The 1,132,016-nt window shown below is 44.9% G+C and overlaps 1 protein-coding gene, 1 long non-coding RNA gene and 1 pseudogene across 31 annotated transcripts; 2 read left to right on the forward strand and 1 right to left on the reverse strand.

Moving 5' to 3' along the window:
• The first annotated feature begins 136,366 nt into the window (after positions 1–136,366).
• On the forward strand, positions 136,367–142,079 carry LOC141054170 (uncharacterized). The gene is made up of 2 exons (XR_012221370.1): positions 136,367–136,532; positions 141,446–142,079. It is a non-coding gene; the product is annotated as an uncharacterized lncRNA (long non-coding RNA).
• Positions 142,080–311,055: 168,976 nt separating this feature from the next.
• GPHN (gephyrin) lies at positions 311,056–974,789 on the forward strand. Of its 30 annotated transcripts, none has more exons than XM_073551368.1 (30): positions 311,056–311,245; positions 457,313–457,391; positions 502,688–502,745; positions 510,437–510,529; positions 529,985–530,079; positions 588,805–588,871; positions 595,114–595,386; positions 610,116–610,211; positions 615,794–615,883; positions 651,628–651,723; positions 696,847–696,981; positions 791,257–791,313; positions 810,616–810,687; positions 830,671–830,712; positions 857,133–857,165; positions 883,781–883,843; positions 885,848–885,890; positions 887,000–887,137; positions 890,016–890,108; positions 890,835–890,890; positions 914,351–914,470; positions 916,007–916,065; positions 916,255–916,408; positions 917,468–917,589; positions 923,925–924,012; positions 930,295–930,368; positions 931,040–931,113; positions 970,960–971,063; positions 972,654–972,750; positions 973,702–974,789. In XM_073551368.1, exons 1-30 carry the CDS (start codon positions 311,182–311,184, stop codon positions 973,833–973,835), a joined length of 2,769 nt encoding a protein of 922 aa, XP_073407469.1. In that variant the 5' UTR covers positions 311,056–311,181; the 3' UTR covers positions 973,836–974,789. The 30 variants fall into 30 exon arrangements, with proteins under 30 accessions (XP_073407469.1, XP_073407473.1, XP_073407471.1 ...); XM_073551369.1 differs by having other exon boundaries at positions 311,057–311,245; positions 931,040–931,104; XM_073551372.1 differs by lacking the exon at positions 883,781–883,843.
• On the reverse strand, positions 317,458–325,373 carry LOC141054137 (uncharacterized; annotated as a pseudogene).
• Positions 974,790–1,132,016: the final 157,227 nt, after the last annotated feature.

Genomic DNA, 1,132,016 nt, shown 5'->3' on the forward strand with positions numbered 1-1,132,016 from the left:
AAAGAATCCAGCACACCCCCGGCCGGGGATGGCTGAACTCAAAAAACAAGGTAAACAAAACCAAAACTAATAAGTTCAATAGCAGAGCCAAAACTTATCTTTAGGAAGCAGGAATCAGACTGGTCTCCAAGAATCCAGCAGAGAAATCACCAGCGACTCAGAAGGGCGTCGGCTGCGTTATATCCAGTCTTTAGTTCCCGTTACCCAGTCACAATCCACCTGATCAGGTGTTTGGTTTCTTTCATCCAAATCAGCCTCACTACCTTCCTTCACCAGAAGAGAGAGATCCTCGGACACAAAAGATGAATGAACAGATGAGCTCACAACAGCCAGGGCAATCACACCTGCATTATAATCATGTGCACTTAACTAAAGAAACAAGAGTGCAATGACGCTCACCACCACCGGGGGCAAACTTAGAACAAACAACACCACAGTGCAATAATCCTAATGGCCACTGGGGGCAAAAACCAAACTTAAACACAGCTTAAGAAAAAAAAGGTTACCTGTGCTTTTTATCAGTCCTGATCCAGCATGGATCATGACAGTACCCTCCCCTTAATGAGGGGCCTCTGGACCCTCAAGACCACTCCTCATCAGGGAACCACCTACAGCGGGGATGCACAGACCCAGAGTTCACCCCAGCAACTACCTGCACGTCAGGTTGATAACAAACGATCCCGCTGGTATTGGCAATATAAGTTCTGGAGGCACCACACATCTCCGAAGCGCTGACCTGGGAACTAGTTGAGTATGTGTATGTTTGGTGTGAGCTGGTAACACTCCTCAACACACTTCCATTGGATGTTTTTTGGTGGCCACCCACACACGCTCGTTCACACATAGGTCCGGACCTGAACGTTTATTGCCACTCGTTCATTTGTCACCATTTGGAGAACTCTTTCTGGGATTGACAACAGAGGCGTCCCCCTGTGTCACCACACTCACACTCCCGCACTTCACCAAGAGGTACACCACCCTCCAACCCCTTCCACCACGAGGTCTGCGCCTCCCAGGGTTGGCCAATGGCGAGGGTTGAGACTTGCCCCTACTCTCCTGCAGCACATCTGCTGTTCTCACCGGAGAGGAAGGGGTCTGTTGAAGAGAGATGGCAGAGACAGTAGTTCCTAGGCAGCAGCCCTCACACGAGTGCCCCCAGCTGACCACTTCCCTCGCCCGCGAATCTATTACTGGGTTGTGTCTTTTCAGCCAAGGGAGGCCTAAAACGATAGGTACTGGCATTCCCTCCAAGACATAGCATGACAAGGACTCCTCATGATGTCCTATACGCAGATGGATATTCTCTACGACCTTGGTCAAGCTCCCCTGGCTCAGTGGAACAGAGTTTATGGCCTGGACGCTAATAGGTTGGGCTAGCGTCCTACACCTCAGACCATGAGTCTGGACAAAGCGAACATCTGCCAGACTGACTCCTGCTCCGCTGTCCACAAGCACCGGTATCACCTCCGGTACCCCGCCAGCCAAGACCTCTGCTGACATGGTACCTTGGGAGGGCAAAATGGAGGAAATGTATACTCCCTGGTCGCCTTCCTCTAAGCGACTTCTCAGATGGCACAGATAATTTGGCGCGCAATGGGCAAGCCATCAGAACATGACCAGTCTGCCCACAGTACAAACATGCCGACACCACTCCCCGAACCGTAGGCAGCTCCGAATACAAACTAGCTCCTCCTACTTGCATAGGTTCGTCTGGAGACTTGGCATGAACTGGGCAGGCTCTCATAAAATGGCCTGGCTTCCCACAGGAAAAGCATACCCCCCACCATGACGAGCCACAGACACCCCCTTTTTTGTATCAACAACACCGGGCTGTCTGGGTTCCTCTGTCCGCACTGGTGGGTCCTCCTCCCTAGCGAGGGCATCAGGGGGCACTTTTTGTATATGTCTTTCCCTAAGGCGTCTATCCATCCGGATGGCAAGGGACATGTCGGCCTCCAGCTACCTGGGGGCTGCATACTGCACCAGAGTATCCTGCAACTTTGGAGACAAATCCTGTACAAATTGACTCTTAAGTGCAGGGTCATTCCACTGAAACTCATGATCCTCGTTAGATTGCCTGAGGGAGTTGCAGTGCTCCCTAGTACGTGTAGTAACCGGCGTATACTGGGTAGAATTAGATTCTGCATAAATTGGGAAATTAGTGGAGATATTTGCCTCAATGGATTCCGTAGTGAGATTATACTCACCCAGAGTTATCAGTTGATCAGTACGGCTAAAAGGCGTATTACCAGCTGGTGCTGGTTCAGGGTAACTGAGGTATAGTTCTTCAGGTATGCAGTCTCTTTGGAATTTACTGATTTTTTTATTAATAATTTCTTTTTCCTTTTGTTTGAGTTTGTACAAAATATTATCTACCAAATCCTGCGTCTCTTGTGTAGTGGTGCACAATTTTAATTGGTCAAAGATTGATTCAATTTTGCGGCTAGTGATGGTAATATTGGCCCGTCGTTTGTCTAAAATAAACTCTAATAACTTCTGAGAGACTTTATTGAGCATGGCATCCCATTCATTTTGAATGGAGGGATTACCAAAATCCCCTGCTAATGTTTTACATATAGATAACGCTTTCGGAACAGTATTAGCTTGAACATACTTCTCCAAAGAAGCTACTTCCCACATATCAGGCATTTCCAGATGTAGAAGTTTCTCCAGGGTTTTAAGCAATACCTTGGTTTTATTTAGTTCAGTTTAAAATGGACCTTTATGGGAGAACCTATCTTTAATAAATGAGAGGCGATGATCCCTATCATGAACCAATGATGGGTAGCTGCTTAAGTGTGAAGACACCTGATGTCATGATCCAGGACGGGATTTCGCTTTGACCCGTCCTGGTTAGACTAGGGGTTAATTGTGCTGCCTCTCTCTGGCAGCAGGAGGCTATTTAGTGCTCACTGGACCTGGGTCCGGTGTCAGTTATACTCCTGCCCTCAGCTGAGTTAAGTGACCTCTTGTATACGTGTGCCTTGTGCCTGATATCTTGCTTGCTTGTTCAGTTGTGATCTGGTTCTGTCCCTGTTACGAGTTCTGCCTGACCCTCTTGTACTGCGCTACCTCTCGTGTATGACTCTCTGCTTGTGACCCGACTTCTCTCTGCTCGTCCCCTTGGTACCACGTCGCCCTCTTGTGTATGACCCTTGGCTCTGTCTGACTACCCGTCTGTTTGTCCCTTCTGTACCTCGTTTGCCCGTACTGTGTGTGACCTCTGTTTTGCCTGACTCTGAGTTGTTGTATGGTGTCCTGTCCTATCTGAATACAGGACGCTAAGCCCCGCCCCCTTGCAGTCACATGACCATAGGTCCCGTGTACATTACTCAGTTTCAGTGTCCGCAGGTCCTTTGCCTCTTTACCTTCCAGCGCTGACTGGACCCTGACACTATTAGCCTGAAGCACGCATGGTCACCTCTGCTGCACACTCCACAGGTATCTTTTAGCACTGCTTCTGTACTCAGGACACACGCACTGGCTCTATGAGCAAGTGCAGTGCAGTGTCTCTGACATTATAACTGACCCATACCATTTTTTTTTTTCTGCTCCCATTCACCTGTGTGTGTGATGGATCCTGTGCACACTCTTTCTGAGCAGGTTAAGCATCTGACGCAGATGTCTCAGAAGCTCTTTGGAGAACAAAGAGTCCTGGCTCAGTCTCAGCAGCTGATCGCTGACACTGTGCAGGGGGTTCTTTCATTGGGGGATCGGGATGTTACATTAATTTCCCCTGAGTCTCCAGTGAAGTTACCAGATACCTTTTCTGGAGATAAAAATGACTTCAGAGTTTTCAAGGAGGGCTGTAAGCTTTTTTTTTCCTTAAGACCACATTCTTCTGGGGATGAAAGTCAGAGAGTGGGGGTCATTACGTCTCTGTTAAGGGGAGCCCCCCAAGCTTGGGCTTTCTCCCTTCCTACCACGGCCCCTGAGCGTATGACTGTGGATGCATTTTTTGAGGCCCTGGGGCATATTTATGATGAGCCTGATTGGGTGCGTATGGCTGAGGACAGGCTGATGATTGTTTGCCAGGGGAAACACTCAGCCGAGTGGTTTTGCTCAGAGTTCAGACGCTGGGCTGCTGAGGTCTGCTGGAACGACGCCGCTCTCCGGGGGTTGTTCCGTAGAGGCCTGTCTGAGCATCTGAAAGACGCCTTGGCTCTCCACCCCCCACCTGATGCCCTGGAGGAAGCTATGACACAGGCCGTCCAAATGGATCGCAGGTTACGGGCAAGGGGAGTGATACAAACCGAGACATCATTATTCTCCCAAGGAAGGGGAGCCAGTTCTTCACTGAAAATCACGGCGATGGGAACCATCAACCTTAAGGAGGAAGAAAGGAGACAACGGCACGTGAGAAAATGCTGTGTTCACAGTGGCGAGTATGGACATGGGAAAAAGGATTGCCCCTCCCGGCCACTAACCAACAAGCGACTGAGCCCGGGTGATTATCGTGGAGGTCACCCAGGCTCTCAGGTACCCTTTTCTGCATTTTCTAAAATGTCATTTCAAGTGGAACTTTGTTGTGGGGGTGTCTCCACATCCACAACTGCCTTCGTTGATTGCAGTTCATCATTGAACTTTATCGACTCTGACTTGGTGGCCAGGTGTAAGTTAGGGACAGTTAGGTTGGAGACTCCGATTCACCTTGTTGCTATTGACAAAACACCACTGGTTAAGAATGACATTGTGTTTTGTACTGAAGAGTTTCTCTTTAAAGTGAGTTCCTTCCACCAGGAACGTATTTCATGTTTTGTAATGAACAACCTGCCCGCGGGACTGGTGTTGGGGTTCCCCTGGTTACAGCTGCATAATCCTGTGATTAATTGGGAATCTCGGGATATTGTTAAATGGGGTCCCTATTGCTCTGAGAAATGTCTTGTTTCTGTGTCTGTGTCGTCCGTGGGTCTAGAAGGCATTCCGGAGTGCCTGATAGATTATACTGACATTTTCTCCGAAAAAGAGGCTGAGGTTTTACCACCACACCGCCCATTTGATTGTGCCATTGACCTGGTTCCAGGTGCTAAATTGCCCAAAGACCGCCTGTATAACCTCTCGGGTCCGGAACGAGCTGTGATGGAGGAATATATTTCTGAGAGCCTCCGTAAGGGACATATTCGTCCTTCTGTTTCTCCTGTGGCGGCAGGGTTCTTTTTTGTAAAAAAAAAAAGACGGTGGTTTGCGCCCATGCCTCGATTTTCGTGAGTTAAATAAAATAACTGTGAGGAATACTTATCCCCTTCCACTTATTCCTGATTTATACAATCAGTTGTCCGGAGCTAAGTGGTTTTCGAAATTAGACCTACGGGGAGCGTATAACCTTATCCGAGTCCGGGACGGAGATGAATGGAAGACCGCCTTTCTCACTACTGAAGGGTTGTTTGAAAATTTGGTCATGCCCTTCGGCCTGACCAACGCTCCAGCGGTCTTCCAAAATTTCATAAATCATGTGTTCTCCGATTTGATTGGACGTTTTATGGTGGTGTATTTGGATGACATTTTAATCTACTCGCCTGATAAACAGACTCACATTGGTCATGTTCGGGCAGTTCTCCAAAGGCTCAGGGAGAACTGTCTGTTTGCTAAACTTGAAAAATGTTTATTTTTTGTTCAGGAACTGTCCTTTCTGGGGTTCATCGTGTCTGCTGAAGGGTATCGCATGGATCCTAATAAGGTGCAGGCCATTCTCGAGTGGGTTCAACCGTGTGATTTGAAGGGTCTGCAACGTTTCCTAGGGTTCGCTAATTACTATCGGAGGTGGTTAAACCCCTCACAGACATGACTCAAAAGGGGGCTGATATCAAGAATTGGTCAACTGCAGCGGTAGCGGCATTTCAGTTTTTGAAAAAATGTTTCATGTCGGCCCCGGTTCTTATCCAACCGGACCCCTCTGAACCATTTATTGTTGAGGTAAACGCCTCAGAGGTGGGGGTGGGGGCGGTATTGTCCCAGGGACCCGCCACTTTGACCAATTTAAGACCTTGCGCCTTTTTCTCAAAGAAGTTCTCTCCGGCGGAGAGAAACTATGATGTGGGGAATCGGGAACTTCTGGCCATAAAATTGGCTTTTGCAGAATGGAGGCATTTTTTGAAGGGGGCTGTTCATCCTATAACGGTAATCACGGACCACAAAAACCTAGCTTACATTGAGTCAGCTAAAAGGTTGACTCCCAGACAGGCTAGATGGTCACTTTTTTTTTCCCGATTCAACTTCTCGATCACTTTTCGACCAGGATCCAAGAATATCAGAGCGGATGCGTTGTCACGCAGTCTTGATCCGATATCCCCCCCGGAACCTCCATCCTCCATTCTTCAGCCTGGGGTGGTGGTGGCAGAGGTTTCTAATGTGTTGGAACGGGAGATTCGAGAAGCCCAGGCTCTTGCACCTCCAGCTAAGCCGGTGGATAAACTTTTTGTGCCAGCTCAGTTTCGTCTCAAGGTCCTCCAGGAGTTCCATGACTAAGTTCTGGGTGGACATCCAGGGATCTCAGCAACCCGGAAGGCCATTGCTAGAATATTCTGGTGGTCTTCTTTAGCCTCTGATGTTGGGGAGTATGTGTCTGCGTGTGAGGTTTGTGCCCGTGCGAAAACTCCCCATAACCGGCCGGCCGGGGAATTGGTACCACTGCCAATTCCTGAGAGACCATGGACTCATCTGTCCATGGATTTCATCACCAACCTTCCCCCTTCCAAGGGTAATACCGTGGTCTGGGTCGTAGTGGACAGGTTTAGTAAGCAGGCACATTTTGTACCTTTGGCAGCTCTACCTAATGCGGAAACATTGTCCAGATTGTTTGTGGAGCATGTGGTGCGGTTGCATGGGGTACCCCTGAATGTGGTGTCTGATAGGGGAGTGCAATTTGTGTCCAGATTTTGGAGAGCTTTTTGTAGGAGGTTGGGTATTGGTCTGTCCTTTTCATCCGCCTACCATCCAGAGACTAATGGGCAGACTGAGCGGACCAATCAGTCTCTGGAGCAAATTCTGCGTTGTTTGACCTCAGCCCGACAGGATGATTGGTGTTCTGTGTTACCATTGGCTGAGTTTGCTTTTAACAACCGCACTAACCAGTCTACGGGTACATCTCCTTTTTTTTGCAATTATGGGTTTCATCCTCATTTTGGAGAATTTTCCCGCTTGAATTCTGGGTGTCCTGGGGCGGACGAGACGATCCAGCGGTTGGGGGAGGTATGGCGGGAGGTCCAGAATAACATTACGAAGGCCCAGGACAAATTTAAATTTTTTGCGGACAAAAAACGATCCGTGGGACCAGTGTTTCAGGTCGGAGATAAGGTATGGTTATCCACCAAAAATATAAGGCTCAAGGTCCCCTCTGCGAAGCTTGGACCCAAGTTTATAGGTCCCTATGTAATTACCGAAGCAGTTAACCCGGTGGCTTTTCGGTTGAGTCTTCCGCCATCTCTAAGGATCCCTAATGTTTTCCATAAGGCCCTTTTGAAACCTGTGAGGTCCAGTGGGGAGGGATCATCATCTTCCCCGACACCGGTTCTGGTAGATGGGCAGGCTGAGTACGAGGTGGAACGAATTGTCGACTCCAGGTTGGTCCGTCGCGCCCTTCAGTATCTGATACATTGGAAGGGCTACGGTCCTGAGGAACGCTCGTGGGTTCCTGCTCGATCAGTTCATGCGGATCGGTTGATCCGAGCCTTTCACGCCAAGTACCCTGAGAGACCTGGGGGTCCGGTGGCCCCCCATTGAGCGGAGGGTACTGTCATGATCCAGGACGGGATTTCGCTTTGACCCGTCCTGGTTAGACTATGGGTTAATTGTGCTGCCTCTCTCTGGCAGCAGGAGGCTATTTAGTGCTCACTGGACCTGGGTCCGGTGTCAGTTATACTCCTGCCCTCGGCTGAGTTAAGTGACCTCTTGTATATGTGTGCCTTGTGCCTGATATCTTGCTTGCTTGTTCAGTTGTGATCTGGTTCTGTCCCTGTTACGAGTTCTGCCTGACCCTCTTGTACTGCGCTACCTCTCGTGTATGACTCTCTGCTTGTGACCCGACTTCTCTCTGCTCGTCCCCTTGGTACCACGTCGCCCTCTTGTGTATGACCTTTGGCTCTGTCTGACTACCCGTCTGTTTGTCCCTTCTGTACCTCGTTTGCCCGTACTGTGTGTGACCTCTGTTTTGCCTGACTCTGAGTTGTTGTATGGTGTCCTGTCCTATCTGAATACAGGACACTAAGCCCCACCCCCTTGCAGTCACATGACCATAGGTCCCGTGCACATTACTCAGTTTCAGTGTCCGCAGGTCCTTTGCCTCTTTACCTTCCAGCGCTGACTGGACCCTGACACTATTAGCCTGAAGCACGCATGGTCACCTCTGCTGCACACTCCACAGGTATCTTTTAGCACTGCTTCTGTTCTCAGGACACACGCACTGGCTCTATGAGCAAGTGCAGTGCGGTGTCTCTGACACCTGAGACCAAATAGGGGCTGTAATAAAACCCAGCACAGGGAGAGAAGTCCTATAGCGCAGGTCAATTTGTATATTTTCGCCATTTTATTTAGTTTGGGCTGACACCGACCCTTATTTGACCTTAGCAGCTGAGGACGCAGTTTTCCTTTTTTGTCGGTAAGCACTTGTGTGATTTTTGTTTTTTTCCTATTTGAAAAACCAAAAGTCATCTCAGTACTTTAGAATAATTAACAAGAAGACTCCTACAAAGGCTTCCTAAGCATTTGAAAAGGTCCCTTAGTCTGTTTCAGTAGGCTCCACGATCATGAGGAAGACTGTTGACTAGACAGATGTCCAGAAGGCAGTCATTGACACTCCACAAGGAGAGTAAGCCACAAAAGGTCATTGCTAAAGAAGATGGCTGTTCACAGAGTGCTGTATCCAAGTATATTAATAGAGAGTTGAGTGGAAGGAAAACGTGTGGTAGAAAAAGGTACACAAGCAAAGGGAATAACCGCAGCCGTGAAAGGATTGGTAAGAAAAGACCACTCAAAAATTTGGGGGAGATTCACAAGGATTGGACTGCTGCTGGAGTCATTCCTTCAAGAGTCACCTGTTAGGCGTTGGGTTCCTGCCTCTGCACAGGAGGGAACTCAAGCCTTGCCTTCTGCAGTCTCCCATTCCTCTCCAGCCGGAGAGGAGACTGCTCAGCAGAGACGTCGGTCCCAGCATCTTGCCCAGGTTAATGCTAGGTGTCTGGTTGCTCCTTCTGGCTCTACAATTGTATCATGCATGAGTCAGCAGCAAGCAGACACTCCTGGGACTAAGTCTTGCTTTTCCTCTACTGAGCATGCCCGTGGGACGACTTCTCATTGGAGGTCACATGCTCAGGTCCTGTTGCTGCTCCGATTGGACCACCTGGAAGGTCCCGGAAGGCTGCAGCTATAAAAGATTTGCATGGCCGCTCGGCCATGCGCTAATATAGAGACTTGTTGCTAAAGTTGTGTGTATAAAGATGGATGTCTGAGACTGGTGAATGACTTATTATATTTCCCCTCCCTTTGATACGCAAGTCTGTAGGGTTTAGGGTTTTTGAGTCGGCACCGAGTACTGGCACTGCCTAGCGCCGCAGTGCTGTCAGCTCCTCTTGTATGTTAGCGCCTGAGGGTGCCATTCAGCACACGGCACCTCGGTACCGCAGCGTCCGTCAGAGCTGCACCGTGCACAGATAGTGCGCTTTCCAGCTCTAAGCTTAGGCTGGTTAGTGTCATCCGCTAGTGCGGCGCTGTACACACTCTGTGCGGTCAGCAACTTTCTGCTGCACCCTGTGACTGTTAACAGGGTACAGCGTTCCTTAAGGGTCTACCGCTGGCACCGCAGCAGCGGTTCCGTGCGCGAGTGGGTCTAGAGGGGCGCTGACCTCGTGTCTTGGGGCAGCGTTCTGTGACGTCACACTTGCCCTCTCCTACTCGTAGTCTCTGAAGTAACAGAGTCTGCCTTAGTACCCACCGGGTGACTTTAACCCGCATGAGTTCGGCCATACACTGTCCATTATTGTCTAGCAGCAGTTAACACCTCTGCACGGTGGACCCTGGACTGCGAACGCAGCTAGTCTCTACGTTTATTTAATTAGGTGCATTCCGCCAGTCCCTAACACACCACTAACAGACATATCCAGGACATGGGATACAAGTATCACATTCCTTGTGTCCAGCTACTCATTATCAGTAAACAACGCCAGAAGCGTCTTACCTGGGCCAAGGATAAAAAGAACTGGACTGTTGCTTAGTGGTCCAAGGTGTTGTTTTCAGATGAAAGTAACATTTTGCATTTCATTTGGAATTAAGGTCCCAGAGTGTGAAGGAAGAATGGAGAGGCACACAATTCAAGCTACTTGAGGTCTACTGTAGTATGAAGGTTCCACAATCAGTGAAGGTCTGGAGAGCCATGTAATCTGCTGGTGTAGGTCCACTGTGTGTGATGCTAGTCATTTCTCACAGCTAAGCCATGAGACAGAGTGGTCAAAGAGACCAAAGTCAGAAGCCAGGAGGGTACGTCATAAACAGAAGGAAGAGACAAAAAGAGGATAATGGATCAGAGCTGAAGGGGTTAAACAGGCGGATAGTCATAACAAAGTCCAAGGTCAGGGAACAGATCAAGCTTATAGACCTCAAGGCACAAGGAGTCTCACAAACCACACAAGATGAATGTATGTCTGGCCGTGGTCTAGGAGAAGCTGCTCAGTTAAGTAGGCATGGTATTTACTCGGGATAGTGAACACCTGGAGACTGCAGACGCCTCTCAGTCACAGATTGGCTAGTCGAGCCGTCTATAAACACACTGACAGGCAGCTCAGTATGCCCCTGAACCAGACTGGATTGCCATGCTGTCAAAGTACTGACAGCTTCAGCACGCCCCTGTACTGTATTGGACGGCCGAGCTGTCAGTAACTGCATCCCAGACACCCTGAGGGGTGGAACTTGGACACTGTTTTATCAAATACAAATGCCTCAGTGACATCCTTTGTGTCACAAAAAGGGAGATATAATGTGTTCCCCCTGAGAAAAGGGACACCCACTCCAACAGATATGCATGCAAGAGAAAATATGAGTCAACAGGTGAATAAGGTAAAAAATCTTACAATCTTTATTAGAACATGTAGGAAAACGTCATATCAAAAATATGGTAGGTAAAATGACAACACCACGGGGTAGACGCAGCTCACCCAGGGTAATGCCCACTCCCCAATGCCTTTTTAGAGCAAAAAATACATGCAGTATATGTATAAACAAGTACACAGCAGGTGCAATTAAAGACTAGCATGTCAGAAAGTAGTGCCCAAAGAAACACCATGGGATACCGATAGATGGCGATCGCATAAGAGCAGCCTAAGTGGCGCAATATCTTACCCAGGTGTAGGCAGGAGCGGGATGACCCCAGAGCCAGGTAGGGGAAAGCCCGACGCGCGTTTCGCGTGGAAGGACCACGCTTTCTCAAGGGAAGTCTGTGTGTGGTGGAGCGCAGGATCTTCTTATATCCCATGTGACGCGGTCACATGGGAATCAGTGAGCCAATCAGCGTGGTTCTACACGGCGCATGCGCACTGAAGACCAGAGGCGCCAGCTGATACAGGGGAAGGCGTCACACATCACCCCGGCCGCAAGGAGGAAGTAGTCCTCCCGGAGCCCGGGGGGAGGCAAGAAGACACCGCCCCCAATCGCCAGCACCAAGGAAAACAGCGCGCATGCGCACAACCACTAGATCACCACGGAAATATACAATCAAAGTAGAAAGAAAAATACCTCCACAACAAAATGATATAATGTAGGTCCAGGGTGTACCAAGAAATGTGCCCCTTAAAGATCACAAATATGCAATAATATATAGTCATATATAAAAGATCCTATATCAAGAATACAGTTTCAGACATATATGCAAGCACAATACATAAGGTCATGTAAACATATAGTGGAGGAACTTGATGATACAATAGATAACCGGAGGTGATGAAGAAATGTTTTTGCTTCCAGATGAATTAGAAGGTCCCACGACAAGCTAGAAAATCAGATTAAAAAGAAAAGAAAAAATATTTTTTTAAAACCACATAATAAAAACACGAGAAACCCCATATCCTGAGAGGAGGGGAGGCCAAGGGACAACGAGAGGGAAAAATAGTAAAATAAGAAAATATTATAATAGGATAATGAACATGTCTAGCTACTAAGTACAGAGTCCTACAGAGATCCTACAAAAAGGAAGAGAAGGATAGAGATTCATTGAGGCCCCACGGGGCCAAGGTGTCCAACATTACAATCCACTTGGCCTCGACTTGGGCCAATCTCCGTTTATAGTTAAAACCTCTAATGCCAGACGTTAAACCAATATATATCTTAGAACAGCCACATGTGGCATAGTATATGACATTTGTACTACTGCATGATATCCGATGCCGAATGTCATATTGTTTCTGTCCGTCAGAGGAAGTAAAGGTAGAGCAGCACAGGACATTTGTGCATGCCAGACAGTGACCGCAAGGTATAGAACCAGTAACAGGGCCCCTCGTACCAAATGGATTGACCAAAGCAGGTACATAATGACTATTGACCAAAAGGTCATTAAGATTTTTTGACCTCCTTGAAGTCATCAAGGGGTGCTTACCCAGACACGATCTCAGGGAAGGCTCAGTACTCAAGACAGAACAATGTTTAGTAAGGGCACGTCTCATATTGTCCCACTGATTATTAAAAGTAGAAATGAACCTAATGGGTCCATCATTGCTAGTCCGAGAGTTCCCAGTATGGGATTTGAGGAGACCAGATCGTGGAGTCGCCCTTGCCCTTAGGTAGCCATTTTTTATGCATCTATTAGAATATCCACGACTGGAAAATCGAGATTTTAGATCGACCGATTGGGCTTCAAATTTCATATCCGATGAACAGATCCGCCTCATCCGTAGGAACTGTCCGACCGGGACAGCCCTAATGGTAGATGGATAATGAGCAGAGGACGCATGCACCAAAGAGTTAATAGATGTTGGTTTACGATAGACGTCAGTCTGAATGTGGCCCATAGGATTCACACTCAGAGTGACATCTAAAAAATTAATTTTTTTAGGGTCAGAAATATAGGTTAAATGAATATTAAATACATTTTGATTAAGCGTCCTCATAAAGTCCCCGAGCTGCTGCACAGTCCCATCCCACAAAAATAGGATGTCATCGATATATCGATGCCAGCACAGGACATGGGAAGCGGCCGGCACGCCCGCGTCGCCAAAAATAGATCTCTCCCACGAACCGAGGAAGAGATTAGTGTCATTTTACCTACCATATTTTTGATATGACGTTTTCCTACATGTTCTAATAAAGATTGTAAGATTTTTGACCTTATTCACCTGTTGACTCACTGTTTTATCAAGACCAAAGTCAGCGTAGCCATCTACCAGGAAATCTTAGAGCACTTCATGCTTCCCTCTGCCAACAAGCTTTATGGAGATGGAAATTTCATTCTCCAGCAGGACTTGGCACCTGTCCACACTGCCAAAGTACCAACTGTCATGTCGCCAGTGTATACTCACCCGACCTCTGCTCCTGCGTCACAGCCCTCCACCTTCCGACATTCACGGCGGTCCCTTCTGACAGGTCCGCGGCCGACGGCATCTCTGCATGCAATGCGCATGCGCCATAGGCCGCGGCCGCTCCTCCCGTATGTCACTTATGCTCCAGCAATGCCCTGACCCAGAAGCACCACCGGACCAATGGCAGTTCAGACAGGGGCATATCAGGCCATCCTCCTTTGAGGGAGGTGCCTGATGGTTGTGTTTGCTAGCATACTAGGTCCTGCTTCCTCGTGTTCCTGCCGCAGTCTCACAGTCCTGTGCTCCGTGGTTCCTGCCGCAGTCTCACAGTCCTGTACTCTGTGGTTACTGCTTCGTCCTGCTAGCTATGCTCCAGCCCTGCAGTCTTACTCCAGTCCTGCCTCCCATGTTCCTGCTCCGTCCTGCTATCTATGCTCCAGCCCTGCAGTCCTACTCCAGTCCTGCCTCCCGTGTTCCTGCTCCGTCCTGCTATCTATGCTCCAGCCCTGCAGTCCTACTCCAGTCCTGCCTCCCATGTTCCTGCTCCATCCTGCTGTCTAGGCTCCAGTCCCGCAGTCCTACTCCGGTCCTGTCTCCAGTTATCCTGCTCCATCCTGCTGTCTATACTCCAGTCTCACAACCCCACTCTGGTCCTATCTCCTACAGTCTCGTGCTCCTACTCCAGTCCATTCTGAGCCGCCCCTCTCGGTACCGGCTATCGTGGTACCCGAACCCCTGGGCCTGCTCCTAGCGCTTCCTGTATAGGGGTCGGCTCCATCTGGCAGCTCGCCCGGCGCCCCTCGGTGCCACGTTCCGGAGGGTCCACTCCTGGAGATTATCCTCACCCGACAAGCCGTGGTAATACCAATAACTAGTTTACAAACAGCATCACTGTGCTTGATTGGCCAGCAAACTCGCCTGACCTTAACCCCATAGAAAATCGATGGGGTATTGCCAAGGTGAAGATGAGAGACACCAGACCCAACAATGCAAAGCAGCCTGGGCTTCCATCAGCAGTGCCACAGGCTGATCGCCTCCATGCCACGCTGCATTGATGCAGTAATTGATGCAAAAGGAGCCCCGACCAAGTATTGAGTGCATTTACTGAACACACATTTCAGTAGGCCAACATTTTGGATTTTAAAATCATTTTTCAAGCCGGTGATATAAAGTATTCTAATTTACTGAGATAATGACTTTTGGGTTTTCATTGGCTGTAAGCCATAATCATCAGCATTAACAGAAATAAACACATGAAACAGATCACTCTGCTTGTAATGACTATATAATTTAGTTTCACTTTTTGTATTGAAGAACGGAACTAAATTAACTCTTTGATATTCTAATTTTTGTGCGAAGCACCTGTAAGTAATAAACAAGTTAGAGGTAGTAAAGACTACTCAGTAAATGAGAAAATAAAATGACAAAAATGTTAGATATGTTGCTGTCCAGTGCCTAGCTTAATACTGGGAAACATAAGTAATAAGACAATATCAGGTAAATGAGACACATAACATTACATCCACAGTCAGTCCAGGGACCCACCACACCCGATGCGCATTTCACACTGAAATGGTTTGCACATTGGGTGATTAAATGCTGTTGAGGCAAGTATTTAACCCATTAAATTCCATTGACGAGCACAGTCCGGCATACCCGAGTGTAAGTTACCGCACCATGACGGGCTGTGCACGTTATGCATTTAAACTATCACTGGGTGTAAATACACAGTGACAGCTCAGTGCCGACAGCTGTCTATGACAGCTGACAGGCACGGCAAGAGGTGCCGGAACCCTTGCAGTCGGTCCCCGCACCCAAAGCGCTGTGATCGGTCAGTCAATCTGACTGACCGATCACAGCATGAGATGCTGAAATTTCAGCATCTCCTGCCCAGTAAGTGCAGGAGCTCAGCACTGCCAGTGGCTGAGCTTCCTGCACTTACAGCCAGGAGCGGCGCCTGTGCCACCCCTGGCTGTTAACCCCCTGATTGCTGCGACTGAGCGTGATCGCAGCGTTAATGGGGAGGCAGAGGGTCGGGGGCTCCCTCTGCCTCAGATCAGCATCCCCGTGATGTACTTGCGGGGCTCGTTCTCTGCCATGATGACCCGGAGTTGTCATGACAACCCTCGGGTCATGCAACTACGGAAAGCCACTGAGACCATGCTCACAGCATGGTCTCAGCAGCTTTCTCCATACAGTTGTGGCCAAAAGTATTGACACCCCTGCAATTCTGTCAGATAATACTCAGTTTCTTCCTGAAAATGATTGCAAACACAAATTCTTTGGTATTATTATCTTCATTTAATTTGTCTTAAATGAAAAAACACAAAAAGAATTGTCCTAAAGCCAAATTGGATATAATTCCACACCAAACATATAAAAAAGGGTGGACAAAAGTATTGGCACTGTTCGAAAAATCATGTGATGCTTCTCTAATTTGTGTAATTAACAGCACCTGTAACTTACCTGTGGCACAGGTGTTGGCAATAACTAAATCACACTTGCAGCCAGTTGACATGGATTAAAGTTGACTCAACCTCTATCCTGTGTCCTTGTGTGTACCACATTGAGCATGGAGAAAAGAAAGAAGACCAAAGAACTGTCTGAGGACTTGAGAAACCAAATTGTGAGGAAGCATGAGCAATCTCAAGGCTACAAGTCCATCTCCAAAGACCTGAAAGTTCCTGTGTCTACCGTGCGCAGTGTCATCAAGAAGTTTAAAGCCCATGGCACTGTGGCTAACCTCCCTAGATGTGGACGGAAAAGAAAAATTGACAAGAGATTTCAACGCAAGATTGTGCGGATGTTGGATAAAGAACCTCGACTAACATCCAAACAAGTTCAAGCTGCCCTGCAGTCCGAGGGTACAACAGTGTCAACCCGTACTATCCATCGGCGTCTGAATGAAAAGGGACTGTATGGTTGGAGACCCAGGAAGACCCCACTTCTTACCCCGAGACATAAAAAAGCCAGGCTGGAGTTTGCCAAAACTTACCTGAAAAAGCCTAAAACGTTTTGGATGAATGTTCTTTGGTCAGATGAGACAAAAGTAGAGCTTTTTGGGCAAAGGCATCAACATAGAGTTTACAGGAGAAAAAAGAGGCATTCAAAGAAAAAAACACAGTCCCTACAGTCAAACATGGCGGAGGTTCCCTGATGTTTTGGGATTGCTTTGCTGCCTCTGGCACTAGACTGCTTGACCGTGTGCATGGCATTATGAAGTCTGAAGACTACCAACAAATTTTGCAGCATAATGTAGGGCCCAGTGTGAGAAAGCTGGGTCTCCCTCAGAGGTCATGGGTCTTCCAGCAGGACAATGACCCAAAACACACTTCAAAAAGCACTAGAAAATGGTTTGAGAGAAAGCACTGGAGACTTCTAAGGTGGCCAGCAATGAGTCCAGACCTGAATCCCATAGAACACCTGTGGAGAGATCTAAAAATGGCAGTTTGGAGAAGGCACCCTTCAAATATCAGGGACCTGGAGCAGTTTGCCAAAGAAGAATGGTCTAAAATTCCAGCAGAGCATTGTAAGAAACTCATTGATGGTTACTGGAAGTGGTTGGTCGCAGTTATTTTGGCTAAAGGTTGTGCAACCAAGTATTAGGCTGAGGGTGCCAATACTTTTGTCTGGCCCATTTTTGGAGTTTTGTGTGAAATGATCAATGTTTTGCTTTTTGCTTCATTCTCTTTTGTGTTTTTTCATTTAAGACAAATTAAATGAAGATAATAATACCAAAGAATTTGTGTTTGCAATCATTTTAACCCCTTCATGACCCAGCCTATTTTGACCTTAATGACCTGGCCATTTTTTGCATTTCTGACCAGTGTCCCTTTATGAGGTAATAACTCAGGAACGCTTCAACGCATCCTAGCGATTCTGAGATTGTTCTTTCGTGACATATTGGGCTTCATGTTAGTGGTAAATTTAGGTCGAAAATTTTTGCGTTTATTTGTGAAAAAATGGAAATTTGGCGAAAATTTTGAAAATTTTGCAATTTTCAAATTTTTAATTTTTATTCTGTTAAACCAGAGAGTTATGTGACACAAACTAGTTAATAAATAACATTTCCCACATGTCTACTTTACATCAGCACAATTTTGGAAACAACATTTTTTTTTGTTAGGAAGTTATAAGGGTTAAAAGTTGACCAGTGATTTCTCATTTTTACAACAAAATTTACAAAACCATTTTTTTTAGGGACCACCTCACATTTAAAGTCACTTTGAGGGGTCTATATGGCAGAAAATACCCAAAAGTGACACCATTCTAAAAATGCACCCCTCAAGCTACTCAAAACTACATTTAAGAAGATTATTAACCCTTCAGGTGCTTCACAGGAACTAAAGCAACGTGGAAGGAAAAAATGGACATTTTAATTTTTCCAACAAAATTTTTTTTTTAGCATCAATGTTTTCATTTTCACCTGGGCAACAGGTCCTAAAATTTGTTGAGCAATTTCTCCTGAACATTGGAGTACCCCACAAGTGACCCCATTTTGGAAATTAGACACCCCAACGAACTTATCTAGATACATAGTGAGCACTTTGAACCCCCAGGTACTTCACAAATTGATCTGTAAAAATGAAAAAGTACTTTTTTATTCCCAAAAAATTTCTTTTTGCCTACATTTTTTCATTTTTTCATGGGCAACAGGATTAAATGGGTCCTAAAATTTGTTGGACAATTTCTCCTGAGTACAATGATACCTCCTATGTGGTCATAAACCACTGTTTGGGCGCACGGTAGGGCCCTGAAGGGAAGGAGCGCCATTTGACTTTTGGAATGGAAAATTAGCTCCAATAGTTAGCGGACACCATGTCGTGTTTGGACTGCCCCTATGTGCCTAAACATTGGAGTACCCCCACAAGTGACCCCATTTTGGAAACTAGACACCCCAACGAACTTATCTAGATACATAGTGAGCACTTTGAACCCCCAGGTACTTCACAAATTGATCTGTAAAAATAAAAAAGTACTTTTTTTTCCCCAAAAAATTTCTTTTTGCCTACATTTTTTCATTTTTTCATGGGCAACAGGATAAAATGGATCCTAAAATGTGTTGGGCAATTTCTCCTGAGTACACTTATACCTCATATGTGGTCATAAACCACTGTTTGGGCACACGGCAGGGCCCTGAAGGGAAGGCGCGCCATTTGACTTTTGGAATGGAAAATTAGCTCCAATAGTTAGCGGACACCATGTCGTGTTTGGACTGCCCCTGTGTGCCTAAACATTGGAGTACCCCCACAAGCGACCCCATTTTGGAAACTATACACCCCAACCAACTTATCTAGATGCATAGTGAGCACTTTGAACCCCCAGGTACTTCACAAATTGATCTGTAAAAATGAAAAAGTACTTTTTTTTTCACAAAAAATTTCTTTTTGCCTACACTTTTTCATTTTTTCATGGATCCTAAAATTTGTTGGGCAATTTCTCCTGAGTACACCGATACCTCATATGTGGTCATAAACCACTGTTTGGGTGCACGGCAGGGCCCTGAAGGGAAGGAGCGCCATTTGACTTTTTGAATGGAAAGTTAGCTCCAATCATTAGCGGACACCAGGTCGCTTATGGAAAGTATGCAGTGTACGTCAGGTTGGTGTGTGTGGTAGGGTATGCACCACACACCCACACACACACACCAACCTGCCACACTACATCAGGTTGGTGTGTGTGGCGTAGTGTGCGTCAGGTTGGTGTGTGGTGTGGTGTAGTGTAGTGTATGTCAGGTTGGTGTATGTGGTATAGTATACACCACACACACACCAACCTGACGTACACTACGCCACACACACACACCAACCTGACGTACACCTCGCCGCACATACCAACCTGACACTACATCAGGTTGGTGTGCGTGGCGTAGTGTACGTCAGGTTTGTGTGTGGTGTACTGTATGTCAGGTTGGTGTGTGTGGTGTAGTACACACAGCGTCGGACTGGCCCACCGGGGAACCGGTGGATTCTCCGGTGGGCCCTGGCATCTGGTGGGCCCTGGCACCTGCTGGCATACAGGGCCAGCAGTTGCCTAGGGCCCCCCGCTGCTCCAGGGGCCCCCAGCCAGTGGTGTGTCGCACACCATGCAGCTGCTATGGGGGCCCCTGCCAGCGGAGCAGCAGCGGGTGTCAGGAGGCAGGAGCCCCTGTCCCCGCTGCTAAAGAGAAATGAATATTCACTGCGAAGCAGTGAATATCATTTCAGGTCTCCACCCCCCAGAGGCCCCGCCCCCAGCCCAGTAAGCTGCTCTGCAGACTACAGCTGTAAATCAGGGCCGGCGCCGCCCTCAGTCCTCTCTGCTCCTGGCTCACAGCCAGTGCGCGATGACCTCACTACATCGTGCACCCGCTGTGTGTCTGGCAGAGGGGGCAGCTCCTGACACTGAAGCCGGGATCAGCGTGGGAGCGAGGAGGAGAGGTGAGTATTGTGTTTTGGTTTTTTTTTATATCTCTCTCGCTCTATCTATCTATCTCTATTTCTCTATATATCTCTCTCTCTCTCTTATATCTATCTATCTTTCTATCTCTATCTATTATCTATATCTATCTATTTCTATATCTATCTCTATCGCTCTATCTTTATATCTATCTTTCTATCTCTACATCTATCTATCTATCTCTATATCTATCTATCTTACTCTATCTCTATATCTATTATCTCTATATTTATTATCTATCTAGCTACCATCTATATCTATCTATCTTTATCTATATATATATATCTATCTAATATCTATATCTATCTATCTCTATACCTATCTATCTATTTATCTATCCGTTATCTATCTCTATATCTTTTCTCTGTATCTATCTATCTCTATATCTATATCTCTCGCTATATCTCTATATCTATCTCTATATCTATATCTATATATCTATCTCTATATCTATCTCTATTTCTCTCTATATCTATCTCTATATCTCTATAGCTATCTATCTATATATCTCTATCTCTATCTCTCTGTATATCTATCTATCGCTCTATCTCTATATCTATCTTTCTATCTCTATATCTATCTATCTTTATCTATTTATCTCTATATCTTTTCTCTGTATCTATCTATCTCTATATCTATATCTCTCGCTATCTATCGCTCTATCTCTATATCTATATCTATCTCTATCTCTATATCTATATCTATCTCTATCTCTATTTCTCTCTATATCTATCTCTATATCTCTATAGCTATCTATCTATATATCTCTATCTCTATATCTATCTATCGCTCTATCTCTATATCTATCTTTCTATCTCTATATCTATCTATCTATTTATCTCTATATCTTTTCTCTGTATCTATCTCTCTATCTCTATATATATCTATTATCTCTATATCTATATCTATTTCTCTCTATATCTATCTATTTATCTCTATCTCTATATCTATCTCTCTGTATATCTATCTATCTTTCGATCTCTATATCTATCTCTATATCTATCTATCTTTCTCTATCTATCTATTTATCTCTATCTATTATCTATATCTATCTCTATCTATCGCTCTATCTCTATATCTATCTTTCTATCTATATCTATCTATATCTATATCTATCTATTATTACTATCTATCTAGCTATCTCTATTATCTATATCTATCTATCTTACTTTATCTCTATATCTATCTGTTATCTCTATATTATCTATCTTTATCTATCTATCTCTATCTATTATCTATATCTATATCTATCTCTCTATCTATTTATCGATCTCTGTATCTATCTCTCTATCTACCGCTCTCTCTATCTCTATCTATCTTTATATCTATATCTATCTATCTCTATATCTATTATCTCTATATCTATCTACCTATCTCTCTATATCTATCTCTCTATATCTATCTCTATATCTCTCTCTATAGCTATCTATATATTATCTCTATATCTATCTATCTATCTCTATATCTATCTATCTATATCTATCTATCTCTATATCTGTTATCTCTATATCCATATCTATCTCTATATCCATATCTATCTCTATATCTATCTATATAGCTATCTTTCTATCTAACACTATATCTCTATATCTATCTCTATATCTCATTATCTATCAATCTCTATCTCTATCTCTCTTTATCTATCTATCTATTGATCTATCCATCTATCTATTATATCTATCTATTATCTCTATTATCTATATCTATCTATCCATCTATCTATCTCTATCTATCTCTATATCTCTCTATATCTCTCTTTCTAACTCTATATCTATCTATCTCTATACATATCTCTATATCTAGCTATTATCTCTATATCTATCTCTATATCTATCTTTCTATATCTATCTGTCTCTATATCTATCTCTATATCTATCTATCTCTATATATCTCTATATCTATTTTTATTTATAGCCATCTATCTATATACAGTGGGGCAAAAAAGTATTTAGTCAGTCAGCAATAGTGCAAGTTCCACCACTTAAAAAGATGAGAGGCGTCTGTAATTTACATCATAGGTAGACCTCAACTATGGGAGACAAACTGAGAAAAAAAAATCCAGAAAATCACATTGTCTCTTTTTTTTCATTTTATTTGCATATTATGGTGGAAAATAAGTATTTGGTCAGAAACAAGCAATCAAGATTTCTGGCTATCACAGACCTGTAACTTCTTCTTTAAGAGTCTCCTCTTTCCTCCACTCATTACCTGTAGTAATGGCACCTGTTTAAAATTGTTATCAGTATAAAAAGACACCTGTGCACACCCTCAAACAGTCTGACTCCAAACTCCACTATGGTGAAGACCAAAGAGCTGTCAAAGGACACCAGAAACAAAATTGTAGCCCTGCACCAGGCTGGGAAGACTGAATCTGCAATAGCCAACCAACTTGGAGTGAAGAAATCAACTGTGGGAGCAATAATTAGAAAAAGGAAGACATACAAGACCACTGATAATCTCCCTCGATCTGGTGCTCCACGCAAAATCCCACCCCGTGGGGTCAGAATGATCACAAGAACGGTGAGCAAAAATCCCAGAACCACGTGGGGGGACCTAGTGAATGAACTGCAGAGAGCTGGGACCAATGTAACAAGGCCTACCATAAGTAACACACTACGCCACCATGGACTCAGATCCTGCAGTGCCAGACGTGTCCCACTGCTTAAGCCTGTACATGTCCGGGCCCGTCTGAAGTTTGCTAGAGAGCATTTGGATGATCCAGAGGAGTTTTGGGAGAATGTCCTATGGTCTGATGAAACCAAACTGGAACTGTTTGGTAGAAACACAACTTGTCGTGTTTGGAGGAAAAAGAATACTGAGTTGCATCTATCAAACACCATACCTACTGTAAAGCATGGTGGTGGAAACATCATGCTTTGGGGCTGTTTCTCTGCAAAGGGGCCAGGAGGACTGATCCGGGTACATGAAAGAATGAATGGGGCCATGTATCGTGAGATTTTGAGTGCAAACCTCCTTCCATCAGCAAGGGCATTGAATATGAAACGTGGCTGGGTCTTTCAACATGACAATGATCCAAAGCACACTGCCAGGGCAACGAAGGAGTGGCTTCGTAAGAAGCATTTCAAGGTCCTGGAGTGGCCTAGCCAGTCTCCAGATCTCAACCCTATAGAAAACCTTTGGAGGGAGTTGAAAGTCCGTGTTGCCAAGCGAAAAGCCAAAAACATCACTGCTCTAGAGGAGATCTGCATGGAGGAATGGGCCAACATACCAACAACAGTGTGTGGCAACCTTGTGAAGACTTACAGAAAACGTTTGACCTCTGTCATTGCCAACAAAGGATATATCACAAAGTATTGAGATGAAATTTTGTTTCTGACCAAATACTTATTTTCCACCATAATATGCAAATAAAATGAAAAAAAAACAGACAATGTGATTTTCTGGATTTTTTTTTCTCAGTTTGTCTCCCATAGTTGAGGTCTACCTATGATGTAAATTACAGACGCCTCTCATCTTTTTAAGTGGTGGAACTTGCACTATTGCTGACTGACTAAATACTTTTTTGCCCCACTGTATATTTATCTCTATATCTATATATGTCTATATTATTATTATTATTATATCTGTATATCTCTATCTATTATCTATCTCTATCTATTATCTATCTCTATCTATATATCTATCTATCTCTATATCTTTCTATCTATAGCTATCTATCTCTATATCTATCTATCTATCTATCTATCCATTATCTATTTTCTATCTATCTCTATATCTATCTACCTATCGATCTATCTATCTTTCTTTCTATATCTATCTTTATATCTATCTCTATCTATCTCTATGAATCTTTCTATCTATATCTATCCATTATCTACTTTCTATCCATTATCTACTATCTATCTCTATATCTATCTATCTATTTCTACATCTATCTTTCTATCTATATCTATATATCTATATAACATTATACCCTATGAGGGGGTGCATTATTCCCTATGAGGGGGCAGTATTATACCCTATGAGGGGGCAGCATTATACCCTATGAGGAGGCAGCATTATACCCTATGAGGAGGGCAGCATTATTCCCTATGAGGGGGTGCATTATACCCTATGAGGGGGTGCATTATTCCCTATGAGGGGGGCAGTATTATACCCTATGTGGGGGGCAGTATTATACCCTATGAGGGGGGCAGTATTATACCCTATGAGGGGGCAGCATTATACCCTATGAGGGGGTGCATTATTCCCTATGAGGGGGGCAGTGTTATACCCTATGAGGGGGGCAGTATTATACCCTATGAGGGGGGCAGTATTATACCCTATGAGGGGGCAGCATTAAACCCTATGAGGGGGTGCATTATTCCCTATGAGGGGGGCAGTATTATACCCTATGAGGGGGGCAGTATTATACCCTATGAGGGGGGCAGTATTATACCCTATGAGGGGGGCAGTATTATACCCTATGAGGGGGTGCATTATACCCTATGAGGGGGGCAGTATTATATTCTATGAGATGGCTGCATTATATTCTATGAGATGGCTGCATTATACTATGTGAGGGGCTGCTTTATATTCTATGAGGGGGCTACCCCAACTCCTGCTACATAATTAAGACATGTACAACCTTATATTATACCCGGATATTAGCGTGTTTTACCACATAATTGGTGGTCTGGTATTTAACTCTATACAGCTACATAGTGGGCCCCAAGAATGATTTTCTCTGGTGGGCCCAAGGTGCTCCAGTCCGACGCTGAGTACACACCACACACACACACACACCAACCTGACGTACACTACGCCACACACACACACCAACCTGACGTACACTTCGCCACACATACCAACCTGACACTACATCAGGTTGGTGTGTGTGGCGTAGTGTACGTCAGGTTGGTGTGTGGTGTAGTGTACGTCAGGTTGGTGTGTGTGGTGTAGTACATACCACACACAGACACCAACCTGAGGTACACTACGCCACACACACACCAACCTGACGTACACTACGCAACACGTACCAACCTGACACTACATCAGGTTGGTGTGTGTGGCGTAGTGTACGTCAGGTTGGTGTGTGGTGTAGTGTACGTCAGGTTGGTGTGTGTGGTGTAGTACACACCACACACAGACACCAACCTGACGTACACTACGCCACACACACACCAACCTGACGTACACTACGCAACACGTACCAACCTGATACTACATCAGGTTGGTGTGTGTGGCGTAGTGTACGTCAGGTTGGTGTGTCGTGTGGTGTAGTGTAGTGTACGTCAGGTTGGTGTGTGTGGTATAGTATACACCACACACACACACACACACCAACCTGACGTAGACTACGCCACACACACACACCAACCTGACGTACACTACGCCACACATACCAACCTGACACTACATCAGGTTGGTGTGTGTGGCGTAGTGTACGTCAGGTTGGTGTGTGGTGTGGTGTAGTGTACGTCAGGTTGGTATGTGTGGTATAGTATACACCACACACACACCAACCTGACGTACACTATGCCACACACACCAACCTGACGTACACTACGCCACACATACCAACCTGATACTACATCAGGTTGGTGTGTGTGGCGTAGTGTACGTCAGGTTGGTGTGTGGTGTAGTGTACGTCAGGTTGGTGTGTGTGGTGTTGTGTTGTGTATGTCAGGCTGGTGTGGGTGAGTTCTGTAGTGGAGTGTCAGGATGTGTTTAGTCCATGGACATGTGATGAATTCTGAAGCATTCATTCAAACACAGTCTAGGTTTGTCGGGACACGTTTCACATTGGAAACGAGTTTCCCTTCTTGTCCCCCTTTTATAGCATACCCGGCACCTTTTTTTTTTTCTCTCCTCACGGGGAAAATGTTGCCCTGGTACCATACGGGAAACTTGAGTTCCAGGGGTGCTGGGGCGCGCTCCGTCCTCCTCTCCAAAAATCATGGCCTTTATCACCGCCTCCTGGAAATCAAGGAAGGAGTGGTCCTGGCCTGCACATCGTGATAGCATGCATGCATTATACAGTGCCAGCCATTTGTACGAGGTACACAGCCAGTTTTTTGTACCACACCTTCGCTTTCCACATGGCAATATAGGGCTGGAGGACTTGATCAGAAAGATCAACTCCCCCCATGTGATGGTTGTACGCCAGGACACAGTCCGGTTTGTGGACCGGTGCTGGGGTACCTCGAATGGTGGTGACTGTGGTGCCGGGACCATGGATTGTGGTCAAGACAAAGACATCTCTTTTGTCTTTGAACTTGACCACAAGCATGTTGCCACTACATTGGGCTCGAGTCTCACCCTTTCGGAGAGGCTGCTCAACTAGCGGCAAAGGGAGACCCCTCTGGTTTCTGCGCACGGTACCGCAAGCGACGGTAGCTCTGGCAGAGAGGGATTGAAATAGTGTGATGCTTGTATAAAAGTTATCAACGTACAGATGATAACCTTTATCAAGCAGAGGGTGGACCAAATCCCACACTATTTTCCCACTCACCCCCAAAGCAAGTGGACTTTCTGGGGGCTGGATCCTACTGTCCTTTCCTTGGTAAACTCTAAAGCTGAGAGTGTACCCTGAGGTACTCTCACACAGCTTGTAGAGTTTCATCCCATACCTTGCCCTTGGGCTGGGCAGGTACTGACGGAACTAAAGCCTCCCTTTGAAGTGGATGAGGGATTCATCCACACAAATTTCCCTTTCGGGAACGTACACTTCAGCAAAAAAGGGCAGAACGGGGCTGTCAGGCGCAGGAGGGCGCTGAGGAGAAATAGGTGGAGACGGAACCAGCGGCGGCAGCAACAGTGGGGGTGATCAGGGGTGCAGGGGGATGATCAGAGGTGCAGGGGGGTGATCAGGGGTGCTGGGGGGTGATCAAGGGTGCTGGGGGATGATCAGGGGTGCTTGGGGGATCACCAGGGGCAGAGGGGGGCTGTCAGGCATCGGGGGGCAGGAGGTGGCTAAGGAGATAAGGAAATGAAAAAACCTGCAGCAGCAGGGGTTAATCAGGGGGCAGGGGTTGATCAGGGGGGCAGGGGTTAATCGGGGGCAGGGGTTAATGAGGGTGATCACTGGGGCACAGGAGGGGGCTCTCAGGCACAGGAGGCAGTAGGCGGCTGAGGAGCTCGCAGATGTGGAAACAGCAGGTGGATGATCGGGGGGCAGGGGGACATTGGGGGTGCTGGGGGAGGATCAAGGGTGCTGGGGGATGATCAGGGGTGCTGGGGGATGATCAGGGGCGCTGGGGGATGATCAGGGGCGCTGGGGGATCACCAGGGGGGGCTGTCAGGCACCGGGGGGCAGGAGGTGGCTGAGGAGATAAAGAAATAAAAGAACCTGCAGCAGCAGGGGTTAATCAGGGGGGCAGGGGTTATTTGGGGGGGCAGAGGTTAATCGGGGGGCAGGGGTTAATGAGGGTGATCACTGGGACACAGGAGGGGGCTCTCAGGCACAGGAGGCAGTAGGCGGCTGAGGAGCTCGCAGATGTGGATCAGCAGGTGGATGAACGGGGGTGCTGGGGGAGATTGGGGGTGCTGGAGGAGGATCAAGGGTGCTGGGGGATGATCAGGGGTGCTTGGGGATGATCAGGGGTGCTGGGGGATCACCCGGGGCAGAGGGGGGCTGTCAGGCACCGGGGGGGCAGGAGGTGGCTTAGGAGATAAAAAAATAAAAGAACCTGCAGCATCAGGGGGGCAGGGGTTAATCGGGGGGGCAGGGGTTAATCGGGGGGGCAGGGGTTAATCGGGGGCAGGGGTTAATGAGGGTGATCACTGGGGCACAGGAGGGGGCTCTCAGGCACAGGAGGCAGTAGGCGGCTGAGGAGCTCGCAGAAGAGGTAACAGCAGGTGGATGATCGGGAGTGCTGGGGGAGATCGGGGGTGCTGGGGGAGATCGGGGTGCTGGGGGAGGATCAGGGGGCAGGGGTGAGTGAGCGGAGGTGGGAGGGGCTGGAATTAGGCGGCGGAGGAGAGAGGTATACTACCGGAAGGCAGTGGTGGCAGTGGCAGCGGCGATGACAGCGGCGGCGATCGCAGGTCAGGGCGGCAGTCTGGCACCTTGTTCCTCAGCTTCCACGGACGGGATGAAGTTGAGGAACGAGGCAGCCATGATTTTACCCCGCCTCTCCACATCTGATTGGAGGGCTAGCGTCACATGGATGCTAGCTCCAATCAGATGCAAGGGGGGTGACAAAAAGGTCACTGGGAGAGATCGTATCCCCGGGGGGGCGAAGCCACCCCCCCCTGGGGTCAAGTCTAGGTCCCCCTGTACCGGCGGGTCGGGTGAACTTTCATTGAACCCGCAGGAGGGAGATCTTTTCATGACGCCACATAGGCGTCATGGGTCATTTTGCCACGACTTTTCATGACGCCTACGTGGTGTAAAAGGTCGTGAAGGGGTTAAGGAAGAAACTGAGTATTATCTGACAAAATTGCAGGGGTGTCAATACTTTTGGCCACAACTGTAGGTACAATGCATTGCAAGGCTGGAGCATTGCAATGTATTATACTTGCAATGGAAATGAAAGTGAAAGTTCCATAAAGGGACAAGGTAAAAAAAAAAAAAATTAAAAATGTAAAAAAAAATATTAAAAAAAAATAAAAATACAAAAAAATTCCCCTAAAAATACATATTTTTATGTAAAAAAAAAAAACCCAAAAAATACACGTTTGGTATCGCCGCGTTCATAAAAATCCCATCAATAAAAATGTCATCCTAATTAACCCCTTCATGGAACTCCATAAAACAAACACAAAAAAGTAGTCATTATACCGCTTTGAGAAAGTGTAATAAACGCGATAAAAAAAAGAATGGTAATAAATATAGTATCACTGAAAGCGCCATCTTGTCCCACAAAAAACATGCCACCATACAGCTCCATCAGTGGAAAAATAAAAAAGTTATAGCTCTCAGAATAAAGTGATGCAAAAATAATTATTTTTCCTATAAAAGTTTTTATTGTGTAAAAAACGCCAAACATAAAAAAAGATATAAATGAGACATCGCTGTAATCGTACTGACCCGAAGAATAAAGCTGCCTTATCAATTTTACTACAAGTGGAAAGGAGAGAAAAAAAAATCCTGAATTGCTGGTTTTTGTTCATTCTACCTCCACAAAAATCAGAATAGAAATCGATCAAAAAGTCATGTGCCCGAAAATGGTACCAATAAAAACGTCAGCTTGTCCCGCAAAAATCAAGCCATCACATGACTGTCGGACGACATATGGAAAAATAATAGCTCTTAAAATACGACGGTGCAAACATTTCTTACAAAAGATTCTTACAAAAAAAGCGTCTTTTAGTGTGTGACAGAAGCTAAACATAAAAAAAGAATATAAATCTGGTATCACTGTAATTGCACTGAGACGAAGAATAAAGTCGCCTAATCACTAATACCGCACGAGGAACGGCGTAAAAAATAAAACCAATTCTTCACCTTTTATGGATTTGTTCATTCTGCCTCCCAAAGATCGCAGTAAGGCGATCACAGTGGTTCCCCCCACATATGGGGTATCAGCGTACTCGGAACAAATTGCACCACAACTTTGGGGGTCTAATTTCTCCTGTTACCCTTGTGAAAATAAAAATTTGGGGGCAAAAAGATCATTTTTGTGGGAAAAATATTATTTTTTTATTTTCACAGCTCTACGTTATAAACTTCTGTGAAACACTTTGGGGTTCAAAGTGCTCACCACGCATCTAGATAAGATCCTTGGGGGTCTAGTTCTCAAAATGGGGTCAATTGTGGGGAGTTTCTACTGTTTAGGCACATCAGGTGCTCTCCAAACGCGATATGGTGTCCGATATCAATTCCAGGCAAAAAAATCAAACTGTGCTCCTTCCCTTCTAAGCTCTGCCATGCGCCCAAACAGTGGTTTACCCCCACATATGGGGTATCAGCGTACTCAGGACACATTGCACAATAACTTTTGGGGTCCTGTTACCCTTGGGAAAATAAAAATTGGGGGTGAAAAGATCTTTTGTGGAAAACATGGTTTTTTGATTTTATGGTTCTACGTTATAGTCTTCTTTGAAGCCCTTGGAGGTTCAAAGTGCTCACCACACATTTAGATAAGTTCCTTAGGGGGTCTAGTTTCTAAAATGGGGTCACTTATGGGGGGTTTCCACTGTTAAGTACATCAGGGGTTCTCCAAACGCGACATGGTGTCCGCTCTCGATTCCAGCCAATTTGACATTCAAAATTTCAAATGATGCTCCTTCCCTTCTGAGCACTGCCGTGCGCCTAAAGATTGGTCTTCCTCCACACATGGGGTATCAGTGTACTCAGGAGAAATTGCACAACAAATATTGTGGTTCATTTTCTCCTGACACCCTTGAAAAATTCAAAAAAAAATGTGTCCGAAGAAAAATTTTTGGGAAAAAAAGTTAAATGTTAATTTTTTCCTTCCATATTGCTTCAATTCTTGTGAAGTACGTAAAGGGTTAATAAACTTCTTGAATGTGGTTTTGAACACCTTGAGGGGTGCAGTTTTTAGAATGGTGTCACTTTTGGGTATTTTCTGTTATATTGACCCCCCCAAACTCACTTCAAATGTGAGGTGGTCCCTAAAAAAATGGTTTTGTAAATTTTGTTGGAAAAATCAGAAATCGCTGGTCACCTTTTAACCCTTATAACTTTCTAACAAAAAAAAAATTTTTTTCCAAAATTGTGATGATGCAAAGTAGACATGTGGGAAATGTTATTTATTAACTATTTTGTGTGACATCACTCTCTGATTTAAGGGTACAAAAATTAAAAGTTTGGAAATTGCAAAATTTTCGCCAAATTTCCATTTTTTCACAAATAAACTCAAGTTATATCGAAGATATTTTACCACTAACATGAAATACAATATGTCATGAAAAAACAGTCTCAGAATCAGCTTGATCCATTGAAGCGTTCCAGAGTTATAGCCACATAAAATGACAGTGTTCCGATTTCAAAATTAAGGCCTGGTCATTAACCTACAAAGTGGCTTGGTCCTTAAGGGGTTAAGGTGTCCAGAGCCAATAGGAGGAAAGATAGAGAAGTGTCCCCGCAAGTCCAGTAATTGTGGATGTGCGGATCAGAGCCCATTCTTACCTGCTTTGCCGCTTACTTGTCATCCTATTGACGTCAGTGATGTAGGAGGCGTATGCTTAGTTTATCGTCTCTCCGGTCATGATGAGAGTTTCTGCTGCCTTGAATCATCACCTTCGTCATGTCCCGGTCACATGCAAAACAGAAGCCGCGGAGACACCATCACATGTTTCTCAACGCAAGCAATGACTAGCCAGGTCTTTCACCGGGAAGGAACAACCACGGGAAGGGCAGTCTCCAATGAAGGAAACCACCTATGCCTAAACATGGTATCCATCCACAGACAGCTGTTTCGGGGTATTTGCCCCTCATCAGTGTGGAGTAGGAAACTGGCTAGTAGGAGCAATGCCTAGTAGAAGACTATGAAAAATGAGGATGATTGACCTCATGGAGATCAACATCCGACACTGCGGAGACACCATCACGTGTTTCTCAACGCAGTGATTCTAGAGCACTGCCCCCATCCCTTATGGGAAATATGCAGAAGCATGCAAAACAGAAGCCGCGGAGACACCATCACATGTTTCTCAACGCAAGCAATGACTAGCCAGGTCTTTCACCGGGAAGGAACAACCATGGGAAGGGCAGTCTCCAATGAAGGAAACCACCTATGCCAAAACATGGTATCCATCCACAAACAGCTGTTTCGGGGTATTTGCCCCTCATCAGTGTGGAGTAGGAAACTGGCTAGTAGGAGCAATGCCTAGTAGAAGACTATGAAAAATGAGGATGATTGACCTCATGGAGATCAACATCCGACACTGCGGAGACACCATCACGTGTTTCTCAACGCAGTGATTCTAGAGCACAGCCCCCATCCCTTATGGGAAATATGCAGAAGCATGCAAAACAGAAGCCGCGGAGACACCATCACATGTTTCTCAACGCAAGCAATGACTAGCCAGGTCTTTCACTGGGAAGGAACAACCACGGGAAGGGCAGTCTCCAATGAAGGAAACCACCTATGCCAAAACATGGTATCCATCCACAGACAGCTGTTTCGGGGTATTTGCCCCTCATCAGTGTGGAGTAGGAAACTGGCTAGTAGGAGCAATGCCTAGTAGAAGACTTCTGTTTTGCATGCTTCTGCATATTTCCCATAAGGGATGGGGGCAGTGCTCTAGAGGTCAATCATCCTCATTTTTCATAGTCTTCTACTAGGCATTGCTCCTACTAGCCAGTTTCCTACTCCACACTGATGAGGGGCAAATACCCCGAAACAGCTGTCTGTGGATGGATACCATGTTCTGGCATAGGTGGTTTCCTTCATTGGAGACTGCCCTTCCCGTGGTTGTTCCTTCCCGGTGAAAGACCTGGCTAGTCATTGCTTGCGTTGAGAAACATGTGATGGTGTCTCCGCGGCTTCTGTTTTGCATGCTTCTGCATATTTCCCATAAGGGATGGGGGCAGTGCTCTAGAATCACTGCGTTGAGAAACACGTGATGGTGTCTCCGCAGTGTCGGATGTTGATCTCCATGAGGTCAATCATCATCATTTTTCATAGTCCCGGTCACATGAACTGCTTTTACTATGCATTGTTGATGCATGGCTACTCCGTGACCAGGAAATTATGTAATGCTATTTCCAGTTTATCTGGTCATATGGCAAAGCTCCATGATCATGGCGTAATCATTTTCCGCACACAGGCGGTAGGCAATTATTGGACATGTGGGGACACTTCTTCAGCTTTTTAATTTTTCATATTGTTTAAAACTTATCGGTATAGCTGTCTGAGGTCAGGAGAAGAGAGGTCAGGCTTAGACAGGAAAACTACTGTCACGACTGCGATCGTGGCCGAGCCGGCTCCTCCACGTCGATCGACCACGCCGACGTGGGGCGAGCGTCCCAGGTGGGGAGGAAATGTGGACCCTCTGGACCACAGGGGGACCCGGGCCTACCCGGACAAGGGAAGAGTAGCGACTGGGGTCTGTGGCAGCTGAGCATGTGGACGAGGAGGCAGAACGATACGACACCGCACAACTTCAGGTACAGACATAAAGTTTACTCAAAGTCAAAACAAAGTACATAAACAGAACATAATGCCAGGCTCCCGATTCCGCACATCAGGGAAGGGTACACGTCTCAGGATAACAGACGAAGGCAGGAGGACATCACGGGTTGATGCAGTCCAGGGTTGTCTGGCACGGGCATACTAGGGCGGCCTCTTCCTCAGGCCTCAGGCATAGCACAGGCTCAGCAGGAGAACATCAGACACCGACCTCACACAGACTTCAGACGATGGCAGGGGTCATCATGGGTTGATGCAGTCCAGGGTGATCTGGCACGGGCATATCAGGACGGTGTCATGATCCAGGTTGGATCTGACAGATAAATTTATTACACATCTCATCTAATCTACAATCCACTCTCTCTTCATCTGATACTATCCTCCGGACTCAAAGCAACTGACTCCAAGGGAGGGAGTCCACCATTCTCCTAGGATGATTGCTACTATATAGGAGTAAATTATTTCTATCAGTGTCCTTGACAAATAAATCTGTACCCAAAAGTCCATCTTTTTTATATATCAATGTGTCCAAAAATTGTATTCTTTCAGAAGAACTGCTCAAAGTAAATTTCAATTCAGCAAAGACCCCATTAATCTCTTTTTGGAAACAATCCTCATACCCACCATTCTCATACCCACCATCCCAGATGACAAAAATATTGTCGATGATTCTTCACAGAATATCAGCATTCTGTTCTATGCACTGTCCCTCACTCCTCCAGGAATATCCACTGGATCAGCCAATCCCACAGCTTCCTCACTGGTCAGATTAACCCGCTTCTGGAGTTCCCCGCCTGCTTCTCTCTCCAAAAGGTGACGTCGAGAAATGGCTCTTCCATTCCTTACCAGGCCGTAGGCCTAGAACGTTTAGGGTTGTTCCCATGAAGTTAGCTGCTACCATTATGATGCTGCCAATATATTCCTCCACACTGTGTGACTGTCAACTCTAAGGCCCTGGACTGCTGGGCTTCTCAGCTTGAACATGTCATGATCTGAAGTGATCTGACAGTTTTAAAAGCACAGAGTGAACTTTTTTTTCCTTTTGGCACGTTGCCAAGGTGACTTGACTGTCCCCGGTGGTGGTTAGTGGTATTGCACCTTAGGTTTTCAGTTTAAAGTTCTCTGTAATTATGATTCAGGTGTGGGGCTCTATAAATGAGTCTCAGGGTGTGTAATCACTGCGGGTGATACTGATTCATTCATTGATTCTGAGTTTGTGAGAGCCTGGTGAAAGGATGGAGCTGAGGAGGAGTCCTGCGCAGCTTAGCCAGGGGGGACGTGTGTCAGCTATGGTGTCTGGACGAAGGGCTGGCATGGCGTGGTGGGGTCGCAGTGATGGTGTCAGCGGGAAGTGTCTGCATGGACTGGTGGAGTGGCTACTATGGAGAGTGGCACTCACCATGTGGGACTTGGCTGCTGAGCTGGACTCAAGCATGCTTGACTTCGTGGCAGAAGCTGAACTCATCCTTGGGACTCTGTTACTAAGCAGCAGCAACTGGTGGTGGACTCTGCTCCAAGGCAGCACTATGGTGAAGGATCCTGTTATGGTGATGGATCCGGGTGGAGGAGAAGACGCACTCGAGGAGAAGACGCACTCAGGTGGAGGGCTCTGTGGCAGGAGCATAAGCACAGAGCATAAAGCTAAGTGGTGTCCCCCTGTATTGTCTCTTTCCCTCATGTGTGTTATTAGTGCAGTGGTGGGATTAGTTTCCGCACCGACCAATTCCCTAGTGAGGGTTTAGGGTCAGGGCGAGCAAGGGCGTTGAGGTACGCGTGCGGCGCCCGGTGCGGAACCGGCATAGGAAACGTTAGGAGTGCAGGGACACTGGCTCAGGGGAGCTCAGGAGGTCTCCACTTCCCTTTCCCTATCGCAGGGCCCACCACTGTTAATGTTTCCCAGGTCCCCCTTATTATTTAAATTCGCCGTACTGGAGGCGGAGTTTCCAGAATTTATATTAACGTGTAATACCTAAATTCGCCAGGTGGAGGCGGTGTATCCATCTGCACGTATTATTATTTAAATTTGCCCCACTGGAGGCGCTGTATCCTGGGTCACGTGTGTTATGGGTTCGCCTAGCGGTAACCGCTGCGTCCAGACACACGTGACCATGACAGAACATTCCCCCTTGGACATGACCATCATGTCTTTGCACCTGGCTCACACTCCAACTCACCAGCTTCAGGAAGCTCCCCCAACTACTCTTTTCCTAGTCAGTCCTAGCCAGACAAAATCCTATTGGTCTAACTAATTCACTATTCAATTCTATTGTGCTCCCCCTACTGGTATAAGTCCTACACTATCCCCACATGTTGACAACACATGAACATAAGTACAATGCAAAATACATTATATGAACATTACATGATATATAAAGTATACCAGGGACATATGCAATGAGTGCACGGCATTAAACTAGCCACCGTACCCCTTACAAGGACACGGCTAAACATAGGCTAAACGGAGTCAAGAGTAACAATGCTGCCTCATTATAGTGAATGGATCCCTTGGGGTTTCATCTGAATCATGTCATTTAGAGATTTAGATGGAAATCTCAATGTAAAAGTGCTCAGTGTAGAGTGCTGATAAACGTGATCCCAAACATGTAAAAATTACTCACGTCCATCATCTGTTAATGGAAATATAGGGGCTTCCGTGTTACTGGTAAGCACAAATGCTCTGGAACAGCGAAATGACTTCTCGCCACTCCAAAGAAATTCAGCAAATTCTGCTCTCCTAAATCCAAATGTCCACAGTGTACCTAAACCACATATAGCGTCCACATGTTTGGAACTTCTGAAGTGATGAGATTCTGCCTAACTTACGGGTGCATGTCTCCAGAAGCATGAGCTGGGCATAACATACTGGGCACTATAAGTTACTGGTCACTACAACAGCAGTTTGCAATTTTCACTCAGAAACATCCAGTGCTGCTTGCTTCTGGAAAACACCCATGGAGTCAAAATAGTCACTATACTTGTATGTAAATTCCCAAGAGGGTATAACTTCCAAAATGGGGTTACATGAGATAGGTATTCTGCTTTTCTAGCACCTAGGGGCTCTGTATATGGAGTCTGCAAACTTTTCTTGGAAAATCTGCGCTCCAGGAGGTAAATAGTGCTCTTGCTCTATCCTTCCCAAGTCTCTCCACATGACTAAGCATTACTGTACAGCCACATATGGGGTATTGGCGTGTTCAGTAGAAATTGTGAGACAAATTATAGTGCCATTTTTACATATTTCTAGCGTGATAATGTAAAATCTGGGGTTAAAGCAACATTTTGATATTAATTTATTCTTTCTTCAGTGCCCAATGGTATAAAATTGTAGGACACACCCATAGTGTCAATATGATCACTGCACCCCTAGATGAATTTATTGAGAGTAGTTTGTAACATGGGATTACTTATGCAGGTTTCTGCTGTTCTGGCACCTCATGGATTCTCCCAGTGGGTCATGGCACCTGCAAACTGTAACAGTAAAATCTGGCGCTCCTTGCCTTCTGAGCTTTGCATTGTGCCTGAAAAATATTTCCCTATTATATGTAGGGTATTGGCGCAGTCAGGAAAAAATGGACCTCAGTTTGTTGTAAAAAAAAATTCCTATTAGCCCTTAGAAAAATTAAAAATTTGGGGCAAAAACATTTTGGTTTTAAATATGTAATGTATTTTCTTCACCACTCATTGGTATAAAATTCTGTGAGGCACATGTGGTGTCAATATGATAACTGCACCCCTAGATGAATTCATTAGGGAGTGTAGTTTGTAAAATGAGTTCATATATAGTAGGTTTCTGTTGATTTGGCACCAAAGGGGCTCTGACAATGTGACATGGCACCCTCATACCATTCCAGGAAAAATATTAACTCAAATATGACGCTTATTCCCTTCTGAGCTTTGCACGGTGCCTCAAAAGTAGTATCCCCCCAAATATGGGGTATCGGCGTACTCAATAAATTGCATGGTGCAATTTCTCCTACTACCCTTTTGAAAATGCAATATTAGCGGCTAAAAACCCATTTGTGGATAAAATGTGTTTTTTTTTTATTTTCACAGCTCAACGTTATAAACTTTTGTGAAGCACCTGGGGTTTCAAGGTGCTCATAACACATCTACAGTTGTGGCCCAAAGTATTGACACCCCTGTAATTCTGTCAGATAATACTCAGTTTCTTCCTGAAAATGATTGCAAACACAAATTCTTTGGTATTATCATCTTCATTTAATTTGTCTTAAATGAAAAAACACAAAAAAGAATGAAGCAAATAGCAAAACATTGATCATTTCACACAAAATTCCAAAAATGGGCCAGACAAAAGTATTGGCACCCTCAGCCTAATACTTGGTTGCACAACCTTTAGCCAAAATAACTGCGACCAACCGCTTCCGTTAACCATCAATGAGTTTCTTACAATGCTCTGCTGGAATTTTAGACCATTCTTCTTTGGCAAACTGCTCCAGGTCCCTGATATTTGAAGGGTGCCTTCTCCAAACTGCCATTTTTAGATCTCTCCACATGTGTTCTTTGGGATTCAGGTCTGGACTCATTGCTGGCCACCTTAGAAGTCTCCAGTGCTTTCTCCCAAACCATTTTCTAGTGCTTTTTGAAGTGTGTTTTGGGTCATTGTCTTGCTGGAAGACCCATGACCTCTGAGGGAGACCCAGCTTTTTCACACTGCGCCCTACTTTATGCTGCAAAATTTGTTGGTAGTCTTCAGACTTCATAATGCCATGCACATGGTCAAGCAGTCCAGTGCCAGAGGCAGCAAAGCAACCCCAAAACATCAGGGAACCTCCGCCATGTTTGACTGTAGGGACCGTGTTCTTTTCTTTGAATGCCTCTTTTTTTCTCCTGTAAACTCTATGTTGATGCCTTTGCCCAAAAAGCTCTACTTTTGTCTCATCTGACCAAAGAACATTCTTCCAAAACGTTTTAGGCTTTTTCAGGTAAGTTTTGGCAAACTCCAGCCTGGCTTTTTTATGTCTCGGGGTAAGAAGGGGGGTCTTCCTGGGTCTCCTACCATACAATCCCTTTTCATTCAGACGCCGACGGATAGTACGGGTTGACACTGTTGTACCCTCGGACTGCAGGGCAGCTTGAACTTGTTTAGATGTTAGTCGAGGTTCTTTATCCAATATCCGCACAATCTTGCGTTGAAATCTCTTGTCAATTTTTCTTTTCCATCCAAATCTAGGGAGGTTAGCCACAGTGCCATGGGCTTTAAACTTCTTGATGACACTGCGCACAGTAGACACAGGAACATTCAGGTCTTTGGAGATGGACTTGTAGCCTTGAGATTACTCATGCTTCCTCACAATTTGGTTTCTCAAGTCCTCAGACAGTTCTTTGGTCTTCTTTCTTTTCTCCATGCTCAATGTGGTACACACAAGGACACAGGATAGAGGTTGAGTCAACTTTAATCCATGTCAACTGGCTGCAAGTGTGATTTACTTATTGCCAACACCTGATAGGTGCCACAGGTAAGTTACAGGTGCTGTTAATTACACAAATTAGAGAAGCATCACATGATTTTTCGAACAGTGCCAATACTTTTCTCCACCATCTTTTTTATGTTTGGTATGGAATTATATCCAATTTGGCTTTAGGACAATCATTTTTGTGTTTTTCATTTAAGACAAATTAAATCAAGATAATAATACCAAAGAATTTGTGTTTGCAATCATTTTCAGGAAGAAATTGAGTATTATCTGACAGAATTGCAGGGGTGTCAATACTTTTGGCCACAACTGTAAAAACATTCCTTGAGGGGTCTAGTTTCCAAAATGGGTTCTCTTGTGAGGATTTTACACTGTTTAGGCACATCAGCGGCTCTCCAAAAGGGACATTGCATCTGCTAATGATTCCAGCAATTTTTGCATTCAAAAAAGTCAAATGGTAGTTGTGGGCCTCCTCTAAATTTGCTATTCCTATTTCAGATAGATGCTAGGCTTCCCTCCTCTTCTCATGATGGTATTTGCAGTCCTTTTAGATGATATCTCTGTGACGATAGTCACTACTCACGGACAGGCCGTGAGGCAGAAGAGTCAGACGTTCCAGGGTCAATATAGAGAGTACGTAGATAACCAAGGGAAAAGACAAATGTGCAAGTCAGGTAGCAGTCCAGGGTCAGTAACAATAGAGAGAGCAAAAGCAGAAGGACAAGACCAAGGGGTAGTCAGAACATGGTCCAAAGGGTCAGGCAGCAGAAGATCAGAACTCAGAGCAACAGAATCAGGCTAACACTAACCAATAAGCACAAACTACGTGTGGCAGGTATCAGGGGCAGACAGCTCAGTTTAAATAGATATGTGATTACGAGAACACTGAACACCTGCAGGAAGTCCCGCACACCCCAGTCACAGATTGGGCAGCAGGGCTATCAATCAAAGCACCAAAAAGCCCAGCAAGCCCCTCTCATTATTGGACAACCAAATTCTCAATCAAGACACCGACAGCTCAGCAAGGCAGTTTCCATAGAACAGCATAGCAATCATTCACTGAGCGGAGGAGTCGTGAGAGTACTTCCTCCTCTAGGGGGGCCACTGGACCCCCAGGTTTCCCAGGAAACATGTTGTGGAAGGCCCTGACCAGGCAATCGGCATTGGCAGCTCTAGCAGGGACCCAAGACCTCTCTTCCAGTCCATAACCTCTCCAATGAATGAGGTACTGGAGGGAATTACGGACTTTCCAGGAATCAACAAACTATTGAACCTCAAACTCAAAACGGTCATTGACAGAAACTGGTGGAGGTGGAGATGAAGGAGCCAAAACGGAAGGGACAGTCTCATTTAGCAGTGATTTTATGAAATACGTTAGGAATGCGAAAAGATGGAGGGAGTCTTAGTCTGAAAGCCACAGGGTTAATGACCTCCAAAATCTCATATGGACCAATAAATTTAGGACCCAACTTCGCTGATGGTACTTTCAATTTAATATTTTAGGAAGAAAGCCAGACTTTAACAAGACTTTGTTTTCTTATCAACATTTGAATTTATGGACTTTGATTTGACACGACACGATCTCTAAAACATCTATATGCTATTTCAAAGCAATTATCATATAAAGACTGTGTTTTAAAAGAACCAAGAAGAAGACAGAAGACATCAAAATGTAGACCAGAAGACATCAGATGATGATGACTGGACCTGAGATGCTTCAATTTAGATTTAGGGAAGTAATTATATATTGTTCACGGCTTAACATAACATGAATTCACATCATTATTGAGTATGTATAACAATAATAATAATAATAATAATAATAATCTTTATTTTTATATAGCGCTAACATATTCCGCAGCGCTTTACAGTTTGCACACATTTTCATCACTGTCCCCGATGGGGGCTCACAATCTAAATTCCCTATCAGTATGTCTTTGGAGTGTGGGAGGAAACCCACGCAAAAACGGGGAGAACATACAAACTCCTTGCAGATGTTGTCCTTGGTGGGATTCGAACCCAGGACCCCAGCGCTGCAAGGCTGATAATAATAATCTGATATTATTATTATTATTATTATTATTGATACTAAATTATTTTGTCAAAGAAGAAGAAATGAAGAAAGAAGATCTTATTATCCTAAAGATGAACTTATCTACTTTGAGGGTTCCAATTAATGTCTGTCACCCTCAAAAGGGGGAATTGTTAAATATTATTTATTGAATATTATGGATTTATATTCATATTATTCTCAGTTCATACCCCATATGTGGCTGTACAGTACTCTTAGCCACACAGCAAGACTCTGGAGGGACGGAGTGCTATTTGACTCTTGGAGAACAAATTACTTTCTAGACTATATAAAGAGCCACCTAAATGCCAGAAAAGCAGATCCCCCCCTCAAGTGACCCCAGTTTGGAAATTGCACCCATTTAGGAATTTGTCTACAAGTGTAGTGATGATTTTGACTCCATAAGTGTTTTCCAGAAACAAGTAGCAGTAGATGTTGCTGAGTGAAAAATGCAAACTTCCGTTGTAGTGACCTGTATGTTGCAGTCACCAGTATGTTATGCCCAGCCCGTGCTTCTGGATACATGCACCCATAAATTAGGCATGCTCTCGTCATCACTACAGAAATGCCAAACAGGTGTATGATATATTTGGTTTAGGTACATTGTTGGGCTCAGAAGGGAGGGGGGCATTTGAATTTGGGAGCGCAGAATTTCTTTTGGCAGGCGAGAAGCCATTTTGCTTTTCCAGAGCCTTTGTGCTACCAGTAACGTGGAAGCCCCCTATATTTCCATTAACAGATGAGGACTTGCTTTTTTTTGTGGAATGAGTTGAAGCGTTTATTGGGAACATTTTACATAACGTTTGTGATCACATTTATTCGGTGCTCTACGCTGAGCACTTACTTTGGGGTTTCTATCTAAATCTCTGACTGACGTGACAGATGAAACCCCCGATCTATTCGCTATAATGAGGCAGCAGAGTTACTCTGGACTTCGTCTGGCCTCTGTTCAGCGGTGTCCTTTTCAGAGGCGCACAAAACTAGCTGACTGCGCTTTTTTGTATGACTAAAAAGACAGACACTGCCAGATCACAGGTCTTATGGCGTCCACAGAGTCTCTATCTGCCTCATTATAGGGAATCTTCTGCCAGGTGTTCCATCTGAATCACCTATTTCAGTGATTTACACGGAAACCCCGGTGTAAGCGCTTAGTGCAGAGTGTAGAATAAATGTGCTGCCTTAGGGCAGAGACACACTTCCATATTTCTCGTGAGCGAATCGCATCGCCGGGGTCACACTAGAGAGGAATACGGACGAGTGTGAGGCGGAGTGGACCCTCTGGACCGTGACACCGAGGGACCCCGGACGAGCAACCAGGTGGAACCGACCCCTATACAGGGATCGTTAGGAGCATATGAGCAGGTCTAGGGGTTCGAATGCCATGGCAGCCAGAACCAAGAGGGGCGGCTCGGAGTGGAGTGCAGGGACTAACACGGGAAGGCAGGTCTGGAGTAGAACAGTAGGTACAAACACGGGTAAGCTGGACTGGAACAGGACTGCAGGTGCGGACACCGACAGGCAGGACCGGAGTAGGACTGCAGGTATGGACACGGGTAGGCTGGACTGGAACAGGACTGCAGGTGCGGACACAGACAGGCAGGACCGGAGTAGGACAGCAGGTACGGACACGGGTAGGTTGGACTGGAACAGGACTGCAGGTGCGGACATGGACAGGCAGGACCGGAGTAGGACAGCAGGTATGCAGGACTGCAAGGAAGCACAAGGCAGTGAGAGGGAGTGGAAGCTGCTAGGCCATCCACAGGACCTGGATGGATGTCAGAACAACAACAATCAGGCGCCTCCATTAAGGGAGGGCGGCCTGATATAGCTGCAGATGTGCCCCCATTGGTCCGGCGGTGCTACCGGGTCAGGGCACCGCCGGCCGATAAGATCATAGGCAGAGGGCCGGCCGCAGCCTATGGCGCATGCGCAGAGCACGCAATGATGTCACAGGCCGCGGGCCGGTCAGAGGAGGGCAGCGACGCTGGAGCAGGGGAGAGCGAGGCTGCGGCACCGGGTAAGAATGAGCGCTCGCGACGGGGGGGGCGGCGCGGCACATGGCTGGAGGCACGGGGGCCGTGACATTATATATGCCACCCTGGGTAGAAAACACACCCCAGAAGGCCACATGCCTAGGCTACTGGTAGCAAATTTGACCTATCAAATATGTGAAATTGAGAATATTTCCTGTCACATTGCAGTGGAAGATGTGATGAGATGCTGGCGCAGCATCCGCGACCAATACAGGCGGGAACGTCAGCAGCGGTCCAGGAGTGGTGATGCGGGCCACATAAATAGGAAATACATATATTATGACTGCCTCTCCTTCCTCACCCCTATTCTGGATCTGAGACCGTAAGTAGATACCTCACACCACATTACACAGATACTTTACAGGGCCAAAAACATTGATTTATTTTTGGCTCTGTTCTATTTCATAACAGAACTCAGTCCAACCTTACGGAGAGAGGAACTGGCTCAGATACAGAGCCCATCATTGATCCTGCTGGTGTGCTGCTGGGGTCTGGAGTTCTCGGGTGATCGGGCTGTATCAGGTGTTGGCCATCCTTGGCCTGGGGACTTACCAGATGGAGTTACCCCCAGTAATGCCCATATACAACTCATTCCCCAGGTAGGCGCTCTGGAGATTTGTGGCACCTCCAGAGCATATGTTATTGTCACTTCCATCAGTCCGCATTTGTCATAAACCTGAGAGTCAGGTGGTGGCTGAGGTGAACTCTGGTGGAGCTGAGCGTCCTCAGCGTAGGTGGTGTTTTGGTGAGGTGCAGTGTTGAGGGTCCAGAGGCCCCTCATTGAAGGAGGGGTACTGACATGATCCATTTTTGGATCTGTCAGATTCTGGATTCTCTGATATAAACTTTTTTCCTTTCAGGCCATCAGGTGTTAATATCAGTTTTTGCCCCCGGTGGCCACTGGTGTTACTACATGTTTTGTCTGCTAGTGGAGACCACTCCCGCCTTCCCATATAAGGTCACCTGGTACACCAGCTGATGGTTGGTAATAGCAGGTATTTTGCAAACCAACCCTTGAGAAGAGAGGAACTATCTGGAGCAGTGCTTTTCGCAGCTTATCTGGAGCAGTGGCGTTTCTGCTGAAAGCTGAGTTCTGGTGCCATACTCTGCTGCCTCAGAGCATTGGCAGCAAAGAAAGCTAAGTTGTTTGTTTTTCCCTGTCGGTTATTTTCCCTTGTGTTGTATTAGTGCAGCGGTGGGACCAGTGTCCACACTTACCAATTCCCTACTGAGGGATAAGTGCAGGGTGAGTGATGGCTGAAGGTATCCTGGTCGGCGACGGTTTGAAAAAAGCCGTATAGGGACATCAGTGTTATGATGAGTCACCGAAGGAGGAAAAAACAAAATACTAGCTAAGTCCAGAAAAACCAGAGAGGTTGGCAGCTATCGGATTGCAGACCCCTGAACCTATCCACAACAACTAGCAGTAGCCTTGGGGGGTTCCTACGGTGCCCCAGACCCCTCGATCACAGCCGGAGAACTACATAGCCTAAAGACAGAAAGGGGAAAAACTAAACTGCCCCAGAGCAGACCCCAAAGCAATAGGCAGCCCCCAACATATAATGACGGTGAAGCAAGATGAAAACACTAACACAGATAGAAAGACAGGTTGAGCAAATGATGGGGCCCAAGCTAACTAAAATAGGACAGGATAGGAAAGCTGCTGTCTGCCATCCGCAAAAACCCTATCCAAAATGTGCCAACCGACTGATTGGAAAAACAGGCCCTGAAGTCGCTAGGCTTCAAAAGACTAACTCAGCACTCAGGTATATTCTGAAGACAGAGCAAAAGATCAACAGATCAGAGACAAAAATGGAATTCAGCTCACCCCCGGCCGGGGATGGCAGAACTCCCAAAAAACAAGGCAAAACAAAAACAAAACTGAAGTGTACAAAGCAGAGCAGAAAAACTTAGCTTTGAGACGGAGGAATCAGACTGGTCTCCAAGAATCCAGCAGGATCACCAGCAAGGCAGACGGGCGTCAGCTGCCTTATATCCAGTCCTCAATTCCAGCCACCCAGTCATCATCTAGCTGCCCAGGTGTTTGGTAATCAGCCTCACTACCTTCCTTCACCAGAGGAGGGAGTTCATCAGACCTCAACGGTGAAGGGAAAAATGAACTCACAACAGTACCTCCCCCTTGAGGAGGGGTCACCGAACCCTCATCCATGCCACCAAGGCGATCCGGGTGAGCCCGATGAAAGGCATGCACCAATCTTTCGGCATGAATATCAGAGGCAGAGACCCAGGAATTATCCTCCTGACCATAACGCTTCCACTTAACCAAATACTGGAGTCTCCGTCTAGCCAGACGGGAATCCAGTATCTTCTCTACCTCATATTCCATGTTACCTTCAACCAATACAGGGTCAGGAGGTGCCACCACAGGAACTACTGGTTCAACAAACCTCTTCAACAAGGACTTATGAAACACATTATGAATTTTAAATGTGACAGGAAGAGCCAACCGAAAAGAGACCGGATTAATAATCTCCAAAATCTTGTAAGGTCCAATAAATCTAGGCTTAAACTTAGGAGAAGCCACCTTCATAGCGATATTTTTTGATGACAACCAAACCATATCACCCACCTTAAACTGGGGACCAACGGTCCTATGCCGGTTGGAAAACCGCTGGGCCTTTTCCTGGGAGAGAGACAACTTATCCACTACTTGGTCCCAGATCTGGTGCATTCTCTCCACCACAGTGTCAACACCTGGGCAGGCAGAAGGCTCCACCTGCCCTGAAGAAAATCGAGGGTGAAAACCAAAGTTACAAAAAAAAGGTGACATCAAAGTGGCAGAACTAGCTCTATTATTTAAAGCAAATTCGGCCAAGGGCAAAAATGAAACCCAATCATCCTGATCAGCGGAAATGAAACATCTCAAATACGACTCCAAAGTCTGGTTTGTTCTCTCCGTCTGCCCATTGGTCTGAGGGTGAAACGCAGAGGAGAAGGACAACTGAATTCCCAGCTTGGAACAGAAAGTCCTCCAAAATCTAGACACAAACTGAACTCCTCTGTCAGATACAATGTTCTCAGGAATCCCGTGCAAGCGAACCACCTGTTGCAAAAACAAGGGCACCAACTCAGAGGAAGATGGCAACTTAGGGAGTGGTACAAGATGGACCATCATAGAGAATCTATCACAGATCACCCAAATAACTGTCATTCTCTGAGAGACAGGCATATCAGAGATAAAATCCATTGAAATATGGGTCCATGGCCTCCTGGGCACTGGCAAAGGCATCAACAAGCCACTAGAGCGAGAACAAGGTTTAGACCGGGAGCAAGTCCCACAGGACTGCACAAAATTCCTGACATCATGAGACAAGGTGGGCCACCAAAAAGACCGACTCACCAGATCTTTAGTACCAAAAATACCTGGATGACCAGCCAATGCAGAGCAATGAACTTCAGACATCACTCTCTTCCTCCACTGGTCAGGAGCATACAACTTTCCACTGGGACAATGCTCAGGTTGGTCCTCCTGAAACTCTTCCAGAGCACGTCTCAAATCGGGCCAGATGGCAGAAAGAACTACCCCCTCGCCTAAGATGGTAGCAGGCTTAGTCACAACAGGACAATCAGCAAGGAAACTCCTAGAGAAGGCGTCTGCCTTGACATTCTTAGTGCCCGGAAGAAAAGAGACCACAAAATCAAAACGTGTGAAAAACAAGGCCCACCTAGCCTGTCTAGGATTCAAGCGCTTGGCCGACTCCAGGTAAATCAAATTCTTGTGGTCAGTAAGGACCACGACTTGGTGTTTGGCTCCCTCCAACCAATGTCTCCACTCCTCAAATGCCCATTTCATGGCCAACAGTTCCCAATTCCACACATCATAGTTACGTTTGGATGGGGAGAACTTTCGGGAAAAGAAAGCACAAGGATTCATTTTAGATGTCACAGGATCTTTTTGGGACAACACCGCTCCTGCACCAATCTCAGAAGCGTCCACCTCCACCTGAAACGGGAGTGAGACATTAGGTTGCCGCAAAACCGGAGCAGAAGTGAATCTTCGCTTCAGCTCCTGAAAGGAAGAAACAGCCTCCGGAGACCAATTCAGCACATCAGCATCCTTCCTAGTCAAATCAGTCAATGGCTTGGCAATACCAGAAAAATTAGCTATAAATTTCCGATAAAAATTAGCAAAACCCAAAAACTTCTGGAGGGCCTTCAAAGAAGTGGGCTGAACCCAATCATAAATGGCCTGTGCCTTGGCCGGGTCCATTTCAATAGTTGACGGAGACAAAATAAATCCCAAAAATGAAATCCTCTGTACCCCAAAAAGGCATTTCGATCCCTTGACATACAGGGAATTCTCCCTCAAATTCCGGAACACAGTCCGAACATGTTCCACATGAGAGTCCCAATTCTTGGAGAAGATCAAAATATCATCCAGATAGATAATCAAAAATTTATCCACAAAGTCTTGGAATATATCGTTCATGAAGCACTTGAAGACAGAAGGGGCATTAGTGAACCCAAAAGGCATCTCCAGGTACTCAAAATGTCCCATCGGAGTATTAAACGCCGTCTTCCATTCATCCCCATGCTTAATGCGAATAAGATTATACGCCCCCCTGAGGTCAAGCTTGGTAAACCAGCAAATTATGCAACACCAAAAATCTGCAATTTTCTTGATGGTCTGGGGCGACCCGCATTACCACCTGGGTCCAAAACTGAGGTTTATTCTTCGCCAAAGGAGTAGCATCAATACCCCTCAAAGGGATAGGCGTCCGCAGAGGTGTCATAGGAAATCCACAACGTTTAGCAAAATCCAAGTCCATCAGGTTCAGAGCAGCTCCCGAATCCACAAAAGCCTTGGCGGAAAATGTGGACAAGGAGCAGATCAGAGTAATTGCCAGAAGAAACTTAGGTTGAACACCACCCACAGAAAACGTGTGTGCACAACGTTTCTCTAGTTTAGGGCAGACAGAAATAATATGCGAGGCATCTCCACAAAAAAAAAACACAGCTTATTACGCCTTCTGAACTCCTGACGTTGCGCCCTAGACAAAACTCTATCACATTGCATAGGTTCAGACATTTGTTCAACAGGTGGCAACATCTCTCGTGTAGTTTTGCGTTCACGTAAACGCTGATCCACCTGAATGGCTAATGACATAGAATCGTCAAGACCAGAGGGAACAGGAAATCCCACCATAGTATCCTTTACAGTTTCTGACAAACCCTTCCGAAAGAGGGCTGCCAAGGCACCATCATTCCAGGTAGTAAGGACCGCCCACTTTCGGAATTTTTGACAGTACAACTCTGCCGAATCCCGACCCTGGCTTAATGCCAACAGGGTCTTTTCAGCCTGATCAATAGCATTAGGTTCATCATACAACAATTCCAAGGCTTGAAAAAATGCGTTCACATTATTCAGAATAGGATCATCAGGTTTCAAAGAAAACGCCCAATCCTGGGGAATCGCCGCGCAGCAAAGAGATGAAAATTTTAACCTGCTGCGCGGAGTTCGCCGACGAGTTAGGCTTCAAGGCAAAAAATAATTTCAATTATTCTTGAAATTCAAGAATTTAGACCGATCCCCAAAAAACACATCAGGAGTAGGAATCTTTGGTTCAGCAGCATGTGAATGAGCAAGATAGGCGGAAATTCCCCGCACTTCAGCAGCGAGCTGCTCCACATGATCAGACAATTGCTTCATCTCCATTGAGAGAAAAACTCCCTCTACGGACTCAGAGATATAGAGGAAAAAATCTGCACAAAAAAAAAAATTCTGACACCCTTTTTTTTTTTTTTTTTTTTTTTTTTTTATCTTTTTAAATTCTCTCCTGCTATTGAGTACTCTAGGATCTGCTGTATGGCTGGTGATTCTGTTATGATGAGTCACCGAAGGAGGAAAAAACAAAATACTAGCTAAGTCCAGAAAAACCAGAGAGGTTGGCAGCTATCGGATTGCAGACCCCTGAACCTATCCACAACAACTAGCAGTAGCCGTGGGGGGTTCCTACGGTGCCCCAGACCCCTCGATCACAGCCAGAGAACTACATAGCCTAAAGACAGAAAGGGGAAAAACTAAACTGCCCCAGAGCAGACCCCAAAGCAATAGGCAGCCCCCAACATATAATGACGGTGAAGCAAGATGAAAACACTAACACAGATAGAAAGATAGGTTGAGCAAATGATGGGACCCAAGCTAACTAAAATAGGACAGGATAGGAAAGCTGCTGTCTGCCATCCGCAAAAACCCTATCCAAAATGTGCCAACCGACTGATAGGAAAAACAGGCCCTGAAGTCGCTAGGCTTCAAAAGACTAACTCAGCACTCAGGTATATTCTGAAGACAGAGCAAAAGATCAACAGATCAGAGACAAAAATGGAATTCAGCTCACCCCCGGCCGGGGATGGCAGAACTCCCAAAAAACAAGGCAAAACAAAAACAAAACTGAAGTGTACAAAGCAGAGCAGAAAAACTTAGCTTTGAGATGCAGGAATCAGACTGGTCTCCAAGAATCCAGCAGGATCACCAGCAAGGCAGAAGGGCGTCAGCTGCCTTATATCCAGTCCTCAATTCCAGCCACCCAGTCATCATCTAGCTGCCCAGGTGTTTGGTAAGGCCTCTTTCACACTTCAGTTTTTTACAATCAGTCACAATCCGCCAGGTTTTGAAAAAAAACGGATCCTCAATTTTTTTTGAGGATCCGTTTTTTTCCCCATTGACTTGCATTAATGGCGGATTGTGACGGAATGCTGTCCGTTGAATCCGTTTTTTTGAGGATCCGCCAAAAGTTGCTGTCCGTCACCATCCTCAAAGATTTCAAAACGGAGCTTGCAACGTTTTTTTTGTGGCGGATCCTCCAGACACTGTTTTAACCCGAAATTCTTTCTGGGTGCCGGACAAAAAAAATTCTCTCTCTCTCTCTCTCTCTGTCTCTCTCTCTCTCTCTCCCCCCCCCCTTCCCGGCCAGCGTTTCCTTTAAATTTCCTCATTTTCAGGATCCGTCTGAAAACGGATCCTGTGCCATCCGTTCACATCAGTTAAGAACGGATCCGCTTCTCTGACTTTTTGGCGGATTTCAACTGATGCAAAAAACTGAAGTGTGAAAGAGGCCTAATCAGCCTCACTACCTTCCTTCACCAGAGGAGGGAGTTCATCAGACCTCAACGGTGAAGGGAAAAATGAACTCACAACACATGAGGCTAGTTCAGGGACACAGCCTCAGGAGAGTGCAGAAGGTGTCCCTTTCCCGTTCCCTATTGCAGGGCCCACTGTTGTAACTGTGTCCTCGGTGTTCCCTTGTTTTGTCTTGTTGTTTGGTGACCGACCGATCGTCGGGTCGTGTCACGCAGGGCCAAGTCACAGCATGACATTTCCACTGTTTAGGCACATCAGGGGTTCTCCAAATGCAACATGGCGCCCGCTATAGATTCCAGCCAATTTTGCATGCCAAAAGTCAAATGGCGCTCCTTCCCTTCCGAGCCCAGCCATGCGCCCAATCAGTAGTATTTCCCCACATATAGGGTATGGGGAGTACTCAGGAGAAATTGCACAACAAATTGTACAGAGCAATGTCACCTTTTACCCTTATAAAAATGCAAAACATGGAGCTAAAAAGATTTATTTGGGAAAAATTTTATTTTTTTTTATTTCCACAGCTCTACGTTATAAACTTCTGCGAAGCACCTGTGGCTTCAAGGTGCTCAATACACATCTAAATAAGTTCCATAAGGGGTCTAATTTCCAAAATGGTGTCACTTTTTAATGGTTTCCACTGTTTAGGCACATCAGGGGCTCTTAAAACATGACATAGCGTCCGCTAATTATTCCAGCATATTTTACATTCAAAGTCAAATGGCGCTCCTTCCCTTCCGAGACCTGCCGTGTACCCAAACAGTAGTATTACTCCACATATGGGGTATCGGCATGCTCAGGAGAAATTGCACAACAAAATGTATAGTCCGTTTTCTCCTGTTACCCTTGCCAAAGTGAAGTAAAATAAAATTACTTCCAAAGGAAATTTTTTGAGAAAGAAAAGGAAATGTTTATTTTTTCCTTCCCCATTCCATTAATTCCTGTGAAGCACCTGAAGGGTTAATAAACTTCTTGAATGTGGTTTTGAGTACCTTGAGGGGCGCAATATTTAGAATGGTGTCACTTTTGGGTATTTTCTGTCATATTGACCCCCCAAACTCACTTCAAATGTGAGGTGGTCCCTAAAAAATATGGTTTCGTAAATTTTGTTGGATAAATGAGAAATCGCTGCTCAACTTCTAACCCTTATAACTAGTGTTGAGCATTCCGATACCGCAAGTATCGGGTATCGGCCGATACTTGCTGTATCGGAATTCCGATACCGACTTCCGATATTTTTTCAATATCGGAATTCGGCATCGGAATCGGAAGTTCAAAGTTGATTGACAGACTGACGTCATCATGATGCGCGGTGTGTGCGCATCATGATGCGCCGTCATTTCGGGCCTTCCGGGGGTCTCTGCCGGCCTGCCGGGGGGCTGTGCCGGCCTGCCGGGGGGGCTGTGTGGACTGCCCGGGGTCTGTACCGGCCTGCCGGGGGGCTGTGCCGGCCTGCCGGTGGTCTGTGCACCCTGTGGGGGTCTGTGCCGGCCTGCCGGGGGGCTGTGCCGGCCTGCCGGGGGGCTGTGCAGGCTCCGGGGGGCTGTGCCGGCCTGCCGGGGGGCTGTGCCGGCCTGCCGGTGGTCTGTGCAGGCTCCGGGGGGCTGTGCCGGCCTGCCGGGGGGCTGTGCCGGCCTGCCGGTGGTCTGTGCAGGCTTCGGGGGTCTGTGCAGGCATCGTCCGATGGGACTACAAGTCCCATCGGGCGATGCCTGCTACCATGACAGTGATTGACACATTAGCCAATGATGGGACAGTAGTAGTCCCATCATCCGGCTAATGTGTTAAATGTAAAAAAAAAAAAAAAAATTACATGCTACATACATACAACATGCATACTACATACATGCTACATTCATACTACATACTACATACATGCTACATTCATGCTACATAAATACTACATGCAACATACATACTACATATATACTACATACATACTACATATATACTACATGCATGCTACATACTACATGCTACATACTACATACATACTACATGCATGCTACATACATACTACATGCTACATACATACTACATATATACTACATGCATGCTACATACATACTGCATGCTACATACATACTACATGCTACATACATACTACATATATACTACATGCATGCTACATACATACTACATGCTACATACATACCACATATATACTACATGCATGCTACATACATACTACATGCTACATACATACCACATACATACTACATGCATGCTACATGCTACATACATACTACATATATACTACATGCATGCTACATACATACTACATATATACTACATGCATGCTACATACATACTGCATGCTACATGCATGCTACATACATACTACATACATACTACATACATACCACATATATACTACATACATACAATACATTCATACAATACATACATAGACATACAGTACATATAACATAGAGTAACATACTTACCAATACTTGTCACATTGTTCCCCGAAGCCATTGTCGTCTACAGAATAAATATTAACATAACAAACCACAAAAATACTCACCCACGATCCGAAGCAGTCCACGAGTGTGTCCCACGACGATCTTGGGTAGAGAACTGCAGCATCAGATGATGCTGCCGTTCTCTACGGGCTGCAGGAATCCAATGACGGAAGGTAGGTATCCTTCCGCACTGTATTCCTCCGCCACTTAAAAAAAAAAAAAGTCCCTAGTCTCACTTTATGCCATTGCTGCGTGGGAAATTCCCACGATGCCTGCACAGACCCCCGAAGCCTGCACAGACCACCGGCAGGCCGGCACAGCCCCCCGGCAGGCCGGCACAGCCCCCCGGAGCCTGCACAGCCCCCCGGCAGGCCGGCACAGCCCCCCGGCAGGCCGGCACAGCCCCCCGGAGCCTGCACAGCCCCCCGGCAGGCCGGCACAGCCCCCCGGCAGGCCGGCACAGCCCACCGGAGCCTGCACAGCCCCCCGGCAGGCCGGCACAGACCACCGGAGCCTGCACAGACCCCCTGGCAGGCCGGCACAGCCCCCCGAAAGGCCCGTACAGACCCCAGAGAGGCTGTACAAGGGCAGGAAAGGGTTTTTCTTATTCCGATACCGGAAGTCCCATAGACTTGAATGGGACTTCCGGTATCGGAATCGGCGATACCGATACTTTTTTTAAAGATCGGCCGATACCATCCGATACGATACTTTGAAGTATCGGACGGTATCGCTCAACTCTACTTATAACTTCCTAACAAAAAAATTGTTTCAAAAATTGTGCTGATGTAAAGTAGACATGTGGGAAATGTTATTTATTTATTAACTATGTTTTGCGATATGACTCCCTGATTTAAGGGCATAAAAATTAAGAGTCTGAAAATTGCAAAATTTCTGCCAAATTTCCATTTTTTTAACAAATAAACGCAAGTTATATCAAAGAAATGTTACCGCTATCAAAGTACAATATGTCACAAGAAAATAATCTCAGAATCAACACGATCCGTTGAAGCATTCTAGAGTTATGACCTCATAAAGTGACACTGATCAGAATTGAAAAAATTGTCCCATCATGAAGGCAAAAACAGGCTCTGGTGTGAAAGGGTTAAGAGAATAAGAATTCAAAGTTTGAAAATTTCAAAACATTTCCAAGTTTTCACCAAATTTCTGTTTTTTTTCACAAATACAAGATACATTGAAGAAATGTTACTACTAACATAAAGTACGATGTGTCGCGAAAAAAAATCTCACAATCAGTGGAAAAGCTTTCCAGAGTTATTACCTCATAAAGTGACAGTGGTCAGAATTGTAAAAATTGGCCCGGTCATTAACATGCAAAGCACCTTCGGGGGTTAAGTATCAGATTTTTTTTAAGTCCTGATTAGTGTTGAGCTTTCCAATACCGCAAGTATCGGGTATCGGCCGATATTAGCTGTATCGGAATTCCGATACTGACTTCCGATACTTTTTTCATATCGGATACCGGAATCGGAAGATCCCATAATGCTATCAGCCCGCTCGCTTTGATTCAGCCAATGGGAATCCTCAGAAGTGTGGGCACATCCTGTTAGGCACGTAGGCATGTTAACTATTGGCATGGCTGTGATTGGCTGCTGAAATGATGTCATGATGCACTATAAAAGCCACCGCCGCCGCCATTTCTGGTCACTCTGCTGTGAATTCAGTTAGGGACAGCCTGCTGTTGAATAATGTGAGGGACAGTTAGAAATAGCGATTCTCAAAACAATATTGTGCTTTACCCAGGCTACATAAACCACCACTGTAGCTTTCTTTTCCCTAGCAGCAGTGTTCACAGCTGTCTGCAAGGGCTGTGTGAGTGCAGCTCACGCTGTGGAGTGGGTCCTTCAGCCACGTCTGGTTGTAGGCTGCCCAACGTGCCTCACTGCTGCCTCATACATATTTTTCTTTTAGAGCTGCTTATTTTTAAAAAATTCTATCTAGTGTGCTTCCATCCGTATCCATATACGTTGGTTGCAAACATAGTAGTAGACAGCGGAGCCTTTCTGCAGCCTTTCAGTGCTAGTGCCCACTTAGCTGCACTGTTCACGGCTGTCTGAGAGGTCTCTGACTGTGTGAGTGCAGCTCACGCTGAGTAGTGTGTCCTGCAGCTACGTCTGGTTGTAGGCCGCTCAGCGTGTCACTGCCTCACACATTTTTCTTTTATTGCAGCTCATTTTTTCTCCTATTAGTGTGCATCCATCTGTATCCATATACGGTGGTTGCAAACACTCTAGGAGTACACAGCGGAGCCTTTCTGCAGCCTGTCAGTGCTAGTGCCCACTTAGCTGCACTGTTCATGGCTGTCTGAGAGGTCTCTGACTGTGCTTGAGTGCAGCTCATGCTGAGTAGTGTGTCCTGCAGCTACGTCTGGTTGTAGGCTGCTCAGCGTGCGTCACTGCCTCACACATATTTTTCTTTAATTGCAGCTCATTTTTTCTTCTCCTATTAGTGTGCATCCATCCATATCCATCTACATTGGTTGGTTGCAAATACTATATAGGAGTAGATAGAGGAGCCTTTTTTCTGGCTTGTGCCCTTCAGCTGCAGCCAGATTAGTATTACCCAATTTTTTTGGAGCCTCATTTTTTGCATTGTAGGTTACCTGCCTGCATTGCAATAGCTCCAGAAAGTTGGTGATACTCTGACTTTCAAATCTTTGGTCACATCCTTTTAGTTTTTTCCCCCCCAAAAAAAACAACAAAGTTCACCAAACACTACATTTGAAAGTTGTGTAGGCCACATTAGCTCCCATTAAAGTGTAGTCGACACACACACTTCATAAAATTAGTGTTTCTTATACCTGTAACCAGCTGTTCAGGAATAAGCACACTAAGGCCCCCCTTTGTACTTTTCTGCCTATCTTTCTCAGTCTAGCAAGATGAAGAAGGCAGAGAGTAAAGCACGTGGCCGTGGCCGTGGAGTTTCAACAGGGAGAGGACGTGGGGATCCTGCAGGGAGAGGACGTGGGGATTCTGCAGGGAGAGGACGTGGGGATTCTGTGCCTGCTGTTGGCACCAGTGAGTCAGCATCCCCCAGTTTTAGCAGGCAACAGTCCTTTATGCGCAGCTTTGTAGGACCTCACCGTACCCCACTGCTGCGGGAGGAACAAATTGAAGCCGTTGTGCGATGGATGGCAGCTAACGCATCGACTTCAATTACTTCCACATCCTCTCAGGGCCAGAGCACCGAAGAGCAACCATCTGTCTCTTCACCACCTGCCAAAGTGCCCAGGCAGTCAGAGAGCCCTGGACAGGAGCCATCAGTCTCTACTTCTGTTCTCGGAATCTGTTAGTTTGGAAAGAGGGGGCCAGCCAAGCAGCATTCCAGAATGTGAAGAAGAAGGAGTATGCAGTGATGCCCAACTTCTTTGTCCCTCTGAATCTGAAGAGGCGGGTGGGCCAGTGCCTATGGTCAGCACACCTCAGTACGCATCAGATGATGACGAGACTCAGTTACCACTTTCTGGTGCGTACGGTGCTGGCGAGACAACCCAGGAGAAGCAGATGTTTGAAGAGGGGAGTGTAGATGATGAAGTCCTTGACCCATCATGGCGTGAGGAACAGGAAGGTGGTGGGAGCAGCTCTGAGGAAGAGATTCCCCGAACGGCCAAAACCGGAGGGAGAGGGAGGGGGCAGACTTGGTTGCCTGTAGCCCCCACTTCGGCACCCGTTAGTAGCATTCCACTTTCAAAAGGCAAAGCGGGCGCTCCCAAGACTTGCAGTGCGTGGTCCTTTTTTGACACAGTTGCAGATGACATTTGCTTTGTCAAATGCAAGCTGTGTCATCAGAGAGTCAAAAGAGGGAAAAATGTCAGCAACCTCAATACCACTAATATGTGGAAACATGTGCGGACCAAGCACGAGGTGGAGTTACACAGACACACTGAAGACGTAGGCCAACGTACAGCACCACCTACCACCTCTTCAGCTCGTGTTGGGGCCTCTTCCTCCAGCTCACACACAGCTGGTTCGGCTTCCTCACAGGATCGCCAAGGAAGAACCTCTGGCACTGTTGTCCGGAGACCCTGTGACATTCCACCCACAGCACCACGTTCCAAGTCATCCTCACACTCCCAGGCCACTTGGCAGCCATCGGTAGCACAGGCATGGGAGAAAAGGCGGCCATACTCGGCAAACAGAGCACAGGCTCTGAATGCTGGCATTGCCAAACTACTGGCCCTTGAAATGCTGTCATTCAGGCTGGTGGAGACTGACACCTTCCGGGACTTCATGGCATTGGCAGTCCCACAATACACCGTGCCCAGCCACTTTTATTTCAGCAGGCGAGCCGTCCCTGCCCTGCAGAAACATATGGAGGCAAACATAAAACATGCGCTACTAAACGCCGTCAGTAGCAAGGTCCCCCTGACCACTGATGCGTGGACCAGTAACCATGGACAGGGACGATACCTTTCCCTCACTGCCTATTGGGTCAATGTTGTGGAGCCGGGTACAGATTTGGAGAGTGGCGCTCTACGTGTTCTGCCAACTCCACGGATTGCAGGAATCCAGTCTGTACATATTGACTCCTCCTCCTACTCAAGTTCCTCTGAAACAGCGCAGCAGGAGCCTGTTACGACTGATATGAGCACAGCCATGGCAAACGTCAACAGGCCGTACTGAAATTAATTTCTTTGGGGAATCGAAGCCACACAGCGCAGGAGCTCTGGAATGCCATCAAGCAGGAAAGCGACGTGTGGTTTGTGCCAGCGAATCTCCAGCCGGGCTTGGTAGTGTGTGACAATGGCCGAAATCTGGTGGCAGCTCTTGGCCTGGGCAACCTCACTCACATCCCATGTCTGGCACATGTGCTCAACTTGGTCGTGCAGAGCTTTCTGAGGGACTATCCGGATCTTGATGCACTGCTGCACACGGTCCGCATGGAGTGCGCTCACTTGCGTCGTTCCAGCACGGCAAGATCGCGCCTTGCTGCTCTGCAGCGCCGATTCCGCCTTCCAGAACATCGCATCATATGTGACCTACCCACCAGGTGGAATTCAACGTTACATATGTTGGAGCGGTTGTGTGAGCAGCAGGCAGCAGTCATGGAGTACCAGCTGCATCAGGCGCAAACAAGTCGCAATGTGCGCCGGTCACACTTCAGCACCACTGAGTGGGCCTCTATGAAGGACATCTGCCTCGTTTTGCGTGCCTTCGATGATTCCACTCGGATGGCGAGTGCAGATGATGCACTAGTCAGAATGACTGTCCCCCTTATCTGCATGCTTCAAAAAACACTGCAAGCACTAAGGGATGAGGTTTTGGAAGAGGTAGAGGATGAGGAGTCCCAAAAGCCATCTGCTTCTGGACAGTCTGCGCTACGTGCTTCCTCACAAAGGCCTAGGCAGGGGACACTTTGTGAGGAGGATGAGGAGGAGTCGATGGAGGAGGAAGACATCTCTCCACAGGAGGGAGGTACACAAAGCTCTAGTCAGTATGTACAGCGAGGGTGGGGTGATGCAGAGCAGGCAGAGATCACGCCTCAAGCAGGGGACAGCGGTTCTTTGGCAGTTGGGAGTCTGCAGCACATGGTTGAATTCATGCTGCAGTGCCTGAGAAACGACTGCCGCATCGCCCACATTCTCTACACGGCTGTACACCCTCCTAGATCCTCGCTACCGGGACAACTTGCAAACCCTCATACCAACGTTGAACCGGGAGCATAAACTGCGGGAGTACCAAGACACACTGGTGCAGTCCATCATGTTTTCCATTCCACCCGACAGCAGTGGTGCTAGTGCTTTACAAAGCACCTCTGTGCATCGAGCCAGTGGAGAAAACTTGGCACAAAGAGGGAGCAGAGGCAGCGCCTCAGCCCAAGGCAAGATCACTATGGCCCAAATGTGGCAAAGTTTTGTGTGTCCGCCACAATTGTATACACCATCACTGACGGCTCCAGTCAGCAGGAGGAAACGTTTCCTTCAGATGGTGACAGACTACATGTCTTGCCCTGTGAGTGTACTCCCAGATGTCTCTTCCCCCTTCAAGTTTTGGGTCTCTAAGCTGAATACATGGCCAGAGCTTACCCAGTATGCATTGGAGGTGCTGGCTTGCCCTGCTGCCAGTGTATTATCGAAACGCGTCTTTAGTGCCGCAGGTGGTGTACTAACAGACCGTCGCACGCGACTTTCTTCCGATAACGTCGACCGGCTTACTTTTCTGAAAATGAACAAGGCCTGGATCTCCCCAGAATTTGCCAGTCCTCTTCCCGACTAAATAATTGGTTGGCAACTGTATCCAGGTCTCCTGTTGTGTTCATGTTTCTACCACCTGAACTATAATCCCTGGGCTTCAACACAGCCAGTTGTCTCTCAGATGTGTCGTCTGCACAGAGAAAAACACTAGCTCCTGTGTTAGTGGGGTTCAGTAATGCCAGCTGCTCCCCTGCTGTGTGGACGGCAAAGTCTCCTGCTCCATCCACATTCAAACTACTACTGATTTTTAACCCTGCTCCACTTAGGCCTCTGGCTCCACTGTCTCTAGTATTTCCCCTGGCCTCCAATCCCGCCAGTGACAGCTCTTAAGTGGCGTCTGCATAATCCACACTTGTTCCAGTGTTACTTGGCCTCAGTCACGTCAGTTGATCCCCTGATGTGTGTCCGGCAAGGTCTCCTGCTCTGTCCACATTCCCATTACTAATAGTGTGAATGAGGACAGAGCAGGAGACCTTGCCGGACACACATCAGGGGATCAACTGACGGGACTGAGGCCAAGTAACAAAGGAACAAGTATGGATTGTGCTGACGCCACTTCAGAGCTGTCACTGGCGGGGTTGGAGGCCAGGGGAAATACTAGAGACAGTGGAGCCGGAGGCCATAGTGGAGCACGGTTACAATCAGTAGTAGTCTACTACCTCTATAAAACGTGCTGCAAGTTGGCCTCAGCCAGCTCCATGCCTCATCCTGGGCTCCAACAACGTCAGTTGGTGTTCAGAAGTGCCGTCTTCGCAGAGAAACACACACTAGCTCCTGTGTTAGTGGGGTTCAGTATTGCCAGCTGTTCCCCTGCTGTGTAGACGGCAAAGTCTCCTGCTGCCTCCACATGCCAACACCATCAGGCCTCAGCCTGCTCCATGCCTCATTCTGGGCTCCAACAATGCCAGTTGGTGTTCAGAAGTGCCGTCTTCACAGAGAAAAACACACTAGCTTCTGTGTTAGTGGGGTTCAGTAATGCCAGCTGTTCCCCTGCTGTGTAGATGGCAAAGTCTAGTGCTGCCTCCACATGTCAACACCATCAGGCCTCAGCCTGCTCCATGCCTCATCCTGGGCTCCAACAACGCCATTTGGTGTTCAGAAGTGCCATCTTCACAGAGAAAAACACACTCGCTACTGTGTCTGTGGGGTTCAGTATTGCCAGCTGTTCCCCTGCTGTGTAGACGGCAAAGTCTCCTGCTGCCTCCACATGCCAACACCATCAGGCCTCAGCCTGCTCCATGCCTCATCCTGGGCTCCAACAATGCCAGTTGGTGTTCAGAAGTGCCGCCTTCACAGAGAAAAACACACTCGCTACTGTGTCTGTGGGGTTCAGTAATGCCAGCTGTTCCCCTGCTGTGTAGACGGCAAAGTCTCCTGCTGCCTCCACATGCTAACACCATCAGGCCTCAGCCTGCTCCATGGCTCATCCTGGGCTCCAACAACGCCAGCTGGTGTTCAGAAGTGCCGCCTTCACAGAGAAAAACACACTCGCTACTGTGTCTGTGGGGTTCAGTAATGCCAGCTGTTCCCCTGCTGTGTAGACGGCAAAGTCTCCTGCTGCCTCCACATGCTAACACCATCAGGCCTCAGCCTGCTCCATGCCTCATCCTGGGCTCCAACAACGCCAGTTGGTGTTCAGAAGTGCCGTCTTCACAGAGAAAAACACACTCGCTACTGTGTCTGTGGGGTTCAGTAATGCCAGCTGTTCCCCTGCTGTGTAGACGGCAAAGTCTAGTGCTGCCTCCACATGCCAACACCATCAGGCCTCAGCCTGCTCCATGCCTCATCCTGGGCTCCAACAATGCCAGTTGGTGTTCAGAAGTGCCGTCTTCACAGAGAAAAACACACTCGCTACTGTGTCTGTGGGGTTCAGTAATGCCAGCTGTTCCCCTGCAGTGTAGACGGCAAAGTCTCCTGCTGCCTCCACATGCCAACACCATCAGGCCTCAGCCTGCTCCATGCCTCATCCTGGGTTCCAACAACGCCAGTTGGTGTTCAGAAGTGCCGTCTTCGCAGAGAAAAACACACTAGCTCCTGTGTTAGTGGGGTTCAGTAATGCCAGCTGTTCCCCTGCTGTGTAGACGTCAAAGTCTAGTGCTGCCTCCACATGCCAACACCATCAGGCCTCAGCCTGCTCCATGCCTCATCCTGGGCTCCAACAACGCCAGTTGGTGTTCAGAAGTGCCGTCTTCACAGAGAAAAACACACTCGCTACTGTGTCTGTGGGGTTCAGTAATGCCAGCTGTTCCCCTGCTGTGTAGACGGCAAAGTCTAGTGCTGCCTCCACATGCCAACACCATCAGGCCTCAGCCTGCTCCATGCCTCATCCTGGGTTCCAACAACGCCAGTTGGTGTTCAGAAGTGCCGTCTTGGCAGAGAAAAACACACTAGCTCCTGTGTTAGTGGGGTTCAGTAATGCCAGCTGTTCCCCTGCTGTGTAGACGTCAAAGTCTAGTGCTGCCTCCACATGCCAACACCATCAGGCCTCAGCCTGCTCCATGCCTCATCCTGGGCTCCAACAACGCCAGTTGGTGTTCAGAAGTGCCGTCTTCACAGAGAAAAACACACTCACTACTGTGTCTGTGGGGTTCAGTAATGCCAGCTGTTCCCCTGCAGTGTAGACGGCAAAGTCTCCTGCTGCCTCCACATGCCAACACCATCAGGCCTCAGCCTGCTCCATGCCTCATCCTGGGTTCCAACAACGCCAGTTGGTGTTCAGAAGTGCCGTCTTCGCAGAGAAAAACACACTAGCTCCTGTGTTAGTAGGGTTCAGTAATGCCAGCTGTTCCCCTGCTGTGTAGACGTCAAAGTCTAGTGCTGCCTCCACATGCCAACACCATCAGGCCTCAGCCTGCTCCTTGCCTCATCCTGGGCTCCAACAACGCCAGTTGGTGTTCAGAAGTGCCGTCTTCACAGAGAAAAACACACTCGCTACAGTGTCTGTGGGGTTCAGTAATGCCAGCTGTTCCCCTGCTGTGTAGACGGCAAAGTCTCCTGCTGCCTCCACATGCCAACACCATCAGGCCTCAGCCTACTCCATGCCTCATCCTGGGCTCCAACAACGCCAGTTGGTGTTCAGAAGTGCCGTCTTCGCAGAGAAACACACACTAGCTCCTGTGTTAGTGGGATTCAGTAATGCCAGCTGTTCCCCTGCTGTGTAGACAGCAATGTCTCCAGCTCCATCCACATGCAAGCTACTACAGATTTGTAACTGTACTCAACTTAGGCCTCTGGCTCCACTGTCTCTAGTATTTCCCCTGGCCAACAACCCCGCCAGTTACAGCTCTGAAGTGGCGTCTGCACAATCCACACTTGTTCCTGAGTTAGTGTGGCTCAGTCCCGTCAGTTGATCCCCTGATGTGTGTCTGGCAAGGTCTCCTGCTCTGTCCACATTCACATTACTAGTAGTGTGAATGAGGACTGAGCAGGAGAGCTTGCCAGACACACATCAGGGGATCAACAGACGGGACTGAGCCACAGTTACACAGGAACAAGTGTGGATTGTGCAGACGCCACTTCAGAGCTGTAACTGGCAGGGTTGTTGGCCAGGGGAAATACTAGAGACAGTGGAGCTGGAGGCCATAGTGGAGCACGGTGACAATCAGTAGTAGTCTACAACCTCTATAAAACCAGCTGCAAGTGGTCCTCCGCCTGCTGCATGCTTCATCCTGGGCTACAACACAGCCAGTTGTAGCCTGGAAGTGCAGTCCGCACAGATTGAAACACTCGCTCCTGTATTAGTGGGGTTCAGTAACCCCAGCTGTTCCCCTGCTGTGTGGATGGCAAAGTCTCCTGCTGCCTCCAAACTCACACTACAACGATTTTTCTCCTCGCTCCAAGTAGGTCTCAGCCTGCTCGGAGCATTGATCCTGGGCTACAACACAGCCAGTTGTAGCCTGGAAGTGCCATCCGCACAGATTGAAACACTCGCTCCTGTGTTAATGGGGTTCAGTAATGCCAGCTGCTCCCCTGCTGTGTGGACGGCAAAGTCTCCTGCTCCATCCACATTCAAACTACTACTGATTTTTAACCCTGCTCCACTTAGGCCTCTGTCTCCACTGTCTCTAGTATTTCCCCTGGCCTCCAACCCCGCCAGTGACAGCTCTGAAGTGGCGTCTGCACAATCCACACTTGTTCTTGTGTTACTTGGCCTCAGTCACGTCAGTTGATCCCCCGATGTGTGTCCGTCAAGGTCTCCTGCTCTGTCCACATTCCCATTACTAGTAGTGTGAATGAGGACAGAGCTGTGTAGATGGCAAAGTCTCCTGCCGCCTCCACATGCCAACCCTATCAGGCCTCAGCCTGCTCCATGCCTCATCCTGGTCTCCAACAATGCCAGTTGGTGTTCAGAAGTGCCGTCTTCACAGAGAAACACACACTAGCTCCTGTGTTAGTGGGGTTCAGTAATGCCAGCTGTTCCCCTGCTGTGCGGATGGCAAAATCTCCTGCTGCCTCCAACATCACACTACATGTTATTTTCCACTTGCTCCAAGTAGGCCTCAGCCTGCTCGGAGCATTGATCCTGGGCTTCAACACAGCCAGTTGTAGCTTGGAAGTGCCGTCCGCACAGATAGAATCACTCGCTCCTGTGTCTCTGGGGTTTAGTAACGCCAGCTGTTCCCCTGCTGTGTGGATGGCAAAGTCTACTGCTGCCTCCAACATCACACTACTACTGACTTTTAACTGTGGTCCACTTAGGCCTCTGGCTGTACTGTCTCTAGTATTTCCCCTGGCCTCCAACCCCGCCAGTCGCTGCTCTGATGTGCCGTCTGCACAATCCACACTTGTTCCTGTGTTACTGGGGCTCAGTCACGTCAGTTGATCCCCTGATGTGTGTCCGGCAATGTCTCCTGCTCTGTCCCCATTCCCATTAATAGTTGTGGGAATGTGGACAGAGCAGGACACCTGATGAGCAGATGTTTTATATGGAAAATTTGGTGAATTTTTCAAAAAAATATGATTACCTGCTAATAAATTTGCCCTAATTTCAATATTGTAAAGCTTGTAATTGCTTGTAAAATACACATGGGGAAGAGAACAAACAGAGAACTTTGCTGACCATAAAAGCTTACACTTTACATGTGTAAGGATCTGTACTCACTCAGCTGCCGTTGAGGTAGGCACAGGAAGCTGTATCATTGGAATGTCCAAGCAAGTTTATTCAAACCTCATAAACTGCTCTGATTAGAAACCCACAAAATGAACGGCGCAGAGGCGTAGGTCCAAAAAGGTTGTCATTAAAGTGGGGAAGGTAGAGCTCAAAGCTCAAGGTCTCATGGTAGTAGATGTAGAAAGAGGAGAGTGTCAACCTATCATAACATTGGGCACAAATGTGATTGAAAATTGTTTAAGTGAGGTCATCGCCATTTAGCAAGACATAGCCGAGTCGGCCCTGTACAAAGAGCAGCATGCCCTCAATAAAGAAATTCAAGGCCCTTGTGTAGCAACAGCAGGTGGAGTTAACTGGTGGAGAGATTGGTAGCGTAAGGGTGAGTGTTATGAACTCATTTTCGGCTCCACCAGTTGAGAGTTCCCCTCCCATTCTCCCTCTGGTGGTGACAGGAGGTAGTGAGGTTGGTTTAAGTGGTAGTTATCTGCCACCTGATGAGGAAGATAACAATTGGATCTCTGGAGTATCAGACTGGATATAAGATAGCGACGCCCTATCCTAGTGCTGGTGAGATTCAGTCTGCTTCTCAGGTCCTGGACTTCAGCTCTCTTCCAGTCTTCTCAAGTTAAGTTTGTTTTTTGCTATTATTCACACTTGCGCTTGTTGGTCAGTTCAGTTTCTTGTGTGGTCAGCCTGCCCCTGCTGGGGCTATGCTGAATTTCCACTCCTATGTATCAGTATTTGCCAAGCTGCTTTTTGTCCCTTATTGGATTGGCCTCTTTTTGCTCTGTCTCAGAATATTTCAGAGTGCTGATATAGGTGTAGAAGTCTAGTGACTTCAGGGTTAATTTTGTTATAAGAAGTGTTGGACAATATTTTTGTAGGTTTTTTGGCAGATTGCAGACAGTGTCTTTCCTTTCCTGTCCTGTTTATTTAGCCGGGCCCCATTGTTTGCTCAGCCTATTTTCCTGCCTTTGTTTGTAATTTCATCTTATTTCACCGTCAATACATGTGGGGGGCTGTCTTTCCTTTGGGGTCTGCTCTGGGGCGGTTATTTTCCTCTTTTCCTGCTTTAGGCATATGTAGCTCTCAGGTTGTGACGAGGCATCTAGGAACATCGTAGGAGCGCTCCACGACTACTGCTAGTTGTGCGGTTAAGTTCAGGGATCTGCAATCTGCATAGTTTCCAACTTCTCTGGTTTTCTGAGACTTACCTTGTTGTTTATTTTTTCCTCCTCGGTGACCCATTCATAACAGGTGAGTGATCCTGGGACCTTTCAGAGAATTATGGAATGTTGCCTTGGACATATGAACATTGAGACTGTGCTGTACTTAGATGATGTGATTGTAAATTCCAGGACCTATGAGGAACACCTGCAACACCTGGCCGAGGCCTTTGAGGCATTGTCCAACTTCGGCTTAAAGGTAAAACCATCGAAATGTCATAAACTAAAGCCCAAAGTGCAGTATTTAGGTCATGCCGTGAGTGCAGAGGGAGTAGCACCCGACCCAGACAAACTGACTGTCATTAGAGACTGGCAGGTACCCACCAACATCCAAGAGGTCAGACAATTCCTAGGGCTAGTGGGATACTACAGACGCTTTATTAAAGACTTTACTAAATTGGCAGCCCCCCTTCAAGACCTCCTAGTTAGCCAATCCAAAAAGGCCAGAGGCAAGAGTCCGCTGATTGAGTGTAATGCTAGGTTGGATGAGTCGTTCAAAAGCCTTAAGCAAGCACTTACTGGAGAAGAGATCTTAGCGTATCCAGACTATGATCGGCCATTTATCCTGCACACCGATGCCAGCAATGTTGGGTTAGGAGCTGTCCTGTCTCAAAAGCAGCAGGGTAAGGAGAGAGTCATTGCTTATGACAGTCGGAAGCTTGGTCCTACTGAGAGGAACTCTACCAACTATAGCTCCTTCAAGTTAGAATTCTTGGCTATCGTTTTGGCAGTGACTCAGAGATTCAAGCACTATTTGGCCTCATCTAAATTTACCATCTATACAGACAACAATCCGTTGACCCATCTGGAGACCGCCAGGCTCGGTGCCTTGGAACAAAGATGGATGGCTTGGTTGTCCAATTATGAGTTTGTCATTAAATACCGGGCTGGCACTAAAAATGCCAATGAAGATGCCTTGTCCCGTTTGCCAAATGCTCCTGATCCAGTAGAAGATCTAGCAGTCCTGGAAGAAATAGAGATGCGAGCATTCCACCGCCACGTGCCTCCCAAGACTCTAACCGCGTGACAGGGAGAAGTCTTCCCGTTCATGAAGTTTCCCTTAATCCACTACCCCACCATGGTTGGGCAGAGATGCAGAGCAGTGACGCGGCTATATGTATTGTCAAAGAACTCCTCGGTGAAGCAAATTCATCTCCAGCTCCTGATGCGCCAGCAGATGTTTAACAGTTGTGGAAAGAGAGAAAGAAGCTGTTCACTTTTGAAGGCAAGTTGTTCCGAAGAGCTATTAACCCACATACTCATGAACTGGTATGGCAGATCGTGGTCCCCAGAAAAGATGTGCCTATGGTCTTGGAAACTTACCACAACCAAGTGGGACACTTTGGATGGAAAAAGCTAGAAGTAGTCATCCGCAACCGCTTCTTCTGGACAGGTATGAGACAGTCCATTGAACAGTGGTGTAGGGAATGCGGCCCATGTAACCTCAGAAGGAAGAATTTTACCAATCAAAGGGCCCCCTTGCAGCCCATCATCACTAAGCAACCTCTGGAATTAGTGGCCTTAGACCACGTGCAATTATCCCCAAGCCGATCAGGGTATGTCTATGCCTTAACAATAGTGGATCACTATTCCCGTTTCCTAGTGGTCATTCCGGTGAAAGACCAAACAGCAAGAACAGCTGCAAAGGCATTCCAAGAGTATTTCTGCAAACCCCATGGCTACCCACATCAGGTGCTGACAGACAGAGCTCCAGCCTTCGAAGTAGAAGTCTTCCAAGAATTTTGTTCCCTTTATGGATTTAAAAAGATCAGAACAACGCCATACCACCCACAAGGCAATGGTCTTTGTGAAAAATGGAATCATCTGGTAATCAATTTATTGCAGATCCTACCACTAGAGGAAAGGAACCAATGGCCTGAGAAATTGCCTGATTTGATAGAAATGTACAATCATATCCCAACCAGCTCAACAGGATATGCCCCAGCTTACTTGATGCGTGCACGGTCAGGTAAACTCCCCATTGACCTAGAAATGGGAGTCCTAACTCCTGAAACCATATCCAGCCAATTGTACACTGATTGGAACACAGAAAGACAATTGTAGTATCAAAAAGTTCAGCAATGTGTAGAGGAAAGTTTTGATCAAGCTAGGCAAAAATAGGAAAGAAACTTTAATAGACATGCTGTGGCAACCCCCTTACCAACAGGTGAACAAGTGTTAAAGAAAAAGAGAAGAAACCACAAGTTAGATTACCAATGGGAGGCCCAGCCTTACACAATTCAACCATCTAGCTATGACAACAGCAAAGTGTGTACCATCTCCAAAGACGGCGGAAAAATGTGTACTACCGTATCAAGAGACAATCTGAAAAAACAGTATGTCCAGCACAATTGCGTGAAAGATTTGAGACTAAGGAAGATCCTCAGCTAATAGAAAAGATTGACACAAAGATTCACACTGTCCTAGGTGAATGCCCTAGTTCTTGCCTACAAGTTGACAGCGTGGTGGTAGTTCCAGTGATGGCGATCCCTCAACGGTCTTTACCAGAGACATCAAACCGTTCTGGAAGTGACAAAACGCTAATGCCAACCACTGACATTTTGCATGCGGAAGAATCAGAAAACCTGCCCACAGTCAGCAGTGAACCTGTTGTCCCCGTGGTAGGTTCAAACAGTCGTAGGAAGTTGCCTAGCATTCCTATTTTGCGTAGGTCACAGCGTAGCACGCAGGGCCAAACCTCTTCTCGCTATCGAAATGATTTATAAAATATTCTCATAGAGTATTAAGATTAATAATTTAGTTTTGAATTTGTACTTATATTGAACTATGCCTTATGTAACGTTATTAAAAATGTTGAAGAAGTTGTGCCCACATGGACTAATGTGAGATTTCTGTAGTTGATACGCTTTATTCTACTACAAGAACTCTTGTAAAGACTCATAAACTTGAGAGGAAAACCCATCCATCGTGCCTTGGCAGGAAGCCACCGAAAACAGCCAGTGCAGTGAATTTTGTATTATTGTCTGTGTGCCCTGCAGCTGCACTCAGGGACAATCTAACCAATCGGAAGTGGTTTTGGGCTGTAATCCATGACTCAGTTAATGTGACTGTTCGCCTATACTCAGGTTGAATGTTACATCATTTTGTTATACTCTTACGTTCAGTGGTGCAGCCCGAGGACGTGCTACCTTTATCTAGGGGGGAATGTGGCACCCTGTGTCTTTGCCGCCACAAAATGGTCAAATATGTACTATTTTATATGTGTTTTGTAAATGATGGGAGTTATGCTTTCTCTGCTGGAGACAACTGCACACACAATTTTACCCCACTCCCTTACTTGCCTGATGCTTAGAGCTTTGCAGAGATACCCTAACTGGGAGGGGTGGAGTTTTAGTTAGTGTGTGAGGAAAGAGAGTGTGAGGAAAGATGTAGAATGTTCTTGGAGCAGTTACATGTGCTCTCTCCCGGAACAATGCTGAGAAGGATCAGGGCTTCAGCCCCTAGGTCATCTATGCTTCTAGGGTCGGATGGTTAGCTGAGATGCTGTGTGGTTTACACAACCAGCAGTGGAGTGTCTTCTCCCAGGAAAGCTACAGCAACAGAGAATCAGTGCGGGATTATGCCAGAACAAACGTGTTTCACATAGGATTCAAGCTGCATGTTGCCGGGACAGAAAACACTGTGAGTACTGGTAGTACTAGAAGTTTCAGACTCTGGGAAACCTTTGTCCCTGAATGGATTAGAACAGCAGGAATTTTACACTGAACTACAGCAGAGAAGTGTAACTCCCACCGTGCAGAGCAGACTGTAAACCTGGTGAGAGTTGTATTTTATCCTCTGAACTGCATCTGGACTTCAGTAAATGATCAAGTGACTTTCCATGTCCCCTGCCTTGTTACTCTGTGCCATCTACTTTCATCACTATCTCAGGGGGCCAGCCCTAGTTGGAGGGTATTAAACACCTGCACTTTCATCATCATCTACCCCCCCAGGGATCATCTGCAGTGCCGACAATGGTACAGTCGAGCACTCCAACTGGCGTCATGAACTCTTTTTCAAATTTTTTTTTCTTTTCCTTCTTTTTAGATTTCTTTTATTTTTAACCCCTATTTCACTGTCCCCAGAGCACAGGCACCAGGCATGGCTGCCACCCCCATCACCCCCTGAATCCAACGCTGCTGTCACGTCTCCGTCAGATTTGGGGCCTGCTGTTCTGGTCGCAGCCACTAGGAGGCGCCGGGCCGCCACTTCGCCGTCAGACTCGGGGACGGCTGTTCCTGCCTCAGCCACTGGGAGGCGCCGTGGTTCTATTACGTCGCCGTCAGACTCAGGGCCTATGGTCCCAGCTTTAGCCACTAGGAGGTGCCGGTCTGTCACCGTTGGATTCGAGGCCTGCTGTTCCGGTCACGGCCACTAGGAGGCGCCAGACTGCCACTTCACTGTCAGACTCGGGGACAGCTGTTCCTGCCTCGGCCACTGGGAGGCACCGTGGTCCGCCCGTGAGTTATGGTGGTGACAGAGAAGTGGCTCCTGCGCGGGCATCTGGTGGGCGCAGGCTCCGCCCCTCTGTCAGTCATCAGGGGGTTACTGCAACTCCATCTGGCCTGGTCCTGGGGGCTGCCCTAATGACATCACCAGTCCAGGAACCTGTGAGGGATGACCTGATCCCTCAAATACCTTGGGACTGGTCTTGCAAGCCGCCGGATATATTCTTGTTTCCCCTGTGTGTTACTTAGTGATTGATTTCTGTTTGACTCTGACCTCAGCCTGGATTTCTGACCCCTCTTTTGCCTGATGATTCTGTACTTCTGCTACTCTCCTGGTTTGTGACCTTGGCCTGGATATTCTGACTCTGCTACTTCCTAACGATTCTGTACCTCTGCCGCCCTCCTGGTTTCTGACTCTGACCTTGGCCTGAAATTGACTCTGCTATTGCCTGCCGTTTTTGTACTTCACTCTGACGACCGTCCTGCTCTGGCCGCTGCTCCTATTCAGACAGTACCTCCTGGGCTCTGTTGTAAATCCAGATCCCTGTATAGGGGTAAAGGGTATCAGTGTTTCTCGGGGTGTTGCCTGGCTGCAGCCCAGAACCGCAGACGGACGTTACAGCTGCCCAGTGACCTGAGTACCCCGCTCTGGGTGATACAACAGCACTGAGAGAGGGGAGCAAGCCACATCCAGCTCCCAGCTCCTGTAATAACATGGTAGCCGGGAAGTAGCCCCTTCAGCCACTCCAGTACTCACTGTGCTGGAGGCTGCTTCATTCCTGGCACATAGCCCATTCCTCCTGGTGTTCAAAGGACTGGAGTCAGAGGCAGGAATAAACTTAAACAGTTAAACTTTATTTTCCTCAGGACACAACACATCCAAAATGCCTTTAGTACTCTCAACACGGTACCAGCAATGCATCTTCTACAGCAGCACTTAGCTTCTTCAGCTACACCAAAGTAAACCACAAAGTAACAGTGAAACGAGCAGCCCGGTGAAAACAGCACCTCTCTTCCTGTAACCGACTTCAGCCCATGAAGGTACCCATCTACTAGGTCGTCCACCCCCTTTTGGTTGTCCTGTCCGTGCACTCGCTGGTGGCCCTCTCGACTACTTGATCAGCTCCCACACTCTGGCTGTCATCTCCACAGGGACTCTTTCACTGACCTCCCTGTCTCGACAGCTCCCAGATCCAGGCTGACTTCTCTCACAGTAAGAAAGAAACTTGGCACTCAACTTCTGAATGAATGCAGTTGTATTTAATGCAGCCAAATTAAACACAACATTTCAGTCTCATGTGGCCTTTATCATGAGGCTGAAATGTTTCGTTTAATATGGCTGCATTAAATACAACTGCATTCATTTAGAAGTTGAGTGCCAAGTTTCTTTCCTACTTTACACAAGGTGTGGGACCCTACTTGTGCACCTCTCCAAGTAGTGCATACGGTGTTTTCTTATTAGACTTCTCCCACAGTGACTCATCCACTGGCTCTTCTATCTCATCAGCTCCCATTCTCAGGCTGACGTCTCCCCAGTGGCTCTCCCACTGGCTGCTGCTGTAGGCATCACTCTACTCCTCTACTAAGGATGGCTGAGGGACTCTGCTTCACACCCTGTGTGTGTCAGCTAGGCTTGTCAGGAACTCTACCTTTTGAACCATACCAAGTGCTGCCCCCAACTGTACTGACTTGAAATCAGGAAATCTTTCTCCACTCAGTTCCCGATTAAACACTCCTACTGTTAACGCTCTAGCTGTGTTCTAATATGAGTGTGCTTGTAATGATAAGTAAAATATGACCTCGCTGGAACATTCCAGAATCTCCCATTGCTACACTACAGATTATACTTCTGCTTGTCACACGCTGCAGATGTGACCCACCCTTAGCAGCTGTGTGTGTCTCCTCTGCCTGCTTGTAACCCTACACCAGACATTTCCTGTGCCAGCAGCTCTCTCTCTCCCCCCTTTCTCCCTCCCTGCACAGCCAGGAAAAGGATTTATTTTGTTTCATGCCATGCGGCTGGATACAGGAAAGGAAGATATTAGAGGAGCCATAATGCGACGGTAGTCGGTGCTACAAATATGAAACTGGCATATGGTAATGTACTCCGGCCGGATTCACTTTGGTGGTCCTTGCTAAGTTCTAGCCCCAATAGAAACTGAGAAATGGATTCCTCCTAAACGGTGTGACATAACCACTGCATGTTTGGTTTGGAATTATTGTATTCGACAAACTAAGGAAAATGATACCATGTGCGTGTTTATACGAAGTACTCTCTGCGAGATATAGTCATTATAAGTTTTGTAGTTAGAACTGTAACTCCTAGAGCAGGGGGAGGAACAACCCTTGACCGCCCCTTTCGTGATGTCACGGACCCAGAGACATAAGGCATTCCCTCCCTGGGAACTGCAGAGTCCATGCTGAAAGGTCCCCAGATGCAGGGAGACGTGTGGATCCGCCTCCTCCCCACATGGTTAGCCTACAGACCATCTAAGCAAGTGTAAGTGTTGATCTATGTTAATCCCTTTTATTTTATATTTGCATTGTACATACAGTATCTAATGTCTCAACTTTGTAACATTTTTACCTGTGTAATCACTGCCCGCCTTTTGGGAATAAATTCTAAAACTTATTAGTCTGTCTTCATTCTCTAAAAACGAACACGTGCCTTTAAGATAATTAAGCTACTGATTGGGTTGGCTTCGAACCCCTCTATTAAGTCTATAATAATAATCTTTATTTTTTATATAGCGCTAACATATTCCGCAGCGCTTTACAGTTTGCACACATTTTCATCACTGTCCCCGATGGGGCTCACAATCTAAATTCCCTACCAGTATGTCTTTGGAGTGTGGGAGAAAACCCACGCAAACACGGGGAGAACATACAAACTCCTTGCAGATGTTGTCCTTGGTGGGATTCGAACCCAGGACTCCAGTGCTGCAAGGCTGGAGCGCTAACCACTGTGCTGCCCTAAGTCTATAACTTAAGCAGAGAAATCTGGAGCTGGTGGCGGCGTGGTGTGTTTTGGCTGGTTGGGCTAACTGACAGTGACGGACGGGTTTTATAAGCTGATAATTCCCTCACTGCAGCGGTCTAATCTCCCGTGCACAGCAAGCATCCCGTCTGGCGACTAATTATCCTAGATGTAGTTCCCTGACTGACCTGAGGATAAGGGGGCGCCGGAGAACTGCGAGTTCCAAAGGGGAACTGAAAAGTGGCATATACTGTACATAAATACCCGCAGTTCATGGCAGATTGTTAGCAGTGGTGGGACATCCAAAATAACCCCCTGCGATAAATTGTTAGGGCAAGACTAGCTTGCTGTTTTGATCACATGGTGCCAGCGGTGGGATAACTAAGATAAGCCCCCCCATGCCTGTGATAGCCATGTGTCGGCAGTGCGTCACATCACTCTATTCGTGACATACCGGTGTCAGCAGTGGGATCGTTACAGTGCTCTACTATGAATGTGCTCAGTGCCCCTAGCTTGTGTCCACTTACACTAACTACACTGTCTCTACCAAGTATATCTATCTAACACAATATGAAGGTAAACACAGGTATACGGTCTACATCTAATGCACAGATAGGTACATATGATACATTCAAACATGTCAATCATTAAAAGGTAAACAGTCTTAACAATATTTACAGGGCTAGGCCTGACCTCCTTACACTCCTTCAAAGTAGTGTCAACCAAAGCCCCCATTACAGGTATAATGATAACCAAAGCTTTTTCACAGAAATCACTCCACACTGAGATCCACGGGTTCCCACAATACCCCCATTCAGTATTCTCCCATCAAGGTCTCCCAACACACTGTCACATCCAACTTTGGGCACCTCTTCTAAGGGCCCTGTTACACGTATCAATGTCCCAGCGATCCCACTGTCACGGCCCCCGTCGCACTTACCTGCCCCCTCCCGCGCCTCAGCCTGTCTTCTCCCATCAGCCACGGCGTCCTGTGCCCGGCCTGTGACGTCCTTGCATGCATTGCGCATGCGCCGTAGGCTGCAGCAGAGTCCATCCCTCTCTTCTTATGCTCCGGCGGTGCCCTGACCCGGAAGCACCGCCGGACCAAAGGGGGCCGCTTCCAGGCTATTTCAGGCCCCCCTCCTGTAATGGAGGCGCCTGATCGTTGTGTTCTTTCCCACACGCTAGACCCCCGTGCCCTTGCCCTGTGCACTGTGCCCGGTCCTCTCCTCTCCCTGTGCTTCCTATTTCAGCCCTACTCTGGTCCTGCCCGTGCCTGATTCTTGCCATCCTCCTCCAGTCCTTCCTGCCCGTGCCTGATTCCTGCCTACCCGTGCCTGATTCCTGCTGTCCTACTCCGGTCCTGCCTGCCCGTTCCTGAATCCTGCCATCCTGCTCCGGTCCTTCCTGCCCATGCCTGATTCCTGCTGTCCTACTCCGGTCCTGCCTACCCGTGCCTGATTCCTGCCGTCCTACTCCAGTCCTGCCTGCCTGTTCCTGATTCCTGCCATCCTACTCCGGTCCTGTGTCCTTGCTCCGTCCTGCCTGTCCCTCTCTGTCTCCTGCTGTCCTACTCCAGTCTCTCCACCCGAGCCCTACGCCTTCTTCGTGCTACCAGGTACTCAGTCCTACTCCAGTCCGTCCCGAGCCGCCCCTCTTGGTACCGGCTGCTGTGGCATTAGATCCCCTGGGGCTGCTCCTAACGGTCCCTGTATAGGGGTCGGCTCCACCTGGTTGCTCGCCCGGGGCTCATCGGTGCCGCGGTCCAGAGGGTCCACTCCTGGAATCCTGCTTCGCCTAGTGAAACGCTAACACCCACCAACGACCCGATGTGGATGGGATCGCTGGGACATAGTTAGGTGATCGCTGGTGAGCTGTCACATACACAGACCCACCAGCGATCAGGACCAGCGAGCAAGCTGGTATCCAAGGTAAACAGCGGGTATCTGAGAGCCGCGCGACTCTTAGATACCCGCTGTTTACAATGAAAACCAGCCTCCAACGTCGCTGATCGCTGGTCTCTCACTGCCATACGCAGCGATGCGCGCTGGCCAGCGGGAGACCAACGATCAAAAATGGCCCAGGACGATCCTGCATGATCAGCGATACCCGGCGGGGGGGCGGTCGCTGATCCATGTCACACACAGCGATATCGCTGGCTAGAGCGCTGTGGCGTCATAAAATCAGCGATCTCGCTAGTGATCTCGCTGTGTGTGACGGGGCCCTAACAGGTAGTACCATCCTCCAGCATACCATACCTAAAACATCTCTAAACCCCTAAGACCAGTAAATGTGCATCCAGGTCTGCACTTCTGTGAAGGGCTACTCACATAAATCATTATTTTGTGATGTCCTCTTCATACCTGTTTGCTAGACCTGGACCTAATGCACCAAACTGGCAGACAGTCATGAGCCACAATTCATGGGACCACAAGCCACATGTGGCTCCTGAACTACAGGTTGGGGACCCCTGATATAGCATAATACACCAGATAGTCCTTAATATAGTATAATGCACTCCCCATAGGCAGATTCTACATTATAATGCACTCCCCATAGGCAGATTCTATATTATAATGCACTCCCCATAGGCAGTCTCTGTATTATAATACACCCCCATAGGCAGCCTCTGTATTATAATGCACCCCCATAGGCAGCCACTATATTATAATGCACCCCCATAGGCAGCCTCTGTATTATAATGCACCCCCATAGACAGTCTCTGTATTATAATGCACCCCATAGACAGTCACTGCATTATAATGCCCCCACCCCCATAGAGAGCCTTTGTAGTATAATGCACCCCCATTACAAAAATAATAAATCCAATACTCATCTCTTTTGGTCCCTCTACAGCTGACCCTGCGATGATGGACGGGAGGCCCACTGGTGGAACCGGGCCCCCCACCTCCTGCTCAGGGGCCCATAGCAGCAAGGCGGCAGAGCAGGGAGATCGATTCTCCCTGCTCTGCCGCAGAATGTAACTGCGCATGCCAATACAGTTACAGTAGCGTAGCTCCGGGTGGGCCCCCCTCACAGCGTGGGGCCCGGGGCCACCACCTCCTCTGTACCCCCCCCCCCCGGTAGCTACGCTACTGGAACAACCTTTTCTGATACATAGTAACAAGAAGAAAAAAAGCACACTCCATGTAGTACAGTGGGACCACCCACACAGATCAGTGTCTTTAAACCACACACAATGGAGGTCCCCAAACCTCCAGCCACACACACTGAATGAGGCAATTGCCCTCCATTTTACTCACCAAACCATGCCCCTGCGGTGGGATTTCTGAGCGGTCATTCCCACCCATCTCTTATGACTCGTAACACCCGGCCATGGAGCGGCCCAAACAATTCTCTCAGCACAATATGTGCTGGAGCATACTTCCGAACTCACATCTGTTAGGAGTCAGATTTCTGCCCTGATTATGCAGAGATCTAGACCCTAAGGGTATGTGCACACATAGTTTTTTGTCTCTGCGGATTTTGTAGAGAAAACCGCAGGAAATCCGCAGGACAAAGTGCTGCGGTTTTTCTGCGGTTTATCTGCGTTTTTTCCGCGGTTTTGCCCTGCGGTTTTACACCTCATAATGGATGAGGTGTAAAACTGCAGCGTTTCTGCACCAAACAATTGACATGCTGCGTTTTGAAAACCGCAGCAAAACCGCGCGGAAAAAAACGCAGCATGTGCACAGCTTTTTTTTATTTCCATAGGAAATAAAGGTACTGTACAACGCAGCAGAATCTGCTGCGTTTCTGCAGAGCCAAAAACGCTGCGGAAACGCAGCAGAAACCTCAAAGTGTGCACATACCCTTACATCCTGCAGTCTCCTGCTATCCATCCATTGTAGGAGAGATTGCAGAAGAGTTTGCTTTTCAGCAACTCTCTCCGGAGGCTAAGGCGTTTTTTTTAGCGGTTTTTACCGCGGTTTTCACTGTAAAACCACTATAAAACCGCTAAATATAAGCTTCCCAGTCATTTCTATGCATTTTGCACTTTGTGTGCACATTGATGCGTTTTTTACCACGAAAAAAACGCATCGCGGTAAAAACCGCAGCATGCACATTAATTTTGCGTTTTTTTCCGCGGTTTAGGCTTCTCCCATGCTTTTAGAAACCGCTGCGGTAAAAACGCATCAAAAACGCATCAAAACTGCGCAAAAACCGCCGCGGAAAAATAGGTGCGGTTTCTGGGAAGGGATTCAGGTTTTTGTGCAGAAATTTTCTGCAACGTGTGCACATACCCTTAGTCCTTCACCCCATACTCTGAGCATGCTCCTGGGACAACCTCCCATTGGAGCTCAGGAGTCAGGTGCTCAGGTCCTGCTCCTGATTCCATTGGTCCAGCTCAGGGTTATGGAGACTTCCGGAAGGTCCCGTACACTATAAAAAGTGCGCATGGCTGTTCCGCCATGCGCTAGTATTTTCATACTGCTTCTGTGTGTATGGTATTGTATGCTTGGACTGGTGGATGACTTATTATGAAACACCTTCCCCCTGATATTATGTTTGTGTGAGTGATTGGGCAGCCGCCAGTAGCAGCGCTAGCACCAGCGCGCTCCAGCCATACCTTTTGCAGCAGCTAAGCGTCCTGCATTGCGCCAGCGTCCTTGCAGCGCCTTGCTTGCGGCTCTGTTCATGCTGCGCTGCAGTTGCAGCTTATTTGTTGTGAGTTCATTTTCCCCTCCGTCACTGAGGCCTGGTGAACTCCCTATTCTAGTGAAGGAAGGTAGTGAGCCTGATTATCAGGCACCTGGGACTAATGAAGACGATTGGCTGAGTGGAGTCACTGACTGGATTTAAGGCAGCCTACGCCCTTTCTGCCCTGCGGGTGATTTCTCTGTGGACTCTTGGACACCAGTCTGATTCCTGCTCTCCTAAAGCTAAGTTTTCTGTTTTGCCTTTTTGCATCTAAGATTTGTTTTTGTTTTTCTTGCTTTTTGGATTCTGCCACTCCCTGCTGGAGTGTGCAGTGTTCCTTAAGCTCTGTCTTCCGAAAGTACCTGAGTGCTGATTTAGTTTTTGAAGCTTAGTTGCTTCAGGGCCATTTTTATATCAGCTTGTTGGCTTTTGTCTCTGATAGGGTTTTGGCAGATTGCAGACAGCAGCCTTCCTATCCGTTCCTATCTAGGTAGTTTTTGGGCCCCGTCTTTGCTCAGCCTGTCTTTCTGTCTGTGTAAGTGTTTTCATCTTGCTTCACCGTCATTATATGTGGGGGGCTGTCTATTGCTTTGGGGTCTGCTCTGGGGCAGTTAGATTTCCCCTTTCCTTCTTTAGGCCTATGTATCTCTCCGGCTGTGATCGAGGGGTCTAGGTAGGAACCCCCCACGGCTACTGCTAGTTGTGTTGATAGGTTCAGGGGTCTGCAATCTGATAGTTGCCAACTTCTCTGGTTTTCAGGACTTAGCTAGCATTTCTGTTTTTGCCTCCTACGGTGACTCAATCATAACACTTATTTCTGCGTCCGCTGTTGCGACGCCAGCACACTTGTGACTACGGTAGGTGTCGGACGTAGTGACGTTTGAACTACTCCTGTTTTTGCCTACCGCATGTGTGTCGCTGAGTCCCTGTGTTACTAACAGGCTCAGCGTTACTTTTCTATTTTAGCAGCTCTGTGCTTGATTGCACCTGGGTGATATAGAACCCCGTGCACATTACCGCCTCAGTGCTCTGTGCCTTCTAGCTGCGTTTTTTCCATCTGCCGCACGGTGGACCCCGGGCGGCGAACACGTTTATTTATATTTTTTTAAGCGTGTTCCGCCGCCGTAACATAATACTAGCGCCAGGGTCTGGCTAGAGATGACAGAACAGCAGCAACTCCCCCAGTGTGTGCAACAGCTCGAGACTCGCTTGACCACCCTTGAGAGAGATCTCGCAGCTTTGCAGGCCACGGATGCTGCTGTAAAGGCACTTACTGATGCGGTCGGGCGGATGTCCATGTCCACCCTTGCGCCGACAGTTACCCGCCTCCCGTTGCCCGATAAATATTCTGGGGATGGCGCCTCCTGCAGGGGGTTTATCAGCCAGTGCTCGATCCACCTAGAGCTGCTGGCTGCACAATTCCCTACAGAACGGGCCAAGGTGGCCTTTATTATATCCCTACTGTCGGGCAAGGCGCTGGAATGGGCTACGCCTTTATGGGAGCGGGGTGATCCCGAGATTCGGACCGCTGCCCACTTGCTGACAGCCATCAGGCAAGTTTTTCTCGGTCCTCAGGTCACCCATGACACCTCTCTACAGTTGCTTGCCTTGTCTCAGGGGTCTCTCTCGGTTAGCCAGTACGCCGTCCGTTTTCGGACACTGGCGTCCGAGTTGGAGTGGTCCGACAAGGCACTGATCCCTGTTTTTTGGAGAGGATTAGCGGGGCATGTTAAGGATGCTCTCTCCACTAGAGAGATCCCTACCTCTCTGGAGGAGCTAATTTCTATCTCCTCCCGTATCGATCTCCGTTTTTCGGAGCGCGGTATGGAGCGAGCTCACTCCAAGCGGAGAGGTACCCCGGCTCCCAACCTTTTTGTGCCTCTGGAGCTGCCCGACCCAGAGGTTCTACCTCCCGAGCCCATGGAAGTGTCTCGCACCATTTCAGAGACACCTCCGACTCATGAGTCCATATGCGGTTGCCACTACCTACACGCTGCTTCCCAGGAAGACAGCCCCCCGCAATGGTCTGACTGTGAGTCGGTAGGCGAGACTTTTGTTCCCCCTCGCCAGTGGCCTAAAATTCTCGCGTGGGCACACGCATCCAATGCGGACGGCCACCGTGGCTATATGCAGACCACAAAGTCTCTGGCTGGATCGTATTGGTGGCCGCACAGGGCTCGGGACGTAAAAAAATTCATTCGGGCATGCACTTTATGTGCCTGGGATAGCTTTCCCGAATGGAGTGTGGCGACGGCCGTCGATACACGGCGGCGTCCTCCTAAAACTCCCACTCCCATTATCTCCCGGGTGTCCCTCCTGAGACCTGGCCTCCGCTGATTCCATCCGTACATACCGGTTTTCGGTTTCACCTACCGGCACTTCAGACTCGCCTTTTGACGAGTCTGAGGTCTGTGCCACTGTCAGGCACAGGCTGGTGGATCGGAAGGTTCAGGGAGGGGGGGGCCCTTGGAGAGGGGGTAATGTTAGGAGTCAGATTTCTGCCCTGGCTATGCAGAGATCTAGACCCTTACATCCTGCAGTCTCCTGCTATCCGTCCACTGCAGGAGAGTTTGCAGAAGAGTTTGCTTTTCAGCAACTCTCTCCGGAGGCTAAGGCCTCTTTCACACTTCAGTTTTTTGTGTCAGTTACAATCCGCCAAAAAGGTGGAGAAGCGGATCCGTTCTTAACTGATGTGAACGGATGCCACAGGATCCGTTTTTTGACGGATCCGCAAAATGAGGAAATTTAAAGGAACCGCTGGCCGGGAAGGAGAGAGAGAGAGAGATTTATTATTTAATTAATTAATAATAATAATAATAATAATAATAATTAATTATTATATTATATATTATATATATATATATTTAATATATAATATAATATATAATATATAATAATAATAATATATAATATATATATATTATATAATAATAATTAATTAATAATTAATGATAATTATTTAATTATTATTAATTATTTTATTATATATTATTTTATTATTTATTTAAATTGCCCCACTGGTTGCGCTGTATCCAGGCTCACGGGTTTCTTATGGTTTCGCCTTGCGGTACTCGCTGCGTCCAGACACACGTGACCGTGACACTTTGGTCTCATCCGATCCGGTGGAGGACAATGGCCCTGTGAAGCAGCTAGAAGAGTGGTGACAGCAACTGCAGGTGGGAACTGACTCTACACCTTCATACCAGAGAAATGGGGTTTACAGAGTGACACAGGAGTATGAGCGGGTATTCAGCAAACACCCACTAGATTTTGGGCAGGCAAAAGGGGTGCAACATCATGTCCCCACTGGAGACCATCCACCTATAAAGGAGAGGTACAGACTTATACCCCCAACACAGTACCAATGTGCTAAGAGTATGTTGAAAGAGATGAAGGATGCTGGGGTCATTAAGGACAGTTGTAGCCCATGGGCAGCTCCAATAGTGTTTGTAAAGAAAAAGGATGGTACTATGAGAATGTGTGTTGATTACAGGAAGATTAACAGTATCACACATAAAGATGCCTACTCATTGCCTAGAATTGAAGACTCATTAGCTGCACTTAAAACTGCTAACTACTTTTCCACCTTGGATCTCACCAGTGGGTATTGGCAGGTTCCCGTGGCAGAGTCAGATAAGGAGAAAACAGAATTTACTACTCCAATGGGTCTCTGTGAGTTCAATTACATGCCATTCGGGCTCTGCACTGCTCCAGGAACATTTCGATGGCTGATGGAGTGTTGCCTGGGACACATGAACTTTGAGACAGTCCTGTTGTACCTGGATGATGTCATTGTTTTCTCCAAGACCTATGAAGAGCATCTGGAACACCTGGCTGAAGTACTTGAAGCTTTGTCCAATTTTGGCCTAAAGGTGAAGCCTTCCAAATGCCACCTCCTGAAGCCTAAGGTACAGTACCTTGGTCACGTGGTCAGTGCAGAAGGTGTGGCTCCAGATCCTGACAAGTTCACGGTCATCCGGGACTGGAAGAAGCCCAGCAACCTCCACGAGGTACGCCAATTTCTTGGACTGGTAGGCTACTACCAGAGATTCATCAAAGGCTTTACTGAGTTAGCTACCCCGATGCAAAACCTTCTAGTGGGGCAGTCCAAGAAAGGCAAGCAGAAGAATTCCACGTTTGAATGGACTGAAGAATTGGAGAAGTCCTTCACCAGATTGAAGATGGCCCTCACCGGTGACGAAGTTCTGGCTTACCCAGATTACGACAAACCCTTTGTGCTGTACACAGATGCCAGCAATGTGGGATTAGGAGCAGTACTGCCGCAGGTACAGAATGGAAAAGAGAGAGTGAACGCCTACGCCAGTAGGAAGCTGCATCCCACTGAGAGGAACCCGGATAATTACAGTTCTTTCAAGCTGGAGTTCCGTGCCATAGTCTGGGCTGTCACCGAAAGGTTCAAGCATTTCCTAGCTTCGGCCAAATTTACAATCTTCACGGACAACAACCCGTTGACCCACTTGGACACTGCCGAGCTAGGAGCACTGGAGCAGCGATGAATGGCTCGGTTATCCAATTATGAGTTTACCATCAAGTACCGGGCAGGGCACAAGAATGCCAATGCTGATGCGCTATCCAGGATGCCTAATCTGCCAGATGCAGGAGAAGACCCTGTGGCTCTGGAAGAGGAAGAATTGCCTCCCTTCCACCGGCCATTGGCGGCCCAACGTGCTCAAGGAGTAAGAAACAGGCGGCCTGGCCTGAAGGAAGTCACTCTGAATCCGTTGCCCCATCATGATTGGGCAGAAGCACAAGATAATGACTCTGCAGTCCGCCTGGTGAAAGAGCTGATGACACAAGGTGACTCACGCCCAGAGCTGAATGCTCCTGAAGAAACTCATCAGTTGTGGAAGGAAAGAGGTCGGCTGTTCATTTATGAAGGGAAGCTGTGTCGGAGGAGTATCAATGCCCGCACACATGAGCTGGTCTGGCAGGTGGTGGTCCCAAAGAGAGATGCATCAATGGTCCTAGGAGCAAACCACAATGGAGCTGGACACTTTGGACGGAAGAAGTTGGAAACATTGCTCCGAGAGAGGTTCTACTGGACTGGCATGCGGAAGGCCATTGAGAGGTGGTGCTGGGAGTGTGGACAGTGTAACCTGCGCAGAAAGGATCGAGACAGCCAGAGAGCTCCCTTACAGCCAATCATCACCAAACAGCCCCTGGAGTTGGTAGCCCTGGACCATGTGAAGCTGGTTCCAAGCCGGTCAGGCTACCTCTATGCCCTTACCATTGTGGAACACTATTCAAGATTCCTGGTGGTTGTGCCCGTCAAAGATCTAACGGCCAGGACAGCGGCCAGAGCATTCAAACAGCACTTCTGTAGACCACATGGTTACCCTGAGAGGGTGCTGACAGACCAAGGTCCAGCTTTCGAGGCAGAAGTGTTCCATGAATTTTGCAACTTATATGGGTGTAAGAAAATCCGAACAGCACCTTATCACCCACAGACCAACGGCATGTGCGAGAAGATGAACCAGGTAGTGTTTGATTTACTGAAGACATTGTCCTTGGAGGAGAGAAATCTGTGGCCCGAAAAGTTGCCCGATCTGATGGACCTCTACAACCATATCCCAGTGAACTCTACCAACTGTACTCCAGCATACCTGATGAGAGCAAGGTCTGGTAAGCTGCCTATTGACTTGGACATGGGAGTCCTGACACCTGAAGTAACATCACCAGATGCTGACTGGGATAAGGAGAGGCAGCAGCAGTACAGAAGGGTACAGGAGTGTGTGGAGAAGAGTCTGGCTCAGGCAAGGAAGAAGCAGGAGAGACTTTATATCCAAAATGCACCTGCTGTTCCTTTTTCGCCGGGAGAACAAGTTCTCAAGAGAAAAAGAAGACTGCATAAGCTGGATGATCAATGGGAAGAGGAGACCTATACAATTCTGCCCTCGAACTTTGATAATGCCAAAGTACGCCTTGTTAGCAAAGATGGAGGAGAGACCTCAGCAGCGGTATCCAGGGATCACTTGAAGTTATGCCCTGACTAGTTGAAAGAAAAAGCGGGAGGATCAGATAACATCCCACCTACAGAGGAAGAGAAGACAGTCAGTACCGTGCTGGGAGAGTTCTCTGCGAATTGGACTAGAGTTAATGATGCAATAGTGGTGCCAGTGTTGTTATTCCCCCCAAGTGATAGCACCGGAAGACTGGACTCAAGAAAATCCTGAGAATCAGGAAAATCAGGCAGCAGTTGCCACACCAGCAGTGGAGCCAGAGAACCCTCGCCCTGCCAGTGGTGAACCTGTTATGCCCCTGGCGAACCTAAGAGTCGGTAGGAGAATGCTACCTAGTTTACCCACATTAGAGTTACGCAGGTCTACCCGCACCACACAAGGCATACTACCAGTTAGATACCGTATATAAAGTAAAATGTGAATATTGAAATTGAATGTAAATATGTAACTGTTTTCTAAGTTTTGTGCCTACAGGTAACCTGTAAGAGTTCCCTTTGAGTTACCAGTTTGTTTCATGGACACTGAACCACAGGACTTGTGTGTGGTCAAAAACTTTATTTATAAATAGTTACCATTTGCCAGGAATGGACCATGGACATTGATGTTGGACTTGTCATCATAGGACCATTTTTGAACACTTGGTTTTTGTACATTTTTTACCTTTTTCAAATCTTGTACAATTGTTGGTGTTTATATGTTATATATGTTGTTTTTCATGTTTCTTTTATTCAGCCCAGGAGTGCTGACTTGCACTAGGGGGGAATGTGGCGCCCCCAGGGGTATGGTCACCACAGTGGCTTTGCCTTCCTCCAGGGGAGGGTAATGCCAGGCTTGGAAGCAGTGATGGGTCTCTCCAGCAGTTAACCTAATGCATGCAACACAGTACCACTCCGGGCCAGCAGGGGGAACTCTGAACAAGGATTCTGGAGAGGAGTGTCCTCTGAGGGCCAGGAGGAAGAAGGGTCAGATAGTCTGCGGAGGGTGAAGTGTGGAGATGGGAGGAACGAAGCTGAGAGGTTGAGCTGCAGAAGGCGAGCTCCCTCAGCTCGAGAGCGCACAGAACACAGGAGCCTGGTCTCCACGGTGGTACGGATACTAACGGTCCTGCCACAGATACCAGAGGAGTATGAGGCTGTAAATGCCCTGCTCTCACCAAAGACTTGGGACACAACAGCAATTGAATAGAGAGCCAGGACTCAGGAGAGGAGTCCCCGAGAGAGGTTAGAGCTGCCTGTCATACAAGTAAAGTTCTAGGAACATCTGAAGAGAGGCATTTCAGAGTAACTAAGTACTGGAGTGCTTCACACTACAAAGCGCTAGGAAGGAGACTGCACAGCCCTTCTGCTGAGTGAGAATCCTGATCTGCTTCCAGGCTAACCTGCACCAATACCATCTGTAATCAGGACTATGGACTGCATATACTCAGTAAAGGTACAGAAACTACAACCGCTGTGTCTTGTCTGTTCCCTACGCTTTCAGCACTGCTACATCCCCGTGTCAGCTACATCTACACTGCCCTGGACTACAGCTCCACCTGTGGGGAGCTTTACCATCTAAGCTGCACATACCATCAGTGCCAGGGGATCTGTATGCAGCGTTGGCCTAACACCATATTTGCCAAACACCACGGGTGGCGTCACAAACTATTCTATTAACTACATCTCCCCATTGCTTGGGCGCCCGGGGCCACGGACCGGGTCACCGCTGCAGTGGCCCATCCCCCTGACACCGGCCCGGTACTGAGTACCCCACAGACCTGGGAGGGCAACCCACTTACACTCTACAGGAGAGGAGAGAGAGAGAGGAACCCACTAAATATAAGAGCTTACTCTCTACAGGCAAGAGAGAGAGTACCCCACTGACCATAAGAGCTTACACTATAAAGGAGAGAGCACTCCACCGACCATAAGAGCTTAAACTTTACAGGGGAGTGTAAAATAATGCATATCCTGTAAAATACTCAGGACTAGTTACCAGATAAAAATATAGTGGTTTATTTGCTTACTTCCATCAAAGAAAGGTTATTACAGAAAAACAGGTGAATAAAAATAGGTGAAAGAGAAATTGTCCATTAGATCATGTTCTGAGATCCCACATGGCAAAAGCAACATGTATTCTTCTTCTCTCCGAGATCCTGAATAGCAAATGGCTGCTGTGTCTCAGTTCGGCTTCTCACATCGCCGTCCAGCTGTTATGTCATGTCATCTTGCGTCTGTCTCTCATGATGGTGAGGGAAGAAGACAGCGACCTCTACAGTTAGCCATGAATTATATACGTCTCCTAAAGCACGTGGTCTCTACATATATGGAGCTGTCTTTCTACCATGAGCCAAGCTTAAAAATAGCCTATGTCATGTAAGCTAAAGCAATGTACAGAACTGGGTGTAATAAGAAATTAACGGATTATTAATATTTAACAATTCCCCCTTTTGAGGGAGACAGACATTAATTGGAACCCTCAAATATAACGATCTTTTTTCTTCTTTTCTTCTTCTTTGACAAAATAATTTAATATTAATAATAATAATAATAATAATAATAATAATATTAGATTACCGTTATAAGTACTCAATGACATAATTGATGTGAATTCATGTTATGGTAAGCCGTGAACAATATTCATATAAAATATGTATAATTATACTTCCCTAAGTCTAAATTGAAGCATCTCAGGTCCAGTCATCATCATCTGATGTCATCTGGTCTTCATTTTGATGTCTTCTGTCTTCTTCTTGGTTCTTTTAAAAATACAGTTTTCTTATAGCATATAGATGTGTTGTGTATCAAATCAAAGTCCATAATTTCAAATGTTAATACGAAAACAAAGTCTATGCAGCTTTAATATCTGTGCAGTGTTATCTTTAAAAACCTGGGCTTACATTGGCTCGCCTTGGATATTCTGGAATCCTCCATCGGTACTGGTCTTTGAACAGGTGTGACGTCTTTGGTCAGCAAAGCAAGGGTTAAAATGACTCTTCCTTGCTAAACATAGCACCATAACCAGTCCTTGCACAGGACATATGTCAGGGTTGTAGCTTCCTGATAATTACCTTCATTGTTCACCAGCTTTCATCGAAGCTTTTCAGGTGATTGAAAACCTCTGGAACTTGATAAGAACGTGATAACACCGTTCATCTCAGCATCATAGGATCATCGTCCTCTGGTTGTCAGGTTAGACACTTTAATTGTGACTGTCGGTGGTGGATACTGCACTTGTGACTGTCAGTGGTGGATACTGCATTTGTAATTAACACAGTCTATTACTCAGTAATCATAGCTTTGTTACCTTCTGGGACTTCTGGATCGCGGCATTCTTCTTCTTGCAACTGATAAAAATCAATGAAGTTTAGAAATGTGAAAAGTCTTTATTAACATAATTTCAGTATCTTGCTTGAAGTCTTCATTCCCTATTCTATACCAAATCTGGTAATTTCCCTATCCCATAATATCACAGCGTACCATAGCAATCAGTAATATCCATATAATTATTATCAGAATTTGTACTGTATATGGATTTCAATATTTGAAATAATAAACCAATAATAAGTGATAATACATTATTATCCATTTTTTTTTCATGTGATAGAACATTTTTATGTCATAGGTGTAATTACCTTTTTCAACCCATAGGTGTCACTGTGTTTTATGTAACCAGTGTTTTCATCTTTATTAATAAGGAATATATTTATTATACTAATAATATGTAGGAATGTATAGCCATGAACCAAAATAAGAATATATGAGTGAGCGAATGAATGAATAAAAGAATTGTTGCATATAACTCAGAAGTGAAACATTTTCCTTAGTAATAGAACCATATAATTGCTATATTTAATGAAGCAATATTCTCAGTAGATATTACTTTACTAAATATTGGTGAAAGAATTAAAAATAATGAAAAATAAGAATAAAAAATAAGAATAAGAATAAGGCCTTTATGTTGATGCAGAGTAGTTATGTCTTCAGTAACATACACCCTTAATATTTCCATGATCTGGATTATTTCATAATTGTCATACACTTGTGTTATCAAAATATTCAAATCATGCAACTTTGCATATAATTCCTCTTAGTGTAAAGAAATGACTCTTTATAATACTTGTTATTATACCCAATACTTATACCATTGTACCTTATTAATATTTTTTCCTATTAAAATGTGTGAAGAAGTATTAATCAAATGTGATTATGTAGTCAGGATAAAAAACATATTTCTCCCTTAATACCAAAAAATATTGTTTCATGAAATAATTCATTTATCAAAACCAAAATTAAAAATAATTAATGTATAAATTATGTGAATTTATACCTGCTTATACCATTATTTGTCTGAAGATGTGTAACCATTAAAATTAATTTGAATATCATAAAATTATCCTTTGGAAAAATTAATTTGCATAAACCATTTTGATGTGCGATTGCACTTTGCACTTATCCACAATTAACTAAATCAAGAAATAATAATTACTATAGAAATATAGAAATATATGTTGTATAGATAATATTTCATTATGTATCTTAATATTCTAATAATTTATCTGATCTGCATATTTCTCCTAAAGATAAAAGCTTTGGGGTTTTTTTTTTTTTTTTTTTTTTTCTTTCTCTCATGCATTCAGGATCCTGAGGTCTCACAAACGTATCACATTACTCGCTCAGCAGCTGCTCATACACTCAGTCACTGTCACTCAGACTGTGTCACATATTAACTTTAATACACGTATTTTAACCCAAATTATCCTAATTATCAATGCATTGTAAACTATTTCAATTTAGTCTCTTAATATTTCTTTGAATATTCCCCAAATACACATGACATAAATATATATGTATAGCTATACTTGACATTTAGGCCTGGAAAAAATTCCATTGCTTTGCAAAAGACCCCCTTTAAAATTCTTTTCCTAAGGAACAGGGACATAGTATACTGGTATGGTATACTTATTATTAGAACAAGGTTGAAATTTTCACCTGTTGTGGTAGTCATTCAAACCATGCAGTAAAAAAACACACACCCAGAACATTTTAAAAAGCAATTGGTTATTTCCTTTTAAGGGTTAGATATATAAAATCATGCAATTATTGCAACATCCTGTGTAAATAAAGGCATAAATCCTTGGAAGAGAATTTTTCTCGATTAAGTCCTGCTTTGAAATGAAAATTCTAAGGAAACATAAAAAATAAGGTTAATATCATATTCATATTCTAAATATTATTACTGATGTAGATTTTAATTTTCATTAAAAAAATACAGTTCTACTATTTCTACTTCTACAAACACTCTATATATATACTGTATGACTATGTATATATCCACAAACCATAAAACTACAGGATTATACTCTATAAAATAATTACATATAACTCACTAATTGTATAACACTGTTACACAATATATATATATATAATTACTTTTTCTAGCCAATTCCTACACCCATACTTATTTCTCTGCAAAAAATATCCTGAAAGGTTCTTGCCATTTTAAAGCTAATAGATTCTTGGAGCAGAGTATTCAGTTTACAGGCCATGATGTCACTCACCACCTGTTTCTGTCTGTTAAATTCGGCCATCTTTGTTACAGAAAGAAAATCAGAACTCATCATTTTTCTTAATTCAATTTGTGTCTTTTCGGTGTTCTTTTGCATCATTCCATATGGTTTATAACAAACATGTGATTTTCTTTTTCTTTCTTCGTAGATTTGATTTTGGGGAAAACTCATTTTAAAAGGTTTTGCTAATACAGGCTTCTGATAAGATTTTACTCTGCCTGTCTTTCCAAAATTAGCACAATTTATTTTCCTTTCACGATTCTCGTGTTTCCTGGCAAAATCAAGAAATTGCGCACATTCAAACAAAGAATCTTTTTGTGACGCAATAACACGAGATGCAGGATTTAGAAACCAAAATTTGCTTACAAAACTCCTTATGAGGGACGGTGTTTTGACATTCTCACTCAGCATTTTGTACAAACGTTCATATATGGACATGAACGTAAAAATACATTCCTTCCGACCAATCCTTAATTTTTGAAGAATATCAATATCTGGATGATTTTCATTTGATGAACAAAAAATGAGAATTTTTAATCTGTCCTTATCAGTTAAATTCTCATGTGTTTCACCAGATAACTTTAAAGACAATCTCCTAGCAAAATTTACAGGGATCCACATTTTGAACAACTGATTCTTCTCCTCGTTAGATAAATCAAAGTTATCAGTACAACTTTCAAAGATCTCAGAGTTTCTATAAACATCTATTTTGTTGTCATAAGTAGGAATTATTTGGCATATTTTTATCAAATTCTTCCTCACGCTACTTCGGATTTGGGCCTGTGAGTCTTCTATTTTTAGTGGTACGTCTTTCCCTTGTACGTCCTCTACGTCAGTTCTGAAGTCTCCTCCTACGTCTCCATCTTGTTCCACGTCTGCAAGGTCACCTTCAATGACTGCTACTTGTAACTGTTTCTCCACATTACAGTGAATCTCGGGAATATCACTATCCTCTACACAATCATTTTTAGATTTCTCTGACACAGATCTATGAAATATATCTACCATCTGTAGAATATTTTTTAATCTCTCTCTTTCTCTATTGAAAAACTTAGAATCTAACCTCTGATTCTCGAGTTCACACTCGGCATATAAACTTAACCATAAAACTTCTGAATTAGAATTGTCTACAGACTTAAATTTCAATTTACTCTGCTTAGCAAGACAATTAATGACATCCATTTCTCTTACCTTGAAATGTCTCAGCTCCTTTGATGGACAACGCTGGGTTCCTGTCTTCACACGTCTGGCTTAGGTCTGGTACTTTTGGCACTTGTAGTACTTCTCAATCTATCTGGTACTTCTTACTTCTAGGTTCTATGTGATTCTTGTAAGTAGTGGAATTCGCGATAACTTGCACATATGATTTGACGTTAGCAAAGTCCAATCCCCCGTGTGTGCAAGTTGAGAGAAATCCGCAAAAAAGTACAAAAATTCAGATCTGGCTGGCTCTCCAATGTAAAATAATGCATATCCTGTAAAATACTCAGGACTAGTTACCAGATAAAAATATAGTGGTTTATTTGCTTACTTCCATCAAAGAAAGGTTATTACAGAAAAACAGGTGAATAAAAATAGGTGAAAGAGAAATTGTCCATTAGATCATGTTCTGAGATCCCACATGGCAAAAGCAACATGTATTCTTCTTCTCTCCGAGATCCTGAATAGCAAATGGCTGCTGTGTCTCAGTTCGGCTTCTCACATCGCCGTCCAGCTGTTATGTCATGTCATCTTGCGTCTGTCTCTCATGATGGTGAGGGAAGAAGACAGCGACCTCTACAGTTAGCCATGAATTATATACGTCTCCTAAAGCACGTGGTCTCTACATATATGGAGCTGTCTTTCTACCATGAGCCAAGCTTAAAAATAGCCTATGTCATGTAAGCTAAAGCAATGTACAGAACTGGGTGTAATAAGAAATTAACGGATTATTAATATTTAACAGGGAGAGAAGACCCCACTAACTATAGGAGCTTACACTCTACAGGTGAGAGAGAGGACCCCGCTGTCCATAAGAGCTTTTACTCTACAGTGGAGAGAGTGTAGGATAGGCGAGGGGAGGTGCTGATCCAACAGGAATGGGGGGTGACCCACTTCTTGCCGCCAACAGACACGAGACAGAGACAGGAGTTATAATCAACAGGTCCGTTTTTATTGGCCGCCTCTCTGACGACCACAGTACGTCATCACAGGAATTTCACTGTTCTCTTGCTCACACACCCGGGTACCTTCACTTCTTAGTTTCACCGTCGTGGCATCCTTTGTGGCTCTTCCCACTGTGGCTGCCCTAGGCACTTACACCACAGCGTTTCACCCTTCAAAGTACACCGTCCACTTGGTACCCCCAGACCGTCTCCATCTGCGGCTACTGTCCTTTTGGGTCACCCACCCATGACCGTCTCCACTGTCAGTTACTCTCTGAAGGCTTTTACCATCTTTCTCTCTATGGCAGATCCTCCTCTCTAGTGAGCTCCCCTGGCTGACTGGACTTTCCAGAACCTTCCCTCAGCCTTTATACTCCCAGTCCTGGCAGCTCCGCCCACTATCACCTGACAGTTACCTTGACCAATGGCAGTTACTTTGACCCATGGCAGTTACACAGTCTCTCTCTCTTACACTCCCCACTGCCCTTTAGTGGTCAAACTACCACATGACACCCCTTTCTCTGTATCTCTACAGGAGAGGGCCCTATTGACCTTAAGAGATTACATTCTACAGGATAGAGAGGACCATACTGATCAATAAGAGCTAACACTCTACAGGAGAGAGAGAGGAACCCACTGACCATAAGAGCTTACACTCTACAGGAGATAGAGGACCCCACTGACCATAAGAGCTTACACTCTACAGGAGAGCTAGAGGAACCCACTGAACATAAGAACTTACACTCTACAGGCGAGAAAGTGGACCCCACAGACCAAATGAGCTTACACCATAAAGGAGAGAGGACCCCACTGACCATAAGAGCTTACACTTTACAGGGGAGAGTAGACCCCACTGACCATAGGAGCTTACAATCTACAGGGGAGAGAGAGAACCCCGCAGTCCATAAGAGCTTTTACTCTACACGAGAGAGAGCGTGGACCACACTGACAATAAGAGCTTACACTCTGCATGAGAGACTGGACCCCACTGACCCTAAGAGCTTACACTGGACAGGATAAAGAGAGGACCTTGCTGACCATAAGAACTTACACTCTCCAGGAGAGAGAGGACCCTGTTGATTATAAGATCTGACACTCTACAGGAGAGAGAGGGCCCTATTGACCCCAAGAGCTAACACTCTACAGGAGAGAGAAGGACAATACGGATCACAAGAGCTTACACTATGCAGGAGAGAGAGGAACCAATGACCATAAGCACTTACACTCTCCAGGAGAGAGAGAGAGAGGAACCCACTGACCATAAGAGCTTACTGTTACAGAACCCCCCCAGCACCCCGAATAGGAGATGCATGTATGATAGGTGCAATGTGAGATGCATGCCCTTAATGCAGCAACCGACCGGCTCCAACAATCGGGCAGAGGTAAACGAGATATCCCACTTCTGACCTCCCCCACCTTTGTAAATCCCACGGCTATTGTAATGTACGTCTGGCGTCTTAATTGGAGCCTGTTATCTACTGGCCCGCCTCATATTGATTGTCCTGTCCTCTGTATGTATATATATTCTGAGACTGATGAGTAAAATGTTGTCACACTGGAAATACTTGGAGAAGCAGTGATCTTTTATATGTTCCCATGTTACAAAGCCTTTCGAGCCAGCGCCCTTCATTCAGAAGTGAGGAAAAGCAGAGTGGACCTCTTGAGAAACGGGGTGGTAATGTAAAGAGGTATTACAGCACAGAAGACCTCGTTACACTGGTGGACAGCGGGATATGATACCCCGTCTATAGGAGTAAAGGACTGAATGGAAAACAACTACCAGAAGTTAAAGAGGAATACATTAAAACACCTGGTGGAAGCTCGAGGGCTAAAGACCAAACAGCGAAGACAGCAGCCAAGGCATTCAGCAGCACTTTTGTCGACCGCACGGATACCCTGAACAAATGCTCACCGACCAAGGTCCAGCCTTTGAGGAAGAAGTGTTCCAGGAGTTCTATAACATGTACGGTTGCAAGAAAATCAGAACAACGCCATACCATCCACAGACAAATGGCATGTGTTTAAAGATGAACCAGGTGGACATTGACTTATTGAAGACCTTACCTCTGAAAGAACGAAACCAGTGGCCAGAGAAGTTGCCAGATCTGGTAGATCTAAATAATCATATACCGGTAAACCTGGCAAGTTAACCATTGATTTAGACATGGGAGTCTTAACACCTGAGACAACATCACCAGATGCAGACTGGGATACAGAGCGACAGCAACAATACCGCAAAGTGCAAGAATGTGTGGAGAAAAGTTTGTCCCAAGCAAGACAGAGGCAGGAAAGAAATTACAATCAATATGCCCCTGCAGTTCCCTTGACAACAGGAGAACAAGTACTCAAAAGAAAGAGACGTGTTCACAAACTAGATGACCAGCGGGAGGCAGAGCCATACACCGTAATACCTTCAGACTTTAATAACACCAGGGTATGCATCATCAGCAAGGATGGAGGAGAAACCTTAGAAGCAGTCTCAAAAGATCATCTAAAGGTGTGCCCTGATCAGTTGAAGGACAAGAAGGAAGTCCAAGACACTCCACAGCCCACAGTAGAGGTGGAAGAAAAGATCCAAACTATCCTTGGAGAATTTCCTCGGACGTGGACACAAGTAAATCAGGCTATCGTAGTACCAGTCCTAACCTTTCATCAGGCTACTGCACCAGATGAAGTAGAGACTAAATGAAATGGCTCCAATAACAGATACCACATCTGCAGTGGAATGCGGAAATCTGTCCCCTGCTAACAGCGAATCTGTCAACCTCACGGTGAGTCTAGGAGTCAAGATAAGGCAGTCCAAAATACCAATCTTACACAAGTCTACTTATAGCGTAGTGACTAGTGCACCAACAGTAGACATCAGAGAACACGTCAGGTCATCAGAAAAACCTATACTGCATAGATCCACTCGTAGTACTAGAGGTCAGATCCCTACCCGTTATAGAGATTACATAATGTAAATGAAGTAATAAGAATGTATAGTTGTAACCGTTAAGCATGAGAGCCTACAGAGACTTACTGTATGAACTTTTTAAAGTATTCGTAATAACCAGTTAAAGGACAATTGGGCCACAGGACTATGTGTGGTCAGAACTGTATTTGTAAATAGTTACTCCAATTTGGCCTTGAAAATAAGTCGCCGGCGTGGCCGAAAAACAGGCCCATCTACAGAGTGCCCTGTGGCCATGCCCAGGGACGACACACAAAGTGGGTTAAGGCGGTTCCCACCAACCAAACTCCAGGTACAAGCACAAAGACAATTCCTGGACAGCAGCGTAAGGACTGGTTGCTGCAGTAACTGTGCTATTGTTTCTTTTTCTTGTCTGGTTTTTGATAATTTTTACATTTATAAGACTTTGTAGATTTTCATTAATTGTTGTTGTTAACAATTCTTGTTATGTTTTCCTCAGTCCAGGAGTACTGAACTTAACTGGGGGGGGAATATGACACCCCAGAGTTGGTTGTCACAGTGACATTACCTCCCTCTAAGAGGAGAAGTCATGCTTGGAGGCAGGAGGGGGCCCCCAAGCCAGGTAACATAGATTAAATCACAATTCCTGCTGCAGGTCAGAAAAGGGAGCTGCCTTATAAATTCTGGCAAGCAGAGGGGGTTGGTGAGTCAGCTAGAAATCAGCTGAGGGAGTTGTCATGGAAACGAGAGCAGCTGTGAGCTGAGAGAAAATTGACAAGACAGTTATACGTGAGGTAAAAAGATCTTGCTGGAAGATCCAGTCAGTTCAAGACAGAGAGGCTCTGGGGAAGCTAAAAAATGGCATATAGCAGACCCCAGAACAAAGCGCTAATAGAGAGAAAAGGGACGCCAGAGTCGTTGGTGGTTAGGAGCTGTATGCCCTGCCGCCGAATCTGGAAGTATAGGGGATTGTAAATTCCTGTGCGACATTGAATACCTGAGGGCACGGCAGCTGATAAGGAGCCCAGGGCTGACGGTGAAAAGGATAGTACCCGTGGAATAGGCTCAAGCTGACAGCTGTACAGGTTAGTGAAACCATCTCACAATTGAGGGTCTCAGCTTAGTTATAAACAGCAGAGACCCGCACACAAACTGCAGAAGGAAGGTCCCAAACCCCCACCTGGCAAGGTGGATCCCCTGAATGCCTCCAGGCGAGCCGGACTCAATCCATCACCTGTATGTGGTACTCCGGATTGCAACCAATTGCCGTACTCAACATAAGAATTTACACTCTACAGGAGAGAGGGCCCCACTGATCATAAGAGCTTACACTCTACAGGAGAGGGAGAGGACCCCACTGACCACAAGAGCTTACACTACAGGCGAGAGATAGAGGACCCCACTTACCATAAAAGTTAGCACACTACAGAAGAGAGAGGACCCCACTAACCATAAGAGCTTACACTCTACAGGAGAGAAAGAGGACCCCACTGACCATTAGAGCTTACACTCCACAGGAGAGAGAGGAACCTACTGACCATAAGAGCTTACACTCTACAGTCTAGAGAGAGAGGACCCACTGACCATAAGAGCTTACACTGTACAGAAGAGAGAGGACTCCACTGACCATATGAGCTTAGACTCTACAGGAGAGAGAGAGGACCCTACTGATCATAAGATCTGACACTCTACAGGAGAGAGAAGACCCCACTGACCCTAAGAGCTCTACAGGAGGGAGAGCACCACATTGACCATAAGAGTTTACACTCTACAGGAGAGAGAGAGAGGGGACCCCACTAACCATAAGAGCTTACCCTCTACAGGAGAGAGAAGACCCCACTGACCATAACAGCTAACACTCTACAGGAGAGAGAGGACATCACTGACCATAAGAGCTTACACTCTACAGAAGAGAGAGAAGACCCCACTTACCATAAGGGCTTACACTCTACAGGAGGGAGAGCACCACACTGACCATAAGAGCTTACACTGGACAGGGGAAGGAGAGGACCCCACTGGTCATAAGAGATTACACTCTACAGGAGAAAGAGATGACCCTGCTGATTATAAGAGCTGACACTGTACAGGACAGAGAGAAGACTCCACTTATCATAAGAGCTTACACTCTACAGGAGAGAGATAGGACCCCCACTAACCATAAGAGCTTACACTCTACAGGAGAGAGGACCCTGCTGATTATAAGAGCTGACACTCTACAGGAGAGGCCCTATTGACCCTAACAGCTTACACTCTATGTAACAACTCCTGGAGTGGACCCTCTGGGTCGTGGCACCAACCCTCCCAGGGTAAGCTGACCTAGTGAGGACCACCCCCTATACAGTGAGTGTCAGGGGCAAGCCCAAGGGGGTAAGGTACCACGACTGCTGGCACCAGGTGGCCAGCTCACAGGAGACACGAGTGAGTGTGTCTGCAGGAACGTGCAAAGCGTGGACATAGGGACACCCACCGTACAGGACGATACAGAACAAGTACACGGGAGTGCACTAGATACAGGATAGTGCAAGGTGGGTACACGAGAGCATGTATGGCGTGCCCAGACAAGCACGCCCGGGTGCGAGCAAAGCAGGGCGCATGCAAATGAGCCCGTCAGAGTACAGAGTTAGACAGAGCGTGTGCAGAGAAGCACGCCAGAGTGCAAGGATAGGCAGGAGGTGTGCCAGGAGGCACAACAGAGCATAGAGCAGCGCGTTTGCCGAGAACACAGTGCATGAGCAGAGCACTAGGCCGAGTACAGGAATGGAGCACCAGGCAGATGACAGGAATGTAGCATGTGCCAGGAGGCACGACAGAGCTTAAGGCAGAATACAAGAGCAGAGCATGTGCCAGGAGGCGCAGAGCATAAGTGTCACAATTAGTGTTGAGTGATACCTTCCGATATCGGGAAATATCGGATCGGATTGGATCGGACCGATACCCAAAAACTATCGTGTATCGCTGATTCCGATACAGTAAACCCATGCAAGTCAATGGGGCACAAATATCGGAATGAAAATAAACCCTTTCTTTCCTTGCACATCCAGTTCGGGAGGGGGGAAGAGTGTGGGCGGTGTGTGGGCGGAGACTGTGCGTGTGTGTGCGGGCGGGGTCTGTACGGGCCTCTCGGGGGCCTGTGTGGGCCTGCCGGGGGGTCTGTGCGGGCCTGCCGGGGGCCCGCACTGACCCCCGGCAGGCCCGCACAGACCCCCGGCAGGCCCGCACAGACCCCCGGCAGCCCGCACAGACCCCCGGCAGGCCCGTACAGACCCCCGGCAGCCCGCACAGACCCCCGGCAGGCCCGTACAGACCCCCAGCAGCCCGCACAGACCCCTGGCAGGCCCGCACAGACCCCCGGCAGCCCGCACACACCCCCAGCAGGCCCGTACAGACCCCCGGCAGGCCCGCACAGACCGTGCATCATGATGACATCATTTCAGCAGCCAATCACAGCCATGTCATTAGTTAACATGGCTAACACAACTGGCTCATTGCATTATGAGAACTTCCGATTCCGATATTCGATATTGTAAAAATATCGGAACTCCGATACAGCGAATATCGGCCGATACCCGATATTTGCAGTATCGGAATGCTCAACACTAGTCACAATCCATGTTTGGATTGTGGCAGATCAGGCTCACATGTAACCTTTTTTTTCTTCAAGCCTCTGGCTTAATGTTAGTTTTGCCCTCGGTGGCCGCTGGGGTTATTACAAACTTGGTTTCTGCTAATGAGTTGCCCCCAGTGGCCGCTGGGGTTACTACATGTGTAAATTAGCCAGCAGGTGTTAACCTTCCCCTCCTTCCTATATATAGGTGTTAGGTGCTCTGAATCACTGTTGGTCATATTGTTCATTCCCCTACCAACCTTGGAGGAGAGAGAAGCTATTGGGAGCAGTGCTTTGCAGCTCATCTAGAGCTTTGTGTTTCAGCTGTTCAGATGGAAGCTGGATCCGGGTGCCGTACTCTGTTGCCTCAGGAGCATTGGCAACAGAGAAAGCTAAGTTGTTTGTTTTCCCTGTTTGTTGTATTCCCTAATGCTATATTAGTACAGCGGTGGGACCAGTGTCCGCACTAGCCAGTTCCCTAGTAAGGGATAGGTGCAGGGCTAGTGAGGGATTCAGGTATCCTGGCCAGTGACAGGTGAAGAGCCTGTATAGGGAACGTTAGGAGTATTCAGGGACACAGCCTCAGGAGAGTGCAGGAGGTGTCCACGTCCCAGTTCCCTATTGTAGGGCCCACCGTTGTAACTGTGTCCCCGGTGTTCCTTTGTCTGTCTTGTTGTTTCAGTTACCGACCAGCGGGTCGCGTCACACAGGGCAAGGCACTACGTGACAATAAGGCAGAGGACCCAAATACAGCGCACAGCCAGGCAAGGACAAGACAGACCAAGCCAGCATGCACAACAATAATCAGGCACCGCCTATAGGAAGAGGTAGCCTGATATAGTACATGAGCACTAGGACTTCCGGGTCAGGTCCTTCAATAACATAGAGAGGACATGACTCGAGGCAAAGCAGAGAAGAGCATGCGTGCGCACAAAGAACCTTGTGCAGACATGGAACTAAGCACTGAATGGGACCCCCGGAGCGACCGTGGCACCGGAAAAGGTGACGTCGGGCCCGAGGCCCTGCCCCCAGGTGAGAACAACATGACAGGCGGCGTGACAGTACCCCCCCTTACGCCCCCTCTTTCTAAGGCTGGAGAGGAACTTCTGGGATGCGTGAATATTTTCCCTGGGTTCCAATGACCTTTCTTCAGGGCCAAAACCCTTCCAATCAATTAAGAAGAGGGTTTTCCCTCTTAACTTCTTCATGGCCAAGATGTCGTTCACCTCAGACTGATCCCCCATGCCAACAGGCTGGGGAGTGTGGCCTGGAGAAGGATGAAACCGGTTAAGTACCACAGGTTTGAGGAGTGATACATGGAAGGAATTGGGAATACGGAGCAAAGAGTGTTATGATGAGTCACCGAAGGAGGAAAAAACAAAATACCAGCTAAGTCCAGAAAAACCAGAGAGGTTGGCAGCTATCGGATTGCAGACCCCTGAACCTATCCACAACAACTAGCAGTAGCCGTGGGGGGTTCCTACGGTGCCCTAGACCCCTCGATCACAGCCGGAGAGCTACATAGCCTAAAGACAGAAAGGGGAAAAACTAAACTGCCCCAGAGCAGACCCCACAGCAATAGGCAGCCCCCAACATATAATGACGGTGAAGCAAGATGAAAACACTAACACAGATAGAAAGATAGGTTGAGCAAATGATGGGGCCCAAGCTAACTATATAGGACAGGATAGGAAAGCTGCTGTCTGCCATCCGCAAAAACCCTATCAAAATGAGCCAACCGACTGATAGGAAAAACAGGCCCTGAAGTCGCTAGGCTTCAAAAGACTATATCAGCACTCAGGTATATTCTGAAGACAGAGCAAAACATCAACAGATCAGAGACAAAAATGGAATTCAGCTCACCCCCGGCCGGGGATGGCAGAACTCCCAAAAAACAAGGCAAAACAAAAACAAAACTGAAGAGTACAAAGCAGAGCAGAAAAACTTAGCTTTGAGACGCAGGAATCAGACTGGTCTCCAAGAATCCAGCAGGAAAATCACCAGCCAGGAAGAAGGGCGTCGGCAGCCTTATATCCAGTCCTCAATTCCAGCCACCCAGTTATCATCTAGCTGCCCAGGTGTTTGGTAATCAGTCTCACTACCTTCCTTCACCAGAGGAGGGAGTTCATCAGACCTCAATGATGAAGGGAAAAATGAACTCACAACAAAAGGGGGTAATTTCAGTTTGTATGCAACATCATTAATACGCCTAAGGACTTCGAAAGGACCAATGTAACGGGGACCCAGTTTGTAAGATGGTACCTTAAGGCGAATGTATCTGGAGGAAAGTCACACCTTGCCATCAGGGAGATACAGAGGAACATCCAGGCACCTCTTGTCAGCGTGTAGTTTCATCCTGTCACGTGCTTTCTCAAGAGCAGTTTTGGTCTCCTGCCATACCCTGGAGAACTCCACGGACAGAGAGTTGGCCGCAGGTACCCCCCGAGATAGGAAGTACCAGTAGAGGCATACTGGGATGTTGTCCAAAGACTATGAAGAAGGGAGACTTGGTGGACGATTCACTGGAGTGGTTATTGTAGGCAAACTCAGCCCAAGGAAGTAGACTGACCCAGTCATTCTGATGGGCATTTGAAAAGTGCCGGAGATAGGATGTAAGGATCTGGTTAGTACGTTCCACCGGCCCATTGTTTTGGGGGTGATAGGCGGAAGAGAAGTCCAATGACACGTTCATGAGTCCGCATAGAGCTCTCCAAAACCAGGAGGTGAATTGGACCCCTCTGTCTGACACAATATGCAGAGGGAAGCCGTGAATTCTGAAGATGTGGGAAATGAAGATCTTCGCCAGTTCAGGGGCAGAGGGTAGACCGGGAAGAGGAATGAACTGGACCATCTTCGAGAATCGGTCTACCACCACTAGGATTACAGTACAACTGGAGGAACGAGGCAGATCAGTAATGAAATCCATGGCTATGTGCTGCCATGGAGCCGACAGTACAGGAAGCGGGAGCAGAAGACCGGAGGGTGGTTGTTTGGGTACCTTGTTCTGGGCACAGGAAGGGCAAGATGCATCAAAGTCTTTAACATCCAGGGAAAGGGATGGCCACCAATAGTAGCGAGAGATTAGGGAAAAAGTCTTGACACCAACGTGGCCGGCAATCTTGGACGAATGTTCCCCAGTTTAACACTCGTTTTCAGTTGTTCTCAGCCACAAAGGTTCTCCCCGGAGGTAATGAGGTTAACTTGATAGGAGCCATGGTAATTACCTTGGATGGGTCAATGATATGAGAAGGTTCTTCTTCAGTATCAGATTACTGGAGCGATCTTGATAACGCATCCGCTCGAACGTTTTTATCGCCGGGCCAAAAATGTAGTTCAAAGTCAAAGCGAGCGAAGAACAAGGACCACCTTGCTTGCCGAGAGTTGAGCCTCTGTGCGGACTTGATGTACACCAGATTCTTATGGTTTGTGAAGATTTTGAATGGATGTATGGCACCTTCCAGTAAGTATCTTCATTCCTCCAAGGCCAATTTAATGGCCAATAGCTCTTTGTCGCCAATGGAGTAGTTCTGCTCAGTTGGGGAGAATACTTTAGAAAAGAAGCCACAGGTGACAAAGCATCCAGAAGAAGTCTTCTGCAGAAGGACTACGCCGTCCCTGGTAGAGAATGCGTCCACTTCGAGAGTGAAAGGTTTGCTAACCTCAAGACAATGAAGCGCTGAAGCAGAGGCAAAGGCTTGTTTCAAGGACTGGAAGGCGTCTTCAGCCTCAGGGTGCCAAGCCTTTGGGTTAGCTCCTTTGTGGATAAGGGATGAGGTAGTGCAAACCAACGAGGAGAAATGGGAAATGAACTGGTGGTAGTTCGCAAAACCAAGGAAGTGTTGGATTACCTTCACCCCATGGGGCCGTGGCCAGTCGAGAACAGCGGACACCTTCGCCGGATCCATGCGTAGGCCAGAGTTCGAGATAATGTACCCCAAGAATGGCAAGGACGTCTGCTCGAAGACACATTTCTCGAGCTTGGCGTAAAGGTGGTTCTCCCTCAAACGTTGGAGGACTTGTCGCATGTTCTTTCTGTGAGCAGAGAGATCTGGAGAAAAAACAAGGATGTCGTCTAAATAGACTACCAGACAGGAGTACAACATATCTCGGAAGACGTCATTCATGAACTCCTGGAATACCGCTGGGGCGCTGCAGAGGCCGAAGGGCATGACCAAGTACTCGTAGTGATTGTCTCGGGTGTTAAAGGTGGTTTTCCACTCGTCACAGGAACGAATACGGATCAAGTTGTAGGCTCCACAAAGATCCAGCTTGGTGAAAATTCGAGCTCCTTTAAGCCGGTCAAAGAGCTTCGGGATCAGTGGCAGTGGGTACTTGTTCTTGACCGTGATATCGTTCAGGCCTCGGTAGTCTATGCAAGGACGGAGAGAGACGTCCTTCTTTTTGACAAAGAAAAATCCCGCTCCCGCGGGCGAGGAGGACTTATGGATGTAACCTTTTGCAAGGTCCTCCTGGATATACTCAGACATGGCTTGGGTTTCAGCAGTAAGCCGGCGGCTGACCTGTAGGTGCCAAAGACGGACAGGCAGAAATCATTGGATGGACGGGCAACAGGCACTTCGTCTGGCAGGACAGTCCCCAGCGGAGTATATCGCCCGACCGCCAGTCCAGGGTTGGCTCATGAGTCTGTAGTCAAGGGAGACCAAGAAGAAGTGAGTGAGACATAGTCAATAAGACGTGGAAGGAGATCTTCTCTCGGTGCAGGGCTCCAATCTGCATCTGAATCTCTTCGGTGACCTGGGTAACGGTTTCCTGCAAGGGTTTACCGTTGACCGAAACTATCAGCCGCAGAGTCTCCAGGGATCTGACAGGAATCTGGTATTTTTTAACCGCCTTGAGTCTGATAAAATTCCCAGCCGGGCCTGAATCTAAAAAGGCCTCCTCTGAAGAGCGCTTGGTACCAAGATTCAGCAAAACAGACACGACCAGGGGAGGAGAGGTGTTACATATGCCTAGGGAGGCCTCTCCTATCAATCCTAGGTGGAGAATAGTGTTGAGCGATACCTTCCGATATCAGGAAATATCGGATCGGATTGGATCGGACCGATTCCCCAAAAACATCGGATATCGCCGATTCCGATACCGGAAACCAATGCAAGTCAATGGGACACAAATATCGGAATGAAAATAAACCATTACTTTCCTTGTAGGTTAATTCTACATGAAGGAAAACAACTAAGAATAATGTAGAATGAATTGGGAGAGGTGTCAGAGACATTAAAGGCATAGAGGTTTAGCCCAATCAAATGAAATAGCAGGAATTAATATTTTTTTAAGACGTTCGGAGTTACAAAGATATTGACTATGTTAAGCTTTTTTTATATTTTGTCAGATATTTATGTTTCACTACTTCCATGCTCTTCACCTTCTTTTTTACTTCTCCCACACTTTCTCCTTCATCATCCTCTTCAGGGTCATCTTCTTGGTCTTCTTCGGGGTGGTCTTCAGGGTCGTCTCCAGGGTCGTCGTTTTCGGGGTCATCGTCTTCTTCGGGGTGGTCTTCAGGGTTGTCGTCTTTAGGGTCGTCGTCAGGGAGATCCAGAGTGATTACCAAAAACCATTTCAAAAAGCTTGAACTTGGAAATTTAGCAGAAGGTACAAGAAGGCTGAGGAACTGCTGAGAACCAGCTGACGGTACTGGAACCTGGATGGGTAGCCGAAGGTACAAGAGCCAATGTAACTACCGAGGACCAGTTGATGGTACTGGATCCCGGTTACTAAGCAGGAGGTACTTGTGCCCGAAAGCACTACCAAGGACCAGCAGACATTGGTGGAACTCGGATACCGAGAAGGAGGCACCTAAGCCAAAGGCTCTGCCTGGAACCAGCTGACGTTACTGGAACCCAGGGGGACATATTCAAGATTGACTTCCAAAGAACCAGCTAATGGTACTGGAACTCAGATAGGCAGCAAAAGGTACACATGAAAAAAAAGTTGCAAGGCCGCGAGCCGGCCGCAGTTACCGAAACCCACAGTCCTACAGGGGGAGCTTGTCCTATTGGCACTACGGAACCAGCCTTCATTGCCAGATCCTGCAGCCCACATAGGAAGCACCTAAACTGCAGGCACCATAGAGTCGGCTAACCCGACCGCAACACGACAGTACAACGTATTGGAGGCAAAGTGACGTTGACACTACCCGGAAACAGCTGGCGTGCTGGAACCAGGCTGGGCAGGAGGGAGTACCCGTGCCAAAGACACTTCTGAGCAGCAACTGGCGGTGTTGGAGCCCAGGGATTACAGTAGAAACAGAGTGTAGCCAGAGGCCTAACTGGAGCAAGTTTAATATCTGTAGTAGTGTGAATGTGGACAGAGCAGGAGATATTGCCGGACACACAGCAGGGGATCAGCTGACATTACTGAACCCCAGTAACACTGGAGCATGTGTTGACTGTGCAGACAGCACTTCTGAGCAGCAACTGGCGGTGTTGGAGCCCAGGGTAAATAATAGAAACAGAGTGGAGGCAGAAGCCTAATTGGAGCAAGTTTAATATCTGTAGTAGTGTGAATGTGAACAGAGCAGGAGAAATTGCCGGACACACAGCAGGGGATCAGCTGACGTTAATGAACCCCAATAACACTGGAGCATGTGTTGAATGTGCAGACGGCACTTATGATCAGCAACTGGCGTTGTTGGAGCCCAGGGTAAATAATAGAAACAGAGTGGAGGCAGAAGCCTAAATGGAGCAAGTTTAATATCTGTAGTAGTGTGAATGTGAACAGAGCAGGAGAAATTGCCGGACACACAGCAGGGGATCAGCTGACGTTACTGAACCCCAATAACACTGGAGCATGTGTTTGACTGTGCAGACGGCACTTATGAGCAGCAACTGGCGGTGTTGGAGCCCAGGGATTACAGTTCAGGTGGTAGAAACATGAACACAACAGGAGACCTGGATACTGTTGCCAACCAATTATTTAATCTGGAAGAGGACTGGCAAATTCCTGCGAGATCCAGGCCTTTTTCATTTTCAGAAAAGTAAGCTGGTCAACGTTATCGGAGGATAGTCACATGCGACAGTCTGTGAGTACACCACCTGCAGCACTAAAGACGCGTTCCGATAATACACTAGCAGCAGGGCAAGCCAGCACCTCCAATGCATACTGGCTAAGCTCTGGCCATGTATCCAGCTTAGAGACCCAAAACTTGAAGGGGGAAGAGCCGTGTGGGAGAACACTGAGAGGGCAAGACATGTAGTCTGTCACCATGTGACGGAAAAGTTGCCTCCTGCTGACTGGAGCCGTCTGTGATGGTGTAGACATTTGTGGCGGGGACACAAAACTTTGCCACATTTGGGCCATACTGGTCTTGCCTTGTGCTGAGGCGCTTCTTCTGCTCCCTCTTTGTGCAGAGCTTCCTCCACTGCCTCGATGCACTGAGCTGCTTTGTAAAGCACTAGCAGCACTGCTCTCGGGTGGAATGGAGAACATGATGGAATGCACCAGTGTGTCTTGGTACTCCCACATTTTACGCTCCTGGTTCAATGGTGTTATGAGGCTTTGTAAGTTGTCCCGGTAGCAAGGATCTAGGAGGGTGTACACCCAATAATCAGCTGTGTTGAGAATGTGGGCGATGCGGCGGTCGTTTCTCAGGCACTGCAGCATGAAAGCAACCATGTGCTGCAGACTGCCAACTGGCCAAGAAACGCTGCCCCTGCTTGAGGCGTCTTCTCTGCCTGCTCTGCATCACCCCACCCTCGCTCTACATACTGACTACTAGAGCATTGTGTACCTCCCTCCTCTGGACTGATGTCTTCCTCCTCCATTGACTCCTCCTCATCCTCCTTTCAAAGTGTCCCCTGCCTAGGCCTTTGTGAGAAACCACGTTGCGCAAACTGTCCAGAAGCAGATGGCATTTGTGACTCCTCATCCTCCCCCTCTTCCACAACCTCCTCCCTTAGTGCTTGCAGTGTTTTTTCAAGCAGGCAGATTAGGGGGATAGTCATGCTGACTAGTGCATCATCTGCACTCGCCATCCGCGTGGAATCATCGAAGGCACGCAAAACGTGGCAGATGTCCTTCATAGAGGCCCACTCAGTGGTGGTGAAGTGTGAACGGCGCGCAGTGTGACTTGTTTGCGCCTGATGCAGCTGATACTCCATTACTGCTGCTCACACAACCTCTCCAACATATGTAACGTTGAATTCCACCTGGTGGGTAGGTCACATATGATGCGATGTTCTGGAAGGCGGAATCGGCGCTGTAGAGCTGCAATGCGCGATCTTGCCATGCTGGAGCGCCGCAAGTGAGTGCACTCTATGCGGACCTTGTGCAGCAGTGCATCAAGATCCGGATAGTCCCTCAAAAAACTCTGCACGACCAAGTTGAGCACATGTGCCAGACATGGGGTGTGAGTGAGATTGCCTAGGCCCAGAGCTGCCATCAGATTTTGGCCACTGTCATACACTACCATGCCTGGCTGGAGATTCGCTGGCACAAACCACACGTCACTCTCCTGCTTGATGGTGTCATGATCCAGGATGGGGTTTCGCTTTGGCCCGTCCAGGTCAGACAGGGGGTTAATTGTTTCTGCCTCTCTCTGGCAGAGGGCGGCTATTTAATGCTCACTGGACCTGGGTCCGGTGTCAGTTATACTCCTGCCCTCGGCTGAGTTAAGTGACCTCTTCTATACGTGTGCCTTGTGCCTGATAACTTGTTGCTTGTTTGGTTGTGATCTGGTTCTGTCCCTGTTACGAGTTCTGCCTGACCCTCTTGTACCGCACCGTCCTCTCGTGTATGACCCTCTGCTTGTGACTCGACTGTTCTCTGCTCGTCCCTTTTGTACCACACCGCCCTCTTGTGTATGACCTTTGGCTTCGTCTGACCTCCCATCTGCTTGTCACTCCTGTACCTCGTTCACCCGTATTGTGTATCTCTGGTTTGCCCGACTCTGAGTGTTCTTCCATCTTAGTAAGCAGGACGCTAAGCCCCACCCCCTTGTGGTCACATGACCGTAGGTCACGTGCCTGCTTGCTAATACTTCAGCATTCAGGTCCTGTGCATATGTACTTTCCAGCTGTTACTGTCCCCGGGACCCCTACAGCACTGGTGAGTCCCTGCTCAGCGAGGGCTGTACGCCGTCGCTGTCAGGATCCTGACAGATGGCATTCCAGAGCTCCAGCGCTGTGTGGCTTCGATTCCCCAAAGAAATTAATTTCAATACGACCTGTTGACGTTTGGCCACGGCTGTGCTCAAATCGGTCGTAACAGGTAAGCGTTCACGGGTCCATGTGGAGGTAGCCTGTGACGGCTCCTGCAGCGCTGATTCAGAGGAACTGGAGTATGAGGAGGAGTCAATGTATGCAGACTGGATTCCTGCAATCCTTGGAGTTGGCAGAACACGTACAGCGCCACTCTCAAGATCTGTACCCGGCTCCACAACATTTACCCAATGGGCAGTGCGGGAAAGATATTGTCCCTGTCCATGGTTACTGGTCCATGCATCGGTGGTCAGGTGGACCTTGCTACTGATGGCGTTTAGTAGCGCATGTTTAATTTTTCCCGCCACATGCTTTTGCAGGGCAGGGACGGCTTGCCTGCTGAAATAAAAGCTGCTGGGCATGTTGTATTGTGGGACTGCCAATGCCATGAAGTTACGGAAGGTGTCAGTCTCCACCAGCCTGAATGAGAGCATTTCAAGGGACAGTAGTTTTCCAATGCCAGCATTCAGAGCCTGTGCTTGGGGGTGGTTTCCCGAGTATGGGCGCCTTTTCTCCCATGCCTGTCCAACCGATGGCTGTAGACTGGCCTGGGAGTGTGAGGATGACAGGGAATGTGGTGCTGTGGGTGGAATGACACTGTGTCTCTGTACAACAGTACCAGAGGTTCTTCCATGGCGATCCTGTGAGAAAGCCGAACCAGCTGTGTGTGAGCTGGAGGAAGAGGCTACAACACGAGCTGAAGAGGTGGTAGGTGGCGCTGTAGGTTGGCCTAGGTCTTCAGTGAGTCTTTGTAACTCCACCACGTGCTTGGTCCGCACATGTTTCCACATATTTGTGGTATTGAGGTTGCTGACACTTTTCCCTCTTTTCACTTTCTGATTACACAGCTTGCAATTGACAAAGCAAATGTCATCTGCAACTGTGTCAAAAAAGGACCAGGCACTGCAAGTCTTGGGAGCGCCCGTTTTGGGTTTGGGAAGAGGCATGCTCCTAATGGGTGCCGAAGTGGAGGCTACAGGCAACCAAGTCTGCCCCCTCCCTCTCCCTCCTGTCTTGGCCGTTCGGGGAATCTCTTCCTCAGAGCTGCTCCCACCACATTCCTGTACCTCGCACCATGATGGGTCAAGGACCTCATCATCTACACTACCCTCTTCAAACGACTGCTTCTCCTGGGTAGTCTCGACAGCACAGTACGCACCAGAAAGTGGCACCTGAGTCTCATCATCAGATGCGTACTGAGGTGTGCTGACCATAGACACTGGCAGTCCCGCCTCTTCAGATTCAGAGAGACAAAGCTGTTGCGCATCACTGCATACTACCTCTTCTTCAAATTCTCAAATGCTGCTTGGCTGGCCCCCTCTTTCCAAGCCAACAGATTCAGAGAACAGAAGTAGAGATGGCTCCTGTCCAGGGCTCTCTGACTGCCTGGGCAATTTGGCAGGTGGTGAAGAGACAGATGGGTGCTCTTCCATGCTCTGGACCTGAGAGGATCTGGAACTAATTGAAGTCGATGCATTAGCTGTCATCCATCCGACAACGGCTTCAATTTGTTCGTCCAGCAGCAGTGGGGTACGGCGAGCTCCTACAAAGCTGTGCATAAAGGACTGTTCCCTGGGAAAACTGGGGGATGCTGAGTCACTGGTGCCCACAGCAGGCACAGAATCCCCACGTCCTCTCCCTGCAGAAACTCCACGCCCACGACCACGTGCCTTACTCCCTGCCCTCTTCATCTTGGTAGACTGAAAAAGATAGGCAGAAAAGTACTAAGGGCTTAGTGTGCTTATTCCTGAACAGCTGCTAACAGGTATAAGAAACACTAATTTTATAAAGTGTGGACTAGACTTTAATATGAGCTAATGTGGCCTACACAACTGTAAAGTGGAGTGTTTGGTGAACTTTATTAACTTTTTTTTTCACAAAAACACACTGGATGTGCCCAAAGATGTAAAACCAATAGTATCACAAACTTTTTGTAGCTATTACAATGCAGGAAGGTAACCTACAATGCAATAGATGGGGCTCCAAAAAATAGGCTAATACTAATCTGGCTGGGGCTGCAGGGCACAAGCCAGCAGAAAGGCTCCTCTATCTACTCCTACATAGTGTTTGCAAATATTCTAGCTGGATACGGATGGAATCACACTAATAGGAGAAATCTGGAAAAATGAGCAGCACTAATGCAAAAAAGGACAATGTATGAGGCAGTGACGCACGCTGAGTGGACTACAACCGGAGGTGGCTGGCTGCAGAACATACTACAGCGTGAGCTGCACTCACACACAGAGACCTCGCAGACAGCCATGAACAGCACTGCAAGGCAAAAGAAAGCTACAGCGGTTGATAAAGTAGCCTTGGTAAAGCACAATATAGCAAATCGCTAGGTCACACTGTCCCTCAGAACAGCAGCGTCCTATTCCTAACTGAATTCACAGCAGAGTGAACCCAAAATGGCAGCGGCGGATTTTATAGTGCATCATGACATCATTTCAGCACCCGATCACAGCCATGCCAGTAGTTACATGCCTAACATGCTCTAACAGGATGTGCCCACACTTCTTAGGATTGGCTGAATAAAATCAAACTGGCTCATTGCATTATGGGAACTTCCGATTCCGGTATTCGATGTACTAAAAGTATCGGAATTCCGCTACCACGAATATCGGCCGATACCCGATATTGCAGTATCGGAATGCTCAACACTAGTGGAGAAGTTTCCCGGCTTCTAGGGACAAGAGTGAAGGAAATGAGAGGGACTCCCACAGAAAAAGCAGAGACCTAGTGTAAGCCTCTCTTCGTGACGCCGTTCGGCCATCTTGAAGCGATCCGCCTCCATAGGCTATGATACTGGGACCACAGAAGAAGTCACAGGGCGCGAGTGGAGAGGTCTGCGGGTGGTCGGAGGGAAACATTCTTTCTCTTGCCGCTTCACGGGTATGCTCTTGGAAGCGCATATCAATGCGTGTGGCCACAGAGATCAGATCCTCTAAAGAGGTGGGGGTATCCCGACCTTCCAGTTCATCTTTGATCTGACTGGACAGGCCATGAAAGACCCCTATGATGGCCTCGTTGTTCCAACCGAGGTTGGAGGACAAGGTACGAAAACGGATGGCATATTGTCCTACCGATAGAGTACCCTGATGGAGGTTAAAGAAAGACTCGGTGGTGGAAGCCAGACGACCCGGCTCGTCGAACACCTTGCGGAAGGTGTCCAAAAGCTGAGAGACGAGTGGATCAATACGCTCCCAAAGGGGATTCACCAATGCTAACGCCTCCCCCTCTAAGTGGGAAACTATAAAGGCTATTTTAGCGCGATCGGTGGGATAGTGCTGCGGCAAGAGCTCAAATTGTAACCAGCATTGGTTCAAAAATCCCCGACAAAACTTAGGGTCACCACTTTATCAAGTGGTTTGCATAAACGGGGCAACGGGTGTGGGGCCCAGGCTTGGGCAGAAGCGGAGGCAACAGATTGTAGGGAAAGAAGACGGTTATCTACCGATGCCATATAGTTGAGGATATGGGCCTGGGTGTCATGTTGCTGCTTGAGTTCTTGCTGGAGGCTGGCCAACTGGGAAGCATTCCCAGGATCAGAGGACTGTAAGGCCGATAAACGGGACTCCATGGACTTCAGAAATGACATAATCCTAGTCTGGTTTTCCCGAAGGAACAGCAGCTCCTTTTTGGTGGGAGCCGTGTTACCAGCTGAGTCCATGGCCTGATTACACTGTGATGACTCCTGGAGTGGACCCTCTGAATCCTGGCACCAACCCTCTCAGGGCGAGCTCACCTAGTGAGGACCACCCTGAGAGTGTCCCTATACAGGGAGTGTCAGGGGCAAGCCCAAGGGGGTAAGGTACCATGACTGCTGGCACCAAGTGGCCGGCTCACAGGAGACACGAGTGAGTGTTCACACCAACCAAAGACTGAAACACAGAAAAAACACAGTATGACAAATGTACAAAAATACACTGCTGTAAAAAATATATATAACAGTAAACAGCAAGTGCTAGTAAAAAGATGATAACAAAAACAAGGTATTTAGTTGATATGTTTTTTGCAAAAAATGTAAACTAAGCCATTCCACCAACGCCACGGTATACCAATCTCGGAGCAGTCCTATCTAATGTATTTAAAACCTGATCATGTGAACAGTACCTATAAGAGCAGGATTCAGAAAGGCGCTGCCCGATGTGGACACGCCGTGCAAGACGGCTTTTTATGTGCATGTCTCCCAAAAGAGGGGCGGGAATCTCCCAAAAATTACATAAGCAAGAAACTAATAGATTAAAAACACATGAGACATGCACAAAAGTGAACAAGTCGGTAGGACAGTGTTCACACCACCCAAAGACTGAAACACAGAAAAAACACAGTATGACAAACGTGCAAAAAGCGTGGACACAGGGACACGCAAGGTACAGGACGAGTGCACGGGAGTGCGCTAGATACAGGATAGTGCAAGGCGGGTACACGAGAGCATGTATGGCGTGCCCAGACAAGCGCGCCCGGGTGCGAGCAAAGCAAGGCGCGTGCAAAGGAGCACATCAGAGTACAGAGTTAGACAGAGCATGTACAGAAAAGCATGCCAGAGCGCAAGGCTAGGCAGGAGGTGTGCCAGGAGGCACAACAGAGCATAGAGCAGAGCGTTTGCCGAGAGGCACGACTGAACACAGTGCAGGAGCAGAGCACTAGGCCGAGTACAGAAGCATAAAGCACAATACCAGAACAGAGCATGTGCCAGGAGGCACGGCAGAGCATAAGGCAGAGGACCTGAATACCACGCACAGTATTGTGAGTTCATTTTCCCCTTCACCATTGAGGTCTGATGAACTCCCTCTTCTGGTGAAGGAAGGTAGTGAGGCTGATTACCAAGCACCTGAGCTGGATGATGATGACTGGGTGACGGGAATTGCTGACTGGATATAAGGCAGCCGACGCCCTTCTGCCTTGCTGGTGATTTCCCTGAGGGATTCTAGGAGACCAGTCTGATTCCTGCTCCTCAAAAGCTAAGTTTTCTGCTCTGCTTTATGCATTTGTGTTTTGGTTTTGTTTTGCCTTGTTTTTCTGGATTTCTGCCATTCCCTGCTGGGGTGAGCTGAATTCCTTTTTGCTCTGTCTTCAGAAAATACCTGAGTACTGATATAGTCTTTTTGAAGCCCAGCGTCTTCAGGGCTTTTTTCCCTATCAGTCTGTTGGCTCTTGTTTTGATAGGGTTTTGGCGGATTGCAGACAGCAGCTTCTCTATCCTGTCCTATTTAGTTAGCTTGGGCCCCATCATTTGCTCAGCCTATCTTTCTATCTGTGTGAGTGTTTTTTCATCTTGCTTCACCGTCATTATATGTTGGGGGCTGTCTTTTGCTTTGGGGTCTGCTCTGGGGAAGTTTAGATTTCCCTTTCTGTCTTTAGGCTATTTAGTTCTCCGGCTGTGATCGAGGGGTCTAGGGCACCGTAGGAACCCCCCACGGCTACTGCTAGTTGTTGTTGATAGGTTCAGGGGTCTGCAATCCGATAGCTGCCAACTTTTCTGGTTTTCTGGACTTAGCTAGTATTTCTGTTTTTGCCTCCTACGGTGACTCATTCATAACAGAATCACCAGCCATACCGCAGAGCCTAGGGTACTCAATAGCAGGAAAGAATTGTAAAAAAAAAAAAAAAAAAAGTGTGTATATTTTTTCCTCTATATCTCTGAGGCCGTAGGGGGAATTTTTTTTTTTTTCTCTCGCAATGGAGATAAAGCAATTGTCTGATCGTGTAGAGCAGCTCGCTGCAGAAGTGCGGGGAATTTCTGCCTACCTTACTCATTCACATGCTGCTGAACCAAAGATCCCTACTCCTGATGTGTTTTTTGGGGATCGGTCTATATTTTTGAATTTCAAAAATAATTGTATATTATTTTTTGACTTGAAGCCTAACTCGTCAGGGAGCTCCGCGCAGCAGGTTAAAATTGTCATCTCTTTGCTGCGTGGCGATCCCCAGGATTGGGCGTTTTCTTTGAAACCAGATGATCCTATTCTGACTAATGTGAACGCATTTTTTCAAGTCTTGGGGTTGTTGTATGACGAACCTAATGCTATTGATCAGGCTGAAAAGACCCTGTTGGCATTGAGCCAGGGTCGAGATTCTGCAGAATTGTACTGTCAAAAATTCCGAAAGTGGGCGGTCCTTACTACGTGGAATGATAATGCCTTGGCAGCTCTCTTTCGGAAGGGTTTGTCAGAAGCCGTAAAAGATACTATGGTGGGATTTCCTGTTCCCTCTGGTCTTGACGATTCTATGTCATTAGCCATTCAGGTTGATCGGCGTTTACGTGAACGCAGGACTGCACGAGAAGTGTTGCCACCTGTTGAACAAGTGTCTGAACCTATGCAATGTGATAGAGTTTTGTCCAGGGAGCAACGTCAGGAGTTCAGAAGGCGTAATAAGCTGTGTTTTTTTTGTGGAGATGACTCGCATATTATTTCTGTCTGTCCTAAACGAGAGAAACGTTTTGCACACATGTTTTCTGTGGGTGGTGTTCAACCTAAGTTTCTTCTGGCAATTACTCTGATCTGCTCCCTGTCCACATTTTCCGCCAAGGCTTTTGTGGATTCGGGAGCAGCCCTGAACCTAATGGACTTGGATTTTGCTAAACGTTGTGGATTTCCGATGACACCTCTGCGGACGCCTATCCCTTTGAGGGGGATTGATGCTACTCCTTTGGCGAAAAATAAACCTCAGTTTTGGACCCAGGTGGTAATGCCGGTCGCCCCAGACCATCAAGAAAATTGCAGATTTTTGGTGTTGCATAATTTGCATGATACCATTGTTCTGGGGTTTCCCTGGTTGCAAATTCATAATCCAGTTTTAGATTGGAAATCTGTGTCTGTGGTGAGTTGGGGTTGTCGGTGTGCCCTTAGTGAGGCTCTGGTTTTTTCCACCTCTCCTCAGTCGCATGATGTTCCTGACTATTTGGCGGACTTTTATGATGTATTTAGTGAGAATGAGTCTGCTTCTTTGCCTCCTCATAGGAGTTATGACTGTGCAATTGAACTGAGCACAGGGTGTAAATTTCCCAAGGGTCGGCTCTTCAATTTATCTGTACCCGAGCACGAGGCTATGCGATCCTATATTAAGGAGGCGTTGGAGAAGGGTCATATTAGACCATCCTCTTCACCCTTAGGTGCTGGGTTTTTTTTCGTGGCCAAAAAGGATGGTTCATTAAGGCCTTGTATTGATTATCGTGCCCTCAACAAAATTACTATTAAATATCAGTATCCGTTACCCCTGATTTCGGATCTATTCTCCAGAGTTAAAGGTGCTTGCTGGCTTACCAAGCTTGACCTCAGGGGGGCGTATAATCTTATCCGCATTAAGCATGGGGATGAATGGAAGACGGCGTTTAATACTCCGGAGGGACATTTTGAGTACCTGGTGATGCCTTTTGGGCTCACTAATGCCCCTTCTGTCTTCCAGTGCTTCATGAACGACATATTTCGAGACTTTGTGGATAAATTTTTGATTATCTATCTGGATGATATTTTGATCTTCTCCAAGGATTGGGATTCTCATGTGGAACATGTTCGGACTGTGTTCCGGTTCTTGAGGGAGAATTCCCTGTATGTCAAAGGATCAAAATGCCTTTTTGGGGTACAGAGTATTTCATTTTTGGGATTTATTTTGTCTCCATCAACTATTGAAATGGACCCGGCCAAGGTACAGGCCATTTATGATTGGGTTCAGCCCACTTTTTGAAGGCCCTCCAGAAGTTTTTGGGTTTTGCTAATTTTTATCGGAAATTTATAGAAAAATTTTCTAGTATTGCCAAGCCATTGACTGATCTGACTAAGAAGGGTGCTGATGTGTTGAATTGGTCTCCGGAGGCTGTTTCTTCCTTTCAGGAGCTGAAGCGAAGATTCACTTCAGCCCCGGTTTTGCGGCAACCTGATGTCTCACTCCCGTTCCAGGTAGAGGTGGACGCTTCTGAGATTGGTGCAGGAGCTGTTTTGTCCCAAAAAGGATCCTGAAACATCTAAAATGAATCCCTGTGCTTTCTTTTCCTGAAAGTTCTCTCCATCTGAACATAACTATGATGTGGGGAATCGGGAACGGTTAGCCATGAAATGGGCATTTGAGGAGTGGAGACATTGGTTGGATGGAGCTAAACATCAAGTCGTGGTCCTCACTGACCACAAGAATTTGATTTACCTGGAGTCGGCCAAACGCTTGAACCCTAGACAGGCTAGGTGGGCCTTGATTTTTACACGTTTTGATTTTGTGGTCTCTTTTCTTCCTGGCACTAAGAATGTCAAGGCTGACGCTCTCTCTAGGAGCTTCTTTGCTGATTCTCCTGTGGTGACCAAGCCTGCTACCATCTTAGGCGAAGGGGTAGTTCTTTCTGCCATCTCGCCCGATTTGAGACGTGCTCTGGAAGAGTTCCAGGAGGACAAACCTGAGCGTTGTCCCAGTGGAAAGTTGTATGTTCCTGACCAGTGGAAGAAGAGTGTGATGTCTGAAGTTCATTGCTCTGCATTGGCTGGTCATCCAAGTATTTTTGGTACTAGAGATCTGGTGAGTCGGTCTTCTTGGTGGCCCGCCTTGTCTCGTGATGTCAGGAATTTTGTGCAGTCCTGTGGGACTTGCTCCCGGTCTAAACCTTGTTCTCGCTCTAGTGGGTTGTTGATGCCTTTGCCGGTCCCCAGGATGCCATGGACCCATATTTCAATGGATTTCATCTCTGATATGCCTGTCTCTCAGAGAATGACTGTTATTTGGGTGATTTGTGATAGGTTCTCTAAGATGGTTCATCTTGTACCACTCCCTAAGTTGCCATCTTCCTCTGAGTTGGTGCCCCTGTTTTTGCAACAGGTGGTTCGCTTGCACGGGATTCCTGAGAACATTGTATCTGACAGAGGAGTTCAGTTTGTGTCTAGATTTTGGAGGACTTTCTGTTCCAAGCTGGGAATTCAGTTGTCCTTCTCCTCTGCTTTTCACCCTCAGACCAATGGGCAGACGGAGAGAACAAACCAGACCTTGGAGTCGTATTTGAGATGTTTCATTTCCGCTGATCAGGATGATTGGGTTTCATTTTTGCCCTTGGCCGAATTTGCTTTAAATAATAGAGCTAGTTCTGCCACTTTGATGTCACCTTTTTTTTGTAACTTTGGGTTTCATCCTCGATTTTCTTCAGGGCAGGTGGAGCCTTCTGCCTGCCCAGGTGTTGACACTGTGGTGGAGAGAATGCACCAGATCTGGGACCAAGTGGTGGATAAGTTATCTCTCTCCCAGGAAAAGGCCCAGCGGTTTTCCAACCGACATAGGACCATTGGTCCCCAGTTTAAGGTTGGTGATATGGTTTGGTTATCATCAAAAAATATCGCTATGAAGGTGGCTTCTCCTAAGATTAAGCCTAGATTTATTGGACCTTACAAGATTTTGGAGATTATTAATCCGGTCTCTTTTCGTTTGGCTCTTCCTGTCACATTTAAAATCCATAATGTGTTTCATAAGTCCTTGTTGAAGAGGTTTGTTAAACCAGTAGTTCCTGGGGTGGCACCTCCGGACCCTGTATTGGTTGAAGGTAACATAGAATATGAGGTAGAGAAGATACTGGATTCCCGTCTGGCTAGACGGAGACTCCAGTATTTGGTTAAGTGGAAGGGTTAGGGTCAGGAGGATAATTCCTAGGTCTCTGCCTCTGATATTCATGCCAAAAGATTGGTGCGTGCCTTTCATCGGGCTCACCCTGATCGCCCTGGTGGCGTGGATGAGGGTTCGGTGACCCCTCCTCAAGGGGGAGGTACTGTTGTGAGTTCATTTTCCCCTTCACCATTGAGGTCTGATGAACTCCCTCTTCTGGTGAAGGAAGGTAGTGAGGCTGATTACCAAGCACCTGAGCTGGATGATGATGACTGGGTGACGGGAATTGCTGACTGGATATAAGGCAGCCGATGCCCTTCTGCCTTGCTGGTGATTTCCCTGAGGGATTCTAGGAGACCAGTCTGATTCCTGCTCCTCAAAAGCTAAGTTTTCTGCTCTGCTTTTTGCATTTGTGTTTTGGTTTCGTCTGTTGGCTCTTGTTTTGATAGGGTTTTGGCGGATTGCAGACAGCAGCTTTTCTATCCTGTCCTATTTAGTTAGCTTGGGCCCCATCATTTGCTCAGCCTATCTTTCTATCAGTGTGAGTGTTTTTTCATCTTGCTTCACCGTCATTATATGTTGGGGGCTGCCTATTGCTTTGGGGTCTGCTCTGGGGCAGTTTAGATTTCCCTTTCTGTCTTTAGGCTATTTAGTTCTCCGGCTGTGATCGAGGAGTCTAGGGCACCGTAGGAACCCCCCACGGCTACTGCTAGTTGTTGTTGATAGGTTCAGGGGTCTGCAATCCGATAGCTGCCAACTTTTCTAGTTTTCTGGACTTAGCTAGTATTTCTGTATTTGCCTCCTACGGTGACTCATTCATAACAGCACAGCCAAGCAAAGACAAGGCAGATCAAGCCAGGAAGCACAACAATAATCTGGCACCTCCCATAGGAAGAGGTAGTCTGATATAGCACATGAGCACTAGGACTTCTGGGTCAGGTTCTCCTATACCATAGAGAGGACATGGCCGGAGGCAGAGCAGAGAAGAGCGCGCGTGCGCGCAAAGAACATTGGAATTAAGTATGAGAAGTGCGCGTGCGCACCCGACGGGACCCCCGGAGCAACCGCGGCACCGAAAGAGGTGACGTCGGGCCAAGGCCCTGCCCCCAGGTGAGAGCGATGTGACAGGTGGCGTGACACTCTACAGTTGAGAAGGAGGACCATACTGATCATAAGAGCGTACAATCTACAGGAGAGAGAGAGAGAGAGGACCCCACTGACCAAAAGAGCTTACACTCTACAGGCGAGAGAGAGAGGACCCCACTGACCATAAGAGCTTAGACTCTACAGGAGAGAGAGAGGACCCCACTGACCGTAAGAGCTTTCACTCTACAGGAGAAACAGAGGACCCATTGACCATAAGAGCTTACGCTCTACAGGAGAAAGAGAGGACCCTGCTGACCATAAGATCTGACACTCTACAGGACAGAGAGGAACACACTGAGCCTAAGAGCTTACACACTACAGGAGAGAGAGGACCCCACTGACCCTAAGAGCTAATACACTATAGGAGTGAGAGGACCCTACTGACCATAAGAGCTTACACTCTACAGGAGAGAGAGAGAGGAACCCACTGAACATAAGAGCTTACACTCTACAGGCGAGAGAGAGAGAGAGAGAGAGAGAGAGAGAGAGAGAGAGGACCCCACTGACCTTGAGAGCTTACACTTTACAGGAGAGAGAGAGGACCTCACTGACCATAAAAGCTTACACTCTACAGGAGAGAGAGGACCCCGCTGACCATAAGAGCTTACACTATAAATGAGACAGGACCCCATTGACAATAAGAGCTTACACTTTACAGGGGAGAGAATACCCCACTGACCATAGTAGCGTACACTCTACAGGTGAGAGAGAGGACCCCGCTGTCAATAAGAGCTTTTGCTCTACAGGAGAGAGAGAGTACCCCAATGACCATAAAAGCTTAAACTCTACATTCTAGAGAGTGGATCGCACTGACCATAAAAGCTTACACTCTCCAGGAGGGAGAGTGGACCACCATAAGAGCTTACACTCTGCAGTAGAGAGAGAACCCCGTTGACCTTAACCCCTTTCTGCCATATGACGTACTATCCCGTCCATGTGACCTGAGACTTAATTCCCATGGATGGGATAGTACGTCATGGCATTTAATGCGACATCGCGACTTAAGTCACGGTGATCACATTAAAATTCCGATACCATCTTACCTGAGGGTAGATGGCCTCAGCATCCTGGGGTCTGTCGCCACCCTCCCTTCCTCCCGAGCGCTGTGATTGGCTGTTCAATTCTGAACAGCCAATCACAGCGCTTCTCATTGTTTCAGCCAATCGGAGCTGCTGAAACAATAATGTCATAGGCTAGGATCGAGTACCGATGTACGCCAGGCACCGGCAAAAAACCCCTGGATTGGCGCGATGGCCAATCGCATCGATCGCGCAAATCGCAGGGACAGGCCCAGCAGGGTCTGCAGAAGCTGATTGGCGCGATCGATGTCATCGTCGATCGCGCCAATCACAGGACACAGCTGCGGTCACGCTGTGACCTGCTGGTGACCTGGCAGTGACCTGCCTAGGAATCGGAGCTGTGAGCTCCCATCTTAGGCAGTTGACATGGTCCCCAGGCAGAGCAGTGATTCGTGGGATCGATTTGATCATTCTATCTAGAATTTCTTGACATCCTCTTCCTGCAGATGGATTCACATAAGACGAGGTGGTGACAGCTGGTGGATTGCTGCCTGAGGTTCCTTGGCAGGGGTGATCACCACTGCTGGGGTTATTCCCGCTGGGGGTACATATGCCTTCTCCTTTTTTATAAACCACAATAAATTCCTCAGGGATGCGGCGGATGTTCATGGCGTACCATCCTCTTAACCCCTCATGCCGGGTGAAGGTCACATACTCCCCCGGTTGCAGATCTCAAGCAGGGTGTCCCTTCCTCAGGTGTGACTCGACATCCCTCCTGCTGAAAAACAAGTCACTGATCCTCTTGGGGTCTGCAATAAACCCGAATCCTCTCTCCTGATTTACATTGAGGACCTGTCCCCATCCAGCTGAGTCCTGAGGACCGTAGTGACCAGCACGGACCTTCTCCTTCCGATCCTGATCAGGGCCTAGCACAGCCAGTCTCCTCTGTTCTCTCTCCCTCTGTTCCGCTGCCAGCTTGCGGATGGTCTCCTGGCAACGAGCCCATGTCTCATCTTCCTCTTCCCGGGACCTGCTTTTACTCACTATGGATAAGGGTACCACCGCTAGGGGTTCAGGCGTTCCCCCCAGGGATCAGAGTCCCAGTCCCATACAAGGTCCAACACGACCTGTCCTGATGCTGCCACGGGCCTACACCCCAGGGCCTTCCCAGGTGCAGGGACAGCAGACGTACCTGGGGCCTCCTGGCAGTGTTCCTGCTCCGGTGCAGGCTTGAGGCGTTGGGCAGCCGCAGGGATGTCCACTGCGATAGTCTGTCCGGATGTCAGCGGTGGTGGAGCAGATGATGGCTCCGGGTCAGCAGGAGTCTTTGGTGGGACCTGCGCAGCCACGTCAGGTCCAGGCGGGAGCACTGCCTCAGCTCCCGGGCCCTCTGGTCGCTCTTCCGGACAGGCCGCAACCAACTGTACTGACAGCGTAGAGATGTAAATGGGCGCTGCTCGAGAAAAGTTCGGTGCGGCAGCGGTGGTGGGTACCACCGGTGAAGACGCCAGTACGGCAGCGAGTACCAAAGGGGAAGGTACCGGGACTAGAGGTGCCGATGGCATAGGCCCCTCCGGTGCGTGCTGCCAGCTCAACCTGCATAACGCCTCCTGCCTCATTCGCAGATGGGTAGTCAGCTGGGCTATTTCCTCCTCCAGCTGCTGACGGTTCATGCCGGAAGCCAGATCGGAGCCTTAAGCCATTGCGCCGGGGAAGTTCAGCTCAACCTCCTCGCGCTCTTCAGGCCTCCTCTCTCCCTCCATCATGGCATCTTCCCCTTTCTCTTCCTGTCTCGACTCTTTTCCCGCCACCGGCCCCCGCTCCTCCTTCTGGGGGCGGCGTCTTCTTCCTACTCCTCCATACCAGGCTAGTATTATGAACCTCTCGGGGGGGTGTGCCATGTTGCTGTCGCATAGAAGTTCAGACAGGGGAGGCCCAGGACAGTTCGCGGTCTATTCTTAGGACCACCCATGTTGTCACGCCCTTCTTCTCCGCGCTGGCGGCCATTTTTAGCATTCATTTTACAGTCTATCAAATTGGGTCTTTTGCACATTTCCACAAACTTTTAAGTCCAATAAATCGTAGGCACACCGAACCCGGTGGCACCGGGTTTCGTCATCCTGTTCGTGACGCCAAGTTGGAGTGCCATGAAAGACCCCTATGATGGCCTCGTTGTTCCAACCGAGGTTGGAGGACAAGGTACGAAAACGGATGGCATATTGTCCTACCGATAGAGTACCCTGATGGAGAAAGACTCGGTGGTGGAAGCCAGACGACCCAGCTCGTCGAACACCTTGTGGAAGGTGTCCAAAAGCGTTTTGTCAACTTGTTCGTGACGCCAAGTTGGAGTGCCCTCTGACTCACCAGGGCCGTGGGGTACTCGGTACCGGGCCGGTTGATCTTCTCAACAGGGGTTGTCACGGCAGCAGTGACCCAGTCCGTGGCACTGGGGCTCCATTACAAAAGGGGTTATTTCAGTGTGCTTAGTGTGGTGAAAGTCTATAAGTGATTCGTGACGCCACCTGTGGTGTTCGGCAATAGAGATGTAAGCCGACGCTGCAGACAGATCCTCTGGGACAGATCGTGTGGTGCAGCAGTGATGTTATAGCCCTCCACAGGCAGGGCTGTAGTCCCAGGGCAGTGTAGGTGAAGTGACACGTAGATGGTGTAGTGTCAGGTGCAAGGGATGTAGCAGTGCTGGGCAGGATGATGCAGGAATAAGTGGAGTACACCAGGGCATGTAGTTCCAAAGCTTTACTCACAGTCTGTTGCAGGCACAGGTGCCCGCATCCGTGCCGTGTCCCCTGGGTCAGGAGCTCAGCCAACTCCCAGGCAAGATGAAGTACTCCTTTCCAACACTCCGCCAACATATGTGCCTTTTCTGAACGTCTCCTCTTATAGCGCCTATGAATGAAGTACTCCTACTACTGAGTTACACTGGAGTCCCTCCTGTCAGATGTTCCTATGAACTCTACTTGTACGGCAGACAGCTGTAGCCTGCTTCGGGGACTCCTTGCTACTAAATCCCGGCTCACTAATATGTTGCTGTTGTGCCCCCAAGTTAGTGTGGGAATAAAGTGGTCACTACTTCTATTCCTCTGGTGTCTGCTGCAGGACCATTAGTATCCGTACAACCTCGGGGACCGGACCCCGGCCTTGCACTTAGAACTTGAAAAGGGTTCTCCTCTAACCCTGGTCCTTGTTCTCTTATTCTCCTCACGTTCCGTGCTAATCCTTCTTTCCAATGGACAATCAAGCTTCCTTTCTCTGTCTCTTTCCTGTGCCAGCAGACCCAGATCACTGTGGCCTGCTGCAGCACTTCCTTCTTCCATCCCTCTTCCGGGGATCTTTTCTTTCTCACTCTCTGTCCTTCTACATCCTCACTCATTGACTGAATGAAAGACTGACTGACTCAACTCTTCCCGCTCTTTTGTGTGAACTAAACTCCACCCACCTCCCAGCACGTTTCATGTTTCAAGCAGGGAGCCACCAAGGGGTGCTATGCTACACTCCAAGCAGGGAGCCGCCGAAGGTGCTTTGCTACACTACTTTGTGGTGTGGGATGCAGGTGTTGGAATGTGGTCAGGTGTCTCCACCTTACCTGGATGGTGGGGCACCACACCTCAGGAGGAGGTGCAGTACCTCTGTGGTGACTGAACCCTCAGGGGCACCACACATACACGCTACAGGAGAGAGTGAGAGGACCCCACTGATCAAAAGAGCTTACTCTCTACAGGAGAGAGATAGGACCCCACTGACCATAAGAGCTTACACTCTACAGGAGAGAGAGGATCTGACTGATTATAAGAGCTTGTACTCTACAGGAAAGAGGACTCTGCTGACCATAAGATCTTACACCAGTGTTTCCCAAACTCCAGTCCTCACGGCCCCCAACATGTCATGTTTTCAGGATTTCCTTAGTATTTCACAGGCGATGAAAGTATCATCAAGGCATCAGGAATTCTCTCACATGTGTAACACTATGGAAATCCTGATAACATGACCTGTTGGGGTCTGTGAGGACTGGAGTTTGGGAACCACTGTCTTACACTCTGCAGGAAATAGCGCAACCGGCTGACCATAAGAGCTTATACTCTACAGGAGAGGACCCCACTGACCATAAGAGCTTACACTCTATAGGAGAGAGAGAGAGGAACCCACTGACCATAAGAGCTTACTCTCTACATGGGAGAATCTAGTGGTAAAATCAGTGATCAAAGATATTTCCAGGCTCTACTGTCAGCAGCAGGTGCTGGCTGAGCAACATGGCTGGCACCTACTGTGCTTATGTAAAGTGGATGCTGGCAAGAGATTTAGGTCTCCCTAATGAATAATTCCAAAGGGAAATTCTGAAAAAGAACATCTCATTTACAGATTGATGGTAATTTTTAAACTTTGCTCAGGTTGCTGTCTTTGATGTGTTGGTGTTTCTTCTTGTTTTCTTCTTTTCTCTTCTTCATCACAGATCACAAGCGAACACTCAATAGAATTATTAACATAATCATTGTTTAATATTTGCTTGCAAACATAGCGGCGTGACAGGCAATTTTTAATAAGCATTCAAAATACCTTTTGACTTAGATTGATAGGAATCAGTGTAACTTTCTGTCTGTTCCAATTTTGCATGCAAGGAGAATATAATAGCTCAGATGTGGAACTAATTCTTTATTTGCTTTTCCTGTGGTTCCATAATCATGCCTGCATTTACATTTGCAGCAGCATATGTATAGAAATGTGACCATGAACGCCAAAGGCATGTTTTAGAACGGGTCTACGGTGCACAGCGAGATTAATAGGATAGAATCTCCGCATACTAATGCTGATTAATTCTAAATTAAAGGAAAATCATTTAAGGAAGAAATTAAATCCATGCCTGGGTGACATGAGAAATAACATTCCTCCAACATTACTGCACTAAATTTTCCCAAATAATATATCTAAAAAAAAAAAAAGGAATTGTTCTGATCTCTTTTATTCTATTTCTTTGAGAATGAGAAAGTTGTTTTCTATTGCTAAGGCCGGAGTCACACTAGAGAGAAATATGGACGATGCAATGCGATTAAAAATCGCATAGCGCTCGGACCAATGTTAATCTATAGGGCAGCTCTCATCATCCATCTTTTTCTCGCCCGTATTACACGTGCAGAGGAAATCGCAGCATGCTGTGATTTGCATCGTATTACGGCCGAGACTCGCCAATGCAAGTATATGGGTGCAAGAAAAAAAAACGGATTACACACGGACCATGCGTGTGACTTGCGAGAAATATGCACCGGTGTCCTTAAAGGCCGGCAATTCAGTGCGCTATACTGTAAAATCACACTGACATGTTAAAATAGAATAAAATACATGTATACACATAGTATACAGTAGATATATACATATACTAGCTGAAGAGCCCGGCACTGCCCGGGCATAGTAACTAACTACGGTTAGTTATAACAAATAATGATTATATCTATATATATATATATATATATATATATATATATAAAGCTGAGTGTAGAGCCCCGCCCATTCCGCATAGCCACATTCACTATAATATCCCACATCATCCCGTCAGCCAGAGCTAGCGGACTACTACCCCTAATATCCCACATCATCCCGTCAGCAAGAGCTACCGGACTACTACCCATAATATCCCACATCATCCCGTCAGCCAGAGCTACCGGACTACTACCCATAATATCCCACATCGACCCATCAGCCAGAGCCACCGGACTATTATCAATAATATCCCACATCATCCCATCAGCCAGAGCTACAGGACTACTACCCATAATATCCCACATCATTCCGTCAGCCACAGCCACTGGACTACTACTCCTAATATCCCACATCATCCCATCAGCCAGAGCCACCGGACAACTACCACTAATATCCCACATCATCCCGTCAGCCTGGGGTCAGAACCAGAGAGCTGAGTGGATTTGCTCTGACTTCCATACCATTTATCCCTTTAAAAGAAGCCTGGGGTGAGAATCAGAGCGCTGAGGGATTTACCCTACTTCCATACCGGAGATCCCTTTAAGAGAGGCCTGGGGTCAGTACCAAAGCGCACAGTGGATTTTCCCTCACTTCCGTACCGAGGATCCCTTTAAGAGGGGACTTTGGTCAGAACCAGAGCGCTGAGTGGATTTGCCCTAACTTACATACCGGGGATCCCTTTAAGAGAGCCTGAGATCAGAACCAGAGCGCTGAGTGGATTTGCCCTGACTTGCATACCAATGATCCCTATAATAGAACCCTGGGGTCAGTATCAGAGCGCCGAGGGATTTGCCCTAACTTCCATACAGGAGATCCCATTAAGAGAGGCCTGGGGTCAGAATTAAAGCACTGGATGGATTTGCCCTGACTTCCATACCGGAGATCCCTTTAAGAAGGGCCTGGGGTCAGTACCAAAGCGCACAGTGGATTTACCCTAAATTCCATACCAATGATACCTTTAAGAGACCCTGGGGTCAGAACCACAGAGCTGAGTGAAACTGTCCTAACTTCCATACCGGGGATGCCTTTAAGAGAGGCCTGGGGGTCAAAACCAAAGCGCTGGATGGATTTGCTCTGACTTCCATACCAATGATCCCTTTAAGAGGGAAGATGTGCCTACAGGATGGAGGATTTGTGATGTGTATATGGGCACGGAAGGGGTGGATTCATTTCTGTCATGCACTCACTGCTCCTTTCTGGGGGTCAGACAATGGCTGGGAGCTTATGTTCCCAGGGATGCTATATTTTTCCCACCATGTCAGTGTCTGCTGAGGTGTTGTCAAGTGGGAAAACTGTTGGTCATAGCAACCAATCCGAGCTCACCTTCTTTTAACTAGCTCTGGTGAAATGAGAGATGCTTAGTGATTGTTTGCAAGGAAAACTGTTGGTCATAGCAACCAATCACAGCTCAGCTTCTTTTGAACAGCTCTGGCGAAATGAAAAATGCTTTGTGATTGGTTGGTGATACACCCACACACACACATTCATAGAATCATAGAGTTGGAAGGGACCTCCTGGGCCATCTGGTCCAACCCCCTGCTCAAAGCAGGAGTCGCTAAATCATCCCAGTCAGATGTCTGTCCAGCCTCTGTTTGAAGACTTCCATTGAAGGAGAACTCACCACTTCTCGTGGCAGCATTTTCCACTCATTGATCACTCTAACTGTCAAAAAGTTTTCTCTAATATCTAATCTGTGTCTCCTCCCATTCAGTTTCATCCCATTGCTTCTAGTCTTTCCTTGTGCAAATGAGAATAAAGTTGATCCTTCTACAATGTGACCGCCCTTTAGATATTTGTAGACAGCTATTAAGTCTCCTTTCAGTCTTCTCTTTTGCAAACTAAACATTCCCAAATCCTTCAACCTTTCCTCATAAGACAGAGTTTGCAGACCGGTCACCATTCTGGTCGCTCTTTTGTGAACTTGCTCCAGTTTGTTGATGTCTTTTTTAAAATGTGGTGCCCAAAACTGGACACAATATTCCAGATGAGGTCTGACCAAAGAGGAGTAGAGGGAAATAATGACTTTACTTGATCTAGACTGTATGCTTCTGTTAATACATTGTAGAATTGCATTTGCCTTTTTTGCTGCTGCATCACACTGTTGACTCATATTCAGTCTGTGATCTATTAGTATACCCAAGTCTTTTTCACATGTGCTGTCACTTAGCCCTATTCCTCCCATTCTGTATATGCTTTTTTCATTTTTATTTCCCAGATGTAGTACTTTGCATTTTTCCCTGTTAAAAACCATTCTGTTAGTTGCTGCCCACTTCTCCAGTTTATTTATATCTTTTTGAATCCTCTCTCTCTTCTCTAGTATTAGCTATCCCTCCTAGCTTTGTGTCATCAGCAAATTTAATCAGTTTACCCTCAATTCCTTCATCTAAATCGTTGATAAAGATGTTGAACAATACAGGGCCCAGGACAGAGCCCTGTGGTACCCCACTTGAGACATTCTTCCAACTGGATGTGCAGCCATTTACGACCACTCTTTGGGTCCGATCACTAAGCCAGTTAAGAATCAACCTAACAGTTGCCTTGTCCATTCCATACTTAGTCATTTTTTCAATAAGGATTGTATGAGAGACTTTGTCAAATGCTTTGCTGAAGTCAAGATATACTATAACTACAGCATTTCTTTGATCCACACAATCAGTGATTCCGTCATAGAAGGAAATTACGTTAGTCTGACATGACTTATTAGTTACAAACCCATGCTGACTCTGTTTAATCACTTCATTCTTATCCAGGTACTGACATACATGTTGTTTAATAATTTGTTCAAAGATCTTTCCTGGTATAGAAGTCAGACTCACCGGCCTATAGTTGCCTGGGTCCACCTTCTTCCCCTTTTTGAAGATAGGAACAACATTTGCTCTTCTCCAGTCTTCTGGCACTTCTCCTGTTCTCCAAGAATTTTCAAAGATTATGGAGAGGGGTTCAAAAATTTCTTCTGCTATCTCCTTAGTACTCTGGGGTATAATTCATCTGGACCTGGAGACTTGAATTCATTTAGGTTAGCTAAGTGTTTCTTCACTATCTTTCTGTTTATAGATATCCTGGATTCTTCTATTCCCTTAATAGGACAGTGAAGAACAGTTGATGTTACATTTCCTTTCTGAGAGAAAACCGATGCAAAATAGGAATTTAAAAGTTCAGCCTTCTCAACATCCTGTCTTACCATTTCATCATTTTCATCCTGTAAAAATCCAATAGCATCTTTGACTTTTCTTTTACTTTTGACATATCCCCAAAATCCTTTATTATTGCTTTTGACATCTCTTGCAAGCCTCAATTCATTTTCAGCTTTAGATAATCTGATTTGTGCCCTGCAGGTTCTGCAGACAGCATTATATTCTTCTTTAGATATGCCTCCCTCTTTCCATTTTATAAACATTTTTTTCTTCCTTTTTAGCATGTGCTTAAGTTCTGTGTTCATCCATCCTGGCTTCCTTAAATGCTTCCTATTCTTCCCTCTTTTCGGAATTGTTAACAATTGTGCTTTGAGAATTTCATTTTTCAAGATTTCCCATCCTTCCTGGACATTTTTGTCTTTAAGGATATCCAGCCATTGGATCCCTCCAATTCTCTTTCTGAATCCCTTAAAATCTGCCTTTCTGAAATCTAACCTTGACGTCTGAGTCTTCACAGGTCTTCCTCCTCTAGTTATCCAAAATTCTAAAATAGCATGGTCGCTACCTCCTAGGGTCCCAGCCACTTTTACCTCCTCAACCATTTCCTCCTTGTTTATAAGAATTAGATCCAAGGTAGCAGTTCCCCATGTTTTCTCCCCTACCTTTTGGAAGATAAAGTTGTCAGCAAGAGAGGATAAGAATTTCCTTGACCTATTAGTTTTGCCTGAGAGAGATTCCCAACAAATGTCTGGATAGTTGAAATCTCCCATGACAACTATGTCATATTTTTTGGAGAACTTGACCATTTGATGCATAAAGAGTTCATCCATATCTTCAGCTTGCACAGGCGGCCTGTAGTAAATGCCTACAATGGTGTCCTTTCCATTGTTCTGTCCTTGTATTCTTACCCAAACAGTTTCCACAGAACTCCCAGTCTCTGAAGCTTCAATCTCTGTGCAGATATACGCGTTTCTAACATACAATGCGACACCCCCTCCTCGTTTATCAAGTCTGTTTCTTGCAAATAAGTTGTATCCTTCTAGTCTTGTATTCCAATCATGTGTATTGTCCCACCAAGTTTCAGTGATTTCCAATGACATCATATTTCTTTTCCTGTGTTAGTAGTTCCAATTCTCCTTGTTTGTTGCCCATGCTTTGTGCATTAGTATAGAAACATTTTAGTTTGTGATTGGTTTCTCTTTCTCCAATATTTTTATTAATTAGAGTCTTTTGTCTTTGTTCTTCCTTTCCACTTCTAATAGCAGAGTTCTCAATAGCATTTGTCAGGTGTATGGCTTTTTCTGGTCTTTTGCTTCCCTTCCCATGTTGTTCTAGTTTAAAGCTCTCCTTACAAGTGTAGCAAGGCGACTTCCAAATACATGTTTTCCAGTCTTCGTAAGGTGCACCCCATCTCTAGCAAGTAGTCCATCGTATAAGTAATTCACTCCGTGATCCAGAAATCCAAATTGTTGCTGACGGCACCATCGACGTAGCCAGTTGGTCACCTGCAGAATCTTATTCCACCTCCTTGTTCCATGGCCATCCACTGGGAGGATGGAAGAGAAGACCACCTGCGCTCCCAGTTCTTTCACTTTCTTGCCTAAGTCTTCAAAGTCTCTGCAGATGGTTTCCAGGTCATTTCTTGCGGTGTCATTTGTCCCCACATGTAGTAGCAGGAATGGGTAGTCATCTGTAGGTCTGAAGATATATATATCATTGACACATATTTATATTTCATAGAGATATAGATAGCAGAATAGGTGAAAATTCAATTGTCGGCATCTGTGAAATCATTACAGAACAGGATATAAGACATGGTTTACATACAGTGTCAGACTGGGGTGCCAAGGGCCCACCAGTAACCAACTCCAGGGCCCCACTTTTCAGCTACATGCAAATGTGACATTATCCTCAATCAGAAATATATAGAACAATGATCTGCGTAGATTGTCACATGAATAAGATGTCTGTACATAGTGATTCAGGTATATTGTGCCAAGTACTGCTCATATAAGAGAGTTGGTGGCCCACACTTGCACAGGGGCCCACCGGAGGTTTCTCCTGTTCTCCTGTAGGCCAGTCCAAGCCTGTTTACATACAGTAAACCATTGCATATCAGTTAGATTTATATATATCCCTCATTAATAATGTTAGTAGTGTGTGTGGGTACAATTTTGGAGCTGTAGGTGTTAAATTAAAGGATTAATTCACAGAAAAAACTTGCGCAGGCTCCCGCACAATTTTCTCCACCAGAGAAGGAAAGCCAGTGACTGAGGGCTGATATTAATAGCCTAGAGAGGGACCATGGTTATTGCACCCCTCCCAGCTAAAAAAAAAATCTGCCCCCAGCCACTCGAGAGAAGACGCATCTGTAAGATGCACCAATTCTGGCACTTACCCTGTCTCTTCTCATCGTCCTGTAGCGGGTGGCATATGGGGTAATAAGTGGTTAATGTCTTATTAAGATTCCCCTCCCTCTGATATTACGCATGTAGCCAGCAGCACTTACCGGCATCCGCGGTAGCAACGCCGCACGCACGGTAGGTCTAGACGGACACCGACCTCAGCTTTGGGCCCGTGACCACATACCGCACGTGCAATTTAGCTGAGACCTGTGAGTCTAACAGGCTCGGCGTTTATGTTTATGTTACAGCACCTCTGTGTGCTAACAGAGTCCGCTCAGCGCACATCGGGTGGCATTTAACCCGTGCGCATTATACCGCCATATAGCGCGTCTGCCATTACTCAGCAGCAGTGATAACACCTTCTGCACGGTGGGCCCCGAGCGGCGAACGCACTTTATTATTTATTTATTTAGTGCGTTCCACCGTTCCTAACATTATACTAGCGCCAGGCTCTGGCTAGTAATAGCGGACCAGCAGCAGCTTCTGCAGTACATTCGGCAGCTGGAGGGCAGGTTGGCTACTCTCGAGAGTGCCACCTCAGCTGCGAAGTTTACGGAGGCTGCTGCCCAGGCAGTCGCAGAGGCTCACGTGTGTCCACGTCCACGCCTGCACCGACAGTTTCCCGCTTCCCGTTGCCCGATAAATTTTCTGGTGACAACGCCTCCTGCAGGGGTTTCGTGAGCCAGTGCTCCATCCAGCTTGAGTTACTGGTTGCACGATTCCCTACAGAACGGGCCAAGGTGGGGTTTCTTGTTTCCCTTCTGTCGGGCAGGGCGTTGGAGTGGGCCACGCCACTGTGGGAGCGTGGTGACCCAGAGGTTCGGACCGCTGCTCAGTTCCTAACATCTCTGAAGCAGGTCTTTTTGGGGCCACGGGTCACTGACGACACCTCTCTCCAGCTACTGGCATTAACACAGGGATCCCTCTCGGTCAGCCAGTACGCCGTCCGTTTCCGGACACTGGCTTCCGTGCTGGCATCTACCAGGGAGGTTCCCGTAAGTCTGGAATAGCTGATTGCCATTTCTACCAGCATTGATCTCCGTTTTTCGGAGCGCGGGCTGGAGTGTGCTCAATACAGGCAGAAGGTTAGCTTGGCTCCCAACCTCCTTAAAGCTCTAGAGCCACCCGAGCTGGAGAGTTTACCTTCAGAGCCCATGGAGGTGTCCCGCGCCGGCCTCAAGACGCGTCCGGCACAAAGCGCCACACACTGTTACCAGTGTCGACAGTCTGGTCACCTGGCTAACAGGTGTTTGCAGCAGCCGAAAAAACAATCGTGTCCACTGGTAATTGGTGGAGGTCTATTCGCTATGGAGACCTTCTCCCCAAAACTGGCGCTCCTAGGGATGTTAGATAGCGGAGATTCCTCCTGGGAGGTAAAGGTCACGGTGGATTCGGGGCAGAAGGGAATCCTTCACCCAACAGCACGCTATCCTGTTGGTACCACTTTCTCACCCAGTGCCCATCAGGGTAGTCAACGGGTCGACCTTGTCATCTCAGATTACCCACCAGACAGTACCCCTTAGGCTCTCAACTCCACCATCTCATCAGGAGGCGCTGTCCCTGCTCATTATGCCAGAGGGCATCGATCAGGTGCTCCTCGGGGTTCCCTGGCTCCGTTGCCATTCCCCTCACATAGAGTGGTCCTCAGTGAGAATACTGGGATGTAGCAAAAACTATGTGGGAAGATGCATGGGGGAAAGCATCCAAGCAGCCTCTGTGGAGGTGTCTGCGGATCTTTCCGCGCCCCCTACTGGGAATCTGAAGACCGTGGCTCTGGTCGTCCCCGGGTCAGTGCCGCCAGGCAAGACCTTTGTCCTGCCTCACCTGCGGTCCAAGGTTCACGCGTCCAGGGTGAGTGGCCACTTTGGCTACAAGCAGACCACAAAACTCCTGGCAAGGTCTTATTGGTGGCCACACAGGGCCCGGGACACTAAAAAATACATTCAGGCATGCGCCTCTTGTGCTCGGAGCAGCTCCTCTAAACAGAGGCTGGCTAGGTTATGGTATCCCTTGCCAGTGGCAGACCGGGCAATGGAGGTTCACGACAGTCTGGGTCGCACCCCACATGTCACTCAAACCTCTAAAATGCGAATGAAGATGCCCGCCGACACACATCAGCGCCCCGCTCCAAGTTAGGCTCCTGGCGACTTAGCCATCCCTGACGCCTTCCACGTGTCCCTTCTCAAACCTGTTCACATGTCCCGGTTTTCCCAGTCATCTGCCGGGGCATCAGACTTGTCTTTGGATGAGCCTGAGGCCTACGCCTCTGTGGGACACAAGGTGGTACGTGGCGAAAAACTTTATTTGGTGGGTTGGAAGGCTCAGGAGGGAGGGGGCCCTAGGAGGGGGGTATTGTTAGGCGTCAGATTCGTGCAGCAACACAACAGGAATCCAGAGCCTCACATGCTGCTCTGCAGCAAGCCATTCCTGAGGATAAGTCCCTCTGCTGCTCCACTGAGCATGCTCACGAGATGATCTCCCATTGGAGGTCAGGAGTCACATGCTCAGGTCCTTCTCCAGATCTGATTGGTCCATCTCAGAGATCTGGAAGGTCCCGGCAGCTCACGGCTATAAAAGGCCCGCATGGCTGCTCGGCCATGTGCTAGAATAGACTCTTCTTGCTAGATGTGTGAATGGTGAAGGATATATGACTCTGGTGACTGACTTATTAAGATTCCCCTCCCTCTGATATTACGCATGTGGATAGGGAACTAGAGAAAGAGTCAGCGCCAGTCAGTGGCAAGCCTTAGGCCACTGTGCACACCACACCTCTACACTAGCATCCAATCGTGCCACACCTCATGGCACTATCGTATAGTGGCTGTATTTGCCGCTGCGCTGCAGTCAGCAGCACTTACCGGCGTCCGCGGTAGCGACGCCGCACGCACAGTAGGTCTAGACGGACACCAACCTCAGCCTTGGGCCCGTGTCCTATGACCGTATACCGCGCATGCAATTTAGCTGAGACCTGTGAGTCTAACAGGCTTGGCGTTTATGTTACAGCGCCTCTGTGAGCTAACAGAGTCCGACCAGCGCACATCGGGTGGCATTTAACCCATGCGCGTTATACCGCCATATAGCGCGTCTGCCATTACTCAGCAGCAGTGATAACACCTTCTGCACGGTGGACCCCGAGCAGCGAACGCACTTTATTATTTATTTATTTAGTGCGTTCCGCCGTTCTTAACACCTGTAGTTCCATGTGCCTTGTTTTTGTTTATACTAGGGGGGCTTACAGGGTTAGCCGGAGAGCTGGGTGGGACTGGCTAACCAAATACTTCTCCTACCTATGGGGGTGGTTTCAGCTAAATAATGTGACCATGGTTTAGGTCACATGGTCTAGGTTGTAAGGTCCTATATGAGGTCAGGCCTGTGTGTTGGAAGATGCTATGGGTGGACGGACGTCCTGAAGAGCACATGGTGAGGCCGTGTACCTTGAAGATCTATGTGATGGAGGGACCTGTGAGTGGACTGGACTCCTGAATAGCATATGGACGGACCATGGACTGGGATGGTCTCTGTGTTGGAAGGTCCCACAAGGGGACTGGATTCCTGAAGAGCACAGGGTTAGACCATATGTGTGCAGAGTCTGTGACGGCACTGCGTTGGCGAAGGTACCGACCTTCTGAGGGTCTGAAACTGTTGGGAGTGCCCTGGTCACAAGGACAGTGATCCCAGTAAGGCAGCTTCCCTGGGAGAGGGGACTGACAAGGAGTCAGCGTGTGGAGCAGGAGCTCCTGTAAGGTAAGTCCAGACCAGACAAGGGGAACAGACTGGAACAGACTGTTGGTGCTTGTTGTGTTCCATGGATGTTAATGAACTGTGCGGTCACTCACGGTAACTGGGCAAAGTGAGGCCCAGAGTGTTTAGAGACTGCAACCTAATGTTGTCTGTCATGGAATAAAGTTGTGAGAGGCATTGGTACAGTGTGCAGTCGCCCACAGTAACTGGACAAAGATAAGCCCTGCATGTTTAGGGACCGTGATTCAAAGCCATTTACTATGAGGTGCTATGGACTATGTGAGATCTGTGATGTGTAACATGGCCTACAGAAGTTTATGAATTGCATAATACACCGCATAGGCTGCTTACGTGGAAAAATGTTCCTGTGTGCCTTAAATCCTGCAGCCAAGTGAGTGTCCTCCCTATACATTCAATAAGCGCTGCCTTACAATATGGATACTTGGATGAGGAGTGGCCAGTTGACCTAAAATATGCACACGCAACCTACATGCTACAAGCAGTAGTTACGCAGTCTGAATTTGTACTACGTATCTTATTTTCTCCCTTATTAAGCAATAGCTGGAGAGCCCGGCGTTGCCTGGGCATAGTAACCAACTGTGGTTAGTTATAACAAATTATAATAATTACATTGCACATAAAAACATTTCACATCATATATTCAACACTACAGATTTGCAACACAAATTAACTAAACGATTACCCAAGTATTGATAGTATTTTATTTTCAACTCATTCAAGATTTTTGTTTTTCCTTTCGGTGCAAAGATGAACAGATTTTTGGCAGTTCCAACTCTTGAATAGACCACGTAAAGTTGACCATGAGAAAAGCAGGAGATTGCAAATCGATCCCTACTACTTTCAAGGACTGTCCCTGAGCATTGTTAATGGACATTGCAAATAGCAGTTGAACTGGAAACTGGAGGCGTTTAAAATCAAAAAACAAATCAGATGGAATGAGTGGAATTCTTGGAATGAAAATGTCCTCTCCTTTGGCACATCCTGTTTCTGAGCTGTGTATCTAATCCTATCCTGTGTGAAAATGTCTGCTGACTTGTGTACCTAATCCTCTACTGTGTGATACTTTCTGCTGAGCTGTGTATCTAATCCTATCGTGTGTTACTGACTGCTCAGCCATGTATCTAAACCTATCCTGTGTGATACTGACTGCTGAGCAGTGTATTTAATCCTATCCTGTGTGATACCGTCTGCTGAGCCGCGTATCTAATCCTATCCTGTGTGATACTGACTGCTGAGCCGTGTATCGAATCCTATTCTGTTTGAACTGGAAACTGGAGGTGTTTAAAATCTAAAAACAAATCAGATGGAATGAGTGGAATTAAAATGTCCTCTCCTTTGGCACATCCTGTTTCTGAGCTGTGTATCTAATCCTATTATGTGTTACTGACTTCTCCTCAGCCGTGTATCTAATCCTATCCTGTGTGATACTGACTGCTGAGCAGTGTATCTAACCTTATCCTGTGTGATACTGACTGCTGAGCCGTGTACGTACTTCTATCCTGTGTCATACTGTCTGCTGAGCCATGTATCTAATCCTATCCTGTGTGATACTGACTGCTGAGCCGTCTATCTAATACTATTCTGTGTGATACTGTGTGCTGAGCTGTGTATCTAATCCTATCCTGTGTGATACTGTTTGCTGAGCCGTGTATCTATTCCTATCCTGTGTGATACTGACTGCTGAGCCGTGTATCTAATCCTATCCTGTGTGATACTGTCTGCTGAGCCATGTATCTAATCCTATCCTGTGTGATACTGACTGCTGAGCCGTCTATCTAATACTATTCTGTGTGATACTGACTGCTGAGCCGTCTATCTAATACTATTCTGTGTGATACTGACTGCTGAGCCGTCTATCTAATACTATTCTGTGTGATACTGACTGCTGAGCCGTCTATCTAATACTATTCTGTGTGATACTGACTGCTGAGCCGTCTATCTAATACTATTCTGTGTGATACTGACTGCTGAGCCGTCTATCTAATACTATTCTGTGTGATACTGACTGCTGAGCCGTCTATCTAATACTATTCTGTGTGATACTGTGTATCTAATCCTATCCTGTGTTATACTACTGCTGAGCCGTATATCTATTCCTCTCCTGTGTGATACTGACTGCTGAGCTGTGTATCTAATTCTATCCTGTGTGATACTGACTGCTGAGCTGTGTATCTAATTCTATCCTGTGTGATACTGACTGCTGAGCTGTGTATCTAATTCTATCCTGTGTGATACTGACTGCTGAGCTGTGTATCTAATCCTATCCTGTGTGATACTGACTGCTGAGCTGTGTATCTAATCCTATCCTGTGTGATACTGACTGCTGAGCTGTTTGCAATAAAAAAAAAAGAGAAGAGCCAGCACTGCCAGTGGTCAGAACGCATAACATGAGGTGCATATGCACATATCTTACTGCATTCAAAATGAGACATTTAGCAAAATATTGATCAATATTTTGAGCCACCCCGCCACGCCAAGGCAATCTCATATGGGGGGGTCCTACTCTACATTTTTATTTATTCACTGTGCCATTGCGGCCTCCTAAATGTTTTAAAAGCAAGACCATATCAAATGCAATCCATACCTGAAGCATATCTGCATCACTCCCGTGCAGCCAGATGGAGCAGGTGCAGATGAAGGCCAACCAGGTCTGAACACAGACATCTCAGGTTTGACCTCCACACACTGCCTGACCAGCAAACACAGATGAAGGGCAATGCAGGCTCAGACATGGATGCAAAAATAAATAAAGCCTGGGGCAGGGCGGGGCTGCAGTGAGTGTGCACAACAGCCTAGATCAATCACAATAAACACAGAAAAGATGGCGAACATGACCCAGCGTGCACGGCAACAGTGGTGGTCAGCCACAAAACCAATTTGCAATAAAAAAAGAGAAGAGCCAGCACTGCCAGTGGTCAGAACGCATAACATGAGGTGCATATGCACATATCTTATTGCATTCAAAATGAGACATTTAGCAAAATATTGATCAATATATTGAGCCACCCCGCCAAGGCAATCTCATATGGGGGGTCCTACTCTACATTTTTATTTATTCACTGTGCCATTGCGGCCTCCTAAATGTTTTAAAAGCAAGACCATATCAAATGCAATCCATACCTGAAGCATATCTGCATCACTCCCGTGCAGCCAGATGGAGCAGGTGCAGATGAAGGCCAACCAGGTCTGAACACAGACATCTCAGGTTTGACCTCCACACACTGCCCAACCAGCAAACACAGATGAAGGGCAATGCAGGCTCAGACATGGATGCAAAAATAAATAAAGCCTGGGGCAGGGCGGGGCTGCCGTGAGTGTGCACAGCAGCCTAGATCAATCACAATAAACACAGAAAAGATGGCGAACATGACCCAGCGTGCACGGCAACAGTGGTGGTCAGCCACAAAACCAATTTGCAATAAAAAAAGAGAAGAGCCAGCACTGCCAGTGGTCAGAACGCATAACATGAGGTGCATATGCACATATCTTACTGCATTCAAAATGAGACATTTAGCAAAATATTGATCAATATATTGAGCCACCCCAAGGCAATCTCATATGGGGGGGTCCTACTCTACATTTTTATTTATTCACTGTGCCATTGCGGCCTCCTAAATGTGGCTGACCACCACTGTTGCCGTGCACGCTGGGTCATGTTCACCATCTTTTCTGTGTTTATTGTGATTGATCTAGGCTGCTGTGCACACTCACGGCAGCCCCGCCCTGCCCCAGGCTTTATTTATTTTTGCATCCATGTCTGAGCCTGCATTGCCCTTCATCTGTGTTTGCTGGTTGGGCAGTGTGTGGAGGTCAAACCTGAGATGTCTGTGTTCAGACCTGGTTGGCCTTCATCTGCACCTGCTCCATCTGGCTGCACGGGAGTGATGCAGATATGCTTCAGGTATGGATTGCATTTGATATGGTCTTGCTTTTAAAACATTTAGGAGGCCGCAATGGCACAGTGAATAAATAAAAATGTAGAGTAGGACCCCCCATATGAGATTGCCTTGGCGTGGCGGGGTGGCTCAATATATTGATCAATATTTTGCTAAATGTCTCATTTTGAATGCAGTAAGATATGTGCATATGCACCTCATGTTATGCGTTCTGACCACTGGCAGTGCTGGCTCTTTTCTTTTTTTTTATTGACTGCTGAGCTGTGTATCTAATCCTATCCTGTGTGATCTGACTGCTGAGCCATGTGTCTAATCCTCTCCTGTGTGATACTGTGTGCTGAGCTGTGTATCTAATCCTATCCTGTGTGATACTGACTGCTGAGCCATGTATCTAATGCTATTCTGTGTAATACTGTGTGCTGAGCTGTGTATCTAATCCTATCCTGTATGATACTGACTGCTGAGCCATGTGTCTAATCCTCTCCTGTGTGATACTGACTGCTGAGCTGTGTATCTAATCCTATCATGTGTGATACTGGGCCCCCCCCTGCAGTCTGTGTCAGACGGTGGTCTGTGTTGGCACGGTAATAAATTGTGTTATTTCCAGCCTTACAGAAGGACGATAACACCATAGAAATGATAAGAATAATAGGCCAAATTGTTTGGTGAATTGGAACACGCGTGGTTAAAATTTCACCTCACAACATAGCCTATGAAGCTCTTGGGGTCCAGACGTGTGACTGTGCAAAATGTTATGGTTGTAGCAGCGACGGTGCACATGCCAATCCCGGACATACACACATACATACATACACTTTTTCCCCATTACGTACCTAGGGGCAAAATTGTTTGGTGAATTGGAACACGCAGGGTTAAAATTTCGCCTCACAACATAGCCTATGACGCTCTCGGGGTCCAGACGTGTGACTGTGCAAAATTTTGTGGCTGTAGCTGCGACGGTGCACATGCCAGTCCTGGACATACACACATACATACAGACATACACACACATTGAGCTTTATATATTAGATAGCACCATCCACTGCCCAGTGTTCTCCCTTTCATGTATAGCAATGTCCATTATTACAATGTCCTCCCTTATTATGTATTTTTTCATCTGATGCTCAAGTGGCTTGGTGCATAGCGCCTATCAAGCACATATACTGATGAACACTTGCAAACTGTGAGGAATGACAACAAGCACGTACAGTGTAGTGTGTGCATCTTACCTGTATCTCTATGAAACTACACAGGTCAGGTGCATATTGTGCCATAAAACTTCTGTAGCATGGCTGCAGCATGTGATTCTGCCGTTTGGTTGTCCCTATCCACAGGAACAGCAAATGGCTGGATGTGGTCTCCGGGCCACAATTTACCCAGGTTTGATACAGTAGTCTCTTTAGACACAGATCATGCGGATCATAATTGTGCATTTTTCAGAAATACAATTTTTCTACCCTTAATTCTTTTGATGCTGAACAAGTTTTTCTCATGCTTTATTACATTACTGGATGCCAAATGGAAATGTGGTCTGTGTGCTACTAAGGTATTGATTACTATTGATGTCCTTACTTTGTTTAGTAGTTTTGTATTAATGACAATTTCTCTTTAAAGTTTTTTTTTTTTTTTTTTTTTTTTTTTTTTTTTTTTTTAGAAATTCTGATTGAATTGTCAGGATGGATGTGTTCGAGTATGTCATACTTCAGACTGATTACATGAAGCGACTCATCATTTTTTTTTTTTTTTTTTTTTCCTCTGGGGAACAAACACTGTGAGATCAGTTAAGGAATGGGATGTCTCCTGGGTGGAGGAGTGAGTCATAACTACAGTCAAAATTTGTCTTCACTAGTATACCCTCAGTACAAAGGAAAAACAGAAATGATTTCTGTTGTAAACTGTAGTAATAAACCAGCAAAAAAAATAAAATAAGGGAAATAGTGATCAATATCACCAATAGTGATAATTGCCCAATCTAAAAAAAGGGTTGTCTACTATGGAAAGTGTCCACCAATGTGGAGAGAGCAAAAGCTCCTGAGTCCTCTCCACGTGCGGTCAGACACAGGTGGTATGTGTATATTGCTTGATCCACCGTTCCATTCACTCCTATGTGGCTGCCAAGCGATGCACTCCCACTTTTTTGGGAAAGTCCACAGAGAACAAATTGAGCTGTGATGAAGTGTGTGTGTGCTGCCCCTCTGTTCGAATGGAGATAAATTATCCCTATTTTGGATCCCAGCAGTCGGACTCCCACCGAGCAATAAACTGGATGGATTTTCAAAAATGGACAAATTCTCTTTAAAACGTAGACTGTAAGAAATGAAGAATTAATGGATGATTTTAAAAGAAATAGAATGCTTTGTATATTAAAGAAGCGTAGCTAATTTCATTGGTCCTGCGAGAGGGGACTCAAAAGAGCCATTCTATTGCTATTATAGAATATGAGGACACATGATAGTGGTCACTGATCATGAGTTGAGGTTTTCAGCCCATTTGAGGACAATCATGAGCCAGTTAACACTTTATTTTAGATCAAGTAGAGGAGCAAAGAGGCACCAACATTATGATCTGCAAACATCAGTATGGGTAACCGTCCATATACAGCTTCTTATAGGATATCTGGATGGTGCACAGCTCAAAGTACAGCATATATTCAAAAAATAGAAGTAAAAATGCAGCACTCACCCATATCCTTTGAATTAAAAGTTTTTATTCCACACACGGGTATTATTTTTTGTGGCGAGCAGGTAACATCAGGGGTCAAAGAAGGGAAGAGAAGAAACAACGGACTACTATCGTTTCGCGTCTTTATTGATGCTTCTATCGGTCCAGTTAAGTCCAGTAGAAGCGTCAGTTAAGCCGCGAAACGTTGTTTCTCCTCTCCCCTGTTTTAACCCCTGTTTTATCTGCTCACTGCGAAGAACAATGTCCATGTTTGTGGAATAAAGGACATTTAATTCAAAAGATATGGGTGAGTGCTGCATTTCTGCTTCTATTATTATTTTTTTTTTTTTTTTTTTTTTTTTTTTTTTAAAAAACACTTTTCTTTAAAGTAGGTTTTAGTTTGTGGGTGTCAATGCCAAATTTCTTAGGGTATGTTTCCACGGTCAGGAAACGCTGTGTGTTTGATGTTGTGTACAGCTGCAGCATCAAACCCGCAGCGTTCAGCTGTTACAGCATAGTGGAGGAGATTTCATGAAATCTCATCTCCACTATGTGTTAAAAGACGCAGGCGGCAGACCTGGGTAAACGGACATGCGGCGCGTTTTTTCAAAACGCAGCATGCCTGTTTCCTATAATAAACGGCATCTAATGATTAGTCACAAGCGTAGTAACTGCGTAAAGGCAGCTTACTACGCATGTCTACTAAATAACATAAGGTCTTACATGTCCCGTCGCTGGAAGTCCTCATCCGCTGCAGTTCTCGCGATAACTTAGCTTATCGCGAGAACTGACGTATTATCGCGAGAACTGCCGTGTACATGACCGGAGGTTATCTCCAGTCACAAGGCTAGTTCAGCTGACAGTGAGAACTACAGTGTAGGTGACCGCCGGAGATCTCCGGTGGTCATCTACAAGCTCTGCTATATCCAGATGTCATGCATCCAGATGTAGCAGAGCTGGACTCGTCATGGGACATTCGTGTAAGTGGACTACGTCAGACAGGGAGTATTTGTCTTTGTTTGTTATTTTATTTTTTTTTTCAGGTGATCGATGGCTTCACTTGGATTTGGGCGTGCAGTGACCTCAGGTGGGACGGCTTTAATGCTATGTTTGATCAAATACAGTATTACTAAGAACTCTGATTTAAATGCACTTTTGCTTTTTACTTATTTAATTATAGCAGGGTTTTTTTCATTTTGTCTTTTGTAGGTTCAGTGGCCTCAGGTGTAGAGTTGATGCAGATTTTACCTGCGGCAAATCCTGATGCAATCCTGACCGTGGAAACATACACTTACAGGGACCCCAACCATCATGGGTCTTTTGAGACTACTGACCTTGCCAATGGACTAGAAGCCCACAACTTGATCCACCAAATTCTAGTTACAACCCAACCTGGAGTCTCAGGGCTCCCAAAATCATCTGTCAGCAATACGAAGCCCATAGGCTATAAATAGCTTATGATAGGATCTTGTTACAAATGATTGCATTGGGACCCAAGAGCTTCAGATTATGCCTCTACTCTGAGCCATGGTCTCTTATGTAAATATCCATATTCAACAACAATTTTCCAGGACAGTCAAGAATTTTTGGAAAAAGAGCAAAATCAGGACTAAAAAGGCTTAGGGGATATGTAAATCATAACCAAGAGAGGGTCAGATTGGGGCATTTCTGAGCATGATTAAGGCCACTTTCTAATAGGACTTGGTCCAATATCAGAGTGGACTTCAGAAAAAAAAACAAGTAGACGGCTAGTAAATTGGTGGAAATTCTAATGGTCACAGTAAATGCATTTCTTGACAATTTGACCTTCAAATGCTGGGTTTGGCATGATATCTAGTGTTCATCTGCTGATCCCCTTTAAGACTAAATACGTCAAATGTTTCAGTTTTTTTAAAAAGCAACTTGTAAGGTATCTATCCAAAATTGGAGATAAAAAAGACAGCGAATAACAGAAAAGTCAAGAACATTGGATTCAGACTTATGGTGGCATTTGAAAGTATGGCACTTACTGTCCATGGTCATCATACAATCATTTGCATGGTGGTACTTATCAATGGTGAAAGAAGAAAAATGTTGAAATATCCTGAAATTTTAAAGTTTGGTAGAAATGATTGAAATTATGACATTTTTTTGATTTTGTATTTATGGGGTTTGTTGTGTGGGAACAAATTACCAAGCAATGTGATTCTCGAGGTCAGGATGATTGTGGTGATACCCAACTTATAAGGTTGTCTTTTTTTTTTTGTTTTTATTTTAGATTTTAGGCTACGCTCACTCAACCCACTGAACTTCTCAAACTGATGATGTGACTGGCTCAGCGTGCCCATTCCCATAGTGGACGGGTGCAGAAGCTGACTGCTATCTACATGCCCCAGTCTGGCCTGAAAACCACACAGGTTTAGAGAATGTTGCAATTCTTTCTGACGAACCTGAGGTCCATATGAATAATCCCATGCGCACTGCCATTTCCACTGGAATATTGGAGTAAAGTCCGGTTGAACCCGATGAACCTGAACTTCCACATGTCTGCTCATCCCTAGCAAAGAGGCGTCTGTGTACACCTACAGTATAGCACTTGAGGCATTACAAACGTGTATGAATGGGAGCAGATTAATCTCATTGTTTTTCTGACACAGAAATGAGGAAACACCCATTTATCTTTTTTTTTGTCACCTCTCCCAGACACTACCACTAACATAGCTGTCTATGAGATGTGACCTTCATGCAAGGGTCAGTGTGAGACTGACTAAACCTAACCATTTCTATCAGAAGAGTATGCATGCATAATGTGAGCACAGAGTACAATCAATGACAAGTTAGCTCTGCAGACTTTATGTATACATCACTAATATACCTTGTCTTTTATAAATATATAAATATTCTAACATTAATTTTTATGTTTATTTTTTTTAAATTTGGAATTGTAGACCACAAGGGGGTGGGGCTTAGCGTCCTGTTGTCAGAGATAGGCAAAATACTATACAGGAATGCTCAAACTTCAGACAAACCAGGTCATACACAGAGATAACAAAAAGTACCAGGGATGAGACAGAACAGATAGTCGGGGACAGGCAGTGGTCAAAGCCAAACAGACATAGAAGGTACCAAGCATAATCCAACAAGCAGTATCCAGAGAACAGACCGAGTCATACACAAAGTATCAGGCAACCAGAACACAGCACTAACACACTCATGGGTCACCACACAATTCCAAGGGCGAAAGTATAACTGACGGGGATGGGAGCGTCCCGAGGCTTTAAGAAGCTTTCCCAGAACCAGGGAGAAGCCACAATCATAAACCCCAGGTGTGCATGTAAGCCTGCACTGGGATCACAACCTTTAACCCCAAAAATGCCAGTCATCAGCACTGGTTCCAGACATTAACCCCACATGTGCGAGTCAAACCCGCACTGAGATCATGACACTAACGAAAAGCTTCAGAGACACAGCCTCTGTACTGACATGGTGTATTTCTGAGAAGGATATGCAAAGCAGTTAAATGTGCTAAACACTGAGTTGCTGGAGAGCCAATCCCCGCACACATCCCTGGTAGCCTGAGTCACAGGAATGGTGTGTTAGATAGCGCCTCGCCGGGCAAGTCTTTGCTGTTTTTCGGTTGCTTTATTGTTTGTTGCATTGTGGCTGAGAATAAAAGCCCCACATTTCCTTTATATGGACTGTTTTACTCTTCGCCACGACAGCACCCACTGGAGGTATCGGATCCGCCCATTTGGAACAGGAAACCCTACAGGAAAGATAAAAGGGGCGGTCCGCCTTTCCTCCTCAGTTTTGGTTTCCTGTTCCAAATGGAGCAGGATCCTGCAGGATCTTACCTGGGCCATGCATCCGCCTGTGCGGTCTCTTCGGGAACGGCAGGGGCTGCGGTCCGGAGGCAGCGTCGGGGGAGACTCCGTTTGACGGCTCCCCCCTCGTCTGGTGGCATAGTGGTAATGGCCGGGTCCGGGGAGGGCCGCCCGGTCTTACCAGGGAGCGCGCCGGTCTGGCATCCGGGAGATTTCCCCCCCCCCCATTCCCATCGGTGGGGGTATAGCGTGGATGGTGAGGCCATGTGCGCGCGAGCCGCGTGTGTTAATAGCGGTGGCGCGGGAGCAGGCCGGCGCCCGACGCTCCCATACCCCGGAAGTAATGGTTGAACTTCCGGGGTAAGATGGCGATGACGCGGCGCATGCGCCCTGTGACAGGGCGACTTCCGGGGCAACGATACAGATAAAACAGCGCTGCAACATTGGAACATGTCGTCCCCCGCAGAGTCGCAAACCCCAGCAGGGGATTCAGCTGGGGGCAACTCCACCAGGGACCGCAGCGCCAGGACGGAGACTGCCCGCAGGAGCGAGGCAGCAGAAACCCGATCCAAACCGTCTCAGCCATCTGAACCGGTATTGAGCTTCACTGGGTGAGTGTGCAAAGCATATGCTCTACCTATTAAGCTAACCTCCTCTCCTCCCCCCCCCTCCCCCCTCTCTTTACCTTTGACCTCCCGTTTCAGTCAAAGAAAAAAGGAAAAACAAAACATAAAGAATGTGCATTATGTTCAGAGCCTCTCCCTGACTCCTACCCCAAAAAACTCTGCAAACAATGCATGAAAGAGACCAGGCAGGGGCCGACGATATCTTCTCAGGATATCCGAGCCATAATTAGGGAGGAAATACAAGCCATCAACCGCGCCAGCACTCCCGCAGAGTCCAGGCATAGAAAACAGGTTATTGTTAGTTCAGAGTCAGAGGAAGAACAGGGGTTAAACTCAGGCTCCGCATCCACGTCCTCATCATCATCCTCGGAGGCGGAAGGACGCGCATGTTTTCCTCTGGACAGCGTAGATAACCTGGTAAAAGCGGTTAGGAATACTATGGGGTGTGAAGAGGAAAGGGGAGCCCAGACCGCGCAGGACATTATGTTTGCGGGATTGGCAGAAAAAAGAGGAGATCATTTCCAGTAATACCGGCAATTAAAGATCTCATCAAAAGGGAATGGGAAAAACACGACCAGAGGGGTTTTCTCCCATCCGCTTCAAAACGGAAGTACCCGTTCACTGATGAAGATCTATTAAAATGGTCTAAAATACCAAAGGTGGACGCTGTCATATCCTCCACTTCTAAACAAACCTCGATCCCGGTCGAGGACGCAGGATTGTTAGCAGACCCATTGGACCGAAAGGCTGAATCCTCGCTCAAAAGGTCCTGGGAGTCCACCACCGGGGTATTCAAACCCGCAATAGCCAGCACATGTACTGCTAGGTCAATGCTGGTATGGCTAGATCAATTAGACCAGCAGATTGAGCAAAGAGTGTCAAGGGAGAAACTGCGTGCAGCCATCCCGTTGATAAGAGGGGCAGCTGCCTTTATGGCAGACGCTTCAGCGGACACCCTAAGACTTGCAGCAAGGTCGGCAGCCCTGGTGAATAACGCCAGACGCGCGCTTTGGATAAAAAGCTGGAAAGGGGATGCACAATCAAAATCCAAAATTAGTGCAACCCCATGCGAGGGTGAGTTCCTCTTCGGAAAAGCCTTAGACGAAATTCTCGCCAAGGCAAAAGAAAGAAAAAAGGCCTTCAGTGATTCTCCCATTCCGTTTTATAGGAAAACCTTTAAAAGACGGCCATTCGGGAGAAGAAGACAATCGGACAGAACGAGATGGGCCACGAAAGACGAAAAGCAGAAGGGTACCATCTTCAGAGGGCCAACATATAGGAGAGAAAAAAATTAAAAGTTTAGACCCACCGGTTGGGGGCAGATTAAAATTTTTTTTTACCAAATGGGAACAAATTACGTTAAACCCATGGATTTTGAATATAATCAAGGAAGGAATAAAGATTGAATTCCTTCGAATCCCCTATGAGTTCTTTGTTATAACTCGCCTTAATTCCTCACTTCAGCAAAAGGCTCTCGAAGACGAGATTCGAGTCCTGCTAGCTAAAAAAGTTTTAGTTGACGTCCCTGAGGAACAACAGGGTAGAGGCTTTTACTCTCCCCTGTTTTTGGTGTCTAAACCAGACGGTACATTTAGAACCATTATTAATTTAAAGAAGCTAAATTCATTTATAAAAAATTATAAGTTCAAAATGGAATCGATTAGATCCACTATAAAGCTTCTTTTCCCAAATTGCGTAATGGCAGGGATTGATTTAAAAGATGCTTATTATCATCTCCCTATACACAACAGATTCCAGAAATACCTAAGAGTCGCAGTGGAAGTCGAGGGCAGGATTCGTCATTTCCAATACGCGGCCATGCCCTTCGGGCTTTCCACGGCACCAAGAATATTTACCAAGGTGATGGCAGAAGTGATGGCCTACCTTCGCCAAAAGGACACACTAATTGTACCATATCTAGACGACTTCCTAGTAATTGGGAATTCAGTCAAACAATGTACTGAACGCGTGACTGACGCAGTCTCCTCTTTTCAGAGCCTTGGCTGGATCATCAATATCCAAAAGTCCAGACTCGATCCGCAATCTCTCCAGACATTTCTAGGATTTCAACTAGATTCCTTGACCCAGAGATGTCTACTACCCCAGGTAAAAATCATCCTCACAAAACAAAAAATACAAGCAGCTATAGATAAACCACGTGTATCCTTAAGAGGAGCAATGTCACTATTAGGATCACTAAATTCTTGCACCCCGGCAGTCCGGTGGGCCCAGTACCATGTCCGTACACTACAACACCAGATCCTCCAGGAGGATAAGCGACATAGTGGTCGTTTACAGAGCAAAATAACCCTGTCACAAGAAGTCTTGACTTCCCTAGAGTGGTGGTTAGACGATGACCATTTATGTTCAGGAGTCCCATGGGTTATAGTTCCATCCTGTATTGTAACCACCGATGCCAGTCCCCAGGGCTGGGGAGCCCACATGGAGAATGGGTTTTATCAGGGAAGGTGGAGTAAAGAGGAATGTGATTACTCATCTAATTTAAAAGAACTGACTGCAGTGTTCTATGCTCTATACAACTTCCTTCCGCAGCTCCAACAGAAGCATGTAAGGATCCTGTCGGACAATACCACCACAGTGGCATATATAAACAGACAAGGAGGAACTCGATCAGAGACTCTGATGTCTTCAGCGGCAAAAATTTTAAACTTGGCAGAAAACTATTTTTTGTCCCTCTCGGCCCTTCATATAAGAGGCGAGAGCAATCAAAAGGCAGACTTCCTAAGCCGTCACACTCTACGACAAGGAGAGTGGTGCCTCAATCGGAAGGTCTTCAGGGACATAGTAGCCGCATGGGGACAACCCGAGGTGGATCTTTTTGCCACAAGGGAGAACAGGCAGATAAAAACCTTTGCCTCCCTATCTCCGTCAGATCACCCAAACATACTGGACGCCTTTCTAGTTCCATGGAATTTCAACCTAGCGTATGCGTTCCCTCCATTGATTCTCCTACCTCAAGTAATTCGGAAGATCAGAGACGACAAAGCAAGAATAATCTTAATAGCACCGTTCTGGCCAAAAAGACCGTGGTTTTCGTGGCTGCAGATTATGTCGATAACAGATCCTTGGGTCCTTCCGACTGCCAATCTACTCTCCCAAGGCCCCTTTTTCCACCCTCAAGTGCTCAGCTTGCACTTGACGGCGTGGAATTTGAGAGGCAGTTATTGAGGACAAGAGGATTCTCGGAGTCCTTAATTGCTACACTACTACAAAGTAGAAAACAGTCCACGACCCAGATTTACATTAGAATATGGAAAAAATTTCTTCAATTCCATACAGTACCTCATACAACAGAAGTTCCGATAATCCCAATCTTGGAATTTCTGCAGAAGGGGAAAGACTTAGGCTTAGCAGTAAATACACTGAGAGTACAAATATCGGCATTAGGAGCACTATATGGCCATAATATAGCAGGCAACAAATGGATAACTCGTTTTATTACAGCATGTGAACGAATAACTCCAATCCACATACCCTCCGTCCCTACATGGGATCTAAATCTGGTCTTAGACGCCCTAACGGTAGACCCCTTTGAGCCGATCGACACAATACCCTTCAAATACTTAGCACTTAAAATGGCCCTCTTAGTATCACTAACCTCAGCTAGAAGAGTGGGTGATATCCAAGCCTTGTCAATAGATCCACCTTTTTTCCAAGAATACCAAGACTTATTAGTATTAAAACCAGACCCTGCCTACCTGCCAAAAGTGGCAACAAAATACCATAGATCTCAGGAGATACTCCTCCCAACCTTCTATGAAAATCCCTCTACTCCGGAAGAGCAGAAGTTCCATACTCTGGACGTCAAAAGAACTGTCCTAAAATGTATTGAGAGGTCCAACAGTTGGAGGCAGAGTAGGGCCCTATTTGTTTCATTTCAGGGCTGTAAGAAGGGGTATGGAGTCACGAAGAGCACCATTTCCCGGTGGATCAGAGAGGCCATTCGTTTAGCCTACTCCGCAAAAAACGAAGATCCTCCAGGGAACATCAGGGCGCATTCCACCAGGGCAATGGCAACCTCTTGGGCGGAAAAGGGAGATGTTCCGATTGAAACTATATGTAAGGCGGCAGTTTGGTCATCCCCTTCTACCTTCTATAACCACTACAGACTTGATCTTTCATCAACCTCTGACTTAAGCTTTGGCAGGACTATCCTTGGCACGGTGGTCCCACCCAGGTGATGGTCTCTGGAATCTCTCCAGTGGGTGCTGTCGTGGCGAAGAGTAAAAAGCCGGATTACTTACCGGTAATGCTCTTTTAATGAGTCCACGACAGCACCCGTTCACTTCCCCCCCTAAAGATATCAATAGTTAAAGTATTACCAAATAATGGATAAGAAAGATGTTAAAATAAGAGAACATTGCCTAATCCTTGGCGGTCCTTCTGGTACTCTGAAACGTAAAACTGAGGAGGAAAGGCGGACCGCCCCTTTTATCTTTCCTGTAGGGTTTCCTGTTCCAAATGGGCGGATCCGATACCTCCAGTGGGTGCTGTCGTGGACTCATTAAAAGAGCATTACCGGTAAGTAATCCGGCTTTTCCATCAGTCACGTCTAGTGATGAATGAACTCGTAAATGTTCGGGTCCATCAGGTTCAGGTGCATATCTAAAAAAAAAGTTTGGATGGGTTACCAGAACAGTACCTGAACCCAAACCCAGACCCCATTCAGATGAATGGGGGGCCTGAACATCCATTGTTTGCCATGCTGTCATATTACATTTAGCCAGAAGCTGTGACAAGCAGTTAAAAGGTTACCTCCGGTCACATGCATCAGCTGATGAGAGAGTACTACTCCCATCAGTCTACACCTACTGTCACTGAAAACGAGAGCAGGCACTGTTGATGAGAGTATTCATCAGCCAGCGCTTGTGCTATAAATAAATATCACTTTACTGTTTGGATTTACCCATCTCTAGTCACTGCCATGCCACCCTACAATGTCTCTAGCGTGTTACAGTATATATATTTTTATTACCTGGTGTAAATGCCACTGTTCTCCTAAATCCAGCCTTGTTTTTATTTTGTTCTCCATTCTTTAGATATAACCCTTTCTTCTCCATACGTATATAATTTTTTTTTTTTAAGCCAACTTGGTGTGTATCTCTAGTAGAGATGAAGACTACGCCCACTTGAACAAAAAAGGCTAATCTCGGGAAAAGCGAGGTGAAAGAACAAACGAAAAACAACACCAGATTCATGAGAACAGCGGCAATTACACTGGGCAAAAAATTACATGTTTATGCCAAGTGAAAAGTCCAGCTTAAAGGGATGAGAAAAGGATTGGAAACTCTATACATACTGCATGTGCAGTAGAAAGCAATAAAAATGCAGTAATACAAGTTTCTCCTTAAATACACGTGGATAGGAAAGAGCATTAATCTGAAATATATACAAACACTCGCTGATATAAGAAAGGCAATACATGTAAGCATAATAGATTTGTACAACGAGCACTAAATAATCCTTCTTGCATTTCCATACCTTTGTGTATGCAAAACTTTAAGTTTATTTTCAGCTTAGTCACAGCTTTAAAATTTACTGCCATCAAGATGATCAAAAAGTTAGAGAAGATGTGAATCTGAAGGACACCTTAGAAATCATTCAAGTGAGGGAATGGAAATATCAGTAGATCCCATATATTTGAAGGAATGTATATTTTTACTTGCAGGAATAGCAGATACACAATACAAAGTCCTGAAAAACAGATGATCCACAATTGTTAGGAAAAGTTCAGGTGAATCTTGCTATATACCTGTCCCAGCATCAGTGCCATGTCCTGCTCCCTTCTTCTATGACCACCTCCCTTTATTTTAGTCCACGCCGGTTTTTCAAGAAACCTATCAAATTGCTCTGACATGATCACCAAAGGCCTTTGATGGTTATCTCAGAGAGCTGTGCGCTGTGTTAGCTTTCAGTGAGCTTAGCATTCAGTTACCTCCTGTAGATCTAGAGTTTTTCTCCACCATCCATTTCTCTCAGCTGGCTATTAATCATCTCTTCAGTTATGTCCTGCTTGTTTATCTTTTATGTACATTTAACTACTGTTTCAGAACTGTGATTAACTTTTCATCTGCTGTAAGCATAAACTCTTCTCTGCTAATACCCGTTCTGTTCCCATTATGACGCTATTGTGTGGCGCCCCTGAGGCTCAGTCACCACAGAGGTACTGCACCTTCTCCTAAGGTGTAGTGCCCCACCGCCTAGGTAAGTTGGGAACTCCTTTCCACACTTCAACACCTGCATCCCACACACAGGATAGTTCAGCACTGATCACATTGCGGCTCATGCTTAGAGGGTAGCAGAGCACCTCTGGTGATTCCTTGCTTCGCAACACGAGATGTGCTGGGAGGTGGGTGGAGTAGAGATCCATATAAAAGAGTGGGAAGGTTTAGAATTGCAGGTCAGTCTGACAGGAGGTCAGGCAAGAGGAGTTCAGTTCTGAAGTTAGTTTTGAGTTCAGTTTGAGTTCAGTTTAGAAAGAGTGCTGCAGCTGCCTCAGTGATCTGAGACAGCAGGCACGGGAAAGAGAACAGAAGGAGAAAGACGTAGAACTACAGCCTAAGCTTCCATAAGAAAGAGAAGGAACAGCGCGGAACGAAGGAGTAGGAGAACAGAGAGGAGTTGTGGGTTGCAAGAGGATCCCTGCCTATAGGTTCTCAGCGCAAGGCCGGGGCCCAGTCCCCGAGGTTGTATGGACACTTATGGTTCTGCAACAAACACTGGTGGAGTAGTTGGCTGTAAATGCACTACTCCCATCCCAGACTTGGGACACAACAGCAACACGGATAGAGAGCCGGCATCCAGGAGGTCCCTGATCAGGCTACAGCTGTCTGTCATACAAGTAAGGTTCTAGGAACATCTGACAGGAGCAACTTTAGAGAACCACGGTACTGGAGTTCTTCACACTAAAAGGCGCAATAGAGGAGTCGTTCAGGAAAGGCACATGTTGGCGGAGTGTTGGAGAGGAGAACCCTGACTTGCCCGGGAGGTTGATTGAGTCTCTACCCCGGAGGACACGGCATGGAGGCAGGCACCAGTGGTTACCAAGAACTGTGAGTAAAGCTTTGAAACAAGCCCTGGTGTCCTCCATTCATTCGTCGCTAACACCTCCAGCACCGCTACATCTGGGTGACAACATCTATACCATTCTGTGCCTCTCCTCGTCTATTGCACCTACACTGCCCTGGGAACTACAGCTCCACCTGTGGGGAGCTACACCATCTTTGCTGCAACACACCATCAGTCCCAGCGGATCTGCATGCAGCTTTGGCTTAACATCTCCCTTGCCAAACACCATGGGTGGCGTCACAAACTATTCAACTAATCTATAACACTATTAACATCACCGCCATTGATATTGGGCGCCCAGGGCCACGGACCGGGTCACTGCTGCTGTGACACATCCCCCTGACACCGGCCCGGTACCGGGTACCCCGCTGCCCTTGGTGTTAGGGCGACCCAATTGCAAGCAAGTATTCAGTTTGCCTGTTCTTCACTTGTACCTACGGTTAACTATGCTTTGGCTGATTGCATGCGTAACTTTCATTGGCCACCAGTCTACTGATTAGCCAATAACCACTTGACTACTGCAAGTCTTGGACTGACTATTCATCTACAGCTCCTGTGTATAGCTATACTTCTGGCTGTCCTACATGTTCTTCCATTTTGGTGATCACTGATCTATGTGCTGTCTAACAAGTCCTGCCCACTGAGCCTTCACCTTTGGTTCATGTTGCTCACCCTGGCCTATGGCTTAAAGAATACACATCACCGGCTGAGCTGAGAAGACTTTTAATCCAACTTCTCTAAACACATGCATGCTCTAACCTCATTACATTTCTAGGGTGTTTAAGTCAGTCCTGCCCCCCAACATGGCTCTTTCTTTTAGGGAATACCCATGCCCCTCTCGGATATGCACCACATTTGGGCAGGGTTTCCCTTGAAATCCAGGACAGTTAGAAGTGTTATGTTTATAGACAATAGACATAAATACTTAGACAGTAAAGAGGAACCACCATTTTTTTTGTAAATCAAAAGTATACGTGAAAATATGAAGCTTTGCATACTTAAATAAATCTGCTTTTCTTTTCCTGGATTGTTCTATCAATCTCAAAATTCTCAATTCACAGGAAAAATCTGTGTTCAGTTAATACAGACTGTTAGGAATATGACATAATTTCTTAGTGTTTTAGTCACACTTACAGAGCTCTGCTACATCTCCTTGGGTTTTGAATGTCATGCTGCCCTACCTCCCATTGATTTGTATATGTCACGTGCCCCGTCCTGAGTGACACGGCCAGCAGGCCGGTAACTGATACAACAGGACGCAGCACGTGTAATTGTCCTATGTGATGCGGCCCGCAGGCCGGTAGCTAATACAATAAGACAAAGGGAATAGGGAAAACCTGGGTAACAATAACAATGGTGGCCTTGCGATAGGGAAACGGGGAAGTGGAGACCTCCTGCACTCCCCTGAGTCAGTGTCTCTACACTCCTAACGTTCCCTAGGCCGGTTCCGCACCGGGCGCCGATCAGGAACCTAAAAACCCTGACATGCCCTGCACCTAAACCCTCACTAGGGAATTGGTCGGTGCGGAAACTAATCCCACCACTGCACTAAACACACATAAGGAAAAATGACATAACAGGGGAACACCACTTAGCTTTGCTCTGTTGCTTACGCTCCCTGCAACAGAGCCCACCACCTGCGTGCATCTTTTCCTCCACCGTGTCCGACATCTGGGTGCGCTGTTCAGAAACGGACCTTCTCAGCATCATAGTGCAGCCTTGGAGCAAACAGAGTCCACACCTGCGTGCAGCTGTCCAGAACCAGAGTCCTGCAAATGAGTCCAGCTTTTCTGCCAAAAAGTCCAGCATGCTTGAGTCCAGCTCTCAGCAACAACGTCCAGCATTTTGAGTGCAGCTCTACACCATAGCCGCCACGCCACCAATCCATGCACAAACTCCTTGCTGTCATCATAGCTGCGACTCCACCACGCCATGCCAGCACTCCTTGCAGCCACCATAGCTGACACTCCAGGAATCTCCCTGAGCTGCCCATGACTCTCCCTTAGCTCAATCCTTCACTCAGGCTTGCTTGCAAATGAATACTTTATCACCAACAGTGATTAACACACCTGATACTCTCTTATAGAGCTATCACAACTGTTACATAATTACATGCACAAACCAAGGTAACCAGAGTGCAATGACCCTAATGGCCACCGGGGGGGAAAACTACAACTGAAATCACCACAGTGCAATGACCCTAATGGCCACCGGGGGCAAAACCACCTTTGGCACACAGCCAAGGGAAAAAAAAAGGTTACTTTGTGCATTTACTCTGTCAGATCCAACCTGGATCATGACAGTAAAGTACACTGAGCTCAAAAACATTCCCCCTCACTAAGCTGCAGCCTCCTTCTCTCCCTGCCAGCACTGTGTAATTCTATCTGCCTCTTTCTCACCCCTTCCTCGGGAATGTGTTGTGAGCAGCTCACTCAGACATGTGCAAAAGCACCAAAAGCACATTGATCTTTGTCTAGTACCATGTCCATTTAAAGATCAAATATAATAGCCCCAATTATTCATATATTAAAGAAACCTATGTTTTTGTGATCTACATCATTGGAGCTATTCACCACAGCATTTTTGGATCTCCTCACTCACTAGGAACTGAGAAACGGGTATCTGCTTCCCCATAATATATAGAGATATGATATTTAGTGTTAAATGGAGGGAAAACTAGTAGGCAAACCTATGATATCTCTGTCATCTCTGTCCGAGGTTCTCACCCAGAGATACGGCACTCATAAGCTTTTTAGTAACTTTCAACAGGGAAGTGCATGCCATAGCTCCGCCCACCCAGTGTCGTCACCCAACCCAGTGCATAAGGCTAAGGAGGGTGTCTTTCTGCCTGAAGAACCAGCTAGTGGAGCCTGTGCATTTTTATCTGATGATTTGGAAAGGTTCCCCTCCCGCAATCCACAAGGCGTGCCATTGACTGAAATATGTAAGTTCATCTTTAATCCATTTTTATTTTATAGTTGGTGTAAATACTGTATCTGTTTCTCTTTGTAACATCTTTTGTACTTTTATAAACACTGCCTATTCTTTTTGGAGTCAAATCTATAAAACTTTTCTAGCTGTGTTCTCCTTGCTCTAAACGTACCCCCCCCCATCGCTTCTGACCTGATATTGATTTTAATATCAGAACTAGGAGCTGGTGGCAGAAAAGTGTGTTCTGGGGTGTTTGTAGACTCTGGCAGTGACGGAACAGAGGTTTATATGGGTATTTCCCGCCTGAGACTGGGAATATTCATCCCACCCTCACTGCAGTGTGCCCAATAGCCAGTACACAGCAGGGCAGCCCTTCTTGTGACTACTTATCCTAGGTGTAGCTCCCTAAATGACCTGAGCATAAGGGGGCACCAGTGAACTGCAAGTTTCAAACCAGAACTGGAAGGTGAGATATAATAAATCCCCCGATAACCAAACACCCCAGGTTCATGACACAGACTTTCGCATTACGGAGATGGGAAATGGCAGTTGGTGCTCAAAAGTTCTTTAAAGAATGTCTGTGTTGGCTTCTAGCTCCTTCCTCCTTCATACAATCTTAAAGGCACCAGTTGTCATTTCCTATCTCAGTAATTGGAAAATCTGACTTAAATGTATACAGATTTTACCAATCATTTGGGAGTGAAAGATCAGTTCAGGAGGACAAAGAAGCAAATTCCTCTGATAAGATACATTGCAAAGTTGCTTATTTTCATGGGGGCTTGTGATTTGTGAAAGAAAGATTAAAATGATAGTTACTCTTTAAATAATGTAACAAAATGTAGGTAATTTTACAAAGAATTGATTTCACTTTCGCATTACAGAGTATTTTTTTCTGTTAATCGCGGAGTTATAATTGGCAAAAAGATGAAACATAAAGAGAGGATCTTTAAATTTAACCCCTTTCTGACATCCGACATACTATCCCGTCCACGGTGCCCAGGCCCGTATGACCATCGACGGGATAGCACGTTGAGCCCTTTAATGCGATACTGCGACTTAAGTCGCGGTGATCGCATTAAAATTCAGACGCCATCTCTCCTTAGGGAAGATGGTGTCGGCCTCTCAATTCTGAACAGTCAATCGCAGCATTTCTCATTGTTTCAGCCAATCAGCTTGGCTGAAACAATGAGGTCCTAGGCTAGGATCAACGCCAGGTACTGGCAAAAAGCCCCTGGATTGGAGTGATCGCCGATCTAATTGATCTCGCCAATCACAGGGCTCAGCGGCGGTATATCGCCGCCGTGCCCTGCCAGTACCGGCCCAGATCGGTGCTGTATTAGCACCGATCCTAGGCCAGAGCCTGGTGCAGGGCCAGTAGGGTCTGCAGGACCTAGTTGGCGCAAAGAATGTTATCTTCGATAATGCCAAACAAAGGGCACAGCTGCTGTCACGCTGTGACCGCTATGTGCCTTGCTGGTGACCTGGCCATGACCTGCCTAGGAATCGAAGCTGTGAGCTCCGATCCTAGGCAGTTGTCATGGTCACCAGGCAGAGCAGGGATTGGTGGATCGATGTTATCATTCAATCCCTCCAATGACAGGTCACAGCAGTGATGTGACCGCTCTGTGCCCTGCTGGTGACCCGGCCATGACCCGGCTCCGATCCTAGGCAGTTGCCATGGTCACCAAGCAGAGCAGGGATTGGTGGATCGATGTTATCATTCGATCCCACCAATGACAGGTCACAACAGCCATGTGAGCACTCTGTGACCTGTCCCTGACCTGCCTGTGACCTGTCTGACATATCTGCAGGGGTCCTCACTCTAGTTGAGGTTTCCTGCAGAGAGGTCAGAAGCAGCAAGAGCTCCTGTGCTGGGTAATGTGGTGCCACAACTTGTAGCATCACAATCCCTGCAGAAAAAAAGAAGAAAGAAAAAAACTCCAACTGGAAGTGTTACCTGATGCCTGATCCCTGATCCTCTGCCCAATGTATCTTCACCCCCATCTATCTTCATCCCCCCAATCCCCCCTTCCCCCTCTTTTTACCCCCTTCATCCCCCATTTTGCACTGCCTCCGCAGTTCACCGATCAACACTTGTGCTAGCTTTCTTTTCATTAGCCCCCTTTGCACCACCTCCTTACACACATCCCGCAGCTGCAAAACTTGGATAAGTGACACACGTCACTTATCAAAGTTTGTGCCTGCCGTTTTTCATTTTTTCTCCCCCTTTTGTGCCACCTAACTAGAACCCTAACTGTTGATTCCTACCCAATCTCTCTTCATCCACCCCAATCCCCCCATCCCCCTTCCCCCTCTTTTTACCCCCCTCCACCCCCCTTTTGTGCCACCTCCGTGCGCAGCCGCCGAGCGTTGATCGGTGACGCAGTTCACCGATCAACACTCGTGCTTGCTTTTTTTCCTTAGCCCCCTTTGCGCCACCTCCGTACACACATCCCACAGCCGAAAAACTTGGATAAGTGACACACATCACTTATCAAAGCTTGTGACTGCCGTTTTTCATTTTTTTTCACCCACCTTTGTGCCACCTAACTAAACCCTAACTGATCCCTGCCCAATATCTCTTCATCCAAACCAATTCCCCCATCCCCCTTCCCTCTCTTTTTACCCCCCTTCATCCCCCTTTTGCACCGCCTCCATGCGCAGCCGCCGAGCGTTGATCGATGACGCAGTTCACCGATCAACACTCGTGCTCACTTTTTTCCTTTGCGCCACCTCCGTACACACATCCCACAGCCACAAAACTTGGATAAGTGACACATGTCACTTATCAAAGCTTGTGACTGCCGTTTTTCATTTTTTTCACCCCCCTTGTGCTGCCTAACTACAACCCTAACTGTTGATCCCTGCCCAATCTCTCTTCATCCACCCCAATCCCCATCCCCCTTTCTTCACCCCCCTCCACCTCCCTTTGCGCAGCCGCCGAGCGTTGATTGGTGATGCAGTTCACCGATCAACACTCGTGCTCCCTTTTTCTTCTCAGCCCCCTTAGCGCCAACTCCGCACACAGATCCCCCAGCCGCCAAACTTTGATAAGTGACACAGTTTACTTATCAGAGTTTGTGCCTGCCGTTTTTCTTTTTTTTTTCACCCCCCTCCTTGCGCCACCCCCGTGTGCACATACAGCTGCTGCTGAACTTTGATAAGTAAAACAGTTCACTCATCAGAGCTCGTGCCGGCTGTTTTAGACACTTTTATTTTCGCCACCCCAGTGCGCACATCCAGCAGCCTAATTTTGATGAGTGATACGCAGTTCACTTATCAGAGCTAGGGCCTGCTGTTTTAGACTTTTTTTCCACAGCTTTTTCTTTACAGAATAGTTTACACCAATCACTACCCCCCACACACATACACATACAGTTTTCAATAAAGTACACCCAAGCACCATATTCACACAAAACTGTCATCAAATTCATCCCAACAGCGCTATTCAAAGGAGGAGGCATATGCTTTACTTGCCTCCGACACTGATAGCGAGGGAGAGGATCCCACTTTTCTTTATTTTTCGGATTCTTCATCCTCCTCCTCCTCATCTTCCTCCTCGAGTCCTGCGGAACCGCCATGCAGGCGCTCCAGGACAGAAGATGAGGCAGCGCCCACCCTGCCCGTAGCTGACCCAGCACTCCCCGTATGGACATCGCCCCCCGAAAATTACGAGACACTGATTCCTGATTTTGTGGCAGAATCAGGAATCAAGTTTGACACCTCAGGCCTCACAGAAATTGACTTTTTCAAAGTCTTTTTCTCTGAGGATTTTATTAACCTCATGGTGGAGCAAACTAATTTGCATGCTCGTCAATTTTTGGAGCAAAACCCGCGTTCATCATTTTCAAACTGATCTCCTGTAGACACAGTTGAAATGACGCAGTTTTGGGGCCTGTTCCTCCATATGGGGATCCTGAAGAAGCCAGAACTTCGGCAATATTGGAGTGTTGATATTTTATATAACACTCCAGTGTTCCGAATGGTCATGGCCCGGACGCGTTTTGAGGCCATCCACAAATTTTTGCATTATACTGATAATGCACAATGTCCCGCATGAGATGACCCCAAAAAAAAGATTGCTGAAGTGTACATGCCCAAAAGGGACATCTGCGTGGATGAGTCCTTGGTTCATTTCAAGGGAAGGCTGCGATTCCGTCAATACCTGCCCAGTAAGAGGCCAGGTACGGAATCAAACTCTATAAGCTGTGAGAGTACAGTGTACGCAGGGAAAGACACCAAGATTGAACCCCCTGAGTGTCCTCCTTTCCTGGGAGTGAGTGGGAAAATTGTGTGGGATATGGTGCACTCACTGCTGGATAAAGGTTATCACCTCTACACTGATAACTTTTATACCAGCGTCCCACTCTACAAATCCCTCTCTGAGCGAGGTTCTACAGCCTGCGGTACTGTCCGCAAATATCAGAGACAAAATATTGGGACTAAATGATCATGTTTGTGGAAAAAATATGATTTTTTATTTTCATGCCCAGGTGTTATAAACTTCTGTGAAGCCTTGGGGGTTCAAAGTGCTCACCACACATCTAGATAAGTTCCTTAGGGGGTCTAGTTTCCAAAATGGTGTCACTTGTGGGGGCTTTCCACTGTTTAGCACTTCAGGCGCTCGTCAAATGCGACATGGCGTCCGATCTCAATTACAGCCAATTTTAGGTTGAAAAAGTCAAACGGCGCTCCTTCACTTCTGAGCCCTGCCATGTGCCCAAACAGTGGTTCCTCCCCACATATTAGGTATCAATGTACTCAGGTCAAATTGGACAATAACTTTTGGGGTCCAATTTCTCCTGTTACCCTTGGGAAAACAAAATATTGGGGACTACATGATCATGTTTGTGGAAAAAATATGATTTTTTATTTTCGTGCCCGGGCGTTATAAACTTCTGTGAAGCCTTGGGGGTTCAAAGTGCTCACAACACATCTAGATAAGTTCCTTAGGGGGTCTAGTTTCCAAAATGGGGTCACTTGTGGGGGCTTTCCACTGTTTAGGCACATCAGGCGCTCGTCAAATGCGACATGGCGTCCGATCTCAATTACAGCCAATTTTAGATTGAAAAAGTCAAACGGCGCTCCTTCCCTTCTGAGCCCTGCCATGTGCCCAAACAGTGGTTCCTCCCCACATATTGGGTATCAGCGTACTCAGGACAAATTGGACAACAACTTTTGGGGTCCAATTTCTCCTGTTACCCTTGAGAAAATAAAGAAATTGTTGCTAAAAGATCATTTTTGTGACTAAAACCTTAAATGTTCTTTTTTTCCTTCCACGTTGCTTCTGCTCCTGTGGAGCACCTGAAGGGTTAATAAACTTCTTGATTGTAGTTTTGAGTAGCTTGAGGGGTGCAGTTTTTAGAATGGTGTCACTTTTGGGTATTTTGTACCATATAGACCCCTCAAAAGTGACTTCAAATGTGAGGTGTGTTGTGAGCTCATTTTCGGGTTTGCCTCTGGCTTCTGGTTAGGGTTATGGAGCTGGCTGTGCTGACAGAGGAGTAGTGAGTTCTCTATCTGGACTCCCTCTGATGGTGAAGGGAGGTAATGAAGCTGATCTAAATGGCAGAGACCGGCCACCTGAGGAAGAGGACTGTGATTGAACATCAGGAGTTTCTGATTGCATTTAAGGCAGCCGACTCCCTAGTTTCTTGCTGGTGATTTTTCCTGACTGTGGCTCCGGGTTTCCAGTTTGGTTCCTGCCTTCCTAAAGTTTTCTCTGCTATTGTTCATATGAGTTTTTGTCTGGTTTGCTTAGTTTTTGTGTTCAGCCAGCCCTGGCTGGGACTGGGCTGAATCCCCATTTTGTCTCTGATCAATTGATCTCTTTTGCTCTGTCTTCAGAATATACCTGAGTGCTGATATAGTGATCTGAAGTCTAGCGACTTCAGGGCCTTTTTCTATCAGACGTGTTGGACATTCTTTTTGGCAGGATTTTTTGCGTGATTGCAGACAACAGCTTTTCTTTCCAGTCCTTTCTAGTTAGCAAGGGCCCCATCGTTTGCTCAGCCTATCTTTCTACCTTTGTCTGTTTTCATCTTGTTTCACCAACAATATATGTTAGGGGCTGTCTATTGCTTTGGGGTCTGCTCTGGGGCAGTTTATATTTTCCCTTTCTTTCTTTAGGCTTATTTAGTTCTCCGGCTGTGACAAGGCGTCTAGGACCACCGTAGGCACGCTCCACGGCTACTGCTAGTTGTTGTAGATAGGATCAGGGGTCTGCAATCTGCTAGTTAACAACCTCTGGTTTTCTGGGCTTAGCTTGCTTTTTGTTTTTTCCTCCTCGGTGACTCATTCATAACAGAGGTGGTCTATTAAAAAAAATGGTTTTGTTGCAAAAATGAGAAATCGCTGGTCAATTTTTAACTTCCTAACAAAAAAAAATTTGTTTCCAAAATTGTGCTGATGTAAAGTAGACATGTGGGAAATGTTATTTAGTAACTATTTCTATTTTAAGAGCATAAAAATTCAGTTTGAAAATTGCAAAATTCGCCATATTTTTGTTTTTTCATAAATAAATGCAAGTTATAGCGAAGAAATTTTACCACTAAAGTGAAGTACAATATGTCATGAGAAAACAGTCTCAGAATTGCCTAGATCCATTGAAGCATTCCAGAGTTATAACCTCATAAAGGGACAGTGAAACACTTGGGGGTTCAAAGTGCTCACCACACATCTAGATAAGCTCCTTAGGGGGTCTAGTTTCCAAAATAGGGTCACAAGTGGGGGGTTTCCACTGTTTAGGCACATCAGGGGCTCGTCAAACGCGACATGGCGTCCGATCTCAATTTCAGCCAATTTTAGGTTGAAAATGTCAAATGGCGCTCTTTCCCTTCCAAGCCCTACCGTGTGCCCAGTGGTTCTCCCCCACATATGGGGTATCAGCGTACTCAGGACAAATTGGAGAACAAAATTTGAGGTTCAATTTCTCCTGTTACCCTTGGAAAAATAAAACATTGGGGACTAAAAGATCATTTTTGTTGAAAAAAAAAAAATTTTTCACGCCCGGGCATTACCCTTGGGAAAATAAAAAAATTGTTGCTAAAAGATCATTTTTGTGAATAAAAAGTTAAATGCTCATTTTTTTCTTCCACGTTGCTTCTGCTCCTGTGAAACACCTGAAGGGTTAACAATCTTCTTGAATGTAGTTTTGAGTTGCGGGAGGGATGCAGTTTTTAGAATGGTGTCACTTTTGGGTATTTTCTGCCATATAGACCCCTCAAAGTGACTTGAAATGTGATTTGGTCCCTAAAAAAATGGTTTTGTAAAGTGTGTTGTAAAAATGACAAATCACTGGTCAACTTTTAACCCTTATAACTTCCACAAAAAAAAATGTTGTTTCCAAAATTGTGCTGATGTAAAGTAGACATGTGGGAAATGTTATTTAGTAACTATTTTGTGTCACATATTTCTCTATTTTAAGGGCATAAAACTTCAAAGTTTAAAACGTGCAAAATTTTCAAAATTTTCGCCATATTTCCGTTTTTTCATAAATAAACACAAGTTATATCAAAGAAATTTTACCACTAAAGTGAAGTACAATATGTCACAAGAAAACAATCGCAAAGATCCATTGAAGCGTTCCAGAGTTATTACCTCATAATAGTGGTCAGATATGTAAAAATTGGCCCGGTCATTAACGTGCAAACCTCCCTTGGGGGTAAAGCGGTTAAAGAAAGTGATGCTGCACATATATGTGTACCCCAAGCTCATTCACAAGCCTGTAGGACATGATCACATGTTAATCCCATGTGGGACTTTTACACAACTTTTACACAAAATGAAGCACAGCATGAATACAAATGGTGGTAGAAAACAGTCAATATCATCAGCATGAATTTTCTCATAAATAACAGAGCCTTTAGACAGTTAATGCCATGTCTTATGTTTCATATCCAAGCGTGACTAAGAGCTGAAGACCTAAAAATTGTGAGCCACTTTATAAATCATATTAGTGAACTCTATTGAAATGAGAGGTCATGACTTATATAATCAAGTGACCTGTAAGAACGCCAAACTTTCCCCAGGAAGAAGCTAATAGGCAAAACCCAGGATCATGTTTGACATACTTTTCATGTACTTATAACTCATTTACTTATGAGTATAATGAAAAAAAGCATAATTGGAAGATAACTGTCTGGTGCTGCTCTATGTTGAGCAGTTTTTCAAGGGCTTATACTCATCTGTCACGATGATCTGTCCTGTGTGACGCGACCCGCAGGCCGGTAACTAAAACAACAAGACACGGGGAAAGGGGAAACAGTTACAACGGTGGACCCTGCGATAGGGAAAGGGGACTTGGAGACCTCCTGCACTCCCCTGAGTCAGTGTCCCTAACTCTCCTAACGTTCCCTATGCTGGTTCCGCACCGGGTGCCGATCAGGAACCTGTCGCCCTAGCACACCCTACACCTATCCCTTGCTAGGGAGCTGGGTGGCGCAGGCACTGGCCCCACCGCTGTACTAATACACACTAAGGAAAAACATAAACAGGGAAACACCACTTAGCTTTACTCTGTTGCACTTGCTCCTGGCAACAGAGTCCACCACCAGAATGCAGCTCTCCTCCTGAATCGCTGTCATCAAGTTCTGTCAGAGCTACAAGGAAATCCCCTATGACTCCTTCCACACCAGGGCTAAGACAGTGCTGCAAGGAACGCTCTCCAGCTCCTTCCTCCACCAAGGATGGTTGAAATGAACACTATCACCAACACTGATTGCAACACCTTTGACTCTTTTTATAGGAGAGCCAGAGCAATCACACCTGCATTATAATCATGTGCACTTAACTAAAGAAACAAGAGTGCAATGACGCTCACCACCACCGGGGGCAAACTTAGAACAAACGACACTACAGTGCAATAATCCTAATGGCCACTGGGGGCAAAAACCAAACTTAAGCACAGCTGTGCAAACGCACATAAAAAACGCATCATGCGTTTTTGCGCGTTTTTTGCAGTTTTGTGCCCGTTTTTTTAAAAAACGCATGCTTTTGTTGCGCTGACGTGCGCATTACCATGCCCTCGTCAGCGCACCCATAGACTATAATGGGTGGTTGGTTGAAAAAAAACGCATTGCGTGCACATGCGTTTTTTTGGGACAAGTCGAACGCACAAATAATGCAACAGGATGCATTTTGTGCGCCCGAGCGCACACTACAAAAAAACGCATGCGCATACAAACGCGTACAAACGCATGTTTGTGCACACCCATGGAAAGTATAGGGAAAAAAACGCATGCGTTTTTTTGCGCAAAAAAACGCAAGTGTGAAACCAGCCTTACCTGTGCTTTTTATCAGTCCTGATCCAGCATGGATCATGACAGTACCCTCCCCTTAATGAGGGGCCTCTGGACCCTCAAGACCGCTCCCCATCAGGGATCCACCTACAGCGGGGATGCCCAGACCCAGCGTTCACCCCAGCAACTACCTGCACGTCAGGTTGATGAGAAACGAGCCCGCTGGTATTGGCAATGTATGTTCTGGAGGCAACACACATCTCCGAAGCGCTGACCTGGGGAACGGGTTGTGTATGTGTATGTTTGGTATGAGCTGGTAACACTCCACAACACAATTCCACTGGATGATTTTTGGTGGCCACCCATACACGCTCGTTCACACACAGGTCCGGACCTGAACGTTTATTGCCACTCATTCGTTTGTCACCATTTGGCAAACTCTTTCTGGGATTGACAACAGAGGTGTCCCCCTGTGTCACCACACTCACACCCCCACACTTCACCAAGGGGTACACCACCCTCCAACCTCTTCCACCACGACGTCTGCACCTCCCAGGGTTGGCCAATGGCGAGGGTTGAGACTTGTCCCTACTCTCCTGCAGCATCTGCTGCCCACACCGGAGAGGGAGGGGTCCGTTGAAGAGAGACGGCAGAGACAGTAGTTCCTAGGCAGCAGCCCTCACACGAGTGCCCTCAGCTGACCACTTCCCTCGCCTGCCAATCTATTACCGGGTTGTGTCTTTTCAGCCAAGGGAGGCCTAAAACAATAGGTACTGGCATTCCCTCCAAGACGTAGCATAACAAGGACTCCTCATGATGTCCTATACGCAGATGGATATTCTCTATGACCTTGGTCAAGCTCCCCTGGATCAGTGGAACAGAGTTTATGACCTGGACGCTTATAGGCTGGGCTAGCGTCCTACTCCTCAGACCATGTGTCTAGACAAAGCGAGCATCCACCAGACTAACTCCTGCTCCGCTGTCCACAAGCACCGGTATCACCTCCAGTACCCCGCCAGCCAAGACCTCTGCTGACATGATACCTCGGGAGGGCAAAATGGAGGAAATGTATACTTCCTGGTCGCCTCCCTCCAAGAGACCAGGGGAATGCGGCTTCTCAGATGCATGGATAATTTGGCACGCAATGGGCAAGCCTTCAGGACATGACCAGTCTGTCCACAGTACAAACATGCTGACACCACGCCCCGAACCGTAGGCAGTTCCGAAAACAAACTAGCTCCTCCTATTTGCATGGGTTCGTCAGGAGACTTGGCTTGAACTGGGCAGGCTCTCATAAAATGGCCGGGCTTCCCAAAGGAAAAGCATATCCCCCCATCACGACGAGCCGCAGACACCCCCTTTTTTGTATCAACAACACCGGGCTGTCTGGGTTCCTCCGTCCGCACTTGTGGGTCCTCCTCCCTACCGAGGACATCAGGGGGCACTTTTTGTATATGTCTTTCCCTAAGGCATCTATCCACCCGGATGGCAAGGGACATGGCAGCCTCCAGCGACCTGGGGGCGGCGTACTGCACCAGAGTATCCTGCAACTTTGGAGACAAACCCTGCACAAATTGACTCCTAAGTGCAGGGTCATTCCACTGGGTGTTAGTGGCCCATCTCCTAAACTCTGAGCAGTACTCCTCAGCAACCCGGGCTCCCTGTTTACACCTACGGATTCGGGATTCCGCCAGGCGATGCCATCAGGATCACCATACACAAGCGCCGAAGCCACAAAAAACTCGTCCACGGACACCAATGATGGAGAATTGTCCAGTAGGGAGAAGGCTCAGGATTGGGGATCCCCTTTAAGAAGGGACATAATGATTCCCACCCGTTGCTCTTCACTCCCTGATGAACGAGGGCGCAGCCTGAAATACAATTTAAAGGCTTGTTGAAACACCAAGAATTTGTCATGTCGGACACTGTTCACACCAGGGTGTCCGGCAGACAGCGGTAATACCCTATTCCACTACAGTATTGTCATGTCGGACACTGTTCACACCAGGGTGTCCGGCAGACAGCGGTAATACCCTATTCCACTACAGTATGCTCAGGGACTTTGTTGGGTATTCTGTTCCAGTCGGGATAGGGTTAACCAGGTTGTCATGCTGGCTGAGGGCTGGGCCACGCCCTTGGTCTTTAAATAGTCCGTCCTGACTATGGGCGTCGCCGACTATAGCTTTTGCCTAGTGCTAGCAATACCGGTCAGCAGTGGTGGTTTTGGAGCGTCTGATATCTGGTGCAGTATATCTCTCAGTTGTTCTTTCTCCTATCTGTTATATATAAATATTTGGTTGCCCTTGCACATTATTGTATTCCCTTGTGTATTAACGGTGTGGTGTTTCTTTTACCCCTGTCCATACGTATTTGTGGGGTCTGGTGTCTGGTCCCCTCACTGGGTGGAGGGTGCTGGTTTCAGCTTAGGGCTGGACAGGAGACAGGGACAGGGTGGAGGCCCAGGCAGGCACACCTTCAGTGTAAACCCTGGGTTGAGGGACAGACAGGGTTTTCCCTAGTCTGAGGGACACTCCAGGGGTCCCGGGGTTTTAGCCTAAAGTAACCTAGGCATACCATGACAGAATTCATCTCTCCCTCCAGAAAATCTGTCAGGGAGGGATATCTTGGGTTCTGGCTGAGCCTGTTCCTGAATCAAGCCACCAGAGCCCACCAACAGCCGCAGCTGCCGCACCAACCCTTCGCACAGCCCCCTAATCTCATTAGTAAGAATCTGCAGCATCTGGACAAAGGGCTGAACTGGGTCCATGGCTTAGCAGGGAAAAAAAAGTTATGGGTTGGTGATAATGTCACGATGACCCATCCTGTGTGACGCGACCCGCAGGCCGGTAACTAAAACAACAAGACGCGGTACGTGATACTGTCCTGTGTGATACGGCCCGCGATACTGTCCTGTGTGATATGGCCCGCAGGCCAGTAACTAAGACAACAAGACACGGGGAAAGGGAAAACAGTTACAAAGGTGGGCCCTGCGATAGGGAAAGGGGATGTGGAGACCTCCTGTGTGGCGCCCCTGAGGCTCAGTCGCCACGGAGGTACTACGCCTCCTCCTGAGGTGTGGTGCCCCACCATCCAGGTTGAGGCTCCTGACCACACTCCAACACCTGCACCCCACACCACAAAGTAGTGTAGCAAAGAACCTTCGGCGGCTCCCTGCTTGGAGTGTAGCAAAGCACCCATTGGTGGCTCCCTGCTTGGAACACGAAACGTGCTGGGTGGTGGGTGGAGCAGAGCTACATTAAAAAGAGCGGGAAGAGTTTAGGAGTCAGTCAGTCAGTCAGACGGGCAGTCCGACGGAGTGAGAGTTGTTGTTGAGTTGGAGAGAGAAGATCCCCAGAGAGAGGGATAGATGGATGCAAGTGCTGCAGCAGATCCCAGTGAACTGGGTCTGCTGGCACAGGAAAGGAAGAGAGAGAGAGCGACATAGGCTGAAAACCTGATTTTCCATAGAAAGAAAGATTAGTACGGAACATGAGGAGTAAAAGAGAACAGAGGACTTGGGTTAGAAGAGAACCTCTCCTAGAAGTTCTAAGCGCAAGGTCGGGGCCCGGTCTCCGAGGTTGTATGGATACTAATGGTCCTGCAGCAGACACCGGAGGAATAGAAGTAGTGACCGCTTTATTCCCACACAAGACTTGGGGGCACAACAGCAACTGGATGGGACTTAGCAGCAGAGAGTCCCCGAAGCAGGCTACAGCTGTCTGCCGTACAAGTAGAGTTCATAAGAACATCGGACAGGAGGAACTCCAGTGTAACTCAGTACTAGGAGTACTTCATTTAAAGGTGCTATAAGAGGAGACGTTCAGAAAGGCACATGTTGGCGGAGTGTTGGAAAGGAGTATTCCATCTGGCCTGGAAGTTGACTGAGTCCCTAACCCGGAGGACACGGCACGGAGGCAGGCACCTGTTTGTACAACAGACAGTGAGTAAAGCTTTGGAATTACATGCCCTGGTGTCCTCCACTCATTCTTGCGCCACAAACCTGCCCAGCATGGCTACATCCCTGGCGCCTGACACTACACCATCAAAGTGTCCCCTCACCTACACTGCCCTGGGACTACAGCCCTGCCAGTGGAGGGCTATAACATCACTGCTGCACCACACCATCTGTCCCAGAGGATCTGTCTGCAGCGTCAGCTTACATCTCTATTGCCGAACACCACAGGTGGCGTCACGAATCACTTATAAACTTTCACCAACATAAGCACACTGAAACAACCCCCTTTGTAATGGAGCCCCAGGGCCACGGACCGGGTCACTGCTGCCGTGACAACCCCCTGTTGAGAAGATCAACCGGCCCGGTACCGAGTACCCCACGGCCTTGTGAGTGAGGGCGCTCCACCTGCACTCCCCTGAGTCAGTGTCCCTAATGCTCCTAATGTACCCTATGCCGATTCCGCACCGGGCGCAGATCAGGAACCTGTCGCCCTAGCACACCCTACACCTATCCCTTGCTAGGGAGCTGAGTGGCGCAGGCACTGGCCCCACCGCTGTACTAATACACACTAAGGAAAACCACAAGCAGGGAAACATCACTTAGCTTTACTCTGTTGCACTTGCTCCTGGCAACAGAGTCCACCACCAGAATGCAGCTCTCCTCCTGAATCGCTGTCACCAAGCTCTGTCAGAGCTACAAGGAAATCCCCTATGACTCCTTCCACACCAGGGCTTAAACAATGCTGCAAGGAACGCTATCCAGCTCCTTCCTCCACCAAGAATTATTGAAATGAACACTATCACCAACGCTGATTGCAACACCTGTGACTCTTTTTTATAGGAGAGGCAGAGCAATCACACCTGCATTATAATCATGTGCACTTAACTAAAGAAGCAAGAGTGCAATGATGCTTACCACCACCGGGGGTAAACTTAGAACAAACGACACCACAATGCAATAATCCTAATGGCCACCGGGGGGCAAAAACCAAACTTAAGCACAGCTTAAGAAAAAAAAAGGTTACCTGTGCTTTTCATCGGTCCTGATCCAGCATGGATCATGACATCATCTATGTATAAGGCTATAAAAAGGCTAAGCAGACAGCTGTGAGCTGATACTAATAGGCTGGGAGGATGCATGGATATTGGCCCCTTCCCATACTATTATTTATTTATTTGTTATCTAAAAACAAGTAAATAAAACAACACACGCAAAGCGGCCCGTTCCCATACTATTATTTATTTGTTATCTAAAAACAAGTAAATAAAACAACACACGAAAAGTACAGATTACATATATCATAGGCATCTATCTATCTCTCTATCTCTGTACATAAGATTGTTTAATTAGTTATAAAACTAGCTTGAAATGACAGAGAATTACTGTAGGTAAAAGATTAAAAACGTATTGCATACGGATTGCATACGCATTTCATGTTTATCCCTGTGGAGACACAGGGGTCAGTGGGCGCTCTCGCCTGCTGGCATGCCTGTCTTTAGAAAGACTGCACAGACCAGGGCTCATCCCACTGAATGCCCACTCTCTATCCACGTGGGCAGAACACTACTCAGACAACACAGGGTGTGGGTAAAACAGTGTGGCAATAATTTATTAAACCACCAACACACAATAGCATACAGAACAGTCCCAGCAAATACCCAAGATGGTGCAAATTACAGACCATAGAAGAGAGCAGCCAACAGCACGTTCAGGATCAAGGAGATGCACTCTCCAAGTCCAAAGACCCAATTGGACATAAGAAATCCAGAAAAAATAGAAAGGAGCAGCATCCAGTCAGGGTGAAAAAAGTGTACAAACGTTTATTCTGCCATTACAATATACAACATTTCAACCACAGCATGGTCTTTATCAAGTATACCATACAGCATATATGGCGGCCTTATAAAGAGAGGAATATCCAATCAATAACAAGGATCCGCCCATCAATGATAAATATAAAAAAAATAACAATATACATATAAATAGAATACAAATGTCACCTCAGAGTATCGCAAAAAGACATAACATATTTCATATACACATACAGCAAAAATTAATACACTTATAGAAGAAACTTTCTGTGTAAACAAAAATAAACCTAGTCCCACATGCATAGCCACCAATCACAAATTGGCATCACAGTCACCATAGTGATCTTGAACCAATCTGTTAATGATAGCGGAACGCACCAAATAATAAAATAATAGTAATGTACGTTTGCAGCACGGGGTCCACCGTGCAGGGGTGGTAAGCTGCAGCTTAGTAATGGCGGAAGTATAAAGCGGTGTGGAAAAGGTCACACGTGAGTTAACGTCACCCAGTGTGAACAGAAGCGAACTCTGTTTAACTCATTAAGCCGCGCTACCGCAGAACATAAATGCCGGTGCCTGTTTAGCTCACAGAGTCTGACCACAGAATGCACAGAAAGCGGTCACAGAACTCTGCCCCAAGGACACGGGGTCAGAGTCCCTCTAGACCTTCTGAGCGCGCAGCGTCACACCAGTGGACGCCACTATAGACGCTGACTATGGAGTATCGAGCACGTGCACATTGGCGTGCCGAGCCACAGGAGGACACTGGCGCCTGTCTCAGACTCAGTCCTACCTACACCTAAGCCTGGGTGCTTAACAGGCTAGGCTGCACAACACATGCGTACCAAGGGTCGGGGTTTCCAATGAGTCATTCACCAGAGACATTCATACATGCATAACAACACTCACTCCTCATAGTCTGATAATGCAGTCTATACTAGCGCATGGCCGAGCGGTCATGAGAACCTTTGATAGCAGCATCCTTCCGGGACCTTCCTGACCTTTCTGATGGTCCAATCCGAGCTGGAGAAGGACCTGAGCATGTGACCTCCGATCTCCAAAGAGAGATCGTCCCACGGGCATGCTCAGTGGATAAATGGAGGACTTAGTCCCTGGAGTGGCTCTCTGCTGACCAGCATGCGTTGCTGTAGCTGGACCAGAGGTGGCAGCAGCAACCAAGCCCACAGAGCTGGTCTGAGCAGAGCGCCAGGATCGACGAGTCTGCTGAGCAGGTTCCCCTGTGGCCAAAGGGGAATGGGAGACCACCGAATGAAAGGCTCGGGATTCCTGCTGTGCAGTGGCAGGAACCCGACGCCTAACATTACCCCCCTCCTAGGGCCCCCTCCCCTCTGAGCCTCGCTGCGCTCAAATGCCGCAATAAGGAGTGGAGCATGGATGTTCTCCACTGGCTTCAGGGTACGAGCCTCTGGCCAATGACGCCTCCAGTCCACCAAATAAAACTTTTTACCACGCACCACCCTGCATCCCACAATGGCATTGACCTCAAACTCATCCGAAGACAGGTCTGATGTCCTGGCAGATGACTCGGAGAACCGGGACATGTGAACAGGTTTAGGAGAGACACGGGGAAGGTGTCAGAGATAACCAAGTGTGGTGGAAGGGCCAGACGATAGACCACAGAGCTGATCTGTTTGAGGACCTTAAAGGGACCAATGCAGCATGGAGCGAACTAAGTAGACTCAACTCGCAGCTTGATGTTACGTGCGGAGAGCCACACTAAGTCGCCAGGGGAGAAGGTTGGAGCAGGATGCTGATGTGCATCCGCGGAGGACCTCATTCTCTCCTTAGAGGCCCGAATGGCATCCTGGTTGCGGTCCCAAATATCACGTGCCTCCACCACCCAGTCTGCCACCCTAGAGTCGGTGGATGACACGGGCACAGGGACACGAGGATGTTGGCTGTAGTTAAGGAGGAATGGGGTCTGGCTGGTGGAATCGGCCACAGTGTTGTTCAAGGCGAACTCTGCCCACGGCAGCAAGGGTGCCCAGTCATCCTGCCTGGCCGAGACAAAATGTCGGAGATATATGACCAGGGTCTGGTTGGCCCTCTCTACCAACCCGTTCGGCTCGGGATGATAGGCCGAGGAGAGATTCAGCTCAATACTGAGCAAGCGACAGAGCTCTCTCCAGAACTGAGATGCAAACTGGGAACCCCAGTCACTGACAATCTTGTCTGGCATGCCGTGTAACCGGAAAACGTGTTTGATGAACAACACTGCTAGGCCCCGTGCGAAGGTAGCCGAGAGAGCACCAAGTGCACCATTTTAGAAAAATGGTCGGTGACGACTAGAGTTGAGCGATACCGTCCGATACTTCAAAGTATCGGATCGGAATGGATCGGCCGATCTTAAAAAAAAGTATCGGTATCGCCGATTCCGATACCGGAAGTCCCATTCAAGTCTGTGGGACTTCCGGTATCGGAATAAGAAAAACCCTGTTTTTGCCTTGTACAGCCTCTCTGGGGTCTGTACAGGCCTTTCGGGGGGCTGTGCCGGCCTGCCAGGGGGTCTGTGCAGGCTCCGGTGGTCTGTGCCGGCCTGCCGGGGGGCTGTGCCGGCCTGCCGGGGGGGCTGTGCAGGCTCCGGGGGGCTGTGCCGGCCTGCCGGGGGGCTGTGCCGGCCTGCCGGTGGTCTGTGCAGGCTCCGGTGGGCTGTGCCGGCCTGCCGGGGGGCTGTGCCGGCCTGCCGGTGGTCTGTGCAGGCTCCGGTGGGCTGTGCCGGCCTGCCGGGGGGCTGTGCCGGCCTGCCGGGGGGCTGTGCAGGCTTCGGGGGTCTGTGCAGGCATCGTCCGATGGGACTACAAGTCCCATCGGGCGATGCCTGCTACCATGACAGTGATTGACACATTAGCCAATGATGGGACAGTAGTAGTCCCATCATCCGGCTAATGTGTTGAATGTAAAAAAAAAAAAAAAAAAAATTACATGCTACATACATGCTACATTCATACTACATACTACATACATGCTACATTCATACTACATATATACTACATGCAACATACATACTACATATATACTACATGCATGCAACATGCATACTACATATATACTACATGCTACATACATACTACATATATGCTACATATATACTACATGCATGCTACATACATACTGCATGCTACATACATACTGCATGCTACATACATACTACATGCTACATACATACTACATATATGCTACATACATACTACATATATACTACATGCATGCTACATACATACTGCATGCTACATACATACTACATGCTACATACATACCACATATATACTACATACATACTACATGCATGCTACATGCTACATACATATCACATACATACTACATACATACTACATACATACTACATGCATGCTACATACATACTACATGCTACATACATACTACATATATACTACATGCATGCTACATACATACTACATGCTACATACATACTACATATATACTACATGCATGCTACATACAGTACATACTACATACATACTACATGCATGCTACATACATACCACATACATACTACATACATACTACATACATGCTACATACATAACACATATATACTACATGCATGCTACATACATACTACATGCTACATACATACCACATACATACTACATACATACTACATACATACTACATGCTACATACATACTACATATATACTACATACATACTACATACATACTACATACATACTACATGCATGCTACATACATACTACATACCACATACATACTACATACATACTACATGCTACATGCTACATACATACTACATATATACTACATGCATGCTACATACATACTGCATGCTACATGCATGCTACATACATACTACATACATACTACATGCTACATACATACCACATATATACTACATGCATGCTACATACAATACATTCATACAATACATACATAGACATACAGTACATATAACATAGAGTAACAAACTTACCAATACTTGTCACATTGTTCCCCTGAAGCCATTGTCTTTTACGGAATAAATATTAACATAACAAACCACAAAAATACTCACCCATGATCCGAAGCAGTCCACGAGTGTGTCCCACGACGATCTTGGGTAGAGAACTGCAGCATCAGCTGATGCGTCCGCTCTCTACGGGCTGCAGGAATCCAATGACGGAAGGTAGGTATCCTTCCGCACTGTATTCCTCCGCCACTTAAAAAAAAAAAAGTCCCTAGTCTCACTTTATGCCATTGCTGTGTGGGAATTTCCCACGCAGCAATGGCATAAAGTGAGACTAGGGACTTTTTTTTTTTTAAGTGGCGGAGGAATACAGTGCGGAAGGATACCTACCTTCCGTCATTGGATTCCTGCAGCCCGTAGAGAACGGCAGCATCAGCTGATGCTGCAGTTCTCTACCCAAGATCGTCGTGGGACACACTCGTGGACTGCTTCGGATCGTGGGTGAGTATTTTTGTGGTTTGTTATGTTAATATTTATTCCGTAAAAGACAATGGCTTCGGGGAACAATGTGACAAGTATTGGTAAGTATGTTACTCTATGTTATATGTACTGTATGTCTATGTATGTATTGTATGAATGTATTGTATGTAGTATGTATGTAGTATATATGTGGTATGTATGTAGCATGCATGTAGCATGCAGTATGTATGTAGCATGGATGTAGTATATATGTAGTATGTATGTAGCATGTAGTGCATGTAGTATATATGTAGTATGTATGTAGCATGTAGTATGTATGTAGCATGTATGTAGTATGTATGTAGTATGTATGTGGTATGTATGTAGCATGTAGTATGTATGTAGCATGCATGTAGTATATATGTGTTATGTATGTAGCATGCATGTAGTATGTATGTAGTATGTATGTAGTATGTATGTAGCATGCAGTATGTATGTAGCATGCATGTAGTATATATGTAGTATGTATGTAGCATGTAGTATGTATGTAGTATGTATGTAGTATGTATGTGGTATGTATGTGGCATGTAGTATGTATGTAGCATGCATGTAGTATATATGTGTTATGTATGTAGCATGCATATAGCATGCATGTAGTATGTATGTAGCATGCATGTAGTATGTATGTAGTATGTATGTAGTATATATGTAGTATGTATGTAGCATGTAGTATGTATGTAGCATGCATGTAGTATATATGTAGTATGTATGTAGCATGTAGTATGTATGTAGCATGCATGTAGTATGTATGTAGTATGTATGTAGTATGTATGTGGTATGTAGCATGTAGTATGTATGTAGCATGCATGTAGTATATATGTGTTATGTATGTAGCATGCATGTAGTATGTATGTAGTATGTATGTAGTATGTATGTAGCATGTAGTATGTATGTAGTATATATGTGGTATGTATGTAGTATGTATGTAGCATGCAGTATGTATGTAGCATTCATGTAGTATATATGTAGTATGTATGTAGCATGTAGTATGTATGTAGCATGCATGTAGTATGTATGAAGTATGTATGTAGTATTTTTTTTTTTTTTTTTTTTTTTTTTAACATTTAACACATTAGCCGGATGATGGGACTACTACTGTCCCATCATTGGCTAATGTGTCAATCACTGTCATGGTAGCAGGCATCGCCAGATGGGACTTATAGTCCCATCGGACGATGCTTGCACAGACCCCCGGACATCAGCACAGCCCCCCGGCAGGCCGGCACAGCCCCCCGGCAGGCCGGTACAGACCCCCACAGGGTGCACAGACCACCGGCAGGCCGGTACAGACCCCCACAGGGTGCACAGACCACCGGCAGGCCGGCACAGCCCCCCGGCAGGCCGGTACAGACCCCGGGCAGTCCACACAGCCCCCCGGCAGGCCGGCACAGCCCCCCGGCAGGCCGGTACAGACCCCGGGCAGTCCACACAGCCCCCCGGCAGGCCGGCAGAGACCCCCGGAAGGCCCGAAATGACGGCGCATCATGATGCGCACACACCGCGCATCATGATGACGTCAGGCTGTCAATCAACTTTGAACTTCCGATTCCGATGCCGACTTCCGATATTGAAAAAATATCGGAAGTCGGTATCGGAATTCCGATACAGCAAGTATTGGCCGATACCCGATACTTGCGGTATCGGAATGCTCAACACTAGTGACGACCCAAATAACTGTGCTGCCACTGGACTTGGGTAGACCCACCACAAAGTCCATGCCGACTATCTCCCAGGGCCTGTCCGCCACCGGTAAGGGGTAAAGTAACCCAGCAGGTCATTGCCAGGAAGGATTATTCTTGGCGCAGGAGACGCTCGCCTGAATATAGTCTTTGACGTCACGAGCCATATGCGACCACCTGTACGTCTTCGCCAAAAGCTCAACTGTCTGCTTAGAACCAAAGTGTCCCCCCACCCTGGACATGTGAGCCCAAGAGAGGACCTCCGGACGCAAACGGTCAGGGACAAAAGTCTTGCCCTGGGGTACAGACTCAAGGGCGACCAGAGCCACTGTCCTCAGGCTCTCAGATAGTACAATTAACCGAGGCTCCTCCTCCGCTGACACCACGGAGCGAGAGAGCGCATCGACCCAGACATTCTTCTCACCGGAAAGGAAATGTAGGGTGAAGTGGAACTGGGAGAAGAAGAGAGACCATGGGGCTTGGCGAGAATTTAACCGCTGGGCGGTTTGGAGATAGACCAAGTTTTTGTGGTCAGTGTAAACTTGGAAGGGATAGCGAGCCCACTCCAGGAGATGTCTCCATTCGGAAAAGGTCAACTTCATGGCTAGCAACTCCCTGTCCCCAATGGAATAGTTCCTCTCCACCAGGAAGAAGGTCTTGGAAAAGAAGAAGCAAGGATGCTTCCGACCTTGAGCATCCTTTTGGAACAGGACTGCTCCAGCACCGAGAGACGAGGCATCCACCTCTAAAATAAATGGCTTATCCACATTGGGGCGATGTAAAATGGGAACACAAGCGAAGTGGGACTTGATGGAGAGGAAGGCCTTGGAGACCTCCTCTGACCACAATTTAGGATTCGCTCCTTTCTTGGTGAGGGCAACCAAGGGAGCTACCAAAGTCGAGAAGTGTGGAATCAATTGGCGGTAATAGTTAATAAATCCCATAAAGCGCTGCACCGCTTTGAAGGAGTGAGGCTCCTGCCAATCCATCACCGCCTGTAGTTTGGCAGGATCCATGGCCAACCCCTGGGCCGAGATGATATAGCCCAGGAAAGGCAAGGACTCCTGCTCAAACACACACTTCTCCAACTTGGCATATAGGGAGTTTGGGAGTTTGGGACTCCATATCTGGAGAGAAGATGAGGATATCATCCAGATAGACAACCACCGAAGAGGAAAGCATATCTCAGAAGATGTCGTTCACAAAGTCTTGGAAGACGGCCGGGGCATTACAGAAGCCAAAGGGCATGACCAGATACTCATAATGGCCATCCCTTGTATTAAAAGCCATCTTCCACTCGTCTCCCTGATGTATGCGTATCAGGTTGTAAGCCCCACTCAGTTCCGATATCAGGGGCAGAGGGTACTTATTCTTAACGGTGATGGTGTTAAGACCCCTGTAATCAATGCAAGGCCGTAATTCTCCATTCTTCTTCTGAACAAAGAAGAATCCCGCCCCGGCAGGTGACACAGACTTCCTAATAAATCCTCTTGCCAGATTCTCCCTGATATAATGTGACATGGCCTCCATGAGGCTCTGCACCAGGCAAGAGGTCTATAGGACAGGCATAGGGGCGGTGCGGCGGAAGAGTCTCCACTGCTCTCTTGGAGAACACGTCTGTCTACTGCTGATAGTGTTTAGGAAGTGAAGAAAGGTCTGCAGGGGCCACAGTGGTGGCAACCTGTACGCCCTCGCTCAGACATCTACCCTCACAGGACTTACTCCAACTAAGAATTCTCCCCGAGGACCACTCTATATGGGGAGAGTGGCAACTCAACCAGGGAACTCCGAAGAGAACCTGATCGATACCCTCGGGCATTATAAGGCGGGACACTGTCTCATGATGGGACGGAGACAGCGAGAGCCTTAGTGGAGCAGTCTGATGGGTAATCTGCGAGGGTAGTGTCGAGCCGTTCACCACTCTGATGGTGACCAGCTGAGGTAGCATAACCAAGGGGATTGCGTGCTGGAGAACGAAGGCTGAGGACATAAAATTACCCTCTGCTCCGGAATCTACGCAAACCTCTACTGCCAGAGTGGAGGAGGCGAACTCTAGCATGCCCTTGAAGGTTAGCTTGGAGTAGAATGGTGTGGTATCTAGTAGACCTCCTCCTATTGCCACTAGACGCGGGCGTTTCCCCGAGCGCTGTGGGCACCTAATGGCTAAGTGACCAGCCTGTCGGCAATGGAAATGGGCTGTGGAGGTTCGAGCAGAGCGGGACTTAGAGCCCGTGCGAGGCACCTTCATAGCCACCTTCATAGCCACCGACGGCTCGGACGTTTGATCGGGTGGTTCCAGAGGTCTAGAGAAAGTTGGTGCCAACCTAAACCTCTGTCTGGACTGGGAGCGCTCCATTTGCTGATAAATGGCAAATGAGCTTTAAAGGGGATAAATGTAAGGTCATGCACTTGGGTAGAATGAACAAGATGTATAATTATGTGCTTTGTAAAACACTGGGCAAAACTGTTGTGGTGCCCCTGAGGCTCAGTCGCCACAGAGGTACTGCACCTTCCCCTAAGGTGTGGTGCCCCACCATCCAGGTAAATTGGAGGCTCCTGACCATGCTCCAACACTCTCACCCGACACAATAGAGTAGTTCAGCAAAACCACACTGCGGCTCCTTGCTTAGAGAGAAGCAGAGCTCCTTTGGTGGTTCCCTGCTTGGAACACTAAACGTGCTGGGAGGAGGGTGGAGTTGAGAATACACATAAAAGAGCGCGAAGGTTTTAGGATTGAGGTTCAGTCAGACGGGGAGTCTGAGGGAGGAAGCCACTCCGAGAGGAGTGGGGATCCCTGGAAGAGGGATGGAGGAAGGAGTGCTGCAGCTGCCTCAGTGATCTGAGCCAGCTGGCACGGTAAAGGAAAGAAGGAGAAAGACATTGAACCGAAGCCTGAGCTTCCATAGGAGGGAAAGACAAGTACGGAACGTAGGAGTGAAAGGGAACACAGAGGACGTGGGTTAGAGGAAGAACCCTGCCTAGAAGTTCTAAGCACAAGGCTGGGGCCTGGTCCCCGAGGTTGTATGGACACTAATGGCTCTGCAGCAGACACCGGTGGAGTAGTGGGCTGTAAATGCACTACTCCCATCTAAGACTTGAGGGCACAACAGCAACATGGATAGAGAGCCGGGACTCAGGAGCAGAGAGGCCCCGAAGCAGGCTACAGCTGTCTGCCGTACAAGTACGAGTTCTTGGGAACATCTGTCAGGAGGAACTCCAGTGTAACTCAGTACTAGGAGATCTACACACTTAAAGGCGCTATAGAGGAGACATTCAGAAAAGGCACATAAGTTGGTGGAGTGTTGGAAGGGAGCATTCCATCTTGCCTGGAGGTTGACTGAGTCCCTGACCTGGAGGACACGTCACAGAAGCGGGCACTACATACTGTGAGTAAAGCTTTGGAACTACATGCCCTGGTGTCCTCCATTCCTTCCTACGTCCGTCCGCCTAGCAATGCTACATCCCCTGTGCCAAACACTACACCATCTAAGTGTCTCTTCACCTATTCTGCCACGGGACAACAGCCCTGCCTGTGGAGGGCTATAACATCATTGCTGCACCGCACCATCTGTCCCAGAGGATCTGTCTGCAGCGTCGGCTTAACACCTCCCTTGCCGAACACCACAGGTGGCGTCACGAACTATTCCATTAACTACATTCCACCATTCACATCTTCCTATTACTTGGGCGCCCAGGGCCACGTTCCGGGTCACCACTGCTGTGACACATCCCACTGATACCGGCCCAGTACCGAGTATCCCACGGCCCTGGGAGGGCGACCCACTGTCACTGAAAAAGACCTGGGTGTATGGGTGGACGACAAACTCACATTTAGTGGCCAGTGTCAGGCAGCTGCTGCAAAGGCAAATAAAATAATGGGATGCATTAAAAGAGGCATAGATGCTCATGAGGAGAACATAATTTTACCTCTATGTAAGTCACTAGTGCAACCACACTTAGAATGCTGCATACAGTTCTGGTCTCCGGTAATGTTGAGCGATACCATCCGATATTCAGAAATATCAGATCGGATTGGATCGGCCCGATAACCCAAAAAGTATCGGTATCGCCGATTCCGATACCGGAAGTCCCATTCAAGTCAATGGGACAGAAATATCGGAATTAAAAAAACCCTTTCTTGCCTTGTACATCCTGTTCGGGAGGGGGGAAGAGTGTGGGCGGTGCGTGGGCGGACACTGTGCGTGTCTGTGTGTGCGGGCGGGCTCTGTGCGGGCCTCTCGGGGGTCTGTGCCGACTGTCGGGGGCCTGTTCCGGCTGCCGGTGGTCTGTACGGGCCTCTCGGGGGTCTGTGCCGACTGTCGGGGGCCTGTGCCGGCTGCCGGTGGTCTGTACGGGCCTCTCGGGGGTCTGTGCCGACTGTAGGGGGCCTGTTCCGGCTGCCGGTGGTCTGTACTGGCCTCTCGGGGGTCTGTACAGGCCTGTCAGGGGCCTGTGCCGGCTGCCGGTGTTCTGTGCCGGCTGCCGGGGGCCTGTGCCGGCTGCCGGTGGTCTGTACGGGCCTCTCGGGGGCCTGTGCCGGCTGTCGGTGGTCTGTGCCGGCTGCCGGGGGCCTGTGCCGGCTGCCGGTGGTCTGTACTGGCCTCTCGGGGGCCTGTGCCGGCTGTCGGTGGTCTGTGCCGGCTGCCGGGGGCCTGTGCCAGCTGCCGGTGGTCTGTACGGGCCTCTCAGGGACCTGTGCCGGCTGTCGGTGGTCTGTGCCGGCTGCCGGGTCCTGTGCCGGCTGCCGGTGGTCTGTGCGGGCCTGCCGGGGGGTCTTGTGTGTGTGCAGGCATCGTCCGATGGGACTACAAGTCCCACCGGGCGATGCCTGCTACAATGACAGTGATTGACACATTAGCCAATGATGGGACAGTAGTAGTCCCATCATCCGGCTAATGTGTTGAATGTAAAAAAAACCATACTACATACATACTACATACATACTACATATATACTACATTCATACAGCATACATACATACTACATACATGCTACATATATACTACCTTCATAAAACATACATACATACTACATACATGCTACATATATACTACATTCATACAACATGCATACATACTACATACATGCTACATATATACTACATTCATACAACATACATACATACTACATACATACTACATGTATACTACATTCATACAACATACATACATGCTACATACTACATACATGCTACATACATATTACATTCATACAACATACATACATAGAACATACATACTACATATATACTACATTCATACAGCATACATACATACTACATATATACTACATTCATACAACATACATACATACTACATGCTACATACATGCTACATATATAATACATTCATACAACATACATACTACATACATGCTACAGATATACTACATTCATACAACATACATATATACTACATACATGCTACATATATACTACATTCATACAACATACAGGCATACTATATACTACATACATGCTACATACATACTACATTCATACAACATACATACATACATAGTACATACTACATACATGCTACAGATATACTACATTCATACAACATACATATATACTACATACATGCTACATATATACTACATTCATACAACATGCATACATACTACATACATGCTACATATATACTACATTCATACAACATACATACATACTACATACATGCTACATATATACTACATTCATACAGCATACATACTACATACATACTACATGTATACTACATTCATACAAAATACATACATGCTACATACTACATACATGCTACATACATATTACATTCATACAACATACATACATACTACATACAAGCTACAGATATACTACATTCATACAACATACATATATACTACATACATGCTACGTATATACTACATTCATACAACATACATACTATATACTACATACATGCTACTTACATACTACATTCATACAACATACATACATAGTACATACTACATACATGCTACATATATACTACATTCATACAACATGCATACATACTACATACATGCTACATATATACTACATTCATACAACATGCATACATACTACATACATGCTACATATATACTACATTCATACAGCATACATACATACTACATACATACTACATGTATACTACATTCATACAACATACATGCATGCTACATACTACATACATGCTACATACATATTACATTTATACAACATACATACATAGTACATACATACTACATATATACTACATTCATACAGCATACATACATACTACATATATACTACATTCATACAACATACATACATACTACATGCTACATACATGCTACATATATAATACATTCATACAACATACATATATACTACATACATGCTACAGATATACTACATTCATACAACATACATATATACTACATACATGCTACATATATACTACATTCATACAACATACATACATACTATATACTACATACATGCTACATACATACTACATTCATACAACATACATACATACATAGTACATACTACATACATGCTACAGATATACTACATTCATACAACATACATATATACTACATACATGCTACATACACTCACTGGCCACTTTATTAGGTACACCTGTCCAACTGTGTGTTAAGACTTAATTTCTAATCAGCCAATCACATGGCGGCAACTCAGTGCATTTAGGCATGTAGACATGGTCAAGACAATCTCCTGCAGTTCAAACCGAGCATCAGTATGGGGAAGAAAGGTGATTTGAGTGCCTTTGAACGTGGCATGATTGTTGGTGCCAGAAGGGCTGGTCTGAGAATTTCAGAAACTGTTGATCTACTGGGATTTTCACGCACAACCATCTCTAGGGTTTACAGAGAATGGTCCGAAAAAGAAAAAAAATCCAGTGAGCGGCAGTTCTGTGGCCGGAAATGCCATGTTGATGCCAGAGGTCAGAGGAGAATGGGCAGACTGGTTCGAGCTGATAGAAAGGCAACAGTGACTCAAATTGCCACCCGTTACAACCAAGGTAGGCAGAAGAGCATCTCTGAACGCACAGTGCGTCGAACTTTGAGGCAGATGGGCTACAGCAGCAGAAGACCACACTGGGTACCACTCCTCTCAGCTAAGAACAGGAAACTGAGGCTACAATTTGCACAAGCTCATCGAAATTGGACAGTAGAAGATTGGAAAAACGTTGCCTGGTCTGATGAGTCTCGATTTCTGCTGCGACATTCGGATGGTAGGGTCAGAATTTGGCGTAAACAACATGAAAGCATGGATCCATCCTGCCTTGTATCAACGGTTCAGGCTGGTGGTGGTGGTGTCATGGTGTGGGGAATTTTTTCTGGGCACTCTTTGGGCCCCTTGGTACCAATTGAGCATCGTTGCAACGCCACAGCCTACCTGAGTATTGTTGCTGACCATGTCCATCCCTTTATGACCACAATGTACCCAACATCTGATGGCTACTTTCAGCAGGATAATGCGCCATGTCATAAAGCTCGAATCATCTCAGATTGGTTTCTTGAACATGACAATGAGTTTACTGTACTCAAATGGCCTCCTCAGTCACCAGATCTCAATCCAATAGAGCATCTTTGGGATGTGGTGGAACGGGAGATTCGCATCAGGGATGTGCAGCCGACAAATCTGCGCCAACTGTGTGATGCCATCATGTCAATATGGTCCAAAATCTCTGAGGAATGCTTCCAGCACCTTGTTGAATCTCTGCCACGAAGAATTGAGGCAGTTCTGAAGGCAAAAGGGGGTCCAACCCCTTACTAGCATGGTGTACCTAATAAAGTGGCCAGTGAGTGTATATACTACATTCATACAACATACATATATACTACATACATGCTACATATATACTACATTCATACAACATACATATATACTACATACATACTACATGTATACTACATTCATATAACATGCATACATACTACATACATGCTACATACATACTACATTCATACAACATACTGTGAGAATCATGTGGGAATAGTGGATGAGGGCAGGTATATCTCGCCCAGATTCCTTTCCTATGTGGCCTAGTCTGGTCAGTATCGCACCTGTTTACTAATGAATAATGGGAGGTGGATATAAAAGGATGCCAGGTGGTTGTGTGAGTGTCTCAGCCTGGGAACACAGAGAGCCTGTCTGTGTGAGAGACACACGTGAGTGAAAGCAGTGCCCACTGCAACTGTGGTTTGGCTGGACGGGAGAAGCCCGCCAGTTGGTAGTTAGGTTGTACTTTGTTTAGTTAGTGCCGGACAGGCAAGGATTTGTTTTATGTTTTATTTCTTTATGCATTGCTTTCACCATTAATAAACCTGACCCAGTGTCAGTTATACCCGAATCCCAGCTCTGCGCCTGAGTTTCATGCTGAACGCACGTGACCTTTGACCCCAGCCGAGGCGATCCCGGAGTGTTTTATCACAATACATAGTACATACATACATACAACATGCTACAGACATACAACATACATACATACTACATACTGCATACATACTACATACATACTGCATACAATACATTCATACAATACATACATAGACATACAGTACATTTAACATAGAGTACATACTCACCATCACTTGTCACTTTGATCCCCGAAGCCAGTGTCATCTGTGGAAAAATATGAAAATAACAAACAAACAATATACTCCCTGATCTGCAGAAATCCACGAGTGTCCCACGCCGATCTCCCGTGGAGAACAGCAGCATCAGCTGATGCGACCGCTCTCTAGGGGCTTCAATAATCCAATGACGGGAGGTAGGTATCCTTCCGCACTGTATTCCTCCGCCACTGTAAAAAAATAGTCCCTAGTCTCACTTTTGGCATTGCTGTGTGAGAAAGTTCCCACACAGCTTTTGCCATAAAGTGAGACCAGGGACAATTTTTTTACAGTGGCGGAGGAATACAGTGCGGAAGGATACCTACCTCCCGTCACTGGATTCCTGGAGCCCAGTAGAGAGCGGTCGCATCAGCTGATGCTGCTGTTCTCCACGGGAGATCGGCGTGGGACATGCGTGGATTTCTGCAGATCAGGGAGTATATTGTTTGTTCGATATTTTCATATTTTTCCACAGATGACACTGGCTTCGGGGATCAAAGTATGTAGTATGTATGTATGTTGTATGAATGTAGTATATATGTAGCATGTATGTAGTATGTATGTTGTATGAATGTAGTATATAGTAAGTATGTATTATGTAGTACGTATGTATGTTGTATGAATGTAGTATATATGTGGCATGAATGTAGTATGTATGTATGTTGTATGAATGTAGTATATATGTAGTATGTATGTATGTTGTATGAATGTAGTATATATGTAGCATGTATGTAGTATGTATGTATGTATGTTGTATGAATGTAGTATACATGTAGTATGTATGTAGTATGTATGTATGTTGTATGAATGTAGTATATATGTAGTATGTATGTATGTTGTATGAATGTAGTATGTATGTTGTATGTATGTTGTATGAATGTAGTATATATGTAGCATGTATGTAGTATGTATGTATGTTGTATGAATGTAGTATATATATAGCATGTATGTAGTATGTATGTATGTTGTATGAATGTAGTATATATGTAGCATGTATGTAGTATGTAGTATATATGTATTTTGTATGAATGTAGTATATATGAAGTATGTATGCAGTATGTATGTATGTTGTATGTAGTATGTTTTGTTTTGTTTTTTTACATTCAACACATTAGCCTGATGATGGGACTACTACTGTCCCATCATTGGCTAATGTGTCAATCACTGTCGTTGTAGCAGGCATCGCCCGATGGGACTTGTAGTCCCATCAGACGATGCCTGCACACACACAAGACCCCCAGCAGGCCCGCACAGACCACCGGCAGCCGGCACAGGCCCCCGAGAGGCCCGTACAGACCACCGGCAGCCGCAGAGGCCCCCGACAGCCGGCACAGGCCCCCGAGAGGCCTGTACAGAGCACCGGCAGCAGGCACAGGCCCCCGACAGGCCTGTACAGGCCCCCGAGAGGCCCGTACAGACCCCCGACAGTCGGCACAGACCCCCCCCGCAGTCGGCACAGACCGCGCATCATGATGCGCACAGACCGTACATCATGATGACATCATTTCAGCAGCCAATCACAGCCACAACAGTGGCTCATTGCATTATGGGGACTTCCGATTCCAGTATCCGATATTGAAAAAATATCAGTACTCGGTATCGGAATTCCGATACAGCGAATATCGGCCGATACCCGATACTTGCGGTATCGGAATGCTCAACACTAGTCTCCGGTGTATATGAAAGACATAGCTGAACTGCAGCGGGTGCAGAGAAGAGCGACCAAGGTTATTAGGGAACTGGGGGGTTTGCAATACCAAGACAGGTTATTACACTTGGGGTTATTTAGTTTGGAAAATCGAAGGCTTAGGGGTGATCTTATTACAATGTATAAATATATGCGGGGACAATACCAAGACCTTTCTAATGATCTTTTTACTCATAGACCTGTGACAGGGACAAGGGGGCATCCTCTACGTCTGGAGGAAAGAAGGTGTAAGCATACTCACAAACGCGGATTCTTTACTGTAAGAGTAGTGAGACTATGGAACTCTCGGTCTTATGATGTTGTAATGAGTGATTCCCTACTAAAATTTAAGAAGAGCCTGGATGCATTTCTTGAAAAGTATAATATTACAGGGTATATACGCTAGTTTCCTTAACCTCTTACCTACAATGGACGTAATATTCCAGCCATGTGACCCTGGACCTAATTTCCATGGACGGAATATTACGTCATAGCGATCAGCGGCGCCCACGTGGTGAGCGCCGCTGATCGCGGCCGGGTGTCAGCTGATTATCACAGCTGACACCAGGCACAATGTGTCAGGGGTGGTCACGGACCGCCCCCGAAACATTAACCCCTTGCACACCGCGATCAAACACGATCGCGGTGTAACGGGGGTTAAAGGGAAGCATCGGCAGGGAGGGGGCTCCCTTCGTGCTTCCCTGAGCCCCCCCACAGCAGCGCAATGTGCAGCGCTGCTGCGGGGGGCTCTTCCCCTGCAGGCCCCCCGAATCCAAGATGGCGACGAGGACCTTCGGGGGTCTGCAGGGAGCTGGCTTCCTCAGTGCTTGCAAAGCGCAGGCATGAGGAAAGCCTGTGCAGTGCCTGTGACAGATCGCTGATCTGTCACAGTGATCTGTGATGTGACAATGTAATAAAGTTTAAACAAAAAAAAAAGTGTAAAAATAATTTTAAAAAAAATCGCTAAATAAATAAAAAAAAAAAATATTCCCAAATAAATTCATTTTTTGGAAAAAAAAACAAAACAGTAAAAGTACACATATTTGGTATCGCCGCGTCCGTAACGACACGCCCTATAAAACTGTCCCATTACTTAACCCCTTTAGTGAACCCCTTAAAAAATAAAAATAAAAAATGAAGCAAAAAATAATGATTTATTATCATACTGCCGAACAAAAAGTGCAATAACGCGCGATCAAAAAGACGCATATAAATATCCATGGTACCGCTGAAAACTTCATCTTGTCCCGCAAAAAACGAGCCACCATACAGCATCATCAGCAAAAAAATTAAAAAGTTATAGCTTGCAAAATAAAGCGATGCAAAAATAATTATGTTTTATATAAAATTGTTTTCATTGCATAAAACCGACAAAGCATAAAAAAACCACCTAAATGAGGTATCGCTGTAACCATACTGACCCGAAGAATAAAAGTGCTTTATCAATTTTACCGCATGCGGAACGGTGTAAACGCACCCCCCAAAAGAAATTCATGAAACGTTGGTTTTTGTTCATTCTGCGTCCCAAAAATAGGAATAAAAAGTGATCAAAAGATGTCACGTGCCCGAAAATGGTACCAATAAAAACGTCATCTCGTCCCACAAAAAATAAGACCTCACATGACTCGGTGGGTCAAAATATGGAAAAATTATAGCTCTCAATATGTGGTGATGCAAAAACTATTTTTACAATAAAAAGCGTCTTTTAGCATGCGACAGCTGTCAAACATAAAAACCGCCATAAATAGTAAATCAAACCCCCCTTTATCACCCCCTTAGTTAGGGAAAAATAATAAAATTAAAAGAAAATGTATTTATTTCCATTTTCCCATTAGGGTTAGGGCTAGGGCTAGGGTTAGGGCTAGGGCTAGGGTTAGGGCTAGGGCTAGAGATAGGGCTGAGATTAGGGTTAGGGGTGTGTTGGGGTTAGGGTTGGAGTTATAATTGGGGGTTTCCACTGTTTGGGCACATCAGGTGCTCTCCAAATGCAACATGGCGTCTGATATCAATTCCAGCCAATTCTGCGTTGAAAAAGTCAAATGGTGCTCCTTCCCTTCCAAGCTCTGCCATGCGCCCAAACAGTGGTTTACCCCCACATATGGGGTATCAGCCTACTCAGGACAAATTGGACAACAACTTTTGTGGTCCAATTTCTCCTGTTACCCTTAGGAAAATAAAAAATTGGGGGCAAAAATATCATTTTTGTGGAAAAAAAATGATTTTTTTATTTCCACGCCCGGGCGTTATAAACTTCTGTGAAGCACTTGGGGGTTCAAAATGCTCACCACACATCTAGATAAGTTCCGTGGGGGGTCTAGTTTCCAAAATGGGGTCACTTGTGGGGAGTTTCAATAGTTTAGGTACATCAGGGGCTCTCCAAACACACATGACACCCGCAGACCATTCCATCAAAGTCTGCATTCCAAAGCGTCACTACTTCCCTCCTGAGCCCCGACGTGTGCCCATACAGTAGTTTTCTCCCACATATGAGGTATCAGCGTACTCAGGACAAATTGGATAACAAATTTTGGGGTCCAATTTCTCCTGTTACCCTTGGGAAAATAAAAAAATTGGGGACTAAATGATCATGCTTGTGGAAAAAAAAAGATTTTTTTATTTTCATGCCCGGGCATTATAAACTTCTGTGAAGCCCTTGGGGGTTCAAAGTGCTCATCACACATCTAGATAAGTTCCTTAGGGGGTCTAGTTTCCAAAATGGGGTCATTTGTGGGGGGTTTCCACTGTTTAGGTACATTAGGGGCTTTCCAAACGCGACATAGTGTCGGATCTCAATTCCAGCCAAAAAGTCAAATGGCGCTGCTTCCCTTCCGAGCTCTGCCATGCGCCCAAATAGTGGTTTACCCCCACATGAGGGGTATCAGCGTACTCAGGACAAATTGCACAATAACTTTTATGGTCCTGTTACCCTTGGAAAAATAAGAATTGAGGGTGAAAAGATCATTTTTGTGGAAAAAATATGATTTTTTAATTGTACGGCTGTACGTTATAAACTTCTGTGAAGCCCTTGGGGGTTCAAAGTTCCCACCACACATCTAGATAAGTTCCTTGGGGGGTCTAGTTTCCAAAATGGTGTCATTTGTGGGGGGTTTCCACTGTTTTGGTACATCAGGGGTTTTCCAATCGCGACATGGTGTCCGATCTCAATTCCAGCCAAAAAAGTCAAATGGCGCTGCTTCCCTTCTGAGCTCTGCCATGCACCCAAATAGTCGTTTAACCTACATATGGGGTATCAGCGTACTCAGGACAAATTGTAGAATAACTTTTAGGGTCCTCTTAACCTTGGGAAAATAAAAATTGGGGGGTGAAAAGATCATTTTTGTGGAAAAAATATGATTTTTAATTGTACCGAGGACGTTATAAACTTCTGTGAAACCCTTGTGGGTTCAAAGTTCTCACCACACATCTAGATAAGTTCCTTGGGGGGTCTAGTTTCCAAAATCGGGTCACTTGTGGGGGGTTTCCACTGTTTAGGTACATCAGGGGCTCTCCAAACGTGACATGGCGTCCGATCTGAATTCCAGCCAATTTTGCACTGAAAAAGTTAAACGGCGCTCCTTCCCTTCTGAGCTCTGCCATGCGCCGAAACAGTGGTTCCCCCCCCCACATATCAGGTAACAGCGTACTCAGGACAAACTGCACAATAACTTTTGAAGTCCAATTTCTCCTGTTACCCTTGGTAAAATAAAAAAAATTGAAACTGAAGTATTTTTTTTGTGAAAAAAAGTTAAATGTTAATTTTTTTTTTTTAAATATTCAAAAAAATTCCTGTGATGCACCTGAAGGGTTAATAAACTTCTTGAATGTGGTTTTGAGCACCTTAAGGGGTGCAGTTTTTAGAATGGTGTCACTTTTGGGTATTTTCTATCATATAGACCCCTCAAAGTTGCTTCAAATGTGATGTGGTCCGTAAAAATAAAATGGTGTTGCAAAAATGAGAAATCGCTGGTCAACTTTTAACCCTTATAACTTCCTAACAAAAAAAATTTTGGTTCCAAAATTGTGCTGATGTAAAGTAAACATGTGGGAAATGTTATTTATTAAGTTTTTTGTGTGCCGTATCTCTGTGATTTAAGGGCATAAAAATTCAAAGTTGGAAAATTGCAAAATTTTAAAAATTTTCGCCAAATTTCCGTTTTTTTCACAAATAAACGCAAGTTATTTGAATGAAATTTTACCACTAACATGAAGTACAATATGTCACGAGAAAAACAGTGTCAGAATCACCGGGATCTATGGAAGCATTTCAGAGTTATTACCTCATAAAGGGACAGTGGTCAGAATTGTAAAAATTGGCCCAGGAGTTAACGTGCAAACCACCCTTGGTAGTGAAGGGGTTAATATTGCGTTGATCCAGGGAGCTAGTCTAATTGCCGTATGTGGAGTCGGGAAGGAATTTTTTTCCCCAATGTGAAGCTTAGTGTTTGCCACATGGGTTTTTTTTCGTCCGCCATTACCAGCCAGACCCTGACGTTAGTATAATGTTAGGGCTGGCGGAACGCACCAAATAATAAAATAATAGTAAGGTGCGTTCGCAGCTCGGGGTCCACCGTGCAGGGGTGGTAAGCTGCTGCTTAGTAATGGCGGAAGTATAAAGCAGTGTGGAAAAGGTCACACGTGGGTTAACGTCACCCTGTGTGAACAGAAGCGAACTCTGTTTAACTCACAGAGCTGCGCTACCACAGAACATAAATGCCGATGCCTGTTTAGCTCACAGAGCCCGGCCACGGAGCACACAGAAAGCGGTCACAGAACTCTGCCCCAAGGACACGGGGTCAGAGTCCCTCTAGACCTTCTGAGCGCGCGGCGTCGAACTAGCCACTATAGACGCTGACTATGGAGTATCGACCACGTGCACCTTGGTGTGCCGAGCCACCGGAGGACACTGGTGCCTGTCTCAGACTCAGTCCTACCTACACCTAAGCCTGGGCGCTTAATAGGCTAAGCTGCACAACACATGCGTACCAAGGGTAGGGGTTTCCAATGAGTCATTCACCAGAGACATTCATACATGCATAACAACACTCACTCCTCATAGTCTGATAATGCAGTCTATACTAGCGCATGGCCGAGGGGCCATGCGAACCTTTGATAGCAGTGTCCTTCCGGGACCTTCCTGACCTTTCTGATGGTCCAATCAAAGCTGGAGAAGGACCTGAGCATGTGGCCTCCGATCTCCAAAGAGAGATCGTCCCACGGGCATGCTCAGTGGACCGAATGGAGGACTTAGTCCCTGGAGTAACTCGCTGCTGACCAGCATGCGTTGCTATACCTGGACCAGAGGTGGCAGCAGCAACCAAGCCCACACAGCTGGTCTGAGCAGAGTGCCGGGATCGATGAGTCTGCTGAGCAGGTTCCTCTGTGGGGGAATGGGAGACCGCAGAATGCAAGGCCCAGGATTCCTGCTGTGCAGTGGCAGGAACCCGACTCCTAACACAATCACATGTGATTTCACAAAGCATGAGGTCATAAAATCTGAATAGCCAATGGCTGCGTATTAAGAAACAGGCGCCAAGTCCAGCAGCCTGTCAGAATTACATATACAGCCACTGTTGACCTGGAAGCGCTCAGGCGTTCAATAATCTCCCATCTACATTCTCTTTGCAGCGACGGCATATAGTTGCAGATGGAGTGACATCACCGGACCAAGTCCCGCAATGACACCCCACATCTCAGCCGACGTGCATGAGCAATGGGGCAAATGAATCAGTGCCTCACACAGTCCACGTCAACCAGGAGACAGTCATGTGATAAAATCACGTGACTGCAAAATCCCCCCGAAAGAGACTGCAGCGTTTATGCCAGAGACACATACAGAGGAGTGTACAAAAGACATCTCCATGGCAACATATAAACTAATTAAATCAATGTGACACTCCTACAATTAGATAGTAAATACCATCAAAAGCCCCAATTTTAGAGAATTATGAGCAAAATTTGAAGAAACTTTAATGTGGAATCAAAAAAATAACAAAACATGTTCAGTCCCCATGTCCTCCGGTCACTCCAAACCTCCACTTCTAAAAAGACAAACAAAACAAAATTAAAACCAATATATGCAACAATTAAAAACGTAACAAGATGTCATCAAGAACTAGGTGGAATAATTTATACAAATCTTTAGATTATATTCAAGATTAAGGCCTTTCGGCTGTAACGAATCCAAAGTGGAAATCCACTTTAGTTCTTTTCTTTTTAACAATTTAATCCTATCTCCACCTCGTCTCAACATAGGGACCCCATCTGTCACCCTAAACCTCAACTGATTGACAGAGTGTCTGCATTCAATAAAATGCTTGGGAATTGGTAGCTTTAAGAGTTTGGTCCTGATGGTCCATTTATGTTCACTGATCTGCGCTGAGATTTCCATAGTGGTCTCGCCCACATACAGTACATTAATCCACAAGGGCATGTAATCACATATATAACAAAACTAGAGGAACACGTAAAACGTTCTTTAATAGAAAATCTCTTTCCAGTCTGTGGTTGAAACTGTCCCCTTTAACCCCTTCACCCCCAAGGGTGGTTTGCACATTCATGACCGGGCCAATTTTTACAATTCTTACCACTGTACCTTTATGAGGTCATAACTCTGGAACGCCTCCATGGATCCCGGTGATTCTGACAATGTTTTCTCATGACATATTGTACTTCATGTTAGTGGTAAAATTTCATTCAAATAACTTGCGTTTATTGGTGAGAAAAATGGAAATTTGGCGAAAATTTTGAAAATTTCACAATTTTCCAACTTTGAATTTTTATGCCCTTAAATCACAGAGATACGGCACACAAAAAACTTGTTGACCAGCGATTTCTCATTTTTACAACACCATTTTATTTTTAGGACCACATCACATTTGAAGCCACTTTGAGGGGTCTATATGATAGAAAATACCCAAAAGTGACACCATTCTAAAAACTGCACCCCTTAAGGTGCTCAAAACCACATTCCAGAAGTTTATTAACCCTTTAGGTGCGTCACAGGAATTTTTTTGAATATTTAAAAAAAAAAATTAACATCTAACTTTTTTTCACAAAAAAATACTTCAGGTTCAATTTTTTTTATTTTACCAAGGGTAACAGGAGAAATTGGACTTCAAAAGTTATTGTGCAGTTTTGTCCTGAGTACGCTGATACCTGATATGTGGGGGGGACGACTGTTTCGGCGCATGGCACAGCTCAGAATGGAAGGAGCGCCGTTTGACTTTTTCAATGCAAAATTGGCTGGAATTCAGATCGGACGCCATGTCACGTTTGGAGAGTCCCTGATGTACCTAAACAGTGGAAACCCCCTACAAGTGACCCCATTTTGGAAACTAGACCCCCCAAAGGAACTTATCTAGATATGTGGTGAGAACTTTGAACCCACAAGGACTTTACAGAAGTTTATAACATACAGCCGTACAATTAAAAAATCATATTATTTCCACAAAAATGATCTTTTCACCCTCAATTCTTATTTTTCCAAGGGTAACAGGACCCTAAAATTTATTGTGCAATTTGTCCTGAGTATGCTGATACCCCACATTTGGGGGTAAACCACTATTTGGGCGCATGGCAGAGCTCGGAAGGGAAGCAGCGCCATTTGACTTTTTGGCTGGAATTGAGATCGGACACCATGTCGCGATTGGAAAACCCCTGATGTACCTAAACAGTGGAAACCCCCCACAAATGACAACATTTTGTCCTCAATTTTTTCATTTTCCCAAGGGTAACAGGAGAAATTGGACCCCAAAAATTGTTTTGCAATTTGACCTGAGTAGGCTGATACCCTACATGTGGGGTAAAACACTGTTTGGGCGCATGGCAGAGCTTGGAAGGGAAGGAGCACCATTTGACTTTTTCAACTCAGAATTGGCTGGAATTGAGATCAGACGCCATGTTGCATTTGGAGAGCCCCTGATGTGCCCAAACAGTGGAAACCCCCAATTCTAACTCCAACCCGAACCCCAACACACCCCTAACTCTTATCTCAGCCCTAACCCTATCCCTAACCCTAGCCCTAACCCTACCCCTAGCCCTAACCCTAACCCTAGCCCTAACCCTAACCCTAATGGAAAAATGGAAATAAATACATTTTTTTTATTTTATTATTTTTCCCTAACTAAGGGGATGATAACGAGGGGTTTGATTTACTATTTATGGCGGTTTTTATATTAGGCAGCTGTCGCACGCTTTATTGTAAAAATAGTTTTTGCATCACCACATATTGAGAGCTATAATTTTTCCGTATTTTGACCCACCGAGTCATGTGTGGTCTTATTTTTTGCGGGACGAGTTGACGTTTTTATTGGTACCATTTTTGGGCACGTGACATTTTTCGATCGCTTTTTATTCCGATTTTTGGGACGCAGAATGAACAAAAACCAGCGTTTCATGAATTTCTTTTGGGGGGGTGCGTTTACACCGTTCCGTGTGTGATTAAAATTAATAAGGCGTTTTTATTCTTCGGGTCAGTACGGTTACAGCGATACCTCATTTAGGTCGTTTTTTTATGTTTTGTCGGTTTTATGCAATGAAAACTATTTTACATAAAAAATAATTATTTTTGCATCGCTATATTCTGCGAGCTATAACGTTTTTATTTTTTCTGTGATGATGCTGTGTGGCAGCTCGTTTTTTGCGGGACAAGATGACGTTTTCAGTGGTACCATGGATATTTATATGCGTCTTTTTGATCGCACGTTATTACACTTTTTGTTTGGCGGTATGATAATAAATCATTATTTTTTGCTTTGTTTTTTATTTTTTAAGGGGTTCATTAAAGGGGTTAACTAATGGGACAGTTTTATAGGGCGGGTCGTTACGGACGCGGCGATACCTAATATGTGTACTTTTATTGTTTGTTTTTTTTTATTTCCAAAAAATGGATTTATTTGGGGGAATATTTTTTTTTTTTCTAATTTATTTGGCGATTTTTTAATTTATTTTAACACTTTTTTTTATTTTTTTTTTAACTTTATTAAATAGTCCCAGGTGGGACATCACTGTCCTGTGACAGATCGCTGATCTGTCACATCACTGTGACAGATCAGCGATCTGTCACAGGCAGTGCAGAAGGCTTCCTCATGCCTGCGCTTTGCAGGCACTGAGGAAGCCAGCTTCCTGCAGGCCCCCGAAGGCCCCCGTCGCCATCTTGGATTCGGGGGCCTGCAGGAAAGGAGCCCCCCGCAGCAGCGCTGCACATTGCGCTGCCGTGGGGGGCTCAGGGAAGCACGGAGGGAGCCCCCTCCCTGCCGATGCTTCCCTTTAACCCCCGGTACACCGCGATCATGTTTGATCGCGGTGTGCAAGGGGTTAAGGTGCCGGGGGCGGTCTGTGACCGCCCCTGAGACATTGTGCTAGGTGTCAGCTGTGATAATCAGCTGACACCCCGGCCGCGATCAGCGGCGCTCACCACGTGGGCGCCGCTGATCGCGGTAGACGTACTATCCCGTCCATGGGCATAGGGGCCCGGGTCCCATGGACGGGATAGTACGTCGAATGTCAGGAAGGGGTTAATCATATTTCCACAACACGCTCAACCAAGACATGGGAATATGCCAGACTTGGGTGGACAAAGTGTCATTTGTCAGGGAATCCTATCAGGGCCCACAACCGTCCTCACAAGCTTATCCCTCAAATTATGCCCACGTCCATATGATAAAATTGGTCTATTGGCAAATTCAGGAACATCTGGTATACCCTTGTCTAGAAGGTCCTAAGATTTATTCAAAACCCCACCAATTTTTCCACTAATTTAACAAAATGTTGACACAAAAGGTACCTGTTTATCATTCGTTTTATCCCGCTTATGACATAATTTGTCAGATGTCAAATCCATAACTTTATCCTTAAAGCATCTAACATTTCTGTCAGGAGCCCCGCACTGCACTTGCTCACTGAGCCAGTGCGTGTGTCCTGAGTACAAAAACAGTGCTCAAAGATACCTGTGGAGCAGGGCAGCAGCGGTGACGATGCGTGCTTCAGAGCATCAGGACCTGAAGTATGTGACTGCTGGGGGCGTGGCCTAAGCTCCACAGAGCTAGGAGCTGCAGGGAAACTCCTAGAAAGGTAACTACAGGACAATGTTACCAAGGGGCATAGACAGAGCCAGAAACCAGTTGAAGCTGGGGTCAAAGCACAAGATAGCAATACAGTACCAAAGGGTTAGACAGAATGGATAGTCAGGACATAGCAATAGATCAGAAAACCAGAACGGGCAATAGACGGCACAATAGGGACAAACTGTAATGGAGTAATGATAGCCAAGCCAGGAGGTCAGAACCAGAAAAGACAATAGTACCAAAACGAGAGACGGAGTACAGGGTGAGGGAACAGACCGGGTCATACACGGGAAGCAAACAAGCAATGCAGAATACACGCACACCAGGGGTCAGTCACACCAGAACAACAATATAGCTGTCAGAACCCTGGTAAAGAGTGAGTATAAATACCCCTCCCAGATCCAGAAAGAGGCCACAAACACTTAACCCTGTGAGTGCAGGGCAAGAACCCTGTTCAAACCATGACAATCTCCAACCGGGTACTCTCTCTTAATAAATTTATGGCACATCTCATCAAGTCTGGTATCCAATTTACTTTCATCCCTAACAATTCTCTGCACCCGCATCATTTGGCTCCAGGGGAGAGACTCAACCATCTTCCTTGGGTGGTTACTGTTATAAACCAAAAGACTATTTCTATCAGTCTCCTTAATATAAAGATCCGTACATAGCGATTCACCTTCCTTATATACCATAGTATCCAAAATTGAACTTGAGCCACAGATTGAGTCAAGGTAAATTTCAATTCTGGAAACTGTATAGATCCTGCACACTGCCCTCCCATGTACAGAAAACATCATCGGACATGGCACCAGTAGGTGGAATTGTACACATGCTGCTCCTCGAATACCGCCATATAGATATTAGCATACGTGGGGGCCACATTGGACCCCATGGTGGTACCACGCACCTGCAGATAATAATCATTCCCAAAGAGGAAATAGTTCCTCCTGAGGATGAAGCCTAACAGGGTGAGCACCAGCTGTGCACACTCCAGAGCCATGTCCGAACCTGATAGCACCACAACAACTGCCTGTAAACCCCTATCGTGTTCGATAGAGGTATATAAGGAGACTACATCGAATGAAGCCAACACAGTGCTAGCGTTGACCTTGATGTCCTTAATCTTACCCAAAAAATCATTTGTATCCATGATGTATGAATGTGTGTTGATGCTCCTAATATACCAATCCTGTACACCCTTCCAAAAATCCACAAGGATCTCTTCAACCCTCCCAGACGCCCAACTGGGCATACAATTGTATCGCAAAAAGACATTACATATTTCATATACACATACAGCAAAAATTAATACACTTATAGAGAAAACTTTCTGTGTAAACAAAAATAAACCTAATCCCACATGCATAGCCACCAATCACAAATTGGCATCACAGTCACCATAGTGATCTTGAACCAATCACCTGTGATTTCACAAAGAATGATGTCATAAAATCTGAATAGCCAATGGCTGCGTATTAAGAAACAGGCGCCAAGTCCAGCAGCCTGTCAGAATTACATACACAGCCACTGATGACCTGGAAGCACTATCAGGCGTTCAATAATCTCCCATCTATATTCTCTTTGCAGCGATGGCATATAGCCGCAGATGGAGTGACATCACCGGACCAAGTCCCGCGATGACACCCCACATCTCGGCCGACGCGCATGCGCAATGGCACAAATCGGGCAAATGAATCAGTAGAATCTGTAGATTATATTCAAGATTAAAGGGAACCTGTCACCCCCCAGGGCGTTTTTCAGTTAAAGAGCCACCTTCAGCAGCACTAAAGGCCCCGTCACACATAGCGGCGCACCAGCGATCCTGAAAATGATATGACCTTGTCAGGATCGCTAGTGTGTCGCTACATGATCGCTGGTGAGCTGACAAACAGGCAGATCTCAGCAGCGATCAGGACAGCGACGACGCGGGTGACAAGCGTGCACATCGCTTAGTTACCCGCTGTGTACCTTAGATACCAGCGTGCTGGTGCAGGGAGCTGGTATCCAAGGTAAACAGCGCTTTGCAAACAGCATTGTTCAGTGGACATGCATTACTGGTTTGCAAAGACAACAGAAAATAAACTGTAGGAGATAATATTAGAGGTACATTCGTAAGAAAAGAAGAGTCAATACTTCAGACAACAGTTTATGATTCTGGGCCTACTCAATTTACGTCTGGCATAATTAAGGGGAGGGTCTAGCTGAGTTAGCATGGAGCCGCCAGTAGGGTGCATGAGAGGGACTCTTGTACAAAACATGTCATACGAATGCTACTTGAGAAAAATCTCATTGTATTCGTATAACACTCGTCCCAGTTTTCAGGAACAATTTTGGAGCAATTTTATTTATGCAGATGAGTGTGAGCCCTAAGGGAAATTTGTTACAGTATTGTTGATGGTGATCACCTGTGCTATTGCTGGCAACACCATTGGATGAATACACCAATACTGGAAGTGTAACAAAAATGTGGATTCCTGATGATGTTGAAAAACAAACATTAATTTTTTATTTTTTTTTACCTTTTAGTACATGTTGACTATATTCAGTTTGATTTTGACATTCCAATATGAAATATAATATTTTTTATGTTTGCTACTTTTGCACAATAAAAATTTTTTTAAAAAATATTTTTTCTAATCATCATATTCTGGGACGATTTTTTTTAAAATTTTTATGTCAACAGCTGAGTGGGGGCTTGTTTTTTCTTTTTTTTTTGCAGGATCAGTTGACATTTCATTGGAACAATGTTATTTTTTTATTGAGTTTTATGAAATTTGTTGGAAGGTAGATGAATGAACCAAAGTGTTGGCATTGTTTTTTTTCCAGAGCAATTACCATGAATAAAGTGATTTTTTATGACTGGGGTCGTTAGAGATGTCAGCGATAAGTGTTGCAAGAACAACATATGCAATGGTGTAAAGTCAACTGCAGAAGATATTTTTTAGAATAAAGCAGATCATAGAATCATAGAATGGTAGAGTTGGAAGGGACCTCCTGGGCCATCTGGTCCAACCCCCTGCTCAAAGCAGGAATCGCTAAATCATCCCAGACAGATGTCTGTCCAGCCTCTTTTTGAAGACTTCTTTTGAAGGAGAACTCACCACCTCTCGTGGCAGCCTGTTCCACTCATTGATCACTCTAACTGTCAAAAAGTTTTTTCTAATATCTAATCTGTGTCTCCTGCCATTCAGTTTCATCCTATTGCTTCTAGTCTTTCCTTGTGCAAATGAGAATAAAGATGGTCCTTCTACAATGTGACAGTCCTTGAGATATTTGTAGACAGCTGTTAAGTTTCCTCTCAGTCTTCTCTTCTGCAAGCTAAACATTCCCAAATCCTGCAACCTTTCCTCATAAGACAGGGTTTGCAGATCGGTCACCATTCTGATTGCTCTTTTCTGAACTTGCTCCAGTTTGTTGATGTCTTTTTTAAAATGTGGTGCCCAAAACTGGACACAGTATTCCAGATGAGGTCTGACCAAAGAGGAGTAGAGGGCAATAATGACTTCACGTGATCTAGACTGTATGATTCTGTTATTACATCCTAGAATTGCAATTGCCTTTTTTGCTGCTGCATCACACTGTTGACTCATATTCAGTCTGTGATCTATTAGTATACCCAAGTCTTTTTCACATGTGCTGTTGCTTAGCCCTATTCCTCCCATTCTGTATATGCTTTTTTGATTTTTATTGCCCAGATGTAATACTTTGCATTTTCACTGTTAAAAACCATTTTGTTAGAGCTGCCCATTTCTCCAGTTTATTTATATCTTTTTGAATCCTCTCTCTCTCTCTTCTCTAGTATTAGCTATCCCTCCTAGCTTTGTGTTATCAGCAAATTTAATCAGTTTACCCTCACTTCCTTCATCTAAATCGTTGACAAAGATGTTGAACAATACAGGGCCCAGGACAGAGCCCTGTGGTACCCCACTTGAGACATTCTTCCAACTGGATGTGCAGCCATTTACGACCACTCTTTGGGTCTGATCACTAAGCCAGTTATGAATCCACCTAACAGTTGCCTTGTCCATTCCATACTTAGCCATTTTTTCAATAAGGATTGTGTGAGATACTTTGTCAAATGCTTTGCTGAAGTCAAGATATACTATATCTACAGCATTTCCCTGATCCACCCAATCAATGATTCTGTCATAGAAGGAAATTAATTTAGTCTAACATGACTTATTAGTTACAAACCCATGCTGACTCTGTTTAATCACTTCATTCTTATCCAGGTACTTACATACATGCTGTTTAATAATTTGTTCAAAGATCTTTCCTGGTATAGAAGTCAGACTCACCGGCCTATAGTTGCCTGGGTCTACCTTCTTCTCCTTTTTGAAGATAGGAACAACATTTCTCTTCTCCAGTCTTCTGGGACTTCTCCTGTTCTCCTAGAATTTTCAAAGATTATGGAGAGGGATTCAAAAATTTATTCTGCTATCTCCTTCAGTACTCTGAGGTGTAATTCATCTGGACTTGGAGACTTGAATTCATTTAGGTTAGCTAAGTGTTTCCTCACTATCTTTCTGTTTATAGATATCCTGGATTCTTCTATTCCCTTAAGTGAAGAACAGTTGATGTTACATTTCCTTTCTGAGAGAAAACAGATTGTGGTGTAGTGACCACTGTGTCCGCTAGGGGGTGCTGTGCGGATGTCCGAGGAGAGAGGATGAATGGCAGAGGCATGAAAGACCATTATGTACAGTATCTCAAGGTGGGTGGCTTTGAGATGGAGACTGATGTGTGTGTTGATCAGCAGTGATACTGCTGATGTGTTGTGTCAATGTGTCAGGGAAAAGTCTCCAGGTAGCTGGGGGAACGGGTGGACCCAGTTACCTACAAACCCACCCAGGGGGTGTATTTAAGAACGCTGTTGCAAAGTGTGTGTGAAGGGTTCAAGGACCTGTGATGAGGTCATAGCCATGTGACCCAGTGGGCGTGGCTACGGACCATATAAGGTGGCCAGGGTAGGTCACATGTGGTGAATGCAGGGACCCGGTTGGTCCGTTGTGGAAGGTCCCGCTGGGAGATGGGGCTTCCTGGCTAACAGCATGCAAAGTGGCTGTGTGTAATGGCTGCCAGCATCTGAGAGTTCCCAAGGGAACGAATGAACGTCTGGAGTATGAAGCAGCCGTGAGAAGACCCTGACAGGGTGAGATAGCTTGGTGGCTAGAAAGCCTGCATATTGAACATTGCATAACCTGTATGACTACAGAGTAACAGTGGAGCTCTGGCATGGATGCTATACTCTTTAAATGAACTTTATGCTATGGCTGTGGGTTTATGGTGCCTGAATAAACCGCCTGGAGTTATTGTTTTATGGAAAACCCATGCCGGACATGATTATTTGGCTGCCAAGCGAGTGATCCCCTATGTGAATGACAGCGCTACCTCACAATTGGTGGAGAATGCGGGAAATATTGTAGCCTTGTTGCTGGGAGCAATGGAAGAGGACTGCAAAATTCGGTGGCTAAGGGCAACGCTGAGCCAGGAGGGCTGACGGTCAAGAAAGTCGTGTAATATGCTGACCGGCCACGTGTGTGAGCAGAGCCTGTGACGGTCTGCATTTGGGGAAGCCACTGTCCGGCTGTGGTTCCGGAACCGTGGGGCGGCCTAGAGAGTAAGGCACTGTCTGGATCGGTGAGCCCAGTGCGGCCGCTTCCCCAGGAGAAAGAGACTGCTGATTGCTAGGGTGCCTCTGCGGAGAAGAGGTACCCGAGGACCTGTGTGGCCGACACAGGTAACGGAAAAGTGTTCATGTGGTACTAACCTGGGTCATTGACTAAGACTGTGTACCTGGAGGGTTCAGTGAGGAAAGGTCCTGGAGGGTCAGTGTTGGGAGATTCTAGGAGAAAGAATCAGATCCCGGGAGCATGTGGTATGACCTTAGACCTGGTGAGGCGCGAGTGTTGGGCAGTCTCAGGGGGAGACGGATGTCCTGAAGAGCACCCGCCGAGCCCCTGGACCTGGTGAGGCCAGTGTGTGGGGAGATCCTGGGAAGAGGGTCGCTCCCTGAATCACACTTGGTTCGCCCTGTGTGTTGGACGGTCTCAGGCGGAATAGCACACAGACAAGACACGTGAGTTTTGTGTGGTGTGTTTTTTTTCTTTTCTCCCCTCAGCCTGCGGTGGCTCAGTGGGAGTCAAGAAGGTGACAAGCGGCTTGCTGTAACTCGGCGGGGTTACGAAGGGGACAAGCGGCTTCCTGTAACTCGGCGGGGCTCCGAAGGGGACATGCGGCTTCCAGTAACTCAGCGGGGTTACGAAGGTGACACCAGCAGCTGTGTGTGAATGGCAGCCGATGGTGTCGAAGATCGGTGACAGCAGGAGCTGTGGTGGTGCCAACAAGGACTTATGTGGTATCATAAGAGACATGAACTGTGTGGTGTGAACTGTGGTCTGAGAAGACCGGTATAACGGACATGGGGAAATCCCGAAAGGGGGCGGTGGCCCAAATCGGAGTGGTAGCCTAAAAGGGGGTGGAGTCCCAAATCGGGGTGGTAGCCCAAAAGGGGGTGGAGTCCCAAATCGGGGTGGTAGCCCAAAAAGATGTGGAGTCCCAGAGGTGGGCAGTGACCCAAATTGGAGTGGTGGTCCAGAAAAGGGCCGGTGTGGCAAAAGAGGAATCGCAGTGTTCCTGTATGTTGTTTCCAGATTGTGGGATATTCTTTCCGGATGATGACTGGCCGCAAGTGTGTACTTGTCACGCCATTCCGACATACTCACCCAGCCTCCACTCCCACGCCGTCTCTGCATACTCACCCCGCCATCGCTCCCGCACCGCAGCCCCCTCCCGACAGCCACGGCAGTCACCTCTGACAGGTGCGCAGCCAACAGCGTCTCTGCATGCAGTGTGCATGCACCATAGTCCGCGGCTGCACCTCCCTTCTGCTTCTTATGTTCCGGCTATGCCCTGACCCGGAAGCAGCCCCTGACCAATGGCAGACCAGACAGGGGCATATCAGGCCGCTTCCCCCTGAGGGAGGCGCCTGATCGTTGTGTTTCCTAGCACACTGGGCCTCGCTTCTTCAGGTGATCTCTGCAGTCTCCCACTCCCGTTCTCGCATGCTCCCTGCAGCAGCCTCGCAGTCCTGCTCCAGTCCTTCCGTCCTACTCCAGTCCTGCCTCCGGTGTTCCTGTTCCATCCTGCTCCAGTCCTTCCGTCCTACTCCAGTTCTGCCTCCGGTGTTCCTGTTCCATCCTGCTCCAGTCCTTCTGTCCTACTCCAGTCTTGCTTCCGGTGTTCCTGTTCCATCCTGCTCCTGTCCTTCCGTCCTACTCCAGTCCTGCCTCCGGTGTTCCTGTTCCATCCTGCTCCAGTCCTTCCGTCCTACTCCAATCCTGTCTCTTGTGTTCCTGCTCCAGCCATCCCTCCACGTTCCAGTCTACAGTCTTACTCCACTCCTGTCTCCTGTGTTCCAGCTCTGTCCTGTCATCTACACTTCAGTCCCACACTCCTACTCTAGTCCATCCTGAGCCGCCCCTCTCGGTACCGGCTACCGTGGTACTCGAACCCCTGGACCTGCTCCTAACGGTCCCTGTATAGGGGTCGGTTCCACCTGGCAGCTCGCCCGGGGTCCTTCGGTGCCACGGCCCAGAGGGTCCACTCCTGGAGATTCCGGCTCCAGACTAGCCACGCTAACAGTACGATCAGGCCATGAACTCCGCCGGTACTACTGCTGCTACCCAGAAAGAGTTACTCTTCCTGCAGGAGAATCAGGGACGCATTGTGTCTGTCATGAAGTCTATGGACACCTGTTTGTCAGCCCTGCAGGTGGCCGATCCTGGAACTGCCAATCTACTGGCCAGTCTTCAACAGGAGCTGGGCCAGCAACAACATACTCAAGCCCATATTTTGTCTTACATGGCCTCCTTTGATAGCCGCTTGTCAGCCCTCCAGTCTGCCGCCGCAACTCCGACTCCTCCCCCCGCTCCTACAGCTCTCCCAACTCCCCACCTCGCCAAACCGCCTCGCTTCACTGGGGATCCCAAGCTCTGCAGGGGGTTCTTAAATCAGTGTAGCCTCCACTTTGAATGGTTGCCGCAGCAATATCCCTCTGACCGGGCCAAAGTAGCCTTTATTATGTCCCATCTGGAGGGAGAGGCCCTGTCCTGGTTGAATCCTCTCTGGGAACATGACGATCCCATTGTCTCAAGTCTTCCGGTTTTCTTGGATACTTTTCGCAGGGTATTCGATGAGCTGGGTCGGTTAGCCGCTGTCACCGAATCACTCTTCAGCCTACATCAGGGTTCTCTCACGGTCGGACAGTATGCTATCCGCTTTCGCACTATCTCCTCCGAGCTCGGCTGGAATAACACGGCTTTGGTAGGGGCGTTCTGGCGCGGTCTTTAAGGCAGAATAAAGGATGAACTCGCAGGTCGAGATACCTCGACCACCTTAGAGGACCTTATCTCGCTGGCTACCCGCATTGACCTACGCTTCCAGGAGTGCGCTACGGAGTCAGCGAGAGACAGGAGGTCCACCAGGCCAGTTCCCCTTCTCACCCTTTCTGCCAGTCCTTGTTCGGCCGGGTCTCCTTCTTCCTCCTCGGTCGAGTCCATGAAGATAGACCACCTCAAGTTGGCCGAGTTGCGTCAGGAAGAGAGGCGGGCACAAGGTCTGTGCCTTTATTGCGGAGGTTCATCACACTATATCCACACCTGTCCTAAGAGACAGGGAAACTCTTCCGCCTAGGTCAGGTAAGAGAGGCCTCCCTAGGTGATGATGATCCCTCTCAACCTCTTACTATATCTGTTCTTTTGCTTTCAGGGGAGAGACGTGGGTCCGAGGTGGCCTACGTGGATTCGGGCTTGGCAGGTAACTTCACTCGGCCTGAAGAAGTGGACGAATACCAAATTCCCGTGGTTGCTCTATCTAACCCTCTCCAGATTGCCGCGGTGGATGGCAAACCACTACAGGTGACCGTCACCTTGGTCACTGAAGAGGTGGAGTTGCAAGTCGGTGCCTTACATCGAGAGAAGATAGCCTTTTACGTTTTGCCTAAGCTCTCCCACGCCATTCTACTCGATCTCCCATGGTTAAGGACTCATCAGCCTGTTCTCGACTGGTCTTCTGGGGAGATACTCCGCTGGGGGCACCCGTGCCAAGCTCGCTGTTTGACTCCTGTCCACCTGGCGGCCGCTCCTCGGCCACCCCCAGACCTTCCGGGCCTCCCTCCAGCCTACAGTTCCTACACCGATGTCTTTGATAAGAAGGAAGCGGAGGTCCTTCCTCCACATCAGCCTTTTGACTGACCAATTGAACTTGTTCCCGGTTCAACCCCCCCCCAAGGGGCAGAATCTACCCCCTGTCTCCTGCTGAGACCACAGCCATAGTAACATACATAGTAACATAGTTATTAAGGTTGAAGGGAGACTTTAAGTCCATCTAGTTCAATCCATATCCTATCCTAACTTGCCTTAACATGTTGATCCAGAGGAAGGCAAAAAAAAACCATGTGGCAAACAGTAAGTTTCACATTGGGGAAAAAAATTCCTTCCCGACTCCACATACGGCAATCAGACTAGCTCCCTGGATCAACGCAATATTAAGGAAACTAGTGTATATACCCTGTAATATTATACTTTTCAAGAAAGGCATCCAGTCCCTTCTTAAATTTTAGTAGGGAATCACTCATTACAACATCATATGGCAGAGAGTTCCATAGTCTCACTGCTCTTACAGTAAAGAATCCGCATCTGTGAGTATGCTTAAACCTTCTTTCCTCCAGACGTAGAGGATGCCCCCTTGTCCCCGTCACAGGTCTAAGAGTAAAAAGATCATTAGAAAGGTCTTGGTATTGTCCCCACTTATATTTATACATTGTAATAAGATCACCCCTAAGCCTTCGATTCTCCAAACTATATAACCCCAAGTGTAATAACCTGTCTTGGTATTGCAGACCCCCTAGTTCCCTAATAACCTTGGTCGCTCTTCCCTGCACCCGCTCCAGTTCAGCTATGTCTTTCTTATACACCGGAGACCAGAACTGTACACAGTATTCTAAGTGTGGTCGCACTAGTGACTTATATAGAGGTAAAATTATGTTCTCCTCATGAGCATCTATGCCTCTTTTAATGCATCCCATTATTTTATTTGCCTTTGCAGCAGCTGCCTGACACTGGCCGCTAAATGTGAGTTTGTCGTCCACCCATACTCCCAGGTCTTTTTCAGTGACTGTTTTGCCCAGTATTTTACAATTAAGCACATAATTATACATCTTGTTCGTTCTACCTTACATTTATCCCCATTAAAGCTCATTTGCCATTTATCAGCCCAAGCTTCTAGTTTACATAAATCCTCCTGTAATATAAAATTGTCCTCCTCTGTATTGATTACCCTGCAGAGTTTAGTGTCATCTGCAAATATTGAAATTCTACTCTCTATGCCCCCTACAAGGTCATTAATAAATATGTTAAAAAGAAGCGGGCCCAAAACTGACCCCTGTGGTACCCCACTGCTAACCGTGACCCAGTCTGAGTGTGCTCCATTAATAACCACCCTTTGCTTCCTATCCCTGAGCCAGCTCTTAACCCACCAACACATATTTTCCCCTATCCCCATTGTTCTCATTTTATGCATCAACCTTTTGTGTGGCACCGTATCAAAAGCTTTTGAAAAGTCCATGTACACCACGTCCACGTCCGAGTACATCCGGGAGAACCTTGCCAAAGGCTTTATACGGAAATCCTCGTCGCCCGCGGGAGCCGGGTTTTTCTTCGTCAAAAAGAAGGACGGAACTCTACGGCCATGCATTGACTTGGCTTGAATGAGATTACCATCAAGAACAGGTACCCTCTTCCACTCATTCCGGAGTTGTTTGACCATGTCAGACGGGCTCGGGTCTTCTCCAAGCTGGACCTCAGAGGAGCCTATAATCTGGTCCGTATCCGCGCTGGAGACGAGTGGAAGACGGCTTTCAGCACTCGAGACGGCCATTACGAGTACCTGGTCATGCCCTTTGGTCTCTGCAATGCTCCTGCGGTGTTTGAAGAGTTCATCAACGAGATCTTCCGGGACCTCTTGTACTCCTGTGTGGTCATGTACTTGGTCGACATCCTCGACTTCTCGCCGGATCTCTCGTCCCATAGAAAGAGTGTCCGCTTGGTGTTACAGCGTCTTCAGGAGAACCGCCTGTATGCGAAGATAGAGAAATGTCTCTTCGAACAGACCTCTCTGCCATTTCTGGGATACATTATCTCCGACACTGGACTGAGGATGGACCCCGATTCTTGCTAATCTCCGGGGAGAGCGGCTTAGGGGAGAGGGTAATGTCACGCCATTCCAACATACTCACCCGGCCTCCGCTCCCACACCATCTCTGCATACTCACCTGGCCATCGCTCCAGCGCCGCAGCCCCCGCCAGACAGTCACGGCAGTCACCTCCTCCAGGTGCACGGCCAACGGCGTCTCTGCATGCAATGCACATGCGCCATAGGCCGCGGCCGCGGCCGCGCCTCCCTTCTGCTTCTTGTGCTCCGGCTATGCCCTGACCCGGAAGCACCCCCTGACCAATGGCAGACCAGACAGGGGCATATCAGGCCGCTTCCCCCTGAGGGAGGCGCCAGATCGTTGTGTTTCCTAGCACACTGGGTCTCGCTTCTTCGTGTGCTCTCTGCAGTCTCCCTGTCCTGTTCTCGTGTGCTCCCTGCAGCAGCCTCGCAGTCCTGCTCCAGTCCTTCCGTCCTACTCCAGTCCTGCCTCCGGTGTTCCTGTTCCATCCTGCTCCAGTCCTTCCGTCCTACTCCAGTCCTGCCTCCGGTGTTCCTGTTCTATCCTGCTCCAGTCCTTCCGTCCTACTCCAATCCTGTCTCCTGTGTTCCTGCTCTAGCCATTGTCATGATCCAGGGTGGATCTGACAGATAAATTGCACAAGTAACCTTTTTTTTTCCTGTGAGCTGTTTTGCTCAGGGTTGGTTTTGTCCCTGGTGGCCAGTATGGTCATTGCACTTGTGCTTAGAGATAGTTTTGCCCCGGTGGCCAGTATGGTCATTGCACTGGTGTTTTTAGAGATAGTTTCCCCCCGGTGGTGGTTAGAGTAATTGCACGGGAATCACTAACAGATGTGTTTGCTCTATAATGGTGTGTCAGTAGTGCTCACTCACGTTGGTGATATTATTATTGTTGGGCTTTCCAACCATCCTGGGTGAAGGAAGGAGCTGGATGGGGAGCTCATTCAGAGTCCTGGAGTGGCAGCCATGGTGTCAGCGAGGAGTTCGTGTAAAGCATGGTGGAGTGGCAGCTATGGTGTTAGTGAAGGATTCTTGCAGAGTTTGATGGTGTGGAAGCTATGGTGTAGAGCTGCACTCAGTTTGCTGGACTCTGTTACTGGAAAGCTGCCCTCAGGTGCTGGACTCGGTTGCTGGACAGTTGCACTCAGGTGCTGGACTCTGTAGGTGGACAGCTGCACTCAGGTGCTGGACTCTGTTGCTCCAAGGCGGCACTCAGTGCTGGATGTTATTTGCTGTAAAGCTGCACCCAGGTGTTGGACACGGTGGAGGAAGATGCACTCAGGTGTTGGTCTCTGTTGCCAGGAGCAAGTGCATCAGAGCAAAGCTAAGTGTTTCCCTGTTTGTCACTTTTCCTCATGTTGGTGTTAGTGCAGCAGTGGGGCCAGTGCCTGCGCCACCCAGCTCCCTAGCAAGGGATAGGTGTAGGGTGTGCCAGGGCTACAGGTTCCTGAGCGGCGCCCAGTGCGGAACCGGCATAGGGAATGTTAGGAGTGCTAGGGACACTGACTCAGGAGAGTGCAGGAGGTCTCCACGTCCCCCGTTCCCTATCGCAGGGCCCACCATTGTAAATGTTTCCCTATCCCCCTTTGTCTTGTTGTATTAGTTACCGGCCTGCTGGCCGTGTCACACAGGATGGGGCACGTGACAGCCATCCCTCCACGTTCCAGTCTACAGTCTTACTCCACTCCTGTCTCCTGTGTTCCAGCTCTGTCCTGTCATCTACACTTCAGTCCCACACTCCTACTCCAGTCCATCCTGAGCCACCCCTCTCGGTACCGGCTACCATGGAACTCGGACCCCTGGACCTGCTCCTAACGGTCCCTGTATAGGGGGCGGTTCCACCTGGCAGCTCGCCCGGGGCCCCTCGGTGCCACGGCTCAGAGGGTCCACTCCTGGAGATTCCGGCTCCAGACCAGCCACGCTAACAGTACTGTGATGCTGCACCGGGAAGGAATCTCAGGACGGTTGGACTCAAAGAGTCAGGTAACTCTGGTAGGAACTCCTCTCACTTTCTGTCTGACCGAGAAAGTGGTCCAGGTTCGCTGTAAACATGGGGTCACGGTGAACTGTGCGATAGACAGAGTAATGTTTGAGGGGATCAGAGGCAGTGAGTGGCAAGGTGGCAGTATACCACCAGACTTAGTGTATGACTTGGAGTGGGGCCGGGACTTTGTCAGGTTTGATGACATATCCCTGGAGGGTGGAGACGTTCCTACGGTTGAGCTAACCGATACTAAGTTGGTGACGGCTCCTAACGTGGAGAGGTCAGAGGTAGAAGTGACCGGGAAAAGGGGTACATCGGCCCAACGGACAGACCTGACATCTCGTGACAGGACTGACGTTGACCTGGTCGATAAGATGGCTGGAGTATTCGCACGGTTAATGGGTAACTGGAAAGATTGCTCGGCTGGTCGGGGTGACTCAGACTCTGGGGGTGACTGTGGCTCTGAGAGATACAGGGAGCACAGACTAGAGGAGATAGGAAAAGAAGTCTCTGAGCTCATAGGTCACATGGTAACGTGGCAAGGACTGAATAAGGCCCTCAGAGACGAGGTAGAAGAACATGTTAAATGAGAAAGAGTCTTGAGACAAACGGCCAAGCACAGGGTCGAGGAGCTCGAGAAAGAAGTCTTGGAGCTCAGAAGTCACCTGTTCACCTGGCAAAGGGTGAACAAGACCCTTAGGGAAGAGATGGAAGAACTCAAAGAAACTGCAAGAGATCTTCGGCAGGAGAGGAAGTTGGACGAAGACTTACTGCGGGTGAGCGCGAGTGACAACAAGACGGAGCTGCCAGTACCAATCATGGCAAAGGGTCATGAAGAAATAAACTCTTGTGAAGTTTGTGAGCTAAGGACTGAAGAAGATAGCCACCCAATCGGGTCAACTGTAGTGAGGGAAGTGTCCGTGGTAAAGCCAGAGTCTTCTGTCCAGGAAGAGAGCAAGACCACGACCTTCAAATCTGTAATCGAGGTACCCGAAAACATGCAAGAAGCCTGTGCTGAGGAAGGTGTGCATGAAGCTTTCAAAGAGGCGGTCAAGGCGTGTAAGGTGCACTGGGCACCTGAGACTCGGCAGTTGGTGATAATATCAGCCAGGGAAGATACAGTAAACCGGGTAGCTGTTGTGAAAGAGATGCATTTACAATGTCTCCAAGCCAAACAGCTGGTCAGGCGGAGTAATATGAAGGCTGCTCGACGCCTAGAGTTAGCGAAGGAGGCTATGGATCGGCTGGGTTTGCAGAAAAATGTGGTTCCTGTACCCAAAGCTCTGATTGGAAGAATCATTGGAAGATCCGGGAAGGTAATGCAAGACCTTGTCAATATCTCCGGTGTGGTGAGGGTGAGGATCCCTCCTGATGATGAAGACCAGGTATCCAGCGAAGTGGGTAGAATTCCCATCATGGCAGTTGGTTCCATGGAGAGCCTGAGAGACTTTCGGATGCTCGTGGAGTATCGAGTGGGGTACCTGCAAGAGATTGAGCAGTTGAGGTGGGACCGTCGGTGAATCAATAAAGAGGTACGGAACACCAGGTGGCGGCCACCTTCAATCCAAGATGTAAGGACCCGAACGGTTCCTCCAAGAAGTGACAGATGGCCGAAGAATGTCAGCAAGTGGTAGTTCGACTGGCAGGATGAAGTTGAGAGACCGTAGTTCCTGTGAGACGCTGAATGAGTCAGACTCAGGCCAGACAGTAGGCGTAACTAAGACTTATGACCGTACTGACCGGGGGAGCAGGTTGGGGAACGGAACAAACAGGGAGAGGAATGTGGTGACTAAACAGTGTCTGATGACGCAGACAGGCTGTGACTGGAAGGCCAAAGATCAGGGCTGATATTCTGACCGCTGGGGGTGGGGGAGGCCTAACGTAGGAATGAGGCCGTAAGACAGATGGAGACGGTTCTCTCGACCTGGGGGGCAAGGTGCAGTGAGTGCCCGGTCTCGAGATCCTGGGGTTATGCTGTGTGTTCAAACCCACAGGTTTGAAGAGAGGGGGGAGGTATGTGGTGTAGTGACCACTGTGTCCGCTAGGGGGCTCTGTGTGGATGTCCGAGGAGAGAGGATGAATGGCAGAGGCATGAATGACCATTATGTATCTCAAGGTGGGTGGCCTTGAGATGGAGACTGATGTGTGTGTTGATCAGCAGTGATACTGCTGACGTGTTGTGTCAATGTGTCAGGGAGAAGTCTCCAGGTAGCTGGGGAGAAGGGCGGTCCCAGTTACCTACAAACCCACCCAGGGGGTGTGTTTAAGAATGCTGTTGCAAAGTGTGTGTGAAGGGTTCAAGGACCTGAGATGAGGTCATAACCATGTGACCCGGTGGGCATGGCTATGGACCATATAAGGTGGCCAGGGTAGGTCACATGTGGTGAATGCAGGGACCCGGTTGGTCCGTTGTGGAAGGTCCCGCTGGGAGATGGGGCTTCCTGGGTAACAGCATGTGAAGTGGCTGTGTGTAATGGCTGCCAACATCTGAGAGTTCCCAAGGGAACGAATGAATGTCTGGAGTATGAAGCAGCCATTGAGGAGACCCTGACAGGGTGCGATAACTTGGTGGCTAGAAAGCCTTCATATTGAACATTGCATAACCTGTATGACTACAGGGTAACAGAGTGGAGCTCTGGCATGGACGCTATGCTGTTTAAATTAACTTTATGTTATGGCTGTGGGTTTATGGTGCCTGAATAAACCGCATGGAGTTATTGTTTTATGGAAAACCCCTGCCGGACGTGATTATTTGGCTGCCAAGTGAGTGATCCCCTATGTAAATGGCAGCGCTACCTCACAAGATGCAAAATAGGAATTTAAAAGTTTGGCCTTCTCAACATCCTGTCTTACCATTGCATCATTTTCATCCTGTAAAAATCCTATAGCATCTTTAACTTTTCTTTTACTTTTGATATATCCCCAAACTCCTTTATTATTGCTTTTGACGTCTCTTGCAAGCCTCAATATATTGTCAGCTTTAGATAATATGATTTGTGCCCTGCAAGTTCTGCAGACAGCATTATATTCTTCTTTAGATATGCCTCCCTCTTTCCATTTTATAAACATTTCTTTCTTCCTTTTTAGCATGTACTTAAGTTCTGTGTTCATCCATCCTGGTTTCCTTAAATGCTTCCTATTCTTCCCTCTTTTCGGAATTGTTAACAATTGTGCTTTGAGAATTTCATTTTTCAAGATTTCACATCCTTCCTGGACATTTTTGTCAATATTGAGGTAACTGGAGAAGTGGGGGATTCAGCAGCAGGATTATCAGAGGTAGTAGCAATTGGAAACGGAATATTGGCAGGGCCGGCATTTGGGACAGGCAGACCAGGCAGATGCCTGGGGCCCCCACCTACAAGGGGGCCCCCTGCCTCTGCAGCACATTTATCAAAAGCCCAAAGGGTGTACAGCAGTGAATAATGCTGGGCATTGCTCTGAAGTCTTGGAGTGTCTCTCGCAAATCCCCTTGAGCCCCCCTGTCTCTTTCTTCCTGCAGTTAGGTTAAAAGTTGAGAGTGAGGGGAGGGGCCGATTACAGCACAGTGACAGCCAGGAAGATGCCTGAAGCTCTGTGTGTCTCCTCCTGAGTCCTGATCATGGCTGCTCCCAGCACTGTCCTGAGAATGAATATGCATAAGTGAAGCCGCAGAACCAGGTAAGAGCAGCAATAACAGGTCAGAGTACAGTGATTTACTCACTGTGGTCCCAGAGCTCTGTGCTGATTGCTGCCGGATCAGGATTCACAGCCACATACAGCAGCGATCAGCATCAGCTCTGAGCACAGTCACTAATCACTGCTTATATTGTGACAGAGTGACCTCCTGTCACTGCTGTCTGGATGACACAAGACAGGGATATTGTCTGCTGAATCAGGGGACTTATGACATAGAAATAAATGAATTCCCATGTGAAATAAGGGTAAACCATACACATATACAGTACAGGTGTGCATTTGAATCGGCGTTTTTGGTGCATTTTTTTTTTTGGCTGCCAAAGCCTGCTCTCTTGGCAGTAAAAACACTGCTTTCAAAACGCCCAATTTTTAGGGTATGTGCAGACGATCCGGAAATGGCAGCACTTTGGACGCAGCGGACATGTGCTCCATCTAAAGTGCTACCATCTTACGCGGGTGATTCCACATGTGTTCATCCCATCCACTATGCTGTAACATCTGGCCGCTGCGGGTTGGATGCTGTGGATGTACGCATCATCCAGAGTTTACTGATTGTGGACACTGATCCTTAGAACTTTTGCTGTTTTTTTTTTTGTATAGTATTCATTTTGTCTACAGCACATGTTTAATAAAGTTAGTTTTATTCACCAAAAACACAGCGAAAAGCAACGTTGCGACATTTGCAGCTTTTCTAAAACTTTTTCATTGCTTTCTATGGGTGAAAAAAATTGCTGAAAGAAGTGACACGCTGCAGATTTAAAAAACGCTGCAGTTGTGAAATTCAGTCAGGAGAAAATAAAAGGGTGTGAGGAGATTTCTGAAAATCTCAGTCTTTGCTTGTGCTGTAAAATGCTGTAAACTTCTTATTTGCAATCGAAAAAGCTGCAAAAATTCTGCATATGAACGTGGCCAAGAGCGGCTTTTTAAAGCGCCAGCAAAACATATGAGATTTCCGGAATCTCCTGCATGCGCTTGTTTTTTTTTTTGACTGAATTTCAGAACTGTAGCGCTTTTTAAATCTGCAGCGCGTCACTTCTTTCAATGTGTTTTCACCCGTAGAATGCAATGAATGAATATAAAAAAGAAAACTGCAGATATTGCATTTGGGGCCCCACTTTAAACTTTTGCCTAGGGCCCCACTTTGTCTAAATCAGGCCCTGAATATAGGTATGCTGACCGTATTCCACAAAGAAGAAAGATTCACTCACGTGATTATTGTATGAGAAATCGGCCTAAGCCAGGAGTTCGACCCAGTCACTGCGGTGGGCATTGATGAAGTGCCGGAGGTAGTCAGAATCTGGTTAACCTGCTCTACCGGACCATTGGATTGAGAATTATAAGCTGAAAAGAAGTACAAAATAATGTTCACAAGTGGGTGCTCCTCCAGAAGCGTGAAGTAAACTGGATGCCTGTACCGGAAACAATATGGAGTGACAGACCGTGGAAGTGGAAGACATCTCTATATATATAAAAATCAATGTGTGTGTGTGTGTATCACGAACCAATCACGAAGCATCTTTCATTTCACCAGAGCTGTTCAAAAGAAGCTAAGCTGTTATTGGTTGCTGCTATGACCAACAGTTTTCCTTGCAACCAATCACTAAGCATCTCTCATTTCACCACAGCTGGTTAAAAGTAGCTGAGCTGTGATTGGTTGCTATGTGCAAGTTTTCCCACTTGACAACACCGCAGCAGACACTGACATGGTGGGAGAAATCTAGGATCCCCAGGAACATAAGCTCCCAGCCATTGTCTGCCCCCCCAGAAAAGAGCAGTGAGTACATGACAGAAATGAATCCCCCCTCACGTGTGGTATCATTAAGTGACAGACATGAATGTAGGAAAGTGCACATATTAAATGTCGTGTGGATTTAATATTTTCTCACAGACACTTTTATGCATTATTTATGCATTATGATGTGTTACTGTGCTCTGATGCTGTGAGTTTTATTTTAAAGTGCTACTTTCCCCATAATTCACCTGAATATACCCATATAACACGTAATGCTTTTCCCATAGCAACCCATTAAATATGATACTATACTGCATACAGATGCTGTACATCCATGAGCAACTCAGCCGGACATATTACAAGTTGACGGTGCATGAAAATGTGTGTGAAGGTTTCTCTACTGTACTAATGAATAAGGTTTGTGCCTGTCCACAGAGGCGTATCACTTAGCCAAGTACCCACAAGCTGCTCTCCCTAATTCTCACAACGAATGCACTGCACACTTTTAGGATTCTCCCTTGCCGATGTACAATCATGCCTGCACAAGCATGTGATTTGTATACTTCTGGCCACATTCTGACTAGGCGTGCCTGGCCTCTCTGTGTTCATTTTCATTGAGTGAGGCCACGCGAGTCTAGTCAGCATGTGACCGCATGTATGTAAATTACCGGCACGAGAGAATCCTGACAGCGTTCAGTGATCATTGTGAGAATTCAGAAGTCTGCAGTCACATAGAATGACTGCAGACTCATCACCGACCTGGACAACCCCTTTAATGTTCCTAACATGAATAAAAACATGAGAATAAGTCAGTATCACAAATAATATTTACATCCAGGTACCTTATAGATGACGTCGTCTCTGGAGTCGTTCTCCTTTACTTCTTCTTGTCCAGACCCCATGATGAGTTTTCTCATCCACAGTAGTCTCTCAGACTTCCATCTTCTTCGGTCTTCTGCAGCAAATCTCCACACGATGCCCTTAAAGATAGAAGTGTCACTATAATGCTCCTGAATAAAAATATCTGCAAGATACTGTCTCCTCACACTATTCCCCTCCCTACTCATACTGTCTCCTCTAACATCCCTCTGTTCACCATACTGTCTCCTCATATATTTACCCCCTCACTCTCTATACTGTCTGCTCACACATATCCTCGACTCCCCATACTGTGTCTGCACACATGCCATCACCATCACTCCCCATACTGTGTCCACTTACATTTTTCCCCATCACTACTCATACTGTGTCACATACATTTACCCGTTCACATCCCTTACTGTCTGCACCCATCCCGCAAACTGTTTCCTCATACATGCCTCGGCACTAGAGTTGAGCGAAACGGGTCGAAAAAATTCAAAAGTCGCCGACTTTTGGCAAAGTCGGGTTTCATGAAACGAAACCCGACCCTAGGATGAGGTCGGCCACGAGGTCGGCGACTTACGCGCCAAAGTCGCGTTTCAAAAGTTTGTTTTGCGCTCTTTTTCAGCCAATCAGGATCCACGGACACTGTGGGCAACGTGATGACATAGGCACGGGTCACCACCATCTTTCAGAAGGGCATGCAAGTGATTGGCTTGCTTTGGTGGGCGTCACAGGGGGTATAAAAGGGCGTGCACGCCGACCGCCATCTTACTTCTGCCGATCTTAGTATAGGGAGAGGTTGCTGCTGATTCTGTAGGGAGAGCGTTAGGCAGGGAAGAAGACAAAAAAACTGCTTCTGCTGCTAGCGATTTGGCCTGCACAACACACCAGTCACTGTGTGTGCAGTGCAAGGGGAGGCCATATAGTGGTGTATCAGTGGTGTTGGTTGTTGGGCTGCCTTTTAAGGCATCCTGACAGGCTGGCATTGCTGTTTACCCACTGCTCCGCAAACTGCTTTTTTAAAAGCAATCCCAATTTTTTTTTTTGTCCTGCTGAGAAGAAAAAAAAACTGCTTCTGCTGCTAGCAATTTGGCCTGCACAACACACCAGTCACTGTGTGTGCAGTGCAAGGGGAGGCTATATAGTGGTGTATCAGTGGTGTTGGTTGTTGGGCTGCCTTCTAAGGCTTCCTGACAGGCTGGCATTGCTGTTTACCCACTGCTCCACAAACTGCTTTTTTAAAAGCAATCCAATCTCCCTTATCCTCTAGTCACTTTTGTCACAGCTGTGCCATCGAGCCTGTCACATAGCCCTCAGATATTCATTGGGCCTCACACAATCCAAAAGTGTCCAGTGTCCAAAAGTGTGTGCAGAGATTCAAAATCTCCCTTATCCTCTAGTCACTTTTGTCACAGCAGTGCCATCGAGCCTGTCACATAGCGCTCAGATATCAGTGGGCCTCACACAATCCAAAAGTGTGTGCAGATATTCAAAATCTCCCTTATCCTCTAGTCACTTTTGTCACAGCAGTGCCATCGAGCCTGTCACATAGCGCTCAGATATCAGTGGGCCTCACACAATCCAAAAGTGTCCACTGTCCACAAGTGTGTGCAGAAATTCAAAATCTCCCTTATCCTCTAGTCACTTTTGTCACAGCTGTGCCATCGAGCCTGTCACATAGCGCTCAGATATCAGTGGGCCTCACACAATCCAAAAGTGTCCAGTGTCCAAAAGTGTGTGCAGATATTCAAAATCTCCCTTATCCTCTAGTCACTTTTGTCACAGCAGTGCCATCGAGCCTGTCACATAGCGCTCAGATATCAGTGGGCCTCACACAATCCAAAAGTGTCCAGTGTCCAAAAGTGTGAGCAGATATTCAAAATCTCCCTTATCCTCTAGTCACTTTTGTCACAGCAGTGCCATCGAGCCTGTCACATAGCGCTCAGATATCAGTGGGCCTCACACAATCCAAAAGTATCCAGTGTCCAAAAGTGTGTGCAGATATTCAAAATCTCCCTTATCCTCTAGTCACTTTTGTCACAGCAGTGCCATCGAGCCTGTCACATAGCGCTCAGATATCAGTGGGCCTCACACAATCCAAAAGTGTCCACTGTCCACAAGTGTGTGCAGAAATTCAAAATCTCCCTTATCCTCTAGTCACTTTTGTCACAGCTGTGCCATCGAGCCTGTCACATAGCGCTCAGATATCAGTGGGCCTCACACAATCCAAAAGTGTCCAGTGTCCAAAAGTGTGTGCAGATATTCAAAATCTCCCTTATCCTCTAGTCACTTTTGTCACAGCAGTGCCATCGAGCCTGTCACATAGCGCTCAGATATCAGTGGGCCTCACACAATCCAAAAGTGTCCAGTGTCCAAAAGTGTGTGCAGATATTCAAAATCTCCCTTATCCTCTAGTCACTTTTGTCACAGCAGTGCCATCGAGCCTGTCACATAGCGCTCAGATATCAGTGGGCCTCACACAATCCAAAAGTGTCCACTGTCCACAAGTATGTGCAGAAATTCAAAATCTCCCCTGCCCTATAGACACCTTGTACCTTGTTTTACATTACTATATAGTTTGTTGGATTTTGTCTACATTTCTACCAAAAATGAGGAAGGCTGGTGGAAGAGGCCGTGGAATTGGGCGGGGGTTGGCAGCTGGTAATGATGGTGTTGGTGGTGGATCTGATGGTAGTGGCAAGAGCAAAATAGGACCGAATGCAGGAGGTGCTGACCCTGCGTCATCATCTGGCTACATAAGGCCTCGAACGCTTAGTTTTCTAGGAGTTGGCAAACCGCTTTTAAAGCCAGAGCATCAGGAAAAAGTTTTGTCTTACATTGCTGACTCAGCCTCCAGCTCTATCGCCTCCTCTTCTTCAGTTGTAAAAAGTAAAAGCACTGAGTCGTCATTGGAGGCTCATGTTCATGAACCACACCTTTCCTTGTGTCCTTCACCCCAACCAAGATTGAAGGATGACGCAGGCCATACTACTGATTACTCCATGGAGCTGTTTTCACATACCATGCCTGGATTATCAAGTCAAATGGTGAATTACCCAGGCCAAGATGAATCTGACATGGAGTGCACTGATGCACAGCCGCTGATGGATGATTCTGCTGGTACATTCACTCAGAGCCCTACATTGTCCTCGCAGTGTACAGAGCCAGATTCTGACCCTGATGAGACTCAGGTGCCCCTTCCCGCACACTATACCACCATACACGGTGACACAGAGGAAGGTGCACATGACATAGAAGAGGAGGTGATGGATGACCCAGTTGTTGACCCAGATTGGCATCCATTGGGGGAAGAGGGTGCTGCTTCCAATAGCTCAGATGAGGAGCATCCACAGCAGACATCGACATCGCAACAGCTGTTATCTGGCAGGCCCGGAGCACTCCAAAGACAGGTTCCAAACATCAAAAGAGTTGCTGGACAGCTTGTCCAGAGGGTCAAAAGATCACAGCGTGCTAGGCTGCAAAATGTCTGCCAAAGTAGGAAGAGTGCAGTGTGGCACTTTTTTGAACAAAATCCTCATGATCAGGCCAAGGTTATCTGTAAGAAGTGCGCAAAGACCTTTAGCCGAGGGAAAAATCTGAAAAATTTGAATACCAGTTGCATGCTTAGACATTTAACCAGCATGCACTTGCAAGCGTGGACACAACACCAAACCTCAAGTGCCACATGTGCAACTGATCACAACGAAGGTAGTCAGCAACGCTACATTGTTTCCCCCACTGTAAGCCCACCGGTCAGCACAGCAGCAAATGTTGAGGTGTCGTTGCAAGACCACAGCAGTCAGGGAATCCCACTGTTATATCAACGAAATACTGATTCTAGGCCATCAGAAAGAACACCAACTCCATCACCATCATCAACCCTCTCTCAGTCCGCCCTGTCCACAGCTACTTCCACCATATGCAGCTCTCAAGTCCAGCTCACCCTCCCAGACACTATGAGTAGGTCAAGAAAGTACTCAGTCTCTCATCCGCGTACACTGGGTTTGAACGCCCACATTGCCAAACTAATCTCGTTTGAGATGATGCCCTTTCGGTTGGTGGAAAGCACAGCTTTCCGCGAACTCATGGCCTATGCAGTACCACGCTATGACCTACCCAGTCGCCACTTCTCTCGCAAAGCCATCCCAGCCCTCCACCATCATGTGAAAGACCGCATTGTCCATGCACTCAAGCAGTCAGTGAGCGGAAAGGTGCACCTCACAACTGATGCATGGTCCAGTCGGCATGGCCAGGGCCGTTACGTGTCCATCACTGCGCACTGGGTTAATGTGGTGGATGCAGGGTCCACAGGGGACAGCGGTGGTGGGACAGTGCTGCCTAGCCCACGGTATAGGAAACAGTTGGCTGTAGGCGTTCGACCCTCCTCCTCCTCCTCCAGAAGCGAAAGCTCGTCCACAGAGCGCAGTCGTACGAGCACTCCATCTGCAGCTGCCACTGTTGCACACGATGTGTCCCCCTATCGAGCAGCTAGTGGAAAGCGTCAGCAGGCTGTGTTGCAGATGATGTGTTTGGGCGACAGACACACCGCCGAGGTGCTGGCCGAGTACTTGAAGCGACAAACTGAGTCATGGCTGGGCAGTGTACATCTTGAGGCAGGCAAGGTAGTTAGTGATAACGGCCGTAATTTTGTGGCAGTCATAGCCCTTTCAAAACTCAGCCACATACCTTGCTTGGCTCACACCTTGAACCTGGTGGTGCAGTGCTTCCTCAAAAATTATCCGGAGTTAACAGCCCTGCTCCAGAAGGTGCGAAGACTGTGCGCGCACATCCGCCGGTCGCCTGTACACTCCGTTCGTATGCAGAAGCTGCAGCGATTGCTCCACCTTCCCAACCACCGCCTCATTATCGACATTGCAACAAGGTGGAACTCCACCCTGCACATGGTGGAGCGGCTGTGCGAGCAGAGGCAGGCCATAATGCATTTGTGGGAGGATACACGGCCAGGCACTTTGAGAGCAGACATGGAGTTGACAGGTGTGCAGTGGTCGAAGCTGAAAGACCTTTGTAAAGTCCTTCAGTGTTTTGAGGAATGCACACGGCTGGTAAGCGCAGACGACGCCATCCTAAGCATGAGCATCCCACTTATGCGTCTGCTCATGCAAACTTTGACGCACCTTAAGGAGCAGGCGTCTGCAGCCAATGTTGATGAGGAGGAAGAGGAGGAGGGAATCCTTGATGACATTCAGCCATTGTCTGCTCAGGGACCTCTCCTGGACGAGGTGGAGGAAGAAGAGGAGGAGGAGGAGGATGATGGGGATGATTACTTAGGGGAGGAGGATGCATCTCGTGGGGCAAGTGAAAATGTTGGCGTGGCAAGGTCTGGTACAGGGTTTGTGTGTGACTGGGGGATGTGGATTTGCCAGAAAGTGCTCCTCCAACCAGCACTCGCAGTGCATCATTGACACCGGGAACATTGGCCCACATGTCAGATTATGCCTTGCGGATCCTAAAAAGGGACCCCCGCATTGCCAAAATGATGAACGATGACGACTACTGGTTGGCCAGCATCCTGGATCCATGCTATAAAGGCAAATTACAAAACATCATGCCACAGGAGAACCTTGACCTAATATTGGCTAATAAACAAGCAACTCTGGTAAATCGGTTGCTTGAGGCATTCCCAGCACACAGCAGCGGTGATGGTTCTCACACGAGCCGTACGGGCCGGGGGCAGCTTGGCAGAGGTGTTCGTGGTGCACACAGCAGAAGTGGCGTTGGAGACAGGGGTTTCATGACAATGTTGTGGACTGATTTTTCAAATACCGCTCACACAACTGGTAATACTGCATCGATGGAAAGTGACAGGAGACAGCAGCTGTCAACTATGGTAACAAACTACTTTTCCTCCCATATCGATGTTCTCCCACACAGGTCATTCCCCTTTGACTATTGGGCCGCTAAACTGGACACCTGGCCTGAATTGGCCCAATATGCCTTACAGGAGCTCGCTTGCCCAGCTGCAAGTATGCTATCGGAAAGAGTCTTCAGTGCAGCTGGATCAATCCTGACAGAAAAAAGGACCCGGCTGTCAACCCAAAATGTGGATGATCTAACCTTCATTAAAATGAACCACGCATGGGTTTCCAAGGATTTTGTCCCACCTTCCCCTGATGACACATAGGGTGACAGAAAAATGGCTTGCTTTGGTCCACCTCTTCCTGGTACTTCACCTATTTCGCCTTTTGCATCAGCTGAATGTCCAACATCAACATATGCCACTTTCTAAAACTCCCTAACTGTGCTGCCTCCCCCCCATGGCCGGGGTCACCACCTACCGCACGACACCGTGCGAGTGCCGTTGCCCTGGACAGGTGGGTAGGCCAACTCTTGGGCGCGGGCACTGGCACAGGGTCCCTCATAGTGCAATCAAGTGTCTCTGACGGTGGTGGTGCACACCCGCCGTCAGACACACCGCTGTACTATGAGGGGCCCAGTGGCAGTACCGACGCCCACGAGTGGGCCCCCCTTGCTTGGGCAGGGCCCCAGCATTTGCACTCTTTACTTCTCCCTGCTCCTCCGCTGTGTAATCTGGGCCGTCAAATCCATACTGTGCCTGACACCGTCTGAGCCTGCCTCCTGAGACATACACTCACTGGCCACTTTATTAGGTACACCATGCTAGTAACGGGTTGGACCCCCTTTTGCCTTCAGAACTGCCTCAATTCTTCGTGGCAGAGATTCAACAAGGTGCTGGAAGCATTCCTCAGAGATTTTGGACCATATTGACATGATGGCATCACACAGTTGGCGCAGATTTGTCGGCTGCACATCCCTGATGCGAATCTCCCGTTCCACCACATCCCAAAGATGCTCTATTGGATTGAGATCTGGTGACTGAGGAGGCCATTTGAGTACGGTGAACTCATTGTCATGTTCAAGAAACCAATCTGAGATGATTCGAGCTTTATGACATGGCGCATTATCCTGCTGAAAGTAGCCATCAGATGCCTGTTCTTAGCTGAGAGGAGTGGTACCCAGTGTGGTCTTCTGCTGCTGTAGCCCATCTGCCTCAAAGTTCGACGCACTGTGCGTTCAGAGATGCTCTTCTGCCTACCTTGGTTGTAACGGGTGGCAATTTGAGTCACTGTTGCCTTTCTATCAGCTCGAACCAGTATGCCCATTCTCCTCTGACCTCTGGCATCAACAAGGCATTTCCGGCCACAGAACTGCCGCTCACTGGATTTTTTTTCTTTTTCGGACCATTCTCTGTAAACCCTAGAGATGGTTGTGCGTGAAAATCCCAGTAGATCAGCAGTTTCTGAAATACTCAGACCAGCCCTTCTGGCACCAACAATCATGCCACGTTCAAAGGCACTCAAATCACCTTTCTTCCCCATACTGATGCTCGGTTTGAACTGCAGGAGATTGTCTTGACCATGTCTACATGCCTAAATGCACTGAGTTGCCGCCATGTGATTGGCTGATTAGAAATTAAGTCTTAACACACAGTTGGACAGGTGTACCTAATAAAGTGGCCAGTGAGTGTATATTTTGAATGTGTTCGCTATCCATACATGTTATCCAGGGATACAGTACCCTTTCTAACCTTTGTGCAATCACGTGCAATCCATACTGGGCCTAACACCGTCTGAGCCTGCCTCATGCTGTATAGACATATATTTTGAATGTGTACGCTATCCATACATGTTATCCGGGGATACGGTACCCTTTCTAACCTTTGTGCAATCACGTGCAATCCATACTGGGCCTAACACCGTCTGAGCCTGCCTCCTGAGACATATATTTTGAATGTGTACGCTATCCATACATGTTATCCAGGGATACGGTACCCTTTCTAACCTTTGTGCAATCACGTGCAATCCATACTGGGCCTAACACCGTCTGAGCCTGCCTCATGCTGTATAGACATATATTTTGAATGTGTACGCTATCCATACATGTTATCTAGGGATACGGTACCCTTTCTAACCTTTGTGCAATCACGTGCAATCCATACTGGGCCTAACACCGTCTGAGCCTGCCTCATACTGTATAGACATATATTTTGAATGTGTACGCTATCCATACATGTTATCCAGGGATACGGTACCCTTTCTAACCTTTGTGCAATCACGTGCAATCCATACTGGGCCTAACACCGTCTGAGCCTGCCTCATGCTGTATAGACATATATTTTGAATGTGTACGCTATCCATACATGTTATCCAGGGATACGGTACCCTTTCTAACCTTTGTGCAATCACGTGCAATCCATACTGGGCCTAACACCGTCTGAGCCTGCCTCCTGAGACATATATTTTGAATGTGTACGCTATCCATACATGTTATCTGGGGATACGGTACCCTTTCTCATCTTTGTGCAATCACGTGTAATCCATACTGGGCGTGAGAACGGCTGGCGAGCTGTTAAGCAAGCTACAGCACCTGTCCAGACAAGTACAGGGATTCCCTAGCGAGGAGACTTATTTGATTGTTTTCAATGTTGGGACAGCAATTTTTGGGGAGCACTATACTCTGGAGAATGATAGATGGGGCCCACCATACACTGGAACATTCCAAAGGTGGACATCAGACACTGGAGCAGCATTTACAGGGCCCATTATACACTAGAGCATTAGAAATGGGGCCCATTATGTTTGGAGCATTATTTGGGCCCATAAGACAGTGGAGCTTCATCCATGGGGGCCAACATATACTGTAGCATTATGTGGAGCTCATCATATACTGTTTCAAACAATATATGGGACCAATGATTCTGTATGGAGAAATAGATGGGCCTCGTCATGAGATGTAAAAAGTGAGGTATTTTTCATTGTACTATACCGCTATTTCTCTGCCATATCGGAGCATGATGAGTTGTGGTATGTGTTAAAGGGGCGCTCTTTCGCCCAGGGCACATGAAAACCTGGAGCCAGCCCTCCCCCCCCCACAGTTTGTAGCCAAATAACCCCCATTTTTCAGTGCGTAACTTGTATTATGAAGTTAATTAAGGTTGACAAGCTTAAGAAAGAAGAATTGATGCTTTTGGCATTCAAATGGGCACTGTAGGTGTGTTTCCTGTCCTCCTCTCACTGCCGACTTTTATTCCCCATTGACTTACATTGGGTTTCGTGTTTCGGGACGACCCCGACTTTTCCCTATAATCGGACAATCTTGCTCGACCCGACTTTTGGAAAAGTCGGGTTTCACGAAACGAAACGCGACCCTAAAAAACCAAAAGTCGCTCAACTCTACTCGGCACACAAAATTTATGAAATATAATGCTCAACTTTATAAGACTAAAGCAATTCTCATAAAGTTATTTCAATACATACATGCTGATACAAAGAAAGTACCTCAGATTACCACCACAGAGATAAACATTTCAATACATATATGCTGATACAAAGAAAGTACCTCAGATTACCACCATGGAGATAAACAATACTGTTTATCTCTGTGGTGGCAATCTGAGGTACTTTCTTTGTATCAGCATATATGTATTGAAATAACTTTATCAGAATTGCTTTAGTCTTATAAAGTTGAGCATTATACAGTGGGGAAAAAAAGTATTTAGTCAGTCAGCAATAGTGCAAGTTCCACCACTTAAAAAGATGAGAGGCGTCTGTAATTTACATCATAGGTAGACCTCAACTATGGGAGACAAACTGAGAAAAAAAAATCCAGAAAATCACATTGTCTGTTTTTTTTTCATTTTATTTGCATATTATGGTGGAAAATAAGTATTTGGTCAGAAACAAAATTTCATCTCAATACTTTGTGATATATCCTTTGTTGGCAATGACAGAGGTCAAACGTTTTCTGTAAGTCTTCACAAGGTTGCCACACACTGTTGTTGGTATGTTGGCCCATTCCTCCATGCAGATCTCCTCTAGAGCAGTGATGTTTTTGGCTTTTCGCTTGGCAACACGGACTTTCAACTCCCTCCAAAGGTTTTCTATAGGGTTGAGATCTGGAGACTGGCTAGGCCACTCCAGGACCTTGAAATGCTTCTTACGAAGCCACTCCTTCGTTGCCCTGGCGGTGTGCTTTGGATCATTGTCATGTTGAAAGACCCAGCCACATTTCATCTTCAATGCCCTTGCTGATGGAAGGAGGTTTGCACTCAAAATCTCACGATACATGGCCCCATTCATTCTTTCATGTACCCGGATCAGTCGTCCTGGCCCCTTTGCAGAGAAACAGCCCCAAAGCATGATGTTTCCACCACCATGTTTTACAGTAGGTATGGTGTTTGATGGATGCAACTCAGTATTCTTTTTCCTCAAAACACGACAAGTTGTGTTTCTACCAAACAGTTCCAGTTTGGTTTCATCAGACCATAGGACATTCTCCCAAAACTCCTCTGGATCATCCAAATGCTCTCTAGCAAACTTCAGACGGGCCCGGACATGTACAGGCTTAAGCAGTGGGACACGTCTGGCACTGCAGGATCTGAGTCCATGGTGGCGTAGTGTGTTACTTATGGTAGGCCTTGTTACATTGGTCCCAGCTCTCTGCAGTTCATTCACTAGGTCCCCCCGCGTGGTTCTGGGATTTTTGCTCACCGTTCTTGTGATCATTCTGACCCCACGGGGTGGGATTTTGCGTGGAGCACCAGATCGAGGGAGATTATCAGTGATCTTGTATGTCTTCCATTTTCTAATTATTGCTCCCACAGTTGATTTCTTGACTCCAAGCTGGTTAGCTATTGCAGATTCAGTCTTCCCAGCCTGGTGCAGGGCTACAATTTTGTTTCTGGTGTCCTTTGACAGTTCTTTGGTCTTCACCATAGTGGAGTTTGGAGTCAGACTGTTTGAGGGTGTGCACAGGTGTCTTTTTATACTGATAACAAGTTTAAACAGGTGCCATTACTACAGGTAATGAGTGGAGGAAAGAGGAGACTCTTAAAGAAGAAGTTACAGGTCTGTGAGAGCCAGAAATCTTGATTGCTTGTTTCTGACCAAATACTTATTTTCCACCATAATATGCAAATAAAATGAAAAAAAAACAGACAATGTGATTTTCTGGATTTTTTTTTCTCAGTTTGTCTCCCATAGTTGAGATCTACCTATGATGTAAATTACAGACGCCTCTCATCTTTTTAAGTGGTGGAACTTGCACTATTGCTGACTGACTAAATACTTTTTTTCCCCACTGTATTTCATAAATTTTGTGTGCTGAGGTTTTTCTACTGTACAATATATGTCTTTTACCTCTGAGCACCTAAATTGGCAGTGAGCACCCCATTCTCTACAGTATTCCTCATACATGCCCTCATACATACTCTTCATTTTGTGTCCTCAAATCTCCCCACACACATTAAATCCCATCCCTACTCCAAATCTCCCCATCCCCAATCCCCAACACACATTAAGTACCCCCATCCCCACTCCAAATCCCCACACACACATTAAATCCCCCATCACCACTCCAAATCCCCCCATATTAAGTATCCTCCATCTCCACTCAATAACCCCAGTCCATACTCCCAAACCCCCACACACATTATGTACCCCACACTCATTATGTAGCCCCCACTCCAAATCCCCCCACACATTAACCCCCATCCCCACTCATTAACCCCACACATTAACCCCCATGCCTACTCATTAACCCCCACACATTAACCCCCATGCCCACTCATTAACCCTCATCCCCACTCATTAACCCCAAACATTAACCCCCCACTCATTAACCCCCATCCCCACATTAACCCCCATCTCCACTCATTAACCCCCACACATTACCCCCATCTCCACTCATTAACCCCCATCTCCACTCATTAACCCCCACACATTAACCCCCATCCCCACATTAACCCCCATCTCCACTCATTAACCCTCACATATTAACCCCCATCTCCACTCATTAACCCCCACTCATTAACCCCAATCCCCACATTAACCCTCATCTCCACTCATTAACCCCCACACATTAACCCCATCCCCATATTAACCCCCATCTCCACTCATTAACCCCCACATATTAACCCCCCATCTCCACTCATTAACCCCCCACTCATTAACCCCAATCCCCACATTAACCCTCATCTCCACTCATTAACCCCTATCTCCACTCATTAACCCCCACACATTAACCCCCAACCCCACGTTAACCCCCATCTCCACTCATTAACCCCCACATATTAACCCCCATCTCCACTCATTAACCCCCATCTCCACTCATTAACTCCCCCCATCTCCCATCTTCGGTGGTTCTTCAGCTCCACAGTGGAGCACACTTACCACCAGCGTTTGCTTTGGGCGCCTGGGAGTGACATCAGCAGCGTGATCACATGACCTGATCACGCTGCTGATGTCACTCTGACCCGGCGGTCAGAGCTTCAATTGTACTGGCGTCTGTATAGACGCCAAATACAATTGCTGCCTGGGAGCCGCCGCGGCCTCCTTCTCTGTGCTGGCTGTCAGCTTGACAGCCGTCAAAGAGAACAACCGACTCACAGGACGGGGAGCGGCAGAACGCAGCCGCCGGGGGGAGACACTGCGGACCGCTGCATTAGGCGGTCCGACTGCGCCCCCCTGCTGGCTGTGCCCAGGGCAACTGCCCCGGCTGCCCCCCTGAATACGCCTCTGCCTGTCCATTGGTGAAAAGCATGACTGTGATATTTATGGTGGCAGATAAGTGAGAATATCAGCCTGATCAGTAGAAAACCTGGGATCTCAGTGAACCATGTTTCTGTGCAATTTCACTATTCTACTTTTACTGGCTTTGACGGGATGATGTGGGATATTAGGGGTAGTAGTCCGGTAGCTCATGCTGATGGGATGATGTGAGATATTACAGTGAATGTGGCTATGCGGGGTGGGTGGGGCTATACACTCAGCTTTATATATATTGTGAGGTGCCAAGGGGAGAGGTACTAGAAAACAGGTATATTTCTCCCCGTTTCATTTCATATGTCTCCCTGTACTGATGATGAAGCCAGTTTATTTCACTGTAATCCAGTCCTGGTTTCCTTAGTGATCAGCATGGAAAGGACTGGTAGTTCCCCTCCACTTATTCAATCCAGGTTTTGGTTTCCTGACTGGTCCAGCTGATATAATCAGGAGGAGCTGGGATCTCTCAGTCTATCTCGTCTGCTGAGCTGGAAGCTGACACAGTAAGATTACATGGACTTCTTTGCTGTTATATAGGTTTATTTTGTAGTTAGCCTGCTATTGTTAGTTAGTGGCCAGACGGCCTTAGATGTTTTATTTCATGTTTAGCATGTGTAACATTGAATAACAAGTGTGCACAATAAATATGCCGTGTCCATATTCATGTGGAATTTGCTAGTCTGCTGAAGTGACTTCATAGCCACACGCTTGTGCCAAAGCAAAGATCCCAGCTGAGCTATCTATTCCCCACAAATGGTGTTTCGAATGCGGGCTCTTGTGGCTGCTGGACTGTGACTGCAGAGAAAACGCTGTGTATGTCCTGGCTGAAAGCTTCTGCGCTTTTGAAGAGCCAAGAGTCCAGTAATATGGAGGAACAAGTGAAGCAGTTATTGCAAGCAAATGTGCAGCAACAGCAGTCTAATACTTGCTTCCAGAAGGCTCTGGAGCAGCAACACCAGATGCAGCAAGAGCAGTTGGAGGCAATAAAACAGGCCTTGGTTCGGCAACCCCGAGATGAGGGAGACCGTGCACAAAGCGCTGCTAGCGCGCAGAAAGCCGTACAGAAGACTTTGCTTAAAATGACCGCAGACGATGATGTGGAAGCATACCTCACCGTGTTCGAACGTATTGCAGAACGTGAGCACTTACCGCTGGACAGATGGGCTGAGGTAGTTGCTCCATTTCTAAGCGGAGATCCACAAAAGGCCTAATATGATCTGAGTGGAGCGGATGCTATGGACTATATCAAACTCAAAGGCGAAATCCTGGCAAGGCTGGGAGCAAACACGTATGTACGCGCACAGAGGGTGCATTTATGGAATTTTGTGGAACATCAGCCAGCCCGCTCACAAATGCATGATCTCATCCATCTAGTAAAAAAATGGCTGCAGCCAGAGGCTTTGACGTCCGCACAGATGGTGGAGCGTGTTGTTCTAGACAAGTACCTGCGGTCCTTACCCGCTAAGACCCAGAGGTGGGTTGGACAGGGTGACCCAACTACCGCTGACCAGTTGGTGAATATGGTCGAACGCTACAATGCTTCTGAAAGCCTACTCCAAGGGACGTTAGCACCCCACTGGCTCCCCAAGAAATCGCTGGAGAGTCCTGCGAAACCTACTTCATCTTCAAAAGAAGAGAACGTCACAATGAAGGGTAGCAGACCTACAAAGGACTATGGAGGTGGTACGGGCTCACATCAAGCCAGCAGCCCTCGTCTGGGATCTCCATCGAGGAGACAAGGGCCTATACAATGTTGGCGATGTCGCGGGCTTGGCCATGTAGCAGCTAACTGCCCAATGACTACAGAGCCAATGGACTGTAACGCTATGAGGCATCTTTCGTTATATGTGCAGTCAGTCTGTGTGGCGGAGACCCTCACGGGAAATGAACAACACGTGTGCCACGTCGAGGTTGACGGTTATAGTGTGAATGCCGTCTTGGATTCCGGCAGTCAAGTAACTTTGGTACATGCCAGTTTGGTGGACTCTAGCGCCCTAACGAACTTAACCGTGGGCATTAGTTGCATCCATGGGGATACTAAGAACTACCCCACTGCCTGGGTTACTCTTGCCACGCCAGTAGGGACCAAAAGACATCAGGCGGCAGTCATAAAGTCTATGGGACACAGTGTAATCCTGGGGAGAGACTTTCCCTTATTTTGGGACTTGTGGAACTTCAAAAGTGGCATGAACCCTCTAGTTGAAGACGGTACTCCGGAGCTAGCCCCTGAACCATTGCAGCAAGACGACGGAGAACCCATCTCAGAGGAAGTACTAGAATCTGCGGACTCTCCTCTGGCTGTGTATGCAGGTGAGGCAGACCAGCTAGAGGATGTTTTAGAAATGCCTGATCTTGAGGTGGCCCGTGGTAAGTTCGGGACCGCTCAGCACCAGGATCCTACTCTAGCAAGGGCGTGGGAAAACATAAAGGTCTCCGAGGGAAGACCGTTGTACCCAGGGGCTCAAAATGAGTTCCCACACGTGGCGGTGCAGCAGGATATGTTGTATCACATAGACAAGGTGTGAGGGGTGGTGGTAGAACAACTAGTGGTACCTAAGTCCTTTCGCCAGGTAGTTTTGGAGTTGGCACATAAACATCCCTTGGGAGGAGACCTGGCGGTAGAAAAGACAAAACACCGTATTCTGCAACGTTTCTTTTGGCCGGGTCTAGTGGGAGACGTGACCCAGTACTGTCGGTCATGTCCTACGTGTCAATTGACCGCACCTATGCCACATTTTAGAAGCCCCTTAGTGCCCTTACCAATAATAGAGGTGCCCTTCGAGAGGATAGCAGTGGATATAGTCGGTCCATTAGTTAAATCTGCCAGGGGTCATCAGTACATTTTGGTAGTATTGGATTACGCCACGCGTTATCCCGAAGCAGTACCCTTGCGGAATGCCAATGCAAAATCAATTTGAAAGGAGCTGGTTAATATGTTTTCCCGCACCGGCATTCCGAAAGAGATACTTACGGATCAAGGGACCCCCTTTATGTCTCGTATACTTAAGGATTTATGTAAACTACTAAAAATCTCCCATTTGCATACCTCAGTATATCACCCTCAGACTGACGGTTAGGTGGAGCGCTTTAACAAAACCTTAAAGGGAATGTTGAAAAGGGTGGTGGATAAGGACGGGAGAGATTGGGATGCCCTACTACCATACCTCCTGTTCGCTATATGTGAGGTACCCCAATCCTCCACAGGCTTTTCACCTTTTGAGTTGGTTTATGGGCGGTGTCCTAGAGGCCTGTTAGATATTGCCAAGGAGACTTGGGAACAAGAGGTGACTCCTTATCGCAGTGTAATTGAACACATAACACTTATGCAGGACCGAATTGCAGCAGTTATGCCAATAGTTAAAGAGTGTTTAGAGCGCGCACAACATGCCCAAAGCACGGTATCCAACCGAGCGGCAAAAACATGAGTCTTTCAACCCGGAGACAGGGTGTTGGTATTGGTGCCTACCGTAGAGAATAAATTTCTTGCGAAATGGCAGGGACCATACGAAGTGCTGGAACGAATAGGTGAAGTAAATTATAAGATACACCAACCAGACAAGAGAAAGCCCGAACAAATATACCACATAAACTTGCTTAAGGCCTGGCGGGACAGGGAGAGTCTGGTGGCAGGAGCTGCCCTTGAGGATGGGCCTCGAGGGGCACCACCTTCTAAGGTAAAGGACCCCCAGGTAGCTCCGCCAGAAGTGAGTATTGCAGACACGCTATCCGAAAGCCAAAATCGAGAGACCAGGGAGTTCATACAGAGGAACGCAGATATTTTCTCGGAACTTCCTGGCCGGACTCACCTAATTAAACATGACATTGTTACTGATCCACAGGCGTGTGTACGGCTAAAACCATATCGAATTCCGGAGGCTCAGAGACAAGCCATTGCCCAGGAAGTGAAGAAGATGTTAGAGTTCGGGGTCATTGAGGAGTCCCGGAGTGATTGGGCTAGCCCTATGGTACTGGTGCCCAAACCCGATGGGACTATCCGATTTTGTAACGATTTTCGGAAAGTAAATGAAGTATCGAAATTTGATGCCTACCCGATGCCAAGAGTCGATGAACTGATAGAGAGACTGGGTTCGGCCAGGTACATATCCACTATTGACTTAACAAAAGGTTATTGGCAGATTCCCCTCACAGAATCAGCCAAAGAGAAAACTGCCTTTGTTACACCCCAGGGATTATTCCAGTACCGAGATATGCCATTTGAGTTGCATGGTGCCGCAGCCACCTTCCAACATCTAATGGATATTGTCCTAAAACCCCATGGCCAGTATGCATCCGCGTACTTGGACGACATCATTATCTTTAGCGATGACTGGGACACGCATTTGTCAAAAGTACAAGCCGTCTTAGACTCCCTAAAAACAGCTGGGTTGACAGTCAATCCCAAGAAATGTACGTTGGGATTGGAAGAGGCTCGCTATCTGGGATATAGCATAGGGAGAGGCGTAGTGAAGCCTCAAGCCAATAAAGTGGACGCTATTCAAAATTGGCCACGACCAGTAACCAAAAAACAGTTTGGAGCTTTTTTAGGGATCGTTGGTTATTATAGGCGGTTCATCAAACATTTTGCGACCATCGCAGCTCCTCTCACAGATCTTACTAAGGGGTCGAAATCTGTCACAATAAAGTGGAACGCAGAAGCAGAGGAGGCCTTTCAGCGATTGAAAACAGTCCTCTGTGACCAACCAGTGTTGGTTGCACCAGACTTTAAACGGGAGTTTATTGTCCAAATGGACGCCTCTGGGGTGGGCCTCGGCGCGGTTTTGTCTCAAGAAGTAAATGGCGAGGAACACCCAGTGGCCTATCTAAGCAGAAAGCTTACGAGAGCAGAAAAGAACTACAGTGTAGTTGAGCGAGAAGCCCTGGCTGTGAAATGGGCCCTGTGCACCTTGCGCTATTATTTACTAGGTCGCCAGTTTAGACTAGTGACGGACCATTCGCCCCTAACGTGGATGTCCCGGGCAAATGAAGGCAATGCACGGGTGACACGCTGGTTCTTAGCATTACAAGGGTTTAAATTTTCCGTTCAGCACAGGGCGGGCACAGCGCACAGAAATGCAGATGCGTTGTCTAGAACGCACTGCTTGGTGACTCGTCATGTCCGACCCCACGGGCTCGAACAGAGGAGGGGGGTGTGTGAGGTGCCAAGGGGAGAGGTACTAGAAAACAGGTATATTTCTCCCCGTTTCATTTCATATGTCTCCCTGTACTGATGATAAAGCCAGTTTATTTCACTGTAATCCAGTCCTGGTTTCCTTAGTGATCAGCATGGAAAGGACTGGTAGTTCCCCTCTACTTATTCAATCCAGGTTTTGGTTTCCTGACTGGTCCAGCTGATATAATCAGCTGGAGGAGCTGGGATCTCTCAGTCTATCTGGTCTGCTGAGCTGGGAGCTGACACAGTAAGATTACATGGACTTCTTTGCTGTTATATAGGTTTATTTTGTAGTTAGCCTGCTATTGTTAGTTAGTGGCCAGATGGCCTTAGATGTTTTATTTCATGTTTGGCATGTGTAACATTGAATAACAAGTGTGCACAATAAATATGCCATGTCCATATTCATGTGGAACTTGCTAGTCTGCTGAAGTGACTTCATAGCCACACGCTTGTGCCAAAGCAAAGATCCCAGCTGAGCTATCTATTCCCCACAATATATATAGATAGATATAATCATTATAATTAGTTATAACTAACCGTAGTTAGTTACTATGCCCGGGCAGCGCCGTGCTCTTCAGTTAGTGTAAAATAAATTTCTCTACAACTCTGGCGCAGATGGGAGATAGGGCAGTGGCGTGAAGTGAGTCATCTTGGAGAAGCGATTCACGACCACCCAGATGACAATATACCTGGCCGCTGCTGGCAGATCAGTAATGGAGTCCATTGCAATATGTTGCCAGGGAGCAGATGGTACGGGCAGAAGTAGTAATTGACCAAATGGAAGCTGACTAGGAGTTTTGTTTTCAGCACATGAAGTACAGGCAGAAACGAAATCCATAATATCCTTTCGCAGGGTCGGCCACCAATAGTGTCGGGAAATGAGTAAAGCCATCTTCTTCAGTAACGTAAGTCTTAGGCCCCTTTTGTGGTGCCCCTGAGGGTTCAGTCACCACAGAGGTACTGCATCTCCTCCTGAGGTGTGGTACCCCACCATCCAGGTAAGGTGGAGACACCTGACCCCACACCACAAAGTAGTGTAGCAATGCACCTTCGGCAGCTCCCTGCTTGGAGTGTAGCATAGCACCCCTTGGTGGCTCCCTGCTTGGAACACGAAACGTGGTGGGAAGTGGGTGGAGCTGAGTTTACATAAACAGAGCGGGAAGAGGATAGGATTTAGTGAGTCAGTTAGTCACAGAAGTCTGACGAGGTCAGTCTGTGAAAGGAGATCCCCTGAGTGGGATGGATGGATGAAGGAAGTGCTGCAGCCGACCTCAGTGATCTGGGTCCGCTGGCACAGGAAAGAGACATTGATAGAAAGCCTGACTCTCCATAAGAAGGAAAGGATTAGTACGGAACGTGAGGAGAAGAAGAGAACCAAGGACCAGGGTTAGAGGAGAACCCTTCCCAAGTTCTAAGTGCAAGGCCGGGGTCTGGTCCCCGAGGTTGTATGGATACTAATGGTCCTGCAGCAGACACCGGAGGAATAGAAGTAGTGACCACTTTATTCCCACACCAGACTTGGGGGCACAACAGCAACGATAGTGAGCCGGGACTAAGTAGAAGGAGTCCCCGAAGTAGGCTACAGCTGTCTGCCGTACAAGTAGAGTTCATAGGAACATCTGACAGGAGGAACTCCAGTGTAACTCAGTACTGTGAGTACTTCACTCAAAGGCACTAAGAGGGAGACGTTCAGAAAAGGCACATATGTTGGTGGAGTGTTGGAAAGGAGTACTTCATCTTGCCTGAAAGTTGGCTGAGCTCCTGACCCAGAGGACACGGCACGGATGCGGGCACCTGTATCAGAGCAGACTGTGAGTAAAGCTTTGGAACTACATGCCCTGGTGTCCTCCACGTATTCCTGCTCCAGCCTGTCCGACACTGCTACATCCCTCCTGCACTCCACACTACACCATCTAAGTGTCACTTCACCTACACTGCCCTGGGACTACAGCCCTGCCTGTGGAGGGCTATAACATCATTGCTGCACTACACCATCTGTCCCAGAGGATCTGTCTGCAGCGTCGGCTTAACATCTTCCTTGCCGAACACCACAGGTGGCGTCACAAATCACTTATAAACTTTCACCACCATAAGCACACTGAAACAACCCCATTTGTAATGGAGCCCCAGGGCCACGGACCGGGTCACTGCTGCCGTGACAACCCCCGTTGAGAAGATCAACTGGCCTGGTACCAAGTACCCCATGGCCCTGGTGAGTGAGGGCGCTCCACTTTCACAAATCAGTTTTTTGCCATCAGACACAATCCGTCGAATTTTGAAAAAAACGGATTAGGTGACTGATGCCGCTGAATCCGTTTTTTTCTCATAGACTTGTATTAGTGACGGATTGCGATGGATGGCCGCACGTTTCATCCGTCGTTCGACGGATCCATCGGAAATTCTTTGTCCATCGGCCGGAGACAACGGACTTAGGAGCATCTTTGCCTACGTTGAAAAATCGGACAGCGACGGATCCGTCGCTGTCCGATTTTTGCTAGAATGGAAGCCTATGGGCGACGGATCATTCGCTGTCCAACAAATGACAGAATCCGGCGACGGATTCTGTTTTATTTTAACTGCACATGCGCCGACACTGTGATTGTATGGTGTGTGTGGGCTTGCATGTGTGGTGGGCCTGTGCGGGGCTATGCCTGCTACACTGACAATGATTGACACATTAGCCGATGATGGGACAGTAGTAGTCCCATCATCCGGCTAATGTGTTGAATGTAAAAAAAACCATACACACATATATAGTTCATACCCACCATATTTTGCTAATCCCCGAAGCCCTTGGTCACCTGAAAAGGAATTAAAATAATAAACCAACAATATACTCCCTGTGTCCGACGTAATCCAATTAATGCAATTGTCCCACAACGATCTCCCGTGGAGAGCTGTCACATCAGCTGATGCAACTTCTCTCCAGGGGCTCCAGTGACACAATGATGGAGATAATCCTCCGCATTGCATCACTCCGCTGCCAACAGGTCACCTGAGTTCACCTGTCACTTTGCGGCACTACAGCATGAGAGTTTTCTCATGCTGTAGTGTAGAGGCCATCTGCTGATGTGACAGATCTATAGGGGAGATCGTCGTGGGACAATCGTTAATAATGGAATTACGTCAGACATGGAGTATATTGTTGGTTTGTGTTTTTATTTTTTTGCAGGTCATCGAGGGCTTCGAATGGATAGGTGTGTAATAAAAATTCTGAAAAAATGTGTCATGTTTTATTTCATTAAAATACCTTATTCTTATGTGTGTGTATTTTTTAACCCTTTATTAATATAAGATTAATAATGGATAGGTGGCTTATTGACGCCTCTCCATTATTAACAGGGTTTAATGTCACCTTACAATAGCAAGGTGACATTAACCCCTTATTATCCCATACGCCACCGCTACAAGGCAGTGGGAAGAGAGGCTAAGTGTCAGAGAAGGCCCCTTCCTAGGCTATGAATATTAGCCCACAGCTGTCTACGTAGCCTTTCTGGCTATAAAATATAGGGGGACCCCACGTCATATTTTGGGGTGGTCCCCCTATTTTAATAGCCAGTAAAGGCTATGCAGACAGCTGCAGGCTGATATTCATAGCCTGGGAAGGGGCCATGGGTATTACCCCCTTCCCAGGCTACAAATATTGGCCCCCGGCTGTCGACTTTCCCCCTCTGGCGCAGAAATTTGAGCGGTAGCCCACGCTATTTTTTTTCCGTTTTTTAATAAAAAATATTGTTCATTAACAAACATCGGCCTTGCTATTATCTATCTATCTATCCATCTATCTATCTATCTATCTATCTATATCTATCCATAGATATATCAAAAGATAGATATATCTATGTATTCAATCTATCCCATATCTATCTCTCTAGCTCTCTGTCTGTGGGCGTTTTTAAAAATGGATCCGTCAAAAAACGGATGAAAAAACAGATGCGACGGAGCCGGGTTTTTTTACGGATCCGGGTAGCGGATCAGGCGAAAATACTGATCTGTCGCATCAGTTTTTCACAATCTGCGGCAGATCCGTCGATCCGTCTATCCGACGGATTGAGACTGACGCCAAAAAACTGATTTCTGAAAGCAGTCTTAGAGGAGGGGAGATGAGACAAATCCAATGGAGTGACGGTAATTATTTTGGAGGGCTAAATAATGTGTTGAGGCCAATCTTCCTGATCGGAGGTCAGAAACGATCTGGATAATGCGTCTGCCTTGACATTCTTACCTGGCAGCTGAAAATGGAGAGTAAAGTTGAAGAGAGCGAAGATTAGAGACCACCTGGCCTGTCGTGGATTAAGCCGTAGTGCAGAATGTAGATAGGCTAGGATCTTGTGGTCCATATAGATAACCACAGAATGCAAAGCCCCTTCAAGCAAGTATCACCACTCCGCCAATGCCAGTTTTATAGCTAGCATCTCCTGATCGCCAGTTGATTAATTGCGCTCTACGGTGGAGAAAATTTGTGAAAAGAAACCACAGGACACCATTCGACCGAATTTCTGGGTAAAAACAGCTTCGGCCCCTGAGGAACAGGCATCCACCTCCTGAAAGAACTGCTTATTATTGTCCGGACAATGCAGCACTTTTGGCCTCAGGAGTCCATATCTGTGAGCAGTTTGGGAGTAGAAAAGGGAAATGAACTTTCAATAGTAATTTGCGAATACAAGAAACCGCTGGATGGCTTTCAAACCATCTTGCCTGGTTACTTCAGAACGGTGGATAACGTCTCGAGATTAGAGATGAGCGAACCTTTCAAGGTTCGGTTCAGTTTGATTCACCAAACGATTAGACGTTTGCCGAACATGTTCAACGAACAGTTCAAGGAATGTATCCAAATGCCAATAGATTCAATGGGAGGCCAAACCAAACATATACTCCTTAAGTGGTGTGATGCAGTAACCTGTTACAGCTAGGAGGCGCTATGTATGCACTTCAGGATGCGCTTGGAGGCATAATTATGATGGTGAATTAGGGACTGGCGTTATTATAAATGGCCGGCATGTATCACAGAGGTTCTCGGCGCTGTAAACCCAAAATGATATGGTTATGCTGGGACTTATAGTTACACAAGTATTTGTTGTGTATTATTTATAAGGGGGGCTTATAGGGTTAGTCAGAGAGCTGCGTGGGAATTGACTAACCACACATGCACCGCCCATCCATGGAGGTGGTTACAACCATATAATGTGACTGAGGTGTGGTCACATGGTCAGATTGTGTGTACCTGAATGGTTCATAGTGCTAGGTCCTGGAAGGTCTGTGTTGAAAGATCCTGGGAGTAGGATAGGATTCCTGGAGCACATGGTGAGACCTTGGACCTGGAGGCCGGTGTGTTGGGAGATCCTGGGAGTAGGATCGGAGCCCTGAATGTCACCCGGTGAGGCCCTGGACCCGGTGGCCTGAGTGTTGGAAGAATGTCCTGAATAGCACCCGGACAGGCCACGTGTGTTTGTGGAGTCTGTGAAGGCACTAAGTTTGGGGGAGCTACCTTCCTTCTGAGGATCTGGACTGTCGGTAGTGCACTTGACACAAGGACAGTGGTCCCAGTTCGGCAGCTTCCCCAGGAACCAGGACTGACAGGCGGTCAGTCTGTGGAGCAGGAGCTCCTGAGAGGTAACCCCGGGCATGGGGAAAGAACTATGTGCATTGACTGAACCGTGCGGTCACCCGGTGACAAGTTAATGCTTGGTAAAGCTTATGTGATAAAGTAAAGGACTATATGTAAACCGGTGATGTGCAACCTGGCTTAGGACCCTTGTTTATGGCGCTTAAATAAACCATATGGACTCTTTTGTGTGAAAAACCCGTGCCTGACTACGTTACTCTGCTGCCAAGCAAGTGTTCCCCAACACACACAGTAGGCGCTTGGCCACAGTGATGACAAAAAGCTTCTCAAACAGCTCAAATTAGGGGTAGACACCATGAAAAGTGTCATCAATTGACCCACAGTAGAAATTTGCAAATGGCACAGCAGCAGTCATCCATCGGCCTTACATGAGGTATAAGGCTCTGGCCCAGCATTTTACAGCTTAGAAATGAAGTTTCAATGAGGACCTGGTAGTTAAGGGAGCGGTGTAAGTGTTCATAGCTGGAAGACCTGATACCTCATGCAGCACCTCCATTTTTTTAATAATTCAGCCACACTCAGATGGCACAAAAATCAGTTTCATAGACTACTATTGGTATAAAAATGTAAAGAAACTAACACAGGTTGTTGACTAATCAAGTTTAAATATATAACGTGGCACTACCGTGAAGGTGCTCAAGTAGGTTACCCAAACTGATCAATAGAAAGTAAAGACTATGACTGACTGCTTCTGTGCCATTATAAAAGGTTCTACTGTGGGTCAATTGATTAGTCAACAGAAAGTAAAGACTTGGCACTCAACTTATGTCTTAGTATGGTAATTTTATTTTGCAGTCCTTTTTGGTCCAACATGGACCTTCTTTAGTCTGACTGCTTGTAGAAGAAGGGAAAACAGAAGTGGAAACAAAGTTAAAGAGATGATCTATGAAAACACCTGCCAAATGCCTGTTTATACTTGAACCCAGAAGGGAATATGAACGCTAACAAGCGGTGGATACCACGTTATACATTGGGGGAACCCACAGACCACCACTGCCGCAACTATACCTCAGCATTTGAAGGGGTTATCACGCTCCAATACACATATAAGCGGCACAATTTTCTTTTATTGCCAAATACTCTCCAACACAGTACTGGCAACTACTTTATACCCTAAAACTTTATCTTCCCCTCTGGTTTCAAGTATAAACAGGCATTGGACAGGTGTTTTCACAGATCACCTCTTTAACTTTGTTTCCACTTCGATTTTCCCTTCTTCTACAAGCAGTCAGACTAAAGAAGGTCCATGTTGGACCGAAACGTTTCTTTACGGACTGCAAAATAAAATTACCATACTAAGACAAAAGTTGAGTGCCAAGTCTTTACTTTCTGTTGATTAATCAATTGACCCACAGTAGAATCTTTTATAATGGCACAGAAGCAGTCAGTCTTAGGCCATGAATGAGGTACCAGGGCCTGGCCCAGCATTTACAGCTTGGAATTGAAGTTTAACAGGGAAAAAGTATTACATCTGGGCAATAAAAATGAAAAAAGCATATACAGAATGGGAGGAATAGGGCTAATCAACAGCACATGTGAAAAAGACTTGGGTATACTAATAGATCACAGACTGAATATCAGTCAACAGTGTGATGCAGCAGCAAAAAAGGCAAATGCAATTCTAGGATGTATTAACAGAAGCATACAGTCTAGATCAAGTGAAGTCATTATTTCCCTCTACTCCTCTTTGGTCAGACCTCATCTGGAATATTGTGTCCAGTTTTGGGCACCACATTTTAAAAAAGACATCAACAAACTGGAGCAAGTTCAGAAAAGAGCAACCAGAATGGTGACCGGTCTGCAAACCCTGTCTTATGAGGAAAGGTTGCAGGATTTGGGAATGTTTAGTTTGCAAAAGAGAAGACTGAGAGGAGACTTAATAGCTGTCTACTAATATCTAAAGGGCTGTCACATTGTAGAAGGATCAACTTTATTCTCATTTGCACAAGGAAAGACTAGAAGCAATGGGATGAAACTGAATGGGAGGAGACACAGATTAGATATTAGAAAAAACTTTTTGACAGAGTGATCAATGAGTGGAACAAGCTGCCACGAGAAGTGGTGAGTTCTCCTTCAATGGAAGTCTTCAAACAGAGGCTGGACAGACATCTGACTGGGATGATTTAGCGAATCCTGCTTTGAGCAGGGGGTTGGACCAGATGGCCCAGGAGGTCCCTTCCAACTCTACGATTCTATGATTCTATGATTCAATGAGGACCTGGTGGTTAACAGAGCGGTGTAAGCCTTCTTAGCTAGGAGACCTGATACCTCATGAAACACCTCCAATTTTTTTTTCTTATACCAGCCTCATTCACAATCATCAGTTTCATACAGTACGATTGGTGGATATATGTAAGGAAAGTGTCATGCTCGCCATGTCTGTCATGTCCGCCATGTCTGTTTTGCCTCAAGAACCCCTGGAGCGGTGTGCACGCGCATCTCATGTCTGCTATCCTGCATGTTCCCTAGAGCAGTGTGCACACTCACCTCATGTTTGTTGAGCTGCGGGATGCCTGCGTTTCTGCTCTGCCTTCTGTGATCGTCTCGTCATGTCTAGAGTCCCTGATCATGTGACCTTTCCTAGGATCCTGCACTGTCCGGTTCTGCAATCGTTTCTGCATGTCTGAAACCCTGATCATGTGACCTTTCCTAGGATCCTGCACTGTCCGGTTCTGCAATCGTTCTGCATGTCTGAAACCCTGATCATGTGACCCTTCCTAGGATCTTGCACTGTCCGGTTCTGCCATCATCCCTGCATGTCTGGAATCCTGATCATGTGACTGCGCTCTGTGATCCTAGATCCGGAAGTGGTGGTGCTATGTTCTATATCAGACTGCCCCTTCCTATACTCAGGGCCTGAGTATTGTGTTGCTTCTCTTCATGGCTGCTTTGTCTGTGGGGTTGCTCCCTCTATTCTGTGCCCTTGCACTCTGCTCTGTCGTGCATCTCTGCCCATGCTCCGTGCTCGCATTCCGTCTCTTGTCTTGTGCTTTGTCTTGTGTTGTCCTCCGTGCTCTGTTTGTCCTCGCTATGTCTTCTTGTTATGTCCGTTCTGTACCCTGTCCCTGGCGTGTCTCCCTACACGTGCAGGCCTCCGCTCTGTACTCTGTCTAGTCCCAAGGTTCTCCCTTGGCCCGGCTCTGGGCTTCGGCCTACGCTCCGCTGCTAGACTCTGTCCCTGTCCCTGACGTGTCTGTCTACACGTGCAGGCCTCCATTCTGTGCTCTGTCCCTGGCGTGCTCCTCGGTACGTGCAGGCCTCGCCTTGTACTTTGCCCCTGGCATGTCCTTTGCATGCGCAGGGTCCTGTCTACTACTCTATGCCTTGTCTCTGATACTTCGTGCGCTCTTGCACTTTTCGTACTAGGCTTTGCCATGCTGTCTGCACGCATCTCTGTCCTGTATCTTCGCCTAGCCCTGCCTTGTGGCTCCGTGCCTCCGTGCCCTTGCCTGGTCGCCTGTGCCTGCCTGGTGTGCCTCAGCCGTGCCACCTCTAGTCATGCCCGCCTGCTTATGCCGCCGCCGGTACCACCAGCCGGTGCCCCAGCTGTGGTTTCCGTGCTCCCTTGTACGCATGCTGGTTCTCGCACTGTGCTTTTTCGTGCTACTCTTGCACAAAGCCTTTTGCCTCTTTTGCTCTGCTCTGAACCCTAGTTTGCCTGCCGGATTCCGTAACCTGCCGACCGCTGCCAGAGTTCCGGACCTAGATGACTGCGGCCTGATGTCCGGAGCTGATGTCCGTGGGCTGATTCCTGGACCCTGTCGGTCGATGCCAGCACCCCGGATTCCGATGCCATAGAACTCGTCCCTGGCGTGCTCTCGCACGCGCAGGCCACCGTCCTTGTGCTCCTCCCTGGCATGCCCTCGCACGCGCAGGCCTCCGTCCTTGTACCCGTCCCTGGCATGCCCCTCGGCATGCGCAGGTCTCCGTTCTGTGAATCTGATCCTGGCGTGTCTCCTTGCACGCACCCTGTTTTGCCTCCTAGTTTGTCTGCCGGATTCCTGAAGCCAGCTGACTACTGCCGGAGGTCTGGAGCCAGATGTCTACACTCTGATGACTGGACCCTGTCAACCCTTGCCAGTCTTCAGGAGTCCGATTCCTCACACCCTGCCTTGGACTTTGGCGTGCCCTGGCACGCACCTTGTTATATGGATTCTGTGTGTTCACATTTTGCACCTGTTTTACCTTGAAGAGTTCCTCATGCCTTGGACCTCGGCGTGCCCTTGCACGCATCTTGCTTTGTGTTCTTTGTGTGTTCACCTTTGCACCTGTTGTACCCGAAAGTGTTCCTGAATGAAGTTTACTCGAACTAATGCCTTGTCTCGTCTTGTTTTGCTTCCTGAGCCGGCCGTCTGGTCCAGCAGTCGTGGTGGCTCACCCCCTTGGTCTTGCCCCTGACACTCCCTGTATAGGGGGTGGTTCCTCACTAGGTCAGCTCACCCTAGGTGGGTGGGTGCCATGGCCCAGAGGGCCCACTCATTCAAAAGGAAAATGGCTCAGCGTAAGCTGACGCTCGTCACAGAAAGTAATACAGGTAGTTGACTGAAAGTATGTGCAGGCCTGCATGTCTGGGAGCGTTACTTACACAGGCAACCCACCAGATGGAGACTCAACTTTGAGTCTCCACATTCCACAAAAAATAATTGTCACACACTAAAGTGTCATCAATTTCCACAAAGCAAAAATAGTGTAATAGGCCTCTGACACACCTTCAACCACAGGCACCCCACCAGATGGAGACCCAACTTGGAGGCTCCACATTTCAAAAAAATGTTTATAACATCAGCAGCAGTAGCAACAGCAGGCACAGAAGACACTAGAAAAAAGGCACAGACTGCAATAACGCAAGATCAATACATGACACTAAAAACTACATTATTGCCTAGTCTCCCAAGTCTGCGACTGGGGTGCAAAATTAATTTTAGATCCATGACTTGTTCATTTTGCTGACAATTAGGTGGTATGCACTTTCAGGGGACAGCCGGATGCGCTTATCCATCACGACACCACCAGCAGCGCTTAAGACACATTTTCAGAGAGCACTGGCTTCCGGACATGACAAAACCTCCAAGGCATGACAGTGAAGCTCAGGCCACTCTTCCACTGTTGAAGACCAAAATGCAAAAAGGTCTAAACCCCTCCCCCCCGATGGCATAGATATTGAGCTCCAGATACTGCTGCACCGTCCTCTCCAGTCATTCACAACGTGTCAGACTTGTACTCTGTTCTGCTGGTGCACAGGCTGGTCTAAACAATGTGTGAATGACTCAGAAATTGATTATGCCACTTACACTGCTGCTGCTAATGTTTTTGCAAACACGCTTTGATGTTCCTGGAGTTGGATGTCTAGAACTGGGATGCACACTGTATGTTCTGTCTCTGACATCTAATTTGTAATCTCTGATTATCTGTTTGTTAATATTTGCAGTAATTCACTAGAAAGAATATAGAGAAACTTACATTCACATAGACTCTATTTGTTTGCAGTGATTTGGCTCCCTCTATTGGCCAGAGTTATATTCACAGTCCTATTTGTTTTTTCCTATGTCTGAATCTCCTCCCTTCTTTGCAATGCATTATGGTAGCTTTCCCTCCACTTTCCTCCATTTTCCTTCAACCTGTATCTGAGAAGGATCTAACCCATTGCTTTCCCCTTGCAATTGCAATGTCGTTACGTGTTTATGTTCTTTATAGCTAACTAGTTGAAGAGCCCGGTGCTGCCCAGGCATAGTAACTAACTGTGGTTAGTTATAACAAATTATAATTATCTTCCATCCCCATAGTCCCATGCCCATATACCCATCATACATATCCACCATCCCATAGGCCCGTGCCCATATACCCATCATACATATCCTCCATCCCATAGTCCCATGCCCATATACCCATCATACATATTCTTCATCCCATATTTCCATGCCCATATACCCATCATACATATTTGCCATCCCATAGTCCCATGCCCATATACCCATCATACATATCCACCATCCCATAGGCCCGTGCCCATATACCCATCATACATATCCTCCATCCCATAGTCCTGTGCCCATATACCCATCATACATATCCGCCATCCCATAGTCCCGTGCCCATATACCCGTCATACATATCCTCCATCCCATAGTCCAGTGCCCATATACCCATCACACATCCTCCATCCCATAGTTCCATGCCCATATACATATCCACCATCCCATAGTCCCGTGCCCATATACCCATCACATATCCTCCATCCCATAGTCCAGTGCCCATATACCCATCACACATCCTCCGTTCCATAGTCAACCATTATGACATCATAATGAGTGGCGGGGCTTGCAACCTATGATGACATCAGCGTCGCCATGGCAACCATTGTGACATCATAATGAGGGGCAGGGCTTGATACGCACACACTGTTTCCCCATTATGCAAACAGGGGCATTATGACATCATAATGAGGGGCGGGACTTGACGCGCACACACCTTTTCCCCATTATGTAGATAGGGGCAAAATTGTTTGGTAAATTGGAACGCACGCAGTTAAAATTTCGCCTCACAACATAGCTTAGGACGCTCTCGGGGTCCAGACATGTGACTGTGCCAAATTTTGTGGCTGTAGCTGCGACGGTGCGGATGCCTATCCTGGACATACATACATACAGTGGGGGAAAAAAGTATTTAGTCAGTCAGCAATAGTGCAAGTTCCACCACTTAAAAAGATGAGCGGCGTCTGTAATTTACATCATAGGTAGACCTCAACTATGGGAGACAAACTGAGAAAAAAAAATCCAGAAAATCACATTGTCTGTTTTTTCTTTCATTTTATTTGCATATTATGGTGGAAAATAAGTATTTGGTCAGAAACAAAATTTCATCTCAATACTTTGTGATATATCCTTTGTTGGCAATGACAGAGGTCAAACGTTTTCTGTAAGTCTTCACAAGGTTGCCACACACTGTTGTTGGTATGTTGACCCATTCCTCCATGCAGATCTCCTCTAGAGCAGTGATGTTTTTGGCTTTTCGCTTGGCAACACGGACTTTCAACTCCCTCCAAAGGTTTTCTATAGGGTTGAGATCTGGAGACTGGCTAGGCCACTTCAGGACCTTGAAATGCTTCTTACGAAGCTACTCCTTCGTTGCCCTGGCGGTGTGCTTTGGATCATTGTCATGTTGAAAGACCCAGCCACGTTTCATCTTCAATGCCCTTGCTGATGGAAGGAGGTTTGCACTCAAAATCTCACGATACATGGCCCCATTCATTCTTTCATGTACCCGGATCAGTCGTCCTGGCCCCTTTGCAGAGAAACAGCCCCAAAGCATGATGTTTCCACCACCATGCTTTACAGTAGGTATGGTGTTTGATGGATGCAACTCAGTATTCTTTTTCCTCCAAACACGACAAGTTGTGTTTCTACCAAACAGTTCCAGTTTGGTTTCATCAGACCATAGGACATTCTCCCAAAACTCCTCTGGATCATCCAAATGCTCTCTAGCAAACTTCAGACGGGCCCGGACATGTACAGGCTTAAGCAGTGGGACACGTCTGGCACTGCAGGATCTGAGTCCATGGTGGCGTAGTGTGTTACTTATGGTAGGCCTTGTTACATTGGTCCCAGCTCTCTGCAGTTCATTCACTAGGTCCCCCCGCGTGGTTCTGGGATTTTTGCTCACCGTTCTTGTGATCATTCTGACCCCACGGGGTGGGATTTTGCGTGGAGCACCAGATCGAGGGAGATTATCAGTGGTCTTGTATGTCTTCCATTTTCTAATTATTGCTCCCACAGTTGATTTCTTCACTCCAAGCTGGTTGGCTATTGCAGATTCAGTCTTCCCAGCCTGGTGCAGGGCTACAATTTTGTTTCTGGTGTCCTTTGACAGCTCTTTGGTCTTCACCATAGTGGAGTTTGGAGTCAGACTGTTTGAGGGTGTGCACAGGTGTCTTTTTATACTGATAACAAGTTTAAACAGGTGCCATTACTACAGGTAATGAGTGGAGGAAAGAGGAGACTCTTAAAGAAGAAGTTACAGGTCTGTGAGAGCCAGAAATCTTGATTGCTTGTTTCTGACCAAATACTTATTTTCCACCATAATATGCAAATAAAATGAAAAAAAAACAGACAATGTGATTTTCTGGATTTTTTTTTCTCAGTTTGTCTCCCATAGTTGAGGTCTACCTATGATGTAAATTACAGACGCCTCTCATCTTTTTAAGTGGTGGAACTTGCACTATTGCTGACTGACTAAATAATTTTTTTCCCCACTGTACATACACACATACATACACACATACATACATACACACTTTGAGCTTTATATATTAGATTCCTGTTCTAATATTAGCCTGCTTTAGTCAGTCCTGCTCCCTGGTCAGCTACTAGTGTACAAATGTTCATTCACAGTGTACTATGTATAATATGTATTCCTGTTGTACCCTGTAATGATTGTATGTATTATGTTCATATATAGTTTCACCGTGCCAATATATCAAGTTCAATAAAAGCACAGATTCAATCAAAACCTCCCTATTGGACCCCGGTATAGCTGTTTAGCTGTCTATAAGCTGCAATGACGTCTGCCTCATTCAGTGAGTACAGAACAGTGAAACGGCAATGCATCCAGCTAGTGGAATTAATGAAATTGCAGCCGTCCAGCTAGTAGGAACTAGTAAAACGGCAGCCATCCAGCTAGTGGGATTCAAGTCACAGGCTACACAGAGACTTAATACAGCTACAGCAATCTCTGCACTGCCAAGCATTCTCCCAAGACACAATGTCCCACAAATCACACAGGACAAAATCTGTTACATCTGTCTCCTCAAAGACTATATCCATCAGCAGGGCAAATGCTGAAGCCGCCAAAATGCGAGTAAGCTTTGCTGAAGAAGAGATGCAACTTAAATTAGAGAAAGCACGCATAGATGACGAGAGAGCTGATCAAGAGAGAAGGTCACAGTTAGAGAAGGCACGCATGGATGCCGCCTTAGAGAGCCTAGCAGCAAAAAGAAAAGCTGCCACAGCCCTCGCCGAAGCAGAATAGCTAGAAGCCGCGCAATACCCTGAGTTGCATACATGAAGAAGTATGTCAAGTCTAGAGTTTCCACTACAAGATTCACCACAACGCACATCCCAGTACATTAATGAACTTCCTGATTCAAACTATAACCCTGAACCGGCATCGGAACAAGAACACGATATCTCCAGTGAAGTCAGCGAGAGTCATCATGAGGCACAGCTCCAGGAAAACGTGGAGCCAAACAACTCTGCTAATGACTACCTTGCCCCTCACCAGGTAACAAACGTGAATCACCTTGCACACATCGCACGTCAGACTGAAGCAACACGACACCGGCTGGTGCCACCCTGAGGATACTAACAGGTACGAACGCACCTCACATCACTATCAGGGCGACCCATCACCAGTATACTCTGCTGACAACCGGTTCACAACAGAATTTGCTAAATTCTTCACACGACGTGAACTGGTTGCCAAGGGACTCATGAAATTCACTGACCAAGCCAAAGGTTACAGAGTTTGGAAAGCTTCCTTCCAAAATGTCACTAGAGACTTGGGGCTACAACACAGGGAAGAGATAGACCTCTTAGTCAAATACCTGGGAGGAGTCAGTCAAACACACAGTAAGGATCAGAGACATTAATATAAACCGCCCTGAGACTGGCCTCAAAGAAATCTGAACAAGGCTGGATGAGTGTTACGGCTCAGCAGAGGTAATAGAGAAAGCCTTGTTCAAAAGAATTGATGACTTTCCTAAAATATCTAACAAAGGTCTCCAGAAACTTAGAGAACTAAGTGACCTGCTAAAGGAAGTCCAAGTTGCCAAATGTGAAAATGACCTACAAGGACTTGCATTCCTTGACACAGCCAGAGGTGTTAACCTCATAGTCCAAAAGTTGCCCTACAATCTACAGGAGAGGTGGCTCACACCGTTCCATGTACAAATACAAACACAGCGTTCCATTCCCTCCCTTCTCCGTTTTTGTAGACTTTGTACATCAACAAGCGAGAATTAGAAATGATCCCAGCTTTGACATTTCAATGTCATATGCCACACTGTCAATCCACGCAGAACATCTGTGGCAGTGCACAAGACTTATGTTTCATCTCCAGGTTCCAATTACAGGTCTGCTGGCTGCTCCAAATCAGAGAGAAAGGTGCAGGACCCTGACAAACAGTGACAACTCCATCAGAAGCCTCATCCTCTCCTGAAATGCAGAGCGTTCAGAGGAAAATCTATGCCAGATCGCAGAAGCTTCCTAAAAAGAACAGTATCTGCTACAAGTGCTGCTCATGCACAACTCATCTCGCCAAGGATTGCAAGGTCAGTGTTAAATGCACAAAATGTGGTACCACAGATCATAACACTGCTCTACACCCTGGCCCAGCTCCATGGAGTGCAAAAAACACGCCAGCTGACAGTGAGCATGGCGGGGAGGAAAGAAACACTGATGCAGCTATGCCAGAGATCACTTCACGATGTACTGAAGTCTGTAAAGGGACAATAGACAGTAGGTCCTGTTCAAAAATATGCCTTGTCAGAGTGTACCCAAAGTGCCATAGAGAAAAAGCTGTAAGACTGTATGCTATTTTGGATGATCAAAGTAATCGATCCTTGGCTAGATCAACATTCTGTCATGATCCTGGTCGGATCTGACAGATAAATGCACAAAGTAAACTTTTTTTTCCTTTGGCTGTGTGCCAAGGTTTGGTTTTTGCCCCTGGTGGCCATTAGGATTATTACACTGTGGTGTCTTTTGTGCTAAATTTGCCCCCCGGTGGTGGTGAGTGTCATTGCACTTGGATACTTTAGTTTGTGCACGCAATTTTGTAACAGGTGTGATTGCTCTATAAGAGAGTGTCAGGTGTATCAATCACTGTTGGTGATTAGTCCTCAGTTACATGCAATCCTGGGTGAAGGATGGAGCTGATGGAGAGTCCCGGGCAGTTCAGTGAGAGTCCTGGAGTAGCAGCTATGGTGTCTGCGAGAAGGGCTGGCATGGATTGGTGGAGTTGCAGCTATGGTGTAGAGCTGCACTCATGATGCTGGATTCGGTTGCTGAAAAGCTGGACTCAAGATGCTGGACTCTTTTGCGGAAAGCTGGACTCATATGCTGGATTCTGTTTTCTGGACAGCTGCACACAGGTGGTGGACTCTGTTTCCTCCAAGGCTGCACTATGGTGTTGGACCCGGTCGGAGGAAAAGATGCACGCAGGTGGTGGGCTCTGTTGCTGGGAGCGTAAGCAACAGAGCAAAGCTAAGTGGTGTTCCCCTGTTTTGTCTCTTTTCCTTATGTGTGTTTAGAGCAGTGGTGGGATTAGTTTCCACACCGTCCACTTCACTAGTGAGGGTTTAGGTAGAGGGCGAACTAGGGTTTAAAGGTATTCTGAGCGGCGCCTGGTGCGGAACCAGCCTAGGGAACTTTAGGCGTGTAGAGACACTGACTCAGGGGAGTGCAGGAGGTCTCCACTTCCCCGTTTCCCTATCGCAGGGCCACCATTGTTATTGTTACCCAGGTTTTCCCTTTATTGTTTAAATTCGCCTTACTGGACGCGGGGTTTCTAGACTTACGTGTATTACCGAAATCCGCCTGTTGGAGGCGGCGTATCCAGCTGCACGTTTTATTATTTAAATTCACCCAACTGGAGACGGCGTATCCAGGGTCACGCGTGTCATATAAATCCGCCCTGCTGGAGGCACTGTGTGCAGCGACGCATGACCGCGACACATTCTTTGACCCATTCAACATCAAAGGGCCAAGAACCCCCTACTAATTAAAGATGTGTGCAGGTACTGTGACAACAGCAGGCAGGAACGCTACTGACTACCAAATTGAGTCCTTAGAAGGACAATTCTGCCTACTACTACCTACAATCATCGAGTGTAACCAGATCCCTGACAACAGATCTGAAATACCTACGCCAGATGTGGCAATCCATCATGCTCACTTGAAACACATAGCACACCTTATACCGGAACTCGACCATCAGGCCCAGATAATACTGCTGTTGGGAAGAGATATCCTACAGGTTCATAAAGTGAGACATCATATCAATGAACTCCACAATGCTCCCTATGCCAAAAAGCTAGACCTAGGATGGGTCATAATAGGAAATGTATGCTTGGGACGCATGCACGCCCCATTATTATGATTAGGTCACCGAGGAGGATAGCCAGGAAATAAGCTAGGCAACCAGAAAACCAGAAAGGTTGGCAACTTAGCAGATTGCAGACCCCTAAACCTAACAGCACAACTATAATTAGCGGTGGGACGTACCTTCGATGCCCTAGACAACTCGGCACAGCCAAAGAGTTAACAAAGCCTGAAGCAAGAAAGGGGAAAGCTAAACTGCCCCGGAGCAGAACCCCCAAAGGAATAGATAGCCCCCAAACATATATTGCCCATCAGACAAGATGAGATACAAACACTGGCAGAAAATAGAGTAAGCAAATGATGGGGCCCAAACTGTCTAGATAGCACAGGACAGAAAAGATACTGTCTGCAATCACGCAAAAACCCTAAAAAATCCAACACGTCTGATATGCAAAAATACTGAGGCCACACGACCTCCTCCCCACTAGATCAGCATTCTGGTGTGGACTGGTGGCAAAACCAAAGACACTGCTATAACAGGGGATTAGCAATACTGAACAGACTGACGTAAGCTGTGGCATATGGAGCGGGGTCCAGCACCGGTCCCAGCAGGGAACAATGCTGAACCCACACAGCAAAGCAGAAAGCAGAGAAAGGCAAAACTGGATCAAATGCAAAAAAATTCCAGCAAACAAATAACTTATCTGAACAATGCAGGACCAAGCAGGGGACAAGCGGACTTCAAGATGCACAGGAAGAAAAACAAATCACCAGCAGCAACTGAGGGAAGCTTGCTCACTTAAATCTTCCCAGTCTGTAACACTTGACTTCCACTCTTCTTCTTCAGGTGATGGACTTCTGTCAACCCGACCAGCTCCACTACCCACAACAACCACCAGAGGGAGCCCAAACTCAGAAGTCTGGTTAAGAGTGTTCACAGCACCCCATCTTCTGTGAAAAGCATGCTGACAAATACATTGGAGAAAGGACGCCCATCTCTGTTTCAACCTTGTAACAACGAGTTCCAAGTCAGAGAATTACCACACAGCATCCACCTGCCCAATCATTTGATAGACTTTACTCACAAAAGCAGTATAGTGTTAGGAAGCTATGAGGATCAGTTGGGGTGCACAGTCTTCCAGAGACCTAAGCAGGACAACCAAGAAGCAATGTCGGTAGAGGACAAGTTGTTTTTAGAGGTAATGGACAAGGGACTTGTTAAAGATGAGACCAACAGCTGGGTCTCACCTTTTCCCTTCAGAACCCACAGACCACGTCTACTGAACAACAGAAATCAGGCATTAAAACGTTTCTCCTCTCTCAAACATAATCTTCAAAAGAAACCAGAGATGAAAGATCACCTTTTCTCCTTCATGTCAAAGATTTTCGAAAACTGCCATGCAGAACTAGCTCCCACTCTCAAAGACTCTGAAGAATGCTGGTTCCTACCCATGTTTGGAGTATACCACCCTAAGAAGCTGGGCCAGATTAGAGTGGTGTATGACTCCAGTGCTAAGTGTGATCTCCCTGAATGATGTTCTACTGACAGGACCAGATCTCAAAAGCAAACTGCTGGGAGTACTTATGCGTTTCCGTAAGGATTCCATTGCCTTCATCGCTGACATCCAGCAAATGTTCCATTGTTTCCTTGTGAGAGAGAGACAGGAACTTCCTAAGATTCTTCTGATATAGAGACAATGATCCTACTAAAAAGGTCACAGAGTATCGCATGAGAGTGCACATCTTTGGCAACAGTCCTGCAGTCACCATTTATGGACTCAAAAGGTCGGCTCAAGAAGGAGAAACAGAATATGGATCAGATGTCAGGCAATTCATAGAAAAAGACTTTTATTATGATGACTGTCTGAAAGCCATGCCTTCAAATGAGACTGCCATCAGTCTTCTCAGGAAAGCCCAAGAGATGCTTGCTCGAACCTCAGGCTTCACAAAATAGCCTCAAACAGCCAAGAACTCATGGAAGCATTGCCTTCACAAGCAGAGGCGTATCTAGGCTTTCTGGCACCCGGGGCAAGAATTTGGTTCGGCGCCCCTCCCCCCCAAAAAAAAAAAAAAGTACATATGTGACTTGCACACTTAGCCATGTAGCCACGAGCTGCTCTCCCTAATGCTCTCAATGTTCAGTAAAAAACTGAAAGCAGGAAGAGAAGCTCGTTGTCACAAGACCATAACTATGAAAATTGCATATGAGTGAAGTGTCCATGTGATGACACTGGAACCTGCAGAGCTGAATCCTGACATTGCAGCTTCTGAATTCTCACAATGAATGCACTGCACACATTTAGGATTCTCCCTTGCCGATGTACAGTCATGTCAGCACAAGTATGTGATTTGTATACTTCTGGCCACATTCCGACTAGACGTGCCCGGCCTCGCTCTGTTCATTATCATTGAGTGAGGCCACACATATCTAGTCAGCATGTGACCGTATGTATGTAAATTACCGGCATGAGAGAATCCTGACAGTGTTCAGTGAGCACTGTGAGAATTCAGAAGTCTGCAGTCACATAGAATGTCTGCAGACTCCGTACAAACCTGGACAACCCCTGTAATGTTCCTAACAAATAAAAACATGAGAATTAGTCAGTATCACAAATAACATTTACATCCAAGTACCTTATAGATGACGTCTCTAGAGTCTTTCTCCTTTTCTTCTTCTTATTCAGACCCCATGATGAGTTTTCTCACCCACATTTCGTCTCTGCAGACTTCCATCTTCTCCGGTCTTCTGCAGCAAATCTTCACACGATGCCCTTAAAGATAGAAGTGTCATTATAATGCTCCTAAATAAAAATATCTGCAATATACTGCCGCCTCACACTATTCCCCTCCTTCCTCATACTGTCTCCTCTATCATCCTCCTGTTCACCATACTGTCTCCTCATATATTTACCCCCTCACTCTCTATACTGTCTGCTCACACATACCCCCGACTCCCCATACTGTGTCTGCACACATGCCATCACCCTCACTCCCCATACTGTGCCCACATACATTCATCCGTTCGCACCCCTTACTGTCTGCGCCCATCCCCCATACTGCTTCCTCATATATGCCCTCATTCATACTCTTCATTTTGTGTCCTCAAATCTCCCCACACACGTTAAATACCATCCCCACTCCAAATCCCCCATCCCAAATCCACCACACACATTAAGTACCCCCCATCCCCACTCAATAATCCCTTGTCCCTACTCCCAAATCCCCCCACACATTAAGTATCCCCCATCCCCACTCCCAAATCCCCCCACACATTATGTACCCCCACTCATTAACCCCCATCCCCACTAATTAACCCCATCTCCACTCATTAACCCCCACACTTTAACCCCCCACTTATTAACCCCCATCCCCACTTATTAACCCCCATCGCCACTCATTAACCCCCACACTCCTTAACGCCCCACTCATTAACCCCCATACTTTAACCCCCACACATTAACCCCCCCACTCATTAACCCCATCTCCACTCATTAACCCCCATCTCCAATCATTAACCCCCATCTCCACTCATTAACCCCCATCTTCACTCATTAACCCCCATCTTCACTCATTAACCCCCATCTCCACATTAACCCCCATCCCCACATTAACCCCCATCCCCACATTAACCCCCATCTCCACTTAATAACCCCCCACTCATTAACACCCATCCCCACATTAAACCCCATCTCCACTCATTAACCCCCCACTCATTAACCCCCACACTTTAACCCCCCGACTCATTAACCCCCATCCCCACTCAATAACCCCCCCACTCATTAACACCCCCCCATCTCCCATCTTCGGTGGTTCTTCAGCTCCACAGTGGAGCACACTTACCACCAGCGTTTGCTCTGGGCTCCGGGGAGTGACGTCAGCAGCGTGATCACATGACATGATCACGCGACATGATCACGCTGCTGACGTCTCTCTGACCCGGCGGTCAGAGCTAATTGTACAGGCGTCTGTATAGACGCCAGTACAATTGCTGCCTGGGAGCCGGCGCGGCCTCCTTCTCTGCGCCGGCTGTCAGCTTGACAGCCGTCACAGAGAACAGCCGGCTCACAGGATGGGGGGCGGCAGAGCGCAGCCGCCGGGGGGGAGACACTGCGGACCGCTGCATTAGGCGGCCCGACTGCGCCCCCCTGCTGGCTGCGCCCGGGGAAACTGCCCCGGCTGCCCCCCCCTGGATACGCCACTGTTCACAAGACTTATGTAACAGTCTCAGAGACTTGCACGTAGGATCAGAACCCACAGCAATGCAACGCAGCCTCAGGCTTCTCTGGAATCTACAGTCAGACACTTTCACCTTTCAGGTCGGCCAGGAAGAAATGCCTTTCACACATAGTGTCCTGTCTACCGTCAACAGTGTACGATCCCTTGGGTTTTGCAGCTCCTGTTACTATACAAGGCAAAGCCTTACTATATACTATCTAATATACAGCTTTTTATGTGGGATATGTGTTCATTCTCCTGTTATCTACATATATTTTATCTTCATTTCCCACCTATAAAGCACAGGGAATATAATATACCCCTGTTTATATGGGATAAGTGTTCATTCCTCTGTTATCTACAGATATTTCATGTTCATTCCCCACCTATAAAGCTCAGGGAATATAATATACACTTGTTTATATGGGATATGTGTTCATTCCTCTATTATCTACATATATTTCATGTTCGTTCCCCACCTATAAAGCTCAGGGAATATAATATACAGCTGCTTATATGGGATATGTGCTCATTCCCCTATTATCTACATATATTTCATGTTTTTTTACCCACCTATAAAGCTCAGGGAATATAATATACAGCTGTTTATATGGGATATGTGTTCATTCTCCTCTTATCTACATATATTTCATGTTCGTTCCCCAACTATAAAGCTCAGGGAATATAATATACAGCTGTTTATATGGGATATGTGTTCATTCCTCTACTATCTACCCATATTTCTTCTTCTCTCCCCACCTGTAAAGCACAGGGAATATAATATACACCTGTTTATATGGGATATGTGTTCATTCCCCACCTATAAAGCTCAGGGAATATAATATACACCTGTTTATATGGGATATGTGTTCATTCCTCTATTATCTACATATTTTCATGTTCGTTCCCCACCTATAAAGCTCAGGGAATATTATATACAGCTGTTTATATGGGATATGTGATCATTCCCCTATTATCTACATATATTTCATGTTCGTTCCCCACCTATAAAGCTCAGGGAATATTATATACAGCTGTTTATATGGGATATGTGTTCATTCCTGTATTATCTTCATATATTTCATGTTCATTCCCCAATTATAATGCTCATGGAATATAATATACACCTGTTTATATGGGATTTGTGTTCATTTCTCTATTATCTTCATATCTATCATATTCATTCCCCAAATATAAAGCACAGGGAATATAATATACACCTGTTTATATGGGATATGTGTTCATTCCTGTATTATCTTCATATATTTCATGTTCATTCCCCAATTATAATGCTCATGGAATATAATATACACCTGTTTATATGGGATTTGTGTTCATTTCTCTATTATCTTCATATCTATCATATTCATTCCCCAAATATAAAGCACAGGGAATATAATATACAGCTGTTTATATGCGATATGTGATCATTCCTTTATTATCTACAGATATTTCATGTTCATTCCCCACCTATAAAGCTCAGGGAATATAATATACACTTGTTTATATGGGATATGTGTTAATTCTCCTATTATCTACACATATTTCATGTTCATTCCCCAAATATAAAGCTCAGGGAATATAATATACTCCTGTTTATATGGGATATGTGTTCATTCTCCTATTATCTACACATATTTCATGTTGATTCCCCACCTATAAAGCTCAGGGAACATAATATACCCCTGTTTATATGGGATATGTGTTCATTCTCCTATTATCTACATATATTTCATCTTCATTCCCCACCAATAAAACTCAGGGAATATAATATACACCTGTTTAGATGGGATATGTGTTCATTCCTCTATCATCTACATATATTTCATCTTCATTCCCCACCTATAAAGCACGGGGAATATAATATACACCTGTTTATATGGGATATGTGTTCATTCCTGTATTATCTTCATATATTTCATGTTCATTCCCCAACTATAATGCTCGTGGAATATAATATACACCTGTTTATATGGGATTTGTGTTCATTTCTTTATCATCTTCATTTATATCGTATTCATTCCCCCAAATATAAAGCTCAGGAATATAATATACACCTGTTTATATGGGATATGTGTTCATTCTCCTATTATCTACACATATTTCATGTTGATTCCCCACCTATAAAGCTCAGGGAATATAATATACCCCTGTTTATATGGGATAAGTGTTCATTCCTCTATTATCTACAGATATTTCATCTTCATTCCCCACCTATAAAGCTCAGGGAATATAATATACACCTGTTTATGTCATGGTCACGTGCGGCTGGACACAGCACCTCCAGCAGGGCGGATTTAGATGACACGCGTGACCCTGGATACACCGCCTCCAGTTGGGCGAATTTAAATATTAACACGTGCAGCTGGATACGCCGCCTCCAACAGGCGAATTTCAGAAATGCATGTAAGTCTGGAAGCTCCGCCTCCAGAAGGCGAATTTAAACAATAAAAGGGAAAACCTGGGTAACAATAACAATGGTGGCCCTGCGATAGGGAATGGGGACGTGGAGACCTCCTGCACTCCCCTGAGTCAGTGTCTCTACACTCCTAAAGTTCCCTAGGCCGGTTCCGCACCGGGTGCCGCTCAGGATACCTTTAAATCCTAGCTTGCCCTCCACCTAAACCCTCACTAGTGAAGTGGACGGTGTGGAAACTAATCCCACCACTGCACTAAACACACATAAGGAAAAAAGACAAAACAGGGGAACACCAATTAGCTTTGCGCTGTTGCTTACGTTCCCAGCAACTGAGCCCACCACCTGCATGCAACTTTTCCTCCGACCGGGTCCAACACCATAGTGCAGCCTTGGAGCAAACAGAGTCCACCACCTGCATGAAGCTGTCCAGAAAACAGAGTCCAGCATAAGAGTCCAGCTTTCCGCCAAAGAGTCCAGCATGTTGAGTCCAGCTTTCCAGCAACCGAATCCAGCATCATGAGTGCAGCTCTGCACCATAGCTGCCACTCCACCAAGCCATGCAAGAACTCCTTGCTGACACCATAGCTACTACTCCACCAAACCATGCCAGCCCTCCTTGCAGACACCATAGCTGCCACTCCAGGACTCTCACTGAGCTGCCCGGGACTCTCTTTCAGCTCTATCCTTCACCCAGGCTTGCATGTAACTCAGGACTAATCACCAACCGTGATTGACACACCTGACACTCATTATAGAGCAATCACACCTGTTACATAATCACGTGCACAGAATCCAAGGAACCAGAGTGCAATGACCCTAATGGCCACCAGCGGGAAAACTACAACTGAAACCACCACAGTGCAATGACCCCAATGGCCACCGGGGGAAAAGCCACTATTGGCACACAGCCAAAGGAAAAAAAAAGGTTACTTTGTGCATTTAATCTGTCAGATCCAACCTGAATCATGACAGTTTATGTTGGATATGTGTTCATTCTCCTATTATCTACACACATTTCATGTTCATTCCCAAATGTAAAGCTCAGGGAATATAATATACACCTGTTTATATGGGATATGTGTTCATTCCTCTATTATCTTCATATATTTCATGTTCATTCCCCAAATATAAAGCTCAGGGAATATAATATACACCTGTATATATGGGATATGTGTTCATTCTCCTTGTTAGGAATCTGGGTTCTATGCTGCCTATGCGGGAATCCAGATTCTCACATTTGTCTCCAGAGGCTAAGTACTTTTTTCCAACTTCTGAGCATGCCCATGGGACGAGCTCTCATTGGAGTTCAGGAGTCATGTGCTCAGGTCCTGCTCCTGATTCCATTGGCTTAGCTCAGGGCTCTGGAGATTTCTGGCAGGTCCCGTACGCTATAAAAAGTGCGCATGGCCGCTATGCCATGCGCTAGTATTTCATACTGCTGCTGTATGTATGGTGACGGATGCTTAGACTGGTGACTGACTTATTAGGAAACCCCATCCCTCTGACACTATGATTGTGTGAGTGATTGGGCAGCCGCCAGAGCCAGCGCGCTCCAGCTATTCCTGTCTCAGCAGCTAGCGTCCTGCATTGCGCCAGCAATATTGCGGTGTCTCCTCTTTGGCTTCGTTCACACCGCGCTGCGATTGCAGTTTCTCGAGTGTTCGCAGTTGTGATGCCTCGCACCTCTTTTCACGGTAGGTCTAGTTCGGAGTAGTTCTGAGAGTTATTATTATTATTATTTATTTATATAGCACCATTGGTTCCATGGTGCTGTACATGAGAAGGGGTTACATACAAATTACAGATATCACTTACAGTAAACAAACTAACAATGACAGACTGATACAGAGTGGAGAGAGGACCCTGCCCTTTCGGGCTTACATGCTACAGGATGGTGGGGAAGGAGTCAGTAGGTTGGTGGGTTGCAGCAGTTCCGGTGTTGGTTGAGGTGATATCACCGGTAGTGGTGAGAGAGAAGGAGGTAGCGGGGTCATTGCAGGCTGTAGGCTTTCTTGAAGAGGTGGGTTTTCAGGTTCCGTCTGAAGGATCCAAGTGTGGTTGATAGTCGGACTTGTTGGGGCAAAGAATTCCAGAGAATAGGGGCTATTCGGGAGAAGTCTTGGAGGCGGTTGGGTGAGGAGCGAATAAGTGTGGAGGAGAGAAGGAGGTCTTGGGAGGACCGGAGATTACGTGAGGGAAGGTATCGAGAGATTAGTTCAGAGACATATGGGGGAGACAGGTTATAGATGGCCTTGTAGGTCAGAATTAGTCATTTGAACTGGATACGCTGAGGGAATGGGAGCCAGTGAAGAGATTTGCAGAGGGGAGAAGCGGAGGAGTAGCGAGGAGAGAGATGAATTAGTCGGGCGGCAGAGTTAAGGATGGACTGGAGAGGTGCGAGGGTGTTAGCAGGGAGACCACAGAAAAGGATGTTGCAGTAGTCGAGGCGGGAGATGATGAGGGCATGCACAAGCATTTTAGTAGATTGAGGGTTGAGGAAAGGATGGATTCTGGAAATATTTTTGAGCTGGAGGCGACAGGAGGTAGAAAGAGCTTGGATGTGCGGTGTGAAGGACAGGTCAGAGTCAAAGGTAACTCCGAGGCAGCGGACTTCTGGTACTGGGGAAAGTGTGATGTCATTAATTGTTATAGCTAGGTCAGGTAAAGAAGATCTGTGAGATGGAGGAAAGATGATGAGTTCAGATTTGTCTACATTGAGTTTGAGGAAGCGAGAGGAGAAGAAGGAGTATATGGCTGATAGACACTCTGGGATTCTGGACAGCAGAGAGGTGACGTCTGGGCCAGAGAGGTAGATCTGAGTGTCATCAGCATAACGGTGGTAGTGGAATCCGTGGGACTTTATGAGTTGACCCAGACCAAGTATATAGATTGAGAAGAGTAGGGGTCCTAAAACAGAGCCTTGGGGGACTCCAACAGAGAGAGGGTGGGATGAGGAGGTGTTGTGGGAGCGGGAGACGCTGAATGTGCGGTTGGAAAGGTATGAGGAGATGCAGGATAGGGCAAGGCCTTTGATGCCGAAGGAGGAGAGGATCTGTAGTAGGAGGCAGTGGTCAACTGTGTCAAATGCAGCGGACAGGTCTAGAAGCAGGAGCATAGAGTATTGTCCATTTGATTTGGCTGTAAGTAAGTCATTAGTAATTTTGGTCAGGGCTGTCTCAGTGGAGTGATGGGGGCGGAAACCAGATTGTAGATTGTCAAAGAGTGAGTTAGATGATAGGTGGGAGGAAAGTTCAGCTTGGACATGCTGTTCCAGGAGTTTGGAAGCGAATGGGAGCAACGATATTGGGCGATAGCTGGACATAGCGGTTGGGTCGAGGGTTGGCTTTTTAAGGATAGGCGTGTTTGTGGCATGCTTGAAAGCAGAAGGGAAGGTACCGGACGTTAGCGATAGGTTGAAGAGGTGGGTTAGGGATGGGTTAAGTGTGGTGGTGAGGTTGGGGAGGAGGTGGGATGGGGTCAATTGCACAGATTGTGAGGTGCGATTTGGAGAAGAGGCGATTAAGTTCCCCTTCAGTGATGTTGGAGAGTGAGGTTATGGGGTTTGGGCATTGGTCTGGTATACAAAGGGGTTGTGGTGGTTGAGTGATGAATACTTGCCTTGTTTGGTCAAACTTGTTTTTGAAGTGTGTGGCAAAGTCCTCGGCAGAGATGAGGGAGGTTGGAGGAGGCAGTGGTGGGCGGAGGAGGGAGTTAAAAGTTTTGAATAACTGTTTTGGGTTGTAAGATAGGGAAGATACGAGGGTTGTGAAGTAGGCCTGTTTAGCAGAGGTGAGGGCAGATTTGAAATCGAGTGTTGCCTGTTTGAATGTAGTGAAGTCATCTTGCGAATTTGTTTTCTTCCAGCGCCGTTCGGCAATCCTGGACACTTGCCGGAGCTTTTTAGTGGTGTTATTGTGCCAGGGTTGTCTGTTGATACGTCGCATTCTGCCATGAACGAGAGGGGCAACCGTGTCAATAGCTGATGCGAGAGAGGCATTGTAGAAAGCAGTGGCACTGTCTGTGTCATGGAGTGAGGATATGGATGCCAGTGGTAGAATAGAGTTAGAGAGCGCGTGGGTCTCTAGGTGTGCAAGGTTTCTGCAGGGGTGTGCATGTTGCTGGACATGGATGCCAGGTGAGGAGGACAGGGATGAGAAAGTGAGTAGATGATGGTCAGACAGAGGGAGAGGGGAGTTGGTGAAGTTAGAAAGAGAGCAGAGACGGGTGAAGACCACGTCTAATGTGTGTCCATCTGTGTGGGTGGCTAAGGAGGACCACTAAGTCCAAAGGATGAAGTAAGGGACAGGAGTTTGGAGGCTGCTGACTGAAGGGTATCAGTGGGGATGTTGAAGTCATCCATGATGATACTGGGGGTGTCAGTTGAAAGAAAATGAAGAAGCCAGGTAGAGAATTGGTCAATGAAGGCAGTGGTCGGGCCTGGAGGTCGGTATATGACGGCCACTTGGAGGTTGGAGGGAGAGTAGATGCGGACAGAGTGGACTTCAAAAGAGGGGAGGATTAGGGAGGGAAGAGGTGGGATTGGGTTGAAGGTGCAGTTGGAAGAAAGGAGAAGACCCACTCCTCCACCATGTCTGTTGCCTGGGCGAGGAGTGTGGGTAAAGTGGAGGCCGCCGTAACACAGCGCAGCAGGGGAGGCGGTGTCAGAGGGTGTCAGCCTTGTTTCTGTGAGGCCAAGGACGGCAAGATTGTGAGAGAGAAAGAGGTCATGAATCACATGGAGCTAATTGCATATGGAGTTGGCATTCCAAAGTGCTCCCGAGAGAGGGAGCAGGGGGTTGGGTGTCAATGGCACAGGTTTTAAGTTGGAGAGGTTGTGGTAGTTCTTATTAAAAAGGGAGCGGTAGGAAGGGGAAGTAGTGGGGGGTGAGAGCTGTTGGGGTCCAGGATTGGGAGATAGCAGTGAGGAGAAGCAGAGAAAGGGAGAGCAGATGGGAGAAGGAGAGTGGGCAGCTTGTTTTGTGTTTCATTTGGACAGATTTGAGGTTGAGGAGCAGTTCAGCAGAGGAGGTCAGGTGGGGAGGAAAGAGGGAAGGGGAGATGATTATTTGGTTAGAGGGTGCTGGGGATTGGGGATAGCGAAGGAGAGTGAGGACTAAAGGAGCAAACACTGTGAGGGCATATGTAAACATGGTGAAGAAATAAGATAGGTTGAGAGAAGCTAGGTCCAAGTAATAAGAAGGGCTTACTCAGCAGACATACCCAAAAGAGACAGGTAGATAGTGTGGGGTCCTGACTCCTGCCGAGACTAACTGCCGTAGTAATAACTGCATTTTCGAGATACTTTTGCTGCCGTGATACTTATGCTGCAGGGAGACACACGTGCCCCCCTAGAAGGCATCTGAATATATAAGACTGAGTAGAGGATCAGGTGAGAGGGATTGTGGGAAATGATTTGGGATAAATTACCAATTGCCTGTCACACCAGGGGATGTTAGACAATCAAAGGCACAGGGCCTGGCTACATCCATATGCTGCTAAAGGCCCTTTTACATTTAGCGATGCACCAGCGATCCGACCAGCGATCCGACCCGGTCAGGATCGCTGGTGCATCGCTAAATGATCGCTAGTGAGCTTTCATACAGAAAGACCTCACAGCGATTCAGCAGCGACGCAGCGCACGATACTTACCATTCACACACAGCGATCCTGACGTCCTCCCGCCCGCCTCCACGCGTCGCTCGTCGTCACAGCAGGAAGTCTCAGCAGGAAGCGCCCGACGAGAAATGGAGCCGGAGCGCGATCAGCGATGGACAGCAGGGGAGCCGGTCGCTGGTAAGTATCACACATAGCGATATCGCTAGCAATATCGCTATAACGTCACAAAACCAGTGACGTTTTAGCGATATTGCTAGCGATATCGCTTAGTGTAAAACCCCCTTAACACCTTACACCTGATAACATCTCTACTGGCCCCAAGATGGCTATTCAGCAGTAATTATTGAGTTCAATGCAACAAATGAATTTAGCAAACATTCAGTAGGCACTGTTATATACCCATTAAATGAAAGGATGCACTGGATGACAGCAAGCAGGGATTGTAGAGTTAAGGCTTCTCCTGTGACCCTGTAATACCGTGTCTTTATCGCTGTTGTTCTGTGACTTAAACAGACACAGCGTTTTTGTGTGCTTTAAGTTTGCAGCTCTGTGTCCTCAACAGAGCTTGCTTCAGTGCACTCTGGGTGCAGTTAACCCCGTGCACATTAACGCCACAGTGCTCTGCCTCTCTAGCAGCGGTTATATCACCTGCCGCACGGAGGACCCCGAGTGGCGAAGGCACTTTAACTATTTATTTTTTAGTGCCTTCCACCACTCCTAACACACCTATTATCTACACATATTTCATGTTCATTCCCCAAATATAAATCTCAGGGAATATAATATACACCTGTTTATATGGGATATGTGTTCATTCTCCTATTATCTACACATATTTCATGTTCATTCCCCAAATATAAAGCTCAGGGAATATAATATACACCTGTTTATATGGGATATGTGTTCATTCCTCTATTATCTACATATATTTCATGTTCGTTCCCCACCTATAAAGCTCAGGGAATATAATATACAGCTGTTTATATGGGATATGTGTTCATTCCTCTATTATCTACATATATTTCATGTTCGTTCCCCACCTATAAAGCTCAGGGAATATAATATACAGCTGTTTATATGGGATATGTGTTCATTCCTCTATTATCTACATATATTTCATGTTCGTTCCCCACCTATAAAGTTCAGGGAATATAATATACAGCTGTTTATATGGGATATGTGCTCATTCCCCTATTATCTACATATATTTCATGCTCGTTCCCCACCTATAAAGCTCAGGGAATATAATATACAGCTGTTTATATGGGATATGTGTTCATTCTCCTGTTATCTACATATACTTCATGTTCGTTCCCCACCTATAAAACTCAGGGAATATAATATACACCTGTTTATATGGGATATGTGTTCATTCCTCTACTATCTACCCATATTTCTTCTTCTTTCCCCACCTATAAAGCACAGGGAATATAATATACACCTGTTTATATGGGATATGTGCTCATTCCTCTATTATCTACATTTATTTCATGTTCATTCCCCAGCTATAAAGCTCAGGGAATACAATATACACTTGTTTATATGGGATATGTGTTCATTCCTCTATTATCTACATATATTTCATGTTCGTTCCCCACCTATAAAGCTCAGGGAATATAATATACAGCTGTTTATATGGGATATGTGTTCATTCTCCTGTTATCTACATATATTTCATGTTCGTTCCCCACCTGTAAAGCTCAGGGAATATAATATACACCTGTTTATATGGGATATGTGTTCATTCCTCTATTATCTGCGTGTATTTCATCTTCATTCCCCTCCTATAAAGCACAGGGAATATAATATACACCTTTATATATGGGATATGTGTTCATTCCCCTATTATATACATACAGTATATTACATGTTTATTCCCCACCTATAAAGCTCAGGGAATATAATGTACACCTGTTTATATTGGATATGTGTTAATTCCTCTATTATCTACATATATTTCATGTTCATTCCCCACCTACTGTATAAAGCTCAGGGAATATAGTATACACCTGTTTATATGGGATATGTGTTCATTCCTCTATTATCTACATATATTTCATGTTCATTCCACACCTATAAAGCTCAGGGAATATAATATACACCTCTTTATATGCGATATGTGTTCATTCCTCTATTATCTACACATATTTCATATTCATTCCCCACCTATAAAGCTCAAGGAATATAATATACCCCTGTTTATATGGGATAAGTGTTCATTCCTCTATTATCTACAAATATTTCATGTTCATTCCCCACCTATAAAGCTCAGGGAATATAATATACACTTGTTTATATGGGATATGTGTTCATTCATCTATTATCTACATATATTTCATCTTCATTTCCCACCTATAAAGCTCAGGGAATATAATATACACCTGTTTATATGGGATAAGTGTTCATTCCTCTATTATCTACATACTGTATATTTCATGTTCGTTCCCCACCTATAAAGCTCAGGGAATATAATATACAGCTGCTTATATGGGATATGTGCTCATTCCCCTATTATCTACATATATTTCATGTTTTTTTCCCCACCTATAAAGCTCAGGGAATATAATATACAGCTGTTTATATGGGATATGTGTTCATTCCTGTATTATCTTCATATATTTCATGTTCATTCCCCACCTATAAAGCTCAGGGAATATAATATACACTTGTTTATATGGGATATGTGTTCATTCATCTATTATCTACATATATTTCATCTTCATTTCCCACCTATAAAGCTCAGGGAATATAATATACAGCTGCTTATATGGGATATGTGCTCATTCCCCTATTATCTACATATATTTCATGTTTTTTTCCCCACCTATAAAGCTCAGGGAATATAATATACAGCTGTTTATATGGGATATGTGTTCATTCCTGTATTATCTTCATATATTTCATGTTCATTCCCCAACTATAATGCTCATGGAATATAATATACACCTGTTTATATGGGATTTGTGTTCATTTCTCTATTATCTTCATATATATCATATTCATTCCCCAAATGTAAAGCTCAGGGAATATAATATACACTTGTTTATATGGGATATGTGCTCATTCCCCTATTATCTACATATATTTCATGTTCGTTCCCCACCTATAAAGCTCAGGGAATATAATATACAGCTGTTTATATGGGATATGTGTTCATTCTCCTGTTATCTACATATATTTCATGTTCGTTCCCCACCTATAAAGCTCAGGGAATATAATATACACCTGTTTATATGGATATGTGTTCATTCCTCTATTATCTACGTGTATTTCATCTTCATTCCCCTCCTACAAAGCACAGGGAATATAATATACACCTGTATATATGGGATATGTGTTCATTCCCCTATTATATACATATATTACATGTTTATTCCCCACCTATAAAGCTCAGGGAATATAATGTACACCTGTTTATATTGGATATGTGTTAATTCCTCTATTATCTACATATATTTCATGTTCATTCCCCACCTACTGTATAAAGCTCAGGGAATATAGTATACACCTGTTTATATGGGATATGTGTTCATTCCTCTATTATCTACATATATTTCATGTTCATTCCACACCTATAAAGCTCAGGGAATATAATATACACCTCTTTATATGCGATATGTGTTCATTCCTCTATTATCTACAAATATTTCATGTTCATTCCCCACCTATAAAGCTCAGGGAATATAATATACACTTGTTTATATGGGATATGTGTTCATTCATCTATTATCTACATATATTTCATCTTCATTTCCCACCTATAAAGCACAGGGAATATAATATACCCCTGTTTATATGGGATAAGTGTTCATTCCTCTGTTATCTACAGATGTTCCATGTTCATTCCCCACCTATAAAGCTCAGGGAATATAATATACACTTGTTTATATGGGATATGTGTTCATTCCTCTATTATGTACATATATTTCATGTTCGTTCCCCACCTATAAAGCTCAGGGAATATAATATACAGCTGCTTATATGGGATATGTGCTCATTCCCCTATTATCTACATATATTTCATGTTTTTTTCCCCACATATAAAGCTCAGGGAATATAATATACAGCTGTTTATATGGGATATGTGTTCATTCTCCTCTTATCTACATATATTTCATGTTCGTTCCCCACCTATAAAGCTCAGGGAATATAATATACACCTGTTTATATGGGATATGTGTTCATTCCTCTATTATCTACATTTATTTCATGTTCATTCCCCAAATATAAAGCTCAGGGAATATAATATACAGCTGTTTATATGGGATATGTGCTCATTCCCCTATTATCTACATATATTTCATCTTCTTTCCCCACCTATAAAGCTCAGGGAATATAATATACAGCTGTTTATATGGGATATGTGTTCATTCCTGTATTATCTTCATATATTTCATGTTCATTCCCCAACTATAATGCTCATGGAATATAATATACACCTGTTTATATGGGATTTGTGTTCATTTCTCTATTATCTTCATATATATCATATTCATTCCCCAAATGGCAAAGCTCAGGGAATATAATATACACTTGTTTATGTGGGATATGTGTTCATTCTCCTATTATCTACACATATTTCATGTTGATTCCCCACCTATAAAGCTCAGGGAATATAATATTCCCCCGTTTATATGGGATAAGTGTTCATTCCTCTATTATCTACAGATATTTCATCTTCATTCCGCACCTATAAAGCTCAGGGAATATAATATACACCTGTTTATATTGGATATGTGCTCATTCCTCTATTATCTACATATATTTCATGTTCATTCCCCACCTATAAAGCTCAGGGAATATAGTATACACCTGTTTATATGGGATATGTGTTCATTCCCCTATTATCTACATATATTACATGTTCGTTCCCCACCTATAAAGCTCAGGGAATATAATATACACCTGTTTATATTGGATATGTGTTAATTCCTCTATTATCTACATATATTTCATGTTCATTCCCCACCTATAACGCTCAGGGAATATAGTATACACCTGTTTATATGGTATATGTGTTCATTCCTCTATTATTTACATATATTTCATGTTCATTCCCCACCTATAACGCTCAGGGAATATAATATACACCTGTTTATATGGGATGTGTTCATTCCTCTATTATCTACATATATTTCATGTTCATTCCCCACCTATAAAGCACAGGGAATATAATATACAACTGTTTATAATGGATATGTGATCATTCCTCTATTATCTACACATATTTCATGTTCATTCCCCACCTATAAAGCACAGGGAATATAATCTACACCTGTATATGTGGGATATGTGTTCATTCCTCTATTATATACATATATTACATGTTCATTACCCACCTATAAAGCTCAGGGAGTATAATATACACCTGTTTATTTTGGATATGTGTTAATTCCTCTATTATCTACATATATTTCATGTTCATTCCCCACCTATAAAGCTCAGGGAATATAGTATACACCTGTTTATATAGGATATGTGTTCATTCCTCTATTATCTACATACACTCACTGGCCACTTTATTAGGTACACCATGCTAGTAACGGGTTGGACCCCCTTTTGCCTTCAGAACTGCCTCAATTCTTCGTGGCAGAGATTCAACAAGGTGCTGGAAGCATTCCTCAGAGATTTTGGACCATATTCACATGATGGCATCACACAGTTGGCGCAGATTTGTCGGCTGCACATCCCTGATGCAAATCTCCCGTTCCACCACATCCCAAAGATGCTCTATTGGATTGAGATCTGGTGACTGAGGAGGCCATTTGAGTACAGTGAACTCATTGTCATGTTCAAGAAACCAATCTGAGATGATTCGAGCTTTATGACATGGCGCATTATCCTGCTGAAAGTAGCCATCAGATGTTGGGTACATTGTGGTCATAAAGGGATGGACATGGTCAGCAACAATACTCAGGTAGGCTGTTGCGTTGCAACGATGCTCAATTGGTACCAAGGGGCCCAAAGAGTGCCAAGAAAAAATTCCCCACACCATGACACCACCACCACCAGCCTGAACCGTTGATACAAGGCTGGATGGATCCATGCTTTCATGTTGTTTACGCCAAATTCTGACCCTACCATCCGAATGTCGCAGCAGAAATCGAGACTCATCAGACCAGGCAACGTTTTTCCAATCTTCTACTGTCCAATTTCGATGAGCTTGTGCAAATTGTAGCCTCAGTTTCCTGTTCTTAGCTGAGAGGAGTGGTACCCAGTGTGGTCTTCTGCTGCTGTAGCCCATCTGCCTCAAAGTTCGACGCACTGTGCGTTCAGAGATGCTCTTCTGCCTACCTTGGTTGTAACGGGTGGCAATTTGAGTCACTGTTGCCTTTCTATCAGCTCGAACCAGTATGCCCATTCTCCTCTGACCTCTGGCATCAACAAGGCATTTCCGGCCACAGAACTGCCGCTCACTGGATTTTTTTTCTTTTTCGGACCATTCTCTGTAAACCCTAGAGATGGTTGTGCGTGAAAATCCCAGTAGATCAGCAGTTTCTGAAATACTCAGACCAGCCCTTCTGGCACCAACAATCATGCCACGTTCAAAGGCACTCAAATCACCTTTCTTCCCCATACTGATGCTCGGTTTGAACTGCAGGAGATTGTCTTGACCATGTCTACATGCCTAAATGCACTGAGTTGCCGCCATGTGATTGGCTGATTAGAAATTAAGTCTTAACACACAGTTGGACAGGTGTACCTAATAAAGTGGCCAGTGAGTGTATATTTCATGTTCGTTCCAGACCTATAAAGCTCAGGGAATATAACATACACCTGTTTATATGGGATATGTGTTCATTCCCCTATTATCTACATATATTTCATGTTCATTCCCCACCTATAAAGCTCAGGGTGTTAGGATCCCCGAGGGTGAACCCACTGGACCACGGCAACGAACCTCCCCCGGGCGAGCGGACCAGGTGGACCACCCCCTATACAGGGAGTGTTAGGGACAGGCCCAGGGGAAGCTATTACCGCGGCAGCTGATACCCAGGGCAGACGGGCGAGACCAGGCAGGTGGTAGGCAAGGAAGCCGGAAGAGCGGTGAGAGCAAGATCAGGAAATGCAGTGATACGAGCAGGCACGGAGGGAACCCGGGAACTTGAGCAGGATGGAGACACCGGGTGGTACGGCTGGAACACTGGGGTACAGGCTGGACGAAGACACTGGATAGCACGGCAGGAACACTGGAGACTGAATCGGGGTAGAACGGCAGAAACACAGGAGACTGGACCGGGGTAGAACGGCAGAAATACAGGAGACTGGACCGGGGTAGAACGGCAGGAACCCAGGAGGCTGGAGACACGGGATGGCAAGGCAGGAACACTGGAAACACAGGAGAGAACAGGTAACATGGATGGGAGTACAAGTAAAGCAGCGGGGAGCGGAGGAAGCAGCGGCGAACGCCAGCAAGTGTGGGGCCAGAATCACAAGGAAGTACAAGTGACGATCAGGCAGCATCACTAGGGAGCGACGACCTGATAAGGGAGAGTGGGGAGAAGCTTCTGGACCAGGATCCTCCTGACCATAGAGAGGAATGGGGGGAGCGGCCGGCTCACAAGGGAGGACGTGCGCGTGCGCGGCGAGACCTGCGGGGAGCGCGCGCCTGGGAGGAAGCGAGCGCCATAGTCCGGACAGGAGAACAGACGGGACTGTGCTGGGAAGCTGCAGGCTGGTAAGTCTGACGGAGCATGGGAGGCGGCGGCGCGACAGGAGAGAGCGGTGGCATGACAGTACCCCTCTCTTTACGTGCCCCCCTCCCAAGGCTGGAAAGAAATCTTGTCAAAATCCGGGGAGCTTGTATGTTCACCCGAGGCTCCCAAGATCTCTCCTCAAGGCCAAAACCCTTCCAATCCACCAGAAAGAAGGTCTTTCCCCTTAGCTTTTTCATAGCGAGAATGTCTTTAACTTCAAAGACATCAGTGGCAGAAACAGGCTGAGGAGTGCGGTTAGTAGTGGCATTGAATTGGTTGAGGACCACTGGTTTCAGAAGAGAAACATGAAATGAATTGGGGATGCGAAGCGAGGCAGGAAGCTTCAACTTGTAAGAGACATCGTTGATGTGAGTCAAGACCTCAAAGGGTCCGATATAGCGGGGACCCAATTTGTGCGAAGGGATCCTAAGGCGGATGAACATGGAAGACAGCCACACTCTGTCGCCAGGGTGGTAGAGGTGTGTCCAAGCGCCTTTTGTCTGCATGTTTCTTCATCTTAACTCGCGCTTGTTCGATAGCGGTTTTGGTCTCCTGCCAGATCCTGGAGAACCCCCCAGACAGAAGATCAGCGGCTGGCACACCCGAGCCAGGAGGAACCAGTAGAGGCATGCCTGGATGTAACCCGTAGACGATGAAGAAGGGAGACTTGGCAAAAGATTCGTTGGCATGATTGTTATACACAAACTCGGCTCATTGGAGCAAGTCAGTCCAGTCGTTCAGGTGAGCGTTGGAGAAATGTCGGAGGTAATTAACCAAAACTTGATTAGTACGCTCTGCTTGACCATTAGTCTGAGGGTGATAGGCGGAGGAAAAATCCAGCGTGATGTTCATAAACTTGCAGAGCGCTCTCCAAAATCGGGAGGTGAACTGGATTCCCCTATCAGAGACAATACGTTGAGTGAAGCCATGGGCACGAAAAATATGGTGGATAAAAATCTTCGCCAATTCAGGGGCCGAGGGCAATCCAGGCAGAGGAATGAAAAGAGCCATCTTGGAGAATCTATCCACAACGACAAAGATGACAGTGCATCCAGCAGAACGAGGCAGGTCAGTGACAAAGTCCATAGCAATGTGCTGCCAGGGAGCTGAAGGAACCGGAAGCGGGTGCAAGAGTTCAGAGGGTAATTGCCGGGGGACCTTGTTTTTGGCACAGGATGGACATGAGGCTAAAAATCCTCGAACATCTTGAGGAAGAGTAGGCCACCAATAGTAATGAGACACAAGTCGAAGGGTCTTTTTAAACCCAACATGGCCCGCAATTTTGGAGGCATGACCCCAATGCAAGACTCGCCTCCTGTTGATCTCAGGGACGAAGGTCTTACCCGGTGGTAGGGTAGACAAACTGAGGGGTGCCACCATGATGATCTTGGAGGGGTCCAGGATGTGCATAGGGTCCTCTTCTGTGTCAACAGCGAGAAAGGATCTGGACAACGCATCAACCTTGAGGTTCTTCCTACCCGGGCAAAAGTGCAATTTGAAATCGAAACGGGCGAAAAATAAAGACCACCTCGCTTGTCGTGGATTTAGTCTCTGTGCCGATCGGATGTATGCCAAATTCTTATGATCCATGTAGATCTTAAAAGGATGCACAGCTCCTTCCAAAAGGTACCGCCACTCCTCCAACACCATCTTGATGGCCAAAAGCTCCCTGTCACCAATGGAATAATTCCATTCTGGAGTGGAAAAACGTCTTTGAGAAGAAGCCGCAGGTGACCAGTCGACCGGAAGGAGATCTCTGAGAGAGTACGGCGCCGGCCCCGATAGCAGAGACAACCACCTCCAAAATAAAAGGTTTGTTAGTCTCTGGGCGGTGAAGGACGGGAGCGGAAGCGAAGGCTTGCTTCAGAGCGAGAAAGGATCCTTCGGCCTCTGAGGACCAAACGTGAGGGTTGGCCCCCTTGCGAATCAGAGCGGAGATAGGAGCGGTCAAGGAAGAAAAATGAGGGATGAACTGCCAATAGTAATTGGCGAAACCCAAGAACCGTTGAATTGCCTTGACTCGATGAGGTTGTGGCCAGTTGAGTACGGCTGACACTTTCTTAGGATCCATGCTTAAGTGTTATGATTGAGTCACCGTAGGAGGCAAAAACAGAAATGCTAGCTAAGTCCAGAAAACCAGAGAGGTTGGCAGCTATCGGATTGCAGACCCCTGATCCTATCCACACAACTAACAGTAGCCGTGGGGGGTTCCTACGATGCCCTAGACCCCTCGATCACAGCCGGAGAATTAAATAGACCTAAAGAAAGAAAGGGGAAATCTAAACTGCCCCAGAGCAGACCCCAAAGCAATAGGCAGCCCCCAACATATAATGATGGTGAAGCAAGATGAAAACACTAACACAGACAGAAAGATAGACTGAGCAAAGACGGGGCCCAAGCTAACTAGATAGGAAAGGACAGGAAGGCTGCTGTCTGCAATCCGTGAAAAACCCTATGAAAATAAGAGCCAACAGACTGACAGTGAAAAAGGCCCTGACGCTTCAAAAAGGCTATGTCAGTACTCAGGAATATTCTGAAGACAGAGCAACAGGCAAAAGGAGATTCAGCTCACCCCAGCAGGGAATGGCAGAATCCAGAAAAGCAAGGAAAACAAAAACAAAACACAAATGCTGACAGGCAAAGCAGAAAACTTAGCTTTAGAGGAGCAGGAATCAGACTGGTGTCCTAGAAGTCCACAGAGAAATCACCCGCAGGGCAGAAGGGCGTAGGCAGCCTTATATCCAGTCCGTGACTCCACTCAGCCAGTCATCCTCATTAGGCTCAGATGCCTGATAATCAGGCTCATTACCTTCCCTTACCAGAATAGGGAGTTCACCAGACCTCAGTGACGAAGGGGAAAATGAACTCACAACAGTACCTCCCCCTTGAGGAGGGGTCACCAAACCCTCAACCACGCCACCAGGGCGATCAGGGTGAGCCCGATGAAAGGCACGCACCAATCTATTGGCATGAATATCAGAGGCAGAGACCCAGGAATTATCCTCCTGACCATAACCCTTCCACTTAACCAAATACTGGAGTCTCCGTCTAGCCAGACGGGAATCCAGTATTTTCTCTACCTCATATTCCATGTTACCTTCAACCAATACAGGGTCTGGAGGTGCCACCCCAGGAACAACTGGTTCAACAAACCTCTTCAACAAGGACTTATGGAACACATTATGGATTTTAAATGTGACAGGAAGAGCCAAACGAAAAGAGACCGGATTAATAATCTCCAAAATCTTGTAAGGTCCAATAAATCTAGGCTTAAACTTAGGAGAAGCCACCTTCATATCAATATTTTTTGATGATAACCACACCATATCACCAATCTTAAACTGGGGACCAATGGTCCTATGTCGATTGGAAAACCGCTGGGCCTTTTCCTGGGAGAGAGATAACTTATCCACCACTTGGTCCCAGATCTGGTGCATTCTCTCCACCACAGTGTCAACACCTGGGCAGGCAGAAGGCTCCACCTGTCCTGAAGAAAATCGAGGATGAAACCCAAAGTTACAAAAAAAAGGTGACATCAAAGTGGCAGAACTAGCTCTATTATTTAAAGCAAATTCGGCCAAGGGCAAAAATGAAACCCAATCATCCTGATCAGCGGAAATAAAACATCTCAAATACGACTCCAAGGTCTGGTTTGTTCTCTCTGTCTGCCCATTGGTCTGAGGGTGAAAAGCAGAGGAGAAGGACAACTGAATTCCCAGCTTGGAACAGAAGGTCCACCAAAATCTGGACACAAACTGAACTCCTCTGTCAAATACAATGTTTTCAGGAATCCCGTGTAAGCGAACCACCTGTTGCAAAAACAGGGGCACCAACTCAGAGGAAGATGGCAACTTAGGGAGTGGTACAAGATGAACCATCTTAGAGAACCTATCACAAATCACCCAAATAACAGTCATTCTTTGAGAGACCGGCATATCAGAGATGAAATCCATTGAAATATGGGTCCATGGCCTCCTGGGGACCGGCAAAGGCATCAACAACCCACTAGAGCGAGAACAAGATTTAGACCGGGAGCAAGTCCCACAGGACTGCACAAAATTCCTGACATCATGAGACAAGGTGGGCCACCAAAAAGAGCGACTCACCAGATCTCTAGTACCAAAAATACCTGGATGACCAGCCAATGCAGAGCAATGAACCTCAGACATCACTCTCTTCTTCCACTGGTCAGGAACATACAACTTTCCACTGGGACAACGCTCAGGTTTGTCCTCCTGGAATTCTTGCAGAGCAAGTCTCAAATCGGGCGAGATGGCAGAAAGAACTACCCCTTCGCCTAAGATGGTAGCAAGCTTGGTCACCACAGGAGAATCAGCAAAGAAACTCCTAGAGAGGGCGTCTGCCTTGACATTCTTAGTTCCAGGAAGAAAAGAGACCACAAAATCAAAACGTGTAAAAAACAAGGCCCACCTAGCCTGTCTAGGGTTCAGGCGTTTAGCCGACTCTAGGTAAATCAAATTCTTGTGGTCAGTGAGGACCACAACTTGATGTTTAGCTCCCTCCAACCAATGTCTCCACTCCTCAAATGCCCATTTCATGGCCAACAGTTCCCGATTCCCCACATCATAGTTACGTTCAGATGGAGAGAACTTTCGGGAAAAGAAAGCACAGGGATTCATTTTAGATGTTACAGGATCCTTTTGGGACAAAACAGCTCCTGCACCAATCTCAGAAGCATCCACCTCTACCTGGAACAGGAGTGAGACATCAGGTTGCCGCAAAACCGGGGAGGAGATAAATCTTCGCTTCAGCTCCTGAAAGGAAGCAACAGCCTCCGGAGACCAATTAAACACATCAGCACCCTTCTTAGTCAGATCAGTCAATGGCTTGGCAATACTAGAAAATTTTGCTATAAATTTCCGATAAAAATTAGCAAAACCCAAAAACTTCTGGAGGGCCTTCAAAGAAGTGGGCTGAACCCAATCATAAATGGCCTGTACCTTGGCCGGGTCCATTTCAATAGTTGACGGAGACAAAATAAATCCCAAAAATGAAATCCTCTGTACTCCAAAAAGGCATTTCGATCCTTTGACATACAGGGAATTCTCCCTCAAGATCCGGAACACAGTCCAAATATGTTCCACATGAGAATCCCAATCCTTGGAGAAGATCAAAATATCATCCAGATAGATAATCAAAAATTTATCGACAAAGTCTCGGAAAATATCGTTCATGAAGCACTGGAAGACAGAAGGGGCATTAGTGAGCCCAAAAGGCATCACCAGGTACTCAAAATGTCCCTCCGGAGTATTAAACGCCGTCTTCCATTCATCCCCCTGCTTAATGCGGATAAGATTATACGCCCCCCTGAGGTCAAGCTTGGTAAACCAGCAAGCACCTCTAACTCTAGAGAATAGATCCGAAATCAGGGGTAACGGATACTGATATTTAATAGTAATTTTATTGAGGGCACGATAATCAATACAAGGCCTTAAAGAACCATCCTTTTTGGCCACAAAAAAAAAACGGCACCTAAGGGTGAAGAGGATGGTCTAATATGACCCTTCTCCAACGCCTCCTTAATATAGGACCACATAGCCTCGTGCTCGGGTACAGATAAATTGAAGAGCCGACCCTTGGGAAATTTACACCCCGGGCTCAGTTCAATTGCACAGTCATAACTCCTATGAGGAGGCAAGGACGCAGACTCATTCTCACTAAATACATCATAAAAGTCCGCCAAATAGTCAGGAACATCATGCGACTGAGGAGAGGTGGAAAAAACCGGAGCCTCACTAAAGGCACACCGACAACCCCAACTCACCACAGACACAGATTACCAATCCAAAACTGGATTACGAATTTGCAACCAGGGAAACCCCAGAACAACGGCATCATGCAGACCATGCAACACCAAAAATCTGCAATTTTCTTGATGGTCTGGGGCGACCCGCATGACCACCTGGGTCCAAAACTGAGGTTTATTTTTAGCCAAAGGAGTAGCATCAATCCCCCTCAAAGGGATAGGCGTCTGCAGAGGTGTTATCGGAAATCCACATCGTTTAGCAAAATCCAAATCCATTAGGTTTAGCGCTGCTCCCAAATCCACAAAAGCCTTGGCGGAAAATGTGGACAGGGAGCAGATCAGAGTAATTGCCAGAAGAAACTTAGGTTGAACACCACCAACAGAAAACGTGTGTGCAAAGCGTTTCTCTCGTTTAGGACAAACAGAAATAATATGCGAGGCATCTCCACAGAAAAAACACAGCTTATTACGCCTTCTGAACTCCTGACGTTGCGCCTTAGACAAAACTCTATCACATTGCATAGGTTCAGACGTCTGTTCAACCGGTGGCAACACCTCTCGTGCAATCCTGCGTTCACGTAAACGCCGATCAACCTGAATGGCTAATGACATAGAATCGTCCAGACCAGAGGGAACAGAAAACCCCACCATAGTATCTTTTACGGCTTCTGACAAACCCTTCCGAAAGAGAGCAGCCAAGGCATTATCATTCCAGGTAGTAAGGACCGCCCACTTTCGGAACTTTTGACAGTACAACTCTGCAGAATCTCGACCCTGGTTCAATGCCAACAGGGTCTTTTCAGCCTGATCAATAGCATTAGGTTCGTCATACAACAACCCCAAAGCTTGAAAGAATGCGTTCACATTAGTCAGAATAGGATCATCTGGTTTCAAAGAAAACGCCCAATCCTGGGGATCGCCACACAGCAAAGAGATGACAATTTTAACCTGCTGCGCGGAGCTCCCTGACGAATTAGGCTTCAAGGCAAAAAATAATTTACAATTATTTTTGAAACTCAAAAATTTAGATCGATCCCCAAAAAATACATCAGGTGTAGGGATGTTTGGTTCAACAGCATGCGAACGAGCAAGGTAGGCGGAAATTCCCCGCACTTCCGCAGCGAGCTGCTCCACACGATCAGACAATTGCTTTATCTCCATTGAGAGAAAAAAAAATTCCCCCTACGGCCTCAGAGATATAGAGGAAAGAATATACACACTTTTTTTTTATTTTATTTTTTTATCACAATTCTTTCCTGCTATTGAGTACCCTAGGATCTGCGGTATGGCGGGTGATTCTGTTATGATTGAGTCACCGTAGGAGGCAAAAACAGAAATGCTAGCTAAGTCCAGAAAGCCAACAGGCAAAAGGAGATTCAGCTCACCCCAGCAGGGAATGGCAGAATCCAGAAAAGCAAGGAAGACAAAAACAAAACACAAATGCTGACAGGCAAAGCAGAAAACTTAGCTTTAGAGGAGCAGGAATCAGACTGGTGTCCTAGAAGTCCACAGAGAAATCACCCGCAGGGCAGAAGGGCGTAGGCAGCCTTATATTCAGTCCGTGACTCCACTCAGCCAGTCATCCTCATTAGGCTCAGGTGCCTGATAATCAGGCTCATTACCTTCCCTTACCAGAATAGGGAGTTCACCAGACCTCAGTGATGAAGGGGAAAATGAACTCACAACACTTAAGCCAGAATGAGAAACAATGTACCCCAGGAATGGAAGAGAGGTTTGTTCAAAGGAGCATTTCTCCAGTTTCGCATACAGGCGATTCTCCCTCACGCGCGACAGGACTAGACGGACACTCCTTCTATGGGCAGACAAATCTGGGGAAAAGACCAGGATATCATCCAGATACACTACCACACAAGAGTACAAGAGGTCTCGGAAGATGTCATTCACGAATTCCTGGAATACTGCGGGAGCATTGCACAAGCCAAAGGGCATGACCAAATATACATAGTGGCCATCCCTGGTGTTGAAAGCGGTCTTCCATTCATCACCAGGGCGAATACGGATGAGATTGTAAGCCCCACGTAGATCCAGTTTGGTGAAAATTCGTGCCCCCCGCAACCGATCAAACAGCTCAGGAATGAGAGGGAGCGGGTACTTGTTCTTGATTGTGATGTCATTGAGGCCCCAGTAGTCGATGCAACGACGAAGAGCCCCATCCTTTTTCTTCACAAAAAAGAAGCCTGCGCCTGCGGGAGAGGAAGACTTCCGGATGAAGCCTCTAGCCAGATTTTCCTGGATGTACTCGGACATGGCTTGGGATTCGAGAGGATTCAAAGGATAAATTCGGCCCTGGGGTGGAGTAGCGCCTGGAATGAGATCGATAGGGCAGTCATTTGGACGATGCGGGGGCAGGCTCTCTGCCTCTTTCTTGTTAAAAACGTCCGCGAAGGACCGATAGGCTGAAGGCAAAGCCGCGGGTGCCACAGGAGACCTAGGACACTTGATTGGCTGAGCGGGAAGTAGGCACGTAGAATGGCACGACTGACCCCATCGAAGAATGTCCCCAGATCGCCAATCTAGAACGGGCTCGTGAGTCCTTAACCATGGAAGGCCTAAGAGAAGCGTGTGGGATAGCGAGGGCTGTACAAAGAAGGCAATCTTCTCCCGATGTAGAGCTCCGACTTGTAATTCCACCTCTTCAGTGACCAAGGTAACGACCTCCCTCAGGGGAGCACCATCGACTGAAGCTAATTGCTGAGGAGACTCCAAGGATCTGACAGGTATCCGCAACTTTTTTTACCGCCTCAAGCTGAATGAAGTTCCCGGCAGCCCCAGAATCAATATAGGCAAGCTCAGAGACGCGGGAGGAACCAAGATTCAATAGGACAGAAAGGGTCAAGGGTAGAGAGGTATCACTAACACCTAGGGAGGCCTCTCTTACCTGTCCTAGGCGGAGGCGTTTCCCGGTCTCACCGGACATGAACGCAGAAGATGGGAGGCACTGCCGCAGTAAAGACAGAGACCCTTGTCGAACCTCTCCTGGCGACGGTGCTCTGCCGGTTTAAGGCGATCTACCTGCATAGGTTCAGGCACCGGGGCAGAGGCAGAGGAGGTAGAGCCAAATCACGGACCAGAGGGACTGCGTGTTGCTATAGAAAGACGGGGAAGTCTTCTCTCCCTGGCGGACTCGCGGGAGCGCTCCTGGAAGCGCAAGTCAATGCGAGTCGCCAGGGAAATGAGATCCTCCACGGATGTTGGTGTATCCCGATCCGCCAGCTCGTCCTTGATACGAGGGGACAAACCCCGCTAAAATGCTCCCAACAAGGCCTCGTTGTTCCACCCAAGCTCAGAGGACAGGGTGCGAAACTGAATGGCATATTGGCCCACAGAAAGAGTACCCTGGCGGAGATTAAAAAGGGACTCCGTGGTAGAGGCCAGGCGTCCCGGTTCATCAAAGACCTTGCGAAAGGTCTCTAGGAACGTGGAGAGCTGGGAGACCACCGGATCGTCACGCTCCCAGAGTGGGTTTACCCAAGCCAATGCTTCGCCCTCCAAGTGGGAAACCATAAAGGCCACCTTGGCGCTGTCAGTAGGATATTGCAGAGGCAGCAATTCAAAGTGCAATTGGCATTGATTAAGGAACCCCCGGCACAATCTGGGGTCTTCACCATATTGCGGGGGCTTAGCTAAACGCTAAACGGGGCGTTGGCTGTGGTATAGGTGCCTGTACAGGCGCAGCGGCGGCAGACTGGAGAGAGAGGAGATGGTTATCCACCGAGGCCATGTAGTTTAAAATATGGCCCTGAGTATCGCGTTGCTGGGCGAGCTCCTGCTGGAGACTGGCCAGTTGGGATGCACTCCCAGGATCAGAGGGCTGTAGTGCTGATAGCCGAGATTCCATGGTCTTCAAGAAGGCCATGATCCAGGCCTGGTTGTCCCGTAGGGTTGCTAGTTCCTTCTGGGTGGTTGCTGAGGTACCACCGGGGTTCATGGCCTGATCGTACTGTTAGGATCCCCGAGGGTGAACCCACTGGACCACGGCAACGAACCTCCCCCGGGCGAGCGGACCAGGTGGACCACTCCCTATACAGGGAGTGTTAGGGACAGGCCCAGGGGAAACTGTTACCGCAGCAGCTGGTACCCAGGGCAGACGGGGGAGACCAGACAGGTGGTAGGCAAGGAAGCCGGAAGAGCGGTGAGAGCAAGATCAGGAAATGCAGAGATACGAGCAGGCACGGCGGTTTAACCCGGGAAGTTGAGCAGGATGGAGATACCGGGTGGTACGGCTGGAACACTGGGGTACAGGCTGGACGAAGAGACACTGGATAGCACGGCAGGAACACTGGAGACTGGACTGGGGTAGAACGTCAGGAACCCAGGAGATTGGACCGGGGTAGAACGGCAGGAACACAGGAGACTGGACCGGGGTAGAATGGCAGGAACCCAGGAGGCTGGAGACACGGGATGGCAAGGCAGGAACACTGGAAACACAGGAGAGAACAGGTAACACGGATGGGTGTACAAGTAAAGCAGCGGGGAGCGGAGGAAGCAGCGGCGAACGCCAGCAAGTGTGGGGCCAGAATCACAAGGAAGTACAAGTGACGATCAGGCAGCGTCACTAGGGAGCGGCAACCTGATAAGGGAGAGTGGGGAGGAGCTTCCGGGCCAGGATCCTCCCGACCATAGAGAGGAACGGGGGGAGCGTCCGGCTCACAAGGGAGGACGTGCGCGTGCGCGGCGAGACCTGCGGGGAGCGCGCGCCCGGGAGGAAGCGAGCGCCATAGTCCAGACAGGAGAACAGGCGGGACTGTGCCGGGAAGCTGCAGGCTGGTAAGTCTGACAGGGCATGGGAGGCGGCGGCGAGATAGGAGAGAGCGGTGGCATGACACAGGGAATATAATATACACCTGTTTATATGGGATATGTGTTCATTCCCCTATTATCTACATATATATCATGCTCATTCCCCACCTATAAAGCTCTGGGAATATAATATACACCTGTTTATATGGGATGTGTGTTCATACCTCTATTATCTATACATATTTCATGTTCGTTCCCCACCTATAAAGCACAGGGAATATAATCTACACCTGTTTTTATGGGATATGTGATCATTCCTCTATTATCTACATACTGTATATTACATGTTCATTCCCCACCTATAAAGCTCAGGGAATATAATATACCCCTGTTTATATGGGATATGTGTTCATTCTCCTATTATCTACATATATTTCATCTTCATTCCCCAACTATAAAGCTCAGGGAATATAGTATACACCTGTTTATATGGGATATGTGTTCATTCCTCTATTATTTACATATATTTCATGTTCATTCCCCACCTATAAAGCTCAGAGAATATAATCTACACCTGTTTATATGGAATATGTGTTCATTCTCCTATTATCTACATATATTTCATCTTCATTCCCCACCTATAAAGCACAGGGAATATAATCTACACCTGTTTATATGGGATATGTGATCATTCCTCTATTATCTACATACTGTATATTACATGTTCATTCCCCACCTATAAAGCTCAGGGAATATAATATACCCCTGTTTATATGGGATATGTGTTCATTCCTCTATTATCTACACATATTTCATTTTCATTCCCCACCTATAAAGCTCAGGGAATATAATATACACCTGTTTATATGGGATATGTGTTCATTCCTCTATTATTTACATATATTTCATGTTCATTCCCCACCTATAAAGCTCAGAGAATATAATCTACACCTGTTTATATGGAATATGTGTTCATTCTCCTATTATCTACATATATTTCATCTTCATTCCCCACCTATAAAGCACAGGGAATATAATATACACCTGTTTATATGGGATATGTGATCATTCCTCTATTATCTACATACTGTATATTACATGTTCATTCCCCACCTATAAAGCTCAGGGAATATAATATACCCCTGTTTATATGGGATATGTGTTCATTCCTCTATTATCTACACATATTTCATTTTCATTCCCCACCTATAAAGCACAGGGAATGTAATATACACCTGTTTATATGGGATATGTGTTCATTCCTCTATTATTTACATATATTTCATGTTCATTCCCCACCTATAAAGCACAGGGAATGTAATATACACCTGTTTATATGGGATATGTGTTCATTCCTCTATTATTTACATATATTTCATGTTCATTCCCCACCTATAAAGCTCCGGGAATATAATATACACCTGTTTATATGGGATGTATGTTCATTATCCTTTTATCTTGTATAAAAAGGTGTGGGGTGCTCCAAACAATCAATGGGTTCTATATATGAGGGTGCAAAAGCCTTGCATGGAGAGAACCATGAAATGTAAGAGAAAAAAAACAAGCAAAGAATGGCCTGCACACCAATTAAATCTGATAACACATAATAACCGTTGAAAAATGCTTTATTGGAAAACACAACACACGTGTTAAAAACAATTAAAAAGGACAAAGGAAGTCCATGTAACACCCCTGCATATAATAATCACATACAGCCATAATAGGTATAGAGCCCTTTTTGTATCATTAAGAGTACAGACAATGAAAAGCCATCACAATACACCATGTGTGCAGAGTTTTTTCTGAGACATATGTAGTCTCCAAATTGATTCCTATAAACCAGCCCAATGTACAAACTTTCCAGGACCACAATTCAGGAGCCTGCAAACAAATAAGGCAGTTAAAATGTAAGAGAAGTTGTAGCTACATACTCACTGAACCACATAATGAGCAAAAACCCTGAAAGCCAGCTCAATATTGCCAGATGATGTGCTGGTGGATGGCCAGGCACCCATGAAGTCTGTGGATAACCAAGGGAATAATGCCCATAGGCATCCAAAATAAAGCTAACATAGGGCTGAAGACATGGAGCAGGGGTGTGAGGAGCAACCCCACGCGTATCGCTTGCTTAAAGCAGCTTCATCAGGGGAAGTGTGCTTGCTGGCCCAAGCTCAGCATTTAAATAGCATGTAGATAATACCTTAAACGTCATCTGGTGTGTGAAAACTCCCCAGCGGTCATGGCCCTGCAGATGTCTCATGCAGCCCGGTGTTCACACCAAAATCTCGCGAGAGGACCGCTGGATTGTCCCATCTCGCCGAAATCTCGCGGGAAGACCGCGAGATCATTCCATATACCGCTGTATTGGTTTGTTTGCGCCTGCGCAGTGTATTCAGTTTATTCAGACCGGTCTGATACAGCAACTAGTGTTGCTGTGTATAAAGGGATGCAAACCAGAGGCTGCAAAGCCTTCAGCACAAAAAAAAGTATCCTTTGCTTTCGTATAATCACTGACCTGGCACTGTCTATGCATCACATGGTAGGAAAAAATGTATATAATCCATCAAAATCATGCAAAAACACAGTACCTCCCACATCTAAAGAGAAAAAAAAAATAGTGCAAATCAGCCAAAATGTATTTTTATGCGCTCCAACCAATAAGTGCGCAAAAAAGGTAATCACTATGCACACATGAAGTGTGTATATACACATACACCGAAAATAAAATACATATATATACACACACATGTATACATATGTATGCACAATAATGAATGTACAATAGATAGTTAACAATATATATAGACCTCCATGGCTTTGATATTATAAAATAGCAAAAAACCTTGACCGTACTCAAAACGGCCAAGGTCACATATTTGTACATCTGGAAATTGAACATTATATCCAAATGGTCATGTATGTGTAAAAAGCGCCCTCATTAAAAATGGGAAGGTTGGGAGAGTATAATGTATAAATAGACAGTGTCCACCATATACAAAAATGAAAAAATGAGGCAACTGACAAAGAAAATCCTGTGAAGGAATATACAAGTATTAGGTAAAGAGATAACAAATCATTTTTACCTATATAGTACCAAAGGGAACAGTTATGAAACAGTACAAAATATTAATCTTATAAAAACCAAACGACAGGTCCTGATCATAGAGCACATTGAGTGATGTATCCAAATAGGGGATGATTCATTTCCAATGCAGACAAACGACAAGTCCTGATAATGAGGCTGGTGGTGTAATGTATCCAAATAGGAGCAAATTGATTTCCAATGTGAAGAAAAACCGTCAGAAGGAAGTGTCCAAAATTGCTAGGACACCTTGAAGGCCCGAACTCCAAGGGGGAAGAAGAAAAGAAAAAAGAAAAGAAAAAAAGAAAAGAAAAAAACAACCGCAGACAACCTGAGGAGGAAAAAATGTAATCAGTCAGACAAGTAACCCAAAAAAATGGTAAATAAAAGTTCTTCATTTAAACCGGTCGGAGACACTGACTGTAGCTCAAAAATCCATCTGGATTCTGCCTGAAGTAAACGTTTCCGGCTGTTGCCCCCTCGAGCATTCTGTGGCATCTTCTGTAATCCCACTACCCTGACCCCAGATGTACTGCCCCCATGCATGGCCAAAAAATGCGCCGCCACCGGTGTCAGGACCTTACCCTTTCTTGAATCTATTGCCGCCAATTGGATGGTGGAGATGTGTTTCTGGGTCCTCTTCCTCAGTTCTTGAGAGGTCTGGCCCATGTACACCTTCCTACATGGGCAGATAAGCGCATAAACCACATCCCTGCTTTTAAAGTTGATATAACAACGCAACGGATGTCCATGGAGATTCAAGGGATTAAGGAAGACATCACGTGTGGGGGCCATGAATGGGCATACATTGCAGTCCCAACATGGAAAAGATCCTTTAAGGATAATTCCCCTATTCAGTCTACAGGTCGGGCGCATAAAATGACTCCTAGTTAGTGTCACGGTCCCTGATCCCCCTGTCACGCTCCCAGCCCTGCGCCCCCGTGCGCGCAGCGATACTCACCTCGTCCGGCAGCCGCGCTCCCTCCAGCAGCCTCGCTTCCTCCAGCCCCGGCGTCGGCCTCTCCCTTCCTCCGGCCCACGGCTGGTGACGTCACCGCGGGTCCCGCGCATGCGCAGTAGGTCGCGGCCGGTCCTCCGCCGCTAAGCTGGGTTCCGGCGGTGCCCTGCCCCAATCGCACCACCGGACCAATGGGGGCTCAGCAGCAGCCATATCAGGCCGCCCTCCCTTAGTGGAGGCGCCTGACCGTGGTTGTTTCCTTCTGCGCCTCAGGCCCTGTGTACTCCGCTGGAATCCGGCTCGCTGCCTAACCTCTGTGCTTGCTTCCAGCCCTGCTCCAGTCCTGTGTCCATGCCCGTACCTGTCCTGTGTCCGTGCCTGTTCCAGTCCTGTCTCCGCGCCTGTTCCAGTCCTGTCTCCGAGCCTGTTCCAGTCCTGTCTCCGTGCCTGTTCCAGTCCTGTCTCCGAGCCTGTTCCAGTCCTGTGTCCGTGCCTGTTCCAGTCCTGTGTCCGTGCCTGTTCCAGTCCTGTCTCCGTGCCTGTTCCAGTCCTGTCTCCGTGCCTGCTCCAGTCCTGTCTCCGTGCCTGTTCCAGTCCTGTGTCCGTGCCTGCTCCAGTCCTGTCTGTGTGCCTGTTCCAGTCCAGTGTCCGTGCCTGTTCCAGTCCAGTGTCCGTGCCTGCTCCAGTCCTGTGTCCTTGCCTGTTCAAGTCCTGTGTCCGTGCCTGCTCCAGTCCTGTCTCCGTGCCTGTTCCAGTCCAGTGTCCGTGCCTGTTCCAGTCCAGTGTCCGTGCCAGCTCCAGTCCTGTGTCCGTGCCTGCTCCAGTCCGGTAACCGTGCCTGTTCAAGTCCTGTGTCTGTTCCTGCTCACGCCCTGTGCACCATTCCGAGCCGCCCCTCTTGGTTCTGGCTGCCGTGGCATTCGAGTCTCTGGTCTTGCGCCTAACGATCCCTGTATAGGGGTCGGTCACACCAGGTTGCTCGTCCAGGGTCCCTCGGTGCCACGGTCCAGAGGGTCCACTCCAGGGTATTCCTCCTCACAGTCTGTGGCGCTAACAGTACGGTCAGGCCATGGATCCCGCCGGTGCTGCCGCTCCCGGTCAAAAGGAGCTTCTCTTTTTACGGGAGAACCAGGGGCGCATTATGTCGGTCATGAAGGCCATGGAGTCCCGCTTGTCCGCTCTCCAGGCGGCCGATCCGGGGAATGCCGCACAGCTGGCCGGCCTCCAGCAGGAGTTGAGCCAGCAGCGGGACGCTCAGTCCCACATTTTGTCATATATGGCCTCGGTAGATAGCCGTCTGGGAGATCTCCAGTCCGCCGCTGCGGCCTCGGCCGCCATCCCCAGTCCCGCTCCGTTCCCCTCTCCTCGCCTTGCCAAACCACCCCGATACGCTGGGGACCCCAGACAGTGTAGAGGGTTCCTAAACCAGTGTGGCTTGCATTTTGAGCTTCAGCCTCATCAGTATCCTTCCGATCGAGCCAAGGTGGCCTTCATCATGTCCCATCTGGAGGGAGAGGCCTTATCTTGGTTAAATCCGCTCTGGGAGAGGGACGATCCTATTGTTTCTAACATCCCGCTCTTCTTGGAAACCTTTCATAAGGTGTTCGATGAGCCTGGACGGGTAGCCTCGCTTACCGAATCTCTTTTCAACCTACACCAGGGCTCCCTGACTGTTGGTCAATACGCCATTCGGTTCCGCACCATGTCCTCCGAATTGGGTTGGAATAACGCGGCATTGGTCGGGGCCTTTTGGCGTGGGATGTCGGGCAGAATTAAGGACGAGTTGGCGGGGCGTGATACCCCCACCAACCTCGAGGACCTCATCTCCCTGGCCACTCGAATTGACCTCAGGTTCCAGGAGCGCGCCCGGGAAACGGCGAGGGATAGGAGGCCCATTAGGCCGGCCCAGATCGCTAGCCGGTCCTTTAATCCTCGTCCGCCTGGTCCTGGACATACTCCGCCCCCTGAGCCCATGCAGGTAGATCGGGTCCGGATGGCTGAGAGACGTCAGAGGGAGAGACGGGAGCAAGGGCTTTGTCTTTACTGTGGAGGGGCATCCCACTTCATCCGCTCTTGTCCTGAGATACCGGGAAACTCTTCCACCTAGGCCAGGTAAGAGAGGCCTTCCTAGGTGATTATGATTCCTCTCAGGCCCTCACACTTTCCGTTCTTCTGCTTTCAGGGGGGAGGCGTGGGTCCAAGGTGGCCTATGTGGATTCGGGCTCAGCAGGCAACTTCATCCGGCGTGAAGTGGTGGACAAATATCGGATTCCCGTGGTCTCCCTGAAGAACCCTCGGATTATCGCTTCCGTTGATGGCCGACCGTTGTTGGACTCCATCACCACGGTCACAGAAGAGGTAATCTTGCAAGTCGGTGCCCTCCACCGTGAAAAAGTAGCCTTCTATGTGCTGACCGACTTGTCTCATGCCATTCTCCTCGGTCTCCCGTGGTTACGGACACACCAGCCGGTTCTCAACTGGTCGACCTGGGAGGTCTTGCGCTGGGGAGACCCGTGTCATGGTCGCTGTCTGAACCCCATTCAGCCAGTGGTTCCCGTTCGCCCACCTCAGGATCTCTCTGGGCTTCCTTCCGCCTATTGGGCTTATGCAGACGTTTTCGACAAGAAGGAGTCGGAGGTTCTTCCACCGCATCGAGCCTTCGACTGCCCGATTGAGCTTATCCCCGGTTCTACTCCTCCCAGGGGCAGGATCTACCCGCTGTCCCCTGCAGAATCCGCCGCCATGTCCGAATACGTCACGGAGAACCTTGCCAAGGAATTCATTCGGAAGTCTTCATCTCCTGCCGGCGCCGGGTTCTTTTTCGTTAAAAAGAAAGACGGTTCGCTGCGCCCATGTATCGATTATAGAGGATTGAACAACATCACTATCAAAAACCGGTACCCACTTCCTCTTATCCCGGAGTTGTTTGACCGTCTCAGGGGGGCACGCATCTTCTCCAAACTGGATCTCAGGGGGGCATACAACCTCATCCGCATCCGTGCCGGCGATGAATGGAAGACCGCCTTTAACACCCGTGACGGTCATTATGAGTACTTGGTGATGCCATTCGGTCTGTGCAATGCCCCGGCGGTGTTCCAGGAGTTCGTCAATGAAATCTTCCGAGACCTCCTGTACTCCTGTGTCGTAGTCTACCTGGATGACATTCTGGTCTTCTCCCCGGATCTTCCATCCCACAGGAGGACTGTCCGCCTTGTTCTTCGGCGTCTTCGAGAGAATCGTCTATATGCCAAGATGGAGAAGTGCCTGTTCGAACAGACCTCCCTGCCTTTTCTGGGCTACATCATCTCCGATGCCGGGCTTCAGATGGATCCCGAGAAACTCTCCGCCATTCTCAAGTGGCCTCGCCCCGCTGGCTTAAGAGCTATTCAACGTTTCTTGGGCTTCGCGAACTACTATCGGCAGTTCATTCCGCACTTCTCCTCGCTCTCCAGGCCGATCTCGGCCCTTACCCGAAAGGGGATCTCTGCCAACTCCTGGACACCTGAAGCCGAAGAGGCCTTCCAGTTGCTAAAACAAGCTTTTTCCACAGCTCCCGTATTGATCCGTCCTGAGAGCGGCAAGCCTTTCGTGCTGGAGGTGGACGCTTCCTCGACTGGCGCCGGGGCTGTCTTGTCCCAGAGGACCGGTTCGGGCCGCCTACGTCCTTGTGGCTTTTTCTCCAGAGCCTTTTCGCCGGCAGAGTGTAACTATTCGATTGGCGACCGTGAGCTTCTGGCCATGAAGTTGGCATTGGAGGAGTGGCGTCACCTTCTGGAAGGAGCAGTTCACCCTTTTATTGTTTACTCGGACCACAAAAATCTAGCCTACCTCCAGACCGCCCAGAGACTCAATCCTCGACAGGCTAGATGGTCTCTGTTTTTTGCCCGCTTTGATTTCGAGCTGCACTTCCGCCCTGGAGACAAGAATGCTAAAGCCGATGCTCTATCCAGAGTCTTTCAACCAACTGAATCTGGGGAGGAACCTTCCCATGTTATCGAGCCTACGAAGATAATCACAGTGGCTCCGTTGTCTCTGCTTTCTCCACCTCCGGGCAAGACTCTCGTACCAGAGGACGTTAAGAGGAGAGTTCTTCTGTGGGGGCATTCCTCCAAACTGGCTGGTCATGCCGGAATTGGGAAGACCCTGGCCCTCATAACGCGGTATTATTGGTGGCCCACTCTCCGTCAAGATGTGGCAGACTTTGTCGCCTCCTGTTCCTCCTGTGCTAGGAATAAGACACCCCGTCGTCCTCCATTTGGCCTGCTGCTTCCCCTGCCGGTACCGAAGTCGCCTTGGGAGAATATTGCCATGGACTTTATCACGGATCTGCCCCGTTCGTCTGGCTGTACGGTGATTCTTGTGGTAGTGGACCGCTTTTCTAAAATGGCGCATTTCATTCCGCTAAGCGGCCTCCCTTCCGCACCCGGATTAGCCAAGATCTTCGTCCATCAGATTTTCAGACTACATGGTCTACCTGAACGAATTGTCTCTGATCGTGGGGTACAGTTTACGGCAAAATTTTGGAGAGCACTTTGCAAACTTCTGGATATTTCCTTGGATTTTTCTTCTGCCTATCATCCACAAACCAATGGGCAAGCGGAACGAACTAACCAGATCCTGACTGCATACCTTCGGCATTTTTCCAACGGCCACTAGGATAATTGGGCTGATCTTCTTCCTTGGGCGGAATTCGCCTACAACAATCATGCCGGCGAATCCTCTACTAAATCGCCCTTTTTTGTGGTATTCGGCAAACACCCTAACATACCTCTTCCTGTCGCTCCAACCTCTGAAGTACCGGCAGCCAACTCCTTGTTCCAGGAATTCTCTGAAATCTGGTCTCGAGACCAACTCCACTCTCAAAAGGGCCAGTGAGCGAATGAAGAACCACGCAGACAAGAGGAGGCTGGACCCTCCACCGTTTCACGTTGGGGATAAGGTCTGGCTCTCATCCAAGTACATTCGACTGAAACTACCCTCTTATAAGCTGGGCCCCCGGTACATAGGTCCTTTTGAGGTCCTGGATCGAGTCAATGAAGTCGCCTACAAATTGAGGTTGCCTGCTTCGCTCCGTATCCCGAACACCTTCCACGTCTCCCTCCTGAAACCTGTGGTCCTGAATCAATTCCATCCTTCACCCACTCCAGCTCCTCAGCCTGTGGGCTCGGATGATACTTTCGAAGTGAGGGATATTCTCGCCATGAGGAGAGTTAGAGGGAGGACCTTTTTCCTTGTTGACTGGGAGGGGTTTGGTCCTGAGGAGAGATCCTGGGAGCCCCGGGAGAACATCAACGCCCCCCACATTCTCAGGAAATTTTTTGCCAACCGCAGCGGGGGGCGGCTTAAGGGGGGGGGTACTGTCACGGTCCCCGATCCCCCTGTCACGCTCCCAGCCCTGCGCCCCCGTGCGCGCAGCGATACATATATTACATGTTCATTCCCCACCTATAAAGCACAGGGAATATAATATACACCTGTTTATATGGGATGTGTGTTCATTCTCCTATTATCTACATATATTACATGTTCATTCCCCACCTATAAAGCACAGGGAATATAGTATACACCTGTTTATATGGGATATGTGTTCATTCCCCTATTATCTACATATATTACATGTTCATTCCCCACCTATAAAGCACAGGGAATATAATATACAGCTGTTTATATGGGATATGTGTTCAGTCCCCTATTATCTACATATATTTCATGGTCATTTCCCACCTATAAAGCTTAGGGAATATAATATACACCTGTTTATATGGGATATGTGTTCATTCTCCTATTATCTACATATATTACATGTTCATTCCCCACCTATAAAGCTCAGGGAACATAATATACAGCTGTTTATATGGGATATGTGTTCAGTCCCCTATTATCTACATATATTACATGTTCATTCCCCACCTATTAAGCTCAGGGAATATAATATACACCTGTTTATATGGGATATGTGTTCATTCTCCTATTATCTACATATATTACATGTTCATTCCCCACCTATAAAGCACAGGGAATATAATATACACCTGTTTATAAGGGATATGTGTTCATTCCTCTGTTATCTACATACTGTATATTACATGTTCATTCCCCTCCTATAAAGCTCAGGGAATATAATATACACCTGTTTATAAGGGATATGTGTTCATTCCTCTATTATCTACATATATTACATGTTCATTCCCCACCTATAAAGCACAGGGAATATAATCTACACCTGTATATATGGGATATGTGCTCATTCCCCTATTATCTACATATATTACATGTTCATTCCCCTCCTATAAAGCTCAGGGAATATAATATACACCTGTATATATGGGATATGTGCTCATTACCCTATTATCTACATATATTTCATGGTCACTCCCCACCTATAAAGCACAGGGAATATAATATACACCTGTTTATATGGGATATGTGCTCATTCCCCTATTATCTACATATATTACATGTTCATTCCCCTCCTATAAAGCTCAGGGAATATAATATACACCTGTATATATGGGATATGTGCTCATTACCCTATTATCTACATATATTTCATGGTCACTCCCCACCTATAAAGCACAGGGAATATAATATACACCTGTTTATATGGGATATGTGCTCATTCCCCTATTATCTACATATATTACATGTTCATTCCCCTCCTATAAAGCTCAGGGAATATAATATACAGCTGTTTATATGGGATATGTGCTCATTCCCCTATTATCTACATATATTTCATGTTCATTCCCCACCTATAAAGCACAGGGCATATAATATGCACCTGTTTATATGGGATATGTGATCATTCCCCTATTATCTACATATATTTCATGGTCACTCCCCACCTATAAAGCACAGGGAATATAATATACACCTGTTTATATGGGATATGTGCTCATTCCCCTATTATCTACATATATTACATGTTCATTCCCCTCCTATAAAGCTCAGGGAATATAATATACATCTGTTTATATGGGATATGTGTTCATTCCCCTATTATCTACATATATTATATGTTCATTCCCCTCCTATAAAGCTCAGGGAATATAATATACAGCTGTTTATATGGGATATGTGCTCATTCCCCTATTATCTACATATATTTCATGTTCATTCCCCTCCTATAAAGCTCAGGGAATATAATATACATCTGTTTATATGGGATATGTGTTCATTCCCCTATTATCTACATATATTACATGTTCATTCCCCTCCTATAAAGCTCAGGGAATATAATATACACCTGTTTATATGGGATAAGTGTTCATTCCTCTATTATCTACACATATTTCATATTCATTCCCCACCTATAAAGCTCAGGGAATATAATATACATCTGTTTATATGGGATATGTGCTCATTCCCCTATTATCTCCATGCATTTCATGGTCATTTCCCACCTATAAAGCTCCGGGAATATAATATACACCTGTTTATATGGGATATGTGTTCATTCCTCTATTATCTACATATATTTCATCTTCGTTCCCCACCTATAAAGCTCAGGGAATATAATATACACCTGTTTATATGGGATATGTGTTCATTCTCCTATTATCTACATATATTACATGTTCATTCCCCACCTATAAAGCTCAGGGAATATAATATACATCTGTTTATATGGGATATGTGCTCATTCCCCTATTATCTCCATGCATTTCATGGTCATTTCCCACCTATAAAGCTCAGGGAATATAACATACACCTGTTTATATGGGATGTGTGTTCATTCCCCTATTATCTACATATATTACATGTTCATTCCCCACCTATAAAGCACAGGGAATATAATATACACCTGTTTATATGGGATGTGTGTTCATTCTCCAATTATCTACATATATTACATGTTCATTCCCCACCTATAAAGCACAGGGAATATAGTATATACCTGTTTATATGGGATATGTGTTCATTCCCCTATTATCTACATATATTACATGTTCATTCCCCACCTATAAAGCACAGGGAATATAATATACAGCTGTTTATATGGGATATGTGTTCAGTCCCCTATTATCTACATATATTTCATGGTCTTTCCCACCTATAAAGCTCAGGGAATATAATATACACCTGTTTATATGGGATATGTGTTCATTCTCCTATTATCTACATATATTTCATGTTCATTCCCCACCTATAAAGCTCAGGGAATATAGTATACACCTGTTTATATGGGATATGTGTTCATTCCCCTATTATCTACATATATTACATGTTCATTCCCCACCTATAAAGCTCAGGGAATATAATATACAGCTGTTTATATGGGATATGTGTTCAGTCCCCTATTATCTACATATATTTCATGGTCATTCCCCACCTATAAAGCTCAGGGAATATAATATACACCTGTTTATATGGGATATGTGTTCATTCTCCTATTATCTACATATATTACATGTTCATTCCCCACCTATAAAGCACAGGGAATATAATATACACCTGTTTATAAGGGATATGTGTTCATTCCTCTGTTATCTACATACTGTATATTACATGTTCATTCCCCACCTATAAAGCACAGGGAATATAATATACACCTGTTTATAAGGGATATGTGTTCATTCCTCTGTTATCTACATACTGTATATTACATGTTCATTCCCTTCCTATAAAGCTCAGGGAATATAATATACACCTGTTTATATGGGATATGTGCTCATTCCCCTATTATCTACATATATTTCATGTTCATTCCCCACCTATAAAGCTCAGGGAATATAATATACATCTGTTTATATGGGATATGTGTTCATTCCCCTATTATCTACATATATTACATGTTCATTCCCCTCCTATAAAGCTCAGGGAATATAATATACAGCTGTTTATATGGGATATGTGCTCATTCCCCTATTATCTACATATATTTCATGTTCATTCCCCACCTATAAAGCTCAGGGAATATAATATACAGCTGTTTATATGGGATATGTGTTCAGTCCCCTATTATCTACATATATTTCATGGTCATTCCCCACCTATAAACCTCAGGGAATATAATATACACCTGTTTATATGGGATATGTGTTCATTCTCCTATTATCTACATATATTACATGTTCATTCCCTTCCTATAAAGCTCAGGGAATATAATATACACCTGTTTATATGGGATATGTGCTCATTCCCCTATTATCTACATATATTTCATGTTCATTCCCCACCTATAAAGCTCAGGGAATATAATATACATCTGTTTATATGGGATATGTGTTCATTCCCCTATTATCTACATATATTACATGTTCATTCCCCTCCTATAAAGCTCAGGGAATATAATATACAGCTGTTTATATGGGATATGTGCTCATTCCCCTATTATCTACATATATTTCATGTTCATTCCCAACCTATAAAGCTCAGGGATTATAATATACATCTGTTTATATGGGATATGTGTTCATTCCCCTATTATCTACATATATTTCATGTTCATTCCCCACCTATAAAGCTCAGGGAATATAATATACATCTGTTTATATGGGATATGTGTTCATTCCCCTATTATCTACATATATTTCATGTTCATTCCCCTCCTATAAAGCTCAGGGAATATAATATACATCTGTTTATATGGGATATGTGTTCATTCCCCTATTATCTACATATATTTCATGTTCATTCCCCTCCTATAAAGCTCAGGGAATATAATATACATCTGTTTATATGGGATGTGTTCATTCCCCTATTATCTACATATATTACATGTTCATTCCCCTCCTATAAAGCTCAGGGAATATAATATACAGCTGTTTATATGGGATATGTGCTCATTCCCCTATTATCTACATATATTTCATGTTCATTCCCCACCTATAAAGCTCAGGGAGTATAATATACATCTGTTTATATGGGATATGTGTTCATTCTCCTATTATCTACATATATTTCATGTTCATTCCCCTCCTATAAAGCTCAGGGAATATAATATACACTTGTTTATATGGGATATGTGTTCATTCCCCTATTATCTACATATATTTCATGTTCATTCCCCTCCTATAAAGCTCAGGGAATATAATATACAGCTGTTTATATGGGATATGTGTTCATTCCCCTATTATCTACACATATTTCATGTTCATTCCCCACCTATAAAGCTCAGGGAATATAATATACACCTGTTTATATGGGATATGTGTTCATTCTCCTATTATCTACATATATTTCATGTTCATTCCCCTCCTATAAAGCTCAGGGAATATAATATACAGCTGTTTATATGGGATATGTGCTCATTCCCCTATTATTTACACATATTTCATATTCATTCCCCACCTATAAAGCTCAGGGAATATAATATACACCTGTTTATATGGGATATGTGTTCATTCCCCTATTATCTACATATATTTCATGTTCATTCCCCTCCTATAAAGCTCAGGGAATATAATATACAGCTGTATATATGGGATATGTGTTCATTCCCCTATTATCTACACATATTTCATGTTCATTCCCCACCTATAAAGCTCAGGGAATATAATATACACCTGTTAATATGGGATATGTGTTCATTCTCCTATTATCTACATATATTTCATGTTCATTCCCCTCCTATAAAGCTCAGGGAATATAATATACACCTGTTTATATGGGATATGTGCTCATTCCCCTATTATCTACACATATTTCATATTCATTCCCCACCTATAAAGCTCAGGGAATATAATATACACCTGTTTATATGGGATATGTGTTCATTCCCCTATTATCTACATATATTTCATGTTCATTCCCCTCCTATAAAGCTCAGGGAATATAATATACATCTGTTTATATGGGATATGTGTTCATTCCCCTATTATCTACATATATTTCATGTTCATTCCCCACCTATAAAGCTCAGGGAATATAATATGCATCTGTTTATATGGGATATGTGTTCATTCCCCTATTATCTACATATATTTCAAGTTCATTCCCCTCCTATAAAGCTCAGGGAATATAATATACATCTGTTTATATGGGATATGTGTTCATTCTCCTATTAGCTACATATATTTTATGTTCATTCCCCTCCTATAAAGCTCAGGGAATATAATATACACTTGTTTATATGGGATATGTGTTTATTCCCCTATTATCTACATATATTTCATGTTCATTCCCCTCCTATAAAGCTCAGGGAATATAATATACAGCTGTTTATATGGGATATGTGTTCATTCCCCTATTATCTACACATATTTCATGTTTATTCCCCACCTATAAAGCTCAGGGAATATAATATACACCTGTTTATATGGGATATGTGTTCATTCTCCTATTATCTACATATATTTCATGTTCATTCCCCTCCTATAAGGCTCAGGGAATATAATATACAGCTGTTTATATGGGATATGTGCTCATTCCCCTATTATCTACACATATTTCATATTCATTCCCCACCTATAAAGCTCAGGGAATATAATATACACCTGTTTATATGGGATATGTGTTCATTCCCCTATTATCTACATATATTTCATGTTCATTCCCCTCTTATAAAGCTCAGGGAATATAATATACAGCTGTATATATGGGATATGTGTTCATTCCCCTATTATCTACACATATTTCATGTTCATTCCCCACCTATAAAGCTCAGGGAATATAATATACACCTGTTTATATGGGATATGTGTTCATTCTCCTATTATCTACATATATTTCATGTTCATTCCCCTCCTATAAAGCTCAGGGAATATAATATACACCTGTTTATATGGGATATGTTTTCATTCTCCTATTATCTACATATATTTCATGTTTATTCACCACCTATAAAGCTCAGGGAATATAATATACACCTGTTTATATGGGATATGTGTTCATTCTCCTATTATCTACATATATTTCATGTTCATTCCCCTCCTATAAAGCTCAGGGAATATAATATACAGCTGTTTATATGGGATATGTGCTCATTCCCCTATTATCTACACATATTTCATATTCATTCCCCACCTATAAAGCTCAGGGAATATAATATACACCTGTTTATATGGGATATGTGTTCATTCCCCTATTATCTACATATATTTCATGTTCATTCCTTTCCTATAAAGCTCAGGGAATATAATATACAGCTGTATATATGGGATATGTGTTCATTCCCCTATTATCTACATATATTTCATATTCATCCCCCACCTATAAAGCTCAGGGAATATAATATACCCCTGTTTATATGGGATGTGTGTTCATTCCCCTATTATCTACACATATTTCATGTTCATTCCCCACCTATAAAGCTCAGGGAATATAATATACAGCTGTTTATATGGGATATGTGCTCATTCCCCTATTATCTACACATATTTCATATTCATTCCCCACCTATAAAGCTCAGGGAATATAATATACACCTGTTTATATGGGTTATGTGTTCATTCCCCTATTATCTACATATATTTCATGTTCATTCCTCTCCTATAAAGCTCAGGGAATATAATATACAGCTGTATATATGGGATATGTGTTCATTCCCCTATTATCTACACATATTTCATGTTCATTCCCCACCTATAAAGCTCAGGGAATATAATATACACCTGTTTATATGGGATATGTGTTCATTCTCCTATTATCTACATATATTTCATGTTCATTCCCCTCCTATAAAGCTCAGGGAATATAATATACACCTGTTTATATGGGATATGTGTTCATTCTCCTATTATCTACATATATTTCATGTTTATTCCCCACCTATAAAGCTCAGGGAATATAATATACACCTGTTTATATGGGATATGTGTTCATTCTCCTATTATCTACATATATTTCATGTTCATTCCCCTCCTATAAAGCTCAGGGAATATAATATACAGCTGTTTATATGGGATATGTGCTCATTCCCCTATTATCTACACATATTTCATATTCATTCCCCACCTATAAAGCTCAGGGAATATAATATACACCTGATTATATGGGATATGTGTTCATTCCCCTATTATCTACATATATTTCATATTCATTCCCCACCTATAAAGCTCAGGGAATATAATATACCCCTGTTTATATGGGATAAGTGTTCATTCCTCTGTTATCTACAGATATTTCATATTCATTCCCCACCTATAAAGCTCAGGGAATATAATATACCCCTGTTTATATGGGATAAGTGTTCATTCCTCTGTTATCTACAGATATTTCATGCTCATTCCCCACCTATAAAGCTCAGGGAATATAATATACAGCTGTTTATATTGGATATGTGTTCATTCCCCTATTATCTACATATATTTCATATTCATTCCCCACCTATAAAGCTCAGGGAATATAATATACCCCTGTTTATAGGGGATAAGTGTTCATTTCCCTATTATCTACATATATTTCATATTCATTCCCCACCTATAAAGCTCAGGGAATATAATATACAGCTGTTTATATGGGATATGTGTTCATTCCCCTATTATCTACACATATTTCATGTTCATTCCCCACCTATAAAGCTCAGGGAATATAATATACACCTGTTTATATGGGATATGTGTTCATTCTCCTATTATCTACATATATTTCATGTTTATTCCCCACCTATAAAGCTCAGGGAATATAATATACACCTGTTTATATGGGATATGTGTTCATTCTCCTATTATCTACATATATTTCATGTTCATTCCCCTCCTATAAAGCTCAGGGAATATAATATACAGCTGTTTATATGGGATATGTGCTCATTCCCCTATTATCTACACATATTTCATATTCATTCCCCACCTATAAAGCTCAGGGAATATAATATACACCTGTTTATATGGGATATGTGTTCATTCCCCTATTATCTACATATATTTCATGTTCATTCCCCTCCTATAAGGCTCAGGGAATATAATATACAGCTGTATATATGGGATATGTGTTCATTCCCCTATTATCTACATATATTTCATATTCATTCCCCACCTATAAAGCTCAGGGAATATAATATACCCCTGTTTATATGGGATGTGTGTTCATTCCCCTATTATCTACACATATTTCATGTTCATTCCCCACCTATAAAGCTCAGGGAATATAATATACAGCTGTTTATATGGGATATGTGCTCATTCCCCTATTATCTACACATATTTCATATTCATTCCCCACCTATAAAGCTCAGGGAATATAATATACACCTGTTTATATGGGATATGTGTTCATTCCCCTATTATCTACATATATTTCATGTTCATTCCCCTCCTGTAAAGCTCAGGGAATATAATATACAGCTGTATATATGGGATATGTGTTCATTCCCCTATTATCTACACATATTTCATGTTCATTCCCCACCTATAAAGCTCAGGGAATATAATATACACCTGTTTATATGGGATATGTGTTCATTCTCCTATTATCTACATATATTTCATGTTCATTCCCCTCCTATAAAGCTCAGGGAATATAATATACACCTGTTTATATGGGATATGTGTTCATTCTCCTATTATCTACATATATTTCATGTTCATTCCCCTCCTATAAAGCTCAGGGAATATAATATACAGCTGTTTATATGGGATATGTGCTCATTCCCCTATTATCTACATATATTTCATGTTCATTCCCCTCCTATAAAGCTCAGGGAATATAATATACACCTGTTTATATGGGATATGTGTTCATTCCCCTATTATCTACATATATTTCATGTTCATTCCCCACCTATAAAGCTCAGGGAATATAATATACACCTGTTTATATGGGATATGTGTTCATTCCCCTATTATCTACATATATTTCATGTTCATTCCCCTCCTATAAAGCTCAGGGAATATAATATACAGCTGTATATATGGGATATGTGTTCATTCCCCTATTATCTACACATATTTCATGTTCATTCCCCACCTATAAAGCTCAGGGAATATAATATACACCTGTTTATATGGGATATGTGTTCATTCTCCTATTATCTACATATATTTCATGTTCATTCCCCTCCTATAAAGCTCAGGGAATATAATATACACCTGTTTATATGGGATATGTGTTCATTCTCCTATTATCTACATATATTTCATGTTCATTCCCCTCCTATAAAGCTCAGGGAATATAATATACAGCTGTTTATATGGGATATGTGCTCATTCCCCTATTATCTACACATATTTCATATTCATTCCCCACCTATAAAGCTCAGGGAATATAATATACACCTCTTTATATGGGATATGTGTTCATTCCCCTATTATCTACATATATTTCATATTCATTCCCCACCTATAAAGCTCAGGGAATATAATATACCCCTGTTTATATGGGATAAGTGTTCATTCCTCTGTTATCTACAGATATTTCATATTCATTCCCCACCTATAAAGCTCAGGGAATATAATATACACCTCTTTATATGGGATAAGTGTTCATTCCTCTGTTATCTACAGATATTTCATGCTCATTCCCCACCTATAAAGCTCAGGGAATATAATATACAGCTGTTTATATTGGATATGTGTTCATTCCCCTATTATCTACATATATTTCATATTCATTCCCCACCTATAAAGCTCAGGGAATATAATATACCCCTGTTTATATGGGATATGTGTTCATTCCCCTATTATCTACATATATTTCATATTCATTCCCCACCTATAAAGCTCAGGGAATATAATATACATCTGTTTATATGGGATAAGTGTTCATTCCTCTGTTATCTACAGATATTTCATGCTCATTCCCCACCTATAAAGCTCAGGGAATATAATATACAGCTGTTTATATTGGATATGTGCTCATTCCCCTATTATCTACATATATTACATATTCATTCCCCACCTATAAAGCTCAGGGAATATAATATACACCTGTATATGTGGGATATGTGTTCATTCTCCTATTATCTACATATATTACATATTCATTCCCCACCTATAAAGCTCAAGGAATATAATATACACCTGTTTATATGGGATATGTGTTCATTCCCCTATTATCTACACATATTTCATATTCATTCCCCACCTATAAAGCTCAGGGAATATAACATACAGCTGTGTATATGGGATATGTGCTCATTCTCCTATTATCTACATACTGTATATTTCATGTTCATTCCCCTCCTATAAAGCTCAGGGAATATAATATACACCTGTTTATATGGGATATGTGTTCATTCTCCTATTATCTACATATATTTCATGTTTATTCCCCACCTATAAAGCTCAGGGAATATAATATACACCTGTTTATATGGGATATGTGTTCATTCTCCTATTATCTACATATATTTCATGTTCATTCCCCTCCTATAAAGCTCAGGGAATATAATATACAGCTGTTTATATGGGATATGTGCTCATTCCCCTATTATCTACACATATTTCATATTCATTCCCCACCTATAAAGCTCAGGGAATATAATATACACCTGTTTATATGGGATATGTGTTCATTCCCCTATTATCTACATATATTTCATATTCATTCCCCACCTATAAAGCTCAGGGAATATAATATACCCCTGTTTATATGGGATAAGTGTTCATTCCTCTGTTATCTACAGATATTTCATATTCATTCCCCACCTATAAAGCTCAGGGAATATAATATACCCCTGTTTAAATGGGATAAGTGTTCATTCCTCTGTTATCTACAGATATTTCATTCTCATTCCCCACCTATAAAGCTCAGGGAATATAATATACAGCTGTTTATATTGGATATGTGTTCATTCCCCTATTATCTACACATATTTCATGTTCATTCCCCACCTATAAAGCTCAGGGAATATAATATACACCTGTTTATATGGGATATGTGTTCATTCTCCTATTATCTACATATATTTCATGTTTATTCCCCACCTATAAAGCTCAGGGAATATAATATACACCTGTTTATATGGGATATGTGTTCATTCTCCTATTATCTACATATATTTCATGTTCATTCCCCTCCTATAAAGCTCAGGGAATATAATATACAGCTGTTTATATGGGATATGTGCTCATTCCCCTATTATCTACACATATTTCATATTCATTCCCCATCTATAAAGCTCAGGGAATATAATATACACCTGTTTATATGGGATATGTGTTCATTCCCCTATTATCTACATATATTTCATGTTCATTCCCCTCCTATAAGGCTCAGGGAATATAATATACAGCTGTATATATGGGATATGTGTTCATTCCCCTATTATCTACATATATTTCATATTCATTCCCCACCTATAAAGCTCAGGGAATATAATATACCCCTGTTTATATGGGATGTGTGTTCATTCCCCTATTATCTACACATATTTCATGTTCATTCCCCACCTATAAAGCTCAGGGAATATAATATACAGCTGTTTATATGGGATATGTGCTCATTCCCCTATTATCTACACATATTTCATATTCATTCCCCACCTATAAAGCTCAGGGAATATAATATACACCTGTTTATATGGGATATGTGTTCATTCCCCTATTATCTACATATATTTCATGTTCATTTCCCACCTATAAAGCTCAGGGAATATAATATACACCTGTATATATGGGATATGTGTTCATTCCCCTATTATCTACACATATTTCATGTTCATTCCCCACCTATAAAGCTCAGGGAAGTTAATATACACCTGTTTATATGGGATATGTGTTCATTCTCCTATTATCTACATATATTTCATGTTCATTCCCCTCCTATAAAGCTCAGGGAATATAATATACACCTGTTTATATGGGATATGTGTTCATTCTCCTATTATCTACATATATTTCATGTTCATTCCCCTCCTATAAAGCTCAGGGAATATAATATACAGCTGTTTATATGGGATATGTGCTCATTCCCCTATTATCTACATATATTTCATGTTCATTCCCCTCCTATAAAGCTCAGGGAATATAATATACACCTGTTTATATGGGATATGTGTTCATTCCCCTATTATCTACATATATTTCATGTTCATTCCCCACCTATAAAGCTCAGGGAATATAATATACACCTGTTTATATGGGATATGTGTTCATTCCCCTATTATCTACATATATTTCATGTTCATTCCCCTCCTATAAAGCTCAGGGAATATAATATACAGCTGTATATATGGGATATGTGTTCATTCCCCTATTATCTACACATATTTCATGTTCATTCCCCACCTATAAAGCTCAGGGAATATAATATACACCTGTTTATATGGGATATGTGTTCATTCTCCTATTATCTACATATATTTCATGTTCATTCCCCTCCTATAAAGCTCAGGAAATATAATATACACCTGTTTATATGGGATATGTGTTCATTCTCCTATTATCTACATATATTTCATGTTCATTCCCCTCCTATAAAGCTCAGGGAATATAATATACAGCTGTTTATATGGGATATGTGCTCATTCCCCTATTATCTACACATATTTCATATTCATTCCCCACCTATAAAGCTCAGGGAATATAATATACACCTCTTTATATGGGATATGTGTTCATTCCCCTATTATCTACATATATTTCATATTCATTCCCCACCTATAAAGCTCAGGGAATATAATATACCCCTGTTTATATGGGATAAGGGTTCATTCCTCTGTTATCTACAGATATTTCATATTCATTCCCCACCTATAAAGCTCAGGGAATATAATATACACCTCTTTATATGGGATAAGTGTTCATTCCTCTGTTATCTACAGATATTTCATGCTCATTCCCCACCTATAAAGCTCAGGGAATATAATATACAGCTGTTTATATTGGATATGTGTTCATTCCCCTATTATCTACATATATTTCATATTCATTCCCCACCTATAAAGCTCAGGGAATATAATATACCCCTGTTTATATGGGATATGTGTTCATTCCCCTATTATCTACATATATTTCATATTCATTCCCCACCTATAAAGCTCAGGGAATATAATATACATCTGTTTATATGGGATAAGTGTTCATTCCTCTGTTATCTACAGATATTTCATGCTCATTCCCCACCTATAAAGCTCAGGGAATATAATATACAGCTGTTTATATTGGATATGTGCTCATTCCCCTATTATCTACATATATTACATATTCATTCCCCACCTATAAAGCTCAGGGAATATAATATACACCTGTATATGTGGGATATGTGTTCATTCTCCTATTATCTACATATATTACATATTCATTCCCCACCTATAAAGCTCAGGGAATATAATATACACCTGTTTATATGGGATATGTGTTCATTCCCCTATTATCTACACATATTTCATATTCATTCCCCACCTATAAAGCTCAGGGAATATAATATACAGCTGTGTATATGGGATATGTGCTCATTCTCCTATTATCTACATATATTTCATGTTCATTCCCCTCCTATAAAGCTCAGGGAATATAATATACACCTGTTTATATGGGATATGTGTTCATTCTCCTATTATCTACATATATTTCATGTTTATTCCCCACCTATAAAGCTCAGGGAATATAATATACACCTGTTTATATGGGATATGTGTTCATTCTCCTATTATCTACATATATTTCATGTTCATTCCCCTCCTATAAAGCTCAGGGAATATAATATACAGCTGTTTATATGGGATATGTGCTCATTCCCCTATTATCTACACATATTTCATATTCATTCCCCACCTATAAAGCTCAGGGAATATAATATACACCTGTTTATATGGGATATGTGTTCATTCCCCTATTATCTACATATATTTCATATTCATTCCCCACCTATAAAGCTCAGGGAATATAATATACCCCTGTTTATATGGGATAAGTGTTCATTCCTCTGTTATCTACAGATATTTCATATTCATTCCCCACCTATAAAGCTCAGGGAATATAATATACCCCTGTTTAAATGGGATAAGTGTTCATTCCTCTGTTATCTACAGATATTTCATGCTCATTCCCCACCTATAAAGCTCAGGGAATATAATATACAGCTGTTTATATTGGATATGTGTTCATTCCCCTATTATCTACATATATTTCATATTCATTCCCCACCTATAAAGCTCAGGGAATATAATATACCCCTGTTTATATGGGATATGTGTTCATTTCCCTATTATCTACATATATTTCATATTCATTCCCCACCTATAAAGCTCAGGGAATATAATATACAGCTGTTTATATGGGATATGTGTTCATTCCCCTATTATCTACACATATTTCATGTTCATTCCCCACCTATAAAGCTCAGGGAATATAATATACACCTGTTTATATGGGATATGTGTTCATTCTCCTATTATCTACATTTATTTCATGTTTATTCCCCACCTATAAAGCTCAGGGAATATAATATACACCTGTTTATATGGGATATGTGTTCATTCTCCTATTATCTACATATATTTCATGTTCATTCCCCTCCTATAAAGCTCAGGGAATATAATATACAGCTGTTTATATGGGATATGTGCTCATTCCCCTATTATCTACACATATTTCATATTCATTCCCCACCTATAAAGCTCAGGGAATATAATATACACCTGTTTATATGGGATATGTGTTCATTCCCCTATTATCTACATATATTTCATGTTCATTCCCCTCCTATAAGGCTCTGGGAATATAATATACAGCTGTATATATGGGATATGTGTTCATTCCCCTATTATCTACATATATTTCATATTCATTCCCCACCTATAAAGCTCAGGGAATATAATATACCCCTGTTTATATGGGATGTGTGTTCATTCCCCTATTATCTACACATATTTCATGTTCATTCCCCACCTATAAAGCTCAGGGAATATAATATACAGCTGTTTATATGGGATATGTGCTCATTCCCCTATTATCTACACATATTTCATATTCATTCCCCACCTATAAAGCTCAGGGAATATAATATACACCTGTTTATATGGGATATGTGTTCATTCCCCTATTATCTACATATATTTCATGTTCATTCCCCTCCTATAAAGCTCAGGGAATATAATATACAGCTGTATATATGGGATATGTGTTCATTCCCCTATTATCTACACATATTTCATGTTCATTCCCCACCTATAAAGCTCAGGGAATATAATATACACCTGTTTATATGGGATATGTGTTCATTCTCCTATTATCTACATATATTTCATGTTCATTCCCCTCCTATAAAGCTCAGGGAATATAATATACACCTGTTTATATGGGATATGTGTTCATTCTCCTATTATCTACATATATTTCATGTTCATTCCCCTCCTATAAAGCTCAGGGAATATAATATACAGCTGTTTATATGGGATATGTGCTCATTCCCCTATTATCTACATATATTTCATGTTCATTCCCCTCCTATAAAGCTCAGGGAATATAATATGCACCTGTTTATATGGGATATGTGTTCATTCCCCTATTATCTACATATATTTCATGTTCATTCCCCACCTATAAAGCTCAGGGAATATAATATACACCTGTTTATATGGGATATGTGTTCATTCCCCTATTATCTACATATATTTCATGTTCATTCCCCTCCTATAAAGCTCAGGGAATATAATATACAGCTGTATATATGGGATATGTGTTCATTCCCCTATTATCTACACATATTTCATGTTCATTCCCCACCTATAAAGCTCAGGGAATATAATATACACCTGTTTATATGGGATATGTGTTCATTCTCCTATTATCTACATATATTTCATGTTCATTCCCCTCCTATAAAGCTCAGGGAATATAATATACACCTGTTTATATGGGATATGTGTTCATTCTCCTATTATCTACATATATTTCATGTTCATTCCCCTCCTATAAAGCTCAGGGAATATAATATACAGCTGTTTATATGGGATATGTGCTCATTCCCCTATTATCTACACATATTTCATATTCATTCCCCACCTATAAAGCTCAGGGAATATAATATACACCTCTTTATATGGGATATGTGTTCATTCCCCTATTATCTACATATATTTCATATTCATTCCCCACCTATAAAGCTCAGGGAATATAATATACCCCTGTTTATATGGGATAAGTGTTCATTCCTCTGTTATCTACAGATATTTCATATTCATTCCCCACCTATAAAGCTCAGGGAATATAATATACACCTCTTTATATGGGATAAGTGTTCATTCCTCTGTTATCTACAGATATTTCATGCTCATTCCCCACCTATAAAGCTCAGGGAATATAATATACAGCTGTTTATATTGGATATGTGTTCATTCCCCTATTATCTACATATATTTCATATTCATTCCCCACCTATAAAGCTCAGGGAATATAATATACCCCTGTTTATATGGGATATGTGTTCATTCCCCTATTATCTACATATATTTCATATTCATTCCCCACCTATAAAGCTCAGGGAATATAATATACATCTGTTTATATGGGATAAGTGTTCATTCCTCTGTTATCTACAGATATTTCATGCTCATTCCCCACCTATAAAGCTCAGGGAATATAATATACAGCTGTTTATATTGGATATGTGCTCATTCCCCTATTATCTACATATATTACATATTCATTCCCCACCTATAAAGCTCAGGGAATATAATATACACCTGTATATATGGGATATGTGTTCATTCCCCTATTATCTACATATATTTCATATTCATTCCCCACCTATAAAGCTCAGGGAATATAATATACACCTGTATATGTGGGATATGTGTTCATTCTCCTATTATCTACATATATTACATATTCATTCCCCACCTATAAAGCTCAGGGAATATAATATACACCTGTTTATATGGGATATGTGCTCATTCTCCTATTATCTACATATATTACATATTCATTCCCCACCTATAAAGCTCAGGGAATATAATATACACCTGTATATATGGGATATGTGTTCATTCCCCTATTATCTACATATATTTCATATTCATTCCCCACCTATAAAGCTCAGGGAATATAATATACCCCTGTTTATATGGGATAAGTGTTCATTCCTCTGTTATCTACAGATATTTCATATTCATTCCCCACCTATAAAGCTCAGGGAATATAATATACACCTCTTTATATGGGATAAGTGTTCATTCCTCTGTTATCTACAGATATTTCATGCTCATTCCCCACCTATAAAGCTCAGGGAATATAATATACAGCTGTTTATATTGGATATGTGTTCATTCCCCTATTATCTACATATATTTCATATTCATTCCCCACCTATAAAGCTCAGGGAATATAATATACCCCTGTTTATATGGGATATGTGTTCATTCCCCTATTATCTACATATATTTCATATTCATTCCCCACCTATAAAGCTCAGGGAATATAATATACATCTGTTTATATGGGATAAGTGTTCATTCCTCTGTTATCTACAGATATTTCATGCTCATTCCCCACCTATAAAGCTCAGGGAATATAATATACAGCTGTTTATATTGGATATGTGCTCATTCCCCTATTATCTACATATATTACATATTCATTCCCCACCTATAAAGCTCAGGGAATATAATATACACCTGTATATATGGGATATGTGTTCATTCCCCTATTATCTACATATATTTCATATTCATTCCCCACCTATAAAGCTCAGGGAATATAATATACACCTGTATATGTGGGATATGTGTTCATTCTCCTATTATCTACATATATTACATATTCATTCCCCACCTATAAAGCTCAGGGAATATAATATACACCTGTTTATATGGGATATGTGCTCATTCTCCTATTATCTACATATATTACATATTCATTCCCCACCTATAAAGCTCAGGGAATATAATATACACCTGTATATATGGGATATGTGTTCATTCCCCTATTATCTACATATATTTCATATTCATTCCCCACCTATAAAGCTCAGGGAATATAATATACACCTGTATATGTGGGATATGTGTTCATTCTCCTATTATCTACATATATTACATATTCATTCCCCACCTATAAAGCTCAGGGAATATAATATACCCCTGTTTATATGGGATATGTGTTCATTCCCCTATTATCTACATATATTACATGTTCATTCCCCACCTATAAAGCTCAGGGAATATAATATACACCTGTATATGTGGGATATGTGTTCATTCTCCTATTATCTACATATATTACATATTCATTCCCCACCTATAAAGCACAGGGAATATAATATACAGCTGTTTATATGGGATATGTGTTCATTCCCCTATTATCTACATATATTACATATTCATTCCCCACCTATAAAGCTCAGGGAATATAATATACACCTGTTTATATGGGATATGTGATCATTCTCCTATTATCTACATATATTACATATTCATTCCCCACCTATAAAGCTCAGGGAATATATTATACACCTGTTTATATGGGATATGTGTTCATTCTCCTATTATCTACATATATTACATATTCATTCCCCACCTATAAAGCTCAGGGAATATAATATACACCTGTTTATATGGGATATGTGTTCATTCCCCTATTATCTACATATATTACATGTTCATTCCCCACCTATAAAGCTCAGGGAATATAATATACACCTGTATATGTGGGATATGTGTTCATTCTCCTATTATCTACATATATTACATATTCATTCCCCACCTATAAAGCACAGGGAATATAATATACAGCTGTTTATATGGGATATGTGTTCATTCCCCTATTATCTACATATATTACATATTCATTCCCCACCTATAAAGCTCAGGGAATATAATATACACCTGTTTATATGGGATATGTGTTCATTCCCCTATTATCTACATATATTACATATTCATTCCCCACCTATAAAGCTCGGGGAATATAATATACAGCTGTTTATATGGGATATGTGTTCATTCTCCTATTATCTACATATATTACATATTCATTCCCCACCTATAAAGCACAGGGAATATAATATACAGCTGCTTATATGGGATATGTGTTCATTCCCCTATTATCTACATATATTACATATTCATTCCCCACCTATAAAGCTCAGGGAATATAATATACACCTGTTTATATGGGATATGTGTTCATTCCCCTATTATCTACATATATTACATATTCATTCCCCACCTATAAAGCTCGGGGAATATAATATACACCTGTTTATATGGGATATGTGCTCATTCCTCTATTATCTACATATATTACATATTCATTCCCCACCTATAAAGCTCAGGGAATATAATATACAGCTGTTTATATGGGATATGTGCTCATTCCCCTATTATCTACATATATTACATATTCATTCCCCACCTATAAAGCACAGGGAATATAATATACACCTGTTTATATGGGATATGTGTTCATTCCCCTATTATCTACATATATTACATGTTCATTCCCCACCTATAAAGCTCAGGGAATATAATATACACCTGTATATGTGGGATATGTGTTCATTCTCCTATTATCTACATATATTACATATTCATTCCCCACCTATAAAGCACAGGGAATATAATATACAGCTGTTTATATGGGATATGTGTTCATTCCCCTATTATCTACATATATTACATATTCATTCCCCACCTATAAAGCTCAGGGAATATAATATACACCTGTTTATATGGGATATGTGTTCATTCCCCTATTATCTACATATATTACATATTCATTCCCCACCTATAAAGCTCGGGGAATATAATATACAGCTGTTTATATGGGATATGTGTTCATTCTCCTATTATCTACATATATTACATATTCATTCCCCACCTATAAAGCACAGGGAATATAATATACAGCTGTTTATATGGGATATGTGTTCATTCCCCTATTATCTACATATATTACATATTCATTCCCCACCTATAAAGCTCAGGGAATATAATATACACCTGTTTATATGGGATTTGTGTTCATTCCCCTATTATCTACATATATTACATATTCATTCCCCACCTATAAAGCTCAGGGAATATAATATACAGCTGTTTATATGGGATATGTGTTCATTCCTCTATTATCTACATATATTTCATGTTCATTCCTCACCTATAAAGCTCAGGGAATATAATATACACCTGTATATATGGGATATGTGCTCATTCCCCTATTATCTACATATATTACATATTCATTCCCCACCTATAAAGCTCAGGGAATATAATATGCACCTGTTTATATGGGATCTGTTGATTTCCTAATTGTCTACATAAAATTCATGTTCATTTCATATTGAAGGAGCCTAAGAAATCTATAATGCATCTCCATCTCTTTGGACCTATAAGTTAGTCTGTTCATTATTTTTCTTCATTCTTTTTAGTCCATCCCGACTACAAGTGTTAATAGATCAAGAAAGGATGACAATTTTAACAAGGAATACATTGCAAAATTGCTTTTATTTACCATTATTATTACAGACATTTTTACTTATGAAGATGAAAATAACCTTTTATAATCACATAGCTTTATCACTCCTCAACTGTCCAGAATTCCTCCACTGTCGCTCGATCGTGTCGGCTGTGCGCTTCTCACGCCTGGCTGCTCCCTCCTCCCCTCTCACTCTGTCTCCGGAGTGGACGTGATCGGCGCTCGGCTCGCTTGCCTGCCTCCCCGCTCTCCCAGCCCAGGCTTCTCCTGCTCACTGGAACGGCCGGTGACAGCGGCTCCGGCGGAAGGAAGATGGCGGCCGAGGGCATGATCCTTACTAATCACGACCACCAAATACGCGTCGGAGTGCTGACAGGTAAATGACGCAGCGGTGCCGGCTGTGCAGTGTGTATGTGTCCTGCGCCTACCACCCATTGACATGACAGCGGCAGCCATGGGGACTTCTGCAGCCGGCAACCTAAAATGGCACCTGGCTGGCGAGAGCGATCCGTGCAGTGTGTGTGTGTGCATCCACAGTGTCAGTGCTGCACGGTGCACCCTCCGGGATGGTACCGCACACCCCAGGATCCTCCATGCAGCCGTGACAGCCAGAGCCGTGACAGCCTGGTGCAGCCTCAGCCATGTTCGGGCACAGCCGCAGATCCCATCTGCATCCAGCCCGTGTGTGTCACAGCTGCTAACATGGCTGATCCTAGCGGCGTCTATGGTTTAGCACTGCTGTATTTGCAGATCGGACGCTGCTGTATACAGCCTGTGTATACGTCACTACACTGATCTACTGCTTATATCTGCAAATCACACCTGTATACGGTCTATATAGGTCACCGTAACTGTTAATATGGCCAGTCACAGCTCTCTATAGTATTGCTCTGGTATTCTGTGTTATATCTGCTAATATGGCTGATTCTTTCTCTATAACCCAGTATGTATAGTATAACACTGCTATATCTGCAGCCTGTATATAGATGTGATCTGCAGATATGGCATGTGCTCATTCTGTATATAGATGTGATCTGCAGATATGACATGTGCTCAGCCTGTATATAGATGTGATCTGCAGATATGACATGTTCTCAGCCTGTATGTAGATGTGATCTGCAGATATGCCATGTGCTCAGCCTGTATGTAGATGTGATCTGCAGATATAACATGTGCACAGGCTGTATATAAATGTGATCTGCAGATATAACATGTGCACAGGCTGTATGTAGATGTGATCTGCAGATGTGACATGTGCTCAGCTTGTATATAGATGTGATCTGCAGATATGACATGTGCTCAGCCTGTATATAGATGTGATCTGCAGATATGACATGTGCTCAGCCTGTATATTGATGTGATCTGCAGATATGACGTGCACAGGCTGTATGTAGATGTGATCTGCAGATGTGACATGTGCACAGGTTGTATATAGATGTGATCTGCAGATATGACATGTGCACAGGTTGTATATAGATGTGATCTGCAGTTATAACATGTGCACAGGCTGTATGTAGATGTGATCTGCAGATATGACATGTGCATAGCCTGTATATAGATGTGATCTGCAGATATGACATGTGCACAGCCTGCATATAGATGTGAACTGCAGATATGACATCTGCACAGCCTGTATAGAGATGTGATTTGCAGATATGACATGTGCTTAGCCTGTATATAGATGTGATCTGCAGATATGACATGTGCTCAGCCTGTAAATAGATGTGATCTGCAGATATGACATGTGCTCAGCCTGTATATTGATGTGATCTGCAGATATGACATGTGCACAGCCTGTATATAGATGTGATCTGCAGTTATGACATGTGCACAGGCGGTTTGTCGATGTGATCTGCAGATATGTCATGTGCACAGGCTGTATATAGATGTGACCTGCAGATATGTCATGTGCACAGGCTGTATATAGATGTGACCTGCAGATATGACATGTGCACAGGCTGTGTGTTGATGTGACCTGCAGATATGACATGTGCACAGGCTGTATGTAGATGTGACCTGCAGATATGACATGTGCACAGGCTGTATGTAGATGTGAACTGCAGATATGACATGTGCACAGCCTGTATAGAGATGTGATTTGCAGATATGACATGTGCTTAGCCTGTATAGAGATGTGATCTGCAGATATGACATGTGCACAGCAAGTATATAGATGTGATCTGCAGATATGACATGTGCACAGCCTGTATATAGATGTGATCTGCAGTTATGACGTGCACAGGCGGTTTGTCGATGTGATCTGCAGATACGTCATGTGCACAGGCTGTATATAGATGTGACCTGCAGATATGTCATGTGCACAGGCTGTATATAGATGTGACCTGCAGATATGACATGTGCACAGGCTGTGTGTTGATGTGACCTGCAGATATGACATGTGCACAGGCTGTATGTAGATGTGACCTGCAGATATGACATGTGCACAGGCTGTATGTAGATGTGACCTGCAGATATGACATGTGTTCAGGCTGTATATAGATGTGATCTCCAGATATAACGTGCACAGGCTATATATAGATGTGACATGTGCACAGCCTGTATATTAATGTGACCTGCAGGTATGAGCACATGTCATATCTGCAGGTCACATCTATATACAGCCTGTGCACATATCATATCTGCAGATCACATCTATATACAGGCTGAGCACATATCATATCTGCAGGTCACATCTACACTCACTGGCCACTTTATTAGGTACACCATGCTAGTAAGGGGTTGGACCCCCTTTTGCCTTCAGAACTGCCTCAATTCTTCGTGGCAGAGATTCAACAAGGTGCTGGAAGCATTCCTCAGAGATTTTGGACCATATTGACATGATGGCATCACACAGTTGGCGCAGATTTGTCGGCTGCACATCCCTGATGCGAATCTCCCGTTCCACCACATCCCAAAGATGCTCTATTGGATTGAGATCTGGTGACTGAGGAGGCCATTTGAGTACAGTAAACTCATTGTCATGTTCAAGAAACCAATCTGAGATGATTCGAGCTTTATGACATGGCGCATTATCCTGCTGAAAGTAGCCATCAGATGTTGGGTACATTGTGGTCATAAAGGGATGGACATGGTCAGCAACAATACTCAGGTAGGCTGTGGCGTTGCAACGATGCTCAATTGGTACCAAGGGGCCCAAAGAGTGCCCAGAAAAAATTCCCCACACCATGACACCACCACCACCAGCCTGAACCGTTGATACAAGGCAGGATGGATCCATGCTTTCATGTTGTTTACGCCAAATTCTGACCCTACCATCCGAATGTCGCAGCAGAAATCGAGACTCATCAGACCAGGCAACGTTTTTCCAATCTTCTACTGTCCAATTTCGATGAGCTTGTGCAAATTGTAGCCTCAGTTTCCTGTTCTTAGCTGAGAGGAGTGGTACCCAGTGTGGTCTTCTGCTGCTGTAGCCCATCTGCCTCAAAGTTCGACGCACTGTGCGTTCAGAGATGCTCTTCTGCCTACCTTGGTTGTAACGGGTGGCAATTTGAGTCACTGTTGCCTTTCTATCAGCTCGAACCAGTATGCCCATTCTCCTCTGACCTCTGGCATCAACAAGGCATTTCCGGCCACAGAACTGCCGCTCACTGGATTTTTTTTCTTTTTCGGACCATTCTCTGTAAACCCTAGAGATGGTTGTGCGTGAAAATCCCAGTAGATCAGCAGTTTCTGAAATTCTCAGACCAGCCCTTCTGGCACCAACAATCATGCCACGTTCAAAGGCACTCAAATCACCTTTCTTCCCCATACTGATGCTCGGTTTGAACTGCAGGAGATTGTCTTGACCATGTCTACATGCCTAAATGCACTGAGTTGCCGCCATGTGATTGGCTGATTAGAAATTAAGTCTTAACACACAGTTGGACAGGTGTACCTAATAAAGTGGCCAGTGAGTGTATATACAGGCTGAGCACATGTCATATCTGCAGATCACATCTATATACAGGCTGTGCACATGTCATATCTGCAGCTCACATCTATATACAGGCTATGACATGTGCTCAGGCTGTATATAGATGTGATCTGCAGATATGACAAGTGCACAGGCTGTACATAGATGTGATCTGCAGATATGACGTGCACAGGCTGTACATAGATGTGATCTGCTGCTATGACATGTGCACAGGCTGTATATAGATGTGATCTGCAGATATGACATGTGCACAGGCTGTATATCTGCAGATCACATCTATATACAGGCTGAGCACATGTCAATACCTGCAGATTACATCTATATACAAGCTGAGCATGCCATATCTGCAGATCACATCTATATACAGGCTGAGCACATGTCATATCTGCAGATTACATCTATATACAGGCTGAGAACATGTCATATCTGCAGATCACATCTATATGACATGTGCATAGCCTGTATATAGATGTGACATGTAGAAAAAAAGTTTTTTATGGTTCCAGCACACGATGTGAAAATTTAAAAATGCAATTCCAGTGATGATAAAAGCATGTGTAGGCTACACATGCTTTTATCATCACTGGAATTGCATTTTTTAATTTTTTCACATCGTGTGCTGGAACCATAAAAAACTTTTTTTTTCATTGAGCATTTCTCCCAGATGGGGATGGATCCACTCCGTGCACCGAGATTATGGAAAGGAGGACTGGGCAGGCTGAACCAGGTGAGCTGAAGATCAATTCTACATTGTTAGATGTGACATGTAGATATGACGTGTTCAGGCTGTATATAGATGTGATCTGCAGATATGACGTGCTCATACCTGCAGGTCACATTAATATACTGGCTGTGCACATGTCACATCTATATACAGCCTGTGCACGTTATATCTGGAGATCACATCTGTATACAGGCTGTGCACATGTCATATCTGCAGATCACATCTATTTACAGGCTGAGCACATGGCATATCTGCAGATCACATCTATATACAGGCTGAGCACATGGCATATCTGCAGATCACATCTATACAGGCTGAGCACATGTCATATCTGCAGATCACATCTATATACAGGCAGAGCACATGTCATATCTGCAGAACACATATATATATAGGCTGTGTACATGTCATATCTGCAGATCACATCTATATACAGCCTGTTCACATGTTATATCTGCAGATCAGATCTATATACAGCCTGTTCACATGTTATATCTTCAGATCACATCTATATACAGGCTGAGCACATGTGATATCTGCAGATCACATCTATATACAGGCTGAGCACATGTGATATCTGCAGATCACATCTATATACAGGCTGAGCACATGTCATATCTGCAGATCACATCTATTTACAGGCTGAGCACATGTCATATCTGCAGATCACATCTATTTACAGGCTGAGCACATGGCATATCTGCAGATCACATCTATATACAGGCTGAGCACATGTGATATCTGCAGATCACATCTATATACAGGCTGAGCACATGTCATATCTGCAGATCACATCTATTTACAGGCTGAGCACATGTCATATCTGCAGATCACATCTATTTACAGGCTGAGCACATGGCATATCTGCAGATCACATCTATATACAGGCTGAGCACATGTCGTATCTGCAGATCACATCTATTTACATGGATGTCATTGTACTTTTATACTATACTCCATCTGTCCTTATCATATATGTCAGATCATATCTATACACCTCATTTATGTTGTACTTTTATATTACTCTATATCGGAACCTCATATGTCCAGCCACATGTATATAACCCATATTTTATTGTACTTTTTTATTACCTTATCTGCCCCTCAGTCTTTATCATATATGTCCAATGACATCTATATACGCCATAGGGGGCAGTCCATATACTATAGGCCATTTATACACGATTGTATGTCTTTATTGCACTATATCTCCCCCCTTATATAATATGTATCCATGGAAAGAAATCCTAACACCCCCTCCCCCCGATGCTGTCATATGTAAGTTTCCCATATATCTTTATTCCCTGTATCATCTGATTTTGTTCTCTGTACCCAGAGCTAATAATACTGCGTGTTGTGTTGTGTTTAGGTTTCATAGCCATATGCGATTTTTATCCACACATAAGTGGTAGGGCACAAATTCGGGAAATCCACCCATGGAGACTAGATAAGGATTGCAGCCATTTGTAAAAAAAAATATCCTGATGTGGAACTCTCAATGCTGCAGGCACAACTTGGCCCTGTAGTGGGGACGGCTGCAAATCTTACATTGTGGAAAGAAGGGAAAATATCAGTTATTTTTTACACCAGGGACGATCGCCTTTCTCTGCGCTTTGTGTACTTTGTGCTATCTCTGCGCTGTGTTTGCAATGATTGTCTCTTTAATAGAGACGAGAAACCGCTCCCCCCTTACTCCGCCGCTGCCCCCTCCCTTGGTCGCTCCTGCCCCCTTCCTTTCTCCGCTCCTGCCCCCTCCCTTTCTCTGCCCCTGCCTCCCTCCCTTGGTCCGCCGCTGCCCCCTTCCTTCCTCCGCTGCCTCCCTTCTTTCCTCCGTCGCTGCCTCCCTTCCTTCCTCCGTCGCTGTCTCCCTTCCTTCCTTCTTCCGTCTCTTCTTTCCTCCTTCTCTGCCTCCCTTCTTTGTTTTCTTCCTTCCTCCGTCTCTGCTTCCCTTCTTTCTTTCCGCAGTCTCTGCCTCCCCTCCTTTATTCCGCCGTCTCTGCCTCCCTTCCTTTATTCCGCCGTCTCTGCCTCCCTTCCTTTATTCCGCCATCTCTGCCTCCCTTACTTTATTCCGCCGTCTCTGCCTCCCTTCCTTTATCCGCCATCTCTGCCTCCCTTCCTTCCGTCGTCTCTGCCTCCCTTCCTTCAGTCCGCCATCTCTGCCTCCCTTCCTTCCTTCCTCCATTTCTGCCTCCCTCCCTTCCTTCCTGTCTCTGCCTCCCTTGCTTCCTTCCTCCCTCTCTGCTTCCCTTCCTTCCTCCGTCTCTGCCTCCCTTCCTTTTTTCCTCCGTCTCTGCTTCCCTCCCTTCATTCCGCCGTCTCTGCCTCCCTTCCTTCATTCTGCCGTCTCTGCATCCCTTCCTTCATTCAGCCATCTCTGCCTCCCTTCCTTCCTCCATTGCTGCCCCACGTCCTTCCTCCGTTTCTGCCTCCCTCCCTTCCTTCCTGTCTCTGCCTCCCTTCCTTCCTCCGTCTCTGCTTCCCTTCCTTCCTTCCTCCGTCTTTGCTTCCATTCCTTCCTCTCTGTCTCCCTTCCTTCTTTCCCCGTCTCTGCCTCCCTACCTTCATTCCGCCATCTCTGCCTCCCTTCCTTCCTCTATTGCTGCCTCCCTTCCTCCGTTTCTGCCTCCCTCCCTTCCTTTCTCCGTCTCTGCCTCCCTTCCTTTCTCTGCCACCCTTCCTTTCTCTGCCACCCTTCCTTTCTCTGCCACCCTTCCTTTCTCTGCCACCCTTCCTTTCTCTGCCTCCTTTCCTTTCTCTGCCTACCTTTCTTTCTCCTTCGCTGCCTCCCTTCCTTTCTCCTTCGCTGCCTCCCTTCCTTTCTCCGTCGCTGCCTCCCTTCCTTTCTCCGTCGCTGCCTCCCTTCCTTTCTCCGTCGCTGCCTCCCTTCCTTTCTCCGTCGCTGCCTCCCTTCCTTTCTCCGTCGCTGCCTCCCTTCCTTTCTCCGTCGCTGCCTCCCTTCCTTTCTCCGTCGCTGCCTCCCTTCCTTCCTCCGTCGCTGCCTCCGTTCTTTCATCCATTGCTGCCTCCCTTCCTTCGTCCGTTGCTGCTTCCCTTCCTCCGTCTCTGCCTCCCTTCCTTCCTCTGTTCCTTCCTCCATCTCTGCCTCCCTTCCTTCCTTCGTCTCTGCCTCCCTTCCTTCATCTCTGCCTTTCTTCCTCCGTCTCTGCCTCCCTCCCTTCCTATCTCTATCGCTGCCTCCCTTCCTCCATTGCTGCCACCCTTCCTTCCATCTCTGCCTCCCTCTCTTCCTCCATTGCTACCTCCCTCCCTTCCTTCCTTCCTTCCTTCCTCTGTTGCTGCCTCCCTTTGTTCCTCCATTGCCTCCATCTCTGCCTTCCTTCCTCCGTTGCTGCCTCTTTCTCCACCTCCCTTCCTTCCTCCGTCTCTGCCTCCCTTCCTTCCTTCATCTGTGCCTCCCTTCCTTCCTCCGTCGCTGCCTCTCTTCCTTCCTCCGTTGCTGCCTCCATCGCTGCCTCCCATCCTGCTTGTCTGTCTCTGCCTCCTTTCCTTCCTCCGTCTCTGCCTCCTTTCCTTCCTCCGTCTCTGCCTCCTTTCCTTCCTCCGTCTCTACCTCCCTCCCTTCCTTCTCTCTTCCTCCCTTCCTCCGTCTCTGCCTCCCTCCCTTCGTCTCTGTCTCCCTTCCTTCCTTCCCCCGTCTGTCTCCCTTCCTTCCTTCCCCCGTCTGTCTCCCTTCCTTCCCCCGTCTCTGCCTCCCTTCCTTCCTCTGTCTCTGCCTTCCTTCCTCTGTCTCTGCCTCCCTTCCTTCCTCTGTCTCTGCCTCCCTTCCTTCCTCTGTCTCTGCCACCCTTCCTTCCTCCGTCTGCCTCCCTTCCTTCCTCCGTCTCTGCCTCCCTTCCTTCCTCCGTCTCTGCCTCCCTGTCTCCCTCCCTTTCTTCCTGTCTCTCCCTCCCTTTCTTCCTCTGTCTCTGCCTGCATTCCTTCCTCTGTCTCTGCCTACATTCCTTCCTCCGTCTCTGCCTTCCTTCCTCCGTCTCTGCCTCCCTTCCTTCCTCCATCTCTACCTCCCTTCCTTCCTACGTCTCTGCCTCCCTCCCTTCCTTCGTCTCTGCCTCCCTTCCTTCCTTCCTGTCTCTGCCTCGCTTCCTTTGTTCCTGCCTCCCTTCCTTCTTCCGTCTCTGCCTCCTTTCCTTCCTCCGTCTCTGCCTCCTTTCCTTCCTCCGTCTCTGCCTCCTTTCCTTCCTCTGTCTCTGTCTCCCTTCCTTCCTCTGACTCTGCCTCCCTTCCTTCCTCTGTCTCTGCCTCCCTTCCTTCCTCCGTCTCTACCTCCCTTCCTTTCTCCCTCTCTGCCTCCCTTCCTCTCTGCCTCCCTTCCTCTCTGCCTCCCTTCCTCTCTGCCTCCCTTCCTCTCTGCCTCCCTTCCTTCCTGCCTCCCTTCCTTCCTCCGTCTCTGCCTCCTTTCCTTCCTCGTCGCTGCCTTCCTTCCTCCGTCTCTTCCTCCCTTCCTTCCTCCGTCTCTTCCTCCCTTCCTTCCTCCGTCTATTCCTCCCTTCCTTCCTCCGTCTCTGCCTCCCTTCCTCCGTCTCTGCCTCCTTCCCTTCCTCCGTCTCTGCCTCCCTTCCTTCCTCCGTCTCTGCCTCCCTTCCTCCGTCTCTGCCTCCCTTCCTTCGTCTCTGCCTCCCTTCCTCCGTCTCTGCCTCCCTCCCTTCCTCCGTCTCTGCCTCCCTCCCTTCCTCCGTCTCTGCCTCCCTTCCTCCGTCTCTGCCTCCCTTCCTCCGTCTCTGACTCCCTTCCTCCGTCTCTGCCTCCCTTCCTCCGTCTCTGCCTTCCTTCCTCCGTCTCTCCCTCCCTTCCTCCGTCTCTGCCTGCCTTCCTCCGTCTCTCCCTCCCTTCCTCTCTCCCTCCCGTCCTCTCTCCCTCCCTTCCTCCGTCTCTGCCTCCCTTCCTCCGTCTCTCCCTCCCTTCCTCCGTCTCTCCCTCCCTTCCTCCGTCTCTCCCTCCCTTCCTCCGTCTCTGCCTCCCTTCCTCCGTCTCTGCCTCCCTTCCTCCGTCTCTGCCTCCCTTCCTCCGTCTCTGCCTCCCTTCCTCCGTCTCTGCCTCCCTTCCTCCGTCTCTCCATCCCTTCCTCCGTCTCTGCCTGCCTTCCTCCGTCTCTCCCTCCCTTCCTCTCTCCCTCCCGTCCTCTCTCCCTCCCTTCCTCCGTCTCTGCCTCCCTTCCTCCGTCTCTGCCTCCCTCCCTTCCTCCGTCTCTGCCTCCCTTCCTCCGTCTCTGCCTCCCTTCCTCCGTCTCTGCCTCCCTTCCTCCGTCTCTGCCTTCCTTCCTCCGTCTCTCCCGCCCTTCCTCTCTGCCTCCCTTCCTCTCCCTCCCTTCCTCCGTCTCTGCCTCCCTTCCTCCGTCTCTGCCTCCCTTCCTCCGTCTCTGCCTCCCTTCCTCCGTCTCTCCCGCCCTTCCTCTCTGCCTCCCTTCCTCTCCCTCCCTTCCTCCGTCTCTGCCTCCCTTCCTCCGTCTCTGCCTCCCTTCCTCCGTCTCTGCCTGCCTTCCTCCGTCTCTCCCGCCCTTCCTCTCTGCCTCCCTTCCTCTCCCTCCCTTCCTCCGTCTCTGCCTCCCTTCCTCCGTCTCTGCCTCCCTTCCTCCGTCTCTGCCTCCCTTCCTCCGTCTCTCCCGCCCTTCCTCTCTGCCTCCCTTCCTCCGTCTCTGCCTCCCTTCCTCCGTCTCTGCCTCCCTTCCTCCGTCTCTGCCTCCCTTCCTCCGTCTCTCCCTCCCTTCCTCCGTCTCTCCCTCCCTTCCTCCGTCTCTACCTCCCTTCCTCCACCGCTTTCTGTACAGCGCCTTTCTTTCCCTGTGATCTGGGAGTCATCGGTGACGTAGAAGGCAGAAAGGAGCGATCCGGATACTATTACAGAGGAGAGAAAAACCTGCAATGCAAGGGGGATCCCATCCTCACATGGCAGGGGCTGGGAGCGAAGGCAAGCGGGCAGCGAGGGGTTAACGATCGCCATCAATCCCCTGCGCTTTAAATGCAGATTTTTTTTAGGAGGTCCATTGCAGATATTGCGGCTGCCCCGGATCCGCCGGTGGTCGCGTCCTCGCACGTTGCAGCAGGCAGGGATATTCTGGGAATCCCCCTCCTCCCGCGGCGCTGACATGGAGCTGTTCACACACAGTGGTGCTGATCTTCCCACTGCCTGCATCCCGGCACCATCCTCCTCCTTCATGGAGAATGACACCCCAGGAGATGCCATCATCAGCGGGCGGTGATCACATCTGGGGCTGCAGCAGATCACTGTGGGGTGTTACTATAGAGGTTACCTGAGTGGGCGCAGATCACTGTGGGGTGTTACTATAGGGGTTACCAGAGTGGGAGCAGATCACTGTGGGGTGTTACTATAGGGGTTACCTGTGTGGGAGCAGATGACTGTGGGGTGTTACTATAGGGGTTACCAGAGTGGGAGCAGATCACTGTGGGGTGTTACTATAGGGGTTACCTGAGTGGGAGCAGAACACTGTGGGGTGTTACTATAGAGGTTACCTGAGTGGGCGCAGATCACTGTGGTGTGTTACTATAGGGGTTACCTGTGTGGGAGCAGATGACTGTGGGGTGTTACTATAGGGGTTACCAGAGTGGGAGCAGATCACTGTGGGGTGTTACTATAGGGGTTACCTGTGTGGGAGCAGATGACTGTGGGGTGTTACTATAGGGGTTACCAGAGTGGGAGCAGATCACTGTGGGGTGTTACTATAGGGGTTACCTGAGTGGGAGCAGAACACTGTGGGGTGTTACTATAGAGGTTACCTGAGTGGGCGCAGATCACTGTGGTGTGTTACTATAGGGGTTACCTGTGTGGGAGCAGATGACTGTGGGTGTTACTATAGGGGTTACCAGAGTGGGAGCAGATCACTGTGGGGTGTTACTATAGGGGTTACCTGGGTGGGAGCAGATGACTGTGGGGTGTTACTATAGGGGTTACCAGAGTGGGAGCAGATCACTGTGGGGTGTTACTATAGGGGTTACCTGAGTGGGAGCAGAACACTGTGGGGTGTTACTATAGAGGTTACCTGAGTGGGAGCAGATCACTGTGGGGTGTTACTATAGAGGTTACCTGAGTGGGAGCAGATCACTGTGGGGGTGTTACCAGAGTGGGAGCAGATGGCTGTGGGGTGTTACTATAGGGGTTACCTGAGTGGGAGCAGATCACTGTGGTGTGTTACTATTGGGGTTACCTGAGTGGGAGCAGATCACTGTGGGGTGTTACTATAGAGGTTACCTGAGTGGGAGCAGATCACTGTGGGGTGTTACTATAGGGGTTACCAGAGTGGGAGCAGATGACTATGGGGTGTTACTATAGGGGTTACCTGAGTGGGAGCAGATCACTGTGGGGTGTTACTATAGAGGTTACCTGAGTGGGAGCAGATGGCTGTGGGGTGTTACTATAGGGGTTACCTGAGTGGGAGCAGATCACTGTGGGGTGTTACTATAGAGGTTACCTGAGTGGGAGCAGATCACTGTGGTGTGTTACTATTGGGGTTACCTGAGTGGGAGCAGATCACTGTGGGGTGTTACTATAGAGGTTACCTGAGTGGGAGCAGATCACTGTGGGGTGTTACTCTAGGGGTTACCAGAGTGGGAGCAGATGGCTGTGGGGTGTTACTATAGAGGTTACCTGAGTGGGAACAGATCACTGTGGTGTGTTACTATAGGGGTTACCAGAGTGGGAGCAGATGGCTGTGGGGTGTTACTATAGGGGTTACCTGAGTGGGAGCAGATGACTGTGGGGTGTTACTATGGAGGTTACCTGAGTGGGAGCAGATGACTGTGGGGTGTTACTATAGAGGTTACCTGAGTGGGAGCAGATGAATGTGGGGTGTTACTATAGAGGTTACCTGAGTGGGAGCAGATGACTGTGGGGTGTTACTATAGAGGTTACCTGAGTGGGAGCAGATGACTGTGGGGTGTTACTATAGAGGTTACCTGAGTGGGAGCAGATCACTGTGGTGTGTTACTATAGAGGTTACCTGAGTGGGAGCAGATCACTGTGGTGTGTTACTATAGGGGTTACCTGTGTGGGAGCAGATGACTGTGGGGTGTTACTATAGGGGTTACCTGAGTGGGAGCAGATGACTGTGGGGTTTTACTATAGAGGTTACCTGAGTGGGAGCAGATCACTGTGGTGTGTTACTATAGAGGTTACCTGAGTGGGAGCAGATGACTGTGGGGTGTTACTATAGAGGTTACCTGAGTGGGAGAAAATCATTGTGAGGTGTTACTATAGAGGTTAACTGAGTGGGAGCTGTAGACTGTTCATGTCTTTGTCAGTGGGCAAACTTACAAAATCAGCATGGAATCAAATACATATTTCCCCCTCTGTACATAAACACCTATACACCCCACACACACTATATATACATACACCCCCCACACACTCTATAAATGCATACACATATACACCCCACACTATATATACATACAAAGCTTTACACACCTATACACCACACCCACACTATATATACATACACACCTATACACCCCCCACACACTACAAACGCATACACGTATACACCCCACACTATACATACACACCTATACACCCCACTCTATATGTTCATACACACCTATACACCCCACACTATATATACATACACACCTATACACCCCACACTATATATACATACTCACCTATACACCCCACACACATAATAAATACATACACACCTATACACCCCACACACACAGTTTAAATGCATACACATTTATACACTCCTCTCACACAATACATACACACATGTACACCCCACACTATATGCATACACACTTATACACCCCCCCACACACAGTATAAATTCATACACATTTATACACTCCTCTCACACAATACATACACACATGTACACCCCACACTATATGCATACACACTTATACACCCCCCCACACACAGTATAAATTCATACACACATATCCATCCCACAGACAATATAAATACATACACACATATACACCCCAAACTATATACATACACACACACACACACACACACACACACACACACCTGTACACCCCACACACAATAAATACATACACACTTATATACCCCCCCACACACTGTAAATTCATACACACCTATCCACCCCACAGACACTATAAATACATACACACCTATACACCTCAAACTATATAAATACTCACCTATACACCCCACACAAATTCAAATTCAAAGAAGCTTTATTGGCAGCACCAAATAAACATTAGTTTTGACAAAGCGTGTGTACAGTAGGGAATAGGGATAGGGACTGTGGGGATAATGGGTGGGAACTGTAGGAACAATTGTTGGGGCACAGGGTGGGGGCTAAGTAAGTCCATGGCATATCATGGTTGTCTTTCTCGCAGCCTATGGCACGCGCTCACATACTGCGCTGCTATTTCCACCTTGCTTTCTTCTTCCCCCAGCAGGATATATGTTTTCTCTTCTTCCTTCATGGAGTTTAAATCTGGGAAGAGATTGGTTTGTCTCCTGAAGTGAGTGTCCCTCACTGCTGAATATTTGGTGCTGTGTAGCAGGAGGTGGGTCTCCTCCAGGGTCTCCAGGTCACAGTGTATGCACAGTATGTCCTCCCTGGGCTTGTAGCTCTCTGTGTTCCGGTGGCACTTGATGGCCAGATTGTGGGCACCGAGTCTCAGGATCTGGCGGTCTCTTTACTGCCATACAGGATGATGGGGTGATGAAGGCATCGGAGATTTTTAGCCAGACCCTCACAGGCAGCATCAGATGGTAGAGTTTCATTTGGATGGCATAGAAGGTTTTGTAGGCCTTGTCCTTCAGGGTCTCTATGACTTGTTGGAAGCTGCCTGACTGGTGAATTTCCAGGCCCAGGTAGGTGCATTTGTCCATTCCTGTAAGAGCACAGTTATTTAGCACAAATTGAAGGTGCTGTGTTGTGAATTCCCTTGCTTGGATTTCTGAGCCGAAGCTCCCTCTGGTGATTACTGAGAGTAGTGGAGCTGGCCAGGTTGATGGAAGTTCCCCACCTGACGACGATAATTGGGAACCTGGGATTACTGGCTGGGAGCATATAATTCAGCTGGCTGCTCTTGAAGGTTGCTGGTGATTTTCCTCCTTGTGCATTTGAAGTTATTTTGTCCCCTGTCTGATCTGCATGGTTCAGTTAAGTGATTCTTTTGCTAGTCCTTTGCATCTAATTTGGTTGTGCCTTTTTTTTGCTTTCTGCTTTGTTGCTAGGGTTCAGCGTACTCCCTGCTGGGGGCAGCGCTGGGCCCTGCTCTTTATGTTACAGCTTGTGTCAGTTTGTTTAGTCCCGTCTTATGTTAGTACTAGCTGAAGAGCCCGGCGCTGCCTGGGCATAGTAACTAACTGTGGTTAGTTATAGCAAATTATAATTATCCTCCATCCCATAGGCCCGTGCCCATATACCCATCATAAATATCCTCCATCCCATAGTCGAGTGCCCATATACCCATCACACATCCTTCATTCCATAGTCCCATGCCCATATACCCATCACACATCCTCCGTCCCATAGTCCCATGCCCATCATACATATTCGCCATCCCATAGTTGAGTGCCCATATACCCATCACACATCCTTCATCTCATAGTCCCCTGACCATATACCCATCATATATATCCGCCATCTCATAGTCCCGTGCCCATATACCTGTCATACATATCCTCCATCCCATAGTCCAGTGCCCATATACCCATCACACATCCTCCATCCCATAGTCAACCATTAAGACGACATAATGAGCAGCGGGACTTGCAACCTATGATGACATCAGCATCGCCATGGCAACCATTATGACATCATAATGAGGGGCGGGGCTTGACACACTTTTTCCCCATTATGTAGATAGGGGCAAAATTGTTTGGTGAATTGGAACGCGCGGGGTTAAAATTTCACCTCACAACATAGCCTAGGACACTCTCGGGGTCCAGACGTATGACTGTGCCAAATTTTGTGGCTGTAGCTGCAACGGTGCGGATGCCAATCCCGGACATACACACATACATATATACATACATACATACACACACTTGAGCTTTATATATAACTAGCTGAAGAGCCCGGCGCTGCACGGGCATAGTAACTAACTGTGGTTAGTTATAGCAAATTATAATTATCCTCCATCCCATAGTCCCGTGCCCATATACCCATCATACATATTCTTCATCCCATAGTCCCGTGCTCATATACCCATCACACATCCTCCATCCCATAGGCCCGTGCCCATATACCCATCATACATATCCTCCATCCCATAGTCCCATGCCCATATACCCATCATACATATCCATGATCCCATAGGCCCGTGCCCATATACCCATCATACATATCCTCCATCCCATAGTCCCATGCCCATATACCCATCATACATATTCTCGATCCCATAGTCCCATGCCCATATACCCATCATACATATTCTCCATCCCATAGTCCCATGCCCATATACACATCATACATATTCGCCATCCCATAGTCGAGTGCCCATATACCCATCACACATCCTTCATCTCATAGTCCCATGCCCATATACCCATCATACATATCCTCCATCCCATAGTCCCGTGCCCATATACCCATCATACATATCCTCCATCCCATAGTCCAGTGCCCATATACCCATCACACATCCTCCATCCCATAGTCCCGTGCCCATATACATATCCGCCATCCCATAGTCCTGTGCCCATATACCCATCACACATCCTCCATCCCATAGGCCCGTGCCCATATACCCATCATACATATCCTCCATCCCATAGTCCCATGCCCATATACCCATCATACACATCCTCCATCCCATAGTCCCGTGCCCATATACCCATCATACATATCCGCCATCCCATAGTCGAGTGCCCATATACCCATCACACGTCCTTCATCTCATAGTCCCATGCCCATATACCCATCATACATATCCTCCATCCCATAGTCCCGTGCCCATATACCCATCATACATATCCGCCATCCCATAGTCCTGTGCCCATATACCCATCATACATATCCTCCATCCCATAGTCCAGTGCCCATATACCCATCACACATCCTCCATCCCATAGTCCCGTGCCCATATACATATCCGCCATCCCATAGTCCCATGCCCATTTACCCATCATACATCCTCCATCCCATACGCCCGTGCCCATATACCCATCATACATATCCTCCATCCCATAGTCCCATGCCCATATACCCATCATAGATATCTTCCATCCCATAGTCCCATGCCCATATACCCATCATACATATTTGCCATCCCATAGTCGAGTGCCCATATACCCATCACACATCCTTCATCTCATAGTCCCATGCCCATATACCCATCATACATATCCTCCATCCCATAATCCCGTGCCCATATACACATCATACATATCCTCCATCCCATAGTCCCGTGCCCATATACTCATCTTACATATCTTCCATCCCATAGTCCAGTGCCCAGATACCCATCACACATCCTCCATCCCCTAGTCCCGTGCCCATATACATATCCACCATCCCATAGTCCCGTGCCCATATACCCATCACACATCCTCCATCCCATAGGCCCGTGCCCATATACCCATCATACATATCCTCCATCCCATAGTCAAGTGCCCATATACCCATCACACATCCTCCATCCCATAGTCCCATGCCCATATACCCATCATACATATTCGCCATCCCATAGTCGAGAGCCCATATACCCATCATACATATCCTCCATCCCATAGTCCCGTGCCCATATACCGATCATACATATCGTCCATCCCATAGTCCAGTGCCCATATACCCAACACACATCTTCCATCCCATAGTCCCGTGCCCATATACCCGTCATACATATCGTCCATCCCATAGTCCGGTGCCCATATACTCATCACACATCCTCCATTCCATAGTCAACCATTAGGACATCATAATGAGCGGCGGCAGGGCTTGCAACCTATGATGACATCAGCATCGCCATGGCAACCATTGTGACATCATGAGGGGCGGGGCTTGATACGCACACACTGTTTCCCCAGTATGCAAATAGGGGCATTATGACATCATAATGAGGGGCGGGGCTTGACGCGCACACACTTTTTCCCCAGTATGCAGATAGGGGCAAAATTTTTTGGTGAATTGGAACGCGCGGGGTTAAAATTTCGCCTCACAACACAGCTTAGGATGCTCTCGGGGTCCAGACGTGTGACTGTGCCAAATTTTGTGGCTGTAGCTGCGACGGTGAGGATGCCTATCCTGGACATACACACATGCATACATACATACATACACACTTTGAGCTTTATATATTAGATATATATAGCCATACACACATAAATTATTTATATATATATATATATATATATATATATATACTCTAGCTGAAGAGCCTGGCGCTGCCCGGGCATAGTAACTAACTGTGGTTAGTTATAACAAATTACAATTATCCTCCATCATACATATTCTCCATCCCATAGTCCCATGCCCATATACCCATCATACATATTCGCCATCCCATAGTCGAGTGCCCATATACCCATAACACATCCTTCATCCCATAGTCCCGTGCCCATATACCCATCATACATATCCTCCATCCCATATTTCCGTGCCCATATACCCATCATACATATCCTCCATCCCATAGTCCAGTGCCCATATACCCGTCACACATCCTCCATCTCATAGTCCCGTGCCCATATACATATCCTCCATCCCATAGTCCAGTGCCCATATACCCATCACACATCCTCCATCCCATAGTCCCGTGCCCATATACCCGTCATACATATCCTCCATCCCATAGTTCAGTGCCCATATACCCATCACACATCCTCCATCCCATAGTCCCGTGCCCATATACACGTCATACATATCCTCCATCCCATAGTCCAGTGCCCATATACCCATCACACATCCTTCATCCCATAGTCCCGTGCCCATATACCCGTCATACATATCCACCATCCCATAGGCCCGTGCCCATATACCCGTCATACATATCCTCCATCCCACAGTCCAGTGCCCATATACCCATCACACATCCTCCATCCCACAGTCAACCATTATGACATCATAATGAGCGGCTGGGCTTGATGACATTAGCGTCGCCATGGCAACCATTGTGACATCATAATGAGGGCGGGGCTTGATACGCACACACTGTTTCCCCATTATGTAGATAGGGGCATTATGACATCATAATGAGGGGCGGGGCTTGACGCGCGCACACTTTTTCCCCAGTATGTAGATAGGGGCAAAATTGTTTGGTGAATTGGAACGCGCGGGGTTAAAATTTCGCCTCACAACATAGCTTAGGACGCTCTCGGGGTCCAGACGTGTGACTGTGCCAAATTTTGTGGCTGTAGCTGCGAAGGTGCGGATGCCTATGCCGGACATACACACATACACACACACATACATACATACACACTTTGAGCTTTATATATTAGACTAGCTGAAGAGCCCGGCGCTGCCCGGGCATAGTAACTAACTGTGGTTAGTTATAACAAATTATAATAATCATCCATCCCATAGTCCCGTGCCCATATACCCATCATACATATCCTCCATCCCATAGTCGAGTGCCCATATACCCATCCTCCATCCAATAGTCCCATGCCCATATACCCATCATACATATTCTCCATCCCATAGTCCCATGCCCATATACCCATCATACATATCCTCCATCCCATAGTCGAGTGCCCATATACCCATCATACATCCTCCATCCCATAGTCGAGTGCCCATATACCCGTCATACACATCCTCCATCCCATAGTCCCGTGCCCATATACCCGTCATACATAGCCTCCATCCCATAGTCCCGTGCCCATATACTCGTCATACATATCCTCCATCCCATAGTCCCGTGCCCATATACTCGTCATACATATCCTCCATCCCACAGTCCCGTGCCCATATACCCATCATACATATCCTCCATCCCATAGTCCCGTGCCCATATACCCGTCATACATATCCTCCATACCATAGTCCCGTGCCCATATACCCATCATGCATATCCTCCATACCATAGTCCCGTGCCCATATACCCGTCATACATATCCTCCATCCCATAGTCCCGTGCCCATATACCCGTCATACATATCCTCCATCCCATAGTCCCGTGCCCATATACCCGTCATACACATCCGCCATACCATAGTCCCGAGCCCATATACCCGTCATACATATCCTCCATCCCATAGTCCAGTGCCCATATACCCATCACACATCCTCCATCTCATAGTCAACCATTATGACATCATAATGAGCGGCGGCAGGGCTTGCAACCTATGATGACATCAGCGTCGCCATGGCAACCATTGTGACATCATAATGAGGGGCGGGGCTTGATATGCACACACTGCTTCCCCAGTATGCAAATAGGGGCATTATGACATCATAATGAGGGGCGGGGCTTGACGCGCGCACACTTTTTCCCCAGTATGTAGACGGGGGCAAAATTGTTTGGTGAATTGGAACGCGCGGGATTAATTTTCGCCTCACAACATAGCTTAGGATGCTCTCGGGGTCCAGACGTGCGACTGTGCCAAATTTTGTGGCTGTAGCTGCGACGGTGCGGATGCCTATCCCGGACACACACACGCACGCACGCACGCACGCACGCACGCACGCACACACACACACACACACACACACACACACACACACACACACACTTTGAGCTTTATATATTAGATATCTTTTGTTTTGCTTTCAGTTTATACCAGAGTGCTGATCTAGCGGGGGTGAGGTCGTATGGCCTCAGGTTTTTTGTATATCAGAAGTCTTGGATTTTTTTTTAGGGTTTTGTGCGTGATTGCAGACAGTGTCTTTTCTGTCCTGTCTAGACAGCTTGGGCCCCACCGTTTGCTCAGTCTGTTTTCTGCCTGTGTTTGTGTCTCATCTTGTCTCACCGACAATATATGTTTGGGGGCTATCTATTCCTTTGGGGATCTGCTCCGGGGCAGTTTAGAGTTCACCTTTCTGACATCAGGCTTAGTTAGTTCTCTGGCTGTTACGAGGCGTCTAGGGCATCGTAGGAACGCTCAACAGCTACTGCTAGTTGTGTTGCTAGGATCAGGGGTCTGCAATCCGCTTAGTTACTAACCTCTCTGGTTTTCTGGTGGCTTAGCCTGTTCCTGCCATCCTCCTTGGTGACTCATTCATAACAGTGCTGGTTCAATCTAGGCTTTCTCCTCTGGAACACCATGATGTTGGATTTCTTTGGGTTGATTGGTAGTGCCCATGTGGAGCTGAATTTCTCAAAGACTTTCAGGTCGTCTTTGAGACCTTTGTCGGTTGGTGACACCAGTAGTAATTCATCTGCATACAGCAGGAATTTCACCTGGGCGTCATGGAGTGTGAGACCTGGTGCTGCGGAGGATTTCAGAGCGGTGGCCGCTCGTTGATGTAGATGTTAAAAAGCGTTGGACTTAGGGTGCAGCCCTGTCTGACTCCACGGCTCTGCTGGAAATCAGCCGTTCTTCTACCGTTCACACTCACGCTGCAGCAATTCTCAGTGTAGGAGCTTTTGATGACATCATAGGTCTTTCCTCCTATTCCGCTCACCAGCAGTTTCAGATACAGGCCCGGGTGCCACACTGAGTCTTAGGCCTTTTTAAAGTCCACAAAACATGCATACATCTTCCTGTGCTATGAGTTGTAGACGTGGCTCTGAATGAGGCTGAGCAGGGTGTAGATGTGGTCGGTTGTGCGGTGGTTTGACATGAACCCTGCTTGGCTTTTGCTGAGGATGTTGTGTTTGGTGAGGAAACTGAGGATCCTCTTGTTCAGGATATATATATATATATATATATATATATATATGCTGTTTTTATTGGTACATTTCTGTCTCCATTTTTTTAAGACACTGTGTCTGCGAATTTGTATATACAGTGTCTTCAATAAAATGGCGCAGAAGATCGCAGTATGTGCACGTGCTGAATCCAGCCCCATTTTACACGCCCCCGCAAGAAGAAATACGTCGAAATGCGCGTTGGGGTAGGAAGCAGGGCCTATTTCTCTCCCCACCTTGGTAAGGACTAATTTTAGCACTCTTTGATCCTACTGCCCTTTGAGGCTGGTATGTTACATGCACTTTGCAGCATTATAGCTAAGGGTTATTTCATTGTCTATACTTGTTTATTAATGTTTTGCACAGTAGCCCTTTAGAAATATAATATACTAGAGGTGTGCCCAATGCTATCTCATCGGGAGGGAAGTGTGTGTGTGTGAGTACATGTATGTGAATACGTGGATGGGGGTGGGTGTGAATACGTGGGTGTGAATACGTGGGTGTGAATACGTGGGTGTGAATACGTGGGTGTGAATACGTGGGTGTGTGTGTGTATGTGAGTACGTGCGTGTATACGTGTGTATATGAGTGTATGTGTGTGAGTGTGTATGTGAGTACAGGCGGTGGGGGGGGTTCAGCGGCGGCAGGTTCAGCGGTGGGGGGGTCCTGGCAGCGGCCAGCCGGCAAGAAAGACCGCAGCTTGCGGCAAGCCGCGGTCTTTCCTGCCGGCTGTGACGGAGGTGGGTGGGAGGGCAGTGGCATAACCGGCAGGGGGGGCCTGGCGGCAGCCAGCCGGCAGGAAAGGCCGCGGCTTGCGGCCTGTGCACAGACTGCAAGCCGCGGTCTTTCCTGGCGGCTGTGACGGGGGTGGGTGGGCATGCGGCGTCGGGGGGGTCCCGTCGGTGTCCCGCTGGTGGTCCTGGTACCACCAGCGGGCGCCATATTGAAACACCCATCATTGGGGTATTTCAATATGGCGGTGCGGTGTACTTCCGGTCGGCGCGGTGGATTGTGGGATTTGGGGACATCCAGACGGAAGTGGATGACAGACAATTTAAGGTAATCTAATATATAAAGCTCAAGTGTGTGTATGTATGTATGTATGTATGTATGTCCGGGATTGGCATCCGCACCATCACAGCTACAGCCACAAAATTTGGCACAGTCACATGTCTGGACCCCGAGAGCATCCTAGGCTATGTTGTGAGGTGAAATTTTAACCCCGCGCGTTCCAATTCAACAATTTTGCCCCTATCTACATAATGGGGAAAAAGTGTGTGTGTATCAAGCCCCGCCCCTCATTATGATGTCATAATGGTTGCCATGGCGACGCTGATGTCATCATAGGTTGCAAGCCCCGCCGCTCATTATGATGTCATAATGGTTGACTATGGGATGGAGGATGTGTGACGGGTATATGGGCACTGGACTATGGGATGGAGGATATGTATGGCGGGTATATGGGCACGGTACTATGGGATGGAGGATGTGTGATGGGTATATGGGCACTGGACTATGGGATGGAGGATATGTATGGCGGGTATATGGGCACGGGACTATGGGATGGAGGATGTGTGATGGGTATATGGGCACTGGACTATGGGATGGAGGATATGTATGACAGGTATATGGGCACGGGACTATGGGATGGTGGATATGTATGATGGGCATATGGGCACGGGACTATGGGATGGAGGATATGTATGATGGGTATATGGGCATGGGACTATGGGATGGAGGATGTGTGATGGGTATATGGGCACTCGACTATGGGATGGAGGATATGTATGATGGGTATATGGGCACGGGCCTATGGGATCGTGGATATGTATGATCGGTATATGGGCAGGGGACTATGGGATGGAGGATAATTATAATTTGCTATAACTAACCACAGTTAGTTACTATGCCCGGGCAGCGCCGGGCTCTTCAGCTAGTTATATATATATATATATAGATTAATGGCAATTGAATTTTTTACACAGAGTATTAAAAGAGTAGCATTATCTTAGGGTCTTGCAGTTATTGTTTCTATTGTTACCATGTGTGAGTGTTTTAAGTAGACCTGTTTGTTTTGACTGGAGGCATCCTTAATAATTTTTGAAATTTATGAAATTACTGTTTGAACTTTTGTATCATAAATAAAGTATTTATTTATACATTCATTCCATTTTCAGTAAACAGTAAAATGATGTGCTTTACCAAAAAGCTCTATCTTGGTCTCATCTGTCCACAATACAGATTTTTCTTACTCATGTACGTTTTGTCAAACTGCAGTTTAGCTGCTTTGTGACTGTGTCAGCAGGGGTGTCCTTATTGATCTCCTGCCATAGCATTTCGTTTTATTCAAATGTTGACAGACCATGCTGATACTGATGCACCCTGAGCCTGCAGCACAGCTTGAGTTTCTTTGGAACTTGATTTGGGCTGCTTCTCCACCATCCGGACTATCCTGCGTTGTAACTTTTCATCAATTCTCCTCTGCCGTTCACGTCCAGGGAGATTACAGTGCCATGGGTTGTAAACTTGTTGATTATGTTGTGTACTGTGAACAAAGAAACATCAAGATCTCTGGAGATGGACTTGTAACCTTGAGATTGTTGATATTTTTCAACAATTTTGTTTCTCAAGTACTCAAACCGTTCTCTTATCTTTCTGTTCTCCTTGCTTACTGTGGCACACACAGAAACACAATGCAAAGATTAAGTCAACTTTTCCCCTTTTTATCTGGTTTCAGGTGTGATTTTCATATTGCACACACCTGTTACTTTCCACAGGTGAGCTTAAACCAGCATCACGTGTGTAATGATAATGTAAGATATGATAAGTAAGAGATGACTTTTGTGGAACATTCCAGAATCTTCCATTCTCTAAACTACAGTAGAATTTGCCTGTCACATAGCTGCGACCCCTCCTCTTTTCACCCGCAGCTCTGTGCCTGCTTGTAACCCTACACCAGACGCTTCCTGTGCAAACATTCTCCTCTCCACAGCTAAGGAATGTTAATTAGCTAAGTGAAAAGAATGTCCTTTGTTCCCTACCATGCGGCTGGATATAAGTATGGGTAATATTAAAGAGGCTGGATCGTGAAAACAATACGCAACAGAGATATAAAAATCACATATCTGCGTAGGACCCATAATTTTCATAGTTCTAGCACCCACAGAAACCGAGAAATGGATTTCTCCTAAACGGTGTGACATCATTACTGCATGTTTGGTCTTGAATTATACCCTCCGATAGGCTAAAGAAAATGAAACTATGTGCGTGTTTATATGAGGTACCCTCTGCGAGATATAGTCATTATAAATTTTGTAGTCAGATTTGTAACTCCTAGAGCAGGGGGAGGACCTTCCCCAGACTGCCCCTCTGGTGATGTCACACACCCAAAGGGATAAGGTATCCCCTCCCAAAAATTAGTCATTCTAACTGCAGAGTCCGTGCTGAAAGGAACTCAGATGCAGGGAGAGGTGTGGCTCCGCCTCCTCCCCACATGGTTAGCCTAAGACTATCTAAGCAACTGTAAGTGTTAACCTCTATTTTCATCCAGTTTATTTTATATTTGCATTGTACATACCTAATGTCTCAACTTTGTAACATCTTTTTTCTGTGTAATCACTGCCCGTCTTTTTGGGAATAAATTATAAAACTTATTAGTCTGTCTTCATGCTCTAAGACGAATTTTACGCGCCTTTAAGATAATTATGCTACTGAATTGGGTTAGCTTCGAACCCCTCTATTAAGTTTATAACTTAATCAGACAAACTCTGGAGCTGGTGGCGGCAAAGTGTGATCTGGGCCCTGGGTACTGCTGAGAGTGACGGAAGGGATTTTATAAGCTAATTGGGTGGCTGCGGCCAGAGCATTTATAATTCCCTCACTGCAGCGTGCCGGGTGGCCAGACCACATTGAAGCAGCCGGCCGGCGACCAATTATCCCAGGTGTATTTCCCTGACTGACCTGAAGGTAAGGGGGTGGCGCCGGAGAGCTGCGAGTTCCAGAGTGGAACTGAAAAGTGGGATATACATAAATCCTCGCAGTTCGTGGAAGATTGTTAGCAGTGGTGGGACATCCAAAATAACCCCCTGCGATAAATTGTTAGGGCAAGTCTAGCTTGCTGTTTTTATCACATGGTGCCAGCGTTGGGATAACTAAGATAAGCCCCCCTGCGCCTGTGATAGCCGTGTGTCGGCAGTGCGTCACATCCCTCCGTCCGTGACAACATGCTTGAAACAAAGTTATTTACCCACATTTTTGGAAAGGTGCCAACAATTTTGTCTGGAACATTTTGAGGTTTTTGCGTGAAATTTTGTCCATTTTTTTCTCTTTTTTTTCTGTTTTTCCAGTACACATAAAGGAATTAAGCGTATATAACAAAATGTGTAATTTCAATAGTTTTCTTGGAGAATTCATTTTCTGGAACAATTTTCCAGGGTGCAAACCCTTTGGCTAAAGGATGTCCACTTCTCTGCCTTTGTGTGACTCTTCCAGTCTCTCTCTATCTCTGTTGCAACCTGCCAGTGACACTCTCAGCTCAGTGGCCACTGAGAACATCCTGCTTCAAGCCTCACGATGGATGGTTGATCAATTGTTAAGCGTTGTCTTGGTCTCATGATGTCATATGAACAGCATATTGAGGAGGACTGTTTAACAACAATTCTAATTGAACCTCAACATTTTTGGGGGCGATTCATGAATCAAACACCTGTTGTGAATTTTTTCCTTAAGCTCCGTGTTAGAGAACAGCACGTTATGTAACCTCTACTGAAATATTGAACAGTTGGACATGAGCAATCAAAACTTCAGAAGTTTTCCCACCTACAAAGAATGGAGAGATCTGTAATTTTTTTCATAGGTACACTTCAACTGTGAGAGACAGAATTTAAAAATAATAAAAAAAAAACAGAAAATCATATTGTATGATTTTTATATAATTGCATTTTATTGCATGAAATAAAGTATTTTATCACCTATGGTAGTAACCAGCAAGAGTTCTGCTCTCATAGTTTTTCTTTAAAAAGCCTCCTACTCTGCACTTATTACCTGTATTAATTGCACCTGTTTGAACGCATTACCTGTATAAAAGACACCTGTATACACACACAATCATACTCCAACCTCTCCACCATGGCCAAGACCAAAGAGCTGTCTATGGACACTAGGGAAAAAATTGTAGACCTGCACAAGACTGGGATGGGCTACAGGACAATAGGCAAGCATCTTGGTTTGAAGGCAACAACTGTTGGCACCTTTATTAGAAAATGGAAGAAACACAGATGACTGTCAATCTTCCGCTGTCTAGGGCTCCATACAAGATCTCGCCTTGTGGGGTTAGGATGATCCTAAGAAAGGTCAGGACTTGGCCCACAACTACACAGGAGGACCTGGTCAATGACCTGAAGGGAGATGGGACCACAGTCTCAATAATTACCATTACTAGCACACTATGCTGTCATGGATGAAAATCCTGCAGGGAATGCAAGTTCCTCATGCTCACGCCAGCACATGTCCAGGCCCATTTGAAGTTCGCCATTGATCCAGAGGAAACGAGAGAGGTGGTCATCTGAGATCAAAATAGAACTTTTTGGTATCAACTCCACTCACCATATTTGGAGGAAGAAGAAGGATGAGCACAACACCAAGAACAACATCCCAGGCGTGAAGCATAGTGGGGGAAACATCATACTTTGGGGATGTTTTTCTGCAAAGGGGTCAGAACGTCTTCACCTTATTGGAACGGAAGATGGATTGGATCATGCATTGTGAGATTTTGGTCTGCAACCTCCTTCCATCAGAAGGAGCATGGGTTGTGGCTGGGTCTTCCAGCATGACAATGACCTGAAACACACAGCCAAAGCAACTAAGTGGTGGCTCCATAAGAAGCATTTCAAGGTCCTGGAGTGGTCTAGCCAGTCTCCAGACCTGAAGCCAATAGAAAATCTTTGGAGGGGGCTGAAACTCAGTGTTGCTCTGTGACAGCCCTGAAACCTGAAAGATCTGAAGAAGATCTGTATGGAGTAGTGAGCCAAAATCCCTGCTGCAGTGTGTCTTATATTGGTCAAGAATTACAGGAAACGTCTGACCTCTGTAATTAGAAATATTAAGTTCTGTTTTTCTATTGTATCAAATTCTTTTCACGCAATAAAATGCAAATTAATCATGTAAAAATCATACAATGTGATTTTCTGTTTATTATTTCTAGATTCTGTCTCAAAGTTGAAGTGTACCTATGATAAAAATTACACACGTCTCCATTCTTTGTAGGTGGGAAAACTGGAAAATCGGCACGCACACACACACTATGTACATTTTAAACGATAATAGTCCCCATACACATCAAAGTCTCAGCAAAATGAACGATTGTTCATTTCGGCTGACTGAAGTACATTTGTTATCATGCAGAACACCTAACTCGGTCTTGGATGAGTTATTTCCTGTTGACGATTGACCCATATTTGTCTTGTGTATGGGGGATCTAAACTTCAGATACGCCATCAACCCATAGTGGACAAGTACTTGTGGAGAGGCCACGTCTTATCGTAGAAATGCTGGAGAAGTTTTCCTTGGGCCACAGAGGAGAAATTAGTCGGCAATCACAATCTCACTAGTACGCATTAAAATCCACAATACAAGTACATCCGCAGTTCGGGACCATTGCAAACAGTGTGCGCACCGAATCCACAATGCCCTGGACATCACATGTATGACGGATGCTACTTTATGGCATCTGTCACATGCTTCTGTTAAACTTTGCAAGCCCTTTAGTATAACTGAAATATAGGGCTAGCCTATGAATTCCATCATGGTTCCCAAAGCCAGGCTACGATTTTAAACAGCGGTAGTAAGTTAACAGCTTGATATAATGATCTGTTGGTGTGCACCGTGGCATTCGATGATTGGTTGGCGCAATACCTCTTTTATCGACGGGTTCAGCGAACAGTTTAATGTGTATGGGGAACCCCCAACAGATGATTTAACATGTCCGATGGGTGTCTCAATATGGAAACTGCTGCTGGTACCAACCTATTGCGCGGTTCCACCAGAGGAACACCGTCGCACCACACACACACACTCTATACGCCGTACACACCACACACGCACTCACACACTCTATACGCCATACACAACACGCTCACACACACTGGATACGCCATACGCACCACACACTCACACACGCTATTCGCCGTACGCACCACTCACACACACAAACACACACTCTCAGTCACACTCTCACACTCACACACTCTCATTCATACATTCTTACACTCACTCACAATCACACTCTTACACTCACAGTCCCACACACACACAGTCACACTCACATTCACACTCACACACACTCCCACTCAGACTCACACACTCACTCACACTCACACACTCACTCACACTCTCACTCTTACATTCACACTCACACATTCACACTCATTCACACACACACACATTCACACTCACGCAGCTTCTTGCGCGGTGCCACCAGCGGAATACCGTCGCACTGTGCATGCGCAAATTCTGCGCACGCACAGTGAATCATTCGGCTGATCCCAGTGGCAGATGCACGATGTGTCTACAGGCAGAGGAAGCCGGTCACATTAAATGGGTTTTCCCACGAACGAAAGTTCATTTCAAAAATTGTCTGTGTCTGACCGTGTATGGAGCATACCACATCTCCTGGGTAGGGGAAGAAGCAAAAGACATTACTGACATTACAGCAGGAGATCACTTAGGATTCATTTTGTGAGGTAAAATATTTCACTGAGTGTTTTTAAACAATATTTTACCTCACAAAATGTATCCTCTGTGATCTCCTGCTGTAATGTCAGTATTGTCTTTTGCTTCCTCCCCTGCCCAGGAGCTGTGGTATGTTCTGTACATGGTCAGACACAGGGGTGAAAGAGACAGAGCACAGGGGAAAGACAGCTCAAATGGGACAGCACATGAGGAGAGAACACGGCACAGGAAGGAGAGACAGGAGACAAGGGGGATTGCACATGGGGCAGACAGGTCAAAGAAGAGAGCAGAAGGGAGAAGTCAGCACATAGGGAAAGAGAGAGTGGATAGGTGGGTGACCACATGGAGGGAGAGATTCTCAACGTTGCAAAGCCTGCCCCCATTGTGACATTTCCGCCCTCCCAATGCGATAGCATCGGGCCTCCATCTAGTTAGTAACATAATTTTTCGTCTGCATTTGTGCAAATTATGCAAAATTGAGGACACTTTCCATATATAAATATTGTGGGTCGTAGGAAGCAGCCAAGGCAAAGGCAGATGAACATACCAGCGACTGTAGCTCTGCTTGAGCGTTAGCTCTGCTCAAACTGCAACGCAGGACCTTAGTACTCCCCAGAACTTGCCAGTCTTCTGCCACACACAGACTGGCACTTATTGTCTGTAATGGACTAGTAATTGTGCTTTGTAGTATTACCTCTAGAATAGGTGACAACATGCCCCTATGATGTCTCCATCCTTTTCATGTATAGTATAGTAGTTTTGCCTGCTCATGTAGGGGTCAACAACCTTCTGCGTATACATTATTGAGTTCTTGACTTTTGCACCTTATTTTGGTTATATAAAGTTTTCATTGACAGGTGATAAATGTCTGATTGCAGGGAGTCCCATCAGGCCGCCCCCTAGCATAATTATATGCATAGCCCCCACGATGCAATAGCCGCCGTCCCAGCATAATCGCATCAATTTCTCCCATATCCACTAAATATTACATCCTTAGTACCCTTGTGGCCTCAATATAATAATCCTTCTAGTAAAGTCACAACCATAGCCCCCCACAACCTTCTCTCCTTTATAATCACATCCATTGGTCCCCTGTCCCCTAATATAACATATTATTTATTATTATTATTATTATTATAATATATATATATATATATATATATATATATATATATATATATTTGTAAAGCACCGTTGCTTCCATGGTGCTGTACATGAGAAGGGGTTACATACAAATTACAGTTATCACTTACAGTAAACAAACTAACAATCACAGACTGATACAGAGAGGAGAGAGGACCCTGCCCTTTCGGGCTTACATACTACAGGATGGTGGGGAAGGAGACAGCAGGTTGGGGAGTTGCAGCAGCTCCAGTGATGGTGAGGCGGTGGCTCCAGTAGTGGTGAGGAGGTAGCGGGGTCATTGTAGGCTGTAGGCTATCCTGAAAAGGTGGATTTTCAGGTTCCATCTGAAGGATCCGAATGTGGTTGATAGTCGGACATGGTGGGGCAAAGAATTCCAGAGGTTGGGGGATATTCGGGAGAAGTTTTAGAGGCGGTTGGGTGAGGAGCGAAAAAGTGTGGAGGAGCGAAGGAGGTCTTGGGAGGACCGGAGATTATGTGAGGGAAAATATAGGTGTTATATTTAGCATCCTCATGGCCTCAATATAATAACCCCTCCAGTAAAGTCACAACCATGGCCCCCACAACCTTCCTCCATGTATTTATTTACCTTCACATTTATGGCCCATAGCACCCCTTGTATAATTACATCCATAGCCTCTCGATTAATAAAAATAGGACATTTGACGTTTCAGAGTAGACCGTGCTGCAGTTCCAGGGTGGAGTAGCAGTTTTGTAGTTTTTATTTTTACGTGTTTCGTGCTCACACCAAGTTTTTTTTTCTTTCTTTTTCCAACCATAGCCCCTTGGTATAATAGGCCACTGCTAGTATAATCACATCTGTATCCCCCCAATCTAATCTCATTCATAGCCGCCTCAGCGTAATATCCCCCCTCCTAGTATAATCACATCCATAGCCCCCTCATGGCCATAGCACTCCCAATGTAATCACATCCATAGCCTTCCTCAGTATAATTGTGCTCACCAGTCTAATCACATCCATATCCCACCAATAGAATCATATACATAGCCTCCAATCACACTCAAAATCATAGGGCCCCCTTCATTCCCACAGCTAAGTAGCCACTGACTCACGTTTTCACGATAATCAAACAACCTGTGCTCCCTTTGTTCTTGGCCCAGAAGAGGGCTATTTATTTTCCCAAGGGACCACATGAGAGACCGTGACTATTGTGGAGGTGGAGGCCAAACCAGCTGGCTGAAATAAATTCTGCTCAATATTAATTATAATTATTATTTTAGATTACATTATCACAGAATATTGAGCGAAGCAAAGTATGCTGACACCCCCATATATCGTATGAGCCAACACACAGCCCCCTTATACACAGCATGAGCCCACATACAGCCCCCCTATATAGCGTAGAAGTTTCCACACAGCCACATACAGTGGGTACGGAAAGTATTCAGACCCATTTAAATTTTTCACATTTTGTTTCATTGCAGCCATTTGGTAAATTCAAAAAAGTTCATTTTTTTCTCATAAATGTACACTCTGCACCCCATCTTCACCAAAAAAAAAAACAAATGTAGAAATTTTAGGAAATTTATTAACAAAGAAAAAACGGAAATATCACATGGTCATAAGTATTCAAACACTTTTCTCAGACACTCATATTTAAGTCACAGGCTGTCCATTTCCTTGTGATCCTCCTTGAAATGGTTCTACTCCTTCATTGGAGTCCAGCTGTGTTTAGTTAAACGGATAGGACTTGATTTGTAAAGGTGCACACCTGCCTATATAAGACCTCACAGCTCACAGTGCATGTGAGACCAAATGAGAATCATGAGGTCAAAGGAACTAGCCAAGGAGCTTAGAGACAGAATTGTGGCATGGCAAACATCATGGTCAAGGTTACAAAATAATTTCTACAGTACTCAAGGTTCCTAAGAGCACAGTGGCCTCCATAATCCTTAAATGGAAGAAGCTTAAGTCTTCTTAGACCTGGCCGCCCAACCAAACTGAGCAATCATGGAAGAAGAGCCTTGGTGAGAGAGGTAAAGAAGACCCCCAAGATCACTGTGGCTGAGCTCCACAGATGCAGTAGGGAGATGGGAGAAAGTTCCACAAAGTCAACTATCACTGCAGCCCTCCACAAGTCGGGCCCTTATGGCAGAGTGGCCTGACGGAAGCCTCTCCTCAGTGCCAGACATATGAAAGCCCGCATAGAGTTTGTTAAAATAAAAAACAAAACACGTGAAGGCCTTCCAGACTATGAGAAATAAGATTCTCTGATCTGATGAGACAAAGAACTTTTTGGTGATAATTCTAAGCGGTATGTGTGGAGAAAACCAGGCACTGCTCATCAGCTGCCCAATACAATCCCAACAGTGAAACATGGTGGTGGCAGCATCAAGCTATGGGGGTGTTTTTAAGCTGCAGGTACAGGACAACTGGTTCCAATTGAAGGAAACATGAATGTAGCCAAGTACAGAGAGAGATCCTGGATGAAAACCTCTTCCAGAGTGCTCTGGCCCAGCCAGAAAGGTCCATATTGTTAGGAACGAACCGTCGCCACTTTGGGCCTATTAAATAGCACCATTTATCATCGTGAATGGTGTGCTGCCTCTGATTCTATTTTAAATATTTATATATATATATATATATATATATATATACATACATATACACACACAGCTCTGGCAAAAATTAAGAGACCACTGCACAGTTTTATAAAAATCAGCTTCTCTACATGTCTGACAGCCTTTCTATTCCAGTGTTAGTTGAATTCCAACCAGAGCACACCTCATTCTACTTAATGTGCTTCTGATTAGGTGATCACCTGAACCAACTCTTATTTCACAAAGGAAAGTATAAAAAAAAACTCTGCAGTGGTGTTCACATTCCTCCTGCAATAGGACAAGCTGGATGGCAAAACAAGTGCTAGTAATATCCCAAACGTAATAGAAATGAAAAAATAACTTTTAACCATGCCAAAAGAGTTGAAAAGAAAAGTCTTGAGTGAGAAAAAGAAGGGCTCAATTCTGGCTTTACTAGCAGAGGGATACAGTGAAAGTCATGTTGCCTCCATCTTTAAAATTTCTAAGACGGCAGTCCATTTCAACAATGTCAAGCAGTAGACATTGGGGACAACAAAGCTACAGACCGGCAGAGGGCTAAAACGACTCTCCATTGACCGGGATGACATCATCTTATTCGAAAGCCACTCAGCAACCACAGGATGGCATCAAGTGACCTAAAAAATGAATGGCAAATGGCAGCTGGGGTGAAGTGCACATCAAGAACAGTTCTTAACAGGCTCCTAGAGGCAGGGCTTAAGTCATGTAAAGCTGGAAAAAAGCTTTTCATCAATGAGAAGCAAAGAAGAGCCAGGCTGATAAGAAGGTAATCACTGATGAATCTAATTTTCAGCTTTGCCCATCACCTGGTCATCTAATTGTTATACGGAGACCTGGAGATGCATACAAGCCACAGTGTCTTGCACCCACTGTTAAATTTGGTGGAGGATTGGTGATGATCTGGGGATGCTTCAGCAAGGCTGGAATTGGGCAGGTTAATCTTTGCAAAGGAAGTATGAATCAAGCCGCATACAAGGTTATCCTGGAAAAACAGTTGATTCCTTCTGCTCAGGAAATGTTCCCTAACTCTGAGGACTGGTTTTTCCAGCAGGACAATGCGCCATGCCACACAGCTACGTCAATCAATGTGTGGATGAAGGACCATCACATCAAATCCCTGTCATGGCCAGTCCAACCTCCAGACCTGAACCCCATTGAAAACCTCGGGAATGTAATCAAGAGGAAGATGGATAGTCACAAGCCATCAAACAAAGAACTGCTTAAATTTTAGTACCAGGAGTGGCATAATATCACCCAAAAGCAGTGTGAAAGACTGGTGGACAGCATGCCAAGACGCATGAAAGCTGTGATTAACAATCATGGCTATTCCACAAAATATTGATTTCTGAACTCTTCCTGAGTTAAAACATTAGTATTGTTGTTTCTAAATGATTATGAACGTGTTTTCTTAGCATTATTTGAGGTCTGCAAGCACTGCATTTTTTTGTTATTTTGACTATTTTTCATTTTCTGAGAATAAAAGAGCAATTTACATTTTGCTCAAAAATCTAATATATAAAGCTGAATGTGTGTGTGTATGTATGTGTGTATGTCCAGGATTGGCATCTACACCGTCGCAGCTACAGCCACAAAATTTTGCACAGTCACACGTCTGGACCCCGAGAGTGTCATAGGCTATGTTGTGAGGCAAAATTTTAACCCCGCGCGTTCCAATTCACCAAACAATTTGGCCTATTATTATAATTTCTATGGTGTTATCGTCCTTCTGTAAAGCTGGAAATAACATAATTTATTACCATGCCAACACAGACCACCCTCTGACACAGACTGCAGGGAGAGCCCAGTATCACACAGGATAGGATTAGATACAGAGCTCAGCAGTCAGTATCACACAGGATAGGATAAGATACAGAGCTCAGCAGTCAATATCACACAGGAGAGGATTAGACACATGGCTCAGCAGTCAGTATCACACAGGATAGGATTAGATACACAGCTCAGCAGTCAGTATCACACAGGATAGGATTAGATACACGGCTCAGCAGACAGTATCACAGAGGATAGGATAAGATACACAGCTCAGCACACAGTATCACACAGAATAGTATTAGATACACGGCTCAGCAGACAGTATCACGCAAAATAGGATTAGATACACGGCTCAGCAGTCAGTAACACACAGGATAGGATTAGATACACAGCTGAGCAGTCAGTATCACACAGGATAGGATTAGATACACGGCTGAGCAGTCAGTAACACACATGATAAGATTAGGTACACGGCTCAGCAGTCAGTATCACACAGGATAGGGTTAGATACACGGCTCAGCAGACGGTATCACCCAGGATAAGATTAGATACACAGCTCAGCAGTCAGTATCACACAGGATAGGAATAGATACACAGCTCAGCAGTCAGTATCACACAGGATAGGAATAGATACACGGCTCAGCAGACAGTATCACACAGGATAGGATAAGATACACAGCTCAGCACACAGTATTACACAGAATAGTATTAGATACACAGCTCAGCAGACAGTATCACACAGAATAGGATTAGATACATGACTCAGCAGTCAGTAACACACAGGATAGGATTAGATACACGGCTGAGCAGTCAGTAACACACGATAGGATTAGGTACACGGCTCAGCAGTTAGTACCACACAGGATAGGGTTAGATACACTGTTCAGCAGACGGTATCACACAGGATAGGATTAGATACACTGCTCAGCAGTCAGTATCACACAGGATAGGATTAGACACACAGCTGAGCATTCAGTATCACACTGGATAGGATTAGATACACAGCTCAGCAGAAAGTATCACACAGGAGAGGATTAGGTACACAGCTCAGCAGACATTGTCACACAGGATAGGGTTAGATACACAGCTCAGAAACAGGATGTGCCAAAGGAGAGGACATTTTCATTCCTAGAATTCCACTTATTCCATCTGATTTGTTTTTGATTTTAAACGCCTTCAGTTTCCAGTTCAACTGCTATTTGCAATGTCCATTAACAATGCTCAGGGACAGTCCTTGAAAGTAGTAGGGATCGATTTGCAATCTCCATGCTTTTCTCATGGTCAACTTTATGTGGTCTGTTCAAGAGTTGGAACTGCCAAAAATCTGTTCATCTTTGCACCGAAAGGAAAAACCAAAAATTTTGAATGAGTTGAAAATAAAATACTGTCAATACTTGGGTAATCGTTTTGTTAATTTGTGTTGCAAATCTGTAGTGTTGAATATATGATGTGAAATGTTTTTATGTGAAATATAATCATTATACCGAAAAAAAACCCAAAAACCTCTTTTAAATCTTCTTCCTGAGCGAGTGTGAACGAGCTGAGTGTGACCTGAGCGTAAGTGCGAACTGTGGTAAGTGTGTGACTTGAAATTCAGTGACTTTAGATTCAGGGAGTCTTACTGAATTGCTGTTATATTAATACTTTTTTGTTTTTTTAATTTATTTTTGCTTATCTTATTGTCTGGTGCAATCCTCATTAGGATGTGCTCCACTATTGCCAATGCCATCCAGTGCACGTCTTGCCGCATGTATGAAATCCTTGAACTGCCGGTCGAGGGTGCATACTGCTGTGCAAGATGTGAGCACGTTGTGCATTTGGAAGCCCAGATACTGGATCTAAATGTGCAGCTGGCAACACTGAGATCCATAGACAATATGGAAAGGAGTCTTCTGCTCACTGAGCAGACGCTCAATGGGATAGATGAGGGGGGGATGCTAGGTTGGAGCTGCAGGACAATGAAGCAGCTAGCTGGGTGACAGTTAGAAGGCGGGGTAGAGGGAAGAGCACCAGGGAGGCTAGTCCTGATCTGGCACACCCCAATAAGTTTGCTAAGTTGGCAGATGAGGGGAGTGTTAGTGCAGGAGTAGCACTGCTGCAGCAAGGCATGTCCTCTGAAAGCCGGAGGAGTGTCTGCTCCAGTAAGGGGGGAAATAGGAGAACAGGGCAGGCAAGACAGGTTCTGGTAGTGGGAGACTCAATTATTAGGGGAACAGATAGGGCAATCTGTCACAAAGACAGGGATCGTCGAACGGTGTGCTGCCTACCTGGCGCTCGAGTCCGACACATCGCTGATCGGGTTGACAGATTACTGGGAGGGGCTGGAGAGGATCCAGCGGTCATGGTGCATATTGGCACAAAAGACAAAGTTAGAGGTAGGTGGAAGGTCCTTAAAGATGATTTCAGGGAATTAGGCTGTAAGCTTAAAGCAAGGACCTCCAAGGTGGTATTTTCGGAAATACTTCCTGTACCACGTGCCACACCAGAGAGGCAACGGGAGATTAGGGAGGTTAATAAGTGGCTCAGGAATTGGTGTAGGAAGGAGGGGTTTGGGTTCCTGCAGAACTGGGCCGACTTCTCAGTTGGCTACAGGTTCTACGCTAGGGACGGGCTGCACCTCAATGGGGAGGGTGCCGCTGTGCTGGGGGAGAAAATGGCTAGAAGGTTGGAGGAGTGTTTAAACTAGGGACGGGGGGGAGGGTATTCCTTTTATAGGAGGGGAAGACAGTGCAGCTAGAGACCTGGGCACAAATAATGACATTGGGGGTGGAGGTGGCATGGGGGGTGGGGTTAGAACAGTTAATAATTTAAGAAAGAATAGAGGTACAGAGAGATACATAAAGTGCATGTATACTAATGCCAGAAGTCTCGCCAACAAAATGGAGGATTTGGAGTTAATGTTGTTGGAACATAATTATGACATGGTGGGGATATCTGAGACATGGCTGGACGAGAGCCATGACTGGGCGGTTAATTTACAGGGCTATAGTCTGTTCAGAAATGACCGTACAAATAAGGGAGGGGGAGGTGTGTGTTTATATGTAAAATCATCCTTAAAACCCATCCTTCGTGATAATATATATGAATCTAATGAAAATGTAGAGTCCCTGTGGGTAGAGATAAGGGGAGGGGGGAAAAATAATCAATTACTGATAGGGGTTTGTTATAAATCTCCAAAAATAATGGAAGCTACAGAGAATATCCTCATAAAGCAAATAGATGAAGCAGCGACTAAAGTAGAAGTCATTATTATGGGGGACTTCAACTACCCTGAAATACATTGGGGAACCGAAACCTGCAGTTCCAGCAAAGGTGACAGGTTTCTGACAACGATGAGAGACAATTACCTTTCACAACTGGTTCAGGACCCAACAAGAGGGGGGGCACTGCTAGACCTAATATTAACCAACAGGCCAGACCGCATATCAAATGTAAGGGTTGGGGGTCACTTGGGTAATAGTGATCACAAATTAATAAGTTTTCATGTATCCTTTAATAAGATGTGTAGTAGAGGGGTTACAAGGACACTAAACTTCAGGAAGGCAAATTTCCAACGGATGAGAGAAGATCTTGGTGTAATTAACTGGGACGATATCCTGAGACATAAAAATACACAAAGAAAATGGGAGACGTTTATTAGCATCCTGAATAGGACCTGTGCACAATATATACCGTATGGGAATAAACATGCGAGAAATAGGAGGAAACCACTATGGCTAAATAGAGCTGTAAGGGGCGCAATAAGAGATAAAAATAAAGCATTTAGAGAATTAAAGCAAGTAGGTAGTGATGAGGCATTAAATAAATACAGAAGATTAAATAAATTCTGTAAAAAGCAAATCAAGACAGCAAAGATTGAGACAGAGAGACTCATTGCCAGAGAAAGTAAAAATAATCCCAAAATATTCTTTAACTACATAAATAGTAAGAAGCTAAAAAATGATAGTGTTGGTCCCCTTAAAAATAGTCTGGGTGAAATGGTGGATGAGGATGAGGAAAAAGCCAATATGCTAAATGACTTTTTTTCAACAGTATTTACACAAGAAAATCCCATGACGGATAACATGATCAGGGATAAAAATTCTCCATTAAATGTCACCTGCTTAACCCAGCAGGAAGTACGGCGGCGTCTACAAATCACTAAAATTGACAAATCCCCGGGCCCGGATGGGATACACCCACGAGTACTGCAGGAATTAAGCACAGTCATAGATAGACCACTATTTTTAATCTTTAAAGATTCCATAATAACAGGGTCTGTACCACAGGACTGGCGTATAGCAAATGTGGTGCCAATATTCAAAAAGGGGACAAAAACTGAACTTGGAAATTATAGGCCAGTAAGTTTAACCTCAACTGTGGGTAAAATCCTGGAGGGTTTCCTAAGAGATACTATACTGGAGTATCTGAAGAAGAATAACCTCATGACCTAATATCAACATGGGTTTACAAGAGACCGTTCCTGTCAGACTAATCTGATAAGCTTTTATGAAGAGGTAAGTTCCGGACTGGACCAAGGGAATGCAGTGGACGTGGTGTACATGGACTTTTAAAAAGCTTTTGATACGGTGCCACACAAAAGGTTGATACATAAAATGAGAACAATGGGGATAGGGGAAAATATGTGTAGGTGGGTTAAGAGCTGGCTCAGGGATAGGAAACAAAGGGTGGTTATTAATGGAGCACACTAGGACTGGGTCACGGTTAGCAGTGGGGTACCACAGGGGTCAGTTTGGGCCCGCTTCTTTTTAACATATTTATTAATGACCTTGTAGGGGGCATAGAGAGTAGAATTTCAATATTTGCAGATGATACTAAACTCTGCAGGGTAATTAATACAGAGGAGGACAATTTTATATTACAGGAGGATTTATGTAAACTAGAAGCTTGGGCTGATAAATGGCAAATGAGCTTTAATGGGGATAAATGTAAGGTCATGCACTTGGGTAGAACAAAGAAGATGTATAATTATGTGCTTAATTGTAAAACACTGGGCAAAACAGTCACTGAAAAAGACCTGGGTGTATGGGTGGACGACAAACTCACATTTAGTGGCCAGAGTCAGGCAGCTGCTGCAAAGGCAAATAAAATAATGGGATGCATTAAAAGAGGCATAGATGCTCATGAGGAGAACATAATTTTACCTCTATATAAGTCACTAGTGTGACCACACTTAGAATACTGTGTACAGTTCTGGTCTCCGGTGTATAAGAAAGACATAGCTGAACTGGAGCGGGTGCAGAGAAGAGCGACCAAGGTTATTAGGGAACTAGGGGGTCTGCAATACCAAGACAGGTTATTACACTTGGGGTTATTTAGTTTGGAGAATCGAAGGCTTAGGGGTGATCTTATTACAATGTATAAATATATGCGGGGACAATACAAAGACCTTTCTAATGATCTTTTTACTCTTAGACCTCTGACGGGGACAAGGGGGCATCCTCTACGTCTGGAGGAAAGAAGGTTTAAGCATACTCACAGACGCGGATTCTTTACTGTAAGAGCAGTGAGACTAAGGAACTCTCTGCCATATGATGTTGTAATGAGTGATTCACTACTAAAATTTAAGAAGGGACTGGATGCCTTTCTTGAAAAGTATAATATTACAGGGTATATACACTAGTCTCCTTAATATTGCGTTGATCCAGGGAGCTAGTCTGATTGCCGTATGTGGAGTCGGGAAGGAATTTTTTTCCCTAATGTGAAGCTTACTGTTGCCACATGGGTTTTTTTTGCCTTCCTCTGGATCAACATGTTAGGGCAAGTTAGGATAGGATATGGGTTGAACTAGATGGACTCAAAGTCTCCCTTCAACCTTAATAACTATGTTACTATGTTACTCGTGTATAAGCCGACCCCCCCCCCTAATTTTGCCAAAAAATAACTGGGAAAACTCATTGACTCATGTATAAGCCTAGGGTGGAAAATGCAGCAGCTACTGGTAAATTTCAAAAATAAAAATAAATACCAATAAAAGTAAAATTAATTGAGACATCAGTAGGTTAAATGTTTTTGAATATCCATATTGAATCAGGAGCCCCATATAATGTTGCACAAAGGTTAATAATGGCCCCATAAGATGCTCCATAGAATAATATGCCCCATATAATGCTCCATAAAGGTTATGGCTCCATAAGATGCTCCACAGTTTATGCCCCCATAAAATGTCCCATAGACTATGCCCCCATATGCTGCCCCATAGAATATGCCCCCATATGCTGCCCCATAGATTATGCCCCCATATGCTGCTCCATATATTATGTCCCCATATGCTGCTGCAAAAAAAAATGCCATACTCCCCTCTCCTGCTCAGGACCCGGCACCTGTGATATTCACCTGTCCGGGGTCCATCACTGCTCACCACTCTCTGCGCGTCCTCTGTCGGTGACTGTTCAGCCGGCAGAGGGCGCGGCACGCACTAACCACGTCACCGCGCCCCCTGCTGGCTAAACATCACGGACACAGGAAGCAGCAGACGGCGGTGAGCAGCGTGGGAACGAGGACAGGTGAATATCGCTATACTCACCCGTCCTGGAACGTCTCTGCAGCCTCGCTTCTCCACTGTCTCCCTTCTCCACTGTCTCCCTTCCTGCCTTCAGCGGTCACGTGATACCACTCATTACCACTCATGAATATGCGCATATTCATGAGTTTAATGAGCTGTACCACATGACCGCTGAAGGCAGGAGGGGAGACAGTGGAGAAGCGAGGGGGCTGCAGAGAGTGCCAGGATGGTTGAGTATGATATGTGACACCCCCGCCCCCCCTCTCCCGCTGACCCCCAGGTATATGACTCGTGTATAAGCCGAGAGAGGGGGGGGGGGACTTTCAGCCCAAAAAAAGGGCTGAAAAATCTCGGCTTATACACGAGTATATACTGTAATTTGTTATAACTAACCACAGTTAGTTACTATCCCCAGGCAACGCCGGGCTCTTCAGCTAGTCTAGTATATAAAGAGAAAAAAAACCAGTGACCTTTCACTTGGGAATCAACCTAATAACACACTGAGCTATTAGGGAATGCGAGAACAGATTGTGATTTGTAGTATACAGAAAGAAAAAGATTTTTCCATCACCAGGAGCAAAACAGTAACAATGCAGTGGCATGAAGAGAATCTATATAACTACTTATGTGCTAAATAGTTGCAAGTCACATTTATGTATGAGATAGCCAAGATGATTGTCTATAAAATCATAGTGGTCTCAAGTTGGAAGCAGAGGTGGATGGTGAGATATGGAGCCTGAAAGTCACACACTGTATGTGTTGGTATATAGCGTGTGTTTGTACATACAGCATACACTATATTTGAGTGTAATTCTTTGTGTGTATTGTGTGTGTGTGTCTGTATACTATGTGCAAATATAATCTGTGTTTGTGTGTGTGTATGTATGTATGTATATATATATATATATATATATATATATATATACATACAGGTATGAGAATTCATATTGTGTAAATACTTTCAGTGTTCATATACTGTTTACAATGTGAAAATAAATACTGTGTGTGTGTATATATACACACACACACACATTGGGTGTAATAACTACTGAACACATCGTCACCAAGTTTATAAAAGAAAACAATAAGTAATGCACTCAACCTCCATGGCCTGTATGCACGCTCACTTTGCAATCTTCATGACCTGTATGCATGTTCATCACACAACCTCTATGGCCTGTATGCACGCTCACCACACAAAACTTCATTGCTGAACAAAAAGCATATTCAATCGCATTTAAAGTCTGCTCACACACATTTAGACAAGCCTGTAAAATACTGGGAGAATGCAGTCTGGTCAAATGAGAACAAAATTGAACTTTTTGGAAGCCATAATGCACACCGTTTAGAGGCCAAAAGGCACTGCATATCACCCCAAAAACATCATACCAACAGTGAAGTTTGGAGGTGGAACATCATGGTGTGGGGCTCTTTTTCAGCACTAGCAAACTTCATATAATTGGAGGAAGGATGAATGGAACTCCCGACCCAAACTCCCCAGACTATCAAATTCGAGCAGCATAGAGTGATCTATACCAGTCCAGGCTACTCGTGTAGCGTCTATTTACACTGCGCACTTATGTAGAATGAGGCATCCTAGGAAAGCTGCCGATCACCCACCAATGAGTGTAGATCTATCACAGGTCAGTCCGTGCACAGCAGAAGCATAGTCATCAGCTGGAAATGCTCATAGCACATGGTTGATGAATACTGCCAAGGAATCAGGGCTACTGGGTGGGCAGGAATCATGAGGCAGTACAGCCCATAAGGGGGTTTAATGTAAAGGGAACCTTTCACATGAATCAGAAAGTTTATTTTTCTCTCAAATGCTCCAATGCTTCAGAGGAAATGTACTGTGAAGATCCAGCCGGGCACCATAGGCCGGCTCTTCCCAGTGCCGCTCCTGGTGATTTACAAACGTGACTGGCTCAAATTATCTTACGGCAGTCTGAAGGCGAGTGCTTCTTGTTTTGGTGAAGTGGTCGTGTACCATTACACGTTTGCACTTGTGGAGAGCCCCGCAGGACCTTAGGTTACTCGGTACGGGGCCGGTCAGGTTCTTTAAAGGGGATATGTCACAGTGCCAGTGACCCGGTCCGTGGCCCTGGGCGTCCAGTAAAGATGGATGTTTAATGAAGGATGATGGATGATAATGGGGGAAGATGATGGGAAAATGGTAGGGAAATGGGGAGTCTGTCGTGACGCCATTGGTATTCGGTAAGGGTAGCCAATGTTGCAATGCAGATCCTCTAGGATGGTGTTAGGGCAGCAGAGATGGTGAAGCTCTCCAAGGGCAGAGCTGTGTCCCAGGGCTGTTAAGATGGAGACAGTGAGCCGGTGACGGTGAATGCGGTGTATGGCAGGCGAGACGCTAATGACACGTGGAACACAGTTGGGTTCAGTTTCAGAGTTTCTACTCACAATTCCTGTGTATATGGTGGCCCACTTGGCACTGTGTCCTCCGGGTGAGGGGTCCAGCAAACTCCCAGGTCGATTGGAAAGACCTTTTCAAGACTCCTCTTTATGTTCACCTTTCTAGGCTACCTCTCTGCACTGATCTCGCCTTTCTCTCCTGCCCTGCGCCTTCACAAGCAGTGTCCCCAAGCCAGCAGCCATGGACCCTGTCGGGTGACGTTCTCAAAGTCCCCTTGCTCCTATTTGGCTTCCTTTTTGGGGAATAATTGTGGTTGCGCCTGAGGCACTTGAAGTTACCTCAGCCTCCGGCTTGCTAGCTGAGCCTCGTTTGTATTTCTCCACTAGACTTAGGGGCCGGCTCCCCCACTGTGGCCTGGTCCTTCCACGTCTGGATACGGGCCCCACGGGTTGCTTTTTTCACTACCCGTGCCCCAAGAACCCCTTCTATTCTCCTAGGAGCTTCCTTCTTACTAGATGTGTCTTTCCAACCCTTACTCTCCCCACATCAGTCCTGCTCTTCCGCTGGCCCGCAACCGACTGACTGGATCTTTCGAGAACAATCTTTCTTTTTACTTCTCACTAACTCCTCCCATTAACTGTCACCTAACTGTTACTGATTGGATGTCCTCTATCACACCACCTCCTAAACTCCTCCCCTTCTACCTACCTTTCCGCACTGACTCCCCAACACCCTTTCCTAGCAAGCCTGGGATGAGGCCGCCGCTGTCATCATCCCCCCGCCTTCCCTCCGCTCCCCCCGGCTTCCGATCGCCCCTCCTCCCACCCCCCGGTACTCACCGAGTGCCGTTATGGCTCCCGGTGTCCCGCGGTCCCGGACCATGGGCGCCGCCATATTGGAAAATGGCGGGCGCAGTGCACCCGCCGGCTGCAATTTCCAGTCATTCATTTTGATCACTGTGATAAACTCTCACAGAGATCAAAATAGAATGAAAAGTAAATAAACCCCCCATTTATCACCCCCATAGGCAGGATCAACTAATAAAATAAAGAAATTATTTTTATTTTTATTTTTCCATTAGGGTTAGGGTTAGGGTTGGAAAGAGGGTTAGGGTTGGAATTAGGGTTAGAATTAGAGTTAGGGTGTAGTTAGGGTCGGGATTAGGGTTGGAATTAGGGTTAGGCTTGTGGTTAGGGTTATGGTTAGGGTTGGGATTAGGGTTAGGGGTGTGTTGGGATTAGGGTTAGGGGTGTGTTGGGGTTATGGTTGAAGTTAGAATTGTGGGGTTTCCACTGTTTAGGCACATCAGGGGTCTCCAAACCCGACATGGTGCAACCATTGATTCCAGCCAATTTTGCGTTCAAAAAATTTAAATGGTGCTCCCTCCCTTCCAAGCCCCGACGTGTGCCCAAACAGTGGTTTACCCCAACATATGTGGTATCAGCGTACTCAGGAAAAATTGCACAACTGTGGGCGTCTAATTTCTCCTGGTACCTTTGGGAAAATAAGAAATTGGGGGCTAAAAAAATATTTTTGTGGAATTTTTTTTTTTATTTTCACGTCTCTGCGTTATAAACTTCTGTGATGCACTTGGGGGTTCAAAGTGCTCACCAGGCATCTACAGTCATGGCCAAAAGTTTAGAGAATGACACAAATATTATATTTTCACATGATCTGCTGCCCTCTGGTTTTTATGTGTGTTTGTCAGATGTTTTAATCACATACAGAAATATAATTGCAATCATATTATGAGTAACAAAAGGTTATATTGACAGTTAGAATGAGTTAATGCAGCAAGTCAATATTTGCAGTGTTGACCCTTCTTCTTCAGGACCTCAGCAATTCTCCCTGGCATGCTCTCAATCAACTTCTGGATCAAATCCTGACTGATAGCAGTCCATTCTTGCAAAATCAATGCTTTTATTTTGTCTGAATTTGAAGGTTTTTGTTCGTCCACCCGTCTCTTGATGATTGACCACAAGTTCTCAATGGGATTAAGATCTGGGGAGTTTCCAGGCCATGGTCCCAAAATCTCTATGTTTTGTTCCCTGAGCCATTTAGTTATCACCTTTGCTTTATGGCAAGGTACTCCATCATGTTGAAAAAGACATTGTTGATCGCCAAACTGCTCTTGGACGGTTGGGAGAAGTTGCTCTTGGAGGACATTCTGGTTCCATTCTTTATTCATGGCTGTGTTTTTAGGCAAGACTGAGAGAGAGCCCATTCCCTTGGCTGAGAAGCCACCCCACACATGAATGGTTTCAGGATGCTTGACAGTTGGCATGAGACAAGACTGGTGGTAGCGCTCACCTGGTCTTCTCCGAATAAGCCATTTTCCAGATGTCCCAAACAATCGAAAAGGGGATTCATCAGAGAAAATGACTTTACCCCAGTCCTCAGCAGTCCACTCCCTGTACCTCTTGCAGAATATCAGTCTGTCCATGATGTTTTTTCTGGAGAGAAGTGGCTTCTTTGCTGCCCTCCTTGAGACCAGGCCTTGCTCCAAGAGTCTCCGCCTCACAGTGCGTGCAGATGCACTCACACCTGCCTGCTGCCATTCCTAAGCAAGCTCTGCACTGCTGGTAGCCCGATCCCGCAGCTGAAACACTTTTAAGAGACGGTCCTGGCGCTTGCTGGTCTTTCTTGGGCGCCCTGGAGCCTTTTTGGCAACAAGGGAACCTCTCTCCTTGAAGTTCTTGATGATGCGATAGATTGTTGACTGAGGTGCAATCTTTCTAGCTGCGATACTCTTCCCTGTTAGGCCATTTTTGTGCAGTGCAATGATGACTGCACGTGTTTCTTTAGAGATAACCATGGTTAACAGAAGAGAAACAATGATGCCAAGCACCAGCCTCCTTTTAAAGTGTCCAGTGGTGTCATTCTTACTTAATCATGACAGATTGATCTCCAGCCCTGTCCTCATCAACACCCACACCTGTGTTAATGGAGCAATCACTGAAACGATGTTAGCTGGTCCTTTTAAGGCAGGGCTGCAATGATGTTGAAATGTGTTTTGGGGGATAAAGTTAATTTTCTAGGCAAATATTGACTTTGCAAGTAATTGCTGTTAAGCTGATCACTCTTTATAACATTCTGGAGTATATGCTAATTGCCATTTGAAAAAATGAAGCAGTAGACTTTGTAAAAATTAATATTTGTGTCATTCTCTAAACTTCTGGCCATGACTGTAGATAAGTTCCTTGGGAGGTCTAATTTCCAAAATGGGGTCACTTGTGGGGGGTTTCTATTGTTTAGGCACATCAGGGGCTCTGCAAACGTAACGATGACCGCAGACCATTCCATCAAAGTCTGCATTTCAAAACGTAAATACTTCCATTCCGAGCCCTTATGTGTGCCCAAACAATGGTTCCCCCCATATATGGGGCACCAGCGTACTCAGGACAAACTGTACAACAACTTTTGGTGTCCAATTTATCCTGCTACCCTTGTGAAAATAAAAAATTGCTGGCTGAAAATAATTTTTTTGAGGAAGAAAAATTATTTTTTATTTTCACGGCTCTGCGTTATAAACTTCTGTGACGTGCTTGGGGGTTCAAGGTGCTCACCACACATCTAAATAAGTTCCTTGGGGGGTCTAGTTTCCAAAATGGGGTCACTTGTGGGGGGTTCCACAGTTTAGGTACATCAGGGGCTCTGCAAATGTTACATGATGCCCGCAGACCATTCCATCAAAGTCAGCATTTCATAATGTCACTACTTCCCTTCCGAGCCCCAACGTGTACCCAAACAGTGGTCCCCACCCACATATGGGGTACCAGCGTACTCAGGACAAACTGGACAACAACTTTTGGGGTCTAATTTATCCTGGTACCCTTGTGAAAATAAGAAATTGCGCACTAAAAAATAATTTTTTGAGGAAAAAAAATATTTTTTATTTTCACGGCTCTGCGTTATAAACTATTGTGAAGCACTTGGGGGTTCAAAGTGCTCACTATGCATCTACATAAGTTCCTTAGGGGGTCTAGTGTTAGGAGTCAGATTTCTGCCCTGGCTATGCAGAGATCTAGACCCTTACATCCTGCAGTCTCCTGCTATCCGTCCACTGCAGGAGAGATTGCAGAAGAGTTTGCTTTTCAGCAACTCTCTCCGGAGGCTAAGTCCTTCACCCCATACTCTGAGCATGCTCCTGGGACAACCTCCCATTGGAGCTCAGGAGTCAGGTGCTCAGATCCTGCTCCTGATTCCATTGGTCCAGCTCAGGGTTATGGAGACTTCCGGAAGGTCCAGTACAATATAAAAAGTGCGCATGGCTGTTCCGCCATGTGCTAGTATTTTCATACTACTGCTGTGTGTATGGTATTGTATGCTTGGACTGGTGATGACTTATTATGAAACCCCTTCCCTCTGATATTACGTTTGTGTGAGTAATTGGGCAGCCGCCAGTAGCAGCGCTAGCGCCAGCGCGCTCCAGTCATACCTTTTGCAGCAGCTAAGCGTCCTGCATTGCGCCAGCGTCCTTGCAGCGCCTTGCTTGCGGCTCTGTTCACACCGCGCTGCAGTTGCAGCTTATTTCTGCGTCCGCGGTTGCGACGCCAGCACACTTGTGACTACGGTAGGTGTCGGACGTAGTGACGTTTGAACTAGTCCTGTTTTTGTCTACCGCATGTGTGTCGCTGAGTCCCTGTGTTACTAACAGGCTCAGCGTTACTTTTCTATTTTAGCAGCTCTGTGCACTTAACAGAGACTGCTTGATTGCACCTGGGTGATATAGAACCCCGTGCACATTACCGCCTCAGTGCTCTGTGTCTTCTAGCTGCGTTTTTTCCATCTGCCGCACGGTGGACCCCGGGCGGCGAACACGTTTATTTATATATTTTTTTTTAAGCGTGTTCCGCCGCCGTAACATAATTCTAGCGCCAGGGTCTGGCTAGAGATGACAGAACAGCAGCAACTCCTCTAGTGTGTGCGACAGCTCGAGACTCGCTTGACCACCCTTGAGAGAGCTCTCGCAGCTTCGCAGGCCACGGATGCTGCTGTAAAGGCACTTACTGATGCGGTCGGGCGGATGTCCATGTCCACCCTTGCGCCGACAGTTACCCGCCTCCCGTTGCCCGATAAATATTCTGGGGATGGCGCCTCCTGCAGGGGGTTTATCAGCCAGTGCTCGATCCACCTGGAGCTGCTGGCTGCGCAATTCCCTACAGAACGGGCCAAGGTGGCCTTTATTATATCCCTACTCTTGGGCAAGGCGCTGGAATGGGCTACGCCTTTATGGGAGCGGGGTGATCCCGAGATTCGGACCGCTGCCCACTTGCTGACAGCCATCAGGCAAGTTTTTCTCGGTCCTCGGGTCACCCATGACACCTCTCTACAGTTGCTTGCCTTGTCTCAGGGGTCTCTCTCGGTTAGCCAGTACGCCGTCCGTTTTCGGACACTGGCGTCCGAGTTGGAGTGGTCCGGCAAGGCACTGATCCCTGTTTTTTGGAGAGGATTAGCGGGGCATGTTAAGGATGCTCTCTCCACTAGAGAGATCCCTACCTCTCTGGAGGAGCTAATTTCTATCTCCTCCCGTATCGATCTCCGTTTTTCGGAGCGCGGTATGGAGCGCGCTCACTCCAAGCGGAGAGGTACCCCGGCTCCCAACCTTTTTGTGCCTCTGGAGCTGCCCGAGCCAGAGGTTCTACCTCCCGAGCCCATGGAAGTGTCTCGCACCATTTCAGAGACCTCCGACTCACGGGTCCATATGCGGTTGCCACCACCTACATGCTGCTTCCCAGGAAGACAGCCCCCCGCAATGGTCTGACTGTGAGTCGGTAGGCGAGACTTTTGTTCCCCCTCGCCAGCGGCCTAAAATTCTCGCATGGGCACACGCACCCAATGCGGACGGCCACCGTGGCTATATGCAGACCACAAAGTCTCTGGCCGGATCGTATTGGTGGCCGCACAGGGCTCGGGATGTAAAAAAATTCATTCGGGCATGCACTTTATGTGCCTGGGATAGCTTTCCCAAACGGAGAGTGGCGACGGCCGTCGATACACGGCAGCGTCCTCCTAAAACTCCCACTCCCATTATCTCCCGGGTGTCCCTCCTGAGACCTGGCGACCTGGCCTCCGCTGATTCCATCCGTATATCCCGGTTTTCGGTTTCACCTACCGGCACTTCAGACTCGCCTTTTGACGAGTCTGAGGCCTGTGCCACGGTCAGGCACAGGCTGGCGGATCGGAAGGTTCAGGGAGGGGGGGCACTAGGAGGGGGGGTAATGTTAGGAGTCAGATTTCTGCCCTGGCTATGCAGAGATCTAGACCCTTACATCCTGCAGTCTCCTGCTATCCGTCCACTGCAGGAGAGATTGCAGAAGAGTTTGCTTTTCAGCAACTCTCTCCGGAGGCTAAGTCCTTCACCCCATACTCTGAGCATGCTCCTGGGACAACCTCCCATTGGAGCTCAGGAGTCAGGTGCTCAGGTCCTGCTCCTGATTCCATTGGTCCAGCTCAGGGTTATGGAGACTTCCGGAAGGTCCCGTACACTATAAAAAGTGCGCATGGCTGTTCCGCCATGTGCTAGTATTTTCATACTGCTGCTGTGTGTATGGTATTGTATGCTTGGACTGGTGGATGACTTATTATGAAACCCCTTCCCTCTGATATTACGTTTGTGTGAGTGATTGGGCAGCCGCCAGTAGCAGCGCTAGCGCCAGCGCGCTCCAGTCATACCTTTTGCAGCAGCTAAGCGTCCTGCATTGTGCCAGCGTCCTTGCAGCGCCTTGCTTGCGTCTCTGTTCACGCCACGCTGCAGTTGCAGCTTATTTCTGCGTCCGCGGTTGCGACGCCAGCACACTTGTGACTACGCTAGGTGTCGGACGTAGTGACGTTTGAACTACTCCGGTTTTTGCCTACCGCATGTGTGTCGCTGAGTCCCTGTGTTACTAACAGGCTCAGCGTTACTTTTCTATTTTAGCAGCTCTGTGCACTTAACAGAGACTGCTTGATTGCACCTGGGTGATATAGAACACCGTGCACATTACCGCCTCAGTGCTCTGTGTCTTCTAGCTGCGGTTTTTCCATCTGCCGCACGGTGGACCCCGGGCGGCGAATACGTTTATATTTTTTTTTTTTTAAGCGTGTTCCGCCGCCGTAACATCTAGTTTCCAAAATGGGGTCATTTGTGGGGGAGCTCCAATGTTTAGGCACACAGGGGCTCTACAAACCCGACATGGTGTCCGCTAACGATTAGAAGTAATTTGCATTTCAAAAAGTCAAATGGCGTGCCTTCCCTTCTGAGCACTGCCGTGTGCCCAAACAGTGGTTCCCTCCCAAATACGGGGTACCAGCGTACTCAGGACAAACTGGACAACAACTTTTGTGGTCCAATTTCTCATGTTAGCCTTGTGAAAATTAAAAATAGTGTGCTAAAAATCATTTTTGAGGAAAAAAAATTATTTTTTATTTTCACTGCTCTGTGTTATAAACTTTTGTGAAGTACTTGGGGGTTCAAAGTGCTCACTACACATCTAGATAAGTTCCTTAGGGGGTCTAGTTTCCAAAATGGGGTCACTTGTGGGGGAGCTCCAATGTTTAGGTGTACAGGGGCTCTCCAAACGCGACATGGTGTCCGATAACGATTGGAGCTAATTTTCCATTCAAAAAGACAAATGGCGCTCCTTCCCTTCCGGACCCTGCCGTGCACTCAAACAGTGGTTTATGACCACATATGAGGTATCGGTGTACTCAGGAGAAATTGCTCAAGAAATTTTAGTATCCATTTTATCCTGTTGCCCATGTGAAAATGAAAAAACTGAGGCTAAAACAAAATTTTTGTGAAAAAAAAGTACTTTTTTTTTACAGATCAATTTGTGAAGTACCTGGGGGTTCAAAGTGATCACTATGCATCTAGATAAGTTCCTTGGGGGGTCTAGTTTCCAAAATGGGGTCACTTGTGGAGGAGCTCCAATGTTTATGCACACAGGGGTTCTCCAAACGCGACATGGCAACCTCTGAATATTCCAGCATATTTTCTATTCAAAAAGTCAAATGGCGCTCCTTCCCTTCTGAGCCCTGTCGTGCTCCCAAACAGTGGTTTATGACCACATATGAGGTATCGGTGTACTCAGGAGAAATTGCCCAACAAATTTTAGGATCTATTTTATCCTGTTGCCCATGTGAAAATGAAAAAAATGATGCTAAAAGAAAATTTTTGTTGGAAAAATTAAAATGTCCATTTTTTCTTTCCACGTTGCTTTAGTTCCTGTGAAACACCTGAAGGTTTAATAATCTTCTTGAATGTAGTTTTAAGTAGCTTGAGGGGTGCAGTTTTTAGAATGGTGTCACTTTTGGGTATTTTCTGCCATATAGACCCCTCAAAGTGACTTCAAATGTGAGGTGGTCCCTAAAAAAAATGGTTTTGGAAATTTTATTGTAAAAATGAGAAATCACTGGTCAACTTTTAATCATAACTTCCTAACAAAAAACATTTTGTTACCAAAATTGTGCTGGTGTAAAGTAGACATGTAGGAAATGTTATTTAGTAACTATTTTGTGTCATATAACTCTCTGGTTTAACAGCATAAAAATTCAAAATTTGAAAATTGCGAAATTTTCTAAATTTTCGCCAAATTTCTGATTTTTTCACAAATAAACGCAAAAATTATCGACCTAAATTTACCACTAACATGAAGCCCAATATGTCACGAAAAAACAAACTCAGAATTGCTAGGATCCGTTGAAGCGTTCCTGAGTTATTGCCTCATAAAGGGACACTGGTCAGAATTGCAAAAAATGGCCTGGTCATTAAGGTCAAAATAGGCTGGTCATGAAGGGGTTAAGAAGCGTTGCCATGAATGTAAGATTTGTAGTGTAAGGAATGAAACCACTCGTCATGAATTTGACGAGTGGGGGCTACGTGCCCTGTCGTGCCTCTTTGTTTGAGCTGGGTGACAATTATGTCAAAACACAAAGTCGCAACTTTTTTTGCGATCTTGCCTTGCGCCAATTTTTTTTTTTTGATTGTTTAAAACCATTTACGTTAGATTTTTGGCATAAAGCTTTAATGAATCGCAACCTGAATGTTTTTGCTGAGATTTTGGAGAGTTTCTGTTTCAGTTTTCTGAAACTCGCTGCATTAACATCAATGTAGATTTTCCATAGAAATCAATGAAAATTGCTTCAAAATCCGCATCCAAAAAGATGAAAAAAAAAACAAGGTAGCCCAAAAGTACATAGTATTTGAAGTGGTTTTAAAAACCTGCTTTTTTTTTTTGCCGAACTTGGTCTATCCTTATAGAATCACGTTCTATAGGATATTCAATTATTTTATGGTCAGGAGGAGTCGGTCCTCCGGGCCCACCATACAGTATACTGAGAATAATGAGTTTGCAGTGCTAATTTTATTTCTTAAGATCATATTAAATGTGGTGCACCTTGCTCCAATGGGCTTTTGGTTCAAGACCATCTTAATTTCCACCACACCTTTTAAACCCGAATTGCATCAGCTTCATTCTCGCTTTGATGGGTACCTTTTACACTTTCTGTACCATAATTATTTGGCCCACACTTTTGTAATATGAAGCCAATGGTGTTGTCCCTTAAGTAAAACCTCTGGTTTTGGTGAAATATAACCTCATCTCACTCTATAGCAAAACTGTGTATATCAGAAAATGCCTGCGATCATTGAGATTATCAACTATTGAGTTAAAAATTAACTACATAGAGTATATATTATTGCTTCTGAGCTACTGTTTCAGTAGTGGTTGCCCTTTAGCACTCGCCGTACACATGTCCTGTATGCCCTCTTTGGAGGTGCACCTCATATGATCCCATGACCTCTTGTCGTGCTCCTGATGTTCAGCTGAATTTCTCAGAATGTAGTTGTACCTGCAGCCTCCTGTGCTAGATTTTGCACAGGTATAACACATATTCATTTCGGCATACAGTACAGACCAAAAGTTTGGACACACCTCATTCAAAGAGTTTTCTTTATTTTCATGACTATGAAAATTGTAGATTCACTCTGAAGGCATCAAAACTATGAATTAACACATGTGGAATTATATAATTAACAAAGAAGTGTGAAACATCTGAAAATATGTTTTATATTCTAGGTTCTTCAATGTAGCCACCTTTTGCTTTGATTACTGCTTTGTACACTCTTGGCATTCTCTTGATGAGCTTCAAGAGGTAGTCACCGGAAATGGTTTTCACTTCACAGGTGTGCCCTGTCAGGTTTAATAAGTGGGATTTCTTGCCTTGTAAATGGGGTTGGGACCATCAGTTGTGTTGTGCAGAAGTCTGATAGTCCTACTGAATAGACTGTTAGCTGTTTTTTTCTTGCCATAATACAAATTCTAAGGAAAGAAAAACGAGTGGCCATCATTACTTTAAGAAATAAAGGTCAGTCATTCCGAAAAATTGGGTTAACTTTGACAGTGTCCCCAAAAGCAGTGGCAAAAACCATCAAGCGCTACAAAGAAACTGGCTCACATGAGGACCGCCCCAGGAAAGGAAGACCAAGAGTCACTTCTGCTGCAGAGGATAAGTTCATCCGTGTCACCAGCCTCAGAAATCGCAGGTTAACAGCAGCTCAGATTAGAGACCAGGTCAATGCCACACAGAGTTTTAGCAGCAGACACATCTCTACAACAACTGTTAAGAGGAGACTTTGTGCAGCAAACCTTCACGGTAAAATAGCTGCTAGGAAACCACTGCTAAGGACAGGCAACAAGCAGAAGAGACTTGTTTGGGCTAAAGAACACAAGGAATGGACATTAGACCAGTGGAAATCTGTGCTTTGGTCTGATGTGTCCAAATTTGAGATCTTTGGTTCCAACCACCGTGTCTTTGTGCGACGCAGAAAAGGTGAACGGATGGACTTTACATGCCTGGTTCCCACCATGAAGCATGGAGGAGGAGGTGTGATGGTATGGGGGTGCGTTGCTGGTGACACTGTTGGGGATTTACTCAAAATTGAAGGCATACTGAACCAGCATAGCTACCACAGCATCTTACAGCGGCATGCTATTCCATCTGGTTTGCGTTATTCCATCATTTATTTTTCTACAGGACAATGACCTCAAACACACCTCCAGGCTGTGTAAGGGCTATTTGACCAAGAAGAAGAGTGATGGGGTGCTACGCCAGATGACCTGGCCTCCACAGTCACCAGACCTGAACCCAATCGAGATGGTTTGGGGTGAGCTGGACCGCAGAGTGAAGGCAAAAGGGCCAACAAGTGCTAAGCATCTCTGGGAACTCCTTCTAGACTGTTGGAAGACCATTTCAGGTGACTACCTCTTGAAGTTCATCAAGAGAATGCCAAGAGTGTGCAAAGCAGTAATCAAAGCAAAAGAACAAGTTGTTCTTTGAAGAAAAAGTTGTTTCACACTATTTTGTTAATTAAATAATTCCACATGTGTTAATTCATAGTTTTGATGCCTTCAGAGTGAATATACAATTTTCATAGTCATGAAAATAAAGAAAACTCTTTGAATGAGAAGCTGTGTCCAAACTTTTGGTCTGTACTGTATGTCTGTGAATCTAAGAACTGCCCTAGGACATATGCAGAGTACAATTTTATTTGGCCTTAGGAGATGAAATATGGCCAAATGAAGAGAGCCTTCAATATAGCAAAGGCTGGGACTATATGGCGACTGTGACCAAAGATCACTCTATGCTGCTCATACATTGTAGCTAAATACAGTTGCATTGCAATCCATGAAAAATCCATCTGGTTCTGACTTTTTGTGTACCGTACGGGCCACGAGCTGACCCCTTTCACCTGCACTATTCTGCCACATAGAGTGATATTTGTCAAAACATTTTAAAAATCATGTTCTTCTTTCCTTCATCACCCACAACAAGGTAAAACTGCACTTCGTGCACAAATCAATCTCTTCTGGTCCGACACTAATATGTGGATCATCATTCTGCCAGCACAATAACTGCAGGGACTTTCCTTTCTCTCAATTCCCAGCATGCACTGCTTCTGCAATTTCCCAATGGCTTGTCTGCCTTCATCCAAAAGTCAATAAATGAACAGTCGTACTCAAAAATGAATTATTCTTGCAAAAGAGTCTTTTAAAAAATTATGATTCTTTTATTTATTTGAATTTTTCAATAGATCAAATAGTGATACACCGCAAACAAAGGAAATATTCCAGATGTGAGTGTTATATGGTTACGTTTCGACCTAACCCTAGGTCTTTCTCAAACCATACTGCAAGATAAAATGTAAAAAATACTTAGAACACTGAGCAAGGTGAACAAAATATCAGAAAAAACGGTAAACATACTTCTTCTACTTCATCCAAAAGTCCACCTCTGTTATTCCTCTATGCCGTTTGACACACACAAGAGTTGGAGCAAAGGAACAAAGACCTCTCTGCTGGACACTGATTACAACTAACAGCAGGCAGTCGACAGCAAGTAAAGGCCCTTTTACATTTAGCGATGCACCAGCGATCCAACCAGCGATCCGACCCGGTCAGGATCGCTGGTGCATCGCTAAATGATCGCTAGTGAGCTTTCATACAGAAAGATCTCACAGCGATGCAGCAGCGACGCAGCGGACGATACTTACCATTCACACACAGCGATCCTGCGTCCTCCCGCCCGCCTCCACGCGTCGCTGGACATCACAGCAGGAAGCCCAGCAGGAAGCGCCCGACGAGAAATGGAGCCGGACATTCTCGCGCGATCAGCGATGAGCAGCGGGGGAGCCGGTTGGAGGTAAGTATCACACATAGCGATATCGCTAGCAATATCGCTATAACGTCACAAAACCAGTGACGTTTTAGCGATATTGCTAGCGATATTGCTTAGTGTAAAACCCCCTTAACACAGAAGGGCCTTTGCAATGGCTCTTTGTGCAGGCAAAAAAATGTATCCTGAGCGAGTGGACATCTGCACTCATAACGTTAATATCCCCAACAGGCAATAATACATATGGCTGTGAATCTAATAACTGGTCTAGGGCATGTAGAGAACCTTAAATTGGGTTTAGGAGGTGACATGTCTCCAAGCTGTATGACAGCCGTTAGTAATACATAAGGCCTTAGGCTGGGACTACATGGCGATTGTTACCAAAGATTTCTCTGTGCCGCTGCTACATGGCAGATTCATTTCTTATTGCGACCCACACAGAATCCAACTTCTTTTGACTTTTTGCTATTTGCTACTTGCGGTACCTTACTGGCCACAAGCTGACCCCATTCATCTGCATTCTGCTGCTACATAGAGCTGTCTTTGTTGAGACTTCTTGAAAATCGCAGTCTTGCTTCCCTCATCACCCACACAAGGTGCACATATAAGTCTAATATGGTCCAACACTAATATTTCACTTGTTCCTTTGCACCATAATTTTGCCGGCACAGTGACTGCAGGGTTTTCCTTTCTCTTACTTCCTAGCATGCATTACTGCTGCAATTTCCCAATGGCGTCTCTGTCATCAACTGAAAGCCCACCTGTATTATTATTCTAGGCAATGAGACACACACAAGAGTTGGAGCAGAGAGACAAAGACCTCTCTGCTGGACACTGATTAGCAGGCAGTGGACAGCAGGTGACACAGAAGGGAGCTGCTCTCTGCTCTGGAAAAATGGTCCTCAGCGAGTTGTCACCCCCCTCTCACGCAACATTTACATTCCCAGTAGGCTACATGGACAAAGATTTTGATGTGTTATAACTCGGTAATCTGTGCAGATCTCATTCTGACGCTATATAGATTTGCTGAATGGCTTCCCGTCATCGTCTGAATTTTCTCTTACTCATCGTTGGGTTATTTTATCAAATATAACTTGTTCTTCTGATTCGTAAAATACAGTGAAATAGTGATGTCACACGGTACTGCAGCATTTAACTTTAGAAATCTGTGGGTTGAGGTACAATGCTCTATTAGCACATGAGGTACGTACAACCGTTTCATCAGTCTCGTATTGTACAGTCCTATGAATCTTATCCATCAATAAATAGCATTGACATTTAGCTGGAACATGTTCTAATCAGGAGGCTTGAATGACTTTTAATAGTGTTCTCACCTCTGATTATATTCCTTATTGTTGGAAAGACTCTTTTTGGATTTCAATGATTTTTCTGGGCTGTTTGGCTTTTCTGGGCTGGTTGGCTTTTCTGGGCTGGTTGGCTTTTCTGGACTGGCTGGCTTTTCTGGACTGGCTGTTCAGTTTCAATAGCATTTTTTCTGCTTATTGTTCTGCCACCCACCGTTCAAGAACATAATTTCTTAGCCAAAGAAAAGCAGCTAGAGAAAAAAAGGCTGACGCTCTGAACGAGGTATTATATATTTCAATGGAAATTGTCATTTCTCCTGTCATTTGGCTGCAGGGGGATTGATTTTTTTCTAGGAACATCATGCTCTTGGGATCTTTTCAGCTATGCTGTAAAGTTTTGACACATTTTTAAAAGGTCTATCACTACACCCACATATAGACCTATCCGTCTACCTGAGCAGTTGGGAAGAATCTGCCGAGGGTATGCCACTTATATAGTTGCTCCTTGACCCTCAGCAGTTTTGTGGCTTTTCTTTGCACCAGAACTGAGCTTAGTGTTGCAGATAAAGTCATTTGAATGCTGTGTAAAGTGGTTGTATTATGTTCTTGTCCTGGGATTCAATAACGCTTTTAATACATGACAATATCCTGCTGGCTTTAACAGCAGCTGATTGACATTGCATGCCAAAAATTAGTGTGTGATCTTCAATTGCACCCAGATCCTTCTCTACAGATGATTCTCCCAGTTGTGCTTCTTCTAGAACATATGGTGCCCACATAGTAATAGTGCCCATGTGCATAACATTACATTTATCCACATTGAGCCAATTACGAGCCTTATTTTCTAATCCCACAGACCTTAAGTCCCCCATTAGGCCTCTATGTGGGACAATGTCAAATGCCTTCGATAAGTACAAAAACACTATATTCACAGGTATTTCTCTGTCCAGGCTTCTACTCACCTCTTCATAAAAGACATGTTACTTGATAACTTCTGTCTCAAGTAATATTGTGCTGTCAGTTAGCCCCTCAAACAATTTTCCCAAAGTGAATGTTAAGCTTATTGGGAAAGTCCTGGAATCCCTTTTGCAAATTGTAACCAAATTGTAACCAAATTGACGTTGCACCAGTCACTAAAAATAATGAAAGGACACAGCAAAAATTGACCTGAGTTCCCTAAGAACTTTGGATGTAGCCTAGGGCCTTGTCTACATTGATTTGAGCTTAATGATTGAACCTAATGACCGACTGCACTTTACGCTACATTTTTCTCTAAAACGATTCAGTGTTACAGAAGCCAGTCTCTAATCCATGTTGCCCATGGTTTGAGCAGCATTAATTAACTCACAGGTTACCTTTAAAATCACTCATTTACTATGGCATAAAAAGTTATAAAGCAGTGCGCTGCAGAGTAAGAAAGAATCGTGTGGGTGGTGGTGGAGTGGGGAAGAGTCACATTCTCTTGGCTTGTAGCATTCCCTTTCTGTATTGCTTTACAACCCACACTGCAGAGCTGGCATTAATTGAATGAAAGTAGGGTACCATGCTTATTTTGTTTCTGTGTATTGGAACAACACAAAAAATTGTAAAAGGCAAATTGGACATAATTTCACACTGGACCCAAAAATGGTCCAGAAAAAAACTGTTAGCACATTTCCAAAAATGTGGGTAAACAACTTTGTTTCGAGCTGGGCTGTGGGGTCAGTAAGCCAAACCTCCGACTCCTCAATATCCCTGACTCCCGAACCTGACTCCACAGCCCTGCCTCGCTACTGAGCATGTACATAAAGTGCAGCACAGATTCATCTCATCTCGGTCTCCACAGCCCTGCCTCACTGCTGAGCATGGACATAAAGTGCAGCACAGATTCATCTCACCTATGACCCCACAGCCCTCCCTCACTACTGAGCGTGTACATAAAGTGCAGCACAGATTCATCTCACCTCCGACCCCACATCCCTGCCTCACTACTGAGCATGTACATAAAGTGCAGCACAGATTCATCTCATCTACGACTCCACAGCACTGGTCACTACTGAGCATGTACATAAAGTGCAGCACAGAATCATCTCATCTACGACTCCACAGCAACGGTCACTACTGAGCATGTATTGTACATAAAGTGCAGCACAGATTCATCTCGCTTAAAAGCCCAGATCATTAGATCAGGAATAGAACAGACATTTATAACACATTTCCCTGACTCCACAGCACTGCCTCACTGCTGAGCATGTACATAAAGTGCAGCACAGATTCATCTCACCTACGACTCCACAGCCCTCCCTCACTACTGAGCGTGTACATAAAGTGCAGCACAGATTCATCTCATCTACGACTCCACAGCAGCGGTCATTACTGAGCACGTACATAAAGGGCAGCACAGATTCAACTCGTCTACAACTCTACAGCACTGCCTCACTACTGAGCATGGACATAAAGTGCAGCACAGATTCATCTCACCTATGACCCCACAGCCCTCCCTCACTACTGAGCGTGTACATAAAGTGCAGCACAGATTCATCTCACCTCCGACCCCACATCCCTGCCTCACTACTGAGCATGTACATAAAGTGCAGCACAGATTCATCTCATCTACGACTCCACAGCACTGGTCACTACTGAGCATGTACATAAAGTGCAGCACAGAATCATCTCATCTACGACTCCACAGCAACGGTCACTACTGAGCATGTATTGTACATAAAGTGCAGCACAGATTCATCTCGCTTAAAAGCCCAGATCATTAGATCAGGAATAGAACAGACATTTATAACACATTTCCCTGACTCCACAGCACTGCCTCACTGCTGAGCATGTACATAAAGTGCAGCACAGATTCATCTCACCTACGACTCCACAGCCCTCCCTCACTACTGAGCGTGTACATAAAGTGCAGCACAGATTCATCTCATCTACGACTCCACAGCAGCGGTCATTACTGAGCACGTACATAAAGGGCAGCACAGATTCAACTCGTCTACAACTCTACAGCACTGCCTCACTACTGGGCATGTACATAAAGTGCAGCACAGATTCATCTCATCTACGACTCCACAGCCCTGCCTCACTACTGAGCATGTACATAAAGTGCAGCACAGATTCATCTCACCTATGACCCCACAGCCCTGCCTCACTGCTGAGCATGTACATAAAGTGCAGCACAGATTCATCTCACCTATGACCCCACAACACTGGTCACTACTGAGCATGTACATAAAGTGCAGCACAGATTCATCTCACCTCCGACCCCATTGCACTGGTCACTACTGAGCATGTACATAAAGTGCAGCACAGATTCATCTCATCTATGACCCCACAGCACTGCCTCACTACTGAGCATGTACATAAAGTGCAGCACATATCACAGCTACGACTCCACAGCACTGGTCACTACTGAGCATGTACAAAAAGTGCAGCACAGATTCATCTCATCTACGACCCCACAGCACTGCCTCACTACGGAGCATGTACATAAACTACAGCACAGATTCATCTCATCTATGACTCCACAGCACTGCCTCACTGCTGAGCATGTACATAAAGTGCAGCACAGATTCATCTCACCTATGACCCCACAACACTGGTCACTACTGAGCATGTACATAAAGTGCAGCACAGATTCATCTCACCTCCGACCCCATTGCACTGGTCACTACTGAGCGTGTACATAAAGTGCAGCACAGATTCATCTCATCTATGACCCCACAGCACTGCCTCACTACTGAGCATGTACATAAAGTGCAGCACATATTCATCACAGCTACGACTCCACAGCCCTGGTCACTACTGAGCATGTACAAAAAGTGCAGCACAGATTCATCTCATCTACGACCCCACAGCATCGGTCACTACTGAGCATGTACATAAACTACAGCACAGATTCATGTCATCTATGACTCCACAGCACTGCCTCACTGCTGAGCATGTACATAAAGTGCAGCACGGATTCATCTCATCTACAATTCCCCCTTGAAGAAGGCAGGTCCAAAACGCACGTCGGGGCAGACGCGCTATCCAGGCACTGGAGCACCTCCTGACCATTGCCACCGGTAATTATTATATAATGGGCTTTGTTCCTTATTCTTACAGCGGCCATTATGGTAGATCCAAGGGTGGTTTAACATGTGGATACTCAGGATGTGTGGTATTTTTTATGTATCACCCACCACCAGTGCTCAGTATTACATATTGGGCGTGAGCGTGTACATAAAGTACACGCTCACGTGCTGTCCTTTGTTTATAGCGGCCATTATGGCAATTGCAGTGGTGGATGCAAAGTAGGAATAGTCATCTAGAATATGGTCTCTATATACTATGTGTTGCTATAATGTACAACCTCAGGGATGAATTTTGGTGCAATTATTTGTATGACATGGCAATATGGTTATTATTTCTTGCCACCTGAGGATTGTTTATTTCTGATAATTAGCGGCCATTTTTGGGATGGTTATGTAATTAATAGACACACAGTGTGAATTATTTTCTATGTGCCGGATGTGTGCATCATTTTCTTGTGTGCAATCACACTATACATATGTGTATATCTATTTCCCCTTGTCCCCTCAATTGGTGATATGCAATGGTTTTAACAAATATGTTTTTCTAACAATAAAATTTTTTTCTATATATTGTTAAAAGTTGCCTTTTGATCATCTTTTTTGTTGTCGATATTTTAGAACAGACATTTATAGAACATTTTATAACTTTCCCAAATTATTATGAAAATTTAAAATGGGCATCCTACACTGATTTACTGTATGCAGTGTATTATATATTTTAAGAGTTGGCGTCGGTCCATTTTATATCGACTCCACGATTCCAGTTTTATTAAACTCACAGATGGTGCGGTCTAGTCCGATGGGTGTTTCTGGTGTTGAACCAGCGCCTCCTTTCGTCTAGCAGTTGGCGTCCTACCTCCCTGCTTTGTGTGAATGACGCGTCCTACATCTTCCACACAGTGGCCCCGTGGCACTCCTGCACAGGTGCACTTCTCTCTTTACTTCTGGGTCATCTAAGGCCTCTTTCACACTTCAGTTTTTTACATCAGTTCAAATTCGCCAAAAAGTCAGACAAGCGGATCCGTTCTCAACTGATGTGAACAGATGCCACAGGATCCGTTTTCAGACAGATCCTGAAAATGAGGAAATTTAAAGGAATCGCTGGCCGGGAAAAGGAGAGAGAGAGAGAATTTTTTTTTTTTTTTGTCCTGCACCCAGAAAGAATTTCGGGTTAAATGAGTGTCTGGAGGATCCGCCAGAGAAAAAAACGTTGCAAGCTCCGTTTTGAAATCTTTGAGGATGGTGACGGACAGCAACTTTTGGCGGATCCTCAAAAAAAAATGGATGCAACGGACAGCAATCCGTCACAATCCGCCATTAATGGAAGTCAATGGGGGAAAAAAACGGATCCTCATAAGAAAATTGAGGATCCGTTTTTTCAAAACCTGGCGGATTGTGTCTGATTGTAAAAAACTGAAGTGTGAAAGAGGCCTTAGCTGTTTGGCCCTGGTGACAGGTTCCCTTTAAGCTTTGGGTCAAATAGGCAGAAACTTATTATACATACTTTATAATAGTACAGTTGTGTTCAATACTTGTCACTCACACATGGAACCCCGACAGATATCTGTAGATGTTATGTCACTGGTCCCGCTCACCTTCTGATGTGGAAGCTGAGCCTGAGATTACTCCTGTAACTTTTACTGTATGTGTTATGAAGCCTGGAAGCTGAATGACACCCCCGGAATTGTGTGCTGAATTCAGAGGACTATAGGTGGGCTGTATACATTAGAAGGAATTCGGTCAAACTTGACAATTTTGGAGGGTTTGCCAACCATTTATTGTGCACGGGGACAGCTCAATTCTCCTTCAAGGGCAATTGTCACAAGGAAAGCGGGATCAGACATGTTGGCTTTTAATATGCCTTATATTTTGTTTTTGAGGTACTATTCACATTGAATTTCATACTGAATGTGTGAACATGGCCTACATGTCATGCTATAACTTGTGGCTTGTACATTTTGCACTGAAGGGGCTTTTTGATTAATAAACTTTAACACTTATTTGCAGGCTACCTCTCTGATCGCTGGGATTCGCACTAATCAGCAGATAGCAATCTTAGTTTTTAAACTCCCATTATAGAATGTTTCAGCAGACTGGATGCCCTACTGCCGCTCCATTTATTGGGCTGTCGGAAAAAACAAGCGTAGCGCATGGCAGCTACGTACAGTAGGGCACACATGCACAGCACCACTCCGATTTTAAGAGGACAAAATCTCCCTTTTCTGCCGATCAGTGCGGGTGCCACTGGACACCCACCGATCAACAAATGATCATCTATCCTGTGGCTAAGTGATAATTTGTTTTAACCTTTAAAGATTGGCTTTCTTCATTTGTTTGTTGTGTAAAGGCCCCGTCACACTAAACGAGGTCCCAGCGATCCCGCCAACGATCTGACATGATGGGATCGCTGGTACATGGTTAGGCTGATCGCTGGTGAGCTGTCACATAGACAGCCCCAGTGATCAGGACCAGCGACACTGGACGCTGGTTTCTAATGTAAACGCCGGGTATCCAGGAGCGGGCGACTCCTGGATACCCGACGTTTACCTTGGAAACTAGCGTGTACGCCGGTTTCCAAGGTAAACAGCGGGTATCCAGGAGCCGCGGCTCCTGGATACCCGACGTTTACATTAGCAACCAGCGTCGCTGATCGCTGGTCTCTCGCTGCCACACGCAGCGATGTGCGCTGGGCAGCGGGAGACCAGCGATCGAAAAATGGCCCAGGCCGCTCGAGCACGATCAGTGATACCCGGCAGGGGGGCCGGTCACTGATCCCCGTCACACACACGCTGGCGAGATCGCTGATGTGTCACAAAATCTGCGATCTCGCTAGCGAGATCGCTTAGTGTGACGTGGTCTTAAGTCAGTAGTATACGTATTCAAGTATCTATTGTACTTTATTAATGAAAAGTGACACCTAGCACAATTCTGTATTTCTCCTTTCTCATCCTAGAAGTTCACTAAATGATTAGAAAAATTCACTCCCCCCCCCTAAAAAAAAAGAAAAAAAAAAAGCGATCCATCATGGGTAATGTAGTAAACAATTGAAGAGCATTGGAGATGAAGCTGCAGTTCATTACTCTGTGACTGTGAGACTGCATGCTGTCAGGAGCAAAATTGGCGACATTTATTGGCACTCAGTACTAAGTAGAGCTATAACAACTCACAAGGATTTACCAACTAATCACTTACTTAGAGGACCTGTTACTTGCTGAAAAAAATGGAATTAAATCCCTTTGAAAGATCTCTGTGTTCCCCTGATTCTGATTCTCTTTTCCGTTTTACTCTGCGTTGCTCTATTGCAGAGATATTCACATTTGTTTCTTCAGGAGCTCTGTATGTGACATCTCTGCTTGCAGTCCAACTTGGCATTTCTTTGTTGTCTTTGAGTATTTTTGCTTTTACCCCTTTCCCCCAATGCTGCCAATCACAGCTCCTCTGAGTCTCAGAAAGTAAGCTGTTACATAACACAGTTTCTTGCTACCTAATACACATTTGTATCTGCACCAAGAGAAATTAGTATAAATATGTAATCATAAGTTACCTTTTGAAATGAATATCTAGGAACATAATCTGAAGGATATAATATTGTTTATACTTTTGAAACATGGAGAACTGCAATGAAAGACTTTTACTACAGTATTAGTACAAGTTCTAGCTTTTAAAAAAAGCTGAATTGGCCTTCAAGGTTTAGAAAAAAAGTCTGCTTTTTCCTCGAAAAAGCGCCACTTTCTTCCATAGGCTGTGTTTGGTATTGCAGCTTAGTGCCATTTACTTCAGTAGAAATGTGTCTAAATTCTAGACACAGCCTATGGAAAATAGCAGAACCAATTCTAGGCAAAAGGAGACTCTTTTTGTTTTGATCACCTCTAGCAATGGAATTTGTTGGCTTTGGCCCCAGAATTAAACTTGAATGAGATATGTAAGACTAATTAGGTTGGTATTCTCTTCTTCTTGCCTACAAATAAAGTCACAAGTTGAGCTGGGCTTATTTGTAATCCCAGGAGATGTAAACTGGGAACACCAGAGTATTCATCAAAGTCCTTGAAAATATCCGTGGACTGACCTTCAATATTTCACAAAGAGATAAAATTATCTTTTCCGTGACTTGTTTCTATGGAATTGTGAACGTGTAATCTGTCTCGCCGGTAAAAGAAATTATTCCTTCTCTTATTAGAACTGATAAAAAAAAATGTTTTTAGGAATCAATGCCAGGTACACAATTTCTTGAGTGCATTTCCGAGCCAAGAGACAGGATGGTTCTTTATTTTCATTCATTCATTAATTTTCTTTGTTTTACATTATTTCAATCTATTTTTTTCCCATTTGCTTTTTTTAAAATCTTGAGTCATTTTGTTATATGAAAGGGTACTAAAATGCTTTAAAGGAAACCTGTCATTAAGATCAACCCCCACTTTCTAATATGCACATATTAGCATGCAGGTGTTTGAGAGCTAAAATCAGCGTCACCTTTATATCTTCTAACTGTTGCTGCATTCCCAAGAAGTCGGTGTTTTACATGCAAATGTTGCCGAGCCTCTGCCTCCTGAGTTTATTTACACTCTTTAACTTGATTGATAGCTCACTGTCTGATTTACCTGCCTGGCGGCAGAGATCACGCACCCTGTGAGCTGTCAATCATTCAGTCATATTTTTCAGATTGTGCTGTAATATTGTTATGTCAAGATCAGATTTTAATATCTTACATAGTTTGGTGTCGTCAGCAAAGACTGAAGCTTTACTCTCAATCCCATCGACAAGATCATTAATAATGGGTTAAAAAGAATTGGTCCTAGCACCGATCCCTGCATTCCCCCACTGCCTCACTGCTGACCATGTACATAAAGTGCAGCACAGATTTATCTCACCTACGACTCCACACTCTGCCTCACTACTGAGCATGAACATAAAGTGCAACACAAATTCATCTCACCTAGCACCGATCCCTGCATTCCCCCACTGCTCCCAGTACAGACCCCTGTGGTCCCCACTGCTCCCAGTACAGACCCCTGTGGTCCCCACTGCTCCCAGTACAGGCCCCATGCAGTCCCCACTGCTCCCAGTACAGACCCCATGCAGTCCCCACTGCTCCCAGTACAGACCCCTGCAGTCCCCAGTGCTCCCAGTTCGGATCCCTGCGGTCCCTAGTACTCCCAGTACAGATCCCTGCAGTCCCCACTGCTCCTAGTACAGACCCCTGCGGTCCCCACTGCTCTCAGTACAGACCCCATGCAGTCCCCACTGCTCCCAGTACAGATCCCTGCAGTAACCACTGCTCCCAGTACAGATCCCTGCACTCCTCACTGCTCCCAGTACAGATCCCTGGAGTCCCCACTGCTCTCAGTACAGATTCCTGCGTTTCCCACTGCTCTCAGTACAGATCCCTGCGTTTCCCACTGCGCCTAGTACAGATCCCTGCGGTCCCTACTGCTGACTATATTCAGTATAGGGAATGTGCCATTTATGACGACTCATTGTTTCCTATCTTTTATTATTATTATTATTATTATTATTATTATTATTATTATGCATTTATATAGCGCCATTTATTCCATGGTGCTTTACATGTGAAAAGGGGAAATATAGACAAGTATAGTAAACATGTGCAAGACAAGGGACACACAAGTACATAGGGAGAGGGGGACCCTGCCCGCGAGGGCTCACAGTCTACAGTCTACATCTTTTGACCAATTCTTTACCCATCTGCATATAGTTTCCCCCAGTCCTTGCTTCTGTAGCTTCTTTATAAGCCTGTTATGTGGTACAGTATCAAATGCCTTTATAAAGTCCAGATAAATCACATCAGCCGCGTTACCAACACCCAGACTTGCACTTACCTCCTCATAGAAACCAACATGTTGGTTAGACATGACTTATTCTTCATGAATCCATGCTGGTTGTCAGTTATTATATTGTTATCTACAATATATTTCTGCAGATCATCTCTTATGATCCCATCAAAAAACTTTGCAAACTTCTGATGTCAGGCTTACCAGATGGTAGTTGCCTGGATCCACCTTCTTACCGTTCTTAAATATTGGTACCATTTGAGCCATCCTGCAATCCTGAGGCACCATACAAGAGTGTGTAAGAGTATACCGTATTTTTCAGATTATAAGACGCACTTTTTCCCCCCAAATTTGGGGGGAAAATGGGGATGCGTCTTATAATGCAGATATACCTTACCGGCCGCGGTGGAGCAGGGTCCCAGGGTCACTCCTGGAGGAGGCAAGAGTGGGACGTTGCTGCAGGCCGCAGGCCGGGATCAGGGGGTGTTCCGATGTGCGCCGCTGCGTCTGAAAATGACTGCGGTGCTCTGTGGTGCGAGGGGCTCCGCCGGCATTTTGTAAAAGCCCGGAGCACTCTGCATATCCATTACTGCGATGCGGTGACCTCCTGGAAAATGGCCACCGGGGGGGGCGGCGCATGCTCAGATTGAGATCTCGGCATCCGAGATCTTGTTGCCTTGATTTCAATCTGAGCATGTGCTGCCCCCGGTGGCCATTTGCCGGGAAGGCCACCGCATTGCAGTAATGGATGTGTGGGGGGGCTCAGGGCTTTCACAAAATGCCGGCGGAGCCCCACGCACCACAGATCACTGCAGCCATTTTCACCCGCAGTGGCACACATCGTAACACTCCCTCCTCCAAGCCTGCAGTAACGCGCCACTCTTGCCACCTCCAGCAGCGACCCTAGGACCCCGCTTCACTGCAGCCACCACTCCTGGTAAGCAATAAGATGCATGGATTATACGAGGCACCACCATTTTATTAAAAAAAAAAGTTGCTTGTTCCTATTTTTCTCCTCAAAATTTGGGGTGTGTCTTATAATCCGCAAAATACGGTAAGATACAGCGGTCTGTCAATTACTGAGCTCAATTCCCTCAGTATCCGTGGATTATTGCCATCTGGGTCGCGGGATTTGCCAATGTTTAATTTGCTCAAACGCAGGCTTACTTCTTGTGTTAATCTAGTTATGTCAGGTGGTGAACTTTGATTTTTGCCTTGTTGTATGATCCTTGGAACAGACAATTCATTGGTTAACATGGATGAAAAGTGCCTGTTCAATATCTCAGTGAACCTGTCAGCAGGATTGTGCACAGTAACCTACAGTGTCAAGCTGGCACCTTTATACTGATTCAATGATACCTGGAGATGAAATCCGTCTTGTAATCTTTATTTGCAGTTTCCAGTTAATGATATGCTCGTGCTTCGGGTCGGCCTGTGGGCGAGGCTTCATGTGGTGCTCTGATTACATATTCATCTGTATGGCTTCTGACATATCACTGATCCCTCACTGACCTGCCCCCTATTTTACATACTGAATATTATGTATTGAAAAAAAAATAAAAATCACATTCAGCCGGCAGGCGCTTACCCTGCAGTATAATCACATTTATAATATGCATTAAATTAGTTTATTTGGTGATATACATTTATTGTGTGAAAAAAAAAAATTCTGTCTCAAAATGACGCCGGCCGTGCATGCGCAGAAGTAACTATCGGCGATCCAATAGATTCTACTGCACTGTTGCTGCCGATGTCATTTTGCTAGAGGAAAGAGTCCTTCGCCAGTCCTTACACTGGCTGCCCATTCATTATAGGATCCAATTCAAAGTACTTGTTCTCACCCACAAAGCTCTCCACAGTGCGGCACCCCCCTACATCTCCTCCCTCATTTCTATCGGCCTAACCGACCGCTGCGCTCTGCAAACGACTTTCGACTAACCTCTGCACTAATCCATACCTTCCACTCCCGACTCCAAGACTTCTGCGCTGCGCCAATCCTTTGGAATGCTCTACCCCAAGAAATTAGGACTATCCATAATTTGCACAGTTTTAGGCGCTCCCTCAAAACGCATTTGTTCAGAGCAGCCTATTCCATTCACTAATCTAAGTCATTTTATGTGTAAGTGTGCTGTGTAGCCCATTCACTATCTCCATCCATCCCTCACTCCCTCAAGTTGGCTGGACCATCATTGTAAATACACACCTGTATCTCCCCCACCACATTGTAGATTGTAAGCTCTCACGAGCAGAGTCGTCTTATTTTGCTTTAATTATTGTATTGTTAACGTTGTTACTTATGACTTGTGTTTTGAAACTGTAAAACTGTAAAGCGCTGCGGAATATGTTGGCTCTATATAAATAAAGATTATTATTAGAGGAAAAAATTGTCTCCACCAAGATGGCGCTGGCGGCGCCTGCACAATAGCATCTATCTGATTTTCTTTTTGCCACTGATGTACTATTTATATCTTCTTGGCAATTTATTTTAATGTCACTGGTGATTTGTTTCTCCGTAGATAACTTTACCAGTTTGATTTTATTTACATTTCTTATTTAGAGCTTTATACTCCTGAAATTGTGCAATTTCTGTATTCTCAGCCTTCAAAATTTTGAATGCCACTTTGTCTTATTAAACTTTGTGCTTTCTTATTTATCCATAATGGTTTCTTTTTATTCCTTGACATTTTATTACCAGAGTGTATAAGCTTTCTGCAGGATTCTAGTAGTATTTCCTTAAACATGCCCCATTTATGGTCGGTATCCCCACTTACCATGACATGGTCCCCAGCGTACACAATTAAGCTCTTCCTTCAATTTGTTGAAGTCCGCTTTCCTGAAGTTCCAGGTCACTGCGTCCCAAATGCTCCCTGATCTCAGATTTTATCTGGTCTATTTGACAGAACCGAATCCAGCAGATTACCTTCCCTGGTTGGTTCATCTACCAACTGAGAGGTGTAATTGTCCTGAATTGTGGATAAGAACTTACTGAATGTCTGAATAGTGAAAATCCTCCATAATAAGGACCCTATTATTATTTGCTGCATATTTAATATGTTGCAGCATTTCGTCCTCTACCTGTATATTAGGAGGCCTGTAGCAAACTCCAGTTAGCAGCTTTCCATTATTGCCATCCCCATATACATTTACCCATAGTGACTCTACATTATTGCAGCGCCCCCTAATGTCATCACTGAGCACAGATTTTAAGTTGAATTTTAAGAAAATACGCACGTGGTCAAAATAGTTCTGTACGAGTTTTTTAAACGTCTTCGCAGCATTTTCGCACCGAAAATCGCGGCAAAAACGCTTAAAAATCGCTTCGTTGGCACACAGCCTCAATGAGACAAACTGCTCCAGTTGTCTCGTGCCATGCATACAACATGGAGAGCCACACATACCAGGAGAGGACGGGGAGAGCCACACATACCAGGACAGGGATGAGGGGACAATGCATACCCGGCTTATATTCGAGTCGATAAGTTTACCCAGTTTTCCATGGCAAAATTAGGTGCCTTGGCTTATACTCGAGTATATACGGTAATAAATAATATTTCCCACATGTCTACTTTACATCAGCATAATTTTGGAAACATAATCTTTTTTGTTAGGAAGTTAGGGTTAAAAGTTGACCAGCGATTTCTCATTTTTCCAACAAAATTTACAAAACCATTTTTTTAGGGACCACCTCACATTTGAAGTGAGTTTGGGGGGGGTCTATGTAGCAGGAAATACCCAATAGTGACACCATTCTAAAAACTGCACCCATCAAGGTGCGCAAAACTATATTCAAGAAGTTTATTAACCCTTCAGATGCTTCAAGAGAGCGAAAGCAATGTGGAAGGAAAAAAAATGAACATTTTACTTTTTTTCACAAAAAAATTACTTTGGAACCTATTTTTTTTATTTTCACAAGGGTATCAGGAGAAAAAGGAGGACCACAAAATTTGTTGTGCAATTTCTGCTGAGTACGCTAATGCCTGTATGTGAGGGGAAAGCCACTGTTTGGGCACATGACAGTACTCAGAAGGGAGGGAGCACCATTTGACTTTTTGAAAGCAAAATTGGCTGGAAACAATGGTGGCGCCATGTCACGTTTGGAGACCCCCTTATGTACCTAAACAGTGGAACCTCCCCAATTCTAACTCTAACCCCAACCCCAACATACTCCTAACCCTAATCCCAATCATAACCAAAACCCTAACCACAAACTTAACCCTTCGTATAGAGCTTTAAAACAACTTGGCACTCAATCCGTGAAGTAATACAATGGACCTAAAGTATATGTACAAAGACAAAAACAAGAAATTGAAATTAACAATAGACAAAACATTTGTATACACATATATGCCAAAAGCTACCGGAAAATACTGCATAGAATGTAAAACTGAAGTCGATAGGTGATATACATGTGGAGAAGAGAGTCCGGAAATTTAGGTCCAAGTGAGCTCAGTGAGAGTCAGAAGATTCCTTGGTCAAGATATAGTCCATGCTGTGATGGTAGTTAAGGGAAAAGAACAACAATACCGTGTACCTTGAGAAATATCATAATGAAATTGCAAAATGCATATAACAAGATAATATAATAAAGGATATCGTGGAAACCAATATAGATGGAGCTCTAGGGTTTTTATTACGTCATACGAGGAAAAGTGACAGCAAGGTGATAATGTGAAAGCCTGGAAGACTACCTAAAAAAGGAGCTGTAAAGAAGAGCCCATATATTGATGGGTCAGTTGTCTTAGATGGATATCCTGAAATGCTGAAAAAATGGTAAGTATAAAAAATATAGAAAATACAGGCCAAGTTATAGGTACACTACATATTGTCATTGGTTGCTATGGAAAATGTGTACAGTCATGGCCAAAAGTTTTGAGAATGACACAAATATTATATTTTCACATGATCTGCTGGCCTCTGGTTTTTATGTGTGTTTGTCAGATGTTTTTATCACATACAGAAATATAATTGCAATCATATTATGAGTAGCAAAAGGTTATATTGACAGTTAGAATGAGTTAATGCAGCAAGTCAATATTTGCAGTGTTGACCCTTCTTCTTCAGGACCTCAGCAATTCTCCCTGGCATGCTCTCAATCAACTTCTGGATCAAATCCTGACTGATAGCAGTCCATTCTTGCAAAATCAATGCTTTTATTTTGTCTGAATTTGAAGGTTTTTGTTTGTCCACCCGTCTCTTGATGATTGACCACAAGTTCTCAATGGGATTAAGATCTGGGGAGTTTCCAGGCCATGGTCCCAAAATCTCTATGTTTTGTTCCCTGAGCCATTTAGTTATCACCTTTGCTTTATGGCAAGGTGCTCCATCATGTTGAAAAAGGCATTGTTGATCGCCAAACTGCGCTTGGACGGTTGGGAGAAGTTGCTCTTGGAGGACATTCTGGTACCATTCTTTATTCATGGCTGTGTTTTTAGGCAAGACTGAGAGAGAGCCCATTCCCTTGGCTGAGAAGTCACCCCACACATGAATGGTTTCAGGATGCTTGACAGTTGGCATGAGACAAGACTGGTGGTAGCGCTCACCTGGTCTTCTCCGAATAAGCCGTTTTCCAGATGTCCCAAACAATCGAAAAGGGGATTCATCAGAGAAAATGACTTTACCCCAGTCCTCAGCAGTCCACTCCCTGTACCTCTTGCAGAATATCAGTCTGTCCATGATGTTTTTCCTGGAGAGAAGTGGCTTCTTTGCTGCCCTCCTTGAGACCAGGCCTTGCTCCAAGAGTCTCCGCCTCACAGTGCGTGCAGATGCACTCACACCTGCCTGCTGCCATTCCTGAGCAAGCTCTGCACTGCTGGTAGCCCGATCCCGCAGCTGAAACACTTTTAAGAGACCATCCTGGTGCTTGCTGGTCTTTCTTGGGCACCCTGGAGCCTTTTTGGCAACAAGGGAACCTCTCTCCTTGAAGTTCTTGATGATGCGATAGATTGTTGACTGAGGTGCAATCTTTCTAGCTGCGATACTCTTCCCCGTTAGGCCATTTTTGTGCAGTGCAATGATGACTGCACGTGTTTCTTTAGAGATAACCATGGTTAACAGAAGAGAAACAATGATGCCAAGCACCAGCCTCCTTTTAAAGTGTCCAGTGGTGTCATTCTTACTTAATCATGACAGATTGATCTCCAGCCCTGTCCTCATCAACACCCACACCGGTGTTAATGGAGCAATCACTGAAACGATGTTAGCTGGTCTTTTTAAGGCAGGGCTGCAATGATGTTGAAATGTGTTTTGGGGGATAAAGTTCATTTTCTAGGCAAATATTGACTTTGCAAGTAATTGCTGTTAAGCTGATCACTCTTTATAACATTCTGGAGTATATGCAAATTGCCATTAGAAAAAATGAAGCAGTAGACTTTGTAAAAATTAATATTTGTGTCATTCTCAAAACTTTTGGCCATGACTGTAGAAAATAATAGAAGAATTATATTGGGACAACCATATTATACCTGAATATGTCAGTATTTTCGGTCTGGTTGACTTCAATTTTACATTCTATGCAGTATTTTCTGGCAACTTTTGGCATATATGTGTAGACAAATGTTTTGTCTATTATTAATTTCAATTTATTGTTTTTGTCTTTGTACATATACTTTAGCAATCATCTGTGAAAACTAATTTCTGATGAAGGTCCATTGTAGGACCAAAAACGTTCAAGTTTTTGTTTTTGGATGCACATAAAATAAAGGATCTGTTAAAATTACTTCACGGATTGAGTGCCAAGTTGTTTTAAAGCTCTATACGACTGGTTGGATACCTGACTTGGGCACCTTCTTCCCGCTTTCTGAGTGCCGTGTTCCACTTAGACCACAAACCTAACCCTAATCCCAACCCTAACAGTAATCCCAACCATAGCCACAACCCTAACCCTGGCCCAACCCTCTAGCTTTAGGCCCAACCTTAACTTTAGGCCCAACCTTAACTTTACAAAATCAGCTACAGGATCAGCTAGTCATCTGATCCACATAAACCTAACCAATCAAGTACAATAGGATTATAGCATGGCCAGGAGTGTACTTCTAAAACTTAACATTTAATGGGTATATTAAAAACAACAGCCAACATACACTCACTGGCCACTTTATTAGGTACACCTGTCCAACTGTGTGTTAAGACTTAATTTCTAATCAGCCAATCACATGGCGGCAACTCAGTGCATTTAGGCATGTAGACATGGTCAAGACAATCTCCTGCAGTTCAAACCGAGCATCAGTATGGGGAAGAAAGGTGATTTGAGTGCCTTTGAACGTGGCATGATTGTTGGTGCCAGAAGGGCTGGTCTGAGAATTTCAGAAACTGCTGATCTACTGGGATTTTCACGCACAACCATCTCTAGGGTTTACAGAGAATGGTCCGAAAAAGAAAAAAAATCCAGTGAGCGGCAGTTCTGTGGCCGGAAATGCCATGTTGATGCCAGAGGTCAGAGGAGAATGGGCAGACTGGTTCGAGCTGATAGAAAGGCAACAGTGACTCAAATTGCCACCCGTTACAACCAAGGTAGGCAGAAGAGCATCTCTGAACGCACAGTGCGTCGAACTTTGAGGCAGATGGGCTACAGCAGCAGAAGACCACACTGGGTACCACTCCTCTCAGCTAAGAACAGGAAACTGAGGCTACAATTTGCACAAGCTCATCGAAATTGGACAGTAGAAGATTGGAAAAACGTTGCCTGGTCTGATGAGTCTCGATTTCTGCTGCGACATTCGGATGGTAGGGTCAGAATTTGGCGTAAACAACATGAAAGCATGGATCCATCCTGCCTTGTATCAACGGTTCAGGCTGGTGGTGGTGGTGTCATGGTGTGGGGAATTTTTTCTGGGCACTCTTTGGGCCCCTTGGTACCAATTGAGCATCGTTGCAACGCCACAGCCTACCTGAGTATTATTGCTGACCATGTCCATCCCTTTATGACCACAATGTACCCAACATCTGATGGCTACTTTCAGCAGGATAATGCGCCATGTCATAAAGCTCGAATCATCTCAGATTGGTTTCTTGAACATGACAATGAGTTTACTGTACTCAAATGGCCTCCTCACTCACCAGATCTCAATCCAATAGAGCATCTTTGGGATGTGGTGGAACGGGAGATTCGCATCAGGGATGTGCAGCCGACAAATCTGCGCCAACTGTGTGATGCCATCATGTCAATATGGTCCAAAATCTCTGAGGAATGCTTCCAGCACCTTGTTGAATCTCTGCCACGAAGAATTGAGGCAGTTCTGAAGGCAAAAGGGGGTCCAACCCCTTACTAGCATGGTGTACCTAATAAAGTGGCCAGTGAGTGTATATCTCAGACATACATCCATAAATATTTTTTAAAGTGCAAGTGCCCATGATTAACAGTGCTTTATTTTAAAAATGGTTGGATCTCACCCATACACGTTCTTGTTTATTCCCTTCTCAGATCTGTCCAACCTTGAGGGGAATGGATGGCGGGAAGAGGAGGGGGGAATAAGAGTGGAATATTCCCTGTATTACTCTTTGTGTGCCCCTCTGCTTCTGCCCTAACAAGGGCAGTACCCATGTGTAGACCTATTTAGGGGTAGCCCATATGAACCGTGTAACTTTAGGCCCAACCCTAACTTTAGCCTAACCCTAATGGAAATATGGAAATAAATACTTTTTTATTTTATTGTTTTTACCTCACTAAGGGTGAGAAAAAGGGGGGTTTGAGTTACTATTTTTTTTTTATTTTAATCACTGTGATAGTCTATCACAGTGATGAAAATGAACCAGTAGGAAAAATTTCCTACTGTTGCCGGGTGCCAGCCGGCAGATTTTGGCGCATGCTCCCACCATTTTCTTCCTGGAATAAGACACCAGTAGAAGGGAGACTTTACGGGGGATGCAGGGACACCAGGGGAATCGGGGGGACTCCATTTCTCTTTCCTATGATGTGTCGATCACATCAGAGGAGAGAGAAATTAAATGGGACTTTTTTTTTGCAGTCACCGTTATTCCGTGGTCGATATACACTTATTTCTCAGTGCCGTTATAAAGGGACGCTGTGACATATAAGTACCCTTAACTGCCGCCGTTAAAAGGTGTATCGGCGATCGTTAAGGGGTTAATTAACTTAATGTATGGAGATTCCGGCAGCCAATCTGGGCTCAGAAACCAACCGCAACGTCCATACACAAGTGCTTCTGACATTGGCTGCCGAAGACGCATGTCCCTCTCCATATAAAAAGTGGACATGTTGTTTTTGCGCCATTTTGTCAATCTAACAGTGGAGAGAGGCTGCTGCAAGTAGTCAGATAGTGCAGATAGATGGGATCCTGTGTGAAATGGACCTTCAAGCATCTAAATCATTTGTGCTAATAGTGTGGGCCATACACCAGGCCACATTTCAGAATTTAAATATTTTGTGCTAATAGTGTGGTAAAGCCAGAAGTCCATTTCAGAATCTAAATCCTTTCGGCTAATTGTGTGGTCCAGACACACTGTCTTAGCAAATAAATATTGATTGTTAATTTAGTGACAGATGCCTTACAGGTTTGGGCCAAGGGTTGTAAAACAGTACATCCAATGTGAGTGAGAAAAAGCGAGGTCGTGGTGGAAGAGGGAATAGGCTTGGTGTTCAAGGTGTTAGTGGGGTAGGTGGTAATGTTAGTGAAAGCTCAACTGAACAAATACCGTCTCGTCCTATCCAAAGACCACTGACAACATCTGTTACTGGACAGGCTACTCAACTCCCTTTATTTGGCAGCCGTACACTAGTACGCCTTGTAGATCACGGCCAGAAAGAGCATGTGCTCCAGTGGATGGAAAGCGTTGCTTCAAGTGGCCACTTCTTCCACCTTAACATCACACACAGTATAATCCTCAGAGATGGCACCGTAGTTACCCTTGTTTCTTCCCACGTCACAACTCTTCAACCGCCTAATTGACTGTGGGGAACCACAAATGGGCTAGTCTGCAGAGCTGTTCACACATTCTATTCCATGGGCATCAGAAGTGTACTCCAAAGATTCACAGAATCCAGAAGGGAAAAGCATCTGCACCAATGCCCAAATTTTGCTCAGTTGAATCAGGGGCCAGACAAAGAAGGGTCTGAGCAGAATACAGACCCTCATCACCAGGGTTGATGAGACTCAGATACATGAGGTGCACGCAGACTGTACTGTGCTGTCAAGGCAGGAAGAGGAGGAGGGTGACTTTCAGGGCAAGGAATGGAAAAACAGAAAGGGTGATGATGAGGTTGTAGATCCCACTTGGTGTGAACCCAGAGGCACGCAGCTGAGTAACTCAACAGAGGAGGTGGATGAGGAAGAAGAATAGGAGGCTACGTTGCGGCTTTCTGCACAGACAAGGAGTGATGCAACCACAACATGCACTGCATGCTCAGTCACAACTCTGGAGTGTGGCCAGCAGCAGTCGCTGGTCTGCACTTCGCTGGGGTGGCAAGGATGACCGAGCCTGGGATTTTTTGAGACCGCAAAAGATGACTCAACTGCCATCTTTGCAAAAAAAGACTCAGTAGAGGCAAACATTGCAATAATTTGACTACTACATGCATGAACTGGCACAAGCGCGATCAACATGCGTTACTCTGGGAATCTCACTGCTCTAAAATGCAGACTATCTGTTATTGCCAACCACTGGCCATTCCATTCACAGCATCTGCTGCTTATTCCTCTTCCATCAACGTGGCAAGTGTTCTCACACAGGTCTCCGGCCACAGAACCTCCATTTGTTTACCCCCTACAGTGGAGATGAGTGAGAACTCGTCAGCTGTTACGGAAGGGGAGATGCCTGCTGTTTTTGTTTCACCAAGCACACCACATCTTTCTCAATCCACCGTGATGGGGTTTGGAACCTTTTGCATTTTGGTCTTCAAAAATGGAAGAGTGGCCTGAGCTCACCTGTCACTCCTTGGAGGTTTTTTCATGCTCGGCTGCCAGCGTTCTTAGAACGTGTCTTCAGCGCTGCTGGTGGTGCCCTGATGGATAAGCGCAGCCGGCTGTCTCCTGAAAGTGTAAACCACTGAACTTTGATCAAGAAGAACAAGTCATGGATCTCTGTCTCGCACATCATTGTTGTGGCTTCTGTGCCTGCTGTTACTACTGCTGCTGATGTTACAAACAATTTCTTGAAATATGTAGAATCCAGGTTGGGTCTCCATCTGGTGGGTTTCCTTTAATGATAGGGGTGATTGATGACACTTTAGTGGTGTGTGGCAATATTTTTTTAAAATATTTGGATGCCAAGTTGGATCTCCTTCATGTGTGTTGCCTGCAGCAATAGGGCTCCCAGACCGGCAGGTTTGCACTTACTTTCAGTCAGCTACCTGCATTACTATCCTTAAATTTTTCTACCAATAGTAGTCTACAAAACTGATGTTTGTGGCACCTGAGTGTGGCTGAGCCGAAAAGCAATTTAAGCTATTGCATGAGATATCAGGGCTCCCAGCACAACAGGGTTACACCGATGCCTCATCCATCTTGTCTTACTTTAAACTTAAATTCAAAGCTGTGAATGCTGGCCAAGAACCTGATACCTCATGCATGGCCTATAGCTGACTGCTGCTGTGCCTTTATCAAATTTCTACTGTGAGTCAATTTATTCCACTTCTACTGGTGTCTGACTCTAATTTTTGAATATGTTTGGACTCCAAGGTGGGGCTCCTTCATGTGTGTTGCCTGTACCATCAGGCCTCCACTTCCTCTGAGTCAACTACCCGTTTTACTACTATCCTTAGATTTCTCTGACGATAGTAAGCTATGAAACTGATATTTGTTCCACCTGAGTGTGGCTGAGCATGAAAGCAGGTTGAGCTGTTGCATGTGTATCAGCAGTCCTACACCGATCCCTCAGCCACCTCGTCATACTCTGACATTCAATTCAAAGCTGTTCATGCTGATCCAGATCCCGATACCTCATGCATGGCTGATTGCTGCCATGCCATGCTGCAATTTGTACTGTGGGTGAATTGAGGCCACTTTCCTTCATGTGTATTTCCTGAATTTGGCAGGTCTCTCAGAGCACCAGGCCTACACACCTGTAACTGATCCACCTCTTACTGATCAATGTTTAAAGGGGTTGTCCGGGCTTTTCACATAATCTCAGTTCATATCTGGGCTGCAGAATGGTGACAATAAGTAATTTACCTTCTGTCACCAGTTTGCAGGGTTTTCTAGATATCACAATATCACTCTCTTGCTTCTGAGCAGAACGTCCAAGGGGAGGGGGGGGTGTTCTGGCATTGAAATGAGGACTGGTCGTTTCCTCCTACTCTACTAAAAACCTGCCCTCTATAGCAACAACCCCACCCTCCATAGCAACAGGCCCTCCACGTCCACATGAACAAGCCTTCCTCACATAGTAACAAATCCTCCCCCTATAGCAGCCTCAGTGCAGAGAGCAGAACCACCCAGCTGCTCCTCCCCCAGACACACACTGAACAGTGATCTATGGAAAGTGAAACTCTAGTGAGGGAAAATCGTCCTGTATTCTGGGCCACTCCATGATTACAATACATAACTCACTCATTATCAGTGATTCCTTCCCTCAGTGACCCAGGCTGCTGGCAGTGATGGGGCTTGGGCTGGCAGTGATGGGGCTCGGCTGCTGGCAGCAGTGAGAACAGACTGTGTGATGGCCAGTGATGGGGGTCTGCAGCTTCTAGTCTGCACAGGGGATGGCAGTCACTGATGTAATCTGTTCTGTGACAAAGCCTCTGCTGTGTGAATGAGACAGCTCTGTGTCACTGAAGTCTTCACACAGCACACAGCCATGAGATTATGTGAAAAGCCCGGACAACCCCTTTAAGCTAGAAATGCTGGTACAAGTCCTGTCCCATGCGTCCATGCTACACAATTATACTATCTGTACTCTGGGTCAATTGATGCCACTTTTCCTGGTGTCTGCCCCTAATTTGAGCTGTTTTGGCAGCTTATTCGTCCCCCTGAAGGTGTTATCTATAAGTTTTTGCTTTTGCCTCCCATTGAATTAAATTTGGTTCGGAAATGTTTGACGAACATCGGGACATTCGCCAATCCGAACTGGACCGAACCTTGAAAGGTTCGCTCATTTCCAGTGTCAATTTCATTCATTTTGTTTTCGAGAGACTTCTTGCATTTGCCAGCAGACATTTAATACTATTAGCACATTTGTTACTCCTACTCAGCTCCTTACTTTCCTTGCATATCCCAGTACCCCCTAAATACTCTTTGACCCTTACTATCTCACACTCTGTCTACTTGATCTATCCCCTTATAACAAAATTGCCCTCCCTTCCACTAGACCCTAGTTTAACAGCTCCTCCATCTGTCTGACCATTTTTTCTCCAAGCACAGCTGTACCTGCCCCCTTGAGGTGCAACCCGTCCCTACAGTAAAGCTGGTAGCTGACAGAGAAGTCGGACCAGTTCTTCATGAACCCAATACCCTTCCTTTCTTCACCAATTTCTAAGCCACTTATTAATCTCCCTAAGCTCTTGCAGCCTTTGTTGGCCTTTCTTGTGACGTTCGTGCACCAGCAGTATTTCTGAAAACACCACCTTATAGGTCCTTGACATCGCAATAATACATTACATTAGAACCCGCATGATGGTATTCACACAGTGCGATTGTTGTCTTCAGGCACACAAACGGTACGACAGTCCATATCTCTACAATAGTGATGAAAACGCCAGAAGTTGAGTATCAGACAGAGAACAGGGAGCTTACATTTAAAGCACCACTCCAGCGGTGAAATAAAATAACCCACTGGATGAGTGCTTTAAAGGGACATCTCTTTTGGAGAATCATAGTGGCAGGTTAGAGTTAGCATCTAGTGAACCGAGCAAAAAAAGCCAATCAAAAAACAAGTGTGGGATTGCACTTTTTTTGCAATTTCAGCGCACTTGGAATTTTTTTCCCGTTTTCGAGTACACGACATGGTAAAACCAATGGTGTCGTTTAAAAGTACAACTCGTCCCGCAAAAAATAAGCCCTCACATGGCCATATTGATGGAAAAGTAAAAAAGTTATGGCTCTGGAAAGAAGGGGAGCAAAAAACGAAAAATCGAAAAAAGCTCCGGTATTGAAGGGGTTAATGTCAGCTATATCGGAGTGTAATACAGGTAGAGGGTGATTTAGGAGCAGGCGATGGTTGGCGGGGGCGCCATACTACGTATTTTGTTCAGGGTGCCAACCTACGCAGCAAGGCATGGGATGACTACAGGGACAACATGCCAACCTTCCCTGTGTATCTGGTACCGGCCGTAACACAGAGAGTAGCTGAAGAGCTAAGTATATTGTGCAGCAGCCTTTCTTCTTAGACCGTAGACCACACTAATGCAAACCTTCTGATTAGACACTAAGTATGTGCGTTTTTTTATGATAATTTACATTACAAGTGTATTTAAGATTTTTGGTTCTAATTTTAATTGAGTAAAATTGTAATTTTACCTGCTCTCCAGGGGCCCATAAATCACTGCATTTGGTGGTGGCAGCCAGTGCTAAGGCCACTTTACTGACATGGATCCACGACCATGCCCCGCCCTTCAAAATCTTTGTAGACAAACTAATGTTTCTGCTTCCGATGGATTGGGTTGAGGCCCCTTTACATAAAGAGGGAAAGGTGCAGGCCTTTTTTGAAACTTGGGAAAGCTTCATCTCTCTGCTTCCACAACACATCCACATTAAGACCTGTTTTCAGCAGACAATTTGGTACCAGGAGCAGATTTTACTGGGGGAGACACCTGTACAATATTACATTTTTATTCCATACTTCCCCCCCCCCCTCCTGTTTTTCCCTCCCTCCCCCCCCCGTTTCAATGTCTGTCTTGATTTAATGTTCCATATACCAACGCAACCACTACTGATGACATTTTGATATACAGAATATGTCTGAAACCTAATCTGCATTGATATATGTATTGTAAGACAGCGCTTACTGTGTGTGTTAGGGGACACTCGCTCGGCCATGGGATGAAGGCACACAGGCTCGTTTTTCTCACAAAACAGTCAACTTGGTTTATTCAGACATCATAAACCGAATCGGTGGCCATGTTGCACATCACAGACCTACACATAGTCCATAGCACTTTATAGTATGTGACAACTCGCAGTCACTAAACACGCCGGACTTCGCATTTCATCTGGTTACCGTGGGTAAACGCACGCCGAACAGTCCATTTTATACATCAACAGAACATAATAACCGCTGACAGTCTGGACCAATGGCAGATACTTCTCTGCCGTTATTCTAACCCCTTTGTCTGGAGTTACCTTCCTGGAGCTCCTGCTCCACACCCCGACCTCCTGTCAGTCCTGGTTTCCAGGGAAGCTGCCGAACTGGGACACTGTCCCGGACAATGCCTTGCCCTCCAGGCCACCTGACAGTTCCAGACCCTCAGACAGACGGTAGCTTCCCCAACTCAGTGCCGTCACAGACTCTGCCAGTCCATGGTCTCACCCTGTGCTCTTCAGGAAGTACGTCCCCTCCTGGGAATTTCCAACACATAGACCTTTCAGGACCTTAGAACAACAAACCATTCAGGTCCATATATTCTGAACATGTGACTCAAACCCTGGTCACATTATGTAGCTATAACCACTCCCATAGGTGGGTGGTGTGTGTGGTTGGTCAGTCCCGCCTAGCTCTCAGACTAACCCTGTAAGCCCCCCTTATAAGTAAACAACTACAAGTCCCAGAACAACATTACTGGCTTATAGCGCAGAGGACCTCCTCTGCGACACATACCGGCCATTACAATAATGCCGGTCACTGTCTCACCATCAGTTACCACCATGCATATCCTTAGGAGCACATACAGCGCCCCCTAGCTGTAAGAGGGGTCACTGCCTCACAGTATGTATAGGATCAACATTAACAAAAAAAAGATGATCAAAAGGCCACTTTTACAAAAATAATACAAAATTTTTATTAGAAAGACATATTGTTGAAATACATATCACCAATAGGGAGACAAGGGGAATTAGAAGGAACACATATGTGTAGTGCGATTACACACAAAGATGACGCACACATCCAGACACATAGATTGTTTGTAACAGTATATATCTAAAAAAGATGTCACAGAAAATTGGTCTCTGATCACAAATATAACTATCACAGGTAACAGGATATAATTATATAACCATATCACATAGATGTAGCCACACTAAATTATCACCTGGGAATGTAAACAATAACGCATTGTGTATGCATATACAGAGACCGCATATCCTCACCACCAATATTATTCACCCACCATTCTGTCTACCATAATGGCCGCTACAATAGCAAAGGACAATGCCCAACAACTTGTAATAATGGATAATAGTTACCGGTGGGTGGGTGTCAGGAGGCTACTCATATATGGTAGTTGATGATAGGTGTTATAATCCTTGTGGATACATGGCAAGTATAGTTATTGTTTAATATTGATATCATGTGTCCTGGTCATACTTGGAGGATCTCAAAGTATGTATGTATGGAAAAATTTTAAATAAAAACAAAGTTTAAAAAAATTGTCATTTTACGGGATAAATGTGTTAGCTAGTTATTAATAATCCTCACGTATATATTGATTTTTTTGTAAAGTAATCTGAGAGCTGCAAGATGTAGGGGCAGAGACCCTGATTACAGTGTTACAATATATCACTTCCTAGATGAGGACATTCTTATTTCAATGCAACTGAAGGAAGGCAGGAAAATAGACTGAGTAAAATTGCATATAATTGGCTTGCAAACCCCTGATTTTCTCCAATATATTTCCCTGCCTTCAGATGCAATAATAACAAGACACATACAATGGAGTACAGACGATGGCAGTGATGGTCAGCTCCTGTCTCCTCTGCTTATCAGAACGTTCTCTATCATCGGCTAATTTCCATATAGTGACACTGGGGCTTCTTATCCCCAGAGATAGTAACACAGGTGCTTCTTATCCCCAGAGATAGAGACACACGGGATTCTTATCCCCAGAGATAGACACACAGGTGCTTCTTATCCCCAGAGATAGTGACACACAGGTGCTTCTTATCCCCAGAGATAGTGACACACAGGGGTTTCTTATCCCCAGTGATAGTGACACACAGGGGTTTCTTATCCCCAGAGATAGAGACACACAGGTGCTTCTTATCCCCAGAGATAGAGACACACAGGTGCTTCTTATCCCCAGAGATAGTGACACACAGGGGCTTCTTATCCCCAGAGATAGTGACACACAGGGGCTTCTCATCCCCAGAGATAGAGACACACAGGTGCTTCTTATCCCCACAGATAGTGACACACAGGTGCTTCTTATCCCCAGAGATAGAGACACACAGGTGCTTCTTATCCCCAGAGATAGAGACACACAGGTGCTTCTTATCCCCAGAGATAGAGACACACAGGTGCTTCTTATCCCCAGAGATAGTGACACACAGGGGCTTCTCATCCCCAGAGATAGAGACACACAGGTGCTTCTTATCTCCAGAGATAGAGACACACAGGTGCTTCTTATCCCCAGAGATAGAGACACACAGGTGCTTCTTATCCCCAGAGATAGAGACACACAGGTGCTTCTTATCCCCAGAGATAGAGACACACAGGTGCTTCTTATCCCCAGAGATAGAGACACACAGGTGCTTCTTATCCCCAGAGATAGTGACACACAGGGGCTTCTTATCCCCAGAGATAGACACACAGGTGCTTCTTATCTCCAGAGATAGTGACACACAGGTGCTTCTTATCCCCAGAGATAGAGACACACAGGTGCTTCTTATCCCCAGAGATAGAGACACACAGGTGCTTCTTATCCCCAGAGATAGAGACACACAGGTGCTTCTTATCCCCAGAGATAGAGACACACAGGTGCTTCTTATCCCCAGAGATAGTGACACACAGGGGCTTCTCATCCCCAGAGATAGAGACACACAGGTGCTTCTTATCCCCAGAGATAGAGACACACAGGTGCTTCTTATCCCCAGAGATAGTGACACACAGGGGCTTCTCATCCCCAGAGATAGAGACACACAGGTGCTTCTTATCTCCAGAGATAGTGACACACAGGTGCTTCTTATCCCCAGAGATAGTGACACACAGGTGCTTCTTATCCCCAGAGATAGTGACACACAGGTGCTTCTTATCCCCTGAGATAGTGACACACAGGTGCTTCTTATCCCCAGAGATAGTGACACACAGGTGCTTCTTATCCCCTGAGATAGTGACACACAGGTGCTTCTTATCCCAGATAGTGACACACAGGGGCTTCTCATCCCCAGATAGTGACACACAGCAGCCTCTTATGCCCATTGATAGTGACACACAGGTGCTTCTTATACCCAGATAGTTACACTCAGTTGCTTCTTATCCCCAGAGATGGTCACACGGGTGCTTCTTGTTTCCAGATAGTGACACACAGGTGCTTCTTATCCCAGATAGTGACACACAGGGGCTTCTTATCCCAGATAATGACACACAGGTGCTTCTTATCCCAGATAGTGACACACAGGGGCTTCTCATCCCCAGATAGTGACACACAGCAGCCTCTTATGCCCATTGATAGTGACACACAGGTGCTTCTTATCCCCAGATAGTTACACTCAGTTGCTTCTTATCCCCAGAGATGGTCACACGGGTGCTTCTTGTTTCCATATAGTGACACACAGGTGCTTCTTATCCCAGATAGTGACACAAAGGGGCTTCTTATCCCCAGAGATAGTGACACACGGGTGCTTCTCATCCCCAGAGATAGTGACACACAGGTGCTTCTTATCCCAGATAGTGACACACAGGGGCTTCTTATCCCAGATAGTGACACACAGGGGCTTTTTATCTCCAGAGATAATGACATACAGGTGCTTCTTATCCACAGAGATAGTGACACACAGGGGCTTCTTGTTTCCAGATAGTGACACACGAGAGCTTCTTATCCCCAGATAGTGAAACACAGGTGATTTGTATCCCCAGATAGTAACACACAGTTGCTTCTTATCCCTAGAGATGGTGACACACAGATGCTTCTTATCCCTAGAGATGGTGACACACAGATGCTTCTTATCCCCAGAGATAGTGACACACAGATGCTTCTTATCCCCAGAGAAAGTGACACACAGGGGCTTTTTGTTTCCAGATAGTGACACACAGGGGCCTCTTATGCCCATTGATAGTGACACACATTTGCTTCTTATCCCCATTGATAGTGACACACAGGTGCTTCTTATCCCCAGAGATGATGACACACAGGTGCTTCTTGTTTCCAGATAGTGACACACGAGGGCTTCTTATCCCCAGATAGTGAAACACAGGTGATTCGTATCCCCAGATAGTAACACACAGTTGCTTCTTATCCCTAGAGATGGTGACACACAGATGCTTCTTATCCCCAGAGATAGTGACACACAGGTGCTTCTTATCCCCAGATAGTGACACACAGATGCTTCTTATCTCCTGATAGTGACACACAGGTGCTTCTTATCCCCAGATAGTGACACACAGGTGCTTCTTATCCCCAGATAGTGACACACAGGTGCTTCTTATCTCCAGATAGTGACACACAGGTGCTTCTTATCCCCAGAGATGGTGACACACAGGTGCTTCTTGTCCCCAGAGATGGTGACAAACAGGGGCTTCTTATACCCAGATAGTGACACACAGGTGCTTCTAATCCCCAGAGATGGTGACACACAGCGGCCTCTTATCCCCAGAGATGGTGACACACAGGGGCTTCTTATCCCAGATAGTAACACACAGGTGCTTCTTATCCCCAGAGATGGTGACACACAGGGGCTTCTTATCCCAGATGGTGACACACAGGTGCTTCTTATCCACAGTGAGAGTGACACACAGGTGCTTCTTATCCCCAGAGATGGTGACACACAGGGGCTTCTTATCCCAGATGGTGACACACAGGTGCTTCTTATCCTCAGTGAGCGTGACACATAGGTGCTTCTTATCCCCAGAGATGGTGACACACAGGGGCTTTTTATCCCAGATGGTGACACACAGGGGCTTTTTATCCCAGATGGTGACACACAGGGGCTTCTTATCCCAGATGGTGACACACAGGGGCTTCTTATCCCAGATGGTGACACACAGGTGCTTCTTATCCCCAGAGATGGTGACACACAAGTGCTTCTTATCCTCAGTGAGAGTGACACACAGGTGCTGAGCTGACCCATTACTGCCGTCAACTGTATTCTTAATGAGAACATTCTGGTATCAATGTATGTGAAGACATAAAAATAGATTGGAGAAAAGCAGGGGTCTGGTAGCCTCTTAGACGCATTTTTTTTTTTTTTTACAGAAATTAAGACAAATCGCTTATTAAAGTGATTTGTAAAGTTTCATAACTTTTAATGCTGGGCAAAAATTTTAGAAAAACACACATATATGTTTAGTTACTCTTTGATCTGTCACATTTGTTTTATTCAGTTCCATCAACATACAATATTAATGCTGTTTTAACAATGTTTTAATTCTCCCCATCTCATTGGCTGAGTTCACACGTGGCGTTTTTTTCGCGTTTCCGCGGCGGTTTTTACTGCGTGATTTTGCCGCGAAAAATAAGCATCCCATGCATTCCTATGGGATTCCGCAATGCTGTGCTAATGCTGCGGTTTTTGCCGCGGCGGAATTGCTTTGCGGTAAAAACGCAGCATGCTCATTAATTTTGCGGAATCGCGGCGATCCCGCACCCATAGGAATGCATTGTTCTGCTTACTTTCCGCATGTGGCTGTGCACACCTTGCGAAAAGTAAGCAGTACATTAGCGGATGGTACCCACGGTCCGGAGGAGAGGAGACTGTCCTCTGGGCTTTGGGTACCATATTCCTGTAAAAAATAGAATTTAAAATAAAAAATATTGTTATTCTCACCTTCTGACATCCCGCGCAGCCTTCCCGCCTCTCTCCACGCTCCCGGTCCCAGTAAGCGAGCGATGACGTCTGTTCTTGCGGCATCGCAAAGTCTCGCGGTCATTCGTGCGGCGTCATCGCGAATGATCGCGAGACGTTGCGATCCCGCGAGAACGGACGTCATCGTGGTAATTGTCGCAAAGGATTACTGGGACCGGGAGCGTGGAGAGAGGTGGGAAGGCTGAGCGGGACGTCGGAAGGTGAGAATAACAATATTATTTCTTTATTATTATTATTTACATTCTATCTTTTACTATTGAGGCCGCATAGGCGGCCTCAGTAGTAAAAAGTTGGTCACACTTGTCAAACACTATGTTTGACGAGTGTGTCCAACCTGTCAGTCAGTTCTCCAAGCGATGCTACAGATCGCTTGGAAAACGCTAGCAATTCTGCAAGCTAATTACGCTTGCAAAATGCTAGTTTTTCCGCGGGAAAATCGCGGGAATTTAAAATGCGATTTTCCCGCGGAATGGAATTCCGGAATTCTCCCGGTAATTTCCGCGAGAGTTCCGCTACAAGTGAGTGTCAAGTCTGAGGGGGTTAGTCTTTTACATCAAACCACAAATGTCTAATTAGCTGAAAATATATGAACACATTTAAGCGAACACTTATGACTTCAATAAACAGAGGTTAAGTCCATTAATTACTTATAACAAGGCATGGGATAATGCGGTACGGTTAATGCTTTGGTGTAATGCACATTGTTAGGGGGTTGGACTTTCATTGCGTGCAAGAATAGAACAACTCTTCAGTTGTCTGACAACTTCCTTCTGATTTCTTCCTGACTTTTTTCTGTTAACTCTTACATTTAATGTTGCGAGTTTAAAGGATAACTCAAGTCAAACATGAAAACTTTTGTGTCGATCTGTATATCTATGGAGTATGGGTTCTACATTTGTATCTGCACTTGGCTTATACCTCCGAGCAAAGGGTTATAGGCATTTCTATATGTACATTCTATTTACAAGTCTTATTGTTACTAGTATGCTTTAAAGGGATTGCTGTGGAATCGAAAAATTTCTAAATAAAGGGCCATTATAAATAAACTCCATGTAGTGTCAAACTGTCTCCAGGTCAAAGCAACTGCTGAACTTTCAGAAAGGTAGACAGCAGTGTGACCAGCCACTTCTTACCTCAGTACCCCTGGTATCTCCAATATCACATCAGAATGATGTGGTGGATAGCAGTGTGAGCAGCCTCTTCTTACCTCAGCACCCCTGTTATCTCCAGTATTAGATTGGATTGACAGTTTGGACATCAGTGTGACCAGCCTCTTCTTACCTCTGCACCCCTGGTATCTCAAGTATTAGATCGGATAGACATGGGGCACAGCAGGGAAAGCAGCCTCTTCATTGCTCCGCACCCCTAGTATCTCCAGTATTAGATAAGATAGTGTGGATAGCAGTGTGAGCAGTCTCATTTTACCTCAGCACCCCTGGTATCTCCAGTATTAGATCGAATAGACAGTTTGGACAGCAGAGTAAGTGGCCTCTTCTTACCACTGCCCTCCTGGTAAATCCAGTATTAGTTCGGATAAACAGTTTGGACAGCAGTGTGAGCAGCCTTTTCTTACCTCTGCACCCCTGGTATATCCAGTATTAGATAAGATAGTGTGGACTGCAGTGTGAGCAGCCTCTTCTTACCTTAGCACCCCTGGTATCTCCAGTATTAAAATAAGATATTGTGGATAGCAGTGTGAGCAGCCTCTTATCTTCTTAGGATCGCTACTACCAACAGGTGGTGCTATAGAGTTCAAGTCCTCTTTTTCTCTGAAGAGGCAATTTGCGTCTTCTTATCTCAGCACCCCTGGAAACTCCAGTATTAGATCAGGACGACGCGGTGGATCAGTGTTTAACACTGCAGCCTTGCAGCGCTGGGGTCCTGGGCTCAAATCCCACTAAGGACAACATCTGCAAGGAGTTTGTCTGTTGTCCCCGTGTTTGCATGGGTTTCCTCCAGGTAATCCGGTTTCCTCCCACATTCCAAAGACATACTGATAGGAAATTTACATTGTGAGCCCCATCGGGGAGAGTGCCAATAATGTCTGCAAAGTGCTGTGGAATTAATGTTGCTATATAAATGAGTAAAATTAATAAATAAAATAGTGTGGAAACCAATGTGTGAGCTGCCTGATCTTACCTCAGCACCCCTGGTATCTCCAGTATTAGATCAGATAGACAGGGTGAACAGCAGTGTGAGCGGCCTCTTCTTACCTCAGCACTAGTGATGAGCGAGTATACTCGTTGCTTGATATTTCCCGAGCATGCTTGGGTGTCCTCTGAGTATTTTGCCGTGCTCGGAGATTTCGTTTTCCTCGTCTCATCTGCATGATTTGCGACTTGTAGACAGGCTGAATACCTGAGGGAATTCCCTAACAAACAGGCATTCCACACATGTATTCAAGCTGTTTAGCAGTTGCAAATTGTGTAGATGAGACGACGAAAACTAAATCTCTGAGCACGCCAAAAAACTCGGATGACACCAGAGTATACTTGGAAAAACCCGAGCAAAGAGTATACTCGCTTATCACTACTCAGCACCCCTGGTATCTCCAGTATTAGATCAGGTAGGGTGGACAGAAGTGTGAGCATCCCATTCTTACCTCAGCAACCCTGGGATCTCCAGTATCCAATCAGATAGACAGGGTTGATTGCAGTGTGAGTAGCCTCTTCTTACCTCATCAGCCCTGGTATCTCCAGTATTAGATCAGGTAGAGTGGACAGCCCATTCTTACCTCAGCACCCCTGGTATATATACTCTTAAGGGCCTGTCACACTAAGAGATATCGCTAGCAATATCGCTATAACTGGTGACGTTATAGCGATATTGCTAGCGACATTGCTGTGTCTGATACTTACCTACGACCGGCTCCCCCGCTGGTTATCGCTGATCGCGCGAGAACGTCCTGGACTGTTTCTCGTCGTCAGCTTCCTGCGGCGCTTCTTGCTGTGAAGACGAGCGACGCATGGAGCCGGGTGGGAGGACGCAGGATCGCCTGGTGTGACAGGTAAGTAGCGACCCCCGTCCCCAGCGATGTCGCTGGTGAGATCTGCCTGTGTGGCAGCTCACTAGCGACCACTTAGCGATGTACCAGCGATCCTGACCGCGTCATATCGCTGGTCGGGATCGCTGGTACATCGCTAAGTGTGACAGTACCTTTAGATCAGTTAGACTTGGTTGATATCAGTGTGAGCAGCCTCTGCTAATCTCAGTACCCCTGATATTGCACTCTTAGATCAGATAGACATAGGTGATGTGAGCAGCCTCTTGTTACCTCAGCACTCCTGGAATCTCTAATATTAAATAATATAGAAAGGGTAGACTGCGGTGTGAGCTGCCTCTTGTTACCTCAGCACTCCTGGAATCTCTAATATTAAATAATATAGAAAGGGTAGACTGCGGTGTGAGCAGCCTCTCCTTACCTCAGCACTCCTGGTATTTTCAGTATGAAATCGTAAATAAAGTGGGCACATCAGTATGAGCAGCCTCTTCTTCTTCCCTGGACAACAGTGTGAGAAACTTCTTCTTACTGCAGCACCACTGGTATCTTTAGAATTAAATTGGAAACAAAGTGTCTTCTTACCTTAGCACCCTTGGTATCTCCAGTATTAATTCAGAAAGATAGGGTGGACACCAGTGTGAGGAACCTCTTCTTTCCTTAGCACCCCTGGTTTCTCCAGTGTTGGATCAGATAGAAAGGGTGTAGCTATGTGAGCAGAGTCTTCTTTCCTCAGCATTCCTGGTATCCCCAGTATTAGATCATACAAAGAGGGTGGACAGCAGTGTGAGTAGCCTCTTCTTGCCTTCGCACTCCTGATATCTCTAGTATTAGATCAGATAGGGTGGACAGTAGGTTGAGTAGCCTCTTCTTACCTCAGCACCCCTGGTATCTCCAGTATTTAGTCATATAGACATGGGGAACAGCAGTGTGAACAGCCTCTTCTTACCTCAGCATTCGGTATCTCCAGTGTTGGATGACAATATCCATTGGAGGCACATGTCCTACACACATGAAGGGAGGTTGTGGAGCTCTTTGCTTTACATGGTCAGAGGGATCTGTCCTATGAACATTGTAGTAACGGTTTCTTTTAGTATAACAAAATAGTGTCCATTTTTATGTTCTATAATGTCATTGTGAGAATTGTTTTTTTTTTCTTTTATCTCTATTCATGGATAGACCTTTTAACCCTTATCCATCAAGACAAATGGCGCAAGAAGGAAGTATGTAGTAAATTACTGACATGTTTGAATACCCTTTCTCCAGTTGTGACAATCCAGGCTTTGTTGACTTTGCTGTAGAAATTCAATTCCGTCGACCCCTGTGATTGCAGCAACCAAGGCTGGCTCATTTCAGTAGTACACTTTTTTTTGTAATGGATGGTTTAGGGCCAAAAAAGGGGTCCATTTTGGCTATTAATATGAGCCAGTCAACCAGCCCCAATGAATCTTCCACCGATCAGATATTTGTGTCGTATCCTAAAGGCAATGGAAAGAAAATTAAGTAGGCCCAATCCACCAGTTTTTTGGTGTGAATACATTTCAATTATTGAATTTATTATTTGTGACAAATTCCTCAAACTATTTGCGCCTTTTTCAATTTTTGTTTTGTGGTTTAATTTTTTTTTTTTTTTACATCAGTGTTTTGACTTTTCCTGCTATTTCAAACTCATTCACAAACGTGACTCTAAAAAAAATAAATAATAAAGTTGCAAAATTTGGTGCAACTCTATTCCAGTTTCCTCTTTCCTGTTTTAATTTGGTGTTTGCCAGTTCAAAATTTGCATTTTTCCATCATTTTGTATAATGTGCGATTTTTGCGCTATTGGTTCACAAAAACCTTTAACTCCTTCATGACCGGAGGTTTTTCAGTTTGTGTTTCCGCTCCCCTTCTTTCCAGATCCATAACTTTTTTTACTTTCCCATCAATATGGCCATGTGGGGGCTGATTTTTTGCGGGACAAGTTGTACTTTTGAACAATACCATTGGTTTTACCATGTCGTGTAACAGAAAACAGGAAAAAAAATTCCAAGTGCGGTGAAATTGCAGAAAAAGTGCAATCCCACACAGGTTTTTGTTTGGCTTTTTTGCTAGGTTCACTAAATGCTAAAACTGACCGGCCATTATGATTCTCCAGGTCATTACGAGTTCACAGACACCAAGCATGTCTAGGTGTTGAAAGAAAATTCCAAAGTGTGCTAAATATAAAAAAAAAATAATAAATTTGCGCCATTTTCCATTCCAAGACCCGTAGCATCTCCATTTTTCGTGATCTCGGGTTGGGTGAGGGCTTATTTTTTGTGTGCCAACCTGACATTTTTAATGATACCACTTTTGTGCAGATACGTTCTTTTGATCCCCCGTTATTGCATTTTATTGTGGCCAAAAAAACGTAATACTGGCATTTTGATTTTTTTTCTCGCTACGCCGTTTGGCAATGGGGTTAATTCTTTTTTTTTCCTATTGATTGGGCAATTCTGAACGCGGCGATACCAAATATGTAATTGTTTGATTTTATTTTTGTTTAATTTTGAATGGGGCGAAAGGGGGGTAATTTAAACTTTTATGATTTTTTTATTTTTTTTTCATATTTTTTAAAAACATTTTTTTAATTTTTGCCATGCTTCAATAGCCTCCATGGGAGGCTAGAAGCTGCCATAGCTTGATCGGCTGTGCTACATAGAGGCGATGCTCAGATCGCCTCTATGTAGCAGAATGATATATCTGCAAATTGCCTCCTTGCTGGTTTCACACTTGCGTTTTTTTGCACTTTTTTTTAGCGCAAAAATCCATGCGTTTATTTCCCATATCTTTTACATGGGTGTGCTTAGGTGCGCATACACATGCGTTTGTACGCGTTTGTATTCACATGTGTTTTTTTGTAGTATGCGCTCGGGCGCACAGAATGCATCCTGTTGCATTTTTTGTGTGTCCGACTTGCCCCCAAAAAACGCAATGCGTTTTTTTTTTTACAGCAAAACACCCATTAAAGTCTATGGGTGCGCATTGTAATGCGCACCTATGTGCAAAAAAAAGCATGCATTTTTTTTAAAACGCACCAAAACCCGCAAAAAACGCACACAGACGCATAATGCGTTTTTTTCATGCGTTTGTGTGCACAAAAAACGCACAGCAAAAAACGCAAGTGTGAAAGTAGCCGACTTGAACTCTAGTGCCACCTACTGGTAGTGGCAATCCTAAGAAGGCAATATTGATCCTTCAACGAGCCTTGCCATTTGACTTTGTGATGAAAGCTAAACCAGAATCTCAATTTGCAGAAACTTGTTTTGGGATGTTGCCACTCCTCATGGCAAAGCAAGAGATCTGATTTGGCTGTATGAGACTGAGATCTAAGGGGTAACAATATGTCAGGCATTTCACTTTCCACAAGGAGAAATGTTACCCCTTAAAAAAACACAACTGCCTAATCGGGCACAAAGTTTATATTTTATTTAGTCTCATCTTTGAAATATAAAGAGATAATTGCATTTAAAAGATTACCAGATATTTCAATTAATCAAGCAATTACTGACATCTATGGGTTGAGCAGACTTCTCCTTCAGGTCAGTTACAGAATACCACGTTTATGTTACTGCCTGAAACAAGATAAGCCTCCTTCACACTGTCCATAACACGAAGAGAAGGACAGCTGATATGTGTGTAGTACCCTGGAGAGATGAGCGAACCCGAACTTAAAAGTGGAGCTAAACTACGAACACGGGCTTCTCCTGGAAGGGGAGAGAGCGAGAGATATCGGGTACAGCTATGGTAGCCGAACCGAACTTTGGACTAAAGTTTGGGTCAGGTGCCAGGACCCGAACTTCCAACGAACTGCTCATATCTAGTACCTTGGTTTCTGTGATGGTTTTTGAGGCTAGATCTATCTAAGGTTTCAAACTTTATCATACTGTTACAAATTATTTACTTATAAACTGTTCTGTTCACAATTGTGTTATTTACTTGTTGAAACACAGAGATTAGTGTGAACAGACCCCAAGTGGCATTGTAAGCAAGTTGCGGGATCCAGTGACGCAAAGGAGGCAGAGTAAGGGTTAGCAAATTTAACAATTTCATTAACAGGGTAGAAAAACTCTTTGCAGGGAGATAAACAGTTAAATGGAGAAGCACAGTTGCAAATAAACAGTTCAATTATCAAACTAATCGTGTCCTTTATGTTCCTCCATCGCAGACGATCCCTTGGGGGCTGTAGCACCAGCAACGGCCGGGGTGATGTCCACAGATGAGGTCCCTTGAACGATGATGCGTCTTCTGGCGGCAAGGGCGGACTCCGTTTTTACCCATTGAGCCCCAGTCGATGAGCCTGTGCAGCCACATCAAAGAGGGCTGCAGCAATCCCGGGATTAAACGTGGGGTGATGTGTACCTTGTGGCATAGAGGACCGCAAACAACTGTGCTTTACACGGCCCTCGCTCCTCTGCATGTGTGCGGTAATAATTGTCACTGAGCACACGGCGCTCTTTACTCTCACTGTCCCATCAGTGGTACCCGGAGCTGACACCTGCAGTCCGTCGCAGCGCCGGCGCTCAGGGTGCGGAGCGTGCTGCTCACCCTGCTACACTCTCCCTGATGGTGGGAAACTCTGCCTCTCTTCGTGCACTTTTCCCCTAGTTTCCGGTTCACTCGGGCCCCCTCCTCCTTCCGGGTCATCGGACCTGTCCGGGCCCCCTATTCCTTCCCCTGAGCAACATGGGACACAGCCGCAACAGTTCCGCACCCGGCTCAGTACAGGAACCTGCAGCCCGGTCTTCCTCCTTACAGCATGAGCAAATGGCAGCCGCTGTGGCTCGTACATTCATTCCATTGTAGTAGCAGGGATTTTCTGCTTGCGAAGTTTTTGCAGAGTGACCTGTTTTGCTCCACATGGTTTAGTACATGTGACATACATCTTTGGTAGCAGATTACTCATCTTGGAGTACCCGGTGCAAGGGCTTTCACAATTTTCAGCAGTATCTCTGTGCTAACTTTGCTGAACGTGGCATCTTCATTAGGCAGGCAAATGATGTTACATAATTAATAGCTTCTTCTGGAAGTGTGTGCTCAGTGCTTCTGCGAGTTTGTCGTGTGGTATTAAATGTGTTGGATGAAATGAAAAGAAGAAAAAAAAAATCCACAACATTTTTGCTATGACTTGCCACTGAAGTAGATCAACCAGTAGTTTCAATTAATTGTCACATTTTTGTGGCTATTTTTCACATTTTGACCACGCTTGAGTCAATTTCCTCTTGCATTTTGCTTTCTCTACATTTTTGACAAAATTTGGGATATAAACAAGACATTATGTAATATTGAGGGTTTGAAAATGGCATTTTTTTGTTTGTTTTTGCTTAAAAGGAATCTGTCAGTAGGATTTACAAACTTAATTCTTCTATGTGAGCATGTAGGTCATAGAAAGCTGAATCAAATGATTCCTTAATATCTGCGATGCGATGTCTTATTGCAGGGAAATCCACATTTTTCTTAATATGTAAATTAGCTGTTAAGATCTATGGGCTGGACATAGATCTCCCTAGAATCTGCCTCCAGAGCTTATTTTAAATGATAGTAGACGTTACCAGTGTGAGACATGTAATGACTGACAGTCTGATCTTCATGTCTCACTGTGGTAATGCCCCCTTTTATTTAAAATAAGCTCTGGGGGCAGATTCTCAGGGAGATCTATGTGCGACCCATAGATCTTAACAGTTAATTTACATATTAGGTAAAACGTGGATTTCTCTGGACTAAGATGTTGGATCCCCGATATCCTATGACCTATGTGCCCATACAGATGTCTTGGGAGGGCTGATTCTGCTGAAAATTGCCTTTAAAGTGGATGTTTTCTTGTCCTATTGCTTCTTGGAGGCAGTGTGGACCTGCTGATTGACATTTTGGACCTGCTGCATTTTTGGCACCTGAATTTTTATTACTGTTCAGTGGTCACTCTATATGGTCTTAGTGATATATCAGCCTTATACAAGGCAGCAGCCGGATAATGCCGCTAGAAATCGATTTGTGCAAACCAGTTTAGTTCAGCGGACTAATCAGTAATCTGTGGCTGTCAGACAGGAACCTAGCGGATCCGCCTCTTACCTGACTCCTGTTTTGATTAGCCGGTCTGACCATCATTGTGGCATGATGCGCATGTGACGTCTCGGCTGGCCTGCTAGGGCACCAACGAGCCAAGGGGGCGCGGGAAGGTAGGAGATGATTCTCAAGACTACCATCCAACGTGCACTGATTAATAGATCCGCACAAACTGTAATTTACTGTTGATGTCTAGGGAAGTTCCTCTTACCCAGCTACCAAAAATATCAAACTGGCTTCTAAGGCATTGAGTCATTTATCCTGCCCGACACACAGGGCTGTTGGAATTGTATGGGTAAGTCATTCAGATGTCTTCCTTTCCCATTGTAGCTCTTGTTTCTGTAATCGCGATGACAACTATATTACCGTACATCCTTATTATTCAATGTTGCGATGTAGGCCATTGAAATCATTTCTTCTTGGCTGCCCGAGCAAACTAATGTGCAAGAAAATGAGCCTTGGCCTGGCAGAAAGGATCTGGAAGACTGCCGAGTCTGTCTGCCTCATTGATTTTCTGCTCGACTGTCAGGCGCTGAGAATTGAATCATGCTTGCTATCTAGAGGGCTGGCAGTCGTTCCACAACTAGTCACTGATGCACAAAACCACCTTGCTGGTTCATTATTTTTTCTGTCTATTCAGAGTATAATTTTTACTTTGTTACTGGGAACTTAGCATGTTCTATTATGCGTCATCACCAGAAATCAGCATCCCTTGGAGAGGTTGTAAATCACCTACTTACGACACCTTGTTGCTTTCTGCTTTTAGCTGTGTCATTCTGTTATTTTTGTTTCTTATGTTTTGCTGATTTTTTATTCTGGATTTGTCGTATTTTGCTGTGTTGATTCACTACCTAAGATTCCTTTATGCTAATCTGCTCATATAACTTTTTTCCAAAGTCATATTACAATTTGTGGCAGCTGTTCTTTTGCCTCTTTTTTCTATTTTCAGACCCACAAGGTTCTTTACTTCTATCCTTCCTCTACCTGTGATATATAGCAGTACTTTGCATAGACTGAAATCTACTCTGATGGTGCAAAAAATTGAGGAAAAAACAAACCGCGCTTTACTCACCATCTTCAGGTCCAGTGCTGAGTCTCCAATGCTGCTCCCCAGTTTCTCTTATTGTTGACAGCGCTGCGGCCAATCACTGAGCTCAGTTGAGGGTTACTGCCACTGAGTGACTCTGAGCTTGCTGATTGGCTGCAGCGCTGTTCACGTGATGCTGCAGACTATAACATGCACTGAGAGTGGCAGCATAGACTCAGAGCTGGTACTGGGGAGGGTCCTTTTTTTTTTTAACTACTGCCAATTAACAGAGATTTTCCGAAACTGGAAAGCCCCTCTAAATTGGACCCACTTGCAACTGTTTCCAACTTCTCAGTTCATGCTCTTGTTTGATTTTCACAGTCCCTGAGAAGCCATGAACTAAGAGGTCTTGGCGTCCATGTTATAGTTGGCTAGGGAGTAAAGCATTTATTCAGGCCTGGGGAGGCTTTCAGGTGAAGAAAAAGGGATGTAAATTAGTCACCTACTATTAGTAATCACCTTGTAAATCAATGTTGCCTAATCAGGGCTGTGGAGGCAGTAAGCCAAACCTCTGACTCCAACTCTGACTCCTCAATTTCCCTGACACCGACTCCACAACTCTGACTCCCTCATACCAGGGCTGAGGAGTCGGTAAGCCAAACCTCCAGCTCTGACTCCCAACGCCTCAATTTCCATGACACCGACTCCAACTCTACCAAAATCGGCTGCGACTCCAACTTCACCAAAATGGACTCCGACTCCACAGTCCTGGTTGCCTTTAGATATAATACTAAAAGGCCTGACAGCTGTTTAGGGATTTTTGCCACTCATCAGTGCAGAGTAGGACAGCACTAGATAGAAGCCTACTTACCCCTTGGAAGAAGTGAGTTGGCTTTTTAGGATATGCGCTGTCTCTGTTACCTGTGACTTGGTTACTTTAAAGCACTCGCCTGACACTGCTTCGATAAATATGGTTCTCAATCTAGCTTTTATTGTGGCTTCTATTTTAATTTGTTTAATTTTTTTAGGCATTTTAAATTCTATTTTATTGTTATTATTATTTAGTACTAGAATGTAAAATTACAAATTTGCTTACACAGTACTTGGTCAGATTTCGATGTTCTGCTTCTGAGCGGTTACTCATTTATCTCCAGCTATCGATTTTATAATTTTGCTGACTTATTGCTTTGTAGTTTGTAAGCTAAACTTAATTTTTCTTTTTGTTCTTTTTCTATTTTGGCCCCGCTATTGCTACCATTCCTTAGAAATGATATAAAGTTTAGATTTTTAGTTAATTATTACATAATTACATCTATATATATAAAACTGAATGTATGTATGTGTGTATCACCAACCAATCACGAAGCATCTTTCATTTCGCCAGAGCTGTTCAAAGGAAGCTGAGCTATGATTGGTTGCTATGAGCAACAGTTTTCCTTGCAACCAATCACTAAGCATCTCTCATTTCACCAGAGCTGGTTAAAAGAAGCTGAGCTGTGATTGGTTGCTATGAGAAAGTTTTCCCACTTGACAACACCTCAGCAGACACTGACTGGGTGGGAGAAATCTGGCATCCCTGGGAACATAAGCTCCCAGCCGTTGTCTGCCCCACAGAAAGGAGCACAGAGCACTTTGGTTTTAACCCCAGGTCTCTCTTAAAGGGATCCCCGGTATGGAAGGTAAAACTGTTCAACTCAGCTCTGTGGTTCTGACCCCAGGGTTTTTAAAGGGATCATTGGTATGGAAGTTAGGGCAAATCCACTCTGCGCTTTGATACTGACCCCAGACCATTCTTAAAGGGATCTCCAATATGGAAGTTAGGGCAAATCCATCCAGCGCTTTGGTTCTGACCCCAGACCTCTCTTAAAGGGATCCCTGGTATGGAAGTCAGGGCAATTGCTTTCAAATGCTCTGGTACTGACCCCAGGTTCTCTTAAAGGGATCTCCTGTATGCAAGTCAGGGCAAATCCACTCATCGCTCTGGTTCTGATCCCAGGCTCTCTTAAAGGGATCCCCGGTATGGAAGTCAGGGCAAATCCACTCTGCGCTTTGGTACTGACCCCAGGCCTCTCTTAAAGGGATCTCCGGTATGGAAGTTACGGTAAATCCCTCAGCGCTCTGATTCTCACCCCAGGCCTCTCTTAAAGGGATCCCTGGTATGGAAATTAGGATCGTTCCACTCAGCGCTCTGGTTCTGACATAGAAAAAGGTTGTCCAGCTCCACGATGTAGTGAAAACAAATTTCTTTTGTTCACTTCAATCGATACAGGGTAGAGGTTAAAATGCCAGCATAGAAGATATAGATGCTTGTATTCTCAATGCGTTTCTGGTGTCTTAGTTACTATGCCCGGGCAGCGCCGGGCTCTTCAGCTAGTTTCAAATAATTCTCATGGTAGTCACATTTCAATTTCTTCCATTACATGTATGATTAGAGTGGACCTCACATATCAAAACAACAACTTTTACAGTTGATAGTGTTGATACATGAAACCCATCATTTACTGGTCAGATATTTTGTGTCTCATGTAGTTAATATGAACATTGAATATTCTGATGAGACAAGCCTTTTAATGCTTATGGAAAGCCTTGCTGCTGAACAAGTAATAAAAAATCTAACTTGTTCCTGCTGTGACGATGGTGTGATTATCTTTCTCTCTAAAGTCTATTAAATTAGCCAAGAAATTATATGTAAGCTGAATTGTGATCTCTTACATTATTACTATGTGACAGGAGCTGTCTAGTCATCATTAGAAACTGTGATAGCACCCTTGTGATGAACTTTCGTGGTAGAGTCTATGCAATCTCATCATAGAGGTAGTTCTAGTGACTGAGATTGATGAACATAAAGCCAAGTAATTCGTGTGTCATCACCATGAGATAATATGACCCAACAGGAGAGAAATATGCCAAGAATTTTCAAATAGAAAGGAACAACTAAATAAAATAATACTGAAAGAATTGTATATATTGGGAATCTTGTCAAAGAATTAATTCTAACCAAAATAAAAGCAAATGCTGGACTTTTAAGACACCGATTCATTAAGACTTGCATTACATACTGCAGTCTTAATGAGGGGCATGCAGGAATAATATGTGCTGAATTCATTAAGAGGCGCACACTGCTTAATAATTTGGCACATTTTATCAGTGACGTTTCTTACGCCAGAAACAAAGTCACCATTGATGAATTTGATAGGTGAGTGTAGACATGCCCTGTTCCACCCATTTTGCAAAACTGCCCATAATTGTCGTGTAACTATCAAAAGTCGCAAAATTTTGCGCAACTTGAAGTTGGACTTCTCAAAGAGTTTTACAGCAGTTTTCCGCTAATGACATTTGCCTTATGTGTCTTGCCCCCTTCACCTTAGAGGCCAATGCAAAATTGTCATTAACGGGTCTGGTATGACCCAAAGGCTCTTTAATTTTCAAACCCAAGTTTGGACAAGCGTTTTTTGTAAATTAAGTGGCTCTCTTTAATACAATAACAGATACGTGACATGATGCATTTCCCCATTTGCTGGAGGTCAACTAGAGCTCCTTTCCTGGAGATAAAGCCTCTCCTTTGAAAAATTCACTAATTTCTGGAACATGAATATGGAAAGCATTTTGTAATAAACACGCATATACGAAACCTCTTTTGCTTTTTTGCCGTTGTCCCATGAAACTTCAGTGCTTGCTTTGATTCCTGGTCATGAAGAGAAAATACAGATATTGGCTCGTTCTGTCTGTCCTTCGTGTTGCATGTCTCCTGGCACAGCAGTCCAAAGTTTAGAAAGTTTGCTACAGTTGACTTCTCGGACACTTTTGATGATCAGGTTCAATCTTCTCTTACACGTCCAGACTTTGCTTCTCACTTCTGGCTCATATGAATTTTTTGGCAAGTAGGGAAGTGACCTTTGTGCTGTTCTTGGCCCCCTTCCACCGAGGTTAATTGCTGAAGTGTTTCACCTCCGATTCTGTACTTCTACTTTCTTAAATGTCCTGGCCCTACTTGTCATCTTTAATTCTTTACTCATCTTGGATGAGTACATATTTCAAGCCTTGATAATAGGGAAATGTCAGTAGCATTTACACCAAAGTGACACTTGCACATGTAATGGAAGTTCTCCTGAACCCTAGATGCCTTTTTTCTATTTTTACATTCACATTCATGCCCCCTTTCCCATTTCATTATCGTCACACTCATGAAATGCTCTTGCATGAAGGTAAGATATTCTTTTCTTCTTTATTTGCAAGGTGCTCCATATTTCTGCCTCACATGCACACTTCTATGTACTTGATGAAAGGGAACAGGCCGTGAGAGGAATTTAAATAGGTCTTAAATCCGGTATTTCTTCAGTAAAGTTGGAGAGAAGAGATTGGCTTTGTACTTCGTTCACAAGGTCATAAATATCTGCATTTTTGTTATGCAGTATGATTTTTGATTTGTGAAGACGTATGTTTAGAAATATCTGGGCTGATCTTGGATTAGAGCGGTTTATTTCCGGCATGGATACAGCTTGTCGCTGGAAGAATTTCAATATTCTCCAAACCAGTCGACTTTCTCACTACTGGAATGAATGATATTCTGACACCGCTAATATTTGGAATTTACCAAGGATTTGTAGCTTTTCATTACTGATCTATCTTCTTGGTGGAAGCTCTTGTCTTTGGGGTATCCAAAATTCAGAGTTAGTGACAAATTTACCCTTCATTTTTCCTTTTCCAATTTTTTTTTTTTGCTTAATCTTCTGAATTCCGGGTGCCTTCTCCAATTGACCTATTGGCTTGGTGGTTCTTTTATTTTATTTTTTTATTCCTTGGATATCTTATCTTTACAACCTGTCCCAAACTTGTGTAGTATGCCCCATATACACTTTATATTACCTTCTATAATTTTTTTTTTTCTTTCTGTTCATGAAAGCAAAAACTCTCTAAAATCTGTATGCCTTCTCCAATTGAGCTATCGACTTGGTGGTTATTTTATTTTATTTTTTTATTCCTCGGGTATCTTATCTTTAAATCATGTCCCAAACTCGTGTAGTGTTACCCATACACACTTTATAATCTTTTTTTTTTTCCTTTTTATTCATGAAAGCAAAAATCCTGTAAAATATGAGCGCCTTCTCCGTCTTGGTGAGAGCACCAAGTATTTAGTAATTCCCTTATTTCTTGGTTATCTTATCTTAAAATTCTTTCCAAAACTCTGATTTAGTGACCCTTTCACCCTTTATTTTTTCTTTATCATCTTTTTTCAACCGTAAGAGGTAAAAAAAAATTCTTTTTTTTTCTGAATTACAAAAACGGAAAATAACTTCCTAAATCCAGGCACTAACTTGATGGTTGCTTTTTTTTTAAAAACTTTTTGTTTATTACTTGGCTATTTTATCTTCAAAACATATCCCAGGATTCAGGTTTATTGTCCCATCCACCCTTTATTTTTCTTTTACCATCTTTTTTTTTTTTTGTAAATGTCCAAACATTGGAACTTTCTCCAACCAAGCTGCCTTTTTGGTGGTAGCTCTTCTGTATTTTTTGTTCAAAACATATCCAAGCCTCGGTTTTTGTGTCGCATTCTTTGTTACCCTCTATGACTCTTTTTTTTCAACCATAGGAAGTAAAAAGAAAACAAAAAAAACTAACAACTTCTATAATTCTCAAGAAAGGATTTAAGGATTGTCAATCCCTACTAGGATAATGCGAAGTGTGCCTTTGTTCACTTACGAATGATAAATCTAAAAGGTGACGTACATGTGTATTCCTATATTATTCATCTGAGATTCCTGACTTTAGTCAAAGAGTAAAAAAAAAAAAATTCACAAAAAGGTCGTAAGAAAAACTGTACATCTTTTGCAAACCTTTAAAAACTGAGAAATAAGTAGAAGAAAGCTACTGATCACAACACAGGGATCACCACAAAAAATACAATTTTTATTTGTAGAAAAGACACACCATAGATAGAAACATTAAAAAGTCATGCAATGACATACCAAAAACCACAAAAGGCCCATTGTTTTTACTGATCACAGGTGTATCCCCCATCTTTATTCAGTGGTGCCCTCCTGTTTTTAATTTATTTAAACCTTTAAAAACTGTTATGCTACATTTGGATTTTCATGTCTTCGATAACAATATAGTCAATTATTTCTTGTTTTCACCTGGACTTCATGTGTGGCCTGAGCTGTGGCTTTGTAGACAGTTTTGGGTGTACTGTGGTCAGTGTATGAGTATTAGGTGTACTGTGGTCAGTGTATGGGTGTCATTACCGTCATGCCTGTCATGCTGCTTGCGCTGCATGATCCCCACTGTCATGCTTGTACTCTGCCTATTGTCCTGTGCCATGTCTTGTGTTGTCTTTTGTGCCATGTTTTGTCTTTGCTATTCTTAGCCTTGTAGTACTTTCTATGTTCTCTGTGCCCGGCTCTGGGCTCTAGCACACGTTCCGCTTCTTTCTCTTGTACCCGGATCTGTGCTTCAGCCTACGTTCCGCTCTCTAGCTTTCTTCGCTCCCTAGCTTTTGTACCTTGTCTGTGGTCCTAGCGCACTTCCTGACTAGTTACGTTTTTCGTGTGCACTTGCACATTCCCCTTTCATACCAGGCTTCACAGTGCCATCTTGCACACGTATTACTTCTGTACCTTTGTCTAGCCTTGCCTTGTGTCTGTGTGCCCCTTGCATGCGCCTGGTCTTTCCCTTGCCCACCTGTCTGTGCCTCAGCCGTGCCGCTCTAATCGTGCCCGTTTGCCTGTGCCTCAGCCATGCTCGCCGGCCAGTGCCCTGGTGGTGTCCGCCTGTCTGTGCCTCAGCCGTGCCCGCCTCAGTCGTCCCCACATGCCTGTGCCTCAGCTGGTACCACCTGCCGGTGACCCAGTCGTGTTTTCCGTGTTCTCTTGCAAACATGCTGTTTCTCGCACTGTACGTTTTCGTGCTTCTTTAGCACATGTCTTTTGTTATTTTTGCTCTATCCTGAACCTTGTCTCTCTGTCTTGTCTTGAGTACTTTGTTCTTAGTCTGTACCCAGCTCTGGGCTCTAGCATATGCTCCACTTCTATTTCCTGTACCCGACTCTGTGCTACTGCCTACATTCCACTCTCTGCCTTGAACCCTGCCCCTGGCGTGCCCCTTTGCACGCGCAGGACCATGTCTTGAACCCTGACCCTGGCGTGTCTCTTTGCACGCGCAGGACCATATCTTGAACCCTGGCGTGTCCCTCTGCACGCGCAGGACCTTATCCTGAACCTCAAAGCCTGGCGTGTTCCTTAGCACGAGCAGGACCTGCCGTGAACTATGTACCCTGGCGTGCCTCCTAGCACGACCAGGACCATTCTTTGCACCGTGACCCTGGCGTGCCTCTAGCACGTGCAGGACCTTGAATCTTGAATCCTGGCAGTTCTTCTAGCGCGCCCAGGACCTTGGACCTTGAACCTTGGTGTTTCCCCTAAACACGTACCATGCCTGGAACCTCGGACCTTAGCGTGTCCAATTGCACGTTATCACCTCTGTGTCTTCGTGATTACATCTTGCACCTGATGGAACCCTGTGACCACACTTTGCACATCCGAGAACCCTGCCATGTACCTGACGTGCCCTGCACGCACCCTTGTCATGTACCTGGCGTGCCCTCTGCACGCACCCATCTCAGTCGTGTCTTTTGTGAGCCGGCCATCTGGTCTCAGCAGTCGTGGTGGCTCACTCCCTTGGGCTTGCCCCTGACACTCCCTGTATAGGGGGTGGTCCTCACTAGGCCAGCTCGCCCTAGGTGGGTGGGTGCCACGACCGAGACGGTCCCTCCAAGAGTTACGTCTCATCTCACCACGAGACGTCACAACCCCTAACAGTATAATCGGACCGTGGACTCTGCTGGTACCTCGGCTGCTGCTCAGAAAGGACTAGTGTTTTCTACGGAAGAATCGGACCAGTTTTATATCCTCTGAACTCGGTTGGAATACTGTGGCAGCCGGTGTATGAAGACTTCCTCGTCTACTTGCAGCCCTCTCCACTGTCTACCCGTACGGCTTTGTCTTCGGCCCTTGTATCTTAACCAATGCTGGTGTCCGTTTCAAGATGGCAGAACAGCTTTGTTGGGAGTGGTTTGCACAAACACTCTGGATTTTGCCTAAAAGAAATTTTCCCGGCCATGGTAAAAGGGGTCTTAAAGAGGGGGGTACTGTCATGCCCGTCATGCTGCTTGTGCTGCATGATCCCCACTGTCATGCTTGTATTCTGCCTATTGTCCTGTGCCATGTCTTGTGTTGTCTTTTGTGCCATGTTTTGTCTTTGCTATTCTTAGCCTTGTAGTACTTTCTATGTTCTTTGTCTGTACTCGGCTCTGGGCTGTAGCATACGTTCTGCTTCTTTCTCTTGTACCCGGCTCTGTGCTTCAGCCTACGTTCTGCTCTCTAGCTTTCTTCACTCCCCAGCTTTTGTACCTTGTCTGGGCTCCTAGCGCACTTCCTGACTAGTTCCGTTTTTCGTGCGCACTTGCACATTCTCCTTTCGTACCAGGCTTCGCCGTGCCGTCTTGCACGCTTATTAGTTCTGTACCTTTGCCTAGCCCTGCCTTGTGGCTGCATGCCCCTTGCACGTGCCTGGTCGTACCCGTGCCCGCCTGTCTGTGCCTCAGCCGTGCCGCTCTAGTCGTGCCCGCCTGCCTGTGCCTCAGCCGTGCTCGCCGGCCAGTGCCCTAGTGGTGTCCGCCTGTCTGTGCCTCAGCCGTGCCCGCCTGCCTGTGCCTCAGCCGTTACCGCCTGCCCGCTGCCCCATTCGTGTTTTCCGTGCTCTCTTGCACACACGCTGTTTCTCGTACTGTGCGTTTTCATGCTTCTTTAGCACATGTCTTTTGCTATTTTTGCTCTGTCCTGAACCTTGTCTGTCTGTCTTGACTTGAGTACTTTGTTCTTAGTCTTTACCAGGCTTTGGGCTCTAGCATACACTCCGCTTCTCTTTCTTGTACCCGGCTCTGTGCTACTGCCTATGTTCCGCTCTATGCCTCGAACCCCTGCCCCTGGCATGCCCCTTTGCACGCGCAGGACCATGTCGTGAACCCTGACCCTGGCGTGTCCCTCTGCATGCGCAGGACCTTGTCCTGAACCTGAAAGCTTGTCGCGTTCCTTAGCACGCGCAGGACCTGCCGTGAACCATGTACCGTGGCGTACCTCCTAGCACGGCCAGGACCATTCTTTGTACCATGACCCTGGTGTGCCTCTAGCTCGCACAGGACCTTGAATCTTGAATCCTTGCGACTCCTCTAGCGCGCCCAGGACCTTGGACCTTGAACCCTGGTGTGTCCCCTAAACACGCACCATGTCTAGTATCTTGAACCCTGACGTGTCCCCTAACCTCGCACCATGCTCATTATCTTGAATCTTGGTGTTTCCCCTTAACACGTACCATGCCTGGAACCTCGGACCTTAGCGTGCCCATTGGCACGTTATCACCTCTGTGTCTTCGTGATTACGTCTTGCACCTGATGGGACCCTGTGACCACGCTTTGCACATCCTAGAACCCTGTCATGTACCTGGCGTGCTCTCTGCACGCACCCATCTCAGTCGTGTCTTTTGTGAGTCGGCCATCTGGTCTCAGCAGTCGTGGTGGCTCACTCCCTTGGGCTTGGCCCTGACACTCCCTGTATAGGGGGTGGTCCTCACTAGGCCAGCTCGCCCTAGGTGGGTGGGTGCCATGACCTAGAGGATCCACTCCAAGAGTTACGTCTCATCTCGCCACGAGACATCACAGCCCCTAACAATGGGCTTTGGGTGTACTGTGGTCAGTGTATGGGTTTTTTGGTGTACTGTGGTCAGTGTTATGGGTTTTGGATGTATTGTGGTCAGTGTTATAGGCTTTGGGTATACTGTGGTAAGTGTATGGGTTTTGGGTGTACTGAAGTTAGTGTATGTCTTTGGGTGTGCTGAGGTCAGTGTATGGGCTTTGGGTGTGCTGTGGTCAGTGTATGGGTTTTGAGTGTACTGTGGTCAGTGTTATGGGTTTTGGGTGTACTGTGGTTAGTGTGATTGGTTTTGGGTGTACTGTAGGCAGTGTTATGGTTTTGGGTGTACTGTGGTCAGTGTATGGGCTTTGGGTGTACTGTGGTCAGTGTATGGGCTTTGGGTGTGCTGAGGTCAGTGTATGTCTTTGGGTGTGCTGAGGTCAGTGTATGGGCTTTGGGTGTGCTGTGGTCAGTGTATGGGTTTTGAGTGTACTGTGGTCAGTGTTATGGGTTTTGGGTGTACTGTGGTTAGTGTGATTGGTTTTGGGTGTACTGTAGGCAGTGTTATGGTTTTGGGTGTACTGTAGGCAGTGTTATGGTTTTGGGTGTACTGTGGTCAGTGTATGGGCTTTGGGTGTACTGTGGTCAGTGTATGGGCTTTGGGTGTGCTGAGGTCAGTGTATGGGCTTTGGGTGTGCTGTGTCAGTGTTATGGTTTTGGGTGTACTGTGGTCAGTGTTATGGTTTTGGGTGTACTGTGGTCAGTGTATGGGTTTTGGGTGTACCGTGGTCAGTGTATGGGCTTTGGGTGTGATGTGGTCAATGTATGGGTTTTGGGTGTACTGAAGTCGGTGTATGAGTTTGGGTGTAATATGGTAAGTGTATGGGCTTTGGGTGAACTGTGGTCAGTGCATGGGTTTTGGGTGCACCGTGAGTCAGTGGAACTGTTTCTAAATATTTACTTTCATAGGAATATAGCAAAGTGGCCATTTAGAGGTTGTGTTCTCTGGCCAAAAGTCTGTATGGATGTCTGCTAAATAGAACGATTCAATTTATGAATCAATCTCATCCTATGAGAATGTTCTTGAAGACTTTGTGTTGATATGGAGGTTTATTTTATCAGCACGTTAACGCAACTGTTGAACCCCTTGGAGTAGGTGGCTAGTGCCACCTTGACTTAGTGCTTTTCAGAATGTGCTCAATCGTACTCTGTTATTGGTCTTGACCTTTAATGGCTAGTGTGTTAATCATTGTCCATTGGTATCCAATTAACTTAATGAAACAAAAAATTACTTAAAAAAGTCTAAGAAAAAGAGCCTGTAATACACCATGCACATTAGGCTAGCATGCACCAAACCCACCAAGAAGGATGAGACTTGTCCGATTTCCTTTTGTTTTCTGTAAGATTATGTTCCTCCAGACGAGTTGGCAGCAGCACTTTGATCCCAGGAGTGCTCCAACTTGGGGGATCGCATGAGATAGTTGTCGGCTCAATGATTGTTTGGCTAACCTGCTGTGTGTGGGGGTTTTTGTCAGGATTTCCTAGAAAGTTAAATGAATTTGGCAATCTTTTTTTTCTAATTTAATGTTCTCTAGGTTTAGGAGCGGACATACCATTGGTGCAGCCTATGCTGCCGGAGGGTCCAAGAGGTAATGGGACTACTTCAACCTCCTAAGCAGTTGGACTTGTGCATTATGATGAGCTAATATACAGAAAGGGGCCCACATTCGGTTCTTGCATAGCGGCCCTCTTGTATCTTTGTCTGCTCCTGCCTAGATTGACAATACTTTGTCCTTCTGCCTTGTTCACTGTGGATCAGCTGTAATCTGCAAGGGTTAATGTTCCTGTGACCCCATTACCAGTGCCCTCCTGAAATCACTAGAACAGCCATGTATGCCATTCTGTAATGGATTTTCAAAGCAAGTCTGCGAGGCCCATCAGGTGTTAAAAAGGGAACGTATCAGACAATTCAGGCTGCCCAAACCGCAACCATCAATCAATACATTAAAATAGATTTTTTGAGACCCACATGAGTGAAGCCTGATTGGGTTGAGAAGCTAAAAACAGTACAGACACAAACCGACAGTACTCTTATACAAGGCCACTCGGGTAGTTAAATATTGCTTCCTTCACTTGTGTCAGTGCTTGCAACCCCTTACTAGACCATATGTACATGACCACAACCAGATGACATAGTGGTGAGAGGGTGCCAGGGTGGTACACTGGACCCTTCGTCTTTACTAAATTCTCCTGATGTCATATCTTGTTGAAACGCGTCGAGAGCAATTAACCGCATCGGAGCCTCACCCTGAACAGGCTGAGAACTGGACGTATGCCAAGGGTACCTGTCGGACGGGAATCACTCCAACATTTGGTGAGAGTGTTCTGGTTTGATATTTAACATGTTTATCAATCTCTCGCCTATATGTAGGGGGAGGCTATTCTTCCGTCATGTACATGTGCTACTTTTATGTTTAATCTGTTTTTTATTGAAAAGATATTTAGAACAATCCAGTAACAAAGGATTCAACAACATAACTATTACTGAGTACAAAAAGAAATCTCATTTACAACTGTATATCAGGACCTGTAGCCAACAAGTTCCGAAATAATAGAACTTTCAGCTCAAAAGTAATTTCCAATCAAGTACAACAAAATCTGAAAAGAAAAATAAATCCATGGTGAATGTAGGAATCCTCTATCCAGGGAGACTCTATGACCTTTGACAATACATATGAAGTATCCGCTGAAAGAGAGCGACCCAAACAAGAGAAGCTAGGTCACTCCATGTAATAATGATGTAAACACGAAAGGAATGAATGAGACGAAGAAGGGAGGGGGGGGGGGGGGAACATGAAGTCTGATATAAAAGGGGGCAACTTGCACCCCTAGAATGACGTCCATCTAACCTGTATTGTTCGATTTATCTTCCTTATGGCTTAGAAAAGAGGGATTGAAAATCCTGAGAGTCCATATACAAAATCCAAGGACTCCAAAGCTGCAGATATTTCTCCATTGAACCATTAACCTCGGCGGATTACATGTGCCATTTTTTACATGAGAGATCCTGTATAATGATATCTATGGAAAGTGTCTGTGTTCCTGAGACAACCCTTTGAAGTTATTTGTACAAATAGACATTGAAAGTTCCTCCAGATCCTTGATGATACATAGTGTCACAGTATTTACATTTCATCATTTTGTTTTTGTTTATACATTTTGTTTCCATTTAACGTTCACGTTATTTCTCATCTTGTAACTATAAAAATAGACCTTATATTTGTCATGGTTTTAATTTTTCTACTCTATTTCACAGTTTATTTAAGTTTTTTTGTTGTTTTTTTTTTTTAAAGGGAGCCAAGATTTGGGCAATTTCATTAACTTGTTAAACTAATCAAAATATGTCTCAATGGAAAGATAACGCAGCTTTCCATTTAATCTTGATTAATGCCGGCAACCCATAGACTCATCTCGAGAACAGACATTTTTGCCGAAATAGTCTATGCTTGAAATAATTTGAGTTGAAATTGCCGAAGTCAATGAGATCAGAGGAACACAAAAGGATTCATTAAAATAACACTTTGGGGCAAAGCGTCACTATTGTACAAGTGTTCCACTTTATCAGCAGAAATATATGAAATTTAATTATTTTTTAATCAAAATAACTTTAATCTTGTTGCCCGATAGTTCAAATAAGATTAGTAATTACTGCTTGTTTTGTATATATTACAGATTTGACAAAGTGAGCATGTTTTTCTATACTTATGCATGGAAGGCCACTGTTGGAAAACACTTGGGAGGAGATTTTTGAAAACTGGCCCAAAAAAGTGTAAACGCCTTTATTGAACTTTACAATAAATTTGTAATTCTACCTCTTATCCCATCTCCTTGCTATCATACCTCCTTTTTATTCTACCTCCTGCATATTCTGACTCCTGCTTATCCCAGCTCCTCGAACAACAGAAAAAAAGCAGAGATGTTTACCTGCCCAGGCCTCCAAACAAATGCACTCACAGGATGCAGTGGACACATTTAACACAGGTGCAAGAATGCCTATGAAACAACCACTCTCAGCCTGCAAATCCATGGAGGGGGGGTGGTTGCTTGGCATATTAATGCACAAAAAAGGTCTGTATGCGGCGCTGTTCACATACAGGTGATGCAGAGCATCTGGCTTACAGGCTATTGGTGACGCCCATACTCTTAGATCAGGCGGGCTGCCCAGTGCTATCCAAAATGCATCCCATCAGAACAGGCACCACAGTTTACAGAGCCAAATGGGCCCAGCTGCACCCTGAAAAATAAAGTGAAAAAAAGCACATCACTAAACAGCAAAACCACAAAAAGAGGACTTAAAAATCCTCCAAAAAGTTCACCAACCTATTGGTGACACCCATACTCTTAGATCAGTCCTTTTTTCTGCATTAATATGCCAAGCAACCACCCCCTCCATAGATTGGCAGGCTGAGAGTGGTTGTCTCATCGGCATTATCGGCATTATCTGTGTTAAATGGGTCCACTGCATCCTGTTAGTGCATTTGTTTCGAGGCCTGGGCAGGTAAACATCTCTGCCTTTTTTCTGTTGTTCGAGGAGCTGGGATAAGCAGGAGTCGGAATGTTCATTGAATTTTTTGGAGAATTTTTAAGTCGTCTTTTTGTGGTTTTGGTATCCCAGCTCCTGCCTATCTCACCTCCTGCCTACCCCAGCTCCTGCCTACCTCAGCTCCTGCCTAGCTCAGCACCTGCCTACCCCAGCTCCTGCCTAGCTCAGCACCTGCCTAGCTCAGCACCTGCCTAGCTCAGCACCTGCCTAGCTCAGCTCCTGCCTAGCTCAGCTCCTGCCTAGCTCAGCTCCTGCCTAGCTCAGCTCCTGCCTAGCTCAGCTCCTGCCTAGCTCAGCACCTGCCTAGCTCAGCACCTGCCTAGCTCAGCACCTGCCTAGCTCAGCTCCTGCCTATATCAGCTCCTGGCTAGCTCAGCTCCTGCCTAGCACAGCTCCTGGCTAGCTCAGCTCCTACCTAGCTCACCTTCTGCCTAGCTCACCTCCTGCCATTAGTAATACAATCATTCACTGTATCAGGAGGATAGCTGCATTTTGCAGGTGTAGGCAAAGCTACAGCTGGTCTAAATGTAGCTGCCATGTAAAGCTTTCGATGAAGACGTGGTATCCGAACCACTAAACTATAATGAGACCAATGATGGTAATAGATTATTTTTGCCAAAGAGATGCTTTCCAACTTTCCCCTTGGAGTGGCAGCCCATAACTACACCTTCCCAGAGAGGTTTAATGAGGCTTCCACAGACCTTACTATGCAGTCATGCAGTCATGGACAAAAGTTTTCAGTCTGACACACATTCTGGTTTTCACGGTTTCCTGATAAGTATTTTTATATCTTTTAGTTGGATGTTTCTACGGTTAGTGGAGTATATTTATATGATTTCACTTTTATTCATAAATCCATCAAGACTCAATACTTACAGTGCTGTCCCTTTTTTTCAGTCTTCTTCCGTTCACCATGGCAAGTGGAAATCAGTTTCTGGGCCAGATCCTGACTGATGACCCATTCTTATCTAATCAGTGCTTGCAGTTTATCACAAGTTCTGCCTTTTTGTTTGTCCATCTTCTTTTTGAGGATTGACCTCAATGACATCTGGGGAGTTTCCTGGCCATGGACCCAAAATGTCAATATTTTGTACACCAGTCCGCTTAGTTATCACTTTTGCCTTGTGACATGGACTTCATCATGCTGGAAACAGCATTGCTCATCAGCACATTGCTCCTGGATGGTTTGGAGAAGTTGCTCATGGAGGTGGTTTAGATCCCATTCTTTATTCATGGCTGTGTTCTTGTGAGTGAGCCTCAACGATGTTGAAAACGAGGACTAGTTGTGCGCCATTGTAAATGGGTTGTCCCATTTTAGTAAACTAAGCTGCAGGAGCTATGGCAAAAAAGAATATTACTCAACATCTCTGCCACTGCCCCGGTTTCTTTTTTTTCCCGCTGTGCTGATGTTATGTTAACAGTTCTGTTGCCAATCATTGAGCTCTGTAACTCAGCAGCAATCATTAAGCTCCGTGGCTCTGCAGCCAATCATTGAGCTCAGCAGCTCTGCAGCCAATCACTGAGCTCAGCGGCTCTGCAGCCATCATTAAGCTCTGTGGCTCTGCCTGTGAAGACGACATGAGCTGCTGAGATCACTGAGTGGGTGCGACGCTGCCTATGTGCAGTCACCACTGCAGACAAATAACCAAGATTGGGTCAGAATTGGAGACTCTTCATTGGACTCGGAGAGGGGTGCATGATACTGGCTTGTTTTTTTTTTCAGATCCTACATTTTGTAAAGGGGGACAATTGCTTTAAGAATCGATGGGCATTTGCAGCTTTCTATTGATTTCTACGAGCGCCTACTTGGAAATGAATACAGAGATCCACGCACGTGCAGGCACCTCTCCGCTCAGGCAGCACAACGGGGCTCAATTCTTGAAATTTTGGAAATGTAGTCAAAATTCCATTAACATTCCATATTGTCAATCCCAATAAAAATGATGCACTTATAGACTATACATGTTATAAAATGGGGGAAAAATGCTATGTGCATGTAGCCTTAGACTTTGGAACTCTTATAAGAAGCTTTTAGAAAATTAAGGCCCTAATTGAAATTCTTCACCCCAGAACTGTGGCGTAAACATTTTTGAAAATCTTTATGCAACGTGAGGCATGTTCAAAGTATTTGCAACGTTTGACTTTTTTGTTTTGGCGGGGAAAGGCAACTCCTCAAATTCATGACAAGAGGAGGTGTTTCTTATGTGAGCCTTCTGAGTCTTGTGACCAGTGACCAAAAAAACCCAAACATAATTGGAAGCATTCGCAACTCTGTGTCGCAGTTACGGTATGTTCCAAGTTAATGAGTCATCACAATGCAACACCACAATGTCATCATGGAGCCCTACCTGTTATGAATGGGTCACCGAGGAGGAAAAAAGCAACACACGCTAAGTCTCAGAAAACCAGAGAGGTTGGTAACTATGCAGACTGCAGAGCCCTGATCTTAACACACAACTAGAAGCAGTCGTGGAGCGTGCCTACGGTGGTCCTGGACGCATCGTCACAACCGGAGAGCTAAATAAGCCTAAAGTAAGAAAAGAGGAAAACTAACTCCCCAGAGCAGACCCCAAAGGAAAGACAGCCCCCCACATGTATTGACGGTGAAGCAAGATGAAAACACAAACAAAGGCAGAAAAATAGGCTGAGCAAACGATGGGGCCAAGCTAACTTGAAAGGACAGGAAAGAAAGATACTGTCTGCAATCTGCCAAAAAACCCTATCAAAAATAATGTCCAATGCTTCTGATAACAAAATTAACCCTGAAGTCACTGGACTTCTCCCACTATATCAGCACTCTGGAATATTCTCAGACCGAGCAAAAAGAGGCCAATCTAATAAAGGCCAAAAAGGCAAATTGGCAAATACAGATAAATAAGAGTGGAAATTCAGCACAGCCCAGCCGGGCTGGCTGACCACACAAAAACTGAGTTAACCAACAAGAGCAAGTGTGAACATTAGCAAAAAACAAACTTAACTTGAGATGACTGGAACAGAGCTGAAGTCCAAGACCTGAGAAACAGACTGAATCACCAGCAACAGGATAGGGCGTTGGCTGTCTTATATCCAGTCTGATACTCCAGAGATCCAATCACTATCCTCCTCGTCAGGTGGCGGACCATTACCAATTAAACTAACCTCACTACCTCCTGTCACTACCAGAGGGAGAACGAAAGGAGAACTCCCAGCTGGTGGAGCAGAAAATGAGCTCATAACACCTACCCTTATGACATAGAAAATCAAACAAAAAAGTTCCAGCAACAAACATCCAAATCAGATTGTTGAATAGACGTTAAAACTTCATCTTTATTGCAATGCCTTTAAAAACATACTGTTAAAATTGTAAATCCAGGGGATTACGCGTTTCGAACAAAAATGTTCTTAGTCATAGCCAACATTTTTGTTCGAAACGCGTAATCCCCTGGATCTACAATTTAATAATTGAGGTGAACTGGGCTATACCAGCAAGTCGCGCAAAGTCGGAACCAGTTTGATTGTCCCAGCCAATGTAGGAGCCGTGCACCCTCCAGCCCAGCTTATCTCTCGCTCTATCGATAGTGCTGAGTTTGCATTGTGTTCCTATCACCTTTTTTCAATGTTGCACGTGTTGCCAAAAGTGACCCGAAAATGCAATAAGCCTGTAAATTTATGATGAATGCTTTTTAGCAGTGTAGTGCAGATGTGCATGATGTGCAGGCTTTAATAAGCAGCAGAAAAAGCTCACATTTCCATTAAATGGCAGGAATTCCTAGGTGCTCCCTATGGCATTTATTTTTAGTTAAATTGCTTAGAGCAGCAGATGATACACAACTATTACAGGAACTCGCAGCCAAGCAGGGGCCTCTGGAAATGAATAATTACTCCCATGCAATTCAGTGTGTGTGCTTATGTTTTGCATAAAGACTTGGATGGACCTCAAAAAGTCAAATTTTGTGGATTGCAACCTGTCAACGATGGAAACTGTCGGTGTATTTGTGTTACCTCTTGGTCGAGATGGGGAAGCTGCGCAGTACTGTGATTCCAAACCAAATGGAAGCCTTTTTCTGTTTTTTTTTTTTCTGCTGATTTTCTGTTTCTAGTATGGCAGCATAGAGAAAATAATAGATTGTAGTCCTTTACCATAAAACAAATGAGATGTCCAAAACTAAGGAGGACTGGTGCGAGCCCGTCCCAACCCTATGGGAGCAGCTGTGGTTTTGCGCACCCTCTTGCAGATGACACTTCTCTGATAAGACTTTCCACAAGACTTTGGAATTTGATAAGGGGAATTTGTGCCCATTCAGTTGAAAAAAAAAAAGGTTAGACACTGCTGTTGAATGAGGAGGTCTGACTCTCAATTCACCGCTATCTCTGGTACCATATGTTGGATGTTAAAAATACAAATACTCAAGGGAGTAGCATGAATAAAATAAGAGCAAAAAGTGGCTATATTTTCAAAGATTTAAGGTCCTCTTTAAAATGTTTGTTAAGGCTGAGGTCAGGGCTCCGTGTACGACACTTGATTTGTTCCAAACCAAACTCATTGTAGATGTTGTTCCACTACTGGAAAACTTTTTCTTAATGGCTAATTTGCCCATGATAAAATAATAATAATTAAAATCATGTACTTACCACCCGCACTGGTGCCTTTCCTCCCGCACTGGTGCCTTTCCCCCCGGACTAGTGCCTTTCCTCAGATGTGTTATTGCTGAATCTCCTGACTGGTGTTTCAGGTATTATTTGACATAATAATGTCATGTGACTACTTGGAGACTCTTCACTGGCATCAGAGAAGCTATGCTGGTCATACAGGTGAGTATATGTTGTTTTTTTCATTCTATCATGGGCAAACCATATCTTTTGGACCGAGGTTCGTGTTGTTGTGTTGGATCAGAACATGACCTTCCACACAGTTGTCTATGTTGTATGTTGCACCATTTCCATCATTCTTCACGGGAAAGAAAAATTCTAGCCAAAATCCGAAAAACACCCTAAGCCTTTGTCCCTCCTCCACCAAGTGTTTTGCTTACGTCCACCATACCCAGATTCACTTGGGTACATAATTTTCCACTCCAGAGAACACATTTTCATTTCTCCAAAACCTAGTGACGGCTCCTGCGACCCAATTCCAGCCTCTGCTTGTCGTTGCTCATGGTGATCTTAGGCTTGTGTGAACGTGTTTGACTATGGCAACCCATATTATCAATAGCAGTAAATGTTCAGCTGGTAATTGCTGGCACTTCCACCACTGAGTTGATGTGCAGTCTGAAATCTTGGTTATTCCCATGCTATGGCGACATTACACTTTCATAGTGGCGTCCCACCTGATGTCTTACTTATTCACATGATAGGCTGTAAATGCGTGGTGACATACCCTCCATTGGGCTTCTATATCTCCACTCTTGGCTGGGAGGGTAGGTAAACCCTGCTGCTCAATGTAGTGACCATGAGAACATCTCTCCATACAAGTGTACTTTTTTTTATTTATTTATCATGGATCGAAACGTAGAACTTACCTTTAATATGTAATTTTTTACTAGGTGTAAAAGCCGCTGTTCTCCTGAATCTGGCATTGTTTTTCTTTTGTTCTTGCGCCTCTCTGTTCCCGAGTTATGGCCTGTTCTTCCTTTTCTGCAAACAGTTGTCTTGTTAGCCAAGTGGGCATGATCTTCAACTCTTTTCTGTGGGCATCTTCTTGATGATCACGCCCTTTTGGCTGACAAGACTAGATGTGTACCCAAGAAAGAAAGGGCCACATCTCTGAATCAGAGAGGCGCGGGAACATTTGAAAAATGACTTTGGATTCAAGAATATATATGTGCTTGTATATCTATGTACATACATATATAATGTGTGTATATATGTGTATATATAAGGTATATACAGCTTTGGCAAAAATTAAGAGACCACTGCTAAATTTTTATTTAGTTTGTCAGATTTTTCTCTTTATAGGTATATTTTTGAGTAAAATGTAAATTGCTCTTTTATTCTATAAACTACTGACAACATGCCTCCGAATTTCCAAGCACTAAATTTTGTATTTATTTTCAGAAAATGAGAAATGGTCAAAATAACAAAAAAAATGCAGTGCTTGCAGACCTCAAATAATGCTAAGAAAACAAGTTCATAATCATTTAGAAACAACAATACTAATGTTTTAACTCAGGAAGAGTTCAGAAATCAATATTTTGTGGAATAACCATGATTTTTAATCACAGCTTTCATGCGTCTTGGCATGATTTCCACCAGTCTTTCACACTGCTTCTGGGTGACCTTATGCCATTCCTGGTACAAAAATTAAGCAGTTCTTCTTTGTTTGATGGCTTGTGATTATCCATCTTCCTCTTGATTACATTCCAGAAGTTTTCAATGGGGTTCAGGTCTGGAGATTGGGCTGGCCATGACAGGGATTTGATGTGGTGGTCCTTCATCCACATATTGATTGACGTAGCTGTGTGGCATGGCGCATTGTCCTGCTGGAAAAAAAACAGAGTTGGGGAACATTGCCTGAGCAGAAGAAATCAACTGTTTTTCCAGGATAACCTTGTATGCAGCTTGATTCATACGTCCTTTAAAAAGATTAACCTGCCCAATTCCAACCTTGCTGAAGCATCCCCACATCATCACCAATCCTCCACCAAATTTCACAGTGGGTGCAAGACACTGTGGCTTGTATGCCTCTCCAGGTCTCCGTCTAACCATTAGGTGACCAGGTGTTGGGCAAAGCTGAAAATTAGACTCATCAGAGAAGATTACCTTATTCCAGTCCTCTATGGTCCAATCCTTATGGTCTTTGGCAAACTTCAGCCTGGCTCTCCTTTGCTTCTCATTGATGAAAGGCTTTTTTATAGCTTTACATGACTTGAACCCTGCCTCCAGGAGCCTGTTATGAACTGTTCTTGCCATGCACTTCACCCTAGCTGCCATTTGCCATTCCTTCTGTAGGTCACTTGATGTCATCCTGCGGTTGCTGAGTGACATTCGAATAAGATGACGGTCATGCCAGTCTGTGGAGAGTCGTTTTCGCCCTCTGCCGGTCTGTAGCTTTGTTTTCCCCAATGTCTGCTGCTTGACCTTTTTGTAATGGACTGCTGTCTTAGAAATTTTAACCCCTTAAAGGCTGGAGCTTTTTTCGATTTTTTTGTTTTTGTTTTTCGCTCCCATTCTTTCCAGAGCCATAACTTTTTTATTTTTTTGTCAATATGGCCATGTGATGGCTTATTTTTTTGCGAGACGAGTTGTACTTTTGAATGACACCATTGGTTTTACCATGTTGTGAACTCGAAAACGGAAAAAAAATTCCAAGTGCACTGAAATTGCAAAAAAAAGTGCAATCCCACACTTGTTTTTTGTTTGGCTTTTTGCTAGGTTCACTAAATGATAAAACTGACCTGCCATTATGATTCTCCAGGTCATTACGAGTTCATAGACACCAAAAATGTCTAGGTTATCTTTTATCTAAGTGGTGAAAAAAAATTCCAAAGTTTGCTAAAAAAAAAAAAAAAAAAAAAAGCGCAATTTTTCGAGACCCGTAGCATCTCTGTTTTTCGGAATCTCGGGTCCGGTGGGGGCTTATTTTTTGCGCGCTGAGCTGACATTTTGGTGCTGATATGATCTTTTGATCGCCTGTTATTGTATTTTAATACAATGTCGCGGCAACCAAAAAAAGTAATTCTAGCGTTTCGATTTTTTTTCTCGCTACGCCGCTTAGCGATCAGGTTAATCCTTTTTTTATTGATAGATCTGGCGATTCTAAACGCGGCGATACTAAATATGTGTAGTTTTTTTTTATTTTGATTGGGGCGAAAGGGGGGTGAATTAAACTTTTATATATTTTTTTTTTTAATTTTTAAACACTAGGAGGCTAGAAGCATGCCATACTTGATCAGCTCTGCTACATATAGGCGATGCTCAGATTGCGACGACCTCTGGTTGTCATGGCAACGCGTCGCTGAACCCCGATCACGTGACAGGGGTTGGCAATGCGCTAATTTCCGTCCGGAAGTGCTAGTTAAATGCCCGCTGTCACCGTTTGACAGCGGGATTTAACTAGTTAATAGGCGCGGGCGGATCGTGATTCCACCCGCGCCTATTGTGGGCACATGTCAGCTGTTTATAACATTGCCGGAGCCCACCTCAAAGCAGGGGATACCAACCGCTGACGTATTATCCCGTCAGCGGTCGGTAAGGGGTTAAGGATGGAGGCAACATGACGCTCATTGTCAGCGTCGGACTGGCCCACCTGAGAACCGGAGGATTCTCCGGTGGGCCCTGGCATCTGCTGGCATACAAGGCCAGCAGTTGCCTAGGGCCCCCGCTGCTCCAGGGGCCCCCAGCCAGTGGTGTTTCGCTAACATGGGGTCCGTGCCAGCGGAGCAGCAGCGGATGACAGAAGGCAGGAGCCCCTTTCCCCGTTGCAAAAGAGAAATGAATATTCACTGCTTCCCATGCTCACATGGACGTGGGAAGCAGTGAATATCATTTCACGTTAGCGGTCTCCACTCCACCGGGGCCCTGCCCCCAAGCCTAGGAAGCCGACGCCACCCTCAATTGCATTGGAAGAGAGAGCGTCTCTCTCCCATCAGTCCCCTCTTCTGACTCCCAGCCGGTGCGCGATGACGTCACTTCATCGTGCACCCGCTGTGTATCTGGCAGGCGGGGCAGCTCCTGAGACTGAAGCAGGCACCGCATCAGCTGAGGAGAGGTGAGTATTGTGCTTTGGGTTTTTTTTAATATCTCTATATCTATCTATCTATCTCTATATCTGTCTATCTCTATACCTATCTCTATATCTATCTATCTCTCTATATCTATCTTTCTCTATCTATCTATCTCTATATCTGTCTATCTCTAGCTATATCTATCTCTATATCTGTCTATCTCTATACCTATCTCTATATCTATCTATCTCTCTATATCTATCTTTCTCTATCTATCTATCTATCTATCTCTATATCTGTCTATCTCTAGCTATATCTATCTCTATATCTATCTGTCTCTATCTTACATATAGAGATAGATATAGAAATATATATATATATATAGATAGAGATAGATAGTCTATCTCTATCTATATCTCTATATCTATCTATAGCTATCTACAGTATATCTATCTATATCTATCTCTATTATCTATTTATACATCTATCTATCCATCTATCTATAGATCTATTTATCCCATATCTATCTATCCCTATATCTATCCATCTCTATATCTATCTATTTATCCATTATCTATCTATCTATCTATCTATCTATCTATCTATCTATCTATCTATCTATCTCTATATATAGCATTATACCCTATGAGGGGGGCAGCATTATACCCTATGAGGGGGGCTGGCATTATACCCTGTGAGGGCATGCATTATACACTATGAGGGGGGCAGCATTATATTCTATGAGGGGGTGCATTATACCCTATGAGGGGGGCAGCATTATATTCTATGAGGGGGTGCATTATACCCTATAAGTGGTGGAAGCATTATACCCTATGAGGGGGCAGCATTATACCCTATGAGGAGGCAGAATTATATTCTATGAGGGGGCTGCTTTATATTCTAAGAGGGGGCGACCCCAACTCCTGCTACGTAATTAAGATTTGTACTACCTTATATTATACCCTGATATTAGCGCGTTTTACCGCACAATTGGTGGTTTTGTATTTATTTCTATGTAGCTACATAGTGGGCCCCAAGAATGATTTTCTCTGGTAGGCCCAAAGTGCTCCAGTTCAACCCTGCTCACTGTATCCCTCTGCTAGTAAAGCCAGAATTGAGCCCTTCTTTTCCTCACTCAGGACTTTTTAACTCCTTTGGCATGCTTAAAAGTTATTTTTTCATTCCTATTACTTTTGCGATATAACTAGCACTTGTTTTGCCATCCAGCTTGTCCTATTGCAAGAGGATTGTGAACACCACAGCAGGGTTTCTTATACTTTCCTTCATTAAATAAGATTTGGTTCAGGTGATCACCTAATCAGAAACACATTAAGTAGAATGAGGTGTACTCTGGTTGGAATTCAACTGACACTGGAATGGAATGGCATGTAGAGAAGCTGATTTTTATAAAACTGTGCTGTGGTCTCTTAATTTTTGCCAGAGCTGTGTGTGTGTATATACAGTGTATATATATATATATATATATATATATATATATATATATATATATATATATATATATATATATATATAGTGTGTCCGTAAAGTCATGGTGCACTGTTGACCAATCACAGGAAAGCAACAAAAGACGATAGAAAAGTGAAATCTGCTCCAAATAAAAGGAAAACCCTCCCAGTTTCTGTAGGATGACGTGGCAGCATGTGCACATGCGCAGATGATGATATAACACCGTGTATACAGACGTTATTCACTCTGTTACACCAGACGTCCTTACTCGTGTGTGGCAGGAACTTCACTATCATTTGGATGTGTGTAGGGCAACGAATGGAGCCCACATCAAACTGCACTGAATAAGGAAGAAACTGGGAGAGTCTTTCTTTTATTTGGAGCAGATTTCACATTTCTATCGTCTTCTTTTGCTTTCCATTGACTGGTCAACAGTGCACCATGACTTTACGGACACAGTGTATATATATATATATATATATATATATATATATATATGTGTGTGTGGTGTGTGGTGTGTGTGTGTGTGTGTGTATATATATATATATATATATGTATGAAACAGGCACAGCAGCACCCTGTGAATGCCAAGACATGATGCCAATGGAAATAACAACTTCCAAACTCTCTGTCCCTCAGCAAGATGTACTTACAAAAAAAGCGAAGGTTCTTAGCGCATGATTTGGCCAATTTATGTGTGCCCGTCAACCGCGGCAAGGTGACACTTCTCTGACGGGTCCTGTCTTAACCCTTCCATATCCTACTGTACATGCCACTTTCTGGTTAAAAAAAACTACAATAATGGACAAATATATCTCGCTTTTTTTGTAAGTACATCTTGCTGAGGGACTGAGAGTTTGGAAGTTGTTATTTCCATTGACATCATACTGTATGTCTTGGCATTCACAGGGTGCTGCTGTGCCTTTTATATACATGCTTTGCAGTCACTGCAGCTTGCACCTATTCACACTTAGGAGGTGCTGGTCAGGTTTTTTGTATAGCTATATATATATATATATATATATTTTGTATTGAGAATATGCTTATATCTATCATTTGCTTTGAATGTATTTCGACCACTCATTTGCACTTTTTAGTTACCGACATCTACAGATGTCCTTTTTACAGGCTGTGAGGTTTATTTTGCTCGTCACTATCGTGCACCTGTCACCTAATTTCTAATTGAATAATTAACTCATTTTTTTCCCATTTATAAAATTGAAACATTTCCTCCTGATTTGACAAGTGAATGGAAAGAAAACCCCGAAGTCGAGTGTCCAGCACAATGGTTCTCCGGTTCTGATGAGCGTTGACATTGTGTAGAGAGAGGAGGATAAATCACTCCGAGAAGTTTGTGTAATGCCACCGCTTCATCATCAGCACAGCCCCATATTTTATCCACAGCTTCGGCACATGATTGTTTGAGCCACTGCCCAGTGTAGTAAAATATATTGCTCACACAACAATAATACTGTTTTGTTGTAGATTAAACCTCTGAGAAAAGGCATTCAGCAAAACGGCTGAGATGAAGCCGAGCCGCTGCCTCCCTGGGAGCCAGAACTGCTGCTCTATGGCTTATTTCATCTCTTGTCTCAAATTACTAATTACATTTTATGTCTGCGCGTAGTCAGAACAGATATATATTTATGGATTTTATGCAACTAGAAGACCTTTGTGTGCCGCCTGAATACTACGTCAATTCTACATTTCTGCTTATTAATTATTAGGGTATATTCCCATGGTCAGTAAATGCCGCGGGTTTGACGCTGCGTACACACTTTCCCCTGTCCCGGAAATCCACTGCATCGGAGTAACCCTAGATTCTGCCTGTCCTTCAAGCCACATATCCAAGCTCTCACCACCTCCTGTCGCCTCCAGCTTAAAAAAATATTTCCAGAATCCGTCCTTTCCTCAACCCTCACTCCACCAAAATGCTTGTGCATGCCCTCATCATCTTCCACCTCGACTACTGCAACATCCTCCTCTGTGGCCTACCTTCTAACTCTCGCACCCTACCAGTCCGTCCTTAACTTTGCTGCACTACTAAATAATCTCTTCGTTACAGTCCTGCTTCCCCTCTTTGCAAATCCCTTCACTAGCTCTCAGTTATACAGTTTAAACTACTAACATTGACCTACAAAGCCATCCATAACCTTTCTCCTCCATATATTTCCAAACTAATCTCTCAATATCTTCCCTCACATAATCTCCGGTACTCCCAAGACCTCCTTCTCTCCACGCTTATTTGCTCCTCACCCAATCGCCTCCAAGATTTCTCCCGAATATCCACCATCCTCTGGAATTCTGTGCCCCAACACGTCCGGTTAACTACGATATTTGGATCCTTCAGACGGAACCTGAAAACCCATCTCTTCAAAAAAGCTTGCAACCTGTAATGACCATACGGCCACCTCAACACCATCGGAGCTACTGCAACCCCCGACCTACTGTCTCCTTCCCCACCATCCTGTAGAATGTAAGCCCGGAAGGGCAGGGTCCTCTCCCCTCTGCATCAGTCTGTCGTTGTAAGGCTGGGTTCACATTAGCGTTTGAGTCCGCATCATTGTGCTGCGGACTTCTTTCCTTAAGCTCCGCCTACTTCCACATGCGTCTTGCGTCTTTAACATTGTGTACGCAGGGACATGCGTTGTATGCGGATGCCTCCGCGTTCGTCGTTTTGACGTGTCCGCTGAACGCAACAGGTTGCATTTTCTTGTGTTCGGCGAGCACGTCAAAACGCAGGACGCATGGGGAAGTAGGCAGAGCTTAACCCCTTCCTGACATCAGACGTACTATCCCGTCCATGGGACCCGGGCCCCTATGCCCATGGACGGGATAGTACGCCTCAGCGATAAGCGGTGCCCACGTGGTGAGCGCCGCTGATCGCGGCCGGGTGTCAGCTAATTATCACAGCTGACACCCGGCACAATGTGTCAGGGGCGGTCACGGACCGCCCCCGACACGTTAACCCCTTGCACACCGCGATCAAACATGATCGCGGTGTACCGGGGGTTAAAGGGAAGCATCGGCAGGGAGGGGGCTCTCTCGGTGCTTCCCTGAGCCCCCCACGACAGCGCAATGTGCAGCGCTGCTGCGGGGGGCTCCTTCCCTGCAGGCCCCCGAATCCAAGATGGTGACGCGTGCCTTCGGGGGCCTGCAGCGATCAAAAAATGTCACGTGCCCGAAAATGGTACCAATAAAAACGCCAACTCGTCCCGCAAAAAATAAGACCTCACATGACTCGGTGGGTCAAAATGCAGAAAAATTGTAGCTCTCAATATGAGTTGATGCAAAAACTATTTTTACAATAAAAAGCGTCTTTTAGCGTATAACAGCTGCCAAACATAAAAACCGCCATAAATAGTAAAACAGACCCCCGTTATCACCCCCTTAGTAAGGGAAAAATAATAAAATGAAAATGTATTTATTTCCATTTTCCCATTAGGGTTAGGGTTAGGGCTAAGATTAGGGTTAGGGGTGTGTTGGCGTTAGGGTTGGAGTTAGAATTGGGGGTTTCCACTATTTGGGCACATCAGGTGCTCTCAAAATGCAGCATGGCGTCTGATCTCAGTTCCAGCCAATTCTGAGTTGAAAAAGTCAAATGGTGCTCCTTCCCTTCCAAGCTCTGCCATGCACCCAAATAGTGGTTTACCCCCACATATAGGGTATCAGCGTACTCAGGACAAATTGCAAACCAACTTTTGGGGTCCAATTTCTCCTGTTACCGTTAGGAAAATAAAAAATTGGGGGCAAAAATATCATTTTTGTGGAAAAAAAAAAGATTTTTTTATTTTCACGTCCGGGCGTTATAAACTTCTGTGAAGCACTTGGGGGTTCAAAGTGCTCACCACACATCTAGATAAGTTCCATGGGGGGTCTAGTGTCCAAAATGGGGTCACTTGTGGGGGGTTTCCACTGTTTAGGTACATCAGGGGCTCTCCAAACGTGACATGGTGTCCGATCTGAATTCCAGCCAATTTTGCTTTGAAAAAGTCAAACGGCGCTCCTTCCCTTCTGAGCTCTGCCATGCGCCGAAACAGTGGTTCCCCCCCACATATCAGGTATCAGCGTACTCAGGACAAATTGCACAATAACTTTTGCAGTCGAATTTCTCCTGTTACCCTTGGTAAAATAAAAAAAAAATTGAACCTGAAGTATTTTTTTGTGAAAAAAAGTTAGATGTTCATTTTTCTAAAAATATTCAAAAAATTCCTGTGATGCACCTAAAGGGTTAATAAACTTCTTGAATGTGGTTTTGAGCACCTTAAGGGGTGCAGTTTTTAGAATGGTGTCACTTTTGGGTATTTTCTATCATACAGACCCCTCAAAGTGGCTTCAAATGTGATGTGGTCCGTAAAAATAAAATGGTGTTGCAAAAATGAGAAATCGCTGGTCAATTTTTAACCCTTATAACTTCCTAACAGAAAAATATTTTGGTTCCAAAATTGTGCTTATGTAAAGTAAACATGTGGGAAATGTTAGTTATCAAGTTTTTTGTGTGATGTATCTCTGTGATTTAAGGGCATAAAAACTCAAAGTTGGAAAATTGCGAAATTTTCAAAATTTTCGCCAAATTTCCGTTTTTTTACAAATAAACGCAAGTTATTTGAATGAAATGTTACCACTAACATGAAGTACAATATGTCACGAGAAAACAGTGTCAGAATCACCGGGATCCATGGAAGTGTTTCAGAGTTATTACCTCATAAAGGAACAGTGGTCAGAATTGTAAAAATTGGCCCGGTCATGAACGTGCAAACCACCCTTGCGGGTGAAGGGGTTAAGGAAAGAAGTACACAGCACAACTGCGAACTTAGCCTTAGTTTGTTTACTGTAAGTGATATCTGTAATTTGTATGTAACCCCTTCTCATATACAGCACCATGGAAGCAATGGTGCTATATAAATACAGTGGGGCAAAAAAGTATTTAGTCAGTCAGCAATAGTGCAGTTCCACCACTTAAAAAGATGAGTGGCGTCTGTAATTTACATCATAGGTAGACCTCAACTATGGGAGACAAACTGAGAAAAAAAAATCCAGAAAATCACATTGTCTGTTTTTTTTTTCATTTTATTTGCATATTATGGTGGAAAATAAGTATTTGGTCAGAAACAAAATTTCATCTCAATACTTTGTGATATATCCTTTGTTGGCAATGACAGAGGTCAAACGTTTTCTGTAAGTCTTCACAAGGTTGCCACACACTGTTGTTGGTATGTTGGCCCATTCCTCCATGCAGATCTCCTCTAGAGCAGTGATGTTTTTGGCTTTTCGCTTGGCAACACGGACTTTCAACTCCCTCCAAAGGTTTTCTATAGGGTTGAGATCTGGAGACTGGCTAGGCCACTCCAGGACCTTGAAATGCTTCTTACGAAGCCACTCCTTCGTTGCCCTGGCGGTGTGCTTTGGATCATTGTCATGTTGAAAGACCCAGCCACGTTTCATATTCAATGCCCTTGCTGATGGAAGGAGGTTTGCACTCAAAATCTCACGATACATGGCCCCATTCATTCTTTCATGTACCCGGATCAGTCGTCCTGGCCCCTTTGCAGAGAAACAGCCCCAAAGCATGATGTTTCCACCACCATGCTTTACAGTAGGTATGGTGTTTGATGGATGCAACTCAGTATTCTTTTTCCTCCAAACACGACAAGTTGTGTTTCTACCAAACAGTTCCAGTTTGGTTTCATCAGACCATAGGACATTCTCCCAAAACTCCTCTGGATCATCCAAATGCTCTCTAGCAAACTTCAGATGGGCCAGGACATGTACAGGCTTAAGCAGTGGGACACGTCTGGCACTGCAGGATCTGAGTCCATGGTGGCGTAGTGTGTTACTTATGGTAGGCCTTGTTACATTGGTCCCAGCTCTCTGCTGTTCATTCACTAGGTCCCCCCGCGTGGTTCTGGGATTTTTGCTCACCGTTCTTGTGATCATTCTGACCCCACGGGGTGGGATTTTGCGTGGAGCACCAGATCGAGGGAGATTATCAGTGGTCTTGTATGTCTTCCATTTTCTAGTTATTGCTCCCACAGTTGATTTCTTCACTCCAAGCTGGTTGGCTATTGTAGATTCAGTCTTCCCAGCCTGGTGCAGGGCTACAATTTTGTTTCTGGTGTCCTTTGACAGCTCTTTGGTCTTCACCATAGTGGAGTTTGGAGTCAGACTGTTTGAGGGTGTGCACATGTGTCTTTTTATACTGATAACAAGTTTAAACAGGTGCCATTACTACAGGTAATGAGTGGAGGAAAGAGGAGACTCTTAAAGAAGAAGTTACAGGTCTGTGAGAGACAGAAATCTTGATTGCTTGTTTCTGACCAAATACTTATTTTCTACCATAATATGCAAATAAAATGAAAAAAAAACAGACAATGTGATTTTCTGGATTTTTTTTTCTCAGTTTGTCTCCCATAGTTGAGGTCTACTTATGATGTAAATTACAGACGCCTCTCATCTTTTTAAGTGGTGGAACTTGCACTATTGCTGACTGACTAAATACTTTTTTGCCCCACTGTAAATAATAATTTTCTTCAGTAAGGATTGCGTATTTCTCCAAGAACTGGAAAACTGTCAGCCTTGCTCATGGGATTGTTGGATCTTAGTCTGGATTGACACTACTTGGTAATACTTGGAATTAGGCTTCTTCTTTATTTTAATTTTATTATCAAATATATTTTTCTCTGTAGCTGTCTGTTAATGGAACAGCGCGCTCATAGCAAAATACCCCAGCCAACAGCTGAGAGGCATTTAGTAACAGAGTGCACCTGCAAGATGTCTCTCAGCCAATAGCTATAGGGAGATGCCTAGCAACACAGTGAATCATTAGTGAGTGAGGTGATCTCCTAGTGAGTTCCCCATGTCCTGACGTGGCCACTGTCCTGAACCCCTAGTCCCTCTTCCTTGTGCGGCCAGGCCTGCACCTATAGTCCCTTTTCCTTGTGCGACCAGTCCTGAACCCATAGTCCTTGGTTCTTGTGTGGCCAGTCCTGAACCCGAAGTCCGTGGTCCTTTTACAACCAGTCCTGCACCCGTAGTCCCTGTTCCTTGTGCAGCCAGTCCTGCTCCCGTAGTCCCTGTTCCTTGTGCGGCCAGTTTTGCAACCGTAGTCCCTCGTCCTTATGTTGCCACTCCTGAACCTGTAGTCCCTGTTCCTTGTGCAGCCAGTCCTGAAACCATAGTCGCTGTTTTCCAGTTCCTTGTCCAACCAGTCCTGCACCCGTAGTCCCTGATCCTTGTGCAGTCAGTCCTGCACCCGTACCCCTGGTCCTTGTGCGGCTAACCCCTGAATCAGTATCCGAGACTTGTGTGTCTGAACGTGTGCCAGTTTGAGTACCCCGTGATGGGATTCTGATCATCCTTTTCCACTTATCGGGGAGAGTCCACAGCATGTCTTTAAGCACAGACACAAATGTAACAGGTCTCACCTTCATGAGAACAAAACTTTGTATCATCCTGTTTCCTCAGAGCATAGTCCATGTCTTGCTTGCGAAAAAAAAATTCCACTTGTAATTGACGAGAACCGACTTGTATCCATTGGGTCCATACATGGTGTCCTCCACATTTCTTAGTTCCTGGATTTAATCCCATTCAATCCGTCGAAGCTGACGCCGTTCTTGTCGTTGTTGTTTCTTGTTGAGGTTATACATCCACTCTGTTCTTCTTCCCAAGGTTGAGTTGGTGGGGTTGGACAAAGTTGCGTCTGAAGCCTGTTGTTCATGCCTCATCAATGATCTGCTGGGTCGGTCTGTATTCCTGGTTGTGGAGCCCTGGATGGTGTTGAAGAACACCAGTCCCCTGCAGCTCCACCGGGATGACTAGTATCCTACTGCTGCCACAATAATATGGAGACACGGGGGCAGAGGGCACCCTAGTCCGCTAGCCGAAACCACATGGACCAGGGATCATCCTTCTGAACGCCCGCTCTCCTTTCCTGTTTGGCGGAATACTACTCAGACAACACAGGGTGAGGGTAAAACAGTGTGGCAATACTTTATTGAACCACACAACAGGCAAATAACATACAGAACAGTCCCAACAGAATACCCAAGATAGTGCACATTGCAAAGTCTCACACTTCCACTGACTCGCTTGGATAAGCACAGCTGTGACTTTCGAGCTTCCAGGGCTGACTACCCCACCTGTGGCACGCACAGAGAGGAGGTTATGACAGGTTTAGGAAGATGACAATCCATCGAGGTATAAAGCCAGTTGACCGGAGGGTCACAACCTTCTCCGAACATCTCCATAGAGCCAGGAGACCGGTGGGTCCAATTCCTGACTACCCCAAATGTATCCATGGTTCAGCAATGGTCAATGGAGCAGATCTGTTTTCTTTCAGCCGGGGCCATGGTCCCCTAAGTTGGTATCCTGTAGAATGACAAATCTGTGTCCCTCGTGATGAAGCCATGATGTCTCGGATGCTGGCCTGTAGCGTCTCTGGTTCTTATGATGTTTGTATGTCTGGATGTATGTATGGTTATGTTTGTGTTATAGAGGTGTATCTCCTCTTTTTATAGTCCGCAACTTTTCTTCAAGCCATCATTCACAGATAAAGGAGTAGAATGGTGACAAGATCAACTTGCAGTGTTTGACTATGCAGTCTATTTGGTATAGTTTTTCCTCCTCTGTTTTGCATATCAACAAACTACAGTAGCTGGCCAGGACAATGTGTAATCAGCATATCAGCAAACATCATTGTTCAATTATCTTTCGTCACTGTTTTACAAAGATAGCAGACAATAAGGTGTAGGAGCTGATGTAGAATGCGAACATTAGCCATTCAAAAATAGAATTTTAACCTACAAAAAAAGTCAGCATTTCGGACTCTGGACCAACTGAAGAAAAAATGCATAAATTCTTAAGTCAACATATAGATAAGTCAATGACTCCTAGATTACTGAAAATAGACGTCTGGTTAATTAAGATAAAATGCTTTGTCGTCACACCTCCCTCTATTCCAAGAGGAATAACTTTTCCGTTGACTTTGTCATACAATAGCTCATTTTTTGTGGGATGAGTTGTAGTTTGAATGAAACCATTCATTTATTTTACCATACAATCTACTGTATGGAAGGGCTAGCAGAGTGAACGTTATGCAGAGGGAACATTTTAACGGTGGGAACATTTTTACAGAGGCAACGTTCTACCATGAGAACGTTTTACCAAGTGAACGTTCTACACAGACAGCTTTTTACAGAGGGAACATTCCACAGAGAGCGCTCTGCAGAGGGAACTTTCTTCAAAGGCAGCGTTCTACAGAAGCAGCATTCCACATAGGGAACGTTCTACAGAGGCAGCTTTCTACAGAGGCAACATTTTACAGGGGGAACCTTCTACAGAGGCAAAGTACTACAGAAGGAACATTCTACAGAGGGAACGTTCTACAGGGGCATTATTCTACAGAGGGAACGTTCTACAGAGGGAACTTTTGACAGAGGGAACATTCTACAGGGGCAGCGTTCTATAGGGGCAGCGTTCTACAGAGGGAGCGTGCTACAGAGGGAACCTCTACAGAGGCAGCGTTTTACAGAGGGAACGTTCTACAGATGCAGCATTCCCCAGAGGCAGAGTTCTACAGAGGGAACATTCTACAGTGGCAGTGTTCTACAGGGTCAGTATTCTACAGTACAGAGGGAATGTTCTACAGAGGGAACGTTTTACAGGGGCAGCATTCTACAGAGGGAACCTTCTTCAGAGGCAGCATTTTACAGAGGGAACATTCTGCCATTATATATCTTGTGTGTATGGTCAGCTTACCTCCCCTGACTCCACCAGATTGACAAATGTTATCTGGAGCTGAAAGCAGACTAAGGTCAAGCTTTGTGTGTAATGAGGTTTACTGACTCATCATCAAAGCACGCATTTCTCATGAATTCCTAGAAATTAAACTTCCCAGCTCATGTTAGAAACCTGAACTGGAATTTTCCCAACTCATCATGGTTGCATATCCATGGCATGAAAATTTGGTCAAATCAGCCATTCTCCAGTGGTATAAAAAGGAGATTTCTCTGGACTGAATATATATCAAATAAACCATTATTATGGTTAAACTTTCATCGTCTTCAAAAATGATCAGACCTTCAAGCGGGAAATTTAAAAATTCCCATCTTAGCCAAAATGCCCGGAATATGAGGGTGTTTAAAAGGAATGGAAGCTCAAATTAAGTCCCACATCCAAAGTGCTTGGCACCCCAAGGTGACCGCTCATGGGGCACTTAGTTCCTGGGGCTTTCAGACTTCAGTTGTTTGATGTCAGTCGAAATCCGCCCTTTTTTTGAAAAAAAAAAAACGGATCCGTTTTTTTTTTGCGGAATCCTTTTTATTTCTCATAGACTTGCATTAGTGGCGGATTGTAACGGATGGTCATCTGTTGCATCCGTTATTTGGTATTTCAGCGTCCACCTTGAGGAGTAGACGGACGAAGTAACGTTTTTTTTCTCTGTGGCAGACCCGCTTTTTTAAACTGCGCATGCCTGCCAAAGCTTCTATTCATGTAATTTAACCCTAAGCGCTGTTCTGTCACAGGCGAAAAATCTCTCTCTCCTTTCCAGAGTTCTGTTCCTTTAAATTTCATACACTGGCGACTGCAGCGGATCCGTCCAAAAAACGGATCCGGTGCTTCCATTTTTTGCAAAGCGGAGACGGATCCGATTTTTCACACTTTGACGGTTTGGAACTGACGTCAAAAGACTGACGTGTGAAAGAGGCCTTACCTGATCTAATGGCTTTGATCCTCTGGGTTGGGGATGATCTGACCAGATATGATCCACTCAGCGTATATCCCAACGCTTCCATCCAGTGAGCTTTGTATCCATCTACTAAGGCAGCACAAGCCTTGCCTCTGGTTCAAAGGATACTACTTACTCCTCACTAAAAGGCCAAGACGCAATGTGAAGTGAAAGGACAGGTGGTCACGCATTTCCAGCTCTCTATTAATCTTGTTCACTAGATCGAAAATTGAGTTTGCTTGCTTGCTCTGGAAGCAATGGAGAAACAAGCAAACATGCCCATAAAGGTCCCAGATAGGTCAACCCCATTAATGAAACACTAAATCAAGAAATTTCTCCTCGAATATCTTTTTCTTTATTCCACTTAGTCTTGCATTGTAATGAAAAGCAATACATCTGTCAAGAAATGTCTCCTCTTTGCCACCTCACTATTCTGTGCCTTAGAAAACTGCAGCAGGAGCCTCCCCCTCCTCCCTGTCTGCATTAGGACCCAGAGCTAGTAAGAGCTTGGTCTGCCTGTGTTCTCATCTGTTCACTAGCCAAAAATGGAAGAGATTAGCCAGAAATTACCCGAGATCTCTGCAGAATTTCCACAAAGGCTGGAACATGCAGACATTTCTGCCATAGGAGACAAGATTTCACTCATGATTATGTAGGCTTTCTGTTACTTTTAAAGGAATCTGTCATCAGTTTTGCTAATCTGAGAGCAGCATGATGTAGGGGCAGAGACCCTGATTCCAGCGATGTGTTGCTGTTTCCATTCAATCAGTGTTTTATCAGCAGGAGATCATCACCGGTGGAGTACACAGAAAGCAGTCAATCGCTGATATTGACGGGGCTATGCACAGCTTAGAGTTCTGAGCACTGCTAGATCTGAAGCAGAGGAAACTGTGATTATATCAAAACGACAGCATGCAAGTGACAGATCGCTGGAATCAGGGTCTCAGCCCCTACATTATGCTCCTCTCAGATTACATAGTAAAAACCTGGTAACTGATTCACTTTACGACACTGCCATGCTGGTGCCCTTTCCAGAAAGATGTTGCCTCTTATGGGTTCATGTTAGAGTCACTTCGTCTCGTACAAATCCCTTTTTTCTGTGCGCTCTGCATAGAAGTAGTAAAAAAAAAACTGTAACAAAAACTGCTATATCTGTGTCATGGGGCTTTAAGTGTTTGGAAAAGACGCGGAGTAACCGATGCAGAAGCTTAGTCCATTAATCAGACCTGAAATAAAGCAGAAATAGAACAAAGCCTCCCCGTTGCGACGAGGCGGCCTTCTCACACTGTGCCGGTGAGTGGACAGCTCTGCAGCATAGTGGCACTGCCGTGAGTAGGCGGCACAATGAAATAACTCAACACATCTTTAGAGTTGCTAAGATACAAAGATTTTCATTTTCCATAGTAATGCACTTTTATTTATTTTTCGGATATTTTTGGAATCCATTTGTTTTGCTATAGTAGTTTGTGCAACTTGTTTATCGATGGTGGGAAGAATTGGCCTTTACAGGGCAAGACCAAAGGGAAGCGCCTATGGAATGCCTTGTATTGTTTGTGTGCCAATGGGTGGCAAATAAGTGAAAGTTACCCATGGGATGATAATGAATGGAGGGGAAGGGTCCGATTTCTGTTCCCAAAGGGTCAGGTTTGTGTTCTTGGCTGATTTTCCACTACACATTATTAGATTATCACCGTGACGCTTTAAGGCTGTGTTCACACTGAGTTTTCTTCGAGATTTAAAGAAATTGTGCATAAACTGGAAACTTCTTTTTTTTCGGTGAGGTTTTTTGAAGCTGTATGTGCACACATTTTTCAGGCAGATTCTGCCCATAAAAGCTCTGCAGAAAATGAACAGTAATGTAAAACCATCAGTGCTGTGCACACGTTCAGTTTTGTCGCTTCTTTTAACTGTTCATTTTTCGGTCTGCTTTCGCTAATCCTAGTTTTAGCAACAGAAGCTAAGACGCAGACGAAAAGCCGCTTCATAAAAAAGTCTGGCGGCTTCTCCTGAAGCGACTTCTTTTAGGAACAGCTTTTCGACATGTCGCCTGCACATGCGCAATGCGCATCAGGAGTTTTAGGAGCGGAAACTCTCCAAATCCTCCTCAAAAATCCAAAATTTCTCTAAAGCTAAAGCAAAAAGACTACGTCTATACATAGCCACTGTTGAGTTTGGAAGTTTTCCCTCCTACAAAGAATGGAGAGATCTGTCATTTTTATTGTAGGTACACGTCACCTGTGAGAGACAGAATCCAAAAATAAAAACCAGAAAATCACTTTGTAAGATTTTTACATAATTAATTTGCAGAATCAGCACTGTGATTTTTTCTTCTGAAGTTTTCTTTAAGTGGACAATGCCTAATTTGTAGAGTTATTTTCAGGAGCTACGTCTAATCAATGTCCTGCACTGTAATTCAGATCGCAACCCGAGGATGTCGTATATAGTCACAAATAGCGCAAACAGCTCCCAACAGAGTTTCACAAAGGCTTTTTTTCCCCACTAATCTCAAGATGTGTTGAGCCAACAAGAAAGTTAATAAAGTCCCCACTTATATATTCATGTACTGGGCTTGGGTGGTGCTGACCATGGTGGGAATCAGATGGGGCACACAGGTACCAATGTTGCTGACATTCTCCGCGGTCGGACGCTGTATACCTCATGATCGCTAGTTTAAGGTTTACATACACCTGAGAAGCCACCGTCTGACTATGGATCGGCCATCTGAGTGGCAGCAGATATTTGCACAATTGGGTGTCCGATAGTGCCACCGCATAAGGAAGAATAGTGATAGGTGAAAATATCTCGATCGGTGAGGTCTGACCACTGAGATCTTCACCAGTCACAGACAAGGGCAGTGTGCATGCTCGGCCACCGCTCCCTTCATTCCCTATTTGACTGCTCAGCGCAGTTCTCGATTTTTGTCCAGTCTCATGGAGAATGAGTGCAATTTGTGCATCCAACCTTCCACTCCATTTTGCTAAAGGTATAAAAACTCCCCATTCTGCCAAATGGTGCGATCAGACCCCCACCAATCAGCAAGCTAATATGTTATTATACATGTTTATTTCATTTGTGTCAATTGAAACAATAAAAAAAAACCTGACAAAAGGCAAATTGGACATAATTTCACATAAACCCCAAAAATGGGCAGGAAAAAATTGTTGGCACCCTCAGCTTAATATTTGATTGTACCCTTTGGAATAAATAACTTCAATAATTCACTTCCTATAACCATCCACAAACTTCTTACACCTCTCAACTGAAATTTGGACCACTCTTCTTTTGCAAACTGCTCCAGGTCTCTCATATTTGGAGGCTTATTGTCCTAACAGCAGTTTTCAGATCTCTCTACCGGTGTTCAATGGGATTTACATGGGGTACGGAAAGTATTCAGACCCCTTTAAATTTTTCACTTTTTGTTTCATTGCAGCCATTTGGTAAAATCAAAAAAAGTTCACTTTATTCTCATTAATGTACACTCTGCACCTCATCTTGACTGAAAAAACAGAAATGTTGAATTTTTTGCAAATTTATTAAAAAAGAAAAACTGAAATATCACATGGTCATAAGTATTCAGACCCTTTGCTCAGATGCTCATATTTAAGTCACATGCTGTCAGTTTGCTTGTGGTCCTCCTTGAGATGGTTCTCCTCCTTCATTGGAGTCCAGCTGTGTTTAATTAAACTGATAGGACTTGATTTGTAAAGGCATAAAAGTCCTCCTGAGTCTCCTGCCACAGTGTTTCATTTCATTCAAATGTTGACAGATAGTTCACGCTGACACTGAGGCCCGCTGAGCCTGCAGGACAGCTTGAATTTCTTTGGAACTTGATTGGGGCTTATCCATCATCCGGACTATCTGGCAATGCAACCATTCATCAATATTTCTCTGCCGTCCACGTCAGGGAAATTAAGTACAGTGCCATGGGTTGTGAACTTCTTGATTATGTTTGCACTAAGGACAAAGGAACATCAAGCTCTCTGGAGATGAACTTGTAAAATTGATATTGTTGCTATTGTTAAATAATTTTGGTTTTCAAGTCCTCAGACCGTTCTCATCTCCTTTTTCTGTTCTTCATGCTTAGCGTGGCACACACAGACACACAATGCAAAGATTGAGTCAATTTCTCCCCTTTTTATCTGGTTTCAGGTGTTATTTTCATATTGCCCACACCTGTTGCTTGCCACAGGTAAGTTTGAACGAGCATCACATGCTTGATACAAAGTTGTTCACCCACAATTTTGGAAAGGTGCCAACAAATTGTTTGTCCATTTTGGGGGTTTTGTGTGAAATTATGTCCAATTTGCCTTTTTCTCTCTTTATATTTGTGTTGTTCTAAAACACACAAAGGGACATAACTGTATAACAAAACGTCTGTAATTGCCATAATTTTTTGGGACAAATACTTCATTATCTGGAACAATTTCAAGTGGGCCAAAACTTTCAGCCATGACTGTATATATAACCTCTAGTATAATTGATGTGAGCCATGGGCTCATGGGCAGCTGAGGGGGCCATGTCTGGAGATATCTGGGCCATTAGAACTTCAAAGTTTTGAGATGGTCAATGATCAATCTTAACCCTAAATAATAACCCATAAAACATTTTGCCCAGTAAGGGCACTGCTCCCTTTGCATCCAGAGGCCTTCGTTTGTGTGATCTTTTTGTGTTAGTTGCTATTGGTGGTCGATGTATTTCTTTTGCTAGGTTTTTTTTTTAACGTTCTAGTTATTTTGGGAGTAAATAATGAAATGTATGAGTCACTGATGGCAACGTAGTATAGCGGTCCGTAGGTATAACATTACTTTGGATGATTAAAATAGTTCTCAAATTTTAAATGCCGGATCATTAATTGCTTGAGCTAATTAGCTTTTTACACTTGCAGGATTATTTGTATAACGTGGGTGTTTGTTTGATTAATGCAGCTTATTCCAGTATCAGGTTATTAAGAATGGCCTACAATAGACGTCGTAATGGTGGGCCAAATAAGTCACTTCCCTGGTGCCTAATGTGTGTCTCCAAGCCAAGAGCCATGCAGTATATACAGAAACAGAGGAGGAGGAGGGGAAAAAACAGCACACCTACTTTACATGGGTTTCCTTTTAGCAAACTTTTTATGTTTATGGATTTTTCTGTGGATTTTATTATAGAAAACAAAATAAAAAATATTGCAATAAATATGTAAAAATAAAATAAAAAAAAAATATATATATATGTCTCTCTATATGTATATGTGTGTGTGTGTATGTATATATATATATATATATATCTATATATATATATCCACTCTATATACAGTGGCATGGAAAAGTTTGGGAACCGCTGGGCAAAATTACTTTTATTGTGAATAATTTAGTAAGTTACAGCAGGGGATTACAAATGATTCATTCTTTCTTTGAGGTGAAGCATTGTTTATAAACAGGCAGGGAAGTGTTTTATCTCCCAAAAAGACTCATCTGTGATCCTGTTGCGTCCTGTCTGTATCCCCTCTTCTCCATCCTCCCTTGTTTAGACCATGCCCCTGCACGGTCTGACACAGCCATTACACAGTACACAGCAGGGGCACATTTATAAGATTATCTCAGCACAGGAGCATTTTATTTAAACTCATCCAATTGTGAAAATTCTTATTATGCCAAGATATATTGCTTAAAATGAACTTTGCTCTTGGGAAAAAAAACCTTTAATGGTTGTTGAAATGTTCTTTTCCTGAAATTCGGTGCCTTTTTTCTCCACACATACATTTGATCATTGTGACCAATAACTTCTATTTTAATCTGACCTGTTCACAGGACTTGTTTCCCAAATACATCAGGCTTGTTTAGATGTTCTTTCACATACTTCTGATGCTGAATTTTATGGTGAGGACACAGGAGAGATTTTCTTCTGATGACTCTTCCATGAAGGCCATGTTTGTGCAGGTGTCTCTGAACAGTAGAACAGTGTACCACAGCTCCAGAGTCTGCTAAATCTTTCTGAAGATCGTTTGCAATCACAGCTCTTATTGAAATTTTACTTTGTCTTCCAGACCTTATCTTGACCTCCACTGTTCGTGGTAACTGTAATTTCTTAATTACATTTCAAACTGAGGAAAAGGCAACTTGAAAATGCTTTACTATCTTCTTATGGACTTCTCCTGCTTTGTGGGTCACCACCATTTTCAGAGCGCTAGGCAGCTGCTTAGAAGAACCCATGGCTGCTGTATTTTGACACCAGGTTAGAGGAGGTTGGGTTTTTATAAAGTTGGGAAATTTGCATCACCTGGCCTTTCCTAACGATGATAGTGAACAAGCTATATCCCTAACAGGCCTGAAACCTTGGTAAAAGTTATCTGAGCACAAAAATCTCCAATGTGCCCAAACTTCTGCTTTGGGCCATTTTTTCTTTTTGTAATTTTTAAAATGTAAAAAATGACTATATTTTGCCTAAAAGGCAAAGGAAATGTGTCATCTTTAACTTTAGGCCTTTTAGAAATCATTTCATCTTCAACTTGCTAAACTGTTCACAATAACAGGGATTTTGACCCAGTGTGTGTGTGTGTGTATGTATGTATGTACAGTGTATATATATATATATCTACTATATAATCGTCTAATTCTGTCTGTCTGTAACGGAAATCCCACGGCGCTGATTGGTGGCACCCGGCCGGCCGCGAGCAATCAGCGCATTCGAATGACGCATGCCTCCGTCGGGAGATCTGCGGAGCGGGGAGAGAGAGATAGATTCTAGAATACCTGATGCGTTAGAATCGGGCCACCATCTAGTGTGTGTGTGTATATATATATATATATATTTGCTTCACAAAGGCTGAAAAACGTTGCTTTTTTTACTTTTTTTTGCACGCATTACAAATTAAGCATTTGTTCCCTTTTTTGATATTCCTACAGTGTGCTGCCACCTGCTTTTTTTGCTTATATTATTAGATTGTGCCAGCCTGCAGGTTACAGCCCTTCTGCTTCTTGTTTTAGGTTGTGCAGCCTCATCTTTTAATCTTTTGTTATATATTTATATTTTGTAAAAATGTACCATATATTTAGTGCAATAGTTTAGATATAATATACAGTATATTTTTATAGGCTCCATCTTCATTGCAATATGTTTTTGTTTGGTCTCTGACATACAATTCCTGCTTGTTAGAAGGAAGCCCACCTACAGTAGGTCTGCTGATTTATTTGTTTTTTCCTCCTCTTTAAGTCGAGTTCTCATTTTCATTTAATTTGGCTTTGCTTCAATTATAAATCCTGCTGATTACATGCATTTTACCTCTTCTAGTTATAGCACAGCCAAGCAATACTTGTTTAGGTGGCATTACAGGGTTTTTGTTTTTGCCCATATGTAGACAGCAGCGGAAATTTCTGTAAGTCAGCTTGATTAATTGCCAGGATAGCGTGGTGCGGCTCAGGGTTTTATTTTTATATGGAGCTATAGTTAATCTAGGTTTAGGGATTTAGTTATGTGTCATAATTCAGCTGTAACTATATTCCGGGATCTTTTTCACATAATGGGAACTTTTAGTTCTTAAATAGAAGGGAAGTATAAATTATAATATAATGCCTCCTGATTCCCCTGTTTTATGGCATATTAAATGGTCAGTCTCAAAGTCACAGATTATCCCCTACCTATACTTGATAATCTCAGTTTACAGTTTAGACCACCAGCCATCCAAAGAATGGGCCTCTGGGGAGTTCCTTCTTCAGCATAGTGAATGTGCGGATGTTCGGCCTCTGCTCCACCCATTGTCTAAAGGACTGCTGGAATAAGCGGAGTATAGCATTCAGCTAATTCCAGCCGTTTTTCATAGACAATCAGTGGAGCGGAGGTGCACATATGTGGTTTCCATTTCATCCATTGTTGTGGGACTGCTAGAATAAGCGGAGTTAAAAAACTAAATCTAAAACTAGATGGTACAATTTGTGCCAAAATTTCTTATATGTGCTGCCAAAGTCCAGATCCACTCACAAAAAATCTCCCTAATGTCTTTATTAGAACAATCTATGCAGTGCCTCGTTTTGCCATTCCAGGGCGCTGTTCTTCAGATTTCTGGTTGTCCCAGGTATAGGGCATAACTTGCTAATTTAGTGATTTATTCAGTCTTGTGATAAATTTGTACCACCTATTAGCATACTTTGCGACAGAATTTTGATGTTTGTTGGCACATCTTAAACTTAATACTTTCCCTTTAAATAATAATAATAATAATAATAAATTTTATTTTTATAGCGCCGACATATTCCGCAGCACTTTACATTTCAGAGGGGATTTGTACAGACAATAGACATTACAGCATAACAATAATCACATACAGTAGATTATAACAAATACCAAGAGGAAAGAGGGCCCTGCTCGCAAGCTTACAGTCTATGAGGAAAGTGGTAGACACGAAAGGTGGGTGGTAACAGTTGCCCTGATTGTATGGACCAGCCATAATGTTAAGTGTGCAACAGTACAGACACAGAGGGCTAATGGATGCATAAAGCATGTGGGAACATGATGCGGGAAATCTGGTTATGGTAAAACTTTTGGCTGTGCCACACAGGGATAGATTAGGTTAATGTGTTGAGGCGATAGGCCAGTCTGAATAAATGCGTTTTCAGGGCACGCTTAAAATTTTGGGGATTGGGGACTAATCGTATTGACCTGGGAAGTACATTCCAAAGAATTGGCGCGGCGCGTGTAAAGTCTTGGAGACGGGAGTGGGAGGTACTGACTATTGAGGATGCTAACCTCAGGTCATCAGCAGAACGGAGGGCGCGGGTAGGGTGGTATACTGAAACAAGGGAGGAAATGTAGGGTGGTGCTGAGCCATGGAGGGCTTTGTGGGTGAGGGTAATAAGTTTATACTGAATTCTGGAGTGGATGGGTAGCCAGTGTAATGACTGGCACGAGGTAGAGGCATCGGTGTAACGATTGGTGAGGAATATTATCCTGGCTGCAGCATTCAAGACAGATTGGAGAGGGGAGAGTTTGGTAAGAGGGAGACCGATTAGAAGAGAGTTACAATAGTCCAGACGAGAATGAATAAGAGAAACAGTAAGAGTTTTTGCAGAGTCAAAAGTAAGAAAAGGTCGAATTCTAGAAATGTTTTTGAGGTGCAGATGACAAGAGCGAGCCACTGATCGAATGTGGGGGGCAAAGGAAAGCTCGGAATCAAGTATGACCCCAAGACAGTGGGCCTGTTGCTGGGGAGTAATAGTGGAACCACACACAGAAATGGCAATGTCGGGTATAGGTACATTAGTAGAGGGAGGAAACACCAGGAGTTCAGTCTTTGACAGGTTCAGTTTCAGATATAGTGAGGACATGATGTTAGACACAGCGTTTAGACAATCGCCGGTGTTTTCTAGAAAGGCTGGCGTGATGTCAGGTGAAGAAGCGTATAATTGGGTGTCATCAGCATAGAGATGGTACTGGAAACCAAATCTACTGATTGTTAATGATTGTTAATTTAGTATGTAAATCCATACTCTTTCCGCCCAAGTCACATCCCTTGCCATTTACATCACAAACGACACACAAAAGTGTCTAAAACAATTAAAATATGTGATACAGTACAGGTGAGAATATGTTAAATATGTGGCAAAATTTGGCAAATCTACTGCCAAGGGCGCACTCACAATGGTTAATCTGCCTTGGTCCTGGTTCACACATTGGGCTTCCACAGTCCAAGCGCAGACTTGCCACCGGTCTCCTGATCCAAACTCAACAGCCTCATAGGTGTATATGAGACTTGTGATTTCAGTTAAGGACCTCGGTCCAGTCTGTACATCAGGGTTCTTGCACAAATGGGTTAAACCAGCCTTCATACCTTTATTAGGTGAAGCCAAGGGGTAAGCCTTTTAATGACGAGTTTACCTAGAATCACATGGGTGGTCTCCAGCATCATCTGTTGGTATAGAGTACACATTCGATATCAATCCACAATAATGTGCACCAGGGACAAAATACCTGGGACAGTAAGTATGTACAGAATGACACATGGTGAATGTGTGGCCCCAGCACTATCCCCCCATTTGATCTGCAGACCTGGCTCAGTGATTGGCTCCTATAGTGACCAGATCTACCAAAAAGACCACAGTGATGGAGAGAACATCACAGGAGCGCGCCATGATTCGTATCATATACTTATCCCCCCCCAGAGAGCGTATGAAGAGGAGTTGGCACTATAGGACCACTAGATTAAAGATGAAGTCCTGGTCTTCTATCCGTCCTAAAGAAAAATTGTTTCCAAGTAGTTGTGTCTCTTCTGCAGAAGCGTTAGTAGTCTATATAGTACAGATGCACAGTGATTATCTGAAGGGCTTGAAACGGGCAGGAAAAACCCGGTCATGTTAGGGAAGGAGATGGCTCGTACCTTGATTTTGATTAGATGTTCATTCTTCTTGAGAATGCAAAACATCTTCCAGAATTGAAACGTACCGGTCTCAAGTGTCCGGGAATATCAGAATTTTCCTGCATTTAATGTCAGAGTGGAAAATATATTGCAGCATGAGAAAATGCAGTATGCCAGCTTGGAAGGTTGTTTCCCCTAAGAAATTAAGACCTTAACCTTTCTGGAAAGAAAAAAAATCAATACCATCAAGTAGACATTTGGATGCCAAGAACAAGAGAAAATCCAGATGCGAACAGTTGTTTTAGATATGTGTCTGGAGCTCAAGACCACACACATACCCTCCCCCTCTTTATTTGAGAGGTAGATTTGTTCTTAAGACATTTCCACTGATGGGTTAAATGTAATAAAGTCCCAGCTGTTTGTGTCGGAGCAGAGACTAATGAATCGTCCTTGTCGTTCTTTCACAATAATACCTTGAACCAATGGGGAAATTTAGTTGTTTACGTGACTCTTGATGTCACAAGAAGCGTTTTATACTTTATATCCAAGCTGTGATTTGGTCACGATTGTATATCCTAGTCTTACAGTATAGCCACTCTACGGGGCTAGCCGGAAAAGGCCGAGCACACCACTCGGCAGCCCCATAGACCATGAATGTAGTGGTGGTCCAACAAGCCGCTTTGCTGGGCCATTCTATTGAGGATAAAAGTAACCCATCCTGCCGATCGGTACGGGTCCCAGCTGTCGGACCCTCACTGATCATTAAGTTATCACTCATACTCTGGATAACGGGATAACTTGTTTTCACTGGACATCCCCTTTAAGCTATGTTTAATCTATCCTGGGATACATGGTGACCAACTGTAGTAGACATGGAATCCTGACAAAAAAGGTTCAAATCTTTTTTTTTTTTTGCAGCCACTACTTGGCAAATATATAGTTTTAAGGGGGTTTCTACCACTTTTTCAAAAAAAGCAGTCATAGAGAAGGAATCGTAAAATAAATGATAAATAAAGGGATTGTAAAATATGTCAATAAAGATGTTTTAAGTACCCTTCCGAATCACTGTCGCTCTGGTGGTTTCATCCAGGACCAGAAGTGATTACCTCCTGGCTATACATACACCTGAGGCCACATCATGACATCCCAAACAGTCAGTGTCCTCAGTGGTCTAGTGATATGATTTAGAGATATACTGCAGAGGCCCTGTATAGATGTCTAGGAGAAGTGATGTACAGCTGGATGGGGCACTGTATGGAGGTCTGAGAGGAATGACGTACAGCAGGATGGAGGTCTGAGATGAGTAATGTATGGCAGGATGGGGCTCTGCATAGAGGCCTGACAGAAGTGATGTATGGCAGGATGGGGCTCTGTATAGAAGCCTGAGAGGAGTGATGTACTGCAGGATGTGGCTCTGTATAAAGGCCATGAGAATAGGAATGTAATGCAGGATGGGGCTCTGTATAGAGACCATGAGAGGAGTGATGTAATGCAGGATGGGGCTCTGTATAGAGACCATGAGAGGAGTGATGTAATGCAGGATTGGGCTCTGTATAGAGACCATGAGAGAAGTTATGTACTGCAGGATGGGGCTCTGTATAGAGGCCTGAGAGGAGTGATCTATGGCAGGATGGGGCTTTGTATAGAGGCCTGAGAGGAGTGATGTACTGCAGGATATGGCTCTGTATAGAGACCATGAGAGGAGTGATGTAATGCAGGATGGAGCTTTGTATAGAGGCTTGAGGGAAGTGATGTACTTCAAGACGGAGATGTATACAAGGGCTTCGATTAGTTGAGCTATGTTTGTTGCCTGCTGTTGAGAGATCTATTGTGTGAAACTGCAAATACTAATCTATGATGCATATGACAGGATTATCTCCTGCCTTATTTATCAACAGAACAACATTTGCAGTTTTGCAAAACTGATCTGCCAGCCACAAGCAACAAACTAAACTCCGCGCTGCCGTTGTGGAACGGTGCAGGAAATTTGAGCTCTGCTAGAACCAGCTAATGATGTAAAACCACATAGGAAGCTATACTTATTTAGACTGCAGATGATGCAATCAGTCAGGCAGGGTCCTATACAGGAGCAGAGAGTGGACTGGGACATAACATGAATTCTACACTTGCTTGATTAGGTAGACCTAATCAGGAGCTCATATGAGAGGGGAGGGGTCTGCAGCACTGAAGAGAAGCAAGTTCTGCTGGGAAATTTAGTTTTAGCAAATAACAATACGACTATTTTCCTGTGTGAACAAACATTATATTTAGGCTTAATCTGTATATTAAAAATATGCATTTACTGTGTCAAATGAAAAATAAAGTAGTTCTGGGAATAACCCCTTAAATTAGGACATCTTTTAAAACATTTGTTAGAAAAGTTCCCTGACAATGAGCTTCACTGCTGGGATCAACGACCAACTATAGCATGGCAAGGTATAGGAAGTGTTGAGGTTTTCTACAGTTTTCTACAGTGCCAACTCAGGAGAAAATAATCATTACATACTTTCCACTGACATAACTTGCATGCCTTTGAAGAATGAGAGTTTTTTGTGTTCGGATCTGGCATTGCTGCATTTTACATTGGATGTTTTACAAAAACACCAAGCCTAATTACATTCTAATTTTTTGTCAATTTTTTTTTTCATGTTAACTAATGTCCTGAAATATAATCTACAAGTAAGTGTATTGATCACTTCTTCTACTTTTATTGGCAGTGAGTGACAGTTGCTTCAGGAACCTTGCAGAAGATCGCAGCGGCATAAACCTTAAGGATTTAGTCCAAGATCCTTCCTTGTAAGTACCAGCTCGTCTGACACCTTTTCCTCTATTACATTTTATTTTATTGATATTGCTTCACTGACCCATGAAAGATCCTGAGAGGATTTGTTAGAATTTATCATTTAACTGATATGTTATGGTCCATCATGATGTTACGGTGTCATGCACAGTGTAGGAAAGACTAAGTGCAACACAAAGGGATAAGGGGAAGGGAGCCCAACACTAGGGAAGGGGGTAGTGAAGACCCCTAGGCAGATCTAAAGTCACCCTGTCTGCCCTAAATGTCCCTATATAGGTTCTGCACCTATCGCCAAGCAGAAACACAATCCCTGCCTGACCATGGTGATAAGACCTACTTAGGGAATGACGGGGTGAGCACTAGTTGATCCCCACTACCACTAAAAACAGCTGGGATAGATGCACAAGGGGAACACTTATCTTGAGTAGACACAGAGATGTAACATAGGCGTCCTCCAGCAACACCAAAGAGGAAGACAGCTGACTGCCATAGCTCCAAGCCTCAACAAGGGAAAATGGAAATATCATCGGCAACTCCCAGCAGTAGGCTGGGAGTCTATAAACACCCATGTCCAGGTGTGTCAATTAGAGCCAGAGAAAGGTTGCCACTGGGTCATAGAGTCAGAAGGGTTAAGAAGGCCAAATGCAGAGACCTTCTGCAGATAGATGCAGTATGACTATCTACAGCCTCTGACACACCGTTGACACATGGGTCATGATGAAAAAGGGGCCGGCAATTCTACACCTCGCAGATTTCTGAAAAATTGGTAAACTTCAGGGATCATGTGACTACTTCTCCATTCAGTCAATTAGGACACATTTTTCAATATAAAATAATTTGTATGTGTATGATAAAGGCAAAGGACGCGTATTTTATGCCTCTGTGCAACATCTTTAAACCTCTACTATCCAGAGAGAAAGCCGGTAGATATGCAGGCGAAGAAGAGCTTCATGAGTAGACTATTAGTAGAAGGTGGAGGACATATGTAAAAACTGATGTCATTGCCCTTTGTTAAGGTTGAAAAAAGACACTGGTCCATAAAGTCAAACCTATAATTTTAATGTGTTGCTCATAAACCCCAATAGTAAGGGGTTAAAAAAAAATTTAAGGTTTCAGAAGAAATCCGTTGACCTTCAAAACTTTAGTGCTTATAACTTTTAATATTATACTAAACTTGTTCAATGAATCAACAACATGATGTGGACGAGAGGTCTATAGTATCACTACTTGTTCAGGTAAAAATCCATAGTTTTGCTGCCCTTACAGTAAAGAATCTTGGATGATGGTGTAGCCTTTCCTCTAGATGTAGAGGTTGTCCCTAGTAATGAATTTAGGCCTGTCATTGGAAAGGTCTCTATGCTGTATTGTAACTTTCCAAACTGAATAACCCCAAGTTTTGCCCCTGTTCTAGTTCAGCTAGATCCTTTTCATACACTGGAACCCAATATTGTACTTAGTATTCTAAGTTTGGCCACACTAGGGACCTGTATGGAGGCAAAACTATCTTTCTGCATCCCACGATTGTATTTGCCTTGGCAGCAGCTGTCTGGCACTGGTCACAAAAGTTGAGTTTGAAATCCAATCTTAGGTCTTTTTTTAAATTTTCCCAGTGTTTTACCATTTAGTACTTAATTATACATTTTGTTTCCACACCCCAAATGCGTGACCTTACATTTATCAACATTTCTTTTTCTGCCCGAGCCTTCAGCTACCCCAAATCCTTCTGTAATCTTTTATTATCGTGTTCCGTGATGATTACCTTACAGAGCTTAGTTTCATCTGCAAATATTTGCTATCAAATTGCAGCTAGCATTTTAAGAAGATTAGAAATAAAACAGACTTGTCCTGATTGGCTGTTACGTGTGGCATTATGCACTTGCACCAGTGTTGAGTCATTATCACTTTCTTAAGCATCTAGATGAAATCGTGCACAATTACCAGGGTAGAATGCCAACATTTCCCTCGTCAAGGGAGCAGGAGGTGGTTCAGAACTTCAGTCCTAGGAATCTGATCACAAAATGATGGAGGTTAACCCCTTTTCTGGCTCTTGAGATTTCAGAAAAATGGTGACCATTTTGCTGGCTTCAGACAAAATCGAAACTCAAAAAAATCAGTTTCTTGTAAATCTGATTTTTTTGTTAATTCAAAGCAAATTTTATTTACTTGCAAGCAATTTGTTCACCTCTGGTGATAACTTGATGATCTCTGGGGATCCACTGAGATTGGACTTCTAAAGTGCCATGTTTGAATGGAGCAGCTAGCCTCATTCGCTCTCTACAGGGCTAGCAAAGATAGCCAAATACTATTCTTGGCTTCCTGTAGTCGCCCCATCTAATATATAAAGCTCAATGTGGGTATGTGTGTATGTATGTATGTGTGTGTGTGTGTGTGTGTGTGTGTGTGTGTGTGTGTCTGGGATTGGCATCCGCACCGTCGTAGCTACAGCCACAAAATTTGGCACAGTCACACGTTTGGACCCCGAGAGTGTCCTAGGCTATGTTGTGAGGCGAAATTTTAACCCCGCGCGTTCCAGTTCACCAAACAAATTTTCCCCTATCTACATAATAGGGAAAAAGTGTGTGTGTGTGTGTATCAAGCCCCGCCCCTCATTATGATGTCATAATTGTTGCCATGGCGACGCTGATGTCATAGGTTGCAAGCCCCGCCGCTCATTATGATGTCATAATGGTTGACTATGGGATGGAGGATGTGTGATGGGTATATGGGCACCGGACTATGGGATGGAGGATATGTATGATGGGTATATAGACACAGGACTATGGGATGGAGGATGTGTGATGGGTATATGGGCACGGGACTATGGGATGGCGAATATGTATGACGGGTATATGGGCACGGGACTATGGGATGGAGGATGTGTGATGGGTATATGGGCACTGGACTATGGGATGGAGGATATGTATGACGGGTATATGGGCACTCGACTATGGGATGGAGGATATGTTTGACGGGTATATGGGCACGGGACTATGGGATGGAGGATGTGTGATGGGTATATGGGCACTGGACTATGGGATGGAGGATATGTATGACGGGTATATGGGCACGGGACTATGGGATGGAGGATATGTGTGATGGGTATATGGGCATGGGACTATGAGATGAAGGATGTGTGATGGGTATATGGGCACTCGACTATGGGATGGCAAATATGTATGATGGGTATATGGGCATGGGACTATGGGATGGAGGATGTGTGATGGGTATATGGGCATGGGACTATGAGATGAAGGATGTGTGATGGGTATATGGGCACTCGACTATGGGATGGCGAATATGTATGATGGGTATATGGGCATGGGACTATGGGATGGAGGATGTGTGATGGGTATATGGGCATGGGACTATGGGATGGAGGATGTGTGATGGGTATATGGGCACTCGACTATGGGATGGAGGATATGTATGATGGGTATATGGGCACGGGACTATGGGATGGAGGATATGTATGACAGGTATATGGGCACGGGACTATGGGATAGAGGATGTGTGATTGGTATATGGACACCGGACTATGGGATGGAGGATATGTATGACGGGTATATGGGCATGGGACTATGAGATGAAGGATGTGTGATGGGTATATGGGCACTCGACTATGGGATGGCGAATATGTATGATGGGTATATGGGCATGGGACTATGGGATGGAGGATGTGTGATGGGTATATGGGCACGGGACTATGGGATGGAGGATATGTATGACAGGTATATGGGCACGGGACTATGGGATAGAGGATGTGTGATGGGTATATGGGCACTGGACTATGGGATGGAGGATATGTATGACGGGTATATGGGCACGGGACTATGGGATGGAGGATATGTTTGACGGGTATATGGGCACGGGACTATGGAATGGAGGATGTGTGATGGTATATGGGCACTGGACTATGGGATGGAGTATATGTATGACGGGTATATGGGCACGGGACTATGGGATGGAGGATATGTGTGATGGGTATATGGGCATGGGACTATGAGATGAAGGATGTGTGATGGGTATATGGGCACTCGACTATGGGATGGCAAATATGTATGATGGGTATATGGGCATGGGACTATGGGATGGAGGATGTGTGATGGGTATATGGGCATGGGACTATGAGATGAAGGATGTGTGATGGGTATATGGGCACTCGACTATGGGATGGCGAATATGTATGATGGGTATATGGGCATGGGACTATGGGATGGAGGATGTGTGATGGGTAAATGGGCATGGGACTATGGGATGGAGGATGTGTGATGGGTATATGGGCACTCGACTATGGGATGGAGGATATGTATGATGGGTATATGGGCACGGGACTATGGGATGGAGGATATGTATGACAGGTATATGGGCACGGGACTATGGGATAGAGGATGTGTGATTGGTATATGGACACTGGACTATGGGATGGAGGATATGTATGACGGGTATATGGGCATGGGACTATGAGATGAAGGATGTGTGATGGGTATATGGGCACTCGACTATGGGATGGCGAATATGTATGATGGGTATATGGGCATGGGACTATGGGATGGAGGATGTGTGATGGGTATATGGGCATGGGACTATGGGATGGAGGATGTGTGATGGGTATATGGGCACTCGACTATGGGATGGAGGATATGTATGATGGGTATATGGGCACGGGACTATGGGATGGAGGATATGTATGACAGGTATATGGGCACGGGACTATGGGATAGAGGATGTGTGATTGGTATATGGACACTGGACTATGGGATGGAGGATATGTATGACGGGTATATGGGCATGGGACTATGAGATGAAGGATGTGTGATGGGTATATGGGCACTCGACTATGGGATGGCGAATATGTATGATGGGTATATGGGCATGGGACTATGGGATGGAGGATGTGTGATGGGTATATGGGCATGGGACTATGGGATGGAGGATGTGTGATGGGTATATGGGCACTCGACTATGGGATGGAGGATATGTATGATGGGTATATGGGCACGGGACTATGGGATGGAGGATAATTTTAATTTGCTATAACTAACCACAGTTATTTACTATGCCCGGGCAGCGCCGGGCTCTTCAGCTAGTAGACAATAAAAATGGTGAGCTTGCATGCTTCATTCAGACAGGGCACTTCACAGCCCTATTCTCTGGATTGGTGACTGTGCGACCCCCGACAATCGGCAAATTATCATCTATCCTGAGGATAAAATTGCTAAAGCTGAAATTACCCCTTAAGAGCTCTGTGCACATTGGTTAAAACTGAAGTGTCTAAGGATTTAAAAGATTCCATCCGTAAATAATACAGTAGGCAGGGATGATTCCATGCTGAAAAGGAATATTTTCAAAATTTTCAAATATTTTGGAAATAGTTAATTTTTTGTAAGTTGGTACTTCATTACACATGGCATAAGGTGGCAACACTGTTTCTTTCAAATTCCATATATTTCCAAGATGGCAGAGTGGTTGCATGTGAACACCTACTGTTCTTACTGGAATCCTACAGTAACATGCATAACTTAAGTTCAGTAAATATAAAAGAAGTACTGTTAGGAAACCAAAATACTATAATATCTTTGGTTCTGTAAGATTATTGTTTACCAGAAATTTTGCACATATCCATTGTAGACATTTTCTCAGTAACGTAAGTTACCAAAAAGATAAAAAGTTTTTGTATGATTGAGAACTAAGCATAAATGATGTTGTAACTTTCAGAATTCTTATATTGCATAATGTATTAACTATTCACTAAGTTTCATGTTGCTGCTAAAAGTTTCACAGTTTCTGTATGAAGTAAAATTATTGTAATGTAAGTTAACATCAGCTTTGTAACGCAAGTTACTTCAGCTTTTCAATGTAAGTTACCTGCCTTTCAATTCAATTTCAAAGCTGCAAACAAACTGAAGAATGTAGAGGTCCTAGACATAAACAACACTGAGGTTGATTACAGAAATTTGGCTCTGGATTTAAAGCAGTTGGTAAGCAATGCAAAGCCTGTTAAAGGAATTTCCAAATTTCTAGCCAAAAGGTATTCTACAGACAAATTTATTGGCTTTAGAGCAACTAAAAACATGGTCTATTACAATGCTAATAACTGCAAGTACCCTGATATTGAATACAAAGTTGATGACTGGGTTGAAGTAATGTATGATGGCAGAAAGTATCGTGGAGTGGTTACTGAGGTTGCACACAATGAGATGAAAATGAAAACCATGGAACTTTATGGCAAGAATAAAAATGTTAGGTTGAATAATAAGAAATATTCACTAGGTTCAAAGGTTCTTGATCAGTGCGCACTAAAAGAATCACACCACACAGTCGGATGTAACCTCTATGATCAATCTATGGCACAGCTCCAAGAGAGAGAGCGCTTTATTGATTCAAACATAGGTTCATATATCCCCTGTGAGGGGGCTCGGCTAACTCTAAAATGGGAGTGTTCGGATGTATTCCATTGGTTAGTGGGTTGGGCAGTGAGCTAGTCCAAGGGCGGATCCATGATGTCATCAGGCTGGGTTGGTCCATGAGGTCATCAGAGTGGGCGTCATTGTGCACAGATCCATGGAGCACATGGTGTGTGAAAACAGGAAATTCCAGATCCATGAGCACATGGTGTGTGGTGAAAAACAGGAAATGGCAGCCATCTTTAGTGTCACACTTTGATCTGAAAAAGCTCATGTAAGGTGAGATAATACACTTTTTGGATAGTTCCTCTCAATCTCTTATGTCTTGAGGTTAATTAAGTATTTGATCTTAAGGCTCTCCTCAACAAAAATACATGGAAATGGCCATCTAAAGATGATGAAACTTATTATGATGTCTGTCAAATTTTAAGAAAGGTTGATCCTCCCCTGAAAATGGGTTCTAGGGACAGTTGGCAATTTTTTGATTAGCCAGGAAGATAAATGAGCAGTGAGCACAGCGCTCTGGACGCAGTGCATGTTCGCTGCCGTCTATTGAACGCAGGTGATTCCGTATATGATCTCTGAACCGTGCGGACTCATCGCGTCCAATACATTGTATTGGTGAAATTTCTCTTGCGGAGAATGCGGTCACATCTGGCTGATGCGGCTTTGATGCTGTAAAAATATGCAGTGTCAAAACAGCAGCAGTTCCTCATCATGGGCACGTACCGTAGTGGGAAAAAAAGTATTTAGTCAGCCACCAATTGTGCAAGTTCTCCCACTTAAAAAGATTAGAGGTGCCTGTAATTGACATCATAGGTTGACCACAACTATGAGAGTCAAAATGAGAAATCAAATCCAGAAAATCACCTTGTCTGATTTGTCAAGATTTATTTTTCAAATTATGGCGGAAAATAAGTACCCGTATTTGGTCACCTAAAAACATGCAAGATTTCTGTCTCTCACAGACCTGTAACTTCTTTAAGAGGCTATTCTGACCTCCACTCATTGCATGTAGTAATGGCACCAGTTTGAACTTGTTATCAGTATCAAAGACACCTGTCCACAACCTCAAACAGTCATACTCCAAACTCCACTACTGTGAAGACTAAAGAGCTGTCGAAGGACACCAGAAACAAAATTGTAGACCTGTACAAGGCTAGGAAGACTCAATCTGCAATAGACAAGCAGCTTGGTGTGATGAAATCAACTGTGGGAGCAATAATAAGAAAATGGAAGACATACTAGACCAATGATAATCTCCCTCGATGTGTGGCTCCACGCAAGATCTCACCACGTGGGGCCAAAATGATCACAAGAATGGTGAGCATAAATCCCAGAGCCACACGGGGGAACCTAGTGAATGACCTCCACCGTAACAAAGGCTACCATCAGTAACACACTACACTACGCCGCCAGAGACTCAGATCCTGCAGTGCCAGGCGTGTCCCTCTGCTTAAGCCAGTACATGTCTGGGCCCATCTGAAGTTTGCTAGAGAGCATTTGGATTATCCAGAAGAGTATTGGGAGAATGTCATATGGTCTGATGAATCCAAAGTAGAAATGTTTGGTAGAAACAAAACTCATCGTGTTTGGAGGAGACAGAATGCCGAGTTTCATCCAAAGAACACCATACCTACTGTGAAGCATGAGGATGGCAACATCATGCTTTGGGGTTGTTTCTCTGCAAAGGGACCAAGACGACTAATCCGTGTGCATGAAAGAATGAATGGGCCATGTATCGTGAGATCTTGAGTGCAAAGCTCCTACCATCAGCAAGGGCATTGAAGATGAAACGTGGATGGGTCCTTCAGCATGATAATGATCCCAAGCACACCGCCAGGGTAACGAAGGAGTGGCTTCATAAGAAGCATATGAAGGTCCTGGAGTGGCCTAGCCAGTCTCCAGATCTCAACTCCGTAGAAAACCTTTGGAGGGAGTTGAAAGTTCATGTTGCCCAGCGACAGCCTCTAGAGGAGATCTGCATGGAGGAATGGGCCAACATACCACCAACAGTGTGTGCCAACCTTGTGAAGACTTACAGAAAACGTTTTACGTCTGTCATTGCGAACAAAGGATAAATAACAAAATATTGAGATGAACTTTTGTTAATGACCAAATACTTATTTTCCACCATAATTTGAAAAATAAATCTGGACAAATCAGACAAGGTGATTTTCTGGATTTGTTTTCTCATTTTGACTCTCATAGTTGTGGTCTACCTATGATGTCAATTACAGGCCTCTCTCATCTTTTTAAGTGGGAGAACTTTTTTCCCCACTGTAGATAGATAGATAGATGATAGACAAATAATAGATAGATAATAGACAGATAATAGATGATAGCTAAATAGATAGATGCTATATAATAGACAGATAACAGACAAATAGATATATAGATAATAGATAGATGGACAGATAGATAATATAGATAATAGATAGATAATAGACAGATAGATAATAGATATAATAGATAGAAGATAGATAATATATAAGAGATAAGATAGATAGATAATATATAAGTGGATTGATAATATAGATAATAGATAGATAAACAGATAAATTATAGATAGATAATAGAGAGATACTAGATAGGTAATAGTAAGATAGATAGATAAGAGATAGATAATAAATTGATAAATTGATAAGATAAATAATACATAGATAATAGAGAGAGAAATTAGATAAATAGATAAGACATAGATAATATATAGTGAGATAATAGCTAGATAGATAACATATAATAGATAGTGTGGCAGTTCATTCACGTGGCAGCACAGAGAGGTAGGAAAAATGGGAACATCGTCTTTTTAAGTCCTTGTTGGTTTATTATCAGACAGCATAAACCAACCCATAGGAACAAAAACTCAGCCTTTCAGGCTACATCAAGAACAAAACAATAAAAGGAAAAATAACAACAATGCAGCAACACAGTCCGTATGTTGCGGGTGGCACCCCGCTCTGGAGCAGCACAGGTTCAGTCTGTGTCTGACGAGCCACAAAGCCTCTGGAGACTCCTCTCTCCTGGCTAGCTGAACACTGACTACCTGTAGAGCTCAGTTATTAAAAACTAAGCCTGTGATTCCCATCATGTAATTGATAACATAATCATGACATCACGCAGGTCCTGGCAGGTCTGCCAGGGGAGATAAAGTGGACCCTCCCTCATCTGCTCTGAGGGTCCATATAAAACCAGCTCTTTTATGCAACTTAACCCTCTCAACACGTAGTGTGCTAGATAAAAAAAAATGCTCTGGTTTCAAATCACTGACGCCGTTAAACACAGTGACACATATCTCTCCTTCTACCACTCTGCCAGTGACTCTGTCACAATATAGAAAGATAATAGATATATAATAGATAAGATGTAGATAATAGATAGGATATAGATAGATAGATAGATATAGATAGATAATAGGTAGATAGATAGATAATAGATAGAGTAGATAATAAATAGATAGATAGATAGATAGATAGATAACACTGTGTTCCCAAGATTTTGTCCCTCGGACAATTTTGAGTGTTCATGATAGATTTTTTTCATGCTGATTTCAGAAATGACTTCAGATTTTTCCTATCACGTAAGGCCTCTTTCACACTTCAGTTTTTTGCATCAGTCAAAATCCGCCAAAAGGACGGATGGCGGATCCGTTTTAGTACTGATGACAACGGATGCCACCCGTCCGTTTTTTTGAAGGATCTGACAAATGAAGAATTTTAAAGGAATCGCAGCCTGGAAAAGGAGAGGGAGGGAAGGGGAGAGAGAGAGAGGGAGGGGGAGAGAGAGAGAGGGAGGGGGAGAGAGAGAGAGAGATTGATTTTATTTTGTCCGGCACCCAGAAAGAATTTTGGGTTAAATCAGTGTCTGGAGGATCCGCAAGAGAAAAAAACGTTGCAAGCTCCGTTTTGAAATCTTTGAGGATGGTGACGGACAGCAACTTTTGGCGGATCCTCAAAAAAAACGGATGCAACGGACGGCAATCCGTCACAATCCGCCATTAATGGAAGTCAATGGGGAAAAAAACGGATCCTCAAAAGAAAATTGAGGATCCGTTTTTTTCAAAACCTGGCGGATTGTGACTGATTGTAAAAAACTGAAGTGTGAAAGAGGCCTAAGGAGAAATGATACAAAACATTATAATATTCTGTTATAATTCTAAAAACTCATATATGAACTTTTTGTGAAACAGTATATTCTGAATTTTCCAAGGAAATAACATAAATCACTGATCTACACATATGCAAGCACTTATTATGCGAATTCCGCACAGGCGTTGTGAATCATTCGGCTGACCGTGTACGGAGCATACCACATCTCCTGGGCAGGGGAGGAATCAAAAGACAATACTGACATACTTAGAGCATGGCTGAAAGAATCACGACATTCAATGCCGTTCGCTGTCCCAATGATATGGAGAGAGCAGAGAGATCATGTAACAGATTGCTACTTCTGCCTTACAAATGTAACAGGATATTCAGCAAAGAACAAGAAATCAATAGAATATTCTAATCTTCCTTCAGCCATAAGACCAGTGCCACACGATGAAAGTCTCCGTGTTCCAAAGCCACCCAAAGTATGGACAATGGAGAACGACGAAGATGAACTAACAATGTCAGTGGAAATTGAAACTGCTGCAGACCCAGACTTTGAGCCTTCCACATCTAATCCACATCTGTTCAGTCAAGCTGATCTGAGTGACTTGGTCAGAGATTTGGAATTGTCAAAGAGGCAGGCAGAATTATTGGGATCAAGGCTACAAGAATGGAATCTCTTATTACCATGAACAAGAGTTTGTTTTTCGCAGTCGTCAAGAAGACCTTAATCAATTTTTCAACCATGTCGACAGTTTAACCTTTTGCAATAACGTCTTGGGGTTGTTTAGTGCTCTTGGATGCGAACATGACCCGAAGGAATGGCGACTGTTCATTGACTCATCAGTTTTAAGTCTGAAGGCTGTTTTACTACACAACAGAAATATCTATCCTTCTATACCTATTGGACTTGCCATACACATGAAAGAAACGTATGAGAATATGGAATTACTGTTGACCCACATTAATTATAGAAATTACAACTGGAACATATCTAAAAGTTGTTGCACTTCTTCTTAGACTGCAGCTTGGATATACCAAGTATTGTTGTTTTATTTGTGAGTGAGACAGTCATGCACGAGAAATGCACTATTTCAGAAAGGACTGACCACTCCGCGAAAACCTGGTTGCTGGACAGAAGAATGTTAAACATAATCCTCTCGTCGTTGATCCAAAGATATTTCTCCTTCCTTTGCAGATTAAGCTTGGGCTTATGAAGAATTTTGTCAAAGTAAAGAACAAAGAATCAGAAGCCTTTTCTTACTTGCAACAGAAATTTCCAATAAGTGATTCAAAGATTAAAGAAGGTATTTTTATTTGCCCACAGATCAGAGATATATTGAATGACAGTAGCTTTGATGGTCTTTTGCAAGGTGCTGAACAAGTGGCATGGAGAGCCTTTAAAGATGTGACCTTCAACTTCCTTGGCAATAGCAGGGCACTGATCTTTGAACAACTCGTGGACAACATGCTCACAGCATATCATTTGATGAAATGCAATATGTGACTAAAAATGCATTTTCTACATTCTGACTTGGACTTTTTTCCATCCAATCTTGGTGCCATTAGCGATGAAGACGGTGAAAGATTTCACCAAGACATTGCGCTGATTGAGAAAAGGTACGAGGGAAAGTGGATTACTCAATGCTGGCTGACTATAGCTGGAATCTTATTCGAGAAGCATCCGACACGGATTATAAATGAAAGTCGTCTCAAAACACTTTTGAACTATTGCTTTTGCTACTGACGTCAATGCACATGTATGTAGTTTCTCGGACGTCATAATGTAGACTATAAACTGTTGTTTCTTAACCCCTTTCTGCCAGCTGATGGAATAGTACGTCAGCTGGCAGTATCCCCCTCTTTGAGGTGGGCTCCAGCGGTGAGCCCACCTCAAAGCCTTGACATGTCAGCTGTTTTTAACAGCTGACATGTGCCCGCAATAGGCGCGAGCGGAGTCTCGATCCGCCCGCACCTATTAAGTAGTTAAATGCCGCTGTCAAACTCTGACAGCGGGCATTTAAATGTACTTCGGTACGCCGGTCAGGAAATACGCGCAGCGACGACCCTCGTAACGTGATCGGGGGTCATTGCTGCGTTGCCATCAAAACCAGAGGTCTCCTAGAGACCTCTATGGTTGTTGATGGCAGATTGCTATGAGCGCCACCCTGTGGACGGCGCTCATAGCAAGCCTGTAGTTCTGCTGCATAGAGGTGATCTGAGCATCACCTCTACATAGCAGAGGCTATTGAAGCATGCCAAAAGTTAAAAAAGAGTGTTTAAAAATATAAAAAAACATAAAAATTTAAATCACCCCCCTTTCGCCCCAATCAAAGTAAAACAAAAAAAAATCAAACCTGCACATATTTGGTATCGCCGCGTTCAGAATCGCCCGATCTATCAACCAAAAAAAAAGAATTAACCCAATCGCTAAACAGCATAGCGATAAAAAAAATCAAAACCCCAGAATTACGTTTTTTTGGTCGCCGCGACATTGCATTAAAATGCAATAACGGGCAATCAAAAGAACGTATCTGCACAAATGTGGTATCATTAAAAATGTCAGCTCAGCACGCAAAAAATAAGTCCAAGCCGAGATCATGAAAAATAGAGACGCTACGGGTCTCAGAAAATTGCACAAATTTTTTTTTTTTACCAAAATTTGGAATTTTTTTTCAACACTTAAATAAAAGATAACCTAGACATGTTTGGCGTCTATGAACTCATAATGACCTGGAGAATAATAATGGCAATTGTAGGGATTCGCTTTGGTAGGTAATGGCAGGGCTGCAGTAACGAGGCAACACACAGGCTTAAAGTCCTTAATGTTCAACCCTAAGGGGGTGGACACATGACATACAGTGAAGTCTGGACAGGGCATCTGCATTCCCCTGTAGTCTGCCTGCCCGAGGTCTTACTGAAAATTTAACATTTTGCAGGGACAGGAACCACCTGGTGACTCGGACATTCCTCTCCTTAGCTTGACTAATCTATGTAAGAGGGGAATGATCTGTCATCAACCGAAATGTTCTCCCCAGCAAATAGTAGCGCAATGACTCCAGTGCCCACTTGATGGCCAGGCACTCTCTCTCCACAATACTGTACCTGGTTTCAGCTGGGGTAAGCTTCCGGCTTAGGAAACTAACGGGATGCTCTTCCCCGTTAACCTCCTGAGACAGCACGGAACCGAGCCCTATCTCAGAGGCATCCGTCTGCACAACGAACTCTTTTTTGAAATTTGGAGTGATCAGGACTGGTGTACCACACAGTACCCCTTTTATCTCTGTAAAGGCCTCCGCTAACTTACCATTCCAGTGGACCATCACAGATTTCCTCCCTTTTAAGCAGTCTGTTAAAGGCGTGGGCAGGGTTGCAAAGTTGGGAATGAACCACCTGTAATATCCCACCAAACCTAAAAAGGCTTTTACCTGTTTTGTTGTGAGAGGACGGGGCCAGTTCTGGATTGCCTCCACTTTGTTTACTTGAGGCTTGAGAACTTCTCTCCCAATAACGTAACCCAAGTACCAAGCTTCCTCCAACCCTATGGAACACTTCTTTGGATTTGCAGTTAGCCCTGCTTGTCCCGGACTAAGGGTAGGATTGTCTCCATTCTTTCTTGCATTTTTGCAACAAGTTCTATCACACTTTTGTTGTGGGTAGGTTGGTTCTCCCAGGCCTCTTTGGCTATATCGAGTAAGCCCCGTGGATGTCTGCCATACAATAGTTCAAAGGGCGAGAACTCCGTAGATGCCTGAGGCACCTCCCGCACGGCAAACAACAAATATGGCAATAAGAGATCCAAGTCCTTCCCATCTTTGGAAACTGCCTTTTTTAACATGCTTTGCAATGTCTTATTGAACCTTTCTACCAGGCCATCTGTTTGGCGATGATAGACCAATGTGCGCAACTGTTTAACATTTAGCAAACGGCAGTTTTCCTTCATAATTTTTTACATAAAGGGGGTTCCCTGGTCTGTTAAAATCTCTTGAGGAATTCCCACCCGCGAAAACATACCCATGAGTTCATTTGCTATAAGCTTAGCTGATGTGTGGCGCAGAGAAATGGCCTCAGGATATCGGGTAGCATAATCTAGAACTACCAGGATATGTTGGTGTCCCCTTGCTGACTTATTGAGAGGCCCCACCAGATCCATTGCCACTCTCTCGAAGGGTACCTCTATAATTGGCAAAGGCACCAAAGGACTCCGAAAGTGAGGCTGGGAACTGGTTACCTGGCACACTGGACAGGAATTACAGTACCGTTTAACTTCTTCATGGACCCCTAGCCATTAGAACAGCTGCAGAATTCGGTCTAGGGTTTTCTTTTGGCCCAAATGCCCACCAAGTGCATGCGCATGCGCTAAGTCCATTACCAACTCACAAAGGAAGTCATGGAAGCTTACAGCCATATAAAAGTATCAAAGCTTTATTAAATCCAATACAAAAAACACATAGACATGTGGACAACTTTAAAAAGAAGAGGAATACCCAATATAACACCACTAATGGCATATGCAATATGATGCTAGAAAAAATTCATGTATTAGCACTTAAAGAAGTTGCTTGAAAAGATATTCAAAAAATGTCAGAAAATATATACATATGCATGCATCATATACATATATAAATACATATCAGGGATCCAGGTTGGAAAGGGCAAAGATCGGTCTGCAGGCCACAAACCGCGTTTCTTGCCAGCACACAGATGGTGGTCATATACATTAAAGGTTCCCTATATAAGGTCACAGTTTTTTGTAACCACATTCACTTACCCCCCAAGGACGAAGTTCACGCGAAAGGCGTGTCGGGGACTCACAACACCACTCAGGTCATATGCTTTATTTATTTTTCATGGGTCTGGTTGGATGTATATAGGGAATGAGAGCAGCGCTTTGCAGGAACTTGATGGTACTACTCCAAATTACTGAGCATTGAATCAGTTAAACCCTGCATGGCGCGCTCTCCTCACATTAAGTTGTATACTATCTTTCTGATTGTATCTGCAGCCCTGTTAACCTCATCTTTCACTCTTACAATTCTGGTTGATCTAATAGCCGGTTGAATTTTAGATTGGCTCCGCATACTAGTGCATTATTTATCTTTTTGATGAGGGTTTGTGGCCTGCAAACCGATCTTTGCCCTTTCCAACCTGGACCCCTGATATGTATTTATATATGTATATGATGCATGCATATGTATATATTTTCTGACATTTTTTGAATATCTTTTCAGCAACTTCTTTAAGTGCTAATACATGAATTTTTTCTAGCATCATATTGCATATGCCATTAGTGGTGTTATATTGGGTATTCCTCTTCTTTTTAAAGTTGTCCACATGTCTATGTGTTTTTTGTATTGGATTTAATAAAGCTTTGATACTTTTATATGGCTATAAGCTTCCATGACTTCCTTTGTGAGTTGGATATTAGGTGGGGAGTGCCTTCAATCTAAGGCCTATTTTGCTGTTTGGATTTTAAGTCCATTACCAGCCTACAATATGTCTGAGGTACCAGTAACTGTTCTACCAGTTTCCCACGTATTTTCTCCACTCGGTACAACAAATCTTGGTGAAGCTCAAAGCGTGGCAGCACTGTAGCTGCCCCAGGTTGTTGGGGTTCCCCATTGACAAACAGTACATTTTCTCTGGCCTGGCCCAAAGTAGCGTCTCGGAGTTGCGCCATACCAAAATTGTCACCTGATACATTCAAGTCTGACAACTCGGGTCCCAGCGGCATGTCTTCCACCTCTCCAGCCAATTCTTCTATGGGAGAATTCTTCCCCTCCTCCACCGAAGGGAAGGTTACTCCTACCGCCAGCACTTCTCCCTCCGGGCCACAAGGTTAATGCCCTACTTCTGGAGAATGTAACCTGGTTTCCTCTGGTGCTGGCAGTTGCTCCGTGGGTGGTACAACAGATGGCCACAGCACAGAAAATAAAGGAAAGTCTCTTCCAATTATCACCTCATAATGCAAATTAGTCACAACCCCCACCTCATGGCACTGCCTTCCCGCTGGCGTGTTTATCACTAATAGTGCGGTGGGATAGTCTTTTAAGTCCCCATGTATACACAACACCCCTATTTTCCAACCCCTATACTTGCTGGTTTGTATCCAGCTGGCTCGTACCAGGGTTACAAGACTCCCTGAGTCCAATAGGGCCACAGCCGGGGTGCCTTCCACTTCAACCCAACACAAATGTTCCATATTGGGACCTTTCGCGGTGCCCATTGCACACATCGGTTCGGCATAGTGAGACTGGCGGTACCCAAAGTTTGTGTCCATGGGCTCAGCCAGGTGGGGGCAATCAGCTCTCATATGACCTGGTTCCTGGCACCGCCAGCAGATTATGGGGCTCCTTACTTCCCCAGATAAGTACTGAGCGGCCTTCCTGGGCTCCACTCGCCAAACCAGGGGTTGAGACTTAGGGAACCTTCCTGTTACCTTCCGGGAGTCCCTCCCTGTAGCTCTTTGGTAGCCCCATACCTTTCTATGAGGTCTATCATCTGCATGGCATTAGTAGGGGATGCCTGTCCGACCCATGTCTGGAGGGAGGGGGGCAAAGCCCTCCAAAACTTATCAGTCACTATGTGGTCCAGCATGGCTGTGAGGGACAACACCTCAGGCTGCAACCACTTTCTTAACAGGTGCATCAGGGCGTAATACTGGGACCGAGCCGGCTTGGAGGGGGTAAACTCCCACTGGTGTACCCGCTGGGCCCGAACTAACACATTTACCCAAAGACGTGCCAGTATCTCACCCTTGACGACCGTGTAGTCCGCCCTTTGCTCCATGGGTAGGTCCTGATACGCTTTCAAAGGTCCTGGGGCCAGAAACGGAGCGATGATTTCTGCCCACTGGTCCCAGGGTAGCTTCTCTCTCTCAGCGACTCCTTCGAACATCTCCAGGTACGCCTCCACATCGTCCGACTTCTCCATTTTGGGAACCGCTGTATGAACCGCTTTACGGACATCATGGATTCCTCGGTTAGTTCCTTTTGTCTGCGCTGTCGTGATATGCTATATCAACAGCTGATTGGTTTCCTGCTGCTGCATATCCTGCTGTCGCATGGCCTCCTGTTGCTGCTGCCGCATGGCCTCCTGCTGCTACTGCATAGCCGGCTGCTGCATAGCCTGCTGCTGCTGTCGCATGGCCTCTATGAGCGTTTTCAACGTGGCCTCCATTTCTGGAAAGTTCCCCGCCTGGGTCTGTGCCACTTGTTTCACCCAGGACATAGGCTGGGGTACAGATCAAAAATAAGCAAAAACAGCCTGGCCTCACTGCGTTTGGCCGCATTCTCCACCAATTGTAGGGATTCGCTCTGGTAGGTAATGGCAGGGCTGCAGTAACGAGGCAACACACAGGCTTAAAGTCCAAATTCAGTGGTTTAATGTCACTTTACAAACAGCAGGTTAACAGAAAGTAAGGAAAACATAAATATACTCCAGCTTGGAGTACTACTGGTCCCAGACTCACCCCTTGCACGGGACGGGCTTAACTAAGCGGCTGCCAGGTCTGCAGCATCTGCCAGGTGCCATTCCCAGGGTTGTTGAGAGTCTTGCTGCTATAGTCCTGTATACAAGTTCAGGCTAAGTCCAGCCAAGTTCCTGTAACTTCCACACACACACTCACCATGTGCCAAACACCAACCTCCATTACATAGCCCATAACCCCTCCCACAAGTGAGGTAGACATCACATGGGCTGATCACGTGACCATGACATCATTGCAGGTCCTGTCTTTAGGGAAAAACCCGGCCAAACATTAATCTGCTGGGAGAAACGTATCTCCCATCCAGTAAAACACCCTTTACTGTACCACACAGGTCAGATTTAGAATTTAGTGAACCTAGCAAAAAAGACAAACAAAAAACAAGTGTGGTATTGCACTTTTTTTGCAATTTCACCGAACTTGGAATTTTTTTCTCGTTTTCGAGTACACGACATGGTAAAACCAATGGTGTCGTTCAGAAGTACAACTAGTCCCGCAAAAAATAAGCCCTCACTCGTCCACATTGATGGAAAAATAAAAAAGTTATGCCTCTGGAAAGAAGGGAAGCAAAAAAATGAAAAAAGCCCCGGTCATGAAGGGGTTAAAAACCATACGTGATACAGAATTTTGGAGCATATATTCATGTTCAGCATATCAAAATCTATAACATATAATAAAATTTTCTGAGGGGACAAGAACTTCCCTGAAATTTGTTGCGCATTGTAATAGATAAGAAAAAAGGCAAAGAACAGCACAGGTAAAAAAAAATAGGGTGCAAAGCCTCAAAGGCACATACCAGTCCTTGTATATAAGGTCAAACAGAGTTGAAGCAGCAAACCATACTGTAGCTTTAAGGTGCTCTTTATCAGCCCATATGTTTCTGTCCTAGGTGTGGACCTTTCTCAAGCAATTACAAAAGTAACATAGTAACATAGTTATTAAGGTTGAAGGGAGACTTTAAGTCCATCTAGTTCAACCCATATCCTATCCTAACTTGCCCTAACATGTTGATCCAGAGGAAGGCAAAAAAAACCCATGTGGCAACAGTAAGCTTCACATTGGGGAAAAAAATTCCTTCCCGACTCCACATACGGCAATCAGACTAGCTCCCTGGATCAACGCAATATTAAGGAGACTAGTGTATATACCCTGTAATATTATACTTTTCAAGAAAGGCATCCAGTCCCTTCTTAAATTTTAGTAGTGAATCACTCATTACAACATCATATGGCAGAGAGTTCCATAGTCTCACTGCTCTTACAGTAAAGAATCCGAGTCTGTGAGTATGCTTAAACCTTCTTTCCTCCAGACGTAGAGGATGCCCCCTTGTCCCCGTCACAGGTCAGTGCTTGTCCAGAGTATTTAAGGCAATCAAATTGACAAAACATTTAGCAGCAATATACAAAATGTACAGCAGTGTAACAATAAAATGATCATGATCAACATAATTTATCAGGGCATGATTATATAAAGTGATTCAGCGCAAAATAGCGTTGTTTTATGCAGTGTGGTATAATAACCGTGTAAAAAAATATTCCATATATACTCAAGTATAAGCCGATGAGTATAAGCCGAGGCACCAAATTTTGCCACGGAAAACTAGATAAGCTTATTGACTCAAGTATAAGCTGGGTATGCATGGCTCCCCATCTCTATCCTGGTATGCATGGCTCCCCCATCCTTGTACTGGTATGCATGGCTCCCCCTCCCTTTCACTGCATACATGGCTCCCCCCTCCCTGTCATTGTATGCATGGTTCCCCCGTCTCTGTCACTGTATGCATGGTTCCCCCGTCCCTGTCATTGTATGCATGGCTCCCCCGTCCCTGTCATTGTATGCATGGCTCCCCCGCCCCTGTCACTGTATGCATGCCTCTCCCTCCCTGTCATTGTATACATGGCTCCCCCGTCCCTGTCACTGTATGCATGGCTCCCCTGTTCCTGTCATTGTATGCATGGCTCCCCCGCCCCTGTCATTGTATGCATGGCTCCCCCACCCCTGTCCTTGTCTGCATGACTCCCCGGTCACTGTCATTGTATGCATGTCTCCCCCTGCCTGTCACTGTATGCATGCCTCTCCCTCCCCTGTCATTGTATGCATGGCTCCCCCTCCCTGTCATTGTATGCATGGCTCCCCCGTCCCTGTCACTGTATGCATGACTCCCACGTCCCTGTCATTGTATGCGTGGCTCCCCCTCCCTGTCATTGTATGCATGGCTACCCCGTCCCTGTCACTGTATGCATGACTCCCACGTCCCTGTCATTGTATGCATGGCTCCCCCGTCCCTGTAATTGTATGCATGGCTTCCCCACCCCTGTCCTTGTCTGCATGACTCCCCGGTCACTGTCATTGTATGCATGTCTCCCCCTGCCTGTCATTGTATGCATGTCTCCCCCTGCCTGTCATTGTATGCATGGCTCGCCCGTCCCTGTCATTGTATGCCTGCCTCTCCCGCCCCTGTCATTGTATGTATGGCTCCCCCATCCCTGTCATTGTATGCCTGCCTCTCCCGCCCCTGTCATTGTATGCATGGCTCCCCCGTCTCTGTCATTGTATGCATGGCTCCCCGTCCCTGTCATTGTATGTATGGCTCCCCCGTCCCTGTCATTGTATGCATGGCTCCCCCGTCCCTGTCATTGTATGCATGGCTCCCCCATCCCTGTCATTGTATGCATGCCACCCCCGTCCCTGTCATTGTATGCCTGCCTCTCCCACCCCTGTCATTGTATGCATGGCTCCCCCGTCCCTGTCATTGTATGCATGGCTCCCCCGTCCCTGTCATTGTATGCATGCCACCCCCGTCCCTGTCATTGTATGCCTGCCTCTCCCGCCCCTGTCATTGTATGCATGCCACCCCCCGTCCCTGTCATTGTATGCCTGCCTCTCCCGCCCCTGTCATTGTATGCATGGCTCCCCCGTCCCTGTCACTGTATGCATGCCACCCCCGTCCCTGTCATTGTATGCATGGCTCCCCCGTCCCTGTCATTGTATGCATGGCTCCCCCATCCCTGTCATTGTATGCATGCCACCCCCGTCCCTGTCATTGTATGCCTGCCTCTCCCACCCCTGTCATTGTATGCATGGCTCCCCCTGCCCCTGTCATTGTATGCATGGCTCCCCCGTCCCTGTCATTGTATGCATGCCACCCCCGTCCCTGTCATTGTATGCCTGCCACTCCCGCCCCTGTCATTGTATGCATGCCACCCCCGTCCCTGTCATTGTATGCCTGCCTCTCCCGCCCCTGTCATTGTATGCATGGCTCCCCCGTCCCTGTCACTGTATGCATGCCACCCCCGTCCCTGTCATTGTATGCATGGCTCCCCCGTCCCTGTCACTGTATGCATGGCTCCCCCGTCCCTGTCATTGTATGCATGGCTCCCCCGTCCCTGTCACTGTATGCATGGCTCCCCCGTCCCTGTCATTGTATGCATGGCTCCCCCGTCCCTGTCACTGTATGCATGGCTCCCCCGTCCCTGTCATTGTATGCATGGTTCCCCCGTCTCTGTCCTGGTATGCATGGCTCCCCCGCCCCTGTCATTGTATGCCTGCCTCTCCCGTCCCTTTCATTATATGCATGGCTCCCCTGGTCCCTGTCATTGTATGAATGCCTCTCCCGTCCTTGTCATTGTATGCATGGCTCCTCCTTTCTGGGACAACTGACTTGTGTATAAGCCGAGGGGGGCGTTTTCAGCACAAAAAAAGTGCTGAAAAACTCGGCTTATACACGAGTATATACGGTAATTGATCATTAAAGCCAGCGGTTTGTAATTGATTTCGGTACATGACTCACCCCATCAGTTCATGACACAATGCGTCGAAAACCAGCGTCATGTAGTTTACAATGCGCATGTCAGTAAGAGAATCCTTAAAGTGATGATTAATTCCGGTAATGCGCAATCACGCCCAGAAGTTTATGGAGCGCCATCTTGGTAAAGGAAGATTCATCCAGCGCGCGTCAAAGGGCACTGGTAGTAATGAAATTATTACATCATTCGGGCATGATTTAGGGGGTTAATAATCTGAAGATTTCTGGTAATAAACACAGTTGCTAAATATAGACATTTGGATTGACATGTGGATGATGTGCACCACCATGGGTACTTCTGTCCACGTGTCTCCTTTGGTTGAACAGGTTACGAACCTCAGGTTATGGGGGGGTGTTCATGTACCAATGACTTGTCACTGACGTTGTAGTTTTATTTGCCAGTTCATAATTTCCTCTAGCTTTGGCATATAAATGGACCTATGCTTGGTCCAGTATGGTTTTGGACGATTGCTGTTTATATTGTCCTACCGGATTTCTTCTAAATATCGAGTATATATCCAGGCACGACTTTCTCTGAATCAAAATGGTGCTGAATACGTCGGTTTTGGTACTGAGCATGCGCGAATGATGTAATAATTGCATCACTACCAGCGGCCTCTGGCGTATGCGCACTGGATTAATCTTCCTTTAACAAGATGGTGCTCAATATCCATCTAGATAGATAGATAGATGATAGATAGATAGATAGATAGATAGAGAAAAGAAAGTGAAAAGCAGCACAGGCAGATAGCTGTCCTAGGTGCCGTGCCTCCAAGGCAAAAACCCAACATCAATCCAAAGTAAAAAAAAATTAAGGCAGCACATCAGTCCAATGTGAAAAATGTGGCTATTTAATTGCCCAAAATGCCAGCTGTGATTTGTCAAAAATCACAGCTGGCATCAAGCCCTTAGGCTGTATTTGAGAGGTGTCTATAAGACACCCTCATTACTAACTCATTAATCAAAAATAGAATCACACACAGAAAAAAAAAACCACATTATTTGAATAAAGCCTCCCCCACATTAGCGTGTTCTTATAATTAAGCAAAATATTCAGAGAAGGAGACAGGAGCTGACCATCACTGCCATCATCAGTACTCTGAATGATTATCTTCTGACATCAATGCAACTAAGGGCAGAGAAACAGACTGAGGAGAAGAAGGAGTCTGGAAGATACTTAAATGCATTTTTGAAAGGGGAGTTAAGACAAATTCCCTAATAAAGTGACCTGCAAAGTTTCATACGTTTCCAAGTTTAGTTAGTCTTTACTTAGAGATGAGCAAATAGCTACCAGAGACATGGTCAGTATTCTGTGGCTGCCGGATGGGCACTCTTGTGAACTGCCTTCTACCGTGTTTCCCCGAAAGTAAGACCCTGTCTTACATTAATTTTACCCCAAAAAGTCCCACCCTGTCTTACTTTCGGGGGAGGTCTTACATTAGCCGAAAAAAAATGACAATTTCTTTTTAACCAATAAATTAACATTTATTAACATGCTGTTATACCCCATAACAGTGCCGTATCCCACTGCACACAGCCCCACACCCCATAACAGTGCCGTATCCCACTGCACACAGCCCCACACCCCATAACAGTGCCGTATCCCACTGCACACAGCCCCATACCCTATACAGTACATGTTTCCCTACTTGGTTTTTAAATGCTGGATGTTTTCCTCTGCGGTGCGGCTGTGGGTGCGGAAGGCCTGTGCTGCAGGGAACGCTGTGCCAATCAGCAGGGAAACAGCAGTGACGTGGGGCTGGGGCGGCCAATTACAGCCCGAGCTGCTGGACCAATCAGTGCTCGAGCCGGGGGCCGGCGGTGACGTGGGGAACAGGGGCGGCCAATGAGCTGTTGAGCTGGGCGGATTGCGGGGTTAACACGGCGAGTTAACCCCATGAGCGCTGGACCCGCCCAGCTGCACCTGAGGACACCTCTGGAGCCTGGGGACCCAATGGGGGACAGCGGCGGCCCAAAGGTAAGGGCCTTACATTTCACAGCGGCCCCCAACCCTGCCTTACATTCGGGGGAGGCCTTACATTGAAGGACCCCCCCGTAACCCCCACCCTGTCTTACTTTCGGGGGGGTCCTACTTTCGGGGAAACACGGTACCATCCGGCTTCCAATGTGCTTCTTATGATTAGCAGGCATGGCCTCCCTTTTCCTTGAGCTGGACATTACATTTAAAAAGCACACCACTGCTGGGTGTCCATTAGTCGGGGTCTCGGTGCTTCTCAGCCCTTGTTCACATTTATGTCATTAAACACATGGTATGGTTTTAATACTAGAGGTTAGGACTGTCCCGAATAGGAGCACCGTGACGTGGTGGGATGGCTTTTCCTTTTTTTTTTTAATCAAAATTATGTTAACTAAGTACCCTATATTAATTTCATGCACGATTGTTATTTAATTACTGCAGGATGTCTGCTCATTGTGTTTTATCTTGAGTTTTGTCTGTTTAGTGGCCTGTGTGAACATGCACATACACGCTACATGCATACCAACTTATATTCCAGTTCATTGGTTTTGCTTTGTTTTGCTTTTTAATACGAGATGACAAATAGATTCCAGAGACCAGGTCAGTATTTTGTGGCTGCCGGATGGAGCCCCACGATCCGCCTTCTACCAACCAGCTTCCAATGTGCTTCTTATGATTAGCAGGCCTGATACTACGTCACTGGTGATCTTGCACCGGGCCGGCACATCAGAAGAAGTGTCAGGGAGGGGTAGGAGATGGTCCGCCCAGGCTCCTGTCTGGTAGCAATGGAATACCAACGTGGCCACTGGACAAAGGTTCTGTAATTTGATTTACTCATCTCTAGTAATGACCCTTCCTGAGCCTGTCTTCTCACTAATATTCGACTTTGAGATGTTAGAGCATAGTTCTGTCTCCCAGAAGATGATCACGCAGAATTCTACAGAAGACAAAAGTCAGCTTCCTTGAAGACCCGTCGTCCAACTTCCCAACAGAACTTTCCGCTTGCCTCATTTGGGGTCGCAGTGCATGGTGCATAACGGGTAGGTGTTTTTATTAAACTAACCCCGACAAAAAGATATGGACAAACTATACAAAAAATTTGGAGAAAATCAAGTTTTATTTTAAGGCAGGAAGTCAAAGCGTCGTGGGCGTTATGGTCGGCACGAGGAGCAGAGCATTTCTGAAATTAAGCACCTAAAATTAGATGAAGCTGAAAAGCATTTCAGGCAGACATACCGAAATGATAAACTTAAAAGATGTACTTCTGAAAGGTTAGATAAAAAAAGCTTTGAGCTCTTTATACTGCAACAAGCACCGTGGGGGTTGCCAGGATCGCCTTTTGAAGCACTCAATGGCTGGAAATTGAGACAGTTCACTGTATTTTCCTGCCTGAAATCTTCTTAATTCTCAACTTCGGGCATTATATGTAGACTTTTCTGTCTGATCTACCTTTTGCTGCCCTGCATAAAAATCATTTTTACAAAAAAAAAAAAAAAAGATCTAAAGCCATATTTGACTTTGAGACTTAAAAAGCAGCATAAAAAATAGGATAACAAAGGGAAACGGGGATATCCGTCAAATGATACGTGACCCAGGCCCCCATTATAGAGTCAGGTTAAGGACTAGGGTAGGAAGATTAAGGGCTTGTTTGGTTTATTAAACCATGTTCAAAAACTCTTTGATGTAGCGGTTAGGGGAGGTAAGTGGAGTGGTTGGGTGAGATAGAGGCCAGCTAAATTGTATGGGGGGGATTTACGAGAGAATTGAAGAGGTCATTGCATGAAAGGAAGTGAGCTATAGACTGCCATGTGGATATACTTGAGTAATATTCCACTAAGGCTCCTGAATGGCCACTAGGCTGCATGGCGGTCAGTCTATATTTGTGTCCAACACTAGGAGCAAGGAATTCTTTTCCAACACTGCACATGTCACCGGTTCTAGCATCTGTCCATCAACATTTACTTAAGAAATGAACATCCTGTTATAAGCACCGAGTTCAAGCTCCAAAGCATTAACCGGTGACCAAGACAAACTGCAAGATGGTTGGTATGGAAACCATAATCAAGAGCTTCTTACCTGCCAGCCTGAGTGCTACACACTGAGCAATGGGAAAGACATATTGAAAGTGACACCCCTAATTATCATGCTCCACACCCCTAAAACATTCTCCATGACAAGGGACTCAAGTGGCCGGGCATAAACTATTCACAGCTCTACCCTATAATAAGCAAGTATGGGTGAATGACCGATGAAACACCCGCATCTCTATCTTTCACCATTATTCGCTTATAAAGTGACATTAATTCGGCAGCACTTTATGGACATCATTTAAAGGGGTAAAAAAAATTTTTTTTCCCCCTGAAATAGCCCCTCAAGTGAATAGGACTGAACTGCAATTCCACTTCCATCCCATAGAACAGAGTGGCATTTTTTTTCCCTCTGCGGAAAAAAGGCCTTATTTTCCTAATCCTGGGAAGCCTAATGAAACAGTGCATGTAATATAATACTAATCATTTCCACAGTTTACTAAATCTCAAACTCTGCTTTGAAACTGAGAATGAAAAGAGCATCCTCCGAATTTCCTAAAACAGTTATCTAGCTGTGCCGGCTAAGCTCTTTATGGTAAGCTTCAATTTCCCTAAACTCGATTGAAGAGTCAGAAAAGCCAAGTTTACTTTGAAATGAATGAAATATCGCACAGATTTGCTGAGGATTACCAGCCGAAGAACCATCTGCTTCTTTACAACATATCATTAGGATTCCCTTATTTTAATGTTAACAGTTATATTGATTGCACGTGATCCATTCATCGTTCCCAGTGATACAATTTTTGTAATCAGCAGAGGGTAAGCCAATGGCTGGGGGCCAAAATTTATATACCCATGGAGCTTCCCAAGCTATTAATATCAGCTTAGCACCACAGTTCATGCTCAGTGTATTCACAGAAGAGCACCGTGAGAAAATTCACAAAGGTGACATCAACCCCCCTTAACCATTACTCCACTTGCCACCGCTACAGGGCAAGTGGGAAGAGCAAGATTTGGTGCCAGAATTGGCGCATCTTAAAGAAGTGCCTTTTCTGGGTCGGCTGAGAGCTGATGTTTTTAGCCGAGGGGGGGTCAGTGTCCATGGCACCTTCGTAGGCTATTAATATCAGCCTGCATAGCCTTTGCTGGCTATTAATTATAGGGGAACCCCACGTCATTTTTGTTAGGGCCCGCCACTTTAATAACCAGTAAAGGCTAAGTATACAGCTGTGAGCTGATATTAATAACCTGAGAAGCTCCATGGGTATTACCCCCTTCCCAGTCTATAAACACTGGCCACCCTCTGCTGATTACAAAAATTGTGAGGGAGCCCATGCCATTTTTTTTTCGTAAAAATAATCTTTTATTAATTAACCCCTTTCCTACATTAGACGTACTATTCTGTCCATGTGACCTGGGACCTAAGTCCCAAGGATGGAATAGTACATCTAGCACAATCAGAAGCGCTCACAGGGGGAGCACAGCTGATCGCGGCCGGGTGTCAGCTGATTATCACAGCTGAGGCCCGGCACTATGTCTCAGGGGCGGTCATGGACCGCTCCCGACACGTTAACTCCTGGCACACTGCGATCAAACACGATCGCAGTGTACCTGGGGTTTAGGGAAGCATCAGGAGGGAGGGGGCTCCCTTCGTGCTTCTCTGAGATCCCCACAGCAGCGCGATGTGCAGCGCTGCTGCGGGGGTCTCCTTCTCTGCAGGTCCCCGAATCCAAAATGGCGGCGGGGACCTTCGGGTGCCTGCAGGGAGGCGGCTTCCTCATGCCTGCAAACCGCCGGCATGAGGAAGCCTGCAGCACTGCCTGTGACAGAGGAAGCCTGCAGCACTGCCTGTGACAGCGATCTGTGATGTGACAGATCAGCGATCTGTCACATGACAGTTATGTCCCCCCTGGGACATTGTAATAAAGTTAAAAAAAAAAAAAGTGTAAAAATAATTTATAAAAAGAAAATCGCTAAAAAAAAAAAAAAATTCCCTAATAAATAAAATTAAAAAAAACAATAAAAGTACACATATTTGGTATCGTCGCGTCCGTAACGACCCGCCCTATAAAACTGACCCACTAGTTAATCCCTTTATTGGACCCCTAAAAAAAATAAAAATAAAAAACGAAGCAAAAAATAAAGCTTTATCATCATGCCGCCAAACAAAAAGTGAAATAACGCGCGATCAAAAAGACGGATATAAATAACCATGGTACCGCTGAAAACGTCATCTTGTCCCGCAAAAAACTAGCCACCACACAGCATCATCAGCGAAAAAATAAAAAAGTTATAGCTCGCAGAATAAAGCGACGCAAAAATAATTATTTTTTATATAAAATTGTTTTCATTGCATAAAAGCGCCAAAACATAAAAAAATGACATAAATGAGGTATCGCTGTAATCGTACTGACCCGAAGAATAAAACCGCCTTATCAATTTTACCGCACGCAGAACGGTGTAAACGCTCCCCCCAAAAGAAATTCATGAAATGCTGTTTTTTGTAAATTCTGCGTCCCAAAAATCGGAATAAAAAGCGATCAAAAAATGTCACGTGCCCGAAAATGGTACCAATAAAAACGTCAACTCGTTCCACAAAAAATAAGACCTCACTTGACTCAGTGGGTCAGAATATGGAAAAATTATAGCTCTCAAAATGTGATGATGCATAAACTATTTTTTACAATAAAAAGCGTCTTTTAGCGTGTGACAGCTGCCAAAAATAAAAACCCGCCATAAATAGTAAATCAAACCCCCCATTATCACCCCCTTAGTTAGGGAAAAATAATAAAATTAAAAAAAAAAGTATTTATTTCCATTTTCCCATTAGGGCTAGGGTTAGGGCTAGGGGTGTGTTGGGGTTAGGGTTGGAGTTAGAATTGGGGGGTTTCCACTGTTTTGGTACATCAGGGGCTTTCCAAACGCGACATGGCGTCCAATCTCAATTCCAGCCAAAAAAGTCAAATGGCGCTGCTTCCCCTCCGAGCTCTGCCATGCCGCCCAAATAGTGGTTTACCCCCACATATGGTGTATCAGCGTACTCAGGACATATCTGGACATATTACACAATAACTTTGGGGTCCTGTTACTCTTGGGAAAATATCAATTGGGGGTGAAAAGATCATTTTTGTGAAAAAATATGATTTTTTAATTGTACGGCTGTACGTTATAAACTTCTGTGAAGCCCTTGGGGATTCAAAGTGCTCACCACATATCTAGATAAGTTCCTTGGGGGGTCTAGTTTTCAAAATGGGGTCACTTGTGGGGGGTTTCCACTGTTTAGGCACATCAGGAGCTCTCCAAACTTGACATGGCATCCGATCTGAATTCCAGCCAATATTGCAGTGAAAAAGTCAAACGGCGCTCCTTCCCTTCCGAGCTCTGCCATGCACCGAAACAGTGGTTCCCCCCCACATATCAGGTATTGGCGTACTCAGGACAAATTGCACAATAACTTTTCCAGTCCAATTTCTCCTGTTTCCCTTGGAAAAATAAAAAAAATTGAACCTGAAGTAATTTTTTTTGTGAAAAAAAGTTAAATGTTCATTATTTTTTAAACATTCAAAAAATTCCTGTGAAGCACCTGAAAGGTTAATAAACATCTTGAGTCTGGTTTTGAGCACCTTGAGGGGTGCAGTTTTTACTGGGTATTTTCTATCATGTAGACTCCTCAAAGTGACTTCAAATGTGATGTGGTCGGTAAAAATAAAATGGTCTTGTAAAAATGAGAAATCGCTGGTCAACTTTTAACCCTTATAACTTCCTAACAAAGTTTGGTTCCCAAATTGTGCTGATGTAAAGTAAACATGTGGGAAATGTTACATATTAAGTTTTTTGAGAGCCACATCTCTGTGATTTAAGAGCATAAAAATTCAAAATTGGAAAATTGCGAAATTTTCAACATTATCGCCAAATTTCCATCTTTTTCCCAAATAAACACAAGTTATATGAATGAAATCTTATCACTAACATGAAGTACAATATGTCACGAGAAAACAAAGTCAGAATCGCCTAGATCCGTTGAAGCGTTCCTGAGTTATGACCTCATAAAGGGACAGTGGTCAGAGTTGTAAAAATTGGCCCGGAAGTTAACGTGCAAACTACCCTTGGTAGTAAAGGGGTTAAATACATGTCCAGTAATTTGCACATACACTGTACTAATTGTATTTGTTACTGACATCTATATATCTACCTATTCCATTTGTTTTTACTGTATGTAATCCATCTCTTCTATTCTGCAGTGATTTTACAGAACCTGGCAGATGTATTACTGGCTTTTCTTCGATATATCTATGCAATATAAATACACGTGTGTGTGTCACTGACATATATATATATATTCTCTATGTGTATACTGTATATCTATTTTACCTATTCTAACCTGTCAGTGTGATCTTACTGTACACCGCACATGAGTGCCGGCTTTTCTAAGGACACCAGTGCGTAAGAATCGGACAGCGCTCGCATGATCCGAGGGCTGTGCGATTTTTTTTTCGCATCCATTGACTTGCATTGGTGAGTCTCGTCCGAGATATGCAGAAAATCGCAGCACGCTGCAATATTTTTCTCAGTTTGATCTCAGCTGAGAAAAAAAAAATCGCAGATGAGATGTAACTCATTGAATAACATTGGTCAGAGTGCAATCCTATTTTCTCGGAAAAGAGTATGAGCCCTTAGACCTAGACTAGAGTATGGGGGCAAACTTTCCCACCCAGGCTGTTTGTTGCTCCTAAATCCCAGACCCAAAAATGCAGTCAAAATAAAAACCATCTCAGTAATACATAACTGCCGTTCAGGACGTTGCCTCCTGCTTTCTTACAGTATGTACAGTATATTGTGGTATTTCGACTCACTCAGCTGCTCACAGAAGTAGACAGAGGAACATTTCTTCTGATGGCTTTTTAAAATCATGGCATAAACCAGTGCAGAGTTCAACAAAATAAACATGGCCTTTTTGGCAAAACCGGGAAACAAAAAAAGATAACGTATAGCACAGTCATTAAGCCTGCTCAGAAGACAGTCAACAGAGTCCAGCAGCTCTCGCGGGTGTTGATTATACAGAAGCTCGAACAGAGAGAAGGCTGTCAAAATCTCATTTGGCACGCCAGTCCTAGAAAAAATATGAACAAGCTCTCAGACTATACACTTAGCGGATGAGTTCCTCAGTGGTAAAGCCTTTGGGTAATGGGTCACATAGTCCATGACCACGAGGATATATTGATGTCCCTGTGCAGACTTAACTAGGGGCTCTACTAGGTCCATCGCAATTCTTTCAAATGGGACCTCTATAACAGGTAATGGGACTTGTGGGCTTCGGAAGTGGAAAGAGGGAGCGGTTACTTGGCAGGTCTGGCAGGACCTATAATAATTTAGGATCTCCCGGTAGCATCCGGGCCAATAGAAACTCCAGATTATCCTCTCGAGTTTTTTCTACATCCAGATGTCCCCCAAAAGCATGCAAATGTGCCGTGCCATGTCTAGAACTCTCCACTGATAGGGACCTGGAATCAACAGCTGCTCCACGATTTCTCCTCCCATCAATTTAGTCACCCGATACAACAACTCCTCATTAAGTGCAAAGTGTGGGAACCTAGTGTCTGCCTCTAGCTCTTGCGGAACCCCATTCCAGACTGTAACATTATCAAATGCCCTCTTTAAGGTAAGATTCCTAATTTTAGCAGTTACAAAGTTCTCTTCGGACACTCTCAACTCAGGGAGGTTGGTCTCCTCGATCACCATCTCATCCTCCTCGCTGGCAAGGACAGACATGAGGAACTCATTCCCCTTTGATTTCAACCAGGTCTCTCTTCCCGAGAGGTCTGGCTCTTGTCTGCGACGCTCAGTACGGCCCCCTTTTACCATAAGTCCCATAAAAAGAAAAAATCCCGCGCTAATATAACTGGATGTATCAAAACAGCTGACATGTCCCAGGAAAGAAGTGGGCTCAATTCCAGAGCCCACATCAAAGTGAGCGAGTCCGACAGCGGCGTACTATTACGCCCGATGTCGAATAAGGGTTAATGGACCATCCTAGAGAGGCGGCTTTGGCGTCATCGGATCCAGCCAGGCCCCTGCTACGCGTTGAAACTAAACACATCTTTGCTATCTGGTTCCAATGAGACATTTTAGGAAAGATGAAGCCAGCGGGACCAAGTTGACTGAAGTGAGTAAAATCCACATTTATTTGTTCATCTAAAAACAGTTGTAGACAGTGGGTATATCAACCAGCAGTTCAGAAATTAGTCCTACGCGTTTTGGCTAGTGAAAGCCTTACTCATGGTTAGGGTGTATGTGCTGGGGTTACAAATATACACAAAACATTTAAAATCACATGTTGGTAACAAGCCAATCACAATGAAGCAAATTCAATGAAAGTTATGGGAAACATCTGGGGATAACCAACCTCAACAGAGCTGACCATAGGGTTAATGAAACGCTCTTCTGGCTTACGTTCATTGTTTGAATGGATGTTTTTAGATGAACAAATAAACGTGGATTTTACTCTCTTCAGTCGACTTGCTTCAGCTGGATTTATCTTTCCTGCTTTCTCTTCAAGGCGCATCCTGGGCTGTTCCATGCGGGACAATGAACTCCATCCATTCATTATTCTAACGGTGAGCTAACTCTCCCTCCCCATCTCCCTTGTCTTCCACCTTTTAGCCATTCTATGTATCTCCTCTCCCTGAGGTATTAGAACGGATCGAGACCCTGTGAGGCGTTCGGTCCCTTCCAGATATCTCAAAAATGTACACGATGTACGACTAGGACGTATAGGTTCTCCATAACTCCTTATGAAATTATGTTTTTAGAATGTTCTTTGGCAGCTACAGCATTACTCTATTGCAAGCAAGCCTTTGTCCTGCTCTGAGCTGGCTCAATGTGTGAGATCTGTCATTCATGGCCTTTTGAGGTTTGAAACCTCTACTGAGCTATGTGTTCTCATCCAGCTGCACGCTTAAGGGGGTTTTATAATCCCATGCTAGATAGGATACAAATGATTGACATGAAATTATATCTCCCATATTGATAAAGGCCCTAAAACACCTGAAGCAGTCTACTCAGAGGCAAAACTCTTCCAGATAAGTCAGCCCCCTGTATTATACAGTATATGCTATATAGGGCGATTCCATGGTAACTTACGTTACAATCACAAGCCAAAAACTGAGTTAATAATGGCTATGGACTGTTCTTTGAATGTATATCGTACATTACACTATTCTTAATAGATTTCAACAAAGTTTGATTTTTCAACAATACAAATTAAATACAAAATACAGTGTTATTATTTGGTAACTTACGTTACACAAAAAGGAAAGGCAATTGTCCATATCATGAGACTGCCAAATTTTCTGTTCTGGTAAACAGGGGAGAAGCACTAATTTTATTGTATTAAAACACCATAGTCCAAGCAACTTTAACACATTTATTTTAACCTCTCAAGTTAAATGCAACAGTTTTTATTACAAGAAATGTAGGTAACTTACGTTACAACACAATATAGTAACTTACGTTACAAAAGAAAGCATGTGTTCAACTTTGTCAGTGTTCATATTTGAGAAGGCTAAACAGGCTGCATGTGAATTCATTGGTGTGAACTACATATGTAGACTAAAATTTAGTATAAAAATGTAATCAATCAATATTCATACTTCAGTTGTCAACATTTTTGCAGAGTGGAAATTTTGATTACAAAATATGACCATTGATCAATTACATAATGACTACATTTTAATCTAGGCCTACATATGTGGTCCAGTCCAATGAATTCAGACACAGCTAATGAAGAACTTCAACAAGGATGCAAATATGAGTTCCGGATCGTTGACACCTGTGTCAGGGACGTAACAGCAGTTATGCTTGCTGCGATAGTGCAGAGATACAGGCAGGGGTTTAGGGAACAGAGGGGTACAATGTTATCTCACCCAGAGGCACGATGGGCCATGGGCTATTCACCCGGGACGAGCGCAGTCAGCCGTAGCCGAGGAGAACAGAGATGCTGTGGAGTGTAGCACGCCAGCAGGATCTGCGGCATGTGACCCTGCGTCAGAGAGGGGGCAGAGCTACCGCATGGCACCACTGAGAGCCGGCAGCAGCGGAGGTATGCGGCGTGGGTATGGGAAAGAAATACCAGGTCAGACTAGCCAAAGGTCATACATGGAGAGAATAGCGAAGTACAGAGGGAATCACCAAAGAATAGTCGGGATGTTGCCAATAAATCAGTAAACCGAGCCAGGGAAACAACAGTACAAGGACAGCAGACAGAATACCTCAACAGGGAAGGAACCGGATCAAAACCAGACAGACACACGATAGTTCAGGCACGAAGCACAAGCACAACAGGGTCAGACACACTCAGCCAAGGGTCAGAGTATAAACGACAAAGGATGGCCTCATAATGAGGCTATAAGAAGCCTCCCAGGATCCAAAAAGAAGCCATCCGAGTTAACCCTAAACCCCCTCTAATCCGAGAACCCAGAAAACCATGACAGTACCCCCTTCTCCACGGGGGGCCTCTGGACCCACAGGCTTCTCAGGATGCCGAGCATGGAATGCCCGAACCAGATGGTCAGCGTGTACCAATCTGGCTGGCACCCAGCGAAAACGCTTATAATTCTCCTGAGCCCTGGAAAAATTTTTTTTTTCATTCATTTATTAACCAAGAAAAACAAGAAACCAACATGTACACATATGTATATATCAAAATAATACAAATGCGTTTTGTCAAAAAAATAATTATAGGAGAATAGCAATTTGCACATTAAATTGTTTATACAATTTTAGTTTCATAGGTCTATGAGTCGTTGCTTAAATAGTAGATTATTGAACAGGTGAACTAAAGAATTGTTAAGTTCTATATTCTCGGAAGGTACATATCACCAAGACACTACAAATCTAACTAACTACAGCTATACCTAACACACTGCCTAGTACATTACACAGTATAAAAAGAAAGAAAACATTGTGATGCCATAAATATATCTCAATGTTTTTCAACTATAACAGTCACGGTGATACCGAGCCTCCACTCCCTGAAATAGTGAGATGAGAGGGGTTCCATTTGTCCCAGATTTTGTTGAATTTCCCCGGACAGCCCCTATTTTGATAAAGTGTTCACTCATATTGAATGAGCGAGTTTACCAGGTCAATCCAAGCTCTGAGAGAGGGGTGCGACCCGTCCGTCATAGTGCCAACACCTTCCTAGCCTAAAAAAGTGTCTCACGTAGAAAAAGCATCACATAAGTGTCCCCATGTCTCCTCGTCTAGCACCCCGAATAAACAAACTAATTGACTGAGAGGAACCGAAATGTGCACTAAGGATGTTAACAATGATGTTAATTCAGACCAGTATGAAAGGACAGTGGGGCATCCCCACACCATATGTATAAAGTTTGCTTCCAGTATATGACACCTCAAACATTCCGAGGACTGTAAACGACCCATTTTGAAAAGTCGTGATGGAGTTAGATATGACTGGTGTAAGATATATAATTGAGTCATTCTATTATTAACTAGCTGAAGAGCCCGGCGCTGCCCGGGCATAGTAACTAACTACGGTTGGTTATAACAAATTATAATGATTATATCTATATATATATATAAATTTGAGTGTAGAGCCCCACCCATTCCGCATAGCCACATTCACTATAATATCCCACATCATCCCGTCAGCCAGAGCTATCGGACTACTACCCATAATATCCCACATCATCCCGTCAGCCAGAGCCACTGGACTACTACCCCTAATATCCCACATCATCCCATCAGCCAGAGCCACCGGACAACTACCACTAATATCCCACATCATCCCGTCAGCCAGAGCTACCGGACTATTACCCATAATATCCCACATCGTCCCATCAGCCAGAGCCACCGGACTACTACCACTAATATCCCACATCATCCCGTCAGCCAGAGCTACCGGACTACTACCCAAAATATCTCACATCATCCCGTCAGCCAGAGCCACTGGACTACTACTCCTAATATCCCACATCATCCCATCAGCCAGAGCCACCGGACAACTACCACTAATATCCCACATCATCCCGTCAGCCTGGAATCAGAACCAGAGCGCTGAGTGGAACGGCCCTAACTTCCATACTGGGGATCCCTTTAAGAGAGGCCTGGCATCAGAACCAGAGCGCTGAGTGTATTTGTCCAGACTTCCATACCAATGATCCCTTTAATAGAAGCCTGGGGTGAGAATCAGAGCGCTGAGGGATTTACCCTAACTTCCATACCGGAGATCCCTTTAAGAGAGGCCTGGGGTCAGTACCAAAGTGCAGAGTGGATTTTTTCCTCACTTCCTTACCGAGGATCCCTTTAAGAGGGGACTTAGGTCAGAACCAGAGCGCTGAGTGGATTTGCCCTAACTTCCATACCGGGGATCCCTTTAAGAGAGCCTGGGATCAGAACCAGAGCACTGAGTGGATTTACCCTGACTTGCATACCAATGATCACTTTAATAGAACCCTGGGGTCAGAATCAGAGCGCCGAGGGATTTGCCCTAACCTCCATACAGGAGATCCCTTTAAGAGAGCCTGAGGTCAGTACCAGAGCATTTGAAGGCAGTTGCCCTGACTTCCATACCGGGGATCCCTTTAAGAGAGGCCTGGGGTCAGTACCAAAGCGCAGAGTGGATTTGCCCTAAATTCCATACCAATGATCCCTTTAAAAGACCCTGGGGTCAGAACCACAGAACTGAGTGGAACGGTCCTAACTTCCATACCGGGGATCCCTTTAAGAGAGGCCTGGAGTCAATACCAAAGCACTGGATGGATTTGCTCTAACTTCCATACCAATGATCCCTTTAAGAGGGAAGATGTCCCTACGGGATGGAGGATGTGTGATGGTATATGGGCACAGAAAGGGGGGATTCATTTCTGTCATGTGCTCTGTGCTCCTTTCAGGGGGCAGACAATGGCTGGGAGCTTATGTTCCCAGGGATGCTATATTTCTCCCACCATGTCAGTGTCTGCTGAGGTGTTGTCAAGTGGGAAAACTGTTGGTCATAGCAACCAATCACAGCTCAGCTTCTTTTAACCAGCTCTGGTGAAATGAGAGATGCTTCGTGATTGCTTGCAAGGAAAATTGTTGCTCATAGCAACCAATCACAGCTCAGCTTCTTTTGAACAGCTCTGGTGAAATGAAAGATGCTTCGTGATTGGTTGGTGATACACACACACACACACATTCATTTTTATATATAAAGATAGATGAAGATACAGTACTTTTAGTTGGAGATTCAAGAATCTCCTCCCAATCCTCAGCATATGAGCATCAGGATTGAGATCTTCCCACTTCCACCTAACCGTCGTTATAGCAGTCAGTTCCCGCAGACAACATGTACATATAAAGAGTAGAGATAAGGCCCTGAGGGCCTTGGGATTTGAGGATTCCTATTAAAGGGAGAGATGAGATAGGTTGGGTCGTACCTGAGTAACGTAAATGCAACTGGACAGCTGATCTAAGTTGAAGATAACGAAAGAATAGGGATCTAGGGACACTATATTTAAGGTGGATTTGTTCAAAAGACATTAGGATATTACCTTCATATAAGTCTTTAATCGAGGAAACATTATGTGAGACCCAAAAGCCAGCGGATGGGTGGTTCAACAGCATCAGGAAATAGTTATTGTTCCACAGTGGCATTTCAGCTATAACACCCTCAAAGTGGATCACTTTTTCAACCTGTCTCCAGACCGACCTCGCCAAACGAAGTAGAGGCAACAATCTAGGGGCATTAAGTTTATCTGTTTCAAGAAAACCCAATGGACAGCCAATCTCGGCAGCATAAATAAGATGATTTTCCGAGTTAGGCCTCATACCCATTGGCGATTAAAAAAACGGTCCGATTTCTGGACTGGAAAAAAGGGTGGAGTGTTATGCCAGTGTCATGCGATTTCGATGCGATTTTTTATTTTTCCATCCGTTTTCCATCTGTTTTTTTTCCCAGCAACTCTTTTTCTACAGTCATTTACAGGACCATTTACAGTGTTCTATACCACAGAATGGTGATGTATCCGTTAAAAACGGATGGAAAACGGATGGTCCGTTTTTGGTCCGTTTTTTTAATCGCACCCATTGACTTCTATTGTGAAAAATCGCTGCAGACTGATTTTGGCTGTGAAAAAAATGGCAAGTGAGATGTCACCCATTCACTAACATTGGTCAGAGTGCAATCCGATTAAAAATCGGATTGCAATCGTCCGATTTTATCGCCAGTGAGTATGAGGCCTTAGGTAAATAATTATCCAGCATCCATTTACTTAAAGCATTAATCTGTCCTGCTAGATAATATAAATAAAAATCCGGCAGCGCCACTCTCCCCATCCTCCAAGACCTCTGTAAAGTGGACAGTTTAAGCTTAGTTCTAGATTTTCCCCATATAAAAGACGTGGTCAGGAAGCTGAGACTGGTGAAAATGGATTTAGGAACCAGCACCACACTATGCTGGAGGGAATAACTAAGTTTGGGAAGTAGAATCATTTTAATTAGATTAATACGGCCGGCAACAGATAGAGAAAGTTTACTCCAAGAGGCAAATTTGAGTTTGACTAGTTCCAGTAATGGGAGGATATTAAGTTGTAAGTCAAGTTCACTACTTTTAGATATGTTAATTCCTAAACATTTAAAATGAGACACCATAGGCAAAAAGGACAAAGAATCAAGATGGGTCGTAGGGCCATGAGAGAGGGGCAAGAGAGCGGATTTACTCCAGTTGATATATAGGCCGGAATATTTGTTTTCAGGTTTGGACCTTGGAGCTAAAGATTGAGCCCTCACAATCTCCGGCTCCCATTCCGATGACACTTCGGCTATAACGACACTGGGTTGAAGAATGAGGGACTGCGGATCGGGGGCGGATAGCAGCTCAAAACTACTTGACAAAGCATCAGCCTTCACGTTTTTAGATCCTGGACGAAAGGTAATCGAGAATTGAAATCTGGAAAAAAAAAAGTGACCAACGGGCCTGCCGGGGGGTCAGCCTTTTAGCAGATTTAATATACTTTAAATTTTTATGGTCCGGCCGCCCCCTCCAAAAAATGCCTCCATTCCTCGAAAGCCAACCTGATTGCCAGGAATTCTCTATTACCTACGCCATAATTTCTCTCGGCCTGAGAAAACTTTTTCGAGAAATAGGCACAAGGCTTGAGGTTAGTCAGAGAAGCAGGTCCCTGTGACAACACTGCCCCCACTCCCACCTCTGAAGCGTCAACTTCAGCCACAAATGGCTTGAATGAGTCAGGTTGCACCAGGACAGAAGCAGACGTGAAACAGTTTTTCAATGTTAGAAAAGATTGTTTAGCTAACGGGGACCAGTTCCTGACGTCTGCCCCCTTTACAAGTGAGATCTGTGAGGAGCTTAACTATCTGTGGAAAAACCTTTGATAAACCTGCGATAGTAATTCATGAATCCCAAGGAGCGTTGGAGTTCTATAAGGTCCCGAGGCTGAACCCACATTCATGACCATGTCCTCAGCCATACGGACCCTGTCAGGTTCATCATAGATGTGACCCAGGGCTTCAAAAAAGGCATCAACAGTCATCCTCTCAGTAGCGGAAGGAGAAAGAGAAAAGACCCAAGCTTGTGGAGCCCCCCGAAGTAGAGAAGTGATAACCCCAATCCTCTGGAATTCATCCCCGGAAGAAAGAGGCCTCAGGGAGAAAAAAAAGTTTACATCCCTCCCTGAAGGCCCTGAACTCTTTTTTTTATCCCCTGAGAAGGGGTCGGACAGCTTTACCGGAGACTCAGAGGACACCAGTGACACATCCCTACTTCCAGAACCAAGAGCCCCGCTGAGACAGCCCCCTGCACGATATTCAACAGCTGCTGCTGGGTATGGTCCATCGTGCGCTGCTCCACAGTAAGCTTCTGAAACATCTGTGTCAGGTGTTTTACTTTATCTGACAGTGCCTGCATGGGATCCATAGCACCAGCCCCCCCCCCCCCCCCTGAAAAGAACTGTGACGGTTGTTTATAATGTCAGAGATGTAACAGAAGTTACGCTTACTGCGATAGTGCAGAGATACAGGCAGGGGTTTAGGGAACGGAGGGGGTACAATGTTAACTCACCCAAAGGCACGATGGGCCCGTGGGTCAGTCGCCCGGGAAGAGTGCGGTCAACTGTAGCTGAGGAGAATGGAGATGCTGTGGAACTGTAATACGCCAGCAGGACCTGCGGCACGTGACTGCGTGTCAGCGAGGGGGCGGAGCTACCGCAAGACACCACTGGGAGGTATGCGGCGTGGGTATGCGAGAGAAATACCAGGTCAGACTAGCCAAAAGTCATACACGGAGAGAATAGCGAAGTACAAAGGGAATCACCAAAGAATAGTCAGGACGTAGCCAATGAATCAGAAAACCGAGCCGGGCAAACAACATTACAAGGACAACAGACAGAAAACCTCAACAGGGACGGAACCAGATCAAAACCAGACAGACACACGATAGTTCAGGGACGAAGCACAAGCACAACAGGGTCAGACACACTTAGCCAAGGGTCAGAGTATAAATGAAAAAGGATGGCCTCATAATGAGGCTATAAGAAGCCTCCCAGGACCCAAAAAGAGGCCAAACGAGTTAACCCTAAAACTCCCTAATCCGAGAACCTAGAAAGCCATGACAACCTGGCCTTAGACTATTTGGTGTATGGTATGTATCTTAATAAGCTAATGTGTACTGAATAGTTTCATGGTTAGCAGTTGCTCTTCTTGTGGTATAGTTTCTTGTTCTTTCATTAACCCTCTGACCATGGACATGGTTATCAAGACATTCTGATCATAAAATGTCTGAACACACCTGAACTTTTTCTGCAACAAATTTTTGTAAAAAAAAAAAAAATGCCCTGTTTTGATATACTCTTAATAAATTTAATGTGATATGTATATTCCTTTATTTACAATGAGCACACTTGGATGGAGGCGTCTACTTTGACAATAAAGAACAGAGGACCCATCACCAGGTCAAAACTGACCAGTATTTTTCTATTCCCCCTTCTCCCAAGTATTCAGTTATACAGCGTTCTAGTTTAGTCCTTGTTTTATGCTCATAACCTAGGGGACTGTGCTCACCGGGTATAGATGCAGCCTAAAGACACACCATTGAGGAATCATGGGGGCCACAGAATCTGAAGAAATAAAGAGCAAAAACTTGTCAACTGACTCACAGAAAAAACAAATACCTTTGTTTTAAAATATAACTTTTACATTTTTTAGAATAAAATACAATCACAATTTTTTGTTATTGTGTATATTATTCTAAAATAATTAAAAGTATTATTTTTTTCTGTGAGCCAGTTGTTCTATATACTGTACCTATCTACCACGTTCTACAAAACTTGCCAATTTTGAGCTGGAGACAGGTCCCTCTGTTCTTATTCTTATGACAAGGGTCTTCTCCTGCGATCCTCAGGTACAAGTGGCCCGTGGAGAGCGCGAGGCCTCACATAGAGCACAATTTTGGTTACAGCGATCTCTGATGAAAATTAGAGCATAAAATACCCACTTTTGACCCTTTAAACAATAATTTAGCAAGACAATGATTTAGCTATTCTGCAAATTTGTGATGAATATTCATTTGTTCTTTTTTAATCATTTTTATGCTATTTAATAAATGAAGTCTTAAAAACACTCTTGCCTTTTTGCAAGAATGAAAAGATGCTGATGTTTTACGTTAATGTACATTTTATGCTTTTGTCAATGAGTTTGTGTTTGTTTTTACAATTTTCCAAACTTTATACATTTTTGACAGTTTATTATAGTGCTGTGTTTGTAATTTTTTTTTTATTACTTTACTGTTACTATAACTTTAATCTGCTTTACAAGAACTTTCATGACAGGCTATTTTCAGCTCTTTCCCTTTTGTGGCAGTCGTCTCACCTGTCTAAGGCTTTCTTCACACGTCCGTTTTTTTTATGTCCTTATGCTGTCCATTTTTTAAGGACCGCATATTCGGACTTATGCACACTTATTGAATTCAGTGGTGGTGCGCACATGTCATGTTTTTCACACGGACTGTGAAAAACCTGCAGACATGTACTTTACAGCACAAACCAAATGCTGCTGCACATGTGCACACTGATGACACATGGATGACATGCACCTGGGAAAAGCAGTACAATTAGTGCTGTTCCCGGGCGCTGGGTACTGAATCCTACCGTCATCATTATTGCTTGGTCTTCCTGTGATCAGCGACTCCAGGCAAATCTGATGACAGTTGGAGTCAGCGGCTGCCATCTGTGTCTAGCGCTGACTACAACTATCATCATTGTCGTCTGGTCTCCCTGCGATCAGCAACACCAGGCGAGTCTGACTGTTGTAGTCAGCGTCCGCCACCTGTGTCTAGTTCTGACTACAACTGTCATCATTATTGCCTGGTCTCAATGTGATCAGCGACATCAGGCGTGTCTGATGACATTTTTAGTCAACGGCCGGCGTCGGTTTCGGGTACCCTGTGATTTTCCTAACCAGCTGAGGGAAAGCCAATGTCTTGGGGATGATCTTAATATTCTGAGAAGGGGCCAATAGACATAAAACGTTCTCAGGCTATTAATGTTGGCTCACAGCGGTTTGCTTATCCTTTACTGGTTATTATAGGAGCGTCACCCCAAAAAATGACGTGGGGTCCCCCTTATATTTACTAACCAGCAAAGGCTAAACAGACAGGTGCGGACTGATGGATATTGGCTCCCTTTTCAAACTAAGAACATCAGCCTCAGAAATGATGCATTCATTAGATGTGCCAATTTTGCCTCTTAGACGTTGCTCTTCCTACTTTCCCTGGTGCGGTGGCAAGTGGGGTAACAGTTGTGGGGTTGATGTCAGCTGTTTTATGGCCACTGACATCAAGCCCAAGGGTTAGTAATGGAGAGGCGTCTATAAGACACCCCCATTACTAACCCCATAGTCAAATTTAATAAAGACACAGAGTAAAGTCCTTTAATTGAAATAAACCCTCCCAACCTCATTTACTCATTTATTCTACAAAAATAAAAAGACAAAGTTATTCTCACCTTTCTGTTGATAATCCAATAAATGCCCATGTCCTATGACCATCCGGATGGTTTGGTGAGTGGTCACATCAATGTTGTGACCTCTCACCACGTCAACCGCAACACACTTGAGCTAAGCGTGAGAAGCACCGATTGTGACAGACAGTAAACTTAATGATGTCACCGATGGTCACACACAGCCGCATTCTCACGCTCATCTCAGTGTGTTCCTGCTGGCATGGTGAGAAGTCGCATCACTGACGTGACCGCTCTACAAACCGTCCAGATCGTCATGTGACACGGGAATTATTGGATTATGAGCAGAAAGGTGAGTATAACTTTACTTTTTTAATTTTATTTTTGTGAAATAAATGGGTAAAAGAGGGTAGGGGAGTTTTTACTTCAAATAAAGGACTGTCTTGATGTCAGTGGCCATAAAACAGCTGACATCAACCCTACAACTATTAACATGCGTTGCCACTGCACCAGGTCAATTGAGAAGAGTGGAAGCATATAATGGGTGTGCCATTTCTGGGGTGGCTGAGGGATGATGTTGTTAGTCTGGGAGGGACTAATATTCCTGGCCCCTTCCTAGGCTATTAATATCCATCTGCAGCTGTGTATTTAGCCTTTGCTGGTTAGTAAATATAACCCAAGTCATTTTTTGTCGAGGGGTCTCCCCTATAATAACCAGTAAAGGCTAAGAAAACAGCGGTGAGCTGTTATTAATAGCCTGGGAACCTTTATAGCTATAGGACCCTTCCCAGAATATAAACATCAGCCCCCCAGCCATCAGATTTCTCTCAGCTGGTTATGAAAATTAAGGGGGACCCCACACCATTTTTTATTTATTTAAATATAAATACAAGTATGGAATAATAAGCACTCAAATCACTGATTATAAATCACATATTTCTATCTACTGTATCTATCTCACCGCTATCTATCTCTATCTTTGAACATCTTTAATGCATAAAATTCTTTAATTCCTGTGTTGCATTTCAATCCATAAGTAGCACACAGACACGGACAGCACACGGATGACATACGAGCCATGGATCTCACCAGAACTGTTTTTTTCCAGTACAGGAATCACCAGGAGGTGTGAAGGAGGCCTAAAGCATATACTGTATTTTTTTGATTATAAGACTCACTTTTTTCCCCCCAAATTTGGGGGGAAAATGGGGGTGCGTCTTATAATGCGGATATACCTTACCGGCCGCGGTGGATCAGGGACCCAGGGTCACTGCTGAAGGAGGCAAGAGTTGGAGGGTTGCTGCAGGCTGGGATGAGGGGGTGTTCGGATGTGCGGCGAGCCACTGCAGGTGTTCGGTGCTGCGGGGGCTCAGCTGACATTTTGTGAAAGGCCAGAGCCCCCGCAGTTACATGGTTGGCTATGCGGTGGACTCCAGGAAAATGGCTGCCTGGGGGGGGGTGCATGCGCAGATGGAGATCTCGGCACCAAGGTCTGATGAGATCTGAGTCCACGGCATAGGAAACCATGTGACTACGGGGGCTCTGGCCTTTCACAAAATGTTGGCAGAGGCCTCACAGCACTGAAAACCCGCAGCGGTGCACCGCACCGCACATCCGAAAACACCCTCATCGCAGCCTGGAAGATCACTCCACTCTTGCCTCCTCCAGCAGCAACCCTGGGACCCAGCTTTACTGCAGCCTCCATCCCTGGTAGGCAATAAGATGCATGGATTATAAGAAGCGCCACCGTTTTTTTTTTAAAGTTTTTTTTTCCTATTTTTCTCCTCAAAATTTGGGGTGCATCTTATAATCCAGAGCGTCTTATAACCCGCAAAACACAGTACTTTATACCACTTTTAAAAGGAATTTGTCACCAGGTTTTACCTATATAATCTGAGAGCAGCTTGATGTGGGGACAAAAACCCTGATTCCCGTAATGTGTCACTTACAAGGCTGCTTGTCATCGTTTTGATTAAATCACTGTTCTCTTAGCTGCAGATCTAGCAAACCTTAGAATGCTGAGTTGTGTATAACCCCACCCACAGCACTCATTGGCTGCTTTTCAATGGTCGGGGCATAGTTGCACCAGGAGGCACCAAACACCTATTTCTGCAGTGATAATCTCCTGCTAATAAAACACTTATTATATTGAAACCGCAGCAAGCATCCTAGTAAGTACCACAATGCTGGAATCAGGGTCTCTGCCAGTACGCAGTGCTGTTGTCTGATTGCATAGCAAAAACCTGCTGACAAATTTCTTTTAAAGAAGGAACTTTACTCACAGTTTTTGAAATGTGTTTTTTTGTTAAAAAATATGCCTGATGGAAAAAAAGGTTATGGTTAGATGTGGGGAGATTTATCAACCCGTTGCAGATTTAATTTTTGCAGAAATATTCCTTCTTGTTTGAACATACCCTAATATAGGCATTTTTTCTTGATGTATTTACATAAATTGTGCAATTATGTAAGAGATATTTTGCCCCTGTTATTATACCTGTGAATGTAATAAAGATTTATGTTTCCAATTTTAGATTGGGTGGGACTATATCAGCGTATAAGATTGTGCCAGACGAGATAGAAGATATTAAGGTATTGTATTACATTATTAATCCTCCTAATGAAACTGAACTCATGAATGTTTATTAGAAAGTAGTCCTATTCTTCTACTTTGTTGTCACAGAACAACTTTTAAATCATCTTTATTCGTTTTTTTTTTTTTTTTCTCTATTCTGCTTTAATTTTTGCACTGATATGATATTTGGGGTATTACAAGCGAGCAATCATACACTATAGAGTCAAATGCACTCCACCCCCGAGAAGCAGATTTCAGCAAAACATATTATACAAATAGAAAAAATGTCTACATTGCTACTCTTGCCATTTTGCAAGTTTTCCCACCTACAACGAGAATGGAGAGGTCTGTAATTTTTATCATGGGTACACTTCACCTGTGAGATGCAGAATCTAGAAATAAAAAACAGAAAATCACACTGTATGATCTAGTCTATTATTTCTAAACACTGTTTTTTGATGATTCCTTTGTATCCCCGTTCATACTGCACCCACACACACAAATGATACACCATTTGAAAGGTAAACTTGCCCTTTTCAGCAAGAAAATAGCCAAACTAACCACACATCCACAATTTGATCACAAAGTACAGTTTAAACATTCATTTTCATAAACCTGCAGTAAGGAAAAATGACCTGCAGGTGGCACCACAGTACCCCAGAGCACACTACTAACACATTTGTAAACATGCACTGCTTTTTTGCTGATTACTTCGCCCCCCCCCACACACACACAATACACCATTTGAAAGGTAAACTTGCTCCTTTCAGCAACAAAACAGCCAAACAAACCACACATCCATGATTTTATCAATAAATACAGTTTAAACATTCATTTTCATAAACCTGAAGAAAGACACAATGACCTGCAGGTGGCACCTCAATCGGAAAACATTTTTTGGCCTCTACTTATCAAAACAATTTATTGTATTACCAATCTACATATATAAATACCTGTCTGTGCTTGTCAGCTCATGAAATACATTTATATTTGACCAGCTTGCTTTTTCTGAAATTGCCTGCACCCCCGACTACCAATGTGCAAAATTTTGCACGGGACTAGTTTTTACATAATTAATTTGCATTTTATTGCATGAAATAAGTATTTGATACAATAGAAAAACAGAACTTAATATTTGGTCCAAAAACCTTTGCTTGCAATTAAAGAGGTCAGATGTTTCCTGTAGTTCTTGACCAAGTTTGCACACACTGTAGCAGAGATTTTGACCCCCCTCCTCCATACAGATCTTCTCCAGATCTTTCAGGTTTTGGGGCTGTCGCTTTGAAACATTGAGTTTCAGCTTCCTCCAAAGATTTTCTGTTGGGTTCAGGTCTGGAGACTGGCTAGGCACTCCAGGACCTTGAAATGCTTCTTATGGAGCCACTCCCTAGTTGCGCTGGCTGTGTGTTTTGAGTCATTGTGTAGCACCGGCGTCCCTGCACGATGCCCCTCTCTCCTGGCAGGAACGTCGACTCACTCACTGAAGCAGCCCCTGTCTTGCACCTCCTCCTTCCACTCCGGCTGCTGCCCGGGATCCGCACAATGCTCCTAGATCCTCGGGCACTGTGCTTAGGGGCACGCACACTCCCTCCTTCTTAAAGGGAGCGCACGCACCATCTTAAAGTGTCACCAGCCAATGGATGGGAGACACCTATTATTTAAGGCACCTCCATCTGCATGGAGGTGCCTGTGCAACGTTTTTAGTTTGTTCCTTACACGCTTACTAGTTCTCAGGTCCCTGTACTCTAGTATCGTCTAGTTTCTGTCCATCCCTATCCTCCTTGCTAGTACGTGCCTTGTAAGTCTGTATATCAGCCTGACCCACCTGAACCTGCAGTGCCAGTCTGTATATTTGCCGGGCCTGCCTGCACTTTCCGTGCCAATCTGTGTGTTAGCCGGACCCGCCTGCACCTGCTGTACCAATCTGTATATTAGCCAGACCCGCCTGCACCTGCTGTGCCAGTCTGTGTATCAGCCAGACCCACCTGCACCTGTTGTGCCAGTCTGTATATCAGCCGGACCCACCTGCACCTGCCTTGCCAATCTGTATATCAGCCGGACCTGCCGGCACCTCCTGTGGCAGTCTGTATATCATCTGGACCCGCCTGCACCTGCCGTGCCGGTCTGTATATCAGCCGACCCACCTGCACCTGCAGTGACAGTTTGTATATCAACCAGACCTGCCAGCACTTGCTGTGCCAGACTGTATATCAGCCGGGTCCACCAGCACCTGCCATGCCCGTCTGTATATCATCCGGACTTGCCTGCACCTGCCATGCCGGTTTGTATATCAGCCGGACCCGCCTGCACCTGCCGTGCCGGTCTGTATATCAACCAGACCCACCTGCACTTGGTGTGCCAACCTGTATATCAGCGAACCCTCCTGCACCTGTTCTGCCAATCTGTATATCAGCTGGACCCGCTTGCATCTGCCATGCCAGTCTGTATATTGGTTGTACTCTCCTACTTGACCGTTCCAGCTTGAACGTTCCCCTGGGGGTCAGCTGCTGTGCGTCTGCGGTCTGTCCTGTAATAGCACCTGGTGTCCTTTGGGAGCCAAGCTTAACCCCACCATCAAGGGCTCTAGTGAAGAATCCGATGCTCACCTAGTCATGCCCCTCCAGGCTCTCCTCAGACCACGGCACAATGGTTCCACCACTCAAATTACACATTGACATGCTGGAAGATGCAGCCACGAATGATCTTCAATGCTCATACTAAGGGAAGGAGGTTGTTGACCAGAATCTCATGATATATGACCCCATCCTTCCTTCAATATGGTGCACTCACCATCCAAACTGACGGTCAGTTTTTTGAAATTTGTATTCATTAGCCTTCTGACTGAGCACTCTGCCCCTTAGCCTCAGGCGTTTTTAATCACAGCAGGGCCCTATCCCTCCACAGAGATATAGATTTCAGTCCAAGAGAGGATTCACATTAGGTTCCCATACAGATGAAGACTTTAGTGTGAGAAGATTGGCATTAGGTTAGGTCCTGGAAACGAGAATCACTTTAACGTGGCTTTCAGGTATACATGAATTGGCCAATTTATGCACTAAGCATTCTCAGTTTTTCATATTTCTAGTTCAGTAATGCAATTCAATTTTCATATTTCATATTTGCATGCTATGGCGCTACAGAGTGCTGCCTTATTTGTTTGATTGTATATGAGTTGGTGACTCTAGGTAAGCACCTGTTCATACTTAGTTTATGTGTGGATGTGACAATCATTTTTTTCAAAAATTTATCTGTAATTTTCACCAGGCAATATGCTGCGGAGGACAGTAACTTTTGTAAACAATCCAATCACTTGATGAATAGGCAGCATTTTGCCTGTTTATTATAATGCACCCCATAGTCCTCCACATAGTATAATGCATACCCCATAGTCATTCATATAGTATAATGTTCCCCATATTCCTCGATATAGCATAATGCACTCCCCATAGTCCTCCATATAGTATAATGCACTTTCCATAGTCCTCCATACAGTATGATACATCCTATAGTCCTCCATGTCATATAATGCACCCCCAAAGTCCTAAATGTAGTACAATGCACTCCCCAAAGTATAATGCACCCCATAGTCCTTAATATAGTATAATGCACTGCCCATAGTCCTCCATACAGTATAACGTACTCCCCATAGCCCTCGATACAGTGTAATGCACTCCCCATAGTCCTCCATACAGTATAATACACTCCATAGTTTTCCATACAGTATAATGCAGCCCCCATATATTACATACAGTATAATACACAGCCTATAGTCCTCAATAGAGTATAATGCAGTCCCAATATAGTAAAATGCAGCCCTATAGAGTATAGTGAAGCCACCTATATAGTATAATTCAGGCCCCTATATAGTAAAATCAAGCCCCCCATAGTTTATAATGCAGCCCCGTATGTAGTATAATGCTGCCCCTATAGTACTGCAGTATTATTGCCACCACATACTCAGTGATTTTAAAAAAAAATTAATGCTCACCTCTCCCTACTCCCCCGATGCTCCAGTCTCAGCAGCTCCACTGCCTGGCACAGCGAGGCGCGCGATGAAGTGACGTCATCTTGCCTGCTTCATAAGACATCAGATGGAGAGGGAGCGTCACCAACTGTATCAGCATCTACGTATCAGCACCCCCCAGTCTTTGTATTTCCTTCACTGTCTAATATTTATTCACTTGGGTCATCACCCTCACCCCACTTTGACACCTCACAACCCTATTACAAAACTCAGTTTGAGAAAAATCCTCTATTAGTTACGGTTCCACTTCTTCTCACAAATTCCATCCTTCACTTCTTTTTATTGAGTTCCTTCACACACAAAACCTCTTCTCGAAATAAAGATCCACTTTTTCATTTCCTCTTACGAATTTCACCTTCATAATTTTTTTTAATTATTTCATGTTTTTTTTCTTTCTATTTTAAATCGTCCATATTATTTTCATTGATATCGATCTTCTCCACTACATTGTCCAAATATCCACTGCGGTCCTTGGCTATAACTCGATTGTCTCCAGACGTCTCCCATTACTTATTTCACCGCTTGTCTCTGGCACTCCACGCTGTCTTTCTCTACAGCAATTATCACCGACTCCCTCTTCCCTTATCCCCGTCTCTGCGGCATGTCCTCTTACCTCTCATCCCCACTTTCCAGATGTCTATTCTCCCTCTTCCTCCCAATGGCTCAATCAATTCATTTACCATCTATTTTCACCTCATCTCTCTGCTGATTTCATTTGTTTCTTGACGATCGTCCTCTTGCCTTTCTTTTTTCCTTATTTGATTTTTTTTTCCCCAATCCTCATTGCAATCCTATAAGTCCACTTTTTAGTGTCGTCTCCTTCCCCTTTCCTCACCGTCCCTCTACTCCTGCCTCTTTTTCATATTTTCTTGAGGGCGTTTCTTCAGTCAGTCACACCTCCCACTGCCCTTCAACACTTACTCAGCAGTTGGTTGTTTCTCTTGATAAAGATGTGAGTCCAGTGGTGAAACGCATCGTGGAAATAAAAAATGTTCATCTCGTCTTGGTCCTAAGGATTCTTCATTACAGCAGTGCAGCCGGATATCGTGTTATCAGCCAAATCGGTTGTAATGACAGACAGACATTATTAGATGATCTCTTGGACCCGTCTTGGCAAGTGTAGTTGTGTTGACTTTCCATGTCACAATGGTTTTATAATCCTGATATGTCAAAATTATTATTTCATGAGTCCAGTTAAAGAGGGAAGGTAAATGAGTCCAAGTGTATTCAGTCTCCACCTTACAGCCACAGCTTGTACTGAGCAGAGGGAGGTTTCAGCAGCAGGAAGGACGGACGTTGATGAATTGTCACTCACGCTAGGTTGGAAATTCAGCTGGAGAGGAGAGGCACTGATGAGCTGTCAATCAGGCTTGGTGGGAGGAGATTAATCAGCAGGAGGCAATGAGGGGCACTGAGGAGCTGTCACTCAGGCTAGGTGGGTGGAGATTCAGCAGCAGGAGGGAATGAGGGGCACTGAGGAGCTGTCAATCAGGGTATGTTGACAGAAATTGAGCAGCAGGAGGGAATGAGGGGCACTGAGGAGCTGTCACTCAGGCTAGGTGGGTGGAGATTCAGCAGCACGAGGGAATGAGGGGCACTGAGGAGCTGTCACTCAGGCTAGGTGGGTGGAAATTCAGCAGCAGGAGGGAATGAGGGGCACTGAGGAGCTGTCAATCAGGGTATGTTGGCGGAGATTGAGCAGCAGGAGTGAATGAGGGGCACTGAGGAGCTGTCAATCAGGGTATGTTGGTGGAGATTTATCAGCAGGAGGGAATGAGAGTCACTAAGGAGCTGTCACTCAGTCTAGGTGGGTGGAGATTCAGCAGCAGGAGGGAATGAGAGGCACTGAGGAGCTGTCAATCAGGGTATGTTGGCAGAGATTGAGCAGCAGGAGGGAATGAGGGGCACTGAGGAGCTGTCATTCAGGGTATGTTGGCGGAGATTGAGCAGCAGGAGGGAATGAGGAGCACTGAGGACCTGTCAATCAGGGTATGTTGGCGGAGATTGAGCAGCAGGAGGGAATGAGGGGCACTGAGGAGCTGTCAATCAGGGTATGTTGGTGGAGATTGAGTAGCAGGAGGGAATGATGGGCACTGAGGAGCTGTCACTCAGGCTAGGTGGGTGGAGATTCAACAGCAGGAGGGAATGAGGGGCACTGAGCAGCTGTCCCTCAGGCTAGGTGGGTGGAGATTCAGCAGCAGGAGGGGATGAGGAGCACTGACGAGCTGACACTCAAGCTAGGTGAGTAGAGATTAAGTAGCAGGAGGGGATGAGGGGCACTGAGGAGCTGACACTCAGGCGAGGTGAGTGGAGATTCATTAGCAGGAGGGGATGAGGGGCACTGAGGAGCTGTCAATCAGGGTATGTTGGCGGAGATTGAGCAGCAGGAGGGAATGAGGGGCACTGAGGAGCTGTCACTCAGGCTAGGTGGGTGGAGATTCAGCAGCAGGAAGGAATGAGGGGCACTGAGGAGCTGTCATTTAGGGTATGTTGGCGGAGACTGAGCAGCAGGAGGGAATGAGGGGCACTGAGGAGCTGTCAATCAGGGTATGTTGGCGGAGATTGAGCAGCAGGAGGGAATGAGTGGCACTGAGGAGCTGTCAATCAAGGTATGTTGGTGGAGACTGAGTAGCAGGAGGGAATGAGGGGCACTGAGGAGCTGTCACTCAGGCTAGGTGGGTGGAGATTCAACAGCAGGAGGGAATGAGGGGCATTGAGCAGCTGTCCCTCAGGCTAGGTGGGTGGAGATTTAGCAGCAGGAGGGGATGAGGAGCACTGACGAGCTGACACTCAAGCTAGGTGAGTGGAGATTCAGTAGCAGGAGGGGATGAGGGGCACTGAGGAGCTGTCAATCAGGGTATGTTGGCGGAGATTGAGCAGCAGGAGGCAATGAGGGGCACTGAGGAGCTGTCACTCGGGCTAGGTGGGTGGAGATTCAGCAGCAGGAAGGAATGAGGGGCACTGAGGAGCTGTCGATCAGGGTATGTTGGCGGAGATTGAACAGCAGGAGGGAATGAGGGGCACTGAGTAGCTGTCACTCTGGCTAGGTGGGTGGAGATTCAGCAGCAGGAGTGAATGAGGGGCACTGAGGAGCTGTCTCTCAGGCTAGGTGGGTGGAGATTCAGCAGCAGGAGGGGATGAGGGGCACTGAGGAGCTGCTAATCCGCCTAGGTGGTTGGAGATTTAGTAGAAGGAGGGAGGGGCACTGAGGGAGCTGTCAATTAGGCTAGGTGGTTGAAGATTGAGTGCAAACATTATAGAAGACTTGACATGACATGACACATACATGACATGGATTATCACAATAAATACATCAGCCTCTTCAGGCTTACAGATGAACATTATCTGACAGATTTTATGTGCTATGTGATAAAATGATTTCCAATCAGAGTGGTCATGGATGAGCAATTGGATAAAGTCCATAATTACAGTAACAGGACTCATTTATTATGTTGTGTTACTACTGGGATTAATATTTTTGATTAGTAATTTTTCACAAATTTTTTTCCAGATGTTCTATTTTTTTTCCCCTCAAATTGACAAAATTCTTCATAAAAAATAAAACCTAAAACTCACGCTAACAGCATCAAGCAGAATAGTTACGTCACCATCCCTCACCCAAAACATACATAACAATCTCCGTAAAATGCCCTTCCTTCCTGACATTGATGTCTTTATTTCCAGGAATCATTAATAGACTGGTGCGATGAGAAAGAACTTAATTTGATTCTGACGACAGGAGGAACTGGCTTTGCTCCACGAGATGTTACACCTGAGGTGAGATTTTTTGGGATTTGTGGGTTTTTCATGATCAACAGTTGATTGTATGAATTATGTTTGGATATCTACCGTACTTTCTATTGAATAACTTGGAGGGGGGATGAGTCTTGTTCTACCGGTCATGGAGGGAGCAACTCTACGGCTATAGTTCGGGTCCTCTAGAACGAGTTGCGCTCCAGGCTGGGACTTTCTGAGGACTCCCTTTATTTATTCTCTTGAGTGGCCCAAGATTCTTTGCTCTGGCATCACATAGGACATTGTGAGCAGATCAGATCTGTCAGAAGTTGTAGTGAGATGTGTTATCATTTGATTTGGTAAATAGGATGCAAAGGTTCATTACAAGCACCGGACAGGCTGCAGGCTGCGCTCTCTACAGCAGCGTTTGTGCCACGGGCTGTGACATTATTGGGCAGGAACCTAACACTAATCTTCATGCTATGCAGATTTTGCAGTTCTCACCCAAAATGTTCTTGTCTCATTGCTATGCAGTGGTTCAGACACATTATACCTCATATTGCTTTTACGCAGAGTCCTACAATAGGACAGCAATGGCATCAACCAGCATGATTGCTTGTTGGAGTTCTGGTGGGAGACAATGGCCACCCTGGATTTTGTGAAAACTGTAGAAGCAATGGTAAAGTGACATTCAAAATATTTTTTTTTATCATGTATCCATGAAAAACTTGAAAACTTTGAGTCTGGAAGTGACCACTTGGAACCCCCAAGATCTCAAAAACAATACCATGTAGACTCAAAGGGATTAAAGAAGAAGCCAAGCAGAGTGCTTGACCACCGCTACATAATAATTCCGGGAGGTAGTTGGCAACTGTGGCCCCCCCATTAATTCCTTCCCAACATAGATAATCCCTAAGCAAATCTATCACGTGCCCCTTTGTGGTTATAACTTTGGAATGCTTCTACATGTCTTGCTGATTCTATTATTATTGTTTTGTGACGCATTGTACTTTATGTTAGTGGTAAATTTAGGTTGATTAAATTCACCCAAATTTTCAAAAAATTGCATTTTTCAAACCTGAAAACACATTGTCATATCACACTAAATAGTGAATTAATAACACTTAACCACTTAATATTTACAGTATATGTCTACTTTTACTTCAGACTCATTTATGAAAATGTTCATGTTTTTGGTTAGGATGCAGCAATTTTTGTCCTTTTTTCATCTCCTTTTGCCCCTCTGTGCTTGTAGCTTCTTGGAGCTGAAGGAGCGGTTCTACTTTTAACTGCTAAAACTACATTTCTCAGCAGCACCCTGCTTCTCCTCTGTGCTGCAGCACCTTCCCTCTGCTCTCCTGCATGCTTCTGGATGTAGATAGATCTCACAATGAACTATTTATATTTCTATGTAGAGGTGACCATTTATAATTTTGCGTGGTGACTGTGACCAACTATTTGAGCATTATTCTCTAAAACTATTGACAAACTCCACTTTTCATTGGCGGTTAATCGGGATCTTCAGAACATGATCATGCTCTCCCCTGCCTGCACAGTACAAATGACTGCTAAGGCAATTAGGATGTCAGGTGGATTTTTTATTTGAAAGGGTTATAGGTTCATCTGTTTTCAAGAATTTGACTGGGTTATTAGGTGCATCTGAGCATGCTCAACAGAGTATTAAAACTACTAGGCCGGATCCGGTAGCAACACAGGGGATAGAGAGCCCTTGGAGGCATAAGTAGGAGGGATGAAAGCTGAAAATCAGCTCGGTTTTAGGAATAAGTTGTATTGGCACACATGCTTAATTCTGTATGTACAGAAAACTAACAACACATGATTTTCGAAATCACTCCCTTAACTTTTCAGGTGTTTCACAGCAATTAAGTGGGATAGCGCAACATCAATAATGGTTGAAATTTGAATTTATTTGTAAAAAACAAATGAAGAATGCAATTAGAATAGATCTATAAACGGATTGTATAAAAATGTAAGACCTATGCAAACAGTAATGGAACTTCAATATAACTGTTTTCTTGTCTAATTAGAATAGTGTCAGCCCCCTGATGCACGTTCTTCTGGAGACTCGTGCCGGGGTCGATCCTGCCTTGTATCTGCTGTTTCCATTAGCTTTCTATACTCTGTGTATGTTGCATAGTCATCTGTTTATTTGCTGAGGGCATCTCCACAAGAGTTTAGGTTACCGACCACCTCTGATGTGCATTGATCTAAATCTGCCTGGCTCATGCTCTCCTCCGATGCTACTGCTGCATCAGAGACTTCTCAGTTCAGACTAGCAGCAGAATCATTCCACTTATCCAAATTGTCAACCTTCAGGAACTACTGAAAAGTAACCCTGTTTTTGAAATTACACCGCTAAAGGCATTAATGTAGCCATGTATTGGCCATTTTGACCCCATAGAAGTTTTCCATAAACTAATGCAAGGCAGTCAGTGCAAAATGAAAATGCAATATCCCATTTCAGTGCCCCATATGTTGTGTGGCCAGATTGTGCCACTGGAGACACTGTTTTTGGGTCAGCAGTGCTATGTGTGGAGGTGCTGTTTGCAGCTTGAGCACACTGCCAGACTCAGAACTGAAGGACCACCATTTGGTTTTGGTACCATGTTACTTCTACAGAGCCTCTGAGTTACCAGTATGGCGAAACCTCTGAGTGGTGAGCCCATTTGTAAGCAGTGCTTTGTCTGGGTATTCATTTAGGGGTATAACAAAAAGTAACAGCTTTGTCGGTATTCCAATTTATAATGTCAGAGCAGATTTAGGGTAGTTGTTCTCATTAGGATCTGGTTTCCTTTGAGTGAGTACATTTGAAAACCACAAAAATTGCACCAAAAATACGAATCGGTAGGGCGGTAAACTGTAAAAGTCAGACATAGGACATCTATACTTAGATTTGACCACCTTTATAAAAGGTTTTATTTATTTATTTAGTTTTTTTTAGAAGTGTAGAAAAGTGTGATGTGTGAGGGTGGGGGTGCCAAATTAATTAAGTCCATCTTTTAAGGGTTATTTCCCATTTTCTTATGCATATTCTCAGAGCATGTAAAAACAAGCACTTTTGCTTATTAAGGATTTCAGCTGTTCTTGTGATATTAAAACTTTTGTTTTGTTTGCGACTTGTTGCCTAGGAGACCGACCACTGTCTGGCTTGTAGGTTCTTAGCTGAAGCTGGCCAGGATTAGGAGGTAACAGCACTCTAGTGATCCTGGGCAGCTTCAATATGGGGCCTGTCAGCTCAATAGAAAAGAGGCTATAAGCTCTGTTGATGTTCCAATCACTAGACGGTGGTCGGTCTCCTAGGCAACACACTGTAAACGAGAAAAAAACTGTTAATATCTCAGTAACGGTTGAAAATTATAATATGCAGTAAATTGCAAAAGTGCAAGTTTTTCCAAGTTCTGTCCAGCAACACCCATTTATGAAAAAGCAAATAACCCCTGAAAAGCTCTTCATGACATGTGTCACCGCTTATTTTCCATCCTCACCACTTATTCATCATTATCACTGGAGTTGAAAGGATCTCGTGCCATTTGGAGACTGTAAATAACAAGTCGGTGAATGTGAGACTTCAGTGTGGGCTGACAGATTGCACCGGAGCTTGGCTTTCTACAGAAGACACATATGGCCGTGCCGCATGATTTGGTGTAGTAAAGGCTATCATGCCATATGACTGTTTAGTTAGTGTTGTCCCTGTTTAGCATCACAAGCTCAGTGTAGCATCTCGTATACTCGTAGTGCAGCCGGCTGGTGTGCCGGAGACTGAAAGCCACGTCTCCACTTCCTAAATGTCACTTGCTGATGGTTTCCCGCAGCATGAAATGCATCCAAATAAATGTGACGATTCGAACCCAGATCCCATCATTGTTCAAAAGGATAGAGAGAAATTACAGACACGTTGGATCGGCAGCTTCTAAACGTTTCATAAGATGCCAGAGTGCGTTTTTTTCTGCACTATTTTATAATCATTACAATTGTGCATTCACTTCTATTGGGTGAGTGATTGCGTTAGGGAATATGTGACTGCAGCTCCATTCACTTCTATGGGTCTATGGCAGCATTAGTGCATGTGTGACCACAGCTCCATTCCCTTCTATAGGTCCATAGCAACGTTAGTGCATGTGTGTCCAGAGCTCCATTGACTTCTATGGGTCCATGAGAGTGTTAGTGCATGTGTAACTACAGCTCCATTCTCTTCTACGGGGCCATAGTTTGTGATCATGGTTTTCACTTTCATGAATCTATGGCAGCGTCAGTGTACTTGTCTGCCTACCATCCATTAACTTCTATCGATCCAGGGTAGCATTAGTGCACATGTGACCATGCATCCATTCACTTCTATGGGAGCCTTAGTCCACATGTGTTACTACATCTCCTCTCATTGGTATGGGTCCATGGGAACATTAGTGTAACGTTATCACTACTCCATTTTTTTTTTTATCCCTCAGCGCTAATTCCACTTCTCCATTCACTTCTATGGGAGTTTTAATGCAATAACCTATTTGAATGAAGCCTTAAAGGGATGGTCCAGGTATAGAAAAACATGTCTGCTTTCTGTCAAAAATCATTTGTCCACAGGTTTGTGTGAGGTGTTTCATCACGACCCCATTCCTGTCACTGAAGCTGAGCTGCAATACCAGACACAACGATGGACAGGTGTGGCGCTGTTTCTGGCATGAAGTAGCTATGTCTCCCAATAGTTTCAATAAAATGCTGGCTGTCTTCAGTTGTATGACTTTGTAAAAGCAAGCTAATTTCTTACCTGGTAAGGTGGATCCTGAAGCCCCCAGTATGGATGAACCGTTCTTAAAGGGAATCTGTCACCCCTTTTTTGAGATATCATATAATGATATCATTCAATTGTGTGTCACATAAGGATTCTCTTAGTACTTTTGCTTCCCCCTGACCCCGCACCTTTCATGCATAAATACCTTTTTTTATATCGGTTCAGATGTATGTAAACTGCCGCTGTCCGGTCCGCTGGGCGGGGCTTATTCACCTGCTCCCCCCTCCCTGTCTTGCTCTGCGCATTTCTTCTTGTGTAGAGCAAGACAGGGAGGGGGGAGCAGGTGCTACCGCCACCAATTCTCCTCCTCCGAGTCCCCCAAGAACTTTGGATGAGATCCCAGACAGGCAGCCTCCTGCTCACAGCACCGACCCAAATTTCTCTCCTAGGAGCACCGCCACTTCTAGCAGCACCGCCACCACCACCACAGAGCAGCAAAGGGGTGATTCGCATTCCCTATTTTACAGGGCAACGCCACAGTCCACCGACACCAGGCGGTCAACAAAAGTAAGGCGGTCACAGGCTGCAAGTCAGTCCGGGCAGGATATTCCTGCGCCAAAGAAGAAGAAAAAAAAAAACTTTGTTTGTCCATCCACCCTCTCCTCCTAATGTGTCTCAAGCTGGCTCAATGTCCATTCCAGAGCTCCCTTCCCCCAGTACTTTTGTCGCCCCTTGTCCTAGAACCCCTTCCTCTACCTCCAGTCGTTCCTCGTCTCTCCACACACCCAAAGTATCCCAATCTTCCCCCAAACGTCATTCATAATAAATTTTTTTTTGGTTCTTTTTGTTACAAAATAAATGTGCTCTTGTGCTTTCAAAAAATTTGGAATGGTTACTGTGTCTATTACTAACTACAGACACTGCACTATACACACACTGCGCCGTACACTTAGCGTTTTTGCAACAACATATCTCCATTACGGTTTCTTGTGTGAGACATGTTTCTTGTGTCAGTCTTGGAGATATGTGTGATGTCAACAAACCAAATCTACATGACTTGCCTTTTCAACAACAGTCTCTACATTCTAGTAATATTGCACATACTCGATCCAGCAGGGTTCCCCAGCTCCAGTCCTCAAGGTCCACCACCAGATCATGTTGCAAGGAATCCTCTTTTTTTGGGCTCTTGTGAAACCGTTATCAATGGAGCTATGGATTTCATTACAACATGATCTGGTGGTGGACCTTGAGGACTGGAGTAGGGGAACCCTGCTGGATCCAGTCTGTCTGTGCAATATTACTAGAATGTCGACACTGCTGTGAAAAAGACAAGTCATGTAGTTTGGTTTCGTTGACAAAACATATCTCCAAGACTGACAGAAGAAACGTCAGTAATCGAGATATCTGGTGTATTGCACACACTGAATTGAGCAGGGTTTCCCAACTACAGTATTCAAAGCAAACCAACATAGCATGTTCTTAGTAATTAAATTTGAGTTAAAAAAAAATTAAAAAAAAAAAAGTAAACTGTTGGTTGACATTTAGGACTACATTTTGAAAACCATGGCTATAGAGGATGGTGTTGAGTGCAAGGCATATCTATTGTTCTCATTTAACTATTAGACAAAAAGGCAAGGAACTATAGATATACCTTGTAAATAACCACATAATCTATATAGTCACCTACTCTGGAGTATTAGTCAAATCATGATGCACAAAACACAGAATCATAAATTCACTGATACACCTGGCTACTTGCTAATGGTATTGGGAGTGTAAAAACAGAGAATGCACTCAGTACAGGTATCAAAACAGTTTTTTTTATTAACATACAAAGAACATGCAATACATTTTTTTTAAACCATTTGCTCTTGCCATTCCACCCATCCTACATCTGAGTTGAAGTATGCCGCAAATTGGTCCCTCATTTGGCCAACTTCAACGAATGACCTGAGAGGGTGCTGTGTAAATTCAGGCAATGGATTAGGATCAACATCATCAAGATCAAAGTTCGGGTGCTCTCGAGAAAGTACAAAGTTATGTAGAACAACACAGGCCTTGACCACCTCATCCACGGTTTCCAGTTTCAGATTAATAGCTGTGCCAAGAATGCGCCATCTAGATACAAGGATACCAAATGCACACTCTACTGTTCTCCTGGCCCTGGTGAGCCTGTAATTGAAAATTCTTTTGTTGTGGTCCAAGTCCCAGCTGGAGTAGGGTTTCAGCAGGTTTTGGCCCATCTGGAACGCTTCATCACCAACCATTACAAATGGCTGTGGCGGACCTTCGGTGTTGGGAAGAGGCCGTGGCATGGGGAAATTGAAGTTGTTGCCATACAACCTCCTGCCCATGTCCGAGGTCTTAAAAGCCTGGTAGTCATTCCCACGGCCAAATGCCCCAATGTCCACTGCAATAAACGTACAGTCTGCATCCGCAATGGCCATCAGTACAGTAGAAAAGTACTTTTTGTAGTTAAAGAACTCAGAGCCTGTTCTTTTGGGCTTGATAATCCGGATGTGTTTCCCATCCACCACTCCCAAACAGTTAGGGAAATTGCAGACAGTCCAGAATTTTTTCGGCAATTTCCAACCACTTTTCTGCGGTTGGCATGGGCATGAATTCAGGACAAAGAACGTTCCAGAGAGCTCGGCAGGTGTCCTCTACAATTCCAGGCAACGTGGAGATTCCAATCCGGTACTGGAAGTGCAGTGACGAGAGGGTCTCTCCAGTAGCCATGAATCTGTGACACAAAGAAAACAATAATTAATATTTGTGTATACATAATTTTTTTAACACGTTAAATTAAAAAAAAAAAAAAAAAAAAAAAATTGTGCAGCCTTTGGTTCAATACATGCCATCCAAAAGTTAACGCAGCTTGTAGATACCGACATGGCAGAACTGTAATTATACCAGATTTGGAAGAGTACATGTCACAAGCAAGAAAAATCAACAGGCATTGGTTTAGCAAAACTACCTACCTTAATGTGACCAGGAGCCGTTCCTCAGGAGTAATCGCACGCCGGAGCTGCGTGTCCTGTCTCCGGATGACTTCTTTGACCCGACGAAGCAAATAGTGAAAGGTTTCTTGGGTCATCCGGGTATAATCCGTAAATTTCTCCGGGTTTGCCTGTAGCTCACTGTAGAGGGTGTGGTACGCTCCACGGCTCTCCTGGAGTTCAATAATGGGATGTATCCACATACTCCGCTGCTGCCGTCTTCGCTGCCTCTCTCTCTCCCTTTGTTCATGGCAAGCAACTGCATAAGCCTGAGCCATCCTCATGTCCAGATCCAAGTCAAAGTAAAAGCTATTCCAGCGTGTTTCTCAAGTCAAATGCAAGCAAATGTGAAGAATTCAGGTGTAAACAGGGTCTATATAAAGAATTTCCATAGACACGCCCACTTGTGTCCCATTGGTGGAGTGTGTTGCAAGAATTTTTCGAGGATTTTTTTCTCCTGTTTATTGTGCATAAAAAATGTAAACGCATGAAAAACGCTTACAAACGCATAAAAACTCTGCGATTTTTTGTTGTAATGCGCACAATAATGATACAAAATAACGTAGCGTTTACCAGCGTTTGCATGCGCTTTTGACATGCGTTTCATGTGCGCTTCAAACGCAGCGCAAAAAAAAGCTAGTGTGAAAGTAGCCTGACTTGATGTTTTGGCACACATTTTGGATGTCTGATCTCCCATAGACTATATAATGGAAAGACAAGGCATGGGAAATCCTCTAGTGAGAAACCTCTCAATATCTTTGCACACTTTTTGGGTTTCTGATATCCAATAGATTATAATCGAGAATAAAGCCATGGAAACGTTCTCCATCTCATTGCACAATTTTTGGGTTTCTCTCCTATATCGAGAGTAAAGACTTGGGAAACATTCTCAACTTCTAGGAAGGGTTTTTGGGTTCCCATAGATGATAACTGAGAGTGATGGCATGGGAAACAGTATTTACATCTTGGCAAACTTTGTGGGTTAATGATCTCCCATAGACTAATCCAAAGGCAAATCATGAAAACCTTCTTGACATCTAGGAAGACTTTTTGGGTTTCCAGATTCCCATAGATGATAATCCAGAGAGATGGCACAAGAAACCTTCTCAACATCTTGGCAAGCTTTTTGGGTTTCTGATCTCCTATATATGATAATTGAGAGAGACAGCATGGGAAACCTTCTTCATATCTTGGCTTTCTTTTTGGATTTCTGATCTCCCATAGACTACAATGGAGAGACTACTTGGGAAACCTTCTTGACATCTCTGCAAACTTATTTTAGATTTTAATTTCCCATGGACTATAATCGAAAAAGACCACATGTGAAATCTTCACACTTTTTGGATTTAAGATCTGCTGTATACTAAATTTGAGAACAATGGCATGGGAAATCTTCATACTAAGTGTAAAATGTAAACTTTTGATAAAGTCAATGAGTTTTTCAGAAATTGCCAAAATGGCTACCACCAGTGTGCATCCTTAGATTCTTGGATATGGTGTTTTGTTTTTTTTAATGCCCCATACTAATAGTTCCACTCGAGGAAGAAAATTGCATTTTTCCCTAGACTTTACCGGTAGTAAGTACTGTAAATAATGACCAAGTGGATGAGCTATTTCAACCTTGCAAATGTTCATGGTCCTCCACCAGAGACCTAATATATATCACATTGATGTGATGGCTGGATGTTTATTTTTATTTCGGATGTGTTTGAGGACGCTCATCCTGACTCTGATTTATAGATAATGGAGGTGTACTCTGGTTTGAAGAATTTCTGGAATTTTCATTATTGACATTTTTAAAGTCATCAGAATGCATAAATATTTTCTCCACCAAGTCTGAAATGCCATTACTGCTCAGACTGTACTTCAGCTAAGCTTGCGTTTGCCCAATTTTTGAAACAAAATATGGCAGAATCAGCACTTTACTTACTACCTGTTCTCCATACAGTCTTCGTACATTTCTTTTATTTTACTGTATGTTACCTGACGGTAATGAATATTCATGAAAACATCATAATATATTATTTATTGTTATAGAGCCATTTATGCCATGGCGCTTTACATGTGAGGAGGGCTATACATATTTAAAAAAACAAGTACAATAATTTTAAACAATACAAGTCACGACTGGTACAGGAGGAGAAAGAACCCTGCATGTGAGGGCACACAGTCGTCTACAACGGGATGGGTGAGGATACAGTAGGCGAGGGTACAGCTGGTCATGCAGCGGTTTGGTGGATCGGTGGTTACTGCAGGTTGTAGGCTTGTCGGAAGAGGTACGTCTTCAGGTTCCTTTTGAAGGTTTCCATGGTAGGCGAGAGTCTGATATGTTGTGGTAGAGAGTTCCAGAGTAGGGCTGTTGCGTGGGAGAAACCTTGTATGCGATCGTGGGAAGAGGAGATAAGAGGGGAGTAGAGAAAGAGATCTTGTGAGGATCGGATGTTGCATGCAGGTAAGTACTGAGAGACGAGGTCACAGATGTATGGAGGACATGGGTTGTGGATGGCTTTGTATGCTATGGTTAGGGTTTTGAACTGTAGTCTTTGGGTAATGGGGTTCAAGTGCAAGGATTGACAGAGGGGAGAGGCCAGGGAATAGCGGGGGGACAGGTGGATTATTCAGACAGCATAGCACAGGATAGTTTGGAAGGTTGTGAGAGTGTTATAAGGGAGGCCACAGAGCAGAAGGTTGCAGTAGTCGAGGCAGGAGATGATGAGGGCATGCACTAGGGTTTTTGTAGATTCTTGGTTGCGGAATGTACGGATCCGGGAAATACTTTTGAGTTGAAGTCGTCAGGAAGTGAAAAGGACTTGGATGCGTGGTCTGAAGGAGAGATCAGAGTTGAGAGTTACCCCGAGGCAGTGAGTTTGTGGGACTGGGGATAGTGGGCAGCCATTGACTTGGATGGATAGGTCCGTTGAGGGGGGGTGGGAATTGAGTGAAACGGTGGAAAGATGATGAATTCTATTTTGTCCATAAGTTTCAGAAATCTAGCGGAGAAGAAAGATGAAATAGCAGACAGACATTGTGGGATTCTGGTTAGTGGGGAGGTGATATCGGGTCCAGAGATGTAGATCTGTGTGTCATCAGCATAGAGGTGATACTGAAAGCTGTGGGACTCTGAGATGTCCCAGGCTGAAGGTGAAGATGGAGATGGAGAAGAGCAGGTGCCCTAGGACTGAACCTTGGGGGACACCGGCAGATAGGGGGTGTAGATATGTATCTACTTACATATAATTATAGACCATTTTAACTCTCTTTTTTGCATTTTGCCTGATTTATCTTTTGCTTTGTTTGTTATTAATTAACCATTTAACATCTTTACATTTTAAATTTCGCTTTCACAATTTTTTTTACTTTTCCTAAAATATGAGGAGACCTGTAGACTGTAATGTCTGTAGGCTACAATAAAGCCACAGGACTTGATTGTCTTGCTGATGAGACCTGGTGTACAGATGTTACGGTAACCATATACCATCTCTGTATGAACGAGCTCAGTAGCCCAACTCAGATCACATGCAACATTTAGTAAGCCTCCACGTGACAGGTGTCCTGACTAGTGATGAGCAAACCCGAATAGGTACCGAACCTCTGACACTGACTTTTTACTGTACATCTGGTTTACTGTTCGAGTTTCCAGTCAATTACAAGCTCATAAAGCTTGTTGAAAGGCTGCAGTGCATCCAATCAACATGCTTTTAGACTGTGGGCACTTCCAGAGCCATCACAGCTATGCCAAGTATTGGCATGACTGTGATAGTCTGGCGCACTACGTGATCCTGCCTGTATAAAGGCCAGATCACGAGTGCCGCTGCCATTCTGGTCTTATTAGTGTAGTGATAGGACTCAGCTGGAGTGAAGGGCAGATATGGAGTCAGCACTCTGCAGAAAAAACAACGCAGTCTGTTCTCTGCAACCCATATCTTTGGTAGCAATGTGCTACTGTTGTGCTAAAATCAGCTCTGTGTATTCTGCACACCCCGCCTGTGGGAATACTGTCCTTTTAGCCGCTGTGTGTACTCTGTACCCCTTGCCTGCGGGAGTACTGTGCTAAAAGCCGCTCTGTGTACTCTGCACCCCCCACTTGTGGGGATACTGTTCTAAAAGTCACTGTGTGTACTCTGCCCCCCCACCTGCGGTAGTACTGTCCTTTAAGCCGCTGTGTGTACTCTGAACAACCTGCCTGTGGGAGTATAGTGCTAAAAGGCGCTGTGTGTACTCTGCACCACCCGCCTGTGGGAATACTGTGCTAAAAGTTACTGTGTGTACTCCGCACACCCCCTGCCTGTGGGAGTACTGTCTAAAAGTCGCTGTGTGCACGCTGCACACCCCGCCTGTGAGAGTACTGTTCTAAAAGTCACTGTATGTACTTGGCAACCCCACCTGTGAGAGTACTGTTCTACAAAATCGCTGTGTGAGTGCTCCCTGCCTGTGGGAGTACTGTTCCTTTAAGCAGCTGTGTGTACTCTGCACCCCCTGCTTGTGGGAGTACTGTTCCTTTAAGCCGCTGTTTGTACTCTGCACCCCCCGCCTGTGGCAGTACTGTTCGTTTAAGTCGCTGTGTGTTTTCTAGTAGTCAGAGAAATAAGTAATTGACATCAGTCATCTAGATGCCATTTATAGGCTAAATAAATAATTTCTCAGGACTGCTGTGTGGTTTTTTTTTAGTAGTCTGGAAGTTAAAAACTGACATCAGCCATTTAGTTGCCATTTCTAGGACAAAGAAATAATTTTTCATTTGTGGGCCAAAAAATATTTAATTATTTTACATAGAGGTGTGTACTGTGCCAGAAAACCTCTGTGTGTACTGTGCCAAAAAACCTCTGTGTGTACTGTGCCAGAAAACCTCTGTGTGTACTGTGCCAGAAAGCCTCTGTGTGTATTTTGCCAAAAAGCCTCTGGGAGTACTGTGCCAAAAAACCTCTGGGAGTACTGCACCAAAAAGGCCCCTGGTAGTACTATGCCAAAAAGCCTTTGTGAGTACTGTGCCAAAAAACCTCTGTGTGTAGTACTGTGCCAAAAAATCTCTGCAAAACAACCTGTGTGGGTGTGCTCTGCAAAGCATCCTCTTTAAAAAAAAAAAATTGGGTAGACCCCAAAACATTGTAAATAGAAAATAGAACAAACTACAGTGCAGTCTAGCAATGGCTGGAATACTTCTATATTCAGCCAAAAGTATGGACAAATCCTGTGGGGTCCACACCTGGTTCATTTTAATGTAAGCTTGTCCGTGTTTGTTGTGGACAGGTGCATTCGCCTGTCTGTGATCACACCTCCTGCTGTGCTAAACACACGTTCCAACAGCACACTTTCTGCAGGGCAGGCCAGCTCCTCCAAGGCATAAAGGGCAAGTTCAGGCCTTGTGTCCAATTTGGAGACCCAGAAGTTAAATGGACCATACCCATCAATCAGTATGTGGAGATGTGTGGACACATACTCTTCCACCATGGTGAAACTGTGTTGCTCATGGATTTGATCCCTTGAGCTTGTGTTTTGTGGTTGGCTTCTCGTTCTCCACAGTAGACTCATCTTTTCCATGGCTGTTTGACTTCTGCTTTCTTGCTGCAGTCTGTCTAGCTTAACATAGGTTTTTACCTTTGTACACTTATCACCTTCTGAGTGCAGCTTTATATTCGGTCTAGCTGGTGTTTCCTGCTGGTGATAGATTTATTTAGATGTTCTGATAATGTATTGATGTTTGGAGCAAGTCTGTGAGTTTTGAGCTAAGATTTTCACCTTGTGTTTTCTTTGCACCTTTCTTTGGAATAATTTTAGTAAGTAGGCTGTATATTTGTTAAGAGTACTTGCTTTATTCTTTATTTGGCATTTCGTTATTTACTTTTCTCACTGTAACATCTTTCCTTTGTTTTGCACACTTCTCCTCTGGAAGTTAGTTCACACTCTGCTCGGCCCTATGGCTCTTTAGGAACTGCAATGTCAGGGTATCTAGTCTGTACAGGAAGCGGCAGGCTTATTTGGGTTCTTTTATTGTCTAACCTATTAATCCCAAGTGAGTTGGTATACAGGGATAATGTAAATGCTGCCTACTGCTAATACATCTCAGTGGTCATGGCCCAGGCACAGCAGCACGTATTGCCTCATGTGTGCCAGACTGCCCAGAGGCAACGACAAGCTTTCCTTGGTGTATCATCTGTATCCCCCCCCAGCCATGATCCAATGAGGCCCGTACACTGCTTTGAGTGCGACCCTGTTGTGAATATGGTTGTTTCTCATCCTCCTCCTCATCCTCTAAAACTATCCCCTGGCTGAACATCTGTGTAGCTGGCCGCTATTGGTACAGGAACCCATACTACAAGACATGTGCACGCCTGGCCTGATAATGCTATGACTGGTTCTTGTTACTCTTCCACTTGTGCTACCACCTCATCCAGCATCGCCTAAAACTTTGTTTTTCTAGGAGGCATAAAAGTAGGATAGTAACGCTGATAATGGCGTCATCAGCACGGCCCATGTTCTTGGAGCACTAGAAGCAGCACAACAAGGCACACACGTCCCGCATGGAAACCCACTGGTTGGTCGTAAAGTGTTGTTGTTCCACTGAGCGACTCACCAGTGCGTGCTGCTGCTGAAACTCCAGCATCGCTTGCTGCTGGTGCTCGTACAGTCTCTCCAGCCTTTGCAAGGTGGAGTTCTACCTTGTGGGGTATATTGCATATGAGGCGGGGAGCAGGGAAGTGGAAGTGACGTACACTGCAGACAAACGAGCAGCAGCAGGGTGAGAATGGCAAAAGCACGCACAGACAGGCTGCACTCTCTGACCAGATGAGGACATGGCGGAGGAGCCAACACGGACAGAGAAAAGTCTAGGGGTAGGACGTGGTGCGCAGTAGCAGACGGCCTCTGCGCTTTTGCACCCTACTCCTTCTTTTGCTGGCTGTTTGGGTAGCATGACCACCACCTCTTTCTTTGAACTGCCCTTACACTCAGATGGCCTTGATTCCATGTGGGGTCTAGAACCTCATCATCCCCCATTGCATCATTACACTTCAACAGTCTGTAGGTAACTCTTTTGCCCTACTAATCCACTTCTGTTTTCACTAATCCTCAACTTCTCCCCTCTGCAAATCCCTTCATTGCCTTCCAATTCCACAACGTACACTGGGTAAGAAAAGTATTTGTTTCATTGCAGCCATTTGGTAAATTCAAAAAAGTTAATTTTTTTTCTCATTAATGTACACTCTGCACCCCATCTTGACGGAAAAAAACAGAAGTAGGATAGTAACGCTGATAATGGCGTCATTAGCACAGCCAATGTTCGTGGAGTACTAGAAGGAGCACAAGGCACACACGTCCCGCATGGAAACCCACTGCTTGGTCGTAAAGTGTTGTTGTTCCACTGAGCGACTCACTAGTGCATGCTGCTGCTGAAATTTTTGCAAATTTATTAAAAAATAAAAACCAAAATATTACATGATCATAAGTATTCAGACCCTTTGCTCAGACACTCATATTTAAGTCACATGCTGTCCATTTCCTTGTGATCCTCCTTGAGATGGTTCTACTCCTTCAGTGGAGTCCAGCTGTGTTTAATTAAACTGATAGGACTTGATTTGGAAAGGCACACACCTGTCTATATAGGACCATACAGCTCACAGTGCATGTCAGACCAAATGAGAATCATGAGGTCAAAGGAACTGACCAAGGAGTTCAGAGACAGAATTGTGGCAAGGCACAGATCTGGCTAAGGTTACAAAAGAATTTATGCAGTACTCAAGGTTCCTAAGAGCACAGTGGCCTCCATATTCCTTAAATGGTAGAAGTTTGTGACTACCAGAGGTCTTCCTAGATCTGGTCGTCCAGTCAAACTGAGCAATCATGGGAGAAGAGCCTTTGTGAGAGAGGTAAAGAAGAACCCCAAGATCACTGTGGCTGAGCTTCAGAGATGCAGAAGGGAGAAAGTTCCACAAAGTCAACAATCACTGCAGCCCTCCACCAGTCGGAAATTACACAGAATGTCCTGACACCTGCTTGCACCAGAGGAAGGTGTTTCATTTGGGCGCATAGCAGACACAGATCGACCACGTCATCTCTCTCCCTGCAGTAGCAACTATACCACCTTCAGCAACACGGCCACATTTCTTCTATATGATACTCTCCTCATTGTTTTCAACCCAAAAAATTGCAGAGTATTGCACGGCCTGTATGCAGAGAGAGTGGCCAACAGATTATTACACTGCATGTTTTCAGAGTACCACATAAAAATCAATAAATAAACCCAAAACACAAACGCAAGTCTTGGCTACCTCCTCCTCTTACGCCTCTTCCACCTCTTCTTCCATTACCACCTGCTCCTCAACCTGTTCCTCCACCTCCACTTGGACCTCCACCTCCTAATTCACAATTATAATTTTTTTTTCTTTTTTTGTTATTCTGTTATTTTAAGTAATTTCCTTATCCACATTTGTTTGCAGGGCAATTTTCCTGCTCTTACCCCTATTTTTATTCTTTTTGCAGCCCCTAGCCCTTACTCCAACCATTTTCAGCTTTGAAGTTCAGGTCACCATAGACTTGCATGGGGTTCTGGGTCTGAGGTCAAGTTCGAGTCCCAAACCTTACATTGAAAAAAGTCCACCCTAACCCATCGAACCCCAACATCCACGGGTTCACTCATCACTATTCCTGACTTGATATAAGGGTACTAGGACAACCCCTTCTCATTCCTCATGTTTGACCCCATTAAAATAAAAACACCTATACTAACCGCCGGTGCCGTTCCAGTGGTGTCTGCACTCGCCTTCCCGGGGCTCTTGTGAGGGTGTGACGTCACCTGAGCCCTGCGCCCAATCACTTCTGGCTTCACTGTTCCCGCTTTTGGACGTATTGAACATAAACCGGAAGCCAGGGCTGCGGCTGCTCTCTGATTCCCTCTTGATGTTCGATTTGTCCAAAGGCGCCATTCTAGTGGTGTTGGGCTCAGATGCCAACACCACTAGAATGGCGCCAGCATTGGAGGTGAGTGTAGGTGTTTTTTTTTTTTTTAATGGGGCCAAGCATGGAGCATGCAAAGGGGTAGTCTTAGTAGTATCCTATAGGGGACAACCCTTTTACGATAGTACACTAAACATTAACCCTCTCCTGTTAACAACATTGCCAAATGGACTGCTGAATATGAAAGGGTTCTTTACAGTGAGAGCAGTCAGACTGTGGAATAATGTCTCACCGCAAGAGGTAGTAAATTAGCAGACCTCCACATGGTGACCGTCTTAAATTGGTTAAAGGGAATATGTCACCTCATTTTTTGCGTATAAGTTGCGGCCGCCGCCATTAGGGGCTTATCTACAGCATTCTGTAATCCTGTAGATAAGCCCCCCGATGTAACCTGAAAGATAAGAAAAACAAGTTATATTATACTCCCCTGGGGGGGCGGTCCATGTCCGATGGTGGTCTCAGGTCCGGGTCCGGCGCCTCCCATCATTCATTAGGCTGTGTGCTGTAGTTTCAATACAATTAGTGTTTTATCAGCAGGAGATTATCACTGCAGGACTTAGGTGTCATATGCACAGCAGTCCAGCTAATCTGTGTGACCCCGCACCCAGCAGTGATTAACAGCTATCATAAATCTGCTGACCGGTTCCCTTTAGTGCTTTATTACTCACAAATATCTACCTGTAATTATCAGTCGCACTTCCCATACTAGATAATACAACCATCAACTCAGACTAAGTAAGCATAAAGACTGAGTGCTGAAGAGATCCATAAAAATAATATTTATGGAAACAAAGAATAGGAATGGCTGCCACTGGCGTCCCCTCACTCCGGCGCGCGTTTCTCCACAAGCTTCTTCCTTGGATGAAGCTGATGGTTGTACATATTACCCTTTAAAGCTTTGCCTACAAAAAAAACCCTTCAATATGGAGTACTAGAACTTAGTTCTACCTCAAAGGGATGTGTCGGTGTACTAGCTTGCTCTTCTTTTTATACCATTGGATGCTTATTTCCGAATTGTATTGCATTTAGTAATGATGGATGCACCAGAAAATAAAATAAATCATCACATTTTACGGTTCTGCCTTAAAAACTTTTTTTTATGCCAAGCTACAAATTGTGACAGTTATTTTCCTTTGATCTGTCGCAGATGCGGAGTTAAGATTCTTTACTGGTGGTATATTTAATTCATCTGGATTCTCCATATTTTTTCATCTGCTGATGCAAGGCTTCCTCATTTTTACTGTCATTAATCCATTTTTAAACGTGCTGACAATCAAAGATCTATGTACCGTATATTGTTATGTCACAGAAAATGTGAAATGCATAAGAGCGGCAAAGTGAAAATAATCTGTGATAGTCAGAAATCCGTTGTTTTTCTACAGTGTTTGGATTTTTTTATTACATTTACTGTATGTTTATTATTTTTTTTTTCACTTTATTATAAAGTCCTAGACCTTGCATAAGTTGCTGAAACGATTTATTTTACTGGTTTGTGTCACATTACCTGGAAAGAGATCTCCCTAATGACTAATTGACTTTTCTGAGATAGTGCAGTGGGCATGCTCTATGATGGTCAGTGGCCATGCTCTGTGGCGGGCAGTGGGCATGCTCTGTGATGGGCAGTGGGCATGCTCTGTGATGGACAGTGGACATGCACTGTGATGGGCAGTGGGCATGTTCTGTGATGGACAGGTGGCATGCTCTGTGATGGGCAGTGGGCATGCTTTGTGATGTGCAGTGGGCATGCTTTGTGATGAGCAGTGAGCATGTTCTGTGATGGGCAGTGGGCATGCTTTGTGATGAGCAGTGGGCATGCTTTGTGATGAGCAGTGGGCATGCTCTGTGATGGGCAGTGGGCATGCTTTGTGATGAGCAGTGGGCATGCTTTGTGATGAGCAGTGGGCATGCTCTGTGATGGGCAGTGGGCATGCTCTGTGGCCCTAGTACAGAAAGGAGCCCAAAAGACCCACTGCCACATTTTAGCATATTTTAGGTGGATACCCTGAAACTAATTTAGCTTTGAGTCCAGAAATGGCTCTGAATGTTCAAACAATGAAGAAGCTTAACCTTGAATTTGGTTAAAGGGAATCAGTCAGTAGATTTTTGCTATGTAATCTGAGAACGGCATAAAGTAGGGACAGTATCCCTATTTCCAGTGATGTGTCACAAACTGCACTGCTTTGTGCAGGTTTGATAAATTCCCTGTTATATCTACTGTAGGTCTCTAGATGTAGAAGTGCTCAGAATGATGATATCTGTATAACCCCGCCCACAGCACTGATTGGCAGTTTAATGTGGACACTGTTCAAACAGTGATGGGAGCGAGGTTACTCTTATTAGCCTGACTGATATGCACATGACACCTAGTCCTGCAGTGATAATCTCCTGCAGATAAAACACAGATTTTATTGAATCTACAGCACACAGCCTATTAAGTGAAACATGCCTGGAATCAGGGTATCTGCTCCTAAATTAATCTGCACTCAAATTAGATTCTTTTTAACTTTTGTGCCTCCTAAATGTTCAGAGAGGAACTACAAAACTGTTCTCCCCGAGTGATGCATCCTAAATGTATACAATGATTTCTTGTGTGCATGCAGATTCTTGTGCTGAATGCCTAGTAAGTGGATATAGTATAGGGCAGTTGACCTTGGCATTTATTACAAGAGCAATGTGCGACACCATGCACATAATTAATTGTGTATGTGATGTACAGTATGATGCATAGAACTGGTAATTTACTTAGTATACAATTCTTCTAATGAACCCGGCCATAATACTAATGCAAATTGTTTATATCTACAGGCCACAAAAGAAGTAATAGAGCGGGAAGCTCCAGGGATGGCCTTGGCAATGCTCATGGGTTCTCTCAATGTTACACCCCTCGGAATGCTCTCTAGGTAAGAATTTACTCTTATAAGAGATGGTATTTTTATTGCTGGAATCACAAATAATAATCAGTGAATTAAACTGTACGGCATACCTTATTAAACAATCTCTTAGACCTGGTGAAACTGGTGTACTGACTTTAAAAATCTATGTCAGAATGCTGGAAGGTGATATTACACAGGCTGTAATCAAAAAGCAACTGGCAGAAATCAGCGTGCACATTGATACCTGCAAAACAAGAGTAGGGGCACCACTATCAATGGATAACAAAGTGGGATCCAACCCCAGCCCATACAACAAAACTGTATGAACAAAACGAAGGAGCAGGAATGGGCTATGCACGGGGGGATCACCACAAACAATTGGTTAGCATTTTAGAATGACAGCTTTTATTGAACATGTATAAACCACACACAGATTAAAAACATTAAAAAGTCACACATGTGACTTGACAAACGCATATACTGGCTCACAATAGAACCTACACCCTGCAAATACACTCCACAGGAGACCCGCCTATATAAACAGCATACCAACTGGTGGCTAGTGTAGGAAATGAAGAAATGAAAAAAATGAATAAATGAAAGAGGGGATATGAGTATACATGGGCATGAAATAACACCCACCAACCATGAAACATATAAAAAGATGAAAACCAATGGTGTTCAATGGTGTTGTATCCCCTAAATTGAGATCATAAATATCACACCTAGTCACCATCGCCCACAGTACCCGTCATGAAAGTCATGGAGAGTCATGGATGCACATGATCATACACCAATCAAAATACACTCAAGCCCAAAGAAAATAAAAAAGACAAGAGCTCATGATCACTGATGGACAGGATCAATAGCCTGTCAATATTGGTATAAATGGCATCAAGGCACGGGGCCCATGTGGAGCAAGATCAGGGAGGACAGATGCCCGACGCGTGTCGCCACCTGTCCGTTTTTGTTCTTATATCAACTTTTTTTTATCTACCTGTACTTGATGCCTAGGCTTGTCCTCATGTGACACTACTGTGATTCTCGAATAAATTTCGTGCCTTTTCAATACCTCTTTCTATCAATGTGTAGAGACCAATGGTCTTTGGGGTTAACCATTTATTTCTATTATACCTTGATCATGAGCTCTTGTCTTTTTTATTTTCTTTGGGCTTGAGTGTATTTTGATTGGTGTATGATCATGTGCATCCATGACTCTCCATGACTTTCATGACGGGTACTGTGGGCGATGGTGACTAGGTGTGATATTTATGATCTCAATTTAGGGGATACAACACCATTGAACACCATTGGTTTTCATCTTTTTATATGTTTCATGGTTGGTGGGTGTTATTTCATGCCCATGTATACTCATATCCCCTCTTTCATTTATTCATTTTTTTCATTTCTTCATTTCCTACACTAGCCACCAGTTGGTATGCTGTTTATATAGGCGGGTCTCCTGTTGAGTGTATTTGCAGGGTGTAGGTTCTATTGTGAGCCAGTATATGCGTTTGTCAAGTCACATGTGTGACTTTTTAATGTTTTTAATCTGTGTGTGGTTTATTCATGTTCAATAAAAGCTGTCATTCTAAAATGCTAACCAATTGTTTGTGGTGATCCCCCCGTGCATAGCCCATTCCTGCTCCTTCGTTTTGTTCACATTGATACCTGTTAATTTTTACAAAAAAAAAAAATGAAAACAAAAAGTAATTGGGTGGGCTCCCACGTGATTTTCGTAACCAGTAGAGGGAATGCCAATGGCTGAGGGCTGATGTTAATATTTTGGGAAAGAGCCAATAGTCATAAAGGTTCCCAAGCTATTAATATCAGCTCACAGCTGTTTGCTTAGCCCTTACTGGCTAGTTTACAGGGGACCCTAGAAAAATATTGACACATTTTACCCCTCTAACCAGCAAAGGCTAGGCATACAGCTGCTGGCTGATACTAATAGCCTAAAAAGGGGCCATGGATATTGACCCCCTCCCAGACTAAATACATCAGCTCTCCACAGCCCCAGAAATGGTGCATCCATAAGATACGCTAAATCTGGCACTTAGCCTTGCTCTTCCCACTTGCCCTGTTGTGTTGGCAAGTGGAGTGATAATTAAAGGGTTGATTTCACCTTTGTATTGTCAGGTGACATCAAGCCCAAAGGTTAGTAGTGGAGAGGCGTCTATAAGACGCCCCCATTACTAACCCCATAGTTATATTGTCTAAAAAAAATACACACCCAGAATGAAGTCCTTTTAATTGAAAGGATGACACAAAATCCTTAATTGAAACCAAATTAATCCATACTCACATCATTGCCCAGTCCACAAAAGCCAATGTCTCGTGTAACAGAATTAAAATAATAAACAACAATGTTTCTCACCTCTCCACAGAGAAGATATTCCATAATGTTCCACGATGATCTTGATGACTTTGAGAGCAGGCACTGATGTGACTGCTCTCAAGAACAGCCGGCTAAACACTGACACAGGAGCACATACTGACTCCTGCTGTGTGTAGCAGTGAGCTGCCGTGAGAGAGGTCACACGAGTTCATGAACTGATGAGCCTCAGTGATCTCACTTACAGCACCACTGCTGCATGAGAAAGTTCTCACACAGCGGTGGTGCCGTAAGTGAGATCACCAGAGCTCATCAGCTGATGAACTCGTGTGACCTTTCTCACGGCAGTTCAGCGCCATACACTACGGAAGCAATGATGCTCCTACCAGTGTGTAGCCAGCGGCCGGTTAAAGCAGTCACATTTCACAATGTCACAGTTCTACAAGTGATAGCGCCCTGGAAAACTCTGGGTTATGTGGACTACGGCTGACAGGAGAGCATATGGTTGTTTATTATTTTTGATTGTTTACAGGGACAATGGCATTGGGGGTTGGGCATTTATTTTACATTTTTTTATGAGACAAGGGCATAAGAGATTTGGTGTTAGGTGAGTATAATGTGTTATTTCATTTTATTTGAATATGTATTTAATAATTTTCAATTTTTTTTTTTTTTATATTTTTTTAAGTTTGAGCACAGGCGCCTACTGACGAAAGACTGCTTGTCCCATCAATGGCGCCTGCTATTACCATTATCAGTGACAGCAGACGTAGCCTGATGGGAGTAGTAGTTTCTCATCAGCCGACGCATGCTGACCTGCGGTAAGCTTTTTACCGCATGTCACAGTCACAGCGACGGGGTCACACTGACATCTGACAGCATGACCCCACAGTGCTCTGACAACAGTAGCGATCTTACCGGCAATAACGTTACTGTCTGTCAGAACTGCCAATTTTTCTCACGCTGTCACACAGATCACAGCGTGGGAAACACCATAGGAAGGCCGTAAAAACTCATCAAATCTGCAGACATTTTTATACCTGCATTTTTGCGGCTGCTTTTACTGACTCTGTTGAAGTCAATAGGTGAAAAACTCTAAAAATCCACACAATGAATTGACATGCTGCAGAAAAAAAACGCACTGCAAAATACTCAAATGAAAATTACTGACCCTGTGCACAGCACTTCAGGATTCTCATTTAACTAGCTGGCATAAGAATTCCCTAGCATTTTTGGCCCATTTCTGCGTGGAAAAAATGCTGCGAAAATGCAAAAATGCACCATGTGCGCACAGCTTTAAAGGGAATCTGTCTGTAGGATGTAAATGTATATAATATAAATCAACCATTATGAGCTATGGGCCGGACATACTGTAGATCTCCCTAAGGCTGTGTGCACACGCTGCGGATTCCGCTGCGTTTCCGCAGCGGTTTTGGCCGCTGCGGACACGCAGCAGTTTTAGCTGCGGTGTACAGTACCATTCATTTGAATGGGAAAACAAAAAACGCTGTGCCGACGCTGCGGAAAAAACCGCGCGGATTTGCTGCGGTTTTGAATCCGCAGAAAGAATTGCATGTCAATTCTTTCTGCGGAAACCACTGCGGGTTCCTATCTCCACCATTGTGGAGATAGTGAATCCGCAGGACCAAACCGCAGGCAAAACCGCAGATAATCCGCAGGTCTTTGGACCTGCGGATTATCTGCGGTTTTTGCAAAATCCGTGCGGATTAATCCGCAGCGGAATCCGCAGCGTGTGCACACAGCCTTAGAATCTGTCTTCTGAGCTTACTTTAAATGCAATGGGCATTATCACTGTGAGAGATGTAGACCATGAGAGCAGACTATCAGTCATTACATGTCTCACACTGGTAACGCCCCCTATCATCTGCTCTGAGGCAGATTCTCTATGTCCGGTTGTAGTTAGTAAGAGTTATTTTTAATGGTTGCAACACTCCAATTAATCAGTACTAATTATTGATATGGTTTCAAGCATTTCAATATATAAGCTTGCAGTTCTACTGATGTATTCAATCAGATGGTCAGTTGTCCAGAGAGGGCCAATAACCGTTTTTTTTGTTACTATCTGGACACTTAAGGGGGTTTTACACTAAGCAATATCGCTAGCAATATCGCTAAAACGTCACTGGTTTTGTGACGTTATAGCGATATTGCTAGTGATATCGCTATGTGTGATACTTACCAGCGACCGGCTCCCCCGCTGTCCATCGCTGATCGCGCGAGAATGTCCGGCTCCATTTCTCGTCGTCTGCTTCCTGCTGAGACTTCCTGCTGTGACGACGAGCGACGCTGGAGGCGGGCGGGAGGACGCAGGATCGCTGTGTGTGAAAGGTGAGTATCGTGCGCTGCGTCGCTGCTGCATCGCTGTGAGATCTTTCTGTATGAAAGCTCACTAGCGATCATTTAGCGATGCACCAGCGATCCTGACCGGGTCGGATCGCTGGTCGGATTGCTGGTGCATCGCTAAATGTAAAAGGGCCTTTACTTTCTAGCAAAGGAGCCTTTTGATATTCAAAGATGAGTCAACTAATTAGAACTTTGACAGAGATGTTCTCCTGTATATGTTAATTATATGTTAGATGGAGGTTGTTAAGTCTCCAGTACACATACCAAGGGAGAGCAAAGCCTTTTGCAATGGACAGTTTAACATATAAAAGATGACTGGAACATTGGGGAGAGGGAGAAAGAAATGGACACACAGCCTGATGGACTTCTACCTTGAGAATGTAATGTATGAAAAATGCTTGTTTTTGATGCACATGTATTTTCTTTACTTTATTGCTTATGTGTTATTTGAGTGACTGTTTATTTCTTATCTTTTTTTAAGTAAATTCAATTTAGTTTACTCAACTAAACATTTCTTATTCATCAAAATCACTGAATCCGTTACAAAACACCGGTCCATAGATCTTAATAGTTCATTAACATATTAAAAAAAGCTTGCATTACTTTTGAACAAAACATCTGATAACAGGCATCAAGATATCATTTTATTCAACTCTTTATGACCTACATGTCCATATAGATGGCTTAGGAAGGTTAATCCTACTGAGAGATACCCTTTCATAGGGAAAGTGGTTGAGAGTATGGGTCTTCCTTGTTCTTGATTTAGAGGAGAGCCCTAATAATCGGATTTTTATAACCTTGATAGTTTTCTACAGATGTATTTACTTTATGGCTCCTACAAAAATACATTTTGAACCAATTAATGGTGTTCTTCAGGAATAGAAAAAAAAGCCACTATAAATAAATTTCTAAATACCTTTAGGAAGCATTGCACAGCGAATAAGCCACCTTACCTTGGCATGTCAGAGCCATTATGTCACTCTCCGCAAGGAGAAACATTACCCCTTAAACCTCACTCCAGAGCCTCTCACCTAGCCAAATCAGATCTCATACTTTGCATTGACGAGGGGCAACACCCTGAAACACTGTGTCTGCAAATTGAGTTTCTGATTTGGCTTTTATCCTAACTCATATTGCAAGACTCAGGCAATTTGCATATTAAATATCTTTAATCAGCAAATCACATTTATTTTGTTTGAGGAGATAATCACTACAGTATATTAAAATGACCGTTGTCTTGTTACTTTGACAAAAACTTGTTCGAGAATGTTGATTGAACAGGTTCCTGTGAGCATGTGCAGTGGGAAACTTGTCAGCTGTGACCTCGATATAATTTATATCATATGCTATGTAACTATTTTAAAGAGAACCTATCAGCAGAATTGTGCACAGTAACCTACAGACACTGTCAGGTCTTCGCCGTTACACTGATTAAAATGATACCTGGGTTGAAGAAATCCATCTTGAGGTTCTTGTTTAATCTGTGTTTGAAGTTTTAAGTTAATGAGATACTCGTGCTCCTGGGCGGCCCGTGAGCGGGGCTTTTTTGGTGGTCTGGCCTCATTGTCATCATTCTTCAAAAAAAAAATTGTCTCCAACAAAATGGCACCATTGCCAGCACATGTGCCGCAGCATCTATCTGCAAGTGATACTCTCAATCTGTGCATTCGCAGCCCAGTGTGTACTGAGGACCAGTGCAGGAGCACACACAAGAAGAGGATATCATCACTGCGCGCTGTGTCTGCTGCATTCCTAGGTTCAGCGGCGATGATGTCTTCTCGCGCGTACTCCTGCACTGGTCTTCGGTACACAGTGGTCTACGTATGCACAGATTGAGAGCATTGTTTGCCAATAGATACTACTGCGCATGCATCGATGCTATTTTGTTAGAGGCAAAAATTTTAATTTTTTTTTTGAAGACCACAATGTTAATTGCGCAGGTGTCCTATTTAAAGTAGGAGGCAGGTTAAGTGACCTGTCATTTAAGCTAAGAATGATGACGATGAGGTCAGAGCACCAAAAAAATCTCCCCCACATTCACGGACCGAAGCACGAACATAGTATTAACAAAAACTTCAAACACAGATTAAACAAGATGGATTTTTTCAACTTGGGTATAATTTTAATTAACCCTTTCGCGCCTGAGCCTGTTTTTGCCTTCGTGACCAGGCCAATTTTTTCAATTCTGACCAGTGTCACTTTATGAGGCCATAACTCTAGAACGCTTCAATGGATCCTGCTGATTCTGACATTGTTTTCTCATGACATATTGTACTTCAGGATAGTGGTAAAATTTCTAAGATATGAACTGCGCTTATATGTTAAAAAAATCAAAATTTGGCAAAAATTTAGAAAATTTTGCAATTTTCAAACTTTTAATTTTTATGCCCTTAAATCAGAGAGTGATATCGCACAAAATAGTTAATAAATAACATTTCCCACATGTCTACTTTACATCTGCACAATTTTGGAAACATAATTTTTTTTTTTTTAGGAAGTTATAAGGGTTAAAAGTTGACCAGCGATTTCTCATTTTTACAACAAAATTTACAACACCATTTTTTTTAGGGACCACCTCACATTTGAAGTGAGTTTGGGGGGTCAATATGACAGAAAATACCCAAAAGTGACACCATTCTAAAAACTGCACCTCTCAATGTACTCAAAACCACATTCAAGAAGTTTATTAACCCTTCAGGTGCTTCACATGAATGAATGGAATGTGGAAGGAAAAAATAAACATTTAACTTTTTTTCACAAACATTTTACTTCAGAACCATTTTTTTTATTTTCACAAGTGTAAAAACAGAAAATGAACCACAAAATTTTTTGTGCAATTTCTCCCAAATACGCCGATACCCCGTATGTGGGGCTAAACCACTGTTTGAGCACACGGCAGAGCTCAGAAAGGAAGGAGTGCCGTTTGACTTTTTCAATGCAGAATTGGCTGGAATTGAGATAGGACGCCATGTCGCATTTGGAGAGCCCCTAATGTGCCTAAACAGTGGAAACCCCCACAAGTGACCCCATTTTGGAAACTAGACCCCTTAAAGAACTTATCTAGATGTGTCGTGAGCACTTTGAACCCCCAAGTGCTTCACAGAAGTTTATAACGTAGAGCCATGAAAATAAAAAATCATTTTTGTTCCACAAACATGATATTTTAGCCCCCAATTTTTTATTTTCACAAGGGTAACAGGAGAAATTGGACCCCAAAAGTTGTTGTCCAATTTGTCCTGAGTACACTGGTACCCCATATGTGGAAGAAAACTACTGTTTGGGCACACGGTGGGGATCGGAAGGGAAGTAGTGACGTTTTGGAATGCAGACTTTGATGGAATGGTCTGCGGGTGTCATATCGCGTTTGCAGAGCCCCTGATGTGCCTAAACAGTGGAAATCCTCCACAAGTGACCCCTTTTTGGAAACTAGACCCCCCCATGGAACTTATCTAGATGTGTGGTGAGCACTTTGAACCCCCAAGTGTTTCACTAAAGTTTATAATGTAGAGCCGTGAAAATAAAAAAAATCATTTTTTTTCCACAAAAATGATCTTTTAGCTCCCAATTTTTATTTTCACAAGGGTAACAGGAGAAATTGGACCCTAAGAGTTGTTGTCCAATTTGTCCTGAGTACGCTGGTACCCCACATGTGGGGGGACCACTGTTTGGGCACACGGTGGGGCTCGGAAGGGAAGTAGTGACGTTCTGGAATGCAGACTTTGATGGAATGGTCTGCGGGCGTCATATTGCATTTACAGAGCCCCTGATGTACCTAAACAGTGGAAACCCCCAATTCGAATTCCAACCCTAACCCCAACACACCCTTAACTCTAGCCCTAACCCTGGCCCTAACCCTGGCCCTAACCCTGGCCCTAACCCTAGCCCTAACCCTAACCCTAACCCTAGCCCTAACCCTAACCCTAGCCCTAACCCTAGCCCTAACCCTAGACCTAGCCCTAGCCTGCCTACCTACTTTTTTTTCTTTACTTTTTTTTTTATTTTTGTGTTTTTTATTTTTTGTATTTTTGACTCATAGTAACGCCACTTCTCCTCTGATCTCACACTGGCAGATGATCAGAGGAGAAGCAGCGTTACTATGTGACAAGATCGCTGCCCGGCACATAGTAACGCCACTTCTCCTCTGATCTCACACTGACAGATGAGCAGAGGTGAAGCAGCGTTACTGTGTGACAAGATCGCTGCCTGACACAGCTGTGCCAGGCAGCGATCAGCTGTGCCAGGCAGCGATCTAGTCACACTGTAACGCTGCTTCACCTCTGCTCATCTGTCAGCATGAGATCAGAGGAGAAGTCGCGTTATAATGAGGGAGATCGCCGGGAAACAAGCAGCTTTCCCAGCGAGCTCTCTCATTGGCTGCTGTGACGCGACGTCATCAGGACCTGAACCAATCAGGTCTCGATGACGTCGGGGGTCCCAGCATGCATTGTGCACCGGGATCCCCGCGTTATAAGGTATGAGGGGGTCCCGGGGGGCACAAAACCGCCGACAGTAGATAAACGTCGGCGCTGCACAAAGCCCAGCAAGCGCCAACGTTTATCTACTGTGGGCGGTCGCGAAGAGGTTAATGTAACAGTGCCAACATGAAAATGCCTGTTCCTTAGCAAAATCCTGAAGACAGATTCTCTTTATGGTCACAGCAGACAATCAGCATTCAAAAAGACAATGAACAGCAGTGTTAGCAGCCTCTTATCTCAGCAACCCTGGTATCTCCAATATAAGATCAGATTGACAGGGTGGACAGCAGTGTGAGCAGCCTGTTCCTACCTCAGTACCGCTGGTATCTCCAGTATTAGGTCAGAAAAACAGTGTGGACATCTGTGTGAGCAGCCTCTTGTTATCTAAGCACTCCCGGTATTTCCAATATTAGATCAGATGGGCATGGTGGACAGCAGTGTGAGCAGCTTTTTCTTATCTCTGTACCGTTGTATCTCCAGTATTAGATCAGATAAACAGGGTGGATGGCAGCCTCTTCTTCAGCACTTCTGGTATCTCCAGTATTAGATCAGATAGACAGTGTGGACATCTGTGTGTGAGCAGCTTTTACTTACCTCAGTACCCTTGTATCTCCAGTATTAAGCTGGTTTCACACTAGTGTTTGTGTATGCAGCATACGGCTGCGTAATTCTTTCCATGAGATCTTCATAGCTCCGCATGCGCCTTGTGTACCTATATTTAACATTGGGTACGCAGGGACATGCATTGTAAGCGGATGCGTCCCCGTGCGTCATTTTGACATGCCTGCCAAACGCAACATGTTGCGGCCTGTGCGTTCGGTGGGCATATCAAAACGACGTACGGGGACGCATCCGCATACAATGCATGTCCCTGCGTACCCAATGTTAAATATAGGTACACAAGGCGCATGCGGATCTACAGTTAGGTCCATATATATTTGGACAGAGACAACATTGTTCTAATTTTGGTTCTAGACATAACCACAATGAATTTTAAACAAAACAATTCAGATGCAGTTGAAGTTCAGAATTTCACCTTTCATTTGAGGGTATCCACATTAAAATTGGATGAAGGGTTTAGGAGTTTCAGCTCCTTAACATGTGCCATTTAACATACTAGGACAGGCTTTTCATATTAATGTGCTCTAGCAATTACTTCCCTAGACACAACAAGTGTGATTTTCTAATTAGAGAATCCTATTGGAACTTTAAATTATCTTTGCTCACACCTGATGGTCTAAATCAGGGGTCTCCAACCTGTGGCTCTGGAGCCACATGTGGGTCTCGGGCCCAGGATATGTGGCTCGTGACTGGCTGCCAGCTTGGTGCATTCGCATCATGTCTAACAAACAACTATGAAGAGCAGTTTTTCAGATGGTGAATTTTGTGAGTAGCCCAGTACAGAAGAGCAGATCTTATTATGCATATTCTGGCCTTGAGGATTTGGAAATAATTTAAGCATGGTAAGGTGAAGACCAGATGATGTCAAGTATCAAGATGAGATGCTTAAAGCTGGATACGACAGTGTAATGGGGGTGGTTAGTGCGAGAATACTGAGTGGGGGTATTGTGGGAACCCCTGGTTCTTGGAACACTGCCTTTGTGTAATATCAGTTAAAAAACTTTGGCTTTCGTTATACCAGTAATGGGGACAATCTGTCTCGCTAGTGTGAGGTGGGCGGGAGCTGGATGTTGCTCGTGAGGCTATGCGCACACGTAGTTTTAGGTGCTGCGGATTTGTCCGTGCGGATTTGGGAAAATCCGCAGGTAAATCCCCAGATCAAAATACCTGCGGTTTATCTGCAGATTTTCTGCGGTTTCGCCTGTGGTTTTTCCCTGCGGTTTGACACCTGTCATTGATCAGGTGCTAAACTGCTGCAAATCCGCGTGGAAAATTCCGCACCGTGTGCACTGCGTTTTTCAGTTTCCATTGATTAAAATGGTACTGTACAACGCAACAGATTCTGCTGCGGACCCACAGGACCAAAAACGCTGCGGATCCGCAGCAGAATCTGGAACGTGTGCACATAGCCTGACTTTCTTGGTCCTAAATGTGTCTCGCGACCCTTTCTCAAACCTTAATGTAGCTCTCAAGGCAGAAAGGTTGGGGATCACTGGTCTAAATGAATGCCTAGACAACACCGGGTACGAATAGGGAATTTAATGGATACTAGATTTCTTATTTTAAGTATTTTTTAATTATAATATTTTTTAAACTATGCAATTCATGATTTCTATATGTATAATTTTTATATTTGGCTACATACATTTGCACTTGATAATCTATCAGCTAGCTTGATTATATTTGCTACTCTATAATTTCATATCACAGGTACTTATTATTTGTAAAGGTAAACCTATTTCTGTGAAGTGCATGTAACTGTTGGTTTGCATGTATACCGGCCTGATGAAGGTACTAGACCAGCTCTGAAACGCATGGCTGGTCCACCAGACCTATCATATCAAAACTCTCTAGTGACCTCTCTTGTTTCAAAACCTTTTGCAGCAGTATAAGCAGGCTCTTAATTCCTTTCCCCTCTTTGTTCCTTTCCCCTCTTCATTCCTTTCCCCTCTTCGTTCCCCCTCTCCTTTTCGATCTTTTCCCCTCGTTATTCCTTTCTCCTCATCATTTGCTAATTAAAGGTATTTAGGAATCAATTTAAAATGCCATTTTTTTCCTCTTTCTGGAAAACCCCTTTTAATGAGATCATGGAGCTCTTCCTATCGCTGCCCCTTTGTCCTCTGAATCTCCTAACGTTGATTTTTCTGGTGTTCTTTCTTGGGTTTGCCTGTGCTTTCCAATCTTAAGATTCTGGTCTTAGGCCACCGCTCTTTTGTTGAAATTATTTTTTGGCGGTCAGGGCCACAGGCCCCTACCAGGACCATTACCAGTCTGTTGATCTACCGTGGATCTAGCATTGTTGTCCCTTGAGCCATTCCATTTTACATACCGTATGTTCTCCCGTTTTCAGTTAACCATCTAAATATGCCTTTAGAAGTTTCCATATGACCTTCTTAGAACATTTTGTGTACCGTACTCGTAAAATGATGGCCGATAGTATTGTTTCTAGCTTAACCCCTTAATGACAGCCAATACGTCTTTTTACTGACCTGAGATATAAGAGAATATTATCCCTATACAGGTGACAATCCAGCAGCTGTCAGCTGTACACTATAGCTGACAACCTGCTGTATCGCAAATGATTAGTGTTCACACCGTCCAGATCTGTTTAACCCCTTAGCTGCTGCTGTCAAAAGTTTCCACATCTAATAAATGGTTAATAGATTGTGGGGGCTTCTGCTTTAATCTAATTGACACACCGAGATCATGAATGTGTGGTCCTGATGTTTACCATAGCAGTTCATGGTCAAATAGTGGCCTGAGAGTCTCCCGGCTATAGCAGTCAGTTCAGAAGATAGCGACATTTAGGTGGTAAACAAACACTTTTTCATTCCTGCTATACCACTTTGCATTAATTCCTGAAAATCACCTGAAGGGTTAATAACTTTTTGACAGCAGTTTTCAGTATGTCGAGGTGTGCTGTGTTTAAAATGCTATCACATTTGGGGTCTTCCAATATAGGACCCCCAAAGTCACTTCAAACTTGGACAGGTCCCTCAAAAAAATAAATTTTGTAAATTTCCTTGAAAAAATGAAAAATTGCTTCAACATTATTAAACCTCCTAAAAGGCTAATAAAATAAATTAGCGTTTTAAAAATGGTGCTGATGTAAAGCAGACATGTGGGAAATGTTATTTGTTAATGTTTTTGTGTGATATGACTATCTAGATTAAAGGGATAATCATTCAAAGTTTGAAAATTACAATTTTTTTACATTTTTGTCAAACTTCTGAAACTTTTTATAAATAAACACAAAACTTATCGACCTAAATTTACCATTTTCATAAATTATATTGTGCTACGAAAAACATTCTCAAAATCAATGGGATTTGTTGTAGCATTCCAGAGTTATTACCACATAAAGTGGTCAGAATTTAAAAAATTGGCCCCGTCACTAAGGGGTTAATGTTAATTTATGAAAAATGGCCGTCATTCCTGATCAATATCTGCCATCACCTCTCACAGGAATCATGCAGTGGTTGACAGCCGGGACTGTTTATTGGGAATGCAGTAAATGGATTTCCAGTAACGCCACTTCACTTCTCAGCCTTGGGAGGGTCACCATTCACGCCAATCGTTTTGCTATATTTTGTTCATTTCTACAAGGGTGTGGTTATTCATCATTGATTGCCAATTACAGATGATGTATTACTAGAAGATACCTTTGCTTTGTGATTGTGAGAGTCTCAGAGCCTTAGGGACACCTAATAATGTGGAGAATGAGAGGGCTACAGTTCTGGGGGAGCGCTAGAGAGAACTGAAGCACCTGAATGGAGATGTCCTGTAGTTCCCCACACACAGGGGTGTCACTTTAAGGGATTTAGAGGTAGCACTTTGGGCCTGGTTCCCTACAGGGCCCCCTCTGCTATATAAAATAATCTTCAAATGCTAAAGAAGGTCCCAGCAACAGATTTGAATTGGGGTCCATGAGCTTCAACTTACACCGTTCTGCCCTATATGAACTATCGTGATAGTCTATTAAAATTGCTCTTCCCGTTTTGGTGTCTGTAGCTCCCATGCATGACTATGTCGTCATGGTTACTGACTTCAAGATACCCTTGTGTGCAGTCAGATCCTGCCCTTCCTTCCTACAGACCAAGTGTATGTTAAGGGGTTATTCTAATATTCCTTTTTAGGTAAAATTGTGAGAAAAAAAATGCCAAAATATACAGAAACTCCCCCCCCCCCCCCAAAAAAAAAAAATGCATTGAAAGGCAATCAAAACATTGATAAAAATGACAGCTTAATCCCCCAAATAACAAGCCCTCCTACAACTACATTGATTGGAAAAAATAAAAAAACTTAAGAATCTCAGAAAATGGTGACACTAAACAATTATTTTTTTTTGGTTTGCAATTTTTTTTTTACCACTTCATAAAAAAAAAAATAATATGCAAGTTTGGTATTTACATAATTGTACTGACTTGAGGAATCCTAAATCTAGGTTATTTTTACCGCATATTGAAAACCGTAAAAACAAATGACAATGACAGATTTTTTTCATTTTACTTATCTTTCTAAACCTTCAAGAGTACCGGTCACTTGCTCAAAAATTTGTTTATTAAATACCTTTTAGAAATCCCTGATCTCCTGTGAGTCTGCCGCTCCTTTCCGTTTTGTGATGCATTGCTCCATTGCAGAGATATTTGCATTTGTTTTTTCTGGAGTGCAGTATGTGAAATCTCAGCTGGGTGTTTCTTCAGAGTCTCCTCTGGGGTGGGCACTTTCAGACCTACATCCCAGATGCTGCCAAACTGAGACTGCTAGATCAGCTGCTGAGCTGGGATTGGAAGTGGCTGGGAGTGAGAGATGAAAGCGCCCACCTCCAGAGAAGACTCTGAAGAAACGTCCGGTTGAACTGCAAGCAGAAATTTTGCATACTGCGCTCCAGAAGATACAAACATGAATATCTCTGCAATGGAGCAACGCAGCACTAAACGCAAAAGAGCGGCAACATCAGAAGAGCTCAGGAATTTAAAAGGTATTTAAAGGGAATCTGTCACCTATTTTTTCGACTATAAGCTGCGGCCAACGCCATCAGGGGCTTATCTACAGCATTCTGTAATGCTGTAGATAAGCCCCCGATGTAACCTGACAGAGAAGAAAAACAAGTTAGATTATACTCACCCAGGGGCAGGCCGGGTCCGGTCTTGGTCCGATGGGTGTCGTGGTCTGGTCCAGTGCCTCCTATCTTCTGGCAATGACAATCGCTCCTTTGCTTCCCGTCGCGGCCCTGTTGAGGGCAGAGCAGAGTCCTGCTGTGGGCAGGTGCCGGACCTCTCTGACCTTTCCCGGCGCCTGTGCACTGCAGGACTCTGCCCTGCCCTCAACAGGGCAGAGCAGTGCACCGGAGCCGCGACGGGAAGCAAAGAAGAGGACGTCATCGCTAGAAGATGGGAGGCACCGGACCGCGACACTCATCGGACCAAGACTGCCCCTGGGTGAGAATAATCTACTGTAACTTGTTTTTCTTCTCTTTCAGGTTACATCGGGGGCTTATCTACAGCAATACAGAATGCTGTAGCTGAGCCCCTGATGGCAGTGGCCGCAGCTTATAGTCGAAAAAATAAGTGACAAATTCCCTTTAACACTTTAAAGATCCTCTTTAATGTCATGTATAATTTAATGTTAGCTTCTTATTACACATTAGACACTATGTAAGCTGCTGTGGGGATGGAGCCAATGTCTATTTCAAAGTTCTGATCAAAATCTGAAATGATCTTTACTGACATATTGAACAAATCGAATACTTAGATTCATCATCTCAGCCCTAGATGGAAGGGAGTGAGTCCAGACTACACAGTGTTTGTAGTCTGTAACCATGGAGACACATTAGGCTACCTTGGAGCTGTAAACAAGATTGTAGCAGATTTTTATTTTAGTCTAATTTTTTAATTTTATTTTTTTAATCATCTTTCTTAAATATGTAATTTATTACGAGCTTCTTCTAAAACATAGAAGAATAAATGAGAGCTGTGGGAGGGCAGCTTTAGCAAAGCATGGTAATAGGAAGATTTTTTTTTCCTTATCCAGATCTTACTTTCTATTTCTAAAACTTAAAAAATGGAAGCGAGTGTTGGTCTGTAAAATGTGACATTGTTTCAACAAATGCGGTTTCCCATAATGTGCTTTTTCTTTAAATATGCATCATTCCCGGTTCAGGGCTGTAGATATTAATACACATACGGTTGTTGTTTTTCTTTTTTACCATAATGTTACCGAGATGTGAAGTCTGGGTATTTATGGTTTTCGCAGACCTATAAAGCATTTGTGCTGCACAATGATATTGTAATAAAGGCTTGTTATGTCGTCAGCTATTTCGGCGATCCCCGTTTACAAGGTACTGTTTTATCTTTCTCCATGTCAGCAGTTCCTTATGGTCGTCCCTTAGAAAACACAGCAGGGAATGCAGGTAATCTGCAGAGCGCTAGATGAAAATCCTGATTGTAAGGAGGGAGCGGAATATTCCTTCCTACCATCTCTACGAACGTGACTCTGCAATATTAACACCTAAAATAGCATCCTAGCCAAGCGGAGCAAGATGAATGGCGTTCCCTGCATGTGAGGAGGCGGCGTATGTCACATAGGAACGCAAGAACTATGCATTAAATAAGACCTCTTCATTCTGAGTGTTTGCATTCTTAATGTTTAGATTTAGAAGCCATGCATGAAACTTCATAGATCTCAGCATGATGGGCCTTAAAGGTATTCCCTGTGCCGCCCTATGGGGCCTCAGTGTCGCTTCAGGCCATAATGCTTGTTGTCATGTCATATCACCCAGATACAGTACATGCATATCAAATCAAAGGCTTACCAAGTTCTTATATAGCTATCATCATTTAGTTATATGTCTTAGCATTGCTGTGGGCCCTTCGGAGAGACAGGGCCAAGCCATAGTTGCTTCCATCCTTTTATGTGGTGGTGGTTGTTATCTGACACTTCTCTCCTGGCTGGTACCATAGTTATGAGTTGTCTATCTGTCTTATACTTATATAGCTGTCATCATTTATTTATCTATCTTATTACTTTTATGGGTTCCTCGGAGAGATAGGGCCTAGCCATTATTGCTTCCGACCTCTTTTGCGGTGGCAATGATGATCACACCCTTCTCTCCTAGATGGTACCATAATAGAGAATCCATTTTGATCATAGTTATGATTTGTCTTATATCTATCTATTTATGTATGTCTGTCCAAGATATATTTGATGGTAGATGAGCAAAGATGATGATGCAGGCCATGGTAGCAGGTTTAAACCATGCAGGGTTCTCTTTTTTTCAAATTTTTGGAAGATTTTTATTCCTCTTTATGTGGCTTTGCTTTTAAGATTAGTCTTAGGACCCTTAATGCGAGTTACAAGCTTGCATATCTTGGCCAAAATATTGCCTTATATTACATTTAATATATATAATATATACATACACACTTTTGCACTTAATTTTTCAGGGTGCAGCCAAACCCATCATTTTTGGCTTTGTAAACTAAACTGCACATCACTAATAGGCTGTAAGCCAGACATTTTGCTTTACCTGTGTGTGACCAGTGCACTATACAAGTCGCTTTTGTGCAATCTAATACTAAGCAATCACCATCTCCATGAATTGGTCGGCTGTGAGTGGTTGCTCATCAGGATTTTGCATCTGTGTTGCCGCCATCTCTACTACTGCAGCCTGTAGCACCTTCTGACTTGTCTCCCATCGAGCACATCAGAGACATCATTAATTGACATTTGCCAATGCAGCTGCCAGCAGCGGATCTTGATGATTTGCCTAAGTGAATTCAGGATGGCAGAACATTCCTCAAACAATTTTAATAACCACATTTATAGCACTCGGCATGCACATGATAAACTTGGACCAGTTACCCCAAGTAGATTGACCCTTAATTAAACAAGTCATCACCTATCCCACTTAATTCGTAATAGAGATAAAAGTAGCCAGTTCTGCTGATTGAAGCAGGTCCAAGTGGTGGAAACCCCACCAATTTGCGATCATCTATCCATTGAATTGGTGATACCTTGTTTTCTTGGACAATCCCTTTAACTATGGTTATGTCATGTGCAGGATAACAACTTCATACATTTTTCTCAGTTTTTATATTCAGTCTTTGAAACTTAGCCAGTAGACAATGTGCAGCTTACCCGCCTCAGACGAGAGATGATGAAAGGAGATCCAGGCTGACAAGAGCTTGCGGTTTATGCCTCGGCTACAAAAACAGCGCTGATTTCTAACATCTCACTTTAGACAGCAACCTCCAAACAATTAATTGATTGCTAATAATTGGTGTAAAGGATGGAGGTCTTGGCCATAGAGACATAAATCTAGGTGATAGAGACAGTGCACAAATGGGAATTGTTCAGTGCATTATGCAGAACCATAATGCGAAAATTTATCAGAACTTAACTTAGGATAAGAAGCCAAACCAGACACTTCATTTGCAGACACATGTTTTGGCGTTATTGCCCCTCCTTAGTACAAAGTTGGAGATCTGATTTGGCTTCTTATTTGAAGTCATGTGGCAGGGCTCATTAAAGGGTCTAAATTGTCTTTTAGGATTTACATTTTCTATAGGTGTCTCCAGAGATCAAATCCTCTTCCTTCTGAATAGGCGATTTGCATATTTTAGTTCCCAGAGGAACATTGCATGGCCTTTAAATCTTCTTATGCCATCTTGACACTTTTCACTCAGAGAAACTTGCTCCCTTAGACTGCCAGTCAGTCTTCTCATCTTGCCAAATCAGATCTCTTGTTTTGCACTGAGGAGGGGAAAACACCCTGAAACACGTGTCTGCAAATGTTTATTTCTTGTTTGACATCTTTTTCTAAGTCATGTGGCAAGGCTCATTACTAGAGTTGAGCGAAACGGGTCGAAAAATTTCAAAAGTCGCCGACTTTTAGCAAAGTCGGGTTTCATGAAACGAAACCTGACCCTAGGATGAGGTCGGCCACGAGGTCGGCGACTTACGCGCCAAAGTCGCGTTTCAAAAGTTTGTTTTGCGCTCTTTTTCAGCCAATCAGGATCCACGGACACTGTGGGCAACGTGATGACATAGGCAGGGGTCACCACCATCTTTCAGAAGGGCATGCAAGTGATTGGCTTGCTTTGGTGGGCGTCACAGGGGGTATAAAAGGGCGTGCACACCGACTGCCATCTTACTTCTGCCGATCTCAGTATAGGGAGAGGTTGCTACTGATTCTGTAGGGAGAGCGTTAGGCAGGGAAGAAGACAAAAAAACTGCTTCTGCTGCTAGCGATTTGGCCTGCACAACACACCAGTCACTGTGTGTGCAGTGCAAGGGGAGGCTATATAGTGGTGTATCAGTGGTGTTGGTTGTTGGGCTGCCTTCTAAGGCTTCCTGACATTCCTGCATTGCTGTTTACCCACTGCTCCGCAAACTGCTTTTTTAAAAGCAATCCCAATTTTTTTTTTTTGTCCTGCTGAGAAGAAAAAAAACCTGCTTCTGCTGCTAGTGATTTGGCCTGTACAACACACCAGTCACTGTGTGTGCAGTGCAAGGGGAGGCTATATAGTGGTGTATCAGTGGTGTTGGTTGTTGGGCTGCCTTCTAAGGCTTCCTGACAGGCTGGCATTGCTGTTTACCCACTGCTCTGCAGACTGCTTTTTTAAAAGCAATCCAATCTCCCTTATCCTCTAGTCACTTTTGTCACAGCTGTGCCATCGAGCCTGTGACATAGCGCTCAGATATCAGTGGGCCTCACACAATCCAAAAGTGTCCAGTGTCCACAAGTGTCTGCAGAAATTCAAAATCTCCCTTATCCTCTAGTCACTTTGGTCACAGCTGTGCCATCGAGCCTGTCACATAGCGCTCAGATATTCATTGGGCCTCACACAATCCAAAAGTGTCCAGTGTCCACAAGTGTGTGCAGAAATTCAAAATATCCCTTATCCTCTAGTCACTTTGGTCACAGCTGTGCCATCGAGCCTGTCACATAGCGCTCAGATATTCATTGGGCCTCACACAATCCAAAAGTGTCCAGTGTCCACAAGTGTGTGCAGAAATTCAAAATCTCCCTTATCCTCTAGTCACTTTGGTCACAGCTGTGCCATCGAGCCTGTCACATAGCGCTCAGATATTCATTGGGTCTCACACAATCCAAAAGTGTCCAGTGTCCACAAGTGTGTGCAGAAATTCAAAATCTCCCTTATCCTCTCGTCACTTTTGTCACAGCTGTGCCATCGAGCCTGTGACATAGCGCTCAGATATCAGTGGGCCGCACACAATCCAAAAGTGTCCAGTGTCCACAAGTGTCTGCAGAAATTCAAAATCTCCCTTATCCTCTAGTCACTTTGGTCACAGCTGTGCCATCAAGCCTGTCACATAGCGCTCAGATATTCATTGGGCCTCACACAATCCAAAAGTGTCCAGTGTCCACAAGTGTGTGCAGAAATTCAAAATCTCCCTTATCCTCTAGTCACTTTGGTCACAGCTGTGCCATCGAGCCTGTCACATAGCGCTCAGATATTCATTGGGCCTCACACAATCCAAAAGTGTCCAGTGTCCACAAGTGTGTGCAGAAATTCAAAATCTCCCTTATCCTCTAGTCACTTTGGTCACAGCTGTGCCATCGAGCCTGTCACATAGTGCTCAGATATTCATTGGGCCTCACACAATCCAAAAGTGTCCAGTGTCCACAAGTGTGTGCAGAAATTCAAAATCTCCCTAATCCTCTCGTCACTTTTGTCACAGCTGTGCCATCGAGCCTGTGACATAGCGCTCAGATATCAGTGGCCCTCACACAATCCAAAAGTGTCCAGTGTCCACAAGTGTGTGCAGAAATTCAAAATCTCCCTTATCCTCTCGTCACTTTTGTCACAGCTGTGCCATCGAGCCTGTGACATAGCGCTCAGATATCAGTGGGCCTCACACAATCCAAAAGTGTTCAGTGTCCACAAGTGTCTGCAGAAATTCAAAATCTCCCTTATCCTCTAGTCACTTTGGTCACAGCTGTGCCATCGAGCCTGTCACATAGCACTCAGATATTCATTGGGCCTCACACAATCCAAAAGTGTCCAGTGTCCACAAGTGTGTGCAGAAATTCAAAATCTCCCTTATCCTCTAGTCACTTTGGTCACAGCTGTGCCATCGAGCCTGTCACATAGCGCTCAGATATTCATTGGGCCTCACACAATCCAAAAGTGTCCAGTGTCCACAAGTGTGTGCAGAAATTCAAAATCTCCCTTATCCTCTAGTCACTTTGGTCACAGCTGTGCCATCGAGCCAGTCACATAGCGCTCAGATATTCATTGGGTCTCACACAATCCAAAAGTGTCCAATGTCCACAAGTGTGTGCAGAAATTCAAAATCTCCCTTATCCTCTCGTCACTTTTGTAACAGCTGTGCCATCGAGCCTGTGACATAGCGCTCAGATATCAGTGGGCCTCACACAATCCAAAAGTGTCCAGTGTCCACAAGTGTCTGCAGAAATTCAAAATCTCCCTTATCCTCTCGTCACTTTTGTCACAGCTGTGCCATCGAGCCTGTGACATAGCGCTCAGATATCAGTGGCCCTCACACAATCCAAAAGTGTCCAGTGTCCACAAGTGTGTGCAGAAATTCAAAATCTCCCTTATCCTCTCGTCACTTTTGTCACAGCTGTGCCATCGAGCCTGTGACATAGCGCTCAGATATCAGTGGGACTCACACAATCCAAAAGTGTCCAGTGTCCACAAGTGTCTGCAGAAATTCAAAATCTCCCCTGTCCTATAGACACCTTGTACCTTGTTTTACATTACTATATAGTTTGTTGGATTTTGTCTACATTTCTACCAAAAATGAGGAAGGCTGGTGGAAGAGGCCGTGGAATTGGGCGGGGGTTGGCAGCTGGTAATGATGGTGTTGGTGGTGGATCTGATGGTAGTGGCAAGAGCAAAATAGGACCCAATGCAGGAGGTGTTGAGCCTGCGTCATCGTCTGGCTACATAAGGCCTCGAACGCTTAGTTTTCTAGGAGTTGGCAAACCGCTTTTAAAGCCAGAGCATCAGGAAAAAGTTTTGTCTTACATTGCTGACTCAGCCTCCAGCTCTATCGCCTCCTCTTCTTCAGTTGTAAAAAGTAAAAGCACTGAGTCGTCATTGGAGGCTCATGTTCATGAACCACACCTTTCCTTGTGTCCTTCACCCTAACCAAGATTGAAGGATGACGCAGGCCATACTACTGATTACTCCATGGAGCTGTTTTCACATACCATGCCTGGATTATCAAGTCAAATGGTGAATTACCCAGGCCAAGATGAATCTGACATGGAGTGCACTAATGCACAGCCGCTGATGGATGATTCTGCTGGTACATTCACTCAGAGCACTACATTGTCCTCGCAGTGTACAGAGCCAGATTCTGACCCTGATGAGACTCAGGTGCCCCTTCCCGCACACTATACCACCATACACGGTGACACAGAGGAAGGTGCACATGACATAGAAGAGGAGGTGATGGATGACCCAGTTGTTGACCCAGATTGGCATCCATTGGGGGAAGAGGGTGCTGCTTCCAATAGCTCAGATGAGGAGCATCCACAGCAGACATCGACATCGCAACAGCTGTTATCTGGCAGGCCCGGAGCACTCCAAAGACAGGTTCCAAACATCAAAAGAGTTGCTGGACAGCTTGTCCAGAGGGTCAAAAGATCACAGCGTGCTAGGCCGCAAAATGTCTGCCAAAGTAGGAAGAGTGCAGTGTGGCACTTTTTTGACCAAAATCCTCATGATCAGGCCAAGGTTATCTGTAAGAAGTGTGCAAAGACCTTTAGCCGAGGGAAAAATCTGAAAAATTTGAATACCAGTTGCATGCTTAGACATTTAACCAGCATGCACTTGCAAGCGTGGACACAACACCAAACCTCAAGTGCCACATGTGCAACTGATCACAACGAAGGTAGTCAGCAACGCTACATTGTTTCCCCCACTGTAAGCCCACCGGTTAGCACAGCAGCAAATGTTGAGGTGTCGTTGCAAGGCCACAGCAGTCAGGGAATCCCACTGTTATATCAACGAAAGACTGATTCTAGGCCATCAGAAAGAACACCAACTCCATCACCATCATCAACCCTCTCTCAGTCCGCCCTGTCCACCGCTACTTCCACCATATGCAGCTCTCAAGTCCAGCTCACCCTCCCAGACACTATGAGTAGGTCAAGAAAGTACTCAGTCTCTCATCCGCGTACACTGGGTTTGAACGCCCACATTGCCAAACTAATCTCGTTTGAGATGATGCCCTTTCGGTTGGTGGAAAGCTCATGGCCTATGCAGTACCACGCTATGACCTACCCAGTCGCCACTTCTTCTCTCGCAAAGCCATCCCAGCCCTCCACCATCATGTGAAAGACCGCATTGTCCATGCACTCAAGCAGTCAGTGAGCGGAAAAGTGCACCTCACAACTGATGCATGGTCCAGTCGGCATGGCCAGGGCCGTTACGTGTCCATCACTGCGCACTGGGTTAATGTGGTGGATGCAGGGTCCACAGGGGACAGCGGTGGTGGGACAGTGCTGCCTAGCCCACGGTATAGGAAACAATTGGCTGTAGGCGTTCGACCCTCCTCCTCCTCCAGAAGCGAAAGCTCGTCCACAGAGCGCAGTCGTACGAGCACTCCATCTGCAGCTGCCACTGTTGCACACGATGTGTCCCCCTATCGAGCAGCTAGTGGAAAGCGTCAGCAGGCTGTGTTGCAGATGATGTGTTTGGGCGACAGACACACCGCCGAGGTGCTGGCCGAGTACTTGAAGCGACAAACTGAGTCATGGCTGGGCAGTGTACATCTTGAGGCAGGCAAGGTAGTTAGTGATAACGGCCGTAATTTTGTGGCAGCCATAGCCCTTTCAAAACTCAGCCATATACCTTGCTTGGCTCACACCTTGAACCTGGTGGTGCAGTGCTTCCTCAAAAATTATCCGGAGTTAACAGCCCTGCTCCAGAAGGTGCGAAGACTGTGCGCGCACATCCGCCGGTCGCCTGTACACTCCGTTCGTATGCAGAAGCTGCTCCACCTTCCCAACCACCGCCTCATTATCGACATTGCAACAAGGTGGAACTCCACCCTGCACATGGTGGAGCGGCTGTGCGAGCAGAGGCAGGCCATAATGCATTTGTGGGAGGATACACGGCCAGGCACTTTGAGAGCAGACATGGAGTTGACAGGTGTGCAGTGGTCGAAGCTGAAAGACCTCTGTAAAGTCCTTCAGTGTTTTGAGGAATGCACACGTCTGGTAAGCGCAGACGACGCCATCCTAAGCATGAGCATCCCACTTATGCGTCTGCTCATGCAAACTTTGACGCACCTTAAGGAGCAGGCGTCTGCAGCCAATGTTGATGAGGAGGAAGAGGAGGAGGGAATCCTTGATGACATTCAGCCATTGTCTGCTCAGGGACCTCTCCTGGACGAGGTGGAGGAAGAAGAGGAGGAGGAGGAGGAGGATGATGGGGATGATTACTTAGGGGAGGAGGATGCATCTCGTGGGGCAAGTGAAAATGTTGGCGTGGCAAGGTCTGGTACAGGGTTTGTGCGTGACTGGAGGGATGTGGATTTGCCAGAAAGTGCTCCTCCAACCAGCACTCGCAGTGCATCATTGACACCGGGAACATTGGCCCACATGTCAGATTATGCCTTGCAGATCCTAAAAAGGGACCCACGCATTGCCAAAATGATGAACGATGACGACTACTGGTTGGCCAGCATCCTGGATCCACGCTATAAAGGCAAATTACAAAACATCATGCCACAGGAGAACCTTGACCTAATATTGGCTAATAAACAAGCAACTCTGGTAAATCGGTTGCTTGAGGCATTCCCAGCACACAGCAGCGGTGATGGTTCTCACACGAGCCGTACGGGCCGGGGGCAGCTTGGCAGAGGTGTTTGTGGTGCACACAGCAGAAGTGGCGTTGGAGACAGGGGTTTCATGACAATGTTGTGGACTGATTTTTCAAGTACCGCTCACACAACTGGTAATACTGCATCGATGGAAAGTGACAGGAGACAGCAGTTGTCAACTATGGTTACAAACTACTTTTCCTCCCATATCGATGTTCTCCCACACAGGTCATTCCCCTTTGACTATTGGGCCGCTAAACTGGACACCTGGCCTGAATTGGCACAATATGCCTTACAGGAGCTCGCTTGCCCAGCTGCAAGTGTGCTATCGGAAAGAGTCTTCAGTGCAGCTGGATCAATCCTGACAGAAAAAAGGACCCGTCTGTCAACCCAAAATGTGGATGATCTAACCTTCATTAAAATGAACCACGCATGGGTTTCCAAGGATTTTGTCCCACCTTCCCCTGATGACACATAGGGTGACAGAAAAATGGCTTGCTTTGGTCCACCTCTTCCTGGGACTTGACCTATTTCACCTTTTGCATCAGCTGAATGTCCAACATCAACATATGCCACTTTCTAAAACTCCCTAACTGTGCTGCCTCCCCCCCCATGGCCGGGGTCACCACCTAGCGCACGACACCGTGCGAGTGCCGTTGACCTGGACAGGTGGGTAGGCCGACTCTTGGGCGCGGGCACTGGCACAGGGTCCTTCATAGTGCAATCAAGTGTCTCTGACGGTGGTGGTGCACACCCGCCGTCAGACACACCGCCGTACTATGAGGGGCCCAGTGCCAGTACCGACGACCACGAGTGGGCCCCCCTTGCTTGGGCAGGGCCCCAGCATTTGCAATCTTTACCTCTCCCTGCTCCTCCGCTGTGTAGTCTAGGCCGTCAAATCCATACTGTGCCTGACACCGTCTGAGCCTGCCTCCTGATGTATAGACATATATTTTGAATGTGTACGCTATCCATACATGTTATCTGGGGATACGGTACCCTTTCTAACCTTTGTGCAATCACGTGCAATCCATACTGGGCCTAACACCGTCTGAGCCTGCCTCCTGATGTATAGACATATATTTTGAATGTGTACGCTATCCATACATGTTATCTGGGGATACGGTACCCTTTCTAACCTTTGTGCAATCACGTGCAATCCATACTGGGCCTAACATCTTCTGAGCCTGCCTCCTGATGTATAGACATTTATTTTGAATGTGTACGCTATCCATACATGTTATCTGGGGATACGGTACCCTTTCTAACCTTTGTGCAATCACGTGCAATCCATACTGGGCCTAACACCGTCTGAGCCTGCCTCCTGATGTATAGACATATATTTTGAATGTGTACGCTATCCATACATGTTATCCGGGGAAACGGTACCCTTTCTAACCTTTGTGCAATCACGTGCAATCCATACTGGGCCTAACACCGTCTGAGCCTGCCTCCTGATGTATAGACATATATTTTGAATGTGTACGCTATCCATACATGTTTTCTGGGGATACGGTACCCTTTTAACCTTTGTGCAATCACGTGCAATCCATACTGGGCCTAACACCGTCTGAACCTGCCTCCTGATGTATAGACATATATTTTGAATGTGTACGCTATCCATACATGTTATCTGGGGATACGGTACCCTTTCTAACCTTTGTGCAATCACGTGCAATCCATACTGGGCCTAACACCGTCTGAGCCTGCCTCCTGATGTATAGACATATATTTTGAATGTGTACGCTATCCATACATGTTATCCGGGGAAACGGTACCCTTTCTAACCTTTGTGCAATAACGTGCAATCCATACTGGGCCTAACACCGTCTGAGCCTGCCTCCTGATGTATAGACATATATTTTGAATGTGTACGCTATCCATACATGTTTTCTGGGGATACGGTACCCTTTCTAACCTTTGTGCAATCACGTGCAATCCATACTGGGCCTAACACCGTCTGAGCCTGCCTCCTGATGTATAGACATATATTTTGAATGTGTACGCTATCCATACATGTTATCCGGGGAAACGGTACCCTTTCTAACCTTTGTGCAATCACGTGCAATCCATACTGGGCCTAACACCGTCTGAGCCTGCCTCCTGATGTATAGACATATATTTTGAATGTGTACGCTATCCATACATGTTATCTGGGGATACGGTACCCTTTCTAACCTTTGTGCAATCACGTGCAATCCATACTGGGCCTAACACCGTCTGAGCCTGCCTCCTGATGTATAGACATATATTTTGAATGTGTACGCTATCCATACATGTTATCCGGGGAAACGGTACCCTTTCTAACCTTTGTGCAATCACGTGCAATCCATACTGGGCCTAACACCGTCTGAGCCTGCCTCCTGATGTATAGACATATATTTTGAATGTGTACGCTATCCATACATGTTATCTGGGGATACGGTACCCTTTCTAACCTTTGTGCAATCACGTGCAATCCATACTGGGCCTAACACCGTCTGAGCCTGCCTCCTGATGTATAGACATATATTTTGAATGTGTACGCTATCCATACATGTTATCGGGGGAAACGGTACCCTTTCTAACCTTTGTGCAATCATGTGCAATCCATACTGGGCCTAACACCGTCTGAGCCTGCCTCCTGATGTATAGACATATATTTTGAATGTGTACGCTATCCATACATGTTATCTGGGGACACGGTACCCTTTCTAACCTTTGTGCAATCACGTGCAATCCATACTGGGCCTAACACCGTCTGAGCCTGCCTCCTGATGTATAGACATATATTTTGAATGTGTACGCTATCCATACATGTTATCCGGGGAAACGGTACCCTTTCTAACCTTTGTGCAATCACGTGCAATCCATACTGGGCCTAACACCGTCTGAGCCTGCCTCCTGATGTATAGACATATATTTTGAATGTGTACGCTATCCATACATGTTATCTGGGGATACGGTACCCTTTTTAACCTTTGTGCAATCACGTGCAATCCATACTGGGCCTAACACCGTCTGAGCCTGCCTCCTGATGTATAGACATATATTTTGAATGTGTACGCTATCCATACATGTTATCCGGGGAAACGGTACCCTTTCTAACCTTTGTGCAATCACGTGTAATCCATACTGGGCGTGAGAACGGCTGGCGAGCTGTTAAGCAAGCTACAGCACCTGTGGTTTGCACACGTAAGTTTTTCATTTTTTCAGGAATGACGGTTAGGCCTAATTCCGGAACTGCGGTTGACCTGCACTTACTGGGAAATCATTGTTCGCGGGTAATAATTGTAATCAGTGATCCCCATCACTAACGTTGTTCAGCGGGTTATCTGCACCTGTAAGCGACAAACGCTGGCCTTTTCAGTGTAGCGCACATGCAGCCACGGACATGTAAGGGCATGACACACCAGTTATTGGCCAATCTCATGTGCCAGAGCCTCACATGTCCCTCTAGTAAGCCGGACTCAGACCGCGGGGCATGACGGAGTCTCGTTCGTTAACGGAATTAAGCTTGCAATGTGTGCATCTGTTCTGTAGCTGGCATGGTTGAGGTTTCCCAGGTGGAGTCGAATTTAACCGTAGGCTCCACTCCTGGTGGTGCCCTTCTGGACATTCATTTAAGGTTAAGCTTTGCAACCATACTGCCCACGTAAAACAAACACTTTGCCTTCATGAACGCTGTTTGGAGTGTCATGACTTGTGGGAATAACGCCGCCCAATCAGTTAACCTGCTAGAGAGATCGTTCGTTGCTCCCAAGCATGACATCACACTCCCTAGGAAGAAGGTAATGCCACTGTGGCGACCGTACTCCTGGGGGCGACACAAGTGCACTGATGCCCAGCCACTGCTCGATGAATCTGCTGGTACATTGACCCAGACCACTACATTCCCCTCGCACGCTACACGACCTGAATCTGACCCTGATGAAACTCAGGTTACCCTTCCCATATACAGTTCCATCTTACACGGTGACAAAGAGGAAGCTGCAGATGAAAGTGCAGGTTCGGCCCACCCGCCATCAGACACACCACCGTACTATCAGGGGCCCTGTGCCAGTGCCGTCGCCAACGAGTGTGCCCCCCCTGCTTGCTCAGGATCACAGCACTTGCAAAGTTGAAATACTGTGCAGTGAGATGGAAGATGGGGACGACTAGGAGTCCAGACAAGTACAGGGATTCCCTAGCGAGGAGACTTATTTGATTGTTTTCAATGTTGGGACAGCAATTTTTGGGGAGCACTATACTCTGGAGAATGATAGATGGGGCCCACCATACACTGGAACATTCCAAAGGTGGACATCAGACACTGGAGCAGCATTTACAGGGCCCATTATACACTAGAGCATTAGAAATGGGGCCCATTATGTTTGGAGCATTATTTGGGCCCATAAGACAGTGGAGCTTCATCCATGGGGACCAACATATACTGTAGCATTATGTGGAGCTCATCATATACTGTTTCAAACATTATATGGGACCAATGATTTTGTATGGAGAAATAGATGGGCCTCGTCGTGAGATGTAAAAAGTGAGGTATTTTTCATTGTACTATACCGCTATTTCTCTGCCGTATCGGAGCATGATGAGTTGTGGTATGTGTTAAAGGGGCGCTCTTTCGCCCAGGGCACATGAAAACCTGCAGCCAGCCCCCCCCCCACAACTTTAGCCAAATAACCCCCATTTTTCAGTGCGTAACTTGTATTATGAAGTTAATTAAGGTTGACAAGCTTAAGTAAGAAGAATTGATGCTTTTGGCATTCAAATGGGCACTGTAGGTGTGTTTCCTGTCCTCCTCTCACTGCCGACTTTTATTCCCCATTGACTTACATTGGGTTTCGTGTTTCGGGACGACCCCGACTTTTCCCTATAATCGGACGATCTTGCTCGACCCGACTTTTGGAAAAGTCGGGTTTGACGAAACGAAACGCGACCCTAAAAAACCAAAAGTCGCTCAACTCTACTCATTACATAGTCTGTAGCTATAACTTTGGCAAGTTATTACATAGTCTATAACTTTGTATGTAACCCCCCTTCTCATATACAGCACCATGGAATTAATGGCGCTATATAAATAAATAATAATAATAGTCGAAATTGACTGTTAGAATTGCTACATCCACTAGGCGTTATTAGAGTTCAAGTCCTTTTCCTCTCAAAAGAGGATTTTTGCATATTTATTATTATTATTGTTTTTTTAAAATTATTGATTCCACAGTTCTGTAAACTCTCAGAGGAGTATTGCATGGCCTGTAAGTCTCAATATGCAAGCTTGGCACTAAAATATTCCCCCTTAGAACTCTATAACATATCAGTGACCTGAAGCGGCTGGTGTACCTAGTTCCAAGATATTAAAATGAGCACTTTGTGAGTTCAAATACAGAATGAGAGAGACCACATGTCATGGTACAGTTTGTGGATTCAATCCAGTGACTTGGTGCTGCGAGCTCTGTTCCTCTGTCTGCTGAGCTATTGCCTTTTCTTCCCTGTTCAAATACTGTCAGTTTCTATTGTCATTGTTTTCCCTTCTTGGTTTGATCCTCTCCAGATGTTTCTTATTTTTACGTTTTGATCTTCTCTATCGCATTCTGGGTGGGATTTTATATGTTCACCCTTCACTGCACCTCCTTGCTGGCGATGCCTCTTGGTAGTTGTGTGTTCAGGAGTTCCAGCTCTTCAGCTAAGGGATTTATCTTGTTTGGTAAACCATTAAAATTATAAAGTGATAAGCAGCAGTGTGTCTCCCATTAACTATCATCTCTGGCTCCCAATAATATAAATTATTCAGTCTGTGACTCTCCCCAATTAACTGTAAAGCTATGTGCACACAGAAAATGTGCAAGGTTTTACAGTACAGGAAAAGTGAATGAGATCCCTGAAGTCTCATGCACACGCTGCTTATTTTTTCCTTGCAGATTTGCAGCAGATTAAAATCTGCCTAATATCAATTTTTGCTGCGTATTTCACCTGTACTAATGGGGGAAAATATGTAACAAAAGCATGGGAAAAATGTGGAAAATAATAAATGTATTTTATGCAACTTTCTTCCGGCCAACACATTAGGACATGCAGCAGAATTTTCTTCTGCAACTCCTGAACATGTGCACATAATCCCTGTCCTGTGTCCCCATCATTCATTATAACTCCTTGATAGCATCAAAATGAATTTGGAAGTTAGAGAAGACGCCATCAGGTACTGAGCATCCTCCAACACGTTACTGTTCATTACAAGTCCCTAATAGCGTCTTCCCCCACCTTTCAGTTCATTATAAAGTGTCCTATTCACCTTACTCCCGCCTCTCCTAATAAATTTTAAGTCCCCAATAGCATCACAATTAATTGTGAGATGGAGGAGGACCCTATCAGGGGCTTAGCACCCTCCTCCACCACCAAATTCATTCTATATCCATATCTAACATCTTCCTCCACCTTCCCTTGTTCGTAAGTCAATTATAAGTCCCCTTTCCTCCCATCCCAATTCTTCATTGTCCTCCTTCCCATCTCATCATTGTTCTTTCCCCCACCTCCATCATTGCCCTTTCCATTACCTCCATCATTGCCCTCTCCACCACCCCAATATTTGCCCTCCCTATCACCTCCATCATTACTCCCTCCACCACCTCCATCATTACCTTCTCCACCACCTCCATCATTATTCTCCCCCACCACTCCCATCATTGCCCTCTCCACCACACACACTCACCTCTCCGTAGCATCTTCGCTGCTGACAGCTTCCTCTCTCTAACACCACCGCGCACTGAATTCTGACGTCATCCATCTACGCGGCTGTGTCAGACATGAAGCGCAGGCAGGGAGGACGGATCCCTTTCTGCCGCACATGAGGGCAAACTCTCCAGAGGCCCTCGGGGCTGGATAAACAGGCCAGATTGCCATCATTATTAGCCACCCTGCAGGGGCTCCCCTCCACCTCCAAGCCCCGGTGCAGCTGCATATGCGGTATGTCTGCCCCTGTGCAGTGGGGTTGTTTGCTTTTCTTCTCAGCACCTTTTTCTTTTACCACAATTAGGCTATGTTCACATGTTGCATTTTGCTGCTTTTTTCTGCAGGCAAAAACTGCTCTCTTGGCAGTACAGAAGCTGCGTACAAAAAGCAGGTTTTGCTGTACTTTTTGCTGCGTTTTTCAGGATCCCAAAGTTCAGCTTTGCTTCCTCCCCAGAAGCATGAACCTAGGTCACCAATGCAAAACATGTATGAAATCATAAAACCATTTTCGGGAAAAAAGGACAATTTGATCAAATTCTTTTTTTTTTAACCCGTCTTTATTGAGTGTAATACAAAGTATACATATAATGTCCAATAACATAACAGAAGAACATATATGCAATATTATTAACATTGGACAGCATTTCTTCAACTATAACACCCCCCCGCTCCCTCCTCCCCCGGGCAAACTCCATAACTTCGTAACACAATTTCAATCCATAGAACATAAAAAGTACCAGCACAAAGTCAAGAAAATTTCATGTACATACACTCAGAGATACATATCAAAAAATACGGAGCAAAAATGAGTTTACCATATACAATGAAAAATAAGTATTTATTAATACAAAAGTTCATCAATTACATAAGTAGTAAAATGTACAATAAAATATATCATATCAATTAGTATGTATGGATACACATGATCCACAAGACTGATGGCCACAGACTATGAGCAGAACATAATAGCAGGACAGAGCAAAAAATAACCTATGTCAAACCAGTGGTGATAGAAAGAGTTAATGTAAACATCAGGCAGCTGATTCACTCAGTATCAGGTGGCTCATATAGCCAACCATGCAGTGCAATGGTAAGCTGAACAAGTTCCCCGAAATCATAAACATCACCATGGTATTGTGACGAACGGGCGACCGCTGCCGCCCAAATTGAGTCGGACAGCGGACTCCGTGCCACCAATAGGTCACGATCCCACCACCGACACGGGTTTGTCAGCGGACGGAGGGACGTGACGCACTGCCGGCACACGGCTATCACAGATACAGTGGGGGCTTATCTTAGTTATCCCACCACTGGCACCATGTGGAAAAACACAGCAATCTAATCTTGCTCTAACAATTTATCGCAGGTGGGTATTTTGGTTGCCCCACCACTTCTAACAACCTTCCAAGAACTGCGGGGATTTATGTATATCCCACTTTCTCAGTTCCACTTTGGAACTCGCAGCTCTCCGGCGCCCCCCCCTTACCCTCAGGTCAGTCAGGGAACTGCACCTAGGATAATTAGTCGCCGGACGGGCTGCTTGTTGTGCACGGGCAATTATACTACTACAGTAAGGGAATTATCAATGCTGTGGCCTCAACCACTCATTCAGCAATATAAGACCCTTCTGTACTGCTAGCTAGCCTCGCCAGCCACGCACACCACGCTGCCACCAGCCATGCTTAATTAAGAGGGTCCGCGGCAAACCCCTGAAATTAGTAGCGATTATCTGAAAAAGGCGTATAGTTCGTTTCCTAGAGCATGGAGACAGAGCTAATAGATTTTATCATTCCCAAAAGAATGCGGGCAGTGATTACATAGACAAAAGTTGCTATAAAGTTGAGACATTACATATGTACAAATATAAATATAAAGCAAAGTGGATGAAAGAACAGAAAGTAACACTCACATATGCGTAGTTGGTATTAGGCAGACCATGTGGCTGGGGTGCTTAACCAAACGTCCCCACTCATCGGCACGTCTCTCTGGCAGGAGGACTCCAGCTGAACTGACTGGAATTTGGTAGGGAATACCTATAGCCTAGGGTCTGTGACCTCACGAAATGGGCGGTCTGGTGAGGTCCAACCCCCCTTCTCTCTCAGTTATAACTTAACTAAAAAGGTTATGATAACCATATCTTAATGGGGGAAGCTCGTATGAACTCACCAAGGGTATCATGTTTCCCGGTGTAACGAACCCAACAAGAAAACATCAAGATTGCACTAGATAGGACACTCCATTTGGGAGCAATCCATATCTCAATTTCTGGAAGTCCGAGAATCGTGAAACTTAGGGGTTTAGAAAGCTGGCTTCGTGCCCTTTGCAGAAATGTGAGTTTCATATCACTGTCACAAGCGAAGTGCGCTAGGCTTCTTTTAATATTTCCTATACCTGTATTCAAGCTTCATGGTTTCAGAACAAAGCAATGCTTTCCCTTGCAGGGGGGAAGGCTGCGAGAGGAAATGGACGGTTTCATTTTACCAGCAAGCACAGAGCTGATAAGGAGGGGGGATGCTGCTGTGTGACAAGGCGATTTTCTGGAAAGAATTGAGGATTCTAGAAAGCTCTACCTTACAGACATTTTACATTACACCTCCCTTTTACAGAGCGCTACGGAGGCATTACCTCTCGGTAATCAGCCATGCGCACCTCAGCGGGTACGCCCCGGCTGGACAACCCGTCGGCATTACCATGTTCACTGCCCTTTTTGTGTTGTACCGTAAAATCGTACTGTTGAAGGGCAAGGCTCCAGCGGAGCAACCTTCCATTGGTTCCAGATACTGTGTGCAACCAGCTCAGAGGGTTGTGGTCAGATACCACCATAAAGGTGCGCCCGTACAGGTAGGGCTGCAAACGTTGCAGTGCCCACACCACGATGGTGGAGTATGCCACTTCCCTCGGCAACAGTTTCCGGCTTAGGTACAACATGGGGTGCTCCTGGTTCCCCGAGTCGACCTGGCTGAGCACAGCACCGAGGCCAAACTCGCTGGCGTCGGTCTGTACTAGAAACGGGCAACTGATGTCGACTGCTCTCAACTCTGGAGAGCTGCACAGGGCTGCTTTCAAAGCTTGGAAGGCCGCCTCACAGTCATCTGTCCAGTTGACTGTTTGGGGTAGCCTCTGCTTGGTGAGGTCAGTCAAGGGTTTTGCAAGGGCGCTATAGTCTTGTACAAACCGCCTATAGTACCCTGCAGTGCCCAAGAAGGACTTCACCTGTTTCTTGGTCCTGTGGTTGGGCCAGGACGCGATTGCGTCCACCTTTTCTGACTCCGGACTCATGGAACCCCAGCCTACCCGGTGCCCCAGGTAGTGGACCTCACTCATGCCCATCTGGCACTTTCCTGGCTTGATAGGTCTGCCTGGTGAAGACGCTTGAGCACCTCCTGGAGGTGCTGAAGGTGTGCCTCCCAGGTGGAACTGAAGATGGCGATGTTGTCTAAGTACGCCACCGCGTACTCCTCCAGTCCCCGAAGCTGGTGGTTGACCATCCGCTGGAAAATGGCAGGGGCATTTTTCATGTCAAAGGGCATGACTGTGGACTCGTACAGTCCAAAGGGGGTGATAAAGGCAGATTTCTCATGCGCCTCAGGGCACAGGGGGATCTGCCAGTATCCCCGACTCAAATCCATGATGGATATGTACCTTGCTTTCGCCAACCGCTCAAGCAGATCCTCGATGCGCGACATCGGGTGGGCATCAGAGGTTGTGATGGCGTTGAGCCCCCTGTAGTCCACGCAGAACCGGGTGGTTCGATCCTTTTTAGGCACGAGGACTACAGGTGAAGCCCACGCGCTTTTTGACTGTCGAATCACCCCCAGCCTTAACATCTCATCAATCTCTTGGCGCATGACCTGTTGTACCTCCTCAGAGATCCAATAAGGTGTTCGCCGTAGTGGGGCGTGATTCCCGGTGTCCACCTCATGAACCGCTAACTCTGTCCTCCCCGGTCGGTTAGTGAACACGGCCCGGAAGGGTTCCAGGGTGGCCACCAACTGCGACCGCTGGGATACGGTTAACAAACCACTTATCTCCATGTCCTCAATGGACCCATTGGCCTTGGCTTGGGCCAGCATGTCCAGGAGGGGATCTTCCTCCCCATCCTCAGGCAGGTTGCAGACCGGTAGGACGCAAGCTTCACGTTCGTGGTGTTCCTTCAGCATATTGACGTGAAAGGCCTTGCGCCTACCCCGAGCATGGTCAAGCGTGACCACGTAGGTGACCGGGTTGAGCTGTTGGTGGACGACATATGGGCCTTCCCAGGCTGCCTGAAGCTTATCCGTTGGTACGGGGACCAGCACCCACACCTTTTGACCCACCTGGTGGGTCCGCTCCCGGGCATTCTGGTCGTACCAGTGCTTCTGGTCAGCCTGAGCCTGCGTCATGTTGTCATGCACCAACTGCGTCTAGGTCTGCATCTTGTCACTGAAGCGCATGACATACTCCACGATGGACACTTCTGTGGGGTTTGGCTCATCTTCCCAGGATTCTCTTATCAACCCAAGGGGTTCCCGGACTCGCCTGCCATACAGGAGCTCGAAGGGGGAGAACCCGTTCGAGGCCTGCGGAACTTCTCCGTAAGCGAACAGCAGGTGTGGGAGGTACCGCTCCCAGTCGTGCCCTTGGGTCTCAACCAGCATGCTGAGCATCTGTTTGAGGGTACCGTTGAAGCGTTCACACAAACCATTAGTCTGTGGGTGATACGCGCTCGATACCAGGTGCTTCACCTGACTTCTCTTACAGAGAGCCTCCATTAGGCGAGACATGAATTGGGTCCCTTGATCGGTAAGCATCTCCCTGGGAAATCCTACCCTTGAAAAGATGGTCACCAGTGCGTCAGCCACCTTATCTGCCCTTGTTGAAGACAGAGCTACTGCCTCTGGGTACCGGGTAGCGTAGTCTACCACGGTGAGAATGTATTGCTTTCCGGAGCTGCTGGGGACGGCCAGCGGGTCTACAATGTCCACCGCGATTCTCTGGAAAGGCTCCTCTATCAAAGGAATAAGGGGAGCCTTAAGAGCAGGCCCCGCCTTACCCATTTTTTGACAGGTGGCACAGGAGCGGCAGTAGGTCGTAACATCTGTGCCCATCTTGGGCCAATAGACGTGTTGAGACAGCCGTGCCTTTGTTTTGCTGATCCCCAAGTGTCCAGCGAGTGGAATCTCATGGGCAATCCGCAACAACTCGGTTCAGAACTGTAGGGGAACAACCAGCTGTCTTTCCCTCAACCACTCCTTTTGGGAATCTCCGGGTACTGTCTCCCGGTACAACCTTCCTCATTCCCAGAACACCCTCTCCTTGACAGACTCGAAGGTGGGCGTCTCGGCGAGACCTCTCAATTTCTCCAGGCTCGCATCTGAGTGCAGAGCAGCCTGGAACTCCTTGCTGGAGGCTGCCAGAAGTGACGTCAGGGTCCCTACCTTACTGGGACTCTCGGGAACCTGCTCTGGGTTCACCTCTGGTTCAGACTCTCCTGTAGCAGAAGAGGGTCCAGAAGACAGGGCGCTACCTGCTATCTGGGCACTCTGACTGCGTGTGACAGCTGCTATGTATGCTGTCTCCCTGGGGATTTCTACAGACCCACCAGTCGGTGCTGCTATGGGCTCTACCTCCCCATCCACCCCCAACACTTCAGGAGCAGTGCTACTTATGGGCCAGTTACCTTCCTCGGTGGCACTGGTCAGTTGCATGGCAGTACCTTCCTCAGGGTCCCCATGCACTTCCCCATTTCTTTGAGCACTGTCGCTTGCTCCTGCCAGGGGTTCCTCAGCCGTCTCACTCCGCAGTGTGACGGGGCTGAGCACTTCGGTACCTGTGGACACGTCTACCGTTTCAAAGAAATGGTTAACAGGTTCAGTCGGCACAGATACATCATCATCATCATTATCATCATTCCTGGGAAAAGAAGGGTTATCAGATTGCTTTGGTACATTTACATCACCATCAGCATCATTCCTGGGGAAAGAATGGTTGTTAGTTGCATCATTCCTACTAAGGCATTAGCAGGTAACACATTGTTTCCCATCATCATCATCATCATCAACACCAGGGTTAACGTTACCCTTATTATCAGATTGGGGAAGGGTGTCAGGGACATAGTATGCAACCATCCTCCCCAAGTCAGTACCCAATAAAACATCAGTGGGCAGGTTTTCAGACACTCCCACTTCCCTCACCCCGCTCCCAGCACCCCATTCAAGGAATACCCGGCCACTGGCAAGGGACAGTGGGTACCCCCGATCCCGGTGACAGTCAGGGTTTTCCCCTCAACAAACTCTTCAGGGGCTGCCAGTCCAGGACGGATGAGGGTTCGTTCAGCCCCGGTGTCCTTGAGGCCTGTAGCAAGACGGGCCCCCACCTGGACAGGTTGAACATTGTCGTCAATCCTCCCAACCACACCTCCCACCAACAGAGGCGTTGGGCCCAGAGGCCTTGGCTGGGGGGTTCTTCGGCTTTTCCGCACAGGTGTATCTGAGGTGACCAGGCCACTTGCAGTAGAAACACAGGCGACTGTCAGTAGTAGACCTGGTGTTGGCAATAGGGACAGGGACTCCGGAGAAACGGCTAGCTGGGGCACTGGGGTTGGTTGCAGGCTTACCCCCTCTCCAGCTGGTGGTGACTGGCCTCTGCGTCTCTGGCTTCCGGTTGGCCTCGTAGTTGTCGCCGATCTGCGCTGCTTTGTCCGCGTTCGTTGGTTCGCGGTCCAGGATGAACTGTCGGACCTCAGCTGGGCAAAGATGCAGGAACTGGTCTTTGATCATCAGGTCCCGTAGCTGCTCAAAGGAATCAACGGACAGTCCATAGATCCACTGGTCAAAGTGGGTCCTGAGTCCTTGCACCACCTCACTATAGCTATCGTGTGGGCCACGTTGGAGGTTCCGGAACTTCTTTCGGTATACCTCAGGTGTCAGCCGGTATTTGGCGATCAGAGCCTGCTTGATGGCATCATAGTCGTCGTCTTCTGATGGAAGAGAAGCAAACGCCTCCAGAGCTTTGCCTTTTAGCCCTGGGGTCAAGTACCTTGCCCATTGGTCTCTAGGCAGCTGGTACTGTCTGCAGGCTTTCTCAAAGGCTCACAGGAACGTGTCCAAGTCCCCGTCCTTTTCCATCACGGGAAAATGCTCTGTCCGGGGTTTAGGACTCTGGACGCTGCTGGGCTCACTGCTTTGGACTGTGGGGGCATTCCACCCCCGCTGGAGCATCTCCAGTTCCTGGGTCCTCTGCGCTTGGTGCTCGGCTTGGGCCTCCTGCCGATATTGCTGGATCAGCCTCACCCACCCCTCACGGTCTTCGGCGGGGAGTTCGTCCAAGGCCGCTTGCAGGTAGGGGTCCAATCTGTCCGGATTGTATGTGGATCCAGCGCTCAGGAGTGGAGTCTCTGCTGCAGCCCCATTGTTACTTGAGCCCGCTTCTGCGTTCGCTGGGCTCTGGTCGTTTTCCCGTTGCACCAGAGCCGCGATCAGTTGGGCTTTGTTTTTGTTTGTGGTGTCGATCCGCCACACCCCGCAGAGGGCAATAAGAGATGCCTTGTTATGCTGCTTATACCACTCTGCTCCCATTGTAGCCATGGCTGCCAAATGAAAAATGGAAAAGAAAAATGGAGAGAAACGGAGGGAATACTTGCAAGTACACAAAAATGTTTCAGGACTAGTAACCACTGAGTCTGTTCTCTAAAACCTATGATGCAGGATTCCCGCTGGAACCGTATAGGTCTTTAGTGAGAGGAATGATTGCTCAAACCAAATCACTAATGCTCTAGGATTATCCCACCGCTCTGCCACCAATATGTGACGAACAGGCGACCGCTGCCGCCCAAATTGAGACAGACAGCGGACCCTGTGCCACCAATAGGTCAAGATCCCACCACCGACACGGGTTTGTTAGCGGACGGAGGGATGTGATGCACTGCCGGCTATCACAGGCACAGTGGGGGCTTATCTTAGTTATCGCACCACTGGCACCATGTGGCAAAAACACAGCAAGCTAATCTTGCTCTAACAATTTATCACAGGGGGGTATTTTGGTTGCCCCACCACTTCTAACAACGTTCCAAGAACTGCGGGGATTTATGTATATCCCACTTTCTCAGTTCCACTTTGAAATTCGCAGCTCTCCGGCGCCCTCCTTACCCTCAGGTCAGTCAGGGAACTGCACCTAGGATAATTAGTCGCCGGACGGGCTGCTTGTTGTGCACGGGCAATTAGACTACTGCAGTAAGGGAATTATCAATGCTGTGGCCTCAACCACTCATTCAGCAATATAAGACCCTTCTGTACTGCCAGCTAGCCTCTCCAGCCGCGCACACCACTCTGCCACCAGCCGCGCTTTACTTAATCAAAGACTTAATTAAGAGGGTCCGCGGCAAACCCCTGAAATTAGTAGCGATTATCTAAAAAAGGCGTACAGTTCATTTCCTAGAGCATGGAGACAGAGCTAATAGATTTTGTCATTTATTCCCAAAAGAATGCGGGCAGTGATTACATAGATGAAAGTTGCTATAAAGTTGAGACATTACATATGTACAAATACAAATATAAAACAGAGTGGGTGAAAGAACAGAAAGTAAAACTCACATGTGCGTAGTTGGTATTAGGCAGACCATGTGGCTGGGGGAGGGGTGCTTAACCAAACGTCCCCACTCATCGGCACATCTCTCTGGCAGGAGGACTCCATTTGAACTGACTGGAATTTGTTAGGGAATACCTATAGCCTAGGGTCTGTGACCTCACGAAATGGGCGGTCTGGTGAGGTCCAACCCCCCTTCTCTCTCAGTTATAACTTAACTAAAAAGGTTATGATAACCATATCTTAATGGGGGAAGCTCGTATGAACTCACCAAGGGTATCATGTTTCCCGGTGTAACGAACCCAACAAGAAAACATCAAGAATGCACTAGATAGGACACTCCATTTGGGAGCAATCCATATCTCAATTTCTGGAAGTCCGAGAATCGTGAAACTTAGAGGTTTAGAAAGCTGGCTTCGTGCCCTTTGCAGAAATGTGAGTTTCATATCACTGTCACAAGCGAAGTGCGTGCTAGGCTTCTTTTAATATTTCCTATACCTGTATTCAAGCTTCATGGTTTCAGAACAAAGCAATGCTTTCCCTTGCAGGGGGGAAGGCTGCGAGAGGAAATGGACGATTTCATGTTACCAGCAAGCACAGAGCTGATAAGGAAGGGGGATGCTGCTGTGTGACAAGGCGATTTTCTGGAAAGAATTGAGAATTCTAGAAAGTTCTACTTTACAGACATTTTACATTACAGTTATCAACAATGAATATATATGTATACATATGCAGACCGCTACATGACTAAGTAAAGAATGAAGAGGTTAATTACCCATAGTGAGTGCCCATGCTGTGACCAAGTTCACATGGTTGGCTATATGAGCCACCTGATACTGAGTGAATCAGCTGCCTGGTGTTTACATTAACTCTTTCTATCACCAATTGGTTTGACATAGGTTATTTTTTGCTCTGTCCTGCTATTATGTTCTGCTCATTGTCTGTGGCCTTCAGTCTTGTGGATCATGTGTATCCATACATACTAATTGATATGATATATTTTATTGTACATTTTACTACTTATGTAATTGATGAACTTTTGTATTAATAAATACTTATTTTTCATTGTATATGGTAAACTCATTTTTTCTCCGTATTTTTTGACAATTTCAATCCAGTCTAACAGGGATATTACCGGCAAGTTGCTCTCTCATATACCAGTTGGTGAGCTGGAAACAACTATGTATCGCCTGGCGTGTGGAAGATGTCGGAGTATTGATAAAAGAGGACCATGTGAAAAAAAAGCGTTCAGTGTCTTTTTCTTTATTAAGTAAGGCCTCTATCCAATCCATTTTGAAGAGATATGTTACTTTTGTAGTAATTAAGCTTAAAGAAGGAGTTACATCTTGTGCCCACAAATGGAGAATGCTTTTACGTGTGGCTGCCTCCCAAATGAACAAGATGCGGCGCTGCTGGACAGAAAGCCTCACCAACTGGTCCTGAGCGAGAATATTAAATATGGCCCACTCCGGGGAGAGAGAGAAAGTTATGCCAAAAGTGTTGATGAGATGTTGCAGAAGTGTATCCCACACCTCCCTTAAATTTGGGCAGTCCCAAAGGCAATGGAAAATATCAGCTGGAGAGTGTAAGCATTTAGGGCAGGGATAGTCCCCTGAGGGGGACATTTTAGACTTGACCTCCGGGGAGATGTATACGCTATGAAATATCATAAGAGACATGGTTGTGTGTTAGGAACCCCGTACTGCACTTGCTCACTGAGCCAGTGCGTGTGTCCTGAGTACAAAAACAGTGCTCAAAGATACCTGTGGAGCAGGGCAGCAGCGGTGATGATGCGTGCTTCAGAGTATCAGGACTGCTGGGGGCGTGGCCTAAGCTCCACCGAGCTAGGAACTGCAGGGAAACTCCTAGAAAGGTAACTACAGGACAGTGTTACCAAGGGGCATAGACAGAGGCAGAAACCAGATGAAGCCGGGGTCAAAGCACAGGATAACAATACAGTACCAAAGGGTTAGACAGAATGGATAGTCAGGACGTAGCAATAGATCAGAAAACCAGAACGGGCAATAGACGGTACAATAGGGACAAACTGTAACGGAGTAACGATAGCCAAGCCAGGAGGTCAGAACCAGAAAAGACAATAGTACCAAAACGAGAGACGGAGTACAGAGTGAGGGAACAGGCCGGGTCATACACGGGAAGCAAACAAGCAACGCAGAATACACGCACACCAGGGGTCAGACACACCAGAACAACAGTATAGCTGACAGAGAACCCTGGTAAAGAGTGAGTATAAATACCCCTCCCAGGTCCAGAAAGAGGCCACGAACACTTAACCCTGTGAGTGCAGGGCAAGAACCCTGTTCAAACCATGACAGTACCCCCCTCTTAACGGGGGGCCACTGGACCCCCAGGCTTGCCTGGGTATCTGGTGTGGAAAGCCCGCACCAGACGATCGGCATGCACCTAACTGGCCGGAACCCGTGACCGATCCTCCAGAGAGTACCCCTTCCAGAGTCAACAATGCGCCCTACTTCATACTCCAGCTGCCCCTCTACCAGCACTGGTGGAGCATTTGATGAGGGATCCTCTCTCACCGTCCCCACAGGCTTTAACAGGGACCTGTGGAAGACATCAGAAATTTTAAAGGAGGTGGGCAGCTGCAGTCGGTAGGCTACTGGGTTAAAAACCTCCACAACTTTGTATGGGCCAATAAACTTGGGGCCCAGCTTTATAGATGGTATCTTAAGCTTGATATTGTGGGTGGATAGCCACACCTTCTCCCCTACTTCAAATGCTGGACCTGGCCCCCTCCTCCTGTCAGCAAACCACTTATAGTTTTCCTGGGCCTTGGAAATATTCCTCTGAACCTCCCTCCAAAGAATTCTAAGACGTTTTGTCACACCCTCAGCTCCAGGACAACCTGAATCCATGCAGATCTTAAAGGGAGACTTCCCAGTAGATTGACTCACATTGCCATGGGCAATACCTCACACCAGTCCTCCTGCCTGGAAGAGGCCAAGCATCTCAGAATCTGCTCCAACGATTGGTTCGTGCGCTCCATCTGTCCATTAGACTCTGGGTGTTAGGCAGAGGAGAAGGACAACGAAATCCCCAGCTTTTTGCAAAAAGCCCTCCAGAACCTGGCTACAAACTGTACCCCTCTGTCTGTCACCACATTCATAGGCACTCCATGCAACCAAATTAAATGCTGCATAAATAAGCGGGCCAGAGTTTCAGCAGATGGTAACGCGGGGAGAGGTACAAAGTGGGCTTGTTTTGAAAACCTATCCACCACCACCCATATCACCGAGTTGCCCCTGGAAGGAGGAAGATTTGTGATAAAATCCATGGACAAATGTGTCCATGGTCTATCCGGAATTGGCAAAGGCACTAACTCCCCGGCCGGCCGGACCTGAGAACTTTTAGAACGAGCGCACACCCCACTTGCAGTCACAAACTTTTTAATATCTGTTACCATAGAGGGCCACCAGAAACCCCTCGTAATTGCCCCCCGGATAGCTGAAATCCCAGGGTGAGCACTCAGCATAGAATCGTGAAATTCCTGCACAAGTCCGAGATGGAAGCGTTCCGGTACAAACAATTTACCCTGGGGTTTACCACCCGGAGCCCAAGCCTGGGCCTCCAAAATCCCTCTCTGTAACTCAGATGAGATTTTGGCCACCACTGCTCCTGGCTGAAGAATGGAGGAGGGAGGTTCTGGAGGGGACACCGAATCAAAGTTTCGGAATAAGGCATCAGCCTTGATGTTTTTAGATCCCGGTCGGAATGTGATGGTAAACTGAAATCGAGAAAAAAAAAGCGCCCACCGAACCTGTCTGGGGGTCAATCTCTTGGCAGACTCGATATAGGCCAAATTTTTGTGATCAGTGATGACTGTAATGGGATGAAAAGCCCCCTCCAGGAAATGCCTCCATTCTTCAAAATCCAACTTTACCGCCAACAACTCTCTATTGCCGACATCGTAATTTCTCTCGGCAGAGGAAAATTTTTTTTAGAGAAGAAGGCGCAAGACCTCAGATTAGTAAGGGTAGGAGGGCCCTGAGACAAAACTGCCCCCACCCCTACTTCCGAGGCGTTAACCTCCATGACAAAAGGTCTTGACGGGTCGGGTTGTACCAATACAGTGGCTGAAGAAAAGCACTTTTTTAATGTCATGAAAGAACTTTTTGCAGCTACAGACCAATTTTTTACATCAGGTCCCTTGAGAGTGAGGTCCGTTAGAGGCTTTACCACCTGCAAGAAGCCCTTAATAAATTTCCTATAAAAGTTGGAAAAGCCCAAAAATCGCTGCAACCCTTTCAAATCATGAGGCTGCACCCAATCCGTAACAGCCTGGACCTTCTTAGGATCCATGCGGAACCCCTCCCCTGACACAATCAACCCCAGAAAGGTTACTTCTTGCATGAAAAATGAGCATTTTTCCAACTGTGCAAGTGAGACTGACTGTCCACCGAGTACACCAGAATGTCATCCAACTAGATAACCACAAAACGACCAATTAAATCAGAGAAAATTGCATTAATAAAATTCTGAAAAACAGCAGGAGCGTTGGTGAGACCAAAGGGCATAACCAAGTTTTCGAACAGCCCTTCAGTCGTCTGGAATGCTGTTTTCCATTCGTCCCCTTCCCGGACTCTTATAAGGTTATATGCCCCACGTAAATCCAGTTTAGAGAACCACTTGGCCCCGGTGAGTTGGTTACATAGATCAGGAATTAGGGGGAGAGGGTATGTATTTTTCACAGTAATTTTGTTTAATTCCCGAAAGTCGAGGCACGGCCGCAAACCACCATCTTTTTTCTTAACAAAAAAGAAGCCCGCCGCCACAGGTGAAACAGAAGGCCTAATATGCCCTTTGCGGAGACTCTCGGTAATGTACTCCTTCATGGCTAGACGTTCGGGCCTGGACAAATTGAACAGGCGAGCCTTGGGTAACTTGGCTCCAGGGACTAGATTAATGGCACAATCAAAGGGTCTATGTGGTGGTAGCGCCTCAGCCTCACTATCAGAAAATACGTCTTCAAAATCTTTCAGGTACTCCGGAATACCTTCCAGATCGACAGACGACACTGACACAGATTTTATTGGGGTGACAAGAGTTGTCAAGTTACAACATAGACCGTTAGCCATACAACCCCACTGAATGATCTCCCCCGTGACCCAGTCAATAGTAGGATTGTGACGTTGAAGCCAAGGCATACCCAGTACCAGTCCAGCCGGCAGATTATTTAGATCAAAACACCTTAATTTTTCCACGTGAATGGAATCCAATTTCAGAGAAAAGGTATCAGTCATGAAACAAATTCCCTCCTGGGTGATAGGAGAAGAATCATTTGCCACGATTTTAACAGGATCTTTTAAACTGACTGTCCCTATCTTATGAAAAGTCACAACTTTGGCATCGATCAGATTAATAGAAGAACCACAGTCAACAAAGGAGGTAGTCACAACCGGACCGCCTGTAAGTTCTAGTTCCACCGGAAGCAGAATTTTAGTAAGTGAGGAAAAGGGTACCTGGGAGTCTGGGCAACCTCCTCAATTGTTACCCAGACTTAGTCGTTTTCCTGATGGCTTCACTGAAGAAGGGCAAGAAGGACAGTTCCTTCTCCAATGTCCAGCGGATCCACAGTAAAAGCACAATTGGTTGTTTCTACGGTGTCTCCGCTCTTTTTCCTTCAATGACGTGGCACCAACCTCCATGGGCTCAGGACTAGATGCAGAGTCTCTCAGATTGGAGAATAAAGGGCTCTCCTGCGGCATGACTCCTCTTGTCTGCAGCCTACGATCCATGCAGACAGCCTGGATCATAGCGTCCTCCAAAGAATCCGGTGGAGGATGAAGGGCTAGGGCATCTTTCAAATGTATGGACAGGCCTCTACAGAACAAACCCCGGAGGGCAGCATCATCCCAGGAGACCTCCGCTGCCCAGCGTCTGAACTCAGAGCAGAACCATTCAGCAGAGTGCCTCCCCTGTGTCACACCAGGGGTCAGACACACCAGATCAACAGTATAGCTGACACAGAACCCTGGTAAAGAGTGAGTATAAATACCCCTCCCAGATCCAGAAAGAGGCCACGAACACTTAACCGTGTGAGTGCAGGGCAAGAACCCTGTTCAAACCATGACATTGTGTAACTGTCATATGGTAATATAGAGTTAATACGCAGAGTGGCTTTCAAAAGGTCAGTTACCCGACAGTTCGTTAATTGAGCAATCCATTTTCCTGGGACTGGTGAAGAGTCTGACCAATGTATAGAAGGCTTTAAATATAAGACTCATAGAATAAGTTCCCATTTGGGCTTTAATGGATATTAAATTTAGAGGGTGTGTTCTAGCATCATCCGGTATGTCTCGCAATATTGAACTTACGTAATGCCTAATTTGAGAGTTGGTAAAATTGTCTACTGTAAGGATTAGGTATTTGAAAACCATGTCCTCTAAGGTAAGACGGCATTGATTATTTGTTAACGTATCTCGGACCAGTCTACACCCATTGTTTCCAAGCACCTTGTAAATGGGAGGTAGCTTGCCTTGTAGAAAAGAGTGGTTACCTTGAAAGGGAAGAAACATCGAGATGTGGGGGTCAAGACCGCTAACTCGTCTAGCTTGACGCCATCCTAAGATTACCGACCATAATAGAGGATTATCTTTAACCTCCACTGGAATATCAGCATTTCGTAGGTGAAGCAATGCTGGGAGGCTGAAGGGTCTACACATGGCCTCATCTATTGGGGTATTAGTGAAGCGATTAAAGGCATATATCCAATCAAGGGAATTGCGAAAAGCAGCCGCTATACTGTAAAGGCGTAAATTTGGGAGAATAAGTCCACCCAAAGATTTGGTTTGCTGTAGCTTAAAAACACTAATTCTAGAGCCCCCTTCTGAGCCCCAAATAAATTGGCGGAAGGCTCGTGTCAGTCGCCTATCATCAGCTTTAGAAAGTAGAAATGGGAGCGTCTGTATAGGAAAGAGTATTTTAGGGAAAGGGCTGATCAAATTCTTTAGTGAAAAAAGATTCTGAGAAACGTGACTATTCTGAACAAATGGGTTCACTTAAGACTTATGAAAAAATACACAATTATAAATGTAACAGTAGGGGGAGGTGAATTGGTCGGGAATAGTTTACTTAAGACTTTAACTGAGCCTTGAGTTTGTAGGACACTGTTTACTTTCACACTTTCATCGACCTTTGAGTTGATCAAGTATTGATCAGTTTTCACAGCTTGGTGTCACGCTGTGAAGGTCTTCTGTAAGGAACGTGAGCCATAAACTGTCCCTGGAACTGGGACCCTAACTATTCCTCTCCCAGGGATATTCTTGAAGGTAGAGAGGCCTGAGTCTCCAACATTACTTTGCTCCTGTTAAACCCTATTCTGTCCCTCCCCCTCCCCATGGGGCATGGGACAGAAATTTAATGTAAACAAGACACAAAAGACAAAACAGGAATAGCAGAAAACCTGTATCATACAAAAGCACTAACCAATAGAGTTGAGCGACTTTTGGTTTTTTAGGGTCGCGTTTCGTTTCGTGAAACCCGACTTTTCCAAAAGTCGGGTCGAGCAAGATCGTCCGATTATAGGGAAAAGTCGGGGTCGTCCCGAAACACGAAACCCAATGTAAGTCAATGGGGAATAAAAGTCGGCAGTGAGAGGAGGACAGGAAACACACCTACAGTGCCCATTTGAATGCCAAAAGCATCAATTCTTCTTACTTAAGCTTGTCAACCTTAATTAACTTCATAATACAAGTTACGCACTGAAAAATGGGGGTTATTTGGCTAAAGTTGTGGGGGGGGGCTGGCTGCAGGTTTTCATGTGCCCTGGGTGAAAGAGCGCCCCTTTAACACATACCACAACTCATCATGCTCCGATACGGCAGATAAATAGCGGTATAGTACAATGAAAAATACCTCACTTTTTACATCTCATGACGAGGCCCATCTATTTCTCCATACAGAATCATTGGTCCCATATAATGTTTGAAACAGTGTATGATGAGCTCCACATAATGCTACAGTATATGTTGGTCCCCATGGATGAAGCTCCACTGTCTTATGGGCCCAAATAATGCTCCAAACATAATGGGCCCCATTTCTAATGCTCTAGTGTATAATGGGCCCTGTAAATGCTGCTCCAGTGTCTGATGTCCACCTTTGGAATGTTCCAGTGTATGGTGGGCCCCATCTATCATTCTCCAGAGTATAGTGCTCCCCAAAAATTGCTGTCCCAACATTGAAAACAATCAAATAAGTCTCCTCGCTAGGGAATCCCTGTACTTGTCTGGACAGGTGCTGTAGCTTGCTTAACAGCTCGCCAGTCGTTCTCACGCCCAGTATGGATTGCACGTGATTGCACAAAGGTTAGAAAGGGTACCGTATCCCTGGATAACATGTATGGATAGCGTACACATTCAAAATATATGTCTCAGGAGGCAGGCTCAGACGGTGTTAGGCCCAGTATGGATTGCACGTGATTGCACAAAGGTTAGAAAGGGTACCGTATCCCTGGATAACATGTATGTATAGCGTACACATTCAAAATATATGTCTATACAGCATGAGGCAGGCTCAGACGGTGTTAGGCCCAGTATGGATTGCACGTGATTGCACAAAGGTTAGAAAGGGTACCGTATCCCTGGATAACATGTATGGATAGCGTACACATTCAAAATATATGTCTCAGGAGGCAGGCTCAGACGGTGTTAGGCCCAGTATGGATTTGACGGCCCAGATTACACAGCGGAGGAGCAGGGAGAGGTAAAGATTGCAAATGCTGGGGCCCTGCCCAAGCAAGGGGGGCCCACTCGTGGGCGTCGGTGCTGGCACTGGGCCCCTCATAGTACAGCGGTGTGTCTGACAGCGGGTGTGCACCACCACCGTCAGAGACACTTGATTGCACTATGAGGGACCCTGTGCCAGTGCCCGCGCCCAAGAGTCGGCCTACCCACCTGTCCAGGGCAACGGCACTCGCACGGTGTCGTGCACTAGGTGTTGACCCTGGCCATGGGGGGGGAGGCAGCACAGTTAGGGAGTTTTAGAAAGTGGCATATGTTGATGTTGGACATTCAGCTGATGCAAAAGGCGAAATAAGTGAAGTACCAGGAAGAGGTGGACCAAAGCAAGCCATTTTTCTGTCACCCTATGTGTCATCAGGGGAAGGTGGGACAAAATCCTTGGAAACCCATGCGTGGTTCATTTTAATGAAGGTTAGATCATCCACATTTTGGGTTGACAGACGGGTCCTTTTTTCTGTCAGGATTGATCCAGCTGCACTGAAGACTCTTTCCGATAGCACACTTGCAGCTGGGCAAGCGAGCTCCTGTAAGGCATATTGGGCCAATTCAGGCCAGGTGTCCAGTTTAGCGGCCCAATAGTCAAAGGGGAATGACCTGTGTGGGAGAACATCGATATGGGAGGAAAAGTAGTTTGTAACCATAGTTGACAACTGCTGTCTCCTGTCACTTTCCATCGATGCAGTATTACCAGTTGTGTGAGCGGTATTTGAAAAATCAGTCCACAACATTGTCATGAAACCCCTGTCTCCAACGCCACTTCTGCTGTGTGCACCACGAACACCTCTGCCAAGCTGCCCCCGGCCCGTACGGCTCGTGTGAGAACCATCACCGCTGCTGTGTGCTGGGAATGCCTCAAGCAACCGATTTACCAGAGTTGCTTGTTTATTAGCCAATATTAGGTCAAGGTTCTCCTGTGGCATGATGTTTTGTAATTTGCCTTTATAGCGTGGATCCAGGATGCTGGCCAACCAGTAGTCGTCATCGTTCATCATTTTGGCAATGCGGGGGTCCCTTTTTAGGATCCGCAAGGCATAATCTGACATGTGGGCCAATGTTCCCGGTGTCAATGATGCACTGCGAGTGCTGGTTGGAGGAGCACTTTCTGGCAAATCCACATCCCTCCAGTCACGCACAAACCCTGTACCAGACCTTGCCACGCCAACATTTTCACTTGCCCCACGAGATGCATCCTCCTCCCCTAAGTAATCATCCCCATCATCCTCCTCCTCCTCCTCCTCTTCTTCCTCCACCTCGTCCAGGAGAGGTCCCTGAGCAGACAATGGCTGAATGTCATCAAGGATTCCCTCCTCCTCTTCCTCCTCATCAACATTGGCTGCAGACGCCTGCTCCTTAAGGTGCGTCAAAGTTTGCATGAGCAGACGCATAAGTGGGATGCTCATGCTTAGGATGGCGTCGTCTGCGCTTACCAGCCGTGTGCATTCCTCAAAACACTGAAGGACTTTACAAAGGTCTTTCAGCTTCGACCACTGCACGCCTGTCAACTCCATGTCTGCTCTCAAAGTGCCTGGCCGTGTATCCTCCCACAAATGCATTATGGCCTGCCTCTGCTCGCACAGCCGCTCCACCATGTGCAGGGTGGAGTTCCACCTTGTTGCAATGTCGATAATGAGGTGGTGGTTGGGAAGGTGGAGCAATCGCTGCAGCTTCTGCATACGAACGGAGTGTACAGGCGACCGGCGGATGTGCGCGCACAGTCTTCGCACCTTCTGGAGCAGGGCTGTTAACTCCGGATAATTTTTGAGGTAGCACTGCACCACCAGGTTCAAGGTGTGAGCCAAGCAAGGTATGTGGCTGAGTTTTGAAAGGGCTATGGCTGCCACAAAACTACGGCCGTTATCACTAACTACCTTGCCTGCCTCAAGATGTACACTGCCCAGCCATGACTCAGTTTGTCGCTTCAAGTACTCGGCCAGCACCTCGGCGGTGTGTCTGTCGCCCAAACACATCATCTGCAACACAGCCTGCTGACGCTTTCCACTAGCTGCTCGATAGGGGGACACATCGTGTGCAACAGTGGCAGCTGCAGATGGAGTGCTCGTACGACTGCGCTCTGTGGACGAGCTTTCGCTTCTGGAGGAGGAGGAGGAGGAGGAGGGTCGAACGCCTACAGCCAACTGTTTCCTATACCGTGGGCTAGGCAGCACTGTCCCACCACCGCTGTCCCCTGTGGACCCTGCATCCACCACATTAACCCAGTGCGCAGTGATGGACACGTAACGGCCCTGGCCATGCCGACTGGACCATGCATCAGTTGTGAGGTGCACCTTTCCGCTCACTGACTGCTTGAGTGCATGGACAATGCGGTCTTTCACATGATGGTGGAGGGCTGGGATGGCTTTGCGAGAGAAGAAGTGGCGACTGGGTAGGTCATAGCGTGGTACTGCATAGGCCATGAGTTCGCGGAAAGCTGTGCTTTCCACCAACCGAAAGGGCATCATCTCAAACGAGATTAGTTTGGCAATGTGGGCGTTCAAACCCAGTGTACGCGGATGAGAGACTGAGTACTTTCTTGACCTACTCATAGTGTCTGGGAGGGTGAGCTGGACTTGAGAGCTGCATATGGTGGAAGTAGCGGTGGACAGGGCGGACTGAGAGAGGGTTGATGATGGTGATGGAGTTGGTGTTCTTTCTGATGGCCTAGAATCAGTCTTTCGTTGATATAACAGTGGGATTCCCTGACTGCTGTGGTCTTGCAACGACACCTCAACATTTGCTGCTGTGCTAACCGGTGGGCTTACAGTGGGGGAAACAATGTAGCGTTGCTGACTACCTTCGTTGTGATCAGTTGCACATGTGGCACTTGAGGTTTGGTGTTGTGTCCACGCTTGCAAGTGCATGCTGGTTAAATGTCTAAGCATGCAACTGGTATTCAAATTTTTCAGATTTTTCCCTCGGCTAAAGGTCTTTGTGCACTTCTTACAGATAACCTTGGCCTGATCATGAGGATTTTGTTCAAAAAAGTGCCACACTGCACTCTTCCTACTTTGGCAGACATTTTGCGGCCTAGCACGCTGTGATCTTTTGACCCTCTGGACAAGCTGTCCAGCAACTCTTTTGATGTTTGTAACCTGTCTTTGGAGTGCTCCGGGCCTGCCAGATAACAGCTGTTGCGATGTCGATGTCTGCTGTGGATGCTCCTCATCTGAGCTATTGGAAGCAGCACCCTCTTCCCCCAATGGATGCCAATCTGGGTCAACAACTGGGTCATCCATCACCTCCTCTTCTATGTCATGTGCACCTTCCTCTGTGTCACCGTGTATGGAGGTATAGTGTGCGGGAAGGGACACCTGAGTCTCATCAGGGTCAGAATCTGGCTCTGTACACTGCGAGGATAATGTAGTGCTCTGAGTGAATGTAACAGCAGAATCATCCATCAGCGGCTGTGCATCAGTGCACTCCATGTCAGATTCATCTTGGCCTGGGTAATTCACCATTTCACTTGATAATCCAGGCATGGTATGTGAAAACAGCTCCATGGAGTAATCAGTAGTATGGCCTGCGTCATCCTTCAATCTTGGTTGGGGTGAAGGACACAAGGAAAGGTGTGGTTCATGAACATGAGCCTCCAATGACGACTCAGTGCTTTTACTTTTTACAACTGAAGAAGAGGAGGCGATAGAGCTGGAGGCTGAGTCAGCAATGTAAGACAAAACTTTTTCCTGATGCTCTGGCTTTAAAAGCGGTTTGCCAACTCCTAGAAAACTAAGCTTTCGAGGCCTTATGTAGCCAGACGATGACGCAGGGTCAGCACCTCCTGCATTCGGTCCTATTTTGCTCTTGCCACTACCATCAGATCCACCACCAACACCATCATTACCAGCTGCCAACCCCCTCCCAATTCCACGGCCTCTTCCACCAGCCTTCCTCATTTTTGGTAGAAATGTAGACAAAATCCAACAAACTATATAGTAATGTAAAACAAGGTACAAGGTGTCTATAGGACAGGGGAGATTTAGAATTTCTGCACACACTTGTGGACAGTGGACACTTTTGGATTGTGTGAGGCCCACTGATATCTGAGCGCTATGTGACAGGCTCGATGGCACAGCTGTGACCAAAGTGACGAGAGGATAAGGGAGATTTTGAATCTCTGTGCACACTTTTGGACACTAGACACTTGTGGATTGTGTTAGGCCCACTGATATCTGAGCGCTATGTGACAGGCTCGATGGCACAGCTGCCTGTGACAAAAGTGACGAGAGGATAATGGAGATTTTGAATCTCTGCGCACACTTTTGGACACTGGACACTTGTGGATTGTGTGAGGCCCACTGATATCTGAGCGCTATGTGACAGGCTCGATGGCACAGCTGCCTGTGACAAAAGTGACGAGAGGATAATGGAGATTTTGAATCTCTGCACACACTTTTGGACACTGGACACTTGTGGATTGTGTGAGGCCCACTGATATCTGAGCGCTATGTGACAGGCTCGATGGCACAGCTGCCTGTGACAAAAGTGACGAGAGGATAATGGAGATTTTGAATCTCTGCGCACACTTTTGGACACTGGACACTTGTGGATTGTGTGAGGCCCACTGATATCTGAGCGCTATGTGACAGGCTCGATGGCACAGCTGCCTGTGACAAAAGTGACGAGAGGATAATGGAGATTTTGAATCTCTGCGCACACTTTTGGACACTGGACACTTGTGGATTGTGTGAGGCCCACTGATATCTGAGCGCTATGTGACAGGCTCGATGGCACAGCTGCCTGTGACAAAAGTGACTAGAGGATAAGGGAGATTGGATTGCTTTTAAAAAAGCAGTTTGCGGAGCAGTGGGTAAACAGCAATGCCAGCGTGTCAGGAAGCCTTAAAAGGCAGCCCAACAACCAACACCACTGATACACCACTATATAGCCTCCCCTTGCACTGCACACACAGTGACTTGTGTGTTGTGCAGGCCAAATCGCTAGCAGCAGAAGCAGTTTTTTTGTCTTCTTCCCTGCCTAACGCTCTCCCTACAGAATCAGCAGCAACCTCTCCCTATACTAAGATCGGCAGAAGTAAGATGGCGGTCGGCGTGCACGCCCTTTTATACCCCCTGTGACGCCCACCAAAGCAAGCCAATCACTTGCATGCCCTTCTGAAAGATGGTGGTGACCCGTGCCTAGGTCATCACGTTGCCCACAGTGTCCGTGGATCCTGATTGGCTGAAAAAGAGCGCAAAACAAACCAGTTTCTATAGGAAGAGTTAATGACCAGATGAGAAGCAGCTGATATGGAGCTGCATGTTTCTTACCAGCATACAGTGGGTCGTTAACCTCTTCAGCATCAGAGGATACTAAATCCATTTATTATGGGACACAAATGACAAAAGAAGACCTGCGATTCATTACCCAACATGATGGTCTAACTCCAAGTCTTCCAGGGGATGTGACACCCTCTAGACACTTTGTCAGCCATTATTTACTTTGCACACATCAATAATTTAATTAAACTGTACTAATCCTAAATGCCATGCTAATGTGAGGAGACCAAGACATTATGGTTTAAACTTCACAAAAATAAATGGGTTTCACATCCAGCTGTGTACATGCTTTTTTCACTAAAAATGTAGCAAAACCTGATGCCTGCATTTTTTACAGTGTTTTTACACTTAGAATCATAGAATCGTAGAGTTGGAAGGGACCTCCTGGGCCATCTGGTCCAACCCCCTGCTCAAAGCAGGATTTGCTAAATCATCCCAGTCAGATGTCTGTCCAGCCTCTGTTTGAAGACTTCCATTGAAGGAGAGCTCACCACTTCTCGTGGCAGCTTGTTCCACTCATTGATCACTCTAACTGTCAAACAGTTTTTTCTAATATCTAATCTGTGTCTCCTCCCATTCAGTTTCATCCTATTGCTTCTAGTCTTTCCTTGTGCAAATGAGAATAAAGTTGATCCTTCTATAATGTGACAGCCCTTTAGATATTTGTAGACAGCTATTAAGTCTCCTCTCAGTCTTCTCTTTTGCAAACTAAACAATCCCAAATCCTGCAACCTTTCCTCATAAGACAGGGTTTGCAGACCGTTCACCATTCTGGTTGCTCTTTTCTGAACTTGCTCCAGTTTGTTGATGTCTTTTTTAAAATGTGGTGCCCAAAACGGGACACAATATTCCAGATGAGGTCTGACCAAAGAGGAGTAGAGGGAAATAATGACTTCACGTGATCTAGACCAGGGTTTCCCAACTCCAGTCCTCAAGGCACACCAACAGATCATGTTTTCAGGATTTCCTTTGTATTGCACAGGTGAAGCAATTATCACCTGAGCAATACTAAGGAAATCCTGAAAACATGATCTGTTGGTGTGCCTTGAGGACTGGAGTTGGGAAACCCTGATCTAGACTGTATGCTTCTGTTAATACATCCTAGAATTGCATTTGCCTTTTTTGCTGCTGCATCACACTGTTGACTCATATTCAGTCTGTGATCTATTAGTATACCCAAGTCTTATTCACATGTGCTGTTGCTTAGGCCTATTCCTCCCATTCTGTATATGCTTCTTTCATTTTTATTGCCCAGATGTAGTACTTTGCATTTTTCCAAGTTAAAAACCATTCTGTTAGTTGCTGCCCACTTTTCCAGTTTATTTATATATTTTTGAATCCCCTCTCTCTCTTCTCTAGTATTAGCTATCCCTCCTAGCTTTGTGTCATCAGCAAATTTAATCAGTTTACCCTCAATTCCTTCATCTAAATCGTTGATAAAGATGTTGAACAATACAGGGCCCAGGACAGAGCCCTGTGGTACCCCACTTGAGACATTCTTCCAACTGGATGTGCAGCCATTTACGACCACTCTTTGGGTCCGATCACTAAGCCAGTTATGAATCCACCTAACAGTTGCCTTGTCCATTCCATACTTAGGCTAGTTTCACACTTGCTTTTTTTTGCAGCGCGTTTTTCCCGCAAAAAAAGCATTGAAAAAACGCATACATAAGCATACAACTGCTGCGTTTTTTTCAAGCATTTTTATGAGCATGCATGAAAAAAACGCAGCGTTTTTATGCGTTTGTATGCGTTTTTAGTGCGTTTTTACCGCGTTTGCGTTTTTTTCCAACATTTTTAGGTGGCCCCTCACACTACCCAAACCATGACTTTACTAACCCTAACCCTGACCCTAACCCTGACCCTAACCCTAACCCTAACCCTAACCCTGACCCTAACCCTTAACCAAATCATACTTAACCCTAACCCAAACCCTAAACCCTAACTAACCCTAACCCTAACCCTGACCCTAACCCTAACCCTGACCCTAACCCTAACCCTGACCCTAACCCTTAACAAAACCATACTTAACCCTAACCCTGACCCTAACCCTAACCCTAACCCTGACCCTAACCCTAACCCTGACCCTAACCCTAACCCTGACCCTAACCCTTAACAAAACCATACTTAACCCTAATCCTGACCCTAACCCTGACCCTAATCCTTAACAAAACCATACTTAACCCTAACCCTGACCCTAACCCTGACCCTAACCCTAACCCTGACCCTAACCCTGACCCTAACCCTTAACAAAACCATACTTAACCCTAATCCTGACCCTAACCCTGACCCTAACCCTTGACAAAACCATACTTAACCCTAACCCTGACCCTAACCCTAACCCTGACCCCAACCCTAACCCTAACCCTGACCCTAACCCTAACCCTAACCCTGACCCTAACCCTTAACAAAACCATACTTAACCCTAATCCTGACCCTAACCCTGACCCTAACCCTTAACCAAACCATACTTAACCCTAACCCTGACCCAAACCCCAACCCTAACCCTGACCCTAACCCTAACCCTAAACCCCCTTAACTAACCCTAACTCTAACCCAAACCCCTAAATTCCATGGTTAAAAAAAAAAAACGCATATGCAAAAAAACGCATACATGAGCATGCCAGTGCGCACATATGCGCATCCATAGGCTATAATGGCCATTTTTAGCGCAAAACGTGCGCATATGTGCGCATGCGCTTTTTTGCAGGGCCAAAAAATGCAACATGCTGCGTCTGGAAAATACCAACGCACACCCCAAAAAAACGCAGCGCATGAAAATCGCATACATGCGCTTACCAGCGCGCAGGTATGCGCACCCATGTTAAATATAGGGGAAAAAACGCATGCGCAGGTATGCGTTTTTTTCCAGCGCTAAAAAACGCAAATGTGAAACCAGCCTAAGTCATTTTTTCAATAAGGATTGTATGAGATACTTTGTCAAATGCTTTGCTGAAGTCAAGATTTACTATATCTACAGCATTTCCTTGATCCACCCTATCAGTGATTCCGTCATAGAAGGAAATTAAGTTAGTCTGACATGACTTATTAGTTAGAAACCCATGCTGACTCTGTTTAATCACTTCATTCTTATCCAGGTACTGACATACATGTTGTTTAATAATTTGTTCAAAGATCTTTCCTGGTATAGAAGTCAGACTCACCGGCCTATAGTTGCCTGGGTCCACCTTCTTCCCCTTTTTGAAGATAGGAACAACATTTGCTCTTCTCCAGTCTTCTGGGACTTCTCCTGTTCTCCAAGAATTTTCAAAGATTATGGAGAGGGGTTCAAAAATTTCTTCTGCTATCTCCTTCAGTACTCTGGGGTGTAGTTCATCTGGACCTGGAGACTTGAATTCATTTAGGATAGCTAAGTGCTTCCTCACTATCTTTCTGTTTATAGATATCCTGGATTCTTCTATTCCCTTAATAGGACAGTGAAGAACAGTTGATGTTACATTTCCTTTCTGAGAGAAAACAGATGCAAAATAGGAATTTAAAAGTTCGGCCTTCTCAACATCCTGTCTTACCATTTCATCCTGTAAAAATCCTATAGCATCTTTGACTTTTATTTTACTTTTGACATATCCTCAAAATCCTTTATTATTGCTTTTGACATCTCTTGCAATCCTCAATTCATTGTCAGCTTTAGATAATCTGAATTGTGCCCTGCAGGTTCTGCAGACAGCATTATATTCTTCTTTAGATATGCCTCCCTCTTTCCATTTTATAAACATTTTTTTCTTCCTTTTTAGCATGTGCTTAAGTTCTGTGTTCATCCATCCTGGCTTCCTTAAATGCTTCCTATTCTTCCCTCTTTTCGGAATTGTTAACAATTGTGCTTTGAGAATTTCATTTTTCAAGATTTCCCATCCTTCCTGGTCATTCCTTTCTATGCGGTAAAAAACGCTGGGAGAAGCGACATGTTGCAGTTTTCAAAAATGCATCAGTTTTCCAATTCAGTCAGGAAAAAATACCAATGTGTGTGCTTGAGATTTCTGATGTCTCATAGCTTTTGCTGGTACTGTAATACACAGTTTAAAATTTGCATAAAGAAAAAATGCAGCAAAAACGCAACGTGTGAACATAGTCTTAGGTTTCTGGGAGTTTACTTGTTCCTTTTATTTGGTGCTCCTTAGTTTTCACTCGCTACTCAATATAAACGTGTTTTAGTTTCTCTCCCTGGGTTTTTGTATTTTTCTTCACCCTTTCCTCTTCTCTTGTTTGTAGCGTGTTATGGCTTCCTTTCCTCAGGAGGTACGAGAAACCCCTCGATGGATTTTTAGTTGGTAAGGTCTGACTCTCTGAGGTGGTGTTTTTAGTTGTGCAGCTAGGACCATTCTAGTCTGTACAAGGACCAATTGGGTATAGGCGTGGCGTCTCCTTGTGATTGAACTTCAGTTTTTCCTTTACCTGTAAGTGTATACACGTTCACCACGATTCCAAGTCTGTTCAGCCTTCGCCCACCCTGACAGACAACTGCAGCTTGTACTGAGCAGTGTGAGATCTCAGCAGGGAGGAGGGACACTGAGGCACATCAGTAAGGATTGCGTTTAAGAGTTTTCAAAGGATTATACAGGTATTCTGTTGTGTATTTTAAAGGTTAGTACACCAGACTCATCAGATTTACGAGTGCTATTTAATAATTTATGTATTTTGTATTGTTAAATCTGATAACAGATTCAGTTTAAAGATGAGTGTGCAGTGTTTTCTACCCATGCTGGCAACATTTATAATGGCTTTTTTTTAGGCAGGATTATGTTGTTTATTATTATAATTTTACGTTAAGTAATCTTTATATTTTCTTCTTTCATTAGACCAGTGTGTGGAATTAGAGGCAAGACTCTTATCATCAATTTACCAGGGAGCAAAAAAGGTTCACAGGTGAGCCAAATTCCATTCTCGTCCCTGGAGGCGCTGAGAATATTGATGTACAGAAATTTAGTGTATCCTGTAAGTCGTTGCTAAGAACTGGTTGGCTGCAGAAGTGCTGCTGATGTGACATCAATCCTACATGCAGTAACCAACTCCAGAAATTGTGCTGGAGACTTGATGCTGAACCTGAGGAGGGGGAGTGAAGCTCAGGATTTTTTTTTAAATGCCTTTTTTATAATAGATTCACCATAGTGCGGTGTAGTAAGTGATCTCAGCCATAATTACCAGGTGCCAGACCTTGTCCATAACTGTAAAAAAGTAGTTGTGAATCTTTGCCCAAGGGTCAGTGACAAAAAGTAACAACGGAAGACACTAAAGGACGAATTCATCAACATTTGAGGTTTTTTTTAATGTGCAAACACTCATGATCTTAAAGAGAATATCATTTATTACAGAAATTTGAGGCTAAAAATCATTTTTGCAATTGAGTTTTGCACTGTATGACCTTTATTGATGCTCTTTTTTAACTTTGCTGTAGCTATAAATCAGAAAAACACAGATAAGATCTACAATCTCTCCTGTAAACTGATAGATCGAGCTCACTGATGAATTCTCAGTTGATTCATTCTGCAGCCATCAATAGACAGTGCGACATAGAGGCTATAGAAGGTAAAAGATGTAACACAATTACAAAAACAATTTTTTTAAATTTGGCGTATTTTTTGGTCGCCCAAACACAAGAGTCAGAAAATCTGTAATTTGTCCCATGTCTGATACATAACTACATTGCATCTTCCCGGCTGGGAGGGGCCATGCCCACACCAACTAAGCTCTGCTAACTTTCCAAACTATAAAAGTCTCCACATTAGGTCCCTGTGAATTGCATCTTCTTATTAGTAGGCTGGCCGTGTTATTGTAAGCATTGTGCCACATCCATGACATGGCAGCGGACTTACAAAACAGAGAAGGAGCTGGAGATGCCGACAGGGGGAGGAGGGTCACAGAGCTCTGAGCCGGAGGCCATGGACTACCGACGTGGCTGCTGGACCAGAATCCTGGAGACGGTACGTGGGAGGAGGCTCACAGGGCTCTGGGCCAGAAGCTACAGACTGCTGACGTGGCTGTTGGACCAGGATCCTGGAGACGGTACGTGGGAGGAGGCTCACAGGGCTCTGGGCCAGATGCTACAGACTGCTGACGTGGCTGCTGGACCAGGATCCTGGAGTCGGCAGGTGGGGGGAGGCTCACAGGGCTCTGGGCCCGAGGTCACGGACTACAGACGTGACTGCTGGACCAGGATCCTGGAGCCTGCAGGTGGGAGGAGGCTCACAGGGCTCTGGACCGGAGGCCATGGACTACCGGCGTGGCTGCTGGACCAGGATGCTGGAAATCTTTTTACCCATCACTTCACTTTTTAAAAAAAAAAAAAGGATGAAGTTGCATAACATTTTGGTAAATTTTTGAATTTTTATTTTTATTTCATTCTTTCTATATATACCGATATATGACATATCTAATATAGTAGAAATGATGAAGCAGCCGAGAGTAGGACAGCAATAGATGGCTCCATAGTGAGAAGGGCCATTTATTAATGCGAAGGAACACAAACACTATATAAGAGACCTACAATAGAAAAGAATCACTTTAAAACACAACCAAGGACATAAAATGTCATTCCATTTTTCCCTTTTGATTCCTTACCTATTTCCCCCACAGCTTACATATCTGAAATGAAAGCGGTGACGTTAATGGCTTCATTGTTTCCTGTGGGCTTAAATATAAATGAGGACTTGATAGCCAATAAATCATTTCTCCGTAACTCCAATGTCTAATTTTGCCTGTAGTGAAAGTCCCGCTAATTATGGTTTTTCAAAGCATTTCTTGTGCCTTTAAAAAAAAAGTCGTTTTTAGTGGAAGGAGTCTCTTTTTTTATGCAAACAATCCTTCTTGTGGTGTGATACTGGAGCGCTTCACTTTTCTTAATTAATTTCCATTGTACATTACAGTGCCCAGGGTTAAACATTACCTTTCAAAGTATAGAGCTAGAATAATTGCAAATTGGCTACTGAAGGCAGTGTGATGTGTAAAATATCACTTTGTTCATCTGGGGATGTGAGCAGAATTTATGTTCCTTGCAGCAGAACCAGGGATCAATAGAGATCCTTCAATCTCCCTTCTCACGGCATTGTAACGGCCATGGTTACAGTAAAAGGGGGTTTCCGCATTTAAGAGAAAGGATTGATTTGCAAAGATAACCCCTTTGGAAATCTATGGATCTAGAGTGTAATGGCCTCATGGACAGATCAAAACGAGGTTTCCATATGTTGGACAATGGGTTCTTCTATGAAGATAGCTCCTTTGAAAAACTATGGCTGATTGCTGTGAATCAAGTCTGGACTGACAATGGACAGACCAACAGGAGGTTTCCATATTTAGGACAAAGGATTGTTTTGTGAAAATAGCCCTTGTGAAAATCTATGGTTCTAGATTGTAATGGTCATGGACGGATGAAAAGGAGGTTTCCATATTTAGGACACAGGATTGTTTTGCGGCGATACTTTGAAAATCTATGGATGATCATTGTGGATCCAGATCATCTGTGATCAGTGACTGCTGTCCATGGATGTACCTGGTCTGCCATCGTGGGCACCCTCTTTTATAGATCAACCCTCTGTTCTTGCTTATAGAGGGACCTTGAGGAAAGAGACCCTCTTTAAGACATTCAATAGAATGCAGATATTTTAGGCAAAAAATGCTGCAAAGTATAAGAATGCTATCAAAAATAGAAGTGTAAATAGTTTATTTTTTACCACTGAACAAAACAGAGATCTAGATCAGACCAATGTTTGGTGTGACTGCCTTTTCCCTTCATAACAGCATCAATTCTTCACTTATACACTCACTGGCCACTTTATTAGGTACACCTGTCCAACTGTGTGTTAAGACTTAATTTCTAATCAGCCAATCACATGGCGGCAACTCGGTGCATTTAGGCATGTAGACATGGTCAAGACAATCTCCTGCAGTTCAAACCGAGCATCAGTATGGGGAAGAAAGGTGATTTGAGTGCCTTTGAACGTGGCATGATTGTTGGTGCCAGAAGGGCTGGTCTGAGAATTTCAGAAACTGCTGATCTACTGGGATTTTCACGCACAACCATCTCTAGGGTTTACAGAGAATGGTCCGAAAAAGAAAAAAAATCCAGTGAGCGGCAGTTCTGTGGCCGGAAATGCCATGTTGATGCCAGAGGTCAGAGGAGAATGGGCATACTGGTTCGAGCTGATAGAAAGGCAACAGTGACTCAAATTGCCACCCGTTACAACCAAGGTAGGCAGAAGAGCATCTCTGAACGCACAGTGCGTCGAACTTTGAGGCAGATGGGCTACAGCAGCAGAAGACCACACTGGGTACCACTCCTCTCAGCTAAGAACAGGAAACTGAGGCTACAATTTGCACAAGCTCATCGAAATTGGACAGTAGAAGATTGGAAAAACGTTGCCTGGTCTGATGAGTCTCGATTTCTGCTGCGACATTCGGATGGTAGGGTCAGAATTTGGCGTAAACAACATGAAAGCATGGATCCATCCTGCCTTGTATCAACGGTTCAGGCTGGTGGTGGTGGTGTCATGGTGTGGGGAATTTTTTCTGGGCACTCTTTGGGCCCCTTGGTACCAATTGAGCATTGTTGCAACGCCACAGCCTACCTGAGTATTGTTGCTGACCATGTCCATCCCTTTATGACCACAATGTACCCAACATCTGATGGCTACTTTCAGCAGGATAATGCGCCATGTCATAAAGCTCGAATCATCTCAGATTGGTTTCTTGAACATGACAATGAGTTTACTGTACTCAAATGGCCTCCTCAGTCACCAGATCTCAATCCAATAGAGCATCTTTGGGGTGTGGTGGAACGGGAGATTCGCATCAGGGATGTGCAGCCGACAAATCTGCGCCAACTGTGTGATGCCATCATGTCAATATGGTCCAAAATCTCTGAGGAATGCTTCCAGCACCTTGTTGAATCTCTGCCACGAAGAATTGAGGCAGTTCTGAAGGCAAAAGGGGGTCCAACCCCTTACTAGCATGGTGTACCTAATAAAGTGGCCAGTGAGTGTACACAGTCAGGGATTGTGCAGAATCATAGTCCAGTGTATGAGTAATAATTGATTCCATACAGATGATAATGGTCATCATTTTCACATGTAATTTGAATTACAGTCATTAATTGAAGTAGAAACATCTCTGTAGGAGGCCTAAAACTAGGTGAGGAACAGACAAACTCTGCTACAAAGGTGAGGTTGTGGAAGACAGTTTCATGTTACTGGTTTATCACCATAGTAAGACTGATGCCAGTTACAAGACAAAAGTTAGTTATACTGAAAAGTCTCTCACAGGCAAAGATTTCCAAGCCAAATAGGCTGTCAAGATGTGCTATTTAAGCTTCTTTGAAGAAACGGCATGAAACGTACAATGCTGATTACTTAAGACACAGTGGTCGACCGAAGTCTGTCCAGAACTGGTCTTTGTAACGTCCGTCTGTTTCGAGTCTTGAGCTGCAAGTAAGACAGCACCCCGGAAAACCCCCGAGACCCTTTACCCCCATACAGGGATCTGGAATTACAGCGGAGCCCAAGGGGTAGCTGCCTATGAGAGCAGTGGACCGGAGCAGGACGGTCGCTAGGAAGGGACTAAAAAACGGAACCAAAATCGTAGTCAGGAGTCCAAGTCAAAACCCGGCGAGCAGCAGAGGTACAAAATGGGCAGGCTGTAGAAGGGTAAACGTAGTCAGGAGTCAAGGTCAAAACTGGGCGAGCAGCAGAGGTACAAATTCGGCAGGCAGTAGAAGGGTCAAAAATCCAGGCTGAGGTCAGAGTCAAAATAGCAATACACACTAGTTCACTGGGCAAACCAAGACTATATCTAGTGGCCTGCAGGACAGGTTCCAAAGTATTTGAAGGACACGGCTACCTCTCATACGCTCACAGCCTGATGGCCTAATCTGGACCGCCCCCAGAACCAGGCAAGATGGCCATGCACGACTGGCACCAACCACTTCACCTCTGACAGAAGAGCAAAGCCTGCGCAGGGACCCCTTCTGTGTCACCACCATCACCCACAGGTGAAACACGGTGATGCCCAGCATCAGAGGCATGTGTCAAAGGAGCGGGACCATATGAGGATATAGCCCTCCTATCACCGTCACCACCAGTCGAGGGAGTCCGGCGCCTCCCAGTGGCCAAGGCCGAAGCACCAGCCCCCGAGTCCAACGGCGACGTGACAGGAGTCCGGCGTCTCCCAGCGGCCGAGGCCGGAGTACCAGCCACCGAGTCCAACGGCGACGTGACAGTCTTCAATGAGAAATTGCTGCCAAAAATCAACACCTTCAACAAGGCCAAGTGACTCAACTATGTACAAAAACAAGGAACTGAGGCGCAGGAAAATAACCATGAGTGTTCTGGACTTATTTGGCTGTAATAGAAGGCATCTTGTTCCTAAGGGGTTGGAAAGCGGTGCAAAAATGAGTGTCTGCAGGCAACAATGAAGCATAGTGGGGGGGTCCTTGTAAGTTTGGGACTGCATTTCTGGAAATGGCATTTTGGCCAGAATAATGGTGTTCTCCATGCTTAGAAATACCGACTGATACTTTATCATGCAATGTCATTAAGGACTCTCCTCAGCGTAAAGAAGAACAAGGAGTCCTAGAAGTGATGATATGGACCCCACAGAGCTCTGATCTCAACATCATCAAGTCTCTCTGGGGACACATGAAGAGACAGAAGGATCTACAGAAACTTTATACGCAGGAGATCTGGGGTCAGTTCTCCAAGGTGTTTGGAATAACCTCCTGCCAAATTCCTACACAAGCTGTGTGCAAGTGTAGCTAGGAGAATTGATGGTCTCTCCAAATATTCATCTGATTTAGATTTCTCTTATGTCCATTCTCTTTGTGTTTCGTTAATTGGTAAAAATATGCAATCAAGATCGTGTACACAATGGAGCTGTTTTACTATTCTGTCTCAATTTGCAATAATAAATAAAAAGTAAACCATGAAATAAAAATGGTAAAAGCAACAATATAAAAAATGAATAAAAGAGTTGTGGTTTCTTGTCCTAATAACGTCACTGGGTCCTGGCAGTCAGAGCGATCAGAATTCGAACACCGATGTAAGTGACAGGCTTTAGTAGACGTGTGTTTGTTCTGGAGCAGCAGCGTGTAACTTACTTTCTGGCTCTGTGTTTTCTTCCAGGAATGCTTTCAGTTTATACTGCCAGCCCTACCTCATGCTATAGACCTACTGAGGGACGCCATTGTCAAAGTAAAAGAAGTTCATGATGAGCTGGAAGATTTGCCCTCTCCGCCACCTCCACTCTCTCCTCCGCCAACCACAAGTCCTCACAAGCAGACAGAAGACAAAGGAGTGCAATGTGAGGAAGAGGAGGAAGAGAAGAAGGATAGCGGTGTTGCATCCACAGAAGATAGTTCATCTTCACACATAACACCAGCAACAATTGCAGCAAAGGTGAGTTGTCATGTGGAAGACTATTCTCATTTCCCACTTGCTTTATATTCCCCAATCTCGAATCCCTATCAGTATGTCTTTGGAATGTGGGAGGAAACTGGAGAACCTGGAAGGAAACCCACGCAAACATGGGGAGAACATCTCCCAAAATTATTGTTTGAGAACATGTCACCAGATTTATTTTTATTTTAACGGAGTACCTCCTGCAGTTGGTACTGATTCAGAAACCAGCTTTCTTTTTATTCAGTGACCCCACCGTTCCATAGTTATGCTCCCCAGTAATAACGGTGAAAATTTCCCCTTTAACTAACTGGAGGTGTAACACAGAAGTACTCTGTGAGCGCAGCCAGGATTTGATTGGTCAGCACCAGTGGACAAAAATGAAATTGGCCACAGAGAAGTTCTGTGGTACACGCCCAGTTGGCTGATGGGAAAATTTGAACCATTATTACTGGGGTGAGGGGCATAACTTTGGAAGAGAAGGGCACAGAAGTAAAAGAAAAATGGGTTCAGAATCAGTGGAGCAGCGGCAATTCGAGGAGACACTCTGCTTAAATAAAGAAATATCCTCTTTAAAATGTGCCATGTCGTATCAGCTGGTTTGAGAGTCTTGTTGCTTTTACATTATTCTTCATTCTGGGTTGTTTTTTTTTTTTTTTGCTGACCTGTTTATTTGGATTTCTCTGTCCAGAGGAGAAATTTTCTGTCTTAGGCTAAGTTCACACTGGATGTTTTTGCTGCATTTTTATGCTAATTTTAAGCTGCTTTTTTACTGTACCTGCAAAGCCTATGAGATTTCAGAAATCTCATGCACACACATTTTTTTTTGTGATCAGTATTTTGTGCTTTGCGTGTTTTTTTCGACATAGAGCATGTCACTTCTTTCAGCGTTTTCACCCATTGACTTGAATGGTTGGTGGAAAAAGCACAAAAATGCAGATATCAGGTTTTGCTGCGTTTTTTGTGCCAAAACCTGATTCTATGGAATAGGCCTTTTTTTTCTTCAACACTAAACCTTATTAGCTTGAACAAGAGACAAATCTAGCATGCCAAAACCGCCGCAATAAAGACACAAAAACACCATAAGAAAAAACAAGGAAAACATGCTGAAAACGCTGAAAAAAAACACCTAGTGTGAACTTGCCCTTTGACTGGTGTAAAGAAAGACAAAAAAGACCCTTGCTCTGTAAAAAAGAAGTAGCTGCATTCCTTTTGTCCCTGTGTATCCATTTTATATTTTGCGGAGCTATAATTCCACATCAGTAGATGTCTCTTCAAGTCGTAGATAACGTTTTGGCAACCAGACGGAAACACAGAGACCTTCGTTTCGGCCAGGTCTAGTTTGTTTCCACCTGGTTCGGAGCATGTATATTTTATTATTATTTTTTTTTAAATTCTATAATTTTTGCAAGTGATTTTATGATCTTAAGATGCCCATCCGCAATTGGTTCATGATGGGATTTCTTGGCTGCAGGTGACTTTCCTTCTCACATGATTTGGTCAGTGTAGCCATGACATCATATGAACAAGTAGACTACAGCAGAGAGGAAAATGGATGAATAGAGAAGGTCATTTATGGAATTCACTAAAGATGCTGTCGTCAAGCTAGTGCTCAAAGAAATTTTTTACTAGGGGCTTCCTGGGAAGGTGTCATTTTGGTCTACAAACTTTTCTCAACTCAAGATCTTTTTTGGCTTGAAGGAGGATTCATTGACGTCGCTTGACCTTGGCTAGCCACAGACCTCCTCTTTTTTCTGTCTGATACCACCACTTCCATTTAAGCAGAGGTTCACCATCTCATGCCCTTGAACCCATAAACCTATTAACAAGACCAAATCTATTGCATGCGACAAGCGCCACCCTTGCCCATGAGCTATGCCTGGTACTGCAGCCCTGTTGACTTTAATAATTGTGGATCTTTGTTTTTTTGACAAAGCAGGAAAGTTACTGTAGGTACTCTTGCAGGTTGTCCATTTCCTACAGGGGATTTCTAAATTAGGGGGTCTTTCCTTCAGAATCCATAAGTCCTGGGCAGAATGGAGAAAAGTTGCAAAGAGCGTCTCTTGCACTGTCTTTCCTGCATTGCAAAGACAACTTCCTCACCTTGATTTGAATGGACACCGTGTAATGCTTCATTCTTCCAGTGGGGGCACTGTAGGGGAATTGAGCACTTTCTCCAAGATTTACCAAGAAATCACAGCTGATTGCTGAAGGTTGCAGCAAGGGGGCACTTTGTTAGGAGTATGTTGTCAGAAAAGCATTCTAACAAGTAGGAATTATCCATGGAGGAGAGCCCCTTTCTGTGTCTGGCATGAACACGAATATTGCTCTACTAGTTTAGAACATTAAATGTGCTGTCCACTACCGGACAACCCCAGCTTCATCAATTCATGACCCTAATTAAAGAAACACAAAAAGTCCCTGAAGGCAACCTTTCACATTGTCAATGGTCTGAGTTGTGGACAGCATGTTTTAGAGAAGTGGAAGCTAAGCAGAATGATATATGGCTTTGTGGAAAAGTATTCAGTATAACTTGTATCTTATTCACTTAAAACCTCCGGAGTTTGTATATATGCAAGTCCAGTGGGCGGTCCGATCCATGACTGACAGATTTCTGTATGCATAATTATACAGGGAAGACTGTCAGTCACTGGATAGGACCGCCCACTGGACTCATGCATAAAACACCATGGATTTCAAAGAATAAAGTCTTTTCCCTCCAAAATGTGTCTCAATCTGATCAGCTCCTCCTGTTCTATCTGTTCTATAACATCAATTTTCAATATGACCGATTTTTTTTTTTCTTTTAAATTAGAATAATTGGACTTATTTTATCTTTCCCATAGAGCCACGTTGTTAAGATTTCAATCTTTCCGCTTTCTGGACTGCCATGATGAGAGGAGTATTAACGCCGATATCTTCCTCACACGGAGTGGGTATAATCTGAAAGATTATAATTCCGCTATAATCGCACAGTTATATAATGGACGGCCTGGCTGGCCAGGATATAGTGTATTTCTCAATAGCTCAGTAGGAGCCATTGCCAATTCTGTTCTCTGGATCCTCACATTGTCTGATGAGGACAGGATCAGTTTCCACCAAATCCACAAAACGCTATGTAGGTCAACAATATGCAAATGTTCATCCACTTGATAAATGCTTGCACTGATAAAACGTCGTGGAGCTGAATTTATAATTATCTATTAGGTTAAACTTAGTTACCCATCTCAAAAACGGACTGAAACATGCCGGTTAAGCAACTAGAATGTTCCGCCTTATTTTTAAGCTTGCATTAACATTAAAGGGGCATTGTAAAATTCAACAATGTCTGATTAGTTGTAGTTCCTAGCCCTGGGACTTTGATTTATCTCACAAATAGAAGTCCCCAGCTGGATAAGACTGTTCAGATACAATATCACCTCTCTGTTGGATATCCGCCTATTTGTCTCAGAGACCGGACTCTACACTGGAATTGCATGAAGGTCAGGAATCCCCATTCTGGAGATAGGTGTTGGTCGGGCATCTATCAGACATGTATGGGTTATCATGTGGATTAGGATGCTACTTTAAAAAGATTTTTGAATATTTTTAAACAATTATTGGGCCTTTAATGTGTAGACAAATATACTTTGGAATGGTTGATGTCCCCCATCTTCCCCTGTTTGTAGGTTTTGTGTATTTTCTACATTACACCCTCAGTAGGTCATGGAACAGAATCAATGTTGGAATAATAATTGACATTGTTTTCTGGTTTCGGAAAACTCTTGTTGAGCTGCTTAACTCAGTGATTAGCTGCAGCTCTATCAACATGACTTAAGTGCTATGGAACCTGGCACTCAACTTGGTAGTAATATATAGGTGAATTTATTCCCTGTAAGGATAACATATAATATAACGTATAAAAAAGGAGGGAAGTTATAAAAGAAAAAATAATAAAAAAGTATATACACCAAGAATGACATACCGTACTAATAATTGTGGCAGGATATGCAAAAAAAGGCTTGATATTCTCACAGTGAGAGCCTATGAGGTAACAGAAGAAAGTGCTTGTAATAAGATGGTAATAGGATAGTGTGCACTAGGGTGACCGCAAAAAAATCGATGTCGGAATTTTGTCCGTCTGGACCCCACAAAACGATTCTCCTTTCCAGATATTGAGATAGCCAAAATTTGAGCTCGATGAAACGACGTTAACCCGTGCCGCTCGTCGCTCAAAGTTTGAAAAAATCCAAATTGAGGTATTTTAAGATTTAGGTATTTTGCATAGTCTGTTAGACTATAAAGAATGTGACATCAACATTGCAGAAATAGCCCTGACCAAATTTTCGAACCATTTTTGGTATTTGAATGCAGAGTTGGTGGGATTATCGTTTTTTGATCCCACCATTACAGACAATGAAAAGTTGTTAATGGCTAATAAATTGCTCAGTAGCACAGATGAACCATCAGAGCACGCTAGGGTTGTAAATCCAAAAGTTAGGAAAGAAAAATTAAAAGAGGTAGGAAGTAACCTACTTTAACGACCTTCTGACAAAAGATGAAGAACAAAAGCAATATGTCCTGCAAGTTGTAAGCAAATGCCGAGCATTATATTCTGACGTTTCATAAACTACTTTAACAAAAGCTCTAGAATAGATTAGATAACTATGTAAAATTATCAACTCATGTAGGTTAGCGTGCTCTGATGGTTCATCTGTGCTACTGAGCAATTTATTAGCCATTAACAACTTTTCATTGTCTGTAATGGTGGGATCAAAAAACGATAATCCCACCAACTCTGCATTCAAATACCGCAAATGGTTCGAAAATTTGGTCAGGGCTATTTCTGCAATGTTGTTGTCACATTCTTTATAGTCTAACAGACTATGCAAAATACCTAAATCTTAAAATACCTCAATTTGGATTTTTTCAAACTTTGAGCGATGAGCGGCACGGGTTAACGTCGTTTGATCGAGCTCAAATTTTGGCTCTCTCAGGCTGGTTTCACATTAGCGCTTTTTAAGCGCACGCACGGCCGGGGGTAGCTCCGCCCCCGAGCCGGCTCTCTGCCCGGCGTGCCCGCCCCTTGCTTGTAGCGCCGCCTCCTAGCGCACAGCGGCGCCTGCGATCGGCGCACCCTATCTTTAGCATAGGGTGCGCAGATCGTGCGGAGGCCGTGCGCTAGTTGCGCTTTGACCTGCGCTGCACACTTTTGACGGTGCGCCGTGCGCGCCAAAATCCGAAAAGTTTGATTTTGGCGCGCACGGCGCACCGTCAAAAGTGCGCAGCGCAGGTCAAAGCGCAACTAGCGCACGGCCTGCGCACGATCTGCGCACCCTATGCTAAAGATAGGGTGCGCCGATCGCAGGCGCCGCTGTGCGCTAGGAGGCGGCGCTACAAGCAAGGGGCGGGCACGCCGGGCAGAGAGCCGGCTCGGGGGCGGAGCTACTCCCGGCCGTGCGTGCGCTTAAAAAGCGCTAATGTGAAACCAGCCTCAATATCTGGAAAGGGGAATCGTTTTGTGGGGTCCAGACGAACAAGATTCTGACATTTTTTCCCCCCATATGAGATCCGGTCACCCTAGTGTGCACACTAACTTTTTGTATATTCATAATACTTACCTTGACTGTACCTTGATTAATTCTTCTATGTGAGCGTACATGTTATGTATCACAATGGCATAAATATGAATTTTGGTGTATATACTTTTTTTATTATTTTTTTTTATTTATACGTTATATTATATGTTATCCTTACAGCAACTGATGAAGGTCTTGTAAATTGACCGAGATGTTTTGTCGTGCTATACTGTACCACTGTCTGGGAATAAATTCACCTATATATTACTACAAAGTTGAGTGCCAGGTTCTTTGTTTAATATTGTCACGGTTTGGGAACCTACCTAGGCACCACTCTCTAGCTGTGAACACGTTTTTCGCTATAATAAATGCTATGGAATCCTGTCTCTAAATGATGTACGATATGGCAGCCTGTCTATGGCCACGTGTCTCTTGGTGTTGCATGACATCACCTGTCTCTAGGTGTTGTATAACGTGGCCACCTGTCTCTAGGTGATGAATAACGTGGCCGCCTGTCACTTGGTGACGTATAACATGGCTGACTGTCTCTAGGTGATGTATAACATGGCCACCTTTCTCTAGGTTATGTTTAACATGGTTTCCTAGGTCTAGGTGATTTATAATATGGGTGCCTGTCTCTAGGTGATGTATAACATGGTTGCCTGTGTCTTGGTGGTTTATAATGTGGCCGCTTGTCTCTAGGTGTTGTATAGCATGGCCTTCTGTCTGTAGATGACCTATAACATGGCCACCTGCCTCTAGATGATGTATAACATGACCGCCTGTCTATACCATCATGGCCAAAAGTTTTGAGAATGACACAAATATTAATTTTTACAAAGTCTACTGCTTCATTTTTTCTAATGGCAATTTGCATATACTCCAGAATGTTATAAAGAGTGATCAGCTTAACAGCAATTACTTGCAAAGTCAATATTTGCCTAGAAAATGAACTTTATCCCCCAAAACACATTTCAACATCATTGCAGCCCTGCCTTAAAAGGACCAGCTAACATCGTTTCAGTGATTGCTCCATTAACACAGGTGTGGATGTTGATGAGGACAGGGCTGGAGATCAATCTGTCATGATTAAGTAAGAATGACACCACTGGACACTTTAAAAGGAGGCTGGTGCTTAGCATCATTGTTTCTCTTCTGTTAACCATGGTTATCTCTAAAGAAACACGTGCAGTCATCATTGCACTGCACAAAAATGGCCTAACAGGGAAGAGTATCGCAGCTAGAAAGATTGCACCTCAGTCAACAATCTATCGCATCATCAAGAACTTCAAGGAGAGAGGTTCCCTTGTTGCCAAAAAGGCTCCAGGGCGCCCAAGAAAGACCAGCAAGCGCCAGGACCGTCTCTTAAAAGTGTTTCAGCTGCGGGATCGGGCTACCAGCAGTGCAGAGCTTGCTCAGGAATGGCAGCAGGCAGGTGTGAGTGCATCTGCTCGCACTGTGAGGCGGAGACTCTTGAAGCAAGGCCTGGTCTCAAGGAGGGCAGCAAAGAAGCCACTTCTCTCCAGAAAAAACATCATGGACAGACTGATATTCTGCAAGAGGTACAGGGAGTGGACTGCTGAGGACTGGGGTAAAGTCATTTTCTCTGATGAATCCCCTTTTCGATTGTTTGGGACATCTGGAAAACGGCTTATTCGGAGAAGACCAGGTGAGCGCTACCACCAGTCTTGTCTCATGCCAACTGTCAAGCATCCTGAAACCACTCGTGTGGGGTTGCTTCTCAGCCAAGGAAATGGGCTCTCTCTCAGTCTTGCCTAAAAACACAGCCATGAATAAAGAATGGTACCAGAATGTCCTCCGAGAGCAACTTCTCCCAACAGTCCAAGAGCAGTTTGGCGATCAACAATGCCTTTTTCAACGTGATGGAGCACCTTGCCATAAAGCAAAGATGATAACTAAATGGCTCAGGGAACAAAACATAGAGATTTTGGGACCATGGCCTGGAAACTCCCCAGATCTTAATCCCATTGAGAACTTGTGGTCAATCATCAAGAGACGGTTGGACAAACAAAAACCTTCAAATTCAGACAAAATAAAAGCATTGATTTTGCAAGAATGGACTGCTATCAGTCAGGATTTGATCCAGAAGTTGATTGAGAGCATGCCAGGGAGAATTGCAGAGGTCCTGAAGAAGAAGGGTCAACACTGCAAATATTGACTTGCTGCATTAACTCATTATAACTGTCAATATAACCTTTTGTTACTCATAATATTGTTGCAATTTTATTTCTGTATGTGATAAAAACATCTGACAAACACACATAAAAACCAGAGGGCAGCAGATCATGTGAAAATATAATATTTGTGTCATTCTCAAAACTTTTGGCCATGACTGTAGGTGATCTATAACATGGCCACCTGGCTCTAGTTGATGTATAACATGACCTCCTATCTCTCTACGATATATGAAATGGCGAGTTGTCTCTAGTCGGTGTGTAACATGGCCTCCTGTGTCTATATAATATATAGCATGGCCTCCTGTCTCTTGGTGGTGTATAAAGATGCCTCTTGTGTCTAGTTGTTGTATAGTATGGTCGTCTATCTCTAGTTGATGCATAATGTGGCATCCTGTCTCTCGGTGATATATAATGTGACCTCCTGTCTCTTGGTGATGTATAAAATGTCCGTGTGTCTCTCCGTGATTTATAACAATGTCATCTGTCTCGGTGATGTTTATAATGTGACCATCTTTCTTTATGTGATGCACAGTTTATAACATGGCCTCCTGCCTCTAGGACTAGGTGATGTATAATATGGCTACCTGTCTCTACATGATGTATAACATGGCCACCTGTATCTAGGTGTTGTTTAACATAGCATCTTGTCTCTAGGTAATGTATCACATTGCCATGTGTTTGTAGGTGATGTACAATGTGGTTGTGTGTCTCTAGGTGATGTATAACATGGCCTCTTGTCTCTAGGTGATGTATAACATGGCCGCCTGTCTCTCGGGGATGTACAGCATGGCTGGCTGTCTCTAGATGATGTATAACATGGCCGCCTGCCTCTAGGTGATGTATAATATGGCCACCTGCCTCTAGGTGATATATAACATGGGCACCTTCCTCTAGGTGATGTATAACATGGCTGCCTAGCTCTAGGTGATGTATAACATGACCTCCTATCGGTGATATATAACATGGCAACTTGTCCCTAGTTGTTGTCTAACATGCCCTCCTATGTCTATATAATATCTACATAACATGTCCGCCTGTCTCCAGATGATGCATAACATGTCGGCCTATCTCTAGGTGATGTGTAACATAGTCGCCTGCCTCTGGATGATGCATAACATGTCCGCCTGTTTCTAGATGATGTATAACATGGCCGCCTGTCTCTAGGTGATCTTTAACATGGCCGCCTGTCTCTAGGTGATCTTTAACATGGCCGCCTGCCCCTAGGTGATCTTTAACATGGCCGCCTGCCCCTAGGTGATGTTTAACAAGGCTGCCTGTCTCTAGGTGATGTTTAACAAGGCTGCCTGTCTCTAGGTGATATATACCATGGCTCCTGCCTCTAGGAAATGTATAACATGGCTGCCTTCTCTAGGTAATATATAGAATGGCCTCCTGTCGCTTGGTATATCATGATGCCTCTTCTGTCTTTGGAGTGTATAATATGGTTGTGTATCTCTAGGTGATGTATAATGTAGCATCCTGTCTCTGGGTGATGTATAATGTGGTCTTGTTTCTTCTAGATGATGTATAAAATGGCCACCTGTCTCTAGGTAATGTTTAACATGGCCGCCTGTCTCTAGGTGATCTATAACATGGCCTCCTCGCTAAGTTGATGGATAACATGACCTCCTATCTCTCAGTGATATATAACATGGCAACTTGTCTCTAGGTAGTGTATAACATGGCCTCCTGTGTCTAGCTAATATATAGCATGGCCTCATGTCTCTTGGTGGTCTATCATGATGCTTCTTGTGTCTTTGGAGTGTATAATATGATTGTCTATCTCTAGGGGATGTATAATATGGCTTCCTGTCTCTAGGTGATGTATAATGTGGCTGTGTGTCTCTAGGTGATGTATAATATGGCTTCCTGTCTCTAGGTAATGTATAACATGGCCGAATGTCTCGGTGACTTAGAACATGGACGCCTGTCTCTTGGTGATCTATAACATGGCCTTGTGTCTCTAGGTAATGTTGAGCGTGGACGTCTTTCTCTAGGTGATGTATAAAGTGGCCATGTGTCTTTGGGTGATGTATAACATGGCCTTGTGTCTCTAGGTAATGTATAACATGGTTGTCTTTCTCTAGGTGATCTAATGTGGCTATCTGTCATTAGATGATTTGTAAAGTGGCTGCCTGTCTCATTGATATGTGACCTCAGGAGACAGGAGGTCACGTCATACATCACCTAGAGACAGGAGGTCACGTTATACAATACCGAGACAGGAGGCCACGTCATAGATCACCTAGAGACAGGAGGCCATGTCATACATATATCACTAAGTGATATATGTATGACATGACCTCCTGTCTCTAGGTGATGTATAACATGACCTCCTGCTTTAAGTGATATATGTATGACATGGCCTCCTGTCTCTAGGTGATGTATGACGTGGCCTCCTGTCTCGGTATTGTATAACGTGACCTCCTGTCTCTAGGTGATGTATGACGTGACCTCCTGTCTCTAGGTGATGTTATGACGTGACCTCCTGTCTCTAGGTGATGTATAACATGACCTCCTGTCTTTAAGTGATATATGTATGACATGGCCTCCTGTCTCTAGGTGATGTATGACGTGGCCTCCTGTCTCGGTATTGTATAACGTGACCTCCTGTCTCTAGGTGATGTGTGACGTGACCTCCTGTCTCTAGGTGATGTATGACGTGACCTCCTGTCTCTAGGTGATGTATGACGTGACCTCCTGTGTCTAGGTGATGTATGACGTGACCTCCTGTGTCTAGGTGATGTATGACGTGACCTCCTGTGTCTAGGTGATGTATGACGTGACCTCCTGTCTCTAGGTGATGTATAACGTGACCTCCTGTCTCTAGGTGATGTATGACGTGACCTCCTGTCTCTAGGTGATGTATGACGTGACCTCCTGTCTCTAGGTGATGTATGGCATGACCTCCTGTCTCTAGGTGATGTATAACGTGACCTCCTGTCTCTAGGTCATGTATGAAGTGACCTCCTGTCTCTAGGTGATGTATGACGTGACCTCCTGTCTCTAGGTGATGTATGACGTGACCCGTGACCTCCTGTCTCTAGGTGATGTATGACGTGACCTCCTGTCTCTAGGTGATGTATAACGTGACCTCCTGTCTCTAGGTGATGTATGACGTGACCTCCTGTCTCTAGGTGATGTATGACGTGACCTCCTGTCTCTAGGTGATGTATGATGTGACCCGTGACCTCCTGTCTCTAGGTGATGTATGACGTGACCTCCTGTCTCTAGGTGATGTATGACGTGACCTCCTGTCTCTAGGTGATGTATGAAGTGACCTCCTGTCTCTAGGTGATGTTATGACTTGACCTCCTGTCTCTAGGTGATGTATGACGTGACCTGTCTCTAGGTGATGTATGACGTGACCTCCTGTCTCTAGGTGATGTATGACGTGGCCGCCTGCCTCTAGGTGATGTATGACGTGACCTCCTGTCTCTAGGTGATGTATGACGTGGCCGCCTGTCTCGGTATTGTATAACGTGGCTGCCTTTCATGAATTGAATCATACAAAACATTCACAGATAACACAAGGAGGAAAACTTAAGGAAAAATGCAGGAAAACAGCAAAAAGGACTGCAGGCAGATCAATGATAGATGTGACCACCAGGTGGCACTGCTGAGCTTGTCCAGCAGATGTATTGCTGTGGGACCGCTGTAGCTGCACAAGGGGATTCTCAGCATTTTCCTGCTCATGTGTCCAATCCATTATTTTTTTTTTTTTTGAGAATTTTAAGGAGCAGAATTAGAATCATATAATATCCTCATGTAACCAACAGCAATGACAGCAAGTGTCCTAGATATTGCAGATGGACCCTTATTATGAGAGAAGTAACAATATCCACAGGTATCCTCTCTAAAATTAACAAATGGAAACCAGGAGAGACCTAAACAAATCAAAGGGGTGCTGCGCAGCTCTGCGGAGGATGCCATTTCCTTTGATCTATTCTGTTGCTTCAAAATGGAACAATTGGAAAGAGCAACCGGACACCAGGTCAGAAGTGGCTAGTGTTTGCTATTACTTTATTCCTTCTTCTCCCCTAGTATCTATGGTATGGTGGATTTACTATGTGGGCCTTTTTATGTGTTGCTAATTTTTATGCTCTTTACATTGGGAGTGGCTAACAGGATAATAATGCAGATCAGCCTAAAGACACGCCCCTGAGGAGCTGCAGCCAACATGTGCTTAGTAAAGAGCAGTTTTAAAAAGAACATGTCTCTGGAACCAAATTGTGAATTTAAAAAAAGGAAAAAGAAAGGCAAAATTCATCGAAGCAGCACTGGTCACTTTTGACCTGGTGACAGGTCCTCTTTAACCCCTACCAACACTGGACGTACTGGTATGTCCAATGTTGGCTCCCTGATTTCGATATGAGCTTAGGAGCTGAGCCTTCATCATTCAGACAGACACTGGCTATGTTATTCTGCTAGCATCTACCTCTTAACAGCAATGAATGAGCTATTAACTACTTAATTGCCGCTGTTAACCACTTAGTTGCCACTGTTTCTATGACAGCAGCACTTACAACGTGCAGTCCAAGGGGGCTTGTAGTTTTGATTGGCCGCATTGTGAGGTTGCGATGGCAGTCTGTCATCTCCTGAAGACCTCTGTGCCTGTCATCATTATGCTCAGTTTAAGCCTGTGGTTAAAGTTCAGAACTCACCGTGATTTTTGTTGCTATTTAATACAATGCTGTAAATGGTGTAAGCCCAAGTGGAATAAAAAGTGTAAAAAAGTATAAAAATAAATAAAACAAAGCTGTAAATCATTCACTTTTTCCCCATTAAAAATAATATTCACATGACCTGTGACAAAATTGTAAATTATAAGTCATCATCCATAGTTTAAAAAAACCTATCCATCATATTATGCTGACAATTCCTGTTTGATACAGATCACTTCTCATTAATCATCTCTTTATCATCAGGATTAGAAAGAAAGGTAACTCGTCCATATACAATAGGTAGCACAGGTTGCACCAATCACAATAGGTGATGGTCACAGGTCACCTCCTCCACCTCCCTGCACAATGGCGTATGTATATGTCAGAAAGCATGCCTAAAAACCCAAAAAGTAAATTAGTAATTTCAAGACTATTGTATCATTATCTACACTCCATTTAGCTGCTGTAAAACCTTACATAGCAAAAATGTAATGCCCAGAATTGTGACATTTAAAGAAGACGTCAGCAACATTTGTTGTTTTTTTTACATGGTGTAACTGCCACTGTTCTCCTGAATCTGATGTGGTCTTTCTTTTGTTTCTGCGCCTGTCCTTTCCTGAGATATGAAGCACTCTTCCCTGCATGTAAGTCAACTCATTTTAGCCAAATGGGCATGGTCCTCAAGAAGACAGATTTACATATAAGAAAGGGGAGGCCATATCTCAAGAGCGGAGAGGCGCAGGACCAAAAAATGATACCAGATTCGGGGGAATGGTGGCGCTTAAACCAGGTAAAAAAAATATCATATTTATGCTAATTGACAGATCCCCTTTAAGCCCCTTCCAGCCCTTTAATGTTCCTAAACTGTGAGAACATCTCTAAATGCTGTACTCTTAACAGAAAAGTGAAGTTGGCTCCTGTGGTCACATACAGAAAATAGACATTTAATAATCTGCCATGAGGAAATAAAATCAGTTTATAGAAAAATACATAGGTATCAATATCTGGTCTTAGTAGTAAAAAGATGGACTAGTAAAAAAAAAATCTAGGTTGCACATTCCCTTTAAGGCTATGTGCACAGCACTTTGAGACTCCTGAAGCATTCTGTGCAGCCTTTTCAGTGGACGGTGCCTTGTCTAGAGAGGTTTCCTTCAGGATCTTTTTCATAGAAGTGACATTTTTTTTTTCAACCGTGCACTTTTCAAAACCTCTTTAGTTAATACAATCCCAAAAACCTTCTCAGTGGAACAGCAAAGTGGACTTTCATTAGCAATTTGTTAGGATTCTCCAACAGTTTTGTTAGGAGGCTTTTGAAGAGGATCCACACCAAAAGACTTCTCCAAAAATTCTTCGTCAACATATTTCTAAGGCTTTGTGCACACCGCATCTTTTTTTCTGAGTTTTTGGCGCAATAACTGAGCAGAAACGTAATGTTTTTGAGGCATTTTGAAATTTGGCGAGTTTCCACTACGTTTCTGCTCCAAAAACTCGATGTGCACATAGCCCAAGGGTTGACTCTGAGTAGTTTTGCTTAAGTTTTTGAGCTTCGAGGAGGATTTTGAAGAGTTTTTGCCCCAAAAACTCAACAAAAACAACTCAGTTTGAACAGATTCTTAGGCTGTGTGCGCATGGAGTTTTCTAATGCTTTTAAAGCAGAAACCGCTAAGCTTTCCATGTGAATAGCATAATAGTGCTTGTGCACGCTGAGTCTTTTTGCTGAGTTTTCAGAGCTGAAACTCCCACGTTCTTTTTTAGATTTGGACAATTCCTGCTCAGTTTCTGCTCTAAAAACTCCTTGTAAACTCTGTAGTCACATACCCTAAGGGTTTGTACACACAGATTTTTTTTGCTGACATTTCGGACAGAAACTCCCATGTTTTTTAGATTTGGAACAGATTTTGTAGAATTTCTGCTCCAAAAACCCCTGAAAAATTCTGTGTACTTAGCCAGTTTCTGCTTTGAAAACTCAGCAAAAAGATGGTGTGCGCAGGGCCTCAGACATGGTTGGGTTCTGTTCTCATGATTCTGGTTTTGTGCAGTGCCAGGTTTGATATGGCTGACCTCACCGGCGACTGGAGGACTCCATGCCTTTTTGGAGTATGTCAGGCTTTTATCATGCTGTCTGGAAATGTATCTGAGAAAGATGACACTGCCCTGGTTTTTCTAACCTTTTAGATGGCTCACAAATGAGAAGCTAGCCTTAGAATATGGAGTTTTGGAAAGATTTGTGCCTCTGATGTAGTTTTCTGCATGTATTGCTCTGTCCTTTCTGTGATCACGTACCATATTCATTGTGTGTTGTTCATCAGACTCATCCATCCATCAGACCCTTCCGCCACTCTAAAGTTCACAAGATCCCAGAATACAGTTGTTCCCACCATTCTTCCATCAATGCATCAGAAATGGTAAGAATCTATCTCTACATGTACCTATTGTGTTGTTAAAGGGGTATTCCAGGCCCCGGGGCAAAAGCCCCAACAAGGCCCCTGACCATTATGGCCTTCCTAGCCTTAGGCTAGTTTCACACTTGCTTTTTTTTGCAGCGCGTTTTTCCCGCAAAAAAACGCATTGAAAAAACGCATACATAAGCATACAACTGCTGCGTTTTTTTCCAGCATTTTTATGAGCATGCATGAAAAAAACGCAGCGTTTTTATGCGTTTGTATGCGTTTTTAGCGCGTTTTTACCGCGTTTGCGTTTTTTTCCAACATTTTTAGGTGGCCCCTCACACTACCCAAACCATGACTTTACTAACCCTAACCCTGACCCTAACCCTAACCCTAACCCTGACCCTAACCCTTAACCAAATCATACTTAACCCTAACCTAAACCCTAACTAACCCTAACCCTAACCCTGACCCTAACCCTAACCCTGACCCTAACCCTAACCCTGACCCTAACCCTTAACAAAACCATACTTAACCCTAACCCTAACCCTAACCCTGACCCTAACCCTTAACCAAACCATACTTAACCCTAATCCTGACCCTAACCCTGACCCTAACCCTAACCCTAACCCTGACCCTAACCCTTAACAAAACCATACTTAACCCTAATCCTGACCCTAACCCTGACCCTAATCCTTAACAAAACCATACTTAACCCTAACCCTAACCCTAACCCTGACCCTAACCCTAACCCTAACCCTGACCCTAACCCTTAACAAAACCATACTTAACCCTAATCCTGACCCTAACCCTGACCCTAATCCTTAACAAAACCATACTTAACCCTAATCCTGACCCTAACCCTGACCCTAACCCTAACCCTAACCCTGACCCTAACCCTAACCCTAACCCTGACCCTAACCCTTAACAAAACCATACTTAACCCTAATCCTGACCCTAACCATGACCCTAATCCTTAACAAAACCATACTTAACCCTAACCCTGACCCAAACCCCAACCCTAACCCTGACCCTGACCATAACCCTAACCCTAAACCCCCTTAACTAACCCTAACTCTAACCCAAACCCCTAAATTCCATGGTTTAAAAAAAAAAACGCATATGCAAAAAAACGCATACATGAGCATGCCAGTGCGCACATATGCGCATCCATAGGCTATAATGGCCATTTTTAGCGCAAAACGTGCGCATATGTGCGCATGCGCTTTTTTGCAGGGCCAAAAAATGCAACATGCTGCGTCTGGAAAATCCTAACGCACACCCCAAAAAAACGCAGCGCATGAAAATCGCATACATGCGCTGACCAGTGCGCAGGTATGCGCACCCATGTTAAATATAGGGGAAAAAACGCATGCGCAGGTGTGCGTTTTTTTCCAGCGCTAAAAAACGCAAATGTGAAACCAGCCTTAGTCTTGTTTTGGGACTAATGGGGCCCCCTAGTCTCCCCTGCACCTACTGAACTTGGGCATTCACATCTTCTTCTTGTGGCTATACCAGAAATGGTCCTATCAACCTTGAGCATTGGGCTTTGACGCGTGCCATAGTAAATAGAGTGGTGGTGGGAATTCCCCTACAAATAAAGAAAAGTTCCTACCACCGCTGACAGTGACACCTCAGGGCCACATTCTTGGGTCCCGCATCTGCTATACTTTTATGGCATGCTATAAATATTTGACATTGGAATACCCCTTTAATCTGTATTATGTTATATAGTATTTTGTGTAGAATGGTGCACATACTGATAAAGACTCTGCATACGTCACCCCCATTGATATTGAACCTTAGATGTCACGGCAAAGCTGTATTTGCATGACTCTTATTTTAACTGTTGAGAATACAACTTTAGGGGTCTGTTTGGGATCACATGAAAGGAGCTGCAGCATCTGGCACAAGTTATGACACTATGACTTGAAGGAAAAAATGGAAAAATGCCAACATATTATGTCATAATAATATTCTTAAATGACATTGCGCCAACATATACTGCAACCTATTAGACTTCTGCAGACACATGAGCTAGTCACCAGTCACGTGCCAGCACAGATGTGAAATGCTAGACAATATTGTAGAAGTGAGGGGTTCTATGCAGATAAAAGAACAGATTAAAGAATTCTACAGACTTTCCTTCATAAAACGTGTATCTAGGGCATGCTTCCAACTCTGATTGCCTGGGGTAGCACATTCGAGAAAGCTGGTGCAGCACAAGAGAATTCTTAAAGGCAAGATTGGGAGTTTTGGATTGTGGCGTTTGTAGAGCCTCCCATACACGTTAGAGTAACATTGGCTGATATTGGAGGGATGAATATGGGGCTTCCCGACTGTTCTGCAGATCTCTGGACAGAAGGTTTTCTAACATGTCCAGTTTTGGACTGCTGATTTTGTGAGCGGTAAGGAGTCGGGAGACAAAGCTGGACCACCACAGCTGGCTTAAAGTGTATAGGGGGAGGAGGTCATGGGCTTTAATATTAGATAATTGGTAGAGAGCATGGGTTATGTGGTTGATACAGATGAGTGAATAGATGTAGGGAGGAGCATCTCTGTGGATTCCATAGTGAATGAGCAGCCATGGTGGCGGAGGAGGCATCGGTGTTGCTGCTGGACAGTATTATCAGTCTGGCTGCTGTATTAACGATAGATTGGAGAGCGGAGAGTTTTGCCAGGGAGAACCTAGTAGTAGTTAGTACTGAGTGACAATCATCATCACAAGAATGAACAAACAACAACAGTTTTTGCTTTTCCCAAAATAACAGAAGGGGCGATTGTGGAAATCTTTGAACATGCAGGTGACAGGAGTGTGCGAGTGATTGTGTGTAATCCTGGACAGTGCTTTGTAAGTAAGTACCACAGGCAGATAACTGTGTGAGAAGAGCCGTCCTGACACTGCCGTGGATATTCAGCATTGCACTTTCCATGTCTCATGTATAACAACATTTAAAGGGGTTATCCCCATCATTATAACTTGTTATTTGTCAGATAGAGCTTGTAAATACAAGCAATTTGGTAATGTACTGCTTATTAAAATTGTCATTCTTTCTAGAGATATTCCCACTTTCCTTTTGTTTACAACTTGTTGCTTTGGAGACCGACCACTGTTGCTGGCTAAACGTGCACATTGCTTAAAAACTCTTTTTTATTGTGCTTGTAAGTGCTGCTTTTAGCCTGGCCAAGGTGTTACTGGAGCAGGATGTTACAGTTGTGGCCAAAAGTATTGACACCCCTGCAATTCTGTCAGATAATACTCAGTTTCTTCCTGAAAATGATTGCAAACACAAATTCTTTGGTATTCTTATCTTCATTTAATTTGTCTTAAATGAAAAACACAAAAGAGAATGAAGCAAAAAGCAAAACATTGATCATTTCACACAAAACTCCAAAAATGGGCCAGAGAAAAGTATTGGCACCCTCAGCCTAATACTTGGTTGCACAACCTTTAGCCAAAATAACTGCGACCAACCGCTTCTGGTAACCATCAATGAGTTTCTTACAATGCTCTGCTGGAATTTTAGACCATTCTTCTTTGGCAAACTGCTCCAGGTCCCTGATATTTGAAGGGTGCTTTCTCCATACTGCCATTTTTAGATCTCTCCACAGGTGTTCTATGGGATTCAGGTCTGGACTCATTGCTGGCCACCTTAGAAGTCTCCAGTGCTTTCTCTCAAACCATTTTCTAGTGCTTTTTGAAGTGTGTTTTGGGTCATTGTCCTGCTAGAAGACCATGACATGCCATGACCTCTGAGGGAGACCCAGCTTTCTCACACTGGGCCCTACATTATGCTGCAAAATTTGTTGGTAGTCTTCAGACTTCATAATGCCATGCACACGGTCAAGCAGTCCAGTGCCAGAGGCAGCAAAGCAACCCCAAAACATCAGGGAACCTCCGCCATGTTTGACTGTAGGGATAGTGTTCTTTTCTTTGAATGCCTCTTTTTTCTCCTGTAAACTCTATGTTGATGCCTTTGCCCAAAAAGCTCTATTTTTGTCTCATCTGACCAGAGAACATTCCTCCAAAACGTTTTAGGCTTTTTCAGGTAAGTTTTGGCAAACTCCAACCTGGCTTTTTTATGTCTCGAAGTAAGAAGTGGGGTCTTCCTGGGTCTCCTACCATACAGTCCCTTTTCATTCAGACGTCGACGGATAGTACGGGTTGACATGTTGTACCCTCGGACTGCAGGCCAGCTTGAACTTGTTTGGATGTTAGTCGAGGTTCTTTATCCAACATCCGCCCAATCTTGCGTTGAAATCTCTTGTCAGTTTTTCTTTTCCGTCCACATCTAGGGAGGATAGCCACAGTGCCATGGGCTTTAAACTTCTTGATGACACTGCGCACGATAGACACCGGTACATTCAGGTCTTTGGAGATGGACTTGTAGTCTTGAGATTGCTCATGCTTCCTCACAATGTGGGTTCTCAAGTCCTCAGACAGTTCTTTGGTCTTCTTTCTTTTCTCCATGCTCAATGTGGTACACACAAGGACACAGGACAGAGGTTGAGTCAACTTTAATCCATGTCAACTGGCTGCAAGTGTGATTTAGTTATTGCCAACACCTGTTAGGTGCCACAGGTAAGTTACAGGTGCTGTTAATTACACAAATTAGAGAAGCATCACATGATTTTCGAACAGTGCCAATACTTTTGTCCACCCTCTTTTTTATGTTTGGTGTGGAATTATATCCAATTTGGCTTTAGGACAATTCTTTTTGTGTTTTTTCATTTAAGACAAATTAAATGAAGAGAATAATACCAAAGAATTTGTGTTTGCAATCATTTTCAGGAAGAAACTGAGTATTATCTGACAGAATTGCAGGGGTGTCAATACTTTTGGCCACAACTGTACCTCCTAATCCTGCATAGCTTTAATGCAGTGCTTACAAGTTAGACAGCAGCGGTGGTCGGCCTCCTAGGCAACAATCTATAAACAGCAAACTATAAACAAAAGGAACGGCTGCAAAATTTTGTAAGTATCAAATAAAAAAAAGCTTGTTTTTATGGGCTCTATCCAGCGATATCAGGCTGTTAAGCTGGGAATAACGCATTAATCAAACTAAATGTATCAAATTATTGGACAACATAACAATGCATACGTGTTCTCACTCAGTCATCACATCCTACTGTTCTGCCCCTACGTCTGTAAAGGGGTTGTCTACTTCTACAATACTGATGACCGATCTTTAGGATAGGTCATCACTAACAAATTTGCGGGTTCCGCAGTGATCATCTGTTTTCACTTCCAGCGTCAGTGTACAAACTGTAGTGGCCGCTGTTGGGTACTGTAGAGCATTTGTACAGGAGCTGATCTGCAGCACCTGGAGCAGCCACTACGCAGTGCATGACTCTGTAGAGTTCCCCCACGGCCACTGTTTGCAGCTGGATAGGTGATCAGTATGGTAGGATGGCACACCACTCTCCGACATCGAGGTGGTGCCCTCCTGATTAACAGACAGTTCAGACCAGCAGCATGGTTGCACCCTCCGAACTGTACGCTCACGCATCTCATTCTTTTTTTTTAATGTGAGATTCGCATATATTTCTGTGTTTTTTGATCATGTGCAACCCTCAGTTCATTGTGTCTTATTCATTAGACCCACCCAAGCATTTCTCCTCAAGACAAGGGTCACCGGATTTTTGAACACAGTTGTTCCCATCATGCATCCATCAGTGCCGCAGCAATGGTAAGAATCGCTCCTCATTTAGCTAGTGTTGGCTTCCTTGGGGGCAGTGGTTCCTTGGAGAATTATGTAAAATGTCTATTCTAGAAGTTAGAAATATGTCTCTAGCGCCACCTAAAGGTAAATCTATCAACAGACGAGTGTCTCTGTTTTGTTTGATATTGGTAGCTTATGTTTTAGGATATTTTGATGGGTCAGACTTTGACTTACGAGGTAGCTATAATCATTTTTTTTTTTTTTTTTTAATTCTTTTATTAAACATCAGGACACAAAGAATGTACAACATACACAATGGCTTATGATAACAGGCATTATACATAGCACACATGTTTCCGTCCATTGTAAAATATAATACAAAGAAATTGCATACTCTTATAGATAGACAAGGCAATATGTACATTTCCTTCCAAGCATATGTAAAGGATAATTGCTTATGCATTTTTCCAGCGTGCATATCAATCCAATTTCACAAACTTTGTCATATCATGCAGCAGTAAGATCTAACTAAAATTCCTAAACTACAACTACCACTACATCAACTAGTAACTGCTATTTCCGCAGCCTGGTTTCCTATATCGTATTGTGTCGCATGTGATGTCTCAGCCTTGCAAAGTGAGGTGAGAGGAATTCCACCTCTCCCAGACCTTTTCAAATTTACCCGGGCATCCCCTGTTTTGGTATGACGTGCGCTCATGTGGAACAATCGAATTTACCAACTTGATCCAAAATCTAAGGGAAGGACATGAACCCCCACCTTCCACCGCAATGCCAGCACCTTCCGTGCCATAAACAGCGTCTCGCACAAGAAGACCCCAGTTTAGCGATCCCAAATTTCCTCCTCCCATACCCCAAACAAGCAGACCAATGGCTCTAGAGGGACAGGGGCCTGCACCACAGATGTCAGTAGTGTAGTCACCTCTTTCCAGTAATGTAGGATAATGGGACATTGCCACACCATATGGATAAAATCAGCATCTGGCGAGTTACATCGCATACATTCTGATGACTGAAGCCGACCCATCCTAAAAAGTCACAACGGAGTCAAATATGATTGATTTATTATATACAATTGTATCATTCTGTTGTTAATAGATGGTGATACTCCAATCGGAGACTCCAGAATCTCCTCCCACTCCTCTCTTTGCGTATTAGGGATGAGTCGTTCCCACTTCTTCTTAATAGAGCTTATGGCCGATTCTGCCCCTACTGACAGCATATATGTGTACAGGAGGATATGAGACCCTGGGGACCCTGCGAGTTAAGAATTCCTATCAGAGGTAAAGATGAAGTAGTACGGTCCACACCACCATCCCTCATATGTGATTGAAGAGCCGATCTCAGCTGCAGATAGCGAAAAAATTGAGATCTCGGAATATTATGTGTGACCTGTAATTGTTCAAAAGACTTTAAGGTCCCCTGGTCATACAGATCTCCCACTGAAGAAACGCCACACTGGGTCCAAAAAACAGCGGATGGGTGATTCAGTAGCTCCGGAAAATAGTTATTACTCCACAGGGGCATTTCAGCTATAACATCTTTAAACCCTATTACCTTCTTAATTTGTCTCCATATTAATCGAGCCAGCCAGAGCAGGGGTAGCAGACGCGGAACATCAGTTTTTTTCCAACTCAACGAAACCTAATAGGCAATCCGCTTGTGCAGCGTGAAGCAGGTGGCTTTCAGAGTTAGGGAGGCAATTACCCGGCATCCAATTATTTAAAGCTTTAGCCTGCCCAGCTAAGTAGTATAGAAAAAAAATCTGGCAACGCCGCCCCACCTCCCTTCTTTGGTCTTTGTAAAGTGGACAATTTAAGTTTGGGCCTAGTTTTCCCCCAAATAAAGGACGTGACCAGAGAATTAAGATTAACAAAAAAGGACTTGGGCACCGCTACCGCACTGTGCTGAAGCGAGTAGCCAAATTTAGGAAGTAATATCATTTTAATCAGGTTAATGCGTCCAGCCACAGATAATGGGAGCCTACTCCAAGATGCAAATTTAGCCTTAACTAGCTCCAGCAACGGATGGACATTAAGTTGTAGATCAAGCGTACTATTGTTAGAGATGGGGATGCCAAAATATTTAAAACCAGATACAATAGGCAGTGAAGAGAGAGCCTCCAGCTGGGGTATCGGAGCATGGGAAAGGGGTAACAGGGCAGACTTTTCCCAATTTATATGTAAACCTGAATATTTACTGAATCTATCTATAAGGGATATCACCTGTGGCAAAGTTTCTCCCACATCATTCAAGAATATCACCATGTCATCAGCATATAGGCCATTGGTGTCTACCCTGCCTGCTATATCTATACCTCGGATATTAGGGAAGGAACTTATGCGTATTGCTAGTGCCGCAATCGCAAGGGTGAAGATGGCCGGGGAAAGAGGGCAACCCTGACGGGTTCCCCTATGCAATGCGAAAGACTTAGATATAGAATTATTTATTATAATACGGGCTTTAGGTTTCATATATAATATTTTGATCCATGTTATAAATTTCTTGCCAAAGCCATACCTTTGCAAACATGCGGAGAGAAAAAGCCATTCAAGAGAGTCAAAAGCCTTGGCAGCATCTAACGATGCCAATGCCCATCTGTTATCTGGCACCAGGGAGCTATATTAGACAATTGACTGGACTCTTCTGATGTTAATAGAAGTACTTTTACCAGGCATAAAGCCCGTTTGATCTGGATGTATGAGATTCAATATAATAGAATTCAGTCTGGTAGCTAGAATCTTGGTGAAAATGTTATAGTCCACATTTACTAACGAAATGGGACGATAGGATCCACATTCTAAAGGGTCCTTCGCCACCTTCCGAAGCACTATGATATTAGCCCCATAAAAGGACTCAGGCATAGAATTCCCTTCCCATATTCCCCGAAAAACCTTCACTAAAAGTGGCGTTAATATATCCCGATACTTCCAATATAGTTCAACAGGGAACCCATCAGGTCTAGGGGCCTTCCCAGAGGCCATGTCTGCTATAGCATTATCTATCTCCTCTGTGGTGAACACAGCATCCATAAGGGCCCGCTGCTCAGGATCTAATGTGGGGAATGATATATCTGACAAATAGTCTAAACACCCCAAAGTGTCAAAGTCACTTTTAGATTCGTATAGTGACCTGTAGTAGTCCTGAAAACAGCCAAGAATCTCCTCGGTCGAAGACACCAATGTACCGTCCACCCTGCGAATCTGTAATATCGTATTAGAGGTGCTATGTTGGCGGACCAGATAGGCCAAGAATTTGCCCATCTGGTTCCTCAATTCGAAATAGGATTGTCGGGTGAAGAATAGTTTCCACTTAGATTTAGTATATGTTGAGTATATAACCACTGGGCAGCCAGCCACTCAGTCCTGTTCCCGCTAGTTTGGTTAGATACATATGTTGCCTCTGCGTCTTTCAGTCGTTGCTCCACGTCATCATCCTTTCTTGCGGTTACCCGCTTAATATAAGAGATCGTGTAGGACAAACAGCCCCTCAGGTATGCCTTAAGGGCATCCCAAAATAAATTAATATCTTGAGGTTCCGGGTGGGACGCGATGAAGCAATTCAACTGATCAATCGTTCTGTCAGGAGAACCCATCAGTTTTAACCAGAAAGGATTCAACTTCCAAGTTATCCCCCTGTTTACTTGCCCATATTTGAGTTTAAGGATGACCGGACTATGGTCTGAGATCACCCTACTTCCATGCTCTATATTAGCCACCCACATTGCCGGACCGCTAGAACCAAATATATAGTCTATGCGTGATAGAGAGCGTTTAGTGGATGAGTGGCAAGTGTACTCCCTTAACTCAGGGTGACGCACCCTCCACAAATCCAACCACCCGCCACCCCCCCCATAAATGACGACAACGGGGTTGTAGTCGGTGGAGAGGACCCCCCCAGTCACTCCATCATCCAACCTCAATTTATCAAGGCAGTTGTTCATGACCATATTAAAGTCTCCCATACAAATAACATCTGCGTCTGGGTAGTTAAGGGCAAAACTCATTGCCTTCTGCAGAATGGATATACGAGCCGGGGGGGTTATAAATACATAAGACCACATATTTCCTGGTGTTTTTCAATGCATGGACAAAAATAAAGCGACCCTCAGGATCCCTCCGAGTCTCCCTCGCTTCCCACCTGACGTCTTTGTGTACCAACAGCGAGACCCCTCTCGAGTAGCTGGTATGGAATGTATGGGCAGGCCATTGTACCCAGGGCTTCTGCACGCACCGCGCTGTATCCCTAGTCAGGTGCGTCTCCACTAAGGCCACAATGTGATGGCGATAATGTCTGACCTGTGAGAATACCTTGATCTTTTTTTGAGGAGTTTTTATTCCCCTCACATTCCATGTCATACATATTAACTCCGACCCCATATTCTACTCCGCTGAACATGGTGCATAGTATTACCTGGGCAAAATTTAGAGACATCACCTAGAGACTGAAATTGTTGTCGACTGCGATTATTACCTAAAAAATACCAAAAAACACTATGGAAAAAAACAAAGTGAATAAACAGCAAACAACGTGGGAGCAGAGTCCTGTACTCCCATCACAAAACAAACAAGAGGATACGATCACTGAGCCCAGTGTCCGGTATTGTTGGTAACCTGGACGCCTTCGTGTAAAGTTCCAATCAGCCGATTAATAGAAAAGTACCAACTAGCAATAGATGCGTTAGGCCTGTTTCACACTTCCGTTTTTTCAAATCCGTCAAAATCCGTTGTTTTCCGTAAAAAAACGGATCCGCCATTTTTTGCAGGATCCGTTTTTTTTGTCCCATAGATTTCCATTACGGTTACCGCGGATCCGTCAAAAAAACGGATCCGTTTTTAAAAAAACGGATCCGTTTGCATCAGTTTCCGTCAAAAAAACGGAAACGGATCCGTTTGGCGGACACAAAAACGGAAGTGTGAAACAGGCCTTAGGATTCGTTTTCAGCAGACCCTCCATGGGATCGCAGCCACTCCACCGCCTCCGCTGGGTCCGTAAAAAACAAAGTAGAACCCTCGTGGACTACCCGGAACCGGGCCGGGTAAATCATCGAGTACACAACATTCCTCTTCTGTAGATGTCTTTTGACCTTCGTAAACTGCGCCCGTTGCTTCTGGAGTTCCATTGAGAAATCTGGGAAAATCGAGATTGTGGCATTGTCGAACTTGATAGGACTCTTTTGCCGCGCCAGACGTAGAGCCACGTCTCTATCCCTGCAGTTGAGGAGGCGCGCCAGAAAGGGTCTAGGTGGGGCTCCAGGAGGAAGAGGCCTAGTAGGAACTCTCTGAGCCCTTTCCACCGCAAAGATTGGGGAGAATTCATTGCCCAAAGTAGTTTTAAGCCAATCTTCTAGGAATTGCTCTGAGTGTTGTCCTTCCGATCGCTCCGGTAGGCCAATAATTCGGATGTTATTCCGACGCATCCTATTCTACATGTCATCTGCTTTTTGCCTCTACGCGTTCATGGAGCCTGCCACTTTCGTTAGTTTAGCTTCCATGGGTGTGATGGTGTCTTGGGATACCCATGTCTCCACCTCTGTAATGCGACCCTTCATGGCTTGCATATCTTGTTGGAGGCGTCCCACCTCGGTGTGCCCGTCCTCTATCTTCCCAGACAGAGACGTCCTGGTTAAGGATATGGCCTGCATGAGTTTTTCAGATGCCTGCTTAAGGGTTAATTCCTCCTGCTCGCTCTCCTCCCCACCCTCAGAGGGGCGGTTCTTACGCTGAGCCTGTGAGGGATTGTTTTTAATAAATCTTGAGCCCTCAACATGGTCTACTCTGGCATATTCCTTTAGCCTTTCAGCCGCTGTTCCAGACCCCCTTTGAGCAACTCATTTTAGTAACAATAGGGCACAGCCGGGTATTAGAAACAGTGCACTCTGGAGCCCCCTGAATCAGAGTTACAGACGGGGTATAATAATCAGATGGTGGCTGCAGGGTCTCAGGAGCAGCACAGACCCGCAGCGTCACACAGGGAGGCAGCGTCCAGCTCCAGGCGGCAGACGAGGGCTCCTATAGCCCAGGGAGAGACCTCCAGGACCCCACAGGGACAACAGCCAGAGAGGGATCCAAGTCCCTATAATGATGGCGCTGGCAGGGCAGGCGATATAATAAAGAGGGAAATGCGGGGCCCAATCTTCCAGGACACACACCGCCTGTTCCTCTCAATTAATCAGAATGTCTGCTCACCATCCTGCTGCTCCTCCAGTGCTGCAGCGAGGGAGCCCGGCGCTGCGTCTCTCACAGGCAGAGCGCGCGCCTCCAAGATGGCGGCCGCCCCGTGCAGGCCCCGCCGGCCGCCCGAATCTCCACAGCTGCAGGCACTCAGGAATCTAGCCCCGCTCTCTCGCGGGGGTTCCAGGAGCGCCCCAAAATCCAGAGGGGTTAGAGGACAGGTAAATACGCTGCAGGAGTGAGGGTCTGCTGGCCGGATATTCTCAGGATGGCAGGAGCTCCCGAAAAGCACGTCCTCACTCCGTCGCTACATAGCCACTCCCCAGCTATAATCATTTTTAATAGTGTTAATTAGCTCAGTTTTGGGTGTTAAAGGGACCCTTCATTGTTTCTTTAAAGGGGACTTGTCACCAGGTCAAAAGTGGCCACTTTTTGCTCTTAGTTTAGTCTATATGTTTAGCTAAGTAATCAGTTTTTTATTTTTTCTAAATGCGCCATACATTCCAAGGTTTTGGTCCTTTTTGTTTAGTGCTAATTTTTATGGTCTTCAACAGGGGGCGTGGCTCACAGGATAATTATGCAAAGCATAAAGACACGCCCTAGAGGATCCTGTGAGCTCCACCCCCTCTGAAAAGATCATAAAAATTAGCACCAAATGAAAAAGTCCATAACTTTAAAACCGTGTTATAGCGGGAATAAAGTAAGAGCAAAATCTATCCACTTTGGATCTGGTGACAGAACGTCTACATTAAATTCTTGCATTCCCTTTGAAATAAAAATACTGGAGCATTTTTCCTTCATCTTCTATATTGTGCTATTCCTCTAAGGCTATGTGCACACGCTGCGGATTCACCTGCGGGTTTTTCCTCCCGGATCCGCAGGTAAAACCGCAGGTAAAGTGACCTGCGGATTGGCCTGCGGTTTTGCCCTGCGGTTTCACACCTCTACTATGTTAAGGCTATGTGCACACGCTGCGGTTCCGGCCCTGCGGAAACGCAGCAGTTCCGCAGACATGGTACAGTACCATGTTACCCTGTGGGTTTTCAAAGCCGCAGTGCTCACGCTGCGTTTTTTTCCGTGCGGTTTTGCTGTGGTTTATAAACCGCAGCATGTCAATTGTTTCTGCGGATTCCGCTGCGGTTTCACACCTTTAACATAGTAGAGGTGTTAAACCGCAGGGAAAAACCGCAGGCCAAACCGCAGCAAAACCGCAGGTCACTTTACCTGCGGTTTTACCTGCGGTTCCGCAGGGGAAAACCCGCTGGTGATTCCGCAGTGTGGGCACATAGCCTAAAGGTGTGAAACCGCTGCGGAATCCGCACAAAGAATTGACATGCTGCGGTTTGTAAACCGCAGCAAAACCGCGCTGAAAAAACCGCAGCGTGAGCACAGCGGATTTGAAATGCCATAAGCTAACATGGTACTGTACCATGTCTGCGGAACTGCTGCGTTTCCGCAGGGCCAAAAACGCTGCGGAAACGCAGCAGAATCCGCAACATGTGCACATAGCCTTAAATTCCTTCTGGAAAAGCATAACGATATGTTTCCATTCTCTCTGTCACAGAGGGTGGGACCCCATACAGAGGGATCTGTGAGCATTGATTAGACAGGAACAGCACAAAACAGAGGTCTAAGAAAAGGTGATCTGCAGTTAGAAGTTAAAAATTAAGTTTTGGCTGCAAATTAAACACTGAAAAAAATAATCCCTAAAAAGCAATGGTCAAATTACTCCCCTCCCCCGCCAATTCTAAGAGATTCTAAGGCAAATTAATTGGTGTGTTGGCAGTAAATATACAGCTCATTCCACCAAAAGCAAACCCTGAATACTGCTCTGTAGACTGTATAAAAAAACCCTCAAAAGTTATGGACCATGGAAGAGATGTAGAAAAAAAATCCTTTAGTTTTTGGGCCCATCAATACTTGGTTCTTGTGAGTTTGACTTCCAGCACACCGTAGATTATCTGCTTTAACCCCTTCATGACTGAAGTTTTTTGTTTTTTTTTTCGTTTATGCTTCTGTTTTTTGCTCCCCTTCCTCCCAGAGCCATAACTTTTTATTTTTCCGTCAACATGGCAATGTGAGGGCTTATTTTTTGCGGTACGAGTTGTAATTTTGAACACCACCATTGGTTTTATCATGTCGTGTTCTGGAAACCAGAAAAAAAAATCACAGTGCGGTGGAATTGCAAAAAAAGTGCAATCCCACACTTGTTTTTTGCTTGGCTTTTTTGCTAGGTTCTCTAAATGCTAAAACTGACCTGCCATTATGATTCTCCAGGTCATTACAAGTTCATAGACATCAAACTTGTCTAGGTTCTTTTATACCTAAGTAGTGAGAAAAAAATTCCAAAGTTTGTTTAAAAAAAAAAATTGCGCCATTTTCCAATACTCGTAGCGTCTCCATTTTCGTGATCTCAGGTTGGGTGAGGGCTTATTTTTTGTGCGCTGAGCTGACTTTTTATTGATACCATTTTGGTGCAGATACGATCTTTTGATCACCCGTTATTGCATTTTCATGCAATATGGCGGCGACCTAAAAAACGTAATTCTGGCGTTTTGACTTTTAGTCTCGCTACACCGTTTAGTGATTGGATTAATCCTTTTTTTTATTGATAGATCGGGCTATTGTGAACATGGCGATACCAAATATGTGTATATTTGATTTTTTTATTTTATTTTGAATGGGGCAAAAATGGGGTGATTTGAACTTTTATAATTTTTTTTATTTTTTTATTTTTTTTACTTTTGGCATGCTTCAATAGTCTCCATGGGAAACTAGAAGCTGCCATAACCTGATCGGCTCTGCTACATGCAGGTGATGATCAGACCGCCTCTATGTAGCAGAATTGCTGACTTGCTATGAGTGCCGTCCACAGGGTGGCACTCATAGCAGTCCGGCACTGACAACCGTAGAAGTTTACAGGAGACCTCTGGTTGTCGTACCAACCCAACGGTTACCCGCGGTCACGTGAAGGGGATCACTGGTGGGCGGATTTCCGGCCCTATGGCTGGAAACGCGAGTTAAATGCCGCTGTCAGAGTTTGACAGCGGCATTTAATGGATTAATAGCCGCAGGTGGATTGCGATTCCACCCACGGCTGTTAGAGGTACATGTCAGTTGTATAAAAAAGTTGACATGTCCCAGGAAAGATGTGGGCTCACTACCGGAGTCCACATCAAAGGGAGGGAGTCCGACATCAGCGTAAATTTACGCCCGATGTCGGAAAGGGGTTAAAGGTAATCTGTAAGCCTGTTTTTGCTCCCTGATCTGAGAGCAGCTTGATGTAGGGGCAGAGACCCTAATTCCAGCAATGTGTCACTTACTGGGCTGCTTGCTGCGGTTTTTATTTAAATCTTTTTCCTCTGCTGCAGATCTAGCAGTTCTCTGAATGCTGGACTCTGTATAACCCCGCCCACACCACTTTTTGGCAGTTTTCTATTTACACTCTGCACAGGCAGAAAGCTGCCAATCAGGGGTGGGGTTATTCAAAGCTCATAAATATGGATGACTATATGGCAGCAAGTTTACTAGTCCTCTAGTGATAATCTCCTGCTGATAAAACTGTGATTTTATGAAAACCACAGCAAGCAGCCCAGTAACTGACAAATTACTGGAATCACGGTATCTGTCTCTACATTATGCTGCTCTCAGATTAGGTAGCAAAACTTGCTGACAGATTCTCTTAAAGTGACCATGAAGTTGCAGCTAGCTCTACAGGCTTTTCATTGTGTAATCAGGGACATAACCACATGTACAGTTGTAGCTGTGTCTGGTACTAAAAACTTAGTGTACAGAAACACAGAAATCATGGCGCCATATACAAATGTCTGGATTGGATCATCACAAAAAGGTGTGTAGATATGTATGTGTGTAGTCCTCAAGATGAAAGCAGCACACCAAAAGAATTCCAGTCAAAGTGCTATTTATTAGCCCATCTGGCTAGTTGCCCATACAGCGACGTCGCTGTATGGGCAACTGGCCAGATGGGCTAATAAATAGCACTTTGACTGGAATTCTTTTGCTGTGCTGCTTTCATCTTGAGGACTATTTTTGAGGTTTGGTATATGCCTGGAAGGCCTGCACCCGCATTGTCTGTTCATTTTTTGTGCTGCTTTTTCCCTTTTTTCACACACACATCTATTATATAAAGCTCAAGTGTATGTATGTGTGTATGTGTGTGTATGTCCGGGATTGGCAGCCGCACCATCACAGCTACAGGCACAAAATTTGGCACAGTCACATGTCTGGACCCCGAGAGTGTCCAAAGCTATGTTGTGAGGCGAAATTTTAACCCCACGTGTTCCAATTCACCAAACAATTTTGCCCCTATCTACATAATGGGGAAAAAGTGTGTGTGTGTCAAGCCCCGCCCCTCATTATGATGTCATAATGGTTGCCATGGCGACGCTGATGTCATCATAGGTTGCAAGCCCCGCCGCTCATTATGATGTCGTAATGGTTGACTATGGGATGGAGGATGTGTGATGGGTATATGGGCACTGAACTATGGGATGGCGGATATGTATGATGGGTATATGGGCACGGGACTATGGAATGGAGGATATGTATGATGGGTATTGTCATGATCCAAGGTGGATCTGACAAGTAAATGGACAAAGTGAACTTTTTTTCCTTTGGCTTGGTGCCAAAGTGGGTTGATTGCCCCCGGTGGCCATTAGAATTATTACACGTGGTGTCGTTCATTCTAAGTTGCCCCGGTGGTGGTGAGCGGTAGTGCACTTTAGTTTCTTTGGTTTAATGTGCACTTAATTACAAATCAGGTGTGAGGCTCTATAAAAGAGTTCAGGTGTGTTTGTTCACTGTTGGTGATAATGTGATTTAGTCATCCTCAAGGAAGGCTGGGTGAAAGAAGGAGCTGAATGAGAGTCCTGGGCAGCCCAGCCAGAGGGGTTGAGTCAACTATGGAGTCTGCATGGAGGGCTGGCATGGCGTGGTGGAGTCGCAGTTTATGGTGTCAGCAGGAGGTGCTTGCATGGCTTGGTGGAGTGTCGACGATGGTGAGAGTTGCACTCAGCATACTGGACTTGGTTGCTGAAAACTGGACTCAAGCATGCTGGACTTTATTTGGCAAAAGCTGGACTCATCTTTGGGACTCTGTTTACTGGGCAGCTGCAACTGGTGGTGGACTCTGCTCCAAGGCTGCACTATGGTGATGGATCCGGCTATGGTGATGGATCCCGGTGGAGGAGAAGATGCATGCAGGTGGTGGGCTCTGTTGCTAGGAGCGTACGCAGCAGAGAAAAGCTAAGTGGTGTTCCCCCTGTATTGTGTCATATGGGTTTAACTTGCGGTAGTCGCTGCGTCCAGACACACGTGACCGTGACATTATCACCAACCATACTTTTTTTTCTGGTGAGCCCTGGCCATGTGGAGACCTGTGAATAATTGCTGCCGGGCTTCACTTAGGTGACTGAGGAGCGGCATGGTGTGCTAGAGCCGCTGCAGCAGCAGTTATCAGGGTCTGGGGCCTTCCCTTTGGCTTCACTAGAAAATCAAATGGCGGCTGCGGTCTGGCAAAAAGCCCTAGAGTTGCTGCTGGGGAGCGGGACTTGTTCATACAGGCAGACGTAACCAGACAGGTGAGTGGAGTTGGTGATCCCCATACTGCTGTCTGGGGTTCCCCGAGGTGAAGGGGTACGTCCCTGTAGTGAGCAGACTGGTGTATAGTCCGCGGGGCTCACGCCAAATCTTCAATACCACCGAAGAATCCGCCCCTCCTGGTCGTGTGGAGGCAACCAGCGAGTGTATTTTTCCTCCATATACCTGTCCCCTTCTCCTCCAGGTGTGAGCGGCAGGTGTGCTGCGGGGGAGTAGGGACAGATCTCACCCCTCGCCACTAACCAACCCTGGGAGGCGCAGACCTCATGGTGAAAGGGTTGGAGGGTGGTGTCCCTTGGTGAATAGCGGGGGTGTGAGTGTGGTGACACAGGGGGACGCCTCTGTCGTTGAGTCCAGAATGAGTTCACCAAAATATGACAAACGAATGTGTGGCAATAAACGTTCAGGTCCGGACCTGTGTGTGAACAAGCATGTATGGGTGGCCACCTAAAAACATCTTGTGGAAGTGTGTTATGGAGTCTGATCAGCTCATAGCAAACATACACATACATAAACTCGTTCCCCAGGTCGGCGCTGTGGAGATGAGTGGTGCCTCCAGAACATGTATTGCCAATACCGGCGGCGCGTTTGTCATAAACCTGAAGTTTCAGGTGGTGGTGGGGTGAACCCAGGATCTGGGTGTCCCCGCTGTAGGTGTTTCCCTTATGAGGAGTGGTCATGAGGGTCCAGAGGCCCCTCATTAAGGAGGGGTACTGTAATGATCCAAGGTGGATCTGACAAGTAAATGGACAAAGTGAACTTTTTTCCTTTGGCTTGGTGCCAAAGTGGGTTGCTTGCCCCGGTGGCCATTAGAATTATTACACGTGGTGTCGCTCATTCTAAGTTGCCCCGGTGGTGGTGAGCGGTAGTGCACTTTAGTTTCTTTGGTTTAATGTGCACTTAATTACAAATCAGGTGTGAGGCTCTATTAAAGAGTTAAGGTGTGTTTGTTCACTGTTGGTGATATTGTGAGTTAGTCATTCTCAAGGAAGGCTGGGTGAAAGAAGGAGCTGAATGAGAGTCCTGGGCAGCCCAGCCAGAGGGGTTGAGTCAGCTATGGAGTCTGCATGGAGGGCTGGCATGGCGTGGTGGAGTCGCAGTTTATGGTGTCAGCAGGAGGTGCTTGCATGGCTTGGTGGAGTGGCGACGATGGTGAGAGTTGCATTCAGCATACTGGACTTGGTTGCTGAAAACTGGACTCAAGCATGCTGGACTTTTTGGCAGAAGCTGGACTCATCTTTGGGACTCTGTTTACTGGGCAGCTGCAACTGGTGGTGGTCTCTGCGCCAAGGCTGCACTATGGTGATTGATCCGTTTATGGTAATTGATCCGGGTGGAGGAGAAGATGCACTCAGGTGGTGGGCTCTGTTGCTAGGAGCGTACGCATCAGAGCAAAGCTAAACCAGGGGAAGAGTCTTGAGATCATTTGCATATTCCCAGTGCCTTCTGGGATAAGTGAAGAGTCTCCGCGAGCTCAACGATCACTGGGTTTTGGCCGTTGCAGCTGAAAAGAGGAAATCGGAAAACCAGGGGAAGAGTCTTGAGGAGATCATTTGCATATTCCCAGTGCCTTCTGGGATAAGTGAAGAGTCTCCGCGAGCTCAACGATCACTGGGTTTTGGCCGTTGCAGCTGAAAAGAGGAAATCGGAAAACCAGGGGAAGAGTCTTGAGGAGATCATTTGCATATTCCCAGTGCCTTCTGGGATAAGTGAAGAGTCTCCGCGAGCTCAACGATCACTGGGTTTTGGCCGTTGCAGCTGAAAAGAGGAAATCGGAAAACCAGGGGAAGAGTCTTGAGGAGATCAACGATTTGGATTTCTGGATCACGGAGTGAACTACTTATACGATGGACTACTTGCTAGAGATGGGGTGCACCTTACGAAGACTGGTAAGCATGTATTTGGAAGTCGCCTTGCTACACTTGTAAGGAGAGCTTTAAACTAGAACAACATGGGAAGGGAAGCAAAAGACCAGAAAAAGCCATACACCTGACAAATGCTATTGAGAACTCTGCTATTAGAAGTGGAAAGGAAGAACAAAGACGAAAGAATCTAATTAATAAAAATATTGGAGAAAGAGAAACCAATCACAAACTAAAATGTTTCTATACTAATGCACAAAGCATGGGCAACAAACAAGGAGAATTGGAACTACTAACACAGGAAAAGAAATATGATGTCATTGGAATCACTGAAACTTGGTGGGACAATACACATGATTGGAATACAAGACTAGAAGGATACAATTTATTTGCAAGAAACAGACTTGATAAACGAGGAGGGGGTGTCGCATTGTATGTTAGAAACGCGTATATCTGCACAGAGATTGAAGCTTCAGAGACTGGGAGTTCTGTGGAAACTGTTTGGGTAAGAATACAAGGACAGAACAATGGAAAGGACACCATTGTAGGCATTTACTACAGGCCGCCTGTGCAAGCTGAAGCTATGGATGAACTCTTTATGCATCAAATGGCCAAGTTCTCCAAAAAATATGACATAGTTGTCATGGGAGATTTCAACTATCCAGACATTTGTTGGGAATCTCTCTCAGGCAAAACTAACAGGTCAAGGAAATTCTTATCCTCTCTTGCTGACAACTTTATCTTCCAAAAGGTAAGGGAGAAAACAAGGGGAACTGCTACCTTGGATCTAATCCTTATAAACAGGGAGGAAATGGTTGAGGAGGTAAAAGTGGCTGGGACCCTAGGAGGTAGCGACCATGCTATTTTAGAATTTTGGATAACTAGAGGCGGAAGACCTGTGAAGACTCAGACATCAAGGTTAGATTTCAGAAAGGCAGATTTTAAGGGATTCAGAAAGAGAATTGGAGGGATCCAATGGCTGGATATCCTTAAAGACAAAAATGTCCAGGAAGGATGGGAAATCTTGAAAAATGAAATTCTCAAAGCACAGTTGTTAACAATTCCGAAAAGAGGGAAGAATAGGAAGCAGTTAAGGAAACCAGGATGGATGAACACAGAACTTAAGCACATGCTAAAAAGGAAGAAAAAAATGTTTATAAAATGGAAAGAGGGAGGCATATCTAAGGAAGAATATAATGCTGTCTGCAGAACCTGCAGGGCACAAATCAGATTAGCTAAAGCTGAAAATGAATTGAGGCTTGCAAGAGATGTCAAAAGCAATAATAAAGGATTTTGGGGATATGTCAAAAGTAAAAGAAAAGTCAAAGATGCTATAGGATTTTTACAGGATGAAAATGATGAAATGGTAAGACAGGATGTTGAGAAGGCTGAACTTTTAAATTCCTATTTTGCATCTGTTTTCTCTCAGAAAGGAAATGTAACATCAACTGTTATTCACTGTCCTATTAAGGGAATAGAAGAATCCAGGATATCTATAAACAGAAAGATAGTGAGGAAACACTTAGCTAGCCTAAATGAATTCAAGTCTCCAGGTCCAGATGAATTACACCCCAGAGTACTGAAGGAGATAGCAGAAGAAATTTTTGAACCCCTCTCTATAATCTTTGAAAATTCTTGGAGAACAGGAGAAGTGCCAGAAGACTGGAGAAGAGCAAATGTTGTTCCTATCTTCAAAAAGGGGAAGAAGGTGGACCCAGGTAACTATAGGCCGGTGAGTCTGACTTCTATACCAGGAAAGATCTTTGAACAAATTATTAAACAACATGTATGTCAATACCTGGATAAGAATGAAGTGATTAAACAGAGTCAGCATGGGTTTGTAACTAATAAGTCATGTCAGACTAACTTAATTTCCTTCTATGACGGTATCACTGATTGGGTAGATCAAGGAAATGCTGTAGATATAGTATATCTTGACTTCAGCAAAGCATTTGACAAAGTCTCTCATACAATCCTTATTGAAAAAATGATTAAGTATGGAATGGACAAGGCAACTGTTAGGTGGATTCATAACTGGCTTAGTGATCGGACCCAAAGAGTGGTCGTAAATGGCTGCACATCCAGTTGGAAGAATGTCTCAAGTGGGGTACCACAGGGCTCTGTCCTGGGCCCTGTATTGTTCAACATCTTTATCAACGATTTAGATGAAGGAATTGAGGGTAAACTGATTAAATTTGCTGATGACACAAAGCTAGGAGGGATAGCTAATACTAGAGAAGAGAGAGAGAGGATTCAAAAAGATTTAAATAAACTGGAGAAGTGGGCAGCAACTAACAGAATGGTTTTTAACAGGGAGAAATGCAAAGTACTACATCTGGGCAATAAAAATGGAAAAAGCATATATAGAATGGGAGGAATAGGGCTAAGTGACAGCACATGTGAAAAAGACTTGGGTATACTAATAGATCACAGACTGAATATGAGTCAACAGTGTGATGCAGCAGCAAAAAAGGCAAATGCAATTCTAGGATGTATTAACAGAAGCATACAGTCTAGATCACGTGAAGTCATTATTTCCCTCTACTCCTCTTTGGTCAGACCTCATCTGGAATATTGTGTCCAGTTTTGGGCACCACATTTTAAAAAAGACATCAACAAACTGGAGCAAGTTCAGAAAAGAGCGACCAGAATGGTGACCGGTCTGCAAACCCTGTCTTATGAGGAAAGGTTGCAGGATTTGGGAATGTTTAGTTTGCAAAAGAGAAGACTGAGAGGAGACTTAATAGCTGTCTACAAATATCTAAAGGGCTGTCACATTGTAGAAGGATCAACTTTATTCTCATTTGCACAAGGAAAGACTAGAAGCAATGGGATGAAACTGAATGGGAGGAGACACAGATTAGATATTAGAAAAAACTTTTTGACAGTTAGAGTGATCAATGAGTGGAACAGGCTGCCACGAGAAGTGGTGAGTTCTCCTTCAATGGAAGTCTTCAAACAGAGGCTGGACAGACATCTGACTGGGATGATTTAGCGAATCCTGCTTTGAGCAGGGGGTTGGACCAGATGGCCCAGGAGGTCCCTTCCAACTCTACGATTCTATGATTCTATGATCATTTGCATATTCCCAGTGCCTTCTGGGATAAGTGAAGAGTCTCCGCGAGCTCAACGATCACTGGGTTTTGGCCGTTGCAGCTGAAAAGAGGAAATCGGAAAACCAGGGGAAGAGTCTTGAGGAGATCATTTGCATATTCCCAGTGCCTTCTGGGATAAGTGAAGAGTCTCCGCGAGCTCAACGATCACTGGGTTTTGGCCGTTGCAGCTGAAAAGAGGAAATCGGAAAACCAGGGGAAGAGTCTTGAGGAGATCATTTGCATATTCCCAGTGCCTTCTGGGATAAGTGAAGAGTCTCCGCGAACTCAACGATCACTGGGTTTTGGCCGTTGCAGCTGAAAAGAGGAAATCGGAAAACCAGGGGAAGAGTCTTGAGGAGATCATTTGCATATTCCCAGTGCCTTCTGGGATAAGTGAAGAGTCTCCGCGAGCTCAACGATCACTGGGTTTTTGGCCGTTGCAGCTGAAAAGAGGAAATCGGAAAACCAGGGGAAGAGTCTTGAGGAGATCATTTGCATATTCCCAGTGCCTTCTGGGATAAGTGAAGAGTCTCCGCGAGCTCAACGATCACTGGGTTTTTGGCCGTTGCAGCTGAAAAGAGGAAATCGGAAAAAATTTTGGCTCATCTTTCATCGTTTTTAAGAAATCTCAAGATGGAATAGGCCAGGAGCCATTTGGTGAGCTGCATTTCTTGCTACATGTTCACAGACTTACCAGTGGAAAAGCCAAACTTCACATGCCACAAATGCAAGCTTGTGTCCCTGTTGGAGGAAAAGTTGCAAAATTTCGAAGAGAGGTTAGCTACGTTGAAGATCATTAAGGAAGGTGAAGAGTTCTTGGACAGAGCAGAATTATCTCTTCATGTTACAGAAAGAGAAGAAATTCGAAGTGCACCTGAAGAAACAGAGGAATGGAGACATGTGACCCAGAGAAGCAGGAGGATCAGGAGGCAGTCAGCACCCATACTGCTCAGAAACCAGTACCAGGCTCTCACGCAGGAAAATGATGAAGAAATACATCAGGATAAGACTTTGCCAACAAACAGCAACCTTGTACGCCTTCAGAGTCCTCCTGGATGGAGAAAGAAAAATGTTGTGAAGAAGAAACGGAGAGTGGTGGTCATGGGGGATTCCCTATTGAGAGGAACAGAGGCCGCTATCTGCAGACCGGATATAACTTCAAGAGAAATGTGCTGTCTTCCAGGTGCAAAAATTAAAGATGTGTCTGACAGGATATCAGGACTCTTCAGACCTACAGATGACTACCCATTCCTGCTACTACATGTGGGGACAAATGACACCGCAAGAAACGACCTGGAAACCATCTGCAGAGACTTTGAAGACTTAGGCAAGAAATTGAAAGAACTGGGAGCGCAGGTGGTCTTCTCTTCCATCCTCCCAGTGGATGGCCATGGAACAAGGAGGTGGAATAAGATTCTGCAGGTGAACAACTGGCTACGTCGATGGTGCCGTCAGCAACGATTTGGATTTCTGGATCACGGAGTGAACTACTTATACGATGGACTACTTGCTAGAGATGGGGTGCACCTTACGAAGACTGGAAAGCATGTATTTGGAAGTCGCCTTGCTACACTTGTAAGGAGAGCTTTAAACTAGAACAACATGGGAAGGGAGGCAAAAGACCAGAAAAAGCCATACACCTGACAAATGCTATTGAGAACTCTGCTAATAGAAGTGGAAAGGAAGAACAAAGACGAAAGAATCTAATTAATAAAAATATTGGAGAAAGAGAAACCAATCACAAACTAAAATGTTTCTATACTAATGCACAAAGCATGGGCAACAAACAAGGAGAATTGGAACTACTAACACAGGAAAAGAAATATGATGTCATTGGAATCACTGAAACTTGGTGGGACGATACACATGATTGGAATACAAGACTAGAAGGATACAACTTATTTGCAAGAAACAGACTTGATAAACGAGGAGGGGGTGTTGCATTGTATGTTAGAAACGCATATATCTGCACAGAGATTGAAGCTTCAGAGACTGGGAGTTCTGTGGAAACTGTTTGGGTAAGAATACAAGGACAGAACAATGGAAAGGACACCATTGTAGGCATTTACTACAGGCCGCCTGTGCAAGCTGAAGATATGGATGAACTCTTTATGCATGAAATGGCCAAGTTCTCCAAAAAATATGACATAGTTGTCATGGGAGATTTCAACTATCCAGACATTTGTTGGGAATCTCTCTCAGGCAAAACTAACAGGTCAAGGAAATTCTTATCCTCTCTTGCTGACAACTTTATCTTCCAAAAGGTAGGGGAGAAAACAAGGGGAACTGCTACCTTGGATCTAATCCTTATAAACAGGGAGGAAATGGTTGAGGAGGTAAAAGTGGCTGGAACCCTAGGAGGTAGCGACCATGCTATTTTAGAATTTTGGATAACTAGAGGCGGAAGACCTGTGAAGACTCAGACGTCAAGGTTAGATTTCAGAAAGGCAGATTTTAAGGGATTCAGAAAGATAATTGGAGGGATCCAATGGCTGGATATCCTTAAAGACAAAAATGTCCAGGAAGGATGGGAAATCTTGAAAAATGAAATTCTCAAAGCACAGTTGTTAACAATTCCGAAAAGAGGGAAGAATAGGAAGCATTTAAGGAAACCAGGATGGGTGAACACAGAACTTAAGCACATGCTAAAAAGGAAGAAAAAAATGTTTATAAAATGGAAAGAGGGAGGCATATCTAAAGAAGAATATAATGCTGTCTGCAGAATCTGCAGGGCACAAATCAGATTAGCTAAAGCTGAAAATGAATTGAGGCTTGCAAGAGATGTCAAAAGCAATAATAAAGGATTTTGGGGATATGTCAAAAGTAAAAGAAAAGTCAAAGATGCTATAGGATTTTTACAGGATGAAAATGATGAAATGGTAAGACAGGATGTTGAGAAGGCTGAACTTTTAAATTCCTATTTTGCATCTGTTTTCTCTCAGAAAGGAAATGTAACACCAACTGTTATTCACTGTCCTATTAAGGGAATAGAAGAATCCAGGATATCTATAAACAGAAAGATAGTGAGGAAACACTTAGCTAACCTAAATGAATTCAAGTCTCCAGGTCCAGATGAATTACACCCCAGAGTACTGAAGGAGATAGCAGAAGAAATTTCTGAACCACTCTCCATAATCTTTGAAAATTCTTGGAGAACAGGAGAAGTGCCAGAAGACTGGAGAAGAGCAAATGTTGTTCCTATCTTCAAAAAGGGGAAGAAGGTGGACCCAGGCAACTATAAGCCGGTGAGTCTGACTTCTATACCAGGAAAGATCTTTGAACAAATTATTAAACAACATGTAAGTCAATACCTGGATAAGAATGAAGTGATCAAACAGAGTCAGCATGGGTTTGTAACTAATAAGTCATGTCAGACTAACTTAATTTCCTTCTATGACGGTATCACTGATTGGGTGGATCAAGGAAATGCTGTAGATATAGTATATCTTGACTTCAGCAAAGCATTTGACAAAGTCTCTCATACAATCCTTATTGAAAAAATGACTAAGTATGGAATGGACAAGGCAACTGTTAGGTGGATTCATAGCTGGCTTAGTGATCGGACCCAAAGAGTGTTCGTAAATGGCTGCACATCCAGTTGGAAGAATGTCTCAAGTGGGGTACCACAGGGCTCTGTCCTGGGCCCTGTATTGTTCAACATCTTTATCAACGATTTAGATGAAGGAATTGAGGGTAAACTGATTAAATTTGCTGATGACACAAAGCTAGGAGGGATAGCTAATACTAGAGAAGAGAGAGAGAGGATTCAAAAAGATTTAAATAAACTGGAGAAGTGGGCAGTAACTAACAGAATGGTTTTTAACAGGGAGAAATGCAAAGTACTACATCTGGGCAATAAAAATGAAAAAAGCATATATAGAATGGGAGGAATAGGGCTAAGTGACAGCACATGTGAAAAAGACTTGGGTATACTAATAGATCACAGACTGAATATGAGTCAACAGTGTGATGCAGCAGCAAAAAAGGCAAATGCAGTTCTAGGATGTATTAACAGAAGCATACAGTCTAGATTACGTGAGGTCATTGTTTCCCTCTACTCCTCTTTGGTCAGACCTCATCTGGAATATTGTGTCCAGTTTTGGGCACCACATTTTAAAAAAGACATCAACAAACTGGAGCAAGTTCAGAAAAGAGCGACCAGAATGGTGACCGGTCTGCAAACCCTGTCTTATGAGGAAAGGTTGCAGGATTTGGGAATGTTTAGTTTGCAAAAGAGAAGACTGAGAGGAGACTTAATTGCTGTCTACAAATATCTAAAGGGCTGTCACATTGTAGAAGGATCAACTTTATTCTCATTTGCACAAGGAAAGACTAGAAGCAATGGGATGAAACTGAATGGGAGGAGACACAGATTAGATATTAGAAAAAACTTTTTGACAGTTAGAGTGATCAATGAGTGGAACAGGCTGCCACGAGAAGTGGTGAGTTCTCCTTCAATGGAAGTCTTCAAACAGAGGCTGGACAGACATCTGACTGGGATGATTTAGCGAATCCTGCTTTGAGCAGGGGGTTGGACCAGATGGCCCAGGAGGTCCCTTCCAACTATACGATTCTAAGTGGTGTTACCCCTGTATTGTCATTTTCCCTTGTGTGTGTTTAGTGCAGTGGTGGGATTAGTTTCCGCATCGACCAATTCCCTAGTGAGGGTTTAGGGTTAGGGCGAGTCAGGGTTTTAAGGTTCCTGTGCGTCGCCTGGTGCGGAATCGGCATAGGGAATGTTAGGAGTGCAAGGACTCTGGCTCAGGGGAGTGCAGGAGGTCTCCACGCCCCTATTCCCTATCGCAGGGCCCACCATTGTTAATGTTACCCAGGTTCCCCTTTATTATTTAAATTCGCCTTACTGGAGGCAGGGTTTCCAGACTATTGTATAAATACGTGTAATACCTAAATTCGCCAGTTGGAGGCGGTGTATCCAGCTGCACATCTTATTATTTAAATTCGCCCCACTGGAGGCGGTGTATCCAGGGTCACGTGTGTCATATGGGTTCGCCTTGCGGTACTCGCTGCGTCCAGACACACGTGACAGGTATATGGGCATGGGACTATGAGATGAAGGATGTGTGAAGGGTATATGAGCACTCGACTATGGGATGGCGAATATGTATGATGGGTATATGGGCATGGGACTATGGGATGGAGGATGTGTGATGGGTATATGGGCACTCGACTATGACATGGAGGATATGTATGATGGGTATATGGGCACGGGACTATGGGATGGAGGATAGTTATAATTTGCTATAACTAACCACAGTTACTATGCCCGGGCAGCTCTTCAGCTAGTATATACAGTATATATATATATATATATATATATATATATATACACAGGGTGGGCCATTTATATGGATATACCTAAATAAAATGGGAATGGTTGGTGATATCAACTTCCTGTTTGTAACACATTAGTATATGGGAGGGGGAAAACTTTTCACGATGGGTGGTGACCATGGCGGCCATTTTGAAGTTGGCCACATTGGATCCAACTTTATTTTTTCCAATGGAAAGAGGGTCATGTGACACATCAGACTTAGGCCGGTTTCACACTAGCGCATTTTCAGCGCGCGCACGGCCGGGGGTAGCTCCGCCCCCGAGCCGGCTCTCTGCCCGGCGTGCCCGCCCCTTCCTTGTAGCGCCGCCTCCTAGCGGACAGCGGCGCCTGCGATCGGCGCACCCTATCTTTAGCATAGGGTGCGCCGATCATGCGCAGGCCGTGCGCTAGTTGCGCTTTGACCTGCGCTGCGCACTTTTGACGGTGCGCCGTGCGCGCCAAAATCCAAAAAGTTTGATTTTGGCGCGCACGGCGCACCGTCAAAAGTGCGCAGCGCAGGTCAAAGCGCAACTAGCGCACGGCCTGCGCACGATCGGCGCACCCTATGCTAAAGATAGGGTGCGCCGATCGCAGGCGCCGCTGTCCGCTAGGAGGCGGCGCTACAAGGAAGGGGCGGGCACGCCGGGCAGAGAGCCGGCTCGGGGGCGGAGCTACCCCCGGCCGTGCGCGCGCTGAAAATGCGCTAGTGTGAAACCGGCCTTATTGAGAATTTCACAAGAAAATCAATGGTGTGCTTGGTTTTAACGTAACTTTATTCTTTCATGAGCTAGTTATAAAATGTGTTCAAAGTGCTGCCCACTGTGTTGGATTGTCAATACAACCCTCTTCTCCCACTCTTGACACACTGATAGCAACACCGCAGAAGAAATGTTAGTCTAAGGGTATGTGCACACGTTGCGGATTTGGCCCTGCGGATCCGCAGCAGAATCTCTTGCGTTGTACAGTACCTTTATATCCTATGTAAAACAAAAAACACTGTGCACATGTTGCGGAAAAATCCGCAGCATAAACGCTGCAGGTTCATTTCCACAGCATGTCAATTCTTTGTGCGGATCTGCAGCGTTTCTGCACCCATTGACTTGCATTGAGTAGGGCACATCTGTAGCAAAACCGCAGGTCTAAAAAAGATCTGCGGTTTTGCTGCGGATGAAACGCTGCAGATCGAGAGGAGGGAAGAGTGTTGGCGGAGACTGTGTGCGTGTATAGTGTGTGGGCGGTGACTGTGTGCATGTATGGTGTGTGCGGGCTATATGTGTGTGCGGGCTGTGCGGGGGTCTGCCGGGGCTGTGCAAGGGGGTCTGCCGGGGCTGTGCGGGGAAGGTCTGTGGGCTGTGCGGGGGTGTGTGCGAGCTGTCCGGGGGTCTGCCGGGACTGTGCGGGGGATCTGCCGGGGCTGTGAGGGTGGTCTGCTGGGGATGTGGGGGGGTCTGCTGGGGCTGTGCGGGGGGGGTCTGTGGGATGTGCGGGGGGTCTGCCAGGGATGTGCATGGAGGGGGTCTGCCGGGGCTGTGCGAGGGGGGGGTCTGCGGGCTGTGCAAGGGGGGTCTGCCGGGGCTGTGTGTGTGTGTGTATGTGTATGCAGGCATCGTCCGATGGGACTACAAGACCCATCGGGCTATGCCTGCTACACTGACAGTGAGTGACACATTAGCCAGTGATGAGACAGTAGTAGTCCCATCATCCTGCTAATGTGTTGAATGTAAAAAAAGCAAATAAAAACATGACATAGAGTGCATACTTACCAATCACCTAATCCCCGAAGCCCTCATCTCCTTTAATAAAAATAAAATAATAAAACAACCTATACTTACCTTTCCACCGTAGTCCAGTTAATAACGAGTGTTCCACGAAGATCTCCGGTGTAGAACACTGACATCGGGTGATGTCAGTGCTCTACAGGGGCTCCCGCGATGAACTGACAGGCAGAGGTAATCCTCTGCGCTGTATCCCTCCGCCGCCAGGAAAGAGGTCCCGTAACCCTAACCCTAATTCTCACGCAGCATTGCTGTAAAGTGAGAGCCTGAACTCTGGTAACCTCAGTGATGCACTGCAGGAGCCATTGTCTGCTGTCAGTTCATCACTGGGAGGCCCTATAGATCAGAAACATCACCTGATGTCACTGTTCTATAGGGGAAATCGTCGTGGGACACTTGTTATTAATAGGATTGCGTCGGACAGGGAGTATAAGGTTGGTTTATTTTTTTACTTTATATTATAGGAGACCGAGGGCGTCGCTTGGATCTGGGCGTGCAAGAAAAATATGAAAACCGTGTTGTTTTTTATTTCATTAAAATACTTTAGTCTTGTGTGTGTGTGTGTGTGTGTGTGTTTTTAACCCTTTCAAACTATAAGATTAATAATGGATAGGCGTCTTATTGACGACTCTCCATTATTAACCAGGCTTAATGTCACCTTACAATAGCAAGGTGACATTAACCCTTTATTACCCCATATTCCACCGCTACACAGGAGTTTGAAGAGAGGGGCTAAGTGCCAGAATTGGCACATCTTAGAGATGCACCTGCTCTGTGATAGTCTCAGGGTTCTGTTTGAAGCACAGAGAGCGTCATGAAGACCAAGGAGCACAACAGGCTGGTCGGTGATACTGTTGTGGAGAAGTTTAAAGCCGGATTTGGACACAAAATGATATCCAAAACTTTAAATATCCCAAGGAGCTCTGTGCAAGCGATCATATTGAAATGGAAGGAGTATCATACCACTGCAAACCTACAAAGACCCGGCCGTCCCACTAAACTTTCATTTCAAACGAGAAGAAGGCTGATGCTCTGAAGGTGCTCTGGCCAGATGAAACCAAAATCGAACTTTTTGGCAACAATGCCAAATGATATGTTTGGTGTAAAGGCAACACAGCTCATCACCCTGAACACACCATCCCCACTGTCAAACATGGTGGTGGCATCATCATGGTTTGAGCCTGCTTTTCTTCAGCAGGGACGGGGAAGATGGTTAAAATTGATGGGAAGATGGATGGAGCCAAATACAGGGCCATTCTTGAAGAAAACCTGTTGGAGACTGCAAAAGACCTGAGACTGGGACAGAGATTTGTCTTCCAACAAGACAATGATCCCAAACATAATGCAAAATCTACAATGGAATGGTTCACAAATAAATGTATCCAGATGTTAGAATGACCAAGTCAAAGTCCAGACCTGAATCCAATCGAGAATCTGTGGAAAGAGCTGAAAACTGCTGTTCACAAACGATCTCCATCAAACCTCACTGAGCTCGAGTGGTTTGCCAAGGAAGAATGGCCAAGAATTTCATTCTCTCGATGTACAAAACTGATAGAGACATACCCCAAGCGACTTGCAGCTGTAATCACTGCAAAAGGTGGCGCAACAAAGTATTAAGTTAAAGGGGCCGAATAATATTGCATGCCCCACTTTTCAGTTTTTGAATTTCCACAAAAATTTAAAATCACCAATAAATTTCGTTCAACTTCACAATTGTGTCCCACTTGTTGTTGATTCTTCACCAAAAATGTACATTTGGTATCTTTGTTTGAAGTATGATATGTGGGAAAAAGTTGAAAAGTTCCAGGGGGCCGAATACTTATGCAAGGCACTGTATCTATAGATAGATATAGATAGATATATGGATATATCGCTCTCTCTATCTATCCCATATAATAATAATAAATCTTTATTTATATAGCGCCAACATATTCCACAGCGCTTTACAGTTTAACAGTTTCAAAACACAAGTCATAAGTAACAACGTTAACACTACAATAATTAAACCAAAATAAGACGACCCTGCTTGTGAGAGCTTACAATCTACAATGAGGTGGGGGAGATACAAAGTACAGGTGTGTATTTACAATGATGTATTTACAATGATGGTCCAGCCATCTTGAGGAGTGAGGGATAGATTGGGATAGTGAATGGGCTACACATGCTCACTTACACATAGAATGACTGATTAGTGAACATGATAGGCCGCTCTGAACAAATGCGTTTTGAGGGAGCGCCTAAAGCTGTGTAAATTGTGGATAGTCCTAATTTCTTGGGGTAGAGCATTACAGAGGATTGGCGCAGCACGGGAGAAATCTTGGAGTTGGGAGTGGGAGGTGCGGATTAGTGCAGAGGTTAGTCGAAAGTCGTTTGCAAAGCGCAGCGGTCGGTTAGGCCGATAGACAGAAATGAGGGAGGAGATGTAGGAGGGTGCTGCACTGTGAAGAGCTTTGTGGGTGAGAACAAGTACTTTGAATTGGATCCTATAATGAATGGGCAGCCAGTGTAACGATTGGCGAAGAGCGGACGCGTCCGAGTACCGATTAACCAGATGGATAACCCTGGCCGCTGCATTAAGTATGGACTGGAGAGGGGAAAGTCGAGTAACAGGGAGGCCAATTAATAGAGCATTGCAGTAGTCCAGGGGGGAGTGGATCAATGCAACAGTGAGGGGTTTTGTTGTTTCCATGGTGAGAAAAGGGCGGATTCTAGAGATGTTCTTTACGTGTAAGCGGCAAGATTGGGCAAGAGATTGTATATGGGATGTGAAGGAGAGATTGGTGTCAAACATAACACCCAGACAGCGCGCCTGCTGCCGGGGTGTTATTATGGTGCCACCCACGGAGAGGGAAATGTCAGATTTAGGGAGGTTAGTAGACGGCAGGAGCAGAAGAAGTTCAGATCTATCTGTCTATCTATCTATCTATCTATCTATCTATCCATCCATCCATCCCATTTCTATCTATCTCTCTATCTATCTCTCTATCTGTGTGTAATGGATTGTAGGTTGGACAAATGTAAAAGAGGAGGTTGGATCAGAAATTACATCACAAATCTTTTTTTTTTTTTGTTAAATAACATATCTTTATTTAGCTTACAAGAACGCATGTAAAAAACGCATGAAAAACCGCATCAAAAACGCACCTGCGTTTTCTACCAAGAGATGCTGATTCTGTGCAGAAAAATCTGCACTGGAATTCGCAACGTGTGCACACCCTAAATGGGGGTCAGATTCCTTGTAAAAATGCTCGGACCTGACACCCATAATGTGGTGGTGCACCATCTTGCTGGAAAAGCTCAGGAAACGTGCCATCTTCAGTGCATAAAGAGGGCAACACATCATCTTGTAGCAATTTCCGATATCCAGTGGCACTGAGGTTTCTATTGATGAAGAATGGCCCCACTATCTTTGTACCCCATATACCACACCATACCATCAATTATGGGTGTCAGGTCTGAGCATTCTACATGAACAGTTTCCTGGAAAGTGGATTGGTCATCGTGGGTCAGTTGAATGGCCACCAAGGTCTCCCGATCTGACCCCCTTAGACTTTTTTCTTTGGGTTCATCTGAAGGCAATTATCTATGCTGTGAAGATACGTGATGTGCAGCATCTGAAACAACGCATACTGGAAGCCTGTGTTAGCATCTCTTCTGCGGTGTGTCAAGAGTGGGAGAAGAGAGTTTCATTGACAAACCAACACAATGGGCAGCACTTTGAACACATTTTATAAGTGGTCATAAACTTGTAAATAACTCATGAAAGAATAAAGTTACGTTAAAACCAAGCACACCATTGTTTTTCTTCTGAAATTCTCAATAAGTTTGATGTGTCACATGACCCTTTTCCCACTGAAAAAAAATAAAATTGGATCCAAAATGTCCGACTTCAAAATAGCCGCCATGGTCACCACCCATCTTGAAAAGTTTCCCCCCTCCCATATAAACTGTGTTCCAAATTATTATGCAAAAAGAGTTTAGGAGTGATAAGGTTAGAATTTTTTTGTTTGTTATTTAAACTCATTGATGGTGATGTGTGTCAGGGCTCTTTATATCACTGAAAGCAATTGCAGATACCTGTGCAAATTAGTTTGGCAGGTGTGTCCAAATAAAGGCAAGACTACTTAAGAAGGCTGTTCCACATTATTAAGCAGCCTACATTTTTTGCCAAAATGGGAAAGAAAAAGGATGTGTTGGCTGCTGAGAAGCAACAAATTGTGGAGTATTTAGGTCAAGGCATGACTACAATCAACATTGCCAAGACACTTCATCGTGATCATCGCACAATCAAGAAGTATGTAGCTGATTCCCAGCACACACGTGTGCGTGCTGATAAGGAAAAATTGAGGACTCTTTCCAACAGGCAATTGCGTCAGGTTAAAAGAGCAGCTGCAAAAATGCCTTGTCATAGCAGCAGACAAGTTTTTGAAGCTGCTGCTGCCTCCAATGTCCCCCGAACAACAAGATGCAGGGTCCTTCAGAGGTTTGCAGCTGTGCGTAAGCCATCCTGTCGACCACCTCTATCCACTGCACAAGCAGAAACGGCTCCAGTGGGCCAAACGATACATGAAGACGTGACTTCCAAACTGTTTTGTTCACCGATGAGTGCCGTGCAACACTCCATGGTCCAGATGGATGGAGTGGAGGATGGCTGATTGATGGACACCCCATGAAAACACGGCTAAGGCGCCAACAAGGAGGAGGTGGAGTAATGTTTTGGGCTGGAATCATGGGGAGAGAGATTGTCGGTCCCTTTTGGATCCCTGAAGGGGTAAAGATGAACTCCATAATCTATGTGGAGTTTCTAAAACAGCACTTCCTGCCATGGTTCAAGAGGAAGAACTGTGCTTTCCGTAGCAAGATCATTTTCATGCATGATAATGCACCGTCTCATGCTGCAAATAACACATCTGCATCTCTGGCTGCTATGGGCATAAAAGAGGACAAACTTATGGTGTGGCCACCATCTTCCCCTGACCTCAACCCCATTCAGAACCTCTGGAGCATCATCAAAAGGAGTGTCTATGATGGCGGGAGGCAGTTCACATCTAAGCAACAGCTCTGGGAGGGTATTCTGTCCACATGCCAAACAATTGAAGCACAAACCATCCAAAAACTGACAAATTCAATGGATGAGAGAGTTCAGAAGCTTCTTTCTAACAAGGGGTCCTATGTGCAAATGTAACATCACCTAGAATAAAGTTTTGACTTGAAAACTGTTTGATTTCATTTTGTAATAAGCTGATAATGCTTATAATTTCACAATTGGCCATTTTTTTGTTCAAAATAAAAATAAAAAGGTTGAAAACTCTGCTGTGCATAATAATTTGGAACATGCATTTTGAGTGTTTCTTATTTTTAAAAATATACTGTTTTCATAGGCAGTTTGTTCAAAAACATTGCAATTATACTAGAATATTAGATGACTGGAAAATAACAATGACTGCAATTCATATAGGTAATTTAGAGAAAATATGAGGAAATATTTTTTGCACAATAATTTGGAACACAGTGTACTAATGCGCCACAAACAGGAAGTTCACATCACCAACCATTCCCCTATTATTTAGGTCTATCCATATAAATGGCCCACCCTGTGTATGTATGTGTCTGTATATTATTTATATATATATATATATATATATATATACTAGCTGAAGAGCCTGACGTTGCCTAGGCTTAGTAACTAACTACAGTTAGTTGTAACAAATTATAATGATTAAATCTATCTATTTATCTATCTATATTTATATATATATATATATATATAAAGCTGAGTGTAGATCACCGTCCACACCGCATAGCCACATTCACTATAATATCCCACATAATTCCGTCAGCCATAGCTAACAGACTACTACCCCTAATATTCCACATCGTCCCATCAGCCAGAGCCACTAGACTACTACCCCTAATATCGCACATCATCCCATCACCCAGAGCCACTGGACTACTACCCCTAATATCCCACATCATCCCGTCAAAGCCACCGGACTACTACCCCTAATATCCCACATCATCCCGTCAGCCAGAGCCACACGACAACTACCACTAATATCCAACATCATCCCGTCACAGCCGCCGGACTACTACCCCTAATATCCCACATCATACCGTCAGAGCTACCGGACTACTACCCCTAATATCCCACATCTTCCCGTCAGCCTGGGGTCAGAACCAGAGTGCTGAGTGGAACGGTCCTAACTTCCATACTGGGGATCCCTTTAAGATAGGCCTGGCGTTAGAACCAGAGCGCTGAGTGGATTTGCCCTGACTTCCATAACAATGATCCCTTTAATAGAAGCCTGGGGTGAGAATCAGAGTGCTGAGGGATTTACCCTAACTTCCCTGCCAGAGATCCCTTTAAGAGACGCCTGGGGTACCAAAGCGCCGAGTGGATTTGCCCCTCACTTCCATACCGGGGATCCCTTCAAGAGGGGCCTGGGATCAGAATCAGAGCACAGAGTGGATTTGCCCTCACTTACATAACGGGGATCCCTTTAAGAGAGGCCTGGGGTCAGAACCAGAGTGCTGAGTGAAATCGCCCTATCTTCCATACCGGGGATCCCTTTAAGAGAGCCAGGAATCAGAACCAGCGTGCTGAGTGGATTTGCCCTGACTTGTATACCAATGATACTTTTATTAGAAGCCTGGGGTCAGAATCAGAACACGGAGGGATTTGCCCTAATTTCCATACCGGAGATCCCTTTAAGAGAGGCCTGGGGTCAGTACCAAAGCGCAGAGTAGATTTGCCCTAACTTCCATTCCGGGGATCCCTTTAAGAGTGTCTGGGATCAGAACCAGAGCACTGAGTGGATTTGCCCTGACTTGCATACCAATGATCCCTTTAATAGAAGCCTGGGGTCAGAATCAGAGAGCTGAGGGATTTGCCTTAACTTCCATACCGGAGATCTCTTTAAGAGGGAAGATGTGCCTATGGGATGGAGGATGTGTGGTGAGTATAAGGGGCACGGGAAGGGGTGATTCATTTCTTTCATGTGCTCTCTGCTCCTTTCTCGGGGGCAGACAATGGCTGGGAGCTTATATTCTCGGGATGCTAGATTTCTCCCACCTGGTCAGTGTCTGCTGAGGTGTTGTGGAGTGGGAAAACTGTTGCTCATAGCAACCAGTCACAGCTCAGCTTCTTTTAAACAGCTTCGGTGAAATGAAAGATGCTTTGTGATTGGTTCGTGATGCACAAATGCATTCAAATATATATATATATATATATATATACACTCACTGGCCACTTTATTAGGTACACCTGTCCAACTGTGCGTTAAGACTTAATTTCTAATCAGCCAATCACATGGCGGCAACTCAGTGCATTTAGGCATGTAGACATGGTCAAGACAATCTCCTGCAGTTCAAACCGAGCATCAGTATGGGGAAGAAAGGTGATTTGAGTGCCTTTGAACGTGGCATGATTGTTGGTGCCAGAAGGGCTGGTCTGAGAATTTCAGAAACTGCTGATCTACTGGGATTTTCACGCACAACCATCTCTAGGGTTTACAGAGAATGGTCCGAAAAAGAAAAAAAATCCAGTGAGCGGCAGTTCTGTGGCCGGAAATGCCATGTTGATGCCAGAGGTCAGAGGAGAATGGGCAGACTGGTTCGAGCTGATAGAAAGGCAACAGTGACTCAAATTGCCACCCGTTACAAACAAGGTAGGCAGAAGAGCATCTCTGAACGCACAGTGCGTCGAACTTTGAGGCAGATGGGCTACAGCAGCAGAAGACCACACTGGGTACCACTCCTCTCAGCTAAGAACAGGAAACTGAGGCTACAATTTGCACAAGCTCATCGAAATTGGACAGTAGAAGATTGGAAAAACGTTGCCTGGTCTGATGAGTCTCGATTTCTGCTGCGACATTCGGATGGTAGGGTCTGAATTTGGCGTAAACAACATGAAAGCATGGATCCATCCTGCCTTGTATCAACGGTTCAGGCTGGTGGTGGTGGTGTCATGGTGTGGGGAATTTTTTCTGGGCACTCTTTGGGCCCCTTGGTACCAATTGAGCATCGTTGCAATGCCACAGCCTACCTGAGTATTGTTGCTGACCATGTCCATCCCTTTATGACCACAATGTACCCAACATCTGATGGCTACTTTCAGCAGGATAATGCGCCATGTCATAAAGCTCGAATCATCTCAGATTGGTTTCTTGAACATGACAATGAGTTCACTGTACTCAAATGGCCTCCTCAGTCACCAGATCTCAATCCAATAGAGCATCTTTGGGATGTGGTGGAACGGGAGATTCGCATCAGGGATGTGCAGCCGACAAATCTGCGCCAACTGTGTGATGCCATCATGTCAATATGGTCCAAAATCTCTGAGGAATGCTTCCAGCACCTTGTTGAATCTCTGCCACGAAGAATTGAGGCAGTTCTGAAGGCAAAAGGGGGTCCAACCCCTTACTAGCATGGTGTACCTAATAAAGTGGCCAGTGAGTGTATATATATATATATATATATATATATATATATACACTGCTCAAAAAAAATAAAGCGAACACTTAAACAACAGAATATAACTCCAAGTAAATCAAACTTCTGTGTAATCAAGCTGTCAACTTAGGAAGCAACACTGATTGACAATCAATTTCACATGCCGTTGTGCAAATGGAATAGACAACAGAAGGAAATTATTGGCAATTATCAAGACACCCTCAATAAAGGAGTGATTCTGCAGGTGGAGACCGCAGACCACATCTCAGTACCAATGCTTTCTGGCTGATAGTTTGGTCACTTTAGAATGTCTGTTGTGCTTTCACACAAGTGGTAACATGAGACCGACTCTACAACCCACACAAGTGACTCAGGTAGTGCAGCTCATCCAGGATGGCACATCAATGCGAGTTGTGGCAAGAAGGTTTGCTGTGTCTGTCAGCGTAGTGTCCAGAGGCTGGAGGCATTACCAGGAGACAGGCTAGTACACCAGGAGATGTGGAGGGGGCCGTAGGAGGGCAACAACCCAGCAGCAGGACCGCTACCTCAGCCTTTGTGCAAGGAGGAACCGGAGGAGCACTGCCAGAGCCATGCAAAATGACCTCCAGCAGGCCACAAATGTTCATGTGTCTGCACAAACGGTTAGAAACAGACTCCATGAGGATGGTCTGGGTGCCCGACGTCCACTGATAGGGGTTATGATCACAGCCCAACACTGCGCAGGACACTTGGCATTTGCCACAGAACACCAGGATTGGCAAATTCACCACTGGCGCCCTGTGCTTTTCACAGATGAAAGCAGGTTCACACTGAGCACATGTGACAGACGTGACAGAGTCTGGAGACGCCGTGGAAAGCGATCTGCTGCCTGCAGCATCCTTCAGCATGATCAGTTTGGCAGTGGGTCAGTAATGGGGTGGGGTGGCATTTCTTTGGAGAGCCGCACAGCCCTCCATGTGCTTGCCAGAGGTAGCCTGATTGCCATTAGGTACCGAGATGAGATCCTCAGACCCCTTGTGAGACCATATGCTGGTTCACATTTCATTAGGCCAACATTTTGGATTTTAAAATCCTTTTCTAAGCTGGTGTTATAAAGTATTCTAATTTACTGAGATAATGACTTTTGGGTTTTCATTGGTTGTATGCCATCATCAACATTAACAGAAATGAACACTTGAAATAGATCACTCTGTTTGTAATGACTCTATTCTATGTCAGCAAGCAGTTTGTAATGATAATCAGCTCATTCAACTCCTGCACTGGTCCATCCTGCATGTGTTCAGTTGTTCCTATTCATATTTGCAAGCATATGTAATGGTATTTAGGCATTTAAACTTACTCTGCTTGTCCCTTTTTGCTGTAAGGTCATGCAACTTTTTCAAAGTGGTTTATGATCCATGTAGGCCTGCATAGTTGATTTGTTAGTTCATTTATGGCCTCCTGCTGTCTTAACTTAGTTGATTGATTGTTAACGAGGTAAGATAGTGAGAGATCTTAGAGCAAGTCTCCTATATATTGAGAGACAGCCTGGGGAGACTGTTGTTAATTCACTTTCTGGCCTGCCTCTGGCTGCAAGTGAAGGTAGTGGAGCTGGTTGCATTGATAGAGGAGTTGCGAGTTCTCTTTCCGGGCTCCCTCTGGTGGTTACAGGTGGTAATGGAGCTGATCTATTTGACAGAGGCCTGCCACCTGATAATGAGGATGACGATTGGACATCTGGAGTCTCTGACTGGATTTAAGACAGCCAACTCCCTCTATCCCTGCTGGTGATTTTTCCTGCCTCCTGAGGTCTTAGTTTCCAGTTCAGTCCCTGCACGCTCAAGCTAAGTATTCTTTGCTATTGTTCACATTTGATTTGGTTTTGTCTATTCAGTTTTGTGTGGTCAGCCAGCCCCGGCTGGGGCTGTACTGAATTTCCATCCTTATGTTACTGTTTGTGTCAGTTTGTTTTTTGTCCCTTATTAGATTGGCCTCGTTTTGCTCTGCTTTCAGAATATGCCAGAGTGCTGATATAGTGGGAGAAGTCTACTGACTTCAGAGTTTTTGCTATCAGAAGTGTTGGACATTTTTGCAGGGTTTTTTGCGTGATTGCAGACAGTGTCTTTCCTTTCCTGTCCTTTCTAGTTATTGTGGGCCCCATCGTTTGCTCAGCCTATTTTCCTACCTGTGTTTGTGTTTTCATCTTGTCTCACCCACAATATATGTTTGGGGGCTGTCTATTCCTTTGGGGTCTGCTCTGGGGCAGTTTAGATTTCCCCTTTTCTTGCTTTAGGCTTATTTAGTTCTCCGGCTGTGTTGAGGCATCTAGAATCATCGTAGGTACGCTCCACGGCTACAGCTAGTTGTGTGGATAGGATCAGGGGTCTGCAATCTGATTAGTTACCAACCTCTTTGGTTTTCTGTAGCTTAGCTTGGTCTTGTTTTCCTCCTCGGTGACCCAATCATAACAGGAGACATTTATGCAGGGGTTAGCATATATGTACATTTAATCGAAGTGCATTTCATCAAAATACTTAGCAGTTATTCCATGGCAGTTAGACAGGTAAGACATTTATACAAACCTATTCCCAGTACATTTGGACTACAATTATTTACCATATGCATTTGTATAATGTTGTAAGAGAAAAAGGCACGGCAGTCATACAATCAAAGGAGTAGGCAGTGCGCAAGTAAGGTGTCCTTCCCATATTACAAATTGTAGAAAAAAAACTTTGCAGAGAAATATGAGAAAACAAAAGTTTCATTTATTACATCCAGAGTCAACGTTAAACGTTTTTGGTCCACATCTGGACCGTCATCAGTGTCTAATGCTATAATGTCCATTGTCTGTACAAGTCCCCTCTAAAATGTAAAGTGCTGCGGAATATCTTGGCGCTATAGAAATAAAATTATTATTATTAATGACTCTATAATATTCCAATTTCAGTTTTTGTATTGAAGAACTGAAATAAATTAACTTTTTGATATTCTAATTTTGTGAGAAGCACCTGTATTTTGCCTATGCCATGGTATATGAGCTATGGTGCCATGTTTGACACCTCCAGCAAAAGCCCCTTTGTGTTTGCACTACTGGTATATATAGTTTTACCCTTTTGTCAACTAAATGTAACTCTACTGCTGTTATGCATTTCCCTTATTGATTGTTATATATTTCCTTTACAAAGCCCAATTGCAAAAAAGATTTTTAGCTTTCAATTACATGCATTTAAGAGGGAAAAAAAAAGTTCTGAGAGGTGGACAAATGCTTTAGAGCTGCTGGTTGTTGCTCTATAAACTGACCATGACCTGTTACTTTTCTATAGACCCTAAATCACCAACAGTCTCATCACATTTTTATTTTATTGTATTTGAACCATGTGCATGATTTGTATTTTTCCTCTTTGTGTTCTTTTTTTGATGCTCCCTGTCATGCTCACATGCAGAGTTCATTGTATGTTGTCTGTTAGATTCATCCACCCTGCACCAACCTTGCTGAAATCATGGCAAAAGGTCATTCTCCCGTCCCGGGCACACATCAATCTACAGCCAATGCTGAGGACCTGGTAAGAGCAACACAGGGTCCCTATAGGGACACTAAATCTAACGCTACTAACTACCAGATAAAATATTAACCTCTATATATGTGTGTGTGTATATAAACTGATATATCAGAGTGTATAATATACAGTATATTAACAGACTTTTAAGATACAGTATATACATGGATCTGTTCTTGCTGCAGGTTCCCCAATGTATATCTATAGCAGATAGTATTATAAGTAAACCTTTAACATCTGTGTTCATTAACTTTTACTCACCTTTAAAATGGGCCTGTCACAGACCAAAATATGCAAGGCTACTCCCATTGCTCCTCTGACTATTTTATTTGTTTTTCTAATCTACGGTATTCTATTTCTGGGATATGGGGCCTTTTAATTTTATACTAATTTTTATGTTTTTTATCAAGGGAGCGTGGCTCACAGGGTATTGATGCAGTGCAGCCCAATGACATGACCTTGAGGATCCTTTGATAAAAATCTGCACTAAATGTAAAGGCATACCGTATTTTGCGGTTTATAAGATGCACCGGATTAAAAGATTCACCCCAAATTTTGAGGAGAAAAATTGGAAACATTTTTTTTTTTAATAAAGTAATGGTTAGAGTTGAGCGAAACGGGTCGAAAAAATTCAAAAGTCGCCGACTTTTGGCAAAGTCGGGTTTCATGAAACGAAACTCGACCCTAGGATGAGGTCGGCCACAAGGTCGGCGACTTACGCGCCAAAGTCGCGTTTCAAAAGTTTGTTTTGCGCTCTTTTTCAGCCAATCAGGATCCACGGACACTGTGGGCAATGTGATGACATAGGCACGGGTCACCACCATCTTTCAGAAGGGCATGCAGCAAGTGATTGGCTTGCTTTGGTGGGCGTCACAGGGGGTATAAAAGGGCGTGCACGCCGACCGCCATCTTACTTCTGCTGATCTTAGTATAGGGAGAGGTTGCTGCTGATTCTGTAGGGAGAGCGTTAGGCAGGGAAGAAGACAAAAAAACTGCTTCTGCTGCTAGCGATTTGGCCTGCACAACACACCAGTCACTGTGTGTGCAGTGCAAGGGGAGGCTATATAGTGGTGTATCAGTGGTGTTGGTTGTTGGGCTGCCTTCTAAGGCTTCCTGACATTACTGCATTGCTGTTTACCCACTGCTCCGCAAACTGCTTTTTTAAAAGCAATCCCAATTTTTTTTTTTTTGTCCTGCTGAGAAGAAAAAAAAACTGCTTCTGCTGCTAGCAATTTGGCCTGCACAACACACCAGTCACTGTGTGTGCAGTGCAAGGGGAGGCTATATAGTGGTGTATCAGTGGTGTTGGTTGTTGGGCTGCCTTCTAAGGCTTCCTGACATTCCTGCATTGCTGTTTACCCACTGCTCCGCAAACTGCTTTTTTAAAAGCAATCCAATCTCCCTTATCCTCTAGTCACTTTTGTCACAGCTGTGCCATTGAGCCTGTCACATAGCGCTCAGATATCAGTGGGCCTCACACAATCCAAAAGTGTCCACTGTCCACAAGTGTGTGCAGAAATTCAAAATCTCCCTTATCCTCTAGTCACTTTTGTCACAGCTGTGCCATCGAGCCTGTCACATAGCGCTCAGATATTCATTGGGCCTCACACAATCCAAAAGTGTCCAGTGTCCAAAAGTGTGTGCAGAGATTCAAAATCTCCCTTATCCTCTAGTCACTTTTGTCACAGCTGTGCCATCGAGCCTGTCACATAGCGCTCAGATATCAGTGGGCCTCACACAATCCAAAAGTGTCCACTGTCCACAAGTGTGTGCAGAAATTCAAAATCTCCCTTATCCTCTAGTCACTTTTGTCACAGCTGTGCCATCGAGCCTGTCACATAGCGCTCAGATATTCATTGGGCCTCACACAATCCAAAAGTGTCCAGTGTCCAAAAGTGTGTGCAGAGATTCAAAATCTCCCTTATCCTCTAGTCACTTTTGTCACAGCTGTGCCATCGAGCCTGTCACATAGCGCTCAGATATCAGTGGGCCTCACACAATCCAAAAGTGTCCACTGTCCACAAGTGTGTGCAGAAATTAAAAATCTCCCTTATCCTCTAGTCACTTTTGTCACAGCTGTGCCATCGAGCCTGTCACATAGCGCTCAGATATTCATTGGGCCTCACACAATCCAAAAGTGTCCAGTGTCCAAAAGTGTGTGCAGAGATTCAAAATCTCCTTTATCCTCTAGTCACTTTTGTCACAGCTGTGCCATCGAGCCTGTCACATAGCGCTCAGATATCAGTGGGCCTCACACAATCCAAAAGTGTCCACTGTCCACAAGTGTGTGCAGAAATTCAAAATCTCCCTTATCCTCTAGTCACTTTTGTCACAGCTGTGCCATCGAGCCTGTCACATAGCGCTCAGATATTCATTGGGCCTCACACAATCCAAAAGTGTCCAGTGTCCAAAAGTGTGTGCAGAGATTCAAAATCTCCCTTATCCTCTAGTCACTTTTGTCACAGCTGTGCCATCGAGCCTGTCACATAGCGCTCAGATATTCATTGGGCCTCACACAATCCAAAAGTGTCCAGTGTCCAAAAGTGTGTGCAGAGATTCAAAATCTCCCTTATCCTCTAGTCACTTTTGTCACAGCTGTGCCATCGAGCCTGTCACATAGCGCTCAGATATCAGTGGGCCTCACACAATCCAAAAGTGTCCAGTGTCCAAAAGTGTGTGCAGAAATTCAAAATCTCCCCTGTCCTATAGACACCTTGTACCTTGTTTTACATTACTATATACTTTGTTGGATTTTGTCTACATTTCTACCAAAAATGAGGAAGGCTGGTGGAAGAGGCCGTGGAATTGGGCGGGGGTTGGCAGCTGGTAATGATGGTGTTGGATCTGATGGTAGTGGCAAGAGCAAAATAGGACCGAATGCAGGAGGTGCTGACCCTGCGTCATCGTCTGGCTACATAAGGCCTCGAACGCTTAGTTTTCTAGGAGTTGGCAAACCGCTTTTAAAGCCAGAGCATCAGGAAAAAGTTTTGTCTTACATTGCTGACTCAGCCTCCAGCTCTATCGCCTCCTCTTCTTCAATTGTAAAAAGTAAAAGCACTGAGTCGTCATTGGAGGCTCATGTTCATGAACCACACCTTTCCTTGTGTCCTTCACCCCAACCAAGATTGAAGGATGACGCAGGCCATACTACTGATTACTCCATGGAGCTGTTTTCACATACCATGCCTGGATTATCAAGTGAAATGGTGAATTACCCAGGCCAAGATGAATCTGACATGGAGTGCACTGATGCACAGCCGCTGATGGATGATTCTGCTAGTACATTCACTCAGAGCACTACATTGTCCTCGCAGTGTACAGAGCCAGATTCTGACCCTGATGAGACTCAGGTGCCCCTTCCCGCACACTATACCACCATACACGGTGACACAGAGGAAGGTGCACATGACATAGAAGAGGAGGTGATGGATGACCCAGTTGTTGACCCAGATTGGCATCCATTGGGGGAAGAGGGTGCTGCTTCCAATAGCTCAGATGAGGAGCATCCACAGCAGACATCGACATCGCAACAGCTGTTATCTGGCAGGCCCGGAGCACTCCAAAGACAGGTTCCAAACATCAAAAGAGTTGCTGGACAGCTTGTCCAGAGGGTCAAAAGATCACAGCGTGCTAGGCCGCAAAATGTCTGCCAAAGTAGGAAGAGTGCAGTGTGGCACTTTTTTGAACAAAATCCTCATGATCAGGCCAAGGTTATCTGTAAGAAGTGCGCAAAGACCTTTAGCCGAGGGAAAAATCTGAAAAATTTGAATACCAGTTGCATGCTTAGACATTTAACCAGCATGCACTTGCAAGCGTGGACACAACACCAAACCTCAAGTGCCACATGTGCAACTGATCACAACGAAGGTAGTCAGCAACGCTACATTGTTTCCCCCACTGTAAGCCCACCGGTTAGCACAGCAGCAAATGTTGAGGTGTCGCTGCAAGACCACAGCAGTCAGGGAATCCCACTGTTATATCAACGAAAGACTGATTCTAGGCCATCAGAAAGAACACCAACTCCATCACCATCATCAACCCTCTCTCAGTCCGCCCTGTCCACCGCTACTTCCACCATATGCAGCTCTCAAGTCCAGCTCACCCTCCCAGACACTATGAGTAGGTCAAGAAAGTACTCAGTCTCTCATCCGCGTACACTGGGTTTGAACGCCCACATTGCCAAACTAATCTCGTTTGAGATGATGCCCTTTCGGTTGGTGGAAAGCACAGCTTTCCGCGAACTCATGGCCTATGCAGTACCACGCTATGACCTACCCAGTCGCCACTTCTTCTCTCGCAAAGCCATCCCAGCCCTCCACCATCATGTGAAAGACCGCATTGTCCATGCACTCAAGCAGTCAGTGAGCGGAAAGGTGCACCTCACAACTGATGCATGGTCCAGTCTGCATGGCCAGGGCCGTTACGTGTCCATCACTGCGCACTGGGTTAATGTGGTGGATGCAGGATCCACAGGGGACAGCGGTGGTGGGACAGTGCTGCCTAGCCCACGGTATAGGAAACAGTTGGCTGTAGGCGTTCGACCCTCCTCCTCCTCCTCCAGAAGCGAAAGCTCGTCCACAGAGCGCAGTCGTACAAGCACTCCATCTGCAGCTGCCACTGTTGCACACGATGTGTCCCCCTATCGAGCAGCTAGTGGAAAGCGTCAGCAGGCTGTGTTGCAGATGATGTGTTTGGGCGACAGACACACCGCCGAGGTGCTGGCCGAGTACTTGAAGCGACAAACTGAGTCATGGCTGGGCAGTGTACATCTTGAGGCAGGCAAGGTAGTTAGTGATAACGGCCGTAATTTTGTGGCAGCCATAGCCCTTTCAAAACTCAGCCACATACCTTGCTTGGCTCACACCTTGAACCTGGTGGTGCAGTGCTTCCTCAAAAATTATCCGGAGTTAACAGCCCTGCTCCAGAAGGTGCGAAGACTGTGCGCGCACATCCGCCGGTCGCCTGTACACTCCGTTCGTATGCAGAAGCTGCAGCGATTGCTCCACCTTCCCAACCACCGCCTCATTATGGACATTGCAACAAGGTGGAACTCCACCCTGCACATGGTGGAGCGGCTGTGAGAGCAGAGGCAGGCCATAATGCATTTGTGGGAGGATACACGGCCAGGCACTTTGAGAGCATACATGGAGTTGACAGGCGTGCAGTGGTCGAAGCTGAAAGACCTTTGTAAAGTCCTTCAGTGTTTTGAGGAATGCACACGGCTGGTAAGCGCAGACGACGCCATCCTAAGCATGAGCATCCCACTTATGCGTCTGCTCATGCAAACTTTGACGCACCTTAAGGAGCAGGCGTCTGCAGCCAATGTTGATGAGGAAGAGGAGGAGGGAATCCTTGATGACATTCAGCCATTGTCTGCTCAGGGACCTCTCCTGGACGAGGTGCATGAAGAAGAGGAGGAGGAGGAGGATGATGGGGATGATTACTTAGGGGAGGAGGATGCATCTCGTGGGGCAAGTGAAAATGTTGGCGTGGCAAGGTCTGGTACAGGGTTTGTGCGTGACTGGAGGGATGTGGATTTGCCAGAAAGTGCTCCTCCAACCAGCACTCGCAGTGCATCATTGACACCGGGAACATTGGCCCACATGTCAGATTATGCCTTGCGGATCCTAAAAAGGGACCCCCGCATTGCCAAAATGATGAACGATGACGACTACTGGTTGGCCAGCATCCTGGATCCACGCTATAAAGGCAAATTACAAAACATCATGCCACAGGAGAACCTTGACCTAATATTGGCTAATAAACAAGCAACTCTGGTAAATCGGTTGCTTGAGGCATTCCCAGCACACAGCAGCGGTGATGGTTCTCACACGAGCCGTACGGGCCGGGGGCAGCTTGGCAGAGGTGTTCGTGGTGCACACAGCAGAAGTGGCGTTGGAGACAGGGGTTTCATGACAATGTTGTGGACTGATTTTTCAAATACCGCTCACACAACTGGTAATACTGCATCGATGGAAAGTGACAGGAGACAGCAGTCGTCAACTATGGTTACAAACTACTTTTCCTCCCATATCGATGTTCTCCCACACAGGTCATTCCCCTTTGACTATTGGGCCGCTAAACTGGACACCTGGCCTGAATTGGCCCAATATGCCTTACAGGAGCTCGCTTGCCCAGCTGCAAGTGTGCTATCGGAAAGAGTCTTCAGTGCAGCTGGATCAATCCTGACAGAAAAAAGGACCCGTCTGTCAACCCAAAATGTGGATGATCTAACCTTCATTAAAATGAACCACGCATGGGTTTCCAAGGATTTTGTCCCACCTTCCCCTGATGACACATAGGGTGACAGAAAAATGGCTTGCTTTGGTCCACCTCTTCCTGGTACTTCACCTATTTCGCCTTTTGCATCAGCTGAATGTCCAACATCAACATATGCCACTTTCTAAAACTCCCTAACTGTGCTGCCTCCCCCCCATGGCCGGGGTCACCACCTACCGCACGACACCGTGCGAGTGCCGTTGCCCTGGACAGGTGGGTAGGCCGACTCTTGGGCGCGGGCACTGGCACAGGGTCCCTCATAGTGCAATCAAGTGTCTCTGACGGTAGTGGTGCACACCCGCCGTCAGACACACCGCTGTACTATGAGGGGCCCAGTGCCAGTACCGACGCCCACGAGTGGGCCCCCCTTGCTTGGGCAGGGCCCCAGCATTTGCAATCTTTACCTCTCCCTGCTCCTCCGCTGTGTAATCTGGGCCGTCAAATCCATACTGTGCCTGACACCGTCTGAGCCTGTCTCCTGAGACATATATTTTGAATGTGTACGCTATCCATACATGTTATCCAGGGATACGGTACCCTTTCTAACCTTTGTGCAATCACGTGCAATCCATACTGGGCCTAACACCGTCTGAGCCTGCCTCCTGAGACATATTTTGAATGTGTACGCTATCCATACATGTTATCCGGGGATACGGTACCCTTTCTAACCTTTGTGCAATCACGTACAATCCATACTGGGCCTAACACCGTCTGAGCCTGCCTCATGCTGTATAGACATATATTTTGAATGTGTACGCTATCCATACATGTTATCCAGGGATAAGGTACCCTTTCTAACCTTTGTGCAATCACGTGCAATCCATACTGGGCCTAACACCGTCTGAGCCTGCCTCCTGAGACATATATTTTGAATGTGTACGCTATCCATACATGTTATCCAGGGATACGGTACCCTTTCTAACCTTTGTGCAATTACGTGCAATCCATACTGGGCCTAACACCGTCTGAGCCTGCCTCATGCTGTATAGACATATATTTTGAATGTGTACGCTATCCATACATGTTATCCAGGGATACGGTACCCTTTCTAACCTTTGTGCAATCACTTGCTATCCATACTGGACCTAACACCGTCTGAGCCTGCCTCCTGAGACATATATTTTGAATGTGTACGCTATCCATACATGTAATCCAGGGATACGGTACCCTTTCTAACCTTTGTGCAATCACGTGCAATCCATACTGGGCCTAACACCGTCTGAGCCTGCCTCCTGAGACATATATTTTGAATGTGTACGCTATCCATACATGTTATCCAGGGATACGGTACCCTTTCTAACCTTTGTGCAATCACGTGCAATCCATACTGGGCCTAACACCGTCTGAGCCCGCCTCCTGAGACATATATTTTGAATGTGTACGCTATCCATACATATTATCCGGGGATACGGTACCCTTTCTAACCTTTGTGCAATCACGTGCAATCCATACTGGGCCTAACACCGTCTGAGCCTGCCTCATGCTGTATAGACATATATTTTGAATGTGTACGCTATCCATACATGTTATCCAGGGATACGGTACCCTTTGTAACCTTTGTGCAATCACGTGCAATCCATACTGGGCCTAACACCGTCTGAGCCTGCCTCATGCTGTATAGACATATATTTTGAATGTGTACGCTATCCATACATGTTATCCAGGGATACGGTACCCTTTCTAACCTTTGTGCAATCACGTGCAATCCATACTGGGCCTATCACCGTCTGAGCCTGCCTCATGCTGTATAGACATATATTTTGAATGTGTACGCTATCCATACATGTTATCCAGGGATACTGTACCCTTTCTAACCTTTGTGCAATCATGTGCAATCCATACTGGGCCTAACACCGTCTGAGCCTGCCTCCTGAGACATATTTTTTGAATGTGTACGCTATCCATACATGTTATCTGGGGATACGGTACCCTTTCTCACCTTTGTGCAATCACTTGTAATCCATACTGGGCGTGAGAACGGCTGGCGAGCTGTTAAGCAAGCTACAGCACCTGTCCAGACAAGTACAGGGATTCCCTAGCGAGGAGACTTATTTGATTGTTTTCAATGTTGGGACAGCAATTTTTGGGGAGCACTATACTCTGGAGAATGATAGATGGGGCCCACCATACACTGGAACATTCCAAAGGTGGACATCAGACACTGGAGCAGCATTTACAGGGCCCATTATGCACTAGAGCATTAGAAATGGGGCCCATTATGTTTGGAGCATTATTTGGGCCCATAAGACAGTGGAGCTTCATCCATGGGGACCAACATATACTGTAGCATTATGTGGAGCTCATCATATACTGTTTCAAACATTATATGGGACCAATGATTCTGTATGGAGAAATAGATGGGCCTCGTCATGAGATGTAAAAAGTGAGGTATTTTTCATTGTACTATACCGCTATTTCTCTGCCATATCGGAGCATGATGAGTTGTGTTATGTGTTAAAGGGGCGCTCTTTCGCCCAGGGCACATGAAAACCTGCAGCCAGCCCTCCCCCCCCACAACTTTAGCCAAATAACCCCCATTTTTCAGTGCGTAACTTGTATTATGAAGTTAATTAAGGTTGAGAAGTAGAGTTGAGCGACTTTTGTTTTTTTAGGGTCGCGTTTCGTTTCGTGAAACCCGACTTTTCCAAAAGTCGGGTCGAGCAAGATCGTCCGATTATAGGGAAAAGTCGGGGTCGTCCCGAAACACGAAACCCAATGTAAGTCAATGGGGAATAAAAGTCGGCAGTGAGAGGAGGACAGGAAACACACCTACAGTGCCCATTTGAATGCCAAAAGCATCAATTCTTCTTTCTTAAGCTTGTCAACCTTAATTAACTTCATAATACAAGTTACGCACTGAAAAATGGGGGTTATTTGGCTAAAGTTGTGGGGGGGAGGGCTGGTTGCAGGTTTTCATGTGCCCTGGGCGAAAGAGCGCCACTTTAACACATACCACAACTCATCATGCTCCGATACGGCAGAGAAATAGCGGTATAGTACAATGAAAAATACCTCACTTTTTACATCTCATGACGAGGCCCATCTATTTCTCCATACAGAATCATTGGTCCCATATAATGTTTGAAACAGTATATGATGAGCTCCACATAATGGTAAAGTATATGTTGGTCCCCATGGATGAAGCTCCACTGTCTTATGGGCCCAAATAATGCTCCAAACATAATGGGCCCCATTTCTAATGCTCTAGTGTATAATGGGCCCTGTAAATGCTGCTCCAGTGTCTGATGTCCACCTTTGGAATGTTCCAGTGTATGGTGGGCCACATCTATCATTCTCCAGAGTATAGTGCTCCCCAAAAATTGCTGTCCCAACATTGAAAACAATCAAATAAGTCTCCTCGCTAGGGAATCCCTGTACTTGTCTGGACAGGTGCTGTAGCTTGCTTAACAGCTCGCCAGCCGTTCTCACGCCCAGTATGGATTACACGTGATTGCACAAAGGTGAGAAAGGGTACCGTATCCCCAGATAACATGTATGGATAGCGTACACATTCAAAATATATGTCTCAGGAGGCAGGCTCAGACGGTGTTAGGCCCAGTATGGATTGCACGTGATTGCACAAAGGTTAGAAAGGGTACCGTATCCCTGGATAACATGTATGGATAGCGTACACATTCAAAATATATGTCTATACAGCATGAGGCAGGCTCAGACGGTGTTAGGCCCAGTATGGATTGCACGTGATTGCACAAAGGTTAGAAAGGGTACCGTATCCCCGGATAACATGTATGGATAGCGTACACATTCAAAATATATGTCTCAGGAGGCAGGCTCAGACGGTGTTAGGCCCATTATGGATTGCACGTGATTGCACAAAGGTTAGAAAGGGTACCGTATCCCTGGATAACATGTATGGATAGCGTACACATTCAAAATATATGTCTATACAGCATGAGGCAGGCTCAGACGGTGTTAGGCCCAGTATGGATTGCATGTGATTGCACAAAGGTTAGAAAGGGTACAGTATCCCTGGATAACATGTATGGATAGCGTACACATTCAAAATATATGTCTATACAGCATGAGGCAGGCTCAGACGGTGTTAGGCCCAGTATGGATTGCACGTGATTGCACAAAGGTTAGAAAGGGTATCGTATCCCTGGATAACATGTATGGATAGCGTACACATTCAAAATATATGTCTATACAGCATGAGGCAGGCTCAGACGGTGTTAGACTCAGTATGGATTGCACGTGATTGCACAAAGGTTAGAAAGGGTACCGTATCCCCGGATAACATGTATGGATAGCGTACACATTCAAAATATATGTCTCAGGAGGCAGGCTCAGACGGTGTTAGGCCCAGTATGGATTGCACGTGATTGCACAAAGGTTAGAAAGGGTACCGTATCCCTGGATAACATGTATGGATAGCGTACACATTCAAAATATATGTCTCAGGAGACAGGCTCAGACGGTGTCAGGCACAGTATGGATTTGACGGCCCAGATTACACAGCGGAGGAGCAGGGAGAGGTAAAGATTGCAAATGCTGGGGCCCTGCCCAAGCAAGGGGGGCCCACTCGTGGGCATCGGTACTGGCACTGGGCCCCTCATAGTACAGCGGTGTGTCTGACGGCGGGTGTGCACCACCACCGTCAGAGACACTTGATTGCACTATGAGGGTCCCTGTGCCAGTGCCCGCGCCCAAGAGTCGGCCTACCCACCTGTCCATGGCAACGGCACTCGCACGGTGTCGTGCGGTAGGTGGTGACCCCGGCCATGGGGGGGGAGGCAGCACAGTTAGGGAGTTTTAGAAAGTGGCATATGTTGATGTTGGACATTCAGCTGATGCAAAAGGCGAAATAGGTGAAGTACCAGGAAGAGGTGGACCAAAGCAAGCCATTTTTCTGTCACCCTATGTGTCATCAGGGGAAGGTGGGACAAAATCCTTGGAAACCCATGCGTGGTTCATTTTAATGAAGGTTAGATCATCCACATTTTGGGTTGACAGACGGGTCCTTTTTTCTGTCAGGATTGATCCAGCTGCACTGAAGACTCTTTCCGATAGCACACTTGCAGCTGGGCAAGCGAGCTCCTGTAAGGCATATTGGGCCAATTCAGGCCAGGTGTCCAGTTTAGCAGCCCAATAGTCAAAGGGGAATGACCTGTGTGGGAGAACATCGATATGGGAGGAAAAGTAGTTTGTAACCATAGTTGACAACTGCTGTCTCCTGTCACTTTCCATCGATGCAGTATTACCAGTTGTGTGAGCGGTATTTGAAAAATCAGTCCACAACATTGTCATGAAACCCCTGTCTCCAACGCCACTTCTGCTGTGTGCACCACGAACACCTCTGCCAAGCTGCCCCCGGCCCGTACGGCTCGTGTGAGAACCATCATCGCTGCTGTGTGCTGGGAATGCCTCAAGCAACCGATTTACCAGAGTTGCTTGTTTATTAGCCAATATTAGGTCAAGGTTCTCCTGTGGCATGATGTTTTGTAATTTGCCTTTATAGCGTGGATCCAGGATGCTGGCCAACCAGTAGTCGTCATCGTTCATCATTTTGGCAATGCGGGGGTCCCTTTTTAGGATCCGCAAGGCATAATCTGACATGTGGGCCAATGTTCCCGGTGTCAATGATGCACTGCGAGTGCTGGTTGGAGGAGCACTTTCTGGCAAATCCACATCCCTCCAGTCACGCACAAACCCTGTACCAGACCTTGCCACGCCAACATTTTTACTTGCCCCACGAGATGCATCCTCCTCCCCTAAGTAATCATCCCCATCATCCTCCTCCTCCTCCTCTTCTTCCTCCACCTCGTCCAGGAGAGGTCCCTGAGCAGACAATGGCTGAATGTCATCAAGGATTCCCTCCTCCTCTTCCTCCTCATCAACATTGGCTGCAGACGCCTGCTCCTTAAGGTGCGTCAAAGTTTGCATGAGCAGACGCATAAGTGGGATGCTCATGCTTAGGATGGCGTCGTCTGCGCTTACCAGCCGTGTGCATTCCTCAAAACACTGAAGGACTTTACAAAGGTCTTTCAGCTTCGACCACTGCACACCTGTCAACTCCATGTATGCTCTCAAAGTGCCTGGCCGTGTATCCTCCCACAAATGCATTATGGCCTGCCTCTGCTCGCACAGCCGCTCCACCATGTGCAGGGTGGAGTTCCACCTTGTTGCAATGTCGATAATGAGGCGGTGGTTGGGAAGGTGGAGCAATCGCTGCAGCTTCTGCATACGAACGGAGTGTACAGGCGACCGGCGGATGTGCGCGCACAGTCTTCGCACCTTCTGGAGCAGGGCTGTTAACTCCGGATAATTTTTGAGGAAGCACTGCACCACCAGGTTCAAGGTGTGAGCCAAGCAAGGTATGTGGCTGAGTTTTGAAAGGGCTATGGCTGCCACAAAATTACGGCCGTTATCACTAACTACCTTGCCTGCCTCAAGATGTACACTGCCCAGCCATGACTCATTTTGTCGCTTCAAGTACTCGGCCAGCACCTCGGCGGTGTGTCTGTCGCCCAAACACATCATCTGCAACACAGCCTGCTGACGCTTTCCACTAGCTGCTCGATAGGGGGACACATCGTGTGCAACAGTGGCAGCTGCAGATGGAGTGCTCATACGACTGCGCTCTGTGGACGAGCTTTCGCTTCTGAAGGAGGAGGAGGGTCGAACGCCTACAGCCAACTGTTTCCTATACCGTGGGCTAGGCAGCACTGTCCCACCACCGCTGTCCCCTGTGGACCCTGCATCCACCACATTAACCCAGTGCGCAGTGATGGACACGTAACGGCCCTGGCCATGCCGACTGGACCATGCATCAGTTGTGAGGTGCACCTGTCCGCTCACTGACTGCTTGAGTGCATGGACAATGCGGTCTTTCACATGATGGTGGAGGGCTGGGATGGCTTTGCGAGAGAAGAAGTGGCGACTGGGTAGGTCATAGCGTGGTACTGCATAGGCCATGAGTTCGCGGAAAGCTGTGCTTTCCACCAACCGAAAGGGCATCATCTCAAACGAGATTAGTTTGGCAATGTGGGCGTTCAAACCCAGTGTACGCGGATGAGAGACTGAGTACTTTCTTGACCTACTCATAGTGTCTGGGAGGGTGAGCTGGACTTGAGAGCTGCATATGGTGGAAGTAGCGGTGGACAGGGCGGACTGAGAGAGGGTTGATAATGGTGATGGAGTTGGTGTTCTTTCTGATGGCCTAGAATCAGTCTTTCGTTGATATAACAGTGGGATTCCCTGACTGCTGTGGTCTTGCAACGACACCTCAACATTTGCTGCTGTGCTAACCGGTGGGCTTACAGTGGGGGAAACAATGTAGCGTTGCTGACTACCTTCGTTGTGATCAGTTGCACATGTGGCACTTGAGGTTTGGTGTTGTGTCCACGCTTGCAAGTGCATGCTGGTTAAATGTCTAAGCATGCAACTGGTATTCAAATTTTTCAGATTTTTCCCTCGGCTAAAGGTCTTTGCGCACTTCTTACAGATAACCTTGGCCTGATCATGAGGATTTTGTTCAAAAAAGTGCCACACTGCACTCTTCCTACTTTGGCAGACATTTTGCGGCCTAGCACGCTGTGATCTTTTGACCCTCTGGACAAGCTGTCCAGCAACTCTTTTGATGTTTGGAACCTGTCTTTGGAGTGCTCCGGGCCTGCCAGATAACAGCTGTTGCGATGTCGATGTCTGCTGTGGATGCTCCTCATCTGAGCTATTGGAAGCAGCACCCTCTTCCCCCAATGGATGCCAATCTGGGTCAACAACTGTGTCATCCATCACCTCCTCTTCTATGTCATGTGCACCTTCCTCTGTGTCACCGTGTATGGTGGTATAGTGTGCGGGAAGGGGCACCTGAGTCTCATCAGGGTCAGAATCTGGCTCTGTACACTGCGAGGACAATGTAGTGCTCTGAGTGAATGTACCAGCAGAATCATCCATCAGCGGCTGTGCATCAGTGCACTCCATGTCAGATTCATCTTGGCCTGGGTAATTCACCATTTCACTTGATAATCCAGGCATGGTATGTGAAAACAGCTCCATGGAGTAATCAGTAGTATGGCCTGCGTCATCCTTCAATCTTGGTTGGGGTGAAGGACACAAGGAAAGGTGTGGTTCATGAACATGAGCCTCCAATGACGACTCAGTGCTTTTACTTTTTACAACTGAAGAAGAGGAGGCGATAGAGCTGGAGGCTGAGTCAGCAATGTAAGACAAAACTTTTTCCTGATGCTCTGGCTTTAAAAGCGGTTTGCCAACTCCTAGAAAACTAAGCGTTCGAGGCCTTATGTAGCCAGACGATGACGCAGGGTCAGCACCTCCTGCATTCGGTCCTATTTTGCTCTTGCCACTACCATCAGATCCACCACCAACACCATCATTACCAGCTGCCAACCCCCGCCCAATTCCACCAGCCTTCCTCATTTTTGGTAGAAATGTAGACAAAATCCTACAAACTATATAGTAATGTAAAAAAAGGTACAAGGTGTCTATAGGACAGGGGAGATTTTGAATCTCTGCACACACTTTTGGACACTGGACACTTTTGGATTGTGTGAGGCCCACTGATATCTGAGCGCTATGTGACAGGCTCGATGGCACAGCTGTGACAAAAGTGACTAGAGGATAAGGGAGATTTTGAATCTCTGCACACACTTTTGGACACTGGACACTTTTGGATTGTGTGAGGCCCAATGAATATCTGAGCGCTATGTGACAGGCTCGATGGCACAGCTGTGACAAAAGTGACTAGAGGATAAGGGAGATTTTGAATTTCTGCACACACTTGTGGACAGTGGACACTTTTGGATTGTGTGAGGCCCACTGATATCTGAGCGCTATGTGACACGCTCGATGGCACAGCTGTGACAAAAGTGACTAGAGGATGAGGGAGATTTTGAATCTCTGCACACACTTTTGGACACTGGACACTTTTGGATTGTGTGAGGCCCAATGAATATCTGAGCGCTATGTGACAGGCTCGATGGCACAGCCGTGACAAAAGTGACTAGAGGATAAGGGAGATTTTGAATTTCTGCGCACACTTGTGGACAGTGGACACTTTTGGATTGTGTGAGGCCCACTGATATCTGAGCGCTATGTGACAGGCTCGATGGCACAGCTGTGACAAAAGTGACTAGAGGATAAGGGAGATTTTGAATCTCTGCACACACTTTTGGACACTGGACACTTTTGGATTGAGTGAGGCCCAATGAATATCTGAGCGCTATGTGACAGGCTCGATGGCACAGCTGTGACAAAAGTGACTAGAGGATAAGGGAGATTTTGAATTTCTGCACACACTTGTGGACAGTGGACACTTTTGGATTGTGTGAGGCCCACTGATATCTGAGCGCTATGTGACAGGCTCGATGGCACAGCTGTGACAAAAGTGACTAGAGGATAGGGGAGATTTTGAATCTCTGCACACACTTTTGGACACTGGACACTTTTGGATTGTGTGATTGCGATCTTGGTACTGAGATCTCATCTCCCAAGATTTTAGTGCTGAGATCTCCATCGGTGCCGCCTCCGCAGCCATTTTCCTCGAGACATCGCGTAGAGGCAGGCACGGATGTAGATCTTGGCTTTCTTCCATCTGCGCCTGCACCGAGTGAGACTCTGGACCCCGGAAGAAGAATGGCGGCCGCCATATGCCGCCGCTGCAGGGCTACTTGCTCACCGCCGTACCACCACCGCACACTGCAGGACCATCGCACCACCACCACAATACCCCCAGCTCTGGGCCTGCAGCATTGACCCCTCGGTAAGAACAGTGTTCGGTTTTAAGACGCACCCCCATTTTTCCCCTAATTTGGGGATCATAAAAGTGCATCTTCTAATCTGAACAATACAGTATATTTCTAGAACCTTATGGTTTTTAAAGCAAAAACAAAACAGAATTCTCAGGGGAGCAATGGGAATAAAATCAGGGCAAAATTGTATTTTGATCAGATTTTTTCGGACTCTATGATGCCAAATATATCTAAATATATCAATTAAGTATTTCACCCAGAAAATTATTGCAATTACATGTTTTGTTATGCACATGTTTATTACCTTTGTATGTATTGGAACAACGCAAAACAAACATGAGAACAAAAGGCAAATTGGACATAATTTCACACAAAACCCCCAAAATGGTCCAGACACAATTGTTGGCACCTTTCCAAAATTGTGGGTAGACAACTGTGTTCCAAGCATGCAAGGCTTGTTCAAACTCACCATTGGCAATATGAAAATCACTCCTGAAACCAGAGAAAAAGGGGAGAAGTTGACTCAATCTTTGCATTGTGTGTCTGTGTGTGCCACACTAAGCATGAAGAACAAGAAGAGAAGAAAACTGTCTGAGGACTTGAGAGCCAAAATTGTTGAACAATATCAACCATCTTAATGTTACAAGTCCATCTTCAGAGATCGTGATGGACCTTTGTCCACGGTGCCCAACAAAATTAAGAAGTTTATAACCCATGGTATTGTAGTTAATCTCCCTGGATGTGGACAGCAGAGAAAGATAGAAAGATGAATTTGTAAGGTTGCAGCGCAGGATAGTCCAGATGATGGATAAGCAGCCCCAATTAAGTTCCAAAGATATTCAAGCTGTCCTGCAGGCTCAGGGTGCATCAGTGTCAGCACAAACTATCTGTCAACAAACATTTGAATGCAATGAAATGCTATGGCAGGAGACTCAGGAGGACCCCACTGCTCACACAGAGACATAAAAAAGCTAGGCTGCAGTTTGTCAAAATGTACATGAGTGAGCTAAAATCATTCTGGGAAAGTGTCTTGTAGACACATGAGACCAAGATAGAGCTTTTTGAGTAAAGCACATCATTCTACTATTTACTGAAAACTGAATGAGGCCTACAACACAGTACCTGTAGTCAAATATTGTGGAAGTTCAAAGATGTTTTCCAGTTATTTTGCTGCCTCTGGCACTGGGCGCCTTGACTGTGTGCAAGACATCATGAAATCTGAAGATAACCAAAAATATTTTGGGTTGCAACATAGTGGCCAGTGACAGAAAGCTGGGTTTGTGTCTTAGGTCATGGGTCTTCCAGCAGGACAATGACCCAAACATACTTCAAGAAGCACCCAAAAATAGGTAAAAACAAAGCTCCAAAGAATTCTGAAGTGGCCACCAATGGGTCCAGATCTAAATCCCATTGAACACATGTGGAGAGATCTCTTATGTCTGGTGCAATTCCCATTAGGATGTGCTCCATTATTGCCAATGCTGTCCAGTGTACATCTTGCCGCATGTATGCAATCCTTGAACAGCCGGTTGAGGGTGCATACTGCTGTGCGAGATGTGATCACGTTGTGCATTTGGAAGCCCAGATACTGGATCTAAATGTGCAGCTGGCAACACTGAGATCCATAGACAATATGGAAAGGAGTCTTCTGCTCACTGAGCAGACGCTCAATGGGATAGATGAGGGGGGGGATGTTAGGTTGGAGCTGCAGGACAGTGAAGCAGCAAGCTGGATGACAGAAGGCGGGGTAGAGGGAAGAGTTCCAGGGAGGCTAGTCCTGATCTGGCACAACCCAATAAGTTTGCTAAGTTGGCAGATGAGGGGAGTGTTAGTGCAGGGGTAGCACTGCTGCAGCAAGGCATGTCCTCTGAAAGCCGGAGGAGTGTCTGCTCCAGTAAGGGGGGAAATAGGAGAGCAGGGCAGGCCAGACAGGTGCTGGTAGTGGGGGACTCAATTATTAGGGGAACAGATAGGGCAATCTGTCACAAAGACAGGGATTGTCGAACGGTGTGCTGCGTACCTGGCGCTCGAGTCCGACACATCGCTGATCGGGTTGACAGATTACTGGGAGGGGCTGGTGAGGACCCAGCGGTCATGGTGCACATTGGCACAAAAGACAAAGAGGTAGGTGGAAGATCCTTAACGATGATTTCAAGGAATTAGGCTGTAAGCTTAAAGCAAAGACCTCCAAGGTGGTATTTTCGAAAATACTTTCTGTACCACGTGCCATGCCATAGAGGCAACAGGAGATTAGGGAGGCTAATAAGTGGCTCAGGAATTGGTGTAGGAAGGAGGGGTTTGGGTTCCTAGAGAACTGGGCCAACTTCTCAGTTGGCTACAGGTTCTACGCTAGGGACGGGCTGCACCTCAATGGGGAGGGTGCAGCTGTGCTGGGGGAGAAAATGGCTAGAAGGTTGGAGGAGTTTTTAAACTAGGGACTGGGGGGGAGGGTATTCCTTTTATAGGAAGGGAAGACAGTGCAGATAGTGACCTGGGCACACATAATGAAATTGGGGGTGGCATGGAGGGGTGGGGTTAGAATAGTTAATAATTTAAGAAAGAATAGAGGTACAGAGAGATACATAAAGTGCATGTATACTAATGCCAGAAGCCTCGCCAACAAAATGGAGGAATTAGAATTAATTTTGTTGGAACATAATTATGACATGGTGGGGATATCTGAGACATGGCTGGATGAGAGCCATGACTGGGCGATTAATTTACAGGGCTATAGTCTGTTCAGAAATGACCATACAAAAAAGTGAGGGGGGGTGTGTGTTTATATGTAAAATCATCCTTAACCCCTTTCCTACAATGGACGTAATTTTCCGTCCATGTGACCTGGGACCTAAGTCCCATGGATGGAATATTACGTCATAGCGATCAGTGGCGCCCACGTGGTGAGCGCCGCTGATCGTGGCCGGGTGTCAGCTGATTATCACAGCTGACACCAGTCACAATGTGTCAGGAGCGGTCACGGACCGCCCCCGACACGTTAAATCCTTGCACACCGCGATCAAACACGATCGCGGTGTACCGGGGGTTAAAGGGAAGCATCGGCAGGGAGGGGGCTCCCTCCGTGCTTCCCTGAGCCCCCCACAGCAGCGCAATGTGCAGCGCTGCTGCGGGGGACTCCATCCCTGGAGATCCCCAAATCCAAGATGGCGACGGGGGCCTGCAGGGAGCTAACTTCCTCAGTGCCTGCAAAGGCATGAGGAGGTCTGCGTCTATGCCTATGACAGATCGCTGATCTGTCAGTGATCTGTGATGTGACAGATCAGCGATCTGTCACAGGGCAGTGATGTCCCCCCCGGGACAACCTAATAAAGTTAAAAAAAAAAGTGTAAAAATAATTTTAAAAAAATCGCTAAATAAATTTAAAAAAAAAAAAAAATATTCCCTAATAACTTCATTTTTTGGGAATAAAAGAAAACAAAATCAATAAAAGTGCACATATTTGGTATCGCCGCGTCCGTAACGACCCGCCTTATAAAACTGTCCCATTAGTTAACCCCTTTATTAAACCCCTTAAAAAATAAAAATAAAAAAACAAAGCAAAAAATAATGATTTATTATCATACTGCCGAACAAAAAGTGCAACAGTGCACGATCAAAATGACGCATATAAATATCCATAGTACCGCTGAAAACGTCATCTTGTCCCGCAAAAAACGAGCCACCACACAGCGTCATCAGTAAAAAAATTAAAAAGTTATAGCTCGCAGAATAAAGTGATGCAAAAATAATTATTTTTTTTATATAAAATTGTTTTCATTGCATAAAAGCGCTAAAACATAAAAAAAACTACATAAGGTATCGCTGTAACCGTACTGACCCAAAGAATAAAACTGCTTTATCAATTTTACCGCACGCAGAACGGTGTAAACATACCCCCCAAAAGAAATTCATGAAACGCTGGTTTTTGTTCATTCTGCGTCCCAAAAATCAGAATAAAAAGCGATCAAAAGATGTCATGTGCCCGAAAATGATACCAATAAAAACGTCATCTCGTCCCGCAAAAAATAAGACCTCACATGACTCGGTGGGTCAAAATATGGAAAAATTATAGCTCTCAATATGTGGTGATGCAAAAACTATTTTTACAATAAAAAGTATCTTTTAGCATGTGACAGCTGCCAAATATAAAAACCACCAAAAATAGTAAATCAAACCCCCCGTTATCACCCCTTTAGTTAGGGAAAAATAATAAAATTAAAAAAATGTATTTATTTCCATTTCCCCATTAGGGATAGGGCTGAGATTAGGGTTAGGGGTGTGTTGGGGTTAGGGTTGGAGTTAGAATTGGGGGTTTCAACTGTTTGGGCACATCATGTGCTCTCCAAACGCAACATGGCATCTGATCTCAGTTCCAGCCAATTCTGCAGTTCAAAAAGTCAAATGGTGCTCCTTCCCTTCCAAGCTCTGCCATGTGCCCAAACAGTGTTTTTTCCCCACTTATGGGCTATCAGCCTACTCAGGACAAATTGCAAAACAACTTTTGGGGTCCAACTTCTCCTGTTGCCCTTAGGAAAATAAAAAATTGGGGGCAAAAATATCATTTTTGTGGAAAAAAAATGATTTTTTTATTTTCACGCCCGGGCGTTATAAACTTCTGTGAAGCACTTGGGGGTTCAAAGTGCTCACCACACATCTAAATAAGTTTCGTGGTGGGTCTAGTTTCCAAAATGGGGTCACTTGTGGGGAGTTTGAATAGTTTAGGCACTTCAGAGGCTCTCCAAGTGCACGACACCCGCAGACCATTCCATCAAAGTCTGCATTCCAAAACGTCACTCCTTCCCTTCCGAGCCCCGACGTGTGCCCATACAGTAGTTTTCTCCCACATATGAGGTATCAGCGTACTCAGGACAAATTGGACAACAACTTTTGGGGTCAAATTTCTCCTGGTACCCTTGGAAAAATAAAAAAATTGGAGACTAAATGATCATGTTTCTGGAAAAAATACGATTTTTTTTATTTTCACGCCCGGGCATTATAAACGTCTGTGAAGCACTGGGGGGTTCAAAGTGCTCACCACACATCTAGATAAGTTCCTTGGGGGGTCTAGTTTCCAAAATGGTGTCATTTGTGGGGGTTTCCGCTGTTTTAGTACATCAGGGGCTTTCCAAACGCGACATGGTGTCCGATCTCAATTCCAGCCAAAAAGTCAAATGGTGCTGCTTCCCTTCCGAGCTCTGCCATGCGCCCAAATAGTCGTTTACACCCACATATGGGTTATCAGCATACACAGGACAAATTGCACAATAACTTTTAGGGTCCTGTTACCCTTGGAAAAATTAAGAATTGAGGGTAAAAAGATCATTTTTGTGGAAAAAGTATAATTTTTTAATTGTACGACTGTGCATTATAAACTTCTGTGAAGCCCTTGGGGGTTCAAAGTTCTCACCACACATCTAGATAAGTTCCTTGGGGGGTCTAGTTTCCGAATTGGGGTCACTTGTGGGGGGTTTCCACTGTTTAGGTACATCAGGGGCTCTCCAAACGTGACATGGCGTCTGATCTCAATTCCAGCCAATTTTGCATTGAAAAAGTCAAACGGCGCTACTTCCCTTCTGAGCTCTGCCATGCACCGAAACAGTGGTTCCCCCCCACATATCAGGTATCAACGTACTCAGGACAAATTGGACAATAAATTTTGCAGTCCAATTTCTCCTGTTACCCTTGGTAAAATAAAAAAAATTGAACCTGAATTATTTTTTTTGTGAAAAAAAGTTAAATGTTCATTTTTTTAAATATTCAAAAAATTCCTGTGAAGCACCTGAGGGGTTAAAAAACTTCTTGAATGTGGTTTTGAGCACCTTAAGGGGTGCAGTTTTTAGAATGGTGTCACTTTTGGGTATTTTCTATCATATAGACCCCTCAAAGTGGCTTCAAATGTGATGTGGTCCGTAAAAATAAAATGATGTTGCAAAAATGAGAAATCGCTGGTCAACTTTTAACCCTTATAACTTCCTAACAAAAAAAAATTTTGGTTCCAAAATTGTGCTGATGTAAAGTAAATATGTGGGAAATGTTACTTAAGTTTTTTGTGTGCCATATCTCTGTGATTTAAGGGCATAAAAATTCAAAGTTGGAAAATTGCGAAATTTTCTAAATTTTCGCCAAATTTCTGTTTTTTTCACAAATAAACACAAGTTATTTGAATGAAATTTTACCACTAACATGAAGTACAATATGTCACGAGAAAACTGTGTCAGAATCACCGAGATACCTGGAAGCGTTTCAGAGTTATTACCTCATAAAGGGACAGGGGTCAGAATTGTAAAAATTGGCCTGGGAGTTAACGTGCAAACCACCCTTGGTAGTGAAGGGGTTAAAACCCATCCTGCATGATACTATATGTGAATCTAATGAAAATGTAGAGTCTCTGTGGGTGGAGATAAGGGGAGGGGAAAAACATAATAAATTACTGATAGGGGTTTGTTATAAGTTTCCAAAAATAATGGAAGCAACAGAGAATATCCTCATAAAGCAAATAGATGAAGCAGCGACTCAAGGAGAAGTCATTATTATGGGGGACTTCAACTACCCTGAAATACATTGGGGAACCGAAACCTGCAGTTCCAGCAAAGGTAATAGGTTTTTGACAACTATGAGAGACAATTACCTTTCACAGCTGGTTCAGGACCCAACAAGAGGGGGGGCACTGCTAGACCTAATATTAACCAACAGGCCAGACCGCATATCAAATGTAAGGGTTGGGGGTCACTTGGGTAATAGTGATCACAAATTAATAAGTTTTCATGTATCCTTTAATAAGATGTGTAGTAGAGGGGTTACAAGGACACTAAACTTCAGGAAGGCAAATTTCCAACGGATGAGAGATGATCTTGGTGCAATTAACTGGAACGATATCCTGAGACATAAAAATACACAAAGAAAATGGGAGACGTTTATTAGCATCCTGAGTAGGACCTGTGCACAATATATATCGTATGGGAATAAACATGCGAGAAATAGGAGGAAACCACTATGGCTAAATAGAGCTGTAAGGGGAGCAATAAGTGACAAAAAGAAAGCATTTAGAGAATTAAAGCAAGTAGGTAGTGATGAGGCATTAAATACAGAAAATTAAATAAATTCTGTAAAAAGCAAATCAGGTCAACAAAGATTGAGACAGAGAGACTCATTGCCAGAGAAAATAAAAATAATCCCAAAATATTCTTTATCTACCGTATATACTCATGTATAAGCCGAGATTTTCAGCCCATTTTTTGGGCTGAAAGTCTCCCCCTCGGCTTATACGAGAGTCATATACCGGGGGGGAGCGGGGGTGTCAGAGACCATACTCACCTCTCCTGGCACTTCTCTGCAGCCCTTGCGTCTCCCTCTGCCGACTGCTTCCTGCATTCAGCGGTCACGTGGTATCGCTCATTCAACTCATGAATATGCGCATATTTATGAGTTTAATGAGCGGTACCACGTGACCAGCTGAATGCAGGAAGCAGACGGCAGAGGGATAAGCAGGGGCTGCCGCTGCAGAGAAGTCCTTGCGCTAGGAGGGGTTAGTGTGATGGGGGCAGAGTAATATTCACCTGTCCTGGTTCCATCGCCATGCACCGCTCTGTCTCCGGGTCCTCCTGCTGTGATGGCAGAGGGTGTGATAACGTAGTCAGTGCGCGCCCTCTGCTGTCACTGCAGAGATCCGGGAGACAGAGCAGTGCACGGTTTGGATCGGGGACAGGTGAATATCGCCACTGCCAGGACACCGGTACCTGGCCCCCCAGCGACGGATAGGTGAGTATGTCTTTTTTTTTATAGCAGCAGCAGCAAATAAGGGGTATTTATGGAGCATCTTATGGGGCAGCATTAACTCTTGTGAGCAACTTATGGGAGCATCTTATGGGGCAGCATTAACCCTTGTGCAGCAGCATATTATGGGGGGTATTTTTGGAGCATCTTATGGGGCAGCATCAACCCTTGTGCAGCAGCATATTATGGGGGGTATTTTTGGAGCATCTTTATGGGGCAGCATTAACCCTTGTGCAGCAGCATATGGGGGGTATTTATGCAGCATCTTCTTGGGCCAGCATTAACCCTTGTGCAGCAGCATATGGGGGGGTTTATCTATGGAACATCTTCTTGGACCACCATTTAACCCTAGGCTTATATGCCAGTCAAAAAGTTTTCCCAGTTTTTTGTGGCAAAATTAGGGGGGGTCGGCTTATACACGGGTCGGTTTATACACAAGTATATACGGTACATAAATAGTAAGGAACTAAAAAATTATAGTGTTGTTCCCCTTAAAAATAGTCTGGGTGAAATGGTGGATGAGGATGAGGAAAAAGCCAATATGCTAAATGACTTTTTCTCAACCGTATTTATGCAAGAAAATCCCATGAAGGATAACATGATCAGTGATAAAAAAAAATCCCCATTAAACGATTCCAGCTTAACCTTGCAGGAATTACGGAGGCATCTAAAAATCACCAAAATTGACAAATCCCCGGGCCCGGATGGGATACACCCCCGAGTACTGCAGGAATTAAGTACAGTCATAGATAGACCATTATTTTTAATCTTTAAAGATTCCATAATAACAGGGTCTGTACCACAGGACTGGCATATAGCAAATGTGGTGCCAATATTCAAAAAGGGGACAAAAACTGAACTTGGAAATTATAGGCCAGTGAGATTAACCTCAACTGTGGGTAAAATCCTGGAGGGTTTTCTAAGAGATACTGTACTGGAGTATCTGAAGAAGAATAACCTCATGACCCAATATCAACATGGGTTTACAATGGACCATTCATGTCAGACTAATCTGATAAGCTTTTATGAAGAGGTAAGTTCCGGACTGGACCAAGGAAATGCAGTGGACGTGGCGTATATGGACTTTTCAAAAGCTTTTGATACGGTGCCACACAAAAGGTTGATACATAAAATGAGAACAATGGGGATAGGGGAAAACGTGTAAGTGGGTTAAGAGCTGGCTCAGGGAAAGGAAACAAAGGGTGGTTATTAATGGAGCACACTCGGACTGGGTCACGGTTAGCAGTGGGGTACCACAGGGATCAGTTTTGGGCCCGCTTCTTTTTAACATATTTATTAATGACCTTGTAGGGGGACATAGAGAGTAGAATTTCAATATTTGCAGATGACACTAAACTCTGCAGGGTAATCAATACAAAGGAGGGCAAGTTTATATTACAGGAGGATTTATGTAAACTAGAAGCTTGGGTTGATAAATGGCAAATGGGCTTTAATGGGGATAAATTTAAGGTTGAGTAGAACAAACAAGATGTATGTGTGCTTAATTGTAAAACACTGGGCAAAACTGAAACTGAAAAAGACCTAGGTGTATGGGTGGACGACAAACTCATATTTAGTGGCCAGTGTCAGGCAGTTGCTGCAAAGGTAAATCACATAATGGGATGCATTAAAAGAGGCATAGCTGCTCATGAGGAGAACATAATTTTACCTCTATAAAAGTCACTAGTGCGACCACACTTAGAATACTGTGTACAGTTCTGGTCTCTGGTGTATAAGAAAGACATAGCTGAACTGGAGCGGGTGCAGAGAAGAGCGACCAAGGTTATTAGGGAACTGGGGTGGTCTGCAATACCAAGACAGGTTATTACACCTGGGGTTATTTAGTTTGGAAAATCGAAGGCTTAGGGTGATCTTATTACAATGTATAAATCTATGCGGGGACAGTACAAAGACCTTTCTAATGATCTTTTTACTCTTAGACCTGTGATGGGGACAAGGGGGCTTCCTCTACATCTGGAGGAAAGAAGGTTTAAGCATACTCACAGATGCGGATTCTTTACTGTAAGAGCAGTGAGACTATTGAACTCTCTGCCGTATGATGTTGTAATGAGTGATTCCCTACTAAAATTTAAGAAGATTCTGGATGCCTTTCTTGAAAAGTATAATATTACAGGGTATATACACTAGTTTCCTTAATATTGCGTTGATCCAGGGAGCTAGTCTGATTGCCGTATGTGGAGTCGGGAAGGAATTTTTTTCCCCAATGTGAAGCTTACTGTTTGCCACATGGGTTTTTTTTGTCTTCCTCTGGATCAACATGTTAGGATAGGATATGGGTTGAACTAGATGGACTTAACGTCTTCCTTCAACCTTAATTACTATGTTACTATGTTGGGGGAAGGCACCTTCAAATATGAGAGAAGTCAGGTGTAAGAAGCTTGTTGATGGTTATATGAAGTGATAGCAGTTATTTATTCCAAAGAGTGTGCAACTAAATATTAAATTGAGTGTGCCAATAATTTTTTACTGCCTATTTTTGGGGTTTTGTGTGAACTGATGTCCAATTTACCTTTATTTCTCTGTTTTTTTGTGTTGTTCTAATACACACAAAGGATATACATGTATATAACAAATCATGTGTGATTGCATTAATTTTCTGGGATAAATACTTTATTTTCTGGAACAATTTTAGGGGTGCCAACACTTTTGGCCATGACTGTATACACTAATGATGAAAAGGGTAACAATGTTTTGACCTTTTGACTTTCAAGCCCCACATCTCACCATCTGCTCTGCTTCGAGCATGAGACCACCATCATGTTATAGACAAACATCTTAGCTACCTCATACATAAATTTGACTTGTAGCTATTTAGCATATGATTAGTTATGCAGATTCTTATCATGTCACTGCACTGATAACTGATCTAAATTTTGATTTCAATTATTTTGTTCGTATTTTGTAAACATTGCCTGAATTCTTTGAACATGCTTTTGATCGGATTCACACATATCTTGACCGAAAGCTGTTTCCCTCTCTGTTCTACATATTCCCAAAGTTGGTGCATAGTGGTCAAATCACTTGGGTCTGTATTCAGCTTTTTCTTCAACTCTACCCACATGTGTTCGATAGGGTTGAGGTCTGGGGAATGTGGGGGCCAATCCAGCACCTCTATTTCATAGTCCTTGAACCATTTTTCACCAATCTTGACGTATGCTTTGAGTCGGTGACCTGCTGCAACACTGTTGTCCTTTTCATGGCCATAGTACTGGAATGTATGAAGTAACTTGTCTTGTAGGATACTCACTCACATATAGCTCAGCACTGAGACCACCATCGATCCTGGTCAAGTATCAAATGTGAAACAACCTCATATCATCAGGCTTCCTCCACCGAACTTTACAGTTCCTTCAGTTTCTCAATCCGTTAGCCCCTTTTCCCCTTGTTTCATCCAGACCCATTTGCACCCATCAGAGCCTAGTCTCTTGACTGTTATCTCATCTCTACAAATCACCCTTTTCCAATCTTCTATCGTTCACTTTTCTGCAAACTCTAGCCGATGCTTCTTATGACGATATTGAAGTCAAGGCTTCTTTACCTTTTTTCGGGCCACCATTCCAGACTTGTGTAATTTGCATTGCACTGTGCCATATGGACGTCTGTGATCTCACTATAATGAAGCATATGAGTCACCTCCACTGCCGTGTTTGTGAGCGCCATGACTGATAGACATTGTAATGAGCCGAGTTGTTGACTTCGATATTTTGCCTGGACGTCCTCCTCTTGGCTTTTGAATGGGTGGATGGACTTCATTTCATATTCTGCCAGCTGTCATGGTGCTCACATGATGCAGTTTGGCAATTTTCTCGGCCGAGAGACCACTATTGATGTACTGGATGATACAGTTTCTCTTTTCTTGGGAAATCTGTGTCATGATTGCTCTAATCGAACAAGTGACCTTTTGCTTGGGAATCAACCCAATAACACACTGAGCAATTAGGGAATGAGAGAGCAGATTGTGATTTGTAGTATACAGAAAGAAATAGATTTTCCCACCACCAGGAGCAAAACAGTAACATTGCAGTGACATGAGAAGAATCTGTATAACTAATCATGTGCTAAATTGATAGCACCCACCTTTCGTGTCTCCCTTTTTTCCTTATAGGTTGTAAGTTTGCGAGCAGGGCCCTCATTCCTCTTGGTATCTGTTTTGATTAATGTGTTTTTTGCTATGCTATGCTGTGCTGTAATGCCTTTTGTCTGTAGAAGTCCCCTCTATAATGTAAAGTGCTGCGGAATATGCTGGCGCTATAGAAATAAAATTATTTGTTACTATTATTTATTATTAAATAGTTGCAAGTCAAATGTATATATGAGATGTCCAAGATGATTGTCTATAAAATGATGGGAGTCTCATGTTTGAAGAAGTAGTGGATGGTGAGATTTGGAGCTTGAAAATCAAAAGTTCAAAACATTGTTACCCCTGATGCTCGTCAGTATATATATTATAGGTAGCATTCACCCAGGCACTGGATTTTTTGGTAAATACAATGTGACAATTATTTCCACTGGTTAGCAAGTGATACTTGTAGTTTGATGCACATGGCCTGTGCAGAATGTTCTCAAAGAGATTCTGGTTTGTCTCCCTCCAGCTCTAATACATTCCACCCCAATTAGATTCCCCCAGCTGACTGACCAAGGTGAACAACTAGTCTGGTTAAATGCAGAGCCAGCCAGGTACAAATAATCAGAGCCTGTAGAGCTAGGTTCTACCCCAGTCTTACCTGGCTTTCCTACATTTAACCCAAACCCCACCTTCTCAAAGCTGTGGCCTGGGTACCATCTGCCATCACACAGATCCTACAGGACTTTAAACTGATCCAAATGTGAGGCTTATGCCTGATGATCCTAGAGTGACCTAGTACCTCCAAGAACCAACCCCTATTTTTGGGTTTCAATTTTTGGCTGATTTTTGAGAGTAGTCAAAGTTCCTTTCGTTTTGACACCTTCAATGTTGGTTTCTGACCGGGCCAACAAGCAAGGGATTTTGAGCGGTTCCCTGCCCTTCCAGGCTTTTAGTAGGTTGCTACAATTTATAGAACAGGCCTTCCTTTTCCCTGGCCAGAATACTTTATAGTTGACCCCTCCCACCTTGTCAACCATGCTATACGGTCCTTGCCACTAGGTAAGCAACTTGCTTTCCACTATGGGCATAAACATTAGTACCCGATCCCCAGGCTAAAATTGTTTCACTTGAGTTGACCAATTATACCCCCTGGATTTTTTTTTGGGCCTTGACAATGCGCTCTATTACCTGTTCCTTCACTTGGGTCCCACTACACTATAGATCATTGTACCCATCCCATTGCGGAAACAGATTGTCCCAGGATTGTCATAATATTCATCTTCATCTTGTTGTATTTATTGGAATCCTGCAGGGCAAGGTCCTAGTATGCTTTCTGCACTTCCCCTGTAAAGTATTGAGCTAGGACTCCCTATTGCTCTGGGGGCAGTTTCTCTGTCTGCTACCCTCTCAATTACAGTCATGAAAGCCTCAATGTTGCCTTCCTGAGTCATCTTCTGTAACGCTTCCTATACCGTCTGCCTCACCCAGGTACCTTCACTTTGGCTGGTAGGTGGTGCCATCTCCGTAGTCCAGACAGTTTCTACCAGAAGAGTCATCTGCTGCTGCTGCTGTTATAACTGCTGCCACAACTCCTGCTATTGCTGTTGATACTGCTGGATTAGGAGTTTGTTGGTTTCCTGGTGGATCAGCTGCTGCTGGTACTGCTGTTGCTGCACCTTGACTAATAGCTTAAATAACTCAACCATGGTTTCAGACTGCGTTCATAATGGTGTAACTGCCTTTACGCAGGACATTCAATCTATTCACTGCCCATTGCCTTTGCTCTCTGGGACTTCGCAAGCACACGTCTTCCACCAATTGTAGGAATTCACTCTCTCAGGTAGGTAGTATTTGCACAGACACTGGAGTTCGGGTTAAAATAATATGTTCATTTCCACTGATTGCACAGCTCCAAAACAAAACCATAAATACAAAATCCCTAACCTTGTCAAGGCGCTAAATAAACAAAATAGACCCTGACTACTCACATACAGCTGAGCTAGTCACAGTTCCGTCTAACACAACAGCTATCATTCATAGAAGCCATTGATACTTTCAGTTTGAAGCAAACTGCCCTGTGCAGACTCTTCTCAAAAAAATTATGGCTTGTCTCCCCCAACTCTGGTACAATACACTCTGCTCTGCTTCCCCAACTTACTGACTAAGGTGGACTCCTAGCTTGGTTATACGCAGAGCCAGCCAGATGCAAATCAGAGCCGGTAGAACTAGGATGTACCCCAGTCTTACCTGGCTTTGCTACAATTTACTTATATGTGTGTGTGTATATAGTGGCTTACAAAAGTATTCACCCCCTTGGCTTTTCATCTGTTTTGTTACATCATAACCTGTGTTTAAATGTTTTTGTAATCCGATTTGTTTGTGATCCATTAGCACTAAATAGTTTAAGTTGGTGAAATTAAGTGAACAAAATATAGGCATAAATTAAATTTATGGGATCGAATAACTAAAAATTGGCATCTGCATATGTATTGACCACTTTTGCTATGAAACCCCTAAGACTTTCTGGTGCAAGCAGTTCCCTTCATAAGTCACATGCTTAGTGACAGGATGTCCACCTGTATACTATCTAAGTGTCACATGGCTGTCAGTATATACACTTTACCTTTTCTGAAAGGCCAAAGAGGCACCACTAATCAAACACCACCATCAAGATCATGGAGCTCTCCAAACAACACCATGAAGACCAAGGAGATCTCCAAACTAGTCAGGGACAAAGTTGTTAAGAAGTACAAATCAAGGTTGGGCTATAAAAAAAAAATCCCAATCTCGGATCATCCCCCAGAGCTCAATCAAATCCATTATAATCAAATGGAAACAACATGGTAGCACAGCAAACCTGCCAAGAGAGGGCTGCCCACCCAACTCTCAGCTCGGGCAATGATGACATTAATCAGAAAGGCAGCACAGAAACGAAAGGTAACCCTGAGGGAGCTGCAGAGTTCTCAAACAGAGACATGTGTTGAGACTCCCCAAATGTATGGAGGAAGGTGCTGTGTCAAATGAGACAAACATTGAACTTTTTGGCCACCAAAGGTAAATGCTGTGTCTAATGCCAAACCAACACAGCTCATTGTCCAAAGAACACCATCCCCACAGTGAACCATAGGGGTGGTAGCATCATGCTGTGGGGATGTTTTTCTGCAGCATCGACAAGGAAAATGGTCCAAGTCGAGGAGGAGAAGATGGATGGTGCGGAATACAGGGATATTCTTGAGCAAAACCTGTTTCAGTCTGTCAGTGATTTGAGACTGGGACAGAGGTTCTCCTTCCAACAAGACAATGACCCAAAGCATACTACTAAAACAACACTCAAGTCGTTTAACAGGAAACATGTAAATGTTTTGTAGTGGCCTAGTTAAAGCCCAGATCTTAATCCAATTGAGAACCTGTGGTTAGACTGTAAGATTGCTGTTCACCAGAGGAAACCATCTAACTTGAAGGAGCTGGAGCAGTTTTGCCTTGCGGAATGAGCAAAAATTCCAATGGCAAGATGTGGAAAACTCATAGAGACTTATTCAAAGCAACAAGCAGCTTTAATTGCCGCAAAAGGAGGCTCTACAAAGTACTGACTTTAGAGGGGTGAATAGTAATGCACACTGAAGTTTTCAGTTATTTTATCCTATTTGTTGTTAACTTCACAATGAAAAGAAAACCAAATGCTCACAGTTTCACAGTTGTAGGCAAGTTCTTTACGTGATTTAATGCAAACCCTAAAAAACAAGTGGAATTCAAGTTGTGAGGTAGCAAAACATGAAAAATGCCAAGGGTTATATTTATAATTTTTTTCTTTTTTTCTTTATTATTTAGTTTCCTTAAGAGGTTTGAACTTTGCTTATTCTAAACAAGCAGCTCCCGACTTACGAGCTAAAAGGACTTAAACTAATACTAAACTAACAGCTCACCTGTCCAGCTGCCCTGCTACTCGCTGCCCACCATCCTTTCCGTTATCTTGTGCCCCATCTCCAGACATTTTTCAGGGCTCGGGCTCATGGCTATGTCCACGCCTCAGAGGTCACTAAACTTTTTCATATGTAGAACCCCTATCTGGTGCCCTCCATTTGTCTATGCTGCTTCCTGCGCTCAGAACTGCATTTTATTCCTTCGGCTTCAAAGATGCATACCTCAATTGCATTTGGAGTGCGGTGGTATAACTAAATCACAATTTCATTTCCATTCCTATCCCACCTGCACAGGGAAGACATGGATCTGATTAACTCAGCTCACCCATGTCATTGCAGTGGCCGACTTGGAATAAGGAATGAAACTCTGATCGGAGTGGAGAATCATAGAATAGTAGGGTTAGAAGGGACCTCCAAGGTCATCCTGTCCAACCTCATGCTCAATTCATGATTCACTAAATCATCTCAGACAGATGTCTGTCCTGTCTCTGTTTTAAGACTTCCATTGAAGGAGAACTCACCACCTCTAATGGCAACTTGTTCCACACATTGATCATCCTCACTGTCAAAAAGTGTTTTTTAATATCTGATCTGTATTTTCTCCCTTTCAGTTCATTCCATTGCTTCTTGTGTTTCCACATTTGTGCAAATGAGAATAAGGTTGATCCCTCTACACTTTGATATGCCTTCAGATATTTGTAGACAGCTATTAAGTCTCCTCTTAGCATTCTTTTTTGCAGCTAAACTTTCCGAGATTCTTTAGCCGTTCCTCGTAGCTCTGAAGTAAAGTAACTAAAATCAAAAAATAGCAAACTTAAGCACTCAAACTGGAAATTTTATTAAACAAGAAATGGAGACAAATCCCAAAATTTCAGACCAGTGTGGATACAGATACAATTAATCGATGTTTCGTCATATAGTTACCTTTTTCAAGATATATCTGTTTTAAGATATGCAACAATATTAGTGCTAATGTGGATTGAAGATAGGGTCAAAGAAAATTCTAATGAAAAAATGACAAAGCGTCATGAACAGCCTCATATATGAATATGTACATAGTGGTAATAAAGTTAATAGAATAGAGGAGATTCCACCCCATATTATTTAACTATTTACAACACACACCCAGTATAAAGTCCTGTAATTGAAAGAATGACACAGACTCCTTTAATGAATCTAAATTAAACCATACTCATGGCATCGTCCAGTCCTTAGAAGCCAATGTCTTCTGTAACAGAATTAAAATAATAAACCACAATATTCCTCACCTGTCCCCCAAGAAGATAATGATCCATTTGTCACGTGACGGGAGTAGCTGTTCTGCATCTGGATGGCAGACTGCATTGTTGCATGATGCTACTATACAGTATGCCATCCAGAAGAGACAGTGAGCAACATCTGCTACTTCAGTATCTCGCAGTGAACTCCTATGACCTGACTAACATCACTGCGAGTGTGAGAAAGTTCTCTCTCTAGTGGTGCTGTCAGAAAGGTCCTTGGGAATTCACAGCCAATAAACTCAGTTCAACTTACAGACGTCAGTGTGAGCTCTGTTACAACCTTTCCCACAGCGCTTGTACTGTGATGTAAGTGAGTTGAACGGAGTTCATTGGCTGTGAACTCCCAGGATCTTTCTGACTACACAGTAAGCGTGGGTCCGCAGCTGTCAGTTTTGAGTGGCTGGTTATCAAAAATACAGGTTAACTCATGTTGTGTTTTATTTTTAAATTATTAATTTATGATCCATTTTATGACACTTTTCCTGGTGTCTGCCCATAATTGTAGCTGTTTTGGCAGCAATTTTTCACCCCTGAAGGTGTTGTCTATGCTTTTGGTTTTGCCTCCCTTTGAAGTCAATGGTGTTCGGGTATGTTAGTCGAACCATTCCGCGAACATGTTCAGCGAACATCGTGACGTTCGCCAAATCGAACCTTAAAAGATTCGGTCGTATTTTTTTTAAATTGTAATTTTTCTTGAAAATTTTTCAAATTTTACAGGAAAAGAAAAAATAATTAGGCATTTTATATTTTTCACTATCATTTATAGGTTAACAACCAATCTTATGTTATAGTAATAGTTAAACATTTTCAAGTACCGTATTTTGATATTTATAAGATGCACCGGATTATAAGACGCACCCAAAATTTTGAGGAGAAAAATAGGAAAAAAAACTTCTTTGAAGGGGGGGAGGGTATTCCTTTTATAGGAGGGGAAGACAGTGCAGATAGAGACCTGGGCACAAATAATGACATTGGGGGTGGGGGTGGCATGGGGGGTGGGGTTAGAACAGTTAATTTAAGAAAGAATAGAGGTACAGAGAGATACATAAAGTGCATGTATACTAATGCCAGAAGTCTCGCCAACAAAATGGAGGAATTGGAGTTAATGTTGTTGGAACATAATTATGACATGGTGGGGATATCTGAGACATGGCTGGACGAGAGCCATGACTGGGCGGTTAATTTACAGGGCTATAGTCTGTTCAGAAATGACCGTACAAATAAGCGAGGGGGAGGCGTGTGTTTATATGTAAAATCATCCTTAAAACCCATCCTGTGTGATAATATATATGAATCTAATGAAAATGTAGAGTCCCTGTGGGTGGAGATAAGGGGAGGGGGGAAAAATAATAAATTACTGATAGGGGTTTGTTATAAGTCTCCAAAAATAATGGAAGCAACAGAGAATATCCTCATAAAGCAAATAGATGAAGCAGCGACTCAAGGAGAATTCATTATTATGGGGGACTTCAACTACCCTGAAATACATTGGGGAACCGAAACCTGCAGTTTCAGCAAAGGTAATAGGTTTTTGATAACTATGAGAGACAATTACCTTTCACAACTGGTTCAGGACCCAACAAGAGGGGGGGCACTGCTAGTCCTAATATTAACCAACAGGCCAGACCGCATATCAAATGTAAGGGTTGGGGGGTCACTTGGGTAATAGTGATCACAAATTAATAAGTTTTCATGTATCCTTTAATAAGATGTGTAGTAGAGGGGTTACAAGGACACTAAACTTCAGGAAGGCACATTTCCAACGGATGAGAGATGATCTTGGTGCAATTAACTGGGACGATATCCTGAGACATAAAAATACACAAAGAAAATGGGAGACGTTTATTAGCATCCTGAATAGGACCTGTGCACAATATATACCATATGGGAATAAACATGCTAGAAATAGGAGGAAACCACTATGGCTAAATACAGCTGTAAGGGGTGCAATAAGGGACAAAAATAAAGCATTTAGAGAATTAAAGCAAGTAGGTAGTGATGAGGCATTAACTAAATACAGAAGATTAAATAAATTCTGTAAAAAGCAAATCAAGACAGCAAAGATTAAGACAGAGAGACTCATTGCCAGAGAAAGTAAAAATAATCCCAAAATATTCTTTAACTACATAAATAGTAAGAAACTAAAAAATGATAGTGTTGGTCCCCTTAAAAATAGTCTAGGTGAAATGGTGGATGAGGATGAAGAAAAAGCCAATATGCTAAATGACTTTTTTTCAACAGTATTTACACAAGAAAATCCCATGACGGATAACATGATCAGGGATAAAAATTCTCCATTAAATGTCACCTGCTTAACCAAGCAGGAAGTACGGCGGCGTCTAAAAATCACTAAAATTGACAAATCCTCGGGCCCGGTTGGGATACACCCCCGCAGGAATTAAGCACAGTCATAGATAGACCATTATTTTTAATCTTTAACCCCTTCCTGACATCAGACGTACTATCCCGTCCATGGGCCCCGGGCCACTATGCCCATGGACGGGATAGTATGTCTACCGCGATCAGCGGCGCCCACATGGTGAGCGCCGCTGATCGCGGCCGGGTGTCAGCTGATTATCACAGCTGACACCCGGCACAATGTGTCAGGGGCGGTCACGGACCAGCCCCGACACGTTAACCCCTTGCACACCGCGATCAAACATGATCGCGGTGTACCGGGGGTTAAAGGGAAGCATCGGCAGGGAGGGGGCTCCCTCCGTGCTTCCCTGAGCCCCCCACGGCAGCGCAATGTGCAGCGCTGCTGCGGGGGCTCCTTTCCTGCAGGCCCCCGAATCCAAGATGGCGACGGGGGCCTTCGGGGGCCTGCAGGAAGCTGGCTTCCTCAGTGCCTGCAAAGCGCAGGCATGAGGAAGCCTTCTGCACTGCCTGTGACAGATTGCTGATCTGTCACAGTGATCTGTGATGTGACAGATCAGCGATGTCCCACCTGTGACTATTTAATAAAGTTAAAAAAAATAAAAAAAAGTGTTAAAATAAATTTAAAAAAATCGCCAAATAAATTAGAAAAAAAAAAATATTCCCCCAAATAAATCCATTTTTTGGAAATAAAAAAAAAAACAAACAATAAAAGTACACATATTAGGTATCGCCGCGTCCGTAACGACCCGCCCTATAAAACTGTCCCATTAGTTAACCCCTTTAGCGAACCCCTTAAAAAATAAAAATAAAAAACAAAGCAAAAAATAATGATTTATTATCATACCGCCAAACAAAAAGTGTAATAACGCGCGATCAAAAAGACGCATATAAATATCCATGGTACCGCTGAAAACGTCATCTTGTCCCGCAAAAAACGAGCCGCCACACAGCATCATCAGCAAAAAAATAAAAAAGTTATAGCTCGCAGAATATAGCGATGCAAAAATAATTATTTTTTATATAAAATAGTTTTCATTGCATAAAACCGACAAAACATAAAAAAAGACCTAAATGAGGTATCGCTGTAACCGTACTGACCCGAAGAATAAAACCGCCTTATCAATTTTACCGCACGCGGAACGGTGTAAACGCACCCCCCCAAAAGAAATTCATGAAACGCTTGTTTTTGTTCATTCTGCGTCCCAAAAATCGGAATAAAAAGCGATAAAAAAAAGTCACGTGCCCGAAAATGGTACCATTAAAAACGTTAACTTGTCCCGCAAAAAATAAGACCTCATATGACTCGGTGGGTCAAAATACGGAAAAATTATAGCTCTCAATATGTGGTGATGCAAAAACTATTTTTACAATAAAAAGCGTCTTTTAGCGTGCGACAGCCGCCAAACATAAAACCCGCCATAAATAGTAAATCAAACCCCCCGTTATCACCCCCTTAGTTAGGGAAAAATAATAAAATAAAAAAAATGTATTTATTTCCATTTTTCCATTACGGTTAGGGTTAGGGCTAGGGTTAGGGCTAGGGTTAGGGCTGAGATTAGGGTTAGGGGTGTGTTGGGGTTCGGGTTGGAGTTAGAATTGGGGGTTTCCACTGTTTGGGCACATCTGGGGCTCTCCAAATGCAACATGGCGTCTGATCTCAATTCCAGCCAATTCTGAGTTGAAAAAGTTAAATGGTGCTCCTTCCCTTCCAAGCTCTGCCATGCGCCCAAACAGTGTTTTACCCCCACATGTAGGGTATCAGCCTACTCAGGTCAAATTGTAAAACAATTTTTGGGGTCCAATTTCTCCTGTTACCCTTAGGAAAATAAAAAATTGAGGCAAAAATATCATTTTTGTGGAAAAAAATGATTTTTTTATTTTCACGTCCGAGCGTTATAAACTTCTGTGAAGCACTTGGGGGTTCAAAGTGCTCACCACCCATCTAGATAAGTTCCGTGGGGGGTCTAGTGTCCAAAATGGGGTCACTTGTGGGGAGTTTCAATAGTTTAGGTACATCAGGGGCTCTCCAAACGCACATGACACCCGCAGACCATTCCATCAAAGTCTGCATTCCAAAACGTCACTGCTTCCCTTCCGAGCCCCGACGTGTGTCCATACAGTAGTTTTCTCCCACATATGGGGTGTCAGCGTACTCATGACAAATTGGACAACAACTTTTGGGGTCCAATTTCTCCTGTTACCCTTGGGAAAATGAAAAAATTGGGGACTAATTGATCATGTTTGTGGAAAAAAAATACGATTTTTTTATTTTCATGCCCGGGCATTATAAACTTCTGTGAAGCCCTTGGGGGTTCAAAGTGCTCACCACACATCTAGATAAGTTCCTTAGGGGGTCTCGTTTCCAAAATGGAGTCATTTGTGGGGGTTTCCACTGTTTAGGTACATTAGGGGCTCTCCAAAGGCAATATGACACCCGCAGACCATTCCATCAAAGTCTGCATTCCAAAACGTCACTACTTCCCTTTCGAGCCCCGACGTGTGCCCATACAGTAGTTTTCTCCCACATGTGGGGTATCAGCATACTCAGGACAAATTGTACAACAACTTTTGGGGTTCAATTTCTCCTGGTACCCTTGGGAAAATAAAAAAATGGTGACTAAAAGATCATGTTTGTGGAAAAAATACGAATTTTTTATTTTCGCGCCCGGGCGTTATAAACTTCTGTGAAGCACTGGGGGGTTCAAAGTGCTCACCACACATCTAGATAAGTTCCTTGGGGGGTCTAGTTTCCAAAATGGTGTCATTTGTGGGTTTGTTTTTTTTTTAAATATTCAAAAAAATTCCTGTGACGCACCTAAAGGGTTAATAAACTTCTTGAATGTGGTTTTGAGCACCTTAAGGGGTGCAGTTTTTAGAATGGTGTCACTTTTGGGTATTTTCTATCATATAGACCCCTCAAAGTGGCTTCAAATGTGATGTGGTCCGTAAAAATAAAATGGTGTTGTAAAAATGAGAAATCGCTGGTCAACTTTTAACCCTTATAACTTCCTAACAAAAAAAAATTTTGGTTCCAAAATTGTGCTGATGTAAAGTAAACATGTGGGAAATGTTAGTTATCAAGTTTTTTGTGTGCAGTATCTCTGTGATTTAAGGACATAAAAATTCAAAGTTGGAAAATTGCGAAATTTTCGCCAAATTTCCGTTTTTCTCACAAATAAACGCAAGTTATTTGAATGAAATTTTACCACTAACATGAAGTACAATATGTCACGAGAAAACATTGTCAGAATCACCGGGATCCATGGAAGCGTTCCAGAGTTATGACCTCATAAAGGTACAGTGGTCAGAATTGTAAAAATTGGCCCGGTCATGAACGTGCAAACCACCCTTGGGGGTTAAGGGGTTAAAGATTCCATAATAACAGGGTCTGTACCACAGGACTGGCGTATAGCAAATGTGGTGCCAATATTCAAAAAGAGGACAAAAACTGAACTTGGAAATTACAGGCCAGTAGGTTTAAACTCAACTGTGGGTAAAATCCTGAAGGGTTTTCTAAGAGATACTATACTGGAGTATCTGGAGAAAAATAACCTTATGACCCAATATCAACATGGGTTTACAAGGGACCGCTCCTGTCAAACTAATCTGATAAGCTTTTATGAAGAGGTAAGTTCCGGACTGGACCAAGGGAATGCAATGGACGTGGTGTACATGGACTTTTCAAAAGCTTTTGATATGGTGCCACACAAAAGGTTGATACATAAAATGAGAACAATGGGGATAGGGAAAAATATGTGTAGGTGGATTAAGAGCTGGCTCAGGAATAGGAAACAAAGGGTGGTTATTAATGGAGCACACTCGGACTGGGACACGGTTAGCAGTGGGGTACCACAGGGGTCAGTTTTGGGCCCGCTTCTTTTTAACATATTTATTAATGACCTTGTAGGGGGCATAGAGAGTAGAATTTCAATATTTGCAGATGACACTAAACTCTGCAGGGTAATCAATACAGAGGAGGACAATTTTATATTACAGGAGGATTTATGTAAACTAGAAGCTTGGGCTGATAAATGGCAAATGAGCTTTAATGGGGATAAATGTAAGGTCATGCACTTGGGTAGAACGAACAAGATGTATAATTATGTGCTTAATTGTAAAACACTGGGCAAAACAGTCACTGAAAAAGAACTGGGTGTATGTGTGGACGATAAACTCACATTTAGCGGTCAGTGTCAGGCAGGTGCTGCAAAGGCAAATAAAATAATGGGATGCATTAAAAGAGGCATAGATGCTCATGAGGAGAACATAATTTTACCTCTACATAAGTCACTAGTGCGACCACACTTAGAATACTGTGTACAGTTCTAGTCTCCGGTGTATAAGAAAGACATAGCTGAACTGGAGCGGGTGCAGAGAAGAGCGACCAAGGTTATTAGGGAACTAGGGGGTCTGCAATACCAAGACAGGTTATTACACTTGGAGTTATTTAGTTTGGAGAATCGAAGGCTTAGGGGTGATCTTATTACAATGTTTAAATATATGCGGGGACAATACCAAGACCTTTCTAATGATCTTTTTACTCTTAGACCTGTGACGGGGACAAGGGGGCATCCTCTACGTCTGGAGGAAAGAAGGTTTAAGCATACTCACAGACGCGGATTCTTTACTGTAAGAACAGTGAGACTATGGAACTCTCTGCCATATGATGTTGTAATGAGTGATTCCCTACTAAAATTTAAGAAGGGACTGGATGCCTTTCTTGAAAAGTATAATATTACAGGGTATATACACTAGTTTCCTTAATATTGCATTGATCCAGGGAGCTAGTCTGATTGCTGTATGTGGAGTCGGGAAGGAATTTTTTCCCCCAATGTGAAGCTTACTGTTTGCCACATGGGGTTTTTTGCCTTCCTGTGGATCAACATGTTAGGGCAAGTTAGGATAGGATATGGGTTGAACTAGATGGATTTAAAGTCTCCCTTCAACCTTAATAACTATGTTACTATGTTAATAACTATGTTACTATGTTACCATGAATAAAATGGTGTTGCTTCTTACAGGCATCTTATTGCTTACCTGGGGTGGTGGGTGCGGTGAAGCGGAGTCCCAGGGTCGGTGCTGGTGGAAGCAGGAGTGGGGCGATGCTGCAGACCCCAGACTGGTAGAAAGGGGTGTTCAGTGGAGCAGGTCGCAGCTGGAGGAGGCAAGAGTAGCGCTGCGGGTGTTCGGTGGTGTGGGGGCTCCGCTGACATTTTGTGAAAGCCCAAAGTCCTGCACCGTTTACAAAAGCGGTGGACTCCGGGAAAATGGCTGCCGGGGCAGCGCATGCGCAGATGGAGATCTTGGCGCTGGGATCTCATCTCCCGAGATCTTGGTGCTGAGATCTCCATCTGCAGGCGTGGATGGAGATCTCAGCTTTCCTCCATGTGCGCCTGCACCGAGTGAGAAGCCGGACCACGGAAGAATGACGGCTGCCATATGCTGTCGCCGCAAAACTACCGCTTGCCACCGTGCCACCACCGCAACACCCCCAGCTCCGCGTCCACAGCATTGACTCCTCGGTAAGAATAGTGTTTGGTTTATAAGTCGCACCCGCATTTTCCCCCTTATTTTGGGGATCATAAAAGTGCATCTTATAATCCGAATAATACGGTAGATGAAAAGTAAAATTTAACAAACAAACACAGAGACTCAGACAAAAGGAAAGGGGGGGGGAATTATGTGAAAAGATATGACCGAGTTATATCCATCTCATAGAGGTCATATATTTAACAGGGATCAAAAAGAATCCCAAGGAGACCAAGTAAGGTTAAATCTCTCTACAGTATTGTCATTAAGGGCTGCCTGGTATTCAAAGTTCCTGATATCCTTGATTCGAGGAATGTAGATCTAGTTGTGAAACTGAAGAGGTTTACTTCCAATGGTAGGCAATCAAACAGTGTGTTGCTGTTAACATATGTAAAAGCAATCTAATGGATCTCTTGGATATGGATTAAAGGAAATTATTTAATAGAAAGAGCTGAGGACTTAATAAGAGATCCACTCGAAAAACTTGCTTAGCGAGGAGTTAGACTATCACCCAAAACGGTTTAATCAGTGGATAGTCCGAAAAAATGTGAAAAATAGAACCTCTAGACAGGATGCAACGCCAGCAAGAGGAAGTAGTAGATGGGTTCATTTTCTGTAAAAATTCAGGTGTATCAAACCAGAGATGAAGGATTTTTACTGGTTTTCTTTGTATGAAATACAAGATGCAGTCTTGGCTGCTCTGGTCCAAATAGTTCTCCATTTTACCACGGTCAGTGGTTTACCCAGATATTTCTCCCATTTGAGCATATAAGAGTGTCTAGTTAGGGAATTTGTGTCTGGAGCCTCTAGAATATTGTAAATATTAGATATTAAACCTCTTTGATCTATTCATGCACAGTCTCCCAAAGGAGGTAGGAATGGAGGTCTGTAGACCGTGGAATAATGATGAGGCAAAATGCCTAATTTTAATATTTTGAGACTAGCTATGAACCCGTTCTACGCCTGGGTGGCAAGCATTTTTATTGGTATATGGTCTCTCCTCCTGGTATGTGCTGCCCCCTCCTATCCTGGTATGTATGGCACCCCTCATCACTATCCTGCTATGCATGGCCCCCTCATCCCTATAATGGTATGCATGGCCCCCTTATCACTATTCTGGTATGTATGCCCCCCCCAATCCTGGTATGCATGGCACCCCATTCCTCATCCTGGTATGTATGGTCCCTTCACCCCCCAATCCTGGTATGCATGGTCCCCTCCCCAAAAAATCCTGGTATGCATGGTCCCCTCACCCCCCAATCCTGGTATGCATGGTCCCCTCACCCCCAATCCTGGAATTCATGGTCCCCTCGCCCCCCAATCCTGGAATCCATGGTCCCCTCACCCCCCCAATGCCGTGAGGTCAGGAGAGGGCGGAATTGTGCAGCCGAAATCGGCACCCAATTCTGGCACCACAACCCACCCTCTCCTGACATCACGGCGAGACCCCACATCAATTCCCGATCATTATGTTGTTAGGCCGTGATGTCTGGACAGGGCGTGTTGTGGTGCTGGACTCGGCGCCTGCGCAGCCCTCGCTTTCTGCCAGTTTCTTGAAGACACACTGTAGTCTTCTAAAACATGGCGGCGTAAGCGAGTCTGGCACCACAACACACCCTGTCCAGACATCACGGCCCAACAACTTAATGATCGGGTATTGACGCGGGGTCTCGCCGTGATGTCAGGAGAGGGCCCGCGTCAATACCCGATCGTTAAGTTGTTGTTCCGTAATGTCTGGAGAGGGTGTGTTGTGGTGCCGGACTCGGCGCCTGCGCAGTCATCACTTTCCGGCGCCATTTTCTTGAAGACACACTGCAGTGTGTCTTCTACCAAATGGTGGCGGTAAGCGCGGACTGCGCATGCGCCGATTCCGGCACCACAACCCACCCTCTCCTGACATCACATCAAGACGCAAGTCCCAGCGGCAACAGCAACACCGGATCAGTAAGGTGTTGCCGAGATCGCGTTATGCATTCAGTGCTAACGCATACCGCGATCTCCTTGGGAATGCGTCACTGTCTGGAGCCAGACTGCGCAGGCGTGTCGCGTTTGTGCAGTCTATAAAGGCTTTGGACAGAGTGACGCTTTCAGCGTTATATTATACATAATGTAAGAGACTGGAGGGAGAATTTTGTTTTCAGCTCATCATAGGAATTCACATTTTATAGTTGATTATGTCACCAAAGTTAAACAAGCCAGATTAAGTCCATACCCCTGTAAATGAGTTGGTTCAACTGTCAGGGAAATTCAAATGGAAAAGGAAGGAAGTAAGAGTAGAATTCATTGTCAAATTAAATTTTTTTAGAGCAGATCCACCATATATTTCTGGTGTGCATCACTGGACCCAATAGGTCTATTGAAGGGGGATTGTAAGCCTCATTCTAGATCAGGGAGTTGGGGTGAGCTGGGGCTAACCATAATTTTTCAATCTCCATCCATTTCATATAGGCAGGTTTAGAAGACCACGATGGGTTCGTGCAATGCCCAATAATGAACAAAGATACAATAGGTGCCACTAGACCATCCATCTTTTTATCAGCCAATATTAGCAGCTTTGGAATTCTATGACATCTTCCTGCGCATATGAAATGTAAAGTGGCTGTTTGGGGAGGATATGGGTAAAGTCTCAAAAAGATACAACATTTTTGTGAGGATAGTCATTTTTATTGCTGAAATGCATCCAAATAGTGAAAGAGGGAGTGATTTCCATTTCATCAATAAGGATCGCATTTCTGTATATAATGGAGGGAAATTGAAAGGTTCGTTCATCTTTTAATCCTAGATTATTAATGAAAGGACAAATAGAGCTATGACTTAGATGTAAAAAATCAAGAATGAGAAGGAGAAGAAAGGAATATAAGTTAGATATTAGGTACATAGATTTATATGGCGGAGAAGAGACCGAAACTGTAGAGAAGTGAGAAAAGAGGCTGAAGGGTGACAATTAATGGCATTACTCCCATTTTTATTTATTTCTATTTCTTGAAATAATTTCTTTTAGTGTCTCTGTTTCAAATTCCATCAGATTTGGATGCTGCGCTATTTTTTTCCCCCAAGAAATAATGGCCACATTAGCAAAACAAGGTGGTCACCAACATACATCAAAGGGGTCTGTCTGCTCCTCTACAATAGTGCCCCTCTCTAATGGTGCCCCTCTCCACTGGTGCTCCTCTCCACTGGTGCTCCTCTCCAGTGGTCCTCCTCTTCTATGTTGCTTCTCTCCTGTGCTGCCCCTTTCCTGTGCTGCTTCTCTCCTATGCTGCTTCTCTTGTATGCAGCAGAAAGCTAGCACTTCCCCCCAGCATCCAGAAAGCTGAAAAGCAGTGGAGCGGTGCAATTCTGCAGGTAGGACCTTGAAATAACACCTTCTATTTGTACAGGATAGGTGATAGAGGCTTCAATCATTGTGGTCTTGACAGTATTTGTCTGTTAATGTCAGTGCCATACATTTTGTATTAATGGCAGTGCACATGCTTAACCTTATTTCCTTTCAGAAGCCCCTCCTAGCTTCAATCGTGAAGGATAAAGGGTCCCTTTGTTCTTATCCTAGCCGACAGATGCCCACAAATCACTCATCCCTTTACAATTCACGTCTTTTTTAACTTTCCATGGACTTTTATTTTTAGTTTTAGGTTTTTTTTTTATTAGCACTCTGCCAGCACTGCAGGTGCCAGAACTTCCATTTCACCTGTCATTGTCAAATGACTTACCTGTCCAAACTGAAGACTCACCTCTCTGTTATGTTTTGTATGCCATTCCCCAGACAGAACAGCAGGAGCAATAAAACAATGCACCGTCCTCGCTTTCTGTAATCCGTCTGTTCTGCTAGAGACACAATAAACTTAAAATCGAAAAAAAGGGAATGCAGGTCAAAGAACGCTGAATAAAATGTCTTAATGTCTACTCTCCGAAGTCTTATTCAAGAATAATCCACATTTTATTCAACATGTAAATGAGGCATTAAGATCTATGAGCCGGACATAGATCTCTCTGAGAATCTGCCTCCAGAGCTTGTTTTAAATGAAAGGAGGTGCTTCCAGTGTGAGATATGTAGATCAGGAGAGCGGACTGTTAAATGTCTCCCACTGGTAATGTCATTATATCTGTCCTTGCTTCACCATAGATGATATAATTGTCCGCCTTTCCTCATTCAGATTCCAGATTCCATCATCTCTCGTGGGGTGCAGGTACTTCCACGAGACACTGCATCACTCAGCACCACTCCCTCTGAATCGCCGCGGGCGCAGGCTACATCAAGGCTTTCCACTGCTTCCTGTCCAACGCCAAAAGTAAGTAGATGTCAATGTATAATTGTACATAGCATCCGCAAGGCTCAGAGAGGAGTCACTGAAGAAGTGAGTATGATATGACTTCATTTATTATTACTCGTCTGCATGATAATTTATATAGTGATTATATAAATATATAGTAACTTTATCAATTGCCAAGCAAGCACTAAGGTCATCTGATGTCTTACGACATGCTCATAATTGAAAATTCTCAGAAACGTTAAGTGCTTAGAACAAAGGGATTACACACCCTTCTAATAAAATGTAGCACCATCGCAGAGCTAAACTTTTGGCTGTATAATATGCTTGATTTTCTTAGTGTAACTATATGTAACGACCGCTAAAGGGACTTGAAATTCACAAACTGTGACATGTACAGCAGTCTATAGACAGCGCTCCATATGGCAACTATCAAACATGTTTTACTACATTTCTGCTGTAGAGTCTGTGCAACTACTTCTTATATGTGGCTGTTGTGTTGCTCTAGCATTGTTACTTCTAGTAGCATGGGTAAGTTTGGTACCTGTGGTATTGTGCTCATAAAGGTGAGCCTTCCAAAGGGTTAGAAATGTATGTCATGTGTAATATGTACTGCATTATGGAGGAGGAGAGAGAGAAGCTCACACACCAGCAGCATCTGTACCGGGAAGATGAGAGTGCCGTGCCTGCAGAAGACAAAAGTAATGAGTTTATAAAGAAAATTATTGTAGGTTAGAGCCTCGTGGATCCACACTCTACATAGACATGTATTATTGAAAGCTTGAAGTCAGGCTGTTGGATAATTCACTATAATGATTGCAGCTTGAAATTTAGTTCAATTTGTATTTTAAACCTTCATGGGTACACGAAAATGTTCTGTCCTTCTATTATTGAAACGAGGATGCCTACCAGAGCTAAGCTGAAGTCCAGGTTGCTAGAACATATACTGTGATTGCAGTTTGAAGTTTAGTGCATTCTATGTAAACATTCACAAGTAGTAGTAGTAGTAGTATGTAAGATGTTCCGCCTGTGATATATTGAAAAGAGGATACCCACTGGAGCCAAGCTTGCAGCCAGGTTCCTGGAGAATTTACTATGATTTCAGCTTGAAGTTTAATGTATTGAATGTAAACATTTACAAGTAGATGTAAGGTGTTCTGTCCTTGTTATATTGAAGGATGCCCACTGGAACCAAGCTTGCAGCCAGGTTGCTGGAGAATTTACGATCGTGTTTGCAGCTTGAAATTTAATGCAATTTTAAACATCTTAAGTTTTTGAGGTTCGGTACATTTTAGAGAAGATCTTGTTCATTGTAGTCGTCTTCTGTTAATCTTCTGCCGTCTAAGTCTCCCTATGCCCGCTGGTCATCTCCACAATCACAAACACTTGCTTGTGTGTGTTCTATAAAGGGTAACACACAGTTTTTTGGTTCATGTACATGGTTTTTCTTTTGCTTCTAAACTTATTATTTCCAGAAAACGTTTGTACATGGAAAAGTTAATTGATGCTCATGGTGTGGTAAACATTTTTGAAGAACTTCATTTTTGGTGACATTGCATAATCTGTTCACCTAGGTATGTAATCTTGATTAGTTTCCATTATTTAACCCCAAAAAGGAAAAAAAAGTGAAGCCATTATTTGCCGTTACCATTCGTAGAAAGTTTAAATTCCAACCACTAGGCCAAAATTTTTCACATCCACCCAAAAAGTCCACTCCAACTTGCTTTTGGTGACCAGTTAAATGAATTTTCGTAGAATTTTCATGTTGTGGTTAAGGGAAACCCAAAGGCATTGTTGCTTTTGGAGGTCGACTCAAACTTTGAATGGGCCCAGGCCCAGTAAAAGAATAAATCCTATACTCGCCATGTAATTTTTTCTTTACCTAACCCAATGACAACAACTTTTAGGCTGAGTGCAGATGGACTTTTTAGCCCTGCGGATTTTTCCGCGCAGAATGGAAGAAATCCGCAGGTCAAATGACCTGCATTTTTCCTGCGGATTTCTTCCATTTTTCCTGCGGTTTTATTGCGGTTTTTGTGCGGTTTTCCATTGCAGTTTTCCCCCTGCGGATTTGGTGACAGGGGAGATGGAAAACCGCACAAAAGAAGTAACATGCTGCGGATTTTGTACCGCAGGAAAACCGCGCAGAAAAATCCGCAGCGTCTGCACAGAGGTTTTTTTTTTTCCATTGATTTTAAGACTACTGTACATCACAATGTGGATATGCAACGTTTCTGCGCGGTAAAATCCGCTGCAGATCCTCTGCAAATCTGCATCGTGTGCACACAGCCTTAAGATAGAGGACAACCTCTTTAATATTCGATACCAATGTGCACTGTTTAATCAGGTGTTGCTTCTGGGCCCCATGAATTCTGTACACTAAGGTTTGCTTGATTCTGCTTTTGGACAAAATTCCTATCAGTTTTTAGCCCAAGTGTGTTTTAATAAATTTCTTAAAATCCAAAGTAGTCGGGTATGTGGTCCTTCCCAAATCTTTGGCGGCTAAACAACCCTTAGAACCCTATTCTTAGCATTCTTTGATAATATTGTCTAGGGTTCACCTCTTTATGTGAAAAGCTAGCATGGTCGGCATTACCCCTTGAGTAGAGTACAATTACAGTCTATTCACAAATATATATAGTACTCAGAAAATTTAAGCCGATAACTTTGGTGCAGAGTCAAAAATATATTCAATAATACAAAATAACACATGAGAACAAAGAAAAGAAGACTTGCAAACAGAATTCATCTTTCTGGTAAACGATAAGCACAAACCATGGGTCAACAATGCAGTTGCAGGATGTGTCTCAAGTGGTGGCTGTTTTGCATCTTTTTTTCATCGGTAATAAAGAAGATAAACACCAATTGTCAGTGGCATCTTCTTTTTTTTTTTCTTCCTATTAGGGTTCACCACGTATGTCTTTTGAACCCTTCAACCTTGTGCCATTTGTTACAGTACCCTTGTTCCCCACAAGTTAAAGAGCATCATCTCTTGGTATGCTTGTCTATGTTGTATCAAATACTTTGTGAGTAATACAGATCACATATTTATTCACTGTATATTTGCTTTTTTATCCGTCTGTATATGATCTATGTACACTAGTTGTGCAAATTTGGCAAGGGTACTATATATTTTTCCTGAGAGTCAGCATTTAATGTTCAACTTTTTGTATAATGTTCTATTTAAGTGAAGAAATAAGTCATAAAAATAAATAAAATATTCGTGAACAAGATCCTCCCGGTCCCTGAATCTCATCCATTTTAGAATGATTGACCGGATGTTCAGTGTCCCTCCTACTGTTGAATATCTGCCTGCTTCACCAAAATGAGAAGATCCTCAATATCCCTTCTCTGCCAATTCTCCAATCACCTATCTGATTGTCAGCTCCTCAGTGTTCCTGCTTCCTGCTGCTTGCTGCTGAGATCTCACACTGCTCAGTATAAAGTGCAGATGATTTCTCTTACTGTTAAGCTGTGAATTCATCTCAGTAACCTTTTGTAGACAATAAACCAACGATAAATTTCATCTATGAAGCTTTCAGAATTGTGAACGCAGCTATAGAGTATAATACAAGCAGTAACTATAACCTTTCATATAGTTTTAACACTCTTAAGAAGTTAAAATGTTTTATGTTCAGTGACCCAATTTAAAATTTTGACATTGCAAGATCTTACTAAATTCTCAGTACTAAAACTAAATGCACAAGGCTATGTTTCTTCAGAGACCAGAATTAAGGACCTGATTATTATTATTATTATTTATTTATATAGCATCATTGATTCCATGGTGCTGTACATGAGAAGGGGTTAAAGATATCACTTACAGTAAACAAGCTAACACACTGATACAGAGGGGTGAGGACCCTGCCCTTGTGGACTTACATTCTACAGGATGGTGGGGAAGGAGACAGTAGGTTGGGTGGGTTGCAGCAGTTCCAGTGATGGTGAGGCCGTAGCTCCGGTAGTTGTGAGGAGGCAGCGGAGTCATTGCAGGCTGTAAGCTTTCTTGAAGAGGTGAGTTTTCAGGTTCCGTCTGAAGGATACAAATGTGGTTGATAGTTGGACTTGTTGAGGCACAGAATTCCAGAGGATGGGGGATATTCGGAAGAAGTCTTGGAGGCGATACTTTTCTCCTTCGCCTCATTGGGGGACACAGATACTGTGGGTGTATGCTTCTGCCGCTAGGAGGCTGACACTAAGTGAAAAAAGAGGTTAGCTCCTCCTCCGCCGTATACACCCTCGCCCCTATTGCTGGCGGAATTCAGTTTTTTGCTTAGTGTCCATGGAGGCACACATCTGGGTTTTTCTCCAGACTTTTTTCGTCTTTTTCCATGAAGATGTGACAGGGGCAACGGATCCTATTGAAAGGGTCCGATTTCCCCAAACCAACAACGGTAGAGCATGTGCGAGTGTCCCTCCACGTATCCTCTACCGCGTCGTGAGATACACAATGCCGGACTTAGCCCTGACCACCCCTAGGTATTGAAACCATGGGCTGTACAGAGGCACAAGACTAGTCTGTGCGGCCCCCACTGCTCCACCAATGCTTAGACTGCGGTGCTGCAAGGTGGCAGATGGTCCCTCTCCTCACTCCCTGAAGGGGGTAGATGGAGCTAGGGTGCCTGCACTGTCCTATTTTATCAAGGCCCCCTCACATACCTGCGCTCAGGCTGAAGAGGATCATCGGTGAGGAGAGGGTCTGGGACGGCTCCTGCGAAGACCTCAGTGCTGGAGCCCCAAGCCACCGGCCAGGCAGGCTGAGGGTGACTGGATCCTTCAGGCGGCGCCGCGCACTTAGTGGCGTCATGTTTTTTGTGTACCGCGCCCCCCCCCCGATCGGGTAGCGGAAACATTGAGGCCGCGGCTTCAGCCGGAGCTAGGCCGTGGCCGGAAGTCCCGCCCCTGGAGCCGCGCGTCACTTCCGATGGCCCGCCCCGCACTGGGCGGCGGCGAAGAAATTTAGGCCCCAGCTTCGGAGCACGGCTAGGCCGCAGAAGCACCGCCCCTGGAGTGGTTTTACATGCTGGCTCACTCCAACACCTGGTGGTGCATGATTTGAAGGAAGCAGCCAGGACGGGGGGGCGCAGGACTGGGGTAAGTGCTGCCCGAGAGGACACGCTACAGGGAAAACGAGTTGCTACCTTCTCCCCACATCCCCAGCAGCGGACAGATACAGCATGTCCGAAAAGGCAAAGATGCACACGTTCTTTTACCCTGCATGCATCTCTTGCGTTTCCGTGGGCGCAGAGCAAGCGATTATGCGAAGCCTGCGAATCCAAACGCGCCCAGGAGCCCTCCCCTGCGACTGCGACCAATGTGTCAAATCCCCCGGAGTGGGCCCGATCACTGGCACAGTCCATGGTGTCGCTTACGAGAGCAATAGAGTCCCTTCAGGCCGAAGATAGGGGTAGGGACAATGGCTCGCTGGCCTTAGAGGGAACCTCCACCTCACAAAAGCCTTCGGCCTGCAGGGGTTGCTTTCACTCCAGGCAGACCCGGAGGAAACGAATCCACACGGTGTCGCCCAGTCCATCCGGTGCCTTGGCATCCGTAAGCTCTGCTTCTCGCTCCCAGTCACCAGTGGTTGATAGCGAGCAGACCTCAGATTGCGACTCAGACGAGCCCCTTGACCTGGACACTCCAGGGTCACGTGAAACAGTGGACAGCCTCATAGAAGCCGTCAATCAGACCCTGGGGATTGAGGATGATCCCGCAGCGGCTACGCGACATAAAGTGGCATATAAGTGAGTGAAGCGCCCGCACAGAATTTTTTCCTCTCACCCTGAGTTTGAGGACATAGTGCAGCGGCACAGAGAACATCCAGACAGACGTTTCTCGGGTCAAAAGGCACTCGAAACAAGGTATCCATTTGCTCCGGACCTCCGTAAAAGATGGATGGAATCCCCGATGTTGGATCCTCCAGTTTCGCGCCTAGCCATTAAGACCCTGCTATCCGTCCCTGGTGTTTCCTCGATTAAGGATCCCACGGATCGCCTCATAGAGAGCTTAGCTCGCTCAGTATATGAGGCGTCAGGGTCAGCACTTGCTCCCTCGTTCGCAGCAACTTGGGTAGCCAAGGCTATGATATCATGGTCAGAAACATTAAACAAGGTCGCGCAGGAGCAGGATCTACCTGCAGAGATTTCGGAGGTCGCAGGTCAGATGGCGATGGCCGGAGACTATGTAATCAGTGCGTCTTTGGATGCGGCCAATTGCTCGGCACTTGCTGCCGCTAATGCAGTTTCGATCAGAAGAGCCCTATGGTTAAGGACATGGCGAGCCGATTCTTCTTCTAAGAAGTCCTTGACTTCCCTGCCTTATCAGTGCGGCCGCCTATTTGGGGAGAAGTTGGATCAACTTATCTCCGACTCCACAGGAGGAAAGAGCGGGTTTCTCCCTCAACAAAAGGTCAAACCGCTTTTTCGTCACCCGTTTCAGGTACGATTTCGGGCCTTTCGCAACCCCGGGTGGACTACAGCGGCCAATTCCGCCGCCTCAGGCCGCCCCAACCAGGATAGGGAGTGGCAGGTTTCATATAGAGCCAACCCACTGGGGAGATTGCGTACTCAGCAGCCCAGATCGAGGGGAGCCAGATCCCAAAGATCGTCGGCCAAATGACTCGAGGCCTTTACAAGACGACACCAGCAAGGTGGGCGGCCGCCTACTCTGATTTTTCCACGTCTGGGCCAATGTCGCTCACGACGCATGGGTAAAGGAATTGGTGGCCTCAGGTTACAAAATAGAATTTGTCAGAGACCCGCCAAGATGGTTTTTTCTTTCCCGGCTTCCCAGGGTGGATGCCCAGGCAAGGGCTCTATTGGGAGCCATCAAATCGCTCCAGCACAACAGAGTCATTGTTCCAGTGCCGGAACACGAAAAAAATCAGGGGTTCTATTCCAACCTTTTTGCGTTTCCCAAAAAGGACAGGTCTGTCAGGCCTGTTTTGGACCTGAAGCTTCTGAACAAATTCATCAGGATTAGACATTTCCGGATGGAGTCTCTCCGGTCAGTCATATCGGCCAAGGAGCAGGAAGAATACTTGGCCTCAATAGATATCCAAGACGCATATCTGCATATTCCCATTTTTTCCTCCTCATCAGAAGTTTCTACGCTTCGCCTTCAGCGATCTACATTTTCAGTTGGTAGCACTACCCTTCTGGCTAGCCACGGCTCCCAGTGTTCACAAAGGTCATGGCAGTGGTCATGGCCATACTGCATTCTCGAGGCATAGCCGTCTTGCCTTATCTGGATGACCTCTTGGTCAAAGGCCCTTCAAGGCGGGCATGTGAGGAAAATGTCAACATCGCGCTAGATATGCATGCCCGCTTATGATGGTGGGTCAATGTAAAGAAGTCATCCCTTGTGCCAGCTCAAAACATCTTCTTCCTAGGAATGATTCTCGACACTCGCCGAGGGTTGGTAATTCTCCCTCAGGAAAAGGTGGTAGCGCTCCGGCAGGGAGTCCGGACACTTCGGCAACCAGTCCCTCATACCAGCCGATCCGGGATGAGGAGTCTAGGGAAAATGGTGGCGACTATGGAAGCGGTACCGTTCGCCCAGTTCCATCTTCGCCCCCTGCAGAACACCCTTTTGTCAGCTTGGGACAAGAATCCTTTCACGCTCAACCAGCAGTGCCGACTGTCCTTTCAAGTCAGACAGTCACTCGGATGGTGGTTAACCAGTTCCCCCCAGAGCATTGGTTGGTGATGACAACCGACGCCAGTCTCCTTGGCTGGGGGCGGTGGTCGCCACAGGAGGCACGCCTCCTGATCACCTTATTGGAGATACGAGCAATTCGGCTGGCTCTGCAAAAGTTTCATCACTTTCTAGCAGGCCGCCCCGTCCGGATTCAGTCGGACAACGCCACGGCAGTGGCTTACATAAATCACCAAGGGGGCACCCGCAGCAAAGCAACCATGCGTGAGGTTGGGCACATTCTGCAGTGGGCCGAAGCAAACCACTCGTTGATTTCGGCTGTCCACATTCCGGGCGTGGAAAATAGGGCGGCAGACTTTCTCAGCCGACAGGGTCTTGCGTCCGGAGAGTGGTCTCTACATCCCGAAGTCTTCCGGCAGATTTGTCAACTGTGGGGCGCTCCAGATGTGGACCTGATGGCGTCCAGAATGAACGCCAAGGTGCCCACATATTTCGCTCGGGCCAGGGACCCACAGGTAATCGCTGTGGACGCATTGGTTCTGCCATGGAACCAGTTTCGCCTCCCATATCTATTTCCCCCGCTGCCACTACTTCCGAGAGTCATCAAAAAGATCAAGACGGAAGGGGTCCCGGCGATTCTGCTGGTCCCAGATTGGCCCCGTCGAGCGTGGTACACAGATCTAATGCAGCTACTCGCCGACGTTCCTTGGCGCCTGCCAGAGTGCCCAGATCTACTTTCTCAAGGGCCGATTTGCCACCCGAACTCAGGGGCCCTGTGTTTGACGGCATGGCCGTTGAATCTTGGATTCTAACCCAGGCAGGATTCGGGAGCAAGGTGGTCGCTACAATGATTACCGCCCGGAAGCCTGCTTCAGCACGAATTTATCACCACACCTGGAAGGTGTTTTTTGCTTGGTGTCGAGGCCACGGTGTTTCTCCGCTGAGATTCTCGATCCCCAACATCTTGACTTTTCTCCAGTCGGGCCTAGACTCGGGCTTAGCCCCAAGTTCCCTCAGGAGACAAATATCGGCCTTATCCATCCTGTTCCAGCGCAGAATTGCTACCAATCTGCAGGTGAAGACTTTCATCCAGGGAGTCTCCCATTTGGTACCTCCCTATAAGGCGCCTATGGACGCTTGGGACCTTAACCTGGTCCTAAGTGTTCTGCAGGAAGCTCCATTTGAACCGCTTCAGGATATCTCCTTGAGGTACCTTTTCCTGGAAAGTGGTGTTCCTAGTGGCCATCACTTCTATCAGGCGGGTTTTAGAACTGGCAGTCCTATCCTGCCAAGCCCCTTTCCTCACTTTCCATAAGGATAAGGTAGTGCTCAGACCAGCCCCTCCTTTTCTGCCGAAAGTCGTGTCCTCTTTTCACATAAATGAAGATGTTGTCTTGCCTTCATTTTATCCAGCACCGGTGCACCGTGTGGAAAAGGCTCTTCACACATTAGACCTGGTAAGAGCCCTCCGGAGGTACGTGTCGAGGACGGCACCCTTTCGTCAGACGGACATGCTGTTCGTGCTCCCCGAAGGGCGCAGGAAGGGACTCGCTGCCTCAAAATCGACCATAGCCAGATGGATTTGTTTCACTATTCAGGAGTCCTACCGCATTAAAGGCACGCCGATTCCAGCAGGGATCAGAGCGCACTCTACTCGGGCAGTGGGCGCCTCTTGGGCGCTTCGACACCAGGCTTCGACGGAACAGGTTTGCAAGGGAGCAACCTGGTCCAGCCTGCACACATTTGCCAAACATTATAATATCCATGCTCAGGCCTCGGCGGATGCGAGCCTGGGTAGAAGGATTCTCCAAGCAGCAGTGGCGCACCTTTAAACAAGAGGTGCATGTGGCTTGGATCGGTGAGTCAATCTCCCACCCACGGACTGCTTTAGGACGTCCCACAGTATCTGTGTCCCCCAATGAGGCAAAGGAGAAACATGGATTTTTGTGATAACTCACCGTAAAACCCTTTTCTCCGAGACGCTCATTGGGGGTCACAGCACCCACTCTATTAGCCAGTTGGCTCTTGTTTTTGTTTAAATTTATATGCATTTACTAATTTGATATAAGGATGGTGTTTTGGACATGTTGTACCTGTATTAAGGCTGATTTTGTTGTCCTCCTACTGCTTTGGCACCAAACTGAGTTCCGCCCGCAATAGGGGCGAGGGTGTATACGGCGGTGGAGGAGCTAACCTCTTTTTTTCCCTTCGTGTCAGCCTCCTAGTGGCAGAAGCATACACCCACAGTATCTGTGACCCCCAATGAGCATCTCGGAGAAAAGGATTTTACGGTGAGTTATCACAAAAATCCATGTTTTATATCCCTTGACTCCTCACCAATGATACATAAATACGGTTTTTATTCCTACTGCGGTGTATGTAAATATGCTCAGTCTGTTCCGATGGGCGGGGCTTATTGTCTGTCTCCCCCCTCCTGGCTTGCTCTGCGCATTCCTTTTGGTAATTCCTGTGTTCGCGTAGAGTTACCGCGCGTGCGCATTCAAATGGTCCCTCACGCGTGCGCAGTATGCTTTGACCAACTGTAAGGAAAGCCAAAAAAACAGTATTGCGCATGCTCTGACATACGCGATGGCGTTCTATGGCCCGGAAGTTTACTTGTATACCTTGTATACTTCCGGGCCCTAGAAAGCCATGACGCATGCCGGCACATGCGCAATACTGTTTTTCGGCTTTGCCCACAGTTGGGCAAAGCATACTGCGCACGTGCAGTAACTGTAGGCTATCTGTGATATTCACAGAAACTAATATGTACAGCAAGACGAGTAGGGGGGTGGAGATGGACAATAAGCCTCGCCCATCGGACGAGCATATTTACATACACGGGAGGAATAAAAACGGTATTTATGTATCATTGGTAGGGAGTCAAGGGGTGTAAAATGTACTTGTATAATGCAGAGCTGACACTAAATTGAATGTTATTTTTACATGATATGCCAAAAAGTGGTGACAGATTCCCTTTAAGGTTGGACTGGAGAGGTGTGATAGTGTTAGCAGGGAGGCCACAGAAAAGTATGTTGCAGTAGTCGAGGCGGGACATGATGAGGGCATGCACAAGCATTTTAGTGGATTGAGGTTTGAGGAAAGAACGGATTATGGAGATTATTTTGACCTGGAGGTGACAGGAGGTGGAAAGAGCTTGTATGTGGGTTTTGGAGGACAGGGCAGAGTCAAGGGATACTCCAAGGCAGCGGACTTCCACTACAAGGGAAAGCGTGATGTCATTAATTGTGATAGATAGATTAGGTAAGGAAGATCTGTGAGATGGAGGAAAGATGAGTTCACATTTGTCCATATTGAGTTTGAGTTTGAGGAAGCTAGAGGAGAATCATAGAATCGTAGAGTTGGAAGGGACCTCCTGGGCCATCTGGTCCAACCCCCTGCTCAAAGCAGGATTCGCTAAATCATCCCAGTTAGATGTCTGTCCAGCCTCTGTTTGAAGACTTCCATGGAAGGAGAACTCACCACTTCTCGTGGCAGCCTGTTCCACTCATTGATCACTCTGTCAAAAAGTTTTTTCTAATATCTAATCTGTGTCTCCTCCCATTCAGCTTCATCCCATTGTTTCTAGTCTTTCCTTGTGCAAATGAGAATAAAGTTGATCCTTCTACAATGTGACAGCCCTTTAGATATTTGTAGACAGCTATTAAGTCTCCTCTCAGTCTTCTCTTTTGCAAACTAAACATTCCCAAATCCTGCAACCTTTCCTCATAAGACAGGGTTTGCAGACCGGTCACCATTCTGGTCGCTCTTTTCTGAATTTGCTCCAGTTTGTTGATGTCTTTTTTAAAATGTGGTGCCCAAAATTGGACACAATATTCCAGATGAGGTCTGACCAAAGAGGAGTAGAGGGAAATAATTACTTCACGTGATCTAGACTGTATGCTTCTGTTAATACATCCTAGAATTGCATTTGCCTTTTTTGCTGCTGCATCACACTGTTGACTCATATTCAGTCTGTGATCTATTAGTATACCCAAGTCTTTTTCACATGTGCTGTCACTTAGCCCTATTCCTCCCATTCTATATATGCTTTTTTCATTTTTATTGCCCAGATGTAGTACTTTGCATTTCTCCCTGTTAAAAACCATTCTGTTAGTTGCTGCCCACTTCTCCAGTTTATTTAAATCTTTTTGAATCCTCTCTCTCTCTTCTCTAGTATTAGCTATCCCTCCTAGCTTTGTGTCATCAGCAAATTTAATCAGTTTACCCTCAATTCCTTCATCTAAATCGTTGATAAAGATGTTGAACAATACAGGGCCCAGGACAGAGCCCTGTGGTACCCCACTTGAGACATTCTTCCAACTGGATGTGCAGCCATTTACGACCACTCTTTGGGTCCGATCACTAAGCCAGTTATGAATCCACCTAACAGTTGCCTTGTCCATTCCATACTTAGTCATTTTTTCAATAAGGATTGTATGAGAGACTTTGTCAAATGCTTTGCTGAAGTCAAGATATACTATATCTACAGCATTTCCTTGATCCACCCAATCAGTAATACCGTCATAGAAGGAAATTAAATTAGTCTGACATGACTTATTAGTTACAAACCCATGCTGACTCTGTTTAATCACTTCATTCTTATCCAGGTATTGACATACATGTTGTTTAATAATTTGTTCAAAGATCTTTCCTGGTATAGAAGTCAGACTCACCGGCCTATAGTTGCCTGGGTCCACCTTCTTCCCCTTTTTGAAGATAGGAACAACATTTGCTCTTCTCCAGTCTTCTGGCACATCTCCTGTTCTCCAAGAATTTTCAAAGATTATGGAGAGGGGTTCAAAAATTTATTCTGCTATCTCCTTCAGTACTCTGGGGTGTAATTCATCTGGACCTGGAGACTTGAATTCATTTAGGTTAGCTAAGTGTTTCCTCACTATCTTTCTGTTTATAGATATCCTGGATTCTTCTATTCCCTTAATAGGACAGTGAATAACAGTTGATGTTACATTTCCTTTCTGAGAGAAAACAGATGCAAAATAGGAATTTAAAAGTTCAGCCTTCTCAACATCCTGTCTTACCATTTCATCATTTTCATCCTGTAAAAATCCTATAGCATCTTTGACTTTTCTTTTACTTTTGACATATCCCCAAAATCCTTTATTATTGCTTTTGACATCTCTTGCAAGCCTCAATTCATTTTCAGCTTTAGATAATCTGATTTGTGCCCTGCAGGTTCTGCAGACAGCATTATATTCTTCTTTAGATATGCCTCCCTCTTTCCATTTTATAAACATTTTTTTCTTCCTTTTTAGCATGTGCTTAAGTTCTGTGTTCATCCATCCTGGTTTCCTTAAATGCTTCCTATTCTTCCCTCTTTTCGGAATTGTTAACAACTGTGCTTTGAGAATTTCATTTTTCAAGATTTCCCATCCTTCCTGGACATTTTTGTCTTTAAGGATATCCAGCCATTGGATCCCTCCAATTCTCTTTCTGAATCCCTTAAAATCTGCCTTTCTGAAATCTAACCTTGACGTCTGAGTCTTCACAGGTCTTCCTCCTCTAGTTATCCAAAATTCTAAAATAGCATGGTCGCTACCTCCTAGGGTCCCAGCCACTTTTACCTCCTCAACCATTTCCTCCCTGTTTATAAGGATTAGATCCAAGGTAGCAGTTCCCCTTGTTTTCTCCTTTACCTTTTGGAAGATAAAGTTGTCAGCAAGAGAGGATAAGAATTTCCTTGACCTGTTAGTTTTGCCTGAGAGAGATTCCCAACAAATGTCTGGAGGAAGAGGATATGACTGATAGACACTCTGGGATTCTGGACAGCAGAGAGGTGACGTATGGGCCAGAGAGGTAGCTCAAAGTGTCATCAGCATAAATGTGGTACTGGAATCTATGGGACTTTGAATTGTCCCAGGCCAAGTGTATAGATTGAGAAGAGTAGGGGTCCTAGAACGGAGCCTTGAGGGACTCCAACAGAGAGAGGGTGGGATGAGGAGGTAGAGTGGGAGATGTTGAATGTGCGGTTTGAAAGGTATGAGGAGATCCAGGATAGGGCGAGGTCTTTGATGCCAAAGGAGGAGAGGATTTGTAGTAGGAGGCAGTGGTCAACTGTGTCGAAAGGAGAGGACAGGTCTAGAAGGAGGAGTATAGAGTATTGGAAGCAAATGGGAGCAGCGATATTGGTCGATAGCTGGACATAGCGGTTGGGTCGAGGGCTGGCTTTTTAAGGATAGGCGTGATTGTGGCATGTTTGAAAGGAGAAATTAAAGTACCAGAAGTTAGTAATAGGTTGAAGAGGTGGCTTAGGGATGGGATAAGTGTGGTGGTGAGGTTGGGGAAGAGGTGGGATAGCAAGGGGTCGAGTGCACAAGTGGCAAGGTGTAATTTGGAGAGGAGACACTTAAGCTCTCTTTCAGTGATGTTGGAGAGGGAGGTTATGGGGTCTGGGCATTGGTCTGGTATACAAAGGAGTTGTGATTGAACAATAAAGACTTGCCTTGTTTGGTCGATCGTACTTTTGAAGTGTGTAGCAAAGTCCTCAGCAGAGATGTGGGACGTTGGAGGGGGCAGTTGTGGGCAGAGGAGGTAGTTAAAAGTTTTGAATAACTGTTTGAGGTTGCAGGATAGGGAAGATAGGAGGGTTGTGACGTAGGCCTGTTTAGCAGAGGTGAAGGCAGATTTGAAAGCGAGTATTGCCTGTTTGAATGCAGTGAAATCATCTTGCGAATTTGTTTTCTTCCAGCGTCACTCTGCAACCCTGGACACTTGCTGGAGCTTTTTAGTGATGTTATTGTGCCAGGGTTGTCTATTGATACGTCGCACTCTGCCATGAATGAGAGGGGCAACCGTGTCAATAGCTGATGCGAGAGTGGCATTATAGAAAGCAGTAGCACTGTCTGTGTCGTGGAGTGAGGATATGAATGCCAGTGGTAGAATAGAGTCAGAGCATGTGGGTGTCTAGGTGTGCGAGGTTTCTACAGGGGTGATAGATGGTGGTCAGATAGAGGGAGGGGGGAGGTTCTGAAGTTAGATAGAGAGCAGAGACGGGTGAAGACCAGGTCTAATGTATGTCCGTCTATGTGGCTGAGCCCGGAAGTCGGTATATGATGGCCACTTGGAGGTTGGAGGGAGAGTAGATGCAGACATAGTGGACTTCAAAAGAGGGGAGGATAAGGGAGGGTAGAGGTGAGATTTGGGTTAAAGGTGCAGTTAGTAGAAAGGAGAAGACCCACTTCTCCACCATGTCTGTTGCCGGGGCGAGGAGTGTGAATGATGTGGAGGCCGCCATAACAGTGCAGAAGGGGAGGCGGTGTCAGCTATGTTTCTGTAAAGCAGAAGAAGGCAAGATTGCGAGAGAGAAAGAGGTCATGAATCACATGAAGCTTATTGCAAATGGATCAGGCATTCCGTAGTGCTCCAGAGAGAGGGCGCAGGGGGGTTGGCATCAAGGTCACGAGTTTTACATTGGAGAGATTGTAGTAGTTCATATTAGATAGGGAGCGGTAGGAGGGGGAATTAATGGGACGTATTAGCTGTGGGGGTCCAGGATTGGGAGATACGTCGGCCAGCAGTGAGGGGAAGCAGAGAGAGGGAGAGCAGAAAGAGAGAAAGAAAGTGGCCGGCTTGTTTTCTTAGGAGAGATCTGAGGTTGCGGAGCAGGTCAGCAGAGGAGGTCAAGTGGGGAGGAAAGAGGCAAGGGCAGATGATTATTTGGTTAGAGAATGCTGGGGTTTGGGGATAGCAAAGGAGAGTGAGGATTAGTTGAGCAAACACTGTAAGGGCATATGTAAACATGGTGAAGGGGTTAGATGGGTTAATAGAAAAGCTAGGTCCAAGTAACAAGAAGTGCTTACTCGTCAGACATACCCAAAAGAGACAGAAACATAGTGTGGGGTCCTGACTTCTGCCCTGACTAACTGCTGTTGAAATAACTGAAGCTTCTGGATACTTAGCTGCAGTTATACTTTTCTTATATGCAAATACCCCAGTGACATCTCCACATGTCAAAAAGAAGGTGAGGCTAAACTCAGCCCCCCTAGAAAAAAGAAGGAAACACCCACTCCAATATGTATGTAATGTATGTATAGCAGGAGAAACAGGAGTATGCAGATGAATGAGGTAAAAATATAATCTTTATTTGAAACAATAAAAGCATGAACAGGGTAACAGACAAGGTAATAAATATGACAACACTGCAGGGTGAGAGCAGAGAACCTCAGGGTAACCAGAATGCCAGCCTGCACATAGGTGCATACAATACAGAGCAATTGAGATGTAAATATAAGTGGCAGTGCACATACAAAGTCATGCACCGCGGTAAGAACACCCCATAACGCTTGTGCATAGAAAAAGTTTAAGCGGTCTAATACAAATGATCAGACCATACAAGGGGATGCATGCTTACCAAAGGCAGGGGCAGTGTGGACCCTGGGCCAGGTGTAGGAGGGCCCGACGTGCATTTTGCGTGTCAAAACCATGCTTTCTCAAGGTTTTGAAACGTCTGCTAGACCCCACACGCATTTCCCCATTAGAATGCTACTAAATTTATAGGACTGAGTAGAGGATCAGGTGAGAGGGATTGTGGGAGCTGGTTTGGTATAAATTAGCAGCTGAGCAGCACACCAGGGGGAGGATAGATGATCAAAGACACTGGGCCTGGCTACATGTATTTGTTATAACACCTTGCACCAGATAACATCTATAGTAGACCTCAGCCATGGATATACTGCAGTGAGAATTGAAAACAATGAAGCAAATGAATTATAGCAAAGATTCAGCAAGCACTGTTATATACCATTAAAAATGTTGCAGGATGATAAGCAGCAGATGATAGACAGCAAGCAGAGGTTAAACCTGTATGAAGAGAGGGGATGGATGTTAATTCCTGGCCGTTGAAATAACTGCAGCTTCTGGATACTTAGCTGCAGTTATACTTTGCTGCAGGGGGACCCGTGCCAGACCTCACACGCGTGCACCCCTTAGAATGCTACTAAATTTATAGGACTTAGTAGAGGATCAGGTGAGAGGGATTGTGGGAGCTGATTTGGAATAAATTAACAGCTGGCCAGCTCACCATGGGAGGATAGATGATCAAAGACACTGTGTCTGACTAAAGGCCCTTTTACATTTAGCGATGCACCAGCGATCCGACCAGCGATCCGACCCGGTCAGGATCGCTGGTGCATCGCTAAATGATCGCTAGTGAGCTTTCATACAGAAAGACCTCACAGCGATGCAGCAGCGACGCAGCGCACGATACTTACCATTCACACACAGCGATCCTGACGTCCTCCCGCCCGCCTCCACGCGTCGCTCGTCGTCACAGCAGGAAGTCTCAGCAGGAAGCGCCCGACGAGAAATGGAGCCGGACATTCTCGCGCGATCAGCGATGGACAGCGGGGGAGCCGGTCGCTGGTAAGTATCACACACAGCGATATCGCTAGCAATATCGCTATAACGTCACAAAACCAGTGACGTTTTAGCGATATTGCTAGCGATATCGCTTAGTGTAAAACCCCCTTAAATCTACAGTGAAGGAAATAATTATTTGATCCCTTGCTGATTTTGTAAGTCTGCCCACTGACAAGACATGAGCAGTCTATAATTTGAAAGGTAGGTTAATTTTAACATTGAGAGAGAGAATATTAAATCTAAAACCCAGAAAATCACATTGTAAAAATTTATATAAATGTATTTTTATTTTGCAGTGAGAAATAAGTATTTCATCCCTCTGGCAAACAAGACTTAATACTTGGTGGTGGCAAAACCCTTGTTGGCAAGCACAGCAGTCAGACATTTTTTGTAGTTGAGGATGAGGTTTGCGCACATGTCAGGAGGAATTTTGGTCCACTCCTCTTTACAAATCATCTCTAAATCATTAAGATTTTGAGGCTGTCGCTTGGCAACTCGGAGCTTCAACTCCTTCCATAAGTTTTCTATGGGATTAAGGTCTGGAGACTGGCTAGGCCATTCCATGACCTTAATGTGCTTCTTTGTAAGCCACTCATTTGTTGCCTTGGCTGTATGTTTTGGGTCATTGTCTTGCTGTAAGACCCTTCCACGACCCATTTTTAATGTTTTGGCGGTGGGAAGGAGGTTGTCCCTCAGGATATTATGGTACATGGCTCTATCCATTCTCCCATTGATGTGGTGAAGTAGTCCTATGCACTTAGCAGAGAAACATCCCCAAAACATAATGTTTCCACCCCCATGCTTGACAGTGGGGACGGTGTTCTTTGGGTCATATGCAGCATTTCTCTTCCTCTAAACACAGTGAGTTAAGTTAATGTCAAAGAGCTCACTTTTTGTCTCATCTGACCACTTCACCTTATCCCAATCACAGAATCATCCAGGTGTTCACTGGCAAACTTCAGATGGGCCTGCACATGTGCCTTCTTGAGCAGGGGGACCATGCAGCATTTTAAACCTTTACGGTGTAATGTGTTACCATGGTTTTCTTGGTGACTGTGGACCCAGCTGCCTTGAGATCATTAACACGTTCCCCCTGTGTAGTTTTAGGCTGATCTCGATCTCTCATCTTCCTCTTGATCAAGGATAGTCTATGAGATGAGATTTTGCATGGTGCCCCAGATTGATGTTGATTGACAGTCATTTTGTATTTCTTCCGTTTTCTTTATATTGCACCAACAGTCTCCTTCTCACCCAGTGCCTTATGTATGGTTTTATAGCCCTTTCCAGCTTTGTGCAGATCTATGATCTTGTCCCTGACATCCTTAGAAAGCTCTTTAGTCTTGCCCATATTGTAGAGGTTAGAGTCTGACTGATTAATTGAGTCTGTGGACAGCAGTCTTTTATAAAGGTGACTATGTAAGGTTAGTTTCACACTAGCGTTTCTCAGAGAGGCGCAGGGCTGCGGACGTCCTCTGTGTAGCTCCGCCCATTTCTGCACTCCCTCCGGTATGCTCCGCCTACGGCTGCATGCGTCATTTTGACAATGCGGTGACCCGCATTGAACGCAACAAGTTGGATTTTTTTTTCACCGCATCGTCAAAACGACGCATGCGAACGCATTCACTTACATCCTCACGGCCTGCGTACCTAATGTTAAAGATAGGTACGCAGGCCGCATGCGGCCGTAGGCGGAGCAGACCGGAGGAGGTGCCGCAATGGGTGGAGCTACACAGAGGACGTACGCAGCCCTGCGCATCTCTGAGAAATGCTAGTGTGAAACTAGCCTAAGACAGCTGTCTTTAAGGCAGGTAAAAAGTTGATTAGGAGTGTCTAACTTGTCTATTGGAGCCAGAACTCTTAATGGTTAGTAGGGGGTGAAGTACTTATTTCTCACTGCAAAATGCAAACAAATATATATAATTTATACAATGTGATTATCTGGATTTTATTTTTGATATTCTATCTCTTAAAGTTAAAATTAACCTACCCTTAAGGTGCCGCACACGCTGCAGATTCACCTGCAGATTTATCCACACGGATTTGCAGGTAAAACCGCAGGTAAAGTGACCTGTGGTTTTCCCTTGCGGATTGACACCTGGACAATGGAACAGGTGTCAAACCGCTGCGGAATCCGCAGTAAGAATCAGCATGCTGCGGATTTAAAACCGCAGCAAATTCGCGCGGAAAAATCCACAGCATGTGCCCTGCGGATTTGAAATCCAATTGGATAACATTGTACTGTACAATGTCTGCGGAACTGCTGCGGATCCGCAGGGCCAAATCCGCTGCGGATCCGCAGCAGAATCCGCAGCGTGTGAACATACCCTTAAAATTATAGACTGTTCATGTCTTTATTAGTGGGCAAACTGACAAAATCAGCAAGGGATCAAATAATTATTTCCGTCACTGTATGTGCTATAACACATCTATAGTGGCCCCCAACCATGGATATACAGCAGTGAGTATTGAGTACAATGCAACAAATGAATTATAGCAAAGATTCAACAGGCACTGTTATATACCATTAAAAAATGTTGCAGAATGATAAGCAGCAGATGATACAGTTAGCAGAGGTTATACCTGTGTGAACAGATAAGAAAGATGTTAATTCCCAGCCATTGAAATAACTGCAGCTTCTGCAGGGGGACACGTGCCAAACCCCACACCTGATGAAATATATCATGATCTGGAATAAAAAAAGAAGAAATGCAAAACATGAAAAAATTGTGAAAAGGTAGGAGAAAGGAAAATCTGAATATGCTGCAAACATAACTGACTTATAATTCATAGAAAATGAAAGGCTCTTAATACAGACCCACCTTACATGTGTGCTGCCAACCAGAAATGATCATGTTTCTTACCCTCTAGCCAGCTGAAGCCTGATTTTGGGTCAGACAGTTCACCCCCGGGACGTTTTCTGTTTTTTTTGTTTCTTTCACAATAAACAAATTGTTCTTCACTGATGAGTGAGATGCTATGTGAATGCCGAAGTATTCACACACACAAAATTTGTCACTAGTGATTATGAATGTAGAGGAGATACGTTCCATCCTTACCCTATGGAAGATGGAGAATACATTGTACAGTTATTTTTATAGAGTGGATTTTACCCCTATAAGAATTTCATTCCCTTCTTCTAATACTTTTGTGAGTGGTTGGTATATTCATTATATTATTACTTTAAAAACTGTTTATATATATTTATTGCGTTCCTTTTTTCTAAGGTCTGTGGTTTGGTATAGTCAGAAGCAAATTATTTTTTCTGAGAGTGAATTAATCTTTGTCCTCAATCCAATTAATAAAACATCATTTCAAATTTTTTTAGCACCCTTCCGCAGTTTTTTTTCACATATTAGTGAATTGATTGGCATTCCTGTTAAAACCGTTTTGCTTAGGCTTGGACTAGTCTGTGTTTGATTGGCCTCTACTCCAACTTTGAAGGTTCTTCGATTCAGTGTAGAAAGGGTGAAAACTGTACAAATACTCAGGCATGCGATTACCAACAATCTCCAGGGCCTTCCAAGAGTGTACTTACAGTATATTTATACTCTTTATGAATATAGGTGAACATGCATAAATTTTGGGGGTTCAAAGTAGCAATTAGCAGATTATTTTTTTAGCTACGCAAGTCCTACCTGTGTCCACCCAGCTTGGTCACACACCTCATAATTTTTTTTTGTTCTAGTAGTAGTCTCATTAGATCTGTGATATGCTGTGAGATTTTACTCGATGATCTGTGGAGGCATGGACTCTACATGACTTCTGAAGGAGTCAAGTAGTATCTGGCACCAAGGTATTCACTCGAAATTCCTGTAAGTCTGAGTTGGTTTCCATGGATCGGACGTGCTTTTCTAGCACATTCTAGAGATGATTGATCAGATTTATATGTGAGGAATTAAGAGTCAACTCCTTGCATTCTTTGTCATGTTCCCAATATTATTATTTTTTTAATGTTTTTAAGACTAAATAAGGATAGAAATTCACTTGTACCTCGGTTAGATTGCATGAGAAAAAAAAAAGTTTCTCTGTGCCAGTGAAATTTGTAATTACTTTTTGATCCATTGGTAGCATTAAAGATGTCATATTTGCATAAATATACGCTACAAACATCTTGATGTGAACTAATTCCTGAAGCTGAAAAATGTGTTTTGCCAAAGATGGTTTTGCTGTCCTCTGGCAATCCTGTTACTTGGCACGCACTGTTGAAGGAACCAGTCCTAGAAAACTTTTTCAATCCTTTCTTCGTGTCCTGGAAACCTAACAACTCCAACAATCTCAGCTCCTCCATTCCAAAACATTTACACCTTCCAGACTTTGACTCCTTCACTCGATGCTACAAAAGGATCTGAATATTGCTCATGCTTCTTATTCCCATCGAAGGTTGGCCTGCTGACCATCGATATCCATTGGCCCGCCATGTAATATGTAACTTTACAGTTATTCATATTTGTAACCACTTTCAAGTATTTTTTCCTGTTGTTCCCAGTTTCCATGGACTTATCCTTCTCATGACTCATTATTGCATTAACTCGCTTCTTCCTGGGGCTTTGTGCGAATTGGACTGTGTAATTTGTCCAGTCTCCACAACAAATGATCCCATTTACTCATCTCTTTCACTTTTCTGGTGTTTATCATCAGCCTCTTTCCTCCATCTCTTCTCTCTTTCTACTACAGGGGTTTTAATTTTTTTATTGATTTGCTGTACATTTAGAAATAGATTGAATGCAGAAAAAGATGACACAGGTCAATTTAGTCTGCCCTTTTTTTAATATAATTATATACCCTCTTATAATGCTTGTTCCAAGCATCTAATACACTTTCCAGGAACTAATCCAATTCTCATGCTCTATAACTTGATATGCTGGCTGGTTCCTTTTCTTTAGCATTTTACCAGCATTATAGGTCTAAAGGCCCCTTTACATTTAGCGATGCACCAGTGATCCTGACCACGATATGACCCGGTCAGGATCGCTGGTGCATCACTAAATCGTCGCTAGTGAGCTGCCAAACAGGCAGATCTCACTAGCGATGCAGCAGCGGTCGGCAGTCGCACTTACCTTTCAGACGCGGCGAGGGTGTCCTTCTTCCGCCTGCGTCCATTGCTCGCTCGTCGGCGCCAGCAGGAAGCCAACGACGAGAAATGGACCAGGCCAATCTCGCGCGATCAGCGATAGCCAGCGGGGGAGGCGGTCGGAGGTAAGTATCACATGTAGCGAGATCGCTAGCAATATCACTGCTGCGTCACAAAATCGGTGACGCTTTAGCGATATTGCTAGCGATATCGCTATGTATAAAGCCCCCTTAAGAACTCCGTTTTCTTCACTTCTAAGGAGAGATACTCAGCCAGCGAGGTCGTGCACATCTACCCGCTGTTACCTTTTTGTAAGCAGAAACCAACTCAACTGCCTCCAATCAGCAGGAAAATTACACAATTGGTTGACAATGCAGAAAAGGATTTCCAGTTTGTCAAGGAGCAATTCAGGCTGATTCATTAATTACTCCGAATATTTCAAGGAATATCCAGAAAAAGAAGGGGGCGCAGATCTAAGTGCAGAGTTTTAATTATGTCAAATAGAAATAAAAAAATTCTTCTCACCTTTTTGGTGTCTTGTTGCTGAGCGTATAACCCTGTGTTTGGGTACTGGAGTAATCGTCTGGATCTGCTGGCCTGCAGCTCAAAACAGGTGGAACGAACTACCTTGTAGGAGATTTGTCAGAGAATGCAGAAAAGGATTTCCAGTGTTTTTATGTCTAATAATAAAGGATATTCCTTGAAATATTCGGAGTAATTAATGAATCAGCCGGACGCGCTCCTTGACAAACTGGAAATCCTTTTCTACAATTGGTTGACAGATGATGGACGAGGCCGTGGCAGTTTCCACTACTAGGCCAGTTATTGGAGAACGAACAGTGAGCGTATGATATATATACACCTCCGATTCCAACGCATGAAAAAAGTAAATAAATAAATCATATATACATACATACTGCCAGCTCCACAGTAACAAAAGGACAACTAGCTGTCACCACCATTTAATTATACAGGCTGATTGGACAACCGTTACACATGTAGTGTATATCTTCAGGGGTGCAGTTAACAGAGCAAGCAATCAGAGCTATTAAATGTTATGTTTAATCCAGAAAAATAGGCACTGCTTACAAAAAAATGTATAAAATATTTTACAAAGGGGACAAAACAATACAGCATAAACAATTACATAAAATAAAAAAGGATAACAAAAGAAACTGACTAAATTTGTTCACGTGAATGGCACAGATTTATGGAGGGAAGAACTCTTAGTGAAAACGGATCAATCCTACACAGCTATGTATCTTCCTGGCATTGAAGAAGGATCATAACTGGCATTGGCTTTTTATTAGCTACTAAGTTACACCCTCACATCCCCTTGATGACCTCATTTGGGGCAAATTTGTGGGATGTTCTCAGCCTTTCAGGATTTTATGAAATCACTGACTTACATGATATCTTCCCCTCTGAAGGTTCTAAACGTTTGATAGTGGCATTATTTTTTCTATTGTGATTTTATCTTACCTAGGGACCAAATATGACCTTGTTCGCACCATCTTTCAGAGTTATTCAGTTGGAGGGATTCTAGTAGTCTTAAGGGCATGTCACACTAAGAGATATCGCTAGCAATATCGCTATAACTAGTGACGTTATAGCGATATTGCTAGCGATATCTCTGTGTCTGATACTTACCAGCGACCGGCTCCCCCGCTGGTTATCGCTGATCGTGCGAGAACGTTCAGGACTGTTTCTCGTCGTCAACTTCCTGTGGCGCTTCCTGCTGTGAGGACGAGCGACGCGTGGAGCCGGGCGGGAGGACGCAGGATCGCCTAGTGTGACAGGTAAGTAGCGATCCCCGTCCCCAGCGATGTCGCTAGTGAGATCTGCCTGTGTGGCAGCTCACTAGCGACCACTTAGCGATGTACCAGTGATCCTGACTGCGTCATATCGCTGGTCGGGATCGCTGGTACATCGCTAAGTGTGACAGTACCTTTACAGTGATGTACGTTAATATTTCACATCCATCCCTTCTTTACGACGCTGGAAATCTATATCCCTTAAATATTTGAGAAATACAAAACCCCATATTCATATCTGGACATTGGAGACATTACAGCTGGACCCTACTTATCAGGATCTCTTGATGGGAGGAAGAGTTGCCTGTGGAGGAGCTAGATTTTTGCTTCCCTTCTTCTTTGAATCTACAAATCCCAGTCTTGGTGGCTGTAGATTCAGCAGATATCCTGTTTTAATCATGTGGGCACTGCAGGGAGTCTTGGCCTCAAATAGGTTATGGCGTTCCTGCTTTCACTAATTCCCCATTTTAATAACTTTGACTTTTTCCCAGCAACTTTTCCTTGCTGAGACCATTTGTCACAGCAGGCAGTCCCTGCTTTAAAGGGTGTTTTAATTATCTTTTCTCTCCCTGTATGTACAAAGTGTGGTCCTACTACCAAAATGGATTGTAAAGAGCCTTCTCCTCCTGGAGATGTCATATGGTTTTTAATTTTTTCCTAGGACAGTTATCATAATACACAACTTGTCTTGGAGGTAAAAAAAAGACAGCCACCACCATACCAAAGGCCTGACGGATTACAAAGTTACTCTGTCTACCTTGTGTTATTGAATGGCTTTGCCTGCATCTCGTTTTTGGGGGATTTTGATGGAAACCCTAACATAGTGCTCAGCATAGAACACAATATGATTATGAATCAGACCTTAGTTTTGTTTTGAAAGGGGTTTTCCAGTTGTCTACACGTCCATGTATTTTAAGTTATATTAAACATTATAACAAATTCCCTTTAAGTGATCAGCCTGTCCTGTTGTAGGAATTGATGAAAATACACAATTTGACTAATCTGACCCTAATTCACTTCTCACAGACAAGCCGTGAGTCAGGTCAGCCAAGGAGTCCGACGTCATAAACAGACTGAAGAGCCAAAGTCGTAGTCAGGTAACGGTCCGAGGAGAAGTACCAGGAAGATAGCAGATCATAGCAAAGGGGTAAAACAGACAGATGGTCAGAACAAAAGGTCCAAAGTCAGGCAGCAATACATAAACAAGCAAACAATAAGACTCAGAGTAAACCAACCACACTTAGCTGAAGCTACAGCTGATAGCTATCTGGGACTACCTGCTCAGTTAAATAGCTGAACAAGAGCTCAGCACCTCCCAGTTTCAGATTAGACAGCCGAGCTGTCAATATAAACACATACAGCTCAACACGCCCTGCACTAGACTGGACAACTGAGCTGTCATTCACTCTACAGACAGTTCAGCACTGTGGGGTGGAATCGTTGCAGTACCCCTGTTCTGTGCGGGGCCACCAGACCCTAAGCTTTCCCAGGAAACTTCAGATGGAAGGCTCTGACTAACCGCCCAGTCTTCATATCTCGAGCTAGTATCTAGGATTTCTCCTGAGGTTCATATCCCCTCCAGTGGATGAGATACTGAAAGGGAATTTTAGCAACCGGAGGAGGCAGGAACAAGGACGACATGACCGAGGGGACAAACTCCTTTAACAAGGATTTATGGAAGACGTTAGGGATGCGGAGAGATGGAGGAAGCTTCAACCTAAAGGCCACTCGATTGACCACTTCCAGAAATTCATAGGGACTGATGAGCTGCAAAACCAACTTCGCCGATGGTACCTTAGCGTTGATGTTTCTGGATGACAGCCAAACTGTATCCCCAACCTTAAAAACAGAACCCACCAAACGTCTTCTATCAGCCTTCTGTGTTTGGGGAATCTGAGCGGTCACAATATTCTTTTGTACCTCCCTCCAGACATCCCCAAGTCTCTGCACAATTACTTAGACCCCAGGATATTCCAAACTAATCCTAGAAAACTCACCAAAATTAGGATTAAAACCTTATTTACAGAAAAACAGCTTGGTTCCTATAGACTGATTTAGCCTACTTTTAAAGGCGAACTTAGCAAGAACTTAACACCAGTTTTCCTGCCGAGCTGCTATAGAACACATAAAAATTCTTTCAAAAAGATTGATTTGTCCTCTCAGTCTGATCTTTGATTTCAGTATTTTAAGCAGAGAAAAATGACATGTCAATCTCCAATTTACAACAAAAAGCTTCTCTAGAATTTAGAGACAAATTGTGCTCCCCTATCGCTCACAAAGTTAAGAGGGACCCCATGTAACCTTACAATATGAGAAACAACTTGGAGAGTGTCTCTGCATTTGATATCCAGATGAAGGAACAAAATCAGCTGCTTTGCTGAATCGATCAACTACCACCCAGATATCAGTTTTCCCACTAGAAAGAGGCAAGTCTCTGATGAAATCCATGGATAGATGAGTCGATGGTCTTTCTGGAATTAGCGATAGAGCCAATTCGCCGACTGGGCCAGCTACACAAAGCGGATACAAAATCTTTAATATCATTATGCATGGACGGCCATGAAACCCTTGTAACATACGCAATCTTAGGTATACAGTCACAAATAAATTGGATCCTGGAGTAGGGGAAAGAGTCAATGACAGGACTTTACATATCTCCTCTCCCAACTCTGAGGTTACCATAGAAACCACAATACTCTGAGGAAGAATGGAGGACGGAGATTCTGGAGGAGAAATTGAATTGAGAATGCGTGATCATGCGTCAGCTTTCACATTTTTAGAACCCGGCCTGAATGTGATAGAGAAATTAAATCTAGAGAAAAACAAGGACCATCTGGCCAGTCTGGGGGTTACATTTAACTAATTCAATCTAAGCTAAATTCTTGTGATCAGTGACCACAATAATGCGATTAACCACCTCCTCCAAAAAATGCCTCAATTCCTCAAAAGTCAATTTAACAGCAAGGAACTCATGATTCCTAACATCATAATTTCTCAAACTTTGAGATTCTCCCCCTTAAATGTAAGAGGTTTAGCAACCTGAGAAAAACCCTTGATAAATTTCCTATAATAGTTGGCAAATCCAAGAAAACGATGCAAAGCCTTAAGGTCACAAGGTTAAATCCAATCAATTATGACCTGCACCTTCTCAGAGTCCATCTCAAATCCTTCTGCTGACAAGATAAACCCCAAGAAAGAAATTTCCTGAACAGAAAATACACATTTCTCTAATTTTACAAAGAGTTCACTGTCAACCTTTGTAATACTACACGGACATGTTCCTGATGAGAGTCCAAATCTTGCACAAAAATAAAGAATATTATCAAAGTAAATCAGTCAGAGAAAATAATCAAAAAAATTTGAAGAAAGCAGGGGTATTGGATAACCCAAATGGCATAAAAAGATTTTCAAAAAGACCCTCAGATGTTAAGAACACCGTTTTCCACTCATCACCCTTCCGGATGCATATCAAATTGTAAGCCCCTCTAAGATCAAGATTAGAAAACCGCTTAGCCCCAGAAGCTGATTTATGTAGGTCGGGGATGAGTGGAAGTGGGTAAGTATTTTTAACCGTAATTTTATTTAGTTCTCGGAAATCGAAGCAGGAATGGACGCTGCCATCTTTCTTTTCTACAAAGCAAAATCTGGCAGCTACAGACAAGGAGGGACGAATATGAACTTTCATTAACATATTCTTTTATGGCAGTCCATTCAGGCCCAGTTAAATTGTAATAGTGAGGTTAACAGATTAAAGGTTAATTGCACAAACATAAGGACGATGGGGAGGTAGTATCTCCGAAGTCCTTCAGGCAGGTACCACTGCAGACTCTTCAGACTAGAAGAGCATATTTGTACAGACCTTAGACATTTCTTGTAAAAATTGAGGCTCCATTTCACAATTTCCTTGTAACACCAATCAGTAACAGGATTGTGAATCTGCAACCATGGAAGCCCCAGTACCAAGTCAGCAAGTAAATTATCCAAAACAAAACAAGAGATGCATTCAGAGTGGAGTGCTCCCACTTGGAGCGTGAAATCCACCATTACCCTCTTGACCAGAATCCGGTCCAACAGTGTCTTGTCAATGGCGAATATTTGAAAGGGTCTTTCCAAACTAACTTTCCCTAATCTTAACTGTAGTACTAGTTCCGAATCAAGTTAGCAGCAGACCCACAGTCAAAGAGTGCAAATGCTGATAACACCTGGTCCTTGAAGTATAACTCTGTATTCATCAGTACTCTATCAGAGGAAGAAAAAGGTACCCGAGAGTCTGGGTGACCTCCTCAGCCATCACCCAGGCTCAGATATTCTCCCGACGGTTTGCTTGCCTGAGGACGAGTTGGTCAGTTCTTGACAAAATGTCCAGTGAGACCACAGCACAAACAGAGTCCAAGATCTTTTCTATGTTTTCTCTCCAAAAACATGAGGACTGGCAACTCTGACCTCAAATATGGCTCCACCTCCAGTAAATAGACCTGCTCCAGGGAAGTATAATAGGCAACCCACTATTGATCACATCTGTGATGGATTCTGCGGTCCATTCAAATAGCCTGGGTCATGGCCTCAGCCAGAGAACAAGGGGCGACATGAAGAACCAGAGCGTCTTTAAGCATCTTAGAAAGACCTTTGTGGAAATGGCACCTGAGAGCTGCATCATTCTACAGAACTTCAGGGACCTCTGCCAAAATTCAGTGCAGTAGTCTTCAGCAGTTCTTCCTCCCTGTGCCAGGCTTATGATCTCATCTTTGCCTCAGCTATCTGGATCCTGTTGGATTCATCACAGATCAGACCTAAAGTGTCAAAGAAGACGTCCACAGAAGACTGTTCTAGGGCTTGAGGGGCAAGGAAAATGCCCAGGTCTGAAAACTGCTGCGTAGTACGGACGTGATTATTCCCACCCGCTGGAACTCATCTACTGATGACTTGGGGGGGCAGGGTAATAAAATAACCTACAGCTCTCCCTTTAAAACCTAAACTGGTTTTCTTCTTCCGAAAATTTATCAGGGAGGGCCATTACAGGGTCAATAGAGACCAACTGTTCTTTAGAGGGTACTGACGTCACAGCCACTGCTGGAAATGGAGGGCTATCAGAAGTTTTCATGAAACTAATCATTTGACCCTGCAGTTGATATTGCGATGATTTCAGACTCTAGCATTCCTTAGTCAGTTCTTGCATCATCAGTGTCATATTCACCACCTGGTCACATAGTGTGTGAAAAGGCTCCATACTAGCAAAAAAGAAAAACGTATCAGTCAGTCATAATGTGACGCTGAGTCACTTCTCATGGACAAGTCATGAGTCAGGATAGCTGAACAGTCCATGGTCAATACCCAGGAGGGTACATCGTAAACAGAGGGAAGAGACAAAGTTGTAGTCAGGTAGTGGTCCAAGATCAAAATACCAAGAAGGTAGCGGATCAGATTAAAGGGGTTAAACAGACAGATGGTCAGATCGAGGTTCAAGGTTAGGCGATGCATAAACAAGCAAAATACAATGCACAGAGTAAACCAATCACATTTAGCTGTAGCTACGGGTGACAGCTATCTGGGACTGTCAGCTCAGTTAAATATCTGAACCATCAAGGGAACTGGCAGCACCTTTCGGTCTCACATTAGATGCCCAAGCTGTCAATAAAAACACAGACAGCTCGTCGCGCCCCTGCACCAAACTGGACAACTGAGCTGTCAATCACTGCACAGGCAGTACAGCACGCCCCTACACCAGAGTGGACAAATGAGCTGTCAATCACTGCACAGACAGCTCAGCACTGAGGGATGGAATCATTACATAAGCATTAAAGGAATAACCTGGGTTAAACTGTTATTGACTGTCGCATGTTGTACAAGACATGGATTCCAAAGGAAGGAATCTATATTTGTAAATATATTTTTTAATCTGGTTTAAATGCTGCCATTCTCCTGAGTTGTCTTTCTTTTGTTCCTGCTCCTCTCCGTTCTTGAGATATCGTCCCCTCCTCTTTTTATATGTTTTTAGCCTTCATTTCCAACTGAGTTTAAACATCAAGAAAACACCCAGAGAAGATTTGAGGGCAACACCTACTTGTCAGATAAGACTAGATTTGTATACAGGGAAGAGGATTCTATATCTCAGCAAAGGAGATGCACAAGAACAAAGACAATGTCAGATTCAGGAGAAGAGTGGCGTTTGCACCAGGTCTAAAAATTTTGTCTTTATGACAAATGACAGGTTCTCTGTCACTGAGAATTCTTCACACTAATGATGACCATGTAGTAAACACAAGACAATAAAAAATGTTCTTTATTTGAAGATAGTTAAAAACATATATAAACAAGGTGCTGAATGGGGACACACTCGCCATAGACTCACCACAAACCAATGCTGTCTAACCGCAATACAACAAATTTCACAATGTGATAACAATCACAGAGGACCACAATGCCCTATCATGAATAAATAATGAGCCTAAAAAAGAGGCATACATATAAAAAGGACTGTGCATCCACTTCTCACAACTTAAATGCTGGCCTGTGCCAATACTATACTGTGAATGGATTTAAAAAGATTTATGAATGTACATACCAGCGGTAGAACGGTGGTGAACCCTGGATGTCCCTCTGCCCCAACGCACGTTTCGCACAGCTTCTTCGGGAGGCTTATTCATGATAGGGCATTGTGGTCCTCTGTGATTGTTATCACATTGTGAAATTTGTTGTACTGCGGTTAGACAGCGTTGGTTTGTGGTGAGTCTATGGCGAGTGTGTCCCCATTCATTCATTCAGCACCTTGTTTATATATGTTTTTAATTATCTTCAAATAAAGAATATTTTTGTTGTATATACCATTCAGTGGTGCCTTGTGTTTACTACATGGTCATCTTTAGTGTGATTCATTCTGTCTGTGGTATATAGTACACATATTGTTATGGGAATATGATATTTATGGGCATTTTTTTGTATTAACTATGAGAATTGTGTTAACTCCGCGGTCACCATGTTATAGAGCAGGGAGAGCTGAGTAGATTGATGTATAATTTTGTGATAATATATTCTGCAAAACCTGTGTTTTAACCTTTTAATCCTCTTCTTTCTTTTGGGTTTTTGGTCCAGTAGGTGGTACTACTAAATGGGCCGGCCACTTGACATAAAATCCCAGAAAGTGCAGTGGTTTAAATGGTTAGTATACGTGTGTTATACTGAATCTTTCTTGTTGATTATATAAAAATCTACTCATCTCTTCCTGCTCTATAAAATGGTGCCTGTAGAGCAGACTGCATTTTTATGGTGCCAGGTTCCCTTTTAAGATGTTTTCTAAATATTCACAAAGAGCCTCCACTCAGGCAAAGAGACCAATCATCTTTGCAGATGGTATAAACTCCAGATCCGTATGTATAATTGTTATGAGAATGGCAGTTTAAATGTTGAGTGGTTGTCCATCAAGCAAAATGTATTGCTGTGTTCCATGTGACCGTGCCATGATGGTCTTTACTATACTCTCAGATTTACTAGAACTCAGCATCTACTATATAATCGTCTAATTCTGTCTGTCTCGGTGTAATGGAAATCCCGCGTCGCTGATTGGTCGCGCCCGGCCGACTGCGACTAATCAGCAACAGGCGAAGTCCAGTCACTTTTACTGAACAAGTTCTGTCAGTCATAGTGCCACGTAGTTCAGTTACATTTGCTGAAAAAGTTCTGTTAGCCACAGTGCCACATAGTTCAGTCACGTTTACTGGGCAAGTTCTGTCAGTCATAGTGTCACGTAGTTCAGTCACGTTTACTGGACGAGTTCTGTTAGCCACAGTGCCACATAGTTCAGTCACGTTTACTGGACGAGTTCTGTTAGCCACAGTGCCACATAGTTCAGTCACGTTTACTGGACGGGTTCTGTTAGCCACAGTGCCACATAGTTCAGTCACGTTTACTGGACGAGTTCTGTTAGCCACAGTGCCACATAGTTCAGTCACGTTTACTGGACGAGTTCTGTTAGCCACAGTGCCACATAGTTCAGTCACGTTTACTGGACGAGTTCTGTTAGCCACAGTGCCACATAGTTCAGTCACGTTTACTGGACGAGTTCTGTTAGCCACAGTGCCACATAGTTCAGTCACTTTTACTGGACGAGTTCTGTTAGCCACAGTGCCATATAGTTCAGTCACTTTTACTGGACGAGTTCTGTTAGCCACAGTGCCACATAGTTCAGTCACGTTTACTGGACGAGTTCTGTTAGCCACAGTGCCACATAGTTCAGTCACGTTTACTGGACGAGTTCTGTTAGCCACAGTGCCACATAGTTCAGTCACGTTTACTGGACGAGTTCTGTTAGCCACAGTGCCACATAGTTCAGTCACGTTTACTGGACGAGTTCTGTTAGCCACAGTGCCACATAGTTCAGTCACGTTTACTGGACGAGTTCTGTTAGCCACAGTGCCACATAGTTCAGTCACGTTTACTGGACGAGTTCTGTTAGCCACAGTGCCACATAGTTCAGTCACGTTTACTGGACAAGTTCTGTTAGCCACAGTGCCACATAGTTCAGTCACGTTTACTGGACGAGTTCTGTTAGCCACAGTGCCACATAGTTCAGTCACGTTTACTGGACAAGTTCTGTTAGCCACAGTGCCACATAGTTCAGTCACGTTTACTGGACGAGTTCTGTTAGCCACAGTGCCACATAGTTCAGTCACGTTTACTGGACGAGTTCTGTTAGCCACAGTGCCACATAGTTCAGTCACGTTTACTGGACGAGTTCTGTTAGCCACAGTGCCACATAGTTCAGTCACGTTTACTGGACGAGTTCTGTTAGCCACAGTGCCACATAGTTCAGTCACGTTTACTGGACGAGTTCTGTTAGCCACAGTGCCACATAGTTCAGTCACGTTTACTGGACGAGTTCTGTTAGCCACAGTGCAACATAGTTCAGTCACGTTTACTGAACAGGTTCTGTCAGTCATAGCGCCACATAATTCAGTCACGTTTACTGAACAGGTTCTGTCAGTCATAGTGCCACATAATTCAGTCACGTTTACTGAAGACGTTGTCAGTCATAGTGCCACGCAGTTCAGTCACGTTCACTGAACGTTCTGTCAGTCACTTTCGTTCAGTTGTATTAAAGGGAACCTGTCACCCCCCTCAGGCGTTTTTAAGTAAAAGAGCCACCTTGTGCAGAACTAATGCTGCATTCTGTCAATGTGGCTCTTTTACTTAGCATCCCTTCCACCGCCGAAATAATCGTTTTTAAAATTGTTCAAAAATACCTGAATTTTGACGGGGGAGCAGGTCTAGCAGGTCTTTCCCCCTCTGACAGATGCCTCGCATCCATCAGTCATTTTGTATTTGGCGCCGCCTCCTCAGTGTTCTTTTGAAATGCTGGCGCCTGCGCTGTACTATAGTTTCGTGGGCATGCGCAGTTAGCGCTGCCCGACGTGCCCGTGCTCTCAGATCACATCCTGGCCTTCATATCGCGCGGCTACAGATCCCGCCCTGCAGACGCTTATGATTTATTCACACTGTGGGGCTGGGAATCTTGGGCATGCGCAGTAGTTCTCTGTGGCTCTCATGCCCAAGATTCCGGGGCAGGAGTGCCGCAGGAGTACGCGCATGCCCATAGCGCTGTCCGGCGCCATATTGCTGAAGACACACTGCAAATGTGTCTTCAGTAAAATGGCGCCTGATCGCGCTATGCGCATGCGCGATTCCGGCCACACTGCTGCCCCGGTCTCCGGCCGAAGAGAAGCGCCGCAGCAACGCTCCTCCCAGTCAGGTAAGTATGTAAGTATGGCGTCGGAGATGGCAATATGCAGTGTGTACGGTACCGCCATCTCCGGCGCCATACACACTCCTCACCGCTGGATGCTTCATTCTGTCTGGAGCCAGACTGCGCAGGCGCGTCGCGCTTGCGCAGTCTATAAAGACTTTGGACAGAGTGACGCTTACAGCGTTATATTATAGATTTTTGGGTCAAGTGTGCTCGTTCATGCAGCAGTGCTTTTTCTTTCCTTGTTATCACATGTTTTCTGCTGCTGCTGCTGCACCTTCCCATACAATCATGTTGAGATAGAATTACACAGTTTGGTGCACCTAGTTTTTATCTTTATTTCACATTAACCTCTCACATCACCACTGCATTCAATCACTGTGTGACCAGTGACTCATGCCATCTACATCACCAAAGCTTCTGAGCTCAGGGATTGATTTCTGCGGTGATGTGCACTGATGAGCGATAAGGGAGCACTGGACCAAGGGAGTGTGTGTTTGCATTCTTGTTCTGAACCCCAAAAGCTTTTATATATCTAACATAACAACTTGCTCAAGTACTCTCCACCGTTGCACCAGTCTCAGTGTTTTGGCTTCAAGGATCGTTTCATATGAGCAGCTCACATCATCGCTGAAGCCAATCGCTGAGATCTGCAACTCATCTCGTCTACAATAGCAGAACCACTGAGTTCAGTGATTGGCTGTAGCGGTGATGTTAGCTGTCGACATGACGTAATCGCTGCAGCCAAAACATTGAGATTTGAGCAGCGGGGAAGAGCCAGTGCTGGACCTCGGGAGGGTTGACTACCTGTTATATTACATACAGATGCTTCTGACAAAATTAGATTATCATCAAGAAGTGAATTTATTTCAGTTCTTCAATACAAAAAAGTGAAACTAGAATATTATAGAGTCATTACAAACAGAGTGATCTATTTCAAGTGTTTATTTCTGTTAATGTTGATGATTATGGCTTACAGCCAATGAAAACCCAAAAGTCATTTTCTCAGTAAATTAGAATAATTAACAAAAAACGCCTGTAAAGGCTTTCTAAGCGTTTAAAAAAGTCCCTTAGTCTGTTTCAGTAGGCGCCACAATCATGGGGAAGACTGCTGACTTGACAGATGACCAGAAGGCAGTCATTGACACACTCCACAAGGAGGGTAAGTCACAAAAGGTAATTGCTAAAAAATCTGACTGTTCACAGAGTGCTGTATCCAAGTATATTAATGGAAAGTTGAATGGAAGGAAAAAGTGTGGTAGAAAAAGGTGCACAAGCAACCAAGATAAGGCTGGGGTCACACTGTGTTAATGCAGTCCGTTTAACGGATTGCGTTGCACCACGGCAAAGCGCGATGTAACGCAATCCGTTAACACAGCCATTCACTCCCATTATTGCGTGCATACCATAATCGGCATGCGCTAGCGATGTGCCTTCATTCTGTGACGGACCCTCGGACATGGGCTGCAGCGTCCGAGGGTCCGTCACCGCTAGCGCAGATGAAGCATCTGCGCTAGCAGTATAGCATAACGCTATCGCGTTATGCTATAGCATTAGCGCAGTTCGTCAACGCTATGCATTGAACAGACTTCATTACCGCAGTGTGACCCCAGCCTAACCGCAGTCTTGACAGGATTGTTATGAAAAGGCCATTCAAAAATTTGTTGGAGATTCACAAGGAATGGACTGCTGCTGGAGTCATTGCTTCAAGAGCCAGCACACACTGATGTATCCAGGACATGGGCTGCAAGGGTCGCATTCCTTGTGTCAAGCCACACATGATCACTAGACAACGCCAGAAGTGTCTGACCTGGGCCAAAGAGAAAAAGAACTGGACTGTTGCTCAGCAGTCCAATGTGTTGTCTTCAGATGAAAGTAAATTTTGCACCTCATTTGGAAATCAAGGTCCCAGAGTCTGGAGGAAGAGTGGAGAGGCACACAATCCAAGCTGATGGAGGTCTAGTGTGAAGTTTCCACAATCAGTGATGGTTTGGGGAGCCATGTCATCTGCTGGTTTACGTCCACTGTGTTTTATCAAGACCAAAGTCAGCGCAGCCGCCTACCAGGAAATTTTAGAGCACTTCATGCTTCCCTCTTCCGACAAGCTTTTTGGAGACGGAAATTTCATTTTCTAGCAGGACTTGGCTCCTGTCCACACTGCCTAAAGTACCAATACATGGTTTACAAACAACAGCATCACTGTGCTTGATTGACCAGCAAACACGCCTGACCTTAACTCCATAGAGAATCTATGAGGTATTGTCAAGAGGAAGGTGACAGACGCCAGACCCAACAAGGCAGATGAGCTGAAGGCTGCTATCAAAGCTACCTGGGCTTCAATAACATGTGAAAGTTTTGGGGGTATACATAAAGAAAAAATAAACACCTTTAAAGGGGTTTTATAGAATCCTAGATTGTTAGAGTTGGAAGGGACCTCCAGTGACATCATGTCCAACAGATGTCTGTCCAGCCTCTGTTTGAAGACTTCCATTGAATGAGAACTAACCACCTTTTTCCAGCCGGTTTCACTCATTGATCGCCCTTACTGTCAAAACGTTTTTTCTACTAACAAAGTTAATTTTAATCAACATTTTAATTATAATAGTTGGATGTGTTTAAAAACAATGTTCTTGTTCTGAGATAATCTAATAAATGTGCCCCTGCTGTGTACTGTGTAATGGCTGTGTCTGACCATACAGGGACATGATCTGATCATACCACAGCTCCTGGGCAGGGAAGGACGCAGAAGAGTATACAGACATAACAGCGCGGGATAACAGCAGATTCTTTTGAGGTGAAAGATTACTTAAAACAGGCAGAGAAATGTTTTTGCCTTTCCCGAGAACAACACTGAAATTATGCAAGCAGGTGCTTTGTAGTAGGCCTGAAAATCATTGGTAATGGCTGTTTTGTGATTATAAATTTTGATGACAAGGAATGACTTTTCAGTTTTTTTTCAACTCTGACCACTCTTTATAACAATCTAGAGTTAATGCAAATTGCTGCTATACAAACTAAAGCAGCAAACTTTCTGAAAACCAAACTGTGTGTCAATCTGTGGACATGACTGACAAAGCTGTAGAAAGCAGGAAATGTCAAGTTCCTGACTAGTATAAAAAAATATTCAGGATTGAGAGTCCTCAGTATCCTGAATATTTTTCTATCTACTGGCTAACACGGTACAAAGATATACATCTTTCCTGTATCATGACTAGTATAACAATTTGAATATTTTATTTTATATGATCTGTAAAAAATGGAGTGACCCGTAGTAGCGCTACCACAGCGCGAAATGGCCGTCGTCTCCTCCACTTCTGCTCCCATCTTCCCGACGCCGATGTTTTAAAATTTTGGAATAAAAAGTGACTTACACTGGAATCTATTGTGGCTGTTTAGTTTGGAGAGGTACCCTGGTTTATGGAGCATAAACTGCTGAACGCATAATTGTGGTTCTATTGAATGACACCTGTGCAGAGAATCGGTTCCCTCACAGTGCGGACCTTTACTTCTTTGGTTTTTTTTTAATATCATCAAAAAGTTAATATATTTCAGTTCTTCAATACAAAAAGTGAAACTCATATTATATAGAGTCATTACAAACAGAGTAATCTATTTAACGTGTTTATTTCTGTTAATGTTGCTGATTATGGCTTACAGCCAATGAAAACCCAAAAGTCATTATCTCAGTAAATTATAATACTTTATAACACCAGCTTGAAAAATGATTTTAAAATCCGAAATGTTGACCTACTGAAATGTATGTTCAGTAAATGCACTCAATACTTGGGGGTCCTTTTGCATCAGTTACTGCGTCAATGCGACGTGGCATGGAGGCGATCAGCCTGTGGCACTGCTGAGGTGTTATGGAAGCCCAGGTTGCCTTGATAGCAGCCTTCATCTCGTCTGCATTGGTTGGGTCTGGTGTCACTCATTTTCCTCTTGACAATACCCCATAGATTTTGCAATGAGAAATAAGTATTTGATCCCCTACCAACCATTAAGATTTCTGGCTCCTGCAGACCAGCTAGACACTCCTAATCAACTTGTTTCCTGCATTAAAGACAGCTGTCTTACATAGTCACCTTTATAAAAGACTCCTGTCCACAGACTCAATTATTTAGTCAGACCCTACCCTCTACAATGTGGGCAAGACCGAAGAGCTTTATAAGGATGTCAGGGACAAGATCATAGACCTGCACAAGGCTGGAATGGGCTACAAAATCATAAGTAAGAAGCTGTGTGAAAACGAGACATCTGTTGGTGCAATAGCAAGGAAATGGAAGAAATACGAAATGACTGTCAATCGACATCGATTTTGGGGCGCCATGCAAAATCTCACCTTGTGGGCTATCGTGGATCATGAGGAAGGTGAGAGATCAGCCTAAAACTACACGGGGGGAGCATTTTAATGATCTCAAGGCAGCTGGGACCACAGTCACCAAGAAAACCATTGGTAACACATTACTCCTTAAAGGTATAAAATCCTACAGTGCCCGCAAGGTCCCCCTGCTCAAGAAGTCACATGTGCAGGCCCATCTGAAGTTTTACAATGAACACCTTGATGATTCTGTGAGTAATTGGGATAAGGTGCTGTGGTCAGATGAGACAAAAATTGAGCTCTTTGGCATTAACTCAACTCGCCGTGTTTGGAGGAAGAGAAATGCTGCCTATTACCCAAAGAATAATAAGAACAATAGGTAGCAAGATGTGCTGGAAAAATTAGTCAACCGTATGTTCATAATGAATGTACTGGGGACCACCAACAAGATTCCAACACATCATAGGACAGTGCAGGACACACTGTATGTATAACTATACCAGCACCAAAAAAAACAGTGTAAAAAGTCCAATATAAATATAAAAATCACAATCTTTATTGTCAACAGATGAGGCACAATACAGCTAAAAAGTGACACAAAAAAAAATGGCAATGCATAGTGGGCCACAAATGTATAGATGGTATGTATATAGGTACAGCTATACATATATATTATATTTTATAAGCACCAAAAATTGAAAAGGCAAGTATAATATGTAGAAGGCCATCAAAAAGTAAAGGGAAAAGTCCCTGACTAGCCATACAGAGTGAAAATATTGCCCAAACATAGGTGGTAGAGTCACATACCTGTAGAAAAGTGTGGCACAATGTACACAGCCATGCCACACTTTTCTACAGGTATGTGACTCCTCTACCACCTATGTTTGGGCAATATTTTCACTCTGTATGGCTAGTCAGGGACTTTTCCCTTTACTTTTTGATGGCCTTCTACATATTATACTTGCCTTTTCAATTTTTGGTGCTTATAAAATATAATATATATGTATAGCTGTACCTATATACATACCATCTATACATTTGTGGCCCACTATGCATTGCCATTTTTTTGTGTCACTTTTTAGCTGTATTGTGCCTCATCTGTTGACAATAAAGATTGTGATTTTTATATTTATATTGGACTTTTTACACTGTTTTTTTCGGTGCTGGTACTATTACCCAAAGAACACAGTCCCCACTGTCAAGCATGGAGGTGGAAACATTATGTTTTGGGGGTGTTTCTCCGCTAAGTGCACAGGACTACTTCACCTCATCAATGAGAGAAGGATGGAGCCATGTACCATAAAATCCTAAGTGACAACCTCCTACCCTCTGCTAGGTCATTAAAAATGGGTTGAGGCTGAATCTTCCAGCAATACAATTACCCAAAGCATGCAGCCAAGGCACCAAAGGAGTGGCTCAATAAGAAGAGCATTAAGGTCATGGAGTGGCCTAGCCAGTCTCCAGACCTTAATCATATAGAAAACTTACGGAGGGAGTTGAAGATTCGAGTTGCCAAGCGACAGCCTCAAAACCTTAACCCCTTCCCGACCTGTGACGCCACGTAGGAGTCATGAAAGTCTATGCCAATCCGACCTGTGACATCTATGTGGCGTCATGAGATCGCGTTCCTGCGAGTCAGGTGACCGGGGTCACTGAAAGGTCACCCGACCCGCAGGTACAGGAGGACTTGTACTTCACCCCGGGGGGTGGCTTTGCCCCCCGTGGCTACGATCGCTCTGATTGGCTGTTTCACTTTCAACAGCCAATCAGAGCAATGACATTTGGTGAAATATTACAATTCAGCCATGGCCGATGCTGCAATATCATCAGCCATGGCTGAAGATCACGATTTGCCCCCCCCTGCTGTCAGACTTTCGTCCCCTCCGTGCTGTCCTCCGTTGCCCTCCGCTCTGCTCCCCCCGCGGTCTGATCCCACCCCCTCCCCCTGGTACCTCCCGAGTCCCAGTGTCCTTCCCGGTGTCCCTCTGTCTTCTCCCATGGGTGCCACTATCTTGCAAAATGGTGGGCACATGCTCAGTTCGCCCACCGAATCTGCCGGCCGGCAGATTCATTCATTCCTTCCAGGTACATTTTGATCACAGTGATGGACCCTATGACCGTGATCAAAATAAAAAAAATAGCAAATAACCCCCCATTTATCACTCCCATAGGTAGGGAAAAATAATGAAATAAAGAAAATATTTTTATTTTTCCACTAGGGTTAGGGTTAGAATTAGGGTTAGGGTTGGAATTAGGTTTAGGGTTGGAGTTAGGGTTAGAATTAGGGTTGGGGTTGAAATTAGGGTTAGGGTTGGAATTAGGGTTAGGATTGGAATTAGGATTAGGGTTGGAATTAGGGTTAGAGTTGGGGTTAGGGTTGGGGTTAGGGGTGTTTTGGGGTTATGGTTGGGATAAGGGTTAGGGTTGGGATTAGGGTTACGGGTTTGATGGGGTTAGGATTGGAGTTAGAATTGGGGGGTTCCACTGTTTAGGTACATCAGGGGCTCTCCAAACGCGACATGGCGCCACCATTAATTCCAGCCAATTTTGCGTTCAAAAAGTCAAACGGTGCTCCCTCCCTTCCGTGCCCCGACGTGTGCCCAAACCGTGGTTTACCCCAACATATGGGGTATCAGCGTACTCAGGAAAAATTGCACAACAGCTGTGGGGGTCTAATTTCTCCTGTTACCCTTGGGAAAATAAAAAATTGGGGGCTAAAAAATTATTTTTGTGGAAAAAAATGATTTTTTATTTTCACGGCTCTGCGTTATAAACTTCTGTGAAGCACTAGGGGGTTCAGAGTGCTCCCCACACATCTAGATAAGTTCTTTGAGGGGACTAGTTTCCAAAATGGGGTCACTTGTGGGGGGGTTTCTACTGTTTAGGCATATCAGGGGCTCTGCAAACGTAACATGATGCCCGCAGACCATTCAATCAAAGTCTGCATTTTAAAACGTCACTACTTCCCTTCTAAGCCCCGACATGTGCCCAAACAGTGGTCCCCCCCCCACATATGGGGTACCATCGTACTCAGAACAAACTGAACAACAACTTTTGGGGTCCAATTTCTCCCGTTACCCATGTGAAAATAAATTGTGGGCTAAAAAATCATTTTTTGAAGAAAACAAAATGATTTTTTATTTTCACGGCTCTGTGTTATAAACTTCTGTGAAGCACTTGGGGGTTCAAAGTGTTCACCACACATCTAGATATGTTCTCTGGGGGGTCTAGTTTCCAAAATGGGGTCACTTGTGGGGGAGCTCCAATGTTTAGGCACACAGGGGCTCTCCATACTCGACATGGTGTCCGCTAACGATTGGAGCTAATTTTCCATTGAAAAAGTCAAATTGCGCTCCTTCCCTTCCGAGCCCTGCCATGCGCCCAAACAGTAATTTATGATCACATATGACATATTGGTGTACTCAGGAGAAATTGCACAACAAATTTTAGGATCCATTTTATTCTCTTGCCTATGTGAAAATGAAAAATTTGAGGCTAAAAAATTTTTTGGTGAAAAAAAAGGACTTTTTCATTTTTATGGCTTAATTTGTGAAGCACTTGGGGGTTCAAAGTGCTCACTATGCATCTAGATAAGTTCCTTGGGGGGTCTAGTTTCCAAAATGGGGTCATTTGTGGGGGAGCTCCAATGTTTAGGCACACAGGGGCTCTCCAAACTCGACATGGTGTCCGCTAACGATTGGAGCTAATTTTCCATTCAAAAAGTCAAATGATGCTCCTTCCCTTCCGAGTCCTGCCGTGCACCCAAACAGTGGTCCCCCCCCCCCACATATGGAGTTTCAGCATACTCAGGAAAAATTGGACAACAACTTTTGGGGTCCACTTTCTCCTTTTACCCTTCGGAAAATAAAAAAATTGTGACTAAAAAGTTACCATACTTTTTGGACTATAAGACGCACAAGACCATAAGACGCACCCCAAATTTTCAGAAGGAAAATAGGGAAAAAATAATAATTTGTCAAATGGGGGTCCGTCTTACAGTCCGAATTCAGCTTACCATGGAAGGGATCCGGCACAGATGGAGGAGTGGTCACAGGGGTCATTCAGTGGTCCAGGCTGGTGCAGTGGCGTCTCTGTGCTGAGGCACTGTGCTGGGGCAGGTGGGCTGTGCTGGGGCAGGTTGGTTGTGCTGGGGCTAGTGGGCTGTGCTGGGGCACTGTCTGTGCTGTGCTGGGGCAGCTGGGCTGTGCTGGGGCAGCTCGGCTGTACTGGGGCTGGTGGGCTGTGCTGGGGCAGGTGGGCTGTGCTCCAGTACAGGGGCCGCGGCTCCGATGCAGTAGACATGTGGGAAATGTTATTTATTAACTATTTTGTGTCCCATAACTCTCTGGTTTAGCAGAATAACAATTCAAAATTTGAAAATTGTGAAATTTTAAAAAATTTTGCCAAATTTCCGATTTTTTTCACAAATAAATGCAAAAATTATTGACCTAAATTTACCACTAACATATGAAGCCCAATATGCCACGAAAAAATAATCTCAAAATCACTTGGATCCATTGAAGCGTTCCTGAGTTATTACCTCATAAAGGGACACTGGTCAGAATTGCAAACAATGGCCAGGTCATTGAGGTCAAAATAGGCTGGGTCATGAAAGGGTTAATGATTTAGAGATGATGTGCAAAGAAGAGTCTACCAAAATTCCTCATGACATGTGCGCAAACCTCATCATCAACTACAAAACACATCTGACTGCTGTGCTTGCCAACAAGGGTTTTGCCACCAAATATTAAGTCTTGTTTGCCAAAGGGATCAAGAACTTATTTCTCACTGCAAAATGCAAATAAATTAAATAGTTCAAACAATGTGATTTTCTGAATTTTATTTTTGATATTCTATCTCTCAATGTTAAAATTAACCTACCCTTAAAATTATAGACTGCTCATGTTTTTATCAGTGGGCAAACTTACAAAATCAGCAAGGGATCAAATACTTATTTTCCCCACTGTACGTCTGTATGTGGTGGCTCTTGAAGCAATGACACCAGCAGCAGTCCACTCCTTGTGAATCTCCCCCAAATTTTTGAATGGCCTTTTTTTAACAATCATTTCAAGGCTGCTGTTATCCCGGTTGCTTGTACACCTTTTTCTACCACACTTTTTCCTTCCACTCAACTTTCCATTAATATACTTGGATACAGCACTCTGTGAACAGCCAGATTTTTTAACAATGACCTTTTGTGGCTTACCCTCCTTTTGAAGTGTGTCAGTGAAGGCCTTCTGGACATCTATCAAGTCAGCAGTCTTCCCCATGATTGTGGAGCCTACTGACACAGACTAAGGGACCTTTTTAAACGCTTAGGAGATACCTTTGCGGGAGTTTTTTTGTTAATTATTCTAGTTTACTGAGATAATGACTTTTGGGTTATCATTGGCTGTAAGCCATAATCATCAACATTAACATAAATAAACACTTGAAATAGATCACTCTGTTTTTAATGACTCTATGGTATTCTAGTATCACTTTTTGTATTGATGAACTAAAATAAATTCATTTCTTGATGATATAATTTTGTGAGAAGCACCTGTATATCTTTTTTAAAAAAAGAGACTAAATGCTAAACCATAAGGGAAACCTTCCAAGTTGTCGCACCCTAATGTTCCCGCAGTTTGATAAGGCTACTTTAATCATTCATTTGGTAGATGTCCTTTTCAGCCACATAAACAGCAATTTCTGTTGCTTATGGGGCTGCCAATTTGTGTGTTATAGATTACTGTCATATATCTAGCTGATATATCTTTTATTTCATTCACATCATTAATTATTCATTGGCGTATATTAGATGAATTCTTAAGATTCCCTCCCTAAGTTTAACAAGTTCTTTGATTAAGAAAGCATATCTCACTTTATAATTATTTTTGCATTAAGTAAGATGAGCTGTGTGCGTACCATCCATTATGCCATCATGCTATGACTTTATTGTATTCTACCATATATACTTATATGGTAACTGTTTCTCTGCCCCCGGTATATACATTTGTTTTGCCATTTAAGCTAAAAACAATTTTCTTGTGTGGTGACCGTAAAACAGCAATTCTGTCGTATTAGATTCTTATTTATTTTTCAGATTGTTTTATTAATTTTATATGTTGACAAATCAGACTTTTACTAATAGGGCGCTACCAAATATGCTTATTTTAATATATTATTTGTTTATAAGAGGGGGTATAGTTAGACAGAGATTGATATGTAAAGAGTCATTAAGAAAAATTTGTTCCAGTCTGTCTGCATGTCAATTGAATGAGGAAGTTGTAATGCTACATTTGCCCTTTAGTGGCCACTACAGGGAAAATGTGTGAAGTGATGCGATCACTGATCACAGGGGTGACTTACTTTTTACAGAGGGGTTACTGTGCTAATAGCCCAGATAGTTAGTTCCTAATTACCAGTAGTTTTTTTTATTTTTGGAAGTACCAGACATTTTTAGGGTGTTGAATACTCTTCACAGATTTATCGCTATATCCAGACTGGCCAAGGGTCTCCTGACCTGAACACAACTGCCAGCATTAGTCAGATTTGGCGTGGGATCAACACTTAAGCCCTTACTTAGGACTTAAATTTACATCCTATGTTGAGAAGGGCTTTAAAGACCCATGAACAACATTGATTACTTATGAGTCTGTTGAGTTTAGGTCAAGAATAATGTGGCTGGTACCCATACCGTGTAAATGCCAGAGATATGAAATCGACCTCGAAGGTTTCTTCCACGGCTCAAAATACCAGCTATGATCACCTTATCTGTACTAAAGAGGAATACTAGTTCTTGAGACATTTATTTTTCACTCTTGGGTTGTTCCAAAATATCTCACTTTTTTTTTTACCCTTTGGACTTGATCTCAATGGAAGCCAAATCCATTTGGTTCCAGGCAAAACTAATAGTTAAATTGTTTTGTTTTCGCGTTCACTTAAGTCACTTAAATGTAGCTGGCAGAAGGGTAAAATTCGCCGAACCTGGAGCCAAGATTGTCAACCTCAACGCAGCTTATTTCATTAACTGATTGATCTGACTAGAACACCCACCGCAGTTCCTGGACCCGAATGACGTGTGATCATCACACGGCCGGCCAGGAGAGCAGCGCTGCTCCGAATGAAAACAATGACTGATGTTCTGAATGCAGGAAGGAATTCTTTCCCCCCCTCTTCAAACCCTGCAGAAAACGGATTTGAGATGTTGTGTAGAACCCTTTTCTAGATCCAACTCCCCACTGGTCATTTTCTTGGAAAAATGCTTTAGCTACCCCCCGGAACACTGTCAATAGCTGAGCTGTGATTGGAAGGAGGGTTTTTTTTTCCAGTCTTCCCCCCCGCTCTTGCTTTTCTATTTAAGCTGTGCATCAGGGGTTTTTTTTAGCCCTGCGAGTTGCTGTAACCATGAAAATGCTGGTGCCCTGAAGCGGTTGGCTTTAAAATAAAGCAAAACAGACGTCTTGTAAAATAACATGAAGAAGAAAAAACGGGACAAACAGCCTTGCAGAGAATGCCAGGTAAGTCAGCTTTTTTTTTCTTCTTCCCCATCCTCCCCATCTTCAGCAATCCATACAGTATATATCTAGGGTTGTGCCGGAGATTCAGCTCAGCTGTTTTTTCTTGAGCGATTCTGCTGTGTTGCATATTTCACCCCCCACCTACCCACCCGCGTGCCGGTCTAGGCTCTTCATAAAAATGCATTTCTCCAGTGATTTGTTTAATGAGATCCCGTCTTGATAAGATTGCAGTGACCTGATTAACTGTGGTGCAACCTCTTTCTTCTGTGCGCTGTTATTTACGGCACACTCTCCCCTTGTTGTGCACAATGGATCACGCAGCCTTTTTTTACAATGTAACATCTGTAATTCCCGAGGGAGATGGCTAAACGTTCACAGCTCGTCATCTGAGCGCTGCTTCGTATTCTGCACTGCCTTTCTCTTAAAAAAAAAAAAATCTGCTTTTTGAAAATGAAGTCTGAAAAAAAAAAATCAACCTGGGCAGTCTGTGCTGGCAAAGGGATCAGCCTGTGATGTTTAGCGGCTGCATCAATGACAAGAACCTTCTTTGTGTCTTTGTTCATAAATCAATCCACTGAACATTTGTGATGTCAAGCACAGGAGGCGACAGTAAATGAGTTGCATGATTCTCTCGACGCACTTTGTTGTCTCTGCTAAATCGTGGACAGGCATTGTCACGTGACCTTTGGCGTATTCCATCTAAGTCTGTATGGAATTTGATAGAAATTGAAAAGCCGAGCACAAAAGTTAGACGCTTAGGCTTTTTTAGTTTTATATCGATCTACATTAGCCATTCTTGTCCAGTGAAAACAAGCTATCACATGTCCAATGAATAGGTGTTACCTTGCTGATCAGTGGGGGCCGACCTCTGTGACTCGCGCCAATCTGGGAGTTTTACAACATTTGTCCCAAATATGAAGCGGCAGGTTGAACGCCCAAACCGTCTTTCCAATTAAAAAAAAAAAAAAAAAAAAGGTGAGCTCAGAACTCATCACCTCCATAAGGAGGAATGTCTGCGCACCCCATTCTAATGGAGGATGAAAGGGTCCTGTTTTACCGGTCCCAGCGATTGGACCCCAACCGATCAATGTGAATAGTGATCACTTTTTTTCACCAGATAATCCCTTTTAACCAATTTGCCTGGGAGACCAGCAGCTGTCTACTATGATGGCTTTACCATTTTTCTTGAGAATGTATGTTGGCAAATCATTTACAGATGTGTCTTTCCTTAGGCCTCTTTCACACTTCAGTTTTTTAGCATCAGTTCAAGTCCGCCAAAAAGTCAGAGAAGCGGATCCATTCTGAACTGATGCGAACGGATGGCACAGGATCCGTTTTCAGACGGATCCTGAAAATGAGGAAATATAAAGGAACTGCTGGCCGGGAAGGGGAGAGAGAGAGAATGAGAGAGAATGAGAAAGAATGAGAATATTGATTTTGTCTGGCACCCAGAAAGAATTTCGGGTTAAATTAGTGTCTGGAGGATCCGCCACAGAAAAAAACGTTGCAAGCTCCGTTTTGAAATCTTTGAGGATGGTGACGAACAGCAACTTTTGGCGGATCCTCACAAAAAACGGATGCAACGGACAGCAATCCGTCACAATCCGCCATTAACCCCTTCCTGACATGAGACGTACTATCCCGTCCACGGTACCCGGGCCCGTATGACCGGGGACGGGATAGTACGTCTACCGCGATCAGCGGCGCCCACGTGGTGAGCGCCGCTGATCGCGGCCGGGTGTCAGCTGATTATCACAGCTGACACCCGGCACTATGTGTCAGGGGCGGTCACGGACCGCCCCCGACACATTAACCCCTTGCACACCGCGATCAAACGCGATCGCGGTGTACCGGGAGTTAAAGGGAAGCATCGGCAGGGAGGGGGCTCCCTCCGTGCTTCCCTGAGCCCCCCACGGCAGCGCAATGTGCAGCGCTGCTGCGGGGGACTCCTATCCTCCAGGCCCCCGAATCCAAGATGGCGACGGGGGCCTTCGGGGGCCTGGGGAAGCTGGCTTCCTCAGTGCCTGCAAAGCGCAGGCATGAGGAAGCCTTGTGCACTGCCTGTGACAGATTGCTGATCTGTCACAGTGATCTGTGATGTGACAGATCAGCGATCTGTCACAGGACAGTGATGTCCCACCTGGGACTATGTAATAAAGTAAAAAAAAATTTAAAAAAAAGTGTAAAAATAAATTAAAAAAAATCGCCAAATAAATTAGTAAAAAAAAAAAAAAATATTCCCCAATAAATTCATTTTTTTAAAATAATAAAAAAAAAAAACAATAAATGTACACATATTAGGTATCGCCGCGTCCGTAACGACCTGCCCTATAAAACTGTCCCATTAGTTAACCCCTTTAGCGAACCCCTTAAAAAATAAAAATAAAAAACGAAGCAAAAAATAATGATTTATTATCATACCGCCAAACAAAAAGTGCAATAACGCGAGATCAAAAAGACGCATATAAATATCCATGGTACCGCTGAAAACGTCATCTTGTCCCGCAAAAAACAAGCCGCCACACAGCATCATCAGCAAAAAAATAAAAAAGTTATAACTCGCAGAATAAAGCGATGCAAAAATAATTATTTTTTATATAAAATAGTTTTCATTGCATAAAACCGACAAAAACATAAAAAAATGACCTAAATGAGGTATCGCTGTAACCGTACTGACCCGAAGAATAAAAGCGCTTTATCAATTTTACCGCACGCGGAACGGTGTAAACGCACCCCCCCAAAAGAAATTCATGAAACGCTGGTTTTTGTTCATTCTGCGTCCCAAAAATCGGAATAAAAAGCGATCAAAAAATTTCACGTGCCCGAAAATGGTACCAATAAAAACGTCAACTCGTCCCGCAAAAAATAAGACCTCACATGACTCGGTGGGTCAAAATACGGAAAAATTATAGCTCTCAATATGTGGTGATGCAAAAACTATTTTTACAATAAAAAGCGTCTTTTAGCGTGCGACAGCCGCCAAACATAAAAACCGCCATAAATAGTAAATCAAACCCCCCGTTATCACCCCTTTAGTTAGGGAAAAATAATAAAATAAAAAAAATGTATTTATTTCCATTTTTCCATTAGGGTTAGGGCTAGGGTTAGGGCTAGGGGTGTGTTGGGGTAGGGTTAGGGCTAGGGTTAGGGTTAGGGCTAGGGCTAGGGCTAGGGTTAGGGCTAGGGCTAGGGTTAGGGCTAGGGTTAGGGCTAGGGTTAGGGGCGTGTTGGGGTTCGGGTTGGAGTTAGAATTGGGGGTTTCCACTGTTTGGGCACATCAGGGGCTCTCCAAATGCAACATGGCGTCTGATCTCAATTCCAGCCAATTCTGAGTTGAAAAAGTCAAATGGTGCTCCTTCCCTTCCAAGCTCTGCTATGCGCCCAAACAGTGTTTTACCCCCTCATGTAGGGTATCAGCCTACTCAGGACAAATTGCAAAACAATTTTTGGGGTCCAATTTCTCCTGTTACCCTTAGGAAAATAAAAAATTGGGGGCAAAAATATCATTTTTGTGGAAAAAAAATGATTTTTTTATTTTCACGTCCGAGTGTTATAAACTTCTGTGAAGCACTTGGGGGTTCAAAGTGCTCACCACACATCTAGATAAGTTCCGTGGGGGGTCTAGTGTCCAAAATGGGGTCACTTGTGGGGAGTTTCAATAGTTTAGGTACATCAGGGGCTCTCCAAACGCACATGACAACCGCAGACCATTCCATCAAAGTCTGCGTTCCAAAACGTCACTGCTTCCCTTCCGAGCCCCGACGTGTGTCCATACAGTAGTTTTCTCCCACATATGGGGTGTCAGCGTACTCAGGACAAATTGGACAACAACTTTTGGGGTCCAATTTCTCCTGGTACCCTTGGGAAAATAAAAAAAATGGTGACTAAAAGATCATGTTTGTGGAAAAAATACGAATTTTTTATTTTCACGCCCGGGCGTTGTAAACTTCTGTGAAGCACTGGGGGGGTCAAAGTGCTCACCACACATCTAGATAAGTTCCTTGGGGGGTCTAGTTTACAAAATGGTGTCATTTGTGGGGGGTTTCCACTGTTTAGGTACATTAGGGGCTCTCCAAAGGCAACATGACACCCGCAGACCATTCCATCAAAGTCTGCATTCCAAAACGTCACTACTTCCCTTCCGAGCCCTGACGTGTGCCCATACAGTAGTTTTCTCCCACATATGGGGTAGCAGCGTACTCAGGACAAATTGGAAAACAACTTTTGGGGTCCAATTTCTCCTGGTACCCTTGGGAAAATAAAAAAAATGGTGACTAAAAGATCATGTTTGTGGAAAAAATACGAATTTTTTATTTTCACGCCCGGGCGTTGTAAACTTCTGTGAAGCACTGGGGGGGTCAAAGTGCTCACCACACATCTAGATAAGTTCCTTGGGGGGTCTAGTTTACAAAATGGTGTCATTTGTGGGGGGTTTCCACTGTTTAGGTACATTAGGGGCTCTCCAAAGGCAACATGACACCCGCAGACCATTCCATCAAAGTCTGCATTCCAAAACGTCACTACTTCCCTTCCGAGCCCTGACGTGTGCCCATACAGTAGTTTTCTCCCACATATGGGGTAGCAGCATACTCAGGACAAATTGGAAAACAACTTTTGGGGTCCAATTTCTCCTGGTACCCTTGGGAAAATAAAAAAATGGTGACTAAAAGATCATGTTTGTGGAAAAAATACGAATTTTTTATTTTCACGCCCGGGCGTTGTAAACTTCTGTGAAGCACTGGGGGGGTCAAAGTGCTCACCACACATCTAGATAAGTTCCTTGGGGGGTCTAGTTTACAAAATGGTGTCATTTGTGGGGGGTTTCCACTGTTTAGGTACATTAGGGGCTCTCCAAAGGCAATATCACACCCGCAGACCATTCCATCAAAGTCTGCATTCCAAAACGTCACTACTTCCCTTCCGAGCCCCGACGTGTGCCCATACAGTAGTTTTCTCCCACATATGGGGTATCAGCATACTCAGGACAAATTGGACAACAACTTTTGGGGTCCAATTTCTCCTGGTACCCTTGGGAAAATAAAAAAATGGTGACTAAAAGATCATGTTTGTGGAAAAAATACGAATTTTTTATTTTCACGCCCGGGCGTTGTAAACTTCTGTGAAGCACTGGGGGGGTCAAAGTGCTCACCACACATCTAGATAAGTTCCATGGGGGGTCTAGTTTCCAAAATGGTGTCATTTGTGGGGGGTTCCACTGTTTTGGTACATCAGGAGTTTTCCAAACGCGACATGGTGTCCGATCTCAATTCCAGCCAAAAACGTCAAATGGCGCTGCTTCCCTTCCGAGCTCTGCCATGCCCCCAAATAGTGGTTTACCCCCACATGTGGGGTATCAGCGTACTCAGGACAAATTGCACAATAACTTTTAGGGTCCTGTTACCCTTGGAAAAATAAGAATTGAGGGTGAAAAGATCATTTTTGTGGAAAAAATATGATTTTTTAATTGTATGGCTTTATGTTATAAACTTCTGTGAAGCCCATGGGGGTTCAAAGTTCTCACCACACATCTAGATAAGTTCCTTAGGGTGTCTAGTTTCCAAAATGGTGTCATTTGTGGGGGGTTTCCACTGTTTTGGTACATCAGGGGTTTTCCAAACGCGACATGGTGTCCGATCTCAATTCCAGCCAAAAACGTCAAATGGCGCTGCTTCCCTTCCGAGCTCTGCCATGCCCCCAAATAGTGGTTTGCCCCCACATGTGGGGTATCAGCGTACTCAGGACAAATTGCACAATAACTTTTAGGGTCCTGTTACCCTTGGAAAAATAAGAATTGAGGGTGAAAAGATCATTTTTGTTTAAAAAATATGATTTTTTAATTGTATGGCTTTATGTTATAAACTTCTGTGAAGCCCATGGGGGTTCAAAGTTCTCACCACACATCTAGATAAGTTCCTTAGGGGGTCTAGTTTCCAAAATGGTGTCATTTGTGGGGGGTTTCCACTGTTTTGGTACATCAGGGGTTTTCCAAACGCGACATGGTGTCCGATCTCAATTCCAGCCAAAAACGTCAAATGGCGCTGCTTCCCTTCCGAGCTCTGCCATGCGCCCAAATAGTGGTTTACCCCCACATGTGGGGTATCAGCGTACTCAGGACAAATTGCACAATAACTTTTAGGGTCCTGTTACCCTTGGGAAAATAAAAATTGGGGTGAAAAGATCATTTTTGTGGAAAAAATATGATTTTTTAATTGTACCGCTGTACGTTATAAACTTCTGTAAAGCCCTTGTGGGTTCAAAGTTCTCACCACATATCTAGATAAGTTCCTTGGGGGGTCTAGTTTCCAAAATGGGGTCACTTGTAGGGGGTTTCCACTGTTTAGGTACATCAGGGACTCTCCAAACGTGACATGGCGTCCAATCTGAATTCCAGCCAATTTTGCATTGAAAAAGTCAAACGGCGCTCCTTCCATTCTGAGCTCTGCCATGCGCCGAAACAGTCGTTCCCCCCCACATATCAGGTATCTGCGTACTCAGGACAAATTGCACAATAACTTTTGCAGTTCAATTTCTCCTGTTACCCTTGGTAAAATAAAAAAAATTGAACCTGAAGTATTTTTTTTATGAAAAAAAGTTAGATGTTCATTTTTTTTTAAATATTCAAAAAAATTCCTGTGACGCACCTAAAGGGTTAATAAACTTCTTGAATGTGGTTTTGAGCACCTTAAGGGGTGCAGTTTTTAGAATGGTGTCACTTTTGGGTATTTTCTATCATATAGACCCCTCAAAGTGGCTTCAGATGTGATGTGGTCCTAAAAATAAAATGGTGTTGTAAAAATGAGAAATCGCTGGTCAACTTTTAACCCTTATAACTTCCTAACAAAAAAAAATTTTGGTTCCAAAATTGTGCTGATGTAAAGTAAACATGTGGGAAATGTTAGTTATCAAGTTTTTTGTGTGCCTTATCTCTGTGATTTAAGGGCATAAAAATTCAAAGTTGGAAAATTGCGAAATTTTCAAAATTTTCGCCAAATTTCCGTTTTTCTCACAAATAAACGCAAGTTATTTGAATGAAATTTTACCACTAACATGAAGTACAATATGTCACGAGAAAACAATGTCAGAATCACCGGGATCCATGGAAGCGTTCGAGAGTTATGACCTCATAAAGGTACAGTGGTCAGAATTGTAAAAATTGGCCCGGTCATGAACGTGCAAACCACCCTTGGGGGTGAAGGGGTTAATGCAAGTCAATGGGGAAAAAAACGGATCCTCAAAAGAAAATTGAGGATCCGTTTTTTTCAAAACCTGGTGGATTGTGACTGATTGTAAAAAACGGAAGTGTGAAAGAGGCCTTACCTTCCTCCATGGCACAAGATGAGCAGCTTTTAAAAAACAATAGCTTTACTCTCTCTGGCTTTGTTTATGCTATATTTGTCTATATGAGACTACAAAGAATTAGTATTTAGCATCTATAACTAAATTTGTGGGTTTTTAGGGGTCTTTCATGCTACAAACCTATCCCTAGTTATTGATTCAACAGAGGAGCTTTCCTTTAGCTTGAAGGCACACTCGATGTACTGTAGATTGCCATCAGCCCCGAAAACTTTTTTTTTTTAATTTTTTTTTTTTTTAGGTCATTTGTTCTTACTTTGAATAAAGTAAACCCCCCAGGCTTAGATTTTGGCTCCTCTTCTAGTTTATTTTCCTTCAGATATAAATGAGGTGTACGGAGTGAGTTTTATTCCTGCCTAAAGGGAAGCTGTGAAGGAACGTTGGTCAAGGACAAAACCACCATGTCCTTGTTCCAACAGTTGCACTCAATCCTTCTCAGTAAGGTCCTAATAGCAATACCCATTGGATATACAGTATATGTTTATTTTAAAAGTATATTTATATTTTTTGCATTAGAGCTCATTTGCCAAACCACAAGAAATGTTCCAAAGAAATACTGTTTGCGCCTAATGTATCTTGATCATGTAGATATATGTTGCTGTTAAATTCAGTTGTGTCACTCTTACCGTGACAGCAGTCAGGAGTGGTGTGCCTGTCAGGTGGCAGAGATCCCTGTTCAGATAGATAGTGCACTGGAGGCGCGGTAGTCACAGAAGGCGGGCAGGAGAACGGCGTCAGGTAAGAAATCCTGCTCAAGGACCTGCGGGAGGGGAGGAGCGGCAGAGAAGCTCTCAGTGCCCGCAGGACCTTCCTACCATGTGACCGCACGTCAGGGGAGTGAGCGGAGCTCACCTCCGAGATGCAGCAGCGCTGGTCAGAGGAATCAGCGCTACAGAGATGAATCAATAACCTTAATCAGAAGAGCCAAGGGGTCATACACGGGTCAGGCAACGTAGTACAGGAGCGAGCAACAGCGGGTAGTCAGGAGGAGCAGGGGGTCAGAACACGAGATAGCAGCAGAGGTACCAGAGGAGCAATCGTAGAGAGGTCAAGACAAAGCCAGGGGGTCATACACGGGTCGGGCAGACAGGTACCAATTCAGAATCCAAGAGACGTAAACAGAGTCCAAAAAAGGTCATACACCAGGCAAACGTACAGGAACAGGCGAGAGGCACAAACGGAGCAGGGTCGGGCACACTCACACTAGGAGTATAAACGACAGGGGGGTGCTCACCTGAAGCTATAAAACCCTCCCTGACCCCAAAGAGAGGCTCTCCCTATTAACCCCTGCACCACCTGTCCAGGATCCTGAATAAACCGTGACAAGTTGCTTCCATCATCCATTATCTGGTTGTTTGCTCAACAGTATATGCGCTCAAAGTTAGGTGTATTATTTGCTCTTAATAAATGGAGGGCCAAATGTACTTTCCTTTGTCGGACTTGGTACACTCAGGATATGAAATGTTGGTTGGCTTTAATGTCCATATCCTATATTCTGTTTAGACCTTAATAAGGCATCATGACTCCTAGTTAATGGCTTCCATTAGGTGGTACTAGTGAGAGAGTTTTCCTTTTAGGAAAAAGCGAATTTTCATATTTTTTCTTACAGAGCTTTACTATAACCAAGTGGTGTCCTTATTGAGAGTCAGATGAGTGTATTTAATAACAAATAGGTGGGGGTCTGACCACATGGCAGTACTCATGCTCGACCACTGCTCCATTTATTCCCTAAGAACAGATGACAGCAATAAGAGCTGGATAGATTAGCCAACCACATAATTAAAGCTCAGAGTGCCGGTAAAAGAGGTAGAAATTCCAGCTCATCATCGTACAGTGTAGGACACACTGCATACATGAATACTAAACCACACAGAGAAAGAACAGTGCAAAAGTCCAGTGTACATATGGGTAAAGTTAAATCTTTATTGAATACCCGGGGGCTGGCTGTATATGCTGAGCAGTACTCTCTCTCTCCCTGGTATGTGTTTTTGCAGTGTGTAGCGATTTGGTGGTTTTGAATTTAATGTGGTTTAGCCATGGATTTTTCCTTCATTATGGTCACGTGCTTCCCACTCCACCTTTCTATTTATGTATGCTATTACCTACTCTGCCAGGGTTGTATTATATCCATCATATAAATTATGCTGAGGTGTGTTGCTCACCACTACACTGCCTGTTTTTGTAGTGTCACTTTTTAGTCCATATTTTTATTACACCTGGTATTCAATAAAGATTTCACTTTTACCCATATGTACACTGGACTTTTGCACTGTTCTTTCTCTGTGTGGTTTAGTATCCATTTATTCCCTGTAGGGCTGTTGAATGCTTAGAATTTTTTAGGCATCCTCATAAAAAATTAATGGAGCCCCAGTCGAGCTTGCGGATAAAAGTGACCCATTCTGGCAATTGGTGGAGTTTCCAGTGATAAGACCCACCCCCACTGATCTGTATGTTATCACTTAGATAATATCTTCTTTTAACCAGACCACCCCACTGTCTTTATGTAAAATAATAGTTGAATAATCTATACTTTTGGCCTCCTGTTTATCTGTCAGACATCTAATAAAATTTATTTGCAATGGTCTCATATAGGGGTTGTCCCATCTCCATCGGTCACCTACAGCTGATCATAGTAGGTCCAGCTTCTCTAGCCCTTGCCAGTCAGCTGTCATGGCAGTAAAACTGTCACAGACATGGTTTGAGGAACCACTGTGCCACAGACCGTAGAGAGCCTGGAGAGGCGTGACTAAGCGATGACCTGACTATTCACTGGAGCCTCTGATGGTGAGGTTACACTTGGCTCCTGATGATCACCACGTACCACTCCAGGACAGACCAATGGATGCGCAGCAGCTGGATCCAGATTACAGACTGGAGGGAGCAGCTGGCAGAGTTTGCATTTGAGTGCAGCAGAGTTCACATCAGCGTGCAGCAGGCAGGATTTGCACCAAAGTGCAGCAGGGATTATATGCAACCTTACACAACTTGGACTGCAAAACAGGAAGGTTGCTCAGGCACCTCCCCAGTGGAGAGAGGAAGAAAAATACAGTATACATAATGCCTCTCAACCAATGTCTGGGGAGGAAATAGCAAGTGCACGTGCTGGCCCTTTAAGAGTGGGAGCGCGTGCCCTAAGTAGACGGCTGGAATTGCTGCTGGGAGCATGCAGAGCATGAGAAAGAGAGTAACCGACCGCAGCGCGGGTGAGTGAAATGACACGCTGGAGACCCTGCCTGGCAAAGCAGGGATCCGGCATGGTGCTAGCAAAAACAAGGTTGGTAGCTGCTCATTTTAGCCATGCAGTAGTACACTGCACCATGATTGCCTTGGTACTGTCCAATCAAGACGTGTCTTTCATGTAGCTCCTCGTTCTTGCTGATAGAAGTAGTTGTCCCTCTTTTGATTTCAATACATGGAAATCCGTATAGGCCAGACACATCAGCATATGATCATGGCAGCCCCTTAGCTAGGAGATCAAGTAACAGCACAATATGCCTTCCGGAAAGCTTCGTAGAACAGTTCAGCCACAGGTAGGTCAATACTGTATTGCTTCTTTCAGAATGTGCTTCTTTCTTGTTCCAAAAGCTGAGAAATGTCAGAGAAGAATAAATGTCCATCTTTTAGGCTCACAGATTTGCGACGGAGTTGACATTATCTGTGTTTTATGATTGAGGGTATTTCTGCGTGCACAGACCAATCACTGGTGACACAATTTCTGAAGCTATGATGTCCATGTTGATTATGTGCTCCATGACCCTTTATATTTGTGAAGCTTTTGGGCATCTGATAAGGGTGTAAATGTACAGTTTCTTTGTTCTGGGTTGAAAGAGAACTAGCTGAAGAGCTCGGCGCTGCCCGGGCATAGTAACTAACTACGGTTAGTTATAACAAATTATAATGATTATATCTATATATATAAAGCTGAGTGTAGAGTCCCGCCCACTCCGCATAGCCACATTCACTATAATATCCCACATCATCCCGTCAGCCAGAGCCACCAGACTACTACCCCTAATATCCCACATCATCCCGTCAGCCAGAGCCACCGGACTACTATCCCTAATATCGCATATCGTCCCATCAGCCAGAGCTACCCGACTACTACCCCTAATATCCCACATCATCCTGTCAAAGCCACTGGACTACTAGCCCTAATATCCCACATCATCCCGTCAGCCAGGGCCACCAGACAACTACCACTAATATCCCACATCATCCCATCACATACGCCGGGTTACTCCCCCTAATATCCCCCATCATCCTGTCAGCCAGAGCCACCGGACTACTACCACTAATATCCCACATCATCCCGTCAGCCAGAGCCACCGGACTTCTCCCCCTAATTTTCCACATCATCCCGTCAGCCAGAACTACCGGACTACTACCACTAATATCCCACATCATCCCGTTAGCCTGGGCCACCAGACAACTACCACTAATATCCCACATCATCCCATCACAGACGCCGGGTTACTCCCCCTAATATCCCCCATCATCCCGTCAACCAGAACCACCGGACTACTACCACTAATATCTCACATCATCCCGTCAGCCAGAGCTACCGGACTACTACCACTAATATCCCACATCATTCCGTCAGCCGGAGCCACCGGACTACTACCGCTAATATCCCACATCATCCCGTCAGCCTGGGGTCACAACCAGAGCACTTAGTGGATTTGTCCTGACTTCTATACAAATGATCCCTTTAATAGAAGCCTGGGATGAGAATCAGAGCGCTGAGGGATTTACCCTAACTTCCATACCGGAGATCCCTTTAAGAGAGGCCTGGGGTCAGTACCAAAGCACTGAGTTTATTTGCCGTGACTTGCATACCAATGATCCCTTTAATTGAACCCTGGGGTCAGAATCAGAGCGTTGAGGGATTTGCCCTAACTTCCATACAGGAGATCCCTTTAAGAGAGCCTGGGGTCAAAACCAAAGCGCTGGATGGATTTGCCCTGACTTCCATACCAATAATCCCTTTAAGAAAGGCCTGGGGTCGGTACCAAAGCACAGAGTGGATTTGCCCTAACTTGCATACCAATGATCCCTTTAAGAGACCCTGCGGTCAGAACCACAGCTGAGTGGAACAGTCCTAAATTCCATACCAGAGATCCCTATAAGAGAGGCCTGGGGTCAAAACCAAATCCCTGGATGGACTTCCATACCAATAATCCCTTTAAGAGGGAAGATGTGCCTACGAGATTCAGGATGTGTGATAAGGATATGGGCAGGGAGCGGGGGGATTCATTTCTGTCATGTGCTCTCTGCTCCTTTCAGTGGGGCAGACAATGGCTGGGAGCTTATGTTCCCAGGGGATGCTAGATTTCTCCCACCATGTCAGTGTCCGCTGAGGTGTTATCAAGTGGGAAAACTTGCTCATAGCAACCAATCACAGCTCAGCTACTTTTAACCAGCTCTGGTGAAATGAGAGATGCTTAGTGATTGTTTGCCAGGAAAACTGTTGCTCATAGCAACCAATCACAGCTCAACTTCTTTTGAACAGCTCTGGTAAAATGAAAGATGCTTCGTGATTGGTTGGTGATACACACACACATACAGACACATTCACTTTTATATATAGAGATGCGTATAATATTAACTAGTCATTAGCTGAGTTTGGTGGTGGAACGTCTTTCTACAATGTAGCTCATGCATGGAAACATTTTTCCAATGTGACATTGATGTAGAGGCGAATACATTGGCAGAATATTTGGGCTTATTAAACATCGCCAACTCTTACCTCCCCTGCAACAGCTGACACTCAAGCTCTGTGGAAAATTACTTACATGGTCATAAACAAAGAAAGATCAGACCGTTCTTCACGTTTTTAAGGTTCTTTCTATTATTTTGATGATTGCTTTGTATAGTTAAACTATGCTTAAAGAGGATCTCACCTTTTATCAGCAACCTAGAGTTTTGAAACCTAAAATTTTAACCGTAAAATCATTGTAAAATAGACAAAGATGGTTACTTAATTGTGGGATACAAGATCCATGCTGCCGCCTGTAGGCTGACACTAAGAATACATCTTGGGGAAATAAGCTGTCTCCTCTTTGTAAAGTCCCATGGCTCCTGTGTCACCCAATGAAGTGACTGTGAAATAAAACCTATTGGTACTCACCATAAAATCTTTCTCATAGTCTCTAATGGAGTTTTTCTCCTTCTACTGCTTTTGCTCTAATTGAATAGCTGGGTGTCGGTTAGTTGGGTATAGTCTGTTAAGGAGGAGTTAGTTGTTTGTTTTTTTTTCTTCAGATGGATTCTTAGTGTCAGCCTCCAGGTGGCAGCACATTAGCCCATGGGTCCTGTGTTGCGCAATGAAAGCTACGAGATTTTATGGTGAGTCCCAAAAATCCTTATTTTCCCCTTTTTAATTTGCCCATGGTGGGCTAATCTAAAAAATCCTATTCTCTTTTCCCTGCTTAGCGTCCCTTCGCCATAATCACCAATTTGTCCCTTAATTGTCTTGGGGAATCAGTCTCCAGATAGGGTTTTAGATGACTGCTTCAGCCACTGATCTACTGCAGCCTTTACAATCCATCCAAGCTTGCTTTACTACTAATCCCCCTCCAGTCGTTAATGCTCCGAGACCTTCAGGGAGCAACGTAGTGAGGTCAGAGAAATGGCTCCAATCCTGTAGGTGAGTATACAGGGTGGGTCATTAATATGGATACACCTAAATAAAATGGGAATGGTTGGTGATATCAACTTCCTGTTTGTGGCACATTAGTATATGGGAGGGGGGAACTTTTCAAGATGGGTGGCGACCATGGCAGCCATTTTGAAGTTGGCCATTTTGGATCCAACTTTATTTTTTTCAATGGGAAGAGGGTCATGTGACACATCAAACTTATTGAGAATTTCACAAGAAAAACAATGGTGTGCTTGGTTTTAACATAACTTTTTATTCTTTCATGAGTTACTTACAAGTTTATGTACAAAGTGCTGCCCATTGTGTTGGATTGTCAATGCAACCCTCTTCTCCCACTCTTGGCACACTGATAGCAACACCGCAGAAGAGATGCTAGCACAGGTTTCCAGTATCCGTTGTTTCAGATGCTGCACATCTCGTATCTTCACAGCATAGACAAGTGACTTCAGATGACCCCAAAGATAAAAGTCTAAGGGAGTCAGATCGGGAGACCTTGGTAGCCATTCAACTGACCCACGACGACCATTCCACTTTCCAGGAAACTGTTCATGTAGGAATACTCAGACCTGACACCCATATTTGATGGTATTGTGTGGTATATGGGGTACAAAGATAGTGGGGCCATTCTTCATCAATGGAAACCCCAATGCCACTGGATATCTGAAATTGCTACATGATGATGTGTTGTCCTCTCTATGCAGTGAAGATGGCACACTCCGAGTTTTTCTAGCAAGATGGTGTACCACCACATCAGGTCCGAGCCTACCTACAAGGAATCTGACCCCCTTAGACTAGCATTTCTTCTGCGGAACAAATAAAGTTGGATTCAAAATGGCCGACTTCAAAATGCCTACCATGGCCACCACCTATCTTGAAAAGTTTCCCCCCTCCCATATACTAATGTGCCACAAACATGAAGTTGATATCACCAACCATTCTCACTTTATTTAGGTGTATCCATATAAATGGCCCACCCTGTAGTATTTTATTTAATACTTCATACTGGGCTCAATTATACATATTGTCAATGAACAATTTTTAATTCCTAAAAACAATTAGTTAACAAATCACAATTGTTTTTTTTTCTAGATAAATTATCACTATAGAATTTACTGTAAATAGCAATCATCTATTTACACTGACAGAAACCTGTTGTAGAATTTGAGGGCAGATGCCTGTGAGCATGTGCAGTAGGACAGATGCCTGTGAGCATGAGCAGTAGGACAGATGCCTGTGAGCATGAGCAGTAGGACAGATGACTGTGAGCATGAGCAATAGGCCAGGAGCATGAGCAATAGCAATCATCTATTTACACTGACAGAAACCTGTTGTAGAATTTGAGGGCAGATGCCTGTGAGCATGTGCAGTAGGACAGATGCCTGTGAGCATGAGCAGTAGGACAGATGCCTGTGAGCATGAGCAGTAGGACAGATGCCTGTGAGCATGAGCAGTAGGACAGATGACTGTGAGCATGAGCAATAGGCCAGGAGCATGAGCAATAGACTAGGAGCCAGTGAACATGTGCAGTAGGAAGCTGCCCTGTTGTGACCTGAAGATACAGTACTTTTATTGTTATTCAGAAAGACAGGGAGCCCAGAAGTTTAAGCAGCCTCTCCTTACTTCAGCACCTATGGTATTTCCCATAGTATTAGAGGAGGGCATTTTCCTACATGTGAAGGAGGGCGGAGCTTCCTACTGCACATGCTCACAGGCTCCTGTCCTAACATTTTAGGGAAGGTTTCTTGCAGTGAACTAGGTGGCAGCCATTTTAATTCTGTAATGATTAGCCCCCAACCCAAAATGAATGTAATTTGCTAATTTAATATATCTAGGAATTTATTTATAATGACTTTTCCTTTAGTAATTTTTTTTAGAATTCCTGGAGAACCCCTTTAATTTGAATAACTTGTAGCTAGGATCCCCTGTTCTAGCGATCTGTACTGATCCCAGAGGCTAAACCATCCAGTGGTATTGAATTTATCAAGTGACCTGAATTTATCTAATTATTTTTCAGGTGTTTTTATATACACTCAAAATTCCAAAATATGTTGGGATGCTGTGTAAAAAATGTTAAGAAAATAAGAATAAAATGATTTGGAAATCTCTTATAGCTATATTTTATTCTGAACATAGAACACAGAATAGAAGTTTAAAATGAGAATTTGTTCCATTTAATTTGAAAAAAATAACAAGAATGTAGAAATTGATGGTAGTACTGTAGCTCAAACAATTGGGACAGAGTTAGCAAACATCTGGAAAAATAAGTGATACCAACGAAAAAATTGCTGGAAGTTCAATTTTTAACAAAGTCACTTGATTGTGTAAAAAGTGCATGTTAGAAGGCAGAGTTTCTCAGACGCAAATATGGTCAGAGGATCACCAATCTGTGAACCACTGCGTTTACCAATAGTTCATGGATGGTTGCATTTTTTTTTTTTTTAGACAAACTCTAGTTGTGATATCTATGCCTAAAATGTGTAAAAAAAAAAAAAAAAATCCCCATTTTTTCATAGTTTTTATCTTTTGTAGGTTGAATTTGTTTTCTGGATTTAAAACTTTCTAAATGGTAGCTACATTATATTTTCTGTTATTAAACTTATTTTGTGTTCTTTCCAGCATCTCGTTGAATGTCTGGCTGTGAATAGTTTCTATTACAGTTAATCTCCAGCCATACCATGAATTTCTGCCTTGGCAGGTGATTTTCTCCTTCTTTAAAAATCCACCCATGTGGAATTGCTCTCTGGTTCGCGCAGTCACAGCATCGGTAAGGTGACCTTCCGAAGCCAAATGTTGTTCCATGCCTCTTGTGATACTGCCTCAAGCATAGCAAACTTTTTATAGCAAAATTATTTTTTTAACAAAGAATAACATTTATTTAGGCCAGGAAATGTGTACAAATGTATCAAATATTTTTAAGTGTCTCAAAAAGAGGATAGGAGGGATCCTATGGCTGGATGTCATTAAGGACAGAAATGTCCAGGAAGGATGGAAAATTTTGAAAAATTAGATTCTCAAAGCACAGTTAATAATCACTAAAAGTAGGAAGAATAGAAAGTAAGGAAACCAGTATGGATGAACACTGAACTTAAACACATGCTAAAAAGGAAGGAAGAAATGTAGACATGGAAAGAGGGAGGCATATCTATGAATATAATGCTGTCTGCAGAACCTGCAGGGCATGAATCAGATCATTAAAGCTGATAAGGAATTATGGCTTGTAAGAGATGTTAAAAGCAATAAAAAGGATTTTCGAGTTATGTCAAAGTAAAAGAAAATTCAAAGATGCGATAGGATTTTTACAGGATGAAAATTGTGAAGTGGTAAACAATGATGTTGAGAAGACCGAACTTTTAAATTCTTATTTTGCTTCTGTTTTCTCTCAGAGAGTACAGTAAATGTAACTTCAACTGATCTTCACTGTACTATTGAGGGAATAGAAGAATCCACACTATCTATTAAACAGGGAGATGGTGAGGGAACACTTAGCTAGCATAAACGAATTCAAGTCTCCAGGTCCAGATGAATTACACCCCAGAATACTGAAGGGAGATGGCAGAGGAAATTATTGAACCACTCTCCATAATCTTTGAAAATTCTTGGAGAACAGGAGAAGTCGCAGAAGACTGGAGAAGAGCAAATGTTGTCCCTATCTTAAAAAAGGCGAAGAAAGTGGACATAGGGAATTATATGCCTGTGAGCCTTACCTTTATACCAGGAAAGATCTTTGAACAAATTATTAAACAGCATGTATGTAAGTACTTGTATGAGAACAAAGTGGTTAACCAGAGCCAGCAGGGGTATGTAACTAATAAGTCATGTCAGAATAAATTTCCTTCTGTGATGGAATCACTGATTGGGTGGATCAGGGAAAGTATAGTATATCTCAACTTCAGCAAAGCATTTGACAAAGTATATCATACTGTTCTTATTAAAAAAAATGACCAAGTATGGAATGGACAAGGCTATCGATAGGTTGCATTCATAACTGGCTTAGTGATCGGACCCAAAGAGTGGTAATAAATGGTTGCACATCCAGTTGGAAAAATGTCTTAAGTGTGGTACCACAAGACTCTGTCCTGGGCCTTGTATTGTTCAACATCTTTATCAATTATTTAGATGAAGTAATTGAGGGAAAACTGATTAAACTTGCTGATGACACAAAGCTAGGAGGGACAGCTAATACTAGAGAAGACCGAGGATTCAAAAAGATCTAAAACTGGAGCAGTGGGCAGCAACTAACATAATGGATTTTAACAGGGAGAAATGCAAAGTCCTACATCTGGGCAAGAAAAATGAACAAAGCATATATAGAATGGAAGAAGTAGGGCTAAGCAACAGCACATGTGAAAAAGACTTGGGTATACCAATAGATCACAGACTGAACATGAGTCAACAGTGTGATGCAACAGCAAAAAGGGCAACACAATTCTGGGTTGCATTAACAGAAGCATAAAGTCTAGATCACATGAAGTAATAATCCCCCTCTACTCCTTTTAGGTCAGGCCTCATCTAGAATACTCTGTCCAGTTCCGGGCTTTACATTTTAAAAAAGACATTTTAAAACTGGAGCAAGTTCAGAGAAGAGCTACCAAAATGGTGAGAGGTCTGCAAACCATGTCCTATTAGGAACGTTTAGGCGATTTGGGAATGTTTAACTTGTAAAAGAGAAGACTGAGAGGAGACTTAATAGTTGTCTGCTAGTTAATAGTTGTCTACATAGTTTTCAACTATGCAAGCTTATACCTGGTAACCACCTCTTTCAATCTCTGCTCTGAATCAACTCCTCCATTCAATGTCAGCAAGCAGTTACTCCTGAATGCTATATATGTGTTTTCAACTATGCAAGCTTATACCTGGTAACCACCTCTTTCAATCTCTGCTCTGAATCAACTCCATTCAATGTCAGCAAGCAGTTAATCCTGAATGCTCTATATGTGTTTTCAACTATGCAAGCTTATACCTGGTAACCACCTCTTTCAATCTCTGCTCTGAATCAACTCCTCCATTCAATGTCAGCAAGCAGTTAATCCTGAATGCTCTATAATGTGTTTTCAACTATGCAAGCTTATACCTGGTAACCACTTCTTTCAATCTCTGCTCTGAATCAACTCCTCCATTCAATGTCAGCAGGCAGTTAATCCTGAATGCTCTATATGTGTTTTCAACTATGCAAGCTTATATCTGGTATATAGTTATTTCAACGTACTCTGCTTGTCCCCTTATGTTGTGAGGTCAAGAAACTTTTCAAAGTGCTTTATGATCCATGTAGTGCTGGACATCTGTTTATTTGACCATAACATTTTATTGGGCCCTGCTGTCTCAATTTAGTTTGATTGATTAACGAGAAGAGAGAAAAAAAAAACACAATCCTTAGCCTCCTATATATTCAGACATAGTTTGGGGAAAGCATTTATGAAGGGGGCATTTATGCACACTTTATCGAAGTACAGTTTATCAAAGTACTGGCAGTTATAACATGGCAGTTAGACAGGGCAGGAGACAGGTAAGACATTTATATACATCTACATCTACTCCCTGTACATTTGGAGTCCAACAAATATATACCATATGCATTTGTGTAATTTATATCCTGGCCGCTGCATTCACACACATCCACCGCCCTGGCATTAACTCTCTACACTCCATCCATATCGGCCCCTCGCTTCTTTCCTCTCCTATGTATAGCACTCACGCTCTTTTCACATTGTTAAATTGCACAGATCCAGTCAGTCCCCCCATTCAACATAAGAGACGCTCTCACAAATCACTTAACCAGCTGCTCACTCTTTTTATCCTCCTTCTCCTAGTCGCAGGAGACATTGCTCCCAACCCTGGTCCCCCATGTTATAGAAAGTCAAACCCCCCAACTGCTACACTCAGAAACCCCTCTAATCTTATTAATATTCCCTGCATGCCATCTGTCTCTCTTAATTGTGCACTTTGGAATTCTCGCTCAGTGTGTAACAAACTCTCCTTCATTCATGACTTTTTCCTTTCTAATTCTCTTAACCTCCTGGCTCTTACTGAAACCTGGATTCAGCAGTCAGACACTACCGCTGCTGCTGCTCTTTCATATGGTGGACTACACTTCTCTCATACCCCAAGATCAGACAATAGAGCATGTGGAGGCGTTGGTCTGCTTCTATCAACAATATGTACCTTTCAGGGTATCCCTGAACTACCCTCACTAGTCTTCCCTTCTTTTGAGGTCCATGCCGACAGACTCTACACCCCCTTCTTCATGCGAGTGGCGGTGGTGTATCGTCCTCCCGGCCCCTCCCATCAGTTCCTGGATCATTTTGCCACTTGGCTTCCACATTTTCTCTCCTGTGACATCCCTACCCTTATCATGTGAGATTTCAACATCCACATTGCTCTTCCCCTCTCCCCATCTGCTACTCACCTTTTATCTCTAACCTCCTCGTTTGGCCTTTTTCTGCTTACTAATTCTCCAACGCATGAAGACGGAAACTCCCTCGACTTTGTCTTCTCTCGGCTTTGTGCAGTGGATGATTTCGCAAACTCCCCTCTCCCGCTCTCTGACCACAATCTTCTTTCATTCTCTATCAAGAACTGCCAGACTGCTCAGGTCATCCCCACTGTCCATACTTATAGAAACATACAGGCCATTAACACCCAGAAACTTACGAAGAACTTGCAGTCTTCATTGGCCCCTATCTCCTCCCTCTCATGTCCTGATTCTGCACTGAAGCATTACAATGAAACACTTCAAAGTGCCCTGGATGAATTTGCACCCGCTATAAATAGAACATCACAACACAGACGGCGACAACCCTGGCACACCCTGCAAGCACGTTTCCTGCAGCTGTGCTCCAGGTGCGCCGAACGTCTGTGGAGAAAATCCAATCTACACGAAGATTTCATCCATTATAAGTTTATGCTTCGAACATACAACACTGCCCTTCACCTCTCCAAACAAACCTATTTCAACACCCTCATCACCTCACTGTCCAATAGCCCGAAACGTCTCTTTGACACCTTTCATTCTCTACTCATCCCAAGAGTACAGGCCCCAACCACGGAGCTCCGAGCTGACGATCTGGCCAATTACTTCAAAGAAAAAATTGACCAGATCCGACAGGAAATTATCTCCCAATCACCTCATACCATGCACTGTCCTCCCTCCCCCCACTGCATCTAGCTCACTCTCTGATTTTGAATCAGTCACAGAAGAAGTAAGCAGGCTCCTTGCATCTTCTTGCTCAACCACTTGCATCAGTGACCCATTTCCGTCACATCTCCTCCAGTCCCTTTCCCCTGCAGTCACCACTCACCTAACTAAAATATTTAACCTCTCTCTCTTCTGGTATCTTTCCCTCCTCATTTAAGCATACCATCATACATCCACTACTTAAAAAACCATCCCTTGACTAAAACTGTGCCGCTAACTATAGACATGTCTCTAATCTTCCCTTCATCTCTAAACTTCTGGTTCACTCCCGTCTTATCCGCTATCTCTCTGATAACTCTCTTCTTGACCCTCTCCAATCCGGCTTCCGCTCCTTACACTCTACTGAAACTGCCCTCACTAAAGTCTCTAATGATCTACTACCAGCTAAATCTAATGGTCATTACTCCATGCTAATTCTCTTGGATCTTTCTGCAGCATTCGACACTGTGGATCATCAGCTCCTCCTCACTATGCTCCGTTCCATTGGCCTCAAGGACACCGTTCTCTCCTGGTTCTCCTCCTATCTCTCTGACCGCTCCTTTACTGTATCTTTTGCCGGTTCCTCCTCCTCTCACCTTCCCCTTACTGTTGGGGTTCCTCAAGGATCAGTCCTAGGCCCCCTCCTCTTCTCCTTGTACACTGCCCCCATTGGTCAAACAATCAGTAGATTTGGTTTCCAGTAGCATCTCTATGCTGATGACACCCAATTATACGCTTCTTCTCCTGACATCGCGACAGCCTTTCTAGAAAACACCGGCGTTTGTCTAAATGCTGTGTCTAACATCATGTCCTCACAATATCTGAAACTGAACCTGTCAAAGACTGAACTCCTTGTGTTTCCTCCCTCTACTAATGTACCTATACCCGACATTGCCATTTCTGTGTGTGGCTCCACTATTACTCCCCAGCAACATGCCCGCTGTCTTGGGGTCATACTTGATTCCGAGCTTTCCTTTGCCCCCCACATTCGATCACTGGCTCGCTCTTGTCATCTGCACCTCAAAAACATTTCTAGAATTCGACCTTTTCATACATTTGAGTCTGCAAATACTCTTACTGTTTCTCTTATTCATTCTCGTCTCAACTATTGTAACTCTCTTCTAATTGGTCTCCCTCTTACCAAACTCTCCCCTCTCCAATCTGTCTTGAATGCTGCAGCCAGGATCATATTCCTCACCAATCGTTACACCAATGCCTCTACCTTGTGCCAGTCATTACACTGGCTACCCATCCACTCCAGAATTCAGTATAAACTTATTACCCTCACCCACAAAGCCCTCCATGACTCAGCACCACCCTACATTTCCTCCCTTGTTTCAGTATACCACCCTACCCGCGCCCTCCGTTCTGCTGATGACCTGAGGTTAGCACCCTCAATAATCAGAACCTCCCACTCCCGTCTCCAAGACTTTACACGTGCTGCGCCAATTCTTTGGAATGCACTTCCCAGGTCAATACGATTAGTCCCCAATCCCCACAATTTTAAGCGTGCCCTGAAAACGCATTTATTCAGACTGGCCTATCTCCTCAACATATTAACCTAGTTTATCCCTGTGTGGCACAGCCAAAAGTTTTACCATAACCAGGTTCCCCGCATCATGTTCCCACATGCTTTATGCATCCATTGTCCCTCTGTGTCTGTATTGATACACACTTAACATTATGGCTGGTCCATACAATCAGGGCAACTGTTACCACCCACCTTTCGTGTCTCCCTTTTTTTTTTTTTCCTCATAGATTGTAAGCTTGCGAGCAGGGCCCTCATTCCTCTTGGTATTTGTTATAATCTATGTGATTATTGTTATGCTGTAATGTCTATTGTCTGTACAAATCCCCTCCGATATGTAAAGTGCTGCGGAATATGTCGGTGCTATAGAAATAAAATTTATTATTATTATTGTCTACAAATATCAGAAGGGATGTCACCGTGTAGTGGGATCATCCTTATTCTCTTTTGCACATGGAAACACGAGAAGCGATGGAGTGAAACTGAAAGGGAGAAGATTCAGATTAGATATTAGAAAAAAATTTTTGACAGTGAGGGTGATCAATGAGTGGAACAGGCTGCCATGAGAGGTGGTGAGTTCTCCTTCAATGGAAGTCTTCAAACAGAGGCTGGACAGACATCTGTCTGGGTTGGACCAGATGACCCAAGAGGTCTCTTTCAACTCTACCATTCTATGATTCTATGAAATCTAATCTATGGTGAATCACTTAGTCATCCGCACATTTCTTTTGAATACAAGCAACTCTGCCACACAGGCAGAGACTCGTTCCTCCCGTTCATGTTCATATTCTGAGGTTTCTTTAAGATGTAGGCCCATTCTTGCTTGTCAGTGGCATATTTTATACCATTCAGATACAGCAAATTAGAGAACTGTACCTTTAATACGTATCAGGCTCAAAACACATTGCAGTCTCTAGAAAAGCTTGGTATTCTGGAGAGAAAGGAAATTTGCGTGTCCCCAGTCCATGGTCCAGGTCAGTAGTTTGTGGCTGTAGACAGGAGCTGCATGAATTTCCTTTCTGTTTGGGTCCCAGGTTTGGCTTATGATTAAGTGTACTGGCTGTCATCATCTATACAGGACTCAAATGACGTTTCGCAACTACAGCAAATTTTAAACTGAGCTTGTGAGTCCGGAGAGTAAGGAAATTCAAATGTCCCGGGCTCATGGTCCACGACAGTATTTTCTGGCTGTGGACAGGAGTGGTGTTAATTTCTTTACTCTCCTGGATCCTGGGCTCAGCTTATGTCTTGCCAAGCTGATGAGACATCATCTGTGTGATACTGTGTGATATCATGGACCAAGTGCGCGTAAAGCAAGCCGCTCATCTCTACTTATTTAGTATTTACATTATTACTAGATCAGTAGTGGCTGATACTGAAACCCCCCATTATTCTCCAGTTCTTGGGACTTGTGCCCCCTTGTTTTGAATGGAGTTGACAGTCATGCATGCCAAGGGTGCACAAAGCACCTGCTCTTGCTTTGATCAATCACTTTGTTCTGACAGTCTCCCTTTAAAAAAAGGAAAGGAAAAAAGGTCATCTGGCGTAGCACCCCATCACATTGATGGTCCAACTAAATGCAAACCGGTTGGAATAGCATGCCGCAGCAAGATGCTGTGGTAGCCATGCTGGTTCAGTATGCCTTCAATTTTGAATAAATCCCCAACTGTGTCACCAGCAAAGCATCCCCACACCATCACGCTTCCTCCTCCATGCTTCACGGTGGGAACCAGGCATGTAGAGTCCATCCGTTCACCTTTTCTGCGTCGCACAAAGACACAGTGGTTGGAACCAAAGATCTCAAATTTGGACTCATCAGACCAAAGCACAGATTTCCACTGGTCTAATGTCCATTCCTTGTGTTCTTTAGCCCAAACAAGTCTCTTCTGCTTGTTGCTTGTCCTTAGCAGTGGTTTCCTAGCAGCTATTTTACCATGAAGGCCTGTTTCACAAAGTCTCCTCTTAACAGGTGTTGTAGAGATGTGTCCGCTGCTAGAACTCTGTGTGGCATTGGCTTGGTCTCTAAACTGAGCTGCTGTTAACCTGCGATTTCTGAGAGTGGTGACTCGGATGAACTTATCCTCCGCATCAGAGGTGACTCTTGGTCTTCCTTTCCTGGGGTGGTCCTCATGTGAGCCAGTTTCTTTGTAGCGCTTGGTGGTTTTTGCCACTGCACTTGGGGACACTTTCAAAGTTTTCCAAATTTTTTGGGCTAACTGACCTTCATTTCTTAAAGTAATGATGGTCACTCGTTTTTCTTTACTTAGCTGCTTTTTTCATGCCATAATACAAATTCTAACAGTAGGACTATCAGCTTTGTATCCACCAGACTTCTGCACAACACAACTGATGGTCTCAACCCCATTTATAAGGCAAAAAATCTCACTTATTACACCTGACAGGGCACACCTGTGAAGTGAAAACCATTTCCGGTGACTACCTCTTTGAAGCTCATCAAGAGAATGCCAAGAGTGTGCAAAGCAGTAATCAAAGCAAAAGGTGGCTACTTTGAAGAACCTAGAATATAAGACATACAGTATCTTCAGTTGTTTCACACTTTTTTGTTAATTATATAATTCCACATGTGTTAATTCATAGTTTTGATGCCTTCAGAGTGAATCTACAATTTTCATAGTCTTGAAAATAAAGAAAACTCTTTGAATGAGAAGGTGTGTGCAAACTTTTGTTCTGTACTGTATATGGTACAGTGCTTTTGCTTGTATTTTCAGTTTCTTTGCTTTTTTTCTCCACAAAATGTGTATTTTGAGCTTTGGCACTTTTATTATACGTATTGTTGTTTTGTGTAGAGGTGATACTTAACTGCTATGAAGTGGCTATTAATTTAACGCAAGGATTTCTACTCCTTTGGTGGTGTTGGGACCACAACATTTAAAACTTGATTGAATGCTGAATCTGAAAACATGGGATATGGATAAGAAGACATGGAATAAAAAAAAATGAACCCAGTGAACTTTCCCGACACGGACCGTGATATCTTGATTGCTGGAGGGGTGTCCAAAACCCAACTCAGCAGACTAATATATGCCTATGAGGCTATTAAGTTTGGGTCAGGAAACTCACGGTTGGTCCAGACATCGCACTCCATACACGCAACATGATTTTGTAACACTTGCCTAACACTGTAGCATGAATTTCTGACTGTAGCGTGATTTTCTGACTCCTCGAGCCTGAAGATCAACTGTTTTGTTTCACATCAGTGGTTTGGAGCCTCTGTCACGGATCCAGCTAAAAATATCAGCCATTGTTTGTGTAGAATGCCAGTCACCATAACAAAAACCCAAAAGATTCTTTTTTATTCAGTGGGGTTAGTAGAGCATTGTTCTGCATCTATGACAAGGACATGAGTTCACCACTAGTGTTTCAGGTAGACCGAGGAACAGCTAAAATTGAATTAAAAGAGTTGTCTGTGATCCAGAAAAATAGGCTAGTGTGAGGGAATCACATAAAATCTTGCCTGTTAACCCCACTCTTGTTTACCCTCTTGCTGTACTGTGTGGTCTTACTGAAGAGGCCTGTGATTGGCTGCAGGGGTCGTGTGTCAAAGGCGGTCAAATATCAATAGTTTACTAGGGCGTTATACAGCTGATTTGTCACCAGATTTTACTATACAAATTGCATTTACAAGTGGTTCTCGCAAAATTAGAATATAATCAAAAAGTTAATTTATTTCATTTCTTCAATACAACAAGTGAAACTCATATCTTATATAGAGTCATTACAAACAGAGTGATCTATTTCACGTGTTTATTTCTGTTAATGTTGATGACTATGGCTTACAGCCAGTGAAAACCCAAAAGTCATTATCTGAGTAAATTAGAATACTTTACAACACCATCTTGAAAAATGAATTTAAAATCCGAAATGTTGGCCTACTGAAATGTATGTTCAGCAGACGCACTCAATACTTGGTCGGGGATCCTTTTGCATCAATTACTGCATCACTGCATCAATGCAGCGTGGCATGGAGGTGATCAGCCTGTGGCACTGCTGAGGTGTTATGGAAGCCCCGGTTGCTTTGATAGCAGCCTTCAGCTCGTCTGCATTGTTCGTCTGGTGTCTCTCATCTTCTTCTTGACAATACCCCATAGATTCTCTATGGGGTTAAGGTCATGCGAGTCTGCTGGCCAATCAAGCTCACTGATACTGTTGTTTGTAAACCAGGAATTGGTACTTTTGGCAGTCTGAACAGGTTGTCATGTCGGACGCTGTTCACACCACAGCGTCCGGCAGGCAGAGGTAGTTCTACCTCCAGCCACTATAGCCTCAGTGGCGCCGGCTTGATCTTCAGGCTCTCGGGGGTTAATCCTGCTGGAGACCAGATTGGATGGTTAGTCATGCCCTCGGTCTTTAAATAGTCATGCTGGCCTATGGGCGTCGCCGATTATAGTTTGTGTTTCATACCAAGTGGTTCCGGTCTGGAGTGGAGGTGTTGCAGAGAGAGAGATTCGTATCTGGTGGCGTATGATCCATTGTTATCCTTTCTCCTTCCCATATTTGTGTTTAGTTGTGCCCTGTTCACATTACTGTATATTCCTGTGTGTGTGCGGCGCAGTGCAGTTTAAGTTCCCCCTGTCTGTCATAATTTGTGTGGGGGCTTTGGTGGTGTGACTCCTCACTGGGTGGAGGGTGGAGGGTTAAGTGCAGGGCTGAGCAGGAGACAAGGAGAGGTTGGAGGCTCAGGCATTTGCACCATCTGCAAAAACCCTGGGTTGAGGGTCAGACAGGGTTTCCCCTAGTTATAGGGACATCACAGGGGCCCCGGGTATTACAACCTTAGTGGAACTAAGCCCCCTGTGACATTATAATCGGCCCACATTTTTTCAGGAGTCCATGGATCCATTAGATTCCATAACCCGCCAGTTGGCGGCGCTGTCCATACAGGTCTCCGAGTTGAAAGGGGCAGTTCAGCAGCAGGGCCTGGTAGTAGCGAAGGTGCAAACGGCATCTGCAAGTATCGGTGCAGAGCCGAAGTTTCCGCTGCCAGAACGATTTTCAGGGGATCGCAGCAAATTTGTCGTATTTCGGGAGGCCTGCAAGTTATACTTCCGCATGCGGCCAATCTCCTCAGGTAATGAGGCCCAGCGGGTAGGGCTGGTGTCATTACTGAGTGGTGACCCCCAAGCATGGGCATTTTCCTTACCAGCTGACTCTGCTACATTTCATTCTGTCGATAATGTTTTTTCTTCCCTCGGGCTCATTTACGATGATCCTGACCGACTGGCTCTAGCGGAATCTAAAATCCGTGCCCTCCGCCAGGGGGAGCGCTTGGCAGAGGACTATTGTTTGGAATTTCGCCGCTGGGCCGTAGACACACAGTGGAATGACCCAGCACTGCGGAGCCAGTTTATTCATGGGGTATCAGGGAGGGTTAAACAAGCCCTCCTGATGTATGAGACTCCGGCATCGTTGGAGTCTGCCATGAGTTTGGTGATACGTATTGATCGCCGTTTTCGTCAGGCGGCACAGGAGACGCTACCTCTGGGGGAAAGCAGAGGTGCAAGTGTGGTTGAAGTAGATGAGTTCCCTGAACCTATGCAGATTGCTGGCGTGGCACAGGTTAAGCGTCGCGCTCCGGGATTCCGGAAACCCGGAGCATGTTTCTACTGTGGTAAAAGTGGTCATTATGTTAACGTTTGCCCGGTACTACCTAAGAGGGTCACATCGGCGGAAAACTGTTAAGCTCAGAGGGTATGGAGGAGACCCAACTGAGCGTATGCATATCCTCCATGATGGTATCTCAATGTATGCTCCCTGCCAAGGTTATTATCGCGGGCAGAGAGCTACCAATATCAGTGTTTGTGGATAGCGGTTCCGCCACCAATCCCATAGATGAGGAGTTTGCACACACCGCCGGGTTTAAGATCGAAAAACTTCCTCACCCCATACAGGTGGTGACCATTAATGCTGTTCCCCTCCCTCAAGGGGAGATTACGGAGTTTGTGGCAGAGGTTAAACTCCACATTGGGGTCCTACATTCTGAGTCGGTTACATGTAGGGTCCTCCGTAATCTCCCAGCACAAATGGTCCTGGGTTTTCCATGGTTGTCCAGGCACAACCCGGTAATTGATTGGAAAACTCAGGACATAGTACAATGGAGTGGTTTCTGCCAAGACAATTGCTTGGCCACATGTGTGTCCGCCGTGACTCCCAGCCTGCCGGAGGCTTTGCAGGATTTCGCGGATGTTTTCTCTGAGAAGGGTTGCTCAGAACTGCCTCGACATAGAGCCTATGACTGTGCGATTAGGTTAAAACCCGGGGCCAAATTACCTAAGGCCAGGATGTTTAATATTTCTGGTCCTGAGAGACAAGCTCTGAAAGACTACATCGCGGAGAGTCTGAGCAAAGGACACATCCGCCCTTCGTCCTCGCCTGTAGCCGCGGGGTTTTTCTTCATTAAGAAGAAAGATGGGGGGTTACGCCCGTGTCTGGATTTCCGAGAGTTAAACCAGATTACTATCCGTGATCCCTACCCAATGCCGTTAATCCCGGATTTGTTCAACCAGGTAGCGGGGGCGAAATGGTTCTCTAAGCTGGACCTCAGGGGGGCGTATAACCCCATAAGGGTCCGTCAGGGGGATGAGTGGAAGACGGCGTTTAACACCCCTGAGGGTCATTTTGAGAGTCTGGTTATGCCGTTTGGGTTGACCACCGCGCCTGCCGTTTTCCAACATTTTATTAATGATGTATTTGCTCATGTCCTGGGGAGATTTGTGATTGTATACCTGGATGATATCCTCATTTATTCTAGCGATCGGGACACTCATTTGGAGCATGTCAGGCAGGTGTTACAGTTGCTCCGGGAGAACCAGCTCTATGCTAAGCTGGAAAAATGTTTATTTTTTGTCCGGGAGTTGCCCTTTTTGGGATATATTGTGTCCGCAGCCGGGTTTAAAATGGACACCGCTAAGGTGCAAGTGGTGCTGCAATGGGAGAGGCCGGAGAGTCTGAAAGCACTCCAGCGGTTCCTTGGGTTTGCGAATTATTATAGGAAATTTATAAAACACTTCTCGACTATCGCCAAACCGCTCACGGACATGACAAAAAAGGGTGCCGATCTGGCGAACTGGCCTGAGGTGGCTATACGTGCATTTGAGCGTCTGAAGAATAGTTTTGCTTCAGCCCCCATTCTGGTGCAACCAGACGTGTCTAAACCTTTTGTGGTGGAGGTTGATGCGTCGGAGGTGGGAGTGGGGGCAGTACTGTCTCAAGGCTCATCCTTGAGCGAGATGCATCCATGCGCCTACTTCTCCAAGAAGCTCTCGCCGGCTGAACGGAATTATGATATCGGCAACAGGGAGTTGCTGGCCATCAAACTGGCTTTTGAGGAATGGCGACACTTCTTGGAGGGGGCGGCTCACCAGGTCACAGTCATCACCGACCATAAGTATCTGCTCTATCTGGAGTCGGCCAAGCGTCTGTCTCCTAGGCAGGCTCGCTGGGCATTGTTTTTTACTCGTTTCAATTTTCTTGTGACTTACCGTCCCGGGGCTAAAAACACCAAGGCGGATGCTTTGTCTAGGTGTTTTCCGGGGGGAGAACCTTGGGAAGAGCCGGTACCCATCCTCCAGAAAGGGGTAGTGGTCTCGGCTCTCACAACGGAGGTAGAGGCGGAGATTGCCGAGGCCCAAGAGGAGGTACCACCAGGACTTCCCGCCAACAAATCATTTGTAGCCTTGCATCTTCGGCTTAAGGTGTTGAAGGAACACCACGACTCGGTACTGGCTGGTCATCCAGGGGTGAGGGGCACCTTATAGCTGGTATCGCGTCGTTTCTGGTGGCCCAAAATCCGGCAGGACGTGGTCTCATACGTGGCAGCGTGCATCACGTGCGCTAGGGCTAAGTCACCCCGTACCCGTCCTGCTGGCACGCTACAGCCTCTGGGGGTACCCAATAGGCCATGGACAGAAATCTCCATGGATTTCATCACTGACTTGCCAGCCTCGGCGGGGAACACGGTCATCCTGGTGGTGGTTGACTGTTTTTCAAAGATGGCGCATTTTGTGGCGTTGTCTTCATTGCCCAATGCTAAGACGTTGGCTCAGGTATTTGTGAAGGAGGTGGTCAGACTCCACGGAGTACCGTCGGACATAGTATTTGATAGGGGTACGCAATTTGTGGCGAGGTTTTGGAAAGCTTTTTGCTCACGTTTGGGGATCAAGTTGTCACATTCATCGGCGTTTCATCCACAGTCTAATGGACAAACTGAGCGCATGAACCAAAATCTAGAACAGTATTTACGATGCTTTGTGTCCGACAACCAGGAGGAGTGGTCTACTTTCCTTCCTCTGGCCGAATTTGCGTTAAATAATCACCGCCAAGAGTCATCGGGAGAGTCTCCATTCTTTTGTGTGTACGGTCAACATCCTCAGTTTTGTACCTTACGTCAGGGTGACTCAGGGGGTGTCCCGGAGGAGGATCAGCTAGGAGCCCAATTGTCATCAGTCTGGAGGCGGGTGAAACAGCGTTTGTTGAGCATGAGTGCTAGGTACAAACGGGTGGCTGACAGTAGACGCGTGCCAGGTCCGGACCTGTGTGTGGGTGAATGGGTGTGGTTAGATACGAAGAACATAAAACTCAAAATTCCATCTTTAAAACTGGGTCCAAGGTTTATTGGGCCTTTTAGGATTTCTGCCATCATTAACCCAGTGGCTTATCGGTTGGAACTTCCTGCGGTGTACAAGATGCACAACGTGTTTCACAGGGCTTTATTGAAAAAGGTGGTAGGCTCTGTGGACATGACGCCGATGCCACCTCCAGTCATGGTGGATGGCGATTTAGAGTTTGAGGTCGCCAAGATAGTGGACTCTCGAGTAGTACGCCGTACTCTTCAGTATTTGGTGCACTGGCTGGGGTATGGTCCGGAGGAGAGGTCTTGGGTTCCAGCCTCAGACATACATGCGGATCGGCTGGTCAGTTCTTTTCACCGTCGTCATCCGGACAAGCCGGGTCCTATGAGTCTTGAGGGTCCGGAGGTCCCTCGTAGAAGACTGGGTAATGTCATGTCGGACGCTGTTCACACCACAGCGTCCGGCAGGCAGAGGTAGTTCCACCTCCAGCCACTATAGCCTCAGTGGCGCCGGCTTGATCTTCAGGCTCTCGGGGGTTAATCCTGCTGGAGACCAGATTGGATGGTTAGTCATGCCCTCGGTCTTTAAATAGTCATGCTGGCCTATGGGCGTCGCCGATTATAGCTTGTGTTTCATACCAAGTGGTTCCGGTCTGGAGTGGAGGTGTTGCAGAGAGAGAGATTCGTATCTGGTGGCGTATGATCCGTTGTTATCCTTTCTCCTTCCCATATTTGTGTTTAGTTGTGCCCTGTTCACATTACTGTATATTCCTGTGTGTGTGCGGCGCAGTGCAGTTTAAGTTCCCCGTCTGTCATAATTTGTGTGGGGGCTTTGGTGGTGTGACTCCTCACTGGGTGGAGGGTGGAGGGTTAAGTGCAGGGCTGAGCAGGAGACAAGGAGAGGTTGGAGGCTCAGGCATTTGCACCATCAGCAAAAACCCTGGGTTGAGGGTCAGACAGGGTTTCCCCTAGTTATAGGGACATCACAGGGGCCCCGGGTATTACAACCTTAGCGGAACTAAGCCCCCCGTGACACAGGTGCCAAGTGCTTCTAGAGAGTGAAATATCCATCATCATAAAGCTTGTTGGCAGAGGAAAGCATGAAGTGCTCTAAAATTTCCTGGTAGATGGCTGCGCTGACTTTGGTCTTGATAAAACACAGTGGACCTACACCAGCAGAAGACATGGCTCCCTAAGCTATCACTAATTGTGAAAACTTCACACTAAACCTCAAGCAGTTTGGATTGTATGCCTCTCCACTATTCTCCCAGACTCTTGGACCTTGATTTCCAAATTAAATGCAAAACTGACTTTCATTTGAAAATAACACCTTGGACCACTGAGCAACATTCCATTTCTTTTTCTCCTAGACCCAGGTAAGATGCTTCTGGTGTTGTTTATTGGTGACTTGACACAAGGAATGTGACACTACTGCCCTGTTTCTCCGAAAATTGGGCGCCCCCCCCCGTAAGTAAGGCATGCTAGGGAGAGCACTGTGCCTGCTAATATAAGATACCCCCCCCGAAAATAAGGCATACCTTGTTCTGTGCATGGGGCATGCAGTTGTGTCTCGCTCCCGCTGTCCGGTGCCCGCCACTGCAGCCGCGCTGTTCGCAGGAGTTAATCACAGCCTCGGAGCTGTGTACCGATCTCCGCCCATGAGCCCTGCGCCAATCACAGCGCAGGAACCATGGGCTAGCTGACATCATCCATAGCCTCTGATTGTTCCTGGGCTGTGATTGGCCCAGGGCTCCTGCTCTCTGATTGGCCCAGGGCTCCTGCGCTCTGATTGGCCCAGGGCTCCTGCACCACCAAGGTACTGAAAGCAGCACTGTGGAGGAAACCAGTAAGAAAGTGTGTGTGTGTGTGTCTGTGTATGGGTGTGTGTGTGTCTGTGTAAGGGTGTGTGTGTGTACGGTACACACATGGGAGGCTGCAGTGGGATACTGTGATAATGGGAGGCTGCAGTGGGATACCGGGATGATGGGAGGCTGTAATACTGTACTGTAGAATGATGGGGGCTGTAATGGAATGATGGGGGTGCTGTATTGGGGACTGTAAAGGGATGACGAGGGCTGCAATGGGAAGATGGGAATATTTGGGGCTGCAAAATGATGATGGGGCTGCTACTGTAAAGGAACTGCTGTGGGTGATTGTTACGGTAGCGGTACAGTGTCCAGAAAGTGTGTGGGAGTCATTTTAGAGCCCTTATGTTTTGTGGCCCTGTGTGGGAGTCAGGCAATTACAGTACCGTACCGTAGTGTGTTACTTCGATTTGTTGTCTGCTTTTCTGCTGAACGGTCTATATGTCTGACTACTGGTTTTACGCTACAGAACGTTCCTTATGTAAGGGTAGAGCGCGCTGGAATGTTTCTCATGAAAATAAGACCCCCCCCCGAAAATAAGGCTGGTTTCACACTAGTGTTTTTTAGCGCAGCGCATCGTGCGCATACATGCGCATGCATCCTGATCCCCTATCTTTAACATGGGGGCGCATAGTCTAGCGTTTGCACGCGTTCCTATGCGTTTTTGTGCGCATGCGTTTTTTTGTGGTGTGCGCCCAGGCGCGCCAGACGCAACCTGTTGCATTTTTGGTCCGTCCAACCTGTCTCAAAAAAACGCGAGCACACGTAATGCGACAAAATAACATTACAGCCTACGGGAACGCAGACGTGCGCATGGACATGCGCACGTCAGCGTTTAAAATCGCATGCGTTTTAAGAGTCAATATGGCTACAAACTGGTTAAAATGCATGCGCTTAAAATAAGTAAATGCATGCAAAACGCTTGAGGCGTTTTTTGTATGCGTTTGGACTGTGCACGCAGCGCAAAAAAACGCTAGTGTGAAAGTAGCCTAAGACATGGTGCAACTTTCAGAGCAAAAATTAATATAAGACAGTGTCTTATTTTCGGGGAAACCAGGGTAGCCCCTGTCTTAGATACGTCTGTGTGTGGTGGCTTTTGAAGAAATGACTCCAGCAGCAGTCTATCCTTGTGAATCTCCCCCAAATTTTTGAATGGCCTTTTCTTAAAAATCATTTCAAGGCTGCGGTTATCCCGGTTGCTTGTGCACCTTTTTTCTACCACACTTTTTCCTTCCACTGAACATTCCATTAATATGCTTGGATACAGCACTCTGTGAACAGCCAGCTTCTTTAGCAATGACCTTTTGTGGCTTACACTCCTTGTGGAGTGTGTCAATTACTGCCTTCTGCACATCTGTCAAGTCAGCAGTCTTCCCCATGATTGTGGAGCCTACTGAAACAGACTAAGGGACCTTTTTTAAACGCTTAGTAAACCTTTGCAGGTGTTTTTTGACAATTATTTTAATTTGCTGAAATAATGAATTTTGGGTTTTCATTGGCTATAAGCCATAATCATCAACATTAACAGAAATAAACACTTGAAATAGATCTCTGTAATGACTCTATATAATTATATACGTGGGAATGGTCTGGTGAAAAAGTAGGTGAAGGTGAATTAGACCGCTGGGGCCTTGTACACATAAAAAATAATGATTCACCGCACTCAACACGTTGATAGTATGCAAAAATTCATATGTTTATTAAATGTGTCCAATCCATCAACAGAGGAAGGATGTGCCCAAGTGGAATTTAAACAATGTACAAACAGAATACCCGACGTTTCGATCCTCCCGGATCTTATTCATGGGGTACACTAAAATAAAAGAATATATACAATAAAGTGAATATACACAAATATATACAGAATATACACATCAATTATGGATCGACAATCGCCACTGTATAATAAAGTAACAACTATACATAGAAGGATCAAAAGACAAAATGAACAGTAATCTATGTAAAGTTACTGATGAAATGCTACTAGTCGGCTATAGCATATTGATTTGATTAATTAAATCAAGTACGAAATTCAAAATTAAATCCAGGAGATTAAGAGACCAGAGACACCATAGGTTTACCTTAATAGAATTAGTAGCGGACCCAGGGCACTTGGAAAAGATATGTATCCCCTTAAGGTAACTGAAGGTGGAAATATATATACAAGTGTAAGCTATTCCATGGTTGAAGAATATGAATAAAATGCCAGATTTAATAAAGAATATATGATATACCTGAGAGATTTAGGTGTCGTAGAAGATGACTTAAACGGATACTGTCCAGTAAGTGTGTAGACTGATTTCAGCTGGGTCATGTCATATGGTGTCTCTGGTCTCTTAATCTCCTGGATTTAATTTTGAATTTCGTACTTGATTTAATTAATCAAATCAATATGCTATAGCCGACTAGTAGCATTTCATCAGTAACTTTACATACATTACTGTTCATTTTGTTTTTTGATCCTTCTATGTATATTTGTTACTTTATTATACAGTGGCGATTGTTGATCCATAACTGATGTGTATATATTTGTGTATATTCAGTTTATTGTATATATTCTTTTATTTTAGTGTAGAATAAGATCCGGGAGGATCGAAATGTTGGGTATTCTGTTTGTACATTGTTTAAATTCCACTTGGGCACATCCTTCCTCTGTTGATGGATTGGACACATTTAATAAATATATGAATTTTTGCATACTATCAACGTGTTGAGTGCGGTGAATCATTCTTTTTTATGACTCCATATAATATAGGAGTTTCACTTTTTGTATTGAAGAACTGAAATAACTTAACTTTTTGATGATATTCTAATTTTGTGAGAAGCACCTGTATTATTAAATATATCTTTTTAGACCTTAAGAAGCTGATGTACATTGACGAGCAAAAGGGTAACAATGTTGTGAACTTTTGGCTTTCACGCTTTATAACTCACCATCCAATACGGCTTCCAACGTGAGACTACCATCATTTTATAGACAATCATCTTGGCTATCTCATACATACAGTTAACTTGCAACTATTGTGCATATGATTAATTATACCAATTCTTCTTATGTCATGATACAACCCTTTGTCATGTCACCACACAAAACTACAAGAAAACTAAAATTTTACAAATTGTATGAAGGTATGAAAAATATCTAATTCTCAATAAAGATTATCTGTTGAAAAAATATTTAATACAAGAAAAAGAATGAGAGTCATGTACTAATGTTTTTCTACTATAGTTGCCTTAAAAAAAATTATAATTTTTGTTACCTTTGGTGGAAATTTTATGTAATTTTTTGTTTTTACTTTGTTTGCTGATAATTCTACTATAGTGTTCAGTGGTTATAGTCAGTACAACTGCGACAGATGATCAATGAAATGTCTTACTTTACATAGTGGGTGTCTCTTGGGTGTCTTTGTATATTTGGCTGATATATACAAAAAACGGGACATGTAGGCATACAGACTGACATATACACAAGAGAGGAACATGTAGGAATGCAGGCTGATATATACACAAGAGAGGGACATGTATGAATGCATGCTGATATATACACAAGAGAGGGACATGTAGGAATGCAGGCTGATATATACACAAGAGAGGGACATGTAGGCATGCAGGCTGATATATACACAAGAGAGAGGGACATGTAGCAATGCAGGCTGATATATACACAAGAGAGGGACATGTATGAATGCAGGCTGATATATACACAAGAGAGGGACATGTATGAATGCATGCTGATATATACACAAGAGAGGGACATGTAGGAATGCAGGCTGATATATACACAAGAGAGGGACATGTAGGCATGCAGGCTGATATATACACAAGAGAGGGACATGTAGCAATGCAGGCTGATATATACACAAGAGAGGGACATGTAGCAATGCAGGCTGATATATACACAAGAGAGGGACATGTAGCAATGCAGGCTGATATATACACAAGAGAGGGACATGTAGCAATGCAGGCTGATATATACACAAGAGAGGGACATGTAGGCATGCAGGCTGATATATACACAAGAGAGGGACATGTAGCAATGCAGGCTGATATTATACACAAGAGAGGGACAGGTAGCAATGCAGGCTGATATATACACAAGAGAGGGACATGTAGCAATGCAGGCTGATATATACACAAGAGAGGGACATGTAGGAATGCAGGCTGATATATACACAAGAGAGGGACATGTAGCAATGCAGGCTGATATATACACAAGAGAGGGACATGTAGCAATGCAGGCTGATATATACACAAGAGAGGGACATGTAGGAATGCAGGCTGATATATACACAAGAGAGGGACATGTAGCAATGCAGGCTGATATATACACAAGAGAGGGACATGTAGGAATGCAGGCTGATATATACACAAGAGAGGGACATGTAGGCATGCAGGCTGATATATACACAAGAGAGGGACATGTAGCAATGCAGGCTGATATATACACAAGAGAGGGACATGTAGCAATGCAGGCTGATATATACACAAGAGAGTGACATGTAGGAATGCAGGCTGATATATACACAAGAGAGGGACATGTAGGAATGCAGGCTGATATATACACAAGAGAGGGACATGTAGCAATGCAGGCTGATATATACACAAGAGAGGGACATGTAGGAATGCATGCTGATATATACACAAGAGAGTGACATGTAGGAATGCAGGCTGATATATACACAAGAGAGGGACATGTAGGAATGCAGGCTGATATATACACAAGAGAGTGACATGTAGGAATGCATGCTGATATATACACAAGAGAGGGACATGTAGGAATGCAGGCTGATATATACACAAGAGAGGGACATGTAGCAATGCAGGCTGATATATACACAAGAGAGGGACATGTAGGAATGCAGGCTGATATATACACAAGAGAGGGACATGTAGCAATGCAGGCTGATATATACACAAGAGAGGGACATGTAGCAATGCAGGCTGATATATACACAAGAGAGGGACATGTAGCAATGCATGCTGATATATACACAAGAGAGGGACATGTAGGAATGCAGACTGATATATACACAAGAGAGAGGGACATGTAGCAATGCAGGCTGATATATACACAAGAGAGGGACATGTAGGAATGCAGGCTGATATATACACAAGAGAGGGACGTGTAGCAATGCAGGCTGATATATACACAAGAGAGGGACATGTAGCAATGCAGGCTGATATATACACAAGAGAGGGACATGTAGGAATGCAGGCTGATATATACACAAGAGAGGGACATGTAGCAATGCAGGCTGATATATACACAAGAGAGGGACATGTAGGCATGCAAGCTGATATATACACAAGAGAGGGACATGTAGCAATGCAGGCTGATATATACACAAGAGAGGGACATATAGGAATGCAGGCTGATATATACACAAGAGAGGGACATGTAGGCATGCAGGCTGATATATACACAAGAGAGGGACATGTAGCAATGCAGGCTGATATATACACAAGAGAGGGACATGTAGGAATGCAGGCCGATATATACACAAGAGAGGGACATGTAGCAATGCAGGCTGATATATACACAAGAGAGGGACATGTAGGAATGCAGGCTGATATATACACAAGAGAGTGACATGTAGGAATGCAGGCTGATATATACACAAGAGAGGGACATGTAGCAATGCAGGCTGATATATACACAAGAGAGGGACATGTAGCAATGCAGGCTGATATATACACAAGAGAGGGACATGTAGCAATGCAGGCTGATATATACACAAGAGAGGGACATGTAGGCATGCAGGCTGATATATACACAAGAGAGGGACATGTAGCAATGCAGGATGATATATACACAAGAGAGGGACATGTAGCAATGCAGGCTGATATATACACAAGAGAGGGACATGTAGGAATGCAGGCTAATATATACACAAGAGAGGGACATGTAGGAATGCAGGCTGATATATACACAAGAGAGGGACATGTAGGAATGCAGGCTGATATATACACAAGAGAGGGACATGTAGGAATGCATGCTGATATATACACAAGAGAGGGACATGTAGGAATGCAGGCTGATATATACACAAGAGAGGGACATGTAGGAATGCAGGCTGATATATACACAAGAGAGGGACATGTAGGAATGCATGCTGATATATACACAAGAGAGGGACATGTAGGAATGCATGCTGATATATACACAAGAGAGGGACATGTAGGAATGCAGGCTGATATATACACGAGAGAGGGACATGTAGGAATGCAGGCTGATATATACACAAGAGAGTGACATGTAGGAATGCATGCTGATATATACACAAGAGAGGGACATGTAGGAATGCAGGCAGATATATACACAAGAGAGGGACATGTAGCAATGCAGGCTGATATATACACAAGAGAGGGACATGTAGCAATGCAGGCTGATATATACACAAGAGAGGGACATGTAGCAATGCAGGCTGATATATACACAAGAGAGGGACATGTAGGCATGCAGGCAGATATATACACAAGAGAGGGACATGTAGGAATGCAGGCTGATATATACACAAGAGAGGGACATGTAGGAATGCAGGCAGATATATACACAAGAGAGGGACATGTAGGCATGCAGGCAGATATATACACAAGAGAGGGACATGTAGCAATGCAGGCTGATATATACACAAGAGAGGGACATGTAGCAATGCAGGCTGATATATACACAAGAGAGGGACATGTAGGAATGCAGGCCGATATATACACAAGAGAGGGACATGTAGCAATGCAGGCCGATATATACACAAGAGAGTGACATGTAGGAATGCAGGCTGATATATACACAAGAGAGGGACATGTAGGAATGCAGGCTGATATATACACAAGAGAGGGACATGTAGCAATGCAGGCTGATATATACACAAGAGAGGGACATGTAGCAATGCAGGCTGATATATACACAAGAGAGGGACATGTAGGAATGCAGGCTGATATATACACAAGAGAGGGACATGTAGGAATGCAGGCTGATATATACACAAGAGAGGGACATGTAGGAATGCATGCTGATATATACACAAGAGAGGGACATGTAGGAATGCATGCTGATATATACACAAGAGAGGGACATGTAGGAATGCAGGCTGATATATACACAAGAGAGGGACATGTAGGAATGCAGGCTGATATATACACAAGAGAGTGACATGTAGGAATGCATGCTGATATATACACAAGAGAGGGACATGTAGGAATGCAGGCAGATATATACACAAGAGAGGGACATGTAGCAATGCAGGCTGATATATACACAAGAGAGGGACATGTAGCAATGCAGGCTGATATATACACAAGAGAGGGACATGTAGCAATGCAGGCTGATATATACACAAGAGAGGGACATGTAGGCATGCAGGCTGATATATACACAAGAGAGGGACATGTAGCAATGCAGGCTGATATATACACAAGAGAGGGACATGTAGCAATGCAGGCTGATATATACACAAGAGAGGGACATGTAGGAATGCAGGCTGATATATACACAAGAGAGGGACATGTAGGAATGCAGGCTGATATATACACAAGAGAGGGACATGTAGGAATGCAGGCTGATATATACACAAGAGAGGGACATGTAGGAATGCATGCTGATATATACACAAGAGAGGGACATGTAGGAATGCAGGCTGATATATACACAAGAGAGTGACATGTAGGAATGCATGCTGATATATACACAAGAGAGGGACATGTAGGAATGCAGGCAGATATATACACAAGAGAGGGACATGTAGGCATGCAGGCAGATATATACACAAGAGAGGGACATGTAGGAATGCAGGCTGATATATACACAAGAGAGGGACATGTAGGAATGCAGGCAGATATATACACAAGAGAGGGACATGTAGGCATGCAGGCAGATATATACACAAGAGAGGGACATGTAGGAATGCAGGCTGATATATACACAAGAGAGGGACATGTAGGAATGCAGGCAGATATATACACAAGAGAGGGACATGTAGGAATGCAGGCAGATATATACACAAGAGAGGGACATGTAGGAATGCAGGCTGATATATACACAAGAGAGGGACATGTAGGAATGCAGGCTGATACATACACAAGAGAGGGACATGTAGCAATGCAGGCTGATATATACACAAGAGAGGGACACGTAGCAATGCAGGCTGATATATACACAAGAGAGGGACATGTAGGAATGCAGGCTGATATATACACAAGAGAGGGACATGTAGCAATGCAGGCTGATATATACACAAGAGAGGGACATGTAGCAATGCAGGCTGATATATACACAAGAGAGGGACATGTAGCAATGCAGGCTGATATATACACAAGAGAGGGACATGTAGGAATGCAGGCTGATATATACACTAGAGAGGGACATGTAGCAATGCAGGCTGATATATACAGTCATGGCCAAAAGTTTTGAGAATGACACAAATATTATATTTTCACATGATCTGCTGCCCTCTGGTTTTTATGTGTGTTTGTCAGATGTTTTTATCACATACAGAAATATAATTGCAATCATATTATGAGTAACAAAAGGTTATATTGACAGTTAGAATGAGTTAATGCAGCAAGTCAATATTTGCAGTGTTGACCCTTCTTCTTCAGGACGTCAGCAATTCTCCCTGGCATTCTCCCTCTCAATCAACTTCTGGATCAAATCCTGACTGATAGCAGTCCATTCTTGCAAAATCAATGCTTTTATTTTGTCTGAATTTGAAGGTTTTTGTTTGTCCACCCGTCTCTTGATGATTGACCACAAGTTCTCAATGGGATTAAGATCTGGGGAGTTTCCAGGTCATGGTCCCAAAATCTCTATGTTTTGTTCCCTGAGCCATTTAGTTATCACCTTTGCTTTATGGCAAGGTGCTCCATCATGTTGAAAAAGGCATTGTTGATCGCCAAACTGCTCTTGGACGGTGGGGAGAAGTTGTTCTTGGAGGACATTCTGGTACCATTCTTTATTCATGGCTGTGTTTTTAGGCAAGACTGAGAGAGTGCCCATTCCCTTGGCTGAGAAGCAACCCCACACATGAATGGTTTCAGGATGCTTGACAGTTGGCATGAGACAAGACTGGTGGTAGCGCTCACCTGGTCTTCTCCGAATAAGCCGTTTTCCAGATGTCCCAAACAATCGAAAAGGGGATTCATCAGAGAAAATGACTTTACCCCAGTCCTCAGCAGTCCACTCCCTGTACCTCTTGCAGAATATCAGTCTGTCCATGATGTTTTTTCTTGAGAGAAGTGGCTTCTTTGCTGCCCTCCTTGAGACCAGGCCTTGCTCCAAGAGTCTCCGCCTCACAGTGCGTGCAGATGCACTCACACCTGCCTGCTGCCATTCCTGAGCAAGCTCTGCACTGCTGGTAGCCCGATCCCGCAGGTGAAACACTTTTAAGAAACGGTCCTGGCGCTTGCTGGTCTTTCTTGGGCGCCCTGGTGCCTTTTTGGCAACAAGGGAACCTCTCTCCTTGAAGTTCTTGATGATGCGATAGATTGTTGACTGAGGTGCAATCTTTCTAGCTGCGATACTCATAGAATCATAGAATCGTAGAATTGGAAAGGACCTCCTGGGCCATCTGGTCCAACTCCCAGCTCAAAGCAGGATTCGCTAAATCATCCCAGTCAGATGTCTGTCCAGCCTCTGTTTGAAGACTTCCATTGAAGGAGAACTCACCACTTCTCGTGGCAGCATGTTCCACTCATTGATCACTCTAACTGTCAAAAAGTTTTTTCTAATATCTAATCTGTGTCTCCTCCCATTCAGTTTCATCCCATTGCTTCTAGTCTTTCCTTGTGCAAATGAGAATAAAGTTGATCCTTCTACAATGTGACAGCCATTTAGATATTTGTAGACAGCTATTAAGTCTCCTCTCAGTCTTCTCTTTTTCAAACTAAACATTCCCAAATCCTGCAACCTTTCCTCATAAGACAGGGTTTGCAGACCGGTCACCATTCTGGTCGCTCTTTTCTGAACTTGCTCCAGTTTGTTGATGTCTTTTTTAAAATGTGGTGCCCAAAACTGGACACAATATTCCAGATGAGGTCTGACCAAAGAGGAGTAGAGGGAAATAATGACTTCACATGATCTAGACTGTATGCTTCTGTTAATACATCCTAGAATTGCATTTGCCTTTTTTGCTGCTGCATCACACTGTTGACTCATATTCAGTCTGTGATCTATTAGTATACCCAAGTCTTTTTCACATGTGCTGTTGCTTAGCCCTATTCCTCCCATTCTGTATATGCTTTTTTCATTTTTATTGCCCAGATGTAGTACTTTGCATTTTTCCCTGTTAAAAACCATTCTGTTAGTTGCTGCCCACTTCTCCAGTTTATTTATATCTTTTTGAATCCTCTCTCTCTCTCCTCTAGTATTAGCTATCCCTCCTAGCTTTTGTCATCAGCAAATTTAATCAGTTTACCCTCAATTCCTTCATCTAAATCATTGATAAAGATGTTGAACAATACAGGGCCCAGGACAGAGCCTTGTGGTACCCCACTTGAGACATTCTTCCAACTGGATGTGCAGCCATTTACGACCACTCTTTGGGTCCGATCACTAAGCCAGTTATGAATCCACCTAACAGTTGCCTTGTCCATTCCATACTTAGTCATTTTTTCAATAAGGATTGTATGAAATACTTTGTCAAATGCTTTGCTGAAGTCAAGATATACTATATCTACAGCATTTCCTTGATCCACCCAATCAGTGATTCTGTCATAGAAGGAAATTAAGTTAGTTTGACATGACTTATTAGTTACAAACCCATGCTGACTCTGTTTAATCACTTCATTCTTATCCAGGTACTGACATACATGTTGTTTAATAATCTGTTCAAAGATCTTTCCTGGTATAGAAGTCAGACTCACCGGCCTTTAGTTGCCTGGGTCCACCTTCTTCCCCTTTTTGAAGATAGGAACAACATTTGCTCTTCTCCAGTCTTCTGGGACTTCTCCTGTTCTCCAAGAATTTTCAAAGATTATGGAGAGGGGTTAAAAAATTTATTCTGCTATCTCCTTCAGTACTCTGGGGTGTAATTCATCTGGACCTGGAGACTTGAATTCATCTAGGTTAGCTAAGTGTTTCCTCACTATCTTTCTGTTTATAGATATCCTGGATTCTTCTATTCCCTTAATAGGACAGTGAAGAACAGTTGATGTTACATTTCCTTTCTGAGAGAAAACAGATGCAAAATAGGAATTTAAAAGTTCGGCCTTCTCAACATCCTGTCTTACCATTTCATCATTTTCATCCTGTAAAAATCCTATAGCATCTTTGACTTTTTTTCACTTTTGACCTATCCCCCAAATCCTTTATTATTGCTTTTGACATCTCTTGCAAGCCTCAATTCATTTTCAGCTTTAGATAATCTGATTTGTGCGCTGCAGGTTCTGCAGACAGCATTATATTCTTCTTTAGATATGCCTCCCTCTTTCCATTTTATAAACATTTTTTTCTTCCTTTTTAGCATGTGCTTAAGTTCTGTGTTCATCCATCCTGGTTTCCTTAAATGCTTGCTATTCTTCCCTCTTTTCGGAATTGTTAACAATTGTGCTTTGAGAATTTCACTTTTCAAGATTTCCCATCCTTCCTGGACATTTTTGTCTTTAAGGATATCCAGCCATTGGATCCCTCCAATTCTCTTTCTGAATCCCTTAAAATCTGCCTTTCTGAAATCTAACCTTGATGTCTGAGTCTTCACAGGTCTTCCTCCTCTAGTTATCCAAAATTCTAAAATAGCATGGTCGCTACCTCCTAGGGTCCCAGCCACTTTTACCTCCTCAACCATTTCCTCCCTGTTTATAAGGATTAGATCCAAGGTAGCAGTTCCCCTTGTTTTCTCCCCTAACTTTTGGAAGATAAAGTTGTCAGCAAGAGAGGATAAGAATTTCCTTGACCTGTTAGTGTTGCCTGAGAGAGATTCCCAACAAATGTCTGGATAGTTGAAATCTCCCATGACAACTATGTCATATTTTTTGGAGAACTTGGCCATTTGATGCATAAAGAGTTCATCCATATCTTCAGCTTGCACAGGCGGCCTGTAGTAAATGCCTACAATGGTGTCCTTTCCATTGTTCTGTCCTTGTATTCTTACCCAAACAGTTTCCACAGAACTCCCAGTCTCTGAAGCTTCAATCTCTGTGCAGATATACGCGTTTCTAACATACAATGCAACACCTCCTCCTCGTTTATCAAGTCTGTTTCTTGCAAATAAATTGTATCCTTCTAGTCTTGTATTCCAATCATGTGTATCGTCCCACCAAGTTTTAGTGATTCCAATGACATCATATTTCTTTTCCTGTGTTAGTAGTTCCAATTCTCCTTGTTTGTTGCCCATGCTTTGTGCATTAGTATAGAAACATTTTAGTTTGTGATTGGTTTCTCTTTCTCCAATTTTTTTATTAATTAGATTCTTTTGTCTTTTTTCTTCCTTTCCACTTCTAATAGCAGAGTTCTCAATAGCATTTGTCAGGTGTATGGCTTTTTCTGGTCTTTTGCTTCCCTTCCCATGTTGTTCTAGTTTAAAGCTCTCCTTACAAGTGTAGCAAGGCGACTTCCAAATACATGTTTTCCAGTCTTCGTAAGGTGCACCCCATCTCTAGCAAGTAGTCCATCGTAAAGGTAATTCATTCCGTGATCCATAAATCCAAATCGTTGCTGACGGCACCATCGACGTAGCCAGTTGTTCACCTGCAGAATCTTATTCCACCTCCTTGTTCCATGGCCATTCACTGGGAGGATGGAAGAGAAGACCACCTGCACTCCCAGTTCTTTCACTTTCTTGCCTAAGTCTTCAAAGTCTCTGCAGATGGTTTCCAGGTCATTTCTTGCGGTGTCATTTGTCCCCACATGTAGTAGCAGGAATGGGTAGTCATCTGTAGGTCTGAAGAGTCCTGATATCCTGTCAGACACATCTTTAATTTTTGCACCTGGAAGACAGCACATTTCTCTTGAAGTTATATCCGGTCTGCAGATAGCGGCCTCTGTTCCTCTCAACAGGGAATCCCCCATGACCACCACTCTCCGTTTCTTCTTCACAACATTTTTCTTTCTCCATCCAGGAGGACTCTGAAGGCGTACAAGGTTGCTGTTTGTTGGTAAAGTCTTATCCTGATGTATTTCTTCATCGTTTTCCTGCGTGAGAGCCTGGTACTGGTTCCTGAGAAGTATGGGTGCTGACTGCCTCCTGATCCTCCTGCTTCTCTGGGTCACATGCTTCCATTCCTCTCTTTCTTCAGGTGCACTTTGAATTTCTTCTCTTTCTGTAACATGAAGAGATAATTCTGCTCTGTCCAAGAACTCTTCACCTTCCTTAATGATCTTCAACGTAGCTAACCTCTCTTCGAGATTTTGCAACTTTTCCTCCAACAGGGACACAAGCTTGCATTTGTGGCATGTGAAGTTTGGCTTTTCCACTGGTAAGTCTGTGAACATGTAGCAAGAAATGCAGCTTACCAAATGGCTCCTGGCCTCTTCCATATTGAGATTTCTTAAAAAAGATGAAAGATGAGCCAAAATTTTTTCCGATTTCCTCTTTTCAGCTGCAACAGCCAAAACCCAGTGATCGTTGAGCTCGCGGAGACTCTTCGCTTATCCCAGAAGGCACTGGGAATATGCAAATGATCTCCTCAAGACTCTTCCCCTGGTTTTTCAAGACTCTTCCCTGTTAGGCCATTTTTGTGCAGTGCAATGATGACTGCACGTGTTTCTTTAGAGATACCATGGTTAACAGAAGAGAAACAATGATGCCAAGCACCAGCCTCCTTTTAAAGTGTCCAGTGGTGTCATTCTTACTTAATCATGACAGATTGATCTCCAGCCCTGTCCTCATCAACACCCACACCTGTGTTAATGGAGCAATCACTGAAACGATGTTAGCTGGTCCTTTTAAGGCAGGGCTGCAATGATGTTGAAATGTGTTTTGGGGGATAAAGTTAATTTTCTAGGCAAATATTGACTTTGCAAGTAATTGCTGTTAAGCTGATCACTCTTTATAACATTCAGTATATGCAAATTGCCATTAGAAAAAATGAAGCAGTAGACTTTGTAAAAATTAATATTTGTGTCATTCTCAAAACTTTTGGCCATGACTGTACACAAGAGAGGGACATGTAGCAATGCAGGCTGATATATACACAAGAGAGGGACATGTAGGAATGCATGCTGATATATACACAAGAGAGGGACATGTAGGCATGCAGGCTGATATGTACACAAGAGAGGGACATGTAGGAATGCAGGCTGATATATACACAAGAGAGGGACATGTAGGAATGCAGGCTGATATATACACAATAGAGGGACATGTAGCAATGCAGGCTGATATATACACAAGAGAGGGACATGTAGCAATGCAGGCTGATATATACACAAGAGAGGGACATGTAGCAATGCAGGCTGATATATACACAAGAGAGGGACATGTAGGCATGCAGGCTCATATATACACAAGCGAGGGACATGTAGCAATGCAGGCTGATATATACACAAGAGAGGGACATGTAGGCATGCAGGCTGATATATACACAAGAGAGGGACATGTAGCAATGCAGGCTGATATATACACAAGAGAGGGACATGTAGCAATGCAGGCTGATATATACACAAGAGAGGGACATGTAGGCATACCAACATGCAGGTCTTTGATTTGTAAAACACTCTTCCCATCAATGGTTACATTACCAAGTAATTAGCATTTTAATTTAATGCAAATGAAGCATTAAGGGCTCTGGGCGTGACAGAGCATTTACCATTCCTCTGCCTCCTGAGATTGTTTCAGACTGCGAGCCCGATTCATCAGTACTTTCACAGGGGAATTCTGCCAGCTCAGATCAAATGGGCTGAAATGGGGTGAGACTGGGGCTCTGTGGAGGCGGGACACTTCAGCTTGTATAATTCATATTGTGCTGTGGCATTTTGTACTCCAGAAATTTCACTCCAGTATCTGCTGTGCACCTCTTCATGAATCAGGAACATCTGATACAAGACCAGCGTGTGCAATGCCAGCCTTGATGAATTTGCACTGCAAGCGATCAGTCAAGCTAAGCGAGCCATATAAATCGAGGGAGATCGGAACGCAATCCTCGGACTGGCCAGCGGTTCTCCCAACCTTAGTGTGACAGCTGCATAGAAATACAAAAAGCTGTCACACCCGGGTCGGGAGAGCCGCCGGCCAGTCCGTACAGTCTCGCTACGGGTTATACAGCCGTCTGACTGCTCTGAAGAGACTGGTGCTGGATGGGGAAACAACCTCATGAGGCAGAGGCTCAGGACGTGCTCCATCATGTCCAGAGCACTTAGCGCCTTATTTGCATATTAGTACTATCACTACAATCATTTGGACTACGAGAAAGTACGAGGCCTAGATCATGCCAGTATTACAGGATGGACAATTTGCATGCATTAGCTATGATTTTGTGTAAGTTTAATATTTGGATAGTGAATATATTCGGACTGCTGCCAAATATTGGATACTTTGGTACTTGCTTGCAATATTATAGTTCCTGTCTGCATGCTTTATCGAGCTGCACCGTGGACTCTTTTTTTCATCCACAGTGCAGTCTAATCATTACTACAATCTGCATGTTCTTTGATATAATTACCTACATATTTTTTTTATGATCGCCGCCTTCTGTATTTTATTTATTTTTTTCGTTCATTCACTCTATAGCAAATTAGACAGCCGGATGAAAGCAAGGTCGTTACTAATAGAGTTGGATCCTTCAAAGTAAATATGTTTTGCAACCTGTTTTTAAACGTTATTTGCCATGGCTTTTTTTTTTCTACGCTAATTTTTTATTCAAATTTATTCCATGTTATCACTGTGACTTTTTACATTTTGGTTTGACTTTATTTCATTTATTTTTTATGTATGCCAATGGATGAAAATTGCCAACACCATTCTAATCTTAAATGGAATCTGTCAGCATGTTTCTGCTATTTAATCTTCGAGCAGCATGGCGGAGGGGCAGAGAACCTGATTTCAAGGATGTGTCACTCATTTGGCTGTGTGATATAGTTTCAATACCATTAGTGTTTTTTCAGTAGGAGATTAACACTACAGGACTGTGTGTCATATGCAAGCCAGTCAGGCTAATCAGCGTAACGATTCTAGCAAAAGTGCACCGAGCAGCCCAGTAAGTGACACATTACTGGATTCAGGGTCTCTGCCCCTACATCATTCCACTCTCTTATAAAATAAAAAAAACTACTGCTGACAGATTCCCTTTAATGTATAGCATACAATAAAATGAAACATTCTCTTCAGGGGTTACGACTGTGTTTTAAGAAATGTGAAAAGAAGAGTAGAAGTTCAAATGCAACACTAAATAGGCAAAAATATATTTTTTAATTAATTTATACTTTTACATTTTAAGTAGAGATAACTTTAATACTTTTTAAACTGCCTATAATTTTTTGTACCATGATGATTTAATTAAACATAATTATAAGGATGCACCAAATCTTTATCTCACTCTATCATTTAAACTAATTTTATTTTACATCTATTATTTGAATTGTAAATATTTAACTTAAAAACTCGAAAGGCAGAGCCACCTTTGGGTTTTTGGAAGCATCATTATAACTATTGGCTACCATTGCTTATATTATGAGAATTGATAAAATATTTCACTTTTCATTTATGGTTTACTATCTTTTAGTTTTGCTTTAATTTAATAATTTAATTTGAACCTAACCTCTGTGTTACTACACATGAGGTAGCAAATCAGCAAAGAGAAAATAATTAAAACATAACTTTTAATATTGTGTAAAAGCTACCAAACGATAAAGTGCGATTAAAAAACACAGTCAGTTGCCACAGACTATACAGTGGAGTGTCTGTTTATATTTCCACACCAGATGACCCAAAGTACATACGTGTGGCTAATTCCATGTCCAAAAGTGAAAAAACCGGGACAGACTGATACAACTAGATAACAGACAATGTGAATAACAACCACAGTGTTATCATGAATGGTTACTTAACCAGAGGCGTATATAGCCCCTATCATACTTAGCTTAAACAGAAAAATGACCCATTCATGTCTAGAGAGGAGACATCAAAAACCAAACCAATAATCCATAAATATAAAGGAAGGATCTCACCCATATGTCTGGAAGATGCCGATAATCAGATGTCCATCAGAGTCGAGACAAGTCAGGAAGCAGGGAGTTACCCTAATCAAACCCTGTAGGGGCTAGCAAACCTGACACCCATGACTCCCGCCCTAACAAGGGAAGTCCACATCTGACCCTCACAAAAATAGCCCTGCAATGTCCCTATGCAGCCCGACGCGTTTCGTCATTTACTGGCTCTTCAGGGGATCTAACTGCAAGTACTGGACGCAACACATAGTAACCAGGCTCCCTCCTAGGTGACAATGGAGTGAGACCGCTTGTAACAGTGGGCTAAATGTAGCCTGTTAATCAGGATAGAACACACCCACCTGAAATTCACTCAAACACGGGCCACAGGAAATCACTGAACTTTAAAACGCCACCTGTGATAACTGACGTTAAGCGCCATGAACGCTACGCCTTCTCCACTCATGGCGTGTATACTCTCACAAACGCCGCGGTCCCAGCTGCCATACTTCCGGTTTGCTCGTTATACCCAAAACCAAAATGGCCGCGGGGACTTCCGGTCATGCGCAGTTACATGAGCATAATACCCAGCCGCCATACTTCCGGTCCGCTCATTATGCCCGAAACCAAGATGGCCGTGGGACTTCTGGTCATGCGCAGTTACATGAACATGAGACCGCTTTACAAATATCAGAAACAGTGACACTCCAGGCGTCAATAGAGACCCACGTATATATATATAACGCGGTCAGGCCTATTCCGTTCCCGCTACTATACGTACGTACCCATCATAATTCTCACTGCCAAACTTCCGGTTTATTCAGTATGCCCAATAATAATATGGCCGCGGAACATCCGGTCATGCACAGATTGATTGACACTAAACTTATCTGCGATTACCATGACAATACTGCAAACAATCATGCAGCCTTAGATTAGCGCATGCACTCTGATCCCGGTTAACATGCTTACGGTAACGAATAAAATCGTAACCCCGGATTCTTCAGTCATGCGCACATCTGCTGCACCAATACCAGTACGACAGAATAAAGAGGGAGGTAAAAAATAGGGCGAATTGAGGTGGGAAGATTAAACCCTCGAACATAGAATAATTCAGTAGTCAAACAGAAAAAATTTTTTTTACACATGAGGTAGCACATTGAGTTTTTTAAGCGTTGCGTTTTTTAAGTGTTTCGGCGGCACTTTTAGACGCGCGTTTCTGCCACGGAAACGCTTAAGAAAAGCATCCCATGTTGTCATAACTGAATCTGCACATGTGCTAATGGTGCATTTTTTTCTGCTGCGGAAACGCTTAGCGGAAAAAAACGCACCATGCTCATTAATTTTGCAGAAACGCGTGCGTTTCCGCAAACATACAGTTGTATTGCAAAACCACATAGGAAAACTCATGCTAAAACGCTTACAAAAGCACTTCATAAAACGCATGCGTTTTCCTGGGAAGAGGGTGTGTGTTTCCGCTCAGGAATATTCTGCTTCAAAAAAGCAACGTGGGCACATAGCCTTAATATCTCTTGACTTCATGTTATACTCATAGAGTTCTATGGGCCCTGGTGCAAAATTTGGACCTGCGTCCCCCGCATGTTGGTTAGATGTATGGGTCCTTGTAGCGTTCTAAATCCTACAAGGACGTACGTGGTGCCTCTCCTTCACCATTGTGCAGTAATGTCCCCCATCCTGGGCCCTTCCTGGTATATATGTCCCTTATCCTGGTCCCTTCCTGGTATATATGTTCCTTATCCTTGACCCATCATGTTTAATATGTCACCCACCCTAGTATGTATGTCCCCCATCCTGGACACATTCTGGTATATATGTCCCTTATCCTGGACCCCATCGTATATGTGTCCCCCATCCCGGTATATATGTCCTTCTTTCTGGGCCCACCCTGATATGTGTCCCTCATCCTGGGCACATCCTGGTATATATGGACCTCAATCTGGGCCTATCCTCATATATATGTCTCCCATCCTGGGTCCATACTGGTAAATACAGTCATATGTTAAAGTTTAGGCACCCCTATTAATGTTAACCTTTTTTCTTTATACCAATTTTGGTTTTTGCAACAGCTATTTCAGTTTCATATATCTAATGACTGATGGACTCCGTTATATTTCTGGATTCAAATGAGGTTTATTGTACTAACAGAAAATGTGCAATCTGCATTTTAACAAAATTTGACCGGTGCAAAAGTATGGGCACCTGAACATAAAAGTGACATTAGTATTTCGTAGATCCTCCTTTTGCAAAAATAACAGCCTCTAGTCGCTTCCTGTAGCTATTAATGAGTTCCTGGATCATGGATGAAGGTATTTGTGACCATTCCTGTTTACAAAACAATTCCAGTTCAGTTAAGTTTGATGGTCGCCGAGCATGGACAGCCCGCTTCAAATCATCCCACAGATGTTCAATGATATTCAGGTCTGGGGACTGGGATGGCCATTCCAGAACATTGTAATTGTTCCTCTGCATGAATGCCTGAGTAGATTTGGAGCGGTGTTTTGGATCATTGTCTTGCTGAAATATCCATCCCCTGCGTAACTTCAACTTCGTCACTGATTCTTGCATATTATTGTCAAGAATCTGCTGATACTGAGTTGAATCCATGCGACCCTCAACTTTAACAAGATTCCCGGTGCCGGCATTGGCCACACAGCCCCAAAGCATGATGGAACCTCCACCAAATTTTACTGTGGGTAGCAAGTGTTTTTCTTGGAATGCTGTGTTTTTTAGCCTCCATGCATAACGCCTTTTTGTATGACCAAACAACTCAATCTTTGTTTCATCAGTCCACAGGACCTTCTTCCAAAATGTAACTGGCTTGTCCAAATGTGCTTTTGCATACCTCAGGCGACTCTGTTTGTGGCGTGCTTGCAGAAACGGCTTCATTCGCATCACTCTCCCATACAGCTTCTCCTTGTGCAAAGTGCGCTGTATTGTTGGCCGATGCACAGTGACACCATCTGCAGCAAGATGATGCTGCAGGTCTTTGGAGGTGGTCTGTGGATTGTCCTTGACTGTTCTCACCATTCTTCTTCTCTGCCTTTCTGATATTTTTCTTGGCCTGCCACTTCTGGGCTTTACAAGAACTGTACCTGTGTTCTTCCATTTCCTTACGATGTTCCTCACAGTGGAAACTGACAGGTTAAATCTCTGAGACAACTTTTTGTATCCTTCCCCTGAAAAGCTATGTTGAATAATCTTTGTTTTCAGATCATTTGAGAGTTGTTTTGAGGAGCCCATGATGCCACTCTTCATAGGAGAATCAAATAGGAGAACTACTTGCAAGTGGCCACCTTAAATACCTTTTCTCATGATTTGATACACCTGGCTATGAAGTTCAAAGCTCAATGAGGTTACAAAACCAATTTAGTGCTTCAGGAAGTCAGTAAAAAGTAGTTAGGAGTGTTCAAATCAAGAAAATAATAGGTGCCCATACATTTGCACCTGTCAAATTTTGTTTAAATGCAGATTGCACATTTTCTGTTAGTACAATAAACCTCATATGAATCCAGAAATATAACTGAGTCCATCAGTTATTAGATATATGAAACTGAAATAGCTGTTGCAAAAACCAAAATTGTTATAAAGAAAAAAGGTTAATATTAATAGGGGTGCCCAAACTTTAACATATGACTGTATGTTCCTTATCCTGAGCCCCATCCTGGTATATAGGTAAGTACCCCATTGTAGGGACATCCTGATATATATATACAGTATAAATATACACACACACCTCCACCTGGTATATATGTCCCACAACATGGGCCCATCCTGATAGATGGGTACACATGTGGTCAAAATTGTTGGTACCCCTCATTTAATGACAGAAAAACCCACAATGGTGACAGAAATAACTTGAATCTGACAAAAGTAATAATAAATCAAAAATCTATGAAAATGAACAAATGAAAGTCAGACATTGCTTTTCAACCATGCTTCCACAGAATTTTTGAAAAAATAAAACTCATGAAATAGGCCTGGACAGAAATGATGGTAGCGTTAACTTAATATTTTGTTGCACAACCTTTTGAGGCAATCACTGCAATAAAATGATTCCTGTAACTGTGAGGCTATGTGCCCATGTTAGTGTTTTTAAATGCTCAGAAAACCGGACTCCTTCCCAGAAGCCGCACGTTTTATTTCCGTGCGGTTTTTGCATGATTTTTGCACAAAAAGCGCGTGTTTTTGATGCATTTTTTTCAGCGCGGTTTCTGGAAAGCTTGGAAACATCTAGAAACGCGGACCTATGCGGAAAATAATGAGCGTGCTGCGTTTTTAGCCGCTAAGCGTTTTCTGAGTGGAAAAAAGCGCATGCATTGGCACAAAAAGCCAAAAATGCATTAAATTGAATGGGAAGCTTCTTTTAAGCATTTCTGAAGCGTCTGATTCGGCACAAACGCTTCAAAAACGCTTAAAAAAACGCAACGTGGGCACACAGCCTTAATGAGACTTCTGCGCCTCTCGACAGGTATTTTGGCTCACTCCTGAAGAGCAAACTGCTCCAGTTGTCTCGTGTTTGAAGGCTGTCTTTTCCATATGTCATATTTCAGCTCTTTCCAAAGATGCTCAATAGGATTTAGGTCAGGACGCATAGAAGCCACTTCAGAATAGTCCCATGTTTTCCTCCTAGCCATTCTTGGGTGTTTTTAGCTGTGTGTTTTGGGTCATTATCCTGTTGCAAGACCCATGACCTGCGACTGAGACCAAGCTTTCTGACACTCCCATCCTAGATGCATCCTGGTATATATGCCCCTCGTTGTGCCACTGATCTTTAGCACATACATAGAATGATTCTACTCGCCGTCCTCCACTCCCACGCTGTGTGGCGTCCTCTTCTGAAGCCGGCAGCTGACTTCACTTTGTAAGCATCTGGCAGGACATGCCATGTGAAGCCAGTTACTTGCATTCCAACATCAGCTGCTGGCCTCTGATTGGCCGGCAGCTGGTATTGCTGTGCAAGGACTCGCCGCAATACATTTCAGCTAAAGTGCATCCTTAGAAGCACATCCAGCTGAAATATGTGCTGGTTGAGAGAAACATCCCATTATCTAGACCACAATTTGTAGGGCAAATATTTAAGTTTAATTTGATATCATGCATGCTCTTTATGACTTTTAGGAGACCCCTTTGTAGTACAGGTTATGTTGGTTGTTTCAAAAAGGTTTCACTGTGTGTAGATCTGTCAGAAGTTCAAGTTATGTTGAGAATAATCTGCTCCTGGATTCTCATGGATAACCTGGTTTTATCTCTACATCATAAAATAGTTCAAAATTGAACAATCAGTGATAATCATTTTCAACTTATTAATTCTTGACCTCATTCAGTTCAAGACAAACTTTATTAAGCTGGTTTCACACAGTCAGAGCATTGACCAAGATGATGGGCAACGGGTCTCCTGACTCCAAAGGCGCAAGACCAACTTCATTAAGTTGGTTTCACACGGTCCAAGTATTGACCAAGATGATGGGCAGCGGGTCTTCTGACTCCAAAGCTGTTGAGTTTGGGTAGTCAGACTGTGAATGTAGGATGTGTGAAACTGTCTTTAGAGTAACTTTGCGTTTAAGATATTAATTTTTTTTATGATTCTTATTTAGCTGTGTAATTTTAGTTTTAGTGTTTGAGCATATTTTATTTAGTTTATTCACTTATTAATTCCACAATGCTTCACATCTCTGTCCCCGATGGGGCTCACAATCTAAATTTCCTATCAGTATGTCTTTGCAATGTGGGAGGAAACCCGAGTGTGACGTCCATCTGCGAGTCTGGGCTGCAGTAAGACAGCACCCCGAGCAACCCCGATACCCTTTACCCCTATACAGGGATCTGAATTTACAGCAGAGCCCAGGAGGTAGCTGTCTGAATAAGAGCAGCGGACCAGAGCAGGACGGTCGCCAGAAAGGGGTTAAAAACGGGACCAAAAGCGTAGTCAGGAATCCAAATCTAAACCAGGCGGGCAGCAGAGGTATAAAAACGGCAGACAGTAGCAGAGTCAAATCCAGGCCAAGGTCAGAGTCATAAACCAGGAGGGAGGCAGAGGTACAAAATCATTAGGCAGTCGCAGTGTCAAAAACCAGGCCAAGGTCAGAGTCGTAAACCAGGAGGGCGGCAGAGGTGCAAAATCGTCAGGCAGGAGCAGAGTCAGAAATCCAGACAAAGGTCAGAATCAAAGTAGCAAATAACAAACTAGCACACTGGGGAAACCAAGACTATATCTGGCGGCCTCTGCAAGACAGGCCCCAAGGTATTTGAAGGATCAGGCTATCCCTCACAGGCTCACAGTCTGATGACATCCCCCAGGACCAGGCCAGATTTGATGCACCAACCCTTTCATGACTGACAGAGGAGTGGAGCCTGCGCCCACCAGATGCCTGCGCAGGAGCCCCTTCTCTGTCACCACCACCCACGGGGTAACCACGGCGCCTCCTAGTGGCCGAGGCAGGAACAGCCGTCCCCGAGTCTGACGGTGACGTGACCGCCCGGCACCTCCCAGTGGTTGAGACGGGAACAGCAGTCCCTGTATCTGAGAGCGACGTGACAGTCCGGCGCCTCCCAGTGGCCGAGGCAGGAACAGCAGTCCCTGTATCTGATGGCGACGTGACAGTCCGGCGCCTCCCAGTGGCCGAGGCAGGAACAGCAGTCCCTGTGTCTGACCGCGACGTGACACCAAGTACCGGGAGGAAACCCACGCAAACATGGGGAGAACACACAAACTCCTTGCAGATGTTGTCCTTGGTGGGATTTCAACCCAGGATGCCAGCGCTGCAAAGCAACAGTGCTAACCACTAAGCCATTGTGCTGTTTGTGGGAAATTGTGGCAAAATTGATGAAGTTGATTTGGAAAGGCTATAACCTCAAGTATGAGGACCCCTGACTTGGGTTGTGAGCTTGTGCATTGTGGCCAAAATATTGACCAATTCCTCAAGTAATATATTTATTTTATACTTTATTTTTCATTTCATTTTTCTAGAATGCAGCCAGGCCCTTAAGTGTTGGTTGGGTGTACTGGGGCGTCTGTCCTTGTGGGTGCACTCATATAGTTCTGGACAGCCTGCCTGATCTAATAGTATGGGCATCATTAATAAGCCAGACACTGTGTGACTGGCGCCCTACACAAGCCTCATTTGTGTGCATTTTTTACTAGGCAGTCCCCCCTCCATGAATTAGTAAGTTTGTGAGTTGCAGTTTTTGTCAGTAGTGCTGCCCCCACCTTTATCATGGGGGTCTCCTGCATCCTGCTAGTGCATTGGTAATCTGACAAGGTGTTAGTAACAAGAAAGATGTAAATCTTTGTACCGTGTTAGCCAGTAGATGGAAAAATATTCAGAATTGAGCGTCCTCAGTGGTTGATTCCTTTTAATGGCTAACTGAAAAGATGGTAACAAATTGCAAGCTTTCGAGACTACTCGGGTCTCTTCATCAGGCATAGAATGAAGCAGAATCACATATTTATGCACAACAGAGCGCAGAAATAATGCAATAGATAAGGCAAGTGACGTGAAGCAGAGCTATCATTAAGGGAAAGTGATAGACAGTTATGGCCATAAATATTGGAACAGTTCATAGATAAGGAGTATGAAAGTTTTATTACCCTCTGATTGGGGTCTGGTTCTGTGTTGTGATACCCCCAGAAGGTCATAGGGGCAAATTCCATAATTGATGTAAAAAGACAAATCCATGCGACACATTAATTCCTGCACTGAGTGTGTCAAAGGTTGTCATGAGTTTATACTCCCAGACCCTTCTGTCTCTCTGAGATTTAAAATTACTTTTCAAAACAAGTAATTTCAGGTACATGGTGCTGTGAACAGGCATATAAAAAAGTTTTGCCACAGGTAGAGCCATTCTTTTTTCTCATTGTATGGCGATTAGAATTCATCCTTTTTCTAAGTTTTTGCCCGGTCTCTCCCACATACAGACCGCCAGTTGGACATTTAGTACAAATAATTAAGTACACCACATTAGATGTGATGCAGCTGAAAGTACCTGGGATCTTGTAGTCCTGATGTGAATTGGGGATCTTTATCTAGTCCATGGTCATTATAAATGGACAATGTCATGGTCCAGTCTGGAGTTTATTTTCTGCTGTCTACACTCAACTGGTCATGCGGGGGTTAATCTCAGCCTCGTTCTGGAGTCTGGAGCTAGCTGGGCTATTTCAGTCTCTCACATCCTGCTGACCAGTGTTAGTGATAGCTCAAGCTTCCAGTTTAGAGCCTCTTACCCTTGTACCTTGGTGATCCTCCTGCCTTTGACTAGAATCCACGTGTATGACCCGGACTGATCTCTGACCCCGTCTCTTGGTATTTGTCTCTGCTGCTACGTTCCCTTTCTGGCATTTGACTTCCTGGCTTGTACCCCGACCACGTATTTTGCCTCACGTTTTTGGACCCCGTGCTCATGTTTTGGCTTTCTGACCCTCGGCTTGGTATTTTGACTACGTGTATTGATGCGCCTTCTGATACGTCTGCTCCTGCTAGTTTCTGACTCAGTTCGTCTGACCATTCTCTCGTTACCTGTCACACCTGTGCTATGGCTCAGTGTTTGCTACTCTTAAGGCCCCATCACACATAGCGATTTTTGTGACACAACAGCGATCTCACCAGCGAGATCGCTGTGTGACAGCGATCAGCGACCGGCCCCTCTGCCGGTATCGCTGATCGCTGCAGGAAAGGCCAGGACTTTTTTTGGTCGCTGGTCTCCCGCTGGCCACCACGCATCGCTGCGTGTGACAGGCGGGAGACCAGTGATCTGCTGGTAACTAATGTACACATCGGGTATCCAAGGGACGTGCGTCCCTAGATACCCGTTGTGTATGTTAGTTACCAGCGCGCTGATGCACGGAGCTGGTAACAAACGTACACATCGGGTATCTAGGGACGCACGTCCCTTGGATACCCAATGTGTACGTTAGTTACCAGCTTCCTGCATCAGCGCGCTGGTTACTAACGTGCACAGCGACGCCGGGCGTCGCTTTGCTGATCGCTGGTGAAGCTGTCTGTTTGACAGCTCACCAGCGATCACATAGCGATTCACCAGCGATCCTGACACATCGATATCGTTGTCAGGATCGCTGGTGAGTCGCTATATGTGACTCCAGCCTTAGTGTGTAACCTCTCTTCCCTCACCAGCTCCCCCTGGTGGAGGTTTCACTACAGACAAGTTTTACATTTTTTCTGGTTGCAAGGAAAGGTTCCTGCAGCTTTTGGAGAGGACAGGGAGCTTCTGACAATTTTGTTTCTTAGATTTGTGGGCTGCCTAAAACATAGTAGTGGGGGGGGTCTGGAAAAATGGATTGTAATCGAGCATCTTTTTGTAGTAAAGGTTGTAATTTCCATGCAGCTCCCCTTAGCACCTCCAGATTTGGATTGTAGGTGACCACTAGAGGCACCCGGTTATTTTCATCTTTAGCTTTGTAATGCAGCAGGTGATACCTTGATATTCTGGTGGCTCTTGTAATTTGGTTTTGAATTGTTCTTGGATGGTAGCCTTGAATCTAAAAGGTCTTTCTGAGGTGACCAAGGTGTTTGTCTCTATCCAGGGGATTGGAACATATACGATTGTATCTGATGGCTTGGCTGTAGACAATAGAGTTTTTTTAAAAACATTCACACTCCTTATCTATTAACTGTTCCAATATGTATGACCACAAGTGTTTATCACTCTCCCATAATGATAGTTCCGCTTCATGTCACTTGTCTTATCTAATGCATTATTTCTGTGCTGTGTTGTGACCTGAGTAGTCTGGAAAGCTTGCAATTTGTTACCATCTTTTCAGTTAGCCATTAATACTGTAGGTGTTAGGTGGTTTCTTGTTCTGTTATATTTTTGGTTTTGGCAAGAAACCATCCATTAAATAGACTCAGCAGAAAGTTCCTCCCAAAGTGCCATTAGGAGACCTTGTTTTTCTCATTACTACAGTAAAATGCATCAATTGTATTGCCTTTTATAACTTCTTATTGTTTGAGAAGGAAACTTCGCATTTAAATTATGGATTTCATAAAAAAAATCATGTCCAACACTTGTTACCCTTAGCCTCTTTTAAAAACAGAGTTTAATATTGGTACAAAGCCTATTTAGTAAGACGAAATCTAGAGCAGGTCTTATCAAAAATATGCGAAGATACATAGAAATGAAGGATGAGTCTGTGGAGCGGTGATGGCCTTCTTAAAGCGATGGCTATTTGGAGAGGTTCTACTGTGTTTTATAACATATCGTACACACTTGGCATATTTTTTCTAGTATGCCCGATCAGCTTCTCTCTTTAAAAAGTTTTCCTCATATGACAAGGTAATTCAAAGGAAATTAATGCATTATATGGGATAATTAATGCATGGATTGGCGGGGAAGGTTATATTATCTGTGTATATATATATTTTTTTTTTATTTTGTTTTTAGGACATGTCTGTACCTAAAACCTCAATAAAATAAAGGGGTTTTCTTTAAATTGAAGAAGTACTCCTCCTCCTCCAATCAACGTTTTAATCCTCTTAATATATTAGTCATCATATTATACAGCACTGTGTACTTACAATAGCTCAGTTTGCCTTTCTACCCAGCTCATTCTTCTCTTTGCTCTATGTACAAATAGGATGTCACTGCTCTGTGGCCGTGTGTGCTGGGACCAGGGGTCCTTCCCTGTCCCTAGCGCTAGGGGAGTCCTAGCTCGCCGGATTACTTCTGATGGTGAAGACGCCGGGGCCATGTACCTTGCCTTAGCTCCTGAATCTGCCCTCAGTCTATACCCTTCCCCCACCCAGGGAAGAGGGGAGGAGAGTAGTGTACCGTAATATACCAACCAGACTAACAAGGTAATACAAACAGGGGCAATGAAAAATACCAAACATACAAATATGCTCTCACATATACAGTTGTGGCCAAAAGTATTGACACCCCTGCAATTTTGTCAGATAACACTCAGTTTCTTCCTGAAAATGATTGCAATCACAAATTCTTAGGTATTATTATCTTCATTTAATTTGTCTTAAATGAAAAAACACAAAAGAGAATGAAGCAAAACATTGATCATTTCACACAAAACTCCAAAAATGGGCCAGACAAAAGTATTTATTGGCACCCTCAGCCTAATACTTGGTTTCACAACCTTTAGCCAAAATAACTGCGACCAACCACTTCCGGTAACCATTAATGAGTTTCTTACAATGCTCTGCTGGAATTTTAGACCATTCTTCTTTTGAAAACTGCTCCAGGTCCCTGATATTAAAAGGGTGCCTTCTCCAAACTGCCATTTTTAGATCTCTCCACAGGTGTTCTATGGGATTCAGGTCTGGACTCATTGCTGGCCACCTTAGAAGTCTCCAGTGCTTTCTCTCAAACCATTTTCTAGTGCTTTATGAAGTGTGTTTTGGGTCATTTTCCTGCTGGAAGACCCATGACCTCTGAGGTAGACCCAGCTTTCTCACACTGGGCCCTACATTATTCTGCCAAATTTGTTGGTAGTCTTCAGACTTCATAATGCCATGCATACGGTCAAGCAGTCCAGTGCCAGAGGCAGCAAAGCAACCCCAAAACATCAGGGAACCTCCGCCATGTTTGACTGTAGGGACCGTGTTTTTTTATTTGAATGCCTCTTCTTTTCTCCTGTAAACTCTGTGTTGATGCCTTTGCCCAAAAAGCTCTACTTTTGTCTCATCTGACCAGAGAACATTCTTCCAAAATGTTTTAGGCTTTTTCAGGTATGTTTTGGCAAATTCCAGCCTGGCTTTTTTATGTCTCGGGGTAAGAAGTGGGGTCTTCCTGGGTCTCCTACCATACAGTCCCTTTTCATTCAGACGCCGACGGATAGTATGGGTTGACACTGTTGTACCCTCGGACTGCAGGGCAGCTTGAACTTGTTTGGATGTTAGTCGAGGTTCTTTATCCAACATCCGCACAATCTTGCGTTGAAATCTCTTGTCAATTTTTCTTTTCCGTCCACATCTAGGGAGGTTAATCACAGTGCCATGGGCTTTAAACGTCTTGATGACACTGCGCACGGTAGACACAGGAACATTTAGGTCTTTGGAGATGGACTTGTAGCCTTGAGATTGCTCATGCTTCCTCACAATTTGGTTTCTCAAGTCCTCAGACAGTTCTTTGGTCTTCTTTCATTTCTCCATGCTCAATGTGGTACACACAAGGACACAGGACAGAGGTTGAGTCAACTTTAATCCATGTCAACTGGCTGCAAGTGTGATTTAGTTATTCCAACACCTGTTAGGTGCCACAGGTAAGTTACAGGTGCTGTTAATTACACAAATTAGAGAAGCATCATATGATTTTTCGAACAGTGCCAATACTTTTGTCCACCCTCTTTTTTATGTTTGGTGTGGAATTATTTCCAATTTTGCTTCAGGACAATTCTTTTTGTGTTTTTTCATTTAAGACAAATTAAATGTAGATAATAATAACAAAGAATTTGTGTTTGCAATAATTTTCAGGAAGAAACTGAGTATTATCTGTCAAAATTGCAGGGGTGTCAATACTTTTGGCCACAACTGTAACAGAGGAATGCATCAGGGAGTGGAGGCTGGGGTTAAACCAAAGTAGGAGAAGAAAGGGAATGATCACACTCTCAGAACCTAGCAACAAGGAAAGAGAAGTAAAGCTTTTCGGTGGTGAATGCGCCTTCATCAGGTGTCACCCGATGAAGGGGCAGTCACCGCCAAAAAGCTTTGTGAGGACATAATGACCAAGTAAAGAAGTTTCCTTGTATTTTACCCTTCTTGGGTGAGCGGCTTGGTGCAGCACGGACCCAGCAGGCTTCCAACCATCCTGCAAGACCTGAAAGACGGAAGACCTGTAGTGACATCAGCATCACGTGACGCCCCTTGTGGCCAGCTAACCTTGAAACCTGGAAGCCAGGATGACGAATGGTGCACGATAAGCACTGCAGGCTCTGCAAACGTGGTTATGCCGACGGCATATCCACGGCAGGTTAGTGTGCTCTGTTCCTAAACTACTCTATTTGACCACCGGGTATCACACCAGGAGCGCCCCCTCCTCTCTCCTATTTTGTTTCTACTATAGAACCTAGCAACAGTCACAGATATATCTGTAGAAGTACGAGCAGGTACGCGGGATGCAATGACAAGCAGGAGGCAGAGCAAGAGTTAACGAGTACTTTATACAGAAAAAAAGAAATCATAGTATACGCTCCTCGCAGGGAGCACGAGAATTTGACCAGTATAAGGTGTAAACAAATTATAAGCAACAAACGATGCAGGGTTAGGAACGAGATTAAAACGAGTTAACTTATCAGTCCAGGGGTCCTGGAAAAGGAGGTTGGAAGATCACACGGTGGTGCCGTAGGAGGTGTGAGACGTAATTGAAACAGTCCCGGAAATAGTCTCTGTAGTGAAGCGTTTTTTCTTAGTTGTCCCAGGCGGAATCTCACGGTTCTGACATACGATGTGGAACGGCTGGAGTCCTGTGGCACAAAAAGCGGAGCACGGAGTCCTGGAGCAATACCCATGGCTGTGTTGTCGGGAGCCGCGTGGTAAACAGAATCAGCACTATGTCGTGTACCCGGTGTAATCGGGGACACCGGTCTGGAGGTCAGGAGGGAACTAAGGTCAGAAACAGCACAGTCAGTGCGCGCAGGGGAGATCAGCAGTGGAGTGGGCTTGATAGTTGGCTGGGACAGCGGAAACGGAGTCAACCTTCTCCTTCTGGGCAAGCTGTCTTCCTGCCAAAAGCCCCGACTTCCCGCGCTTCCCTCTTTTTATATCCCACTCGCACCCTTCAGTCAGGTGCTCAGGTTTGCTCTCTACAGAAAGCCCTCCCCCTGGCAACACTGATGACAGGCCCGGCAATTCTGGCCTGGAGATGCAAGGAGCAGCCCTAGCTTGGTCCATCCTCCTGCATATCCACCAAACATCTTCTCCAACAATAACCACTAGCCATGCATGACAAGCTATCTCTGAGTATGAGAACTAGCCAGGATACAGATTATGTAGAAGATGGGAGTGGCTAACAGTGCACAGCTGAGAGCCTCAATGCTCCAGATGCTCTCAACTGAACAGATTAACCCCTGCACTGCTAAAATAAATTGACACCGTTTAATAAGAAGGTGAAGTGCTGCTAATCAGTGCAAGAGTAGGAGAAATGAGACACTGCAGTCTTCTGGCTCCTCTCTGGCACGGTACCGTGACAGTACCCATCTTTCGAGGAGGGATTTCCGGAACCTCAGAACCGGGTTTATCAGTATGTGCCACATGAGAAGACAGGATCATCCCACATCCTCTCCTCAGGACTGTATCCCTTCCAGTGTACCAGATAGTGAAGCGACCAGCAAACTAAACGAGAATCAACGATCTTGGCTACTTGAAATTCCACAATAACTGGAGATGGCGGTAGCGGTGATGGTACACATGACGCAACCTATTCTTTAAGTATAGATCCATGAAACACATTATGGATCCTTAAAGTGGGTGGCAACACAAGGAGGAATGCTACAGGATTGATGATGTTGACAATCTTATAAGGACCGATGAAACTGGTATCCAGTTTCCAAGAGGGAACCTTCAACTTAATGTTCCTTGAGGACAACCACACCAAGTCACCAACACACAGGTCCGGACCCACCAAATGTCTCCGATCAGCCACACTCTTACCCTAGCAACAGTCACAGATAAATCCACCAACCGCTTTCTCCTATAATAACCAACAACAACCTCCTGCAATGCAGCAAAAGCTTTCTCTGACAATGAGTGCTACGCAGGGCCCGGTTTATATACGAGGTGGGAGTGGCTAACAGTGCACAGCTGAGCCTTAACACTCCAGGAGCTCTCAACTGAGCACATTTACCTCTGTACTGCCAAAACAAATTTACACTGTTTAATAAAAAGGTGAAGTGCTTTTAATCCGTGCAGGCGTAGCAGAAATCAGACGCTGTGGTCTTCTAACTCTTCTCTGTCACGGTTAACTCATGACAGAGGAAGTCTCTTGTCCTTGTATTTATCATTCCTCTTTTCAACTCCTGACCCAGTTTCTCCCTTCTCCCCCTGCCAGGGACTTTTGCAGTGGACTTATGAGTCATGCAGGGAAAATTGACCTCCTGTTTTACCTAGAGCTTAGAAGGATTCAGCTCGTTCGTTTTTAACCATGTGATGTCATAGACCTGATGGAAAGTAGAATTAGCTGAGTAGAAAAGTAAAGTGAGACATTGTAAGTACACAGTGTTATATAATATGATGGCTGTAATATATTAATGAAACACTTTGAAGGAGGATTGCTCTTTTGATACGATTACGTTGATGATAGGAAATGTAAAAAAAAAAAATAATTAAAATAAAAATGACTTACCCGGTAAGACCCTCCCTGTTCCAGTACTGTCTTTTACTTTTTTGGACTTGTCCTACATTGATGAGCAAACAAATGTGCCAGACCCTAGTCAGTATTTCATGGCTGTGAAATTCCTCCGACTTGCTGGCATCCCCTGCTTTTCTTTTGATTTGCCAGGCTGGTTCACCATTATGTGTGCGTCATACTGCAACAATGACAACAAGCCAGGCTGGCAAATCAAAAGATGAACAGGTAGGAGGCATTAGTCAGGCAGCCGCAGAATATGCATCTGGCAGCTGGACCAGGTTCTTGTGAATCTATTGGTTCATTTATACCGCTGACACCCCTCCACATGCAAACATGACTGCTGCAACCAATCCATGACCTCAACCAAGTGCAATACATCCTGGCATTACTGCTGACATCATTGATTGTTTGCAGCGATCACATGCACATATACAGTACCAGCCAAACAGACTGGTGACCACCGTTGTTTAGTTTTTTTTTTCAAGTTCTGGGTTTTTTATGTGTGTTGCATCGCTATTCAGTAGAGATGGGCGGATCGATTAGCGAAACTTCAGTCCAGGTCATTGTTAACTGGTGGCTAGATGGGAGGCCTGCAAATCTCTTACTTTTCCAGTGTCCCTGATGCAACTTTTGATTAGCCAACACTGGTGTGACACTCCACACAAATGACGTTGCGCCAGTCCTGACAAAATGCCACTCTGGAAGGTAAGGGTATGTGAACACGCTGCGGATTCTGCTGCGGATCCGCAGCTGTTTTGGTCCTGCGGATCCGCAGCAGAATTAGCTGCGTTGTAAAGTACCATTATATCCTATGGAAAATGGAAACCACAGTGCAGACGGTGCGGAATTTTCCACGCGGTTTTTGCTGCGGGTTCCAATCCGCAGAAAGAAATGACATGTCATTCTTCTCTGCGGATTCTGCTGCTGTTTGCCATCTCCATTGTAGAGGTGATAAACCGCAGGGCAAACCCGCAGGCTAATCCGCAGATAAAAACCGCAGGTCTTTTGACCTGCGGATTTACCTGCAGATTTTGCAAAATCTGCGCGGAAAAATCCGCAGACTAATCCGCAGCGTGTGCACATACCCTAAGAGATTCACGAGCATCCTGTTTAGTCTATCTTTCCTCCAGGTTCCACTGACCTGGACCAGAGTCCCACGAATCAATCCACTAATCTATACCAATCAGTACCTCATAGCACAGTATCTAGACCAAGGGTTTGTACCCTTGGAAAGAACAGGATTCTGATGGAGCCCTTCACTTTAGTTAAAGCGACAGTCACGTTGGACACTGGCCTCCATCCTGGCAGTTCTTGTCACAAAGGCAGACAATCGGGTCTGTCAGATATTCTGAAAGAGACACTCAAAGTAGTGTTCAAGTCCTCTAGTGTTCATGTCCTTTTCTTCTCTAAAGAGGCAAATAACATATTCTGTTTCTCGGAGGAGAATTGCATGGCCTATTGGTCTCCTTACACTGGCACGTCAGGCATGTTACTTCCCAAAAGGAGAGATTTCACTCTCCACAAGGAAAAATGTTAACTCTTAAACCAAAGGTGTTACTGTATATAAAACAAAAACTTTTTTTGGCTATCACATTTCCAAATCATACCTTTCTTTATTTAGTTCCAAAATAATCTTATTGAAATTATGTCAAAATGGTGAATATGTTTAATACATTTTAATCTTTTTAATAATAAATTAATAATAAAATGTTTGGTGCATCCATGATTTTTTGGAATTCATGTATCACTGTCCCTAAGCTCAAGGGCGGTGAAAACAAAGCGGTTGAGACTTGGACTTGGTAAAACAAAGACGAAAATGTATTTCATGTCCATTCATTATTTAGACTCTAAATAAGAAAAAAAAAAGTTTTGATATGTTTTATAAAGATGATCTGTAATTCTTGATTGGTTTCTTTGTGAAATGGAGTTGGCAATCACAGGTCTAAAAAAAAAAAAATGAACCATTAAGGCGATGTTCACACGTTGCAGTTTTTTGCTGTGGTTTTTTTAATGAAAATTATAAGCTGCTTACCAGCAAAACCTATCAGATTTCAGAAATTTAATGCACGCACATTTTTTTCCCTGATTGTATTGGAAAACTGCTGCTTTTTTTAAAAAAACTTCAGCATGTCACTTCTTTCAGTGTTTTTGCAGCTTTTTTTCACCCAGAGAAAGTAATTAGTACGTGGAAAAATGCAGGTATTAGGTTTTGTAGCATTTTTGGCACAGAAACCTAAGGAAGTTGCATCATGATTTCTTGGGAGGCACTAAACTTTATCTACAAGAGACAAGAAAAATGCAGCAAAACCTGCTTTTTCTAAGCAGCTTCTTTACTGTCAAGAGAGCAGATTTTGCCTGCAGAAAAACAAAACGCAATGTGTGAACATAGCCTCTAAAAGTGCCAATTTCTTTTGACACCAACCATATGTTTTATCATAATTGCCACAGTGCATGCTACATGTGTTTTTTATTTTTTTAAAAGTTCAAGAGCGATATCATTGCTTGCTGAATGGTAGCAGTGTATGTCATCAGCTAAATCCAAAGTTTTTGTTCATTCTTTTTTTTTTAAGAAACAGGATGCTTTTTCAATTGATTTTCTGATGTCCACATATAGCTTCATCGAAAACTGGAGAATCTCAGAGATCACCTGCAAGGCAATGACAAAGGATACTCTCTCCGAGTAAATGTACGATTTAACTCGGCAAATTATATTTATTTATTTTTTTTCTTCATTTTGTCGTTTGTGTTTTTTTCTTGCACCTGTAATTTTCTTTCATGATAGCTGGTAACACCAACAGTTTAAAGATTCACCACCCTCGTCAAGTATTTCCCTGTTCCTCCATTTAATTTGTTCATGTGTATATTTTAATTACGCAGGGGTTTCATTTGAATACGCAGAGACCGTTATAAGTAAAATAAGGACTTACAGATGATTTCTTTTTTTTGCCTGGAAAAGTTCTGTTGAGTGTACTACGCTGTACAATTGTCTTTCAGTTCTAAAATACACCATACGTAGGAAAGTCGCCTAAGTCCCACATGGAGCTGTTAATGGCTGCATAGGGGCGTGCAGTCGATAAACTATTTGACAGCCTCTGAAGCTGCCATTGCACCCACACTCTGGCCATATACTAGGCACGACAATCATTGCTTGTGACCTTACTGATAGCAGTAAAGTTCAATCTCCCCCACAATATCTGGTAAGCACTCCTCCACTCTAGAGTAGCAAGCATGATTTTGGGATAAAAAGTTAAGGCCCCTGTACACATTAGACTAACATTGTAAGATGTTGATGGGTTGGGTCTACAGTCAGTATATCGGCAGAGCGAGCACTTCTATGTATGGATGAGCTAGACGAGATAGCTGCCGGACAAACGATCAGCCAAACCATCATTTGATGAGCAGCTAGCTAAAGGACATGGGGAGCTTTAGGATAAGTCCGCACCAACCCTGTACACGAGACTAACATCGGAAGATATCAATGGGTTGGGTCAATAATCAGTATATTGGCAGAGCGAGCACTCTTATATGTGGAGAGGAGTCAGGCGAGATAGTTGCCAGACAAACGATCGGCCAAACCATCCCATCGTTCGATCAGCTAACTTAAGGATGTGGGGAGCTTTAGGGTAAGTCCGCTCCAACTAGAATCAGCCATGAATTCACAATATAATTTATGCCTATTGTATTGACAAGTATTGACATCCGCTGTAGATTGAAACATCTGCAACAAACACTAATATGGGCACCTAAAATTTGGAAAACCTCATCCAATTGCTTGCTACTGCTATCTGCTATGGTTTGTATATGCACCCATCCACATGTAAATTTGCAATTCAAGAGGTCTGTGAATGTCTTGCCATTTGCATTCTTGGCGCGGCATCTGATTTGTCAGGGCCGGCGCAATGTCATGTATACGACGTGACACACAGATAATGTCGCACCAACCTTGGATAATTAAAAGCCACACCAAGAGGTAAGAGATTTGCAGGCCTCCCATCTAGCCAACGGGTGATACTGACCTGGACACTGGACTGGAGTCTCGCTATTCGATCCTTTCATCTGTAGTTCTTTTCCTTGGAACCCCCATGTGCCATGACCACATAGACATACAGTATCATGTCTATTGAGATGGATATGAGTGTCTGCTAAAATTAAAGAATATTTGGAATTGAGAGTCCTCAGTGGTTGATACCTTTTAATGGCTAACTGAAAAGATGGTAACAAATTGCAAGCTTTCCAGACTACGCAGGTCTCTTCATCAGGCTAGACTAATACACAATCTGAAGAACCTTCTATCTACTGGCTAACACGGTACAAAGATATACACTCACTGGCCACTTTATTAGGTACACCTGTCCAACTGTGTGTTAAGACTTAATTTCTAATCAGCCAATCACATGGCGGCAACTCAGTGCATTTAGGCATGTAGACATGGTCAAGACAATCTCCTGCAGTTCAAACCGAGCATCAGTATGGGGAAGAAAGGTGATTTGAGTGCCTTTGAACGTGGCATGATTGTTGGTGCCAGAAGGGCTGGTCTGAGAATTTCAGAAACTGCTGATCTACTGGGATTTTCACGCACAACCATCTCTAGGGTTTACAGAGAATGGTCCGAAAAAGATAAAAAATCCAGTGAGCGGCAGTTCTGTGGCCGGAAATGCCATGTTGATGCCAGAGGTCAGAGGAGAATGGGCAGACTGGTTCGAGCTGATAGAAAGGCAACAGTGACTCAAATTGCCACCCGTTACAACCAAGGTAGGCAGAAGAGCATCTCTGAACGCACAGTGCGTCGAACTTTGAGGCAGATGGGCTACAGCAGCAGAAGACCACACTGGGTACCACTCCTCTCAGCTAAGAACAGGAAACTGAGGATACAATTTGCACAAGCTCATCAAAATTGGACAGTAGAAGATTGGAAAAACGTTGCCTGGTCTGATGAGTCTCGATTTCTGCTGCGACATTCGGATGGTAGGGTCAGAATTTGGCGTAAACAACATGAAAGCATGGATCCATCCTGCCTTGTATCAACGGTTCAGGCTGGTGGTGGTGGTGTCATGGTGTGGGGAATTTTTTCTGGGCACTCTTTGGGCCCCTTGGTACCAATTGAGCATCGTTGCAACGCCACAGCCTACCTGAGTATTGTTGCTGACCATGTCCATCCCTTTATGACCACAATGTACCCAACATCTGATGGCTACTTTCAGCAGGATAATGCGCCATGTCATAGAGCTCGAATCATCTCAGATTGGTTTCTTGAACATGACAATGAGTTTACTGTACTCAAATGGCCTCCTCAGTCACCAGATCTCAATCCAATAGAGCATCTTTGGGATGTGGTGGAACGGGAGATTCGCATCAGGGATGTGCAGCCGACAAATCTGCGCCAACTGTGTGATGCCATCATGTCAATATGGTCCAAAATCTCTGAGGAATGCTTCCAGCACCTTGTTGAATCTCTGCCACGAAGAATTGAGGCAGTTCTGAAGGCAAAAGGGGGTCCAACCCCTTACTAGCATGGTGTACCTAATAAAGTGGCCAGTGAGTGTATATCTTTCCTGTGCTAAAATTAATGAACCCATTCATCATTTGCTTTTTAATTTCTCTTCGAGTCGCTTTTTGCTTCTTTTGTTTCCTATTTGTTGATCTCGTTGATGTGTTTTGCACCAAGTTTTTCCAAATTGTGCACCCAGCTCATGGATTTTTTTTCTTTACAAAACAAAAATGTTCTTTATGTTTGTCTTTCACCTTTGTCTGTAACTTTTTAGCGCAAAGAGTCAAGTTCTGCTAAAATGTTTCAAAATTTTAGTAAAAAAGTTTCAGGCGTACATGAAGTGACTCCAATGGATAAGGAGAATAGAGGACGTTTGAGCAAAAAATTTCCAATTTATTTTATTTGTTAAAGTTTCCATTGATAAATAAGCTGAAGACATCTTGTGACCCCTAAAATCCTGCCCACAATCAATGGCAAACCACAAAAACTAAAAAAAAAGACCCACACATAGAAAATAGGCTTTAAAAAGGTGTGTCACATTGATGTTTGGTAATTTTAAATCAATAGGCGTTAAAAAAATGTTTTGTTAAAGTTTAGGAGAAAACTAATTTTTTTAGCTTAAGGCTAATCACATACAGGGCCACTAATCTAAATGGGGCAGTTTTAGAGATCCCCATCTGTCATCTAGCAGCTTCATTTTGGCTTTGCAGGAAATTATATTGAATATACAACAAATGCAACTACTTGTGACCAAACTTAAACTGGTTGTACACTCTATGTGGTTGTTGGCCGAACGATGTTTCGTCCAATCATTTGGTCGACAGCCATCTCAGCAGACATTCCCATACAAAGGAGAGCTGGTTTAGCGGGTAGCTTATCTTGAGGAGAAAATTGGTATCATCAGTCCAAAATCTGACATGTGAGATCAATATCTTTCCTGACAATCAGTCGGCCAGCGCCCCCACACATGTCTGATCTTTGGTCGAATCCATTGATATCAGCAGGTTCAGCCAAAATTTGTCTAATGCATATAGGGGCCTTTGTTGGGTCAGTTATAGACAGTGTTATCACTTATAGAAAAAGGCATTGATAACTGAAGGGTAGGAGGCATCAAAGCCCTGATGAGGAGGAGGTATGAGACACATGGTAGAGGGTTGTTGACTGTGGCCCCCACACACATTAGACTAATATTGTCCTCACCTGCTGAAATTGACAGGTTTGGCCAACATTTTTTTTGTTAGTGGGCACCTGATTGAGAGATCTTGATCAGACATGTCCAATTTTGTACTGCTGAATCCTTTGTTTGCCCAGAGATGAGCCAAAGACAGAGATGTCTATCCTAGAGAACACGGGAGTGCTCCGCCGAAAGAGGGCTTCTGTTAATGGCTGAGCTGACTGTCAACTGAATGATCAGCCAACATCCACTTAATGTGTTTGGGGCCCTTAAAGCCAATTGTTCTGAAGTGACCCTAAAAGCAATTTTGCAAGTGGAGTTAAAGGGTTTATCCCTACAATGGGCCAAGAAAATAAAGTAGACTTTATGAAGACACCTCAGGTTCACAACTGTGTGATATTTATTTAAAGTGAAAAAATTGCAGACCGCTATATAAAGGCTCCATGAGTAGTAATAATTCCCTCCTAAATGCACAGTCGTTAAATTGTCCCCCTCAGTCTGTTTTGTTCTATTTTCTGGTACAAGTCACATTTGGACATTTTTAATCTAGTGCATTTAGACGGAAACAAATTATGTACAAGTTTTTATATTCAGACAATAAAATTAGTTATTAATGATGAAGCCAATACTTTACATTCATGGCCGAAAGTGTTGGCACCCTTGAAATTGCTCCAGAAAATGAAGTATTTCTTACAGAACATTTTTGCAATTACACGTATTCTTATACACATGTTTGATTCCTGTCTTCCTTTGCATGTATTGGTACAAAGAAAAAAAGCAAATTGGACATAATTTCACACAAAACCCCCAAAATGGGTCTGACAACATCATTGGCACTCTCACCTCAATATTTGGTTGCACATCCTTTAGAATAAATAACTACAATTAATAGATTCCTATAACCACCACCAAGCTTCTTACACCTCTTAACTGGAATTTTTTAGCACTCTTCTTTTGCAACCTGCTCCAGGTCTCTCATAGATGAAGGTGTCATCTTTCAACAACAATTTTACGATCTCTACAGGTGTTCAGTGGGATTTAGGCTAGGTTCACATAGCGTTGACTGACTGCGTTAACGCTACTCCATAACGCGATCGCGTTATGCTAGCGCAGCCTCTCCATCTGCGCTAGCAGTGACGGACCCCCGAACGCTGCAGACCGCGTCTGAGGGTCCGTCACAGAATGACGGCACATCGCTAACGCATGCTGATTATGACATGCATTTGCGATGCGCTCTGTAATGGCAGCTTTTGTCAGCGTTAACGGATGCGTTACACCACGTTATGCCGCGGTGTAACGCAATCCGTTAAACGGACTGCCTAAATGCAATGTGAACCGAGAATTAGATCTGGACTCATTGCTGCCACTTCAGAACTCCCCAGCGCTTTGTTTCCATCCATTTTGAAGCATGTTTGGGGTCATGGTCCTGATGGAAGACCCATGACCTAGGACGCAAACCCAGCCGTCAGACACTGGGCACTACATTGTGACGCAAAATCCTTTAGTAATCTTCAAATTTCATGATGCCTTGCACATATTCAAGGTACCCTGTGCCAGAGGCAGTAATACAACCCCAAAACATCTTTGAACCTCCACAACATTTGTCTGTAGGTACTGTGTTCTTTTCTTTGTAGTCCTCATTCCGTTTTCGGTAAACAGTAGCATGATGTGTTTTACTAAAAAGCTCTATCTTTGTCTCTCTACAAGATGCTTTTCCAGAAGGATTTTGGCTAACTCATTTACATTTTGGCAAATGGCAGCTTTTTTATGTCTCTATCAGCAGTGGGGTCCTCCAGTGTCTACTGCTATAGCGTTTCATTTCATTCAAATGTCGGCGGATAGTTCTTGTTGACAGTAATTCACTCTGAACGTGCAGGACAGCTTGAATTTTTCTCGAACTTGATTCGGGCTGCTTATCCACCATCTCGACTATCCTATGTTGCAGCCTGTCATCAATTTTTCTCTGTCTAGGGAGATTAGCTACAGTGCCATGGGTTGTAAACTTCTTGATTATGTTGCACACTGCGGACAAAGGAACATCAAGATCTCTGGAGATGTGCTTATAAACTTGAGATTGTTGAAAAATATCAACAAATTTTGGTTTTCAAGTCTTCAGACAGTTAGCTTCTCCTCTTCTGTCCTCCAGATAATGAAAAAAATTGAGTCATCTACCCCACTATTTATCTGGTTTCAGGTGTGATTTTAATATTTCCAACAACTGTTACTTGCCACAGGTGAGTTTGTATGAGCATCACATGATTGAAACAAAGTTATTTATCCACAATTTTGAATGGTGCCAACACTTTTGTCCAGCCTATTTTTGGGGTTTCGTGTGAAATTATGTCCATTTTGCCTTTTTTTTCTGTGTTTTTTTTGTGTTGTTCCAGTACACACAAAGCTAATAAACCTGTATAAAAAAGCATGTAATTGCAGTAATTTTCTGGGAGAAATACTTAATTTCCTGGAAGAATTTCAAGGGTGCCAACACTTTCAGCCATGACTGTATTTTGAGATAACATTTAGAATTTCAGGCTTTTTCAGCTTCTTTTACACAGACAAATAATTTGCTTATAACGAGGTCCAATTGGTAATTTAGAATGTCGATTGGCACTCGTGTACTTTTATATAAATGTTGCTATTGTGACTTAATTTATATTGATAATCCATTATTTCCGTCGAGTTAGTGATGTCATATTGCTAAGATAATCCATCATCTAATGATCACTGGGTACGACTTCATGGTCCTCCACTGTTTCAGCAAGGCATCTCCATCACCATTTTTCTCTGATTAGTGAACACCCTTATGCAGAGGAAGAGCATTGTTCTCCCCTTCTTTGTCATTAGTGATGGGGATCCCAGATGTCATACCCCTCCTAGTGATCATTGAGAAATGTAATATCCTAGCCATATGCCATCACATATTAAGGGTATGTGCACACACAGTTTTTTGACGAGTCTTTTGGAGCTGTTCTGCTCAAAAACAAAGAGCCTGAAAAATCATTGAAAAATGCAAAAAGGAGACTCTATTAAAAAAAATTTGGTGAGAGAAAAGAAAGTGCATGTAAAATAGCCCTCAAAATAACTCTCCAAAGAAGGTGCGTTTCCTGAAGCAGTTTCTACTAGAAAACTTGTTTTTTGACCAAACTGTGTTCATATACCCTCAGATGTGAAGACCCTTTTTAGGGCAAGCATGGAATCGCCATCACCAGTGGCGACTCCAGAAGCCTTTTCTGCTTAGAGTTGCTTTTGTGCGGCCTCCATGATTTCCTACTACATTGTAGAGTATTGTGTAGAGATGGCTGATTGATTTGTGACGACCTTGCTGCTGGACTGTAATTCCACAAATCTCTTGCCTTCTGAGATCCTCGACATGGCCTTTGCAGGGGATTAGCAGGGCTGGCGCATTTCACGTCGCAATGATTACGTCGCACCATACCAGCTAATCATTCACTGCTCCGAGAATCGCCAAAGGTAAGTAATGCACAGACTTCCTGTCCAACGGACAGAGACTACTGACCCACCAATGGACCAGAGTCCTGCAAATTGATCCACCAAACTCTTTTGAGCAACACTGGCTAATGATATTGTGAGATATATAGACTTATGTGTTATTTTTTAAGCTCACTTTGTGTCATTATGTTAAATGTTATGTGTAAAATGAAATTGGGGATTGGCATAGACTGATTCTACCAAGGAATTTATTGTCCAAAATTGTACCTAACTGTGAAAGACTTGTTTGGCTGCTATGGGTAACAAATTTATTGAAACTTTTTATCGACAGTAAGTAAACTATAAAAAAAAAAAAAAAAAAAAAAAAAAAAAAACCTGTAAGAGTAACTTAAGTTAGAGAAAAAGTTTTTTTTTCTTTCGCTCACATAAAACCCAAGGTGTCCGAAATGGGGGTATACCCACTTTCAGACTACCATCCAAATAGATTTATGGAGAGGTTGATAATTTGCCATAAATAATAAAGATTAAGGGTGACCGTAAACAGGTGCTCTTTTACAGAGGCTTCACTACATGTACAATGAGTAGACTAAATTGACGTCCTGGTTATTCATTTATTTTATTTTTTATGTGTATACCTTTAACAGCCAATTAAGCATCTCACTTCCTTTTTTATTAGCGATCACAACCAAAAAAACATTTTAACCTTTATCAAATGAGCAATGTTGTTTTAGTAATTTGTTTTATTACATTGAAGTCTGTAAGTAGTTTATTATATATATTTTTTGTTTTCCTTCTGACTTTCCTCTGACAGGTGATGTCGGGGAGAGAAGGATCCAGGCTGTTGAATTTCAACCTTGATCCTTTTGTTCTCTTTACCACCAAAATATCAGGCCGTGGCTCTCATAGAAAACACAAGGACCCTCAGCTTTGTATGGGGAAGCCTGGAGCTGTTGGCCAAACGATCAAATGTGTATGGGACCTGTAGATTCTCCATGAAGTAGCAAAGAGCAGCCTCATCCTAGAGATCAGAGAACGATAGAAGAAATGTCTACCTTATCTGCTTGTCTTACGATCTCGCTTCGCCTGAGCATCCATCACTGCAACAGACATGTCATTAAGTCACCGCTTAATGACAGTGAGATGACTTCTCTTCATCATGCCCCAGCTACTACATCAAATCTGAAGTAAGCTGCAATAAAAAAATGAATTGTCAGCCAACGGTGTCCACTCCAGTGGCTGGAATATATATATTTTTTTATATGGAGAATCACAAAAACAAATTGGTCTCCTTAAAATATGATGAGTTTTTTGAGGTTAAAGAAGAGGGTCTATATTTTTCCTAGAAGCAGATCAACTTCTGACCATGGGCTGTGTATTGAAGCTCAACTCCAATGCTCATGGGGTTCAGCAACAACACCAAACACAGCTGATGAAGGTCAAGCATGGCAACGGTTCTAGAAGAGAAAAGTAGCACATTTTTTGTGAACCCGTGCACCGCTATTATATATATATATATATTGTAATAAAAGGTCAGCGAAAGTTGTGAATGAAGAATTCAGTATTTATCAGATTACTAGAAAACTGTTTGGCAACATTGTTAAATGTGGTTGTCCCTATTTAAAAAAAAACTAGTGTATTGAGCTCGCTCAAGTGATCCTGGTATGTCCATAATGAGATAACTCTGTTCATTGTGCCTCAGTCTGCATACCAAAACTGTCAAGTAATGTGCAAAAAGGAAATATTTCAGCCTACTTTGGTAATGTTTTTACTTGTAGAGTTACAAAAAGCATTGTCTTGTTTAATGGAAATGATCTTTTTTAGTTTGGTAGCTGCAGTAGGGTGAATGGATAGCCAAATGGGGCATCTTCCAGGGCGGGTTAGAAAGAAGCTAGATTTTTACAAAAGAACTGGAGCTGTCCACCAAGCTGGCAGACAGTCACGAGCCACAATTCATGGATCCATGAGCCACATGTGGCTCCCGAGCTATAGGTTGGGGACCCCTGCTCTTAATGTGCCATCATTGGGAGTCTGACCTCTGGGTCCCCCAGAAATCCTAAGGGTAAAAACTAATTTGAATGTCCGGATATCATAGTCCAAGTATGGGTGTCCATCCACAGACTGGCCAAGAGCCTCCTGACCCAAACTCTACAGTCTCATAATCATATATGGCTCTGACCAAAGCATGTGAATATAGCTCAATATGTGAAGCTTATCCTAGTAAGACAGCCAACAGTAGAGGGCACTATAAACCTGACTGAATACCCACACCACAACATATATTATTGTCTTATGTTAGGTGCCAGTCTGCATTTGGATGCTGGAACTGACCTAATTCTAACTCCGATTGCCGCTTTTTAACCATTTAGATGCCGCAGTCAATCATTGACAGGCATTTATTTACAGTTTAACTGTTGTTTTAATTTTTATTTCATAAATCAATAGTACACATGAAAATAGGCAATTGTATAATATATGTTATCAGATAAATCTGCTTCTTTCTATACCAAAATTGATCAGTCATTACCAAAAGTCTCAATTCTGAGGTGAAATCTGTATTCCATAAAGACTTTCCCATTACTGAGAGAGGAAGTGGCAGTTGCTACAGATTTTATGTAGATGATAGGAGGCAGGAGCTAGGTAGTGAATGAACTAGAGACAGAGCTAGAAACAAAGATAGAGGCCAAGCTAGAGACAGAGCTAGTGACAGAGCTAAAGGCAGTGCTAGAGACAAAGCTAAAGGCCGAGCTAAAGACAGAGCAACAGGTTGAGTTAGAGGACAAGCTATAGACAGAGCTAGAGACAGAGCTAGAAACAGCTAGAGGCTGAGCTAGAGACAGAGATAGTGACAGAGGTCGAGCTAGAGACAGAATTAGAGGCAAGACTAGAGGCCAGCTATAGATATAGCTAGAGGCCGAGCTAAAGGCTGAGCTATAGACAGAGCTAGTGATAAAGCTATAGGTTGAGCTAGAGGCCGAGGTAGAGAGAGCTAGAGGCAAAGCTGGAGGGTGAGCTAAAGACAGAGCTAGAAGTAAAGCTGGAGGCAGAGCTAGACCCCAAGGTAGAGACCGAGCTCGAGGCCAAGCTAGAGGCTGATCTAGAGACAAAGCTAGAGGCCAAACTAGTGACAGAGATAGAAACAGAGCTACAGGTTAAGCTAGAGGCAGGGCTAGAGACCGAACTAAAGACAGAGCTACAGGTTGAGCTAGCGGCAGAGCTAGAGGCACAACCGGAGGGTGAGCTAAAAACAGAGCTAGAGGTAAAGCTGGAGGCAGAGCTAGATGCCAAGGTGGAGACCAAGCTTGAGGCCAAGCTAGAGGCCAAGCTAGAAGACAAACTAGTGACAAACCTAGAGACAGAATTAGAGACAGAGCTACAGGTTGAGCTAGTAGTGACTGAGGAAGAGACAAAGCTAGAGGATGAGCTACAGGTTGATCTAGAGGTCAAGCTAGAGGCCGAGCTAGAGACAGCGCCAGGGGCCGAGCTAGAGACAGCCCTAGACAAAAAGCTAGAGGCCGAGCTAGAGACAGAACTACAGGTTGATCTAGAGACCGAACTAGAGACAGAGATACAGGTTGAGCTAGACACAGAGCTAGAGGCAAAGATAGAGGCCAAGTTAGAGACAGAGCTTGAAACAAAGCATGAGGTAGAGACAGCAAGAGACAAAGCTGGAGGCCTAGCGAAAGGCTGAGCTAGAGACAGAACTAATGACAAATCTAAAGGCCGATATACCGGCCGAGTTAGAGAGAAAGCTAGAGGCAGAGCTACAGGTTGAGCTAGAGACAGAGCTAGAGGCCGAGCTAGAGAAAGAGGTAGAAACAAAGCTAGAGGCCGAGCTAGAAGCTAAAGCCAAGCTAAAGGCCGAGCTGGAGACAGAGCTACAAGTTGAGCTGGAGGCCGAGCTAGCGAGAGAGGTGCAGGTTGAGCTACAGGCCAAACTATAGACTGATCTAAAGGCCAAGCTAGAGACAGAGCTACAGGCCTAGCTCCTCCTATATACATAGAATCTCATCAGCAAAACCTTCCATCTCCTCTCAGTAGTGGGAAAGTCGTCAATGAATACAGATTTCACCTCAGAATTGAGACTTTTGAAAATGACTGAAAATTGTAGCAGAAAAAGAAGCCAATTTCTCTGATGAGGAAAAATATATAGGAAAAATGCTGATCCTTGCCATCCTCACTACCAGCGATGCAATTGTTACCATGTCATAGGTCTGGCCCCTTCCTCACCATCATTTTACAAGCCTATGCTTCATAGGAGAGAGTCATTTTTTACTTCTGTATGTGATGCAAATGATCAAACATTTAAGTACCCAAATAAAAATAATTCAAATGAAATTGAATGAATGTTTTTAAAGGAATCTGTAAGCCGTTTTTTGCTATGTTTTCTGAGGGCAGCATGATGTCGGGGCAGAGACCCTGATACCAGCGATGTGTCACTTACTGGGCTGGTCGGTGCAAGTTTTATAAAATCCCTGTTTTGTCTGATGTACATTTAGCAGTGGTCAGAATGCTGAGCTGGGTATAACCCCACCCACTCCACTGATTAGCAGATTACTGTGTACATTTTCAGCAAGCTGCCAATCAGTGATGGGGTTACACAGATTAGCTGGACTGCTGTGCAAGTGACACCTATTCCTGCAGTGATAATCACCTGCTGAAAAAACACTGATTGTATTGAAACTACAGGACACAGTCTAATAAGTGACACATCCCTGGAATCAGAGTGTCTTCCCCAACATCATGCTGCTCTCATATTACATAGCAAAAAACTGCTGACAGATTCCCTTTACAAATATGTAAAAAATTAGAAGACCTTAAAAATTCGAATCACTTCACTTCTCCCCATCCAGAAGTAAAAAAAAGAAAAAACAGTGTTAGTATCGCTGGGTACATGAAAGTCTGATCTATGAAAATATAAAATGTACGATAGTGTAAAGAAAAAAAAAACAATGCAATTAAAAGCAATAAAAATGTCCAAAACAACAGTAACGACCGCTCACAACACAAAATCACAGGTTCACAGAAGGAAAGATAAAACAGTTACAGCTCTCATAAGAGGTGACCCAAACTAAACTTTATTTCTTTTTAATTTCTACATTTTTTCCCACTATATATATATATATATATATATATATATATATATATATATACATTTGATATTATTTTTTTCTGCACCATGAACACCGTAAAACAGTAGAAGAAATACAGTGGTGGAATTGCTATTTTTATTTTTCTCTAATACCCTTCATGACAGCACACAGGAGGTTGCCTCCCCATCCTAATTAGGGATAGGAAACAAGAGGTTTAAATAGCTTGCCCCTTCCATCAATCCCCAGTGTTTTCCTGTCCCTAAGGGATGAAGAGGTTTTTTTGTGTGTGTTCCTGAGGGTGGGCCGACGACACTCTCTTGTAGGTACCTTTAAGCCGGGCAGCCTGGGTCGATTGTCCCGGACCTTCCTCCCTCTGCTGCTTCTGCCTCGGGCAGGACCGCACCATCCTCGGGCATCGCTGGCAATGCTGGATAGTGAAGAAGTGGTTGGAGGCCTCCCGTAACCCCCCAGCCTCGTAGCTACTCTCCCCCTCGCGCCTGCAAGCCGGCGGTGACTTCCGCACTCTTCGGCAGTCCAGGACAGGCACAGGAAGTGACTTACACTGCCGAGAGAGAAGGCGCAACGTCACTTCCGCCCTTCGTTCCACGGTGGAACACACCACCATTTTGGCGAGAAATTTGAAAATTTTAAACAAGGGAAGGTGCCAGAAGGCAGGACCTATCACGGAGGGGAGAGATCTCATCCTATTGGATGAGAAGAAGCGCTGGGTCTCAGTTCCTATATAAAAGGACCCTGACTGAAGACTCCATAAGGTAGGGCTGAGGTTCTAAATGATGGATGTGCCTTCTCTTAGATCTGTGTCTGCAGAGCCCAGCACTAACCCTGGCCTAGTGAGTATACCTGGTAAGGGTAAACCCTTTGGTACAGGATCGATCCTTATGGAAATTCCCTTCTCATGTCATCTAGGGAGACAAGTTCCCTGCACCAAAATCAAAGGGAAAAACTGCAAATCACAAATGTGCCATCTGCAGTAAAAAATATCTCCCATCTGGCTGCTAAAAAGCTTTGTCAGCTATGTACGGAGAAAATTGAGAAGAACAGCCATCCCTGATGAATGAAGTGAGAGGGATGGTGCGACAGGAGATACAGTCGTCCCTAACTACCTTCTCTCAGTCCTTTACAGGGGGCTCCTTTGTTGTCACAAAGAGGAACTATGCCCATGAGGATAGCTCTCACTCAGAAGCTGAAATATCAGGTCCTGAGGAATGGACGGAAGAAGGTGAACTTACTCCGAGTCATACGGAGGATAATAAAAAATTGTTCTTTTCCTCTGAGGTTATGGAGGAGCTACTGCTAGCAGTAAGGAATATGATGGGAGTTGAAGAGGAGAAACCATCCTGCACAATCCAAGATGAGATGTTCGGTGGTCTAAAATCAAGAAGAAAGATGTTTTTTTCCTATCCATGACAACGTCCAAAATTTAATCCTGGATGAATGGGAATTCCCAGAAAGGAAGCTGAACATCCCAAGTGATATGAAGGATCACTTTCCTCTAGATGAGGATGTCTCAAAGTGCTGGACGTTGGTACTCCCCAACACTACCTGAAGGTCACTTTGGTTAAAAATCCTATCCAGATCTAAACTATGCTTTGTTTCCTTCAAAGGAGAATACGTGTTTTGTCCTGCACTGGAAGAATTACTGGAGAAGGTTACCAACAAAAAGAAAAATATTCCTGAGCCAAAAACCCTCAAAAAGAAGCCATTTCGTCCACCTCAAACTCAGACCCCTCAATGCAGAGGGAAAGGTAAAACTGGACGGTGGAGCTACCCAAAAGGGGGGTAAAGGAAGAAATATTTTTCAGAACCCCCTTTCAGATAGCAAATGATGCCAAACAAGTAGGGAGCAGGATTTAGAACTGCTTCTCAAGATGGCAGGATGTAACATCAGACCATAAAATTTTGGACTCAGTCTGAAGTGGAGTAAAAATAGTATTTTCCTCCTTTCCCCCATAAAGACTAGAGGTGACATCTCTACCATCTTCAAGGCTTCAGAAAATTCTGTACATAGAGCTCCAGCAAATGCTATCCTCTGCAGTAATATCACCGATTCTCGAAGCAGAGCTTGGCCACAGTCATTACTTCCGGGTGTTCCTTATAAAGAAGCTGAGTGGAGATTACCGGGTTATCATCAACCTGAAATGGCTGAACCAATACATCGTATATCGACGATTCAAGTCGATAAAAACTACAATACATTGATCGGGAAGGACTTTCACTATGGCCACTATAGACCTCCAAGAGGCATACTATCATGTATCCAATCATCCAAGCCATCATCGGTATGTGAGGTTTGTGGTCACTCTTTGAACTGGAGGTGCGTCACTTCCAGTTCAAGGTCCTTCACTCCTGCATATCATCGGCACCCCGAACATTCACAAAGATTATGGTGGAAGTAGTAGACGTCTTCAGGAGCAAGACATCTGCATCGTTCCTGACCTTCTCATCATGGCTCTCTCCAGTGCTGCTCTAAGAGGGCATCTCCATTCAGTTCTAACATCTTTAGGCTTGAATATAAATCTAGGGAACTCAGACCTGAACCCATCAGTCGAGAAAGTCTTTTTAGGAATCCTCTTAGACTCCCAAAACCAACAATCCTTACTTCGGTCACAAAACAATTATGCATAAGATCAAGGGTTCAGACCCTAAAAACCCAGAAGAGGGTGACCTTAAGATTTGCAATGTCAATACAGGGATCAACGACTTCTTGTATTCAGGAAATTCCCTGGGCCCAAGCTCACTCAAGGATCCTCCAATAGGTTATCCTTTCTAGCTGGAACAAAGTCCAGAGACACTCGGTACTAGAATCTCTCTTCCTCAACATGTAAAACTATCCCTCAACTGGTGGCTCAGCTGAGAAAATCTGGCAAAGGGAATACCTTGCATCCAATGTCCAATGCCTTCAGTAACAACAGACGCCAGCACCAGCAAACGCGGTTGGGAAGCGGTGACATCTCGTGGAGTCTTTCAGGGAATCTGGCCCAAAAAGATGGATGACCATTCCTACAATTTCAGAGAATTGCGAGCAATAGAGGAGGCCCTGAGAGCAGCAAAACCAATACTTCAGGGAACCCTTGTCCGAGTTTACTCCAACAGCATGACCACTGTGGCCCATCTTCGTCATCAGAACAGCACAAAATTCGAAAATCTGCAGCAGGTCTCAGCAAGAATTTTCAATTGGGCAAAACGTCACCTCCTGTCTTTATCAGCTCTTCACCTAAAAGGATCCGACAACATTGAAGCAGACTTTCTGAGCAGGACGGATATAGAACCAGGAGAATGGAGCCTCAGTATGAAAGTATTTCAGTTTATAACCAAAAAATGGGATCTCCTGGAGGTGGACCTGTTCGCAAACCGAGAAAACGCAAAAGTAAAGCATTATTTCTCCATAGGTTCAAACGAAGCTCAATCAAAGGTGGATGCCTTCTCTCACCCATGGAGTTTCAGGTTGGCCTACGTATTTCCTCCCATTCCGTTGTTGCCAAAGACTCTGCAAAAAGGTCAGAACGTACAGGGTCAAAACCATCCTGATCGCCCCTCTCTGGCCAAAGAGGAGCTGGTTCGGGGCTCTGAATATTCTGAATTCAAACGAACTTCTGACTCTGCCACTGGACCATGACCTACGTCAAGGTCCCATTTTTCACCTGGCTCCTCACAGCCTGGCTTCTGAAACCACAATCCTGAGAGCCAGAGGCCTTTCAGATGCAGTCATATCCACTTTACAAAAAAGTAGTAAACAGGTCACAAATGCCATCTACTCCAAAGTATGGAAGACCTTCTCAGTGTAGTATGGATCCACTCCTATCAATCCTTTTCACACTGACTTGGCAAAAATTCTAGATTTCCTACAGGACGGCTTATCTAAAGGACTAAAGCCCAGTACCTTGAAGGTCCAGGTGTCGGCCCTGAGCTTCTACTTTGATCAGAACCTGGCAGACTACAGGTGGATAAGGAAGTTCATGTCAGCTGCCTCCAGAATCCATCCAAGGAAATACAACATAATTCTAATTTGGGATTTGAATATAGTGCTGAAAGGTTTAACAGTTCCGCTATTTGAGCCTATGGACCAGGTTCAGATAGGCACTATCCTGTAAAGCGGCACTACTTGTAGCCATTACAATGGCAAGAAGGGTGAGCGAGATTCAGGCACTATCAGGGAACCTTATTTAAGAATTCTGGACAACAGAATAATGTTAAAGCCTCTAAGAGCGCTCTAGCAAATTGGATCAAAAAAGCAATCACGGACACTTATAGAAATAGGACCTATCCCCACCAGAATCACGAAAGGCCCATTCCACTAGAACCGTCGCCGTCTCCTTGGCGGGAAGGGCCAATGCGTCCATCAAGCAGATCTGCAGAGCTGCTACCTGGTCATCAGTTCATACCTTGACTAAACACTACAGATTAGAGCTAATGTCTATTAGAGATCTAGCTTTTGGCAGGAAGGTTCTACAGGCTGTTATCTCTCCCTAACTATTATTCTTTGGTATTTCTCCTGTGTGCGGTCGTGGAGGGGATTAGAGAAAATAGAATTACACTTACTGGTAATTTGGTTTCTAAGACCCTCCACGACAGCACCGGTACTTCCCCCCCATAATAAAGTTATGTTCATTTGATTCCTTAGTGTAAATAAAAAACTCAAGCATTCATTCTGTGTGGTCCTGGGAAACACTGGGGATTGAGGGAAAGGGAGGGCTATTTAAACCTCTTTTTTCTTGTTCCTAATTAGGATGGGGAGGCAACCTCCTGTGTGCTGCTGTGGAGGGTTTTAGAAACCAAATTACTGGTAAGTGTAATTCTATATTTTTCTTTTCATCATTTAACCCCGCGTGGAAATTTTTTCATTTTTTTTTTCTGTACATAATTTGGTAAATACTTACAAACTATAAGCTTTCATATGGCTGCATTGATGCAAAAGTAAAAAAATTATGACTCAAGTGAAAGGATGGGGGGAGCAAAAAAAAATAAAAATGGCTCCATCTTGACAGTGTTAATGCAGCCTTTTACTGTGTAATCGCTTTTTAGAATAGAAATATTCTCCATGCACTAAATTCTGTTCCACATGGCTGGGGCTACTTTTTATGGCAAATCATCGGAAGTCTAGCTTAAGGAGTAAGAAGAATAAACCAATGATAACACAGAGGGCGTGTCTCAGACTTTTTTTTAGGCACTGTAGCTCAACTTTAGTCACAGATCACAGCTCTGCACTAATGAAGATGAGTGATTGGATAGAGAGTAATCACTGAGAACAAGAAAAAGCTGGCAGCACAGTGGGCTCCGGTGAGCCAGAATTACATCATATAACCTAATTTCCATGCAGGAAATTTGGAGCTTGCTCTCACCAAACATGGAGCTGTGAACAATAGCTATTAGTCAGATCAGTTTTTTTTTAAGTTTTTATTTTTTTTACATGGATTATACTTCTTTGTCTTATCATCCTTGTCTTTTCTGTGAGAATACACCCTTAAAGGATGTGTACATAGAGTTTTATTGAGGCCTTAAGAAACCTTTTCAGGACTTTTTGGTGGAGCCTCTCTTGAAGCGTTTCCTGATTTTTGTTTTGTTTTTTTTTAGCTTTTTGTTAGTGCCATGCTTAGTTTGGAAAGGTTTCCTTATGTTTCCTTCAGGATCCACGTCAAAGAAGTGACATGTACTTGGATTTTTTTCACTGGGAGTTTTTCAAAATCTCTTCAGGGGAAAAAAAGCTGAAAAATGTTTCTTAACGACAAAGTAGATTTCCCAATGAATTGAAAGATTTTCCGAGAGTTTCTAAGGCATGTACACACAAAAAATTTTTTTGCTGAGCTTTTGGAACGGAAACTGAGAAGGAATTCTCAAGTTTTTGAGCCATTTTAAGATTTTCAGTAGGATTTGGAAGGTTTCTGCTCAGTTTTCACTTTGAAAAGTCAACAAAAGCACTCAGTATGCTCGTCTCCTAAAGGAAATGTGCACACAGTATTTTGAGGACGTTTTAGAGCTGAGACTGAGCGGAATCTCTCCAAATCATCCTCACAAAGGATCTCAGTTTCCTCTAAGAAAAAAAAAAGAAGCCCTCAGCAAAAAGATTCCGTGTGCATGTAGCGACTGAACGGAAACTCTAGGTTTTTAGAAGTTTTGAAGAGGATATGTAGAGTTTCTACTCCGAAAACTCTAAAAAAATACGTTCAGCTTGTGATGTCTTCTTCAGGCAGATTAGGCTGTGGAAGCCACCTCAAGAAAACATCAGAGAATCTCAGAGCAATGATCACATACAGTAGGTAGAACTAGGTAGAAGTAGGTAGTACTCTAGGTAGAAACAACTCGCTGAGCTCATGTTCAGGATTTTGACCTTTTTTTCAAGTTTCTATAAACGCCAAGTGGTTGATAGATGTAACCGGTCCGTTCTTATGGGGTTTTCTGCTTGGAAGACGCTCTGTGCTTTACAGTACAAGTCCATGGAAGCTTCAAAAGACACCCAGACATCTTTTGAAGCATTGTGCCATTGTTTGTGCTTAATATACCTCTAGCGTTTTCTTGATTATTTAATGGATCAAAAGACTGCAGTTAAAAAGACGGCACAAAAACCATGGGAAACCCCTCCAAAAACAGTCAGCAGGAAATGACCAAAAAAGGTAACACAAAAGACACTTTCAGGAGAAGACTTGTTTTGGGAATTATTTAGGGGAGTTTCCGCTTCCAAAAAGCCCCTCAAAAAACTTCATATGCAGATCACCTTGACACAGTCTTTTTTGCTTAGTTTTTAGATAAAAAACGGAGCAGAAACTCCCATGTTTTTAAGGAGTTTTTAGGAGGACTTGGAAAGCTTCTGCTGAGAAAATAATTTTTTGCTATAAAAAGGCATGGCAAAGGATGGCACAAGCAGTAGTAGATGGAAAAGCCACGAATTGGAGAACCCCACTACAATGTATGGTTTATTGCATTTCACAAATTTAGGTTCATAGTATGGAAAAAAATATATAAAAATGAAGAATTGTACCTTCTTTTCTATCATTGTATACTTTGTATGTTACTATACGTTTATAATCCTGTTTATTGTTCCCGTTATGTACCGTGTTTGTAAATTGTCATTTAATAATTGTTTTCCGAAGCTGTAACCAAAGTGAAAATCAGTATTTAATGTGTAAGCTTGGTCCATGTTGCGCATGCATATATTTACAAAAAAAAAATACATTATCCTTTCTTTTTTTTTTAGTTTTCAAAAAGTTTCCTATGGCAAAAAAAAGAGCCTTTGGCAATCGCCGGCTCCCATAGGATTCTTTCTATGCATCAATAACTAGAAAGAATTTGTCTTAGTTCAAGATCTAAAGTTCTTTTGTCTGTGATTCTAAATGAACCCCCTGCTATTGTTTTTTGTGCTGGATCCACATTTACAGAACTAGTTCTGAGAATTTTCTGTTTGACGCCATTCCTTATTTAACCGTGTTTTCTTTTCCCTCACTGCACAACCAGGCTCGGCTTCCTTCCTGCTCATCCACCTATAGTGTTTCGGAGGTATACTTGCACGTATTTTTCTTTTTCTTTCCACATAGTTCACACGCTCACCCTCACCTCCACCATGTGTTTTTTTTTCTTTTGTTTTTGCCTTGAAACTAACTGCACAAGTTGGGGAAAAAGACTTGATTGTATCAGAAAAAAATCTTGATATTTGCATGCTCACCTCGCTCTTCTGTTTGGCATTGTTTGATTTTCACTGTGGCTGTTTGTAAGAATCGAAATGTAGATCATATCTGAAAATGCTGAATTCCAATTCCGCCGAAAAATTGCAAAAATTCACAAAATTAGATTATGACCTCTCTTAGATCCATTAATTGGCATTTAAACTGGTATGTTTTTAAAAATGTTACGATTTCTAGTGTTTAAAAGGAGAAATAATCTTGTTTTTTTTTAAATTTTCACAATTTATTTTTTAGCTTATGTAATTTTTATCAAAATAAAAAAAAATAGAAATTTTCAGTTCTCACATTGGCCATTGGGGCTTTTTACGACTAACTTCCTGTTTCTGGAAATGCACATGTACATTCGCAGCAATGAACAGACTCTGACCCTATCTGTTGTTTTGAAGCATCTATTCAGCGTGTGCAAAGGTCATTGTAAAGGGAGCTGGGTGAAAAGTTGCAAAATGTTAATGTAACTTTGAGTAGTGTCAAAACTTTATGACTTTTCAAAGATTTTTAAAGTAGAATTATTGAGTAAAAGTTTTGAATTGACCCCAGTGAGTCTAAAATATAATCATAGTGACCAATGTGAATATTGCAAGATAACTTTTTTATAAAGATATGGAATAAAACAAAATTGCAAACATTAAAAAAGTGCTTATAATACCAAAACCTGATTTAATCAAAAGGTCATTTTCTAACAACACGTTCCCTTGGTGGTCCCACTTCTGGGATGGTGGACAAGCTTGGCCACCTTTCTATCAACTTTAATTGGACTAATGAAATGGATATTACCGTTAGTCCTTTAGAAGTAGCATCTTTGGAACCATTTTCTATGGATTGTTGGGGCCCTAACTGTTTGACCTATTGGCTATAAAATAATTGTGTTTAGTGGAAAAATCTTTTTAAGAGGGTGTTATAGTAATGTTTATTAATGGTTTATCATTTTATGATCATTCTCTCCAGTCATCCACTGCTTGGAGAGCTGCAAGGCCCTCAATGATTTCCCAAATATAGGCAATCCATGGTGTTACTAGAAAACCTTTTTGAGGGAAACTTATCACATAATTCATGCCTTACTTCCAACAAAACCAATGTGGCATTTTAGAGAAAAACATAGTTGAAAAACGGAATCATGGATGAGAGTTACCGATATGTCCCCACTGACCTATTCCCCATCCTTTCAATAGACCGATCTGTCTTCTCTGCTTGCTATGATACTTACAGTACTTTGTTGGTTTTGCATTGTTCTATTGCCACTAATCCTCTTTTTTCTTAACTGTACTCAATGGCATGATGTCTTCAGTCAGTCACAACCATAAGAAGTGGATGAAGCTTCACCTTCACAATACTAGTTTGGCGCGAAGGACATGGGATGTCACATCACTCGCCGTCACAAATCTGAAGAACTGAGATCAGTGGCGTAGGAACGATGTAAAATCATTGAAGTCATGCATCAAAAATTTTAGGTTTTGTTCACTTTGTCAGGGACTCGAAGACTGTTTTCCAGTTAAATCACTAAAATCTAACAGATTCCAATATAGTAATTAGGGACCATTGGGTGCCATTAGTGCCCGTGTTATGCCAAATTCCATCCCATTCATGAATTTTTTATTTCTGTTTCTGTACCGAAATACAAAAATGAATTTCCTTGTGAAGATGTGGACAAAGCCTGACCTGTAGATCAAGTTTTTTTCTGCGCATTTTCTGCGTGTTTTTTGCGCAGAAAACGTGCGGTTTTTATGCGTTTTTTTTCCGCGAGTTTTCAAAACACATATAAATAGCCAGAAACGCGGAAAAATCCGCGAAATTAATGAGCCTGCTGCGTTTTTTACCGCGATGCGTTTTTTTCGTGGTAAAGAACGCATCAGTATGCACAAAAAATTGAAAATGCATATAAATGACTGGGAAGCTTATTTTTAGCGGTTTTATTGGCAACACCGCTAAAAATACCGCTAAAAAAGCGCTGTGTGTGAACACAGCCTAAGAATTCAGATGCAGCTGCTGTTAGCCTTAATATACTGCTTCCTCAGCGTCAAATTTAACTAAATCCGTGAAGCTGCAATATGAAGAGTAGAGATAGTCGAACCCAAACAGTAAAGTTTGGGGTCCGTACTGTTCGGGCATGGACCCCAAACACGGACTTCACCAGGAAGTCCGTGTTACTGTTCAGGTGTTTCTCCCACCGTCATGTGCATGGCTGCAACCCTCAGCTGTCAACTTCAGCAAGGCTGGTAATCAAGAATAGAGGGGTGCCCATGTTGTTTTTTTTATTTATTTATTTTTAATTTATTTAAATAAGTAATTAAAAAAAAACTGCGTTGGGTCCCCCCCCCATTTTTGACAACCAGCCTTGCTAAAACAGACAGTTGAGGGCTGGTATTCTCAGGCTAGTAAGGACCATTGATATAGGCCTTCCCAGCCTAAAAATAGCAGCCCACAGCCACCCAGAAAAGGCACATCTATTACATGTGCCAATTCGGGCGCTTAACCTGGCTCTTCCCATTTGCCCTGTAATGGTGGCAAGTGGGGTTCATATTTGATGGGTTGGTGTCACCTTTGTATTGTCTGGTGACATCAAGCCCATGGCTTAGTAATGGAGAAGCGTCTATAAGATACTTATCCATTACTAATCCTATAGTTATATGGTAAATAAAGACACAAACAGAATGAAGTCTTTTATTTGAAATAAAATTAAACCCCACTTTTACTTTTTTTATTAAAAATAACAAGCACAGTTATACTAACCTAATGCCCAATTACACTGAAGCCAACATCTCCTGAAAAAAAGCAAAAATAAAAAATAGCCATTTCCCTCACCTGTTATGTCCCACGCCGTAACATTTTATCAGCATCTCAATTTCCTGAATTCCATGACGTATAAAAGCTGGGGAAGAGGTATGATTTAAAGTCATAGGTGCTCCAAAGGCACTATCATCAGAATACAGGCACCATTTCCCTCTAGGCTATATCAGCAGAATACATGCATCATTGGTTTTACACACTATCAGCAGAATACAGGCACCGATGCCCTTTTGGCACTATCAGCAGTATAGAAGCACAATTGCCCTGTACTTACTGTCTGAAGAATACTGGCACCATTTGACTGTAGGCACTATCAGCAGAATACAAGGACAATTGCCCTGTGCATACTGTCAATGTGTAAGGATTCTGGACTTTCCTTTGTGCCTGTTTGCCCTTATCCAAGATGGAGTCTAGTATCTCGCCTTGTCATGGAACTTCCTGTCCTGATTATTTAATTCTGGGTCGTGTGTTCCTCTTTGCGTGAGTATTTTGTTGCTGTTGGCTCCTGAGCTCCTGCCTGTCTACTGGTGGACTCCCTGCTGCTGCTGCTGCTCATTACTCGGTGCTCTGCATCTCCACGTTATGCTGCCTACAGTCCTCTGTGCATCTCCCTGATGCCGTCTGTGCTTAACTACCATCTGGACTTCTAGCATGGAACTTTTCACCTTTGGATCGGCTGCGGCCTGTAAAGAATCCTGACATCACCATCTCCTCTTAGCCTGTGTTTTTGGGCTGCAGTGCTGGACTTGTGCAGGACTTTTAGCCCAAAAAGGTACATATGGTGACCTTCTCCAGTTAATGCCACTCCCGTATAATGCTAGTCTTCTAACGTTTAAGTGCCGTGTGCATTTCCAATCATATGATTGCTGGATTCCTACACTTTAGTGCTGTGTGCGTGCTCATTCATAATATAGCTGGACTTCCTTATTAAATGCGGTGTGCTTACTCTCATACTTATTGCTGGACTCTTACGTTTAGTGCCTTGTGCACACCTGAGTCATATTACTTTTGGACTGGTTCATATTAGTGGTTGCACCCCGCACTTCAGTTACACTGGACATTTCCATATTGTGCTGTGCATTCGTTACTGTTGCAGGAAGTGCTCTGTTTGCATCAACTTTGGTCTCAGTTTCATATTATCCCAAGCAATCAGATTCCGTAGTACCCATATAATTGTTACAGGATACTCAGACCAATTAAGGAATCTGCTGGGATAATGTCGACTGAGACAAAGTTGGATCAGTTGTCTCTATGATCCACACTGTACAGACGGATATAGAGGCTCTGCAAGACAAGGTTGCTAACTGGGAGGCCCATTTTGGACAGGCGCTACATGATGTAAGTAATCAGATAACAGCATGGGCACCTCCACTCCCGGGGCAGCCACTGCCAACTAGCCCTCCCAAGTTACCATCGTTTAGGTTCAGTGGAGACCGCTACAATTTTTGTGGGTTTGTAAATCAATGCCTTTTGTATTTTGATGTTCATGCCACCCACTTCCTTACTGATCGATCCAAGGTTTTATGTATAATCATGTTACTTAATTCCTGAGCTCTCGCGAGGGCAAATCCGTTTATGGAGACTCGTGACCCTCGTTTGAATAACCTTGATGATTTTCTTACTGCAATGTCTATGATGTTTGATGTTCCTAATCGTCGCACTACAGCTGAGACCGCCTTGTTATCATTACGTCAGGGTAAGCGTTCTGTCATTGAATATGCTACTGAGTTTAGACGGCTGGCGGTGAATATGATTTGGGACTGTTATGCCCAATTACCCATTTTTAAGAGGGGATTGTCTAGTGTGATGCAGATGCTCCGCAAGATTTAGACGATTTTATACAGCATTGTGTACGCATTGACATACGAATTACTGAGTGTAGACAGGAGAGATTTGCACCATCTTAATTGTGTCACTATCTCTTCCCTTTCTTCTAAAGTACCTACCCTCTTGGGAGGCTGAACCAGTTCCCATGCAGATGGATGCTTTACCGCGGTGTGAGAGTAACGAGCGCAGGGAGCATCGTTTTCGGGAAAGTCTGTGTTTTTACCGTTGTCAGTCAGATCACTTCCTTATCAAGCGGCCTCGCAAGGTACTGGCCACGGTAGGGAGATTTGAGAATCAGGATGCTGAATCTGTTACGTCTGAGTCTAGTTTTCTGTGAATGGCATCTTTTATTCTCTATGCAAATAAAGTCCGTGGAGCCTCATTTAAGAGTCTCAAACACGGGACTAGCCAGATCTTCCTCCAGGGAAGGACTTTATTTGCATATTCGTATTTCCCATGGAGCAATGCACCTAGGATTTCACTGATTGAGCACCTTTGCCGGCTGCCGCAGTGTTTTCTTTGACTGGTCTCCCTGTGGTCAGTAATTGTTTTGTGATCTTTTATTCTCTGTCTGTGATGGCTTCTCCTAAAACAAAGAGGAATAAAGAGACACATTGCTCCCTTCCCATTAAGATCTGGTTGTCGGGTCAATGGATTCCCTGTGCAGCTATGGTGTATTCAGGGGCCGGAGGTAATTTTATGGACTTAACCTTTGCCAAGGAACATGGCATACAGACTCAGCAGAGAGCCACCCCGGTAACTATGGAAACGGTGGACAGTTCCCCTCTAGTTTCTGGACCAGTAGATCAGGAAACTGTACCTATAAAAGTTTTTATTTACCCCGACCATCTGGAAATGTTATCCTTTATGTTGATTTCTTCACCACATTTCCCTTTAATTTTAGGAATTCCATGGCTGCAGACTCAGAATCATATTATCAACTGGGAGACCAAGGAAATCACTTTCCCATCAAGGGAAACTCCAATGACAAGCCAGGAAAGTTTTCGGGATACGGATTGTACCACTCAGGTATCTTTGTTACCATCTATTTATAATGAATTTTTGGATATTTGTGAAAAGTAGATGGCACACCAACTTCCTCCTCACAGACCCTATGATTGTCCCATTGAACTGCTTCCGGAGGCAGCTATTCCATTCAAGAATTCAACCCATTAGCAGCTCCGGAGCTGCAGGCTTTGAAGGAATACATTGATGAGAATTTGGCTTTTAAGGGTTTAATTCATCCCTCCTCATCACCAGCTGGACCACCCATCTTTTTCGTAAAAAAGGAGGATGGAACTCTTAGACCTTGTATTGAATATCGGGAGCTCAATAAGGTAACCATCCGGAATCGCTGCCCTTTATCGTTGATTCCTGAATTGCTGGAAAGAGTACAACATGCTAAGATCTCCTCTAAGTTGGATCTTCGAGGAGCGTGTAATTTGATTCGGATCCGCTCTGGAGATGAATGGAAGACTGTATTAAGATGTCGGTATGGGCATTTCGAATATCTTGTGATTGGTCTCTGCAATGCTCCGGCAACCTTCCAACACCTAGCTAATGATATTTTTAGAGATCTTTTAGACCATTTTGTTGTGATATATCTGGATGATATATTGTTTTTTTTCAGATTCATTGCCGGAACATCAGGAGCATGTTAAAACCGTCCAAAAACGTCTGAAAGAGAATCATCTCTACATTAAGCCTGAGAAATGTGAGTTCCATCGCAGAGAGATTCAATTTCTTGGGTATATCATCTCACCACAGTGGCTTAACATGGAGGCAAGTAAGATCCAGCCTATTCTTGATTGGCCCGCACCTAAAATTGGCAAGCACGTACAGCGTTTCATCGGATTCGCAAACTTTTATAGACTATTTATTCGTAATTTCTCTGAAATTGTTCGACTCTTTACACAGCTAACTAAGAAGGAAAATACTTTCTTGTGGTCCTCACAGGCTCAGGAAGCTTTTGATTGTCTTAAGTCCCGGTTTACTTCTACACTTGTACTGATTCACCCTAACCCAGCACATCCTTTCATCGTGGAAGTGGATGCTTCGGACTGTGCTCTGGGGACCATCCTTTCACAGAGAACAAGAGAGAAGGGTCTGTTACATCCATGTGCTTTTTTTTCTCGCAGACCTTCCGCTGCAGAGAAGAACTATGATGTGGGAGATAAAGAGCTTATTGCCATTATCGCTGCATTTAAGGAATGGAGGCACCATCTGCAGGGGGCAGCACAACAAGTTATTGTGCTCACGGATCATTGCAATCTGGAATTTCTTAGATCTACTAGATGTCTTTCTTTACGTCAAGCTCGTTGAAGTCTATTTTTGAACCAATTTAATTTTGTCATTTTGTACTGCCGAGGTTCACGTAATGGGAAAGCGGATGTTTTGTCACGAATCCATGCCACGGATTCTGTACCTGGGACTCTGTCTAAGACTATCTTGTCTTATGCCAACTTTGTCGGAGTCATTCAGAATAAGGCTTTATGGAAGACCATTAATGAGGCCTATGATGCAGACACGTTTAGAGCCAAACCGACTGCTGATGTGAACTTCGTTCTCAAAAAAACGGTATGTGGGTCTTGGATCAACATTTATACGTTCCGAAGGCCGTAAAGCTGCAGGTCCTCAAGTTTGCCCATGACTCCAAGTTGGCTGGTCATCGGGGGTACGGAAGACACAGCAGTTCCTCAGCCATTTCTTTTGGTGGCCTACCTTTCTGAAAGACATGAAGAGCTACATTCTCTCTTGTGAGGTATCTACTCCTCGTGTATCACCTACTGGATTGCTACAACCAATACCCGTCCATTTCTGCCCTTGGTGGTCTATTTCTATGGACTTTATAGTAGAATTGCCCACCTCTGGAGGAAATAATTCTATTCTGGTGGTAATAGATCGCCTTGCTAAGGCTGCCCACTTCATCCCTTGTACTGGTCTTCCCTCAGCCAGAATGTGTTCTGGCTACATAGCGTTCTGGATGAAATCATCTCGGATTGGGGAGTGCAGTTTACGTCTAGGTTCTGGAAGGGATTCTGTTCTGCGCTTGGTGTTAATGTTTTTCTGTCTTCTGCGTATCATCATCAGACTAATGGGCAGATGGAGTGGACTAATCAGACTCTGGAACAGTAACTACCATGTTATATCAGCCAATCACAGGATGACTGGTTAGAGTTGCTTCCGCAAGCAAAATTTTGTTATAACAACTCTGAGAGTTCATCTACTAAGGTAACACCCTTCTTTACTAACCTGGGTTATCATCCCAGTATTCTTCCCAGATCCCCGATCGATGCACCGATGCCTGCAGTTCATGAGAGGTTGGCAACAATGAGACAAAATGTGGAAACCCTGAAGCAGTCGTTATCTACTGCACAGGAGAGATATAAAAGATCTGCCAATAGGTTTCGGAGGCCTGCACCTATGTTCAAGGTAGGGGGACTCGGTGTGGTTATCCACAAAAAAATTGAGATTGAACATTCCGTCACAGAAACTGAGGCAAAAATTCATCGGCCCGTTCAAGATCTCTGGGATCGTGAGTTCCGTTGCCTGTTATCTGAAGTTACCAAGGACCTTAAAGGTACATCCTGTGTTTCATGTCTCCCTATTAAAACCAGTGTCTCCGAATACTTTTCAGGGTCGTATTACGCCTCCTTCTCAGCCTGTGTTGGTGGACGGGCAAGAACAATTTGTTGTAGAGAAGATTCTGGACTCTAGTATCCGCAGGAATCAGCTACAATACCTCATCAAATGGCAAGTATATCCATCTGAGGAGAACTCTTGGGAGCCAGTGAGTAATATCTGTGCCCCTCAAAAGATTATTTTGTTCCATTAAAGATTTCCTGAAAAACCTAGTCTTGGATCATCCTGAGGCGGCTTCTGAGGTGGGAGTAATGTAAGGATTCAGGACTTTCCTTTGTGCCTGTTCGCCCTTATCCAAGATGGGGTCTTGTATCTCGCCTTGTCATGGAACTTCCTGTCTGTTCTGATTATTTAAGTGCGGGCCATGTGTTCCTCTTTGCCTGAGTATTTTGTTGCTGTTAGCTCCTGAGCTCCTGCCTGTTTACTGGTGCAGTCCCTGCTGCTGCTGCTTTTTACTCGGTACTCTGCCTCTCCACGTTAAGCTGCCTACAGTCCTCTGTGCATCTCCCTGATGCCGTCTGTGCTTAACTACTGTCTGGACTTCTAGTGTGGAACTATTCGCCTCTGGATCGGCTGTGGCATGTAAAGATTCCTGACATCACCATCCCCTCTAGGTCTGTGTTTGTTGGGCTGAGGTGCTGTATTTGTGCGGGACTTTCAGCCCAAAAGGGTACACATAGTGACCTTCTCTGTTAATTCTACTCCTGTATAATGCTGGTCTTCTATGTTTAAGTGCCGTGTGCATTTCCACCCATATGATTGCTGGACTTCTACACTTTAGTGCTGTGTGCGTGCTCATTCATTATATAGCTGGACTTCCTTATTAAACACGGTGTGCTTACTCTCATACTTACTGCTGGACTACTAGGTTTAGTGCCTTGTGCACACCTGCATTATATTGCTGCTGGACTGGTTCATATTAGCGGTTGTGCCCCGCTCTTCAGTTACACTGGACATTTCCATATTGTGCTGTTCTTTCCTTACTGTTGCAGGAAGTGCTCTGTTAGTTTTGTTTCTCTTGTTAATATACTCATTTGCATCAACTTTGGTCTTTGTTTTGTATTATCCAACACAATCAGATTCCTTAGTAACCGCATAATTGTTAAACAACTCATACAGACCAATGGTGCTTGTATACTGCTGACAGTGTGTACAGGGCAATGTTACATGTATTCCGCTGACAGTACCTACAGAGAAATGGTTGCTGAAATCTGCAGACAGTGCAGGGCAATGGAGCTTGTATACTGTTGATAGTGAGTACAGTGTAATAGTGGCTGTACTCAGCTGATAGTGCCTATAGGGCAATGTTGCTTGTATACTGATATCAGCAGAGTACAATCACCTTTACCCCCCCCCCCCAGGCACTATCAGTAGAATTAAAGCATTATTACCTTGAAATCACTATCAAAAGTATATAAGCATTATTGCCCTGTGCGCACTGTCAGCAGTATACAAGCATTGTTGCCCTGTGCGCACTGTCAGCAGTGTACAAGCACAATTTCCCTGTACTCACTGTCAGCAGTATATATAATCCCATTGTCCTCTACGCACTGTCAGCAGTATATAAGCATCATTGCCCTGTATGCACTGTCAGCAATATACAAGTATCATTGCCCTGTGTACAGCACCATTGCCCTGTACACACTGTCAGCAATATACAAGCACCATTGCCCTGTACCCATTTCAGCAGTATATAAGCATTATTGCCCTGTGCGCACTGTCAGCAGTATACAAGCATTGTTGCGCTGTGCGCACTGTCAGCAGTGTACAAGCACAATTTCCCTGTACTCACTGTCAGCAGTATATATAATCCCATTGTCCTCTACGCACTGTCAGCAGTATACAAGCATCATTGCCCTGTATGCACTGTCAGCAGTATACAAGTATCATTGCCCTGTGTGCAGTACCATTGCCCTGTACACACTGTCAGCAATATACAAGCACCATTGCCCTGTACCCATTTCAGCAGTATATAAGCATTATTGCCCTGTGCGCACTGTCAGCAGTATACAAGCATTGTTGCGCTGTGCGCACTGTCAGCAGTGTACAAGCACAATTTCCCTGTACTCACTGTCAGCAGTATATATAATCCCATTGTCCTCTACGCACTAGCAGCAGTATACAAGCATCATTGCCCTGTATGCACTGTCAGCAGTATACAAGTATCATTGCCCTGTGTGCAGCACCATTGCCCTGTACACACTGTCAGCAATATACAAGCACCATTGCCCTGTACCCATGTCAGCAGTATACAAGCACCATTGCCCTGTACGCACTGTCAGCAGTATACAAGCACCATTGCCCTGTAGTCACTCTCAGCAGTATACAAGCACCATTGCCCTGTACACACTGTCAGCAGTATACAAGCACCATTGCCCTGTAGTCACTGTCAGCAGTATACAAGCACCATTGCCCTGTACACACTGTCAGCACTATACAAGCACCATTGCCCTGTGCGCACTGTCAGCAGTATACAAGCACCATTGCGCTGTATGCACTGTCAGCAGTATACAAGCATCATTACCCTGTACGCACTGTCAGCAGTATACAATCACCTTTGCCCTTTACACACTGTCAGCAGTATACAAGCACCATTGCCCTGTACGCACTGTCAGCAGTATACAAGCACCATTGCCCTGTATGCACTGTCAGCAGTATACAAGCATCATTGCCCTGTATGCACTGACAGCAGTATACAAGCACCATTGCCCTGTAGTCACTGTCAGCAGTATACAAGCACCATTGCCCTGTATGCACTGTCAGCAGTATACAAGCATTATTGCCCTGTACGCGCTGTCAGCACTATGCAAGCACCATTGCCCTGTACGCACTGTCAGCAGTATATAAACACCATTGCCCTGTATGCACTGTCAGCAGTATACAAGCACCATTGCCCTGTAGTCACTGTCAGCAGTATACAAGCACCATTGCCTTGTATGCACTGTCAGCAGTATACAAGCACTATTGCTCTTTACGCACTGTCAGCAGTATACAAGCATTATTGCCCTGTACGCGCTGTCAGCAGTATACGAGCACCATTGCCCTGTACGCACTGTCAGCAGTATACAAGCGTCTTTGCCCTTTACACACTGTCAGCAGTATACAAGCACCATTGCCCTGTATGCACTGTCAGCAGTATACAAGCACCATTGCCCTGTATGCACTGTCAGCAGTATACAAGCACCATTGCCCTGTACGCACTGTCAGCAGTATACAAGCACCATTGCCCTGTATGCACTGTCAGCAGTATACAAGCACTATTTCCTTTTACGCACTGTCAGCAGTATACAAGCATTATTGCCCTGTACGCACTGTCAGCAGTATACAAGCACAATTGCCCTGTGCGCACTGTCAGCAGTATACAAGCATCATGCACTGTCAGCAGTATACAAGCATTATTGCCCTGTACGCGCTGTAAGCAGTATACAAGCACCATTGCCCTGTACGCACTGTCAGCAGTATACAAGCATTTTTGCCCTGTACACACTGTCAGCAGTATGCAAGCACCATTGCCCTGTACGCACTGTCAGCAGTATACAAGCACCATTGCCCTGTATGCACTGTCAGTAGTATACAAGCATCATTGCCCTGTACGCACTGTCGGCAGTATACAAACACCATTTCCCTGTACGCACTGTCAGCAGTATACAAGCACCATTGCCCTGTATGCACTATCAGTAGTATACAAGCACCATTTCCCTGTACGCACTGTCAGCAGTATACAAGCATCATTGCCCTGTACGCACTGTCAGCAGTATACAAGCACAAATGCCCTGTACGCACTGTCAGCAGTATACAAGCACCATTGCCCTGTACGCACTGTCAGCAGTATGCAAGCATCATTGCCCTGTACGCACTGTCAGCAGTATACAAGCACCATTGCCCTGTACGCACTGTCAGCAGAATGAAAGCACCATTGCCCTGTACGCACTGTCAGCAGTATGAAAGCACAATTGCCCTGTACGCATCATTTCCCTGTACACAGTGTTAGCAGAAGACAGGCATCATTGCCCTGTACGCACTGTCGGCAGGATATAGTGACCATTGCCTTGTAGCGCCATCCACAGAATACCGGCACCTTTGCCCTGATGACCCTGTGAATTCTTTGTCTATACTGCCAAGCTTTTCCAGTCTGTCTACACGTGGAATGCTGACTGCCACCTGCTGACTTATATTTTTGTCTGTTGCTTGGCACATTGATTTCCAATTTTTTTTTCTTTAATGTAGCAGGGTGCCTTCCAGCATTCCTGATTTCATTTTGATTATGTATATTTAGGAAACGCAGTTATTGCTAATATAACAGAGATTAGTCAAGTCATTTCAGGTCCAGGAGAGGTTTTTCAATGAGATTCATATTAGTAAAAAAAAAAATCCTACTTCCATGATTACTCAGCCCATACATCGCTAGTTCTTGGAACCCCCGTATATCTATGGATAATATTAACAGGACATCTTAGGTGCTGAAGAGTTCCTACTTGTGACCCTCTGAAGTGAATCTCTCTGTATATTATACTACTATAAATTTTAGGGCGTCTAATAAGAAATATGTCAAATGTGACTTTTGCCTATCGGCTCTTGACATGAGCTAGCTCACCCAGCCCCCACCTCTTCACTTCGTTGTTATCCTGCACAGACAGCTACCTCTGAAGGCTGTTGTTAGGAATATGTGTATTTCTACCTAGGGTTGTTGGGTAAATGTCATATTATTTAATGTTTGTTGTCTTCTTAACCCATTTGGACTCACCGTATTCCAGCATTATTCACAATTCTTTCTCTTCTGTGTGTATCATCTTGTGGTGTAATTATGAGTGATCTGTCCCAAAAACCTGATTATCTCACATAGAACTATAAATATCCCGGGCATAGTGTTTTTTGGCCAATGGTTTTTCTAGTTCCGACACATCATAAATATTTGGTCCATACCGCAGATTTCTGTGTACACCTGGCCAGAGTTGGCCTGAAGTTTCTTGGATCCCAATCCACACTCTTTACCAGGAATCTTCCAACTGTGAAATGCAATGACTGTACATTGACATATTATAAGTGATGTGAAAATTCTTTTGTCTTGTATTTGTTACAATTTATCTCATCATACAGAATGTGGTGAGGAATTTTGGCTACACTACTAGAGATGAGCGGATCAATTTGCGGGACTCAAGTTCAGTGTCAATGTCAGTGGTACCTTGCTGCTACATGGTAGGCCTGCGAATCTCTTACTTTCTGATGTCCTGCCATGGCTTATAATTAGCCAGAGCTGGCTCAACGTCATCTTTGTGTCACACCGATGACTTTGCACTGGCCCTGACAACTCAAATGCTGCATCGCGCATGACGTACATTTATGGGCCTCCCGCAGGTACGGACTGGGGCTGAGATTCAGTCCTGGCATTTGAAATCACACAGACCCATGCTGTCCCCATCCCCAGCAGCAGATGGGATATCTTACTAATATTACCCTGGATAGAGGAAGCAAGATTTACTACAAGACCAATATTTCTAATGATACCTGTGGCCTGCTGGGGTAAGTGATGGAGTCGCTCCGTCAAAACTCCTAACAGTATAGGTGTCTTGACAACACTGATTCTGTTAACATTGTAGCTGACAAGGCAGCCCACAACCAGACAGGCCCTTCTAGAATTTGCCAGATGGCCAGTCCGGCCCTGGCCTCCCGGGTTGGCGCCAGGTGCTACTGACCTTGTTATATGTTCCTAATCAACTCGTTACTTGCATTAAAAACAGCTGTCTTACAATCTCCTTTATAAAAGACTCCTGTCCACAGACTCAATTAATCAGTCAGACTCTAACCTCTACAACATGGGCAAGACCAAAGAGCTTTCTAAGGATGTCAGGGACAAGATCATAGACCTGCACAAAGCTAGAATGGGTTACAAAACCATAAGCTGGATGGTGTAATGGAGTTCTGTGAATTGATCTGCTCGTCTCTACTCTCTACTCTTCTCAGAATTCCTTTAGTTCAAATACAGTCAAGGATTAATAGCTTGAAATGTCCATCTAAGGACTTGCTGCAGCATTTCAATAATGGACAGTCAAGTCAAGACTTTGCCTAGGTCACACAGAAAATGAGCCGTCCATGTAATGGCCTGACCACCATGGTCACCTAGAAGTATAGCCAGTCTTTGTTGTTTCTCTCTTCTCTGGGGTTTGTCTCAAATTTGGAATTTTACCTCTATTGCATCCATATTTTCTTTTAGACATTACTTTAACATTTTCTTTCTTTTGGGACATTCAGAGGTTCTCATTGAGATAACTCCAGTTGTGGTAGTTTTCACCATAGATGGTATTTAAGTTATGTGGCAGAGGGACCATCACTATAACACCCCTGCTTAAATACCGATGAGTTACTCATGGCACTTGGGAACCTGATGAAAGCTTAGAGGTCCTTGTGAACCTATTAGGTCCAGCAAAAAGTATTACAGTGTGGTATATCGATGATCCTCAATAATTGTCCTTCCCTGGTGAAATATTTGGCTAATGTTGAAGCTTGCCAAATTCTAACTCTTTGTATTGTAATCCCTATTCCAGCGTATTTTGCATACTAGTGTCTGAAATTAGTCAGAATGTGACCAGAAAGAATGCAAAGCACACTAAGTCACTTGACAACTACTGGAACTGTAATAATACAGCAAAGGTATATAACAGCATACTGTAAATAGATATCCGTAAATCTGTGCTGTTAAATAAGGGGCAATTAAGGATCAGTCGTTATATAACATAGAGCGGGGATGTGGAAGACCACACAAAACACGACTTCTGGATCCAAATGTTACAAAAAAGATTACTTTATTGAGGAATACGGACAGAACAGGGAAAATGGGGGAGCATGTGCAGGGGACAATAAGGTGCGATAGTGCTGAAAGACGCGACGGTCCTGACAAAAAACATACCAGACAATATCAATACATAAATAGCTGCGAACAAACAGCAATTGTAGAATTAAATGAAATGTGCCACATTAGTATAACATATGGTAACACCCGTAAATGTATTCTCAATCTCATAATAGTGACCATAATAAAAGACTCTAGAAAAATTAGCCCATGAGACCATCCTTCTCCCAGTGCCCATTACAATTAAGGTGGCACCTCATCAAAGGGTAAACCTGAATCCTCATAATGTTTATGGAGACCAAAATTAGGGAGTGGTAGGGTAATACAATTATCACCTGTCTCAAAATATGGCTAATATAACATACATTGCCCACATGGTATAACCAAAAGGTTACAGGTAAGCACATATAGCTCCATGTGGGAAATGCATTACCCCCACAAAAGAGAGTACAAAGTGAACTCCCACAGGATATTACCGGGGGGAAAAAAAGGGAGAAAGAGAAGTCTCGGTGTTTACCTGTATGGGCACCGATGTGGTCAGGAAAAAATGGCGGCGTGTCTCCCCGACGCGCGTTTCGGAGCGAGGCTCCTTGTATTGTAATCCCTATTCCAGCGTATTTTGCATACTCATGGTCACATGCCGACTAGTGTCTGAAATTAGTCAGAATGTGACCAGAAGAATGCAAAGCACACTAAGTCACTTGACAACTACTGGAACTGGCAAGCGGAGCCGAATTCTAATGGTGTGCTTTATCCATCTATAAAATTCAGAAAGATTTCACCAGAGTTGGTCAACCCCTCATAAGGTCTAGTCACCTATCATAAAGTGAAAAACCCCTTAATTACAGGTTACGTCCAGTCTGTTTCTAATGGTGGAGTCATGTCCGATCATCGGTCCATGAAGCCAAACTGCCATTTGTCTCAAACACAAGAAAAAGTGCACCCCTGACTCATATGAGGAAAAATGGCCACATGGCCAAGTCCCAAGTCCTAGAACTCTTGTAACTTTTAGTTTTTGGTAGTTAATATGTGTGTGCGGTTGTTGTATTCGTTGTTGTATTCATTGTCTGTGGGTGATTTGTCTTCATGTTCTAAAAGATACTTTCCATATCAGTGGAAAATTCTAACTATATTAATAATCTTGTAACATATCCCTTAATGAGAAGGGAAGGGTAACTGAACCCAATTAGCAAATACAGCGCTATTCAGATGAATGATACTGTGCTGTGTGTTTCTTGCAGAATATGATTGTTCATGAACATCTTGACAGAAGTGAAGGGATTGTAGTGCTTGAGGAGCCACTTGGTGTATAGACCGCTATAGTGTTACCATTATTCACATCATGTAGTGTTACAGGCAAAGCCCCATCACCTTAGGTCAAGATAGATTGATAAACTTCACATTAGCTAGAGGAAATGGCCATTTTCATATGATATAAGCAAAACGCACCTCTTAGGGGTGCATATACGGTTGTGAGAAAAAGTGTTTGACCCCTTCCTGACTTCCTATTCTTTAGCACATTTGTCATACTTAAAAATGTTTCATATCATCAAACAAATTTAAATATTAGACAAAGATAATACAAGGAAACACACAATGCAGTTTTTAAATTAAGGTCTTTATTAAAGGAAAAAGAAATCCAAACCTACAGGACCTTGTGTGAAAAAGTGATTGCCACCCTCCTTAAAACATAAATTAACTGTGGTTTATCACATATTTTGGAAGATGAATTCAATTTTACTAGCCACACACTGGCCTAATTACTGCCATACCTGCTCTCAATCAATAAATCACTTAACTAGGACCACCCTGACAAAGTGAAGTAGACCTAAAGTTCCTCAAAAGCTGGAAATAATGTCGCGATTCAGAGAAATTCTGGAACAAATGAGAAGCAAAGTAGTTGAGATTTATCAGTGTGGAAGAGGTCACAATGCCATTGTTTAAGCTTTTGGACTCCAACGAACCACAGTGAGAGCCATTATCCACAAATGGCGAAAACATGGAACAGTGGTGAACCTTCCCAGGAGTGGCCAGCCAACCAAAATTACCCTGAGATCACCGTGATGACTCATCCAAAAAGTCATAAAAAACCCACAACAATATCCAAACAACTGCAGTTCTCCCTTGCCTCAATTAATATTCATGACTTCACCATAAGAAAGAGGCTAGGCAAAAATGGCCTGCATGGTAGAGTTCCAAGACGAAAACCACTGCTAAGCAGTAAGAACATAAAGGCTCAACTCAGTTTTGCCAGAAAACATCTGTGGAATACTCTGTGGACTGGCCACACAAGAGTTGAACTTTTTAAAGTGTAGGTCCCAATACATCTGGCATAGAAGTACAGTGGTTGGACAAAATAATGGAAACACCTGGAAACATCAACAAAAGTTAGTTTGATATGGTGTAGGTCCACCTTTTGCAGCGATTACAGCCTCAATTCTCTGAGGTATGGATTCATACAAGGTGTGAATTGTTTCCAAAGGAATTGTAGCCCATTCTTCAGTTAAAACACCCTCCAGTTCTTTGAGCGACGATGGCGGCGGAAATCGACGTCTAACTTGAATCTCTAAAATCGAGCATAAATGCTCAATAATGTTGAGGTTTGGGGATTGTAGGGGCCAGATGAGATGCTCAACTTCATTACAATGTTCCTCGTGCCATGTTTTAACGATTCTAGCTGTATGAATTGGTGCATTATCATCCTGAAAGATGGCGTTCCCCTCCGGGAACAGTGCTTGAACCATAGGATGCACTTGGTCGCCCAAAATGCCTAAATAATCTTGGCTGCTAATTCTTCCATGAAGGGATATCATTGGCCCGGCGGATCTCCACGAAATAGCACCTCAGATCATCACAGAACCTCCGCCATGTTTTACGATTGGGAGAAGGCAGTCTCGATGGAATGCTTCTTTCGGCTGTCTCCAAACGTACACTCGGCCGGAGGTCGGAAATAGTGTAAACGATGATTTGTCTGAGAATATCACATGTTTCCACTGCTCGAGGGACCAATTCTGGAGGTTTCTACACCGCTCTAAACGCTTCAAAACATTTGTCATTGAGAGCAGCGGTTTTCGAATTGCAGCTCTTCCGTGTAATCCAGATTTGTGCTGCTCCCGACTAACAGTTTTCGTGGAAACTGGGTTCTGTAGGTGTTCATTGAATTCAGCAGTGATTTTCGGAGCCGTGGTCTTGCGATCCTCTCTCACAATTTGCTTTAGAGTCCAACGGTCTCTCTCAGTCAACTTCGACTTTTGTCCGGACCTGTGCTTTGCTGCGGACATTTTTCCTTCTCTTTCAAACGCACTACAAACTTCACTTCAAACGTACTTTGGAGACAGTACCTCTTGACACGCCAAGCATTCGGGGGCACTTTGTTACACTAGCGCCTGCCATACGAGCCGAGCACCAACAATTTGGCCTCTTTGAAAATCCGAGAGGTCTGCCATTTGTATCAGGTTCTCATCAATGTTCTTACAATTCTGCAAAACAAACAGTTAATTTACATACACATATCACATAACACAAATAATCAACTACAAAGCATTATGTGAGAATCATGTGGGAATAGTGGATGAGGGCAGGTATATCTCACCCAGATTCCTTTCCTATGTGGCCTAGTCTGGTCAGTATCGCACCTGCTTACTAATGGATAATGGGAGGTGGATATAAAAGGATGCCAGGTGGTTGTGTGAGTGTCTCAGCATGGGAACACAGAGAGCCTGTCTGTGTGAGAGACACACGTGAGTGGAAGCAGTGCCCACTGCAACTGTGGTTTGGCTGGACGGGAGAAGCCCGCCAGTTGGTAGTTAGGTTGTCCATTGTTTAGTTAGTGCCGGACAGGCAAGGATTTGTTTTATGTTTTATTTCTTTATGCATTGCTTTCACCGTTAATAAACCTGACCCAGGGTCAGTTATACACGAATCCCAGCTCTGCGCCTGAGTTTCATGCTGAACGCACGTGACCTTTGACCCCAGCAAAGGCGATCCCGGAGTGTTTTATCACATTGTGGTGGAGAACGCGGGCATCACGTTGCAAGCATGAGCATGGAGGACTTGGTGAAAGCGCTGGTACAGTCCACCGCCGTCCAGCAAGAAGCTAATCGGGTGATGATGGCCCAGCTGAAGGAGTTGGTGGACATGACAGTTACCGATCGTTCGCTTCTCCAGCAGGTGGCGCAGCGCTTGGCAAGCTTACCTGAGCTTAACCTGGAAGCCGAGTCGAGAGTGATTCACATGAGTCGGTACTGGCAGAAGATGACGACCGAAGATGACGTCGAGGCATACCTGACCACGTTTGAACGGACGGCGGTGCGAGAAAAATGGCCGAAGGCACGATGGGCCGGCCTGATTGCCCCGTTTCTTTCCGGTGAGGCCCAAAAGGCTTATTATGACTTAGAGCCTGAAGCCGCGCAGGACTTTGACAAATTGAAAGCCGAGATCTTGGCCCGGCTGGGAGTGACGACCACTGTCCGTGCACAGAGAGTGCATCAATGGACTTATCAGCCGGATAAACCACCGCGGTCACAGATGTTTGACCTGATCCATGTGACGAAGAAGTGGCTACAACCCGAGGTGTTGACAGCGCCAGAGATAATCCAGAGAGTCGTCATGGACAAGTACCTGAGAGCTCTACCTCCAGCCCTGAGGAAGTGGGTGAGCCATGGAAATCCTACGACGGCAGATCAACTGGTGGATCTGGTTGAACGTTACTCCGTGGCGGAAGGACTCCGAGACGACGCTACCCCACCTCGTTCTTCATCGTCTCCACGTGGAACCGGTAAGACTGTTCCAGGGAGTAGGGGAGATGGAAAAATCCCTAAGACAGTGGGGGAGGAAAACGGTACTGCCCGCACTGCGAGGCCGAGAGTAACGAACTATGGTCTAAGCAAGGGGCCCGTTAGGTGTTTCCGCTGCCAAGAGATGGGACATATTGCTGCGAACTGTCCGGTCACTACTGAACCCATGCAGTGCGACGTCACAGACTCTAAAAACCGCATGTCTATGGTTGCACGGGTAGTGAGTGTGAATGCCGGTCAAAAGGATGTGGAAAAACACTTGTGTGATTTAACTGTTGATGGCAAAAATGTGGTGGCATTGTTAGACTCGGGAAGTGTGGTGACTCTGGTGAAGGCCAGTCTGGTGTCAGCCCCGACTGGACCATCAGACAAATTTTCTGTAACGTGTGTGCATGGAGACACCTGTTCGTACCTCACCACGGTCATATGCATTACAACTTCCTATGGGTCTGTGCAACATAAAGTGGGACTCGTCCTGGCGTTATTGCATGATGTTATCCTGGGCCGGGATTTTCCCCACTTCTGGCAATTGTGGGAGAATCAGTTGATGCCCTCGGGTAATAGTGTACATGATTCTTCTCCCAGGGCGCGTGGGGGTCTCGAACCCCTGGAAGATGTCTCCCCGGAAGACTCGGGGGAAGAGTCTGTGGGAAATGACCTGCAGTTCCCGTTTTCAGTCATGGCGGGTGATACGGAGGAGACTGGGGAAGAGGAGGAGGCCGACAGCCGTCCACCTCCCCGTTTGCCGGATTTAGAAGTTCAGAAAGATGACTTCCAAAGCGAGCAAATAAAGGATCCTACCCTTTCTCAGGCTAGGACAAATGTAAAAGTGATAAATGGGGTACCCGTAGAACCTGGCTCTAGGCTGGCATATCCTTACATGGTTCTGGAGAATGATTTACTCTATCAGATAGAGAAAAAGGGGGAAGATACGGTGCAACTATTAGTCGTGCCAAAACCCTACCGGCGGCAGGTGTTGGACCTGGCCCACAGACATGTGATGGGAGGTCACCTGGGAGTCCAGAAAACCACCGAAAGGATATTACACTGTTTTGTTTGGCCAGGCATGCATCACGATATTCGTGTATATTGTGAGTCTTGTCCTGACTGCCAAGCCTCTGCACCTAAGCCCCGGTTCTGTAGCCCTTTGGTACCCCTACCTATTATTGAAGTCCCGTTTGAGAGGATTGGGATGGATTTAGTTGGGCCCCTTCCACGGTCTGCACGTGGACACCAACATATCCTGGTCATCTTGGATTATGCCACTCGTTACCCGGAGGCCATCCCTTTGCGTAACACGGCCACCAAGACGATTGCCAAGGAGCTGGTGCATGTGTTTAGTAGGGTCGGTATACCAAAACAGATACTCACCGACCAGGGGACCCCCTTTATGTCCAGGATAATGAAGGAGCTCTGCCGATTGTTACAAATCGAACCGTTACGCACATCCGTGTATCACCCTCAAACAGACGGGTTGGTTGAACGGTTCAATAAAACTCTGAAGCAGATGCTGAGAAAGGTGATAGACAAGGATGGGAAGAACTGGGACTATTTACTTCCGTATTTGCTTTTTGCCATCAGGGAAGTACCCCAGTCTTCCACGGGATTCTCGCCTTTCGAGTTATTGTACGCCTGACGTCCTCGCGGACTGTTAGACGTTGCAAAAGAAACCTGGGAGGGTCAGGTCACTCCATTTAAAACAGTGATAGATCACGTCACACAAATGCAGGACCGTATTGCGGCTGTTATGCCTATCGTCAAAGAACACATGATACAGGCTCAAGGAGCCCAAAAAAGAATCTATGATAGGGGCGCCAAGATCCGTACGTTTGCACCCGGAGATAGGGTGTTGATCCTGGTCCCCACGGTGGACAGTAAGTTCCTGGCAAAGTGGCAGGGCCCCTTTGAGATCAAGGAAAGAGTTGGTGAAGTAAACTACAAAGTATACCAGGCAGGTAAACGGAAACCTGAACAGATTTATCATGTAAATCTGATAAAGCCCTGGAAGGATCGGTCTGCCTTGTCAGCGGAGCTGGCCCGTCCTGTCTGCTCGCATACCGTACCGGAGGTACGGGTTGCAGAGACTCTCTCGGAGCGGCAAAAGACTGAGGTCAGGCAGTTCCTACTTCACAACCAAAAGTTTTTTTCAGAAAAACCCGGGCAGACTACGCTAATAAAACATGACATCGTAACGGAACCTGGTGTCACAGTTCACGTAAAGCCCTACCGAATCCCGGAAGCGCGCCGTGAAGCCGTTTCCCGAGAAGTGAAGGCAATGTTAGAGTTAGGTGTCATTGAGGAATCGCACAGTGCTTGGTCCAGCCCGATTGTGCTAATTCCTAAACCGGACGGCACCATCCGGTTCTGCAATGACTTCAGGAAACTGAATGCGGTCTCAAAATTTGATGCCTACCCCATGCCCCGGGTCGACGAGTTGATAGATCGGTTAGGAAAAGCCCGGTATATTACGACCCTAGACCTAACAAAGGGGTATTGGCAGATCCCTCTGGTGGAGGCTGCCAGAGAAAAGACGGCATTTGCTACGCCGGAAGGTTTGTTTCAGTATGTGTATATGCCGTTTGGACTGCACGGGGCATCGGCGACCTTCCAGAGACTGATGGATCGAGTCTTGAGGCCACATAGGCGGTATGCTTCGGCCTATTTGGATGACATTGTCATTTACAGCTTGGACTGGGAGACTCATCTCCAGAAAGTACAAGCTGTGATTGACGACCTGTGGGAGGAAGGTCTAACCGCGAACCCCAAGAAATGTCACATCGGGCTAGAAGAAGCCCGGTATTTGGGGTATGTAATTGGGAGGGGTGTTGTTAAACCCCAGGTTGATAAGATTCAGGCAGTTCAGGACTGGCCGCAACCTGTCAACAAGAAGCAGGTACAAGCCTTCCTGGGGATCGCCGGCTATTATCGCCGGTTCATACCCAATTTTGCAGCCATCGCTACCCCCCTGACGGATCTTACAAAAGGGAAAGACTCCGTCATGATTAAATGGAGTTTAGCGGCTGAAGAAGCCTTCCATAGCCTAAAACGGGCACTTTGCTCTCAGCCCGTACTGGTGACTCCGGACTTCCGCAGCGAGTTTGTGGTACAAACGGATGCCTCTGATACCGGTATCGGGGCCGTACTCTCACAAGTGAGAGACGGAGTGGAACACCCAGTCCTCTATCTCAGCAGGAAGCTGAATAAACACGAGCAAAGGTATGCAGTCGTAGAAAAAGAGTGCCTCGCCATTAAGTGGGCTCTAGAGGCCCTCAAATATTACCTGGTGGGCCGAAAGTTCAGGCTGATCACTGACCATGCCCCTCTCAAGTGGATGCACTTGAACAAGGAACGGAATAGCCGGGTGACCCGGTGGTTCCTTGCCCTGCAGGCCTACACTTTTACGGTGGAGCACCGCCCAGGAGTACAGATGGGAAACGCAGATGCCCTGTCCCGAGTGCACTGTTTGGCAGGTGTCATTGCTCGACCGGAGTGGTCTGAGCAGAGGGGGGGGATATGTGAGAATCATGTGGGAATAGTGGATGAGGGCAGGTATATCTCGCCCAGACTCCTTTCCTATGTGGCCTAGTCTGGTCAGTATCGCACCTGCTTACTAATGGATAATGGGAGGTGGATATAAAAGGATGCCAGGTGGTTGTGTGAGTGTCTCAGCCTGGGAACACAGAGAGCCTGTCTGTGTGAGAGACACACGTGAGTGGAAGCAGTGCCCACTGCAACTGTGGTTTGGCTGGACGGGAGAAGCCCGCCAGTCGGTAGTTAGGTTGTCCATTGTTTAGTTAGTGCCGGACAGGCAAGGATTTGTTTTATGTTTTATTTCTTTATGCATTGCTTTCACCGTTAATAAACCTGACCCAGGGTCAGTTATACACGAATCCCAGCTCTGCGCCTGAGTTTCATGCTGAACGCACGTGACCTTTGACCCCAGCAAAGGCGATCCCGGAGTGTTTTATCACAATTACCATATGTCACGGTTTGCATGTTTATAACATGTTCGAAGATTATGATGCCAAAGCGTTAGGTGTTTCCATTACTTTGTCCAACCCCTGGAACTCCACATTTCATAAAAGGAACATCATACCAACAGTAAAATATGGTTGTAGTAGTGGGAGAGTCTGGGGCGGTTTTCCTGCTTCAAGGCTTGAAAGACTTGCTGTGGTAAATGGAACAATAAATTCTGTTGTCTACCAAAAAATCCTGAAGGAGAAAATCCGGCCATCTGTTCGTGACCTCAAGCTGAAGCACACTTGTATTATGCAGTAGGATAATGATCCAAAACATACCAGCAAGTCCACCTCTTAATGGCTTAAAAAAAATTAAGACTTTGGAGTGGCCTTGTCAAAGTCCTGACCTTAATCCAATTGAGATGATGTGGCATGACCTTAAAAAGGCAGTTCATGCTCGGAAACCCTCCAATGTGGCTGAAGTACAATAATTCTGCAAAGATGAGTGGACCAAAATTCCTCCAGAGTGTTGTAAAAGACTCATTGCCCGTTATTGCAGATGCTTGATTGCAGTTGTTGCTGCTAAGGGTGACCTAACCAACAGTTATTAGATTTAGGGGGCAATCACTTTTTCCCACAGGGCCCTGTAGGTTTGGATTTCGTTTTCCCTTAATAATAAAGACATTCATTTAAACACTGCATTTTGTGATTACCTGTACAATCTTTGTCAAATATTTGCATTTGTTTTGTGATCTGAAACATTTAAGTGTGACAAACATGCAAAAGAATAGGAAATCAGGAAGGGGGCAAACACTTTTTCGCACAACTGTATGTATTACAGTAAAAATTTTCATTTTACATCAGTAATCATTCACTTGATTCTTCCGTCCTCTCTTTGCCACCTGCCATCATGGTAAAATTTGCAAGTCATGCTATTGCTGTCGATATTTGCCCTATCATTGCTGAGAAATCTGACATTAAAGTTACATGCAAATGAGATGCAAGTGCATTGGGGTGTGACAAAGCACTTTATGCTATTTTGCCCCACCTGCTACTTGCATTGATAGACTAGTCGATTGATCTTGGAAAATTCTCTGTGACAGGAAGCAGATGCAAGATATTGTATTGACCTGTCAATCAAAGGCAAGAGCCAAGCCCTGCTTGGGGAATAAGGAGTGAGGGAAGAAGAGCTGAATGTGCTTAGTCACGCCCTAATGCACTTGTACCTCATTTGCATATAACACATATGGCGGATTTTTGCACCAAAGGTATCTAGTTACTCATTGTGAGGACTGACAAATGTAAATATTTGACACTTGGACACCTACTGATTTACCTGAACAGGGTGCCTCTAAGCACTGTCCCTCCTCATCATACAACTACAGTGAGTATGCACTATATGCCACTCCTTATAAAGTGTATAGACCAATGGAGACAGACGAGTACAGCGCTCATCGCATTCCTGACCTTCACCCCATCCCACTGCAGTTATGTAGTTTGGAGAAATTAGGACTTTGTCTGTGGACTCGCTCTAGAACGTCATAAAAAGCTGTTCCATTTTTCCTCCTGCCACCTCTAATTAGGTCTATAGAAGATAATCTAGCCTTTGTCCACCTCTATGAAGGTGGTAGCGCTGGTACTTTCCCCATGAGTACTTGTCCTGACATAGGAGGTCATGGACAAATGAGATGACATCGGTGGTTACATAATTCATTGCAGAATGTAAGGCACAGAAAAGTGCCTCAGAGAGGAGACGAGCCGTTCCCGGTGCAGCAGCAAGCATGTCACAAGCAGTGAGTAAGCTCCTGTCCACTGCAGATAGGGGCAGTGCCGATTTGTTGGCATTAGCCTTAAATCACGAATTGAAAGGAGGCTAGAAGAGAGGACCTCATAAGGAATATTCTTTTTTCTTTTTCACTTGATAAGGTTGAATGAATAAAATAGGGCTCCAGATCCGTGTTATTGCTTGTGATGGCTATCTTCTACATCTTTGATGGGTATCAGTTTTCATCTATTAATGTGTCTTTAGAATAAGTAAAACTATCTATAGCTGTAAAAAGAAGGTGAGTATCCAAAAATCCTCCATATCAGAGCCTCAGTTCTAGTAGACAAGGAACCTTATTAATTTGTGTTCCGTTTTCTTGTCATTCATTCCTCCATCGGCCATTACCCAGCACTGGTGATTGTGCCTGTGTGTTTTTGAGTAGAAGTCATTAAGTAATTGTTACTACCAGGCCATAAATGATGTGACGTTTGGCGGTGCTCATGGCGTACCATGCAGGGGTAATGAGTGTGTGTTCATATGTCACCTGACAATTATCATCTGTTCGATTTGAAGAATCCAGTTGATAAAAAAACCAATCGCACATTTTTTTTCCAGGACATTTGGATTGCTGCCCCCTCCTTTTCTCAGGTTGTATTTTTGACTTTCCGTTTTCATAGACTCCATGGTTTGCTTTGCTTCAACGCTCTTCCATATTGATTGTTGTAGTGTGTATATCGTGTCATCGGTCTGGGGAACTATGTGCTCTTCTGTTATTCTCTTGTGATAATTTTGTATATATCTTTTCCATTTATTACTCCACTTCTTCATTGGCTTTATGTACAGCAAATGTACCAATGTAATCCCATCACTTCATCAGCCATTAAAGGGAATCTGTCAGCAAGTTTTTGCTACATCATCTGAGAGCAACATATGATGTAGAGACTGAGACCCTGATTTCAATGGTGTGTCACTTATTAGGCTGTTTTACTTAAATCAGTGTTTTATAATGAGATTATCATTACCGGACTAGGTGTCTCGTGCCTCCTAGTCCTCCTGCTCTGTGTAATCAACCACGCCTCCACCACTGACTAGCAGCTTTCTGCCAATCAGTGGTGGGGTTAGGAGCTATACAGAGCTCAACATACATAGCACTGTTACACCTACAACAGTGATTGTATCAAAAAGACAGCAAGCAACTCAGTAAGGGACACATCGCTGGATTCAGGATCTCAGCTCCGACAACATGCTGCCCTCGTATTACATAGCAAAACCTGGTGACAGATTCCCTTTAATGTAGAAAAAATACCAGAGCTGTTGTGAGATTGGCTGCTTGGCCCTGTAATTACACACTAGACTTTTTTAGACTTTTATGTAGATGTTGTGACAAATCAATGCTTTGTGTTCTATCTGTGATACAGTATGTATATTTTAGGTTTGTGTCATCAGCATTGGTGTCATGGACAAGATTCTTGTGTCTTCTCTATCGAGACGACCCTTTTGGAGCTCAAGTTTGTCATTTCATCTTTTCTCTGCCTCCATGCACATTATCATGCCCTTTTTGTACACATCCACAATATCTCTCTACTGTATGTGTCCTGTTGTAGAATAGTGTGTCTACTACCTCTATCGCCATCTTTACCTGCATGTGACTTTTGTGCTATAAAACTTTATACGCATACTTGTTCCAGGACCTGTCCGATCCTTTTTTGTTCATTTTCTGCCCTCTCTGTTCTTACATAGAATATGAGGCTATCTCATATATACTGAATATGAAATATGCTTAAGGGAAACCTTTACTGCTTTGAACGCAGCAGATGTTCATATATGTTTTTGATTGTAGGTAATAAAAGCAGAGACCATATTGTATAATAATTATTACATCTAAGCTCAGTCATTCCCGACCTTTTCACCATGGCAACCCCTTTTTATTCTGAGGTACCCTTAAAAGGTGGCTCTACCAGTGGCTTCACAGGGCTTTCGTCTTAGGCACCAAATATTGAGCCGCCTTCCTCCCTCTGCACTCCATTGCCGCTTAGTTTTGGATGGCCAAGGGCTGCTTTAAAATCCAGTTTGGTGCCTCAGAGTGCAGCAGTCAAGATGAGTGCGTCATTTTCTGCTGCACTCTGCAGAGACAGTGACTGAGATAACAAAGCTGTCAGCATGATGAAGTGATTTTTGTCAACTTGGTCTCTGGGTGTGCAAAGTGCCTACGGATGGCAAACTCATCTCGACTGCTGTGCTCTGCATTAGAGGGGATGATGAAGGCTGCGCTCTCCCACAGCTTTCCACCTTTCATCTCAGTCCCGTTAAGCAACAAGGTCAGATGAACTGCTGGGAACCCTTTCATATAAAAATTAGGTTAGGTATGCAATTTATTTTAACACAAATTATTATGGCCACTGTATATTCTACCAGCTTTGCATAAATCAGTAATGCAAGTGAATATAAGAAACGTTGTAATATACCTTTTAAGAGAAATCTGCTTCTTTCGCCACTTATGAGACACTTCTTTCCCCTTGCTTTTTGAACTCACCATTCATTCGGGCCAAACGGACTGCCACCTTATTGATAAGAGGGAGGAGAAGTGAGGAGCACAGTGAGAGAACAAGTCGGCACAGGCAGATTGTGCTGCAGCATTTAGCAAACGCATTTTACTTGATTGCTGAGTTCACGGCCACACAGCTTAGTACTGCTCTGTAATGTCTGTCATGCTATTGCTTCTCTGTGTGCTAAAAACAGCTGAAATCCATCTTTCTCTGTGTGTGCACTGCACTTGGCAGACATTATAGTCGTTTCGTCCACCCACTAGGTCAGATGCAACTGAAAATTAGAGATGGATCCCACAAAAGAGAAAGAGTGGGAAAAATGTCACATTCCAGTCTTCTAATGGCCAAACATAGTGTTATTTCTCATTTTGTACACACATGGCAGATATATTTTGACAACTTATCTGAAATATCAGGTATATAATAAGACTTGAATATAGTCTAGCAATGTAGCGCATATATTGCCCTAAGGAACATGCACCATAGCATAGACTGCTAATGACCCAGGCAAGTAAGGCGTCCATGTTCACGTTGGCTCTTTTGGTCACTAGAGGTCGTGTTAACATGGGTAGGGCTTCTCTTCATTACAAGCAACACAAAGATTTTTATGCATTCGTAGTAAAGTGAATGAATACCGGGGGCTCATATAAAGTAGAAAAATACCAGATAATCAAAGTCTTAGAAAACTGGAATTTGAAAGATCGCAATTAACAGTATATACTCATATACTGAAATGTGTATTACTTTTTGTATTATTACTCTAATATTATTATTATTATTATTATTATTATTAATAAAAATGTTTTTATTCACTCAAAAAAAAAATTCTCTGTCACACCCACAAAAATTATATAAACGCGTCATTTTTTGTTATCAGAATAGAAGAGTACACCTGAACTTTCTGACTGTTGGACTTATTTATTTTTCAAGTGCATTTCGGTTTAAGATTGGGTCTGGTCGTGTTTTATGACTGATGTAAAGTTGTGTAACCACTGGGCATCCATACCCACATCAAAAAATAAAGAAGCGATCATGCAAATCTATGGGATCAGTACCTGCATCCGTTTCCGTCACTACTACGATGGAGGGGAAAAACAATTTTTTTAGTAAATGAGTCCTGAGAGTGAAAAACAGTTTATATGCTAAAATGCTGATAAAAACACATGCAATGATTTCACCTTTTACGGGAGATTTATACTAATGTATTGTCTTTTGTAATAGTTTAGTTTTTCGTATCCTGAAAAGACCTAAGATAGTACCAACCTTTCTTACACTGGATTACTTTGTATTTTGCTCAGTCTCGTGATGGATCGCTACAAATACTATCTTGTATAATACGGGATAGCTACAGTATGTCCAAGGACGAATAGGGCAAATAATTATTTAATGTAGTTCTAATGTAGTGCTTAATGTATACCTTGACCTTCTGAAAGCCCCCTGTTTTTAGAACATGGACTCATGCTGAAATTCTACTGACCCCATCGGGTGCACAATCTCGCAGAGGTCATCCGCCTCTTAAATGTATGTTAGCGTTTCTTGGGCTTGAAGGCTAAGCAGTAAAGTTTATTAATGATTGGAGGACAGAAACCAGGAAGATAGAAGATGCTTCAGAAGGAGAAGGAAAAGGTTCTAAATTAAATATCCATTTATCGATGGAGAGATATACTGGTATGTATAAAATAGGCGCCCGGAGAGTTTTACAATATGATGGCGCTTGCTTCTTTTACAATGACTTGACAGCCTTTCTTTGACCACTTTTGCTTCATTATTGGCCTGTTGATCTGTGAATCTCATCAAAACCTTCTAGACTTATCTAACAAAAAAAAATAACACAATGACAAACAGTCAACCAGTGGGAAATTTCCGAAACTGGAAACCAATGTCAAAAAACAGCAAAAAAAAAAAAAAGGAGGTGATCGTGAATGCAAATAAGTGCATGCCTTTTTATAGGAATGCTGCATTTCGTATGCGCGTTCACCTGCATGTGTCTTGTTTCTATGAACATACTGGGGTTATAAAAAGTCTACAACCTCGAAATTGCAGATTTTTGTGTCAAAATTTTTGAGATTGATTTAAATGTCAGATGTTTCTCCTTATAAAGGTCATTGCTTTCTCCAAGACATTGATTTTTTTTTCCATCTTTTCATTTGATTGTAGTATTGATAAGAACTTGGTCCCGATGGAGCCACATTGTCTCTATTAATTTTTTTTACCCTCTTTAAAAATTCGCTATTACTTCTCTCACTCCATAGATGAGAATTATAAGTACGGTATGTTACTAGGGTGGGTGGTCTTCCTCTTCCTTTGCTTTTCCATTGAATCAAATGTTCATGTGTGATCGTCAGGTGCTCTCTGCGCTGGGCCTTGGAAGACTTCTCTGCGACTGACCCGCCACTAGAGTTTTATTTTTTCTTTCCCTTTCTTTCATTTTTTTTTTCTTAGAATCTTCTGCCTTTTTTGTTAAACATTTTGTTGCCTACTATGGCACACCAAAGTTAGAAAATGTCCAGCATGATCATACTAGCCATTGGTCCCACTTTCTGAAGCACAAAAAGGCAGGGTTTATACAATCCCTTTTCCACAGGGGATTTCTTTAGGTGGTCCCAAGGCAGGCTTAACGATTTCAGATTTTCTCATGAAATTTTGGTAAGTATACCTAATTTATTTACATTTAATGCCTTCCACCACAAAGATCTGCATTTTCTTAGAGGATTTGGAGGCTCTTTCTAACTACTGTATGTTTCCCTATATATACAACCTCGTATATATATTTTTATATGTACTGTGTATTGAGTGTGATTTTTATTGTTTTTTTTTCCTTTGTTCTTTTTTTTCTTGCTATATTTGTGGCCTGAATCCATATAATAGCCTTTTCTTTTAAGTCTTGCATACTAAAAGTAGTATCCTATTAGGGCACGTCTTTTTGACTGCCTGACGGTACACCTCGATCCTATATACATCATTCAACAGATACTTTCTGTTGACTGAGTGGACATGGTAACCCCATGGCTTCAGAAATGGATGGGAGAAGTCATTGTATTTGGTTGAGATGTAGATCTTGTAGAATTGCTAAAATATCTCTGAGAATTATAGGAGAAGGACCAGTTTGGTTCTTGGTTTCTCATAGATATGCTATATAGGGAGGGCTTGATGTTGCTTTACGCCTGCCTCCCATAGTGTTTAGTCCTTCATGTACCCATATCATGCTTGTACACGTCATGTGTCTATTGTACCCAAGTGATTTTTACAGAAACTGTATAAACTGGACAAGAAGCAACTGTTGATATAGCTGTGAAATAGAGTTTGCTACACATATCACAGTATGTATGTTTTGTTCCAGGTTTTGATATGTAAGCTTATAATTACACCCACAAAGTGCCAACATTGAACATTGGTTCATCTGAAGAAGTGATTAAGATTGGAAGATGACAGTTTGTGGGTCCAATTACCCCATGCGTGACACATTTCTTCACATTAGTTATCACTTAGCCTTCAAATTTATATTTTATTCAATGACCTCTAGTCTTCTATATTTCTCAAGGGCAAACTGTTTGCTGTCTACAGTTTTAGTCCCACGTACAGAATGTTATCCTATATGTAGGTCACCTATTCTTCTAAGCTATTGGGAAGTACATACAGATGTTGCAAACACCAAGCTAATGTTTATTGCTCACCATGGCACAGGACCTGGTCCATTGGCCACGTCAGTAGTCTGTGGGTGCTGGACAGGAGCCTCAAAAACTGCCTCCTACCTATGGCATGCATGGCCCTTCTCTTCATTAGATGGCCCGGAGTGACATCATCGTAGCAGTGAGACTCACAAAGAAGAACTGCGGAGGTAAGAGGTGGTTCACAAATACTGACGAGGCTGACCGACCTAGTCCTGTGAATCGACTCTACATGCCATGTTACTCCATTTCAATAGCACTGCTGCCATAATATGTAGTTGTATCTTTTCCTACATTTGTAGGGAATTTTATACCAAAATCAGTTTGCCCAAACAAAGCTCTCTGCAAAATATTTCCAAAACTCCCATTATGCCTGTCCTCCAGGTTCATGCTTTGGGCCTCAAGTCAATGAATATTACCAAAAATATCCAAAACAGAAAACATTGTTGAAATTCCCCATGAAGAAGAAATGGGTCACAACATTCACTAGTGCAACAAGCAAAGAACTCTATTTTATGTGCAGTCATAGAGAAAGAAGACTCTCAAATAGCGCACGGCCTACGACCGGTTCACAACACGCTTCCTCTCGTCAGCTAGTGATCAACATAGTAAAGAGGAAGACTTGTAGCTCAAACTATCAACAAATTATTTTGCCACTCTAGTTAGAATGACCTGTTGTATGTTTTTCCCTCTACGACTTTTAATGACTCCTTAATCAATTCTCCAGCCACGGTTCCTTTGTTAAGTCACGTTCACACATTCAGTTTTTGGTCAGTATTCTACATCAGTATTTGTAAGCCAAACCAGGGGAGGAACAATCAGAGAAAAGTATAATAGAAACACATCACCACTTCTGCATTTTTCAACCATTACTGCCTTTGGCTTTATAAATACTGATGTAAAATACTGACCAAATACTGAACATGTGAACGAGGCCTTAAGGGCTGTTCCGTACATGTTCTCCCCACTCGATAGTGAATAGGACCAAAAAAACAGTTATCCAATGGCTAGAATCAGGATAGCGTACAACATATTCAGTTACAGTGGGGGAAATAAGTATTTGATCCCTTGCTGATTTTGTAAGATTGCCCACTGACGAAGACATGAACAGTCTAAAATTTAGAAAGTAAAGAGAAAAAGAGGTACAATAATAGCGCACACATCTGGATTGAATGTAAACAGTGACTTTATTGGTAACAAAAGATAGTGCACATGCTGGATAAAAGAACTTAAAACCACTAAAACAATGGATACAAGGATTCACAGTGCCATATACGGTAGATGCAAAAATATGCCTATTGCACACTAGCCAATGAAAATAATGCCTAGTGTCATATATTAATCACATAGCAAAAAATATATTCTGTTTCATAGTGAAAATACATATACATAGATTAAAAGACTGCAAAAAAATTGGAATAGAGAGCTCTATAATGCAAATCCGCAAAATGGTATCTAAATACATACAGATAAATTCATATAATAATTTTTACTTATAATAAAGCATATAGCTCTTTAATGCAAGTCAGAAACTCAATTCATCTATTGGCAAGGAGGCTATAGGCTCTGAATCCTGGTCATGTCATGTAATACCACTGCAACATCTTATATCACCCATAAATTGTGGTCACACAGTGTGTTATAAAGGCGGAACATACTCACCAGAATGCTTAATGCAGGGTAACATGAACGATCCCCACCATCCCTATGCGTATCGCTAACAATAATAGCAATTATAGTCAGTGGCTTCTCATGGCATTAATGAGGATCTACTATAAACAGGATTCCTTATGCCATAGTTAATTAAATAGGGTCAGTTTGTACATATTTTTAGGGCTTAGTATAGTTTCTTGCCATGACATCATTCATGACATGTTTATGTGGGTAATGCAATGTGGGTTTTTTTGTATAGATTTTTTTTTTTCTCTAGAACATGTCTTGTATTAGTCCATACCATCTGTTTTTTGTTATATTTTTAGTATGCAGTTCAATTTTTAGGCTTTAGTTAGCCCTTTAGTCTGAAGTAACATGTCCATATTATCCAGATGGGTTTAGTGTTATGTAGCCATGAAGTATGTGCCACATTGGTAGTCTTGGAATATTGTATAACATTATTGAGCTGCATTTCAGGCTTCGTATCTTATTAATGCTAATCTGGCCATATGGGCTAGCAAATTTTTCTAGTAATATATGGATATCTGGGGAATTAAAAAAAAATATATAAATATTATACATATACGGTATATGTGGGCTAATTTTTGCCACTATGATTGTTTCCTTGCAATTTTGCTCAATATGCATACTTCAAGTAGTGTAGCCTTAGACTATGCACACATTACAGAATTCCATTCCGCGGGAAAACTGCATTTTAAATTCCCGCTATTTTCCCGCGGAAAAACTAGCAATTTGCAAGCATTATTAGCTTGCAGAATGCTAGCGTTTTCCAAGCGATCTGTAGCATCGCTTGGAGAACTGATTGACAGGTTGGTCACACTCTTCAAACAGTGTTTGACTAGTGTGACCAACTTTTTACAATTGAGACTGCCTATGCGGCATCAGTAGTAAAAAGATCTAATGTTAAAAATAAATAAATTAAAAAAATAAAAAATCGTGTTTTTCTCACCTTCCGACATCCCGCGCAGCGTTTCCGATCATCGCGATGCTCCCGGCAGGTCCCGTTCCCAGTGATGCCTTGTGAGACTTTTGATGACGTAGCGGTGTCCCAATACTGTAGCGGTCTCGCGAGACCTCTACGTCATCACAGGTCCTTTCTGCATGGCATTACTGGGAACGGGAGTAGGCGGAAGCATCGGTAAGGCTGCGCGGGACGCCGGAAGGTGAATATAACCCAATTTTTTATTTTAATTCTATTTTTTACAGGGATATGGTACCCACAGCCTGGAGGACAATCTCCTCTCCTCCGGACCGTGGGTACCATCCACAGATGTTCTGCTTACTTTTCGCATGGTGGGCACAGCCACATGCAGAAAGTAAGTAGAACAATACATTCCTATGTGGGCGGGATCGCCGCGACTCCGCAAAATTAATGAGCATGCTGCGTTTTTTTCCGCGATGCGATTCTGCCGCTGAAAAATCCGCAGCATTAGCACAGCATTGCGAAATCCCATAGGATTGCATGGGATGCTTTTTTTGCGTTTTCGCGGCAAAAACGTGCGTTAAAAACCGCCGCGAAAAAAACGCAATGTGTGAACGCATCCTTATAATATCTATTTGGGCAGACTAATGTTTATTGAATGTACCGCTGCACATACCGTCAATATTGTGGATACTATATAACTAATAGTGTGTGTGGTGTGTAAGGCCGGAGTCACACTGGCGAGGAATACGGGCGCGTAAGAGGCGCAAAAAACATGCATTACACACGGACAAATGATTTTCAATGGGGTCACTCGCACCAGGCGTATATTTCTCATCCGTATCCTACGCTCCGTGCCAATCGCAGCATGCTGCGATTGTCAGCGTTCTACGCCCGTAGTACGCCAATGCAAGTCAATGGGTGCACAAAAAATACGGATTACACACGGAACACACGTGTGACCTGCGAGCAATACGCAGGTCTTTTGGCTGGTGACAGGAAATGGGCCAATCCATCATCAGGAAGCCTAGACATGCAAATGAGCTCAAAAAGCGCTCCAGACATCCAGGAAGTACGCCTCCACGGAGTACAGCAGCAGCATGGCGTCCACATATATTAATGTTGAGATGCTCATTGTGCTGGTGCAGGAGCGTCCCGAAATATGGGACCCACGCGATACAAATTATGCGAACCGGACAAGAAAGGAGGCGTCATGGAGGCGCATCTGTCGCCAGATGTACCATGACTTTGGTGACAGACCACGTGATGAGCAGCATAAAATTTGTAAGTGCAACCATAAAAGCATCATTAACCTTAGCGTGCGCTTTAAAATGATTCTACAATCAGCACCCCCCTTCCTGGGCATGTAATTTTCTTAGCCTCATGAGGCCGTTACATTTGGATGTGACACGTGACTTCACACAGCCATAATTACGGGTTAGGCCACAAGCTCCTCATCCTAGCCAATAAAATTCGTTTCAGTGGAGCTAATGAGACCCTGTGTATCGGCCCAATTACATATGCCACCATGGGTAGAAAGCACACCCCAGAAGGCCCCATGCCTAGACTACTGTTTTTGAAAATGTGACCTCTCAAATATGTGATTTTGACAATCTTTCCTGTCACATTGCAGTGGAAGATGTGATGAAACGCTGGCGAAGCATCCGGGACCAGTTCCGCCGGGAACGCCAGCAGCGGTCCAGGAGTGGGGATGATGGGCATGTGAAGAGAAAATATATCTACTATGACCGGTTGAACTTCCTCGCCCCAATTCTGGATCTGAGACCGTAAGTACATAGCTCGCACCACATTACACAAATACATTACACAAATACTTTACAGGGACAACAATATTGATGTATTTTTGCCTCTGTTCTATTTCATAACAGAACTCAATCCAACCTTACGGATCGAGGAACGGCCTCAGAGGCAAAGCCCATTATAGATCCTGTAGGGGATGAGGTGGCTGACCCATCTTCTCCCCCTATCAGCAGGATGGCTGAAGATGAGGCATCACAAGACCACACAATGGCTGCCCTACACACCACACCACCAGGACGGTCTGCTGCTGCCACCTCACCCATCCTGGAAGAGCCGGGCAACTTGAGCAGCAGCCCAACTGCCCAGATCAGGTCCTCCCCACAGGCTGTTGAAGCATCACGGCGAACAAGAAGAAGGCGCCAGGTCACTCTTCAAGAGAGCAGGACCAATGTGGACACAGGGGTGCTAAATTATTTGTCCAGAGTAACAACAGATGATGGTGAGGAGGCCTATGCACGTAGCCTCACCCTTTATCTCCGTGCCCTTACCCGTGAGGTCCGGCTCCGTATTAGGGGATGTATTCAGATCCTGCTTGATGCAAGCACCCCCCCCAATACCCCATATGAGGTTTTTGAATTTCTGGAGAGGTGGCAGCTCTCACCACGAAATTTAATGCGCATGAGACCATCTACACAGATGCTTGCTCAAGCAGGGTCTGAACAGCCCCAATACGTGGGCCAACACCTCAACCCCTTCCTCCCCCTACCCAACCGTCTATACCGCAGCACCAAATGTCTTCCTTGAGCCAACCCCACCAATATGGCCACTTGTAACCACCCAGTGTTGGAGGCTGGTCCCAACCTGGTTGGGGACGATCTGGCTATCTTGGTGGGTATGAGCCACGGGCCTACCAGAGCAAACAAGAAGCCCCTCACCATCATCCGTACTCTGGCCAGTATCCCCAACAGTCCCAGGAGGCTGGACAATTCCAGCATCATGGGCAACAGTATGGCCCCACACAGGGCGATGTTGGCCACAATGTCCAGCAGCACCCACAAGCTGTTCTTCCACGTTCCCCTTCCCCAACATATGAGGATTTATGATTCTGATGGTTGGAGATGTCCAGTCAGATGTAACTGGTGCTCCTAATTTAAATGTAAATACAGGTGTTCTCCTTCACCAACATTTATAACATAATTTAACATTCACATTTTTAAACAATGTTTTCCAAACATATGAAACAATCCATCATGACAGGCAACGCTACCTCACGCCTTTCTGACAGATATTACATGTGTGTAGAAAAGAGAATCTTTAAATGCGCTATGCTGTAAACTGAAAGGATGAAAATACACTACTCACTTGCTAAGGCATAGGAAAGGCGTGCTCGCCTTAGTTAAGTAGTCACCTTTTTTGTTAGCAATCTCTAGTACAAAATTTCTAGGCGACAAGCATTCATAATAACCCGCTTTCTCTATGTCTTAACAAGTGAGTTTTGTATTTTCATCCTTTCCGGTATAGCATGCTAAAATATTGTCTGGTCTACAGACAGGTAATATCTGTGTGAAAGCTGTGAGGTAGCCTTGCCTGTCATGGTGGAATCTTTCTATGTTTGGCTAACATTATGTGTAAATGTGAGTGTTATCTCGTTGCCTTTATTTTGGTGATGGAGCTCACCTTTTGTTGGAAAATCTAGGTTAATCTAGTGATGCAGCAATGTTTTTTTGGCCTAATGTTTGTGGCTGTTTTGTTCTGTAATGTTTATTTTACAACAAGTTAAAGAAGGCACAAAGGGTCATTTTGGTCATTGCCAAATTTGTGTTATGGCAAAATTATGTTTGCCTTTAAGCGAGAAAAAAAAAAAAGGCAAAACTAAATATTTGTCTACTCTACTTAACGTCTCTGTGTGATTTTTCACAATCCCTCACAACATACTAACAGACACCAACCAATGCACTGAAACACTCATAGAATCATAAAGGCTTGAGTAATATATATTTAGACACAATTAAAGAAACAAATTATAACATAGACACAGCATGCTCTTGCCAAGAAGTTGCCCCCTCAGGTGAGATAAAGTAATTAGTGAAAATATCACGCACTTTGAGGCCAGAGAGCGGTCTACGTTGAGGGTTCATAGGTGGTCTCACCCTGCGCACATTGTCCGGCCTACGCACAACACCATCAGAGGAGGAGCAATCATGTATCCTGGTGAAGTTATGCAGAACAACACAGGCTTTCATAACTTAATTCACATTTTGCTCACTCAACTGAATGGCAGACTGGAGTACTCGCCATTTGGCACAAAGAATCCCAAAGGAACACTCCACCAGTCGCCTAGCACGTGATAGTCGCAAGTTAAAAATTCTGCGCCTGTGGTCAAGGTTGCGCCGGGGATATGGCCTCATGACATTGCGCGATAACTGAAAGGCCTCATCTGCCACAAGGACATAAGGGACAGATTGTTCGGGGGAGCCTGGTAGCTGGCGTGGTGGTGGTAGATCCAACTGGTTGGTGCGTAGCCGCCGAGCCATTATGGAAGTATTGAAGACTCTAGAGTCTCCCGTCCTTCCATAGGCCCCAATGTCAACAATTATAAACTTGTATTGAGGGTCTACCAGAGCCAACAATACAACAGAAAAGTATTGTTTATAATTGAAGAATTGGGAGCCTGAGTTCCGCGGCTTACGCACCCTGATATGTTTGCCATCCAGGGCCCCAATACAATTTGGAAACTGGCAGTCCTCCTCAAACTCCCTTGATATCCTTAACCAGTCTTCCATCCTGGGCTCGGGCATGACCACTTGATGGAGTCTTGTTCAGATTTGTGCACATGTAGACCTCACTATGCCTGAAATGGTTGATTTTCCTATGAGAAACTCATGGTGGAGGGTGGCATAAGACAGGCCAGTGGACAGGAAGCTGTAGAACAACAGAAATAGTAAAGTTTAGAATGGCTAAAGTAAAAAAAAATCAGTTACATGCCGACCAAACTTGGTAGGAAATGATAGAGAAGAACACACACATATTTGGTGGCACAATGACTAAGTGATATGTTGGACATATTAGATGTAACATTCTGCTGTGTCAGGTGATTCATATTTGGAGTAAGATGATGGCATTCAACTTTGTCCAAGAAGGCCAAAAAACATAATTTAGCACACACATTAGGAATATAGAGAATGTGGTTGTGTAGTACATACCGTATTGTGAGTAGAAGTCGCTCCTCTGCAGATATGGCTTTGCGCATCCTTGTGTCCTGAAAGGTTATCCCAGGGCACACTGTCTCCAAGAGTCGATCAAATGTGGCAATGCTCATGCGACAGTACTGGTAAAATTTCTCCGGATGCTCCCGCAGAGAAGAATAGAGGCGGTTAAAATGCCCTCTTGTGAGTCGTTGCCTCAAAAGTGGATGGACCTACATGCGTCTCCTCCTCCGCGGATCGACTATCACAGGATATGGTTGCCCAAAGCGCCGTGACAAAAGCCAGGTAAAGAGAACCTGCTCAGTTGTATTGAATCGCAGACCCTCTGCCATGCTGCACAAAGAACACCAACACACCTCGTGAAAGCAAGGTGACAAATGTACAGAATATAGGCATCCACCTGTTTCTGAGTGTCTAAATAGGGTGCAGGCTAATGATTTAAATTGTTTGCAGGCCTGAAAACCGTTAAATGTCCATTTTGCAAGGCTGCGAGAAAATCTCGCCACACGGATTACATACGGATACACACATGCGCAAAATACGCGACCTCACCTTGCTTACGGATGACCTACGGAGCACTATTTAGGGGTCATTCATCCGTATTACGCATGTAAACTACGGAGCGTATTTTGCGCTGGTTAGTGTGACTACAGCCTAAGTATTGTGTCCTGTGGCTGCACATGAGGGCGATCACCTCTATTAACCCATTATGAGGATTTCATGCTATTCCTAGCCTGACAAAACAGGTGTTGGCGATCTTGGTAATGGCAGTAAGTGCACTTACTTGTATCTACAGGGGTTGGACAAAATAATGGAAACGCCAAACGTTTTGGCATCATAATCTTCAAACATGTTATAAACATGCAAACCGTGACATATGGTAATGTTTTGTAGTTGATTATTTGTGTTATGTGATATGTGTATGTAAATTAACTGTTTGTTTTGCAGAATTGTAAGAGCATTGATGAGAACCTGATACCAATGGCAGACCTCTCGGATTTTCAAAGAGGCCAAATTGTTGGTGCTCGTATGGCAGGCGCTAGTGTAACAGAAAGTGCCTGAATGCTTGGCGTGTCAAGAGGTACTGTCTCCAAAGTAATGACTGCACTTGAAAGAGAAGGAAAAACGTCCGAAGCAAAACACAGGTCCGGCCGAAAGTCGAAGTTGACTGAGAGAGACCATTGGACTCTAAAGCGAATTGTGAGAGAGGATCACAAGACCACGGCTCCGAAAATCACTGCTGAGCTCAATGAACACCTACAGAACCCAGTTTCCATGAAAACTGTTAGTCGGGAGCTGCACAAATCTGGATTCCACGGAAGAGCTGCAATTTGAAAACCGCTGCTCTCAATGACAAATGTTTCCAAGCGTTTAGAGTGGTGTAGAAACCTCCAGAATTGGTCCCTCGAGCAGTGGAAGCGTGATATTCTCAGACGAATCATCGTTTACCCTGTTTCCAACCTCCGGCTGAGTGTATGTTTAGAGACAGCCGAAAGAAGCATTCCATCGAGACTGCCTTCTCCCAACCGTAAAACATGGCGGAGGTTCTGTGATGATCTGGGGTGCTATTTCGTGGAGATCCGCCGGGCCAATGATATCCCTTCATGAAGAATTACAGCCGAGATTATTTAGTCATTTTGGGCGACCAAGTGCGTCCTATGCTTCAAGCACTGTTCCCGGAGGGGAACGCCATCTTTCAGGATGATAATGCACCAATTCATACAGCTAGAATCGTTAAAGCATGGCACGAGGAACATTGTAATGAAGTTGAGCATCTCATCTGGCCCCCACAATCCCCAGACCTCAACATTATTGAGCATTTATGGTCGATTTCCGCCGCCATCGTCGCTCAAAGAACTGGAAGGTGTTTTAACTGAAGAATGGGCTACAATTCCTTTGGAAACAATTCACACCTTGTATGAATCCATACCTCGGAGAATTTAGGCTGTAATCGCCGCAAAAGGTGGACCTACACCTTATCAAACTAACTTTTGTTGATGTTTCCAGGTGTTTCCATTATATTGTCCAACACCTGTATATCTGAAACTAGCAAGTCTATACATCTTCCCCTGATGAAGCGATTAGGCTATGTGCACACGTTGCGGAATTGCCGTGTAAATTTCCGCGGGAATTCTGCAACTCCCTGCCCGTGAAATACGCTAGAATTGCGCATTTGTTATTCCCGCGTATTTCCCGTGTTTTAACTAGCGTTTTGCAAGCGTAATTAGCTTGCAAAATACTAGCGTTTTCCAAGCGATCTGTAACATCGCTTGGAAAACTGATTGACTGGTTGGTCACACTCATCAAACATAGTGTTTGACAGTGTGACTAACTTTTTACTATTGAGGCTGCCTATGCAGCATCAGTAGTAAAAGATATAACGTTTAGAAAAATAAAAATAAAAAATCGTGTTTTTCTCACCTTCCGGTGTCCCGCGCAGCTTCCCCGATCCTCGTGATGCTTCCGGCAAGTCCCTTTCCCAGTGATGCCTTGCGGCAATGACCTTTGATGACGTTGCGGTATTGCGAGACTGCTACGGTATCGCGAGCCTGCGATTTCATCAAAGGACATTGTTGCAAGGCATCACTGGGACCGGAAGATGCTGTGGCCTGGGGACACTGCGCGCGGGACGCCGGAAGGTGAAAATATCATGATTTTTTATTTTAATTCTTTTTTTCACAGGTATATGGTACCCAGGGCCTGGAGGAGAATCACCTCTCCTCCAGACCCTGGGTACCATCCGCACATTTTCCTCTCACTTTGCGCATGGTGGCCATAGCCACATGCGGAAAATAAGCGGAACAATGCTATCCTATGTGTGCGGAATTCCCGCGATTCCGCACAAAGAATGGGCATGCTGCATATTTTTCCGCGATGCGATTCCGCCACGGAAAAATATGCAGCATTAGCACAGCATGTGTGGAATGCCATAGGATTGCATGGGATGCTTTTTTTTTGCGTTTTCGCGGCAAAATCGCGTGTTAAAAAAAGTCGCAAAGACGCAAAAAAATGCTACGTGTGCACACAGCCTTATTGTTAGCGATACGCGTAGGGATGGTGGGGATCATTCATGTTACAGTGGTATGACATGACCAGGATTCAGAGCCTATAGTCTCCTTCCCAATAGATGAATTAGGTTTCTGACATGCCTTAAAGAGCCTATGCTTTATTATAAGTAAAAAATTATTATATGATTTTAAATGTATTTATATTATACCATTTTGCTATTTTGCATTATAGAGCTCTCTATTCCAATTTTTTGCAGTCTTTTAATCTATGTATATGTATTTATGTATTTACACTATGAAACAGCATATACGGTATATTTTTTGCTATGCGATTTATATGATACTAGGCATTATTTTTATTGGCTAGTGTGCAATAGGCATATCTTTGCATCTATATGGCACTGTGAATCCTTGTTTCCATTGTTTTAGTGGTTTTAAGTTCTTTTATCCAGCATGTGCACGCTTTTGTTACCAATAAAGTCGCTGTTTACACTCATTCCAGATGTGTACGCTATTATTGTACCTCTTTTTCTCTTTAATTTCTAAATTTTGGTTGTTTTGGGTACATTTGTAGCACCCTGGTTGTCTCATACATGATATTATATGCGGTGCCCGCATACTTTTTTCTTGTAAGGCATGAACAGTCTATAATTTGAAGGGTAGGTTAATTTTAACATTGAGAGATAGAATATCAAAAATAAAATCCAGAAAAATACATTGTATAAATTATATAAATTTATTTGCATTTTGCAGTGAGAAATAATTATTTTATCCCTCTGGTAAACAAAACTTAATACTTGGTGGCAAAACCCTTGTTGGCAAGCAGAGCGGTCAGACGTTTTTTGCAGTTGATGATGAGGTTTGCACACATGTCAGGAGGAATCTTGGTCCCCTCCTCTTTGCAGATCATCTCTAAATCATTAAGATTTTGAGGCTATCGCTTGGTAACTCAGAGCTTAAACTCCCTCCGTAAGTTTTCTATGGGATTAAATTCTGGAGATTGGCTATGCCACTCCATGACTTTATTGTGCATCTTTTTGATCCACTTCTTTGTTCCCTTGGCTGTATATTTTGAGTCATTGTCTTGCTAGAAGACCCAGCCACGACCCATTTTTATTGTCCTGGAGGAGGGAAGGAGGTTATCACTCAGGATTTTACTGTACATGGCTCCATCCATTCACCCATTGGTGCGGTGAAGTACTCCTGTGCCCTTTGAAGAGAAACACCCCCAAAACATAGTGTTTCCACCTCCATGCTTGACAGTGGGGATGGTATTCTTTGGGTCATAGGCAGCATTTCTCTTCCTCCAAACATGGTGAATTGAATTAATGCCAAAGACCTCAATTTTTGTCTCATTTGACCACAGCACCTTCTCCCAATCACTCACAGAATCATCCCAGTGTTCATTGGCAAACTTCAGATGGGCCTGCACATGTGCCTTCTTGAGCAGGAGGACCTTGCAGGCACTGCAGGATTGTAAACCTTTATGGCGTAATGTGTTATCAATGGTTTTCTTGGTGACTGTGGTTCCCGCTGCCTTGAGATCATTAACAAGTTTCCCCCGTATAGTTTTAGGCTGATCTCTCACCTTCCTCATAAGCAAGGATACCCCACGAGGTGAGATTTTGCATGGTCCCCAAGATCCATGTTGATTGACAGTCATTTTGTATTTCTTCCATTTTCTTACTTCTGGCACAAACAGTTGTCTCCTTCTCACCCAACGTCTTATGTATGATTTTTTAGCCCATTCCAGCTTTATGCAGGTCTAAGATATTGTCCCTGATATCCTTAGAAAGCTCTTTGGTCTTGCCCATGTTTTAGAGGATAGAGTCTGACTGATGAATTGAGTCTGTGTACAGGAGTCTTTTATAAAGGTGACTATGTAAGTTTGCTGTCTTTAATGCAGATAGCGAGTTGATTAGGAGTGTCTAACTGGTCTATAGGAGCCAAAACTCTTAATGATTGGTAGGGGATCAAATACTTATTTCTCACTACAAAATGCAAATAAATTAATATAATTTATACAATGTGATTTTCTGGATTTTATTTTTGATATTCTATCTCTCAATGTTAAAAATTAACATACTCTTAAAATTATAGACTGTTCATGTCTTTGTCAGTGGGCAAACTTACAAAATCAGCAAGGGATCAAATACTTACCAGTATTCCCCCCCAGTGTATCTCCTCTACACATTGAACCTAGTTTACCGAAACGCAAAAGGTATAATAAAAAAAAGTCTTATAGCCCTGGCAGGTGTTTCAATATTTATAAAAGATGAAGAACTTCTTGTTCTTTTGGTAGGAAATATTTGACCAAAAATTGTCTTACCACGGACATTTCAAGATATGTATCAATCTATATCTAGAAGTCAAGAGCTGATAAAATTGTAATGTCAGTTTTCTCTTAGTTTATGGATGCTAACATCCTTGGAAGTTGGCTTTTTTGGTGTATAAGCACTGTGCTCACAAAGCTATATCACATTCGCACATTTCATGCTTCTATAACTCTATCCTAAACAGCAGAAGGTAGGTCATGAAGTCTAAGATGTTTTATACATATCTCTGTCCATCTCCCATCCACAAAAACCATTCCAATGTATGGTTCAGCAATGTGGAGCTCTGGAAACTCATCATTTTTCACTCCCCTTTTTCATTATTAAGACATTGACAGTCATGACACTTAAAACATTGTCATGATGCTGAGGGGGGAAAAGCAAGAAGGTATTTCAGAAAGTTTTAGGCCTGTTTCACATGTCCGAAATTCATGATCCAAGGACAGACCACAGTTTCCGGAGCGGCATGCCTCCAGACCCAAACTCAAGAATCAAATTTGCACAGATGAGATTGTTGAGTTCGGATCAAGAAAGCCATTTCTAGTTCAAATTTGGAGTGTAAATCTTGGACATGTGAAACCAATCTAAGGCGGGTTCCCAGATGCTGAGCCATATGTTGGAAAAAAAAACCTATGGATTCTTACTAATACCTTGGTGTGGTCCCAATATTTAGATGTTAAAGGGAATCTATTAGTAAGATCAACCCTTCTATATTGGCATGCAGATCATAAGAAATTGAATAAAATTATATGTACATATCTGTGATCTGACATCTTATTCCTGAGTTATCCACATTTTTATTAATATGTAAACGAACTCTGAAGATTTGTGGGCCGGACATAATCTCCTTGAGAGTCTGCTTCCACAGATTATTTTTAATGAAAGGTGCATTGTTGGAGTTACCAGTGTGAGACATGTAACGACTGACAGTCCGCTCTCCTGATTTACATCTCTCACACTGGTAACGCCAAGTTTTATTTAAAATAAGCTCTGGAGGCAGATCTGTGACCCCACCCATAGAGCGCAACAATTCATTTACATATTGGGTAAAACATGGATTTCTCAAGAATAAGACATTGGATCGCAGATATCAAGGTATCATTTTATCCAGCTTTCTGTAACCTACATGCCCATGTAGGTGGATTAGGGGGGTTGATCATACTGACAGATTTCCTTTAAACCAATCAACTTACTAACTACTCTTTATTCTTAATTTTGGACTTCATTTTTGGATGTTGTGATCTTTTCTTTCATGAACTTGGCTTGTGTACCTTGCATTTAGAGATTTTCCTCTTAGTTTTCTGATCGGGTAGAATGACGTAGATAATTTTAGAAACTTCTGATTTATTTTTTTCGTGCATTTACAACTTGCTAAATTCCAAGGCAATTTGAGTGATGTGATTCAATTCATGTAAAATATTTTCCTTTTTTTAGCTTTTTTTTTTTTTTTTCTTTTCTCAGAGATTGTGATTTATAAAAATGTTTTACATTGGCTTTATATGATGGGAGTAAAGAAGAATGAGCAGTTCTTAGTTGCTCCCATCATGAAACTGGCTCATGATTTACTATGTATGTTACAACTGCTGCAGGTAAGTGGTTCAATTTCCCTGATGGATTTCTAACCTTTATTTTCTTCCTCATTGTTGGCATGAGCTTTTAATCATTTCATGTCTTGTTTTGTTTTTTTTCCCTTCATTTTCATGCTTTTCTTTCCATATTTTAATGATGTCTAGCAATTTTTGATGAGTAGGCTAACTTTTGGCCAATAACAACAAAAAGTAACACATTTTTGCAGAAGGCAGGGACCCTGATTGACCCCTATTCACTATATCACTTCACAAAGATCGGCTTTTTTTATTATGAAGCAGATGTATTGGTTCAATCAAAGCAGTTTCATCATAGTATTATTGGTGCAGTCCATTCACTAGCATTACTGAGGAGAAGAGAACGTACTGAGACCAACCTTTCAATCTACTGAAACCTGAGATCCCGTGATAATGGAGACTTCTATCTCCAGACTGGACACTTGTATAGACCAAAATGGCTACCAAACAATGGACATAAGCAACTTTTAACGAAAAAAAACCCAGTTATTATTTTGTTGCCCCTACCTTATCTATCTTAGGCCGGTTTCACATCACATTGTAAGTACGGACCAAAATCATCAGACTGGCCTCGGGCCTCTTGACTCATATTCAAGAGTTTCTTAGGCCTGTAGCAAGGGTGCAAAAAATTTTTCTGGTACCAGGGCCTCATTGACATACTGAGCCTCAATAGAATTTGAAGGGTTATTACCTCCCGAGACATTTGTGGCATATCAAAAGTTACTGCCTGATAGATAAGAGTCTGAAAAGTATCATTTACCCCATAGAAGAAGAATGTGGGTCCTCTTCTTCCCCAGTTTGCTCTCCAAGAATCAGGAGGGAGTGGTTGGGTGCGACTCTCCCGAGTGTTAACTTATTAGCTACAATTGAGAGAGCTACGTTCATAGACCACCTTTATGTCTTCTACACTTTTCTTGATCCCACCAAGTGTCATTTGACCCAATTCTCGTAATATGTATGGGGGCACTAAAATGACTGTGTAACACTTCTTTTTTTCGTTGATATGGAAACTACTTTACATATAAGCAGCCACACACACAGGCATATTTGTGACCAGATGGTTGGGGGGCCACACAGGCATGGCCTCAGGTTGTGCATAGGGATGGCCAAGGAGCCTTTATAAAGTGTAAAGTTTGGAATAGGAGAACCATGGCTTGGACCACCGAATGTCGGACCTACTAACTGACATTACACACGACCATCGAATTATTTTAATTTTTTTATGAGTTGTCCCATCAAGACATACACTCACATATGTTTTATTAGTGCATATTGTGTATTAGGGTCATCTCACTATTGGCTACCATTTCATAGATAGCCAGATATACATCTGAATTTATGGTATCTAATTAATAATTCTCTTCATTGACAGGCCACAGCTTCTTCTGAGTCCCTCAAAGATGCGCTATCATGGCATTGGGTTCTTAACCGCTTAATGACCACCAATACGTCTTTTTACTGACCTGAGATACTGTATAAGAGAACAGCCTCCCCATACAGGTGACAATCCAGCAGTTGTCAGCTGTACACTATAGCTGACAACTTGCTGCATCAGCCACGATCATTGTTGTCACCGTCCATATCTGTTTAACCCTTTAGATGCTGCTGTCAATAGTGACTGCATCATATAAATGGTTAACAGAGTTTGGGGGCTTACTCTTTAACTCCATCGGTACCCTGAGATCATGATTGTGTGGTCCTGATGCTTGCCATGGCAATTCACAACCAAATTGCGACCTTAGAGTCTGCCTCCTATAGTAAAATGTTCAGAAGTTAGCGACACTTAGGTGATAATAATACACTTTTTCATTCCGGTTATGCCATTTTGCATTAATTCTTGAAAATCACATGAAGTGTAAATAAACTACCTGATGGAAGTTTTCAATATGTCAGGGGGTGCTGTTTTTAAAATGGTATCACTTTTGAAGGTTTTCCAATATGTGGGACCCCAAAAGTCACTTCAAACCAGGATAGGTCCCCCAAAAAATACATTTTGTAAATTTCCTTGGAAAAAGAAAAAATTACTACTACATTTTTAAACCTCCTAAAATGCTAACAAAATGAAACAACATTTTACAATTGGTGCTGATGTAAAGCCGACATGAGGGAAATGTTAAATAATGTCAAAACACCTCTAGCACTCAGAACAATATCAAAAACGAAGTTGCTTCCAGAAATATATTCATTTATTTCATCTTTTTATTTTATTTAATCTCTTTATGCACTGGGAATTCACAGCCAATATATAAACTTGTACAGCAGAGTATTAAAGCCCAACGTTTCGGCCCATCTGGCCTTTATCAAGGGTTAATTCTGCACCTTGCCATACGTACACGTAGTGAATCCCAAAGAGCGTCCTTGGGATTCACTACGTGCACGTATGGGACGCTCTTTGGGATTCACTATGTGCACGTATGGCAAGGTGCAGAATTAACCCTTGATAAAGGCCAGATGGGCCGAAACGTTGGGCTTTAATACTCTGCTGTACAAGTTTATATATTGGCTGTGAATTCCCAGTGCATAAAGAGATGAAATAAAATAAAAAAGATGAAATAAATGAATATATTTCTGGAAGCAACTTCGTTTTTGATATTGTTCTGAGTGCTAGAGGTGTTTTGACATTATTCATTCTATTATTTTCCTCTGAGCACCACTCTCTGCTGTGCCCTTTTTTTACGAGTGCAAGTAGGACCTTGATTCCACATTTTATGAGGGAAATGTTATTTATCCATGTTTTTTTGTGGTATGACTATAGGGATAATCAATAAAAGTTTGAAAATTGCAAATTTTTTTACATTTTTGTCAACTTTCTGATATGTTTTGTGTTTATTTATGAAAAATATCGGCCTAAATTTCCAGTTATCATAAATCATAATGTGCCACGAAAAAACAGTCTCAAAATCACTGGGATTTGTTGAAGCTTTCCAGAGTTACCACCACATAAAGTGACAGTAGTCAGAGTGGTTAACTGATGGAGTAAATGTTTTTGCCAGGGTTAGGGTAACCCTAATCCAAAAAATGAACACCTGCAAAGCGTAGTGCCGGATCCTTTATTGTGAAACCTACCGGGACACAAAAGTGAATGTTCAACATCGCAAATATTGGTATGAAAAGTGAGGGGCCACATTTGGATGTTATACCCTATCCATAGGATAGGGAATAACTTCCCGATCACTGGGTGTCTGACCACTGGGAATCACCACTGATCCTGAAAACTGGGCCCGAGTGATTGAACCGGTGGTCGATCATCATTCAGCTGGTCTTCGGTCTTTGACCCTCACATTAAGAATGAATGGATCATCATTGTTCATAATTGACCACACTCCATGCTCACGGGCCCGGTTTTCAAGATTTATGGCGGTCTCAGCACTTGGATTCACAGTTATCGCAAAGTTAACCTTTAACTATTTAATATTGGCTAAGTTCCAAACTTGATATATCTCCTTTAACCTACACATACATAGTAGGTAACTGTTGTTGGAACGCTTATTCAGCTGTCTGCTATCTCTCTCCTGACTCCCCCCATACAAATGCACACTCAGTTAAGCTGAGCATGGAAGTGTTCTGTATGGGGAGAGGGAAGAATGCCACTGCCAGACAACTTGGCTTATCTCCTGAGAGAATCTATTGTGCATGGATGTTTCTGATATACAAAAGATAATACAGTCTTGCCGAAATCGGCAGCTTAGGACATTAAATTGATTTTTGGTTTATGTGTAGTGAGATCTCCTTCAAATGTTTTACTTTACATTATCTCCAGCTGATCAAAGAAGTCTTCCATTACTTAAGTCAGAACACTAAGGTCAAGGAGAAAATGCTTCCCTGATAAACAAATTATTTGATTTGTTCCATAGCATGAATTTACAAACCCATGTTTAATCCTCTGACCATGACTAAATGGACCTTCAAGCATTAAGATGAATCACACAAGATCTTTATCTCAAGTGACAGTGCAAAATAGCCACCCTTATTTCGCTCAAAGTCACTGCATGTCATCAATTATATTAATTAGGACTCAAAACTATTGACTCCATTAACTAAAAAGTGCACAAAAAGAATTGTGAAAAAAATACACGACCGTGTAATTTTTGGTAGTGTTGCTCCACTCTTAAGAACCATGATTGGCTGATTAATACCAGGAGGCTATAATTTACCAACTAAATCAATGATTGTCTATGCCGTCTTTTACACACTGTGATCACAGTTATTGCCTTTCAGCACTGAGATCTGTGTTGGTTTCCGCTATTGGCCTTGGCTAAAAGATAGCATTCCTTTTTTGGCAACCAACTCTTAGCATAACACAGGATCTGAAAAACTGGACAACCACTCTAAGGATGGCTACTGTTACATCATGTAAAAACAGTGATAGTATTTGTGATAATGTTTCTTAAAGTGCTTTACATCAAGCCTGAAATGCTTTTGTATTTTGGTAAAATTAGTATCTTCATGGTGTAATTCAAAAGTGTATGGTGGGTGATAAGAATTTGTTCATATCTCTTGATGCTAAATGACTACAGAGAGAGATCGATTTGCAATAGTCCATTGTTCAGGTCAGTGGTTCATGATGGCATTGTGAAACTCCAGTCAAACATCCAGGTCAGTGGTACCTGCCAGTTAGACAGGAGACTTACAAATCTCTTACTTTCTGGTGTCCCTGGCGCGACATTTGATTTGTCAGATCTGGCACAGCATCTTCTGAGCAACGTGATGCACAAACGATGTTGGTCCAGCCCTGGCTAGTCAAAAATTGTGCCGGGGACACCGGAAAGTAATTGATTCATGGGTCTCCCTTCTTGCCTCCCAGATACCACTGACCTGGAAGTTGGACCACAGTCCCATGAATACATCTGCTCATCTCTACAAATGGACCATCAGGTAGCTAATCAGTAGTCATTTAAAGTGGTTGTTTGAAACGGGAAGAAGCCTGCTTTTTTTTTCTCCTAGAAAAGCACCACTTTTGCAGATGGGCAGGTACTTCTATTGCAGCTCTGCTCAATCAAATGCTGCAGTACCACATACAGCCTGTAAAGGGAAGTGGTTTTATCTCAGTTAGGCTTCATTCAGTATAGTCAGTATATTATATTGCAAAGGAATCTGGGTGCTCAACAGGTGAAGTCATAGCTGAATATTGGTTATTGGTAGTCAAGCTGGCATTAATAACTTATGGCATACTGCCCTGTAACATTTTTGGCAAGCGAAGTAGGAGACACAGAGGGGCTATGGATGCTGGAGAGGGAGTACGTGGAGAGAGGGGAGCAGGGCCAAGAATTTGTGGAGGGTAGCTGCAGTGACATGTGGGGCTGGAGAGGTTGGTAGGTCAGGTGGGGGCAGGCAGGGCAAAAGAAAAAGCACACAAGGGGCTGAGGCAGGGGGCAGGCAAAGAAGAGAGCATAGGAGCTCTGTCACCTTATTTTTAAATCAGGTGTAATGCTCTCCTGTTTGACCACGCCCCCTGTTTGTGCCACCTCCGGCACTTCGTGCAGGCAAAGCGCGAGTGCCGTCATTGTAAATTATGTCACTGCCCGGTGCGTGCATCCCAGGCAGGGTTCTTTGAAGTGTTGGGCACCCATACTTGTCCGGACACCTGCAGGCTGCGGCCCCTGCCAGGACAAAGGATCTCTTTGATCCTTTTGTCATAGCAGTGTGGCTATCTCCTGACATATAATAATAATAATAATAATAATAAAATAATAAAAATAATTAAGCATGTCAGCAAAAAAACCTCAGACAACAGATGGACATCTGTCCATCCTCTTTTGATATGCCCGAATTTTCTTGTCCTGGGCATATCTTGTCAGGGGCCTAAACATGGGGATTCAGATAATATGGTCCATAACTACTTTGTCAACATCGTTTCGATGAATTCTAATAGAAATGTTTGCAAGACACAATTTTTAATAATTTCCCAAAATATATGAATCTTGTTTGTTTACATTTCTTTTTGTATACTTCCATCCACAAGAAAAGCATATATATATTTATTTAAAAAAAAATATTTTAATTATACCTGTAAAATCCAGATTTGTCTTTTACTGTGAGAAATTTCTTAATTATATATAATTTATTTTACTATCCATTGCCATCTGTTTCTATCTTTTTACGCCATTTATTTTATTTGCTTGAAAAAAAGAAGGAATATAATACTAAGTTAGGGATGTGATTACTATTACAAAGGGTGTTCAAACTGTTGATGTCTGATTCTGAGGGCGAAACTGTGTCTTACACAAAGGTTCTATCGACCAACTGCATTATTTTTATTTTAGCTGTTTTTTTAAATTCTTTGTGTTTCTTCTGTACTCTTGAAAAACTTCATGTTTCATAAACCTCACCATTTGTAATGACCAAATACCCGGTCAAGAATTTTCATTCTATTCCAGCTCATGTCAAAACGGCGTACCATCAGGAATTTGTTCGGAGAGCAAGAAAAAATAATTAAACAGGATTGTTACATAGCTAAACTGTGACCCAACGTGTCTACGACTTAACTCAATCTCAAGTGTCTCTGCTCATTTTCAATCTTTTGTTTTTGTCCATGCAATAGCTCCACTATAAATTGGAAGGGCTTAAAGATGAACTCAGGAGGAGTAGAGGCTGCGAAACAAGAGTAACTATTACTAATCCAAGGAGCTGCTTCCATTCGCAAAAAAGATGCTTTGCGCTATGAGTTTGAGCTCCTTATTATATTTCGTGAAGATTCCTGACTTTCATTTTACTTCCTTAGCGCTGTCTTTCCACTAACATTTTTCTCTTATTAGCTTTTCTCTTGTGTCCTTTTGGATATATGTTATTTTTCCACACTAGTTCTTTACTAGTCTACTCGTTTATTTTTAGGACTCTTTTGTGTTGTTCTAGTTTCATCTTCTAAACTTGTTGATTTGAAGCTCTTCTACTCATATATTCTGTGCTCCATGTGTACCTGTCCAACCATAATGTTCATAGTTTGTAGGAGATGTTATTTTTATAGGTTCAGTCTTCTCATGAATCTGCTCCACCATTTATACATTTTCATCTCCTTCATCTGTCCTGATTTTCGGTTAAGGTTTTGTTTCTTAAATTCAAAACTTCAAAAAGTTCTTTGATCAATGAAGAAGATGACCATAGAAATAATTTTTTCATGGTAAAAAACAATTGTTAGCTAACGCTCCTCGGATAATAGATATTTTGTTTTTAAGAGTGCCATCAATGTATTTAATGTTTAGAAGACATGGGCTACAACTTCTAGCTTGAGTTTGGATACTCACTAGTGTCCTTCTCAAAAACTAATGTTTTTGTTAAACTACAGTTGTCCTGTTGTTTTATCATGTTGATCACTGGAGTTGTGACTTCTCCTGGTTGTTGGTGTAGAACTCATTAAAAAAATGTTTTTATTATCTTAAAGACTCTATTATATACTTTTTATAATATTGAATCTAGATGTTGTAACCAACACTTAGACATTTTCTGGTTAAGTATTAGTCACTGAAATTTTGAAAATTCTTATTTCTAGGCACTTAAAATTTAAAGAACAAATCCGAACCAAATCATGAAACATTCTGTCCAAGAAATGTATGTGTTTTCTTTTTTTCCAACATTGTTTTTACCAGGAAGGGCAATCATACATCACCATTAGCTGCAACATTTCCGTCATATTTTGTCCCATTACAGCAAGTAGGCTGTGTTGCTTGGTAGATTTCAACATGTTGTGTGGATGTACATATTTTCAGTTTATGGGCTGGCTTCCGTATATAGTTAAATATGAAAATATTTTATTATTTAGATCTACCCAAATTTCTAACATGATTGATCCATTAAGTTATAAGGTCTACCCAAACTTCTAACATGGATGACCTACAAAGTCCTAAGGTCTACCTAGATTTCTAATGTGGTTGGCCCATGAAGTCATTAGGGCTACACAAATTTCTAAAATGAAGTTATAAATTCTACCCAAGTTTCAAATGTGGTTGACCCATGAAGTCATAGGGCTAGCTAAATTTTTAACATGATTGACCAATGAAGTTATAAGGATTACCCAAATTTCTACCATGGTTGACCAATTAAGTCATAAGGACTGCCCAAATTCCGATCATGGTTGATCCACGAAGTCATAAGTACCACCTAATTCAAATTTCTAACTTGAAGTCTACCAGAATATCTTAAATTGTTTGACACATGAAGTCTTAAGGTCTACCCAAATTTCTTACATGGTTGAGTCATTCTGTCATTGTACCTTGCAACGATATTACAGATAATTCAGTTTTCTGGTATCAAGTTTTGAAATGAAGCTCAAGGCTCATCTATACCTAAAGTCCTACTTTTTTAATGTGACTTATTGTAAGACTTAAAGACTGAAAAAAGACTGAATTGCTATTAAAATTCTATAGTTCCTTAGACTGATAACTGAAACAATATATTACTTTATTAGACTGTTGTTCATTTTGGATCTTTCCCATAATTCTAAATAAAGAATAATAATTCTTAGGAGCCAGCCCATGAATTGCCTTCCATGCTAGAAGATTTGGAGCGCATTGTAGAACAATGCGTTACAAGTCACTATGGCATTAAAGGTCAATTGCACGTGTGTTTTATTTGTTTACTCTTGTTACTGATGTTCTCTTTGCTCTCTTTACAGGTCCAATCCCGATGTAGTAGTAAGGAAAACATCCTCAGAGCCAGTAAGTAATTGCTTAAACTGAAATGTATGAATATTGTTGAAAAATTATTTATGAATGATTTTTTTTTTAGGTTAAAAACTAGTTAAGCAGTAACCAGCATAAATCTTGGGTTAAGTTATTGTTGTTATCACTGGGCTTCTGATCAGTGCGCCCCCCCCCCCACCAGTCATAAAAAACAATGTTCAGAAGTCCCATAGATGAATGGAGAGGTTGTGAACATGTGAAAACACTTGTCTGATCATGGTTTGAGACTGACGGTAACCCGTGCTCTTTACTTATCCATTCGCATAGGAGACTTGAGCTCCAGGTCCTTATGATTGCTTGTTTGATTGATGGATTGCTTTTTTTTGTATATACTTCCGAGCTTCAATTATTGCACTATGTGTTGAATTTAACAATCTCTTATGAAGCCAAACCACGGGCTATGCTCCATATATACAAAGGTCTCAGCAACCAGGGTCTAACCCATTGGCACCCTTCATTCTCGTTGTGGAAGGGGAAGATGGTTGCCTGAATGGACACTCCATCAGGTTTGCACATCGCTTAAATGCCATTGTCATTGATTAAAAGTTGCACTTATGTGGTTAAATAGGTTGTCCACTACTCGGGGTAGTCCATTTGTAAATAGTATATTATTAAAATTAAAACGTCTTCTACTCACCTCCCATTCCGATGTTGTGTGTCCCGAGGCTTGCAAGACACTGTTATGCCACGGAGCCCTGCAGCCAATCAGCAATCACTAGTGGACTGCAGTTCATCCCCAGTAGTCGCCATCTTTGTACTCCTATGAAGCCTAGCCTGTGGCTTGGTTTCATCAGAGATTGTCGAAAGGTTCGTCCAAAGAAAGTGAGGGTAGAGCATTCTACCTATTCCTCTGTATACAATGTGGACCCAAGTTGGGTAGTGCAGTAGGAGAGATTGTATCGGTGTGCTTCCAAAATACCTATCACCAGGGTAGGATCTGAATGCAGTCCTGGACTATGATAGAGGATGTAAATTAGGACCATCAAAATAAGATGAAAAGAAAATCTCCTATTTTGTACGTAATACAATGATTATTACTACTGTATGTCCTCTTTAAGGTCATGCTCAATGTGTTTGGCTTTTAGGTCACAGCGCCGTTGATATCACTAAGGTAGCAAGAAGACACCGCATGTCTCCGTTTCCTCTAACATCTATGGATAAAGCCTTCATTACAGTACTGGAGATGACTCCAGTTCTAGGGACTGAAATCATAAATTACAGAGGTATTGTTTTTCTCTCTACCATTCTTTGCCACAGTGGGTAACATGGGGTGTGACGTAATACATAAGAATCCAGTTACTTAAAGTCCACTAAGGCAGAGATCTCAATAAGGTGTAGTAAATAATTAAATGAGATGATTAATGACTATGGGTCATGCTGAGTAGCTGTCTCGTACAGTTTTTTTTCTTGCAATTGTCACCAATACTGAAATCCACTCCATGGCTCGGAACATTTATTCGACATGTAGAAAAGTTTTATCGGCATTATGTCTTTCATTGGGTATTTCTCTGCGATGTGTCGTAACTGTCTGATTGTTGAGGTGCGCAACTCAAGAACACTCTCTCCATGTGTAGAGTGGCATGATAGTGTAAGGAGACTTATATGCCACGTAGTGCTTCTCTGAGAAATTAAATATTCAAAGTGCCTCTTCATAAAGATAGAGTTCTTAAAGTTCACCTGTCACCTGTTTTGGCCACTATATGATGCAGTCGCTGCCTCTCAGGGCTTATCTACAGCATTCAATAATGCTGTAGTTAAGCCCCCGGTCCGACCTGCAAGATAAAAAATATAAGTTTTATTATACTCACCCGGGGGGGGCGGTCCGATTGAGTCTGGTCTGATGAGTGTCGCAGGTCCAGGCACGGCGCCTCTCATCTTCTTGCAATGCCGTTCTCCGGCTTGCTTCATCGCTTCCGGCATCACATCTCTGCGTAGGCATACTGATCTACCCTGTTGAGGGCAGATCAAAGTACTGCAGTGCACAGGCGCTGGGCCTCTCTGACCTTTCTCGGCGCCTGCGCACTGCAGTACTTTGCTCTGGCTTCACCATGGCAGAGAAGTATGCCTGCGCAGAAGTGCGATGCCGGGAGCAAGGAAGTAAGCAGGAGGGCGGCGTCGCATGAAGATGGGAGGCTCTGGACCCAGACCTGCAACACACATCGGATTGGACCGCCCCCCGGGTGAGTATAATAAAACTTATTTTTCTTAACTTTCAGGTCGGACTGGGGGCTTATCTACAGCATTATAGAATGCTGTAGATAAGCCCTGAAAGCCGAAAACAGGTGACAGATTCCCTTTAAACTCAAGTGTCACATATTGGAAATAGTAATCCTAAAATTCAATATTGACCCTTTAACAAGCCCTGCTACATGACTTAGGTTAAAAGCCAAATCAGAATCTCTATTTGCAGATGTGATTCAGGGTTTTGCCTCACCTCCGTGCAAAGCAAAAGATCTGTTTTGGTTGAATAAGAGGCCTCAGTCTGCGTCATAAGGGGCAGTGTCTCCCTGTGTAGAGTCACATGACTGACATACCAGTTTTAGTAGACTTATAGGCCATGAACTGCTCCTCTGGGAAATTAAATATGCAAATTGCCTCTCCAAAGAGGAAGAGGAGTTGAACTTTAGTGCCACCTATTGGAAGCAGCAATCCTAAAAGTCAATATTCATCCTTCAATGAGCCTTGCCACATGACTTAGATAAAAGCCAAACCAGGATCTCCATTTGCAGACATGTGTTTAGAGGTGTTGCCCCTCCTCAGTGCAAAGCAAGAGATCTAATTTAGCTGTATCTCTTGCTTTGCACTGGGGATGCCTTTTTCTTTAGGTGCAATTGAATCCTGTTTGAGGTTAATGACCTCCAATAGGGATTTTAATACCTGATTGCATAATTATCTCCCTAAAAGGATAATCCTTGTTGCAGATTTCAGCTTTCAGCAGAATCATTTAGCACTTCAGACATTGTGGGAGAATTATGTGCTTTAATTGAGACACATAGCAGCCATTATCTACATCATTACAACAACATGGAGGATACAAAAGAGGCAGACAGACACCCACACAAAACTGAGAGGTCATACAAGTCTAATCTATAGAGGAACTACACACATATAAACAAATGGTGACAGGTAACTCAGCACGATCCACTGTCTGCTTAACATAGTCCTTTAGTATTAGCCTGCAGCTATTGTTTGCTTCAACAATACACAGTATGCCCTGTTAGTGCTGGTGGATATCCTATAGAGATAACGAAGGAACCCCCCTCTGTCAAGGCGATTCTAAAAAAGCTGGCAGCCGTTCGACCAGCATCTATTCCTCCTGATCCCCCATACAAATGGCTCTCAATACAGCGAAGGGAATTGGCTACCGATAGACACTTATGGCGGCGGCCTGTTTTCTGTGAATACAAAGTTCGGGTTAGTTGAAATCCAACATGCCCAGTTATTCTTTACCGTGATATCTGCTGGTCGGCCAGTTGCGTTGGGCAAAATTTATTGCAGCAATGTATCACACTTACAATGGCAGGTTATCTTTTGAAAGTACAAAAGATCGGATATGTTAAAATCCAACATGTTCAATCATTCTTTACCTCAATATCTATTGTTCGACTCGTTGGTGTCGACCAAAATTCATCTAATGTGCATGACTACACACTCTTAGCCATCATTATTACGCTTCTGGTGACAGCTTATCGTTTGTGAGTAAAATCCAACATGTCCAATCATTCTTTACCCTGACATCTGCTGGTCGGCCAGTTCGGTTCTGCTACAATTCATCTAATTTATATGGCTGCACACCATCATATTTCATGGCAATAAATTTACATAATAACTGCAGATTAATACTATGAGTAAATGACTGGATGCAGCTACCTTGTTTGTGATAACAACTGATTGTTAAGAAAGATTAGGAGCCAACGATGAACGGCGTGCCTGAGAGGAAACACACAACTGTTTGGACATTATGTTAGGCTAAATTCGCCCGTGGCGTGGGCCCATAATACAGTATGCATGTTTTGGGCAGAGTATCCCTTTAATAGACTAATCGTCCATCCCTGTATACCATCCTGTGCTCTTCCTGCCCATCCTGTGCTCTTCCTGTAGATGGAATGGGCCGCGTTCTTGCCCAGGAAGTTTACGCAAAAGACAATTTACCACCGTTCCCTGCATCAGTGAAGGATGGATACGCAGTAAGAGGTAAGACTTATGTTAGCAAAGTCAACATTGTCATTCTCAGCAATGAATCTTATTACGTATTAATGTCTAAGGGGTAAGGTTTCTCCTTGTGGAGAGTGACATACCAGCTCTGGCTTGTCAAGGTAAGGAGGCTTATTTGCCGTGCAATGCTCCTCTGGGAAATGTAATATGCAAATTGCCTCTTCAGAGAGAAAGAGGACTTTTACTCTACAGCGCCACCTATTGGTAGTAGCGTTCCTACAAGTCACAGTCAACCCTTTAACGAGTCTTGTAATATGACTTCGGATAACAACCAAATCAGAATCTCAATTTTCAGACACGGTGTTTCGGGCTATTGGCCCTTGTCAGTGCAAAGTATGAGATCTGATTTGGCTATGTGAGAGGCTCTGGACTGAGGTCTAAGGGGTAAGGTTTCTCCTTGTGGAGAATGACATACCAGCTCTGCAACACCATGTCTGCAAATTGAGATTCTGATTTGGCTGTTATCCTAAGTCATATTACAAGACTCGTTAAAGGGCTGATTGTGTGACTTGTAGGATCGCTACTACCACTAGGTGGCGCTGTAGAGTAAAAGTCCTCTTTCTTTCTGAAGAGGCAATTTGCATACATATTATTGAAGAGTTACATAAGGCAGAACATTAAACGCCTTCCCGCCATCTTTTTGATCTTTCTTGTCTAGTCCTTTCTTTTCCTAGGTGTTTTATTTATCTGTATATTTTTTTCCAGCTGCGGATGGCCCTGGAGACCGTTTCATAATTGGCGAGTCTCAAGCTGGTGAACAGGTGAGATTGTTCGATGCATATTCATGTTTCCTTTGTAATGCGCCGCCTTGGTTTTAAAAATGCCATGAAAGATAGAAATATAATGAGAGCATTGCATACACCTTCTGAAACGCTTGATAAATATATCGGGGACATAGTTTGGAGTCTGGTGAGCGGCTCCCTCTGGCTTCTCACTGACCAGATTGGCTTGATTGACAAATCTCAACCTTCACATATTAATGTGAATTGTCAAAAATCACAGCTGGCATCAAGTCCTGGTGTTGGTAATGGAGAGGTGTCTATCAGACTCCCCCATTACCAACCTGGTAATAAAAAAATAAAAAAGACACGCATAAAATACTTTGTTTGAATAATGACTCCCCAACACTTTCCCTGGTTCACCAATTTATAAAAAAAACAAAACACACAGTTCCTGGGAATACGAAGTAGTACACAAATGGAAACCTGAAAAATATAAAAAGAGAGAAATAAAAACACGACAATGTCCCTAGTTCACCAAGTTATTGGAAAAAAATGTTTCCACCCAGGTCTGATGTAGTCCAGCGTTCCCCGAATCCAGCCCCAGCGACTGTGAGTAGCAGTTACCTTACGGCTGGATTCGAGGAATGCTGGACTACATCGGACCTGCATGGGGACATTTTTGTTCTAATAAATTGGTAAGCGAGGCACAATGTCTTTTTTTTTTTTTCATTTCTCTCTTTTTACAATTTTCAGGTTTCCATTTGTGGACTACGTCATATTCCCAGGACTACGTCGAATCTGCATGTTTTTTTTTATAAATTGGTGAACCAAGGAAAGTGTCGGGGACTGTCTATTCAAATTGAGTATTTTTTGTGTGTTTTTTATTATCGGGTTAGTAATGGGGGTGTCTGATAGACGAGAGTAACTCACCCTTGATGGAAACTCCCAGTGAGTTTCAAATGTAAAGGACGGAATCATGTCTCTCCCAGATGTCTTTTAGCACTTAAGAAGGGAAAGGTATCCAGCTTCCGTCTATAAAATCAGAAATCTTTATTTGGTAATTAAAATAAAAGCTGGATCACTATGACACTATAGGTGTAGTTGGGGATAAGGGGTGTGAGGAAGTGACAAAATGGGACTCATTTTGTACGGCTGCTGTGTTCTTAGACTTGGTCTTATCCCCAACTACACCTATTCATCATAGTCAAGGTTGCCACTAGGATTTTCGGGGCCCCAAACTGGCAAAATTTCCTCTTGAGACTCTGCCCAGGCTTCACCCCAGCCCCACCTCCACCCCTAGAACTGTCCACAGTCCCACCGCTCTCTCTTGGAAAAACTCCACTTCTCCACCAGTCACACATTAACAGTTCCCATCACCAGATCACACATATAGCCGGCAGCTTTTGTTTTGGCCAAAAGATTTTTTAAGCCTCCACCATAACACGGTAGACACTTTTGGCCGAGCTCTACTCTACTGTAACCTATTAAATATTTGTTAACGTGTGCAATACAATTTAGGTATATTTTTATTTATTTTTCAATTTTTAAAATGACCAATAATATCACATACAAGGAACAAATACCACAACACCATGACCGGACACCATATTACCACCACAGTGACTGAATAATCTAATATATAAAGCTCAAGTGTGTGCATGTATGTATGTATGTCTGGGATTGGCATCCGCACTGATGCAGCTACAGCCACAAAATTTGGCACAGTCACACGTCCTAGGCTGTGTTGTGAGGCGAAATTTTAACCCCACGCGTTCCAATTCACCAAACAATTTTGCCCCTATCTACATAATGGGGAAAAAGTGTGTGTATAAAGCCCCGCCCCTCATTATGATGTCATAATGGTTGCCATGGCAACGCTGATGTCATAGGTTGCAAGCCCCGCCTCTCATGATGATGTCATAATGGTTGACTATGGGATGGAGGATGTGTGATGGGTATATGGGCACTGGACTATGGGATGAGGATATGTATGACGGGTATATGGGCACGGGACTATGGGATGGAGGATGTGTGATGGGTATATGGGCACTGGACTATGGGATGGAGGATATGTATGACGGGTATATGGGCACGGGACTTTGAGATGGCGGATATGTATGATGGGTATATGGGCACGGGACTATGGGATGGAGGATGTGTGATGGGTATATGGGCACGGGACTATGGGATGGAGGATACGTATGATGGGTATATGGGCATGGGACTATGAGATGAAGGATGTGTGATGGGTGTATGGGCACTCGACTATGGGATGGCGAATATGTATGATGGGTATATTGGCATGGGACTATGGGCTAGAGAATGTGTGATGGGTATATGGGCACTCGACTATAGGATGGAAGATATGTATGATGGGTATATGGGCACGGGACTATGGGATGGAGGATAATTATAATTTGCTATAACTAACCACAGTTAGTTACTATGCCCGGGCAGCGCCGAGCTCTTCAGCTAGTATCACATACAAGGAAGAAAAACCACCGCACCATGACCAGACCACATATTACCACCACAGAGTGACCAGATAACAGCACATACAAGGGACAAATACAGCAACACCATGTCCAGACCACATATTACCACCACATAGTGAATGAATACTACAATACTGATCAGTAATAAAAAAACACAATACTAACATCATAAGTGCCACTATACACAGGAGATCTGTACTTAATACGCAGTGTCTGTGTACAGGTAATACAGTGATCAATGACATTATGCACAGGAGCTCTGCATATAATGTATAAGTAATACAGTGATTACTGGTAACATTATACACAGGACCTCTGTATATAGTGTACAGTGTATAGTGTCAGTGTATAGGTAGCACACTGACTCACCAGTGACGTCCTTCATCTTTGCTTTTCATCTTTCATCCAGCACAAACCGCCATCACTTCTTCCAGCCAGGACTCGTCTCTGCAGGAAATAACACAGTTATCTAGAGCTCCACTTACAGAACACATTACTTATTTTTTTCCCAACTTCTACATTACACCACATGAAGAAAAAAAGGCAACATAGTATCAATCTACACAGTAACAGGACTGCCCCCATTTAAAACAGTATACTCAAAAAATAAAATAAATACATCACTGCAGTAATAATATCCATTAATTAGCCCCTATGGTAATAATATCCCCCATCCCGGCCCCCGTGATTCTCACTCCTGGCTTCAGCCATATGTTCTCTCATCCTGCCCTTATGAGTATCCATTCTGCCGCATATGATCTCCCCATCCTGCCCCATCTGTCTCCATCGTATCCATCCATGATCCTGCACGATCCAGTATCTGCAATCATGCCCCCATGTCTTTCATCCTGACCCTTGTGTCTCCAATCATGCCCCCATGTCTTTCATCCTGCCCCGTGTCTCCAATCATGCTCCGTATCTCCATTCTGCCCCGTGTCTCCAATCATGCCCCCTGTGTCTCCAATCATGCCCCGTAGATCCATTCTGCCCCGTGTCTCCATTCTGCCCCTTGTCTCCAATCATGCCCCATATCTCTATTCTGCCCCCTGTGTCTCCAATCATGCCCCCAGTGTCTCCAATCTTGCCCCGTATCTCCAATCTGCCCCCTGTGTCTCCAATCATGCCCCCAGTGTCTCCAATCTTGCCCCGTATCTCCATTCTGCCCCCTGTGTCTCCAATCATGCCCCCTGTGTCTCCAATCATGCCCTGTAGATCCTTTCTGCCTTGTGTCTCCAATCATGCCCCGTATCTCCATTCTGCCCTGTGTCTCCAATCATGCCCCATATCTCCATTCTGACCCGTGTCTCCAATCATGCCCCGTTATCTCTATTCTGCCCTCTGTGTCTCCAATCCTGCCCTCTGTGTCTCCAATCCTGCCCTCTGTGTCTCCAATCCTGCCCCCTGTGCCTCCAATCATGCCCCCTGTATCTCCAATCATGCCCCCAGTGTCTGCAATCATGCCCCCTGTATCTCCAATCCTGCCCCCGTGTCTCCAATCATGCCCCATCTCCATCCTGCCCCCAGTCTGTCTCCAATCCTGCCCGTCTCTATCTTGCCCCCGTGTCTCCAATCTGGCCTGGCAGGATGTAGACACATGGTCCATGTGTCTCCATCCTGCCGGGGAAACATATTGGTCACTTTCAATAATTAAATTTTAAAAAAAAACCCTTTCTTCTTACCTGGCCGCGCTCCTGCGGCGAAGATACAGCTGCTGTGTGAGCTCAGCTGAAGGACCTGTGGTGACATCATTGTCACGTGACCAGGGGCGGAGCTGATCAATGGTGAAGGCCTATGATCAGCTCCGCCCCCTGATCACATGATGATGACGTCACCACAGGTCCTTCAATGCTTCAGCCGCAGCACACAGCACTTGGGGCCCGATGACTAGAAGCACAGGAGCAGGGCCCCTGACCTGCTGGCCCCCTTCTGTACTGCTGTTAACTGGGCCCCATACAGCAGTAAGGGCAGTAATGTCCTGATGGCAGCCCTGATCATAGTGATGCCACTTATATTTTAATTACCAAATAAAGATTTCTGATGTTATGGACTGAAGCTGGATACTTTTCCTTTGCATGTCTGAGAGACACCTCTCCATTATTAGCAACAGGGTTTTATGCCAGATGTGATTTTTGACAATTCACAGCTAACATCAAACTCAGCTATCATTATCCCGATTGCCACCGCACCTGGGCAATCAAAAAAAGCCGAGGGCAAGCGCTAATTATTCTGGGGTGGCTGCTGGCTGGTATTTTTAATCTGGGAAGGGCCCAATAACCAGGGACCTTACCAGCCTGATAATATAACCCCGCAGCTGTCTGCTTTACCTTGGTTGGTTATCAAAAATAGTTTTTTTCATGTATTTATTTATTAGGTTAATCCATGTACAGTAAACTACACATGCAAAGCACTAATTTTATATCTCACAGATTTATATCTATCTTTTTATCCCATATCTATCTACCCCTAAGGAATGTATGTAACTATATATCTGTCTATCTATATGTCTGTCTCTATTTTTTTCATATATTTAACACCTAAATATCTGTAATTTATATTCTGCATTCTATTCTGTTGCCTGTAACACGGATGGTACATATGTACACTACCGTTCAAAAGTTTGGGGTCACCCAGACAATTTTGTGTTTTCCATGAAAACTCATACTTTTATTAATCAGATGAGTTGACAAATGAATTTAAAATCTAGTCCAGACATTGACAAGGTTTGAAAAAAAGAATTTTATTTGAAATAATAATTTTCTCCTTCAAACTTTGCTTTCGTCAAAGAATGCTCCCTTTGCAGCAATTACAGCATTGCAAAACTTTGGCATTCTAGCAGTTAATTTGCTGAGGTAATCTGGAGAAATTTCATCCCATGCTTCCAGAAGCCCCCCCCCACAAGTTGGTTTGGCTTGATGGGCACTTTTTGCGTACCATACAGTCAAGCTGCTCCCACAACAGCTCAATGGGGTTGAGATCTGGTGACTGCGCTGGCCACTCCATTACAGATAGAATATCAGCTGCCTGCTTCTTCCCTAAATAGTTCTTGCATAATTTGAAGGTGTGCTTTGGGCCATTGTCCTGTTGTAGGATGAAATTGGCTCCAATCAAGCTCTGTCCACAGGGTATGGCATGGCGTTGCAAAATGGAATGATAACCTTCCTTATTCAAAATTCCTTTTACCTTGTACAAATCTCCCACTTTACCAGCACCAAAGCAACCCCAGACCGTCACATTTCCTCCGCCATGCTTGACAGATGGCGTGAGGCACTCTTCCAGCATCTTTTCAGTTGTTCTGCATCTCACAAATGTTCTTCTGTGTGATCCAAACACCTCAAACTTGGATTCATCTGCCCATAACACTTTTTTCAATCTTCCTCTGTCCAATGTCTGTGTTCTTTTGCCCATATTAATCTTTTCCTTTTATTAGCCAGTCTCAGATATGGCTTTTTCTTTGCCACTCTGCTCTGAAGGCCAGCATCCCGGAGCCGTCTCTTCACTATAGACGTTGACATTGGCGTTTTGCGTGTACTATTTAATGAAGCTGCCAGTTGAGGACCTGTGAGGTGTCGATTTCTCGAACTAAAAACTCTAATGTACTTGTCTTGTTGCTCAGTTGTGCAGCAGGGCCTCCCACTTCTCTTTCTACTCTGGTTAGAGCCTGTTTGTGCTCTCCTCTGAAGGTAGTAGTACATACTGTTGTAGGAAATCTTCAGTTTCTTGGCAATTTCTCACATGGAATAGCCTTCATTTCTTAGAACAAGAATAGACTGTCGAGTTTCACATGAAACGTCTTTTTTTCTGGCCATTTTGAGAGTTTAATGGAACCAACAAATGTAATGCTCCAGATTCTCAACTAGCTCAAAGGAATGTCAGGTTTATAGGTTCTCTAATCAGTCAAACTGTTTTCAGCTGTGCTAACATACTTGCTCAAGGGTTTTCAAGGGTATTCTAACCATCCATTAGCCTTCTTACACAGTTAACAAACACAAAGTACCATAAGAACACTGGAGTGATGGTTGTTGGAAATACACCTGAAGATGAAGATATTGCATTACAAACCAGATATTTGCAGCTAGAATAGTCATTTACCACATTAACAATGTACAGAGTGTATTTCTGAATCTTTTAATGTTAGCTTCATTGGAAAAAACTGTGGTTTTCTTTCAAAAATAAGGACATTTCTAAGTGACCCTAAACTTTTGAACAGTAGTGTACACACAGATGGCACACGAATTAATGTTTTTTTCCAGTACCGGAAACATGAGGACATATGAAGAGGGTCTTAGATAGTGCCAGTCATTTCCACAGTGCTTTACAGACATCATCACTCTGATTTTTCTTTTTTTTACTTTGGGGTCACATAATATAAAATAACTTGTATGCCCATGCAATATATTTTACATAATATAATAGTATACCTTAATCCATTTTCTAAATTGCCATCCCTATATATATCCCTGTAGATTTAGTTATTTTATCTAAATAAAGTCTGTAAGAGCAGCACTAACTCCAACCTAGAAGTTTCTGGGATTGAGTTTGCAGAGAAATACATTGGAAATGTTGATTTCCAACATTCTGCAAATAGTTCTGGAGTGTCCATATATTTATCCCCTTCATGAATATAGGTGTCCTGTACATAAATGTAGGCGTTTTCTTTTACATAATAGCGAATAGCAGAATCCATAGCTGCATAATGAATAAAGGACACCCCTGTATCCAGCACCTCAGTCTCACCCCTCAACAATTCTTTGTTCTAAATAGTTCTGAGCAATACCACATCCTGAAAACATTAACCTTTTCCTTCCTTAGCTTGACAATAGTTTTTCTCTTTACTTCCTATGACAATTTGTTTTTGTGTTGAGACCAGCTTTTTGTGTTTGAACAGCTCACATATTTTTTGATATTGGGGGCAGGGTCAGACTTTGGGAGCTCAGCGAGCTCTTGTTCATGCGACATTGGCCTGTGAGAACAATGACTTCTCCCATGGAGGAAGTGGCCGGACCAACAAAAATCTAGTTGTGCCATATAGCACATGCGCATCATCATTGGGATTGTAGTAAGAAACCCTCTAAACTGAGGTGCACCTTGTAAAGAAACCTGGCACATCAGTGGATTTGGGGACGTCAAGGGGCATGACTAAATGAAGATTAAGGCATAAGGGGGCTCAGTTGGGGGCTGACGTTTTCAAAATTACCTTCTAACTTCTAGGAAGCCTTTAATTATTACATAAACAAAACCGATGTACATAAGAACCATGACCCATATGGGGATAGGGAAACTACCTAGATGAAAAAATCCTCCAAAGAAATGGAGCAGTATGCTGCAAAGAGGAGTAACACGCCTCAGTCTTGGTAGTAATAAAAATATGCATTGTATTTCTCAATATATAAACGATGATGTCAATCAGTAATACTGCAATACAGACAAGTTTAGTAGATTACTGGTGAGGACACAATTTGAACGTCACCATGGATAGTAATAATAGTAATAATAATAATAGGGAGATAAATATCGTGGTTTGTCCTGATGAAGAAGTTGTGAAACTCTGAAACGAGGTGACGATTAAACCACTCAAACTTGGATTTGTATCTCCTATTCCTTTCCACGACAGCGCAGATTAACCCATTTCTTCCATTTTTAATTCTTCCATTGGTAATAATAGGTATAAATAGTAGGCTTATAAGGACAATTGAATAACATATCATATATTAAAGTAAGAGAACCTAGTATATACAGTATAACATATAAAACAACTGTGGGTCCTGATCTTGAGAAGATATATATCGAAATGGGACAGTAATGTGGTAAGGCCACAAAATGCCATTCAAGTGTACAAACAGTGTTCTCTCACACTCTTTCAAGTTTAGAATACAAAAAATAGGCTACGTAAATAGTCTAGGAAAAATGATGTGACGGGGTCCCCTGAGGAAGCCTAATGTGAAACGTGCGTTTGGGCGACGAACATTTACTGTAGTCATTTCCCACTTTGGTAAGCACTTGCACTTTATCATGTTTGAGGACAACTCATCATTTTTCCTAGATTATTTACATAGCCTGATTTTTTTTACTCTATGCTTGGACAAATAAATTTATATTTTTATTACTGCTACCATGACTGATATTTCAGTGTTACTCATCTTTGGGGCATACTGCTCCATTTAAACCCTTTAATTATTTAGGAATTTATGTTAAAGAGGGCTTCCATCTTTATTGTCATGTACACACTTCTCAGCACATGACGAGGGGTGCGCCTGCAAGGGTTAATTTACCGTAACTCCTTTCAATCAATCCAGCTCTCAACCTCTGTTTTAGGCTATAAAGTGAGCACACCCCATCACATTCAGCACACCCCGATTACTTAACACACGCTGCCATCACTCATCATACATTAACTGGTGAAAAAGTAAAATATAACTTTAAATTAATACGATCAATAAAAATGCCTCTGGGGATAAATAACTGAACTCACAGAGTTAGCACAATAAAGACCATCCACTCTAGGGAATTCTGGGACCATGACAGGCTTGGGGATCCGACTTTGGACACCTTTAATGGTGAGATCGTGAGTGGAAGATCCTCATTGTGATATGATAATCACTACCTTTCTCAAACATCACGAAAGGCACTGGAGTGTATGTATAAAAGATTAATTTTATTAAACACATGCATATCCAGAAAAGACCTGGCAAAACAACTGCTTAAATCACAAAGTTGAGGGATATCATTCCTACAGGACACCAGAAAAATAAGTATAAGAAATTCACCAAGAAAGACTTAAAGGGGGTATATAAATAGATGGTCATTCAAATGACGAAAAACAGCTCATTATAATGAAATCTTCCCTCCCCTTAATTAATAAAGTGCCTCAGTGCATATAAATCAATGGTCCACTAAGTACAATTGATTTCTCATATCTCAAAAAATAAAGTGTCTCAGTGTCTACAACGAGGAAATGACTATCAATACAGTTCTTTACCACATACCTACTAAACCACATGAAAAAAGCCTCTGTGCCTAACCAGGACAAAATAAGCAAATACTTTAGCAGCACATATATCAATAAATGTCAAAGTGCCCTCAGTGCGCTAATAACCAGAGCCGGCAGTCTAAAAGGGAGGTATAAGAACGGGAAGAAGTAAACAACGTTTTTACCTTAGTGGCAAGCAGGGAAGCGCCATGTCTCCCACCCCAACGCACGTTTCGAGAAATCTTCTTCTGGGGGCGATATTGTGATGTGAGCAGTTTTCCCAGACTATTTGTTAATCCTGTCATAGTTATTGATAAATAGGTAGGCGAATACATGTGACCGTTTTGTACCTTGAATAAATCCACTGGGTGTATATTTGACATTGTTGTGAAACACCCTGTAGTGGATTGTCTTTATTCTCCTAACACTGCAAGTGCAGTTAATTATCCCTTAATGACACACAAAAATGCAAAACAGTTATAAAATAACAGAAATGCCTAAATGTTTCTGTCTACAGTTATCTTTTGTTTCCTTGAGGGATGGAGAAATGAATTATGCACCACACCAGCATCCTAGGCAGCCATAACATGTAAACAACTTCTTTTGTGCCACCCAGCTTTCTATAGTTCTGACCATAGGCTAACATTTCCAGGATGACCCGGATTGGCCCATTAAAAGTTGCTGTTTGTGAATGGACAATGGGCTAAATTGTGGCACTTCAAATATCCTGTGCCCTCCCCCCCTTCTCTCTATACAGTCATTAGGAAATATTCTGCACAGTTAACAACCATTTGTTAGTTCATTTAAAAGCTTCCATGTTTGATACCTCACAGTATTCTTCCAGGAGACCCCCTTGTGATTCTGAGTTCCTGCAGTAAGAGTAGGCCAATGTTATTGCCTTTATGTAGAGACAGTATGTGGATGCAGCCTTAACTTGTTATTTTTACTGATATTACTGTATATTTTCCCTTACAATTATATATTTCCTTCCTACCTCCCCCCTTTGAACATGCATGGTAGTTTGACTTACTTGTCAGCTCCCTAGCACATATCCAGTTCCGGCCCCCCTTGGCCAGATAAAACAAATGCTGTAAACAATTTTAATGCCCTGCATTATGTACAAACCCACTTTCTGGAAAAGTCGTCTTTCAGGACAAGGACCATAGGTGAGGCCCTGGCACTCGGGGATTTTCAGATTACACCAAGACCCAGCATTTCCTCTATCTGTCCCTTCATGTTTGCTTTCACCTCTGCTCATATCAGTAAGAAGGTTGCCTTGTAGGGGAATGAGTACCAGTGTCTACATGGTGACTTGCTAAACAAGTCCTCCCAGGCTTTCCAAGGAAGATTTCTATGAATTTTTTGGGCTCACTCCAGGGACTCATGCCTTGAGTCTCTGTCATTAAATATGATAACAGTTTACCTTCCCCTCCTCAGGCATACTGTAGACAGGCAAGACACAGGTCTCCCTGTTATGAGGAGCTTTCAGCATATTGACATGACTCATTTTTTACCGTTTTGTTAGTCTACCCAGGGACTCACCATAGTTTACATCATTTAAATACTTAAATACCGTGTACAGTCCCTCCCATGGTGCCTGTAATTTGTTCTGCAACATGGGAACCAACACCCGAACCAACACCCAAACCATCTGTCCCTCCTTATAGTGCCGCAGTCTGGCAATACGGACATACCAGACCTTCTGGTTTACTTGGTCCTGGGTCACAGTCTCATGAGCCATTTCGCTCTGTTTCTGCATTCTCTCCCCGAGTCTCAGTACATATTCCACGACATATACTACTTGAGTTTTGGGGTCACCCTACCAACAGTCCTTAGTTGAATCAAGTGGCCCCTGACCCTTCTCCAATAAATTAGTTCAAAGGGGGAGTATTCTGTAGTGGCCTGAGGTACCTCTCAATATGCAAACAAGAAACGAGTGAGGTAACGTTCCCAGTCTGTCCCTTTAGTCTCCACGAGCATCTTGAACATTTAATAATACATTTTATTTCTATAGCGTCTACATATTCCGCAGCACTTTACATTTCGGAGGGGACTTGTACAGACAATAGACATTACAGCATAACAATAATCACATAGATTATAACAAATACCAAGAGGAATGAGGGCCCTGCTCTCAAGCTTACGGTCTATGAGGAAAGAGGTAGACACGAAAGGTGGGTGGTAACAGTTGCCCTGATTGTATGGACCAGCCATAATGTTAAGTGTGTAACAGTACAGACACAGAGGGCTAATGGATGCATAAAGCATGTGGGAACATGATGCGGGGAACCTGGTTATGGTAAAACTTTTGACTGTGCCACCCAGTGATAGATTAGGTTAATGTGTTGAGGCGGTAGGCCAGTCTGAATAAATGCGTTTTCAGTTGTTTTACAGTTCCAATTATAACATTCACATAGCCCTTTGGTCTGAGGATGATAGGGACTGGCTACAAGATGCTGCAGTTGTATTTTCTTTGAGAGACTCTCCATCTGATTAGACATGAATTGGGCCCCCGATCAGTTAACATCTCTCTTTGGAATCCCACATGAACAAATACTGTCCATAGTGCATTGGTTACTTTATCTGCTCACATGGAAGACAATGCCACAGCTTCTGCATAGTGCATAGCATAGTCCGCAACTGGTATAATAGAGCATTTGCCAGGGCTGCTAGGTATTGCAAGTGGCCCAGTGATATCCACAGTCACTTGTTGGAAAGGCTCATCAATCGGGGTATTGGAATAGGTGGACTTTTAGTCTTTTGTACTCTAAAGTGTCCAGCAAGAGGAATTACATGCATGTGCAATCTTTAACTAGATGTGTATTTCCTGAAGGAAGTACAGATAGTGCTTTGAAATGGTGCCCGGGCTGCCCCTTTAAGAGAGACTTGACTGCTGCCCCTGCAAGACTTGTTTTAACTGTGGGTGCCTCTCAGGGGTCACTTTGGCCTGTGGGGCCCCCCGGGTCTGAATTGGTGGGTGGGGCCCCTCAGGATCTGATTCGGCGGCCTGAGCTCCTCAGGGCTTGAATTGGTGGGCGGGGCTCCTCAGGGTCCGATTTGGTGGGTGGGGCCCCTCAGAGTCTGATTTGGTGGGCGGGGCCCCTCAGGGTCCGATTTTGTGGTTGGGGCACCTCAGGGTCCGATTTTGTGGGTGGGGCCCCTCAGGGTCCGCTTTTGTGAGTGGGGCCCCCCGGGTCTGAATTGGTGGGTGGGGCCCCTCAGGATCTGATTCAGCGGCCTGGGCTCCTCAGGGCTTGAATTGGTGGGCGGGGCTCCTCAGGGTCCGATTTGGTGGGTGGGGCCCCTCAGAGTCTGATTTGGTGGGCGGGGCCCCTCAGGGTCCGATTTTGTGGTTGGGGCACCTCAGGGTCCGATTTTGTGGGTGGGGCCCCTCAGGGTCCAATTTTGTGGCTGGGGCCCCTCAGGGTCCGCTTTTGTGAGTGGGGCCCCTCAGGGTCCGATTTTGTGGCCGGGGCCCCTCAGGGTCCGATTTTGTGGTTGGGGCCCCTCAGGGTCTGATTTTGTGGCCGGGGCCCCTCAGGATCCAGTTTTGTGGTTGGAGACTCTCAGGGTCCGAATTTGTGGCCTGGGCCCCTCAAGGTCCTTTTTTGTGGGCGGAGCCCCTCTGGGTCCAATTTGGTGGGCGGGGCCACTCTGGGTCCGATTTGGTGGGTGGGGCCCCTCTGGGTCCAATTTGGTGGGCGGGGCCACTCTGGGTCTGATTTGGTGGGTGGGGCCACTCTGGGTCCAATTTAGTGGGCGGGGCCCCTCAGGGTCCCATTTTTGTGGGTGTGGCCCCTCAGGGTCCAATTTTGTGGGTATAGCCCCTCAGGGTCCGATTTTGTGGGTGGGGCCCCTCAGGGTCCGATTTTGTGGCCGGGGCCCCTCAGGGTCCGATATTGTGGCTGGGGCCCCTCAGGGTCTGATTTTGTGGGTGTGGCCCCTCAGGGTCCGATTTTGTGGGTGGGGCCCCTCAGGGTCCAATTTTGTGGGTGGGGCCGATTTTGTGGGTGGGGCCCCTCAGGGTCCGATTTTTGTGGCCGGGCCCCTCAGGGTCCGATTTTGTGGTTGGGGCCCCTCAGGGTCTGATTTTGTGGCCGGGGCCCCTCAGGATCCAGTTTTGTGGTTGGGACCCCTCAGGGTCCGAATTTGTGGCCTGGGCCCCTCAAGGTCCTTTTTTGTGGGTGGGGCCCCTTAAGGTCTGATTTTGTAGGTGGAGCCCCTCTGGGTCCAATTTGGTGGGCTGGGCCACTCTGGGTCTGATTTGGTGGGTGGGGCCACTCTGGGTCCAATTTAGTGGGCGGGGCCCCTCAGGGTCCCATTTTTGTGGGTGTGGCCCCTCAGGGTCCAATTTTGTGGGTATAGCCCCTCAGGGTCCAATTTTGTGGGTATAGCCCCTCAGGGTCCGATTTTGTGGGTGGGGCCCTCAGGGACCGATTTTGTGGGTGGGGCCCCTCAGGGTCCAATTTTGTGGGTGGGGCCGATTTTGTGGGTGGGGCCCCTCAGGGTCCGATTTTGTGGCCGGGGCCCCTCAGGGTCCGATTTTGTGGTTGGGGCCCCTCAGGGTCCGATTTTGTGGCCGGGGCCCCTCGGTCGGATTTTGTGGCCGGGGCCCCTTAGGGTCTGATTTTGTGGGTGGAGCCCCTCTGCGTCCAATTTGGAGCCTGGGGTCACTCAGCTTTCGATTTGGCGCGCCGGCCCTTTAAGACTCATTTTGGTGCGCCGGCCCTTTAAGAATCAATTAGGCGCGTCGGCCGTTTAAGAGCTAGTTTAGCTCACTGGGCTTCTAAATCCACTTTGGCGCACATTCTCTCTCAGGGGCATGCGTCATGTGATGAAGCTAGATTTGCATTTGTGCTGTGGGTTTCGCTTTAAGAGCTGATATCTGCCAGAATCTCTGTCCTGGGGGCGTCATGTGAAGTTCGTAGGCGTTGGCATAGTAACTGGGTCTGCCTGCGCATATCAATGAGCTTAACTGCCATTTCAATCGCCTCAGGGCATGTTTTGTCTGTGGCAACATTTCCCCATTGAAAAGCATTGAGACAATGCATTCCAATGACGGGAAAAAAAAATTTCTAACTCAAATTGTGCAAAAACTACAAATCCGATCGACGCGAAAAATACTTAGCACACCACTCATGGACGCTGGGTTCGAAACGACACCTCAATGGAGTCTGTGCGTGTAGCGGTTCGGGCCGCATTAATTGCGGAAATCAACTGAATAATAAGAATAAGTTAGCTGCGTTCGGATTACAATATAGTGTTTTTTTCAAACCACTATAATAACTGTTCCCTGAACGGGTAGGGGACTATCAGATGCTTCTTACTGTCCCAATCCTCTTTTGTGTCATGGGGGAGGATCTCTTTATACAGCCTTTACTGGTTCCAGTATATTCTATTCTATTCAGACCCAGCAGGGGGTTGATCTGCAAGACATCTCAACTTCTGGAGACTGGCATCTGTCATCAGGGCTTTTTGGAAGCTCTATCTGTCTGTAGGCCTCGGCTAAGTGGGAATGCCAGACCCTGGTCAGATGCTGAGTCTGCTATTGTTGATCTCATTAGGTCTGAAATGTAAGTACTCTCCGGGGCCATAGAAGGGTCCTCTTGTTCTGACGGTTCTTTCTGAGACTCATCCTCTAATCCTTGTGGTTGAGTTTTAGCAGCAGCCTGACTGCGGGTCACAGCTGCCCCATAAGTATATTCCTGCACATCTGTGAAATTTTTCTGCTTCGCACAGGCCCTCAGATGGGTCACTGTCTTCCACATTGTCCGTGTCATTCATTTGCGAGGCAGGGATATAGTGGGATACCAACCTGCCCAGTTCTGTGCCTAGCAACATATTGGTAGGGATAGGGTCTAATACACCCACTTCCCTCAGTCCTTTCCCTGCTCCCCAGTGCAGATACACACAGACCATGGACACAGAAAGGCTAATCCCCCCCAAATCTGGTTACAGACATCATTTTTCCTGGAACTATAGCCACTGTGGTCATTGTGACGACACAACATTTAATCTTAATTATTCAGACGTCTATTTTCATTTAGTTTAGAACCATAGGAGTCTTAATCATTAATTTTTGATATGTTTCAATCGCTGTTGTTTGCCTCTTGGCTCCTGCCTCCTGCAGCTTAATGTCTGCTATCTTTGCAAGACATGGATGCAGGGTCATTGAACAATGTCTGTTTGGTAATAAGTTGATTGACCATTGTGTGGGACCCTGTTGCTTGTTGACTTGCAAAACAGAGGAGTAAAAACTATGCAAATGTATTAAATACTCTAACAATGCGAGATAATCTCATCACACTTTCCTTTTCACATCTGTATGATGGCTTGAAGGACAACAGTTGTGAACTACTGTATATAAAGGGGATATATATGCCTCTGTAAGAAGAGATACAAAGAACCAGAGACTGTTTACAAAACCACAGCCAGGAACACTCTACAGAATAGCTGCCAGAAAATCATGGCTCCATCACAAGGGTTTAACATTCTACAGGATACCAGCTTAGGTGACCACGGCCCTGGCTGAAAGAATATAGATCTGCTGCATTGACTATTACTGAACTCATGGATACATTTGGGGAAGCCAGGATTTGGACCCACCAGTCATCTGAGCCCCATGGATACGTTTGGAAAGGCCATAATTTTGACCCTCTGGTCACCTGGCTCCATGGAGATGTTTCGAGAAACCAGGTTGAGGCCTCATACCTCAATGGACTGTCAGCTTCCTAAGCTTGTCATTACCTTCTCTCTCTGTGCTGCACAGATGGGGGAAGTCGTAGCTGCTTTATTCCTGGCAAGTCAGAGGAAGGGTGAGACTCTGTAATTTTGCACCATCTTGGGTATTTTGCTGGGACTGTTATATGTGTTATTGTATGTTTTGTAGTTCAATAAAGTGTTGCCACACTGTTTACCCTCACCCTGTGTTGTCTTAGTATTATGCCCTTAGTAAAAAGAGAACAGGTGTTCAGTGGGATGATTTTGGGTTCATGTGGTCTCGAGCATCCGGACTAGAGCACTCTCTGCCCCCCCCCCATGTCTTCACATTCACTGTTTCTGGGCGCACCAGAGTTACTTCTGTTCCAGTGTCTCTAAGTCAGGGTGGGACGAACCAAAAAAGACACAATCATGCAGACCATAAGTACAAAATACAATAACTTTATTGATCACATGAACAGGTGAAGGCAGACGAGATAAAAAGGTGGGCAAACAGCCATGCAGTTGTGGAGGGCAGGTCAGACCAATTATACAAAATAATTAGGCAATCAAAACTGATGTTAAATGTTCCATAGTAGCAACCAGATCCACTGTCAATCATGTAACAAAGTAAATACTCTGTATCTGTATATATACTGAGACAATAGTGTAGAATAAATTATATCTCAATTTCTGCCACAAATTTGTGCAGACATAACAAAGGCAAATAGGCAAAAAATAGATGAATCAATAAAACCAATCATTTATTAATAAATTTCATAAAATTCTTTTTTACAAGGAAATTTCTAAAAAAAGGGAGTACAAATGTAATGATAGATGCTCACAGAATTAAGCTTTATGCAACATAATCACAGAATTTTTTTTCTTTTCTTTTTTTAAATTTTTTTACATACAAATTATCTCCAAATAGTGTTTATTTCTTAAGCATAAATTCATAAGCTATATTTATATAAACTTCTGTCTAAATATTTTTAGGGAAAGACCCAATAGTTCTAAAAGCAGAAGAAACACATCTTTGATTAAATAGTGTGAAATACACACTGCTGAAGGTAAATAACAATTGGGTTTAACTCCCTATACTCTGTGTATACCATGATGATCAAAGACAAGGCTAACTAATCCTTAATGGAGTAATCACAATGCATAAATGCTCAGATAGTAGCGACTTTTGTTCTCAATGTTTCTCTGATTAATTACAAATACTTATAAACAAAAATGCATAAGCTTACTTGATTGTGTAAATATGTATCTAATTGTTGTAACAAAGGAACAACCTAACTGTGTGTGCGGCAAAGAAAATTTCTCCTTAATGTGAATATATCCAATGCCTAGTGCAGAGAACTACAGGTTAATCATGTGTCCTGCTTAATATGCCAGCTATACTGATTCAATTTGAAATAAGCTATTCCTGCATGATGTAACAATGCAATCCTGTTTGCAATTATACAACAACATACATGTATAAAACTTCTGCGGCTCTCTCATACACGTGTCTGGTTACCCCGACAGCGCCGTTTCGCCATACTGGCTTCCTGATTCATCTATTTTTTGCCTATTTGCCTTTGTTATGTCTGCACAAATTTGTGGCAGAAATTGAGATATAATATGCTGAATTGAGGTGGCTATTAGTTTTGGACTATTTTGTTATGTATAAAAGTGTAGAATAAATGTCTACAGAGCACCCACTAATAGAATGTACTTAGCATATCCATATAATGACCCCACTCACGCCCCCTGAGGAAGAAACTTTTATCCGAAACATGCGTAGGGGTGGGCTGACCAGGAGATCCCAGTGCTGCGCCCTGCCAGGTAAATTAGCAGACATGGTTTATATACAGTACAAACCAAAAGTTTGGACAAACCTTCTTATTCAAAGAGTTTTCTTTATTTTCATGACTATGAAAATTGTAGATTCACTCTGAAGGCATCAAAACTATGAAATAACACATGTGGAATTATATAATTAACAAAAAAGTGTGAAACAACTGAAAATATGTCTTATATTCTAGGTTCTTCACCTTTTGCTTTGATTACTACTTTGCACACTCTTGGCATTCTCTTGATAAGCTTCAAGCGGTAGTCACCGGAAATGGTCTTCCAACAGTCTTGAAGGAGTTCCCAGAGATGCTTAGCACTTGTTGGCCCTTTTGCCTTCACTCTGCGGTCCAGCTCACCCCAAACCATCTCGATTAGGTTCAGGTCTGGTGACTGTGGAGGCCAGGTCATCTGGCGTAGCACCCCATCACTCTCCTTCTTGGTCAAATAGCCCTTACACAGCTTGGAGGTGTGTTTGGGGTCATTGTCCTGTTGAAAAAAAAATGATGGTCCAACTAAACGCAAACCAGATGGAATAGCATGCCGCAGCAAGATGCTGTGGTAGCCATGCTGGTTCAGTATGCCTTCAATTTTGAATAAATCCCCAACAGTGTCACCAGCAAAGCACCATCACACCTCCTCCTCCATGCTTCACGGTGGGAACCAGGCATGTAGAGTCCATCCGTTCACCTTTTCTGCGTCGCACAAAGACACGGTGGTTGGAACCAAAGATCTCAAATTTGGACTCATCAGACCAAAGCAGAGATTTCCACTGGTCTAATGTCCATTCCTTGTGTTCTTTAACCCAAACAAGTCTCTTCTGCTTGTTGCCTGTCCTAAGCAGTGGTTTTCTAGAAGCTATTTTACCATGAAGGCCTGCTGCACAAAGTCTCCTCTTAACAGTTGTTGTAGAGATGTGTCTGCTGCTAGAACTCTGTGTAGCATTGACCTACTCTAATCCGAGCTGCTGTTAACCTGCGATTTCTGAGGCTGGTGACTTGGATGAACTTATCCTCCGCAGCAGAAGTGACTCTTGGTCTTCCTTTCCTGGGCCGGTCCTCATGTGAGCCAGTTTCTTTGTAGCACTTGATGGTTTTTGCCACTGCACTTGGGGCAACTTCCAAAGTTTTCACAATTTTTCAGACTGACTGACCTTAATTTCTTAAAGTAATGATGGCCACTCGTTTTTCTTTACTTAGCTACTTTTTTCTTGCCATAATACAAATTCTAACAGTCTATTCAGTAGGACTATCAGCTGTGTATCCACCAGACTTCTGCACAACACAACTGATGGGCCCAACCCCATATTTATAAGGCAAGAAATCCCACTTATTAAACCTGACAGGGCACACCTGTGAAGTGAAAACCATTTGACTACCTCTTGAAGCTCATCAAGAGAATGCCAAGAGTGTGCAAAGCAGTAATCAAAGCAAAAGGTGGCTACTTTGAAGAACCTAGAATATAAGACATACAGTATTTTCAGTTGTTTCACACTTTTTTGTTAATTATATAATTCCACGTGTTAATTCATAGTTTGATGCCTTCAGAGTGAATCTACAATTTTCATAGTCATGAAAATTAAGAAAACTCTTTGAATGAGAAGGTGTGTCCAAACTTTTGGTCTGTACTGTACAATCCCTCAACCACCATATTTAAGGGTATAGTGTACTATTATCAGGCAACCCCGGCGGCACATTTTCAATCCATTATATGGATATGCTAAGTACATTCTATTAGTGGGTGCTCTGTAGACATTTATTCTACACTATTGTCTCAGTATATATATACATGCAGAGTATTTACTTTGTTACATAATTGACAGTGGATCTGGTTGTTACTATGGTACATTTAACACCAGTTTTGTTTGCCAAATTATTTTGTGTCATTGGTCTTACCTGCCCTCCACACTGCATGGCTGTTTGTATGCCCACCTTTTTATCTCGTCTGCCTTCACCTGTTCATGTGATAAACAAAGTTATTGTAGTTTGTACTTATGAACTACATGATTGTGTCTTTTTTCGTTCGTCCCACCCTGCTTTAGTATTGTTACAGTCAGCCCTATTCACTCCTGTACATGGGTCAGGGGTGGTGTATGAATTAGTATATTACTGACAATTTTGTATGATTAATATTTCTAGAACACTGTTCTTGTTCCCCTGACATACCAATGTTTGTCATTGTGATTTATTGCTATTCCAGTGTCTCTAAGGCCAATGGTATATTTATTGTCCACAGTGACAGATTGACAGTTTTCATTATAACTCACATTAGAGCCATCCACAAATAAGACAGAAGGTGATGGGCCCGGTGGCTTGGTGGTGATATTGGGGTTTTTCTTCCTACCAGGGCATCGAAGTGTAATCAACAAAAGATTGTCTGGTCCGAGGGGCCCCAGAGGACGTAGATGTTAGAATGCTCTGGGGATTGACTGGCAGAGAGAGGGGGGGTCCCCAACTAGCTTACCTTTCCTTCAGATGAATCCCATGGGCTTCCGAGCCGCTGGCATCCTATTGGCCGCATAAGAGTCAGCAATCTTTGTGGCCTGTTTAGCAGTCTTTGGCCCTTGATCGCACACAAATTGTCGTACATCCATTTGACATTCCTTAACCATAAGATCCTCTAGTTCCTCAAAGCTGGTAACAGAAAGTCCTCAGAGCCATTGGCGGAATGTGGTCCTCAAGGTGCCCACGACAGCCACATAGCTGTCAAGTGATCCTGTAGACACTGGAACTTTTTCCTATATACCTCTGGAGTGAGGTTTTATTTTCTGACCAAGGCCTCTTCTATAGAGTCATAGTCCGCACCTAGCTCTGGTCAAAGGTCAGCAGAAGCTTCCAAGGTTTGGCCTTTCAGCCCGGGAGTTAAATAGTGTGCCCACTGATCACTGGGCAGATGGTATTGCCAGAAGGTTTTTTCAACCCCCCCTGAGAAAAGTATCTAAGTCGCCATCTTTATCCATCACAGGGAAGTTTTCCAAGCATGGTATTCTTGAATTTATGTCCTGGGAATGGGGTAGCTGAAAACTGTTACCTTTTGAAAGTTGGGCCACCTGAAGCTGGAAATCTGTCTCGGCCTGGTGTTTTACAGCCTTTTAGCACTTTAGAATAAGCTGCAGGCGCACACTGGCATCACATTCTCCCAGCTGTAAGGCTATTTGGAAAGAAAAGTCCCTGCTTGCCTGGAACTGTACCCCCAGAGGTTATTTCCAGGGCAAGGTCCATTCCTTGGCTCTTCTGAGTTGATTTTTCACTTTGTTCATGTGCCACGGTACTCTGCTCTGAGTCCTGCTCCATCAAGCCACCAGTCGCAGATCCTTGGATTTGTCTGCTGTGTCTACTCCTCGGTGCTCACAGAGGTTCATCAGAGCCTCCTTACTGTGTTTCTTGCATTCGGCAGCAATATCAGTAGACAGCTTTTTGAGAAATAAAAGCGAGAAAAGAAAAACGGGAAAGGGGAAACTGTTTGTTTGCAAGTATGTCTAAGTAAGAACGGATACCAGTTCTTTAGTACAGGGAATAATTGCTTAAGCCAAATACTAATGCATTAATATAAGTAAAAAACTATCCCACAGCTTGCCATGAAGTTGTCACATACACACTTTTCAGCACGTGACATGGGGTGCACATCTCACTCAATCCAGCTCTCATCCTCTGTTTTAGTCTATAAAGTGAGCATAAATAACACCCTGACACATTCAGAATACCCTGATTTCTTAGCGCACATTACCACCACTCATCAAACACACGGGATGATGAGTCCCCAAAATATTAATGTCTGACAATCAAAAGGTCACACACACTCTCTCGAAGTCTATGGATTCTTCAGAGCATACAAGGATCAAGCTTATTAAAGATTTTAAGCTTTAATATAAGAATATACAGTGCTTACAATAAAAGATAAAAATAAAATGACACACAAATATGCAAAACAGTTCTAAAATAAACAGGGAGAAATAACAGAAATACTTAAAATGTTTTTGTCTACAGTTATCTTCCAGGCTGACCCAGATTGTGAATGGACAATGGATTAAATTGTGGCATTTTAAATATCTTCTTTTTCTCTATATACAGTCAATAGGAATTAGTCTGCCCTGTTACAAACCATTTGCTAGCTTCTTTTGAAGCACCCATGTTTAACACCTCTCATTAGGCTGAGTTCACACGTGGCGTTTTTTTCGCGTTTCCGCGGCGGTTTTAACCGCGCGATTTTGCCGCAAAAAATAAGCATCCCATGCATTCCTATGGGATTCCGCAATGCTGTGCTAATGCTGCGGTTTTTACCGCGGCGGAATCGCTTTGCGGTAAAAAATGCAGCATGCTCATTAATTTTGCGGAATCGCGGCGATCCCGCACCCATAGGAATGTATTGTTCCGCTTACTTCCCGCATGTGGCTGTGCACACCTTGCGGAAAGTAAGCAGAACATTTGCGGATGCTACCAACGGTCCGGAGGAGAGGAGACTGTCCTCCGGGCTTTGGGTACCATATCCCTGTAAAAAATAGAATTTAAAATAAAAAATATTGTTATTCTTACCTTCTGGCGTCCCGCGCAGCCTTCCCGCCTCAGGGGTACTTCACACTAAGCGAGATCGCTGATGTGTCACCGATTTTGTGACGCATCAGCGATCTCGCCAGCGATCTCGCTGTGTGTGGCACGCATCAACGACCGGCCACCCCGCCCGGTATCGCTGATCGGGCAGGAATGTCCTGGGCCATTTTTTGATCGTTGGTCTCCCGCTGGCCAGCGTGCATCGCTGTGTGTGGCAGTGGGAGACGAACGATCAGCCAGCTCCCAGCGCTGTAAGCAGACGCTAGGAGCTAGTATCCAAGGTAAATAGTGGGTAACTAAGCGCGCGCGCTTAGTTACCCGCTGTTTACCCTGGACACCAGCTCCCAGCGCGAACACGCTGTTATCCAGGGTACACAGCGGGTAACTAAGGGACGCGCGCGCTTAGTTACCCACTATTTACCCTGGTTACCAGCGTCCTCGCTGATGAGTCTGCCTGTTTGAGAGATCACCAGCGATCATGTAGCGACACACCAGTGATCCTGACCAGGTTGTATCGTTGTTGGGATCGCTGGTGCGTCGTTTAGTGTAACGGGACCCTAAGAGTAGGCAGATGTTATCTCCTTTGTGCAGAGTTTGTATGTGGATGCAGCCTTAACTAGTTATTTTACTGATATTATAGTTTCCCTTACAATTATATATTCCTTCATATTTATGTAGAGTGAAAACGTGTACAATTTTCTTACTCTGTTACTTCCTTCCATGTTTCCATTGCCTCTGCTTGCAGTTAGTGAATGGCATTTCCCTTTTACATTCCAAGCAAAATTCAGCCCCATTAATTTGCATCATTTACACCAATGATATCGTAGTTAGTCAGGGAATTGCCTAGAATGGATCCAATTGTAGCAAATACTCATCGCTTATTGCAATTTTGTGTCAGGTTTAGGATAGGATTGTTCAGATAGGATGTTCTTCATTTTGTATTTTTTTTTTTTAGCCAACTCAGACGGTGATGCCGGGGCAAGTAATGAGGGTAACAACTGGAGCGCCAATTCCTTGTGGTGCAGATGCAGTGGTACAAGTGGAAGACACTGAGCTAATCAGAGAATCAGATGACGTAAGTGGTTACATTGGCAAAAAGCCCTCTATAAGCCGAAGTTCAGACAAGCGCTGAACATATCTAACCAATCACACCTGCAAATTTCCGCTCCTTGCGCTTGTCCGCATAGTGGAATGGTGTCTGCTGTTTACCTGTACATGTCTTGTCCGGAAACAGGACCAGAATAGCACATGCTGTGATGTTTTGGTCCTTGTGCAGTTTGCACACATTTGTGTTTTTACATTGCTGCACATTACACTCATGATTACGCAACAGCCTAGAAGAGACACTGCGAATGCTGCAGATAAATCAACATGTGTCCTAATCAATTACCATGGGCACTTCACAAAACAGTATCAAACCATCCATAAATGTATATACAGGACAAAGAATAGGTCCCAAAATTAATAAAAACAATTTTATTTCATGCTTATTAAAAATACAACAATGAATAAAAAAGCAAAATGCCATCTATGGGAAGGCTGGAGCACACAAAAGCAATAATCCTTAATAGGGGCAAATTATAACAACAGTACAAAATGTTTATAAATATATCATAATACAGGGAAAATTACTGTAAATAGCAGTCATGTGCTGGCATAAAGGTATACTCATTCAATATAACAATCAATTGCCAGTGCTCAAAGCTCCAACATATACTAGTATAAGGTGTACCAATAACATTATAATAAGTATAACTAAGCCTGAATACCCTGTTGTATAGGAATGTATAATAGACAATAGCAGACTGTCTCAATCAAATAACACTGCCTTAATCAAAGGAAGGTTGCATAACATATAAAATGCTAACTAAGGATACCTAATTGTATGGTAACACTATAAATAAGATCATAAGCAGGGAGGAACAACCCTAAATTCCCTGAGACATAAAGGCAAATAATCAAAATGCAACCAGAAACCCTGGCGGCGAAACGCGCGTCGGGGTGAGGGGACGCCAGGAGCACCTCCACGATTCACTGGTAATTATGACCTAATATAGGTTTCTGGTTGCATTTTTATTATTTGCCTTTACAGACGACTCACTGGCCACTTATTTGGGACATATTTGAAAACTCTCACTATAGTTTCTAATTTGACATCAAAATAAAATCATTAGATTTGATGTGACCATGTATAGCCCTAGCCTTAACCACAGAAGACAGCACCTGTAGTGAGTGTATCTCTTCTGGGAGTGCATTACTTAGGCAGCAAATACTGCTGGAAAAATGACGACTCTCTAAAAATTGTATTCAATTGATACATGCAGGACAGAAGTATGAATCCAAAACTAAGCTAAGTAGTTCTGTAGCTCAGTACCCATTTAAATTAATGGTATCCGAGCTGCAGTACTAGAAAACACCACTACACAGAGTATGGAGCTGTGATGTTCCAGCTGTATTGGCTGCAACGCCAGGAATCAGCTAATCAGTGGAGATGCAGGACGCTACTGATCTGACCTTGGTGACCTTAGTCCTCTTTAGGTAACATATTACATATTTGAAGATTTTCCCTGGTTTCTTACATACCTTCTTATAATCCCATTAATTTTTGCAGGGCACAGAAGAACTGGAAGTCCGTATATTAGTGCAGGCCCGCCCAGGCCAAGATATTAGGTGAGAAAAATAACCGGTCCACTCTCCAGACATGTCCATCTTAGTAAATGCTTGTTTTCTCCATGAAATAACAATTCTGATTGTTAGAACATTTTTTACTGTACTCCTGATACATCTTCTGACTGAATTGACGACTGGATGTTCCAGTTTCTGAATGTGCATAATGTGCGCAAGTCTTTCTGTTTTTAGGCCTATTGGGCATGACATCAAAAGAGGAGAGTGTGTCCTGGCCAAGGGCACACATATGGGACCCTCAGAAATTGGTCTACTAGCAACGGTCGGCGTTACTGAAGTTGAAGTCCACAAGTTCCCAGTAGTTGCCGTTATGTCAACAGGAAATGAGGTTGATATGATAACACAAAGTGCTTATTCATCTATATATGTAAATATTAAAAATCTCCTCAAGAACAGAAAGATTTTGAAATCTATAGTTTGCTCATTGCCCTAGTTCCCAGCCACCCCTGCAGATGATGAAAGTTGGCCAGTTTCCTAGGCAAAGAGCGCCATATTGGAAGCTGTTTACTAGTGCTGCTCTAAAGCTGGCCAGATCAAGGGATCGGTATCCTACTGAAAATATGACCACGAGACATCCCCTTTAAAGCAGCTACATGGCATTAACATATTGATAACCTGTTTCTAGGATAGGTCATTAATATGAGATTGGAGTGAGCCCGACTACCACAATTAGTCTCAGATAGTTCCTTTAAGTCATGAATCCTTGAATCTTGAGGCTCAAAATCTTCAGTTACCATATTGGTCATCACGACCACCTTTCTTGTGACAGTAATCTGATCTTTTTCAGGCTTGTCATATAGACACTGTGTGACCTATATCACCTTCACATCAATAAGTGTCTTGAGAGATGGACATTATCTGATAATGATTGTAAAAACAAGCACTTTTTCAATTTGCTGCTTATTAAAACTTTCAGCCATTGTTCAGATATTTACACTTTTATTTGCTTACAGCTTGTTTCCTTGGAGACCAACCACCATCGCTAGACCGAAGAACATCTGCAGTGCTTACCAGCTCTTTCCCACTGCACTTGTAAGCACTACTCTGAAACTGGCCTGAATAAGGAGGAAATATTGCTGCACAAGAGCGATCCTAGCCAACTTCAAAACAGTGTTTACAAGCTAATAGGAAAGACCTTATAAGCAATGCGGATGTTCTTCTGTCTAGCAGCAGTGGTCGGTCTCCAAAGCAATGAGCTTGCCTTTCAGACCAAAAAGTGTTAACATCTCAAAAATTTAAGTAGCAGTAAAATGCTAAATTGCTTGCATTTATGAGCACTATCCAAGAATACCCACATTTATAAAGATAAGAAATAACCCTTCATTTGTTGCAAGATTGGTGTTGATGGTGACATGAGATTTCCGATGCGTTTATGTTTCTTCCTCAGCTCTTAAATCCTGAAGATGATCTTTTGCCAGGGAAAATTCGTGACAGCAATCGCTCTACCCTTCTAGCTACAATTCAGGAACACGGCTACCCTACCATCAACTTGGGTATAGTGGGAGACAAGTAAGTGCGTTACATAATTTCGAATATAAAGTCATAGATGGGTGGAACAATTTGTGGCAGTCAAGTCCATCGGCCAGATCAGTAGACTCTGACCACAGGACAGTCTCGCAAATCACCTTCCGGTATCCACAGAATGGCTTTTGATTAGCCGAGGTGGCGCAACATCAAAAGCCGTGCTAGAGATGGAAGAAAGTAAAAGATTCCTGAACCTCCCATCCAGTGGCCAGAAACTCCTGATGGACTAGAATATGGATGGTCGAACCCAAATGGTAAAGTTCAGGGTCTGTACTGAACACCTAGTGTCCTTGTATGGACTTCTCTTGGAAGTCTGTGTTACTGTTTGAGTTTGGCAGCCAGAACAAAGCTGGTTGAAAGCAATGCAGCACAGTCAATCAACAAGTTTTCCCAGTGTGGGCACTTCCAGCTCCATCACAGCCATACCAAGTATTGTCATGGCTGTGATTTGCCAGTGCAATACGTTAAAAAGAAAAAAAGAAGTGAGCCCCCACCATTTTTTATAACAAGCGCAGGCAAAAGAGACAAATGCGGGCTGTATCCCTCAACTGTCTGGTTTATCTTGGCTGGTTATAAATAGAGGGGTCCCCACGCTGTTTTTTTAAAAAAATTATTTAACTATATAATTTAAAAAAATGGCTTGGAATCCCCCTTATTTTTGATAACTAGCCAAAGTAAAGCAGACAGCTGTGGGCTAGTATTCTCAGACTAGGAAGGTCCACGGATATTTGACCCTCCCTAGCCTAAAAATAGCAACCTGCAGCCACCCCAAAAAATCAGCATCCATTAGATGTACCAATTGTTGTACTTTGCCTCAGCTCTTCCTGCTTGCTCTGGTGTGTTGGCAAGTGGGGTAATATTTTGGGGTTGATGTCAGCTATGTAGTTTCCGCTAACATGAAGTCCAGGACATAGTAATGGAGAGGCGTCTATAAAACACTCCCATTACTAATCCACTAGTCAAAAGAAATAAAACACACACTCATAGGAAAATAATTTACAACCATAACTACAGTAAACCTAAACAGTGGAATAAACACACAAAATATCTTACTTTGGTTGTCAAAATGCCCACAGCTTTTTTTAAATCACAGGATTAAAACAATCACAGTAGGATTCAGGGGAAGTGCTAGTACATTGGGATTCACAAGTACTGTGATATACTCGGCTGTCTGACACACAGCACCAGGACAGACAGCCATAAAAGGGTGCCACGCCATTCAAGCAGAGTCAGTGCACTTTCAGGGCACCAGTGACCCAATTATCCTTACTCCTGTGCTTAATCACTGTACCCACCCCTGAATGATGCTACCATTACGAGGTCCTTGAGGCTGGCCACCAAAGCCGAGCCTGTTCACCACCATGAGGTTTTACATCCGCTATTAGTTACAATGAGTCCACCTTAACTTGTCAGTGACTTCCACCGGACTCCTAAACCGCCATCAAAGAGGACATTTGACACCTTAAATGGACTCGACCACCATCAACCATGCTTAATAAAGCCATTAACCAGTTCTACATGCTATGGAAAGACTGTGCATACAAGTAACAAAATTCCAGAGCTACGACAGATTAATGTACACATTGCAACTCTACCAAATTATGATCAATAATACGGTAACTAAAGCAAAAGAACAGTCGCTAAATATCCTGCAATGAGGATCCATAATAAAGGAGGTAGCCACAATCTGAATACCTGTATAATGACATCTGTCATTCCTAAAGAAAACTATTATACTGCTTGTAATAATTCACCAATTCACAGTTTTTGGTTCTAGAAATCACCATTTTGTACAGAAGCTGTGCTGTGCAGTGATAATTTCTTAAACCGACTTACTACTACCCAAAAAGTGATGAGCATATATAAAGAGAAAGATATTATAAATAGGGAGTAGTTAAAAGCTATACACAATATAACATCAACATTATAACCGACCATTAAATAACTTTCATAATATCTGGACATAGTAATTGAAATAAACCTATAGCAGAAAAAGTCTACAAAGGCATTATTAATAACTCTGCCACGCCATTGTTAATTGTTTTTCAGGCACTTGATGAAATTTACCCATTGCCGCTCCTACCAACTCAAGGGCATCGGGAATAGGCATATTGCCATTTGTGTTAATGCACTTGATTGCTTTACCCTTAGTTGCTGCCACCGACTCAAGGGCGTCGGGGATAGACATATTGCTCATCGTGTTATTGAACTTGATTACTTTATCCTTATTCTCTGCCACTGACTGAAGGGCATCAGAGATAGGTATATTGGTGGACATATCGTGATGGTCACGCTAAGGGGCCATACCTGAGATGGTTACTCCTCCACACCAGGGGGCCATACCTGAGATGGTTACCATACCAGGGGGCCATAGCGAAGATCGTTACCCCACCATACCAGGAGGTCATACCCGAGATGGTTACCCCTCTACACCAGGGAACCATAACCAAGAGTTACCCCTCCACACCAGGGGGCCATACCCAAGATGGTTACCCCTCCACACCAGGGAACCATACCCAAGATAGTTACCCCTCCACACCAGGGGGCCATACCGGAGATGGTTACCCCTCCACACCAGGGGGCCATACCCGAGATGGTTACCCCTCAACACCAGGGGGCCGTACCTGAGATGGTTGCTCATTTTTGTGGCCTATGGATTAGGCCTCTATAACACACTAGATGCTACAAACTATTTTAAAATCAGGTCCGTTACTGTATGACGTTAATAACAGAAGAAATTTTTGTGGCTTCTGGATCAAGCGTCTGCAGCTTAATTTCAACCCAACCAAATGACAAAGTGTGATACGGTGGGTTGTTTATCGTTTTGCAACTGAAAAATTATTTATTTTTTTTAATGTGCCTTAGGTCTGCAGACAGGTTCATATGTCCGGCACAAAATGACAATGTGGGATACAGCAGACTGTTTCACATTTAGCAGCAGAAAATATTATAACTTTTTTTTAATGTGCCTTAGGTCTGCAGACAGTTTTGTATCACCACAGCACTAAATGACAAGGTGGGATACAGCAGGCTGTTTCACATTTAGCTTGTGAAAAAATAGAATGCTATAATCATGTATGAAGCACAATTAAAGCAGTGCACAACACACTTGTAGGACATGTGTCCTGCTGGCTTTGTCTGTGGACCTCAGTAATGACAAATAAAATGATGAAAGGTAAATTTAACTGCCACACTGGACACTAGCTAGCTAAACTATATGACTGATCTACAACTGCCTAGATAACTAAATAAAATGTGGGATACAGCAGGCTTTTTCACATTTAGCTAGTGAAAAAATATTAGACTGCTATACTTGTGCATGGAGCACTATAGAAGCAGTGCCCATCACACTTGTAAGACATTTGACCTGCTGCCTTTCTTTGTCAACCTCAGTAATGTCCAAAAACGAAAAAAAAAAGTGATGGAAGGTAAATTTTACAGCCACACTGGACACTGTCTAGCTACACTATCTGACTGATATACAACCCTCTAACTAACTAGCTAAAATCTTGCTGCTAACAGTGCCAGCGTCAGGAGCAGCCTCTCTGTGCTGTTACACTGTCAAATGGCGCTAAAGCAAGATGTCTGCTTTTTATATGGAGAAGGACACGTGATTTCAGCAGCCAGTGACACAAGCTGTTGTGTCAGGACATTGTTGGTGTTTCCTGCTCCCTGATTGGCTAGCCGCAATGTGCACACATAAAGTTAGGAAAAAAAAAATGACTGTTTACAATAACGCCGCGCCTCTGAGGTCTGCAAACCTCCTCCCCTCATCAAACATGTGCCAAACGCTCATGATACACCACCATTATCGTTGCTAAAGTGCTGAAAATACTTTTGCTGCAACACAAATATTTTTCCACACTTTTAACGAATGTTACCGATTTTTACAAATTTTATAAAATTTTACTCGTGTTTCCGATCACGAAATCGAATGTGCCATATTTGTGCCAAATTTATGTTTGGCAATCGTTTTCCAAACAAATTTGCTCATCACTAGTAATAAATGGGTAAAAGAGGGTCAAGGAGTGTTTCGTACAATTAAATGACTTTTCTCTGTGTGTGTATTACTTTTGACTACGGGGTTAGTAATGGGGGTGTCTTATAGACGCTTCTCCATTGCTCTAACCCCCTGGCTAGATGTCTGCGGACATCACACAGCTGACATCAATTCCAAAACCATTACCCCACTTGCCAATGCACCAGAGCAAGCGGGAAAAGCAAAGGCTAAGCTCCAAAATTGGGGCATCTAATGGTCAGCGTGGGAACCCACATAGGTCCACGATACCCAGTGGCTGTGACTGGCTGTGACTTCAGTAAGGTTATCACCGGTCAAAGCCAGTGTTTCCCACGCTGTCACACAGAGCACAGCATGGGAACCGCTGAATGTTCGGGCCCCTCCATTCACTTCAATGGTGTTTCGGTTCTGGGTCAAGTTTGGGTACCGTTCTGATACCCAAACCAAACTTTTTTTTATAAAGTTCGGCCAAACGCAAAGGACCCAGATATTCATGGGTCCGCCCATCCCTAGACTGGAGTCCTGCTAATCGACCCACCAATCTATAGTGGTCACTACAGTTTGCAATTTGCCCTTAGTCACTGTAAACACTGGGCAGATAGGATCATGGGGGCGTTATGGATTAGTTAATCTCCAATTTACACCAATGATCAAAAAAAAAAAACATGTAATGTCATTATCTTACCTCAATGATGGATTTAGGATATAAAAATGTTATTCTGTAGAAAACATAATAAATACCTCCTTAATATTAAAAACTGTGAGATGAGGGGGATTATATCAGACAGCAGGTGAACAATCCGTTCTTGAAGATGGTAGGAAAAATTGACAAGTGTAAGGATCTGGGTGATTTTTACAATGGCCAAATTTTGTTGTCTAGGCGATATGATCTTATGGATTGTTCCCGCTATGAATTTGTTAGTACCTGGAGAAAGTGCTCCAAGGAAGGGCAATTGGTGAATAGGCTATGGGGTCATTTGTGTGATAAGCTCGTTGATGTGCATGTGGGAGCAAAGGTTAGCCCAGTTGGTCCGAACCTAGAAGTTGCTGAAAAAGTTTTTTTTTTTGGGCTAGGAGAGAAATAAGTTGAAGCATTTCAGCTTTGTGTAGTCTCAGACTGGTCAATGTGTCTTCGACTGAGGGTGTCTACTGTGGATATGTAAGCATCAGTAACTTGGCCATGGAATGATTTTAATTCCTTTCATGTGAATGTCCAGGAAGAGATGGTCCCAAAGCCAAAACTGCTGAGGCTGAGAACCATTCTGGGCAATGTTCTGTTAGGAAACCTCAGATGGTGACATTCATGGGAATGTAACTTTGACATGTACCACCTACTGTAACATCATTTAAGCCCTTCACGGCACCCATGTTCCCCAATGGCAGTGGCCTCTTCAGTAGAGTAATGCCATGGTCTCCCTCCAAAAACTGTTTAGGAATGGATGAACATGACAAAATGTTCATGGTGTTGAGTTGTCCTCCAAGTTAGATCTCAGCTAAACCAAGTGTCAATAGGAGGAACTGGAAAAAGAAGTTCAATTTATGGATCTCACCACTGTAAGACTTGAACTATCTGCTGGTGACTTCTCTGTGCCAGATGCTAAAGGACATGATCAAAGGTCTCTTGGAGTTCATGTCTCCATGGGTCAGAGCTGAAGAATGATCTATAGATCTTTCATTTGGGTTCTGTAATAGGGTCCGTTTTATTCTATCCAAAGTTCCTTGGAGAGAACCATCAGAAAATTCCATTTTCAATACCAGATTTGTGGTGATCATTTTTGATTGTTAACCCCTGCTGGTGTTGTCTGGTGAAAATGAGGTGGAGATAGGTGATAACTTAGTAATCGTGTGGGACCAAGAGCTGGGATCATCACTGGTCCCAGTTAGAATGTAACCCATCTCCATTTATTCCATAAGGTGCTGCCAAGCGCTGTGCTCGTTTTTTTTCTTTTAGCCCCATATGGAATGAATAGCGAGGCTGTTTGCCTTTCAATCTGCCGCTTCATTTTGTAACTGGGGAAAATAATTGGTGATCGGTGCAGAACCCAGCAGTTAGAAACCACTGATCAGTCAGTCAACAGAAGAGGTGATAATGTGTTATCACAGGACCACCCCTTTAAGAGCTATGTCCTCTCTAAGCTCTTACCTCCACTGTTAGCCCCGAAGTTGTTTTTTATGTTGTACTTTCTGCTATCATTAGCCTTCAGTTTATGGTCACAATTACTTTCCTGATGGTCGTATGGGATTTATTAGACATTGGACTGGAGGAAAGGTCGTTGACATGTCATGGTTTCTCTGCCAACAGCCCAGATGACTTATTAAATGCCTTAAATGAAGGTATCAGCTGTGCTGATGTTATCATCACTTCAGGAGGTGTATCCATGGGAGAGAAGGTGAGAGTGCATATGCTGAGAAATGTCCATAAAGTCATAAAATGACTGTTCACACTAAGCACAGGCCCATGGTGCGCCATTGTCATGACCGGTCAGTTCAGAGCTTCTTCCCATCTTCATGTTTTCTATATATCTTCACCTCCCTCTTTGATTGACAGCTCTGGCTTTAAGAGAAGTAGAGGTGCATCTCACAAAATTAGAATATCATCAAAAAGTTAATTTATTTCAGTTCTTCAATACAAAAGTGAAACTCATCTAATATATAAAGGTCAATGTGGGTATGTATGTATGTATGTCTGGGATTGGCATCCGCACCGTCGCAGCTACAGCCACAAAATTTTGCACAGTCACACATCTGGACCCCGCGAGCGTCATAGGCTATGTTGTGAGGCGAAATTTTAACCCCACGCGTTCCAATTCACCAAACAATTTTTCCCCTATCTATAATACTGGGGAAAAAGTGTATGTATGTATTGGCATCTGCACTGTCGTAGCTACAGCCACAAAATTTTGCTTAGTCACACGTCTGGACCCCAAGAGCATCATAGGCTATGTTGTGAGGCAAAATTTTAACTCCGCGCGTTCCAATTCACCAAACAATTCTGCCCCTAGGTACATAATGGGGAAAAAGTGTATGTATGTATTGGCATCTGCACCGTCGTAGCTACAGCCGCAAAATTTTGCACAGTCACACGTCTGGACCCTGAGAGCGTCATAGGCTATGTTGTGAGGCGAAATTTTAACCCCGCGCATTCCAATTCACCAAACAATTTTGCCCCTATGTACAGTTAGGTCCATATATATTTGGACCAAAAGTAATTGGACAATTGACTCCAAGGCTATTTCATGGACAGCTGTGGGCAATCCCTTTGTTATGTCATTCTCAATTAAGCAGATAAAAGGCCTGGAGTTGATTTGAGGTGTGGTGCTTGCATTTGGAAGGTTTTGCTGTGAAGGAAATATGCGGTCAAAGGAGCTCTCCATGCAGGTGAAACAAGCCATCCTTAAGCTGCAAAAACAGAAAAAACCTATCCGTGAAATTGCTACAACATTAGGAGTGGCAAAATCTACGGTTTGGTACATCCTGAGAAAGAAAGCAATGGTGAACTCATCAATGCAAAAAGACGTGGGCGCCCACGGAAGACAACAGTGGTGGATGATCGCAGAATAATCTCCATGGTGAAGAGAAACCCCTTCACAACAGCCAACCAAGTGAACAACACTCTCCAGGAGGTAGGCGTATCAATATCCAAATCTACAATAACGAGAAGACTGAATGAAAGTAAATACAGAGGGTTCACTACACGGTGCAAGCCACTCATAAGCATCAAGGATCAAAAGGCTAGACTGGACTTTGCTAAAAAACATCTAAAAAAGCCAGCACAGTTCTGGAAGAACATTCTTTGGACAGATGAAACCAAGATCAACCTCAAGAGAAAAGTATGGCGAAGGCGTGGTACAGCTCATGATCCAAAGCATACCACATCATCTGTAAAACACGGCGGAGGCAGTGTGATGGCTTGGGCATGCATGGCTGCCAGTGGCACTGGGTCACTAGTGTTTATTGATGATGTGACACAGGACAGAAGCAGCCGAATTAATTCTGAGGTATTCAGAGCCATACTGTGTGCTCAGATCCAGCCAAATGCAGCCAAACTGATAGGTCGTCGTTTCATACTACAGATGGGCAATGAACCAAAACATAAAGCCAAAGCAACCCAGGAGTTTATTAAAGCAAAGAAGTGGAATATTCTTGAATGGCCAAGTTAGTCACCTGATCTCAACCCAATTGAGCATGCATTTCACTTGTTAAAGACTAAACTTCAGACAGAAAGCCTCACAAGCAAACAGCAGCTGAAAACCACCGCAGTGAAGGCCTGCAGAGCATCAAAAAGGAGGAAACACAGTGTCTGGTGATGTCCATGAGTTCAAGACTTCAGGCAGTCATTGCCAACAAAGGGTTTTCAACCAAATAGTAGAAATGAACATTTTATTTACAATTATTTAATCTGTCCAATTACTTTTGGTCCCTTTAAAAACAGGGTGGCACATGTTAAGGAGCTGAAACTTCTAAACCCTTCATCCAATTTTAATGTGGATACCCTCAAATGAAAGCTGAAAGTCTGAACTTCAACTGCATCTGAATTGTTTTGTTTAAAATTCATTGTGGTAATGTCTAGAACCAAAATTAGAAAAATGTTGTCTCTGTCCAAATATATACGGACCTAACTGTACATAATGGGGAAAAAGTGAAAGGAAAAGTGTTGGAGGCAAATTGACAGCTGCCAGATGTGAACAAGGGGGACTTAGGCCGGTTTCACATTAGCGCTTTTTCAGCGCGCGCACGGCCGGGGGTAGCTCCGCCCCCGAGCCGGCTCTCTGCCTGGCGTGCCCGCCCCTTGCTTGTAGCGCCGCCTACTAGCGGACAGCGGCGCCTGCGATCGGCGCACCCTATCTTTAGCATAGGGTGCGCAGATCGTGCGCAGGCCGTGCGCTAGTTGCGCTTTGACCTGCGCTGCGCACTTTTGACGGTGCGCCGTGCGCGCCAAAATCAAACTTTTCGGATTTTGGCGCGCACGGCGCACCGTCAAAAGTGCGCAGCGCAGGTCAAAGCGCAACTAGCGCACGGCCTGCGCACGATCTGCGCACCCTATGCTAAAGATAGGGTGCGCCGATCGCAGGCGCCGCTGTCCGCTAGTAGGCGGCGCTACAAGCAAGGGGCGGGCACGCCGGGCAGAGAGCCGGCTCGGGGGCGGAGCTACCCCCGGCCGTGCGCACGCTGAAAAAGCGCTAATGTGAAACCGGCCTTAAAGAATGAGATGGCACCAAAGAGTATATACCGTACAGTTGCTAAGGTGGGGCCCTGACATGGGAAACTCACCACACACGGGGATATGAACACACACCCAAAATGCGCCACACACTACCACGTGCTACAACACATATACCATCCTCAGGACACATTTCACCACACATACACCAACCTCTCCACATAAAAGTCAAAACACAAAAGTCGCCACTCAAAACTCGCCACGCTGTCCCAGAGCTGTTTAAAAGATGAAGAATGAGCTGTGATTGGTTGCTATCAGCAACAGTTTTTTTGTAGACAGTTGTGGTAACTGAGGCCTATTATTCTTATCATTTCTATGGTGTTATCCTCCTTCTGTAAAGCTGAAAATAACACAATTTATTACCCTGCCAACACAGACCACCCTCTGACACAGACTGCAGCGGGAGCCCAGTATCACACAGGATAGGATTAGATACACAGCTCAGCACACAGTATCACACAGGATAGGATTAGATACATGGCTCAGCAGTCAGTATCACACAGGAGAGGATTAGACACATGGCTCAGCAGACAGCATCACACAGAATAGGATTAGATACACGGCTCAGCAGTCAGTATCACACAGGATAGGATTAGATACACTGCTCAGCAGTCAGTATCACACTGGATAGGATTAGATACACTGCTCAGCAGTCAGTATCACACTGGATAGGATTAGATACATGGCTCAGCAGTCAGTATCACACAGGATAGGATTAGATACACAGCTCAACACACAGTATCACACAGAATAGAATTAGATACACGGCTCAGCAGTCAGTATCACACAGGATAGGATTAGATACACAGCTCAGCAGTCAGTATCACACAGGAGAGGATTAGACACATGGCTCAGCAGGCAGTATCACACAGGTTAGGATTAGATACACAGCTCAGCAGTCAGTATCACACAGGATAGGGTTAGATACACAGCTCAGCAGTCAGTATCACACAGGATAGGATTAGATACACGGCTCAGCAGTCAGTGTCACACAGGAGAGGATTAGACACAGGGCTCTGCAGGCAGTATCACACAGGATAGGATTAGATACACAGCTCAGCAGTCAGTATCACACAGGATAGGATTAGATACACAGCTCAGCAGTCAGTATCACACAGGATAGGAATAGATACACGGCTCAGCAGTCAGTATCACACAGGATAGGAATAGATACACGGCTCAGCAGTCAGTATCACACAGGATAGGATTAGATACACAGCTCAGCACACAGTATCACACAGAATAGGATTAGATACACAGCTCAGCAGTCAGTATCACAAAGGATTGGATTAGATGCACAGTTTTTATGTGCAATATAATCATTATAATTTGTTATAACTAACCACTGTTGGTTACTATGCCCAGGCAATGCCGGACTCTTCAGCTAGTATATTATATAGAGTCAGTACAGAGTGGTCTATTTCAAGTGTTTATTTCTGTTAATGTTGATCATTACAGCCAATGAAAACCTGAAAGTCATTATCTCAGTAAATTAGAATACTTTATATCACCAGCTTAAAAAATGATTTTAAAATCCAAAATGTTGGCCTACTGAAATGTATGTTCAGTAAATGCACGCAATACTTGGTCGGGCTCCTTTTGCATGAATTACTGCATCAATGTGGCGTGGCATGGAGGCGATCAGCCTGTGGCACTGCTGAGGTGTTATGGAAGCCCAGGTTGCTTTGATAGCAGCCTTCAGCTTGTCTGCATTGTTTGGTCTGGTGTCTCTCATCTTCCTCTTGACAATACCTCATAGTTCCCTATGGGGTTAAGGTGAGGCGAGTTTGCTGGCCAATCAAGCACAATGATACTGTTATTTATAAACCAGGTATTGGTACTTTGTCAGTGTGGACAGGTGCCAAGTCCTGCTGAAGAATGAAATTTCCATCTCCAAAAAGCTTGTCAGCAGAGGGAAGCATGAAGTGCTGTAAAATTTCCTGGTAGATGGCTGAAATCAAGGATCCAGAGTCTGAAGGAAGAGTGGAGAGGCACACAATCCAAGCTGCTTGAGGTCTAGGGTGAAGTTTCTACAATCAGTGATGGTTTGGGGAGCCATGTCATCTGCTGATGTAGGTCTACTGTGTTTTATCAAGACCAAAGTCAGCGCAGCCATCTAGCAGGAAATTTTACAGCACTTCATGCTTTCCTCTGCCAACAAGCTTTTTGGAGATGGATATTTCATTCTCCAGCAGGACTTGGCACCTGTCCACACTGCCAAAAGTGCCCATACCTGGTTTATAAACATCAGTATCACTGTGCTTGATTCCTCAGCAAACTTGCCTGACCTTAACCCCAATCTAAAGGGTATTGTCAAGAGGAATATGAGAGACACCAGATCCAACAATGCAGACAAGCTGAAAGCTGCTATCAAAGCAACCTGGGCTTCCATAACACCTCAGCAGTGCCAAAGGCTGGTCGCCTCCATGCCACGCCACATTGACGCAGTAATTGATGCACAAGGAGCCCCAACCAAGTACTGAGTGCATTTAGTGAACATACATTTGAGTAGGCCAACATTTTGGATTTTACATTAGTTTTTCAAGCTGGTGTTATAAAGTATTCTCATTTACTGAGATAATGACTTTTGTGTTTTCATTGGCTGTAAGCCATAATCATCAACATTAACAGAAATAAACACTTGAAATAGATCACTCCATTTGTAATGAGTCTATCTAATATGAGTTTCACATTTTCTATTGAAATTTCAAATATATCGTGGCACTACTGAGTAGGTGCACAAAAAGAAGGTTCCCACACCAGAATAAGTAATTGAAAAAATTTTTGGCACTCAACTTTTGCGATATGTGAAGGATTTTATTTGCAGTCACAAATATTAGACGTTTCAGCTATGAAAATAAGCCTTCATCAGTACACAAGACTGCTCATGTTCAAAGAATCATTGAATATTTGATTGAAGCACCACCCATGTGAAAAGTATGGGCCAAAAATCCAAAAAAGATCTGAAGATCTGGAGAGAAAATTGGAAGAAGGGACAACAATATAATATCCTCAGTATATGTATGTCATAAACTGGAATCCCTTGAGAGGTCAATCTTACACATGGGGTTAATATATCAGCTATTGAAAGGAGACAGCTTCAGAAGTGTGTGAATAGCCGTCGTTGGTGGGTGGTGGCACTATATGGCCTGGAGGAACGCGGTATCCACCGCGTCACTAGCGGTGAAGGCTTATTGTCATAGCCGAAATGTTTAATATTTGTGACTGCAAATAAAATCCTTCACATATCGCAAAAGTTGAGTGCCAAAAATTTTTTCAATTTTCTATTGAAAAACTGAAAGAAATTAACTTTTTGATGATATTCTAATTTTGTGAGATGCACCTGTATGTGACCCCCAATTCCCATTGTCCATGGCAGGTCCAGTGTTGGGGGGAAGGTGAGTTATTGGCACTCGAAATATGGCAGTGATTTTGACCATTTATCCAACAGGATTACCTTAAGCAGGTGCTGGATATTGATCTCCATGCACAAATCCACTTTGGTCGAGTATTTATGAAGCCAGGGTAAGGATATGGAAAACTCCATACATATAAAACTATTCAAAATATTGTATGTATTTATTTTGTTGAAATTATTTATGTTCATTATTACATTTTTTTATTTTATATATATATTTTTCTTTAATTTTTTTAGATTTATTTTTTCATTTTTCTATTTATTTTTCTGTCACTTTTTTATTTTTCTTTCATAGCTAATAGGTTTCCATACTAATAATAGTAAAATATTAATTAAAAAAAAAAGCTACTAAAGGGTTTTTTCTAATTTTGCGAACATTTGTTTTAATTGTTAAATACCTGTATTTAAAAATCATTTTTGTACTTGAGTTGCATTAAAAATGTTGTACCTGTTCATTTCCTCCACATTTAACTTTGGTCTGTTGTCATAAATCAGCTGAGAGGAGCTCAAAAAAGACAGACAAGAGTTATAAGCTTCGGGTCAGATTGTCATAGTGAGCTCCCTTATAGAATCTGTTAGCTCATTGTGCAGCCAACATTAGACCGTGTAACACAGTATCTGCGGAGGTAAACGGTGCTACATTTCCAATGATTCCCAATGACAAAAAAATAGTTTTAGCCCCAAATACATGTATTTAAGAAAAAAAATGTCTCCATGGCTGGGCAAACTAATGACCATGACAATGCGAAGCAGTAACCACAAAAGCTTTGTCTTCCAGCCTGCCTACCACCTTTGCCACCTTGGACATTGATGGTGTTAGAAAAATCATATTTGCACTCCCAGGTAAGCAACGTAAGTGGCAACATTTTATATTTTGCAGTCAGAACATAGTTTGGTAGATCCATGTCCTTCTTGATTAGAGAAATTATTTATATCAGTACCTGATAGAATGTTATCTCGGTGCTGAAGACTTGTTTCTCTGTGTCAGTGAAGGAGTCATTGCATTGCAATTTTTTAGGCCATGTTAGCGTGTCTGATGTGATGGTTGGATGTTTAATGAGCCTGGGACCAAGAAATTATCTCACTTATTATCGGATTTTAATTTTTTTTTTTTTAAACACCTGTTCAGACTGAGAAAGCTGTTGTGTTTTCTGCTTTTAGAGGAAATAATTTGTCAAATGAAAGTTGTTGTTCCATAAATAAAATGTGTGTTATCGAAAAGTGTGTGATTTCTGGGAGTCTGGCTGGTAATGCCGCAACTGATCTGACTGAAGAGGGGGACCCAAAGTTTGTCGTGTGAATGGAGCATTAGGGCGCAAGTGCAGCCTTTGTTTGTATGTTTTGTGAATGGAGCATAAAAGGCATAAGCAGCCTTTCTTTTTATATTATGTGAATGGAGCGGTAGTGAGCAATGTGCAGCCTTTGTTTGTGTTTTGTGAACGGTGACTTAGTGAGTAAGTGCAGACTTTGTATGTTGTGTGAATGGAGCGTTAGTGAGCATGTGCAGCCTTTGTATGTTGTGTGAATGGAGAGGTGTTAGCATGTGCAGACTTTGTATGTTTTGTGAATGGAGCATAAAAGGCATAAGCAGCCTTTCTTTGTATATTATGTGAATGGAGCGGTATTGAGCAATGTGCAGCCTTTGTTTGTGTTTTGTGAACGGTGACTTAGTGAGTATGTGCAGACTTTGTATGTTGTGTGAATGGAGCGTTAGTGAGCATGTGCAGCCTTTGTATGTTGTGTGAATGGAGTGGTAGTGAGCATGTGCAGACTTGGTTTGTATGTTATGTGAATGGAGCGTAAAAGTGCATAAGCGGCCTTTCTTTGTATATTATGTGAGTGGAGCGGTAGTGAGCAATGTGCAGCCTTTGTTTTTGTTTTGTGAACGGTGACTTAGTGAGTATGTGCAGACTTTGTATGTTGTGTGAATGGAGTGGTAGTTAGCATGAGCAGCCTTTGTATGTTATGTCAATAGAGAGGTAGCGAGCTTGAGCAGCATTTGTTTGCTGCATGTTATGTCAAAAGAGCAGTAGTGAGCATGTGCAGCCTTTCTTTGTATGTTAAGTGAATGCAGGGCCAACAAAGTGTTTTGGTGCCCTAGGCAGATGAAGCCAATGGCGCTCCCTACCCCAAATCAAAAGAATGGCCAGACACTAAGGTAACAGGACCCCTAATGCACATCCCCCCTTCCCCACCAATGGGATAGGTACCAAACTTGATGACCACTTCCAGTTGTTACGGTTTTCACAAAAAAATGTTCTCAAATGTTAAAAAAAAATGGAGTACTTTAGGGGTGTGATATAACAGGGAGTGCAATTTCTGAGTTAAATACAGAATCAATCATTTTTTGCACACCATTGACACAATACAGGGGAAAAAATAGTGATATTCATTCCTGATGTCCTACATTTTAAATATAGAACCCATGGATAGTTATGGAAACTAAGAAAGCGTAACTATAATCGGGGCTGTGTGATTCCAATTAAGGTATCCAGCATTTGGCAAATTCTCTAATGGAAAATAAACAGACGCCATTATAAATAAAGGGATGCATCTGATGGTTTTAGTGTCAGTCATGCAACAAATTAATCTTGCACAAAACTGATGGCGATTCTGGTGATGTATTCATGTAGTGATGATTGTTCTGGTGCGGTATTTATGTAGTGATGGTGATTCTGTTGACATCTTCATCACCAGAACCATCATCAGTACATAGAGTACGAGACCCCACAATAGTACATGAATATGGCACAAGAAAACATCATCCCTAAATAAACACATCACCGGAACCACCATTAGTACATGAATACCATCCCCAGAACCACCATAAGTACATGAGTATGTCACAAGACCAACAAGCAATGCATGAATATCTGTCACCAGAACCAGTATTAATACTTGAATACATCACTAGATCCACCATCAGTACTTGACTGCGTCTCCAGAACTACTATCAGTAAATTATTACATTACCAGAACCTTAATCAGTACATGAATATTTGCCTATACCAAAGAGTACTTGAATACAAGAACCAAGCTGAGTACAACAATCAATGGTAGTATCAAGTCAGCCCCATAAACAATTGTATTGCATGAACTTACAACCCTGCAACTCCCAGTATGTCCTCAACAATGGTAAGGAGATACTGGGATTTGTTATTAACAGCCATCATCAGACTACGGTCCATGCAGGAACCACAGTGTTGATGAGAATTAGTCAGTATCACAAAGAAACATTTACATCCAGGTACCTTATAGATTACATTTTCTCTGGAGTCGTCTCTTTCTTTTCCGCTCCATCTTGTCAAGATGCCATGATGACTTTTCACATCCAGAGCTCTTCTCTGCAGACTTCCCCATCCCGACACACTCCCCTTAAAAATAAGAGTGTTATTAACCCCTTCCTGCCATCCGACGTACTATCCCGTCCACGGTACCCGGGCCCGTATGACCGGGGACGGGATAGTACGTCGGGCCCTTTAATGCGATACCGCGACTAAAGTCGCGGTGATCGCATTAAAATTCCGACGCCATCTCACCTTAGAAAAGATGGCGTCGGCATCCCGGGCTGCGATCCCGCCCCCCCGGCATCCAGAGCGCTGTGATTGGCTGTTCAATTCTGAACAGCCAATCGCAGCGTTTCTCATTGTTTCAGCCAATCAGCTTGGCTGAAACAATGATGTCCTAGGCGGGGATCGAGTACCGATGTACTCGATCCTAGAGCCGGTGCCTGGCAACGCCAGGCACCGGCAAAAAGCACCCGGATTGGCGCGATCGCCGATCTGATCGATCGCGCCAATCGCAGTGCACAGCGGCGCTATATCGCCGCTGTGCCCTGCCAGTACCGGCCAGGATCGGTGCTATATTAGCACCGATCGTGCTGGAGCCTGATGCAGGCCCAGTAGGGCCTGCAGGAGTTGGCTGGCGCGATCGATTAGATTGGCGATCGCGCCAACCACAGGGCACAGCTGCGGTCACCATGTGACCGCTCTGTGCCCTGCTGGTGACCTGGGCATGACCTGCCTAGGAATCGGAGCTGTGAGCTCCGATCCTAGGCAGTTGCCATGGTCACCAGGCAGATCAGGGATTGGTGGGATCGATGTAATCATTCGATCCCACCAATGACAGGTCACAGCAGCGATGTGACCGCTCTGTGACCTGCCCCCTGACCTGCCTCTGACCTGTCTGACCTGTCTGCAGGGGTCCTCACTCTAGCTGAGGATTCCTGCAGAGAGGTCGGACGCAGCAAGAGCTCCTGTGCTGGGTATTGTGGTGCCACAGCTTGTAGCATCACAATCCCTGCAGAAGAAAGAAGAAGAAGAAGAAAGAAAACTACAATTGTAAGTGTTAATTGATCCCTGATCCCCTGCCCAATCTATCTTCACCCCCCCAATCTATCTTCATCCCTCCACCCCCCCTCTTACCCCCCTTTTACCCCCCTCCACCCCACTTTTGCGTCACCTCCGTGCGCAGCCGGCGAGCGTTGATCGGTGACGCAGTTCACCGATCAACACTCGCGCTCACTTTTTTTTCCTTAGCCCCCTTTGCGCCACTTCCGTTCACCCATTCCGCAGCCGCAAAAGTTGGATAAGTGACACACGTCACTTATCCAAGCTTGTGCCTGCCGTTTTTCATTTTTTTCACCCCCCTTTGTGCCACCTAACTACAACCCTAACTGTTGATCCCTGCCCAATCTATCTTCATCCACCCCAATCCCCCCATCCCCCTTCCCCCTATTTTTACCCCCCTCCACCCCACTTTTGCGCCACCTCCGTGCGCAGCTGCCGAGCGTTGATTGGTGACGAGGTTCACCGATCAACACTTGAGCTCGTTTTTTTTTCCTTAGCCCCCTTTGCGCCACTTCCGTACACACATCCCGCAGCCGCAAAAGTTGGATAAGTGACACACGTCACTTATCCAAGCTTGTGCCTGCCGCTTTTCATTTTTTTCACCCCTCTTTGTGCCACCTAACTACAACCCTAACTGTTGATCCCTGCCCAATCTCTCTTCATCCACCCCAATCCCCCCATCCCCCTTCCCCCTATTTTTACCCCCCTCCATCCCACTTTTGCGCCACCTCCGTGCGCAGCCGCCGAGCATTGATTGGTGACGCAGTTCACCGATCAACACTTGAGCTCGCTTTTTTTTCCTTAGCCCCTCCGTACACACATCCCGCAGCTGCGAAACTTGGATAAGTGACACAGTTCACTTATCAGAGTTTGCCGTTTTCCTTTTTTTTTTTTTTCCACCCCCCCCTTGCGCCACCCCGTGCGCACATCAAGCAGCCTAGTTTTGATAAGTGACACTTATCAGCTAGGGCCTGCTGTTTTATACTTTTTTCCACAGCTTTTTCTTTACAGAAAGTTTACACCAATCACTCCCCCCCCTCACGTACACATACAGTTTTCAATAAAGTGTACACCCAAGCACCATATTTACACAAAAATGTCATCAAATTCATCCCAACAGCGCTATTCAGTGGAGGAGGCATATGCTTTACTTGCCTCCGAAACTGATAGCGATTTGGATGACGATCCGACTTTTCTTTATTTTTCGGATTCTTCATCCTCTTCTTCTTCCTCTTCTCCCTCCTCATCTTCCTCCTCGGGTCCTGCGGAACCGCCACGCAGACGCTCCAGGACAGAAGATGAGGCAGCGCCCACCATGCCCGCAGCTGACCCAGTGCTCCCCGTATGGACCTCGCCCCCCGAAAATTACGAGCCACTGATTCCTGATTTTGTGGCAGAATCAGGAATCAAGTTTGACACCACCGGCCTCACAGAAATTGACTTTTTCAAAGTCTTTTTCTCTGAGGATTTTGTTAACCTCATGGTGGAGCAAACTAATTTGTACGCTCGTCAATTTTTGGAGCAAAACCCGCGTTCAACATTTTCAAACTGGTCTCCTGTAGACGCAGTTGAAATGACGCAGTTTTGGGTCCTGGTCCTCCATATGGGGATACTGAAGAAGCCGGAAATTCGGCAATATTGGAGTGTTGATATTTTATACAACACTCCAGTGTTCCGAATGGTCATGGCCTGGACGCGTTTTGAGGCCATCCACAAGTTTCTGCATTATACTGATAATGCAGCGTGTCCCGCACAAGATGACCCCAACTTTGACCGTCTGTTCAAAGTTCGGCCGGTCATCGAACACTTCAACAAAAAGTTTGCTGAAGTGTACGTGCCCCAAAGGGACATCTGCGTGGATGAGTCCTTGGTTCACTTCAAGGGAAGGCTGCGATTCCGTCAATACCTGCCCAGTAAGAGGGCCAGGTACGGAATCAAACTCTATAAGTTGTGTGAGAGTACCTCAGGGTACACCCACAAGTTTAGAGTTTACGAAGGGAAGGACACCCGGATTGAACCCCCTGAGTGTCCTCCTTTCCTGGGAGTGAGTGGGAAAATTGTGTGGGATTTGGTGCACCCACTGCTGGATAAAGGTTATCACCTCTACACTGATAACTTTTATACCAGCATCCCACTCTACAAATCCCTCTCTGAGCGACGTACCGCAGCCTGCGGTACTGTCCGCAAAAATCAGAGAGGCCTCCCGAAGACGCTACTTGGGCAGATGCTCCGAAAAGGTGAGAGCAGAGCCCAATGTAGCGACCACCTGCTGGTGGTCAAGTACAAGGACAAGAGAGATGTCCATCTCTTGACCACCATACACGGTGATGGCAGTACCCTCTGTGCCCAAACAGTAGTTTTCTCCCACATGTGGGGTATCAGGGTACTCAGGACAAATTGGACAACAACTTTTGGGGTCCAATTTCTCCTGTTACTCTTGGGAAAATTAAAAATTGGGGACTAAATGATCATTTATGTGGGAACAAAACAGGATTTTATATTTTCACGCCTGGGCATTATAATCTTTAGTGAAACACTTGGGGGTTCAAAGTGCTCACCACACATCTAGATAAGTTCCTTAGGGGGTCTAGTTTCCAAAATGGGGTCACTTATTGGGGGTTTCTACTGTTTAGGAACATCAAGGGCTCTGCAAATGGAACATGACGCCCGCAGACCATTCCATCAAAGTCTGCTTTCCAAAACGTCATTACTTCCCTTTCGAGCCCTGACGTGTGCCCAAACAGTAGTTTTCTCCCACATGTGGGGTATCAGGGTACTCAGGACAAATTGAACAACAACTTTTGGGGTCCAATTTCTCCTGTTACTCTTGGGAAAATTAAAAATTGGGGACTAAATGATCATTTATGTGGGAACAAAACAGGATTTTATATTTTCACGCCCGGGTTTTATAAACTTCTGTGAAGCCCTTGGGGGTTCAAAGTGCTCACCACACATCTAGATAAGTTCCTTAGGGGGTCTAGTTTCCAAAATGGGGTCACTTGTGGGGGGTTTCCACTGTTTAGGCACATCAGACGCTCGTCAAACGTGACATGGCGTCCGATCTCAATTCCAGCCAATTTTAGGTTGAAAAAGTCAAACGGGGCTCCTTCCCTTCTGAGCCCTGCCATGTGCCTAAACAGTGGTTCCCCCCCACATATTGGGTATCAGCGTACTCAGGACAAATTTGACAACAACCTTTGGGGTCCAATTTCTCCTGTTACCCTTGGGAAAACAAAATATTGGGGACTAAATGATCATGTTTGTGGAAAAAATATGATTTTTTATTTTCACGCCCGGGTGTTATAAACTTCTGTGAAGCCCTTGGGGGTTCAAAGTGGTCACCACACATCTAGATAAGTTCCTTAGGGGGTCTAGTTTCCAAAATGGGGTCACTTGTGGGGGGTTTCCACTGTTTAGGCACATCAGACGCTCGTCAAACGTGACATGGCGTCCAATCTCAATTCCAGCCAATTTTAGGTTGAAAAAGTCAAACGGGGCTCCTTCCCTTCTGAGCCCTGCCATGTGCCTAAACAGTAGTTCCCCCCCACATATTGGGTATCAGCGTACTCAGGACAAATTTGACAACAACCTTTGGGGTCCAATTTCTCCTGTTACCCTTGGGAAAACAAAATATTGGGGACTAAATGATCATGTTTGTGGAAAAAATATGATTTTTTATTTTCACGCCCGGGTGTTATAAACTTCTGTGAAGCCCTTGGGGGTTCAAAGTGGTCACCACACATCTAGATAAGTTCCTTAGGGGGTCTAGTTTCCAAAATGGGGTCACTTGTGGGGGGTTTCCACTGTTTAGGCACATCAGACGCTCGTCAAACGTGACATGGCGTCCAATCTCAATTCCAGCCAATTTTAGGTTGAAAAAGTCAAACGGGGCTCCTTCCCTTCTGAGCCCTGCCATGTGCCTAAACAGTGGTTCCCCCCCACATATTGGGTATCAGCGTACTCAGGACAAATTTGACAACAACCGTTGGGGTCCAATTTCTCCTGTTACCCTTGGGAAAACAAAATATTGGGGACTAAATGATCATGTTTGTGGAAAAAATATGATTTTTTATTTTCACGCCCGGGTGTTATAAACTTCTGTGAAGCCCTTGGGGGTTCAAAGTGGTCACCACACATCTAGATAAGTTCCTTAGGGGGTCTAGTTTCCAAAATGGGGTCACTTGTGGGGGGTTTCCACTGTTTAGGCACATCAGACGCTCGTCAAACGTGACATGGCGTCCAATCTCAATTCCAGCCAATTTTAGGTTGAAAAAGTCAAACGGGGCTCCTTCCCTTCTGAGCCCTGCCATGTGCCTAAACAGTGGTTCCCCCCCACATATTGGGTATCAGCGTACTCAGGACAAATTTGACAACAACCTTTGGGGTCCAATTTCTCCTGTTACCCTTGGGAAAACAAAATATTGGGGACTAAATGATCATGTTTGTGGAAAAAATATGATTTTTTATTTTCACGCCCGGGTGTTATAAACTTCTGTGAAGCCCTTGGGGGTTCAAAGTGGTCACCACACATCTAGATAAGTTCCTTAGGGGGTCTAGTTTCCAAAAGGGGGTCTAGTTTCCAAAATGGGGTCACTTGTGGGGGGTTTCCACTGTTTAGGCACATCAGACGCTCGTCAAACGTGACATGGCGTCCAATCTCAATTCCAGCCAATTTTAGGTTGAAAAAGTCAAACGGGGCTCCTTCCCTTCTGAGCCCTGCCATGTGCTTAAACAGTGGTTCCCCCCCACATATTGGGTATCAGCGTACTCAGGACAAATTTGACAACAACCTTTGGGGTCCAATTTCTCCTGTTACCCTTGGGAAAACAAAATATTGGGGACTAAATGATCATGTTTGTGGAAAAAATATGATTTTTTATTTTCACGCCCGGGTGTTATAAACTTCTGTGAAGCCCTTGGGGGTTCAAAGTGCTCACCACACATCTAGATAAGTTCCTTAGGTGGTCTAGTTTCCAAAATGGGGTCACTTGTGGGGGGTTTCCACTGTTTAGGCACATCAGACGCTCGTCAAACGTGACATGGCGTCCGATCTCAATTCCAGCCAATTTTAGGTTGAAAAAGTCAAACGGGGCTCCTTCCCTTGTGAGCCCTGCCATGTGCCTAAACAGTGGTTCCCCCCCACATATTGGGTATCAGCATACTCAGGACAAATTTGACAAGAACCTTTGGGGTCCAATTTCTCCTGTTACCCTTGGGAAAACAAAATATTGGGGACTAAATGATCATGTTTGTGGAAAAAATATGATTTTTTATTTTCACGCCCGGGTGTTATAAACTTCTGTGAAGCCCTTGGGGGTTCAAAGTGGTCACCACACATCTAGATAAGTTCCTTAGGGGGTCTAGTTTCCAAAATGGGGTCACTTGTGGGGGGTTTCCACTGTTTAGGCACATCAGACGCTCGTCAAACGTGACATGGCGTCCGATCTCAATTCCAGCCAATTTTAGGTTGAAAAAGTCAAACGGGGCTCCTTCCCTTCTGAGCCCTGCCATGTGCCTAAACAGTGGTTCCCCCCCACATATTGGGTATCAGCGTACTCAGGATAAATTTGACAACAACCTTTGGGGTCCAATTTCTCCTGTTACCCTTGGGAAAACAAAATATTGGGGACTAAATGATCATGTTTGTGGAAAAATTATGATTTTTTATTTTCACGCCCGGGTGTTATAAACTTCTGTGAAGCCCTTGGGGGTTCAAAGTGGTCACCACACATCTAGATAAGTTCCTTAGGGGGTGTAGTTTCCAAAATGGGGTCACTTGTGGGGGGTTTCCACTGTTTAGGCACATCAGACGCTCGTCAAACGTGACATGGCGTCCGATCTCAATTCCAGCCAATTTTAGGTTGAAAAAGTCAAACGGGGCTCCTTCCCTTCTGAGCCCTGCCATGTGCCTAAACAGTGGTTCCCCCCCACATATTGGGTATCAGCGTACTCAGGACAAATTTGACAACAACCTTTGGGGTCCAATTTCTCCTGTTACCCTTGGGAAAACAAAATATTGGGGACTAAATAATCATGTTTGTGGAAAAAATATGATTTTTTATTTTCACGCCTGGGTGTTATAAACTTCTGTGAAGCCCTTGGGGTTCAAAGTGGTCACCACACATCTAGATAAGTTCCTTAGGGGGTCTAGTTTCCAAAATGGGGTCACTTGTGGGGGGTTTCCACTGTTTAGGCACATCAGACACTCGTCAAACGCGACATGGCGTCCGATCTCAATTCCAGCCAATTTTAGGTTGAAAAAGTCAAACGGGGCTCCTTCCCTTCTGAGCCCTGCCTTGTGCCCAAACAGTGGTTCCCCCCCATATATTGGGTATCAGCATACTCAGGACAAATTTGACAACAACTTTTGGGGTCCAATTTCTCCTGTTACCCTTGGGAAAATAAAAAAATTGTTGCTAAAATCTTATTTTTGTGACTAAAAAGTTAAATGTTCATTTTTTCCTTCCACGTTGCTTCTGCTCCTGTGAAGCACCTGAAGGGTTAATAATCTTCTTGAATGTAGTTTTGAGTAGCTTCAGGGGTGCAGTTTTTAGAATGGTGTCACTTTTGGGTATTTTCTGCCATATAGACCCCTCAAAGTGACTTCAAATGTGAGGTGGTCCCTAAAAAAAATGGTTTTGTAAGTTTTGTTGTAAAAATTAGAAATCGCTTGTCAAATTTTAACCCTTATAACTTCCTAACAAAAAAAAATGTTGTTTCCCAAATTGTGCTGATGTAAAGTAGACATGTGGGAAATGTTATTTAGTAACTATTTTGTGTCACATATTTCTCTGTTTTAAGGGCATACAAATTCAAAGTTTGAAAATTGCAAAATTTTCAAAATTTTTGCGATATTTCTGTTTTTTTCATAAATAAATGCAAGTTATAGCGAAAATTTTTTACCACTAAAGTGAAGTACAATATGTCACGAGAAAACAATCTCAGAATCGCCTAGATCCGTTGAAGCGTTCCAGAGTTATAACCTCATAAAGGGACAGTGGTCAGAATTGTAAAAATTGGCCCGGTCATGAACGTGCAAACCACCCTTGGGGGTGAAGGGGTTAATCCCTCTTTGACATCTGACGTACTATCTCGTCCATGTGCCCTGGGCCTGTCTCACCAAGGACGGGATAGTACGTCATCGTGAGTGGCCGCGCACATGGGTGGTGTACGGCCGGGTGTCAGCTGATTCTCACAGCTGACACCCGGCACTTTAACCCCTGGAATACTGCGATCGAACATGATCGCAGCATTCCTGGAGCAAGCAGAGGGCTGACAGCACCTCTGCCTTTGGATCAGAGACCCCCGGCGTGACGCGGGGTCCCTATCGTTGCTATGTTAACCTGATGTCGTCATGACGACATCCGGGTTACCAGAGCTGAGAAAATTCCTGTCATGCGCAGTGCATATCAGGAAGTCTCTCAGGTCAGTGTGCACAGAGTGCAGCGCTGACAGCTTCTGTAGCATGCAGATGCTGCTTCATCTGCATGATATAAAAGCGATCAGTATCCAAAAAATGGGTGTCCCAAGTGAGGCTGTGTACCCACGTAAGCATTTTTTTCACGTTCTTTAAGCGTTTTTACTGGCAAAAACTTTTTAAGGCTGTGTGCCCACATTGCGTTTTTGTAAGCGTTTCCGCAGCATTTGTGCTGGCTCAGACGCTGCAGAAATGCTTACAAGATGCTTCTAATTCATTTGCATGCATTTTTGGCTTTTTGTGCCAATGCATGCATTTTTAACCGCTCAGGAATCGCTTAGCGGCTAAAAACGCAGCATGCACATTATTTTCCGCATAGCTGAGCGTTTTTAGCCATCCCCAATGTTCCCAGAAATCGCGTGTCAAAAAACGCGTCAAAAACGCGTCAAAAAATGCGCAAGAAACGCGTCTTTTTCCGCGCGTTTTCTGGGAAAGGGGATCCTTTTCCTGAGCGTTTAAAATCGCTAGCGTGGGCACATAGCCTTAAAAAACGCTTAAAAGAAACATCCCATTCACTTTAATGAATTCTGCACTTTTTGTGCATATCGGTGCGGTTTTTTTCCGCGAAAAAACGCATCGCAGTAAAAAATGCATCGCAGTAAAAAACGCAGCATGCTCATTAATTTCACTGAAAAATCCGCATTTCGAACGATTTTCTATGAGACTGGGGACGCTCCGGAAAAAAACTCATAAAAAACGCGCGGGGAAAAAACACGCATTTTCTGGGAAGGAGTCCGGTTTTCAGTCAGGAATTTTCTGCATACGTGGATACATAGCCTTAGTGTAAAAATTAAAATAAAGTAAAAGAAAATGTTTTATGTTCAATCTATTTTATTAAACATTTTACAAACAAAGAATATATTATATGAAAACTGATAATATAAAGAATCATAGAAAATATCTAGTATTCAAAAATGAGAATTCAACCTTTCAACAGTAAGTCAAACATACCATGGTAGACAATAACAGTAACCATATGGCAATCGCCAACAAGGTATTCAAGAGAGGAAGTATCCTCTATATCATGCAGAGGAAAGACAGGATAAAAAAGGAGGGAAAGAAAGACAAGGGAAGAGGGGCGAAAAAGGGTTATGGATAAAGAGGTCCTTAAAATCATATATATTTACCCCTTTACCCCCAAGGGTGGTTTGTACGTTCATGACCGGGTCAATTTTTACAATTATGACCACTGTCCCGTTATGAGGTAATAACTCTGAAATGCTTCCATGGATCCCGGTGATTCTGACATTGTTTTCTCGAGACATATTGTACTTCATGTTAGTGGTAAAATTTCATTCATATAACTTGCATTTATTTGTGAAAAAACGGAAATTTGGCGAAAATTTAGAAAATTTAGCAATTTTCCAACTTTGAATGTTTATGCCCTTAAATCACAGAGATACGGCACACAAAAAACTTAATAAATAACATTTCCCACATGTTTACTTTACATCAACACAATTTTGGAACCCAAATTTTTTTTTGCTAGGAAGTTATAAGGGTTAAAAGTTGACCAGCGATTTCTCATTTTTACAACACCATTTTATTTTTACGGACATCACATTTGAAGCCACTTTGAGGGGTCTATATGATAGAAAAAACCCAAAAGTGACACCATTCTACCGTAAAAACTGCACCCCTCAAGCTGCTCAAAACCACATTCAAGAAGTTTATTAACCCTTCAGGTGCTTCACAGGAATTTTTTGAATATTTTTAAAAAAATGAACATTTAACTTTTTTTCACAAAAAAAATATTTCAGGTTCAAATTTTTTTATTTTACCAAGGGTAAAAGGAGAAATTGGACTGGAAAAGTTATTGTGCAATTTGTCCTGAGTACGCTGGTACCTGATATGTGGGGGGGAACCACTGTTTCAGCGCATGGCAGAGCTCAGAAGGGAAGGAGCGCCGTTTGACTTTTTCAATGCAAAATTGGCTGGAATACTGATCGGACGCTATGTCACGTTTGGAGAGCCCCTGATGTACCTAAACAGTGGAAACCCCCCACAAGTGACCCCATTTTGGAAACTAGACCCCCCAGGGAACTTATCTAGATATGTGGTGAGAACTTTGAACCCACAAGGGCTTCACAGAAGTTTATAACGTACAGCCGTACAATTAAAAAATCATATTTTTTCCACAAAAATGATCTTTTCACCCCCAATTTTTATTTTCCCCAAGGGTAACAGGACCCTAAAAGTTATTGTGCAATTTGTCCTGAGTACGCTGGTACCTGATATGTGGGGGGGAACCACTGTTTCAGCGCATGGCAGAGCTCAGAAGGGAAGGAGCGCCGTTTGACTTTTTCAATGCAAAATTGGCTGGAATACTGATCGGACGCTATGTCACGTTTGGAGAGCCCCTGATGTACCTAAACAGTGGAAACCCCCCACAAGTGACCCCATTTTGGAAACTAGACCCCCCAGGGAACTTATCTAGATATGTGGTGAGAACTTTGAACCCACAAGGGCTTCACAGAAGTTTATAACGTACAGCCGTACAATTAAAAAATCATATTTTTTCCACAAAAATGATCTTTTCACCCCCAATTTTTATTTTCCCCAAGGGTAACAGGACCCTAAAAGTTATTGTGCAATTTGTCCTGAGTACGCTGATACCCCATATGTGGGTATAAACGACTATTTGGGCGCATGGTAGAGATCAGAAGGGAATCAGCGCCATTTGACTTTTTTGGCTGGAATTGAGATCGGACACCATGTCGCATTTGGAAAGCCCCTGATGTACCTAAACAGTGGAATCCCCCCACAAGTGACCCCATTTTGGAAACTAGACCCCCTAAGGAACTTATCTAGATGTGTGGTGAGCACTTTGAACTCCCCCAGTGCTTCACAGAAGTTTATAATGCCTGGGCATGAAAATAAAAAACTCGTATTTTTTCCACAAACATGATCTTTTAGTCACCAATTTTTTTATTTTCCCAAGGGTACCAGGAGAAATTGGACCCCAAAAGCTGTCCAATTTGTCCTGAGTACGCTGATACCCCATATGTGGGAGAAAACTACTGTATGGGCACATGTCGGGGCTTGGAAGGGAAGTAGTGACGTTTTGGAATGCAGACTTTGATGGAAATCATATTTTTTCCACAAAAATGATCTTTTCACCCACAGCTGCACATTGCGCTGCTGTGGGCGGCTCAGGGAAGCACGGAGGGAGCACCCTCCCTGCCGATGCTTCCCTTTAACCCCCGGTACACCGCGATCGTGTTTGATCGCGGTGTGCAAGATTTTAAACATGTCGGGGCGGTCCGTGACCGCCCCTGACACATTGTGCCTGGTGTCAGCTGTGATAATCAGCTGACACCCGGCCGCGATTAGCGGCGCTCACCATGTGGGCGCCGCTGATCGCGCTAGACATACAATCCCGACCATGGGCATAGGGGCCTGGGTCCCATGGACGGGATAGTATGTCAGAAAGGGGTTGATGTGCAAATTCCTATGTACCTGAAAAAGTCAGCGGGGAACAAATTATGGAAATCAGGTGAGTCCTGTCCGACTAGTTAACCCCTTTAGTGAACACCATTAAAAAAAAAAGGCAAAAAACAAGGCTTTATCATCATACCGCCAAACAAAAAGTGGAATAACGCGATAAAAAAGACGGATGTAAATAGACGTGGTACCGCTGAAAACGTAATCTTGTTCCGCAAAAAACGAGCTGCCATACAGCGTCATCAGCTAAAAAATAAAAAAGTCATAGTTGTCAGAATGCAAAAACAATTATTTTTTCTATAAAACAGTTTTAATTGTATAATAGCGCCAAAACATAAAAAAAGATATAAATGAGGTATCGCTGTAATCGTACTGACCCAAAGCATAAAACTGCTTTATCAATTTTACCGCACGCGGAACGGTGGAAATGCCCGCCCCCCCACAAAAAAAAAGAAATTCCTGAATTGCTGGTTTTTGCTCATTCTGTCTCCCAAAAATTGGAATAGAAAGCGATCAAAAAATGTCACTTGCCCGAAAATTATACCAATAAAAACGGTAGGTCGTCCTGCAAAAAACAAGAACTCACATGACTCTGTGGGCCAAAATATGGAAATATTGTAGCTCTCAAAATGTGGTGATGCAAAAACTATTTTTTACAATAAAAAGCGTCTTTTAGTGTGACAGCTGCCAAACATAAAAACCCACAATAACGCCTCTTTCACTAGTCCTGATATTTCTGCTACCCGAGATGTCAGTGTCTGTGTGTAATACTTGCGGCACACGTGTGGCATGTGTGTGCCGCATCAGTACCACACAGACGGGCGCCAGGGAAGAAGTATTACAGTAATAATAATCTTTATTTATATAGCGCCAACATAATCCGCAGCGCTTTACAGTTTAACAAAGGTAAGTGCTGTTTCCCGGTGCTGGGTGCTGAACATGGCTCTCGTCATTCTCCCTTGCTGTGCCGGCGATCTGCGCGAGCAGGGGAGAATGAGGAATTAAATTTAACCCCTTAACTGCCAATACGCTTTTTAATGGTGGCAGTTAAGGGTACTTAAACCACAGCGCCGCTTTTTAACGACGCTGAGGTTTAAAGTTATAGCGAGGCACAGCGTCGGAATTTCTCCGGGGTCTCGGCTGCTGGGGGTAGCCGAGACCCCAGAGAACATGATTCGGGTCGGTTTTTACCAATGATTCAATAAAGCAAGAGACAATTTCTGTTAAGAATTGACATAAATAAACTCTCACCCAAAATAATTAGATATAAAATAAAGCAATAGGTGGAAAATAAGACATAACTTTTAGTCCGTTAATTAAAAGACTACTAACATGTGTCACCCAATTTGAAAATAAAAGAACGCATGCAAAATGCCAATCTAATGGGTAGGCCCTAAAAGAAGGCAGAAAAAATCCCACCTAGATGCATTAAGGATATAAATAGTCACCTAATAATCTGTTCAATAGGTAGACAAAAAAACTAGAGGGTACAGCAATAGAGACATATTCCACTCATAAATGCCATAACCTAGTTGCACATGTATATACACTTCATAAAAGGTTGCCAAAAGGGTCTCTCAGGACCACATAAATAGACAATCAGGTGAGATGATAATATGTAAAGGAACAATCTCACCAGATAAGATTGGTCGAGAGTCGAAAGATCCTCTGTTCAGTCCGACTGGAGGATGAAGTAGGGAAAGACAATGCCCTGTCACATCCCTAAGGGGCTAACAATCAGCTAATCCCCAGACTGCCGCACTAACAATGGCAGTCCACAGCTAACCCTAAATTACACATGCCCTGCACTTTCCCTAAGGAGGTGTCCCAACGCGTTTCATCCAAGTAAAATCTTCAGTGGACGTAACTTGTAAAGTGCCATAGTGCTATTAATGAGAGGAAACAAATCCTTCCACTCCCTATTAGGTGACTATCTATATCCTTAATGCATCTAGGTGGGATTTTTTCTCCCTTGTTTTAGGGTCTACCCATTAGATTGGCATTTTGCATGCGTTCTTTTATTTTCTCATTGGGTGACACATGTTAGTAGTCTTTTAATTAACGGATTAAAAGTTATGTCTTATTTTCCACCTATTGCTTTATTTTATATCGGTTTTTACCAACCCCTGTGTTGTGATCATCGTTATTAACTGTATAACAGCGACCGCATAAAAGAAAAGTCAGACTTTCCTTTTAATTTCTCTCTCATCTGATGTGATCGCACATCAGAGGAGAGAGAAATAGGGTCCCCCAGTACCTCCCTTGTCCCTGCAGGCCCCCCTGAAGTCCCCCGGGTCGACGGCTACTTCTTCCGGGAGAAAATGGCAGGCGAATGCATAGTGCACCCGTCGAGATCTGCCGGCTGGCACCCGACAACAATAGATTTTTTCCTATTGGCTCATTTTGATCATTGTGATAGACCCTATCACAGTGATCAAAATAAAAAAAATTGTAAACCAAATCCCCCTTTATCACCCTTAGGGAAAAATAATAAAATAAAAATTATGTATTTATTTCCATTTTCCCATTAGAGTTAGAGTTGGAATAATGTGAGTGGGGCTAAAGTTAGGGTTGGGGCTAAAATTAGGGTTAGGGTTGGGGCTAGAGTTGGGTTAGGGTTTGGATTACTGTTATGGATGGGATTAGGGTTAAGGGTGTGTTGAGGTTAGGGCTGGAGTTAGAATTGGGGGGTTTCCACTGTTTAGGCACATCAGGGGCTCTCCAAATGCAACATGGCGTCTGATCTCAATTCCAGCCAATTTTGCATTGAAAAGTCAAACGGGCGCTCCTTCCCTTCTGAGCTCTGCCATGTGCTCAAACAGTGGTTTACCTGCATATATGGGGTATCAGCGTACTCAGGACAAATTGTACAACTACTTTTGGGGACCAATTTCTTCTGTTACCCTTGGTAAAATATAAAAAAAATTGGATCTGAAGTAAATTTTTTGTGAAAAAAGTTAAATGTTCATTTTTTTTTTTTTTTTTTTTTTAATATTCCAAAAATTCCCGTGAAGCAACTGAAGGGTTTATGAACTTGTTGAATGTGGTTTTGAGCACCTTCAGGGGTGCAGTTAAACATAGGGAACATTGCGCGTGCACCCGATAGTGCACGATGCGCTGCGCGATCGAACACTAGTGTGAAACCAGCCTAACAGGAGAAATTGGACTGCAAAAGTTATTGTGCAATTTGATGAGACAGAGCTTGGAAGGGAAGGAGCACCGTTTGACTTTTTCAACTTAAAATTGGCTGGAATTAAGATCAGACGCCCCTAATTTGCCTAAACAGTGGAAACCCCCCACAAGTGACACCATTTTGGAAACTAGACCCCCCAAGGAACTTATCTAGATGTGTTTTGAGCACTTTGAACCCCCAAGTGCTTCACAGAAGTTTATAACGTAGAGCCGTGAAAATAAAAATTCATGTTTTCCACAAAAATAATCTTTTCGCCCACAATTTTTTATTTTACCAAGGGTAACAGGAGAAATTGGACCCCAAAAGTTGTTGTGCAATTTCTATTGAGTACGCTGATACCCCATATGTGGGGGAATACTACTTTTGAGGCACAGTGCAAAGCTCAGAAGGGATGAGGCGCCATATCGGAGTTCAGATTTAGCTGGAATGGTTTGAGGGTGCCATGTCACATTGGCAGAACTCCTGAAGTGCCAACAGATACCCCTATTTGTGAACTCATTTTACAAACTACACTCCACAATGAATTCATCTAGGGGTTCAGTGATCATATTAACACCGCATGTGCTAATACTGTTGGGCAGTGAAAAATAACATTTTTACCACCAAAATTTTGTTTTAGCCATTTTACATTTTCACACAAGAAGTGAGTAGAAATGGCAACAAAATTTGTCCCACAATTTCTACTGATCGTGGCAATACCCCATATGTGGCTGTACAGTACAACTTAGCCATACAGAGAGACTCGGGAGGAACGGAACGCTATTTGCCTATTCAAGTGAACGGGTCTGTGCACATGTCAGTGTGTTTTCATTGACCATGTGTCCGTGGGCAAAACACGCTGACATGTCCGTTTTTTAATGTCAGCACGGGCTACAAAGCGTCCAGCACATGTGCATGCGCATAACACACATGGATGTGATCTGAATAACACGCATCGGTGGCAGGGAAGAAGCGTTACAGTAAGTGCTGTTCTCCGGCGCTGGGTGCTAAACACGGCTCTCATCACACTCCCCTGCTCTGCTGGCGATCGGCGCGGGGGAGAATGATGAGAGTTACAATTAAGTGATAAAATAGACAGCAGGTGGCCACTGAAGGGACTATTACTCCCATCAGCCTACCCCTGATGCTGCTGCTAATAACATTGACAGCAAGAGCGGCTGATGGGGGTATTCATCAGCCGCCACCTGTGCTAAAAATAAATAAATAAATGAAAAAAATGGAGAGGGTTTCCCTGTATCTATAATATAACGCTGGGAGCTTCACTCTGTCCAAAGCCTTTATAAACTGCGATGCGCCTGCGCAGTCTGGCTCCAGACAGAGGGAGGCATCCAGCGGTAAGAGGCGTGTGTATGGCTCCGGAAATCACGGTACGCATACCGTATGGCAATACCACGATGTCCGGAGCAATACTTACATGACCAGGAGGAGCGTTGCCGCGGCGCTTCTCTTCTGCCGGAGACTGGGGCAGGAGTGCGGCGGAATCGCGCATGCGCAAAGCGCTATCCGGCGACATTTTACTGAAGTCATATTTGCAGTGTGTCTTCAGCAATATGGCGCCGGACAGTGCGGTATGGGCATGCACGTACTCCGGCCGCACTCCTCCGGCAGAAAGGGACAGCGCTGGACACAGGGAAGAAAGGTGAGTATAAATGTTTTTTTTGTATGTGTGCTGTTTCATAGGGGTGAAGGGGACCACACATAGCAGGATAGGGGGATAGGGGGGTGAGAGGTAGCATGCATACCAGGATAGGGGGTGAGAGGTAGCATGCATACCAGGATAGGGGGTGAGGGGACCATGCACACCAGGATTGGGGGTGAGGGTACCATGCATATCACGATTGGGGGTGAGGGGACCATGCATATCAGGATTGGGGGGTGAGAGGTAGCATGCATACCAGGATTGGGGGGTAAGGGGGACCATGCATACCAGGATTGGGGGGTGAGAGGACCATTCATTCCAGGACTGGGGGGTGAGGGGACCATGCATACCAGGAAAGGGGGGGTGAGGGGACCATGCATACCAGGAAAGGGGGGGTGAGGGGACAATGCATTCCAGGATTGGGGGGGTGAGGGGACCATGCATTCCAGGATTAGGGGGTGAGGGGACTATGCATTCCAGGATTGGGGAGTGAGGGGACGATGCATTCCAGGATTAGGGGGTGAGGGAACCATGTATACCAAGATTGAAGGTGAGAGGACCATGCATTACAGGATTGGGAGGTGAGGGAACCATGCATACCAGGATTGGGGGGTGAGGGGGTACCATCCATCCTACGATAGGGATGAGGGGGGGACCATGCATTCCAGGATTGGGGGGTGAGGGGTAGCATGCATACTAGGATAGGGGGGATAGTGGGGTGAGAGCGCCATGCATACCAGGAAAGGGGGGTGAGAGGACCATGCATACCAGGATTAGGTGGGGGTGGTGAGGGGTCCATGCATACCATTATAGGGATGAGGGGGCCATGCATATCAGGATAGGGATGATGGGTACCATGCATACCAAGATAGGAGGGGGCAGGACATACCAGGATGGGAGACCATATACCAATAAAAATGCTCGCCACCCAGGCGTAGAACGGGTTCATAGCTAGTTTTCTATAACCAGCCAGGCAAAACTCACATATGGACGCTGCAACCCTCAGCTGTCAGCTTCAGCAAGTCTGGTTATTAAGAATAGAGGAGTACCCACGCTGTTTTTTTTAAATTATTTGAATAAATAATTTTAAAAAACGGCATGGGGTCCCCCCATTTTTTACAACCAGCCTTGCTAAATCTCATAGCTGGGGGCTGGTATTCTCAGGCTGGTAAGGGGCCATGGATATTGCCCCCCCAGCTTAAAAATAGCATCCCGCAGCTGCCCAGAAAGGGCACATCTGTTAGATGCGTCAATTCTGGCACTTTGCCCAGCTCTTCCCACTTGCCCTGTAGCGGTTGGGTTCATATCTGTTGGGTTGACATCACCTTTATATTGTCAGGTGATATCAATACTTTTTTCTAACTTTTTTACTTAGTCCCACTATGGGACAATCATTTTTTTCAGGCTGATCGCTTCTGTAGCATGCAGATGAAGCAGCATCTGCATGCCATAGAAACTGGCAGCTCTGCACTAACAGTGAGCCTTTCTGATCATGCATTGCGCATGATCAACAAGTTTCCCGGTGACCCGGATGTTGTCGTGACATCAGGTCACCATGGCAATGATCAGGACCACTTCTCACGCCGCAGGGTTTCCGATCCAAAGGCTGTCAAGCCCTCTGCAGGCTTCCGGAATGATGCGATTTCAGGGGTTAAAGTGTCGGTAGCTGTCTGCTTTGGGAGTAGTATGCTTTGCGAGTGGTATACAGAGTCATAATGGCACTTTTGATATAGCCTGAGAGACCAAATTTGGCAAGGAGTGCCTCCAGGTATCCCAATGTACCCGATCAAATGCTTTTTCTCCATCTAGTGAAAAAAGCACACTGGAAACCCTGGAAACCTCTGCTATATGCATTACATTTAGAATGCGCCGGGTCCCATTCCTAGCCTGCCTCCCTGGAACCAAGCCCATTTGATCCAGTGCCACTAGCTGAGGGAGAAGTGAATTAATTATCTGGGCAAGGAGTTTCAAATAACTTTTAATGTAGCAATTAAGAAGCGAGATTGGTCTAAAGTTTTCTGGTTTATTGGGAGGTTTGGCTGGTTTGGGTAGAGTTATTATGGTTGCTTCTAAGTACTGAGTGTCAATTTTAATAAATTCCTTCCAACTCAGGAAAAGTCTCCGCAAATATGGTGCAAGAGTATAAGCAAGGAATTTGTAGCAATCATTTGGGAGACCATCTGGACCCCGGGCAGATTGCAATTTAGAAGCTTTAATTGTGGTGACAATTTCACTAAGTTGGAAAGGAACGTGAGTCAGTAACCGTAGGGAGGTGAACAGAGTTCAAGTGTAAATTATATAGACGAGAGTAGTATTCCACAAAGCAGTTGTTGATCTTATTGGGGTCACAAACCTTTGTTCCACTTGAATCGATTAAGTGTTCTGTCCTTTTAGCTGTTTTTTTTTTTTATTCTGTGTGCTAGTAAAGCACCTGCTCGGTCGCCTAGCGCATAGAAATTAGCTTTAATTCTCTTTAGTTTTTTTTTTTCATATTTAAACAATAATAGTTTCATAAGCTCGTTCCTGGCCTCCAAAAGTTTATTTCTTATTATGGAATGTCTATTCTCTTTTTGTTGACTTTCCAAGTTAGCTATTTGCACCAGAAGGGATTTACATTTTCTTCTCTGATCCTTTTCTCCCTAGATGATAATTTTATGCATATCCCCCTCATTTATGCTTTGTGGGCAGACCAATACCTTTCATAACTACTCCTTAAGGCTACTTTCACACATCAGGTTTTCGGCGTCAGGCGCGATCCGGCGTCGTGCCGGAACGCCGGATCCGGCAAATGTTTCGTAAAACCGGATGTGACGGATCCGGTTTTCTGCCGGATCCGTCTTTTTCTGGACAGACAAAACCGGATCCGTCTCATCCGGTTCATCCGTTTTTCTATCCGTTTTTCGACGGATTACGCCGGATCCGGTTTTTAAAATTGACCCTTGTGGCCTTCCGAACGGGATTGGCTACTGGAAAACTATATATAGCATGTTCCTACAGCCCTTCTTTGACAGGTTGTAGAGGAGAAAGTGCAGGTTGGAGAGAAGAGCAAGTTACTGGCGAAGATGGATGTTGTCATTGGAAATATTTTGAAGAATTTGGCGGATTTTACAGCGGAGGCAAATCGTTTGAGGGTGATTGTTCTGGAGAAGGAGAGAGCGAGACAGCAGCGCATCAGGCATCGTAGACGACGTTTGTGGATCCACCCCATCACAGCCAAGAGAATGACGTGTGGGGTCTATTCTACACTATGCATGGACCTTCAACGAAACCCGGATAAATTTTTTGGATATGTTAGGATGAAAATGGAGAATTTTGATTACTTGGTGGAGCGCATTGCACACCTCATAAGAAAAGCGGACACCTATTGCCGCTTCTCTGTTTCACCCGCAGAGCATCTGATGGTGACTTTAAGGTAAGCCACATTTATTGGATATGATCGCATCAGAGCACACTTTCACTGCAATCTTGTTGGTGGTAATTTGTATCTCCAAGTGTTATAGGTCAGTTTTGGTATGTAATGCTGTGATTTAAAACTAATTTATTGTTTTTTAATTCCCCACAGATTTCTTGCAACTGGAGAATCCCTTTCGTCACTGCATTTCCAGTACAGACTCGGGATTTCCACCATATCTGGAATTGTGAAGTACACATGCCGTGCACTGTGGGACTCCTTAGCTGAAGAGTTTTTACCAGAGCCCACAACAGAGAGGTGGATTGAAATTGCTGACAAGTTTCAACAGATATGTCAGTTTCCAAACTGCTTGGGCGCTGTGGACGGGAAACATATCCGCATTGTAAAGCCAGCTGGATCGGGATCGGAATATTTCAATTACAAGAAATATTTTGCAATTGTCCTCATGGCCATCGCTGACGCGGAATACAAATTTATTGCGGTTGATATTGGGGCCTATGGCCGCTCCAATGACTTTCAAGTTTTCAAACTGTCTGCCATGGGGCGTAAACTGTATGGAAACACCTTCCAGTTCCCACCACCTAGACCGCTGCCGCAAACATCTGGTCCACCTATGCCATTTGTCTGTGTAGGGGATGAAGCCTTCCAGCTGTCAGAACACCTTTTGAAACCGTACTCTAGCAGAGGATTGACAAGACCAAAACGCATTTTTAATTACCGCCTCACAAGAGCAAGAAGAATGGTTGAATGTACCTTTGGTATTCTGACAGCCAAATGGCGGGTCCTATTGACTGTGATCAACCTCAAGACAGAAACTGTGGACGAGGTGATCAAAGCGTGCGTGGTACTCCACAATTTTGTTATCTGCAAGGAACCCATTTCCATTGAGGACACCTCTGAAGAAACCACCTTGCAAGATTACCATGACATTACCACTAGAAGTTCTGTGACGGTTTCAGTAATGAGGGACAATTTTGCACTATACTTTATGTCACCTAAAGGCAGAGTACACTGGCAGGATGACAGAGTGTGAAAGATTTGTGCCCTAACCAAACTTGTGTACCTTCTGTACCAACAGTATCTACCTTTGCCAACCAAAGTTGGCTATCTTGTCATGGTCTCTATTTTTAGCTTTAGGCCACAGGTGTGTACCTGGTTGTGTTTTATGCAAAGTATTTCACCTTTTAACAAAAGTTGTGTACATTGTTAGGAAATAACCAACAATAAACACAACTTTTTAGGTGAAATACTTTGCTTCAAACACAACCAGGAACACAACTGTGGCAAAAAGCTAAAATTTACCCACAGTTATATACCTAGTTTTGAATACCATTTCACCTTTTAAATACCCTGTATTTAACCTTTTTCGCCGCAAAAAGAAATGACAGACAACCAGTGTAAAATAATTTAACTTTTATTGAAAAATGTTTTTTTTAGTAAACTTTTTTAAAATTTTAATAAACTTGTTTAATAAAACTTTGAAACTATAAAACTGAAACCATAAAACTGGTCATTTTTATTTAAATACACACATTATAATTCTGTGTAGTGTGTGGTGGAAATACTGCTGTAGGGGCTGCGGGACACTTCGACACTGGGAGTGTGGAGAGAGGACTGGGATCGTGGTGGGGAAGGAACAGTTAGAGGTGAAGGTGTGGAAAAAACTACAGAATGGGTGGACATGTGGGAAGCAGAAGAGGTGGTGGGTGGTGGAGTGGAGGGTTGGGCAGGGACTGTAGGAGCAGATGATGTTGATGGCAAGTTGTATGGAGAAGGAGTTTGGTACGGGGCAGGTTGCTGGAAGTGGGGAGATGTCTGGTACGGGGCAGGTTGCTGGAAGTGGGGAGATGTCTGGTACAGGGCAGGTTGCTGGAAGTGGGGAGATGTCTGGTACGGGGCAGGTTGCTGGAAGTGGGGAGATGTCTGGTACTGGGGAGGTTGCTGGTACTGGGGAGTTTGCAGGTACAGTGGAGGTTGCTGGTACTGGTGAGGTTGCTGGTGCTGGGGAGGTTGCTGGTGCTGGGGAGGTGGATGGTGCTGGGGAGGTGGATGGTGCTGGGGAGGTGGATGGTATGTAATAGGAGGGGGAGGATAGAAAGTGGCTGGAGGTGGATGGTTTGTAATAGGAGGGGGAGGATGGAAAGTGGCTGGAGGGGGTGTAGATGTAATAGGAGGGGGAGGATGGAAAGTGGCTGGAGGGGGTGTAGATGTAATAGGAGGGGGAGGATGGAAAGTGGCTGGAGGGGGTGCAGGTGGAGGAACTACTGTGGTGGGAGGAGGAGGAGGTTGGGAGGTAACTTGCTGGAGAGCAGCGTGGCATTAATGCATTACATGCATCTGCTGGGCAGGAGAGAGCGTTTCCATGCGCTCCACAACAGACCTGAAAAAGGTGTGGTTTGGCGAAGATCTTGCTTCTGAATGCATGGTTTGCAGAAGTGTCTTCACCTCCAGAATGCTGGAGTTGATCTGCTGATAGCCTGCGGAGATTTGCTCTGACAAGACTTTTAGACAGTTCTGGAAAGATGCATTCAGATGCAAGAACTCTGGCGCATAAGTCTTTTCCTGACCCCTCTGCCGCTGCCGCCCAGTACCCGCAGGTGTACTAGAGGTGGCAGGGGCAGAAGGGTGGGGTAAAGGGAAAGCGATCTCCTCACCAGCAGCTTCATGTAATGTAGGCGGCCACGATGCTCCTGTGCTGGTGGATGGGACAGATGGGTCGAATGTGTGGGAAGGCTGGGAAGGTGCAGATGTACCGGGGCGGTCGAAGTGTCCCTCGGTGCCGGTCTCCTCAGGGATCGCCTCAGAAGGGTCCAATCGTGCCGGCTCCCGAGTGCTGCTCACCGTGCTGTGGAATAAAGAGAAAAAAAAACAATTAAAATACTGACATGGTATGGCCCTGGCTGAAAAAAAATTTTACATATAACATTTTTTTTCACATGTGGTGTGTAATATTTACCTTCTGGTGACCATTGTTTCCCGGAGGAACGACAGGGCTTCTGCGTACTTGTACTTGCTCCTGCGTCCTCCAGATCCACTCGGGGCCCGCATCTCTTTATTGAACTCCTTCTTGAAACGATCTCTCACAGACCGCCACCGATTCACAATTCTGTTCCCTGAAACGAGAAAGGAGTGGTTAGTATACAACATCAGTGTTTCCCAAACTCCAGTCCTCATGGTCCCCAGGGGTCATGTTTTCAGGATTTCCATAGTAAATAGAAATCCTGAACACATAATCCGTGGGGACCACGAGGACTGGAGTTCGGGAAACACTGGTTTACATCAAGCAACCGGTACTGTATATACTTACGCTCTTTAATCTGGGCCCGAGCTTCGAGGTCCTCCCAGCGGCCCACAAGGAGCGAACAGATTTCCTCCCAGAGTCGTCGGGTAACGATCAGGTCAGCGTGGCGGCGGTCAGCCATATTCCAGAGCGGCTCCCTTTCTCTGACGAGATCGATGAGGCGGTCCACATCAATCCCTCCATCCTCACCGTCAGAGTCGGGAGCACGCTGTGAAGGCTGTTAAAGAAAAAGACAAAAATAACATAATTAGCCTCCACAAAAGAAATGAAATAAAAAGTGCAAAAAAACAAAGCAAAAATATTTATACTTACACGCTGGTGACCGCCGCGTTGCTGTCGCCGACGACCCTGGGAGGCACTGCGAGGACCTCTTGGCCGAGCACCAGATTGGGAAGACTAGAGAAGAAAACAAAAAATGTTATGTCTTTGGATGTAGGCATTTGTTTGCTGTGTGTGGTCTGCAGAACATTGTTTTCTATGTGTTGTGTGTAGTGTGATGTTGTGTTTCTGCTTTTGATGCAAAAAACTTACCAATTGTGAGCCCACTCCAGGTGTCTGTCCACCCCTTCCTTCTTCTTCTGGGAGCTCCTCTTCATCTTGTGATTCCTGTTTTGAAATAAAAGGCAATGAATAGACATATATTACAGAGAAGATGGATTTTGGAAATAAAAACTTACCGTCAAACGCTGACGATGCGAGGGAGGGCTCCCAGAAGATGATGTGCTGTCTTCCTGGTGGCCACACTCCATGCCTGTGGGTGGTGTTCCAGCTGCTGCCATTGCTGCTGCTGCTGCTGCTGCATCTATTGGGCGGCTGTTGAATAAAGAGAAACAAAGGGCCAATGAATATCTTGATATTCAATAGCCCTAGTTTGGAGGAATGGGTTATTTGATAATTACCGTCTCTCATCTGCTGCTGGCCTCCCCTCCTCAGCATGTTCTATTTGCTGCTCCATTTGGGGTGGTGGTGGTGCGGATGGTGCTGCAGTGGTCTCCTGCCTTCTCCTGCGCCTGGTTGCTGTCTTGGGTGGCATGTTGGGTGTGGCTGTGGGTCCCACTGTCTTGCTTTTATATATGTCTTGTGGGCAGAGCTACTGAGCATGCTCAGACCAAAAAACCGGATCCGGCCGCCGGATCCGGCTTTCGCCGGATACGGCACATTGCGGCGCTCATAGGCTTTCATTGTGTGAAAAAGCCGGACGCGCCGGATCCGTCGTGTCCGGCTTTTTCGCCGGAGACAAAAAACGTTACAGTCACCGTTTTTTCCAGACGCCGGATCGCGACACATTGCCGGATCCGGCGCAAACCGGATGAAACGCATGGCCATCCGGCGCGATCTGGCGCAAATGCAAGTCAATGGGGGGGAAACCGGATTCGGCATTGCATTTCGCCGGATCCGGTTTCTGTCAAAAGCGCCGGATCGCGCCTGACGGCGAAAACCTGATGTGTGAAAGAGGCCTTATCGTTCATGTCAAAAAATTGTGTAGCTTCCCTAGTTAGATGTTCTCTGGGTTTTTTGGGGATTTTAATAGGAATGTATGTAGCCTCCAAGACAATGTCGGAGATTGATTCCCTTTTTCCAGTGTTTCCAGTTCTATTGGGGCGTAGTCTGACCACGTAATGGAACCAATTTTAGAATTTTTACAGATAACTAGAGCTCTCTAATTTACTAAAAAGTAGTCAATTCTCGAAAGGGATGAGTGTCTAAGAGAGAAATAGGAGTAGTCTCTCTCGCTGGCATGGTAGTACCGCCATATATCGTGTAGCCCTTCCTCAGCTATAAGGGATTTCAATTCTTCTGCGATGTACGGACTGAGTCAGTTTCTAGAGTTGCCTCCAAGGGTGGTTTGCACGTTAATGACCGGGCCAATTTTTACAATTCTGACCAATGTCCCTTTATTAGGTAATAACTCTGGAATGCTTCCATGGATCCCGGTGATTCTGACATTGTTTTCCTCGTGACATATTGTACTTCATGTTAGTGGTAAAATTTAATTCATATAACTTGCGTTTATTTGTGAAAAAAATGGAAATTTGGCGAAAATTTTGAAAATTTCACAATTTTCCAACTTTTAATTTTTTATGCCCTTAAATCACAGAGATATGGCACACAAAAAACTTAATAAGTAACATTTCCCACATGTTTAGTTTACATCAGCAAAATTTTGGAACCAAAATTTTTTTTTGTTAGGAAGTTATAAGGGTTAAAAGTTGACCAGCGATTTCTCATTTTTACAGCACCATTTTTTTTTTAGGGACCACATCACATTTGAAGTCGCTTTGAGGGGTCTATATGATAGAAAATACCCAAAAGTGATACCGTTCTAAAAACTGCACCCCTGACTGTACTCAAAACCATATTCAAGAAGTTCATTAACCCTTCAGGTGCTTCACAGGAATTTTTTGAATGTTTAAAAAAAATGAACATTTAACTTTTTTTCACAAACAATTACCTCAGGTCCAATTTTTTTATTTTACCAAGGGTAACAAGAGAAATTGGACTGCAAGAGTTATCGTGCAATTTGTCCTTAGTACACTGATACCTGATATGTGGGGGAGAACCACTGTTTCGGTGCATGGCAGAGCTCAAAAGGGAAGGAGCACCATTTGACTTTTTCAACGCAAAATTGGCTGGAATTGAGATCGGACGCCATGTCACGTTTGGAGAACCCCTGATGTGCCAGTGGAAACTCCCCATAAGTGACCTCATTTTGGAAACTAGACCCCCCCATGGAACTTATCTAGATATGTGGTGAGAACTTTGAGCCCCCAAGTGCTTCACAAAAGTTTATAACGTACAGCCATACAATTAAAAAAATCATATTTTTTTCACAAAAATAATCTTTTCACCCCCAATTTATATTTTCCCAAGGGAAACAGGACCCCAAAAATTATTGTGCAATTTGACCTGAGTACGCCAATACTCCATATGTGGGGTTAAATCACTGTTTGGGTGCATGGCAGAGCTCGGAAGGGAATGAGCGCCGTTTGACTTTTTCAATGCAGAATTGGCTTGATGCCATATCGCATTTGGAGAGCACCTGATGTTCCTAAACAGTGGAAACCCCCCACAAATGACACCATTTTGGAAACTAAACCCCCCAAGGAACTTATCTAGATCTGTGGTGAGAACTTTGAACCCCCATGGGTTTCGCATAAGTTTATAACGTACAGCCGTAAAATTAAAAAATCATATTTTTTCCACAAAAATGATCTTTTCACCCCCCAATTGTTATTTTCCCAAGGGAAACAGGCACCCAAAAGTTATTGTGCAATTTGTCCTGAGTATGTTGATACCCCATATGTGCGGGTAAACTACTGTTTGGGCGAATGGCAGAGCTTGGAAGGGAAGGAGCACCGTCTGATGCAAAATTGGCTGGAATTGAGATCGGGTGCCATGTCACGTTTGGAGAGCCCCTGATGTGCATGAACCCTGGAAACCCCCCACAAGTGACCCCATTTTGGAAACTAGACCCCCCAAGGAACTTATCTAGATGTGTGGTGAGCACTTTGAACCTCCAAGTGCTTCACAGAAGTTTATAACGCCCGGGCGTGAAAATAAACAAATCATATTTTTTCCTCAAGCATGATCTTTTAGTCCCCAATTTTTTGTTTTTATTTTCCCAAGGGTAACAGGAGAAATTGGACCCCAAAAGTTTTCCAATTTGTCCCGAGTACGCTGATAACCCATTTGTGGGAGAAAACTAGTGTATGGGCACACATTGGGGCTCGGAAGGATTGTAGTGACGTTTTGGAATGCAGACTTTGATGGAATGGTCTGCGAGTGTCATGTCACGTTTGGAGAGCCCCTGATGTGCCTAAACTGTGGAAACCCCCCACAAGTGACCCTATTTTGGAAACTAGACCCCTCAAGGAACTTATCTAGATGTGTGGTGAGCACTTTGAACCCCCAAGTGCTTTACAGGAGTTTATAACGTAGAGCCATAAAAATAAAAAAAATCATTTTTTTCCACAAAAATAATATTTTTGCCCCCAATTTTTATTTTCCCAAGGGTAACAAGAGAAATTGGACCCCAAAAGTTGTTGTGCAATTTGTCCTCAGTAGGCTGATACCCAATATGTGGGGGTAAACCATTGTTTGAGCGCATGACAGAGCTTGGAAGGGAAGGAGCACGTCAAATGACTTTTTCAACGCAGAATTGGCTGGAATTGAGATCAGACGCCATGTTGAGTTTGGAGAGCCCCTGATGTGCCTAAACAGTGGAAACCCCCAATTCTAACTCCAACCCTAACCCCAACACACCCCTAACCCTAATCTCAGTCCAAACCCTAGCCCTAACCCTAATGGGAAAATGGAAATAAATACATTTTTTATTTTATTATTTTTCCCTAACTAAGGGGGTGATAAAGGGGGTTTGATTTACTATTTATGGCGGTTTTTATGTTTGGCAGCTGTCACAAGCTAAAAGACGCTTTTTATTGTAATAATAGTTTTTGCATCACCACATTTTGAGAGCTATAATTTTTCCGTATTTTGACCCACAGGGTCATTTGAGGTCTTATTTTTTGCGGGACGAGTTTACGTTTTTATTGGTACCATTTTCGGGCACGTGACTTTTTTGATCACTTTTTAGTTCGATTTTTGGGACGCAGAATGAACAAAAACCAGCATTTCATGAATTTATTTTGGTGGGTGCGTTTACACCGTTCCGCGTGCGGTGAAATTGATAAAGCAGTTGTATTCTTCGGGTCAGTACGATTACAGCGATACCTCATTTATATGATTTTTTTAAATTTTGGTGAGCGCCGCTGATCGCGGTAACGTACTATCCCGTTCCCGATCATATGGGCCCGGTACCATGGATGGGATAGTACAACAGATGTCAGAAAGGGGTTAAAGGACCCATTACCATCGTTTGGATCTTTTTCAGTGAAAATATCCAGCTCACCAGAGACAGCATCCTGACATCGGAGCACGAGACCGCTGTGTCAAAGCGCTTGATTTAAAACAATGAAGAAGGAATGTCCAGCTCCATGATGTAGTGAATACATAAATCCTTTTATTCACTTAGTCACTTCAAAGGTGAGGTTAAAAGGCCAGCATAGAAAAACAAGGCTTGCGTTCTCAACTCGTTTCTGGTGACTTCGCACCCTTAGTCATGATGAACAGCTTTGTTACAAATAGATCTTATATACTATGTCCGGTGGACACACTGGTAAAATAATTAACACACAAAAAGTGGGAGACATGTGAAACAGACAGAATTAAAATCCTTAACAAAATCCTAGGTTATGCATGACAAAATGTACAATTCAACCATCTACAGATAAATTATATTTTAATAGATAAAAAAAAATTTTTACTTTACATTTTTTATAGCTTGTTTATATTTTTTTAGAAACTATTTGTATAAAACAGAGATGGAAGAGGAAATAATTGCCTTTTATTTATGTGCAAAGAAGAGTTTTTTCGCAGCATAAATATGCCACAAAAACACTTTCGATTTTAGAAAAATTGTGCGGCAAATCACAGCAGTATGAGCTGCAACCATTTCAGATTTCATTTGCATAAGGAAGAAAATACATTTTTTTTTTTTTTTTTTTTACTTTTATCGGAATCAACAGGTGGCAGATAATTTGTTTATAGATAAATCCGTTAGTTAAAATGTTATCCCAAACAGATTTATAATCTTATAAATTCATAGCAAAAATAAGACACTAAATATTCATCATAATTTTATTTTCAGAATTGTTCAAAATATCCTAAATTTATTAGATTAATAAAAAAGCATGATCTCTTTTCTTTTATTTAAACCCTGTGGTATTCTAGTATTTAATTTGAAGATCCACCACGCTTCTCTATTCCTAAGTATCGATTCTATATCGCCACCTCTGATCCGATTATGGATTTTTTCTACACCATATACTTTCAATGAATCCAATTTATTTTTATGGACTTCAACAAAGTGTTTCGATAACTGAGATATATTTCTATCTGTGTTAGCGCTCTCTATGTCATGGATATGCTCCCTAATTCTTGTTTTTAAAGTGCGCTTAGTACTGCCCACATATTTTAATTGGCAAGCTGTGCACTCCATGACATAGACAACGTTCTTAGAGTTGCAGTTTATGAAATCTTTAATTTCAAACTAATTTCTGTCATTAAAATCTCCAAATTTAGTACATTTTTTAGTATAACTGCACATTTTACACTGATTAGCGCCACACTTAAAAAAAAAAAAAAAAACCCTTCATGTTTAACCATTTACTTGTGTGTTCCTGCGATGTGCAGAGAAAGCTCGGCGATAGACTCTTTTTTATTGAGGGTGCTTTTCTAGAGACTATTCTAAATCCTTTTTTTTATTACTTCCTCAATATCTGGATCTTCTTTGAGGATTGATAAATTATCCTGAATAAAAATTCTTTTTATGCATGAAAATCGGTTACTAAATTGTAAGACCAATGTTACAGGATTAACAGGATTTTTAGTTACGTTATGTAGTTTTATGAAACGAGATTTTTTAGACACAATTTTTTCCGCCCTATCTAAACTCCATTGATTGTAGCCCCTTCTACTTAGACGCTGTTTTATACCACAGACTTCTTTTTTATAGTCCTCATGCCGGCTACTATTTCTTTATGCACGTGTCATTTCACCCACAGGAATACTTTTAATTGTATGCCTCGGGTGATGACTTTTAGCATGGAGTATCGTATTTCCAGCTGTGTCTTTTCGATGAGTGCGGGTAACCACAGACTCATTAGGTATTCCAATTAAATTCAAATCTAAGAAATCGATGTTAGACTTCTCATGTCGTACCAGGAATTTTACGTTCAAAGGATTACAGTTTAGATACATGTTAAATTCATGCACAGTCAATATATCAGATTTCCAAATTATGACAATATCGTCTATATATCTCCCATAAAATTGAATGCAATTAATAAAAGGGTTATCGATATTATGGATTTACAGCTCCTCCCACCAACTCATGACTAAATTTGCCAATGAGGGGGAGTATTTAGCCCCCATAGAAACACCATTTGTTTGCATGTAATAGTTTTCATTGAATAAAAAATAATCGTTCGAAATTAAGAAATGTGTGACATCCAATATATAATTTTGAAAATCAGGGGGTAAATTGCTGTATTTTTGCAAGTGGAACTGTAACGCATAAATTGCTATTTTATGTGGAATTGATGTGTGCAAAGAAATAACATCTGTGGTTATCCAAGAAAAATTAGTGTCCCATATTAAACCATCCATCATACTCAGAACCTCAGTGCTATCTCTAATAAATCCAGGAACCCTTTGGGCCAGGGGTTGGAAAAGAAGATCCAACCATTACCCTAATCTCACCCCACCGACCCCATTCCTGACACAATTGGTCTCATGGGGGGGGGGTTTATGGGTTTTTGGTAGCGCGTAAAGTGTCGGTGTAACAGGGTTGAGAGCTTTTAAATAGTCCTTTTCTTTAGTACTCAAAAAACCCGTACTAAATCCTTCATCTATAATTTGAAAAATTCGATCTTTGATTTTCAAGGAAGGATTTTCAGATAACCGTTTATAAATTATAGGATCATCTAACATTTTCTCAACCCAGTTAATATAAACGCCTTACGTCTCGCCAGTGTCGCCGCAGATAAGTCCTGAAAGACTGATATCCCCTGCTCCTTCATTGTAAAAAAGTGGATGCGCGTTAGAGTGTCCCTAGGTACTGATTGATGTAGAAAACTCGGGTTAGGGACCTTGTGTATACGATCCACCAATAAACTTGAATCCGCCGCATCTGGGAGAGTGGTTTTGAGCATTTCGTGGAAAAATTTGGTCAGAGTTTTTAACAGATTCAGGGATTCCATGTAGACGCACATTATTTCTGCGGTATTTGTCTTCTTGATCCCACAGTTTACTTCTAAGTTTTTCTGACATCTCTTTTTGTTCTTGAAAGACATCTATTAATGCATTGTGAGATGCTACAAATTCAGCCATTTTCCCTTTTAAATGGGTCGTGCACTCTCCATGGCCTCTCACTTCTTTTCTTAGGTCGCCCACCATCTGTTTCATATCTGCTTTTTGGGATGAATGCAAACTGCTTAGGAGGTCTTTCATTATGTTTCTGGTTGTTGGGGCGTCTGCTAGGTTATGGTAGTTTCCTATAGGAGAGCCCCCTCGTGACGACCCTCCTGAAGCCACTAAGGAACCGGATGAGGCCTCACTTCTTGCTGAGGAAGTGCGTGTTGATTCCCGAGGGAAAAAATTTGTGAGTTTGGCAGGGGAGGGCATTTTTCGTGGTCTGTCCTTGTCATGGTCACTGGTATGTTTTGCAGGGTAAATTTGGTTACAGATAAGAGTTGCTTCTAGCCGCTTATTTGGGTAAGAGTATTTGGCTGAGAGTAACGCTTTTCTAGGTCACATTATCAAATACAGGATCGGAGGGGCACCCACACTGAGTTACATTCAGGAATCCAGCAGGTATAGGGTGTTGCTAAATTGAACAAGTAGAGTGGCCAATAGGTGACAGTCTTGCTTCATGTATGCCAAAACCAGTGTGATTTGTGCAACACATACACAGGTAAAAAAGATTATTTTGTCTGCAGTTTATAATGCCTTCAGAAGTTTACAAAGGGTTAGTGCAGGTGCTGGGCACAACAAGGCTGTCTAAATGCTAAAGGGTAGGAGTGATCTCTGAGTCTTTCCATGGATGTTTGTCTCATGCTGTGAGTGCAATATTGAAAAAGCTAAGGAAAAAAGAGGGCGCAATAGGGTCTTATCCGGGTGGTGAATCAAATAAATGTAGGAAATCCACTCACCTGATTTAGGAGAAATAAAGGCATAGGAACCAAATGTCAGTCTGCTGCACGTCCGAAGGTCCACTCTGTGACCGCCAATATGAATCCTTATGGATAAAAAACTTTCTCGGACTTACTGTGCGCTACTAGACAAAGTTCAATTCAACGCTGCATGTGAAGTTTAACTGTTTAATTCCCAACGCGTTTCAAAGTATAAAACTTCTTCTTCATGTCATCCCCTGAAGAAGTTTTATACTTTGAAACGCGTTGGGAATTAAACAGTTAAACTTCACATGCAGCGTTGAATTGAACTTTGTCTAGTAGCGCACAGTAAGTCCGAGAAAGTTTTTTATCCATAAGGATTCATATTGGCTGTGAGTGCAATCACACACAGAAGAAGAGAGGGGAAGGAGGAGGATTGAGGTGATGAAGGGACCTCCGGTGTGCCTTGCACAGACAGCAGTTCTGAATTGTCCCAAAAGCTGATGTCCTTCTGTTCTGGCTTATCTTAGTGTGCAGGCCTAGCCTCTGCTGGTATAGGGGCTGATTAGGGAGCAGGCAATGTCTGTGAAGAGCACAGGCACTGGAAAGATGGCCGCTGCTCCTCCCCTCTCATTCCACTGTCCCCTGCACTCACCCACAGTTCGTCCGGTTTATGGAAGAGTCACCGTTCTGCTTGTCTTGGCGGACCCTTCTCCTCACTGTCCTCACGTGGGCACCCGGTACGTGTGAAGGTGCGGGCCCTCAGAAGCACCTGAGCCGCTCTATGAGCCTGGTAGGGCCGTGGTCTGCAGCTGTGCTTCCAGGCCTCTCACCGGTGTTAGGCTCCCGTGCCAGTCAGAGGGTTTACTATAGCTGACAGATGTCCGCAGGTCTTCTTAGAAGGCTGGATGGAGCAGATATTCGGTGGATTGTAGGAGAGCTCTCCTTCATGTGTCTGCTCCCTTCAGCTTCCAGACATGCCTCCCCTTCCCTCCAGCAATCTATTTTCTAAGGCCGGGGTCACACTTGTGAGAAACTCGCACGAGTCTCGCGTCTCAATACATGGCACTGCCACCGGCACTTGGACCGGAGCGCTCAGCTGCATAGAAATACATGCAGCTGCACACTCTGGTCCCGAGTGCCGGCGGCAGTGCCCGGGAATTGAGACGTGAGACTCATGCGATTTTCTCGCAAGTCTGACCCCGGCATCAGAAGGAGAGTCACCAATGCAAACATAGATACAAAAATTGGTTAGGGAGGCAAGGGCTTAAAATGAATGGTACCATTAAAAACTACAGCTCGGCTGGCAAAATAAAAAGACAGGCCCTCAAATGGCGATGGAAAAGTAAAAAAAAATATATAGCTCTTGAAGTAAGTTAATAATAATCCCAGAACGCAGAAAGGAAAGAAAAAAGCACCCTTGGTTAATTTGTGACAAAGAATAAAGCCAAGTTAGTAGAGTTTAATGATAAACCGGCCCAGTTGCATGCTTGGTAGGATGAGTGCTGAGCAATGTAAAGGCTGGCATATTATCATGGTTCCTGGAAATAGTCTTAGAAAGATTAATCCACCTGACCGAGTGTTTTCTCCTGCTGTAGTCTTTTATTGAAGCTTTTAATTAAATTGTATCCGTAAGAGAATCAATATGCCGTTGCAACGCCATCACTAAATAACATGCTGACAACACATTAGGATCGTCCAAGGACCTATGCAGCTTGTGGCAAAGTCTGATGCTACTGTTAGCCTAATGTACAAGTACTAGTTTCATTAACCATGTTGTAGTGTTGCTGCTTACATTCCCACGGGACACCCCTGAAGCCGGCTATAAGTTGTGCTCATCCAGCGCACTTACTGTGTCCTACTGCATTTGTTAGGTAGACCACCTTAGTTAATGGGAATAAAACACCCCCTACTTTGTTTTGGATCTCTGTATCCATGTTGGTTTTTGTTGTCTCTATATTCCGATGTGAGGGATGACTCAATAATATCCAGTGCCAGGCAAAGTCGGTACTTAATGCCTACATAATAAAGCTGACTCCTTAATTGCCTTCACAAATATGAAAAAGGGTTACATGACGGCATATCTGTTTTTCTTTCCACTAGTGTTGGTGTCAGTTGACTGTCAAGAGCCAGTTCAGCAGCCAAGTCATTAATCTGTGGCCTTTTGAACCGACTTCTCTCTGCTGTTTCCTCATCTGATTAGCCGTCCTGGTGCAACATTATGGTAACACTGCACCTGGCCGGAGATGGTCACAGGTAGGAGGTGCTTCTCAGGGCTCCCATACCTCCACTGGCCACAGGTTACTGACGTGGCTGCTGGATCGGATTGAACCATCGCTACTTTATCATACTTTCACAGACTTTTCCAACTGGAGTGATAGATACATTTACAATTTGTGTTCTATCTGTCTATCTACCCTATGTGGTGGTGTCAAATGTGAACTATTATTGATCTTTATAATAGCAGCATGTGACACTTATTATACATAATTATCGGCAATCATATACTGTAGTTAGTGTCATTAAAGTCCAATCATCTTGCTCCTTTAGTTCTAGTATTGACTATATTATTCCTATTACCAAGCCCCTCTTTATGCTAGTAACAGGACAAATGTAGTAAAAGCTGTCAAATACAGCGCTAGTACTCCATATTTACAATTGTAGGTATAGTAGCTTTCAATCTCCTATTGCCAACATCATAGAGAGCTAGCTCCACAGTGATGTAAGAAAGCAGGACTAGTCTCCATAACTGCATGTAAATATACGTTCAAGCTCTACACGTTTCATAATTTCTTATAACTGCCATGATCATCAGGGCCTAGCAGTTTCATCAATACTTAACTACAATTATTCAGTGTGATAGTTTATGATTAAACGTATCAGCATGGTTGCTCAAATCATTGACAGACTGAAACAGGTTTTGCTCGAGAATATCCCTGTATTTCGCGCCATCCATCTTCCCCTTGACTCGGACCATTTTCCCTGTCCCTGCTGCCGGAAAACACCCCCACAGCATGATGTTGCCACCACCATGTTTCACTGTGGGGATTATGTTCTTGAGGTGATGAGCTGTGCTGGTTTGGCACTAGACAAATAGCGTTTACGTAGGTGTCCAAAAAGTTAAATTTTGGCCTCAGCTGAACACAGCACCTTCCTCCATACATTTGGGGAGTCTCCCATGTCTTTTGGCAAATTCAAAACGAGCCTTACAATTTTTGTGTGTAAGTAAAGGCTTTTTTCTGCCCACTCTTCCATAAAGGCCACCTCTGTGGAGCGTACGGCTTATTGTGGTCGTATGGACAGATAATCTAGTCTCTGCTTGGGAACTCTTCAGCTCCTTCAGAATTACCTTTGGTCTCTGTGCTGCCTCTCTGATTAATGTCATACTTGCCTAGCCAAGTGTTTTGATGGCACCCTCTCTTGGTTGCTTTGTTGTGGTACCTTGTTCTTTTCATTTGATGATAATGGATTTGATGGTGCTTTGGGGATCATCAGAGATTTGGGTATTTTTTTTTTACCCAACCCTGAATTGTACTTCTCAACAACTTTGTCCCTGACTTGTTTGGCGATCTCCTTGGTCTTCATGGTGGTGTTTGGTTAGTGGTCCCTCTTGTTAATGGTATTGCAGCCTCTGTGGCCTTTCAGAAAAGGTAGTGTGTAAACTGACAGACATGTGACACGTCCTGTCACATGGCACATGACAATTTTTAGTTATTTCAGCCCACAAATGTAATTTGTGTCTAAATTCTTCTCACTTATTATTATTATTATTATTTATTGTTATAGCGCCATTTATTCCATGGCGCTTTACATGTAAGGAGGGGTATACATAATAAAAACAAGTACAATAATGTTAAACAATACAAGTCATAACTGGTACAGGAGGAGAGAGGACCCTGCCCGCGAAGGCTTACAATCTACAAGGGATGGGTGAGAATACAGTAGGCGAGGGTAGAGCTGGTCACTTCACCAATTTAGACTATTTAGTGCTGATGCATCACACACAAATCAGATTACAGAAATATTTACACACGGGATGTAATGTAACAAAATAGGATGAAAGCCAAGCAGGTGAATACTTTCACAAGCCATTGTATTTGATAATTTAAAAGATTTAAACATTTAAAAGATTGTCTGTCGGCACAAAATAACTGTTCAAACCAAGCACGTGCACTCGGTTCATCCTTTGCATGGCTATTTCAGTGTACCTTCCCATCTTCTTGTTTTCCATCTACATTTGGAAAAAAGTATTTAGTCAGCCACCAATTGTGCAAGTTCTCCCACATAAAAAGATGAGAGAGGCCTGTAATTGACATCATAGATAGACTAAGACCACAACTATGAGAGTCAAAATGCGGAAACAAATCTGGATAAACGTCTGACCTCTGTCATTGCCAACAAAGGATATATAATAAAATATTGAGATGAACTTTTGTTAATGACCAAATACTTATTTTCCACCATAATTTGAAAAATAAATCTTGCCAAATCAGACAAGGTGATTCTCTGGATTTGTTTTTTCAGTTTTACTCTCATAGTTGTGGTCTACCTATGATGGCAATTACAGGCCTCTCTCATCTTTTTAAGTGGGAGAACTTGCACAATTGGTGGCTAAAAACACCTTTTTTTTTCCCCACTGTATCTGCCCCCATTCTGTCTTAAGTGGTGAAGGCAGAAAAGGATGGAGACAGATGGGGAAACAAGTAAGTGGGTAGGTACACTGAACTACTTGGCCAGTAGTTCAGTCAGCGTAGTGCCTGTGCTTGGTTTGTACAGTCATTTTGTGATGCCAGACTTGCTTTAACATTTACATCAGAACTATTCTTTCTGTATACTTCAAACAGAGTGCATAAGCGTGATGGGGACTTGTATCACTTCGTAGGATGGTTATTGGCATTCCGAACAGTGAACTGTTCCAGGGAAGGCATTGGTTTTCATGCCTCGCTATGGTCATGTAGGGGTCAACATGAGAAAGACCTTATTGATTAAAACGTCCCCTGCATCTACAAGGTTAAAGGAAAAATCAATGTATACGTCCTGCAAAATCAAAGATGGTTTATGGATTTAATGCCGGAAATTGTTACGCATGATTTATCCTTTTTATTGCCTGTCAAGTACTGATTAATGCTATTTACTTTCCATTCATTCTAGGCAACCCTGTGTCAGCAGTAGTTACCTGTAATCTTTTTGTTGTACCAGCACTGAGAAAGATGCAGGGAATCCTGGATCCAAGACCTACAATCATCAAAGCCAGGGTATTTACTTTAAGTTTAGGAAAAAAAAGTAACAAAAATGTGTATGACCAGCAGAGTTGTGCATGCATCTCTGGATTATAATATAGGATGTAACTCAGGATCAGTACAAGTAATGCAATTTGTTTGCAAAAATACATAAAGGGGATGTCCTCCTTAGCAAAAATCTGCTAATCACAGCTGAGACCCTGAGAAATCTGCTGTAATCTGTGGAATATGGGCAGCAAGTGTCCCACATTCCTACAGCGCCACCACAAGGAAAATGAAACATTACACATGCCTATTGAAATCAATTGTATATATCTGTTATGCTCAAATGCCGTGTAGTTTTTCACACTGCCCATACTCCTGAAATTGCTCCTAACCAAAAGCTTGTTTCGCCAAAGCTAACTCTCCTGGTGCACGATGCACAAGCATGCTCTACTCAGCCGAGTGTGCGTGTGTTTTCAATTTGGAGAGACTAAGCCACTTCCTTATAACTGACAGCAGCTCATCCCCCAGAAAAAAAACAAAAGTGGTTACTGTCTTTAGGCGTGCCAAATCTCATAGGGTGTGGTAGTTCTCAGATGAACACATTAAAACAAAGACTTGATGAGAGATGTGACTAAGCTAGGTGTACACAGGGAGTATCTTTTACTTATTACTCAGTTTTGTGTTCTGCTATTTTCAACCATGTAAGAAATGCCTAAATTTATACACCATATGCCCATACTCATGAAGGGTATAAAAAAATGAATATACTAGAACTAGAACACATACCGACGCACCAGCAATCCCGACAACGATATGACGTGTAGGGATCGCTGGTGCGTCACTAAATGATCTCTAGTAAGATGTCAAACTGGCAGATCTCTTCAATGACGCACCAGCGATCCCGAAAACGATGCGACCTGTAGGGATCGCTGGTGCGTCGCTAAATGATCTCTAGTAAGATGTCAAACTGGCAGATCTCTTCAATGACGCACCAGCGATCCCGACAACGATGCGACCTGTAGGGATCGCTGGTGCGTCGCTAAATGATCTCTAGTAAGATGTCAAACTGGCAGATCTCTTCAACGACGCACCAGCGATCCCGACAACGATGCAACCTGGTAAGGATCGCTGATGCATTGTCACACAGCAGCTATTCTGAACGATTGCCGCCTGCGTCCCTGAGTTCTGCGTCGCCAACGAGGTCACTCACTTGAAAAAATGGCCCAGGACATTCGAGCCCGATCAGCGATATCCAGCAGGGGGGCTGGTCGCCACTACGTGTCACATGTAGCGAGATCGCTGTTGCGTCACAAAATCTGTGATGCATCAGCGATCTCGCTAGCGATCTCGCTATGTGAGTCGGGGCCTTTAGAAATCACAAATTGTGGATTTCTCAGTTCTAACCGGCTGTCGACTGAATCCCATAAACTTCTAAATTGGAGTAATAGTTTCTCTATACAACTTTAATCCAATGTGTGTAGATTCTTAAGTGATTTCCTAAATCGCAACCATTTTTTTACTGTAATATGTTATGTTCAAAAGGTAGATGGACCCTTGAAATAGTGAACAAAATTAGTGACTATGGCTGAGGTTAGAACACTTTCTTTTCTTATAATGCAGTTATCTTGTGATGTAAAGTTGGATCCTCGCCCAGAGTATCATCGCTGCATACTTACATGGCATCACCAAGAGCCACTGCCTTGGGCACAAAGTACAGGTCAGTAAGAATTGAATGTTAAGGCCCAACTTGATTGGCATCAACTTACTGTAGTAAAATAACTGCCAAATTGGCTTAAAAACTTTGAAGAACAAAAGTCACAAAAATCACGTAAATAGCCCCTCACCCTCTCAAAAAAATAGTTACATCCATTAAACTAGTGTATTCCAAAAATGCCTGATCCTGAATAATCAAAATATCCTTGACTGGAATCACTTGCAAAAAAACATCATGGGGTTTAAATGAAATTTTAGCCAGATTGATGGAGACTTGGTCTTGGTTACGAAAACATGACCATTGTCCAGCTGTACTTTTTCTAACCCATCATCCACATTGAAAACCCCTACATTGAGGCAATTCGTAGGACCTATGTTGATCTTCGTGAAGTTTAGCTTTCTTTTTTTTTCCAGCTTTTACATTATTTTTCTATTGATCTATAAAACAGCTGCCCCGTGTTAGTAAACACCTTCTTGTAGACCTGGAAGAGAGTGATCTCCATCAATACAATAGACAGTGAAGGAAGACGTGGTGAGCAAAGTTGAACAAAGGTCTACTGAAATGGGGACTTCTTAAGAATCAGTTGTAATTTCAGTGTTCGGACTACCAACGATCTATGGATGTGTTATATTTTGCTATTTTGGGTAACTGGAGATGAGCCAATCAATTAGCAGGTACCTAGTCTAGCGAGCACATCAGTATCATGTGGCCATCAAGCTGGAGATCTGCTGAAATCCGAGACACCTCTACTGATTTAGAAACCTGGTACGATGTCATCATTGTGTAGTGATGCACTCATGATATTGTGGCGGGACTCTTTTGGATGTTGGCAGGTAGGAGGAGGTTCACAGGTGAGGGACTGACTAGGGTATAACATTAACCCAAGCTGATTTAGACACAATGGTCATCTTCTTTTTCGATGCTTGTACTCACATCTATGTCTTCTGCGCGCAGGTAATCAGATGAGCAGTCGCCTGATGAGTATGCGCAGTGCCAATGGACTGTTGATGCTACCTCCAAAGACAGAACAGTATGTGGAACTTCACAAGGGAGAGGTGGTGGACGTCATGGTCATTGGAAGGCTATGATGACAAACGCAAGAGAAGAAGCATCAATGCATGTCCACATATCATTGACTGTATCCTGTAATATGCAATGGCACAGCTAATTTTTATGATTTGGGATAAAAGTTGATCAGTATAGTCAACATCTTGAACTAAAATTTAAAAAAAAAAAAAACAACTTGACTTTAAGGAGAAAAAAACTGAAAAAAAATATCTTTTTTTCAAAAAAATTAAAAAAAATAAAAATATTCTCTAAAAAAAAAAAACCCTCTTATAAAAACCTTATTCTGATTATATCAAGGCAACTTTTCCTTCATTGCAATTGCTTTGTGTGTTAAAATGCTAGGTCTAATAGCAGTAGCTTTTAGTAGACAGCAGTAGATGCCTGCAAAAGTTGTGTTTCTCTCATCCTTAAAGTACAAATACTTAAGCTCTTAATCAAGGCTGTCTGCTTACTTTATACTAGCTTAGATGACACTGCTGTTTCCCTTATCAGTATGCTTCATAACTGCTTCACAAGAGAGCTCTGCTTGTTCTTTATCTTGTATAACGTGTTGATGTGCACAGTGCCAAAAGCCAAGTGGTTGCGTCTGGATCAAGACTCCCCATCTTCTTAACAAGGAGGAGAGACTTCCTGGCAATCACTCCGCTCAGTACTATTGGGCAGTAACTGAATTACCTTTTCTTTGAACAAAAAAAAAAAAAAGAAAAAAAAATGAAAAAAAAATTGCTTCCTTAAGTGCTGACAGCCTTTTTAACCAATACATTTAAAAAAAAATGTACAGAAAAAAAATATCAAAAACTGATCTTGTACAGATTACAGTGTACCAGCATTCATGTGGAAATCAAAAAGAAGCAAAGAAAATATCGAAGAACTGTGTACCATAACATTTTCTGTAATGATATTGAAACAAGATTAATTAAATCCTTGACCATTATTTAAAAAAATAATAATAATAAAATTTGTTCTTCTTTTGACTTATGTTTCATGAATTAAGCAAAAAATAAATAAATTTTGAGGAAAGAAAAGTGCTTTGTAGGTAGAACCAATGCTGGAATGGTGATTTTTGTTATTTACTTTCTTTTAATTTTCTCTCATTTTTTGTGGCAACATTTTGGAGAACTAGCCACAGATCTTGTGTGGATGTCGCTTGCACAAGTGCTTTGTGGAGAACTCATCAAGATTCCTCACAGTGCTGAAATCTATTAATTTTGTTGATGTAGAATTGTAGCTGTATAAAAAAAGATACCGTACTGTGCAAAAGGTATAGGTAGAGCTGAAATAAATGCTGCAAAAGAGAACAAGAGAAATCTAAGTCCCATTAATATTTGGTGTGACCATCACTTCTTCTCGATTCTTGCACACAGTTTTTGAAGGGACTCAGCAGGAAGATTGTTCCAAACATCTAGGAGAACTGACCCCAGATCTGTGTATGAGACTTGTGCAGATCCTTCTGGATCCCACAGACTGGATGATATGTGATCAGGGTTTTGTGTGGGTTCCTTGTTCTTCTTTACACTGAAGATGGTTCCTGATGTCATTGTCTGTATGTTTGGAATCATTGTCCTGCTGCAAAATACATTTGGAGCCTCCATTATGATATTGTGTGATGGATGAGGGTCTTCCTGCCTGTATTTCTCAGCATTGAGGGCACTAAGAAATGGGTAATGTTGAGGGCCATGGACCCAGCAGTCACATCAGTCTTCCTTCCCCTTGAAAATGGAAGATGTCCAGTAGTGTTGTCAGCTCAGAATGGGCAGGAGCTACACCATCTACTGGTCGGAAGTCTGGCAGAAGTGTATTTATGGAGGACTTGCGGCCAAACACCATACCTTCCATATGGACAAAAGGCCAAGTCACCCATCTATGTATGAAAACATAGGACATGGGCTGCAGAAGAATGGCAGCAGGTGCTCTGGACTAATGAGTCAAAATGTGAAAAACTCTGCTATACTAAAAGGCAATTTGTTTATTGAAGGACTGAAGAGTGACACAATAATGAGAGTCTGGAGGAACAGTGAAGCACCAAGGAGGGTCCTTGTTAGGTTGTGGCTGCATTTCAGCAAATGTAGTTAAGGATTTAGTCAGGTTTAAAGTTTTTCTCAATAATGGGAAACACAGGGAGTCGCATTATTGGCTTCAAATTTATTCAGCAGCAGGACAACGATCTCAAATATCCAGCCAATGTCATTAAGGGGTATCATCGTGTGAAGAAGGTGTCCTGGAAGTGATGATATGTCCTCCACAGAGCCCTGATCTCACATCATCCACTCTGTGTGGAATCACGTGAAGAGAAAAAGGATCTGCACAAGTCTCATCCACAGAAGATCTGCGGTCAGGTCTCTAAGGGCCCCGTCACACATAGCGAGATCGCTGATTTTGTGACGCATCAGCGATCTCTCCAGCAATATTGCTGTGTGTGACGGGGAATCATTGATCATGCAGGATCGTCCTGGGCCATTTTTTGATCGTTGGTCTCCCGCTGGCCAGCACGCATCGCTGCGTGTGGCAGCCAGAGATCAGCGACGCTGGATGCTGGTTTCCAATGTAAAACATCGGGTAACTAAGAGCCGTGCGGCTCTTGGATACCCGCTGTTTACCCTAGATACCAGCGTTGGTGGGATCGCTGGGACATCGTTATGTGTAACGGGGCCTTAAAGGGAATCTGTCACCCCTTTTTTGAAATATCATGTAATATCATTCAATTGTGTGTCACATAAGGATTCTCTTAGTACTTTTGCTTCCTCCTGACCCCGCACCTTTCATGCATAAATACCTTGTTTATATCGGTACAGATGTATGTAAAGTGCCGCTGTCCGGTCCGCTGGGCGGGGCTTATTCACCTGCTCCCCCCCCCCTGTCTTGCTCTACGCATTTCTTCTTGTGTAGAGCAAGACAGGGAGGGGGGAGCAGGTGAATAAGCCCCGCCCAGCGGACCGGACAGCGGCAGTTTACATACATCTGAACCGATATAGAAAAGGTATTTATGTATGAAAGGTGCGGGGTCAGGGGGAAGCAAAAGTACTAAGAGAATCCTTATGTGACACACAATTGAATGATATCATTACAATGCTCTGATGGCATTTTGAATATTGTTCTGAGATTGCTGTTGAAAGTCCTCTTTGCATTTTGTTAATGGACTAAACAAAAAGTCGTAACACTTCAATCTTTCTAAGCATTTTCACTTTGCAGCATTTTTTCACACCTGCCTAAATTTTTTACTCAGTACTATACAGTTGTGCTCAAAAGTTTTCATACCCCAGCAAAATTTTTTCTTTCTTTTCCTTTTTTTTGGGAGAATATGAATGATAACACCAAAACTTTTTCTCCATTCATGGTTAGTGGTTATTATGATTTAAAAAGAGAAAACACAGTAGTTTGACAATAAATGGCTTCATCCAACCACTAACCATGAGTGGAGAAAAAGTTTTGGTGTTACCATTCATATTCTCTGAAAAAAGGGCCAACAAAGCAAAACTTCTGCCAGGGTATGTAAACTTTTGAACACAACTGTATACTACAAAATAAGGGATGCTATTGTATACTGTGTTTTCCTACTTTGACAAAACAATAGTCTGTTTGCATCGGTACTTTATAAACAATATTTTTGAGCCTACTTCAGATACTCATTTTTTTCACGCATGTGAAAAAAAACGGCTAAATCTTTATCCGTGTTTGATCAGAGTGTGAAGTGCTTCAGTTTTCATCAGTTGTTCTCCCATGCAAAAAAATGATGGAGGTTTCCCGAGCTTCTCCTGGCAAACAGTGAAAAATGGACAACACTAAAATGCCATTTATGTGCTGTTGACATTTTTCCACAGATTTGCAGGCAAGTTACACTTGTGATTACATTCTTCTCCTTTTTTTATTTTTTTTTGTGGACATTGTGACTACAAAAGAAGCAGTCATGTGAACAGCTTCATAGCGTACAATGGGTGAAAACCTGGTTTTTGAATGCGACCTTAGGAAGATTCATGGTTGATATAAGCAAACTGTACACTGTGCCAGCGGATGCCTATATAATTTGGCTTCTCCTTCCATTGACTTCTGTGAAAAGTTACCCTATATCATACATTTTTTTTGGAGGGGGGTCCTGATTGAACATTTTGCAATTGCTTGAATTTCTGCATTGGTTTCTAATAAAATGGCTTTTTGTTATCCAAGTCACAATGATAGGCAAGCACAATGTAAACTAATAGCACGATTGTTGTACTGCCTCTGTCTTTTCATGATCAAACATTCAGTATGGAACAAGTAAGTGAACCCCGGTGAATTACGTCTCCAAATGCTAATTGTCCAAAGGTGTTTCATTTGTGGAGATGAGTTTGGGAATGTCTGCCTGTTTGGTGCTTTGGCCATTAAATAAAGGCACACAAAGCCCTGGCTACTGACAAATGAGATTTTTCAGAAGACCTCGGAACATGCGTTATTGAGATTCAGAAAGCTGGAAAAGGCTGCTAACACATTGTTAAAAAAAATAGGTGCACTTTAGTGCTTGGATTAAGATCCCAACAGGCAATCCTGGAAGAGGAAAAGAAAGAAAACCTCTGTTCATATGTCAACTACTAAGAAAACACTGAGCTAGAAGGACATGTTCATGGAAGGATGCCATGAAGGAAGGCAAAAAATCCCTTTGTGGCCTGTTACAGGTCTGCCTGAAACTGCTGGGAAACTATATGAAAAGGTTTTTTTCTTATTTGTAACTGTGACTTAGACAACAATCGGACCACATTTTTATCAGTATTTTATGCGAAAATGTAGGTAATTCCGAAGGGTTCACAATTTATTTATTTTTATTTTTTTTACAATTTTAGTCTGAATATTTTATAGGTACAATCATACATAGAACCCCAGACGGGGGGAAAGGACATTTGGGATTTATGTGTATTTTTATGTGTATTTATTAATTTTACATAAATGTTTTGCATGTGCACGGTGATTCGTAATTTATAAGGAACTTCTGCCCCCACAATGCGGTTGTAAAGGGAAACAAAAGGTTGTCTTTCATTGAATTACCTCCTTTCCATGCATGCTATGAATCTGTTTAGAGCTTGATTTCCCATTACAATTATAGACAGAGGGAGCAGAGCACAAACATACACTCATTGTTTTACCTCCTCGGATATAAATGGGAAAACTGTACCCCTAGTTTTCTGTTTTTTTAAAGCCCCTCTACCTCAGGCTGTTAAAAACAAACTGTGCTTTACTCGCTGATTTTTTTTTTGCCTGAGTTCAAGGTGTCTGGTATTATCTGCAGCGCTGAAATCTTGTCGACAGCATTGCTGTTTATAACTGAGCTTAGCGGCTGCCCACGAGCCTCTGAGCTCACTGTGTCGCTGCAGTACTGGCGTCACGTCAACAGCGCTGCAGACAATAACACCAGTTGTAGCAGTGGCGGGAAATCAGTGTTGGTCCTGAGTAGGCTGAGTTTAAATAAACTGCAGATGGGGGACAGCTTTTCTGAAACTAGAAAACCTTATCCTAACCATACATATCCCTCCTCCCCATAAACACTGATAGTCCATGGAGGGAGAGTTACAAGTCATTGTGAAACCAATCTGATCAGCACTGTACTCGGGTATCATAAGCTGTCTCATACACAATGAATAGAGGTGGTCCACTGCTCCATTGCGATGGGGTATTTTTGAGCCCCGTTCTCGTGATCAGTGAAGGTCATCAGACCCCTTTCTAGTTACAAACTTATCACCTAGGATAGGTGTGAGGGACAAGCGAGAATCTATTTTGGATTTTAAGTTCAGGACATCATCCACTCCTGAACTCCCTTTGCATCCCCAAAGGCCATAAAAAGCCATGCATTGTTTTCTTTTAATTAAAAGAGCTAGGAAAAAGTCTTTGAAGCTTGGTCCCCACCAATTAGCACCAAGGTGTGAGCTTCTTGCAGCTACAGGCAAGTGGAGAGAAGCACATGGAAACACCATTGTACAACAATTCGCAGCAGACTCTGAGTTATTGAATCTGGAAAATGACCTATAATAAAAGAATGCAATATCTCTGAGCCTAGCCGAGCACATTACCGGAATCGGCGTTCCTTTCCCACACACCCATATTATTTAGCCACCTGTAGCACTCTGGATTATGGAGTTATAAAGCATAGCAAACCGGAAGTACATACTGTAGGCATATTTGGTCTCTATGCGCAGATAACATCCAGCGGAATCCAGTGGCGGTACAGCCAACCCATTTAGAGCTTCGGGCGCAAAGTTGTGAACCTCCACGGTTCTAGGCAGAAAATCATTCTCATACATGGGAGGAGAGAGCCAGCCCAAGGGAGGCAACAAAGTGTGGGAGGGGACAGCCTAGGAGATAAGAGATAGCTGCTCATTTTGAGATGAGTTTTCTGATGGCCGGAGGATACGTTTGCTGAAGCAGCCCGGAATGCCTGTAACTAAGATTTGGACCTGTGATCCATCAGCGCCTCCCTGTGGTCACATGCTACATAACACGGTAATTACAACCTATCTATACCCAATCCTTTGTACTACACTCCTGACTGTATACCTGTACATTGTTCTCTAAATATATGCTTGCATATTTGTAGTGCGCCTTTTAGGTGGTTAAATATAAAATTAATCTTGGGCTGCTCTTTTATCTCGATCCACGAATCCCCACATCTGCACGCTTGGATACACTACTCGGGTTGTTTTCTGACCCGATATAAGCCTGTTGTCTGACTGGGCTTATGTCGAACGAGGAAATGGTGGCAGAATACCGTTTTGTTTTAGTGAGGAACTCTGGCAGTGATGGCAAGGAGGTTTAAATATATACAGTACCTTTCGAAAGTATTCGGCCCTCTGGAACTTTTCAACCTTTTCCCACATATCATGCTTCAAACATAAAGATACCAAATGTAAATTTTTGGTGAAGAATCAACAACAAGTGGATCGCAATTGTGAAGATGAACGAAATTTATTGGTTATTTTAAATTTTTGTGGAAATTCCAAAACTGAAAAGTGGGGGCGTTCAATATTATTCGGCCCCTTTACTTTCAGTGCAGCAAACTCTTCTCCAGAAGTTCATTGTGGATCTCTGAATGACCCAATGTTGTCCTAAATGACTAATTATGATAAATATAATCCACCTGTGTGTAATCAAGTCTCCGTTTACTGCTCTGTGATAGTCTCAGGGTTCTGTTTGATGCACAGAGAGCATCATGAAGACCAAGGAACACAACAGGCAGGTCCGTGATACTGTTGTGGAGAAGTTTAAAGCTGGATTTGGATACAAAATGATTTCCAACACTTTAAACATCCCAAGCGATCATATTGAAATGGAAGGAGTATCATACCACTGCAAATCTACCAAGACCCGTCCGTCCCTCTAAACTTTCATCCCAAACAAGAAGACTGATCAGAGATGCAGCCAAGAGGCCCATGATCACTCTGGATGAACTGCAGAAATCTACAGCTGAGGTGGGACAGTCTGTCCATAGGACTGCAATCAGTCGTACAATGCACAAATCTGGCCTTTATGGAAGAGTGGCAAGAAGAAAGCCATTTCTCAAAGATATCCATAAAAAGTGTTGTTTAAAGTTTGCAACAAGCCACCTGGGAGACACCAAACATGTGGAAGAAGATGCTCTGGTGAGATGAAACCAAAATCGAACTTTTTGGCAACAATGCCATACGATATGCTCATCACCCTGAACACACCATCCCCACTGTCAAACATGGTGGTGGCAGCATCATGGTTTGGGCCTGCTTTTCTTCAACAAGGACAGGGAAGATGGTTAAAATTGATGGGTAGATGGATGGAGGCAAATACAGGACCATTCTTGAAGAAAACCTGTTGGTGTCTGCAAAAGACCTGAGACTGGGACGGAGACATGTCTTCCAACAAGACAATGATCCCAAACATAAAGCAAAATCTATAATGGAATGGTTCACAAATAAACATGACCAGGTGTTAGAAAGGCCAAGTCAAAGTCCAGACCTGAATCTAATCAAGAATCTGTGGAAAGAGCTGAAAACTGCTGTTCACAAACGATCTCCATCAAACCTCACTGAGCTCGAGCTGTTTGCCAAGGAGGAATGGGCAAGAATTTCAGTCACTCGATGTACAAAACTGATATACCCCAAGTGACTTGAAGCTGTAATCGCAGCAAAAGTTGGCGCAACAAAGTATTAAGTAAAAGGGGCCGAATAATATTGCACGCCCCACTTTTCAGTTTTTGAATTTCCACAAAAATTTAAAATAACCAATAAATTTCGTTCAACTTCACAATTGTGGTCCACTTGTTGTTGATTTATCACCAAAAATTTACCTTTTGCATCTTTATGTTTGAAGCATGAAATGTGGAAAAAGGTTGAAAAGTTCCAGGGGGCCGAATAATTTCGCAAGGTACTGTATCTCCAGCCTGGACTGGTGATATATATCCCCCCTCACTGGGAGCGCCTCACTAACTTGTACCTATAAGGGAAGCCTTTCCAGCAACTATTTGCCCTCGGTGCAGTTCCCTGACTGACCTGGAGCAAGTGGTGGCGCTAGAGAGCCTATCCCTGCTGGGTCCTTCTCTAACCTCCCCGGAGGTGAGCAACGTCGACACCCCCCCTTCCCCTGTGATATCCCTCACAATAGGTGACATAAACATACTGCCCATAGTCACAGACCACACTGCAGCTATGGAGCCTGCGAGCCGGGAGGCCTGGTGCCAACGGCTACAGCTCCCCTATCCCTACCCATCATCACAATTGGTGGATTCTCCATCCCGTGATGCAGTTATTGTTGAATAGTGTCACCTCTTCCACCATTCACCCTGTGTATCTGAGTCCGTGCAGCAGGCACGATGATATTAGATCACACCTGTTGTGCGAAGTCTCAGTCCAAACTGCACGAAATGGAGCAGGGCATTAGGAGGACACTAATAGTTTTATTTTTTAATGTCAGTACTTGTGGAGGGCTTTTAGAACCTTGATGCTGAGTGTGTGGGGGCCATCATACTTGCTGCATGGACATTATACTGTGTGGGGGTCATGATACTGTGCATGTGGGCATCATCGTCATCAGGGCATTATACTGTGTTTAGGGTCACTGTGATGGGTCATAGGCAGCATCTAAATGGACAGGGGGTAATGCTGTGCTAGGGGGCAACATGGGGGCTTCATAATTTGCATGTGGGAGAATTCACTGCCGGGATATTATACTGTTTGTGAGAGCGGCATCATACTCTGAGAGCCATGAAAGGGGTATTGTAGTGGATGAGAATACTAATGGGCTTCATTAGGGGCATAATTACTGTGCACGTAAGATAATACATGTCCCTCTAACTGTTTTTAAAGGTTGAGCGGTATGAGTCGGCCTACTCTTCTGAATATTTTTGTGGGGCTGTGGGGACGCAGTTAGGACTTTCATTAAGGGGCCAGATGATAACTGTTAATTGGTTACCTCGCTATTGGAAAATAGGGTAGATATTAATGGAATATAATGTATTCTGATTGGTGGGGTGCCACAGGGTTATATGTGGAGCACTGCAGAAAAAAACAGCAATATACCTACATCCAGGCCTGTATGATGAGGCAGTCTTTGGTTGGACAATGGTTGGGAGATCACTATTCTGGAGGTCTAGTTCCCATCAAGAGACATGCATCAAAGAGGCCTAGATGCTCATGTTTTGTTGTGTACAATTTGGGGCAGCTGATAATAAGAAGCACGTTTCTGAACTGGAGTAGTTGTAGAGGACATTCTTATTTTAGGGAAGGTTGCTTTAGGCCGGGGTCACACTAACCTGCGCAAAATACGGTCTGTAGATTACAGGCGTAATACGGATGAATGACCCCTAAATAGTGCTCCGTAGGTCATCCGTAATCAAGGTGTGGTCGCGTATTTTGCGCAAGTCTGCATCCGTATGGCATCCGTATGGCGAGATTTTCTCGCAGGCTTGCAAAATGGACATATAATGGAGCCCTATGACAGGGTTTCTAACAGAAACCAAAGAATAGATATAGACACATAGAATGCATATATATATATATATATTTATATATATAAATATATGTTTTCTATGTGTCTATATCTATTATTTTGTTTCTTTATTAAACCTGTCAGTGTGAGTTTACTGTATAGAGCACTGAATTGCCGGCTTTTCTAAAAGACACCGTGCGTATTTCTCGCAGGTCACATGTGTGGTCCGTGTGTAATCCGTATTTTTTGCGCACCCATAGACTTGCATTGGCGTACTATGGGCGTAGTACGCTGACAATCGCAGCATGCTGCGATTGGCACGGAGCGTAGAATACGGATGAGAAATATACGGCTGGTGCGAGTGACCCCATAGAGAATCATTGGTCCGTGTCTAATGCGTGCTTTTAGCGCCTCTCACTCAGCGGTATTCCTCGCCAGTGTGACCCCGGCCTTACCATTAAATCTCAGACTTGGGCTTTTCAGCTTGTTCATCGAATTACTGGGTGCAAATACAGTATCTGAAGGGACAGTACGGGGATCTGTATACTGATATTTAGAGGAATGAAGGCTTCACCGTCATCCAAGATGATGATTCTTTACTGTATGAGTAGTGAGACTATGGCAATCTCTTAGGCTAGTTATGGTTGTAATATTTTCTTTACCACAGAAGCGGAGTGATCATCTCAGCATGGAAGGAGCCACCTGAAACTTGTCGGCAGAGTCACAAGTGAATATAAAAGTACTGACCGCTGATTGTCTGCCGGCATCGAACTGTCCAGAATTTATAGTTTTCTCACTTTTTATTAGATTCTTAAATAGTATAATTCAGTGATGAGCAATTATTTTTCTTGAGGGGCCACATGAGAGACACTGTTGTGGAGAGTTGAACTAAAAGGATAAAGTGTATACTGTTATCATCAACTTTTTCCCCAGGCGATTTTCTGTTTTTTTTTTTCTTTTCATTTTTGTTTTTTCCTCCCCTTCTTCCAAGAGTCACACATTTTTATTTTTCTGTTCACATAGCCGTGTCAGACAGGGTCCATTTAAATGATATTGGTATAGGTATGTGGGCATTAGCATTGATGGAAGGAGTTGAAAAGGCTCTTTTGGTGTGGCGAGACTGACAGACATAAAGGATCATGCCTGCTTGCTGTGGCAGAAAAGTAGGGGGTTTTGAAGGAAGTTGCTTACACCAAAGGAGGATGGGGGAGCCCATTGCAGGGATGGCTGACTCCTATCGGTGTTAAGCGGGTGTTATAATAGAAAACGGGTCCCTACTGAGAGAGGTCTTAGCGTGACATTTTGGTATGGGCAACACTCAGCTGGGTCCCCCTGGGACCGTTGTGGTGCCGCTGGGGGTGGCATGGTGGAGCTGTTTTGTTGCAGTTTTCAAAATGGATGACGCATGGGCCACATTCAGCTGGGTCCCCCTGAGCCGGTTGTGATGCGGCTGGGGGTTGGTATGGTGGAGCTGTTTGTTGCAATCTTCAAAAATAGTTGAACCTTCAATTCCCCTCCTCCTTTTCAGAGTAAAATTAATGTTGTTTGATGTTATTTAATGTTATTAAGTTTACATGTTATTAATAAATGGGGGCTGCTGTGGCCTTTATATCCAATTTAACGCAGTGTGGTGCTTTTATTTATAGTTAAGTGGGAAAAGGGGGCTCAGATAGATATCTGTTGAAGGCTGGATAGTCATACATTCCTAAGGCATGTCTTTATTGCGGACTACAGAACTTCTAATCAGAAAGAACATTGAATTAATACAATAGATGCCTTGCTTAGAAATCTGCTGGCGAGGTGCCACCTCTGCCGAGTAATTGCCAGTCTGTGCTAATTATTGAGGACAAGATTAGATTTTCTCAGTGATGCTGGAAAGCCTTTGTCTCATATACTTACCTTGGCATGTTTCCTTATTAATCATTATCATCTTGCTGACACTTAATGGACAGGTCAAGTCCATAAAAGCTGCAAATTTGACACAGTATTTAAGTGGTGCCTGTGAAGGCGGTTTGCGATAATGGGGTACTCACTTATGCCAAATTCATTTTGAGGGTATTGGGATCACTGTTCTTGTAATCGGACATTCTAGGGATCATATGTTTCAGACATTTGTGAAAGAATGGCTCTGTCCAAAGAGTTCAATCAACACTAAGGAGCTTCAGTATGGGCATTATTTCTGTGTGACCACACAAAAAAGACAAGGCGAGATCATGTTTTGGCTTAGCATAAAAAAACGGATTAGGTTGGTTTCACACTTGCGTTTTTTTGCGCTGTATTTTAGCGCTAAAAAACGCATGCGTTTTTCCCCCCTATATTTTGCATGGGATGCGCTTATGTGCGCATACACATGCGTTTGTATGCGTTTTTATGCGCATGCATTTTTTTGTGGTGTGCGCTCGGGCGCACAAAATGCATCCTGTTGCATTTTTTTGGGCGTCCGACTTGCCTCAAAAAAACGCATGCGCGCGCAATGCGTTTTTTTTTTTACAGGAAGACACCCATTATAAGTCTATGGGTGCGCATATGTGCGCATTGGCATGCTCATGTATGCGTTTTTTTGCACATGCTTTTATTTTTTGACCATTGGTTTGACAATGGAAATTAGGGGTTTGGGTTAGAGTTAGGGTTAGTTAAGGGGGGTTAGGGTTAGGGTTTGGGTTAGGGTTAGTATGGTAGGGTTAGGGTTAGGGTCAGGGTTAGGGTTAGTATGGTTTGGTTAAGGGTTAGGGTCAGGTTTAGGGTTAGTATGGTTTGGTTAAGAGTTAGGGTTAGGGTATGGTTTGGTTAAGGGTTAGGGTTAGTAAAGTCATGGTTTGGGTTAGTGTGAGTGGCCAACTAATGTTGGAAAAAACGCAAACGCTGTAAAAACGCATACAAACGCATAAAAATGCTGCATTTTTTTATGCATGCGCATAAAAATGCTTGAAAAAAACGCAGCATTTGCATGCGTTTGTATGCGTTTTTTCCATGCGTTTTTTTGCGGGAAAAACACGCTGCAAGAAAAAGCAAGTGTGAAAGTAGCCTTACTTACCGGTAATGCTCTTTTATAGAGTCCACGACCACACCCACTGAGAGAGGGGGTCCGCCCCTAGGAACAGGAAAGCTACAGAGATAAAAGGGGCGGTCCCCCTTGCTCCCTCTGTTGGATTACAGAGAATGAGAGGAACCGCCACCCAAGCTTTAGTTAATTGCTTCGCAAGCCATTTAAAGTATTTACATCTCAACATATATATATATATATTTATATATATAGTGGTGCAGTGACCGCTGTGACAGCTAGGGGGCGCTGTATGGGTCATGCACACAGGCATATCCATTGTCGTAATGGATATAGGATGAACGCCAGGATGGTAAATGGCCGTTATGTATCCCAGGGTGGGTGGCCCTGGGATGGAAGCTTGAACATGTGCTAATCAACAGAGGTACTGCTGAGGTTTTGTTACAGTGTATCAGGGAGAGCTTCCAGGTGGCTGGTGAGACGTGTGGAACCAGTCACCTACAAACCCACCCATGGGCGTGTGTTTAAACGCCCATAGTAAGCCTGTATATATGTGTGTATGGCTGGGTGTCTGAGATAGGACCTGCAATGAGGACATAGCTGTCATGATCCAGGTTGGATTATGACAGATAAATGCACAAGTGACCTTTTTTTTCCTTAAGCTGTGTGCTTAAAGGTAGTTTTGCCCCCCGGTGGCCATTAGGGTCATTGCACTGTGGTGGTTTCAGTTCTAGTTTTGCCCCCGGTGGCCGTTAGGGTCATTGCACTCTGGTTACTTTAGTTTAGTGCACGTGATTATGAAGCAGGTGTGATTGCTCTGGCTCTTACCTATAAAAGAGTGTCAGGTGGTTGCAATCCTGTTGGTGATATTTGTCATTTCCAACCATTCCTGGTGGAGGAAGAAGCTAGCGAGAGATCCTTGCAGCACAGTCAGAGTCCTGGTGTGGAAGAACCCATATTGAGGAGTTCCTTGCAGCTCTGTGTATTGCCAACTGTTCAGCAATAAGGTTCGGATACGGCTTTAAAGAAGGCTACTACTTGGATATAACACAAATTTATTGTACAATGATTAGCAATTATAGGAAATAGAAAATAGTAGGATATTGCATATACTTATATATTCAAATTACAAAGATTTTAGTACATATACTCACATCAGAAAGAAGAAAAGAAAAGAATCTTCACTAGGGGCATTTACGTCTGTCCAGAAAATACTTCAACTGGGAGAGCAGTCAGTGAAGACAGAGAATGCTGTCCTAGGATCTACACTGTGGCTCTCACACAGGTCCACAAGCTCCTGCCTTCAGTGACTGCTTCACCAGCTTTTATATGCTTTAAACAAAAGGTTTACCCAATATAATATTGTGTAAACATGAAAATACACAAGTTAGTTGTCTGATGTTCCAATCACATAATAGTGGCCACCTATCATGAATAAATAACATCAAACAAATCTTGTGTCTTCGGACTATTTACTCTTGCCCTGATATTTACATATGATAAGAACAAAGTTTCCAACAACTTTCTATGACCAGAGCACTAGCACAAAATATATATTTCAGCTGCAATTGTCTATATGCCTAGTCCAGTTTTAACCCCCATATGACACAAATATCAGATGATGCCTTGTCAATATACTCGCATCATTCACTGATTGTAAAATTCAAGTAAGTCAACAACGTACACAAAGGTTAATCCTTTCCAGTAATCCAGATTAAACATACTGTTTCAACAAGCATTGTACTCAACACACAGGCTGCATTTCAATAGCCATTGCAGGTCTGACCTCATGAACTCTGGTACTGGATATGGGGCCTTCTAATGACTAATCAATATATTACAATATGTAGGCTATAAGATATCCATATTTTTATTAGCACCACACTCTGACAACGCTTGGTGACGTTGCAGCTATTCAGGAGGAAAGCTGCATTCTGGTGCTGGTCTCGGTTGCAGGGAGCAAGAGCAACAGAGCAAAGCTAAGTGGTGTTATCCCTGTTTGTACCTTTCCTTTTGTGTGTTTCAGTGCAGTGGTGGGATTAGTTTCTGCACTGTCCATTTCACTAGAAAGGGCTAGGTGCATGGCGAGCTAGGGTTTTTAGGTATCCTGCTTGGCGACAGGTGCGGAGCCTGTATAGGGACTGTTAGGAGTGTAGAGACACTGACTCAGGGGAGTGCAGGAGGTCTCCACATTCCCGTTCCCTATCGCAGGGCCCTCCATTGTATCGGTTTCCCTGGTGTTTCCCTTTATTATTTAAATTCGCCCTGCTGGAGGCGGTGTGTCCAGTCACACGTAACCATCACAATAGCCATGTGATCCGGTGGGCGAGGCTATGGACCATATAAGGTGACCAGGTTAGGTAACGTGGTGAGAGTGCCTGGATCTGATTGGTCCGTGTGGAAGGTCCCGGAAGGCTGACGTGGTAGAAGGTGTGCTGCCTTCCTGAAGCGCACATGTGGAGTCCGCTGGCCGGGTGAGGCCAGTGTGTAATGGCCTGTGTGTATCGGACAGTCCCCAGCAGGGAATGGACGTCCGCAGCGAGAAAGAGGTAACCCCGGACAGGGGGAATTAACCGAGAGATTGTAGAGCCTGATTGCTGGACTAAACACCGCCTGTGTGAACACACGGCTAAGGGAGCGGAGCTCCATTGTGAATATTCATTTGGTCTGCTGTAAGACTGTGATCATGTCTTCATGCTGCATTGGTTTATGCCATGTATAATAAACCGTATGGATGTTTTTTGTGGAAAAGCCTGTGCCGGACCTGGTTTATCTGCGGCCAAGTGAGTGTCCCCCAATACACTCAGTGAGCGCTACCTTACAATAAATATATATATATATATATCTTCATATCTAATATATAAAGCTGAATGTGTGTGTGTGTATGCTTGTATGTGTGTATGTCCGTGATTGGCATCTGCACCGTCGCAGCAACAGCCACAAAATTTTGCACAGTCACACGTCTGGACCCCGAGAAAGTCATAAGCTATGTTGTGAGGTGAAATTTTAACCCTGCGCGTTCCAATTCACCAAACAATTTTGCCCCTAGATAATGTCAGGAACACCGCACTGCACTTGCTCACAGAGCCAGTGTGCGTGTCCTGAGTACAAAGACTGTGCACAAAGATACCTGCGGAGCGGGCAGCAGTAGTGACAATGCATGCTCCAGGACCTGAAGTACGTGACTGCTGGGGGCATGGCCTAAGCTCCACAGAGCTAGGAGCTGCAGGGAAACTCCTAGAAAGGTAACTACAGGACAATGTTACCAATGGGCATAGACAGAGACAGAAACCAGATCAAGCCGAGGTCAAAGCACGAGATAGCAATACAGTACCAAAGGATTAGTCAGGACGTAGCAATAGATCAGAAAACCAGAATGGGCATTAGACGGTACAATAGGGGTAAACTGTAACGGAGTAACAAAAGCCAAGCCAGGAGGTCAGAACCAGAAAAGACAATAGTACAAAAACGAGAGACGGAGTACAGAGTGAAGGAACAAGCCGGGTCATACACGGGAAGCAAAACAAACAACGCAGAGTACACGCACACCAGGGGTCAGACACACCAAAACAGCAGTATAACTGACAGAGAATGCTAGTTTGGAGTGAGTATAAATACCCCTCCCAGATCCAAAGAGAGGCCAGCAAAAGTTAACCCTGTGAGAACAGGACATTAACCATGTCCTAACCATGACGGTACCCCCCTCTTAATGGGGGGCCACTGGACCCCCAGGTTTCTCAGGGTACCTGGCATGAAAAGCCCGCACCAGTCGATCAGCATGCACCGAACTGGCCGGAACCCACGACCGACCCTCAATGGAATATCCCTTCCAATGGATAAGGTACTGAAGTCTCCGGCGCACCCACCGTGAATCAACGATGCGCCCTACCTCGTACTCCAGTTGACCCTCTACCAACACTGGTGGAGCCACAGATGAGGGATCTTCTCTAATTGTCCCCACAGGTTTTAATAGGGACCTGTGGAAGACGTTAAAGATTTTGAAGGAGGTGGGCAGCTGTAATCTGTATGCCATCGGGTTGATCACCTCTACAATATTGTATGGGCCAATAAATTTGGGGCCCAACTTCATAGAGGGTATTTTAAGTTTGATGTTACGGGTGGACAACCAGACTTTTTCCCCCACTGTCAACACAGGAACCACCCCCTCCTCCTGTCTGCAAAATGTTTGAACTTCTTCTGAGCTTTGGAGATGTTCCCCTGTACCTCCTTCCAGAGGGTTTTTAATTGTGGTACCATCCCCTCGGCACCAGAGCAATCCGAATCCATACGAGAAAATTACCCAAACTGCGGAACAAACCCATAATTGACCAGAAAGGGAGACTTTCCGGCAGTCTGATTAATCCGACAGTTGAATGCAAATTCTGCCATGGATAATACTTCACACCAGTCTTCCTGTCAGGAGGAGGCCAGGCATCTCAGAATCTGCTCCAATGACTGGTTGGTGCGTTCCGTTTGTCCGTTGGATTCCGGGTGATAGGCAGAGGAGAATGACTACGTGACCCCCAACTTCATACAAAACGCTTTCCAAAACCTGGCCACAAATCGCACACCCCTGTCCGACACCACGTTCACAGGCACTCCATGCAGTCGAACAATGTGCTGTATAAACAAGCGGGCCAAGGTTTCAGCGGATGGTAATGCAGGTAATGGCACAAAGTGGGCTTGTTTAGAAAATCTATCAACCACTACCCATACCACTGAGTTGCCCTTGGAAGGTGGAAGGTTAGTGATAAAGTCCATGGACTGGTGTGTCCATGGTTTATCCGGAATTGGCAAAGGCACCAATTCCCCGGCCGGCGGGATCTGAGAGCTTTTAGAGCGTGCGCACACCCCACAAGTATTCACAAACCTTTTTATATCAGTGCCCATAGAGGGCCACCAAAAACCCCTAGCTACTGCCCCCCAGGTAGCTACAATACCAGGATGTGCACTTAACACAGAGTCATGAAATTCGTGAAGGAGTGTGGGATGGAATTGTTCGGGTACAAACAATTTACTTGGGGGTTTATTCCTGGGAGCTTGTGCTTCCAGAATCTCTCTCTGTAACTCAGAGGAGATTTCGGCTACAACCACTCCCGGTTGAAGAATGGAGGAAGGAGGTTCTGGAGGGGACACAGAATCAAAACTTCGGGATAAGGCATCAGCCTTTACATTTTTAGACCCTGGTCGGAACGTTATGGTAAAATGAAATCGAGAAAAAAAAAAGTGCCCACCGAGCCTGTCTGGGGGTCAATCTCTTAGCAGACTCGATATAGGCCAGGTTTTTATGATCAGTGATGACCGTAATGGGATGAGCGGCCCCCTCCAAAAAATGCCTCCATTCTTCGAAGGCCAATTTAACTGCTAACAATTCCCTGTTACCGACATCATAGTTTCTCTCGGCCGAAGAGAACTTCTTAGAGAAAAAGGCACAGGGTTTGAGGCTAGTCAGGGTAGAGGGGCCCTGTGACAATACTGCCCCCACCCCCACCTCCGAAGCGTCGACCTCGACGATAAAAGGTCTTGACGAATCGGGTTGTACCAACACAGGGGCTGTAGTAAAACACTTCTTTAATGCCAGGAAGGAATTTTTTGCGGCCACGGATCAATTTTTTTACATCTGCCCCTTTAAGAGTGAGGTCCGTCAAGGGTTTTACCACCTGCGAGAACCCTTTAATGAACTTCCTATAATAATTAGCGAAGCCCAGAAATCGCTGCAACCTCTTCAGGTCATGAGGCTGCACCCAATCTGTAATGGCCTGAACCTTCCCTGGATCCATGCGGAATCTGTTGTGAGCTCATTTTCGGGTTTGCCTCTGGCTTCTGGTGAGGGTTATGGAGCTGGCTGTGCTGACAAAGGAGTAGTGAGTTCTCTGTCTGGACTCCCTCTGTTGGTGAAGGGAGGTAATGAAGCTGATCTAAATGGCAGAGACCGGCCACCTGAGGAAGAGGACTGCGATTGGACATCAGGAGTTTCTGATTGGATTTAAGGCAGCCGACTCCCTAGTTTCTTGCTGGTGATTTTTCCTGACTGTGGCTCCTGGTTTCCAGTTTGGTTCCTGCCTACCTAAAGCTAAGTTTTCTCTGCTATTGTTCATTTGAGTTTTTGTCTGGTTTACTTAGTTTTTGTGTTCAGCCAGCCCTGGCTGGGATTGGGCTGAATCCCCATTTTGTCTCTGATCAGTTGATCTCTTTTTCTCTGTCTTTAGAATATACCTGAGTGCTGATATAGTGATTTGAAGTCTAGCAACTTCAGGGCCTTTTCCTATCAGATGTGTTGGACATTCTTTTTGGCAGCATTTTTTGCGTGATTGCAGACAGCAGCTTTTCTTTCCTGCCCTTTCTAGTTAGTGAGGGCCCCATCGTTTGCTCAGCCTATCGTTCTACCTGTGTCTGTGTTTTTATCTTGTTTCACTGACAATACATGTTGGGGGCTGTCTATTGCTTTGGGGTCTGCCCTGGGGCAGTTTAGATTTTCCCCTTCTTTCTTTAGGCTTATTTAGTTCTCCGGCCATGACAAGGCGTCTAGGACCACCGTAGGCACGCTCCACGGCTACTGCTAGTTGTTGTGGTTAGGATCAGGGGTCTGCAATCCACTAGTTACCAACCTCTCCGGTTTTCTAGGCTTAGCTTGCTTTTTGTTTTTTCCCTCCTCGGTGACTCATTCATAACAGGAATCCCTCCCCGGATACAGTTACACCCAGAAAAGACAGTTCTTGTATAAAAAATGAGCACTTCTCCAGCTTAGCATACAAATGGTTCTTCCGGAGACTCATAAGCACCATATGCAGATGATGCAAGTGTGACTGACTGTCCTCAGAGTAAATCAAGATGTCATCCAGGTAAATGACTACGTAACGTCCAATCAAGTCAGAAAAAACAACATTAATAAAATTCTGAAAAACCGCAGGAGCATTAGTGAGGCCAAAGGGCATAACCAGGTTTTCAAACAGCCCCTCAGTTGTCAGTTGTCCCCCTCCCGGATCCTTATAAGGTAGATCCGGGAGGGGCTTAGAAAACCATTTGGTAGATCGAGCTTAGAAAACCATTTGGCCCCCGTGAGTTGATTGCATAGATCAGGAATCAACGGGAGAGGGTACGTGTTCTTAACAGTAATTTTGTTCCGTTCTCGAAAGTTGAGGCACGGTTGCAACCCACCATCTTTCTTCTTTACAAAGGAAAACCCCGCTGCCACTGGTGAGACCGAGGGCCGAATATGCCCCTTGCGAAGGCTTTCTTTAATGTACTCTTTCATAGCTTGGCGCTCAGGCCCGGACAAATTAAACAAACGAGCCTTGGGTAATTTGGCTCCAGGTACTAAATCAATAGCACAATCATATGGTCTATGTGGTGGGAGCGCCTCAGCCTCGCTTTCGGAAAACACATCTTTAAAGTCTCTCAGGTACTCCGGAATACCCTCCAGACCAACAGATGACACAGATACGGATTTTATCGGATTGACAAAAGGAACCGGGTTACAACACAGACCATTATCATTACATCCCCATCGGGTGATCTCCCCCTTCACCCAATCAATAAGAGGATTGTGACGTTGCCACCAGGGCATTCCCAATACCAGTCCTGCAGGCAGATTATTCATAATGAAACAACTTAAATTTTCCACATGAGTGGAACCCACTTTCATAGAAAAAACTTCAGACATAAGACAAATTCCATCCCGGGTAAGAGGGGATGAATCCACAGCCACAATTTTAACAGGGTCTTTTAACCTGACTGTCCCTATCTTATTAAGAGTCACAACTTGGGCATCAATCAGATTAATGGAGGAACCACAGTCAACAAAGGCGGTGGTCATAACAGGACCGCCAGCAATTTCCTATTCAACCTGGAGCACCATTTTTGTACGTGGGAAAAAATATACCTGGGAATCTGGACAACCTCCTCGATTGTTTCCCAGACTCAGTCGTTTCTCTGATGGTTTCTCTGAAGAAGGGCAGGAGGGGCAATTCCTTTTCCAATGTCCAGAGGCTCCACAGTAAAAGCATAGTAGATTGTCTCTACGGTGCCTTCTCTCTTTCTCCTTAACCGAGACTGACCCAACCTTCATGGGCTCAGATACAGGTGCAGAGTCACACAATTTGGGGTACAAGGGAGACTCTTGTTGCATCATTCCTCTGGCACAGAGTCTCCGGTCCATATGGACCACCTGCATCATGGCGTCCTCCAGGGTATCAGGAGGCGGGTGTAATGCCAAAGCGTCCTGCAGACGGTCAGAAAGGCCCCTGCGAAACAACCCCCTCAGGGCGGCGTCATTCCAGGATACTTCGGCAGTCCAACGTCTAAACTCTGAGCAGAACCATTCAGCAGAGTGCCTCCCCTGTGTCACACTCATCACCATATCCTCAGCTAGACGCACTCTATCAGGCTCGTCATAGATGTGCCCCAGAGCCTCAAAGAACAAGTTCACTGACATATGTTCAGGAGCAGAGGAAGACAGGGAGAAAGCCCATGCTTGCGGAGCCCCCCGAAGTAGGGAAATAATGACCCCCACCCTCTGGAACTCATCCCCGGAGGAGCGGGGCCTTAGAGAAAGAAAAAGCTTGCATCCTTCTCTGAAAGACCTGAACTCCTTTTTATCCCCTGAGAAAGGGTCGGGCAATTTGAACGGAGATTCGGGGGACGCTAATGACACATCTCTACCCCCAGAACTAGAAGCCCCTGCATCGACAGCCCCCTGCACAGTAACCACCAACTGTTGCTGGGTATGGGCCATCGTGCGCTGTTCCACACTGAGTTTATGGAACATTTGGGTAAGGTGTTTGACCTGATCAGCCAAAGCTTGTATGGGATCCATGAGGATAACACACACCTTTTTTTTTTTTCTCTTCAGAGGAAAAAAAAACTGAAACGGTCAGTTATAATGTCAGGAACACCGCACTGCACTTGCTCACAGAGCCAGTGCGCGTGTCCTGAGTACAAAGACTGTGCACAAAGATACCTGCGGAGCGGGCAGCAATAGTGACAATGCATGCTCCAGGACCTGAAGCACGTGACTGCTGGGGGCATGGCCTAAGCTCCACAGAGCTAGGAGCTGCAGGGAAACTAATAGAAAGGTAACTACAGGACAATGTTACCAATGGGCATAGACAGAGACAGAAACCAGATCAAGCCGAGGTCAAAGCACGAGATAGCAATACAGTACCAAAGGATTAGTCAGGACGTAGCAATAGATCAGAAAACCAGAACGAGCAGTAGACGGTACAATAGGGGAAAACTGTAACGGAGTAACAAAATCCAAGCCAGGAGGTCAGAACCAGAAAAGACAATAGTACAAAAACGAGAGACGGAGTACAGAGTGAAGGAACAAGACGGGTCAAACACGGGAAGCAAACAAGCAACGCAGAATACATGCACACCAGGGGTCAGACACACGAAAACAGCAGTATAACTGACAGAGAATGCTAGTTTGAAGTGAGTATAAATACCCCTCCCAGATCCAAAGAGAGGCCAGCAAAAGTTAACCCTGTGAGAACAGGACATTAACCATGTCCTAACCATGACAGTACCCCCCTCTTAATGACAGATACATAATGGGGAAAAAGTGAATGTATGTACAGTATGTATGTGTGTATGTCCTGGATTGGCATCTGCACCGTCACCGCTACAGCCACAAAATTTTGCACAGCCACACGTTTGGACCCCGAGAGCGTCATAGGCTATGTTGTGATGCAAAATTTTAACCCCGCGCGTTCCAATTCACTAAATAATTTGGCCTATTATTCTTATATTTCTATGGTGTTATTGTCTTTCTAGCTGGAAATAACACAATTTATTACCGTGCCGACACAGACCACCCTCTGACACAGACTGCAGGGGGAGCCCAGTATCACACAGGATAGAATTAGATACACGGCTCAGCAGTCAGTATCACACAGGATAGGATTAGATACACAGCTCAGCAGTCAGTATCACACAGGAGAGGATTAGACACATGGCTCAGCAGTCAGTATCACACAGGATAGGATTAAATACACAGCTCAGCAGTCAGTATCACACAGGATAGGAATAGATACACGGCTCAGCAGACAGTATCACACAGGATAGGATTAGATACACAGCTCAGCACACAGTATCACACAGAATAGTATTAGATCCACGGCTCAGCAGACAGTATCACACAGAATAGGATTAGATACACGGCTCAGCAGTCAGTATCACACAGAATAGGATTAGATATACGGCTCAGCAGTCAGTATCACACAGGATAGTATTAGATACACGGCTGAGCAGTCAGTAGCACACATGATAGGATTAGGTACACGGCTCAGCTGTCAGTATCACGCAGGATAGGGTTAGATACATGGCTCAGCAGAAGGTATCACACAGGATAGGATTAGATACACTGCTCAGCAGTCAGTATCACACAGGATAGGATTAGATACACGGCTCAGCAGTCAGTAGCACACAGGATAGGATTAGATACACAGTTAAGCAGTCAGTATCACACAGGAGAGGATTAGATACACAACTCAGCACACAGTATCACACAGAATAGTATTAGATCCAAGGCTCAGCAGACAGTATCACACAGAATAGGATTAGATACACGGCTCAGCAGTCAGTATCACACAGAATAGGATTAGATACACGGCTCAGCAGTCAGTATCACACAGAATAGGATTAGATACACGGCTCAGCAGTCAGTATCACACAGGATAGGATTAGATATACAGCTCAGCAGTCAGTATCACACAGGATAGTATTAGATACACGGCTGAGCAGTCAGAAACACACATGATAGGATTAGGTACACGGCTCAGCTGTCAGTATCACGCAGGATAGGATTAGATACACAGCTCAGCACACAGTATCACACAGAATAGTATTAGATCCACGGCTCAGCAGACAGTATCACACAGGATAGGATTAGATACACGGCTCAGCAGTCAGTATCACACAGGATAGGATTAGATACACTGCTCAGCAGTCAGTATCACACAGGATAGGATTAGATACACGGCTCAGTAGTCAGTATCACACAGGATAGGATTAGATACACAGCTGAGCAGTCAGCTCAGCTGTCAGTATCACACAGGATAGGGTTATATACACGGCTCAGCAGACAGTATCACACAGGATAGGATTAGATACACTGCTCAGCAGTCAGTATCACACAGGATAGGATTAGATACATGGCTCAGCAGTCAGTATCACACAGGAGAGGATTAGACACATGGCTCAGCAGTCAGTATCACACAGGATAGGATTAGATACACAGCTCAGCAGTCAGTATCACACAGGATAGGAATAGATACACGGCTCAGCAGACAGTATCACACAGGATAGGATTAGATACACAGCTCAGCACACAGTATCACACAGAATAGTATTAGATCCACGGCTCAGCAGACAGTATCACACAGAATAGGATTAGATACACGGCTCAGCAGTCAGTATCACACAGAATAGGATTAGATACACGGCTCAGCAGTCAGTATCACACAGGATAGGATTAGATATACGGCTCAGCAGTCAGTATCACATAGGATAGTATTAGATACATGGCTCAGCTGTCAGTAACACACATGATTGGATTAGGTACACGGCTCAGCTGTCAGTATCACACAGGATAGGGTTAGATACACGGCTCAGCAGACGGTATCACATAGGATAGGATTAGATACACTGCTCAGCAGTCAGTATCACACAGGATAGGATTAGATACACAGTTAAGCAGTCAGTATCACACAGGAGAGGATTAGATACACAACTCAGCACACAGTATCACACAGAATAGTATTAGATCCACGGCTCAGCAGACAGTATCACACAGAATAGGATTAGATACACGGCTCAGCAGTCAGTATCACACAGAATAGGATTAGATACACGGCTCAGCAGTCAGTATCACACAGGATACGATTAGATATACGGCTCAGCAGTCAGTATCACACAGGATAGTATTAGATACACGGCTGAGCAGTCAGTAACACACATGATAGGATTAGGTACACGGCTCAGCTGTCAGTATCACGCAGGATAGGATTAGATACACAGCTCAGCACACAGTATCACACAGAATAGTATTAGATCCACGGCTCAGCAGACAGTATCACACAGAATAGGATTAGATACACGGCTCAGCAGTCAGTATCACACAGAATAGGATTAGATATACGGCTCAGCAGTCAGTATCACACAGGATAGTATTAGATACACGGCTGAGCAGTCAGTAGCACACATGATAGGATTAGGTACACGGCTCAGCTGTCAGTATCACGCAGGATAGGGTTAGATACATGGCTCAGCAGACGGTATCACACAGGATAGGATTAGATACACTGCTCAGCAGTCAGTATCACACAGGATAGGATTAGATACACGGCTCAGCAGTCAGTAGCACACAGGATAGGATTAGATACACAGTTAAGCAGTCAGTATCACACAGGAGAGGATTAGATACACAACTCAGCACACAGTATCACACAGAATAGTATTAGATCCACGGCTCAGCAGACAGTATCACACAGAATAGGATTAGATACACGGCTCAGCAGTCAGTATCACACAGAATAGGATTAGATACACGGCTCAGCAGTCAGTATCACACAGGATAGGATTAGATATACGGCTCAGCAGTCAGTATCACACAGGATAGTATTAGATACACGGCTGAGCAGTCAGTAACACACATGATAGGATTAGGTACACGGCTCAGCTGTCAGTATCACGCAGGATAGGATTAGATACACAGCTCAGCACACAGTATCACACAGAATAGTATTAGATCCACGGCTCAGCAAACAGTATCACACAGGATAGGATTAGATACACGGCTCAGCAGTTAGTATCACACAGGATAGGATTAGATACACTGCTCAGCAGTCAGTATCACACAGGATAGGATTAGATACACAGCTGAGCAGTCAGCTCAGCTGTCAGTATCACACAGGATAGGGTTAGATACACGGCTCAGCAGACAGTATCACACAGGATAGGATTAGATACACTGCTCAGCAGTCAGTATCACACAGGATAGGATTAGATACATGGCTCAGCAGTCAGTATCACACAGGAGAGGATTAGACACATGGCTCAGCAGTCAGTATCACACAGGATAGGATTAGATACACAGCTCAGCAGTCAGTATCACACAGGATAGGAATAGATACACGGCTCAGCAGACAGTATCACACAGGATAGGATTAGATACACAGCTCAGCACACAGTATCACACAGAATAGTATTAGATCCACGGCTCAGCAGACAGTATCACACAGAATAGGATTAGATACACGGCTCAGCAGTCAGTATCACACAGAATAGGATTAGATACACGGCTCAGCAGTCAGTATCACACAGGATAGGATTAGATATACGGCTCAGCAGTCAGTATCACATAGGATAGTATTAGATACATGGCTCAGCTGTCAGTAACACACATGATTGGATTAGGTACACGGCTCAGCTGTCAGTATCACGCAGGATAGGGTTAGATACACGGCTCAGCAGACGGTATAACATAGGATAGGATTAGATACACTGCTCAGCAGTCAGTATCACACAGGATAGGATTAGATACACAGTTAAGCAGTCAGTATCACACAGGAGAGGATTAGATACACAACTCAGCACACAGTATCACACAGAATAGTATTAGATCCACGGCTCAGCAGACAGTATCACACAGAATAGGATTAGATACACGGCTCAGCAGTCAGTATCACACAGAATAGGATTAGATACACGGCTCAGCAGTCAGTATCACACAGGATAGGATTAGATATACGGCTCAGCAGTCAGTATCACACAGGATAGTATTAGATACACGGCTGAGCAGTCAGTAACACACATGATAGGATTAGGTACACGGCTCAGCTGTCAGTATCACGCAGGATAGGATTAGATACACAGCTCAGCACACAGTATCACACAGAATAGTATTAGATCCACGGCTCAGCAGACAGTATCACACAGGATAGGATTAGATACAGGGCTCAGCAGTCAGTATCACACAGGATAGGATTAGATACACTGCTCAGCAGTCAGTATCACACAGGATAGGATTAGATACATGGCTCAGTAGTCAGTATCACACAGGATAGGATTAGATACACAGCTGAGCAGTCGGCTCAGCTGTCAGTATCACACAGGATAGGGTTAGATACACGCCTCAGCAGACGGTATCACACAGGATAGGATTAGATACACTGCTCAGCAGTCAGTATCACACAGGATAGGATTAGATACATGGCTCAGCAGTCAGTATCACACAGGATAGGATTAGATACACAGTTAAGCAGTCAGTATCACACAGGAGAGGATTAGACACATGGCTCAGCAGTCAGTATCACACAGGATAGCATTAGATACACAGCTCAGCAGTCAGTATCACACAGGATAGGATTAGATACACAACTCAGCACACAGTATCACAGAATAATATTAGATACACAGCTCAGCAGACAGTATCACACAGAATAGGATTAGATACATGGCTCTGCAGTCTGTATCACACAGGATAGGATTAGATACACGGCTCAGCAGTCAGTATCACACAGGATAGGATTAGATACACGGCTGAGCAGTCAGTAACACACGATAGGATTTGATACACAGCTCAGCAGAAAGTATCACACAGGAGAGGATTAAGTTCACAGCTCAGCAGACATTATCCCACAGCATAGGGTTAGATACACAGCTCAGAAACAGGATGTGTCAAAGGAGAGGACATTTTCATTCCAAGAATTCCACTCATTCCATCTGATTTGTTTTTTTATTTAAACGCCTCCAGTTTCCAGTTCAACTGCTATTTGCAATGTCCATTAACAAAGCTCAGGGACAGTCCTTGAAAGTAGTAGGGATCGATTTGCAATTGCCATGCTTTTCTCATGGTCAACTTTACGTGGTCTGTTCAAGAGTTGGAACTGCCAAACATCTGTTCATCTTTGCACCAAAAGGAAAAACCAAAAATCTTGAATGAGTTAAAAATAAAATCCTATAAATACTTGGGTAATCGTTTAGTTAATTTGTGTTGCAAATCTGTAGTGTTGAATATATGATGTGAAATGTTTTTATGTGCAATATAATCATTATAATTTGTTATAACTAACCACAGTTGGTTACAATGCCCAGGCAACGCCTGGCTCTTCAGCTAGTATTCATATATATGATTAACCCATCAACAATCAGAGTGAATAACCAATCTACTGAAGACCAAGTCAGAGGAAGAAGACAAGTCAAGCCTGTAGTGACTGTAGAAGGTAGATGGTGAGGACCAAGTTGCGGCCTTACATATGAGGTCAATTGGGACATCCGCCCTCTCAGCCCACGAGGATGCCATAGCCCATGCGGAATATGCTTTTAGTTTCAATAAATTTTTATTTAGAAACTTATTAAACCAAGTCCAAGTTATGAACTCCCATGCAAGGGAGCGTAAACTAACAATTTAACATAAATTCAATAAACTTCAAATAATATAAGGGAAGACAGGCCATAAACAGGGGTAGGGAAAGGCATAAAGGATTTAATTATACGATATCCAATAATCTATAATGGTATCATCAATAACCAATCCAGGGCGTTTAAAGCGGTTATGCAACCCACTATTGTAGGATCATATATGAATCCCATCCCAGGCCGTGATCAGTTCTCAGTTGGTTACAGAGAGAGTCTCAGTGCCTGATCCTGTCAAGTATCTGAGTGAAGTTCCATCCAAGGATGCCAAACTCTGAAGAAAGAATCCCACGTGTCGGTTCTAGTTGCTTCTATTCTTTCATATAACATGATGTCATTCATCTTCTCTTTCACCATAGATATTGACAGTGAGGGCGACTTCCATTTTGCCGCAATGTGGATTTTAGTGGCCCTACATAAGTAGGCTTTTAAGCTTTTTGGAAGCTGGGAAGGCCTGGTTCCCAGTAAAAGGGTACAAGGTTCCAGATCAACCAGTCCACCATACATCTGTGCTATCAGACGCTTCACCTTCTCCCAAAGCCCAGAAACCACTGTAACAAGACCACCAAATATGTGTCATGCCACCAGATATTCCACAGCCCCTAAACCAGTCTCCCGAGACATTAGGAAAAATGCTGTGAATTTTTTTTCGGTACATAATAGACTCTCGGAATGTGCTTTTATCCCGTCCGGGGCTTTCACCTTTTGCCGAGTATGCCAAACCGATCGCGTCTCTGATCCAATGGGACAGCGTGCCCTTTGTCACTCCAGACCCCTTCCTGTGGCCCTGAAAGGACACAAAGAGAGCTCTGCTCTGCCTCCAGGGACGACTCCTGTCTATATAGTTTAGGACAGCTCTCCTCACATTTAAGGTGTGAAATTTTTCCTCTTCAGGTGTTGTAGGGCTATCAAAAAAGGACGGTAGAAAAATCTCCTGGGATCTTTGGAATTTGGTAGAAACCTTTGGGAGGTAAGAAGGGTTTAACACTATCCTATCAGGGAATATTGACAGGAAGGGGGGATCTACTGACAGAGCTTGGATATCACTCACTGTTCTCGCTGACACTAAGGGCCCCGTCAAACATAATGACTCACCAGCAATCCCGCCAACCATATCAACGTGTCAGGATCGCTGGTAAGTCACTATGTGATCACTGGTGAGCAGTCAAACAGACAACACCAGCGATCAGCACAGCGACGCCGAGCGCGTGGTGTTGCTGTGTTCGTTAGTTACCAGCACGCTGATGCAGGGATCTGGTACCTAATGTACACATCGGGTATCCATGGGACGTGCGTCCCTTAGATACTTGATGTGTACGTTAGTTACCAGCTCCCTGCATCAGCGCGCTGGTAACTAACGTACACATCGGGTTTCTAAGGGACGCACGTCCCTTGGATACCCGATGTGTACGTTAATTACCAGCTGATCGCTGGTCTCCCGCCTGTCACACGCAGCGATGCGTGCTGGCCAGCGGGAGACCAGCGACCAAAGAAAACTTGTGACTCAGCCGCGATCTCGCTAGTGAGATCGCTATGTGTGATGGGGCCTTAAGGCTACTAACAAGGCTGTCTTTAACGACACACACTTTATTGAAACTAAGTGTCAGGGTTCAAATGGGCCCCCTGTCAACGCATCAAGAACTAGGTTCAGGTCCCAGGGTGATACGTGAGCAATATGTACTGGCTCTGCTCGCTGACATGCTGAAATAAACCGAGCTACTCATCTGTCCCCAGCAATATTATAGCTATACAGGGCACCTAGGGCCGATATAAATGATCTGAGAACCCCTTAAGAGCCCATTACACATAGCGATATCGCTAGCAATATCGCTGTAACGTCACTGATTTTGTGACGCAGCAGCGATATTGCTAGCGATATCGCTACCTGTGATACTTACCTCCGACCGGCTCCCCCGCTGATTATCGCTGATCGCGAGAGAACGTCCTGGACCATTTCTCGCCAGGCGCTTCCTGCTGGGCTTGCTGTGGCGTCGACGAGCGACGCGTGGACGCGGGCGGAAGGATGTCAGGATCGCCGCATCTGACAGGTAAGTAGCAACCCCCGACCACTGCTATGTCGCTGGTGAGATCTGCCTGTTTGGCAGCTCACTAGTGACCACTTAGCGATACACCAGCGATCCATATCATTGTCGGGATCGCTGGTGAATCGCTAAGTGTAACAGTACCCTTAGTCTCAGAAACTGCCTCTCAAGCTCCATACCGTCAGGCATAGACCCTTCACTCGAGGATGAAGGAATGGTCCCTGAGAGAGCAGGCCTGATCCCATGGGTGGATCCAGGGGTCGGACAAAGGCATGGCTCTGAGCCATGAAAACCACGGCCTCTTGGGTCAAAAAGGAGCGATCAGGATTACTCTTGCCCTCTCCTCCCTTATCTTTCTGATGACCAATGGGAGGATTATCATTGGGGGGAAGGCATACGCCAGATGGAAGGGTCACGGGGATTGAAGAGAGTCGAGCATGTCCGGTCGGTCCGCTCTGTGTAGCAAAGGAAACTTTTTGACCTGTCTGATGGCCCTTGTAGCAAACAGGTCTATTTCCGAAAAACCCCATAAGGCTGTTATTTTCTTGAAAATGCGGCGGCTGAGTATCCACTCCCCCTGACGCAGGGTATGGCGACTTAGGACATCTGCTCTGAAGTTGTCTACTTCCCTGATGTGGAGGGCCAATAGGGACAAGAGGTGTGTTTCGGCTATCTGTAGGATTCTCTCTGTGGTAGACATCAGAGTTCTTGACCGTGTTCCTCCTTGATGATTTAAATATGCGATGGAGGTCGCGTTGTCCGATAGAACTCTTACATGAGATCCTCGCACCTGTTGAAGGAATTCACGTACAGCATGATCAATTGCTTTTAACTCTCTCAAACTAGAAGAGTCGTCTGCCTCATCTATGGACCATTCTCCTTGGGCTACGCTTTTACAGAAGCCCCCCAACCGAAGGGACTAGAGTCCGTAGTAATCACTCTTGAGGGTCTTAAAACCCACGGAACCCCTCTAGAGAGATGGCCCAAGTCCAGCCACCATGACAGGGATCTAACTACCTAAGTTGACAGGGATACCTCACCCTCCAATTGTCCCTGCAGTTGCTCTTCCTCTTGCAGGAGGACTTGCTGCAACTGTCTATTGTGGAACTGGGCCCACTGCACTGCAGGAATACACGATGAAAGGGAGCCGAGAAGGGACATAGACTCCCTCAAGGACATCTTAGGGTTGTCCATTCTGACTGCACTTTATTTATTATTGTCAACATCTTCGTTTCTGGGAGAAGACACTTTTGACTTAGAGTCCAGATAGAGGCCTAGGAACATCTGCCGAGTTACCGGGAGTAATCTGGATTGGTACAGTTGATCAGCCATCCCAAAGCCTGCAAAGATGAAATTGCATCAGCTAGTCGATGTTCACATTGGGAGACAGAGTTTCCTACCACCAGGAAATCATCCAGGTATGGAACTATTAAAGTGTTCTTTAACTGCACATACGCCATCACCTCTAACATTAACTTGGTGAACCCGGGGAGCCATGGATAAGCCGAAAGGCATTGCCGCAAACTGAAGATGGTGGACATGGCTTTCCAGAGTGACCAGCACTAGAAGATACTGCTGATGCATGGCATTTATTGGCAGATGATAGTATGCATCCTTCAGATCCAGGACCGCCATGAAGAACCTGAGAAACAAAGTTTAATTGCTGAGCGTATGCAGGGCCGCAGCTATAATGAGCCAAGTTGAGCCAGGTGCTGAAGCGGCAGGAAGCAGGGGGTGGCATTATGCGCTCCTCTACCCGCAGCACCTACAATTTAGCCTCTGCACGCTGGTGCTCCGGTCGTGCAAGATGCTGTAATTGATGATATCACAGGAGGGAAGTAGTCAGGGGCCCCCTGAACATGTGACCCTTGACTCCTCCCCTCCTGTGACCTCATCACAGGTCCTGTAGTCGCTACTCTCCTCATCTGTAGCGTCTTCAATCCGGATATCATGTGACCCTGACTCCTCCCTCCTATGACCTCATCACAGGTCCTGTGCGTATCAGCCCTTGTTTTATGCAGGACTCTGCTGTCTGTGCTGGCTGTCATCGTCCTGGATGAGGGAAGTTTATTTGTGGGGTCAGGGGGGTTTACAGGGTGCATGTGGCAGAGCCGCGAGTGTGTGAGGTGTACGTAGCAGAGCTGCAAGTGTACGAGGTGTATGGAGTGGAGCTGTGTGTGTACGAGGTGTATGGAGCAGAGATGTGTATGGAGTGGAGCTGTGTGTGTACACGGAGTGAAGCCGTGTGTGTGTACGAGGTGTACGGAGCAGAGCCACGAGTGTGTCAGGAGTACGGAGCGGAGCCGTGTGTGTGCGAGGTGTACGGAGAGGAGCCGTGTGTACAAGGTGTAAGGAGCAGAGCCGCGTATGTACAAGGTATAAGGAGCAGAGCCGCGCGTGTACGAGGTGTAAGGAGCAGAGCCGCGTGTGTATGAGGTGTAAGGAGCAGAGCCGTGTGTGTACGAGGACCGAGCTGCACGGAGCAGAGCTGCACGTGTACGAGGTGTACGGAGCAGAGCCGCCCGTGTGCGAGGTGTACGGAGTGGAGCCGTGTGTGTACGAGGTGTACAGAGCAGAGCCGCGTGTGTGCGAGGTGTACAGAGCGGAGCCGCGTGTGTACGAGGTGTACAGAGCGGAGCTGCGTGTGTACGAGGTGTACGGAGCGGAACCGCGTATGTACGTGATGTAAGGAGCAGAGCTGCATGTGTACGAGGTGTACGGAGTGGAGCCGTGTGTGTGTACAAGGTGTACGGAGCAGAGCCGCTCGTGTGGGAGGTGCACGGAGCAGAGCTGCACGTGTACGAGGTGTACGTTGTAGAGATGTGTACGGAGTGGAGCTGTGTGTGTGTACGGAGTGGAGCTGTGTGTGTACGAGGTGTACGGAGCAGAGATGTGTACGGCGCGGAGCCGTGTGTGTACACGGAGCGGAGCCGTGTGTGTACGAGGTGTACGGAGCAGAGCCGTGAGTGTGTGGGGTGTGTGGAGCTGTGTGTGTGTGTGAGGTGTACGGAGCGGAGCCACGTGTGTTGTGAGTTCATTTTCCCCTTCGTCACTGAGGTCTGGTGAACTCCCTATACTGGTAAAGCAAGGTAATGAGCCTGATTATCAGGCACCTGAGCCTAATGAGGATGACTGGCAGAGTGGAGTCACGGACTGGATATAAGGCTGCCGACGCCCTTCTGCCCTGCGGGTGATTTCTCTGTGGACTTCTAGGAAACCAGTCTGATTCCTGCTCCTCTAAAGCTAAGTTTTCTGCTTTGCCTTTTAGCATTTGTGTTTTGTTTTTGTTTGCCTTGCTTTTCTGAATTCTGCCATTCCCTGCTGGGGTGAGCTGATTCTCCTTTTGCAGGTTGCTCTGTCTTCAGAATATTCCTGAGTACTGACATAGCCTTTTTGAAGCCTAGTGTCTTCAGGGCCTTTTTCACTGTCAGTCTGTTGGCTCTTATTTTCATAGGGTTTTTCACGGATTGCAGACAGCAGCCTTCCTGTCCTTTCCTATCTAGTTAGCTTGGGCCCCGTCTTTGCTCAGTCTATCTTTCTGTCTGTGTTGTGTTCTTTCTTCTTGCTTCACCGTCATTATATGTGGGGGGCTGCCTTTTGCTTTGGGGTCTGCTCTGGGGCAGTTTAGATTTCCCTTTCTGTCTTTAGGCTATTTAATTCTCCGGCTGTGATCGAGGGGTCTAGGGCATCATAGGAACCCCCCACGGCTACTGCTAGTTGTGTTGATAGGTTCAGGGGTCTGCAATCCGATAGCTGCCAACCTCTCTGGCTTTCTGGACTTAGCTAGCATTTCTGTTTTTGCCTCCTACGGTGACTCAATCATAACAGAATCACCGGCCATACCGCAGATCCTAGGGTACTCAATAGCAGGAAAGAATTGTGTTTTAAAAAAAAAAAGTCTGTATATTCTTTCCTCTATATCTCTGAGGCCGTAGGGGGAATTTTTTTTTTCTCTCAATGGAGATAAAGCAATTGTCTGATCGTGTGGAGCAGCTCGCTGCGGAAGTGCGGGGAATTTCCGCCTACCTTGCTCGTTCGCATGCTGTTGAACCAAAGATCCCTACACCTGATGTATTTTTTGGGGATCGATCTAAATTTTTGAGTTTCAAAAATAATTGTAAATTATTTTTTGCCTTGAAGCCTAACTTGTCAGGGAGCTCCGCGCAGCAGGTTAAAATTGTCATCTCTTTGCTGCGTGGCGATCCCCAGGATTGGGCGTTTTCTTTGAAACCAGATGATCCTATTCTGACTAATGTGAGCGCATTCTTTCAAGCCTTGGGGTTGTTGTATGACGAACCTAATGCTATTGATCAGGCTGAAAAGACCCTGTTGGCATTGAACCAGGGTCGAGATTCTGCAGAGTTGTAGTGTCAAAAGTTCCAAAAGTGGGCGGTCCTTACTACCTGGAATGATAATGCCTTGGCTGCTCTCTTTCGGAAGGGTTTGTCAGAGACCGTAAAAGATACTATGGTGGGATTTCCTGTTCCCTCTGGTCTGGACGATTCTATGTCATTAGCCATTCAGGTTGATCGGCGTTTACATGAACGCAGGATTGCACGAGAGTTGTTGCCACCGGTAGAACAGACGTCTGAACCTATGCAATGTGATAGAGTTTTGTCTAAGGCGCAACTTCAGGAGTTCAGAAGGCGTAATAAGCTGTGTTTTTTCTGTGGAGATGCCTCGCATATTATTTCTGTTTGTCCTAAACGAGAGAAACGCTTTGCACACACGTTTTCTGTTGGTGGTGTTCAACCTAAGTTTCTTCTGGCAATTACTCTGATCTGCTCCCTGTCCACATTTTCCACCAAGGCTTTTGTGGATTCGGGAGCAGCGCTAAACCTAATGGACTTGGATTTTGCTAAACGTTGTGGATTTCCGATGACACCTCTGCAGACGCCTATCCCTTTGAGGGGGATTGATGCTACTCCTTTGGCGAAAAATAAACCTCAGTTTTGGACCCAGGTGGTCATGCGGGTCGCCCCAGACCATCAGGAAAATTGCAGATTTTTGGTGTTACATGGTCTGCATGATGCCGTTGTTCTGGGGTTTCCCTGGTCGCAAATTCATAATCCAGTCTTGGATTGGAAATCTGTGTCTGTGGTGAGTTGGGGTTGTCGGTGTGCCTGTAGTGAGGCTCCGGTTTTTTCCACCTCTCCTCAGTCGCATGATGTTCCTGACTATTTGGCGGACTTTTATGATGTATTTAGTGACAATGAGTCTGCGTCCTTGCCTCCTCATAGGAGTTATGACTGTGCAATTGAACTGAGCCCGGGGTGTAAATTTCCCAAGGGTCGGCTCTTCAATTTATCTGTACCCGAGCACGAGGCTATGCGGTTCTATATTAAGGAGGCGTTGGAGAAGGGTCATATTAGACCATCCTCTTCACCCTTAGGTGCCGTTTTTTTTTTTGTGGCCAAAAAGGATGATTCTTTAAGGCCTTGTATTGATTATCGTGCCCTCAACAAAATTACTATTAAATATCAGTATCCGTTACCCCTGATTTCGGATCTATTCTCTAGAGTTAGAGGTGCTTGCTGGTTTACCAAGCTTGACCTCAGGGGGGCGTATAATCTTATCCGCATTAAGCAGGGGGATGAATGGAAGACGGCGTTTAATACTCCGGAGGGACATTTTGAGTACCTGGTGATGCCTTTTCTGTCTTCCAGTGCTTCATGAACGATATTTTCCGAGACTTTGTCAATAAATTTTTGATTATCTATCTGGATGATATTTTGATCTTCTCCAAGGATTGGGATTCTCATGTGGAACATATTCGGACTGTGTTCCGGATCTTGAGGGAGAATTCCCTGTATGTCAAAGGATCGAAATGCCTTTTTGGAGTACAGAGGATTTCATTTTTGGGATTTATTTTGTCTCCATTAACTATTGAAATGGACCCGGCCAAGGTACAGGCCATTTATGATTGGGTTCAGCCCACTTCTTTGAAGGCCCTCCAGAAGTTTTTGGGTTTTGCTAATTTTTATCGGAAATTTATAGCAAAATTTTCTAGTATTGCCAAACCATTGACTGATCTGACTAAGAAGGGTGCTGAGGTGTTGAATTGGTCTCCGGAGGCTGTTGCTTCCTTTCAGGAGCTGAAGCGAAGATTTACCTCCGCCCCATTTTTGCGGCAACCTGATGTCTCACTCCCGTTCCAGGTAGAGGTGGATGCTTCTGAGATTGGTGCAGGAGCTGTTTTGTCCCAAAAGGATCCTGTAACATCTAAAATGAATCCCTGTGCTTTCTTTTCCCGAAAGTTCTCTCCATCTGAACGTAACTATGATGTGGGGAATCGGGAACTGTTGGCCATGAAATGGGCATTTGAGGAGTGGAGACATTGGTTGGAGGGAGCTAAACATCAAGTTGTGGTCCTCACTGACCACAAGAATTTGATTTACCTAGAGTCGGTTAAACGCTTGAACCCTAGACAGGCTAGGTGGGCCTTGTTTTTTACACGTTTTGATTTTGTGGTCTCTTTTCTTCCTGGAACTAAGAATGTCAAGGCAGACGCCCTCTCTGGGAGCTTCTTTGCTGATTCTCCTGTGGTGACCAAGCCTGCTACCATCTTAGGCGAAGGGGTAGTTCTTTCTGCCATCTCGCCTGATTTGAGACTTGCTCTGCAAGAGTTGCCGGTCCCCAGGAGGCCATGGACCCATATTTCAATGGATTTCATCTCTGATATGCCAGTCTCTCAAAGTATGACTGTTATTTGGGTGATTTGTGATAGGTTCTCTAAGATGGTTCATCTTGTACCACTCCCTAAGTTGCCGTCTTCCTCTGAGTTGGTGCCCCTGTTTTTGCAACAGGTGGTTCGCTTGCACGGGATTCCTGAGAACATTGTATCTGACAGAGGAGTTCAGTTTGTGTCTAGATTTTGGAGGACTTTCTGTTCCAAGCTGGGAATTCAGTTGTCCTTCTCCTCTGCTTTTAACCCTCAGACCAATGGGCAGACAGAGAGAACAAACCAGACCTTGGAGTCGTATTTGAGATGTTTTATTTCCGCTGATCAGGATGATTGGGTTTCATTTTTGCCCTTGGCCGAATTTGCTTTAAATAATAGAGCTAGTTCTGCCACTTTGATGTCACCTTTTTTTTGTAACTTTGGGTTTCATCCTCGATTTTCTTCAGGGCAGGTGGAGCCTTCTGCCTGCCCAGGTGTTGACACTGTGGTGGAGAGAATGCACCAAATCTGGGACCAAGTGGTGGATAAGTTATCTCTCTCCCAGGAAAAGGCCCAGCGGTTATCCAATCGACATAGGACCATTGGTCCCCAGTTTAAGATTGGTGATATGGTGTGGTTATCATCAAAAAATATTGCTATGAAGGTGGCTTCACCTAAGTTTAAGCCTAGATTTATTGGACCTTACAAGATTTTGGAGATTATTAATCCGGTCTCTTTTCGTTTGGCTCTTCCTGTCACATTTAAAATCCATAATGTGTTCCATAAGTCCTTGTTGAAGAGGTTTGTTGAACCAGTTGTTCCTGGGGTGGCACCTCCGGACCCTGTATTGGTTGAAGGTAACATGGAATATGAGGTAGAGAAAATACTGGATTCCCTTCTGGCTAGACGGAGACTCCAGTATTTGGTTAAGTGGAAGGGTTATGGTCAGGAGGATAATTCCTGGGTCTCTGTCTCTGATATTCATGCCAAAAGATTGGTGCGTGCCTTTCATCGGGCTCACCCTGATCGCCCTGGTGGCGTGGTTGAGGTTTCGGTGACCCCTCCTCAAGGGGGAGGTACTGTTGTGAGTTCATTTTCCCCTTCGTCACTGAGATCTGGTGAACTCCCTATTCTGGTAAAGGAAGGTAATGAGCCTGATTATCAGGCACCTGAGCCTAATGAGGATGACTGGCTGAGTGGAGTCACGGACTGGATATAAGGCTGCCGACGCCCTTCTGCCCTGCGGGTGATTTCTCTGTGGACTTCTAGGAAACCAGTCTGATTCCTGCTCCTCTAAAGCTAAGTTTTCTGCTTTGCCTTTTAGCATTTGTGTTTTGTTTTTGTTTGCCTTGCTTTTCTGGATTATGCCATTCCCTGCTGGGGTGAGCTGATTCTCCTTTTGCAGGTTGCTCTGTCTTCAGAATATTCCTGAGTACTGACATAGCCTTTTTGAAGCCTAGCGTCTTCAGGGCCTTTTTCACTGTCAGTCTGTTGGCTCTTATTTTCATAGGGTTTTTCACGGATTGCAGACAGCAGCCTTCCTGTCCTTTCCTATCTAGTTAGCTTGGGCCCCGTCTTTGCTCAGTCTATCTTTCTGTCTGTGTTGTGTTCTTTCTTCTTGCTTCACCGTCATTATATGTGGGGGGCTGCCTTTTGCTTTGGGGTCTGCTCTGGGGCAGTTTAGATTTCCCTTTCTGTCTTTAGGCTATTTAATTCTCCGGCTGTGATCGAGGGGTCTAGGGCATCATAGGAACCCCCCACGGCTACTGCTAGTTGTGTTGATAGGTTCAGGGGTCTGCAATCCGATAGCTGCCAACCTCTCTGGCTTTCTGGACTTAGCTAGCATTTCTGTTTTTGCCTCCTACGGTGACTCAATCATAACACACGTGTGTACGAGGTGTAAGGAGCAGAGCCGCATGTGTATGGAGCAGAGATGTGTGCGGAGCAGCGCATGTGCGAGGTGTACGGAGCGGAGCAGCATGTGTGCGAGGTGTACAGAGCAGAGCATCGAATGTGCAAGGTGTACAGAGTGGAGCCGCACGTGTACGGAGCAGAGCCGCACATGTACGAGGTGTATGGAGCAGGGTCGCATGTGTGTGCGGTGTATGGAGCCGAACCGCGCATGTATGAGGTGTATGGAGCAAAGCCGCATGTGTACAAGGTGGAGCCATTTGTGTACAAGGTTTACAGAGCGTGGCCGCGTGTGTACAAGGTGTATGGAGCAGAGCCACATGTGTACGAGGTTTACGGAGTGGAGCCATGTGTGTACTGAGTGGAGCCGTGTGTATGCGAGGTGTACAGAACGGAGCTGTGTGTGTATGAGGCATAAAAAGCAGAACCGTGTGTGTATGATATATGCGGAGCCATACGTGTACAAGGTGTATGGTGGGGAGCATTCATACCTCCCAGCAGGACAGTCCCGATTTTGAGAGAGATTCTGCCCCACTGCCCCGGCTGGGAGCTTACTTTTCCCGCGGACACAGGAGTCCACGGTGGAGCCCCGAGGAGCACTTTAAAATTCGCACGTGACGTTCCACCGGAAGTGACGTGCTAGAAGCTGACTGGAAATTAGGTAATCTCGGGAGGAGATTGTGACAGAACCATGGAGGCACTTCAGGGAATGCTTCAGATCCATCACCGTATCCTCCCCCAACAGGGCAGACAGCAGGATCGCCGTGGACTCGGCATGCCGGCCATGTGAGCGGATCATGATATGTCCTGCATCGGGAGGCTCAGGTGGGCACTACAGTGGGAGCCGGGCTGCTGTAGTATCTTTATAGAATCTTTCTTTCTCTGTTTCTTTCCTTCTTTCTTTCTTTCTTTCTTTCTTTCTTTCTTTCCCCTCTATCTTTCTCTCTCTCTTCTTTCTTTCCCCTTTTCTTTCTCTCTCTGTTTTCTTTTTCTCTCTGTTCTTTCTTTCTTTTCCTCAGTACAAGTCAGTGTGCCCACAGTACCAGTCGAATAAGAGGGGTAGGAAACTAGGTGGCACTGGTCACATTGAGCCTCTCATACTTTTTACTGGTGTATAATCATATGCCCTGAGCACCCCCATAAAGTGGGCCAGTGCCAGACAACAGGGTACAAACAAATCACTATTACTATCAGTCCAAGTGGACAATTATATAGGTAAAGTTAATGATGTCACTGTGCCAAGCACTGCAGAGGATCAGAATACACTGAGGAGAATAGAACAGCGGGGTTTGGGTAGAAGAATTATATGGTGCCCATTATGCTGTATGAAATAATATATGGTGCCCATTATACTGTATGAAGTAATATATGGTGCCCATTATGCTGTACGAAGTAATATATGGTGCCCATTATGCTGTATGAAGTAATATATGGTACCCATTATACTGTATGAAGTAATATATGGGGCCCATTATGCTGTATGAAATAATATTTGGGGCCCATTATACTGTATCAAGTAATATATGGGGCCCATTATACTGTATGAAGTAATATATGGGGCCCATTATACTGTATGAAATAATATTTGGTGCCCATTATACTGTATACAGTAATATATGGGGCTCATTATACTGTATGAAGTAATATATGGTGCTCATTATACTGTATGAAGTAATATGTGGTGCCCATTATGCTGTAGGAAGTAATATGTGGGGCCCATAATTCTGTATGAAGTAATATATGGTGCCCATTATGCTGTACGAAGTAATATATGGTGCCTATTATGCTGTATGAAATAATATATGGGGCCCATTATGCTTTATGAAGTAATATATGGGGCCCATTATACTGTATGAAGTAATATATGGTGCCCATTATACTGTATGCAGTAATGTATGGGGCCATTATGCTGTACGAAGTAATATATGGTGCCTATTATTCTGTATGAAGTAATATATGGGGCCCATTATACTGTATGAAGTCATATATGGGGCCCATTATACTGTATGAAGTCATATATGGGGCCCATTATGCTGTATGAAGTCATATATGGGGCCCATTATGCTGTATGCAGTAATATATGGGGCCCATTATACTGTATGCAGTAATATATGGGGCCCATTATACTGTATGAAGTAATATATGGTGCCTATTATGCTGTATGAAGTAATATATGGGGCCCATTATACTGTATGAAGTAATATATGGGGCCCATTATACTGTATGAAGTAATATATGGGGCCCATTATACTGTATGAAGTCATATTTGGGGCCCATTATACTGTATAAAGTAATATATGGGGCCCAATATACTGTATGAAGTAATATATGGGGCCCATTATACTGTATGCAGTAATACAGTATATGGAGCCCATAAACTGTATGGAGTATTATGTGGGGATAGGGGATGGCTTTCTGTTTGTTGAGGATCAGACTGCTGGGACCCCCATGATCCTGGGAAACGTAGCTTTGAAGAGCACCATGTAAATGGAGCTGTGGTCAGTCATACGCACTGTGGTGCCATTCACATGTGGCTCTTCAAATAACTCCTTAAAGAGAGTGATGAGGGGATGACAAAGTATAGCAAAAATTCACTGATCGGGATGATGAGTGCTATAGTTTGTGGGCTGGTGGGATTTGTGTGGCAGGGCTGCATTTTTGTCCCCGTCCGGCCCTGTGCCAGGCCTACCATTGACATTAATGACCCTTGTTCTAGATACTTTCGTGCTGTTCTTGTATGTGCGTGTGATGGCGCTGACATCCTTGTGTTTGGACACCTTATTTTTCTATTTATCTAAATCAAAATGTCCACTATTGTACTCAGTTTTACAGGATAGATATGAAAATTTACTCTGTGTGCGGGGGGGGGGGGGGGGCGTCATTTTGCTGTTCGCCTCAGGCAGCAGATAGGCTAGGTTCACCCCTGAGCATATGTACTCCATGTCACGATAATGTAAATATGATGTATGGTTTTCTTAATCATCACACCCTTCTAGAATTTTCCGCACACACTGAGCCTGCTATACCAGCTGTGAGGGTTTGACTCACCTCCTCTTCCCCCCTTGTCAGCAACTGCACGCTGTTCTCCCTAGCTCACTTCATTCGCCTGCCTATAATACAATACTCCCTCCTCCCTCCTCTCTCAGGAATGTGGTAATTAGCAAAGATCAATTCTTTGTCTTAAGGCCCCTTTACATTTAGCGATGCACCAGCGATCCTGACCACGATATGACCCGGTCAGGATCTCTGATGCATCGCTAAGTGGTCTCTAGTGAGCTGCCACACAGGCAGATCTCACAGCAATGCAGCAGCGATACAACGGTCGTTACTTACCTTTCAGACGAGGCGATCCTGACGTCCTCCCGTCAGCGTCCACGCGTCGGTCGTCGTCGATAGCAGGAAGCGCCCGAGAAGAAATGGAGCTGCGCGATCTCGCGCGATCAGCGACAGACAGCGGGGGAGCCGGTCGGAGGTAAGTATCACACATAGCGATATCGCTAGCGATATCGCTGCTGCGTCACCAAATCGGTGATGCTTTAGCGATATTGCTAGCGATATCGCTATGTGTAAAACCCCCTTTAGGGTCCTGTTTCACTTAGCGACGCACCAGCGATCCCGACAACGATACGACCTGGTAGGGATCGCTGGTGGGTCGCTAAATGATCACTAGTAAGATGCCAAACAGGCAGATCTCTTCAGCGACGCAGCTACGATCCAGCTATCAAACACGGTGATGCATGCTGGCCAGCGGGATGCCGTCAACGAAAAAATGGCCCAGGACATTCAAGCACAATCAGCGATATCCAGCAGGGGGGTCGGTCGCCGCTATGTGTCACATATAGCGAGATCGCAGGCGAGATCGCTGTTGCGTCACAAAATCAGTGATGCACTAGCGATCTCGCTAGCGATCTTGCTATGTGAGACAGGACCTTAAGACCATGTGCTCTGTGTCTCAGATAGCGTTGATTTAGAATCTAACCATTAGGGCATAACTCGACACCAGTTTATGTTATGAATATGAAAATTACATATTTAGGACCTGCAATGTTTAAGCTACACTCCAGTGCCTTTTTCTAAGGTCTGGCACCAGCAGAATCCAAGAAATGGATTTCTATGCAGCCGAGCCACCCCGGTACTTCAAGTTTAGGCTTGAACGAACGCCAGAATCATGCTGAGTAAGATGAAACAATGTGCGTCGCCGTACGAGGTTCCTTCCCCGAGATATGATAATTATAAGATTTGTAGCAAAATGTTCATTCTGGCAGAAAGAGGAGGGTATCCATAACTCAGCCCCTTTAGTGATGTCACCACCAGGAGGTGAGTCACCACCAGGAGTTAGTTCCAGCTCAGTCTGGGGGAGTCTTTGCCTGGGAAAGCTGAGATGCCGAGAGTCTGTGATGCACTGCGATGTATCACCCCTCCCCCCGCACCGCATGGTCTGCCTGAAAATGACTTAAGCGAATTGTAAGTGCTTCTTCTTCCTTTTAATCCCGGTTATTTTGTAATTGTCTTTTACATACTTTAATTGTCTCATATTGTAATCTCTTTTATACCTTTGGTAAACACTGCCTACCTTTTTGGAGTAAAATATATAAAATTACTAATTTCGTTTCTCCATGCTCTATAACGTAGCTGCACGTTCTCCGAGGTGAATTACGCTACTAATTTGGGTTGGCTTCGGACCACTTATTAATTAAGAAATCGGAGCTGATGGCAGCGAAGTGTGTTCTGGGCTAGTTGGGCAAAACTGGCAGTGATGGAATGGGTTTTATTAGCTTATTGTCTGGCTGCGGCTAGGATTAATTATAATTCCCTCGCTGCAGCGTGTCTAATAGCCAGTACAGATCCAGCAGGCCTGTCTGGTGACTAATTATCCTTGGTGCAGTTCCCTGACTGACCTGAGGGTAAGGGGGGGCGCTGGAGAGCTGCGAGTTCCAAAGCGGAACTAGAAAGTGGGATATACATAAATCCCTGCAGTTCTTGACATATTGGTGGCAGAGGAGGGATAACTAAAATAAGCCCCCTGCGGTAAATTGGTAGTTTGATAGACTTGTTTGCGGTTATTTTATCACATTGGTGGCAGCGGTGGGATAACTAAGATAAGCCCCCCTGTGCATGTGATATACGCGTATGCATGTGTGAGGTTTTCCTGACAATTAGTGGGAGAGCGGTGGGATAATAGAGCATTAGTGATCAGGTCTGAGCAATCAATCCTCTCACTAAAGACTTGCACGGTTCTTGCGGAGACCCTGCAGCAAAGGTTTTGGAGAACGGACTCAGTGTTTATTAGTCCTGAGACAATTGTGTGTACTTGCGATTACCCCCCTCCCTTCTCTTTGTTTTTCTATCCTATCTTTTATTGGCAAGCAACCATGGCTATGATGGGAGAAGACTGGTATAAGCTGTAGGCCAAGAACACTCTCATTGCCCTTTGCGGGTGGAGGCGGATTGACACCACAGGCAAAAAGAAAGGCCAACTGGTCGCAGCTCAGATGCAACTGGAAAACGTCCAGAGCCCAGCGGGTGCAGGAACCAGCCCAAGCGAAAATGGTGCTGCAGCAGAGGCTCAACTCCTGAACGTTGGCCCCACTTGCAACCAGGGAGGATTGGACCCCCACCTGCAGGCGGCCTTGGAACAACATCCCGCCAAAGATCATGATGGACGTCTGAGGCTTATCCAGCAATACCAGCAGGAGGCCCGAGCCGAGCGCCAAGCCCAGTGAGAGGCCGAGTCGGAGGGTCAGAGAGCTGAGCGCCAAGCCTAGCAAGAGGCCGAGCAGCGGGAGGCCCAAGCTCAAAGAGACAATGAACTGGAGATGTCCTAGCTAGGGGGTACCCTTCACAGCCAGGAGCAGTGAGCCTAGCAGCGTCCAAAGTCTTAAGCCACAGCCTGAGCACTTTCCCATGATGGAAAAGGACAGGAACTTGGACACTTTTCTGCAGGCCTTTAATAAAGCCTGCAGACAGTACCAGCTGCCTGCGAGTCAATGGGCCAGGTACTTGACCCCAGAGCTAAAAGGCAAAGCCCTGGAGGCATTTGCTTCTCCTGCAAGACAAAGATGACAACTATGAGGCCTATTCTGTCCTCACTAAATGAAGCAGAATTCATGTAGCTTATACAGGCAGCTAAACCACTATACCGGGGTCCAATAAGGAGACTGTAGGTTGAATCTGTGCTTTATTGAACGTGATGGTATATTGGCGTGGTGAAACTACAATACAAACAAATATACACTCAGTCAGTACGGGGTACATTGGAATACATATATACATTATAAATCAACATCTGCACTACTAGCTGAGCAGGGGAAAACTAATTAGGCAGGCTAATATGGGACAGAAATAGATACAGGAAGCATGATTACACACCAGCGATGCACTCACAAGGGGAGAAGAGAAATGAGATGTGTTATGATTGGGTCACCGAGGAGGAAAGCAAGACTAAGCTAAGCCACAGAAAACCCGAGAGGTTGGTAACTAAGCGGATTGCAGATCCCTGATCCTATCCACACAACTAGCAGTAGCCGTGGAGCATACCTACGATGATCCTAGACGCCTCGACAAAGCCGGAGAACTAAATAAGCCTAAAGCAAGAAAGGGGAAATCTACACTGCCCCAGAGCAGACCCCAAAGGAATAGATAGCCCCCAAACATATATTATTGGTGAGACAAGATGAAAACACAAATGCAGATAGGAAAATAGACTGAGCAAACGATGGGGCCCACACTAACTAGACAGGACAGGAAAGGAAAGACAGTCTGCAACCACGCAAAAAACCCTGCAAAAATGCCCAACACGTCTGATAGAAAAATACTGAAGTCGCCCACTATATCAGCACTCTGGTATATTCTGAAAGCAGAGCAAAAAGAGGCCAATCTAATAAGGGACAAAAACAAACTGGCACAAGCACTAACATAAGAATGGAAATTCAGCACAGCCCCAGTCGGAGCTGGCTGAACACACAAAACTGAAATAGACAAAACCAGATCAAATGTGAACAATAGCAAAATAACACTTAGCTGACCATGCAGGGACTGAGCTGGAAACTAAGACCTCAGGAGGCAGGAAAAAATCACCAGCAGGGATAGAGGGAGTTGGCTGTCTTAAATCCAGTCAGAAACTCCAGATCTCCAGTCATCCTCCTCATTATCAGGTGGCAGGCCTCTGTTAATTAGATCAGCTCCATTACCTCCAGTAACCACCAGAGGGAGCCCGGAAAGAGAACTCGCGACCCCTCTGTCAATATAACCAGCTCCACTACCTTCACTAGTAACCAGAGGTAGACCAGAAAGCGAATTCACAACAGAGATGCTTCCAGGATGCAGGCTGAGGGAAAATGGAGAACTGGAGGGAAAATGGGGGCTGGACTAACCATAATCCTTTGCAAAAGCTTACCAGAATGCTTTGTGATGGAGGGATAAAAAGATTCAGAAAGTGAAAGTAAAATTACACAATAACACTGCGGTTATGGCTCTTGTCACTAGAGGGAGCCAGAAACAATGAAAACAATTGAATCTATGAAAAAACTGAACACTCTGCATATTCACTAGTAATCCCTGTAAATATTATTAAACAGACAATCGAAGATTATGAATTAAATGTCGAAAACAGAACTGTTATGAATGAGTCACCGAAGGAGGAAAAAACAAAAATACAAGCTAAGTCCAGAAAACCGGAGAGGTTGGTAGCTATCGGATTGCAGACCCCTGATCCTATCCACAACAACTAACAGTAGCTGTGGGGGGTTCCTACGATGCCCTAGACCCCTCGATCACAGCCGGAGAACTCAATAGGCCTAAAGAAAGAAAGGGGAAGTCTAAACTGCCCCAGAGCAGACCCCAAAGCAATAGGCAGCCCCCAACATATAATGACGGTGAAGCAAGATGAAAACACTAACACAGATAGAAAGATAGGTTGAGCAAACGATGGGGCCCAAGCTAACTAAAAAGGACAGGATAGAAAAGCTGCTGTCTGCAATCCGTAAAAAACCCTACCAAAAAATGTCCCAACCGTCTGATAGGAAAAACAGGCCCTGAAGTTGCTAGGACTTCAAAAAGACTATATCAGCACTCAGGTAAATTCTGAAGACAGAGCAAAGAGACAAACTGATCAGAGACAAAAATGGAACTCAGCACACCCCCGACTGGGGGTGGCTGAACTCAAAAAAACAAGGTAAACAAAACAAAACTAATAAGTTCAATAGTAGAGCAAAAACTTATCTTTGGGAAGCAGGAATCAGACTGGTCTCCAAGAATCCAGCAGAGAAATCACCAGCGACTCAGAATGGCGTCGGCTGCCTTATATCCAGTCAGAATTTCCTGTTACCCAGTCATCATCTACCAGATCAGGTGTTTGGTAATCAGCCTCACTACCTTCCTTCACCAGAAGAGGGAGTTCATCAAACATCGACGGTGAAGGGGAAAATGAACTCACAACAGTACCTCCCCCTTGAGGAGGGGTCACCGAACCCTCATCCACGCCACCAGGGCGATCAGGATGGGCCCGATGAAAGGCACGAACCAATCTTTCGGCATGAGTATCGGATGCAGGGACCCAAGAATTATCCTCCTGGCCATAACCCTTCCATTTAACCAAATACTGGAGTCTCCGTCTAGCCAGGCAAGAATCCAGTATCTTCTCAACCTCATATTCCACATTACCTTCAACCAATACCGGGTCAGGAGGTGCCACCACAGGAACTAATGGCTCAACAAACCTCTTTAACAGAGACTTATGAAACACGTTATGGATCTTAAATGTAACAGGAAGAGCCAATCGAAAAGAGACTGGATTAAGAATCTCCAAAATCTTGTAAGGTCCAATAAATCTAGGTTTAAACTTTGGAGAAGCCACCTTCATAGCGATATTCTTTGATGACAACCAAACCATATCACCCACTTTAAACTGGGGACCAATGGTCCTATGCCGGTTGGAAAACCGCTGGGCCTTTTCCTGGGAGAGAGACAACTTATCCACCACTTGGTCCCAGATCTGGTGCATTCTCTCCACCACAGTGTCAACACCTGGGCAGGCAGAAAGCTCCACCTGCCCTGAAGAGAATCGAGGATGAAACCCAAAGTTACAAAAAAAAGGTGACATCAAAGTGGCAGAACTAGCTCTATTATTTAAAGCAAATTCGGCCAAGGGCAAAAATGAAACCCAATCATCCTGATCAGCAGAAATAAAACATCTCAAATACGACTCCAAAGTCTGGTTTGTTCTCTCCGTCTGCCCATTGGTCTGAGGGTGAAACGCAGAGGAGAAGGACAACTGAATTCCCAGCTTGGAACAGAAAGTCTAGACACAAACTGAACTCCTCTGTCAGATACAATGTTCTCAGGAATCCCGTGCAAGCGAACCACCAGTTGCAAAAACAAGGGCACCAACTCTGAGGAAGATGGCAACTTAGGGAGTGGTACAAGATGGACCATCTTAGAGAATCTATCACAAATCACCCAAATAACAGTCATTCTCTGAGAGACAGGCATATCAGAGATAAAATCCATTGAAATATGGGTCCATGGCCTCCTGGGCACCGGCAAAGGCATCAACAACCCATTAGAGCGAGAACAAGGTTTAGACCGAGAGCAAGTCCCACAGGACTGCACAAAATTCCTGACATCACGAGACAAGGCGGGCCGCCAAAAAGACCGACTCACCAAATCTCTAGTACCAAAAATACCTGGATGACCAGCCAATGCAGAGCAATGAACTTCAGACATCACTCTCTTCCTCCACTGGTCAGGAACATACAATTTTCCAATGGGACAACGCTCAGGTTTGTCCTCCTTAAACTCTTCCAGAGCACGTCTTAAATCGGGCGAGATGGCAGAAAGAACTACCCCCTCACCTAAGATGGTAGCAGGCTTGGTCACAACAGGAGAATCAGCAAAGAAACTCCTATAGAGGGCGTCTGCCTTGACATTCTTAGTGCCCGGAAGAAAAGAGACCACAAAATCAAAACGTGTGAAAAACAAGGCCCACCTAGCCTGTCTAGGATTCAAGCGTTTGGCAGGTAAATCAAATTCTTGTGGTCAGTAAGGAACACGACTTGATGCTTAGCTCCCTCCAACCAATGTCTCCACTCCTCAAATGCCCATTTCATGGCCAACAGTTCCCGATTCCCCACATCATAGTTATGTTCAGATGGGGAGAACTTTCGGGAAAAGAAAGCACAGGGATTCATTTTAGATGTTACAGGATCTTTTTGGGACAATACAGCTCCTGCACCAATCTCAGAAGCGTCCACCTCTACCTGAAACGGGAGTGAGACATCAGGTTGCCGCAAAACCGGAGCAGATGTGAGTCTTCGCTTCAGCTCCTGAAAGGAAGAAACAGCCTCCGGAGACCAATTCAGCACATCAGCACCCTTCTTAGTCAAATCAGTCAATGGTTTGGCAATACCAGAAAAATTAGCTATAAATTTACGATAAAAATTAGCAAAACCCAAAAACTTCTGGAGGGCCTTCAAAGAAGTGGGCTGAACCCAATCATAAATGGCCTGTACCTTGGCCGGGTCCATTTCAATAGTTGACGGAGACAAAATAAATCCCAAAAATGAAATCCTCTGTACTCCAAAAAGGCATTTCGATCCTTTGACATACAGGGAATTCTCCCTCAAGATCCGGAACACAGTCCGAATATGTTCCACACGAGAATCCCAATCCTTGGAGAAGATCAAAATATCATCCAGATAGATAATCAAAAATTTATCGACAAAGTCTCGGAAAATATCGTTCATGAAGCACTGGAAGACAGAAGGGGCATTAGTGAGCCCAAAAGGCATCACCAGGTACTCAAAATGTCCCTCCGGAGTATTAAACGCCGTCTTCCATTCATCCCCCTGCTTAATGCGGATAAGATTATACGCCCCCCTGAGGTCAAGCTTGGTAAACCAGCAAGCACCTCTAACTCTAGAGAATAGATCCGAAATCAGGGGTAATGGATACTGATATTTAATAGTAATTTTATTGAGGGCACGATAATCAATACAAGGCCTTAAAGAACCATCCTTTTTGGCCACAAAAAAAAACCCGGCACCTAAGGGTGAAGAGGATGGTCTAATATGACCCTTCTCCAACGTCTCCTTAATATAGGACCGCATAGCCTCGTGCTCGGGTACAGATAAATTGAAGAGCCGACCCTAGGGAAATTTACACCCCGGGCTTAGTTCAATTGCACAGTCATAACTCCTGTGAGGAGGCACTAAATTCATCATAAAAGTCCGCCAAATAGTCAGGAACATCATGCGACTGAGGAGAGGTGGAAAAAACCGGAGCCTCACTAAAGGTACACCGACAACCCCAACTCACCACAGACACAGATTTCCAATCCAAAACTGGATTATGAATTTGCAACCAGGGAAACCCCAGAACAACGGCATCATGCAGACCATGCAACACCAAAAATCTGCAATTTTCTTGATGGTCTGGGGCGACCCGCATGACCACCTGGGTCCAAAACTGAGGTTTATTTTTCGCCAAAGGAGTAGCATCAATCCCCCTCAAAGGGATAGGCGTCTGCAGAGGTGTCATCGGAAATCCACAACGTTTAGCAAAATCCAAGTCCATTAGGTTTAGCGCTGCTCCCGAATCCACAAAAGCCTTGGCGGAAAATGTGGACAGGGAGCAGATCAGAGTAATTGCCAGAAGAAACTTAGGTTGAACACCACCAACAGAAAACGTGTGTGCAAAGCGTTTCTCTCGTTTAGGACAAACAGAAATAATATGCGAGGCATCTCCACAGAAAAAACACAGCTTATTACGCCTTCTGAACTCCTGACGTTGCGCCTTAGGCAAAACTCTATCACATTGCATAGGTTCAGATGTCTGTTCAACCGGTGGCAACACCTCTCGTGCAATCCTGCGTTCACGTAAACGCCGATCAACCTGAATGGCTAATGACATAGAATCGTCCAGACCAGAGGGAACAGGAAATCCCACCATAGTATCTTTTACGGCTTCTGACAAACCTTTCCGAAAGAGAGCAGCCAAGGCATTATCATTCCAGGTAGTAAGGACCGCCCACTTTCGGAACTTTTGACAGTACAACTCTGCAGAATCTCGACCCTGGTTCAATGCCAACAGGGTCTTTTCAGCCTGATCAATAGCATTAGGTTCGTCATACAACAACCCCAAAGCTTGAAAGAATGCATTCACATTAGTCAGAATAGGATCATCTGGTTTCAAAGAAAACACCCAAACCTGGGGATCGCCACGCAGCAAAGAGATGACAATTTTAACCTGCTGCGCGGAGCTCCCTGACGAGTTAGGCTTCAAGGCAAAAAATAATTTACAATTATTTTTGAAACTCAAAAATTTAGATCGATCCCCAAAAAATACATCAGGTGTAGGGATCTTTGGTTCAACAGCATGCGAACGAGCAAGGTAGGCGGAAATTCCCCGCACTTCCGCAGCGAGCTGCTCCACACGATCAGACAATTGCTTTATCTCCATTGAGCGAAAAAAAATTCCCCCACGGCCTCAGAGATATAGAGGAAAGAATATACACACTTTTTTTTTTTTTTTTAAACACAATTCTTTCCTGCTATTGAGTACCCTAGGATCTGCGGTATGGCGGGTGATTCTGTTATGATTGAGTCACCGTAGGAGGCAAAAACAGAAATGCTAGCTAAGTCCAGAAAACCAGAGAAGTTGGCAGCTATCGGATTGCAGACCCCTGAACCTATCAACACAACTAGCAGTAGCCGTGGGGGGTTCCTATGATGCCCTAGACCCCTCGATCACAGCCGGAGAAATAGCTAGGCCTAAAGAAAGAAAGGGGAAAACTAAACTGCCCCAGAGCAGACTCCAAAGCAATAGGCAGCCCCCAACATATAATGACGGTTGTAGGGCTAAGGAAAACCAGAAGTGAACCCGCAGGACCGCGATGACGAACCTCCTCGGGGCGAGCTGGCCAAGTGGACCACCCCCTATACAGGGAGCGTCTGGGGCAAGCCTCGGGGAGACTATCGCCGTGGAAGCTGATACCCGGGGACAACAGCAGAAGGAAAACCAGAGGTGACCACAAGGGTTGCGGAAAGACCAGCAGGGGAGGGTTTGTAGACAGGAACGGATTAGGCTGATGAAGGTAGATACTGCAGGAGAGGACTTGAGGCCGGGGACGGGCGAGGCAGGCACTAGGAGAGAACACAGGGAGAGATTACAAGCAGACACAGGGACACAGAGCGCAGGACAGAGTGCTAGGCTTGGAAAGCGCAGGGACGCGTGGACCTGAATCAGCAGTGCTAGACACAATTGATAGTCAGGCACTGGGCAGGAGGCGAGGCTACCTTATATAGGACTGCAGGCAGTGCTTCCAGGTCAGGGTCGGCCAGGAGGTGGAGCAGCAACAGGGGAGATGAGTGGCAGGATCACTTGCGTGCAGTGCACAGGCGCACCCGATGGGCATGGAAGGCCGGCTGCAGCGGCGGCAGAGAAGGAGCAGGATGGCGCGTGCGCACCTCGGGAGCGCGCCGGGTGAGGTGAGCTCGCCGGTGCTCGGGAGGAGGGGCAGCGGACGCAGCTGCGGGCGACGCGACAGAAGCAGCGGGGCGCGTGGCAGCGGGTGGCGTGACAGTACCCCCCTCCTTACGCCCCCTCTTCTTGAGACTGGCAAGGAACCTAGCTAGAATCCAGGGGGCCTGGATGTTCTGCCGTGGCTCCCAAGACCTCTCTTCGGGACCAAAACCCTTCCAATCAACTAAGAAGAGGATCTTTCCTCTAGATCTTTTTACGGCAAGAATGTCTTGGACCTCAAAGACATCTTGGGCAGAAACTGGCTGGGGCGAGTGACCCACAGAGGCATGGAACTGGTTGAATATGACAGGTTTCAGGAGGGACACGTGAAAAGAATTGGGAATTCGTAGCGAGGCGGGGAGTTTTAACTTGTAGGCAACGTCATTGATGCGGGCTAAGACCTCAAAAGGTCCGATATACCGAGGGCCTAGCTTATACGAGGGGACTTTAAGACGAACAAACTTGGAGGGCAGCCACACTTTATCCCCGGGATGGTACAACGGAGAATCCAGGCGCCTTTTGTCTGCGTGTCTTTTTATTCTGTCCCGTGCTAGTTCAAGCGCGGACTTGGTCTCCTGCCAGACCCTGGAGAACTCCTTGGTCAGAAGGTCGGCCGCCGGCACACCCGAGACAGGGGGTACCGGCAGAGGTACACTAGGATGTTGCCCGTAGATGATGAAGAAAGGTGATTTAGACGAAGACTCGTTGGTGTGGTTGTTGTAGGCAAATTCGGCCCACGGGAGCAGGTGGAACCAGTCGTTGTGGTGAACGTTGGAGAAGTGGCGAAGATAGGTTATCAAAATTTGATTCGTGCGCTCAGCCTGACCATTAGTTTGGGGGTGGTAGGCAGAGGAGAAGTCCAAAGTGACATCCATCAGTTTACACAGAGCTCGCCAGAAGTGTGAGGTAAACTGAACTCCTCTATCTGAAACGATATGCTGAGGAAAGCCGTGAATCCGGAAAACATGGGTAATGAAAATTCTTGCTAGTTCAGGAGCGGAGGGTAATCCAGGCAGAGAGATGAAATGGGCCATCTTGGAAAATCGATCTACGACCACGAGGATGACTGTGTGACCCGAAGACCGAGGCAAATCGGTAATAAAGTCCAAAGCAATGTGTTGCCAGGGAGCAGAAGGAACTGGGAGCGGGTGGAGAAGACCAGCGGGTAGGTGTCGGGGAACTTTATTTTTGGCACAAGACGGACAAGAGGCAACAAAACTTTGAACATCTCGAGCAAGTGAGGGCCACCAATAATAACGAGAGATGAAGGAGAGGGTTTTCTTGAGGCCGACGTGACCTACCAGCTTGGAGGCATGACCCCAATGTAAGACTCGCTTCCTATTGTCCTCTTGAACAAACGTCTTACCCGGGGGCAAGGAAGTCAGGTTTGCAGGAGCAACTACAATGACCTTGTTAGGATCCACGATGTGTGAAGGCTCTTCCTCACAGTCAGTAACCAAAAAGGATCTGGATAGATCATCCGCCTTGAGGTTCTTATCGCCGGGGCGGAAATGGAGTTCGAAATCGAACCGGGCGAAGAACAGAGACCACCTGGCTTGTCGAGGATTAAGTCTTTGCGCTGTTCGGATGTATGCCAGGTTCTTGTGGTCAGTGTAGATCCTGACGGGATGCACCGCTCCCTCGAGGAGGTACCACCATTCCTCCAAGGCCAACTTGATAGCGAGCAGCTCTCTGTCACCAATGGTATAGTTTCTCTCCGGGGTGGAGAATGACTTCGAGAAGAAGCCACAGGTGACCAGTCATCCAGAGGGTGACGTCTGGGAAAGTACTGCACCGGCTCCGATGGCAGAGGCGTCTACTTCCAAAGTGAAGGGTTTATTGGCTTCTGGGCGATGGAGTACGGGAGCCGCAGTAAAGGCTTGTTTCAGGGAGCGGAACGCGTCTTCGGCCTCAGGTGACCAGAAGTGGGGATTGGCCCCCTTACGGATCAGAGCGGAGATAGGACTGGTCAGGGTGGAAAAGTGTGGGATAAACTGCCGGTAATAATTGGCGAACCCCAGGAATCGTTGGATAGCTTTCACTCCCTGGGGACGCCATCAGTTGAGTATGGCCGACAGTTTTCCCGGGTCCATTCGTAGACCAGTATTAGAAATGATGTAGCCCAAAAACGGTAGAGAAGACTGTTCAAAGGCGCATTTCTCGAGTTTGGCATAGAGACGATGCTCTCTCAGGCGCAACAACACTTGACGGACGTCCTTTCTGTGAGTAGACAGGTCCGGGGAAAACACCAGAATATCATCCAGGTACACCACCACGCAAGAATAGAGAAGGTCTCGGAAGACATCATTGACAAATTCTTGAAACACGGCGGGTGCGTTGCACAAGCCGAAGGGCATAACCAGATATTCATAGTGGCCATCGCGAGTGTTGAAAGCCGTCTTCCACTCATCTCCAGGGCGAATGCGGATTAGGTTGTAGGCTCCACGCAGATCCAATTTGGTAAAGATTTGCGCCCCTCGGAGGCGGTCGAATAACTCCGGGATGAGAGGAAGCGGATATTTATTTTTAATTGTAATATCGTTGAGGCCCCGATAGTCAATGCAGGGACGAAGGGTCCCGTCCTTCTTCTTGACGAAAAAGAAACCCGCACCCGCGGGCGAAGAAGACTTACGAATAAAGCCTTTGGCCAAGTTTTCTTGAACATATTCGGACATGGCTTGGGTCTCTGATGGCGACAGCGGGTAAATCCGACCTCGGGGTGGAGTCGAGCCGGGAACGAGATCGATTGGGCAATCGTAGGGGCGGTGAGGAGGCAGACTCTCTGCTTCTTTCTTGCTGAAGACATCCGCAAAGGCCCAATAGGCTGAAGGTAAATCTGGGGATACCGATGTTGGACGAGGAGAGTTTCTTGGCTGGACGGAAAGCAAACACCCCCTCTGACAGAACTGTCCCCACTGCACGATGTCACCAGACCGCCAGTCTAAGGTAGGCTCGTGTTTTCTTAGCCAAGGAAGACCCAACAGGATAGTGTGTGATAAGGTCGGCAGCACATAGAAGGCTATCTTCTCCAGATGCAAGGCTCCGACCTGAAGGTCCAACTCTTCGGTGACCTGCGTAACGGACACCCGCAGGGGTTGGCCGTCGACCGACGCAATCTGCCGAGGAGTCTCCAGGGACCTGACCGGAATACGAAGCCTCCTGACTGCCTCAAGCTGAATAAAATTTCCAGCCGCACCAGAATCTATGTAAGCCCCCTCGGAGGAACGCTTGGGATCCAGATGCAAGAGAACAGAAAGAGTCAAGGGTAGAGAGTAGTCATAGGTACCTAGGGAGGCCTCTCTTACCTGTCCTAGGCGGAGGCGTTTCCTGGGCGCTCAGGACAGGAACGCAGAAAGTGTGATGCACTCCCACAATACAAACAAAGACCCTGAGTGAACCTCTCCTTTCGGCGTTGCTCCACCGGCTTGAGGCGATCTACTTGCATGGGCTCAGGTGCGGAAGGTGCCGACGCCAGAGCAGGGCGTGAGCAAGGTGGGCTGCGGGCAGCAGATGGGACGCGAGGAAACCTCCTATCCCTGGCGGCCTCTCGAGAACGCTCCTGGAAGCGCAAGTCGATTCGGGTAGCCAGGGAAATTAGATCCTCCAAAGAGTTTGGAGTATCCCGTCCTGCCAGCTCGTCCTTAATTCGGCCTGAGAGTCCCCGCCAAAAAGCTCCTACCAAGGCCTCATTGTTCCATCCTACCTCGGAGGCCAGGGTACGGAAGCGAATGGCGTACTGACCCACAGAGAGCGTGCCCTGTTGCAGGTTAAAAAGTGACTCGGTGGCAGAGGCTACGCGACCCGGCTCGTCAAACACTTTACGGAAAGAGTCAAGGAAGATGGACAGTTGGGAGACCAAGGGGTCATCACGCTCCCAGAGAGGGTTTACCCAGGCCAAGGCCTCACCCTCCAAATGGGAAACGACAAAGGCCACCTTGGCTCTGTCGGTGGGGTACTGTTGAGGCAATAGCTCAAAATGGAGCTGGCACTGATTTAAAAAACCCCTGCACGACTTAGGGTCGCCACCATAACGCGGGGGTTTTGCCAAACGGGGCGGCGGGTGGGATACCACAGCCTGGACCGGGGTCGAGGCCACAGATTGCAGGGCAAGGAGACGGTTATCTATAGATGCCATATAGTTCAATATATGGGCCTGGGTGTCTCGCTGCTGAGCCAGCTCCTGTTGGAGGCTGTCCAGCTGGGAGGCAGTCCCAGGATCAGAGGCCTGTAGAGTCAACAAGCGGGACTCCATGGACTTAAGGAAGGACATTATCCTTGCTTGATTCTCCCGTAGGAATAGGAGCTCATTTTGGGTTGGGGTCGGGGTACCAGCGGGGTCCATGGCCTGACTATACTGTAGGGCTAAGGAAAACCAGAAGTGAACCCGCAGGACCGCGACGACGAACCTCCTCGGGGCGAGCTGGCCAAGTGGACCATCCCCTATACAGGGAGCGTCTGGGGCAAGCCTCGGGGAGACTATCGCCACGAAAGCTGATACCCGGGGACAACAGCAGAAGGAAAACCAGAGGTGACCACAAGGGTTGCGGAAAGACCAGCAGGGGAGGGTTTGTAGACAGGAACGGATTAGGCTGACGAAGGTAGATACTGCAGGAGAGGACTTGAGGCTGGGGACGGGCGAGGCAGGCACTAGGAGAGAACACAGGGAGAGATTACAAGCAGACACAGGGACACAGAGCGCAGGACAGAGTGCTAGGCTGGGAAAGCGCAGGGACACGTGGACCTGAATCAGCAGTGCTAGACACAATTGATAGTCAGGCACTGGGCAGGAGGCGAGGCTACCTTATATAGGACTGCAGGCAGTGCTTCCGGGTCAGGGTTGGCCAGGAGGTGGAGCAGCAGCAGGAACAGGGTAGATGAGTGGCAGGATCACTTGCGTGCAGTGCGCAGGCGCACCCGACGGGCATGGAAGGCCGGCTGCAGCGGCGGCAGAGAAGGAGCAGGATGGCGCGTGCGCACCTCGGGAGCGCGCCGGGTGAGGTGAGCGCGCCGGTGCTCGGGAGGAGGGGCAGAGGACGCAGCTGTGGGCGGCGCGACAGAAGCAGCGGGGCGCGTGGCAGCGGGTGGCGTGACAACGGTGAAGCAAGATGAAAACACTAACACAGGCAGAAAGATAGACTGAGCAAAGACGGGGCCCAATCTAGCTAGATAGAAAGGGACAGGATGGCTGCTGTCTGCAATCCGTGAAAAACCCTATGAAAATAAGAGCCAACAGACTGACAGTGAAAAAGGCCCTGAAGACGCTAGGCTTCAAAAAAGCTATGTCAGTACTCAGGAATATTCTGAAGACAGAGCAACCTGCAAAAGGAGAATCAGCTCACCCCAGCAGGGAATGGCAGAATCCAGAAAAGCAAGGCAAACAAAAACAAAACACAAATGCTAAAAGGCAAAGCAGAAAACTTAGCTTTAGAGGAGCAGGAATCAGACTGGTTTCCTAGAAGTCCACAGAGAAATCACCCGCAGGGCAGAAGGGCGTCGGCAGCCTTATATCCAGTCCGTGACTCCACTCAGCCAGTCATCCTCATCAGGTTCAGGTGCCTGATAATCAGGCTCATTACCTTCCTTCACCAGAATAGGGAGTTCACCAGACCTCAGTGACGATGGGGAAAATGAACTCACAACAGGCAAGGTCACCAATCCCCAGATAAGGCCTAGTGTTACATCACCTGCTGCCACGCTCCCCGCTGCTCCCGCTGTGCCGCTCGCAGCCGCGTCCTCTGCTCCACCTCACGAACACCGGCGCGCTCTCCTCTCCCAGCGCGCTCCCGGAAGGCGCGCGCACCCTCCTGCGTCCTCTCCTCCACCGCCGCTGCCGGCCTTCCGTGCCCGCCGGTGCGCCTGCGCACTGCGCACCACTAATCCTGCTTCCACTGCTCCACCTCCTGTCCCCTCCTGACCCGGAAGCGCTGCTTGCCGCCCTATATCTAGCAGTCCCGCCTCCTGCCCGGTGCCTGACTATCCATTGTGCCTAGCACGGCTTATTCAGGTCCCCTCTGCTCTGCACTTCTCCAGCCTAGCGCCTTGTCCTGTTTTCTCTGTGCCCAGTCTCCTCTCGTGATTGCTACCTCTGTTTTTCCCTAGTGTCTGCTTCGTCACCGGTCTCCAGCTCCCGCCGCAGGGTCTACCTCTGTCTGCCTGGATCCGTACCTGCCTAACCTAACCTTGTGGCTATCCCTGTTCTCTCCCTACTGTGTCCCTGGGTACCAGCTTCCGTGGCGATAGTCTCTCCGAGGCTTGCCCCAGATGCTCCCTGTATAGGGGGTGGTCCACTTGGCCAGCTCGCCTCGAGGAGGTTCGTCGTCGCGGTCCTGCGGGTTCACTTCTGGTTCCCCTCAGTTCTACAGCATAACAGTATAGTCAGGCCATGGACCCCGCTGGTGCTCCGACCCCAACCCAAAAAGAGCTCCTATTCTTAAGGGAGAATCAGGCAAGGATAATGTCCTTCCTTAAATCCATGGAGACCCGCTTGTCATCTCTACAGGCCTCTGATCCTGGGACCGCCTCCCAGCTGGGCAGTCTCCAACAGGAGCTGGCTCAGCAGCGAGACACCCAGGCCCATATATTGAATTATATGGCTTCCATAGATAATCGTCTCCTTGCCCTGCAGTCTGTAGCCTCAACCCCGGCCCAGGCGGCGGTATCCCATCCGCTGCCCCGTTTGGCAAAACCCCCGCGTTATAGTGGCGATTCTAAGTCGTGCAGGGGTTTTTTAAATCAGTGTCAGCTCCATTTTGAGCTATTGCCTCTACAGTACCCCACCGACAGAGCCAAGGTGGCCTTTGTCGTGTCCCATTTGGAGGGTGAGGCTTTAGCCTGGGTAAACCCCCTTTGGGAGCAGGATGACCCCTTGGTCTCCCAACTCTCCACCTTCCTCGACTCTTTTCGCAAGGTGTTCGACGAGCCGGGTCGCGTAGCCTCTGCCACCGAGTCACTTTTTAACCTGCAACAGGGCTCGCTCTCCGTGGGTCAATACGCCATTCGCTTCCGTACCCTGGCCTCCGAGGTTGGATGGAACAATGAGGCCTTGGTAGGAGCTTTTTGGCGGGGCCTCTCAGGTCGAATTAAAGACGAATTAGCAGGACGGGACACTCCAACCTCGTTGGAGGATCTAATTTCCCTGGCTATACGCATCGACTTGCGCTTCCAGGAGCGTTCTCGAGAGGCCGCCAGGGATAGGAGGTTTCCTCGTGTTCCAACCGCTGCCCGCAGCCCACCTCGCTCACGCCCTGCCCTGGCGTCGGCATCCCCCGCACCTGAGCCTATGCAAATAGATCGCCTCAAGCCAGTGGAGCAACGCCGCCAGGAGAGGTTCACTCAGGGTCTTTGCCTGTATTGTGGGAGTGCATCACACTTCTTGCGTTCCTGCCCTGTGCGTCCGGGAAACGCCTCCGCCTAGGACAGGTAAGAGAGGCCTCCCTAGGTACCAACGACTCCTCTCTACCCTTGACTCTTTCTGTTCTCTTGCACCTTGGTTCCAAGCATTTCTCCGAGTGGGCTTACATAGATTCAGGTGCGGCTGGAAATTTCATTCAGCTTGAGGCAGTCAGAAGGCTTCGTATTCTGGTCAGATCCCTGGAGACTCCTCGGCAGATTGCGTCGGTTGACGGCCAACCCCTGCGGGTGTCCGTTACACAGGTCACCGAAGAATTGGACCTTCAGATCGGCGCCTTGCATCTGGAGAAGATTGCCTTCTATGTGCTGCCGACCTTATCACACACTATCCTGTTGGGTCTTCCTTGGCTAAGAAAACACGAGCCAATCTTGGACTGGCGGTCTGGTGACGTCGTACGGTGGGGACAGTTCTGTCACAGAAGGTGTTTGCTTTCCGTCCAGCCAAGAGACTCCTCTCGGCCAACATCGGTATCTCCAGATTTACCTTCGGCCTATTGGGCCTATGCGGATGTCTTCAGTAAGAAAGAGGCAGAGGCTCTGCCCCCTCACCGTTCCTACGACTGTCCCATCGATCTCGTTCCCGACTCTACTCCTCCCCGAGGTCGGATTTATCCGCTGTCGCCATCAGAGACCCAAGCCATGTCCGAATATGTTCAAGAAAACTTGGCCAAAGGCTTCATTCGCCCGTCTTCCTCGCCCGCGGGTGCGGGTTTTTTCTTCGTCAAGAAGAAGGACGGAACCCTGCGTCCCTGCATTGACTATTGGGGACTCAACGATATTACAATTAAAAACAAATATCCGCTTCCTCTCATCCCGGAGCTATTTGATCGTCTCCGAGGGGCGCAAATCTTTACCAAATTGGATTTGCGGGGAGCCTACAACCTAATCCGCATCCGTTCCGGAGATGAGTGGAAAACGGCTTTCAACACCCGCGATGGCCACTATGAATATCCGGTTATGCCTTTTGGTTTATGCAACGCACCCGCCGTGTTTCAAGAATTCGTCAATGATGTCTTCCGGGACCTTCTCTATTCTTGTGTGGTGGTGTACCTGGATGATATTCTGGTATTTTCCTCGGACCTGTCTTCTCACAGAAAGGACGTCCGTCAAGTCTTGTCGCGCCTAAGAGAGCATCGTCTCTATGCCAAACTTGAAAAATGCACCTTTGAACAGTCTTCTCTACCGTTTTTGGGCTACATCATTTCTAATACTGGTCTACGGATGGATGCGGGAAAATTGTCGGCCGTACTAAACTGGCCGCGTCCCCAGGGAGTGAAGGCCATCCAACGATTCCTGGGGTTCGCCAATTACTACCGGCAGTTTATTCCACACTTTTCCTCCCTGACCAGCCCTATCTCCGCTCTGATCCGTAAGGGGGCTAATCCCCACTTCTGGTCACCTGAGGCCGAAGACGCATTCCGCTCCCTGAAACAAGCTTTTGCAACGGCTCCCGTACTCCATCGCCCAGAGGCCAACAAACCCTTCACTCTGGAAGTAGATGCCTCTGCCATCGGAGCCGGTGCAGTACTCTCCCAGACGGCACCCTCTGGTCGATTGGTCACCTGTGGCTTCTTTTCAAAGTCCTTCTCCACCCCGGAGAGAAACTATACCATTGGCGATAGAGAACTGCTCGCCATCAAGTTGGCCTTGGAGGAATGGCGGTACCTCCTCGAGGGAGCGGTCCACCCCGTCAGGATCTACACTGACCACAAGAACCTGGCGTACATCCGGACGGCGCAAAGACTCAATCCCCGTCAAGCCAGGTGGTCTCTGTTCTTCGCTCGGTTCGATTTCGAACTCCATTTTCGCCCCGGCGATAAGAACCTCAAGGCAGATGCCCTATCCAGGTCCTTTTTGGTTACCGACTGTGACGAAGAGCCTTCGCACATCGTGGATCCTAGCAAGGTCATGGTGGTTGCTCCTGTAAACCTGACTTCATTGCCTCCGGGTAAGACGTTTGTTCAAGAGAACAATAGGAGGCGAGTCTTACAGTGGGGTCATACCTCCAAACTAGCTGGCCACGGTGGTCTCAAGAAAACCCTCGCCTTCGTCTCTCGTTATTACTGGTGGCCCTCTCTTGCTCAAGATATCCGAAGTTTTGTCGCCTCTTGTCCGTCTTGTGCCAAGAATAAAGTCCCCTGACACTTACCCGCTGGTCTTCTTCACCCGCTCCCGGTTCCTTCGGCTCCCTGGCAGCACATCGCGTTGGATTTTATTACCGATCTACCTCGGTCTTCGGGTCACACAGTCATCCTCGTTGTTGTAGATCGATTTTCCAAAATGGCACATTTCATCTCCCTGCCTGGGTTGCCCTCCGCTCCTGAACTGGCGAGAATCTTCATTTCCCATGTCTTCCGGATTCACGGTTTTCCTCAGCATATCGTTTCGGATAGAGGAGTTCAGTTCACTTCACACTTCTGGCGAGCCCTGTGTAAACGCATGGATGTCACTTTGGACTTCTCCACAGCCTACCATCCCCAAACTAATGGTCAGGCTGAGCGCACGAACCAGATTTTGATAAACTATCTTCGCCACTTCTCCAACGCCCACCACAACGACTGGTCCCACCTGCTCCCGTGGGCCGAATTTGCCTACAACAACCACATCAACGAGTCTTCGTCTAAGTCTCCTTTCTTCATCGTCTACGGGCAACATCCCAGTGTACCTCTGCCGGTACCCCCTGTCTCGGGTGTGCCGGCAGCCGACCTTCTGACCGAGAAGTTCTCCAGGGTCTGGCAGGAAACCAAGTCTGCACTCGAGCTAGCGCAGGATAGAATGAAGAGACACGCAGACAAAAGGCGTCTGGATTCTCCGTTGTACCATCCCGGAGATAAAGTGTGGCTGTCCTCCAAGTTTGTGCGCCTCAAAGTCCCCTCATATAAGCTAGGCCCTCGGTATATCGGGCCTTTTGAGGCCATGGCCCGCATTAATAACGTTGCCTACAAACTAAAACTTCCCGCCTCACTGCGAATCCCTAATTCTTTTCACGTGTCCCTCCTGAAACCTGTCATTTTTAACCAGTTTCATGCCTCTGTTGGTCACTCTCCCCAGCCAGTCTCTGGCCAGGATGTCTTTGAGGTCCAGGACATCCTGGCCGTAAAGAGATTTAGAGGGAAGACCCTCTTCTTAGTTGATTGGAAAGGTTTTGGTCCCGAGGAGAGGTCTTGGGAACCCCGGCAAAACATCCAGGCTCCCCGCATTCTAGCCAGGTTCCTTGCCAGTCTCAAGAAGAGGGGGCGTAAAGAGGGGGGTACTGTTACATCACCTGCTGCCACGCTCCCCGCTGCTCCCGCTGTGCCGCTTGCAGCCGCGTCCTCTGCTCCGCCTCACGAACACCGGTGCGCTCTCCTCTCCCAGCGTGCTCCCGGAAGGCGCGCGCACCCTCCTGCGTCCTCTCCTCCACCGCCGCTGCCGGCCTTCCGTGCCCGCCGGGTGCGCCTGCGCACTGCGCGCCACTAATCCTGCTTCCACTGCTCCACCTCCTGTCCCCTCCTGACCCGGAAGCGCTGCTTGCCGCCCTATATCTAGCAGTCCCGCCTCCTGCCCGTTGCCTGACTATCCATTGTGCCTAGCACGGCTTATTCAGGTCCCCTCTGCTCTGCACTTCTCCAGCCTAGCGCCTTGTCCTGTTTTCTCTGTGCCCAGTCTCCTCTTGTGATTGCTACCTCTGTTTTTCCCTAGTGTCTGCTTCGTCACCGGTCTCCAGCTCCCGCCGCAGGGTCTACCTCTGTCTGCCTGGATCCGTACCTGCCTAACCTAACCTTGTGGCTATCCCTGTTCTCTCCCTACTGTGTCCCTGGGTACCAGCTTCCGCGGCGATAGTCTCTCCGAGGCTTGCCCCAGACGCTCCCTGTATAGGGGGTGGTCCACTTGGCCAGCTCGCCTCGAGGAGGTTCGTCGTCGCGGTCCTGCGGGTTCACTTCCGGTTCCCCTCAGTTCTACAGCATAACACCTAGTAGATTGCCACTTTGTCCGTGGCTGCAGGGTAGACAAATATTGTTTGTGCCACCTATCCCAGAATGTGTTTGCAACACTTTGTACCTGTCTACATTGGCGCTTGTAGAGGTCCTTAGCATTGAATCCTCCTGGAGGGGCACTGGATAGTCCTGTTTTCTGGGTAAGGAGAGTAGCTGGAGTCAATAACAAAGGTTCCTTGGGGTCGATTGGGACTGGAACCAAGGGTCTTGCGTTGATTACAGCTGCGGCTTCTGCCATGAAGGTGGTTAGGCTTTCGTGGGTAAGTCTCGCTGCTCCTTCCTGAAGAAGAGTGGAGTCAAGAATTCTCCGTACTAGACCAATCATCAGTTCCCAAGATCCACCCATGTGTGAAGAGTGAGGTGGGTTGAATGACCGCATGCAACTTTGGTCACTGAGGAACCTCTCAAGTCTTACAGTCTAGATTTGAAGGTATTCCCAATTCTTTTGCTGCACCAATGAAGTTGGTACTTCTGTCTGAACGTATATGTTTGATGGGACCACGGATGGCAATGAAACGTCTCAAAGCATTGATGAAGCTTGAAGTGTCAAGTGACTCAATGAGCTCTACGTGGACAGCTTTCATTGACAGACAGGTAAATATGACAGCCCAACGTTTACTATTAGATTGTCCGCCTCTGGTATGACGTGTAACAACTGACCAAGGCCCAAACACATCAAGACCAACACTGGTAAAAGGAGGGTCTGGGCTGAGTCTATCAGCTGGTAGGTCAGCCATCTTTTGGGTTTGAGTAGAACCACGAAGCTTACAGCAGGTAATGCATTTGTAGATGACACTACTGATGAGTTTCGTTGCACCGACAATCCACAGGCCAGCAGTTCTGATGGCTCCTTCTGTAAATAGTCTTCCTTGGTGTTTGAATAGATTGGGGTAGTGTAGTACAATTAAGTAGGCAACATGAGGGAATTTCTCCTCAACTCCATTTTAGTTTCTTTGAGTCGGCCTCCTACTCTCAGCAGACCGTTGTTGTTGATGAATGGGTTGAGTTTTCTCAATGCTCTGCTCACTGGTATTGGAGCTTTGCTAATGAGACATTGGATTTCCACAGAGTAGGTTTCTTTCTGAACAGTGGAGATGATGTGGTTTCTGGAAGATTCCAAGTCGGAGGCAATATAGATGTTTTTACAGAGATGCCAACCTTTACATTTTTCTGTGTCACAAGCTCTGGTGATCTTGAATGAGTGAACTATATGAGTCAGGCAGGTAATGGCTCGAGTAAGTGACTTCCAACTTGAAAATTTGTCAAATCTGTGGGATCCAAGCTGGATAGCAGAAGACATTGTATGAAGTGTAGACACCTGAGGGCGGATTTCAGCATCTGAGTCCTCTCCTACTAGTTCAAAGTTGTCTGGACAACGTTCCTCAGTGTACAATAGTTTTGGTCCTGAGAGCCATGTTGTGCTTCCTAGTCGACTTGCATTAACTTCTCTAGTTGTATGATCTGCAGGATTTTGGTCCGTGGGAATGTAATGTCACTGTTTTGGGTGAACTGATCTCCTAATTCGTAGCACTCTGTTGTTGACATAAACATAGAATCGTCTAGTTTCATTGTGGATGTATCCCAGGACTACTTTGCTATCTGAGTAGAACTTCGCTTGTGTAATGTCGATGTCCATCTCGGATGCGATGAACTCTGCTATCTCGACGGCTAAGGCTACTGTCAGACTAGCGTTCGGAGGCGCAGCGCAGGGCCGCCGCTAAACTCCGCCCCCGGCCGTGTCACCTCCGGTCAGCTCCTCCTTTGATCGCATGATGCTGCATGCGATTAGCGTACACTATATTTAGTGTTGGGTGCGCTGGTCTTGTGCTGGTATGATTTTGCCGGCGTTTGTGCCCCTTTGGCGCTGCGCCGAGCGCACAAAAATGCAACAGAGTGCCTCCGAACGCTAGTCTGAAAGTAGCCTAAGACTGCAGCACAAAGTTCTAACCTTGGTATAGTGTGCTCTGGTTGTGGAGCAAGTTTGGCCTTCCCCATAACGAATGCAATGTGGCTCTGACATTTGGAGTCTACAGTTTTGAGATAGGCAACAGCAGCAATTGCTTTGACAGAAGCATCTGCAAATACATAGTCATTGGCTTTGTATTTCTGTAGACTGCACAGGGGTGTATGGTTCTGGAACATTCAGGTTGGAGAGGGCTGCTAAAGAGTTCTTCCATACTTACCACTGAATTCTCTTATCAGGTGGCAGAGGTGCATCTCAGTCAGATGTCTCCTTAGTTAAGTCTCTTAGTAAGGCTTTGCTTTATATAGTAACAGGAGCTGCAAAACCCAAGGAATCGTACAGGCTGTTGATGGTAGATAGGACACCCCTGCGAGTGAAAGGCTTTATTTCCTGGTTGACCTGAAAGGTAAAAGTGTCTGTTTCATGACTGCAGCCGCAGACGCGGCCCAGCAGGTGCCTCCACGCCGATGGCAAGGGGCGGTCATCTCCCGGGGATGCAATATGGACCCTCTATACCACAGAGAGGGACCCGGGCCTACCCGAACTTGGGAAGGGCAGCGACCGGGATTCTGTGGCAGCTGAGCATGTGCACAAAGAAGACACGTAGGACTAGATAACACTGCACAACTTCAGGTATAAACATAAAGTTTACTAAAGTAAAGTCACAGTACATAGACGAAACGGATATGCCAGGCTCCCGATTCCACACCTCCCAGAAGGGTACCACCCAGTGGACCCCAAGGCACCAACGGATCACCGAGGCACACATAGGCGGGACATCGAGACACAGGCTGGACATAAGGGTACATAAGGACATCAGGACACAGGCCGGACATCAGGCTAGACGAGGTCATCAGGACATCAGGGCTCATGAGGTCATCAGGACATCAGGGCACACGAGGTCATCAGGACATCACGAGGTCATCAGGACATTAGGGCACACAAGGTCATCAGGACATCAGGGCACACGAGGTCATCAGGACATCAGGACACACGAGGTCATCAGGACACACGAGGTCACCAAGAAGCAGGCAGGACATCAGGGTACACGAGGTCATCAGGACATCAGGGTACACGAGGTAATCAGGGTCACCCACAGGACATCAGAGTCACCGGCAGACATCAGATGGGAGTCGTTTGGTTCCGGACATCCAACACGACCTACAGGCTCCACTGCAGTCATCCAGCTCCAGTCTCCAGGCAGCGGTCATCAGGTTCCAGACTGCGGTCGTTAGGCTCCGGGCATCAGACCTAGGAAGGAACTCAAGCGTGATGGTGCTAACACCGCAGGATTGCTGGGCCTGCATGGAGCTAGCACCGCATGGTAGTCAGAGCACAGCATGGTAGATACTCAGCAGGAACAGCGGTTACAAGAGTCTCAGAGTCACTGGGTGCGGGGCACCAAACACAGAGGGATTCCAGGAACATAACACAGCAGACAGTTCAGACATGGTCAGGTACAGGACAGGTACAGGATCAAGGATTCAAGCCTGGATACACCGCCTCCAGGGCAGGGCAAATTTAGACAGGATCAGGTACAGGACAGGTACAGGATCATGGATTCAGGCCCGGATATATCGCCTCCGGGGCAGGCCGAGGGAACAGGACAAAACAGGAATCAAGGCAGGGAATTTGTTACCATAACTGAGACAGATGAGGTCCACAAACTCGAGACACACATAGCAAAGTCCAGGAGCGTTGTGAGTAGCTCTGGTCCCACCCATAGGGCAGGGTAAGTTTATAAAGGGGCTGCCCCTCAGCAATTGGCTGGGGACAGCATTTTAAGTACACACACTAACCCTGATAAAAGCAGGGAAGGTGTGGCTGCGCATGCCCTAAAGCACACACAGAAACTATTGCAGCACAATCAGTGCAGGAACAGCAGCTTAGAGCACATGGCATTGTCTGCAAGCCTAGACACATGTGGAAAGTCATGCACCAGCTGCAAATGACCTCACAACCCGTGGACAGCTTCCACAGCGGCGACCAGCCAACCTAAGGAACATACAAAAATTTTTGAATGCTTAATAAACAATACTTATCTAAACTTCCCAATTTGGGAGGCACTGACTCTTGAACGTTGCAAACAATTTAACTAACTATCTATACTTAAGATATATTAAAAGCTATATTACCTAACTTAAAGTGCTATGGTACCAGTTCAAATATTATCATCTACACATATTCTTCTTCTTTTGTCTTTCACATTTCCTTTAGACCATGAGTGACAACCGCTGATGCCTGGTTCGTCACCTGTATTCAAATCTATATTCAAATTTTTCATCTTTATTAAAGTACTACCATTAGTTTAAATTCTGCAAAATATTAATTCCTCATCAAATACTTAGATTTTACTATCAACCAATTGTTATATAAAATCTGTTCTATTGCTATCAACATTTTTATAAGGCACATTATATAATACTTTACATTAAGACATCAATAATTCTTGAAAGTGCTGGACATCGCTCCCAGCCGGGATTTCTTGCAGTGTCCTTGGGTTGGAGCAATGCTCCACATTGAGGTAGTTCTTATCTTCAAAAGACTTATGTAAAACCAAGAGAAGGCACTGTGATAAAACACTCCGGGATCGCCTTTGCTGGGGTCAAAGGTCACGTGCGTTCAGCATGAAACTCAGGCGCAGAGCTGGGATTCGGGTATAACTGACACTGGGTCAGGTTTATTAATGGTGAAAGCAATGCATAAAGAAATAAAACATAAAACAAATCCTTGCCTGTCCGGCACTAACTAAACAAGGTACCACCTAACTACCAACTGGCGGGCTTCTCCCGTCCAGCCAAACCACAGTTGCAGTGGGCACTGCTTTCACTCACGTGTGTCTCTCACACAGACAGACTCTCTGTGTTCCCAGGCTGAGACACTCACACAACCACCTGGCATCCTTTTATATCCACCTCCCATTATTCATTAGTAAGCAGGTGCGATACTGACCAGACTAGGCCACATAGGAAAGGAATCTGTGCGAGATATACCTGCCCTCATCCACTATTCCCACATGATTCTCACATATCCCCCCCTCTGCTCAGACCACTCCGGTCGGGCAATGACACCCGCCAAACAGTGCACTCGGGACAGGGCATCTGCATTCCCCATCTGTACCCCTGGGCGGTGCTCCACCGTAAAAGTGTAGGCCTGCAGGCCAAGGAACCACCGGGTCACCCGGCTATTCCGTTCCTTGTTCAAGTGCATCCACTTGAGAGGGGCATGGTCAGTGATCAGCCTGAACTTTCGGCCCACCAGGTAATATTTGAGGGCCTCTAGAGCCCACTTAATGGCGAGGCACTCTTTTTCTATGACTGCATACCTTTGCTCGTGTTTATTCAGCTTCCTGCTGAGATAGAGTACTGGGTGTTCCACTCCGTCCCTCACTTGTGAGAGTACGGCCCCGATACCGGTATCAGAGGCATCCGTTTGTACCACAAACTCGCTGCGGAAGTCCGGAGTCACCAGTACGGGCTGAGAGCAAAGTGCCCGTTTTAGGCTATGGAAGGCTTCTTCAGCCGCTAAACTCCATTTAATCATGACGGAGTCTTTCCCTTTTGTAAGATCCGTCAGGGGGGTAGCGATGGCTGCAAAATTGGGTATGAACCGGCGATAATAGCCGGCGATCCCCAGGAAGGCTTGCACCTGCTTCTTGTTGACAGGTTGTGGCCAGTCCTGAACCGCCTGAATCTTATCAACCTGGGGTTTAACAACACCCCTCCCAATTACATACCCCAAATACCGGGCTTCTTCTAGCCCGATATGACATTTCTTGGGGTTCGCGGTTAGACCTGCCTCCCACAGGTCGTCAATCACAGCTTGTACTTTCTGGAGATGAGTCTCCCAGTCCAAGCTGTAAATGACAATGTCATCCAAATAGGCCGAAGCGTACTGCCTATGCGGCCTCAGGACTCGATCCATCAGTCTCTGGAAGGTCGCCGGTGCTCCGTGCAGTCCAAATGGCATATACACATACTGAAATAGACCTTCCGGCGTAGCAAATGCCGTCTTTTCTCTGGCAGCCTCCGCCAAAGGGATCTGCCAATACCCCTTTGTTAGGTCTAGGGTCGTAATATACCGGGCTTTTCCTAACCGATCTATTAACTCGTCGACACGGGGCATAGGATAGGCATCAAATTTTGAGACCGCATTCAGTTTCCTGAAGTCATTGCAGAACCGGATTGTGCCGTCCGGTTTAGGAATTAACACAATCGGGCTGGACCAAGCACTGTGCGATTCCTCAATGACACCTAACTCTAACATTGCCTTCACTTCTCGGGAAACGGCTTCACGGCGCGCTTCCGGAACTCTGTAGGGTTTCACGTGAACAGTGACACCAGGTTTCGTTACGATGTCATGTTTCATTAGCGTAGTCTGCCCGGGTTTTTCTGAGAAAAACTTTTGATTGTGAAGTAGAAACTGCCCGACCTCAGTCTTTTGCCGCTCCGAGAGAGTCTCTGCATCCCGTACCTCCGGTACGGTATGCGAGCAGATGGGACGGGCCAGCTCCGCTGACAAGGCAGACCGATCTTTCCAGGGTTTTATCAGATTTACATGATAAATCTGTTCAGGTTTCCGTTTACCTGCCTGGTATACTTTGTAGTTTACTTCACCAACTCTTTCCTTAATCTCAAAGGGGCCCTGCCACTTTGCCAGGAACTTACTGTCCACCATGGGGACCAGGATCAACACCCTATCTCCGGGTGCAAACGTACGGATCTTGGCGCCCCTATCATAGATTCTTTTTTGGGCTCCTTGAGCCTGCATCATGTGTTCTTTGACGATAGGCATAACAGCCGCAATACGGTCCTGCATTTGTGTGACGTGATCTATCACCGTTTTAAACGGAGTGACCTGACCCTCCCAGGTTTCTTTTGCAACGTCTAACAGTCCGCGAGGACGTCGGGCGTACAATAACTCGAAAGACGAGAACCCCGTGGAAGACTGGGGCACTTCCCTGATGGCAAAAAGCAAATACGGAAGTAAATAGTCCCAGTTCTTCCCATCCTTGTCTATCGCCTTTCTCAGCATCTGCTTCAGAGTTTTATTGAACCGTTCGACCAACCCGTCTGTTTGAGGGTGATACACGGATGTGCGTAACGGTTCGATTTGTAACAATCGGCAGAGCTCCTTCATTACCCTGGAAATAAAGGGGGTCCCCTGGTCGGTGAGTATCTGTTTTGGGATACCGACCCGACTAAACACATGCACCAGTTCCTTGGCAATTGTCTTGGTGGCCGTGTTACGCAAAGGTATGGCCTCCGGGTAACGAGTGGCATAATCCAAGATGACCAGGATATGTTGGTGTCCACGTGCAGACCGTGGAAGGGGCCCAACTAAATCCATCCCAATCCTCTCATACGGGACTTCAATAATAGGTAGGGGTACCAAAGGGCTACAGAACCGGGGCTTAGGTGCAGAGGCTTGGCAGTCAGGACAAGACTCACAATATACACGAACATCGTGATGCATGCCTGGCCAAACAAAACAGTGTAATATCCTTTCAGTGGTTTTCTGGACACCCAGGTGACCTCCCATCACATGTCCGTGGGCCAGGTCCAGCACCTGCCGCCGGTAGGGTTTTGGCATGACTAATAGTTGCACCGGGTCTTCCCCCTTTTTCTCTATCTGATAGAGTAAATCATTCTCCAGAACCATGTAAGGATATGCCAGCCTAGAGCCAGGTTCTACGGGTACCCCATTTATCACTTTTACATTTGTCCTAGCCTGAGAAAGGGTAGGATCCTTTATTTGCTCGCTTTGGAAGTCATCTTTCTGAACTTCTAAATACGGCAAACGGGGAGGTGGACGGCTGTCAGCCTCCTCCTCTTCCCCGGTCTCCTCCGTATCACCCGCCATGACTGAAAACGGGAACTGTAGGTCATTTCCAGCAGACTCTTCCCCCGAGTCTTCCGGGGAGACCTCTTCCAGGGGTTCAGGACCCACACGCGCCCGGGGAGAAGAATCATGTACATTATTACTCTGGGGTATCAACTGATTCTCCCACAATTGCCAGAAGTGGGGAAAATCCCGGCCCAGGATAAGATCATGCAATAACGCCGGGACAAGTCCCACTTTATGTTGCACAGACCCATAGGAAGTAGTAATGCATATGACCGTGGTGAGGTACGAACAGGTGTCTCCATGCACACACGTTACAGAAAATTTGTCTGATGGTCCAGTCGGGGCTGACACCAGACTGGCCTTCACCAGAGTCACCACACTTCCCGAGTCTAACAATGCCACCACTTTTTTTTCCATCAACAGTTAAATCACACAAGTGTTTTTCCACCTCCTTTTGACCAGCATTCACACTCACTACCCGTGCAACCATAGACATGCGGTTTTTAGAGTCTGTGACGTCGCACTGCATGGGTTCAGTAGTGAGCGGACAGTTCGCAACAATGTGTCCCATCTCTTGGCAGCGGAAACACCTAACGGGCCCCTTGCTTAGACCATAGTTCGTTACTCTCGGCCTCGCAGTGCGAGCAGTCCCGTTTTCCTCCCCCACTGTCTTAGGGATTTTTCCATCTCCCCTACTCCCTGGAACAGTCTTACCGGTTCCACGTGGAGACGATGAAGAACGAGGTGGGGTAGCGTCATCTCTGAGTCCTTCTGCCACGGAGTAATGTTCAACCAGATCCACCAGTTGATCTGCCGTCGTAGGATTTCCATGGCTTACCCACTTCCTCAGGGCTGGCGGTAGAGCTCTCAGGTACTTGTCCATGACGACTGTCTGGATTATCTCTGGCGCTGTCAGCACCTCGGGTTGTAGCCACTTCTTCGTCACGTGGATCAGGTCGAACATCTGTGACCGCGGTGGTTTATCCGGCTGATAAGTCCATTGATGCACTCTCTGTGCACGGACAGCGGTCGTCACTCCCAGCCGGGTCAAGATCTCGGCTTTCAGTTTGTCAAAGTCCTGCGCAGCTTCAGGTTCTAAGTCATAATAAGCCTTTTGGGCCTCACCGGAAAGAAACAGGGCAATCAGGCCAGCCCATCGTGCCTTCGGCCATTTTTCTCGCACCGCCGTCCGTTCAAACGTGGTCAGGTATGCCTCGACGTCATCTTCGGTCGTCATTTTCTGCCAGTACCGACTCACGTGAATCACTCTCGACTCGGCTTCCAGGTTAACCTCATGTAGGCATGCCAGGCGCTGCGCCACCTGCTGGAGAAGCTAACGATCGGTAGCTGTCATGTCCACCAACTCCTTCAGCTGGGCCATCATCACCCGATTAGCTTCTTGCTGGACGGCGGTGGACTGTACCAGCGCTTTCACCACGTCCTCCATGCTCATGCTTGCAACGTGATGCCCGCATTCTCCACCACAATGTGATAAAACACTCCGGGATAGCCTTTGCTGGGGTCAAAGGTCACGTGCGTTCAGCATGAAACTCAGGCGCAGAGCTGGGATTCGGGTATAACTGACACTGGGTCAGGTTTATTAATGGTGAAAGCAATGCATAAAGAAATAAAACATAAAACAAATCCTTGCCTGTCCGGCGCTAACTAAGCAAGGTACCACCTAACTACCAACTGGCGGGCTTCTCCCGTCCAGCCAAACCACAGTTGCAGTGGGCACTGCTTTCACTTACGTGTGTCTCTCACACAGACAGACTCTCTGTGTTCCCAGGCTGAGACACTCACACAACCACCTGGCATCCTTTTATATCCACCTCCCATTATTCATTAGTAAGCAGGTGCGATACTGACCAGACTAGGCCACATAGGAAAGGAATCTGGGCAAGATATACCTGCCCTCATCCACTATTCCCACATGATTCTCACAGCACCTTAAGAGGCGCAACTATTTACAAAACAGTTTGTGGATCACTCATTGTCCATAATCTCTGTAGTTCAGTAAGAATGCTGCCAACGCAACTAGGCAAAACTAGAATCAAAAAGAAAAACATAATAAACGAGAAGGCACAACGGTGCTAATACCCTCCTGGGTAACAGTTAATGATTTGGGGAATGTTCTTTAGTAGTGGTCTCCTCCTGGGGTGGTGGATGCTGGTTTCTTTTGCTGCTTCCAGGGGAGAACTTCTGATTTTCCTCTTCCTGTTGGTGGTCCACAAATTGCAGATATTCATTCTCCCAAGGAGTTAGGTTAGTGGCTGCCTGTGCAAATGGGGTGGCAGCTGATGGAACTGCTGCCTGTGGTACAGCAGGGGTAACAACTTGTACCTGGGAGTGTAGTACTTCAGCTTCAGGTGGTATCTTTGCTGCCTTGGCTTTTGGTCTGACCATTGGTGAAACTTGGGTGCTGCCACTTAAGACCTGAGCAAGCACTGGACCATTTTGGTCCACAGGTACAGTTCCCAGCACCAGGATCATGCCAGGGGCGGTGATCATACCTGGTAACTCCCGGTGATGTTTTGGCTCCGATGCAGGTGCAGGGTGGTGAACGGTGGCAGCTGCAACCACTGGAGCTGCTTGGTGAGCGGGCGGCAGCTGGATCCGAGCTGGCACAGGATTGGTGCCTGCCGAGGCCTCCGATGGGGACCTGCGTGGCCGCGCCCGGTCCGGGCAGGGATACAACCCCTGCCTCACAGACTGCTCTGGGGCCCTCATGTATCTCCTCCTTGCAGGCTGCATCCAGTGGCAGTACCGGCTTGGCGGTGGTGGCGGATGCTGCAAAGGGCATCGCAGCGGTCGTATGTTCAGCAGGTACTGCCTGGGGGAGAGTTGTTTTTCTCCACCGCTTTCTCCTGGCCTCCGTCCTTCTTCCATCATGGTGTCCTGTCGCTCTCTCTCCTTCCCAGGCTCCTTTCCCACCACAGGGCTTCGCTCCTCCTTCTGGGGGCGGCGTCTTCTTCCTACTCCTCCATACCAGGCCAGTATACGAACCCCTCTGGGGGTGGGCCATGTTGCTGTAGCATAGAAGTTTAGGCAGGGGAGGCCCAGGAAAGTTCGCGCTCTTTTCTAAGGACCACCCATGTTGTCACGCCCTTCTTCACCGCACCAGCGGCTATTTTGAAAGTCCATTTTATAGTCTATAATTTTGGTTATTTTGCACATTCTCAGCAATTAAGTCCAATAAATCTTCGGCACACAGAACCCGGTGGCACCGGGCTTCGTCATCCTGTTCGTGATGCCAGAAATGGGTCGCCCTCCCAGGGCAGTGGGGTACTCGGTACCGGGCCGGTATTTCAGAGGGAATGGTCACAGTAGCGGTGACCCGGTCCATGGCTCTGGGTGTCCATGTACAAGGGGTTGGGTTGAGAGTGGCTGATGATTAAAGTTTATTAGTGAATGATTCGTGACACCACCTGTGGTGTTCGGCAATGAAGATGTTAAGCCGACGCTGCAGACAGATCCTCTGGGACAGATGGTGTGGTGCAGCAATGATGTTGTGGCCCTCCACAGGTAGGGCAGTAGTCGAAGAGATAGGGAGGAGACGTAGATGGTGCGGAATCAGGCACAGCGATGTAGCAGTGCTGAGTGTGTTGGCGCAGGAATAAGTGGAGGACACCAGGGCATGTAGTTCCAAAGCTATACTCACAGTCTGTTGTGCATACAGATGCCAGCCTCGGTGCCGTGTCCTCCAGGTCAGGGGCTCAGCCAACCTCCAGGCAAGATGAAGTACTCCTTTCCAACACTCCGCCAACATATGTGCCTTTTCTGAACGTCTCCCTCCTTAGCGCTCGTAGTGAAGTACTCACAGTACTGAGTTACACTGGAGTTCCTCCTTTCAGATGTTCTTAGAACTCTACTTGTACGGCAAACAGCTGTAGCCTGCTTCGGGGACTCCTTGCTATTAACTCCCGGCTCACTCTCGTTGCTGTTGTGCCCCCAAGTCTTGTGTGGGAATAAAGTGGTGACAACTTCTATTCCTCCAGTGTCTGTCGCAGGACCATTAGTATCCATACAACCTCAGGGACCGGACCCCGGCCATGCGCTTAGAACTTGAGGAAGGGCTCTTCTCTCACCCTAATCCTTAGTTCACTTCTTCTCCTTACGTTCCGTACAAAACTATCTTTCTTATGGAGAATTATGCTTTCTGAATATCTCTTTCCTGTGCCAGCAGACCGAGGTTACTGAGGTCTGCTGCAGCACTTCCTTCCATCCATCCCACTCAGGGGATCTTCTCTCCCAGACTCACTGAGTCCGACTAAAGTATAGCGTGGCACTAGTACAGGGTGCACACCTAGTAAATCAGGAAAGTATGGATGTTGATAATGAAGATTAAATCTCTAAGGCTTTATGCCTGTTAGGGATATATGCCTATGAAATATAGAGATTTCATGAATAAATCATATAATAATTTTGTAAAATAAGGTAATTAAAATTGAAAATAAAAAAATAATATTGATAATAAATGAGAACCCGGAGAACTGTATATATGTGATGCCATATAAGGGGTTAATACCTGTTGGTGCTTTGTCAGACTTGTATTAAGGAAGCAAGTTTCATGCAACACTGTGGAAGAGAATGCTGAGCAGTAGAAACCGTAGATAAGATAAATAGAAACCCAAAAGACTATATATATGGTGTCACATAAGGAGTTAATACCTGTTGGTGCTTTAGTGGACTTGTATTGAAGAGTCAGGTCACATGTTATGCTGTGAAAGAGAACGCTAGGCGGTGAGGACCGGGGTATAAGAACGCAAATCAGAAGCTTATGTCAGGCTAAGCGGCTATGTGAATGCTTACTGTGCGGGTGTAGTGCCGGGGCGTGTCAACCTGGACGCAGTATCCGCTGCTAGCCCGGACTCCAAGTGGGGTATAACAGATCAGCCTAAATAGGAAGGGGGCGGGAAAAAGTCAGCGCACACCGGAACTTAAGAACCGGAAGTTGCCGGCTGCATCCGTATAGATGTAAACAAACATTGCCACGTGTTGTCCGGATTGAAAGGGGCTGTAACGCTCCAAAAAAATGGAGGATGCATGTGATCTGTAGCGGCTGGGAGAGTTACCGCGTACCACATACCGAAAACTTAAATATACAGTTGTGGCTAAAAGTATTGACACCCCTGCAATTTTGTCAGATAATACTCAGTTTCTTCCTGAAAATGATTGCAATCACAAATTCTTTGGTATTATTATCTTCATTTAATTTGTCTTAAATGAAAAAACACAAAGGAGAATGAAGCAAAAAGCAAAACATTGATCATTTCACACAAAAATCCAAAAATGGGCCAGACAAAAGTATTTGCACCCTCAGCCTAATACTTGGTTGCACAACCTTTAGCCAAAATAACTGCAACCAACCGCTTCTGGTAACCATCAATGAGTTTCTTACAATGCTCTGCTGGAATTTTAGACCATTCTTCTTTGGCAAACTGCTCCAGGTCCCTGATATTAGAAGGGTGCCTTCTCCAAACTGCCATTTTTAGATCTCTCCACAGGTGTTCTATGGGATTCAGGTCTGGACTCATTGCTGGCCACCTTAGAAGTCTCCAGTGCTTTCTCTCAAACCATTTTCTAGTGCTTTTTGAAGTGTGTTTTGGGTCATTGTCCTGCTGGAAGACCCATGACCTCTGAGGGAGACCCAGCTTTCTCACACTGGGCCCTACGTTATGCTGCAAAATTTGTTGGTAGTCTTCAGACATCATAATGCCATGCACACCGTCAAGCAGTCCAGTGCCAGAGGCAGCAAAGCAACCCGAAAACATCAGAGAACCTCCGCCATGTTTGACTGTAGGGACCATGTTTTTTTCTTTGAATGCCTCTTTTTTCTCCTGTAAACTCTATGTTGATGCCTTTACCCAAAAAGCTCTACTTTTGTCTCATCTGACTAGAGAACATTCTTCCAAAACGTTTTAGGCTTTTTCAGGTAAGTTTTGGCAAACTCCAGCCTGGCTTTTTTATGTCTCGGGGTAAGAAGTGGGGTCTTCCTGGGTCTCCTACCATACAGTCTATTTTCATTCAGATGCCGACGGATAGTACGGGTTGACACTGTTGTACCCTCGGACTGCAGGGCAGCTTGAACTTGTTTGGATGTTAGTCGAGGTTCTTTATCCAACATCCGCACAATCTTGCATTGAAATCTCTTGTCAATTTTTCTTTTCCGTCCACATCTAGGTAGGTTAGCCACAGTGCCATGAGATTAAACTTCTTGATGACCCTGCGCACGGTAGACACAGGAACATTCAGGTCTTTGGAGATGGACTTGTAGTCTTGAGATTGCTCATGCGTCCTCACAATTTGGTTTCTCAAGCCATCAGACAGTACTTTGGTCTTCTTTCTTTTCTCCATGCTCAATGTGGTACACACAAGGACACAGGACAGAGGTTGAGTCAACTTTAATCCATGTCAACTGGCTGCAAGTGTGATTTAGTTATTGCCAACTCCTGTTAGGTGCCACAGGTAAGTTACAGGTGCTGTTAATTACACAAATAAGAGAAGCATCACATGATTTTTCGAACAGTGCCAATACTTTTGTCCACCCTCTTTTTTATGTTTGGTGTGGAATTAAATCCAATTTGGCTTTAGGACAATTCTTTTTGTGTTTTTTCATTTAAGACAAATTAAATGAAGATAATACCAAAGAATTTGTGTTTGCAATAATTTTCAGGAAGAAACTGAGTATTATCTGACAAAATTGCAGGGGTGTCAATACTTTTGGCCACAACTGTATGTGCGCACTAAGGAGGGTCCTTATGTTTCAGTTACCTGACAGGATTGGTAAACCTATTATATATATATACTGAGATGTCTTAGGGCATATGAGATAGTTCTACCACGGTATTGTAGCTGCATGTGATGTATGATAAAACTAAAATGATTCACCAGGGTATTAGATATTATGAAAGAAACAACACTCAGACAATATATGTCACTGACAGTAGTGAAAGACGAAAGTATAAAATATAGAACATGCTCTACAGAGAGTGAAAATTTTTTAATACCACCATAGGTATTTGCAGTCGAGTGGGATAGTTATAGTGAGGTCCAGATGGACGTGATACGTGAGGACAGCCGATTGAAATCAATAAAGGCAACTCTGGAATAAAAAGAAACAATATGTTAATGTCCATACTAATGGCTATTGATCCATAGAGAAAATTTTTATCTACATACTGGTATAATATCCCATATATTAGCACAATATTATTGACAAAGGTATTATAATCATGATAATAATTATTACATGATATCTCACATAATAGATAGTAGGTCATAGTCCCTATTTAGTCCCTTAGGGGGTAAAGTTTGTAGCTCATGGATCCAATAGGATTCCCGTTTTTTCAACAACCTGATTCGGTCACCCCCACGTCTAGGGACTGGGACGTGTTCAATGACCTGGAATTTCAATTGTGAGATACTGTGTCCATTTCCGTGAAATGGCAATGTTTGTTTACATCCAGACGCATGCAGGCGGCAACTTCCGGTTCTTAAGTTCCGGTGTGCGCTGACTTTTTCCCGCCCCCTTCCTATTTAGACTGATCTGTTATACCCCACTTGGCGTCCATGTTGACACGCCCCGGCACTACACCCGCACAGTAAGCACTCACATAGCCGCTTAGCCTGACATAAGCTTCTGATTTGCGTTCTTATACCCCGGTCCTCACCGCCTAGCGTTCTCTTTCACAGCATAACATGTGACCTGACTCTTCAATACAAGTCCACTAAAGCACCAACAGGTGTTATCTCCTTATGTGACACCATATATTTAGTCTTTTGGGTTTCTATTTATCTTACCTACGGTTTCTACCACTCAGCATTCTCTTCCACAGTGTTGCATGAAACTTGCTTCCTTAATACAAGTTTGATAAAGCACCAACAGGTATTAACCCCTTATATGGCATCACATATATACAGTTCTCCGGGTTCTCATTTATTATCAATATTATTTTTTTATTTTCAATTTTAATTACCTTATTTTACAAAATTCTTATATGATTTATTCATGAAATCTCTATTTCTCATAGGCATATATCCCTAACAGGCATAAAGCCCTAGAGATTTAATCTTCATTATCAACATCCATACTTTCCTGATTTACCAGGTGTATAATCCTATTTGTCACTTTCTCTCTAATGAGTTACCACATGTTATATACTCACCTGACTTATGTTTTATTTAATAGAGCACAATACGTCCTAGAAACAGTTGGAGATTTTAGTGGCTTCCAAACCACTGTCTCGCAATAGGTATGATTTCTCTAGTACTGCACTTTATAGTCTCACTTATCCGTCTTGACAACCCTGAACCACCTCATTTTCCATTATAGGAACTCGCACAGTCTTCCACTCTTAATCTCATTATTGTCAGCAGTCGGGTAGGCCGTCAATTTTTATTAATTTACCTATTTCTCCCCCACCTGGTTCTCCTTATGTATCATCACAGGGTTAATGTGCTTAAATTTCTATGTTTATAATATGTATTATGATGTACTATACTACATGTCTGGACATATAAGTGCAAACGCATATTACGCCTCACTGTACTGATTATGAGGACATATTATGATTTATTTTTTCTGCATTTTGTTTTGAATTGACTACAGCAGACTGATGAAGGCCAGTTGTAGGCCAAAACGTCTTGTGACTGCATTTTTTTGACTGAAAAAAAATAGCTTACTTTGAAAGGATCATTCAGTTGAGTGCCAAGTTACTTTATTATTCACTGAGTCCGACTGACCTAGTCCTAATAATCTCCCACTCTCTTGTGCAGACTAAGCTCCATCCACCTCCCAGCACTCTTCGTGTTCCAAGCAGGGAGCCACCAAAGGTGCTTTGCTACACTACTATGTTGTGTGGGATGCAGGTGTTGGAGTGTGGTCAGGAGTCTCCACCTTACCTGAATGGTGGGGTACCACACCTCAGGAGGAGGTGCAGTACCTCTGTGGCGACTGAACCCTCAGGGGCGCCACACAAGCATCTCGTGGGCTCTCCTGAGAAGACTGATGGCAGTCTCAATTGAAGGCATGGCTTTCAGACAGTCATCAACGTAAAAGTCCTTTTCTATGAATTGTCTGACATCTGATCCGTATTCTGTTTCTCCTTTTGAGTCCATAAATGGCAACTGCAGAAGGACTATTGCCTAAGATGTGCACGCTCATGCGATACTCTGTGACTTCTTTAGTAGGATCATTGTCTCTGTACCAGAAGAATCTTAGGAAGTTCCTGTCTCTCTCTCTCACTCACAAGGAAACAATGGAACATTTGCTGGATGTCAGCGATGAAAGCAATGGAATCCTTACTGAAGCGCATAAGTACTCCCAGAAGTTTGCTATTGAGGTCTGGTCCTGTCAGTAGAACATCATTCAGGGAGTCATCATCAAACTTAGTACTGGAGTCAAACACCACTCTAATCTGGCCCGGTTTCTTGAGGTGGTATACTCCAAACATGGGTAGGAACCAGCAGAGTCTTTGAGAGTGGGAGCTAGTTCTGCATGGCAATTCTCAAAAATCTTTGACATGAAGGAGAAAAAGTGATCTTTCATCTCTGGTTTCTTTTGCAGATTATGTTTGAGAGAGGAGAAACGTTTTCATGCTTGATTTCTGTTGTTCGGTAGATGTGGTCTGTGGGTTCTGAAGGAAAGAGGTGTGACCAAGCTGTTGGTCTCATCTCTTACAAGTCCCTTGTCCATTACCTCACAGAACAACTTGTCCTCTACCGACATTGCCACTTGGTTGTCTTGCTTAGGCTGGTTTCACACTAGCGTTTTATCGCGCATCTCATCGTGCGCTATCGGGCACACGCGCAATGTTCCCCTATCTGTAACATGGTGGTCGCAGGGTCTTGCGATTGCACACATGTTGTACCCCTAGGAGTATGGCCGCCACAGTGGCTTTGCCTTCCTCCAGGGGAGGGTAATGCCAGGCTTGGAGGCAATGATGGGTCTCTCTCGCAGTCAATCCATACATGCAACACAGTTCCACTCCAGGCCAGCAGGGGAAACTCTGAACCAGGATTAAGGGGAGGAGTGCTCTCTGAGGGCCAAGAGGAAGGAGTGGTGAGTTAGTCTGCGGAGGGTGAAGTGTGCAGACGTGTTGAGAGAAGCTGGAGGTTGAGCTGTTAAAGGAGAGCTCCCTCACAGTGAGCGCATGAACTGGAGCCTGGTCTCCATGGTTGTACGGATACTAACGGTCCTGCAACAGACACCAGAGGAGTAGGAGGCTGTAAATGCCCTACTCCCATCTAAGACTTGAGGGCACAACAGCAGCTTGGATAGAGAGCCGGGACTCATGAGAAAAGAGCCCCCGAGAGCTAAGTAAGTAAGTAAGGTTCTTGAGAACATCTGACAGGAGGAACTTCAGTGTAACTCAGTACTGGGAGTACTTCATTCAAACAAGCGCTAGGAAGAAGACTGCACAGCCAGTCTGCTGAGAGAGAATCCCTGAGTTGCTTCCAGGCTAGCCTGCTCCGTTACCATCTGTAATCAGGACCCTGGACTGCAGTTATCAAGTAAAGGTACAGAAATTGCACCCCGCTGTGTCTTGTCTGCTTCCTACCCTTACGGCATGCTACATCCCCGTGCCAACCACCTTTACACTGTCCTGGGACTATAGCTTCACCTGTGGGGAGCTTTTACACCCTTGCTGCACCCTACCATCAGTCCCAGCGGATCTGCATGCAGTGTCGGCTTAACACCTCCCTTGCCGAGCACCACATGTGGCGTCACGAACTATTCCATTCCATTAACTACATTCCCTCATTACTTGGGCACCCAGGGCCATGGACTGGGTCACCGCTGCTATGACACATTCCCCTGACACCGGCCCGGTACCGAGTACCCCACAGCCCTGGGAGGGTGACCCACACACTCATCAGCATTTAGTGTGCGCTGCGCATTTTCCAGGTGTGCGCCCAGATGCGCCGTACGCTACATGTTGCATTTTTTGTTCCGCCTACATTGTTAAAAAAATTGCATGCGCACGTGTGCGCCCAAAAATAGCATTACAGTCTATGGGGTCGTGTCATGATCCAGTGTTGGATCTGGCGTTATTAAAGGCACAAAGTGAACTTTTTTTACTTTGGTTAAGTTCAAAGGTGTTTTGACTGTCCCCGGTGGTGGTTAGTGGTATTGCACCTTAGGTTAGGTTGCACTTAATTATGTTCAGGTGTGGGGCTCTATAAATGGGTCTCAGGGTGTTCACTCACTGCTGGTGATATTTCTTGCTGAGTTGTTGGAGAGCCTGGTGGAAGGATGGAGCTGGATAGGAGTCCTGCGCAGTCAGCCAGAGAGAACGAGTGCCAGCTAATGGTGTCTGCAGGAAGGACTGGCATGGCCTGGTGGAGTCGCAGTTTATGGTGTCGGCTGGAAGTGCGTGCATGGCTTGGAGGAGTGGCGACTAGGAAGAGAGTTGCACTCGGCATGCGCGACTTGGTTGCTGAGAACTGGACTCGAGCATGCTTGGATTCTTGGCAGAGGCTGGACTCATCTTGGGACTCTGTGTACTGGACTGCTGCAAGTGGTGGTGGACTCTGCTCCCAGGCTGCACGATGGTGATGGATCCAGTTATGGTGATGGATCAGGGTGGAGGAGAAGATGCACACAGGTGGTGGGCTCTGTTGCTAGGAGCGTACGCAACAGAGCAAAGATAAGTGGTGTTTCCCCTGTATTGTCTCTTTCCTCATGTGTGTTGTTAGTGCAGTGGTGGGATTAGTCTCCGCACCGACCTATTCCCTAGTGAGGGTTTAGGGTCAGGGCGAGCAAGGGGTTAAGGTTCGCGTGCGGCGACAGGTGCGGAGCCTGTATAGGGAATGTTAGGAGTGCAGGGACACTGGCTCAGGGGAGCTTAGGAGGTCTCCATGTCCCCATTCCCTATCGCAGGGCCCACCATTGTTAAAGTTACCCAGGTTCCCCCCTTATTATTTAAATTCGCCGTACTGGAGGCGGTGTTTCCAGAAATGTATATGTTAACGTATAATTCCTAAATTCTCCAGGTGGAGGCGGCGTATCCACCTGCACGTTCTATTATTTAAATTCGCCCCACTGGAGGCGGTGTATCCAGGGTCATGTGTGTTATGGGTTCGCCTTGCGGCATCATCTGCGACCTGACACACGTGATCATGACAGGTCGCTGGCGTGCGCTTGGATGTGCGCACGTCAGCGCTTTGTGCGCGCACGCGATTTGAGTAAACAGTGTCTAGACAGTTGATCAAACCTCCCCCTAAAAACAAGCAACATTGTTTGGGAGGAGTGTTGATAAAAGAAGGTGTCTTCAGTGCCACACCACTACAGCCTTGAAGATAAGAGCAGCTACAGAGAGCAAGAGAAGAGCAGCTACAGACAGCCTTGAATAGAAGACCAGACAAGAGCCTTGGATTCAAGCTTCAGCAGCCAAAATATGAGTATTCTTCAACATAATGTGTGTGTCCTGTATAATTTATTATGTACTAATGTATTTTTAGTTTAAATTTCAGCATGTCTTCTTATGGATCGGTCTATTCGCCATCTCGGCAAGAACTGGCCCAAGCTGATCGTGAGGTGAGGATATTGCTGCCTTTGGGTAAGTTTAGCTGCTGCCTCTAGAAATGTGTAATAATTTTTTTTCTTTACAGACATCGGACACGGCCAGTGAAGGTGAAGTGCGGGAGCAGTCTGAGTGGGAGCAGCGTAGCCAAGTCGTGGTGAGGAGACGCAATGTTAGTATATAGTCTTTCCTTATTTTTTTTTTCTGTCTTTATTTTCATCTTTTATCTTGCTTCTTCTCTGTTTCTATCTTTTTCATTCTCCAAAATTACAAAAGATTCAAATTTTTTTTTTTTTAGGTACCACAACGGGATGATGACGAATTGTACATCGACAAGGAGCACCTGATCCGCCTTGTTCAGGAGCATATCCCGTTGTGGGACAGCCGTGCATTTATTTTTGGTCCTGATGGTACAGGTGTGTTTGTGGCAAGATATATTCTTGCATCAAACACACCAATGCCTTCTGGAAAACAGTGATTGCTTTGTGTATTGAGCTGCTGTCTTGAAGCTGCATTGATTTTTGGTCCAGATGGTACAGGTGTGTTTGTGGCAAGATATATTCTTGCATCAAACACACCAATGCCTTCTGGAAAACATTGATTGCTTTGTGTATTGAGCTGCGGTCTTGAAGCTGCATTGATTTTTGGTCCAGATGGTACAGGTGTGTTTGTGGCAAGATATATTCTTGCATCAAACATGCCAATGCCTTCTGGAAAACATTGATTGCTTTGTGTATTGAACTGCTGTCATGAAGCTGCATTGATTTTTGGTCCAGATGGTACAGGTGTGTTTGTGGCAAGATATATTCTTGCATTAAACACACCAATGCCTCCTGGAAAACAGTGATTGCTTTGTGTATTGAGCTGCTGTCTTGAAGCTGCATTGATTTTTGGTCCAGATGGTACAGGTGTGTTTGTGGCAAGATATATTCTTGCATCAAACACACCAATGCCTTCTGGAAAACAGTAATTGCTTTGTGTATTGAACTCCTGTCTTGAAGCTGCATTGATTTTTGGTCCTGAAGGTACAGGTGTGTTTGTGGCAAGATATATTCTTGCATCAAACACACCAATGCCTTCTTGAAAACAGTGATTGCTTTGTGCATTGAACTGCTGTCTTTAAGCTGCATTGATTTTTGGTCCAGATAGTACAGGTGTGTTTGTGGCAAGATATATTCTTGCATTAAACACACCAATGCCTTCTGAAAAAGTGATTGCTTTGTGTATTGAGCTGCTGTCTTGAAGCTGCATTGATTTTTGGTCCTGATGGTACAGGTGTGTTTGTGGCAAGATATATTCTTGCATCAAACACACCAATGCCTTCTGAAAAACAGTGATTGCTTTGTGTATTGAACTGCTGTCTTGAAGCTGCATTGATTTTTGGTCGTGATGGTACAGGTGTGCTTGTAGTAATATATATTCTTGCATCAAACACACCAATGCCTTCTGGAAAACAGAGATTGCTTTGTGTATTGAACTGCAGTATTGATCCTGCTTTCACTCTTGCTCCTGATGATACTGTTGTGTTTGCTTCTCCTTATATTCTAGAAGGAAACATAACAGTGTCCTCAGGATCAACAGTGACTGCATTGTGTATAGAATTATTTTGTGCTGCACCATTGAATGTTTGCAAAGTTCTATCAGGTGTGTGTGCTGATAATTATGTTGCCTTCAGTGCATTGTCTAACATTTTTTCTTTGTTTTTCCAACAGTGAACAAGGTCCGCACACGTTGGCGCTCGATGAAGGACTGTTTCAACACTGATGTTCATGCTGAGGGACAGGTTCGCAGTGGTTCAGCGGCAAGGCGCAGAAGAAAGTACCGCTATCATCGCGAGTTGGCTTTCCTGAGACCGGTCCTTGCCAGCAGAGCGTAAGTATTATTATTATTTTTTTTTTTATTACTATGTGCTTTTCTATTCCACAGCTGATGCTTTTTGTTAATGTATGATAGTAATGTTTTCCCATTCTTTCCACAGCACTTGGAGCAGCACCCTGCAACCTGTCCCTGGAATGGTCCTTCATCGGACGACATCGGACCCGTCCCAGCCATCTGACAACCAGGAAGCATCTTGCAGGTCAGCAACACAGACAGCTGGTAACCAGGAAGCTGGTCTATCAGGTGTTCCCCTGTCCCAGGTCTCTGTCACTGGTTATGTGGGCACTACCTGCCAGCGGCAGAGGGCCTTGGACAGGTCTGTCATGCCCGAGTTCATGCACTTGAGCGAGGCCTTTCAGGCCAGCCTCAAGGCGCTGTCCGCCAGAGTGAAAAGCGGTTTTTCCCTGATGGAACGGGGTTTTAACCACATGGAACACCGCTTCCACTCTGTCGACCAGCGCTTTGACCTTCTGGAGGCCGACCTCAACAGACCAGCACACCATTTTTTCATTAAAATTGAACAGGGCATGGCGGAACACCTTAGTCCTGAGCAACAGCTGAGTGTGTTACAGGCCTTCAACACTGCTTACTTGCAGGCTATGCAGCAGAATCGGTATGTGCAGCAGTCAGTGGTGTCATTTCCAACAGTGCCACCGCTGACTCGCTACACCTCCCTACCGACTTCTGCTGCATACACCTGCATGGCCACCTGCATTCCAAGCCAAGCCGGACACAACTACACCACCCCAAGTCCGAGTGCTGCTGGACACTCCTCCGCCACTACCACTATGGCAAGCGCTGCTCCTGTATGGAGCACCACCACTGCCACTGCACCACCTGCTTGGAGCAACACCACCACAGAACCTGCTTGGGCCACCGACATCACCAGTCAACATCATCAAAGGAGCACCGCCAGCACTCCTCATCAAAGGAGCACAGCCAGCACTCCTCATCAAAGGAGCACAGCCAGCACTCCTCATCAAAGGAGCACAGCCAGCACTCCTCATCAAAGGAGCACCACCACCACTCCTTAACCAAAGAGCACCGCCACCAATTCTCCTCCTAGGAGTCCCGCCAGAACTTCTGCTCGGATCACCGACACGCAGTCTCCAAGGATCACCGCCACATCTTTGAGCACTGACACAAGTTTGTCTCCTCGTATCACCTCCACCGCCGCCACGTCTATGAGTACCGACACAACTTTGTCTCCTTCTTGGAGCACTGCCACTGCCACTTCTAGGAGCACCGCCACCACAGAGCAGCAGAGTGGTGACCCACATTCCATCTTTTACAGGTCAACGCCACGGTCCACCATCTCCAAGCGGTCGAGCAAAGTAAGGCGGTCACACAGTGGAAGTCGGGCCAGGCAGGATACTCCTGCGCCAAAGAAAAAAAAAAAACTTTGTTTGTCCATCCACCCTCTCCTCCTAATGTGTCTCAACCTGCATCCATGTCCATTCCAGAGCTCCCTTCCCCCAGTACTTTCGTCGCCCCTTCTCCTAGAACCCCTTCCTCAACCTCCAGCCGTTCCTCGTCTCTCCACACCCCCAAAGTATCCCAATCTTCCCCCAAACGTCATTCCTAATAAAATCTTTTTTTTTGTGGAAAAATAAATGTGCAATTCTGCTTTCAAAAAATTTGGATTGATTACTGTGTCAATCGCCGATTACACACACTGCGCCGTACACACACTGCGCCATACACTTAGCGTTTTTGACACCATATATCTCCATTACTGAGACATGTTTCTTGTGTCAGTCTTGGAGATATGTGTTGTGAAAAAAAAACAATCTATAGGTTTATTATCTGTTGGTGGTCCTTGAGGACTGGAGTTGGGGAACCCTGCTGAATTCAGTCTGTGCAATATTACAAGAATGTAGAGACTGCTGTGGAAAGTCATATCGATTGTTTTTTTTTTACAACAAATTTGTCCAAGACTGACACAAGAAACATCAGTAATGGAGATATCTGGTGTCAAAAAAACAAATCTATGTGACTTGTATTTTCAGCACCAGTCTCTTCAGTCATATAATATTGCACAGACTGAATTGAGCAGGGTTCCCCAACTCCAGTCCTCAAGGCCAACCAACAAATCATGTTTTAAGTAATTCCATTACTCCGGTGATAACTGCTTCACCTGACCCCAAAAAAAGGAAATCCTTAAAACATGATCTGTTGGTGGACATTTAGGACAAGATTTGGAAACCCTGGCATAGAGGATGGTGTTGAGTGCAAGGCATATCTATTACCTTGCCTTTTTTGTACCATCATCATTTAACTATTTTAGAGACAAGGCAAGGGACTGTAGATATACCTTGTAATTATCCACATACTCTATTACGTGTGTGTTGAAGAAACTGATGACATGATGGTGAAAATAAATGTTATATTTGCTTCACAAATACCCTGGCCTTGTATCATCATCACTATCACACCTGGGCAGGTGAATACACATGAGGTTTAACATGCAGCGTTGCTTAACTCTCCATGTATTTGAAGCAGACTGTAGCGATGCTGCAGTTTAATGTGTATTCTCCTGCCCATGTGTGATAACTTTGTTAAGTAGTTGTCACTTCAGCATGACACCAGGCCTGGGTATTGTAGAAGTTGTATAAACTTTATTATGTCACCAGTGTGCTTTCAAAATCAAGCCACAGTGGTGATCCTACAAATAATATTTATAGTCACATTTTAAGGTGTCATAAAAAGTGAAGGATGCCAGTGCATCCACAAATCACTATTTGTAAAATCGCCCCATGTGACACAAATATTAGTTGTATTATCTCCACCGTCGCTAGAGATTATAAATGTCATGATCCCAGTGCAGGTTTTGACCTGCACGTCAGGGGTTAATGTCTTGAGCTCAGTGCAGGCTTTGACCTGCACACCTGGGGTTAATTATTGTGGCCTCTCTTTGGTTCAGGCAGAGCTTTTTATTGCCCTGAGAAACTCTAATCCCTGTCAGTTATACTTTTGCCTTTGGCCGAGTGTTGTGACCCCTGTGTGCCTGTTCGTTGTCTTATATCTTGCTTATATGGTTCTGATCCGGTTCTGTCCCCCATTGTGAGTTTGCCTGTTGATTCTGTACTATATATCTGCTTCTCTGGTTTCTGACTTCTTGGCTACGTCTTGACTATCCGTTCTGTCTTGCCCTTTGGTAATTGTCGTGCTATCTCTTGCTTTGACCCCAGCCTGATCTGGTTTATTTCCCTGTCTATGCCTATGAGTAACTTTGTTCCATAGTTACCATTCTAGGAGTTTTCCTGCAGCTTCTAGCTCTCGGGAGTTTAGGCCATGCCCTCAGCAGTCACATGCTTCAGGTCCTGTGGGTCTGAAGCACGCATCCTCTCTGCTGCTGCCCGCTCCACAGGTATCTCTGAGCACAGGTTGTCTTACTCAGGACACGCGCACTGGCTCAGGGAGCAATGCAGTGCGGTGTTCCTGACAATAAAGGTAATACAACTTGTGTGTATGTATAGTCACCTGGTCAGGAGTACTAGTAAATTCATTATCCACAAAACACAGCATCATAAATTGACTGGTACACCTGGCCACTTGATAATAGTATTAGGAGTGTAAAAACACAGAGTGCACTCAGTACAGGTATCAAAACAGTGTTTTTATTAACATACCAACAAGAAATTTTTTTTACACCATTTGCTCTTGCCATTCCACACGTCCTACATCTGAGTTGAAGTAAACCGCAAATTGGTCCCTCATTTGGCCAACTTCAACGGATGACCTGAGAGGGTGCTGAGTAAATTCAGGCAATGGGTTAGGAGCAACATCATCAAGATCTAAGTTCGGGTGCTCTCTAGCAATTACAAAATTATGTAGAACGACACAGGCCTTCACCACCTCATCCACTGTTTCCAGTTTCAGATTAATGGCTGTGCCAAGAATGCGCCATCTGGATACAAGTATACCAAATGCACACTCTACAGTTCTTCTGGCCCTGGTCAGCCTGTAATTAAAAATTCTTTTGTTGTGGTCCAAGTCCCGGCTGGAGTAGGGCTTGAGCAGGTTTTGGCACATCTGGAATGCCTCATCACCAACCATTACAAAGGGCTGTGGGGGACCTTCGGTGTTGGGAAGAGGCCGTGGCATGGGGAAATTGAACTGGTTGCCATACAACCTCCGGCCCATGTCCGAGTTCTTAAAAGCTTGGGAGTCATTCCCACGGCCAAATGCACCAATGTCCACTGCAATAAACATACAGTCTGCATCCGCAATTTCCATGAATACAGTAGAAAAGTAATTTTTATAGTTGTAGTACTCAGATCCAGTTCTTTTGGGCTTGATAATCCGGATGTGTTTCCCATCAACCGCTCCCAAACAGTTGGGGAAATTGCAGACTGTCCAGAATCTTTCGGCGATTTCCAACCACTTTTCTGCGGTGGGCAGGGGCATGAATTCTGGACAAAGAATGTTCCACAAAGCCCGGCAGATGTCCACTACAATTCCAGACAACTTGGGTGTGGCGCCCCCAGGAGTATGGTCGCCACAGTGGCATTGCCTTCCTCCTAGGGAGAGTGATGTCATGCCTGGGAGCAATGAAAGGTGTCTCTGGCAGTTAACCATAACATGCAACACAGTTCCCACTCCGGGCCAGCAGAGGGAGCTCTGAACCAATACTAAGGGGAAGAGCTTCTCTCTGGGTGCCAGGAGGGGAAATTAGTCAGTTAGTGTGAGGAGGGCGTCGTGTGCAGATGTGGAGGAGAAGAGCTGGGGAGACTGAGGAAAGTGGAGAGCTCAGTCTCTGTGATAGCGCATGATCTGGAGTCTGGTCTCCAAGGGTGTATGGATACTAACGGTCCTGCACCAGAAACCAGAGGAATAGGAGGCTGTAAATGCCCTATTCCCACATAATCCTCTGAGGCACAACAGCGACAGGTGAGCAAAGAGAGATAGAAGGCTACGGCTGTCTGCCATGCGAGTGGAGTGTGGATAACATCAGAAAGGAGGAACTCCAGTGTAACTCAGTACTGGGAGTTCTTCATAGAGAGCACTAGTAAGGAGACTGCACAACCCATCTGCCAGAGAGATTCCTGATTTGCTTCCAGGCTAACCAGCTCCTGTGCCATCTGTACTCAGGACCCTGGACTGCATTTGCCAAGTAAAGGTAAACAAACTGCAACCTATTGTGTCCATGCCTTCTTGCTGCAACTTCCCCGGCACTGCTACATCTCTGTGCCTGACACTGCACCTTCCTTCCCAACACCCACCTACACTGCCCTGGGACTACAGCCCTGCCTGTGGAGGGCTATAACATCATTGCTGCACTACACCATCTGTCCCAGAGGATCTGTCTGCAGCGTCGGCTTAACATTTGCCGAACACCACAGGTGGCGTCACGAATCATCTATTCATAAACTTTATTCCATCACTTCACTCCCTTACATGGATGCCCAGGGCCATGGACCGGGTCACCGCTACTGTGACACTTCCCAGTGAAATACCAACCCGGTACCGAGTACCCCACAGCCCTGGCGGGCGATCCATTTTGGCGTCACGAACAGGATTAACGGAGCCCGGCAATCCCCGGGTCCTGTGTGCCAGAGACTGGGTTTGGTGCTATAGACTGTGTGCATAATTGGCGCCATTATCCCGCTGATTGGCACGCGGGAAGAAAAGGGGGCAGACCTTCGTGGGCGGAGCCAGCCGAAAAGTGCGAAAGGAGAAGCTGAGGCCTGCAGTTCCGGCGCCCCCTGATCCAGCTGAGGAGCGGCATCCGGTAAGCCAGCGCAACCCCGCGGCCTGGCCCACGTTAACTAGGGGGGAGAGAAAATGTCTGAGGACAATGCCAATGCAGCGGCGGATGCTCCCGCTAACCTCCCAGCGCTGCCAGATGCAGGATCCAGCGCAGCTGCAGCTCCAACAGCGCCACTGAATCTGGCAGCCAGCGCTGCCTCCAGGGCACCACAAGAATCAGCACCCCCCGCAGCGGTCCCCATAATGCCGCTGTCCATGCCCTATATACCGGGAGCAGCCTGGCTACCGCAGTACTCGGGTGAGTCACATACCCTGAGTGAATTCAAAGAGAGACTGTGCAGCTTGTTTGAAGTGTATCCCCTGTCTGAAAGTCAGAAAGTGAACATTCTTATTGGGCAGCTAACAGGTGCAGCGCAGAGAGAAGTAAAAGCCTTGCAGGACACTGATAAAGAGACTGTTAAAAAGATTCTGGCTAAGCTCAGAAGCACCTTTGACACCCGCACTGCAGCTGAAATAAAGATGAGATTCTTTGGATGTGAGCAGAGAGCGCAGGACAGTATACGGGACTATGCTCTTAACCTGCAGGAGGCGCTGCGAGCCATAAAGCAGATCGATCCAGACAGTGTGCAGGACGGAGACAGACTGTTAAAGGAGCAGTTTATTGAAGGTCTCCTATCCAGTACCCACAGAGCACAGCTGCGCATTATAGCCCTGCAGAACCCTGACCGGGATTTTGCAGACTTCAAGGACAGGGCTATCCGGGTGCTGCATGAACCAACTGTCAGCCGTCCAGCGCCCCCTAGGCGCCCAGCGATCACCTACCACCAGGAAACAACATCTTTCCCCCTCAGGCCTGTGGAGGCTGATGCACAGACTCTGGACAATGACCCATCTTCAGAACTGCGTCTTCAGGTCCAGGAGTTGACCAAAGGTATGGCTGCACTTGCCAAAACCGTGCAGTCCCTGCAGGAGTCCTCCAAGGAGAAGATCCAGTTGGCCTCCAGTCCAGAGGATGTCCCGTGGATGTGGAGGAAGAGGATCCCGCCACTCCGAGGGAGGAACAGCGATCGCTATGACCAGAACGGACATCCCATCTGTCGTCACTGCCACAAAGCAGGCCACCTCGCAAGATTCTGTCCATTAAAACGAGTAACCCCCGGGGCAGAGGGCCAGCCCCCAGTAGTAGGACCACAAGGCCCAAGGAACTGGCGAGCCAAGTATGTAGGAGGGCGACTGGTCCTCCCAGTGGTGATTGATGGCATCCCCATGAACGCTTTGCTGGACACTGGCTCTCAGGTGACCACTATGCTGTATATCCTTTACAAGCGGTATTGGGCTGACTCTGAACTTACCCGTGGCCCAACTGATGAACTGACGGAAGTTGCTAGTAATGGTCAGTCTTTACCGCAGATAGGATGTAAAGAAATTACTGTTAAAGTAGGTCGAGTAGAGTTAAAATCTCAAGGTCTGATAGTTGTGGATATTGATCGACGAGAATGTAACCCAATGATGACTCTTGGTACCAATGTGATTGAAAATTGCCTTTCCAAGGTTATTGTCTTGTTGCAACAGGTGGCTGAGACTGCTGGTTCCAGTGAACGAGTCCTGCAGAAGGAGATCAAGGCCCTGATGCAAAGACAGCAGGTAGAACTCTCTGGCGGAGAAATTGGCAGCGTCAGAGTGAGTGATTCTTTCCCAATTGCAATACCCCCCAGATGTGAAATGTTGATTTGGTGTCGGGCAGCCATAGGCCTCAGAGGAAAGGATTACCAGGCAGTGGTAGAACCAGTGTACTCTGATAGCCGGCCCACTGTCCTGACTGCCAGAAGGGTAGTTGATGTTCGCAAAGGGAGAGTACCTGTACACCTCTTGAATTGTGGGGAGGAGGAGGCCACAATACCTCGGTATGCCACAGTTGCTAAGCTGCTTACTGTCAGTAACAATGCAATGCGGGCAGCAGAGCCCTTGGTCTCATCCGACCAGGTGGAGGACAATGGCTCTGTAAAGCAGCTGGAGGAGTGGTGCCAGCAACTGCAGGTGGGGACTGACTCCACCCCTTCATACCAAAAGAATGGGGTTTACAGAGTTACTCAGGAGTATGAGCGGGTATTCAGTAAACACCCTCTAGATTTTGGGAAGGCAAAAGGGGTTCAACACCATATCCCCACTGGAGACAATCCACCCATAAAAGAAAGGTACCGGCCTATTCCCCCAACACAATACCAGTGTGCTAAAAGTATGTTGCGGGAAATGAAGGAAGCTGGGGTGATCAGAGACAGTTGTAGCCCCTGGGCAGCTCCAATAGTATTTGTGAAAAAGAAAGATGGTACCATGAGAATGTGTGTTGATTACAGAAAAATTAACAGCATTACACATAAGTATGCCTACTAACCATTACCCAGAATTGATGAAGAGTCATTAGCTGCACTTAAAACTGCTAACTATTTTTCCACCTTGGATCTCACTAGTGGGTATTGGCAGGTTCCCGTTGCAGAGGCAGACAAGGAGAAAACAGCGTTTACCACCCCAATGGGTCTCTGTGAGTTCAACTACATGCCATTTGGGCTCTGCACCACTCCAGGGACATTCCAATGGCTGATGGAGTGCTGTCTGGGACACAAGAACTTCGAGATAGTCCTGTTGTACCTTGATGATGTCATTGTTTTCTCCAATACTTATGAAGACCATCTGAAACACCTGGCTGAGGTGTTTGAAGCCTTGGTCAACTTTGGCCTGAAGGTGAAGCCTTCCAAATGCCACCTCCTGAAGCCCAAGGTTCAGTACCTCGGTCATGTAGTGAGTGCAGAAGGTGTGGCACCGGAACCTGACAAAGTCACAGTCATCCGGGACTGGCAGAAGCCCAGCAACCTCCATGAAGTACGCCAATTCCTCGGGTTGGTAGGCTACTACCGAAGGTTCATCAAAGGCTTCACTGAGATAGCCACTCCTATGCAAAATCTTCTGGTGGGTCAGCCCAAGAAGGCCAGAAAGCAGAGTCCTACATTTGAATGGAATGAGGAGCTGGAGAGGTCCTTCACTCGACTGAAGATGGCTCTCACAGGAGATGAAGTTCTGGCCTACCCAGATTATGACCAACCCTTTGTGTTGTATACTGATGCCAGCAATGTGGGACTTGGAGCAGTACTGTCACAGGTACAGAATGGCAAAGAAAGAGTGATCTCCTACGCCATCAGGAAGCTGCATCCCACTGAAAGGAACCCTGACAACTACAGTTCCTTCAAGTTGGAGTTCCTTGCCATAGTCTGGGCTGTGACTGAATGATTCAAGCATTACCTAGCTTCAGCCTAGTTTACCATCTTCACGGATAACAACCCGTTGACTCACTTGGAAACTGCAAAGCTAGGTGCACTGGAGCAGTGATGGATGGCTCTGCTGTCTAATGACTGAATTTACCATCAAGTTCCGAGCAGGGCACAAGAATGCCAATGCTGATGCGCTGTCCAGGATGCCTAATCTGCCAGATGCAGGAGAAGACCCTGAGGCACTCAAAGAAGTAGAGCTACCTCCCTTGCATCGGCCAATTTCGGCCCAACGTGCCCAAGGAGTGAGAAACAGACGGTGTGGCTTGAAAGAAGCCACCCTAAATCCATTGCCTCATCATGACTGGGCAGAAACCCAGGATAGCGGCCCCGCAGTCTGGCTTGTGAAGGAGCTACTGTCACAAGCTCACTCACGTTCGGATTCAGATGCTCCCGAAGAAACCCAGCAGTTGTGGAAGGAAAGAGGCAGACTGTTCATCTATGAAGGAAAGCTGTGTCGGAGAAGTAACAAAGTCCGCACTCATGAGTTGGTCTGGCAGGTGGTAGTCCCAAACAGAGAGGCATCAATGGTCCTGGAAGCATACCACAATGGAGCTGGACACTTCGGTTGGAAGAAGTTGGAAGCCTTGCTCCAGGAGAGATTCTACTGGGCTGGTATGAGGAAGGCTATTGAAAATTGTTGCCGGGAGTGTGGACAATGTAGCTTGCGCAGAAAGGACCGTAACAGCCAGCGAGCTCCTTTGCAGCCAATAAAAACCAAGCAACCAATTGAGTTGGTTGCCCTGGACCATGTGAAGCTGGTCCCAAGCCGTTCCGGCTACATTTATGCTCTTACCATCGTTAAGGGGAGGAGGAAGATAAGCAACTTCCAGGCGACAATGAAGGTCAAAGTATAAAATTGCTTTATTGGACACAGGGCAAGGAACAATACAAGATTTAAAATAATAGCTGATAGCTCATCACAGAAATATCAAAACACCGTTGTCCACACATGCTGCTTCAATGTATCCCATAAAGGGAGGACAAAAAAGTGAGACCATCATTCGATATAATATATAAAGGCATAGCCTGCTCAAATTAAAGGTAGTAACACATAAGAACACTGCAAATAACCATATTATAAACAGTAAACATGTCCTACATTACCTAATATGTGCTTGTGCACGCAGACAAGTGGGGAGACCTGGTGCCCGCCCCGACGCGCGTTTCGGGAACCTTTGTCAGGCGCCCCCTGAAAGTTCCCACACAGCTTTTGCCATAAAGTGAGACCAGGGACTATTTTTTTACAGTGGCGGAGGAATACAGTGCGGAAGGATACCTACCTCCCATCACTCGATTCCTGGAGCCCCGTAGAGAGCGGTCGCATCAGCTGATGCTGCTGTTCTCCACGGGAAATCGGCATGGGACACTCGTGGATTTCTGCGGATCAGGGAGTATATGGCTTGTTTGTTATTTTCATATTTTTTCATAGATGACACTGGCTTCGGGGAACAATGTGACAAGTACTGGTGAGTATGTACTCTATGTTATATGTACTGTATGTCTATATGTATGTATTGTATGAATGTGTGAATGTATTGTATGTAGTATGTATGTATTGTATGAATGTATGTATGTTGTATGTCTGTAGCATGTTGTATGTATGTGGTATCTATGTAGTATATATGTATGTATGTTGTATGAATGTAGTATATATGTAGTATGTATGTAGTATGTATGTATGTTGTATGAATGTTGTATATATGTAGTATGTATGTAATATGTATATAGTATGAATGTAGTATATATGTAGTATGTATGTAGTATGTACTGTATGTCTGTAGCATGTTGTATGTATGTAGTATGAATGTAGTATGTATGTTGTATGAATGTAGTATATATGTAGTATGTATGTAGTATGAATGTAGTATATATGTAGTATGTAGTATGTATGTAGTATGTACTGTATGTCTGTAGCATGTTGTATGTATGTAGTATGTATGTAGTATGAATGTAGTATGTATGTATGTTGTATGAATGTAGTATATATGTAGTATGTATGTAGTATGAATGTAGTATATATGTAGTATGTATGTAGTATGTAATGTATGTCTGTAGCATGTTGTATGTATGTAGTATGCATGTAGTATGTATGTATGTAGTATGTATGTAGTATATATGTAGTATGTATGTAGTATGTACTGCATGTCTGTAGCATGTTGTATGTATGTAGTATGTAGTATGAATGTAGTATGTATGTATGTATGTTGTATGAATGTAGTATATATGTATGTAGTATGAATGTAGTATATATGTAGTATGTACTGTATGTCTGTAGCATGTTGTATGTATGTAGTATGAATGTAGTATGAATGTAGTATGTATGTAGTATGTATGTTGTATGAATGTAGTATGTATGTAGTATGTATGTAGTATGAATGCACTATATATGTGGTATGTATGTAGCATGTATGTAGTATGTACTGTATGTCTGTAGCATGTTGTATGTATGTAGTATGAATGTAGTATATATGTAGTAAGTATGTATGTTGTATGAATGTAGTGTGTATGTAGTATGTATGTAGTGTGAATGTAGTATATATGTAGTATGTATGTATGTTGTATGAATGTAGTGTATATGTAGTATGTATGTAGTATGTATGTAGTATGAATGTAGTATATATGTAGTATGTATGTATGTATGTTGTATGAATGTAGTATATATGTAGTATGTATGTAGTATGTATGTAGTATGAATGTAGTATATATGTAGTATGTATGTAGTATGAATGTAGTATGTACTGTATGTCTGTAGCATGTTGTATGTATGTTGTATTTATGTATTATGAATGTAGTATATCTGTAGTATGTATGTAGTATGTATGTAGTATATATATATATTTTTTTTTTTTACATTCAACACATTAGCCGGATGATGGGACTACTACTGTCCCATCATTGGCTAATGTGTCAATCACTGTCATTGTAGCCGGCATCGCCCGATGGGACTTGGTAGTCCCATCGGACGACGCCTGCACACACACAAGACCCCAGGCAGGCCCACACAGACCCCCGGCAGCCGGCACAGGCACTCGGCAGGCCCGTACAGATCCCCGGCAGCCGGCACAAGCCCCGGCAGGCCCGCACAGACCCCCGGCAGCCGGCACAAGCCCCCGGCAGGCCCGCACAGACCCCCGGCAGCCGGCACAAGCCCCCGGCAGGCCCGCACAGACCCCCGGCAGCCGGCAAAAGCCCCCGGCAGGCCCGCACAGACCCCCGGCAGCCGGCACAAGCCCCCCGGCAGGCCCGTACAGACCCCCGGCAGCCGGCACAGGTCCCCGGCAGGCTTGTACAGACCCCCGACAGCCGGCACAAGCCCCCGGCAGGCCCATAAAGACCCCTGGCAGCCGTCACAAACCCCCGGCAGGCCCGTTCAGACCCCCGACAGCCGGCACAGGCCCCCGGCAGGCCCGTACAGGCCCCCTGCAGTTGGTACAGGCCCCCTGCAATCGGCACAGACCACGCATCATCATGCGCACAGACCACGCATCATGATGACATCATTTCAGCAGCCAATCACAGCAACAACAGTGGCTCATTGCATTATGGGGACTTCCGATTCCGGTATCCGATATTGAAAAAATATCGGTACTCGGTATCGGAATTCCGATACAGCGAATATCGGCCGATACCCGATATTTGCAGTATCGGAATGCTCAACGCTAATTATGACCCATTCTAGGTCTAGGCTTTGGGCATAGGGAGCATTGTGGAGTCCATTGATATGACATCTCAATTTATGGACCTGTAGGATATCTCTTCCCAACAGCAGTATTATCTGAGCCTGATGGTCGAGTTCCGGTATAAGGTGTGCTATGCGTTTCAAGTGAGCATGATGGATTGCCACATCTGGTGTAGGGATTTCAGATCTGTTGTCTGGGATCTGATTACACTCGATGATTGTAGGTATTAGTAGGCAGAATTGTCCGTCTAAGGACTCAATTTGGTAGTCAGTGGCTTTCCTGCCTGCTGTTGTCACAGTACCTGCACATGTCTTTAATGAGTAGGGAGTGCTTGGTACTTTGATGTTGAATAGGTCAAAGAATGTTGATCTAGCCAGGGACCGATTACTTTGATCATCCAAGATAGCATACAGTCTCACAGCTTTGTCTCTATGACCCTTTGGGTACACTCTGACGAGGCATATTTTTGAACAGGACCTACTGTCTATTGTTCCTTTACAGACCAGTAAATTGTGAAGTGATCTCTGGCGCAGCAGCATCAGTGCTCCTTTCCTCCCCGCCATGCTCACTGTCAGCTGGCTTGTTTTGTGCACTCCAAGGAGCTGGGCCAGGGTGTAAGGCAGTGTTATGATCTGTGGTGCCACATTCTGTGCCTTTTACACTGACCTTACAATCCTTGGCGAGGTGAGTTGTGGATGTGCAGCACTTGTAACAGAGACCGTTCTCTTTCAGGAAGCTTCTGCGATATGGCATAAATTTTCCCCTGAAGGCTCTGCATTTCAGGAGAGGATGAGGCTTCTGATGGAGCGGGCACTGCTTTTTTGGGTCCTGTACCTTTGTCTCTGATTGAGAGCAGCCAGCAGACCTGTAATTGGAACTTGGAGAAGAAAAGTAAGTCTTGTGCACTGCCACAGATGTTCTGCATGGATTTGTAGCTGGTGACAGTGTGGCATATGACATTGCAAAGTCAAAGCTGGGATCATTTCTGATTGTCGCTTGTTCGTGTATAAAATCTACAAAAACGGAGAAGGGAGGGAATGGAACACTGTGTTTGTATTTGTGCGTGGAAACACATGTGAGCCACCTCTCCTGTAGATTGTAGGGCAACTTTTGGATTATAGGGTTAACACCTTTGGCTGTATCAAGGAATGCAAGTCCTTGTAGGTCACCTTCACATTTGGCAACTAGGACTTCCTTTAGCAGGTCATTTAGTTCTCTAAGTTTCTGGAGACCCTTGTTTGATATTTTAGGAAAGTCATTGATTCTTTTGAACAAGGCTCTCTCTATTACCTCTGCTGAGCCGAAACACTCATCTAGCCTCTTCCTGATCTCTTTAAGGCCAATTTGAGGGTGGTTTATATTAATGTCTCTGATCCTTACTGCGTGTTTGACTGACTCTTCTCCCAGGTATTTGACTAAGAGGTCTATCTTCCCTGTGTTGTAGCCCCAAGTCTCTAGTGACATTTTGGAAGGAAGCTTTCCAAGCTCTTTAACCTTCAGCGTGGTCAGTGAATTTCAGGAGTCCCTTGGCAACCAGATCACGTCGTGTGAAGAACTTAGCAAATTCTGTGAATCGGTTGTCAGAGTATACTGGTGATGGGTCATCCTGATAGTGGTTTGAGGTGCGCTCATACCTGTTAGTATCCTTAGGGTGGCACCACCCAGTGTCATATTGCTTCAGTCTGACGTGCGGTGTGTCAGCAAGACGATTCACGTTGGTTACCTGGTGAGGGGCAAGGTAGTCATTAGCAGAATTGTTTTGCTCCACGTTTTCCTGGAGCTGAGCCTCATGATGACTCTCACTCGCTTCCAGGGCCGGACTGGGACAAAAAAAGCAGCCCTGCCATATAAAACCCCACCAGCCCACAAGCCATAACACTCCTCACCCCGATCAGTGAATTTTACTTTCCTTTGTTGTGCCCCTGAGGCTATGTGCACACTTTGCGGATTCTGCTGCGGATCCACAGCATTTCTGGCCCTGCGGGTCCACAGCAGTTTCTGCTGTGTTGTTGTTAAATATTAATAATTCGTTAAATATTTCTTATTACACCCAGTTCTGTAGATTGCTTTAGCTTATATGACATAGGCTATTTTTAAGCTTGGCTCATGGTAGAAATGTCAGCTCACTACATATTTAAGTTTAGCCTTGAGGTAAATGTCAAACTCCATATATACCGAGATCACGTGTTTCAAGAGACGTATATAATTCATGGCTAACTGTAGAGGTGGCTGTCTTCTTCCCTCACCATCATGAGAGACAGACATGAAGATGTCGCCTATGTTGGGCCATGACATGACATAACAGCTGGTATATTACTTGACGGCTATGTGAGAAGCCGAACTGAGACACAGCAGCCATTTGCTATTCAGGATCTCGGAGAGAAGAATACATGCTGCTTTGCTATGAACAATGGACAATCTCTCTTTCACTTATTTTTAGTCACCTGTTTTTCTGTAATAACCTTTCTTTGATGGAAGAATCCAAATAAACCACTATATTTTTATCTGGTAACTAGTCCTGAGTATTTTACAGGATAAGCATTATTTTACATTGGAGAGCCAGCCAGATCTGAATTTTTGTTCTTTTTTGCGGATTTCCCTCAACTTGCCCACAAGGGGGATTGAACTTTGCTCATATGTGCAAGTTGTCAGGAACTCCACTATTCACAAGAATCAGACGGAACCTAGACGTGAGGACTAAGAAGTGCCAGATAGATTGAGAAGTACTACAAGGGCCAAAAGTACCAGACGTGCTGAAGCCAAGACGTGTGAAGACAAGAGCCCAGCATTGTCCATCAAAGGAACAAGCTGAGACATTTCAAGGTAAGATAAAATGGATGTCATTAATTGTCTTGCTAAGCAGAGTAAATTGAAATTTAAGTCTGTAGACAATTCTAATTCGGAAGTTTTATGGTTAAGTTTATATGCCGAGTGTGAACTCGAGAATCAAAGGTTAGATTCTAAGTTTTTCAATAGAGAAAGAGAGAGATTAAAAAATATTCTACAGATGGTAGATATATTTCATAGATCTGTGTCAGAGAAATCTAAAAATGATTGTGTAGAGGATAGTGATATTCCCGAGATTCACTGTAATGTGGAGAAACAGTTACAAGTAGCAGCAGCTATTGAAGGTGACCATGCAGACGTGGAACAAGATGGAGAAGTAGGAGGAGACTTCAGAACTGACGTAGAGGACGTACAAGGGAAAGACGTACCACTAAAAATAGACGACTCACAGGCCCAAATCCGAAGTAACGTAAGGAAGAATTTGATAAAAATATGCAAAATAATACCTGCATATGACAACAAAATGCATGTTTGTAGAAACTCTGAGGTTTTTGAAAGTTGTGTTGATAAATTTGATTTATCTAACGAGGAGAAGAATCAGTTGTTCAAAATGTGGATCCCTGTAACCTTTTCCAGGAGGTTATCTTTAAAGTTATCTGGTGAAACACATGAGAATTTAACTGATAAAGACAGATTAAAAATTCTCATTTTTTGTTCATCAAATGAAAATCATCCAGATATTGATATTCTTCAAAAATTAAGGATTGGTCGGAAGGAATGTATTTTTACGTTCATGTCCATATATGAACATTTGTATAGAATGCTGAGTGAGAATGTCAAAACACCGTCCCTCATAAGGAGTTTTGTAAGCAAATTTTGGTTTTTAAATCCTGCATCTCGTGTTATTGCGTCACAAAAAGATTCATTGTTTGAATGTGCGCAATCCCTTGATTTTGCCAGAAAACACGAGAATCGTGAGAGGAAAGTAAATTGTGCTAATTTTGTAAAGACAGGCAGAGTAAAATCTTATCAGAAGCCTGTATTAGCAAAACCTTCTAAAATGAGTTTTCCCCAAAATCAAATGTATGAAGAACAAAGAAAAAGAAAATCACATGTTTGTTATAAGCCATATGGAATGATGCAAAATATCACTGAAAAGACACAGATTGAATTAAGAAAAATGATGAGTTTTGATCCTCTTTCTGTAACCAAGATGGCCGAATCTGACAGACAGAAACAGGTGGTGAGTGACATCATGGCCTGTAAACTGAATACTCTGCTCCAAGAATCTATCAGCTTTAAAATGGCAAGAACCTTTCAGGATATTTTTTGCAGAGAAATAAGTATGGGTGTAGGAATTGGCTAGAAAAAGTAATTATATATATATTTTGTGTAACAGTGTTATACAATTAGTGAGTTATATGTAATTATTTTATAGAGTATAATCCTGTAGTTTTATGGTTTGTGGATATATACATAGTCATACAGTATATATAGAGTGTTTGTAGAAGTAGAAATAGTAGAACTGTATTTTTTAATGAAAATTAAAATCTACATCAGTAATAATATTTAGAATTATATGATATTAACCTTATTTTTTATGTTTCCTTAGAATTTTCATTTCAAAGCAGGACTTAATCGGGAAAAATTCTCTTCCAAGGATTTATGCCTTTATTTACACAGGAAGTTGCAATAATTGCATGATTTCATATATTTAACACTTAAAAGAAAATAACTAACTGCATTTTAAAATATGTTCTGTATGTGTGCCTTCACTGCATGGTTCGAATGACTACCACAGCAGGGAAATTTGTACCTTGTTCTAATAATACAAGTATACCAGTATACTATGTCCCTGTTCCTTAGGGAAAGAATTTTTAAAGGGGTCTCAACTTTTGCAAACCAATGGAATTTTTTTTCCAGGCCTAAATGTCAAGTATAGCTATACATATATTTATGTCATGAGTATTTGGGGAATATTCAAAGAAATATTAAGAGACTAAATTGAAATAGTTTACAATGCATTGATGATTAGGATAATTTGGGTTAAAATACGTGTATTCATCACACCTTCGTATGTGAGGTATTTGGTTTAAAGTTAATATGTGACACAGTCTGAGTGACAGTGACTGAGTGTATGAGCAGCTGCTGAGCGAGTGATGTGATACGTTTGTAAGAGGCCTCAGGATTCTAAAAAAGAAAAAAAAAAAAAAAAAAACCCCAAAAGCTTTTATCTTTAGGAGAAATATGCAGATCAGATAAATTATTAGAATATTAGGATATATAATGAAATATTATCTATACAACATATATTTCTGTATTTCTATAGTAATTATTTCTTGATTTAGTTAATTGTGGATAAGTGCAAAGTGCAATCGCACATCAAAATGGTTTATGCAAATTAATTTTTCCAAAGGATAATTTTATGATATTCAAATTAATTTTAATGGTTACACATCTTCAGACAAATAATGGTATAAGCAAGTATAATATTTACACAATTTATAAATTAATTATTTTTAATTTTGGTTTTGATAAATGAATTATTTCATAGAACAATATTTTTTGGTATTAAGGGGGAAAATATGTTTTTGATCCTGACTACATCATCACATTTGATTAATACCTCTTCTTCACACATTTTAATAGGAAAAAATATTAATAAGGTACAATGGTATAAGTATTGGGTATAATAACAAGTATTATAAAGAGTCATTTCTTTACACTAAGAGGAATTACATGCAAAGTTGCATAATTTGAATATTTTGGTAACACAAGTTTATGACAATTATGAAATAATCCAGATCATGGAAATATTAAGGGTATATGTTACTGAAGACATAACTATTCTGCATCAACATAAAGGCCTTATTCTTATTCTTATTTTTATTCTTATTTTTCATTATTTTTAATTCTTTCACCAATATTTAGTAAAGTAATATCTACTGAGAATATTGCTTCATTAAATATAGCAATGATATGGTTTTATTACAAAGGAAATGTTTCACTTCTGAGTTATATGCAACAATTCTTTTATTCATTCATTCGCTCACTCATATATTCTTATTTTGGTTCATGGCTATACATTCCTACATATTATTAGTATAATAAATATATTCCTTATTAATAAAGATGAAAACACTGGTTACATAAAACACAGTGACACCTATGGGTTGAAAAAGGTAATTACACCTATGACATAAAAATGTTCTATCACATGAAAAATATGGATAATAATGTATTATCACTTATTATTGGTTTATTATTTCAAATATTGAAATCCATATATGGTACAAATTCTGATAATAATTATATGGATATTACTGATTGCTATGGTACGCTGTGATATTATAGGATAGGAAAATTACCAGATTTGGTATAGACTAGGGAATGAAGACTTCAAGCAAGATACTGAAATTATGTTAATAAAGACTTTTCACATTTCTAAACTTCATTGATTCTTATCAGTTGCAAGAAGAAGAATGCCGCGATCCAGAAGTCCCAGAAGGTAACAAAACTATGATTACTGAGTAATAGACTGTGTTAATTACAAGTGCAGTATCCACCACTGACAGTCACAAGTGCAGTATCCACCACTGACGGTCACGATTAAAGTGTCTAACCTGACAACCAGAGGACGATGATCCTATGATGCTGATGTGAACTGTGTTATCACGTTCTTATCAAGTTCCAGAGGTTTTCAATCACCTGTAAAGCTTCAATGTAAAGCTGGTGAACAATGAAGGTAATTAACCCTGACATATGTCCTGTGCATTAGGACAAGGACTGGTTATGGTGCTATGTTTAGCAAGGAAGAGTCATTTTAACCCTTGCTTTGCTGACCAAAGACGTCACACCTGTTCAAAGACCAGTACCGATGGAGGATTCCAGAATATACAAGGCGAGCCAATGTAAGCCCAGGTTTTTAAAGATGACACTGCACAGATATTAAAGCTGCATTTCATCTATAGACTTTGATTTTATATACAACACGATTTCTACAACATCTATATGCTACAGAAAAACTGTGTTTTTAAAAGAACCAAGAAGAAGACAGAAGACATCAAAATGAAGACCAGATGACATCAGATGATGATGACTGGACCTGAGATGCTTCAATTTAGACTTAGGGAAGTATAATTATACATATTTTATATGAATATTGTTCACGACTTACCATAACATGAATTCACATCAATTATGTTATTGAGTACTTATAACGGTAATCTGATATTATTATTATTGTTATTGATATTAAATTATTTTGTCAAAGAAGAAGAAAAGAAGAAAAAAAAAGATCTTGTTATATTTGAGGGTTCCAATTAATGTCTGTCTCCCTCAAAAGGGGGAATTGTTAAATATTAATAATTCGTTAAATATTTCTTATTACACCCAGTTCTGTAGATTGCTTTAGCTTATATGACATAGGCTATTTTTAAGCTTGGCTCATGGTAGAAATGTCAGCTCACTACATATTTAAGTTTAGCCTTGAGGTAAATGTCAAACTCCATATATACCGAGATCACGTGTTTCAAGAGACGTATATAATTCATGGCTAACTGTAGAGGTGGCTGTCTTCTTCCCTCACCATCATGAGAGACAGACATGAAGATGTCGCCTATGTTGGGCCATGACATGACATAACAGCTGGTATATTACTTGACGGCTATGTGAGAAGCCGAACTGAGACACAGCAGCCATTTGCTATTCAGGATCTCGGAGAGAAGAATACATGCTGCTTTGCTATGAACAATGGACAATCTCTCTTTCACTTATTTTTATTCACCTGTTTTTCTGTAATAACCTTTCTTTGATGGAAGAATCCAAATAAACCACTATATTTTTATCTGGTAACTAGTCCTGAGTATTTTACAGGATAAGCATTATTTTACAGTTGTACAGTACCACTCTTTGCAATGGTAAAACCAAAAACGCTGTGCATATGCTGCGGATTTTTCCGTGCAGATTTGCTGCGGGTTACAATCCGCAGCATGTCAATTCTTTGTGCGGATTCCGCTGCGGTTTCACACCTTCACCATTGTGAGGAGTGAAACCACAGGGCTAAACCGCAGGCTAATCCGCAGGTAAACTGCAGGTACTTTGACCTGCAGATTTTTCAAAATCCGCAGCACTTCCAACTACGTGTCCAGTGTCCACATAGCCTCACTCTCCTAAAAGGAAATATTTGAAGAGCCACATGGGAATGGCGCCACAGTGCATATGATCGACCACAGCTGCATTTACATGGTAATCTACAGAGCTCCGATTTTCAGGATCATGAAGGTCCCAGCAGTCGGATCTCCAGCAATTGGAAAGTTATTCCCTGTCCAGAGGAGAGGGGATTACTTGGGAAAATCCATTTAAACACATTTTCCAATATTTTATTTGTATTTGGCCATAGTAATGTTAAAAATATTAAACCAATATTGACCCTCCCAAAGTCCAATGTCGACAGGAGAAGTGGTACTGTGCAGTCCATACAGGGCTGGCTCCAGGCTTTTGTGGGCCCCGGGTGAAAGTCTCAGTGGGCCTCTTTAACACGTACCACAATTCATAATGCACAGATACAGCAAAGAAATATAGGTATACAATGCCAAAAGATTTTACTTCTAACATTACATAACTGATATCTATTGTACATTCTACAATAGGTTAGAAACCAGAGAGTATTGTCCTCCATACAGTATTATGGGCACCACATAGTGCTCCATACAGAATATTGAGCCCCATATATTGCTCCATAAACTGCAATGAGCCCCATATAATGCTCCATACAGTATTATGGGTACCACATAGTGCTCCATACAGAATAATGAGCACCGTATAGTGCTCCATACAGTATTATGAGGCCCATATAGTGCTCCATACAGTATTATGGCCCAATATATTGCTCCATTCATAATAATGAGCCCAATATAATGCTCCATACAGTATTATGGGTACCACATAGCGCTCCATACAGTATACTGAGTCCCATATATTGCTTCATACAGCATTATGGGTATCACATAGTGCTCCATACAGAATAATGAGCCCCATATAATGCTCCATACAAAATAATGAGCCCCATATAATGCTCCATACAGTATTATGGGTACCACATAGTGCTCCATACAGTATAATGAGCACCATATAATGCTCCATACAGAATAATGATCCTCATACTGTATAGTGCTCCATACAGTATTATGGGTACCACATAGTGCTCCATACAGTATAATGAGCACCATATAATGCTCCATACAGAATAATGATCCTCATACTGTACTGTATATTGCTCCATGCAGTATATTGAGCCCCATATAATGCTCAAAACTGTATAATGTGCCCCACATAATACTCCATCCAGTATAATGAGCCCCATACCTTGCTCCATACAGAATGGGCCCCATATAATGCTCCATATATAATGGGCCCCATATGAGTCTCCATATAATGCTCCAGTGTATGATGGGCCCCATATGATGCTACAGTATATGATGGGCCTCATATATTGCTCAAAACATAAAAAAACAAAAAATTGAAATTCTGACCTCTCCTCGCTGGCCGCTGCTCTGCTCCGGACCCCTCAACGTCGGTGTATTCCAGCTCTCTGCACTGTGACTGTTCAGGCAGACAGTGCACAGACGTGACATCATTGCACCCTCTGACCTGAAACAGCAGTCAGAAGACACCGCAGTGGAGGAGCGGGAAGAGGTAAGAATCGCAAGTGCCACAAGTATCGAAAGCCCAGCAGCACCTGTATATACATCACCACACCAGCCCCACAGCACCTGTATATATATCACCACAGCAGCCCCAGTCCCACAGCACCTGTATATACATCATCACACAAGCCCCAGCACAGCAGCACCTGTATATATATCACCATATCAGCCAGGCCCCCCAGCCCCTGTATATACATCATCATCCCAGCCAGGCCCCCCCAGCCCCTGCATACACAGCACCAGCCAAGCCAGGCCCCCCAGCGCCGGTATACACAGCATCAGCCAAGCCAGGCCCCTCCAGCCCCTGTATATACATCATCATCCCAGCCAGGCCCCCAGCCCCTGTATATACATCATCATCCCAGCCAGGCCCCCCCAGCCCCTGTATATGCACATCATCAGCCCAGGCAGGCCCCCCAGCCGCTGTATATACAGCATCAGCCAAGCCAGGCCCCTCAGCCCTTGTATATACAGCATCATCCCAGTCAGGCCCCCCCAGCTCCTGTATATACATCATCATCCCAGCCAGGCCCCCCCTGTATATACAGCATCAGCCAAGCCAGGCCCCCCAGACCCTGTATATACATCATCCCAGCCAGGCCCCCCCTGTATATACAGCATCAGCCACGACAGGGCCTCCAGCCCCTGTATACACATCATCCCAGCCAGGCCCCCCTGTATATACAGCATCAGCCAAGCCAGGCCCCCCAGCCCCTGTAATACAGGGGCTGGGGGGCTGCCTGGTCTGATGTATATACAGGGCCTGTATATACATCAGACCAGGCAGGCCCCAGCCCCTGCATAACTCACCCGGCCACACTGATGCTTGGCGGCCACGTCACTGAATATACTAGTACAGTACTGCCGCTGAGATTGCATCATTGAACTTACTGGACTCAGCCGGCGCGCGGGGGTAGGAGAGCTCCTCTGGATGCCTGGGGCTGCTGGTGATGATAGGTCAGTGGTGCTGCTGCAGCCATGGAAGGAAGAGTGCAGAGTGCGCTCTCTCCGCCCTCAAAGAACGTGCGATGTGCATCATCACGTCGCACATTCTTAACCCCTAGGGTGCCGTCCCCCCAGCCTTGTTGCCACTGGTACTGACTAATGCGCGCTGCGCGCACCTGTAAAACCGCCGCCCTGCCCGCAGATTTAAAGGGCCGGCGGCAGGAAAAACAGGCTGGTGGCCACCGCATCAGCTGGCAAGTGGCCAGCGGCCCACTATATAGCGGCCCAGCGGGAAAATGCCCGGTTGTCCAGATTATCAATCCGGGCCTGCTCGCTTCATTGGATGTGTCATGTTCTTGGTTATAGTTTGGATCAGGAAGTTCAATAACATACTGAGATATGTGTTGTGGCGAATCTTGCAGTGAAAACTTCAGACTTGACGTACTGCTTTGGCTATGCAGCTCAGGGTTGTGCTAGTGATTCTGCTTCGGCTAGTGCTGCAGCAGCTTCTCTTTTTACTGCTAGGCTCTCTAAGGCGGCATCCACACGTGCCTTCTCTAACTGCGTCTTTCTCTCTTGCTCATCTCTTTCTAAGCATAACCTTCTCTCTTGATCATCTCTTTCTAAACATAACCTTCTCTCTTGATCCTCTCTCTCTCTATGCGTGACCTTCTCTCTTGATCTTATAGGCGTGTTTTCTCTAATTTAAGTTGCATATCTTCTTCAGCATAGCTTGCTCGCATTTTGGCGGCTTCAGCATTTGCGTGAGCAATGGCGACCGCGCTGCTGATGGATACATTCTTTGAGGAGACGGATGTAGCAGATTTTGTCCTTTGTGATTTGTGGGACATGGTGTCTTGGGGGAAACGCTTGGTTGTGCAGAGATTGCTGTATCTGTATTTAGTCTCTGTGTAGCCGGTGACTTGCATCTCACTAGATGGATTTCTGCAGTTTCACTAGTTCCTGCAGGATGGAAGACTGTTTTTTCTCTGAATTCCCACTAGATGGATGGCCGCTGTGTAACTGGCCCCTGCAGGATGGAAAACTCTTCTTTCTCTGAGTTCCCACTAGCTGGATAGTGTGACGACTCCTGGAGTGGACCCTGTGGGTTGTGGCACCAACCCTCCCGGGGCGAGCTGGCCTAGTGAGGACCACCCCCATACAGGGAGTGTCAGGAGCAAGCCCCAGGGGATAAGGTACCACGACTGCTGGCACCAGGCGCCCGGCTCACAGGAGACACGCGTGAGGGTGTCTTCAGGGAGGTGCAGGGTGTACTCAGGAACACAGGGTGTGTACACAGGAGTGCGCTAGATACAAGATAGTGCAAGACGGGTACACAAGAGCACGTATGCCGTGCAGCAACTAGTACGTCCAGGGGTGAACAAAACAGGACGCGTGCAAGGAGCACGTCAGAGTACTGAGTGGGGCAGCAGGTGTGCCAGGAGGTGTAACAGAGTACAGGGACAGAGTGTGTGCCAGGAGGCACAACTGAGTACAAAGCAGAGAGCGGATTCAGAGCGTGTGCTAAGAGGCACAATAGAGTCCAAGACAGAGTGCAGGTTCAGAGCGAGTCCCGAGAGGCACTGCTGAGTATAGGACAGGGCCTGAATACAGCGCACAGCCAGGCAGGGACACACCAGACCAAGCCAGGAAGCACAACAATAATCAGGCACCTCCCATAGGGGCAGGTAGCCTGATATAGCACATGACCACTAAAGCTTCTGGGTCAAGTCGATCCATTACCAAAGAGAGGACGGACCTGGAGACTGAACTGACAAAATCGAGCAAGCGCATACCCAACATGGAGGAGGTGGGAGCCTGGGTACGAGAAGTGCGCGTGCGCACCCGACGGGACCCCTGGAGCGACCGCGGCTCCGGAAGAGATGACATCGGGACCTAAGTCCCGCCTCCAGATGAGCGCGGCATGAAGGTCCCACCTCCAGGTGAGCGCGGCGTGACAGCAGTTGTTTCACTGTTCTGTCCTCACTAAATGAAGCAGAATTCATGTAGCTTATACAGGCAGCTAAACCGCTATACAGGGGTCCAATAAGGAGACTGTAGGTTGAATCTGTGCTTTATTGAACGTGATGGTATATTGGCGCGGTGAAACTACAATACAAACATATATATACTCAGTCAGTACGGGGTACATTGGAATACATATATACATTATAAATCAACATCTGCACTACTAGCTGAGCAGGGGAAAACTAATTAGGCAGGCTAATATGGGACAGAAATAGATACAGGAAGCATGATTACATACCAGCAATGCGCTCACAAGGGGAGAAGAGAAATGAGATGCTTCCAGGATGCAGGCTGCAGGCAGGAAGGTAACTGGCCCATAAATAGCACTACTCCTGAAAAGTTGGGGGTGGATGGGGAGGTGGAACCCATATCAGTGCCGGCTGATGGGTCTGTAGAAATCCCCGAGGAGACAGCCTATGTAGCCGCTGTCACCCGCAGTCAGAGTGCCCGAAATGCAGGTAACACCCTGCCTTTCGGACCCTCCTCCGCCACAGGAGAGACTGAACCAGAGGTGGACCCAGAGAAGGTCCCTGAGGGTCCCATTGAGGAGGGGACCTTGACGTCACTTCTGGCTGCCTCCAGCCAGGAATTCCAGGCTGCTCTGCACTCAAATGCAAGCTTGGATAAATTGAGACACCTCGCTGAGACGCCCACCTCCGTGACTGATAAGGAGAGGGTGTTCTGGGAACGAGGAAGGTTGTGCCAGGAGACAGTACCCAGAGAATACCAAAAGGAGTGGTTGAGGGAAAGACAGCTGGTCATCCCCTACCAATTCAGGGGTGAGCTGTTGAGCTGTTGCGGATTGCCCTTGAGATTCCACTGGCTGGACACTTGGGGGTCAGCAAAACTAAGGCTCGGCTGTCGCAACACTTCTATTGGCCCAAGATGCGGACAGATGTGACAAACTACTGCCGCTCCTGTGTCACCTGTCAAAGAGTGGGGAAGGTGGGGCCTGTTCTTAAGGCTTCCCTGATCCCTTCGCCAGTGATAGAGGAGCCTTTCCAGACCTGCCAAAGTGTGAGGACAAAAAGAGAAGAAAAGACCAATGCATAAAAATAGCGCACACCTCAATATGGAAAAATATAACAAATAATTTTATTCAAATAACAAACCACAACAAGACACATACATGACAAAATACCATTAAAAATTACAATTACAATGACACAACGCCAAAGGTCCCGTGCTAATAACAGATGGTACACTAAACCTGATCCTGGATGGTACAGATATGTGAAAGGTTATAATACACCAAAAAGTTTTTTTTCTGGAAACATAAATATGCTCTAATGAATAGAACCTGTACTAGCACATAAACAACCAAAATTGGGCGTCCCCAAGATTGGAAAAAATAGCTAAAAGGGAGTTAAATAGTGACCCGATAAGGCCCAGTAAGGTAGCTCCCAGAGAAGAGAGAATTGCAGCAAAGTTGTCAGGATCCTGTCAGCGCCGGCGTGCAGCCTCCGCTGAGCAGGGACTCACCCTCACAGTAGGGGGGCACGGGGTCAGGTACAGCCAGAAAGCACAGATACACAGGACCTGTGGACGCTGAAGTTTAGCAAGCAGTCACAGGACCTACGGTCCTGTGACTGCAAGGTAGCGGGGCTTAGCGTTCTGCTTTCAGAGATGGCAGGACACTATACAGAAATACTCAGAGTCAGGCAAAACGGAGGTCATACACAGAGATATCAGTAAAGTACCAGGGATGAGACAGAACGGATAGTCAGGGCCAAGCAGAAGTCAAAACCAAACAGACATAGAAGGTACCAAGCAGCATCCAAAGCAATATACAGAGAACAGACCGAGTCGTACACAGAGAATCAAGCAACCAGAACACAGCACAAACACACTCAGGGGTTACCACACAATGCCAAGGGCGAAAGTATAACTGACGGGGATGGGAGCGTCCTGAGGCTATAAGAAGCCTCTCCCAGAACCAGGGAGAGGCCACAATCATAGCCCCAGGTGTGCAGGTAAGCCTGCACTGGGATCACAACCTTTAACCACAGAAATGCCAGTCATCAGCATTGGTTCCAGACATTAACCACACGTGTGCAAGTCAAACCCGCACTGAGATCATGACAGTACCCCCCTCTCAGTGGGGGGCCTCTGGACCCCCAGGCTTGCCCAGGTACTTAGCATGGAAAGCCCGCACCAGGCGATCAGCATGCATCAACTGGGCCGGTACCCAGGACTTGTCTTCCGGTCCATACCCCTTCCAATGAACCAGGTACTGTACTGACCGCCGTACCAACCTGGAATCTACGATATGACCAACCTCGTACTCCACCTGCCCCTCGACCAAAACAGGAGGAGCAGCGGACTCGGAGTCTCCCCGGACTGCTTCAAAAGGTTTCAGTAGAGATTTGTGGAAGACGTTAGGGATCTTGAAAGAGGGTGGAAGGCACAGCCTATTCGCCACTGGATTGATTTTTTCCACAATATTGTATGGGCCAATGAATTTGGGCCCCAACTTGGCTGAAGGAACCTTCAACTTAATGTTACGCGTGGAGAGCCAAACCTTGTCTCCAACCTGAAACGTGGGCCCTGGTGTTCATTTCCTGTCCGCAAAAAACTTATACCTGCCCTGAGACCTAGGTATACTCCGCTGAACTTCTGCCCACGTATTCTGTAATCGCTGAACAGAGCCCTCAGCCTCGGGACACCCCGAGTCCAGATGAGAAAACTCACCAAAATGAGGACTGAACCCATAATTGATCAAAAAAGAAGTCATACCCGTGGATTGACTCACCCGACTATTGAAGTCAAATTCAGCCAACGGCAGTGCATCACACCAGTCATTCTGTCTAGCAGAGGTTAGACACCTGAGGATCTGTTCCAGGGACTGGTTAGTGCGCTCCGTCTGACCATTGCTCTCAGGATGGTATGCAGACGAAAAGGACAGAGACATCCCTAATTTTTTGCAGAAAGCAAGCCAAAAACTGCACACCACGATTAGACACCACATTCAGGGGTACCCAATGCAACCGGATCACATGCTGCACAAACAACCTGGACAACTTCTCAGCTGACGGTAGTGCGGACAGGGGTACAAAATGAGCCTTCTTAGAAAACCTATCCACCACTACCCATACCACTGTATTACCCTTAGATGGAGGGAGATTGGTAACAAAATCCATGGATAAGTGAGTCCATGGTCTTTCGGGCACTGCCAAGGGCATCAGCTCCCCTGCCGGCCGGCTATGAGAGCTTTTAGAACGAGCGCAGACCCCACAACCAGCAATGAATTTTTTTTGTCCGAACCAAGGGTAGGCCACCAAAAGATCCTAGCCACTGCCAGACGCGTGGCTGAAATACCAGGGTGAGCACTCAGCAGCTTGGATTCATGGAACTCCTGCAAGAGTTTCAGGCTAAGTTGCTCTGGGACAAACAACTTCCCCTCTGGCTTGGCCGCCGGGGCCCGTGATTGGGCCCCCTGAATCTCCTGTTCCAATTCAGACGAGACCTCTGCTATCACAACCCCAGGGTGAAGAATGGAGGACGGTGGCTCAGGGGGAGATACCAGCTGAAAACTGCGCGATAAGGCGTCAGCCTTGACATTCTTAGACTCTGGACGAAATGTAATCATAAACTGAAAACGGGAAAAAAAAAAGTGACCAATGGGCCTGTCTGGGCGTTAGTCTTTTAGCAGACTCAATGTATGACAAATTTTTGTGATCCGTGATCATCGGAACCGGGTGACTGGCCCCCTCCACAAAGTGCCTCCATTCTTCAAACGCCAATTTGACTGCAAGAAGCTCTCTATTGCCTACGTCGTAATTTCTTTCCGCAGCAGAGAACTTCTTGGAAAAGAAAGCACATGGCCTGAGATTGGTGAGAGTGGCAGGCCCTTGGGACAATACCACCCCCACCTCAGAGACGTCCACTTCCACGAAGAATGGTTTGGACGGATCGGGCTGTACTAACACGGGAGCAGGCATAAAGCTTCTTTTCAGGGTCGCAAAGGCCTCTTTTGCGAGCGAGGACCAGTTTCTCATATCCGCACCTTTACAAGTAAGATCTGTGAGTGGTTTGACCACCTGTGAAAATCCCCGAACAAATTTGTGGCAATAATTGGCGAACCCCAAGAAGCACTGAAGACCCTTAAGGTCTCGGGGTTGCACCCAATCCGCAATGGCCTGCACGTTCTTGGGGTCCATGCGAAAACGCTCACAGGACACAATCCCAAAAAAGACAATTCTTGAACAAAAAACACACATTTTTCCAATTTGGCATACAGATGATTTTCCCTCAGTCTTTGGAGAACGGTTCGTGCATGATTCAGATGAGATTGACTGTCGGGAGAGTATATCAGAATATCGTCTAAGTCAATAACAAAACGACCAATGAGATCCGAGAATACCACGTTAATGAAATTCTGAAATATGGCTGGGGCATTGGTAAGACCAAACGGCATGACTAAATTTTCAAACAGTCCCTCGGTCATGAGGATCGCAGTTTTCCATTCATCCCCCTCCCGGACCCTTATCAAATTGTTTGCCCCCTGAAGATCCAATTTGGAGAACCATTTTGCCCCTGAAAGTTGGTTGCACAAATCGGGAATCAATGGAAGGGGGTACGTATTTCGTACAGTAATCTTGTTGAGCTCATGAAAATCGAGGCAGGGTCATAAACCACCATCTTTTTTCTTTACAAAAAAAACCCTGCCACTACAGGTGAGACTGAGGGACGTATGTGTCCTTTGCGAAGACTCTCAGCAATGTAATCTTTCATGGCCAAGCGCTCAGGACCAGATAAATTAAACAGACGGGCTTTAGGCAATTTAGCCCCCGGGACTAACTCGATAGCGCAGCCAAAGAGTCTATGTGGTGGCAACGTCTCGGCCTCGCTTTCAGAGAACACATCTTCGAATTCTTTCAGGTACTCCGGAATACCTTCCTGCTCGACAGATGACACAGATACAGATTTAACAGGTTCAACCAATAGTGCAGACTTATCACATAACATCGAATCATTAAACCCCCACTGAACAATCTCCCCCCGTTTTCCAGTTAATGACTGGGTTATGGCGTTGTAACCAGGGCATGCCCAACACCAATCCTGCTGATAGATTGTCCAGAACCAAACAACTTAATTTTTCCACATGGGTAGCGCCCACTTTGAGGGAAAACAAGTCAGACATAAAGAGAATTCCCTCTTTAGTGAGGGGGAGGAGTCAATGGCCACCACTTTGATCGGAACCTTAAGTCTAACTGTCCCTATCTTACAGCGTGTGACCAATTGGGAGTCAATGAGATTGATGGATGATCCGCAGTCCACGAAAGCTGTAGAGGGAAAACAACAATCGTCCACTAACAGTTCCACATGAAGCAACACCTTAGAAAAGGAGGAAAAGGGTACCTAAGGGTCTGAGTAGTCTCCCTGCTGACTACCCAGACCTAGTCATTTCCCGTCGACCGGGTTGAGAATGGACAATCAGGACACTCCCTTTTCCAATGTCCCGTTTTACCACATTAGAAGCATAACTGCTTTTCAATCCGGCGTTGTCTCTCGTTTTCCTTCAAGGAGAGAGCCCCTACGTCCATGGGCACAGAAACAATCCCTTTTCCACTAGGTAACAATGGAGTCTCCGCCTGCATCACCCCCCTGGCCCGCAGCCTGCGGTCCATCCGGACGGCCTGGGTCATGGTGTCCTTGAGTGAGTTAGGTGGGGGATGTAATGCCAAGGCATCCTGTAACTGCTCGGACAAGCCTCTGCGAAAGAGTCCTTGGAGTGCAGCGTCGTCCCAAGAGACCTCTGCGGCCCAGCAGCGGAATTCTGTACAAAACCACTCAGCCGAGTGTTTCCCCTGACAGATACCCATCACCATGTCCTCTGCCAATCGCACTCGGTTCGGCTCATCATATATGTGCCCGAGGGCCTCAAAAAACGCATTCACAGGCACTCTCTCAGGGGCAGTGGGAGGAAGGGGGAAAGCCCAAGCTTGTGGGGACCCTCTTAACAGAAACATAATGACCCCAACCTTCTGACTTTCATCCCCAGAGGAACGTGGCCTCAAACTAAAGAAGAGTTTGCACCCCTCCATGAAGACCCTGAACTCCTTTTTGTTCCCAGAAAAGAAATCAGGCAGTTTAACAGGTGGTTCTGGGGACACCAAAACAACATCACTCGCCCCAGCCCCCAGAGACCCAGCCGCTAAAGCCCTCGCACTGTCTCAGAAACCTGCTGCTGAGAACGAGCCAGAGCTTGCTGCTCCAAAGATAAACCCTGAAACATCTGACTCAGATTTTTCAATTGCTCAGCAAGAAATTGTATGGGATCCATATTTCTCAGCAGAGAAAAAAAAAAACCCCAAAAAACTTAACGGTCAGTTATAATGTCAGGATCCTGTCAGCGCCGGCGTGCAACCTCCGCTGAGCAGGGACTCACCCACACTGTAGGGGGGCCCGGGGTCAGGTACAGCCGGAAAGCACAGATACACAGGACCTGTGGACGCTGAAGTTTAGCAAGCAGTCACAGGACCTACGGTCCTGTGACTGCAAGGAGGCGGGGCTTAGAGTCCTGCTTTCAGAGATGGCAGGACACTATACAGAAATACTCAGAGTCAGGCAAAATGGAGGTCATACACAGAGATATCAGTAAAGTACCAGGGATGAGACAGAACGGATAGTCAGGGCCAAGCAGAAGTCATAACCTAACAGACATAGAAGGTACCAAGCAGAATCCAAAGCAATATCCAGAGAACAGACCGAGTCATACACAGAGAATCAAGCAACCAGAACACAGCACAAACACACTCAGGGGTCACCACACAACAGGGGCGTATCTAGGGGGGGCGCAGCCGGCAGGGGGCGCAGTCCGGGCCGCAATGCAGCGGTCCGCAGTGTCCTTCCTGGCGGCTGCGTTCTGCCGCCCCCCTGGCCTGAGAGTCGGCGGTTCTCTGTGTCAGCTGTCAAGCTGACAGCTGGCGCAGAGAAGGTGCGCGTGCCGGCTCCCAGGGAACAATTGTACTGGCGTCTGTATAGACGCCAGTACAATTGCAGCTCTGACCGCCGGGCCAGAGCGACGTCAGCAGCGTGACATGTCATGTGATCACGCTGCTGACATCACTCCCCGGCGCCCAGAGTGCTCAGTGAATGCTCAGCGCTGGTGGTAAGTGTGCTCCAATGTGGAGCTGAAGAAACCACCGAAGATGGGGGGTGTTAATGTGTGGCGATGGGGTTAATGTGTAGTGGGGTTAATGAGTGGGGATGGGGTTAATGCATGGGGGGGTTAAAGAGTGGGGATGGGGTTAATGGATGGGGGTTAATGTGGGGGGTTAATGAGTGGGGATGGGGGTTACTGTGTGGGGGGGTTAAAGAGTGGGGATGGGGTTAATGTGTGGGGGGTTAATGAGTGGGGATGGGGGTTAATGTGGGGATGGGGGTTATTTAGTGGGGATGGAATTAATTTGTGGAGGGTTAATGAGTGGGGATGGAATTAATGTCTGGGGGGTTAATGAGTGGGGATGGGGGTTAATGTGTGGGGGATTTGGAGTGGGGGGTACATAATGTGTTGGGGGATTTGGGAGTATGGCCGGGGGGGTTAATGACTGGGGATGGAATTAATGAGTGGGGATGGGGGTTATTGTTTGGGGGGGTTAATGAGTAGGGATGGGGTTAATATGTGGGGGATTTGGAGTAGGGGGTACATAATGTGTGGGGGGATTTGGGAGTGAGGATGGGGGTTATTTAATGTGTGGGAGATTTAGAGTGGGGATGGGGGTTAATGAGTGGGGGGTACATAATGTGTGGGGGGATTTGGGAGTGGGGATGGGGGTTATTTAATGCAGGGTTTCCCAACTCCAGTCCTCAAGGCACACCAACAGATCATGTTTTCAGGATTTCCTTTGTATTGCACAGGTGAAGCAATTATCACCTGAGCAATACTAAGGAAATCCTGAAAACATGATCTGTTGGTGTGCCTTGAGGACTGGAGTTGGGAAACCCTGATAATGTGTGTGAGGGATTTGGAGTGTGGATGGGGGGTTACTTAATGTGTGTGAAGGATTTGGAGTGTGGATGGGGGGTTACTTAATGTGTGTGAGGGATTTGGAGTGGGGATGGGGGGGATTTAATGTGTGTGGGGAGATTTGAGGACACAGAGTATGTATGAGGAACCAGTATGGGGGTTGGGTGCAGACAGTATGGGAAAGGAACGGGTTAATGTATGTGGACACAGTATAGGGAGTCAGGGGTATGTGTGAGCAGACAGTATAGAGAGTGAGGGGGTAAATATATGATGAGACAGTATGGTGAACAGAGGGATGTTAGAGGAGGGAGGGGAATAGTGTGAGGCGACAGTATATTGCAGACATTTTTATTCAGGAGCATTATAATGACACTTCTATCTTTAAGGGCATCGTGTGGAGATTTGCTGCAGAAGACCGGAGAAGATGGAAGTCTGGAGAGACGAGATGTGGGTGAGAAAATTCATCATGGGGTTTGGACAAGAAGAAGAAAAGGAGAACGACTGCAGAGACGATGTCATCTATAAGGTACTTGGATGTAAATGTTATTTGTGCTACTGACTTATTCTCATGTTTTTATTTGTTAGGAACATTAAAGGGGTTGTCCAGGTTTGTGCTGAGTCTGCAGTCATTCTATGTGACTGCAGACTTCTGAATTCTCACAGTGCTCACTGAATGCTGTTAGGATTCTCTCATGCTGGTAATTTACATACATGCGGTCACATGCTGACTGAACGTGTGTGGCCTCACTCAATGAAAATGAACGGAGCGAGGCCGGGCACGTCTAGTCGGAATGTGGCCAGAAGTATATAAATCACATACTTGTGCTGACATGACTGTACATCGGCAAGGGAGAATCCTAAAAGTGGGCAGTGCATTCATTGTGAGAATTCAGAAGCTGCAATGTCAGGATTCAGCTCTGCAGGTTCCAGTAGTCATCACACGGACACTTCACTCATATGCGGTTTTCATACTTGACAACGAGCTTCTCTTCCTGCTTACAGTTTTTTACTGAGCTTTGAGAGCATTAGGGACAGTAGCTCGTGGGTACATGGCTAAGAGTGCAAGTCGCATATGTACTTGGGGGGGGGGGGCGCCGAACCAAATTCTTTCCCCGGGTGCCAGGAAGCCTAGATACGCCTCTGCCACACAATGCCAAGGGCGAAAGTATAACTGACAGGGATGGGAGCGTCCTGAGGCTATAAGAAGCCTCCCCCAGAACCAGGGAGAGGCCACAATCATAGCCCCGGGTGTGCAGGTAAGCCTGCACTGGGATCAAAACCTTTAACCCCAGAAATGCCAGTCATCAGCACTGGTTCCAGACATTAACCCCACGTGTGCGAGTCAAACCCGCACTGAGATCATGACAAAAGTGACAGGCAACAACAAAATAATAAGATATGCTAATAACCTAATATAAAGTAGCACCCAAATAAATTGGATATTGGATATATGAAGGGCTGAAAAGGGGTATAAAGTGCCATAGATATAAATATTAGATTATCAGGAATGAGGAGTACCACAGGAGCAGTCAGGTCAGGTTGTTAGGGAGTAGTCATGATAGGAAGGCAAGGTCCAGGGACCGAAGGTATGTGGGAAGCCCCACGGGTATCGGTGTTGCCGCAGCTTCGTCAGGAGAAGTGTGTCCAACTGTGTGCGGTCCGTCCCTAAACGCAACCGGTGTGTAAGAGGGAGTAGAAGCGTCAGCTGGAGGCAGCGTCACAGCCAGATTAGGGCATGCGCACCAGCGCTGAGTGCAGACACTGACATATAAAAATCCTTGGTTCTGCAATTAATATGTAATCTTAATGGATATGATTTAGTGTCAACTGGGTTAATAAAGAAATCCTTGGTGATGGGCATAAAGGGGCAAACACTACATTCCCCATACGAAAAAGACTCCCTGAGTCGTATACCATGGTTTAATCTTGCGGTGGGCCGTACAAAATGACTGTTAGTCAACAAATTCCTCAAGCTAGGTGCCCGTCTAGCTGTCATCTTAGGCTGCAGACTAATAAAGGATGCCGTTTGGGTGTCCATAGTGAGGCTATCCCAATGGTTTTTAAGGATTTTGTCTTGGTCACGTGTGTCTGGACGCAGCGAGTACCGCAAGGCGAACCCATGTGACGCATGTGACCCTGGATACACCGCCTCCAGTGGGGCGAATTTAAATAATAAACACGTGCAGCTGGATACACCACCTCCAACTGGCGAATTTAGGCATTACACGTATATACAAGTCTGGAAACCCCGCCTCCAGTAAGGCGAATTTAAATAAAGGGGAACCTGGGTAACATTAACAATGGTGGGCCCTGCGATAGGGAATAGGGAAGTGGAGACCTCCTGAGCTCCCCTGAGCCAGTGTCCCTGCACTCCTAACGTTTCCTATGCCGGTTCTGCACTGGGCGCGCAACAGGAACCTAAAAACCTTAGCTCGTCCTGATCTAAACCCTCACTAGGGAATTGGTCGGTGCGGAAACTAATCCCACCACTGCACTAAACACACATGAGGGAAAATGACAATACAGAGGAAACACCACTTAGCTTTGCTCTGTTGCGTACGCTCCTAGCAACAGAGCCCACCACCTGTGTGCATCTTCTCCTCCACCCGGATCCATCACCATAACTGGATCCTTCACCATAGTGCAGCCTTGGAGCAGAGTCCACCACCAATTGCAGAAGTCCAGTAACAGAGACCCAAAGATGAGTTTAGCTCCTGCCCAAAAAGTCAAGCATGCTTGAGTCCAGCTCTCAGCAACCAAGTCCCGCATACTGAGTGCAACTCTCTCCATAGTCGTCACTCCACCAAGCCATGCAAGCACTTCCTGCCGACACCATAAACTGTGACTCCACCACGCCATGCCAGTCCTTCTTGCAGACCACATAGCTGCCACTAGTCCCCTCTGGCTGGGCTGCGCAGGACTCATGTTCAGCTCCTTCCTCACCCAGGCTTCCTTGTGAATGACTAACACACAATCAATATCATTAACCGTGAATGATACACCTGACACTCATTTATAGAGCATTCACACCTGTTAACTAATCACGTGCACTTAACCAAAGAACTAAAGTGCGCTACCGCTCACCACCACCGGGGCAACTTAGAATGAACGACACCACGTGTAATAATTCTAATGGCCACCAGGGGCAATCAACCCACTTTGGCACCAAGCCAAAGGAAAAAAGTTCAATTTGTGCATTTAAACTGTCAGATCCACTCTGGATCATGACAGATTTTTTTCACCTGGTCCCAGCGATTATTGTAGTTAAAAAACTGGAGTCTGAACTGAGAAAGTAAGTTAACGTGTATGCACAATCTAAGTGCATATTAACACATGACCTTTATACTGTGAAATCATAATCAAAAAACTTAAATATCCTAAAATAAAAAAAAACTAATAAATAATAAACTGCAAATAATGCATAAAGGTAATAAGATAAGATAAAGATAATAATAATAAGGGTATTTAGTAAACATAATTTTGATCAAACGAATGTACAAGCCATCCTGCCACGTCAAGGCAACCCTTGTGGGACAGTCCTAACTCTAGTATTTCAAACCTTTCCACTTGCCAAGTGACCTGAATGTGAACAAGGATCGAGAGACTGAACCACTAGTAAAAGCATAGGCCAGACAGGATGGATTTCCCAGCTCAGAAAGAGGGCGGTCACACCCATATATGAACAGAATGCACATTGAAATGAATAAAAAAATGGAGTCTGAACTGAGAAAGTAAGTTAATGTGTATGCACAATGTAAGTGCATATTAACACATGACCATTAGACAGAGAAAACAAAAACAAAAAACACAAATATCCTAAACTAAAAAAATTAAAAAGTAAACTGCAAATAACGCATAAAGGTAATAATAAGGGTATTTAGTAAACATAATTTTGATCAAAAGAATGTACTAGCCATCCCACCACGTCAAGGCAACCCTTGTGGGACAGTCCTAACTCTAGTATTTAAAACCTTTCCACTTGCCAAGTGACGTGAATGTGAACAAGGATCGAGGGAATGAACACTACATTCCCCGCAGGAAAACGACCCCCTGAGTCGTATACCACGGTTCAGTCTTGTGGTGGGCTGTACAAAATGACTGCTAGTCAACAAATCCCTCAAGTTAGGTGCCTATCTAGCTGTCATCTTAGGCTGCAGACTAATAAAGGATGCCGTTTGGGTGTCCATAGTGAGGATATCCCAATTGTTTTTAAGGATTTTTCTCACCTGGTCCCAGCGATTATTGTAGTTAGTAATGAGCCTAATCTGAGAGTTTTGTTGGTTTCGACGGTGAGTATGTAAGGTGTCCTGACTGTGTCCTCTTGCTCGTTGGTAGGCAGCTGAAATAATTTTTCTAAGGTACCCCCGTTGTTGGGATCTCAGAAGAAAAGACCAATGCATAAAAATAGCGCACACCTCAATATGGAAAAATATAACAAAGAGTGGGGAAGGCAGGGCCTGCTCTTAGGGCTCTCCTGATCCCTTTGCCAGTAATAGAGGAGCCTTTCTAGGGGATCATGGTGGACATTGTGGGCTTGCTGGCCATCCCCAGCAGCTCTAGAAAGCAATACATTCTCACCGTGGTAGACTACGCTACCCGGTACCCAGAGGCAGTAGCTCTGTCCTCAACCAGGGCAGATAAGGTGGCGGATGCACTGGTGGCCATCTTATCACAGGTAGGGTTTCCCAGGGAGATGCTTACCGATCAAGGGACCCAATTCATGTCTTGCCTAATGGAGGCTCTCTGTAAGAAAATGCAGGTGACGCGTCTGGTATTGAGTGCATATCATCCACAGACAAATGGCTTGTGTGAGCGCTTCAATGGTACCCTCAAACAGATGCTCCACATGCTGGTTGAGACCCAAGGACGCGACTGGGAGCCGTACCTCGCACACCTGCTATTCGCTTACTGAGAAGTTCCGCAGGCCTCAACAGGGTTCTCCCCCTGTATGGCAGGTGAGTCTGGGGACCCCTTGGTTTGGTAAGGGAATCCTGGGAAGATGAGCCGAACCCTTCTGAAGTGTCCATCGTGGATTATGTCCTGTGCTTCCGTGACAAGATGCAGACCTTAACGCAGTTGGTGCATAACAACATAGCGCAGGTTCAGGCTGTGGGAACTGGGGCCTCCGCAACACGCAGGTGCGATAGCCTGATGTCGGTTCTTGGGCAGCGCGCACTGCACATGCCCGAGAACTGTTGTCACAGCGCAGGCGCTAGCATACAACACAGGAGGAGGCGACGCATAGGGGCATGATGGACAGCTGGGTGGTGGCGCCCAGACGCAAGACAGAGACATGATGGATGGCTGGGAGACGGTGCCCAGACGCAAGACAGGGGCATGATGGACGGCTGGGGGTGGCTGATACAAGGGGACGCACCATACCTATGGGACGCAATACAGGTATGGGGACCTATTTATAAAAGTCAATATTTTACCGTTACTAGGGGTCAGAAACTGAAGAGCCACCTTCACAGAATGCAGCCTTAGTGCTGCTGAAGGTGGCTCTTTTACTTAAAAACGCCCTGAGGGGGGGATGACAGGTTCCCTTTAAATGTTCAAATTGCATGTCCAAATCAAAAGGACCACTCTCCCTGAGAACCAAATCTATATATAATCGTCTAATTCTGTCTGTCTGTCTGTAACGGAAATCCCGTGGCGCTGATTGGTCGCGCCATGCCGGCCGCGACCAATCAGCGTATTCGAACGACGCATGCCTCCATCAGGAGATGTGCAGTGCGGAGAGAGAGAGAGAGAGAGAGACTAGAATACCCGATGCGTTAGAATCGAGCCACCATCTAGTCATATATAAATACCATACAGTTGTTATATACAAAATGTACATATATAAGTACTAATCAAAGTGTGAAACTGTGGACCAGAAAAGGAAGTAGTGCATTGGTAGCCCAGACACACATATAGACATGCATGTACATAATGAATCATCTATAATAATAAATGCCCTAAGCAGCTTCCGGTTGTAACAACTTCCGTCCAGTTGTAACCGGTGACGTCACCGCACACCTCTTTCCATGTTAACCCTCAACACACCACTCCTCCTCAACACACACACTCCTCAACACACACACCTCTCACCTTTCACCATCTCCACTCACGTCCACTCACTCTTTCACTCCACATACGACCCCTTCTCTCACTCCGTCTCTCATACTCACGCCGTCATCACTGCTGATCCACGATCCCCGACATCTTCTTCCGCCGGCGCCATCCTGGATCCAGACGTCCTTCCACGCTGGCGACATGTTCTTGCGGCGACGCAATCTTGAGTATCGTGAAATCCCGCGATACTCAAGATAGCGTCGCCGCAAAAGCATGTCGCTAGCGTGGATGCTGTCGGGATCCAAAATGGCGTCTGCGAAATCTCGCGAGATTTCGCCAACGCCATTTTGGATCCCGACGGCATCCACGCTGGCGACATGTTCTTGCGGCGATGCCATTTTGGATTGGCGAAATCCCGCGATACTCAAGATGGCGTCGCCGCAAGAACATGTCGCCGGCGAGGACGACGTCGGGATCCAAAATGGCGTCTGCGAAAACTCGCGAGATTTCTCCGACGCCATTTTGGATCCTGACGTCATGCACGCTGGCGACATGCTCTTGCGGTGACGCCATCTTGAGTATCGCGGGATTTCGCCGATGCCATTTTGGATCCCGACGTCGTCCACGCCGGCGACATGTTCTTTCGGCGACGCCATCTTGAGTATCGCGGGATTTCACAATACTCAAGATGGCGTCGCCGCAAGAACATGTAGCCGGCGTGGAAGGACGTCTGGATCCAGGATGGCGCCGGCGGAAGAAGATGTCGGGGATCGTGGAGCAGCGGCGATGACGGCGTGAGTATGAGAGACAGAGTGAGAGAAGGGGTCGTATGTGGAGTGAAGGAGTGAGTGGACGTGAGTGGAGATGGTGAAAGGTGAGAGGAGTGTGTGTTGAGGAGTGTGTGTGTTGAGGGTTAACATGGCAAGAGGTGTGATGCTATCGCATCCTCCCGATGCGATAGCATCGGGCCATAATCTAGTAAAGGCAATAATAGGCCAATCAAAAAATCACATGTATGCACAGGTCATTCAAACGAACTAGCCACCCATGAAGATCCCAATACAGACTGCACAATGATAAGAACATAGTTACCAAATCACCATACCTGCTCTGTCCAACGTGTGTCGCTGCCTGTCATGATCGGGGGTGTGACCTTTGGCTGCACATGGCTATCACAGGCACAGGGGGGCTTATCTTAGTTATCCCACCCCTGGCACCATGTGATAAAAAACAGCAAGCTAGTCTTGCCCTAACAATTTACCGCAGGGGGTTTATTTTAGTTATCCCACCACTGCCACAATATGTTACAAGCTGTCGGGATTTATGCGTTGTGAATTCTCTTACTTCTGAGTCGGGGCTCCCTCTGGTGGTTACTGTGGGTAGTGGAGCTGGCCGGATTGACAGAGGTCTGCCACCTAATGATTGGAGATCTGGGGTTACTGATTGGGAGTATTTAAGTGAGCAGGCTTCCCTCAATTGTTGCTGGTGATTAGTTATTCCTGTGCAACTTGAGGTCTGCTGTCTCCTGCCTGATCCTGCATTTTTCAGCTAAGTTGTTCATTTGCTAATCCTTTACTTCTGATGTGGTTTTGCCTCTTTCTGCTTTGCTGTGCGGGTTCAGCATGCTCCCTGCTGGGGCTGTGCTGCACCCAGCTCCATATGTTACAGCTTGTGTCAGTTTGTTCAGTCCACTGTTTTTTGTCTCTTTTGCTTTGCTGCCAGTTTACACCAAAATGCTGATATAGTGGGGGAGAGGTCATGAGACCTCAGTGTTTTTTGTACTTCAGACGTGTTGGATTTTTTTAGGGTTTTTGTGTGATTGCAGACAGTGTCTTTCCTTTCCTATCCTATCTAGACAGTTTGGGCCCCATCATTTGCTCAGTCTATTTTCTGCCTGTGTTTGTCCCTCATCTGGTCTCACCGACAATATATGTTTGGGGCTAACTATTCCTTTGGGGTTCTACTCAGGGGCAGTTTAGATTTCACCTTTCTTGCTTTAGGACTAGTTAGTTCTCCGCTGTGTCGAGGCGTCTAGGGCATCGTAGGTACGCTCCACGACTACTGTTAGTGGTGTTGTTAGGATTAGGGGTCTGCAATTCGCTAAGTGACCAACCTTTCTGGTTTTCTGGTGGCCTAGCCTATTCCTGCCATCCTCCTCGGTGACCTGTTCATAGCATTATGTATATCCCACTTTCCAGTTCCACTTTGGAACTTGCAGCTCTCTGGCGCCCGCCTTACCCTCAGGTCAGTCAGGGAACTACACCTTTGATAATTATTCGCCGGATGGGCTACTTGTTGTGCAATGGCTATTAGGCCCGCTTGCAGTGAGGGAGTTATAAATGCTCTGGCCGTAGCCACGCAATCAGCTTATAAAACCCGCTCAGTCACTGCCAGCGCTGCCCACCTAGCCAGAACACACTTCGCTACCACCAGCTTCAGATTTCTCTTATTAAAATTAATAGAGGGGTACAAAGCAAACCCAAATCAGTAGTGTAATTAGGTTACAGGCACGTGAACTCGTCACAGAGCAAAGAGACTGAACTAATACACTACAATACCCAGAAAGGTTATCAAAATTAGGTCTATTTACTCTAGAAAAGAGAAGACTTAGGGGAGACCTAATATATATTTACAAGTATATCAGAGGGCAATACAGAGATCTCTCCAATGAACTGTTTGTACCAAGGACTGTGACAAGAACAAGGGGGCATTCTCTTCGTTTGGAGGAAAGACAATTTCTGCACCAGCATAGAAGAGGGTTCTTCACGGTAAGAGCAGTGAGGCTCTGGAATTCTCTTCCTGAGGAAGTGGTGATGGCCAACTCACTGAATGAATTTAAGAAAGGAATGGATGCTTTTCTTGTAACAGTATAGAAGGTTATGAATAACATAATATTATAGGTAGATAGTTGACCCAGCTTACGGGAAGGAATTTTTTTCCCTATGGAGAAAATTGGCTTCTACTCTGTGGGTTTTTGCCTTCCCCAGAATCAACAATGCAGAACAGCTGCACTAAAAATAGGCTGAACTAGATGGACATAAGATCTTCCTTCAGCCTTCAAAACTATGTTACTATGTTAATAAATTTTATAGTTTATTCCCAAAAGATGGGCAGTGTTTACAGAAGATAAAAAGGTTTTACGATATGAGACAATAACAGTATGTACAATGCAACTACAAATAAAAGGGATTGAAAAACAGAGAAACTTACATATTGCTTAGATCGTTTCAGGCAGAACCATGCTGGGGTGGAGCCATACATCATAGTTCATGGTTGAGGTCTTGTGGCAACAGCTACCGGGCAGCACTCTGACTGGGGGGGCTCAGATGCAGACTTATAAGTCTGGGCTTGTGACTAGAGTTGAGCGATACCGTCCGATACTTCAAAGTATCGTATCGGATGGTATCGGCCGATCTTTAAAAAAAGTATCGGTATCGCCGATTCCGATACCGGAAGTCCCATTCAAGTCTATGGGACTTCCGGTATCGGAATAAGAAAAACCCTTTCCTGCCCTTGTACAGCCTCTCTGGGGTCTGTACGGGCCTTTCGGGGGGCTGTGCCGGCCTGCCAGGGGGTCTGTGCAGGCTCCGGTGGTCTGTGCCGGCCTGCCGGGGGGCTGTGCCGGCCTGCCGGTGGTCTGTGCAGGCTCCGGTGGTCTGTGCCGGCCTGCCGGGGGGCTGTGCCGGCCTGCCGGGGGGCTGTGCAGGCTCCGGGGGGCTGTGCCGGCCTGCCGGGGGGCTGTGCCGGCCTGCCGGGGGGCTGTGCAGGCTTTGGGGGTCTGTGCAGGCATCGTCCGATGGGACTACAAGTCCCATCGGGCGATGCCTGCTACCATGACAGTGATTGACACATTAGCCAATGATGGGACAGTAGTAGTCCCATCATCCGGCTAATGTGTTAAATGTTAAAAAAAAAAAAAAATACTACATACATACTACATGCATGCTACATACATACTACATGCTACATACATACTACATATATACTACATACATACTACATACTACATATATACTACATACATACTACATACATGCTATATACATACTACATGCTACATACATACCACATACATACTACATACATACTACATATATACTACATGCATGCTACATACATACTACATGCTACATACATACCACATACATGCTACATACTACATACATACTACATACATACTACATACATACTACATGCATGCTACATACATACTACATGCATGCTACATGCATGCTACATACATACTACATGCATGCTACATGCATGCTACATGCATGCTACATGCATGCTACATACATACTACATGCTACATACATACCACATACATACTACATACATACTACATACATACTACATATATACTACATGCATGCTACATACATACTACATGCTACATACATACCACATACATACTACATACATGCTACATACATACTACATATATACTACATGCATGCTACATACATACTACATGCATGCTACATACATACTGCATGCTACATGCATGCTACATACATACTACATACATACTACATGCTACATACATACCACATATATACTACATACATACAATACATTCATACAATACATACATAGACATACAGTACATATAACATAGAGTAACATACTTACCAATACTTGTCACATTGTTCCCCGAAGCCATTGTCTTTTCCGGAATAAATATTAACATAACAAACCACAAAAATACTCACCCACGATCCGAAGCAGTCCACGAGTGTGTCCCACGACGATCTTGGGTAGAGAACTGCAGCATCAGATGATGCTGCCGTTCTCTACGGGATGCAGGAATCCAATGACGGAAGGTAGGTATCCTTCCGCACTGTATTCCTCCGCCACTTAAAAAAAAAAAAGTCCCTAGTCTCACTTTATGCCATTGCTGTGTGGGAATTTCCCACGCAGCAATGGCATAAAGTGAGACTAGGGACTTTTTTTTTTAAGTGGCGGAGGAATACAGTGCGGAAGGATACCTACCTTCCGTCATTGGATTCCTGCAGCCCGTAGAGAACGGCAGCATCATCTGATGCTGCAGTTCTCTACCCAAGATCGTCGTGGGACACACTCGTGGACTGCTTCGGATCGTGGGTGAGTATTTTTGTGGTTTGTTATGTTAATATTTATTCCGGAAAAGACAATGGCTTCGGGGAACAATGTGACAAGTATTGGTAAGTATGTTACTCTATGTTATATGTACTGTATGTCTATGTATGTATTGTATGAATGTATTGTATGTATGTAGTATATATGTGGTATGTATGTAGCATGTAGTATGTATGTAGTATGTATGTAGCATGCATGTAGCATGCAGTATGTATGTAGCATGCATGTAGTATGTATGTAGCATGCATGTAGTATGTATGTAGCATGTATGTAGTATGTATGTGGTATGTATGTAGCATGTAGTATGTATGTAGCATGCATGTAGCATGCAGTATGTATGTAGCATGCATGTAGTATGTATGTAGCATGCATGTAGTATATATGTAGTATGTATGTAGCATGTATGTAGTATGTATGTGGTATGTATGTAGCATGTAGTATGTATGTAGCATGCATGTAGTATATATGTAGTATGTATGTAGTATGTATGTAGTATGTATGTGGTATGTATGTAGCATGTAGTATGTATGTAGCATGCATGTAGTATGTATGTAGCATGCATGTAGCATGCATGTAGTATGTATGTAGCATGCATGTAGCATGCATGTAGTATGTATGTAGCATGCATGTAGTATGTATGTAGTATGTATGTAGTATGTATGTAGTATGTAGCATGTATGTGGTATGTATGTAGCATGTAGTATGTATGTAGCATGCATGTAGTATATATGTAGTATGTATGTAGTATGTATGTGGCATGTATGTAGCATGTATGTAGTATGTATGTAGTATATATGTAGTATGTATGTAGCATGTAGTATGTATGTAGCATGCATGTAGTATGTATGTAGTATTTTTTTTTTTTTTTTTAACATTTAACACATTAGCCGGATGATGGGACTACTACTGTCCCATCATTGGCTAATGTGTCAATCACTGTCATGGTAGCAGGCATCGCCCGATGGGACTTGTAGTCCCATCGGACGATGCTTGCACAGACCCCCGGACATCAGCACAGCCCCCCGGCAGGCCGGCACAGCCCCCCGGCAGGCCGGTACAGACCCCCACAGGGTGCACAGCCCCCCGGCAGGCCGGCACAGCCCCCCGGCAGGCCGGTACAGACCCCCACAGGGTGCACAGACCACCGGCAGGCCGGCACAGCCCCCCGGCAGGCCGGTACAGACCCCGGGCAGTCCACACAGCCACCCGGCAGGCCGGCACAGCCCCCCGGCAGGCCGGCAGAGACCCCCGGAAGGCCCGAAATGACGGCGCATCATGATGCGCACACACCGCGCATCATGATGACGTCAGTCTGTCAATCAACTTTGAACTTCCGATTCCGATGCCGAATTCCGATATTGAAAAAATATCGGAAGTCGGTATCGGAATTCCGATACAGCAAGTATCGGCCGATACCCGATACTTGCGGTATCGGAATGCTCAACACTACTTGTGACCTCTCCAAAGGGGCTGGCTTGTGACTGTCCTCCCCCCTGCTCTTACAGTTACAATCTTGCTGAAAAACTTATCATAACCATGACTCACAGAGGGTACCTCATATAGAAACGCACATAGTATCATCTTTTCCAGCCTGTCGCTGGCATTCATCCAAAACCAAACTCGAACTAGTTATTCCACACCGTTCAGGAGAAATCCATTTCTCTGGTTTTGTTGACGCTGGAACTTAGGAAGAACCACTGTAGTGAAGACCAATTGGGGTACGTCCCAATATGTAATTTTCATATTTCCGTCACGGACAGGGTCCGAGGTATGCCCATTTTACTATCTCCCATATATATAAATATATACGGCCACATGTGCTTAGACAAAGAGCATTCCTTTTGGAGGGGGAAGAGCAGGAAGGAGTGAGCGTAGTGTTACAAGCTGTAAATGAAGCTGCAGGCAGGGGGAGAATACAAAGCTGCAATGTGTGACAGGCACACAGGGACAAGAATGGGGGGTCACTTATCTCTGGGCAGCTATGCATCCTTCTAGAAAGTAAAAAACAAAAAAAATAAAAAACAAAAAACAAATCTGAACTGAGAAAGTAAATTAATGTGTATGCACAATGTAAGTGCATATTAACACATGACCATTAACCAGAAAAAGCAAAAAGCAAAAAACACACAAATATCCTGAACTAAAAGGTAAAAAATAAACTGCAAATAATGCATAAAGGTAATAATAATAATAAGGGTGTTTAGTAAACATAATTTTGATCAAAATAATGTACAAGCCATCCCGCCACGTCACGGCAACCCTCGTGGGACAGTCCCTACTCTAGTATTTAAAACCTTTTCACTTGCCAAGTGGCGTAAATGTGAACAAGGGTCGAGCGGCTGAACCACTAGTAACAGCTTAGGCCAGACAGGATGGCTTTCCCAGCTCAGAAAAAGGGCGGTCACACCCATATATGCACTGAATGCACAATGAAATAAATAAAAAACAAATCTGAACTGAGAAAGTAAATTAATGTGTATGCACAATGTAAGTGCATATTAACACATGACCATTAACCAGAAAAAGCAAAAAACACACAAATATCCTGAACTAAAAGGTAAAAAATAAACTGCAAATAATGCATAAAGGTAATAATAATAATAAGGGTGTTTAGTAAACATAATTTTGATCAAAATAATGTACAAGCCATCCCGCCACGTCACGGCAACCCTCGTGGGACAGTCCCTACTCTAGTATTTAAAACCTTTTCACTTGCCAAGTGGCGTAAATGTGAACAAGGGTCGAGCGGCTGAACCACTAGTAACAGCTTAGGCCAGACTGGATGGCTTTCCCAGCTCAGAAAAAGGGCGGTCACACCCATATATGCACTGAATGCACAATGAAATAAATAAAAAACAAATCTGAACTGAGAAAGTAAATTAATGTGTATGCACAATGTAAGTGCATATTAACACATGACCATTAACCAGAAAAAGCAAAAAGCAAAAAACACACAAATATCCTGAACTAAAAGGTAAAAAATAAACTGCAAATAATGCATAAAGGTAATAATAATAATAATAAGGGTCTAGTAACAGCTTAGGCCAGACAGGATGGCTTTCCCAGGTTTTAAATACCCTTATTATTATTATTACCTTTATGCATTATTTGCAGTTTATTTTTTACCTTTTAGTTCAGGATATTTGTGTGTTTTTTGCTTTTTGCTTTTTCTGGTTAATGGTCATGTGTTAATATGCACTTACATTGTGCATACACATTAATTTACTTTCTCAGTTCAGATTTGTTTTTTATTTATTTCATTGTGCATTCAGTGCATATATGGGTGTGACCGCCCTTTTTCTGAGCTGGGAAAGCCATCCTGTCTGGCCTAAGCTGTTACTAGTGGTTCAGCCGCTCGACCCTTGTTCACATTTACGCCACTTGGCAAGTGAAAAGGTTTTAAATACTAGAGTAGGGACTGTCCCACGAGGGTTGCCGTGACGTGGCGGGATGGCTTGTACATTATTTTGATCAAAATTATGTTTACAAAACACCCTTATTATTATTATTACCATTATGCATTATTTGCAGTTTATTTTTTACCTTTTAGTTCAGGATATTTGTGTGTTTTTTGCTTTTTGCTTTATCCTTCTAGAAAGTGTAGAGAATGGAAGATTCTGGAATGTTCTGGAAAATTCATATATTATATTTTTACCTTATCATAACACCTCCCTCTTTTAGAGTGCACTAAGGAGGCAGGACCCATTGGTACTCATCCATGCACACCTAAGTGGGTTCGCCCCGGCGGGACAACCCATCGGCATTTCCATGCTCGCTGCCTTTTTTGTGTTGTATGGTGAAGTCGTACTGCTGGAGAGCAAGGCTCCAGCGTAGCAACCTTCCGTTGGTTCTGGACACTGTGTGCAGCCAGCTCAGAGGTTTGTGGTTGGTTACCACCGTGAAACTGCGCCCGTACAGGTAGGGCTGCAAACGTTGCAGCACCCAGACCATGACCAGGCACTCCTTCTCAATGGTGGAGTATGCCACTTACCTCGGCAGAAGTTTCCAGCTCAGGTACAACACGGGGTGCTCATGGTTCCCCGAGTCAACCTGGCTGAGCACAGCACCGAGGCCAACCTCGCTGGCGTCAGTCTGTACCAGGAATGGTCGACTGCTGTTGACTGCTTTCAACACTGGAGAGTTGCACAGAGCTGTTTTCAAAGCTTGGAAGGCCGCCTCGCAGCCATCTGTCCAGTTAACTGTTTGGGGTAGATTCCGCTTGGTGAGGTCCGTCAAAGGTTTTGCAAGGGCGCTATAGTCCTGTACAAACCGCCTATAGTACTCTGCAGTGCCCAAGAAGGACATTACCTGTTTCTTGGTCCTGGGGGTGGGCCAGTCTCTGGTTCTGGACTCATGGAACCCCCACCTACCCGTTGTCCCAGGTAGTGGACCTTGCTCATGCCCATTTGGCACTTTCCCGGCTTGATGGTCAGACCTGCCTGGTGAATACGCTTGAGCACCTCCTGGAGATACTGAAGGTGTTCCTCCCAGGTGGAACTGAAGACGGCAATGTCGTCCAGGTACGCCACGGCGTACTTCTCCAGTCCCTGAAGCAGGTGGTTGACCATCCGCTGGAAAGTGGCAGGGGCATTTTTCATGCTGGAGGGCATGACCGTGGACTCGTACAGTCCAAAGGGGGTGATAAAGTTGGATCACTCCTGTGCCACAGGGCTCAGGGGTATCTGCCAGTATCCCTGACTCAAATCCATGATGGATATGTATTTTGCGTTTGCCAACCGTTCAAGCAGATCCTCGATGCGCGGCATCGGGTGTGCATCAGAGATTGTGATGGCATTGAGCCCCCTGTAGTCCATGCAGAACCAGGTGGTCCGATCCTTTTTGGGCACGAGGACTACAGGCGAGGCTCTCACACTCTTGGACAATTGAATCACCAACAGCTGTAACATCTCATCGATCTCTTGGTGCATAACCTGCTGCACCTCCTCAGAGATCCGATAAGGTGTTCGCCGTAGTGGGGCGTGATTCCCGGAGTCCACCTCGTGTATCGCTAACTATGTCCGTCCGGGGCGGTTAGAGAATACAGCCCGGAAGAGTTCCAGGGTGGTCAACAACTGCGACCGCTGGGATTCGGATAGTGAGTTACTTTTCTTCATGTCCTCAATGGACCCAATGGCCTTGGTTTGTCCAGGAGAGGGTCTTCCTCCCCATCCTCGGGCAGGTTGCAGACCGGTAGGACGCAGGCTTCACGTTCGTGATGAGCCTTCATAATGTTGAAGTGAAAGGCCTTGCACCTACCCTGATCATGGTCAAGCATGACCACGTAGGTGACCAAATTGGGCTGTTGGTAGATGACGTATGGGCCTTCCCAGGCTGCCTGAAGCTTATCCGTTGGTACGGGGACCAGCACCTACACCTTTTGACCCACCTGGTAGATCCACTCCCGGGCGTTCTGGTCGTACCAGTGCTTCTGATCAGCCTGAGCCTGCACCATGTTGTCATGTACCAACTGTGTCAAGGTCTGCATCTTGTCACGGAAGCGCATGACATAATCCACGATGGACACTTCTGTGGGGTTTGGCTCATCTTCCCAGGATTCTCTTATCAACCCAAGGGGTCCCCGGACTCGCCTGCCATACAGGAGCTCGAAGGGGGAGAACCCCGTCGAGGCCTGCGGAACTTCTCTAAGCGAATAGCAGGTGTGGGAGGTACCGCTCCCAGTCGCGCCCTTGGGACTCAACCAGGATGCGGAGCATTTGTTTGAGGGTACCATTGAAGCGTTCACACAAGCCATTGGTCTGTGGGTGATTCGCACTCGATACCATATGACTCACCTGCATTTTCTCACCACGTAGTCAACCACGGTGAGAATGTATTGCTTTCCAGAGCTGCTGGAGACGGCCAGCGGGCCCACAATGTCTACCGCGATTCTCTGGAAAGGCTCCTCTATCACTGGCAAAGGGATCAGGGAAACCTTAAGAACAGGCCCCGCCTTCCCCACTCTTTGACAGGTGGCACAGGAGTGGCAGTATTGGGTCACGTCTGTCCGCATCTTGGGAAAACAGAAGTGTTGAGACAGCCAGGCCTTAATTTTGCTGATCCCCAAGTGTCGAGCGAGTGGAATCTCATGGGCAATCTGTAACAACTCAGCCCTAAATTAATAGCAGACTACCAGATGTCTTTCCCTCAACCACTCCTTTTGGGATTCTCCGGGTACTGTCTCCTGATACAACCTTCCTCGTTCCCAGAACACCCTCTCCTTATCAGTCACTGAGGTGGGTGTCTTGGTGAGGTCTCTCAATTTCTCCAGGCTCGCATCTGAGCGCTGAGCAGCCTGGAACTCCTGACTGGAGGCAGTCAGAAGTGACGTCAAGGTCCTTTCTTCACTGGGACCCTCTGGAACCTGCTCTGGGTTTACCTCTGGTTCAGTCTCTCCTGTAGCGGAGGAGGGTCCAGAAGGCAGGGCACTACCTGCGTTCCGGGCACTCTGACTGCGGGTGACAGCGGCTACGTATGCTGTCTCCCCGGGGATTTCTACAGACCCATCAGCCAACATTTCAGGAGCAGTGCTACTTATGGGCCAGTTACCTTCCTCAGTGGCACTGGTCAGTGGCATGGCATCACGTTCCTCACGGTTCCCATGCACCTCCTCATTTCCTGTAGCACCGATGCTTGCTCCTGCTAGGGGTTTCTCAGCGGTCTCACTCCACAGAGTGACGGGGCTGAGCACTTCTGTACCTGCAGACACATCAACCTTATCAGAAAAATGGTTATCAGGTTCAGTTGGCACATTTACATTATCAATGTCACGTGCAGCTGGATACACCGCCTCCAGCAGGGTGAATTTCGATAATTACACTTGTACCTGGATACACCGCCTCCAGCAGGGCGAATTTACAGAGTAAAGGAGACCACCGGGGAAACAGTTACAGTGGTGGGCCTTGCAATAGGGAACGGGGACGTGGAGACCTCCTGCACTCCCCTGAGGCAGTGTCCCTAAACTCCTACTGATCCCTATACAGGTTCCTCACCTGTCGCCGAGGTGGATACCTCAATCCCTAGCTCGCCCTGCACCTATCCCTTACTAGTGCATTGGACGGTGCAGAAACTAATCCCACCACTGCACTCATACACACACAAGGAAAAATATAACAAACAGGGAAAACACCACTTAGCTTTGCTCTGTTGCTATTGCTCCCAGCTTCCACCTGAAGCTACTACACCAGAGCTCTGACTGAGCTGCAAGGAACTCCTCTCTATAGCTCCTTCTTTCACCAAACTTGGTTGGAAATGACCAATATCACCAACAGTGATTGAGAACACCTTACACTCCTTTATAGGAAGGAGCCAGGTTCATCAGCTGCTTGGTAATTACGTGTAATAACGCTAGCGGCCACCAGGGGCAAAACTAGCTTTAAGCCAACAGCTTAAAGGAAATAAAAGGCTATTTGTGCAAAATCTGTCACAATCCAACCTGGATCATGACAATCATCAGCATCATTCCTAGGGAAAGAATGGTTATTAGTTGCATCACTACTCATCAAAGCATTGGCAGGTAACACATTCAGTTTCCCATCATCATCATCATCATCATCATCATCAGGGTTAATGTTACCCTTATTATCAGGTTGGGGAGGGGTGTCAGGGACGTAGTATGCAACCATCCTCCCCAAATCAGTCCCCAATAAAACATCAGTGGGCAGGTTTTTGGACACCCCCACGTCCCTCACCCCGCTCCCAGCACCCCAATCAAGAAAAACCCGGGGCCACTGGCAAGGGACAGTGGGTGCCCCCAATCCCGGTGACAGGGTTTTCTCCTCAATCATCTCTTCACGGGTCGCCAGGCTGGATCGGATGAGGGTTCATTCGGCCCCGGTGTCCTTGAGGCCTCTAGCGAGACTGGTCCCCACACGGATGTGCTGCACATTGTCATCAGTCCTCCCAACCACACCACCCACCAAAAGAACAGAGGCATTGGGCTCGGAGGCCTTGGCTGGGGGGTTCTTCTGCCTCTCCGGACAGGTGGCGCTGATCTGACCTGTCCGATTGCAGACAAAACACTTGCGAGTGTCTGATGTAGGCCTGGGGTTGGCTCTCGGTCCAGTATGAACTGTTGGACCTCAGCTGGGCAAAGATGTAAGAACTGGTCTTTGATCATCAGTTCTTTCAGCAGCTCAATGGTATTCACTGACAGTCCATGGATCCACTGGTCAAAGTGGGTCCTGAGTCCTTGCACCACATCACTATAACTGTCGTGTTGGCCACGTTGGAGGTTCCGGAACTTCTTTCAGTATACCTCAGGGGTCAGCCGGTATTTGGCGATCAGGGTCTGCTTGATGGCGATGTAGTTGCTATCTTGTTCTGACAGGAGAGAAGCAAACGCCTCCAGAGCTTTGCCTTTTAGCCCTGGGGTCAAGTACCTGGCCCATTCGTCCACAGGAAGCCGGTATTGTCTGCAGGCTTTCTCAAAAGCCCGCAGAAACATGTCCAAGTCTCCGTCCTTTTCCATCACAGGAAAATGCTCTGGCCGGGGTTTAGGCCGGGGTGCTGCTGGGCTCATAGCTCCGGGCTGCAGAGGGCATCACCCCTTGTTGGAGCAGCTCCAGTTCATGGGCTCTCTGAGCTTCTCGTTCTGCTCTCTCAGCCTCCCGCTCGGCTCTCTGCTCTTCTCAAGCTTGTTGGATCAGCTGCAGACATCCAACATGGTCTTCAGCAGCGAGTTGCTGTATGGCAATTTGCAGATAGAGGTCCATGACTTCCTGGCTGCTGATCAGCCCGGCCTGCACCAGCTGGACCTCTGCAGCTGCACCATCGGCACTGGTGCTGCCTGCTGCGCCCTGGCTCTCATGCCATTGCACTAGAGCCGTGACAACCTGGGCTTTGTTCTTGTCTGGTTTGCCATGCACAGGGCCCTAAGGGCGTCCTTGTTAAGCTGCTTATAATGAGATTCTCCCCGCATAGCCATGGCTGCCAAATAAATGATAGGATAGAAAAACAAAGAGAAGGGAGGGGGTAATCGCAAGTACACACAATTGTCTCAGGGGTCACTTATCTCTGGGCAGCTATGCAACCTTCTAGAAAGTGTAGAGAATGGAAGATTCTGGAATGTTCTGGCAAAATCATACATGATATTTTTACATTATTGTTACACTGCCTAAAAGCAGCTTCATCAGGGAAAGTCATCAGCGCGTGGGTCAGGACCCTATTTATAGAAATGAAGTGCACTTGCTCATCACTCAGCGAACGCAGACACATGTGAGCAGCGTCAGCTGAGTGTTTACAGTCAGGTGAAGTATGAAAGCGTCCGGTAGTCAATGCGCACGCGCAGATTAGACCTATATGTTCTGCAATGCAAGGAGTATGTGTGTGGATCGCCCGCCAGGGCAGTGGGGTACTCGGTACCGGGTCGGTATCTCAGAGGGAAGTGTCACAGTAGCGGTGACCCGGTCTGCGGCCCTGGGCGTCCATGTAAAAGGGGTTAAGCGTGGCTGGCTAAAGTTTATAAGTGGATGATACGTGACGCCACCTGTGGTGCTTGCCAATGAAGGGGTTAAGCCAACGCTGCAGGCAGACCCTCTGGGACAGACGGTATAAGGCAGCAAGATGTAATAGCTCCCCACAGGTAGAGCTGTAGTCCCAGGGAAGTGAGAATAGTTGTTGAGGAAGAGGGTGCAGTGTTAGGCACAGAGATGTAGCAGTGCTGAAGGGGTTGCAGGAAGAAGGCAATGACACAACAGGGTGCAGTTTCCTTTACCTTTACTTTGCAAATGCAGTCCAGGTTCCAGATTACAGATGGAACAGGAGTTGGCCAGCCTGGAAGCAACTCAGGATTCTCTCTATGCAGGTGGGTTGTGTAGTCTCCTTTCTAGTGCTTATCTGAGGTACATGCAGTGCTGAATTACACTGAAGTTCCTCTTGCTTGCTCTCTTTTAGAACCCCCTCATATGGCAGACAGCTGTAGCCTCCTTCTTCTTGCTCACACATTGCTGTTGTGCCTCCGAATCTTATGTGGGAACAGAGCATTTACTGCTTCCTATTCCTACGGTTTCTGCTGCAGGAACATCAGTTTCAGAAACAGCCTCGGGGACCGTACACCGGAACCATGCGCCACGCTAGAAGTGAGCCTGAACTCTGCTCAATCCTCCAGCTCTTCTCCCCTGGTCCACACACTTCGCCCTCCTCACACGAACTGACTAACTTCCCCTCCCTGGCCCCTAGAGAGCAGCTCCTCCCCCAGCTTTGGTTCAAAGCTTCCTCTGCTGGCCTGGAGTGGGAACTGTGCTGTGGTTGTATTTACCTGACTGAGAGTCCCTTTATTGCTTCCAAGCATGACATCACACTCCCTAGGAGGAAGGTAATGCCACTGTGGCGACCATACTCCTGGGGGCACCACATGTGCGTGTCAAGCACCGGAACAAAGCGTCCAGCCATCAAAGCGCATGCGCAAATTAATCCAATGTGTTCCACAGCACAGGAAGTGCATTCCACAATGCAAGAAGGAATAAATTTACGCGTCAAACACCGGAACAAAACATCAGGCCATCAATGCGCATGCGCAGATTAATCCAATGCGTTCCACAGTACAGGGAGTGATATATTCGCATATTACAACACAGAATACGAAAGAATAGATAATAGAGTATCCAACACATAATGTGCATACTAATATATTCCACATCACAGAAGGCGATGTCTTATGCCCCATACAGATCTGACAAAGACTCTTGGGGTCAGGAAGGGGCTGGGAACCGAGGGCACATTCTTTATGTTTTGATTTTCCAGTCTTTTTAACCTGAAGGGGTATACAGAAAGAAAGGGGCTTAATAGGTGTAGTTGGTAACACTCACCCACTGAAGCTTGTCAACATGGTACCGGTTGTGGAGGCGGAGGCATAGCTTGAGATGTGGTCTTGCACGCTTTCTTGCCTCTGCCACTTCTGTCCGTGAAGCCACTTTGCCTGGAGCTTCCACTGCCACTTTTCCTGCTGCTGTGCGGTAGTACTTCCACCTCTTCATGTGGGTGCACTGTGGGGTCATTTGGGGACGACATCGCTGCACACCGGTGAGCTTCTGGCCGGTGCTTTTATGCAGCTCTCTTTTTTTTTCCCAAGAAGTGTTCCATCACTTCTGGGTCCAGCGTCCCCCCTCTTCGACGCTCATATTGCACTGACACTGCCGCCTCCCCGATAACTCCAGAAGTAAAGCCTAGTACTTCCAGGTGAGAGCATTACCTAGGCCTCCTGCGCACGCTGGCTTCCTCTCCACCAGCTGCGCCGCAATATCAGACCTGCAGGGGAAGCAGGATGGCAGATACCCGCACCCTGCCCCCCCAGACAAGTGACAGACCGTCTAGCCGCACCGCGCTCCCCACTTGAGCCAGGGTGACCTTACCTGGACCCCTGCCTCACGCTGTCCTCACCAGATGAGGGGGAGCTGACAAACAGGCCTCCTCCGACGCTGCCTCCGGTGCTGGAGCCCCTGCCATACTAGCAAAGACCGCACAGGCGGCATCACAGCTCAGGTATCCGCTTCATCTTTACTTCTCTACAGGTTTCCTTAGGAACAGGAAACCAACTGAGGGAGCGAGGGGGACCGCCCCTTTTATCTCTGTAGGTTTCCTGTTCCTAGGTGCGGATCCCCTCTCTCAGTGGGTGCTGTCGTGGCAAAGAGAAAATGTATTTTTCCACAGTGCAATATTGTAGGGCAAGAGACTGTATCACCCCTGTAACTGAGGCTAACTAAGGGCCAGTTACAGTGGAAATCAGTTATAGGAAAAGAAAATAATGTAATGTTATCATGTCCCCACCACCCCAAAAAAGGCACTCTATTAATTTTACTAATTGGGTACAATGAAGCCATAATATGAAAAAAAAGAAAATAAATTAATAGAGGCACATAAACAAAGAAGAGAAAAAAACACCAATTGCCCGAATAGCAATTTCATATATTGCCCCACAAGGACACAGAGCTAATTAAAATGAATAAATGAAAAATGAAATAAAAAAAAACATTAAGCAGCATCAACATTTAACTACACTACACAATGCACTACTACGTGATGGTGTGGGTGTATGGAGCCGAGTCGGCAGGACCTACTGATGGATCGTCGCCATCATGTAGGTGCTCCTTGTGGTATCATGATCTGTACTGTAATGCTGCAGTAAGGATAAGTTCACACTTGCATATGGCAGGTCTGCGGATGGCTACGTATGTCCTCCCTTAAGCTCCGCCTACGCTCCAAGTTGTGTTCCCGTGCGGGTGGCGGGCACGTCAAAATGCCGTATGCGGACGCATCCGCTTACAACGCATGTCCCTGCATACCCAATGTTAAAGATAGGTATGCAGGACAACGCAGGACGCATGCGGAAGTAGGTGGAGCGTAGGCGGAGCTTAAGGGAGGACATACGCAGCCATTCGCAAACCTGCCTTAAGCAAATGTGAACTTAGCCTTAGGCTGGAGTCACACTGCAGTAGTTCTTGCGCGATAATCGCATCGCACTGCATGGACTGGCCGGCACCTCTCCTGCCCGGAGCATGACAGCGTGAAGGATTACTATGCAGCTGTCAAGATCAGGTCAGGAGAGCCGACAGCCAGCACGAGTTTTACAATGCGATTCTCGGACGAGAAATGCGGCAGTCTGTCTCTGACCTTAGGAAGTATTTAGAACAAGAGACCTCAGATTCAAGGCTCCTAGAGGACTTAAAAATACTTTAAAAATTAAACTGAAAAAAGTTTTAATTTACAAAAATTAAATCAGCCTTCTTTCCTCAAAAAACAAGCTACCTCCTCCAATTGACCGAAAAATAAGTTATGAATATCAAAAATTGGCAACAAAAAATATTATTTTATTTACAAAGTTCAGATTTATTTTAAGCAAAAAGAAAAACAGAAATGACAGAATTTACTGGTGCCGCAATGGTGTTGATCTGGGGACTAGTGTTACTAGGTAACTATTCCACAATGACGTACCTGGTACCTGCATATGGAATATTTTTTTAATGGCATCATTCAAAACGACAATTTGTCCTACACAATGTCTCTGGAAACATGGAAGAAAAACAAAGAAATGAAAAAAAACCTGTTAATAATGATATAAATAACCATGACGCCGTGTGTGTTCTGAAAAAAAGATGCAAAAATTATTTGATTTATTGAATAAGAAAAAACTATAGCTATCACATTCTAGAAAAAATAAAAATGTCACATCATAAATTCTGAAACAAAAAGTATAAAGATATCAATATATTTGCTCTGTGTAGTGCATAGTTCTGGACAATGGGGACATCGGTGCAGTGCATAGTTCTGGACAATGGCGGCATCGGTGCAGTGCATAGTGCAGGATACCGGGGGCATCGGTGCAGTGCATAGTGCTGGATAATGGGGGCATCGGTGCAGTGCATAGTGCTGGATACCGGGGGCATCGGTGCAGTGCATAGTGCTGGATACTGAGGGCATCGGTGCAGTGCATAGTGCTGGATAATGGGGGCATCGGTGCAGTGCATAGTGCTGGATACCGGGGGGCATCGGTGCAGTGCATAGTGCTGGATACTGGGGGCATCGGTGCAGTGCATAGTGCTGGATACCGGGGGCATCGGTGCAGTGCATAGTGCTGGATACTGGGGGCACTGGTGCAGTGCGTAGTGCTGGACAATGGGGGCATCGGTGCAGTGCATAGTGCTGGATACCAGGGCCACTGGTGCAGTGCATAGTGCTGGACAGTGGGGGCATCGGTGCAGTGCATAGTGCTGGATACCGGGGGGCACCGATGCAGTGCATACTGCTGGACAATGGGGGCATCGGTGCAGTGCATAGTGCAGGATACCGGGGGCATCGGTGCAGTGCATAGTGCTGGATACTGGGGGCACTGGTGAAGTGCATAGTGCTGGACAATGGGGGCATCGGTGCAGTGCATAGTGCTGGATACCGGGGGCATCGGTGCAGTGCATAGTGCTGGATACCGGGGGCATCGGTGCAGTGCATAGTGCTGGATAATGGGGGCATCGGTGCAGTGCATAGTGCTGGATACCAGGGGCACTGGTGCAGTGCATAGTGCTGGACAATGGGGGCATCGGTGCAGTGCATAGTGCTGGATACCAGGGGCACTGGTGCAGTGCATAGTGCTGGACAGTGGGGGCATCGGTGCAGTGCATAGTGCTGGATACCGGGGGGCACCGATGCAGTGCATACTGCTGGACAATGGGGGCATCGGTGCAGTGCATAGTGCAGGATACCGGGGGCATCGGTGCAGTGCATAGTGCTGGATACTGGGGGCACTGGTGAAGTGCATAGTGCTGGACAATGGGGGCATCGGTGCAGTGCATAGTGCTGGATACCGGGGGCATCGGTGCAGTGCATAGTGCTGGATAATGGGGGCATCGGTGCAGTGCATAGTGCTGGATACCGGGGGCATCGGTGCAGTGCATAGTGCTGGATACTGGGGGCATCGGTGCAGTGCATAGTGCTGGATACCGGGGGCATCGGTGCAGTGCATAGTGCTGGATACCAGGGGCACTGGTGCAGTGCATAGTGCTGGACAATGGGGGCATCGGTGCAGTGCATAGTGCTGGATACCAGGGGCACTGGTGCAGTGCATAGTGCTGGACAGTGGGGGCATCGGTGCAGTGCATAGTGCTGGATACCGGGGGGCACCGATGCTGTGCATACTGCTGGACAATGGGGGCATCGGTGCAGTGCATAGTGCAGGATACCGGGGGCATCGGTGCAGTGCATAGTGCTGGATACTAGGGGCACTGGTGCAGTGCATAGTGCTGGACAATGGGGGCATCGGTGCAGTGCATAGTGCTGGATACCGGGGGCATCGGTGCAGTGCATAGTGCTGGATACTAGGGGCACTGGTGCAGTGCATAGTGCTGGACAATGGGGGCATCGGTGCAGTGCATAGTGCTGGATACCGGGGGCATCGGTGCAGTGCATAGTGCTGGATACCGGGGGCATCGGTGCAGTGCATAGTGCTGGATAATGGGGGCATCGGTGCAGTGCATAGTGCTGGATACCGGGGGCACTGGTGAAGTGCATAGTGCTGGACAATGGGGGCATCGGTGCAGTGCATAGTGCTGGATACCAGGGGCACTGGTGCAGTGCATAGTGCTGGACAATGGGGGCATCGGTGCAGTGCATAGTGCTGGATACCAGGGGCACTGGTGCAGTGCATAGTGCTGGACAGTGGGGGCATCGGTGCAGTGCATAGTGCTGGATACCGGGGGGCACCGATGCAGTGCATACTGCTGGACAATGGGGGCATCGGTGCAGTGCATAGTGCAGGATACCGGGGGCATCGGTGCAGTGCATAGTGCTGGATACTGGGGGCACTGGTGAAGTGCATAGTGCTGGACAATGGGGGCATCGGTGCAGTGCATAGTGCTGGATACCGGGGGCATCGGTGCAGTGCATAGTGCTGGATAATGGGGGCATCGGTGCAGTGCATAGTGCTGGATACCGGGGGCATCGGTGCAGTGCATAGTGCTGGATACTGGGGGCATCGGTGCAGTGCATAGTGCTGGATACCGGGGGCATCGGTGCAGTGCATAGTGCTGGATACCAGGGGCACTGGTGCAGTGCATAGTGCTGGACAATGGGGGCATCGGTGCAGTGCATAGTGCTGGATACCAGGGGCACTGGTGCAGTGCATAGTGCTGGACAGTGGGGGCATCGGTGCAGTGCATAGTGCTGGATACCGGGGGGCACCGATGCTGTGCATACTGCTGGACAATGGGGGCATCGGTGCAGTGCATAGTGCAGGATACCGGGGGCATCGGTGCAGTGCATAGTGCTGGATACTAGGGGCACTGGTGCAGTGCATAGTGCTGGACAATGGGGGCATCGGTGCAGTGCATAGTGCTGGATACCGGGGGCATTGGTGCAGTGCATAGTGCTGGATACTGGGGGCACTGGTGCAGTGCATAGTGCTGGACAATGGGGGCATCGGTGCAGTGCATAGTGCTGGATACCAGGGGCACTGGTGCAGTGCATAGTGCTGGACAGTGGGGGCATCGGTGCAGTGCATAGTGCTGGATACCGGGGGGCACCGATGCAGTGCATACTGCTGGACAATGGCAGCATCGGTGCAGTGCATAGTGCAGGATACCGGGGGCATCGGTGCAGTGCATAGTGCTGGATAATGGGGGCATCGGTGCAGTGCATAGTGCTGGATAATGGGGGCATCGGTGCAGTGCATAGTGCTGGATACTGGGGGCATCGGTGCAGTGCATAGTGCTGGATAATGGGGGCATCGGTGCAGTGCATAGTGCTGGATACCGGGGGGGCATCGGTGCAGTGCATAGTGCTGGATACTGGGGGCACTGGTGCAGTGCATAGTGCTGGACAATGGGGGCATCGGTGCAGTGCATAGTGCTGGATACCAGGGACATTGGTGCAGTGCATAGTGCTGGACAGTGGGGGCATCGGTGCAGTGCATAGTGCTGGATACCGGGGGGCACCGATGCAGTGCATACTGCTGGACAATGGGGGCATCGGTGCAGTGCATAGTGCTGGATACCAGGGCACTGGTGCAGTGCATAGTGCTGGATACCGGGGGCACCGGTGCAGTGCATAGTGCTGGATACCGGGGGCATCGGTGCTGTGCATAGTGCTGGATACTGAGGGCACTGGTGCAGTGCATAGTGCTGGACAGTGGGGGCATCGGTGCAGTGCATAGTGCTGGATACCGGGGGGCACCGATGCAGTGCATACTGCTGGACAATGGGGGCATCGGTGCAGTGCATACTGCTGGACAATGGGGGCACTGGTGCAGTGCATAGTGCTGGATACCAGGGCACTGGTGCAGTGCATAGTGCTGGATACCGGGGGGCACCGGTGCAGTGCATAGTGCTGGATACCGGGGGCATCGGTGCTGTGCATAGTGCTGGATACTGAGGGCATCGGTGCAGTGCATAGTGCTGGATACCGGGGGCATCGGTGCAGTGCATAGTGCTGGATACTGAGGGCATCGGTGCAGTGCATAGTGCTGGATACCGGGGGCATCGGTGCAGTGCATAGTGCTGGATACTGGGGGCATCGGTGCAGTGCATAGTGCTGGATACTGAGGGCATCGGTGCAGTGCATAGTGCTGGATACCGGGGGCATCGGTGCAGTGCATAGTGCTGGATACTGAGGGCATCGGTGCAGTGCATAGTGCTGGATACCGGGGGCATCGGTGCAGTGCATAGTGCTGGATACCGGGGGCATCGGTGCAGTGCATAGTGCTGGATACTGGGGGCACTGGTGCAGTGCATAGTGCTGGACAATGGGGGCATCGGTGCAGTGCAGAGTAATGGACAGCGGGGGGCACTGGTGCAGTGCATAGTGCTGGACAGCGGGGGGGGCACTGGTGCAGTGCATAGTAATGGACAGCGGGGGGCACTGGTGCAGTGCATAGTGCTGGACAGTGGGGGCATCGGTGCAGTGCAGAGTAATGGACAGCGGGGGGCACTGGTGCAGTGCATAGTGCTGGACAGTGGGGGCATCGGTGTAGTGCAGAGTAATGGACAGCGGGGGGCACTGGTGCAGTGCATAGTGCTGGACAGTGGGGGCATCGGTGTAGTGCAGAGTAATGGACAGCGGGGGGCACTGGTGCAGTGCATAGTGCTGGACAATGGGGGCATTGGTGTAGTGCATAGTGCTGGACAGTGGGGGCATCGGTGTAGTGCAGAGTAATGGACAGCGGGGGGCACTGGTGCAGTGCATAGTGCTGGACAATGGGGGCATTGGTGTAGTGCATAGTGCTGGACAGTGGGGGCATCGGTGTAGTGCAGAGTAATGGACAGCGGGGGGCACTGGTGCAGTGCATAGTGCTGGACAGTGGGGGCATCGGTGCAGTGCATAGTGCTGGACAGTGGGGGCATCGGTGTAGTGCAGAGTAATGGACAGGAGCAGTGTATAATTACGAACAGCGGTGGAGCAGGTGCAGTATATAATAACGGACAGCAGGGGGCGCAGGTGCCGTGTATAATAACTGACAGCAGGGGACGCCGGTGGAGTGTATAATAACGGACAGCAGGGGGCGCAGGTGCAGTGTCACACAATCTCCTTGGCGCCATTACCCAGTGTTATATGGTCAGGTTGTATTACATAGTTACAGTCCACAGCAGATTTTTATGCATTAGTTCCGGTCTGACGCATTTCGCCTTGTGCGCATGCGTCATGACGCATTTCGCCTTGTGCGCATGCGTCAAACACCTGTTGCTACGCATGTACGGAATGTTAGTAAGTCGCACTGCGCATGCGCCATTTCCCTTGGCCCGGCTTTCCCCTCAACTCTTCGCGCATGCGCGTTGTTATCATATGAAGTCTGGGAGACTCCTTCGTCACTGCTCTGACACCCCGTAGCTCGGAGAGAAATCGTCACGGATCCCGGGAGTGTGCCAGAAAGAAACCGGAGGGTGAGTGACGGCAGAGCCAGGCAGCCTGCATTTCTAGCCATGGACACCTACAAGTGGCAGCAGGTCCTATTGTAGAAGTGGGGGCATTGCTGGGAGTTGTAGTTCCTGGGTGGCTTGCTGCAGTCTGACATGTGAGCTGTTCCTGTACTTTTGTCCTTATTCCTGTGTAATGGGGTGTTGTAGTGTTATATTGGGGTTTTCAGCTTCATTTTTGTGTCTCATTAAGAGGTCTGAACCCCACGACATCTGCTGACCCCGACATGAGCAGTATGAGGGTCCGCCAGCCCCCTAGGTGGTGGAATAATACCCTGCGTGTAGCGACGGCTGCCCCCTGTATGATGGCAGCTCGAGTTCAGCCCCCTAATTGTATGCTCTGGTCATGTGAGTGCGCTCCGGGCACCCTGTCATGTCATCCCCGCCAGGGCTGTGGAGTCGGTAAGCCAAACCTCTGACTCCTTAATTTCCATGACTCCGACTCCATCAAAATGGGCTCTGACGCCCCCGCGGGGCCTCGCTCCGGGCACCCCGACGTCCCCCCGCGGGGCCTCGCTCCGGGCACCCCGACGCCCCCGCGGGGTCTCGCTCCGGGCACCCCGACGCCCCCGCGGGGTCTCGCTCCGGGCACCCCGACGCCCCCCCGCGGGGCCTCGCTCCGGGCACCCCGACGCCCCCCCGCGGGGCCTCGCTCCGGGCACCCCGACGTCCCCCCGCGGGGCCTCGCTCCGGGCACCCCGACGTCCCCCCGCGGGGCCTCGCTCCGGGCACCCCGACGTCCCCCCGCGGGGCCTCGCTCCGGGCACCCCGACGTCCCTCTGGACTGATGGGTTAAAATGTGAAATGTGTGGCTGTAACAGAAGGCAGCGTGACTCCAGAGGGTTGAGGATCAGCACAGAAGGGCAGCGGAGGGCCTGTGGGAGCAGAGAAGGGAACACAGCGGAATACTTCCGGGACATAGTGTGGCACATGCGCAGTAGTGATTTTTGGCTTTGCCGGAAGTTGGGCAAAGCATACTGCGCATGCGCGAAGTAAGATTGCTTCACGCACGTGCGAACTATGGAGTTGAACTTCTCTAATACCGGCAAAGATTGCGGACGGGGGCCACAGATGGGGTGGAGAAAGACCAAGAAACACCGCCCATCGGACCGGTCACAGGGAATTTACATAGGCCTCCAACTTCCGGTGACAGATTCCCTTTAACTTTCTTGTTTGTCTTGCTCGGGGACGTTTACATGGATGTGTGAATGTCACCCGTAAGGATTGACACCACTTTGACATTAACCCTTCTCACTGCACCCAATTTTTGTTTCCTTTTTTTTTTTCCTTTTTTCCTTCCCTTCTCCCAGTGTTTTCCTGTTTCTGCTGGCATCACCATGCGAGGGCTTGCTTTAAATGACACCGTTCACTTTATTAGTGTAATGTACTGACATACAGGAGAAAATTCCTGTGATGTGGTGGGTAATATAAAAATAAAGCTCCTGCAAAGCTTTTCTGTTTTTAAAAACCACCTGTCTTGATTGCAGTCAATACGATTACAGCAGCACGAAGCACAGATTTTTTTTTTCCTATTAAAAAAAGGAGAATTAAAAAAAAAAAAAAAATGTTGCCGCCATTTTCTGCAACCTGTGCGGTTTTATTTTTCTTGTCGGATGAGTGGTGAGTGTGTTTTATTGCTACCAGTTTGAGGTTCATGTCATGTTTTTATCACTTTAAGGCTAAGTGCACACGTTGCAGAAAATTTTTGCTCAAAAACCTGAATCCCTTCCCAGAAACCGCACCTATTTTTCCGCAGCAGTTTTTGTGCTTTTTTTTTCTGCAGCGGTTTCAAACCGCATGGAAGAAGCCAAAACCGCGGAAAAATCCGCAAAATTAATGAGCATGCTGCGGTTTTTACCGCGATGCGTTTTTTTCGCGGTAAAAAACGCATCAATGTACACAAAAAGTGCAAAATGCATAGAAATGACTGGGAAGCTTATTTTTAGCGGTTTTATAGTGAAAACCGCGGTAAAAACCGCTAAAAAAAACGCTGTGTGTGAACACAGCCTTACTTTTTTTTTTTTTTTACCGCCCCCCTTCCACAGCTCTGGCGTCTCATTTAGTTTTTCTATTAATTGCATATATTGTACAGACCCTTCCATTTTATTTTTGCACAGACTCATCTTTTTTCAGATTTGGTAATGCCAAAAATGATTTATTATTCTTTATTGTAAAGACATTTTTTTTTCAGTTTTAATATTTTTGTTTTAAATTATTTCTTTTATCCTGCATTTAAATGCTGTTGTCAGTGATTGACAGCAGCACATGGTGAAGGCTGATGCCACCAATACAGCGGGCAGGGTTCAGGCTCCTCTCCTGAGCCCGATGCGGTAGTATATCCTATGTTGGGAGGGGGCCCTACACTTGGGACACTTTCACACTTACACATTTCACCTACTTGATTTCCAATGATATTTTCCTTGGCCTGTAGAATAAGATTTGGGACGATGCTCGGCAGGACAACACTTCGGGGTTGGAGTGCGGGGTTGTGGGGGGGGCATGTCTGTATTAATAGGCCTAGATGATGGTGTACCTTTATGGACCAGCTCAAGGGGCACCTTACCTCTAATGACCAATGGGGAAAAGATCAGACCCCATTGTATGTGTTGAATTCGTTGCATGGCTAAACAAGCACAGAAAAATGGTGATTTCATACCGGTGGTGTGGGGGCAGGGAAGGTGCTGCGGAGCAGCTGGTACAGGGTGAGATAGGAGAATCGGTGATAGATGGTCCGACAGAGGCGAGGGGGGGCCTGTCTGCCTCCTTACAGCACAGGCTCTGTAGCCCCCTATGGAAGCTAATAGATGGGAGATAGATCCTTGGGACATGGACTATATGCCACCTCTGACTTCACCTAGCCATGTTGATGAGCTATAAATCCCCTAACTCTACAGTAACCCCAGAATATACAGTAGATGTATGTCTCCCATAAAACTCTTCCCCACTCCTACGGCTAGGCAGAGAGAAGGGGGCAGCTAACTGTGCCGTGTACACAGTTAAGTCCAGAAATCTTTGGACAGTGAGCGAATCTTCGCGATTTCAACTCTGCAGGCCGCTATTTTTGATTTATAATGAAACAACTGAGATGCGATTGTTGTGGAGACTTTCAAGTTTAAATAAAGGAGTTTAACAGAAATATCCTGTGACACTTTTAGTAATTGTGACCGTTTTTCTGCAAAGTCTCATTTCAGGAGCACAAAAGTACCGTAATTGGACAAATTAATTTCACCATGAATAAAATGTTCATGTTTAATACTTTGTAGAGGATCCTTTGCAGCAATGACGGCCTGAAATCTGGAGGTTGCAGCAATGACGGTCTGGAGGCCATGAACGTCACCATCGCTGGTATCCTCCCGTGTGAGGCTTTGTATCAATGACGGCCTGAAGTCTTGAGATCATGAACATCACCATCGCTGGTGTCCTCTGTTGTGAGGCTTTGTAACAATGACGGCCTGAAGTCTGGTTGTCATAGCCATCTCCATTGCTTGTCTCCGGCGTGAGGCTCTGCAGCGCTGCCGGCCTGAAGTTTGGAGGCCATGGCCGTCACCATCGCTGGTGCTCTTTGGTGTGAGGCTTTGCCGTCTTTACTGTAGTGACTTCAGTTGTTTCTTGTTTCTGGCTTTTTAAAGGTGTTTTTCCCTTTAACAAAGTATGTTAAACAATAGATCTTGAAACAATAATAATAATTTCCACAATTTATAAGATTATCTCAGCAATGGAACATTATTTTTAGGGACATCCAATTATGGAAATCATTATTATTCCATGATCTATTAATTAAAATGTTGATTAAATTTAACTTTCTTTGTGGGAATACCACTTTAAGTTTTGTCTTCAGCTTGTGATATTTTGGGTCCTTGTCCATCTGTCTCCTGAAGCGTCGTTGAATCTGAGCAGAAAGTATCTCCCTGTACAAACAGGATTCATCTGGCTGCTTCTGTATTCACTCACATCATCAATAATCACTAGTGACCCAGTGTCATTGGCAGCCATGCATGCCTGCGCCATCGCACCACCTCCACCATTTGTGATGTGCTGAGAATCAGGTGCCATTCCAAGCTTTCTCCAGGCTTTCTTCTTCCCATCATTCTGCTACAGGTTGATCTTAGCTTTGCTTTCCCAGATCTGGGCGGCTTCTTAAGATGATTTTTAGCAAAGTCTAATCTTGCCTTCGTATATTCAGGCTGATTAATGGTTTGCGCCTTGTGGTGACCTCTCGGCATTTGCTCTCATGAAGTCTTCTCTTTATGGTAGACTTGCATACTGAAACACAGACTTCCTGGAGAGTGTTCTTCACTTGGGTGGATGTTGGTAAAAGATTTTCTTCAGAATGGAAAGGAGTCTGCCATCATCCGCCATTGATGTTTGCTGTGGACGTCTAGGCTTTCTTGAGTTCCCAAGCACAAGTGTGTTTTTTTTTTTTTTTTATTTGGCCACTCCTAACATTTCTGCTATCTCTCTGAAATTTTTTTCCCAGTCATATGATGGTCTGTTTCTCTTCCAATGAGTGCTCCTTTGCCGCATGTTCTGGATCCACAGCAACAGCTTTCAAATGCCACATCTGGAATCAGATCCAGACCTTTTACCTGCTTAATAGGAGATGAAATAATGAGGGGAAAAGCCCATGCAGTCCATTAAAGAGCTTTTGTGATGATTGTGCAATTACTTTTGGTCTCTTTAAAAAATGCTTCTTTTTTTTTTTTTTATTAGTGTGACAGCTGCCAAACATAAAAACCCGATATAAATCTGGGTACAGCTGTAATCGCATCGACCCACAGAATATAGTCGCCTAATCACTTATACTGCATGAGGAATAACCTAAAAATAAATAAAAACAATTCTTCACATGCTGCGTGTTTTTTTTTTTTCTTTTTTTTTTTTAAATTCTGCCTCCCAAAGATCACAGTAAGGCTCCGTGCAAATTTATCCTGTGCGCTACGCTGAGCACTTACACTGAGGTTTCTGTGTAAATCTCTGAAATACGTGATTCAAACGGAACCTCCAGCAGAAGGTTCCCTATAAGGCTATGTGCACACGTAGATTTTGGTCCAGCGAATTTTTCCGAAAGGATTTGTAAAATCTCGGGTCAAAAGACCTGCGGTTTACCTGCAGATTAGCCTGCGGTTTCACACCTCTACAATGGAGAAGGTGTGAAACCCCAGCGGAATCCGCACAAAGAATTGACATGCTACAGATTTGAACCCGCAGCAAATCCGCGTGGAAAAATCTGCAGCATGTGCAAAGCGTTTTTCAGTTTACCATTGAAAACAATGGTACTGTACAACGAACGCACCTAAATCTGCTGCGGACCCGTGGATGCGCAGCAGAATCCGCACTGTGTGCACATAGCCTAATGAGGCAGATGGAGGCACTGTGGATACAGTCTGGCCTGTGATCCAGCAGTGTCCATCTTTTCAGGCGTGCATAGTTTTATGCACCTCTGAAGAAGGACATTGCTGAACAGAGGCTGATGGAGTCCAGAATAACTCTGCTGCCTCATTATGGTGCATGGATCCCTCGTGGGTTTCATCTGAATTACGTCACTTGGATATTTAGATGTACAGCCCAAAGTAAGTGCTCAGCATAGATCGCAGGATAAATGTGATCCCAAATGTTATGTAAAATGTTCCCAGCAAAAGCTTCAACTCAATCCACAAAAAAGCAAGTCCTCACTCGGGTCCGTCACCTGTTAACGGAAATATATAGGGTGCTTCCATCTTCCATGTTGCTGGTATCACAAAGGCACCATAGCTCCTCACCCCCCCAAAACAAATTGGACATATTCTGCACTTCCAAATGCACCCCTCCCTTCTGAGCCCCAGAGTGTGCCTACACTACATGTTTGGCATTTCTGTAGTGATGAGAGCCCGCCTAATTTGCAGGTGTTTGTCTCCAGAAGCATGAGCTGGGCATAACGTACTAGTCACTACAACGTCAGATTGAAATTTTCACTCAGCGACATCTACTGCTGCTTTTGTTTCTTGCAAACGTTTATGGAGTCAAAATCCTCACTACACCTGTAGATAAATTCGCAGAGGGGTGTAACTTCCAAAATGAGGTCGTTTGAAGGGGGATTCTGCTTTTCTAGCACTTAGGGGCTCTGTATATGGAGACTGCAAAGTATTCTACAATAATTTGTTTTCCAAAAGTCAAATAGTGCGCTGTCCGACATGGCACCCTCAAACCAGTGCAGAAAAATCTGCACTGTAATATGGCGCTCCTTCCCTTCTGAGCTTTGAATTGTGCCTCAAAAGTAGTTTTCGCCCATTTATGGGGTATTGATGTACTCATGATAAATTGTCTAGCAAATTGTGCTGTTTTCTCCTATTACCCCTTTTGAAACTTGCAAACTTGGGGTCAAAGCAACATTGTAGTGGAAAAAATAGTAAAATTTAATTTACTGTGCCCAATGTTATATATACAAGTTTGTGCATCGTCTGAGGGTTAAAAATATTCATTACTCCCCTAGACTGATTAATCGAGAGGTGTAGTTTCAAAAAGGGGGTCACTTGTGGGGGTTACTGCTGTTTTCCGCACGTGAGGGTTTCAAATGTGATATGGTGTCCACAACCTATTCCAGCCAAAATAGCACTCATTCCCTTCCCAGCCCTGCCATGCGCCCAAGCTGTCGTTTTATCCCATAACAAATATGGGATATCTGTGTATTAAGGAAAAATTGCACAACAAATTTTGGTATTCATTTTCTCCTTTTACCCTTGTGAAAATTAAAAAAAAACAATTGAGGCTAAAACAATGTTTAGCATCTGGGGGTTCAAGGTTCTCACCATACATCTAGATACATTCCTTGAGGGGTCCAGTTTCTATAATGGGATCATATGTGGGGGGTTTCCACTGTTTAGGTACATCAGGGGCTCTGCAAATGCGATGTGGCGTCTGCTATTGATTCCAGACAATTTTCTATTGCAAAAGTCAAATTGTGTTCCTTCCCTTCTAAGCCCTGCCGTGCGCCCATACAGTAGATTTCCGCAGCATATGGGGTATCAGCCTACTGACGAGAAATTGCACCACAAATTTTGGGGTCCGTTTTTGTTCTTGCTACCCTTGTGAAAATAAAAAAATTGGGGCTAAAATAACATTTTTGTGGGAAAAGTCAAATGTTCGTTTTTTTTTTTTCTTCCACATTCCATTAATTTCTGTGAAGCACCTTAAGGGTTAATAAACTTCTTGAATGTGGGTTTGAGCACCTTCAGGGGTGCAGTTTTTAGAATGGTGTCACCTTTGGGTATTTTCTGTTATATAGACCCCTCAAAGTCACTTCAAATGCGATGTGGTCCCTAAAAAATGGTTTTGTTAATTTTATGGAAAAAAAAAGTCGTTGGTCAACAACCCATATAACTGCCTAACAAATAAAATATTGAGCTGATGTAAAGTAGACGTAAATGTTGTTTACAATATATTTTGTGTGACATAACTCTCTGGTTTAAGGCCATAAAAATTAAGTTTGAAAACTACGACACTTTATAAATGTTCACCAAATTTCCAATTTATTTTCAGAAATAAACGCGAGTCATATCAATTTTTACCAATATCATAAAGTACAATGTTATGAATAAACAATCTCGGGATCACTGGGATCCGTTGAAGCGTTCCAGAGTTATTACCTCATAAATGACACTGGCTAGAATTGAAAAAATTGGCCTGGTCATGTAGGCGAAAACGGGCTCTAGTGCTCCTGCATTATAAATGGAGTGGTTCTGATGTGGTGACATCTTTTAGGGACTTGCATCAAGTAAAATTGTCTCAAGTTCAGTTAGATTGGGACACATGGTGGCTGATTCCACAGGGCGATGGCAGTTGCTGATCAGTCTCTTTTCAGGTCACAGATGGTGGAGGTTGCGGGCAGTTGCTATCTTGTACAGCCAGTCTTCTTACTACAAGGGGCTGATCCTGCGTCTTCATGTTGTGGAGTGACTAAGTGCGGAAGTGACACCCTTCACTAATAAAGCTCCGTGCCAAGACATTGTTTATCCGGCAGATTTAGGATTCCTCAGTTCCGATGTGAACTACAGATCTTCTGCCAAGGTCCAGAGTCAGCTGAGATGGCAGTGTGGTTTCTAGAATGGACGGGGCAGCGGAGACACCTGTGCGGGACGCATGAGCGCGCTGGGACTTGTCCAATTATCCGGATCCATTACTAATAGATTCTGGATTGCATCAGAGGACATCTTGTCATACAAGTCTTCAGAGATCACTCACAAGGAGACGTCCTGTGGTTGAGGCAGGACAGAATTTATCTTTATCTCATGTGGCCCCACAATCTCTGAGATGTTTCCCTGAGTACCGTCCGCTCACGTCTGATCACACAAGCTTAGCGTTCCAGGCTTGTCCACCAGTTGCTATAGGAACTAATGGTCTTGACCTTAGGAATGCTAATCTATTGTAAGGCCTGTTTCACACTTCTGTTTTTGACCATCAGTCAAAACCCACCGTTTTGCAAAAAAAAGGAACCGCCATTTTGTTTTGCAGATCCGTTTTTTCCCCATTGAGTTGCATTACCGGCGGACCTTGACGGATGGCCATCCGTTGGATCCACTTTTTGCGGATCCGCCAAATTTTTGCGTCCGCCGACATACCCGGACGGACCATGCAACGTTTTTTTGTGCTGGAGGATCCGTATTTTATTGTGAGCATGCCCGGAGGAAAGAAGTCAGCCGGAAATTTAACCCTGAAATCATCTCCGGCGGCCACAAAAATTCTCTCTCCCTCTCTCTTTTTTTCTTTCTTTTTTTTCTTCTCTTTTTTTTTCTTTCTCTCTCTTTCTCTCTCTTTCTCTCTCTCTCTTTCTCTCTCTTTCTCTCTCTTTCTCTCTCTCTTTCTCTCTCTCTTTCTCTCTCTCTCTCTCTCTCTCTTTCTCTCTCTTTCTCTCTCTCTTTCTCTCTCTCTTTCTCTCTCTCTCTCTCTTTCTCTCTCTTTCTCTCTCTTTCTCTCTCTTTCTCTCTCTTTCTCTCTCTTTCTCTCTCTCTCTCTTTCTCTCTCTCTCTTTCTCTCTCTCTCTTTCTCTCTCTCTTTCTCTCTCTCTTTCTCTCTCTCTTTCTCTCTCTCTTTCTCTCTCTCTTTCTCTCTCTCTTTCTCTCTCTCTTTCTCTCTCTCTTTCTCTCTCTCTTTCTCTCTCTTTCTCTCTCTCTTTCTCTCTCTCTCTCTCTCTCTCTCTCTCTCTCTTTCTCTCTTTCTCTCTCTCTCTTTCTCTCTCTCTCTTTCTCTCTCTCTCTCTCTCTCTTTCTCTCTTTCTCTCTCTCTCTTTCTCTCTCTTTCTCTCTCTTTCTCTCTCTTTCTCTCTCTTTCTCTCTCTTTCTCTCTCTTTCTCTCTCTTTCTCTCTCTTTCTCTCTCTTTCTCTCTCTTTCTCTCTCTTTCTCTCTCTTTCTCTCTCTTTCTCTCTCTTTCTCTCTCTTTCTCT

Source organism: Dendrobates tinctorius, unplaced genomic scaffold (genome assembly GCF_039654945.1).
Source record: "Dendrobates tinctorius isolate UK_male_01 unplaced genomic scaffold, ASM3965494v1 ptg000175l, whole genome shotgun sequence".
Taxonomy (NCBI): Eukaryota; Metazoa; Chordata; class Amphibia; order Anura; family Dendrobatidae; genus Dendrobates; species Dendrobates tinctorius.

Bases quoted from the DNA above. Each gene is read 5' to 3' on its own strand.
- GPHN (XM_073551368.1), top strand. From the start codon at position 311,182: ATGGCGGCCGAGGGCATGATCCTTACTAATCACGACCACCAAATACGC. The intron at 457,392-502,687 runs GTAAGTACCAGC...TTCCAATTTTAG, and splicing joins TTAGTCCAAGATCCTTCCTT to ATTGGGTGGGACTATATCAG. The intron at 510,530-529,984 runs GTGAGATTTTTT...TTATATCTACAG, and splicing joins CACGAGATGTTACACCTGAG to GCCACAAAAGAAGTAATAGA.